At 37.4% G+C, this 1,153,433-nt stretch overlaps 2 protein-coding genes, 1 long non-coding RNA gene and 1 other non-coding gene across 6 annotated transcripts; 2 read left to right on the top strand and 2 right to left on the bottom strand.

The window, feature by feature from the left end:
• Positions 1 to 224,196: 224,196 nt before the first annotated feature.
• GABRG3 (gamma-aminobutyric acid type A receptor subunit gamma3) lies at positions 224,197 to 959,964 on the bottom strand. 2 transcript variants are annotated; one of them, XM_042941269.1, is made up of 11 exons: positions 959,834 to 959,964; positions 954,319 to 954,467; positions 899,600 to 899,667; positions 547,738 to 547,958; positions 540,197 to 540,279; positions 313,671 to 313,808; positions 239,759 to 239,911; positions 229,782 to 229,978; positions 229,441 to 229,500; positions 227,566 to 227,634; positions 224,197 to 224,478 (listed from the first exon to the last, which is right to left on the bottom strand). In XM_042941269.1, exons 1-11 carry the CDS (start codon positions 959,884 to 959,886, stop codon positions 224,197 to 224,199), a joined length of 1,473 nt encoding a protein of 490 aa, XP_042797203.1. In that variant the 5' UTR covers positions 959,887 to 959,964. The 2 variants fall into 2 exon arrangements, with proteins under 2 accessions (XP_042797203.1, XP_042797204.1); XM_042941270.1 differs by lacking the exon at positions 227,566 to 227,634.
• Positions 959,965 to 982,428: 22,464 nt separating this feature from the next.
• Positions 982,429 to 1,065,080, bottom strand: GABRA5 (gamma-aminobutyric acid type A receptor subunit alpha5). Its single transcript, XM_042941266.1, has 11 exons — positions 1,065,005 to 1,065,080; positions 1,063,364 to 1,063,422; positions 1,062,821 to 1,062,977; positions 1,049,484 to 1,049,605; positions 1,047,089 to 1,047,156; positions 1,046,758 to 1,046,978; positions 1,013,115 to 1,013,197; positions 993,461 to 993,604; positions 990,130 to 990,282; positions 986,985 to 987,196; positions 982,429 to 983,643 (listed from the first exon to the last, which is right to left on the bottom strand). The coding sequence occupies exons 3-11, from the start codon at positions 1,062,904 to 1,062,906 to the stop codon at positions 983,341 to 983,343; spliced, it is 1,392 nt and encodes a 463-aa protein (XP_042797200.1). The 5' UTR covers positions 1,062,907 to 1,062,977; positions 1,063,364 to 1,063,422; positions 1,065,005 to 1,065,080; the 3' UTR covers positions 982,429 to 983,340.
• On the top strand, positions 983,896 to 990,300 carry LOC122221730. Of its 2 annotated transcripts, XR_006203416.1 has the most exons (6): positions 983,896 to 984,005; positions 985,159 to 985,313; positions 986,562 to 986,711; positions 989,040 to 989,126; positions 989,282 to 989,416; positions 990,030 to 990,300. It is a non-coding gene; the product is annotated as an uncharacterized LOC122221730 (long non-coding RNA). The 2 variants fall into 2 exon arrangements; XR_006203417.1 differs by lacking the exon at positions 985,159 to 985,313.
• Positions 1,065,081 to 1,104,668: 39,588 nt separating the features above from the next.
• LOC122223326 lies at positions 1,104,669 to 1,104,770 on the top strand. The gene has a single exon (XR_006204206.1). It is a non-coding gene; the product is annotated as a U6 spliceosomal RNA (small nuclear RNA).
• Positions 1,104,771 to 1,153,433: the final 48,663 nt, after the last annotated feature.

The following is a 1,153,433-nucleotide window of genomic DNA, read 5'->3' as shown; positions in this document are numbered from 1 at the left end:
GATTCTATATTGTTTATTTCTGCTCTGATCTTTATTATTTCTCTTCTTCTGCTGGGTTTAGGCTGCCTTTGCTGTTCTGCTTCTATTTCCTTTAGGTGTGCTGTTAGATTTTGTATTTGGGATTTTTCTTGTTTCTTGAGATAGGCCTGGATTGCAATGTATTTTCGTCTCAGGACTGCCTTCGCTGCGTCCCAAAGGGTTTGGATTGTTGTATTTTCATTTTCGTTTGTTTCCATATATTTTTTAATTTCTTCTCTAATTGCCTGGTTGACCCACTCATTCTTTAGTAGGGTGTTCTTTAACCTCCATGCTTTTGGAGGTTTCCCAGACTTTTTCCTGTGGTTGATTTCAAGCTTCATAGCATGTGGTCTGAAAGTATGCATGGTATAATTTCAATTCTTGTCAATTTATGAAGGGCTGTTTTGTGACCCAGTATATGATCTATCTTGGAGAATGTTCCATGTGCACTCGAGAAGAAAGTATATTTTGTTGGTTTGGGATGCAGAGTTGTAAACATATCTGTCAAGTGCATCTGATCCAATGTAGCATTCAGGGCCCTTGTTTCTTTATTGACCGTGTGTCTAGATGATCTATCCATTTCTGTAAGTGGGGTGTTAAAGTCCCCTGCAATTACCACATTCTTATCAATAAGGTTGCTTATGTTTATGAGTAATTGTTTTATATATTTGAAGGCTCCGGTATTCGGAACATAGACATTTATAATTGTTAGCTCTTCCTGATGGATAGACCCTGTAATTATTATATAATGCCCTTCTTCATCTCTTGTTACAGCCTTTAATTTAAAGTCTAGTTTGTCTGATATAAGTATGGCTACTCCAGCTTTCTTTTGGCTTTCAGTAGCATGATAAATAGTTCTCCATCCCCTCACTCTCAATCTAAAGGTGTCCTCAGATCTAAAATGAGTCTCTTGTAGATAACAAATAGATGGGTCTTGTTTCTTTATCCATTCTGATACCCTATGTCTTTTGGTTGACGCATTTAATCCATTTACATTCAGTGTTATTTTAGAAAGATACGGGTTTAGAGTCATTGTGATGTCTGTATGTTTTATGCTTGTAGTGATGTCTCTGGTGCTTTGTCCCACAGGATCCCCCTTAGGATCTCTTGTAGGGCTGGTTTCGTGGTGACAAATTCCTTCAGTTTTTGTTTGTTTGGAAAGACCTTTATCTCTCCTTCTATTCTAAATGACAGACTTGCTGGATAAAGGATTCTCGGCTGCATATTTTTTCTGTTTAGCACACTGAAGATATCGTGCCAATCCTTTCTGGCCTGCCAAGTTTGAAAAGAGAGATCAGTCACGAGTCTTATAGGTCTCCCTTTATATGTGAGGGCACGTTTATCACTTGCTGCTTTCAGAATTTTCTCTTTATCCTTGTATTTTGCCAGTTTCACTATGATATGTCGTGCAGAAGATCGATTCAAGTTACGTCTGAAGGGAGTTCTCTGTGCCTCTTGGATTTCAATGCCTTTTTCCTTCCCCAGTTCAGGGAAGTTCTCAGCTATAATTTCTTCAAGTCCCCCTTCAGCACCTTTCCCTCTCTCTTCCTCCTCTGGGATACCAATTATGCGTATATTATTTCTTTTTAGTGTATCACTTCGTTCTCTAATTTTCCCCTCATACTCCTGGATTTTTTATCTCTCTTTCTCTCAGCTTCCTCTTTTTCCATAACTGTATCTTCTAGTTCACCTATTCTCTCCTCTGCCTCTTCAATCCGAGCCATCATCGTTTCCATTTTGTTTTGCGTTTCGTTTAAAGCGCTTTTCAGCTCCTCGTGACTGTTCCTTAGTCCCTTGATCTCTGTAGCAAGAGATTCTCTGCTGTCGTCTATACTGTTTTCAAGCCCAGCGATTAATTTTATGACTATTATTCTAAATTCAGTTTCTGTTATATTATTTAAATCCTTTTTGATCAGTTCATTGGCTGTTGTTCTTTCCTGGAGATTCTTCTGAGGGGAATTCTTCCGTTTGGTCATTTTGGATAGTCTCTGGAGTGGTGAGGACCTGCAGGGCACTTCCCCTGTGCTGTGGTGTATAACTGGAGTTGGTGGGCGGGGCCGCATCCTGACCTGATGTCTGCCCCCAGCCCACCGCTGGGGCCACAGTCAGACTGGTGTGTGCCTTCTCTTCCCCTCTCCTAGGGGTGGGATTCACTGTGGGGTGGCGTGGCTGTCTGGGCTACTTGCACACTGCCAGGCTTGTGGTGCTGGGGATCTGGCGTAGTAGCTGGGGTGGGTAGGATGGTGCACGGGGGCAGGAGGGGCAGGCTTAGCTCGCTTCTCCTTCCGTGATCCACTTCAGGAGGGGCCCTGTGGCAGCGGGAGGGAGTCAGATCCGCTGCTGCTGCTGGAGGTTTGGCTCTGCAGAAGCACAGAGTTGGGTGTTTGCGCTGAGTGAGCAAGTTCCCTGGCAGGAACATGTTCCCTTTGGGATTTTGGCTGGGGGATGGGCGGGGGAGATGGCGCTGGTGAGCACCTTTGTTCCCCACCAAGCTGAGCTCTGTCTCTGGGGGCTCAGCATCTCTCCCTCCCTTTGTCCTCCAGCCTTCCCGCGCTCTGAGCCGAGCTGTTCACTTATGACCTCCCAGACGCTAAGTCGCTCTTGCTGTCGGAACACAGTCCGTCAGGCCCCTCCGCTTTTGCCAGCCAGACTCGGGGGCTCTGCTTGGCCGGTGAGCCGCCCCTCGGCCCCAGCTCCCTCCCGCCAGTCCGTGGAGCACGCACTGCCTCGCTGCCCTTCCTACCCTCTTCCGTGGGCCTCTCGTCTGCGCTTGGCTCCGGAGACTCCGTTCTGCTAATCCTCTGGCGGTTTTCTGGGTTATTTAGGCAGGTGTAGGTGGAATCTAAGTGATCAGCAGGATGAGCGGTGAGCCCAGTGTCCTCCTATGCCGCCATCTTCCCAGGTAACATTTTTATTTCAACAGAAGTTGTCTGACCTTCAAGTTAGAGCCAGTGGCCAGGCTAATTAAGGGACACTTTGTGATAGCCTCCCTTACAAAACTAAGCTTTGGCTTATGGACAGGTATGCTTTATGAGCTATTAAACCTGGTTCAGTGCTCCTCTACCAACTGGCTGACAGCAAATAAAAACCAGGTGCTAATTATAGACCATCTCCACTTGTGTAATCAAGAAACGGTACATTCTTATCCTTATTCATGAGAGTGTGGATTCACAGTGGCTATTTGGCAAAAGAATGAAATAATTCAAACCTGTTTCCAGGGCCATTGGAGATAACCAAACCCATGGCAGATGTGTCTTGTGTCTCATATGTGGCATGTTCCCCAATGCCGTGACACCCCATCCTTCCATGTGGGTGTGATTCTGTCTATGAGATGTGCTGGAATAGCACTCAGCTCCATGCCTTTCAAAACTCTTTCACCAGATGATCCCTTGTGACAGGGTGTGGCCAAGGTCAATTGTAGGCATTTGTTTTATTTTATAACTCCATGTTCATTTCTTAGTCTGGCTACTGTTTATGAGTTATTGTATTCCCAATAGTTATCAAGGATTTTCTTTATATATAGCTCAATTCCTCCTAGGGAGGGAATAGTTTTGGCTTAGGAAAATACCATAGTAATGCCTGAGATGCAGGTAAGATACATAAGCATGGTAGTGACAGAGGAAGGCAAAAAACAAGGAAGGATTTTAAAAAAATTGATTTACTCTAAGAGGTTAGAGTGGGAGAGATCCAAAGCATAAGAGACTCTTAAAAACTAAGAACAAACTGAGGGTTGATGGGGGGTGGGAGGGAGGGGTGGGTGGGTGATGGGTATTGAGGAGGGCACCTTTTGGGAGGAGCACTGGGTGTTGTATGGAAACCAATTTGACAATAAATTTCATATATTGAAAAATAAAAAATTGATTTACTCTAAAATAAACCAGACGTTGGAGACAGTGGAAGGGAGGGAGGAAGAGAAAGAAGAGGGAGAAAAATAGTTAAAATGGCAATTCATGTATGAGAGTCAGTATACCCAGTATGTAATTTTAGGTAGGTTACTGTTAATTTTTCTACATCTCCCCAGATCTTTTATAAAGTGCAGAAATCTGCTACAAACATCAAGGCTTTGGGGGCTTTATTTTTCTTTACAATAGAGAAGGAAAGTGAAGTCAATCCAAATCAAAGACAAGAACAGTGTTCCACATCTGGATGACACTGAAAAGAAGACACTCTACTGTGGCTAATCCAGCAGGAGGAGGCAGAGGAAGCCTGAAAGCTGGGTGTGCATGTGGCATTTAATGCAAGAGAACAAAGAGGTGCAGAGTCTTAAGTGTTTGCAGAGGACCATAGAAGAGCTGGGACTCATCCCTAGATGTGTAGGGGGCACAGATGGACCAAGGCAGCAGGAGTGGAGCAGGAAGTCCACCACCTCTCTCCCATCCTGAAATTACTAAGACATTTTCCAGGGTATACTTCCAGAGCTCTTCTGTCACGAGATCTCTGGCACCATCACATGGGAAACATCGTTCTGTCCTTCCCTGTGGTGAATGAGGCTGGGATGTCTAAAACTGCCCACCCAAAAGCAAGCAGAGTTGCTGTTGGCTGGTCTCTGGACTGGGCACTGCTGCTTCTTGTCTCCCCTACCTCCTTCTTGTCAGGACCCATTCTCCATGCTGCCATTTGGCAGCTGGGCCACAGTAAACCCAGGACTAGTGGAGGTACAGCTGTTTCTGTAGGATACTGGGGATGGGCATGGAGCCAGCAGCCTGGGATGGGGCCAGCCTCCCCCAGTGCTGTAAAAATTCTTGTAGCTGTTACTTTAATATTCAGCTTTTGAGGTCAGCTAGGTTTTATGGAATCTCCTGGATAAGGAGAATTCAGCTTGGCCAGAGAAAGAGATACAGGGTCGCATATGAAAAACCATTTTCAATGATTTGAAGGTGCATAACATGGATGAAAAAGGCATCTGCTATTCAAAATCCACGGATAGGACAGAGCAAATAAATCCAAGGGCAAGCAGAACAAATTTCTGGCTGACTGGGAAAGTAACTTAGCACTAATGGACAGTCTAAGGAAGGATCCTTAAAAACAATAAGGAACTTAACAGTGAGGAAGAAAAAAAAAAAAAGGAACAGTAAGGAAGAACATTTGTCACAACAAGATAACTGAGGAAAAGTATTGTAGAGTTGAGAGCACTCTGCAAGCACAGAGCTGTCAGTATCACTGGGCTCTCCTTGGGGGCAGATGACTAGAATAGAAGACAGCAGGAAAGTCTAGACCTCAACACAGAGGCAGGTACATAAAGTGATGCTCCATGGTGGCCGGTCCCTCTCCATTCCCGTCTCTGACTCAATTCCTTCAGATTAAAAATGTTTTCAAGTATTGTAAAATAGTAACGTGTAAACATACACTTTTGAAAAAATATGTATCTTCTTTGGACAGCTTAAGTGAGAGTAGGCAGTTGCAGTTAACTCTTTCTGGCAGGTTATAGGAAGATGAATCATCTCATGTCTCCCTTTTTTATATCAGTGAAATAAATATAACATAAAATTTACCATCCTAACAAGTTTTAAGTGTATAGTTCAGTGGTAAGTACTTTTACATTGTTGTGCAACCATTACCACCACCCATCTCCAGAACTTTCTCATCTTCCTAAACTGGAATCCGTGCCCATTAAACGCTAACTCCTCATTCACCTCTCCCCAGTTCCAGGCAACCTCCATTTTACTTTCTATCTTTATGAACATATGGACTCAGGGCACCTCAGTGACATGAAACACACAGTATTTTTCCTTTTGTTACTGGCTTAGCATAGTGTCCTCAAGATCGTTCAAAGTTGTACCATGTGTCAGAATTTACTTCCTTTTTAATGCTGAATAATACTTCATTGTGTGTGTATAACAGATTTTGTTTGTCCATTCATCCTTTGCTGGACATTTGGGTTACTTCTACCTTTTGGTTATTGTGAACAGTGCTTCTAAGAACACAGGTGTGCAAATATCTCTTTGAGTTCTTGCTTTCAATTATTTGGCGGTATAAACCCAGAAGTAGAATTGCTGGATCATGTGTTAATTCTGTATTTAATTTTGGGGGGAACTCCCACTCTATTTTCCACAGTGACTGCACCACTTTACATTCCCAGCAACACTGAATAAAAGTTCTAAATTCTCCACATCCTTGCTAACCCTTGTTAATTTCTATTTGTTTTGTTTTGGTTTGGTTTTGGTTTTATAGTAACCACCTTAATGGGTGTGAGGTAATATCTTACTGTGGTTTTGCTTTGCATTTCCCAATGACTAGTGATGTTGAGCATCTTTCCATATATTTGTTCACTGGCAGATCTTCTCTGTAGAAATTCAATCCTTTACCCATTTTTGAATCAGGTTGGTTGTTTTCTTGTTTAGTTGTAAGGATTCTCTGCATATTAGTTTTGTATATATTAGTAGTTCTGGATATTAACCCTTTATCAGATACATGATTCGCAAATATTTTCTATGCGAAACCAGAAGAAAATTCTGAAAGAGACCTTAATATTGAAAAATGAGTTGTTTTTCTAGTTGGGAAATAAATAAAATAGTATAAGAACAAAGGTGGAAGATTATTAGGATACTTTTTGAATCTTAGATTGTAGGCTCCTGGAGGATAAGCTTTTGTCATTATTACCTAAAAGGATGCCTGGAATTTAAGGGCACCCATGTCTGCCTAGTCTACTTCACATTCTTTTGTGGACATAAGTATGAATCAGTTAACTTAATACCACTTAGCAAACAGTTGGGTTGGGTTTTTCTAATGTGGAAACTTTGAATCTCACTTGCCACACCAGTAATTGGTTATGGCAAATATAAACATGTAAAGTTTTTCACATGGGAATGAATTTGCTTATGTCTTAAGTGTTAATATTAATGCCACTATGTGTCAGACCCTGGTGAAGGGCTCAGGGTTGTAAGCACAATTAGTGACCCTGCCTCATGGAATTCACAGCCTGGAGGAGGAGATAGATGAGAAATTATGACCATAATGAATGTCATAGAAACATGGCATATCTGTGAGACCTCCTTGCTGAGATAGTAGAGACCCCTCTGGATAGATTAAGAAGAAAATAATCATGTTAAAGGATGTTAGGAGAACCAGGCTGAGAGGCCACAGGCTGGGGACAATGGCCAATGTGACCACAGAGAGCTGCAGTGGGCACAGTCTACAGTTGCTAACTTTGAAGCTCCAAGAAATATGGAAGGGGGTGATTCATCACCATAGAAAAGAGATAAAAGGGTCAGGTGGCAGGGAAATATGCTGCATAAAGGCGTGAATATGTGAAGGGAAAGAATCACATGTGACAGGCCCTGTGTCTGGAGAGGACAGAGAAACACAGTAGCTTCCAGGAGTGTTCAAGAGTGGCTGGAATGCCAAAGGCAAGGCTGAGTGTAAGCAGGACCAACTGCTCACCTTTCCTCCCAGGCTCTTAGGATTTTAGTTTCTATTTCAAGAGTTATGTGAGCTAATAATATTTTAAGAAGGGGATGGAGGTGTGTGAAAGGTGTTTTGATTATTTTTTTCATTTTGAGAAGTCCCTCTGGAAGCATTGTGTGGAATCTACTCTAAGGATAGGATACAGAAAGGTCTGAGGGCAGCCTTGAGAGGGGGGCTGTTTTGTTTCATGCTACAGGAATGGCTGGCACACAAATGGCTCTGAACAGTGTCTGTAGGGTAATAGAAATACTGTGGAATGCTCAGAGGTCAAGGGAGAAGAGAATAAAGGCATGGGCAAGGTGACAGACTGTGGGGTCCACAGGGTACATGAGAATGGAGGGGACAAGGTGGCTAGGGAGAGGGAAGTGCCAAGGATTGCCTGGATTTCTGGGTTGTAGAACAGGAGGGATGCATTCTCAGAAGTGGGGGAGGCATATATACTATATTTCAACAAACCACTTGCCTGTAGGGAAGAGACTCAAACTCTAAAGGAAGTTAGCATATAAAACCAGACAATTATGTTTAACTCAGTGGATTCTAATATTTTTGGTCAAGGATATCTAACAGTAAACTGTTCTTAAACATGAATCCTTACTACATATATAAGATCTATGAATTATCAACATGTGCTACTGTGTTGGTGAGCTCAAACACATGAGCATGGAAGTCCCAGTGCTTTCTTCCTAGTTCCTGCTGGGTGGATGGGATCCACACAGCCCACTTTGGAGAATGCTGCCCTAATGGTGTGCTGCCCAATGCAATGTGATCAGAATAGATGAGAGGAGAGAGGTCTGCATGGCATGTCCTGAAGAGGAAGCAGTTGGAATGCATCTCTACAATTCCTGGGCCAACTAGGAAAGGAAGGATGGAGACAAATGGTCATTAATGGCCACTGAGCAGAATGTGGATATGTAGGCAAGGCTGAGGACCACTCTCCAAGCCTGATGGGAATATTGTAGGGGGGGGGTGGGCAAGTAACCAAGACAGGCTACTGGTGGTTCCTCACTTTCTTTCCACTGAAGCAACATGCTTTTGTTTGGCATGTCAGACTTGGGCAACCTGCTTTTATTTGAGAGCTCTATGGCTAATCCCTGTGCAGAACCTATTACTCTAGCCCTTGCGGCTGCCCTGGGGTTGCCACCAGCCTCTCCAAGCTTTTGGAATCATTTGCAAGCAGAATACTTGGAGATATTTTATTGAATCTTGTCAGCTGTGTGGGGAAGGTATATATATTTATCAGTCTGGTTTTACTAATTCTGAGCTCCAAGTCTTTGGCGTGATCATCCAGCCATGGGTGGGAGAGTCTGACACAAGCCTAAGGCTAGCTCTGGTGCTTGTTCAGGGAGACCAGGACTCAGATGGCAGGCCTGGATATCCCTGGGCAGGTGCCATCCATTTAGGGGCAGAACTTGTTACCACCCTATGTCCTGGAAATCCATCTTGGAAGTATTAACCTTAAGAATAAAATAGGTTTTTATTTATTTATTTATTTATTTATTTATTTATTTATTACCAGCGAAGATGGGCTTATTCATGAATAATGGAATTACAATTCAAGACAAGCAAGCTATGGCAAAACCATAGGCAAGTCCTACAAAATGAGGAGAGGAGTTATTTTATGGAGAAGAAGGAAGTCAAAAGGGGTTGTTCTGAACAAAAATTAATGGAGAAAAGCAAGGGTTCACAGTTATGAGGGTTTCTTATTGGCTGAGTTACAGGAGTTGTCAGTTTCTTATAGGAGATACAATGTATATCTTGCCCTGTGGCACCTGTAATTTATGACCTCTCTTCCTATGGGGATCTGTAATAGATAATTCTTTTTTTTTAAATATGAAATTTATTGTCAAATTGGTTTCTATACAACACCCAGTGCTCATCCCAACAGGTGCCCTCCTCAATACCCATCACCCACTTTCCCCTCCCTCCCACCCTTCCCCCCCCCATCAACCCTCAGATTGTTCTCAGCTTATAAGAGTATCTTAGGGTTTGTCTCCCTCCGTCTCTAACTTTTTTTTTCCTTCCCCTCCGGTGGTCTTCTGTTAAGTTTCTCAGGATCCACATAAGAGTGAAAACATTTGGTATGTGTCTTTCTCTGTATGACTTATTTCATTTAGCACAACCCTCCCCAGTTCCATCCACGTTGCTGCAAAAGGCCATATTTCATTCTTTCTCATTGCCAAGTAGTATTCCATTGTATATATAAACCACTATTTCTTTATCCATTCATCACTTGATGGACATTTAGGCTCTTTCCATAATTAGGCTATTGTTGAAAGTGCTGCTATAAACATTGGCGTAAAAATGCCCCTATGCATCAGCACTCTTGTATCACTTGGGTAAATTCCTAGCAGTGCTATTTCTGGGTCATAGGTAGATCTATTTTTAATTTTTTGAGGAACCTCCACACTGTTTTCCAGAGTGGCTTCACTAGACCACTTTCCTACACCATTGACAAAAATAAACTCAAAATGGATAAAGGACCTGAATGTGAGACAGGAAACCATCAAAACCCTAAAGGAGAAAGCAGGGAAAAACCCTCTCTGACCTCAGCCACAGCAATTTCTTACTTGACACATCTCCAGAGGCAAGGGAATTAAAAGCAAAAATGAACTATTGGGACCTCATGAAGATAAAAAGCTTCTGCACTGCAAAGGAAACAATCAATAAAACTAAAAGACAACCAATGGAATGGGAAAAGATATTTGCAAATGACATATTAGACAAAGGGCTAGTACCCAAAATCTAAAAAGAACTCATCAAACTCCACACCCGAAAAACAAATAATCCCAGTGAAGAAATGGGCAGAAAACATGAATAGACCCTTCTCAAAAGAAGACATCCAGATGTCCAACAGGCACATGAAAAGATGCTCAACATCGCTCCTCATCAGGGAAATACAAATCAAAACCACACTCAGATACCACCTCACGCCAGTCAGGGTGGCTAAAATGAACAAATCTGGACACTATAGATGCTGGATAGGATGTGGAGAAATGGGAACCCTCTTGCACTGTTGGTGGGAATGCAAACCGGTGTAATAGATAATTCTTATTGTAATTTAGGTTCAGTGGTATAACTTCCTACTTCCAGCTTACGACTTCTAACATCTAGGGTCCACTTCAGTGAGATTTCCCTTTATTAAATTTCACAGAAGATATCCTGACTCTGCTTCTAAGTAACTACTTTGCACCTCACACTTTGTAACCATCTAAGTTAAGACTGGCTTCTAAAAGTACTTTGGAATTGCATAGGGGATCCCCCATAAGCCTCAGAGAGTAGAGTCACTGCTGTGTGTCAGGCTGGGGGAGGGGGTCCCTTCAGTAAAGCACAAGAAATTAAGAGTCCTATGGCCTCATTCCATTTTCCCACCCTTCACTCGGCTGAAGATTTTTTTTTTTTCATAGAAAGCTGGTAGGTAATGTCTGTCTAGTTTGCTGGCTAGGTCATTTCAAATTGCAATTTCAGATTTGGTCTTCACTTATCTTTCCATTGAAATTCCCATTGCTATTCTTAGACATTTATAGAGTCCGCTTCTCAGCCTAGGGGAAAAGAACAACATCAACTTTACTTTCTGATTCTCGTATTCAGCTAAAACTGAATGCCACTAATGACAGATTATCTGAAAATACAGTGAAAGATGAGGATATGGTTAATGCAGTCTGAGAAATAAACCTCTGGTGTGAATTACTCCACTTGGAAACTTCTGCAGTGTCAACACCAACAGGAGCCCAGGAAACAGGTAAGATTTGTGTCTATTCAACATTCTAATTACACTCTATAAATGTTGCTCTTTCCCTTTGCTCTCTCTGCAAACATAAATATCTGTAGTTCTTGTTTCTCTTTCCAGTCTACAGAATATTATTTTTTCCCTTTCAAATGAATGTGCAGTTTTTAAAACCTGAGTGGCTCTAGTTTCAGGATCAGACATAAGTGCAAAATAATTAAAAACATATTTGGTAGAAGTGTGCTGTCAAAAGTCTAGGAGGAGTTGATGTGCATGGACCAAATTTTGTCTGTTGATAACAGGATCAAACCTCACAGATGGGATTTAGTGAGAGAGAGAGAGAGAGAGAGAGAGAGAGAGACGGAAAGAGATTCAGTGTATAACTGTTACTGCAGTGTGCCATTGTTTATTACATCACATGCAACAAAATCTAGTGTGTATGAGGCCTGTGGCCTGGCCAGGATGTGGACACCAGCAGGTCACAAGGTGGGGATGGGAGTAGGTAGTAGTGTTGGTTTTAGAGCTGCTGCCAAGAGCAAAACTACATTTCTGGAACAGTGTGAAAAGGGGGAGAATTGGAGACAAGTGGGCACTAATAAAAAGATAGGCTGGCAGAAGGTGCAAGTGAGGGCTTTACAAATGCATTTTAAGCCAGGGGTGGTGCTGGGAGCTTCTTACAGGGCTGGTGCCTATGCTATAGCATTACAGCAGGCAGGTGGGAAACACAGCTTTTATTCTGAGCCAGATTTTCTTTAAGAAACTTGGCTTCTGTGCATATTCAGCATTTACATTACATTATTACATTACATTACATATTACATTACATTATATTACATTACATTTAGAGTAAAAACTGAGTATACAAAAGAATGTTCCCAGAAAGGTCCAGCACTGAGAATTTCTTCTCTTTTTCTATGGGTCTACCTCCTGTTGTTTCTCAGAACAGATGTTAAGGCATCAAAATGAACAATATTGCATTATTTGGGGGTGGTTTGCACATTTCTAATCTGCCTAGTTTCTGTGTCTGTCCCTTCTTTCTAAAGCCTCCCTCTCACCCACACAAACAAGCTGGTATGTAAGTAAACTCCTGCTACCTTGAAATTTGCAAAGCAGAGAAGTCAGTTTACAAAAGAAAGGCCACACAGCATGCGGTCTATCTTGATTCTTCCTATTCTTCCAGTATTTATGTTGTGTGAAGTCACCTGTAACAATGTATTAGTGAATGCTGAACCATTGCTTCTAGGAGAGATACAGTGAGCCTCTGGTCACTTGTTTGTCAACTAATATAGAAACTTATTTGATGTGAATTCCTGTTTAAAGACACCTTATTTAATTCATTTACGTTAAACCCTTGGCTAACAGCACTGTAACTCTTGCCTGAATATGATACTTATCTGACACATGTATTTTCTCCATAAGGCTCTTCACAGCCACTGGCTTTCAGGATGGCAGGAAGCTAGGCATGAGCAACAGGAGGATGGACCTTAGGCATCCTCATGGAGAGCCGCATCCGAGACCACCCAGGGACCACCCCATTCCACCCCTCTAGCAGGGTGTCTTTGGTTCCAATGTCCAGGCAGAGGAAGAGTTAAGTGTGTTGTGCTTGTGGCACTTGTCCAGAGCAAGCTGCTTGTCCTTATTTGACTATGTCTCCAGAATAGAAATAATGTTGCTGATTCCTACCCTGTGCAGGTATCTTGAATACATTTTGGGAAACGACATGGTGGTTGGCCAATTATTATATAATTCAGGTCTGTCACTCAAATGTTGTGAGCCTAGGACAAACCAAAAAAAAAAAAAAGTTGATTTTCAGCCCACACCCCAGAGTTTTCAGGCTTTTTTCTCTCTTGACTGTCCCATTCCTGCTGTGGAGTGTATTTTAATAAAACTTTGCTCTGCTTTACTTTCATATTGCTGTCCTGTAATTCTTTACTGTGGCAGCCAAGAGAACTGAGGCTTCTTTCCTTTTCCATCTGGTAATAGGAATACCAGACCACACTTCAGCACAATGCTTGAGGGTCATTCTAACTAACAAAATTGCTAACAAAAAGTACAAATAGTCAAGAAACAGGATACTAAATAGATCATAAAAAGAACACTTGTTTATAGCATGAAAGCTGAAGCTAAAAGGCAGAGTGTGTTTTACCCCAGTTAGGAATGCATGCATTAGGATTCAAATCCTTTGCCATAGTCTGAATAACTGGAAAGGGTAGGGAGTATTGATTTTGGGTTACAAATAAATATTAGTAAGCAGGTGAATTTACAAGTAAGAAATCTACAAATAATAAGGATCGACTGTATTATGTTAATTACTTACAACTGATGGCCCTAAAGAGTTCTAAGAAAATAAATTCTCTAAGTGACATATTTAACTTGGAGCCATATTTTGCTATGAATGGGAGTAGGGTGGAAGGAGGGGCTATTTTCATCTTTTTTTCACATAACCAAATTCCATTGGAATCCCCATAAATTGAATAGTTTTATTTTAATTCTCATAATATCTGATGTTTCAGTCCTGAAATTCCTTTGAGGTTAAGGAAAGACAGATTAGTGTTAACCTTAAAAATAAAACAGTTAGTTACTTTACTAGCAAAAATGGGTTTATTCAAGACTAACATAGAATTGCAATTTCAGACAACAAAATTATAAGCAAGGCCTACAAACAAGGGAATAATATTTTATGGAGAAGAAGGAAGTTAGAAAGGATTGTTTTGAAGGAAAGACCATTGGAGAAAAGCAAGGGTTCGGGTGGATGACAGTTTCTCATTGGCTGAGTTGCTGGGGTGGTGGATTTCTTGTGGGAAAGGCAATGTGTAGCTTTCCCAGTTGGAGCCTGTAAACTGATGATTCTTTCCTGTGGGGAGTTCTTTCAGTAGGGTCTGTAATTGACATAGACTGTTAAGTTCCCCTCTCTTGCTTCCCAGTTCCATCTTACTGAGATTTCCTTTTATCTATCTATCTATTTATTTATTTATTTATTTATTTATTTATTTTAATGTTTATTCACCTTTGACAGACAGAGAACAAGTGGGGGGAGGGGCAAAGAGAGAAGGAGACACAGAATCTAAAGCAGGCTCCAGGCTCTGAGCTGTCAGCCCAGAGCCCCATGCAGGCCTGGAACCCACAAACCATGAGATCATGACTTGAGCTGAAGACTGATGCTTAACCAACTGAGCCACCCAGGTGCTCCTGAAATTTCCTTTTATTAATTTTCATCCTGTGAAACTTTTATTTTCACTTTGAAACTTGTTGATTAAACAGGTGGAAAAGCTGTATGAAACACATACCAGGAGAAAGCGTAGCTCTTGAGCACAGGGCTCTGGCACTGGCTGCCAGTACTGCTAAGTCGTATACCTCAGTGAGCTCTTCATCTTCCCTGTGCCTCAGCTTATTCACTTGTGAATGGAAAATAATAGTACTGCTAGAATAACAGTGAGTCTGGACTTAGGTAAAGAGAGATTTTATCCTTAATTTAGGGGAAGGAGTGATTACAATAGGAGGAATGCTTTGGCTATGAGATCTGCAGGCATCTCAAATGTCAAGCACTGCCTTACTTACCTTGCAGGGTTAGTGGGAGGCAGAAAGGAATCCTCAGTGTGGCCAACAGCACAAATGGTGCTTGAAACATGTGGGCTTTGGAGTCTGAAAAGTCTGCTACTTAATGCAGAGTAAGCCTTCCCTGAGCCTCAGCTTCCTCAGCCATAACATGGAGGTACTGATTCCTGAATGGACTTCTGGGACCTCTGGGGAAGTGCTGGGATATCATAAAAACTCATTAGCAATAGTCTGAAAAAGAAACTTTCTGAATGGACTCTGCTGGACAAGCACTGCTATGAGAATATTACCAAATTCATTGCAATTTGCTGGCTACTATGTCCTCATCCTTTTTCATGAACCCTGCTCTGGTGGGCGGCCTTGTGTGCGGGAAACAGGTAACAGGTAGCAGTTTAGTGCTGATAATTGCAAATAATTTTTATTATTAAAGTTCATTTAAAGGATTCATCATGTCCATTAAAAAATATCTTTGGCTGAAATTGAAGGAGAAATTGCTTTCTTCTAAGAGCATTTCATTTTGAGAGATAATGGCCTGAATGCCTAGAATTTAACATCATTCTCCAAGAACAGACCATGAAAATGCTGTGTGCAGAGGAGATCTGATTCTATTTGACTTATACTAGGCTGAGTTCTTAGACTTGTACTTAGAAAACTTGAATTTTGAATTAAAAAAGAAAAGGCCTTTTATCCATTCATTTTTACAAAAGTATTAGTGTAATCTGTTCTATTCCTGTAGGGTAAGGATTAGCTTGTAGGCCCAATTATCATTAATTCCTACCACTTCAACAGATATTTGTTGAATGCCTGTTTTGTGACCAAAGCTTCTTACCTGCGTTTTTCCATCTGGTTCTGTGTTTGGCACTGAGTAGTCCACATTTGACAGCTTCATTGTGTGAGAGGCCTGGTGGCTCCTTAGAGAACTGAGGCTTCTGGGCCTCACATAATACCATCTGCCAACCATGTTCCTTGTTCTCTCAGAAGACTACTCTTAGCTTGCATAAATCAGTGTGTGTGTGTGTGTGGCAGTCTGCCTTCTCTTCTGAATCACTGAGACAGACAAGATACACTTTTAATAACATTTGTCTCAGAAAATAGATATGGGTATAACCCTGCAGGTTCTATGAGTCCTTTGGATTTTGGTGATCAAATGACCTGAAAGGCAGGTGGAGTTTCAGCAACTTGCTGTTTGGGCCTTTGATCTGCAGCTGGAACTGCTGCTCTTTCTCTGATTACACATGGATGGACTAGCTCAGTTGCTGTTCTGTTGGTTTAAGGGCCAGCTTCCTCTGTTAGTTTCCTTTTATAAACAATTAGAGAGTAAGAGAAGAAAGACTTTCTCAGTCAAAAGGTTAATTATATTCCAGGTAGTAGGACAGAAGACTTGTCTTTGGGGATCCTGGCTTTCTTTCTGTGTCTTTCCTTCTGCTTCTACTTCTCACTCTTTCCTTTTCTTCTCTCAGCACAAGTGCACCTTCTGGAGGCCCTGCCTACCCAGGAGAAACACAATCTAAATAGGAAAACCCAGAGCACTCTACAGGTGCCAGTGCTGCAGAAGTCACAGCATTACTTCTTCTGTGTGTCTTACGCCTCAAGATCTCAGGCTTATCATCTGTACAATGGGAATAATATTAATAATCCTCCATTAAAGTTGTTGTAATTAGTTAATGAGATAATGCCTGAAAGGGCTTAGCATATATTATGTGGTCATTAAATTTTAGCATATAGTAAGTGGTCATTAAATATTAATTGCTCTTGGGTGCCTGTGTGGCTCAGTCAGTTAAGCATCCGACTTCGGCTCAGGTCATGATCTCACTGTTTGTGGGTTCGAGCCCCGCATCGGTCTCTGTGCTGACAGCTCAGAGCCTGGAGCCTATTTCAGATTCTGTGTCTCCCTCTCTCTATGCCCCTCCCCCACTCATGCTCTGTCTCCCTCTGTCTCAAAAAATAAATAAACATTAAAAAAATTTTTTAAAAATATTAATTGCTCAAATTATTATCAGCATTATCAAATAAATTAATACATCCCTGGGATATTTAATTATAAAAATAGACCACTATGCAGACATGGCTGGTTAAAGTCTGTTGGAACTGCAGGCATGATGGTGCCTTAGATCAAATTTGATTTAGAGCAGTTGGTCATTATCCCAAATGTCCCTCCTGTCAATACTCCATGTGGCTTTGGGGAGCCCTGGGTGTGGTCTCAGAGAGAGGGAAATCAAAAGACAGATTGTGGAGAATATAACTTGCAGGTCGATTTTTTATTCAAATTAAATGTGTATCCAAATCATCTGGGAGGTTGTTTTTAAATTTTTTTTAAATGTTTATTTATTTTTGAGACAGAGAGAGACAGAGCATGAACGGGGGAGGGGCAGAGAGAGAGGGAGACACAGAATCCGAAGCAGGCTCCAGGCTCTGAGCCATCAGCCCAGAGCCCGACGCGGGGCTCGAACTCACGGACCGCGAGATCATGACCTGAGCCGAAGTCGGACGCTCAACTGACTGAGCCACCCAGGCGCCCCTTGGGAGGTTGTTTTTAGAAACAGAAAGACACAGATCTCTGGTCACAGCCCCCGCCACAGGCAGAGGCAGATCTGGGGCCCCAGCAATTGATCTTAGTGCTGGAACTATGTGGTTGGTGCCTGTCCATGCCATATAAAAAGATGTGCTTTGGGGGAAGCTGCCCTGAACTGCAATGAAAATTATTTCCTGTCTGTAGCCATGTAAACTCTGCAATGCTGTGAAGGTCCAACTGACTTCCTCCTCATGGTAGAAGAGGCCACTTTACCTCCAATTATACAATCCTGTCAATATTCCGATCCTTAAATGTATCTGTTCTTGGCTCTCCTTTGTTGTAACTGGCTGTTACATCTTACTAGTTCCCTCATTAATAATGAGTTAAATAAAGTCTTTAATGTATTTATTTCATAAATGTATGAGAATCATGATTTTGGTCTTAGTGTGAAAATCATTTTTAAACAATGCCCTAGTGGCCCAGCTCAGGGTGTTAGCACTTCTTGTATACTTGCTGGAACATATCTGTTTGAATCTCTCCTTTTAGTGATTAATAAATAATTCAGGATTAAAATCCCATTATTTGTCAACTCTATACTGATTCTGAGTCATTAGTGCTTTAACATCCAGTATCTCAGCAACTGTCATATTCTGGGTACACATCTAAATGCACAGAGAGGAGGAAGAAGGGGTGAGGACTTGAGAAAATAGCCATTACTCAAACTGCTAAAATAAACCCAGGTTCACAAATACTAGACTCTGTTTGACTAGACTAGCATTCAGTTCTGAAACATATATTGATTTTTATAAGATTGAGGAAAAATGTTTTGGCTGAGTTTTAATGAGTCTTCTTTTCTTGGCAGACCACAGGGAAGCAGGGGGATGGTTTCCCAGGACCGCCAGCCAGGCCAGGCTGGATGGTGATGAAGCTTGCAAGGCCCAGTCTTCTCTGTTTCCTGGCCAAGATGCCCCTAGACTTGGGTCTCCCCAGTGAGGAAGATCTTAGTTTCACAGGGGCTGCCTCCATTCTAGTTAGTGGCAGGCAGCTCCTGAGAAAGGCCTGGGTTTTGGAACCCGAGCCTTTGACCAAGTCTTCTACCTTGAAGGTTGCTACTCTCCTTCTTATGGTAGGGTGCTGTCCCTCCTTCATGCAGCCCCGAATATACCTCATGCAGGGTATACCCAGTGCCTGCTACTAGCATGCTATGAATGTGTCTTAGCCAAAGGGAAACAAGTGGGGCTTCCAAACTCTGTTCTCAGCCCAAGGTAGGTTACTCTTTGCAGGGAGATAAGGCCCATGCTGGGCCTTTAAGCAATAGAAGTCAGGTAGATCAAACTGCTTTGAGCAGGTGTTTTCAAAGAAGTTGGATGGAAGAGTAGAAACCTCTGAGGCCTGGAGCAATTTGATTGATTGCCCAATGATGAGATATCCACTTGCTGGTTTAGGACCTTATTCAAAGATCACATTTGGAAGAGCTCTCATCAGTGCATAGAACATAGGGGAATGCTAAAAAGGAAGTGAACAAATCAGGCTAAAGGAAAATGAAGGAAGAAAAGCAAGAGGACTCCAGAGAAATCTTGCAATGCCCATCACACTTCCAGGGCTATTTAAGTGGGTTGTAGTGGTGGGATGCAAGCTGCTTAACTTTCTGGTTTCCCAGTTCGCAGAGCCCATAAAGCCAAAGCAGGGTGATAAGATCACCAGGCATGTGGTTAGACAATGCTGAGCTGCAGAGATTCATCTCAGACCTTCTCCATCTAGGTGCAAGATGAACTGCATTAGAGCAGGGGAGGTGGGAGTCATGGCAGGGGGTGGGGGAGAGAAGAATGCCCTTGAGTCATGAGCAGTTCTCAGAGCCCAGGTGTGATTACCTTAATAGGTGTTTTCATACCTGTTCTTTGGGCCACCCCTTAAACACAAAGGACTTGTGAGAGTTCCAGGTCTCATAGGGTTAAAAGTGCCTGAAATGATGAGAAGAGCCACAGTGGTGAGAAGAGGCAGCTCAGGAATTTCAGGAAACCGTGAGAAAGACAGCTCAAGCCACACAGAGCCAATAAGTGTACTTGATATATGCCTTGAATTCGAGAAGAATAGAGAACTACTCCTTTATTGTGTGGGGACATTAGATGATAGGAATAATCCTGTCCAGCTTTCCTGTTCCCAGGGAGCATGCCTAGCCTTGGTAATGAAGGCCCTGGAACAGCTGGGATTCCATCCTCAGCCTCCATGTCTTGCTAGATCTCGGAACCCTGGAAGAAGGACAATGGAGGTGGCTGTGTTGGCATGCGGCGGTGCCTTCCTGTGTCCTGACTACTGAGAACATAGACTGATTCTTCATGCTCACTTCTGCTGGGAACATAATGAGTGATCTCTGTGAGAGCTACTCCTTCACTTAACAGTTTATGAGTATGCAGAATCACAGAATGTCTGTTCTGGAAGCTCCTCAGCAAACAGAATTCCATCCTTGTCATTCTGTGGTTGAGGCTGGAGTGGGTAGTTACCTCCTTAGCTGTTGGGTAACTGCTCTGTGTGTTTGCTGCAAGCCTACCTGTTCAGAACCACACAGCTTCATTTTAGTTAGTAGTCGTGTCCACAAGAGTGTAGCAGAGATGAGGTCTGAGTAAGGACCAGAGGAATAGTGTGTTACCTTTCTAAATGTGAGCAGCTTCTCTAAATGTTTTGAGACTTGATATTCTATTGCATCTTTATAATGTATGCAGAGAAGGGGTATATAATATAGAGATAAATATTATACTTTAGCAAATAACTGCTAAAATAACAATTACTTCTGAGTATATATTATTGCCAAGAACCAGTACAGGAACATTGCATTTATTATATCTTATCCTTACACAAAACCAAAAGGTGAGTAGAATTTTCCTGATTTTTATCCCATTGTATCACAGATACCTACATAGTGAATATGCCATGAAGTATAATAAGCAATATGACAGAACTAACATCAAATACATTGGTCATTTCATCTCAGCAAATGTAAATGGACTTAACTAAGTTTTTACCAAAAAAAAAAATAAGATTTCCAGTTTGGCTAATGAAGTAAAATTCAAATCTAAGTGTTTATATGAGACAGATAGATTGAAAGTTTAAAAATAAAAGGATTTCTGGGGAGCCTTGGTGGCTCAGTCGATTGTCTGACTCTTGATCTCAGCTCATGTCACGATCCTGGGGTTGTGGGATCAAACCCTACCTAAGATTCTCTCTCTCCCTCTGGCACTCTCCCACTCATGCATTCTCTCTCTCTCTCTCTCTCTCTCTCTCTCTCTCTCTCTCAAAAATAGGTGGATGGATAGATAGATAGATAATAAAAAATAAAATGATTGCCAAAGACATACTGGGACAAATGGAAACAAAAATTCAGAGAAAGTGCCTTGGAATGTCCCAGCCCACACAGGCTGGTCTTGCTAACACTTCAGGGATCTCTGTGTTTCCCTGTGGTTCTGTATGACTCTTCTTCACATCCCTTTAGCTTGTGCAGTGAGCAATTAAATATGTATTTAAAACAGCATTTCTATCTGAGATGATTTCTGAAGCTCCTGGGATGTGGCCGACTGTATGCACTTCGGAGCTGCTAAAGCATATGTGTCAGTTATTTCTAAGGGACAGAATAGGAATAGAGAATTAAGTGTGAAAATCCTCCAAAACAATGGAAAAGGCCACATTGTCAACAAGGTATGAGCATGTGAGTGTGCGTGTATGCATGCATGTGTGTATGTAGGTGGGCATGGGTGTGTATATGTGTCTGAGCACATGCATGGTGTACATGTGTAAGTGTATATGTGTGGGTACATGTTTGCACCTACACATAGGATCCAGTGTTAGCACTCAGGTCCTAAGGAAATTCTGGAGCATAGCCCCAGGGGAAATTAGAAATTGTCCTTGCAGAGGTAGGTCTTGCTCCTGGATGAGTGCAACAGTAGGCATGCAGAAGAGTTGGCCAGGTTTCCCTTTTCTTGTCTTTCCTTCCCACTCATATCCAGCAAAGGTTTTTGAAGGTAGTGCTCTGGGGATCCCATGAGCTGTGCAAACACTTGGCATTTGTAAATGCCATTAAGTAACACACTCGGGGGACCCTTTGTCAGAGATTCAGAAACTGCAAACAACCTTGCTTTCCTAGGAGTGAAGCAGTAACTGTGCATCATCCTCTACTTTATCCAATGATAATAAAGTTCATCTTCTTCATCCTAAGAGCTTTGCCATTCTGATCATTTCTGGATCTCTTGGTGATTAAACTTGGAGCACAGACCTATCTAAAGCCAATTCATGCTTTGTCTCTGTTTTCCAAAAGGATAAGGCCAATTTGTGGAAACAGATTTCTATTCATTTGTCCAGACAATTACTTTTCATATTTGACCTGTTCTATAACATAACCCTTCTTAAATTTCTGGGTTTTAGAATCCTTTGTATCCACATCATGTTCCTATGGGTGTGCCAAGGATCTCAGTGGGGACTGGCTCTTTGGTGAAACCTGCATAGGACAATCCTCAGGGCATCACAAGCAGTGTGAGAAGAAAAAATGTCACGTGGAAGGAAGGAGGTGTGGGCTCTATAGGCCCCAGTGGCACAAAAGCACTGTGAACTTGCCATGACATACCCATGTTCAAGCCTCTACAGCATCCCACCTGCAAAATCTCAGGACAACAGTGAGTCCCATGGCTCAGCCATGGCCCAGGCAGGGCTATGCTACCTGCCCAAGAAGGACAAGTCAAGGAAAGGCATGAAGAGGGGACCACAGTCCATCTGGGCAGCAAACCATTCTCAAATTGAGGCTGACTTAGGGCATGTGGAGTGAGCAGTTCACACACTGTCAGGGAGAGAAGGGAGCTTGCCTCACCTGTGAGCATGCTTCGCTGTGCCCAGGATTGCACTCATCCACCAGAGCTTTGAGGCTTCCCGAAGTGTTGCTGCCAGTCTCCTCTCTGTGAAGGGAAAAGGGATCAGTGTGACTCTGCAGTTAAAACTGCAAAGCTTAAATGTATATTTAGACTACAAGTTGGCAATATTTTCTTAAGGGGCCAGATAGCAAATATTTTATCCATTAAGACTCTACTGCCAGTACTTACTCTGCAGTTGTTCCCGGGAAGCAGCATAGATAATACATACACAAATGGGAGCTGTGTGCCAATAAAGCTCCATTTACAAAACAAGGTGTCAGCCTGTGAGCCATATTTTGCTGATCTCTGTTTAGGTCTATAGATTTGGAAAGTGTGCTAGTTGGCAAAATTGCCACTTCAAGTGAGGGCAGCTAGATATGATCTCTCAAGCAGGGAAAGGGCAAAGAATTCAGACTCTTGTGCAGTAGAGTTCTTCTGCTGCCCCTGGAGATGGAGTTGCATGTGCTTACTTGTGTTTAGGGTCTAGAAGCAGCATTCATGCAGAAAGTTCAACAGTGGAAATGGACACAGGTCTCTACAGACAGCCATACATCACTAAGAGAAGGAAGCTCATGGTAGGGAGGTGGATGGCCCTTCCCATTGAGGCCGAGGCCTCCCAATACCCAGAAGGAGGGAAAGGTGAAATATCTGGAATTTTACTAAATTGAAGACTGCAAATTTACCAAGCTTCTATCTAGCCTTGGGGGTGGCTGATCCTTATCATTATTATTTGCAATAAGATGGACTATCAGATTGATATGGAAGCTAGCTTTAATTATAGGGATGTGGTTCAAGTCCCATTTTTGCAAATGGGTATACTTCTGGGAAAATCACATGAGCTACTATGCCTGCCACACAGTCAGGCAAAGTTTGATAATGGTGGGGGGAAGGCTAATTTTGAGCTGTGTCCGTGGCTTCCAGAGAGAAAGCTTACCATTATGTGTGCCATCGTGTAGGAAGCAAGTCTCTTCTAAGACATGGTCTGAGGAGACTTCTGGTGATGTCAGGACAGCTGTCCCTGACGTAGTGCAGGACTGCCAGTCTGGCTGTGTGTCTGTGTGTGTGTGTGTGTGTGTGTGTGCACCTGTGCACATGAACATGTTTCTATTCTTTTCTGTATTTGTGTTGTGTTGTGTTCCATAGCTTCTAAGATGAGCCTTCTACTTCTGTTTTTTGCACCCCACATCCAACTTTCCTTCTCAAGGTGAAAGATACTTATCTGTAATTAATGTTACCTGGATGAGAAACTGAATATACATTTGGACAATGGCCAGGCCATGTATGCCAATAGAACTCTGTATAACCTCCACAGCAATCTGCCCAGAAAGCCAAAGTTCTGATTCCTCTGTGAGAATCAGCCAAGAGTGGTCAGGACTTGACCAGCTTCCCTGAGTTTTGCCTCCTGGTTGCAAATCAGGACCAGCTGGGAAAAGCCGAACCAGTCACATAGGATGTCCCAATTCCAGCTAGCCAACCTCAAGGCTCCTATGCCAACAGCCTCCCATCAGGACACCCCTCCTCCCCCACCCCTTTTTTTTTTACTATAGGCCTTTTCTCTCCTCTGTCTGCCTTTGAGTCTCAGCCAAGAGCAAATGGCAGTGGCTCACTTCCTTGCTCTAGCAAGCACTGAATAAATAGCCTCTGCTTGCTCTCATTTGGGTTGCCTTTGTTTATTGCCACATAGAGAATCTCTGACTCCTAGTCTTGCCACTAGAGGAATACACAGGAGTTGAGGGGTTGAAAAGGAACTATTACTTTCCCTTTTTACTGCTCTCTCATGCTTTTGAAAAAAGCAGTTTTTCTTTTTTTGGAAAATTGGTGTCAGGGGATTTGGCTACCAAAAATTGTAGAAAATGGTTTGTTTAATAAATAAATAGTTCCAGGGTTCCTGGGTAGTTCAGTTGGTTAAGCAGTGAACTCTTGATTTTGACTCATGGTTCCTGAGTTTGAGCCCTGCATTGGGCTCTGCACTGATGGCATGGAGCCTGCTTGTGATTCTCTATCTCCCTCTCTCCTGCCCCTCCCCTCCTCATGCTCTCTCTCTCAAAATAAATAAATAAAATTTAAAATAAAGTAGTTCCATCCACTGGTTATACAACTTTTTATAATTGTGGTGCAACATAGAGCAAGTTTTTGATCTCCATCTTTATTTTTTTATCCATTCATTAGAACTTTATTGTTTTTGTTTCTGATTATCATTAGCCAAATATGTACAATGATGTGTTCAACAATGAGAAAATGAAATACCCTATTGCCAACACTGATGACTGCCTGGTACAGTTGGGTAGCAGTAGAGAGAAGTGGCTGAGATTCTACTTGGCTGCAGAAGGAGACATACTTGGACCAGAGTCCTGGCCTCAAAGCTCACTGGATGTGTGATCCTGTGTCCTGATCTATAAGTGGGCTTATCAAGTGTGCCTACCTTATGTGGTCTTTGTGAAAATTAACTTAAAATACAGTTGATAATGCATTAAAAAACACCTAACCCATGTTGTGATATTGTGATTTATAATAAGAAATACATATTTGGTCTTTGTCCTCATTTCTAGTCCAGATGTCCTAAAACTGTTGGAATTCCTAAGTGATGAGCATGATAAATGTGTCTTGATATTCATAACAAACCCTTTTCAACCTCACCCGACTTTATGTTAATGAAGTGATTTTTGGAAAGCCCCTAGATAACCACAGAATTGGGGCTGGCTGCTGGGGAAATGAACCATGTGATTAAAGTGGTGGAATTTTCATCTCAACCCTCCTCTAGGTGGAGGAGAGGGGGGCTGGCAGTTGAGTCATCCACCAATGAATGATTTAATGTCTGTGTAATGAAGCCTTCATAAATCCCAATAAGGATGGGGTTTGGAAAAACGCCACATTGTGAACCAGAACTCTTCCATGTGCTCAGCCCCAAATTCATGGAAATAGAAGCTCCTATGCTCACCCTACATACAGACTTCACCTTATGTATATCATGACTATTCATTTGTATCCTTTAATATCCTTCATAGTAAATGGGTGATCCTACTGAGTAAAATGTTTCTCTGAGTTCTGTGAGATGCTCTAGCAAATTAATCAACCCCAAGGAAGGGGATGTGGGAACTTCTGATTTATAGCCAGTTAGAAGAACAGGTGATAACCTGGATTTGTGATTGGTGCCTGAAGTGGGGACAGTCTTGGTGACTGAGTTCTTAACCTGTAGGATCTGATACTGTCTTTAGGTAGATGGTGTCAGAATTGACTTGAATCTGTGGGACACCTTGCCAGTGTCTTGGACACCTGAGTTAATTGATTGGTGGTGTTAGAAAAACACACAATGGACATATCAATATGAAATATTACATGCTGCTCCTATTATTATCACTGCTATATTGTAAGCAAGTAATTAATGAGAACAAGTGATGTCTGCATGGGTGATTTGCCCATGTTACTATGAAATGATGATCTTTGTCTTTTTGTTTTTATTTTCTGTAAGTTGTAATTTGGGGATTTTTAAAAATGGTCTCAGAACGAATAACATCAAGATGTTTTATAATTTGCTGAAAACTGAAAATACTCCACACATATTTCACAGTAATTATTAGCCTTTGGAATGTTTGGGGATTATAGGGGTAATGATATAAGGCTGGGACTTGAGCAGGTCCTCCAAGATCCCTCTGCCCCTGGATTCTAAGGTGTAGATGTATCTTAGAGGGCAAGGAGTATGAGATGGCTGTCTGCAAAGTGTTGGCATTTAGTGGGGTCATTTATCTATGTCCATGAGAGCCTTTATTTCTGGCATTTAGTGGGGTCACTTATCTATGTCCATGAGAGCCTTTCTAAGACTTTCTTAGTCTGGAAGACACTAGAGATCTTTGCATCTTCTGCCTCCCTAATAATTTGTGTATATGGGTAATGAACATTCTTGGAAGGTTAATGGAAGAAAACTAATTAGAACTTCCTACAGCCCCATAGCTCCCAATTGTTTTGTTGGGGACACTTGCTGGTTTGGAACAAGCCCCCAACACAGTCTGCAATTTGAGCCTTTCAAGTGACCCTCAATACTGATATGGATATTGACTGTTTGGCTGAAGTGCTGGTTCACCACAGCAAAGTTAATCTTCCCTACTTCATTTCTGTTCTGCCTACTTTGCAAAGGAAGTACTCCGTGTAGCCCAGACTGAAGGGGTGGGAAGTTATGTTCCACATGCTTGAAGGTGGAGTGTCTACATAAATTATTAGAAATTTTTCTGTAAAGGAGATTTGTCTTTTCTCCCTTACATTTATTTATTTACTTAATCCTTTATATCATTATGGCTCATGAGTGTTTATTTAAATCTGGGTTATAATCCAACACTATTTTCTTGCTCACATGGTTCCAGCTTTGCCCATTGGGAGCTCTTTCAATTGGCTGCTGTGTTATGTGTCCTTTTAGCATACACCATCATGTTTTTGTTTTTGTTATTTTTTTTAACACTTTCTTACTTTCTGGCACTACTAGATATTCCTCATGCTAGAACCAGCCATTTCTCCACAGAGTCCTTGTTCCTTTTATTGTAGAATGACATTAGTAATCGAGATCTGGGTGCTATGTATGCTCATTACTACTGGAATGTGGTTGATTCTAGGCCATATCAGCTGACAGAACAAGGAAATATATGTATGTATAATAGCCTGTATATACACACATATTTTTAAATAATTCTATAGTCCTATCAATCATATCTACATTAAGCTAAACACAAGTTTATACTGATGTCTACAACTCCAGTCCACGAATACATGGATCATTGTAGCCCTCCTTCCCTTGCTTATTGGCAAATTGCCATCCCAACAGTGAGACTCCTAGCTCCCACTGTCTGCCATCTATTCATCATTCAACTCTGGTATACATGTGTTGTAGAATCAGAACTGTTAATTGTACTGTCCTGGAATACAACAGCACTTATATGCAGTTCCTTTTGCCTTTAGTCTAAAAGATGTTACACATTTCCAGAGTTATTTAGGTCAGCACCTTTCTCTCATCCTTTCAGGGAGATTGTTTCATACATTTGTAACACAGTTCGACTGTTTTGCAAATCATACATTTCATCCTGGGATTCCAAAACCTCCTAAATTATTTTCTTTTTACATTTGTACAATTAACATTCATTCTTTGTGATTTAAAGCTTGTAGCATTTTGACAAATGCATTGTATCATGTATCCACCATAACAGTATCATACAGAATAGTTTTACTGCCCTAAAAATCCCACCTGCTTCACCTATTCAATTTCCCACCTCAAACTCCTGACAAAGTCTGACCTTTTTATAGTCTCTATAAAGCTGCTATAAACATTCATGTGAATGTTTTATGTGGGCATAAGTTTTCAGGTCAGTTGGATAAATACTTAGGAGAGAGATTGATGAATTTTATGGTAAATCTATGTGTAGCTTTGAATGAAACTGCATAATTGTGTGGTTGTTCTATTTTGCATCCTCTTCAGCAATTGGTATTGCCAGTTTTGTGGATTTTGGTCATCCTAATAGGATGCAGTGGTTTCTCATTGTTTTAACTTGAAATCCTCTAATGTCAGTGTTGAGCATATTTCATAAGGTTATTTGCCATTTGTATATCTTCTTCAATGAAGTGGTTTTTCAGATCTTTTGTCTATTTTTTAAGTGGGTTGTTTTCTTGTTACTGACTTCAAAGAGTTTTTTGTATATTTTGGAAATAAACCAGATTTTTTTGCAAGTATTTTCTACCTATCTGTGGCTTGTTCTTTCATTTTTTAAAAAAAGTCTTTTGAATAATAAAAGATTTAATTTTAATTAAGTCCAACTTATAATTTTTCTTTCATTGATCGTGCTTTCCACATTGTATTTAAAAACTTTTTTAATGTTTATTTATTTTTGAGAGAGAGAGAGAGAGAGAGAGAGAGCATGAGTGGGGGAGGGGCAGAGAGAGAGGGAGACACAGAATCTGAAGCAGGCTACAGGCTCTGAGCTGTTAGTATAGACCCCGATGTGGTGCTCGAACCTAAAACTTCAAGATCATGACCTGAGCCAAAGTCAGATGCTTAACTGACTGCACCACCAAGGCTCCCCTTTGTGTTGTATTTAACACCCCTTGACCAAGCCCAAGATTTCCTAGACTTTCTGCTGTTTTTTTTTCCCCAGAAGTTATAGTTTCAACATTTTACATTTAGGTCTGTGATTCATTTCAAGGTAAGTACTGCTCTTTTCTATACTCTTGTCTCCATTTGTTTTTGTCTGACTCTCCTGGAGGCAGCACCATGCCATGTTTCTGAAACTGTCTGATGGGTTCCATATCTTAGAGATGTGAATATCTGCTAAATGGAAATGAAATTTCCATCATCAAACAAATCTGCAATGTTAGACTTATCAATATTAAACACATTTTTTTTTTTTTTTTGCTGTGAAATGCATGAGATTCTTCAATATGCTCATGGGCATTAGGAATCTCCAAACCATCGATATAGTTAGTGGCTAGTGTTCCCAAACTTTTAGACTCCAAGAACAATGATCCTAAATCTATTTCCCCAGATGAGTCCTGTTGCCTGGGCATAGTTATTAGCATCTCTTTTTACTCTCAAAAGTGTCTTGGTTGGGTGATTCACTATACAGTAAGTCTAAACATTGAATCTCTTTTTCATGGAATACTTCTTCAATATCTCATAGGTCAGTTTGAGGAGAAAACAGTTCTAATTTATTAGAATATATTTTTTTTTGTTACATTCCTTCTTCTTCTCAGTCGAAGGAATCTGGATCTTCCCTTGACAGTGCCATTTTTTAAAGATACTTTTTCCTAAAATTGTTACTTTTCCCTCATCACCCTCAGCTCAAATACAAGAAGCAGGCTGGTATACCCATTTCCACCTGCTCCCAGATCATTAGCCCTCTATTTCCTTCCAATAAACTCCTTTATTTTGACTTTTTTGGTTATCCCTCTCATCATTCGTCACCAAATTTTATTATATTTCTTGCCAATCCATAATGACATTTCAGAATGTCTTCAGCATTCCATAACCCTCTATCCACTCTCAATCATGTCTATCTAACTCCTTCAGTGATGTCATGCACAGGAGCCTCAGCACTCCCGTTGATAATTCTCATCAAGTCTGACCTCATCATTTTGATTTTGTACTTCTATTCTTCCCTTGGATCATTATCCAAAGGAAACTGTCAGATGTAGACCTCTCTTTTAGCCTACCCTTCAATCAAATCTGATCTCATGACACCAGCTTGGCTGATACTACCCAAGACCCTCTGTAGAATGCACCTTACTGCTGCTCACAGGAGAAAGAAAAATCACAAGCATTTGTTCAATGCTTGATTGGGTTACAACCATTATTACATTATTACAGCCATTTGATTGAGTTACCTATTGCCTGCCTTCATCTATTGAGGCACTATTACACATGATGAACATTGCCATCTTGTGGCAGGTACATTATGTTTTTCCAATTGTAATAAACACTGTTTCTTGTAAATTCTAAATATTAGATACCCAAATTTACAAATGGAACAACATCCATTAAATGAGGACCACTTTTACTATATAGTTTAAACATATATGCTTTTAAATAAATGACAAAATCACAACATTTGACATTCAAGTTCTTTAATTATTTCTTGCTTTTCTGAATAGACCTGCTAATTGCTAGAAGTCACAATTTATTTTTCTAAAACCATATTTTCTCTTAGATGTTCCTGGATAAACTCAACTGTCTCCTTCCCAAAAGAGAACAACTTAAAATAATTCTCAGTCCTCTTTAGTTTTCTATTATCCTTTATTATGGATAAAGAGGCTTATATTATATTTCCAGTGAACCACCTGCCTTTCCTAGGCTTAGAGGCTTAGAATATTGACCAAACTCTTAAAACAAAATTAAATAGGATAAATATTATTATATCATTTAATGCTATAAGTATTCACTTAATGTATGCTTTCACATAGGATATTTTTCTTACTGCCTAACATGATTTTATATTAAAATCATGCATATTGAGGAAAATATTGTTGAATTAGACTAGTTCACAAAACCCTGACCAGATGAATACTGAATTACAACTCAGATTCTGTAAGAGTTTTCCTGTTAGTCTGCAAAGAGCAGACTGAAGACACCTAAGACTAGGATGTAAGTGCCAACAGCAGGTTTCCTCATTCCCTAGCCACAACTCACTCAGAGCATGATGTCAAGCAGTCTGTGAATAACACAAGTTGCTCACCAACTTTCAGGGGATGTGGCTGGAAGAGGGGCTTGCCAGAGCTAAGAGGCTTCTGTTTCAGGAAAAAAGTCTATCCCTTGTTTCACCACAATCATGTGCCTCTATGTTCTGTTCTTTCCTGTGTCCCAAACTTTGGCAGCCTGACAAATATGAAGACATGGCAGAAAATTAGAGAAGTGGTTGGAATCAGCCATCTATCTCTGGATTAAAAATGAAATCCAGATGATGAGAATTTGATGAAAATCTATAGAACTCAGGGGCTTTCTCAGCAGCCACTTCGTTTTTCCTGAAAGTTTTTATCAAGTGGTGATTCTGCTCTCTAGAGATGTCAGCCTATATGGCCAGCATAAATCATTGATTTGGTGGGACATAATAGCTAATGAAGTAGTGTTCTGAAACATAAAGGAGCCATTCAAAACTAAGAAGACAGAAATGAGAATCATTTGCTCAAATGACAGGGTTTGTGAGTGTCCCGAGCCCTGAATACATGTTTAATTGGCTGTATACAGAGAATTGTCACTGATATGTCTTTCTTCCCTTTGACACAATGTCCTGTCCATATTTCCACTTTTGTTACAAGCATTTTTTCATTACAGGGATACTTCATTTTATTGCTCTTCCTTTTATTGCACTTTGCAGATACTGTGTTTTTCACAAAGTGAAGATTTGTGGCAACCTTGCGTTGAGCAAGTCTATTGGCACCATTTTCCCAAAAGCATTTGCTCACTTTGTGTCTCTGTCATATTTTGGTAATTCTCCCAATATTTCAAATTTTTCCATGATCATTACATTTGTTATTGTGATTAGTGATCAGTGATTACAACTTGTTGAGAACTCAGATGATAGTTTACATTTTTTCAGTAATAACATATTTTAAAATTAAGGTATGTACATTTTTTAGACATAATGTTATTGCATGCTTAATAGACTACAGTATAGTATAAACATAACTTTTATATGCAATGGGAAACCAAAACATTCATTTAACTCAGTTTATTGCAATATCCACTTCATTTTTTTATTTTTATTTTTTAATGTTTACTTTTTGAGAGAGAGAGAGAGAGAGAGTAGGGTAGGGGCAGAGAGAGAGGGAGACACAGAATCTGAAGCAGGTTCCAGGTTCCAAGCTCTTGGCACAGAGCCCAACACGGGGTTCAAACTCATGGACTCATGACCTGAGCCAAAGTTAGATGCTTAACTAACTGAGCCACCCAGGCACCCCACAATATCTACTTTATTGCAGTGGTTTGGAATCGAATCTGCAGTACCTCTGAGGTATGTCTGTAATTTACAGTTGGTAAAATGGAATTTTAAAAACTATAAGCCTGTGAAAATTCATTTCATGATAAGATAGTATCTTGGTGGAAATTCTCATTCTGGAGGCTGTCAATCAAGAGTAAGACCTTCTTATACTATTTCATACCTGTGTGTTCAAGTCTGCATGTGTCTCTGTGCCTTAATTAGAGGACAGTGTAGAACTGCTTGTATAACTCTCATCTTTGCAGATCAAGATTTTCTCATTGTCAAAAGAGCAGCTTCAAGGAAACCACATCCCACCTGAGTAAAATGAAAATTGGTGAGGGCTTCAGCATATTTCTTAAAACTTTTATATCAATTTATTTACAGATTTTATCTTATCTTAAAGCACATTTCAGTTAATAAATGTATTTACACAGGTATACATCTGAATTCATCATAGTCATTTTACAGACCATACAGATCATACCCTAGGTCTTCTGTGCAAAGTTGCATTGAATATGATCATTGTTTGAAAATGCCCTCATGGTCAGGGTATTTACACATGCACAGTTGATGGGTTTGTTTTTTCATGTCTGCACAATACACACACGGAGGCTGAGTGTCCACCGCATGTCTTACATGAGCCTCCCACCCAGATATGTGGTTTGTTGGACTGAAAACCCCGATAAAGATAATAGTTAATTTCCTTAGTTTACTTGATGAAAGATTGAGGTGAGGTCTGTGAATGGTCATGGTGCAAGTCCCTAAGTCCAGTGTTCATTGTAGATGAGTTACATGTTTTCTGTGGCTTACTCTGTGAACATTTACCTTACTTTGTGAACATTTATCCGCACCCCCCCATCTTTTGAATTTTGCACTTCAATGTACTAGGTCTTACCCTGTCTCAGGTGCTGCAGAGTGGGATGTAGTAGAAACTGTTTTTGGGGAGTCAGTCATGCACCTCCCTCTTTTGGTGAAATTCCATTTTCTTTGATTATGCTGGGGCTGCCCCTTGCAGAGCCATGCTTTCACCCAGGTCAATCCAGAGTGCCCCATTCCTCTCACCATAAGATTGGTTCAGGTGAGCAGAGTCTTAAGGTTTTCAAATTGGAAATTGAGAAAAGGGGCTTTGTCCTTTATATCATCTTAAATTGGAGACCACACTGCCTATAGAAAAAAAAAACACAGCTAAGAAGCTCAATAGAAACAAGGAGAGACAAGAGACATTGTATTCAGATAAGTTTGGGGTCTATTGTTTTTTAAGGAAATCTGCTTTATGAGAATCACTGGCTGCAAATTCTCTACAAACTATTCCCATTAGCTTTGCTAATCTTGGCCTCATCAATTAGGTCATAAGCTTATAGGACTTTAATGAGATATTGTTTAATCATTTTTACATATATTTATCTATTTCATATTTATATGTGTATATTACTATATATACACACAAACATGCATATATACATGTATTTTATAAAATCTAACCATCCTTCTTCATGTGTCTAACAATTTATTGTACTTGTGGTGTGCTAGAAACTATGCTAGGACTCTGATGAAGGAAATACCCAGCATCCCTGACTTTATAGTCCAGAAAGGGACACATGTCCCCAGAGGGACACAACCAAATTCTATAGCCCAAATGCAAATTGTGTTTAATTCTTATTATTTATTTATATCAAAAGAAATATTGTCATAGATAAAAAATAAATAACTATGATTAGAAAGTCAAAGTGGCTATAATATGGGTCTTCCTTGGTGCTGCTGAACTGGAGTAAATACATAGCTGTAGTAATAACTTTGGGCTATATTGTCTTTATTTCAATGTATCTTATTTATTCCTTGTTGCATGTTATGTGTGTGTGCAAGCAAACATGAAATTTCAATGAATACTGACAATTATATGTTAAGATTTAACTGATGCTTAAGTCACCATACTATTCAGGGAAAAGATGCTAGTATAAAAGTTCAAGTCAGGTAAAATTCTAATCCAAATGATCTAATCTAATAAATATGTGCTTGCTATCCTCATTTTAATCAACATCTATTTGTCTTATTTTTCAGATAGAAAAATTCATAATATCTTATCAATTGTTTCTCATGTATACAATACTGGGACAAAAAAATGTGACTCGGATCTCACAGTTATACAAATTGTCCTATATTATTTACTTTTATTCTTCATTAGCTTTAGCCTGCTACTGATTATCTTTTCTTTGACTTATTCTGAATGTGCAAATCTGATTTACAGAAATAAATGTTCACATTTAATTCAATTACTCAGTAACTTAATTTCTTTGAATGCATGTTTATTGAGTATCTACAGTGTATTAGATGCTGTGCCTACTTCTGTTGTCACAGTTCATAAAGAAACAACCATGTTTCCACCATTGCAGAAGATAACCAGCAATCCAGTGAAGAAATGGGCAAAAGACATGAATAGACACTTCTCAAAAGAAGACATCCAGATGGCCAACTGACACATGAAAAAATGCTCAATATCATTCATCATCAGGGAAATAAAAATCAAAACCACAATGAGATACCACCTTACACCGTTCAGAATGGCTAACATTAACAACTCAGGCAACAACAGATGTTGGTGAGGATGCAGAGAAAGAGTATCTCTTTTGCATTGTTGGGAATGCAAGCTGGTGCAGCCACTCTGGAAAATAGTATGGTGGTTCCTCAAAAAATTAAAAATAGAACTTCCCTATGACCCAGCAATTGCACTATTAGGTATTTATCCAAGTGATACAGGTGTGCTATTTCGAAGGGGCACATGCACCCCAATGTTTTTTATAGGAGCACTATCAACAATAGCTGAAGTATGGAAAGAGCCCAAATGTCTATTGATGGATGAATGAATAAAGATGTGGCATACATATACAATGGAGTATTACTCAGCAATCAAAAAGAATGAAATCTTGCCATTTGCAACTACATGGATGGAACTAGAGGGTATCATGGTAAGCGAAATTAGTCAGTCAGAGAAAGACAAATATCATGACTTCACTCATATGAGGACCTTAAGGTATAAAACAGATGAACATAAGGGAAAAGAAGCAAAAATAATATAAAAATAGGGAGGGGGACAAAACATAAGAAACTCTTAATAATAGAGAACAAACAGAAGGTTGCTGGAGGGGGTTGTGGGAGGGGGGATGGGCTAAATGGGTAAGGGGCATTATGGAATCTACTCCTGAAATCATTGTTGTATTATATGCTAAGTAACTTGGATGTAAATTAAAAAATAAATTATTTTAAAAAAGAAAAGAAAAATGACAAATGAGTTAAGTGTCATAAATGAAGTGTGATTTCCTGTCAGAATAAACTGATAGTAGACATCACTAGAAAAAAGAGTACATGAAGCATCTCAGAGAATGAAAGCCTTGAGAAAACACTTGAACAATGAGTAAAAGGTAACTAGCTGAAGATTTGGGAAAACGTATGGTCTTAGAATAAATCTTTGTGCTGAAGCTCAGCAGTGGAGAGGGGATAATAGGCATATAGAATGTCCTAAACATAGAGCAAAGGAAAGAGTGGGAGAGATAAAGCCATGGCCTTTGTGTGGAGCCATGTTAAAGATATTAGATTTATCCTAAGAGCAAAATGGAAGGAAAAGATACATGATGTGATCAACATTTGAGGACAGCTTCTTGGTCATGAGTTTTTATAACTAGCAGAACTCAAGGACTAAAGTTTTAGAAGTCCATGTTGTGGCTGGAGTTGGCCTGGTGGGCATGCAGTGCTCCTGTGGAGAAGGAGAGTAAAGGTCCAGGAGTGGACAGAGTAATCTGAGAATCTCCTGGGATGCACTGGGAGAGATGTTTCCCCCTTCTTGGCATGCAGCTGGAAGAGGTGGCATTGCCAGTCAGGGGCCAAAAGAGCTGATGGGTGCCATTGCACTCACCCACATTTTAACCATAGGGGCAGAGACACCTGCTGAGAATGGGTAACCTGGACTTGGGCTTTTTATTGGGCTTTACTATAAATTCCAAGCTCTTGTGTGTTGTTGTGACTGCCCTCTGAGACAAACCAGTGCCTGCCCCAGTGTGGCTAGATCCTCCCCAAAGGATCAGTGTGGATTTATGCTACACTGGCTACCTAAAGTTTGGAGATTTGAAACTCAGCCAGTGTGCCTGAGATAAAACAATGGTGCACTGAGCTGCTGGATGAGCAGAAGACCTGGACATAAACAGGGTGAAGGCAGGGATCTGAGGGATGCCTGGGACACATGAGAGGTGATTGTTCACTTTTCTGTGAGGGCTTCTTGGACAATAGTGGGCTCAAATTCCCCTCTCTAAGGATGAAGGAGAAGGCTAAGGCCATTTTTCTCCTCTGCCCATCAGCACACACTGACTTCAGGGAGCAGCACAGTGCCAACAGTGGAGGCCTAGCCACTTACACCCAGCCTTGCCCCACTGAGCTCTGCAGGTGTTTCTTTACTAGGACAAGTGTTCCTAAGAGCCAGAGCAGCTGGCCTCTTCCCCAGAAGACCAGAACAACTACCCACCCCACTCCACCCACACACACTGACTATAGAGTGGTGCAAAGATTCAGCTCTGGTAGAAATTGGATCAGGACTCATTTAACAGTAGAACAGAGCACACCTAGTTAAAACCTGCCACATTCTGGGAAAGGTCCAAACACTCCCCAATGCAAGCAAGGAGAAACTTCAGAGGACTGACTGAGGGAAAGAGCAGCCAAAACACAGCAGCAGAGTGCACACAGCATACACCAGATAACTTCCTGAAGCACCAAGCCTTGGACAATATATGACCTTACATTAATAAAGCTATTGCTCTCAGGAACAAGAAACAAAAGGATTTCCTAACACACAGAAGACAGAGACTTAGAAAAAAAAAGCCAAAATGAATGAGTTCATTCCAAAAGAAAGAACAAGAAGAGGTCATGGCCAGAGATCTAATGAAAAGAGATAAAAGTACTATGCCTGATCCATAATTTAAAACAACAATCATAAGGATACTGGCTGGGCTTGAGAAAAGCATAGAAGACACCAAGGATTCCCTTACCACAGAGATAAAAGACCTGAAAACTAGTCAGGCTGAGTAAAAAATGTTGTAACTGATATTAGAAACCAATCGGTTGTAATGACTACAAGGATGGAAGAAGCAGATGAATGAATCAGTGATATAGAAGATAAAATTGTGGAAAATATTTAAGCTGAAAAGCAGAGGGAAAGAAAAATATTGGATCATGAATGTAGACTTAGGGAACTCAGTAACTCCATAAAGCATAATAACATTTGTATCATAGGAGTCCCAGAAGAAGAAGAGAAGGGAAAAAAGGCAGATTTATTTGAGCAAATTATAGCTGAAAATTATATCTAACATATGTACCTATTTATATATACATATTTATACTATACCTAAAAACTTCCCTAATCTGGGGAAGGAAAGAGAAATCCAAGCCCAGGAGGAACAGAGAACCTCCATTAAGATAAACAAAAGCAGGCCAACACCAAGACATATCATAGTAAAATTTGCAAAATACCAAGGTAAGAACAAAAATCCTAAAAGCAGCAAGGGAAAAGAAATCCCTTTCATAGGATTAGCAGCAGACCAGTCCACAGAAATTTGGCAGGCCAGTTGGGAGGATGTATTCAATGTGTTGACTGGGGAAAATATGTAGCCAAGAATATTATATTTAGCAAATGGTCATTCAAAATAGAAGGAGAGATAAAAAGTTTCCCAGGCAAACAAAAACTAAACGAATCAGCCCTGCAAGAATTATTAAAGGGAAATCTTTGAGTGGGAAAGAACAAAGACTAGAAAGGAACAAGGAAAATCTTCAGAAACAATGACTTAATAGGTAATACAATGGTGCTATATTCATATCTGTCAATAATCACTCTGAATATACATGGACTAAATGACAATCAAAAGACATAGAACATCAGAATTATTAAAAACCCCAAGATCCTTCTATGTGCTACCTATAAGACTCATTTTAGACATGATGATACCTGTAGATTGAAAGTGAGGGGATGGAGAACCATCTATCCCACTAATAGACATCAAAAGAAAGCGAAAATAGCCATACTTTTCTTTAAATATACTTATGTTTAAAACATCCAGTGTATTAAAAAAACACTGTAACAAAAGATGAAGAAGGGCACTATGTCATAATAAAGGGGATTATACAACAAGATCTAACAATTATAAATATTTATTCCCCAACTTGAAGACACTCAAATATATAAATCAATAATAACAAACATAATGAAACTCATTGATAATAATACAATAGTAGAGGGACATAACATCCCATTTACAACAATGAAAAGATCATCTAAGCAGAAAAGCAACAAGAAAACAATGATTTTGAATGACACACTGGACCAAATGGACTTAACATATATTCAGAACATTTCATCCTAAAGTGGCATAATATACATTCTTTTCAAGTGCAAATGGGACATTCTCCAAAATAAATCACATACTGTGTCACAAAGCAGGCCTCAACAAATGCAAGAATATTGAGATCATATCATGAATATTTTCAGACTGCAACGCTATGAAACTCAAAAATTTTGGGAAGACCACAGATGCATGGAGATTAAAGAACATCCTATTAAAGAATAAATGGGTTGGGAGGAGTTCAGATGGCAGAGAAGTAGGGGGACCCTGGGTCTTCCTCATCCCTCAAACACAGCTCTGTTGAGGTCAGATCACTTGGAACACCCAAGAAATCAGTCTGCAAAGTGGCAGAAGGATCTCTACAGTTGGAGGGAAATAGCTTGGCAGATGTGAGGTGAGTGGATTTGAATTGGGAGAGAGAACATCCTGGAGCTGTGAAGGCAAGGGAACACTTTGTGTGGAGAAACAAAGGGAGAGAAAGAGTGAGGGGTTGAAAGTGTGGCCTCAAGTTAGCACCAGAGGAAAACCTCCCGAGACCACAGACTGCGGAGTGAGAAATAGTATCCCAGGTCTTCTTTACAAACAACTTTTGGAGCTCAAACCCAGAGGTTTTGGAAGTTCATGGCTTTCTATGGAATGGAGCCAGGGTGCACGCTCCTGGGGAGGAGGGAGCTAGTCCTGGAGTGCACCGTGTGGTGTGGTAATCTCTGGGGTGCACTGGAGAGAACAGTGCCCTAACTGGAGTACTTTTGGAGGAAGGTTTATTGCCTCTCCAAGACCAGCCAAAGTCCTTTCATCAGCAGGGTGAAGGCTCTACTCTGAAGTAAGGGAGTATCTGCACCATGTCAATCCTTTAAGACTTTGAATCCCAGCTGTGTGTCAAAGAAAAAACACAAGAGAGTTTTGGCACAGGGTGAGCTGGCTTCCCTCGCTAATTCATGAAGGATTCCTGAACAGCAGGGGTTGAGATCCCTGGGGCAAGGATGAAAGATTGGGATGGCACCATCCCCCCCCCCCCCCCCCATGAACACCAACTAGTGGGACTTCAAAGAGCAACACAGTGGCCCCAGTGGAGTAAGACCCACATACACCAAACCCTGCCCCTCTGTGCCAGGAAATCCTTATTTACTGGGGCAAGACTGACACTGAGCCAATGCAGCCAGTGTATCCTCCAGACCAGCACAGCCACCACTTCCCAGGCACCAACAGAAAACTCTGATTTTCCTACCTTTTTACCTCCTTCATTTTTTCTTTCGGAATCAGGCGCATAGTTACTGATTTGTTTTTTATCTTTTCCTTTTATCTTCCTTTTTTGTTTTTATCAGACTTTTTTATTCTTTTCTCTTTCCTTCTTTTATTTTTCTTCTTCTTTTTTCTTTCTTTTTTCCCCCTTTTACCTTGGAGTCAGCCTTATAGTTTTTTGATTCTCTGTTTGATTTTTGTTTCCTGTCCCTGTTTCTCTTTCTCTTCTTAGGGGATCAGGCTTCCCCTCATGTTTTCCAGGGTTACTTCAACAAACAAATCAAAGCACACCTAGTTAAAGGTTCAAACACTTCACCAATGCAAGCAAGGAGGAGCTATGCAGGGGACTGACCAGTGGGAAAGAGCAGCAAAGACACAACAGAATGTACACAGCATACACCAGAAACATTTCCTGGAGTGCCAGGCCCTGGACAGTGTAATATAATTTAATTTTTAATATAGCAGTACTCTCAGGTGCAGAAAACACAAGTTTTTAAAACATGAAAAAGACAGAAACTCAGCCAAATGATAAGATAGAAGAATTCTATCCAAAAGAAATGTCAAAAAGAAATCACAGCCAAGGACTTGCTCGAAACAGATATAAACAGCATATCTGAATAATAATTGAGAACAACAGTCATAAAACTACTAGCTGGGCTTGAAAAAGCATAGAAGACACCAGAGAAACCCTAGCTGCAGAGATCAAAGACCTAAGAACTAGTCAGGATGATTAAAAATGCTATAGCTGAGATGTAATACAAACTACATACAATGACAGTGAGGATTGAAGAAGCAGAGGAGAAAATAAGTGGAATAGAAGATAAATTTATGGAAAATAATGAAGCTGTAAAAAAGAGGAAAAGGAAGTTACCAGATCATTAGGGGGGACTTAGAGAAATACACGATTCCCTGAAATGAAACAATATCTATATTGTAGGAGTCCTAGAAGAAGTAGAGCAATAAAAAGGGCCAGAAGGTTTTTTTGACCAAATTATAGCTGAAAATGTTCCCAATCTGGGAAAGGAAACAGGCATCCAAGTCAAAAAGGCACAGAGAACTCCTTTCAAAATAAAAAAAAAAATAAATAAATAAACAAAAAACAGGTCAACACCACAACATATCATAGTGAAACCTGCAAAATACAAGTATAATGAGAGAATTCTGAAAGCAGATAGGGACAAAAGGTCCTTAACCTAAGAAGATAGACACATAAGATTAGTGGCAGAGCTATCCATTGAAATTTAGCAGACCAGAATGGAGTGGCAGGAAGTATTCAATATGCTGAATAGGAAAAATTTGCAGCTAAGAATCCTTTACACAGCAAGACTATCATTCAGAATAGAGAGATAAAGTCTTTCCAAGACAAACAAAAATTAAGGAGTTTGTGACCCCTAAACACAGCCCTGCAAGAAACTCTAAGGGGGACTAAGTGAAGGGAAAAAAAAAAACAGTAGCAAAGATCACAAAGGACCAGAGAACATGACCAGAAACACCAAATCTACAGATAACACAATGGCACTAAATTCATATCTTTCAACAATCACTCTGAATGTAGGTGGACTAAATGCTCCACTCAAAAGACATGGGGTATCAAAATTGATAAAAAACAAGATGCATCTATATGCTGCCTACAAGAGACTCATTTTAGACCTTAGGACACCTGCAGATTGAAAGTGAGGGGATGGAGAACAATCTATCATGCTAATGGATGTCAAAATTAAGCTGGAGTAGCCATGCTTATATCAGACAAACTAGATTTTAATTTTTATTTTTTGAGTATATTTATTTATTTTGAGAAAGAGAGAGAGCAAGAGAGAGACATAGAGAGGGAGACAGAGAATCCCAAGCAGACTCTGCACTGTAAGCACAGGGCCTGATGTCGGGCTCGATCTCATGAACTGCAAGATCATGATCTGAGCCAAAATCAAGATTCAGATGCTTAACCAACTTAGCCACCCAGGTGCCCCAAGACAAACTAGATTTTAAAAGAAAGACTGTAATAAAATACAAAGAAGGGCACTATATCATAATCAAGGGGTTTATCCATAAAGCAGACCTAACAATTGTAAATATTTATGCCCCCAATGTGAGAACACAAAAATATATTAATCAATTAATCAAAACATAAAGAAACTAATTGATAATAATGCCATAATAGTAGGTGACTTTAATACCCCACTTACAGAAATAGACAGATCACCTAAGCAGGAAATCAATAAGGAAACAATGGCTTTGACTGACATACTGGACCAAATGGACTTAACAGATATACTCAAAACATTCTGTCCTTACACATTCTTCTCCAGTGCACGTGGAACATTCTCCAGACTAGATCACATATTGGGTCACAAACCAACTGTCAACAGGTACAGACTGAGATAATTCCATGCATATTTTTGGATTACAATGCATGAAACTTGGAATCAACCACAAGAAAAAAATTTGGGAAGTTCTCAAGTACATGGAGGTTAAAAAACATCCCACTAAAGAATGAATGGGTCAACCAGGAAATTAAAGAGGAAATAACAAATACATGAAAGCCAATGAAAATGAAAATACAGAAGTCCAAACCCTTTGGGATGCAGCAAAGGCACGCCAAAGAGCAAAGTACATTGCAATTCAGACCTATCTAAAGAAACAAGAAAGTCCTAGAAATACACCTGATCTTGCACCTGAATGGGCTAGAAAATAAGCAGCAAATAAAACCCAAAGCCAGAAGAAGGTAAATAATAAAGATTAGAGCAGAAATGAACAATATAGAAATTACAAACAAACAAAAAACCCGGTAGAATAGATTAATAAAACTAAAAGCTGTTTTTTTGAAAGAATAAACAAAATTGATAACCCCCTAGCCAGACATATATAAAATAATAGAGAGGATTTAAATAGATAAAATCATGAGTGAAGAGAAGAGATCACAACCAACACCACAGAAATACAATTATCAGAGAATACTATGAAAATTTAGATGCCAACAAACTAGACAATCTGGATGAAATGGAAAAATTCCTAGAAACTCACATACTACCAAAACTGAACTATGTATATACTACCCAAAGCTATCTACACATTGAATAAAATCCCTATCAATATACCACAAGCATTTTTCACCGAGCTAGAGAAAACAATCCTAATATTTGTATGGAACCACAAAAGACCTTGAATAGACAAAGAAATCCTGAAAAAGGAAAGAAAATCTGGAGGCATCACAGTTTTGGATTTCAAGGCATATTACAAAGCTGTGGTTATCAAGACAGTATGGTACTGACACAAAAGCAGACACATAGATCAATGGAACAGAATAGAAAACTCAGAAATGAACCCACAGCTATATGGCCAACTAATATTTCATAAAATAATAAAAGAATATGCAATGAAGAAAAGACAGTCTCTTCAACAAATGGTGTTGGGAAAACTGGACAGCAACATGCAGAAGAATGAAACTGGACCACCTTCTTACACCATGCACAAAAATAAACTTAAAATGGATGAAAGACTAAATGTGAGAAAGGAAACCATTAAAATCCAAGAGAAAAATACAAACACCAACCTCTCTGACCTCAGCCATAGCAACTTCTTACTAGACACATCTCCAGAGCTAAGGGAAAGAAAAGCAAAAAGAACTATGGAACTTCTGCATAGTGAAGGAAATAATCAACAAAAATAAAAGGCAACTACAGATAGTAGAGGACATTTGCTAATGACATATCTGATAAAGGGTTAGTATCCAAAATCTATAAAGAACTTATTGTAATCAACACCCCCAAAACAAATAATTATTACAAAATGAGCAGAAGACACGGATAGACATTTTTCCCAAGAAGACATCCATCTAACAAACACGTGACAAGATGATCAACATCATTCATTAACAGGAAAATGCAAATAAAGACTACATGTCAGAATGACTAAAATTAACACAGGAAAACTACAGATGTTGGTGAGGATGTGAAGAAATGGGAACCCTATTCCACTGTTGGTGGGAACGTAAACTGGTGCAGCCACTCTGGAAAACAGAATGGATGTTCATCAAAAAGTTAAAAATAGAACTACCCTATGACCCAGCAAGTGCACTAATAGATATTTACCCAAAGGATACAAAAATACTGATTCAAAAGGATACATGCACCCAATGTTTATAGCAGCACTATCAACAATAGCCAAATTATGGAAAGAGACCCAATTCCATTGTTCCGTTGACTGATGAATGGATAAAGAAGATGTAGCATATATATAATATATATCTCACAAGTGCCCTCCTAATAATATATATAATATATTATATATATTAATATTAATATATTATATTATAATATATTATATTATAATGTAATAAGATGAATTAATGCCAATTCTTCTCCAATTCTTCCAAAAAATAAAGGGGAGGGAACACTTCCAAATTCATTTTATGATTCTAACATCATCCTGATACCAAATCAAAAAAAAAGAGGATGCTACCAGAAAAGAAAACTACTGACCAATGTCCCTGATGAATGTAGACAAAAAATTTCTCATTAAAATACCAGCAAGCTTAATTCATCAGCACATTAAAAGCATCATTCACCATGAACAAATGAGATTTATGCCTAGGATGCAAGGATGTTTCAACATACACAAATCAATCAATGTGATACACGACATTAACAGAATGAAAGAAAAAATTATGTAATAATATCAAAAATCATTTGACAAAATTCAACATCTGTTCATGATAAAAAATTTTAACAAGTTAGATGTATAAGGAATGTACCCTAACATAATAAAGACCATATATGATACTCAATGTTGAAAGCTTTCCTTTAATATCAGGAACAAGACAACGGTGCTCACTGTAACCACTCCTATTTATCAAAGTACTAGAAGCCCTTGCTAGATCAAACAGAAAAGAAAAATAAACAAAAGGCATCAAAATGAGAGGAAGAAGCAAAATTGTCTCTATTTGCAGATGATATGATTTTTTTTATATAGAAAACACTAAAGACTATAAAAAAACTGTGAAATCTAATCAATAAATTCAGTAAGCTGCAGGAAAAAAATGAACATACCAAAATCAGTAACATTTTTATACACTAATAATGAATTATCTGGAAAAAAATAAAGGAAACAATCCCATTTATAATAACATCAAAAACAATAAAATACTTAAGAATAAAGTATTCTTAAGTGAAAGATCTTCAAGGAAGTGAAAGATCTCTACCTTGAAAACTACACGATATTAATGAAAGTAATAGAAGACGCAAATAAATCAGAAGCAATCCTATGTTCATGGATCATAAGAATTAATAGTGTTCAAATGCCCCTACTTCCAAAATCCTATCAAGATTTCAATGGCATTTTTTTTACAAAAATTAAAAAAAAACAACTAAAATTTATATAGAACCATAAAATGTGCCAGTAGCCAAAATAATCTTAGGAGCGAAGCGGGAGGTATCACACTTCCTGATTTCAATCTATACAGTATGATACTGGCAAAAAAGAAAAAGAAAACTAGACAAATAGGTCTAGAACAAAATCAGCAGGTCAGAAATAAGGTCAGAAATCTTGTCAAATTAATATTTGAAAAGAGAGCCAATAATACTCAATGGAGAAAAGAGAGTCTCCTGAATAAATGGTGCTGAAACAAGCGGATATTCACATGTAAAAAAGTCAAACTAGACCCTTATTTATGCCATCATAAAAATTAACTCATAGTGGATTAAAGACTTAAATGAAAGACCTGAAAACATGAAATTCCAGAAGAAAACATAGAAAAATCTCCTTGATATGAGTCTTGGCAATAATTTTCGGATATGACACCTAAAGCACAAGCAACAAAATAACGAATATACAAGTGGGACTACATGAAACTAAAAACTTTTACACAGAAAAATAGATCAACAAAGTGAAAAGACAGCCTACAAAATGGGAAAAAAAATTATAACTGTATATCTGATAAGGGGTTAATATCCAAAGTATATAGATAACTCATACAACTCAATAGCAATAATAATAATACTGATTCAATTAAAATGAGCAAAAAGCTTGAATAGACATTTCTCCAAAGAAGGTATATAGAAGATCAACAGACACATGGGAAAATTTTCAACATCAGTGATCATCAGCGACATGAAAATCAAAACCACAATGAATTATCACCTCACACCTGTTAGAATGATCATAATCAAAAAGACAAGAGCAAGTTTTGGTGAGGATGTGGAGCAAAGGAAAACTTTAGGCACTGTTGGTGGGATTGTCAACTGGTGCAGTCACTATGGAAAACAGTATGGGGTCCTTCAAAACATTAAAAATACAACTACCATACTAGCAACAATTATACTTCTGAAAATATATTAAAGTTAATGAAAACACTAACTTGAAAAGATAAATGCACCCCTATACTCATTACAGCATAATTTACAAAAGGAAATCCTGCCATTTGCAACAACATGGATGAGCCTTGTGGGAATTATGCTGAGTGATATAAGTCAGAGAAAAAAGACAAATACAGTATGATCTCACTTACATATGGAATCTTAAAAAACAAGCAAACACCAAACTCATATAAAAAGGGATCAGATTTATGGTTACCAGAGGGGGAGTGAGAGGAAGGAGAATGGGAAGAAGGTAGTCAAGGTACAGAGTTCTAGTTACATTATAAATAAATACTAGGATGTAATTTACAACATGATGACTGTGATATGTCATATATAACTGCTATATGATATACAGGAAAGTTGTGGGAAAATTATTTTTTATTATTTTTTTATGTTTTTTTATTTATTTTTGAGACAGAGAGAGACAGCATGAACAGTGGAGGGGCAGAGACAGAGGTAGACACAGAATCTGAAGCAGGCTCCAGGCTCTGAGCTGTCAGCACAGACTCAAGGACTGTGAGATCATGACCTGAGCTGAAGTCGGACACTTAACCGACTGAGCCACCCAGGCGCCCCAAAGTATTTTTTATGTTTTAATTCCATCTATATGAGATGATGGATGCGAACTAAACTTATAGTGGTAATCATTTCACAATATGTGTAAGTCTAACCATTATGCTGTATACCTTACAGCATGTAAGATGTAATGCCAATTATGTCTCAATAAAAGTGGTGGAAAAGGAAGGAATGAGATAAATGCAAGTGTAAAAAAAAGTGTAACCAAAATACCTAATGAAAAATTACAGACTTTTGGAAAACTCTTTCCCTTTATGTTAAAAGTGTTGAAATTAGGAGTTAATTAAGGGAAATGGCCAAAATTGTCATTATATGAAGATTAAGGAAGGCATGCTTTGAAGATTTTCAGGAGCGCCTAGGTGGCTCAGTCGGTAAAGCGTCCGACTTCAGCTTAGGTCATGATCTCGCGGTTTGTGAGTTTGAGCCCCATGTTGGGCTCTGTGCTAACTGCTCAGAGCCTGGAGCATGCTTCACATTCTGTGTCTCCCTCTCTCTCTGCCCATCCCATGCTCATGCTCTGTCTCTGTCTCTAATAATAAATAAATCTTAAAAAAAATTAAAAAGAAAGAAAGGGATTTTCAGCACAGCAAAGGAAATTGAACATATTTAGAAATTATAAAAACTAAAAATTCCAGAAAGCCAATTAAATATTTTTTTGCAATTTTTTCTCACATTAACATATTTACTATTTAGATTTTGAAAGAATATTCTTTATATATCAGTTTTTTTTATCTATTAAGATGATGATTGACATAATTGGTACATTATATAGCTCTGAAGTTCAATGGTTTGGGGTACCTAAATATATGTACATAGTTCATCATACAATCTGATATTTGTGAAAATATTACATTTTAGCTATTACTAATATGTATCATTTACCTTTATTTAAAATATTATCAATTAACTGTCTCTATTTTTATATTATGAGATATATTATTAATTCTTAATTATGGTGAAATACATATAACATAAAATTTACCATTTCAACCATTTTAAAGTCTACAGTACTGTGGCAGTAAGTATATTCACAATGTTGTGCAGCCACATCTACAAAGCTTTTACCCTTGCAGAACTGAAAATCCATACCCATCAAACAACTTCTCATTCTTCCTTCTTCTGAGCTCTTAGCAATCACCATTCTACTTTCTGTCTCCAGGTATATTATGTAAGTGGAATTCTACAGTATTTATCTTTTTCTGACTGACTTATTCACTTAAAATAATGTCCTCAAGTTTCATTCATGTTGTAGCATGTCTCAGAATTTCCTTCCTTTTTAAGACTGACTACTATTTCATTATATAAAAAAATCTATTCATCCATTGATGGACACTTGGGTTGTTTCCACATTATTGCTATTGTGAATAATGCTGCTGTGAACACGGGCATACTATGAACTCTTCATGTCTGTGCTTTCAATTCTTTTGGGTTTATACCTAGAAGTGAAATTGCTGGATTATATGCTCACTCACTATTTAATTTTGTTAGAAGTCACTATAATGTTTTCTATAGTGGTTGCTCCATTTTACATTCCCACAAGAAACATGCACATATCCCAACTTCTCCGCACCGCTATCAGCACTTGTAATTTTCTGTTTTTTTTTTTTATAATAGTCACCCTAATGACTGTGAAGTAGTAGTTCTTTGTAGTTTTATAAAATGCATTGTTTTACATCTTAGACACCAAATACTCTTAGAAATACTAAAGAAGACAATTTGATAAGTCATTGCATCATAAGCTACTTTCTCAATAAATAGCTTAAATTATTTTTTTGAGTCAGGACTTAATTCCTATTGTTAATTAAATTATTATTAAAACTCCAGGAGTTATGTCCAGTGTCCTTGGCCTAGGGAACTCAGACAGCAGTGGGCTTCAGGGTAAGGATAGGGTTAATGAAAAGTCCACTTCACAAAAAGGTCACATAAGTGCAAGATCCACCTTGTTCTTTTTTTGTTTTTAACATTAAAACCCAGTGACATACTGATCTTTCACTACAATCTTGGAAAAGACTATAATATAATTAATCTAAAAATTCAACCAAATGAGCTTGTACATCCATAAATTTTCAGTTAACTAGAATGTTTCAAAAAGAGGTGCTTCCTAATCCTGAATTCAGGGTGTTCATGTTATAGTAACCAGATTAGTAAAAATGACATCTGCTCAAAATGTGGCATAAGTAATTCTGAAGATTCCTAAGTTCAAGATTTAGTAAAATTGCTTTATTGTCTATTTTTCAAACTCAGGTTTTTATAGAGACTGTCTTGAATTACTGACTAGTTTGCCAATAATTACTTGAGCTCTATGGATTATCATGTCCATATTCAGGAAATTAACAACAAAAAAAGGCAGAATATTTGAAAGGGAAAACCAACCAGTAGTATTTATCTCTTATTCTGTGTGCTGTTTTTGGTTCATGATCTCAAAAAATAAAAGCACCAAAAACAAACAGAGAGATGCTGTGGCTGACACATTCTGTTTTCTCGAAATATCAATCAAAAATGTCATGTTGATTACTGGGAAGACAATATCTGTTCTGAGTCTACAGGTTCTTATCGACTTCTCAGCTGTCACTCTCCCTTCAGGATGAGTCCTGAGTTATCCCACCCTCCCAAACAGTAATGCCTGCTCAGTAGGCCGGGTGGGGAGCTACAGATTAAGACCCATTGGTATTTATTATAGCTTCTTTTTCTGTAAAAAAATCTAGTTTTCATAATAGTATGGGTATTCAATATTATAAAGCAATGTATATTATCAAAGTGATACTAGAGCTTGTTTATTCTCTTTATTTTAGAAAGTGGAAGAAATAATAAGACCAATAAATAAAATGTTATTTTCCTCAAAGAAATGAAAATTGGGTGTGAACTTCTCTGGCTTTCAGAGTCACCACAATCTTTGGGCATCCTGATAAAAGCCAAGCCACACTGTAATAGAAATCCAGGACTAAGATTTGAATTTTACTGTAGTCTGAAATACCAGAAATTCACATTCACTTCACCATCAGTAAAACTGGAACATTAACAGCATTGAAAGGGGGATTAGTGAGGATACATTGAATTAGTAGAGACTTTCCCCCATTGGGGGCTCAGCAGTTTCCCTCCATATTCACTGAAAAAAGATGTCTTGAGGCAGGAGTCTTACCCCAGGGATTTTTTGCCTTCCAGGTATCTTCCTTTTCTCTCCCTTCATTGTGCCCAGCCATCCTGGACCCCTCTTTTCCTGAGACCTCCTTTTGTATGCAGATGCTTCTTGATTATCATCGCATGGTGGTCCCCCAAGAACAGTGCACATGCCCCGACTCATGTATATGACTCTAAATTTCAGCAATGGCTTGGAACCCTCCACCCACTGTGCATTTGTGTCTCTTTCTCAGTCACAATGAGTGCTGAATCTTCCTGGGACACTATCTGTCACTTCTCTCCCCAGATGTTTCCTCAGGAAAGGTGGCAACTATGTTCTAAGGCACCTTACACAAAGCTGGACACTGAGGGAATGGTACGTACTTTTTCATTGGATTCATATATGTGTGTAGCTTTGTAAGAGTTAAAGGAGAAGAGGAAATCAATATGACAAAGTGCTCCTTTTTTTTGTCTCAAAGACCTATTTCTAATACCCAAGAAATTCATCCAGTTGTGTTCTACTGTTTCTATTAAGGACAACTTTTTAAAGACTGCTAATCTGAATAAATAGGTTAGAATAAATATATGCATATTTTAGTGAACCAATATTAAAGGTAAGAAGTTCTGGATTCTGGCTGCAGGTCTCCCACATATATGTTCGTGGTTGTAAATAAGTCAAGAAGCCTTCCTGAGCTTGTGTCTGTAATTGAAGCAAGAAGATGTGGCCTCGGAGAGTGGTTTTGCTTCTTCAAAAAGATGAACAGTGCAGCACTTTGAAGTGTAAAGTGTTATAGATAAATATAAGAAATTATTAAGGCCATAAGTCATCTCCATGCCTCCTGCTGGGAAAATGTACTGTAAAGAGGAAAGTTTGCTGTGCAGGTTGTCCTCATTCTGTGAGGGAAGTTACATATCAGCCATGCAGGCAGGGAAGCAAGAGCTTTGCCCATGGCAAAGGAGAGGGAAAAGCCACAAAGAAGGAGCTATTTTGTTAAGATCTTCTGTTTTCAATGAATCATCAGGGGGAGCCAGGTCCACGTTGCTGAGCAAACAGTGATAACTGTTTTATGAAAAGCATATCTGCAACGTCTGTGATTTGCCTCACAGTACAACCTTAAAATAGGTATTTGGTTTTTTTTTTTCCATTTTATTTGTACATAAAGGACGGAGTTCTAAATTAGAAAAGGCTCATATTCTCTTAATGGGATTGCTTGGGGAAAATACACACCAAGCAATACAATGTTTCAAAGGAGTCTAGGTGAATGGGCCACAAGAACTCTCACAATGGGGGAACTTTTCAGGTACAAACAAAATAAGGGGGATGCAAAACACTAACAAGAAGAAGGAAAAATTCAATATACTGTGTTGTGAAAGCAGCCTCATACACCAGCATATTCCTTGAGGTGCCAAGAATGTTTAGAAATATTTGTAAGCAAATAATACATTGTTGACCCATATTCCATAAACACATTTGAACAATTTGTGATTGAATTTTTTCTGAGTTTTGTTCTCAACCCTTGTAATCATGTTTAAATGTATTTGGAACTTTTAAGAAGATAAGACAGAAATGGCTAGAGAGACAATTCCAGTCTTGTTTCTGCTAAGCATCCAAGTGTATCACAAGAGCCTGATTCCTGCTTTCAGCATCGTACAGTACTCAGCATGGCCCAGAACACCCCATAGTTGGGTCATTGTCCCACTTTAATCCTTAAAGTTGGAAGCCATTTCTCTCTTTTCAGTACCCGCCCCCCCAGCGGAATTACATTTTTGTGCAACCAACTACTGATCTAGAGGTTAAAAGGAAAAGAAAAGAAAAGCTTTTGAAATCAGTGAAGGTATAAAAATAACTCCTGCAGGGAGATACTTGCAGGCCATAATACATCTTGAACACAGAAAATTAATCCTGCCAGCTCCAGCTGGGAGCTCAACTGGCTTCTGTGCACAGAAACCACCCATCTTCAGAGATCAAATTCAGATTGCTTGTATTCATTATGCAAATTCATATTGTGGCTTTGGCCTTGATTTAAAAAGAAGGGAAGGTCCCTAATTAAAGCAAAAGTCTTAGTAAGAAGGTAAAGCCAATTGAATTTATATATGTGCAAAGGGTAAATGAAATCCCCATTTCTGTCTCTGTCTTTAAGAACAAAACTTTCCAGATTTCAAGAAATATTAAAAATGACATTAAAAGTCCCATTCACATTTGGGACAAATTACAATTATGAGCCTCAAACTGAGAGTATCTATAATGGTCCCAGCACAGAGCTGCCTTTCCTCTTGATCCCCCCTTTCTCCATTAGTGACACACCATCATTGTCTCACCAACACCTGAACCTCAACATTCATGCATCTTTGATTCCACATTTTCTCATTTCTCTAAAAGTCAGCAGTTGCCTAAAACCTGTTCTCCTTTAAAATTATGAAGAAAATGTTGAAAAGTTCTGCAAATACTGTTTAGCTTCCTCATGGTGCAATGTGAACTTGAGAGGCTTATAGCCAAGGTTATTAAGAGCTCAAGTGAGTCATTGAAGTGGATTTGATGTTGAAAACACAAGTTGGATCAAAATGAAGATTTAGGTTTTCCTTTGCAGGATATGACAAAAAAAGAGAAAAATATTTTTAAAAGGCCAAAATGCCAGCCAGAAAGAGTTGGGGGTATAGCACTGGGGTTACTCCAAGTTCAAAGACAGTGAAGGAGGAGCAGAGCACAAAGTTACCTCAGGCTAACAGAGTTTGGGGTTCCACGAAGGAGGAGCAAAGCTATTGCTTGCCCATGGCAGGTGCTGTGCATCAGGAGAGGGAGGGTAGAATCTTGAGAAGTGGCCTCACCCCAGGGAGAAGGATACCCACTCAAAGAGGATGACTGCTAGTGCATCACACCTAGTAGGAGGACCTCCATGCCCCCACTACCTGCTTGGTGTTGAGAGACAGATCCTTCACAAATCATTATGAAAGTTCAAAATAAGACAAAAAAATGTAAAAGAATGCATCACCTCAACAATGTGAGAAAAGCATGCCATGAGAGAGGGTCCCCTAGCAAAGCAAGCACAGGAAGTAACTCCTAAGGGAACAGAGGCCAGTCTCAGCAGAAGTAAAGTCCTATTTTCCTCACAGATGAGAGGGCAGAGAGGCTTGTGCCAGCTTTCAGATTATCGCCCCTCTGCTTTATGTTCCCTCTCCTTCCTGCCATGTGGGTTGCATATTTTAAGCATTTGTCCTCGGTAGTGAGCTCACTGGGGTCAAGCTTGGGGAAGAAGGCACTAGAGTACCTGGCAGGAGGAAAGGGCTTCTGACTTGGTTCCAGTGTGCTGTTGCTTTTTGCTCCTGCTTCACCTTTGTAAGGGGCACCGTGCTCCCGCCTTCTGTGCCCAGAATATCCTTCAGCCAGTCACAGCCAGGGCTCCAGCCAGTGATCATGTCACTGCAGCCCTACTAAGGTGCCACTCTGCCTGCAGGAAGCAGATTCCCCAGGCCTGGACCTCTGTGCACCTGCCCCTCAGCCTGGATGGCCTGCACCCTGATGATTTTTTTCCATGGCCCTCCTGGCATTCTCTTCTACTCTGTTCACTTGATTTTTGTCACTATTGTTCACTTTAAAAATTCTGACATTTCATTCTTTTTAGAGCTGGAAGTTCCATGCTCAAATCTGAATATTTTTAAGTTATTTCAATATTGTAATCATGGTCATTTTAAAGCCCAGGTATGGTAATTCCATTCTCTGAATCCCTGAGATATTCTGCTTTCTTGTTGACTTTCAGAATTGTTGACATATTTTTTATATGCCTAATTATATTTATTTATTGTTTCTTTGCTTGTAACTTTTCATCTGGTTGCAATTTTAGACACAAATATTGCAATTAAAGTAGAAAAACTTCTATATATACACCACACAGACTTGCCACTTTGTCCCATTTTTCATTATTCTCCCTTTCACTCTCACTGTGTATGTGTGTGTATAGGAATATGTATGGAGTAATTTTTATCTTAGGTACTTCATAATACTCTTTCCTAAACCTTAGAACCCCCGTTTTCTCTTATACAATTAACTTAATTAACAGATTCAGTCCTCATTGACAAACTGATCACTCTTAAAGAAACTTTATGTCAGAGCATTAAATAAATGTGTTAATATGTGTCTACACAGCTATAATAAAAATTTCCAAGAATTGAATGATGGAAAGCATCTTCCAGAATAAATAACTGAGAGTGTGTCTTCATCAATGTCTACATTCAGCGGTAGGACTGAGTAAGTCAGAAAAGCTTGTTCACTGATTTTTTAAAAATGTTATTTGTGCCTGAATTATAGTTGTGTCTATGTTGATTAATTGAAGAGCCAAAGCTAGGTAATTCTGTTTACTTATGTTCATTGTAATGTGTTTATTGTGATCAATTAATTTTTGATATTGATTTAGACAGAGTGTCCTGTGTTGGTGCTGGAGAGTTGTATGATCATGAACAAAGAGGAACACACCCTAACAAGGTACTAATTACAAAGGATGGGCATTTTCCAAATGTTTTTTTACACATTTTGAGTGAGAGAACAAATATATTTTCAATTTGAATTCATCCTTGTTTTCTTTCTTATAACCAAGAAAATATTGAAAATTTGAAATGTGACTTTTTTCCTAGGGTGGTATTCTCCCTTGTAGTTTGAACTGGTCCTCACAGAAGTTGGCTCAGTGTGTCCTTTGGTTTTCCCCCACATGTTGCTCCAATGGAGACTTCCAAGATGAATTGTTAACGCTTAAGAACAATGTGCAAATATCTGCATCAGTATTGTCTATATCAAAGTCAAGGAGAAGGTGTTTAAGCTATGCAAATGAAATCTCTTCATTCCAAAGGTAGCAGTAAGCTACTGTATAAAAGCAAGAACTGTATCATTTATTTTTTAACTTAAAAAAGAGGATGATGAATGGATAAAGAAATTGTGGTTTATATACACAATGGAGTACTACGTGGCAATGAGAAAGAATGAAATATGGCCCTTTGTAGCAACATGGATGGAACTGGAGAGTGTGATGCTAAGTGAAATAAGCCACACAGAGAAGACAGATACCATATGGTTTCACTCTTATGTGGATCCTGAGAGACTTAACAGAAACCCATGGGGGAGGGGAAGGAACAAAAAAAAAGAGGTTAGAGCGGAAGAGAGCCAAAGCATAAGAGACTCTTAAAAACTGAGAACAAACTGAGGGTTGATGGGGGGTGGGAGGGAGGGGAGGGTGTGTGATGGGTATTGAGGAGGGCACCTTTTGGGATGAGCACTGGATGTTGTATGGAAACCAATTTGACAATAAACTTCATATATTAAAAAAAAAAACAAAAAAACAACAATAGAACAAGAAAAAAAAAGAGGATGATTTTTTTTTCTTAAAACAGCTTTTTTCGAGAGGGGGAGGGAAGATGGCGGCGTAGGAGGACTCTGGGCTCACCACGTGTCCTGCTGATCACTTAGATTCCACCTACACCTGCCTAAATAACCCAGAAAACCACTAGAAGACTAGCAGAACAGAGTCTCCGGAGCCAAGCGCAGACGAGAGGCCCTCGGAAGAGGGTAGGAAGGGCGGAGAGGCGGTGCACGCTGCACGGACTGGAGGGAGGGAGCCGAGGCAGAGGGGCAGCCTGCCAGCCAAGCAGAGCCCCCCGAGTCTGGCTGGCAAAAGCAGAGAGGCCTGACGGACTGTGTTCTGACTGCAAGCGTGACTTAGCGTCTGGGAGGTCATAAGTGAACAGCTCTGCTCAGAAAGCGGGAAGGCTGGAGGAAAAAGGGAGGGAGAGTTGCTGAGCCCCCTGCCGACAGAGCTCAGTTTGGTGGGGAACAAAGGCGCTCGCCAGCACCATCTCCCTAGCCCATCCCCCAGCCAAAATCCCAAAGGGAACCAGTTCCTGCCAGGGAACTTGCTCGCTCTGCGCAAACACCCAAAGCTGTGCTTCTGCGGAGCAAAACCTCTGGTGGCAGCAGGTCTGACTCCCTCCCGCTGCCACAGGGCCCCTCCTGAAGTGGATCACCTAAGGAGAAGCGAGCTAAGCCTGCCCCTTCTGCCCCCGTGCACCTTGCCTACCCACCCCAGCTAATATGCCAGATCCCCAGCACCACAAGCCTGGCAGTGTGCAAGTAGCCCAGATGGGCCACGCCACCCCACAGTGAATCCCGCCCCTAGGAGAGGGGAAGAGAAGGCACACACCAGTCTGACTGTGGCCCCAGCGGTGGGCTGGGGGCAGACATCAGGTCAGGATGCGGCCCCGCCCACCAACTCCAGTTATACACCACAGCACAGGGGAAGTGCCCTGCAGGTCCGCCCCACTCCAGGGACTATCCAAAATGACCAAACAGAAGAAGTCCTCTCAAAAGAACCTCCAGGAAATAACAACAGCTAATGAACTGATCAAAAAGGACTTAAATAATAAAACAGAAAGTGAATTTAGAATAGGAGTCATAAAATTAATCGCTGGGCTTGAAAACAGTATACAGGACAGCAGAGAATCTCTTGCTACAGAGATCAAGGGACTAAGGAACAGTCACAAGGACCTGAAAAATGCTTTAAACAAAATGCAAAACAAAATGGAAACGACGATGGCTCAGATATAAGAGGCAGAGGAGAGAATAGGTGAACTAGAAGATAAAGTTATGGAAAAAAGAGGAAGCTGAGAAAGAGATAAAAAAATCCAGGAGTATGAGGGGAAAATTAGAGAACTAAGTGAAACACTAAAAAGAAATAATCTATGCATAATTGGTATCCCAAAGGAGGAAGAGAGAGGGAAAGGTGCTGAAGGGGTACTTGAAGAAATTATAGCTGAGAACTTCCCTGAACTGGGGAAGGAAAAAGGCATTGAAATCCAAGAGGCACAGAGAACTCCCTTCAGACGTAACTTGAATCGATCTTCTGCACAACATATAGTGAAACTGGCAAAATACAAGGATAAAGAGAAAATTCTGAAAGCAGCAAGGGATAAACGTGCCCTCACATATAAAGGGAGGCCTATAAGACTCGTGACTGATCTCTCTTTTGAATCTTGGCAGACCAGAAAGGATTGGCACGAGATCTTCAATGTGCTGAACAGAAAAATATGCAGCCGAGAATCCTTTATCCAGCAAGTCTGTCATTTAGAATAGAAGGAAAGATAACGGTCTTCCCAAACAAACAAAAACTGAAGGAATTTGTCACCACGAAACCAGCCCTACAAGAGATCCTAAGGGGGATCCTGTGGGACAAAGCACCAGAGACATCACTACAAGCATAAAACATACAGACATCACAATGACTCTAAACCCGTATCTTTCTATAATAACACTGAATGTAAATGGATTAAATGCACCAACCAAAAGACACAGGGCATCAGAATGGATAAAAAAACAAGACCCATCTATTTGCTGTCTACAAGAGACTCATTTTAGACCTGAGGACACCTTTAGATTGAGAGGGAGGGGATGGAGAACTATTTATCATGCTACTGGAAGCCAAAAGAAAGCTGGAGTAGCCATACTTATATCAGACAAACTAGACTTTAAATTAAAGGCTGTAACAAGAGATGAAGAAGGGCATTATATAATAACTACAGGGTCTATCCATATGGAAGAGCTAACAATTATATATGTCTATGCGCTGAATACCGGAGCCCCCAAATATATAAAACAATTACTCATAAACATAAGCAACCTTATTGATAAGAATGTGGTAATTGCAGGGGACTTTAACACTCCACTAACAGAAATGGATAGATCATCTAGACACACGGTCAATAAAGAAACAAGGGCCCTGAATGCTACATTGGATCAGATGGACTTGACAGATATATTTAGAACTCTGCATCCCAAAGCAACAGAATATACTTTCTTCTCGAGTGCACATGGAACATTCTCCAAGATAGATCATATACTGGGTCACAAAACAGCCCTTCATAAGTTTACAAGAATTGAAATTATACCATGCATACTTTCAGACCACAATGCTATGAAGCTTGAAATCAACCACAGGAAAAAGTCTGGGAAACCTCCAAAAGCATGGAGGTTAAAGAACACCCTACTAAAGAATGAGTGGGTTAACCAGGTAATTAGAGAAGAAATTAAAAAATATATGGAAACAAACGAAAATGAAAATACAACAATCCAAAAGCTTTGGTATGCAGTAAAGGCAGTCCTGAGAGGAAAATATATCGCAATCCAGGCCTATCTCAAGAAACAAGGAAAATCCCAAATACAAAATCTAACAGCACACCTAAAGGAAATAGAAGCAGAACAGCAAAGGCAGCCTAAACCCAGCAGAAGAAGAGAAATCATAAAGATCAGAGCAGAAATAAACAATATAGAATCTAAAAAATTGTAGAGCAGATCAATGAAACCAAGAGTTGGTTTTTTGAAAAAACAAACAAAATTGACAAACCTCTAGCCAGGCTTCTCAAAAAGAAAAGGGAGATGACCCAAATAGATAAAATCATGAATGAAAATGGAATTATTACAACCAATCCCTCAGAGATACAAACAATTATCAGGGAATACTATGAAATATTATATGCCAACAAATTGGACCACCTGGAAGAAATGGACAAATTCCTAAACACCCACACTCTTCCAAAACTCAATCAGGAGGAAATAGTAAGCTTGAACAGACCCATAACCAGCAAAGAAATTGAATCGGTTACCAAAAATCTCCCAACAAATGAGTCCAGGACCAGATGGCTTCTCAGACGTTTAAAGCAGAGATAATACCTATCCTTCTCAAGCTATTCCAAGAAATAGAAAGGGAAGGAAAACTTCCAGACTCATTCTATGAAGCCAGTATTACTTTGATTCCTAAACCAGAGAGAGACCCAGTAAAAAAAGAGAACTACAGACCAATATCCCTGATGGATATGGATGCAAAAATTCTCAATAAGATACTAGCAAATCGAACTCAACGGCATATAAAAAGAATTATTCACCATGATCAAGTGGGATTCATTCCTGGGATGCAGGGCTGGTTGAACATTCGCAAATCAATCAACGTGGTACATCACATTAATAAAAGAAAAGATAAGAACCATATGATCCTGTCAATCGATGCAGAAAAGGCCTTTGACAAAATCCAGCACCTTTTCTTAATAAAAACCCTTGAGCAAGTCGGGATAGAAGGAACATACTTCAATATCATAAAAAACATTTATGAAAAGCCCACAGCTAACATCATCCTCAATGGGGAAAAACTGAGAGCTTTTTCCCTGAGATCAGGAACACGACAGGGATGCCCACTCTTACCGCTGTTGTTTAACATAGTGTTGGAAGTGCTAGCATCAGCAATCAGACAACAAAAGGAAATCAAAGGCATCCAAATTGGCAAAGATGAAATCAAGCTTTCGGTTTTTGCAGATGACATGATATTATACATGGAAAATCCGTTAGACTCCACCAAAAGTCTGCTAGAACTGATACATGAATTCAGCAAAGTTGCAGGATACAAAATCAATGTACAGAAATCAGTTGCATTCTTATACACTAACAAAGAAGCAACAGAAAGACAAATAAAGAAACTGATCCCATTCACAATTGCACCAAGAAGCGTAAAATACCTAGGAATAAATCTAACCAAAGATGTAAAAGATCTGTATGCTGACAACTATAGAAAGCTTATGAAGGAAATTGAAGAAGATATAAAGAAATGGAAAGACATTCCCTGCTCATGGATTGGAAGAATAAATATTGTCAAAATGTCAATACTACCCAAAGCTATCTACACATTCAATGCAATCCAATCTAAATTGCACCAGCATTCTTCTCGAAACTAGAAGAAGCAATCCTAAAATTCATATGGAACTACAAAAGGCCCCGAATAGCCAAAGTAATTTTGAAGAAGAAGACCAAAGCAGGAGGCATCACAATCCCCGACTTTTGCCTCTACTACAAAGCTGTCATCATCAAGACAGCATGGTATTGGCACAAAAACAGACACATAGACCAATGAAATAGAATAGAAACCCCAGAACTAGACCCACAAACGTATGGCCAACTAATCCTTGACAAAGCAGGAAAGAACATCCAATGGAAAAAAGACAGTCTCTTTAACAAATGGTGCTGGGAGAACTGGACAGCAACATGCAGAAGGTTGAAACTAGACCACTTTCTCACACCATTCACAAAAATAAACTCAAAATGGATAAAGGACCTGAATGTGAGACAGGAAACCATCAAAACCCTAGAGGAGAAAGCAGGAAAAGACCTCTCTGACCTCAGCCGTAGCAATCTCTTACTCGACACATCCCCAAAGGCAAGGGAATTAAAAGCAAAAGTGAATTACTGGGACCTTATGAAGATAAAAAGCTTCTGCACAGCAAAGGAAACAACCAACAAAACGAAAAGGCAACCAACGGAATGGGAAAAGATATTTGCAAATGCCATATCGGACAAAGGGCTAGTATCCAAAATCTATAAAGAGCTCACCAAACTCCACACCCGAAAAACAAATAACCCAGTGAAGAAATGGGCAGAAAACATGAATAGACACTTCTCTAAAGAAGACATCCGGATGACCAACAGGCACATGAAAAGATGCTCAACGTCGCTCCTTATCAGGGAAATACAAATCAAAACCACACTCACATATCACCTCACGCCCGTCGGAGTGGCCAAAATGAACAAATCAGGAGACTATAGAATCTGGAGAGGATGTGGAGAAACGGGAACCCTCTTGCACTGTTGGTGGAAATGCAAATTGGTGCAGCCACTCTGGAAAGCAGTGTGGAGGTTTCTCAGAAAATTAAAAACAGACCTACCCTATAACCCAGCAATAGCACTGCTTGGAATTTACCCAAGGGATACTGGAGTACTGATGCATAGGGGCACTTGTACCCCAATGATTATAGCAGCACTCTCAACAATAGCCAAATTATGGAAAGAGCCTAAATGTCCATCAACTGATGAATGGATAAAGAAATTGTGGTTTATATACGCAATGGAGTACTACATGGCAATGAGAAAGAACGAAATATGGCCCTTTGTAGCAACGTGGATGGAACTGGAGAGTGTGATGCTAAGTGAAATAAGTCATACAGAGAAAGACAGATACCATACCTTGTCACTCTTATGTGCATCCTGAGAAACTTAACAGAAACCCATGGAGGAGGGGAAGAAAAAAAAAAAAGAGGTTAGAGTGGGAGAGAGCCAAAGCATAAGAGACTCTTAAAATCTGAGAACAAACTGAAGGTTGATGGGGGGTGGGAGGGAGAGGAGGGTGGGTGATGCGTATTGAGGAGGGCACCTTTTGGGATGAGCACTGGGTGTTGTATGGAAACCAATTTGACAATAAATTTCATATATTGAAAAAAAGCTTTTTTCAAAAACGTATATAGATAATTGATGAAGAAATAAAACTTAAGTGCAAAGAATTAGATTTTTAAAGTTGTTTAATCAAAGAAAGGAATTTCTAAGTTAAACAACAATTAAAAGATACTTTAACAGCATCGTTTTGAATTATATTGCAATCTAAATTATCTACGCACTGTCTGTAGACCTTTTAGCTGTCTGTCTTCTGTCCATCTTTTGTCTGTCTCTTCTCTACCACTATACCTTCCCTTCCTCAGACTTCCTCTTCCTTCTTTTCTTCCTCTAACTGTAATTAGTCACTTAAAATAGCCTATGCCCCATGTTAGCAAGGGTGTGTGTGTGTGTGTGTGTGTGTGTGTGTGTAGGTAGGTTGCATAATAGAAGGGGAAGACTAAACAAAGATAATAAATAATTAAAATGTAAGTGCAGTGATAATTTGATTATGAAAAGTAAAATTAAAAGTCATATGGTGTTATTAAATTTACTTATTTATGTGTTTCATGCTTTAAACTAGGTTTATATCCATGCTTGTGTAAATTTCCCTCAACTACCTATCATTTATTTCAAGATTATTTTGTTAAGCTACTCTTGAAAGAACGTAACTTGTATGTCATCATAGGAAAAAATTATTTTCTTAGGCACAAGAAATTAATTGATATATAATTAATTAATATATTAATATCAATATTATAATAGAGCTTCATTTTAAATAAATAAACTTGAATCAACATCACACAATATTTTGATGTTAAATGACATTAAATCGTCACAAAGATTATGTGGTGACATGGGAATGCCATAAGTATTTAGATTTGTAGCAGGACACAGAGCTAAATATATAAAGATCTTATGATTGCAATTAAAATTAGCAATGTTTTATAAAAATAAAATATGCAAAGTGTTAAGAACATAAATTAATGTATAAAATAAAAACAAGTTGGCTTAAAAACAAATAAGATTAACATTAAAAAAAACCAAAAAACCTTTGTTAATTGTTATTTTCTCTACCAAGACAAAGATTTTGTCTAAATCCTCACTCCTGTGGGAGTCCTGAAACAGGGCAGCACACCACTAAAGATAATCAAATGGAAGGATATGTAGGTAGATATGGAACTCATAAATAGTTTTTACTGTTTTAATAAAGTAAATTCAATAAATTCAAATTTTGCATACATCACCAAATCATCATCTTTAGATTACTCACTGTGCACTGAGGAAGTGGAAAGTTATTTAATATCATCATTGTGATGTAAAACAGGAAGTCGATCTGTTGCCAATAAAAGTCACACTAATTTAATATATAATTTGAGTATGTTGCCTGGCAATATGAAAAGGAATGATAATTAAACACAAAATTAAGCAGCACCACGTAAAATTCAGGTTTAGAGAGAGGAAAAATACATTTGATAATGCTGAAAGAAACCAAGAAATCTATAGCTTGGGAAAAATAAAATCTAAACCTCCTGTGAAATTTAAAATTTAAAATTCAATTCCTAAACTCTGAAACAATATTTGTTCTGTGTGCAATCCATTCTAGGTGCAATGACCTCATATTCTATTCTATTTAGTTATAAAAGCTCTTAGTTCAGAAGCCATAAAATAAAAAAAAATTCTATTTTAAAACTCAAAAACTACTGTAGTCAGAAAATAATTGAGGTGTTTGGGTGGCTCAGTCAGTTAAATGTCCGACTTCAGCTCAGGTTATGATCTTGCAGTTTGTGGGTTTGAACCCTGCGTTGGGCTCTGCTGACAGCTCAGAGCCTGGAGCCTGATTCGGATTCCGTGTCTCCCTCTCTCTCTGTCCCTCTGTCTGTCTCTCAAAATACAGGAATCTATCCCCAAAACCAAAAGCACACTTTATACACTGCATGTTAGCCAATTTGACAATAAATTATATTAAAATAAGTAAATAAGCATTTAAAAATGGAAAAAAAGAAAATAAGATATTCGCCTTAAAAATTAACATACCAAGAAAAAATATTTGCAATTTAGCTCACAAAGAGTTTACATCGCTAATATACAAAGATCCCCTAGAAAGCAATAAGATAGATAAAGACATACAAATGATGCATAAATATATATCTATTAATCAATACATCAAAACTATATCAAAATATTATTTTCATCAATAGACTTAAAAATCCTGCTATGTGCCTTACACAGAAGCAAGCATTCTCTTGCATTACTTACAAGGAAAAATATCTATCAAAAATTAACATGATTATATATACTTTGACTCCCAAATTCTACTTTTTTACCCCCAAAACCCTACATCTGAAAACTTATCAGATGTGCATTTGGATATTTATAAAGCTATAAATACAAAATTATGCATTATAGCATTGTTTGTCAAAGCAAATGACTATTGACAACCCAAATGTCCATCAATAGTGGACTGGTTAAATAAATTGTAGAACAGTCATAAAATGAAGTGCCATACTTTAGAAAGAAAATGAAGCTCTTCTGATATTAAAAAAATGAGAAGGTGTCTTATAAGTAACTATTAAGGAAAACTAGAGCAAAGTGTATAGTAAGTGACCCTTTGTTTTTTTAAAAAAGGAAATGAAACAGTATTTATATTTGCTTAGAAAAGTAAGGAAAAATGGATGAATAACGTATCAGTGGTTACCTGTGGAAAGAGATAGAGAAACAAGTTGAGTAAGTATTTTCTCAGTATGTATTTTATATCAACTTTTAAACTATGTATTGCCTACTGAAATTTTTGATAAAAATACAAAATGAGAAGAAAAGATGACTAGTATTGACTGAAGTCAATAAATTGAGTGCCATAGAATTTTATATCCATACTGGAAATGAGCTTTCAATTTTCCTTCAAGTTACCTGGCAGTCAAAAATAAGACAATCCAAATAAATTACAGGATTCACACTTGACAGAACTATTTCTAGTTTAGAGGCAAGAGTAAATCACCTCCAACAGTTAGGCATAGAGAGAAGATAATATAATGAAGAGTTCAGTCCCTATAGCAACATTTTTACAGCAGGTGTAGGGCTCTTTCTCATCAAATCATCTTGGGGTATATTCAGCAAAATAGTTGTTTGATCAGAATTATATGGAATAGCTACATGGTCCTCCTATTGTCTAGTCTAACCTAAGGATAGCTTTTGGCTGGTTAGAGGAATGAATGTTATACCCACCTTTCAGGCAAGAGTCTATGAATTTTTTTTTTCATAGTCTAGGATTTGAAAATTACTACTCACACCAGGTTCATGATCATACTCTGACATGACATACTTGAGTTTAAAAGTCTGTGTTGTTGTTATCCTGTTGTGAAAACCAAGGCCACTCATATGGACTATGGATGCCTTGGAGGGACTCATCCTGACTTGGATGATTACGTTCTTGAAGACGTCTCAAGTATGTCCATGTTCTCTAGCAAGAAATTCTTGCAAATAGTCTCATTGTTATGAATTGTCTCCATGACTGGTTCCACTTGCCATATTGAAGGCTCCATGATCAAATCCCTATAACTGCATACATTCTTTTCCCTATTTGGCCAGTTTGAGTAATTTATTTTTAAATAAAAAGGAAGCTTGTCATTTGATACTGGACCAAGGATGAACCAACACTGAGCTTAAAACTTTTTTTGAGCTGAAGTTTTTAGGATTAAAATTTTAATAGTTGAAAAAATGAGTGTACTATATTGGAAAAAATTCTTAACTATGTTACAGAAAACACACAGAAATAATAATATGCAATATTCCAGTGGCATTCAGTCTTCATTTATGTAATTTATGTAATGCTTAATATTGATGTTTGCTCTACTCTTTAGATAAGTAAAATTTTATGTTAGTTTCTGGTTATATCATACTTTCTCTTTTATTTAATGCATAGGGATTTTTTTGAGTTTATTTATTTTGAAAGAGAGTGAGTCAGGGAGGGGCAGAGAAAGAACAAGTGAGAGAATGCCAAGCATGATCTGCAACATCAGCAGCAAGGAGCCTGAAATGGGGCTTAAACTCATGAACCATGAGATCATGACCTGAGCTGAAATCAAGAATCAGACACTTAACTGACTGAGCCACCTAGGCATCCTACATAGGAATTTTGATCATGTTGTTTACTTTAATTGATACTATTTCTGATTCATACATTTTATTCTTTATATCAAAAACAAACAGCAGATTTATGCATGTGCACATATCTACCAAAGAAATATTATGCCTTTTACAACATTATTCACTTCCTAAATATTTTTTTATTTGTCCTACATATTCATTACATTATTAGAAGTACCAGGTATTGAGAAATATTTGTAAACTACTCCCTATTCTGGTTAATTACTTAGTATTACCATTTTGTTTCCTATTATGATTCTCACTCCGTCCCATCTGGGGCTCTGAACTCTTCCTCATTCATTCATTCATTCATTCATTCACTGGATATTTATACACCTGAGGTACTGTTGAAAAGTGCAGAGGATTCAGTGATGAAACAAATGATCTACTTACCTTTAGGGACTTTGATATTCTGAGAAGGCACAACATAAAAAGTCAATAAATAAGTATAGGGAACTAGTATGGACTACAGGAAACCAAATAAAACAAAGTAAGAAATAAAGTTTAATGGGAGTTTACCTTGAAGCTGTTTTAGATTAGTGGTCACAGAAGACCTCTTTACAGCAGTGATGTTTAAGTAGGGAACTGAAAGAAATACTAGCAGGTCATGAAAAGTTTTGGGAAGAAAGCATTCCAGATAAAGAGAATAGCAAGTGCCAAAGAGCTGATAAAGGAAGGAGGTTGGTGTGTTTTAGGAATAGCAAGTCAGTCAGTGTAGATGGAAGAGTGTTTAACTATCCCAAAGTTTAAATTTGTACAACCTCAATTAAAACATTATTCTGGATGTTCCATGGAGAACATGGAGTGTAGGGGGCTAGAGGTAAAATAAGAAGACCATTTAGAAGGCCATTATAGTAATATAGGTAATACCTAATGGGGGATACACTAGAGTAATAGCAGGAAGAGTGGTAAAAAAAAATTCTGATTCAGAGGTACAGTTGACCCTTGAATGGTACATGGTTAGGGTGCCAACACCTTTGCAGTCAAAAATCCACATATAACTTTTGACTCCCAAAAACTTAACTACTAATAACCTACTGTTGACGAGAAGCCTTATGGATAACATAAATATATGATTAACACATATTTTATATGTTATATATATTATATACTGTCTTATTATAATAAAATATGCTAGAAAATATAAAATATTATCAAAAAATCAAAAGTAAGAGAAAATACATTTATCAAAATGTACTTATCAAAAAAAGAGGTGCACCTGGATGGCTCAGTCGGTTAAGCATTCAACTCACTTTCAGCTCAAGTCATGATATCATGGTTCACGAGATGGAGCCCTACATCAGGCTCTGTGCTGACAGCATGGAGCCAGCTTGGGATTCTCTATCTCCCTCTCTCTCTGCCCCTCCCTCACTCACACATTCAAAATAAATAAACTTTTAAAAAAAGATAAAATGATCATTTTTTTCTTCCTGTAACTTTCTTAAAATACTGAAACTAATCAATAATATCATTAAAATAGGAGCAAAATAAATGTTGAAGTAAAGATTATAAGAAAATACCACAAGGAACAGAAAAGAGGGAAGATAAATGGGCTTAAATTGTTTTATGGATACTAACTGGTGAAATGTGAGGAGTAAAGTGGGACTGAAGTGGGAAGTGGAAGATGAAGATTGAACTCTGTTGGGATAAAGTCAGAAAGGAAGAAATCACAAAGTCCCAGGTGCAAAATGACATATAGCACAATATTGACTCTAACTGTACAATTTGATAAATTAAAGATAAAAATTATTAACCATACATGAATCACTAGGGGAAAAAAGTATATGGATGCATAGCTAAGAAACCAAAAAATGAAGAAAAATAAAAACTTGATTAACTAAAGGGAAAGTACAAAAAAAAAGTGGTAGAGGTAAAAAAAAGAGAAGGGTAGATAAAAAACAATGGCAAGACAGTAGTTTTAAACTAAACTATATCAATAATTACATTAAATGAGAATGGAATGAAAAGCCAATTAGAAGGTAGGAATTGCCACACTGGAAAAAAGAGCAAGATCCAATGACAGAATCTACAAAAAATTTCACTTATTAAGAATGCAAAGAAGTTGATAAGAATAGAAAATATGTACCACATATATAGAAAGCATAGGAAAGCTTATGTAGCTCATTACATTAATATCAGGTAGAAGAGTTTAAGACAAAATTATTTCTAACAAATAAAAAAATTGATGTTTTCTAATGATAAAAGATATATTTCACAAGAAAATCATAAGAATTCTAAATACATATTCACCAAAACAACAAAACTTCAAAAGTCATGAACTCAACTAAAGGGAGAGACAAGGCAAAATCCACAATTATAGATGGATATTTAAATGTCCCTTTCTTAGTTATTGATAGAACAAGTTATTGAAAAAGCAATAAATATATAGAAGACTGGTATAACACTAACTCACCTGACCTAATTTACATTTATTGAACAGTACAAACCAACCACTGCAAAACACACATTCTTTTCAAGTGTATAGGGAGCGTTAACCAAAAAAGAGCATCTGGAATATAAAATACAGATATACCTTGTTTTATTGTGCTTCACAATAAAATTTTTTTTTTTTTAACAAATTGGAGGTTTGTGGCAACCCTGCATCCAGCAAGTCTATTAGCGCCATTTTCCCAACAACATTTGCTTATTTCCTGTCTCTGTGTCATATTTTGGTAATTCTCACCATTTCAAACTTTTCATTATTATTATATTTGTTATTGTGATTGGCAATCAGTGATAAGAACTTGCTGAAAGCTCAAATGGCTATCAGTTTTTAGGAATGAAATATTTTTAATTAAGGTATATACATTATTTTTTTAGACATAATGTATTGCACACTTAACAGAATATACTATAGTGTAAACATAACTTTTATATGCATTGGGAAACTAAAAAGCTCATTTGACTTGCTTTATTGTGATATTTACTTTATTGCAGTGATGGAACTGACCCTGCAGTGCTGAAAGCACAACACAGAACCTGATGTGGGATTTGACCCCACAAACCAGAAAATCATGGCCTAAGCTGAAATCAAGAGCTGGGCACTTAACCAACTGAACAATCCAGGCAACCCCCAAAATGATCATTTAAAAAAATATTTTAAATACTCTTCATTTCTTCTTATAGATCCAAGTTTTCCTGTTCTCTGAAAAACCCTTGTTGGCATTTTTTTGTTCTGAAGATTTGCAGATTATGAATTTATCTCCTCCATTTATCTGAAAATACATTTATTTTCTTGTTTCTTAGGGATACTTTAAGTGGGTATAAAATTCTGAGTTGATGATTATTTTTCTTTAAGTCCTTTAAAGAAGTCATTCTATTGTCTTCTGGATTCTATTTTTTTCAGTTTTAGCAGCTATTATATGCAACATTCCTCCCCCAACATAATGCGTGTCTTTTCTCTGGTGATTTCAAGATTATCTCCTTTCTTCCTCTTTCTTCTCTCTCTCCCTCTCTTTGATACTTTCTTTCTTTTTTGGAATTTGGCTATGATGTATCTAGGTGTGATTTCCTGTGTTTACATCCTGCTAGGGAGCCACTAATCTTCTTGGATGTGTAGGTCAAATTTTAAAAATCAAATTTGGAAAAGGGTCAGCCATTATTTTGTCAAATACAATTTTCAAATCCATATTCAGTCTGTTTTCATTTTAGGATTCTGTTTACACATATGCTTTCCTGCTTCTGTTACCCTAAATGTCCTTATGAGCTGCTCATTTTTTTTCAACCTGTTTTCCTTTATTTTCAATTTATCTTTAGTTTCAATTTATCTTTTAAATTTACTGACCCTTTCCTTTGCTATCCTCAACATATGTTCAAGCTTATCCAGTGGATATTTTTTTAAATTTCAAGTATTGTCTTTTCTTAGTTGTAGAAGTTTCATTTGGTTATTTTCCAGAATTCCTGTTTAGTTTTGAGATTCCCTATTTGTTAATTCACTAAGTATTTAATTGTTATTAAAAGAGTAATTAATATTTAATTAAAAATAATAGTCATATAGCTACTCTAAAGTCTTTGCTAAATCCAACACATGGGCCATCTCATGGACAGATTCTACTGACTGCCTCTTTTTTTTTTTTTCTTGACAATGGACCACATTTTTCCCATGTGTTACATTTCTGGTAATTTTCAGTTGTATCTGGGAATTTTGAAAGATATATCATAGAGAGTTTAATTTTTAAATTCTCTCAAGAACTTAATTGTTAATTTAGAAGGCAGTTAATTATTGGGTGTTTCCTTTGAAATTTTGTTGGCTTTGCTTTATGCTGTGTTAGGGCAAACCTATGGAAAGACTAAGATATTTCCAAATCCTCCTTTCTTGGTGGGCTCATCCTCCAAATTGTCTCCCTTGTGGGTCTTGTCACTACTGTGTTCTACATGTGATTTTGTGGCTCCAATATCTTCCTACACTAGTAAATTTATGGTATTACTCCTTCCTTTCAATACCAGAGTAACTGATCTCTGGAAGTTTTAGGATATTTTGTGTGGCCCAGCTCTCAGTCAAAGACATGGTGGATCCCCACACAGGTTCTCCTCACCACACACATAGAGTAATTGCTCACTGCTGTGCTTGGCATTTGCCCTGAATTCTGATCTGCACATCCTTCACTCAATATTACAATCATGCTATAACCAGATTTCAGTTTTTGAATGAGGTTCAGGAAGCTGCAGGCAGAGAAGCATGGCAATCATGGGCTCACATCTACAGTGCACTTTCACATTTTTTTTTTTCTAGTTTTATGGTTGTTTTCAGTAGAACAAATCTACTACAAGTTACTCCATTATGTATGGAGTGGAAACCTTGGTCATTATCCCTAGAAATATTACCTTTTTGCTCCATGCTCTCTTTCATCTCTTTGTAGACTAGAAAGTACATATATGTTAGAAATTTACACCATGACTTTTTTCTCATATTTATTTCCTCTTCTTTGTCTCCTTTTTTATTTCAACCTAGATGATACATGCTGTGTTCTCTTTTGGTTCACCAACTATCTCTTCAGTTTTGTCTGGTTTACTGTTAAGTCTTGATAAAATTCTTAATTATGTTATTTTTCCAGTTCTGGAATACCCATTTCATTATTTTTCACTAATTTCTATTCTGGTTTTTAAAAGTCTCAATTTTGTTCTCTTTTTTAAAAAATATATTTACTAGGGCTGTTTTAAAATCTGTTTTAATACAAAAACTTTAATATCTGGATTGCATGTAGACTTGTTTACTTTGTCTATTTTCCTCTTGGCCTTATTTATTTCTGTGCCTGGTTATTTTTCATTCATTGTTTTAGTTTCCTCAAATCTAAGATATAACCTTTGGAGAGTCAACAAGGTTTCCTCTTTCCCAATAAGCTCTGAAATCCAACTCTGTGTGCCTAGCACAGGAGGGCTGCTAAACAAGTCTTTTCTCCTTAAGAATCTCCTTTTCCGTTCACTTCTCTCTTCAGAGGATTGTTTTTGAAGTCCAATATCTTTAATAATCTCTGTCTTACCACTGACTGTTCTAGGTTATTATTTTTCCTGGACAAGGTACCCCCTTTAATTGGTAGATGAGTGTTTTATTTCTCTTGAATTATGCCATTAAGTATTTGTTCTGCTTAATATTTAATTTTCACCTAGGGTGACACCAATTATGAATATTTAATATTAAATCTATCATATTTTGAATCTTTTAAAAATCTTTATTCATTTACACTTCATTAACTTGCTTTTTTCACTTTTAATCTCTTACTCTTTCTTTAAACTTGTTTTAATGTTTATTTTTGAGAGAGAGAGACAGAGCATGAGTGGGGGAGGGGGAGAGAGAGAGGGAGACACAGAATCCAAAGGAGGCTCCAGGCTCTGATTTGTCAGTACAGACCCCAACATGGGGTCTAACCCATGAATCCCTGAACCATGGTATTATAACCTGAGCCAAAGTCCAATGCCCAACCGACTAAGCCACCAGGTGCCTGTCTTACACTTTCTTTAAAGGGCCAGATAATCAATATTTTTTATTATTATTTTTAAATGTTTATTTTATTTTGTGGGAGGAGGGGAAGAAGGAATGGGGGACAGGACCTTAAGTGAGCTCCACGCTGACCCTGATGTGAGGCTTGAACTCATGAACCATGAGATCAGGACGCGAGCTGAAGTCCAATGCCCAACTGACTGAGCCACAGAGCTGCTCCCAGATAATCAGTATTTTAGACTTTGTAGGCACATTTGGTCTCTGTCACAAATTCTGTTTTACTTTTGTTTTGTTTTTATCAACTATTTAAAACCATTCATTTCCTGTGGTCCATACATGCTGGCCATGCTCTGTTTTCAGCAGTCTCTCTCTCTCTCTCTCTCTCTCTCTCTCTCTCTCTCTCTCTCTCTCTCTCTTTTTGCAATTGCCAGTTTCATTTTCCTTCATAGGGTAAGTTTGGTTTCTTTCTTAAACTTCTTTAATGAGCTCTACCAAGTTATATTTCATATGCTCCTATTTTTTTCCTGCCATTCCCCGAAAGGGAAATTTTTAAAATTTAGAGGTCTTGTTTTTAAGTTTATTTATCCATTTAGAGAGAGAGGGAACAAGAGAGAGAGATAAAGTGAGAGAGAGAGAGAGAGAGAGAGAGAGAGAGAGAAAGAGAGAGAGAGAGAGAACACATGTCCAAGTGGGGAAGGGGTAGAGAGGGAGAGAATTCCAAGCAGGCTCCATGCCGACAGCAAGGAGCTGGACTCAGGGCTCAATCCCACAAACCGTGGCATCATGACCTGAGCTGAAATCAAGAGTTGGACACTTAGCCAACAGAACCACCCAGCACCCGAAATTTAGAGGTCATTTAAAATAATTTTATCAACTTTATTGAAAACATTTCCTGGCAAGGTTTGTCAGCTGCCATTCTTTTCTTCCCTTTATTTTTCTTATAGATTCTCTATGTATAGATTTTTTTTCTGGGTCTTCTTTTCTTGGCTAAATTTGATGAAGGTACATGCTTCTAGGCTATTTCTAAGGTACAACATGTAGGGGAAGAAACAAGATCATGTTCCAGTCTAGCAATTTACAGTCTTTCTTTCTTTCTTTCTTTCTTTCTTTCTTTCTTTCTTTCTTCTTTCTTTCTGTGAGTTTGTATAATCTTTATTTCCTCCAAGCTATATAGAAATTGGCAGCTATAATACTGATCAGAATAGAGTCTCTTTTCTTCACTTCTACTGGAAAGCCATACTATACACAAGGCTTTCTCTGTGTTTCATTATTTAACTTCTCTTCTGCTTTTTGGAATCAAACTAGGACCAATAGAGGTTTTTTTCTGGCAGCCTCTGCTCCCATCCCAGCTGGGCACACATGGACTTGATTGTTTGACCCTCATTATTGAGGCAAACACCGAGTAAACATTCCCCCCACTGCTTCCCTCCACACATGCTTATGTCTGACTGCCTTTGCTTCTGGTGGCCTTCTGTCACATTTTGTGGTTTGCAGTCCCTTCATTGAAGTTATATTTTGTCATTCTGTTTCTTGTTCTCTTTATTGCTTTTGAGGAATTTCCCCAGAAAAATAAAGAAAAACTTCTTTATGCTGCCATCTTCAATCTGGAACACCCCTTAAACATCTACCCTAATTCATTTTATTATTTTCTGCAGGTGGTTCTATCTTTCTGATTCCTAAGATTATGAATTCTCCTCCTAATAACCTCTATTCTACCTCTTTCATGGTTCATTTTCTTGAGGGATCTGTGGCTAACCCATTTTGGGTGGGTCAACAGCTGTTTGTCTTGAGTTTGTGCAAATTTTATTATAGTTTTGATTGATTTTTCCAGAACTCTAGAGGACTAACTGGTTACATCACAGTTTTATGCCAATTTCTCACTTTGTAATTCCTGTGCTACATGAATACTATAAATCTGGGCTGAATATGCCTTGTAGGTTTAGCATTAAATTTTTTGCTGATAATTTCCCCCCAGGCCATTGGAAGATGGAGTACTTCCTTTGGTGTTTTATTCCATTAGCAGATAGAATTTCTAACTTCCTTTGAGGTTTCTGGGTATAAAATGTCTGATTTGGGGCTATTTGGCTTGCACTACTATGGAAAGTAGGAGAATGGGAAAGTTGTTTCTCATACAGAACTACAATATTTTTTAAAAAATCTACAATTAAATTTTCTTTCTGGTTATTCTTTCTCTTCCACCTCCCTTGGGTAATAATATGATCATTATTTGTGTCTACTGGACTATCATTCCAGACTCAGCTCCCCAGAACTCTTATTGCTAATTGGTCATGATAAAATATATTGCAGGTTTAATTTTTGCCACTGCTAAGGAAGAAAAATGACAAATAAATCTACACTAGTCAAAGTAAAGACTACTTAGTCTTTACTAAGGAGCTACTTTTTGTAATTATGGTGTCTTAAAACATTTTATAGGTATATGCGAGTTAGTCAGAAACTAGACTAATTGTGTTTCAGTTGATTTAGAATTGTGTGAACACCAATTCTTACATAATCACATGGCTATCATGGTGGAAATATCCTTTCCCTCCACTGCATCTTTATTGCAGTTTATGCATACAACCTGGAAAAAATTAGAACTTTCTTTATGGACAGGGAAGAAACAAAGGCACAGGAACACATCAATATAGGTTAAAATATTTATGGACCTCAGATAATGACTAAGTGACTTACAGCATTAAAATAATTGTTCTATTAAGCCAAGGTCCATTTTTTGTTAGTTTAGTGATGACTTCTGCATATCTTTTATAACACTTTAAAAATTCACTAGTGAATTGTGCTATGGAGAAATTTCTCCAATGGTGCTATGTAGATAATTGCCTCTATGTTTACATTAGAGCCTTTTAAGTAATTCAGTAGCTGTTAATACTCAAAAGTAGGTAATTTTGAGGGACAAAGAGCTGGTAAATACACTTACACATCTACTATATCTCTTTTTCTCTTGCCTCACTTCTACTAGCATAAAGAGTATTTTTCTATATTTTTGCATCAGAAAGAGTAGTAAAAAAGTACTTTATTTACTGTGTCACTGCTTACACATTTTCACAGAGAATTTGGGGGACATGGGGTGTGGGTTTACCTGTTTCCGATGATCTTCACTGTCTCTTTTCTCTTTGATCTGGGTAATAAGTGGCAGCAGACACGGCCTAATTGTGTCATCCAATAACATTCCCATTCTGGTGCTTGAAAACACTTGATGAAATTTCTGGAGCAAAAAGATGGAGACATGTAAGGCCTTAACAGTGGGTTATTATTATTTTTTTATGCATAGAGGACAATAATCACATTCTGTGTGTCACTACTCCTTTCCTCTTAAAAACAGCTGGATAACGTGAAACTTGATTGAAGGTATAAACCAGGGGATGGGAATCTTGAATATGTATTTTAAATGATTTTAAGTAATCTCCACGGACTTATTTAAAATGGCTACCAAAGCAACCTAGATGAAAGGAGAGACACAGCACAACAAAACCCAGAGATTTTTGTTAATGGAAAAATCTTGAAATGAACCACTTTGAAACAGAATCATTTTCTTTGATGATTATCATGTGTCCTTGGTTACCAGATTTTTTGTTTTGCTTAATCAGGTTATTTCCCTAGGCAGTTTGCTTTAGAGACAGAAATGTTATTCAATCAAGGTATATTTTCTGAAGGCCTGGAATTTTATTCTTGCCTTGAATCATTTGGGAAGTTTTAAGAGGCTTAGCATTTTTGTTAGAAGGCATAAATCTTTAATTAGAGTTTCCCAAAGAAACTAGAGGTATGCTGCCTCTATTATTGCGCTGGTTGTACTGTGTTTCACTAGATCCTTAGGTATCTGTTTTCCTACAGAGTTGTTATTTGAGAGAAGAAACTTTGTCAGAAGTTACTTGTTATCTCTTCATCTACTTAATAATTATTATAAAACAAAGTACATTTTCAAAAAAATTTAACAAAATAACAAATGAGTGAATGTCAAAATGTTGCATGTAAATGAAAAAACAATCATCTCTCTTGCAAAACATGATGGCAAATCTTTCCTAGTGATTGTCTCCTAGTGATTTTTGCAACAGTGCAAAGGAGAAAATTTAACGTGTCTCTGGTTCTTTACACTATAGTAAAGAATGCTTAGATTTTCAGTACTGATATTATGTGCGTTGCTGTTTGTTTCTTCTTTTACTCACTATTTTAAGAAAAAGGCTTTGGATTAAAAAAAATCTATAAAACGAAGCACAGTTTGATTGCCACTGGGGTTGCACCAGGGGTTTAGAAAGAGATGTTGTCAAACCTATGTGGGTCTGCTTCTTGGTGAGTTACAAACATAAATAGACTACACCAGAAGGAGTTGCCTCACAAAGTCATCTTTATTTGCAGCAAATAATTAGATCATAAGAAATAATTTCCAGAGCCATGGCTCCCTGAACAGGGGTAAGCAGGCTCCTTTTATTAAGGTTTGGCATGAATATTCTAAGGCAAGGCCTCATCATATCATGTAAGAGGCAGGCATAAAATTGCACATGTGCACTGAGAAAACATGCTTATAAACAAATATTGTATGTTATACTAACGAAGGTTATTTCATGCCCAGGGTAGGTATTTTAACATTATAATAAAACTGAGTTAACTATTATGCACTTTATGATTCATCCTGGAGGTTGTACTCAAAAGCTTTCTTTTCCTGTTCCAGCAATACCTTAGTTAAGAGATAACATTAATAGGTAGAAGCTTCCATGAATTTGCTGAGTTCAGAGGATTTCGCCAATGACAGAGACACCATGTCTGAAGCTGAAGTTCAGTAGTTAAGTGTGCTGAATATCAGTTCTGCAATATCAGAATGAGTTCATGTTACTCTGAGGGAGATAACTGGGAATTCTGAGAGGAAACTCATGCTCTGGTTTGTTTATTGAGTGATATTTAAACTAAGTATGGGCAGCAAGGCTATTGTCCCTCAAAGAAAAGAAGTGACCAACTATATTAGTTGTCAGTCTCTCTAAATTAATTTCACTGATATAGTACCTACTTGCTCACAACTATAAAACACTTTATAAAAGAAAATGTATGCTTCCAACCTTTAAGGTATAAAAAGAAAAATTCCAATAAAATCCTTAGAATATGGTAACCAGGACACAGATGGCCATCTTCTCTCCCTTGCTTCTCCCTGTTGGGGTACTCAACAAATCACCATTGCACCTCTTTGGGAGGTTGGAATTGGGAGTTGATATCAAAATGTTTGCTCAAATTCACCAGAGGGTGAATGAAACATGAAACAAAACATGAAATATGAAATAAAACATGAAACAAAAAATGAAAAGCAGAGGGGTGCTCTGTCCTGGAGGCTAGGTGGCATGGGCCCTGAGAAACCCTGCAGATGTCTCAGTTCCCAGAGCCACAGCTGTGCATGCATGGTGTCCTCCATGGTTGTCCTGGAGGGGCATTTCAGAGTGGAGCTAGGGATGTCATGAGGTTACTTTTCCATTTCACAATAAAACCATTAATTAAAAAAATGAAGAATTATGTCATTTTAGTCTCCTTGTATAACATGGATCTGTGATATTACAGAGTTCCTTGCAGATGCCCTTTATATCTTTAAAGAAAAGGTGAAGATTTCTGATAATCAACAATTAAATAGTTGTTATGGAAATATAAAATATATCTTTTAAAATTGGGAATAAATGTTTGAAATTTTATTTCCAAAATTTTTTAAGATGTGAAAATGGTCTGGGATAGGTGCCCCTCTTCTGGACTTCCATAAAACCATATATGTCTATTGCTGTGTTTACTACACTGTCTAATAATTATTTTTAAATACAGTTTTTTTTTTCAGAAGAGTTTTACAGAAAAATTGCAATGTTAATCCATATAGTAGTTCTCTCATACCCTACACCTAGTTACTTTTATTACATCTTACATTAGTTTAATATATTTGTCACAAATAATGAACCAATATTGATATTTTATTATTTATTAAAGTCCATACTTTATATGGCTCCTGTTAGTTTTTATCTAATGTTCTTTTCCTTTCCTAAGATTTCATCCAGGATAACACATTACGTTTATTGACCATGTCTTTTTGGGCTCTGCTAGACTGTGAAGGTTTCCTAGACCTTCCTTATTTTGAAGATTTTGACAGTTTTGAGGAGTATTAGTCAAAGATTTTATATAATATTTCTCAATTTAGTTTTGCCTGATTTCTTTTTCAGGATTAAAATGGGGTTATGGGTTTTCGGGAGGAAGACACAAAGGTAAAATGCCATTCTCATAACATCATATCAAAATAGTGATAACACACTATCAACATGATTTACCACTGATGATGTTGACTTTGATTACCTGGCTGAGAGAGTGTTGGTCAAGTTTCTCCATTGTGAAGTTATTCCCTCGCACCCCATGGTCTGTCTCCTTGAGGACAGAGTATCTTTATAAATTATTTGGAATTCTTCTGCACAAGAGATTTGTCTGTTCTCCCTCAGTGACTTATTTATTTAATAATTAATTTGTATTAGGGGTGCCTGGGTGGCTCAGTTAGTTAAATGTCTGACTCTTGATTTAGGCTCAGGTTATGATCTCATGGTTCGTGATTTTGAGCCTGCACTGACAGTGCAGAGCCTGCTTGGGATTCCCTCTCTCTCTCCCTCTCTCTGCCCCTTTCCAGCTCCCTCTCTCTTTCTCACAATAAATAAATAAACTAAAAAAAAATAATTAGTTTTTATCAGTATTAATGAATACCTTACTGTACTTTAATTGGTGATCTAACATCACATTATTTTTTGGTTGCTGTAATTGTTCTTGGTTTAGTCTCCATTGAGAGGTCATTTGGGTTGGCTTTGGTGTTCTATCTTTTTTTAAATATATATTTTTAATGTTTGTTCATTTTTTATTAATAATTTATTTATTTTTTAATTTACATCCAAGTTACTTAGCGTATGGTGCAACAATGATTTCAGGAGTAGATTCCTTACTTCCCCTTACCCATTTAGCCCCCCCCCACAACCCCTCCAGCAACCCTCTGTTTGTTCTCTACATTTAAGAGTCTCTTATGTTTTGTCTCCCTCCCCATTTTTTTTTTAAATTTCTTTTTATGTTTTATTTATTTTTGAGAGAGAGACAGAGACAGAGACAGAAACAGCACGAGTAGGGGAGGGACAGAGAGAGGGAGACACAGAATACAAAGCAGCCTCCAGGCTCCGAGCTAGCTGTCAGCACAGAATCTGACACAGGGCTCAAACCCACAAACCACGAGACCATGACATGAGCTGAAGTTGGATGCTCAACCGACTGAGACACCCAGCAGCCCTCCCTCCTTATTTTTATTATTTTTTGTTTCCCTTCCTTATGTTTATCTGTTTTGTATCTTAAGTCCTCATATGAGTGAAGTCATATGATATTTGTTTTTCTCTGAGTGACTAATTTCACTTAGCATAATACTCTCTAGGTCCATCCACATAGTTGCGAATGGCAAGATTTCATTCTTTTTGATTTCCAAGTAATACTCCATTGCATATATATACCACGTTTTCTTTATCCATTCATCTGTTGATGAACATTTGGGCTCCTTCCATAATTTAGCTATTGTCAATAGTGCTGCTATAAACATTGGGGTGCATGTGCCCCTTTTAAACAGCATACCTATATCACTTAGATAAATACCTCACAGTGCAATTGCTGTGTCATGGGATAGTTCTATTCTTAGTTTTTTGAGGAACCTCCATACTGTTTTCCAGAGTGACTGCACCACTTTGCATTCCCACCAGCAGTGCAAAAGAGATCCTCTTTCTCTGCATCCTTGCCAACATCTGTTGTTGCCCGAGTTGTTAATGTTAGCCATTCTGACAGGTGTCAGGTGGTATCTCATTGTGGTTTTGATTTGTATTTGTCTGATGATGAGTGATGTTGAGCATTTATTCTTGTGTCAGTTGGCCATCTGGATGTCTTCCTTAGAGAAGTGTCTATGTCTTTCGCCTATTTCTTCATTGGATTATTTGATTTAGGGTGTTGAGTTTGACAAGTTCTTTATAGATTTTGGATACTAACCCTTTATCTGATATGTCGTTTGCAAATATCTTTTCCCATTCTGTCAGTTGTCTTTTAGTTTTGATGATTGTTTCCTTCACTGTGCAGAAGCTTTTTATTTTGATGAGGTCCCAGTAGTTCATTTTTGCTTTTGTTTCCCTTGTCTCCGGAGACTTGTTGAGTAAGAAGTTGCTGCAGGTAAGATCAGAGAGGTTTTTGCCTGCTTTCTCCTCAAGGATTTTGATGGCTTCTTGTCTTATATTGAGGTCTTTCATCCATTTTGAGTTTATTTTTGTGTCTGGTGTAAGAAAGTGGTCCAGGTTGATTCTTCTGCATGTCTCTGTCCAGTTTTCCCAGCACCGCTTGCTGAAGAGACTGTCTTTATTCCATTGGATATTCTTTCCTTCTTTGTCAAATGTTAGTTGGCCATACATTGGTAGGTCCATTTCTGGGTTCTCTATTCTGTTCCATTGATCTGAGGGTCTGTTCTTGTGCCAGTACCGTATTGTCTTGATGATTACAGCTTTGTAGTATAGCTTGTAGTCCAGGATTGTGATGCCTCCTGCTTTGGTTTTCTTTTTCAAGATTGCTTTGGCTATTCGGGGTCTTTTCTTGTTCCATACAAATTTTAGGTTTGTTTGTTCTAGCTATGTGAAGAACGCTGGTGTTATTTTGATAGGTATTGCATTGAATATTTACATTGCTTTAGGTAGTATCGACATTTTAACAATATTTATTCTTCCTATCCAGGAGCATGGAATCTTTTTCCATTTCTTTGTGTCTTCTTCAATTTCTTTCATAAGCTTTCTATACTTTTCAGTGTATAGATTTTTCACCTCTTTGGTTAGATTTATTCCTAGGTATTTTATGGTTTTTTGTGAACTGTAAATGGGATCTATTACTTGATTTCTCTTTCTGTCGTTTCATTGTTGGTGTATAGGAATGCAACCGATTTCTGTGCATTGATTTTATATCCTGCAACTTTCTTGAATTTATTAAACAATTATAGAAGACTTTTGGTGGAATCTTTTGAGTTTTCCATATAAGATATCGTGTCATCTGCGAAGAGTGAAAGTTTGACCTCTTCCTGGCCAATTTGGATGCCTTTTATTTCTTAGTGTTGTCTGATTGCAGAGGCTAAGACTTCCAATACTATGTTGAATAACATTGGCGAGGGTGGACATCCCTGTCTTGTTCCTGACCTTAGGGGGAAAACTCTCAGCTTTTCCCCATTGAGGATGATATTAGCCTTGGGTTATTCATATATGGCTTTTATGATCTTGAATTATGATCCTTCTATCCCTACTTTCTTGAGGGTTTTTATCAATAAAGGATGCTGTATTTTCCAAAAGCTTTCTCTGCATCTATTGAGAGGATCATATAGTTCTTGCCCTTTTTTTTATTGATGTGATGAACCACATTAATTGTTTTGTGGATATTGAACCAGCCCTGCATCCCAGCTATAAATCCCACTTGGTCGTGGTGAATAATTCTTTTAATGTATTGTTGGATCTGGTTGGCTAATATCTTGTTGAGGATTTTTGCAGCCACGTTCATCAGGGAAATTGGTCTATAGTTCTCCTTTTTAGTGGGGTCTCTGGATTTGGAATCAAGGTAATGCTGGCTTCATAGAAAGAGTTTGGAAGTTTTCCTTCCATTTCTATTTTTTGGAACAGCTTTAAGAGAATAAGAACTAACTCTTCCTTAAATGTTTGGTAGAATTCCCCTGGAAAGCCATCTGGCTCTGGACTCTTGTTTTTTGGGAGAGTTTTTATTACTACTTTGATTTCCTTACTGGTTATGGTTCTGTTCATATTTTCTATTTCTTCCTGTTTCAGTTTTGGTAGTGTATATGTTTTAGGAATTTGTGCATTTCTTCTGGATTGCCCATTTAATTGGTGCATAATTGCTCATAATATTCTTTTACTCTTGTTTTTATTTCTGTAGTGTTTGTGATCTCTCCTCTTTCATTTTTGATATTATTTATTGGGTCCTTGTCTTTTTCTTTTTGATCAAACTGTCTAGTGGTTTATCAATTTTGTTATTCTTTCAAAGAACCAGCTTCTGGTCATTGATCTGTTCTACTGTTGTTGTTGGTTTTTTGTTTTTTGTTTTTTGTTTTTTTTTTTGTTTGTTTCGATAGCATTAATTTCTGCACTAATTTTTATTATTTCCTGTCTTCTGCTGGTTTGGGGTTTTATTTGCTGTTATTTTTCCAGCTCTTTAAGGCATAAGGTTAGGTTGTATATCTGAGATATTTCCTCCTTCTTTAAGAAGGCCTGGATTTCTATATACTTTCTTCTTATGACTGCCTTTGCTGCGTCCCAGAGGTTTTCCGTTTTTGTGTTTTCATTTTCATTGAATTCCATATACTTTTAATTTCCTCTTTAACTGTTTGGTTAGCCCATTCATTGTTTAGTAGGATGTTCTTCAGTCTCCAAGTATTTGTTACCTTTCCAAATTTTTTCTTGTGGTTGATTTCAAGTTTCATAATGTTGTGATCTGAAAATATGCATGGTATGATCTCAATATTTTTGTACTTGCTTAGGGCTGATTTGTGTCCCAGTATATGGTCTGTTCTGGAGAACATTTCATGTGCACTGGAGAAGTATGTATATTCTGCTGCTATAGGATGAAATGTTCTGAATATATCTGTTAAGTCCATCTGGTCCAGTGTGTCATTCAAAGCCATTGTTTCCTTGTTGATTTTTTGACTAGATGATCTGTCCATTGCTGTGAGTGGGGTTCTGAAGTCTCCTACTATTATGGTATTACTGTTAATGAGTTTCTTTATGTTTGTGATTAACTGATTTATATATTTGGGTACTCCCACATTTAGTGCATAAATGTTTACAATTGTTAGGTCTTCTTGGTGGAAAGACCTCTTGATTATGATATAATGCCCTTCTGCATCTCTTGATACAGTCTTTATTTTAAAGTCTAGACTTTCTGATATAAGTATGGCTACTCCGGCTTTCTTTTGTTGACCATTAACATGATAAATGGTTCAACATCCCTGTACTTTCAATCTGAAGGTGTCTCTAGGTCTAAAGTGGGTCTCCTGTAAACAGCATATAGATGGATATTGTTTTCTTATCCATTCTGTTACCCTATGTCTTTTGATTAGAGGATTGAGTCCATGATGTTTAGAGTGAGTACTGAAAGATACGAATTTATTGCCATTATGTTGCTTGTAGAGTTGGAGTTTCTGGCAGTGTTCTCTGGTCCTTTCTAATTTTTCTTGCTTTTTGTATTTATTTATTTATTTATTTATTTGTGTGTGTGTGTGTGTGTGTGTGTGTGTGTGTGTGTGTATTTATATTTTCATCTGTTCTCCCCTCAGGGAGTCCCCCTTAAAATTTCTTGCAGGGCTGGTTTAGTGGTCACAAACTGTTTTAATTTTTGTTTGTCTGGGAAACTTTTTTCCTCTCCTTCTATTTTGAATGATAATCTTGCTGGATTGTTGGCTGCATATTTTTCTGATTCAGCACATTGAATATATCCTGTCACTCCTTTCTGGCCTGTCAAATTTCTGTGGTAAATCTGCTGCAAACCAGATCTGTCTTCCTTTGTAGGTTAGGGACTTTTTTCCCTTGCTGTTTTCATGATTCTCTCCATATCTGAGGATTTTGTGAATTTGACTATGATATGCCTTGCTGATGGCCGGTTTTTGTTGAATCTATTGGGGGTCCTCTGTGCTTCCTGTATTTTGATTTCTGTGTCTTTCCCCAGGTTAGGAAATTTTTCTGCTATGATTTGCTCACATAACCCTTCTAACCCTGTTTCTCTCTCTTTCTCTTCTGGAACCCCTATGATTCTGATGTTGTGTCTTTTTAATGAGTCACTGATTTCTCTATTTCTTAAATCGTGCTCTTTTGCCTTAATCTCCCTCTTTTTTTCTGCTTCGTTATTTTCTATAAGTTTGCCCTCTATATTGCTGATTCTCTGTTCTGCCTCCTCCATCCTTGCCACTGCTGCATCCATCCGTGATTGCAGCTCAGTTATACCTTTTTTAATTTCATTATGGCTATTTTTTTTTTTACTTCTTTTATCTCTTCAGAAAGGGATTCTAATATATTTTCAACTCCAGCTAGTATTCGTATTATTGTGATTCTAAATTCTGGTTCAGACATCTTGCTTGTATCTGTATTGGTTATATCCCTGGCTATTGTTTCTTTGTGCTCTTTCTTTTGGGGTGAATTCCTTCGTTTTGTCATTTTGAAGGGAGAAAAGGAATTAATGAGGTAGAAAACTTGAAATTAAAATATATTAAAATTTAAAAAATATTAAAATTAAAAATTAAAAACACACAGACACAAAAATTGAATAGATGATGCTAGATCCTAGGTGTGTTTTGGTCTGGGTTTTGAAAGTGGTTTGACAGATTAGAGTAAAAAAAATGGGGTTGGGGACTAAAAAAAGGAAATCGTTTGAAATTTGAAAGAATAAATACACTGCAGCAGACTAAAATGAGATGATGGGGGTAAAATAGAATTTGAAAAAATATACCCAAAAGTGAAGATATAGTAGAAAAAAAATAAAGAAAAATATTTTTAATAAAAATTGAAAATAAACATGATTTTTTTCATTTTCTGTGTTTAAGAAAAAAGAAAAGAAATGAAAAAGAGAAAAAAAGAAAGAAAATCGTTTGAAAATTTGAAAAAGTGAATACAGTGTAGTAGACTAAAATAAAATGATGGAAGTAGAATAGAATTTGAAAAAAATTACATAACAGCAAGAATATAGCAATAAAGATTAAATAAAAATACTTTTAATAGAAATTGAAAGTAAAAATGAAGTTTTTCTGCATTCAAGAAAACGAAAAGAAATAAAAAATAAGAAAGAAAAAAAGAAATTGTTTCTAAATTTGAAAAGGTGAGTACACTGAAGTAGACTAAAATACAATGATGGTTAAAAATTAAAGATAGTTTTAATAAAAATTGAAAATAAAAATAAATTTTTTCTCTTTCTGTATTCAAGAAAAAGAAAAGAATTGTGAAAGAGGAAAAGGAAAAAGAAAGAAAACTGAATAGATGAACCTGCTAACAGATTGAAGTAGGACTCAAATTGCTTCATTTTCCCCTAACAGTCAGTCTATGTAGCTCTTTATAGTCCATAAATTTAGACAGCAGTGAGACTTGTGTTCTTGAAGAGCGAAGTTGGCCCAGTTGGGCAGGCCTCAGTGTAACAGCTCCACTCTCCACTAGATGGTGCTGCTAGTCTACTGAGGTGGATTGTTGTGGGGCTTGTAGGTGCGTATGCCCATGCACAGGAGCGGTTCAAATGGTGCCACCCAGCTACCCGGTCTATTCTCCCAGATCAGCAATCATGCACCCATCCTCCGTCTTCAGCTCTGGTCCACTCCCCACTTCTTCACTCTCCGTGACCAGGCCCTAGGCAGCACCTCTCTCCTAAGTTTTGTCTAAGGTGGGGCTGTTTTCCCTGGCCCCTTACTTCTGAAGGACTGTGGCTTTGACCTATTCTGCCCCTCTGCAGGAGGGTCTCACCGAGCAATGGCTGAATGAGCAATGGCTGAATATTGGCTGCACCCAGGTACACCCACTGGGTTGCCAGTGCCTGTTGTTGCTGGTGCCCTGAGACTGCGGCCAGGTGCCAGCCCATCCCAGAAAATGTTTGTGAGACAGTGTAGCAGCAGGGTCTCAGGGATTATGGAAAATCTCAACACACATCTGGCACCAGGCTTCACCCTTAACGACCCTGCCCCAGCACCAGAGAATGTGGCTGCCTTCTGGGGTCTGCTGGGACAAGGTGGCTTCAACAGTCTCTACCAAATGTCTTTCCAGCAGTGGAACCACTTTTCCCCATGTGGCCTGAGAATCTCTGGGACCCCACTCTGTTCCTAGGATTCACCCTTCCCACCAGAGCACCACCAGGTATCGAGCTGAGGAGTTACAGCCTTTGCTCTCCCCTTGTTTACAGTCTTAATGGAATTTAAACCCTCTTCTTTATCCTTTCTCCCTTTTTAGTTTAGTCCCTGCATCTGGGTATCTTTGGAGAAATGTATGTTCATGTCTTCTGCCCATTTTTAATTGAATTATTAATTTGAATTATTTGTTTTTGGTGTGTTGAGTTGTATAAGTTCTTGATATGTTTTGGATGCTAACCCTTTATTAGATATGTCATTTGCAAATATCTTCTCCTAATCAATACACCACCTTTCAGCTTTGTTTTTTCCTTAATTGTGCAGAAGATTTTTATTTTGATGTAGTCCCCATAGTTTAGTTTTCCTTTTGGTTCCCTTGTCTCATAAGACATATGTAGACAAAATTTCTATGTCCAATGTCAAAGAAATGACTGCCTGTTCTCTCTTCTAGGATTTTTATAGTTTTAGGTCTCACATTAGGTCTTTCATCCATTTTGAATTTATTTTTGTTTATAGTGTGAGAAAGTGGTCTGATTTCATTCTTTTGCATGTTACCATCAAGTTTTCCCAACACCATTTGTTGAAGAGGCTGTCTTTCCCATTGGATATTCTTTACTGCTTTGTCAAAGACTAATTAAGCATATACACATGGGTTTACTTCTGGGCTTTCTATTTTATTCTATTGATCTATGTGCTTCCCCAGTTTTGGGAGGCTTTCAGCTATTATTTCTTCAAATACAATATTTCTCTTTCTTCTCTCTCTTCTCCTGGGTCTCCTCTGATATGAATGTTATGCTTTGATGGTGCTGTTGAGTTTTCTAAGTCTGTTCTCATTATTCAGTATTTGTCTCTCATGTCTTCAGCTTAATTGCTTTCCATTACTCTATCCTCCAGGTCACTTATACATTTTTCTGCATCCTGTAGCCTACTGTTTATTCCATCTATTGTATGTTAATTTAATTTATTGAGTTCTTCATCTCTCTTACATTATCTTTTATCCCTTTGTCAAGGGTCTCACTGATGTCCCCTACTCTTTTCTGAAGTCCAGTGAGTATCTTTATAATCATTACTTTATATTCTCTATCAGGCATACTACTTATTTCTGTTTTGCCTAGATCTCCTGCTGTGATTTTGTCCTATTCTTTCATTTGGCTTATATTCCTTTGTCTCTTCATTTTGTCTACCTCTCTGTGTCTGTTTCCATGCTAGGAAAGTCAGCTATGTCTACTGCCCTTGAAAGTAGTGGCTTTATGAAGAAGAGTTCCTGTAGTGCCCTACAGTGAAGTGTCCCCTGTTCAGCAGAAACTGGCACCGGAAAGAGTCTTCTGTGTGTTGCTTATATCCTGCTATTGTTTTTGAGTTACTTTTTATTTCAGTTGAGGCATCTGCACTGACTTTCTGCCTATTGTGGGCTGTGCTTGTTCTCTGTGGTGTTAATGAGACCCACGCAGGCTGGTTTTAAGAGGGTACGGCCACAGGAAGGCTGGAAGGCAGGGCAGTGATATCAGCAACAATTGCACTGAGCAGCAAGTACTAGGCTGGATCTGCCAAAGCACAGTATCTGGAGTGGCAGCCTGGAGTGCAAAGCAGAGTGGCATGGCGATGAGTGTTGTGGGGGAAAGGGGCACATGGTGGCTAGACTGAGTGTGAGCATGCAGCATTGGCAAAATTTGTCCTGAGTCCAGGGCTGAGGTGATCAAATTTGGACTTGCTAAGTCCTCTGGAGAATGCATAGGCAGGACACACTGTTAGCAAGTTAGTTAGGAAATGTCTGTGCAGCATGGCCTCCTTGTATTTATGCTGGGGGTTGTGGAGGAAAATGGTATCTACCAGGTCTTTTGTTCCCAGAGAAGGCTCCCAGCATGCTCCAAAATCAGTATAAACAGATCTTCCTCTCTTTTGACTCACACAGTCAGCTGAGTCAGCTGACTTTTAAAGCTCCAGGCTCCAAGTCCTGATGGTTATACAAATTCAGGGAATTCAGCCCCTGTGGCTTTCAACGCCAGATGCTATAGGGATTCGTGTTTCCTATGTGGGGTCCCTGGTACAAGGGGCCATTTCTCTCCCCTTTATGCATCCGCAGCTCCCTTCCTCCTGCAGACAGCTCTAGATCGTATTTCCATTCTTCCTAACCTCCTCAGATGCAGCGTCTTTACTTTTAGTTGTGGGTTTGTTCTGCTAGTCTTCCAATCACTGGTTTATTTACAAAGGTGTGAATAATTTCTAGTTGCAAACGTGAGATGAGGTGAGCTTAGGATCCTCCTACTCTGCCATCTGCTCAAGCTTGATGAATTTATTTTTTATTTTGATAAACATATTTAAAGTTTTCTCTTTATACTTCTTTTTTTGGCTTATCGGTTACTTAGAAGTTTGTTGCTTAATTTCTAAATATTTGAAGATTGTCAAGATATTTTTCTGTTATTGACTTGTGGTTTAATTCTGCATGGTCTGAGAATGTATTTTTTATGATTTCTATTCTTTTAAATTTGTAAAGGTATATTTTGTGGCCCAGATGTAATCTATTATGATGAACATTTTATGTCTGCTTGAGAAGAATGTGTATCTTGCTGTTGTCAGATGGAATGCATTATAAATGTGAATTAGATCAGGTTTATTGATAATGTTGTTCAAGTCATGTATATCCTTACAGATTTTCTGCCTATCCTATCTGTTAATTATGGACAGAGGGATGTTGAAATTCCCAAATATAAAATAGATTTTATTTTTCCTTTCAGTTCTATCATTTTTTTGCCTTGTGTATTTAGTACCTTGTTTTTAGTGCTAGAACATTTAGGATTGTTGTCTTCTTGGAAAATTGATTGTGTGATGTTGCTTTTTATCTCTCATATTCTTCCCTGTCCTTAAGTCTACTTTCTCCAAAATTAATATGTTTACTCCATGTTTCTTTTGATTAGTGCCAACATGGTGTATATTTCTCTTTCTCTTAACTTTTAACTTATGTTTCTTGTAGGCTGTATATAATTGGATCTTTTTAAAATTCTTCAATCTTCCCACTTTTGTTTTTAACTGATGTTTAGATATCTGATGTCTTAAATCATTATATTGAAACTATTTACTATTATAGTTGTATTAAAATACCATTAAAATATAACTACTTTGATTCATTGCATTTGTTTATTTCTCCTCTTTTTCTGCCTTCTTTATATTTAACTGATCATGATTCTTTTGAAATCACTTCTCATGGTACATGATATATTTGTTTTTAAAAAATATTTTAAGTGATTGCCCTAAGGTTTACAGTATACATTTTAAAATAATGTAAATCTCATTTCAAATAACACAACATGTGTAGTACAAGTACACAATACCATTCTCTTGTTTCTTGTTACATTGCTGTCATTCATTTCCTTTACTCATATGCTATAATCATGTATTTATTACTACCATTATTGATTTAAACAAACTCTTATCCTTTAGCTCTATTAAGATTCAGATAAGTGATAGATTTTATCTTCTTTATGCTATTCTCAACACTCATTCTTTATGAAGATTCAAATTTCTGAGATGTCTTTATTCTCCTTTATTTTTGAATGATAATTTAATTCAATTTTTAACTATACTGGCAAGTTTGTATTTTTTTAAATACTGTAAAAAATTTACTTTATTCTTGTCTTGCTTTCATGGCTAATGATAAATTTGCTATGTCTTATTCATTTTTTATATCAGTAAGGTGTTATCCCTTCCTCTGCTTCCTTCAGACTTTGTCTTTGATTTTCTGCAGTTTGAATATATGACTAGATACGGGTTTTTTTTTTTTTTTTTATCTTGCATGGTGTTCTCTATTAACAATTTTGATGCATTATCAGCATTGTCAGAGATATTTATTCTGATCCATTTTCTCTTTTCTGGTAATCCAATTATTCATTTATTATACATTTTGAACTTGCCCTGCTGTTGTTGGATATTGTGTTCTGTTTTTCATTCTTTCTTTTACTTTTCTCATTGTATTTTATTTGGGAAAGTTCCTATTGAACTTTCTTCAAGCTTACTGATCCTTTCCTTAACTGTCTTCCTTTCCAAATCTGCTAATGAGCTTGTCAAATAATTTCTTTTCTTTTAATGTTTTTGACTTCTAGCTTTTCATTTTGATTTTCTCTTAAAGTTTTAATCTCTTTGCTGACACCACTCTTCTGAATTTGCATGCTATCTACTTTTATCATAAGAACTTTTAACATATTATCAATTATTTTGTTTTTTTTAAATCTGATAATTCTAACATCTATGTGATTTGAGTCCAGTTCTGATGATCATGATAGCTTTACCTCTACAGACTGTGTCATCCCACCCCAGGCTTGTAGCAAATCTTTAGTGTAGTTTTTATTTTGTATGTGTTTGTTTTGTTGTTGTTGATAGTGGGACATATTGTGATGGGTAATAGGTACTAAGGTAAATAGGCTTTTAGTGTGAAGATTTATGTCAATCAGACTAGGAGTCTATAGGCACCAGAGGCTTCATATTACTTTAGCTGCCTTTTTTTTATCCCCTCTTGGCTTTGGGACTTCTTTTTGTGCTGCTCTTCAGAGTCTATGTCTTATTGCTTTTTCATCTCTAATCAACTATTATTGTAGTGGAGACCTGGTGTGAGGGAAGGGGAAGCATATGTTAGATTTTGCCAAATTCCTATCTAAAAGGAAATTTACATTTTTCAGCAATGTATTATATAACTGTGTTTTTTTTTCAATATTGTTCATCTGATAGGTGAGAAATTATATTAGAGTAATTTTACTTTGCATTTCTTTTATCGTAAGCTTGAACTTATTTTCATACATTTAAAGGATACTTACATACATTTTTTCTGAATTGTCTGTTTTTGCCCATTTAAAATTTTCTTCATTTTCTTTTGAAAAATAGACAAGAATATTTGTATGCTTATATGTTTCATGCATTATTCTTTTTTCTTTTTAAAAATATTTTTTATTTTGAAAAACTAGTATAGTTCTTACTCAGATTTCCCAATTGCTACCACTTGCCTTATCATTCTTTCTCTGTACATTGAGACTTTTTTTTTTGTAAACTGTTTGCCCTATTAGCATACATAACTTTAGTTCTAAATACTTCAGTATGCATGTCCTTAAATAAAGGACACCTTTCCACAAAAAGACCACAATAAGACTATCAAACATAAGCAAATCCATTTTGATATAACACTACCACCTAATGCACACTTCTTATGCAAATTTTGCTGTTCATTATTGAGTCCAGTTTGAGATCATGTCTTTAACACAGTTGTCATGCTTCTGTAGACTCCTTCCGTCTGCAACAGTTCCTCAGTTTTTCCTTTTCCTTCACGTCTTTGGCCAATGCTTTTGTAAAAATAATGCATCATAACAGAATGTACCTAATGTAGATTAGTCCCATGACCAGAAATGTTAATTTTATCACTTGGTTAAGATGATGACTTTTCTGTTATAAAGTTACTAAACATGTATTTCCTACTTATTAATTGGCAAGTGATAAATGTGGTTTACAGTCAGCACCAGGAAACACATGAATACACAACCACATACAGACACGTACCCATGCTTTCTTCTGTTCTTGTGTGGTTTTAACTTTTTATATAGATGTCTAATCCATTTGGAATTAATTCTTTTATTTCCTGGGAAATATGGTTTCAATTTTAGCTTTTTCCAAACGACAAATGATTTGCCTCAGTACCATTTATTTATGTTTTTCTTTTTCTTTTTTCTTTTTTTAAATATAATTAATTAATTTATTTATTGTTTAATTTACATCCAGTTAGTTAGCATACAGTGCAACAATGACTTCAGGAGTAGACTCCAATGATTCATCCCCTATATATAACACCCAGTGTTCATCCCAACAAATGTCTTCCTTAATGCTCTTTGGCCATTTAGCCTAGCACGCCACCCAAAACACACCATCAACTCTCAGTTTGTTCTCTGTATTTAAGAGTCTCTTCTGTTTTATCCCCCTCCCTGTTTTTATATTATTTTTGCTTCTCTTCCCTTATGTGCATCTGTTTTGTATCTTAACTTCCATATTAGTGAAGTTGTATGATATTAAGTCTTTCTCTGACTAATCTCACTTCACAAAATACCTCTAGTTCCATCCATGTTGTTGCAAATGGCAAGATTTCATTCTTTTAGATTCCTGAGTAATACTCTATTGTATATATAAACCACATCTTCTCTATCCATTCATCTGTCAATGGATATGTGGGCTCTTTCCATACTTTGGCTGCTGTCAATAGCACTGTATAAACATTGGGGTATATGTGCCCCCTTTGAAACAGCACACTGGATCCCTTGAATAAATGCCTAGTAGTGCAATTTCTGGGTTGTAGGATAGTTCTATTTTTAATTTTTTGAGGAACCTCCATATACTTTTCCAGAGTGGCTGCACCAGTTTGCACTCCCACCAGCAATGCAAAAGGGATCCCCTTTCTCCAACATCTGTTGTTGCCTGATTCTTAATTTTAGCCATTCTGACTAGTGTGAGGTGGTTTCTCATTGTGGTTTTATTTGTATTTCCCTGATGATGAGTGATGTTGAACATTCTTTCATATGTCTGTTAGCTATCTGGATGTCTTCTTTGGAGAAGTGTCTATTCATGTCTTTTGCCCATTTCTTCACTGGATTATTTGTTTTTTGGGTGTTTACTTTGATAAGTTCTTTATAGATTTTGGATACTAACCCTTTATCTGATGTCATTTGCAAATATCTTCTCCCATTCCATTGATTGCCTTTTAGTTTTGCTGATTGCTTCCCTCACTGTGCAGAAGCTTTTTATCTTGACAAAGTCCCAATAGTTCCTTTTTTCCTTGTGCTGCCCTTGCCTCCAGAGATGTGTTGAGTAAGAAGTTGCTGCAACTGAGGTTTCTCCTCTAGGATTTTGATGGCTTCCTATCTTACACTTAGGTCTTTCATCCATTTTGAGTTTATTTTTGTGTATGGTGTAAGAAAGTGGTCATGCAAAAAGAAGAAAGAAGTTTCATTCCTCTGCATGTCACTGTCCAGTTTGCTGAAGAGACTGTCTTTATTCCATTAGATATTCTTTCCTGCATTGTCAAAAATTAGTTGGCCATATGCTTGTGGGTCCATTTCTGGATAGTCTATTCTGTTCCAATGATCAAAGTGTCTGCTTTTGGACCAGTACCACACTATTTTGATGATTACAACTTTTTAATACATCTTGAACTTTGTGATTGTGATGCTTTGGAACATTGGGAGTTTTTATTCAAGATTGTTTTAGCTATTTGGGTTCTTTTCTGGTTCCATACAAATTTTAGGATTGTTTATTCTAGCTCTGTGAAGAGTGCTGGTGTCATTTTGATAGGGATTACATTGAATATCTAGATTGCTTTGGGGAGTATTGACATTTTAACAATATTTCTTCTTCTAATACAGGAACAAGGAATATTTTTTCCTTTTGTGTGTGTGTGTGTGTGTTTGTGTGTGTGTGTGCATTTGTGTGTGTTCAATACCTTTCATAAGATTTCTATACTTTTCAGTGTATAGATTTTTCACCTCTTTGGTTAGATTTATTCCTAGGTATTTTATGGATTTTGGTGCAATTGTAAATGGGATTGATTCCTTGATTTCTCTTTCTCTTTCTTCATTATTGGTGTATAGCAATGCAACCAATTTCTGTGCACTGATTTTATATCCTGCAACTTTGGTGAATCCATGGATCAGTTCTAGCAGTTTTTTGGTGGGAACTTTTGGGTTTTCCATATACAGTATCATGTCATCTGTGAAGAGTGAAAGCTTGACCTCCTGGCCGATTTGGATGCCTTTTATTTCTTTGTGTTGTCTGATTGCTGAGGCTAAGGCTTCCAATACTATGTTGAATAACAGTGGCAAGAGTGGTGGGTCTTTCATATATGGATTTTATAATCTTGAGGTATGATCCTTCTATCCCTACTTTCTTGAGGGTTTTTATCAACAAAGGATGCTGTATTTTGTCAAATGATCTCTCTGAATCTATTGAGAGTATCATGTGGTTCTTGCTCTTTATTTTATTGATGTGATGTATCACATTGATTGTTTTGTGGATTTTGAAACAACCCTGCATCCCAGGTATAAATCCCACTTAGTCATGGTGAGTAATGCTTTTAATGTATTGTTAGATCCAGTTGGCTAACATCTTGCATCCATGTTCATCAGGGAAATCGGTCTGTAGTTTTCCTTTTTAGTGGGGTCTTTGGTTTTGGAATCATGTAATGCTGGCTTCATAGAATGAGTTTGGAAGCTTTCCTTCCATTTATATTTTTTGGAACAACTTCAAAAGAATAGGTCCTAATTATTCTTTAAATGTTTCATAGAATTCCCATGGAAATCCATCTGGCCTTGGATTCTTGTTTTTTGGGGAGGTTTTTTTTTTTTTTTTTTATTACTAATTCAACTTATTTACTGGTTATGGGTCTGTTCATATTTTCTATTCTTGTTTCAGTTTTGGTAGTTTGGTAGTTGTGTGTAGGAATTTGTCCATTTCTTCCATATTGTGCAATTTATTGGCATTTAATTGGCCATAATATTCTCTTATTATTGCTTGTATTTCTGCAGTATTGGTTGTGAGCTCTCCTCTTCATTATTGGTTTTATTTATTTGGGTCCTTTCCTTTTTCATTTTTATCATACTGGCTAGGGATTTATCAATTTTCTTAATTCTTTTAAAGAACCAGCTCCTGGTTTCATTAATACATCCTACTTTTTGTGTGTGTGTGAGAGTTTTTTGTTTTTCTTTGCTTCTTTTTGTTTGTATGTTTCTATAGCATTGATTTTCGCTTTAACCATTATTTCCTGTCTTCTTTGGTTTTGGGATTTACTTGTGTTCATCTTCCAGCTAACTAGATGTAACATTAGGTTGTATCTGAACCTTTCTTCCTTCTTTAGGAAGGCCTGTATTGTTATATATCTCCCTCTTATGACTGCCTTTGCTGTGTCCCAGAGGTTTTGGGCCGTGGTGTTATTTCCATTGGCTTCTATGTACTTTTTAATTTCCTCTTTAACTTCTTGTTTAGACCATTCATTCTTTAGTAAGATGTTGTTTAGTCTCCAATATTTGTTAGGTTTCCAATTTTTTTCTTGTGAATGATTTCCAGTTTCATAGCATTGTGGTCTGAAAACATGCATGGTATGATCTTGATCTTTTTGTACTTGTTGAGGACTGATTTGCGGCCCAGTACATAATCTATTCTGGAGAAAGTTCCATCTGCACTCGAGAAGAATGTGTATTCCGCTGATTTACAATGAAATGTTATGAAAATATCTATTAAATCTTTCCAGTCAAGTGTGTCATTCAAAGCCATTGTATCTTTGTTGATTTTCTGTTTAGACGATCTGTCTATTGCTGTAAGTGGGATTTGAAGTCCCCTACTATTATGGTATTATTATCAATGATTTTCTTTGTTAGTGAATAATTGATTTATATATTTTGGTGTCTCACATTTGGGGCATAAATGTTTATAATTGTTAGATCTTCTTGGTGGATAGACTCCTTGATTATGATATAATGTCCTTCTTCATCTCTGGTTGCAGTCTTTATTTTAAAATCTAGAATGTTTGACATAAATATGGCTACTTTGGCTTTCTTTTGGTGATCATTAACATGATAAATGGCTCTCCATCCCCTAACTTCCAATCGGAAGGTGTCTTTAGGTCTAAAATGGGTCTCTTGTAAAAAGCATATAGATGGATCTTGTTTTCTTACCCATTCTGTTACCCTGTGTCTTTTGATTGGGGTTTTATTCCATTGACATTCAGAGTGAGTACTGAAAGATATGGATTTATTGCCATTATGTTGTCTGTAGAGTTGCAGTTTCTGGTGGTGTTCTCTTGTCCTTTCTAGTCTTTGGTGCTGTGGTCTTTTTTTTTTTTTAATTTTTTGAGGGGTTTTTTTTTTTTTTTTGTATTTTATCCCTCAGAGAGTCCCCCTTTAACTTTCACGCAGGATTGATTTAGTGGGCATGAACCAGTTTTTGTTTGTCTGGGAAACTTTTTATCTCTCCTTTTATTTTGAATGACAGCCTTGCTGGATAAAGAATTCTTGGCTGCATATTTTTCTGATTCAGCACATTGAATATACTCTGCCACTCCTTTCTGGCCTGCCAAGTTTCTGTGGATAAGTCTCCTGCAAACCTGATCTGTCTTCCCTTGCAGGTTAAGGGCTTTTTTCCCTTGCCATTTTCATGATTCTTTCCTTGCCTGATGATTCTGTGAATTTGGCTATGATATGCCTTATTTATAGTTGTTTTTTGTTAAATTTAATGGGAGTTCTCTGTGCTTCCTGATTTGATGTCTGTGTTTTTCCCCAGGTTAGGAAATTTCTTCTATGATTTGCTCACAAAAACCTTCTACCCCTTTTTCTCTCTCTTCATCTTCTGGGACCGCTATGATTTGGATGTTTTCCTTTTTTAATGAATCACTGAGTTCTTTAATTTTTATATCATGCTCTTTTGCCTTAGTTGTCCTCTTTTTTTTCCATTTCATTATTCCTCATAAGTTTGTGCTCTATATCTCTGATTCGCTGCTCTGCTTCATCCACCCTTGCCACCTTGGCATCCAGTGAAGATTGCATTTCAGATATAGCATCTTTCAGTTTGTCCTGACTAGATTTTACTTCTTTTATCTCCAAAAAAGGGATTCTATGCTTTTTTTCAACCCCAGCTAGTATTCTTTTTATCGTGATTCTAAATTTTGTTTCAGACGTCTTGCTTGTATCTGTGTTGATTAAGTCCCTGGCTGTCATTTCCTTCTGTTCTTTCTTTTGGGGTAAATTTCTTCATTTTGGAAGAAGAAAAAGAATTAATAAAGTAAAAATAAAGAAAACTTTAAAAATTAAAAACAACACAAAAATCAAAGGATGCTATATCCTAGGTGTATTTTGGTCCAGTTGTTAAAAGAAGCTTGATAGAAAAGAGAAAAATGGGAAAGAAAAGAAAAGGAAAAAAAGGGGAAAATGTTTGAAAATTAAAAAAAAATGAATACAATAAATTAGAATAAAATGGAATGATGAAAGTAAAATAGAATTAAAACATTTATAAAAATATAAAAAATATAGTAGAGAAAATTAAAAAAAAATCTTTTTTTATAAAAAGGGGAAAAATAGTTTCTTTTTCTGTAATCAAGAAAAAGAAAAGAAAAAGAGAAAGAAAAATATTGAATAGATGGACCAGAGAACCGAATGAAATATGATTAAAATTACATCAGGTTTCCCCTACGAGTCCAATTATGAAGCACTCAATAGTCCATAAATTAAGCAGGAGGAGAGACTTGTGGTGTTCCTGTAGAGTTTGTTTGGTACAGTGGGACTGGGCTTGGTGTAATGGCTCCATTCTCCATTAGATGGCACTGCTTACCTTACTGGGGTGGATCGTTGTGGAGCGTGTAGGTGTGTATGGACATATGCAGGAGGGGTGAAAATGACATCACCCAACTACCCAGTGTCTAGTATCAGAACTCTATGCTTTTACCATCTGGCAATCAAGTACCCCTCCTGTGTCTCCAGCCTCTGTCCACTCCCCACTTCTACACTGTCCACATTGAAGCCATCAGGCTACCAGGCAGCATCGCCCTCCTCAATTTTATCTCAGATGTGGCTATGTTTTGAAACCCCTCACTTCTGAGGGCCCTGTGGCTTTGACCTGCTCAGACCCTCTGGGGAGCCAAACAATGGCCAGGTGCTGGCCTGTCCCCAGGAATGTTCATGCAACCACGCTGCTTTAGATGCCCAGAGACTTTGGCCAGGTGCCAGCCAGACCCAGAAAAAGTGTGCACAATCGTGTAACAGCAGAGTTTCAGGGATTATGGTAAATCACAACACATATCTGGCACCAGGCTTCACCTTTAACATCCTTGTTCCAACACCAGCAAATGTGGCTGATCCTCAGGGTCCACTTGGGGCCTTTGCCTGTGGGGAGGCAGGCCACACAGCCTCTACCAAATGGCCTCTCAGCAGGGAAACCACCTCTCCCCATGTGGCCCAAGGACCCATCAGTCCTTGCTGTCTGTTCATGGGGATTTACCCTTTCCACCAGAGCTCCTCCAAGTATAAAGCTGTGGAGTTTCAAACTCTGTGCTCCCTTATTATAGAGTTTTAATGGGTTTTCAACCTTCTCCTTTCTCCCTTTCTTGTTAAATCCCTTATGGGCGTTTCTACTCTTTCTCTTTCTCACCATCTGTTTTTGGAGTGGGGAGTGCTTTTACTGTACTCTGTCCTCTCTGTCTCTGTCCTCTCTCTGCAAGCAAAATAGCTCCCTACCATCTGTGGCTTCTCTCTCCCCCAGTTCACCTCTCCATGCCATGCCGTGTACCTGCTGAGTTCTTTGGATCAAGTGGTGCAGATTGTTGTGTTAATCCTCAGATCAATTTTCTAAGTGTGCAAGATGGCTTGGTATTGATCTAGCTGCATTTCAGAGATGATACAGGCAAAAAAAAAAAAAAAACAACCTTCATGCTGCTCTGCCATCTTGGCCCCTCCCTTCCCCAATATCATTTATTTAAAATTTTATCTTTGTCTTCTGTGTTTTCATCTGGGAACTTTATCATATGCTAAATTATTTGGGTCTACTTCTGCACTTTCTAATTTAATTTGCTTGTCTCTATTTGTATTCTGATATCAGACTGTTCTAATTTTAGAAAGTAAGATGTTTAGACAATTTTGAAATACCAGATCTTGTAATGGCTGGTAGAGCTAGTTGCCTTTCCTTAGAGCTTTGCTTTTTCAGTTTTGTCCCCAGCTCTATGTTTATTTTTCCATATGGCATTTAGTATCAATACAAAATTACAAATTTTACTGAATACAAAAAGTTATTCATATATGTGGGGAATAAGCTTAGAAATTTCCTGGGCTTACACCAATGGGTTAACAAGGCATAAAGAAGTACAAAGCCATAGGATGCTCACACCAAAGTTTGGGTAAACAAGATTAGGTAAATAAGTATAGAGAAGGTGAGGCAAAGGCCCCAACACAGGTATATGACATAAACAAGATTAAGTATTCAGGGCAAAAGTGCCCCCCAATTTAGTACTATAGCAGAAAGCTGCTTTCACAGGAAGGAAGGACCAAATTATTTAAACAGGTAAATAGGGCTATAGACAACTGCACCTCAGGTGAAACTGCCCAGTGTGGAGCTGATTAGCAAAAGAAACGGTGCCTTGTTAACCCTGAGGTTTTTGCTCTGTCTCATCCCATAGACTAAAGATAAACAGAAGTGGTGCCTCATGTCCACTGTAAACAACCTTCACCCAGCTGCCTGGTGCAGGGTGTTGTTTTGTATTAACCCAAACCCCTAACCCCGAATATCTTCAAGACTCCCTTTCCCTCATGTCCATGAGTTAATGATCACAGATTTATTGTCTCTTTGTGCACATCCATCACGATGTTTGTAAGCCTTCTGATCCTAATAAAAAAAGGGGCAAGGACCCTTATTTGGGACACTTGTCTTTTCCAAGACACTAGCCATCTCTTGGTTTAATCTTGCCTCTGCTCTCTTGCTGGCCAAAAGAGAACTTTAGACTTAGGGTCTACAACATATATATTCATTGAGATTGCCTCATACTCATGAATTAAGTTAGGGAGAATTGATGAGGTTAAGTCATCCTACACAAGGAGAGGGGATACATTCTTATTTGTGCAAGTCTGCTATTATGTCCTTTAAGAGTACTTCTGTATTTTAATTTTATAGATTATGCCTATTTCTTAAGTTTATTTCTAAGTATTTTATCTTCCATATTTTTTTAATATGGAATTTCGTAGGGTACATTGTATATTCTGATTGATGATTTTTAGTATATATCAGAGCTATTGGTTTTTTTTAATTTTATATATTTTTCCTCGCTAAATTATTGTTTGAGTTAATTTTATCATTGATTTTCTAGAGTTTACAGGTATACTATCAAATTTTCTGTGAATAGTTTTACTTCTTTTTCAATTTTCATACCTCTAATTGATTTTCCTTCTCTAATTGCATTGATTAACACATCTAGTACAGTGTTTAATAGTAATACATATACTGGGCATCCTTATCGTTTATCTGACTTATTGAAAATCCCCTTATATTTGACAAATAAACAAGATACTGGTTTCACAAAGTATTCATATATTACTATTTTTTGAGTATTTTTTATCACTAATGGGTGTTAAGGTTTTTCAGTGACTTTTTCAGCAAAATAGTGATAATCATATGATTTCCTCTTTAGATTTATTAATGCTGTCTACTGTATTAATGAATTTCAATTTTTGAAACAATCTTTATTGTGTGTTCAAATCTATTTGGTGTTATTTTCTTAATATGGTTTTGTATTTTTTTTGAGTGGTAGTTTATTTGATATTTTTTGTTGTTGATAGTCAATGATACTGCTTTCTAACTTTTTAACATGCTAATGATCAATGTTATACTTGCTTCCACTGGACTTTTTTTTTCATTAGTTATTATTTGGAAAATCTAATGTAACATTGGGACTATTGGTTCTTTGAAAGTGTGTAATTTCCTTTTGAAATGATATGAGCCTGGTGCATTTAGGGAGTAACTCTATGATAACTTTCCCTTTTCTTCTACAATAATTGGTGCATTTGTTTTCTACTGCTAATGGGGTCAATTTTAGTAAGTTAATTTTTTTCACTTAACATTAATTTCATTTAGGTTCTAAATTTATTTGCAAAGAGCCACAAAGTAATTTCTTATTATTAAATTGTTTTTCCTTTGTCAACGGCTGTTTCCACGCTTTTGTTTCTTACATTATGTTGTGGTTCTTCTTGTTAGGTTTTTCTTAAGCTACTAAGTGATTTTGCCCATTACTTTATTAATTTTTTTAAATAAAAGATGATTTGGGGACACCTAAGTGACTCAGTCGGTTAAGCATCTTATTCAGCTCAGGTCTAATCTCATGGTTCATGAGTATGAGCCCTGCATCAGGCTCTGTACTCATAGCTCAAAGCCTGAAGCCTGCTTCAGATTCTGTGTCTCCATCTCTCTCTTCCTCTCCCCACTCACAATCTGCCTCTCTCTCAAAAATAAATATGAAAACATTTTTTAAAAAGATTATTTAATTTAATATTAAAACTTTTTTTATATTCCCTAGCTCATTAGTTTTAGTTTTTATTTTTATTATATTCTTCCTTGTGTTTTTCTTTTGCACTATTTTGCTGTTTTTTTTCTAGTTCAGTGCGAGAATTCTTTATTTACTTTTATTTTTTATCAATATAAGTATTTAAGGCAATGGAGTTTCCTCTGATCAATGCTTTAAATTTATCCCATAAGGCTTAATATCAGTGTGTCTATTATCATTATCTTTTCTTAAACTTTGTAATTTTGGTTTGTATTCCTGCATTTCCCAAAAGGTTAATTAAACCTTCTATTCCAATATTCCATGTAGATGACCTGATTAAATTTTGTTGCTAATTTCTAGTCATTTTTTGCATTGTAGTCAGAGAGTAGTTGTATTTGTAAAGTTTCTACTTTATAGAACTTGCTGATTCTTTCTTTTTTCTTAATATGCCAAGGGTCTACAATATTATCACCCTCAGGCCAAATCCAGTCCACTACCTATGTGAAATCATTGAAAAAAAATAAACTATTGGAAAAATTATTTTAAAAATTACTATCGCATGACTTATTTAAATTATGTGAAATTCATATTTCAGTGTTCATTGGAATGCAGTCATTTATTTCTGTATTATCTATGGGTGCTTTTGTGTGGCTTGCATAGCCTAAAATATTCACTACGTAGGTCCTTCATAGAAAAAATTTGTTGATTCTTATTATATGTAATCAATTTTGAGGAATATTATCTATTTTTTATATAATTTATTGTCAAATTGATTTCCATTTCACACCCAGTGCTTATCCCAACAGGTGCCCTCCTCGATGCCCATCACCCATTTTCTCTTCTCCTCCACCCCCCAACAACCCTCAATTTGTTCGCAGTATCCAGCGATCTTTTATGGTTTGCCTCCCTCCCTCTCTGTAACTTTTGTTGTACCTTCCTCTCCCCCACAGTCTTCTGCTAATTTTCTCAAGATCCACATATGAATGAAAACATATGGTATCTGTATTTCTCTGACTTATTTAACTTAGCATAATACCCTCCAGTTCCATCCACGTTGCTGCAAATGGCCAGATTTCATTCTTTCTCATTGCCAAGTAGTATTCCGTTGTATATATGAACCACATCTTCTTTATCCATTTGTCAGTTGATGGACATTTAGGCTCTTTCCATAATTTGGATATCGTTGAAAGTGTTGCTATAAGCATTGAGGTACATGTGCCCCTATGCATCAGCACTCCTATATCCCTGGGGTAAATTCTTAGCAGTGCTATTGCTAGGTCATAGGGTAGATCTATTTTTAATTTTTTGAGGAACCTCCCCACTGTTTTCCAGAGTGGTTACACCAGTTTGCATTCACACAAACAGTGCAAGAGGGTTCCTGTTTCTCCACATCCTCACCAGCATCTACAGTCTCCTAAGTTGTTCATTTTAGCCATTCTGACCAGGGTGAGGTGGTATCTCTCTGTGGTTGTGATTTGTATTTCCCTGATGAGGAGTGATGTTGAGCATCTTTTCATTTGCCTGTTGAACATCTGGATGTCTTCTTTAGAGAACTGTCTATTCATGTCTTCTGCCCATTTCTTAACTGGATTATTTGTTTTTCAGGTGTGGAGTTTGGTGAGTTCTTTATAGATTTTGGATAGTAGCCTTTTACCTGATATGTATTTCAAATATCTTTTCCCATTGCATCGGTTGCCATTTAGTTTTGTTGATTGCTTCCTTTGCACTGCAGAAGCTTTTTATCTTGATGAGGTCCCAATAGTTCATTTTTGCTTTCAATTCCACTGCCTTTGGAGATGTGTCGAGTCACATATTGCTGCAGCTGAGGTCAATGAGGTTTTTTCCTGCTTTCTCCTGTAGGGTTTGATGGTTTCCTGTCTCACATTAAGGTCCTTCATCCATTTCGAGTTTATTTTTGTGAATGGTATGAGAAATTTGTCTAATTTCATTCTTCTGCATGTTGCTGTCCAGTTCTCCCAGCACCATTTGTTAAAGAGACTGTCTTTTTTCCATTGGATATTCTTTTCTGCTTTGTCAAAGATTAGTTGGCCATACTTTTGTTGGTCCAATTTTCAATTCTCTCTTCTATTCCATTGGTCTATGTGTCTGTTTTTGTGCCAATAACATGCTGTCTTCATGACTACAGCTTTGTGGTAGAGGCTAAAGTCTGGGATTGTGATGCCGCCTGCTTTTGTTTTCTTCTTCAATATTACTTTTGCTATTAGGGGTCTTTTGTGGTTCCATGCAAATTTTAGGATTGCTTCTTCTAGCATTGAGAAGAATGCTGCAATTTTGATTGGGATTGCATTGAATGTGTAGGTTGCTTTTGGTAGTATTGACATTTTAATAATATTTATCCTTTGAAGCATGAGCATGGAATATTTTTCCATTTATTTGTGTCTTCTTCAATTTCTTACATAAGCTTTCACTAATTTTCAGTATAAAAATCTTTTACATCTTTGGTTAGGTTTATTCCTAGGTATTTTACAATTCTTGGTGCAATCGTGAATGGGATCAGTTTCTTCATTTCTCTTTCTGTTGCTTCATTATTGGTGTATAAAAATGCAACTGATTTCAGTACATTGATTTTATGCCTTGTGACTTTGCTGAATTCGTGTATCAGTTCTAGACGACTTTTGGTGGAGTCTGTTGCGTTTTCCATGTAGAGTATGATACCATCTGTAAAAGTGAAGTTTGACTTCATCTTTGCTAATTTTGATGCATTTGATTTCATTTTCTTGTCTGATTGCTGATGCTAGAACTTCCAACACTATGTTAAACAACAGTGGTGAGAGTGGACATCCCTCTGGTGTTCCTAATCTCAGTGGGAGAGCTCTCAGTTTTTCCCCATTGAGGATGATATTAGCTGTGGGCTTTTCATAAGTGGCTTTTATGATGTTTAAGTATAATCCTTTTATCCCAAATTTCTTGAGTGTTTTTATTAAGAAAGTATGCTTTATTTGGTCAAATGTTTTTTCTGCATTTATTGACAAGATCATATGGTTTCTTTTATTTCTTTTTTAATTTCTTTTTTTTAATTTATTTCTTTTTTTTATTAATGTGATGTATCACATTGATTGATTTGCTAATATTGAACAAGCCCTGCATCTCAGGAATGAATCCCACTTGATCATGGTGAATACTTCTTTTTATATGCTGTTGAATTCGATTTGATAGTATCTTGAGGAGAATTTTTGCATCCATATTCATCAGAGTTATTGGCCTGTAGATCTCTTTTTTTGATGGGTCTCTGGTTTGGAAATCAAAGTAATGCTGGCTTCATAGAATGAATCAAGAATTTTTCCTTCCATTTCTATTTTTTGGAAATGCTTGAGAAGGATGAGTATTATCTCTGCTTTAAATGTCTGGTAGAATTCCCCAGGGAAGCCATCTAGTCCTGGACTCTTATTTGTTGGGATATTTTTGATAACTGATTCAATTTCTTCACTAATTATGGGTCTGTTCAAATTTTCTATTTCTTTCCATTTGAGTTTCAGTAGTGTCTGAGTGCTTAGCAATTTGTCCATTTCTTCCAGGTTGTCCAGTTTGTTGGCATATAATTTTTTATAGTATCCCTAACAATTGCTTGTATTTCGGCAGGATTGGTTGTAATAAATCCATTTTCATTCGTGATTTTTATCTATTTGGGTCCTCTCTCTTTTCTTTGTGAGAAGTCTTGCTAGAGGTTTATCAATTTTGTTTAGCTTTTCAAAAAACCAACTCTTGGTTTAATTGATCTGTTCTACCATTTTTATTTTGGATTCTATATTGTTTATTTCTGCTCTGATCTTATTTCTCTTCTTCTGCTGGGTTTGTGATGTCTATGCTGTTGTGCTTCTAGTTGCTTTAGGTGTGCTGTTAAACTTTATATTTGGGATTTTTCTAGCTTCCTGATATAGGCCAGGACTGCAATGTATTTTCCTCTTAGGAGTGCCTTTGCTGCATCTAAAATGGTTTGGGTTGTTGTATTTTCATTTTAATTTGTTTCCATATATTTTTAAATTTCTTCTCTAATGGCCTAGTTGACCCATTCATTCTTTAGTAAGGTGTTCTTTAACCTCCTGCTTTTGGAGGTTTTCCAGACTTTTTCCTGTGGTTGATTTCAAGTTTCATAGCATTGTAATCTGAAAGTTTTCATGGTATGGTTTCATTTATTTTATTTTTACTTAGGGCTGTTTTGTGACCCAGTATGTGATCTTTCTTGGAGAATGTTCCATTTGCACTCAAGATGAAAGTATATTCTCCTGCATTGGGGTGTAGAGTTCTAAATATATCTGTCAAATCCATCTGGTCCAATATATTATTCAGGGCCATTGTTTCTTTACTGATTCTCTATCTAGATTATCTGTCCATTGTTTTAAGTGGAGTATTAAAGTCCCCTGCAATTACCACATTCTTATCAATAAGTTTGCTTATGTTTGTGATTAAGTGTTTTATATATTTTTGTGCTATCAAACTCGGTGCATAGACATTTATAATTGTTAGTTCTTCCTGATGGATAGTCCCTGTAATTATTATATAATTCCCTTATTCACTCTTGTTACAACCTTTAATTTAAAGTCTAGTTTGTCTGATATAAGTATGGCTACTCAAGTTTTCTTTTGACTTCCAGTAACATGATGGATGGTTCTCCATCCCCTCCTTTTCAACCTGAAGGTGTCCTCGGGTCTAAAATGAGTCTCTTATAGACAGAAAATAGATGAGTCTTGTTTTTTTTTTTAATCCATTCTGATACACTATGTCTTTTGTTTGGAGCATTTAGTCCATTTACATCAGTGTTATTATTGAAAGATACTGGTTTAGAGTCATTGTGTTACCTGTAGGTTTCATGCTTGTTGTGATGTCTCTGGTATTTTGTGGACCTTGCAACATTTCATTCACAGAACCCCCCTTAGTATCTCTTGTATGGCTAGTTTGTTGGTGATAAATTCCTCAGTTTTTGTCTGGGAAAAGCTTTATCTCTCTCTTTTTTTAATGTTTTTATTTATTTTTGAGAGACAGAGAGAGATAGAGAGAGAGACAGACAGAACATGAACAGGGGAGGGACAGAGAGAGAGAGGGAGACACAGAATATGAAACAGGCTTCAAGCTCTGAGCTGCCAGCACAGAGCCCAATGCTGGGCTCAGACTCGTGTACCACGAGATCATGACCTAAGCCTAATTAGGATGCCCAACTAACTGTGCCACCCAGGTGCCCCCTTTATCTCTTCTTCTAATCTGAATGACGAGCTTTCTGGATAAAGGATTCTTGGCTGCATATTTTTCCTGTTATCACATTGAAGATTTCTTATCATTCCTTTCTGGTCTGCCAAATTTCAGTAGATAGGTCTGCTACTATCCTTATGTGTCTACCTTTGTATGTTAATGCTCATTTATCCCTAGCTGTTTTCAGAATTCTCTCTTTATCCTTGTATTTTGCCAGTTTCACTATGATATGTCATGAAGAAAATTGATTCAAATTATGTCTGAAGGGAGTTCTCTGTGCCTCCTGGATTTCAATGCCTGTTTCCTTCCCCAGATTGGGGAATTGTCTCAGCTATGCTTTGTTCAAGTATACCTCAACCCCTTTTTCTCTCTCTTCTTCTGGAATTCCTATGATACAGATATTGTTGTGTATGATTGAATCGCTTAGTTCTCTCATTCTCCCCCTCATGATCCTGGATTTTTTGTATCTCACTTTTTCTCAGCTTCTTCTGTTTCCATAATTTTATCTTCTATTTCACGTATTCTCCCCTCTGCCTCTTCAATCCATGCTGTGCCATCCCCATTTTATTTTGCACCTCATTTATAACATTTTTTAATTCATCGTGACTATGTTTTAGTCCCTTGATCTCCACAGCAATAGATTCTCTGCTGTCTTCTATGCTTTTTTCAAGCCCAGTGATTAATTTTATGGCTATTATTCTAAATTCTTGTTCAGTTATCATATTGCTTACATCTGTTTTGATCAATTCTTTAGCTGTCATTTCTTCCTGAAATTTCTTTTTAGGATAATTCTTCCATTTCATCATTTTGGCTAGGTTTCTTTCCCATACGACTTTTAAAAGCTTGTTATGTGCTCTGCACCTGACAGCACTGCTATATCAAAGGGGAGTCATACACTGTTCAGGGACTGGCCCCTCAGGAAGTGTCTTTGGAGAGTGTTACTTTCTCTCTGTTGTAGTGACTTTGGTTATTTTATTTCCCTACTCGTCGTGATGATTTTGACCCTCCACAAGGTGTGCTTTGATTTGTTCCTTGAAGTAACTCTGGAAAAGAAAAACAGACAAACAGGAAACAAAAACATGCAAACACACAAACAAATAAAACAAATAAATAAAAACAAAATGCAAAAAACTGAAAACAATCCAAAAGCAAAAAACCAGAAACACCAGCTACAAGTAAAGAACAGTGTGGATGTGGTCCTGATGGAAGAGCACATACACAGTGAGAAATAACAAGGGAGGGGGAAAAGAAAAAAAATAAACATTGACCAGGCAGAGAGACTAAAAGGCTTAATCCAGATAGAGGGAAGGGAAATAAGGAAGGAGGCGGGGAAAAAGAAAGGAAGATAAAGTTACCCAGAGAAAATATATGGCTTGATTATTCCAGAGAGAGAAAGGAATGTAAAGAAGGATGTGTAGAACATGTATCAAGATAATGGATTAAATATGTCTGTTTAAACAAACCAATAACCAGAGTTACCAGCCTAGAGGAGGGAAGAGATAAGAAGGATATATATATATATATATATATATATATATATATATATATATAACAAGAATTGTCCTAGAATTAATCCAGGCAATGCAGCAGTGCTGGTCTGGAGGATGGAGCCTTCTGATTCCACAGCGTCTATCCCACTGCAGTAGACACGCTGTTACTGCACAGAAGGACCTGGTTTGGTGTAGTCTGGTTCTGCCTCCACTGTGGGCTCCTCAGATCATTCCCTGAGGCCCCACCTTGGTGGTGATGGGGAGAAAGATGGAAAAAACCCAGTTTCTTCTTCATGACCCAGTGTCCCAAATTATTCCTTTGGAGCAGTCCTCACTGTGCCTTGGGCACAGACAAGGCTGTGTGTTTCGCTCTGCTGACTCCTATGCCCTAGTGCTTGGCTGGGATTTAAACTCCTGCTCCATGCACCCCTGGTACTGAAGAAGTTCTCCCAATATGTGGTCCTGGCTGTTTTTGTCCTGTACTGCAGCACTTCAGGGGAGGGGACCAGTTTCTCCTGCTGCGGATTGTGCCCTTGACCTACCACTGAACCTGGAGCTGGCTCCCCTCTGCCCCAGGTGTGCAAACAGGGCAGCCCACCCCAGGCTGAAGAAAGCGTGCAGTTAGCGATGGGATCCCTCTCATCCCAGACTGAAGTTTTTTCCCTTGTCCAAATACAGTCCTACACTTCCCTAACCACTCTTTCTCTTCCCATTGTCTCTCCACAGAAGGGGATCCCTCTCCTCCATGCCTGCATGGCCTATTTTGCAATTGCTCACCTATGGCCGGTCAAGTTGTCCTGGTTTCAAGGAATATTATCTATATTAGATAATAGAGTAGAATAATAAATAGAATAAGATCTATTTTTCAGAATGAGAATGTAAGATTTGATATAAAATTATGTTTTTATATCTCATATTTTCTGAGCATGTTATGGTAAAGTCTACTGTTATTTTGTTTCTGTCTATGTCTCTTTGCATCTCTTACAGTTTCTGTTTAATGCTGGTAGCTGTGTTACTTGGTGCCTACAAATTCATAATTATTATATTGTCATTATGAATTATGGCCTTTAACACTAACAGGTGTCATTTTCTTTCTGTAGCCAACTTTTTCATCTTGTGTTCTATTTTTTCAGGTTTCATATACAGAACCTCTACAATGTCTTTCATTCCATTAGCTTGAAATATGCTTGCCAATTATTTTATTTATGTTTGTTTGTTTATTGTTCCAATATAATTTCAAGCATATAGAAAAGATGTAGGAATAGTACCAGATAGCACTTTTGGATCTTGATATTTTTGTATGAAATCTAAAATCTGTCACATGTTCTCTTCAATTCATGCTGAAGATGTGAGCTTTCAATCATATTACTTGTGATCTGTGTAGTTTTTGGAGGATGTGTGGAGAACTTTTGCTTTGGGTAGCCAAAATTACTTTGGGCACTGATAAGTTTCTAATGATATCCATTTTATAAATTAAAAAATAATAATAAATAAAGGCAGAAAACGGGGATTATATTTTTTTATAATTTTATTTTTAAATTAATTGTTAAGTTTTCTAGCACTCGTAACATGGAAAACATTGATTTAGTTTTAGTTACTTAAATAAATTTAGACCATGAGTACTACAGAAATCCATTTGGTAATTATTCTCACATTCTTAGAATGAATTAAAGGCAGAACGTCAATTTTGTTACCTTGGATTTCACAAAGAAAACAAACATCAAAGTCATGTACACAACGTCTATGATAACTCATTTTTGATCCAAACATAATGAAGAAAAATTGTTACTCAAAATGTATTTTATTTTCAATGGTACCTTCAATGATACTTTAAAGATACAACATTTAAATAACATATTTTAAATACTATCTTTAAAAGGTAGTTTCTTATAAGTTTATGTAGGTGAAGCATGTCAAAATATTTGCTTTTATAAAAATTGATGAAACATTTATCTTTAAATATGTTTAAGGTAATAATATTTAATAGATCATCCCTTTTGGAAAAATGTTACTAAATTTTTTTGTGAATTATATTCTGCTGTAGATAAAAAATTTGTGACTTTTTTTTTTGAGTGAGTTTAAAGTGAATGTCCATTTGGTATTACACGTACTTAGTATAGTGATCAAGGAGATGAACAATAATATTCCTATAGTATATTACAAACTTTTAAAGTTTAAATACCAAAATTTATAACAATAATATTACAATTATAATTAATTTTTGATATATTTATTTGTATCTCCCCAAATCAGTTTCACAAAGGTGATAGTTGACTTTGCCTTTGTCTATAAACATTTGATTTTTAATATTTGCCATTCACAATAGGCTAAAAATGTTTTAGAACATTGCTAAATGGTTCTCTGAAGCTTGTGACATCTAAGGAACACAATGGGTTGTCAGTAGATGTGGTCAGTCTTTGGAAGTAAGAATAGGATCTTCCTGTTTAGACATGAGCCTCTTCACCCTGAAGGCCTCTCTAGGACAGGACAGTGCCAGGTGTGTCACTGACTCAGTAAGTAGCTTTAATGAGTCAACAGGCCTCTCAAAGGCAAAATTAGAATCAGTTAGTTAATAATAAGTACTGGGTATATATTTACTTCTGTCTTTTCTAGAGTCTATTTCAGGTAGCAGCAGATACTTTAAAAAATTACTTTCTATGAAAATATTCATGCTTAAGATGGCAGCATAGGAGGATGCTGGGCTCACTGCATCCTGCTGATCACTTAGATTCCACACACATCTGACTAAACCCAGAAAACCACAAGACTAGCAGAATGGACTCTCTGGAGCAAAGCATAGACAAGAGGTCCATGGAAGGGTAGGAAGGGCAGAGAGGTGGTGCATGCTACACAGACTGGTGGGAGGGAGTTGGGGTGGTGGAGGGGCAGCCCACCCATCAAGGCAGAGCCCCTGAGTCTGGCTTGCAAAAATGGAGGGGCTGGACTCTGTGAGTTCTGACAGCCAGTGGGACTTAACATCTGGAATGTTAAAAGTCAACAACTCTGCTCTCAGAGAGTGGGGAGGGTGAGAGGACACTGGAAGGGAGAGTTGTTGATCCAAGGGAGACAGAGCTCAGCTCAGAGGGGAACAAAGGCTCTGGCAACCACCATCTCCCTCTCCCATCCCCCAGCCAAAATTCCAAAGGGAACCAGTTCCCGTCACCAAATTTGCTTGCACCTTGCAAATACCCAATGCTGTGCTTCTGTGTATCTATCCCTCCAATGGGTTTGCCTCTCTCCTGGTGCTGCAGGGCCCCTCTCACAGGGACCACCGACTGCAAAGTGAGCTAAGCTTGCCCCTCCTGCCCCTGTGCACCTTGCGGATCTATCCTGGCTAATACACCAGATCCCATTGAAGCACCACCACAAGTCTGCCAGTGTGCAAATAGCCCAGACAGGGGACACACAACTCCACAGTGACTCTTGCCCCGGAGATAGGGGAAGATAAGGTACACACCAGTCTGTTGCCCCACTGGTGGGTTGGGGGCAGACATCTGGTCTGACTGTGGCCCCGACCACCAACACAAGTCACTACAGACAGTACAGGGGAAGTGCCCTGCAGTTGGGAGCAACCCAGGGAATGCGCAAATGATGAAATGGAAAGTCTCCTCAATAGAAATTCTAGGAAGTGGCGACAGCTAACTAAGTGATCAAAAACTATTTAAGTAACATAACGGAAAAATAGTTTAGAGTAATAGTCATAAAATTAATCGCTGGCCTTGAAAAAACTATAGAGGACAGCAGAGAATCTATTGCTACAGAGATCAAGGGACTAAGAAACAGTCTGGAGGAGCTAAAAAATGCTATAAATGAGGTGCAAAATAATATGGAGGCTACCACAGCATGGATTGAAGAGGCAGAGGAGAGAATAGGTGACTTAGAAGATAAAATGATGGAAAAAGAGGAAGCTGAGAAAAAGAGAGATAAAAAAATCCAGGAGTATGAGGGGAGAAATAGAGAACTAAGTGATGCAATCAAACAGAACAATATCCTTATAATAGAAATTCCAGAAGAGGATGAGAGAGAGAAAGGTGCTGAAGGTGTACTTGAACAAATCATAGCTGAGAACTTCCCTGATCTGGGGAAAGAAAAAGGCATTGAATTCCAAGAGGCACAGAGAACTCCCTTCAGACATAAGTTGAATTGATCTTCTGCATGGCATATCATAGTGAAACTGGCAAAACACAAGGATAAAGAGAAAATTCTGAAAGCAGCTAGGGATAAACAGGCTCTAACCTACAAAGAGAGACCCATAAGCATAGTGGCAGACCTATTTACTGAAACTTGGCAGGCCAGAAAGGAATGGCAGGAACTCCTCAATTTGATGAACAGAAAAAAAATATGCAGCCGAGAATCCTTTATCCAGCAAGTCTGTCTTTTAGAATAGAAGGAGAGATAAAGGTCTTCCCAAACAAAGAAAAACTTAAGGAATCCATCAGCACCAAACCAGCCCTACAAGAGATCCTAATTATGATTCTGTGAGTGAAAGTTGCAAGGATCACAAAGTACCAGAGACATCACTACAACCATGAAACCTACTCACATCACAATGATTCTAAACTCATATATTTCAATAATAACACTGAATGTAAATAAACTAAATGCTCCAATCAAAAGACATAGGGTATCAGAATTGATAAAAAACTAAGACCCATCTATTTGCTGTGTACAAGAGACTCATTTTAGACCTGAAGACACCTTCAGATTGAAAGTGAGGGGATGGAGAACTATCTATCATGCTACTGGAAGTGAAAAGAAAGCTGGAGTAGCCATACTTATAGCAGACAACCTAGACTTTAAATTGAAGGTTGTAACAAGAGATGAAGAAGGGAATTATATAATAATCACAGGGCTTATCCATCAGGAAGAGCTAACAATTATAAATGTCTATGCACCAAATTGAGAGCCCCTAAATATGTAAAACAATTACTCACAAACATAAGCAACCTTATTGATAAGAATGTGGTAATTGCAGGGGACTTTAGTACTCTACTTACAACAATGGATAGATCATCTAGACACAGGACCAATAAGGAAACAGGGGCCCTGAATGATACATTGGATCAGATGGACTTGACAGATATATTTAGAACTCTGCATCCCAAAGCAACAGAATATACTTTCTTCTCGAGTGCACATGGAATATTCTCCAAGATAGATCACATGCTGACTGGGTCACAAAACAGCCCTTAATAAGTATAAAAGAATTGAGATCATACCATGGACACTTTCAGACCACAATGCTATGAAACTTGAAATCAACCACAGGAAAAAGTCTGGAAAACCTCCAAAAGCATGGAGGTTAAAGAACATCCTCCTAAAGATGAATGGGTCAACCAGACAATTAGAGAAGAAATTTAAAAATATATGGAAACAAATGAAAATGAAAATACAACAATCCAAACGCTTTGAGATGCAGCAAAGGCAGTACTGAGAGGAATCATACATTACAATCCAGGCCTATCTCAAGAAACAAGAAAAATCCCAAATACAAAATCTAACAGCACATCTAAAGGAAATAGAAGCAGAACAGCAAAGACACCCCAATCCCACAGCAGAAGAAAAATAATAAGGATCAGAACAGAAATAACAATATAGAATCTTAAAAAAACAGTAGAGCAGATCAATGAAACCAAGAGTTGGTTTTTTGAAAAAATAAACAAAATTGATAAACCTCTAGCCAGGCTTCTCAAAAGGAAAAGGGAGATGACCCAAATAGATAAAATCATTAATGAAAATGGAATTATTACAACCAATCCTTCAGAAATAAAAGAAATTGTCAAGGAATACTATGAAAAATTACATGCCAACAACCTGGAAGAAATGGACAAATTCCTAAGCACCCACCCACTTCCAAAACTCAAACAGGAAGAAATAAAAAACTTGAACAGACCCATAACCAGTGAAGAAATTGAATCAGTTATCAAAAATCTTCCAAAAAATAAGAGTCCATGACCAGATGGCTTTCCTGGGGAAATTCTACCAGACATTTAAAGCAGAGATAATACTCATCCTTCTCAAGCTGTTCCAAAAAATAGAAAGGGAAGGAAAACTTCCAGATTCATTCTATGAAGTCAGCATTACTTTGATTCCTAAACCAGACAGAGACCCAGCAATAAAAGAGACTACAGTCCAATATCCCTGATGAATATGGATGCAAAAGTTCTCAGTAAGATACTAGCAAATCGAATTCAACAGCATATAAAAATAATTATTCACCATGATCAAATGCGATTCATCCCTGGGCTGCAGGGCTGGTTAAATATTAGCAAATCAATCAATGTGATACATCACATTAATTAAAGAAAAGAAAAGAACCATATGATCCTGTCAACGATGCAGAAAAGCATTTGATAAAATTCAGCATCCTTTCTTAATAAAAACCCTCGAGAAAGTCGAGATAGAAAGAACATACTTAAACGTCATGAAAGCCATTTATGAAAATCCCACAGCTAATATGATCCTCAACAGGCGAAAACTTAGAGCTTTCCACCTGAGATCAGGAACACGACAGGGATGCCCACTCTCACCGCTGTTGTTTAACATAGTGTTGGAAGTTCTAGTGTCAGCAATAAGACAACAAAAGGAAATCAATTGCATCAAAATTGGCAAAGATGAAGTTAAGCTTTCACTTTTTGCAGATGACATCGTATTACATGGAATCCCTCGTAGACTCCACCAAAAGTCTACTAGAACTGATACATGAATTCAGCAAAGTCACAGGATACAAAATTAATGTACAGAAATCATTGCATTTTTATACACCAATAATGAATCAAAAATGACAAAAAAAGAAACTGATCCCATTCACAATTGCACCAAGAATCATAAATTCCTAGGAATAAACCTAACCAAAGATGTAAAAATCTGTATGCTGAAAACTATAGAGAGCTTATGAAGGAAATTCAACAAGATATAAACAAATGGAAAAACATTGTGTGCTCATGGATTGGAAAAATAAATATTGTTAGAATGTCCATACTACCCAAAGCAACCTACACATTCAATGCAATCCCAATCAAAATTGCACCAGCATTCTTCTCGAAGCTAGAACAAGCGATCCTAAAATTTCTATGGAACCACAAAAGACCCCAAATAGCCAAAGTAATTTTGAAGAAGACCAAAGTAGGAGGCATCACAATCCCAGACTTTAGCCTCTACTGCAAAGCTGTAATAATCAAGACAGCATGGTATTGACACAAAAACAGACACAAAGGCCAATGGAATAGAATAGAGACTCCAGAATTGGACCCACAAAGTATGGCCAACTAATTTTTGACAAAGCAGGAAAGAATATCCAATGGAAAAAAGACAGTCTCTTAACAAATGGTGTTGGGAGAACTGGACAGCAACATGCAGAAGGTTGAAACTAGACCACTTTCTCACACCATTCACAAAAATAAACTCAAAATGGATAAAGGACCTGAATCTGAGACAGGAAACCATCCAAACCCTAGAGGAGAAAGCAGGAAAAGACCTCTCTGACCTCAGCCGTAGCAATCTCTTACTCGACACATCCCCAAAGGCAAGGGAATTAAAAGCAAAAGTGAATTACTGGGACCTTATGAAGATAAAAAGCTTCTGCACAGCAAAGGAAACAACCAACAAAACGAAAAGGCAACCAACGGAATAGGAAAAGATATTTGCAAAGGACATATTGGACAAAGGGCTAGTATCCAAAATCTATAAAGAGCTCACCAAACTCCACACCCAAAAAACAAATAACCCAGTGAAGAAATGGGCAGAAGATATGAATAGACCCTTCTCAAAAGAAGACATCCAGATGGTCAACAGGCACATGAAAAGATGCTCAATGTTGTTCCTCATCAGCGAAATACAAATCAAAACCATACTCTGATACCATCTCATGCCAGTTAGAGTGGATGAAAATAAATCAGGAGACTATAGATGCTGGAGAGGATGTGGAGAAACGGGGAAACCTCTTACGCTGTTGGTGGGAATGCAAACTGGTGCAGGCACTCTGGAAAACTGTGGAGGTTCCTCAAAAAATTAAAAATAGATCTTCCCTATGACCCAGCAATAGCACTTCTAGGAATTTACCCAAGGGATACATGTGTGCTGATGTTTAGGGGCACTTGTACCCCAATGTCTATAGCAGCACTTTCAACATTAGCCAAATTATGGAAAGAGCTTAAATGTCCATCAACTGATGAATGGATAAAGAAATTGTGGTGTATATACACAATGGAATACTACGTGGTAGTGAGAAAGAATGAAATATGACCTTTTGTAGCAACATGGATGGAACTGAAGAGTGTTATGTTAAGTGAAATAAGTCATACAGAGAAGGATAAATACCATATGTTTTCACTCTTATGTGGATCCTGAGAAACTTAACAGAAGACCATGAGGGAGTGGAAGGGAAAAAAAAAAGTTAGAGAGGGAGGGAGCCAAACCATAAGTGACTCTTATAAACTGAGAACAATCTGAGGGTTGATGTGGGGTGGGAGGGAGGGGAGGGTGGGTGATGGGTACTGAGTAGGGAACTTGTTGGGATGAGCACTGGGTGTTGTAAGGAAACCAATTTGACAATGAATTTCATATTAAAACAACAAAAAGAATAAAAAGAAAAATAAAAAAAGAAAATATTCATGGTTATTTACAATCAGGCATCACCAAATAAAACTGGTATTAGTTTTTATTCACCACAATGACAAAGATTAAATATCATTGGCATAATCCAGTATTGACAATGGTGTGAAGAAATTTTAATACTTATTGATAGATTGTGAATTTGTCTAATATTTATGTAAAATATGTTTCAAAATATAAAAGTTTAATATATTGTGTCAGTCAGCAAATATCTTATGGAAAAAATTGTGAAAAATAATTAAGCAAGATGTTAACCGAGGCATTGTAATAGTGACTAGTGTGAAACAATAATATTCAGCATTAAGAGGTTTCTTTCAGGTTGTACCTACATTGGAATACTATGTAGACATTAAAAACATTGTTAGGACTTACAACAATTAGTTGACTCCAAAAAGATGTTAGTAACATGTTGTTTAGCTTAAAAGGGTAGGTCTTACAACAGCAGACATAATAAGATGTTATTAATGTAAAACTGTTTCAACACCATATGTGTTGACATGAAGATATTCTCTCAAGGAATAGAGCATATTCTTATAAAATCACTTTTAAATAGATACATAAATAGGTCTTTACTTAGAGATTTTAATACAGTTGGTTTTATGAGGAGGCATGTGGAATATGGTAGAATCAAGAAGAACATGCTCAAATATTATCTTATTTAGGATGGTACTGTGGTCTCAATATATATTTTTTATTTTCAAATTTTTTATTTATTTTTTTTTCTATTTATTTTTGGGACAGAGAGAGACAAAGCATGAACGGGGGAGGGGCAGAGAGAGGAGACACAGAATCGGAAACAGGCTCCAGGCTCCAAGCCATCAGCCCAGAGCCTGACGCGGGGCTCGAACTCACGGACTGCGAGATCGTGACCTGGCTGAAGTCGGACGCTTAACCGACTGCGCCACCCAGGCGCCCCTCAATATATATTTTTTAAAGACAGAAGATATCATCAGAGATGTTAAGATACCCCTTACTCTTTACAATAGAATTTTAATATAAGTTTGAAGTTAAGGTTAATAGACTTTCTATATTTGATTATTTTATCATTTTTTGAAGTACATGTTTGTTCTTAAAAATGTTAAAAGGAAAATTTTCTTAAGATAGCGAAATAATGATGACAACCATTCATTTTAGAAATCTTATGTTGAAGGGCACGTGGGTGGCTTAGTTGGTTAAACATCTGACTCTTGATCTCAGCTCAGGTCTTGATCCCAGGGTTGTGAGTTCAAGGCCCACGTTGGGTTCCATGCTGTGTGTGAACCCTAGTTAAGAAAAATAAATAAAAATAAAAACTAGAAATCTCAGGTTGGATCATTGTACGCTAATTTGTGTTTCACAGAACAAAAGGAGTTCAATGGACACATTACTTAGGAAAATGGTGTATTAACCAAATACAAATATTTCCTGTTTCAGATAACTTGTACATGCTTGTAAATGCTCATTAGCATTGCAAATCTCCAAGAGGGGGGGCATACTTTGGAGGGTTTCCCAAACTTGTTGGACTATGCTTTCTTCTCTTTTTAGGAGGCTGTTGAAAACAATGTTCTGAAAAAAGAATCAAGTCGTGAAACATTGTTAAGCTATGTGTAGCATGTATTATGGAACAATCCTTATAAGCAGGTTCTTAAAGATTTATGTATATCTGAGTTTTTCAGTCTTAACACTGCCACTATTTTGGATCTGGTATTTCTTTGTGGTGGGGGCTGTCATGTGTGTTGTGAGATGTTTAATAGCATCCCTGACCTTTACCCAATTGGGACAAACAGAAATGTCTCATGTTAGTCCCATGATACTAATTCTTGTTCCATCTGAATGCAGCTTTTTAGTTAGTTCTGGAAATTCTTACCAATTTCAGTTTTATGAATTTAAAGATATCAAAAAGCTGTAATTGTTAAAAAAAAGTCATTTTTATGAATCTCCTTGAAGATGAAACTCATTTTGCAAATGACAAAAGACTATACTACATTTAACAAAGCAATTCATTATTTCTGTGACACATAACACTTCAATAATCAGAATGTTAAGTGATATCCTTATATAAAACATATTAAAACTTTAGGGATTGCATATAAACTCTAGAATAATTATAGCACTTACCCAAACATAAGCCAACATTTATTATTTATTTCATAGTGCCTCCAGAGTAATTTAACATGCCAAATTAAAAGGCCTAATTAGTCAAAAAGACTTTATTTACAATTTGAATCCAAGGGAAATTAAAAAAAAATTTTTTTTAAAGCTTAGAAAATTTTAAAAGCACATGCCAGAATAGGATTACAGGTCATTACAAAACTTAAAACTTATTTATTTAACCAAGTTGATAGTAAGAAATTCTAAATGCAAGGGGCGCCTGGGTGGCTCAGTCAGTTGAGCATCTGACTTCAGCTCAGGTCATGATCTCACAGCTTGTGAGTTCGAGCCCCACGTTGGACTCTGTGCTGACAGCTTGGAGCCTGGAGCCTGCTTCAGATTCTGTGCTTCCCTGTCTCTCTGCCCCAACCCACTCACATTCCGTCTCTGTCTCTCTCAAAAATAAACATTAAAAAAATTAAAAAAAAAAAGAAATTCCAAATGCAAATATATAGGGTTATATGATTGTTAGCAAAACTTAGATCTTTAATATTGAGAAGTTTTAACTAAGTAATCAAAGACCTGATAAAAGCAAAACACAGAAGCTGTTTCTTTTGGCACACCAAACAGAAAAAAAAAAAAATGTTTACATTTTTTTGACCGACAATCCAAGAAAACATTTTTTAATAGAAAGAAAAGCATAATTTCAATCTTATGCTAGTATACTTTTAAAATCCATTCATTTCAACTTTAGTACTGACCACATAAAAAATTCCTTTCCAAAGATTTTCCTTAATAAACCTTCTACAACATTTTTAATTAAAAAAGTTTTTTTTTAAATATTTATTTATTTTTGAGACAGAGAGAGAGACAGAACATGAATGAGGCAGTGTAGAGAGAGAGAGAGAGACAGAATCCAAAGCAGGCTCTAGGCTCTGAGCTGTCAGCACAGAGCCTGATGTGGGGCTGAAGCCACAAACCACGTGATCATGACCTGATTCCCAAGTCAAACGCTTAACCGACTGAGCCACTCATGCACCCTTACAACAACTTTTAAATTCAGAGTTGCTTCCCTTATTTCTATCAGCTTTAAAAATTTTTTAACATTTATTTATTACTGACAGACAGAGAGAGACAGAACATGAGCGTGGGAGGGGCACAGAGAGCAGGAGCCACAGAATCTGAAGTAGGCTCCAGGCTCTGACCTGTTAACACAGAGCCTTACACAGGGCTCGAACTCACCAACTGTGAGATCATGACCTGAGAGGAAGCCAGAAGCTTAACTGACTGAGCCACCCAGACGCCCTTTCCATCAGTCTTAATTACATTTAGCAGTAGAGTTTTAATGCTTAGAAACCTTAGTCTCCAATGAAAACAAAGTAGTAACCAATTATGAACTATTAGACCAGAATTCTTTAGATCTGAAATTTATAAATACACTTCACAATATGTTTTAAAGACATATTTTTTCATAGTACAATCTTTTAATAAGGCACAAGCATGTTTTTCAACAGATTTAAATATCCTTAGTTTTCTGCAATAAAAAGTCAAAGGCATCAGCCCTCCATCCTAGTTGGAAAAGGCCAGATGAATTCAATCCAGTTTATTATCAAGGCAAAACTTTAAAGTTCCAGGCTGCCAAAGACTTTGAAAGCTATCTTAACAATTACCCATGAAAACTTTGAGACAAAATTAACCATAATTTTAAATCATCTTTTTTTTTCTGAGAGATAACAGAGCTCATTTGACCCTCAACAAACCTAGGTAGAATGAAAGCTTCATATTTAATCCTGAAAACTCTAAACACATGTCTATCTTAATTAAACCAACAAACTTAAGTTAGTTTAACCACTAAATATGCTCTATACGTTTACATTTAAAAGTTAATCAATTTTTTCCCCATTGTCAATTTTTACTTGGGATACTGGTGGCAAAATCTGAATTTTGTAAGTCCAATGTGGTGCTCTTTGCTGCTGGACAGCAAGGGTAGAAGGAGGAGCCAATGGGGCTGGAAGCACCAAGGATGGTATAGGAACCAGCTATGCGGGCCACAACCAAGATGGTGCAGAAAGAGGACGGAGAGGGGAAGGCAGAAGAAGCAAGGTGCCCTCAGGAAAGCTGGAGGTGGATAAAAGTCAAGAAGGTAGAGAAAGAGGTCACTTGGTCCTAAACCTCGTCCCCTTGGACAGATGAACAGACACGTTTTCTTTTCACTAAAGTGGAAATAGGCTGTCCATGTCAGGCTGGAGAGAACATAGGGAACTTCTCTACAACAAAAGGAGTTTCAGCAGCTGCTTGGGAATATTCCTTAAAGCACCCATCTTGAGGTAGACTTACCAAAGAAGGCAACTGGCTCCAAATATCATAGCCATTAGCTCAGGAAATGAATGAGGGAGAAGCCCTTCCCTCCAATACCACTAGAGTAACCTGAGTCTATTTGAAGGAATAGTGAGAGAGTCAGTATCCCCTTCATTAGGGATGGCCTGTGCTTCCTCCAGCAACCTGGTTTATTCAGAGGAGGCCTGTTTAGACAATTATTATCCTATATATCAGGAGGGAGTTTACTAGCCAAACACATTCTGCAAGAGGCCTTAAGTTGGGGTGCTGATTTAGGGTCAGGCAGGATGGGACATAGGATATCTCTATTTGCTCTGTTTCCTGAAGAACAGATCTAACTGACAGATCCTGTTGAAGTTAATGTCTCACTAATAGGCCATTTTCCCTCATCTCCTAAGGAGTACTGAAGCCATGCAATGTTACAGAACATCAGTCATTTCTTAAATTTTGCAATCTGAATAGTTTCCAGTGGGTTAAAAGGCATCCCAAGGGAGAATCCTTGGGGACTGAAAAAGAAGATCCCATGCTAGAGAAGGTCCATTACCCAAAATCCCCCTTGACTCCCAGGTGGCATCCCACATAGGATATGTAAGAGGTTCCTGGTGTCAAAGTGACAGGAGGCATCTCTCAAATGAAATTGCTATTGATCACTGTCATACCACAAAGGCCCTGCAGAAAGAGTGCTAGCAGGAAAGAACATCCAATGGAAAAAAGACAGTCTCTTTAACAAATGGTGCTGGGAGAACTGGACAGCAACATGCAGAAGGATGAAACTAGACCACTTTCTTACACCATTCACAAAAACAAACTCAAAATGGATAAACGACCTGAATGTGAGACAGGAAACCATCAAAACCCTAGAGGAGAAAGCAGGAAAAGACCTCTCTCACCTCAGTCATAGCAATTTCTTATTTGACACATCCCCAAAAGCAAGGGAATTAAAAGCAAAAATGAACTACTGGGACCTTATGAAGATAAAAAGCTTCTGCACAACAAAGGAAACAACCAACAAAACTAAAAGGCAACCAATGGAATGGGAAAAGATATTTGCAAATGACATATCAGACAAAGGGCTAGTATCCAAAATCTATAAAGAGCTCACCAAACTCCACACCCGAAAAACAAATAACCCAGTGAAGAAATGGGCAGAAAACATGAATAGACACTTCTCTAAAGAAGACATCCGGATGGCCAACAGGCACATGAAAAGATGCTCAACATCGCTCCTAATCAGGGAAATACAAATCAAAACCACACTCAGATATCACCTCACGCCAGTCAGAGTGGCCAAAATGAACAAATCAGGAGACTATAGATGCTGGCGAGGATGTGGAGAAACGGGAACCCTCTTGCACTGTTGGTGGGAATGCAAACTGGTGCAGCCGCTCTGGAAAACAGTGTGGAGCTTCCTCAAAAAATTAAAAATAGATCTCCCCTATGAGCCAGCAATAGCACTGCTAGGAATTTACCCAAGGGATACAGGGGTACTGATGCATAGGGGCACTTGTACCCCAATGTTTATAGCAGCACTCTCAACAATAGCCAAATTATAGAAAGAGCCTAAATGTCCATCAACTGATGAATGGATAAAGAAATTGTGGTTTATATACACAATGGAGTACTACATGGCAATGAGAAAGAATGAAATATGGCCTTTTGTAGCAAAGTGGATGGAACTGGAAAGTGTGATGCTAAGTGAAATAAGCCATACAGAGAAAGACAGATACCATATGGTTTCACTCTTATGTGGATCCTGAGAAACTTAACAGAAACCCATGGGGGAGGGGAAGGGAAAAAAAAAAAGAGGTTAGAGTGGGAGAGAGCCAAAGCATAGGAGACTGTTAAAAACTGAGAACAAACTGAGGGTTGATGGGGGGTGGGAGGGAGGGGAGGGTGGGTGATGGGTATTGAGGAGGGCACCTTTTGGGATGAGCACTGGGTGTTGTATGGAAACCAATTTGACAATAAATTTCATATATTGAAAAAAAATAATTTCAAAAAAAAGAAAAAGAAAAGAGGTAGGTCCTCCAGCTTCCCCCAAGAAGAGTATTTTGAGGAATGTGTGCATAGTTGAAAAATTGCTTTCATCATTGAAATAAAATATATTTATGTTCAGAATTAAGTAAAATGACCTATTGTTTTTCTGACATAAAGTGAAACCATAAAGTGAGCAGACTGTCAATGGGAATAGAAAGAAGGAGAGAAAATGACCCAGTAGAAACTCTATCAGAAACCTTACAGAAGCATATAATTTTTAATGTTCATAATAGGGAATCTGAATTTTGAAAAGTATTTTAAATTACACCTCCAAGAAAATGGAGTACATATTCTTTTCTCTATTCCTACTGCTAAGTACAACAAATGCTAAAAAGACTCTGAAATATAAAGAGAAGAAAACAGACCTGCCAGAGATCTCAGAACTTAAGGAACATGGTGGTGAGTTCTCTCGGTTTTCCTTTTACCTCATATATCCCAGACTGTGTCCTGGAGAAGCCAGAAACACAAAATTACCAATAAGCACAGACTAAAAAAGTCTCCGGACTCAAGGACCATGGAAAGGGCAACTAGTAAGACCGAAAATATTTAGACAATAAATATTAGACTCTGCCAAACACCACAGATCAACTATGGCCCTACCCCAACACTGTCAGCAAAGGCCTTATGGCTACCTTGCATTTTCACCTTCAGAGGCTGTGTTAGGGCACCCTATGTGAGAAGACCGGGCATTCCTCCTCTGGCAGCTGGAAATGATCCCCTCCATCCCACACATACAGCACAAGCGACGATCATGTGGGAGCCACAATTTCCACCCTGGCAGGCAGTAGGGAAGGATTCCAATGACATAAGTGTTACATCTTTTATTATGTCCCTTTCAAAACGCCCTCCCAAAATTCCCTGAGGCTCTGTTAATTTTTCTTCTATTCATGTTATGTTCACATTGGGCAGTTCTATTGTTTTATCTTCAAATCCATTGATTCTTTTCTCTGTCTCCTCCATTCTGCTCTTGAAGTCATTCATCAAGCTTCTTATTTTGGTTATTGTGTTTTTCAGTTCTAAAATTTCCATTTAGTTCCTCTTCATAACTTTTATTTCTTGCTTACACTTTCAATTTTTTTCATTTGTTTTAAGCATATTTATAATTGGTCATTAAAAATTTTTATGTTTCTGTCTTTTTTATTTGTCAGATAATTCTAATATATCTGTCATTTCAGTGTTGGCATCTATGGACTATTTTTGTCACTAAATGTGAGATTTTCCTGGTTGTTGGTATGATGACTGATTTTTTATTGAAAGCTAGACATCTTTTTATTATGCTATGAGACTATGGACTCCCGTCCCACATACTCTGATTCAGTACCTCTAGGATGGGTCTTGGAAATCAGTATTTTTAAAAAGTATCTCTGGGATACTGATGCTCAGTCAGATTTGGTACCATGACCATGATGCTCTTAGGACCTTTCCATATCTGTGTCAATAAGGTATGGAATATAGTGTCTGCCAGGTGTTGCAAATGACCATTTTATTTATAACATCCTCTCTAGAATGGGAATGAAATTTGACATTATTTGTATCCCTTAGAAGGGGTTGAGTTGATCCTGGATAAGTCCTTGTACTCTTTTTGGATCTCTCTGCTGTCACCTTTGCTGATTCCAGTTGGCATGTGGTGGGTAGGATGAAGGGCAGATGAACAACAAGAAGAATAATCACCGTTCATTTATATGCACACATTAGTAGCATCCATTCTGTACATGCATTAAAAAATTGTTGTGCAAAGGGAAAAAACTGTGGGGTCTTTTTGTTGTTTCCATTCTGATTCTTGGAGGAGAGACGTATGGTCATAGATCACAAAACTTTTGTCCAGACTCTAATTTCAGAGCTCTGGCTCTGAAAAATAGTTTCCAGCCCTCTTGTGAAATCCTTACCTAAACCTCCTACTTCTGTGTCATTATAAACAGGTGTAATGAAACATGCTATGAGGGTTAATTGTGGTTTTTCAAAGTTGAACACAAAGCAGCGGTGGGGGGGGGGGAGGAGTTGATGCCTGTCAGTTCACATTTAAAATTATAATATTTTCTTTTTATTCCACTTGTTTTCTGGGCTCAAAGCTAAAAACTCCTTTTCTGAACCAGAGAAACCTGCTTCTTAGGAGGATTTGAAATACTTCCTGGCATTAATATGTGCTACTATTATGCAAAATATTTCTTTCTGAACCTAATATAAAACATTTTTTAAAAGGCAGAGATACCTGGAATTCAAAACAGAAATGGTAGTTTTATATTAAAAAATTAACATCATAATATTTTACATACACTCTTTGTGACTGTATTTTCCAAGTTTACTCAGCTTTTTAATGTTTATTTATTCTTCTATATAATTTTAGTGTGTTTTCAGTTTCTCAAAAAATCCAATCAGAATTTTTGTTAGTATTACATTAAATTTATAGAATAAGTTGAGGGAGAAATAACATTTTTATACCATTCAGTAAATCTGAGGACTTGATTGTCCCCAGGTTCATCATTATGCCTGATGAACCTGGGGACAATCAATGAGTATGATGAGTCTTATGAAAACAGAAAACACTTTCCCTAAATGTGCAGGTTTACATTAGAAAGCCTATAGTTCAGTTCTTTCAATAAAGACTTAGCTTCATTTTTTTTTAAGTAAGCTTCACACCCAGTACAGAGACCAACATGAGACTTAAACTCACAACACTGAGATCAGGGCCTGAGCTGATGTGAAGAGTCCCATGCTTAACCGACTGAGTCACCCAGGTACTCTGTAGACTTAGGGCTTCTTAAAACACAAAGCTATGCACATCCTTAGTATTGATGAATCTTCTACCTATTTCAGGAGACCCCGGCTGGGCACATACTGCTGTGCCAGGCTCAGGGCAGGCACAGTCCCACAGGCACAGGGCTCAGAGCAGGCACAGGGCAGACCCACAGAATGTGGGTCCTTATGGCTTTGGGGAGCTTGCCAGTCATTTTCACTCCAGTTACACTGAATGTAGCAGATTCATTCCATGGCTCAGGGAGCACAGTCATTTGAGAAAGATGAATAAATATCTCTTTTCCACCTAAGTCAGAGAATGGCGTAACCAATGTCATGAACAGCTAGTAAACACCCATTGTTCCAGGCAACATGGACAATACACAACATCACAATCATGTGAGAAACAGCTGACATTTATTGAGTTTGCCTGGTCCTATGTCAAGTGTTTTAGCATTTATCCATCCCAAGAGACCTGCATGGTGGATATCATTATATTCTCAAGCGACCAATAAGAGAGCTGGGACAAGAGAATTGACATGAGTTTTCCAAAGTCACTCAACTAGTAATGATGGAACTAGAGTTTTAACTTAGAAAATTTGGCTTTAGAAACCCATCTTACCCACTCACTTTAGCCACTCAGGTTTCAATTTCCAGGATGGACATGACATATAGGTGGACAACTGACCAATAATAGAGATCAGTATATGCACCAAGTGCCAAACAAGTGGTTCATTCTTTGAGTATGAAGAATGAGGGCGGTTGAGATGACCCAAGAAACCTTCAGCATTATATGCACTCACAGGTTCCTTGAACCCAGCAAATTTGGAGATATTTGTCTGCATGGAGATGACTTTAAAAACTGTTTATTTGTTTCTGAGAGAGAGAGAGGGTGTGAACGTGTGCAAGAAAGGGAGAGTCAGAGAACAAGGGAGAGAGAATCCCAAGCAGACTTAGCAAAGAGCCTGACACGGGTCTCTAACTCAACAACGAGATCATAACCTGAGCTGAAACCAAGAGTTGGATGCTTAACTGACTGAGCCATCCAGGTGGCCCGAGATGGCTTTGTATATGGTTGGCATAGGGTGATGTGGACTCAGTGCTGTTAACATACTTGGTTAGTTTTAATAATAATAATAATAATTTAATAATAATAATAATAATAATAATCTGACTTTTACCTTCTTACCAACTCCTTTGGATATTCTCACCCTTTGCCTTGCAACACGAAAGAGGGTGGGGATGGCTCATTTACCAAATGATGCATTAGCACTGGGGACAAGACAGCACAGGTGATGTTATTCTTACCAACATAGGATGAGGAGTCAGAGATCTCAGCCCAGTACTACCTCTGCCATGGTCAACCACAAACTGAATGAAGACCTAGGTTTGAAACAGCCCATGTCTAAAACCCTGGCAATTCTGTGATATGTTTTGGGAGGTTTATCTGTCTTTGTACTTACCAAAGGATGAAAAATGTGTTAGGCAATTTTTAACAACTAAACCCATGGTAGCTTGTTCATACATTCTTCTTTGAAGGAATTTGGATAAATCCCTTTTATTATCTCTGTAAGAAACAATAAAATGTCAGGCTTTTAAGGCATTTGGTCAGGGTCAAATAATGACAGAATTCTTCTTTCTTCCACCCCTTCTCAGGAGGTACCTAGTGAGGACAAAGGCAGAGAGAATGGGCAGATGCAAGGCCCAGGCCTGAGCATAGGTGGGTAGAATGTGTCAGCTCTGTACCTGGAAAGTTCAAACCTAAGCCCAGATGGAAGTTTCAGTTCTAAATCCTCTGGTGTAAAGAAAGCCCCAGAAAAGAATTCTATAGGGATGGAGGGTACACAAGTGACCTCCACCAGCCACCCACGAGACATCATCCAAGAGAACGAGATGCCTGGGCTGCTTGGGAAATGATGGGCCAGCCACATGACTCCTTCAGTAGGAAGTGAAGAGGGCCTTGTACTGGAGTTGGGTCCTCCCGATACCTACATCTCTGCATGGAAGAGAGAATCCAATATGGTAGCACCCATGCTCTGGCCAACTTCCTCCGGGTCAGCAACTACCCAAATCAGCACTGCATGGGTGAAGTACCATTCTCCAGCCTCCTCCAAAAGTACTCATCCTCCCATGCATAAGAGGTGAGGGGGAAAGAATGGGAAACTGAGCACTATGTGGAATCCAACACACCACCCATCCTCTTTCTTTTACGCTAAAGCTCTCATCTTGGACCATTTTTCTGCCATGGTGTATGGCCTCTTCCTGAAGAACATGCATGTAAAATGGGAATTCTGCAAAGGGAAAAGTGTTTTTGTGCAGCTGCTGCTGAGTGATACACTTTGAAATAAGGGTCATGGGATCAGAACTTCCTCCTCTTTATTCTACAAACAGCCCTCAATTTGCCCATCTACACCTGTCCTGCTGGCTCATTGCTCACTTTTGTCCTGACTACCAGCCTCCTCAGGGGTCTTGCACTACCCACACTCCCTGTCCTGGATACTACCTGTATATTCAAGCTTCTATGAAACAACCCCCCACTCATACTTGGCATCAACCCTGGCCAACTGTCCTTCTCCTTACAGAGAAAGTCTCCATAGAATTGCCATACTCACTGACAACATTTCCCAAGTGGTCTCTTTCAGGCAGGTTTTGAAATATCCCCTTGTCAAATTAGCTGTTGCTATGGTCACCAATGTCCTCCTTATTTGTAAGTCCAAAGGATATTTCACTTTTAGTTTTCTATTGTGGTTTTAAAAAACATGAAATTGGTCATTTTAACTACTTTAAAATGTACAGTTCAGTGGCATTAAGTACATTTACAATGTTGTGAAACCATTACCACCATCCATCTCCAGAACTTTTTCATCTTCCTAATTGAAACTTTATCCCATTAGACACTAACTCTCCATTTCCCCTTCCTCTAGCCATTGACAAACTCCACTCTACTTTCTGTCTCTGAATTTGACTGCCCTAGGAACCTCATATAAGTGGAATCATATGGTATTTGTCTTTTTGTGATGGCTTATTTCACTTAGCATAATGTCCTCAAGGATCATCCAAGTTGTAGCACATGTCAGAATTTCCTTTCCGAGCCTAAATGTCCATCAACTGATGAATGGATAAAGAAACTGTGGTTTATATACACAATGGAATACTACGTGGCAATGAGAAAAAATGAAATATGGCCTTTTGTAGCAACATGGATGGAACTGGAGAGTGTGATGCTAAGTGAAATAAGCCGTACAGAGAAAGACAGATACCATATGGTTTCACTCTTATGTGGATCCTGAGAAACATAACAGAAACCCATGGGGGAGGGGAAGGGAAAAAAAAAAAAAAAGAGGTTAGAGTGGGAGAGAGCCAAAGCATTAGAGACTGTTAAAAACTGAGAACAAACTGAGGGTTGATGGGGGGTGGGAGGGAGGGCAGGGTGGGAGGGAGGACAGGGTGGGTGATGGGTATTGAGGAGGGCACCTTTTGGGATGAGCACTGGGTGTTGTATGGAAACCAATTTGACAGTAAATTTCATATATTAAAAAATAAAAAAAAATAAAAAAAAAAAAAAGAATTTCCTTTCCTTCCAAGGCTAAATAATATTTCATTGTGCGTGTATGTGTGTGTGTGTGTGTGTGTGTGTATACACACATCAGAGTGTTACTAGTCATCCTTTGAAGGTTACTTAGGTTATTCCTTCCCTTTGTCTGTTGTGACTCATGCTGCTGTGAAGTGATATGCACTAAAGACGTTTTTAAAGCTTTGTCTTATTTGGCCAATCACAGCCACTCTGCATGGTTGGCTGCTGTCTTCTTTCTTTATGAAATATTTTCTTTCCTCAACTTCCATAACACTAAATTCTCTCAGACTTCCCTCAGTTTCTTGTTGGCACTTCCTATCTCTTTCCTTGAAGTGGTGTGGTCTTCCAGGTAAGTCCTCTCTGCTCCTCTTCATTTTCAGCCTCCCTCCAGAGAGTACTACGTTCACCCTTTATCTCTGTGTGTAGAAATGCAAACTTCTAGCACAGAGACTGTAGTCTTCCCCACACACAACTCCTCACCTCACCATTCTCTTTCCCTGTCTTCTTCCCCTCCTTGATGTTCTCATCAAGCACTGAAGTTTTAATAGTCAAAGACAAGCTTCTTCTCCTTAGAATGAGCACCAGGCATTTTGTGCATGCTTCATATATGTTTCTCCATTATAAAGCCTGGTTGACCTACTCAGTCATACATAGCTTTCTCCTCTCCTCTCTACTCTGGAGATAACCAAACCCCCTTTAGCTTTTATTCACATCCTTTTCATTTTGCTGTGCAAAGGCAGAGCATTATTGGTAAAGTACAAGAGGGTCAAGTACAAAGACACTGCTTTTAGTGTCAATTTCCCTTAAAGCAGAAAAGTGGGCCATTGTGGAATGACAATTGAAGATGATGGGTACAAACACCCCATCATCAACAAACACCCCGAACTCCCAGAAGCCAACACGCTGCCTTCAGGAAATGATCAAAAGGAAATTCAATATACCCCTCCAATTCAAGACCCCTCTTTTCCCCTTCCCTTCCACCATTTCCTCTCCTTACCCCCCTACCCTCTCCTTCTTCCCCTTCTTCCTCCCTGTTCTCTGTGCTCTTCTCAGTACAGCCAGTAACCAAGCAACTCCCCCTCACACCTGGTCTGCACCATCTCCACTGCTTGGCAGGATTTCCTCATGGTAGATACGTAGAGATGGAATTCCTGAATGCACTCCTCCAATACATTTTTGGCTGGCCCCCCTTGGTATACTCTCACCCAGATTTTTAATCTGCTAATCACACAGCTGTCAGGTATTTTGAATCTCATATACCCCCTTTGCTCATTTCTTCTTCTTTTTTAAATTTTTATGTTTATTTATATTTGAGGAGGGAGGGAGAGTATGTGAGTAGGGGAGGGGCAGAGAGAGAAAGAGAGAGAGACAGAATCTGAAGTAGGCTCCAGGTTCTGAGTTGTCAGCAAGCACAGAGCTTGAAGAGGGGCTGAAACTCCTGAGCCCTGAGATCATGACCTGAGCTGAAGCCGGCTGCTCAACCAACTGAGCCACCCAGGTGACTGACCTATTTCTTCTTGTTATGACTTTTCCTTGTCCTCCTGGTGTTCCACCTATGAAGATGTATCACAGGAGACTGTACAGTCCACCCTGTCTAACCCTTTTTACTCATGGTCGAGAACAGAATCTTCTGTGCTGCAGAATCAGAGTTGTTTAAAACCTTGTTTTGTTTTGCCATACCCCTCCCACCACAAGGCCTTTGCATTTGCTCAAGCTCATGCCTCCCCTACCTGACCTCTCATTCTGGGGGTCTCAGCTTGCTTTAGTGACACCTTGCCGACCTCCAAGACAAGGTCAACCCCTAGAATATAAGATTCTAGCGTCTCATATATCTTTCAATGTGAATTCTCACAGTTGCTATTAGATCTGTATTTTTGTGATTATTTTATTTAGTCAATTTCCTTTAAAAATGGTGGGTAATCTGAGGGCAGGAAGAGGACTGAACCAATCACCATAGTAGCTCCAGTGCCTAGCATGCTCCATTGCAGATCAAACCTCTTAGATTATCATAAGTCCTTATGTGCATGTTCCTGTGAAGAAGTCACATGGCGGGTTTCCCATCAAGGAGGACTTTTTTCTTTTTAATTCCTATCTGGAAGTGCATTGGAGTCTCTGCTGAGGTCACTTTGGATGAGGTTAGGACATCTCAAGACTCCTGGGAGACACATCCAGCTACCCCTTGGATAGCCCAGTCACTGCATGTGGTTCCCCTTAAGCACATGCACAACCTTGTAATTGGCCTGTGAGCAGGAATTGAGCTCCTACTTGTGACAGTAGCCCTTGGGAATGTAGTAAGTGCTTGATTAATCCTTGTGACAGAAAAAAAGGGAGTCCTAAAAAAGGGAATTTTCAGGAGGCTGCTTGAGGTGGGCAAACAGCTAGTAGCATCTTGTCCTGGTCCAGATAGCTAGGTCCTGGTCCAGATACCTAATCAGATGGTGCCCTAGGCAGCCTTTGTGGTACAAAGGCCATAAATGATAAAAGTGACAGAATGGAAATGTGAAAATTAAGAACTATTTTACTGGAGGTGGGAAGATTATATAACATACATCCAAGCTAGTGTTTTGCTTCTTTTAGTATAGAAATGTATGTGTATATTACCTTACACACTCTAAAAGAGTTTTGCAAACATAAGCCAAAAGAAAAGCATCCCACTCAAGTTAAATCTTTCCTCTGAGGATGCTCATAAGCATTGGCCCTGATACCTTCCTTTTCCTTCTTAAAACCAGGAGCCTCCAGGAGGCTCCTTGTGACCCACTGGGGCACATGCCTCAGCCAAACTGCTTTTTCCAATTTTTATCCCACTAGCTTTCTCTCGTTTCTCATGGGAAGTCTCATAGCTACTCCACCTGTATGACATTATCCTTTCCAAGTTCTCTTTGTACACTCTTTCTTCGCTGCCAATGGGAAAGAAATATTGAATTTCCTTCTTTTGATCATTTGCTGAAGGCAGAGTGTTGGCTTCTGGGAATTAGATTTTCATTCCTATCATCTTCAATTGTCATTCCACAATGGCCCACCTTTCTGCTTGAAAGGAAATTGACATTAAAAGCAATAGCAGGATTCTCTTGTACTTGACTAATTAATGCTCTGCCTTTGCACGGTAAAATGAAAAGGGTGTGAATAAAGGCTAAGAACATTACAGGGTGAAGGCTTGGTGCTCTCTGGAGTGGAGAGGAGAAAGCTATGTATTACTGAGTAGGTCTACCCATCTTTAGAATGGAGAAACGGGCATGAAGCATGCACAAAATGCCTGGTGCTGGTTCTAAAGGAAAGAAGCTTGTTTTTGACTATTAAAAATTCAGTGCTTAATGAGAACATTATTTTGCTAAGGCCCACACCAGTCAGATATGCCTGATTGTTTTGGCCCTGCCCTTGTCCAAGTGAGGGCAATGAAGTAGTGTTTTAGCCTTAAGGTGAATTAGAGGCTAATTATCTCCCTGTTGTACAAAATACTGATGAATTACGGACATTGTGCAAGGATATTAGTTATATGCATTGTAGCAACAGTTTGAAAGATATTGGCTTTCCTTCCAATTCTATAGTTCTTCAAATAGAATTTGGTAAAAGCTATTTAAAATGCACTCCTTTATATGTGCAGCTAAATTTATAATTATACCTGGAAGCCACAAGTGTGGTGTAAGGCCTAAAATTAGCTGTATATGCTGCCTTGACATCTGGTAAAATTGGGAAGGCCTTGAATATCCTAACAAGTTCTACCCACTCTGCTCCCATGAATAAGGTTGCCTAGTCAAACAACTCTTTGTATCAAATGGACTAGGTACAGGTCTGTTTATCTTTGACTATTGGGCTTCTGTTCCATGCTAGCCTGTGGAATTATAAAAAACAAACAAACAACAACAACAACAACAACAACAACAAAAACAAGTCTCATCCTCCAGTGGGAACTAAGGTCACCTCGGCCTCTTTCTACTGCAAAGCCAGCCTCCCACAGGCGTTGGTTGTTCACTCTGTTCCTTAGCGCAGCTCCTGTGTATACCTGCATTGTATTGTGTGTTCTCCTCTCCAGGTTGAGGCATATGTGGCTTAAAAACTGCTGATAATCTCATCTATCCAGTATTGGGTGTCATGTGTTTGGTCATCCCCATATGCCAATGGGGAATGCCAGTGGGGAATGGCCAAACTACCACTAAGGGCACTCAATGAACTTTGAGTAAGTTATCCTTGGCTATGTAACTGGTTTTGTGATACAGCAATGGCCACCTGGGATGGATCTACCAACTGCTATTGGGCTTGCAGTTTGGCTTGCGTGGCACTATGTTATCTCTCTGTTACGTGTTGTCATTTCTTCCCACCCCAAAATGCAAGACAAAAACTGTTAATTCTACCATAGAATGACTTTTCTTCAAGTTTGGCCTTTATGGCATGGTCTCTGAATCCCCCACTTGTGAAGATAGCATCAACCTAGCACCCTAACTATTCAGCACTTGAGCCCCAATTACCAAGGTCACTATGGTTAACTAATATATCCTGGTGACCATGACTGCTTGAGGCAGCCATACAGATGCAGTTTGTGATTATGCATCCTAGGACAGGCCAAAAGATGGCATTTTTTGAAATTTGCTGGAAGAAAGAGATGACAACCCTAGGGGAATTAAACATGACACCACAGTGGCGCAATAGTTATTGTTCAGGCAAAAATTGAGCTATTTTCCTATGCTCTTGCTCCCTTAATGCTACTGTTATAGGCTCTCCTGACCCCCAGGTATGTCCAGGTACATATCCAAGGCAACGCATGGCCCAGAGACTGATGATAAAAAAGGGGCGGGAAGAAAAGCATTTGGTACCCAACTCTTCTCCCAATGTAAAATCCCTAGCCAATGTGCCTGCAATTTGCTTAGTATTTCTAAGCAATGATTACAGCCCAATGATTACAGTGCTGGACTACTCCTGCCCATGTCATAGATGAAATGACTACTGTATGTGGACCCTGACCCTGGTGAAATTGACTGAAATTTCCTGGAAAAAGAGGTGGGCCACCAAGATCCCAAATTTTCCTGTAACCATCCAGGTAATCTTTCACTATTGGTGATTGAAAGAGACAGAAACCAAAAGCTCTCATGTTATGCAACTAGAAATACAAAATACTTGGGGAGTTTGGGAAGAAATAGAGGAGGAAATCCACACAGGATGAAAAGGTGAGGCTGCAGAAGGTGGTTTCAATGCAGCCACCTTTGGACTGTGGGTCTAGTGCTTTGTCACTACGCCACTCCACTGCCCATGCCTCTGTCACAATAAAGATCCTGATCCTCAGGGTTGTAGACAAAACACTCAGGACAGCCCAGGGCACAGTAAAGGAGATAATTCAAGACCAATGTAAGCTCAGCATCCTTAAACCCTTAAGATAATCTTTGCCATGAATGAGGCCTCTAACCCTGACAATATTGAGTTGAGGGTCTCTGGAAGAAATAGGAGCAGCAACAATAACAACAGCAACAAGAACAACAACAAACAACAACAACAACAACAAAACAAAGAAATTCAAGGAAAAGTCCACAATTTGACCTGACTGGAACTTCAAAGTTTACTGAAAGAACTTATACAACAAAAGTATACAAGGGTTTTTTGTGTTTTTATGACACAGGTTCTGAATTAACTTTAGTATTTGCTGAAATGCACCAACTGGCAAACCTACATGGTTTTACTTGTTAAAGTAAATATGTACTTACTCTGTTTTCCAGAGAGCCTGTACCAGTTCACACTTCCAGCAGTAATGTATGAATGAGCTTGTTCCTTCTCATCAGCATTTGGTGTTGTCACTCTTGCATGTTTGCAATTCTGATAGATGTATAGTGCATAATTCCCTCTTTGCTTTTAGCAGGAAGGAGCAATTCACCACTTTTCCTGAATCCTTGACTTTGCATTGCTCATTCTGATGGGTCACATGACTACCTTGAGCCAGTTTTATTTCCATGTTGGGTATACATGGGCTGAGAGTGAGGGAGCATTTCTTTTCTTAGAGGAAAATAGGAATATGATTGCTAGAAAGTAAGTGGATGTTCAAGGCCAAGAAACAAATAACACTGAAAAAATAGTATTCTACAGCACTCTGTTCATAGCACCCCTCACAGAGTTCTATTTTAAGAGGCTTAATCCTAAGTGAATGTGCTAACAGAATTAAAGACAGTAAATTGTGAAATGCAGAATATCCTGTAATTTGAGGTGCTGTAGTAAGTTCTGTGTTAGAGAACTAACAAGGACTAGTCTCTGACCTGAATAGAGGATCCAACAGGTCAGTAAGTGAGACAGAGTGGAGAACAGGGAAACAGAAAGTTATTTGTCATTTACACAATAAGATTGCTTTAACGGACTTTTTCTGAATACCAATTGAATATGTGTAGTGGGAATCTCAAAATGTGGGTCATTTCATAACAGTCTCCAAGATTTGGATATTATATAAACCCCTAATGTTTCACCAGTTTGAAATCATCTTATGCCTTTGAATTCCTCAGCTGCTTTGCTAATGTAGCCAACAACAAAGTCATATGTAATAGGCAATAGTTCACATGTTTTTATTACTTTCAAAAGATATGGTGTTATTATATCCAACGTAAATTTTCTCCATCTGAAAATTACTTTCCTGGGACATTGTTAAAGAATTCAAGCTTCAAATTCTGGACATGAATGTTGATTGTGTGGTTTGTTTAGTTTTTTTTTTTTTTTTTTTTTTTTTTTTAAAGTTTGCTTGTCTTTTACAGTCCATGTGAGCTCCTCTGACTCAACTTGGATGTGACCAACTAGTCATACCCTCCACAGGGAGTCACTTGTTAATTCAGTGGCAGCCACTGAAAGCATGTTAGCACATGCAATTCACAGCAGTGGTTATTTTGAGGTGCTTGAGGGAATCCAGTTAAACCTCCTTGAGCCTCAGGGGGAAAATTTTTGTTTTAAACTATGCTGAGTCTAAAAAACTTGTTCGAATCTTCCATAACAACACTCAAGAGAAAAGACACTGGCTACAATCTTGAATTAGATTTAGCAAATCCAGTGAGTCCTGGGAGAAGGATTTAGTGCACCTTGTTGAGAGTTTCTAGGGTGTTGTCAAGGACTTAGATATGTACTCCTTAAACTGAATTTTCTAAAGGGAGACAGATAGTACTACTCCTTGGACCTCTACAGGAAACAGATGCAGGTCTAGGTGCTTGATTCATGAACTTGTGGGTGAAGTTAACCAGTCACATGTGCACCTATCTAGGTTATAAAAAGAAAGGAAAAGTTGGAAACTTCCAATTTGCACACATTTTGTTTTACTCTATACCAGATGCATTGCTCAGATGTTTAGTATTGAAACAGGATAAGCTCTTAAAATCTGTATTTCCTGTCTCCAAGCATTCTAAACACCTTGTTTTCTAACCCCAAGCATAGACATTTTTTCTCTACTATGAACATACGATGAACTGCAACCATAATATCTGATGAAAATATGCATTTTGACTACTTATGCATGCATAGGTGTCAGTGGTCCTCTTGGCCCCAGCAGCCAGAAGTCACTACATACCCCAGATACATGGGCCTTTCCTTGCCCTTGTTTGGAAAGATTGCTCTTCTCCATGTGCTTGCCTTTGGATTCTCTAACAGACTTCCTCATTCACTCCTCTGTCCACCTCTCCCTTCACCCTCATCCTGTTTCCTGCTGTTTCCTGTTTACTGCCTCTGGTAACCCTTAACTCTTGCCACTTCCTTTCTGTGGAACTAGGCATGAACCCTAGAAGTCTTTGGGCATCTTTTCAGTACATCTATTTCTATTCAATGTTTGCCTACTCAAGGCAAAGCATTATCTCCCCACATAGTCAGGAAACCCAGTGGGGGACCATCACAAGGTGTGATTTTTCCCTAAAAAATTATCCATCCTTGGCGTTTGGTCTTGTATTATACAGTGCTTCTTGTCCTCCCCTTATCCTGCTGAGCAATGTCCCATGTTTTCAACATCAACGGCAGTCCTTTGGACACCATGTTAAGCCCCCACTGATGCTCACAAGGGATGAGTGTATTGTTTTCAGAAGTGCCCCTCCTGCTGCTGTGAGCTGAGGAAAATTTTAGAAAAAAACAAAGCATCATCCATCAGCTGCCCTGGGACTGTGGCCATCTCACAGTGTGTTGTAGGTATTCAGAGTTTCTTTTTACAGAACCAAGCAACCTTGATGAAGTTTCAACTTTCTTAATCTCAAGATGACTTTGTTGATTAGAGTTTCTGCCCTTAGTCACTATTGTTACTAATGTTTCCATTTCCTTTGGGAAACTTCTCTGGGCATTTACTGTGACTATGCTTGACATTCCAAAATCTGGCATTTAATCACTTACATTCTGACATGCAAGTGACATTCTAATTCTGACATCAGATTTCACAGAGAGAGTTCTTTCTAGATTGTAATATAAAATAAGCACCATAAATTGGCCTGAGCCTACAGAAAAGCTGGGTGCTGTGTAAAGTAGAACCCTGATCAAGGTTGATACTTTCACCTTTGTCTTCAGCTCTTCCATGGGGTCATTGTGAAGCCAGTACCAGGGGACATGAGGTCTTATTCTTGAATTCAACCTCAGCAAAAACCTTTTCTCAAGACTCTTCAGGATTTTTGCTTGCTTTCCTGAATATACTCTGGAAATTTGGCTTTATCCTTTCTTCTGAAATTAAGAGTTCTCTCACTGAAAACACATTTGACCTTCTGTGGGGTGTTTTTCATTGTCGATACTCAAAGACCCCTTGAGAGGCTTAATTGCAGGTTGCAGTGATTGTTCAGACAGGTATGTTTTCATCACACCAGTAAGGATGAAATGAGAGTCCACCTGCCTTTTACCTACCTTAAAAAGTGCAAAAACCTGAATGACTACCCCAGTAGAATTCTCTTTTTGCACTCAACTCTTCTCCATTTTCTTTTTCAATTGAGCTCTAGAGAAGAGATATAAAATGTCTGTGGTAAAGGCAGTTACTTGTTCCCTGTAGTCTCTGCAGTCAGGGACATGAGACAGGAAGTCCGAGCTTCCCTTGAGGAGAAATGTGACTAAGTTTTGATCCATGGAATGCAGGCCAAAGGAATTTGCATTGATTTAAGGCATGGTCCATGAGAATCACCTGCTATTGTTCACTCTTTCTCTTAACACAGACGCAGATTATTCTTTATTTTCCCCCTTTAGATCCATTATCCACCCTTCTGTACCCACTGTGTGTCCTAAGAATCTGACATTTAGACCGCATCATTGGAAAATTTTTGCATCCTGGCTTCATGTTGTGTTCAGCCAACTGGGGCACTGGCAGGAAACTGAGGATTGGTGGAGGGAGATGTCAGGATGTCAGGCTAACCTGATCCTGTCTGATGTGGTCTGGTAATGGCTGTATTCCTCTATGGCCAAAGCTCCTATCAGATAGCTCTTCTTCATGGTTCCAGCTCAAACAAGCATCTGGCAACAATCCTGTCTCCTCTTGTCCCTCTACACTAACATGGTCATTGTTTCTGACTATTTCTATCCCTGGTATCCGCCCAACCTTACCATTTCCTGTCTCATTGACGCTGCCTGTATCTCTATGAATTGCACCTTCATTCAATTATCTGCATTTGGCCACTTGGAGAGTGCCATCTGTTTCTTGTCAGGATTCTATTTATACAGTGATTAGAACCATGAATAGCTCCAGAAGTAGACCCTAAAAAGTAATTACAAAATTGAGTTGTTTATATATTTGATGAGTGATTACAGGACCTCTCTGGTGGAGGAAAGGCAATTCTGGTGATTCATGTATGAATTAAAGTGCTGCAGAAAGCCCAGGCTGGGGAAGGTAAAGTATCTCGGGCATGCAGTAGCTCAGTGACATAAGGTATAGAGTCATGGGAAACCTCCTGCTTACAGTCCCAGAGAGCCTTTATAAAATAAAGTTGAAGCTTAGGATTGACCACTCAATTAAAGATACCAACAGAGTTGTGAGAACCATTATGGAGGCAATAAAAAATATCATATCACATGTACCTGGAGCAGGTCTGGTAGAGGCTCAGGCCCAAGGAAAGTGGTCAGTCCAGTCTCTTTGTTAATGTAAAAGCAATACTTAGGAAGGAATAGTCTTTTGGGTTGAGCATACAGGCATGTGGACAAAGAGACAGAAACTTTGAACTTCTGAATATCCCCAAAATGTCCTTTTTGGAAGAAGTGACCTTTCTGCTCCACCCAGGGAAGCCAGCTTCCTATGTCACACTGTTTCTCACTGAAAACAAGGGGAGTGTGTGATGTACCAAAGATGTAGACATGAATATGAGAGCATGATAATGACTGTCTAGAACAAAGAGGAAAGGGGACATCAGGAGTAGATTTGTAAATGATGTGCTATTAATCTGAACCATTTGACAGTGGAGAAGATGAAACTAAGGAACTATAGATACCTCTGTATCAGAACCACCAGTTCTGGCATTGGAATTTTGGAACTATCAACAGTGATTATTATTTATCTGAAAGACAATATCTATAGAATCATGCAATGTCCTCAAAATCATTTAACTTACCTGATGCTACATGTGATGTAACACATATAACATGTGTTCTCTGTAGAACACATTTACTATGCAGGGTGGAAGGCATTATCTCTGCCATCAAAGGGTATGTGGTAATGATAGAGGAGGTGCTATGGTAACAATGGAAGACTTAAGACTCAGTTTCAGGCTTACTGAGGGAATGAGTTTAACCGTGCCAGTGGTGAGGAAACTCTTTCTGACTGCCAAAGCTGGATGTGATTTGTCTATGCTCTAGAATTTGCTCTGGTAGCACCCATTTTCACCGTGGCATAGAAAATCAGTTTTTCCTCTTGACATTCAACTCACTCCAATGCAAAGCTCTGCTTCATATTGAAAGCAAAACAATATTCAACGACATCCATCTACGTTTACTGACATGGAAAACTGCTGAGCTGTGATAATATGATGTCACATGAAGAATACAGTAAAACCTTGGTTTGTGAGCAAAATTAATTCTGGAAACATGATTGTAATCCAAAGCACTTGTATATCACAGTGAATTCTCCCATAAGAAAAAATGGAGGGGCACCTGAGTGGCTCAGTATGTTAAGTGCCCCACTTCAGCTCAGGTCCTGATCTCGTGGTTTGTGAGTTCAAGCCCTGTGTTGGACCCTGGAGCCTGCTTTGGATTCTGTGTCTCCCTCCCTCTTTTCCCTTTCCCTGCTTGTATTCTGTCTGCTGTCTCTCTCTCAAAAATAAAAATAAACATTAATAAATTAAAACAAAAGAAATAATGGAAACTCAGATGATTCATTCCACAACCCCAAAATATTCATATAAAAATGATTACAATACTATAATATAATACAAAATAATAAAAATAATATAAAATATAAATAAAAATAAACAAATTAACCTGTGAAACCCTGTGTGGCAGTGTGAGGGAGACAAGAGAGAGGAGGATTATTGTGTAGGATGACTTTTGCTATCACTAATGGATGTTGACTACAGTACAATATTAATAAACTCATGTCATATATTATATTTAATGTAAATGGCAATAGGACAGCAGAGGAAAGGGTATATATCTGCAGCCTGACTTAGAATGAAGCAAAACATTCTTAAGCTTACTCTTATATGGAAAAGCAAAAGACTGTCAAAAGGTGATTTGAAGTGACAAAAAATACACTACTGCCAGTTGTGGGCATCTTCCAACATTCTGAAAAACCTCTGATTTCTGCCAAACACCATGGCCTGAGACAGAGCATCTGAGCATGGGAGACAATCAGCCACAATCTTAAAGAGAGAGAAACATTTGCTCAGTTGTGATCACGTGACATTCGGTGTCACCTACTACTCATCTTGCAAGACCTCACTCATTTATCAAGTTAAAATTTATTAGAAATGTTTGCCTATCTTGTGGAATACGTGCAGAACAAGTTATTCACAATCCAAGGTTTTACTGTATAAGCAATGTTTGAATGTGTGTGTGTGTGTGTGTGTGTGTGTCCACAGATATGCAAGAATACCCAATGAAACAGAAAATGTAGTTATGTTTAAGTAGTGGGTTTTGAGGGTAAATTTATCCAATTTCTTATAGTAGCATCAATTTGCTGCATGAAATTGTAATATAATCATAACAAGTGATTAAGGTTATTTTAATAAAAAGAAAACATTTGTCCCTTTTCTGCTGTTGAGTTTCTGCAGCTGTGCTCCATATAGACAACACCTCAGAGATGGGCTGAGCCAGCTCAAACTGATGCTTTGTGAAAAGTACAGGGGCACAAAACAAGCCACAGTCTGAAATTCCTTCCCTCCTCCATCTAGAAGCCTTCCAATGCTTGAGAACCATGAGAATTCTATCTGGCGTCCCTCATCGTTGGCCTAGTGTGGCACACGCTTGGGCTCTGGCCCCTACCACCTAACCATGGAGTCTTGACTTTGGTAGGGGGTAGAGTGATAACTGGGTACCCAAGAGGTCAATGAAACACAAGTAATTGAAAGACCAAAGGAAAAGATGAAGAAAGAAAGAAAAACAAAGATGAACAAGGCCAGATTTTAGCTTTCCAAACATTCAATAAAGTGCTTTTTCTGATACCCCACACCTACATATGCTATAATAGCTACTTAAAAAAAAAGTTCATGAATTTATTTGAGAGGGGTGGTGGGAGGGGTAGAGAAAGAGAGAGAGAATCCTCCACAGGCTGCATGCTCAGCTTGAGGCCAGGCTCGATCGCATGACTGAGATCATGATCGTAGCTGAAATCAAGAGTTGGCCATTTAACCGACTGAGCCACCCATGTGCCACTATAATAGCTACTTTTAAAAAATACAATGATCAGGGGAAAAATGTTGATGTTTACACTTGCTGGCTAAAAGGGAATTTTGTAAATATAAGAAAATATGAGTTCAATTTCTATTTCCCTGGATAGCTATTCTCCACATCCTTCCTCCATCTAAGATTATCCTTTCTGATTATAAAATAAAATAGGGGATTAAAAAATATGAAATGTACAGAGTTTAATGAAGAAAATGAAAATTTTAATACTTCTCTTCACTCACACATATCCTGTCAATATCTTCTATTATTTTTGCAGGTATATTCTATATTCTCTTTGTTATTTTATATCCATTTTTAATTTAGCATTATACATTTTTTACTGAACATTTTTTTCTTATTTCTTTTACTGAACATTATAAGAGAAAGATATTATACATGACTATGAATTTAAAAATTTTTTAATCTTATTTTTGAGAGATACAGAGACAAAGCGAAAGTGGGGGAGGGGCAGAGAGAGAGAGGGAGTCACAGAGTCCAAAGCAGGCTCCAGGCTCTGAGCTATCAGCACAGAGCCTGACATGGGGCTCAAAGCTATGGACCATGAGATCATGACCTGAGATGAAGTCAGATGCTTTACTGACAGAGCCACCCAAGCACCCCTGACTATGAATTTTAAACAAATTTTTCCAACAATATTTCCATTCTCTGGCTATATCATAACTTATTAAATTATTTCCCTTTTGGGAGGATTTTAAATGGCTATATGTATTTTCAAATAACAATGTTTTAATAATATTAAAGCATTCAGTATTTTTAGGGTAGGTTCTCAGAAGTAAAATTAAGTCTTATATCAATATTTTAAATATAGTGGATACAAATTGTCAAATCACTTTCAAATATATTCCAGCATTAATTTTAATATACTTCCAACCAATATCTGAGAATTTTCTTTGTGTTAGACACATTCGAATACAGTCATGAGCAAACATAGAAATAGGAACAGTCAAGCTAATGAAAAATATAGAAATTTACCAAATAACCCTAAAAAATGAGCATTATAGGCAGAACAAAATGTTGAAATATATCAGAGTAGGGTCTCCACCTCTCCCAGCCCCCAGGCCTTTCTCAGCAGAAGCCAAGAAGATCCCCCAAATCTGCATGATCACAACATTCCTGCCTGTTCTAGCAGCAGGGAAGGACCAGTTCTATTATGCAGTTTATTCTTGTTGGTCTTGGTCACACAGGGACAAGCACTAATCAAATGGTCATTGATTTTTCTCTCACATGTGTATGACCCCTAAGGTGGTAAGGTCATACATGTCTTTGCTGCTCAACCTTCATTGCCTGCTCTGGGCCAATATCTTCCCTCCACCCTAGGAGGCTCAAGCTTTGCATCTCCTGCTCTGCACTATTTCTGCAATAACAGCTCTCATTTATCCTTTGTGAATTTTATTTTCTGGCTCACTATCATTTATTCCCAAGTATTTCTGTCATAATTCTATTTTCTTCCAACCCATCTATTATTGTATATTTAAGTAGTTGGACAAAAGCTATATCAAGGAATGAAAACAGCAAAAGAAATTAAGCATGGCTATGTTAAAATCAGATAAACTAGACCCCAAGACAAGAAGTATTACTGAAGATTAATACAGAAATTTCATAGTGATAAAAGGATCAATTTATTAGTAAAATACAACAAATATGAATATGCACACACCTATTCACAGAATTTCAAAATCCATAAAGAAGAGCTGATGGAAAATAAGGGACAAATTCACAAACCCAAATCTATAGTAGAGATTTTAACATGTACTCTCAACCGCTATAGAATGAATAGAACAATAAAAACATGGTTATGAACACTACAATCAACTTCAATGACTGAATTGATATTTATAAAAACCTCTATCCTACAGAATATGTTTTCTTCCAAGTGCATCTGGTACATTCACCAAATAGATTCAATAAAGTTAAAGGGTTGAAATAATGCAAAGCATCTTATCTGCCTACAGCGAAATTAAATCAGAAATTGGTAACAGTAAGAGGGGAGCCAAGATGGCAGAACAGCATGGAAGTTTTTGTGTGTCTCATGGCCATGAAATACAGCCAGACCAACACTAAACCATCCTGCACACCACTAGAAAACTGATCTGAGGAGGGGCGCCTGGGTGGCGCAGTCGGTTAAGCGTCCGACTTCAGCCAGGTCACGATCTCGTGGTCCGTGAGTTCGAGCCCCACGTCAGGCTCTGGGCTGATGGCTCGGAGCCTGGAGCCTGTTTCCGATTCTGTGTCTCCCTCTCTCTCTGCCCCTCCCCCGTTCATGCTCTGTCTCTCTCTGTCCAAAAAAAAAAAAAAAAAAAAAAAAAAAACAAACGTTGGAAAAAAAAGAAAACGGATCTGAGGATTAACACAACAATCTGCACAACCTGATCCACAGAATTCAGCAGCATGGAGAGGTGAACTTGGGGAGAGAATCTGTGGAAGGCAGGGAGCCACTTTTGCCTGCAGAGAGAGGAAGGAGATGGGGGGCAGGAGGAAGAGGGGAGAATATGGGAAAAGCACCCCTCCCCAGAAGCAGCTGGAGAGAAAGTGGAAAATTGGAAACAGCTACAGGGACTGAACTAAAAAGGAAGAAAGGAGAAGGGAGAGGGTTTAAATTCCATTAAGACTGTAAACAGGGAGAGTGCAGAGTCTGAAACTCTTCAGCTCGATACCTGGTAGTGCTGGTGCTCTGGTGGGAAGGGTGAATCCCAAGGAGCAGAGTGGGGTCCGGGAGGTTGTTCTTGGCCCACATTGGGAGGAGCCGTTCCACTGATGGAAGGACATTTGGTAGAGGTTCTGAAGCCACCTGGGCACAGCTGACCCTAGAGAAAGGCCACATTGACTGGTGCTGGAAAGGTCATTGGGGGTGAATCCTGGTGTCAGATGTGTGTTGTGATTTTCCATAATCCCTGAGGCACTGCTGCTACACTGTCTTGCGAAATTTTTCTGGGGAGGGCTGGCACCTGGCCACAGTCTCTGGGCATCTGTACAAGCATGGTACCGCAAGCGTTCCTGCGTGTGGCCGGCACCTGGCCATTGCTCAGTGAGACCCTCTACAGAGAGGCGGAGCAGGTCAAAGCCACAGTCCCTCAGAAATGGGGGGCCAGGGAAGGCAGCTGCATCTGAGACAAAACACAGGAGAGAGGTGCTGCCTGGGGCTTGGTCACAGACAGTGTGGAAGTGCGGAGAGGACAGAAGCCAAAGATGAAGGACAGGTGCACGATTGCTGATCAGGGAGAACAGAGTTCCTATACTAGAGACTGGGTAGCTGGGTGATGACATTTTCACTGCTCCCATACATGCACATATGCACCTACAAGCACTGGAACAATCCACCCCAGTAGGCTAGCAGCGCCGTTTAGTGGAGAACGGAGCTGTTACACTAAGCCCCACCTAACAGGGCCAACCTGGCTCTTCAAGAGCACAAGTCTCACCACTTGCTTAGTTTATGAACTATAAAGTGCTTCATAGTTTGATTTCTAGGGGAAAACAAAGTAATTTCAGTCATATTTCAGTCTGTTAGCCTGTCCATCTATTCAATTTACTTCCTTTATTTTCTTTTTCTTTTTTTAATTTCTTTTCTTTTTCTTGGATATAGAAAGAGAAAAAATTCATTTTTATTTTCAATTTTTATTAAAAATATTTTTCTTTAATTTTTTCTACTATATTTTTTATTTTTGTGTAAATTTTTTTCAAATTCTATTTTACATCCATCATCTCATTTTAGTCTATTTCAGTGTCTTCATTTTTTTCAAATTTTCAAATGATTTCCTTCCCCCCCCCCCTTTTTTCTCTCATCAAGCCACTTTCAACACCCAGACCAAAACCCACCTAGGATCTAGCATCATTTATTCAATTTTGTGTGTGTGTGGGGGGGTTAGTTTTTAATTTTTTAATTTTAATATTTTCTACCTCATTAATTCCTTTTCTCCCTTCAAAATGATGAAATGAAGGAATTCACCGCAAAAGAAAGAGCAGGAAGAAACGACAACAAAGGACATAACCAACACAGATACAAGCAAGATGTCTGAACCAGAATTTAGAATCACAATAATAAGAATACTAGCTGGAGCCAAGAATATATTAGAATCCCTTTCTGTGGACATAAAAGAAGCAAAAGCTAGTCAGGATGAAATAAAAAATGCTATAACTGGGGAGCTTGGGTGGCTCAGTCAGTTAAGTGTCAGACTTCGGCTCATCATGATTTGGCAGTTTGTGAGTTCAAGCACTGCATCAGGCTCTGTACTGACAGCTTGGAGTCTGGAACCTGCTTCGGATTATGTGTCTCTTTCTTTCTCTGCCCCTCCCCTACTTGTGCTCTGTCTTTCTCTATCAAAAATAAATAAATGTAAAAAAATTTTAAAAAAATGTTATAACTGAGCTGCAACCTTGAATGGATGCCGCAATGACAAGGATGGATGAGGTAGAACAGAGAAGCAGTGATATAGAGGACAAACTTATGGAGAATAATAAAGCAGAATAAAAGAGGGAGATTAAGGCAAAAGAGCACAATTTAAGAATTAGAGAAATCAGTGACTCACTAAAAAGGAACAACATGAGAATCATAGGGCTCCCAGAAGAGGAAGAGAGAGAAAGAGGGGTAGAAGGATTATGTGAGCAAATCATAGTGGAAAACTTTCCTAACCTGGGGAAAGATACAGACACCAAATCCAGGAAGCACAGAGGACTCCCACTAGATTCAACAAAAACCGACCATCAACAAGGCATATCAATCAAATTCACAAAATACTCAGGCAAGGAGAGAATCATGAAAGCAGCAAGGGAAAAATAGTCCTTAACCTATAAGGGAAGACAGATCAGGTTTGCAAAAGACCTATCCACAGAAACTTGGCAGGCCAGAAAGGAGTGGAAGAATATATTCAGTGTGTGAAACCAGAAAAATATGTAGGCAAGAATTCCTTATCCAGAAAGGCTGTCATTCAAAATAGAAGGAGAAATAAAAAGTTTCCTGGACAAACAAAAATTAAAGGAGTTTGTGACCACTAAACCAGCCCTGAAAGAAATTTTAAGGGGGACTCTCTGAGGGGAGAAAAGATGAATAAATAAATAAATAAATACCCAAAGCAACAAAGATTAGAAAGGACCAGAGAACATATCCAGAAACTCCAACTCTACAGGCCTCATAATGGCAATAAATTCATATCTTCAGTACTCACTCTAAGTCAATGGACTCAATGCTCCAATCAAAATACATAGGGTAACAGAATGGATAAAAAACAAGATCCATCTATATGCTGTTTACAAGAGACCCACTTTAGACCTAAAAACACCTTCAGGTTGAAAGTAAGGGGTTGGAGAACCATCTTTCATGCAAATGGTCAAAAAAATAAAGCTGGAGTAGCCATACTTATATCAGACAATCCAGACATTAAAATAAAGACTGTATCAAAAGATGAAGAAGGGAATTTTATCATAATTAAAGGGTCTATCCAAAAAGAAGACCTAACAATTGTAAACATTTATGCACCAAATGTGAAAGCACCCAAATATATAAATCAATTAATCACAAACATAAAGAAATTCATTGATAGTAATACCATAATAGTAGGGGACTTCAACACCCCACTCACAGCAATGGGCCAATCATCCAATGAGAAAATCAACAAGGAAACAATGGCTTTGAATGACACAGTGGACCAGATGGAATTAACAGATATATTCAGAGCCTTTCATTGTAAAGCAGAGGAATACATTCTTCTCCAGTGCACATGGAACGTTCTCCAGAATAGACCAGATACTGGGACACAAATCAGCCTTCATCAAGTACAAAAATATCGAGATCATACCATACATATTTTCAGACCACAACACTATGAAACTCAAAATCAACCACAAGAAAAAATTTGGAAAGGTAACAAATACTTGGAGACTGAAGAACATCCTACTAAAGAATGAATGGGACAACCAAGAAGTTAAAGAGGAAATTAAAAAGTATATGGGAGCCAATGAAAATGATAACATCAGGGGTGCCTGGGTGGCTCAGTCGGTTGAGCATCCAACTTTGGCTCAGGTCATGATCTCGCAGTTTGTGAGTTTGAGCCCCGTGTCAGGCTCTGTGCTGACAGCTCAGAGCCTGGAGCCTGTATAAGGTTCTGTGTCTCCTCTCTCTGCCCTTCCCCTGCTTGTGCTGTCACTCTCTGTCTCAAAAATAAATAAATAAGTATAAAAAAAATTTTAAAGAAAATGATAACACCACAACCCTAAACCTCTGGGACACAGCAAAGGCAGTCATAAGAGGAATGTATATAGCAATACAGGCCTTCCTAAAGAAGGAAGAAAGATCTCAGATAAACAACCTAACCTTACACTTTAAAGAGCTGGAAAAAGAACAGCAAATAAAACCCCAAGCCAGGAGTAGACAGGAAATAATAAAGATTAGAGCAGAAATTAATGCTATCAAAACCAAACCAAAACAAAACAAAACAAAAAAACCCAAAAAACAAAAAAACAAAACCAGTAGAACAGATCAATGAAACCAGAAGCTGGTTCTTTGAACAAATTAACAAAATTGATAAACCACTAGCCAGTTTTATCAAAAAGAAAACAGAAAGAACCCAAATAAATAAAATCAAGAATGAAAGAGGAGAGATCACAACCAACACAGCAGAAATTAAAACAACAATAAGAGAACATTATAAGCAATTATATGACAATAAAATGGTCAATCTGGAAAAAATGGACAAATTCCTAGAAACATGTATACTACCAAAACTGAAACAGGGAGAAATAGAAAATTTGAGCAGACCCATAACCACTAAGGAAATCGAATTACTAATCAAAAATCTCCCAAAAAATAAGAGTTCATGGCCAGATAGTTTTCCAGGAGAATTCTACCAAACATTTAAGAAAGAGTTAACACCTATTCTTTTGAAGCTGTACCAAAAAATAGAAATGGAAGGAAAACTGCCAAAATCTTTCTTGAGTCCAGCATTACCTTGATTCCAAACCCAGATAGAGACCCCACTAAAAGGAAAACTATAGACCAATTTCCCTAATGAACATGGATGCAAAAATCCTCAACAAGATATTAGCCAACCGGATCCAACAATACATTAAAAAAATTATTTACCACGACCAAGTGAGATTTATACCTGGGATTCAGGGCTGGTTCAATATCCACAAAACAATTAACATGATTCATCACATCAATAATCCTCTCAATATGATCCTCTCAATAGATGTGGAAAAAGCATTTGACAAACTACAGCATCCTTTCTTGATAAAAACTGTCAAGAAAGTAGTGATAGAAGGATCATACCTCGAGATCATAAAAACCATATATGAAGGACCCAAAGCTAATATCCTCAATGGAGAAAAACTGAGAGCTTTCCCCCTAAGGTCAGGAACAAGACAGGATGTCTGTTATTCAGCACAGTATTGGAAGTCTTAGCGTCTGCATTCAGACCACGCAAAAAAATAAAAGGCATCCAAATCATCCAGGAGGAAGTCAAACTTTCACTCTTCGCAGATGACATGATACTCTATATGGAAAGTCCTAAAGATTCCACCAAAAAACTGCTAGAACTGATCCATGAATTCAGCAAAGTTGCAGGATATAAAATCAATTCACAGAAATCAGTTGCATTCTTATTCACCAATAATGAACCAACAGAAAGAAATCAAGGAATCAATCCCATTTACAATTGCACCAAAACACATAAAATACCCAGGAATAAATCTAATCAAAGAGGTGAAAAATCTATACACTGAAAAGTATAAAAGCGTATGAAAGAAATTGAGGAAGACACAAAGAAAATGGAAGAAGATTCCATGCTTCTGGATAGAAAGAACAAATGTTGTTAAAATGTCAATACTGCCTAAAGCAATCTACAATTTTCAATGCAGTCCCTATCAAAATAACACCAGCATTCTTCACAGAGCTAGAACAAATAATCCTAAAATTTGTATGGAACCAGAAAAGACCCCTAGTAGCCCAAGCAATCTTGAAAAAGAAAACCAAAGCTGGAGGCATCACAATCCCGGATTTCAAGCTATACTACAAAGCTGTAATCATCAAGACAGTATGATACTGGCACAAGAACAGACACTGAGATCAATGAACAGAATAGAGAACCCAGAAATGTACCCACAAATGTATGGCCAACTAATCTTTGACAAAGCAGGAAAGAATATCCAATGGAATCAAGACAGTCTCTTCAACAAGTGGTGCTGGGAAAACTGGACAGCGACATGCAGAAGAATCAACCTGGACCACTTTCTTACACCAGACACAAAAACAAACTCAAAATGGATGAAAGACCTGAATGTAAAACAGGAAACCATCAAAATGCTCGGGAAGAAAGCAGGCAAAAACCTCTCTGATCTTGTCCACAGCAACTTCTTACTCAACACGTCTCCAGAGGTGAGGGAAACAAAAGCAAAAATGAACTACTGGAACCTCATCAATATAAAAATCTGCACGGCGAAGGAAACAATCAGCAAAACTAAAAGGCAACTGACAGAATGTGAGAAGATATTTGCAAATGACATATCAGATAAAGGGTTAGTATCCAAAATCTATAAAGAACTTATCAAACTCAACACCCAAAAAACAAAGAATCCAGTGAAGAAATGGGCAAAAGACATGAGTAGACACTTATCCAAAGAAGACACCCAGATGGCCAACCACCACATGATAAAATGCTCAACATCACTCCTCATCAAGGAAATACAAATCAAAACCAAAATGAGATACTACCTTAGACTTGTTAGAATGGCTAACATTAACTACTCAGGCAGCAACAGATGTTGGCGAGGATGCCAAGAAAGAGGAACTCTTTTGCATTGTTGGTGGGAATGCAAGCTGGAGAAGCCACTCTGGAAAACAGTATGGAGGTTCCTCAAAAAATTAAAAATAAAACTTCCCTATGACCCAGCAATTGCACTACTAGGTATTTATCCAAGGGATATAGGTGTGCTGTTTCGAAGGGACATATGCACCCCCATGTTTATAGCAACACTATGAACAATAGCCGAAGTATGGAAAGAGCCCAAATGTCCATCGACGGATGAATGGATAAAGAAAATGTAGTATATATATACAATGGAGTATTTCTTGGCAATCAAAAAGAATGAAATCTTGCCATTTGCATCCACGTGGATGGAACTGGAGGGTATCATGCTAAGCGAAATTAGTCAGTTAGAGTAAGACAAATATCATATGACTTCACTCCTATGAGTATATTAAGACACAGACAGATGCACATAAGGCAAGGGAAACAAAATATATTATATATATATATATATATATATATATATATATATATAAATTTATATATTTATATATATAAACTATATATGTGTGTGTGTGTGTGTGTATATATATATATATATAAACACGGAAGGGGACAAAACTTAAGAGGCTCTTAAATATGGAGAACAAACAGAAGGTTACTGGAGAGGTTTGGGGAGGGAGGATGGGTAAGGGGCATTAAGGAATCTACTCCTGAAATCATTGTTTCACTATATGCTAAGTAATTTGAAAAGAAATTAAAAAAACAAAATTATAAAAAAAAAAGAAATTGGTAACAGTAAGATATAAAGGATAAACTCCAAATAAATTGCAAAATAAATTAGAATATATTTTAAACTAAGTAATAGTGAAAATACAACATATTATACTCTTTTGGTATGCTAAAACAGAGTTCACAGGAAAATTCACAGCTTTAAATTATTTTATTGGAAAGAAAAAAGTGTAAAAACAATGACCTAATGTTCCACCTCAAGACGCTAGACAAAACAGAGTACAATAAACACAAACAGGTAGCAAAAGAAGCAAGAAATATAAATCTATAAATTACAAGACTGATAAACAGTGAAGAAAATAAAGCCAAACCTGGTTTATTTAAAATAAAAAACAAATTGAATGACCTTTAGTAGTCTGAAAAGGAAAACCAGAAACACAAATCACTGATATTAGGAAGAAAATAAATCATAAAGACATAAAAATATAACAAACAAAACATTACAAACTACTTTATGGCAACACATTTGAAGTCTTAGATGAAATACGCAACTTACTTTGTAAATGCAACTTAACAAATTGAATACAGGATGTCAGAAAAAATATGAGTAGCTCTGTATCTATTGAAGAATTTGAAATCATTATCAAATAAATTCCCACCAAGCACACTCCAGGCTCAGAGAGTTTCACTGGTGAATTCTATCAAACATTAAAACAAGAAATAATACAATTGTAAATAAATGTTTCCAGAAAAATATGGATAGGGGAACATTTTAAAACTTTTTTAATGAGAAAACAGGGAGACAAACCATAAGATACTCTTAAATATAGAGAACAAACTGAGGGTTGTTGGAGGGATGTTGGGAGGGGGAATGGGCTAAATGGTTGATGGGCATTAGGGAGGGCACTTGTTGGGATGAGCACTGAGTGTTGTATATAAGTGATGGATCACTAAATTCTACTCCTGAAATCATTATTAAACTGTATGTTAACTAACTTGTATTTAAATTAAAATAAAGAAATAAAACTTTTAAAAAAGAAATAAAAATAAAAATAAAGAAAAAATAAACTTATTTTGTGAGGCCAGAGTAACTTCATCACCAGAGGTTGAGAATTGACATTATGAAAGGTAAAATATCAGAAAAAATCTCTCATAAACATAGACACAAAATTACTTAACCATATAATAGTATATTGAATCCAGTAAAATGTAAAATGGAAAATGCATCATGAGTAGGGTCATTCCCAGGAATAAACGATGTGTTTAATACTAAAATTTCCATAAATATTCTCACCACATTAGTGAGTAATGGAAAGAACCATATGACGGACTACAATGATTGGTAAAAACATTTGAAAAGAGGTCAACACCCATCAATGACAAAAACGTAAGCAACCAGGAATAGATGGAAACTTCACAAATAGGATATAGAATATCTAAAAAAATCCCTACAGCTGATCATGCTTATGTTTAAAGATGAAATACTTTCCCATGTTAGGAATGGAGTTAAAGAAAAGATTCCTAGTATCACCACTTCTGTTAAATACTGTGCTGTAGTACTTGTCTTTGAAATAGAGCAAGCAATAAAAAGAATTAAATTTGAACAGGAAGAAGTAAAACTGTCTTGTCTCTTTTTTATAAACAGATGATTATTTATTTATTCAATAGAGTATAGATAACATGAATGTTAACATTTTAATCATGGTTAAGTGTGCAATTTGGTGCCATTAAGTACATTTACAGTGTTGTGTGACCATCATCACAATCTATTTTCCAAATTTTTCATCACCAGGAACAGAAAATGGAAACTTTAAGCAATAACTCCCCATAGTTCCCACCACCCAGCCCCCAATAACCTATATTTTTCATTATGTCTCTTATGAATTCACTTATTCTAGATATCTTATATAAATGATACGTTTCTCCCTTTATGTCAGACTTATTTCACTTAGAATAGTGTTCTCAAGTTTCATCCATGCTGTAGCATGCATCAGAACTTCATTGTTTTCATTGCTGAATCATATTCCATTGTATGGATATACCACATTTTGTTTATCCATTCATGTACTGATGGGCTCTTAGATTGCTACTATATCTTGATTATTGAGAATAGTACTGCAATGAACACTGACACACAAATATCTGTTTGAATCCTTGTTTTGAATTTTTTTGCATGTATGCCTATGTGGAATTTCTGAGTCTTTTGGTAATGCTATCTTAACTTTTAGAGGAACCATCAAATTATATTCCATAGTGGCTGTACCATTTTACATTCCCACCAGCAATGCACAGGGGTTCCAATTTCTCCACATCTTTATTAACACTTGATGTTTTTCATTTTATGTTAATTTTTGTTAATTTTTTTTATAATAGCCATCCTAGTGACTGTTATCTCATCATGGTTTTGATTTGCATGTCCCTAATTATGTTGAACAACTTTTCATGCGTTCATTGGCCAAATGTGTATCTTTTTCAGATAAATGTCTGTTCAATTCCTTTGTCCATTTTTACATTGGGTTGATTATTTTCATTTGTCAGTTATAGGAGTTCTTTATATATTTTAAACATTAATACATATTTGTAATCATATAAATGTGATTTATAGATATATGACATATAGATATAAATTATATATACAAATCATATATATAAGTCATATAGATATATACATATATATGTATATATGATTTATGATTTGCAAATATTTTCTTCCATTCTGTGGGTTGTCTTTTCACTCTCTTGATAGTGTGCTTTGAATGCATAAAGTTTTTAATTTTAATGAAGTTTAATCTATTCCTTCTTCTGTGGTCTGTGCTTTTGGTGTAATATTAAAGAAATCATTACAAATGCAATTCCATGAATATTTTCTTATATGTATTCTACTCAATGTTAGTTTGATTTATTTACTATTTATTTTTTAAATTTTTAAAAATTTATTCTCCAGTTAGCTAACATACAGTGTAGTCTTGGCTTCAGGAGTAGATTTCAGTGATTCATCACTAACATATAACAACCAGTGCTCATCCCAACAAGTGCCCTCCTTAATACCCATCACCCATTATTCCCACCCCCATCAACCCTCAGCTTGTTCTATTTGAGTCTCTTATGGTTTGCCTTCCTCTCTGTTTTTATCTTATTTTTATTTCCCTTCCCCTGTGACCATCTGTTAAGTTTCACAAATTCCACATTTGAGTGAAATCATATGATATCTGCTTTCTCTGATTGACTTATTTCGCTTAGCATAATACTCTCCAGTTTCATCCATATTTTTGCAAATGGTAAGATTTTATTACTTTTCATTGCTGAGTAGTATTCCATTGTGTGTGTGTATGTGTGTGTGTGTGTGTGTGTATGCACATACATACCACGTTTTCTTAATTCACTTATCAGTTGATGGATATTTGAACGCTCCATAATTTGGCTATTTTTGATATACTGCTATAAATATTAGAATGCATGTGCCTCTTGGAATCAGCACTCCTGTATCCTTTGGATATATTCCTAGCAGTGCAATTGCTCGGTCATAGGGTAATTCTATTTTTAACTTTTTGATAAACCTCCACACTGTTTTCCAGAGTGGCTGCACCAGTTTGCATTCCCACCAACAGTGCAAGAGGCTTCCCCTTTCTCCACATCCTAGCCAACATCTGCTATTTCCTGAGTTGTTAATTTTAGTAATTCTGACCCACGTAAGGTGGTATCTCAAAGTGGTTTTGATTTGTATTTCCCTGATGATGAGTAATGTTGAACATCTTTTCATGTGTCTGTTAGCCATCTGGATGTCTTCTTTGGAAAAGTGTCTATTCATGTCTTCTGCCCATTTCTTCACTGGATTATTTGTTTTGCAGGTGTTCAGTTTGGTAAGTTCTTCATAGAGTTTTGATCCTAATCCTTTATGTGATTTGGCCATTTGCAAATATCTTCTCCTATTCTGTTGGTTACCTTTCAGTTTTGTTGATTGTTTCCTTTGCTGTGCAGAAGCTTTTCGAAGATGTCCCAATAATTCTGTATTCTATTCTAATTTCTGAGTTCTGTATTCTATTCCATCAATCCAAATGTCTGTTTTTGTGTCAATACCATACTATCTTGATGATTACATCTTTGTAATATAGGTTAAAGTCTGGGATTGTGATGACTCCAGCTTTGGTTTTCTTTTTCAACATTATTTTGGCTATTTGGAGTCTTTTGAGATTCCATACAAATTTTATGATTGTTTGTTCTAGCTCTGTGAATAATGTTAGTGTTATTTTGATTGGGATTGCTTTGAATGTGTATATTGCTTTGGGTAGTATAGACATTTTAACAATATTTGTTCCTCCAATCCATGAGCATGGAATGTTTTCCATTTCTTTGTGTCTTCTTAATATTTTTTTTCATAAGCTTTCTATAGTTTTCAGTGTACAGATCTTTTACCTCCTTGTTTAGGTTTATTCCTAGGTATTTCATGGTTTTTTTTTATGCAATTGTAAATGGGAGCTATTCCCTGATATCTCTTTATGTTGCTTCATTATTGGTGTATAGAAATGCAACCAATTTCTGTACATAGATTTTATATCCTGCGATTTTGCTGAATTCATGTATCAGCTCTAGAAGTTTTTTGGTGGAGTCTTTCAGGTTTTCCATGAACAGTATCATGTCATCTGCAAAGAGTGACAGTTTGACTTCTTCATTGCCAGTTTGGATGCCTTTTATTTCATTTTCTTGTCTGATTTCTGAGGCTGGGACTTCCAACACCAGGTAAATAACAGTGGTGAGAGTGGACATCCCTGTTGTGTTCCTGTTCTCAGGGAGAAAGCTCTGTTTTTCCCCATTGAGGATGATATTAGCTGTGGTCCTTTCATATATGGCTTTTATGATGTTTAGGTATGTTCCCTCTATCCCGACTTTCTTGAGGGTTTTTATTAAGAAAGGATGCTATATTTTGTCAAATGCTTTTTATGCATCTATTAAACGTATTATACTGTTCTTATCCTTTCTTCTATTAATGTGATGTATCACGTTAATTGATTTACAAATATTGAATCAATCCTGCATCTTAGGAATGAATCCCACTTGATCATGGTGAATAATTCATTTAATGTATTGTTGAATTCAACTTGCTTGTATCTTGTTGAGAATTTTTGCATCCATGTTCATCAGGAATATTAGCCTGTTAATTCTCCTTCTTAGTGGAGTCTTTGGTTTTGGTATCAAGATAGTGTTGACTTTATAGAATGAGTCTGGAAGCTTTGTTTCTGTTTCTATTTTGGAACAGTTGGAGAAGAATAGGTACTAACTCTGCTTTAAATGTCTGGTAGAATTTCCCTGGGAAGCCATCTGTCCCAGGACTCTTATTTATTGGGTGATTTTTGGTAACTGATTCAATTTCTTTGCTGGTTAAGGGTCTGTTCAAATTTTGTATTTCTTCCTATTTGAGTTTTGGTAATGTGTATATCTAGGAATTTGTCCATTTCTTCCAGATTGTCCGTTTTTTTTTTGTCTATAATTTTTCATAGTATTCTCTAATAAATATTTATATTTCTGTGGTGTTGATTGTCATTTCTCCTCTTTCATTTGTGATTTTATCTATTTGGGCCCACTCTCTCTTCTCTTTGAGAAGTCTGGTTAGAGGTTTATCAATTTTTGTTTATTTTTCAAAAAAATAAAACAGGATTCTGTGATGTATTGAACTCTATATTGTTTATTTCTGCTTTATTTATTTATTTATTTTTAATTTTTTTAATGTTTATTTATTTTTGAGACAGAGAGAGACAGAGCATGAACGGGGGGAGGGGTAGAGAGAGAGGGAGACACAGAATCGGAAGCAGACTCCAGGCTCTAAGCCATCAGCCCAGAGCCCAAGGTGGGGCTTGAACTCACAGACCACGAGATCGTGACCTGAGCTGAAGTCGGACACTTAACCGACTGAGCCACCCAGGCGCCCCTGTTTATTTCTGCTGTAATCTTTATGATCTCTCTTTGCTGGCTTTTGGCTTTCTTTGCTGCTTCCTTCTAGCTCCTTTAGGTGTGAGGTTAGGTTGTATATTTGGAACCTTTCTTGCTTCTTGATATTGGCCTGAATTTCAATGTATTTTCCTCTTAGGACTGTCTTTGCTGCATCTCAAAGGGTTTGAACTGTCATGTTTTCATTTGTGTTTGCTTCCATATATATTTTAATTTCTTCTTTAATTTCCTCATTGATCCATTCATTCTTTAGTAAGATGTTCTATAACTTCCATGTATTTGGAGACTTTCCAAGTCTTTTGGTTGATTTCAAACTTCATAATATTGTGATCTGAAAATATGCATTGTATAATCTCAATCTTTTTCTAATTGTTTAGGGCTGTTCTGTGACCCAGAATGTGATCTATTTTTGAGAATGTTCCATGTGAACTTGGGAAGAAGGTGTATTCTGTTGCTTTACAATGAAAAGTTCTGAATATATCTGTTAAGTCCATCTGACCCAATGTGTCATTCAGAGATGTTGTTTCATTACTGATTTGCTGCCTAGATGATCTGTCCATTGCTATAAGTGGAATATTAAAGTCCCCTTAATTATGGTATTATTATCTATACATTAGTTTAGTTTGTAATTAATTGATTTATATATTTGAGTTATTCTGAGTTGGGGGCATTAACGTTGACAATTGCTACCCTTTCTTAAATAGACCCCTTAATTATGATATAATGCCCTTCTTCATCTCGTGTTACAGTCTGTGTTTTATGTCTGATATAAGTATGGCTACTCTGGCTTTCTTTTGATATTCAGTAGCATGATAGATGGTTCTCCATTCCCTCACTTTCTTTTTTTTTTTTTTTTTTAATTTTTTTTTTCAACTTTTTAATTTATTTTTGGGACAGAGAGAGACAGAGCATGAACGGGGGAGGGGCAGAGAGAGAGGGAGACAGAATCTGAAACAGGCTCCAGGCTCCGAGCCATCAGCCCAGAGCCTGACGTGGGGCTCGAACTCACAGACCGCGAGATCGTGACCTGGCTGAAGTCGGACGCTTAACCGACTGCGCCACCCAGGCGCCCCATCCCCTCACTTTCAATCTGCAAGTGTTCTCAAGTCTAAAATGAGTTTCTTGTAGGAAGCATATAGATGGATCTTGTTTTTTATCCATTCTGATACTCTATGTCTTTTGATTGGGGCATTTAGTCCATTTACATTCAGAGTGGTTATTGAAAGATATGGATTTAGTGCCAATTTGTTACCTGTAGGTTTAGTGTTTGTGTTGTCTCTGGTCCTTTGTAGTCTTTGCTGGTTTCCACTCACAGAGTCCCCCTTAGGATCTCCTATGAGGCTGGTGTAGTGGTCATGAACTCCTTCAACAAGTTTTCCTGGGGTAATTGGATAGTGCTATGGGAGGGAGGGGAGAAACTCTGACATATACTTCACACTATACACAGGTATAACTATTGAATATCACATATACTTCAATATAAGAGCTAAAATTAGAAAACTTCTAGGCGAAATCAGGGGAGAAAATGTTTGCAAACTTGGAATAGGCAAAAAAAATTTAAATATGAAATGTAGAAGCACAAAACATAAATGAAAACGTAAATGATAAATTAGATTTCATCAATATTAAAATATTTTTGTCTTCAAAAGCCACTGGAACTTATTGTAAATGTTTTGTCATTATAGCTGACAATGCTATATATATACTAGCTTTTTGAAAACATCTTTTTTTTGATTGAATGAATGAAAATTAATGCATTCCTAAATAAACTCAGCTAATTTCAACACCATATTTATGACTGATTCCAAATAAGATGAGATGTAACTTTAGTGAACAGAATGGGAGAGATGTTCTGCAAAGGGAGTGGGGTGAGTAACACACTGGTGAGCTAAAGAATCACCTCCGACATTTTATAGAGGGAACCATCAAACACAGAAGAGGTATTAACATCCAAACTCTCACTTAAATATGAGAAATTAGTCAATTGTGTACCTTGATGGGATTTAAAGGCATTCAGGGCTTACATTAAATAATATTTGTAAGTCTTCCTTTTAAAGATTTGCTTATTTTGATGTTACCAATTTTGTTTTATAATTTGTTACATGCTTCTTGCTATCTCCTTCTGAAATAGGGAAGTGTAAATTTTCTCTAACAGGTGAGCAAAGCATCCAGAATAACTCAAATAAGGATGAACTGCCGTAAATCAGTGAAAATTAAGAATTAATCTCACCATTGTGGGTTTCAGTGCCACTTTTGCTGAAGAATAGAGGTGACAGTTTCAATGATTTAAGATTCAGATAGGAGTCATTGACAAAGACGGGAAGAAGGGGGAGGAAGGGAAATCAGATGGTGAGTGACTGAGCATGCCTCATGCTCTACTGATACTTTTACATTTATTTTTCACAAAAGGGTCATTTTAGGCTTTACTCTTCCTTTACTGTGTGCTTCTGTATGTTCATATATGTGTCTGTTTCATTGTGTTGCAAATTATGAGTATGTCAGTGGGAAGTGACATCCTTAGTTTTGAGGCCTTTCAGACCATTCATAATGACGCAGCTGACTTACTGGTTGTTCTTAAGAGCTTCTTTGAAGATCCAAGTATACTTTTCTCTTTAATGCTAAGTGTTTTTTTAATCCTTTTATTTCTTGGATTCACTTCAATCCTATAATGGATAAAATACCAGGATACACTAGGGAGACACCATCACTGTGGTAAAGAACTGTTGTCCCCATGTGTATCTTTCCTACCAGCCCCCACCAGCTGCTGGTGCCCAACTATAGGCCCTAGTCTCTGTCATTATTTTTCCTTCAGAACTATACAACCCATAATGGCTGGGTCTTCCCAGCCATAAGCATTAGGGCCAGCATGGGTGTGATCCTTGCCTCTTTATATCTAAGGCAATGTAACCAATGTGCCTTCCTTTCTCTATATAAAAAATACTTTGTATACTTATTCCTGATATTTCTTTCTCCCAATGCACAAAGCAATATTATTGTTTTTTCCTTAGTGAACCTCTAGAATCCTGAGTCAGAATTGTGTGTGTGGGTGTGTGGCATGTGTGTGTTTATCAATGAAGGTAAGAAAATTAGGAATTAGAAAATGGGAAGTGATTATCCCTTCTCTAGATGAAAATAATCCTGAAAAGTCAAATTTTCCATATAGTCAGTGAAAGCAAGTTGCACAAATAATTTAAACTCTCAATTAGAAAGGATAGTAAAATATATTTATTATCTCTATTACATATATGGAGCCACAGCATTTGAAACATTATTTTTTTTTCCTTTAACCAACAACTAGCCCTCATCAAAGCCTAGTGTCACAGAGTTGCTCTCAACCAAAGGACATCAGGGCAGGAGAAACACACAACTACCTCTTAGATTTTAGGCTTAAAAACACATTATTTGAGTTAAAGCAAAAAAAAAAGGTTAATTCGTTAAAAAGCTGTGTATTTATATAAACACACAGGTATTTTTTGGAACAGTTTCAATCTAGTATAACCTGTCTCCATCTCAACTAGAAAAAACAGCCCATCTTTAAGAAAAGGAGGAGAAATTTTTAAAAAGAAGAAAGAGTCCTGGGGGAGGGAACTCTGAGACCTAAGAGAAGGTTGGATTTCTGCCTTTTTCACCTTTAATTTCAGAAGTTATTAGCAGCCCCAGATGTCCCTATTATCACATGGCCTAGAATCCATACAGATGGGAACATGATAAGTCAAGATCACAGCTTCCCTTTAATTTCTATAGTCCAGAAAGACCCAAATAATGTCTGGAATTTGGTGAGACAGAAAGAGAGAGCAGGTGTCAGAGAGGACCTGAGAAGGGCAGCTGGTAGGAGGATGTGGGTGGATAGTCAGTCCTTCACTGGGTAGGTGAGGATTAGCTCTATGTCCCTGGCTCCCAGGGCTGGGGATGAGTGTGGAAATCTGTGCACTGTCTTGCTTCAGTCATGGAGACAGTCCATACCACCTATCCTCAGGACCAGACCAGATACATATCTGGTATAACTTCAAGAGTTATGCTCTTGTTCAAATCTGAATGAACAAATACATCATTACATTGTCATTGAACATAACTGGAAATAAAGATTATGCCCCTGCTTAGGCAGTTTGGAGGATTGGAATCATGCAGTCATTACAATTTTGGGAAAGTGAAATTATACTTTTGTGCCCCTGCTTCTATGACCAGGGGTTTTAACAGTTGTGCGCTGTGCCTTCAGCACTTCTAAGAATACTTGTGCTGAATTATCTCTGTGTGGCTGCCCTGTTTTATGGGCAAGGTAGTCTTTCTCCCCCATGATGGTGCCTGATTCAAGTTCTGAGATTTGGAGCTGCCATTTGTCCCTAAGAATAATTGTCCCATTGGGGAAAACAACAAAGACATCGCATTATGTATGCTTCTGGGATCAAGAAAAGATTTTGAAAATAGATGAATTCTGGGAAAAGCAGCCCTGTTCTCCCTTCCCAAACTTCTATCCTCTCCATCCCAGATTAATCAGGTTTCCCCAAGCTGGGAGGAAAAGGTAGAGGTGGAGAGATATCAGAGGTTGGTTTCCCTGAAAACCATATCCCAGTGCAGAGTGGAATATTGGTGTCACGTAGGTAATGCTAACTGCTCTAAATCCCTAAGCCTCAGTGGCCTAATGTGATAGAGGCTTAAATGGTACATACGCTGTGTGAGAAGTCAGTGAGTAGCTTATCACAGGGGATGTTGGCATTCATCCTTCTTGACTGGGAGCCCTATCTTCTCCTAGGGCCAGTGTCCTCTGCATGGGGAAAGAAAATGAAGGATGGCATATGGGAGGTATTTATGGGCCAGAGATGGGCATCACTTCCATTCATTTTTCACTGGCTTTAAGTATGCAAGCCCTGTAAGCTGGGTACCCAGGATAATGAGGAAAGGGATTTAGGAACACTGGGCCAGTCTCTGATAAACCTCATTGAAAGTCTTGACATCTGAGGGCAGAGGTGGCCCCTGCTCTGCATCATGGAGTCATGGACAAGAAGTGACAGTTTGAGGATCCTAGGCAAGGAGACTTTCCTATGGCTCAGGAGGAGGGCCAGTAGCTCTGAGAACCCATGGACATTAGACAACCCAAGTGGCATGTCTGGAAGGATCACATATTAATCATTCTATCACAGTGTTATGTTTTTGGGAAATAAAAAAAATACTCTTCACTTTTTTTTAAGATGCTTAATATTAGAGTGATAGATTTATTATAGCGCATACAGGTGAACTTAATTACAATGGGTAATATCTTACAGAAGATTTATGCTTTAATGAATCCTGTAAAGTAAAAATCATGTTCAGGCAAAATGTTCCTTTACCTTACATGACCATTAAATAATAAAAACATAAGTCGTGGATTCTTAAAAACTGTATAACTAAAATTCACAACAGTAATATCAAGCACAGGATAACAAAGTATGGTTTTGCCCATTGGTTTTCCTTCCTTTGAAAATCAATGAATATCTGCACTAAATATTAGATTCAGAACCAAAATCCAACTGCAACTAAATCCTGCAAGTTCATAATGAGTGACAGCCATGATGTGACTTATCAACTTAAGACAGACATATGGATATTACAACATAAACATGTGATACATGCCCATACACGAATAAACACACACATGTATTTTTATGCTAAGGTTTGTAACCCATACACTAGTTTGTTTTTTTTTTTTTTTTTTTTTTAATTTTTTTTTTCAACGTTTATTTATTTTTGGGACAGAGAGAGACAGAGCATGAACGGGGGAGGGACAGAGAGAGAGGGAGACACAGAATCGGAAACAGGCTCCAGGCTCTGAGCCATCAGCCCAGAGCCTGACGCGGGGCTCGAACTCACGTACCGCGAGATGGTGACCTGGCTGAAGTCGGACGCTTAACCGACTGCGCCACCCAGGCGCCCCACCCATACACTAGTTTTGATCAACAAATTGTTTATTAAATCGCTCATCTGTCTAATGTCTTATTCAATGTCTCTTGTTAAGAGCTCCTAAGCATGTGAAAAATATATGTAAAATTACTGTTTGACTTGGAGGAAAATAAGCACCGCAGCACTGTTCCATTTTGTTAGGTTGCCAGCAGTGTGTCAATATGTCAGTGGGCCCAAATGAAAATATTACATAAATAACACATCGGTCTGAGAAGATGTGTCCTAAGAGTACATCATATTCACTTGCTGACAAATTGGTCAGGGAATTAACATTACCTTTGGAAGTCATATACTTGATTGTGAAATGCTTGAAAAATAACAAGCAAATAAAACAATAACCCTGAAGTGACTTTGTTGGTCTTCCAGCCACTTCTGAAGTCTCCCATGACATGGACTTGGCCTCACTCTGAAGGTCCTCCCCACAACCTTCCATCCAGTCTACATCTTGTCCATCCTCTCCATGTAGATAGTGTGAGTGAAACTTTAAGTACCCCAAACTCCAGTCAAGGTGACAGGTATTTAATGTCAGTGTTGATACTGGAATATGAAGTCAATTTGGAAATACAGGGCTAAATAGCTGTATTAGGCCACCTTGAGAAATGTTTTGTGGGTATAAGAAAGTAGGAAACTCTGATCAGGCCTGGCAAATACATAATGATGGTCTGTGCTCAGGAAAGCCTCTCATCTTCCAGAGTCCTCTTCCTCACACATCTTGGACACAGCTACCGCCAAAACCTTCTTGGGACAGCACTGGGGCAGCTACTTCCAGTTGGTCATGGATGGACAGAAGGATCCTCAAAAGTTCCCCTCCTTTTATCTGATCCATTGTTTGCTAGATTGGCCTTGTAAATATAGCAATGCAAGAGGGAGGTGCCCTGATGGTGAACAGAGGCATTCTGATCACTAAGGTAACAATGACCTTGGGGAAAAAAAAATAAGATCTGGTATTTGTTTTTTGAACTTTTAGGAAGCTGATAACTAGTGAAAGTTTTCCTGGACTCCATAAGCTCTGGGATACCAAGGGGCTGACAAACAGATACTGAATGAGGTTAAGTGCCCCAAGCTACTTTCTTTGTCATAAGATACAGGTTGTTTTACTTTTATTATCCAGACCATTCTTTCAACTCTCTTCTGTAAACATTGCTCCTATCAACAAGGACCAATTATTCTACAAACTATAATAGATGGGGTGTGGGGAAGCTACCTAGAAAACAGTAGTCTGTTAGTTCATTCACCTTCCTTCCTAAATATGCCATTCCTTCCAATTTCAAATGTATTCTTATAATCTCTAAAAGTGATCAATGAATCTTTAAAAGATGCAGTTCTGCATAACTTGATACACTCAAAGAAATAAAAACAACCTTCATTTTGTTTTCAATCATGGGACCAGTGCAAAAACTTTCTTCATACACATTCTAGATATTTGGGATATGATTTATAGCAAATAACCCAATGTGTGGAATTACTGAAATAATAATCTAAGGTCTAGAAAATCATTAGAATTTGCAACCAGATTAACTGAATGTACTAGGAGGAAGAGATTCGCAGGTGCCAGCAACAGACCCAGTTTCTGAATCCTGAATGAACTGTTTGATTTGGAAAAAAGAAGGCTGCAGTGATCCACTGCAGTTAGCCCCTGTGAATGTGATGTGGTTGAGATCAGGCCTGGTCATGCCCAGTTCCATGGCCCAGGCACATCTGGGAAGAAGTTAACTGCATGTTCAGCATTTTTATCCTAGTGTAATATATAATGACTGAGTGGCCACTCCTAGTCTGACATCCTTTATGCATTAAGAACAATAATAGTGTAATAGAGATAATAAGCACAAAAGGGGTTAGTGCTTCTAATTGAAAATGGACTGATTTGGGAAGACCTCAGAGAAAGTGGGGGACATCTGAGAAAAGATCAGAAGGATGGGTGCAGTGTTTTGCAGCCAGCCAGGAAGCAGCAGGGAGTGAGTGATGTGGAGACAGGAGGGAAGTTAGATCAGAGCAGTAATGTGAAAGTGGAGTGCCTGTCTCAAAGAGCTGGGGGCCCACTGTGAAGAATATGCTGGTACTGTGAGATAGAAACTCCTGGGGGTCTTTGTGAAGAGAATGGCATCTCACTTACAATTACAAAATTTCCAGGATGAACTGACAAAAGCCTATTTACAGGGCAGGACAAGGCAACAAGGACTTTTCTTTTTTTTTCTTTTCTTTCCTTTCCTTTTCTTTTCTTTTTAACTATTTTTTAAAATTTAAATCCAAGTTAGTTAACATACAGTGTAGTAATAGTTTCATGAGTAGAATTTAGTGATTCGTCACTTACATATAACACCCAATGCTCATCCCAACAAGTGCTCTCCTTAATGAAGGGTTTTATCAAATAAGAATTAATACTAAGAGGAAGGAAAGCCAGAGAAAGAAGCTTAGTAACAGAGCTTTGTCAAAAAGAAAATGCCCATACAGATGAATTTGTATCAACTGTCTGGTAGTCTCAACACTCACTTTTGAAGACCCTGCTTCCTGCTCAGGCCAGTTGTTCTGTGCATTATCTTAATCATTGTCTAGTTCTTAGAGTAGGCTGTTTAACTTCTCTATGCATCAGTTTCCTTATCTGTAAAAGAGGCTTAAAATAAACCTTAGCTCAAGAAGTTAATATAAGGATTCAATGAGATAATATATGAAAAATGCTTAGAACAATTTGGCATATATGGTAAGAGCTCAATGATAGTTAGATATTATTTTTGTTGATAGGGAGAACCATTTACCCCACTTAGCAGCAGAAGAGCATATAGTTTTAGCACTAACAGCTCCCAGGGCTTTAGTGCAGAGGCAAATAAGGCAAGCATGAAGACATACTGTGTCTGGTGAAGAGCCACAGAGACTGAGAACAGGGCAAGGACCCTGGGGCAGAGGTCTCTTGTGCAAAGCAGAATGGTTGTGCAATAAAAGTGCTCAACCTGCAGATTGTTTGAGGAAAGGTATGAGGCCCTCTCACTTTCTGTCCCCACATATACACACTGTAGGCTACCATTTGCAGGAGAAAAAGTCTGACTTGAACATGCAGGCTCAAAAGAACCAAAATTTAGCTCACATTAAAATAACAATACACATTAAATAATTTCTTAGTTTTTACTAAGCAGTGATAACAAGTGCAGGTTTAGGAGACTAAGGTCTAAAATGACAACTGAAGAGTAGGGTTTCTTCTGTGGACTCTAGCATTTTGATTCATTTCTATATGACTTCTTTAGGAATTTAAATCTGTGTCATTACACACTAAACTATATATGCAGAATATCAAACCACCAAGGGGTAAGATTTCTCAAAGCAAGTGAATGTCCATTGGCTTTTTAACAGAAGTGACAGAGTTCTATAAATATTAATTTCAATGTTGCATATTTGCTTCAGGTAGGTCTTGATGTTCTTTTAGCATATTGATATGTGGATCACTAAAAAAAAAGTATAAAACCAAAGCAAACCCTATTTGGAGAGTGGAATATAGAATAAGTGATATTTTTATCCCTGTAATAATGCCAATAATAATATCAGATAAAACAAATTTCAGAGCAAGTAAAATTACCAGGGATAAAAGCAATCATTGCATAATGGTAAAAAGGTAAATTAACCAAAAAGATAACAATCTAAATATGTATGCACCTAACACATATGATCAAATAATGAAGCAGAGTTGAAAGTATAAATAGTCAAATCCATAGTTATAACTGGAGATCTCAATACTCCTCATTCAATAATCAAAAGAGGAATTAAAAAATTAATAAGTTTATAGAAAAACAGAAAAATACCATCAAACAATTTGATTCAACAGTTATAGAAAATTCTGCCCAACAAGAGAAGAATGCATATTCCTTTCAAGAGCTCATAGAATACATTTCAATATAGAACATATTCTGGGTCATAAAACAAATTTAAATTTAAGATAATTGAAAACCTACAAAGTATCTGATCGTAGTGAAATTAAATTGGTATGGATAACAGAAAGGAATCTGAGAAATTCTACAATACTCTAAAATTAAATAACATACCTTTAAAAACTCATGAGTCATAATAGAAGCTTCACAGGAACTAAATGAAAGTAAAAATATAACATATCAACATTTGTGTAATGCAGCTAACACAGTGTTTAGAGGGGAGTTTACAGCATTCAATTCTTACAGTGAAAGGAGAAAGTCTTAAACAAATGAAGTTTTCAGATTAGGAAATTAGAAAAAGAACAAAGCAAACCCAAAGCAAGGAAAAGAAAAGAATAATAGATATAAAACGAAAGTATGTGAACTTGAAACAGAAAAAAAATATGTAAAAGTCATTAAAAATGGTTTAAGGAGGCCAACATGGCAGAGATACAGGGGTATCCATATGTCTTGTGTCTCTCAAACAAAGAAGTGTAGAAGCCAAAGGACTTTGAACACCAGAGCCTGGGAGGAAAAGAGACTGAATATACTAGGAAGAAAATAGGAAGTCTGGAAAAAAGATAGGACTACTCCAAGGAACAAATCAAGGCATACCTGGTGCAGGGTACAAAATATTACTAATGAGTAGGGTAATAAAATAACCGAAGTCACAACAGAGAGCAAATAACAATCCCTGAAAAAACACCTCCTGAAGGGCCAGGCCCTGGGCAGTGTATGACCCTCCTTTAATATAGCAGAGCTCGCAGGTGCCGAACACAAAAGCTTTCAAAACTCATAGAGACCAAATGGCCATCCACTAACGCATGGATAAAGAAATTGTGGTTTATATACACAATGGAGTACTAGTTGGCAATGAGAAAGAATGAAATATGGCCTTTTGTAGCAACGTGGATGGAACTGGAGAGTGTTATGCTAAGTGAAATAAGTCATACAGAGAAAGGTAGATACCATATGTTTTCACTCTTATGTGGATCCTGAGAAACTTAACAGAAGACCATGGGGGAGGAGAAGGAAATAAAAAGTTAGAGAGGGAGGGAGACAAACCATAAGAGACTCTTAAAAACAGAATAAACTAAGGGTTGATGGGTATGGAAGGGAGGGGAATATGGGTTATGGGCATTAAGGAGGGCTCCTGTTGGGATGAGCACTGTGTGTTGTATGGAAACCAGTTTTACAAACAATGAATTTCATATTTAAAAAAAAACCGCATAAGGGATAGAAAAATAGCCAAAATAACAAAACGAAAGAATTATCCTCAAAGAAATAACAGTCATAAAATTAATCACTGGGCTTGAAAAAAGCATAGAGGACATCAGAGAATCTATTGCTACAGAGATTAAGTGACTAAGAAATAGTCACGAGGAATTTAAAAATGCTAAAAATTGGCAAAGATGAAGTCAGGCTTTCACTTTTTGCAGATGACATGATAATATACATGGAAAACCTGATAGACTCCACCAAAAGTGTGCTAGAACTGATACATGAATTCAGCAAAGTGGTAGGATACAAAATCAATGTACAGAAATCAGTTGCATTCTTATACACTAATAATGAAGCAACAGAAAGACAAATAAAGAAACTGATCCCATTCACAACTGCACCAAGAAGCATAAAATTCCTAGGAATAAATCTAACCAAAGATATAAAAGATCTCTATGCTGTAAACTATAGAAAGCTTATGAAGGAAATTGAAGAAGATACAAAGAAATGGAAAAATATTCCGTGCTCATGGATTGGAAGGATAAATATTGTTAAAATGTCAATACTACCCAAAGCAATCTACACATTCAATGTAATCCCAATCAAAATTGCACCAGCATTCTTCTCATAGCTAGAACAAGCAATGGTAAAATTTGTATGGAACCACAAAACACCCTGAATAGCCAAAGTAATATTGAAGAAGAAGACAAAAGCGGGAGACATCACAATCCCATATTTTGACCTCTACTGCAAGGAAACTCACTTCAGAAGTAAAGATACACACAGACTTAAAGTGGAGGGTTGGAAAAGGTATTCCATGCAAATGGAAATGAAAAGAAAGCTGATAAAGCTGTAGTCATTTCAGACAACCTAAACTTTAAAAAAAAGATTGCACCAAAAGATAAAATCATTACCTAAAGATAAAGGGGTCAATATTTAGCAAGAAGACATAACATTTATAAATATATATGCACTGAATATAGGAGCAACTAAATATATAAAGGAAATATTAATCCACCTAAAGGGAGAAATTAACAGCAATATGATAATAGTAGGGGGCTTTCACACTTCACATCAATGAGTAGATCAAGTAGACAGAAAATCAATAAGGAAACATTGACTTTAATGATAATGTGACATTGGAACAGATGGGCTTAATAGATGTATGCAGAACATTGTATCCAAAAGTAGAAAAAAATTCTTCTCATGTGCACATGGAACATTCTTCAGGATAGATTACATAGTAGGCCAAAAAACAAGCCTCAGTAAATTCAAGAAGATTGAAATCACTTCTCTGACCACAATGGTTTGAAACTAGAAATGAATTACAAAAAGAAAACTGAAAAAAGCACAAAAATGTCGTGATTATGCCACATGATAGTGAACAACCAAAGGGCCATCAAGAAAATCAGAGGAAAAATAATTAAAAATATTGAGACAAAGGAAAACATAAATATGACATTCCAAAATCTATGGGGTGCAGCAAAAGTTCTTTGAAGAGAGAAGTTTATAGCAGTACAGATCTACCTCGAGAATAAAGAGAAATCTCAAATGGATAATCCAATGTTATACCTAAAGGAACTAAAAAAATAATAAGAACAAAGCCCAAAGTTAGTTGAAGGAAGGAAATAATAAAGATAAGAGAAAAAATAAATTAAATAGAGACAAAAATAATGGAAGAAAAGACAAATGAAACTAAGAGCTAGTTCTTTGATAACTAAGGAAGAAAGAGAGGGCTCAAATAAACAAAATTGGAAATAAGAAGTTATAACTGATACCACAGAAATACAAAGGATCATAAGAGACTACTATGAACAACTATATGCTCACAAATTGGACAACCTAGAAGAAATGGACAAACTCCCAAAAACATCATTTTCTCTTTTCTTTTCTTTGTTAAATGTTTTATTTATTTTTGAGAGAGAGAGAGAGAGAGAGAGAGAGAGAGAGAGAGAGCGCAAGCAGGGGAGGGGCAGAAAGAGGGAGACACAGAACCCAATGCAGGCTCCAGGCTCTGAGCTTTCAGCACAGAACCCAATGCAGACTCAAACCCATGAACCATGAGATCATGAGCTGAGCTGAAGTCGGATGCCCAACTGATTGAGCCACCCAGGCTCCCATAGAAACATCATTTTCTAGGACTGAATCAGGAAAAAATAGAAAATACGAGCAGAGCAGTTACTAATAAGGAGATCAAATCAGTAATCAAAAACCTCCCAACAAACAATGGTCCAGGACCACATGGATTCACTGGAAAATTCTACTAAACATTCAAAGATTTTATGCTCATCCTCTCAAAAACTCCCAAAAAAAAATTGAAAAGAAGGGAATGCTTCCAAACTTATTTTATGAGGAAAGAATTATCCGAATATCAAAACCATACAAGGACAACACAAAAAGGAAAATAATAGGCTAAATTCTTAATGAATACAGACACAAAAATACTCAATAAAATATTAGCAAAATGAATTCAACAATACATTAAAAGGATGATATACCATGATCAAGTGGGATTTATTCCAGAGATTCAAAGATGATTCAATATCTGCAAACTAATCATTGTAATATACCACATTAGCAGAATGAAGGATAAAAATCATATGATCATCTAAACAGATGCAGAAAAAGCGTTTGATAAAATTCAACATCAATTTTAGGATGAAAATTCAACAAAGGGGAAATAGAGAGGACACACCTCAACATAATGAAGGCTATATATGACAAACCTAAAGTTAACATCTCAAAAGTGAAAACCTGAAGGCTTCTCCTCTAATATCAAGAACAAGACAAGGATACTCACTCTTGTCAATTTTTTTTCCACGTGATATTGGAGGTCCTGGCCAAGGCAATTAGATAAGAAAAAGAAATAAAAGGCAACCAAATTAGAAAGGAAAAAGTAAGACTCTCATTATTTTCAGATGGCATAATACTTTATATAAATAAAAAAACCTGGGGGGGCTGGGTGGCTCAGGTGGTTAAGCATCTGACTTCAGCTCAGGTCATGTTCTTGCAGTTTGTGAGTGTGAGCCCTGCGTCAGGCTCTGTGCTGACAGTCCTGAGTCTGGAGCCTGCTTCAAATTCCATGTCTTCCTCTCTCTTCTGCCCCTCCCCTACTCGTGTTCTGTCTCTCTCTCTTTCAAAATTAAACATTAAAAATTTTTTAATAAAAATAAATGTAAAAAATCCTAAAGACACGACCAAGAAATTGTTAAAGCTAATAAGTGAATTTAGTAGAGTTGCAGGATAAAAAATCACAATGTGGCCCTATTATACACTAATAGCAAGCTATCAGAAAGAGAAATTAGAAAACAAACCTATTGACAATTGCATTAAAAAGAATAAAATACCTAAGAATAAATTTAATCAGGAGGTGAAAAATCTGTACACTAAAAACTATAAGACACTGATGAAGAAAAACTATTAGACACTGAGGAAGATATAAATAAATGGGAAGTATTCTGTTCTCATGGATTGGAAGAATCAATATTATTAAAATGTTCAAATTACCCAAAACAATTTACAGATTCAATGCAAACTCTGTCAAAATTCCAATGTCATTTTTTTCATAAAACTAGAGCAAATAATTAAAAAGGTGGGTGTATCATGCTTCCAGAATTCAAACTATTTTACAAAGCTATAGCATTCTTTTTTTTAAATATATGAAATTTATTGTCAAATTGGTTTCCATACAACACCTAGTGCTCATCCCAAAAGGTGCCCTCTTCAATGCCCATCACCTACCCTTCCCTCCCTCCCACTCCCCCATCAACCCTCAGTTTGTTCTCAGTTTTTAAGAGTCTCTTATGCTTTGGCACTCTCCCACTCTAACCTCATTTTTTTTTCCTTCTCCTCCCCCATGGGTTTCTGTTAAGTTTCTCAGGATCCACCTAAGGGTGAACACATATGGTATCTGTCTTTCTCTGTATGGCTTATTTCACTTAGCATCACACTCTCCAGTTCCATCCACGTTGCTACAAAGGGCCATAATTCGTTCTTTCTCATTGCCATGTAGTACTCCGTTGTATATATAAACCACAATTTCTTTATCCATTCATCAGTTGATGGACATTTAGGCTTTTTTCCACAATTTGGCTATTGTTGAGAGTGCTGCTATAAACATTGGGGTATAAGTGTCCCTATGCGTCAGTACTCCTGGATCCCTTGAGTAAATTCCTAGCAGTGCTATTGCTGGGTCATAGGGTAGGTCTATTTTTAATTTTTTGAAGAACCTCCACACTGTTTTCCAGAGTGGCTCCACCAGTTTGCATTCCCACCAAGAGTGCAAGAGGGTTCCCGTTACTCCACATCCTCGCCAGCATCTATAATCTCCTGATTTGTTCATTTTGGCCACTCTGGCGTGAGGTGATATCTGAGTGTGGTTTTGATTTGTATTTCCCTGATGAAGAGCGATGTTGAGCATCTTTTCATGTGCCTGTTGGCCATCTGGATGTCTTCTTTAGAGAAGTGTCTATTCATGTTTTCTGCCCCTTTCTTCACTGGATTATTTGTTTTTGGGTGTGGAGTTTGGTGAGCTCTTTATAGATTTTGGATACTAGCCCTTTGTCTGATATATCATGTGCAAATATCTTTTCCCATTCCGTTGGTTGCCTTTTAGTTTTGTTGATTGTTTCCTTTGCTGTGCAGAAGCTTTTTATCTTCATGAGGTCCCAATAGTTCATTTTTGCTTTTAATTCCCTTGCCTTTGGGGATGTGTCGAGTAAGAGATTGCTACGGCTGAGGTCAGAGAGGTCTTTTCCTGCTTTCTCCTCTAGGGTTTTAATGGTTTCCTGTCTCACATTCAGGTCCTTTACCCATTTTGAGTTTATTTTTGTGAATGGTGTAAGAAAGTGGTCTAGTTTCATTCTTCTGCATGTTGCTGTCCAGTTCTCCCAGCACCATTTGTTAAAGAGACTGTCTTTTTTCCATTGGATATTCTTTCCTACTTTGTCAGAGATGAGTTGGCCATACTTTTGTGGGTCTAGTTCTGGGTTTTCTATTCTATTCCATTGGTCTATGTGTTTGTTTCTGTGCCAATACCATGCTGTCTTGATGATTACAGCTTTGTAGTAGGCTAAAGTCTGGGATTGTGATGCCTCCTGCTTTGGTCTTCTTCTTCAATATTACTTTGGCTATTTGGGGACTTTTGTGGTTCCATATGAATTTTAGGATTGCTTGTTCTAGCTTCGAGAAGAATGCTGGTGCAATTTTGATTGGGATTGCATTGAATATGTAGATAGCTTTGGGTAGTATTGACATTTTAACAATATTTATTCTTCCAACCCATGAGCATGGAATATTTTTCCATTTCTTTATATCTTCTTCAATTGCCTTCATAAGCTTTCTATAGTTTACAGCATAGAGATCTTTTATATCTTTGGTTAGATTTATTCCTAGGAATTTTATGCTTCTTGGTGAAGTTGTGAATGGGATCAGTTTCTTTATTTGTCTTTCTGTTGCTTCATTATTAGTGTATAAGAATGCAACTGATTTCTGTACATTGATTTTGTATCCTATCACTTTGCTGAATTCATGTATCAGTTCTAGCATACTTTTGGTGGAGTCTATCAGGTTCTCCATATATATTATCATGTCATCTGCAAAAACCAAAAGCCTGACTTCATCTTTGCCAATTTTGATGCCTTTGATTTCCTTTTGTTGTCTGATTGCTGATGCTAGAACTTCCAACACTATGTTAAACAACAGCGGTGAGAATGGAAATCCCTGTCGTGTTCCTGATCTCAGGGGGAAAGTTCTCAGATTTTCCCCATTGAGGATAATATTAGATGTGGGCTTTTCATAAATGGCTTTTATGATGTTTAAGTATGTTCCATCTATCCCGACTTTCTCGAGGGTTTTTATTAAGAAAGGATGCTGAATTTTGTCAAATGCTTTTTCTGCATCGATTGACAGGATCATATGGTGCTTATCTTTTCTTTTATTAATGTGATGTATCACGTTGATTGATTTGGGAATGTTGAACCAGCCCTGCATCCCAGGAATGAATCCCACTTGATCATGGTGAATATTTCTTTTTATAAGCTGTTGAATTCTATTTGCTAGTATCTTAATGAGAATTTTTGCATCCATATTCATCAGGGATATTGGCCTGTAGTCCTCTTTTTTTCTGGGTATCTGTCTGGTTTAGGAATCAAAGTAATACTGGCTTCATAGAATGAGTCTGGAAGTTTTGCTTCCCTTTCTATTTTTTGGAATAGCTTGAGAAAGATAGGTATTATCTCTGCTTTAAATGTCTGGTAGAATTCCCCATGGAAGCCATCTGGTCCTGGACTCTTATTTCTTGGGAGATTTTTGAAAACGATTCAATTTCTTCGCTGGTTATGGGTCTGTTCAAGCTTTCTATTTCCTCCTGTTTGAGTTTTGGAAGTGTGTGGGTGTTTAGAAATTTGCTCAGTTTGCTGGCATATAGCTTTTCATAGTATTCTCTGATAATTGCTTGTATTTCTGAGGGATTGGTTGTAATAATTCCATTTGCATTCATGATTTTATCTATTTGGGTCATCTCCCTTTTCTTTTTGAGAAGCCTGGCTAGAGGTTTGTCAATTTTGATTATTTTTTCAAAAAACCAACTCTTGGTTTCGTTGATCTGCTCTACCGTTTTTTTAGATTCTATATTGTTTATTTCTGCTCTGATCTTTATTATTTCTCTTCTTCTGCTGGGTTTAGGCTGTCTTTGCTGCTCTGCTTCTATTTCCTTTAGGTGTGCTGTTAGATTTTGTATTTGGGATTTTTCTTGTTTCTTGAGATAAGTCTGGATTGCAATGTATTTTCCTCTCAGGACTGCCTTTGCTGCATCCCAAAGCGTTTGGATGTTGTATTTTCATTTTCGTTTGTTTCCATACATTTTTTAATTTCCTCTCTAATTGCCTGGTTGACCATTCATTCTTTAGTAGGGTGTTCTTTAACCTCCATGCTTTGGAGATTTTCCAGACTTTCCTGTGGTTGATTTCAAGCTTCATCACAATGTGGTCTGATAGTATGCATGGTATGATCTCAAATCTTGTATACTTACGAAGGGCTGTTTTGTGACCCAGTATGTGATCTATCTTAGAGAATGTTCCATGTGCACTCGAGAAGAAAGTATATTCTGTTGCTTTGTGATGCAGAGTTCTAAATATATCTGTCAAGTCCATCTGATCCAATGTATCATTCAGGGCCCTTGTTTCTTTATTGACCATGTGTCTAGATGATCTATCCATTGTGTTAAGTGGGGTATTAAAGTCCCCTGCAATTACCACATTCTTATCAATAAGGTTGCTTATGTTTGTGATTAATTGTTTTATATATTTGGGGGCTCCCGTATTCGGCACATAGACATTTATAATTGTTAGCTCTTGTTGATGGATAGACCCTGTATTTATTATATAATGCCCTTCTTCATCTCTTATTACAGCCTTTAATTTAAAGTCTTGTTTGTCTGCTGTAAGTATGGCTACTCCAGCTTTCTTTTGACTTCCAGTAGCATGATAAATAGTTCTCCATCCCCTCACTTTCAATCTGAAATTGTCTTCAGTTTTAAATTGAGTCTCTTGTAGACAGCAAATAGATGGGTCTTGTTTTTTTATCCATTCTGATACCCTATGTCTTTTGGTTGGCGCATTTAATCCATTTACATTCAGTGTTATTATAGAAAGATACGGGTTTAGAGTCATTGTGATGTCCATAGGTTTCATGCTTGTAGCGATGTCTCTGGTACTTTGTCTCACAGGATCCCCATTAGGATCTCTTGTAAGGCTGGTTTAGTGGTGACGAATTCATTCAGTTTTTTTTTTTGTTTGTTTGGGAAGACCTTTATCTCTCCTTCTATTCTAAATGACAGATTTGCTGGATAAAGGATTTTTGGCTGCATAATTTTTTTCTGTTCATCACATTGAAGATTTCCTGCCATTCCTTTTCTGGCCTGCCAAATTTCAGTAGAGAGATCCGTCACGAATCTCATCGGTCTCCCGTTATATGTTAGAGCACTTTTATCCTTAGATGCTTTCAGAATTTTCTCTTTTTCCTTGTATTTTGCCAGTTTCACTATGATATGTCGTGCAGAAGATCGATTCAAGTTACATCTGAAGGGAGTTCTTTGTGCCTCTTGGATTTCAATGCCTCTTTCCTTCCCCAGATCAGGGAAGTTCTCAGTTATTATTTCTTCAAGTATACCTTCAGCACCTTTCCCTCTCTCTTCCTCCTCTGGAATACCAATTATGCATAAATTATTTCTCTTTAGTGCATCACTTAGTTCTCTAATTTTCCCCTCATACTCTTGGATTTTTTTATCTCTCTTTTTCTCAGCTTCTTCTTTTTCCATAATTTTATCTTCTATTTCACCTATACGCTTCTCTGCCTCTTCAATCCGAGCTGTGGTTGTCTCCATTTTATTTTCCAGCTCACTGGTAGCATTTTTTTAGCTCCTCCTGGCTGTTCCTTAGGCCTTGATCTCTGTAGCAATAGATTCTCTATTGTCCTTTATTCTGTTTTCAAGCCCAGTAATTAATTTTATGACTATTATTCTAAATTCACTTTCTGTTTTTGTTTAAATCGTTTTTGATCAGTTCGTTAGCTGTTGTTATTTCCTGGAGGTTTTTTTGAGGGGAATTCTTCCGTTTTGTCATTTTGGATAGTCCCTGGAGTGGTGCGGAACTGCAGGGCACTCCCCCTGTGCTGTCTTGAATAACTTGCGTTGGTGGGCAGGGCTGCAGTGAGACCTGATGTCTGCCCCCAGGCCACTGCTGGGTCTATACTCAGACTGGTGTGCACCTTCTCTTCTAGGGGTGGGATTCACTGTGGGTTGGCATGGCCCATCTGGGCTACTTGCACACCGCCAGGCTTGTGCTGGGGATCTGGTGTATTAGCTGGGGTAGATCGGCAAGGTGCACAGGGGTGGGAGGGGCAGGCTCAGCTTGCTTTTCCTTTGGAGATCCACTTCGGGAAGGGCCCTGCAGCAGCAGGAGGGAGCCAGACCTGCTGCCGGAGGGATGGATCCACAGAAGCACAGAGCTAGGTGTTTGCAAGTTACAAGCAAGTTCCCTGGCAGGAACTGGTCCCTTTGGGATTTGCTGGGGGATTGGCGAGGGAGATGGCGCTGGCGAGTGCCTTTGTTCCCCACCAAACTGAGCTCTGTTGTCCAGGGCTCAACAACTTTCCCTCCGTTGTTCTCCAGCCTTCCTGCTCTCTGAGCCTAGCTGTTAACTTATAACCTTCCAGATGTTAAGTCCCACTTGTTGTCAGAACACACTCAGTCCAGCCCCTCCGCTTTTGCAAGCCAGACTCGGGGTCTCTGCTTGGCTGGCCGGCTGCCCCTCTGCCCCGGCTCCCTCCCGCCAGTCCGTGTAGCACGCACCGCCTCTCCGCCCTTCCTACCCTCTTCCGTGGGCCTCTCATCTGTGCTTGGCTCCAGAGAATCCATTCTGCTAGTCTTCTGGTGATTTTCTGGGTTATTTAGGCAGGTATGGGTGGAATCTAAGTGATCTGCAGGATGCGGTGAGCCCAGCATCCTCCTATGCTGCCATCTTACAAAGCTATAGCATTCAAACCAGTATGGCATTGGCATAAAAAATAGGCATACAGATCTGTTCCACTGATTGAAAGCCTAGAAATAAATCTACTCATGTATGGACAATTAATTTACAACATAGGAGCTAAGAAATACAATGAAGAAAGGACATCTCTTCAAAGAATGGTACTGGGAAAATTGGAAACATGTAAAATAATGTAAAATAATGAAACTGGACCATCATCTTATGCCATACACAAAAATTTGCCTAAAATAGATTAGAGTTGAATGTAATACCTGAAACTATAAAATTCATAGAAGAAAGCATAGGTGGTAAGTGCCTTGTCATTGGTCTTAGTGATGTTTTTGTGGATCTGACTTCAAAGTCAAGGGAAACAAAAACAAAAATTAACAAGTGGGAGTATCTCAAACTACAATGATTCTAAACAGTAAAGGAGACCCATCATCAAAATGAAAAAGCAACCTGCTGAGAGAAGATATTTGCAAATCACATATCCAACTAGGGGTAAATACCCAGATTACATAAAGAATTCCTACAAATAAACAACAACAAAAACCAACCTAATTAATAAATAATCATAGTCTAAATAGACATTTTTCTCCAAAGACATATATAGATGCTAACAGGCAAATGAAAAGATGTTCAACATCACTAATTATGAGGGAAATGCAAATCAAAACCCCAAGAAGATATAACTTCACACCTTTTAGAATGGCTATCATCAAAAAGACAAGAAGTAACAAGGATTGGAGAGGATGTGGAAAAAGGGAACACTCAAGTGCTGTTGGTGGGAATGCAAATTGGTGCAAACACTATGGAAAACATTAGTGATATTCCTCAAAAATTTAACAGTAGAACTGCCATATGATCCAGCTATTCCACATCTGGGAAGTCATCCAAATAATATGAAAACACTAATTCAAATAGATATATGCACTTTGATGTTCATAGTAGCACTATTTACAATAGGCCAGATATAGAAACAACCTAAATGTCCATCAGAGGATGAATGGAGAAAGTGTGTATACATAATAGAATATTCTTCAGTCATATAATGAAATCTTGCCATTTGTGACAACATGGATGGACCTTGAGGGTATATTAAGTGAAATAATACAAAAAGGAAAAGACAAAAATATTTCATTCATATGTGGAATCTAACAAAACAAAACAGAAGAGGCAAAGAAACAAAACAAGATAAAAATAAACTTATAGACACAAAGAACATGTTAGTGGTTATCAGAAGGGAAACCAGTTGAGAAGTGGGTAAAATAAACAACGGGGTCAAATATATGGTGATGGATGGTAACTAGACTTTTGGAGGCTAATATCTTTGTAATGAATATAGATGTTGAATTATAATGTTGTACACCTGAAAATTATGTAATGTTATATACCAATTTTACCTCAATAATAAACAGATAATAGATGATAGATAGATAATAGAGAGAGAGATGAATAGATAGACACACAGAAAGAATGGGCAGGGATAAGGATAATGACCAGGGTGGTAGGACTAGCTCAGTAAACTATTGATAACAATGGGGTGTGTCTGAATTCAGGGTGTGGAAGACATGAGCCCTATTTGTTCTGTTTTACTTCCGAGTCTCCAAACTTGGAACTAGGGTAGGTTCTCAATGGTGGGGATGAGGATTTTCCCACTCTCCCTTTCCAAGGGACATTTGGCAATGACTAGAAACATTTTTTTTTGCTGTTACTACTGGGAGATGGTACTACTAATATCTAATGGGTAGAAATGAAGGATGTTAAATGTCCTATAATGCACAGGATAGCTCTCACAAGAAAAATGTCAATATTTTTGATGTTGAGATGTTGTGGGTCCAGGGAATAGTTCTATTCAACATTTCTTCATATATGGATGGGTTTTCTCCACTATATTATAGGTCTTTTTATTTCTGATTCTTGGCACATAGTAGGTGTTATTTGTTTAATGGATTATTTATTGAATTACTAATATACACAGTCACTGTGGGTCAACTTGAATTTTTCTTTTTTAAAAAAAATTCTGTTTATTTATTTTTGAGAGACAGAGAGCACAGCAGGGAAGAGGCAGAGAGATGAGACATAGAATCTGAAGCAGGTTCCATGCTCTGAACTGTTAGCATCTAGCCGGACATGGGGCCTGAATCATGAAACATGAGATCATGGCCTAAGCCAAAGTGAGATGTTTAACCAAGACTCCTAGGTGCCCCTCAACTTGAATTTTTCTTCATAAAATTTAGTTTTCTTTATAAAAATGATACATGTGTGCTGTTCAATTTGGTACCTTAGTGTTGAATTCTGAAAACCCTGCTTGTCGTAAGGCCTAGTGAACTGAAAAGAGCCACACTAGAACCCCTTCTCCCCATTTTCTCCTTTCTGACTATTGAAAACTGCTGGGAATTTGTGGGAGAAAGGAGTGGTTCACACCATGCTAACAAGAGAATGGTCTCAATTCTGGGGTGTTTTGGATCAGTTCTGTGTTTTTCACCTTAAAAACTCCATTTGGACACATCAGCACACAAGAACTGTTCATGTACATTAACTGCGTTTCTCTATGTGTACGTAACTATGGAGTGCACCCCAGTACCACAGTGCCAACACCCTCTGGGAGGGCAGCTTGACCTGGAGCAGTGGCTAGATTGGACCACAGCAGGACCCTCAGAGTTAGTACAGAAGACCCTTCCCCCACCTGTGTTCCTGATTCCACTCATTCCATTCTTGGGGTGCTGGGTGGGGTATGTCTGAACCATAGGGATAGGAGCCCATGCCTGATGAGAGACAGAAGAGCTCAAGGCAATGCCAATGACTTAATATGTCATGAGCAGCAGCACTTTATGCTTTTCCAGGTACAATCATAACATCCTGAAAACCATCTGTATTATATCTCTGTTTTACCTATGAGGAAACAGAAGTCAGAAGGGTTAAGTAAGAATCTGAGATTATCCATCTAGCAAACAATAGTTGGGCCCAAACCTTACAGTCCCTTCCTGCTCATCTGTCCCTAATGTGGGGTTCTTTGACACAGGTTTCCTGGATGCACTCAGAGTAAGTCAATTTTAGTCCTCTCCAGTGTATTTTTAGATACAGGTAAAATCAGTTTCATGAGCTCTGAGAAACTTTCTGCAGGAATTGTCAATTTTATCTGTAACCCTGAATTTTCAGTTTGGTCTCCCCATAAGAAATTAATAGAAAATAAGAAGACTGTGCAAAAGATAAAAAGATATTTCTACAAACAACGTAAAAGCTGTGGCATAAAATTATTCTTTATTATGATTTTCAGACACAGTCTCCTTTTCAAGGGGGGAAGTGTTTTCATTTTTCCCTCTCATGCTTTCCAAATGTGAATGATGGGAAAGGATGGAGTGGAAAAGGAGTAATAGTGGTACTAAATAGCACTTTGTAGTCCAGAATTCTGTAGCTGCTAGAATGAGTTAAGGGATGATTCTCTCTACCTATGCCAATGCAATTATAGCTCAAGAACATCACCTTAACAACAAGCTAACATAACAGAAAAGCTGTAAACATTGACAAAGGGGGTCAAATATATGGTGATGGATGATAACTAGACTTTCGAAGGTTAATGTCTTTGTAATGAATAAAGTTGTTGATTTGTAGTGGAGAGCTGCCCACAAGCCAGGGAAAATATATACAGTTCTGAGAGAAAGAAGAATTAGAATTTATAATTTACTGCAAACATACTAAGCAGCACACACTTTGTTTTGCATATGGTTTAAAATAACATGACTTTCAAGCACATTTTAGTAGGGATTGATATTTTAAATATTTCCTTGTATCATGAATGAACACAGGTTCATTTTTTTTGCATATTTATTGAACATCTACTTAGAATTAGACCAGATGATTTTGGATATACAAAGATAAATCAAACATAGGCTCTTTATTCCTAGAATGGCCAAACCCGTACATGACATCCTTGAATCCTGTTGTGCTCAACTTCCCATCACAGAGAAAGGCCCATGTATGGAAATCCCAATTTCTGCATGGCCTGGATCTTTAGTTCAACATTTCCTCACATTTTCCAGTAGAGAAGGAAGGGCTCAATATAATGGCATCATTTATGGCTCCTGTGTAACAGACCACTGGCTTAACCCATATCTAGCTGGAGGGAGGGACAGAAGGTTGAATCCCCGATAGACTGGAGCCTGTTGGATAATCTCAGGTTGGACTTTGAGACTCTGTCTAGAACATGTCTCTGCCTTCAAAAGTCAAACCAGGTACTATCTTTAATTTGTTTCCAAAATATCTAGTTTGTAGCAATAATGACACTGGTCATAATGACACTTTGAAAAAGCTTGTGGTGGGAAGATCCTGAGCTACTAGACTACTAGGGTGGTCTGTCCTCCAAATTTAGGAGATGTCCTATTAGGACATGGTTAGGTAAATATAATGTAAAGCAGAAAGCATTAATTTCCATAGGACATGTACTGATAAATTATTCTAGTTCAGTTGAGGGAGATTATTCATGCTGGGAAAATTCCACATTGGTTATGACCTTTAAGTAGAGCCCTGAAGTATGGGTAAATTAAACACATCCAGACTGAGGGTAAGGAAAAGCTTTCAAGGCTGGGGAAATAATATAAGTGAAGAAATAAAAGTGAAGAAATGAAAAGAAATTTAAAAAATGGTGGATGTTTAGTTTGATTGGAACTTAGTCCACATAAAAAGTGATAACATGAGGATTAAAATGTTTTGGTGTCAGATGATGGGAAAGCTTAACTGTCAGACTAAAAAAATAGATGCTATCCTTTAGAGAAGGAGAATCAATAAAAACAGAGCAGTGGCGATAGCAGAAGTATATTTTCGGAAGTTAATTTTTAAAGTGGTAGACTTCAGTAGGGAATCATCAATGAAGATTCAATTAGTAACTATTGAATTAATTCAACTGTACAACTATATAGTGTTCACAGCAGAACAAACAAAAACCACCGATAAGTTTCAGCAAAACATTTTATCTTAGAGTGGAACAGATTTAGCATTTATTCTAGCCTGATACCTTGCTTCCTCTTTGTGAAGTTGGATGGCTTGATATACATTTTTCAGATCCAGCTCTTCCCTGAGCACTGTCTTCTGAATAGGACTCTAACTTTAACTTACTTCTATGAAAATTAATATCAAGTCACCCTTCATTCTAGCAATCCAGGACTGATGAATGTACCGAAACAAGATAAAGACACTATAATAAAAGGCTAATATCTCTTATGAGCACGAAAAAAATCCTCAACAAAATATTACTAAATTAATTTAACAATGAAAAGAAAAAGAAAGAAATCCTAAACCATTCATTTGAAAATATCAGAGAGATACTGAGGCAGTCAGAATGGAGGTCTTATGATTCTGGAGAAAAGAAAGGCTTAATTGAAATGAAAACATTATACATACCACTTCTCTTGGGACATGTGCACAATGCAAGAATATAAAAAAAGAGGTTAAAAGATAGCTTACAGGAAGAAAGAAGCAAAGATACCTAATGGCAATTGTATGGGGGCTCTGGAGACATAAACTTATAGTTTGGGTTTGTCAAAGCAGCCTGGACATGAGTAAATAAGGTCATGCAGAGAAGGGCACTTCAAAGAAATAAGCACCACATTTTGCTCTAGGTATTATTTCAGGCATTTGCTGATTATTAAACTTCACAGGGTGAGAGGCCAAAATAAAAAGAAATCCAATTAAAAGCTGAGTGGACCTTTCAGCAGTCTCAGGGTGGTGGGGAGAGAAAATGAATGGACTTTAGGAGCCTCCAAGTAGAAGAGTCCATGTTGAAGACCTAAAGCTTTGGTACAGAATCTCTTAAAGCTACACCTTAGAAGTGAGAATAAAATAAATGTTTACTGAGCATTAAAAAGTCTGAAACATGGCATGAGTCATAAATAAGGTGAGTCATGCCTGATTAAGCTGAAGATACTTGTCCTACTGCAGCGACTTCCCATATAATAAGGTGAAACCTTTCTGGGAAGATAATATTATCCAAAGCCTCTATATTCTTTCATGCTGAATTTCTGCCATTGAATATGGCATTTAACAGGCATGCTAAGAAGCGGTATAAGATGACAAAACAGATAATAGAATAGATCCATAGGTGATACAGTTATCAGTTATTAGGCATGATCTCTAGAGTAATTTTAGCTATTAACACTAGGAATATAGGTGATGAGAAAGAAATTTTAGCAGAAAAGTATAATTTGTCAAGAAGAATAAAATGGAATTTCTAGATTTGAAATTAAGAACATGCATTTTTAGCAGAAGATTAGAAATATCAGAAGAAATAATTAGAGAAATGGAAGATAGGTCAAGAGAAAACGGTCACACTGAAGCACAAAGAAGAAAATTTTCAACCATAAGATATGGAGAAAAAAGTATAAGCATGGTGAACACAAGGCAAAGGGTCTAAATTATATGTAATTAAAGCAAACTATAAAGTAAATTATATGTAATTAAAGGTCCATCAGTAGAGTAGCAAAAATAATGTAGAAAAAAATAATTTAAGAAATACTGCCTGAGGTTTTCAAAACCGTTGAATGACATCCATCCCTAGATTCAGTAATTTTTCAAAAAAACAGTCAAAACAAATACAGTTGACCCTCAAACAACATACATTTGAACTGCATGGGTCTACTTACACATGGATTATAATTTTTTTGATAAATACAGTACAGTACCAGAAATATATTTCCTCTTCCTTATAATTTTCTTACTTTCTTTTCTCTAGCTTACTTTATTGTAAGAATACAGTATATAATTCATAAAACATAAAAATATAAGTCAATCAATTGTCATCAGTCAGGATTCTGGTCAACAGTAATATTTAGTAATTAAGTTTGGAGGGAGTCAAAAGTTATCAGCAGATTTTTGACTGCATGGGGAGTCAGAACCAGTAACCCTTATATTGTTCAGGGGTCAACTGCACAAAGAAAGCCACACCAAAGCATATCTGAGTTAGACTAGACTAGTGAAAATTAAATAAAGGAGATCAAAACTAAAACATCTGAAAAACAAACACAAAACCAGCACACAGAAACATGTATCTTCAAAGGGGTAACAGTAAGGTTGACCTCAGACATCTCAAAAAACAATAGACAACATAGTACAATGGATTCAACATATGGCATTGAAACAATTAGATATCACATGCAAAAAGATAATAGTAAGGGGTGCCTGGGTGGTTCAATTGGTTAAGCGTCCGACTTCCACTCAGGTCATGATCTCACCGTCCATGGGTTTAGGCCCCGTGTCTGGCTCTGTGCTGATGGCTCAGAGCCTGGAGCCAGTTTCGGATTCTGTGTCTCCCTCTCTCTCTGCTCCTTCCCCATTCACGTTCTGTCTCTCTGTCTCTGAAAAATGAATAAACCTTAAAGAAATTTAAAAAAAAGATAATAGTAATAACCTTGCACCATTTAAAAAATTAAAAATGGATCAAAGATATAGAGAGGTAGAACCCAAAACTATACAACTTCTAAAGAAAATATAAGAAATTTCACTTATGCAAAGATTTCTTAGCTGCAACACCAAAAGCATGATCCATAAGAGTGAGGAAAAAAAAGATAAATTAGACTGTACCAAAATTAGAAACTTCTACCCTCTACAAAACATTTTTATAAGAATGAAAATTTGAGCCACAAACTGGGAAGAAATATTTACTTATCATATATCTTACAAAGCATTTGTGTGTAAAATAAAGAACTCTCAAATTTCAACCGTATAAAAACAGACAACCCAATTTTTAAAAAATAGGCAAAAGACTTCAGGGCACCTGGGTGTCTCAGTCAGTTAAGCATTGCACTTTGGCTTGAGTCATGATCTCAAGGTTCATGAGTTTGAGCCCTGCATCGGGCTCCTGGCTGAACAGTGTGGAGCCTGCTTAAGATTCTCTCTCTTTTTCTCTGTCTCTGCCCCTATTCCCCTCTTGAAATAAATAAACTAAAAAAAAAGAGAAAAACAAAAAAACAAAAAAAAATAAAAACAGGCAAAAGACGTGAATAGACATTTCACCAAAGAGGATATAATTACAGCAAATAAACACATAATCAGCTGTCAGATAATACTGGCCATTATAGAAATGCAAATTAAGCCTTTAATGAGAAACCAATACACATCAATTAGAATGACTACAATGAAAAAGACTGAGCATACCAAGTGCTAGCTAGGATGCAATGTGTGGAACTTTGATAAGTTGCTGGTGGGAATGCAAACTGGTACAGTCACTCTTGAAAATAGTTTGTTTCTTATAAATTGAAATACACACTCATTACATTGTCAAGTAATTCTATCCTTGGGTAGAAAAAGAAAACTTATGTTCACACAAAGCCTGCATATGAATATTCATAGCAGCTTTATTTGTAATAGTTGAAAACTGGAAACAGTCCAAATGTCTTTAAATGGCTAGATGAGTAAACAGACTGGGATATGTCTGTAGAAAGGAATAACTACTCATAATAAAAAGGAATAGACTATTAATACATGCAGCAACTGAGATGAAGCTTTGGCATTATGTTGTATTAAAGACATAAGATTGAGAAGATTACATAATGATTCCATTTATATGACATCCATGAAAAGACGAAACTATAGGAATGGAGAACTGATAGAACATATTACCTACAGAGGAATAAGGGAAATAATTTGGGAGACTTCTGATTAATACTTATGCAGACCAGAAGACAATGGAGTGACAAATTTAAAGTTTTGAAGGTAGAAATTGTCAATTTAGAATTCTATAAGTCACAATAATATCTTTCCAAAATGAAGGCTCCGTCGGTTGAACTTCCGACTTCAGCTCAGGTCATGATCTCGTGGTCTGAGTTCGAGCCCTGCGTAGGACTCTGTGCTGACAGCTCAGAGCCTGGAGCCTGCTTCAGATTCTGTGTCTCCTCTCTCTGCCCCTACCAGACTCATGCTCTGCCTCTCTCTCTCTGTCAAAAATAAACAAACATTAAAAAAATTATAAAAAAAGAGTTCCTCATACAAACAAAAATTGAGAGAATGCATTGCTAGCAGACCTACTCTCTAAGAAATTAAAGGAAATTTCTCATGCAGAAAGAATATGATACCTGACTAAAATTTAGATCTGCATAAATAAATGAAAATAAATGAAGAACACTGGAAATGGAATAATTAATTTTTTTAACTGTCTAAAAAACAACTAACTTTCTAAAAAAAATAACAACACATAATGTAGTTTATAGCATGTGTAAAAGCAGTATGTATGAAAAAATAAAACAAAGGATTAAAGAGAAATTTAGAATATATTGTTAAAATGACATGGGAATTGGTATAATATTATTCCAAGTTAGATTCTGGTGAAAAGATGTACACTGTAAGCCTAAAGATGAGCACTAAAAGCAAAAATGTTAAAATCATCTTAGAATACAGAATGGAATAATAAAACTTGGTATTAAATACCGCAAGGCAGAAAGAAAATGTGTTTTTGTTTTATTTGGTTTTGGTTTTGTTTTATTGAGAGAGAGTGAGCATGCAGTTGGGGGAGGGACAGATGGGGAAAAAGAGAGAATCTTAAGCAGGATCCATAACCAGCATGGAGCTTGATGTGGGGCTCAATTTCAGGGCTGTGATATCATTCATGACCTGAGCCAAAATCAACAGTTGGGTTCCCCATTGCCTGAGCCACCCAGGTGCCCCAGAAATATTTTTAAATAAAGAAAATATGGAACTAATATAAAATTGTTATCAAGATGGTAGTTTTTAATCTAATAATCTTAATAATCACGTTAATATGAATGTTTTAAACACACTGGTTAAAAATTGATTTTGAAATTGGATATAAAAGCAAGACTCAATGATACACTTTTTACAAAAAACTCACTTTAAACGTAAAGGCATATATTGTTTCAAAATAATAGAAGAGAAAAACTATAGAATTCAAACATGAGTGTAAAGAAAGCTCGAGTAGCAATACTAATTTAAGCAAAGCAGACCTCAGAACAGAGAGAGGAGTTAATTACTCAGGTTAGCATTACCTATATATCATAACTGAACAAAGTCATCATTATAGAAGATGCAGTATAGATACAAGCCTGAACAAAATACTAGAAAATCATATCCAGATTAAAAATAGTAGAGCATGACCAAGTGGGGCTCATTCCAGGAATATAAAATTTATTAAACATTCTAACTTTAATAAAATCATATCAACAGACTGAAAAAGAATAAAAACACATGATCACTTCAAAAATGCAGAAGAAGCATATAAGAAAATTTAATGATAAAACACTCTCAACAAACTAAGTTAGAAAGGGAATTCCTGAATCTAATAAAAACAATATTTACCAAAACAACAATAATCCTGCAACTAACAAAACAAATAAACAATGAGAGACTGGATGCTTTCCCTTTAGGTTTTAGAATAAAGCAAATTGTCCTTTCTTATAACTTCTAGTCAACATCCTTATGGAAGTTCTAGCCAGTCAATAAGCCAGGCAAAAGAAACAAAAAGAACACAAATTGAAATAGAAGAAATCAAACTGTCTCTATTCACAGGTGTAATATTTGTCTATATAGAAAATGCCAAAGAACTGATGAAGAATCATCTAGAACTAAAAGTGCACATACCAGGACTATTATATAGGAAATTTAAGTTTTTAAATATAATGCTATTTAAAATATCACCAAAAATAAAATATTTAGGTATAAATCTCAAAAAATATACACAGAATCTATATACTGCAAACTATAAAACACTGATGAAAGAAATAAAGAATATCTAAATGAATGAAGAGATATATTGTGCTCATGGTTGCATAATTTCTTTGCCTAATTCATTCTATAGGTTCAAAGCAATCCCAACCAAATCCCATGATGCGGGGTGCATTTTTTTTGTACTTATAGAGAATCCAATTCTAAAATTTCTATTGAGGGCAAAGGAACTAGAAGAGATATACACTTTTTGTCAATATATATGATAACTTACATTAAAAAATCCATGATTCATATGATTTTGTTTTGATTAAATATGGCATTTTGTATTTTACTGAATTGGGAGTTTTTGTGTCAGCTATACAATATTCTAAGGGAGAAAAAATAAAAAGAAAAATGTGTAAAGGAGAGAAGTGGCTACAGTGCAGAGGCTTTTTTCTAATAAAGAAATGAAAATATGTCATAAAAGTCCATGAAAAATACAACTTACCAAAACTGACAAGAGGTAAAATAGAAAGCCTAAAGAGTTCTATTCCATTAAACATTAATGGCCACTGCACTCATAACAAACATCCTCACAAAGTGAACTCCAGGCCCAGAAGAATTCCCCAATGAGATCCTTACAAGTATTTAAGATATAAATAATCTTTATTTATTTATTATTTTTTAACTTACATTCAAGTTAGTTAGCATATAGTGCAATAATGATATCAGGATTAGAGTCCACTGATTCATCCCCTACAGATATGAATATATATGTATGAGCTCATCCCAGCAAGTGTCTTCCTTAATGTTCTTTGCTCAGTTAGCCCATATCCCTACCAAAAACCCCTCCAGGAACCCACAGTTTGTTCTCTATATTTAAGAGTCTCTTATTTTTGTCTCCCTCCCTGTTTTATATTATTTTTGCTTTCCTTCCCTTATGTTCATATGTTTATATCTTAAAGTCCTCATATGAGTGAATTCATATGTTATGTCTTTCTCTGACAGACTAGTTTCGCTTAGCACAATATACTTTAGTCTCATCCACGTTTTTGCAAATGGCAATATTTCATTCTTTTGGATTGTTGGGTAATACTCCATTATACTCCATATATACCACATCTCTATCCATTCATCCATCGATTCACATTTGTGCTCTTTCCATACTTTGGCTATTGTCTGTAGCACTGCTATAAACATTAGAGGATATGTGCCTTTTTGAAAGAGCACACCAGTATCTCTTGGATAAATATCTAGTAGTGCAATTGCTGCATTGTAGGGTAGTTCTATTTTTAATTTTTGAGGTACCTCCATACTGTTTTCAGAGTGGCTGCCCCAGTTTGCATTCCCACCAGCAGTGCAAAAGAGATCCTCTTTCTCTGTGTCCTCACCAACAGCTGTTCTTGCCTGAGTTGTTAATTTTAGCCATTCTGACTGGTGTGTGGTGGTATGTCATTGTGGTTTTAATTTGTATTTCCCTGATGATAAGTGATGTTGAGCATCTTTTCTTGTGTCTGTCAGTCATCTGGATGTCTTCTTTGGAAAAGTGTCTATTCATGTCTTTTGCCCATTTCTTCACTGAAATATTTGGTTTTTGGGTGTTGAGTTTGATAAGTTCTTTATAGATTTCAGATACTAGCCCTTTATCTCATATGTCATTTGCAAATATCTTCTTTCATTCTGTCAGTTGACTGTTAGTTTTGCTGATTGTTTCCTTCACCATGCAGAAAACTTTTATCTTGATGAGGTCACAATAGTTCATTTTTGCTTTTGTTTCCCTTGCTTCCAGAGACATGTTGAGTAAGAACTTGCTGCAGCTGAGGTCAACGAGGTTTTTTCCTGATTTCTCCTCTGGGGTTTGATGGCTTGCTGTCTTACATTTAGGTCTTTCATCCATTTTGAGTTTATTTTTGTATATGGTGTAAGAAAGTGGTCCATGTTCATTCTTCTGCATGTTGCTGTCCACTTTTCCCAACACCATTTGCTGAAGAGACTGTCTTTATTCCATTGGATATTCTTTCTTGATTTGTCAAAGATTAGTTGGTCATACATTTATGGGTCCATTTCTGGGTTCTCCTTTCTGTTCCATTGATCTAAGTGTCTGTTTTTATGCCAGTACCTTATTGTCTTGATGATTGTAGCTTTGTAATACATCTTGAAATCCAGAATTGTGATGCCTCCAGCTTTGGTTTTCTTTTTCAGGATTACTTTGGCTATTTGGGATCTTTTCTGGTTCCATATAAATTTTAGATTGTTTGTTCTAGCTCTGTGAAGAATGCTGGTGTTGTTTTGATAGGTATTGCATTGAATATGTAGATTGCTTTGGGTAGTATTGACATTTTAAAGATATTTGTTCTACCAATCCATTGGCATAGAATATTTTTCAATTTTTTGTGTCTTCTTCGATTTCTTTAATAGCTTTCTATAGTTTTCACTGTACAGATTTTTTACCTCTTTGGTTAGGTTCATCCCTAGGTATTTTATGTTTTTTGGTGCAATTGTAAATGGGATTGATCCGTTGATTTATCCTTCTGTTGCTTCATTACTGATGTATAGGAATGCAACCGATTTCTGCACACTGATTTTACATCCTGTGACTTTGCTGAATTCATGGATCAGTTTTAGCAGGTTTTTTTGGTGGAATATTGTGGGTTTTCTATATAGACTATCTATCTTATGTGAAGAGTGAAAGTTTGACTTCCTCCTTGCTGATTTGGATGCCTTTTATTTCTTTGTGCTGTCTGATTGCAGAAGGTAGGACTTCCAATACTATCTTGAATAAAAGTAGTGAGAGTAGACAACCCTGTTGTGTTCCAAAAGCTCGTAGTTTTTCCCCATTGAGGATGATACTAGGCTTGGGTCTTTCTTATGTGGCTTTTATGATCTTGAGGTATGCTCCTTCTATCCCTACTTTCTTGAGGTTTTTATCATGAAAGGATACTGTATTTTGTCAGATGCTTTCTCTGCATCTATTGAGAGGATCATGTGGTTCTTGTCCTTTCTTTTAATGATGTGATGTATCACATTAATTGTTTTGTGGATTTTGAACCAGCCCTGCATCCCAGGTATAAATCCCACTTGGTCATGGTGAATAATAATTTTAATGTATTGTTGGATCTGGTTGGCTAGTATCTTGTTAAGGATTTTTGCTTCCATGTTCATCAGGGAAATTTGTCTATAGTTCCTTTTTAGTGGGGTTTTTGTCTGGTTTTGGAAGAAAGGTAATGCTGGCTTCATCTAGTGAGTTTGGAAGTTTTCCTTCCATTTCTAGTTTTTTGGAATAGCTTGAAAATAATAGGCATTAAACTTCTTTAATGTTTGGTAGAATTCCCAAGGAAAGCCATCCAGCCCTAAACTCTTGTTTTGGGGGAGATTTTTGATTACTGAATCGATTTCTTTATTAGTTATGGGTCTGTTCATATTTTATATTTCTTCTTGTTTCAGTTTTGGTAGTTTATATGTGTGTGTAGGATTTTGTTTTTTTATTTTCTATAGCATTGGTTTCTGCTCTAATCTTTATTATTTCCTGTGTCTTGCTAGTTTTGGGTTTTATTTCCTGTTCTTTTTTCAGCTCTTTAGGTGTAAGGTTTGGTTGTGTATCTGATATTTTTCTTCATTCTTTAGAAAGGCCTGGATTGCTATATACTTCCCTCTTATGACTGCCTTTGCTGGGTCCCAGAGGTTTGGGGCTCTGGTATTACCATTTTCATTGGCTTTCATGTACTTTTTAATTTCCTCTTTAATTTCTTGGTTAACCCATTCATTATTTAGTGGGATATTCCTTAATCTCCAAGTACTCATCATCTTTCCTTTTTTTTTTTTTTTTTTTTTTTTTTTTTGCGGTTGGTGTCGGGTTTCATAGTATTGTGGTCTGTGAATATGCATGGTATGACTTTGATCTTTTTTAACTTATTGAGGGCTGATTTGTGTCCTAGTATGTGATCTATTCTAGAGAATGTTCCATGTGCACTTGAGAAGAATGTGTATTCCACTGCTTTAGGCTGAAAAGTTTTGAATATATATGTTAAATCTATCCAGTCCAATGTGTCATTCTGGGGCATTGTTTCCTTTTTGATTTTTTCTGTTTAGATGATCTGTCCATTGTTGTAAGGGGGCGGTTTGAAGTCCCTCACTATTATGGTATTATTATCAATGAGTTTCTGTATGATTGTGGTTAACTGATTTATATATTTTTGTTATCCCACTTGAGGGCATAAATATTTATAATTATTAGATCTTCTTGGGGGATAGACCCCTTAATTATGATATAATGCCCTTCTTCATCTCTTATTACAGTCTCTATTTTAAATTCTAGATTGTCTGATATAAGTATGGCTACTTTGGCTTTCTTTTGGTGACCACTAGCACAATATATGGTTCCCCATCTCCTTACTTTCAATCTGAAGTGTCTTTAGGTATAAAATGGGTCTCTTGTGTACAGTATATAGATGGATCTTGTTTTCTTATCCATTCTGTTACCCTATGTCTTTTGTTTGGAGCATTTAGTCCACTAACATTTAATGGGTACTGAAAGATATGAATTTATTGTCATTGTGTTGCCTGTAGAGTTGCAGTTTCTGGTGGTGTTCTCTGGTTCTTTCTAGTCTTTTTTGCTTTTGGTCCTTTTTGTTTTTGTTTTTGTTTTTATCTTTCTTCCCCTCAGAGATTCCCCCCTTAAAATGTCTTGCAGGGCTGGTTTAGTGGTTACAAACTCCTTTAGTTTTAGTTTGTCTGGGAAACTCTTTATCTCTACTTCTACTTTGAATGACAGCCTTGCTGGCTTGGCTGCAGGGCACCTGAGTGGCTCAGTTGGTTGAGTGTCTGACTTTGGCTTGGGTCATGATCTTGCAGTTTGTGAGTTTGAGCACTGCATTGGGCTCTGTGCTTACAGCTCAGAGCCTGCAGCCTGCTTTGGATTCTGTGTCTCCTCCTCTCTCTGCCCCTCCCATGCTCATGCTCTATCTCTGTCTCTCAACAATAAATAAATGTTAAAATTTTTTTTTAAGAATTCCTGGATGCATATTTTTCTGATTCACCACTTTGAATATATCTTATCACTACTTTCTGGTCTGCCAAGTTTCTGTGAATAGGTATGCTGCAAACCTGATCTGTCTTTCCTTATAGGCTAAGGACTTTTTTTTTTTTTCCCATTGTTGCTTTCATGATTCTTTCCTTGTCTGTGTATTTTGTGAATTTGACTATGATATACCTTGTTGATGGTCAGTTTTTGTTGAATCTAATGGGAGTTCTCTGTGCTTCTTGCATTTTGATGCCTGTGTCTTTTCCCAGGTTAGGAAATTTTCCACTATGATTTGCTTACAAAAACCTTCTACCCCCTTTTCTCTCTCTTCATCTTCTGGGACTCATATGATTTGGATGTTATTCCTTTTTAGTGAGTCACTGAGTTCTCTAATTCTTATATTATGCTTTTTGCCTTAGTTTCCCTCTTTTTTCTGCTTCATTATTCTCCATAATTTTGTCTTCTATATCGCCGATTCACTGCACTGCTTCATCTATCCTTGCCACTGTGGCATCCATTCGAGATTGCATCTCAGTTATAACATTTTTAATTTCATCCTGAACAGATTTTATTTTTTTTATCTCTGAAGAAAAGGATTCTATGCTTTTTTTCAACCCCAGCTAGTATTCTTAGTATTGTGATTCTAAATTCTAGTTCCGACATCTTACTTATATATGTTTTCATTAAGTCCTTGGCTGTGTTCTTCCTGTTCTTTCTTTTGGGGTGAATACCTTCATTTTGTCATTTTGGAGAAAGAAAGAAACTAATAAAATAAAAATTAAAAAATTAAAACAACACAAAAAAATAAAGTAAACTATACCCAAGGTATGTTTTGGTGTGGTTGTTTAAAAAAGCTTGATAGAATAGATAAAAAAGGGAAAAAAAGAAAAGAAAAAAAGTAAGAAAACGTTTCAAAATTTAAAAAAACATATAGACAATAAAATGAAATGAAGGAAATAAAATAGAACAAACAATAAATTTACAAAAAATAAAAACATAGTAAACAAATTATATATATATATATATATATATATATAGAGAGAGAGAGAGAGAGAGAGAGAGCACCTCTAGGGCTTGGTTGGCTCAGTTGGATGGGGTTGGTGTAATGACTTTCTCCACTGGACTTAGAAACCAATTAGTCTCCACAATGGGGACTAATCAGTGTGGTGCACTTGTACTGTATATGTGCATGAGTAAGAGAGATGAAAATGGAATCCCCCAGCTTCCCAGTCTCTAGCACCAGAACTCTGTGCTCTCACTGACTGGTATTGAAGCACCCCTCCTTTCTCTGGTTTCTGTCCACTACCTGCTTCTACACTGTCCATGTTCAAGGTGTCTGCCTGCCAGGTGAATTTTCCCTCTCAAATTTTATGTCAGATGGGGCTGTGTTTCCAAATCCCTCACTTCTGAGGGCTCTGCAGCTTGGACCTGCCCTGACCCTCTGGGGGAGGGTCTCCCTGAGCAATGGTCAGGTACTGGCTTGTCCCCGGGAACATTCCTACAGTCATGCTGCTCTAGAAGCTCAGAAACAGTGGCCACATTATGACTTGCTCCAGAGTGAGTTTGTGCGATCAAGTACCAGCAGCAGTTCAGAGATTATGGTAAATCACAACACACAACAAGTTCCAGGTTTCACTGAACCCTGGCATCTTTGTTCCAATGCTAGCAATTGTGTTCTCCAGGGTCTGATGGGGCTTTTGCCTATAGGGAGCCAAGTGCCCTCCTAGCAGGAAAACCATTTATCCCTGTGTGGCCTGCAGACCCCTTGGGCCTTGCTGCCTGCTACTGGGGATTCATCTTTCCCACCAGAGCACTGCCAGGTGTTGGGTTCCAGAATTTCCAATGCTGGTCTCCCCTGTTTATAAGAGTCTTAATGGTATTGAAACCCTCTCCTTTCTCCTTTTTCCATTTCTTGTTCACTCTTTCTCTTTTTGTCCAGCTACTTTTGGGGAGAGTGCTTTTCCTGTATCTTTCCCCCTTTCTCTGTTCTGTCTACTCAAATTCAGTTCCCTATGCTATGTGTCTTCTGTCTCTCCCAGTGCACCTCTCCACCCTGCGTACTTGCTGAGTTCTGTGATAAAGTTATGCAGATGGTTGTGTTAATCCTCAGATCAATTTTCTAGGTGTGCAAAATGGTTTGGTGCTGATCTAGCTGCATTTCAGGGATGAGAGAAGCAGAGAAATTCTATGCTGCTCTGCCAACTTGGCCTCTTCTACCAAGCTATAAATAATTCTAATTCTCAAACTCCTCTAGATAGTAGAAAAATAGGAATATTTCCCAAGTTATTTGATGAGGTCATCATAATCTGCCAAAAACTGTAAGAAAGGAAATTGCAATCGAATAAGAAAAAAAATTGAGGAAGAAATAAAGCTGTCATTATTCACCAAAGACATCTTGGTTTTTATAGAAAGCTAAGAATCTAAAATCCACATTTGGCTGAAGATACAAGTAGAGATTTTTCCAAAGAAGACATATATATGGCCAATAGACACATGACAAGATGCTCAACATCACTAATAATCAGGGAGCTATGAATCAAAACTACAATGAGATATCACTTCACACATGTCAGAATAGAAAAAATCAACAATACAAGAAACAACAGGTATTGGCAAGGATGTGGAGAAAGGGGAACCCTTGTGAACTGTTAGTAAGAATACACACTGGTGCAGCCACTCTGGAAAACAGGATGGAGGTTCCACAAAAAGTTAAAAGTAGAACTACTTTACAATCCATCAATTGCATCATTGGTATTTACATAAAGAATACAAAAAATACTAGTTCAAAAGGATACATGCACTCCACTGTTTATAGCAGCATTGCCAACAATAACCAAATTATGAAAACAGGCCAAGTGTTCATCAACTGATGAATGGATAAAGAAGATGTGGTGTGTGTGTGTGTGTATATATATATATATATATATATATATATATACACATTGGAATATTAGCTAGCCATAAAAAAGAATGAAATCTTGCCATTTGCAATGTCATAGATAGAGCTAGAGAGTATTATGCTAAGTAAATTAAGTCAGAGAAAGACAATACCATATGATTTCACTCATATGTGGAATTAAAAAAAAAACAAACAGCTGATCAAAGGGGAAATAGAGAGGCAAACCAAGAAACAGACTCTTAGAGGACGAAGTGACAGTTACCAGAGGGCAGCTGGGCGGAGGGATGAGTTAAATAGGTGAGGGGGATTAAGGAGGGCACTTTCTATAATGAGCGCTGGGTATGTAAGTGTTGAATCACTCTATTGTACATCTAAAACTAATATTTGACTGTATGTTAACTAACTGGAATTCAAATACAAACTTTAAAAAATAACATTCACATTTTAGCAGAACAAAATTGACTTAGCATGTCACTGGACTTAAATCAATGAAAAAGTCAACTTTATTTTCATATACTGGCAACAGAACTTACAAATACTTAACCTATGCACCATAAGACTTAAAATATTAATTAGGTAGGAATATATCTAATAAAATATGATACCTACACAAAACCTACAAAAGACTATTGGGTGATATTAAATACTTAAGTATAGCAACAAATTATATTTTTTACTATCATTTTAGTAATATAAACATATCAATCATCCTTGAGATCTATAGAATAAATGCAGTCATTATTTAAAAGATCCAAGAATTTTTCTTTTGTGGAAATTGGCTGCATTTTACTTAAAAAAGCAAAAAAAAAAAAACCAAAAAAACCCAAGAGTATCCAAGATGATTCTAAAAAGTAAGTTAAGAGAGCTTGTTACTACATACCCACTTTTCTTGTTTCACTGACAAAATTCCAATTTTATTTCAGGTACCGATGTCCCCAGCTAGGGGTGACCATGAGGTATAGTTATGACCGATGAGATATATATAAACATATGTTGTTAGTTAGACTTCCAGGAAAATTCTTTTCAAGGTGGCAGACTCAGTTGACAGGATATTGTTTTTTTGTTGTTTTTTCATTTTTGCCTGAAATGTGAAGGTAAAGTGACTAAAAATATGGGAAAGCAAAAGTGGATAAAAGCTGCCCTTGGAGAATGATTGAGTGGAACAGGAATAGAAGGTTGGTCCCCAAAATTATTTTGAAGCTTCTATAGCAACCCTGGAGTCCCAACCTCCAGAAATCTTGTCATGTGTGAAAAATAAGACAGCTATTTGCTTCATCCACTGTATTTAGTTTTCTATTACTTACAGCTAAAGAAAATTCCTAACAGAAATAGAGTTTAATTTTTATGTTATTTAAATTGAGTTCACTGAACATCTACTATTTTTAAGGCTTCTTTTTACAAAGCAGTTTTAAGTTTACGACAAAATTAAAGGAAGGAGCAGAGATTTACCCCTGCCCCCACACATACAGCATCTCCCATTATCCGCATCACTCACCAGAATGGTACTTTTTGTTTACCAAGGATGAACCGACATTGACAAATCACAATCACCCAAAGTCCATAATTTACTTTAGGATTCATTCTTGCTGTTGTACGTTCTATGGGTTTGGACAAAGATATAATGACATGTACCTACCATTGTTATATCATGCAGAGTATTTTCACTGCCTTAAAAGTCTACTGTCCTCTGCCTATTCATTTCCCCCACACAACCCCCTGGGAATCACTGATCTTTTTACTCTCTCCATAGTTTGCTTTCTCTAGAATGTCACACAGAATCATACATCATTTGCCTTTTTAGGTTAGCCTCTTTCACTTGGTATATCCATTTAAATTTCTTCCATGTCCTTTCATGGCTTGATAGCTCATTTCTTTTTAGTGCTGAACAATATTCAATCGTCTGAATGCACTTATTTATCACTTCACCTACTGAAGAACATCTGGGTTGCTTCAAAGTTTTGGCAAATATGAATAAAGCTGCCATAAACATTTGTGTGCAGGTTTTGTGTGGACATAAGTTTTCAATTCCTTTGGGTAAATGCCAAAGGGTATGATTTACTGGAAAATATGATCACAATAAGTTCAGTTTTGTAAGAAATCACCAAACTGTTTTCCAAAGTGTCTGTACTGCTTTGTATTCCCACCAGCAATAATGAGAATTTCTGCTGCTCCACATCCTCACCAGCATTTGGTGTTGGACAGTGTTTTGGATTTTAGCCATTCCAATAAGTGTGTAGTGGTAGCCCATTATTTTAATTTGCATTTCCCTGATGACATCTGATGTGGAGCATCTTTTCCATCTTCTAGCATACCTTCTTTGGTGAGGTGTCTGTTAATGTCTTTGGCACATTTTTAATGAGGTGAAATTTAATTTTAAAAATTGGATTTATTATAGTTATTTACTAAGTGATGATTTGTTGATAGCACAAATGGCTGACAGCATCAATCACATGCTAATAAAACAGTTTTATGGTTAGAAATAACTCCTTGACTATCTTTACTATTCGTGTAGTCTTGGGCAAATTTCACTGTTTTGTGGCTCAGTTTCTCCACCTTACATCGGGGATCACAATAGATATTACCTCATAGGGCTGAATTAAGGATTAACTACATTAATGTCAGAAAAGTTAATAGAACACTGACATCTTCCATCTGCTTCTATAAGATATATAAAGGCAGAAATTTTTGTTTTGTTCACTATTATTTAATACATAGTAAGTACTTTCTAAAAATATAGCATCATGCGGATTAGTACCTAGTAAGTACTCTTTAATTATGCATCATACTGATTAGAGGAGTGAATAAATGAGTACATCTAGGTACAAATTAAACTCATGCAAATGGTTGATTTGTTATTATTATAAGTAATAGTAGTTATATATATGGTGCACTTAAAATAGTGTATTTGCTGTGTGTATGAATGCAATGTATTTTGTAGTAGGACAATAGACACGGTGTGTATGATGGAAATGGCTTCACAATGTTGGATGTGACATTTTCTATTTTCAGAAATAGAAATGAGCTATTTTTCATCCTCTGTCATTTAGTGAACCTCTTCACTTACCTAAACTTTCTGAGAAAGGCTGAAACTCAGATCAGGAGGTGAGTGACATGTGTAACTAGTCTTGGAGGGTCATCCAGGGCAGTTCCCTTGAGGAGACACATCTGGGACTAACAGTGGTCTATTAAAATATCTTCAGGGTGAGTATTGATGGTTAGTCACAGGTATTAGCTAGACCATTGTGAGGAAAAAGTTTAGGAATTCCCTGAGCCTGCATGGATGGGTTAACAAGGCATAAAGAATTAGAAAGCCATAGGATACTCACACCCAAGTTTGGGTAAACAAGATTAGGTAAATAAGAATAGGTAAGGTGGCACAAAGGCCCTAGTATAGGTAGGGCAGGGAAAAGGCCCCAGTATGGAACAAAGGTATATGAGGTAAACAAGATTAGATATTCAGGGCAGAAACACCCCCAACTTAGTGCAATAGCAGAAAGCTGCTTTCACAGGAAGGAAGGACCAAATTAGGTAAACAGGTAAATAGGGCTATAGACTGCTGCCTGTGAGGTTGCCCAGAGAAGAGCTAATTAGTAAAAGAAAGGTGTCTTGTTGACCCTGAGGTAGCATGCTCTGTCTTTCTTGTCTCCTAGACTAGTTTAGGTAAACAGAGGTGGTGCCTCGAGTCTGCTGTAAACAACCTTCCATCAGTGCCAGGATTTTCTTTTGTATTAACCCAAACCCCTAACCCTGCATATCTTCAAAGCCCCCTTTCCTTCATGCCCATGAGTTAGTGTTCACAGGTTCATTGTCTCTTTGTGTACATCCATCACCATGTTTGTAAGCCTTCTGATCCTAATAAAAATGGAGCAAGGACCCTTAATCAGGGCTCTTGTCTTCTTCCAGATATTAGCCATCTCTCCCATTTTTAATCCTGCATACCTCTTTCTTGCTGGACAAGAGAAAACTCTAGACCCAGAGCCTGCAACAGATGGTGACCCTGATGTTACAGAAGGGAAGGAGACAACAGGCTACAGGCTGACATCGACAAGGAGCCAATGTGGCCAGGAGATGGTGCAACACAAGGACTGCAGGACACTGTGGAATGATTATAGAAAAAAAAAACCCGACTGGTTACAGTCTCTTCCTAAGGAGGTAAGGGATAAAGCAAAACTATCTGTCATGGAATTTTTGAGAGATCTCTCATGGGAAACTCCCTGGCCCCTGAAAAAAAGCACTATATTCAAGTTCTTCAGTCATTAGGGGAGACAGCAGGGACTACTGTAAATTTTAAGACTCTCCTTAAATTATTGTTGGCAGTCCAACAAAATTGCCCTTGGTTCCAAGAACAAGGAACTTATGATCTTGATGTGTGGGAACGAGTAGGGAAAACATTAAAGGTCAGGACTTCTGAAGGGGCTAATGTCCCCCTTGAGGTAATCCTTGCCTGGCCCATTGTCTGCACTGCCCTTCTCTTCTTAAGCTCGGACGGTGTATATGAAGACATAGTGTTATCTAAAAAAGAGGAGAAACCTCGGTCCCTCTATAGTTGGACTGTACCTCTGGTGCCTCTACAGCCAAAAGATACTCCCACTCCCCCAAAAGGGGGGCAATGTCAAGCCTCTAGAGACCTCATCAACCAGCTCTGATAAGGTCCTTACCCCAATGCAAGTGTGCATTAAAGAAGCCCATAAGGCTGGTGAATTCCACCTGTTTCCTGTTGTCAAGCAGAATGGACAATACATCCATGAAGTCTTGCTCTTTCCAAAAGTAAAAGAATTGCAAAAATAATTTCAACTGTATGTCCACCACAGCCCTTTTACAATCAGCATTTTAGAAAATATTTATGGTACTTATTCCATGTGTGCCTAGGACTGGGGCTCTCTTATGAACATCATTCTGACCCCAGCCCAGTATGCTGTCTGTGCCCAAGAGTTTCACAATGCTTATGCAACTTGTGCTGTGCAAAACTTTGACACTGCTATTCTGGTGTCTTTCGAACAACTGCCTGGCACAGGATAATATTCCCAACCAAGGCAGCAAGTACAGCTTCCAATCATTGTCAATAAAGCAATGCACTAAAATAGTGCAATGTTTTTTACATAGGCCATCCCTAATATAAGGGACTCTATCTCTCTCACTGTTTCCCCCAATACACTCTGATTACTCTAACTATATGTGGGGGTTTCTCCCTCATTCATTTCCTAGATTAATAACTATGATTATTAGAGTGACTTGTCTCTGGCTAGTCTACCTTGGGATGGATATTTTAAGGAATATTCCCAAGCAGCTGCCCAAACTCCTTTTGTTTTGGGGAACTTCCCTCTCTTCTCTGGACTGATATGGACTGCCTAATTCCACTAATGGGAAACAAAACAAAACAAAACAAAACAAAAATCAGCATCTGCTCATCTATCTGAGCTGACAGGCTTTAGGACGAAGTGAAGTCTTTCTCTGCCCTTTGCACCTTTATCTGCCTTCAGGCCTTTTGGCAGCACCTCACTTTTTCTGACTTCCCTTCCACCTCCTCCAGTTTCTGCACCACCTAGGGTGCAGCTTGCATATCCAGCTCTTCAATGCCTCAGACAGCATCAGCTTCTCCTCCCCACACTGTCAAAAAGCAAAGATCACCCCCTTAGACTTCAGATTTATTCACTGGTTCCATGGGAAAAAATTAACAATGGTAAACTTTTTTTTTTAAATTTTTTTTTTTTTCAACGTTTTTTATTTATTTTTGGGACAGAGAGAGACAGAGCATGAACGGGGGAGGGGCAGAGAGAGAGGGAGACACAGAATCGGAAACAGGCTCCAGGCTCCGAGCCATCAGCCCAGAGCCTGACGCGGGGCTCGAACTCACGGACTGCGAGATCGTGACCTGGCTGAAGTCGGACGCTTAACCGACTGCGCCACCCAGGCGCCCCAACAATGGTAAACTTTTAAGAGGACACAGATGAAATACTACTAAGATAGGCATGTCTTTTAAATTATAGAACTTTATTCTACTAAGGTTTACTGAAGGTCAAATAAGCTCATGTTATCTCTGTCCCAGTTTGTTAGCAAAAAGATGACTTAAAGTAATGGTTAACTTTGTCTGACTCATAGTTTTCATGGGTAATTGTTAAGATAGCTTTCAGGGTCTTTGGTAACCTAAAACTTCAACGTTTTGCTTAAATGACACATTGAATTAAGTTCTTCGGACATTTAGGCCTCTTCAAAATCAAATGGAATACTGAAGCATTGCTTACTAAACATAGGTTTATGCTTCTGACTTCTCATGGCAAAAAACAAGCAGACAAACAAACAAAACTAAGGATATTTAAATCCATGCTTTATGTTTAATGGATTCATAAGTCTACCACCTAAAAAATTTTCTGAGGTAACAGACAATTCACAATTGGTTACTACTTAGTTTTCACTAGAGACTAAGGTTTCTCAGAGTTAAAATTCTGCTAAATGTAATTAAGGCTAATGGAAATAAGTAACTTCGTATATAAAAAGTAAGAGACATGTAAGAGAGATATAAAAAATGAAAATATGTTTTTGTTAAAGGTAATAAATAAATAAGTAAGTAAATAAATATAATTTTAACAAAAAGAGTAAAACAACAGGACAGCATGCCCTTTTTGAGTTGTTTTACTTAAGCCTTTGTTGGAAGTACCCATTCTTTATAATCCACGAGGGCAAGCAATTGTAAAATGAGTACAGAATATACTCAAAAGCAGGTTAAAAAAACAAAAAGGGGGAGATACCCCTGGATGTCTGCATCACAAGCGTGGCTCTTTCTGGATCATTCTCAAATTTTTTTTTTTTTTTTTTTTTTTTTTTTTTTTTTTTTTTTGCTTTGAGGCTTAAGTTAAATTTCCATGTTCTCTATAATCTAAGCAAACTTTTTAGGGAAAAATCAGTCAGAAAATGCTCACCATAAATTGTTGCTCTATTAAATAGTCATCCTAACTGGAAGACCTTTGGTTGCAAATTGTCCATGGAAACCTGGCTCTGCTTCTTAATCCCACACTTTGATCAGTGGCTAGAAAGCAATCATGGTGGCAAGAAAACATGGGAAGAGCTGTCAAAACCTTCCTTACCCCAATATCAGGAAAGTGGGTCTGTTCGGGAACTCTGAAAATACTTAAGCTATCAAAGTCTGTTTCTCCTTTACACCATCACTTAAAGTAACATACTGCATCATCTGACTGGTTTAACCCTCTCCCCCCAATGACTCCCTCAATAGTTCTCTTCTCCTCATCCCTTGCCACAGTCTTATTAATGAAAGCCCAAATCACTTATCTGACCAATTCTATAACTGATATGCCTCCCACATTCCACCAGTAACTTCTTTATACTATCATCAAAGTGATTTTTCTAAAATTCAAATCTCTTCACTCATAAAGTCTTATTTTCTTAGGGATGGATGACATAAAAAGTCTTTCTTCATCTGGACCCAGCTTTCTCTCCCAACATTACCCTTCTGGCTAAAAACAATAACATCCTGGCAGTGGCTTTCTGATCATGTCTGACGACCTCATGCCCATGGCCTTTGGACGCTTGTTCTCTGCTATTAAGCACTTTTCCTCACTGAAATTTGGGACATCTGCACATCCCTTCAACCCCTCTTTATCTCTCAGCATCCTCCATCAAACCCTCATGGACTCTCCTGTTATATCCACAACCTTGAATACATCACTATAGTTTCTCCTCTGCCCCATGAATTCTCTGTTACTATGGATGAGCATTGCATTAGAATCAATTCAGCATTAATTTAATTAATTTTTCCATTTAGGGGATGGTCTATATAGGGACTTCTATAGTGGGGTAAAAATAATACAGGAAGAGGTGATGAGGAGTAGTTTACATAGAGACCAAAAGGTGAACCAAGGGCAAATCTGTTTGACTAAAACCGGCAGACATTGGGTACGGGAAAGAAAAGGGACTAAGCAGCAAGGCCTTTGCTGTGCCTGTGCAAAAATGTGAGAAATTCCCTGTGCTAAGGTGATAAAAGGAGTTTAAGACTAAGCAGGGCTAATATTTAATGTCAAGTAGTTGAGTTACTCTGATGTAAACTCCTTTCTTGGTCCAAATCTTCAGTAAAATCAATTATATACTGAGGAGCCTTGCCTGCATGTTTTTTTGTTTTGTTTTTGTTTTTGTTTTTAGGAATTCAGAGAAAAGGTTTCATTCCAAAAGGAAAAGAGCATTCCTGGGAGATAAATTGTGATTAGAATATGGTGTTTAGGCAAAGTTATCTCAGCACTGGAGGTGGCCAGGAATTGTGAGTTCCCAGGGGAATTTGCAGATGCTGTGCAGATTCTAGTCAACTTTCCCCAGAATCAAGGACAACAGCTGGACCAATATCAATTAGATGACAGGGAACAGAGGGGCCTAAACTGGCAGTTGTTTCTCTTGTCTTGATCTTTGTATTCATATACTTGGCACAAAATGACTATTTAGTTTGACTGACCTGAACTGTATGGTTGTGATATGCAAATTGAGTGAAAGACATTTTCTAGATGCTCAGCACTAAACAAATTAAAACAAAACCAAACAAAAGAAAACACTAGCTTAAAATTCCAAATATTTGGGCTAATAAGTCAATATGATGTCTTCAGTAACTATAAACAACTTACAAGATTGCCTCTTTTCTCCACATTATAGTATATGGGTGACAAATCTTTGAGGGTCATTGAAGTTAGAGCCACAGGTGCAAGTGTTGGGTGAAGGAATTGGCTTTGAATGTTCAGTAAAAACATTTTATCTGCTAATGATCTAAGACAATATGTCCTTAGAAACAACATAGTGAAAATATTTATTATGCAGTAGTTCACTCTATTTTGTCCTTATTAGGTTTTACTATCTTCTCCCCAAGGATGTGGACTTTATTGAAATGGAGTAGTAAAAATAATTATTTTATAAATTTATAAATCTCTTCTAAGATTTATGTGATGATCTCTACATATAGCTAACACCCCTCATTGTTTCCAGTATTTTCCAGGTGTATTAAATTTGCCTCAAGAAAGCAGTAATAACAAAACCTATATTCTTTATAAAGTTGTAAATTTTTCTTGAAGGGATTTATGTGTAAATGAAGCTCTGCTTCATCTTCATAATAGAGACATTCTGTTGCTTCTTTTAAAACCTTGACTGTCACAGCACTTAATGCCAGCCCCTTTTGTGTGATTGTCACATGTTCTGTGGAGGAGACAGGAACAGAGTAGAAATGCAACCCCATTGGTTAGTCATGTGGATAGGAAGGATCCAGGCTCACAGAGCAGACCATCTTTGTTGGCTGATGAGTGAACTGAAGAAAACAGAATGGATCAGAGTATAATTATCCTAATCATACTGTAGGCCTGGAATTTTGTAAAGAATGCCTGAAACCTGAGACAAACTTATCAAATGGTTACTAACTTGCTTAGATGAAGGATCTTAAACATAAAAATACTTCCTTTTCCCAAGCTCAAGGATGTCTGAGGGATTTGGCAATTGAAACCCTGCTCAAAATACAGTGACATTATTTCACATCCCACAGCCTCTTGCTTCCTCTGCCTTGACTATTTCTGAGGGTACAAATCTTTGAGGGCATATTTCCTAATCAACCACCAAAGTTGCCACCACCTACTGCTTCACCTGGACCAAGTTATTTGTCATTATGTGGGTCAAGGGTGAATGATGCTCAGTGCAGGGGCGGGGAGGGAAAAAGAAGGAGGAGTATGTGGGAAGGAGGGAGATGGGGAGAAAAGAAAGAGGGAAAGAGGGGGGAGAGAGACAAGGGGGAGAGAGAGGGAGAGGGAAAAGAAGAGGAAAAGGGAAAAAGTGAATCTGTGAATAGAACACAGAAAATGAGAATTTTATGTCCAGTTTTACTTTTTCCTAAGCCTTCTTCCTAAGGATTTCATGTTTTTAAAAAATAGCATATTTGTATACAACTACTATGTATGTATTGGTGGAGGACCTAGTTGACAGCTTCGGAAAAGAATACTCTCCATTTCCAAAGACAACAGCATTCTTCAGCCTTGAGTCTTGCTTCTAAAAGTACATACATGGAGTAACATGGGAAGAAGCAGAATGCCCAGATCGGATATTCCAGCCTCAGTGGGCACTCATCTATTCAATGAGGGCTGAGTACCCACAATGTACCAGGCCCTGTTCTTGAGATCCCATCATAAGGGGGGGACATGTTCTCACAATGCTTCTGGGATAGTTGATTATCTGTCCTCATCCAGAAGCCCCAACCTGAGCACATTTAGGTTGAGGGCAGTCTGCCCAGACATGGAGTACAGAACCTCTATGCTTATTGGCAAGGCACTGCATCTATCTTCTACGGGTTCCTGTGGGTATTCTGTTTTCTAGTTCATCTCTGTGAATGGAGTCATAGGTGAAAGGAAAACTCTCCAATATGGAGTGGCTGCAGTGCCTGGGCAACTGCCACACAGCCACCTGTGGCCCTCAAATTTGAGTCCCAAAGGGTGACTGTAGGAGACAATAACCAATGGTCGTTTTCATTACTGTCCAGCATGGCAGCTTTGATCTCCCAGCATTAGAACTGAAAGGTGCTAAAGAATGATATAAGTAACACAGATGTACCAGATTTGCATAAAAACATACCTCAAAAATTATGTATGAATATCAATGTTCATTTTTATTTCTCCTAAATGTAATGGTGTTTTAAATGCACTACTGAGTAGAACTTACTTTCTAGAGGAACCTTGGACAAGTGTTTGAAATGTCATAATGTCCATCTATACAAACCTAAGTTTTTCCTTCTTGATTTATCTATTTTATTATTTGGAAGCAAAAAGAGTAGGTTTGAGCCCTGATCCTCTTGCTAGTTGAGTAGACCTAGGCAAGACATCCAAGATCACCCTGGCAGCAGAGTGCAGCCCCAGCTCTTTCATTGGTGTGCAGCAACCCCATTGGGAACTGACTGAGAAGAGATTTTGCCATTTGGCCACATAGAAATCAGAGGTAAGAGGGCCAGGACTGAGGAAATGTGTGCTGCTGTCTGCCCTCATGTTCTGGTCCTGCCCAGCAATGCCAACAAAGAATCTGCCCTCCAGTGCAGGGGTGGGAAGCAGAGCTGAGCTGCCAGGGGGAGAAACATGCTTTTGGGAGAGCTTCATAAGCCTGAGAGAGGTCTTTAGTCCAGACTTTCTAATTCTTTCAAGTTTGTGCATGGTACAATACAGGAAAGCAGTTTTTGAAGAGTCTTTTAAAATATAGTGGTAAAATACACATAACATAAAATTCACCATTGTAAGCATTTCACATAAATGATGGGTGTTGCCAGCCTTTTCTGACCTCTTTAGAGCATCATCATCTGCATTCTCTGGGCCCCCAGCAATACTCTGAGATTATACAGAATGTTTGGGTTTTGTGGTGAGTCTTTTCCACCACAGCAGAGCCCTCCTCTCAGGGTCTTTCAATCCTGAATCTTCACCTTGTAATTCCAAAAGAAAGAGATCCCTGAGAGCCTGGGGACAAATAGTCTCCAGATCTTAAAGATTTTACACTGCTTTTTAAAAAGGGTTGCTTATCACTTTTTTTTAAAGAACATATCTGCTTAAATTTTGATTTGTACTATCATAAAAATTCTACATTAATATTTTTCTGGCCACTGGAAAACTCCTGGAACTGTATCACATGCAATAGAATAATTCATGCTAGGCACCCTAGGATCAAAAGTGACATTTTTCTTTTTTCTTGTTAAGTAAACTACACATTCTTTTACAATGATTGACTTTACTTAATTTTTATAGTTTTATTTCCATTACAGTACTTAATGACAGATTTCTCTAAATGTGAAGATTGTTTATAGCAAAAAGTTGAAATATGCCACATTTGTGATACTCTTACAAATTAGGTTTATGAAAGATAAACAATGCTGGATGCTGTTTAAACTGGTAAGGATGGATTTTATCCAACAATAACTGTTGCAATAGGAAGAGCATCCAGAATAAAGTAAACTCAACTTTGCTGAAACAAAAGGCAGAAGATATTCTAAAGGCTCGGGTGTGCTAGTGGGTAGACAATGAGAAGTGTGGAGGTTGGTTTTAGTCCATGTGACTACACCATCAGGACTTATTAACTGGTGTTTATCTGGAGGAGAAACATACTTCTCATACCTTTATGGCAGGAGGCAGTGGTGTGGGTTGAGGCAAGATGCTAAGTTAGGTCCGTACCCTCTCACAGGAGCTTGGAGCAAGAAGAGAGACATCTCATTGAGTGTTTGCATTTCAACAATTCAGCTCTTAGGTCCTTCAGGACACAGTTCTGGTGGTGAAAGAGTTATATCTCAAAGGACAGAGAAAGGATTTACAACTTAAGTTTTCTAAAGTAAATATTCTAAGAGCAGGTACAGGGGCCTATTTGGCTGACACCAGGTTTTAGCTGGTACAAATAAATAAATTTGACTTAAACAAATAAATCCTGGAAGCACTGAGCCTTCTCATGCAGGCATTTTTAAGGAGGGTCATCTGAGTGACATGGCCTTAGCTGCCAGAAACCATGATAGAGTCTCGTCAAATCATTTCACAGGAGCTCTCAGGTTTCACTGGTGTTTGAATTCTATCACTGAATTGAGCTGAAAGCAAAGAGAAAGAAAACATTTTGTCTTAAGCCTAAAGGATGGACATCTGTGTGTGTGTGTGTTTGTGTTGTATGTGCATGAGTACATATGTGCATGCTCATATGTGTTTCTTTTACAGAACAACTGTATAGAATCTCTCAGTGAGTAAACAAATTCGGTATTTCCAAATTCTTCATCTAGTATTTTTACCTAGTGTCTTAGTTTGCCTCAATTTTTAAAGTTGGGTTAAAAAAATGAAATGAAAATTTTAGAACAGGCTATGGTACCAAAAGCCTCGGGCCTGTGGCTCTTATAGCCATAGTCCTGGGGAGAGTGTCTTTCTTCTGGACTGCTGCACAATGCTGTGACATGTCAACAGTGATGATGACAATAGCAATAGCCAGGACATCAGACATACACTGCACATTCTTTGCATGCAGAGCCCAGTTCTACAGATCTGACACATGTTACCTCATTTCATCTGGGTATCTTCATTCATCACATTGGTAAATGGAGAGAGAGACAGACTCAAACAGTATGAAAAGTTTTCAAACTTTAAGCTTTTTTTTTCTTTCTTTTCAGTTTTCCAATCTTAAAAGAAGCCTGCTGTATGCTGTGTAAAACTCTCCCAGAATCTCTCTGGCTAAGGTGACTGGCTATTAGGATTTGCTGATGCTCTCCCACACTCCAAGGACTTGACAGAGCACAGTATGGAAAAATCTTAACTCTTGGCATCATTTTCTGTTTTTAAATATTATACATTTTCCATTTTTTATAGTTTCTAAAAAACTTCCAGTTTATTAGAAAAATCCTAACGTCTTGTTTTTAGGGTAGAGCTACAATTTCACCAATGTGTAATATCCATTATAAAATCATTCTGCTGCAAATCCCTCCCTGACTCCCCACCCCCAGATAAAACTGAACCATGATTTATGGTAAAATGACCAAAGGGGTTCCTCTTTGCACTGTGGCTTCTGTAAGGTCTCAACTGAAATCAGTGAATCTTTTTCTCATTAACAATGTAGTACCCATGAACTGGTGACAAGTTTGGGATTATAATATGGCAACTCAGGTATATTCTAAGTACAATAGGTTTTTTTTTCCCACATTTTTAGAGAGCTTGGAGGAATATTTGAGATCTCTGAATCTAAGACTTTAATTTACTGAGGAACACCTTGGTACTAGATCATTATGTGTGTTTATTAGCCTTAGCTGGCTTCATTTCTAATGTGGATTTCTATTTTTTTCCTCCTTATGCGTGCTTTTTCCTGGTGGTTCACAAATGAAATAAATAGGAAAAGAAGCATTGGGAATCATAAAAATGATTCTACTAAAATAGGTAATAAGCCTGAAAATGCTTATTACCTGTTGTACCTACATGTGGATTGCCCATGTGGGACTCCTTTCTACAATATTTGTTTTTTAAGGGAGAATTACAATATCCAAGATAGTGATATTTTGTTTCTGTTTTTGTTTTTTTGTTTTTTGTTTTTTTCTAGAGAACATGTTTGGTGTGTCCTTTAAAAATCAGACCAAACAGACTGCTTTGGGGAAGGTATTTGAAATACTAGAATAGTTTTCTGTTATTTTCTGTGACGATCCCCCCCACCCCACCTTCCTCTGTGTGGAGACTCCATTCTCTGCCCTGTATTGGTGGCAGCAAGTTTGTCAGTGAGCTTGTCGTTTGACAGAGGGAAGCTTTTTCTCATAAATAAATAAGGCAGATCTTCAGCCTGCCAGTGGCCACCAAGCAGAACTTGGTATACAAGTGAAAAGTAGACCGCATCCATAATCTCAGGCACTCAAACCTTTTAGTAACCCTGAGTTTTTGCCCAATTGGCCATCAATGTAATAATTGTCACTCAGGATTCTCAGCTTTATTGGCACAGTGATTGAAGTGCTGATATTTGATCTGAATTTAATCTGACACAGTCTCAAATATCTATAAATAGATTCATCTTTTATGAATTTTGATGTTTATGTATTCTTTGTGCTCCTACATGATTTTAAAGATAATCCTTGGGGCTCAGAACTTTAGAATTACATAGGGATGAATATATCTGGATTTGAAATGTGTCATCCTGTCACATGTGAAATAATTATTTTAATTGATATTAAATTTAACGTAATATGTGTGGGATGTCTGGTGAATTTTAATTGAATCAGAGTCCTTTCATTTCCTTCACTGACCTTTGAAGTTACCATAAGATTAAACTATTTGAAGACAATTCTGACTTGGCAAGAGCAGTCAGTGCCTCTCAAATTTTAAGGTGCCCACAAATGCAGATTTAGTTCAGTAAGTCTGGGATGGGCTGAAGTCTGCATTTCTAACAAGCATCCAGGTGCTGTGACTGTTACTATCCCATGGCAAACCACGTGCTGTACTTATTGGTCAGCTGCAGGGTTTTCCAATGTTGCTTGCTGGCATTTGAACTGCAGGGGCTCCCATACCCCACTTTTACTTCTGTTCACCTGTGTGGCAGAGACTCTCACTTGCCAAAATCCTAGCTCACCCTCTTTTTCCTGGGCGAGAAGCTGGACACTTCCCAGCCTTCTGTGCAGTCAATTAGGAGTAACTGTGCTCTTTGGCCGTGCCTCATGGAATGTGTGCCACTTGCCAGCCCAGCCCGTAAACAACTTCCACCTGTGAGACTCACTCTTTTTCCCCCACCCAACAGATAAATGGAAAAGAAGAGTAAAGCAACATAGGAGAAGCCACATTAATCTCAACATGTTGAATGGAATTCAATACCTTGATAGCCTGTCCAGGCTTAAATGTGAGAAAGCTCTGATTATGTGAGGCAGATGAGATTTCAGAGTTTGTTGTACTAGCCTCCCTTGGTGAATACAGTGACTGAGCCATACTGCTTAATTCTGTAGAGAAGACTTGCTACTTTAATCTCATTTCAAAAATACTTTTTAGCCTCAGAGATATACCTATTTAATTTATGATTTGCATCCCCCTTCCATTCTAAGGGGACAACTAAAGAGGTTTGCTCAGATATCACATTTCCCTCTGGTTTCCACCTCTACATTCCCTCCTCCCAATTTAGTTAGACACATGTTTTATAAATGCGTGTTGTGAATACTGGGTCCTGCTCCAGACCTGATACATGAAAACCTCTGGAGGAGGCACTTAGGAACGCAAGAGCCCCAGGTGTCATGCTTATCAGCAGCTAAGTTATGAAAAAGAGGAATTAGGCAAAATAGACTTTGTGGCTGGAAGAAGAAACTGGATTGGAGATGACTGGTTTTTTTAACTTTCCATTTTTAAAAAGGCTTTCCTTTTATGGAAGATTATTCTCAACTTTGCATTTTTCTTACTTGTTTGGTTTATTCAATTATTCCCCTCTGCCCCGGCGGAAAATGCATAAGAGTTAAATTCTTAAAATTTAACTTTCTGTCACCAGGTACTCTGTACTTTTTTGCATCTTGCTTTTAAAATGCCAGACGCTGCTTCTCTCTGGGTTGGATATATGCACTTGTCTGCTGGTCCCATGTTAGCTACTTTACTCAGTTCAGTGGTTTCATGTTCCATATTGAGTCCATATGAAGAGATATATGCTGTATTCAAACCTTGCATGGCATGGCTGAAGAAGGTGAGAGGGACAGATCAGATTAAAGGTGAGTGTCTAGAAATCTGGCAGCCATTTTTTCATGAGTCTGTTAACACATGAATTGCTCTGACACTCATTTCTTCTGCCTTTTATTTCTATTCCATTGGTCCTCAATGAATTATGGATAGTATTATTAGACAATGTGGCTTATTTGACTGGAGAGCTGTAGCTGTGTTTGTCTGCCATTGATTATTAAATATGCCATTACTATTTAAGCATTCACCACCAATAAAAGCATTTGTTTTTAGACCATTAATAAATGGTCTAGAGCAGGTTGAATTGGCCTGAAAGGCAGAGGTGCCATTGTATGGGTTGCCATGGCAATGAATAAGGAATGCAAATATGTGAATGGTCTTATTGGCAGGGAAGGAAAATTCATATCAGAAATATTCATCTACTCCAAAGAAGAGGAATCACTCACTACTAGCTCAAGGATGAGTTCTATGTCATAAATCTGCCAAGTAGATGTTTAGTGTCTCTAAGGAATAGTGTCATATCAGAGGCATTGAGTTGGCCTTTTCTGGTGATAGATGGGCACTAATTGGTGGCAGACCATTTTTGGTGAGGCAAAGTCCATTTTGTTGAGCCACATGTGCTCCAACCATATGGTTGTTTTATATATGGTCTTGGTACCATGAGAATCTGTATCTGTTGCTCATGCAAATTGCTTATGCTTTCTACCTCTATTCAGGCTTAGTGTCATATATGGAATCTCCATTTATGATGGGTATATATCTTTTTTGGCAACTCATAATCATGAATTAAATTTCTATAAATGTATTAGCAAACCAGGAAATGCTACTAGAATGGAGAATGGTTGTCAATAGAAGGGCATAAATCTTTGCTCCCAAATTCAAGGCATTAGAATGGTGATTATCCTATTACTCATATCAGAGAGTCCATACAACATCTCTATTGGCCACAGATACTATAAATGCCATTTGCTCTGCTAGGTCACAAAGACTACTTTGCACTTCATCCTGTACTTACGCAGGGCCTGCTTCAAATAATTCTTTTTCTGTGAGTCCTACCCCAAATTTTCAACCTTATGGGCTATACAATAAATATGTCAAAAAATTATAACTACATGTTTTATATATTGCTTCCAAATTCTAAAGAGGTGTATCAAACATTGTATCCCATTATTTATGCTGGGTGACTGAAGATGGAACAATTTGTCTTTACATATAAAGAAACTAGGTATGCTCAGGATCACTTGTCTCCCAGTCAAGTCACTAATATAGTATGATTCTGGGCTTCCCCAGAATTTAGCAGACTCTGTAATGAGTCTGTCTTACTGAAGGCTCTAAGATTCTTAATTCTGCCACTTGAAAGATCTAAATAATTTTGAGTCATTGAAATGAACTAGCATAATGCTCTGTGGATATATCAAGACAACTAAGGTCTGTCTGGGCTTGATATGACAGAAAGCACATAAGTTTACACTGTTCTGATGTAAGAGTCAAAGTGTATTACTGGCCATTGCAGGTAAAAGCCAATCATTTTTTATTGTGTTTATTAACTGGGACTAAAATCAAAGCATTTGCTGGGTCAATAGCAGCACATTAACTGCCAGGGACTTTGTTCATTTTCTCTAAAAAGTATATCACATCTGGAATATTCTCTGTGAATGGCATCATAACTTGATTCATTTTATAATAATCACATTCTTTACAAAAGGTCATTCTCTAACTGACTTTTGTACCAGACACATACATGTGCAAGCTACAGAAGGGTCATCTCCCCTGTATCTTTTACATTTTAGGTATAAGGAGACTGACACTCCCCCAGAGATACGACAATATTTTGAACTTGCTATTTTGGCAAACTGGGGCAGTTAAGCCAGCTTCCACTTGACTCTCATACTGTAGTAGCCCTCACTCCATGAGTCAGCAAATGTGGAAGCAAACTGGCAGCCTGTTATCCATTGTGGGGAACATTGTATGCACCACAGTCAGAGAAAAAAAAAAGGCAGTTTGTCTCCTACCTCAAGTTCTGTGAACAAATAAAACCATGAGCTTTTCTGTTATTGGTTTAATAAGAACATGTTTATCCCTGACTTTTGCATTCCGATGTTTAAAGATATGTGATACCATTTGTGGATATTGTGTTAACCATGACAGAAAATGACTATTTTTGTCACATGAACAGATATTTCTTGGTTATTTTAGTAATCTGGTTTTATTTTCTTTAAATCCCATCGTATTTTCCATTTGGCAAACTAGCTGGGATGTCATTGGTAACACTTTTGCAAGTAGAACACATTTTCTTAAAGTCTTTGTCTCTCAGTCTTCATAGAGCAAATGTGTGAAGATTCCATCAGATTTACAGTATTTATACTTCTCGTATACATTGGGAGTCTTACTCCTCTGGGCTCCTGGAGGATTGGCATAGGCAAAGAGAAAGCAGAAAAACTGTTTATGCTCTGAGTTCCATTGTTTCCTCTGACTTTGGACCCTAGTGTATTTTGTGTTCCCAGGGAATTTTTAAAATTCATAACTCAGTACCAAATAACTCTAGAAATTCTGATTATTTTCCTTTCCTTCTGACACAGTTATTCTGGTAAACAGCTCCTTATCTCTAGGAAATGCTTGGAGGAAGAATCTCAGTATATACTCTTGGCCATGATACAGAATTCCTTTAAAGGGACCTGGATCCTGTTCCACAGAGGGACTCTGAATCTGTGAATTGTATTAAACCAGGGTCACAGTAAGGATCCATGAATTTTAATTATGTCAACATGAGATTCTGTCTGCTTGCTCTAGCACTTCCCTGATTATATACATCAAACAAAGCCTCTGTAGCCTTTGCATCTATACCATTCCTACAGACTTTGACTGCCTCAGATGTTTGTGGATTGACATGCTCTGATTTTTTCCTCCATTCCTAGGGCTTATTATTGTCATTGAATCCACTGCTTATGAAGATTAAGTCACACCACTTGGCCCTACTACTACAAAATTTAATAATTCCCACTGAAACCAGGGATCCGGGGGTCCATGGTAGCATATCCCCAACATCTGCAGCCTCCTCTGAACTTCCATGGATGCTGGGGCTTCATCACTGATGTCTTTCTTAGTCTTTAGGTGAGGGGGGGTATCCCTGAATGTCCCTGTTTGTGTTTAGATGGTGGATGGATTAGTTGCATGTAATGGACACATTCCAACATTCTCACCTCCCAAAGACTTGGGCTTTTCCTCTACAATGTATCAAGGAAGTACTGAAATTTCAATTTCTTTGGCTGAATACCACTGTAAATTCAGGTTTAAATAGCCATTTTATTTGAGTAGTTCCTCATTGACCTTAAAAGCAAATTGTTGGTGCTATTTGGTTCCTTCATATATAAATGTATCCAGCCCAGTCTTATAGTCAGTCCTTTCTAGTTCTTAAGCCCTTAAAATAACTTCCAGGCAGTCTTCCCAGTTTCCTTTCACTACAAATATTTAAGATGCTGCAGGATCCCAAGAATCTCTGCCATCTCCCCTAGGGAACAGACCAGAAGCATTCCTTCTGGGCTATGTTTGGATGTAACTTTCCTTTGGGCCTGGACCAATGAGGCTATTGGCCCAGGTAAAGTCACTGAAAGGTTTTCAGAAAAGAAAAGCTAATTTGGGGTGAAGTGGGAGGCTTAAATATGCCCCTCCAGGTCTCAGGGTCCCAAATCTTGAGACTTTATGAAGTCTCTCCTTTACTTAGAATTCCAGTTCTGAAACCAGTACCTTCAGGGCCTAGCATGAACTCTCTTCTTACTTTACAGGTCAAGCAATCAAGTAAGTGAACGTTGTATGTATTACTTTTTAGTTGAGAGTAGTTTTTGTTGATTTCCAGCAACACTAAAGACAGTCCCTACTAAAGACAGCTGACCTCAGTGTGCCATTTGGGCACATTATTTAGTTGCCCCCCTGGAAGAGATGTTACTTTCCAAAGAAAAGTGTGTTTATATTAATTAAAAAGTGAACTTCTACCACAGTAAATGAATGGCCTCAGAAGTTCATTCCATATCAAGGTTTTCAAGACCCTGACTGGCAGAGTGTAGCCACTAAGCACAGGAGTTTTGAAGTTACCTGAAGTCATATTTCTAGCATTTAAATCCTTTTTGTAAGCTTACAATATCGGACAAGTTATTTTAACCCATGTGTCAATTGTCTTATCAGTAAAATAGTGACAAATACAGTACCTCCATCACAGTGTGCTGGAAGGATGGAATAAATTCAATGTGTGAAAATTTCTTAATACATGTGACAGCTGTTATAATTTATCTCTGAAAGGGCCTGCAACTTTGGCCACAAAACAGGGAAAACTTGACAATTCTAGTAAGAGAAAGCGAGGAATGAACACAGAATGTTCGTCAGTGTTTAAACACAGATTGAAGTAATTCTAGAAGTAATTGCTGAAAACACCAAGATAGGTACTTTGGAGAGGTCTAATCAGCTTCTGAAAATCCAATGTCATATTTTATGTCCTCTGTTAGAACTGAAAGCAGAGGTAGAAACAGGCAGAGGTGGTAGAAAATGTCTGGTAGCCCCCACCCCACCTTCCACCAGCACAGGGCCATCTGGGAAGAGGTGGGACTATTTTGTGGAAGTCATACTAGGTGAACTAGGTAGGGGACCTGGGTTGTTCACTTTTAGTAATATGTGCTCAATTCAAATAAACTAGAGTATAAAATTTTCTGTCTACCCACAGTGGTGGGAGTTGCGATTGGTTTATAGTTTTCCTTTGTGAAGGTTTGCCTTTATTTAGTGTGGGGCTGCAGCGCCTTCCCACCAAGCAACTGTTTGGACTTTGGGGGTGGCCAGTCCTTTCCAGATGCATAGACAGTATAGGGTCACTGGCCACACTGTAGTCCTCTCCTCAACTGTGGGCAAGGCCCCAGAGGCTGGCATCAGTTGCCTTGACTTGGCTGGAGTGGGGCCTCCTGCTCTCCAGGGATGGGTTAGAAATCTCTGTTCATGGGCTTTGGCAGGAGTGGAAGAGGAAGACACTTCCTTTGGACGCTAGCCACTTATAACCTTTCTGCCAGATAAGACATTTAACCCTCTCCCCTTCAGCACTGCAGAAATGTCTGTGTGGTGCTGGGCAGGGAACTGAGCCTCCAAGAGGGGCACTGGGTGCCATGTCCCCCTGGTGGGCAGGGACCACATGCATAGGGGTACCCTTGACTTTGGCCCCAGTGTGCCTTTCACCAGCCTCTTGGTCACCCACCCAAAACCGGAAAGATGCCCATTCCTGGGTCAAGTATTTTTGACAACATGTGCATTTATTTGTATTAGTAGTACAAACGTAGGAATCCAAATACAAATACAGAGTGCGACCCAGCCACCAGGCCCAGCTGGCCCAGGGCAAGGCACGGCCTAGAGGGTGCGGCGGGACCGGACGGGGCGAAGCGGGGCGTGGTGCCGCCCGTGTCGCCAAGGCACGTGGGGCGCAAGTGCGCCCTCGTTTCACTAGGACACCACGAGCTGAGCTGCACGGCTAGCAGGAAGTTACATCCTTGAGAGAGGGGAGGAGGACAGCGGGATCTCAGAACCATCTCGGGACAGTGGGGAGGGCCCCGAGATGGCCCGAAGACTGGGAGTCAGGGCTTCCAAGTCCATGTGGGATGACGAGAGCAGGGACTGTTGGAGGCCACTTGGTGAGTACCCTGGCCTGGTCCTTGGTCCACCTTTCTAGAGAGGGGTGGACACACACACTTGAGCAGGGTGGACACCTTCTCAGGACCGAACTCATCTACCCTATGTGCTCACAGTCAATTCCAAGATGCTCTCAGACTCTGGAATTCCTCTACCTTCCTCCCACCTGAACGAGATGGCTTCACAAGTAGGAAGAATTGCATTGAGGCAGAGAACAGATCAGTACTTTTTCCCTCCCTTTCTGCCTGGGGCATTTCCCAGGGCTCCTGATGGTTTACTTTCCACACAAGTTTCAAAAAGAGAGGACAGTCCATGCACTGTGGCTAATTCCAATGTCGCATGGTTCACACTAGACCTGATCGATGCTTTCGCACGTTGGACATGAAAAATGCGTCCTGAATAAGTGTGAGGATGGCTATTTGTCACCTCCATCTTGAGAACTACTTCTAGCTTATCAGATAATACTGACCACCTGCACAAATGATCATAGAATCGCTAGATGTGCACCCAAGTGAAAATATGATCGTGTTCTCAGTAGGAGGCAGGATTGTTTGAACTCAGAACCAACTCTGATCAGGTATTTAAACTTGATTTTTTTTTTAAGAAAGAATGTGGTCCCAAATTTCCAGAAAATATAGAGACTGTCCATTTCTCTCTCTTTCTCCCTCCCTCACTCTCTCCCTCACTCCTTTATTCCTTAACTAAACACTTAGTAAGCTAATATACTATCACTAGTAAAACTGTGCTCCTTTCTACTTTTTTCAACTACATTTGGGGTGGTGGGTAGAGTAATACACATGTTAATAAGTTGTTCCAGTTTTACCACTGTACATACATACACAAATACACACATCACTGCATGTAAACACAAGATGGCCCTTTGCTGCTTACAAGACAACCCAGGCCCAATCCCTGAAAATTATTACTCTTCTACAATCTTCCATAGAAAATGCACTCATGAGGAATGACCCTTTCACTCAGTCCAGGAGCTGCTTGTAAAGAAAAACATATCATGTAGTTTTATAAATATATGCATGTAAACATTGTTCACTAGCACAAAATTAGTCATTTTGAAGGTCAAGAATAATTGAAAGTATCTTTTACAATATCTTAATACAGTTATTCTAAACAGATAATATAATAGTAAACACTGTAAATGTAATCAATATATTTTGCCTGCGTCTACTTCTATCTAAAAGTAAAAATCTCAAGATAAATTAGGGGGAATAAAAGCCTAGACCCAAATTGTATACTAAGAAGCATATTGATTGTCCTTTTGGGCTAAGAAAATCTGTGGTGTCTGAAGATGCATCCATTTTAGGGAAAAGAGTTCATAGCCAATACATATGTTATCTTCATGAAAAAGAATAACAAAGCCACGTGAGATAAAACAAAACAAAAACAAAAAACCCAGAAGCAACCAATAAAGAAAAAGTAGGTGGAGTGTTCTCTTAAGGAATAATTTCAAATTTGATTGAAGCAGGGTAGACAAAGACTGAAGGGACACAGAGAAGTTATGGAAATGTTTTAGAAAAACAAGTTTTTAAACTATAATCTGCATATCTAATATTTAAGCTAAAATTAAAATTTTCCATTTTCTTCTTAATTTAAGTTCTAATTTTGTTATGATTTGGAAAAAAAAAACATTAGACCTTTGTTTTGGATCAATAGCTAAGGACTAGTATGGAACATGTAAAAGGATATAGATGATAATAATGGTCATGATGACGATGATGGTGATGATGGTGATAGTTATGATGTTGATGATGGTGATGATGATGATGGTTATGATGATGCAGCATAGTTTATCTTCTAATATCTTACCCTATGTGGCTCACAATTTGAAATTTTAATCAGCAAATTATGTGAAATTTCTATTATTACTCTTCTTTCTATAGATTCTAGACCTACCCTGCACTAACCTGTGCATGGACTAAATGAATGGGGCAGCTTAACTGAATGGTGGATGGGTTGACTGGGCTAGATAGAGGATGGGGTGGTCTGATCTCTCCATCAAAGTGATTAAACTATTGTTCTCTGTATTGGGGTGCCTTCACTCAGTTGTCAAAACTGAAATCCCTCCTCATAAATGTGAACAGTACAGGATAAAAATATATTTTAGTAAATTCTAAACAAATTAAAACAATCATTATTTATTCCTAAAAATCAGTCTGACTGAGAGTTAGGACTTCTACTTTTTTTTGTTTTTGGAAATTAGGAATTTTAATCCGTTTGTGAATAACTGATTAGTGGGAGAAATGAAGAAGAAATTCCAAATAACCAGAAAAGAAGAAACTATGGCAGCTACCTTGACAATCTGTGAGATTTCATTATTGGAAATCAGTCTTCACTATTGTTTCCAATCTGTTCAGTTTAAACTGTTCAACAGACATGGAGAGCCTTCCTTCCCTGCAGGAACCACTATCACCCTCACTTTGTGGAGCAAGTCCACTTGGCTGGGAAAACTGTGTTGTGGTTACAAATTTGAAAAACGAAGTGGTGAAAGTAAGCCATTATCTGAATAATGCAAGCAGAACAATTTAAATTTCCTTTAATTACCTGAATGTTGCATTCAAACAGAGTTTGTTTTGCATGTGTGCATGTGTGTGTACATGCATGTGTATGCATGTGTGTACACAAGTGTGTATGTGTGTTCATGTTTGTGTGTTTTGTCTTCCAAATTTTCTAGCTCATGTTCCTATATTACACAATCTGAAAAACCTACTTGGTTAGCTCAAAACGTTGAACACTTGTTAGTGGCTGTTCAACTAATTTTTTAGCACTGATTTAAACTAGTCTAAAATTTGGTTTTTATGTGAGCAGAGTAATAAGAGGATTAAGGTATTTTACTGACAACATTAAAAAGCAAAGCATCATTTAACTAAAGGACATTTTGAAGAAAAATAGTAGGGAATAGCCTCTCTTTAATTTTAATAGAACTAAACCAGGTTATAGCCTGGAATTGCTGACTTGTAATTAGAATAAAGTTGAAAAGAGGAATGGAAATGGTCTAGTCTCTAGTCTTCAAAACTATCAAACGTTAAAGAAGGCAAGTTTTTATTCTCCCAGAGACATGAATGACTGAATTATTATCCTGTTATCTCAACATGTACATGCTTTCTCCTATTAATTATAGAAAATTGTTTCTAAAGTAAAAGGTTAAGTAAACAAGGAATACAAGAAGGGATTTGTCATTTAGCCTGAACTGTTATTTATTTATTTATTTATTTATTTATTTTGGTCTTTGGATATGATTATACAATGCAGAAATACTTCTAAACCTTGTCAACCTGAATGTTTCCTACAAGCAAGTTTGAGAGGAAGAAATAGGCACAGATTGCATACTTCCTCAATTTTGGGCAATTTGAAGAAAACTCAACAGAAAGTCATGAATTTAACATTTACAGTGTATTTACAATCTGTTTGTCCCCCCCTTATTTCCAGACATCTTTCTGAATATTTTAAAAACAATAGTGTTCTGAACATTCCAGTGTGTATTTATATATTATTATGTTTATCCAAAGTCGTTCATTAACTTTTCTTTTTTACAGAAATTGGGTCTGAAACTTCATATTTATATAGTTTATAAATGCTCAGAAAAAGCAGATATTTGTAAGATCATGGAGAGAATTCAAAGTGCTTTGTGTCTTGAGAACATTGATCTGATATAGTGACAAGTATATGCTTGGAAACTAGTTATAATTCTTCAAGTTTGCAAAATAAATCATAGAAAGTTCTCAGTTATTGGCAGCTGAGATAAAATAATCAAGGAAGAAGAGGTTTTGTTTGTCTTTTTTCTAGCCCTTTAGATAGAGTGCCCATTGCTTCCTAGTTGTGGCAAGTATACGTTAATGCAAAATGGGGTTATGAAATACCCACCTTTGCTTGCAGAGTATGCTATTTTGCAGAGAAGCAAAAAATATGTCTAGACACTTTTACTGTAGCAAGATATGGCCAGATAAAAAGACTCAGTGTGAAGGGTGGACACTCATATCCCATCAGAAACACTAATTTAGATTGGCCCCAATTTCCCTCATGTAGCCTGAAAATGCTTTGCCATGAAGGACAAGCATTTTTTCAACTGAATCAACAAAAACTATTTTCTTACCTGATTTGTTATACAATTAAGGAAAAGACTGCTTGGCACACACACACACACACACACACACACACACACACACACAAAAGAAAATCCTGTCTCCATCCATCCATAAACAATAAATAAAACCTGTCATGAATATATGTGATTACAGAAAATGGAAAATCTATGAGATATGTATGATATAAGCTTTATGTGTTATTTTAAGGCATATGTTGGGTAAAAAGGGGGCAGTATTGGCTGGGTCAAAAGTAACTTATAGTAACATTTTCCTTCTCTGCCCAGTACCTGAGAATCTCTCCTCTGGTCACTGGTGTTGAGACTTTGTAGAAACAGAAACTTTCTAGGCTCTGAAGAGGAATTTTTCTCTAATTTCATTGATGTGGAATGCCTTTTCTTTTGTCTCCCTCTCAGCCTGGATGAAGCTTAAAGGAGAGACAGTCACAGTTGTAAGTATGATCCACAGTGGTAAGAAATTAGAAATCCTTTTCAAAATACGTAACTCTCATCTCTGCAATTTACAGTATTTCTGAAAGTGAGGAATACAGTAGCACCTTTAGAATACCAGCCACTTACACAGTTTCCCCACCAGCTGCCATGAAAACACAAAACATATTTCTCAAGTCTAAATGCAAAGCAAGCTGGGCAGAGCTATACAGGTGCTGGGTCTGGGTGGAACAGCCTTACACCCATGCACCTCACACATACACTACTAACCAAGCATACTGGTGAAGGAGAGTCCCTCAATTTAAGAGAGATACATTTCCTTCACATTCTTCCTGTGCCTCTCCTCTTCCCTCCTCCAAAAGGTAAACTCTTACATAGTTAATAAGCAAGCCCCTGAGCTCTGTACCTGCATGAGGTGCATACCATCTCTTGTATTGTGGACTGAAGGCTTATCTCAGAAGTTGAGACTTATAAGAGAACTTGAACAGACAAGCCTGCAGAGAAACTGACATTGGTGTGTTCTGAGGGGATGTTTGAGTTCTTTTTAGTTAGAACCCATTGTGGGTAGATTGCTGTATGGGCAGGAGTCTATTTTATACTTTGTGAGTGAACATCTATGAGACTCTCTTGAGATAAAAGTTTTCCTTTATGGAGAAATGAACCATGAACTAGTGTTCATCAGCAGGATGGCTGAGATCAGGGGGAAGAGAATGGTTGGATTCAGCAAATAGGTTATTGGTAAGTATATCCTACACATATAATTTTATGAGTTGCCAACAACACCCAAATATTGAGGAGCTTTGAAATAAGGAGCATCAATATAATTTTTAAGGTAAAAGTGGAGCAAATTTATCTTATAAAAGTGTTCTTAGGTTATGTCTCTTCCAAGAGGAATTTCACTAGAAAATTCATCTCCCTCCATAACTACTTTTAAGACATAACAGGTTGAAATTCTTCATATTGTTAGATATTATAAATTCATAAAGATGAAAATTATGCTTGAAAAGGACTGACTTTGGACCACCTTCCATGGGTACTCAGTGCTTTGGTGGGATATGGTGGATTCCTTTGGTCAGGGTGCCTCCAGGACACCACTGTCAAGTGTGGGGGAGTAGTTTATGCATGAGAGACAGAACAAGGATGCTAGTATGTGAAATTCTTCAATAGAGTAGAAATTTCATATAAGCCAATAGGTTCAACTTATTTTTCCACAAATATTATTTTATGTTTTAAATTGAATTTGCTAAATAGAACCCAATTGGCTTGTGGCCTATGTAGCCACTATTAAATCAAAAGTCAGGGAGATGACAGGAAGAAAAGCCGAGGACTTGGGTGTCTCACACTATATAGATTCAGTCCTTGAAAGCTGGGTGATCATACCAATGTATTTGCATTCACTTGATATGAATGATGTTTCATAAATATAAACAGATTTATATTTTACTTTTCTAGCCTCTTCCACTCCCATCCCCTTATGTCTGGTCTTAATCCAGTAAATTATGTGAAATTAGCACTTTTATATATTCTCTCTGTGTATTATTTTACCTTTTTTCTGAGTAATAATTGTACTTACAATAGACAATTAAAATAAAATTTTATGGTTTCCAATAAAATTAGTTCAATTTTATGGGTGAGAAAGATGAGAAGTACAGAGATACTGGTAGAAAAATTTTAGTACCAAAATTTTAATAATGCCAAAGCATTATTAATGAACTGGTGGGACTGTTTTTCCTATCAATGGTGGGAGGCTTCTGAAGAGTCTTGTGAAGTTACATACTGGTATCCAGTTATAACAAAGAACTAACATCAAGAACCAAGTTAGTTTTGTGTTATAAAAATATCAAAAGAGTATTAATTTCAGGGGATTTTTTCTTTGGGATTTTGCTACATATTCATATCTCAAAGTATAAAATAATTTTGTTCATCAAAATATATCATTGATGATAGCCATTGCCCTTTTTTTGCATCTAAAGTTGATTTGACTTGAAAGTTAATTATAACTACGAAAATTTTAAATTCCATCTATATTTCTTTCACACTTTGGAAAACATTTTCACGACAAGGGCTTATGAGTGCTGTATACTTGTCTTTGCAAGATGAAGATAATCATCGAACCTGTAATAGCATAACATACAAAAGACACATACTCTGGGGTTGTGTTTTGTTAGACCAAAACACAACCCTTAAGGTAAAATGTTGAACTCCAACTGAACTAATCCAAGAACCCAAAGTTAAAATACTGCTTACTTTTAGTAGTTTGGAATAGAGTAATAACCTTCTGATGTTCAGAGATAATCAACATCATTGAATTCAGCAACATGAGAATTTTTCAAATCATATTTTTTTCTCAACTGGAAACTTGTGGATAATGCATATACACCCTTCCTAAACCTAGGGTGAGATTATTAAATAAAGAAATTCTAGGTAACCATGATAGTTTCAGAGTAAAAGAGGTCACAAAGAGAGGAAACCAGGTCAAAACTCACTGCAGTTCATACTTGAACTCAGACTGTCCAGGAACATGGGGATGAGGTCAACATGAGTGTGTCCCAGCAAGCAGTGTCTCCACACATGTGGGCACTGGTGCTCCTAAGAGTTGCTAAGGAAAGATATAGAAGGGGTCTTGGCATAAGAGAGCTTCCGGATATTTGCTTACATGTTTTACAGATTTCCTTGCAACGGCAATTGGCAACTGTTTCCAATATCCAAAAACCATTCATAAACATCACCAACCTACAGATTCAATAAGGGATTAGCAAGAATATCACTTTAAAACTCAATTAATGTGTGTGTGCGCACGCATGTGAGTGAGTGTGAAATGCATAATAGAAATGGTTGCCAGGTACTCCGGTGCTGCTCAAAGGTAATGTATAACTTCAGATAAACTGAGCAGTGTTTTTCCTTCCTACTCCAATTGGTCACTACTGGTCTGGGGACAGTGAAAGTAAAGAGTGAAATCTAGTGCTCTTTACTCATCACCACAGAAATATTTAGAGATACAGGTATCCAACCCAATAAACCAAGTTGAAGAGCAGGAATGATGTAGGGAAAAAGACCCGAGAATATGAGTCCAGCTCCAAGATGTCTATGTGAATACGCCCTTTTCTCCAAGATCCGGATTTGCATTCTTCATAGCAGCAGAAGAAGCTCTGACAGTCTTTGCCATCCAGACACTCATAGACGCAGGTATCTTCAAATTCCTGCCAGTACACAGAATTGTTTAAAGTGATCATTGCAGGTGGTGGTGGCCTCACGTCAAGGAGAGAATAGTTCTGTAGGCAATAAGAACAACACAAGAATCATCATGAATGCAATAAGAACAGCCTGAGATAAATCGAGCAATAGGTGCATGTTATATCTGTCCACCAAATAAGGAGGATAATGCCATGCCTATTCCCACACATCCCCCATCCCTGAACTGGACATTTCAGTCTTTTAGAGTTCAGTCTGCCAATTAAATATTTGAAAATCTAATGCAAAAAAAAGTACAATGCAGCTTTCAAAAGTTGCATATCTCAAATTATTGGTGTGGGAAGATGAGCACATTTTCAGATATGTATTAACCATTTCAAGTCTCTGTTCTGCCTACTTTTCTGTTGATTTGGAGTAAATGTGTACATATTGTATATAATCCCCAAATATTAAGCACTACATATATTGAAATGTGGAGAGATAAATTTGTTTTTCCCTAATTAGTAACCGGTAAAAATATGGTATTATAAGACTGATGACAGAATCTTCTTGTTCAATGTAATTAAGGTAAAAAATGAGCTTTCAGTGTGTGGTGGCCAGATACCATTTGTCGCATATAGAGAAATAGCCAAAAATGTGTACAATTGGAATGTTTTATTTTCTATTTCCCAAGCTCTCTTCCTGACGTGGAAAAGTCAGTGTAGGGCCTGTATAGGAGAGGGGGTGACTTAACGTTCACTCATAAATGAGATGAATCACTCTTAACCTTGAGAAGTGTCTTCATATAGACTTGTCAATTCCTCAGGCACTTGTTTGAGCTCTTCCAGATAACTATGAATTACGTATTAAATTGAAGTCTGTTAAGAGGTTATATTTCTAAATTTGACTGAATAATGTGAGAGTATTAAGGATTATAGTTGCCTTTCTGTTTTAGTTTCATTTGTGCTGGTTGAACTGAGGGACTGAAGTGTGCCAATGGAAGTAGTGAAAGCTGAAATCAAGGGATAGGTGAACACACAAACCCAGTCCTCAGCTGACTGGCTAGATCTGTTGTTCCTTGCTTGAGGAGAGAGACCTTCCAAAATTCATTAGAAAGCATCGTGAATACCTCTTATGCAGCTGATCCTTTAACAACATGGATTTCAATTGTGCAAGTCCACTAATATGCAAATTATTTTCAATGAATACAAGTCCAGTACTGTTAATGTATTTTCTTTTCCTTATGATTTTCTTAATCTTTTTTTCTCTAGTTTACATCAAGGTAAGCATATAGTATATAGTACATATAACATACAAAATATATGTTAATCAACTATTTATATTATCGGTAAGGCTTCCACTCAATGATAGGCTATTAGTAGTTGAGTTGTTGGAGAGTCAAAAGTTATATACACATTTTTGACTGTGTGTGGGGGGGGGGAAGAAAGGGCAGCATCCTTAATCCCTGCATTATTCTAGGTTCAACTATATTTTTTAAGGGTCAACTGATTTTTACCGAAAACTATTGTTTCAAGGAAACAGTGTACATCTTTTCTTCTACTTCTGGATTTTAGTTTGATTGAATATGCTCATAGCTATGTGGAGCCGAAAACCAGAGAAAAGCAGGTAAAAGCGTATAGCACTCAGTGTCCCTATTGGTAAGCTTTGGGGCATCTTTTTAATTCAGAAGTATTTGTGTGTGAGGTCCAACCCAAAGTGAGACATCCCAGACCACATGTTCACTAAGCATTGCCTACTCCACACATACCAATGACCAGTCAGGAGCATCATGGAGAACCTTCTACCTTTTTCCACACCTTTGGGCAATGATAGAAATGAAAGCCTTGTTGTTCCATAGGCTCTACTGTGGACACATCTCCTCAAGGTTAATAGTTCTTAAACCTGAGTGGGTATAAAAATCCGTGGGGGCGGGGGGGGGTGGTTGCAGAAAAACAAAAAGTTGATTCCTTCTGTACTTCAGTGCATTTGAGGAATCTGTATCTTTTTGGCAAGATTCATTTGGAAAAATCTGCCTTTTTAAAGTAATTGCATATGTGTTTTGACAGTGTTCAGCCAGATATTCATCCTTTCATTTCATCAACACTTTGTCCCTGTGTAGTGACATACAGATGAGAAGGATGGCCATTACTGGCAGGACAGGCCCAAAGGAAGATGTTGACTCAGAATGGGCATCAGAAGGCTCTGAAAGGATGGGGACAGCCCCTTAGAGATCTAAAGGGTGATCAAGGAGCTACAGGCAAATAAGCAGCCGGGTTTCTGGAGGCAAGGAAACCCTATTCACGTCTACATTTAACAAACTAAAAACTCATGATTACTGAAACATAAATAAACCTGATCTAATAATTGAAGGCTTTTAATAAATAAATAAATAAATATGGAATAAAATCAATTGCATCTTATAATATTGAAGATATTATTATTCTATTATTGAAGATATTATTAACAGCCATATGTTAAACTGCTTACATACTTTTTAAAATGTATATCTCTCACCTATCATAAAAATTTCAAACTGGGCTCAAAATGGAGATTTTAATTAATGCATCTCCAAGGTCACCTACAGCCTGACTCACTCCTGCTTTGCCTGCATGTATGATGCAGTCCCTTGACTTCCCTGGAAACCTGTGCTTCCTGGGTGGCAGGTTCTACTGCACATATGAAGTGGTTAGCTTTGCATTTTACAGGTTAGGAAACTGAGGCACAGAGATGTTCGAACAGCTTGCCCCAAAGTGCATGCATGATTGTTAGTGGGGCCTGCCTCATTGCTCAGAGACTGATCATCTCTGCAGATGTTGGTGATAGAGGGTCCCTTAACTAGCCTAACCCTGTGGATCTTTCAACATAGAATTGAATACATTGACAATTTTCATGAAAAGTTTGAAAATTCCCTTTTTTTAAAAAAAAATTAAGTTTATTTATTTTGAAGGAGAGAGAGAGAGAGAGAGAGCACAAGCAGGGTAGAGGGAGAGAGAGTGAAACAATCCCAAGCAGGCTCTGCACTGTTCACACACAGCCTGACACAGGATTTGAGCTCAGGAACCATGAGACCGTGACCTGAGCCAAAGGCAGAGGCTTAATGGGCTGGACCACCCAGGCACCCTGGAAAATTCCCTTTTTCTTTGGCTATTTTATGAACTTTTGTTTAAGATCTCTCTGTGTCTTCTCACCTGGCCTGGAGCCCTTTCTCTCTGAGTTGTTTTTCTACATACTTTCTTCAAGGTCATTACACTTTTCCTCTTAAAAACGAAAGAAAACAATTCTGATTTTGTGAAAATTTATTATTATTATTATTATTATTTGCTATGTAAAATATTCTTTTTTTGGCAATATCTTTTGTATACGAAAGGTGTCAATATTTCTTCTTCCACTCCCAGCCCCCTGGCTGTGTGTGATAATGTGGTTTCTAGGCCTCACGATATGTGTTCTGACTTGTCTTTGTTTACAGCATCCCCATTCCCAACTCTTTCCATTACTTTTCAGTCTGTTGCTATTTGGAAGCATTTGCTGGCAAATCTGTAGTTCTCTGTGGCTTCCCACAGCTATAAAAGTGGCTTCAGCACTCACCTCTGTCAGAACTAAAATGATACACTTTCAGAGTATAGATAACCAAGCAGTCACTTTTAAAAAACATGTTGAAAGGCACTAAACATAAATTACTGATCAGCAGTTAGAAAACCATGTATGGTATATAGGTGGGCATAAAGCATTCAGTGTAATTAGTGAATTGATATGTATAAAGGAATACAAGTAGTTATATATAAATTTTGTTATATGATAAAAGGGTAGCTCACATCAGTAATTTTAAGACATTTCTCTATTTTTCAAAAGTTAGATTCTTACTTCAAGCCATATACTAAAAATTCAGATGCATTACTAATTAAATTTAATAATATTATAAATTGTTGAACCTTCATCAATATTTATAGGGCTTAATTTCTCCGTATTTCAGCTTCCTTGTTAGTAGAATGGGTGAGGTTAAATGAACTCACACATGAAAGCACTTACAACATAGGGTCAGAGTAAGTGCTCAAAAGAAAGTGACGGGAGTTAGATCATTCTGAGGGTAGGGAGGACCTTCCCAAAAAGGACACAAGAGGCAGAGACCACAAAAGGAAAGACTGATAGATTTGGCAACAGGAGACTTAATACATGTGGAGAAAAGCACAAGAAACAACAGTGACAGCATGGCCATAAAACTGGAATAAAACTACTTAAAAAACATATTAATATGCTTAATTATTCTGTATGCAAGTATATAAATTTTGTTATATAAAATATAATATACATAATATATGATATAAGTAACTGGCAGATAGTTACTTTTAACTTTAAAAAAGTTAAGACATAAATAAGTTATAAATGTTATATAAAAAACTTACATAAAAGAAGACATAAAAAGCAATTCACAGTAATAGAAATGCGAGTAAAAAATAAACAAGTGAAATATATTCAACTTTGTCAGTAATCAAAGAAATGATAAAGGAACATTTTGCAGGAGCCATTTTTCTGTTTGTCTATCAAACCTAATGCAAGGAGAGTTCTGGGAGGTGGGTGTCCCACACTGCTAATGGAGCCAAGCAACTCTTCTGACCCAGCCATTTTGCTTCTAGGAAATTATATTAATAGTCACAGGTATATACAAAACTGCAATGATAAGAATATATATAAAAGTGAAACGGTGTGTATTAGCCCCATTTCCAGCCACAACTATCTGTGCGTCAATCATTGCATATAATTCAATCATTAAAATGATCCTATAAAATAATATTATAACGCAGAAACTTATTCATAACGTATTTTTGAGTTACAAAACAGAAATATGTATGTATATGCTGATCCCTGGGTAGAAGGATTATGATTATTTTGTTCATTTTCCAAATTTTCTAAGTTGGATATTTAAAAAAAAGTATACACACTTTTGAAAGGAGTATGTGCAACACTCATTGTTCTTCAATATATGCATACATAAACAATAACATATCATTTAATCTTAATTTAGTAAGAGTTCTCAGGAATATTTGCACCTTCAATGCTATACATACGGAGGGGGCTTGTAGGCTTATTCGCTCATGAATCCATCTTGAGGAATCTGGATGCAATAACTACAAGAAAACCAGAAAAAAAACAATTAGAAAACTGTGGAAATCTGCATTACAGATCACCTTAGTTAAGAGAAATCATTCATGTGTGATTACATCAATCCATGTCACTGGTAGGTAAAGTTGAAGAGGTACTTTATGGTTATATTCATATCTTCAGAATATTTGTCTTTTTTTAATGTCTTGTTGAATTAGCTATTTATATAACAGTGTAGAAGAGAATCATTTATTGCAAACTATCCTTCCCCTACCTTTCCAGAAAAATCTTTGCTACTGGAACTTACCGATGTTTTCTTCTTAGTGGTAGTTGGTTTTCTACAACTTGAATAGTAGTTGAGGGTGGCATACTCCATCAGAGCAGCAAAGACAAATAAGAAGCAAACAGTCACAAAGAGGTCCATGGCTGTCACATAGGACACACGGGGCAAGGAATTCCTGGCAATGGTGCTAAGCGTGGTCATGGTCAGCACTGTGGTGATGCCTGTACAGGGGATAGTTATCAAGTTGTAAAAGGAATCACACAAAATTCCTCCACTCCAACAGTGTTTTATTTTTAGGTAAATCCTTGTTGACATTGGATAAATGTAATAATACTTTATTTTTAATGTTTATGCAATTTTGCAAGCAACATTTCCATAGAGCTTTTATCATAGTCTTCACAAAAACATTAAACTACCTGAATTAAGTCAACACCTTTCAATTTATTCAGAAATTTTCAAATTGTCTCATATTTTCTCTTTTAAATATTTTTTAAGTGATACAGTTTGCAGTCCCCCATTTTCTCTGTTCCACATCTCACACTAGTCTTTTGCCAAATAAACCATTTCCTTTCTTGCTTTTTCTTTATGCAATTTGTGAACTCCCACCCTTCTTGAAGACCAAGATGAAGTACCACTCTTTCTGAGGTCCTATTGCATGTACTTCAGAGTTGATAATGTGAATCTGCACTACCTTGTGCCTTCTATGTACCTCATTTCTACATTAGCATAGATAATTGCATATGTCTTTATGGTTTTTGCATGTCTGTCTCCCTGAATAAATTGTGTGATCATTACAAGCAAAACTGTATCTTGCTCATCTTTGTTTACCTGTTAGCAAGAATTGTGCCTAACACATTTTAGGCATTCGAATGGAATGCGTTGATTCATTGATCAATTAGTTAATTCATAATACTTAGTGTTGGTCTGACTTTGATTATTTCAATACTTAGTGAGTCAATTCTAAAGATTCAGAGACTGTGGAAAAGATTTAGAAAAGAGACACCCATGTGATGGATGGTATAAAAGGAAAAAGAAATGAAAAGAGGATGAAGGCTATGAAACATGAAAAAGAATGAAATGACTGGATGATCATTATGCAAAACAAGTTAAGGCTAATTCCACCCTAGATGAGCTCCTGAGAAATCAGAACCGGCTAGAGCTGTTGGACACGCAGGTTAATGACATGGATCCTGGAATCACAGGAATATGGACATTAACACTCACTACCTGTGTGGCTGAATGAGAGTACTATAAAATATCTGCCAGGCAGTAATACTCAGTGATTAGGTAGACATGATAGATAAATGCACATTAGTTCCCACCTTAACTGTAGCATCATAGCTCCTGTGTAGTGAATGCCTCCCTTACTTCCTCAGGGAGGGTAGCCAGGGCCATTTGGAGGATGAGGCTAACAGCACAGGGTGGACAAGTTAACCATGTGTAAAAGATATTGACCTGGAAGTCAAATCCCCCTGCCTTGCTCTAAGTCTTCTCAGCATTTGGTCATGTAAAGTCACTTACTTTCTTTGAATCTGTTTCTTTAATCAGTACGGTGAAAATGGAATGCCTCCTTACTGTAGGTGGGAAAGTAGCCATGCTTCATGTAAAAATGGTGTGTAAACTTGGGGCACCTGGGGGGCTCAGTCAGATTGGTTAAGCATCTGACTTTGGCTCAGGTCATGATCTCATGGTTCATGAGTTTGAGCCCTACATCTGGCTCTCTGCTGTCAGCACAGAGTGTGCCTCGGATCCTCTGTCCCCCGATCTCTCTCTGCTCTCCCCTACTTGTGCTATCCCTCTCTCTCAAAAATAAATAAATATTTTAAAAAATGCTATGTAAACTTGAAAAGTCTACACTGATGGCAGGTATATTTTTATACAAAAAAAAAAAGATTTTGTAATGAATATCCAATTTAACTTTATTTTTTTTTCAATATATAAAATTTATTGTCAAATTGGTTTCCATACAACACCCAGTGCTCATCCCAAAAGGTGCCCTCCTCAATACCCATCACCCACCCCTCCCCTCCCTCCCACCCCCCATCAACCCTCAGTTTGTTCTCAGTTTTTAACAGTCTCCTATGCTTTGGCTCTCTCCCACTCTAACCTCTTTTTTTTTTTTTCCTTCCCCTCCCCCATGGGTTTCTGTTAAGTTTCTCAGGATCCACATAAGAGTGAAACCATATGGTATCTGTCTTTCTCTGTATGGCTTATTTCACTTAGCATCACACTCTCCAGTTCCATCCACGTTGTTACAAAAGGACATATTTCATTCTTTCTCATTGCCACGTAGTATTCCATTGTGTATATAAACCACAATTTCTTTATCCATTCATCAGTTGATGGACATTTAGGCTCTTTCCATAATTTGGCTATTGTTGAGAGTGCTGCTATAAACATTGGGGTACAAGTGCCCCTCTGCATCAGTACTCCTGTATCGATTGGGTAAATTCCTAGCAGTGTTATTGCTGGGCCATAGGGTAGGTCTATTTTTAATTTTCTGAGGAACCTCCACACTGCTTTCCAGAGTGGCTGCACCAATTTGCGTTCCCACCAAGAGTGCAAGAGGGTTCCCGTTTCTCCACATTCTCTCCAGCATCTATAGTCTCCTGATTTGTTCATTTTGGCCACTCCGACTGGCGTGAGGTGATATCTGAGTGTGGTTTTGATTTGTATTTCCCTGATAAGGAGCGACGTTGAGCATCTTTTCATGTGCCTGTTGGTCATCCAGATGTCTTCTTTAGAGAAGTGTCTATTCATGTTTTCTGCCCATTTCTTCACTGGGTTATTTGTTTTTCGGGTGTGGAATTTGGTGAGCTCTTTATAGATTTTGGATACTAGCCCTTTGTCCGATATGTCTTTTGCAAATATCTTTTCCCATTCCGTTGGTTACCTTTTCGTTTTGTTGGTTGTTTCCTTTGCTGTGCAGAAGCTTTTTATCTTCATAAGGTCCCAGTAATTCACTTTTGCTTTTAATTCCCTTGCCTTTGGGGATGTGTCGAGTAAGAGATTGCTATGGCTGAGGTCAGAGAGGTCTTTTCCTGCTTTCTCCTCTAGGGTTTGGATGGTTTCCTGTCTCACATTCAGGTCCTTTATCCATTTTGAGTTTGTTTTTGTGAATGGTGTGAGAAAGTGGTCTAGTTTCAACCTTCTGCATGTTGCTGTCCAGTTCTCCCAGCACCATTTGTTAAAGAGACTGTCTTTTTTCCATTGGATGTTCTTTCCTGCTTTGTCAAAGATGAGTTGGCTATACATTTGTGGGTCTAGTTCTGGGGTTTCTATTCTATTCCATTGGTCTATGTGTCTGTTTTTGTGGCAATACCATGCTGTCTTAATGATGACAGCTTTGTAGTAGAGGCTAAAGTCTGGGATTGTGATGTCTCCTGCTTTGGTCTTCTTCTTCAAAATTACTTTGGCTCCTCGGGGCCTTTTGTGGTTCCATATGAATTTTAGGATTGCTTGTTCTAGTTTCGAGAAGAATGCTGGTGCAATTTTGATTGGGATTGCATTGAATGTGTAGATAGCTTTGGGTAGTATTGACATTTTGACAATATTTATTCTTCCAATCCATGAGCACGGAATGTTTTTCCATTTCTTTATGTCTTCTTCAATTTCCTTCATAATCTTTCTATAGTTTTTAGCATACAGATCTTTTACATCTTTGGTTAGATTTATTCCTAGGTATTTTATACTTCTTGGTGCAATTGTGAATGGGATCAGTTTCTTTATTTGTCTTTCTGTTGCTTCATTGTTAATGTATAAGAATGCAACTGATTTCTGTACATTGATTTTGTATCCTGCAACTTTGCTGAATTCATGTATCAGTTCTAGTAGACTTTTGGTGGAGTCTGTCGGATTCTCCATGTATAATATCATGTCATCTGCAAAAAGCGAAAGCTTGACTTCATCTTTGCCAATTTTGATGCCTTTGATTTCCTTTTGTTGTCTGATTGCTGATGCTAGAACTTCCAACACTATATTAAACAACAGCGGTGAGAGTGGGCATCCCTGTCGTGTTCCTGATCTCAGGGAAAAAGCTCTCAGTTTTTCCCCATTGAGGATGATGTTAGCTGTGGGCTTTTCATAAATGGCTTTTATGATCTTTAAGTATGTTCCTTCTATCCCGACTTTCTCAAGGGTTTTTATTAAGAAAGCGTGCTGGATTTTGTCAAAGGCCTTTTCTGCATCGATTGACAGGATCATATGGTTCTTATCTTTTCTTTTATTAATGTGAGTATCACGTTGATTGATTTGCGAATGTTGAACCAGCCCTGCATCCCAGGAATGAATCGCACTTGATCATGGTGAATAATTCTTTTTATATGCTGTTGAATTCGATTTGCTAGTATCTTATTGAGAATTTTTGCATCCATATTCATCAGGGATATTGGCCTGTAGTTCTCTTTTTTTTTTTACTGGGTCTCTGTCTGGTTTAGGAATCAAAGTAATACTGGCTTCGTAGAATGAGTCTGGAAGTTTTCCTTCCCTTTCTATTTCTTGGAATAGCTTGAGAAGGATAGGTTTTATCTCTGCTTTAAATGTCTGGTAGAACTCCCCTGGGAAGCCATCTGGTCCTGGACTCTTATTTGTTGGGAGATTTTTGATAACCAATTCAATTTCTTTGCTGGTTATGGGTCTGTTCAAGCTTTCTATTTCCTCCTGGTTGAGTTTTGGAAGAGTGTGGGTGTTTAGGAATTTGTCCATTTCTTCCAGGTTGTCCAATTTGTTGGCATATAATTTTTCATAGTATTCCCTGATAATTGTTAGTATCTCTGAGGGATTGGTTGTAATAATCCCATTTTCATTCATGATATTATCTATTTGGGTCATCTCCCTTTTCTTTTTGAGAAGCCTGGCTAGAGGTTTGTGAACTTTGTTTATTTTTTCAAAAAACCAACTCTTGGTTTCGTTGATCTGCTCTACAGTTTTTTTAGATTCTATATTGTTTATTTCTGCTCTGATCTTTATTATTTCTTTCTTCTGCTGGGTTTAGGCTGTCTTTGCTGTTCTGTTTCTATTTCCTTTAGGTATGCTGTTCGATTTTGTATTTGGGATTTTTCTTGTTTCTTGAGATAGGCCTGGATTGCAATGTATTTTCGTCTCAGGACTGCCTTCGCTGCGTCCCAAAGGGTTTGGATTGTTGTATTTTCATTTTCATTTGTTTCCATATATTTTTTAATTTCTTCTCTAATTGCCTGGTTGACCCACTCATTCTTTAGTAGGGTGTTCTTTAACCTCCATGCTTTTGGAGGTTTTCCAGACTTTTTCCTGTGGTTGATTTCAAGCTTCATAGCATTGTGGTCTGAAAGTATGCATGGTATAATTTCAATTCTTGTAAACTTATGAAGGGCTGTTTTGTGACCCAGTATATGATCTACCTTGGAGAATGTTCCATGTGCACTCGAGAAGAAAGTATATTCTGTTGCTTTGGGATGCAGAGTTCTAAATATATCTGTCAAGTCCATCTGATCCAATGTAGCATTCAGGGCCCTTGTTTCTTTATTGACCGTGTGTCTAGATGATCTATCCATTTCTGTAAGTGGAGTGTTAAAGTCCCCTGCAATGACCACATTCTTATCAATAAGGTTGCTTATGTTTATGAGTAGTTGTTTTATATATTTGGGGGCTCCGGTATTCGGCGCATAGACATTTGTATTTGTTAGCTCTTCCTGGTGGATAGACCATGTGATTATTATATAATGCCCTTCTTCATCTCTTGTTACAGCCTTTAATTTAAAGTCTAGTTTGTCTGATATAAGTATGGCTACTCCAGCTTTCTTTTGGCTTCCAGTAGCATGATAAATAGTTCTCCATCCCCTCACTCTCAATCTAAAGGTGTCCTCAGATCTAAAATGAGTCTCTTGCAGACAGCAAATAGATGGGTCTTGTTTTTTTATCCATTCTGATACCCTATGTCTTTTGGTTGGCGCATTTAATCCATTTACATTCAGTGTTATTATAGAAAGTTACGGGTTTAGAGTCATTGTGATGTCTGTAGGTTTCATGCTTGTAGTGATGTCTCTGGTACTTTGTCTCACAGGATCCCCCTTAAGATCTCTTGTAGGGCTGGTTTAGTGGTGACAAATTCCTTCAGTTTTTGTTTGTTTGGGAAGACCTTTATCTCTCCTTCTATTCTAAATGACAGACTTGCTGGATAAAGGATTCTCGGCTGCATATTTTTTCTGTTTAGCACACTGAAGATCTCGTGCCAATCGTTTCTGGCCTGCCAAGTTTCAAAAGAGAGATCAGTCACGAGTCTTATAGGTCTCCCTTTATATGTGAGGGCACGTTTATCCCTTGCTGCTTTCAGAATTTTCTCTTTATCCTTGTATTTTGCCAGTTTCACTATGATATGTCTTGCAGAAGATAGATTCAAGTTACGTCTGAAGGGAGTTCTCTGTGCCTCTTGGATTTCAATGCCTTTTTCCTTCCCCAGTTCAGGGAAGTTCTCAGCTATAATTTCTTCAAGTACCCCTTCAGCACCTTTCCCTCTCTCTTCCTCCTCTGGGATACCAATTATGCGTCGATTATTTCTTTTTAGTGTATCACTTCGTTCTCTAATTTTCCCCTCATACTCCTGGATTTTTTTTATCTCTCTTTCTCTCAGCTTCCTCTTTTTCCATAACTTTATCTTCTAGTTCACCTATTCTCTCCTCTGCCTCTTCAATCCGAGCTGTCGTGGTTTCCATTTTGTTTTGCATTTCGTTTAAAGCATTTTTCAGCTCCTCGTGACTGTTCCTTAGTCCCTTGATCTCTGTAGCAAGAGATTCTCTGCTGTCGTCTATACTGTTTTCAAGCCCAGAGATTAATTTTATGACTATTATTCTAAATTCACTTTCTGTTATATTACTTAAATCCTTTTTGATCACTTCATTGGCTATTATTTCCTGGAGATTCTTCTGAGGGGAATTCTTCTGTTTGGTCATTTGGGATAGTCCCTGGAGTGGTGAGGACCTGCAGGGCACTTCCCCTGTGCTGTGGTGTATAAATGGAGTTGGTGGGCAGGGCCACATTCAGACCTGATGTCTGCCCCCAGCCCACCGCTGGGGCCACAGTAAGACTGGTGTGTGCCTTCTATTCCCCTCTCCTAGGGGTGGGATTCACTGTGGGGTGGCATGGCCCGTCTGGGCTACTTGCACACTGCCAGGCTTGTGGTGCTGGGGATCTGGCGTATTAGCTGGGGTGGGTAGGCAAGGTGCATGGGGGCAGGAGGGGCAGGCTTAGCTAACTTCTCCTTAGGTGATCCACTTCAGGAGGGGCCCTGTGGCAGCGGGAGGGAGTCAGATCCGCTGCTTCTGCCGGAGGTTTGGCTCCGCAGAAGCACAGAGTTGGGTGTTTGCGTGGAGCGAGCAAGTTCCCTGGCAGGAACTGGTTCCCTTTGGGATATTGGCTGGGGGATGGGCGAGGGAGATGGCGCTGGTGAGTGCCTTTGTTCCCTGCCAACCTGAGCTCTATCTTCAGGGGGCTCAGCAACTCTCCCTCCCTTTATCCACCAGCCTTCCCACTTTCAAGCAGAGCTGTTAACTTATGACCTCCCAGATGCTAAGTCGCGCTTGCTGTCGGAACACAGTCCGTCAGGCCCCTCTGCTTTTGCCAGCCAGACTTGGGGGCTCTGCTTGGCCGTCAGGCTGCCCCTCTGCCCCGGCTCCCTCCTGCCAGTCCGTGGAGCGTGCACCTCCTCCCCGCCCTTCCTACCCTCTTCCGTGGGCCTCTCGCCTGTGCTTGGCTCCGGAGACTCCATTCTGCTAATCCTCTGGAGGTTTTCTGGGTTATTTAGGCAGGTGTAGGTGGAATCTAAGTGATCAGCAGGATGCGCGGTGAGCCCAGCGTCCTCCTACGCCGCCATCTTCCCAGCATTCTACCCCAATTTAACTTAAAAAAAAAATATGGTGACCATGTCATGCCTACAGAATATCTAGATAGTAATTTTTTCATTAAATTTGGGGATTTTTAACTTCATTTCTTCAAAAATTTTTATCTTATTTTATCTCATTTTGTAACATCAGTTCCAGCTATGTTATACATCTTCATATTGTCCAACAGACCACTGGGATTTATGTTTTAAAAGCTTTTATCCCTGTCTTCTTCAGATTAGCTAAATTTTGTATGATGGTCTTCAATTATGCCTGACCTTTTTTTTCTGCTCTCTTGAATCTGCTCTTAAGCCCATTTAGTGAATTTTTCAATTCAACTATTATACATTTCATTCTAGAATTTACTTTTTAATATACTTTACTTGCTGAGATTATCCATCTGTTCATTCACTAACATTACATTTTCCTCTAAGTCCTTTAACATTGTTAAAATAGCTGCTTTAAAGCCCATGTCTGCTGACTCAAAATCAGAGATGTCTTTTTATATTGACTTTTTTTTTCTTGATCATGAGTCACATTTTCTTGCTTCTAAGAATGTCTAGTAATTTTTTATTATATACTCAATCTTGTGGATGATACCTTACAAAGATTATGAAGTATGCTATCCTTTTTAAAAGCATATTAAATGCTTTCTTTTGACAGATAGTAAATTTACTAATTGTTCTCCTTGATCTTCTCATGGCTTGATTTAAAATTTATTCAAAGCAGTCCTACAAGTGCCCCTTTAGTTTTAAGCACAGTCTTTCTGGTGTCTGAACTAAATATTCTGGTGTTAATGACATTTCTTCACTCTTCTGGAGTGTAAATATATTATCTTCCAGCATTATGTATTTCTAGTATCTCTAGCCCCTTAATGCCATAGTGGTAACTCTTTGACAGGACTTTCATAGTCTCAAATTGTGCAACCAATACTACATATTATATTGTTTTGAAGCTGATTTTTTTTTAATTTTTTTTTTTTTAGCTTTTATTTATTTTTGAGACAGAGAGAGACAAAGCATGAACGGGGGAGGGTCAGAGAGAGGGAGACACAGAATCTGAAACAGGCTCTAGGCTCTGAGCTGTCAGCACAGAGTCCGACACGGGGCTGGAACTCATGGACCGTGAGATCATGACCTGGGCTGAAGTCGGCCGCTTAACCGACTGAGCCACCCAGGCGCACCTTGAAGCTGATTTTTAAAGTCATGCTTACCTGGCACTTGTAATTATGAGGTCATAACCCCAAGAACAATTACTAAATTTGTGTTGTAACTTTGCTGGGTGATTTACCAATTTTATTATGTATTTTCTAGAAGTATGCAAAACTAACACTGGCAACAGATATTACAGGTTAGTTTTTTTTTTTTTTCCTCAACCAGTACTTTGTTGTTGAACAAACAGAATAAAATGAATACAGAAAAAGCAACATGTAAAGTGAGAGATTTTGCAAGGATTTTAAAATTGGGGCAGCTCCCTCTTTTTTCTGAAAGACATTTTTCTGGGAAAACAACTATATATTTAATATATATTACCTGTTTTCACAGGTCAAAATATTGAAAGTTAGGTAATATTCCTGTCATAAAGAAAAATTGATATAAAATGTTACACAATTCTAAAACCACTGAAATTTAATGTTTTATTAAGAGGACTTTTTTGGGGGGGTCAGAGGAAAATTCATGAAGACTTTGAGATTTAGTGTGTAGATTATAGCTGAAAAGAATGATCACTTTCTTGTTTGATGGTAAAGTTGCTATAGACAATCTCTTCTGTTATTGAGAGACTATTTAATGATATCGTGTCTTCAGTCTTCAAAAGTGCATGAAAAGTTGTGTGTCCTTACACTGATGTAATGAGATTTTCAGGATGACAGATTCACAGGACATGACTACATTTTTATGATGACACCATCCTTAGAGTATCAATGATGCAATTGATTTGTTCTGAATCCCTAACCCCAACTGATTTTAAGTGGCACACATAGAATTCTATTGTCAGAAAGAAGAGTCTAATTTGACTACTTAAAGCAATCCAAGTACATTTGACTAAAGTCTTTTTCACTGGAAGTATTTTTATGAATACTTCTGTGATAATATTATACAAAATGGTGGAAGAGTTTTTTGTTTTTTATTTGTTTGTTTTTTAACTCACCTAATGCTGTTCTTGCTGGTGTAGCATCTTTTTTGATCCAAAATGACACCCAGGATAAAACCACAGTCAGTATACAGGGAATGTATGTTTGAATAGTGAAGTATCCCATTCTTCTACTCAATTCAAAATATATAGTCATGACAACATAATCACCTGTAATAAAGTATTGTCAAAAAGTAAAACAACTTTCTTTGGTTAAAAAATAATTCAGGGGCAATAATTTTGTTAAATATATGACTTGGATAAAAATATACAACTACAGTAATAAGTTGTGAAAAAAGGTCAAAATGCTGGTGTTCTTAAACTTAATCTTTATAAACTTTATTTTATCTATGGCTTTCAAGGCATTTTACTGGGAAAAGACACACAAACAAACATATTAATTGATAGAGGAGACAGACATGCGCATCTATTCTTTGACATATTATTACATAACGAGCTATTATTGATTGAGTCCATCTGTGTGTTGTGTGTTTAAAATCAGGGGTAATATGATAGAAGAAGATAGGATTCAGTAGGCAGAGAGGGAAAGATGAGGACCTGAGGCCCCCAGTTAGGGAAAAACATGTATTTGGAAAAATTCTGGGAGTGTCTGACCACAGGAAAAGCCCTCAGGCATAAAGCTCCTCTTAAGAATGTAACAGACCCCACCTACTTCCTCTCAGGTTTCCCTCAGGAATTTAAGGAAAGACCTAGGTGTGGCCATAGACACCCCCCCCCCACTGCTTTTAATGGAAATGAGCCAATACAGAATGGACAACCCAGCACCCAGAGTCATCCAGATGGTAAGGGCAGAACCTGAGAAGGAACAAGGGGAAAGGGAAGGGGAGGGGAGGGCTAACCAAAACCTTTTAAAGCAAGGACACTTGCCTAGTGTCGCAGGCATTCACTTTTGAATGTCCCCTTCCTGTAAAGAGAGCTTTCCTACTATTCTTACTTTCTAATCTTATATTCTAATAAACTTTTGCCTGCTGCTCATTTTGTGTCCACGTCTTAATTCTTCAAAGCAGCGAGAAAACAAATCCGGGTATTGTGGTTAAAAAAAAAAATCCTGCAACAGTAACATAACAAAATCCATCCTCCAGTAGATCCATAGTCGTTTTGTTTTTTTCAATAGTAACAGAGCTATACATAAGTTTTCATACATAAATTTGTGTAACAATTTTATATTTCTATTTTTATAGCATAATTTTAGCTTATCAATCTTGTACTTTATGTTTTACTCGATATTTTTAGGTTGATGTTATCCTTTCATGACTCCAGCAGTTAGGCTGTGCCAGCCCAGAAAACAAAAAGAAGAAATCATTTTATGACTTTGCTTCCTCCTACTACAGCAAAGCTACACCATAAAAGAGTTGGGAGGAAAATAGTTGTTACTAGAGATTCCATAAGATTCCTGGTGGATAAGGAGAAGTTGCATGCTTAATACATGAGACATTTTATTCCAAAATCATCTCTATTTTGTATCTTTTCTGCATAACCTCCTGCTGAGAGGATGTCTATCCCCCTCTTCCCATTTGACTTTCACTCTTCAACATACTGGATTGTCTTTCAGCACCTGAAATTCAGTGTCCAGACCTGAACTATCATATCCCCCACACCAGGCTGTTCTCTCATCTAAGCCAGGTCCTTCTCTCTATTCAAGGCACAAATCCAGAAACCACCTGTCACTTCTTTTCCCTTATTCAATTCCTGCATTGTTCTCAATTCTTTTCCCCGCGAGTACCAGATTCTCTCATAGTCCCTGGCCTATCGCCTAACAACCAGTCCTTTTACACTCCAGACCATTCTATGTCCTACCATCAAAAGGATCATTATAAAACACAAATATCATTATATCCCCTTCCTTATAATCCTTCACCATCATCTTGCTACCTTTTTATTATTGTCATGACTTTAGTATGGTCTCTACTATTCTGCATGTAATACTCATTTCCCTATAGTCTCTGCACTCTGGAAATCAGATTCTCCCCAGGTGCTCAGACATACCAAGATTTTTCTCCATGGGTCACTAAGTTTCTTCTCATCTACCTAGGATGCTCTTCTTTTCTTTTCCCCTGCATCCCAGTAGTTCCACTCACCTTCAAATCTCAGCTTAGAAATCATTTAGTTCATCACGAAGTCCTCACTGAGCCTCTCCTGACAACTGTTATTCATTCATTTCTATAATTACTAGTATATTTTTCCAGACTAAAAAACTGGTTGGGTTATAGAATATATAATTTTTTTAACCAGCGTTACTTAATGATAAACAATTGATTAGTGTTTATTTATTGAAAAGATCATAATGAAATTTCCATTTTTAGTTTAAAAGATTGACAAGGAGACTATATTGAGCCCATATAAAAACTGCCTTTCAATAATTAGAATTCTTTTTGTAGTGTTCTGTTGTAGCAATATTCGGGATGGTTGATAGAAACATCAATGTTGAGATCATTTTCTGAGAAACATTTAAAATTTTAAGCAAATTAGCATTTCAATGCGAAGGAATCAGAATGATTAACCTGGAGCACTCAAAGGACACAAAGATATATTTCTAATATGAATGCCAAATTACATAATTTCCTGGGGAAATATCATTGAATTATGTGCAATATTTAAATAACTTTTAACCTTTACATAAAATTTCAGTTAAAAACCAAAGAGAAAACAAACAGTAGACAGAAAAAACAAACATAATAAATCACTCTAGTAGTTATGAACATAACCCCAACGGAATATCCAAACAGTTGAATAGTTTCTTCAGCCACCATTGTAGGTTCCTGAGAAAGATAAAGAGGGACAATTCCAGAGCAGATACACAATTCATTTTAGCAAATATCTCTGCTTTCCCCCAACCTAAGGTAAATGGACTGTATACACCTATGCTCAACATATACCTTTGACTAACTCAGAGATCTGCTGAATGTCCCATCATCAGGTATGAAAGTGAGATGGAATGTCAGGGACTCATTCTGGAGCCTGAGTCTATAAGTTAATTGGCTCTTGGTGAGGTTTTGGGACACACTCCAAAATGCAGTTCCAGGGAACTTCATGGTTCCAAATTTCCAGCTTCCATAGGATACAAATGGCTGGGGAAGAGAAACAGGAGGAATTGTGGGTTCTAGGCCCACTGCCCCTCACAAGAAGACGAACACATAGCCATTATACCACTCATCCTAAACTGGAAGGAAAAAGCCATGGGATCCTAATTTCTAGTTACATCACATATTTCTGTATACACTTAATTTGTTTATGTAGGCCTGAGGTATAATATGTCCTCAGAGGAGGTGAAAGCCCTTCCCTATATCTGTAAATAAGTGGCTGAAAGGTTTCTCAGACAGGTCAAGTACATGAGTAAATTATATTTGTCATTAGTTTTAGGGTTCTTAATTGAAGAATGATGTTCCTTCTATCTGCTCCCTTTCTGCAAGTGTACATATATCCACACATATACATCCACATGCATAGACACTCACACACACCCATGGACCCGGTCTACTCCAACTTGGGTGTGAAGTCTCAGGTCCTACTTCATGCTCCTTGGAAGCTTTCTTTCCCTCTCTGTGATGTTTAATCATGCACCATGATCAATGTGCAGCTTTCCTAATGCAGTTTACAAACTGGACCAGAATGGTTTTGATTTTATGTGATCAATTCTTTTCAAACAAAGGTACCTGGAGCCTTGGTTGACTCTTATGGCAATAATAAGGATCTAGCAACCACAGAGATCTCCATAGTCTACCCTGGAATGTGCCTGGTGCCCACTTTCTGGGGGAAAAATGGCATAGAAATAGTTGGGGAGAGAATGAGAAACTTCTCTGATCCATCAAGGTAAAAAGTCATCTTGGGCCCAGTGGATTTAAAAGAAAAAAAAATGGCTCTTTTTGCCAATAGTTCATTTTTGTGATTTTCTTTCCCTGAGCCAATGTAAGGAAAAATATATGAAATCATTGATTACTTTTTGAGACAGCATGTGTAGTACTACTTTTTAGCACAATGGCACAGAGTAGGCAGTCAATACACATTTAAGAAATAAACATTTATTAAACTAAAACTATGTTTTATGAATTTGGAAGTACAAAGATTAATAACATGCAGAAAGTTCCTTCAAGGCTGAAGACTAGGCACATCTTCCATAATTTACCCCAGCATTGTTCCCAGAGAGAACTATTATAAATCAGTACTTATTCCATGTCATAGATAACCTTATTTATTTATTACTCCTTAGGCAACAAAACTTCCTTTGAATCTCTTTTAAATATCATTGTTATTTCTCCAGACTTACTCTCCTTCTGATGGCCTTGCCTTCTCTCTGCCTTACAGTGGTATTTTCTCTTGGTCTCCTTTCAAAATATCCTAAGTTAATACCTCTTAAAAGTCAACTAAGGTATGGTAATCAGCAAGCAATGTTATGTATAAAAGAAGCCTAATCTTCTCCATTTTAATCTTCAAGTTTGCCCTGGGAAAACTTACCTTATTCTTTTGCTTTTGACATTTGTACATGAAAATAAATTCTTGATTTTAAGGAATTAAATTTATCAACCTTTTATTTTATTGTTAGTGCTGTTGTCTTATCCTTGAGAATCTGTTTCCTAACCTAAGATCATAAAAATATTGTACTGTTTTTGTCTACAAGTTTTATTTTTATTTTTATATGTAGTTGATCGTTCTTCAAATTGAAAATTTTAAATTCCATGATCAGTTGTCATAATATCATTTGTTGCTACCCTCATTCATCTTCAGTGCCACCTCACATATCCTTATAAGTATGGATCTGTTTTATTCATGCATCCAGATATGTATGGATCTGTTCCTGCATGTCAATTCCTGCACAATTACCATACTATCTTAATCATTAAAACTGGAAGACCCACCCTAAAATGACCTCAAATTAATCACACATTTGTACAGTTCTCTCAGTTTGAGTGTGGGAAGAACCTGTGATTTTGTTTTAGCCAATAGAATGTAACTTCCTTGATCAGATTACTTTATATAGTACAGGTGAATGGATATTGAGATCTGTTGATTTCAAGCAAATCCAAAGAGAGACTGTGGATGGGCCTAACTCAATCAGGTGAAAACCCTTTGAAGGACTGGGACTTTCCTGAAGAGAGATTCTTCTTTTAGTCTTGTAGCTCTATGGCTACAAATGATAAATGCTGCCAACAACTTAATAAGTTTAGAAGTAGATTCTTCCTTAGTCAAGCCTCGAGATGAGAATAACCCAATTGTAAGCTATGACAGCTTAAATAGAGGACACAGCTAAGGCAAATCCATGCTTTTTACTCACATAAACTGTTGAATTATAAATGAACATTTTAAGTCACTAAATTTGTGGTAATCTGTTAGACAGAAATGAAAAATTAAGGGGGAGTGACATCAACAAGATGGCCAAATAAGATGTTCCTCAAACATATTCGCTCTCAACAACACTCATTTGGCATCCAGCCACCTTTGTGTCTTTGTGGGAGCTGTGGGATCCAGGTAGGAGACTGTGAAATCCTGGTGCTATTCAAGAATGAAGACAGCCATTTTGAAAAAAAACAGACTTTTACCAAGGCAACTGACTCATCGAACCTAAAAACAGCTCTGTTTGATTCAGAACTCATCCATAGCCACACTTGTCTTTTGTTCTCTTGCTATCACCATCTGCCAAGGGACTCATGAAAAGTTAACACCTACTATGCATTAGGTAATAGGCATACAGAACTCGATCCAGCTGTGGACCAAGAAATGGCTTATGAACTATCTCCAGCCCCTGTTGGTCACTATCTGGGAGTCTCTGAAGAACACTGATTTAGACATTTACCCACAGATGAGAGGCCTTTGTGGAAGTCCAGGAGTCAAACGGAGATGTTGAAGCACACTGCTAGAGAAAAAAAAAAATCCAAGACTGGACACATTGAAGAGGGAAAGAGAAACAGTTTGACTTTAGTCATATCACCCACCCCCAAAGTAGCACAGCTCAGTTCCAAGAGAAATCTTGGTCTGTGATTTCTCCCACAGGGAAAGTGAGAAAGTGTGAGTACCTGACTTCTCCAGCTGTGTGGGATGGTGCTTATGAGGTCCATTTCTCTCTCCTCTCACACAGAGTGCTTAGTCCTGCGCTGCATGCCTGGAGGGTGGTAAGCACTGAGAGAATAGCAGCCAGGGATTGGAATGGGATATAATAAAGGGACACAGATTATACTAACAATCTCATGGACTCCATCAGGAGGTATGCCTGCAAGTGGCCAGGAAACCTCATCTCTGGACCTCCCTAACTGGCCAACAGGTACCTCTAGTGCTCTGTATGCCACTCCTTTCCCCAACAGTGGCTGGTTCCCTATGTGCATTCTCAGTTGTGGTAATGGCAATCTTTAGCAAATGGCTAGTGAGCACACACAGAAAGCTGGCTCAAATCTGTGGGCCTGGGAGAAACTACACACTTGAGGACTCAGCACAGCTCTAGGTAATGAAAAAGAGAGGCTGTGAGCACACACTATGGCTTTTCAGGATTGTGAGAAAGCATATAAATTTAAATATTATGCTACAAGAGGGAGCAGACATACCCATGGAAAAAGTCTGAGAAAGACTCAGAATCCCTCAGGCTGATGGAAGCTATTTCTCTCCCAAAGTCAGCACATAAAGACTGGAGGAAGTGAGTGCTACTTCAAATGCAACGACAACAGTGCAAGACTTCAAGGAATATAAAAAAAATTAAGGAAACATGATCCCGATAAAGAACACAATAATTTTGCAAAAACCAACCCCAAACACCAAGATCTATGATTTACCAAAGAAAGAATTCAAAAGAGCTATTTTAAGGAAGCTCATTGAACTACAAAACAACCAGAACAACAATTTAATGAAATCAAGAAAACAAGACACATGCACACAAATTTAGAATTTTAACAAAGAGAAATTACAGAAAAGAACCAAACAGAAATTCTGGAGCTGAAGGATAAAATGAAAGAAGTTAAAAAAAAAAAAAAGAAAAGAAAAAGAAAAGAGGCAATAGAAATCATCAACAGCAGACTTGAAAAAGAAAAAGAAGGAATCTGTAAAATAGAACAGGATTTTGAAATTATTCAGTTAAAAAAGAATAAAAGAAGAATAAAAAAGACTGAAGAAATCTATGTGGTGTAGAGAATATTACTAATAGAAACAATTTGCCAGTTATCAGAGTCCCAAAAGGAAAACAGAGGCAAATGGAGATAACAAACTAAATCAAATAGATAATGACTGAGAACTTTCCAAATCTGGGGAAGATTTGGACATTCAAGATCATGAAGCTAATAGGTAACCCCAACATTTCAATCTAAAACAATCTTCTTCAAAATACATTTTAATAAAACTGATTAAAATAAAAGACAAATACAGAACATTAAAAGAAAAAAATCTAATACAAGGGAACCACCATGAGGCTATCAGCATATTTCTTAGAAACCTTGGAGGCCAGAGAGAGAGTGGAATGATATATCCAAAGTACTTAAGGAAAAAAAAACAAAAACCTGGCAATCAAGAATACTTTATCTTGCAAGTTGTCCTACAGAAATTAAGGCAAGATAAAGACTTTTACAGAAAAACAAAAGCTGAAGGAGTTCATCACCTTAAAAGAAATGCTGAAAGGATTTCAAGTTGAAAAAAAGGAAGCTAATTAGTAACATAAAAAACATAAAAATATACAACACATTGGTAAAGGTAAGTACATAGTCAAATTCAGAATACTCTAATACTGTAATATGGTAAGGTGTTAACCACTTCAGTATAAAGGTTAAGGTAAAAACAAGTGTTAAAAAATAATTATAGTTATAATAATTTCTTAATGGGTACAAGAAATAAGAGGCAAATTCTGACACAAAAATATAAAAGGAGGGAAACTATTAGCATTTTAAAAATGCAATAGAAGTTAGTGTAAAATAGATTGTTATGATTATATGATATTTTATTTAAGCCTCATGGTAACCATAAGGAAAAAAGCTACAGTAGATATACAAAAAATAAAGAGAAGGGAGTGAAAGCATACCACAATGGGAAGTCATCAATTCAAAAAGGAAGACAGCAAGAGAGAGAAAGGAATAAGGGAATTATAAAACAGTCAGAAACAATTAATAAGATGGCATAAGTAAGTCCATACTTATCAATAATTATCTTAAATGTAAGAATAAATTCTCCAATTAAAAGACGTAGAGTGGCTGAATAGATTAAAAAGAAGATCCAACTGTATGCTGCCTATAGAAGACTTCAGCTTTAAAGACACACATAGGCTCAAAGTGAAGGGATAGAAAAAGATATTCCATGCAAGTGGAAACTAAAAAATTGCAAGATTAGATGTACTTATGTCAGACACAATAGACTTTAAGTCAAAAGTTGTAACAAGAGTCTTTTTTTTTTGTTAAATAAAATTCTATTTTTTTCAATATATGAAATTTATTGTAGAATTGGTTTCCATACAACACCGAGTGCTCATCCCCAAAGGTGCCCTCCAAAATACCCATCACCCACCCTCCCCTCTCCCCCACCCCCCATCAACCCTCAGTTTGTTCTCAGTTTTTAAGAGTCTCTTATGCTTTGGCTCTCTCCCACTCTACACTCTTTTTTTTTCCTTCCCTTCCCCCATGGGTTTCTGTTAAGTTTCTCAGGATCCACATAAGAGTGAAAACATATGGTATCTGTCTTTCTCGTAACAAGAGTCAAAGAAGGTCATTATGTAACGTCAAAGGAGTCAGTTCATCAAGAGGATGTCATAATTGTAAATATAAAAACACCCAACATTGAAGCACCTAAATATAATAAGCAATTACTAACCAAATAAGACAGAAACAGACAACAGTACATAGTAGGGGGCTTCAATACCCCACTTGCAACAATGAGGAGATAATTCAGATGGAGACTCAATAAGGAAATGTTGGATTTCAACTATATCTAAGATGAAATGGACCTAACAGACATATTCAGAACATTCCATCCAACAGCAGCAGGGATACACATTCTTTTGAAGTGCACAGAGAACATTTTCCAAGACAGATCATATATTTGGTCACAAAACAAGTCTTAACAAATTTAAAAAGATCAAAATCATACCAACTCTTTTTTTTTTTTTTTTTTACAATAGTATGAAACTACAAGTCAGCAATAGGAAAAAAAAAAAACGGGACAATTTGCAAACATGTGAGAATTAAACACCATGTTTCTGAACAACCAGTGAGTCAAAGAAGAAATCAAACAGAAATAAAAACAATTTTTGAAACAAATAAAAATGAAAACATAACATACCAAAACCCATAGGACGTAGCGAAGCCAGTTCTAAGATGGAACTTTATAGTGACAAATGTCTATGTTAAGAAAAAAGAAAGATCTCAAATAACCAAATTAACTTTTAGATCTCAAAGAACTGAGAAAAGAAGATCAAACAGCCCAGAGTTATCAGGAGGAAGAAAATAACAAAAATCAGTTCATGTTAAATGAAATAAAGACCAGAAAGACAATAAAAAATCTGTGAAACTAAGCTATTTGTGTAAAAATAAAGCAAATTGACAAACCTTTAGCTAGACTAAGAAAAGAAAAAGAAAAAAAAAAGAGATGCCCCAGATAAATAAAATCAGAAATGAAACACCTGAGATTGCAACTGATACTACATTAATACAAGCATTAAGAGACTAATATGAACAATTATATTCCAACAAACTGGATAAGCTAGAAGAAATTGATAAATTTCTAGAAACATACCTTCCAAGATTGAACCATGAGGAAAGAAAAAATCTGAAAAGACCAATAATGAGTAAGGAGAATGGATCAGCAATGAAAAAATCTCTCAACAAAGAAAATTATTGAATGGTTTCCATGGTGAATTCGATCAAACATTTACAAATGAATTAACACTAATTCTTGTCAAACCCTTCCACAAAAATGAAGAGAAAGGAATACTCCTAAACTAATTTTAGGAAACCAGCATTACTATGATTCCAAAGCTGGATAAGGACACTACAAGAAACCTACAGGCTTCTATTCCCAATGTGTATAGATGCAAACATTATCAACAAAATAATAGCACCAAATTCAACACACATTGAAATAATAATATACCATGATCAAGTAGGATTCATTCCTGAGATGGAAGGATGTTTCAACACATGCAAATCAATAAATGTGATACACCACATTACTAGAATAAAAGATAAAAATCACAATCATCTGAATAGATGCAGAAAGAGCATTTGACAAAATGCAACATCCTTTCATAATAAAAATTCTCAAAAATTTAGTTATCAAAGGAATGGAGCTCAACATAAAAAAGGCCACACATACCAAAGAAAAGTTAACATTACACCCAATAGTAAAAGGTTGAAAGCTTTCCTCTAAGATTAGAAACAAAACATATGTGTCCACTCCCACCATTTCTATCCAATATAGTGGGAAGTCTTAGCCAGGGCAGTTAGGCAAGAAAAAGAAATAAAAAGCTTCCAAATTGTAAAGAAAGAAGTAATATTGTCTGCTTGCAATGTAATATAATCTTAGATATAGGAAATCCTAAAGAATCCACCAAAAAAAAAAACTATCAAAGCTAATAAATTAATTCAGTTAAGTTGCAGCATATAAAATCAACACTCAAGAATGAGTTACATTTATATATACTAACAATAAAATATTCAAAGAAGAAATAAAGAAAACAATCTCAGTTATAATGGCATCAAAGACAATAAAATACTTATAAATAAATTTAAGCCAAGGAGTACACTAAAAACGATGAGATAATGATGGAAGAAATTGAAGACACAAAAATATATATGTAAATAAATATATTAGGTGTTCATGGATTGGAGAAATTAGTATATCCAAAGCCATCTATAGCTTCAATGCCATTCCTATCAAAATGTCAATGGCATTTTTCACAGAAATAAAGGAAAATCCTAACATTCACAGAGAGCCACAAAAGACCCTCAACAGCCAAATCAATCCTGAGGAAGAACAAAGGTGGAGGCATCACACTTCCTGATTTTAAACTATAGTACAAAGCTATAGTAATCAAAACAGTAAAGTACTGGCATAAAAATATATACATAGATAAATGGAATGGAATTGAGAACCCAGAAATAAATGTCTACATATATGGTCAGCTAATACTTGACAAAGTCAAAAATATTCAGTAGGAGAAATTATCTCTTCAATAAATGAGAAAACAGGATAATCACATGCAAAATACTAAAATTGATCCCCTATCTTATACCATTCACAAAAGTTAACTCAAAGTGGTTCAAAACTTCATTGTCAGTGTCTTAGAATGTAAAACTCTTAGAAGAAAATATAGTGGAAAAATTCCTTAACATTAGTCTTGGCAAAAATTATTTTAGATATAATACCAAAGCACAAGCAACGAAAGCAAAATTAAACAGATGGACTATATCAAACTAAAAATCTTTTGCATAGCAAAAGAAATAATCAACAAAATGAAAAGACAACCAATGGAATGGAAGAAAATATTTGCAAACCCTACATATGATAACAGGTTAATATCCAAAATATACAAGGAACCCACGCAATGCAACAGAAAAATTTGATTAAAAATGGGCTGAGAACCAAAATAGATAATTTTCCAAAGAAGGTATACAAATGGCATACAGATACATGAAAAGATGTTCAATATCCCTAATGTCAGGGAAATGCAAATCAAAACCATAATAAGATATCACCCTATACTTTTAGAATAGCTAATATCAAGATATCAAGAAATAAGTACTGAAGAAGATGTGGAAGATAGAGAACTCTTGTGCACTGTTGGTAGGAATATAGGTTGGTGAAGCCACTTGGAAAATAGTATAGAGGATCCTCAAAAAATTAAAAAGAGAAATGCTACTTAATTTAGCAATCCCACTTCTGGGTATATATTCAAAGGTATCTCAAAGAGATATCTGTAATCCCATGTTCACTACAACATTATTTATGACAGAGAAGGTATGGAAACAACCTAAGTATTTATCTACAGATAATGGATAAAAGAAGAAGTGGTATATATATGCAAAGTTGGATATTTTCCAACCATGAGAAAGAAGGAAATTCTGTCATTTGCAATGAAACACATGATGGACTTTGAAGGCATTATGCTGGATGAAATAAGTAAGACATCGAAGAAAAATACTTTATGATCTCATTTATAAGTGGAATATAAAAATGTCAAACTCATAGAAACAGAGAGTAGAATTGTGGTTGCCAGTGGCAGGGGTGGGGAGGATGGGAGAAATGGGGGGATGTTGATCAAAAGTTACAAACTTACAGTTATAGGAATAATATATTCTAGGGATCTAATATACAACATAGTGACTATGGTTACCCTACTGTATTGTACACTTGAAAGTTGATAAGAGAGTAAATCTTTAATGTTCTTATGGCAAAAAAGGAAATTATGTAAGATGACAGAGGTGTTAACTAATCCTATTGTGGTAGTCATTTTGTAATATATATGTGTGTGTGTGTGTGTGTGTGTATGTATCAAATCAACATGTTGTACACTTAAAATATACAACAATGTTGGCGTGCTGGGTGGCTCAGTCGGTTAAGGGTCTGACTTTGGCTCAGGTCATGATCTCACGGCTCATGAGTTGCAGCCCTGCGTCAGGCTCTGTCCTGACAGTTCAGAGTCTGGAACCTGCTTCAGATTCTGTGTCTTTCTCTCTCTCTGCCCCTCCCCCCTCAGAAGAAATAAACGTTAAAAAATTAAATGTACAACAATGTTATATGTCAATAATATTTCAATAAAACTGGGAAAAAGAGAAAAATAATGCAATAGCATTGATTACTAGAAGAAAAATATTCAATTTTAGTATTCTTCTTCAAACATAGCAAGGCTAGTCTTGGGTCTTTGTGTTTCTGTATAAATTGTACAACCAGTTAAAAAACTTCCTCAAGAAACACTTTTGGTGTTTTGATTGGAATAAACCAATAAATCAATGTATCTTCACTTATTTAGTTCAGTGTGGCTACCAGGAAGTAGAGCTCTTAGCAAAATAAAGGTCTATCATTCATAAAGTATTACTTATTCCAAATTGAATATCCTGCAATAAGATATTGAATTTCTTCCATAAAGCCTTGGCATGCCTAGTGTTTAATTGTTGATATATATTTCTGTTGTTATGAACAATGACATACTTAAATATAAATTTTATTTGTACTTAAATTATATTTTATAACTCTATTTTGCTGGCATTCAGAAATGAAATTTTTCACAAGGATCTTATATCCAACTACCTTTAAAATCTTATTAATTTGAATAATAATTTCTATGGATTCTGTCTTTTGGGTTTTCTATGTAGAATAATTTAACTTTATGCTTTCAAGCACCTCTACTAATACATTGAATGAACAGAAGGAGCCATCTTGAGCATAGTTTTGTTTTAATTTAGCCTTTCTTTCTCTTTCATTATAACGTAAAAAAATATTTCCAGTGCAGTTAGCATACAGTGTTATATTATTTCCAGTTGTACAATATAGTGATTCAACAATTCCATATATTATTCAGCGCTCATCAAGATAAGTGTACTCTTAACTTTTTCACTTCTTTCACCCATCCCCTCCCCATTTCCCCTCTAGTAACCATCAGTTTATTCTCTACAGTTAAGAGTCTGTTTCTTGGTGTGTCTGTGTTATTTTTTTCTCCTTTGTTCTTTGATTTGTTTCTTAAATTCCACATACACATATGAGTGAAATCATAGGCTATTAGTCTTTCTCTGATGGGATTATTTTGCTTAGCATTATACCTTTAGATGCATCTATGTTGTTGCAAGTGGTAAGATTTAATACTTTTAAAAGTATATATATATATATATATATATATATATATATATATATATTATGTATATATATATATATATATGGTGTATATATATATACCACGTTATATATTATATATCATATATATCACATTATATTATATATGCCACATATATATTAATATTATATATATTATATATGTGGCATATATACATACAAACACCACATATACCACATGTTCTTTATATATTCACCTATCAATGGAAAATTGAGATATTTCATAGTTTGACTATTATAAATAATGCAACAAACATAGGAGTGCATATACCCCTTCAAGTTAGTGTTTTTGTATTTTGGGGGTAAATACCCAGTAGTGTGATTACTGGATTGAGGGGCAGTTCCATTTTTTAAATTTTTTGAAGAACCTCCATACTGTCTTCCACAGTGCCTGCACCAGTTTACATTCCCAGCAATAGTGCAAGCGCATTCCTTTTTCTCCACAGTCTCCCAACACTTGTTTCTTGAGATTTTACTTTAACCATTTCCACAGGTGTGAGGTGATATATTATTGTGACTTTTCTTTCTGTTTCCCTGATGGTGAGTGATGTTGAGCATCTTTTCATGTGTCTGTTGCCCATCTGAGTGTTTTATTTGGAGAAATCTCTGTTTGTATAAAATTCCCATTTAATTGGATTATTTGTGGGGTTTTTGGTGTTGAGTTTTATGTAAGTTCTTGATATATTTTGGATACTAACCCTTTATCAGATATATAATTTGCAAATATCTTCTCCAATTAAGTAGGTTGTCTTTTTAGTTTTGTAGGTTGTTCCCTTTGCTATGCAGAAGCATTTTCTGTTAGTGTAGTGCCAAGTAGTTAATTTTTCCTTTTGTTTCTCTTGCCTTAGGAGACATATCTAGAAAAAAGTTATTACATCCTATGTCAGAAAAATTACTGTCTAAGCTCTCTTCAAGTTTTATTCTGGTTTCAGGTCTCACATGTAGGTTCTTAATCAATTTTGAGTTTATATTTTGTGTATGGTATAAGAAAGTGGTCCAGTTTCATTGTTTGCATGTAAGCTGTCCAGTTTTCCCAACAAAATTTGTTGAAGAGACTGTCTTTCTTCCGTTGCATATTCTTGTCTTCTTTGTCAAAGATTAAATAACCATTTAATATAGCGTTTTTTCTCTGGACTTTTGTTCTGTTCCCTTGATCCATGTGTCTATTTTTGTGGCAGTACCATACTGTTTTGATTACTACAGCTTTGTAATATAACTTGAAGAAGTCTGAAATTGTGATTCCTCCAGCTTTGCTTTTTTAATTTTTTTTTTTCCCCACAAGATTGCTTTGGCTATTCAGTGTCCTTTGTGGTTCCATACACATTTCAGTATTCTTTGTTCTAGTTCTATGAAATATGTTGTTGGTATTTTGACAGGGATGGGTTTTCATTAAATCTGTAGAGAGCTTTGGGTAGTGTGGATATTTTAACAATATTTGTTCTTCCAATCCATGAACATGAATGTCTTTCCATTTCTTTCTGTTGCCTTCAATTTCTTCCATCAATGTTTTACAGTTTTTAGAGTACGTTTTTATTTCTTTGGTTAAGTATATTCTTACATATTTTAATAACTTTGGTGCCTGGAAATGGGATTTTTTTCTTAATTCCTCTTTCTGGTACTCCATTCTTGGTTTATAAAAATGCAGTGGATTTCTGTCATTGCTTTTGTATCCTGTGACCTTAACCAAACTCATTTATGAGTTCTAGTAGATTCTTGGTGGAGTCTTTTATATATAGACTTGGTGGAGGCTTTCTATATATAGAATCATGTCATTTACAAAATAGGGAAAGTTTGACTTCTTTCTCACCAATTTTGCTGCTTTTATTCCTTTCTCTTGTCTGATTTCTGTGGCTAGGACTTCCAGTACTATGTAGAATCAAAATAGTGAGAATGACATTCTTGTATTCTTCCTGACATCAGAGGAAAAGCCCTCAGCTTTTCCCAATTGAGTATGATGTGGCTGTGGGGTTTTCATATAAGGTCTTTATTGGGTTGAGGTTTGTTCCCTCTAAACATACTTTCTTGGGTTTTTTTTTATCATGAATAAATGTACTTTGTCAAATGCTTTTTCTGCATCTATTGAAGTGATCATATGGTATTTATCCTTTCTCTTATTGAAGTGATGTGTCATGTTGATTGATTTGTGAATATTGAAACTCCATACCACCCTGCATCCCAGAAATAAATCCCACTTTATTGTGGTGAATTTTTTTTTTAAATGGATTGGGTTTCCTAATAATTTGTTGAGGATTTTGCCTTTATGTTGTTCATCAGAAATTTTGGCCTGCAGTTCTTTTGGTAGTGTCTTTATCTGGTTTTGGCATTAGGTAATACTGGCCTAAGAATGAATTTAAGTTTTCCTTCTTTTTCTGTTTTTTGAAGAAGTTTGAGAAGAATAGGTATTAACTTTTCTTTAAATGTTCGGTCGAATTTGCCTATGAATATATCTGATCCCAGTCTTTTGTTTATTAGGAGTTTTTAAATTACTGATTCAATTTCATTGCTGGTAATTGGTCTGTTCATATTTTCTATTTCTTCCTGGTTCAATATGTTTCTAAAAACATATTCATTTTTTTCCCTAGGTTGTCCATCTTGTTGTCATATAATTTTTCATAATATTTTCTGCCCATCATTTGTATTTCTATGGTATCAGTTATTATTTCTCCTCTTTCCTGTGATTTTGTTTCTTTGAGGCCTCTCTCTTTCTCTCTTTTTTTTTTTTTTTATGAGCCTGGCTAAAGGTTTTTCAATTGTATTGATTTTTTCAAGGAAAAAGTTAATGGTTTCATTGATCTGTTTTATTGGTTTTTGTTTTTTATTTAGTTTCTATTGCATTTATTTCTGCTCTAACCTTTTGGGTTTTTCTTCTTTTGTAGATCCTTTAGGGGTAAGGTTAGGTTGTTTATTTGAGATTTTTCTTGCTTCTTCATGTAGCCCTATGTTTCTATAAAATTTCCTCTTAGAACTGCTTTTGGTGCATTCCAAAGATTTGGGACCATTGTGTTCTCATTTCCATTTCTCTCCAGGTAATTTTAATTTATTTTTTTGACTTCTTGGTTGACCCATTCATTATTTAGTAACATGTTATTTAACCTCCATGTATTTGTGTTTTTCCAGATTTTTTTGTGGTTGACTTCTAGTTTCAAAGCATTGTGGTCAGAAAAGATGCAGGGTATAAATTCGATATTTTTGAATTTGTCGAGACTTGTTTTGTAGTCTGATATGTGATGCATTATGGAAAATGTTCCATGTACATTGAAAGGAATGTGCGTGTTTTAGGATGAAGTGTTCGGAATAGATCTATTAAATTTATCTGGACCAGGGTGTCATTCAAAGCATTTGTTCCGTTGCTGGTTTTATGTTTGGATGATCTGTCCACTGACGTAAGTGGAGTTTTAAAGTATCCAACTATTATTGTGTTACTATTGCTTAGTTCCTTTATGTTTGCTATTAAGTGTTTTATGTATTTAGGTTTTTCCATGTTGGGTGCATAAATATTTACAATGGCCATATCTTCTTATTGGGTTGTTCTATTTATTATTATATAGTGTCCTTCTTTGTCTCTCATTACTGGCTTTTTTTTTTTTTTTTTTAGTCTTGCTACCCTGCCTTTTTTTGACATCCATTTGCATGACAAAGTATTCTCCACTTTCAATCTGCAACTGTCTTTAGGTCTGAAGTGTGTCTCTTGTAGGCAGCATACAGATTGATTTTGATTTTGTTTTAATATGAAATTTATTGTCAACATGATTTCCATACAACACACAGTGCTCATCCCAAAGGATGCCCTCCTCAATATTCATCACCCACCCTCCGTTCCCTCCCACCCCCCATCAACCCTCAGTTTGTTCTCAGTTTTTAAGAGTCTCTTATGCTTTGGCTCTCTCCCACTCTAACCTCTTTTTTTTTTCCTTCCCCTCCCCCATGGGTTTCTGTTAAGTTTCTCAGGATCCACATAAGAGTGAAACCATATGGTATCTGTCTTTCTCTGTATGGCTTATTTCACTTAGCATCACACTTTCCAGTTCCATCCACATTGCTACAAAGGGCCATGTTTCGTTCTTTCTTATTGCCATGTGTATATATCTTTCTTATTGATATTGTGTATATAAACCACAATTTCTTTATCCATTCATCAGTTGATGGACATTTAGGCTCTTTCCATAATTTGGCTATTGTTGAGAGTGCTGCTATAAACATTGGGGTACAAGTGCCCCTCTGCATCAGTACTCCTGTATCGATTGGGTAAATTCCTAGCAGTGCTACTGCTGGGTCATAGGGTAGGTATATTTTTAATTTTCTGAGGAACCTCCACACTGCTTTCCAGAGCGGCTGCACCAATTTGCATTCCCACCAACAGTGCAAGAGGGTTCCCGTTTCTCCACATCCTCGCCAGCATCTATAGTCTCCTGATTTGTTCATTTTGGCCACTCTGACTGGCGTAAGGTGATATCTGAGTGTGGTTTTGATTTGTATTTCCCTGATAAGGAGCGACGTTGAGCATCTTTTCATGTGCCTGTTGGCCATCCGGATGTCTTCTTTAGAGAAGTGTCTATTCATGTTTTCTGCCCATTTCTTCACTGGGTTATTTGTTTTCCTGGTGTGGAGTTCGGTGAGCTCTTTATAGATTTTGGATACTAGCCCTTTGTCCGATATGTCATTTGGTTGCCTTTTAGTTTTGTTGATTATTTCCTTTGCTGTGCAGAAGCTTTTTATCTTCATGAGGTCCCAATAGTTCATTTTTGCTTTTAATTCCCTTGCCTTTGGAGCTGTGTCAAGTAAGAAATTGCTGTGGGTGAGGTCAGAGAGGTTTTTTCCTGCTTTCTCCTCTAGGGTTTTGATGGTTTCCTGTCTCACATTCAGGTCCTTTATCCATTTTGAGTTTGTTTTTGTGAATGGTTTAAGAACTATTTAAACCATTGTTTCGTTTCATCCTTCTATATGTTGCTGTCCAGTTCTCCCAGCACCATTTGTTAAAGAGACTGTCTTTTTCCATTGGATATTCTTTCCTGCTTTGTCAAAGGTTAGTTGGCCATAATTTTGTGGGTCTAGCTCTGGGGTTTCTATTCTATTCCATTGGTTTATTTGTCTTTTTTTTTGTGCCAATACCATACTGTCTTGATGATTACAGCCTTGTAATAGAGGCTAAAGTCTGGGATTGTGATGCCTCCTGCTTTGGTCTTCTTCTTCAAAATTTCTTTGGGTATTCGGGACCTCTTGCGGTTCCATAGAAATTTCAGGATTGCTTGTTCTAGCTTCGAGAAGAATGCTGGTGTAATTCTGATTGGGATTGCATTGAATGTGTAGATAGCTTTGGGTAGTAATGATATTTTAACAATATTTATTCTTCCAATCCATGAGCACAGAATGTTTTTCCATTTGTTTATATTTTCTTCAATTTCCTTCGTAAACACTCTATACTTTTCACCATATAGATCTTTCACATATTTGGTTAGATTTATTCCCAGGTATTTTATGCTTCTTGGTGCAGTTGTGAATGGGATCAGTTTCTTTATTTGTCTTTCTGTTGCTTCATTATTAGTGTATAAGAATGCAACTGATTTCTGTACTTTGATTTTGTATCCTGTGACTTTGCTGAATTCATGTATCAGTTCTAGCAGACTTTTGGTGGAGTCTATGGGATTTTCTATGTATAATATCATGTCATCTGCAAAAAGTGAAAGCTTAACTTCATCTTTGACAATTTTGATGCCTTTGATTCCCTTTTGTTGTCTAATTGCTGATGCTAGAACTTCCAACACTATGTTAAACAACAGGGGTGAGAGTGGACATCCCTGTCATGTTCCTGATCTCAGGGGGAAAGCTCTCAGTTTTTCCCCATTGAGGATGATATTAGATGTGGGCTTTGAATAATGGCTTTTATGATGTTTAAGTATGTTCCTTCTATCCCGAGTTTCTCGAGGGTTTTTATTAAGAAAGGATGCTGAATTTTGTCAAATGCTTTTTCTGCATCAATTGACAGGATCATACGGTTCTTATCTTTTCTTCTATTAATGTGATGTATCACATTGATTGATTTGTTGAACCAGCCCTGCAGCCCAGGAATGAGTCCCACTTGATCATGGTGAATAATTCTTTTCATATGCTGTTGAATTCGATTTGCTAGTATTGTAGTGATAATTTTTGCATCCATATTCATCAGGGATATTGGCCTGTAGTTTTCTTTTTTTACTGGGTCTCTGTCTGGTTTAGGAATCAAAGTAATACTGGCTTCACAGAATGAGTCTGGAAGTTTTCCTTCCCTTTCTTTTTTTTGTAATAGCTTGAGAAGGATAGGTATTATGTGTGCTTTAAATGTCTGGTAGAATTCCCCTGGGAGGCCATCTGGTCCTGGACTCTTATTTGTTGGGAGATTTTTGATAACTGATTCAATTTCTTCCCTGGTTATGGGTCTGTTCAAGCTTTCTATTTCCTCCTGATTGAGTTTTGGGAGTGTGTGAGTGCTTAGGAATTTGTCCATTTCTTCCAGTTGTCCAGTTTGTTGGCATATAACTTTTCATAGTATTCCCTGATAATCGCTTGCATTTCTGAGGAATTGGTTGTAAAAATTCCATTTTCATTCATGATTTTATCTATTTGGTTCCTCTAACTTTTCTTTGTGAGAAGTCTGGCTAGAGGTTTATCAATTTTGTTTATTTTTTCATAAAAACAACTCTTGGTTTCATTGATGTGCTCTACAGATTTTTTAGATTCTATATTGTTTATTTCTGCTCTGATCTTTATTATTTCTCTTCTGCTGGGTTTGGGGTGTCTTTGCTGTTCTACTTCTATTTCCTTTAGGTGTGCTGTTACATTTTGTATTTGGGATTTTTCTTGTTTCTTGAGATAGGCCTGGATTGCAATGTATTTTCCTCTCAGGACTGCCTTCGCTGCATCCCAAAGCATTTGGATTGTTGTATTTTCATTTTCATTTGTTTCCATATTTTCTTAATTTCTTCTCTAATTGCCTGATTGAGCCATTCATTCTTTAGTAGGGTGTTCTTTAACCTCCATGCTTTTGGAGGTTTTCCAGACTTTTTCTTGTGGTTGATTTCAAGCTTCATAGCATTGTGTTCTGAAAGTTTGCATGATATGATCTCAATTCTCTTATACTTATTAAGGGCTGTTTTGAGACCCAGTCAGCATGTGATCTATCTTAGAGAATGTTCCATGTGCACTCGAGAAGAAAGTATATTCTGTTGCTTTGGGATGCAGAGTTCTAAATATATCTCTCAAGTCCATCTGATCCAATGTATCATTCAGGGCCTTTGTTTCCTTATTGATCCTGTGTCTAGATGATCTATCCATTGCTTTAAGTAGAGTTTTAAAGTCCCCTGCAATTACCACATTCTTATCAATAAGGTTGCTTATGTTTGTGAGTAATTGTTTTATATATTTGGGGGCTCTAGTATTTTGCACATAGACATTTATAATTGCTAGCTCTTCCTGATGGATAGACCCTGTAATTATGATATATTGCTCTTCATCTCTTGTTACAGCCTTTAATTTACAGTCTAGTTTTTCTGATATAAGTATGGCTATTCCAGCTTTCTTTTGACTTCCAGTAGCATGATAAATAGTTCTCCATCCCCTCACTTTCAATCTGAAGGTGTCCTCAGGTCTAAAATGAGTCTCTTGTACACAGCAAATAGATAGATCTTGTTTTTTTAATCCATTGTTATACCCTATGTCCTTTGGTTGGCGCATTTAGTCCATTTACATTCAGTGTTATTATAGAAAGATATGGGTTTAGAGTCATTGTGATGTCTGTAGGTTTCATGCTTGTAGCGATGTCTCTGGTACTTTGTCTCACAGGATCCCCCTTAGGATCTCTTGTAGGGCTGGTTTAGTGGTGATGAATTCCTTCAGTTTTTGTTTGTTTGGGAAGACAATTATCTCTCCTTCTATTCTAAATGATAGACTTGCTGGATAAAGGATTCTTGGCTGCATATTTTTTCTGTTCATCATATTGATGATTTCCTGCCATTCCTTTCTTGCCTGCCAAGTTTAAGTAGAAAGATCCATAACTAGTCTTATCGGTCTCCCTTTATATGTTAGATCATGTTTATCCCTAGCTGCTTTTACAATTTTCTCTTTATCCTTGTATTTTGCCAGTTTCTCTATGATATGCCGTGTAGAAGATTGATTCAAGTTATGTCTGAAGGGAGTTCTCTGTGCCTCTTGGATTTCAGTGCCTTCTTCCTTCCCCAGATCAGGGAAGTTCTCAGCTATGATTTCTTCAAGTACACCTTCAGCATCTGTCTCTCTCTCTTCCTCCCCTGGAATCCCTATTATACTATATATATTATATATATATATATGCTATATATATTATCCCTATATATATTATTGTGTTTCATCGCATCATTTAGTTCTCTAATTCTCCCCTCATACTCCTGGATTTTTTTAATCTTTTTTTTAGCTTCCTCTTTTTCTATAATTTTATCTTCTAATTCACCTATTCTCTCATCTGCCTCTTCAATCCAAGCTGTGGTCATCTCTATTTTATTTTGCATCTCATTCATAGCATATTTTAGCTCCTCCTGACTGTTTCTGAGCCCCTTGATCTCTGTAGCAATAGATTCTCTGCTGTCCTGTATACTTTTTTCAAGCCCAGTGATTAATTTTATGACTATTATTCTAAACTCTTGTTCCGTTATATTGCTTAAATCGTTTTTGATCAGTTCGTTAGCTGTCGCTACTTCCTGGTGTTCCTTTTGAGAATTATTCCGTTTTGTCATTTTGTATAGTCCCTGGAGTGGCATGGAACTGCATTGCTCTTCCCCTGTGCTGTCTGGAGTTACTTGTGCTGGTGGGTGAGACCGCAGTCAGACCTGATGTCTGCCCCCAGCCCACCGCTGTGACCACAGTCAGACTGGTGTGTATCTTATCTTCCCCTCTCCCAGGGGCAGGACTCACTGTGAAGTGGTGTGGCCCCTATCTGGGCTACTTGCACAGTGCCAGGCTTGTAGTGCTGCTTCTTCGGGATCTGGCGTAGTAGCCGGAGTGGATCCACAAGGTCCACGGGGGCAGGAGGGGCAGGCTCAGCTCTCTTTGCCTTCAGTGGTCCACTGCGGGAGGGCCCCTGTGGCACAGGAAGGAGGCAGACCTGTCCTCTTCTGTGTGACTCTTGTCTACGCTTGGCTCCAGAGAGTCCATTCTTCTAGACTTCTGGCATATTTCTGGGTTATTTAGGCAGATGTGGGTGGAATCTAAGTGATCAGCAGGATGTGGTGAGCCCAGCGTCTTCATACACTGCCATCTTCCCTGAGATCCAAGCTGGAATTCTGATTTTGATTTTTTTAAAATCTATTTTGTCACCCTATTTCTTTTTTTTTTAATTTTTAAAAATTTATGTATGTATGTATGTATGTATGTATTTATTGAGACAGAATGCAAGTGGGTTAGGGAAAGAGAGAGAGGGAGACATAGAATCCACAAATGGTTCCAGGCTCTGAGCTGTCAGCACCGAGCCTAATGCAGATCTTGAACTCACGAGCTGTGAGATCATGAACTGAGCCAACGTTGGACACTCAACCCACTGAGCCACCCATGTGCCCCTGTCACTCTATGTCTTTTGATGGGAGCATTGGAGCATTTGCATTCAAATTAATTTTATATGTGTGAATTTATTTCCTTTTGTTAAGTGTTTTGTAGTTGTTTTTGTAGTTCTTTTCTGGTCCTTTCTTCTCTTGATCTTTTTCACCTTTTGCTGGCTTTCTTTAGTGATATACTTGGATTCCTTTCTCTTTATTTATTCCATATTTAGTACTGGTTTTTGATTTGTGGTTACCATTAGGTTTGTATATGCTATAGTCTGCATATAGCAGTCTATATTAAGTTTGTGATCACTTAAATTTGAACACATTCTTCACTACTCTTCCTCACATTTTAGTTATATGGTATCATATTTATCATAGTTTTATCTTGTAAATTTCTGGACTGATTTTTACAGATATACTTACTTTTACTGCTTTGGTGTTTTCTAGTTTTCTTACTTTATGAAGACTTACTATATGGGTCTTTCCACTCAAAGAGTTCCCTTTAACATTTCTTGTAAGGATGGTTTAGTGGTCATGAACTCCTTTAGCTTTTGTTTGTCTGAGACAATATTTCTCCTATTCTAAATGATAGCCTTCCTGGATAGAGTATTTTTGACTACAGAGTTTTCCCATTCAGCATTTTGAATATATCATGCCATTCTCTTCTGGCCTGCAAAGATTCTGCTGAAAAATCTGCCAATAGGCTTATGGGGTCTCTCTTTTATGTAACTGTATTTTTTTTTCTTGCTGCTTTAAAAATTCTGTCTTATCACTACTTTCTTCCATTTTGATTACTATGTATCTTAGTGTGGATCTCCTTTGGTTGATTTTGTTGAGGGATTTCTGCCACCTGGATTGGAGGAATATCTGTTTCCTTCTGCAGATCAGGAAAGTTTTCAGCTATTATTACTTCAAATAAATTTTCTGCTCTCTTTTCTCTATCTTCTTCTGGGATACCTATAATGAAAATATTATTGCACTTGATGGAGTCATTGAGTTCCTTAAATCTATCTCATTTTGCATAGTTCTTTAAGCCTATTTCATTTTGCATACTTATTTTTCTCTGACCTGCTCAGCTTCATTCCTTTCCATTACTCTGTCTTCCAGGTTGATAATTTCTCTGTTTCCTCTAGCCTGCTATCTATTCCATCTACTGGATTTTTTATTTTATTTATTGTTGTCTTCATCTCTGATTGGTTCTTTTTTATCTTTTTGTTAAGATGTTCTCTACTCTTTTCTCCTCCATTCTTTTCTCAAGTCCAGTGAATATCTTTGTGATCGTTACTTTAAATTTTCTATCCAGAATATTACTTCTCTTCATATTATGTCTCTTGCTATAATTTTGTCTTATTTTTTTCTTTGGGGGCACAGTCTTCTGTCTCCTCATTTTGTCTACCTCTGTGTCTGTTTCTTTGTGTTAGGAGAGTCAGCTACATTTTCTGCTCTTGAAAGTAATGGTCTTATGATGAAGAGGTCCTGTAGTGCCCTGCAGTTCAGTGTTCCCTGTTCACCAGAACCTAGTGCTTTCGGGGGTGTCTTCTATACGTGTTGTGTGTGCCCTGCTATTGTGTCCTGGACACTGTTTCCTTCAGTAAAGTATCTGCAGAGGCTCTCTTTGCATGTTGTAGGCAGTGTTTTGTCCCAAGCCTGGAGCAGCATGTAGTTTTAAGTGTGAGCACTGGTCTGCTTAGGCAATGAGGCCTCCTTCTTCTACTGCTTCCAAGACAGGACCAACCTGGGAAGCCACAAAATGCACATGGGCTGGGCGTGCAATTTTAACGATGTGCTTTTGGGCATCTATCAGCACCACTGGGACTGAGACCCTGCAAAACGTGCATTGGGGAAGAGGTGTTGGCAAGGTTTGTGCTAATCTTCTAGGAGAGGGGACTTGAGGTGCCAGGACAAGGGCAAAAGTGACTGCTGAGGGCAGATATGCTAAAACACTGGGGTGGTGTGGGGCAAAGCTTGGTATAAACAAGTTAGGTAGTGAATATTGGTGCCCTGCTCTTTTCCTTGGGTGGCTATGTGTTTATGCTGTGGGGTCGGGGAGAGAGATGGTACCTTCCAGCTCCTTTTTCTCCCTAGAGAAGTCCCTTAGTGAACCCTGTCCCTCGGGGTCATTCTTTGAGATTAGTAAATAACACTTCCTCTTATATGTCTCAGGTGTTTTTTTTTTTTTTTTCAAATTGTTGCTTCCACACTGTATCTCCACAAGTTGTTTGTCATGCTGTTACTTTAAGGGTAGAGACTCAGCTTCCTGTCAATACCCCCACCTCAGCTTGTCCAGAACTAAACATGCTGATTTTTAAAATTCCAGTTTTAATTCCCACTAGTTGTAAGACCTCATGAAATTCAGCCCCTCTTGCTTCCAAAGCCAAATGTTATGGAATTCATCTTCCCTATGGGGGATCCTGGTGTGATAGTATATTTCTTTTCCCTCTCCATGCCTGAGGCTCCCTCTTCCCCACGGACAGCCATGGTTCATTAAACTCTTCACATTGTTTCCACCCTTCCTATCCTCTTTGACATGGGCTCTTCTCTACCTTTAGCTGTGGAGTTTGTTCTGCCAGTCTTCAGGTCATTTTCTGGGTTATTTATGTTTATGCGAATGTTATCTAATTGTATCAATGGGATTAGGTGAGTTTAGGGTCCTCTTACTCTACCATCTTCCCAGCCTCTCCTCTGTTTCTTTATAACTTTATTAATATATCTCATGTCTTGTTTTCCTGGGACCTAGTGTTCAGATTTATGTATTCCTTGATGTCAGGATTTTTCTCTAATAATATCTTTAAATATTTTACTTTATTTGCTTTGTTCTTTTCCATTTCTCAGGAACATTAATTATGTGTTTGTGAACACTGTTTGATTTACATACTTATTATGTTCTTCTTACTAACTATTCCCTCTTGGGTGTACACCTCAGTATTTCTAAACCTGTTGTTCATGTTCCTGACAATATTTTTGGCAGATTGGCTTTTATTATTTCTACTTTTAATGTGGGTTTTACCTTTTATCATCTTATTTCTTCTTCTGTTTTATTCCCCCTACCTCTCCCACCCCTTATATTTTCTCTCTGGTTTTATTATATTTTTCTATCTTTCTTTTATTTCCTTTTGGCTGTTTCAATTTTGAGTTCAACACCCCTCACCCCCCAATTACTCTAAGATCTTAGAGAAATATTTAGTATTTGTTTATTTGATTAACATTTATTTGGATTCTTAGGATAGCTATGCATCACTTGAATTTGTACTTTTTTATGTTTTGTTTTGTTCTCTTGTATCTTTGCACAGGTCTTATTTATACGCCTAACCTGATGTTGATTGGAGATATTTTTTTGAGGTTCAGCCCTACTAGAAGAACAATGCCAGCTGAAGTCAACTAAGCCCAAGTGATTGTCTAAAGATATTTCTAAAGTTTTCAATTTCCTACTTTCCTCCTCAGCTTTGTCTTTGAGCAGTATCTTATCAATCTTGTTTGTGAGTGTCTCTTCCTCTCTGCAACTTCCTTTTATGAGCATGTCAATGGCTCAGCCCTGAGATATTCCTTCTATTTTTTTTTTATTTTCTATAGGATATCGTCTAATTTAAGGAGTTTAAATAGTACAAATATATCACACAATATTGGCCATTTTCTGGAAGTATAGTCACATATATTCTAACATCATCTCAATATGTCCACACAAATGTCTAAAAAGCATTTCAAACTCAATGTTCCCATGACTCCTGCTTCTCTTGTTTCCTACTCTGGACTAAGCAGTTCTATCTTCAGTATAACCATCTCAGCAAATATGAACTTTGCCCTTCTAGTTGATCAGACCTGAAACTGCACAGCCATTTTTGATTCATCTCTTCCTATCACACTATATGGTCAGCCCATTAAAACACACACACACACACACACACACACACACACACACAAATACACTCAGATTCCAACCACATTATTACCATCTCCAATGTATAGTCATGTCCACCTGATTATTATAATGGTTGCCTAAATTGCCTATCTGTAGACTGTTCTCTATTCAGCAGCCAATATAATTCTTTTAAAATAGAGGGAAGATCAAGCCTTGGCCAAGCTCATCCAGCAACTTCCCGTTTCATTCAGATAAACCCCCAAGATCTTAAGTTGGACTACAAAGTCCTCCATGTTTGAGCTTCCTCTCCATTACTGACCCCAATTAATGCTACACTGGCTCTCATGCTATCCCTCAAATGTCCCAAATTTTCCTCCTCTGGTCTTGCATTTCTAATTCCCAAACCACTCACCCAACAGATCTTTGCATTTCTCATCTCCTCACTGCCTTCAGGTTTCCCCAAATAAGGTCCCATTAGAATCTTGAATACCTTATATAAAATAAGAATGTTTTGCCACAGTGGAAATCCATTTTCTCCTCCTTGTTTTATTTCTTTCTATAGCATTTATCACCATCAAATATAAAATATCTGTATGTTTGTTTGTTTACCCTCTAATCTCCCTGCCCCCTAGAATGCATGTTCCATGAGGGCACTTTGTCCATTTCTTCACTTTCTTAATTCCTGTTTGCTGAATAGTCAATTAATCTTTTCAGCATTGTGCTTCCACTGATTTTGCATTGAAAAGGATATCAATGGGGAATCTTAAAGGGTCTTTGCAAGACATAGGGCTAGGTACAGTGATTTAGTGTTTCCTTTAGTGTTTCCTTTTCCATGTTTAGTAGTGGTATGATCAATCTCTCTCTCCCTCTCTCTCTGTCTCTTTATCTCTTTCTCTTTACTGATATATCAAGTTTCCATGGAACAGGGCCTGTCTCTATGATATCTTCTTCTGTGTCACTTCCTCTCATTCACAGGTTAAGATACATACATATATTTCCTTGCTCTAACTGTGTAGAGGGTTTAGAAGTGATGATACTTCCCTGTCCAGCAATTGGCTAACCCAGGACCTATTTCTTGATTTATAATACTATTCTCCAATAAAGAAAATCAAGATTACTTGGAGAAATCTCTGATTTTTTAGTGAGGGCAGAAAATAAACAAGGTGAGCTTGGAGCATCTGCAGTGCTCAAAGTAAAGATGTGATGAAGAAAACTAAATGATAGGGGGTATGTCAAAGGGCTTTTTAATGCTGGAGGCTGGAACACTTTGAGAAGAAAAATAAATAGAACTGTATTTGATTATAACCCAATGTAAAAAAAAAATATCCATGAGTCCATACCTATATAAATAAATGAACAAGTAAATAAGTGCTGAAGAAGGGGCAAATCTGCCATGAAAATTATTAAAATCATTTTTGTACATACTGTCACTTCAAGGAAGTAAAGCATAACTTCCTGCCTGATAAGTAGGTGCTGTGCTTAATAACTTGTTTTTTAAAGGTCTGTAAAAAAGTGTGAACTGGAAGTAACTACAGTGAGGATATCTGGCACATTCTGTCTTATCACCAGTGATAAGTAATGTTCATAGCACTTACCTTAATGTGATGTGCTAAGAATGGTATCTTATCTCTATGGTCTTTCTTCCCAAACACTTTAATATAATCATGAAAAAGAAAAAACAATAAAAAACAAAAAACAAAAAACACCTAAGAAAGGTAAATTGAGAGACATTTTACAAAACGCCTGACTAGTACTCTCAAAACTGTCAAGTTTACTAAAAACAAAGGATGTCTGGGAAAATTTCACAGCCCAGAAAGGCTAAGGAGTTGTGATGATTAAATTTAACAAAGTATCCTGGATGAGATCCTTGAAGAGAAAAGATATGAAAAAAAATATGAAATCTTATTACTTTGAGTTTATTTAATAATAATAATAATATATCAATATTGCTTTTTTTTTACTTATGTACTACAGAAATGAAAGCGATATTAACAGAGGGTATGGAGGGTACAGGGACTCTTTACATTGTCCTTGGAAATTTTATGTAAATTTAAAATTAGTTTTAAAAAAGTTTATTTAAATTATTAAGATAGCGTAAATTAGAGATAAGCAATCAAGTATATGTTAACTGGATTGAGATAAACATTTTTATAATTTATCCAGTCATGAAAAGCAGACTTAGTGTAGTGGAGGTATATAGTTTGTCTACTCATTATTTCCTATGGAAACCTGCCCTCTCCATTTCACTTAGTCCAGATAAGGATGTCAATCATTGTCTCTGGCCCTCCTTAGTAATAATTATGTAATCTACTCCTGACCAATTGGGGCAATTTATTCCTTTGTTTGTTGTGATTGCAAACTAATACCTTTTATTGAAGCTATCAAAGATGTAAGGTTTCAGGGCAAATGACTAATCTGAAATCTTTGGAAAGAGAGGCATTAGTAGGCATTTGCTTATTTAAGTATTTCTTACTTGAGCTAAATACACCAAACACTATACAATCATTTAAGACTACCAAGCCAGAAGTGTTTACCAAATTACTAAATACTAAGTACTAAATGGGGCAGCATGAAAATGTAAAACCTGTGAGGACCATAGAGATAAGGGTTTTTCATCTTCTTGCAGGTTTTTATCCAAGAACGTCACCAGGGTTCCAAAAGGAAGATCAAGGCGAATCCTGAGAAAGTCTCTCCAGTGGTGCAACTTGTGGGAGGACAACAGTCCCCATTGCCCAAACTCTACCCACACATATTGTTGTGTTCCCTGTGAAATAAATACTTTATTATGCAGGAAGAGAGCAGCAAGTACTATTGCATTAGGGAACTGTTGGAAACTTATTACATCTGTGAGAAGGGAACTGGAAAATAGCTCTTTACTTGCTAGGCTCAGCATTACATCTGGAGGGGCACAGAAACACTTATGAAGTTCACACCCGAAGGACTAGATTCACAAATTCTGCCTAAGATTGGATCTTAGTCAAAATACCAGATAACACCCACCATCCTCTGTTGCAACCACCAACACACTAACAAGCATTGAATAAAAACAATAGTGTAATCCATGTGGAAAAACTGTAACAGACAGATTATCTCTTGGCAGATTGAAAGGAAAGACCTGAATCCAAGTCACAAGTCACAAAGTTAAACAGGGAGAAAACTTTAAACACAGTTCAACTTCCTACCAGATAAGCAAAAACCCTCACCCTCACACTAAAGGCCTAGGAGAATGAAAGTCACGCTCATCTCTAAGCATACAAAACATTTACGTCAGTGTCTACTATTCTATACAACATATTCAGCTTTCAAATAATTTCAAGGCATGCAATAAACTAAGAGTAGCAGTCTGAATAGACAAAGCAATCATTAGAAAGAGAACCAGACATAAAAGAGGTGTTTAAAATAACCATTGAATATGTTAAAGGCTTTAATGAAGAAGGTAGACAACAAGCAAGGCTGATAGGTGATTTCAATGGATTAGTGGAAACTATTAGGAAGGGATCTAATGGAAATTCAGAAAAACAAAACAAAACAAAACTTAGTAGGGGAGTTTAAGCATGCTTTTGATGATCAATAGACTTATCACAGCCAAAGGAAAGAACCAGTGAGCTTGACAACAGTTGAACAGAAATTATCCAATCTGAAACACAAAGAAAAAAATACGTTAAAAATCAGAACAAAGAAACCAAGAGCTGTGGGACAATAACACACTAACATTTGCCATTTGCTGACTCTATATTCAAGCCAGCAAAAACACATGGAATCTTCTAGTGCTTTACTCTAAATTCCCTTTTTGTAACTAGCTAGAAAAAAAACTCTTGTTTTTAACAGGCTCATGTGACTAAGCAAGGCCCATCCAGATAATTTCCATATCTCAAGTTCAACTGTACCATATAAATAACATAACCTAATCATGGGAGCAAAATACATCACACTCTGTGGAAGAATATACAGAGGGTAGAAAACTTTGGAAATCATCTTATAATTCTCCCTATACAAGTGAAAAAAATCTAATCCTGTTTGTCTAGGAAAAAATATAAGAAACAAATAATATCATGAATGAAAGAGGGGTTAATATTATTTTATGATAAATGAATTAAGTGAACAATGCTATATCAATAATTCTACAACCTAGGTTAAATTAAAATATTCCTTGAGGGGCGCCTGGGTGGCTCAGTCAGTTAAGCAGCCAACTTCGGCTCAGGTCATGATCTAGCAGTCCGTGAGTTCGAGCCCCGCGTCGGGCTCTGTGCTGACAGCTCAGAGCCTGGAGCCTGTTTCAGATTCTGTGTCTCCCTCTCCCTGACCCTCCCCCGTTCATGCTTTGTCTCTCTCTGTCTCAAAAATAAATAAACGTTAAAAAAAATTTAAAAAAATATTCCTTGAAAGACATAAACTACCAAAACTCATTCAAAAAGAAATAATCTTTATAAACCTATATCTATTAAACTCTAAATACACAACTCTTTTTTTTTAATTTTATTTATTTATTTTGAGAAAGAAAAAGAAAGTGTGTGTGCACATATGTAGGAGTGAGTGGAGGAGGAGCAGAGAGACAGGGAGAGAGACAATCCTAAACAGGCTCTGCAATGTCAGTGTAGAATCTGACATGGAGCTTGAACTCAAGAACCATGAGATCATGACTTGAGCTGAAATCGAGTCAGACACTTAATTGACTGAATCACCCAGGGGTCCCTAAATACACAACTGTGATCAGATAACTTTACTATCAAATTTTATCAAGCATCAAATCTTATCAAGCAACTATAGTACCAAGTACACAAACTTTTCCAGAATATAAAACAAAAAGGAGCATTTCCAAACTCATTCTATGATGAGTTACCAACAGCAAAACCAGACATAAATATTACAAGAAAAGATAAAACTAATGAAGACAAATGTACCTTATTAATGTAGACACAAAACCGTCAACAAAATAAAAGCAAATTGAATCTAGCAAAATACACATATAAAATACATGTTGTGGTATGTAAGATTAATTCCAGGAATGAAAGGCTGGTTCATATTAAAAAATCAGTCAATGTAAAACTAAACAGGAAAAATTATTTGGTTATTCAGGAAATGTAGAAAAATAATTTGATGAAAGGAAACATCCATTTACGAGAAAACTCCCAGAACACTAAAACTACAAGGGAAATTCATTAATCTAGAAAGAGTATCTACAAAAAACAAAAACAAAAACAAAAACATTGCTATTAACATCATTCTCTCCTATTGGATATGGGATAGGCTTAGTAACTCACTTCTAATTAGTAGAAAAATGAAAGGGATAAAATTGCAACTTTACAGTGGAATAATCTGGTATCTTAACAAAGTGATAAAGATTAATACCACCTGTAATAAGTAATGTTGATATCATGTAATCCCTCACGTTATATGATGAAAGTGTCTAATATGAGAAAACATCAGAAAAGCCTAAGTTGGGGATATTCTAAAAAATATTTCATCAGTGTAAAAAAAAGTGTCAAGGTTAGTTTGCTTTTCATAAAACAAATTGTCACAGATTGGAGGAGCCTAAGGAGATGTTAAAGCTAAACGCAGCATGATATCTTGGATTGGATCCTAGAACAGGAAAAGGACATTAATTAAAACATTCATGAAGTGCCAATAAAGGCTGTAACAAAGCTAATAGTTTTGGGGCTATGTAAATTTCTTCATTTTCCTAACTTTTCTTTAATTTTTTTAATGTTTATTAATTTTGGAGAGACAGAGAGAGAGTGTGAGCAGGGGAGGGGAAGAGAGAGAGGGAGACACAGAATCCAAAGCAGGCTACAGGCTCTGAGCTGTCAGCACAGAGCCCCACACAGGGCTTGAACTCACAAACCATGAGATCATGACCTGAGCTGAAGCTGGACACAACTGACTGAACCACCCAGGTGCCCTAGTTTTTCTAACTTTTCCATGGCTATATAAAACGTGAAATTACGAGAAAGTGAGCAAAAGGTAAATGAGAAGTTTCTGTATTATCTTTTCTACTTCTTTTGTAACTCTAAAACTTTTTAAAAAGAGAAATAAAAAACAACCCTGTCAACTTATAAGACTATTATCAGCAAAAGTATCTTCCAAGAATAAGGGAACAATAAACACTTTTTTTTCTAGACATATAAAAGTGGAAACAATTCATCACTAGCACTTCCACACTACAAGAAATGTTAAAGGAAATCATTCACACATAAACCACCACCACCACCACCACCAACAACAACAGAATGGAAACATGGATCTACACAAATGAATAACCAGCCCCGTGAATGGTAACCACATAGATAAAGGGCCACGTTAGAAGTTCCATTTTGTATGATTTCATTTATATAGATAGCATTCCTGAAATGGCAAGATGGAAATGGAGAGCGTATTAATGGTTGCCAGGGATTAAGGGGGGAAAGGAGGGAGAGAAACGAGCATGGCTCTTAAAGGACAACATGAGAGGTCCTTGTGGGGATGGAAATGTTTCATATCTTGACTGTATCACTAATCTGTGATACACTTTTTTCCCCCAAAAAACAGTACTATTGGTGTAATCCAGTAGAGTACATGAGATCTCTGTATTATTTATTATAATTCTATTTTAATCAATAATTATCTTAAAAAAGGGTAATGTAAAAACACCCTATTGATCAAATAATAAATCAAAATGTGAATTAGAAAGTATTTTTAGGGGCGCCTGGGTGGCTCAGTCAGTTCAGAGTCCGACTTTGGCTTAGGACATGATCTCATGGTTCATGAGTTTGAGCCCCACATTGGGTTCTGTGCTGACAGCTCAGAACCTGGAGCATGTTTCAGATTCTGTGTCTCCCTCTATCTCTGAGGGAGACATGCTCTGTCTCTCTGTCTCAAAAATAAATAAACGTTAAAAAATTTTTTAAAAAAAGTATTTTCAACTGAATGAAAATTATATTGAGTGTAAATGTTGAATGAAAATGAACTTTGTGAAAATCATCAATGATTCTGATTCAGACTCTATGCCAAATTTGATTAGTTTCAATTACCTAAGTTATCTTATTTTTATTAAATATAAGTCATATGCCCTCCTTACCTTGAGCTTCATCCTTATTTTTAGAGTACTCTGCTACTGGTGATTGTGTCACCAGGTCTGTGCTAGGCTCTTGTTACTGGACACCTAAGATCAAGGTCCTCTCACATCAATCCCTTAGAATGTTTCAACATGAGAATGCAAGATTCATGGGTAATAAAACAAGTGTCGTCTTCTAAGGTTGACATTTTCTCAATACACTATGACAATTTATTCTCTTACTTGTAGACAATTCCATTATAGAAAATCAGAGCTAAAACTAAAAACTCCTACTTTCTCATCCCCAGGTGTTCAAAGGTGCTTTCACACTACCAATCAAGACAGAAATATGGGCACAGCCTCAAGTGCCTGAAGAAGTCAGATGAGGAGAGTTCACCTGGGATGTTTCAGAAACATATTTTACTTTGTATAAAGTCTGTTCAAATCTTGTGTTTTATATCTTTGGAATTTTTCACAGTTGATGGAATTACTTCAAATTTAGTGTCAAGGATGAGTTGTCAGTGAGGAAGCCTGATTTAAATAGACTGCAGAAGAATGAGCCTCTTTAGGGATATAATTCATTTACATCTGTGATGAGGGTTTAAAATGGTTGTGAGGTGACTGATTTGGGGACTCTAAAAAGAAACCTCAAGGACTGCCTCATGATCAGTCCATAACTGTCTTCAGGGAATATTTCAGGAGATTTGTGAAGCTTGCTTTGGAAAAGAAAATCTCTGTCCCTGGCACATCATTGTGGTTGAAGTCTGCATTCTTTAGGGACAAACATGCTGGTCTGTTTTTACCACCTCTGTCAACATTTGGAAACAGGTGTTGATTCTTATTCTGATGATACAGTTACTCAAGGCTAAATCTAAGGTCATTTTTATCTTTTACTTCTCCCTTATATAAGGTGCTTGGGTTCATTTTTTTATAGTAAATACAGATGATGCCTGAAAATTACCAAAAATAATAGACACTTGGTTATATTATTAATATAGTTAATCATACTGTGGCACCAAACTCTGTAGGTTTTGTACTCCACTATGTTAACTTTACATAACAAGTGAACATATACCAAAATAAAAATAAATGAGATCAGAGAGTAGGCTGGGCATATTTTTAGGATTTTGAATTGACATATTGGACTTAGCATAGAAAATGCCTCCAGAACAGGCAGATTTTAGGGAGTGGGAATTTAAGGAATTCCTTTAATTAACAAGACATAGTTATGTTATATCTGTACTGGCCTTGGGCCTCTGTCTACAGAGCTATCCATTGTCTCTCCTCTGTCCCATTCTGTATCTCATGGAGACTGGCAACTGTAGCTATTTCCCCAGCTTCTGGGTAAATGGGTACTAATGGGAAATGTACCTGGCAGAATGGAGAATGGGAGAAACCAGGGTATTTTTCCCTCTCCCTGGTTGTCTTAGGCCATTTCTCGAGGACATGGAACCTATAAGGTTCTATGAGGCCACTCTTAACTGGGCTTCTATGAGGCTATTCTGAACACTCCTTCCTTTGTCCCACTAACTTGAGAGAGTAGAGTATTCCATTTTTGCTAATCTCTGGGTTGTCTCATATCCCCTGGTTGCCTTATCTGCCTTTCAATCACTTGTCTAACCAATTCCCTGCATTCAATTCCCTCAGCTGTCTCCTAGTCACTCTCTGACAAGCTTTTGTCAGTTGATATATAAAGTATATTTTCCATAGAGAGAGACATATATTTCTTCTCCAAGTTCATCTGTTTTTGTTCTTCCTCCACATACCAGCCCCTCTTTTAGTGGCACTGTGCTCCTTCTAACAGCCTGGCTACCCAGAATCACCCTTTCCACCATGTTAAAGGCAGCCCTTGCTTGGTGAGTACCTGCTTGTTCTTTCACCTCAGTTTGAAGATCACCTTCCTGACCACTGAAGTGAAGTCAGGCTCCCCAGTTAGCATCTTATAGAGAATTTTGCCCATGTATTCTCCTTAACTTATGACAGTCGTGATTTCATACTTTCGGTGACATTATTGATTAATTTCTATCTTCCCTACTGACTATTAACTCAATAAGAACTGGGCCTTTGTTTCCTTCACTCACAATTTTATTCTAATGCCTAGCAAGAGGCATTACTCAGAAGAGATGATTACTAATCACATCAGTCAATAAATAAATGGAAATCCAATTACCATGTTAGACTATAGCCAAATGGATGAGTAGGTTAAGAAAGATATTGCCCTCATATGAATAGCTGTGGACTCTGGTCCTCCCTTGTCCTCCTCACTCTTTTGGTAATATTCTCAGTGCCTACCTATTTTCTGATGTGCTTTGTAGACTCAAATGCAATAGTTCGTTCTCTATGCTTATCAGAATTGCTGGTATATTTTCTTATTCATCATCAGAAGTCTTATTTTTTAAATAAGCAGAGTAGCATATTTAAGAGAACAGCCATAACAATTTTATTACCTGGATTTTGACTAGGTGTTCCATCTCTTTGTGTCTCCATTTTTCTCACATGCAAACTGGTAATAATAATGGTATCTATATCTCCTATGGTCATTGGGAACATTAAATAAGTTAATAAACATAAAGCCCTTAAAACAGGGCTCAGCAGAAGGAAGCTGTGAGCACATGTCAACTGTGTTTTTAAACTATGCTGGTGTTGTCACCTTTGATGTTTTTCAGAATAGGGACCAAGTAAAATTCATATTTGTATCTAATTACTTCAAAAAGGATTACAGGCTTAATTGCTGCTAATGCTCACTGCTTATCAATATTATTAGAAGCCTGTTTCTTACATGGAAATAAGCATTTCCATTAAAACAAAGCTTTTTATCAAAAAGGAGTTGGTTTTTGAAAACAAATGTAAGACTAATCCTCAGATTGGCGTTGAACTTTTTTTTTTTAATGACTCGTGCCTCTCATCAATGATTGGGTTTTTTATAGTCAGGAATATGGCTCTAGATTTATTGCTACTGTTTCAATACCGGAAGGTGTGAGTGGAAAAACATGCATTAGAAAGTCACTCTCCCTTGTGTACTGTATCTTATCTCCTGAGACTTTTTCTGGGGAATGTTTTGACTGAGACCAATTAGTGCTTAGAATGCAGCCAGTTCTCAAATCTGTGTTTCCAATATTCTAGAATTAGTCTTAATTCTAATCAAATCAAATCGTAAAAATCGTAAGACGTGTAATAATGTGCAAATATAAATATGAAAAAAGTATATCTTAACCATATAAAGTTAGTTATTTTGGGATGGTGAAGGCATTGTGCTTAGTACTACTATAATTGACCAGGTTTGTTTGATAAATTCCTAATGGGCAGATATACTTTTCCTAAATTATTATCAAGAGCTAGAATAAGCCCAATTATAACTCCAAAAGGTAATAATTCTCATATGAGTGAGTAGACATGCCATGTAGATGGACTAGTTATAATTCACAGTGATTACCATGAGTGAGTTTTTTATAATAATTAACATAAAGCTGCTATCTTTCTGATATGGTTTATGCTTCCAAGAGAAAAGCATTGCAATGCCCTCAGATTTCTCCCAAACAACTGTCATGGACAGAAGACAATAGAACAATGTTTACAAAGATCTCAGGGAAAGAAACTGACTTAGCTAAGACACAATTAATATAGGCAAGAGCAAACATTCTTAAACATAAAATAAGTCAGAGGATACAGCAATCATGGGTCTTTAATGAAAAAAAATAACTTAAAAATAAAATCCACCCCATTAAGTATTGGCTCAAATTAAGAATTCAGGGAAAAGGCCAACTTCCTTTTTGAGTCTTTTGGGCCTCAACAGTTTTCGGCCTTCATGCCAAAGCAGCACATCTTGGTGCCACTCCTTCTGAAACCCTTACTACGTATAATTGAAATCAGTGGAAAAACAATATCTCCCTTTCCCTTCCAAATAGGTGTTAGGTGTCCTCCTAACATTTTCAGGGCCCAGGTAAGATTACAAGTAGAGACCTTTATTATATACATCTAGAGTTTTAAAAAAGCATAAACCAACTTAGTAAAGTAATAAAATATGTTTTTAGCCTCTCTATCCTCCTAAGTTGATAATTAGACTTTATTATGACCTAGTAGTCTAGGTTCAAATATGAAATTCCTGGATCCTTGGAATTCCATCCTGGAACATGGAACTGTAAGGAAAGTAAGTTGTGGTTACTGGTCCCAAGCCTGAAGTTTCTTCCTTCTCTCCCTACCTTTAGATCCATCCCACAGCCCAATATATATGGTCAAGCTATCCTGCACATAAAAGTTTCTTACATATGCAATAAACATTGTTAGTTTGGCCACCCCTCAGGTAAGCAAATGCAACAAAATGTTAACAATTGGTGAATCTAGGTGCAGAGCATACAGGTGTTCATTGAATTATTCTTGCTATTTTTCTTTTTTTTAATTTTTTTAACGTTTTATTTATTTTTGAGACAGGAAGAGACAGAGCATGAACAGGGGAGGGTCAGAGAGAGGGAGACACAGAATCTGAAACAGGCTCCAGGCTCTGAGCTGTCAGCACAGAGCCCGACGCAGGGCTCGAACTCACGGACCGCTAGATCATGACCTGAGCCGAAGTCGGCCACTTAACCGACTGAGCCACCCAGGCGCCCCTATTCTTGCTATTTTTCTAAAGGTTTTAAGACACCAATAAAAAAGGAAAATTATAGGCCAATATCCTTGATGACCATGAATACAAAAATTCTCAACAAATCAAATTCAACATGTTGAAAGAATTATTCAGCATGGTTGAGTAGGATTCATTCTTGGGCTACAGGGCTGGTTCAATATTCACAAATCAATCAATTTGATATACCATATTTATTAATAAAAGAAAGTATAAAAACTATATGATCCTCTCAACAGATGCAGAAAAAGCATACAAAATACAGCATCCATTCTTGATAAAAACCCTCAACAAAGTAGGGATAAATAGAACATACCTCAACATTCAAAAGACCCACAGCTAATATCCTTAATGGGGAAGAACTGAGAGCCTTTTCCTGATAGTCAGGAATAAGATAAGGATGTTTACTCTCAAGATGACTATTTAACATAGTACTGGAAGTCTTAGCCTCAACAATCAGACAACAAAAAAGAAATAAAAGGTGTCCAAATCAGCAAGGAAGATGTCAAACTTTCACTATTTGCAGACAACATGATACTCTATGTTGAAAGCCTGAAAGACTCCACCAAAAAATTGTTAGAATACATGAATTCTGCAAAATTGTAATAAAAGCAATATGAAGAAATTTCTATACACCAATAAAGAAGCAGCAGAAAAAGAATCAAGAAATTCATCCCATTTGTATTTACACTAATACCAATGACACCTAAGACTAAACCTAACTAAAGAGGTAAAAAATCTATACTCTGAAAACTACAGAACACTTATGAAAGAAATTGAAGAGGTAACATAGAAATGAAAAAGCATTCCATGCTCATGGATTGGAAGAATATTGTTAAATATCTATACTTCCCAAAGCAATCTACATTTAATGCAATCTCTATCAAAATACCACCAGAAATTTTTTGCAGAGCTAGAACAAACAGTCCTAAAACTTGTATGGAGCCACAAAAGACCCTGAAGAATCAAAACAATTCTGAAAAAGAAAAACAAAACTGGAGGCATCACAATTCTGGATTTCAAGCTATATTACAAAGCTATAGTCATCAAGACAGTATGGCACTGGCACAAAAACAGACACATAGATCAATGGAACAGAGGAGAAAACCCAGAAATAGAGCCACAACTATATGGTCAACTAATCTTTGACAAAGCAGAAGAGAACATCCAGTGGAAAAAGACAGTCTCTTTAACAAATGGTGTTGAGAAAACTGGATGGCAACATGCAGAAAAATGAAACTGGACCACTGTATTATACCATACACAAAAGTAAATTCAAAATGGATGAAAGACATAAATGTGAGACAAGAAACAATCAAACTCCTAGAGAAGAACAGAAGCAGCAACATCTTTGACCTCGGCTGGTACAACTTCTTACTAGACATATCACCACAGGCAAGGGAAACAAAAGCAAACATAAACTTTTGGGACTGCAAGATAAAAATCTTCTGCACAGCAAAGGAAACCATCAACAAAATAAAAAGGCAGCTTACAGAATGGGAGAAGATATTTGCAAATGACAAACCTGATAAAGGATTAATATACAAAATCTATAAAGAACTTATCTAACTCAATACCCAAAAAACAAATAATCCAGTTAAGAAATTGGCAAAGGCCATGAACAGACACTTTTCCAAAGAAGACAACCAGATGGCTAACAGACACATGAAAAGATGTTCAAAATCACTCATCATCAGGGAAATACAAGTCAAAACCATGATGAAATACCACCTCACACCAGTAAGAATGGCTAAAATAAACAACACAATAAACAACAGGTGTTGGTGAGGACACAGAGAAAGGGGAGCCCTCTTGCACTGTTGGTAGGAATGCAAGCTGGTGCAGCCACTTTGGAGAACAGTATGGAGGCTCTTCAAGAGACCCTATAATTCAGCAGTTGCACTATTATGTATTTACCTAAAGGGAACAAAAATACAGATTTGAAGGGATATATGCACCCCAGTATTTAGCACTATCAACAATAGCCAAAATATGGAGAGCCCAAATGTCCATTGACTGATGAATGGGTAAAAAATATGTGATATCTATCTATCCATCCATCCACACACACACACAATAGAATATTAGTTATCAAAAAGAATGAAATATTGCCGTTTGCAATGACATGGATAGAGCTAGAATGTATTATGCTAAACAAAATAAGTCAGTCAGAGAGAGACAGATATAATATGGTTTCACTCATATTTTCTATGCTGCAACTTTACTGACTTCATTTATCAGTTCTAGTAGGCTTTTGGTGGAGTCTTTTGGATCTTCTATATATAATACCATGTCATTTGCAAATAGTAAGTGTTTTACTTCTTTCTTTTCAATTAGGATGCTTTTATTTCTTTTTTTGTCTAATTATCGTGGCTAGGACTTCCAGTACTATGATGAATTAAAGTCGTGAGATTGGACATCTATGACTTGTTCTTGACCTTAGTGGAAAAGCTGGATTTTTTTCCTATTGCGTATGGTGTTAGTTGTGGGTTTTTCATATAAGGCTTTTATTATTTTGAGGTATTTTCTCTCTAGACCTACTTTGCAGAGGGTTTTTTTAAATCATGAATGGATCTCATACTTTGTCAAATGCTTTTTCTGCATCTATTGAAATCAATATATGATTTTATCGTTTTTCTTATTAATGTGGTGTATCTCACTGATTGTTTTGCAAATATTTAACCACCTTGCATTAAGAAATTGCAAATATTTGCAAATATTTAACCACCTTGCATTAAATCCCACTTGATCGTGGTGAATGATTTTTTAAATGGATTGTTGGATTAGGTTTGCTAATATTTTGTTGAGAATTTTGCATCTATATTTACAGAGATATTGGCTCATAGTTCCTTCTTTGGTGGTGTCTTTACCTGGTTTTGGTATCGGGGTGATATTAGCCTCATAGAATGAATTTGGTGGATTTTCTTCCTCTTCTATGTTTTTGGAATAGTTTGAGAAGAATAGGTACCAACTCTTTAAATGTTTGTCAGAATTCACCTATGAAACCCTCTGGTCCTGGAGTTTTGTTTGTTGGGAGTTTTTTGATTATTGATTCAGTTTCATTGCTGGTAATCAGTCTGTTCAAATTTTCTGTCTTCCTGCTTTAATTTTGGAAGGTTATATGTTTTTAAGAATTCATCCGTTTCTTCTAAGTTGTCAAAAAGCATATGCACATTTCTGTGTTTGCAGATGGGTCTACTAATTGGTGTGGATTCGCTTGCATATTGTTTTAGAAGACATCTACCTAATATTTATGTGGACTTTACTATGAGATAGTTAAAAAAAAACCTCATCTTTGTACTTTTCTCCACTTTTGAAGGTATTTTTAAAAAATATACATATGGCAACAAATCTATTGTATGAAAAGTAGTAGCGTGTCTTATGTTAAAAAACCCAGAAAAACTCTGGAGACATATATACCAAGTTATTAATGACTGGTGGAGGATGGAAACTGATTCCTCTTTTACATATTTTCCTGTGATTTTTAAGTTTTTAAGAATAACAATATATTAAAATAAGTGCAAAGTGCACACATAATTGAAGAGGAATGGAAAATATTTCCCAGAGATGGCAATAAAACCACCATTATGGTTTTGTTTTATTTAGTTTCAGTATACATCCACACCCCAACAAACACAAACTAGGTCATAAAGGATTTTATACAATCATTTTTCTCTAACATTTTACTATAAGCATTTTTTCCTCATTCAAAATAAATAATTCTTTCAAAGTCTTTTTATTCAATATATCATCCTTTCCTTTGGGGCCATGAACAGTTTGTGAATTGAAGACACAGAATCTCACTGATGACAGACACTTCAAATAGCAGGTGTGATGCTAAAGGCCTGCCTTTATATTCAAAAAGTAAATGCACAGATGTATTTTTACCGGTGGTTCTTTCATCACACAAAGAACAATATAAATATCGGTCTTAAAAAAATAGCTGTTCTATTTCAGCAAAACAAATTTCTTTATAAAACAGTGTCATTCAATCCAATCCAAGTGGTACTTTGAAGACTCATTTTCAAGAAAGCATGCTGGCCTTTGTGTAATAATAATGGCATAAAGAAAGAGGAACCCTATGAGAGAAGGACCTGAGATGAGACATCTGAATACAGCAGATCTATTTACTACACTCGTCACCCCATTAACTAGCCCAAATGCTTAGTTGGTGCAGAGATTCACCTTGGGCCATAGGTTTAATTACCTTATGAAGTTCTAGGAACCAGTAGCATTAACTTCACAACGTCTTTTAGATCTTTTTGAAGTGAGACTTAAACCAAGACCAAAACATGAGTTTTTATTCCTTTATCTATGACTTTATTGCAGAAGAGTTTGATTACAAGTTTTAGAATGCATCCTATCTTTTTACTTAAGACATATTTGGAAAAGCTGTGATGAATTTTTAGCCAAGTCTGCACTTCAAGTTCTCATTAAATCTGTGGGCTTGCTAGATAATTTTTTTTTCTTTTTAAAGAGACTGTTCTAAGTTCAGCATAATTAGTCCTGACAAATGGGCAAGTCATGACACTGCAATTCTGGGTAAAGTCCAAACCTCTAGAGCTTTATTTATTGATAAAACAAAGTCTTTTGGTGTAAAGAATCAAGGAATGACCCTAGCATGGCTTAATAGCAAGGTTTTGATAAACAAATTACACAAGTCATATTTACTTAAACATATATATATATATATATATATATATATATATATTTATTTATTTACTTAAAATATATATATTTACTTAGAATATAAAATATATATATACTTAAATATATATGTATATATTAATTAATATGTACACATTAAATATATGTATATATATTTACTCAAAAATTAATATATATATGTGTATACACACACACACACACACACATATATATATATATATATATACACATACACATATATAAAGAAGGAAATAATGGTAGCTTTAGTATGTAAGGGTAATGGAGAAGAAAATTTAGAGGTATGCAAGTTGCCAACATTGCTCATGCATTTGAAATAAGAATACAGGGAGTAAGAGAGTAATTTCTAAATGTTCTTATCATTATTACTTCAGTGTAAGCTTTTCCTCAGACTGTGTGATTTCTTTAATTATGTTCTTTACTTCTCTAGGAGGAGTAAGCAGGTTGACTAAATAACAGTTTGTATGCACCCTCAGAAGAGTGATTCCAGGTCATTGATGATCATAAATTGGTGACATTGGCTGCAGTGAGGAGCTGATGTGTCACCCACAGCAGAGTGGGGCTAGGCTCATATGGATTATGAATCTAGACCAATGGGTACTTCTTGTAAGCAGAGCACACAGCAAACAGGGTGAGAGAAGGGCATTGCCAAGGGTCAAGCAGTTAGAAAACCATTGCATTCCTGCTGTAAATGTATGGTATTCTGATAAATTGAATAAGTCTCCTTTTGTTTTAGAGCCAATCAGAAGGAGAATGTGGACTACTAAATCCAAAGCAGCATGACTCTGACCTCAGACCTCCTTCATGACCACAGAGATAGGTATAGTAATGAAACAAGGACAATAATGAAGAAATGGCAGGAAGGGTGATAGGGTAAGAGCTGGAAGTGGTCTCTGAAAGTATTCTCATTCTTCTGTCTCAGTGAGTGTGGAGAGCAGAGTGGAAAAGGGAGTAAGGTCCAAAGAACAGGGTTATTGTCCAGGGAGCATTGGGATCTGTAAGGACTACTTCTTGTATTGAAATATCCATTTAGTTACAGCCATATAGAAACAGAACCAATAGGAAAAGTGTCATTGGACAAAGGAAACATCCCCCGGCTTCTGTAATTGATGGCTTACTGTGCAAATGTTACCATGGTAAAGGAAGCTTGGGCAAACATTTAGTAATCTTGGGAAATAGGTCTGTATTTCCCCCAGATTCTATGTTGATTAAAAAGAAAAATGGAAGTCAGACCAAAATCTTCAGATGAGTTACCTTCTGGATGAACATTAATAGTTTAAACTCCTGACCCTCTAAGGAATTCTATGAATTCCTTAGGACTGAATTCCCTACCTAGGCAGACAGCCTAGTAGGGACAGCCTCCAAAGAGATTCCAGGCTATAACAGTGTAAGTTTCTTAAAACTGACTCCTGTCAAAAGTGTATAGGGTTTTCTTAGAAAATGAAATTGTGGTAAACCATGTGCTTGTGCTGTCCAATTAACATGTATATCAAAGAACTTAATAAATTAATCTGCTTGAAATCACAAATATCAATTCAGACATTTGTATTCACACACCAAAATAAGTGTTACCTGTAAAGTACAAAGTAGATAAAAGTATCCTTTATCAATTAAATTTTAAGTAATAAAATTATAAACAAGCAGTAAAACACACTACTAAAATTCAAAATGCATTCCCTTTATTACTGTATCACCTTAATGGTCTCATATTAATATTTCTAAGATGACAGTTAAATGTTGGTAAAGTGAAATATTTTTCTTTTTGACTTGTTTGGTAAACAAACCATTCTTTTTTCTTCCACACATTCATATATCTACCAAGTACTTTCTTTTTTTATTCAATTTTTTAATGTTTATTTATTTTTGACAGAGAGAGAGAGAGACAGAGCATGAGTTGGGGAGGGAAAGAGAGAGGGAGACACAGAATCTGAAGCAGGCTCCAGGCTCTGAGCTGTCAGCACAGAGCCTGATGCAGGGCTTGAACCCACGGACTGCAAGATCATGACCTGAGTCGCAGTCGGGCACTCAACCAACTGAGCCACCCAGGTGCCCCCCAAGTACTTTCTTTTTGAGAGAATTATGTACTTTGCTAGATCCCTGGGATACAAATAGGTCAATTTATTGGAAACATACACACAATATATGCTATGCAATTATTACTATTTTCAAGCTCATTTAATCCTCACAAGAGCTTTGTCTCTGAAGCAGGCGCTAGTACTGTCTTCCCCATTTTACAGATGAGAAAACTGAGGCTCAGAGAGGGAAGATAACTGTCCAAGATGACACAATTTGTATGTTTAAGCCCGGAATTTAAACCCAGGCATGATGGCTCCAGAGTTCTTGTTCTTATCTGTGTTTTACATTTCCTCTTTGATTACAATTAGAATACATCACAATGTGATAAATGCTACCCTGGGGGCAAAATCAGGGCATTGTGGAAGTAAATGGCTGTCCTACTTCACCTAGTCGTTAAGAGATTTATATATATATATATATATATATATATATATATATATATATATATATATTTGAGAGAGAGAGAGAGGCAGAAAGAGGGAGACACAGAATCCCAAACAGGCTCCAAACTCTGAGCTGTCAGCACAGAGCCTGACGCTGGGCTTGAACTTACAAACCATGAGACCATGACCCGAGCTGAAGTCGGATGCTTAACTGACTGAGCCACCCAGGCACCCCTAAGAGATGTCTCAAAAATGGCTTCCTGGCTGAACATATCCATGTAGGGATGATTAAAGTTAATCAGAGTGGTGTGGAAGGGAATGGGGAGAAGCATGGTGTGACATACTTGCTAAGATGCAGACAGGTACCAGTACCTTAGCATAGGGTTGGGAGAGTTGTTTGATTGTATGTAACCAGGACCCCCCTGGCACTTTCTAGAATGATGTACTCAATAAGAACACTCAATAGTTGTCTTAAGCCTTGACACTAGTTTATATAAACAAGTTTAAAGACTCAGGTTTGCCATCTGTTAACTAGCATTTTAAAAATGGGGATATACTAGATCATTCCTTGCCAGAGATCTAAATTTCAACAATAATATAATTCTTTTTACAAATAATTTTAAATTATCATCTTTCCTTATGTGACTGTACAAATTTAAGACATTTCCTCCGATCAAATGATTGGAAGCAGGAATGTAACTCCATAATGGAAAAAAAAAAAAAAGATATACAATATAAACCATTCTAGGAAATATACCAATGAAGTTTAACCCAACATAGAACTAGATAAAATAAAATATTCTGAAAATTGAGCGCTAGCCACAGGAAGTACTGTTAACCCTTTGTTCCAGTGATGTCATGGAAAAGCCACTGGCCTCAGAGTAAAAGTCTCTAACATCAGTTGCAGCATATATTGGGTGTTGCTGTGGGCCATGCCTGCGATCTTCCTGAGATTTAGTCCCTTACCTATTAATAAAGATATGGGCACATATTCTACCTTTCTCAAAGTGCAAGTTGAGAGGCAAATGAAAACTGTAAAATGGTATATGTATAAATTTCACTGTCACCATATTCTAAATATTATAATTTGTTCAGGTCCCATGGAAAGATAATTTTTCTTTTAAGGAGTAGTTAATTAAGTCTAATTTTAAAAGAATAGACATAGTCAGATGTGATCTGTATCATAGAATTTGAATTTTCTTAGTGGATGAGCAGTTCATTCAACCAAGCAGTGTTTTTTCCACATTTCCTCTCTGAATTAGAGGAGGAAGATGATTCACAGTAGGTTTGAAAGATTTTTCACTAAATCTTGTGAACAAAGACACTGTTGCTATTTTTAAAATTCTGACTCTAAAACCCAGACTGATTTATTACTCAGATTGTACTCAGACGAATATGACAAAAAGCCAAGAAGAAACCAGTTTTAGAGTTTCTTCTACTGAAGCTATTTTAAACATACATTCCTATTTGCATTCAAGATACAAATCTCATTCTACTGCCATGTTAAAGCATGTTTCATTGAATAAAATGCTAACAGCTGATTTAATGGACTGTTTACTAAATGAAGTAATGTGGGGAATATCATAATCCTCCCTCACAGGAACTGTATTAAAGCAAATAATAAAAGATAATATTTGTATATAGTGATGGCAATTATGCACTTCACATATGGTGGTTTACTTAAATTCACAATATCCATATAAAGGAGAAGGCAGGGGCACCTGGGTGGCTCAGCTGGTTAAGCTTCTAGATCTAGAAGTTTCTGGTTAAGCTTCAAGACTCTAGATCTTGGCTCAGGTCATGATCTCACAGTTTGTAGTAGGAGCCCCACATTGGGCTCTGCTGATGGTATGGAGACTTCTTGGGATTCTGTCTCTTCTTTCAGAGCCTCCCCCACTTATGCACTCTCTTTCTCTCTCAAAATAAATAAATAAACTTAAAAAATAAAGGAGAAGGCAATTTCCTTCTCATTTATGAGAGGTGTACATGGATGGATCACAGAAGTTGCTCAAGGTAAGATAGTATTGCATCCACACGACTCCTGAAACAGAATGCTGGGGGCACCAGTGACAGTCACAACAAAGTTTATTGCAATGAGAGACAAAGCCGACAGATTGGGACCAACACTCTTGATAAGAGTGCAGCCCCGAACAGCTGGGGTACAGAGTTTTTATGGCCGATCACATTGTTGTATCATCACCTGGGAACAGAACAGAGAAACAGTTCCCAGATGAGTTAGAACAGTTGCCGGATGAGGTGATTATTTTAGACTTTCTGCTGCTAAGTTGCAACCAGTGGATCTCCTTGACCTTGCTTCTGATGCTCTTTTCTTTGAGCATTTGTTTCCTTAGTTGGTGAAGCCTGATTTACAAGAGTATGAAGTGTACTTTAAAAGAGTAAAGCAAGGCTGTTATCTCTTGACCTTCAGTGTCAGAACAAAGCTGTTGTTTTTCAATCTACACGTTAGCCCTACACTACAATTTAACCCTTACATTAGCAGATAAATGGTATTGCTGAAATCAAAGCTGGGAAGTCTGACTCCATTCTCCCACCCTCTGTGCTTACTCTTTACGGTGGGCACTATCAGAGAAAGTTTTTTTTGTTGTTGTTTTTTTGTTTTTGTTTTTGTTTTAATTCAACTGGAGCATGACCTACCTGTTGAATATGCAAAATTTAATGTACAGAATAATTTGGGGGGAGTTTGGAGAATTACTTACAGAAGCTGTTAACTTAAAGCTTAAATAAACTTCAAAAATATCAGGCAATCACATCAAATAGTGTGGCTTTTGCCGTAGTCATGGAAGAACAGCTCTTTCTCATGGTTACTTTGACTGTAAAAACTTTTATCTCTTAGGGGGTCTATTTGGGGCTTTGTAATAAAACAGGCACCAGGGGGAAAGCCACTAGGGCAGTTAAATTTGGGGGTCTCCTCCTTTGATGCCTTTGTTAGGACTGCCTTTGCTAGAAAGCCACTTCTAAGCATGCTCTAAGCATGCTCTAAGCTTGCCATAAATATGCCCACCACAGAATGTGTTTCACAGTTTTGGTTCCATGTCACAAAACTTGCTGTAGATGTTCTGATCCTCAGGATAAAAAAATGCTGGGTGACTTGCCCAAGTGATTTTAGACAATTGGACTCAGGTTCAAATGGACATTATAGGTAGTCTTGATACATCAAAGAAATGCATTAGTATGCAAATATCTTATGTTATGCCCAGAATTCGCGATCCCCAAAGACCACCAGGGAGCCAAGTCCCATGTAAAAGCAAAGAGCCTTTATTCAAGCTAGCTCGAGCTCAATCCCCTATCTGCATGGACGCAGCGGTGAGATGCCAGAGAGAGTGAGTTTCAAAAGCACAAAGGTTTTATAGGGGTCTAGGGGCAGTTGGTGAGGTAATGGCTGTGGCCTCAGCCGATTGGCTGGGGAAGGGTCGTGGCCTCAGCCAATTGTCTGGGGAAGGATTGGAGTCCCGTTACGCATGTCTCCAGGTGTGTTTTGATCGGGAAGTTTGAACGGGTGAGGGGGAGGTTACTCAAAGGGAGGAGGCGTGGTCTGAGGTTTCTGCGATTTTCTCAGAAAGGGTCCATGTCGGGGACATAGTCACTCAAGGTGGAGGACACAGAACAAGATGGAGTCGGCCAGCGTAGGTCTGCTCTTTCACTTAAAGGTTTAACCCAAATAGACAAAAGCAGCTTCCTATAATAATCACAAAGTCAATCTCTTTCACTCTCTCTCTATGTTCCCTTTGCCTGAAAACATCATCATTTCACTTTTATTTTTATTGCCTATTTTGTTGGATATCAAATTCTGCTTCTTTTTATTTGTTTTTAATCAAACTATAATTAACATATAGTATTATATTAGTTTCAGATATACAATATAATGATTCAATAAGTGTAATCATTTTTCAGAGCTCAAAAAAATAAGTGTACTGTTAACCCCCTTTATCTATTTCACCCATCCCTCCAACTACCTCCCCTCTGGCAAACACCAATTTGTTTTCTATGTTTAAGAGTCTGGTTTTTTTTTTTGTTTTTCTTTTTGTCTCTCTCTTCTTTTTTGTTTGTTTATTCATTTGCTTTGTTTCTTAAATTGGATATTTGAGTGAAAAAAAATAATAAATACTCTGCTTCTTTTCATACTTGGAATTCCATTGTCATTTCGCAGCCTTGATTTCTAGTTCAAAGACAGATGTCTGTGTTAATTTTGCTCCTTTGAGGGTAATGTGTCTTTTTTTTTTTTTCCTCTTAATACTTAAAGACATACTTTTTGCCTTTGGTCTTTGGCAGTTCAGTGTTTCCCTTTGTATTATTCATCCTTTGGACTTCACAAGTGTTGCTGAGTGTGTGAGTTAATGTCTTCATTTATCAAGGGTAATTTTAAGTCTTTATGTCTTCAGATAGCGCATCTCATTTTCTATGGCCTACATTTCTGGAATTCTAAAATTTTTTTTTAACATTTATTTATTTTTGAGACAGAGAGAGACAGAGCATGAATGGGGGAGGGTCAGAGAGAGAGGGAGACACAGAATCTGAAGCAGGCTCCAGGCTCTGAGCTGTCAGCACAGAGCCTGATACAGGGCTCCAACTCATGGATGTTGAGATCATGACCTGAGCCAAATTCGGACGCTTAACCGACGGAGCCACCCAGGCGCCCCTACATTTCTGGAATTCTAATTGCACTTAGTTTTATTTTATTTTTTACCAATTCATTTATATGACAACTTTATATCACACCCCACATATTTTATTTCATTCTTAACTTTTTAAATTATTTATTCCTTTCTATTTTTTCTTTATTTTGGTATTTTCTATTGACCTGTTTTATAGTTAGCTGGTCATATTTTCCCTTTAACTTTTTTATATAATAATTTAAGTTTATCTTTTGTGTTTATAATTAAAATCCTTGAATTAAAAAAAAACTCCATTTGAATGTTTTTCTTTTAAACATATTCACGTTCTCTGGTGAAAGTATCAATATTTTCAGTCATAATTTTCTCTTTTCCCCTGTTCTCTTAAAAATATTAGTTATTTCCATAGTAAAGACTTTGCTGGCTATTTCCAAAATCTAATCCCCTGTGGATCTGTGCTTATACTCTCTTAGTTTTCCTTTGGATTTGTTAATTTGGCAACAGCATATACCTTGTGTAAAATTTGTATGAAAATTTTTTATTATCCTTCAAAGACAGTTCATCACTTTCTTTTTTGGTCAATAAGTTTGGGACTAGTCATTCTAATACAATGAGAGGCTGGGGTAACTCAAGGCTCAGTTAGTTGTAGTTGGACAAGTTTTGTTTTTTTTGTTTGTTTGTTTTTTTGTTTTTTATTGTTGTTGTTATTGGTGGTGGTCTCTTTCACATTTGCTCTAGGCTATAACCCTTCAGGTATTGTAACTGAGTTCTTGGTGTGTTCACCATGGCCCTTATTTGTGGAGCATCCTCAATGATAATTCTTATCTTCCTGACACTGATGGGCTGTTAGACTATCCTTCTCAGAGGCTTTTTGCTTGCTTTAACTTCCTTCTCTTCACAGTCTCAGACTTTAGAAAGTGTTTGCAGAATAGTGTTCATTTCTTTATCTTCCTTTCCCCCTGGGATTCTGGCCTAAAGAGCTTCTTATTATTGCATTTTGTTGATGCTCCAACTTGAGATAGATCTTTCAGAGACATTTTGTTTTCAGAGTCTTTACCTATATTTTTGGATTCACTTTCTATTTCCAGATGCTCAGCAAGTGACCACAGAGATAAAGCCACAACACAATGTGGGTTTACCTCTCTGTGTGGTGTCTACTTCTCCAGGATTTTGTATGCTCAAGTCATGGTTGCTTCAGCACCTACCTGATCAGTCTTCAAAGAGAATATAATGTTATCCTATCCATTTATTTTTCAGTCTATCTCAATGAAAGAGCTGGCATATTTCAAGCCACTCAAAAAATAATTGGAAGTAAAACTTCATCATTATGATTCACTTTCCTTTTCTTTTAACTTTTTATTTTAGAATACTTTTAGATTTACAGAAACATTGTGAAGATAATAGATGGTTCCTACACTCAGTTTTCCCTATTATTAATGATTACATTAGTATAACCTATTTGTTACATTTAGTGAGACAATATTAATACCTTATTAGTAACTAAAGTCCATACTTTATTCAGATTTTCAAAGTTATTTCCTAATGTCCTTTTTCTGTTTCAAGATCCTAATCTGGATGCCTTTCTTTTCTTTGCTTTTCTTTCTTTCTTTCTTTCTTTCTTTCTTTCTTTCTTTCTTTCTTTCTTTTTTCTTCTTTCAATTTACATCCAAGTTAGTTAGCATAGTGCAACAATGATTTCAGGAGTAGATTTCTTAATGTCTCCTTACCCATTTAGCCCATCCCTCCTCCCACAAACCCTCTAGTAACTCTTTTCTCCATATTTAAGAGTCTCTTATGTTTTGTCCCCCTCCCTGTTTTTATGTATTTTTTGCTTCCCTTCCCTTGTGTTCATCTGTTCTGTGTCTTAAAGTCCTCATATGAGTGAAATCATATGATATTTGCCTTTCTCACACTGACTAATTTTGCTTTGCATAATACTCTCTAGTTCCATCCACATAGTTGCAAATGGCAAGATTTCATTCTTTTTGATTGCCAAGTAATACTCCATTGTGTGTGTGTGTGTGTGTGTGTGTGTGTGTATATGTGTGTGTGTGTGTGTATATATATATATATATATATATATATATATATATATCACATTTTCATTATCCATTCATCCAAGATGGACATTTGAGCTCTTTCCATACTTTGGCTATTGTTGATACTGCTGTTATAAACATTGCGGTGCATGTGCCCCTTCAAAACAGCATACCTGTATCCCTTGGATAGATCCCTAGTAGTGAAATTTCTGGGTTGTAGGGTAGTTTTTTTAATTTTTTGAGGAATCCCCATACTATTTTCCAGAGTGGCTGCACCAGTTTGAATTCCCACTAGCAGTGCAAAAGAGATCCTTTTTTTCCACATCCTTGCCAACATCTGTTGTTTTCTGAGTTGTTAATGTTAGCCATTCTGACAGGTGTCAGGTGATATCTCATTGTGGTTTTGATATGTATTCCCCTGATGATGAGTGATATGGAGCATTTTTTCATGTGTCAGTTGGCCATCTAGATGTCTTCTTTAGAAAAGTGTCTATTCATGTCTTTTGCCCATTTCTTCACTGGATTATTTGTTTTTTGGGTGTTGAGTTTGATAAGTTCTTTATAGATTTTAGAGACTAATACTTTATCTGATATATCATTTAGAAAAATCTTTTCTCATTCTGTCAGTTGCCTTTTAGTTTTTCTGATTGTTTCCTTCACTGTGCAGAAGATTTTTATTTTGATGAGGTCACAGTAGTTCATTTTTGCTTTTGTTTCCCTTGCCTCAGGAGACGTGTTGAGTAAGAAGTTGCTGTGGCCAAGATCAAAGAGGTTTTTGCCTGCTTTCTCCTCAAGGATTTCGATGGCTTCCTGTCTTACATTTAGGTCTTTCATCCATTTTGAGTTTATTTTTGTGTCTGGTGTAAGAAAGTGGTCCAGGTTGATTCTTCTGCATGTCGCTCTCAAGCTTTCCCAGCACCATTTGCTGAAGAGACTGTCTTTATTCCATTTGATAGTCTTTCCTGCTTTGTCAAAGATTAGTTGGCCATACGTTTGTGGGTCCATTTCTGGGTTCTCTATTCTGTTCCATTGATCTGAGTGCCTGTTTTTGGGCCAGTACCGTGCTGTCTTGATTACAGCTTTGTAATACAGCTTGAAGTCCGGGATTGTGATGCCTCCAGCTTTGGTTTTCTTTTTCAAGATTGCTTTGGCTATTCAGGACAGGATTTTTCTGGTTCCATACAAATTTTAGGATTATTTGTTCTAGCTTTGTGAAGAATGCTGGCGTTATTTTGATAGGGACTGCATTGAATATGTAGATTGCTTTGGGTAGTATTGACATTTTAACAATATTTGTTCTTCTTACCCAAAGCATGGAATATATTCCCATTTTTTTATGTCTTTTCCAATTTCTTTCATAATCTTTCTATACTTTTCAATGTATAGATTTTTCACCTCTTTGGTTAAATTTATTATAGGTATTTTATGGTTTTTATTGCAATTGTAAATGGGATCGATTCCTTGATTTTCTTTCTGTTGCTTCATTGTTGGTGTATAGGAATGCGACCGATTACTGTGCATTGACTTTATATCCTGTAACTTTGCTGAATTCATGAATCAGCTCCAGCAGTTTTTTTGGTGGAATCTTTTGGGTTCTCCATATAGAGTATCATGTCATCTGCGAGGAGTGAAAGTTTGACCTCCTCCTGGCTGCTTTGGATGCTTTTTATTTCTTTGGGTTGTCTGATTGCTGAGGTTAAGACTTCCAATACTATGTTGAATAACCACGGTGAGAGTGGACATCCCTATCTTGTTTCTGACCTTGGGAGGAAAGCTTTCAGTTTTTCTACATTGACAATGATATTAACATTGGGTCCTTCATATATGGCTTTTGTGATCTCGTGGTATGATCCTTCTATCCCTACTTTCTTGAGGGTTTTTATCAAGAAAGGATGCTGTATTTTGTCAAATGCTTTCTCTACCTCTGTTGAGAGGATCATGTGGTTCTTGTCCTTTCTTCTATTGAAATGATGAAGCACATTGATTGTTTTGTGGACGTTGAACCATCCCTGCATCCCATATGTAAATCCCACTTGGTCATAGTGAATAATTTTTTTAATGTATTGTTGGATCCGGTTGGCTAATATCTTGTGGAGGATTTTTGCATTCATGTTGACCAGGAAAATTGGTCTATAGTTCTCCTTTTTAGTGGGGTGTTTGTCTGGTTTTGGAATCAAGGGAATACTGGACTCATAGAAAGAGTTTGGAAGTTTTCCTTCCATTTCTATTTTTTGGTACAGATTCAAGAGTATAGGTGTTAACTCTTCCTTAAATGTTTGGTAGAATTCCCCTGGAAAGCCATCTGGCCCTGGACTCTTGTTTTTTAGGAGATTTTTGATTACTAATTCGATTTCCTTCCTGGTTACAGATCTGTTCAAATTTTCTATTTCTTCCTGTTTCAGTTTTGGTAGTGTATCTGTTTCTAGGAATTTGTCCATTTCTTCCAGATTGCCCATTTTATTGGTGTATAATTGCTCATAATATTCTCTTATTATTGTTTTTATTTCTGCTGTGTTGGTTGTGATCTCTCCTCTTTCATTCTTGATTTTATTTATTTAGGTCCTTTCCTTTTTCTTTTTGATCAAACTGACTAGTGGTTTATCAATTTTGTTAATTCTTTCAAAGAACCAGCTTCTGGTTTCATTGATCTGTTCTACTGTTTGTTTGGTTTTGATAGCATTAATTTCTGCTCTAATCTTTATTATTTCCTGTTCTCTGCTGGTTTTGGGTTTCATTTGCTGTTTTTTTTTTTCCCCCAGCTCTTTAAGGTGTAAGGTTAGGTTGCATTCCTGAGACCTTTCTTCCTTCTTTAGGAGGGTCTGGATTGCTATATACTTTCCTTTTATGACCACCTTTGCTGTGTCCCAGAGCTTTTGGGCTGTGGTGTTTTCATTTTCATTGGCTCCTATGTACTTTTTAATTTCCTCATTAACTTCTTTGTTAGCCCATTCATTCTTTAGTATGAAGTTCTTTAGTCTTCAAGTATTTGTTACCTTTCCAAAATTTTCTTGTGGTTGATTTTGAGTTTCATAGCATTGCGGTCTGAAAATATGCACGGTATGATCTCACTCATTTCGTACTTGTTAAGGGCTGATTTGTGTCCAGTATGTGGTCCATTCTGGAGAATATTCCACGTGCACTGGAGAAGAATGTATATTCCTCTGCTTAGGATGAAATGTTCTGAATATATCTGTTAAGTCCATCTGGTCCAGTGTGTCTTTCAAAATGATTGTTTCCTTGTTTCTGATTAGATGGTCTGTCTATTGCTCTGAGTGGGTGCTGAAGTCCCCTGCTATTATGTTATTATTATCAATGAGTTTCTTTATGTTTGTCATTAATTGATTTATATATTTGGGTTCTTGCACAATTTGAGCATAAATGTTTACAATTGTAAGATCTTCTTGGTGGATAGAACCCCTAATTATGATATAATGCCCTTCTTCATCTCTTGTTACAGTCTTTATTTTAAAGTCTAGATTGTCCGATATAAGTATGGCTACTCAGGCTTTCTTTTGTTGACAATTGGCATGATACGCATTTCTCCATCCTCTTACTTTTAATTTGAAGGTGTTTATAGGTCTAAAGTGAGTTTCTTGTAAACAGCATATAGATGGAACTTGTTTCCTTACCCATTCTGTTACTTTATGTCTTTTGGTTGGAACATTTAGTCCATTGATGTTTAGATAGAGTACTGAAAGATAAGAATTTATTGCCATTATGTTTTTTGTAGAGTTGGAGTTTCTGGAGTGTTCTCTGGTAATTTCTAATCTTCGTTGTTTTTGGTATGTATGTATGTATGTATGTATTTATTTATTTATTTTTGTCCTTTTTCCCATCAGAGAGTCCCTCTTAAAATTTCTTCCAGGGCTGGTTTAGTAGTCACAAACTCCTTTAATTTTTGTTTATCTGGGAACATTTTAATCCCTCCTATTTTGAATGACAGCCTTGCTGGATAAAGAATTTTTGGCTGCATATTTTTCTGATTCAGCACATTGAATATGTCCTGCCAGTCCTTTCTGGCCTGCCAAGTGTCTGTGGATAGGTTTGCTGCAAACCTGATCTGTCTTCCCTTGTAGTTTAAGGAATTTTTTTTCCCTTGCTGCTTTCATGATTCTTTCCTTACCTGAGTATTTTGTGATTTGGACTATGGTATTCCTTGGTGATGGTCAGTTTTTGTTGAATCTCATGGGAGTCCTCTGTATTTCCTGGATTTTGATTTCTGTGTCTTTCCCCAGATTAGGAAAGTTTTCTGTTATGATTCGCTCACATAACCCTTCTACCATTTTTCTCTCTCTTCATCTTCTGGTACCCCTATGATTCTGATGTTCCTTTCTAATGAATCACTGATTTCTCTAATTCTTAAATCGTGCTCTTTTGCCTTAGTCTCCTTCTGTTTTCTGCTTCATTATTCTCCATAAGTTTGCCTTCTATATCGCTGATTCTCTGCTTTGAGTCATCCATCCTTGCTGCTATGGCATCCATTCCAAATTGCAGCTCAGTTATAGCATTTTTTATTCGTCCTATCTTTTGCTTTTTTTTTTTTTTTTTATTTCTGCAGAAAGGGATCCTAACTTATTTTTGACCCCAGCTAGTATTCTCAGTATCATGATTATAAATTCTGGTTCAGAAATCTTTCTTGTATTTGTGTTGGTTAAATCTCTGGCTGTCATTTCTTCCTGATCTCTCTTTTGGGTGAATTCCTTCATTCTGTCATTTTGAAGGGAGAAAAGGAATTGATGAGTAAGAAAAAGTTAAAATTAAAAGAAAATTAAAATTAAAAAGTTAAACACACACATGTGCATGCATGCCCAAATCAAATAAATGATGCTAGATCCTAGGTTGTGTTTTGGTCTGGGGTTGAAAGGGGCTTGATAGCTTAGAGGAAAAAAAAGGGGAAAGAAAGAAATAGGAAATCGTTTGAAAATTTGAAAAAAATGAATACACTGCAAAACAATAAAATGAAATGGTGGAAGTAAAATAGAATTTGAAAAATTTACACAAAAGTAAAATATGAAGTAGAAAAAATTAAAGAAAATATTTTTAATAAAAATTGAAAATAAAAATAAAATTTTTGTCTTTCTGTATTTATGAAAAAGAAAAGAAATGACAAAGAAGGAAAAGGAAAAGAAAATTGAATACATGAACCAGCAAACAGACTGAAATATGATTGAAATTACTTCGTTTTCTCCTAGAAGTCAAAATATGAAACCCTTTATAGTCTGTAAACTAAGCTAATGGAGAGATTTGTTTTCCTGAACAGCGAGGTTGGCCCAGTTGGGCAGGGCTTAGTGTAACAGCTCCTTCTCCAGTAGATGGTGCTGGTTAGCTTACTGGGCTGGATTGTTGTGGCCCTTGTAGGTGTTTATGCACATGCGCAGGAGTGGTGAAAATGGCAGTCTCTAGTATTAGAACTCTGTTCTCCCTGATCAGCAATCACACACCCATCTTTTGTCTTTAGTTCCGTCCACTCATCACTTTTACACTGTCCATGGCCAACCCCCAGGCAGCACCTCCCTTCTGAGTTTTATCTCAAATGCGGCTGTTTTTCCCAATTCCTTATTTCTTAGGGACTGTGGCTTTGACCCATTATACCCCTCTGTGGGAGGGTCTCACCAAGAAATGGCCAGGTACCAGCTGTAGCCAGGAACACTCGCAGGACCATGCTGCTGCCGATGCCCAGAGACTGCAGCTGGGTGCCAGCCCGCCCCAGAAAAAGTTCATATAGTTGTGTAGCAGCTGTGTTTCAGGGATTATGGAAAATCACAACACACATCTAGCACCAGGCTTCACCCCCAATGACCTTGTTCCAGCACCAGTGAATGTCATTGTTCTCCCAGGTCCATTGGGGCCTTTGCCTGTGAGGGATCCACACAGCCTCTACCAGATGTCCTTCCAGCAGGGGAACCACCTCTCTCCATGTGGCCTGAACAGCCCTGGACTTCATTCTGCTCCTGGGGATTTGCCCTTATCACCAGACCACCGCCAGGTATTGAGATGCAGAGTTTCAGAGTCTGTGTTCCCCCTGTTTATAGAGTCTTAATGGAATTTAAACCCTTTCCTTTCTCTTTTTTCCCTTTTTAGTTCAGTCCCTGTGGCTGTTTCCACTTTTCACTTTCTCTCCAGCTGCTGTTGGGAAGATGCTTTGCCTGTATTCTCTGCCTCCCCCCCCCCCACCCCCGGTTTCTGTCCTCTCTCTACAAGGAAAAACAGCTCCCTGCCCTCTGCAGCTTTTCTCTCCCTCAAGTTCACCTCTCTGTACCACATACTTGCTGAGTTCTGTGGTTCAGGTTGTACAGATTGTTGTGTTAATCCTCAAATCAGTTTTCTAGGTGTGAAGGAAGGTTTAGTTTTGATCTGGCTGTATTTCATGGATGCAAGACACAAAAAATTTCCATGCTGTTCCACCATCTTCCATCCTCCACTGGATACCATATTGACTTTAAGTGGTTGTAACAGTTTTTCAGGCTTCCCTTGTTAGTGATGACCTTGGCAGTTTTGAGAAGTATGGGTAAAGTATTTTATAGGATATGCTTTGATTGTAATTTGTCTCATGTTTTCCTCATTATTAGACTGGGCTTCTATGTCTTTTGGAGTAAGTGACCAGAGGTAAAGTACCATTTCCATCACATCATATCAATGGTACATACCACTACCATTATATGACTCTTGATGCTCACCTTGATCCACTGGCTGAGCTGGTGTTTGTCAAATGTCTGCTCTGTAATATTTTTACATACTGTTTCCATACAACATATATTGTGCATGTTCTGACTGCTTTACCAACTGTTTCGCCCATCTCTTTCCATACTGTACTCTTTAAAAGGAAATCATTATGTGCAGCTCACACTTGAATAGGAGTCAGTCTATATTTCCCTGACAGTGTGATATCTACATAAATTACATCTACATATTAATATGCACAGGGTATTTGTCCATTTTCTCCTATTTATTTATTCAATCATTTATTTATATCAGTAGGGACTCCAGATCATTTTCATGTATAATTATTTTATACTTAGTTATAGCCCAATACTACTTTATTTATTTTATTGCTCATAGTAGTCGGCTTTAACAATCGCAACATCTTAGTTGGCTCTTATTTCTTTTTGACATATCCTTGTCATTATGTGTGTGTGTGAATGTCTTAACATTTTCTTTCTTCCTGGCACTGCAAGATGATCTAGTCTTACTTACATATTGTATGTAAGTACAATATGTATGTATGGCCCAAGCCATACAATCAACCATTCCTCCAAGGAACTTCGTTTCCTTTTACTGGAGATTGGCATTAGAAACAAAGATTTTGTCTCACTGGTACTAGGGTATCACTGCTCTAGAACCTCTCAGCTGACAGAGAAAGACAATGTATGTTTATATACTAACATGTGCATGTACACATATCTATAAATTTTTAATTCTTTTAAATTAATAAAATTTTTGAAAACCCAGGTCACATGTGTTGTCATTGACTTATTTAAAATAATTCATATATATACACACACACACACACACACACATACACACACACATATATACATATACTTAAATTTTATGCAAGTTTTTCTCAGTGAAGAAATTGTATATAAGTTGTCAGAAAAATAATCTAATGCAGGCATACCTTGTGTTATTGGGCTTTGCTTTATTGCACTCCACAGATACTACCTTTTTTTAAATAAATTGAAAGTCTGTGGCAACCCTGCATCCAAAAAGTGTACTGGCACCATTTTCCCAATAGCATTTGCTCACTTTTTGTCTTTGTGTCACATTTTGGTAATTCTCCCAATATTTCAAACTTTTTTATTATTATTTTTATTATGGTGATCTGTGATCAGTGATCTTTGATGTGACTATTCTAATTGTTTTGAGGTGCCAAGAACAGCACCCATATAAGATAACAAATTTGATTGAAAAGTGTGTGTGTTCTGACTGCTTCACCAACTCTTTCCCCATCTCGCTCCCTTTCCTCAAGCCTCCCTATTCCTTGAGACACAATATTGAAATTAGGCCAGTTAATAACCCTTCAGTGGTTTCCAACTGTTAAGGTAAAAAGAAGAGTCATACATCTCTTACTCGAAATCAAAAGCTAGAAATGATTAACCTTAGCAAGGAAGACATGTTGAAAGCTGAGACAGGCCAAAAGCGAGGCCTCTTGCACCAGTTATCCAAGTTGTGAATGCAAAGGCAAAGTTTTTGAAAGAAATTAAAAGTACTACTCCAGTGAACAGACAAATGACAAGAAAGTGAAACAGCCTTAATGCTGATATGGAGAAAGTTTTAGTGGTCTGCATAGAGGATCAAATCGGCTACAACATTCCCTTAAGTCAAAACATATTCCAGAGAAAAAAACCTTTTTTTTCAATTTTGTGAAGGCTGAGAGGGGTGAGAAAGCTGCAGAAGAAAAGTCTGAAGCTAGCAGAGATTGGTTAATGAGGTTTAAGGAAAGAAGCTGTCTCCATAATATAAAAGTACAAGGTAAAGAGGTAAGTGCTGATGTAGATCAGCCCCTGTTGCTAGGGGCTAATGCAGCTCATGACTTTAAGTTGAAGCCAATGTCCATTTGCTATTCCCAAATCCTAGGACCATTAACAATTATGCTAGATCTACTATGCATGTGCTCTATAAATGGAACAACAAAGTCTGAATGACAGCACATCTGTTTACAATATGATTAATGAAGATTTTAAGCCCACTGTTGATACCTACTGCTGAGAAAAGATTTTTCCCCCAAAATATTACTGCTCATTGACAATGTACCTGGTTACCCAAGAGATCTGATAGAGATATATGAAATTAATATTGTTTACATGCCTGCTAACAGGATCCATTCTGCAGCCCATGGATCAAGGAGTCATTTCAACTCTGAAGTCTTATTACTTAAGAAATAAATTACATAAGGGTATAGCTACCATAGATAATGATTTCCTTGATAGTTCTGGACAGTCAATTGAAAATCTTCTGGAAAATATTCACCATTCGAGATGTCATTAAGAACATGAGTGATTCATGGGAAGAAGTCAAAATATCAACATGAACAGGAGATTGGAAGAACTTAGTTCCAATCCTCATGGATGGCTTTAAGAGGTTCAAGACTTCAGTGGAGGAAATAACTACACATGTAGGAGAAATAGCAAGAGAACCAGAATTAGAAGTAGAGCCCAAAGATGTGACTGGATTGCTACAGTCTAAGCATACAACTTTAATGGATGGGGAGTTGCTTCTTACAGTTGAGTGGAATCTACTTCTGGTAAAGGTGCTGTGATGATTGTTAAAATTACAACAAAGGATTTAGGATATTACATAAACTTAGTTGACAAAACAGTGGCAGAGTCTTCAGAGGATTGACTTCAATTTTTAAAGAAGTTCTATTGTAGGTAAAATTCTATCAAACAACATCACATGCTGCAGATAAATTGTTTGTGAAAGGAAGAGTCAATTGATGTGACAAATTTCATTGTTTTCTTGCTTTAGGAAATTGCCACACCCACACCAAACCTTCAGCAACTGTCATCATGACCAGTCAGCAGCCAACAACACTGACCTTCCACCAGCAAAAAAATTATGACTTGCTGAAAGCTCAGATAACAGCATTTTTTTGGCAATAACATTATTTTTTAAATTAAGGTATTACTTTATTTTTAAAGACAAAATGCTATTGGAAACTCAATAGACTATATAGTACAATGTAAATGTATGTTATATATGCACTAAGAAACCAAATAAATTGTTTGACTTGCTTTTTTATGATATTGGCTTTATTTTGGTAGTCTGGAACCAAACCAGCAATATATATGAGGTATTCTTATAGATTTATTTCCTATTATAATTGGTAGAATCTATGTATTTAGATATAAAATTTCTGGCTTTCATTTTCCAAAATGGCATTGGGCTAAAACAAAGGAAAAGATTTGCTGTAACCATCCTTGGGGAAACAGTTGAAGAAGGCAACTATCTAGACTATCTAAAGAACGTTCAGAAACATCAGTAACATACAAAATACAGCACACTGTTGACTCAGTCAGAAATCATCATAGGAGATTATTCTTTACTGGCTTTGATCTCACAGTAATGAGATTTTTACACCATCCATCTGCTATAGTCTGGTCTGGTCCACCCAGTACATGCCAACTTTCAGTATCATCAGAATCATATAGGGGTATGAAATTCAGAGTCCTGGACTCCTCCTCCAAGAGATTCTGACCTAAAAGGTTCAAGGTGAGGCCTAGGAATCTCAATTTCCTACTACTTACTAGATGATGCAAAGGCTGCCCATCAGCAGGTCACACATGCTAGCTGTGCTAGCCCATGGCCTATTTTCTTCACAGTCAATGAAAACAGTCCACTTGGGAGGGGACACTAATCCTTAAGGGAATTCAAGTATAAAGAATGTGTTTGGGACAAAGAAAGTCTCATTTCCAAATGCAATCGAAATGCTAATTATCATGGTGTGTGATACTTTCTTGGTTACTATTATGGGTTGAACTGTGTTCCCCCAAAAGTATTATACTCCTCACACCAAGTACCTAAAAATGTTACTTTATTTGTAAATACAGTCATTGTAGATGTAATTAGTTAAGATGAAGTTTAACTGGAGTAGCGTGGACCAAGGGGTCTATATCCAATATAACTAGTATTCTTATACAAAAGGGGAAATTCAAACATAGGGACAGACATGCACAGAAGGAAGATGACGTGAAGGCACAGAGACAATGCCACCTACAAGCCATGGAGTGGGAGCAGATCCTCCTGTGCAGTCCTCAGAAGGAACCAACCCTGGTGACACCTTGAATTTGGATTTCCCACATCCAGAATTATGAGACAATCATTTTGTGCTACTCCTACAACCACCCCAGGGAACACATATGGTCACTCATGCTCTTAAATGGTGTTTGCAAATTTTAAGTAAGCCTATTTATTTATTTATTATTTATTTGTTATTTATTTATTATTATTTAAGTAAGCATATTTATTATACAGTCATAAAAATAATATTTTTATATTCCTGTTATCTTAACAGAGAAAAGGAGGACCAGTCAGATAAAAGTGGCTGTCCAGGGTCACACCCAAAGGATGTTGGGGTTAATGAAGATAGTGCTCACACAGATTCCATGATAATGTGAGGCAATAATGAAGTCAGTTCATCTCAAAGTATTTGGTGTTGGCAACATACCTAGATACTGGACACCTGGCCTCATGATTGTGAGGTTTATTTCTTTGATGTTCCATTTCACAGATAAGTTCCATAGTAAAATTAATTATAGATATTAGAAAACACGGAATAATAATATCCATCTTCTTCAAACTTCACAATGATTTCTGAGAACCATTTAGATAGATAATGCTCCAAATGCTTTAATCTTCTTGGAAACAAGAGATGTGTAATTCTATATTATTGCCATCATCTTTTTGAGTTAAGAGATTGAAAACAAGTGATGACATTGGTCTATAAAAAGACATTTATCTAACAGGGATCCTCTAAAATGCCATCAAAGCACTGTGGGTGACCGTTCCATATTGCAAAATGCCAGACACACTTAGCCACACAACGGTGTTTCATGAATATTCATTAAACTGTCTTAAATGTTGACACCTGAATTCATGCTGGATATGGCCAGAAAAACATGTATGGAACAGGACACTGTGGTGTGCAGGCACAGCATGCTTTCTCATCCTTGTGGGCTTCAGCTACCACACTGCCATCTCATGTTATCTTGAGTGCATAGACCTTATGCACAGTTATATATGAGAAATGTTCCCACTTATTCCAGCTGTACTTTCTTGCAAACCTTAATAGTAACCAGAGGTTTAAGTTTTATCTCTGCATATTGTGAATTAGATAAATGAATAAATGAATTGTTGTAATAATTTTGTTTTATTTACTTTAAAAGGATTTTAAAGAAGAGGATCAACAAGGCAAAGCCAGACATTTGTCATGATGCTGCTTTGGGTTTTAAGGGGCTCATAGTACCTCTTTTTCAAATCCATTACATTGGATATGAATTCCATTAAGTTTGAATTTATACACAAAGAGGAATATGCTACCCAAGAATTCCCTCATTAAAAAGTGGGGGATCAGGTCAGATCTCCCCAAACTGCAATGGTATTTGTGAGGCCACACTGGGGATCCTAGAAAGATGATGTGAAGCTAAGAATGGTGTGGGGAGACACTGTATAATATGAAACTCACCTGAATTATCAACATACCCTGAAGAGTATAAAAACCCAATATTTTTGATCAGTAAATAAACTCCTGCAGGAACAGAGTTTTTTTGCTTTGTTTTGTTTTGGGTTTTTTTTTTTTGCTTTGGTTTTTGTAACTGGAAACATTGCAACATAAGAATGAGATTGCCAAATAAAGAAATTCTTAAAAAAAAACTATTCGTAATTTTTACTTTATTTTGTAAACACTCATTCTACTAAGGAATCAATTTCCTGGTTCACATAATCTGGATTCTGCCAATAATCAACAACAATCTATGACAATTGTTTTCAGGCTATAATTAATGCCCATCAATGGCTAACAGTGCACATAACGATTATTAATTAATAAACATATGTATTGGAATATTTTTTACATGTAAAAAATGTTTTCATTACAGGTATATTATACGCAAGATTGACTATGGTTCTAAAACTTTTTAAAAGTATAAGCTCAGGGGCGCCTGGGTGGCTCAGTTGGTTAAGCGTCCGACTTCAGCTCAGGTCACGATCTCATGGTCCGTGAGTTCGAGCCCCGTGTTGGGCTCTGGGCTGATGGCCCAGAGCCTGGAGCCTGCTTCTGATTCTGTGTCTCCCTCTCTCTCTGCCCCTCCCCCGTTCATACTGTCTTTCTCTCTGTCTCAAAAATAAATAAACGTTAAAAAAATTTTTTAAAGTATAAGCTCAGATTTAATCTAATTTTCTTATGGCCACAGTATTGGTAAAAATAATCTCACTTGAAGGAAATTAGTATTCCTCATGATAAAAATTTAAATGTCAAATAAATCTGCAAGCTTCCTGTGGCAGAATGCAATTCTTCCTTTCCTCTCTCAGAGTACATGTGAGAGACACATCTAAATATTCCATATTTTCCAAGTAAAAAGCTCAGTTATTGGCTAGTATGTTGCTTTTATGGGGCTATTCTTTTTTTTTTTTTTTTTTTTTTTTTGCATTTTTCCCTCAATGATGACATTTAGTATTCAATAAATCTTCAAATCCCCAAAAAACAACATTATTATTATACCCAAATGAAATGCCCAAAATGATGTTTTTTCAGACTAATAATGCTGCCCAGGAAGTTGTTGGTTATTCCATGAAAAAAGTATTTTCTGGTATAATCATCTGAAAAGTGCAGAATTAAACACAGACTGATTTATTTAACACAATTCTACCTTGTTTAGATACACTGGGCGTCTCCAGGAGGAGAATGCAGTATGCAGTGTTTCCTAATTTATTGCTGCGGTTAGGAAACACTTCTGCTAACACTGATGTTGGTATCTTGTAATATACTGGTGACCTATAGAAAATGGTGGGGAGGGGCACCTGGGTGGCTCAGTTGGTTAAGTGTCCGACTTCAACTCAGGTCATGATCTCATGGTTCATGAGTTGGAGCTTTGTGTCGGGCTCTGTGCTGACAGCCAGAGCCTGAAGGCTGCTTTAGATTCTGTATCTCCCTCTCTCTTTCTGCCCCTCCCCCACTCGTGCTCTCTCTCTCTCTCTCTCTCTCTCTTTCTCTTTATTTATTTATCAAAAATAAATAAACATTAAAAAATTAAACAAATAAAATGGTGAGGAGATGCTGAAACACCTGATCACATGTGAAGTGCCAGAAATAAGCTCTTCCTTTACCTCTGTGTTCCTGCAGCAGTTGATGGGACACATTTATATTGAAACATCTCTCACTAAATTCTAAATCCTTGTCCTTGCAAGCCTGGGGACTCACTAAGATGAAGAAGTGTCCAGAACATTTTAGCTCTTCCAGGAATTGTTTTGCAATTAAAAGAGATATTAGATTGTTATTAGATTATTGAATCTATGAATAGTAGTTAAAAGTACTTTTAAGACGATAACAAAGTTTGCATAAAAATATTAAAGAGGAAATCAGCCTATTATGAGCTCTTTCACAGCTTCCTAAATATATTAGAGTTATCTGTCTTGATATTTTAACAGAAAGGTTACTTTGTCTGCATATAACACTTCTTCGGAACATAATCATCCTATGTCTATAAGGGTTGTTTGGGGTTCTAGAGAACCCAAAGCTTTTCAAGATAAAGTAGTGTGCCCACAGCAAGTTATTGGTGGAACTGGAATGCTTTGAAGCCCACTCTTCTATGGCAAGAGTAATAGTGTGTGGGAATTGTGAAATCTAGATGAGTTAGTGCATGTAAAACATTTAAAATAATAACTGGAATATTACACATGAGCTGGCATTATTTTTTTAAGTTTATTTATTTATTTTTGAGAGAGAGAACAAGATGGGGGATGAGGTACAGACACACACACACAGAATTCAAAGCAGGATCCAGGCTCTGCACTGTCAGCACAGAGACTGTCATGGGGCTTGAACTCTTGAACTGTGAGAACATGACCTGAGCCAAAGTCAGACACCTAACCCACTGAGACACCGAGATGCCCCATATTAGCTGGCATGATTATAGTCAAAGTCATCCAGCTCATTGTGCTGTATTTGAGATTGCCTAATTACCAAACTGCTCTATAGGTCTTTGGGGAAATGTTTTACTCAAAGCCTTACAGCCAGATGCCAGAATGGATACTGCACAAAGTCAGATCCCAGGAATCTCCCTGGAAGTGCAAGTGAAATCTAACAGCTGTATTCCCTTCTGGCAAAGAACTCCATGGGCTAGGACAATCAGGGAGGGATCCAACCTCAGGCAGGCATTATTCCAAAAACTATTTGATCTAGACCTGTTTTTTTTTCAAGTTTATTCATTTATTTTGAGAGAGAACATGCACACATGTGCAAGTGGGGAAAGGGCAGAAAGAGAAAGAAAGAAAGAGAGAGAGAGAGAGAGAGAGAGAGAGAAACCTAAACAGGCTCCGTGCTGTCAGTGTGGAACCCAACATGGGCTCCATCTCACAACAATAAGACCATGACCTGAGCTGATATCAAGAGACAGATGCTTAACCAACTGAGCCGGCTAGGTGCCCAGATCTAGATCTGTTCTTATAGGTATCACCTTTTGGGTGTGACTAGTTATAGACACCCTTCAAGCATGATTCTACTGCAGAAAAATGGGCATCAACTTGTTCAGCCCCCATTTCATAGGTAAGAGATAAGCTTACTAGATTTGGAGTCATATCTGCCATTGAGGAAACTTAATGAGAATTTTCATCTAGAATATCTGAGCTGGTTTCATTATTCCCTTCAACACATGTCCAATCCTATTGTAGTGATGTGATCACATATTGCTCCAATATGTTTTACTTCATTCTTCTTTGCTTTTGGTATTCGTCGTATCCCATATACACATCACTTACTCGACTTGTCCATTTGACTGACAGAAAGTCTTTTAAATATAATACTTCCTTTTCTTTATTTTCTCTTCTTTCTGATAACACTCATGACCTTTCCTAGACTCATACTCACCTCCTAACTGATATCCTTGACTCAAATATTTTCCTCTCTATTTCGTTTAGGAGAACATCACTAGGAGCCAAGAACAGTCTACATGTTTCATATAATTAGCTAACAACATAGACAATAACCCCTTAATGTAATACAACAAAAAAGATAAACTTAATAAATACATAAATTATATGATAGATTATATCAACTAGTGAAGGCAGAGATTGCTCATAGGGTAGAATTCAATGAGAAGATGATTTTTGAGCACAAACTTATAGAACATAGGGGAGTTAGTCAAGCAGAAATCCTGATGAAAGGCATCTAGGCATAGAACAGTCTGTCAAAAGTCATATAGTGAGAACATGCTTGATATGATGGAAGTGGAGTCAGAGAGAGTGCTTGGGTGAGACGTTGGGGGCAGAACATCAGGGGGTAGATCTTACAGGGCTTTGTAGGCGATCATAAAGACTGGCATTTGCTCTAAGAAAGAAGGGGAGTCATGAAACAGTTTTTAGTGGAGGAATGTTGACTTCAGTAATGATATATCACTTTCTTGTGGACCATAGGTGGGCAAGTCTATAATCAAGAGGATAAATAAGGGGGGTAATGCTCTAATTCAGGAAATAGTTGATGGTGACTCAGATCAGGATAGTAGCAATGCAATTGGTAGGAACCATCATATTTAGAATATTTTGAAAATATAGTCAACAGCATATGCTGATATTTTGGATTTGATATATAAAAGAAAGGGAGAGTGGATGATCCTGGAGTTTAGGCCTGAGAAAATGAAAGGATGGAGTTCAGGCCTGAGAAAATGAAAGGTCACCACTTGGTAGGGAAAAACTATAGCTAGAATTGCCTGTGTGTGCATCAGTTTGGGACATGCTAAGTGGGACTGGTCTCTGAGACATCCCAGGGGAGATCTTGAACATGTAGTTGGGTCCAGGAGGCTGGAATTTATGAGATATTTGATCTGGAGCTGGAGATGTAAATTTTGGAGTTCACACCACAGAAACCTGGATGAGACTCAGAAGAGTGAGTATAGATAGAAAATGGAGTCCTGGGCATTCCCAGAAAAACAGAATGTGGAGAAGATGGAGGTCCAACACAAAATGTGGAGGAAGAGACATCAAGGGGAGGATAATTAAGAGAGGTGTGTCCTGGAAACTAAGGGAAGAGGTAAGAGGAGTCATAGAGAGAGAAGGAGCCTTAGCATTTTAGAGGTCCCTGGTGACCTTGCTGAGAATAGTGTTGGTGGAAGAGTGAAGAGGAAAGTCTGGCTGGGGTGGGCTCCAGAGACAGGCATGAAGGTACTGGGTCGGTGAGACTAGAGGACTCTTTAGAAGAGTTTGCTGCAACAGGCACAAATAGGACAGTAGCTTGTGGAGGAATCATATTCTAGATATTCCCCTTCATATCTACCTTATACTCTATTCCACCTGCTTTATGCCCAGGAAGCTTCTGCCTGGACCACACCATATAATTTCCGTGAGTTTTGGCTTCTAGCCCTTGGGGAGAAGGGACAGAAAATATGAGGTAAAGGAGGTTAAGACAAATATTCCTAGGATCCTTTCCTGCCTCAGTGCTGCAGTTCAGCTGGATTATCTGCTGAAAGTGATACTAGCTGCCATACAGCCCTTTCACTGCAACTATTTCTCAAGATTCTAGTAACCACTCCCCTTTCTTGCGTCTTCAGCTAAGTGGTAATAGCTTCCCAATATCACTAACTAGAGATTACTGCAATATGTCTATATTAGTTTCCTATTGCTGTTGTAACCAATGACCACAAACTTAGTGGCTTGAAACAACAAAACATTTTTATGTTATAGTTCTTCAGGTCAGAAGTCTGATATATGTCTTGCTTGGCTAAAATTAAGATGTCAGTAGGGCCATGTTCCCTTCTAGAGGTTCTAGAATTCATTTCCTTGCTCTTTCCAGGTTCTAGAAACTCTCACTTGTCTTGGCTCATGGCCCCTTCCTCCATTTTCAAATCCAGCAAAATTGTACCTCTCTGAGTTTCTTCCACAGTCACATTGTCTTCTGATTCTCTTCTTATCCCTCCTTCTTTCATATTGAACACATCTAGATAATCCAGGATAAGCTCTCGGTCTGAAGTTCAGGGGACCACCAACCTTAATTCCATCTGCCACCTTAAGTCTCCTTTGTCAAGTAACATGATGTATTCACAGGTTCTGGGGATTAGAAAATGGACATCTTTGGGAGCCATTATTCTGCCTACAACAATGCCTTATTTAAATATGTCATAAGTCCTGCCAGCAAGATTGTATATAGTTTCTACCCTTCATTATCTTCTTCTTAATTACCCAGTTTGTGTGTGTCATTTTTTTGCACACTGGAGACCTGACTGGAAACCAGTCATTTTTTTTTGCACACTGTAAACCATTTTTTTAAAAAAGGTTACTTAAATAAAAGCTTGTTTTTAAGTAGATGGTAGTAATGATCCAGCAGAAACTAAAAAAAAAAGTGTGTGAGAGAAGGAGATGTGTTGGAGCAATCTCTTGTATAGGGGAAAAGAAAGATGACCTGGTACATATGTAGGTAAGCAATGGGAGTTCATCTGCAGCACTATGAGGGAGCGGTTGCAAGAGGTAGGCAAAGGTGTTGGACATCCTCTGAATTCCTCAATATTCTAGGAACAGTGAAAAGCAAGATCATTAGTGGAAAGTAAAGAATGAGGTTGGGACAAAGAGCAAAATAGGAACTGGCCATTCAAGAAAGTGGAAGAATAAATAGACTCCAGCGTAAATTTTAATGGAGGTGATATTACTCCTGTGGGAGTGAAATTCTTTTTGGAGGGACAGGTGACAGTCTTTGATATTGCTATGTGTAGTCCTCCAAAAGGCCATAATACATGAAAATATATACAAGCATATCATTAGTATCAGTATTTCTAAGGGAGGTAGTTAAAATATATATAAAAAGACTCCTTAGGAGAAGTGATAATGAATAAAAGATTGAGAAACGCCGAGAACAATGTAATATGATAACCTTAAAACCCTCTTGAAATTCATGGCCAACAACTTCAAAAGACAGTAATGATGAAAAATAGCATGCTTTTATTTATTATTTTTCCTCCATAATGCTGCATGGGTGTGGTTTGGAGTGGGTAGAGGGCTGGGTTTCACTAGGGTTGGATTGTATGCAAGAAAAGGGGGAAAAGGGAGCTGAGAGAGTGTGTAAAAGTGATCATAGTAACTTTTCCAGGATTTTCCACTGGGGAAATAGGATATAGAGCATTCTGGTCTGCTACAATAAGCATTGGAGTGTGGCAACCACCTTGGGCCCACGAGACGTTTAGAAATGAAGAATGAAAATTCATCATTTACATCTCACTCCCATATTACACAGCATCTGATTTATTAGAGGCAAGTGAGTTTAATTTTTTTAATATAGATTAATTTATTTAGAATACATTTTGTTCTTATTTTCTAAAGGAAGGGGTGATTTATAAGATTCAACATAATATGAAGTTCAAATAAAAACAGAAGTCAGAGAAGAGCAGGTAGAGAACATCCATCTATCAATGTCAATACATTCATTGACTTCCTGGAACAAGTAAAAAAAATTCCTGGGGAACTGTCATTTCTTATAAATGACAGCCCTAAACATTGCGTAGAATTTAGCTTAATATAATGTCTATTTGTTATGCTGGTGTATAGATTCTTGGTTTGTTCATAAGCCTTTAATGTCTACCATGTTTTTCTAGTGAGACTGAAATCTTCTTGCTGCCAGTGAATGTTTTCCATATTTGTTTAAACCCACAGTAATGTGATAGCACTCCAACCGGTCTTAAGGGTTAACTTACTTCAAAGTTAGGCACTCTTTGCAGACCTAAGCCCTTTAATATGTAGTAGAATTTACTTTCCCTGAGATTTGCAGACCCCTGACCTTAAAGAGTGAAGGATGAAACTTTCCCAGAATTTAAGTCCTCACTACATTTGAAAACAGCTGCCACTGATACCAACAAGTCTGTTCAGGGTCACGTCGACACAGGGGACACAGGACTAGCCGCCAGGGCACCTGCTTTCCCACACACAGACCCCTCCCTTTTCCCATGCCTTCCCCTTTAAAACCCTCTGGCTTCACCTGGATGGGGAAGATGGTCTTTGAGATGTTTGTCAACCATTTTTCCAGGTTACAAGCTTCCTGAATAAAGCAGCATTTCCTCTCCCACAATCACTTGTCTCTTGAGTATTGATTTTTGAGCATTAAGTAGCTGAACCTAAGTTTGGAACCAATTCTCTATCTGGTAACAGTAACACCTAGCACATAATTGCTCAGACTATTACCTTGACTCCCCAGCCCCCTCTATTTGCTACTTCCCTGTGCTGATATTCTCTTAACAGTGGATTTCAAAACTCCTGGGCCAGTTGTGTTTTAGTTGCCTTTGGATTTCCTATCCTTTAACATCATCTTTCAGAGAACAACAAGAGAAGAAAAACAGCATTGATATTTGGCACTTAAATGCTAGGACAACTCTCTCATTTAGTTACCCTCTTTTGGGCCGCTTTATACCCAAAAGGTCTGCTAGTACATTTCAACTTTTCAAGGAGCAGAATTACATTCTTAATGTAGGTGACTCATAATTGGGAAAAAGTCTCTCCAACACATTTCCCTTCTTGCTGCTTCCACAGCTTATTTAAATAAATTATGATCTTTTATTCTTTTAACTTTATCATTGTCTAATATTTAAACACAGACACCATTTCTCACCTTTACCACCATGACACCTGTAGGGAAGTTTTGATTTTCTCTGTTAATCAGGGATTTTCAGACTTTTCTTAATGTGGAAATGTTCTATATTTTACTATTCTATCAAGAATTCAGACTCTCCTTTAAAGGTATTTACCTCTAATTATCAAAGTTTATATCTTAATCTTAATCATCAGTGAAAAAATTGTTATGGAGTTTTAAGTGCCAATAAACTATTCACATTAACAATAAGATCAGTAGAAAAGCTGGCTTTAAAGCCATATGCACCCCACACCCTGGAAAAAGTAAATCAATTGCAAAATAGTAGGCCATAGGCATAAGTAAATACTGAAAACAAACAAACAAAACCCCCCATAAAACAAAAATCCCCAAACATCCAAATACATTAATAGATGAATCACTTCTTTTCATCTTAATATGCATATGAGTCACTTAATGAAATCAAATTGGTGGATTATTATTCTGTTCAATATATTGGAAAAGAAATACAAAGCTTAAAATAAAGTTTAGAGTAAAGGATACCAAAAAAACAGAAATTAAAATGCAAAGGGCATTTCACACCAGCTTCTTTCATGTTGAGATTATCAATAATATTTTATTATGTATGTGGAAAGTTGTACTCCCATCATTACTAAAATCAGTTTATATAAATATGGTCAATAGTTGGAATCCTAGTTAAGCTTATGGACATGATGCAAATACAGCCTTAATTAAAAATTTTTGATTAAAAAAGACCATTCTAATCATCCTTTTCCCATACCAATTAAAACTTTAAAAAATATTTTCACTTTTGAATTGGTTATTTTTCCTCAAATATCACTTGAGGTATATGATTGCCCTAATATAAGTAGTTAAAGCATATGCATGATGGAATTCTACATTAAGAGTCTGATTATATGTAGCCTTAGGAATGAGGGAAGAAAAGTCAGTCTTTTTTTTGAAAGTTATACTTCCTTAAATTAAGTCCTACCTGCAGATGTTGTTACAATTTCTGTAGTGTTTCTGAGGCCCATAAAGTCAAACTGATAAAGCCGCCAGGATTTCTGATCAGCTGCCTCAACTGAATTTTTTCTCCATCTGTAAATCATTTCTTCTTTGGGGTAGCCATCTGAAAATATAGAACAAATGTTTACCCTTGAAGATATAGGTTTATAAAACATTATAGTCAAAATTATAATTCTGATCATTTGACAGAAGTTAAAATTTTAGGTCATATTTGCTCTCAAAAATTTACTCAAAGGCACTAAAACTCAAAAATTAATGGGTAAAGGCCATTAAACTCAGAGAGTTCCTGCTGCAGATCTTCATGATCAGCAAGATGTTCACAGCCAGAAGCCTGGTCATCATCTGTGTGGACCCAGCATATAACGGGGCTGTCTTTGTTTCTTTAAGCTTGGAGAACCCCTTTTAGTCACCATAAGCTGTGGTCAGCTTTCAAAGAGGGAAGATGCTAGTCAGAGTGTCACTAGTTTCCAGACTCTGAGATCTAACTATCTGACCTACATCACCTTCTCTCTCCCCAAAACTCAGTCCATTCAGATCTCAGGAAAAACAAATTTAATAAGGCAATCATGCCAGGATTCCAGAGGTTAACTGACTCTCAGTCCTGCTTTGAATTTTATTAGAGACCAATGCTCACCTTATTAAATTCTCCAGGAAACAAGATGCTAGTGTGTTTCTGCTGCCTTAAACCTAGTGTGGCAACCTGCTCAGAGCCAGGTGTCATGGACAGGTGCTGTTACCAGGGTCCTGTGGGGTCCCTGGTCCAAGCAAGAGTTTGCCCCAATTATTGCTTCTCAACTCCTCGATCCCCACTTCTGAACAGCACTTGGAAAACACTTAGTTTTTGGAGTACTGTCCTGTCTCCAGGCTATATAACAAGGTTTCCCCATAGGGCATGCCTCACCTAAGAGCAGGCCTATATCCTATGTTGTTGCCCAACACATGACAGCATTGGTATTATTAGCCCTTCACTGATTCACATAGACACTGCTGGCATGACTGTCTGTGGTAGTAGGAAATGTATGCACTAGCATCCTGAATATAAAAAGCACCATACTGGTGCACACATACTAATACAAGCATATTAATAAAGTGATTGAAAATTTCTAATTAAATATTGCAAAGATCAGTTTGCAAAACCCTTAAAGACAGTATGCATTCTTGGTATTTTCCCTTCTGCCCATCATTGTTAACTTGGGTCCCTCATTAAAAGACTAAAATAGATCACAGGTATGCCCCCTTCTTTCTGATTGTGTATTGTTCTGTGAAATTATTGTCACCAATTCTGGGATAATTGCTCTCCTTTAACTTGACAATGTTGATATCAAGGCACTGAGACTCAGCTCCAGACATTTCTATGAAGTAAACAAACATTTTACTTGGCCATTAGCCACTGTCCTGCTTGCTTTATCTTCCTATCAGACTGTCATAAAGGACTTTATGCTACAATTATTTCTTTTTAACTTGTTTTATTAAACAGCTTTATTGAGGTGCAATTTGCATACATAAAACATGTACAGTTCAGTGGTTTTTAGTATATTCTCAGAGTGGTGGAACTATTTTCATAATGTAATTTTAGAATATTTTCATCACCACAAAATGAAACCTCAGATCCACTAGCAGTCACTTCCCATTCCCCTTGCACACATCACTAACATCACTTGTCTCATCCAGTCCTTGGCATCCACTAATGTATTTTCTGTCTATAGATTTGCCTGTTTTGGACATTTCATATAAATGAAATCATACAACATGTTATCTTTTAAACTGACCTCCTTCAGTTAGTGTAATGTGTTCAAGGTTCACTCATATTGTAGTCCCTGTGAGGTTTTCACCCTTATTTATCACCCAATAATATCCTACCACATGAATATACCATATTTTGCTTATCCATTTGTCAATCGATAGGTAGTTTGCTTGAATCCACTTCTACAATCTTATGAATAATGCTGTGATGAACATTTGACATTTTTTAAATAATTTATTCAAGACTATTGTAATACGAAAATGAAGCTCCATCAAAATAAAGAACAATAGGGTTTTTTAAAGCTAAGGTGAGCAAGTGAAAAGCAATTAGAGAATGTTAGGAAGAGGTCATAGACCACCAGTGTGCGCTAATAAACTTCACATATCTTTATGATGAGAGGTAGTTATGCAACTTAGAGCAAAGCCCTGCCGAAGTTAGGCTATTACCTTCCTACAGAAACTAGGAGATTGGGATACTATCTTTCTTGAATATATTTTAAAGAGATGGTTCCCAGATCCTTGAGAAAGACAATTTCTATTATGAAACTAACAAGATCCCTTTAAAAAGACTTACATCTTAAAGGGTCAGAGAAAGAACTTATAACTACAATTTTTTTCTTTTTTTATTAAAAATATTTTTAAATGTTTATTTATTTTTGACAGAGAGAGACACACACACAGCATGAGTGGGGGAGGGGCAGAGAGAGAGGGAGACACAGAATCAGAAACAGGCTCCAGGCTCTGAGCTGTCAGCACAAAGCCCGACGCAGGGCTGGAACTCACAGACCGTGAAATCATGACCTGAGCCTAAGTCAGACGCCCAACCAACTGAGCCACCCAGGTGCCCCACAATTTTTTTCTTTTAAAGTAAATGCTGTCAAAGAAGGGAGGCTAGGAGCCTATCAGGAAAAGGGCTGCGTGAAGTTTAGTCAAGGTGAGGGGTACTTAAAGCATTTTGGTCACTAGGAAGCCTCAGCATGGTGTACAGTAACCAAAATAAAAATTTTGCTGCTATTGTCCTATTTCTCTGCTTGTCTTCAAGGCAAACCTTCTTGAAAGATTTGCTTATCATCATTGTCTCTGATAAATCACCTCCTGTTCACTCTTCAATACATTCCATTACTCCACATCTGATACTCTCCTGTGACTGGTCAACATATTGCCAAATCCAGTGTCCAGGTTCTCCTTCTGTAACTTACTTGATCTCAGCAACGTTCAATAGAATTAACTCCTTCTTCTTGAAACTATATTCCCTTGCCTTATGTTGTTTCATCCACTTCACTGGATGTTCCTTTTCTGACTCCTTTGCTGGTTTCTCCTCTCTGATGTCTGAAAGTTGGCGTGCCTCAGGGTTTGGCCTGGACTTCTTCCTTTTTTTTTTTTTTTTTTTTTTTTTTTTTACTTTTGGAGAACGTATTCTCTCTAGGTAATATTTTTCTGCTCCATTATGTTAAGTACCATATTTAGGCTGATGACTCCTATGTCAATGCCTTAGTCTTGACATTTTTCTACGTCTCAAGAATCAGATATCCAGCTCCCTGCTTCTCATAAGATATCTAAAAGCACTACATGTTTAACTTCTTCCAAAGACAAGTTTCCCTTCCCTTAACCTAAACTTGCTTCTTTTCCATTTTTCTACCTAAGCAAATGGCAGTATTACCCACCTAATTATTCAAGAGTTATAAACACCTATGTATGAGATTTTGTGCTGCTTGTTTTCAATTTACTTTGGGTTTATGAATAGGAGTGGAATTGTTGAGTGATAGAGTAACTATATTTAACATTTTTTTAAGTTTATTTATTGGGGTGCCTGGGTGGCTCAGTCAGTTAAGTGTCCGACTTTGGTTCAGGTCATGTTCTCACAGTTTGTGAGCTTGAGACCACCTTGGGCCCCACATTGGGCTCTGTGCTAACAGTTCAGCCTCTGTGCTGACAGCTCAGAGGCTGAAGCCTGCTTCAGATTCTGTGTCCCCCTCTCTGTTCCTCCCTTGCTTGCAATCTCTCTGTCTCTCTCTCTCTTTCAAAAATGAATAAACACTAAATTGTTTTAAGTTTATTTATTTATTGAGAGAGAGAGAGAGAGAGAGAGAGAGAGATACCATGAACATGAACAGAGAACAGGGGAGGAACAGAGAGAGAGAGAGAGAGAGAGAAAGAATCCCAAGTAGGCTCCCAATGTTAGCACAGAGCCTAAAGTTGGGCTCCATCTCATGAATCATGAGATCATGACCTGAGCTGAAATCAAGAGTTAAATGCTTAACCAACCAAGACACCCAAGTGCCCCTATATTTAATGTTTTGGGGAAACTGCCAAACTGTTTTTCAAGGCAATACCTTAAAATCCTACCAGCAATATATGAGGGCTCCAACTTCTCCATAGTCTTTCCAAAATTTGCCAATATCTGTCTTTCTAATTATAATAATCACAGTGGGTGTGAAGTGTACATGGCTGTTTAATTTTCACTTCCCTAATGACTGATGATATTGAACATCTTTTCATGATTTTATTGGCCATATATATGTCTTCTTTGGTGAGGTATTTAGATTTTTGGCTCATTTTTAAATTGGGTTATTTGTTTTCATATTGTTGAGTCTTAAGAATTATCTATATAATTTGGGTCAAATCTTTTATTAGGCATATGTTTTACAAATATTTTCTAGTATGCTGTGGATTATCTTTTGATTCTCCTGCATTTTTGAAGAAGAGTTTTGCTATTTCTAGAATTATTGGTTGACAGTCTTTTACCTTCAACATTTTGAAGGAAATTTTCTAATCATCTTCTGGCCTCCTTGGTTTCTATTGAGAAATTGTCAGTTTGACTCTGATGTGGAAAGGTACGTATCTCTTTGAGTTGCTTATAATTTGTTGAGCTTCTTTAGGTTGCTAGCTTTTCAAATAATTTTGGCCCTATTTCTCTGCTCTTCTCCTTTGAGACTTTCATTAAATGTTTATTGGTAATTATCATGATGTGCCAATGGATGTATGAGTTTCTATACACTTTTCTCAACTCGGTCTTCATTTTGTTCCTCTTACTAGATAATCTTTACTGGCCTATCTTCAAGTCTGCTGCTATTTTCTCCTGACTGCTCAAATCTGTAATTTGTAGCTGGCTAGTGAATTTTTTCTTTCAGTCATTGTACTATTCAACTCCAGAATTGGAATTGATTTATTTTTAATAGTTTCTACCATTTTACAGATATTCTTCATTTAGTGAGACTTAATTATCATACTCTCCTTGCCCTTAATTCATCGGACATAGTTTACTTTAGTTCCTTGAATGCATGTAGAAAAGCTGACTTAAAGTTCGTGTCTATTACATCCAACATCTGGGATTCTTCAAAGATTATTTCTATTGACAGCTTTTATTCCTGTGTATTGGTATGCTTTCCTATTTCTTTGCAGGTTTTGTAATTTTTCATTGGAAACTGGACATTTTAAATAATGTATTATAACAATTCCAGTATCAGAATCCTCTTTTCACTTAAGGGGTGGTTGCCGTTCCTGGGTTTTTTGGTTTCATGCTTGTTTTTCTTCTTGTTAATTTCCTTAGTGACTCTTCTAAACTAATTTGTAAATCTGTATTCTCCACACTGTGTAGCCACTGAGTTCTTTAAATTTTTGTTGTTGATTTTATGCTCTTGTTTTTGTTTTTAAGCCTGGTCTCTCCTAAACTTCACTTTTGGTTTATTATAATTTAGTGGTCAGCCAGTGATCAGTGAGAAAGTTTCCTTAAATGTCTTGCCTGTATTTCTTCCTAATTCTGCTAAGGAGATCTGTGTGTGAAGGCATAACTTTAAACTTTAAACAGTTTACAGGACAGCCTTAGCTTTAATTTTCTGCTTACACAGTTCCTCAAAGCCAGAGGTTAGTGACAGGGCCTTCTCTATTCCTAGGTGTTTCCTGGGCATGCACACAGCCCTGCACAGATACACAACATTCTTATAGATCTTCAGGAATTTGCTGGAGCTCTTCAAAGTTCCTTGTAATACAGGTCTTGCTTTAATTTTTTTTTGGCCTGGTCTTTTGTTTGCACTAATTAATATCACAAACTTAGGCAGATATAACATTGTCAGAAGATTTCCAATTTTTTTTCTATGATGCTTTAGTGATACTGAATCTTAAATTGTTTTTTTTTTAAAGCTGAGCTGAGCTCTGAGTCAAATGGCCACAATACCTAGGGAATGAAATTTTTCATTTTGCTAGAATACTGCTAGTTTTGACAAAATATTGACTTTGCTTTTGGGATAAAATTCTTAACTGAGTACCCAAAGAGGTCCATCTTGTCCATTCATCGTGAGCCTGCACATCTTTCATAACTACCATGCCAATGAGTCTTCAAGAAGGCAGAGAGAAAGGGGATAACCCAAAGCTTACATGCATAGGCTCTATTATTTCTGAGATTCAAAAGTTTCTCTTGGATAGACAATTTGTGACTTTAGTTATTTATACTGTTTTGAAATTTTAGTTGCTTTGCTAGTATTTTCACTGATTTTTATGGGGAAGTGGTCACTGAGATGCTTACTCCACCATTCCAAAGTTTATCTTCCATGCCATAATTATAACAATAATAAAGCAACAAATGATGGATTTTATTCATTGTACACCAATAGGCTCAATAGGATTTTTACCTATATTTTCCATTTAATCTTAATCCTCTTCTGGATTTATCTGAACATTGTAAATATTAAATAACTTACCCAGTGCCACACAGATCACCTTTGATGAGCTGCAAAACAAACCTAGGTCTATACAACTTCTTGTATAGACTTCTTTCAACTCCATTCTACCTGACTTCTTTTACAACTTTCATTCTTATTTCTAATTCAGAAGGTCTCCTGTTGTATCCTCCCTTTGACAAATAATCAATACTAATGTGTTGATAAATTTATATGTAACATTTTCTGTAAAACATATTTACATTTAAATTAACCATAGTCTTCTGAAGATGTATGCAATCACTTGAAATAACAATGGTAGTTGGGATTTTATAGAGAAGGTAAAGTGGAAGAAAAATTCTAGTGTCTTACTTAGCCACTGAATTCTTTTCTATGCCTCCTTTTCCTACACATCATCATCATCAATATCATCACAATCATGGTCATGGTCATCATTATCTTCACCACAGTGATCATCACCTTTGCCAATACTGCCACCACCACCACCATGACCATCATCAGCATCACAATCATCATAATATTGCTGTCACATATAACTGTAATTATGTGCCAGTCAATGTTCTAAGAGCCATGGGACCTTACTTGTAGGGGTCCAAAGTCCTGAGAGGGACATAGAAACTTTTGTTTTTGGATAATTTTGAATCATTTAGAGAAGTCCTTCCATTCCCATTTGTTTCCTCCTTCTTGGTATTTTTGTTATGTGTGACATACTGAACCTCAACAACTTCATATTAGCAAATTCATCAATCATTTCTTTTTTAAAAATTAATTTTGAGAGAGAAAGAAAGAGGCAGAGAGAGAGAGAGAGAGAGAGAGAGAGATGGAGAGAGAGAGACTTCCAAGCAGGCTCTATGCCATCAGCACAGAGCCAGACACAGGGTTCAAAACCACAAACTGTGAGATCATGACCTGAGCAGAATTCAAGAGTCAGATGGTTAACTGACTGAGCCACCCAGGCACCCCTCATCCATCATTTCTATATTTACCTTTTTATTGAGGCTTAAGTAGTCCTTCCTTAAAAAAATGTTCAGATAACTGTTTCCAAATTTAATTATAATTATTTTGTAGTTTTATTATTACATTTTTATTAATTATTCTGAAATTATTTTGAGCAGGATCCTTCTACTTGAATGTCAGTTCTGTGTGTGTGTACGTGTATATGTACATGTTTGTGTGTGTGTGTGTCTTACTTCTGTACATATATATTAACTAATACTATTTGATAGAAATGTTTAAAAGAGAAACATGCCTTATGGTTACGAAAATAAAATTTTCATACCAACAAAGTTAATTACTAATCCTGCCAATCTGTCCAGCTGGCCCCATGTTGTAGTGATACTACTGAATCTTACATTAAAAGCCATGACCATAGTGAATATGCCTGCTCTTCAGTCTCAGTCCCTGGCTCCCAGGAAGGAGACCCTCTGTTTGGATCCCATAAAACAAAGTATTTTCTAATTTTTGAAGCTAGAAAACAATATTAAGAAAAAGCTAAGTAAGACAAAGAAGACAGATTTTAATCTTGACATGCTTTTTCTGTTAATTGTTGCTTTGTTGTTTCATTAAAACAAAGATATTTTGTTTTTAACCATCAGTTCTTTCACATACATCATGAGATCTAGCCTAATACTTACATTATAAGTTTGAGTATCATAGTTACTATAATATCTTACAGAAATAAAAATTCTAACCATAACCATATATTCCTCAGGAAACCAAATGTGAACAATCTCATTTGTTTCTCACTTGACTTGCTTTATCTGTTCATGGTGAAAACATAAAATTATTTATTTTATCTTACTTTATATTGAAGTATATAAAAGTAGGCTTTTGATTTTAAAAATCTTTTTAATCACCTTATTATATTGAATACTTCACATATGAAAAAAAAATATCAATGATTCATGGACCAGACATTTATAACTTCAGTGGATGGTCAAGTTTGTCATGAAGGTTATAGTTCCTTCTAGCACAAACTTAACAAACAACAATATTTCACAATTTGATAGCATTTTTCTCTGTAAAAGTTTCACCCTACAAGTTATAATTTTCAAAAATATGAGTATTTTTCTCCTTTTCAGTAGTGTCAAAATTTCCTCCAAAACAATTTAGTTACCATAGGAGAAAAATGGAAGATTGTAGAAAGAGTGCTTGTGTGAGAAAGCATCAGACAGGTGGACATACAGGGAGTCCTATGACACCTTTAACAATCAGATACTGTCGGTGCTACTCAAACCAGTCCAGAGAGTAGAAAATGAAGGAAAACATCCTAATTATTTTTATATAGTAAGTATAACAATGATATGCAGCCTGATAATGGATGCACAAGAAAAGCAAATCTCACTTACAAATATTGATGCAAAACCTCAAATGAATTGTTAGTAAACAGTCTCAATCAGCATATTAAACACATTATGACCTAATGAGATTAATAGGAAGGAAAGAGTGGAAATTCGTGAGCATAATCCATCTGATGTTCATCTTCATAGAAGGCAAAGACATTTGATAAAACGTAGCATACATTTGTGTTAAAAATATTCAATAAAGGAGAGCTTAAATGATATTTCATATATACCTGTATAAGTATATATACATTAGTATATACAGATATATATATATATATATATATATATATATATATATATATATATGTATACTGTGTGTGTGTTACTAGAAACCAATAACTTAATTACAAAGAAAACACTAGAGACTTTCCTTTTCTTTTTATTTTTTATTTTTTATTTTATTTTATTTTTTTTTATTTTTATTTTTTTTTTATTTTTTAATATATGAAACTTACTGTCAAATTGGTTTCCATACAACACCCAGTGCTCATCCCAAAAGGTGCCCTCCTCAATACCCATCACCCACCCTGTCCTCCCTCCCACCCTGCCCTCCCTCCCACCCCCCATCAACCCTCAGTTTGTTCTCAGTTTTTTAACAGTCTCTAATGCTTTGGCTCTCTCCCACTCTAACCTCTTTTTTTTTTTTTTTTTTTTCCTTCCCCTCCCCCATGGGTTTCTGTTATGTTTCTCAGGATCCACATAAGAGTGAAACCATATGGTATCTGTCTTTCTCTGTATGGCTTATTTCACTTAGCATCACACTCTCCAGTTCCATCCATGTTGCTACAAAAGGCCATATTTCATTTTTTCTCATTGCCACGTAGTATTCCATTGTGTATATAAACCACAGTTTCTTTATCCATTCATCAGTTGATGGACATTTAGGCTCTTTCCATAATTTGGCTATTGTTGAGAGTGCCGCTATAAACATTGGGGTACAGGTGCCCCTATGCATCAGTACTCCTGTATCCCTTGGATAAATTCCTAGCAGTGCTATTGCTGGGTCATAGGGTAGGTCTATTTTTAATTTTCTGAGGAACCTCCACACTGCTTTCCAGAGCGGCTGCACCAATTTGCATTCCCACCAACAGTGCAAGAGGGTTCCTGTTTCTCCACATCCTCTCCAGCATCTATAGTCTCCTGATTTCTTCATTTTGGCCACTCTGACTGGCGTGAGGTGGTATCTGAGTGTGGTTTTGATTTGTATTTCCCTGATAAGGAGCGACGTTGAACGTCTTTTCATGTGCCTGTTGGCCATCCGGATGTCTTCTTTAGAGAAGTGTCTATTCATGTTTTCTGCCCATTTCCTCACTGGGCTATTTGTTTTTCGGGTGTGGAGTTTGGTGAGCTCTTTATAGATTTTGGATACTAGCCCTTTGTCCGATGTGTCATTTGCAAATATCTTTTCCCATTCCGTTGGTTGCCTTTTAGTTTTGTTGGTTGTTTCCTTTGCTGTGCAGAAGCTTTTTATCTTCATAAGGTCCCAGTAATTCACTTTTGCTTTTAATTCCCTTGCCTTTGGGGATGTGCCGAGTAAGAGATTGCTACGGCTGAGGTCAGAGAGGTCTTTTCCTGCTTTCTCCTCTAAGGTTTTGATGGTTTCCTGTCTCACATTCAGGTCCTTTATCCATTTTGAGTTTATTTTTGTGACTGGTGTGAGAAAGTGGTCTAGTTTCAACCTTCTGCATGTTGCTGTCCAGTTCTCCCAGCACCATTTGTTAAAGAGACTGTCTTTTTTCCATTGGATGTTCTTTCCTGCTTTGTCAAAGATGAGTTGGCCATACGTTTGTGGGTCTAGTTCTGGGGTTTCTATTCTATTCCATTGGTCTATGTGTCTGTTTTTATGCCAATACCATGCTGTCTTGATGATGACAGCTTTGTAGTAGAGGCTAAAGTCTGGGATTGTGATGCCTCCTGCTTTGGTCTTCTTCTTCAAAATTACTTTGGCTATTCGGGGCCTTTTGTGGTTCCATATGAATTTTAGGATTGCTTGTTCTAGTTTCGAGAAGAATGCTGGTGCAATTTTGATTGGGATTGCATTGAATGTGTAGATAGCTTTGGGTAGTATTGACATTTTGACAATATTTATTCTTCCAATCCATGAGCAGGGAGTGTCTTTCCATTTCTTTATATCTTCTTCAATTACCTGCATAAGCTTTCTATAGTTTTCAGCATACAGATCTTTTACATCTTTGGTTAGATTTATTCCTAGGTATTTTATGCTTCTTGGTGCAATTGTGAATGGGATCAGTTTCTTCATTTGTCTTTCTGTTGCTTCATTGTTAGTGTATAAGAATGCAACTGATTTCTGCACATTGATTTTGTATCCTGCAACTTTGCTGAATTCATGTATCAGTTCTAGCAGACTTTTGGTGGAGTCTATCGGATTTTCCATGTATAATATCATGTCATCTGCAAAAAGCGAAAGCTTGACTTCATCTTTGCCAATTTTGATGCCTTTGATTTCCTTTTGTTGTCTGATTGCTGATGCTAGAACTTCCAGCACTATATTAAACAGCAGCGGTGACAGTGGGCATCCCTGTCGTGTTCCTGATCTCAGGGAAAAAGCTCTCAGTTTTTCCCCATTGAGGATGATGTTAGCTGTGGGCTTTTCATAAATGGCCTTTATGATCTTTAAGTATGTTCCTTCTATCCCGACTTTCTCAAGGGTTTTTATTAAGAAAGCGTGCTGGATTTTGTCAAAGGCCTTTTCTGCATCGATTGACAGGATCATATGGTTCTTCTCTTTTTTTTTGTTAATGTGATGTATCACGTTGATCGATTTGCGAATGTTGAACCAGCCCTGCATCCCAGGAATGAATCCCACTTGATCATGGTGAATAATTCTTTTTATATGCTGTTGAATTCGATTTGCTAGTATCTTATTAAGAATTTTTGCATCCATATTCATCAGGGATATTGGCCTGTAGTTCTCTTTTTTTACTGGGTCTCTGTCTGGTTTAGGAATCAAAGTAATACTGGCTTCATAGAATGAGTCTGGAAGTTTTCCTTCCCTTTCTATTTCTTGGAATAGCTTGAGAAGGATAGGTATTATCTCTGCTTTAAATGTCTGGTAGAACTCCCCTGGGAAGCCATCTGGTCCTGGACTCTTATTTGTTGGGAGATTTTTGATAACCGATTCAATTTCTTCGCTGGTTATGGGTCTGTTCAAGCTTTCTATTTCCTCCTGATTGAGTTTTGGAAGAGTCGGGTATTTAGAAATTTGTCCATTTCTTCCAGGTTGTCCAATTTGCTGGCATATAATTTTTCATAGTATTCCCTGATAATTGTTTGTATCTCTGAGGGATTGGTTGTAATCATTCCATTTTCATTCATGATTTTATCTATTTGGGTCATCTCCCTTTTCTTTTTGAGAAGCCTGGCTAGAGGTTTGTCAATTTTGTTTATTTTTTCAAAAAACCAACTCTTGGTTTCGTTGATCTGCTCTACAGTTTTTTTTAGATTCTATATTGTTTATTTCTGCTCTGATCTTTATGATTTCTCTTCTTCTGCTGGGTTTAGGCTGCCTTTGCTGTTCTGCTTCTATTTCCTTTAGGTGTGCTGTTAGATTTTGTATTTGGGATTTTTCTTGTTTCTTGAGATAGGCCTGGATTGCAATGTATTTTCCTCTCAGGACTGCCTTCGCTGCATCCCAAAGCGTTTGGATTGTTGTATTTTCATTTTCGTTTGTTTCCATATATGTTTTAATTTCTTCTCTAATTGCCTGGTTGACCCACTCATTCGTTAGTAGGGTGTTCTTTAACCTCCATGCTTTTGGAGGTTTTCCAGACTTTTTCCTGTGGTTGATTTCAAGCTTCATAGCATTGTGGTCTGAAAGTATGCATGGTATAATTTCAATTCTTGTAAACTTATGAAGGGCTGTTTTGTGACCCAGTATATGATCTATCTTGGAGAATGTTCCATGTGCACTCGAGAAGAAAGTATATTCTGTTGCTTTGGGATGCAGAGTTCTAAATATATCTGTCAAGTCCATCTGATCCAATGTATCATTCAGGGCCCTTGTTTCTTTATTGACTGTGTGTCTAGATGATCTATCCATTTCTGTAAGTGGGGTGTTAAAGTCCCCTGCAATGACCACATTCTTATCAATAAGGTTGCTTATGTTTATGAGTAATTGTTTTATATATCTGGGGGCTCGGGTATTTGGCGCATAGACATTTATAATAGTTAGCTCTTCCTGGTGGATAGACCCTGTGATTATTATATAATGCCCTTCTTCATCTCTTGTTACAGCCTTTAATTTAAAGTCTAGTTTGTCTGATATAAGTATGGCTACTCCAGCTTTCTTTTGGCTTCCAGGAGCATGATAAATAGTTCTCCATCCCCTCACTCTCAATCTAAAGGTGTCCTCAGATCTAAAATGAGTCTCTTGTAGACAGCAAATAGATGGGTCTTGTTTTTTTATCCATTCTGATACCCTATGTCTTTTAGTTGGCGCATTTAATCCATTTACATTCAGTGTTATTATAGAAAGATATGGGTTTAGAGTCATTGTGATGTCTGTATGTTTTATGCTTGTAGTGATGTCTCTGGTACTTTGTCTCACAGGATCCCCCTTAGGATCTCTTGTAGGGCTGGTTTCGTGGTGACAAATTCCTTCAGTTTTTGTTTGTTTGGGAAGACCGTTATCTCTCCTTCTATTCTAAATGACAGACTTGCTGGATAAAGGATTCTCGGCTGCATATTTTTGCTGTTTAGCACACTGTAGATATCGTGCCAAGCCTTTCTGGCCTGCCAAGTTTCAAAGGAGAGATCAGTCACGAGTCTTATAGGTCTCCCTTTATATGTGAGGGCACGTTTATCCCTTGCTGCTTTCAGAATTTTCTCTTTATCCTTGTATTTTGCCAGTTTCACTATGATATGTCGTGCAGAAGATCGATTCAAGTTACGTCTGAAGGGAGTTCTCTGTGCCTCTTGGATTTCAATGCCTTTTTCCTTCCCCAGTTCAGGGAAGTTCTCAGCTATAATTTGTTCAAGTACCCCTTCAGCACCCTTCCCTCTCTCTTCCTCCTCTGGGATATGAATTATGCGTCGATTATTTCTTTTTAGTGTATCACTTAGTTCTCTAATTTTCCCCTCATACTCCTGGATTTTTTTATCTCTCTTTCTTTCAGCTTCCTCTTTCTCCATAACTTTATCTTCTAGTTCACCTATTCTCTCCTCTGCCTCTTCAAGCCGAGCCATCGTGGATTCCATTTTGTTTTGCAATTCGTTTAAAGCGTTTTTCAACTCCTCGTGACTGTTCCTTAGTCCCTCGATCTTTGTGGCAAGAGATTCTCTGCTGTCCTGTATACTGTTTTCAAGCCCAGCGATTAATTTTATGACTATTATTCTAAATTCACTTTCTGTTATATTATTTAAATCCTTTTTGATCAGTTCATTAGCTGTTGTTATTTCCTGGAGATTCTTCTGCGGGGAATTCTTCCGTTTGGTCATTTTGGAGAGTCCCTGGCGTGGTGAGGACCTGCAGTGCACTTCCCCTGTGCTGTGGTGTATAACTGGAGTTAGTGGGCGGGTCCGCAGTCCGACCCGATGTCTGCCCCCAGCCCACTGCTGGGGCCACAGTCAGACTGGTGTGTGCCTTCTCTTCCCCTCTCCTAGGGGCGGGATTCACTGTGGGGTGGCGTGTCCCGTCTGGGCTACTTGCACACTGCCAGGCTTGTGTTGCTGGGGATCTGGCGTATTAGCTGGGGTGGGTAGGCAAGGTGCACGGGGGCTGGAGGGGCAGGCTTAGCTCGCTTCTCCTTAGGTGATCCACTTCAGGAGGAGCCCTGTGGCAGCGGGAGGGAGTCAGATCCGCTGCCGGAGGTTTGGCTCCGCAGAAGCACAGAGTTGGGTGTTTGCGCGGAGCGAGCAAGTTCTCTGGCAGGAACTGGTTCCCTTTGGGATTTTGGCTGGGGGATGGGCGGGGGAGATGGCGCTGGCGCCTTTGTTCCCCGCCAAGCTGAGCTCTGCCGTCCGGGGGCTCAGCAGCTCTCCCTCCCTTTGTCCTCCAGCCTTCCCGCTTTCCGAGCAGAGCTGTTAACTTATGACCTCCCAGATGCTAAGTCGCGCTTGCTGTCGGAACACAGTCTGTCCGGCCCCTCCGCTTTTGCCAGCCAGACTCGGGGGCTCTGCTTGGCCGGCGAGCCGCCCCTCCGCCCCGGCTCCCTCCCGCCAGTCCGTGGAGCGCGCACCGCCTCGCCGCCCTTCCTACCCTCTTCCGTGGGCCTCTAGTCTGCGCTTGGCTCCGGAGACTCCGTTCTGCTAATCCTCTGGCGGTTTTCTGGGTTCTTTAGGCAGGTGTAGGTGGAATCTAAGTGATCGGCAGGACGCGCTGTGAGCCCTGCGTCCTCCTACGCCGCCATCTTCCGGAACCCCCCTCCTTTTCTTTTTAAAACAAGTAAGTGTCCATTATCTTCACTATCACTTGCCATTATTTTGGATACATTAACCAAAATAGTTCTAGAAAAATAAATAAATAAAATAAGAAGCATACAAATTAGAAAGAAAAATACGGTTTTGCATCTAGAAGACACAGAAGAATCAATGGATAAACTACCATAAATAATTTTTTAAATATCATAAATAGCTAAGTATAACTTAACAAAAACTCACAAATTCTATAAGAAGCAGTCCATAAGTTACTACTGAGCCAAAAGTAAACTGAATAAATAAAAGACACGCCATATTCCTGACTAGGGGGACTCAAAAACATAAAGGTGTTGATTTACCCAAGTTAAATATGTTCATTTGAAGTAATCTCAAGAAAGTCATTAGCTTTTTTTTTTTCTTTTCTGTTTCCAGACAAGTTGGTTATCTATCAATATTACTTAGAATAATTAGGAATTACCTTACCCATGGGTGCCTGGGTAGCTCAGTCGGTTAAGTGTCCGACTTTGGCTCAGGTCATGATCTCACAGTTTGTGGGTTTGAGTCCCGCATTGGGCTCTGTGCTGAAAATCAGAGCCTGGAGCCTGTTTCAGATTCTGTGTTTCCTTCTCACTCTCTGCCCCTCCCCTGGTCACGCTCTGTGTCTCTCTGTCTCAAAAATAATAAAATAAACTTTAAAAAATTAAAAAAAATACCAGGAGAAATGCAATGAAGGGAACCAGTTTTTCTTAGATTATTAAATATTATTAAATAATAAAAATTTATGTTTATAAAATGTTACAAAGACTACACCAAACTCAATTTTTCTTTAGCATATAACAGACCAAGGGAACAAGATAGTTGAGATTCTCCTGGAATTAGTATATGATAAAGACAACAACTTAAATTAATAGGAGGAAGTAGGAGTTTATGATCTGTGGAAGCCATATGAGAAAAGTATAAATTTAGATGCATTTTATACCATCCTCCATAATAAATTCCAAGAGGATCAGAGATCTAAAAAACCCACAAAAATACTAGAATAGAAATATGAATGAATTCCTTTACAACTTTGGGTTAATAAAAAATTTCCTAACAATGACTCAAAATCCAAGAGCAATTAAAAATGTATTTATAAAATTGGCAACATGAAAAAAATGATTTAACATAACAAAAACTATGCTTTAAGGAAAGTAAACATGACAAATAACAACTTGAGAAAATATGGTTAATATATCACATAAAAAGGATTTATTATACTAATAAAGAATGACATATAAAAATGAGAAAAAATTAGGCCAAAAATCCAATAGTAAAATCTATGAATAACTAGTTAACATTAAAAATGGACCATAAGTTGATAAAAATGCCAAACTTCACTCCAAATAAGAGAAAGGACTAGAAGCTGTTGGGCACCAACAAATTGTACTGAAAATTGATAAATAAATGGCAATATGAATTTTTCCAGGTGCTTTCAAAGGACTGAATTTTAGCTAAATAAATACCAATTAGGTAAAGTTCATTTTTACAGACAAACCACAGCTAACAAATGCAGGAAAAAAATGGCATAATTAAAATATACTCCTCTGTAGCCTCTGATGGATCTGGGAGTCTGTCTCAGCATCACTAAAGAAGGTCAAGCAGACATGTTACTTCTGCCATGATGTAATCAGAATTACACAGGACGGCCTATGAAGTACTCTTCAAAAGAGTTGAACCTAAAAGCTCACTAAAGGTCTAGAGCTAACTACTAGTTGTAAGAAATGTGGGGAATACATGACACCATGAAAATATAGCCAACTAAATCTAGGATGTGTGGAAGTTGGCAGGCAAGATGGCCTCATTTCTGCCCAAATAAATAAAGGAAGCTTGTACTGACTAAAATAAACTTGAGAGAAATATCAATCAAATGCAATGTGTAGACCTTAACTGATACTGATTTGAAATGACTGTAAAAAAGACACCTGGAGAAACTGGCCATGGATTGATTGAGTGTTATATGATATTAAAGAATCACTATTAACTTTGTGATAATGACACTGGATTAGCAGAGGTGCATATCTGTTAGAGGAAGTGTTTATTGGAGAATCCGTATGTTGGCTAACATTTACTTAAGGTATTCTTTAAAAAATATGAGACAGATACCCTAAACCAAAAGAGCAAAATGTTGATGTTGGGTAACTAGCACATGGGGTTTCACTGTACTCTTTTTCTCTATTAAAAAATAGAAAGGCCGAGAAAATGTTCATGCAAGTTGCAAACTAAAGCTTATCTTTAGACAACAAAATAGCTATTAGAAGTCTAAGAGGGTTATCAAAATAAAAATATATGAGCAGTCCAAAAACAGTACCAGCGATCCTACACACTGGATTCAGAGTCTGCCATATATGTGCTTTAAGACTTTGATCCCATTAAGTGAGACACTTCCCAGGTTTTAGGCTCCTAATTTGTGAAATGTGAAGAATGTGGATAGGATGCCTACCTTTAATAGTGTAGTAGTACTGAAAACTGCACATAATTCCATGTTAAGGAGTGAATGTGTCTCTTGCACCCCACCAAATTTATATGTTGAAGCTCTAATCCCCAATGTGTTGGGATCTGGAGGTGAGACCTTTGGAAGGTAACTAGGTTATGAAGCTTAAGCTCTCTTCATGGGATTAGTGTCTTTATAAGAAGAGGCACAAGAAAGACATCTCTCTTTTCCACACATAGGGACACAGTAGACAGATCTGCAGATCAGGAAGAGGGCCCTCAGTAGACACTGAATTTCACAGCATTTTGATCTTGGACTTCTAGCCTCCAGAACTGTGAGAAATACATGTTCGCTGTTGAAGCCATCCATTTTACAGAATTTTATAATAGCAGCCCTAAGAGATAACATAAAGTGCTTAGCAGTGTTCCAGGCCATGGTAATTACAAAATTAATGTCGATTTTAGTTTTTATTGTAGTGCCAAAAATAAAACTCATTCAAAATACTACATTGAAAAGTTTTTCCCTCTCTGGGCTGTGCAAAGGCTCTCCCTTATGTGTTCCAGTCTTAGGTGGCTAAAGGAGGGAGGGTTGGGGGGAGGGTTCAATGATTAGTAGCTATGACAACTGTCAACATGTTTGATCTTGGAGGATCCTCTCTTGCACACCCCTCTGGGTCCCTCTTCTTCCTGTGCTTCAGCTTAGGTTAAAATGGGTCAAGAGGCAAAGCCTTATATAAGAATTACACTCTGCACAGCCTTTTGTCTAAGGAAAAGTTGTATTTGCTTTGAACGAAGAGAGTTAAGTGGTAGCTCCATGTCTGTTGCATTTGATCTACTTTGAGAAAGGTTTAGAGGGAAAAGAGGACTGATTTAAAATATGCAGTAAGAAGCTGCTTTTAAATTTATTTTTGTTTCTATGAAAGAAAACATAAATTCCATTTTGGCAATTGTGATAAATTTTTTGTCTATGGTTGTTGATGTGCCCAAGTATAACTATAATTTTCCTGATGCTAGGAAAAATATTATTTTCTCAATGAAAATGCCACAAAATGCTGCAGAACTTCAGGCAATGACAAATTTATTACTGTCAGGGTAGGAGGCCACAAAGATTAAGCAATATTATAAGAGCTATTGGATATATTAGTGGTTACTGGATATTGTAGGGGCTGCTGGATATTGTAGCATTACTATGGTTTGCTGCCAGATCACAAAACTCTATGTTTAAACATAATGACAGATTCTTCCTCAAAATTCTTCATTCAGAGATTTCTCAACTCAGTGTAGTCCAGCAGCATCCAGTGACTATTAATTATTAAATAAGTGTCCTTGAATTGAAGCTTGTAAGTTATTACTTGGTCTAAACACATTGTTTACCTTGTTTATAGACAGCAGACAAGCCACTCAATCTCTTGGTGGCCTTATCTCTTTTAATATGATGCAGTAATCTAAGACAGTGTTTTTGGATTTCAAAATAATATCCAGGATTTTTAAATAAAATATAGTAGAATAGAAAGAAGCATATCATATGGCATCTTATATAGTCCCCAGAAATATTATTTTGTGTTATTTTCAATATGTGTATGTGTCCTGAATCTGGAATGGAAAATGTATTTTACAGGGGGGCTTGCTGTGAAAGGTTGGAAAGATCCATCTAGAGGTGAATTTGCAAGTTCAGTGCTTTCAGGAGCAGGAAGGATAAATGAGGGAGGCCATGAGGTGAACTGGGATGAGGGGGTACAGAGACCTGCAGCACAGCCCTATCCAGAGCAGTGCCTACTTTGTGAAACTGCCCAGAGTCACAAAATATTTTGGCCGTTAAAAAAAAAAAAAAGCAGAAATATTTACTTTTGAAAAAGAAAATCTACTGGCTTCTAAATGTTTACAACTAACTCTTTTTTTCTTCTTTTTTTTAAAAAATAAACACAGTTTGTCCATGGGATGCATGTTGCGCTTTAGGGCATCAGTTGGTACAAGGTAAATGTTTTCAAATTGTGTTTCCCTTGGTAGACAGCAGTCTATGAGGAGTTAATAGTCAACCAGAGACCCTTGGGCCTATGTTTATATTTTGTATTACTTTGAGGGTTTCATAGCTTTTAAAAAAGGTGAAAACACTGGCCTGGATGTAATATCTTATTCTCTTTAGTGATTCTCAGAAGAGTGTCATTGATCCTTACTCCCACCAAATGGAAGAAAAATGGGTCCAGTTGAGGTGTGTAGGAGCTAGTGTGGCCATATGAGGTTGGCATCCCACCCACTAAGTGAATGGGACCACATCTTCTTATCACCCTTGCTTGGTGCAGTCTGGGAGGCACCCATGTACTGTATGTCTGGGAGTATGCGTGTATGTAGATTCCAAAGTCTTCCAAAGTTTCACCTACTCACTAGTTATAAAAATGTAGCTACTTACAAAGAATTACTCATTCATAAATTTTAAATTATTAGCTGTGTTGTATAATTTTAATATCTTAAAATTTTTTTTAATAAAAATAAAAATTTAAAAGCCTACTAGCACAGAATGGGAGAAAATATTTGCAAATAATGCATCTGATGAGGGACTTGTGTCCAAAATATATAAGAACTTTTACATCTCAACATTAAAAAGACAAATAGTCTAATTTAAAAAAACAGGCAATGGTTTTGAATAGATTTTCTTTCAAGGAAGATATGAGTGTGACCAAAAAGCACATGAAAAGATGTGCAATATCATTAGTCATTAGGGAAATGAAAATCAAAACTAACATGAGATACTGCTTCACATGCACAATGGTGGATACAATTAAAAAAGAGAAAAAAGCAAGCGTTTAAGAGGATGCAGAAAAATTGGGACCCTCAAACACTGTTGGTAGGAATGTAAAATAGTGCAATTTCTATGGAAAACAGTTTAGCATTTCCTCAAAATGTCAACCATATATGCCACTTCAAGGTATATGCCCAAGGTATATGCTTCAAGGTTGGTATGTTCACACCAAAACCTGGATGCTAGTGTTCATAGCAGCAATAGTCATAATAACCACAAAGTGGAAACAACCCAATATGTACCAACTGATTAATATAAAAACAAAACCACATATTGTATGATTGTATTTATGTGAAATGGCCACAATGGGCAAACTAGAAAGGCAGAAAATACATTAATGGTTGCTTAGGGCTGGCAGGAGGAGAATGGAGTGACTGCCTAATTGGTGCAGAGTTTCATTTGGGGTGAGGAAAATATTTTAAGTTAGGTGGTGATGACAGTTGTGCAGTTCTACGAATACACCAAGCACTGTTGAAATGTATACTTTACATTGGTGAATTTTGTAGTATATGAAATATAACTCAATAAAGGTGTTATTTAAAAAAAATCTTGGGAGTACCATAAATACTGAGTGCTCATACCTACAACAGCTGTTTGGGAGCACCAATGCATGAGTGAAATTAGTCCCTTTTACACTGACAGCAGGCTGCATGTGAGTGATTTGAATAAAGATGCAACATGGGGTGCCTGGGTGTCTCAGTTGGTTGAATGTCCAACTCTTGAGTTCGGCTCAGGCCATGATTTCACAGTTGTGGGATGGAGTCCCACGTCAGGCTCCATGCTGAGCGTGGACTGTGTTTAAGATTCTTTCTCTCTCTCTTTCTCTCTCTCTCCCTCTCTCTCTCTCTCTCTTTCCTTCTCTCTGCCTCTGCCTCCTCTCTAAAATAAAAAAAAAGTTAAAAAAATTTTTAATAAAGATGCAACAAATTTCAAGTTGTAGTTATGAGAAGGGGCTTGTGGATTTGGTGATGTCAAAATTGAGCCCACTCCCTAGGAGGAGGGCAGAATACGGAAATTTGTTGAGTGATGTAGTAAACACCTAGCTTTTCATGAGCAGCAGAGGACCTATTACTCTTTTTTACCTCATTTTCCTGAAGAGTTTCTAAAGTGCAAAGCCATCCCTCACAATCCCAGAGAGAAGTACTCAGGAACATGGCTCAAGCCCTGTGCACAGGTGTGAAGTGCAGACACTTATGACCCCAATCAACCTTCCCTGCTACATCCTCAGTGTGCCACCACTCTGCCCACTGCCTCCTCCAAACTGCTTGGGAGACAATGTGGAAAGAGGCAAGCATGGTCACATAGTATGGCTCAAATATCTTTATTTTTACATATCTTCCTAGAAGCCCTCCTGGAGATTTGGAAAGAGCATGTGCAAATGAGGGGTCAGGCAGTTGAAGCTTATCATTTTCACAGTAATCTTCCCCTGGACTGCTGTTAAAGTTAAGATCCTCTCTCCAGTTGTAACAGCAATTAACACGACAATTATACAGAAAAATCCACATCATTTGAATTCTGTTTGAAAAATCTTAATTATCAAATTAATCATGGAAGTCATCTTTGAATAGGAAATCTTTCTTTTCGGGAACATATGCCTCTCTTGAAGGACTGATTTTAGGTTCTTCAATAGAATTTTGATTACTTTTTTCATATATGTCTTGTGCCATTAATGTTAAAAAATGTTCCTATGATATATGTTTGCTTTTGCTTTCTAATTTTTTGTCTAATGTAAAGGTATTTATCATTTCTACTTTTACATAGATGTTGATAATGTGAATAAGAGCTGTTAAACATTATGTATTTATTTTGGATTGAGCTCATATCAGTACTTATATTAATTGTAATCATTTCAGTTGCATGCATTATTTTTTCAAGTTATATGATCATTTCACCTGGAAATAATGATATTGACTTTTCTAGTATTCATGATGCTTATTTTTATTTCCTTTGTATAATTCACTGAAACAATGATAATATCCCTGATGCTTGCCTTATGTTTGTCACCTACTATTTCTCCCTCTAATGCATGCTTAGTGTTTTTATTGAAATATGCTACTGAATCAGTCTTTTAAGGTTTTAATATATTCAGTTAATAAATTCTTGTCACAGATATTCCAATGTAGCACCATCACATTTCTGAAATAAGTTCTAATCAGTTGTATTGCTCAATTTTAAAATAAATTGCTAAATTAGGCCTGCCATTATATTATTTTGAATCTTTTTATCTTTAGTGGAATGTTAGATTGTGATGCATCATGGGTTTTACATTTTAACACAAAGGTTACTTGAAAACCCTCTACATTGTGTGATGGCAGAAGTAACATTGGAATAAAACATATGATTCCAATGTTGCAATTTTAATTAGAATAATAAGCATTTTTTAAAAGTTTGCTAGACTTCATCTCTAATACCATATATACAAATAAGGTCTTAAAATAACTTTTCCTTGAAATAAACTACAGAAAAAAAAAACACATGTCAAAAGTACCCATCTTGATGGATTTACAAAACTTAATGTGCCCGTCTATCCAGTGTTCTAGTCAGGAGACAGAATATTGCAGATACCCAAAATTTCTGGCAGCCCCCAAGACTACTTCATCCCAAGGAACTAAAATCTTTATTCCCACCACATTAGCTACCTCATAGTCGTATTCCAGCAATAACCCATACTCTGCCTTGTAACCTGATTGACTATGCTTTTATGATATAGAACATAGCAGGTCCCCAGGGCTTCCCTATATTACCTCTTTTTTTTTTTTCTTTTTAATTTGAGAGAGTGTGAGAGAGAGAGAGTCAGAGGGATATATATAGAGAGAATCTCTCAACGCTGAGCATGGAGCCCAATGTGAGACTCAATCCCATGACCATGAGATCATGACCTGAGCCAAAATCAAGAGTCAGATACTCATCTGACTGAGCCACCCAGGTGCCCCTATCACCTTTATTAATTGCTTCTCTATTGGAATTGTAACCAACATCTTGCCTCTGATACCACTGATTAATTTCCTCTGCTTTTGTTCTTAAGATAAAAAGAATTAGTATGTTCACCTTTGTGTCTGGTTTCTTTTTCATACTTTAAAAAATAGTAGCTTTTTATGAATCATTTATTTTTCTTCAGTTGTTGGTCCTTTAGTGTTTTCTTTCTTTCTTTTTTTTTGATGTATTAAGTTTTATTCATGATTATTAAGTGCATTATTTACAGTAGAATCCACAATATATTACCACTGAGTATCATTTAATATTAAGTATCATTAATTATCATTTCTGTATTCTTTCATAATTTTAGATATCTTTGTTTCATTGTTCTATATTGATTTTGTTGTGTTGTGTCCCTTTTATTTAGTTTTCTTCCAAACTCAGAGCTTTGGCTGATTGGTTGGTTCTACTCTTTGTTTCCATTTTACTGGGTACCTGACACTACTCTCAGTGCTTCAGAAACAGTAAGGAGTGTGTCAACCTACCTGCTTTCTTAGGCTTCTGTTCTCTCAGGTATAAGACAATAAGCAGATAGAGGTAGGTGTGGAGAGAGACTGAGTGACAAGGAAGCTTGGGATGTGAGATAATCAGAAAGGAGGTGAGGAAGATGCTGGAGAAACCTTGAGGGTGCAACCAGCATTAAGGTTATGAGCAATTAAGGGCAAGCATGATATGGTTCAGAAAAACCAGGGAAGTGTTTGACAAGGATAAACCAGTGAGGGGACAGAATGAGGGCGAGATGGCTGCGGGAGCAGCAAGTGGCCAGTAAACATGGAAGAAAATGACCTGATTCATTAAGAGTCAGAAAAAAAAAGCAACAATTAAGATTCACTTTTTTCATGAGATAGGCAATATATATTTAAAAAAAACAACTTACTAAAATAGGCAATGCTGACAAAGATGGTAAAAAAAAGTCACTTACACATTATTAACTAATACAAAATCATGGAATGAAATGTGGTACTATTTTTTAAAGTAGTAAATGTCATAAATTTTGACTTGTGAATTTATGTGACAGAAATTCAGTTCCAGAAAACAAATAATAATAGTAATAAAAATTCAAACAAAACAGACACACTACAAATGTTTATTGTGATATGCTATTTTTCAGCACCTTGAATGGTGGAAGAAATGATACTCCATCCATATTCTTGATTACAATGTGGCCATTGAAAAGAAGGAGGTAGTAAAATATGCACTGAATTGGAAGTATGCCCACAGCACTTTATAAAACACAAGATCCAGAAAGTTATGTCAAGTATAAGTTTATCTTAAAAAAATAGAGATGTGTATGTGCATGTGTGTATTAATGTACATATTATTATATATGTTTGCATGCGCAAACCTAAGCATATAGGATGAGCACATGTGCTAACTGTAGTTCAGTGTCAAACAGAGATATGGGTGCTATGAAGAGAGGTGGAATGCCTTTTACTTTAATTTAGACATTGTTTGAATTGTTGCTTCTTGCAACTTATCACACAAAAATAGTCTGCCTTGAAATAAGTGGGTTTTTTTGCTCTGTCTGTCAAAAATAAATGAAGAACTAGAAACTAAAAGTATATAAAATGCCCTATTTGAGGAATTGGTGGGCAAAAATGTTAGCAAAAATAATTATTTAATGTTTTTCTCATTATAATACCATAAATGTAATAAGATATATATATTACATATATCTTAATATATATTATATATTATATATTTTGACCTTTGGATAGATTTAGGCATTAGAGTATAATATATAATACATAATACCTAAATTTGAGTATTTAGGTATTATAATATGTATTATGTAAATATATAATACCTGAATTTACCCAAAGGTCAATGTTTGGTTACTAAATTCAAATCTTTTTGGATACAGCCACAACTACAAAAGTATGGCCTCTGAGTAATTACAAAAACAGTGACACAAACTAATTCTATAGAATGGACCCTCAGAATTTTAGGCTCCCCATAGTTCATCTAGCCATAGTCACCTTTCCCTCACTTCCCTTAAAACAGAAACAACCAATATGAGATAAATGCAGAAGCATGCAAGTTTCACTGTTTGATAATGAAAAATTACACTTGATGGTGAGAAATAAGAAAGGAAAACTCTGAATATTGGACAAAAGAAACTGTATATTAGTCTAAGGAATTTACTTATAGTTTGAAGGAAGCTTGAATTTGTGAAACTGCAAAGGACTGTCCAGAGATCCATGTTCAAATCATCACTCTGATAAATATAATTATGCTAATTGTAATTTGTTTTCCAATTTCTTTTTGTGGAAAGTGACATGTTTTGGATGATAACACCCTTGGAAGCGGTTTTTCCTTCCTTTTGCAAAACTCCCACATTGTAACCTGTGTCACATGAAGTACATGGGCTGCCTGTGGCCCATAGGATGCATGTTGAAGTTCTGGGCACTCACCGCAGGTAAGAAGATGTGAGACTGAGGCAAAAGGAGAGCAAACCACCACCATTTGGGAATTGACCATTAGAACAGAAAGAGAATAGTCCTCTCATATTTTTACACTGACACATTTTCTTTTTTTTTTTTTAATTTTTTTTAACGTTTATTTATTTTTGAGACAGAGAGAGACAAAGCATGAATGGGGGAGGGTCAGAGAGAGGGAGACACAGAATCTGAAACAGGCTCCAGGCTCTGAGCTGTCAGCACAGAGCCCCACGCGGGGCTGGAACTTACTGACTGTGAGATCATGACCTGAGCCGAAGTCAGCCGCTTAACCGACTGAGCCACCCAGGCGCCCCTACACTGACACATTTTCAATAGCTATCATATATTCCATCTAAAAATTGTTGAGACAGGTGTGCCTGGGTGGCTCAGTTGGTTAAGCATCTGAGTTCGGCTCGGGTCATGATCTCACAGTTGGTGAGTTCAAACCCAACATCAGGCTCTGTGCTGATAGCTCAGAGCCTGAAGCCTGTTTTGGATTCTGTGTCTCCTCTTTTCTCTGTCCCCACCTCTCTCTCAAAAATAAATAAACATTAAAAAATTAGAAATAAATAAATAAAAATTTTTGAGACAGAGGGCAGAGAACAACGAGCTTTTTTAAAAAAAAATTAATGTTTTTTTTATTTTTGACAGAGAGAGAGACAGAGCATGAGGGAGGAGGGGCAGAGAGTGAGGGAGACACAGAATCTGAAGCAGGCTCCAGGTTCTGAGCTGTCAGCACAGAGCCCAACGTGGGGCTCCAACTCATGGACCCTAGGATCATGACCTGAGCCGAAGTCAGATGCTTAACCAACTGAGCCACCCAGGCGCCCCAACAATCAGCTTTTGATATTCATGAATGTGTGCTGGGGAGGTATGTATGTTTGGGGAAAGCAGAGAAGGGAGAAAAGTCTTATAAGAGAGGATGTTAGTGGAATCGAACTATGAAAGCATTAAGATAATGGGCATGAAACACTGGAACCAGAAAGGAGGGCCATAAACATGGTGGAGACAGGGCAGTCAGAGACAACAAGTTCCTGGGGATGTGACACCCACAGCATCCTTGTGGAGAACTACCTTTCCATGTCTGAATGCCACAGAAACCAAGAGTTCTTCTAAGAGACTGGACAGCCTAGACTTTCATCATTGCATCCTCTGTTATAGGCTATGAGCAGCAAGTTGCATCCATTTACCTCACATAAAAATAATCTTTGGAAAATAAGCCTGGATTATATTCTTTTTGGTTAATTTTTGTCAGAAGTATAAGGACAAAGTGAGCCCTGCTGAGTTAAGAGACTCCCCTGAGAGGCACATTTAATTGCCCCCCATCTCTGATCCAAAAAAGCCAGAAGGAATTGATTGCTTCTCAGCCAGATAATGAAATTGAACTTGCATTTCCTCAAATGATGAGACAGCTATGGAACACCTTTCAAGACTTGATGAGCATATGAATGAGCATGGGGATACAATTTCAGGGAAAGAGGATTGTGTTCCCAGTAACCAAGGCCATATTAAATCAAACAATTTCAACTGTTTCAATCAGGGTGAGAGTTGGCTACACATATACATGTCACCAGTCAAAAAGTACTATTATTAAATGGTTCTGTGGTGTGTAATGAAGATAAGTTGCATGATTGTCAATGTGATTCACTAGGATGGAACATTGTGATAAGTCAATAGCATTGAAAGAATCAGAGAGAAATTTCCCCTATCAAGCACATCCCAGTGGGCTTGTCATGATGTGCATTTGCTTGTCCTGAAGATGCTACATGGTTATGCCTCAAGCAGAGTGCACTGGCAGGTGTCCAGCATGTGCCAGCAAAAGAAGTCTGACAATGCACCCATATTTATGGAATTCACTAGTTTTACTACATCCTCCACAATCCTAAACTAGCTTGCTTCATAGAATGGTGGAATGGCCTCTTGAAAACTCAGATGCAACATCAGCTAGGTGGCTATATCTTGCAGGGCTAAGTCAAAATTGTCTAGGAATAAGCTTAGGAATTCCCTGAGCTTGCATTGATGGGTTAACAAGGCATAAAGAATTAGAAAGTCATAGGATGAACACAACCAAGATTGGGCAAGCAAGATTAGGTAAAAAGGTTAGGTAAACGGGCAAAGGCCCCTGGTATAGGTCAAAAATATAGGAATAGAAAAGCCTCAGGATGCAAGCATCAAAAATGGGGTAAACAAGATTAGGTGTTCAGGGTGGAAATACTCCTCAACTTAGTACAACAGCAGAAAGCTGCTTTCACAGGAAAGAAGGACAAAATATGTAAATATGTAAATAGGTAAACAGAACTTTAGGCTGCAGCAGGGTAAAGTTGCCCACAGTGGGGCTAATTAACAAAAGAAAGGTGCCTTGTTGACTCTGAGGTGCATGTTCTGTCTTTCTTGTCCCCTAGGCCAGTTTAGGTAAAAAGAAGTAGCACATCATGTCTGCTGTAAAAAACCTTTGGTGTATCACCAGAATTTTGTTTTGTATTTACCCAAACCCCTAAAAACACATATCTTCAAAACCGCTTTTCCCACACCCATGAGTGAATATTCACAGTTTCATGGTCTCTTTGTGCATGCCCATCATGCTTGTAAGCCTTCTGATCCTAATAAAAACGGAGCAAGAATCCTTACTCGGGACTCTTGTCTCCTCCCAGACATTAGCCTCTTTCACATTTTAATCCTGCATCCCACTCTCTTTCTGGACAAGAAAGAACTTTAGACCTTAGATTTTAGTCTACGGCAATCTAAGATGTTGTATATGCTCTGAATCAGTATTTAATAAAATAGTGCTATTTCTCTGATAGTCAGGATTTACAACTTCAGGAATCAAGGGATGGAAATGAGAATGGCATCATTAATTATCTAGTGACCCACTGCAAAATGTTTCCTTCCTGATCTCTGGACCAGAGGTTTTAGTTTCAAAAGAAGGAGTGTTTCTACCAGGAGACACAACAATGATCCTATTGAGCTGGTAGAGAAGACTGCTACCCATTCATTCTGGATTCTTCATGCTTTTGAATCAATAGGTAAAGAAGGCAGTCACTGTTGGTCGGGATACCAAAAGGAGATTGGATAATACCACTCCACAGTAGAGTTAAGGAAGAGTATGTCTGGAATACAAGTGATTCCTCAGGATATCTCTTAGTATGACCATGCCCTGTGACTAACATAAATAAAAAAACTACAACCACGCAATCCAAGCATGACTAGCAAATGTCCAGACTCTAGTAATGAAAGTTTGGTCATCCCATTAGTTAAAGAATCAAGACCAACTGAGGTGTTGTTGAAGGCAAAGGGAATATGGGGTACATATAAGAAGGTAGGTATAAATATCAGCTATTAATACATGACCAGTTACACAAAACAGTGTTGTAACTGTCATAAATAATTGTCTTCTTTATTTTATTATGAATACATGTGTATATAGAAAATATTTTATTTTCTTCCTTCTCTTATTCCCTTATGTAACATAAAATGTATTGACTTTATATCACACTATTTAAGTATTGTTAACTTTACATTATAGTATTTAAGTTTCAGAATATCAAGGAGAATACTAGGGACTTACTTTCTCTTATGTGGAAGAAGTTAGTGTGTTTTGGATTGTACACAGGGTAGTTGTATCATGTTAGCTGGAATTATGATTTGTCATTGTCTTTGGAGATTAAGTATAGTTTATGGATATGTGTATGGGTGCCATGTTGACAAGGGGTGGACTTATGATGGTGAATTTTATGTGTCAGCTTGACTGGGTTAAGGAAAGCCCAGATAGTTGGTTAAACATTATCTCTGGGTGTGTTTGTGAGGGGGTTTCCAGGTCAGATTAGCATTTGAATTGGTGGAATCAGTAAAGCAGATGACTGTCCCCGATAAGCATAGGCAATTTAACCAGTTGAGAGCCTGAATAAAATAAAGACAAACGAAGGGTGAATCTGCCCCCTTTTTCTTGCCTGACTTTTAAGGTGGGGCATATCTTTTTATTTTCTCCTGCCCTTGGACTGGGATTTGCATCATCAGCCTCAGACATATTGAATTTTACGACCAGCTTTCCTAGCTCTTCAGCTTGCAGATGGCAGATTGTGGGATTTAGTAGACTTCATAATCACATGAACCATTTCCTACAATAAATTTCCTTTATAACATATTGGTCCTGTTTCTATGGAAAGTCCTGCTTGATATAGATGGAGACTAAGATGCAGTGGAGTATCAAGAGGAGGAGGACCATGGAATGGAGTTCTGCACATAGTTTCTGCACTTTCTTGAAAGTTCACAATAAAGAGGAAAAAGAATCTTGTCACTGGTCTAGCTTCTGCCTCCTTTGCCAGGCTGCACCTGGTAATATCCCATGAGAAAGTCCCACAGCCCTGAGCCTGGGAGCTTTGTTTAATGGTCTGGAATTAGGAGATGTAGCATCTTCAGATTAGGTTCAGACACACGCGCGCACACACTTACATACCAGGTGCACACATGCATACATACCCTACACACACACACACACAATCACATGTGACACGCATACACATACATACCACACACACACCATGTGAACACACTCTTAATACATTACACATAGACACATGCATACACACATACTCACCACATATACACACAACATACACAAATAGTGGAAGATTAAAGGAAGAGAGGTTTGAACACACAGAATGTTCTGTAGCTGTTTACACTGATTCATTTTCTTGGGCTGTTTATAATTCAACCTTCTGCCAGCATGGATAATGGTGATAACCAGAATATTAGCAGTTTTTTACTTTATAAGACCTTAAAAATTTAAGATTCCAATAAAAGAGAAAGGCTCCAATGAAAAGCAAATTCTTTTTATTCAGTTTCAGGCCTCAGGCACAGAATTATCAAAATTATTATGGAAAATAAGGGTGTTTGGGTGGCTCAGTCGGTTAAGTGTCCGACTTCAGCTCAGGTCATGATCTCACTATGAGCTTGGGCCTCACATCGGGCTCTGTGTTGACAGCTCAGAGCCTGGAGCCTGCTTCAGATTCTGTGTCTCCCTCTCTCTCTGCCCCCTCCCCTGCTTTCACTCTGTGTCTCTGCCTTTAATAAATAAATAAATAAATATTTTTTAAAAAACCTATAAAATGATTATGGAAAATGAACTACCATTAGATGCTGAACTACCATTAGATGCTGTAGTAAATGGGAATGGTGTCTATGTTTATTGATGTTAAAGAGAATGCTCTTAGAGAACTATCTGAAGGGAGAAAGAAAAGATTAATAATAACCACAAAACATTCCAGGTTTACAGTTTTACAGATTTAGTATAGAATTGAATGAACTCATTATTGTTTCTTGCAGGTGTTACTATTTGCAATTTTTCACTTTGTCAACATACATATACATTGATGGGAAACTGTTTTTCAAGAAGCAAAAATGAGCATTTTCCCAAAAGTAGGCAAGGATGATTTGCTAAGGACTAAAACACAGGAATGGAGGAATTGTAATATAGATCTTAATAGAACAACCACTTTGCCACTATGGCCTGAATACTCTAGTAGCTAAATAACAGAATCTGGTGTGTGGGTTTCACTTTTCTGTGTTCTGACAGTGTGAAAGAAACATAATTACATCAGCACCACTAGGTGTTTTCATGGTGGCAGCATTACTGGGCCACATTGAGCCTTGAGCCATTGGACCATGTCATTCCCTCTGCTTGAGAAATATTAACACCAATATCACCAGTGTTATCAATTACACTTTCACAAAGTTTTTCAATTCTGAAGAAAAGTTATTAGAAATACACTAGTCAACTTCTCTGTATTTACATGCCTCCTAGAAAAATTCCCAGGGAACATAGCAAATATCTAGATAAAGCATGTTGTTATGATCACCATAGCTTTTCACTCATTTTTGTGAAGGGCCAGGGACAGATCACATGTTTACGTGCTTGTCATATCACATATGTTTAGTTTTTCCAAAAATGCTCAATGAAATGCTATATTACTCTTATGAAAACATTATGGGAATAATGAAAAGCTTACCTAAAGATGGACACACTGGAGCTACATAAAGGTGCATCCCCAAACTGACCTTGTGAAGGAGTTTTACCTGTACCTTCTGCATGACCCGCCAGCATGTCAGTCATCTCTATGGACCTATCACTTTCTGTATAGACTTTGAATAGGCTACAGAACTCCTGAGACTTATGACAGAGCCATAAGAAGAAGTACACAGACATAAACATAGGGAATAACAGAAAAAGGAAAAGTAAAAAAATGGGGATGCAGAACAAGAAGAGTGGGGGAAGGCCTAAGATTAAGATCAGTGTTTCTCAAAATAAGACATCCATATGGCCAACAGGTACATGAAAAGTTTTTCAATATCACTAATTATCAGAGAAATGTAAATCAAACCCACAAGGAGATGTCACCTCACACCTGTTAGAATGGATAACATTGGACTTCTGGGAAAGAGGGCAGAGTAGGAGGACCCTAAGCTCAATTAATCCGTGGATGCACCTGGATAACACTCTTATCAGCATAAATAACCCAGAAAGTGACCCAAAGACTGGCAGAACAAGCTCCACAACCAAAGGTAGACAAGAAGTTATACTGAAGTGGGTAGAAAGGGCAGAGCCATGGTGGGGAACTAAAGGAACTCTTGGGCCATCTGCAGGAAAGAGGGAGCCATGGGTGTGAAGAAGGGTGAGAAACAGACTATCACATCAGGGAGCCCACACAGGGAAGATGAATCCCCATAGTGTTTGGCTTTGAAAACTGAATGCCATGATTTCTTACAAATAGTGGGGCTTAAAGCATGGGACTTTAAAAATCAGCAGCCTTAGTTACAGGAGATCTGGAAGGGCAATAGGAAACCAAGTCCTTGCCTTTAAAGAAACAACACAAAAACAGCCTATGGAGATATAGAACACAAGCAGCAGTTTGAAAAACACCTGGGGCATTTGGGATGTAGAGTTATTTACTAAATAAGCAATGTATCCCAAATGAACAGAGATCACTGGGAAATTCTTCCAGGAACAAAGGAGTTTACAGGTACTATTTCCCTCCTGTGCTTCTTATCATAAACATACTGGCCACCTGTGAGAACCAGTGCAGTGAAAATATTTACTACCTACCTTGATTATACTATTTCTTACTCTCTGCAGCCAAGCCTACCTCAATCTCCACACTTTGGGTCCCATCATCGGAAGACCAATATAAACCTTGCCAATACCATGTCTCCCAATCCATGTGGTTAGCAGAACCCTAGTCTTGGCAGTGGCAGTACATCCTTGTGAAAGAGGACTGGTGGGCAAAACTGTGTTCACTGAACTTCCTGCCAAGACCAGGGTGTTACATACCTTGTGGACGAGAACTGGTGCGAATAACTTGTTGGCACTGCATGCTGCGCCTATGCATAATTTGTGGAGCAGCTCCAGCTGCCTTGGTATCAGCAGTGACTGTGCATCTCCACTGGAACAGGACCAGAGAACAAAACCTGTGAGTACTGCATGCCCCATCCAAATAGGCTTTGTGGATTGGCCCTGGTTGGCCTGGTCTTGCTGGCAAGACATGTGCCCTCTGGCAAAGGACCAGCACCACCTTGTGAAAGTGCATGCCTCACCCACTACTTTCAAAAGAAGAGACATAGCTGACTTTCTCAATGCAGAGAAACAACAACAAAAAAAGAGTTAGACAAAATGAGGAGATGGAGCAATATGTCACAAATGAAAGAACAGGACAAAATTAGAGCAAGAGACCTAAGCAAAATGGAGATAAGTAATATGCCATATAGAAAATTTAAGGTAATGATCATAAAGATACTCACTGGATTTGAGAAAATAGTGTAGAACATCAGTGAGACTCTTCACAAAGAGATAAAAAAGAACCAGAGATGAAGAAAACAATAAATGAAATAAACATACATTAGATAGAATAAATAGCAGGCTAAAGGAAGCAGAAGAAAGAATCAGTGACCTGGAAGCCAGAGTAATATAAAAAATGAAGCTTAGCAGGTGAGAGGGGGGAAAAATGTTATATAAAATGAGATAGACTTAGGGAACTCAATGACTCCATCAAGTATCATAACATTTGCATTATAGGGATCACAAGGGAAGAAGAGAGAAAAGGGAGCAGAAATTTTATTTGAAGAAATAATAGCTGAAAACTCCCCAAACTTGCAGAAGTAATTCAGTTCCAGGAGACACAGAGGTTCCCCTGTGACTCCAAGAGGTCACGCAAATAGTATAATAATTAAAATGGCAAAAACAAGTGGTAAAGAAAGAATTTTAAAAACAACAAGAGAAAAGAAGACAGTTACATAGGAAGGAAACTCCATAAGGCCATCAGCTGATTTTTCAACTGAAACTTTGTAGACCAGAAAGGAAGGGGCACGATGTATTTAAAAGGCTGGAAGGAAATACCTGTAGCCAAGAATAATCTATCCAACAAGGCTATAACTTCAGTATAGAAAGACATATAAAGAGTGTCCCAGAAAAATGAAAGTTAAAGAAATTTATGGCCACTAAACCGGCACTGCTAGGAATACTAAAGAGGGCTTTTTGAGTGGAAAGGAAAGACATAAGGAAGAGTAAAAAAAAAAAAAGTAGGACACATACAGGTGGTAAATTAAGTATATGTATAAAAATCTGTCAAGATTCACAAAATAAAGAATGTAAAGTAAGACACCTTATACCTAAAATGTGGGGGGAGAGAAGTAAAGAATGGGCTCAAACTTGGGGTATGGGTGGCTCAGTCAGTTAAGCATCTGACTTCAGCTCTGGTCATGTTCTTGTGGTTCCCGAGTTTAAGCTCCACATTGGGCTCTCTGCTGTTAGCACAGAGCCCCCTTTGGATCCTCTGTTCCCTTCTCTCCCTGCCCCTCCCCCATTATGTGCTCGCTCTCTCCCTCTCTCTCTCTCTCTCAAAAACAAATGAACATTTAAAAAAAGAATGGGTTCAAACTTAAGCAGCCATAAACTTAATATAGACCATTATATGCAGAAGACATTATATACAAACCTAGTGGTAACCACAAATCAAAAACCAGTAATAGATATGCAAATAAAAAGGAGAAATAAACCATAGTATACCATTAAAGAAAGCCAACTTATGGTGACAGAAGAGAGTAAGGGAAAAAAGGAACAGAGAAGATCTACAAAAATAGTGGCAAAACCAATAACAAAATAGCAATAAATACATACCTATAGATAATTACATTAAGTGCAAATGGACTAAATGCTCCAATCAAAAGACACAGGGTGACAGAACAGATAAAATAAGAAGCCCCATATATATGCTTCCAACAAGAATCTCATTTCAGACCAAAAGACACATGAAGATTGAAAGTGAGGGGATGAAGAAACATTTATTACACTAATAGGTGTGAAAGAGGGTAGCAAAACTCATATTGTACAATATAGATTTTAAAACAAAAACTGTAATAAGAGACAAAGAAGGGCACTGTGTAATTATTCATGGAACAATGCAGCAAGAAGACATAACAATTTTAAATATTTATGCACCCAACAAGAAAGCATCCAAATATATAAAACAGTTAATAACAAACATAAAGAGACTAATAAATAATAAAACAATAATGGTAGGGGAGTTTAACACCCCATTTACATGAGTGGACAGATCATTTAAACAGAAAATCAACAAGTAAACAGTGGCTTTGAATGACACTCTGGACCAGATAGATTTAATAGATATATTCAAACATTCCACCCAAAAGCAGCCGAATACACATTTCTTTTTAAGTGCGCGTGGAACATTCTCCAAAACAGATCACGTATTAGGCCACAAATAACTCTCAACAAATTCAAAAAGAGTAAAATTATGCCATGCAACTTTTTTGACCACAACACTATGAAACTAGAAATCAACTATAAGAAAAAATCTGGAAAGAGCATAAATATATGGAGGTTAAATACCATGTTACTAACGAATGGGTCAACCAAGAAATTAAAGAAGCAATAAAAAATTATACGGAAACAAATGTAAATGAAAACACAATGGCCAAAAATCTTTGGGATGCAGCAAAAGTGGTTCTAAGAAGAAAGTTTATAGCATTAGAGACCTACCTTAAGAAGCAAGAAAAATCTCAAATAAATAATCTAACCTTATCCCTAAAGGAGCTAGAAAAGGAAGAACAAATAAAACCCAAAACCAGCAGGAAGAAGGAAATTATAAAGACTAAAGCAGAAATAGTTGATATAGAACTAAATACATAGATATATAGATATAGATGATATAGATATAGATATAGATATATAGATATGGACATATAGATATAGATGATAGACGATATAGATATAGGTATATAGATAGATGATATATCAATGAAAACAGGAGATGGTTCTTTGACAAGATCAAAAAATTGGTAAAACTCTATCCAGACTCAGCAGAGAGAAAGAAAGAAAGAGAGAGAGAGAGAGGTAGAAAGATAGAGAGAGAGAGAGAGAGTGAGAGAGAGAGAGAGAGATTGAGAGGAACAAATCATAAGAGACTCTTAACTGTGGAGAACAAACTGACGGTTGATGGGGGGAAGTGGGTGGGAGATGAGCTAAATAGGTGAAAAGTTTTAAGGAGGGCACTTGTGATGAGCACTGGGTGTTATATGTAAGTGATGAATCACTAAATTCTACTCCTGCAACCAGTATTACCCTATATGTTAACTAAATAGAATTTAAATAAAAACTTGAAAGAAACAAAAATAAGCTTTTCAAAAAAAGAGAGAAAATTCAAATAAACAAAACTGTGAATGAAAGAGGAGAAACAACAACCAACACCACAGAAATACAAACAAATGTAAGAGATTATGAAAAAGTATATGCCAACAAATTAGATAACCTAGAATAAATGGGCACATTTCTAGAAACATATTAACTACCAAATCTTAAACAGGAAGAAGGACAAAATTAGAACAGATTGATTACCATCAAAAAGATTAAATCAGTAATCAAAAAACTCCCAACAAACAAAAGTTCAGGACCAGATGGATTCACAGGCAAATTCTTCCAAATATTTAAAGAAGAGTTAATACCTGTCTTACTCAAACTATTCCAAAAACAGAAATGGAAGGAAAAATTCCAAATTCATTCTATGAAGCCAGTATCACTCTGATACCCAAACCAGATAAACACATCACAAAACAAGAGAACTACAGAGCAATATCTTTGATAAAACATAGATGCAAATATCCTCAACAAAATACTAGCAAACCAAATCCAGCAATACATTATAAAAATCATTCACCACGACTAAGTGGAATTTATTCCCAGGATTTAAGAGGGGTTTTGATACTCATAAATTAATCAACATGATACATCACATCAATAAGAGAAAGGGTAAAAACCATATAATCATCTCAATTGACACAGAAAAAGCATTCGACAAAGTATAACATCCATTCATGATAAAAACGTTCAACAAAGTAGGTTTATAGGAAACATACCTCAACATAATAAAAGTCATACATGAAAAACCTGCAGCCAACATCATACTCAATGGGGGAAAACTGAGAGCTTTTCTTCTAAGGTCAGGAACAAGACAAGGATGTCCACTCTTACTACTTTTATTCAAAATAGTACTGGAAGTCCTAGCCTTAGCTGTCAGGCAACAAAAAGAAAAGTCATTGAAATCAGGAGAGAAGTAAAAGTTTCACTATTTGCAGATGACATGATAATCTATATAGAAAACCCTAAAGATTCTACCAAACACTACTAGAAGTGATAAATTAATTCAGTTAAGTCAGGATACAAAATCAACATGCATAATTCCATTGCATTTGTATACACTAATAATGGATCAGCAGAAAGAGAGATTAGGAAAACAATCCCATTTACAATTACACCAAAAATAATAAGATATCTAGGAGTAAATTTAAACTATGAGGTGAAAGATCTGTTCTCTGAAAACTATAAAAAAAATTAATGAAAGAAATTAAAAACAACATCAACAAATAGACATTCCATGCACATGGATCGGGAAGAAAAATATCACTAATTGTCTGTACTACCCAAAGTGATCTACAGATTTAATGCAATCCATATCAAAATACCAACAGCTTTTTTCTTTTTTTTAAAGATTATTTTGTTTTAGAGAGAGAGAGAGAGAGAGAGAGAGAAGGAGAATGCACGAGTAGGGGAGAAGTAGAGAAAGAGTGAGAGAATCCCAAGCTGAGAGTGTGGATCCTGACTGGGGACTCAATCTCACAAACTCTAAGATCATGACCTGAACCAAAATCAAGAGTCAGATGCTTAACTGAGACACTCAGGTGTCCCCACAATTCCAGACTACAAGTTATATTACAAAACAGTATGGTATTGGAATGCCCAGCTTGCACAGTCAGTAGAGCATGTGACTCTTAATCTCAGGATTATGAGTTCAAGCCCCAAGTTGGGTGTAAACCTACTTAAAATAAAAGTAAAAAAAAAAAAAAAAAGAAAAAAAGAAAAAAGAAAACAAACAAAGACAAAAAACGGTATCATACTGGCACAAAAACAGACACATAGTTGAATAGAACAGAATATAAATCCCAGAAACAAAGCCAAGAATATGTATTCTTACACCATACACTCAAAATGAGTTAAGGTCCTAAATGTGAGAACTAAAACCATAAAAATCCTAGAAAAGAGCACAAACAGTACATTATCTGACACTGGATGACATTTTTCTAGATATGTCTCCTGAGGCAAGGGAAACAGAAGCAAAAATGAACTATTAGGACTTCATCAAAATAAAAATCTTCTGCACAGCAAAGAAAGCAACCAACAAAACTAAAGGACAGTCTACTGAATGGGAGAAAATCTTTGCAAATTACATAACTGATAAAGGGTTGGTATCAAAATATATAAAGACCTTATATAATTCAACATCAAAAAATCACATAATCCAATTTTTAAAATGGGCAGAAGACATGATCAGACATTTCTCCAAAGAAGACATACAGATAGCCACTAACACATGAAAAGATGCTCAGCATCACTCATCTAAAGATTGATGAGATATTACCTCACACCTGTCAGAATGGCTAAAATAAAAAACTCAAGAAACAACATGTGTTGGTGAGAATGTGGAGAAAAAGGAACTCTTGTGCATTTTTGGTGGGCATGTAAACTGTTGCAGCCACTGTGGAAGACGGTATGAAGTTTCCTCAAAAAGTTAAAAGTAGAACTACCCTATGATCTAGTAATGGCACTACTGGGTATTTACCCAGTGAAACACTAATTACAAAAACACCAGTACAAAATTACTATTTTGAAGGGCTGCACCCTATGTTTATTGTAGTATTATTTATAATGGCCAAATTATGGAAGCAGCCTAAATGCCCATTAATAGATGGATGAATGTAGAACATGTGATACACATCACATTATGTATATATAATTCAGCCATAAAGAATGAATTCATGCTATTTGCAACAAAAACATGGGAGGAAGGATCTCAGGAGTATTATATGAAGCAATATGAAGCAGTATGAGCCAGTCGGAGAAAGACAAATACCATATGATTTCACTCATATGTGGAATTTAAGAAACAAAACAAATTAACAAAGGAAGTAAAAATAAAGACAAACCAAAGAACAAACTCTCAACTATAGAAAACAAACTGATGGTTATCAGAGGGGTAGTGGGTGGAGGAATTGGTGAAAGAGGTGAAGGGGATTAAGAGTACACTTATCTTGATGAGCACTTAGTAATATATGGAAGTGTTGAATATTGTACCACTGAATCCAATGTAAAACTGTATGTTAACTACACTGGAATTAAAACAAAGAAAATTGGACAGTAGGCAAAAAAAAAAAAAAAAAAAAAAAAAGGATGTCACCAGTAAAACAAGACATAGTATGTGTTGGTAAGTGTGTGGAGAAAAAGAAGGAACTCTTGTGCACTATCAGTGAGAATGTAAATTGGTGTAGCCACTGTTGAAAACAGTATGGAGGTTCCTGAAAAAATTAAAAATAAAACTACCATATGATCCAGTAATCCTACTTTGGGGCAAGTTTTCAGAAGAAATGAAATCAGGATCTCAAAGAGATATCTGCACACCATGTTTATTGTAGCATTATTCACAGCAGGCAAGATATGGAAATACCTTAAATGTCCATCAATGGATGAATGGGTAAAGTGTGACACACACACACACACACACACACACACACACACACACACTGGAATATTATTCAACAATGAGAAAGAAAGAAATATTGCCATTTGTGACAACATGAATGGGTCTGGAGAGCATTATCCTAGGTAAAATAAACTAGACAGAGTGAGACAAATACTGTATGATGTTACTTATAGGTGATTTATTTAAAAAACAGTCAAACTCATAGAATCAGTGAATAGAATGGTAGTTACCAGGGGCTGGGGAGGATGAAGGACAAGAGGAAATGTTGGCCAAAAGCTACAAAATTATAGGGGAAAAGAAGAATAATATTGTTGCCATCATGAACTTAAAATAGTTTGAGGGATTTTGTGATTTCAAAGGTACTGATGTGATTAAATGGCTATGTTCTACTCTTGGGTATATGAATAACTTATGTATTTTCATATTTTAAGGAAGCATATGCAGTGGATTAAAAATGAAAAGAATGACAGCAGGGAAGGAAGTTGCAAAAGATATGTTTTTGTCAAACTTATGAACATCCACCCCCAAATGCCTATGTCTGCCAGAAAATAGCTATGTTCTTCTCATGGAGGAGGCAGAATTTTTCCAGAATCTCTGTTTATGAACCAAACATCCGTTCAGCCTATTTCCAGTGCAAAATGCCTGATAGCAGGTTGAATTTGCAAAATCACGTTTCAAATGTATTGAATATTTTAAAAAAATTTTAATGTTTACTTATTTTTGAGAGAGAAAGAGAGAGAAAGTGAGTGAGCATGAGCAGGGGTGGGGTGAGAGAGGGAGACACAGAATTGAAAGCAGGCTCCAGGCTCTGAGTTGTCAGCACAAAGTCTGACATGGGGCTTGAACCCACAAGCTGTGAGATCATGACCTGAGCCAAAGTTGGATGCTTAACCAACTGAGCCACAGAGACGCCCCTCAAATGTATTGAGTATTTTAAAAGACAGATACATGTGCAGCTATAGAAAAGGTACAAAATCAAAGTCACTAGCACCTTCATATACTCCAGGGGAATACTTCACTTTCTACTGAGAGAATCTGGCAAGAATTTGAAAACATTCAATTATTTTAATTGAACTTCACACAAACTTTATATTGAGTTGATTACAACACAACACGGCTCACTATGTATGTGTATGTGTTTAGAAATCTTAGAGTCCTCATTGTCATAACCCATATAACACACCAGCACAATGTAGGTACCTTTTATATATGACTCACATAAATGGGTTAATTTTCCTAGAGCTGGAGCCCACATAGCCATTCCATATTCCTCATTTTTTTCATCATTTTAAACCAGTTTATCTAATACCCCCCTCCCTGTACCACCCTGGACAAAATGTAGAAATCTCAATAACAAAATTTTTCCTTCCTTATAAAACAGCAAGAAAAGTACACATTGTGTATTTTTCTATTTTCATGGGATATACCATCTTAACTTTTCAAAATAGAATTTTTAAAAAATATTAGATTTCATTACTGAAGACTTATGGGATGGCTGGTCTCAAACTGGGTAAGGTGATAAGGAAAAAAAAACAGTCTTTTGCAAAGCTGGGCTTTTGCTGATTGAATTCTGTAGGCTCCCCTATTCCTTCTGAGTTGTCACCGATAATGAATACTACTGAGGAGGCATCCCAATGAGGGAGGAAGTGGCCCAAACTGAGCTTGAGGACCTCCAGGGAACTGTAGTATTCCAACACAGGTATGCTCCAGCTATGCCTGGAAGACTACAGCTCCCAGAATGTTTCTTTCCTTCACCGACTGGTATAGGAGATCCCTTTGGAGGAGGGAATCAGGGAAAGAATAAGGGATTAGCATGAAAAGGAAAGAAGACAGATTGTGTGTTTATCACAGGTACATTTTGGACACCACGCACATTTTTCTTCCCTCTTGGAGATGATCGATGCATTAGAGACTCTTAAAAATTAGTATTAAATAAATGTACTGAATTTTGTTACCAGGGAATTTTCTGAATCTATCCAAAATAACTACAAAAGAAACAGTTTGGAAAACATTTGGTCCAGACTATACATTATAGGGGCTCCTTTTAGAGGATTTTAATTTAATAACTTTGCAAGTGTGTGTGCATGCATGTGTGCCTGTATGTTTGTGTTTGTGTGCAGGCACAACATGTGTGTGTAAAGTCATGGAGTTTCTCAAGTTCTACAGGCTTTCTGAAGGTAATCATTTCAACCAACCAGTGTTTCCTGAATATCTACCATATGAGATCTATGCATATGGGACACATCATTGAACAGAGATTCCTTCTTTCTCTTCCGACAGGGATTATGGAATGTGAACTAATCAAAATTTGCCAAACTGATTTTAATCAGTGTTCTATGAAGCATACAAAATAATATCAAATCCTAGTGCTATGGATGTGTGCTCAAACTATATTTTTCAGGCATAATTATGTGAATAATTATGTCATAGCTGGTATTCAAATGAAAATGAGATGTATTTACAAGTGATATCCTATATGCTCTTCCCTGATAGAATCTTCTGTTTCTCATGAGTTTATGCCTTCCAGATTTATATTCTAGCCCCATTTATCTGAATTCCAGGTCTGATTTGTGCTCTGTATTTCCATTCCTATTTCAATGAATGAAACAAAATTCATTATTTTTTTTATAATAAATCATTATCTCTTCTCACTATCCCTTCCTTTGGGTAAAAATATTTTAATTTCTTTATACATGTAGGCAAAACATATCAGAGTCATCTCATATCCCATTTGTCCTTTATTTAATCATCAGTATATGTAGTCTTTATCTGTCCCCATCTGCTCAACCCTATCATTCTTGTCTTAGCTCAGACCCTCCCAGGTCTCCTCTAGACTCTGAGGTAGCCTCCTAATTTCTCTTTATAATTATTCAAACCTTCCTGCTTGTATAGTACAAACACAGTTTCAAGAATTATTTTTCTCCCTAAAAAATTTTTTGTCATTTCTTTCATTAACATCGGCTCAGGTCATGATCTCATGGTTTGTGAGCTCGAGCCCCACCTTGGGCTCACTGCTGTCAGCATGGAGCTCGCTTCAGATCCTCTGTCTCCCTCCCTCACTGCCCCTCCCCAACTCATGCTGTCTCTCTAAAAAATAAATAAAACATTAAAAAAAACCTTAATGATTCCTCATTTCCCATGGCAAAAATATCTCCTGGTAAGCAAGACCTCCCTAGGTCTAGTGCAGCTTCTCCCACCTACACTTCCAGGCTTGAACAAGCTCTCCTCCCCTCACTGGAGTAAACAGAAATGTTCAGTGCTCCTGGCATGATTCTTGTTTTGCCATGATTGTCTGCTTAGAATTCGAATCTTCTTCCCAAGGCCTTCCCTTACTCCTCCGCATAGGTTTTGTTCTGTCCTCTCTATTGCTGTTGCATTTTGTACACATCTGAGTTATGACCCCTGACAAATGCATTGTAGTATTTTACATGTGTGCCTTCTTTCATAGGCTTTGGATTTTTATGAGGACAGGAGTGTGTGCCTGATTTATTTATATCACTTCAATGCATGGAACCACCTCTGGTGCAGAGGAGGAACAGCATCTATGTTTTTTGAAGGCAAAAGGGATCTCCTCTGCCTAGTTGGAGGTACAAGAGCTCACTGGCCCCAGAATGATTAATAACCATGAGTACTGTCTGTGAGCAGAGTGTTTATCATCCGTATCTAATGAGTCCTAGATGAGGAGGTATTTTTAACATGCTTTCTTGACATGAGTGTGACAAGGACGTGAAGATAATAAAAAAGTACAACCATCACAGTCTCAGTGAACAGGGTATCTCTGTTTTTTCCCCACACACACATACACACAAACACACATACCACCACATTCACAAATACACGTTCATATACATACAAACACAACAGTCACAAATGCATACACACATTCATATATGTGCTCACTCATGTACACACACATACCACACTCACACATACATGTACATTTGTGCACACTTGTTCACATACATATACACACTCATATAACCACATACCACTTTCATTTTTACTTTCTCTCTCTCTCTTTTACATACACACAAACACACACTCACCCACATATGCCATTCTGGAAGCTCCAAGATAGCTCAGTAGTTCCTAGGAATAATTAAAGCACAAGGTAGAAGTAGGGTTCTTGGGTGGCTCAGTCAGTTAAGCATCCGATTTCATCTCAAGTCATTATTTCACGGTTTGTGAGTTGGAGCTCTGCATCAGGCTCTGTGCTGATAGCTCAGAGCCTGGAGTCTACTTCAGATTCTGTGTCTCCCTCTGTCTCTGTCCCTCGCCAGCTCATGCTCCATCTCTCTGTGTCTCAAAAACGAATATATGTTAAAAAATATTTTTAAAAAAGCACAAGGTGGAAGTGAAATATTTATTATTCTATTTTAAATTACTTTCATATTTCTTTTTCCTTGATGTGACAGAGCATTATGCTAGGGTTTTTTTGGAAATTTTTTCTATGTAAATAAGTATATTATTTACAGATTTTATTTCAGGAAAGTAAGAGACATTGAGTATTTGTTGTAAAAAGGAAGCATGGGTGTTATGGGTGTTATGAGTTCAATTGTTTTTCCAAATTTCATATGTTGAAGTCCTAATCTCCAGTGCCTCTGAACGTGACTTCATTTGGAAATAAAATCTTTACAAAGGTAATAAAGTTAAAATAAGATATTAGGTAGACCCGAATCCAATGACAGGTGTCCTCATAAAAGGGGAAATGTGGACACAGAGACATACACAGAAGAAAGCCAATATGAAGAGATACAGGGAAAATGGCCATTAGCAAGCCAAGCAGAGAGGCCTAGAATAGATTCCTCCTCCATATCCCTGAGAAGGAGCCAATCTTGCCAATACCTTGATTTCGGACTTACAGCTTTCAAAACTGTGAAACAATACATTTTTGTGGTTTGGGCCACCTATTTTATGGAACATTCTTATGGTAGCCTATCTTAGTCAGCTTGGGTTGCTAAAATAAACACCACAGACTGGATAGCTTTTAAAAAAACAAAAGTATATTGCTCAGAGTTCTGGAGGTTGGAAAATCCAATACCATGATGCCAGCACAGTCACCTTCATGGTGAAACCCCCCTCTCTAGATCATAGTGTCTTCTTATTGTGTACCCACGTTGTAGGCTAAAGATATCTCTAGAACCTCTTTTTATAAAAGAACTAATCTCATTCACAAGGGTTTCACCTTCATGACTTAAGTACTTTCAAAGATTCTGTCTACTAATACCATCAATATTAGGGGTTAGGATTTCAACCTATGAATCTGGGAAAACACATATATTCAGACCATAGTGTAGCTTTTGAAAATACAATGGGAATTTTAAGATAATACAATGGGATTGCAAATCATGGATCTGCACTAACTGCTATGGACTGAATTGTGTCCCTCTCAAATTTATATGTTGAAATCTTAAACCCCAATGTGATTGTATTTAGAGATGGGATTTTGGGGAATAGTTAGGTTTAGATGAGGTCATGAGGATAGGGTCCTCGAATTGGATTAATGCCCTAATAATAATAGACACCAGAGAGGCTGCTCTCTCTCTCTTTGCCACGTGAGGAAACAGGTGGTCATCTGAAAGCCAAGATAAGTGCCCTCACTGGAAACTTATTTGGCCAGCACCATGATCTTGGACTTTCTAGCCTCCAGAACTATGAGAAAATAAATTTCTGTTGTTTTAGCCATCTAGTCCAAGGTATTTTGTTACAGGAGCCTGAGCAGACAAACACACCAATCTATAACTGGAAACATTTCACTGGATCAGGGAATTTCTTCCCATACTGGAAAAAAAGATGGTGTAACCCCCTTTTGCCATGCTATCTAACCCTCAAGGACAACTCTGTCTCTCATATCATGGAAGTATTGGAATGTGGAGAGAGCTCTTCTCTAACAACACCAGAGAGTCAAAGGACAATCCAGTGGACCACTGTTTCTTAAGCTATATTTCAAATCCTGGACTAAATATACACCTTGTTGTAACAATGTTAAATATTCTATGATGTTTGAAATATGCCCAGGTCTCATTTGCATCAAATGAAAAAAAAATCAACCAAGTACTGTTAGATTTTTGTTGAAAACAGACACCTGAGTGTAAGACTTACACACACACACACACACACACACACACACACACACGCACACCCATACCATTTGCCCAAATTTCAAAACTTTACATTGCCTAGTTAATTCTGAGCTGTCAAAAGGATATGCGATGAGAACAGGAGAAATTTGTCATTCATTTTTGCACTAGATTTTGACTGCTTTGTGGTTGTTATTTATAAGCTTTCCACATTCCTCCCTGAAAATCAACAAGGAACAGTTCTCTGAACTTAAAGTCACACATTACAGTATTGCACACACAACGTGTTTTAAGGGTCCATGCTCACTGCATTACATTTTCCCCATCTTTACATCTGCCCAAACTACATCTGTTCAGTCCAGAAGACCAATGACAAGCAAGAGGAGAATTAAAAGGGTGTTGAGGGTCTTGGGTGCAGGATAAAGTGAGACATCCATAGTAAGTGTGAGCCAGAATTTAGCAACATTCACTTACAATGACCATCAATGACTTTTGTGATATTGTGGAGGTCGGTGTTCTCTTGTGTGGCCTCCAAATTCTATTCCCAGCATTTCTTTCTTATCTAGAGCACTTCATCTTCCCTAGCAATCATTGTATTTTTTCCTGACAGCTTATAGCTGAGTACCAATTAATATCTCATAAGTGTTTATTACATAAAAATGTTGTACTGAAAAATAGCATTCTTCAAGATGACACAAAGAAAGACATATCCAACTAGGCATGGAAATGAAAGGTGAAATAAAAGGCAACAAACATGGCAAGAATAGGTCCTATTATCTTTCTCCTTTTTCTTTCCTCTTTCTTTCTTTCTTTCTTCCTTCTTTTTCTTTCTTAATTCTCAGGTTACTTAACATACAGTGTACTCTTAGCTTCAGGAGTAGAATTCAGTGGTTCATCTCTTACACTTGACACCCAGTGCTTATCCCGAAGAGTGCCCTTCTTAATGCTCATCACCCATATAACCCACCCTTCCACGCCCCACCCCCGTAAACCCTCAGCTTGTTCTCTATATTTAAGAGTCTCTTATGTTTTGCCTCCCTCTCTCTTGTCTTATTTTTCCTTCCTTTCCACTATGTTCGTCTGTTAAGTTTTTCAAATTCCACATATGAGTGAAATTATGTGACATCTGTCTTTCTCTGACTGATTTATTTTGCTTAGCAAAATACCCTCCAATTCTATCCACTTTGTTGTAAATGGGAAAATTTCATTCTTATTCATCGCTGAGTAGTATTCCATTATATATAAATATATATTAATATGTATAATATATATATATTTTTCCAATATATGAAATTTATTGTCAAATTGGTTTCCATACAACACCCAGAGCTCATCCCAAAAGGTGCCCTCCTCAATACCCATCACCCACCCTCCCCTCCCTCCCACCGCCCATCAACCCTCAGTTTGTTCTCAGTTTTTAACAGTCTCTTATGCTTTGGCTCTCTCCCACTCTAACCTCTTTTTTTTTTTCCCTTCCCCTCCCCCATGGGTTTCTGTTAAGTTTCTCAGGATCCACATAAGAGTGAAACCGTATGGTATCTTTCTCTGTATGGCTTATTTCACTTAGCATCACACTCTCCAGTTCCATCCACGTTGCTACAAAGGGCCATATTTCATTCTTTCCCATTGCCACGTAGTATTCCATTGTGTATATAAACCACAATTTCTTTATCCATTCATCAGTTGATGGACATTTAGGCTCTTTCCATAATTTGGCTATTGTTGAGAGTGCTGCTATAAACATTGGGGTACAAGTGCCCCTATGCATCAGTACTCCTGTATCCCTTGGGTAAATTCCTAGCAGTGCTATTGCTGGGTCATAAGGTAGGTCTATTTTTAATTTTCTGAGAAACCTCCACACTGCTTTCCAGAGTGGCTGCACCAGTTTGCATTCCCACCAACAGTGCAAGAGGATTCCCGTTTCTCCACATCCTCGCCAGCGTCTATTGTCTCCTGATTTGTTCATTTTGGCCACTCTGACTGGCTTGAGGTGATATCTGAGTGTGGTTTTGATTTGTATTTCCCTGATAAGGAGCGACGTTGAGCATCTTTTCATGTGCCTGTTGGCCATCTGGATGTCTTCTTTAGAGAAGTGTCTATTCATGTTTTCTGCCCATTTCTTCACTGGGTTGTTTTTCGGGTGTGGAGTTTGGTGAGCTCTTTATAGATTTTGGATACTAGCCCTTTGTCTGATATGTCATTTGCAAATATCTTTTCCCATTCCGTTGGTTGCCTTTTAGTTTTGTTGGTTGTTTCCTTTGCTGTGCAGAAGATTTTATCTTCATAAGGTCCCAGTAATTCACTTTTGCTTTTAATTCCCTTGCCTTTGGGGATGTGTCGAGTAAGAGATTGGTACGGCTGAGGTCAGAGAGGTCTTTTCCTGCTTTCTCCTCTAAGGTTTTGATGGTTTCCTGTCTCATTCAGGTCCTTTATCCATTTTGAGTTTATTTTTGTGAATGGTGTGAGAAAGTGGTCTAGTTTCAGCCTTCTGCATGTTGCTGTCCAGTTCTCCCAGCACCATTTGTTAAAGAGACTGTCTTTTTTCCATTGGATGTTCTTTCCTGCTTTGTCAAAGATGAGTTGACCATACATTTGTGGGTCTAGTTCTGGGGTTTCTATTCTATTCCATTGGTCTATGTGTGTTTTTGTGCCATGTATAATATATATTAAGAAGATGTGGTATATATATATTAAGATATATGGATATATATATATATATATATATATATATATATATCACATCTTAATCCATTAATCTGTTGATTGACATTTGGGCTCTTCCCATAATTTGGCTATTACTACTGCTATAAATATTATGATGCATGTGCCTCTTCCAATCAGCATTTTTATGTCTTTTGGATAAATTCCTAGTAATGCAATAGCTGGGTCATAGAGTAGCTCTATTTTTAACTTTCTGAGTAAACTCCATACTGTTGTCTAGAGTGGCTGAACCAGTTTGCATTCCCACCAACAGTGCAATAGGCTTCCCATTTGTCCACACCCTCACCAACATGTGTTGTTTCATGAGTTATTAATTTTAGGCATTCTGACAGGTGTGAAGTGGTATCTCAAGGTGGTTTGACTTGTATTTCCCTGATGATGAGCAATGTTGAGCATCTTTCATGTCTGTTTGCCTCCTGGATGTCTTTGGAAAAGTGTCTATTCATGTCTTCTGCCCATTTAGTCACAAGATTATTTGGTTTTCAGGTGTTGAGTTTGGTAAGTTTTCAATAGATTTTTGATCCTAACCCTAATCATTTGCAAATATCTTCTCCCATTCCTTTGGTTGCCTTTTAGTTGTGTTGATTGTTTCCTTTACAGTGCAGAAGCTTTTTATCTTGATGAGGTCCCAGTAGTTCATTTTTGCTTTTATTTCCCTTGCTTATGGAGACATGTCAAGTAAGAAGTTGCTGTGGCTGAGGTCAAAAAGGTTGCTGTCTGTTTTATCCTGTACGATTTTGATGGTTTCCTTTCTCACATTCAGGCCTTTCATCCATTTTGAATTTATTTTGTGTAGGGTGTAAGAAAGTGGTACAGTTTCATTCTTTTGCATGCTGCTGTCTAGTTCTCCCAGCACCATTTGCTAGAGACTGTATTTTTTTCCATTGGGTACTCTTTCCTGGTTTGTCAAAGATTAGTTGACCATATATCTGTATGTCCATTTATGGGTTTTTTGTTCTATTCCATTGATCTATGTGTCTGTTCTTGTGCCAACACCATACTGTCTTGATGATTACAGCTTTGTAATACAGCTTGAAGTCTGGTATTGTGATGCCTCTCACTTTGTTTTTCTTTTTCAACATTACTTTGGCTATTTGGGGTCTTTTGTGGTTCCATACAAATTTTAAGGTCGTTTGTTTTAGCTCTGTGAACAATAGTGGTGCTATTCTGATAGTGATTGCATTGAATGTGTATATTGCTTTGGGTAGTATTGACATTTTAACAATATTGGTTCTTCTGATCCATGAGCATGGAAGGTTTTTCCATTTCCTTATGTCTTCTTCAATTTCTTTCATAAACATTCTATAGTTTTCAATGTACAGATCTTTTACCACTTGGTTATGTTTATACCTCTTTGGTTATTTTATTGTTTTTTGTGCAATTGTAAATGGGATCGATTCCTTCATATCTTGTTCTGTTGTTTCATTATTAGGTATAGAAAATCTACTGATTTCTGTATATTGATTTTATATCCTGCAACTTTGCTAAATTAATGTATCAGTTCTAACAGTTTTTTTGGTGCAATCTTTGGGGTTTTCCATGTAGAGGATCATGTCATCTATGAAGAGTGAAAGTTTGACTTCTTCTTTGGCAATTCCGATGCCCTTTATTTCATTTTGTTGTCTGAATTCTCAGGCTAGGACTTCCAACACAGACTTAAACAATAGTGGTGAGAGTGGACATCCCTGTCGTGTTCCTGATCTCAGGGGGAAAACTCTCAGTTTTTCCCTATTGAGGATTATGTTAGCTGTGGGCTTTTCATATATGGCTTTTATGTTTAGGTATGTTTCTTCTAGCCTGACACTCTTGAGGGTTTTTTTTAAGAAAGAATGCTATATTTTCTGGGTCACAAAACAGTCGTGAACAAGTACAAAAATATTGAGATCATACAATGCATATTTTTAGATCATAGTGCTATGAAACTTGAAATTAAACACAAGGAAAAATTTGGAAAGCTACCAAGTACGTGTAGGTTAAAGAACAGCCTAGTAAAAAATGAGTGGGTTAACCAGGAAATTAAAGAAGAAATTAAGAAATACATGGAAGCAAATGAAAATGAAAACAGGACAGTCCAAACCCTTTTGGATGCAGCAAAGACAGTCCTAAGAAGAAAATACATTGCAATTCAGGCCTATTTCAAGAAGCAAGAAAGGTCCCAAATACGCAACCTAACCTTTTACACCTAAATGGACTAGGAAAACAGTAGCAAATAAAGCCCAAATCCAGAAGAATTGGGAAAATAATAAATATTAAAGCAGAAATAAATGATATAGATTCCAAAACAAAAACAAAAACAAAACATTAGAATAGATCAATGAATCCAGGAGCTGGTTTTTTGAAAGAATAAGCAAAATTGATAACCCCCTAGGAGATTTCTCAAAAAGAGAATAGAGAAAACCCAAATAGATAAAATCATGAATTAAAGAGGAGAGATTACAACAAACACCACAGAAATATAAAAAATTATTAAAGAATACTTTGAAAAATTATATGCTAACAAACTGGACAATCTGGAAGAAGTTGACAAATTCCTAGGAATTTACACACTACCAAAACTCAAATGGGAAGAAATAGAAAATTTGAACAGATCCATAACCAGTGAAAAAATTGAATCTTCTGTCAAAAATATCCCAACAAATAAGAGTCCTGGGCCATGTGGCATCCCAGGGGAATTTACCAGACATTTAAAACACAGTTAATACCTATTCTGCTCAAAGTATTCAAGAAAATAGAAATTAAAAGAAAGTTTCCAGACCCATTTTGTGAAGCCAGCATTACCTTGATTCCAAAGCCAGACAAAGACTCCAATAAAAAAGGATAATTAAATGCCAGTATCCCTGATGAACCTGGATGCAAAAATCCTCAACATGATACTAGCAAATTGAATTCAACAGTAATTAAAAGAATTATTCACTATGATCAAAGTGGGATTCATTCCTGGGCTGGAGGGCTGGTTCAATATTTGTAAGTCAGTCAATGTGAGACATCATAATTAATAGAAGAAAGGATAAGATGTTTGTCAGTAGATGCAGAAAAGGCATTTGACAAAATACAGTATTTTCTTTCTTTTTTTAAATGTTTTAAATTTCTTTATGAGAGGGAGAGAGTGGGGGAGGGGCAGAGACAGTGGGTGACAGGGGATCTGAAGTGGGCTCTGTACTGACAGCAGACAGCCTGATGTGGGGTCCAAACCCGCGAACGATGAGATTGAGGTAAGCCAAAGTCGGATGCTTATCTGACTGAGCCTCCCATGAAGCCCATCTTGTTTCTCCTTTTAAGACAAGTATGCACTGGCATGGCTCAATGAATTTCTAAACTGTTGAAAATTTCCACATCAGTTAGTTATTGTTTCAGGAATAATCAACCCATCAAGTCCCTGTGCCCTTTTGTCATCCTGAGTGTTTTACTTACCTTCCAAGAAGACTGTTGGCTTCATAATGATTCAACAACAATGAAGCCTGCCCTGGCATGTTAAAAGCTGGAGAGCTTATTATTGGTGTGTGTGATATACCAATTGTCAAGCCTTGTGAACACCACCTTATGCCCACATTCGTGCAGTGCATTTTTATTTTGAAGGGAAAAGTTCACTGATGAATGGGTTTCCTCCTCAGATGGTTGCAGCTTGGTTGTCAACTTGGTCAGAGGTAGACATAAATGCTCCACTCTTTAGTAAAAGAGATTCCTCCAGTGGTCTTTTTTGTTGTGACTTTAGGTGACTTTAGTAGTTTAGGAGATGTGGCAGGGACATGGGGCATCCAGTATGACCATACAGATGACAGAGGGTAGGTACACCAGTGGTGTGGAGTTCAGTGACATCAAATCTACCTGGTCTTTGTACCAAGAGATAACTACATGGCTGACTCATGCCAGGCCAATCCCCTGGCAATGTAGAGGGGAAAAAAGAGATGAAATAGACAAATTTGAATTCAAGCCATTAGAAAACACATTTTTGGCTTTGAGACAGGTGTGAAACCTTTATAAAGTTCCACATTCAGAGCAGTTGTAGAGGGAAGAAAGAAAGAATAAAAGAAATAGAACATAAGTGGATCTATTTTGCATTATTTATGAATTAGTTACCTGAACCAGAAACCTCACTTAGAATTAATCCAATCTTATCAAAATTCTTTAGAATCTTATTTGAATAGCTCCTAGGTGATCCTATGTGCTGATGCAGTTGGATAGGTGACTTCAGGCACTGGTAAGACCATCCTTTTGGGGAGATGAAAACCCCCCTGTTCCAGGAAATCAGTGGACTTACACTGGAGCTCAGTTATGTACAGAGAAAGCTAGAAATGAGATATAAATGGGACAAAGTGGGCTTATTTCCATACTTTTATTAACTGATGTGATTGTAAATAGGTTCTATTTTACTGTTTCTTAAGACCTGCCAAGAGAGGTATTAAATTCTAAGATGGGCCTCACTATCTTGGTGTCTAATGTTAACTCGCATGATGATGATACTTCACATGGAGAAAGGAGTTTTCAAATATGATTAAGATACTAATCAGTTGACCTTAAAAAATCAATAATCAGTTGATTATAGGGTGGGCTTAGCCTAATCACATGAGCCCTTAAAAAGTATAGAGCTTTGTAAAAGATTACAGATATAGTCAAAATATTACAAAAGTGAGAGGGTTTGAACATGAGGAAAACTCTCTGTTCCTGGCCTTAATACGAAGGAGGACATAGAATAAGAACTCGTGAGCAGCATATATAAGCTCAGAGATGTCCCTAGCTGACATCTAGCAAGAAAATAAGACTTCATTCTTACAAGCACAAGAAATTGAATTCTGTCAACACCAGGAACCAACTTGTAAGAGGTCCCCAGGAGGACTCTCCAGATAAGCATGGCCAATTCCTTGATTTCAACCTGAGCACATAACCCAATCATGCTATGCCAGATGTCTGACCTACAGAATTCTAAACTAATAAATAGGTGTAATTATCCACTAAGTGTGTGATAATTTATTATTCACTGAAAGAAAAATAATGTAAGAAGTCTCAGCAGAGTCCCTCCTATGAGTCTTTGTTCTCTTTTAGTGGTGCTGACAGCTTGACACAGAGGTTGAGAATAATAATGTTAATGATAATAATGATAATAATGATGACAATACTATTCAAGGACTCCTTAAATATGCAAAGTGCTTCCATAAATGGTTTACCTACATTAATTCATTTATTCAGCCTGTCACAAAGTGGCAGATAAGAATTTGAGATTTCTACATTAGGCTAGAACTACTGAACCAGGCTAAAGTATTTCCAACTTCATTTTGCTCAATGGATGCTACAAGAACTAAAACAAAAATTCTTTCTGGGAAAAAGATATGAGATCCAGGCCAGCACCTGCTCCACTAGAGGAAGAAACCTTTCTTCTATTCCAGGCATTTATTACCAATGAGAGCCCAGTGTTGTACAGCCTTCAGATATTCAGGAAAAGCTAGAAATATGGATTTAAAAACTGTTAAATATTCCCTTTTCTAAATGTTGGCAACTAATTTAACAAGAACTACAAAATGCTGTGTAAAATGAGCAAAATACCCATCTTCAAACTTTGTTATAGTAAAATGAGCAATGGCTGAAAACAGGCCATTCAGAGGAACATAAATGGCCAAAAGAAATTTTTAAATATGGTTAATTTCCTTTAATCAAAGAATGAAAAAATGAAACTATGAGAAAAAAATTTCATCCATCATACTGGCTGAAATGAACAAGAATAAATAATATTGTGTATTAATATAAAACTTAACAAAATGGACAATTGCATACCCAGGTGGTAGGAGTTTAAATGTTGATATCCTTTTCCTGGAGGGCATTCTGACACTATCAAAATTAAAATTTTAAGGGCATGCCTTTTAATTCAGTAATTCTATTCCTAAGTATTTAATCTACTAAAGTGCTTTCACCTGTGCACAAATATGTATTTAGTATTTTAATTATATTGTTTATAATTATAAGACATTGACAAATCTCATTCCTTATAGAAGAAGGATGGTTATGATAATTAAATCATGGTGAATCCTCACTGTAAAAAAAAAAAAATCTCCTGTGATAAAGCCTCTGGACTCTCAAAAATGCACAGGAAATATGAAGTAAATGCTAGTTCTCAATCAAATAACACACAAAACACAAGGAAACAAGGGACCCAGGAAAAAGTATTCTTGGGAAAAACACCTAGGAAGTAGGAAAAAGGATTAGATAGAAACGGAGACAAAGGAAGCATGAATATAAGGCAAAAACATTTAGAGATTCTGACTCTAATTCAATCCTGAATAAATAAGTGTGGTTAAATGAGAGAAGCCCTTGTAGGAACTGAAGACCACTTGCAAATCATCTCATACCCTTAGATATCTGCCAGAAGCAAGTTTAACTCACGTTTAAGAATGAAATGTATCGTGGACTAATATTATCTCAGTATATTTTTATATGCAGTATCTAGTACTTAAAAACTATCAGACATTATGTGCTATAATAATTGCATTTAAAACAAGAGGAGAAAAAAACAGAGTTATATAGAAGTAATACTTTTTTCAAAAATTTTAAGGTTTTATTTATTTATTTTTGAAAGAGATAGAGACAGCATGAGTGGGGGGAGGGAGGGAGAGAGACAGAGAGAGACAGAGAGAGAGAGAGAGGTAGAATGAATCTCAATGCAGGGCTCAAACCCACAAAATTGTGAGATCATGACCTGAGACAAAACCAAGAGTTGGACGCTTAACTGACTGAGACACCCAAGGGCCCCAAAGTAATATTTCTATACTACACTGTAATTAGCTGAGAGATGAATAAAAAATAAAGGAAAACATAACAAAACTTATGGGATGCAACTAAATCAGTACTTAGAGAGAAATTTATAGTGGTATATATTCATACTATTAGAGAAGAAATATAAAAGGAATAATCTAACATTCTACCATAAGACACTGGAAAAATAAGAATGAATTAAACCCAAAATAAGAAGAAGTAAAAAAATTAAAGATTAAGGCATAAATTAATGAAATAAACATAGAATATTGAAGAAAATAAAACAATCAAAAGTTGGCCTTTTGAAAAGTTTAACAAAATTGACAAACTTCACTTAGACTTTCCAAGAAAAAAACTGAGGACTCAAATTACTAAAATTAGGTATGGAAGAAAGGATATAGTTGCTGAATCTAACTAGAAATAAAAATGACTATAAGGGAATAATATGTATGTCTACAAATTAAATTACTTAGATTAAATAAAGAAATTACTAGAAAGATACACACTGCCCAAATTGGCACATAAAAGAATCCATGTATATCTATAACAAGCTAAGAGATTGAATTTGTATTTTAAAACTTCCCACAAAGAAAATTCTAAGCTCAGATCTATTCACAGCACCTCCTATGAAACATTTGAAAGCAACTTCATATCAATATTTTAGAAACTCTTCCACAAAATAGAGAATGCACAAATGATTTCTAACTCATTGTGAAGCTAGCATTATCTAGATACTAAACCCAGACAGCACATCATAAGATAAAAAAAAAAAGAAAAAACCTTCAGAACAATATCCTCTAAGAAATAGATAAAAATATCATCAACAAAATATTGCAAACCAAATCCAGCAACATATAAAATGGATTATATAATATTATTAAGTGGTATTTATCTCAGGTACACAAGGAAAATTTAATATCCAAAAATTAATTAGTGTAATACACCATACTAATATCATAAAAGACATGAAACACGAGTCTCTCAAGAGATGCAGAAATAGAATTTCATGAAAATCCATACCCCTGTGTGGAAAAAAAAGCACTTAAAAACTGAGGAAAAGAGAGGAACTTCCTCATAAAGCCTGATAGCAAAAATTTGAACAATCCAATTTAAAATGGGCAGATGATCTCAATAGATATTTTTCAAAAAAAAAAATTACACGCGTGGCTGAAAGATACAAGAAAACATTCTCAACATCACTAATCATAAAAGACAACAACAACAATGCAAACCAAAACCACAATGAGCGGTAACCTCAAACATGGTAGAATGGCTATTATGAAAAAGGCAAGAATCAATATTTGGCAAGAATGTGACAAAAAGGGAACACTTGTATACACTTGGTTGGAATATAAATTTGTACAGCCACCATAAAAAACAGTATGAAGATTTCTGAAAAATTAAAAATAGAATTACCATATGATCCAGCAATTCTACTTCCAGGTATTTATCTGTAGCTTTAAAAGGTATATTCACTCTTATGTTCATTGTAGCATTCTTTAAAATAGTTAAGATATAGAAACAACCTAAGTGTCTATTAATGGATGAATGAATACAGAAAATGTGTGTATAAATATATATATATATATATAATGTATAATATATATAATGTAATAAATATATACATACATATATACATATATAAAATGTAATATATATATACACATTATATATAAACATGTATATGTTTACATTATATATATATGCACATTATATATATAAACATATATATATACACACACATATATATTTATATCTTAAATGTCTATATTTATAATATCTGAGTAGTCAACCATGAAGAAGAATTAAAGCTTGCTATTTGCACCAACAAATGCTAAGTAAAATAAGTCAGAAAGAAAAAAGATAAATACCACATGACCTCACTTTTATGTGGAACCTAAAACAAAACAAAACAAAAACAGAAAAAATGGAGTTCATGGATATAGAGGACAGATTGGTGGTTGCCTAAGGCAGAAGACAGGTGGGGATGAAATGGGTGAAGTGGGTCAAAAGGTACAAATTTTCAGTTATGAAATGAATAATCCATAAGGATGTAATGTACAGCATGGTGACTAGTTAATGATACTGTATTGCATATTTTAAAGTAGCTCAAAGAGTGGATCTTAAAAGTTCTCATCGCAAGAAAAAATTATTAATATGTTATAACGGGATGTTAACTGAATGTTAACTGGATATAACTGTGGTGATCGTTTCACAATTTATATAAATATTGAATAATTACATGGTAGTGTAATGTAGTGCTGGCACAACTGGATTTGCATGCCAAAGAAAGAAGCTGCACTACTTTCTCACAGTACCCAAAAATTAACTCAATGTGGAACACAGTTAAAGCTATGAAATCCTTATAAGAAAAAAAGTAGGAGTGGGGTGCTTGGGTGGCTCAGTTCAATGTCCGACTTTGGTTCAGGTCATGATTTCATAGTTCATGAGTTCAAGCCCGACATTGGGCTCTGTGCTGACAGCTCAGAGCCTGGAACCTGCTTTGGATTCTGTGTCTCCCCCTCTCAATGTGCCTCCCCACCTAACTCTCTGTTTCTCTTTCTCTCTCTCAAAAGTAAATAAACATTAAAAAAGAAAAGGAAAAAAACTAGGAATAAATCTTGGGTTAGGAAAAGACTTCTTTGATATAACACCGAAGTATAAACTGAAAGAAAAAATAGACTTTATCAAATTAAAAACTTTGCACTCAAAGCTTACCATTATGTAAGTAAAATTACAATGCATAGAAAGGGAGCAAATGTTTGCTAATCTTATAACCTGATAAGGCACTTATACCCAGGATACTTTTAAAAAGGTACAACTCAAAAATAAAAATAACAAATACAATAATTTAATAATGGCAACGATTTGAATAGACTTCCTTCTCCAAAGAAGATACATAGAAATATGAAAAAATACTCAGCACCAGTGGCTTCTTTCTCCAAATAAGATACATATAAACATGAAAAGACACTCAACATTAATGGATATAAAGATATTTGAGTCAAAACTTCACTTCACACTTAGTGGGATGGCTAAAATAATAATAATAATAATAATAATAATAATCAGGTAACAAAAAGCATTAGTTAGGATGTAGGAAAATTTCTGGTAAGCATGTAAAATGGCACGACTACTTTGAAAATCATCTTACAGTTTTTCAACAGGCTAAACAAAGTGACACCATATGACCCAGCCAATTCACTCCTAGCTATACATCAAAGTGAAATGAAGAGGGCATCTTTTGGGATGAGCACTGGGTGTTGTATGGAAACCAATTTGACAATAAATTTCATATATAAAAAAAGTGAAATGAAAACATATGTCTATGCAAAATTTGTATATGAAAGTTAATAGCAGCATTATTCATACTAGGAGAGAAACTGGGCTGGGAAATGCACATCAAGTAATTAATGGATAATCAAAATGTGTCATATGTGTACAGTGTAATGTAACTTGTCAATGGAATGGAATGCAGTAGTAAAGCATGCTAAAGGAAACAATAAACAAAACTAAAAGGCAACCAATGGAATGGGAAAAGATATTTGCAAATGACATATCGGACAAAGGGCTAGTATCCAAAATCTATAAAGAGCTCACCAAACTCCACACCCGAAAAACAAATAACCCAGTGAAGAAATGGGCAGAAAACATGAATAGACACTTCTCTAAAGAAGACATCCGGATGGCCAACAGGCACATGAAAAGATGTTCCACGTCGCTCCTTATCAGGGAAATACAAATCAAAACCACACTCAGATATCACCTCACGCCAGTCCGAGTGGCCAAAATGAACAAATCAGGAGACTATAGATGCTGGAGAGGATGTGGAGAAACGGGAATCCTCTTGCACTGTTGGTGGGAATGCAAATTGGTGCAGCCGCTCTGGAAAGCAGTGTGGAGGTTCCTCAGAAAATTAAAAAGAGACCTACCCTATGACCCAGCAATAGCACTGCTAGGAATTTACCCAAGGGATACAGGAGTACTGATGCAGAGGGGCACTTGTACCCCAATGTTTATAGCAGCACTCTCAACAATAGTCAAATTATGGAAAGAGCCTAAATGTCCATCAACTGATGAATGGATAAAGAAATTGTGGTTTATATACACAATGGAATACTACGTGGCAATGAGAAAGAATGAAATATGGCCTTTTGTAGCAACATGGATGGAACTGGAGAGTGTGATGCTAAGTGAAATAAGCCATACAGAGAAAGACAGATACCATATGGTTTCACTCTTATGTGGATCCTGAGAAACTTAACAGAAACCCATGGGGGAGGGGAAGGAAAAAAAAAAAAGAGGTTAGAGTGGGAGAGAGCCAAAGCATAAGAGACTGTTAAAAACTGAGAACAAACTGAGGGATGATGGGGGGTGGGAGGGAAGGGAGGGTGGGTGATGGGTATTGAGGAGGGCACCTTTTGGGATGAGCACTGGGTGTTGTATGGAAACCAATTTGACAATAAATTTCATATATTAAATAAAAAAAATCCTTTAGCTAATATCATGTTTAATGGTGAAAGGCTAACAACTTTCCTTCTAAGATCTGGAACAAGGGAAAAATGTCTTTTCTTTCAGTCTTATTTAGTGTGGTCCTGGGCATTCTAGCAGGACCAATCAGACAAGTAGAAGAAATAAAAAGCATGCAAATTAAAACAGAAAAAAAGAAAACATGATTGTGTATGTAGAAAATACTAATGAATCTACAAAACCCTTTTAAACTTACATGTTAATTTAACAAGGTCTCAGGTACTAGATCAATAAAAAAATAAATTATACTTCTACATTAGCAATCAATCAAAAATGAAATTGAAAGTGTAATACCACTTATAATTGAATTAAAATATGAGATTCTTAGTGATAATTTAAATAAAACATGTGGTGCATAATGTGGTACAAGCACTACTCAGAAAATGTAAAGAATACCTAAGTTAAGAGATATATGTAACTTAATGGATTGAGAGACTCTCTACTCTTAAGAAATTAATTGTCTGCAAATTGATCTATACATTTAATTCTATCCCAATTAAAATCCCGCTAGGCATTTTTGTTGAAGTTAACGAGATAATTACAAAATTATACAAAAATGTTGTGGAATTTAGAATAGCTCAATTTTTTTTAACGTTTATTTATTTTTGAGACAGAGAGAGACAGAACATGAACGAGGAAGGGTCAGAGAGAGAGAGGGAGACAGAGAATCTGAAACAGGCTCCAGGCTCTGAGCTGTCAGCACAGAGCCCGACGCGGGGCTTGAACTCACGAACCGCAAGATCATGACCTGAGTTGAAGTCGGACGCTTAACCGACTGAGCCACCCAGGCGCCCCACTCAATTTTTTAAAAGATCAAAATTGAGGGGCCCTTGGGTGGCTCAGTCAACTAAGCATCCCATTCTTGATTTCCACTCAGGTCATGATCTCATGGTTCATGAGATTGAGCCCCACAGTTAGGCTCTCTGCTGACAGCATGGAGCCTACTTGGAATTCTCTCCCCTCACACCACCCTTCCCCTGCTCTCTCTCTCTCTCTCTCTCTCTCTCAAATAAATAAATGAACATTAAAATAAAATAAAATAAAATAAAATAAAATAAAATAAAATAAATAAAATAAAGCAAAATGAAATGAAATAAAATAAAATATCAAAGTTGTATTTCAAGATTTACCATATAGCTACAGTAATCAAGACATTGTGTTACTAGACTAAAACAGAGCAGAATCGAGAAGTAGATTCACACATATCTGGTCAATTGATTTTTAACAAAAGGAATAAATATAAGTCAATAGGGAATGGATAGTCTTTTAAATAAAAGTGAAGTTCAGTCCTTACCTCTCACCATTTACAAAATCTAACTAGAAATGCTTAATGTAATTTAATGTAGGTTTTAATGTAAAGACTAAAGATACAAATCTCCAAAAGAAAATATAGGAAAAAAAATTTCACCTCCTTGAAGTAAGTCAAGATTACTTATCACAAAACACAAAAATCATATCAAAGAAAAATGTCACAAATTGGACTTTCCCAAATCAATGACTTTTGCTCTTTGAAAGACACCAGTAAAAAACAAAACAAAACAAACAACAAAACTGAGAAGGAAAGCCACTACACATCTACTTGAAAGGCTCTAATTTAAAAGATGAATGATAACAAGTGGGGTGACTAGGACATTCATAATATTCCTGGTGCAAATGTAAAATGGTACAGTCACATTACAAAACTATATGACAGTTTCTTATTAAGTGAAGCAAACCTTTATATTTGACCAAATACTTCACCCCAGTTATTTACCAAAAAGAACTGTGAAGTCATGTCCATGCAAAGATTTGCACATGAATGCTCGTAGTAGCTCAAAACTGGAAATAACCCAGTTTTCCATCAACCAAAGAATGGATAAACAAATTGTGATCTGTCTACACTAGAGAATATTTTCCACTAATAAAAAGGAATGCATTAATTTAATAAATAAAAAAATATTAAACTGAATGAAAATAGCCAAGTAAAAATAATCTGCACTTAGGATTCCATTTACATAAATTCTAGAACAGGCAGAATTAATCTGTAGAGAAAGAAGTAAATATAGTTGGTTATAAACTAATAGTTTTAAGAAGTTAATTGAAAGTTTCTCATAGAAAAATCTATTATCTTTTCATGTACTAATAATCAATAATTAGAAGAAAACTTAAAAAGTAGCATTTGCAATATAAAGTGTTAATTTTTTTACTACTAGGTAAATCAGAGGATATTAAAACATACACAGAAACTTATGGAGAAGGGAAAAAAAGAGAATCTAGTCATTCTGCATTCCATATTCTGTATCCATGTATGGGAAGTCACTTTTGTGCAGATATCAATTGTTGTTATCTGTTGATGTCACTCTCATTCCCCAACACTCTCATGACTTCAGGACATGCCAGCCTAACCTCCTATTGCCTGTTCATTTTATTGTCCACCAGGGTCTCCTTTGCCTATTTATGTGGTTGCTAGAAGCTTGGAGAATAATTGTCACCTAGGGTGAGGTCTCAACCAGGAACTGTTGAATTGCTGTATGAATGCTCCAGTGGGACAGTTCTAAGGCTTTTGAACTGTGCTGGTTTTGAGACTCCCTGAAGTATTGGTGAACTGCATAATTATACACTTTATTGTAAAGTGTGTCTGTGTCCACCCCTTTCTGATAGTGTTCCTGTACTAGTGCTTCTTTCACCTCCCAAATTACAATTTGTACTTCTCTTAGGGTTTGTTGCTGGGTAAACCTAAACAAAGTAATCAATTCACACCAAATATAATTACAAATTCAATCTCATTTCCAATAAAATACAAATTATGTGTTTGGACATGTGTGTGAATAAACTGACAAAGTGACTCATAGTGTAAGATACCTTGTCTTAGGCTCTGCAATAGCAATCTGACCGTGTTAAAATACTAAAGCAAAAGTAATTTACTAGGACGTGTTGCTGAAAAACCAGTAAGGTGTGCATAAGGGAGTGCAGGTAAGGAAAGGGGTTAAGAATTGATATGGACCACATTCAGAGTTACCCCATTGGGCAAGAGGTAGGAGTTGGTGTAGTTATGCTTCTGCATTAGCCTGTGGAAAAGGCATGACTAAGAAGACATATACTTCCATCACTCTGGACCTCCATGTGTACCAGCAGCATGGGCTCTGGTAGTCTCCCATTAAATATGCTTACCATCAGAGAGAAAGCATGGGGAAGATGGAATGCCAGCAGAATCCAAGGGTACTCTTCATTCAGAGGGACATTTAGAGGAGACAAAAGCATTTCCTCTGGGAGCTGCCACTGACTGAAACTCCAGTGGCTCAAACAGAAACCCTCATCTGGCAGAACTTTTGCCAAGGCATCACCACAAAGTGCACAGCTATCAGAAGGAACGTCCTATGGAAGACATATTTACAAATGTATCTGTTAAAACTGCTGCCATAAACATCTGCTGATGAACCAAGGGGCTTTCCAGAGGTATCCCTGCCTAGCACATCAGAGGATGCATCAAGCCACAAGTATTCTGATTTATTAGAGGCCTTAGTGTTGCTCTGTGTCCAGCCATTTGACTGAGGTTGCAACTTGTTGTATGTTTAGTTCTAAACTATGGCTGCATTAATGACCAAAATTAGCCTTAATTTGCTTTCAGGTAAAAGAATAATAATATCATCAGAAGCTGGCTAAATGAAGTAATACTTAAGCACCTATCAGAGCCCTCCAAACATGCAGGTAATTGATATATATTTCTTGAAGCTTATTTGTCCTTTTTTAAGTTTATTTATTTATTTTGAAAGAAAGCATACATGTGAGCTGGGGAGAGGTGGAGAGAGAAAGGGAGAGAGAGAGTCCCAAGCAGGCTCCACACTGTCAGCTTAAAGCACAATGTAGGGCTCAATCTCATGAACCATGAAATCATGACCTGAGCCAAAATCAAAAGTTGGATGCGTAACCAACCGAGCCACAAGGATACCCCTCTTGAAGTTTATTTGTAGAGTAATTAGATTTCTCACTGAGCTATGAGGATACATTCTTCTCTGGGAATACTAGTGTTTAATGGCAGAATTTTGATCTATTGACTAATGATTGTGAGTTCAGTGGGCAAGGTTTGAGAAAAGAGGGTTACAGCAGTCACATTTCACTGTAGTCCAAAATGTCACTTTTATTAGTTGACTGGGAAGAACAACTGGGCACTCACCCCCCAACAAAAATGCTTAGCTTTATTAAAAACCAGAAAAAAATCCAAAACAAGAAACAAAAACAAAACAAGAACAAAAACCTGATCTTAAATTTTTACACAAATTATGGCTAGCTTAGTTGAAAAGTTTTCTAATTTCATAACTATGAGTGCTATGGTTATGACTAAAACTTTTTTTGTTCTTACTTCATAGTTCTTTGGAAAGCAAATAAGTGAAAATATGTCAGTGCAAAATGCTTTCTTTGTAGTCTAAATTTTCTGAGGCATGTCCACTGAAAGTGAAATAAAAGCATGAGCAACCCTACCAAATATATAAAAGTTACCAAAGATAGCAAAGAATAAAAACTATCAACTGAGGGGATCTAAGATGTTTGTGTGACAGAGTCACTACACTGGATGCTCTGAAGAGAGGACTTTAGATGGGCTTGCTTGGCTCTCTCATTTGTGCACAACAAAGTACCACAGAATGGGTAGTTTCAACAACAGAAATTAACATATTGTCTCACAGTTCTGGAAGCTGAATGTCTGAGATCAGTGTGAGCAAGGTTGTTTCTTCTGATGTCTCACTCTTCAGCTTACAAATGGTCATCTTCTCCTTGTACCCTCACGTGGTAATCCCTTTGTGTGTGTCAGTATCTTAATCTCTTTTTATAAAGAACCAGTCAGATTGAATTAGGGCCCGCAGATATGAACTCATTCAACCTTAATCACCCCTTCAAAGACCTTATCTTTAAATTCAGCCACATTCTGAAGTATCAGATATTAGTACTCCAACATATGTATGTTTAGGAGACACCATTCAGCCTGTAACAAACTTCATACAGGGAGGGCCAGACTCTGGCCAGTTCATAGAGCACTGTCCACTTTGGTTGCATACAGAGCACCCTTACTGAAGAGAAACATTCTTCTTGCTTTTTATATTTGACAGCTCCTATTTTCTTGGATGGGCTAACCCTTCTGACTTCATGCAGTCTACTACTTAGAAGAAAACAATTGCATTTTTCTCTGTTTCTGAGATATAAAAATGTTATAAGGTAGCCTCACTTGTTCAAATTTCTCATATAAACTGGCCATGTTGTGGAAAAATAGGTTAAAAATGATTCTGGAGGTCCTTTTAGAAGATGAAAACTAGAACCCAAAGCTGAATATGTAGAAGAGATAACTTATTGGATTCCAAAGTTCATTTTGTGTAAAGTGCATTTACCTCTATGGTTTAGCTTGTAGAGTGAGAATGCCCAAGGTGGCTTGATTAGACATCTTGAGTAAAATACATGCATGCTGTTTTTCTCTTAGTGGATTCTTTTTGCTAGTAATTTGTTACCAGGAGAAGCTTAGCTGTGACATGTTCTTTTGTGCATGGTACAAAGTGGACTTGTGCCCATGATTTTGTTCCAGTGCTCATTCAACCACCATCTACATTCTCATGCACTGTTCACCATTCTGGGGCTGTGGCTGTAGAGAACATTACTGCTCTGGTGCACTCAAAGTGATCATCATAAACCACTATAAAAAGAAAGAAAACTCTGGGAGTACCAGAAAGGGCACCTGGAGGAATCCATGCTTTAGGGAGCAAAGGATCGGAGGAGGAGGTTAAGACTGAGAGCCTTGCCTACTGTATCAGCTGTGAACTCATCCAAGACTAGGGGAGGAGTCAACCCTCCTTCCTAGAAGCTCTGTAGATGGGCAATCAATGGGCAGTGGGTTTCTCTGGGCCTGGCTTTGAACAGGTCTCACTCTTTGGTCCAAGATTTCCCTTAGTGTAAACCCAACTGACTCTTTCTTTCTGTCTTTCTTTCTTTCTTTCTTTCTATTTTCATTTTCTAAAATATAATCTGTTGTCAAATTGGCTTCCATACAACACCCAGTGCTCATCCCAACAAGTGCCCTCCTCCCTGTCCATCACCTACTTTCCCCTCTCCCCCACCCCCCATGTACCCTTAGTTTGTTCTCAGTCCTTAAGAGTCTCTTATGGTTTGCCTCCCTCCCTCTCTGTAACTTTTTTTCCCCCTTCCCCTCCCCCATGGTCTCTGTTAAGTTTCTCAAGATCCACATATGAGTGAAAACATGTGATATCTGTCTTTCTCTGCCTGGCTTATTTTACTTAACATAATACACTCCAGTTCCATCCACATTGCTACAAATGGTCATAATTCATTATTTCTCATTGCCAAGTAGTATTCCATTGTATATATAAACCACATCTTCTTTATCCATTTGTCAAAATATGAGTCTGTGGCAAAATAATTTGGAAAATGCTGTATACCATGTTCTCACTTTGAAATTCTCAATTGGTGTGAGTAACCTCTAAGCAGTAAACTTAATTGAAATGTGTTTAATTCAGTGGTTTCCAAACTTTATCACAAACTTATAAAAAATAGCTTTAACACTCTGAATATCCAATGGGAGCCATTGCATCAGAATGTGAGGGTTTGGCTGTTTCTTCCCAGGAAGTCATAGGCACAAAGAAGGAGATTCAAGAGATGAGGGATCAATGACAGTTCCTGGCTGGCCTGGGTCTTCCTTGATTTGGACATGTTCTCAGGATAGTTTGACAGCCTCCCAAGATTTTAAAGATGAGGTTTTGGTTCTAAGCAGAGCAAATGAAGATGAATATAAGTTTTTTTGGGGAAAATGGTTCTGTAATATCAAGAAGAAGGAAAATGATTTTTCACTGCCCTCATCCTGGAGTCTGTCTTGGGAATTCCTAACTGCTTTGTAGCCAGGAGTTCAAGGACACAACATAGTTAAACATCTTTCCAGGGCTATTTTCCATGTCAAGCATGAATAAACAACCACTTCATATGATACTCTGCACTCTACTTGCTAATTCTAGAGCAAAACAGTGAGATACCTGTCATATGGCTTACACAGAACAATAACTTAACATGATAAACTTGGGATGACACAATGTATTCCCTGAAAGAGATTTAAGTCTACAGTGGATATAGAAAATTGACATTGTACAAATGCTCCAACATAGTCTATTCCTTTGAAAGAGAAAACTGAACCAATATATATCATAAGTCATGTGAAATAGATCATTGAAATACATGCTCAAAACACATTAGAAGTATATGCTATATTTTTACTGTTCTTCATATTTATGATTTTTTTTAATTAAAAAAAAAGAAAAACTCCTGGTCTTTATTTTCTCACTTAGGGTAACAAAGGGGATCCAGATTTTGAAGTAAAAACAGGACATGGGAATGCAGCTTCTGATGATACTAGCAACCTAAAGTGGTTCTTTAACCCCAGCACCTTTTGCCACTGAAGAGAGTAACAGCCAGAACGGACACCATAGACTCCCATACATTTCACCTGTTTTTGCACCTTAGATTTTTATGTTCACAGATACCAGCCTTCAGAGTCCCTCCCTACCAATTAATAATTACTTTAAAAGTAAATAGATTAAATTATCCAATCAAAAAGCAAGAGCGATTTGGGCGCCTGGGTGGCTCAGTTTGTTGAGAGTCCGACTTCGGCTGAGGTCATGATCTTGCTTTTGTGTGTTGAAGTCTCCCATCAAGCTCCATGCTGACACCCCAGAGCCTGAAGCCTGGTGATACTGTGTGTCCCTCTCTCTCTGACTCTCCCCCACTTGTACTCTTTCTCTGTCTCTCAAAAAATAAAATAAAACATTAAAAAAACATTTTTAAAAAATGGCATAGAGTGATTGGATGGAAAGACCCAATTCTATTCTGCCTGTAAGAGACTGATTTTAGTTTCAAGAACACATATAAGACCAAAGTGAAGGTATAGTAATAAAAGATATTTAAAGCAAATGGAAACCAAAAGAGACAAAGCTAGCTATACTCATATAAAATAGACTTGAAGTCAAAAAGCAGCAAGACACAATAAAGGTCATTATATAATGATAAAGGGGTCAATTTATCAAGAAGATGTAACAATTATAAATATATACACAGCCAACGTTGGATACCTAAATATTTTAAACACATGCTAACAAATCTAAAAAGAGTAGTAAATGTCAATATAATAATAACAAAAGACTTTAATATCTTACTTTCAGCAATGGACAGATTATCCAGACAGAGAATCAATAAAGAAACCTTGCACTTGAACTATGTATTAGACCAAATGGACCTAACACACAGATACAGAACATTCCATCTACAAGGGCAGAATACACATTTTTCTCAAGTGCATGTGGAGCATTGTCCAGGATAAATCATATGCTCAGTCACAAAATAAGCCTTAGCAAATGTAAGACAAATGAAATCATACCAAGTGTCTTTTTCAACCACAATGTATAAGAATAGAAATCAATAACAGGAGGAAAACTAAAAAAAAAAAAAAAAAATCACAAATATGTAGCAATTAAACAACACACTCCAATGGATCAAAGAAGAAATCAAAAATGAAATAAAAAAATCTTGAAACAAACATAAATGGAAACACAACACACCAAAATCTATGGGATAATGCAAAAGCAGAGCTAAGAGGGAAGTTTATAGTATTAAATGCCTACATTAAAAAAAATATATCTCAAATAGGCAACATAACTTTACATCTCAAGAAATTAGGAAACGAGAAAAGCCAAAAATTATCAGAAGAAAGGAGAAAACAAAGATCAGAGCAGAAGTAAATTAAATCAAGACGAGAAAGACTAGAAAAGATAAATAAAAATAAGAGTTGATATTTTCAAAAGATAAACGAATTTGACAAACCTTTAGCTATACTTACCAAGAAAAAAATAGAAAGGATTCAAATAAATAAAATTTTAAGTGAAAGATGAAAAATTAAAACTGATATCACTGCTGTTTAAGATTCATAAGAGGCTACTGGAACATTTATATGCCAACAAATTAGATAACCTAGGAGTTAATGGGTAAATTTTTAGAAACATAAAACCTACCAAGACTGATTATGAAAAAATAGAAGATCTGAATAGACTAGTAATTAATAAAGATATTGAACTGATAATCAAAAACCTCCCAGGTTATTGGGGTAATATTGGCCTCATAGAATGAATTGGGAAGGTTTTCTTTCTTTTCTATGTTTTGGAATATACTGAGGAACATAGGTGTTAACTCCTCCTTAAATAGTAGAATTCACCTTTGAGTCCATTTGATGCTAGACTTTTATTTGTTGAAAGTTTTTTTTTTTTACATACAAATTCAATTTTGTTACTAGTAATTGTTCTGCAGATTTCCTATTTCTCCTTGATTCAGTTTTGGAAGATTGTATATTTCCAGAAATTATCCATTTCTTCTAGGTTGTCCAATTAGTTGGCATATAATTTTTCACAGTAGTCTATTATAATCTTTTATATTTCTGTGGTGTTGGTTTTTACTTCTCCAATATATGGAAATGACCTAAGTGCCCATCAATAGATGAATGGATAAAGAAGATGAGATATGTAGAGATGTGAGATATATAACATGTAGCTGAACACATTGTGTACACACAAAATGGGATATTACTCAGCTACAAAAAGAATGAGATCTTGGCATTTGCAACCACATGAATAGACCAAGAGGGTATTATACTAAGTGAAATAAGTCAGGCAGAGAAAGACCAATGCCATATGATTTCACTTATGTGTGGATTATAAAAAAAAAAAAAGAACAAGCCAACAAACAAATAAAAAAGTAAAAACAGAAACAGAATCATAAATACAGAGAACAGGGGGAAGGTGGTTTCCAGAAAAGAGGGGACTGAGATTGAGGGACAGATAAGATAGATAAAGGACATTAAAAGGTGCAAACTTGCAGTTATAAAATGGATAAGTCAGAAGAATGAAAGGTACAGCATGAGGAATACAGTCAATATAATGGCATTTTATGGAGATGGCTGGGGAGTGCACTTTTCATGTGAGCATAGCTTAATGTATGGAACTGTCATCACTATGCTGTGCACATTAAAATAATGTATGATTGTATGTCAACTGTACTTCAATTAAAAAAAAATTCAGGACCTTATGGATTCATGGGTTAATTCTATCAAATATTTGAATAAGAATTAACACCAGTGATCAAGACATTATGATACTGGCACAAAACAGACACCTAGATCAATGGAACATAATAGAAAATCCACAAATGAACCCACAACTGTATGGTCAACTAATCTTTGACAAAGCAGGAAGAATATCCAATGGAAAAAAGACAGTCCCTTCAACAATTGGTGTTTTGCAACATCCAAAAGAATGAGCTTTGACCACTTTCTTACGCCATACACAAAAATAAATTCAAAATGGATTAAAGACCTAAATGTGAGACAAGAAGCCATCAACTCTTAGAGGAGAACATAGGCAGCAGTCTTTTTGACATCAACTGTAGCAACTTCTTATTACATACATCTCCTGAGGCAAGGGAAATGAAAGCAAATGTGAACTATTCAGACTTCATCAAGATAAAAACAAAAAAAAACAAAAAAAACAAAAAAAACTTCTGCACAGAAAAGGAAACAATCAACAAAACTAAAAGGCAACCTTTGGAATGGGAGAGGATATTTGCAAATGACATATCAGATAAAGTGTTGCTAATCAGATCTTTAACTCATCAAATTCAACACCCAAAAAATGTATAATGCACTTAAAAAATGGGCAGAAAACATGAATGGCTTTTTTGCAAAGAAGACATAGAGATGACTAACAGACACATGAAAAGATGCTCACCATCACTCATCATCAGGGAAATACAAATCAAAACTACAATAAAATACCACCTCACACTTGTCAGAATGTCTAAAATTAATAACACAGGAAACAACAGATGTTGGTGAGGATGTGGAGAAAGGGGAACCCTCTTACACTGTTGGTGGACATGCAAACTGGTGCAGCCACTCTGGACAACAGTACGGAGGTTCCTCAAAAAGTTAAAAATAGAACTACCTGAATTTGAGGAGGAGGTTGGAAGATGGCGGCCTAGGAGGACGCTGGGCTCACCGCGCGTCCTGCTGATCACTTAGATTCCACCTACACGTGCCTAAATAACCCAGAAAACCGCCAGAGGATTAGCAGAACGGAGTCTCCAGAGCCAAGCACAGACGAGAGGCCCACAGAAGAGGGTAGGAAGGGCGGCGAGGCGGTGCGTGCTCCACGGACTGGCGGGAGGGAGCAGGGGCGGAGGGGCAGCCTCCTGGCCAAGCAGAGCCCACCTAGTCTGGCTGGCAAAAGCGGAGGAGCAGGACGGAGTGTGTTCCGACAGCAAGCGCGACTTAGCATCTGGGAGGTCATAAGTTAACAGCTCTGCTCCGAAAGCGGAAAGGCTGGAGGACAAAGGGAGGGAGAGTTGGTGAGCCCCAGGACGACAAAGCTCAGTTTGGTGGGGAACAAAGGTGCTCGCCAGCGCCATCTCCCCCGCCCATCCCCCAGCCAAAATCCCAAAGGGAACCAGTTCCTGCCAGGGAACTTGCTCGTTCCGCACAACACCCAACTCTGTGCTTCTGTGGAGCCAAACCTCCGGCAGCAGATCTGACTCCCTCCCGCTGCCACAGGGCCCCTCCTGAAGTGGATCACCTAAGGAGAAGCGAGCTAAGCCTGCCCCTCCCGCCCCCATGCACCTTGCCTACCCACCCCAGCTAATATGCCAGATCCCAGCACCACAAGCCTGGCAGTGTGCAAGTAGCCCAGACAGCCACACGACCCCACAGTGAATCTGCCCCTAGGAGAGGGGAAGAGAAGGCACACACCAGTCTGACTGTGGCCCCAGCGGTGGGCTGGGGGCAGACATCAGGTCGGACTGCGGCCCCGCCCACCAACTCCAGTTATACATCACAGCACAGGGGAAGTGCCCTGCAGGTCCTCACCACTCCAGGGACTATCCAAAATGACCAAACGGAAGAATTCCCCTCAGAAGAATCTCCAGGAAAGAACAACAGCCAATGAACTGATCAAAAAGGATTTAAATAATATAACAGAAACTGAATTTAGAATAATAGTCATAAAATTAATCGCTGGGCTTGAAAACAGTATAGACGACAGCAGAGAATCTCTTGCTACAGAGATCATGGGACTAAGGAACAGTCACGAGGAGCTGAAAAGCACTTTAAACGAGATGCAAAACAAAATGGAAACCATGAAGGCTCGGATTGAAGAGGCAGAGGAGAGAATAGGTGAACTAGAAGATAAAGTTATGGAAAAAGAGGAAGCTGAGAAAAAGAGAGATAAAAAAATCCAGGATTATGAGGGGAAAATTAGAGAACTAAGTGATACACTAAAAAGAAATAATCGACGCATAATTGGTATCCCAGAGGAGGAAGAGAGAGGGAAAGGTGCTGAAGGGGTACTTGAAGACATAATAGCTGAGAACTTCCCTGAACTGGGGAAGGAAAAAGGCATTGAAATCCAAGAGGCACAGAGAACTCCCTTCAGACGTAACTTGAATCGATCTTCTGCACGACATATCATAGTGAAACTGGCAAAATACAAGGATAAAGAGAAAATTCTGAAAGCAGCAAGGGATAAACGTGCCCTCACATATAAAGGGAGATCTATAAGACTCGTGACTGATCTCTCTTTTGAAACTTGGCAGGCCAGAAAGGATTGGCACGATATCTTCAGTGTGCTGAACAGAAAAAATATGCAGCCGAGAATACTTTATCCAGCAAGTCTGTCATTTAGAATAGAAGGAGAGATAACGGTCTTCCCAAACAAACAAAAACTGAAGGAATTTGTCACCACGAAACCATCCCTACAAGAGATCCTAAGGGGGATCCTGTGAGACAAAGTACCAGAGACATCGCTACAAGCATAAAACATACAGACATCACAATGACTCTAAACCCGAACCTTTCTATAATAACACTGAATGTAAATGGATTAAATGCGCCAACCAAAAGACATAGGGTATCAGAATGGATAAAAAAACAAGACCCATCTATTTGCTGTCTACAAGAGACTCATTTTAGATCTGAGGACACCTTTAGATTGAGAGTGAGGGGATGGAGAACTATTTATCATGCTCCTGGAAGCCAAAAGAAAGCTGGAGTAGCCATACTTATATCAGACAAACTAGACTTTAAATTAAAGGCTGTAACAAGATATGAAGAAGGGCATTATATAATAATTACAGGGTCTATCCATCAGGAAGAGCTAACAATTATAAATGTCTATGCACCAAATACCGGAGCCCCCAAATATATAAAACAATTACTCACAAACATAAGCAACCTTACTGATAAGAATGTGGTAATTGCAGAGGACTTTAATACTCCACTTACAACAATTGATAGATCATCTAGACACACGGTCAATAAAGAAACAAGGGCCCTGAATGCTACATTGGATCAGATGGACTTGACAGATATCTTTAGAACTCTGCATCTCAAAGCAAGAGAATATACTTTCTTCTTGAGTGCACACGGAACATTCTCCAAGATAGATCATATACTGGGTCACAAAACAGCCCTTCATAAGTTCACAAGAATTGAAATTATACCATTCATACTTTCAGACCACAATGCTATGAAGCTTGAAATCAACCACAGGAAAAAGTCTGGAAAACCTCCAAAAGCATGGAGGTTAAAGAACATGCTAGTAATGAATGGGTGGGTCAACCAGGCATTAGAGAAGAAATTAAGAAATATATGGAAACAAACGAAAGTGAAAATACAACAATCCAGACACTTTGGGACGCAGCGAAGGCAGTCCTGAGAGGAAAATACATTGCAGGGCAGAAAACATAGATAGACACTTCTCTAAAGAAGACATCTGGATGGCCAACAGGCACATGAAAAGATGTTCCACGTCGCTCCTTATTAGGGAAATACAAATCAAAACCACACTCAGATATCACCTCACGCCAGTCCGAGTGGCCAAAATGAACAAATCAGGAGACTATAGATACTGGAGAGGATGTGGAGAAACGGGAACCCTCTTGCACTGTTGGTGGGAATGCAAATTGGTGCAGCCGCTCTGGAAAGCAGTGTGGAGGTTCCTCAGAAAATTAAAAAGAGACCTACCCTATGACCCAGCAATAGCACTGCTAGGAATTTACCCAAGGGATACAGGAGTACTGATGCAGAGGGGCACTTGTACCCCAGTGTTTATAGCAGCACTCTCAACAATAGCCAAATTATGGAAAGAGCCTAAATGTCCATCAACTGATGAATGGGTAAAGAAATTGTGGTTTATATACACAATGGAATACTACGTGGCAATGAGAAAGAATGAAATGTGGCCTTTTGTAGCAACGTGGATGGAACTGGAGAGTGTGATGCTAAGTGAAATAAGCCATACAGAGAAAGACAGATACTGTATGGTTTCACTCTTATGTGGATCCTGAGAAACTTAACAGAAACCCATGGGGGAAGGAACGGAAAAAAAAAAAGAGGTTAGAGTGGGAGAGAGCCAAAGCAAAAGAGACTGTTAAAAACTGAGAACAAACTGAGGGTTGGTGGGGTTGGGAGGGAAGGGAGGGTGGGTGATGGGTATTGAGAAGGGCACCTTTTGGGATGAGCACTGGGTGTTGTATGGAAACAAATTTGACAATAAATTTCATATATCAAAAAAAAAAAAAAAGAAACCAATTTGACAATAAATTTTATATATTGGAAAAAAAAGAAAAAACATAGAACTACCTTAAGGTCTAGCAACTGGACTACTAGGTATTTTACCCAAAAGATACAAAAATACTGATTTGAAGGGACACGTGCACCCCAATGTTTATAGCAGCATGATCAACAATAGCCAAATTATGAGAAGAGCTGAATGGATCCATTCATTATCTTATAGATATTTCAGCTATTTCCATAATTTGGCTATTGTTTGATAATGCTGCTATAAACATTGGCATATATATGTGTATGTAATGTATATGTGTGTATAATATATATGTATATATTATATAAAACAATGAAAACATATATAAATATGAAATCTTGCCATTTGTTACAATGTGGATGGAGCTAGAGTGTATTATGCTACGTGAAATAACACAGTTAAAGAAAAATACCATATGATTTCACTCATATGTGGAATTTAAGAAATGAAACAGATGAACATTGTGGGGTAAAAAGAGACAAACTAAAAAACATACTCTTAACTTAAAAAACAAACTGATGGTTGCTGGAAGGCAAGGTGAATGAGGGTATAGGTTAAATGGTGATCGATATTAAAGGAGGGCACTTGTGATGAGCACTGGGCCTTGTATGTCAAAATATAATAATAATAATAATAATAATAATAATACCAATCCTTCACAAACTATTCCAAAAAAGTGAAGAGGAAATCCTGCTATTTGCAACAACATAAATGGATCTAGAGGTAATTATGCAAAGTGAAATAAGTCAGAAGAGAAAAACAAATACTGTATGATCTTACTTATATGTAGAACCCCAAAATGTCAAATTCACAGAAACAAATGGTAGACTAATGTTTACCAGGACCTAGGAATATGGGGAGATGTTGATCAAAAGCTACAAGCTTTATGTTATAAGATGAATAAGTTATAGGCATCTAATATACAACATAGTGATTATAGTTGACAATACTATATTATATACTTGACAGTTGTATGAGGGTAGATCTTAGCTGTTCCCACTATAACTACAACAAGAAAAAATGGTAATTATATGAGGTGAAGAATGTGATATCTAATCTTATTAAGATAAACATTTTGGGGGCATCTGCCTGGCTCAGTCAGTTAAGTGTCCAACTCTTGATATTGGCTCAGGTCATGATCTCACAGTTTGGAAAATGGAGACCTGCGCTGTCAGTGCAGAGCCTGCTTGGGATTTTCTCTTTTCCCCTCTGTCCCTCTAATCCCCACCGCCCAATATATAAACATTTAAAAAAAGAAAAGATAAAACATTTTGTTTTATCTTTGTTTGTATACCTTAGGTTTACATAATATTATATGCTAAATATAATTTTTTTAGCATATTCTCAGTAAATTTAGCAAATTCTCAGTAAAACTGGAAACAAGTAATAAAGTTTGAAAGCCTTGCTCCAGGGTACCTTTAAATACTCCTCAACACACACAGCATTGTTCCTCTTGATTATGTACCCAAATGTACTCAAATGTATGATAAAGAACTTTACTTACATAGAGGGGCACCTCACAAATGACACCCAGCCGTCAAGGCTTTTCATGTAGAGGTAAGTACTTGGTGATTTGGAACAGCTGGTAGTATGTGGAGAGCTGCACTCTTCTGCCCCCAGCAGGGCTGTTCTCGCTCACTGACAGAATCCATAAATCACACCATATGATTTTACAGGCCCAAGAGGTATGCCTCTCTGCTTACCTCCAATCTTTCTTCAAAAAAGCAAAACAGGGGCGCCTGGATGGTTCAGTCAGTTGGCTCAGGTCATGACCAGGGTCATGGGATTGAGCCCCAAGTTAGGCTCTGTGCTGAGCATGGAGCCTGCTTAAGATTCTCTCTCTCTTTCCCTCTGCCCCTCTACCCTGCTTGCACATGCTCTCTTTCTAAAATATAAATGAATAAATTAGTAAATAAATAATTTTTTTTAAATAAAGAATAAAAAACTCCTTTACATAAGGATAGGAAAACCTAATCTCAGGCTTTCACCATGGTAAAATTTGTGATTTACACCATTGTTATAATATTTACATTGTCATTTATCTTCCAATTTATAATGAATAAATTAAGTAATTGAATAATTAGATAAAATAAATTATTATGATATTTTTTTAAAAAAATGTTTATTCATTTTGAGAGAGAGGGAGTGCTCACAAGTGGGGGAGGGGCAGAGAGAGAGGGAGAGAGAGAATCCCAAGCATTGTCAGCACAGAGCCTGAATCAGGACTTCACCTCACAAGCCATGAGATGATGACCTGAGCCTAAATCAAGGGTTAACAGACTGAGCCACGCAGGTGCCCCCATTACAATCTATTCTTAATTATGTCACATGTATGTTTCCTTTAAAGAGTTGCACTAGGTCCACCCCTTGCTCTGGACTAAATAATGAATCTCTCGTATCTTCTTCCTTAACTAAAATGGGGACTAAATAATTAAAATGCCTACTTGATGGGTCTGATAGGTTAAGCATGCTTTATATTGTCTAACACAAGAAAAAACCCTGATCAACATTGTTATATTAACAGAGATTAATATTTGCTGTTAATACCCAGCAAAGAGGAGTGACACCAACAGATGGATTTTGATACTCCTAATGGGAGGAAGTACATTGCAATGCAGATAGCATAGCTAATAATAAGCATTACTGAACAGGAATGATTTTGGAGCGAGAAAGCAAAAACTGTTCACCAACATTTCTAGCTTGTTGGAGAAAAAAAAATGCACTATCACAAAAACCTCAAACACACATGTGAATCTCAGACTCCATAAAAATGTCATCTAGACAGGTATAGATTCTTAAAAATAAAGGATCAAAATGGCTCAGAAGATCTTACATTATTTATTTGTTTCCATTTACAATGTTGAAAAGTCTTTCATGGTTACTTTTTCAGATGAGACAGGGCACCACTCTGCTAGGGAAAACCCAAAGAAATTCTTGAGAGATTATCAGGAATGGGGGAAGGGTGGCAAAGGCAGATGTCTGAAAATATCTGCAGCTTGAAGCACCCCAGTACAGAATCTTGGGATGGTGCAGGGATCCTGAATGAAGTCAGGTTGTGGGGGAGATAGTTTTGGCACAAAGTTCACTAAGATCTCACGTGTATGGTATCACTGCACGTAGTGGGAAATGTAGAAACATGAAAAGTGCAATAAAGTCCCTGGTGTCAATCTTAAATGCTAACAAGTTGGAAATAAGATTATTCTGTAGGGGGTTAAACTAGTATAATCTATACCTACTCTAGTTACAGAAAACTACAATGTGCCAATGGTAACTTCTAAGGTCCCATAATAAATGTCTTCAAGATAAATGTAGGGTTCTGCTTTCTATGGTAATTCATCTTGTGGAAGTTGATAATCAGCAATAAAAGTATTTCCAAGGCATAAGGACACTCAGAGTTGGGCTTTTTGGGTAGTCTTCTGTTCTGAAGGTGACTCTCTGAGGGTGTCTTGAAAGACATATTTCCACAAGGTTGGGTGCTGGGCAGTTGGTGGTATTTACAGGCATTCCACCACAGGCTTGAGTGACAGTTCCAAAGCTGGATACATTTCACTGAAATGTGACTTCATAGGTAATGCTGGCCTTATGTATTGTCTTTAGAATACAAGCCCAAGACTTCACAGAATTATTATTTTTTTAATAAAAAGCCTTCATAAAAATGTGTGGTACAAATAAAATTATTAGAAAACAGCTTTACATTCAGCTAAGCCATTGAGAAAACACTGAACAGGTCTCTGGTGATTGATACATTTATTAGAAGTAAGGAATTCAAATGTCACTTAAACAATCACACCATTTTTTTAATTTCAGGTAATCTAATTTGGAGGACTTTTGACTTAATGAATGGAACTGGATAATGTCCCATTCACGCAGGAGAAACACCTTCTTTAAGGATCCACTTTGGATCCACAGACATCCTTTCTTTTCCTTGCTTCTCTGCCAAAATGTGAATGCTCATACGGGACACACCAGCACCCAGACTTCTCTACTGCTCTGCTTTCAGCTGAAGCATCATTTCCAGGGATCTTCCCAGGTCTGCTTCCTAAGGCACAGCCTCCCTCATTTGTGGAAGGTCAACTCTGCTCTGTTAGACATGGATACCTTACTCATTCCTGCATTTCACCCAGAATATAATGCTTCTCTGGGAGGCAGCCAGGTCTGATTTTTCTCCATTTCATGCCAAGTATTTGTTCAGGGACTGGACATAGCAGGTATTCTACAAATATTTGCAAAATGAGGGAATGGGTGGAAGAAAATGACTTCATTAGAGTGAAAAGTGGAGTGAGGAGTAGAAGAGAGTTGAAAGTATGAAAAAGATTTGTTAAAAAGCCAAGTAATCTGTGTTCCAGATAAAAAAGAAAATTTCTGTTTCCACCAAAAATTCAGTATGAAATAAAATTTAATTATACTCTACTTATTAAGCAGAGACACAATTAGAGTTGCTATGTTCAGTAACTCTAAAATTTACAACCTCTCTGACTTATAGGCTGAATAGATTGCATCATGTCAGCAGATTCGCCTGAAAAGTTTTAACAATTTTTTCACTCTTCCTAAGCAGCTGCAATTTTAGAAGAGTCTGGCATGTATGTGACAAATTAAAAGATGCTTGATGATAATCAACAATATCAAAGTTAAGTAAATAGAACATGAAAAGGAATATATATATCATTGCTGGTGAGATGATGAGACTGTGGACTGGCCCCTGTTTGATTATTCCTCCTGACCTCCTGTATGCTATCCATGTTCTTTGTGTGTTCTTTCCCCACTTTCTGGCCAGTCCATGTTGGGGAACCCAGCCTCCAGTAATGGACTCTGTGATCTGCATTTTCTCTAAGAGTTCACATTCAGTGTTGTGGCTTTAAATACAAAGATGTGTGGACAATGATCACATTTCTCTCTCTCACTTACACTCCCCCACCTTCCAGACTCATCTTTCAAGTGAGTAACTCAGAATCTCCACTTGTAGATATAACAGGAATCACAATTTCATATTTCCACATCCAAAATGCTTCAGATTGTCTCTAAGCCTTTTCCCACATCTCAATGAATGTAACCCCACATACCCAGTGTTCAAGCCAAAAATTAAGCTAAAGTGTTTTATTTATCCCCTTGGTAACCCTAATATTCTGTTCACAACTGCCATCATTATGAACCCCAACATATATCTTGAATCTGAACACTTCCCTTTATCTTCACTGCACCGTGTAGTCAAAGCACCCTCATCTGGTATGGAAACTACTGCAATGGCCTCTCTTGGCCCTACACACATTCCTAGAGCTCATAGAAACTGAGCAGCTGGAAAGCAAGCTCAATCCTTCTCTCCCTAATTCATACCTGATATAGAGGAAGCATCAATAAACTATGGAATGTTTGCTAAATGATTAAAAGAATAGCTAACAGACCACTAGCTGAGAGGCATGAAGTCTATGGGTTCTGGACTTTGGCCTATCTCCAGATTTAGACATTTTACTTTGGTAGGCTTTGGTGGTGATTTTAATACCATAAACTTAAATTATTTGACAGAGATAAGATGATATTAACATCATTCGATGTTTAAACAGCACTCTTTATTCATGCCTCTTACATTCAGCATATTTATTGAGCACCCATATTCTGGCGAAAGATAATAAACAATATTTTTCCAGTAGTAAAAATTGTCAGTTCTAGAGCAGGGGACAGCATACAATAACTGCAAGCAAAATCTGGCCTCCACCTATTTTTGTAAATAAAGTTTTAATGAATCACAACAACACACATTTTTATGCATATTTTCTATGCGCCATAGTGACAGAATTGAGTAGTTGCAAGAGAAACCCATATAGCCCCCGAAGCCTAAACTACTGACTGTTTTGACATTTACAGAAATTTGCTAAACTCTGCTAGACAAAGAAATAGAGCAGTATAAGGGGAGAAGAGACTGTAGGATGAAGATCATGGCAGGATATCTAGGGTAATTTGGAAAGTGCTTAGGATAAAGAAAACTTTCAGTAGGTCCTAAAAAAGTGAGGGCACAGACGCTGCACATGTAGGAGAAGAAACTCCGAGCACAGTAGGAAGTTACTTCCTAATACAAGAAAGTCTGGCATGTTAAAAGAACAATAAGGGTGTCAGGGTTCCTGGGCTGGGTGACTGGAGAGGAGTAGAAGAGATGAGAGCAGGAAGAAAATTCAGATAAATGCATAAATGGATTGCAACTAACCTAAACTGAACTCCAGCTGAAGAAGGATCTTGTAAGGCAGGAGGCAGGAAAATTTCCCTTCACCTGTTAGACATCAAAGAGAGACCTTCCAAACCAAAGCCCCCAGAGAGTAGAGCCTGTCCCTTCCTGGTCTCCCCTGGAGGCTGTCCCACTGCTTTGGCCTTTGCCTGCTGTTCTCAGTGACAAGTGACACTGGCTCTAATGGCACATAAGTAGACTGTTATATCTACAGACTTACAGTTTGATTGTGTTAGGCTATAGTATATGCTATAATGTATTTTAATTTTATTAAAATCTATCACTATTATGTTTTATAAAGGCAAAAAGGATGAAAAAATGAGACCCATGTCAAGAGATACTACCTATACTGTATTCTTTGTCTTCTTTCTTTCTCTCTCTATTGTCCTTCCTTCCTTCCTTCCTTTCTTCCTCCATCCCTCCTTTCTTTTATCTATCTATCTATCTATCTATTATCTATCTATTGGTCTATCTATCATCTATCTGTCTTTATGCCACAGTGCAAATTGCTGTGTATAACAAATACTTCCTTTGCACTGTGCTTGAATTCTACTGTTATTCAAAGAAGTTATTTCTCATAGTCTTTTTTGACAAAATGATTATCCATAACTGCTCATTGTCTCCATCTTTTTCTAGCCATAAATACAAATTTAAGCTATTGTAATTGAATCTGCTGTTAACATCTGCATAAATATGTCATGCATTATTCTGGACTGCTTATAATGTGTGTGAACTATAGTGGCACACTAGCAATTTTCATGTTTATCAAAAAGATTTAGTCGAGCCAAAAATCAACTGCCTACGATTGTTATGCAAATATATTTCCTGGGTCAGATTGAAGGCTTTACATAGCTGCATTGACATGGATAACTGGTGAAGAAAATATTATAAATAAAAAGGCTCATGTAAATTTCTCTAAGAATTGTGTTGTCTAAACATCTTGGGGAAGATAAACATTTGTTAGAAAATTATTAATCTTAACAAATAAAATAAAATAATTTAAAATAAAGAAATTTATTAATCTCAGGTTTTTTGTGTTTACACAGAAGGCATAGTTCATCTTGAAATTTACCTTTTTTGGGATACTTGAAAATGTGGTGACTGATCTATGATCATTGTTCCTCAGAAGGTTCTGAACCAGCATCTACCGAAACAGAGTGATAGAACACATTTTTGCCATATGAACTAAATCCAACCACATGCAATGGTACCCCTAAATTCAAGGAAGGCTTCAACAACATCTGTTGAATTGGGACTACTAAAATAACTAATGAGATCATTTTGATAAACTAATTGATTAATTGGATTTTAAAATACCCACCAGAGTGGCAACACTTCTAGAATGACAGAGTAAGGATCTCTGCAAAGACACTACTCCATAATAACAAGGAGAACATTGGCAAAATTATTAATCTTTTCATAACTCTGGAAATTAACTGTAGCTTTACAACAATCTGAGGAGAATTTACACAGACACATGCTGATAGCTCAGTAAGAGAAACCTTTGTAGTGTTGTGACTTGTCTACTTCTACCTCCCTCATTCCACATCTGTGGTGGCTCTGAAAACAAAAGCCTTTCTGAGGACACCAGTTATGAAAGCCAATAGCTTAGAAGGCACAGGAAGAGTCAAAATGTATTGAGAATTCCCCAATAAGTCTTAGACCATAAAATTTTCACTATTTATTCTGTTTGGCAGTGTCAGTGAGTAAATAATGACCCTTAAAGATACCCACAACCTAATTTCCAGAACCTGTGTATATCTTACTTTACATGGCAAAAGGGCTTTACAGATGAGATTTAGGGTCTTGGAGGGGAAAAGTATCTTGAATTGTTCAAGGTTCAGTGGGGACTTAATGTAAACAATGATCCTTACAAGAAGGAGGCAAAGGGTCAGAGTCAGAGAAGGATGTGATGATAGAAGCAGAGGTTAGATTGATGTAGTCATGAACAAAGGAATGTAAACAGCCTCAAGAAGCTGGGAAAGACAAGAAATGGAATCTCTAGCTTGTGACAGAAAACTAAGCTTACTGGCACCTTGATTTTGGCTAAGACCTATTTTAGACTTCTGACCACCAGACCTAGAGGTTAACAAATCTGTGTTCTTTTAAGCAATTAAGTTTTTGGTAATTGTTACAGCAGCAATAGGAAACTAAGACAGATTTTGATACCTGGAAGTGGGGTTCTGGCTTTGGGCAGCAGTCAGAGGCTAGAATCATTAAGAGGACAACAGGAAAAAAAAACAAGTCTAGATTTCCTTGAAAGACAGCATAAATGTAGATACTAGAAACTCTGCTAGTGAAAATTCAAAGTGAGGATTATGGTAGAGAAAACCTATGTTATCTTAAAGATAATATGCATAAAAACACTGTTTTAAATCATCATAAAAAACACTGTTGACAGAAACATTAATATTAAAGCCGCTAAAGATGAAGGCTCAGAAGGAAATGAGGAATGTTTCATTGAAACCTGGAGGAAAATGACTTATTGTTACATAGTAGAAGAAAGTTTTGCAGAATCATGTTCTACAGCTATGTGGAATGTAGAACATGTGAACAGTTAAATTTTAAGTTGAGCTAAGGAAGTTTCTGAGCAAAGTTTTTTCTTGATGCCTATAGTAAAAGGTGATTAGAAAGAGATAAAATGAGGAGATAAACTGTTACGTTTAAAAGAACCAGGAGATATGATAGGAAGATGGCAGCATAGGAGGACACTGGGCTCACCGCGCGTCCTGCTGATCACTTAGATTCCACCTACACCTGCCTAAATAACCCAGAAAACCGCCAGAGGATTAGCAGAATGGAGTCTCTGGAGCCAAGCGCAGACAAGAGGCCCACGGAAGAGGGTAGGAAGGACAGCAAGGCGGTGCGTGCTCCACAGACTGGCGGGAGGGAGCCGGGGCAGAGGGGCAGCTTGCCAGCCAAGCCGAGGCCCCGAGTCTGGCTGGCAAAAGCAGAGGGGCCGGACAGAGTGTGTTCCCACAGCAAGTGCAACTTAGCATCTGGGAGGTCATAAGTTAACAGCTCTGCTCAGAAAGCGGGAAGGCTGGAGGACAAAGGGAGGGAGAGCTGCTGAGCCCCCAGATGACAGAGCTCAGTTTGGTGGGGAACAAAGGCACTCGCCAGCGCCATCTCCCTCGCCCATTCCCCAGCCAAAATCCCAAAGGGAACCAGTTCCTGCCAGGGAACTTGCTCGCTCCGCGCAAACACCCAACTCTGTGCTTCTGTGGAGCCAAACCTCCGGCAGCGGATCTGACTCCCTCCCGCTGCCACAGGGCCCCTCCTGAAGTGGATCACCTAAGGAGAAGCGAGCTAAGCCTGCCCCTCCTGCCCCCATGCACCTTGCCTACCCACCCCAGCTAATATGCCAGATCCCAGCACCACAAGCCTGGCAGTGTGCAAGTAGCCCAGACAGCCACACGACCCCACAGTGAATCTGCCCCTAGGAGAGGGGAAGAGAAGGCACACACCAGTCTGACTGTGGCCCCAGCGGTGGGCTGGGGGCAGACATCAGGTCGGACTGCGGCCCCGCCCACCAACTCCAGTTATACATCACAGCACAGGGGAAGTGCCCTGCAGGTCCTCACCACTCCAGGGACTATCCAAAATGACCAAACGGAAGAATTCCCCTCAGAAGAATCTCCAGGAAAGAACAACAGCCAATGAACTGATCAAAAAGGATTTAAATAATATAACAGAAACTGAATTTAGAATAATAGTCATAAAATTAATCGCTGGGCTTGAAAACAGTATAGACGACAGCAGAGAATCTCTTGCTACAGAGATCAAGGGACTAAGGAACAGTCACGAGGAGCTGAAAAACGCTTTAAACGAAATGCAAAACAAAATGGAAACCACGACGGCTTGGATTGAAGAGGCAGAGGAGAGAATAGGTGAACTAGAAGATAAAGTTATGGAAAAAGAGGAAGCTGAGAGAAAGAGAGATAAAAAAATCCAGGAATATGAGGGGAAAATTAGAGAACTAAGTGATACACTAAAAAGAAATAATCGACGCATAATTCATATCCCAGAGGAGGCAGAGAGAGGGAAAGGTGCTGAAGGGGTACTTGAAGAAATTATAGCTGAGAACTTCCCTGAACTGGGTAAGGAAAAAGGCATTGAAATCCAAGAGGCACAGACAACTCCCTTCAGACGTAACTTGAATCGATCTTCTGCACAACATATCATAGTGAAACTGGCAAAATACAAGGATAAAGAGAAAATTCTGAAAGCAGCAAGGGATAAACGTGCCCTCACATATAAAGGGAGATCTATAAGACTCGTGACTGATCTCTCTTTTGAAACTTGGCAGGCCAGAAAGGATTGGCACGATATCTTCAGTGTGCTAAACAGAAAAAATATGCAGCTGAGAATCCTTTATCCAGCAAGTCTGTCATTTAGAATAGAAGAAGAGATAAAGGTCTTCCCAAACAAACAAAAACTGAAGGAATTTGTCACCACTAAACCAGCCCTACAAGAGATCCTAAGGGGAATCCTGTGAGACAAAGTACCAGAGACATCGCTACAAGCATAAAACATACAGACATCACAATGACTCTAAACCCGAACCTTTCTATAATAACACTGAATGTAAATGGATTAAATGCGCCAACCAAAAGACATAGGGTATCAGAATGGATAAAAAAACAAGACCCATCTATTTGCTGTCTACAAGAGACTCATTTTAGATCTGAGGACACCTTTATATTGAGAGTGAGGGGATGGAGAACTATTTATCACGCTACTGGAAGCCAAGAGAAAGGTGTAGTAGCCATACTTATGTCAGACAAACTAGACTTTAAATTAAAGGCTGTAACAAGAGATGAAGAAGGGCATTATATAATAATTACAGGGTCTATCCATCAGGAAGAGCTAATAATTGTAAATGTCTATGCGCCGAATACTAGAGCCCCCAAATATATAAAACAATTACTCACAAACATAAGCAAACTTATTGATAAGAATGTGGTCATTGCAGGGGAGTTTAACACTCCACTTACAGAAATGGATAGATCATCTAGACACACGGTCAATAAAGAAACAAGGGCCCTGAATGCAACATTGGATCAGATGGACTTGACAGATATATTTAGAACTCTGCATCCCAAAGCAACAGAATATACTTTCTTCTCGAGTGCACATGGAACATTCTCCAAGATAGATCACATACTAGGTCACAAAACAGCCCTTCATAAGTTCACAAGAATTGAAATTATACCATGCATACTTTCAGACCACAATGCTATGAAGCTTGAAATCAACCACAGGAAAAAGTCTGGAAAACCTCCAAAAGCATGGAGGTTAAAGAACACCTTACTAAAGAATGAGTGGGTCAACCAGGCAATTAGAGAAGAAATTAAAAAATATATGGAAACAAACGAAAATGAAAATACAACAATCCAGACACTTTGGGATGCAGCGAAGGCAGTCCTGAGAGGAAAATGCATCGCAATCCAGGCCTATCTCAAGAAACAAGAAAAATCCCAAATACAAAATCGAACAGCACACCTAAAGTAAAGAGAAGCAGAACAGCAAAAGCAGCCTAAACCCAGCAGAAGAAGAGAAATAATAAAGATCACAGCAGAAATAAACAATACAGAATCTAAAAAAACTGTAGAGCAGATCAACGAAACCAAGAGTTGGTTTTTTGAAAAAATAAACAAAATTGACAACCCTCTAGCCAGGCTTCTCAAAAAGAAAAGGGAGATGACCCAAATAGATAAAATCATGAATGAAAATCAATTATTAAAATCAGTCTCTCAGAGATACAAACAATTATCAGGGAATACTATGAAAAATTATATGCCAACAAATTGGACCACCTGGAAGAAATGGACAAATTCCTAAACACCCACACTCTTCCAAAACTCAATCAGGAGGAAATAGAAAGCTTCAACAGACCCATAACCAGCAAAGAAATTGAATTGGTTATCAAAAATTTCCCAACAAATAAGAGTCCAGGACCATATGGCTTCCCAGGGGAGTTCTACCAGACGTTTAAAGCAGAGATAATACCTATCCTTCTCAAGCTATTCCAAGAAATGGAAAGGGAAGGAAAACTTCCAGACTCATTCTATGAAGCCAGTATTACTTTGATTCCTAAACCCGACAGAGACCCAGTAAAAAAAGAGAACTACAGACCAATATCCCTGATGAATATGGATGCAAATATTCTCAATAAGATACTAGCAAATCGAATTCAACAGCATATAAAAAGAATTATTCACCATGATCAAGTGGGACTCATTCCTGGGATGCAGGGCTGGTTCAACATTCGCAAATCAATCAACGTGATACATCACATTAACAAAAAAAAAAGAGAAGAACCATATGATCCTGTCAATCGATCCAGAAAAGGCCTTTACACCCTTTCTTAATAAAAACCCTTGAGAAAGTCGGGATAGAAGGAACATACTTAAAGATCATAAAGTCCATTTATGAAAAGCCCACAGCTAACATCATCCTCAATGGGGAAAAACTGAGAGCTTTTTCCCTGAGATCAGGAACACGACAGGGATGCCCACTCTCACCGCTGTTGTTTAACATAGTGTTGGAAGTTCTAGCATCAGCAATCAGACAACAAAAGGAAATCAAATGCATCAAAATTGGCAAAGATGAAGTCAAGCTTTCACTTTTTGCAGATGACATGATATTATTCATGGAAAATCCAATAGACTCCACCAAAAGTCTGCTGGAAATGACACATGAATTCAGCAAAGTTGCAGGATACAAAATCAATGTACAGAAATCAGTTGCATTCTTATACACTCACAATGAAGCAACAGAAAGACAAATGAAGAAACTGATCCCATTCACAATTGCACCAAGAAGCATAAAATACCTAGGAATAAATCTAACCAAAGATGTAAAAGATCTGTATGCTGAAAAGTATAGAAAGCTTATGAAGGTAATTGAAGAAGATATAAAGAAATGGAAAGACATTCCCTGCTCATGGATTGGAAGAATAAATATTGTCAAAATGTCAATACTACCCAAAGCTATCTACACACTCAATGCAATCCCAATCAAAATTGCACCAGCATTCTTCTCGAAACTAGAAGAAGCAATCCTAAAATTCATATGGAACCACAAAAGACCCCGAATAGCCAAAGTAATTTTGAAGAAGAAGACCAAAGCAGGAGGCATCACAATCCCAGACTTTAGCCTCTACTACAAAGCTATAATCATCAAGACAGCATGGTATTGGCATAAAAACAGACACATAGACCAATGGAATAGAATAGAAACCCCAGAACTAGACCCACAAACGTATGGCCAACTCATCTTTGACAAAGCAGGAAAGAACATCCAATGGAAAAAAGACAGTCTCTTTAACAAATGGTGCTGGGAGAACTGGACAGCAACATGCAGAAGGTTGAAACTAGACCACTTTCTCACACCATTCACAAAAATAAACTCAAAATGGGTAAAGGACCTGAATGTGAGACAGGAAACCATCCAAACCCTAGAGGAGAAAGCAGGAAAAGACCTCTCTGACCTCAGCCATAGCAATCTCTTACTCGACACATCCCCAAAGGCAAGGAAATTAAAAGCAAAAATGAATTACTGGGACCTTATGAAGATAAAAAGCTTCTGCGCAGCAAAGGAAACAACCAACAAAACGAAAAGGTAACCAACGGAATGGGAAAAGATATTTGCAAATGACATATCGGACAAAGGGCTAGTATCCAAAATCGATAAAGAGCTCACCAAACTCCACACCCGAAAAACAAATAACCCAGTGAAGAAATGGGCAGAAAACATGAATAGACACTTCTCTAAAGAAGACATCCGGATGGCCAACAGGCACATGAAAAGATGTTCCACGTCGCTCCTTATCAGGGAAATACAAATCAAAACCACACTCAGATATCACCTCATGCCAGTCCGAGTGGCCAAAATGAACAAATCAGGAGACTATAGATGCTGGAGAGGATGTGGAGAAACGGGAACCCTCTTGCACTGTTGATGGGAATGCAAATTTGTGCAGCCGCTCTGGAAAGCAGTGTGGATGTTCTTCAGAATATTAAAAATAGACCTACCCTATGAGCCAGCAATAACACTGCTAGGAATTTACCCAAGGGATACAGGAGTACTGATGTAGAGGGGCACTTGTACCCCAATGTTTATAGCAGCACTCTCAACAATAGCCAAATTATGGAAAGAGCCTAAATGTCCATCAACTGATGAATGGATAAAGAAATTGTGGTTTATATACACAATGGAATACTACGTGGCAATGAGAAAGAATGAAATGTGGCCTTTTGTAGCAACGTGGATGGAACTGGAGAGTGTGATGCTAAGTGAAATAAGCCATACAGAGAAAGACAGATACCATATGGTTTCACACTTATGTGGATCCTGAGAAACTCAACAGAAACCCATGGGGGAGGGGAAGGAAAAAAAAAAAGAGGTTAGAGTGGGAGAGATCCAAAGCATAAGAGACTGTTAAAAACTGAGAACAAACTGAGGGATGATGGGGGGTGGGAGCGAGGGGAGGGTGAGTGATGGGTATTGAGGAGGGCACCTTTTGGGATGAGCACTGGGTGTTGTATGGAAACCAATTTGACAATAAATTTCATATATTGAAAAAAAATAAAAAATAAAAGAGCCAGCATATCATGGTATGAAAAATTATCAGTCTATCCAAATTGCAAAAGTTGTTAAATTTAGGACATTCACTGTGAAGAAAGTGTGTTTTGAAGAAAAAGCCGAGTGTGGCTAGACTTTCTTTTCTTCTTTCTAAGGATCAAAATGTAGACTATTCAATCATACAGAAAGCTCTTTGAAGATTTTAAGCATGTGACTCTTGGATCTACTCACCAATCTCAGTAAATGAAACAACGCTAGACAATGACTTGAATCAACACAAAGAAATAAAGCACACCAAAGAAATTAACTACATCTGTAAGTATAAAAGACAGCACAAATGTAATTTATTTCTAACACTTTTATTCCCCCAATATATATATTTTAAAATGTTTTTAAAGTTTATTTATTTATTTATTTCGTGAGAGAGAGAGAGAGCATGAGTGGGTAAAGACAGAGAGAGAGAGGGAGAGAGAATTCCAAGGAGACTCTGTGCTGTTAGTGCAGAGTCCCACATGGGGCTCAAACCCATGAACCATGAGATCATGACCTGAGCATAGATTAAGAGTCTACCACTTAACTGACTGAGCCATCCAGGTGCCCCATCTCTTGTCTAATTTAAATGACAAATACATAAGAGCATAATTATATGAACGTGCTAATGGGCTAAGAATATATAGATAAGCAACTTGTATATAATTAATAGCACAAAGCTGGGGTGAGGGAAAGGAGCTAAACTGGAAAAAGCTATTATATAATATTGAAATTAAGTCAATATAAATCTGAACTATTTTGTTTTAAATTAAGATTTTAATTACACTAACAGACATCTATAGAAATGTATGAAACAATAACAATGCATGTTCTCCTCAAGTACACATAGAATATTTTCCAGGATGAGCCATAGACTAGACCATAAAACAAACCTTATTAAATTTAAAATTGTTGAGACTATCCAAAGTATGTTCTCCAAACACAATGGAATGAAATTATGAATAAATAACAGGAGTAAATTTGGGAAATTCACAAATGTTTATAAGTTAAATAACACACTCCCAAGTAATGAAAAGATAAAAGAAGAAATCACAAGGGAAACAAGAAAACACTGTTAGATGAGTGCAGAAATACAAGATTGGTTTAATATATGAAAATCAATAAATATAATACACATGATTAATATAATAAAGAACAAAATAACATGATAGTCTCAATATTCAGAGAAACACTTTTTAGTCAAACACTTTTATAATAAGAGCAGATAGCCAACAGGGAGTGGTCAATAGGTACCTTCTTCAACTTGATAATGTGTATCTACAAAAAATGTAACAGTTTATAGTGTGACAATTGTTGAGAATTGCTTTCACCCTAGGAACAACACAAAAATATTTGTTCTTACCATTTCTATTGAGAATTGAACATGAGCTTCTATACAAGGAATTGAGCAAGAAAATGAAAAAAAGCATTAAAATTAAAGGGAAGAAATAAAACTATCTTTATAGATAACATGATATAAAATATAGAAAATCCCAAGTAATCCACAAAAAAACTATGTTATGCAATAAATAAATTCAGTAAATTTGAAGTTTTCAAGATCAATCAATATGCAAAAATAAGTTGTGTTTCTATACAGTAGCAGTGAACATTCAGAAAGGAAAATTACAAAACAATTCCATTTTAAAAACTTGCAGATGGTATTTTCCAGAAATTGACAATCTGATCCCAAAACTCATATGGAAATTCAAAAGAACTAGAATAGACAAAACAATCTTGAAAAAGAACAAAGTTGGAGGACTCACAGATCCCTATTTCAAAACTTCCTTCAAAATTTCAGTAACTAATTTTCAGTGATACTGTCATAAGGACAGGCATATAGACAGTGAAATAAAATGGACACTCCACAAATAATCCCTCATATATATGGTCAATTAATTTTTGGCAAGGGTGCCAAAATAATTCACTAGGTAAAAGAACAGTCTTTTTAACTAATGGTGCTGGGACAATTGGATATACACAAGGAAAAGAATAAGTTTAGATTCCTTCCTCTCACCATATGCAAAAAATAATTAAAAATGGATCATAGACCAAGATATCAGAGATAATATTACAAAACTTAGAAGAAAACTTAGAAATAGAACTTCATAGCCTTCATTAGGCAATGGTTTCTTAAATATTATACCAAAAAGACAAGGAAGAAAAGAAAAAAAAGAATAAAATAAATTTATTCAAATTTATATTCTGTATTTCAAACAATACCATTAAATAAGTGGAAATACAACCCAGAATGCAAGAAAATATTTGCATGACTTGTACCCAGATATTTTGAGACAACTTGTAACTCAATAATAGATAAATAAAACAATTGAAAAATGGACAGAAGAGCTGAGTAGACATATCTTCAAATAATATATATAAAGGACCAGTAAGCACCTGAACATATTTTCAACATCATTAGTTATTAGAGAAAATAGAAATAAAATCACCATGAAATATCACTTCACACTCACAAGGATAGGTAAAATAAAAAGATAATATCAAAGGATAGTATCAAAGTGTTGATGAGAATGAACATCATTAGTTATTAGAGAAAATAGAAATAAAATCACCATGAAATATCACTTCACACTCACAAGGATAGGTAAAATAAAAAGATAATATCAAAGGATAGTATCAAAGTGTTGATGAGAATGTGGAGAAATTGGAATACTCTCACACTACCAGTGGTATCATAAAATGGTGAAGTCACTGTAGAAAATTGGAAGTTCCTCAAAATAGAAACACAGAGGTACTGTATAACCTAGCAACTCCACCCTTAAGTATATGCCCAAGAGTATTGCAAACAAAAGTAAAAACTTGTACATGTTTTTTTTCACAGCAGAATTATTCTAACAAAATTAAAAAAAAAATGTCTACCAATTGAAGAATAGACCCTCAAACTAGTATACTCATATAATGGAATATTACTTTTCAGACAAAAGGAATACAATGCTAATATGGACAAACCATAAAACAGTATTCTCAGTGAAAAAAGTCAGTAACAAAAACCTACATATTATGTTATGAATTTATATGAAATATCCAGAGGAAGCAAATCCATGTATAGAAAGTGGTCTCCAAGAGGTGAGGGAAAGAGAAAATGGGAAGTGACAGCTAATGTGTATGGGGTTTATTTTGGAGGCGATAAAAATACTCTAAATAACAGTGACAGTTGTATAAATCTGTGATTATACTAAGAAAACTATTACATTTATACTTTAAAAGAAGGAAATTTATAGTACATGCCTTATATCTCATTAAAGTTGTTATTTAAAAATTAGCCACCAAAACATTAGGTTATAAGAGACTTGACTCCAAGATAAACTCTGCTTTAACTGTAGAACTCACTACCATGTCAGTAACCTAAAGTCAAAAATGGATAAATCATCTTTATCTGGAAAATTAAAACATTAGAACAGGTAATCTCTATTCCTTCCATTTCTTAATAATATGTTTATATGAATGACTTAGCTCCAAATCCTGTTCAGTTTTGTTTTTGAAATGTTAATATGATCAAATATTTCTCACTTCTTGATTTCAGTTTCTAAATGACCAAAGTAATCACATTAGGAGACTCACTGTGATTTGTAATTCTATTTTGCAAAAATTTTGTTGAATCTTATCTAAAAGAGTGGGACTCTACTTTTTTTTCTGTCCATGAAGATGTTTTCTGAACTTTGTAGAATGCTTTAGTTTCATAGATTCACATTCAACTTTCCTCCCTGAACTGTCATAAACATTGAGACGTTTAGACAGTACATTGACATGTAGCCATTTTAGTTTTAAGAAATCCATTTGTAAACTGACACATTTAAATGAATCTTATTTTTAATTTAATTTCAAATTCTTTGCTTGTTTGCTTATTTGCTTGTTCAGTCAGAAACACCTAAAATCATATGTTGTCACTTCTTGTGGTTAACCAGAAGTATCAGGAATGTGGTGAACACTGTCTTCCATTAAGTTTGTCTGTGATTGTTTCATTCATGGCTGGTGGGCCAATTAGGAAACAGTAGACTAAACAAGTAGGTACAACCCATGGAAAAATGAACAATGAGGGTTCAGATACCTACATATTTTATTTTTGAAAATTTTACAAATCTCTCAAATAACAAGGGAGTCAAAAAAGTTGGAGAAGATCATGCATGGTGTCACTTTAAGTTCTCTCCCTTTGTCCCCATAGTCAATCATTCTTGTGGAAACAGATAGAGCTAAGCTTCAGTTTATATTTTGCCAAATCATCTTAAACCAGAAAATAATATATCCAGGATGAAAATAACCCTTAGCAATATATCTTTTCTATGAAAGACAGAGCAATACCCTTAGTCATATATCTCAGCTATATTTTCATACTTAGTCAGAACAGCATAAGAGATGTTAGTAGTTTTTCACATTCCATGGTAGTAATTCTCAAATGGAAGCTCTGAGACTCCCCATCCTAAAACTCACATTTTATAGATTTATTTGCATAAATCTTTTAAATTTCAGAGAAGTTAAATATAGCAAGCCACTCCAGGGGATGGGCTAGATATATTTTGATTTATGAAAATGTTCAAGCATATATTTGTATATAAAGATTAGAAAAGGAGAGAATCAAGAGCAAATGAGTAGAATCATATTTCTCTTCCATATATTCGGGACAAAAATGAAATTTAAAGAAGACAAATAAAACTCAAGGTGAGTAGAAGAAAAGAAATAATAAAAATCAGAGCAGAAATAAATGATTTAGAGACTAAAAAGCAATTTAAAAAATCAATGAAACCAAGGACTGGTTCTATAAAAGATAAATAAAATTGACAAACCCTTAGCCAGATTCATCAAGAAAAAAAAAGATAAATGACCCAAATAAGTAAAATCAGAAATTATATAGAAGGAGTAACAACTGACACAAAAGAAATACAAAGGATTATAAGATAATTTTAAGAAAAATGTTATGCCAACAAACTAGACAGCCTAGAAAAAAAATGGATAAATTCCTAAAAACATATAATCTTCCAAAACAGAACCAGGAAGAAATAGAAAATCTGAACACACTGATTACAAGTAAAGAAATTGAGTTGGTAATAATAATTTAAAAAACTACCAAAAAATAAAACTCCAGGATCAGATGAATTCACAAATAAATTCTACCTAACATTTAAAGAAGAGTTAATACATATTCTCCTCAAACTATTCCAAAAAATAAAAAAGGAAAGCTTCTAAATACATTTTATGAGGTCAGCATTACACCATTAAAAAAAATGCTGACCTATATTCCTGGTGAACATATACGCAACAATCCTCAACAAAATATTAGCAAACCACTTACACCAATACATTAAAAGATTATTCACCACAGTCAAGTAGGATTTATTCCTGGGATGCAAAGATGGTTCAATATTCACAAATCAATAAATGGAATATACCACATCAACCAAATTAAAGATAAAAATCATATAATCACTTCAATAGCTGTAGACAAGATTCAACATCCATTCATGATAAAAACTCTCAACAAAATGGGGTTAGAGGAAACATATCTCAACATAATAAAAGCTTTGCATGAAAAACCCACAGCTAAAACATTCTCAATGGTGAAAAACTAGAACTTTTCCTCTCATGTCAGGAATAAAACACAGATTTGATCACTTTTATTTAACATAGTACTGAAAGTCCTAACCACAGCAATTAGACAAGAAAAGTAAATAAGCATCCATGTTGGTGAAGAAGTTAAACTGTAATTATTTGCAGATGATATGGTACTATACATAGAAAATCCTGAAGACTCCACCAAAAACTATTAGAAGTAATAAACAAATTCAGGAAGGTGGTAGTATACAAAATTAATACCCAGAAATCAGTAGTATTTCTATTCACCAACAACAAAGTCACAGAAAGATAAATTTAAAAATAAAACTATTTACACTTCCACCAGAAAGAGTAAAATACCTAAGAATTAACTTAACCAAACAGGTGAAAAGTTTGTATTCTGAAAACCGATTGAGAGAGACAGAGAGAGAGAGAGAGAGAGAGAGAGAGAGAAATTGGAGATGACATAAACAAATGGAAAGATATTCCATTCTCATCCATGGATTGGAAGATTAATATTGTCAAAATGTCCCTATTTCCCAAAGCAGTATACACATTTAATGCAATCCCTATCAAAATGGCAGCAGCATTTTTTTTCACAAAACTAGAACAAATAATCCTAAAATGTGTATGGAACCACAGAAAACCCTGAATAGCCAAAGCAATTCTGAGAAAGAACAAAGCTGGAGATAGCACAATTCTGGATTTCAAGATATGCTACAGAGCTGTAGCAATAAAAACAGTATGGTACTGGCACAAAAACAGACACATCAATAAAACAGAATAGAGACCCAAGAGATAAACCTACATTTATATGGTTAATTTATCTATGACAAAGGAGGCAAGAATATAAAATGAGGAAAATACAGTATTTTCAATAAATGGTGCCAGGAATACTGGATAGCTACATGCAAAAAAAAAAAAAAAAAAAAAAGAAATTGGGTCAGTTTCTAACACCATACATAAAAATAAACTCAAAATGAATTAAAGACCTAAATATGAGACCTGAAATCATAAAAATCCTAGAAAAGAGCACAGGCAGTAATTTCTATAACATCAGCCATTGTCACATTTTTCTAGATATGTCTCCTAAGGCAAGAGAAACAAAGTAAAGATAAACTATTGTGACTACATCAGAATCAAAAGCTTTTGCACAGCAAATGAAAACCATAAATAAAACAAAATGACAATCTACTAACGGGAGAAGATATTTGCAAATGGTGTATCTGATAAATGGTTAATATCCAAAAATATATAAAGAACTTATAGAACTCAACACCAAAAAAAGTCCCAAACAATTCAATTAAAAATAAGCTGAGGACCTGAATAGATACTTTTCCAAGGAAGACATACAGATGGCCAACATACACGTGAAAAGATGCTCAACATCACTCATCATCAGGAAAATGCAAATGAAAACGACGATGAGACCTCATACCTGTCAGAATGGTTAAAATCAAGAATATAAGAAATAATAAGTTTTGGTGAGGAAGTGGAGAAAAAGGAACCTTCATTCACTTTTAGTGGGAATGAAAATTGGTTGTAGAAAACAATAAGGAGGTTTCCCAAAATATTAAAAATAGAAATATCATATGATCCAATAATTCCTCTAGTGGGTATTTACCCAGTGAATATGAAAACACTAACTCAAGAAAATATATGCACCTTATGTTTATTATAGCATCATTTACAATAGCCAAGCCATGGAAGCATCCTAAGTGTTTATCAATAGATACCAGATGAGGAAATGTGGTATATATATTTAACAGAATATTATGAAGCCATAAAAAAGAAGAGATAATGTCATTTGAGACAGCATGGATGGACTCAGAGAGTATTATGTTAAATTAAATAAATCAGAACCAGAAAGAAAAATGTCATATGATTCCACTCAGAAATGGAATCTTAATAAAATGAATAAACAAAAAACAGAATCAGACTTATAAATATAAAGAACAAACTGATGGTTGCCAGAGGGAAGAAGGTGCATGGTTGTGAAAAATAGATGAAGGAGAGTGGGGGATACAGACACTATTTATGGAATGAGCAACTAATGGGAATAAAAAGCAAAACATAAGGAATGTAGTCAATGATATTATAATAGCAATGCAATGGGACAGATGGTAGCTATACTTGTGAGCATACCATAATGTATAAAATTGCCAAATCACTAAGTTATATACCTGAAATTAATATAAAATTGTGTGTCAACTATACTCATATGAATTGTTTAATGAAATTTCATCAACTACTGAGTCACTGCACTTAGTTTTTTCAGATTTTTTAAAACAAACAATGAAATGAGACAATGGACATGGAGCTAAGGTTTTAAATCCAAATCTCATAAATGACATTTGTTAGGTATTGATCCAGGTCCAGTCACTTACCATATGCCTAGTTATAATAGCAATAAAAATATTATAAACATTATTATGCACTCCCTGTGTCAGGCCTACATGAAGCTCACTGTATGCTGTATTTTGTTTAAATTATATAATAAACTATATCATAGCCCTATGAAGAAGGTAGTGCAATTATCCTCATTTTATGAATGAGGAAAGAGACTTAGAAGTATTTGGCCCAAACAGGAAAGGTAGGACTTGAACACAGACGGTCTGATAGCACTCTTGGCAACCATACTGCCTATTGTTAATCTCATTAAACTTTAGGTGCCTTATCTGCAAAATGGATTGGAAAATACATGCCTCAAATTATGTAAGTAAAGATCAGGTAAGGTTGTACATAAAGGGAGTATTTAAATGTGGATGAATTAAGATAAGCATTTAAAATTATAGCTCATTAAATATTAAAAGATAAAACTCAGTCACCATGAAGCACAATTATAAAATGATATTGTTGTATAACACTATCATAAATCTTACATAGGAGAACATATTTAGTATCACATATTTGGATCATTTCCCAGAAGAGAGAGTGTTGAAATAATAAATTTTATTTCTTCTGCTGGTGGAGCCAAACATCAGATGGTTGGTTGTCATTCAGGGTTTCTCAGAGAAGATGATGCTTTAATGCTAATATGGAAGGCCTGATTCCAAATGTCCCCAGAAAATCTCTGAGACCAAAAGCATGAGTACTGGAAGCCACACCCAGAGGAGCAGCAGGGAAATTCTCAAGGATACTTTCTTTTGCTGCATTTTTAGTATTGAAATATTTCACATTTGTGTTTTTCAGCTCATGGTTTTGGTTAAAAGCCTGTAATCGAATTTTCCATTAGGACTCCCCCAGCATAAGACCTTGTTTTGAAGACAAGCTCTTGAAGGGCTAATTCTTTCAAGTGTTGAAATATTTATTTTTCCTCCTCATGCCAATTTTTACAAGCAAACCAGGCCAATCACATTTATTATATGTGTAGAGTCAAAAGAGATGGTTGGTCTTTCTTTTTTCCCAGCCCACATTTTCAGCAGTCAGCTACTTCCTTTCTCTGGGGAGCATGTATTTGGTGATGGGTTCTCCATCTTGGAATATAATTCAGATGTCCCTCATTCTTTGCAGAGATTCTAAAATTTTTACTCTAGTTGAAGAGTCTTTGGAGTATTTGGATTAATTATTCAAATGTCTACATACTCAGTCTGTGGTAAAGGATGATTGTTTTATATCCTCCACTATTGCTGTTGCCAGAATGAAGCTTTATTTATCACAGATCTATGAGCTACTTCACTGTTAAGCCAAGTTCACATGAAGAAGTAAGCCTCTTTCTTATTTTTAGGCAAATCAAAATTTCAAACATTATAGGAAAGAAGAAAATTGAGAACACAGTTATATCTATTTTACTAAAAATAGCACATTCCAGGCCTAAATTTTCATAAAATCATACAACCACAATTACATTCTCCAAGGGGAGATAATATGAGAAGATCCTCTCAAAAATTTCACTTTGCACTGACTTAGGGACAAACTTAAAGTTGCTCAGACATTGATAAGTAGATTCTGGGTTTTATAAAGCCACAAAGACCTCCAGGTGTCCAAGAGTACACTCATTCTAAACAGCAACTGCAAATTTGGGAATCCGCAAGATCATCCTCAGGATTATAAATGTGTTAGGGCTCACAGAACTCAGCCAAATCATTCCACTCGCAGTTACAGTTTATTACAGCAAAAAGATAGATGCAGAAGGAAAGTAGCCAAATAAAGCTGCAAAAAGGGCAGGGTCCAGGAGTGAAAAAGAAAAAAAGAAAAAAAAAAGAAAGAAGAAGACTCTTTAACTTGTCTGAATGAACAAAAAGCATAAGAAGGGGATCAGACATCAACCACAAGATCTTCCATTCATTCACTTATTGAGAATAATTGTTCCTTCTTCTATGTATTTGCCTGACATTACTGTTAATAGTGTGTGTTCTTTGTTTTCCTATCTTTTATTATGTTAAAATAAATCCTTTCTTTTCATTTTTACCTTAGTAGTCGACCTGAAAGACTATTCTGAAAAATACTGAGAAATGATGTGAAAGAAAGAATATTCTAACAGCAAAAGGATTTACACGGAAGTGTCTATTGTCTATAAAAGTACTGAGTTGAAGTAGTATAATATCATTTCTTTCCTGAAAATGAAAGTTTTCAAGGGCAGAAGACCTCACTTGATATTCTTGAGAGCCTCTGCTATTATATCCAGAATAATAACGTTGCAATGTTTAACTTAACTGGAAAATAGATTATATCTTCAAGGATTTTTAAAAAATCAAACACTTAATATGTATGACTCCTGGAGTGTTTTAAATACATCAAAACTCTTTGTTCTTCAAGTCTATCCTATAAATTTTTGTTAACGATTTTCCAACCTATTTGTCAGAAAAGCAACTTGACATGTTGCAATTCTAAACACTAGTAATCAAAGCCCATCTTTTGTCATGCAGGTGTGATAGGAGAACAAAAATCTTACTATCTGCCAACTGTATCTTTTTATCTGAAAGCTGTATTTTCCCCTTCAGTGCAAATAATAATGGGACCAGCCTTATGTGTAAGTGGACTAGACAGTTACCTATGTATTATTCGTAATTTGACTACAGAAGATTTATGGAAAAGTCCAAATAGCTCTTCTATTTGTTTTGTGACCTTACTTACAAAAACATACCTGGAGTTTGCATCTCTTGGTGGCAATGATGTTATGCCCTTTTACAATAGAAATAACTCTGGGACAGGCAGTTGAGAGTGAAGGGTAAGATGCAGAGACTACACGGAACTATTTATTTTATTCCTTAGTGTAATCAGCTTAAGAGAAAAATAATACACTAGACAACTGAGAAAGCCTGAGGGGAATAAGGTACAGACATAGAAATCAGGTAAAGGAAGTAAATGTCAAAGGTTGACAGACTTGAGGCCAAATGTATGTGAAAGCTCAGTGACTGCTGTGGTGTGAGGTTCTGAAAGGTGGCGGGTGGGGGGGGCGGGTTGGTCAAGCATCAGGACACTAGAAGCAAAGAAAGCACATGGGGCACTGTTAGTACTGGACAATGAAGATATTGCAAAGGTACCTCACATTTAGACAGAGGGCAAATCAGTCTGTGATTAATTGAGCCATTGTTCATTTCCAAGGAGTAACACTCACCATGTTGATGTAGTAGAGAAAACTAATGACAACATAATGAGAGCTATGTGTGTTATGAGAAGTACAATATCTGTGCATTCAGAATCTAAACTGTGTGTGTAACATTTGTGTTCATAGAGGCATCTTGTGCAACATCCCACTGAGTCTGAGCTGGATCTTGGCTTTTGGAAAAGTCCTGAGTTGTCATGGCAACTGCTTCCCTGAACACTGACATCCATGCCTGCCGCCTGCTGGCTCTGACTTAAATGGTTTGATTTTTTTTTTAACATAAATTGTGCAATAAAACTTAGTTTAAAGATTGCTGCAATTTGTGCCATAATTTTCCCTCTAGGTTGAAAAAGGAAAATTATTTTAGTTAAAAACCACGTTTTAAAAAAATTATCATTTTTGTGTTTATTCATTTATTCCTTAATGTATTCCTTCTCTAAAAACTAACTGGGGGCATTCTCTAATGTGAGGCTAAAGGCCTACCAATGGAGATCATCAGAGTGCACCTTGTGGTTGAGGGGTCTCTGTCACCCAGAAGCATGGCTGGAATGAAAGCTGGTTGTATCCACCACATCCCAAAGTTGGGTGCTTGCTTCTACAGGGAGTGTCTTTGTTACTGCCTTTTTTGTTTCTAGATAGTCCATTTCTCTCACTATAGGTGGAGGAGTTTCAGTACAAAGTGTCAAAGGAAAGCCCTCTTGTCCGCATGCTTCCTGAGGCTGTGTGATTTTTCTCTTATACTCTGTTTCTCAATGCAAATGAAACTGGTTTCCAGGAGATCACATTTTTCATTACTATTTTTCCCTCTGCTGTGGCCTGGATATGCTTCACATTGGAACCAGTGGTAGACTTAAAAGTTCCTTGACCTTCAGGCATCTTCCCTGCACATCAATCCAAGAGGGAACTGCCTTACTTCCTCCACTTGTGCTATTAGTTTGTAATACTTTGTAGCAAAGGAAGTCACTTTTATTACAATCAGAGTCTTCAGGTGGGACCAAATCACACCATCTCAGATATATTTAGAGGTTGCTTCATGGCTGAGCCTTCTCCCTGGTACAAAGGGCCTGTCAATCTTGACAAGGTATTGTTACTGTGCAATTTGACTTTTGGCAGAGGTTGGGATGCAGATGTCCAGCAGCCAGGTGCTTGCTTAACTCTGGTATTTCCCTGGTGAGGTATGCTCTTTATTATCCTATTTTGCATATGAGGAAAAGAGACTCAGAGAGGAAAGGGAAGAGACAGGATTTGAACTCACATTGGCCAAGTGTCACAGTCACTGTTGCCCTCTGCATCCCTGTGACCAACATGTGCAGGTTGTGGTATGCCAATGCTTTTGTCAGAAGGAGAAGGACCTGTATATCTGGGGAAGGGAGGGCATAACACCTAATGGGAGGGAGCTGTGGGCAGCGTGACAAAGTACAGAAGGATTTTCCGAACAATTATGGAGTTGGTGCCACCACAACCCCTTTCATCCCCAACTCTTTAGGGCCTTTCCCTCCAAGAGTATATATCACTTGTAGCTAGTGACCTTGGTTATTCCTTTCTTAGGAGGAGTATTACCATCCCAACAGAGCATGCCAAGGAGAGGGTTGTGAGATTGGAAGGGTAGCCCTGATTTGTTGTCTGTTAGCACAGAAAGGGAGAAAGTACATTGCTTCTGGAAAGAAAAGTGAACAGAGTCAAAGAAATACCCTGCCTAGACTCATCAGACTGTGTGAGGAGCAGTGAGGAGGGAGGTAGCAGACTGAGCAGGAGGGAGGTGATCAGCTCCTCTCCTGAGTGCCTGGGTGTGAACATCTTTCACACTTGCTTTATCATCTAATCCTTTCCAAAAGTCCACAGGAAATTGAATGATCTGTCTTTAGGCAAGAACTGAGGTTCCAGGGATCTACAGAGTTAGCCCAAGAACAGACACCAGTAAATGGGGACATAGACCCTAATGCATGTCCGCTGCTTCTCATGCTCCTAGCAGACCCACCAGCCATCTTGTTTCAGTGAAAAGTATCAGTTGGACTAACAGGAGAGGGAACCTCTGCCCAGTTATAGGACGCTGAGAAGAAGAAAAAAAATAAAAACACTCAGAGCAAGACTCTCTTGTTAGATAGAGGACAGAGGTAGAGGGTCCATATGAGATAGTGAGAGTAACAATAATGAATGAGTGCTCACGGAAGTTACAAAAATGAATGAGTGCTCAAGGAAGGAAAAACAAGGAAAAGATGGCCTAAGAATTAGATTTGACATTTATGATAACTATAATGTGAATAGATGAACACAGAAGAGAATGGAGAAACCCTATGAAGGTCAATAAGCTTTGGGAATTGAAGGGCTAAGCCTTGTGTGATGGGAGACTTAAGGTGAGGGGTCTAAGAAGTGACTTTTAGAGACGGAAACACTACCCACTTAATACCCAACTGTTGGAGTCAGAGAGAAACATAAGCAGGAACAAGAGGAATAGATTTGGGAACAAGTAGTCAACTAAAGATCATTGAGAATATATGGGAGAGGCACTATTTCCAGAGGACTGGATGTCTTCTCAAGGAGGAGAATGTCAGCTAGGGAAAATTTTTCTCATCTCTTGCTCCTACCCATTTGACATGATTAGCACACCACTTCCAGTAGTAAAAATTAAAGAAAAATGTCTGCAGACATTCTCAATATCCTTTGGGGGAGCAATATCACCTCCAGCTGAGAACTCTGTAGAGAATCTCACTGAATGGCTGAGATATTATTTTACTAAACAGTCACATGCTACAGCACACTCAAGTAATTTCCAATTATTTCTCTCCTTTGAGCAGGTTTGGTTATATATAACTCTTATTATTTAAAAAAAATTAACATTTATTTATTATTGAGAGTCAGAGAGAGACAGAGCATGAGCATGAGAAGGGGAGGGGCTGAGAGATGGGGAGACACAAAATCCGAAGCAGGCTCCAGGCTCTGAGTTGTCAGCACAGAGCACGACGGGGGACTCAAACTCACAAACTGCGAGATCATGACCTGAGCCCAAGTCAGATGTTTAACCGATTAAGCCACCCAGGGACCCCCAACTCTTATTATTTAGATAAGTTCTTAGAAATATAATTACTGTTATTTTAAATATTTTGATACATACTTCCAAAGAGCAAGGAGAGAGGAGTTCAGTTGAAGAGGATGCCTAAGAGCCTGAAAAATACAAGGCAAAAACACAAGTTGAAACTGCAGTGGACAGCAAGTGCTCAAAGTCTCTGAGGTGAGACATGACTACTCACAAGAGTGTTTCTGTGATGCTGACAACTGAGCCATAGCCCCACAGGCAAGAGATGCTATGGAGAATCCACAGATTCAAGGTATTAATTAGATCAAATAAATACTTATTTCCTTAGTAACAATTCTGATGTAGTCCCTAGATACCTTTGAACTCCCCAAATCTAAATGTTTATTTTGTTTGTTTAAAATAAATAAAATAAATGATAAGATCCTGCCCCTCAAAACATCACAGTAATGGAGTCTTGGCACCTTTTAGGCTTGGAAGGAGGCCTTCTTCAGATGATCCTCCTTTTGGTTGTTCATTAGGCTAAATGGTGGGGTGTCAAGAGATGGCTGAGAAGGCACTAAAGTATGAGAGGAAGTGTGAGATGATGAATTGAATGGAAGAATGAAGAAATTGTGAGAATTAGGGAAACTCATAAATAAGAAAGATGACATGAACTTATTCCGGAGAGAAGAGTCAGAAATGAAACATTTAGATAATTTGCTTTAAAAAAAATATGATATATATTGGGGCATGTGGGTGGCTCAGTCAGATAAGCATTTGACTCTTGATTTGGGCTCAGGTCATGATCTCACAGTCATGAGATCAAGCCCTGCATTAGTCTCTACCTTGGGCCTAGAATGTGCTTAAGATTCTCTCTCTTCCTCTCCCTTTGATTCTCCCTTGCTCTCTTCCTCTCTCTCTCTCTCTCTCTCTCTCTCTCTCTCTCTCGAAGAAAAGTTATGACATATAGTTATTCCATAAACTTTAAGGTGCTTGTGGATAAAAATTTGGTTCAGTATAAGCTACACAGTATTTGTCATTGAATTTCACTAAGTGCTGAAATAGCTATCACTCTTTTATAAGCATTAATAAGAAAGAATCTGAGCATTAATATTTCTAAAGGAATCTACCTTGTACATTTTATCTTTGTAAATTTAATTTCCCAGAATATATCAGACACCCAAAAGATGCCTTGTAGAGACTTTATTCAAATTAGTCCTTCTGAACATGAACATTAATTAACTGAAAATATTCAGGAGAAAAATAGGAATATGGAAAAATTGTCATTTCATTCTTTCTTTCCACCCCTAAAAAGTAGTTGTAGGAAAGATAAAAAGGGGACATCTTTAGTTAGGCATAAGTGCAAAATTATAGCATTGGATGAAGAAATAATTTTATTCTGTCAGCAAGCTTCATCAGCTGGGATTCATATTCTTGCCTCCTTGTGTAATTCTACATCTTAAAATCAACCACAAGTTATATACACTGATGTGAATGCATTTTTTAAGGTAAGGACCCAATTAAATATGAAAGTGAACATTTAAATTAGGTACTCAAATGTAATTTAAACCTTAACCACAACTTAAAGATAAGGATTTTCTTGTGCTACACTAAGCACAGGTGAGAACTCATTTCTAATGTTAGCACACATATGTTAATTGCTTTTTCTTTTTAAATATAATCTGTTTACCATAAAATATGCATTTATCATGTTAATTATAAATTTCTATGTAATATCTCTAAACTGTAATAAAAATGACTGTCCTCCAACTGACTTTAACTTAGGTCAAGATCTTCTTCTATATTGTTTTGCCTTAGTTAATAACAACTTTTAGGTGTGTAATATTAATATAAGTTGATATGGCAGACTTATCTTGGACAATACTTTGAACATGAATTATTGTAAACACAAATCTCCTGTAAGTGTGCATTATTATCTGCAAAAATGTTTTTCTAAACATTGCTAAATGGATAAGCTATGATTTATAATCTATTTATTGCCTCATTTGCTGTTTGTTCTCAAGGGATTTACACATCTTTTCACTTTGGCTGCTTTGACTTGAAAAGAATAATGCAAAACAAATTTAGAAAAAACAGTAAAAATAACTTTGCAATTAATTATATTCATTTTCACAATGACTTATAATAAACAGGAAAACAGAGTGATTATCCTACTGTGATATTTTCCCAAAAAGCAAATATATCATTTGTAACTGGACATACAAGATTGAATTTAGAGTAATAAATACTGGGGCAGGGGGGTGACTTTTATTTTACTTCCCAAGTGAAGTCATAATATTTGCCTTTTCTTTCAAAGAAATGACTTACGACACAAAATCTAGTCCTTAACTGAGCTAGGGCTTGGGGAAAGATGAAAGCTGACAGCTATACAGCACTGTAAACTCTCTCTGCATTAGAATCCTCAACAAATGGCCCCAGAAGACACTCCTTTTCTCTTCCATGTGCAAATGTGAGAAGTTCAAAGAATGCCCAATTGCCCCTTCTCATTTTTTTCTCACCCACCTCAAATTCATGAGTTTAGTTCATTGATTTATGTTATATGAATGGATAATACAATATAAACATGCCTTACTTGGGTGCCTGGGTGGCTCAGTTGGTTGAGCCTCTGACTTCAGCTCAGGTCATGGATCTTACGGTTTGTGAGTTTGAGCCCCGCGTTGGGCTTGGTGCTGACAGCTCAGAGCCTGAAGCCGGCTTTGGATTCCGTCTCCCTCTCTCTCTGACCCTCCCCTGCTCACGTTCTGTCTCTCTCTCTTTCAAAAATAAACATTAAAAAATAATTAAACATGCCTTATTTATTAAAAAAACAAATCATGCAACAACCTAAATGAATCTCAAAGAATTATTCTGACAAAAAAAAAGGCCTATCTAAAAAACTTACATACAGTGTGATTCCTTTTATATAACCTTGAAATGACAAAATTACAAAAATAGAGAACAAATTAGTGGTTGCCAGGGGTTAAGGACAGGATGGAAGTGAATGCAGCTATAAAAGGACAAGAGTAGTACAAAGGATATTTGTGAGGATGCTCTGTATCTTGACTGTATCAATGTCAATGTCCTGATTTTCTTGTGCTATGCTTTTGTGAGATGCTACTACTGAGAGAAATCGGTAAAGGGCATATGGGGACACCAAATTACTTCTTACAACTGTGTGTGAATCTACAATTATCTCAAAATAAAAATGTTTAGCTAAAAAAAATCTGTATGATAGAAAAAATGAAGGAGAAATCAAGATTTGCTGACAAAAAATTAGGGGATATAATGTCAGAAGAACTGCCCAGCAAGAAATGTTAAAAGCAGTTTTTCAAGGAGATGAGAAATGAAATGTGGAAGAATTAAATCTACATAAAGAAAAGATCTACAAAAGAACAAATTAAGGTAAAACAAAAATTTTTATTTTTCTTATTCTTTTCTAATTCTTAATTGATCTAAAAGATAACTGTTTAAGACAATAACAGTAACAAAGTATTAGATGATTAGACATCGATGACACAAGGAACCAAAGGGAAGAATCAGGAATGCTAGTCAGATGCCTGTGCTGCATGTCAAATAGTAGAGTGCTATCTGAAGGTAAACTTAAGTTATTGATTTGTATTTTATAAACTCCATAGCAACCACTTTAAAATGAAAAAAAAAAAACAAGTACAAATGATATGCTAATAAAATAGAAAATAGAATCATGTAAAATTATCAATTAAGATCATGGAGGTCAAAAAAGAGGTAAAAATGAAGCAAATAACAAATAAAATGAATCAAAAACTATTTTAAAATGATAGATATTAATCATCTATAAAAATAATCACTTTAAATATACACACTGTAAATCCGTCAGTTCAGGGACAGAGTGATTGGATTGCACACCCACACACACACACACACACACACGTGTAAGACCTAATAAAGTGTTATCCATATGGAATCTACTGTAAATATAAAGTCTCAAATAGGTTAATAATAAAGGGATGGGGAAGCACTTTTGCAAAGGCTGAATAAGGAAGTCCAAAATTTGCTGATTCATAAAAGCAATCTTATTGTAAAAAGGGGCACCTGTGTGGCTCAGTTGGTTATGTGCCAACTCTTGATTTCTGCTCAGGTCCTGATCTCACAAGTTCAAGCCCAAGTCTATGCTGTCAGCCCAGAGTTTGGATTCTCTCTCTCTGCCCCACCGATACTCATGCTCACTCTGTCAAAATTAAATAAATAAATAAATAAATGAATAAATGAATAAATAAATAAATAAATAAATAAATAAATTTAAAAAAAGGACACTGGAAAATAATTTAAAAAAATAAAAACATTTCAGAAGTCTGAAAATCAAAGGTTTGCAATAATCTAAACAGTATTTATTCAAGAAAAGTGGCTGAATCTTGGTAATGCAGACAAACCATGTGACATTTTCATGTAAAATGAAATTTACATTACATTACATTAAATTACATTACATTAAATTACAGGCATTTAACTGTAAAAAAAGAGCACCTAACAAGTAGAGGGGGCAGAATAGGTTAGAAGTTTCCAGGGAATAGCCTGGTCTAATTTAACCTGTTTGACAGTTCTGTGGAAAACTCCATTCACAGGACTTGTGTTTCTTTGACCTGACTGTGAAGCTCCATCAAAGAAGCCCTATACATAGAGTGTTTGTCTGAAACTATTATTCACAATTGTTTAATATCCAAGCTGCCTATGGCAGTGATACCAGTTGAAGCAAACAAAAGGCTGGCCAAAAAAAAAAAAAAAAAAAATCCTTAAGAGAAAAATAGAGGAAGGAGATATTCATACAGTGCTTTGAAAAGTTCTGACACATTTTTCTGGGGACCTAAAGAACATGCATATATGAAGGACTACGGGCATGGCCATGATAGATCTAAGATCTTAATGTCTCACCTCTGTGCAAGCAGGAAGTGAACACTGATGGTTGAGAAAGGGTTGTAAACTGTCTGGGAAAGCATTGAAGACATTCCACAGTGCACACACATGCACACACAAATGCACATACACACACAGACTTACAGAGCTTCAACAAATGCTGGGATTCTTATTGGTTCAAGGCATTAAGAAGATCTCCACCAATGATTAGTTGACCTTATGTTTGAATCTTGAGGCATTATACTAAGTAAGATAAAGCAGTAACAAAACAATAAATACTGCCTGATTCTACTTATAGAAAGTGTATAAAATAGTCATAAAGATGGAACATAGAATGGTGGTTGCCATGGACTGGGGATGGAGGGAGGGAAATGGAGATTTTTTGTTTAATGGGTATAGAGTTTTAGTTTCTCAAGATGAAAATAGTTACAGAGATTGCTGAACAGTGTGAATGCATTTTATGCCACTGAACTCTACCACACCGAATGGTAAATTTTGTGTTATGTGTATTTTTGCCATAATTTTCAAACATAGAAAATTGGGCTCAGTAATTTATAAAAGTGGCTATAAAACACTATGAAAGGGGTTCATTCTAGTAATATTTCACCATTTAGAAATCAATCAATGTAATCCAGCATATCAACAGACAGAAGAAGACAAATCACATGATCATAGCAATTAATGCAGAAAACCTTTGAAACAAAGTCTTTATAATTTTTTTAACAAATTTTTAAACAAAACACTCATTTGTGATAGAAACTTTTAGTAAATTAGGAAGAGAGAAAAACATCCTCAACTTGATAAAGAGCATCTATGAAACCCTGCATCTGATATCATATTTTACAGTAAAAGACTAAACGTTCTTTTCCTGATATCAAGAACCAGGTACCACTCTAATTCAACACAGTACTGAAAGTTTGTATATTTGGGGGCTCCCGTATTCGGCGCGTAGACATTTATAATTGTTAACTCTTTCTGATGGATAGACCTTGTAATTATTATATAATGCCCTTCTTCATCTCTTGTTACAGCCTTTAATTTAAAGTCTAGTTTGTCTGATATAAGTACGGCTACTCCATCTTTCTTTTGACTTCCAGTAGCATGATAAATAGTTCTCAAGTACTGAAAGTTTGAACCAGTGAAATCAGTAAGGAAAAAAATATATAAAGTCATGCAGATTGGAAAGAAAAAAAGATAACTGTTTACTTGCCTGTATACAAAATCCTAAAGAATGTAGAAAAAAACTTTACTAGAACTGATAAATAAGTTTAACAAGGACATAAAGGACATAAGATATAAGATCACATAAAATCTATCTCATTTCTACCTACTAGCAGTGAGCATATGGAAACAAAATTCGTAACAATGCTGTTTATAATCAACCAAAAAAAAAGATAAAGAAAAAAAAGAAGTGTCTAGGCATAAGTCTAATACAGCATGTACAGAATTTTCATGCTTAAAATTACAAACTAATTAAAGAATTCAAAGAACATCTAAATAAGTGGAGAGATGCAATGAATTCATGAATTAGAAGATTCAATAAGAGTAAAGACACCATCAGTTGTTCCTAGTTTCTGTCAAAATCCCAGAAAGATTCTTTTGTAGATATAGACAAGCTTATTCTAAAATTTATGTGGAAAGGCAAAGGAACTTGAATAACTGGAAAATATTTTTAAAGTTTATTTATTTATTTTGAGAAAGAGAGAAAGAGAGAGAGAGAGGATGCAAGTGGGAAAGAGGCAGAGAGACAGAGACAGAGAGAGAGAGAGAGAGAGGGAATCCCAAGCCAAGCTCTGCACTATTAGCACAGACCTGACATGGAGCTCAATCTCACGAATTGTGAGATCATGACCTGAGCCAAAGCCAAGAGTCAGATATTCAACTGACTGAGATACCCAGTCACTCGAGGGAAAAACAAAATGTAAAAGAATAAAGTGGGAGGAAGCACTTTTTCCAATGTTGAGATATACTTTATAGCTATAGTAATCAGGACAGTGGGATATTAGCAGAGGGTAGAAATGTAAATCAATAAAGCACACTAAAGTCCCCAGAAATAAACTCAGATATGTCTTAGTGATTTTTGACAAACTGGCAAAAGCAAGTCCATGGAGGAATTACAAACATTTCAATACAACCTAAGAAATATTGGACACCAGCAAAAGAAATAAACTGTAACCTAAACTTTATGCCATGGATAAAAATTAATTTTAAATGGATTTAAGTGAAAAACTAAAAATTTTAGGAGAAATAGGGGGAAATCTTTGATATCTAAGGCAAAACATTATTAGATTATTATTAGATGTAATGCTAAAAAGAAGTACCATATAACAAAAAAATGATAATTGGATTTCAAGAAAATTAAATTTGTGCTTTATGAAAATACTCTAGATCAGGGAAGATGGTGGCATAGGAGGAAGCTGGGCTAACAGCAAGTCCTGCTGATCACTTAGATTCCACCTACACCTGCCTAAATAACGCAGAAAACCACCAGAGAATGAGCAGAACAGAGTCTCCGGAGCCAAGCGCAGACGAGAGGCCCACGGAAGAGGGTAGGAAGGGCGGCGAGGTGGTGAGCGCTACACGGACTGGCGGGAGGGAGCCAGGGCGGAGGGGCAGCCTACCAGCCAAGCCGAGGCCCCGAGTCTGGCTGGCAAAAGCAGAGGGGCCGGACGGAGTGTGTTCCCACAGCAAAGGCGACTTAGCGTCTGGGAGGTCATAAGTTAACAGCTCTGCTCAGAAAGCGGGAAGGCTGGAGGACAAAGGGAGGGAGAGCTGCTGAGCCCCCAGACGACAGAGCTCAGTTTGGTGGGGAACAAGGCGCTCGCCAGCGCCATCTCCCTCGCCCATTCCCCAGCCAAAATCCCAAAGGGAACCAGTTCCTGCCAGGGAACTTGCTCGTTCCGCACAAACACCCAACTCTGTGCTTCTGCGGAGCCAAACCTCCGGCAGCGGATCTGACTCCCTCCTGCTACCACAGGGCCCCTCCTGAAGTGGATCACCTAAGGAGAAGCGAGCTAAGCCTGCCCCTCCTGCCCCCGTGCACCTTGCCTACCCACCCCAGCTAATATGCCAGATCCCAGCACCACAAGCCTGGCAGTGTGCAAGTAGCCCACACGGGCCACGCCACCCCACAGTGAATCTGCCCCTAGGAGAGGGGAAGAGAAGGCACACACCAGTCTGACTGTGGCCCCAGCGGTGGGCTGGGGGCAGACATCAGGTCGGACTGCGGCCCCGCCCACCAACTCCAGTTATACATCACAGCACAGGGGAAGTGCCCTGCAGGTCCTCACCACTCCAGGGACTATCCAAAATGACCAAACGGAAGAATTCCCCTCAGAAGAATCTCCAGGAAAGAACAACAGCCAATGAACTGATCAAAAAGGATTTAAATAATATAACAGAAACTGAATTTAGAATAATAGTCATAAAATTAATCGCTGGGCTTGAAAACAGTATAGACGACAGCAGAGAATCTCTTGCTACAGAGATCAAGGGACTAAGGAACAGTCACGAGGAGCTGAAAAACGCTTTAAACGAAATGCAAAACAAAATGGAAACCATGAAGGCTCGGATTGAAGAGGCAGAGGAGAGAATAGGTGAACTAGAAGATAAAGTTATGGAAAAAGAGGAAGCTGAGAGAAAGAGAGATAAAAAAATCCAGGAGTATGAGGGGAAAATTAGAGAACTAAGTGATACACTAAAAAGAAATAATCGACGCATAATTCATATCCCAGAGGAGGAAGAGAGAGGGAAGGGTGCTGAAGGGGTACTTGAAGAAATTATAGCTGAGAACTTCCCTGAACTGGGGAAGGAAAAAGGCATTGATATCCAAGAGGCACAGAGAACTCCCTTCAGACGTAACATGAATCAATCTTCTGCACGACATATCATAGTGAAACTGGCAAAATACAAGGATAAAGAGAAAATTCTGAAAGCAGCAAGGGATAAACGTGCCCTCACATATAAAGGGAGATCTATAAGACTCGTGACTGATCTCTCTTTTGAAACTTGGCAGGCCAGAAAGGATTGGCAGGAGATCTTCAGTGTGCTAAACAGACAAAATATGCAGCCGAGAATCCTTTATCCAGCAAGTCTGTCATTTAGAATACAAGGAGAGATAAAGGTCTTCCCAAACAAACAAAAACTGAAGGAATTTGTCACCACTAAACCAGCCCTACAAGAGATCCTAAGGGGGATCCTGTGAGACAAAGTACCAGAGACATCACTACAAGCATAAAACATACAGACATCACAATGACTCTAAACCCGAATTTTTCTATAATAACACTGAATGTAAATGGATTAAATGCGCCAACCAAAAGACATAGGGTATCAGAATGGATAAAAAAACAAGACCCATCTATTTGCTGTCTACAAGAGACTCATTTTAGATCTGAGGACACCTTTATATTGAGAGTGAGGGGATGGAAAACTATTTATCATGCTACTGGAAGCCAAAAGAAAGCTGGAGTAGCCATACTTATATCAGACAAACTAGACTTTAAATTAAAGGCTGCAACAAGAGATGAAGAAGGGCATTATATAATAATTACAGGGTCTATCCATCAGGAAGAGCTAACAATTATAAATGTCTATGCGCCGAATACTGGAGCCCCCAAATATATAACACAATTACTCATGAACATAAGCAACCTTATTTATAAGAATGTGGTAATTGCAGGGGACTTTAACACCCCACTTACAGAAATGGATAGATCATCTACACACACGGTCAATAAAGAAACAAGGGCCCTGAATGCTACATTGGATCAGATGGACTTGACAGATATCTTTAGAACTCTGCATCCCAAAGCAACAGAATATACTTTCTTCTCGAGTGCACATGGAACATTCTCCAAGATAGATCACATACTGGGTCACAAAACAGCCCTTCATAAGTATACAAGAATTGAGATCATACCATGCACACTTTCAGACCACAATGCTAGGAAGCTTGAAATCAACCACAGGAAAAAGTCTGGAAAACCTCCAAAAACATGGAGGTTAAAGAACACCCTACTAAAGAATGAGTGGGTCAACCAGGCAATTAGAGAAGAAATTAAAAAATATATGGAAACAAACGAAAATGAAAATACAACAATCCAAACGCTTTGGGACGCAGCGAAGGCAGTCCTGAGAGGAAAATACATCGCCTTCCAGGCCTATCTCAAGAAACAAGAAAAACCCCAAATACAAAATCTAACAGCACACCTAAAGGAAATAGAAGCAGAACAGCAAAGGCAGCCTAAACCCAGCAGAAGAAGAGAAATAATAAAGATCAGAGCAGAAATAAACAATATAGAATCTAAAAAAACTGTAGAGCAGATAAACAAAACCAAGAGTTGGTTTTTTGAAAAAATAAACAAAATTGACAACCCTCTAGCCAGGCTTCTCAAAAAGAAAAGGGAGATGACCCAAATAGATAAAATCATGAATGAAAATCAATTATTAACACCAGTCCCTCAGAGATACAAGCAATTATCAGGGAATACTATGAAAAATTATATGCCAACAAATTGGACCACCTGGAAGAAATGGACAAATTCCTAAACAGCCACACTCTTCCAAAACTCAATCAGGAGGAAATAGAAAGCTTGAACAGACCCATAACCAGCGAAGAAATTGAATCGGTTATCAAAAATCTCCCAACAAATAAGAGTCCAGGACCAGATGGCTTCCCAGGGGAGTTCTACCAGACGTTTAAAGCAGAGATAATACCTATCCTTCTCAAGCTATTCCAAGAAATGGAAAGGGAAGGAAAACTTCCAGACTCGTTCTATGAAGCCAGTATTACTTTGATTCCTAAACCCGACAGAGACCCAGTAAAAAAAGAGAACTACAGGCCAATATCCCTGATGAATATGGATGCAAATATTCTCAATAAGATACTAGCAAATCAAATTCAACAGCATATAAAAAGAATTATTCACCATGCTCAAGTGGGACTCATTCCTGGGATGCAGGGCTGGTTCAACATTCGCAAATCAATCAACGTGATACATCACATTAATAAAAAAAAAAGAGAAGAACCATATGATCCTGTCAATCGATGCAGAAAAGGCCTTTGACAAAATCCAGTACCGTTTCTTAATAAAAACCCTTGAGAAAGTTGGGATAGAAGGAACATACTTAAAGATCATAAAAGCCATTTATGAGAAGCCCACAGCTAACATCATCCTCAATGGGGAAAAACTGAGAGCTTTTTCCCTGAGATCAGGAACACGACAGGGATGCCCACTCTCACCGCTGTTGTTTAATATAGTGTTGGAAGTTCTAGCATCAGCAATCAGACAACAAAAGGAAATCAAAGGCATCAAAATTGGCAAAGATGAAGTCAAGCTTTCGCTTTTTGCAGATGACATGATATTATACATGGAAAATCCGATAGACTCCACCAAAAGTCTGCTAGAACTGACACATGAATTCAGCAAAGTTGCAGGATAAAAATCAATGTACAGAAATCAGTTGCATTCTTATACACTCACAATGAAGCAACAGAAAGACAAATAAAGAAACTGATCCCATTCACAATTGCACCAAGAAGCATAAAATACCTAGGAATAAATCTAACCAAAGATGTAAAAGATCTGTATGCTGAAAACTATAGAAAGCTTATGAAGGTAATTGAAGAAGATATAAAGAAATGGAAAGACATTCCCTGCTCATGGATTGGAAGAATAAATATTGTCAAAATGTCAATACTACCCAAAGCTATCTACACATTCAATGCAATCCCAATCAAAATTGCACCAGCATTCTTCTCGAAACTAGAACAAGCAATCCTAAAATTCATATGGAACCACAAAAGGCCCCGAATAGCCAAAGTAATTTTGAAGAAGAAGACCAAAGCAGGAGGCATCACAATCCCAGACTTTAGCCTCTACTACAAAGCTGTAATCATCAAGACAGCATAGTATTGGCACAAAAACAGACACATAGACCAATGGAATAGAATAGAAACCCCAGAACTAGACCCACAAACGTATGGCCAACTCATCTTTGACAAAGCAGGAAAGAACATCCAATGGAAAAAAGACAGTCTCTTTAACAAATGGTGCTGGGAGAACTGGACAGCAACATGCAGAAGGTTGAAACTAGACCACTTTCTCACACCATTCACAAAAATAAACTCAAAATGGGTAAAGGACCTGAATGTGAGACAGGAAACCATCCAAACCCTAGAGGAGAAAGCAGGAAAAGACCTCTCTGACCTCAGCCATAGCAATCTCTTACTCGACACATCCCCAAAGGCAAGGAAATTAAAAGCAAAAATGAATTACTGGGACCTTATGAAGATAAAAAGCTTCTGCGCAGCAAAGAAAACAACCAACAAAACGAAAAGGTAACCAACGGAATGGGAAAAGATATTTGCAAATGACATATCGGACAAAGGGCTAGTATCCAAAATCTATAAAGAGCTCACCAAACTCCACACCCGAAAAACAAATAACCCAATGAAGAAATGGGCAGAAAACATGAATAGACACTTCTCTAAAGAAGACATCCAGATGGCCAACAGGCACATGAAAAGATGTTCAACGTCGTTCCTCATCAGGGAAATACAAATCAAAACCACACTCAGATATCACCTCACGCCAGTCAGAGTGGCCAAAATGAACAAATCAGGAGACTATAGATGCTGGAGAGGATGTGGAGAAAAGGGAACCCTCTTGCACTGTTGGTGGGAATGTAAATTGGTGCAGCCGCTCTGGAAAGCAGTGTGGAGGTTCCTCAGAAAATTAAAAATAGACCTACCTTATGAGCCAGCAATAGCACTGCTAGGAATTTACCCAAGGGATACAGGAGCACTGATGCAGAGGGGCACTTGTATCCCAATGTTTATAGCAGCACTCTCAACAATAGCCAAATTATGGAAAGAGCCTAAATGTCCATCAACTGATGAATGGATAATGAAATTGTGGTTTATATACACAATGGAATACTACGTGGCAATGAGAAAGAATGAAATATGGCCTTTTGTAGCAACGTGGATGGAACTGGAGAGTGTGATGCTAAGTGAAATAAGCCATACAGAGAAAGACAGATACCATATGGTTTCACACTTATGTGGATCCTGAGAAACTCAACAGAAACCCATGCGGGAGGGGAAGGAAAAAAAAAAAAAAGAGGTTAGAGTGGGAGAGAGCCAAAGCATTAGAGACTGTTAAAAACTGAGAACAAACTGAGGGTTGATGGGGGGTGGGAGGGAGGGGAGGGTGGGTGATGGGTATTGAGGAGGACACCTTTTGGGATGAGCACTGGGTGTTGTATGGAAACCAATTTGACAATAAATTTCATATATTGAAAAAAAAAAGTGAACTCCTTAAAGAAAAAAAAATAAAGATTAGTTGATAAAAGTAAAAAAAAATACTGTATAAATAAGATGAATAAAAAAGCTATGGGCCAGGAGAAAGTTAAAAATTTTTTTTTTTAACGTTTATTTATTTTTGAGACAGAGAGAGACAGAGCATGAACAGGGGAGGGGCAGAGAGAGAGAGGGAGACACAGAATCAGAAGCAGGCTCCAGGCTCTGAGCCATCAGCCCAGAACCCGACGCGGGGCTCGAACTCACGGACCATGAGATCGTGACCTGAGCCGAAGTCGGATGCTCAACCGACTGAGCCACCCAGGCGCCCCAGGACCAGGAGAAAGTTTATGCAATACTTCCACATATATAAGAGAAAAGTCTTATATCTAGAATACCTATTGTCACTCAAAACTCAACAGAGAACAAACAAACAAATAAGTATTTAGAGGATGGTCCAAAGCAATGCAGAGATATTTCACTAGAGGGAAGATATGCTTGGCAAATAAACATATAAAAACATATTCAACATCATTTGACATTATGGAAATGCAAGTTTACCTATAGGAATAGTAATATTACCAAATACTGGCCAGATGGCAGAGCACCTGGATCTCATACATTGCTGGCAGAAATCCAAAATTATATAAATACTCTGGAAAATAGTTTGGAAGTTGTTTGTTTTTTTTTTATAAAATTAAAAATGTACTTTTCAACAAATGGTGCCTGGACAATAGGATATTTAAAAAAACTATGAAGTTGAATGCTTTCTTTACTATATACAGAAATTAACTCAGGATGGATTAAAGAATTAAAATTATGAAACTTAAAATAAATCATAGGAGAAAACTTCATGACCTTAGATTTGGCAAGAATTCTTGAATATGACGCCAACCGTTTTGTTGGTTAAGAAAAGAAAACACAAATAAAATAGGCTTCATCAAAATAATTTTTTAAATGTTTGTGATTTCAAAGGACACTGTAAGATAGTGCAAATACAACCCATAGAATAGAAGAAAATATTTACAAATCATATGCATGGTAAGTGGCTTGTGTCTAGAATATATAAAGAACTCTAACAACTCAATAATAAAAATACAAATAATCCAGTTAAAAATGGACAAAGAATCTGGAGAGGTATTTCTCTGAGGAAAATATACAAAAGGCCAAAAAGCACATGAAAGAACATAGATATCATTGATCATCAGAAATGCAAACCAAAACCACATGAGATACTATTTCATACCCACTAGTAGATAATGAAAAGTGATGGTAAGGATGTGGAGATATCAAAAGTCTCATAAACTTCTGGCAGGGATGTGAAATAATGCATCTGATTTGGAAAACAATTTGATAGCTCCCCAAATGATCAAACATGGAGTTACCATATGACTTCAGCATTTCACTTCTAAGTATATACCCAAGAAGAATGAAAACATGCTCACACAAAAACATGTACACAAATATTTATGCTGGCATTATTCATAATAGCTGAAAGTGAACACAACCTACATATCCACCAACAGATAAATAGATAAACAAAATGTGGTATAGCCAATGAAGTATTACTCAATTATAAAAAGAAAAATAGTACTGATGCATGTTACAACTTGGATGAAACTCAAAAACATTATGCTACCTGAAAGAAGTTAGGCACAAAGGTCAAGATATTATATGATTCCATTCACATTAAAGTCCAGAATAAACCCATTTAGAGAAGCATAAAGTAGATTAGTGGCTGCTGAAGAGTGGAGAGGAGATGGAGATGAGCAGCGACAGTAAACATGTATGGGTTTTTGGTTAGGTGATGAAAACTGAGTGTGGCGATCATTGCATATATCTGTGATTATACTAAAAACTATTGTACATTTTAAATGAGTGTGGTATGTGAATGGTATTTCAATAAATTTGTTTTTTTTTAAAGGTAAACAGAATTTACAACATGACACAGCAATCACATTTTTAGGAATTTGTAGCAGAGAAGTAAAAACTATACTTACATAAAAATCTGTGTACAAATGTTCATAATAATTGTTCATAAGAGCTTTATTTGTAGTAGTAAAATCACTGGAAACAGCTAAGATGCCATTCAAGTAGTGAGTGGCCAAATGAAATCTGGTATATCCACACAATGGAATACTTCTCAATAATAAAAATAAACAAAGTATTGATTTACACAACAACCTATGCTTAGTGAAAAGTGAATCTGATGGAAGAAATCAAAGAAAATCTAAATAAAGAGACAAATACGTTGATTAGAAGATTCAATATGAGATATATATTCTCCCAATTAATCTATAGGTTATATACTTATATGATAATATTTATATGGCTCTTTTAAAACCACAAAAGTATAAACCAGGAGCAAGAACAGGTTAGCGGTCTCTATAGGGCAGGGCTGGAAGGTGGGGGGTTGTGATGCATGGTGCAAATATAAAGTAGCAGGAAGAAATTTCTTTGAAGTAATAGAACAGTTTTGTATCTTGAACAGATTTGTATATGAGGTTACACATATCTGTGTGTGTGATTAAACTGCATAGAAATATACTAACACACATGTATGAGTCAATTTTTAAAAAGGTGAGCACTGAATAAGGTCTGTGATCTCTTTACTAATATTGTTCCAGTATCAATTTTCTGTTTTTGTTATTTTACTTCAGTATGATGTCACCATTGCAGCAAATATGGGGAAGACTACATGGGAATCTATGTGGAATTTTTGAAATCTATAATCATTTAAAAATTCAAAGTTTTAAACAAAGGATGGGGAGCATTCCCTACTTTTCATTGTTGCTATCAATTTAATGCCTACTATCTGTGACACTTCCTCTCCAGTCCCACTCCATGTGCCACCTTGCATGCCCAACCCTCTGCATTTTGTTGCTCTCTGTTTCCTTCTGGTGGATTAGCAGATTGTTGCCAATTCTCCACTCCTCTCTACTTCATGAAATGAAACACTCTTTCTGTGCCCCATGCTTTTAGAATTCTGGTTTTTGTGTTTTCTAATTCTATAATTTATCTAATTTATCTAATTTGATAAATTAATTTGGGCTGGTGTGATGAGGTACTTTACTCTGGAGATCACTCAACTGGGTGTTAAGTGCTTCTAATACTTCTATTGCACACCCTCTGATTTGGTTTCATGGCTTCTTTGAGCCTAAGACGTGTCTGATGTGACTAAAATTATCTGACTCATCTGAAGAAAAAGGCGGGCACTCTGCTAATATGACAATGATAGAGAACAAACTCAGTGCTTTTTCCCATTAGTAAAATACATACTGTCTTTTAGGATTTGTTGAAAGCAGTGACTCCTTTTTTATTAAGTTCAAAATTAAACAACCTATTCTCTACTGGTTGAAAATGTAGTACAATAACATAAAAGCTAATAAGAGGGATTTGCGGTCAGACAGGGACAACTACTGATATTCTCAAGTCTTTATACAGAGAGTTTCTTGCTTCACCTGGTGTAGGGTCCAGGACACAGTCTTCTCTAAATTATTAATTTATTACAGACAAAGATACTGCATTTTAAGGCAGAACTTGATTAAGAGCAGTGGCTATATCCAGAAATAACCAAATTTCACTTTGTTTAATTGGGCTATTTCTGGATAGAGACTAATAGTAAATTTTTCTCCAGCTCTTATCTTTGTTCACTATTTACAGAAGCTGGCTGAAGGCTGCATAGCAATCAGGGTGGCATGTTCACACTTAGAATGGAAATTGGAAGACACCAAACAGACTAGAACCTTGACATACAGATGTTGTGTTAACAGACTTGTTGACAGAACATTGAACATCACTGCTTAGCAAAGATCGTACCATCAACAAGCAGTCATGGCTGCCATCCCTGAAGTCATTGTATTTCAACATTAAGAAAGAAGATAAAACTACACTGACAAAATCTGGAGAGAAAGGGTCATGACACCAAAAGACAATGGTTGAGAGCCTTCAATCCATCCATGACAATTTCCCATAAAAGGGAATGTACTTGTCACATTATCAAGGTAGCTAAAGCAAAGGGCACAGTTGGAAGAGTTGGAAAAAAACATTACAGAATTGTAAAGTTTGTAAATATCATAATCTAAAATAAGGAAGGAAAAAATTATGTTAACAAATTGCATACTTGTGATTTTTTCACTTGTTTTGTGATAGGGATTTTTTGGTTGTTTTAATGCCATCTTGACTCAATTTTGGTATAGAAGCTGATCAATTCCCTTTCTAGACCAGCTGAATAAATCCATACTCAACCACTTCCCTTATCAGGATCTCATATACAAAGCTACTATGCACCAGCCCTAATCATGCAAGGCCAGATGACAGACACCAAAAGGACAACCCTATGCCCCTGAGTCTAAGAAATTACTCAAATTAGCCAATCCACAGGGATTCCATAAAACCTGGCCACCTCCACCCCACATGCTATGTACAAGTTGCCTGCTTGAAAGATGCAGCTTACTGTTACTCTGTCCCAGGGGTCAACCTCCCATTTGACTCTACCTGGCAGCCTTTTCTTGACTGGAACTGCAAGTTATAAAAACGTTCTACCTTTCATCTATCTGAGTGTAATCTGAGTGTCCCACCATTAAAAGAATCTTTTAAAAATTATAAAACATTGCCCAAGGTTATTTTCTAGTTTAAGCAGTGATATGAGTCAATGATCAAGTGCAGTATAGCCAGAAATGTAAGGTATATACTCCTTTTACCATCCACAAGCCCTGGGGCAGGGAGCACCTCCATGTTTCACTTTCTGATGGTTAGATTGTCTCTTTGAGAGAAGGGAACAAGCATTTTTAACTTCATTGCCTAATATGGTGCCTGAAACTTTTAATATTTTTACTAAATGATTTTCTTGTAAAATAAGTGAATAATTAGGTGAATAAATGTCATTTAGCAATGTCATATGAAATTAAATAGCAAACAAATTAATCCCAAATGTTTTATGTTAAACTGTCCCCAGATAAAGTCTGTAAGACAAAAGGTTTCATCTTCTGAGGTTTTCCATGTCTTTGCTGTCACTTTAAGTTTAGAAGATTTCTGTACACAAATACTCTTGGTTCAAACTTTTCCAATGTTGTAGCAGAAAAAAGAGACTGCCAGGTAAAATCCACAGGCTTTGATAATCATCTGAACAAAGGTCCAGATAGTTTCCTCACTTAGATGAGAAATAGAAATAACAGTGTGGGAATGGGAGATGAGGGGCTGATGGGTAATAATTCATGAGGTTTACTGCATGTTGATTTTGAAGCAATGATGGGGCATCCAGTGGTACTGGGATGAATGGATCTGTAGTTGAGGTAGAAACCTGGGTAGGAGGTAAGTGTATGTAACTCATTAAAATAAAGACAGTTACTGAAATGATGGTGGCTCTGCAATCATGTTCACACTAAGAAGAGAAAATCCCTGACCTGGGACACCAACCACTCCGGAAGAGAAATAGGAAAGGGGCTGCAGAAAGCACTGAGAATGAGACACTAAAGCTATAGATACAAAGGTGGCAGACAAATCAGAGAGTTGATCTAAAATCCAAGAAAGAAAGAAATTGGAAGAAGGGGAGAGTAAACTGTGTCTGACGTTGCAGACAGAAAGAATCTACTGGGAGGCACATCCAGAAACGTTTCTGTTGTACAGAAAGTCATTTAACTGTCTTAATATTTGAAGAGTCATTTCTGGACAGACATATAACATACACTGGGCAAGATGACTTATTGTACCTTAAAATAACTTAATGCTTGACCATGGAGAAAAAATTACTGTGTGACTCAAGATCTCAAAGTGTGTTACCAAGAGAAACTGAAAAGAAAGCAATGATTCCTGCTTTCTGTCTGATTTGAATATTTACCTTATATTCAATAGGTAATAGAGGTAATAGACTTCATGACATCTGGAAGTCAGAAAGCAATTAGGGCCCAGCAGGTGCCATGATGACGAGGAATGTCTTCTGAAGTCATCCTGAAGTAGAATGACACCACACTAGAATTCTCTGGTACTATTCAAAATGTGGCAAGCACTGCAGCTCTCCCAGCTGTTACTGCTTCATTTTTCACCTTCCCATTCACCTTGGCACCAGATTGTTTTCTACCAATCTTAAGTTGAACACTGATAAGCCTTTAAAACTTATAAATCATCTCAGAATTGTGAAGCAACCATTTGCAGTTCTAAGAGATTTGGAGATTTGATTTCTAATAGTAGCTCAGTAATCAAATAGCTGTGTGACCACTGCCTATTCATTAATTTTTTGGTAGGGTTGTTTTCAACTATATTCTTACTCATATATTTTAGTAATATCAAACTCAGTTGGTGTTCTTGTTAAAATTTGCCACTCCTAACTAATTTAATATCTCCTCTCAGGAAAAAAAAATGAAGGAACACTGTAATTACTCACAATACCATGGCTCTTTGAAACCTGTTTGTATAAAAACAGTACATGCCTCTTGTAGTTCCCTAATACTATTGATTAGTTGTTGGTTACATCATTATCATTCTGCTTCATCCATTGGGCTACTTGTGCATACTAGTTTTTAATAACTCTTTCAGAAGTGTTTATTTTGTTTCATATATGATAATCACAAGTACAAATCTAAATAAGAATATGCAGGAAAATGATAATTCATATTCAGATCATATTAAATTTTACTATTTGGAGTTTTATAGCACAAGCATAAAATAATACATTCTCCAACCATATCTTCTCTTGAACTTTTTAGTTCATAATAACTGCATTCCTAGAATGTGATCTGTTTTGATGTGGGCCACATCCCTGACTTCCAACAACACTTCCAGCAGGTAGAATGGGAAAGTTTAGAAATAAAAGCCATGGCATTTATACTAACATGAGCATCCCTCATCCAACATGGCTGAGACAGAACCAAGAGCACAGTGACACCTTATCAATCACAATCAAGGGAGGACATTGATGGGGAGAATTGGTTGCCTTTGTTGATCAATGATCTTGAAAGCCCTTAGTAAAAGTAGTTGTGGCCTTGTGACTGTCATGTGGTATAGCCTGAAGTGATCACTCAGATGGCCAATGGCATCGGTGCACAAAGTGGAGAATGCCTTGGTTGTATAGACTAGTGGCAAAACTGTGGTCAGAACGCAGGTAGTGCTCAAGTCCATATCTGTCAATAAGGCAGATCTCTGAATTCTTCTTGTGTCCAGTATGAGTAAGAGTGATCAAACACAAGTACATCATGACCATTCTTGTGGCCCAAAGCTCAGATAAGTGAGCAGAAGCAGTACATTGACCAGGTTTCCTTCCCATCACCAGGCCTTGCTACTGGACCCCAAGATGACCCATAGGCATAAGCTGCAGAGTATGTGGGGCATTTGGTTGACCTCATGTATAGGAAAGAGGGTCAGAAAGCACTCCAAAGGAAATAAACAGAGATAAAAGCCAGATGTGTGCAACCTGGGCTCAGGTTGTCAAATCACCTGGTCAACCCCACTTGTCACAGACACCAGAAAGGGACTTGGATAATTTTAAAGTAGACATCTTTGGCAACTGGGATCCATAGAAGACCTAGTCTGTGCTGAAGGTGCCCTGCCTAGATGCACCAGTCATCCCAAGAAACAGAGAAGAATTAAAAAAGGAATGCACTCCAAAGTATGGGGTCCCCTGAAGCATAAGACCCTGCCTGAAGTCAGTTATTTTTTTAAAGTATTTTGAACAGTTCACTTCATTGTCTTCTGAATTCCATCTTCTCAGTTGAGAACATAACTCTCAATGTAATGATTGCAGCTTTGAAGGAAATGATTGCTTTTGCTTTAGGTATTTTTAAGAGTTTTTTATTTGGTCTGATTTTCAGCTGATTACCTCAGTGTACTTAAGTATTTTTTAATTACTTTCTTATTCATCCTGATTGGAATTCATATTTTTTTTTATTTTTTATTTGATACCTTTCATCAGTTTTGAAAATCTCTTAGCTCTTATTACTTCAAATATTGCTGCTGTCTCATTTTTTATCTCTTCTTTTGTTAGGATTCCACTTATACATATATCTGGCTTTTTTTTTTTCCTGCTTCACCTAGTATCTACTTTTGCTTATGTATTATCTAACCTTTAGTTTTTCAACATTTTATTTTGACAGTTTTAATCTGCAGAAGATAAATAGATATGTCTTCACAAGAAGAAATGGTTAGTGCATGCTAATGGACAACAGGTAGCAACTGATGATTATGGAAACTTTCCTCACAGTCACAACTCAGAGTTTCTGATGGTCAAAGGCTCTATCTAGTATCTCTTGTACAATTGCTTCCCAGGGAAAAGATGGTATCTTCCATGCTCCTGCTTTCCTGAACAGGGAGAGGTAAATGGTTTAGTTCAAATAGCCACATGGACCAAAATTTTGGGTGTTATTAGGTAGCTGACCAGTCTTCACATCATTCATTTAATTTTTTTTTTCCACCCAACAATGTGTCAGCTTCTGCAGTCAACAATTCCCTTTATGTAACTTTCTTTCAACAGCCCCTTGCTGGGTATCTCACATGGGCATAGCAGAGTGTAGCTTTTGAGAAAGGAACACAGCATTTGAGTTTCAGGGTTGATAGGAAATATGTAAATCTGATAGGTTTGGACTTCCAGGTTTCATCACAATAACAAAATCACCAAATATTTTCTGTAATGATCACACCTCTATGTTTGGAAAGGTTTGGAAACCTGGAGAATTAAAAAAAAAATCTTTAATTTCCCTTTGGACATTGTACTTTTCTCAGGGATGTACCTCTAATGAGAAAGATGGAAGGTAAAAGGACCATATTACCTTCAATTATCAATTCTGCAGTTGAGTTAACCAGGACTGAGATTAAATTCACCTTCTCTGCTTATTGTTTACAAGACACACTTTTCTGCACCAAATGCACATCAAACCAACCATAGACTGAAGCAAAATGACAATATCAAAGAAATTTAGGAAAATAAGTTTTTTTTTTTTGAGGCAGTTGACATCTTCTTGTCTGATAAGCTCATCTTAAACTTAGAACACTTCACATATAATTATTTTGAAAAAGCACATTCTTATATAATGATGAGGAATTATGGATTTATAAACTTATACATTTTTTTAAAAATTCTGGGTTTGCTTGCCCAACATGGTTAGTTCTAGGAAAATCAAGTGCTTTCCTAGTTACCACATAAGACAAGTAAACAAACGTGAATGGAAGGGGAATAAAGTGAAAAGAACTAATCAATTATTATTATGCAAAAATAAAAAAATAATTATCTCAGCAATGGGTACAGGCAGAATTTTAGTTACTTTAAGATAGTATTTTAAAGTAGAGAAACTGATTTGAAAATTTCTAAATAATTGCAAAATACTTTGCAAAATCGTAGAATAATAAATACAAATGTGAGATATGTTAAATTCTTAGATCAGAAAAATCCAAAATAAGCTTATTTATTTTCATAATATAGTTTAAGGAAGAAGGACTTGAAAAGATATTTTTAAAATGTGATGATGACTATTCATTTTAGTGTTCTAAATAAAGGCTACTATATGTTAAGTATTATATGTTAAGCTAGCTACTATATGGCTTTAGTAGAGAAGGGGAAACATCATCTGAGAAATATATATTTACTTCCAAAACTTATTTCGAAACAAAGTGGTAAAATATTTAAATTTTATTTGTAACCTTGAAAATGTGGGAAAAAATAAAAACAGCATACAATAGATACAAACTTTAATTATCCATATAGATTATTGTATATAAATATATAACTGCTTATATTTCACCTGGAAGCAAGTCCAAATGCCTCTGTGCTTTGTCTGAGTACCCCAAACACTGTGTTAGTAAAATGGGGATATTTAACTTCTGACTCAGCTTTGATCTTTTCTGTCTTCTTGGGAAGATCTGGGTCTACTGTCATCACTCAGAGGAAATAACTTTAATAGTCTTGAGGCAGAAAATTGAAGACATTTTAATAAAATAGACCAAGCACTTAGAGTTGGTCATTCAAACAACAAGTACAGATAATGCTTTAATATAAATCTAAAATAAAATACTCTCCTTCTTCCACTAAGGGTCCCGAGGTCAACCACAGAACTGTCTCCTTAGAAAACATACTTCCAAGTCAAAGGTTTCTAAACATGTCAAAGCTTAAGCTAGTGCCTTTTGATGTACTAGTTGAAAATGCACTATGGTTTGAACAAAGGTTACTAGCTATTTCTAGGGAAAGCAAAGGGATTACAAAGAAGCCATTGCTATGTAATAAAGGGACTTGAATATTGATTAAGTGCAGGATTGGAAATGATTATTAAGCATCTTAAGCACAGGTTTGAGTCTGGCAGAGAGAGTATTTGTCCATTTATGTAGCATCTCTCCTTTTCAATGGACAGAATTGACATCTGTTTTATTGTCCATTTTTTGGTTTAATCACTCCATCTTTTTTGTAGGGTCTTTTGAAACAGTTTTTTTTTTTTAATGTTTATTTATTTTGAGAGAGAGAGAAAGAGAAAGAGAGAGCATGAGCCAGGGAGGAGCAGAGAGAGAGATAGTGAGAGAATCCCAAGCATGCTCTGCACCGTCAGTGCAAAGCCCTACCAGGGCTTGATCCTACAAATTCTGAGATCATGGCCCGAGACAAATTCAAGAGTCCAATGTTTAACCACTTGAGCCATCCAGGCACCCCCTCAAACAATTTATAAATGGACTCTGAGGAAGTCTTCAGGTAAAAAGCTTATCATTACTAAACTAACTTTCTGAAATTTTAGGTATTAACAAATTTTAGCTACCCAGAAACTATACAATTCTTTGAGTTTTTAAACCAATTCTTCTATTATAATATAGATTTTTAAATGAGAAGAAAAGCCTGCCATGCTACCTATTTAACATTAAGATGACAACTCACAAACTACTGCTCTGATGATGGGAAGGTTCTGTTTGTATGCAGAAAACAAACTTCTGTTCGGTTGCCAGGTGTCCCAATGTGCCCCACGTTTGTGTTCTAACCCCACCTCCATGCTTTACTTATTCTCCTTCTGCTCAAACTGCCTTTCTTGTGCACTTCTGATGATGAAGATTTTATCTGTATTTCAGGGACTACTATGTTCTATCTTCTGAAAAATTCAGCAAATAATTCGGACCACATTGGCCTCTTATCAAGCCCTTCACTGAATTCAAATATTATTTAATTTACAGTGCCTTCCATTGTGCTGTGATTGGTGTGTGTGTGTTTGTGTGTGTGTGTGATCTTCCCAAATGGATGGCAAAACTTTTTGAATTATTGTTTCCTGTCTTATACATTTCTACTACACCATACCAGTAGGAAATTAGTATTTGTGATTTCCAGATAAAATTCTGGAAATAAGATAAGTGTAAATAAATATTTCTTTTGCAAATATTAACCATAATTTGCACACATGTACACACAAACAGATTATTAATATTAATAATAATATTTATATATTTATAAACATAAAGATGTGATACATCATATGAGAGAGAAAATGACTCAATTTAATGACTATGGTTTTGAGAATGGTAATAATTTTTGTGTATTTCTTTATCTCCACCTTCCAAAAACTTACAGTAGTAGAAGTCCATAAACCCATAAACATATCACCTTAAATTAAGTATATATATTTATTAAATTATTTTTATATTATACAATAATATTGTATTGTATTTACACACATATATGTAATTTTAAATAACATATACTATGTAAGATCTTGCCATCCAGAAACTTTTTTATTGAGCAAATGTCAGTCTCAGGCTTTTCTATAAATGATTTTGACTTAGATTTATATATGATATGGATATAAGATGCTGATTTGCATTTATAAATGACATAGAGAGTAAGTAAAATTTCAGAAAAAAAGTAACTCATGCTGAGATGAAGAATAGTGTACTACTGTGAATGCCAAAAACAAACACCTGTATATAAAATATCCTCTATTTGTATAGGTTATATGTGAATCACTGTCAACTTAATCAGGAGCTTGGAGGAAAATAAAGGAATGGGTTGGGAAAGAACATACATAAGCAGAGACAGAGGAAAAAAAAACTAAAAGCAAGAAGCAATGAAAAATCAGAGGTATGTCCCCTATGTGGCAGGGGAAATGGGTTGTGGTCTGTGAAGGGGCCACTATGAATGGAATGAGAGAGGCAGGTTACAAGAGAGTCTAAGATGAACTACATAGGATGGGTTCTCATGAGGATGAATATTGCCCAGAAGCCAAGTGGAAAACTTTGGGCATGACAAATCAGAAAATATGGAAAGTACATAATAATAACAGATAATAACAAATTGTTATAGCATTTATTGATGGTGATAATTTCCTTATGTAACAGGATTGGAATTATAAACATTAAAAATAAACATGAGAGTCAAAATTAAAATTGCATTTATTTTTATATTTAGCCTTAGAGAATCACATCGAACATTGTTACTTGGGATAATTCTTTTTCTCCTCCACCCTTCTCACTGTGGTCATATGTTGTCTTTGTAATGTAATCAGATTCATTTGTCAGAGAATAAATGTCATCTTTCCTTTCATATCCTGATGATTTGTATAAACTTTCATAGAGCAGATTTACTTTTGTTGGAGTGCAATTCTTTTGAATTTTACAAACACATGGCCATGTGCCTACCCCCATTATTCTAGCACTCCCCCAATTTCCCAGTGCCTTCCTCCATTTCCTAATCCAAGACAAAAACCAAATACTCTTTTCCCTCCTATAATTTTGCCTTTCCAAAAGTAATATAAATGATATAATACAATATGTAATCATTTATTCTGACTTCTTTCACTTTGAGATTTGTTCATCTTGTTGCATGTATAATTATCTTTTTTAAAAAATTGTGAATAGTATATCATTATATGAATGTATAATAGCTTGTTTATAAATTAATCAGTTCAAGGAAATTTGAGTTATGTCCCAATTATGACAATTATGAATTTTATAAGTTTATAAATTTTCACATACAGATTGTATGTGTGCTTGTGTGTGTACATATTTTTTCCATTTCTTATAAGTGGGAATGCTGATAATTATATAGCAAGTGTATGCTGAACTTTTTGTAAACCAATAAACTGTATTCTAGAGTAGCTGTACCATTTTACTTGCTATATGTATGATATACATATGGAAATGTATAAGATATTTGGTTGTTCCATACCCTCACCAGCACTCGGTATTCCATTTTTTAATGTGTTGTTTTTTTATTATTCTTCTTTTATTAAAATATAATTAACATACAGTGTCTATGACTTTCAGGTGTACATCATACTGATTTGACAATTCCATACATTATTCAACACTCACCACAGTAAGTGTAGTCACCAAATGTCATTCTAACAAGTATGTATTTATCTCTCAGTGTAGTTTTAATTTATAATTCTTTAATGATTAATGATATTGACCATCTTTTCATATGCATATTTAACCTTATACACATTTTTTTTGGCGAAGTGCTTGTTTAAATTTTTTACCTATTTTTATAGGTAAAAATTGTGTTCTTATTGTTGAGTATTATTTATATATTCTGGGTACAGCCCTTTGTTCAAATATGATTTGCAAATATTTTCTCCCAGTTTGCAACTCATGTTTTCATTCTTTTAATTGTATCTAATTGCATAGCAAAATATTTTTAATTTAATAAGTTTAATTTGTCCATTTTTTTCTTCTTTTGTAAGTTATGCTTTTGAATTCGTATCTAAGAAATACTTTTAGCTAACCCCAAATGAGGCAAAATTTCATGTTTTTGTATAGAAATAGTCAAGTTTAAATTTCACATTTATGTCAATGATTCATTTTTGTTACTTTTTATGTAAGGTGTTAGGTATGTGTCTGGGTTTATTATTTGATTAAGGATGTCCAAATTTTCCAGCATTATTTGTTGAAAATACAATCTTTTCTCTTTCACTTTTGTCAAAATTCAGGTGACTATGGTAGCGTGGACTTATATATAGACTCTCAATGATGTTCCATAGATCAATGTGTCTATACTTTTCACAATAACACTGTGTTGATTGATTTAGTTTTATAGTAGTATATGAAATAAATTAATCACGTCTTCAAGCTTCATTCTTTCTTTCCAAAATTCTTTAAATATTATTGTTCTTTTCCTTTTCCATCTAAATTTTAGAATTAGCTTATTAATATCTATAAGTCCTTAGGTTTCACCATATATATAATAACAGTAAAGAGGCAGAAATTGTATACAAATAGACATCATAGGATTGAAAAGTGTAATAAGTGAAACAAAAAAAATACACAAAAGGGGCTCAATATCAGATATGAATTGGCAAAACAAAGAACCAGAAAATGAAACTTAAAAATAGATTACCCAGTCTGAGAAACCAAAGAAGAAAAAAAAAGACAGAGAGAGAATGAAGGAAAATGAACAGAGCTGTACATCACATGCTATCAAGTATAACAACATATGCATAATGAAATCTCCAGAGAGAAAGGGACAAAAAGAAAGAAACAAAAAGCTAATTAAAAAAAATAATTTCCTCATACTTCCCCAATACAATGTCAAACTTTAATCTACATTTCCAAGAATGTCAATAAATTCCAAGTGGAAAAAACTCCAAGATTTCCACACTTAAGCAACATCATAGTCAAACTGAAAAAAGACAGTAAAAAAAGATAATCTTGAAAACAACATGCAAAAAGCATCTCATCATGTACAAGGGATCATGAAGAAGATTAAAAGATGGCTTTTCAGGAAAATTAATGGAGGTCAGAAAGCAGTGAAATAACATATTCAACATTGCCGCATGAAATAGGTTGTCAACCAATAATTCAGCATTCAGCAAAACTATCCTTTAAAAATTAAGAAGAAACTAAGACATTCCAAGATTTTAAAAATTGACAGAATCAGTTTTTAGCACCACCCCTACAAGATATTCTAAAGGTCCTTCAGGTTGAAATGAGGAGACAAGAGAGATAAGCCACAGGGACAAAGAGTCAAGGTGAATGTAACCATGTAGGTAAATGTAAAAAATAGTACTTGTTTTTTCAAATTTTCATTGTAATTTTATTTATTTATTAAATTATTTACTTTAAATATATAGGTTTCCAGTTATGGAATGAATAAGTCATGGGAATAAAAGGCACAGCCCAAGGAATATAATCAATGATATTATAATAGCATTATGTGGTGACAGATGGTAGCTATACTTGTGGTGAGCATAGCATAATGTATAAAAAGCATCAATGTATTTTTATAAAAGTTTTCTACTCCCATGTGATTTGAAATACAACCACATAAATCAAGAGTTATTAAATGAGTTCATGGGCTTATGATGTATAAAAATGTAATTTACAAGATAATGATAATAATGAGGAGAAGGGGAAGAAGACATATATTACAAAAAAACTTTAAAGCAAAATTTCTACAAACTATTAAAATTAAATCAGCCCTGCATCCCAGGTATAAATCCCACTTGGGATGTATTTTTTAATATATTGTTGAATCAGGTTGTCTAATTAATATCTTGTGGAGGATTTTTGCATCCATGTTAATCAGGGAAATTGGTCTACAGCTCTCCTTTTTAGCGGGGTCTCTGTCTGGTTTTGGAATCAAGGTAATACTGGCTTCATAGAAGGAGTTTGGAAGTTTTCCTTCCATTTCTATTTTTTGAAACAGTTTCAGGAGAATAGGTGTTAACTCTTCCTTAAATGTTTGGTAGAATTCCCCTGGAAAGCCATCTGGCCCTGGACTCTTGACTTTTTGGAGATTTTTGATTACTAATTCGATTTCTTTCCTGGTTATGGGTCTGTTCAAATTTTCTATTTCTTCCTGTTTGAGTTTTGATAAGTGTATATGTTTCTAAGAATTTCTCCATTTCTTCCAGATTACCCATTTTAGTGGCATATAATTTCTCATAATATTCTCTTATTATTGTTTTTATTTCTTTTGTATTGGAAACATGCATAATTTTTTTAATTTAAATTAATTTTAAAATTTATTTTACATTTATTTATTTTTGAGAGACAGAGAGAGACAGAGCATATGTGGGGGAGGGGCAGAGATGGAGGGAGACACAGACTCTGAAGCAGGCTCCAGGTTCTGAGCTGTCAGTGCAGCACCTGATGCGGGGCTTGAACTCATGAACTGTGAGATCATGACTTGAGCTAAAGTCAGATACTTAACCAACCGAGCCGCCCAGGTGCCCCACAAAGTATTGCATAATTAAATATCAATACTGACGAACTAGTTATCCCCTTTTGATCCCTGCTTTTCTGCTTCATTTGATAAAATTAGAGCCAATGAGAGGAACCTGAAATTTGGATTGTTCAAGTGAATGTTAGTTCAAACAAAGGAAAGTTAAATGCTTTCAATAAAGGTCCTGATTTGGTAAGCTCAGGAAATACGGTTAATGAACATGAGTCAGTAAAATTTCAGTCTAGCACGATATTATATTCTAAAGCCCAGTTATGAGCTTCTCTGTCTCTTTGTTTATTTTATATCTCAATAAATCTATATTTGTATCTCTAAATTTTTAGAATGATAATCATATGTTCAGAAAATAATGCTTTCACACATTAATTTACATTAATTCTTCAGTTTGATGATATATTAGTCTTTGTTTTATTGTCGTTGTTTACTACACAGTAATGCAATTTCTCCAGGGCCAAATAGGCATTGTCCAACAGTCCTGCAAAGCAACTATTGTGCTTTCAGCAGACAAGTCATCTTACAATTTTGATTTTGGACATTTTATGTGTGGAATCCCACTACCTTTTTTTTTCATTGGCAAAACTTACCCACAGATAGTTGCAAACCTACACTGTATTTAAACTTCAAAATATGTATTTAAACATTAAAATAAGTGTTTAATCTCTTGGGTGAATAGTTCTTTAGTCCTTCTCAGTCCCTCCCCAAATTCCACAGATCCCAGAAATTCAGGAGAAAAGATTCTCAGTAGTGTCATCTGCCCAGGAGAGGCTGCTTCCTGGCTTCACAGCTTTTGCTTATGTCCCCCTCACATGATATGGTTACTGTGGACAAGACTCTCCATGCCAGTTCAGTTTCCCAGACATCATTCCTTTAAAAACCTGCCCATTTCTCAAACCACTGATATTTCTAAGATAGAAGCCAGCATCCTTGCCTTTTAGTATTTCTCATGAACACTGTGTATATGCTTAGCACCTGAATTTGGGTGATATTCTCAAGAATACCTGTATTTGGCTCCATTTCCTAGAAACTTGGGAAAGTTCTGTTGTTGAATTAAGGGGAAAAAATTATCAACTATTTTAAACTACAGAGGAACAATTCATGTGCATACTCCCTCTGTTGTATTAAACATGGTCCTTAGAGTCAAAAACTGTTAATGGGTCAATTATATACTTGTTGCTCAGGACTGATTGAAACAGTGGAGAGCTTCTGAGTCTAGAGTACATAAAACTCACAGCCTACAAAGCAAAGAATTCACTAGAAGAAAATAAAATCTGCAATCAAACTAGGAAATTAAAGGTGATCATCTTATATTTAAAAAAAAATCAGAAAACTTGCTGGAGGAAAAATAAAAATTACTTTGGGTCTTTGGTAGTATATCAGAGATGCTTTCTTGGTAACCATACACATTGAGAAAACTGATGACAACTGGGGATACATTAATAAAAGACTTTTGGACCACCAGAAGAAAATTTTGGCCAGTTTCTTTTAACCAAACTTAGAATGCAGTTGTGCTGACATATCCACGTAAAAATCTAATGGAGGTTGAGGGCATGGATACTCTTGTTATTTTTTTTTTTCCTCATGATCTTTGTACTGTCTGACTAAAATGTAAATTTCTGGAGGACAATGTATTCTGTTTTTAGTACCAAGCATGTGGCAAATATTTGATGGAAAATGTGAATTATATTGTGACTTTGGAAGCCCAGCCACCAAAAATAAAGATATATGGATGGAGATATATGAATTACACATACATACTTGATCTATGTTCATACTCCATTCAAATTGGAGATATTACTCAAGATTTCCTTAATCAGTAGTATCACTAAGATAACCCTTTTATCCACTTCCTCTGGAATACTCATGTTCACTAAATGTATGAAATAAATATAAAGGAATAAGTTAAATTAGAATATATTTTTAATTCAAAATTAAAAGAGATAGTTTTAATTTTGAATGTGGAGGATAAGCACATATAACCCTTACTACATAAAAAATTGCTTAATCAATCATCATTTTGCTGATGTTGTTGGTTTTCTCTGAGTTTGTTATTACATCCACTATGATTGGGAACAGAGGCAGAGGAAAAACATTCACCATCCTTTCATTTTCTTTGTAGTTCTTGATTTCCTGACTTTCTCTTTCTCTATTTTATATATTACTCTCTAAATAAAAATGTGAGGCTTCACACAGGATTTCTATGTTCCATAGACTGAATATATTCTACTAAGTACACTAAAAGAAAGTAAACAATATTATTACAATATTATTCCTGATAGAAAGTGTTTCATATATCTAAAAGAACTATAGAAGCTTTCAAGAAAAACTCAAGTTTCAAAGAAAATTTTTGGGAAAAACATTGAAATTGTTTAATATTATATTAATATAGTTATCTTTCTCTGATTAAATGAAATTTTTTCTCAACTTCTCATTAATTTGTATGTGAAAGACATAAATCAGGTCATTGACAAAAGGCAACATGAACAGGTAATGTTTGGTGGCTCCAAATTGTTCATGTTCATAATTGATTTACATTGCAAGAAGCCATGGTGTTTCTCTGTTGGAATCTTCCTTGTCTAAAAGATTTGTGACTACATTATCCATGGTTCTGTTTTTTAATGGAGATAAAGCCAAAGAAACAAAACCAAGAAAAGCATTTCCCAAATGTACTGAACATGAAACTCAAGTAACATAACTTTATTTTATTCCCTGACTACATCCATTTCACTGGGTCATTCTTATAATGATCAAATCTAAGGATGTGGATAACATCCTACCTGAAGAAAGTAAAAAAATTCAGAACACCCATTACTTTACTTGACACTATGATGTATTCTGCATAGACAAAACTATCCATGAATTTATCAAATAGTTTTGTCCTTAAAAATAAAAAGAAATAGGGACACCTGGATGACTCAGTCAGTTAAGCATCCAACTCTTGGTTTTAGCTCAGGTCATGATCTTATGGTTTATGAGTTGGAGCCCCACATCAGGCTCTGCACTGCCAGTGCAAATCCTGCCTGGGATTCTTTTTCTCTCCCACTCTCTGCCCCTGCTCACATACACACACTCTCCAAAAATAAATAAATAAACTTTAAAAAATAAAGGCAATAAAACAAGTACTCCTAAATACAGTTATAAAAACATAAAAAAATAGAAGGAATCCACATTTTCACCACATTTGAAACATTATTCAGGACATGTATTGTCATGTGAAATCATTTTTCAGACTAAATATTTTTAAAATGCTTTTCATTCTTTTTTCCCAAAATGTAGAAACATGAGAAATAAAAATTAAGGATGTCTTTCTGTAAGAAGATTTCATCACAATTGAGTCTTTTTCTTTGCTCTTGCTCTGAGTAAGTTTTTTCTTGTATAAAAGTATTTGGTGAAGTGTTTGCAAAGGGGTAATTATGATATGGATAAAAGGTTTGCATGCTTGGAAAGCAGCATATGGCCACTAAAATCTCATTCCCTGCCAGACTCCCATTTTTCTAGTGGATCAGTTGGCATACTCAACTTCTTAATGTCCCTTCTAAAGAAAGGCACTGCCTCTACCATTACCCACCACAGTGATCTTCTGATAATATCTGGTGTCTATGTTCTTACCCAGGGTTAGCACAGGAAATACTCATGATTATTGGTTTTCACATTGCCTGCCTTCTTAGATTCTTGTGGAGACTTGAAATGTATTCTGAGGCTATGAATACATTCTGGCAAATGTACTAATATACTAACATGAAAATTTATTATAGTCATCTTTGCTTTAAACATGATGCCTCTGGTTTTAAACAAACAACTCAGAAGAAATGCACCAAATTATTTTTTAAAATACATAACTTTTCTAAACACTACCTCTTTGCTTATTCTCAGACATCTAAAATGATACAAGTTAGGGCCTTCCTCATTGTCCAGGCTAGTGGAAAGAACATGTTCACTCATGCATATCCTCTTTTATATGTAGCCTTTGATTTGTGTACATGATTTAATCAGAAAATAAATATAGCAGTACTATCTCTTCTCTATTTATTGGTGACAATTGCTATCATGGCTTATTCTCATTCAGCAATAGAGGACTGTATGTAGGTTACAGACAGTTTGCACAGGGATTAAGAGTAAAGACTCTAGAGCCATATAAATAAAATTTTCATTTCAAAAAAAGGGCTATAATGTAATGAAATTACTTAACTTTAAAATATTAAGTGTTGAACTACAATATGTAAAGAACTTGGAATTTGTCACTCCAGTCCATTTCATAGGAAAAAGCAGGGCAAAATGAAAATCAATGATCTTTTTGGACCCATCAGAGACTTAAAGTTGATGGGCAAACTGCCACCCTGAAATTTAGAAAGATAGCTGCATCCAAGGAGAAACACCTGAGATTAGTTTACCTGGAACAGAAACTGCTGAACCATAAGATGGTAGAAACAATTAAATGGTGATGTTGATGAAATACTTGAGGCAGAGTTTGGGCTAGAATAAGAGAAATACATGGAGCCAAGTGATGGGAGGGCAGAAGCTCCAACACATTGGGAATTTACGTCAAGGACCCCATACAGTTCTAACAATGAAGACTAAGAAAGCTACCCTTTCAGCTTTGGGGCAAAGAGTAGGAGAAGGGGAGGTGGGATGAAGTAGGGTGTAGTAATCACTATGAAATATGCACAGGTCCTTCTTAATAAAAAATACCAGTTCTACAGAGACAAAGGGATTGCAAGAACATTATCCAAGTAGGGAGAAGGAATTCCTCCTGCTACAGCTTACTTCTACCCTTATTTTCTCACCTAAGAGGGCATGGGAAGATAGCCAATAGAGTCAGGGCTTTAAGAAATTACATAGGATAGAACACTGAAGCTAGGCAGGGAGTAGAGGTATGGGACAAAAAAGCTGCACCAATGCTTATGAATGTCACAGTCTAAAGACCAGTCCTACTGAAATGTTGAGATGTAATCAGAAGATTATAGAAAGACCTTCTTCACCCACATTTTATCACCTCAAAAATATGACTCTAGTATAATAACAGGAGATTCCACTGAATTTTCTGTAACAAACAGATGGTCTTCCAGGAATAGTAATTAGGGAAGCTCAGAGTCAAGACGGGAGACAAACAAATGTCATTTCAGGAATTTGAAGCCTCTGGCCCCAGTAGGTACAAGGGATATGAAACATAGCTGGACTCTAGCCAGATTAACGTAAATGTTTATACAAAAGCTTAGTTAATTCAGTTTCAATGATCTCATGCAACACAACACATTAAACTTGCCCAAAAATGTTATAAGTCATGTCAAAAGGTAAGAAAAAAGGCCCACAATCTGAAGAAAGAAAGCAATCACAAGAAACAGACTCAGATATGGACAGATGTTGGAATTATCAGAATGAAAATTAAAGTAACTATAATTAATGTACTTAAGGATCTATTAAAAATAGAAAACATGGGAAAACATGTAGAAACCTAAAACATTTTTCGAAAGGTAGAAAACATGTCAAATGGATAATGTAAGCAAAAAGATGAAAATTCAAAAATATCAAGAAAAAATTATAGAAATCAAAGCCATTGTAATATAAATGAAGAATTTCTTCAGTTGCTTAATGGTAGACTGGAAATGGCCAAGGAAAGAATCAGTGCACATGAAAATAAATCAATAGACACTTCCCAAACTCAAATGCAATGATAAAAGATAATTTAAAAATGAAAATGACAGAAAACTTGAGAGAATTATGAAAAATTTTCAAAAAGTGTAACATGAATGTAACAGAACTACAAGAAGCAAATGAGATAAAGAACAAACCAGAAGAAATATTTGAAATGATAATGGCTAAGAACTTTTAATTATTGACAGACACCAAACAATAGATCCAGGAAACTTAGAGAATACTGTGCGGGAAAGATACAAACAAAATAAAAAATAAAACAAAAAGAATGCCTCACCTAAGCATATCATATACAAACTGCAGATAGTCAAAGTAAGAGAAAATCTTGAAAGAGTGAAATAGTTAAAGTATTTGAAGAAAAAAAAGAAAATCTACTGACCTAGAATTCTATGTACAGAGAAACTCTCCTTCAAAAGTAAAGAGTAAATAAAGATTTCCTGAGATGAAAAAAAAACTATGGGATTTTGACACCAAGACAACTGCTTTGCAAGAAGTGTTAAAAAGTTCTTCAAGGAGAAGAAAAATGATAGATGTCAAAAATTTGGATCTACAAAATGAAAATGAAAAGAGCATCTGAGTAGGGATAAGTGAAAGTAAAATGCAATCTTTCATTTTTCTAATTCTTAACAACATAAAATAAATTTTTGTTTAAAGTAATAATAGTAGGGGCGCCTGGGTGGCTCAGTCATTTGGGGTTCGGCTCAGGTCATAATCTCAGGGTTCCTGGGTTTGGTCCCGCTTCAGGCTCTGTGCTCACAGTTTGGAGCCTGCTTTGGATTCTGTGTTTCGGTCTCTCTCTGTCCCTCGCCCAATCATGCTCTGTCTCTCTCTGTCTCTCTGTCTCTCTGTCTCTGTCTCTCTCTCAAAGATAAATAAACATTAAAAATTTAAGAAATAAAGTAATAATAGTAATTATTCACTGAGTGATTATAACATATACATAAGTGAAAGTATGAGAGTTCCAAAGGGATAAAAGCATAAAACTCACCTGAAATGGTGTATTTTTATTTGAAGTTGTACTTAGCTTACTTAAAAACTACATTAAAACTATCACATAAAAATTTCAAAGACATATAATGGCACACAAAGACAGCAGATATTATGGAATCATGTACATCACTAAATTAAAACCAGAAGAGATAGAAAATCAGGATAGGAGACGAACAAAAAAATAAATGCATTGAAAAGAGATGTTACATCATGCTAGCAACTAATCCAACTATATTGCTAATCACTTAAATAATAAATGATCTAAATGCATCAAATATAAAATAGATACTGTCAAAGAATAAGAAACTCACTTTAACTATAAAGATGCAGGTTAAAAGCAAAGAATGAAAAAATATATATAACATATTAACAGTAACCAAAAAGAAGAGCTGGATTCCTTTATTAATTTTAGAAGAATCAGATGTCAGAAGATGAAAGTTCATCAGAGATAAAAAGGAACATTTCATAATGATAGAGATGAATTCTCTGAGAAGATACAAGAATCATAAACATACATGCAACTTAAAGGAGAACATCAAAACACAGGAGGCAAAACTGATAGAACTGAAAGAAGAAATAGGAAAATCTTTTACTATAATTGGAAACTTTAATACCCCTTTGTTAGTAATTGATAAATCAGGCAGGCAATCAGCACTCCAACGTTAATAGCAGCTTGATGATAATTGTTCAAAATTGGAAGCAGCAAAGATATGCTTCAACAAATAAATCAAAAAACAAGGACATCTCCATACAGCAGACTTTTTTTTGGTGATAAGAAAGAATGAGTTATCAAGCTTCACAAAGGCACAGATGAATTTTATATGAATCTTATAATGCTAATTCAAAGAAATTTTTAAAAAGTTCATCTTAAAAGGTTGCATGCTTCATGATTTCATTTATATGACATTCTGGGAAAAGACTCAACTATAGAGATGTAAAAAGGTCAGTGATTGCTGGGTGTGCAGGGATGAATGGAAATGAATTAGTGAATCATGGGTGATTCTTTTTTTGTGTGCTTTATTTATTTATTTTTTTAATATATGAAATTTATTGTCAAATTGGTTTCCATACAACACCCAGTGCTCATCCCAAAAAATGCCCTCTTCAATGCCCATCACTTTCCCTCCCCTCCCTCTCACCCCAGCAACCCTCAGTTTATTCACTCTTATGTGGATCCTGAGAAACTTAACAGGAACCCATGGGGGAGAGGAAGGAAAAAAAAAAGAGGTTAGAGTGGGAGAGAGCCAAAGCATAAGAGACTCATGGGTGATTCTTTAGCATGATGATACTATTCTGTATGATACAATATTATAGATACATGACATTAGGTGTTTGTGAAAATCCATTGACCTTTATAGTATAGTATAGAACTTTAATGCTTGCACGTTTAAAAAAGAAAAACATTGAGGAGTTTAGTTACCAAAAAAAACTCTGTCTTACAAATGTATGAAACAATCTCACTGCAGAGAGAATGGTAGAGAAATGTATTGACTTAAGTAACTGAATATGTGTAGAGTCTCTATAAGTCTAAAGAAAAAAGGGACTGTACTTAAGTACTATACACTAGTTAATAAAGTTGTTTCCATGTGGATATGGGTTATCAACTTTGAAACCACTACACATATACTAGAATTGAACAGTTAAGCAAATGGGATGATGAATGGGAAGTCAGTATTCTAATTGTTAAAATGAGAGTTTACAGATAAAGCAAATGGAGAAGTGTAGAATGCTCCATGTTGTAATTGATTACAACTGGAGACTTTAATATAAACTCATTTTTAGCTAAACACGAGTTTAATTAATATATGGTTATATAGAGAAATATTTATAAATAAGTGTATATGTATATTTCCAGAATGTCGTGTAAATGGAGACACACAATAGTCCTTTTTAGATGAGCTGCTTAGCAATATGCATTTAAGACTATTCAAATCTGGTTACTATATATTCTCTCTATATACAAATATATATACATATATATATTTGAATATAGTATATTTGAATATATATACTATATATTTACTCTATATATATATTTGGATGTATATATATTATATATGTGTTTTTTTTTTTTGTTTTTTCAGGTGAGAGAACTGAAAAGCAACAACATCCCAGTAGAAATGAGCACACCTCACACTGGATATTACTCTGTAATAAAAGGAACCAGGGATTTTTAAGAAACAGATAGTTCTTTGGGACAAAAAAACACACAATATGAGTCTGGAGCATCTTGTGGTAGCAGAGAGTAAGAAAGTGCTTTCAAAACTATTATGTTAGGTATGCCAAAGAGATAAACATGCCAACTGAAAGAGCTCCCAGTGGCTAAGGCTAGAATAGCTGGGTTATTGACTTATAACCCAAATTACAAATTAATATAAATGAATAATTAAATCAATAAATAAATGAAGGATAATAGACAAAATGTTTTTGTAGAAGAATTCCAAACAGTTTATGTAGATGCTCTCCCCTCAAGTAGGTATAGCCTAATTCCACACTCCTCATGTATTAGCTGCACATGCTGACTTCCTTCCAAAGAAGACAGAGTACTCATGAAAAATAAGGGAAGTAACTTTATAGTGGAGAAACATACTTACAGTGGAAGACACTACAAGTGATCAAGGTTAATGGCAACAGTGAAAAGTTATGTTGACAGTACGATGTGATAAGAATTGCACTTTACCTCTGTTGTGTTCCTTTCAAAAGTATGTACCCAACTAGTCACGAGAAAAATATTATACAATTCTTCCCAATTGAAGGACAGTCTAAAAAATACTTGACCAATACTCCTCCAACATTTCAAGGTTATTAACAATAATGAAAGTCTGAGAAAATTGTTGCAGCCAAAAGGAGCCTAAGGAGACATAACAGCTAAATGTAATATGTTATTCTAGATTGGTACCTAGAACAAAGAAAGGACAGTAGGTAGGTAAAAGGAAAATCTTAAGTGTGGACAATAGTTAACTATAAGATATCAATAGTAGTTTGCTAACTTTCATAAGTATATGATGGTAATAATATGGATACTAGGGATTGAGTGTGCAGAGATTTTCTATTCTATCTTCATAATTCATCTGTAAATCTAAAACTATCCTACACTAAAAAATTTTATTTTAAAGAAATAAAAAAAAATAATGGTGTATGTCACAGTGTATGTATTAGGACTGGTAATTAACTGTTAAAGAAGATTTCAGCAAGTTATTTTCATCCAAGCTTATGCTGTTATGTGAAGCAAAAAAAAAAAAACACTGGATTATGTCTTGCCCTTTTTGTTACTTCTCTGGAGTCATTCTGGTGTAACATGGTTAATGAACAATATTGCCAAATGTATGGGCTGATTTGTGTGAGCATGTTTTTAAACAAATATTTTAAAACAATTCCTGTGGTCATGAAAATAGTGACTATTTTGTTTTCTTTTATTTTTTTATACAAAATTTATTGTCAAATTGGTTTCCATACAACCCCCAGTGCTCATCCCAACGGTTGCCCTCCTCAATGCCCATCACCCAATTTCCCCTCCCTCCCACCCATGCCCCCTCCATCAACCTTCAGTTTATTCTCAGTTTTTAAGAGTCTCTTATGATTTGGCTCCTTCGCTGTCTGTAACTTTTTTTTCCCTTCCCCTACCCCATGGTCCTCTGGTAAGTTTCTCAGGATCCACATAAGAGTGAAAGCATACGGTATCTGTCTTTCTCTGGATGAGTTATTTCACTTAGCATAACACTCCCCAGTTCCATCCATGGTGCTACAAAAGGCCAGATTTCATTCTTTCTCACTGCCAAGTAGTATTCCATCATATATATAAACCACAATTTCTTTATCCACTCACCAGTTGATGGACATTTAGGCTCTTTCCATAATTTGGTTATTGTTGAAAGTGCCGCTATAAACATTGGGGAACAAGTGCCCCTATGCATCAGCACGCCTGTATCTCTTGGGAAAATTCCTAGCAGTGCTATTGCTGGGTCATAGGGTAGGTCTATTTTTAATTTTTTGAGGAACCTCCACTCTGTTTTCCAGAGCAACTGCACCAGTTTTCATTCCCACCAACAGTGCAAGAGGGTTCCCATTTCTCCACATCCTCGCCAGCATCTATAGTCTCCTGATTTGTTCATTTCAGCCATTCTGACTGGTGTGAGGTAATATTTTAGTGTGATTTTGATTTGTGTTTCCCTGATGAGGAGTGATGTTGAGCATCTTTTCATGTGCCTGTTGGCCATCTGGATGTCTTCTTTAGAGAAGTGTCTATTCATGTCTTCTGCCCATTTCTCCACAGGATTATTTGTTTTTTGGGTGTGGAGTTTGGTGAGTTCTTTATAGATTTTGGATACTAGCCCTTTGTGCAATAAGTCATTTGCAAATATCTTTTCCCATTCTGTCAGTTGCCTTTTAGTTTGTTGATTGTTTCCTTTGCAGTGCAGAAGTTTTTCTCTTCATGAAGTCCCAAATAGTTCATTTTTGCTTTGAATTCACTTGCCTTTGGAGATGTGTCAAGTAAGAAATTGCTGCGGCTGACGTCAGAGAAGTTTTTTCCTGCTTTCTCCTCTAGGGTTTAATTGTTTTCTGTCTCATATTCAGGCCCTTCATCCATTTTGAGTCTATTTTTGTGAATGCTGTAAGCAAGTGGTCTAGTTTCATTCTTCTGCATGTTACTGTCCAGTTCTCCCAGCACCATTTGTTAATGAGATTGTCTTTGTTCCATTGGATATTCTTTCCTGCGTTGTCAAAGATTAGTTGGCCCTACTTTTGTGGGTCCAATTCTGGAGTCTCTATTCTATTCCATTGGTCTATGTGTTGGTTTTTGTGCCAACATCATGCTGTCTTGATTGCAGTTTTGTAGTAGAGGCTAAAGTCTGGGATGTGATGCCTCCCACTTTGGTCTTCTTCTTCAACATTACTTTGGCTATTCAGAGTCTTTTGTGGTTCCATACACATTTTAGGATTACTTGTTCTAGCTTCAAGAAGAATGCTGGTGCAATTTTGATTGGGATTGCATTGAATGTGTAGATAGCTTTGGTTAGTATTGACATTATAACAATATTTCTTCTTCCAATCCATGAGCATGGAACGTTTTTCCATTTCTTTGTATCTTCTTCAGTTTCCTTCATAAGGTTTCTATAGTTTTCAATATACAGATCTTTTACTCTTTTAGGTTTACTCTAGGTATTTTCTGATTCTTGTTGAAATTGTGAATGGGATCAGTTTCTTTATTTGTCCTTCTGTTGCTTCATTATTAGTGTATAAGAATGCAACTGATTTCTGTACATTAATTTTGTATACTGCCACTTAACTGAATTCACGTGTCAGTTCTAGGAGACTTTTGGTGGAGTCTGTCAGGTTTTCCATGTATAGTATGATGTCATCTGCAAAAAGTGAAAGCTTAACTTCATCTTTGCAAATTTTGATACCTTTTATGTCATTTTGTTGTCTGATTGCTGATGCTAGAATGTCCAACACTATGTTAAACAACAGAGGTAAGAGTGGACATCCCTGTTGTGCTCCTGATCTCAGGGAAAAAGCTCTCAGTTTTTCCCCATTGAGGATGTATTAGCTGTGGGCTTTTCATAAATGACTTTTATGATGTTGAAGTATGTTCCTTCTATCCTGGCTTTCTTGAAGGTTTTTATTAAGAAAGGATGCTGGGTTTTGCCAAATGCTTTTTTTGCATCTATTGACAGGATCATATAGTTCTTATCTTTTATTTTATTAATGTGATGTATCACATTGATTGATTTGCGAATATTGAACCAGCCCTGCAGCCCAGGAATGAATCCCACTTGATCATGGTGAATAATTGTTTTTATATGCTGTTGATTTGATTTGTTAGTATCTTCTTGAGAATTTTTACATCAATATTCATCAGGGATATTGGCCTGAAATTCTCTTTTTTCGCTGGGTCTCTGTCTGGTTTTGGAATCAACGTAATGCTGGCTTCATAGAATGAGTCTGGAAGTTTTCCTTCCCTTTCTATTTTTTGGAACAGCTTGAGAAATATAGGTTTTATCTCTGCTTTAAATGTCTGCTAGAATTCCGCAGGGAAGCCATCTGCTCCTGGACTCTTATTTATTGGGAGATTTTTGATAACTGATTCAATTTCTTTCCTGGTTATGGGTCTGTTCAAATTTTCCATTTCTTCCCGTTTGAGTTTTTGAAGTGTGTGGGTGCTTAGGAATTTGTCTATTTCTTCCAAGCTGTCCAGTTTGTTGGCATATAATTTTCCATAGTATTCCCTGATAATTGCTTGTATTTCTGAGAGATTGGTTGTAATAATTCCATTTTCATTCATGATTTTATCTATTTGGGTCATCTCCCCTTTCTTTTTGAGAAGCTTGGCTAGAGGTTTATCAATTTTGTTTATTTTTTCAAAAAAACCAACTGTTGATTTCATTGATTTGCTATACTGTTTTTATTTTATTTTATTTATTTTATTCTTTTTTAGATTCTATATTGTTTATTTCTGCTCTGATCTTTATTATTTCTCTTCTGCTGGGTTTGGGGTGTCTTTGTTGTTCTGCTTCTATTTCCTTTAGGTGTGCTGTTAGATTTTGTATTTGGGATTTTTCTTGTTTCTTGAGATAGGCCTGGATTGCAATGTATCTTCCTCTTAGCACTGCCTTTGCTGCATCCAAAGCGTTTGGATTTTTGTATTTTCATTTTCCTTTGTTTCCTTATATTTTGTAATTTTTTCTCTAATTGCCTGGTTGACCCATTCATTCTTTAGTAGGGTGTTCTTTAACCTCCATGCTTTGGGAGGTTTTCCAGACTTTTTCCTGTGGTTGATTTCAAGTTTCATAGCACTGAAAGTATGCATGGTATGATTTCAATTCTGTTATACTTATTAAGGGCTGTTTTGTCACCCAGTCAGTATGTGATCTATCATGGAGAATGTTCCATGTTCGCTCGAGAAGAGAGCATATTCTGTTGCTTTGGGATGCAGAGTTCTAAATATATCTGTCAAGTCCATCTGATCCAATGTATCATTCAGGGCCCTTGTTTCTTTATTGATCCTGTTTCTAGGTGATCTATCCATTGTTGTAAGTGGAGTATTAAAGTTCCTTGCCATTACCACATTCTTATCAATAAGGTTGCTTATGTTTGTGATCAATTGTTTTATATATTTAGGGTCTCCTGTATTTGGCATATAGACATTTATAATTGTTAGGGCTTCCTGAGGAATAGACCCCGTAATTATTATATAATGCTCTTTATAATCTCTTGTTACAGCCTTTAATTTAAAATCTATTTTGTCTGTTATAAGTATGGCTACTCCAGCTTTCTTTTGACTTCTGGTAGGATGATAGTTCTCCACCCCCTCCCTTTCAATCTGAAGGTGTCCTCGGGTCTAAAATGAGTCTCATGTAGACAAGAAATAGATTGGTCTTGTTTTTTATCCATTCTGATACCCTATGTCTTTTGGTTGGAGCATTTAGTCCATTTACATTCAGTGTTATTACTGAGAGATATGGGTTTAGAGTCATTGTGATATCTGTAGGTTTCATGCTTGTAGTGGTGTCTCTGGTACATTGTGGTCCTTGCAACATTTCACTCACAGAGTGCCCCTTAGGGCCACTGGTAGGGCTGGTTTAGTGGTGATGAATTCCTTCAGTTTTTGTTTGTTTGGGGAAACCTTTATCTTTCCTTCCATTCTGAACAGCAGATTTGCTGAATAAAGGATTCTTGGCTGCATATTTTTTTCTGTTCATTACGTTGAAGATTTCCTGCCATTCTTTTCTGGCCTGCCAAGTTTCAATAGATAGGTCTGCTACAACCCTTATGTGTCTACCTTTGTATTTTAGGGCTTGTTTATCCCTAGCTGCTCCAGAATTCTTTATCCTTGTATTTTGCCAGTTTCACTATGATATGTCATACAGATTGATTCAAGTTACATCTAAAGGAGTTCTCTATACCTTTTGGATTTCAATGATTGTTTCCTTCCCCAGATCAGGAAGTTTTCAGCTATGATTTGTTCAACTACACCTTTAGCCCCTTTCTCTCTCTTCTTCTTCTGGAATTCCTATGATACGGATATTATTCCATTTGATTGTATCAATTAGTTCTCTAATTCTCCCCTCATACTCTTGGATTTTTTTATCTCTCTTTTTCTCAGCTTCCTCTGTTTCCATAATTTTATCTTCTAATGCACCTATTCTCTCCTCTGCCTTTCAATCCGTGCTATGGCTAGCCCCATTTTATTTTGCACCTCATTTATAACATTTTTTAATTCCTCATGACTATTTTTTAGTCCCTTGATCCCTGTGGTAGCTCCAAACTGTAGGGCACTTCCCTTGTGCTGTCCAAAGAAACTTGTGTTGGTGGGTGGTGCTGCAGTTAGACCCGATATCTTCCCCCAGCCCACCACTGGGTCCACAGTCAGACTGGTGTACCTTATCTTCCCCTCTCCCAGGAGCAGGACTCACTGTGGAGTGGTGTGGCCCCTGTCTGAGCTGCTTGCACACTGCCAGGCTTGTGGTGCTGCTTTGATTGGATCTGGCCAAGGGTGTATTAGATGGGGTGGATCCACAAGGTGCACAGAGATGGGAGAGGCTGGCTTGGTTAGCTTTGCTGTAGGTGGTCCCCTGAAGTAGGGACCCTGCAGCACCAGGAGGGAGGCAGGCCCTTTGGAGGGATGGATCCACAGAAGCACAGCATTGGGCGTTTGCATGGTGCAAGCAAGTTTGGTGAAGGGAGCTGGTTCCCTTTGGAATTACGGCTGGAAGATGGGAAAGGGAAATGGTGCTTGCCAGTGCCTTTGTTCCCCAATGGGCTGAGTTCTGTCTTCTGGGGCTCACCAACTCTCCCTCCTGGCGTCCTCTCACCCTCTCCATTTTCTGAGAGCAGAGCTGTTGACTTTTAACATTCCAGATTTTAAGTCCACTGGCTGTTAGAACTCATGGAGTCTGTCCCCTCCACTTTTGAAAGCCAGACTTCAGGAGCTCTGCCTTGCCCTGCAGGCTTCCCCTACACCACCCTGGATCCCTCTGGCCAGTCTGTGTAGCGTGCCCCACCTCTCTGCCCTTCCTACCCTCTTCCGTGGCCTCTTGTCTATGTTTGTCTCTGGACAGTCCTTTCTGCTTGTCTTATGTTGTTTTTCTCAGTTATTTATACTGATATAGGTGGAATCTAAGCGAACAGCAGGACGAGGTGAGCCCAGCATCCTCCTATACTGCCATCTTTCTGGCTATCACCACTTAGGCCTTCCTAAACTTGCTTTGTTGAAAGTTTTCCCCCAAAATCTCAAATTTAACTTTTAAAAACTTCTCAATGTGTACCTGGGTGGTTCAGTTGGTTAAGCATCTGACTCTTGATCTCAAATCAGGTCTTAATCTCAGCTTAGGTCTTGATCTCAGCTTAGGTCTCGATCTCAGGGTCGTGAGTTCAAGCCCCACGTTGGGTTGGCTCTGTAAGGTGAATCCCCTGGGCATCTTGGTGGAACTTCCAAAATTATGTGTCTGACTCTTAATTTCAGCTCAGGTCTTGATCTCAGGGTCTTAAGTTCAAGCCCTGCATTGGGCTCTGTGTTGGATGTGAAGCCTACTCTTCAAGACCAATGTGACAGTTGTCCTATCTGGAATGTTTTAATTTTCCTTGGCATTTTTAAAGACATATGCCTTACTTGTAGACTCTTTTATTTATGTTTTTTATTATTGTACAGGAGCTCAAGAGCTAAAGTCTTGAAAGACAAGGACACACTGAAGAATTGTCACAGATTGGAGGAGACTAAGGGGAAGTGAAAACAAATGCAATGCAATGGGGGATGTTGGTAGAATCATAGATATCTAGAGTAGTCAATGCTTAGCAACAAATTGTAGAATGGTGGTTGCCAGAGCTGCAATTCGAGTCTGTGCTCCATAGGGCTCCACCATATCCCACGCCTCAATTGCTATTTTTTAATTTTTTTAGAAAGCTTTCCAAGACGTTATGTGAACATTTGGTCCCCACCCTGTATTAGAGGCTGTTTGCTAGCTGAGGGATGTCTGATTGCATCCTTTAATCAGAATATAAGACTTTCTAGAAGTGGTGACAAACTCCCCAGACAGACCCTAAAGGTTTAACAAAGGATTTCTTTAGCTTTCCTTCTTGATTTAGCTATATGGCACAAGAAATAATGGAACACTAGTTTTTATCTGACTCACTGTGGAATACCAATAGAAATGAACAGGGATAAAAGTGAAGACAACTTGTGCCCCAGCGTCACCAGATGAGATGACAGTATGGGGGCCATGAGGAGGGAGACAGCTCCCCTTCATTCAGTTCATGAACTGTATTTGTATTTTGAGCACTGTGGATTTACTAATACTGGTGTACTATGCTGCTAAATACTAATCCAATAAATTCATGTTTATCATGGTAAAACAAATAAAATCAGGTCAGCAGTTTGAAGTCGAGTGCTTCAAAGAAGAAAAAATATTAAACTTTATTTTTTGGTTTGTTCATTCTTAACTTATATTTTAGAAATTACAAGCTTTTCACAGTTTATAATCTATTCCTGGTGAAGTCAAATATAATTTCTACAGAGTAACTAATGTTAACAATAGTTATTTGTTTCTCCGTTGTCTAATGAGATCACATATCAATGTAGCAAATTGACCTGAGGTATTATTATTTGTGAAACATTACTCATTAAAGTATTTACTGTTCAATATTTCTCCTATCTGACTTTACCACTATGGATATTTGATTTTTAAAAAGTTAAGGCAATAAGAACAGCAAACACCTCACTTGGAGCATCATGAGAAATTTATACTTTTAGCATTGACATTTATATTTTTATACATTCTTTAATAGATTCCTAGCACACAAAAAGTTAGCACAAGAGGTGAGATAGATTACATTCTTTGTTCTTGAATAATTATTTCCATATTTTCCTAGCTTCCTGACATTTTTTATACCCTGCAGGCAGTTTTATGCTTGCATATTTTGTATCACTTTTAAATTTAACTATAAAGGAGGATATACCACAACATGCTCTTTTCAATTATTTTACTTATTCTATTTTTGTTAAAGGAAAAGATGGAAAACAAATATTTAGTTGTTTTTGAGAATTTTACAAAATTAAATTTTATTTTTTTTTAACTTGAGGGATCATTTAAATAGCTTGCTATCAATAGGTGTGACTGTCTAGTGCTATCATATGTATATATTTTACCAATCAGAATTAGATTGTGGGATGGACTAGAAGCAAGAAGACATCACTTTAGAAGTTTAGGAATATATTTTGACTAATTAAATGTAAACAGCATTTTTCTGAAGGTATACACAAATGTTACATATTATTTATCAAAATAATCCATGTATCTTGAATTCATTTGACCTCAGAGAACACTGGTTGCACTGGTACAAAATTTGGCTGGATAAATTTTTAACTTACATTGTGTTCTGTGGTACAGGTAGTATTTTACCACGTAGAAATAAGACTGTAGGTTTAAATAAAACTTGCATCTAATACCAAATTACTTCCAAGGTGATTATATTGATTTATGTTATTTAAAAACTTTTCCATTTCACACATACTCAACACTGGACACTTTTAGGCAGTTAAATTTTTGCTTCTTTCATAGTTAAGAATGAAAACTTACTGTTGTTTTTATTTATATTTTCTATTTTATTAATGTGAAACACATTTGTTAAATTACTATTTGTGTTTTTTTTTCTCTATGAATCTCCTTTTCGTATTATATGCAGACTTTCCTACTGCAATGTGAGCTTTATTTATATTTCTGATATTGATTTTTAGTATTGCTTTGTTTAAAAGAGGAATTATGTAACTCAAGATTCTTTCAGTTGTAAGTCATAAAATCAAATTCAGAGTAACTTAAAACATAATTAACTGGCTTGTGTAACTGACAAAATTAAAGTCAGGTATGACTTAAGAAAAGGATGAACTCGGTAACTCAAAAAGTGTATAGACATCAGGAATCAATTTAATGACACTTTTCTCAGCCTTGTCCTACTTTTCACTGGTGTGGTTTGATGTGGTGTGGTTGAGAAGAAGAAGTCAAATTCCTATTTCCATCACTTGGACCAGAAACAGAAGAGTGGAAATGGTTTGCAGTGTTTTAACCTGTCTGTGGACTACCCAAGTAACTGGTATCTATTTTACCTGGATTCAAGCTCAGACAGAAACAAATTATGGTATCATATTTTGAATCGTATGCTAAAGTCAGAAGTGGCAGGCATAGCAGTATGTGAAAACTTCAGGGGGACTGTAGACTTGTGGATGGTGTAAGAGATTATATGAAGAAGAATCCAATAGAATACCTAAATTCCATAGAAGAAACTGGGATCAGATTTTTTTTAATTAAGGCATTTTAAAACAGTCACAGAAAACTGGGAAAACACACACACACACACACACACACACACACACACAAGGCCCAAATAACATTCAACCTGGATGGATTTCAAAGTTTAGAAGCTTGCTAATTAGTAAAGGTCTTCCACACAAGTCTGCAAAGATGGGGGATATTGCTTTTTTCCACAAATTTCCAACTTTCAACAAAAGATCACAAGACATACAAATAAAACAAAAAACACAGCACATTTAAAGAAACAAAATGAATCTCCAAAAATAGTCTCTGAGGGAATACACACATTGGGCTTACTATTTAAAGACTAAAGCAACTGTTTTATATGTGCTAAAAAAACCCTAAAAGAAATCATGAAAATACTATATGAATAAAATAAAAATATAAACAAATAGAAATTATAAAATAGAACCAAATAGAAATTCTAAAGCTGAAAATTATGATAACTGGATTGAAAAATTCACTGAGAGAGGTTATCAACAGACTCTAACAGGAAGAAGACAGAATCAGGGAATATACATACATATCATTTGAAATTATTGGGTTTGAGGTAAATTAAATAAATAGACAATAGATAGAGATAGATAGATAATAGACAGATATATAGATATTTTAAAAGAAGATGAAAATGGAAAGAATTAAAGGGACTTATCAGACATCAATAAGTTGGATAATATATAGATTAGGAGTCTCAGAAGGAGAAGAGGGAGAAATAAAAGGTTCAGAGTGGTTATTTGAAGAAATAATAACTAAAAACTACACAATTTTGAGGAAAGACATGAATATACAAATACAAGACAATCAGTGAAATCCCAAGTAGAATAAATCATGAAAACTTACACAGAGATACATAATAAAACTATTAAAAGCCAAATATAAAGAGAAAACCTTGAAAGCAACAAAAGAAAAGCAACTCATCACATACAAAGGCTCCCTAATAAGACTATTGGTGGATTTCTCTGCAGTAAACTTATGGAAGTAGTATTTTTATTATTTAGATGACTAGGATTTATGCCAGTATGAACAATCCTTGTTAATTTATTTCCCTGTGAAATGTGTAAAAATTTGTTTCATTTTGGATTTTACAAATGTCATTATTGCCTACTGTCTATAGGGTGGGGGCAGCAGGGGTGGGGGACAAGTGAATATCCCTAAAGGCACTCTTTAGACATTTATGAAGGTCATCCCTTAATGACAAGTTCTAGTATTAGATTTTAAATTATTATTTTTCTACTAAATTCTATGTTTCTTTCCTTCTCCTGTATCCCTCCCTCTCCTATACTCTCCCCTTCTCTATCAGTCCCTCTCTGTAATTTAGTTCTTATTTTCTGCAACTAATTCTCTCTTTCATTGATTTTTCCTCCATATTCCATAATAATTCTGTCACTTCATTTGCCAGAATGTGTTCTCTAATTACTATTATGTCCTTTTAATGAATCTTAATTCTTGAAAGTTTAGAATTCATATATTTAATTTTCTAGAAATTGGTTTTCTTCTTTTGTGTATTGTACATAGTATTGCCTTAGGGATGTAACAGATTCTCATCACTTGGATAATTAATAATTATAATTATTAATTATTCTAAGGTTTTCTGTTTTGTGCCTTAATTCTGTTTCCTTAAAGTTTATGATATCCAGTTGGTTTGCTCTTCATGGATTCTGTCAGGACTCCACACATACTAGGCACATTTCCACTGCACATATTTTACTTGAAAATAATAGTGTTAAGTGGAATATGACATGACAGCCAATCATCTCAGAGTTCAGTATTATTGTAGCAGTTAAAATCCCTTTGAGTCATTTCTCCTAAATATCACCAAAGACTAGTCCGTTCTTTCACAGAGCTATGAAGAATGTTGAGGCTTGGGGCACCTGGGTGCCTCAAGTGTCTGACTCTTGATTTTGGCTCAGGTCATGATCTCTTCTGGTTTGTGGGATGGAGTTCCATGTCAGGCTCTTCACTGCCAGAATGGGGCCTGCTTGGGATTCTCTCTCTCCTTCTCTCTCTGCCACTCCCCTTTCTCCTCACTCTCTCAAAATAAATAAATACACTTCAAAAATGCTGAGGCTTTTTTGACACTTTATTGGAAATTAATATTCTTCTCCTTGTCTGTGCTATACATGTCAACAATGTTTGAATTACAGTTAACACAATCCCATCTATGCTTACTCCTTCCTTCCCTACCTTTCTCCCTTCCTTCCCTCCATCCTCTTCTTTCCTCTATCTTTTCTTTCTTCTTTCTTTCTTTCTTTCTTTCTTTCTTTCTTTCTTTCTTTCTCTTGGGTGCACATAATTGGATCAGTCATAATTCTTGTTTCATGAAATACACTTGTCATTGGTACTTTCAAAATCTCCTTTTATTAATTTATTCAACTGGATAATTCTAACGGAATAACAAGCTCTTGAAAAAAACTATGACCTAAAGTACAAATGAGGACTTCGATAACAACCTGCATCTAACTAGGCAATCTCCCTCAAATCCACCCACTTGCATACCCACAGTGGAATAATTATCTTGGTGTTTATTGTTCTTTAGATTTCCTTTTATATAGTTGTAGTCCATCTCTATGTATGTTTATGCAAAGAGATGCATGTTTATGTTATGTGTATTTGTTTTTTTCCCTTTCTATAAAGTTCACCATTAAGTAAACAATTTATGATGTAAATAACCTTCTGAGACTTATTTTTTCCATTAAATTTAATATTTCTCTAGTTATCCTTATTGGATCTCATCATAGTTTATTTATCTTTACTACTGTGTACTATTTCACTGACTTTTATTTTTAATATGTTTTTTAATAGTCTGTTCCAATAATGAAATCCTTGGACTTTTTGTGATGCTATTAAATTATTTTATTTTTATATGTTTTCTGTAATTTTAGCAGGATTATGGATGAACAGAAGTTAATATTATGTTCAGCCAGCCATTGTGTGCTAAAAGTAGCACTGTTTTTTTTAAGAGTTTATTTTTAAATAATCTCTACACCCACTGTGGGCCTCTAACTCACAACCCCGAGATCAAGATTTGCACACTCCACCAACTGAAACAGGTGGTCCTGCATTATTTTATTAAAAGTACTGTTACTTTCTCTAACTTAGGCATGAAAATAAAAAATCTCAAAGACAAAAAAAACTTTATTATCCAACATTCTTTGTTCTCACCCAAGTAAAAATATGTCTTATGACCTATTACTTCCATTTATCTTAGGGAAATGAAAATATATGATTGAAAGTTAAACAAGAATTTTTATAACAGCCTTTTAATAGCTGAAAAAAATACTGAAATCAACCCAAATATCTATTTACAAACGAAGCGAAAACAAATGTTTGTTGTAATCATACAACAGAATAAAACTCATTAAAAACAAGTCCAGACAAGATGAAACCAATATGCTTCACTCTTTCTCTTCTGCTGACCACTACTCAAAACCCTGGACGGTATGTGTCAAGCAACTATCAGGATAATTTGAAAGGGGAGAAAGAATCTAGAATAGCTAGGGACTTTGAGACTCAACAGAAGAGTGGTGAGTTTCCTGGGATTTTGTATTTATATCTCCTTTATATACTGGCCTGGGAGATTGAGGAGCCTGCAACTTGAACATGCCAGTGACACAGATACACACATGTGCACTCACACATGTCTCCATGCATGTGTGCACATACGCACTCACACACACACACACACACACAATCCATTGTTCCTACTCAAGAAATAAGGAAGAGGGTGTATCTGCAAGATCAAAATTTTTGAGCTATATCTGCCCTACTCCATGTGAACACCACAAAAGCAGCAATGTTTATTGCCTTGTTCAGCATGTGTTCTAGAGATTGTGGGATTGACCACTTTAAAGTCCAGCAATTCTGCAGTATTATGAGCAGAGGTATTGCTCATCCCACTCTCCACTGGGTCTCTGGATACTGGGGGAAAGAGACCTGCCAGCCATCTCCACTGTGTACTAAACAAACAACAGTTGAGTTGGCTTCTCACCTCTTCTACTTAAAGAGGATAAAGCTAGAAAAAAAAACATATTTTATAGCTGTGCATTAAGTCCTGGGCACACAACCAAATGGTGCATGAATAAAATTAACCAGAATTGACAGAGAAAAGCTGTAATAAATGAACTAGAATATGGAATATGTGATTGCAAATGGCCTCTGGGTAGTACTAAGAAGGGTGGGCCAGAATAGTGCTGCACAGACTTTGAAACTAAAATTAACATGCAAATGACAGCTCACAAATGTGAGCTAAAATTTGTATTTGGAAACCAACTGATTTATTTGTCTAAAATAATAGACTTAAATAGGTACAGAAGTCTCATAGTTTCATCCTCAAAATGTCTAGGATACAATCCAGAATTATTCATCATATCAAAAAAAGGTGAAATCCCATTTGAAATGACAAAAGATCATCAACACCAAGAAAACACATGTGGTGTACTTATCTGACAAGGATAAGTTCTCAAACAAATAATTCAAAACACTCTTTAAGCATATGTGGAAATAGAAAATCTCAGCAAATAAACAGATGATATACAAAAGAACTAAATGAAAATGTTAGAACTGAAAAATGAAGTAACTAAAAAAGAACATTCAGTGGATGGGCTCAAAAGCAAAATGGAGAGGTGTCTGTGTAGTTCAGTCAGTTACGTGCTCCACTTCAGCTCAGGTCATGATCTCATGGTTCATGGGTTCCAGCCCCACTTTGGCCTCTGTGCTGACAGCTCAGAGTCTGGAGTCTGCTTTAGATTTTGTCTCCCTCTCTCTCTGCCCTTCCCCACTCAGGATGTCTCTCTCTCTCTCTCTCTCTCTCTCTCTCAAAAATAAATAAACATTAAAACTATTTTAGGGGTGCCTGGTGGCTCAGTAGGTTGAGTGACTGACTTTGACTAAGCTCATGATTTCGTAGCTCATGAGTTCTAGCCCCATGTTGGACTCTGTGCTGGAAGCTCAGAGCCTGGAGTCTGCTTCCAATTTTGTCTTTCTCTGCCCCTTCCCTTGCTTTCAGCCTGTCTCTCTCTCAAAAATAAATAAGTATTAAAAATATTTTAAAATAAATTAAAAGAAAAAAGCAGAATGGAGATGACAGAGGAAAGACTCAATAGATTTGAAAATAGAAGAATAAGATTAGAAACTTTCCAATCTAAAGGACAAATAGAAAATCAACTGCATAAATTGGAACAGAGCCTCGGGGATCTGTGAGACATACAAGAAAACTGATATTTGCATTGTGGAAGTCCCAGAAGGAGAGAAGGAAGATGTAGTGAGGAAAAGAAAGTGTTTTAAAAAATAATGGGAGAATATTTCCCAATACATACATGAAATACATAAAATACATGAAATACATAAACCTACAGATTCAAGAATCTGTGGAACTCCAAAAAGTATAAACTTAAATAAATCCACAGCCAGACACATCGTAATCAAATTTCTTGAATTTTTTAAAGAAAAAAAAAAAAACCTTGAAAGTATTCAGAAAGACATAAAACATTTACTTATATACTTATAGGGGAACAACTATTCAGATGATAATATTTCATCAGAAATCATGAAGGTCAAAAGGAAATGGCATAAAATTTGCCAGATGCTGAAAGAAAACTGTCAATCTAGAATTTTGTCTCTAGGGAAATAGCCTTTAAGAATAAAGGTGAAAAAATATTCTTAGGGAAAAAAATGTAAGAGAACTTGTTGCTATTAGACCCACTCTAAAAAATTGGCAAAGGAGGTTATTCAGACAGAAAGAATGATCGCAGAAGGAAACATGGAACATAAAAATTAAGAGAAGGTGATAGAAATGGTAAATATCTGAGTTATTATAATACATTATTCTTCTCTAGAGCTTTTTTTTAATATGCCTGATGGTTGAATAAAAATAAGAACACTGCCTAATGGAGTTTTCAAGGTTTATAGTAGCACTATATATAACACTTATATCATAAAGGGCAGAGCAGTAGGTAAAGAAATGTAAGTGCTTGTGAGATTCTACAGTCCACCTGAAGTGATAAAATGTTGACATTGGTAGACCATGATAAATTAAGTATGTATATTGTAATTCTTTGAGCAGCCCCTACTGCCATACAATTCCTATCAAAATCCTGAGGATATATTTTGTAGCTACAGAAAAGCTATTTCAAAATCTTATATGTACAGGAAAAGGAACTAGAGTAGGTAAAACAATTTTGTAAAAGGATAAAGTTGTAGAAATAACATTACCTGATTTAAAGACTTAACTATATAAATATAGCATGGAATTAGCATAAGAAGAAGCTCATAGATCAATGAAACAAAAGACAGCCCAGACACAGACTCACACAAGTGTAGCTAAAAGTTTTTTGTACAAAGATGCAAAATTAATTTAATAGAAATTTGACAGTCTTTTCAGCACACGGTGTTAAAACAACAGTATGCCAAAGTGAAACTTAATTTAAACCTTATAGCTTATAGAATTCAAATATTAACACTAAATGGGTTATAGATGTAAATGTAAAACAAAAGTATATTTTTACTAAAAAATATGAAAACAATTTCATGATCTAAAATTAACTGAAGTGTTCTCAGATGCAAAACAAAATAAAAATTCATTAAAAATTTGTAGATTAAATTTAATTAACATCAAAATTTTCATCTCTGTGAAAGACACTGTTAATAGAAGAAAAATGTATGCTAAGATTGGGAGAAAATATTTGCAAAACACATATGTAAATAATGGTTTTGATCAAAAATATATAAAGAACTTTCTAAACTTAATTGTAAGAAAACAAACAGTGTAATTAGAAAATGGGCAAGCACATAAATAAAAAAAAATGTGTAGATGGCACATAAGCATTGCATATATATTTGACATTATTAGCCATTAGGTAAATTCAAGTTAAAGAAGAGTGACTGAAATGAAAAATTGCTGGCAAAACTAATAATGGGATGTGCACAGAACATCTAGATACCTCTTACATTGCTGGTGAGAATGTGGAATAATATAGTGACTCTAAAATACATTTTGACAATTTCTTATAAAGTTAAACATTCACTTTCCATATGACTTAGCCTTCTTACAACTGGTTACTTATCATACAAAAATGAAAACTTATGTTCATATAAAATTTCTGTACAAGATTTCATAGTGGCTTTCTTTGTAATTACTGAAAACTGAAAACAATGCAAATATCAATGGCTGAATGAATATGCAAACTATACTAAATTCATACAATAGACTGCTATACAGCAATAAAAGGAAGAAACTATTGATACATGCAGCAATTTGGATAGCATACTGAGTGAAAAAAGTACATCCTCAAAAAGTTTGCATCCTCTATTGTTCTACTTCTATAAGATCTCTGGAATTATAAAATCAATTATGGAGAACAGATTGATGTTTATAACTAGTTAGATTTGGGTAGAGGATATGAATATAAAAGAAAGAGTATTTCGTTTAAGCAATAAAATAGTTCTATGATCTGATTATAGTAGAGGCTAAATGAATTTATTCACATGATAAAATTTCATTGACACACACAGAAAGTGAATTTACAAACTGGTAAAATCCAAATAAGTTTGTTGTTTTATTAATATATTTTATCAGTGTCAATTTTCTTGCTCTTATCATATGTGCAATATTGAAAGATGCTGAGTAAGGGATACACTGGTATTCTCTATACTATTTCTGAGGTTTCTATGTGAAAGCAAAATTATTTACAAATTAGAAAAAATTAAAAAGTAGAGAAACTATTGATATAAACAATAATATGGGGGAATTTTTAAAACTGTCAAAGTAAATCATACACACAAATGTGCACACACAAGTACACACTATACAATCCCATTTTTCTGAAATCCAAGAAAAAAAACAAAAGTAATCCATGGTAGAAGAATGTCTGTGAAAGGAGCTTGGTTAATACTTTTCCAAAAAAACAATGATAAAGTTGGCAAGGTTTTCAAAAATTATGATTTAATGTTTCTAGGTATTGGTGAAGGAAACACACTATGTCAAAAATAATTCATTAAAGAAAGCTATTGAACTGGATATAAACTGTGAAAATATATGTCACTTTAGCCATGGATTGCTTTCATCCACTCCCAGCTTTATGATATGTAAGTTCATTCCTAAAGTTTGGGGCATTCCATCAGTATTGTCAACTCCACTGCACTGCCAGATGGGGCTGATTTTATTTGGAGCAGAACATGGCAAAATCCTATTTAAAAATCCCCAAATCATGTTGGAAAAATCTGAGCAGCATGTCAAAACAATAGACATTTCAGTGGTATACCATTATGAAGGCTGTTAGCCTGGTTGTGATATTAGTTGAAGAAAAAAAAATGCAGACCAGCCAGAGATTTGACACATAGATCCAGGGAAAGACATAGCCAAAGAGGACACTGCTAATATTTCTCTTATCTTGAACCCATTCAGAAGACTGGAGGGGGCCTTTGGAACTGCAAACCCCTAGAGGAACGCAGAAGAGACTTGGTAGGCCCTTTAACTTAAAAAATTCAATGGCAACCTAATTCACTCAAGGGGCTTAAACATAACCTCTGACTAATCAGCTGTCACTGTTAAGTTGTGCTGCTCCAATTACAAAATCAAATTTAAAAAGAAAAATAAAGAAAAAACTCAGAAAAAGAAAAAAAATATCAGAAGTGCTTCCTGTGAGGGTAACAGATGCCACAGAATTAATCTAGGCAATTTAGTAAACAAACAAAAACTGCAACAATAACAAAGCTTGGGAATATCAGAATACAGAGTTTCTACAATGTATTATCTAAAATGTCCATTTTTTAATAAGTAAATATGCGATATAAAAAGAAACAGGAGAGTGTGACTCATGTATAGGAAAAACTCAATAGAAACTCCTTCAGAGGGTCCAGATGTTGGACAAGCTGATGAGAGCTATAAAAAATATATTAATATGTTCAAAAAACTAAAGGAAACTAATTTTCCAGAATTAAAGGAAAGTATGATGATGATTATTCACAAAATACAGATCATCAATATGTAATGAAATTATAGAAATAAACCAAAGGAAATTCTGGATTTGAAAAGGCAATAAATTAAAAAAAAAAAAAAATCAGGGCGCCTGGGCAGCTCAGTGGGTTAAGCGACCAACTTCAGCTCAGGTCATGATCTCACAGTCTGTGAGTTCAAGCCCCGTGTCAGGCTCTGTGCTGACAGCTCAGAGACTGGAGCCTGCTTTGGATTCTGTGTCCCCACCCTCCTCTGCCCCTTGCCCCACTCACACTCTATATCTCTCTGAAAATCAAATAAAGACATAAAAAAATTAGAAATCAAATATGTGTTTGTGCAAGGTACATCTGAACTTAAAAAAAAAAAAAAACTCACTAGAAAGACTCAACATCAGATTTGAACTGGTAGAAGAAATAATGACCTTAAAGATAGTTCTATAAAGATTGCCCTAAAAACACCTGAAAGAAAAAGAAAAAGTATGAAGAAAAATAAAAGACTCAGGGACCTGTGGGGCATCATTCAGCACTCCAAACGTATGTAATGGTAATGTCAAGAGAGGAGAGAGATAAAGGAATAGGAAATATGTTTGAAAAAAAAAATGGTTGAAAACTTTTAACTTTGGTGAAAACATGAATATGCATGTCTAGTAAGCTCAACAAGCTTCAAGTAGGATAAACACAAAGAGATGCACACTCAGATACATGGTAGTCAAATTGTTAAACGTCAAAAACAAAAGTAATTTATAGTGACAGAAATCATAATGCTGTTGCTTTAGGGCTTAAAGAACGTGTAGTGTTTTAAATGCAATTTTTATTATTCAAATATGGTGAGGCCAACAGACCAGGACACATTTGTCGTTGAAAAGATTGTTCCCAATAGGAAACTGTATGCTATGTCATGGGTGAGTGGGGGGGGGGGGGGTGGGGACACAGGGAAGCACCAGGGTTGTTGAGGGAATGGAAGGAAAAGGGGGAATCTGTGAGAAAGAATCTTTATTGCAGTTTTTACAAGAGGGAGTAGACAAGGCAGAGTAAGCAGTTTAGGAATGGCTAATTTGAATAATTTCATCAGTCTCTAGAGCATAGAAACTGTCCTTAGTTATACTTGACTCTGGGGTGATTGGGGCTTGCAGAGAGGGATCCCAAGCATAAGAGACCCTGCAGGAGGTTTTTGGGAGTATGGACTTTAAATTGGTTGTTTGTTTGTTTGTTTGTTTTCCCCTGGGAAAGTTGTTTGCTATCCCTAAGAATTAGTTAACCCTGGAAGAAGCAACCCCTTATAATGTCAGCAAGGTCCCAAAATGTCAAACATCAGAATAAAAAAAGATATGCTTAATACATAAAGAGGCAGGATGAATATTCTGGGGATAACAGCAATTTTCCGTATCTTTTTGGATAGTGTTTACACAGATGCAGACAAGTGTCAAAATACATTAAACTTAACATCTAAGATCTGTGCATTTTATTGTATGCCAACTATACTTCAAGCAAAATGTAAACACAAATAAAAATTTGAAAATTAAGAAAATCAGTCTGATATAGTAATATTAAAATTAACAAAATAAAGTCTATACTGGAAAGTTAATATGAAGGTGAGATACCATGTGCAGAAAGTTTCTAGAGAGGAATTTGGTATGTACTAGGGTTTTTAAAAAATAAAGGCATTTTTATTATTGTATGGTAATACAAGTACTACTTGGAATTATTTGGAATACAAGACTTCTCTATTGTCCACCACTTTTGCACATTTAACATTAATGTGTAACTCAGAATTGTGCTGTTGATAAGTATCTGTTAATTGGTTTTCTTCTCTTTTTTTCTTCTATGCTCATTTGTTTTGTTTCTTAAATTCCACATATGAGTGAAATCATTTGGCATTTGTCTTTCCTAACTTTTGAGAACAAACTGATGGTTACCAGAGGGGAGGTGGAAGGAGAGATGGGTTAAATGTGTGATTGGATTTAGGAGTTGCACTTGTTGTGATGAGCATTGGGTGTTGTATGTAAGTGTTGAATCACGAAATTCTACAACTGAAACTAAAATTACACTGTATGTTAACTAATTGGAATTTAAATTAAAACTTAAAAAAGGGATTATGTTGATAATCTAAGGCACAGAACATTATTAAATCATTACTAAATCAGGACTAAACATCAGGGCATTTTTTATGAGTCTCTATTCTCTAGCATTCATAATTAATCTAAAACAAGAATTAAATTATTCTGTCAGTTAAATTTATTCACACACCTCCTTTCCACATTTGTGTGTATATTTCACTTTTCCCTTGTGTTTGTTCTTAGTTATTTCCAAAAATCCTTTTATTAAAATGTCCTCTTACTTTTTCAGCCAGCAGGTGAGTTTTGTGATATCATGACTGGAATCATCTTATTTAATGCAATACTCAATTCTCATTTCCTAGGCTTATGCTAAATTTCAAGGTTCTTCTGCGAATCATTCTCAGTGACAGTTGGTTTACATTTAATCAAGAGAAGCTACAGATTCTGGAAGCCTGAGCCATCTTCTGGGCTGTTTGCAATGATTCACTATGTCCTGGATGTTTTCTGTTGCTGAAATTACTTGACCTCAGGTTTTTCACTTTAGACATACAATAACCATTAAATATAATATAAATACAGCATTGAATTTATATGTTTGCATTTCTGCTGAGCAAACCTAAACCTGGTTCATTTGTCAAACAGATTTGTTGAATTAATTAAGATAAAAAATAGCAGAAAAATCTACTATATAGTCTATTATGTGACCCTTAAATATTGCTCATTCTTAAAGGAGATTTGCAGAATAATCAGTTAAAAAATCAATCATTTGGCCTCAGTCAATTTTCTAATCATGAATTTACCTCTGTGCTTGGTGACATTGTACAAAAAAAAAAAAGTGGAAAACTGTAATTATCATATACTCTATTTTACAAAATTACTTTCAAGCCTGTAATCACTAATGAAAAAAATAACACTTTTTAAATTTCAACGAATCTGGGTTTAATTTAATGTTTATTTATTTATTTATTTTGAGAAAGAGAAAGAGAAAGAGTGAGCAGGGGAGGGGCAGAGAGAGGGGGAGGGAGAGAATCCCTAGTAGTCTCCGTTCTGTTAGCACAGAGCTTCATGTAGGGCTTGATCTCATGAAATATGAGATCATGACCTGAGACAAAATCAATAGTTGGACATTTACGGGAGCCTGAGTGGCTCAGCCAGTTAAGCGTCTGACTTTGGCTCAAGTTATGATCTCGTGGTTTATGGGTTTGAGCCCAGCGTCTGGCTCTATGCTGACAGCTCAGAGCCTGGGACCTGCTTCAGATTTTATATCTCCCTCTCTCTCTGCCCATCCCCTGTTTGTGGTCTGTCTCTCTCTCTCCCCAAAATAAATAAACATTAAAAAAAATAAGGGCACCTGGGTGACTCAGTTGGTTAAGCATCTGACTCTTGGTTTTGGCTCAGGTCATGATCTCATAGTTTGGTGATTTCAAATCCCACATCAGTCTCTGTGCTGGCAGCACAAAGTCAGCTTGGGATTCTCTCTCTCTCTCCCTCTCTCTGCCCCTCCCTCACTTGCACTGTGTCTGTCTCTTTCAAAATAAATAAATAAACTTAAAAAATAAAGAAAAATAATTAAAAAAAAAGAGTAGGACACTTAAACAACTGAGCAACCCAGGTGCATTACAATTAATCAGGTTTTTAAGCAAAATAAATATTGAAGATAATTATATATGCATTTGACCAATGTTCCAAATTCATTGAGACTTATAAGGTGAGAATCATTTTTCCTTAGATGCTGTGTCTTCCTCTTACAGGTACTTGGATAACCCTATGTCCTGTTTTGCTTAATATAGTTGGCAGAGTGGCTGAAAATATTTTGTATAACGTTATATTTCATTAAACAAATGAAACAAGCAGGACAAATGCTAAACTGGACAGAAATCTTGGAAATAAGAAATCAAAATTGCTTTGAGCAGCTAAATGAACGATCACTTAAGATAGGGTAACTGAGGGATAAATGACTTGCCTACAGGTACAGCCTAGAATTGTAGTCTCCCAGTTTCAATGGGAGATATCACAGGAGCGTAAGACAGGGATCTAAGCACACATAGCCTAATTGATAAACTTGATTAAAAAAGTGGAAGTGTGGTCTTGGATAATGGCATAGAAAGACAAAACATATTTTGTATCTTCATGATGGGTAAGAGTGAAAATCCTCAATTAAAGTAACAGTACTCAGATGAAGATAACTATGCCATGGTTAAGAAAGAACGTTAAAGACACATTAACCATTAGTGAACACAATTTGCTTTACATCAATATATACCCATTTATATTCTTTATCCATTCATCAGTCGTGGACATTTGGGCTCTTTCCATAGTTTGGCGACTGTTGATAATGCTGCTATAAACAATGGGGTACTTGTACCCCTTCAAATTTGTATTTTTGTATTCTTTGGGTAAATATCTAGTAGTGCAATTGCTGGACCATAGGGTAGTTCTATTTTTAACTTTTTGAGGAATCTTCATAGTGTTTGCCAGACTTGCTGCACCAGTTTGCATGACCACCAAGAGTGCAAGAAGGCTCCTCTCTCTCCACATACTCACCAAGACCTGTTGTTTCTCGTGTTGTTAATTTTAGCCACTCTGACAGGTGTGAAGTGATATCTCATCATAGTTTTGATTTGTATTTCCCTGATGATGAGTGATGTTGAGCATCTTTTTGTGTCAGCCAGCCACCTGGATGTCTTCTTTGGAAAAGTGTCTATTCATGTATTCTGCCCATTTCTTAATTGGATTATTTGTTTTTTGGGTGTTGAGTTTGACAAGTTCTTTATAGATTTTTGATATTAACCCTTTAAGACATTTGTCATTTGCAAATATCTTCTCCCATTCTGTAGTCTGCCTTTTAATTTTATTGATTGTTTTTTTTTAACTGTGCAGAAGCTTTTTGTCTTGAAGTCCCAATATTTCATTTTTGCTTTCGTTTCTCTTACTTCCGGCAATATGTCTAGTAAGAAGATGCTATGGCCAAGGTCAAGGTCAACACTGCCTGCCTGTGTTCTTCTCTAGGATTCTGATGGTTTCCTGTCTCACTTTTAGGTCTTTCTCTATCAAAATACCACCAGCATTTCTCACAGAGCTAGAGAAAACAATCCTAAAATTTGCGTGGAACCACAAAAGACCCTGTATAGTCAAAGCAATCCTGAAAAATAAAAACAAAGCTGGAGACATCATGATTCTGGACTTTAAGCTATATTACAAAGCTATAGTCATCAAGACAGTATGGTACTGGCACAAAATCTGACACATAGATCAATGACACAGAATAGAAAACCCAGAAATAGATTCACAATTATATGGTCAGCTAATATTCAACAAAACAAGAAAGAATATACAATGGAATAAAGACAGTCTCTTTAACAAATGGTATTGGGAAAACTGGACAGCAACATGTAAAAGAATGAAACTGGACCACTTTATTACACTATACACAGAAATACAGTTTAAAGACAAAGAACAGGTTTCCAAACCAGACTCAAGTATGGCAGAAATTTAGAAACTATCAGATAAGGGATTTGAAACAATTGTGATTAATATGCTGAAGGATTAAATGGAAAAAGTGGACAACATGCAAGAATAGATGGGCCATGTAAACAGAAAGCTGAAAATCCTAAGATCAAAAGGAAACATTAACAACAACAACAACAACAACAACAACAAAAACCTAATAGAAATGAAGAATGTCTTTAATAGGCACATAAATAGATTGGACACAACCCAGAAAACAATTAGTGCTCTTTAAGACATATCAATACAAACTTCCAAAACAGAAATCCAAAGAAAAAAGAAAAAAAAATTAAAAAGGTAGAAGAGAATATCAAAGAACCATGGGACAATTACATGAAAAATCAATACCGGGTACTATTTCAAAGACTTCACAGATAAACTTTACAAAGAGCCATGTTTACCTAAAGTACTTTTAATGATATACCCACATGGATGGTGCTGGCCCCTTTGGCAATCATAGCTCCAATGAGTGGCCTATAGCAGCACCTGCAACTCAGTTTGAAGGCTTCCTTCCACTGCAAATGTCCAGAACTTAGCCAATGATAAATGCAGTTGGAGGATAAGCTCCCTACTTCCTCACCCCTAGTTGAGAAAACTCTGAGGTGTGCTCTATCCCAGGAGCCCACAGCCCACTCTATGCATACCTTTGATTAGCTACCTGTGTTTCATGGGGTTTCTTCCCAAATATACTGCTTGCACTCAGTGCTTGCTATAGGTTCTGTCTCTGGGAAAACCCACCCTGAGACAATAGAAATACATAAACAATACAACTGGGTTGTAGGATAAAGTATTTGTGAATAACAAGAACAAACTTGAAAACAGACAAAATATTAGATTGATTCTTAAATTTAAAAACGCAATCATATTAATAAAACATTCTAGGATACATCAGTTGGAACTCTTTTTAACAAAAATAATTTAAATGCCATCTATGAAATCTAAAGAAGCCTTAAACATCCCCTCTGAGATGAGAAAATAAATAACAAAATAAGAAAATATGAAAATATTAGTAGCACATTAATATTACAATGGGATTGTGGCCAGTACATGATAGTGTTTCAGAGAAAACTAAAATAAATCAGTTAATGACCAGAAGAGGGAGCTAATGAAGATTTTCTATTACTGATGTATTAATTATCTTTTGAGTATTTATAAATAAAATTATCCAAGTTTTAATCATAAATTTGTAGGACAGGAAAATTATTTTTCTGTAACACTGAGGGTTAACAAAAATAAACACCAAAGTAAATGTCAGCAGCTGAAAAAGTTCATATTTCTCAAATAAATTTTACTATGAATTGCTGTTGATATAGTTAAATATTATTAATGTGGATTCATAGCATTTTAGAGTTGTGAGAGCCCTTTTAACGAACACTGTTAAGACTACTGATTAAAAGCACCAGTCATAATGAAGCCACCTGTTAACTTGTAGACTTCTGCCCAGTGGAGATGCAAATTATGTTTGGTAGAAAAGATAACTCTAAACATTATGGGTTATTTCCCTGAAGGAATTTACTGGTTTTATATCTAACACAAAAATCTTTTCTACCATTTTTTAAAATAAAATCTCCCATAAATGCTTAGTTATTCAAATGTTCCTTTAACTGGTTTGGCATCTTATTGATTTCCTCATTTATTAATGAGTTTATTAAAATGTTTGACACGTGTTTAGTGTATATTTTTGAGTCATCTTACTAACTCTTTGAAATTATACTTCAGCAGCATATAGTTTGCATTCTTAATTTCATAGGCAAAGATACTTAGAAAGATTATTTTTCTGATCAAGAATTTGGAATTTGGACCCAAGTATTCTAAATACCAGATTGGGCCCTTACTAGAATGGCTCACCTTTCTCCTATTGTATTTTACCTGATATCTGTATGTCCTTTCACATTTACAGGTACTGTTAGGCATGGCTATATACTAGCATTTTGTAGATGGAGAAAATTGAACATAGATGGATAATGTCTTGCTTGAAGCCACAAACCTAGTTATCAGATTACCACAGTATGGCGATACCCACAAGGAACTGTCAGGTACAGTTAAGGACTATTCAAGGTACAATGGCCTGGAACCTGGAGAGACATCTGGGTACAGTAAATGCTGCTGGGGCTGGAAGGGGGGCATTCAGGTATGGAGACACAGTGAAGGACTCAGAGGAGATGTTGCTGTTGAGCTGGACCATTTAAACAGGCCCAGAAATTGTAACCTTTTATATTTAGTGGTAGACTTAAGTTCTAAGAAGTAGACTAGTGCTGTAAGGAACTTGTTATTAAGAATAATAAATTGTGGTTGTCAATAAAATTAGATTTTCATAATAAAACTGATGATATAAACACATAAAATATCATCAGAAAATCAGACCTTAGGATTCTGATATTGTTTTACCTAAAGAGAATCCTGAAATGAGAATCAAGACTAACAACAATGCCATATATTCTATAGAAGATGGGAAGGTAAAAGCTTGAAGATGATTTAATATTTGATTATAATTTTGTGCAATATTTTAGGTTTTTATTAGCAACAAAATATAACTATATCCTAAGTCAATTAAAACTGAACAGTGTGTGCTTAAAATCCATTGCAATACTATTTACTCTTTTTTGCTGTTAAAAAAAAAAGATTCACAGTGTTCTTTGCTCTTAAACAACCAAAATGAATTAACAATATTAAACTGAATGTTCCCATAACTTTTATGCTTTCTTATTTTAAGATATTTATATAAAACTTTGGTACGTTCAGCATTATTTGCTTTTTACAAAATATACTGAAGTAAAATATTTATATTTGCTGATGACAAATTCATTGCAATGAGCTTTATTACAATTGAGATTTAGGGAAACAGGGCATCTTTTTGTAATTCTTTTTATTTTTCCTCACACATATACAGGTTTGTTGGATATAAACAGAAGAGTCAAAATCAATAGAAACAAATTGCATTTCCACTTTCCTTTGGCATTAAATGCTTTGGAAAACATTTAATATTAACTATACATGGTGCTCTTGTATTGTGATTTGTATTATTAACTATCACCAACATAATTACCACAAACTATAAGAAAATATATTATGTTATATTAAGCTATATTATGTTATATTATATATTAATAAAAGGATCAGATTTTCCTTCTAACAGAGTAGATTGCTTTTTCTAAATTATCTTTATTTTGTAGAAAACTACACAATTTCTTCAATAAATTTATTTGCATCTTTCTAGCTAGGCTAAAAGAGATTATTTTTTAAGGTTTATTTATTTATTTTGAGAGAGAGAGAGTTCATGCATGCTTTGCATGCATGAGCAGAAGAGGGGCAGAGAGAGAGGGAGAGAGAAAATCCCAAGCAGGCTCCGTGCTATTAATCTGGAGCCCAACGTGGAGTTTGAGCTGACAAACCTTGAGATCATGACCTGAGCCCAAAGTCAAGAGTTTGCTGCTTAACCAACTGAGCCACCCAAGTGCCCCAAAGAGATGAATGTTTAATTCACAACTGGGAATTGCAGATATATTTGTAAAACATTCCAAAAATGTTATTGAAGGGAAAGAGGGTCAGAAAAATGTTGATGTATTCTATCAACATTTAATAATTAATCTAGCCTTTAGGCAAACACATTCAGAATTTATGGTCTAATATATTATCTTTTCTCACAAAATATTCTGTTTCTAATTCTATTACGAGATTCAGATCATGGAACTTAGTACACTGGGCATAAAAGCTGGTTAATATGGGGTGACCATATAATTGCCTAGATAAATGAAGGCACCTGTGTTACTTCAAACCTCAACATCAGACACAACTGCTTGTATGGTTGTTTTTTCCCCCATTATCTTGACCTTGTGATTGAGAAAGAATGCAGGAGAGCAGTGAACATCACAGCTGTGCAGCACAGAACCAACACGTTTGTCAGTGTTAATAATGGGCACATGGATCTGCACCCATTTTTGGCCACTGCTAGAATAACAACTAATATCTTTCTAGTAGCTACTGGTAGCATCTCCATGCATGAGAAACACAGATGTTTACTACGTTAGATATAGCAGGGAAATAATGTGCCAGACTGTCAATTTCATTTTACCATTCCTAGTTATTTTTCACATAACTAAAATTTACTGTGGGCTTGCCTCGCTGAAATATAACTGATGAGGAAAAAGTAGTGCAGTTATTTTAAACAAGCAGCTAATGAAGTGGGAGGCACCTCCTGGCTCCTCTTCTGAAGTGGACTCCTGAGATTCTTGGGCAAAAACAGGTCCATGTCACAGTGACTGAGTCTGCTGGACCAAACAAAACAGGTGGCCCCAGATTCTGCTGCTCAGATCCCAAGTGGAGTGACAGAAACACTTTGCTAAGCAACCTGGAGATTATCCAAACAGGTAGGAGACTGGCAACTTTAGATTGTCTGATGTTGACAGCAAAACTACAAAATATTTACTCCAGGCTATTGTTTGAGCAGGTAAGTTGCTAAGTGGCCATCTTGTTGGCAATTCTTTACTAGCGATTTGTACATTGCATTGTTCTCCTTAGATTCCCTCAAGGCTCTGCTAATGCAATCTTCATGGTTGCTGTCAAACTAAATAAAGAGGTAAACTGAGGCAAAGCCAAAATTGTCTAGAAGATGAGGAAATAACAAATGAATTGCAATTTGGGACATGCAAACTGTAGCAGTCCGTTGAGGGTTTGGGGGAAGACTGTATTTATGGGGAGGGAATGTAAAGAGAGGAGAGGTCAGTTAGAGTCTATTAATATAAAAAAAAAAACAAACAAACTAGCTTCAAAAATTTTGTTAGCAGGCAGACTCAGTCCAGTCATACCAAAAAAAGTTCACCTCATCTTATTTTGTGAGACAAACCTGACCTGGTTTACTTTTTGTTCATTCCTCTGGAACATAATCAATACTTTCCAAGGTTGGGATGAGGCAATCCGTGACCAACTCCTTATAATTTAAGAACATTCCAATATTATCAGTTTTCTGTATATCAGTCATTTATAGAAAATTGGTTTCTTAGGGGCGCCTGGGTGGCTCAGTCGGTTAAGTGTCTGACTTCAGCTCAGGTCATGATCTCGCGGTCCGTGAGTTCGAGCCCCGCGTCGGGTTCTGTGCTGACCGCTCACAGCCTGGAGCCTGTTTCCGATTCTGTGTCTCCCTCTCTCTCTGACCCTCCCCCATTCGTTTCATTTTAGATTGAAATTCTTTCACATTGTCAAAGTTGAAAGATACTTAAAATTCACCCAGGAAAATTAGTTCATTTAACAGATATGAAAACTAAGGACGTCAGTTGAAAAGTGACTACTGCAATATTTCATTCCACTTATGCATGTTGTTTTTGCAATGCATTCCCTGGTGAATTTTCTTAAGGGCATACTTAAAAAATTGTTTAGCATTTATTTATTTTTGAGATACAGAGACAGAGCATGAGAAAGGGAGGGGAAGAGAGAGAGAAGGAGACACAGAATCCAAAGCAGGGTCCAGGCTCTGAGCTGTCAGCACAGAGTCCGATGAGGGGCTTGAACTCACAGACCGGGGCATGAACTCAGTTCATGACCTGAGCTGAAGTTGGAGGCTTAACCGACTGAGCCACTCAGGCACCCCTCCAAGGGAATATTTTAAAGAATGACTTTGTTCTTCAAGAACTGAAAGTTCACTTGATTAGGATGTACTGAAGGATTATGCAATTAGCATCCAAGCTATTACACTTCCATGTTGGAACTGAGGGCCTCGCATGCCTATCTGAAAACTAAGGGGGCAAAGGGAACATCCCACTCTTGGTCTCCACACGATGAAAAAAGAAGGAGATTTTGTCAATACCCACATGTGAAAGTTTTCTCTGGTATACCTTATCTTCATACAACAAAAGAATTTCTAGAATCTCATTCAAATTTTAGACAGAATAATTGCATCATTTCATGTTGAGGGAGCACTATCTATACTAGCATTGCCTACATTCCCAACAGAGCTTTGGGTTGGGCAGTTTTCCTAGTTATGCCTCTTATGCACATTAATTGAAAGGTATTATAAATGACATCTAGTCTGAGGTATCTCCTTGTGTTTGTGTTCACTCACCATTAAGTAATCTTGCTGAACACACTTGGTTACCTAGAACTTTCTGCTAACTGGTGCTCTACACATCTATAGTGTAATGCTACCTGATGTAAGATAAAATGACCTCTGAGGCTTTAAAAATTTAAGGATCCTTTGAATCATAGACATATGATTAAATTTTTCAGTACATTTTTAATGTTATGCATAAGAAAGGTAAAATACAATTAAAAAACAAAAATACTAGGTAGGATGCAAAACATAAAAATCTTTTAAAATGGGACACCTGGGTGGCTCAGTCAGTTGGGTGTCTGACTCTTGATTTCAGCACAAGTCAAGATCTCATGGCTGAGAGATTGGACCCCAAGTTGGGCTCCACCCTGAGTGTGAAGCTTACTTGAGATTCTCTCTCCCTTGCCCTCTACCCCTCCTCCGTGTGCTCTCTCTGTCTCTGTCCTTCTCTCAAAAAAAAAAAAAAAAAAAAAACTTTAAAAAAAAAATAAAGAAAAAAGGTGAATTAAAATCAAGTCTTGGAAAATGTAGATGATTTGTTATCTGACCCTTGCCTACATATCCAAGATCATTTCAAGTTGTTGGGTTCCTTCAACTTTGAACTTCATCAGCAGAGGGCTTAGTGCACCAAATATGAACCCTTTCAGTCATGCTGGCCTTTGTCAATGTCTCTCATCCCCTTCCTATCCCATCAGCTCCCCTTCCTTCCCTTCGCTTCCCTGATTGCCTTTCCATCCAGAAAATTCCTACATATCTGTAAAATCCTTGATTCATTGTCTCTACCGTGAAACTTCCCAGACTCCTAAGCAAATGCATTTGTTCCTTCTACAGTTTTTTACTTCTCATTTTCAGAGAAAATGGGTTAAACACTCTGTGACCTAGAATGAATCACATCCTACATCCCTGTGCTTCAACATCTTGTAAAATTGGAGCATTCTGACAACAATTGTGTTGTGAGGGTTAAATAAGACAGCACTAGGATAATGTAAATAGTATTACCATTTCTGCTAGTATCATTATGATTATTTGTATTATGCAGTAAATTGATTGAAATATTATTTTTTTCTGAGAGGGACAGTAGGTACTGTGAGGACAGCCCCATGTCCTTTTCATAATTCCTCATACTTAGATCTACTATATGGCAACATTTTTGACCAACAACCCTAGCATACTGTGTGTGTGTGTGTGTGTCCATGTACTTTGGCCCACACACCTCTATCAGGTTTCCTGATGGTAAGCTTTAGGAATGAGTTTAAAACCTGGATAAGAAGTGGCCAAAGTATCCGTCTTATCTCCATTCCCTGAAATTCACACTGTAATCTGAGTCATTAAGCTCTGACTTTACTTCACTGTGGAAGAAATTAAACAAATAAAAGAATGAGTCCTTCTTTCCAAGACCTAAGCTGAGTGGCCCATCACATCAGTCATTTTTCTATCCCATTCCTGGCCATACTGGGTCCTCAGGAGGTGGTGAGGGTCCTGAACCTGGAAATACCCCAGTGAGATGGACAGCAGTGAGAAAGGACAGTGAGCTCAGAAGAAAGAGAGAGACAGGGAAAGCTAGGATATTTACCCTGATCTCTTTCTACTTTTCTCCCTATAAAAGCATTCCTCATTACAGTAGTCTGACTTTCCTTGTCTCACATTTAGACTTCTTTGCCTGGTAAACAAAAGGAAAACTGTGCAACCCATGATGGCTAGCCAGTGAAGGCCACAGGATATCAAGTAGGTTTACAATTAATGTATGATTAGTTGACTAAAATTTAAATAATCAACAAGCCACATATAATTTAGAGAAGTTGCCACATATGTTGTGTACAAAGTGATTCAGTTTTGCCCTAATATTTACAGATACTCCCACTATATTTGAAGCATTTCAAATGTTGTTTGAAAGTTTATTTTCTTCCCAATTCTTTCCCTTCCTCTCTCTCTCACTTTATCTCCTTCCTCTCTCTGCATGTCTCTCTCATTCTCTCTCCGTCCCTTCCTTTCCCTCTCCTTCCTTCTCTCTCTCACCATGCATTGGAAAAGGCACTGTGTAAAAAGAGGACTGCAAATTTATTGACTCCTCAAAACAATATAAAACACCTTTTAGCGACAAAACAATAGTATCCTTGCTCCCACCCTTACCAAGATTTATAAAATTTTTTAGAATAATGAAGCTACTCTTGGACCTTTAGACACCACATACTTTTATTGGCAGCTGGCTTCTTTTTATATCCCTTTTGTCCATGAAGATGGGCTAAGAGTCATACTGTTTCAGACAAAGGGGAAGAAGACCAGTGTCTTCCTCCTAGATGACTTAACAAATATCTAGGACATCATAGGTTTTAAGGGTGAGGAATGAAAAAGATGTCACAGATATTCCTACTAAACTGGAAGAAGATATGAAGTCTTGTGGAGGAGGGAGCTGGCATGAAACCCCAGGTGAGGGAAAAGACCTCACAAAGGTAGAGGAATCTGAAGCAGCAGGCTCCAGCATGTGAGGGAAGCAGGAGCAAATCCATGGGCATGAGGAGGCTTAACTCATGTAGACTGGAGAAATACACTGGGGTGTCCCTCAGTTCCCTTAGGAGTCCTGCTACCTAAGTCACCAGAGGTTAGTGGAGGCACACAGAAGTTAGTGGCCAGTGGCCAACCAGAGGGCCTCTCATGATGTTCTTGCAACAGGAGATAGATAAATCACATGGTTGAATCTGAGGAGTGTCTGCCTCTGTTGCAAGTGTGGGTTTGCAGAGACACAGAAACAGTGAGGGTCAAGTTAGTGGGGGTAAGGGTGCCAGGTTCTATTCTGACAGAGGAGAATACAGGTTCTACAAATTGTGCACATCTGGAGCAGATGCAGGAGGAGCCTTCTGGAGTGAATGCAGGAGGAGCTTTATGAGGTGGGAAAGGACCATTGCTGCAGAGGTGAGCAAAGATGTTGTATACCAGGATGTATGTGAGGACCAGGGATTCCTTCATCACTGGGAGAACACAGTCCTCCAGAGGACTGATTCCTTGACTTGGCATGTGCACAGATACATCTTAGCCAGGAGAGCAGGGTCGGGAGAAGAATCTTAAATAACTGGGAATTTAGCCCAAGGCAGAGAGCTAAGACAGAACAAGACACCTTTATACTACAGATGGCATACTTTTAGTTGGCAAGTCCATGGCCTGTCCCCAAAACACAAGAATCAATGAGAATGATGCTATATGATGAATTTTATTTTATTTTTTATTTTTATTTATTTATTTTAATATGAAATTTATTGTCAAATTGGTTTCCATACAACACATGGTTTCCATCCATATTGTCAGTTGGTTTCCATGAGCAACAATTGCTCATCCCAACAGGTGCCCTCCTCAATGCCCATCACCCACCCTCTCCTACCTCCCACCCCCCATCAACCCTCAGTTTGTTCTCAGTTTTTAAGAGTCTCTTATGTTTTGGCTCCTTCCCTCTTTAACCTTTTTTTTTCCTTCCCCTCCCCCATGGTCTTCTGGTAAGTTTCTCAGGATCCACATAAGAGAGAAAACATATGGTATCTGTCTTTCTCTGTATGACTTACTTTACTTAGCATAACACTCTTCAGTTCCATCCACGTTGCTACAAAAGGCCAGATTTCATTCTTTCTCATTGTCAAGTAGTATTCCATTGTGTATATAAACTACAATTTCTTTATCCATTCATCAGTTGATGGACGTTTAGGCTCTTTCCATAATTTGGTTATTGTTGAAAGTGCTGCTATAAACATGTGGGTACAAGTGCCCCTATGCATCAGCACTCCTGTATCCCTTGGGTAAATTCCTAGCAGTGCTATTGCTGGGTCATAGAGTAGATCTATATGATGAATTTTAGATCAGTGTCATGCAAAACAAGGATAGTGGGATTTTTCCCCTTTTTTGTTCTTTCTCTAGAATTTTAGGAAATATATGGAATACATTTTTATCCTGCTCCAAAAATTTTTCCACATATGATGTAGGGGGGAAAAATCATGGAGTTGGACTCTTGAAATCACAGACTCTAGGTACAATTTCAGCCTGGCTGGCTGCACAACTGTGGCCTATAACATACCCAAGGCCCACACTCATTTTCTCTTCTCTACTCCATAAGGTCCATGGCTCTTCCTCCTCTGAAATTTTCCAATTTTAAAGGATTGTATGTCTTCTGTTTAAGCTGTAAAAATAATTTTTGCCTAATTCTAGTCTCTCTATGAGTGTCTTTGGGTTCTTTACCTAAACTTGATATTTTACAGTCATATTAAAATGTGCCACATGCTCTGGGTCCTCCAAGAATACCTTTCATTCATGTAATTGAAGTGCTTGTTGTCTAGGCAAGAACACAGTTCCATCATTTCCCAGACTCACTGTGGCCACCTCAGGACATGCAGAAGCACAACTTGCCCGTGAGATCATACTAATGCCCAAAGGGACACATCTATCTCATCCCAAAGTGTAATTTAGCCATGTGGTTGCCATGCAAATTAAATTCTAAACACAAAAACAGATCCCTTTAATTGGAAGCAATTATTCTATTGAGTGTTTCCCTTGAAATATATAAAACCAGAAAGAGCTTTTTATACTACAAAGTTATAACAACAGAAATCCAGTTCTTAAAATGTTTACTGAGGTCACTGTTAACATGATTTTCATGCACAATTATGTGTTGAAACCATGGTATCTTGTACTAAACTGGTGGCTAGTCTCTGTCACTATCCTTCTCCTCTTCTGGTACAAACATTAGTTCTCTGATATTCTAAAAGAACACCCATTCTGGTCATTTAGACCCAATACATGTACCCATCAGATGCCACATGACTGTGTCCAAAAGGAAGGGCTCCAGAAGTCAAGCTGTGCATCAGGATGGGCCTTGTGATCATCGTTCCAGTGAAATGTTCAAGCATCATAGCAGACTTGCTGGTCCTCTCCATTCTCTTATCCCTTTGCTCATTTCTGAAATTTCAGTTCAACTTCCATGTAAGTCCAGGTCTTAAAAGCTGATTTGCTTAGAAGAATTAACAACTCACATGTTGTGCTGAGCTGAGAACTGAGAGCTGGGTAGGTGCATAAATGACAGACAGGGGAAGAGGAAATGCCTGCAAGGTGGGAAGTTGGTGGAGAAAAAGAAAGTGCAATTGCTCAATTATCTGTCCTGGGGTTAAGTCAGACAGAGAGGGTGGTTGACACTGACAATGTGTTTGTCTTTGAAAGACACAGTCCCTACTGTGTATCCACTCAGTGTGGCCAAGGAATGAGAGGCATTCTCGCTTCAGTGCTGAGGCAGGTGTGTGCCTTTTCAATGTTTGCATTCACAGCACCCTCAGCAGTGTCTGGCCTAGAGGAGGCAATTGTATCCCAATGAATGAATGACCACTGGTTGAAGACCTTTGCCAGAACTGACTCAAGTCTTCATACCTACTTGGAATCAGGACTAAGTCCTGGAGGGTAAATGAATATTTAAGTGAAAATATATCTTACTAAGCTTCTAATGTGCATTCATGCCTCTAGGACCCTCCTCCTCTCCCTTTTCATGACATGTCATTTTGGCTCACCTACCACCTCCCTCTTTTCTCACTCAACACTCCATCTTGCTCATAGCATCAGTGCAGAAGCTATCATCAGACAACCAAATGCCCAATAGCACTATGCCAAATTTCCAATCCTTCTCCATTACTCTCAGCCGTAAACAAACTCCAGAAAGAGAATATGGCCCATCTTGTTATATAATTGCTTTAGTGATGACCGACCTAAGGTTTGCAAACTCAGTATGCTTTTGTGTCCCTACATCTCTGGAGTAAGTCCTTTAACCTACTTCCCTCCTCATTTGGGTGTCTTTGCTTTTATCCTAAAGCTTCTTCAAAGTACCATCATCACGGGCATCCTAAGTTCAATCTTTCTTAAAGACTTCCTAAAGCATCCAGAAGAAGGCTCCTCCTGTGGGGACTCTCTGTAACAATGCTGTCTGTCTTGGGCCATCTTTGTCTGTCCTGGCTGGCTCCTTGGTCATACCATATGCTTCATCATCAGCACCCATAAGGAAGCATGGCCCTCTCATACCAGCCATTGCCTTGTGGACTAGCAAGCACAGGCCTTGGAAACAGAGGATGAACAAGACCTAAGAGTGGCCATCCTTCTCTCACAGACTTGTCTAAAGTAAAAGAAACTATGTGGTGGCATTCAGAGACTTACTAACACTTAGTAAGAATCTAAATTCATCAGTTTAACTTGGTTGGTAGGTTTTTTTCCTGCCTTGGACATAACTAGCTCCTTTAAAGTTATCCAACCATCTTGCCATAGAGTATGGATTCAATGACCTGATGATTTGCTCTATCTTGTCTAGTCCTATATCTGGACTGTTCATACTCACATACTCATACTCACAGAGGAACTTCTTTTATACTTTCAGGTCAACTAATTTGTTGCCACTTCAAAGAAGATTCCCATGGTCACCAAGCCTCACATACTCCCACACCAGTCATTACTTAATTTACTTCATAGCACTTATCTCTTTCTTAAATCTTAATAAAAACTATTTTTTTTATGTGCTTGCCTGATTTCTGGTGGTCTGCTTCTCTTCCCTGGAATGCTATGATCCTGAGGTAAGACACTGAGTCAGCCATGCTTACCTGTTTCCTCCATGCGAAGAACCTTCATGGGTGTGTGATCAGCACTTAATAAATATGTGCTGATTGAGAAAATCCACTCATGTCTTTCACATCCTCTCACTCAGCTTCCATAGTAGATAACCTGTCCCTCTATTCCAGATCCCCTCTTCAAGTAAGGACCCTTCTGAAGGGCTTTCATAGTTCCAGAACTCCCAGGGGCAAACACTAGGAATTTGTTTTCTATGTCCTCTAGTTTAAAGATTTGAGTGAAGTCTTGTGCTCAGCTGGACCTGGAATCTTATTGAGTAGAACTTACTGGTGAATGGGACCAACCTTCCTCCATATTTTCACTCCTTAATATATAGAAATCATAACAAAGTTATATCATGAGAAATTCAGGGCATTCCTGCTGGTTTCTTCTTGGAAGAAGGAAGGGATGTTCCTTTTTGCTAGACAGAAATGTGCCTGGGCAATGTCTGGGAGGAAGCTTGAAATATGGAGATGTAGGTTCTTCTTTCCTCAAAGACAAGTTTTGGTGGTGGCAAGAAAGATTAAAAAAAACTTAGGAGAATGAAAATTGCTAATGAACTATGTACCAGTTTATAAGCTCTTAACACTGGATTTAGTATAAATCTTTCTATATATTGTAGCAATATAAAAATATCATTACTTTCATACATTCTTGCTTATCAATAGAATTTCTGGTTTTACTATTATGTACTTTCTAGTCCCTTGAAATACTGAAGAACAAAGTGTTACTTTGGGCAGTTTAACAGCTTCAAATGAACCACTGTGTGGAGAGATGATCATTTGAAACCTGATGCCTGGCTCTAACATCTGAGATGGATTGGTAAGCCCTAACCAGTTGGAAGCAGTGACTCTAACTAGAGTTAGATTTTGGCATTAAGTAAAAGGTATCCAACTGAATGTCAAGATATACAGAGCAATGTCCTTTTAGTGAAACTTCCATTTCCTGATACATGGCAAAAATCACAAAAATGGGAGACAATTTCACTATGTGTCTATTTTTCATTTTTACTGAATATAAATGCTACCTCAAAACGTTTTAATGTATACTGAAAAAAAATTAAAAACATGAAAAATGTTAACAATTTAAGTAGGCATTAACCAATTCTTACTACTTTTTTCACCAAAAACCAGTCCCTTGAAAACCTCTACTTTTGCATTATATGGTCACAATATTTTAATTTTCATTCTTAACTTCTTCCAAAGAACGTCTTCACACAATGACTCAAACTTCAACACCATCTTTAATTCCATGTCTGAACCTCACAGATGAATCCTGCTGGGGCATTTGCCATGTGCAAAAATTTCCTTTTGGTAGAATCTACTAATCTAGATTATACGCTTTAACCTAATCTCTGTCATTGAAGTGAAAACAAGTTCCTCCTGATTAAAAAAAAAAAAAAGCATAAATATAATAGTAGAAGATGTCATTTTGTTACCCTTGCATGTGTGCTTATAATATTCTGTGTGTATATGTAATTAAGCCTATTTGAGCTCTTGAAAGACATTCAATAGTTTGGGAAACATCCAAACTAATGCTAAGTACATGTGAGCAAATAGAAAATCATTTTGTGTAATTAACCCTTGTAGTCATCATAATTAAAAACAATGAGACCAGAGACAGAAAAATGATGTGTCAGTGTCTATGTGTGTGTATAAAATACAAATGTGCATATTAATTTTTTAACATGGACTTTTCTCAAAGCAAATAAAATGGGGGTTATTGAATTATCCTCAAGGGAGATAGTGAATATCAATCAGTTAAATAAGTCCTAATATTTAAAGAAACGGGATAATAATCATTTCAGAAATGTTGAAATTACAGATTGAATGGGAAATATTAAAATTTGGCTTCCTTGATACGTACTTTTCTGGTATCCTGTCTCCAACTGAAGGATAGATTCAAGACTATAACAGAAAGTGAGTGACATTTATATAAGAACACAGAAGCCCAGAAGAACCACATGCCCTCTTGTCTTCACAGTCTGTTGACCGTTCACCCTCATTAAAGGCTGGTGTGCTTAGGCCCTATCTTGGAAGAATTCCCTCTGAGGACTCCAGTGAGATGAAAGGTCTCCTGTCTTTTACTGTTAGGGATGTTTATGAGGGTGAAACCAGCTTCCATTTAATTTCGTGTAAGTTTACCCGGGAAAATAATAAATACCCAGGAAAATAATATCCCCTCCACCCTTACCTCCAGAACAGAATGATGTTCAGGGAAAGCACTGATCCAGTCCCTAGTCTTGGTGCATTCACATCATTCTGGGAACAAACTAATTCATAATCTTACTTAAGACATAGCATTAACCTTTTCCCGTGTTTGGGGTACCATTTAGATAAACAGACTTCAGCACTCAGGATCCAGAAATGGGTTGACCCAGGAGAAAGTGACGCGTACTGTGGAAAGTATCCTCAAGTGCCATGCTAGATCACACCACAAGTCCAGGTGTTTTGCTGAACCTACCAGCTAAACATGTCACATAAACATACTCCTTCAGAGCCCTGGGCCTGCTGGATCTGCTCTCCTGTGTTCCCATCCAGCCTGGGAGAGACTGCAGTCACAATGGACCGCAGGTACTGAAGGCTTGCTGGTTGCCAGGCACGATGCTTAGGCATTTAAATGGGTGATGATTTCACCCTGGCAAGGTACTGTTGACATAAGCTATTGATGGTCTCCCTTTCCCAGCTGGGGAGACAAAGACCTCAAGTCAGTCTCAGAATGAATTGCCCAAGGTCATACTACTGAGGAGAGGTGGGCCTCAGCCTTAAATGCATGAGCTCAACTCCAGAGTTGCCTGACTCATGGCCACACAGCACCATCTGGAGCCATCAAGTGTGCCATTTCACACAGATGAGGGAGCATCCCACACATTCCTCTGGGAGCCAAAGAAACTTGGGCTCCTCATCGCAGAAGCAGATGGGAGTTTAGCAACCTTTGAATGTCTCAGGGGTCATCTTTGCAGCAGAGGAATCTGGTTTGACAGAAAGGGACTTGCAGGGCTTATGTAGTAACTGTAGGGGAGCAGTGGACATGGAAGAGGAGTATATCCAACCACCAGACACACCCACAAGCAGACTGAAGGTCCTTATCCAGGTCATATGTCTAGACTGTGATGGCTTGTTTATTAGGAATTATTCACCACTGGTGTTTCATGTTAATAAAATCTCCTTTTGGTACATTCTCATCGAAACAAGCACACATTCTGAGGAAAATATTTTCTAGGTAAAATATCTTGCAAATGAATTACAGGGCTCTGGGTCTGGAGCAGTTAAACATCAATACAAGAGACTGTTAATTCTTTTTCCCTTGTGCTTTCTGATACAAGCCAGGGTCATGTCCCATTAACTGTTCCTCAAGCCCTTCCTTCTTTTCATTCTTTGAACCACACCCTCCAGGCAGGACAGGATTACCAGTGAGTCTGCCTGAGGAAGAGCAGGCAGGAGGAAGAGCAGATTTGGATCTAAGTCTTTTTCATGCACATCCCCCCACCTTCCTAGTCATGGAAGAATTGTGTCTGTCCTGCCACAGCAGCCTCTGCCTTCACACCAGACATCACCTCATCTTGGTAGGTTAAAAATGTCTGGTGAGGGGCATCTGGGTGGCTCAGTGAAGCAGTTAAGCATTGGACTTTTTTTTTTTAATATGAAATTTATTGTCAAATTGGTTTCCATACAACACCCAGTGCTCATCCAAACAGGTGCCCTCCTCAATGCCCATCACCTACCCTCCTCTCCCTCCCACCCCCCATCAACTCTCAGTTTGTTCTCAGTTTTTAAGAGTCTCTTATGGTTTTGGACTTTTGATTTGGGATCAAGTCATGATCTCCTGGTCGTGAGATTGGGACCCGCATTGGGCTCTGGGCTTTAAGCATGAAGCCTGCTTAAGATTTTCTCTTTCTCCCTCTGCCCTTCTGTCTCACTTGCATGCTCTCTCTCTTTCTCTCTCTCTAAGAAAGGGGGCTTCTGGTGAGCCCATAAGTATTTGCTCCTCTTGCATAGCACTTTTGACACTGCACTGTGGTCTGGAAATGCTCTGGATCCTGACTCCTACAGGGAGTAAGGCATGTTTTCCCTGTCCCCAGACCCTAGTAGAGAATTGTATGTGTGGTCCATACTGAAAAAAAATGCATAGACAATTGAAGAAAAAAGTAGATAAGCTTATGAAGAAGGAAGAGGAAGAGGAGTGGGAGGATGAAGAGGAAGAAGAAGAGGAGGAGGAGGAAGAGGAGGAAGACATATAAAAATATTTATATAAGACCTACATCAAAGAACTTGAAGGTTTTATAAAGATGTTCAGATAATCTTGGCATGACTTCCCTGGCTTACATAAGCCTCTGCTTCAAATCTATCTTAAAGAAAGGGAAAATATGGATAGCAGTTTAAGATAAACATGCATAGAAATAACAGAAATGATCTCTTTTTTTTAAGTTTATTTATTTTGAAAGAGAGACAGCATGAGTGGGGGGAGGGGCAGAGAGAGAGGGAGAGAGAGAGTATCCCAAGCAGGCTCCAGGTTGCCAGTACAGAGCCTGATGTGAGGCTCGAACCCATGAAGCTGAAAGATCATGACCTGAGCCAAAATCAAGAGTCATATGCTTAGCCAACTGAGCCATCCAGGCACCTCCAGAAATTATCTTTTAAATACTCAAAAAATGTAACATGTCATTTGTTTATGATGACTTCATAGAAAGGGTCACACAAAACAATTACATAGAAATGCTGATACAGAGTATATAACCAGTCATATAAATGCTTTCCCTTTCATTTTATATTTTATTATTTAAAAAAAAAATAATGTTTATTTCTGAGAGAGAGTGAGAGAGAGACAGAGACAGAACACAAGCGGGGAAGGGCAGAGAGAGAGGGAGACACAGCAGCTGAAGTAGGTTCCAGGCTCTGAGCTGTCAGCACAAAACCCCACGCAGAACTCGAACTCACCGAGCCATGAGATTATGACCTGAGCGGAAGTCAGACACTCAACTGACTGAGCCACCCAGGCGCCCCATATTTTATTATATGTTTAACCATGGAGATAGATCACAGTTTGTTTCCTCAGCTTCAAACCAGAGTTTATAATATCTCAGCCGATCTATAATTGCATTGTTTATTCTAGCTTTTGTTTTGTATTGAATTTGATTATTTGCAAAAACAAAAGAACTAAAGGAACATATCTCCTCTCATTAAATTAAGTTTTAATTATAGGCCACTGTGGAAAATATTAAGACCTGATTAAAACTGAATATACTGAAAAAAAAAGGTCAAGAAGGAGGTATAACATAAAAACCAATATATTTTATTTTAACTGTATAACATTTTAAATAGCTTCTGACTATGAGGGAGCTGAAGGACCATGGAGACAACTGATGGTTGTTTCCGCTGAGCAAATGAGTCCAGCTCATGCTGTTTGAGGCACCATCTTGAAATGGGATCGGCCTGGGGCAAAAAGGCCTCTGGGACATCCCGGATGGGAGGACGGAGGCCAAAGACACCTGCCCAGTGATGCTTCTCACGGCTTTCCCTCCAAACTTGTGTCTATCAGAGAAGCTTGTAGTGCCTCACAGCCACCAGAGGGTGTCACCGCGGCTCTTGATCTCAGAACCTGTCTGCCCTTCCAGAGCACAGCCCTGCGCAAGAGTCAGACCCCCTGGACGAGACACCCCAAAAAGTGGCACTCTGCACTGCTTAACTTAACTCTGTGAACTGCAGCTGAGAGCTGACCCTTCATGGAACTTTGAGACATGTAAACCAATTAATTTCCAGCTCACACAGCAGCCAGAGTTTCCTATGTTTCTGTATGCTTCAAGAGAAAAATAAAAACCAAAAAAAACCCTTGTTTCTTTACTACAAGATTTCTCCCATAGCAGGCTTTTCATATATGTATTTGAATAGGGAATACGTTTTTTTATGTGGTAATTTCTTTTGGCATTTTTTAAAGGTTCATCCAGTGTCTCATTTATTACATGTCCTGTGTTCTGACAGTTTTTCCTTGTGGATCTCAGTGGAACCCTGCAAGGATAACAGAATAAAGGTCCTCAGGCAGATCTGTTAGCTCAGGGCATAGCTTCCCACTGGAGAGGTACATTGAGGGTGTGTCACTTCTTATCTCACCTCTGGATTTACGATTGCTTTGCTACCAACCACCATCCCTTCTCTCTACACTTCTTTACCATCTCTACGTAGTATGACTTGCATCCGAATAAAATTTCTTAAAGCTGGGGAAGATACCTTCTTCAATAGAGCAGCTCCCAGAGAGGATTTAGAATGAATCTACAACATTCACTTACAACCAACCTTACATCCAAGGTGATAAAGGACAAAGTTTTTCTCATGGAGTAGAAATTTATTTGTAAGAACAATAAGCAGGCACATAGTTACTTTCAGGTTTGGGTGTTTGGTAGATATTTTCTTGAAAATGAAAGAAGGGAGTCTGTCACTTCTAGGAAAACAATTGAAAGTATTTGTTACCAATACTAAAATTTGGGATTTCAAATGGACATTAAAATTTTGGAAAATTTGTATGGTTTCATATTGCAATTAAATTCTAAGAAATTACTCCTTGTTGAATTTTATGATATGAAAAAAAGAATATCCATGATTACCTGAAATGTCTAATAAAATACTCATCCATTTTTTAACTACAAATCTGTCTCAGGCTGGATTTTCTTCAATCAAAATTATATATCACAAATTATTCAGTACAGGAGCAGATATGAAAATCATCTGGCTTTCATTAAGCCAGATATTACAGAGATTTGGAAAAATGTAAAATAGATCACTAAACTCTTGCTAATTTATTATTTTTTTTGGATAATATAATTGTTTTTTATAGAAGTACATTACTTATTCAGGCTTTTTTTGTTATTTTCAGATGAATTAATAAATGCATATATTAAAATGATTCAGCTTAATTTTAATATAGTAAATATTGCTGGAGGTAATGCACATCAATAAAAGTTTTTGGAGTCTTCTATAATTTTTAAGGGTTTTACATAATACTGAGAGAACTTTTGTTGTACTAGTGGGCACATGGACTGGGGGTTTTGTATCTTATGCTAAGTCAATTCACACATTTGAATTTCATGGCTGCTAATGTAAATTTCACTGAGACTTGATGTATCTTAAGAGATTCAAGTTGCTAGAAATGGTTTCAAAGGCAGAATGGAAAGTGAACATAAAGGGCTAGACTCTACTCAGCATTAAGGCAAATAGAATGACATTATAGGAGTTAAATACAATAAAGGACCTCTTGACTGAAAGGGTAATTTCTACATTGGAGTACCTCTCTTTGGAATCCCTCTGAAGTAACAACAAACAAACAAACAAACAAACCTGATAAATGCCCCACTCTTGAGGATAATTTATCTTTATAATGTCATATAAATGTCAAATGTACAAAAACACTGAAAGGTTTTTGTAACGAACACACATACATCCATGCAGATTCTTCAGTTAACAATGTACAATACTTGTTTTTACATTTATCTGTATAGATCAAATTAACCCATGGGGTTATAGGATTCCTGCTGTGATCTAACTGTATTTACCAGTCAGCATTATCTTAGGAAGTTCCTTTCATTTTATGAATACCAATCCTTATCACCACCTTCAAAGTGTGCACGCCATTCTTATCTCAGGCCAACTTATCTCAGATTGTTTAAACTCTTTACTGATTTGAGAAATACTGAGATGGACACATTTTTTTTCCCCAACAACGATCCATTATTTCCCTAATTTCAACTCTAAGAATTTGGATCCTTCAGTGAATGAACTTTTCCAAGGTTTCTTGTGGGTATTTTGGCAAGTTTTGTCAACATGATTTTCCTGTGCAAAATGAGTCCACATGTAGACATCAAAGAAAAGATAAAGTTTAGTTTGAAGACAAGAGGAATTGAGGGGACATTGTAGCTCCTTTCAGACATCCTGCCTTATAGTGGGTCCTCAATAAATATCAAAGGAATAAATGACTTAATCATGAATCATAGTGCTAGAAGATTTATGTCTGGAGTCTCTCATTGTAAGAGTGAGAATGACAAAGTTGTGTGAGGTCAGACCTCCTGCCTCCATCCCATCTTCCACCAAATCTTCCCCACTCCCTAGATAGGAAAATTTTACTCAAATTAATTGTCACAGAGGTAAGATACAATTTATTATATAACTATAAATTTTATTATGGTAAATACACTTCATAAATCAACTATATTCTTTTTAATAACAGCTTTATCTAGCTATAAATTACACATCATAATGTTCACCCTTTAAAAGTGGACAATTCAGTTGTTTTTAGTATATTCAGAAGTTGGTTTCCAATCAATTGATTACCACTACCTGATTTCAGAACATATCATCACTCCAAAAAGAAAACCTACCTATGACTTTTAGCTCCTATTCCTCATTCCTCCTACTCTCAGCTGCTGGCATCCACTGATATACTTTCTGTCTTTATAAATTTGTCTATTCTAGATATTTTATATAAGTGGTATCACACAAATATTGGTTCTTTTATGTCTGTTTTTTTTCATTTAATAAAATGTTTTCAATGTTCATCCATTATATAGCATACCTCAAGACTTCATTTCTTCTAATTGCTGATAATATTCCATTGTGTGGATATATAACATCTTTTTTATCCATTCATCAGTTGGTGGACATTTGTATTTTTCCATTGTTTATTTATCCTGGATAGTGTTGCTATGAACATTCATGTGAAAGTTTTAGTGTGAATATATATTGTCATTTCTTTTGGCTATATACCTAGGAATGGAAACTATGAATAATATGGTAAATTTATGTTTAACTGTTTGAGGAATTGCCAAACTGTTTTCCAAAGCAGATGCATCATTTTACATTTCCACCAGCAATGTGCAAGGGTTCTAATTTCTCCATATCATCACAAAGACTTGTTATGATATCTTTGTGTTACAGCCATCTTAGTGGTTGTGAGGTGGCACTTCATTGTGGTTTTGAATTGCATTTTCTTCATGATTCAGGATATTGAGCATCTTTTCATGTACTGATTGGCCATTTGTATATCTTCTTTGGAGAAATGCCTATTCAAATCCCTTTCCTATCTTTAATTGGCCTATTTGTCTTTGTATTGTTGAGTTGTATAAGCACATGCTCTTATTTTCTCTATTCTCATGGTCTGTTTGTTTACACACAGGAGACAGACTCCCCACCAGATTAAAGGTTTGGTATCACTAAGCAGCTCCCATCCAGTGGAAGATTTTGACACACAAAAAGAGTAGGAGATAAACATGCCATAGCTAATTATGGAAGCCAGTGGAGACAAAAGTTTTCCTGTTGAAGATGAAACCCTGCACACCTTGGGCTTTTCTGGAACAACAAAATTTGGTCCTGTTGTTATCTTAGAATTATCGACAGTACTCTTTTCGTCTTAAAAGTGTTTCAATTGGAACAAGAAATCACATGATATACAAGTCCTATGTATGAACACTGATGAACAGCTAAAGTCTATTCAAAACCTCAATAATGTAAGTTGTGCATCAACTAGGCTGTGTGCAAGACATGTGATGCTGCATATAGCAGGTGTAGCCACTGACCTCTGGGAGTTTTCATCTAGTTAATGAGTCTTCCATAAAATTGTGGTAGAAATTAAGATTGTGGGAATTGAATCATGCTTTAAATGCATGTGATATAGTAACCCATGTAACAGAACCCTGCAGTGAACTTTAACAAACACTAAATTCTTACAGTAGCTTCTCTGGTTGGGGCATACAGCTACTGTAACCCACAAAATATAATAAAGTATATTAGCATTTCTTAAAGTCTCCTGTTGATGATTCTCTGTGCAGCTACATGCTCCTGTCCTTTCTCAGGCCCCTGATGAATGCTGAGACTTCAAGGCTTTCATTCACACACACTCAGGACCACCCATCCTTAGACAGCTCCTGTTGGGTTGGGAAGTGTCATTGTGCTTCCACTCCAAAGTGAGGTATGGCCCAAGACATATTCATTCATTGTAGTTAAAATAACTGGAGAAGGATATATTTTTGTTAATTTGAGAATATTTGAGGTTATGGTGATGATGACACTGCACTGAATTCCATCTTATTCTCCTGAGAAGGAGTGGACAGGGACATGCATGATTCCCATGGTGAATAAATGCATAAATGATAACTTGCACCTGCTGTCAGTTTTCTTGTCACCAAGAGTGAGGTTTGCCACTCTACAAGCATTATCTAACTTCATCCTCCTATTATTACTGTAATTTTTCAGACAATGAAACTAAGTCTTAGAAAGATACAGTAATTATCCAAGATCATCCAGTTTATTAGAGCAAACTTGGATTTGAGCCAAAGCAATCTGACTTTGGAATTATCCCTTTCTTCCTCCTTTCTTTCAGAAGTCCCATGAGCCCTTGCAGTGCCAGAAAATGCCTTCAGGGTTTAGGATGCCAGAGAGAACAGAGAAAACTGCTATTGCTCCTGGTGCTCACTGAGGTGGGAGAAGCAGTGAACACAGGAACAAGAGCATGCATGATGTCTGAAAGAAAATAAAGCAGAATCCAAAGGTGGAGGTGTGGTACTGTTAAACACAAACAAATCTGGGAATGCTTCTTGAACATGATGAACTTTACACCAAGACCTGGAGAAAGTGTCAAGAAAACCATGCATAAGTGTATGAAAAGAAGCTTCTGGTCTGAGAGAAAAGTTGATGCAGTATTCTCACGCAGACATACCTAGCATGTGCAGGACACAGGTGTCCAGTGTGGCTGAGCCCTTGGCGGAGCTAGCAGTGTGTCAGTGTGGAGAAGCTTTGAGAACATAGTAAGGAGTTGGTCTTTATTCTAAGTGAAGTAGAAAGCAACTGCAAGAATACATCTGAGCAGTATGGCTGCTCTAATAAGATGGAGCGTAAATGCCCATGTGGTGGCAAGAGGTATCTGCTAGCCTCCACATGAAGAGACTGCCACTGGGCCACATAGAAGTTGTGCAGGCACTGAGAGTGGACATAGGCCCTCAGAAAATTCAGTGACTACATGTGAGGGAGAAAGAGATGTCCAGAACAACTCTGAAGTCTGCAAAAACAGAAGTTTCATTTAATGAGCAGAGAAAAGAACAGAAAAGGACATGTTTGGGGTGGTTTGTAGCTGTTACACTTGAAATATTTGATGGACACCCAACTACCAGAATACCCATCTCTTTTCAATGCCTCTTTGTCAACAATAGCAAAATTAAATGAGATAATATGGATAATATAGATAAAATGAGGTATCAGTTTTTTATCAAGTGAGCATCTGCCCATCTTGGACAGGTCACAGACGTAGTTTCCTTTATTTTATCCTTCCGATATTGTGAGTTAACTGTTACTATCCCCATACTCACTATCAGGACTTATGACTTTCACTATGTCATCCCTGCTTCTGTGTTAAGTGTGGGACATGGGGAAGACAGTAAGAACATTGCTCATCATTGACTCTCAAGTTCAACTATAGTGATTAAGGGCTGAGTCTGACCCTGATATATGGCCAGTGGCTTCAAGGAAGTTGCTCCTGCAGCTTCCTTCCCCATCACCAGCATGGGATGATGTGAGAGCCTGACTTATAAGCCAATGAAGAATAACCTCAGACAGTCCCTGACCCAAAATGTGCTCACTGTCTCTCACTTTTTTCATTCTTATAATTGCATACTTTAATACTTTTAATTTGAAGGCTGTCAACTTGCTCAGTTCACCTTGGATTTATGTCTTGTGGGATTTCCTGGGTCACTTTTTCTAGCTTCAGGAAATGAAAAAGAGAAGCTGACAAATCTTTTACCCACTCACAACCCTTTGAAGTATAGAGGGCTGAACACACAGTGTCCCTTGGTCCTCTTTTTCTATCTTCCCTGATTTATGAGGTGAAGAGTGACAGGGAGATAGAGATTAAATGGCTGAACAGTTTGTCAGAGTCCCTATGTGACATGAAATCTTAAAAGAATATAAGATGACAAAAAAGAAAAAAAAAACTCACAAAGAAGAATACCTGGCCTGTCTAGACCTGTGTATTTTACCTGCAAAGGAATGTCCAGTGGACAGTTTCTTGTGGAAAACTTGTGACCTCCAAAAGCCACACAGCCCATGTCTTCTGTCTCAACACTCAGGCCAATCTCATTTGTCTGCCAGGTCTGGGGAGCCTTTCTTCTTCCACAAAGGTTTCCAGAACCTGCCTTGCTGGGCTCACCTCCTTATGCAGACCTGTCATTCCAGTTGGTCCCCCATTTCTCATCCAGCTCCATCCTGACTCCCCAAACATATGAAGCAATTGGATTTCTACAATTCATTTGGCAAACAATTAGCAACTTCTCTTATGTTGATCATGTCTGTGCTACCTACAACTACATTGCAAGCCCTTCAATCATCCCTTGCATATCAGGAAAATCAATCTGTATTCAATATTTCTATTTTTATGTATTGATAGCTTATCCATTTTCAGAAAAAGACAACTGCAGTTTATTGAATTGATATTGGATTTTTCCTGCACTAATTCCTCCCAAAATTTAGTAGTAAAAAGAGCACTGGAGGGGGTGCCTGGGTAGCTCAGTCAGTTAAGCATCTCACGTTTCATGGATTTGAGCCCTGTGTCAGGCTCTGTGCTGACAGCTCAGAGCCTGGAGCCTGCTTCAGATTTGTGTCTCCCTCTCTTTCTGCCTCACCCCTGCTCGTGCTCTCTCTCTCTCAAAAATAGACATTAATAATAATAAAAAAAATAGCACTGAACCAGAAATCAGGAGATGTGGTTTCCCATCATAGATCTACCAGGACTAGCTGTGTGCCTGTGAGAAGCACAAGTAACCTCTCTGGCCCTGGTTCCTCATGAATGGAATGAAAGTCTTAGATGAGATTGCCAGCTTCAAGCTTGAAACGTTTAAATGTCTCTGAGGTACACAGAAGTTGATGGATATGCACGTTAAAAGGATAACTGGGAAAGCAATTAGGAAGGAAGAAACGTGTGACAGGAGTGGTGTTTTCTCTAACTAAAGTTTATTGTGTGTACAAAGGGGAAAATCACAACCCAACACAGTAACATTTTGACTATTGTTTAAGTTGCCAAAAATAAGTACTGATAAGAAGTGTTTTTGTCACTAAAGGGAAAAAAAATAAGGGCAGCAAAGGATGCAGTCAGGTATGAGCAAAAGGACAAACATGGTTTGCAACTCAATGGGGAATCCAAAAAACACATGTTTCTGGGAGAAAGATTGCAACTCAAGCATTCCTCTAAAATGCATGTTTCCCCCAAAGGGAAAGTTCTAAAAGATCCCTCAATTTTCTGATAAACTGTGAATTGTGGAAAACTTTTCACAAAGTTCATGAAGCAGGCAAGTTTCTGTTATTCCAGCCAAACAATAAAGAAATACCCTTAGGTGGGTTTGCAACGACAGAAAGGCAGACTCAATGTCTGGTCAGCATGTTCTTAATGCTGGAAAATTGCAAAGAGGCATTTGCCTTCAACAGCGTTGGTGATGTCCTGGTGAGAGTGGAATCTGAGAACACCATCCATTGTCATTTCTATTGTACCCTATACATGAGTTAAATAAAAATAAAACTAAGTAGAAGTGTGTTTCCTCTGAAAAAACAACATAATCCTTCTCCTGAGAGAAAGTTACTGCAAACCTCATTTCACTTTGGTCTCTAGCTATTGAGAAGATCATCCTTCATTTTAGGTTCCAGCTCAACTAATTATAACAACCCAGAAGGCTAGAGGAGTATTTGAGGAGTTCTCCTCTAAGAAAGAGCTCCAATTTTATTTTAAATGTTATTTTGTATATATATTATTTGCTCTTTAGCAAAATATTTCATCATTCTCCATCACAGAAACTTCAAACACTGAAGTCATTTCTGATTCCCTTTTCATCCTTGACTCACTAGTGAGTCCTTGACCCCTCTTGTCCTCTCTCCCCCTTACTATTCTCACTACAAAACTATCTAACGTCTGTCTAACTGGACTGTCTCTGTTCCTTATTTATATCCAGCTCTCCATGAATTCTGCTACACATTGCTCTTTTCCAAACTTGTAAGTGATCCTGTCATTTCTTAATTCAAAAGCTTTCCTTCTTGTTGTTGTCAGAAAACAGTTGAGATCTCCCAGGCTGACATTCTGTTCTAAGCTTCTCTCTCTCTTTTTCACTGCACATTATTTATGAATTTCTGGGTCTGTTCACCATTTTCTTTCCTCTCAAAACTCCTGTCACCATAACTGCTTGTTAAATCCTAACTTTAATAACTGAAAATGCCAACTCTTCCCTGATTTCCTATGACAGGAGTAATTTCCTGCCTCCTAAAATGTCAGAGGAAATTTTACTTTCTTTACTACTATTTGCATTATTATGTGTTAGTGTTAGCATTAGTATATTATCCACACACAATAGTTGCAGAGAGGCAAACTACAGTGGTTAAAGAGTATAGTATCTGTGAGCTTGTTTTAGAATCTTGACACTTGGGACCTGAGCAAGTTACTTAATGACCTTGGGCCTCAGTGTCCTCATCCAAAAAGTGAAAACAAGAAAGGTATGTATCACACTGGTTTTTTTAAGGGTTTTTTAATTAATTAATCATTACATAAATACAGCAGTCAAAACAGTATCTCATACATAGTAGTAACTGCTCAATAAATTCTTACTGGTTCCACTGAAGAAGGGAGTGTCTGATATTTATTTAACTCTGCAATCTTTTGTTTCCATTTTCAAGGACATTTTCTTTGAAAATGCCTAACTCTTAACCATTAGCTGTAACTGAAATAGCATATGAAGATACTTCTGGATTCAGCTCCACGCTGAAAAGAGCTTGCAAGTTGTCACAACTGTCCTTACAATGAGAAAAGCCTGGAATAACTGAAAGTCAATGACTTTTTTTTAGGCTTATCCAAGAACTGAGGTCACAAAGCAAATCACCACTCAGAAATATGGAAAGACACATGAACACAGAGAGTCAAAGCAGAGGTCTATTCATCTTGAGGAGAAGTCACTGAAGCCATAAACTGGTAGGGACACTCACATAATAATTTTAATTATTGTTGGAGGCTCAGTGTGAACAAGAATGAGACTAAAAGACATCTTGAGGCAGAGACCTCATTTACAGGTTTAACCTCAAGGAACCCTATAAGGTTCTCAAAGTGAAGATCCAAGAAAGATCTTTCCTCTGGCAGGAGAAGATTAAGCATTATAAAATATACATTCAGCATTCGCTATATAACAAAGACCTACTCTAGAAGGGAAATGTCTTTACCAGAACCTTATCTTAATGAGAGAAATCATAAGAGACTCTTAAATACTGAGAACAAACTGAGGATTGGTGGGGCACGTGGGAGAGAGGGGAAAGTGTGTGATGGGCATTGAGGAGGGCACCTGTTCGGATGAGCACTAGGTGTTGTATGGAAACCAAGTTGACAATAAAGTATACATAAAAAGAAAAAGAGAGAGAGACAAGGGCATTCTTGGCACTTCAGGACTCTCTGGCATTCCTGTGTCACCGAAAGGGGTGAGAAACAGTCAACAGGGACTAGGGCTTCAAGGAAGTCAGATAAGGACATTGTAGCCAGGGAGGGGAGTATGGGTAAGGAAGAAAACATCTTATACCACTGGAGGAACATTTGTGAAAGTCTTAGCCATAAACCCAGTCTTACTTAAAGACAGAGAAGCAATTGTAAAATTAGAGAAAGTTCCCCCTACCTAATACCTCACCATGAACTAACAGGTCTCCAGTCTAAGAACAATAGATTAGAGATGAGAGAGCTGTAAGATGCAAACTCTCTCTGAGTAGGTGAACCTGGCTAGCCTAATCACTCAACAAGGACTCTGGAGGAGGCACCTACAGCTCCGGCAAACATGACACACAGCCCAATTCCTCACATTAAAGGCCTATTTATTTGTATTTACTTACCAACACAACTTGCCTGGCTTTCAAAAAAATAAATAAATAAATAAAGTCAGACCAAAAGGCAACAGAAAAACAAAAACAATGTGGAGAGACAAAGCCATCAACAGAACTATACTCACAGATGCCACAGATGTTGGAATAATCAGATAAGAAATTTAAATTAATGATTAATGATTAATATTTTAAGGATTCTAATGGAAAAAAATGCAGAACAGTTGAGTCCTGCAGAAAGCTGAAAACAAAACACTAAGAAAAATTTAAAAGGAAGTGTTATAAAACAACAAAAAATGTAACAGAAATAAAGACTATCTTCATGGGTTCATCAATAGACTGAACACAATGAAGGAAATAATGAAGACAGGTCAATGAAAACTTCCACAACAAATTAAAAGAAAGGAAAGCAAAAGAGACCATAACATCCAAGAACTGTAGGGCAATTAAAAAATATTTAATATATACAAAATTGAAATACCACAAGAAGGAGAAAGAAATGAAAAGAACTATATGAACTAATACAATAAGAGCTAAGGTCTTTCCCATATTGACAGACAGCAAATCACACATCCAAGAAGCTCAGAGAACATGAGGCAGAATTGAAAAAAAATAAAAATAAAAAAATAAAAAAATAAACAGACAAAAAACTCCATCACCTACACATATCATATTCAAACTGCAGAAAACCAAACAGTAAACTTTGGAAAAAAATGATGAGTATTATAGCAGATGGTAAGAGGGATTGTAAGTCCTAACATTAGAGAAATAAGGAAAAAAAGTTATGTTTACAGTAAAACCTGCACACTGATGTTGGGAAGTAACCAAAATGTTTTTCAGTGGGTTAATGGATAAGCTATGGTACACTCAAACAATGAAATATTAATCAGGACTAAAAAGTAATGAGTTATCAAGCCATAAATAGACACGGAAGAGCATTATATACACATTATTAAGTGAAATACCCAATCTGAAAAGGCCATATACTGTATGATTCCAACTATATGACCTTCTGGAAAAGAAGGAAGACAATAAAAAAAGCAGCAGTTGCCATGGGATGGAGGCAGGGTGCAGGGATAAATTGGCAGAGCACATGGGATTTTTAGGGCAGTGAAAGTGTTTTGTGTGAGATTATAATGTGAGTAAATATGATTATATATTTTTCTAAACTCATAGAATGTTCAACACCAAGAGTGAACCCAAATATAAACTATGGACTTTGGGTGCAAATGATATGTCAAATGGGAACACATCAATTACAATAAACATACCACTCTGGTCGGGGGACATTGATAATGGGAATGCTATGCTTGTGTAGGGACAAGGGTATAAGGAACATCTTTGTAACTTCCTATTAATTTTGTTGGAAATCTAACAATAAATAGTCTTTTTAAAAAAATGCTGGCAAGATACTGGGGTGAAATGGTTATAATGTTGAAAGAAAGAATAAAACACTAACCTAGAATCCGATATTCACATAAATTATCCTTCCAAAGTGAAAGAAAAATGTTTTCTCATACAAACACAAACTAAGGAAATTTGTCAACTTGCTCTTCAAGAAATGTTAAAATCTGTTAATCAAACAGAAGAAAAATGACGTCAGAAATTCAGGTCTATATAAATAAGGGAGTTTTAGAGAAAAATAAATCCTGTACTGATTGATACAAAATGTAACTGTTTAAAATAGTAATAATATAATTATAGCTTATGGACAAGTGAAATAAAAGATAACAATGTTATAAAGGACAGGGGCAAAAAAAAAAAAAGCAAATTCTCTATTCAGGAATCTGCACCACACATGAAGCAATACCTCATTATTTGAAATTAGGTTTATATTTGTTCAGAATGTAAATTGCAAACTTTAAGGAAACTATCATTTTTTAAAAATAATATAATTGATATGCTAAAAAGTAAATGGAATCACATAAAATCACATGAAATGCTCAGTTAAAACTAGAGAAGGCAGAAAAAGGGAGAGGAGAATCAAAGAACAAATTTAACGAAAAGGAAACGGGTATAAATATGGACATTAACTCAGCTATATCAATGACCACTTTAAATCAAAATGCTCTAAATACCTCAAGTAAAAGACAGATATTTTCAGAGTGGATTAAAAAAAAAGAGAGACCTACATGTTCTCTGTAAGAAACCCATTTTAAGCATAAAGACTCAGCTTAATATAAAAAGGATGGAGAAAGATACACTGACATTAATCAAAAGAAAGAATAACTATTTTAATTTCAGGCAAAGTTGACTTCAGAATAAGAGAGTTAATCAGAGATAAAAAGTGGCATTATATAATAGAGGTGTTAATTCTACAAGAAGACAAAACAATCCTAAATGTGTCTGTACTTAAGACAGCATCAAAATACATGAGGTAAAACTGAAAGAACTGAAAGGAGAAATACATATATTTGTTGAGACACTTTAGCATTCTTGTCTAAATAAATAGCAGAAACTTATGCAGAAATTGGATGGCAGAAAAGACTCAAATCTAAATCAAAATAATGTTTTATCAATTGGTAATTTTCCAATTATTTCAAAAACTTATGATCAAAGAAAGCATTAGTCTATGGCTTAAAATGTCTTAAATGTTTGTAGTATTTGATATAATGATCATAATAATTTCATGATAAAATTACGTTGACTTTCAAAAGTTAAGAGTATTTATTTCAGAACGTTTCCAATATTCACTTCTGTACAATATTAACTTCACTATGGGATTTGTTTAATAAAAATTCTTTACAAAGACTCGTAATGGAACAAGAAGAAAGATACGTATTAAATAGCGAAGCATAATTTCATTGGCATTCATAGTCTGAATCAGATCTATAATAAAAAAAATAGCATTCAACACTTCACATTGTTAAGTTATTAAGACTAATAAGGAAACCCCTCATCTAAAACAGAGTCTGACCCAATGTTTCTGTTATTTCAAGCATGTAAGCACAAGAACGTATGTTATGTCAGAATAAGCCTAACAAGTTGAGAGGAAAATGAAGGCAGAGTAGGAGAACCCTAGGCTTGTCTTATCCCATGAGTAAAATTAGATAACTATCAAATCATCATAAATATCCCAGAAATGACCTGGAGACTGATGGAAAAAAACTCCATAACTAGAGGGAAAGAAGAGGCCACATTGAAGAAGGTAGCAAGTCCAGAGACTTGGTTTCAGGGAGAAAGGATCCTGGTTCCTTGGAGGGGAGGGAGCCATGGTTGCAGACAAGGGCCAGAAATAGAGGAGCACACAGAGAAACACACAAGGAGAATATTTTCCCTTAGCCATTGGCTTTGGAAATGAAAAGGGCTGAATTTTATGAGTTTTTGCAACTTTAAACCTGAGTTTTAAAGGTCAGCTGGCTTGGCTGAGATACAGCCTGGAGGACACTGCACTGCTCTTGGAAAGAAGGCAGGCAAACAACCCAGGGACATACAGAGTGGGACATACACTGATATGAAGAGCATCCAGGGGGCACAGTGGGAAAATTATTTGCTTTTCTCAAATGTCCCTGAAAGGCAGCGTTCCTGGAAACATCTCTCAGGGAACAAATGAGCTGGCTGGTGCCATTTCCCTCCCTGTTCCTCAGAATAAATGCAGAGCCACCTGTGGGAAACGGCATGGCCTGGACACTGGCTGCCTAACTTGTTTACACGAAGTCCTATCCCTCTGCAGTCTGGTGGCACTGCCCTTCTCAGTCACACTTGCCTCAGTCCCAGTCTGGTATGCATCCTCACCCAAAAGACCAGCATAAACCCCTGCCCACATCATGTCTCCAGACCACAGACTTTACAGGGATCAATATCAGTGGACGTGGGGACAGGGCTTATTTAACAAGCAAACCAGAGCACACCTAGTTAAAACTCACCACATTCAGGCCAGGGACCAGTCACTCCCCACAGGAGGTAAGGGGAGTCTCTGCAGATGACTGGAATGAGGACAGACTAGCCAGAACACAACAGCAGAGTGCATGCAATACACACTGGAGATACTCCCTGAAGCACCAGGCCCTGGGCAGTACAAGATCTCTTCTTCAGAAGATCATTACTTTCAGGAGCAGGAAATATAACTGACTTTTCTAACACGGAGAAGAAGGCTGAGATTTAGACAAAATGAGAAGACAGAGGAATTTATCCCAAACGAAAGAACAAGATAAGACCATGACCGGATAGCTAAGCCGAACAGATATAAGTAACATGCCTTCTAAAGAACTTAAAACAATGATCATATGGATATGCACCAGACTTGAGAAAAGAATGGAAGAATTCAGTGAGACCCTTACTATAGAGATAAAAAGTTAAAAAAAAAGAATCAGTCAAAAAAGAAGAGTGCAATAAATGAAATTGAAACATTCTTAATGCAATAAAAGTAGGCTTGAAGAAGCAAAATAACAAATGAATGATCTAGAAGACAAAGTAATGGAAAGTAATGAAACTGAACAAAAGAGAGAAAGAAGAATTATGCAACACAAAAATAGACTTAGGACACTCAGTGACTCCATCAAAAGTAATAACATTTGTATTACAGGAATCTCAGAAAAAGAAGATAGAGAAAAGAGGGCACAAAATTTATTGAAGAAATACTAGCTGAAAACATCCCAAATCAGGAGAAAGAAACAGATATCCAGATCCAGGAAGCACGGAGAACACCATCAAAATTAACAAAAGTAGGCCCACACCAAGACATAATGTAATTAAATTAAAAAAAATATAATGATAAAGAAAAAATATTAAAAGCAACAAAAGATGTCAGTAACTTACAAGGGAAAACCTGTAATGCTACCAGGATATTTTTCAACAGAAACTTGGCAAGCCAGAAAGGAGTGACATGATATATTCAAAGTGCTGAAAGAATATCTGCAGCCAAGAATACTCTATTAATCAAGGATAGTATTCAGAATAAATGGAGACATAAAGAGTTTTCCAGACAAACAAAAACTAAAGGAATTTGTGACCACTAAACTAGCCCTGCAAGAAATATTAAAGGGGACTCTGAGTCGAAGGAAAGTTCAAAAAGGACAGTAGGGGTGCCTGGGTGGCTCTGTTAGTTAAGTGTCCAACTTCAGCTCAAGTCATGATCTTGGTCCATCAAGTTCCACACTGGCACTGCAGAGCCTGTGTGGGAGTTCTCTCTCTTTCTCTTTCTCTCTTCTCCACTTGTGCTCTCTCTCTCTCTCTCAAAATAAATAAATAAACTTTAAAAAGGTAACCATATAAAGGCAAAACACAAAAGCAGTAAATAAATATTTCTGTAAAAATCAGCCAAGGAACTCATAAAAAAGGAAATAAAATATAATAACATATATCCAAAACATCGGAAGGAGAAGAGAAAAGAATAGGTTCATACTTAAACAACCATCAGCTTAATATAGACTGGAATTTGCAGAAGAGGGTATACAAACCTAATGATAAACATATGTCAAAAACCACTAATAAACATGTAAAAAATAAAGAGAAAGAAATCCAAATATATCACTAAAGAAAATCAGCACAATATGAGTTAGAGGAAGACAAAAAAATATCAGAGAAAATCTCCAAGAACAATCACAAAACAAGTAATAAAATGGCAATAAATACATAACTAATAATTATTACTATGACTGTTAATGGACTAAACCCTCCAATCAAAATATAGAGGGTATCAGAATTGATATAAAAAAAGACCCATCTATATACTGACTACAAGAGACTCATTTTAGAACTAAAGATACCTGCAGATTGAAGGTGAGGAGATGGAAGAATACTATCATGCAAATGGACATCAAAAGAAAGCTGGAGTAGCAAAACATATATCAGACAAACTAGACTTTAAAGCAAAGACTGTAACAATAGCAAAAGAGGGCACTATATAATAATAAAAGGACAATCCAACAAAAATATATAAAAAATGTAAACATGCACTCAACATGAGAGCACCCAAATATATAAAACAACTAATAACAACCAAACAGAAAATAATCAATAATAATACAATAATAGTAGGAGACTTCAACACCCTTCTTACACCAATGGACAGATAATCTAAACAGAAAATCAACAATGACACAATGGCTTTGAATGGCACACTGCTTCAGATAGACTTAACAGATATATTCAGAACATTCCATCCTAAAACAGCAGAAAAACACATTCTTTTCAAGAGCACATGGAACATTCTCCAGAATAGAGCATATATTAGGCCACAAAATCGGTCTTAACAAATACAAGAAGATTGAAGTTATACCATCCATGCATAGTTTCTGATCACAGTGCTATGAAACTTGAAGTCAACCATAAGAAACATCTGGAAAGACAACACATACATGAAGGTTAAATAGCATGCTACTAAACAATGAGGGTCAACCAGGAAGTCAAAGAAGAAATTTAAAAAAAATACATGCAAATAAATAAAAATGAAAAATTTCCAAAACCTTTGGGATGCAGCAAAAGTGGTCCTAAGAAGGACATATATAGCAACACAGGCCTACCTCAGGAAGAAAGAAAATCTTAAATCAACAACCCAACTTTATACCTAAAAGAACTAAAAGAAAAATAATAAATGAAGCTTAAAGCTACCAGAAGGAAGGAAATCATAAAGATGAGAGAAGAAATAAATACTATAGAAACAAACAAAAACCCAATTCAAAAAGTTGATTTTTTGGAAAATCAACTAGAAGTTGATTTTTTGGAAAAAAATTAATAAAATTGATAAAATTGTAGCCAGATTATAAAAAATAAAAAAAAATAAATAAAGGACCCGAATAATTAAAATTTAAAAATGACAGAGGAGAACAACACCACAGAAATACAGTCATAAGAGAATATTATAAAAAACTATATGGCAATAAATTAGGCAACCTGGAAGAAATGGATAAATTCATAGAAACACATAAATTACCAAAACTAAAAGAGGAAGAAAAGGAAAACTTGAACAGATCAATAACTAGCAAAGAAATCGTATCAATAATCAAAAATTCCCCAAAAACAGAAGTCCAGGACCAGATGGCTTCACAGGCAAATTCTACCAAACATTGAAAGAAGAGTTAATACCTATTCTTCTCAAAGTACTACAAGTAATAGAAAATGAAAGAAAACTTCCAAATTCATTCTATGAGACTATCATTACCCTAATACCAAAACCAGATAAAGACATCATAAAAAAGAGAATTACGGCCAATATCTCTATTAACATAGATACAAAAATCCTCAACAAAATGCTAGCAAACCAAATCCAACAATACATTGTAAAAATCATTCACCATGATTAAATGGGATTTATTCCTGGGTTGCAAGTGTGGTTCGATATCTGCAAATTAATCAATGTGATACATCACATCAATAAAATAAATGATAAGGACCATATGACCATTTCCATAGATACAGGAAAAAGAAAACTTTTGACAAAGTATAGTATTCATTCATGATCAAAATCGTCAACAAAGTTGGTTTAGAGGAAACATACCTTGACATAATACAGGCTATATATGAAAATACCGTATGTTTTCACTCTTTTATGGATCCTGAGAAACTTAACAGAAGACCATGGGGGAGGGGAAGGAAAAAAAAGTTAGAGAGGGAGGGAGCCAAACCATAAGTGACTCTTAAAAACTGAGAATAAACTGAGGGTTGATGGGGGTGAGAGGGAGGGGAAAGTGGGTGATGGGCATTGAGGAGGGCACCAGTTGGGATGAGCATTGGGGGTTGTATGGAAACTGATTTGACAATAAATTTCATATTAAAAAAAAAAGAAAATCCCACAGCTAATATCATCCCCAATGGAAAAAAAAAACCAAAACTGAGAGCTTTTCCTCTATGGTCAGAAAAAAGACTTGGATATCCAGTTTCACCACTGTTATTTAACATAATAATGGAAGTCCTAGCCACAGCAATCAGGCATCAAAATGCCTACGAATAGGTAAGGAAGAAGTAAAACTTTCACTATTTGCAAATGGCATACACTATGTACAGAAAACCCAAAAGACTCAACCAAAAAACTGCTAGAACTGATACATGAATTCAGTAAAGTCACAGGATACAAAATCAATGTACAGAAATCTGTTGCATTTCTATACACCAGTAATGAAGCAGCAGAAAGAGAAATTAAGGAATCAATCCCTTAATCCCTCAATCCCTCAATCCAATTGCACCAAATCCCTCAATTGCACCAAAAACAATAAGGTACCTAGGAATAAACTTAACCAAAGAGGTGAAAGATCTGTACTCTGGGAACTATAAACACTGTGAAAGAAACTGAAGATGACAAAAAGAAATAGAAAGACATTCCATACTCATGGATTTAAAGAACAAATGTTGTCAAAATGTCTATATTATGCAAAGCACTCTGTGGATATAATGCAATCCAATGAATATAATGCAAAATACTGACAACACTTTTCACAGAGCTAGAACAAAGAATCCTAAAATTTCTATGGAACCATGAAAAACCTCTAATAATCAAAGCAATCTTGAAATAGAAAAGCAAAGTGGGAGGGACTTCAAGTTACATTATGAAATTGTAGTGATCAAAACAGTATGGTAGCAGCACAAAAATACATATAGATCAATAGAACAGAATAGAAAATCCAGAAATGAACCCACAATTATATGGGCAAGTAATCTTCCACAAAACAGGCAAGAATAGCCAATGAGAAAAAGACTTTTTGTCTTATTTTGTCTGTAACAAATAGTGTTGGGAAAACTGGACAGATACATGTAAAAGAATGAAACTGGGCCACTTTCTTTCACCATACACAAAAATAAATTCAAAATGGATTAGAAACCCAAATGTGAGGCCTAAAACCATAAAAATCCTAGAGGAGAACATTGGAAGTAACCTATTTGACATGAGCCTTACCAATTTCTAGATGTTTGTCCTGAGGAAAGGGAACCAAAAGCAAAAAGGCACTATTGAGACTTCATCAAAATAAAAAGGGTTTGCACAGAAGAGGAAACAACCAACAAAACTAAAAGGCAACTACAGAACGGGAGAAGATGTTTGCAAATGACATATTCAATAAATGGTGAGTATCCAAAATATATTAAGAACTTATACAACTCACCATCCAAAAAAACAAATAATCTGATTAAAAAATGGGCAGAAGACATGAATAGACAGTTTTCAAAAAAAAAAAAAAAAGACACACAGATTGCCAATAGACACATGAAAAGATGCTCAATATCACTCATCATTAGGGAAATGCAAATCAAAAGTACAATGAGATATCACTTCACACCTGTCAGGATGGCTATAATCAACAGCAGAGAAAATAACAGGTGTTGAGGAGAATGTGGTGGAGAAAGAACTCTCTTGCACTATTGATTGGAATGCAAACTGATGCAGCCACTCTGGAAAACAGTTTGGAGATTCCTCAAAAAGTTAAAAATAGAACTATCCTATGACACAGCAATTGAGCTGCTAGGTATTTACCCAAAGAATACAAAAATGCAATCAAAGGGATACATGTACCTTAATGTTTATAACAGCATTAACTACAATAGCCAAACTATGAAAACAGCCCAAGTGTCCAGCAACTGATGAATAGATAAAGAATGTGGTGTGTGTGTGTGTGTGTGTAAACAATGGAATGTTACTCAACCATAAAACAGAATCAAATCTTGCCATTTGCAAAACCATGGATGGAGCTAGAGAGCATTATGGCAAGTGAAAAAAATGGAAAATTGTGAAAGAAAAGAAAGAGACAAACCAAGAAACAGACTCAACAAGAGAGAACAAACTGAAGGTTACAAGAGGGGAGGAGGGTGGAGGTTGGGTTAAATTAGCAGTGAGGATTAAGTAGTGCACTTGCTGTGATGAGCACCAGGTGATGTATGGTAGTATTGAATCACAATATTGTACACCTGAAACTAATACTACACTGTATGTTAACTAATGGTAATTTAAATAAAATCTTTAAAAAAAGAACAAGCCTAACAAGTTGAGAACAGACATGATGCTCCTCACTCCTGGTCTTCTCAGAACAGATTGCATAATTCATAAGATGATGGCCTAAGATCCTAGTATCTTCTAAGTTCTCAGGAAATACACCACTCAATATAAGCTATTTGTCAAACACATTTATAGAATCCTGAAACTATGTATTCTTTTCCACTATAACTATTTACCTTTTATTCAAGCTAAAAATATGTGCATCATTTTCAATTCTACAACCTCTGCCTGGCTGCAATGGTCGCAATGGCTGCAATGGCTTCAATAAAACTTGAAAATGTATAGAATTATCTGATGTTCTTCAGTTCTTGGTCATCCAAGGAAAGGAAAGTTGTCTAAAAGTATGAAATGTAGTTCACCCGGTACTTAAACATTACCCAAGTCCTCTGTTCATGTTCACATAAGGAATAACGGGATTTTTTGACTCTATCCCCAAATAATGAAAATTGATCAAAATTACTCTTTGACTTTCAACTCTCTCTCTCTCTCCCCCTTCCCCACCTTGCTTCCTTTCTTTCTCTTTTCTAGATAACTAAATTCAAAGTTTACTTATGAACAGGTAATTTAAAAAAAAAATTAAGAAGAAGAATGATTCAGAATCCCTGTTTAGGTAGATCATTTAGTTGAATCAGTAGAGAACAGATTTTAAATCTGGGTACTAGTGAAATTTTAAAGAATAACAATATAGAGGAAAGGAAATTAATACACAAATTCAAGACATAATTAAAATAATATTATTTGATAGTTATTTGCACTTATAAGTGTATTGACTTTCAGCTGTACATTCACCCTTTACTAACCTACTCTGTGAGAATAGACACAGACCCTGTCAACAATTATTTACAGCTGCCACAGTGTTAAATGTCAGTAGGAGGCATAGGAAGGAAACTAAGGATGGGATTTCATTTCCTAGTATGAATGTGTTTCTGTTAGCTTTTTCTTCGTTTTGCCATACAGTATGCACTCAGAGCATACGGTCTTTTGTGAGTTTGCAGCCCCAGTTCTGGCCTACTTACCACCACAATGCAATCCTACCAGGAAAGACACTGTATATTCCAGCTCTCATGATAACCATTCAGTGATGAGCTCCTGATGCCTTGTCTCCCTCCATGCATCCATTAATGTGCCTTCGTCTACCTGCACCACATGAGTGTGTTAAGAAACATCAGACACAGACACCACATACCTCAGGCCTGATAGCACACAGACATTTAGCAGCTCCTGCAGCCCTCTCTCTTTGGGCCTACCAATAAGGCTTGGTCACCTATACCCAGAGGGCTGTTTCCTGCCTGAAAATCCCAGCCAAGTTTTTGTTTGTTTTGTTTTTGTTTTTGTTTTTGTTTTTGTTTTTGTTTTTCCCATTTGGATTCTGGCTAGGTGCTCCCTGCTTGCATGCCAACTATAAACCAGCTCTGGCCCTGGACAACTCAGAGAATTTTCCCACCATCTGGGTAGCTGCCACCACACCTGGTCCAAAAAAGTCCCAGTGTAAATCCTGGGAAGAAGTTCTGCTTCCAATTTGTTTCTCTGGATACTCTCCCTCAACCCAAGGTTGTTTGTTTGTTTGTTTGTTTGTTTGTTTGTTTGTTTTAAATATTTTTAAGTGTATTTATTTATGAGAGATAGAGACAGCACAAGTGGGAGAGGGGCAGAGAGAGGGGGAGATACAGAATCCAAAGGAGGGCCCAGGCTCTGCACTGTCAGCACAGAGCCCAACGCGGGGCTCGAACCCACAAACCATGAGATCATAACCTGAGCTGAATTCAGATGCTTAACCAAGTGAGCCACTCAGACATCCCTGTTTGTTTGTTTTAATATGTTTTATTTTTTGGAACAGTTTTAGCTTTACAGTAAAACTGAGCTGAAATTACAGAGATTTCCCATGTCTCCTCTTCTTTCATATGTGATTTTAGAATTTTCTGATTGACAATGTTCTTTAATAGGAATAGCATGTGTTCTCATTAATGAGCTCACCACCTACTTAGTCAAATGGTATTCCTCAAAATGAGGCATTACATGGGTTGTATCATCTTGAGTTGTTAATACAGATAGTTGACCTTCGGCAGAATAACCTGACCTACACAGAATAAATATCTATCAAGCACCTACTGGAAACAGGTATTTAGCAGCCCACAGAAAACATGATCCCTAGTCTCTAAAACTCGGCAAGGCCATTTTTATTAAATATTGACTAAGTGTACAGAAAGAGCAGTTTATAACCAAAATGCATTGATAGATTTTCCTCTCAATTACATTCTGGCTTCATTGGCCCAGCAGGGGAAATTGCTTGGTTTACAGATTTCTAATTTTCATCTTTTCATGCTGTTAAAGTGACAACAAGGCACTTTCCCAGACATTCTTTCAGTTCATCACTGAAGACCACAGGGCCTTATGCATTCCATGACCTCTTATACTGATTAAACAGGTATATACCTGAGATTCACATTTCCAAGTTTCTTTTCTGTCTGGAATGTTTGCAGAAATGGAAGCAGTAGCTGTGTCATGTCCTTCATGCCAGTTCATGCCTTGTAATCATCCATTCAGGAGGCAGTGGTCAGATTATGGATGGAAGTGATAGAGAATACATTTCTAGAATGCCCCACAAGGGGTCATTTGCCTTGACATTGGCTCTACTTAGTTAATAACTTCCCAATTAAGGACTGGTCTGGTAGAGAAAACCTTGGATTTGGGGAAGCAAGAGTTGAGTTTACCTGTCTATGATGCACTAGCTGTGTGACACTGAATCTGCATTTTTATTATTTCTGTAAGACTCAGATTTCTCATCTGTAAAAGAGGGTTGGCAGATGAGAATGGGGTTCAGAATATGCTTCCCTGCAAACTGACAAGAAGCACATGCAAAGAAGAGGATTTGTCGCTGCTCTCTGGCCACTGCATAGTACTGGGTGTGGTGTCAGCCCAGAGGGAGAACTGGATGTACCCTTCACTGTAACTCAGCAGTGGCAGGACCCAGACGCACTGACATTAAGATTTACTAACTGGCATTTACTCCTCTTCCAAATTAATTAGCTTGGGAGAATGGAGTATTTCCTCTTAAAACTGAAAATCAGCCAAAATTCTCAGATATTTCATACATCACTGTAGCATCAGTGACATTTCCCTAATAATTTTTCTAGCTCTGATACAGTTATAAGTTGACACAAGTGTCAAAGATAAAAAGTACCATGTTTTTTTGAAAAAAAAATTGCCTTAAATTGTTTACTGGGATAAAGCCATACTGTAGCAAAATACATCTCATATAGTGTGATCTGGGTATCTGTTTTGCTCTACCTGTCCTCTACCAATAAGAATAAAAATAACAGTAATAATAATAATAATTAAGAGCAAAGACTCAATAGACATTGGGCTTGGTTCAAACCCCCAGTGATATGGCAGATGACCTTACCGCTCTTGCTGGATTTCCTCAGCTGTGAAAGGCATTGGAAAACACAGGGCCTCCCAGGACCATTGTACAGATCAAATGAAATGATGATCATAAGTACTCAGAACAATGTTTGGCACTCAGAACAATGCCTGGCCCCTACATAAATGTTAGTGGTAAACTGAGGATTTCCAAGTTACAGCACTGAACTCTGTGCTTAACATTAAGCCCCAACACTTCCACTCAAACCTGTGACTATGTCTTAGCAGAGAAGAGGCCAAAGCATCCCAGATACTCAGAATTTAAAAATAAAAACTTTATTTATAAGTTTTTTAAAGTTTGCTTATTTATTTATTTTGAGAGAGAGAGAGAGAAAAAGAGAGAGAGTATGCGCACACACACAAATGGGGGAGGGGCAGAGAGAAGGAGAAACAAAATCCCAAGCAGGCTCTGTACCATCAGTGCAGAGCCTAATGAAGGGCTCAAACCCATGAACCATGAGATCATGACCTGAGCCAAGATCAAGAGTTGGACACTTAAATGACTGTGCCACCTGGGTGCCCCAAAACTTTATTTTTAAAGTTTAAAAAACGTTTTTAAAATTATATTTTTTTTTTTTAATTTTTTTTTTCAACATTTTTTATTTATTTTTGGGACAGAGAGAGACAGCATGAACGGGGGAGGGGCAGAGAGAGATGGAGACACAGAATTGGAAACAGGCTCCAGGCTCCGAGCCATCAGCTCAGAGCCTGACGCGGGGCTCGAACTCACAGACCGCGAGATCGTGACCTGGCTGAAGTCGGACGCTTAACCGACTGCGCCACCCAGGCGCCCCTAAAATTATATTTTAAAGAATACATGCAATATATAAAATAGCACAAACCACACAAAAAGGGTAGAGATTTCATCATTTCTAGTCGCTTACATAATGCTTAGTATTATGACTTTTGGGGGCACCTGGGTAGCTCAGTGGGTTAAGCATCCAACTTCCACTCAGGTCATAATCTTGCAGTTTGTTGGTTTGAACCCCATGTAGGGCTCTGTGCTGACAGCTCAGAGCCTGGGGTCTGTTTCAAATTCTGTGCCTCCCTCTCTCTCCCTCTGTCCCTACCCCACTTGTGTTCTCTCTCTCTCAAAAATAAAAATAAACATTAAGAAAATTAAATTTTGATGATGGAAAATGTTTAAAGCCAAACAATTTTTTTCCATAAAAACTGGAAACAGCTGTTAAATGAATCCTGAACTGGACAGTAAATACTCAAATGTATTTTTGACCTAGGTAAACATTCAGTAGATTAAGGAATCACTTAGGCATTTTTAAGTCTTCCTCTTCATGTCTCTGTTACAGTGTTCCAACGATTCTGTCCTGTTTTCCCTCCAGAACACATTCTAAGCAGAAATGTTTGTATCTTTATGTTTATGTTCCTAAGAACTAATTTTCAAAAAGAAAATACTATACAAAAATATGTAACAGAACTATGAAAAATGTGGGTAAGGAGTCTTTTCTCCACAGCCAAGCAGCCTTTGCTTTGCCTGGTTTCTTTTGTGTACTCTTCAGAGTTTGTCTGCCTCATGAGTAAGACAGCATTTGTGGGATTATGTCTGATGAAAGGTAGAAAATATCTGTCTACAATAAAGTGATGACCTTGTGATTAGATTTCCAGTTGTTGCTGCTGAAGTTTTGATTCCATCTTTGTTGACTTCAAGTTTTGCTTTTTGCAAGATGTAAGAAACATGAAGATTTTCTGACCTTGTAATTTTTGCAAAATTTGATTTTGATGGATCAAGCATCTTGGCAACACTAAGAACTTTCAGTAGTTCCTTCAAATCAGTCTGCTATGGCTGTGGACTTGTGGAGGATCAGCTGCATGCTTTTGGTGCCATGGTGCTCACATCAGCTGTCTATGGGGGGGAAATGGCCAAGAGTGAGGCAGAGGTGGAGGTCTTCATTGGCAGCACAATCAGCCTACTGATGTTTTCCTCAAAAGTACTGTGGGTACTTTTGACCCTTACCAGAACATGGAGAGCTGGACTAATATTGACACCAACAAGATTTCTCATCAGCTGTCAAAAATATACTATTTCGTATTCTCAGGATGAAATCTTAATTTTATTAAGCCTTAAATTACACCTCACTGACAAGACCCAGTTCAGTGAGCATGCCATTGATATGGTCTAGGGAAAGAAATTGGCCATCATACCCCTGGCCTTATTTTTAACACAGTCACAGAGCCTGGTGTCTGTAGGCATTCCTATACAAAAATGTGTGCCTTATTGGCTGGATTCTTCTGAATAGGCAAAGGTAAGCACAGTATAAAAGGCTAATGGTTAGTGAGAATTTGGCTTTTTTATTTTCCTTATAAAGGCTTCCCTGTGCAGTGTGTGTTTACTATAGTTGTTCATCCTTGGGAAACCTACAGGCTGAAAGAAAATGTGCAAACATCTCTAACACTAGTTCCTGTCATCCCAATCTCATCGATGTTGACATGGTTGGCTAATCCAACTAGGAATCTCTAAAGGGAGTGACTCTAGTCCTTTTCCATCATTTTGTAACTTGCTGCTATTCTCACCTTGCAGATGGGAGGAGGGAGGTTTCAAAACATTTAGAGAAATGTTACTACTGCTGATCAGAGAAATTATTGCTTGAGTTCCCTTCTAGGATTTTTTATGGTTTCAGGTCTCAAATTTAGGTCTTTAATCCATTTTTAATTTATTTTTGTTTATGGCGTAAGAAAGTTATCCAGTTTCATTCTTTTGCATGTAGCTGCCCAATTTTCCCAACATTTTTGTTGAAGAGACTGTCTTTTTCCCATTGTATATTGCTTCCTCCTCTGTTGAAGATTAATTGACTATAAAATTGTGGGTTTATTTCTGGGTTTTTCAATTCTGTTCTATTAATATATGTGTCTATTTTTGTGCCATTACCACACTGTTTTGATTATCATAGCTTTGTAGTGTATCTTGATATCTGGGTTTATGATACCTCCTATTTTCTTTTTCTTTTTCAAGATTGCTTTGGCTATTCATGGTCTTTTGTGGTTCCATACAAATTTTAGGATTGTTTGTCGAAGTTCTGTGAAAAATGCTGTTGGAATTTTGATAGGCATTTCATTAAATCTGTAGATTGCTTTGGCTAGTATATAAAATCTTGCCATTTGCAATGGAACTGATGGAGCTATTAAGTGAAATAAGCCAGTCAGAGAAAGACAAACACCGTATGATTTCTCTCATACATGGAATTTAAGAAACAAAACAAAAAAGAAAAGGGAAAAAATGAAAGAGAGTGAGATAGAGAAACCAAGAAATGGACTCTTAACTATAGAGAACAAATTAATGGTTACCAGAGGGGAGGTGGGTGAGAGTATGGGTGAAATAGGTGATGGAAATTAAGGAATGCATTTGTGATGAACATTGGGTATTGTATGGAATTATTGAATCAGTATATTGCATACCTGAAACTAATATAACACTATATTAAAACAAAAGCTTAATAAATAAATAAATAAATAAATAAATAGGTTTAGAGAGGTAAAGGAAGTTCCCTGATGTTCTATAGTGAGTGAGGAGGCAGCTGGATTCCAGCCCAGAAAACCTTGTTCCATGTCCTTGGCCTCTCCCTTGCAGACTTCTCACTCCCAATACTCTCTTCAGTTACAGGTTTATACACAGTAATGACAATCAAATGACTCCCTCCTGATCTCTTGGGGACTCCTGGGTGGGTGGCTCCCATAATATGTACACTCTGTCACTTAATCTTCACAGTGACAGATGAGGTAGGTGTTATGATTCTTATTTCATAGATGAGAAAATAATGTTCAGAGAGGTTAAACAATATGCAAATACCTATACGGTGAGAAGTGGTGGCAGTGGGAAGATTTCACTCTAAGACCTTCTGACTTCCACTTTGTTTTCAGGCATTCAGTGTTTGGAATGTGCAGACAGCACCTGTGTACATTCCAGTGCATGAGTCACAAATCACACTCTTCTCCATGTGATCCAGCCTTGACTATAGGCACATGTACAAGACCATTTGCTGCATAACCTTTAGATGGCAAAAGGAGTGGTCTTGCTGCTATATAATAGGATCTGCAGGATGCTGAAAGATCCCCTTCTCTGGGACCTCCCTGACATTCCTGCCACTGTACCATCCACCCTCCCTCATTTGAGAAAGAGGCAGGATGTCTCCAGGGACCCACTGATACAGGGCATTTAGGGCCAGCTGGCTACAGTGGGAGTACATCAAACAAAAAGCTTCTGCAAAGCAAATGAAACAACAAAATGGAAAGCAATATACAAAATGGAAGGAAATATTTGCAAACCATAAATTCGATAAGAGGTTAATATCCAAAATATATAAAGAGTTCACACAACTCAGTAGGGAAAAATAATCTGACTAAAAAATGGTGAAAGGACCTGAATAGACATTTTTTTGAAATAAGACATACAGATGGCCAACAGGTACACAAAAAAGGGCTCAATATCACTAATCATCAGGAAGTGCAAATCAAAATGGCAATGAGATGTTACCTTACACCTGTCAGAATGGTTATTATAAAAAAGACAATAGATAACACTGTTGGCTATGATATAGAGAAAAGGGAACCCTTGTGCCCTATTGGTGGGAATGTAAATTGGTTCTCCTATTATGGAAAACAGTATGGAGGTTTCTCAAAAAATTAAAAATAAAACTGCCATACAATCTAGTAATTCCACTTTTGTGAATGTACTCAAAGAAAATGAAATCAAAGAGGTCTGCACACCCACGTTCATTGCAACATTATTTATAACAGCTAAGACATGGAAACAACTTAAGTGACCATTGATGGATGAAGAAGTTTCTAATATATACATTATATATATATATATATATATATATATATATATATACACACACACACACACACACACATATACACACATACAATAGAATATCATTCATCCTTGAGAAAGAAGGAAATCTTGCCATTCCCAATAATATGGATAAACTTTGAGGGCACTATGCTAAATGAAATAAGCCAGACACAGAAAGATAAATAGTACACGATCTCATATGTGGAGTCTAAAACAGTTAAACATGTAGCTGAGAGTTGAAAAATGGCTGGTAGGGACTAGAAGGATAGGGGGAAATAAGGTTTGAAGGGCACAAAGTTGCAGTTACACAAGATAAATTCTGGAGATCCTCTCTACAGCATGGTGACTATAGCTAACAATACTGTACTATTAACATAAAATTTAATAGAGATTAGATATTATGTTAAGTGTGGTTATCACAAAATGAAAAAAATAATAAAGGGATCTTCAGGAAAATATGGAATATGGGATGTGATATATATATATATATATATATATATATATATATATATATATAGGCTTGATGGTGGTGATGGTTTCATGGGTGAATACTTACCCCCAAATTTACTGAGTTGTACACATTAAATGTGTACAGCTTTTTATATGTCAATAATACCTCAATAAAGTGACTTTGAAAAATAAAATAAAAGTGGCTGAATATCATTATCAAAGGAAAAAAGAAAAAAAGAGAAGAGCACAGTCTTCAGAGTCACAACTCCTCTCTTGCAGTGGGGCATTCTTTGTTCTGTCATGATCAGGTCCTTAACCTCTATGAACCACTTACTTCACCTAAAGCCAGAATAAAAATAACCCACCTTCAACACTGGACAGTGGAGCCATAGCAATCATGTGTAGCAGTGGTTTGCCACTTTAATGAGTTTTCACCACATTGAGGGTCACAGTAACATGGAGGGAATCCCAAAGCCCTGTAATTTCTGTTGCAGATGCCATCACTTTCATTGTACAAGGCATGCACAGTTATTACCAGCTAGTGGACACCCTCCCATCCTCCAAGGTGTGCAAGTCTACAGCAATGGGAAGGCAGGGGCAGGCAAAACTGGAGAGGCCAGAGATCCAGGAACATATGGGTAATTGAGCTGTCTGCCAAGTGTAGAGTAAACACCTTAAGGAGTATGGGCAAGAAAAGAGAAGGTGGAAAAGTCCACCTCACCTGGTGCACAAGTCTGCCTGGTGTGGTTCTTCATGGGAAACATGGTTTTCAGGGTGTTGTCTTGATTCTCACTGAAAGGGGTAGGCTACTGGACTCAATTGTGTCTCCCAAACATGCCACAGAGCTCCCTCTAGCTACAACCAAATTAGGTAGATTCAAGCAGATACTGGAGCATTTGAGACCTTGAAACCCACATATTTGGTAGGCTGGAAGGGTGGGAACTTCCTCTTGGTATCAGTCAGGGTTCTCTAGAGAGGGAGAACCAATAGGATAGACAGATATAGATAGGCATTGGCACAGGCATAAGAGAAGACCTATTACAGGAATAGGTTCATGAAGTTATGGAGGCTAAGAAGTCCCATTATCTGTCATCTGTAAGCTGAAAACCCAGAAAATTTTGTGGTGTAGGGATACCTTAGAGAAAATGCAGGTTCAGTTCCAGATCACCACAATGAAGGGAATATCACAATAAAGCTAGACAAATGAGTTTGTTGGTTTCCTAGTATTTACAATATGCTGCACTCTATGAAGTGTGCAGTAGTGTTATATCCAAAAAACAAACAAACAAACAATGCATGTACTTTAATTTAAAATACTTTTTAGGGGTACTGGGTGGCTCAGTCGGTTAAGCGTCTGACTCTTGATTTTGGCTCAGCTCATGATCTCATGGTTAGTGAAATCAAGCCTTGTGTCAGGTGCAAAGTCTGTTTGCAGTTCTCCCTCCCTCTCTCTCTGCTCCTCCCCCCTCACACTCTTTCCCCCAAAATAAATAAATAAATAAATAAATAAATAAGCATTAAAAAATAAAACACTTTATTGCTAAAAAAATGCTACCATCATCTGACCTTTCAATGAGTCATAATCACTGACACAGAGCACCATAAGAAATATAATATAATGAAAAAGTTTGAAATATTGTGAGAATTTCCAAAATGTGACACAGAGATATGAAGAGACCAAATTCTTTTGAAGAGAAAAAAAAAATGGCATGAGTAGACTTGCTCAATGCAGAGTTGCCACAGACCTGCAATTTCTAGAAAAACACCGTATCTGTGGAGCACAATAAAGTGAAGTGCAATAAAATGGGGTATGCCTGTGTAAGTCTGAGTCCATGGGCCCAACAATTGGGAGCTAATCATGTAAGTCCCAGTCTGAGTCTGAAGGCCTGAGAACCAGGAGCAGCAACACCTAAGGGCAGAAGAAGATGGATGTTCCAGCCCAAGTAAAGAGAGCAAATTCCATATTCCTCTGCCTTTGTATTCTATTTGGGTCTTCAATGGATTGGATAATGTCCACCAGTGTTGGTGAGGGTGATCTGCTTTAGTCTACCAGTTAAATATTAAACTCTCTTCTGGAGACACCCTCACAGACAAACCCAGAAATGTTTTACCAGTTACCCAAACATCCCATAGAGTAGTCAAATTGACACATAAAATTAACCACCGCTGTCCCCTTGGATGATGTGGGGTTTTTTTCTTTATTTCTTCTTATTTTTTTGGAAGTCTCACACCTGAGCATTTGCTTCAGAGGACACAGGACAACTGCTGGCATTTAACACCATCTGCTATTTGGTGATTAACTCTTCCAACAGAGAGAAAGAACTTGCAAGGAGCTGTGTGGTTCCTTTCTTGCCAAAGCAAAAGGGATGGGAGAGAGTCCCACCTGCCAGGATGCTCTACCTGGCAGAAGGCCCACCTCATTAAGGCACTTGGGCAGCATTCAGGAAACAAGCAATTTTGTTTCATCTTATTTTAAGATACACACCAGTTATAAAAGCATTTTGATGAGCCAAGAGTACTTAGTTCCCTCTCCAGGTCACATCAACAGGGTTGATATTTTATTCAACAGGGTTGAATAAACTGGGTTTAGAATAAAATACATTTGGCTCTACTCTATCTGCTGCATACATAGGAATAAAGGAAGTATTAGTGACCCTTAAAAATAAATCTTTCTGGTTTGTATCTCTCCACAGCCAAACAAATGTTGCCGAAGCCTGATGATGAAGTTAAGTGAAGCCTTCCAGTCTTGCTCAGCCTGCCCTTCTGCCCTGAAGGGATACAACTCAACTGACCATGAGATGCAGCTGATGCCCTCCCTCTAGGCTTTGAGATTTAACTTGGAGCATGAGTCTCCTGGCATGCCTTTAGAATCTTTTTCCAAGTCAACATTCCTCAGAGATCCTGCGGCCATAAAGGGATGTGAAGACAGTGAACCAGTGTCTGAATCAAACTAAGTAGAAATGAATTTAATTTCAGAGCCACAGAACTGGGGAATTTGATCAACTGAAACTGGTCTCCATTGCTTTTTTTTTCTATCTCATCATGGCAGATGTGCTTTAAAAGGAAGATAAAAAGGGATGCCTGGGGACATTACTAAAAGAAAATTTTGATCAAATAGTCTTTTTTTTTCCTATTGAATAGTATGAGTGCTTTTTATATATTGGATATCAGTCCTTCATCATATAAACGATTTGCAAAATTTTATCCTCCTCAATATGTTGCCTTTTCATTCAGTTGTTTCCTTTGCTGTGCAAATGCCTTTAGTATGCTGCATTCCCAGTTGTTTATTTTTGGTTTTTGCTGGTTTTGGTTTTGGTGTCAGATTCAAAATATCATCACCAAGGCCTATGGTAAGGAACTTACAGCCTGTGTTTCCTTTAGGAGTTTTTATGGTTTCAGGTCTTTCATTTAAGTATTTCATACATTTGAGTTAATTTTTGTGTATGGTGTAAGTTACTGGTCAACTTTCTCTCTCTCTCTCTCTCTTTCTTTCTTTCTTCTTTCTTTTTGCATATGGATGTCCAGTTTCCCAACATCATTTCTTGAACAGTCTATCCTTTCCCCCACTGCATATTCTTGGCTCTTTGGCATTAATTAATTGAGCATATATGCATGGGCTTTATGGACTCTCTATTCTGTTCCATTGATCTATGTCTGTTTTTTGCAAAAGACATTGGAATATTGATAGAGATTGCATTGGATCTTTAGATTGCTTTGGGTGGTACAGACATGTGAACAATAGTGATTCTTTCAATCCATGAGCATGAAATATGTTTCCATTTATTGTGTCTTATTCAAATTATTTCATTAATGTCTGATAGTTTTCAAAATACAGTCCTTTCACTTTTTTGGTTAACTTTATACCTAGGTATTTCCGTAAGCTATCTAAACAGGGAGCAAAATTTGAGGAAAGAAGAATCAAGAACATTATTGATATTAAAGAAAACACACAGTTTAAAGGAAATGAGTAGCTGGTTTGGAAACCTGAGGGATTGTCTAAGACTGTGCTTTCCAATAAAAGTTAGCCATGAGATATAAGTAAACTACTGAGCACTTGAAATGTGACTACTCCAAGCTAAAATGTGAAGTTAGCATAAAATACACATTGGATATTGAAGACTCAGTATGAAACTATCCCAAACTAATTTATAAAAATATCTCATTATTATTTTTTCATATTGATTACATGTTCAAATGATATTTTGGATAAATTGTATTAAATAAAAATAATATTAAAGTTAATTTCATGTTTCTTTTAACGTTTTAAAACATGGCTCCTAGAAAATTTTAAATTATACCCTTGGTTTGCATTGCATTTCCAGTAGACAGCACTGATCACTGTATGATGATAAAAGATCAAGGGGTGTTAATCGAAAATAAAGACTTTGGAAATGGAGAGACCACAATGCTACTCAGACAAATATTTACACAATTTAAAATGAATGTCAAACAGAGGAAAAACTAATACAGATATTGTGCTGTTGCCTATGGATTGAATCCAGCTCATGGATATTTTGGCCAGTAGAGTTTTAACCTTCAAAATGTTTTAATTATACATTTAATTTTAAATGAATTTGTTGTCGAGTTTTAAACAATACTGGAAACTTTCATATAAAAATTCAGATCTCCTGCTTGAAAAAAAAAGTATCTGGCAAAATCTTTTCTGTGTTCCATCTAAGATCTGGTCAACATTGAAAAGTGGGTGTCTCACAAATATTTTATGTAGTTTGCCACAATCTCTACTAGGACTTGTATGCTAGAGACTAAAATTAAATGTTAGCTAGTCAAACATGAAGTCATGCTTCTTGTTGTATACTTATGAAGGGAAAAAATACATATGGTAGCCAGAGTCATTCATTGAAATTCTCAATGTGGCTTTTTTTCACTGCATTTGCAACCCCTACACATGGCATAGGAAAGGGTAGTGCAGAGCTAATAAGGGCTAAGGGTAAACCTTAGCATTTGTATAGAATACAAGTTTCTTGGAGTTAGTGAGAGCACTAGATAAAGAAAAATAGAAACATATTTCTGACAGACTACAATGGGGAAAATAATTTTGAAGGATGATCAAAGATAACTATTTCTGTGGCTCCTAATACATATTTTCAATTTATCTTCATAAGAACAATTTACAGATAATTCACAGATCAAGAATAGAAAGTAATATCCCTCTTAATATGATAGAATAATCATTTTAGATGTTAAGAGATATATGGGAAGAGGTATCAGAAGGAAGTAGAGCATATCTGTAATCAGAAGCTCATGGAAAATGGAGGGGTGGGCTTGAAGTTCATTTGGTACATGTGAGTTACTGTTATTGAGTAGACAATCAAATTCCTGGTGAAACAACAGTTTAGTGTATTTTCCTTCCTTCACAGAAACTTCTCATGAAATTGAGTAAAGTGAAGCAAAACTGGCAGATGTCATTTCTCACCAAGCACATAGCTACTCTCCTGAATCAGATTCTCAGAGAGTTCTGCAAACATCTCTTCTCATCAAGTAACCTTAGAGGAATATGGAGGATTATCCCATTGTCATGATGATTATGATCCTCTTTAGAGGCCTCTAGTCTACTCACATTGACTATATTTTACTCTTTTCATACGTGTTGCTCTTCTGGTGAACTATCATTAAACCATATAACTAAAAACTATAGTGTAAACAATTTTTGGTTTGGGACATGCAATTAAAACTCTATCAGTCAACATTTTTGTATCCTTTGGATAAATACCTAGTAGTGTAATTGCTTAGTCATGGGGAAGTTCTATTTTTAATTCTTTGAGGAACTTCCATACTGCTTTCCAGAATGGCTGCACCAGTTTGCATTCACACCAATAGTGCAAAAGAGTTCCCCTTTATCTGCATCATCACCAATATCTATTGTTTCCTGAATTTTTCACTTTAGCCATCCTGACAGGTGTGAGGTGGTATCTCATTGTGGTTTTGATTTGTATTTCTCTGATGATGAGTGATGCTGAGCATCTTTTCATGTGTCTGTTAGCCATCTTGATGTCTGCTTTGGAAAATTGTTTATTCATGTCTTCTGCCCATTTCTTCACTGGATTACTTGTTTTGGGGGTATTGAGTTTGATAAGTTCTTTACAGATTTTGGATACTAACCCTTTATCCAACATGCCATTTGCAAATATCTGCTTCTACCCCATCAGTTACCTTTTGGTTTTGTTGAATACAGAAGATGTGGTGTATATATACACACACATATATACACACAATGGAATATTATTCAGTAATCAAAAAGAATGAAATATTGCCATTTGCAACAATGTGGATATAAGTAGAATGTATTATGCTAAGCAAAATAAGTCCGTCAGAGAAAAACAAACACTTTATGATTTCACGCATTAAGAATTTAAGAAAGAAAACAGATGAACATAGAGGAAGGGAAGGAAAAATAAGATAAAAACAGAGAGGGAGGCAAACCATAGGACTCTTAAATACAGAGAACAAACTGAGGGTTCCCAGAGGGAAGGTGAGTGGGGGAATAGACTAAATGGGTGATGGGCATTAAGGAGGGCACTTGTTGGGATGAACACTGGGTGTTATGTGTAAGTGATGAATCACTGGATTCTACTCCTGAAACCAATACTACACTGTTAACTAATTTGAATTTAAATAAATAATTTTTTTAAAAATCTATGAGTAAAATCTATAGATACTAGATCTTTGTATTGATCTATACACAGCTATTTAGGATGACTTTAGTTTCTAATTTGGTAAAATGAAAATATAGAAGATATAGTTTACTGTTGTTTAGAGCTATATGTTGAGTGAAAAAGAGGAAAACATCCATAAAAAATAGTGAAGCATGGAATTTCAAGAAAGAGTGGAAAGAAATGAAGTTGGAGAGGGAGGAAGGGGTCTTTTAGGCTATGTATGGTAAAGATTTCAAGCTTGATGATAATCACCAGGGGAAAGAACTTTTGAAGTACAGGATTGATATATATATATACATATATATATATATGCTATATGCTATATATATATGCTATATATATATGCTCAATAATAATATTGAGCTGCATTATATATGTATATATATATATAATGCAGCTCAATATTATTATTCATATCTCTATTCTTTAAGATAGCGTTTTTAATTTACAATAGATTTAATTTTATAGAAAAATTACAAAGATACTACAGGGAGTTCCCAATACACTACACCCAGTTTCTCCTATTATTATTATCTTACATTAACATGTACATTTGTCACAATTAATGAGCCAATATTGATACATTATTGTTAACTGATGTCCACACTTCTTTTTTTCAGATTTCATCAGTTTTACTCTCATGCTTTTGTTCTATTCTGGGATGCCATCCAAGACACCGCATTAGCTATGATGGTTTCACAGATATTCCTTGCTTTCAATGACATTGACAGAGGAGTACTGGTCAGGTTTTTGTAGAATGTACCTCAATTATGATTTTGTCTGATATTTTTATTATGATTATAGGTGGGTTATGAGTTTTTAGGAGGGAGACCACATGGGTCAAATGCCATTATCATCACATATCAAGGATAAATATTATCGATATGACTTATAACTGTTGATGTTGACCTTAATCATCTGGCTGAAGTAGTTGTTGTCAGTTTTCCCCACTATAAAATAATTCTTTTTATCCCTTTCCATAATAAACTCTTTGGAAGGAAGTCACTATGCTCATCCTTTACATCCTTTCATCTTCATGAGAGTGGAATGTCTACATAAATTATTTGGAATTCTTCTGCATGTGAGATTTGCCTCTTGTCCCAATCTACTTAAGGTGCAATGATACTCTGTGGTATGAGTATATCAAATTTTGTTTATCTGTTCATCAGTTGATGGACATTTGAATATATCTGTATATCAATCTTTATAGCAGCACCACACCACACTGTCTTGGTATTGTAACTTAGTAGTAAGCTTTAAAATTAGATATGTGAGCTCTCTAAATCTGTTCTTATTTGAAGATTGTTTTGGCTATTCTGTATTTCTTGCATTTCCCTATAAACTTTAGAATCAGTTTGTCAATGTCAGGGAAAAAGAGCGGCTGAGGTTGTGATAAGTATTGCACTGAATCTATAGATTATTTTGGAAAGCATTACCACCTTACCAATATTAAGTCTCAGTTCATAAACATAGAATGCCTTTCCATTTGTTTAGATTTTTGTTCATTTCAACAATATTTTTGCACTTTTTAACGTACAATCATGCACTTATTTTGTTAAATTCATTCTTAAGTATTGTATTCTTTTCGATACTTTTGTAAATGTAATTGTTTTCTTACTTTGATTGTCAGGTTTTTCATTTCTAGTTTATAGAAATACAAATGTTGTTTATATACTGATCTTGTATCCCACAATCATAATTCAATCCTTTTAAATTTATTGACTTGTTTCATTACTTAACATATGGCTTGTCTTGCATAATGTGTCATGTGCACTTAAGAAGAATGTATATTCTGTTCTTGTTCAGTGGAGTGTTCTATAGATATCTACTGGATCTAGCTACTTTGAACTGTTGTTCAAGTCTTCTGTTTTCCTGTTAGAACTTTTCTTTATAGTTTTTCTATCCATTTTTGAAAGTGTAGTATTAAAGTATCTAACTATTATTGCTCATTGTCTGTTTTTCCCTTCAAATCTGTCAACTTTTTCTTTACGTATTTTAATGTTTTGTTAGTAGATGTATGTATATTTATTATTGTTTTGAATTTCTTGATGTGCTGACACATTTTATCATTATAAAATGTCCTTTGTCTCTAATAGCAATTTTCCTTAATGTTTTTTTTTTCTTATGTTAATACAACCAATCCAATTTTCTTCTGGTCATTATTTACATAATATATCTTATTTCACCTTTCCACTTTCAAATGATTTGTGTTTGAATCTAACTTGTGTATCATATGGACAGTACATAGTAGGATCATAATCTTTAACCCTTTCTTCCAACCGCAGACTCTTGTTTGCAGTGTTTAATCCTTTTACGGTCAGTGTAGTTACTGACACGATAGAATTTATGTCTGTCATTTTACTATTTGTTATCTATGTCATGTCATTTTTGTTCCTATTTCTTCATTACTGTCTTTTTTGTGTGTTAAATAGATATCTTTTAGTGCAAAAATTTAAGTTCTGTGCCATTTCATTTAATTTTACTTTTAGCTATTTTTTTGTGATTATCCTATTACAATTAATTTCTTAAAACAATCTACTATGGATTAGTATCAAATTAATTTTAATAGAATGTAATTTTTTTTTTTGCTCATATAGCTTCATTTCTACCCCCTTATGTTCTTTCATTTCAGCTTGAAGGACTGCCTTTAGTACTTCTTGTAGGATAGGTTTGTCTGCTAGCAATAAATTCTCCATTCTAATTCATTTGGAAATGTTTTTCTTCAGTTTTAAAGGGTAGGTTTACTGTATATAGAAATTTTGGATGATAGTCTTTCTTCCAGCCTTTAAATAATGTCATCTCCTGCCTTCTGGCCTCCATGGTTTCTGATAAAAAATCAGCTGCTAATCTTATTAAGGACTAATTATTGGTTATGAGTTGCTTCTCTCTTATTGCTTTCTCTTTGTCTTTGCCTTTTGACAGTTTGATTATAATATGCCTAAGTATAGATATTTTTACGTTTATGCTATTTGAAATTCATTGAGCTCTTGGATGTGTAAATCCACATATTTCATCAAATTTGGGAAGTTATTGGTTATTATTTCTTCAAATATTCTTTCTGCTTTCTTCTTCTCTCCTCTTTTTCTTGGATTCTCCTTATGCACGTGTTGCTAAGCTTAATTTTATTCCATAAATCTCTGAGTCTCTGTTCATTTTTCTTAATTCTTTTGTATTTATGTTCTTTGGACCCTATGATGAAAATGAATTTAGAACTTCTGGGTGGCTCAGTTAGTTAGTTAGATACTAACTTGACTCAGTCGAGTATCTGGCTCTTGGTTTTGGCTCAGGTCATGATCTCATGGTTCCTGAGATTGAGGCCTATGTTGGGCTTTGCATTGACAGCATGAAGCCTGCTTGGGAAAATCTCCCTTCCTCTCTCTGCCTCTCCCTTATTTGCACACACACACACACACACACACACACACTCTGTCTCTCAAAATAAATAAATAAACATTAAAAAAGATAATAAATCTATATTTAAGTATGCTGATTCTTCCTTCTTTATGCTCAAATCTGCTGCTGAACCCTCGAATGAATGTTTTATTCTAGTTATTACACTTTTCGTTCAATGTTTTTGTTGTGGTAAAATGTACATAATGTCAAATGGTAAGTGTACACTTCAGCGATATTAAGTATATTAACGTTGTGTAGCTATCACCACTATCCATTTCCAGAGTTCTTTTTATTTTACAAAAATAAAACTATATACCATTCAACTGTAACTCCTCATTCCCTCTACCTCCAGGTCCTGGTGACCAACTTTTGACATTCTGTCCTTTGATTGTGACTGTGCTCTGATACCTCAAATAAGTGAAACAATACAGTATTTGTCTTTTTGTGATTGTGTTATTTCATTTGGCATCATGCTCTCAAATTTCATCCTTGCTGTAGCATGTGACAGAAATCCCATCTTTTTTAAGTATGAATAATATCCCATTGTATGTATGGACCATTTTTTTTTTTACTTATCTATGCATCTGTCAATGGACATTTGAGCTGCTTCCACAGGGAAGGGAAAAACCTCAGCTTGTAGACTCAGGAGAAATTTTCCCTAAAAGGAGATTCCTTGTCCATATTTGGCTTTGAGAACAACAAAAAAGCAAAAAAGTCCTTCCCAAGAATGTAAAAACACAGCCTGAAATCAGATACGTAGCTAGAATTCACATATTCTATGTGGCCCAGGAATCCAAGCTTAATCTTTAAAGTAATAGAGACAACCAGGCAAAGCCAGAGCAAAACATCGTTAGAAAAAAAAAAAAAAAAACTGTTTTAAATGTAAGCCTCAAAGAAATACCACAGAAAAAATTCCAAGAAACATGAGTTCAAATGAAATAATTACTAATTCATCAGAAAAGCAAATTAATTCCATGTAATGGAGTAAAACAAAACAACAAATTCTGCAAATTGCTCCAACAAAGACACCAGAACATTTTGAAAATTTGAATAAATGGAAGGTGACATTAAACATTTAGTGAAGAAATAAGGTGCTGTCAAATTGCATAAAAAATTAGAAAAAAGAAAAAAATTAGAATGTCTAATAATGAGAAACAATTATTGAAATTATAAAGTCAATAGATGAATTAATAGCATACCAGGGCGTTGGAAGGATCTACATAGCTAAATTGAATTGATTGAAGACACTAATAAACAATGAAGTGGACAAGTCACTAAGAAAATTATATGCATATATACCAAAGTGACTCACAAAGAACTAAACTATTTGAATGGTTCCATTTTTTTTTAAGTTTATTTATTTATTTTGAGAGAGAGAGGGAGCACGAGCAGGGGAGAGGCAGAGAGAGATGAGAGAAAAAAAATCCCAAGCAGGCTTCCCACTGTCAGCACAGAGCCTAATGCAGGACTTGATCTCACGAACAGTGAGATCATGCATGACCTGAGCCAAAATCAAGGGTTGGACGCTCAACTGAGTCACCTAAGTGCCTCTGAATGGTTCCATAACTGGTAAAGTAATTAAATAGAGAATAGCAGGCCTAAAGTAATCTACAGACAACTTTATCAGACATTCATATACTTTAGACATTTACTTAATAAGCATTGACAATTTGTGTTACCAACAGTATAATGGTTCAGGGAATGTATTGCTTTAAATTGGGAATCAACCAATTAAATTAATCTCTACAAAAAATTTTTTTGGGTTCCTGGGTGGCTCAGTTGGTTAAACTCTGACTTCAGCTCAGTTCATGATCTCACGGTTCATGAATTCAGGCCCCCAAATGAGGTTCTGTGCTGACAGCTCAGAGCCTGGAGCCTGCTTCAAATTCTGTATCTCCCTCTCTCTCTGCCTCCCCCTTCTTGCATTCTGTTTCTCTCTCTCTCAAAAATAAATAAACATTAAAATACATATATATATATGTATATATATATATATATATATATATATATATATATATATATGCCCAACCTAGGAGATTAGTGAAATTTTGCTTTCTATCTTGTCTTTTTCTGGATCCAAAATGAACTATAAAGTGTGTTCATCTCTTATTTCATTTTCATCTTTCACTTCCAGTGAAGAAACCCCCAAAACCTTCTTCTTGAGATTTCATCACATTTGTTTGTCAAGCACTGTATGCAATTTTATAAAAGGTCAATAAATTTAACTAAATTCTTATGAGTAATACTTAACTACTTGTGATTAACACATTTAAATTGAAGTATACTAAATTCTACAGATCTATATTGACTATTACTTAAAAAGTTATTTTTATATATAAACACATAAATTTGATATTTCCTTTTATATGTATCTTTGTATGTATTAGATTTTGTCTTTAAGAATCTGTGAAAGATTACTTGTTAGTAATTATTAGAAGATACAGTACCAAAAAAATTACATCCTACAAGAGTGCAATGAGACAAATATAAATATATTTAAATGAATTTGTTAATCTTTCTATTCAGAATATAAAACAGCTTGCTTGAGGATGATACTAAACCCCAAAATATTGCAAATGAATTTTACATACTTCCAAATAACATGCACAATCCATTAGCATAAGGGTCTTTGGTAAGTCGACTGTTCACCGATTTCTGACTCTTCCAATATTACAAGGAATGGTCAAGCTGATCACAGTTTTTTTTAAAGATACCTATTCAGTAACATGCATCCTATGTAATAATGTCTGGAGACAAAATGCCCATGTGTCTAATATCAAAACCATTATCAACTCTTTCTGGTTGCACAGTGATGCTATGATGCTAATCACATGTCTATCTGCCTAAAATCAATAGAAGCTACATGTTCCTTTACAAAGCATTTATACCCCAAGTTAGTACTCACAGCTGGAAAAAATCAGTGGACAGGAATGTTCATCCATGGGAAAGTTGTGCAGCTGTAGCTGGCACTCTGCATTTATGGTGAGCCTGTGGGAGAGCCAAGAATCACTCTTGAAGTCAGCCAGAAGCAACCCAGAAAAGTCCCAGGTTAAGACTAGGGAGCTGCCATTTTATCACAAGTAGGGAGTGGGAGCAGTGCATTTAATTCTTGTCAGTGGTGCCATCCATTCAGGGATACCATTTAGTGGCTTTTGTGTTATTTTGTTTTATTTTTAACTATTGGTAACAGAGAGAATTTCAGTTACTAAAATTCGAAACTGCACCTAGAAACACAAACTAAGTCAGAGAGGAGAGAAATAAAAACAACTGTTATTTTATATATTTTTGCCTTCAATCTGTTTGACTGAATTAAACACTTCTTCCATTTTGAGACTGACATATTTGTCTAAATAGGTATAATGACAAATTAATCCACTTGCAGAAGCAATTTCAGATTTGGACAACTCCCTCATTTGACCAAACAGGTGGTAGCACTGCATCCTTCCAGAGAAGACAGCCCTGAGATCAGAGTTTCTATAAAGAATCCCTGGAAGGGCCATGTCCCTATTCTGGTTTGCTGAGGCTCACCTTCATTTCAGATTCTTAATCACAGTTCTTTAAGATTGATGAGGAAGTACCTGTAACACCTCATGGCCACAACTTACCTGCAATTAGGAGCTCATACACTGAATGTGGGGGTGAGAAAGGAGAAGTACCCAGCAGCTGGTGGTGGACTTCACTGAGCCAAGAAGACACATGGGTGAGAAGAATTAGAGAATTCACATTATCGTGAGGCATGCTGAGTTTGAAATGCTTTTTTTTAGACCTTCAGGAGGAGACACTACATGGACAGGTAGTTTCAAGCATCTGGAGTCCATAAAGGAAGTTCTGGGTTGGAAGTAGGCATGCAGGAAACCTCAGCATAGATATGGGAAGGAATGAGCTAAGCCAACAGGAGAGAGGAAAATGATTGAAGTGATGAGGAAGTCCTGAGATAGAAGAAGCAGTGTTAGGAGGGACAGCATAAGAGCAGGAGCAGGAGACACAGGGAGGAGTCATGGTGCTGCAAGGCAGTAAGAGAAAGTCTGTTAGAAAAGCATGACCATGCCCAGTGTCACCTGAAAGGTGACAGGCAGTGGGGACAACAGTTTCTGGAAGTTGCTGTCCTGATCCTAATACTAGACGAACAGAAAGGTTAGCCCAGGTTTATGGCATTTCTGTGGTATGTTACAGCTAGATGATCAGTTAGACTTGGACTATGCTAATGGAAAGACTCCTGAGAGACAGAGACTCTGATAACACTAGTTGCCAGTGGTGAATTTTGACAGGTAAGTCAGTTCACTTCTCTGAAGTGCAGTTTTTCTTACATTTACAGGTTTGTGAGGACTGCCTACCCCTTAGGAAGACTCATTACACTAGCTGCCAGTTCCATTAGGGATGCACTGGGGAATGACCTCTGTGCTCTTTTTTCCCTCTGGTCCTGAATTTGGTTATGATTACATTTGTTAATTAGCACTCTAAGACATCTTTATTTTCCTAGCTGAGTTGACCCATTGGGTTAAATACATTAAACATAATTTCCACAGCCTATTTTCAACAGAAATGGATTCTGATGAAGGAATGACTTTATATTCATTGCAGCTAATTTGTAGGTCTTTATTTTCACATATAGTATCATTAGGATGAACTTTTTTAGAATGAGATAACATGTCAAACATGAGAATTGATAGAACTCACCAATATGAAAAGAGGGTCCCATGTGTATAGTAATCTAAATTAGAGACTCCAGTATCAGCCCATCGGTGATCCAAAATCCACCAACATCTGAGAGAAGGGCCAACATGGCAGAGAAGTAGGGGGATCCATACTTCCTATGTCTCCCAAAGAAGGGTTGAAGCCAAAGGACTTTAAAGTCCAAGAGTCTGGGAGAAAAAGAGACTGAGTCTACCAGGGAGAAACAGGACAATGTGAGAGAACACAGGGCTACTTCAAGGAACATATCAAAGCACAGATGGTGCTTTGGTGGCAGATCCAAACATCACTACAAGTAGGGAAATAAAATAACCAAAGTCACAACAACAGAGAGAAAGTAACACTCTCCAAAAAACACCTCCTGAAGTGCCAGGCAAGGACAGTGTATAACCAACCATTAATATAACAGTGCTTGCAGGTGTAGAGCACATAACAAGCTTTTAAACTCATAAAGGGCAAAAAACTAGCCAACATGATGAAACAGAAGAATTCTCCTCAAAAGAAATTACAGGAAGAAGTGACAGCTAAAGAATTGATCAAAACAGATTTAAGCAGCATAACTGAACAAGAATTTAGAATAATAGTCATAAAATTAATCACTGGGCTTGAAAAAAGAATAGAAGACATCAGAGAATCTATTGCTACAGAGACCGAGGGACTCAAAAATAGTCATGATAAATTAAAAATGCTATCAATAAGGTGCAAAATAAAATGGAGGTAGCCACAACACGGATTGAAGAGGCAGAGGGGAGAATAGGTGAATTAGAAGATAAAATTATGGAAAAAGAGGAAGCTGAGAAAAACAGAGATTAAAAGAAAATCCAAGATCACAAGGGGAGAATTAGAGAACTAAGTGACTCAATATCCATATCATAGGAATTCCAGAAGGAGAGAAAGGGGCTGAAGGTGTACTTGAACAAATCATAGTTGAGAACTTATCCAATCTGGGGACAGAAACAGGCATTGAAATCCAAAAGGCACAGATAACTCCCTTCAAATGTAACTTGAATCGATCTTCTGCACAACATATCATAGTGAAACTGGAAAAATACAAGGATTAAGAGAGAATTCTGAAAGCAGCTAGGGATAAACAGGCCTTAACATACAAAGGTAGACACATAGGGGTAGTAGCAGACCTATCTACTGAAACTTTGCAGGCCAGAAAGGAATTGCAGGAAATCTTCAATGTTTCGAACGGGAAAAATATGCAGTGAAGAATCCTTTATCCAGCAGGCTTGTCATTCAGAATAGAAGGAGAGATAAAAGTTTTCCCAAACAAAGAAAAACTGAAGGAATTCATCACCACTAACCCAGCCCTACAAGAGATCTTAAGGGGGACTCTGAGTGAAATGCTGCAAGGGCCACAAAGTACCAGAGATATCACTACAAGCATAAAAACCTACAAATAACACAGTGACTCTAAACCCATATCTTTCAATAATAACACTGAATGTAAATGGACTAAATGCTCCAACCAAAAGACATAGGGTATCAGAATGGATAAAAAAACAACACTCATCTATTTACTGTCTACAAGAGACTCATTTTAGACCTGAGGACACCTTCAGATTGAAAGTGAGTGGATGGAAAACTATCTATCATGCTACTGGAATTCAAAAGAAACCTGGAGTAGCCATACTTACATCAGACAAACTAGAAGAAGGGCATTATATAATAATTACAGGGTCTATACAACAGGAAGAGCTAACAATTATAAATGTTTATGCACAGAATTTGGAAGCCCCCAGATATATAAAGCAATTAATCGCAAACATAAGCAATCTTTTTGGTAAGAATGTGGTAATTGCAGAGGACTTTAAACTCCACTTACAACAATGGACAGATCATCTAGACAGAGAATCAATAAAGAAACAAGGGCCCTGAAGGATACATTGGACCAGGTAGACTTGACATATATATTTAGACGTTATATCCCAAAGCAGTAGAATATACTTTCTTCTTGAGTGTACATGGAATAGTCTCCAAATTAGATCACATACTGGGTCACAAAACAGCCCTTAATAAGTATAACAGAATTGAGATCATACCATGCACACTTTCAGACCACAATGCTTTGAAACTTGAAATCAACCACAGGAAAAAGTCTGGAAAACCTCCAAAAACATGGAGATTAAAAAACATGTTACCTAAGAATGAATGGGTCAACCAGGCAATTAGAGAAAAAATTAAAAAAAAAAAAAAAAATATATATATATATATATATATATATATATATATATATATGGAAACAAATGAAAATGAAAATACGACAATCCAAATGCTTTGGGATGCTGCGAAGGCAGTCCTGAGAGGAAAATACATTGCAATCCAGGCCTGTCTCAAGAAACAAGAAAAATCTCAAAAACAAAATGTAACAGCATACCTAAAGGAAATAGAAGCAGAACAGCAGACATCTCAAACCCAGCAGAAGAGAAGTATAAAGATCAGAGCAGAAATAAACAATATAGAATCTAAAAAAATATGTAGAGCACATCAATGAAACCAAGAGTTGGTTTTTTGAAAAAATAAACAAAATTGATAACCCTCTAGCCAGGCTTCTCAATAAGAAAAGGGAGAGGACCCAAATATATAAAATCACGAAGGAAAATTTATTACAACCAATTCCTTAGAAATACAATTATCAGGGAATACTATGAAAAATTATATGCCAGCAAACTGGACCACCTGGAGGAAATGGACAAATTCCTAAACTCCCACACACTACCAAAACTCAAACAGGAAAAAATAGAAAATTTGAACAGACCCATAACTAGTGAATAAATTGAATCAGTTATCAAAAATCTCCCAACAAATAGCAGTCCAGGAGCAGATGGCTTCCCTGGGGAATTCTACCAGACATTTAAAAAAAATTTTTTTAACGTTTATTTATTTTTGAGACAGAGAGAGACAGAGCATGATCGGGGGAGGGTCAGAGAGAGAGGGAGACACAGAATCGGAAGCAGGCTCCAGGCTCTGAGCTGTCAGCACAGAGCCCGACGCGGGGCTCGAACTCACAGACCGTGAGATCATGACCTGAGCCGAAGTCGGACGCTTAACCGACCAAGCCACCCAGGCGCCCCTCTACCAGACATTTAAAGCAGAGTTAATACCTATCCTTCTCAAGTTCCAAAAATTAGAAAGGGAAGGAAAACTTCCAGACTCATTCTATGAAGCCAGCATTACTTTGATTCGCAAACCAGACAGAGACCGAGTGAAAAAAGAGAACTACAGGTCAATATCCCTGATGAATATGGATGCAAAAATTCTCAACAAGACATTAGCAAATCAAATTCAACAGCATATAAAAAGAATTATTCACCATGTTCAAGTGGGATTCATTCATGGGCTGCAGGGCTGGTTCAATACTTGCAAATCAATTAATGTGATGCATCACATTAATAAAATAAAAGATAAGAACTATATGATCCTGTCAATCAATGCAAAAAAAGCATTTGGCAAAATTCAGCATCGTTTCTTAACAAAAACCTTCAAGAAAGTCGGGATAGAATGAATATACTTCAACATCATAAAAGCCATTTATGAAAAGTCCACAGCTATTACCATCCTCAATGGGGAAAAACTGAGAGCTTTCCCCCTGAGATCAGGAACACGACAGGGATGTCCATTCTCACCACTGTTGTTTAACATAGAGTTGGAAGTCCTAGCCTCAACGATCAGACATCAAATTGAAATAAAATGCATCAAAATTGGTAAAGATGAAGCCAAGCTTTCACTTTTTGCAAATGACATGATACTGTACATGGAAGACCCGAAAGACTCCACCAAAAGTTGGCTAGAACTGATACATGAATTCAGCAAAGTCACAGTGTACAGAATCCATGTACAGAAATTGGTTGCATTTTTATAAACCAATAATGAAGCAACAGAAAGACAAATAAAGAAACTGATCCCATTCACAATTGCACCAAGAAACATAAAATACCTAGGAATAAACTTAACCAAAGATATAAAATATCTCTATGCTGACAACTATAGAAAGTTTATGAAGGAAATTGAAGAAGGCACAAAGAAATGGAAAAACATTACATGCTCATGGATTGGAAGAATAAATATTGTTAAAATGTCAGTACTATCGAAAGTAATCTACACATTCAAGGCAATCCCAATCAAAACTGCACCAGCATTCTTCTCAAAGCCAGAACAAACAATTCTAAAATTTGTATGGAACCACAAAAGACTTTGAATAGCCAAAGTGATATTGAAGAAGAAAACCAAGGTGGGAGGTATCACAATCCCATACTCTAGCCTCTACTACAAGGCTGTAATCATGAAGAAAGTATGGTATTGGCAAAAATAAATAAATAAATAAATAAAATACAAAACAAAACAAAAAAAACCAGACACATAGACCAATGGAATAGAATAGAGACTCCAGAATTGGACCCATAAATGTATGGCTAACTAATCTTTGATAAAGGAGGAAAGAGTATCCAATGGAAAAAAGTCTCTTTAACAAATGGTGCTGGAAGAACTGGGCAACAACATGCAGAAGAATGAAACTAAACCATTTTCTTACACCCTACACAAAAATAAACTCAAAATAGATGAAAGACTTAAACGTGAGACATGAAACCATAAAAGCCCTAGAGGAGAAAACAGGCAACAACCTCTTTTACCTCAGCTGTAGTAATTTCTTCCTCAACATGTCTCCAAATGCAAGGGAAATAAAAGCAAAAATGAACTATTGGACCTCATCAAGGTAAGGAATTCCTGCACTCCAAAGGAAATAATCAACAAAACTAAAAGGCAAATGACATAATGGGAGAAGATATTTGCAAATGACCTGTCAGATAGAGGGTTAGCATCCAAAATCTATAAAGAACTTACCAAACTCAATATTTGAAAAACAAATAATCCAGTGAAGAAATGGGCAGAAGACAGGAATAGACACTTTTCCAAAGAAGACTTTAAGATGGCCAACAGACACATGAAAAGATGCTCAATGTCACTCCTCATCAGGGAAATACAAATCTAAGCCACACTGAGATACCACCTCATGCTGGTCAGAGTGGCTAAAATGAACAAACCAAGAAACTATAGATGCTGGAGAGGATGTGGAGAAATGGAAACCCTCTTGCACTGTTGGTGGGAATGCAAACTGGTGCAGCAGCTCTGGAAAACAGTGTATAGGTTCCTCGAAAAATTAAAAATAGATCTATCCTATGACCCAGCAATAACACTGCTGGGAATTTACCCAAGGGATACAGGAGTGCTGATGCATAGGGACACTTGTACCCCAATGTTTATAACAGCACTTTCAACAATAGCCAAATTATGGAAAGAGCCTCTATGTCCATCAACTGATGAATGGATAAAGAAGATGTGATTTATATATACAATGGGATACTACTTGGCAAAGAGAAAGAATGAAATCTAGCCATTTGCAACAACATGGATGGAACTGGAGGGTATTATGCTAAGTGAAATAAGCAAGTCAGAGAAAGACAGATACCATATGTTTTCACTCATATGTGGATCTTGAGAAACTTAACAGAAGAACATGGGGGAAGATAAGGGAAATAAAAGTTACAGAGAGGGAGGGAGGCAAATCATAAGAGACTCTTGGATACTGAAAACAAACTGAGGATTGATGAGGGGTGGGGGAAAGGGGAAAGTGGGTGATGGGCATTGAGGAGGACACTTGTTGGGATGAGCACTGGGTGTTGTATGGAAACCACTTTGATAATAAATTTTATCATAAAATTTTTTTTAAAAAATCCACCAACATCTCACCTTAAAGTGTAAAGGATTTTCCCATCATTCCAAATTCTGAGGAGCTGATTGGGGGTGGTGATCCAGTGAGCCTCTGCAGTTTTAGAATTGCGGAAGATTGTATCTGGAATCCATATTAATCCCACCATGTTGCTGTTCAGAGTGAGTATTTTCATTGTACTGTTGAATCGAAGGCGACTGTCTGTCCAGGTCTGAGCAAAAAATATATCAATTTGGTATTCCTGAAACAGAGAAAAATGAGAGGCAACATCGTTCTATTAGTAAATTTTCTGTATGCTTCATTTCCTTTGTCAAGGGTTTGGTTTTCCTTCATGTATACACCCTTATCCCCCATGTACCTTTCTTTCAGTGCTTGGTATAGTGCCTGGATCAACATAGCACACATTTTCACAAATGATAACCAGTATTATTAGTCAATAATGTGATAACATATGTAAAAAAGATTCTGTAAATCTTAAATTATAATAAACACATAAACTGTGATAAGGGGCCAAGAGGTAGTAGACTATAAATCAGAGCATAGATGCAGATCCCCCTGCATTCTCAAGTCCAAGCTTTGACAGGTAACACAACCTATTTAAGCCTCATTATAATCTGTAAAATGGGTGGAATGCCTACTTCCTAAATGAGGTATAAAAATAAAGGAAAAACCTTAGTGTCTGGCATTGATCCATAAGTATTAGCTTATATAATAATTATTATCTTCACTTAAAGGCCTTCTGAAACAACACAACTCAAATCAGAAAGAAAAGTAAGAAACAAGTAACAACAAAGAACTATAAAGGTGATAGAACTCAAGCCAAACTCTGATTCAAGAGAATGCTGGTGAGGCTCAGGTGACCTCTGTAATTGGAAACCATTTGATATTCTCCGTACAGAATAAGACTTTGCTGTGACCATCAGGTGTGGGATGGTACTAATTTTACCATGACACCTAAAGAAATGTCCAGAGACGAGACTACCTCAGAGGCATTTCCCCTAATCACAGTTTAAAGTATTATTAACAATCAAGCCCATAGTAAGGAGGATCTAGATGCAGACTATTGGAGATTTTTATATCTTTTAGTTTCCTTTACATATTAGATATTATAAATGAATTGCTCTTACAGAGTGTGGGTTCAGTAATCCTCAACAAATCCCACATTTATTCCTTACACCGAGTTTCCAGTTAAAGAATCTTTCTGAGATAGGTAGTTGAACTGACCAATCCTAGTTTTTATTAATTAATATGTTCATTTATCATATGTTTGCTGCACTGAGTATGCCAAGCCCTGCAAACCACTGAAGACCCAGCCCTGTGCCAAGAAAACTCCTTGTCCTCATGGAGATTGTATTCTAGTCAGGAAATTAAACATACAGTTAAGGTGAAAAAACCCAGCATACTTGATGGTCAAATATATCAATCATAAAAAATGAGGTCAGTGTATTAGTTAATATTTCAGCTAGAAAATACAAAATTTATCCAAGGGTTCAATATGGAAAGAATTATGTACAGAGAATCTGCATCTTGCTTAAGTGTTTGACGAGCTGAGAGAGAAAACTCCAGGGAAGGAGCAGCTGAAGGCAGGTTGCTGTGGAAGCGTCCAGAGCTGAGTGAAATCTCAGCATCCAGAGGGTCCCATTCAAGTCCTTCCCTCTTTTCATGTGTCTGCTTAAACAAGCCTCTGGAGAATAATGGCCTCTGCCTCTTCATCACCGTCCAGAATTTTGCACATGTTTCTCATTGACAGACTCTAAACCCAGAACTGCACAGAGACTGAGAGAGACAGAGAGAGAGAGAGACAGAGACAGAGAGAGACTAAGAGGAAGTTTGTGTGTGTGTGTGTGTGTGTGTGTGTCTACACACATGCATGTGTGTTATTTCCTGTCATATACTATTTTAAAAATGGGTTTCAACCAGTGCTGCCATAAGTAAAATAAGTCAGACCAAACCAGATAAATACCATATGATCTCACTTCTATGTGGAAACTAAAACAAAACAAAACAAACAACTGAAGTCATGGATGCAGAGAACAGATTGGTGAATTCCAGGTGTGGGGAGTTGGAGGTGGGGGAAGAGATGAAAGGAATCAAAAGGTACAAATTTCCCATCATAGGATGAATAAGTTCTGGGGGTGTAATGTACAGCATGGTGACTATAGTTAACAATACTGTACTGCATAATAGAAGTCACTAAGTGTAGATCTTAAAAGTTCTCATCATAGAAAAAAATATTTCTAATTATGTGGATGATGGATGTTAACTAGACTTATTATGGTAATCATTTTGTAGCATATACATATGTCAAAACATTTGTATACCTGAAACTAATATTACATTAAATGTCAATTATATCTCAATAAAAAATAAAAGAAAGAAAATCAGTTTATTAACAAAGAAGAATGCTGAAACAAAACTATAACAGGCTTAGGACTGGAGATAAAGTGGCTCATGTCATGCATGGGTGAAATGCTTGGCAAAGTTGACACCTGTAATAAGGCAGAGCACATCTAATGAATGCGTAGCTCTTTGGGCAGAGGTTGGAAAAGGAACATTAATAAGAATGTGTTGGCTGCTATTGACTGTTTTTGGTAAGTTAACATAAGAAAGAAATTATCTCAGAAGATAATTGGCCAGTCTGAAAGCAGTTATGAAAGAGAAAAGAAAGATAAAGCAAACACAATTTCTTGCAGGGTTAGAAGAAGCAAATACTTCTCATTCCCATCAGTAAATCAGAATATCAAGAAATGCTTTGAGAATAAAAGTTCATTGAAACTCAGCTTTGCAAAATAATCAGATTCACTGATAAAAATCCCTAAATGGATTAAGTTGTCACCCTGTAAGATCTTTAATCATACAAACATGGCTTCAGGATATGAGACTCTTCCATTGAAGGCTGATATGGCCAAGGTAACTATACTTAATTTAAGAGAAAGAGTAAGAGTCCATTTGAAAGCAAAAGGATGGGAGAGGCAGTGGTATGCAAAAGCAAAGGCACATGGTGAATCCTAGAATAGTGTTCACAAAAGGTCTGTGAATGTGGCTATGCACATGTGAAACTCTCCTAGTAGGTAAGAAGCTGACTCGGTTTTAAGAGAGTTCTACTGCCAAAGGACCATCAAGTCAGGAAGAGACGTCTGTGACTCTTTGAAACTGAGATGTATTTTTGCATTACTATCTATAATGGGCTGATTATGGCTTGGAAAACTGATCAGAGCTTATTTTCCAATGTTCATTTTTTTCTCATGGCTAAAGTAGCTAGTGGAAAAAGAATAAACTCTCAGACAATTGAGTCAAGAGCCAGGGAGAAGAGTCCTTTGGAACCCTACGTTAGGAGAAGAATTAAAGCTTAATCAAAGAAGATGCCTTCCTTCCAGGGAGCAGAGCCCACTCAGGATCTGCCAATTAGAGTCTCAAAATTGCTGTGAAACCAGTGGGTTGATTGTGATGATCCTGGCTCTTCTCCATTGTTGTAGACATACCAGGTATGCTGGAGTAGGTCAAATAGCTTTTCTCTTTAGTTTAGAAGTTGATAGACCAAGAAAAACCATGTACAGAATTGATGTGGATGTCAGCACAAATACACATAACCTTGACGTTGAAACTGGGCCTGGGTGGACCTTTTTGGTTACCTCATTTGAAGAAGGGTGGGATGTATCTTCCCTGACGTGGGAGAGATAGGCAATATTTGGCAGCTAGATACAGATCATAGTGGTCACTGGTGCTCTTCACCAAGTACTGCAGCAGCCCTCCTTATGGGCACAGAGTAGAATTGCACTTCCCCCTCCCCCTGTTGGGGCTGTGTCTGCCACCTTATTTATGATAAAGTGTAATGTGAGCAGAGTGAAGTGTGTCATTTCTGAGATGATGTTTGAAGAGCACACCTCCTTTTCAGTGTGTGAGAGACTGTGGAGCACAGCTCCTGCTGATTCATGCTGGACACATATCATGGGTGCAAAATTCCCCAGAGCAGTTTGTAAGAGGAGCAATCCACAGCCTATACCAACTGGTACCTTGGAAAATGTGGAATGGGGAGTGGAATGAGGGAGAAAGTACTGCTTTCCTTATTGAGAAGTTGACTTAGAACCAAAACCTCAGAGAGGTGCAGGAGTGAGCCGCACAATAGATGGAACAAAAGACCTGGAGCAAGTTCAAAAGCATACCTGATGAGACAGTAACAATTCTGCCAGACAGAATAGACTGGATGAGGTGAGTAGGCACCTCAACTACTTGATGGCAGGATTTTAGCCTAACAATGATGATTGCTGACTATGTAACAGGCTATATTTGCACAGGGAACACACTCAGTACTTTAAATAAAATTCAGCATATGACAATGAAAGTGTGACTCATACAGATATTCATCCATGTTACTTCCTTCTTTTCTTTAATACTGGTTTATCAGATAAGAGAATGAGTAGAAAAGGATGAAAAATGTTCTTCCAAGCAGGGCCAAGGCCTACCTATGTGATCAATGATAACAAATAATTGGAGAAAGTGTTTGCAAATGACATATCTGACAAAGGGTTAGGGCAATATCTAAAATCTATAAAGACCTTATCAAACTCAACATCCAAAAAACAAACAAATAGTCAGAAGACATGAATAGACAGACACTTTTCCAAAGAAGACATACAGATGACCAACAGACACGTGAAAAGATGCTCAACATCACTCCTCATCAGAGAAATTCAAATCAAAACCATGATGAGATATCACCTCACGCCTGTCAGAATGGCTAAAATTAACATCACAAGAAACAACAGGTGTCAGTGAGAATGTGGAGAAAGAGAACCCTCCTGCACTCTTGGTGGGACCACAAACTGGTGCAGCCACTCCGGAAAACAATATGGAGGTTCCTCAAAATGTTAAAAATAGAACTATCCTACAACCCAGCAATCGCACTAATAGTTATTTACCAAAATGATAAAAAATACAGATTTGAAGGGGTACATATACCCCAATGTTTATAACAGCATTAATAACAATAGCCAAACTATGGAAAGAGCCCACATATTCATTAACTGATGAATAGATAAAGAAGATGTGGTATACTGAGGTGCCTGTCTAGCTCAGTCCTAATGGACTCTTGTCCAGCTCTTGATTTTGGCTCAGCTGATGATCTCACAGTTCATGGGATCAAGCCCCATGTAGGGCTCTGTACTGACAGCACGGAGCCTACTTAGGATTCTCTGTCTCCCCCTCTCTCTCTGCCTCTCCTCCACTAGTGCCCTTTCTCTCTCTCTCAAAATAAATAAACTAAAAAAAAGATGTGGTATATGTATACAACTGAATATTACTTGACAATCAAAAAGAATGAAAATCTTGCCATTTACAATGCCATGGATGGAGCTAGAATGCATTATGCTAAGTGAAATAAGTCAATCAGAGAAAGATAAAGATCAGATAAGTTCACTCATTTTTGGAATTTATGTTTGGAAACAAACAAAGAAACAAAAAACAGATGGACGCAGGGGAAGGCGGGAAAGAGAAGAAAGTGAAACAAACCACAAGAGACTCAATGATAGAGAACAAACTTAAGGTTTATGGGAGAGATGTGGAAGGGAGGTGGGATAGATGTGTGATAGGTATTAAGGAGGGCACTTGTGATGAGCACTGGGTGTTGTATGTAAGTGATGAATCATTGAATTTTACTTCTGAAACCAATATTGCATTGTATATTAACTAAAATTTAAATTAAAAAAAGAATACTCTCTATAAAAGTCCCAACTATATTTTACAAAAAACCTAAAATCATACAGATTTTTTAAAATCTATATTATATCAAGGATATTAAAACTCAGAAAACTTGAGGAATTTTACCAAGGTTACTCAATATGTCAAAATTTGTTTGAATTTTGGGCTCCAAAATTCTAAGTGCTTGTTTTTATTGTGTAAAAATGGCAAAACAAAGAGTGTCCTACAAAGGTTCTTCCTCTCGTCTATCACCTTTACTTTCTATTCCCACTAATGCACAGGTTATACACCTTCACAATAAAACATTTTAAAAATGCTGACTTGAAATCAGTAAATCATACAGCAAGATATGAGGTGCAAATATTTCTTTACCTTCCAGTCTCTGATTATTGATACAGAGACTATAATAACCCTTCCTCCCAGTGGTTAAACTGAGGTTTAAGAGATTAAGTAATTTTCATCAAGTCCCACAACTGCTAAGCACTAATTGCTCTGAACTACACAGTTAAAATCTGTTTCCCTAGAGGTGGCTGAAATCTGGTTAGATGAAGAAACCACCAGGACATGTAAAAGGAAGAAGCCCAGTGCAGAAGTTCCCTCCGTATTTACCCTGTTTACAAACCACATGAGATTGTTTACCTTCCTCAGCTTCAGTTTCCTCATCTACACAATGGGGTGGTTGGTGTAGATTAAACGTAGGGCCCTTCCAATTGCAACATATTATATTTCCATATTCATGCCTACATTAGCCTTCTACTGTTGAAAGTAATTTTCCATTTCACTCATTTCTGTCTTAACTTTTGCAAAAAAGATGAGATAGAATGGCTTCTACACAAGTTCTACGCCCTGCCACTAAAAGGAAATTTTGTATGTTTGAATTCTACATGAAGTACAGTTATCCCCCTCATCCTTGGGGAATATGTTCCAAGAACCCCACTGAATGCCTGACACCACAGATAGTACTGGACCATATAATACACTCTTTTTTTCCCTATATGTACATACATATGATAAAGTTTAATTTACAAATTAGGCATAGTAAGAGGTTAATTATAACTGATACAAAACAGAACAATTATAACAAATATATTGCAAAAAAAGTTATGCAAATGTGCTTTCTCTCTCTCTCTCTCTCTCTCTCTCTCTCTGTATCTTATTGTACTGTAGTCATCCTTCTTGTGATGATGTGAGATGATAAAATGCTTACGTGATGAGATGAGGTGAGATGAATGACATAGGCATTGTGATATAATGTTAGGCGACTACTGTCCTAACAATAGATCAGAAGGAGGGGCATCAGTTTCAGAACTGAGGTTGACTGAGGGCTAGTAAAACCACAGAAAGCAAAACCAGAGATAAAGAGGGAACCATTGTTTTCAGAAACCATCTGTGAGGCTTCAGCTTACAGAGTGAGTCATGGATTCCTGTCTCCACTTCCAATATTACTTTCTTGTAAGGGAAAGGAACACACCATGATGCTCTGGGGTTGGAGGCAGAGGGATTTGGGAGGATACTTCCTTTATTCTAAAGCCTTGCCACAAACTCCAACTCAAGAGGGTATAATGTGGATAGTGTGTGTAGTGCATGGGATGGATGTTTTATTGTGTCTACATTTTACTAAATGTTGAAAAAACACTTCCCACCCACAGAGAAATATTTTTATGTTTTAATAAACTTATTTACAATGTCACTAATCAATTTTCCTTTCTGAAGAAGAAAAAAAAATCATTCTTACAAATAAACATTTTATATAATTCATAAATAGCTGTGAAATTAATGTGTTTAAAATAGTAGTAAATGTAACATGTGATAAATGTGCAGAATCCCCCAATTTAAATCATCATGCTTGTGGAGACCTTATGTTCATAATTTGTTTTAATAATTGGAGAACTTAAAGATTCCTAAATAGGCCATGAATTGTTGCAGCATGTGGAGCATTTTGACAAAACGGAAGAAAATTTATGCTTCTTAATGATATCAATCTGTGACTTCTAAAAATTAGAAAATTACTTCCCAACACTCCTTTACTTTCCTTTGTTATAGAAGAGGGTGAAATTGATTGATTAATAAACAACAGGGACTCGGATACTGGGTTTGCAAGAGACATACATCCCAGGGACAGAGGCTATCTTCCTTAGATCCCCAGCACATCAGCACATCACCTGGTACTGATGGGTAAATATATTAGTAAAGGAAGTCATGGGAAGTTTTCTTTATAAAATTGTAATACAGACGCATGCCAATTAAAGGCTGCTCAAATATCTCAATTATGGGCAAAATGTTAGTTGAAAGTGTCAGAAATGAAACACAAAGTTATCCAAAGCTGTTCATAACATTTGTGCTTAAACACAGTTTCTTCCACTTTCAGGTTTTCCATTTGAAAATGCACCTACCCTTTCTATCCAAACTCTCATTGTCTCAATATTCTCTATAAAAGTTCACATTTTTATCCTAATTTACAATCAAGTGGAAAATCTGTTATATTGAATCTTTATGTGCACATCAGCAAAAATTTTAAGAGGTAGGTGGTTCTGGATGAAAGTGTGTACTGTACTATGGTAAGTTATTTGCAAAAACAGCCATAAGAATTCCTTTTACTTTGTTCATGGTCTTGGCCATGTGGCTTAATAGAAAATGTAACAGCAGAAGAAACTTGGAAAGTCTTGAGTGCTGGGGTAGCCTATCTTGCTGCTCTTGGGAACCCTGAAACCACCACCAAATGAATGAGATAGGCCAATCTGCCAGAAATGAGAAATGCCCATATGTTTCCATGGTATCAGCTCAAGTCAAGCCAACACCCAGAGAGGTGAGTAAAGCCATCCTTGACTAGCCATCCAAGATCAGACGACTTGCCAATCCAATCCAAGAATAATGCAAAATAATAAAAAACTAGATTTTAGGATAGTTTGTTACACAGAAAGCTAACTGATAGGCTCAATCATCAGTTGTTGCAATTTTAGCATTATGATTTTCAATTCCACTCCCTTTCCTGGAAAGTTTAGCCCTTCATGGTATGTGACCTTCACATAGTCAAACCTACTAAACCTATAGCAAAGCTGGGCCCAATTTAAGTAGTATCTTTATTATCCTTTAACTATTATCTCTCTATCATCATAGTGTGTGTTGTTTGCGGTGTGGAATAACATTATAATTTATAACCAGTACAATTCTCAGATATAATTTTGGAGTTGTTATACAGGTGTTTAAGAGTTCATTTGTATTTAGGGTATTTTTTTGGAATTTCTGTATGAACTGCAAATACCTCATTATTATTTTCATTTGAGAATGGAATATAGTGTTCCACTATCTAAAAATCATTATTTGGAGGGAAGATGGCGGCGTAGGAGGACTCTGGGCTCACCGCGCATCCTGCTGATCACTTAGATTCCACCTACACCTGCCTAAAGAACCCAGAAAACCGCCAGAGGATTAGCAGAACGGAGTCTCCAGAGCCAAGCGCAGATGAGAGGACCACGGAAGAGGGTAGGAAGGGTGGCTAGGCGGTGCACGCTCCACGGACTGGCAGGAGGGAGCCGGGGCGGAGGGGCGGCTTGCCGGCCAAGCAGAGCCCCTGAGTCTGGCTGGCAAAAGCGGAGGGGCCTGAGGGACTGTGTTCCGACAGCAAGCGCGACTTAGCGTCTGGGAGGTCATAAGTTAACAGCTCTGCTCAGAAAGCGGGAAGGCTGGAGGACAAAGGGAGGGAGAGCTGCTGAGCCCCCGGACTGCAGAGCTCAGCTTGGCGGGGAACAAAGGCGCTCGCCAGCGCCATCTCCCCCGCCCATCCCCCAGCCAAAATCCCAAAGAGAACATGTTCCTGCCAGAGAACTTGCTTGCTCCGCGCAAACACCCAACTCTGTGCTTCTGCGGAGCCAAACCTCCCTCAGCGGATCTGACTCCCTCCCGCTGCCACAGGGCCCCTCTTGAAGTGGATCACCTAAGGAGAAGCGAGCTAAGCCTGCCCCTCCTGCCCCGTGCACCTTGCCTACCCAACCCAGCTAATACGCCAGATCCCCAGCACCACAAGCCTGGCAGTGTGCAAGTAGCCCAGACGGGCCATGCCACCCCACAGTGAATACCACCCCTAGGAGAGGGGAAGAGAAGGCACACACCAGTCTGACTGTGGCCCCAGCGGTGGGCTGGGGACAGACATCAGGTCGGACTGCGGCCCCGCCCACCAACTCCAGTTATACATCACAGCACAGGGGAAGTGCCCTGCAGGTCCTCACCACTCCAGGGACTATCCAAAATGACCAAACGGAAGAATTCCCCTCAGAAGAATCTCCAGGAAAGAACAACAGCCAATGAACTGATCAAAAAGGATTTAAATAATATAACAGAAACTGAATTTAGAATAATAGTCATAAAATTAATCGCTGGGCTTGAAAACAGTATAGAGGACAGCAGAGAATCTCTTGCCACAGAGATCAAGGGACTAAGGAACAGTCACGAGGAGCTGAAAAACGCTTTAAACGAAATGCAAAACAAAATGGAAACCATGAAGGCTCGGATTGAAGAGGCAGAGGAGAGAATAGGTGAACTAGAAGATAAAGTTATGGAGAAAGAGGAAGCTGAGAGAAAGAGAGATAAAAAAAATCCAGGAGTATGAGGGGAAAATTAGAGAACTAAGTGATACACTAAAAAGAAATAATCGACGCATAATTGGTATCCCAGGGGAGGAAGAGAGAGGGAAAGGTGCTGAAGGGGTACTTGAACAAATTATAGCTGAGAACTTCCCTGAACTGGGGAAGGAAAAAGGCATTGAGATCCAAGAGGCACAGAGAACTCCCTTCAGACGTAACTTGAATCGATCTTCTGCACGACATATCATAGTGAAACTGGCAAAATACAAGGATAAAGAGAAAATTCTGAAAGCAGCAAGGGATAAACGTGCCCTCAAATATAAAGGGAGACCTATAAGACTCTCTTTTGAGTGTCTGATCTCTCTTTTGAAAGTTGCCTGGCCAGAAAGGACTGGCACGATATCTTCAGTGTGCTAAACAGAAAAAATATGCAGCCGAGAATCCTTTATCCAGCAAGTCTGTCATTTAGAATAGAAGGAGAGATAAAGGTCTTCCCAAACAAACAAAAACTGAAGGAATTTGTCACCACGAAACCAGCCCTACAAGAGATCCTAAGGGGGATCCTGTGAGACAAAGTACCAGAGACATCACTACAAGCATAAAACATACAGACATCACAATGACTCTAAACCCATATTTTTCTATAATAACACTGAATGTAAATGGATTAAATGCGCCAACCAAAAGACATAGGGTATCAGAATGGATAAAAAAAACAAGACCCATCTATTTGCTGTCTACAAGAGACTCATTTTAGATCTGAGGACACCTTTAGATTGAGAGGGAGGGGATGGAGAACTATTTATCATGCTACTGGAAGCCAAAAGAAAGCTGGAGTAGCCATACTTATATCAGACAAACTAGACTTTCAATTAAAGGCTGTAACAAGAGATGAAGAAGGGAATTATATAATAATCACAGGGTCTATCCATCAGGAAGAGCTAACAATTATAAATGTCTATGCGCCAAATACCCGAGCCCCCAGATATATAAAACAATTACTCATAAACATAAGCAACCTTATTGATAAGAATGTGGTCATTGCAGGGGACTTTAACACCCCACTTACAGAAATGGATAGATCATCTAGACACACGGTCAATAAAGAAACAAGGGCCCTGAATGCTACATTGGATCAGATGGACTTGACAGATATATTTAGAACTCTGCATCCCAAAGCAACAGAATGTACTTTCTTCTCGATTGCACATGGAACATTTTCCAAGATAGATCACATACTGGGTCACAAAACAGCCCTTCATAAGTTTACAAGAATTGAGATCATACCATGCACACTTTCAGACCACAATGCTAGGAAGCTTGAAATCAACCACAGGAAAATGTCTGGAAAACCTCCAAAAGCATGGAGGTTAAAGAACACCCTACTAAAGAATGAATGGGTCAACCAGGCAATTAGAGAAGAAATTAAAAAATATATGGAAACAAACGAAAATGAAAATACAACAATCCAAACGCTTTGGGATGCAGCGAAGGCAGTCCTGAGAGGAAAACACATTGCTATCCAGGCCTGTCTCAAGAAACAAGAAAAATCCCAAATACAAAATCTAACAGCACACCTAAAGGAAATAGAAGCAGAACAGCAAAGGCAGCCTAAACCCAGCAGAAGAAGAGAAATAATAAAGATCAGAGCAGAAATAAACAATATAGAATCTAAAAAAACTGTAGGGCAGATCAACGAAACCAAGGAATACTATGAAAAATTATATGCCAACAAATTGGACAACCTGGAAGAAATGGACAAATTCCTAAACACCCACACTCTTACAAAACTCAATCAGGAGGAAATAGAAAGCTTGAACAGACCCATAACCAGCGAAGAAATTGAATCGGTTATCAAAAATCTCCCAACAAATAAGAGTCCAGGACCAGATGGCTTCCCAGGGGAGTTCTACCAGACGTTTAAAGCAGAGATAATACCTATCTTTCTCAAGCTATTCCAAGAAATAGGAAGGGAAGGAAAACTTCCAGACTCATTCTATGAAGCCAGTATTACTTTGATTCCTAAACCGGACAGAGACCCAGTAAAAAAAGAGAACTACAGACCAATATCCCTGATGAATATGGATGCAAAAATTCTCAATAAGATACTAGCAAATCGAATTCAACAGCATATAAAAAGAATTATTCACCATGATCAAGTGGGATTCATTCCTGGGATGCAGGGCTGGTTCAACATTCGCAAATCGATCAACGTGATACATCACATTAACAAAAAAAAAAGAGAAGAACCATATGATCCTGTCAATCGATGCAGAAAAGGCCTTTGACAAAATCCAGCACCCTTTCTTAATAAAAACCCTTGAGAAAGTCGGGATAGAAGGAACATACTTAAAGATCATAAAAGCCATTTATGAAAAGCCCACAGCTAACATCATCCTCAACGGGGAAAAACTGACAGCTTTTTCCCTGAGATCATGAACACAACAGGGATGCCCACTCTCACCGCTGTTGTTTAACATAGTGCTGGAAGTTCTAGCATCAGCAATCAGACAACAAAAGGAAATCAAAGGCATCAAAATTGGCAAAGATGAAGTCAAGCTTTCGCTTTTTGCAGATGACATGATATTATATATGGAAAATCCGATAGACTCCACCAAAAGTCTGCTAGAACTGATACATGAATTCAGCAAAGTGGTAGGATACAAAATCAATGTACAGATCAGTTGCATTCTTATATACTAACAATGAAGCAACAGAAAGACAAATAAAGAAACTGATCCCATTCACAATTGCACCAAGAAGCATAAAATACCTAGGAATAAATCTAACCAAAGATGTAAAAGATCTGTATGCTGAAAAGTATAGAAAGCTTATGAAGGTAATTGAAGAAGGTATAAAGAAATGGAAAGACATTCCCTGCTCATGGATTGGAAGAATAAATATTGTCAAAATGTCAATACTACCCAAAGCTATCTACACATTCAATGCAATCCCAATCAAAATTGCACCAGCATTCTTCTCGAAACTAGAAAAAGCCATCCTAAAATTCATATGGAACCACAAAAGGCCCCGAATAGCCAAAGGAATTTTGAAGAAGACCAAAGCAGGAGGCATCACAATCCCAGACTTTAGCCTCTACTACAAAGCTGTAATCATCAGGACAGCATGGTACTGGCACAAAAACAGACACATAGACCAATGGAATAGAAAAGAATCCCCAGAACTAGACCCACAAACGTATGGCCACCTCATCTTTGACAAAGCAGGAAAGAACATCCAATGGAAAAAAGACAGTCTCTTTAACAAATGGTGCTGGGAGAACTGGACAGCAACATGCAGAAGGTTGAAACTAGACCACTTTCTCACACCATTCACAAAAATAAACTCAAAATGGATAAAGGACCTGAATGTGAGACAGGAAACCATCAAAACCTTAGAGGAGAAAGCAGGAAAAGACCTCTCTGACCTCAGCCGTAGCAATCTCTTACTCGGCACATCCCCAAAGGCAAGGGAATTAAAAGCAAAAACGAATTACCTACACCTTATGAAGATAAAAAGCTTCTGCACAGCAAAGGAAACAACCAACAAAACTAAAAGGCAACCAACGGAATGGGAAAAGATATTTGCAAATGACACATCGGACAAAGGGCTAGTATCCAAAATCTATAAAGAGCTCATCAAACTCCACACCCGAAAAACAAATAACCCAGTGAAGAAATGGGCAGAAAACATGAATAGACACTTCTCTAAAGAAGACATCCGGATGGCCAACAGGCACATGAAAAGATGTTCCACGTCGCTCCTTATCAGGGAAATACAAATCAAAACCACACTCAGATATCACCTCACGCCAGTCAGAGTGGCCAAAATGAACAAATCAGGAGACTATAGATGCTGGAGAGGATGTGGAGAAACGGGAACCCTCTTGCACTGTTGGTGGGAATGCAAATTGGTGCAGCCGCTCTGGAAAGCAGTGTGGAGGTTCCTCAGAAAATTGAAAATAGACCTACCCTATGACCCAGCAATAGCACTGCTAGGAATTTATCCAAGGGATACAGGAGTACTGATGCATAGGGGCACTTGTACCCCAATGTTTACAGCAGCACTCTCAACAATAGCCAAATTATGGAAAGAGCCTAAATGTCCATCAACTGATGAATGGATAAAGAAATTGTGGTTTATATACACAATGGAATACTACGTGGCAATGAGAAAGAATGAAATATGGCCTTTTGTAGCAACGTGGATGGAACCAGAGAGTGTGATGCTAAGTGAAATAAGCCATACAGAGAAAGACAGATACCGTATGCTTTCACTCTTATGTGGATCCTGAGAAACGTAACAGAAACCCATGGGGGAGGGGAAGGAAAAAAAAAAAAGAGGTTAGAGTGGGAGAGAGCCAAAGCATAAGAGACTGTTAAAAACTGAGAACAAACTGAGGGTTGATGGGGGGTGGGAGCGAGGGAGGGTGGGTGATGGGTATTGAGGAGGGCACCTTTTGGGATGAGCACTGGGTGTTGTATGGAAACCAATTTGACAGTAAATTTCATATATTAAAAAATAAAAAAAATAAAAAAAAAACTATGTGCCCTCAAAGTCTAAAAAAAAATAAATAAATAAAATAAAATAAAAATCATTATTTATTATGTTTTCACAAAGGGATTGGAATCACATGATGATTTATAATTACTGTAGTAAAATCCATGGTTGAAGAAGTTGGTATTACAGGGAAAGCAGATCAGAGAAAACCACTAGAGAGGATATTTCACTACAGAGGATATAAATTGCATTTGCACATCCAACATAAAGAATGTCATAGAAATAGTTTCCATTTCTCACTCCTTGATGATACTTATCATCAAGATAAGATAGATACTTATCAGGAATGTTTTCTTATCTCTGAAAATTCAAAAATGATTTAAAAATATTATTTTGTTCCTTTACAAATAATACAGGAAATGTACATTAATATTCTCATAGTTGTGTGACTCTAGTCCTCAAAAGGGGTATTAAATACGTTCTAGATGCCATAACTGGGAATGTTTCTGGGAACCCACAGGACTGGAGATACAGCACAAGGTGAAGGCACAGGAGGTAATCTTTGATTCTTTCTTTCTTTCTTTCTTTCTCTCTTTCCAATTTTATTATTTATTTATTTATTTATTTATTATTATTTATTCATTTATTTATTATTTATTTATTTATATATTTACATCCAAGTTAGTTAGCATATAGTGCAATAATGATTTCAGGAGTAGAACCCAGTGATTCATTGTCTCTATATAACACATAGTACTCATCCCAACAAGTATCCTCCCTAAATCCCCTTGCCAATTTACCCCATCCCCCCACCCCAATCCCCTCCAGCAACCCTGTTTGTTCTCTGTATTTAAGACTCTTTTGTTTTGTCCCCCTCTCTGTTTTTATTCTATTTTTGCTTCCCTTCCCTTATGTTCATCTGTTTTGTATCTTAAATTCCTCATATGAGTGAAGTCCTATGATTTTTGTCTTTCTCTGACTGACTAATTTCTCTTAGTATGATACACTCTAGTTCCAGCCATATTGTTGCAAATGGCAAGATTTCTTTCTTTCTGATTGCCAAGTAATATTTCATTGTATATACATACCCCACTTTCTTTATCCATTCATCAGTCAATGGGCATCTGGACTCTTTCCATACTTTGGCTACTGTTGATAGCACTACTATAAACTTTGGGGTGGATGTGTCCTTTCGAAACAGCACACTTGTATCCCTTGGATAAATACCAAGTAGTGCAATTGCTGGGTCATATAGTAGTTCCATTTTTTAATTTTTGGAGGAAACTCCATACAGTTTTCCATACTGACTGCACCCCCATCAGTTTGCATTCCCACCATCAGTGAAAAAGTGTTCCTCTTTCTCTGCATCCTTGACAATATCTATCTGTTGTTGCCTGAGTTGTTAATGTTAGCCATTCTGACAGGTGTAAGGTGGTATCTCATTGTGGTTTTGATTTGTATTTCCCTGATGATGAGTGATGTTGAGCACTTTTTCATGTGTCTGTTAGCCATCTAGATGTCTTCTTTGGAGAACTGTCTATTCATGTCTTTTGCCTATTTCTTCACTGGATTATTCATTTTTTGGGAGTTGAGTTTGATAAGTTCTTTATAGATTTTGGATACTAACCCTTTATCTGATATGTCATCTGCTAATATCTTCTCCCATTCTGTTGGTTACCTTTCAGTTTTGCTGACTGTTTCCTTCATAGTGTCGAAGGTTTTTATTTTGATGAAGTTCCAATAGTTCATTTTTGCTTTTGTTTCCCTTGCCTCTGTAGACATGTTGAGTAAGAAGTTGTTGTGGCAGTGGTCAAAGAGTTTTTTTTTTTTTTTTTTCCTGATTTCTCCTCTAGGAACACCATTTGCTGAAGAGACTATCTTTATTCCATTCGATATTATTTCCTGCTTTGTTGAAGATTAGTGGGCCGTATGTTTGTGGGTCCATTTCTGTGTTCTCTATTCTGTTCCATTGATCTATGTGTCTATTTTGGTGCCAGCACAATATTGGCTTGATGATTACAACTTTGTAATACATCTTGTAGTCTGGACTTGTGACTCCCCCAGCTTTGGTTTTCTTTTTTAGGATTACTTTTTTAGGATTTAAGCTATTCAGGGTCTTTTCTGGTTCCATACAAATTTTAGGATTGTTTGTTCTAGCTCTATGAAGAATGATGGTGTTATTTTGATAGTGGATTGCACTGAATATTTGGATTTCTTTCAGTAGTATTGATATTTTAACAATATTTCTTCTTCCAATCCATGAGCATGGAATAATTTTCCATTTTCTGTGCCTTCTTCAATTTATTTCATAAGCTTTCTATAGTTTTAAATGTATAGATTTTTCACCTTTTTGTTTAGGTTTATTCCTAGGTATTTTATGTTTTTTTTTTTTTTTTGGTGCAATTGTAAATGAGATCAATCCCTTGGTTTCTCTTTCTGCTGCTTCTATTTTGTGTATAGAAATGCAACTGATTTCTGTGTATTGATTTTATATCCTGTGACTTTGCTGAATTCATGGATAAGTTCTAGCAGTTTTTTGGTGGAATCTTTTGGGTTTTCCACATAAAGCATCATGTCATTTGCGAAGAGTGAAAGTTTGGCTTCCTCCTTGATGATTTGGATTCCTTTTATTTCTTTGTGTTGTCTGATTCCTGAGGCTAGGACTTCCAACACTATGTTGAATAACAGTGGTGAGAATGAACATCCTTGTCATGTTCCTAACCTTAGGGGGAAAGCTCTCAGTTTTTCCCCATTGAGGATGATATTAGCAGTGGGTCTTTCATAGATGGCTTTTATGATATTGAGGTATGATCCTTCTACCCTTACTTCCTTGAAGGTTTTTGTCAAGAAAAAAGGCTATATATTGTCAAATGCTTTCTCTGCATCTACTGAGAACATCATGTGGTTCTTTCTCTCAATATGATGCATCACATTAATTGATTTGTGGATATTGAAGCAGCCCTGCATCCCAGGAATAAATTCCACTTGATCATGATCAATAATACTTTATTATTGGATAAATATTGTTGGATCCAGTTAAGTAGTATCTTGTTAAGAATTTTTGCATCCACGTTCATCAGGGAAATTGGTCTGTAGTTCTCCTTTGCAGTGGGGTCTTTGTCTGGCTTTGAAATAAGGGTAACACTGACCTCATAAAATGAGTTTGGAAGTTTTCCTTCAGTTTCTATTTTTTGGAACAGCTTTCAAAGATAGCTGTTAACACTTCTTTAAATGTTTGGTATAATTCCCCTGGAAAGCCATCTTGCTTTGGACTCTTATTTTGGGGGGAGATTTTTGATTACTAATTCATTCCTTTACTGGTTATGGGTCTGTTCAAATTTTCTATTTCTTCTTCTTTTAGTTTTAGTAGTTTATATGTTTCTAGGAATTTGTGCATTTCTTCAGGATTGCCCAATGTATTGGCATATAATTGCCATTAATCTCTTATTGTTTGTATTTCTGCAGTGTTGGTTGTGATCTTTATTCTTTTATTCGTGATTTTATTTTTTTGGGTCCTTTCCTTTTTCTTTTTAAGAAGCATGCTTGGCGTTTGTCATTTTTGTTAATTCTGTCAAAGAATCAGCTACTGGTTTAATTGATCTGTTTTACTGTTGTCTTTTTTTTTTAATTTCAATATCATTATTTCCTGTCTTCTGCTGGTTTTGGGTTTTATTTGCTGTTCTTTTTCCAGCTCTTTAAGGTGAAAGATTAGGTTGTGTATCTGAGGCCTTTCTTTCTTCCTTAGGAAGGCCTGGATTGCTATATAATTCCCTCTTATGACCACCTTTGCTACATCCCAAAGGTTTTGGGCTGTTGTGTTTTCATTTTCATTGGCTTCAATATTCGTTTTAATTTCCTCTTTAGTTTCTTGGTTAACCCATTTATTCTTTCATAGGATGTACTTTAATATCCATGTATTCATAATCTTTCCAAAATTTTTCTTGTGATTGATTTCAAGTTTCATAGCATTGTGATCTGTAAATATACACAGTATGATTTCAATCTTTTTGTATTTGTTGAGTTCTGATTTGTGTCTCAGCATGTGATCTATTGTGGAGAATCTTCCATGTGCACTCGAGAAGAATGTGTATTTTGCTGCTTTAAGAAGAACTGTTCTGAATATATCTGTTAAGTCCATCTGGTTCAGTGTGCCATTCAAAGCCATTGTTACTTTGTTGATTTTCTGTTTAGATGATCTGTCCATTGTTGTGAGTGGGGTGTTGAAGTCCCCTACAATTATGGTATTATTATCAATGAGTTTCTGTATGTTTGTGATTAACTGACTTATACATATGCTTCCTTCAACGTTGGGGGCATAAATGTTTACAATTGTTATACCTTATTGGTGGATAGACCCCTTAATTATGATATAATGCCCTTATTCATCTCTTGTTATCATCTTTATTTTAAATCTAGTTTGTCTGATATAAGTATGGCTACTCCAGCTTTCTTTTTGGTGACCATTAGCATGATACATGTTTCTCTATGCCCTTACTTTCAATCTGAAGGTGTCTTTCTGTCTAAAATGGGTCTCTTGTATTATAGATGCTAGAAAGTATGTGGAGAAACAGGAACCCTCTTGCACTGTTGGTGGGAATGCAAATTGGTGCAGCAGCTCTGGAAAAGAGTGTGGAGGTTCCTCAAAAAATTAAAATAAGTCTATCCTATGACCCAACAATAACACTGCTAGGAATTTACCCAAGGGATACAGGAGTGCTGATGCATAGGGGCACTTGCACCCCAATTTTTATAGCAACTCTTTCAACAATAGCCAAATTATGGAAAGAGCCTAAATGTCTATCAACTGATGAATGGATAAAGAAGATGTGGTTTCTATATACAATGGGATACTACTTGGCAATGAGAAAAAATGAAATCTGGCCATTTGTAGCAACATGGATGGAACTAGAGGGTATTATGTTAAGTGAAATAAGTCAGGAAGATAAAGACAGATACCATATGTTTTCACTCATATGTGGATCCTGAGAAACAACAGAAGACCATGGGTGAGGGGAAGGGGAAAAAAGTTACAGAGAGGGAAGGAGGCAAACCATAAGAGACTCCTGGATACTGAAAACACACTGAGGGTTTAAGGGGGTTGGGGGAGAGGGGAAAGTGGGTGATGGGCATTGAGGAGGCCACCTGTTGGGACGAGCACTGGGTGTTGTATGGAAACTAATTTGACAATAAATTATATTTAATCTGAAATAAAATAAAATAAAATAAAATAAAATAAAATAAAAAGGATCTCTTGTAAACAGTATATAGATTGATATTGTTCTCTTATCCATTCTGTTACCCTATGTCTTTTGATTGGAGCATTTAGTCCACTGATATTTATCTATTTATTTATTTATTTATTTATTTATTTTTAATGTTTATTAATTTTTGAGAGAGAAAGCATGAGCGGGGGAGGGGCAAACAGAGGGAGACACAGAATCTGAAGCAGGTTCCAGGCTCTGAGCTGTCAGCACAAAGCCCAACACAGGGCTCAAACTCATGAACTGTGGGATCATAAACTGAGCCAAAGTCAGGTGCTTAACCAACTGAATCACCCAGGTGCCCCGAGTCCATTGACATTTAAAGTGAGTACTGAAAGGCATGAATTTATTGCCATTGTGTTGTCTGTAGAGTTGGAGTTTCTGGTGGTGTTCTTTGGTCCTTTCTAGTTTTTGTTGCTTCTGGCCTTTTTTGTTCCATTTCATCTTTTCTCCCCTCAGAGAGTCCCCCTTAAAATTTCTTGTACAGCTGGTTTAGTGGTTATGAACTCCTTTAATTTTTTGTTTTTCTGGGAAACTCTTTATCTCTCTTTGTATTTTGAATGACAATGTTGCTGGGTAAAGAATTCTTGGCTACATATTTTTCCAATTCAGCACATTGAATATATCCTGCCACTCCTTTCTGGCTTGCCATGTTTCTGTGGATAGATCTGCTGCCTAACCTGATCTGTCTTCCCTTATAGGTTAAGGGCTTTTTTCCTCTGGCTGCTTTCATAATTCTTTCTTTGTCTGTGTATTTTGTGAATTTGACTGTGATATGCCTTGTTGATGGCCGAATTTTTTAAATCTAATGAGAGTTCTCTGTGCTTCTTGAATTTTGAAGTCTGCGTCTTTACCCAGGTTAGGAATGTTTTCTACTATAATTTATTCTCCTAAACCTTCTACCTCTTTTTCTCTTTCTTCATCTTCTGGGACTTCCATTATTTGGATGCTATTCCTTTTTAATAAGTCACTGAGTTCTCTAATTCTTGTATTGTGCTCTTTTGCCTTTGTTTCCCTCTGTTTTTCTGCTTAATTATTCTCCATAACTTCATCTTCTATGTCACTGCTACGTTGCTCTGCTTCGTCCATCCTTGTCACTATTGCAACCACTTGAGATTGCATCTTAGTTATAGCATATTTTTAATGTTTATTTATTTTGAGAGAGAGAGGGAGAGAGAGAGAGAGCAGGGGAGAGGCAGAGACAGAGGGAGACACAGAATCTGAAACATACTCCAGGCTCTGGGCTGTCAGCACAGAGCCCAACGTGGGGCTTGAACTCACGAGCCATGAGATCATAACCTGACCTAAAGTTGAATGTTCAACTGACTGAGCCACCAGGTGTCCCTCGGTTTTAACATTTTTAATTTCACCCTGATTAAATTTTATTTCTTTTATCTCCACAGAAAGGGATTCTATGCTTTTTTCAACTCCAGCTAGTATTCTTATTATCATGATTCTGAATTGTAGTTCAGATATCTTGCTTATGTCTATGTTGATTAAGCCCCTGGCTGTTACTTCTTCCTGTCCTTTTTTTTTTTTTTTTTTTTTTTTTTTTTGGTGGGAGGATGAATTCCTTTGTTTTGTCATTGTGGAGGAAAAAAAGAATTAATAAAATAAAATTTTTAATTTTAAAAATGAAAAACAGCACCAAAAATCAAACAACAGAAGCTAGATCCTAGGTGCATTTTGGCCTGGTTGTTTAAAGAAGTTTGATAGAATAGAGAAATAGGGGAAAGAAAAGAAAGAAAGAAAAAAAGTGATAAAAAGTTAAATTAAAAAAAATGTATACAATAAAATAGAATAAAATGAAAGTGAAATAGAATTAAAAAATATAAAAAATGAAAAAAAATAGTAAGAGGAATTTTAAAAATATTAAAGTAAAATAAAAATAAAATTTTCTCTTTCTGTATCGAAAAAAAAATTAAAGAAAGGAGAAAAGGAGGGGAAAAAATGGCCCTTTGATGAAACAGCAAACAGAATGAAACCCAAATGATGTTACATCTCGTTTCCTCTGGAACTCAAACTATGAAGCACTTATAGTCCCTACACTAAGCAGGTGTAGGGACTTGTAGTAGTCCTCTAGAGCATGCACTTGGAGAGTGCAGTTGGACGGGACTTGGTTTAACAGCTCTGTTCTCCTCCAGGTGGCGCTGCTGAGCTTAGTTGGGTGGATTGGTGTGTGCATGCACATGTGCATGTATGCACATGTGCGGGGGAGGTGAAAATAATGTCACCCAGCTTCCTAGTTTCTAGAACAGGAATTCTACCTCTCACTGACCTGCAATCAAACACCCATCCTTTGTCTCAGGCTTCTGTCCACTCCTTGCTTCTACACTGTCCATGTTCAAGCCATCAGCCTGTCAGGCAGCACCTGCCTTCTGAATTTTATCTCAGATGGAGCTGTATTTCCAAACCCCTCACTTCTGAGGGCCCTGTGACTTTCACCTGCTCAGACACTTTGGGAGAGTGTCACTGAGCAATGACTGAGTGCTGGCTTGCCCCAGATAATATGCATGTTAAGCAGCTAAGGTTCAGAGATTTTGGCAAATCAAAACACATAGCCAGGGCCAGGTTTCACTGCACTTTAGCATCTTTGTTCCAATACCAGCATCTTTGTTCCAATACCAGAAAACATGGCTGTTCTCTGGAGTCCGCTGGGACCTTTGTCTGTGGGAAGGCCATATGGCCTCTATCAAACGCTTCAAAGCAGGGGAACCATTTCTCCTTGTGTGGCCCATGGACCCCTCAGACCTCGCTGCTTGATGCTAGGGATTCACCTTCTTCCCCACCAGAGCACCTCCAGGTATTAAGCTCCAGAATTTCTGACTCTGTGCTCCCATTTATAGAGTCCTAATGGTATTGAAACCCTCTCCTTTCTCCCCATCAGTGGTTTTGTGGAACAGATTTGTTGTTCAGTAACTTGTGGGTGTTTTCACTCTTTCTCTTTCTCTCCAGCTACTTTTGGGGGGAATGCTTTTCCTGTACTCTCCTGATGTGCCACACTCTTCCCCACTTTCTGTGTCCTCTCTCCACAGGAGCAGGTCCTTACCCTCCGTGGCTTCCCTTTCCCCAACTTTACCTCTCTGCACCACATACCTGACAAGTTCTGTAGCTCAAGTTATGCAGATTGTTGTGTTAATCCTTAGATCAATTTCCTAGGTGTACGAAATTGTTTGGTGTTGATCTAGCTGCATTTCATGGACAAGAGAAGCTGAGAACTTCCATGCTGCTCCACCATCTTGGCCCCACCTTTCTCTATTCAGGAAGTACCTTTCAAAGCTGCTTTCTTCTTCTCAGGTTTCTAAAAAACTGGTGACATCACAGGTAACTTCATGAGTGTGAACACAAGGGACTGGGAACACCCAGGTCTGCGTGTCCACTCAGATTTATTAGCCTCATCTTCTCATGTTGTTCCTAAGGGAAAAACTGCAGCACTAACTGGTCCTGTTACACCTTCTTATTCCTCTTCAGTGTGTCCTGATGAAAGCACAGCCTGGAGCCAGGCTGCCTTGGAACAAATCCCACCTCACTACTTAGGGCAGTGAAAACTTGGCCATGCTTCAAAACCTCTTCATGACAAAGGTTCTCCATGGAAATTGGAAAAATAACCATCCAAATATAATTTTTAATTCCATAATGGAAATAAATAGCTTGAACTTAACACATTAAGGTCATTTGTTTTCAAGAAATTTTTTTAGTCATCTTCATGTAGTCCTAATTTTAAAAACTATTTGGAAGTTTATTCTAAGTATGTGTATATATATCTATATTATGCAAATGTATATTAAATATAAGTAACTAATAAATATATAAAATAATTCAATAGATACACTCATTCATGAAAAAAGTATGCCAGGCCATGGTAGAAGTGAGAATATGAAGCATATCATCTTTTACAAATAGTCATGGTAGTGTTGCTCTCTTTTCATATCACTGCACATTGGCAGAGACTTCAAAATTCTTGCATATATAGAAAAGTTTGAAGGAAGGTAGTTACAATACTTACAAGTTAATTTCTAGTTGATTAGTGCTTTGCAATTAAGCAAAGCAAACTTTAAAATCAATTTTGAAAATTAATGCAAATGATGTGCTTTCCCACTATAAGGTACACCTTTGCATGGAGATATGTAAAGAAAACCAGGGTGGGTGTAGGTGCCTAGATGCTTGCCTAAATTCTAAGGCAGCCCCCTAAGCCCCTAATTTTTCTGGCTACAAACACACGCAGCCAAAAGTGGTGTTTGCCTCTCCCCATTAGTGCCCCTGGCACTGGAGGTAGGACCTTTTCAGAGACAAATTTGCAGCCCCTTGGACCTTAACCATTACAAAAGAGTCAGGCAAGACCCAAAATTGTTTTTTTCCCTATTTTTTAAACATTAAATTTTGGAAAGATTTGCACCTTCAATTTTCTAGGACGTCATCTTATGTTAAGAAAAAAGGATGTTATATGTAGAACCTTCACATAGAATGTATGAAACCCCGAAATTGAAGATGTGAATCTTTTAGAAATTTGATATTTGTGTGGAACCACAAAAGACCCTGAATGACCAACACAATCTTAAAAAATAACAAAACTAGAGGTATCACAATCCCAGATTTCAAGAGATACTACAAAGCTGTAGTAATGAAAATAGTATGGTACTGGAACAAAATAGACATATAGAACAATGGAACATAATAGAGAACCCAGAAATAAACCCACCATTATGTGGTCAATTAATCTATGATGAAGGATGAAAGAATATTCAATGAAAAAAAAATAGTCTCTTCAATAAATAGTTTTGGGAAACCTGGACGGCTAAATTCAAAGAATTAAACTGTGCCACTTTCTTACACCATACACAAAACTAAAGTCAAAATTCATTAAGGATCTAAATGTGAGACCTGAAACCATAAAAATCCTAGAGGATAGCATAGCCAGTAATTTTTCTGACATTGACCATAGCAACATCTTTCTAGATATGTCCCCTGAGACAAGGGAAACAAAAGCAAAAGTAAATACTATTGGAACTACATCAAGATGAAACGTTTCTGTACAGCAAAAGGAAACAATCAACAAAATAAAAATGCAACCTACAGAATGGGAGAAGATATTTACAAATTATATATCTGATAAGAGATTAATATCTAACGTATATAAAGAACTTATACAACTCAACACCAAAAAAAATCATCCAATTAAAAATGGGCAGAAGAACTGGACAGACATTCATCCAAAGAAGACATACAGATAGTCAACAGACACACAAAAAGATGCTCAATTTCCTTATCAGAGAAATGCAAATCAAACACACAATGAGATGTCACCTCACATCTGTCAGAATATTTATATTATCAAAAAGATAATAGATAAAAACTGTTGGTTAGGATGTGGAGAAAAATATCCCTTGTGCACTGTTGGTAGCAATGCAAACTGGAGGTTCCGGAAGATGGCGGCGTAGGAGGACGCAGGGCTCACAGCGCGTCCTGCCGATCACTTAGATTCCACCTACACCTGCCTAAAGAACCCAGAAAACCTCCAGAGGATTAGCAGAAGGGAGTCTCCGGAGTCAAGCGCAGACTAGAGGCCCACGGAAGAGGGTAGGAAGGGCGGCGAGGCAGTGCGCGCTCCACGGACTGGCGGGAGGGAGCCGGGGCGGAGGGGCGGCTCGCCGGCCAAGCAGAGCCCCCGAGTCTGGCTGGCAAAAGCGGAGGGGCCTGACGGACTGTGTTCCGACAGCAAGCGCGACTTAGCGTCTGGGAGGTCATAAGTTAACAGCTCTGCTCGGAAAGCGGGAAGGCTGGAGGACAAAGGGAGGGAGAGCTGCTGAGCCCCCGGACGGCAGAGCTCAGCTTGGCGGGGAACAAAGGCGCCAGCGCCATCTCCCCCGCCCATCCCCCAGCCAAAATCCCAAAGGGAACCAGTTCCTGCCAGGGAACTTGCTCGCTCCGCGCAAACACCCAACTCTGTGCTTCTGCGGAGCCAAACCTCCGGCAGCGGATCTGACTCCCTCCCGCTGCCACAGGGCCCCTCCTGAAGTGGATCACCTAAGGAGAAGCGAGCTAAGCCTGCCCCTCCAGCCCCCGTGCACCTTGCCTACCCACCCCAGCTAATACGCCAGATCCCCAGCAACACAAGCCTGGCAGTGTGCAAGTAGCCCAGACGGGACACGCCACCCCACAGTGAATCCCACCCCTACGAGAGGGGAAGAGAAGGCACACACCAGTCTGACTGTGGCCCCAGCAGTGGGCTGGGGGCAGACATCCAGTCGGACTGCAGCCCCGCCCACTAACTCCAGTTATACACCACAGCACAGGGGAAGTGCACTGCAGGTCCTCACCACTCCAGGGACTCTCCAAAATGACCAAACGGAAGAATTCCCCTCAGAAGAATCTCCAGGAAATAACAACAGCTAATGAACTGATCAAAAAGGATTTAAATAATATAACAGAAAGTGAATTTAGAATAATAGTCATAAAATTAATCGCTGGGCTTGAAAACAGTATACAGGACAGCAGAGAATCTCTTGCCACAAAGATCGAGGGACTAAGGAACAGTCACGAGGAGTTGAAAAACGCTTTAAACGAATTGCAAAACAAAATGGAATCCACGATGGCTCGGCTTGAAGAGGCAGAGGAGAGAATAGGTGAACTAGAAGATAAAGTTATGGAGAAAGAGGAAGCTGAAAGAAAGAGAGATAAAAAAATCCAGGAGTATGAGGGGAAAATTAGAGAACTAAGTGATACACTAAAAAAAAATAATATACGCATAATTGGTATCCCAGAGGAGGAAGAGAGAGGGAAGGGTGCTGAAAGGGTACTTGAACAAATTATAGCTGAGAACTTCCCTGAACTGGGGAAGGAAAAAGGCATTGAGATCCAAGAGGCACAGAGAACTCCCTTCAGACGTAACTTGAATCGATCTTCTGCACGACATATCATAGTGAAACTGGCAAAATACAAGGATAAAGAGAAAATTCTGAAAGCAGCAAGGGATAAACGTGCCCTCACATATAAAGGGAGACCTATAAGACTCGTGACTGATCTCTCCTTTGAAACTTGGCAGGCCAGAAAGGCTTGGCACGATATCTACAGTGTGCTAAACAGAAAAAATATGCAGCCGAGAATCCTTTATCCAGCAAGTCTGTCATTTAGAATAGAAGGAGAGATAAAGGTCTTCCCAAACAAACAAAAACTGAAGGAATTTGTCACCACGAAACCAGCCCTACGAGAGATCCTAAGGGGGATCCTGTGAGACAAAGTACCAGAGACATCACTACAAGCATAAAACATACAGACATCACAATGACTCTAAACCCATATCTTTCTATAATAACACTGAATGTAAATGGATTAAATGCGCCAACTAAAAGACATAGGGTATCAGAATGGATAAAAAAACAAGACCCATCTATTTGCTGTCTACAAGAGACTCATTTTAGATCTGAGGACACCTTTAGATTGAGAGTGAGGGGATGGAGAACTATTTATCATGCTCCTGGAAGCCAAAAGAAAGCTGGAGTAGCCATACTTATATCAGACAAACTAGACTTTCAATTAAAGGCTGTAACAAGAGATGAAGAAGGGCATTATATAATAATCACAGGGTCTATCCACCAGGAAGAGCTAACTATTATAAATGTCTATGCGCCAAATACCCGAGCCCCCAGATATATAAAACAATTACTCATAAACATAAGCAACCTTATTGATAAGAATGTGGTCATTGCAGGGGACTTTAACACCCCACTTACAGAAATGGATAGATCATCTACACACACGGTCAATAAAGAAACAAGGGCCCTGAATGCTACATTGGATCAGATGGACTTGACAGATATATTTAGAACTCTGCATCCCAAAGCAACAGAATATACTTTCTTCTCGAGTGCACATGGAACATTCTCCAAGATAGATCATATACTGGGTCACAAAACAGCCCTTCATAAGTTTACAAGAATTGAAATTATACCATGCATACTTTCAGACCACAATGCTATGAAGCTTGAAATCAACCACAGGAAAAAGTCTGGAAAACCTCCAAAAGCATGGAGGTTAAAGAACACCCTACTAACGAATGAGTGGGTCAACCAGGCAATTAGAGAAGAAATTAAAACATATATGGAAACAAACGAAAATGAAAATACAACAATCCAAACGCTTTGGGATGCAGCGAAGGCAGTCCTGAGAGGAAAATACATTGCAATCCAGGCCTATCTCAAGAAACAAGAAAAATCCCAAATAGAAAATCTAACAGCACACCTAAAGGAAATAGAAGCAGAACAGCAAAGGCAGCCTAAACCCAGCAGAAGAAGAGAAATAATAAAGATCAGAGCAGAAATAAACAATATAGAATCTAAAAAAACTGTAGAGCAGATCAACGAAACCAAGAGTTGGTTTTTTGAAAAAATAAACAAAATTGACAAACCTCTAGCCAGGCTTCTCAAAAAGAAAAGGGAGATGACCCAAATAGATAAAATCATGAATGAAAATGGAATGATTACAACCAATCCCTCAGAGATACAAACAATTATCAGGGAATACTATGAAAAATTATATGCCAGCAAATTGGACAACCTGGAAGAAATGGACAAATTTCTAAACACCCACACTCTTCCAAAACTCAATCAGGAGGAAATAGAAAGCTTGAACAGACCCATAACCAGCGAAGAAATTGAATCGGTTATCAAAAATCTCCCAACAAATAAGAGTCCAGGACCAGATGGCTTCCCAGGGGAGTTCTACTAGACATTTAAAGCAGAGATAATACCTATCCTTCTCAAGCTATTCCAAGAAATGGAAAGGGAAGGAAAACTTCCAGACTCATTCTATGAAGCCAGTATTACTTTGATTCCTAAACCAGACAGAGACCCAGTAAAAAAAGAGAACTACAGGCCAATATCCTTGATGAATATGGATGCAAAAATTCTTAATAAGATACTAGCAAATCGAATTCAACAGCATATAAAAAGAATTATTCACCATGATCAAGTGGGATTCATTCCTGGGATGCAGGGCTGGTTCAACATTCGCAAATCGATCAACGTGATACATCACATTAACAAAAAAAAAGAGAAGAACCATATGATCCTGTCAATCGATGCAGAAAAGGCCTTTGACAAAATCCAGCACCCTTTCTTAATAAAAACCCTTGAGAAAGTCGGGATAGAAGGAACATACTTAAAGATCATAAAGGCCATTTATGAAAAGCCCACAGCTAACATCATCCTCAACGGGGAAAAACTGAGAGCTTTTTCCCTGAGATCAGGAACACGACAGGGATGCCCACTGTCACCGCTGCTGTTCAATATAGTGCTGGAAGTTCTAGCATCAGCAATCAGACAACAAAAGGAAATCAAAGGCATCAAAATTGGCAAAGATGAAGTCAAGCTTTCGCTTTTTGCAGATGACATGATATTATACATGGAAAATCCGATAGACTCCACCAAAAGTCTGCTAGAACTGATACATGAATTCAGCAAAGTTGCAGGATACAAAATCAATGTGCAGAAATCAGTTGCATTCTTATACACTAACAATGAAGCAACAGAAAGACAAATGAAGAAACTGATCCCATTCACAATTGCACCAAGAAGCATAAAATACCTAGGAATAAATCTAACCAAAGATGTAAAAGATCTGTATGCTGAAAACTATAGAAAGCTTATGCAGGTAATTGAAGAAGATATAAAGAAATGGAAAGACATTCCCTGCTCATGGATTGGAAGAATAAATATTGTCAAAATGTCAATACTACCCAAAGCTATCTACACATTCAATGCAATCCCAATCAAAATTGCACCAGCATTCTTCTCGAAACTAGAACAAGCAATCCTAAAATTCATATGGAACCACAAAAGGCCCCGAATAGCCAAAGTAATTTTGAAGAAGAAGACCAAAGCAGGAGGCATCACAGTCCCAGACTTTAGCCTCTACTACAAAGCTGTAATCATCAACACAGCATGGTATTGGCATAAAAACAGACACATAGACCAATGGAATAGAATAGAAACCCCAGAACTAGACCCACAAACGTATGGCCAACTCATCTTTGACAAAGCAGGAAAGAACATCCAATGGAAAAAAGACAGTCTCTTTAACAAATGGTGCTGGGAGAACTGGACAGCAACATGCAGAAGGTTGAAACTAGACCACTTTCTCACACCATTCACAAAAATAAACTCAAAATGGATAAAGGACCTGAATGTGAGACAGGAAACCATCAAAACCTTAGAGGAGAAAGCAGGAAAAGACCTCTCTGACCTCAGCCGTAGCAATCTCTTACTCGGCACATCCCCAAAGGCAAGGGAATTAAAAGCAAAAGTGAATTACTGGGACCTTATGAAGATAAAAAGCTTCTGCACAGCAAAGGAAACAACCAACAAAACTAAAAGGCAACCAACGGAATGGGAAAAGATATTTGCAAATGACACATCAGACAAAGGGCTAGTATCCAAAATCTATAAAGAGCTCATCAAACTCCACACCCAAAAAACAAATAACCCAGTGAAGAAATGGGCAGAAAACATGAATAGACACTTCTCTAAAGAAGACATCCGGATGGCCAACAGGCACATGAAAAGATGTTCAACGTCGCTCCTTATCAGGGAAATACAAATCAAAACCACACTCAGATACCACCTCACGCCAGTCAGAGTGGCCAAAATGAAGAAATCAGGAGACTATAGATGCTGGAGAGGATGTGGAGAAACAGGAACCCTCTTGCACTGTTGGTGGGAATGCAAATTGGTGCAGCCGCTCTGGAAAGCAGTGTGGAGGTTCCTCAGAAAATTAAAAATAGACCTACCCTATGACCCAGCAATAGCACTGCTAGGAATTTATCCAAGGGATACAGGAGTACTGATGCATAGGGGCACCTGTACCCCAATGTTTATAGCGGCACTCTCAACAATAGCCAAATTATGGAAAGAGCCTAAATGTCCATCAACTGATGAATGGATAAAGAAATTGTGGTTTATATACACAATGGAATACTACGTGGCAATGAGAAAAAATGAAATATGGCCTTTTGTAGCAACATGGATGGAACTGGAGAGTGTGATGCTAAGTGAAATAAGCCATACAGAGAAAGACAGATACCATATGGTTTCACTCTTATGTGGATCCTGAGAAACATAACAGAAACCCATGGGGGAGGGGAAGGAGAAAAAAAAAAAAGAGGTTAGAGTGGGAGAGAGCCAAAGCATTAGAGACTGTTAAAAACTGAGAACAAACTGAGGGTTGATGGGGGGTGGGAGGGAGGGCAGGGTGGGTGATGAGTATTGAGGAGGGCACCTTTTGGGATGAGCACTGGGTGTTGTATGGAAACCAATTTGACAGTAAATTTCATATATTAAAAAATTTAAAAAAAAAATAAATAAAATGGACCAATTGTCTTCAAAGGAAAAAAAAAAAAAAAAAAAGGAATGCAAACTGGTGCAGCCACTGTAGAAAACAGTATGGAGGCTCCTCAAAAAATTTAAGAGTGAACTACCATATGATTTAGTAATTCCACTACTGAGTATTTACTCAAATAAAAATAAAAATACTAATTCAAAAAGATATATGTACCCCTATGTTTATAGTAACATTATTTACAATAGCCAAGATTGCAAGGACAAGTTTCCGTCAACTGATGAATATATATATCTCACATTTTTCACATATATATATATATATATATATATATATATATATATATTTCACTCATATGTGAAATTTAAGTAACAAAAGAAAGAGAGAGATAAACCAAAAAGCTGACTCTTAACTATAGGGAACAAATTAATGGTTTACCAGAGGGGTGGTGGGTGAAGGATAGGGGTGAAATAGGTGGGTGAAGGATAGGAGTGAAGGATAGGGTGAAATAGGTGAAAGAAATTGTCATTGTACACCTGTCATTATGAGCACTGACTAATGTATAGAATTGTTGAGTCATTATATCATACACCTGAAACTTGTATAACATTGTATGTTAATTATACTGGAATTAAAAATTAAATTAAAAATTAAATTAAATTAAAAAGATAACTTTTTTAAGAGTACATGATTTTTTTCTATAAAAATTGTCTTCCACTTTGCTAGTATATTTTCTTTCTAGATAAAATCCTTTCCTGTGTTATTATTTGTATGAAATACGAGTTTTAGGAAGTTAAATATCAGTACCAAATGATAAATGCACTTTCTTCTTTCCAAAGTACTGGACACCACTCATTGCCCAAATATTCATGAACACTCCTCTGGAAGTGAATCTTGCAAGTGCTCTCTCTTCCAGAAAGGATAACTTCTAAGAGTAGGAAGTGAAGTTAACATCCACTGACATTAGGATAGTGCTAACACATGCAAGGGAGTGAGAGAGGGTGCTCTATAACCAAGATAGGGACACAGGACCACCACATTCCAAAAATAATTAGACCTGTAATTGATTTTTTTCTATTTCTTTTTTTTAATTAGCTTGTTTTATTTATTTATTTATTTTTTAATTTACATCCAAATTAGTTAGCATATAGTGCAACCAGGATTTCAGGAGTAGATTCCTTAGTGTCCCTTAGCCATTTAGCACCTCACCCCTCCCACAATCCCTCCAGTAACCCTCAGTTTGTACTCCATATTTATGAGTCTCTTCTGTTTTGTCCCCCTCCCTGTTTTCCCATTATTTTTGTTTCCCTTCCCTTATGTTCATCTGTTTTGTCTCTCAAAGTCCTCATATGAGTGAAGTCATATGATTTTTGTCTTTCTCTGACTAATTTCACTTAGTATAATACCCTCCAGTTTCATCCACGTAGTTGCAAATGGCATGATTTCATTTTTTTGATTGCCAAGTAATATTCCATTGTATGCATATACCACATCTTCTTTATCCATTCATCCATCGATGCACATTTGGGCTCTTTCCATACTTTGGCTATTATTGACAGTGCTGCTATACACATGGGGGTGCACGTGTCCCTTTGAAACAGCACACCTGTATCCTGTGGATAAATGCCTAGTAGTGCAATTGCTGGGTGATAGGGTAGTTCTATATTTAGTTTTTTGAGGAACTCCATACTGTTTTCCAGAGTGGCTTGCATTGCCACCAACAATGCAAAACAGATCCTCTTTCTCCGTATCCTCGCCAACATCTGTTGTTGCCTGAGTTGTTAATGTTAGCCATTCTGACAGGTGTGAGGTGGTATCTCATTGCGATTTTGGTTTGTATTTCCCTGATGAAGAGTGATGTTGAGCATTTTTTCATGTGTCGGTTGCCCATCTGGATGTCTTCTTTGGAGAAGTGTCTATTCATGTCTTTTGCCCATTTCTTCACTGGATTATTTGTTTTTTGGGTGTTGAGTTTGGTAAGTTCTTTATAGATTTTGGATACTAACCCTTTATCTGATATGTATTTACCAATATCTTCTCCCATTCTGTTGGTTGCCTTTTAGTTTTGCTGATTGTTTCCTTCTATTTTGATGAGGTCCCAGTAGTTCATTTTTGCTTTTGTTTCCCTTCCCTCCAGAGACGTGTTGAGTAAGAAGTTGCTGCAGCCAAGATTAAGGAGGTTTTTGCCTGATTTCTCCTCAAGGATTTTGATGGATACCTATCTTACATTTCAGTCTTTAATTCATTTTGAGTTTATTTTTGTAAGTTTATTTTTGTAAGAAAATTTTGTAAGAAAGTGGTCCAGGTTCATTCTTCTGCAGGTCGCTGTCAGTTTTCCCAGCACCACTTGCTGAAGAGACTTTATTCCATTGGATATTCTTGTCTGCTTTGTCAAAGATTAGTTAGACATATGTTTGTGGGTCTATTTCTGGGTTCTCTATTCTGTTCCATTGATCTGAGTGTCTGTTCTTGTGCCAGTACCATACTGTCTTGATGATTACAGCTTTGTAGTATAGCTTGAAGTCCAGGATTGTACTGCCTCCTGCTTTGGTTTTCTTTTTTCAAAATTGCTTTTGCTATTCGGGGTCTTTCTGGTTCCATACAAATTTTAGGATTATTTGTTCTAGCTCTGTGAGGAATGCTGGTGTTATGTTGATAGGAATTGCTTTGAATATATACATTGCTTTGGATAGTATCGACATTTTAACAATATTTGTTCTTCCTATCCAGGAGCATGGAATCTTTTTTCCATTTCTTTTTGTCTTCTTCAATTTCTTTCATAAGCTTTGTATAGTTTTCAGTGTATAGATCTTTCACCTCTTTGGTTAGATTTATTCCTAGATATTTTATGCTTTTTGGTACAATTGTAAATGGGATATATTCCTTGATTTCTCTTTCTGTTGCTTCATCGTTAGTGTATAGGAATGCAACCAATTTCTGTGCATTCATTTTATATCCTGAAACTTTGCTGAATTCATGAATCAATTCTAGCAGTTCTTTGGTGGGATATTTTGGGTTTTCCATATAGAGTATCATGTCATCTGAAAAGAGTGAAAGTTTCACCTCCTCCTGGCTGATTTGGATGCCTTTTATTTGTTTGTGTTGTCTGATTGCAGAGGCTAAGACTTCCAATACTATGTTGAATAACAGTGGCAAGAGTGGACATCCCTGTCTTGTTCCTGACCTTATGGATAAAGTTGCCATTTTTGCCCCATTGAGGATGATATCAACTTTGGATCATTCATATATGGCTTTTTATGACCTTGAGGTATGCTCTTTCTATCCCTCACTTTCTTGAGTGTTTTTATCAAGAAAGGATTCTGTATTTTGTCTAATGCTTTCTCTGCATCTATTGAGAGGATCATATGGTTCCTGTCCTTTCTTTTATTGATGTGATGAATCACGTTAACTGTTTTGCAGATATTGAACCAGCCCTGCATCCCTGGTATAAATCCTTCTTGGTCGTGGTGAATAATTTTTTTAATGTATTGTTGGATCCAGTTGGCTAATATCTCGTAGAGGATTTTTGCATCCATATTCATCAGGGAAATTTGTCTACAGTTCTCCTTTTCAGTGGGATCTCTCTCTCATTTTGGAATCAAGGTAATGCTGGCCTCACAGAAAGATTTTGGAAGTTTTCCTTCCATTTCTATTTTTTGGAACAGCTTCAGGAGAATAGGTGTTAACTCTTCCTTAAATGTTTGGTAGAATTCCCCTGGAAAGCCATCTGGCCCTGGACTCCTGTTTTTTGGGAGATTTTTGATTACCAATTTGATTTCCTTCCTGATTTTGGGTCTGTTCAAATTTTCTATTTCTTCCTGTTTCAGTTTTAGTAGCGTATATGATTCTAGGAATTTGTCTTTTTCTTCCAGATTGCCCATTTTATTGGCATATAATATTCTCTTATTATTGTTTTTATTTCTGCTATGTTGGTTGTGATCTTTCCTCTTTCATTCTGGATTTTATTTATTTGAGTCCTTTGCTTTTTCTTTTTGATCAAACTGGCTAGTGGTTTATCAATTTTGTTAATTCTTTCAAAGAACCAGGTTCTGGTTTCATTGGTTTGTTCTACTGTTGTTTTTTTTTTTTTTAATTTTTTTAAATTTTTTTTCTATAACATTAATTTCTGCTCTAATCTTTATTATTTCCTGTCTTCTGCTGGTTCTGGGTTTTATTTGCTGTTCTTTTTTCAGCCTCTTATGCTTAATGTTAGGTTGTGTATCTGTGTGATCTTTCTTCCTTCTTTAGGAAGGCCTGGATTGCTATATACTTTCCTCTTATTACTGACTGCCTTTGCTGCATCCCAGAGGTTTTGGGTTGTGATGTTATCATTTGCATTGGCTTCCATATAGTTTTTAATTTCCTCTTTAACTTCTTGGTTGACCCATTCATTCTTTAGAAGGATGTTTTTCAGTCTCCAAGTATTTGTTACCTTTCTGAATATTTTCTTATGGTTGATTTTGAGTTTCATAGCATTGTGGTCTGAAAATATGCACGGCATGATCTAGATCTTTTTGTACTTACTTAGAATGATTTGTGTCCCAGTATATGGTCTATTCTGGAGAATGTTCCATGTGCACCTGAGAAGAATGTATATTCTGCTGCTTTAGGATGAAATGTTCTGAATATATCTGTTAAGTTCATCTGGTCCGGTGTGCCATTCAAAGCCATTGTTTCCTTGTTGATTTTTTGATTAGATGATCTGTCCATTGCTGTGAGTGGGGTGTTGAAATCTCCTACTATTATGGTATTACTATTGATGAGTTTCTTTATGTTTGTGATTAATTGATTTATATATTTGGGCGCTTTCACATTTGGTGCATAAATGTTTATAATTGTTAGGTCTTCTTGGTGGATAGACCCCTTGATTATGATATAATGCCCTTCTGCATCTCTTGATACACTCTTTATTTTAAAGTCTAGATTGTCTGATATAAGTATGGCTACTCCAGCTTTCTTTTGTTGACCATTAGCATGATAGATGGTTCTCCATCTCCTTATTTTCAATGAAGGTGTCTTTGGGTCTAAAGTGGGTCTCTTGTAAATTGATTTTTAAATGCACAGTGGGGCCCCATCAGTAGGCTCAGCATAATATAAAATTGTGAACAAGAGATGAGAGAGGCCTGACTTCTTGGAGCCATGTGGTCACACCACCACCCCATATGTGTCTGCTATTCTTACTGATAAAGTAACCTCCAGACCCCTTATATGATATAAGTGATCACAAGTGTCGTAACCAACTCACCTTGTTTGAAGAATGTAGGGTCCATCTTACTAATGCACTGATACTTGTACAAGTTGGTAGACTCAGCCCATGTTCTAAATAATCCATCCACATGCCCTCGCTTTGCTGAGTGTTCGCAATAGTGTGAACATCCTTGTTTTGCAGACAGGAATTAAGGAGTGGGTAACTCAACCACCTAATCAATGACCCAGCTTTGCTGGAGCCAAGTTGGTTTCAAGTGTTATCTCTTGACTGTGTTCAGCAATAGTGAGAGGCTTACCTCAGACCACCAGACCGACAGACAGGACCCAAGAGATGGAAAGTGTGCCTTTTGGTGCTAGCCCCCATTCCAGGAAGTTGCATCCATATGTATAAAGCCAAATACATTATAAAGAGGATGCACTACAGAGATTTAAACTCCCTCCAGGTAAAGTAATGAAACAAATTTAGTCACAATCTGTCTTGACCATCTGCATTATTCCTGGAGCATCACTAGTATAAATAACAAACAATTTTTAATCTATATGAAATTAAGTCTTTTTACCTCCTGAGACCTCATGAGTGATTTAGTGAACATAATGTCCCAAGGTAGAGGAAGGATGAAGGAAGTAGAACTCAGTATTCTTCTCCTTCCCAGCAGAGTGCCAGTATTATCTCAGGGGACCTTTAGCATTAAAGATGATTTTAAATATATAAATCTCCCCTTTGTCACATTGCTTTATATGAGGCCCTATGAAGGTAACAGTGGAAGGTGAAAAAAAAATGTGGCTTTTCTGTGCATAAAGAAAACTGCTGTAATTCTGTACTGGTTACATTTTTAATATTACAGAGACAGATCTCTAGTAGATCCCTGCTTTGAGTTTTCTCAAAATGAAGTACTTTGCCTTTAAGCACTGCTCAGAAGTACTCACCACCACCCAAAATTATGAGAATTTTAGGAGGTAAAATGATTTGTAAAACTTTGTAAAGGAATCTGTATCAGGTGCTTACATAAGCAAGGTTTTTTACTTTGTGTTATTTGCTTTTACCCTTGGAGAATTGACTTGGGCTCTTTCTCTTAACAACCATAAAAATCAGTATTCCAGATTTAATAGTGCTTTTTTTTTTTTAACACAGTGGGTGTTAAAATGTATTACAAGATATGTTAACAAGGCTGTATTTAAACTGCTTGAGCGAAGGATGTGGGGAAGACTTTTCTTTCAACTTTATTGAGATACAATTGACATATTCATTGTGTAAGTTTTGAGAAGTACAATGTATTAATACACTTTTATATTGCAAGTGATCATCACCATAGCTTTAGCCAGCACCTCCATTCCACCACATAATTACTTTTTTGTGTGTGTATGGTAAGACCATTAAATTCCTTTCTTGTCCACAGTCTCTAAATCAGGATAAAAGATTCTCTATCTGTAATTTAACAAGAGGACTTCTCAACCTCTTTTTTTAACTCAAAATGTTTGATCATTCCATGAGAAAATGCTTTGCTGTACAGCTGATCCCAGTAGGAAGTTGGGCACAGTTGGTAACCATTCCTGGTTAAAGTTTACTGCCAAATCACATTTAAAAAAATTTAACATTTATTTATTTTTGAGAGACAGAGAGAGGCAAAGCACAAATAGGGAAGGGTAAGAGAGGGAGAGAGAGAGAAAGAGAGAGAGAGAGAGAGAGAGAGAGAGAGAGAGAGAGAATCTGAAGAAGGCTCCAGGGTCTGAGCTGTCAGCACAGAGCCTGAAGCAGGGTTCAAACCAATGAACCATGATATCATGACCTGAGCTGAAGTTGGACACTTATCTGACTGAGCCACCCAGGTGTCCCTTCCAAAACACATTTATCTTCAGACTGAAGTATTTTTTTTAATATTTACACAGGAGATAGCAGTCCTTTAGTCATACCATACCTCTAAATAACTTTGCACTAGTGGAGATTCTCAATGAACACAGAGCACCTTTGAAGAATGTCTGGATGAGAATCTGAGATAAATGGCTGCTGACACAGGAAATGACAACAGCTGACTCCCAGGCTTCGTTCCTATGAGGCCACGATTCAAATTGGCAAATACAAAATGTTAGCCTGAACTAGTCATCCAGTAGAGAAACTGTTGACCTCTTTTTCAGATTGGAAAGTAGTCCCCACAGTGGGATTGGAAGGCCATATAGAAACTTTGCAATCATTCTAGAAGACACCACACACTTAGGATGGATGCCACAGTGAAGAGGGAGAAAAGGTCAAGGTATCAGTGCAAGGCTGAGAGGACAGATGCATGCCAAGAACAAGAGCTGGCACGTAGTAAAAGGAAGAGGTGATGCAGCATACGAGGAAAGACCTAAGAAACAATTATAAAAATGGAAAGGAGCTCCAAAACACATCAGAATTTAGAACCTCTGACTTAGAAAAATTAAAATAAGTAAACAGAGCAAAAACTTTATCAGCTCAGGGATTAGGGTTTGCAGAAGAGAGGTTTGTGTCTAGCTGGATAGTACTTTGTGACATCACAAGAAGAAATTTCTGAGATATTGTTACTATACTTGATCTTAGTCAAAAGGTGGTGAAACGATTGAGATATTGTTAATCTTCCTCTGGTTAAAAATTTTAGATTCCTCACAAATATTTAAGAAGTGATTTTAATTTAGAAATTAAGATATAAAAAAGAGTATGTTGAAGATCACCATTTTCTCATATAAACTAGTAGATGAAAAGCATTGGTTCATAAAATAGCATGTCTTGTTTAACAGCTATAGCCCAGATGGAAATCAGAGGTCATGCTGAAAACTCTGCTCCCTAAAACAAACTAAATTCATCATCAATTGGAGGAATTTCTCACATGAAAAATATACACACATTAAGGACATAGAATAAAATACTGGATTATAATCTTAAACATTTTAAAACACCAATGAGTACTTCATATTTTTTGTGCATTCACTATATGCCAAGCATTGTAATTATGTGACAAATATAGATTTTTTTTAAGAATGCCCAACTACTTGTGAGGTAGATTTCATTACTTTCTCAATTTTCTATCCAAAGATATACTTTGTTTTCAACTAGAAGGCAACTGAACAATTTTCACATTTTTTCTAAAAAATCTAATGAATTAGAAAGTAGTAAATGAATGTAATTTACAAAATAAACTATAAGGAAACTATCGTTCAAAGTTATCAAAGTGCATTAAAGAAACATTTGCAAAAAGAACTCATTTATGGGTAATGTTTGAAAATGTAGAATGCTACAACTAAAAGAAATCAGAATTTGGATGATTTTTAAAGGTTAGAGAGGGAGGGAGCCAAAACATAAGAGACTCTTAAAAACTGAGAATAAACTGAGGGTTGATGGGGGTGGGAGGGAGGGGTGGGTGGGTGATGGGTATTGAGGAGGCACCTGTTGGGATGAGCACTGGGTGTTGTATGGAACCAATTTGACAATAAATTTCATATTAAAAAAAAAAGATAAGTGAAGAAGTTTGAACTAAAAAAGAAGTGGATATTGAAAAACTCCAGAAATCAAATGAAATATACACTTATATAGTCTACATATAGATTCATCAAAAATCATTGTGTAGATCTAAGACCGTTTTCATTATATGAAAAGTGTCAACATTTTTATAATAAATGTGTTTTATAAAAATGGTCAAAAATATTTTAAAACACATAATTTCATAAGATAAAAGGATTTCTGTGCATATATGTAATATGACTCATATCTGTCACTATAAGAAGAGAAAGAATGCTTTTGGTGAGAATGTTTAGCATTCAGGTTCCAATTTGCCAATTACCTGGGACTCTAACACAAAGAGGAATATCTTCATTTATTTATGTCCACAAATTTTGTTGTCTTGTCTCTTGTATTTTAATCTGTCATCCATCAGAATTGGCTTTTGTGTGAGATAAATGTTAAGTTTTCTTTTCTTCTCATATGGCCATACAATTATCCCAACACTACTGATTGAAAGGGCTGTGTTTTTCTCACTGCTTGGCAATACCAATCTTGTCATAAACCTAGTGTCTGTATATGCCCAGACCTTTTTTCCAGACTCTTGAATCTGTTCCACTTCCACTGACCCTAATCAGCTTGTAAATATTCACAAAAACAAAAACCACAGGAATTTTAATAGGGATTACATTGGCTCTATGGATTAATGGATAATTTCCCTATTTCCAATATAGAGTCTTCCAAATACATGGACATGGAAATCACTAACCATTACTTAGGTCTGTTAACCTCTCAATAATGGTTTATAGTTAGCTACAGGGTAATATGTGTCTTTTGTTAGGATTTCCTTAGGTACTTGTTATTATGCTTTATTTCTATATTATCATACAGCAACTCTTTCAGTGGCTATACAGTTCCATAAATTTTAAATAGATGTAGATATTTGTGTAACTATCAACATAATAAGGGTACAGAACAGTTCTATCATTCTCCAAAATTATCTTCTGCTAAAGCTTTATCACACTTTTTCAGAGTTGTTTTGGATAGTATAAGTCCTCTGCCTTTCCAAATTGTAGAATCACTTGTCCATATCTACAAAACTCCTTCTGGGATTTGGATTGGCTTTGCATTAAAACTGTGTATCAATTTGTGGATAATTTATATGTTTAATATATGAATAAACACAATGTGACTCTTCCTTTCTTTATATCCTCTTTGATTTCTTTTATTCGGATTTTGTAAATTTTTTTTAATGTTTATTTATTTTTTTTGAGATAGAGACAGAGCATGAATGGGGGAGGGTCAGAGAGAGAAGGAGACACAGAATCTGAAACAGTCTCCAGGCTCCGAGCTGTCAGCACAGAGCCAATGTGGGGCTCGAACTCACAGACCATGAGATCATGATCTGAGCCAAAGTCGGACGCTCAACCGTCTGAGCCACCCAGGCACCCCTCGGATTTTTAGCTTTCTATAAACTGGCACTTTACATATTTTGTTACTTTTATATCTGAATATTTCAATTTTGAACTTATTTTTATTTATTTATTTTTTCAAATGTTTATTTATCTTCAGAGAGAGGGTGAGGGTATGAGCAGAGAAGGACCAGAGAGTTAGGGAGAGAGAGAATCCCATGCTGTCAGTGCACAGCCTGATGTGGGACTCAAACCCACAAATCATATGGTGACTTGACCTGAAGTCAAAAGTCAGATGCTTAACCAACTGAGCCACCCAGGAACTCCTCAATTTTGGACTTATTTTTAATGATGTTTTCAAACCTTTCTCTTTTCCAATGTATACTATACTATACAAAATACACCTGATTCATATAGGGACTCAGATGTGAGAGAATGAAAGAAATGGGGGAGCAAATGGGAGATTTTTGTCCTCTCTATGAATTAAGAATTCTTTTCCAACTCCTCAAGCCATACTAGAGTATTTTAGAAATTTTCATTGTCTGCAAAACAGTCCTGACTTCCAGATTTCAACTTGTGTTGAATTCAGGTCAGGAGATCCTGGAAGAAAAACAATGGTAAATTCCTTGATCATTTGTGGTACTTCAAATTTTGGTGTTCTTTCCCAAACCATTTGCTACTATTTAATTTTCAGTGTTTCAGACAGCTGTTGCAAGCACTATATCCATCTTTTTTTTTTTTATTGTTGTAATGAAATGGGAAAGAAAGAGTAAAGAATGTTTATCCTATCTAACCTAGAACAGGAACTTATAAATTGTATATTTTTTTAAAGTTTATTTATTTTTGAGAGAGAGAGAGAGAAAGAGAGCACAGTGGGGGAGGAGCAGAGAGAGAGAGGTAGAGAGATCCCAAGCAGGTTCCACACTGTCAACATGGAGCCCAATGTGGGGCTTGAACTCACGAACCACAATATCATGACCTGAGCTGAAGCCAGTGCTTAAAAAACTGAGCACCCAGGTGCCTCTATAAATTGTATCTTTAAAGATACAATTTTAGTTTTGATTTTCTGTTGGTATATAAAACAGTTAATTATGAAATATTGACCTTATGGCCAGGAACCATGCAGAAATCGCACATTGCATTTAAAAAATAAATTTTATTGGATTTTCTATGTATATACTTATTCATTTCTAATTTAATCCTATTGTTGTTGAAAATTATACATTGCATAATTTCAATCCTTTTAAATGTATTGAGTCTTGTACTATGGACTAAGTTGTGGTTTTTCCTGGAGAATGTTCCAGTGCACATGAAAAGAATGTGCATTTTGCTGTTTTTAGATGAGTTTTCTAGAGAGAATTTTTAGGTTTAATTGCTTTATAATTTTGTTCAAGTTTTCTATTTCTTTGTTGATTTCTATTTGTTCTATCTATTATTGAAAGCAGGTATTGGAGACTCCAAATATTACTGTTGAATTGTGTGTTTCTTCTTCAAGTTTGTTTTTGCTTTATATATTTTGGAGCTCCTTTTTTTAAAAATTGAAGTATAGTTGACCCATAATGTTACAATAGTTTCAAGGGTACAACATAGTGATTTGACAATTCTATACATTATGCTATGCTCACTGCAAGTATATCTATAATCTGTCAGCATACAACATTATTATAATACCATTAACTATATTCTATATGCTGTACTTTACTTGGAGGTCTGTTTTTAGGTTCATGTATGTTAACATCTTCCTGATACATTGATCCTTTATCATTGTGTAATACTATTTATCTCTGGGAACATTTGTTTTTCTTAAAGTCAATCTTGCCTGATGGCAGTATAGTCACATTAACACACTAATGTTGACTGTTTTCATGATAATCTCTTTCAATACTTTTACTTTCAACCTATTTGCATCCCTGAATTTAAAGTGTACCTTTGTGGACAGCATATAGTAGATAGGGTCTTTTCTTTTTTTTCTAATATGATAATCCCTGCCTTTAATTAAATTATTTAATTCATTTACATTTAATGTCATTGATATGATTGGATTTACATCCACCATTTTCTTTTTTTTATGCCATTCATACTTTTTCATTCTTTTGTTCCTTGTTTACTTATTTATTTTACATTAAGTGGATGTTTTCTAATATAAAATGTGAGTTTCTACAGTAATTTTTAAATTTTATTTTTAAAAGTTATATTTTTAGTTTTTAATCTCAAGCTTACAATATATATCTTAGCTTATTAAAATATATTTCAGAGTTGCATAATCTTATTCCTGGAAAATACAGGAAACTTTACTACTACACAGATCCATTTCCCGATTTTTGTGTTATTGTTATATGTATGACATTTATACATGTTAAAAATCCAAAACATTGATTAATTATTATTTTATATAATCTGCTTTTAAGAAAGCAGAAAGAAAAGAGAGCAAGTGTATATTTATATTTACAGAGTTTGTTATATTAACCATCTTATTTATCACTTCTGATTCTTTTCATTTTTCCAACGGATTCAAGTTAGCATCTGATATCAATAATTTTCATCCAATATAGTTTTATTCTCGATTCCTCTGTGCTTTTATTATGTAATTATATATATATATATATATATATATATATATATATATATATAATTTTATGCAATTTTTTAAAATCAATTAAGAGAAAAATATACAGTTATACTGTATTTTAGAATTACATAATTACCTTTACTGGTGCCTTTGTTTTTTCATGTGGAATTATTGTCTAGGATCACTTGCTTACAACCAGAAAAGTGTCTTTTAGCATTTCTTACAAACAGGCCTCATCACTGACACTCTCACTCCCATGTTGCATAAGCTTTATTCAAGGTAGGTGCAGCTAAGAGGACAGAGGCTCCTTCTTCATGCAGTCCCTACTCATATGTAAGATCTCTACTCTAAGCACAGCAGGCCATAAACACTGGGAGCACTGTCCAGTTTGTCTTTGTCTTTCCCATACTAGGAAGGGCAAGCCTATAGTACCAGGAACTACTATCCCATTGTCAGTTCATAGAGCAGATTCACCCTGGAATAAGTAGAATTCCACTGTCCCCACCCCAGTTTCTGTTTCTGTCCAGGGTAGAGGTAGGTCACAGGATTAAATATCTCCACAGCTCTGCCTGAAGGGACTGATTTTATTTCAAATGGCAGCGGCTTGCCCATTCCAATGAAACTATAGCCCTAGATTGGGATCTTGGGGGAAAGAGAGTTCCAGTCTTATTGGATGCACCTGTCCAGAGTAAGTGCCTGCATTTAAACATCCATAAGATAAAGGTGGAATGGGTGGGGACCAGATGTGGCTTGAATGCCAACAGGATCTTGCTGTTCTTACTGAGATTTAGTAGATTTCTTGAACGAATGCTTATTTTTCCTTTATGCACTCAGGATGAGTTCCAGAGACTTTAAATGCTTGTGTGTGTGTGTGTGTGTGTGTGTGTGTGTGTGTTATAATTTCCTCCAGTTAAATGGTTGTTTTGCCAAGAAAAGGATCTGCTGAGCTCTTCATTATACCACTCCAAAACACCCATCTGCATTCCTAATTATCTGCAAATAATGACAGCTATATTTGCTCCATTACAACACCTACATTTTAAGAACTGGATTCAGTGTGGATCTATTTCCATCTACTTTTACTCCTAGTCTGTAGACTTTAGGAGTTGAAATCCAAAGTTTGTAGGTTTTACCAGACATCCTCTTGGAGGGCTCTGTACTCTAATTTTTGTCTCCAATCCCTGTAGGGTTGGCTGGAATTTCTGCTCAGAGTCTCAGCCTGTCAACAGCCTCTTCCAAAATGCAGATGCTCCTTAAGGTAACAGTCCTAACTGCCTGGCTACCCACTGTGAATTTTCTTTATCACTTGACTCTTTCTTCCAAAACTTTTCACAGCCATGATGCTTGATTTCCCATATTTTCAAGCTGAAGTTTTGTATTTTGTTCAGCTTTCATGGTTATCTTTAGTAAGTTAGTTGTTCTGATCTCCCTTATTCACTATTATCAGAAGTAGAAGTGCAACATAGTTCAAAACCTAATGACTACTAGTTAAGATTTTAGACCAAAGTGAAAGGAGTAGAGAGATATAAGAAATCTTTGTACTTCTCTACCTCCAGTTGGAGTGTAATTTTAATATTAAGTAATGAAAAAGAAGAAAACACAACAAAATTTAATTCAAAACCAACACTGCCCACATTTAGGTGAAAATTGACTCAGTAGTAAATTGTGATGGGTCTCTCCAGACCTGCTTTGCGTTCAGATTGGTTCTAAAAAATCCTTTTTCTTTCTCCATGGATTAGATTCCTTTATTCCAGAATTTCCTCAAGTTGAGTGAATTGGTGTCCCAGAACTTGGCGGTTCCTACATGTGTTCTTTGTTAGGATAGCACCAGGCCAGACATTCATCTTTGGGCATTCATTCACCCTCATTTGGATCTGATTACAGTACTTTGAAGGTATGTTTTTTGTTTTTTTTTCATTATGAAACAACTACTGTTGGCTATATTCTTTAAAAAAAACTGAGGGACTGGGGGACTAATATAGTGGTTAATAAATTAGGACTCATTTATGAAAGGTTTTATAGATTCCAGAATCAAAAGTGAGGGAGGTCACTGAAGAGTATGTATAGTGTATTTAAAGAAGTAACTATCAGAATTACCTGAGGAGCTTGTTAAAATACAGATCCTCACATACAGACTGTTAAATTCAGTAAGTCTGTGAGTGGGACCTAATAATTTATATTTCTAACCAGCTCCCAGGTAATGTTGAGGCTGCTTGAGGCTGCTGGTCCAAAGATAGTCCTTGAGGGATGCCTGGGTGGCTCAGTCAGTTATACCTCCAACTCTTGGTTTTGGATCAGGTCATGATCTCACCATTGGTGAGTTAGAACCCCACCTTGGGGTTGGGATTCTCTGCTTGGGATTCTCTCTCTCTTTCTCTCTCTCTCTCTCTCTCTCTCTCTCTCTCTCCCTGTCTCTGCCCTCCTTTATTTCTCTCAAAATAAATAAATTTAAAAAGAAAGACAGCCCTTGCAAACCTCTGAACTAGACCAACTGAACAGGAAATTGTATTGGTGGTAAATTGTTTAAAATGGAGGGATAGAGAAGACAATGGGATACAGAAAACAGGCACTGGTCTGTCATTATCTGGGCATGTGATATTGTCAAGACAATCTGCTTCTTTCTTACTGGGATGCTCTTCCTTAAACTATTTATCATGGCTAATTCCATCAAATGTTGCTTACTCAGTGAGGTGAACCCTGATACTCCATCTTAAATTTCAGCTCCAGGAGTGCCTGGGTGGCTCAGTTGGTTAAGCATCCAACTTTGGCTCATGTCTTGATCTCGTGGTTTGTGGGTTCAGGCCCTGCATCAGGCTCTGTGCTGACAGCTTAGACCTTGCTTTAGATTTTGGATTCTGTGTCTCCCTCTCTGCCCCTCCCCTGTTCACGTTCTGTCTGTCTCTGTCTCAAAAGTAAACATTAAAAAAATAAATTACAGCTCCACCCTCACACCTGATATCCTGATGATTTTGCTTTCTTTTATAGCACTGTCATACACACATTCACACATGCACAATTTTCTTATTTATTACATTTACTTTTTACTGTCTGTGTTTACCCTCGAGAATGTAGTTCCACAAAGACAGAGATTCTCATCTGTTTAAATCACTTATTTACTCCAAATACTCAGAATAGTATCTGGCATATAATAGAAGCTCAATAAATATGTGCATGAATGAATGCCTTTTAATACTTCATGTGCAAATTGAGCATGCATAGCTCTAAAATGCATTTCCAGCTCTCCAATTTTACCTTCTGCTTTTCTTTCTCCTTTTCTTTAAGAATTTACTTGCAATGAACACACTCACATGACTACATCAATTCATTTTTCTCTTTTTTATCAGATCTTTGTTATGTAATGCTGCAATCTACTCAGGTTCTCTTCACACATTCTAATTTTTTAAATGTTTATTTATTTTTGGCAGACACACACACACACACACGCACACACTGCATGAGTGGGGGAGGGGCAGAGAGAGAGGGAGACACAGAATCTGAAGCAGGCTCCAGGCTCTGAGCTGTCAGCACAGAGCCCAACGCCGGGCTCGAACTCACAGACCGCGAGATCATGACCTGAGCTGAGGTCAATGCTCAACCAACTGAGCCATCCAGGCTCCCCATCTCTCCACACATTCTAAACTTAATTCCATCTATATCACTTCTCTATTGTCTACTTCTTCTATGTCTTGCACTTGTCCCCATGACACAGTCTTTGGTACAAATAGATTAATGAAAATTTTCTCTGAATTTTGCAAAGAAAAAAAGGCAACATTAGTAGCAGTCAATGATCCCTTCATTTCCATAAGTGTCAGTAATCCAAATTCACAGCATCACCTCTGGACCTTACTAACATTTTCAATGAATGCAATGTGTATGTTTTATGGGTTTTTTTTTTTTAGTTAGTTAGTTAGTTAGTTTGTTTGTTTATTTATTTAGAGACAGAAAGTAAGCAGAGGAGGGGAAGAGACAGAGGAAGAGAGAGAATCACAAGCAGGCTCTGCACCATCAGCACAAAGCCCTTTGTGGGGCTTGAATTCATGAACTGTGAGATCATGACCTCAGCTGAAATCAAGAGTTGGGTGCTTAAGCGACTGAACCACCCAGGCATGTTTCTGTGTCTTACATTTTAAGCCATTAGTTCAGGCTCAGTGTTTTCTATATTTGTACTCCTTTAAAATTATTAATGACTAATATCAATATTATTAGGTAAAGAAAAGTATAATCTACCAACATCAGTAGGTCTATGTTGCTATGGAAATAGCCCTGATTTCTATTCCTTTTGTCCCTTGTCTGAAAGCACTTATGTTTACTGCTATTATAGAAATAGTGTGCATCCTGGTAGCAATAGTAACAGCTTATAAAAAGTTGCTTTTCACATCACTGCTTCTCTCCCATCTCTGCACACCAGAACACAATCCTTACTTCAGCTAGTGATATGGATTATTATCTAGGGAACAGGGTCAGATAACCTATTCTGACATTAATGTTCAAATGCCTCAAAGACATTTGAAGTGTCAGTTACATGGGGAGACACTCAAATGCCACCCCCCTTTCTCTCTCTCACATACATCTAATCAATAGCCAAATTTATTAGGCATACAAGGAGGACAGCACAAAAGGAAGAGCATAGATTCTTCTTTTTAATCAAGTTGATGTGAGAAGCAAAGGCAAATGAAAGTTAAATTTTCTTACAACTTACAGCCACTGACAAGTCCTTGAGACAGGCAGAGTGACATTAGGAACAAAGTTGCCTTGATGATGAAACTTTGCTAAGGGCAAAAGGCAAACTTACTCCCACCCCCAGGATCCTGTAAATCCAGTTTAACATTAAAAATTACTTTGGAGGCTTCCTTTATTTTTACCACTCCAATATATATGTTGGCAATCATACTCCAAGCTTATGGCCCACGGACATACATCTGAAGGGTCTCATGACTGAGTTTTTACTAAATAGTAATTAAACAACTTTTCTTAGTAATAGCCAGCCCACTCAGGATTCCGGAAACTCTGTTTGGAAACTTGTGTTGTCCCTAACCCCCTCCCAGCTTGAGAGTACATAATTAGTTACCTCTCACGACCCCAGCACAGCTCTTTCTGCCCATCCATCCTGTCTCCATGCTTTAATAAACTACCTTTCTGCACCAAACACATCTCAATAGTTCTTTCTTGGTCATCGGCTCCAAACCCCAACAGTTCCCACATCATTTGTCACCCTAAAGTGGGGTTGCCTCAGTGCAAACTTGGTGAGTACTTTCTCTTCTCTTCTTTTAACTTTCATTCCAGGGGCTTTTCAAGGAGCATGGACTTATTGGAACACTTTCATGTTCATTGCTCAGGCTAGAATCGTCTAGACTGTGTCCCCATACTTTAATAAAACCACCTTTTTGCACTGAAGGTGTCTCAAGAATTCTTCCTTGGCCATCAGCTTTGAAACCCAAAACTTTTCACATCTGAAAGCTGCCCCAGCAGTGCTCAAATCCATAAGCGTATAGCAGAATGAACCGATGTCACAATTTCATCCCTGCTCTAAACACATTTGTTTATTATTCCATTCACCTTAAAAGAATTCATTGATTTTGAAAAGATTTGGAATACTATAAGGACAAGATACTCATTTTCTGTAGAATGCCTTCATTAAATAAGAAACTTCTGGAATGGACTGCATAATTCAATTTTACTTTTTGTAGTTAAATGGAAATTGGCATTTTAAAATAAGCCTATCTGCTGCCATGTTGATGGATTTCAGTGGAAATCAAATATAGGGTTACAGATCATAGAAGAGAAAGATTTTAATCATCAATGTTGAGACCTAAAACCAAGATTAAGCTAATATGTCATCCAGGAATAGCACAGATATTAACATACAAAGCACTATCATTCATAACAACCTACAGTAAGGTTAAGATATCTTAAAAATACAAGTATATCCAAAATTACATGGAAAACCATATTTATCCTAAGATCCAAAGCCATTAATCATGGATCTACTTTGATAAGCATGGGTTATGTCTAACTTTATAATAATAAGAACAGTCAGTTATGGAGTGTTACCATGATGAGAACAAAGGCAAAATAAATGTAGATAAAATTAATTTTCATTACAATTTGAGACCATTGACAAATACAAAGACAGGCAGAGTATGACATTACTCAAGGAACTCACAACTGTCTTAGTGTTGATGTTTGGCTAGAGGCAAAAAGCAACCTTACTTTGACAATAGCCAGACCTCCAGGATCCTATAAGTCTTCTTTAATATATGAGAATCCCTTTAAAAAATTCCTTTATCTCTATCCCCCTTCCCCAAAATTAAAAGCATACAAATGGCTAATAGACAAATGAAAAGATGCTCAGCATAGTTCATAATCAGGGAAATACAAGACAAAGCAACAATGAGATACCACCTCACACTGGTCAGAGTGTCCAAAATTAACAACTTAGGAAACAACAGGTGTTGGCGAGGATGAGGAGAAGAGAAACCCTTTTCCACTGTTGGTGGATGTGCAAACTGGTGCAGCCACCCCGGGAAACAGTATGGAGACTCTGCAAAAAATTAAAAATAGTACTACCCTATGACCCGGAAATTGAACTACTAGGTATTTACCAAAAGGATACAGAAATGCTGATTCAAAGGGGTACATCCATCCCAGTTTATAGCAGCACTATCAACAACAGCCAAATTATGGAAAGAGCCCAAATGTCCAGTGACTGAAGAATGGATAACGAAGATGTGATATATATATCATATCTGGAAAACACAATGGAATACTACTTGGCAATGAAAAAGAATGAAATCTTGCCATTTGCGACAACATTGATGGAATTAGAGTGTATTATGCCAAGTGAAATGAGTCAGTCAGAGAAAGACAAATAGCATATGATTTCACTCATATGTATAATTTAAGAAACAAAACATGAACATAGGAGAAGGGAAGGAAAAATAAAATAAAAACAGAGAGGGAGGCAAACCGTAAGAGACTCTTAAACACAGAGAACAAACTGAAGGTTGCTGGAGGGGAAGGTGGGTGGGGTAATGGGCTAAATGGATGCTGAGCATTAAGGAGGGTATTTGCTGGGATGAGCACTGGGTGTTACATGTAAGTGATGAATCACTAAATTCTACTCATGAAACCAATACTACACTATATGTTAACTAATTTGTACTTAAATATTAAGTAAATAATAAATAAATAAATAGTGCATAGTCATTCCTCACAAATCCATGGATCCTGTCCTTGTGCTTTAATAAAAATACCTTTTTGCACAAAAAATGTCTCAAGAATTTTTTCTTGGCCATTTGGTTCTGACCCCATCACTTCAGCCAAATATCCAAATTACCTTGGAAATTTTATTGTAAACAGTTTGGCAGTGAATACAGTGTGTGTGTGTTTCTGAGTAAAATTGTATGTGAATATTATTCTTTTTATAATTACTGAGAAAAGTTTTATAAGAAAATAGGAGATCTTTGTTGTTGTTGGGGCACTTAAAATTCATTGTATTTTTCAAAAAAATGTAAATGTGTTTTTTCATGTTTTGTCATTTATTTTCTTAATAATTTTTAAATTAAGGACAGTTCTGAATTTACAGAAAAACTGCTAATGTATTACAAAATTCTCATATACTCTTTACCCAGTTTTTCTTCTTATTAACATTAGATTAGTATGGCATATACATAACAATTAATGGACCGATATTGATGCACCATTGTTAACTAAGGTCCATATTTTATTCATATTTCCTTAGTTTTTACCTATTTTTTTTTTATTCCACAATCCTAAAGTCTCTGCCTCTGCCCCTCTGGCCAACTTAGTAGTCTTAAATTTTAGCAAGCACCTTTAGCCCATGTGATTGATTAAACTTTTCTTTGTATATCTATAGATCACACGTTGCTTCCTAGAAAGACTTGGAACCCAACCCTTTTGCATAACCTCCCCACCCCAGACACCAATACACAGCCTCCAAGCATTCAAAAAGGTCTGTATCTGACACCATTGAGTCTGCACACAATCAAGAAATGTTATAAACACTGTGTTCTCCATTTACTGATAAACTACCCTAAAATTCCTTTAAAAATATTTGGGCCAGGTAGAAACATTGAAGTTGACTTTGGGACAAAAGTCTGCCTTCTCCAAGGTGGCTGGCCTCCTGAATAAAGCTCATATTCCTTTCCAATCAAAATGTGTCTCTTGAGTGTTGGCTTTTTGAAAAATGAGCAGCCAAACTTGGGTGTTTCTATAATAATCACATCCAGGTTACCACATCACTTTTAGTTGCTGTTTCTCCTTATATTCTTCGTGATTTGACAGTTTTCAGACTTCCTTTGTTTTTGATTACCTTGGCAATTTTGAGGAGTACTAGTTAGGAATTGTGTAGTTTCACTTATGATTTGTCTGATGTTTTTCTCATGATTAGATTTGGGTTATGGTTTTTGGGAGGGAGACCACAGAGGTATAGTATAGTGACATGCTCAATACATTTTATCAAGGGCACATACTGGCTTACCACTTCTGATGTTGACCTTGATCACCTGGATGACGCAATGTTTGTCAAATTTCTCCTCTGTAAAGTTACTTTTTTGCCCTCTTTCCATGTTTTATTTTTTAGACAAAAACTATGAAGTCCATTTTATGTTCAAGTTGGGGAAGGAGGATTGAGTTCCACCTCCTAGAAGGGAGTACCTACATAAATTATTTGGACTTCTTTTAGGGAAGATTTGCCTCTTCTCCCTATTTATTTTTTTATTTATTTATCTTTCATCTTTATCAGTATGGTCTCATGAATATTTATTTTATACTTTCATTTATAATCCAATTCTACTTCCTGTATTTTTGGCTCAGATTCTTTCAGCTGTGGCCATTGGGAGATCTTTTAGTTGGTTTATGTGCATTTTTGACATACCTCCACCAAGGAGTGTGTGTGTGTGTGTGTGTGTGTGTGTGTGTGTGTGTTAGAACTGTCTTCTTTTCAGGCACTATAAGATACTTTAGACTCATACATGTCCTTACCCAGTCTTAAAATCAGCCATTTCTCCAAGAATCCCTGGTTTAGATATATTTTATTAGAGACTGGGATTAGAAACCACTATCTGGGTACTAGTTAGGATTGTTGCCGGTGGAATGTCATTATTTTTGACACTCTTAGGTTAAAGAGCAAGGAAATATATATGTGTATACTAGTGTATGTATACAGTTATTTCTAAATATTTCTATATGTAACTAACTGTAATATATTAAACTAAATATGAATTCACATTATGCTAAATCATTGTCAACTCTAAATCATTACCACATAGATCATTCCAGCTTCCTCAACTGCTTATGTAAAAATTCTCACTGTAACCATGAGAAACCTGACTCTAACATTGGACATCCATTTATTTAATTGTGCAATTTTAATATACTATATAGCAGTATCAGAATATTAAACCATAGCCCCTAGGACAAAAATTTATAATCTAGCGTACAGTGCTTTTGGTTTTTTTTCTTTTCCTGTGGCTTTTTTTTTTACATATGAAATTTATTGTGAAATAGGTTTCCATATAACACCCAGTGCTCGTCCCAAAATGTGCCCTCATCAATACCCATCATCCACCCTCCCCTCCCTCCAACCCCCCATCAACCCTCAGATTATTCTCAGTTTTTAAGAGCCTCTTATATTTTGGCTCCCTCCCTCTCTAACGTCTTTTTTTTTTCTTCCCTTCCCCCATGGACTTCTGTTAAGTTTGTCGAGATCCACATAAGAGTGAAAATATATGGTATATGTCTTTCTCTGTATGGCTTATTTCACTTAGCATCACACTCTCCAGTTCCATCCACGTTGCTACAAAAGGCCGTATTTCATTCCTTCTCATTGCCACGCAGTATTCCATTGTGTATATAAACCACAATTTCTTTATCTATTCATCAGTTGATGCACATTTAGGCTCTTTCCATAATTTGGCTATTGTTGAAAGTGCTGCTATAAGCATTGGGGTACAAGTGCCCCTATGCATCAGTACTCCTGTATCCCGTGGGTAAATTCCTAGCAGTGCTATTGCTGACTCATAGGGTAGATCTATTTTTAATTTTTTGAGGAACCTCCACACTTTTCCAGAGTGGCTGCACAAGTTTGCATTCCCACCGACAGTGCAAGAGGGTTCCCATTTCTCCACACCCTCGCCAGCATCTATAGTCTCCTGATTTGTTCATTTTAGCTACTCTGACTGGCATGAGGTGATAGCTGAGTGTCGTTTTGATTTGTATTTCCCTGATGAGGAGCGACGTTGAGCATCTTTTCATGTGTCTGTTGGCCATCTGGATGTCTTCTTTAGAGAAATGTCTATTCATGTTTTCTGCCCATTTCTTCACTGGATTATTTGTTTTTTGGGTGTGGAGTTTGGTGAGCTCTTCATAGAGTTTGGATACTAGCCCTTTGTCTGATATGTCATTTGCAAATATCTTTTCCCATTCCATTGGTTGTCTTTTAATTTTGTTGATTGTTTCTTTTGTAGTGCAGAAGGTTTTTATCTTTATGAGGTCCAAATAGTTCATTTTTGCTTTTAATTCCCTTACCATTGGGGATGTGTCAAGTAAGAAATTGCTGCAGCTGAGGTCAGAGAGGTCTTTTCCTGCTTTCTCCTCTAGGGTTTTGATGGTTTCCTGTCTCACATTCAGGTCCTTTATCCATTTTGAGTTTGTTTTTGTGAATGGTGTGAGAAAGTGGTCTAGTTTCAACCTTCTGCATGTTGCTGTCCAGTTCTCCCACCACCATTTGTTAAAGAGACTGTCTTTTTTCTATTGGATATTCTTTCCTACTTTGTCAAAGATTAGCTGGCCATTCTTTTGTGAGTCTGGTTCTGGGGTTTCCATTCTACTCCTTTGGTCTATGTGTCTGTTTTTGTGCCAATACCATGCTGTATTGGTGGTTACAGCTTTGCAGTAGAGGCTAAAGTCTGGGATTGTCATGCCTCCTGCTTTGGTTTTTTTCTTCAAAATTACTTTGGCTATTCGGGGCCTTTTGTGGTTCCATATGAATTTTAGGATTGCTTGTTCTAGTTTCGAGAAGAATGCTGGTGCAATTTTGATTGGGATTGCATTGAATGTGTAGATAGCTTTGGGTAGTATTGACATTTTGACAATATTTATTCTTCCAATCCATGAGCAGGGAATGTCTTTCCATTTCTTTATATCTTCTTCAATTACCTTCATAAGCTTTCTATGGTTTTCAGCATACAGATCTTTTACATCTTTGGTTAGATTTATTCCTAGGTATTTTATGCTTCTTGGTGCAATTGTGAATGGAATCAGTTTCTTTATTTGTCCTTCTGTTGCTTCATTATTAGTGTATAAGAATGCAACGGATTTCTGTACATTGACTTTGTATCCTGCGACTTTGCTGAATTCATGCATCAGTTCTAGCTGACTTTTGGTGGAGTCTATCGGATTTTCCATGTATAATATCATGTCATCTGCAAAAAGTGAAAGCTTAACTTCATCTTTGCCAATTTTGATGCCTGGGATTTACTTTTGTTGTCTGATTGCTGATGCTAACACTTCCAACACTATGTTAAACAACAGCGGTGAGAGTGGACATCCTTGTCGTGGTCCTGATCTCAGGGAGAAAATCTCAGTTCTTCCCCATTAAGGATGATATTAGCTGTGGGCTTTTCATAAATGGCTTTTATGATATTGAAGTATGTTCCTTCTATCCCGTCTTTCTTGAGGGTTTTTATTAAGAAAGATGCTACATTTTGTCAAATGCTTTTTCTGCATTGATTGACAGGATTATATGGTTCTTTTCTTTTACTAAAGTGATGTATCACATTGATTGATTTGTGAATGTTGAACCAGCCCTGCAGCCGAAGAATGATTCCCACTTGATCATGGTGTATAATTCTTTTTATATGCTCTTGAGTTCAATTTGCTAGTATCTTCTTGAGAATTTTTGCATCCATATTCATCAGGGATATTGGCCTGTAGTTCTCTCTCTCTCTTTTTTTTTCTTTTTGCTGGGTCTCTGTCTGGTTTAGGAATCAAAGTAATGCTGGATTCATAGAATGAGTCTGCAAGTTTTCCTTTCCTTTCTATTTTTTGGAAAAGCTTGAGAGGGCTAGGTATTATCTCTGCTTTAAATGTCTGGTAGAATTCCCCTGGGAAGCCATCTGGTCCTAGACTCTTATTTGTTGGGAGATTTTTGATAAATGATTCAATTTCCTCACTGGTTATGGGTCTGTTCAAGTTTTCTCTTTCTTCCTGTTGGAGTTTTGGAAGTGTGTGGGTGTTTAGGAATTTGTCCATTTCTTCCAGGTTGTCCAGTTTGTTGGCATATAATTTTTCATAGTATTCCCTGATAATTGCTTGTATCTCTGAGGGATTGGTTGTAATAATTCCATTTTCATTCATGATTTTATCTATTTGGGTCATCTCCCTTTTCTTTTTGAGAAGCCTGGCTAGAGGGTTATCAATTTTGTTTATTTTTTCAAAAAAACAACTCTTGGTTTTGTTTATCTGCTCTACAGTTTTTCAGATTCTATATTGTTTATTTATGCTCTGGTCTTTATTATTTCTCTTCTTCTGATGGGTTTGGGGTGTCTTTGCTGTTCTGCTTCTATTTCCTTTAGGTGTGCTGTTAGATTTTGTATTTGGAATTTTTCATGTTTCTTTAGATAGGCCTGGATTGCAATGTATTTTCCTCTCAGGACTGCCTTCGCTGCATCCCAAAGTATTTGGATTGTCATATTTTCATTTTCATTTGTTTCCATATATCTTTTAATTTCTTCTCTGATTGCCTGGTTGACCCATTCAGTCTTTAGTAGGGTGTTCTTTAACCTCCATGCTTTTGGAGGTTTTCCAGACTTTTTCCTGTGGTTGATTTCAAGCTTCCTAGCATTGTGGTCTGAAAGTATGCATGGTATGATCTCAATTCTTATATACTTATGACGGGCTGTTTTGTGACCCGGTATGTGATCTATCTTGGAGAATGTTCCATGTGCACTCGAGAAGAAAGTATATTCTGTTGCTTTGTGATGCAGAGTTCTAAATATATCTGTCAAGCCCATCTGATTCAATGTGTCATTCAGGGCCCTTGTTTCTTTATGGTTCTGTGTCTAGATGATCTATCCATTGTTGTAATTGGAGTATTAAAGTCCCCTGCAATTACCACATTCTTATCAATAAGGTTACTTGTGTTTGTGAGTAATTATTTTATATATTTGGGGCTGCTGTATTTGGCGCTTAGACATTTATAATTGTTAGCTCTTCCTGATGGATAGACCCTGTAATTACTATATAATGCCCTTCTTCATCTCTTGTTACAGTCTTTAATTTAAAGTCTAGTTTGTCTGATATAAGCATGGCTACTCCAGCTTTCTTTTGACTTCCAGGAGCATGATAGATAGTTCTCCATCCCCTCACTTTCAGTCTGAAGGTGTCCTCAGGTCTAAAATGAGTCTGTTGTATGTTAAAAACTGAGAACAAACTGAGGGTTGATGGGGGGTAGGAGGGAGGGCAGGGTGGGAGGGAGGGCAGGGTGGGTGATGGGTATTGAGGAGGGCACCTTTTGGGATGAGCACTGGGTGTTGTATGGAAACCAATTTGACAGTAAATTTCATATATTAAAAAATAAAAAAAAAAAAATAAAATAAAATGAGTCTGTTGTAGACAGCAAATGTATGGGTCTTGTCTTTTTTATCCATTCTGATACCCTATGTCTTTTGGTTGGCGCATTTAGTCCATTTACATTCAGTGTTATTATGGAAAGATAGGGGTTTAGAGTCATGATGTCTGTAGGTTTCATGCTTGTAGTGATGTCTCTGGTACTTTGTCTCACAGGATCCCCCTTAGGATCTCTTGTAGGGCTGGTTTATTGGTAATGAATTCCTTCAGTTTTTGTTTGTTTGGGAAGATCTTTTCTCTCCTATTCTAAATGACAGACTTGGTGGATAAAGGATTCTCGACTGCATATTTTTTTTTTCTGTTCATCACATTGAAGATTTCCTATCATTCCTTTCTGGCCTGCCAAGTTTCAGTAGAGAGATCGGTCATGAGTCTTATAGGTCTCCCTTTATATGTTAGAGCTTGTTTATCCCTGGCTGCTTTCAGAATTTTCTCTTTATCCTTGTATTTTGCCAGTTTCACTATGATATGTTGTGCAGAAGTTACGCCTAAGTTACGTCTAAAGGGAGTTCTCTGTGCCTCTTGGATTTCAACGCCTTTTCCGTTCCCCAGATCAGGGAAGTTCTCAGCTATGATTTGTTCAAGTATACCTTCAGCCCCTTTCTCTCTCTCTTCCTCCTCTGGAATCCCAGTTATACGTATGTTATTGTGTTTCATCGCATCACTTAATTCTCTAATTCTCCCCTGATACTCCTGTATTTTTGTATCTCTCTTTTTCTCTGCTTCCTCTTTTTCAATAATTTTGTTTTCTAATTCACCTATTCTCTCCTCTGCCTCTTCAATCCGAGCTGTGGTCGCCTCCATTTTATTTTGCACCTCATTTATAGCATTTTTTAGCTCCTCCTGACTGTTTCTTAGTCCCTTCATCTCTGTAGCAATAGATTCTCTGCTGTCCTCTATGATTTTTTTCAAGCCCAGCGATTAATTTAATGGCTATTATTTTAAATTCATGTTCCGTTATATTGCTTAAATCGTTTCTGATCAATTCGTTAGCTGTGGCTACTTCCTGGAGTTTCTTTTCAGGAGAATTTTTCCTTTTCATCATTTTGGGTAGTCCCTGTGGTGGCTCCAAACTGCAGGGCACTTCTGTGCTGTCTGGAGTAACTTGTGTTGGTGGGTGGGGCTGCAGTCAGAACTGATGTCTGTCCCCAGACCACTGTTGGGGCCACAGTCAGGCTGGTGTGACCTTATCTTCCCCTCTCCCAGGGGCAGGACTCACTGTGGAGTGGTATGGCCCCTGTCTGGGCTACTTGCACACTGCCATGCTTGTGGTGCTGCTTCTATGGGATCTGGTGTATTTGCGGTGTGGATCCGCAAGGTGCACAGTGGCGGGAGGGGCAGGCTCAGCTCACTTTACCTTCAGTGGTCTGCTGCACGAGGGGCTCTGCAGCACTGGGAGGGATGGATCCACTGAAGCACAGCATTGGGTGTATGCACGGTGTAAGCAAGTTCCATGCGGGGAACTGGTTTACTTCGGGATTTTGGCTGGGGGATGGGCGAGGGAGATGCTGCTGGCTAGCGCTTTTGTTCCCCTCTGAGCTGAGCTCTGTCTTCTGAGGCTCAACACCTCTCCCTCCCGGTGTCCTCTTGCCCTCCCCACTCTCTGAGAGCAGAGCTGTCGATGTTATACATTCCAGATGTTAAGTCCCACTGGCTGTCAGAATTCAGGGAGTCCGGTCCCTCCACTTTTTCAAGGGGATCTGCCTTGCAGGAGGGCTACCTCCCCACTACCCCGACTCCCTCCCGCCAGTCTGTGTAGTGCACACAACCTCTCCGCCCTTCCTACCCTCTTCTGTGGACCTCTTTTCTATGCTTGGCTCTGGATAGTCTGTTCTGCTAGTATTCTGGCAGTTTTCTGGGTTGTTTAGGCAGATGTGGGTGGAATCTAAGTGATTAGCAGGACGTGGTGAGCCCAGTGTCCTCCTATGTTGCCATCTTCCTAGAGTACAGTGCTTTTGTACAGTTTTTTGGTCTTTAGTCTTATAGACTCTACTCATTTACAATGTTAGGTCAGTAGGTTTTATCCTGCCCTTTTTGTTTCATAAGTGTGTGATATGATTAGAATGTTTTTTTCATATTCTACATTAAATACAAGGAGTTAAGTTCATCCACGATGAACAGAAAAATATAGATGACAAAGGATAGTGCCAATGGATTCAAAAACAGATTGTCCAGATTGAAGAATAAATAAAATAACATAAAATAAAATGTGCAAAATCTTAGTGACTTCTTAGATACCAACATTTGAGGAATTAGTCTCACTCAAAAAGAAATAAGAGATAAAATGGACAGAAAAAATGAAGAAATAACATTTAAAGAGCCACACTGGGAAAAAGTGTGTGTGTGTGTGTGTGTGTGTGTGTAGATGGCAATGAAAGTTTTTCAGGCTCAAGAAAAAAGTTATATGAAAACTTGGAAGAGCTTCATGAATGTTACATATCTTTATAAATAAAAATCACTAACTTTTTACAATTTTCCTCTTTATAATATATACGACAGTTTTGAGCAAAAATTATACTTTCTCATGTATAATATGTGCAGACACAATACATTTAACAACTACAGCATAAAATACAGGGGAAAGAGGTAAATGGATTTATGCAGTTTTGGAATTTCTGCATTTTATGTGCAGTAGTACAACATCAATTCTAAATAGATTGTCAATTTTAGGGAAGTCTATTATAATTCCTAAAGCAAGCACTCAAATATAGTGAAAAATATTATATGTGAAACAACCTAAAAATACACTTGTATTCTAATAATATTAAAATAATTTCCCCCAAAACCCAAAAAGGTAGGGAAGGAGGAATAGAGGAACAAAAATTAGGCATAATGGGGAAAAATTCATAAAATTGCAGACCAAAACCCAATCCTATCAAAGATGTTCAAAGTCATCATTCAGTGTTATTGAAGATGTGGAGAATCCTGAAATCTTCCATATTGCTAGTAGGAATACAAAATGTTATAGCCACTTCAGAAAATAATTTGTCAGTATCTTATAAATTTAGTCACACACATATCATCCAAACCCAGCAGGCCAATTCCTAGGAATTTACCCAGAAGAAATAACATATGTCCACCTAAAGATTTATATGCAAAAGTCCAGAGTGGTATTATTTACAATAGCAAACACTGGGAACAATTCAAATGTACTCCAAGTGGTTAATGAATAAGCAAACTGTAGTATGTCTATGCTATAAAATATTAATTGGATAAAGGAAATGAACTATTGGTATACACAACATAGATGAATCTTAATAAAAACATGACATGATGTAAAAGGTTTGAAATACAAATGACTACATATTACATCTTCCCATTTATATAAAATTTTGAGTCAAGCAAAACCATAGTGGCAAGAAGCACATTAGTGGCTTCTTGGGGCTAGGGATCAATGGAGGAGATTGATTTCAGAGGGGCACAAAAATAATGGGGTGATGGAAATGTTCGATATTTTGCTTGTAGTGGAAGTTACATTACTCTATACAACTGAATACTTAGAATTAGCAAGTTTTATTATGTGTAAATTATACGTGAATAAAGCTGAAGGAAAAATATAGAAAAATACTAAATAGAGCCGGAACAAAACTAAAATAACTTCGAGAGGTCTGATTTAAAAAGAAAAAGAAAAAGAAAAAGAAAGCATGAATACAAAATATTAGGAATAAAAGAGTACAGCAACAAATGTAGTATAAGTTTTAAGAATAACAAATGTAGTATGAATAAATTTAAATATTTAAAAACAATAGAAAATTCTCTACTAAATTTTTATTTATCAAAATGAACCTAAGAATAAATTGCAAACATGAAGCTATCATGCGCAATTAAGAGAACTGAAATTGTAAAACATTTTACCAATATCTTCCCCTAATCCTCAACCAAACAAAAAAAACATACATATTCTGGGTAGTTTCTTTATCAAATCTTGAATGAGGGAATGAGTGGATGATTTCTATCTTTTGTAAAACTGATTCAGAGAATTAAAAAGAAAATCAGGAAGCTACTTAACTTGTATTATGAAGTGAAAATAACCTTGACAACAAACAAAACAAAGCAAAAATACCAAATTCAATTAAAGATATTGTATTCCTTTTTTACTGTTGTTGCAGCAAATTGCCACAAATGTAGTAGCACAAACTGCAGCTCTTGCAGTTCTGGTGGTTAGAAGTTTAAATTAGGTTAGCAGGGCTGCTTTCCTGTGTAGAAGCTCAAGGGTAGAATCATTTCTTTGGTTTTCCAGTTACCAGAGGCTGTGGCATTTCTTGGCTCTTGTCTGACATCACTTTGGTGTTTCCTTGACAAGTCTGCTTCTGTGACTCTGGTGTTATGCCTTTCTCTTATAAGAACCCGTCTGATTAGATTAGCATACCAGATACTAGGATAAACTCAAAATCTTATCAAAATCCCCATCTCAAAATCCTTAAAATAATCGCATCTGCAAAGTCCTTTTTGTTATATAAGGTAAAACTCACAGATTCTGGGGATTCTGGTAGACATCTCTGGGGGGGCATTATTCTGCCAACCTCAAAGATACAAAAATGCTAGGGGGAGCTGGGTGGGTGGTTCAGTCGGGTAAGCATCCAACTCTTGATTTCCAATCAGGTCATAATCTTAATCTCACAGTTTGTGATTTCAAGTCCTGTGTTGGGTTCTGAGATGGCAGTGCAGAGCCTGCTTGGGATTCACTGCCTCATTCTCTCTTTGCCCACTCTCCCAAAAATAAATAAATAAACAATTTTTAAAAGATACAAAAATCCTAAATTAAAAAAATATATCAAAACTAAATGTGTATAAAAACAATAAATCATCCTGAACAAATAAAAGTTATGCCAGGAACACAAGGTTGATTCAATATTAGAAATTTCATTTTAAATTAAAAAAAAAAATGTAGGGGAAGCTCTTTCTGCCCACGGGTCCTGCCCCCTTGCTTTAATAAAATCATATTTTTGCACCAAAGACATCTTCAAAAATTCTTTTTTGGTCATTGGTTCTGGACTCCATGAACCCCCATCACCCCAAAACCTCATCATTTGGCACCATAATGTGGGTTTACGAGTCTCTTCATCTGGACCCTGAACCAGTGCACACTTGGTGAGTACTCTTTTCCTCCTTTACTCTCATGGAATTTTCAAGGAGTATGGTCTTATTGAAGCACTTTCATATCAATTTCTCAGGCTACAATCCACTCACCTGTGGCTACTCTACAGGGAGGAGAAAGCCTGCCTTTTGGGTGAAAGTTAGTACCCTAGCCTGAATGGTAATAGGACCAAGAAACTTGATGCCTTCACTTTATTTCTGTCCTAATGCAAAATCATCTATCTTGGGCATGGGACATCCACCTAAGTGACTAGCATGGCTGCCAATCTTAATACTCCTATGTGAGATTTCTTCTTCATTAGTCTAATGTGATCCCCTTCACATCTCTGGTCTACTCACTTCTGGCCTTGAGACCTCCACTGGGAGCCAGCTGAAACCAGTACTTGATTGAACTAAAACCCAACAAGGGGCCATTTCCTAGGAAGTCGTTTATAAGGACTACATGTGTTGGAATGTTGCTTAGATCATGATGGATTTCTGTCTTTACTGTTTCCAGTCAATGTCCTCTACTAACTGAAACTACAAAATTGGGTTATTTGGAAAACTTTTCCAGTGTCTCCTATGGTTTAAAAATGGCGTGTTTTTCATGGCCTTCTCTTTAAGGCAAGCACAGTGCAGCACAACATGACCACCAAGGCACAGCATGGCCTTTTCCATGAGGCAAGCCACAGTGCATTGCACCAAGCCCCCCCCCCCAACTGCCCCAGGAATGGCACATGTCCTTCTCAGCAAGTCAGACCCTCAGTCCATATGCCAGCACACATCTGTAGTATAGAATGCAATGGGAAAGCTGAGGGAGGGTCGACCTCCCTCATTCAGAAGCCCTTAGCGACTGGTTGTGATCATAGCAATTTTGTTCCATGGACACCTCAGGTCAGTTTGACACCTCAGGAACCTCTGACATATCTTGGGCATGGGATGCCACCCAGAAGTTGGGTGGGGGACAATTTTCATGGTAATGGATCTTCTCTCTAGGAGGAACATGAGAGCTCCTCTTCTGTCCCCAAGGACTCTCCCTTGGGATGCCTTTTTAACCCACTGGAAACCATTCTAATTGCAAAATTTAGGGAAAAAATGACCTGTTGTAACACTGCATGGCCTTAGTAGAATCTAGCAGTTAGATCTTTTCTGAAGGAAACAGGGCAAATGGATGGAGGTAACCTAGGTCAAGGCCCTCAAGGATCTGAAGCAGGACCCAGACCAAAAGACCTCTTACAGAATGTGCTGAAATGTGTTTGGTTACTAAACTCCCTCCTGACATATTGGATATCTAAACAGGCCTCCTCCTGATAAAACTCAGTTGCTGGAGGAAAAACAAGCCATCTTTAATGAAGGGGACAATGACTCTCTCTCTTTCTCTCTCTCTTCCTCCTCCTAATAGATATGGGGGCTTCTCCCTCATTCATTTCCCAGATAATGGCTCTAATTGGAGCTAGCTGGTTAGTCTACCCCAGGATGGGGACATTAAGGAATATTCCCAAGCAGAGCAGCTTCCAAAACTCCCTTTGTTTCAGGAAAATCCCCTGTCTTCTCTAGCTGATATGGACTGCCTAATTCCACTAGTTGGTGGAAAACAAAACAAAACAAAAACCTGGTGTCTGCTCTTCTATTCGGGCTGACAAAATTTAAAATTGGGAATCTTCTTTCTCTGCCATCTGCTAGCACCTCACCTCTTCTGTCTTCCTCTCTCTCTCTTCCTGTTTCTGCATCACATGTGGTGTGGCCTGCATAACTGGTTCCTATAACATCCTCCCAGCCTCAGGAACCATTGTCTCCTCTTCTCTCCCTCAAAGTCAAGGAGCAAAGAGCACCCCCTTGGACCATCCACTTCAAATTCCCCACCAGTGTTCCAGGTTAAAAAAAAATTGACAACATGGAAAAATTTGTCTTAAGTAGACCCAAATAAAAAATATTTGTATTTAAGCTAATTTAAATTTGGTGGTTTGACACAGACCAGTCCATGACCATTAAAAATGAAGAGTTTTAGTCTATCTAGGTTTCCTGAAGGTCAAATAACTTCATTTTATCTCTGCTGCAATTTGTTAGCAAAAAGATGACTTAAAATGATGGTTAATTTTGTCTGTCTCAAAGTTTTCATGGATAGTTGTTAAGATAGCTTTCATAGTATTTGGAACTTAAAACTTTAAAGTTTCATTTGCATGGATAAATGGGATTGAATTCATTGGATATCTAGGTCTTTTCCAAATAGAATGGAAGGCTAAAACATTAATTACTGTACCTAGGTTTGTGCTTCTGACTTCTTATTGCAGAGACACTAAGGATATTTGGGTCAGTTGGTAAACATGCTTTGTGCTTAAGTGATTCATGAATTTGCTATCTAAAGAATTCTGGTGACAGTTCATAATTGGTTACTACTTTTCACTGGAGACCAAGGTGTCTAAGAGTTAAAAATTCTGCTAAGTGTAATTAAGACTGATGAAAATAAAGGAAAGAACTCTGTATGTAAAAAGTAGGAGATGTGTAAGAAAAACAAAAGGAAATGAAATACATTTTTGTTGAAGGTAAAAGAAAGTAATTTTGTCCTAAATGAGATTCTTTCTTTGGAGAGACATGTCTTGGGACAAAATTTGAAGGAAAGAAAAGTTGTAGAATGTTTTTGAAGGGAAATCTTTGGAAAAGAATTTTATGTGTGGTCAGAATGGACTAAAGCTGAAATAAATGGATTTTAAAAGTACACTGGCATAAGATTAAAATTCTGCTTTTCTCTATGTCAAAAAAAAAAAGGGTTTCTTTGAATTGTTGATCTGCTGTTAATAAAAAAAAATAATATGCAAAGGTTTTTTCCCTTGTCTGCAGGGAAAACCAAAGCTTGTTTATGTCTTTATCAGGTCTTTGATTACTTAAGTTAAAACTTCTCAATGTTAAAGGAGCTAGGTTTTTATAACAACTATATAATGCTACATATTTGCCTTTGCAATGTCTTACTGCCACCTTGGTTAAATCAATAAAGTTTTAAAATTTGAAATAATCTGTAATCCTATTTAGGATGTGCTTTATAACTTTCTAAGGTTTTAACAAACTTTTCCAAGATTTAAATTGTAATTGAAATATTTTTGACCAATTACGTTTATTTCATGTGTTCAGTTACTCTGGAAGCACTATCAAGCAAATAATGGTAAACCTTAGGTTGTATTGCTTGAGTGAATACTATAACTATTCTAGAGATTATATGCAATTCCTAAAGTTTTAATATGTTCTGGTATAAGGCCCTCATTTAACATTCTAATTATAGTGTTGCATGGGGGAGGAGCCAAGATGGCGGAAGAGCATGGAGGTTTTGTGTGTGTCTTGAATCCATGAAATACAGCCAGACCAACACTAAACCACCCTGCACACCTAGAAAACTGATCTGAGGATTAACACAACAATCTGCACAACCTGAAGTACAGAATTCAGCAGGTATGCAGCGTGGAGAGGTGAACTTGGGGAGAGAGAAGCTACGGAAGGCAGGGAGCTGCTTTTGCATGTGGAGGGAGGATGGAGAAGGGGTGGGAAGGAGAATATTGGAAAAGCACCCCTCCTTGAAAGCAGCTGGAGAGAAAGTGGAAAATTGGAAACAGCCACAGGGACTGAACTAATAAGGGAGAAAGAAAGGAGAGGGTTTAAATTCCATTAAGACTGTAAACAGGGAGAACACAGAGTCTGAAACCCCGCAGCTCAATATCTGGTGGTGCTCTGGTGGGAAAGGCGAATCCCCAGGAGCAGAGTGGGGTTCAGGAGGTTCTTGGCCCACACAGGGAGAGGCGGTTCCACTGCAAGAAGGACATTTGGTAGAGGCTGTGAGGCCACCTAGGCCTAGCAGACCCCAGAGAATGGCCACATTTGCTGGTGTTGGCACAAGGTCCTTGGGGGTGAAGACTGGTGCTACATGTGTGTTGTGATTTTCCATAATCCCTGAGGTGCTGCTGCTACACTGTCTCGCGAACTTTTTCTGGGGCAGGTTGACACCTGGCCACAGTCTCTGGGCATTGGCAGCCGCACAGTCCCACAAGTGTTCCTGGGTGCAGCTGGCACCTGTCCATTGCTAGATGAGACCCTCTGCAAAGGGGGAGAACAAGTCAAAGCTGCAGTCCCTCAGAAGTGGGGCGCTGGGGAAGGCAGCCACATCTAAGACAAAACTCAGGAGGCAGGTGCTGCCTGGGGCTTGGTCACGGACAGTGTGGAAACAGGTAGTGGACAGAAGCCAAAGACAAAGGATGGGTGTGCAATTGCTGAGCGGGGAGAACAGAGTTTCAATACTAGAGACTAGGTAGCTGGGTGATGCCATTTTCACCACTCTTGTGCATGCCCATATGCACACAGTGTGTGTGTGTGTGTATATATATATTCTTCAGTGGAATATATATTCTTCTCCAATGCACATGGAAAGTTCTCCAGAATAGACCACATTCTGGGCCACAAATCAGCCCTCAGCAAGTACAAAAAAGATCAAGATCATACCGTGCATATTTTCAGACCACAATACTATGAAACTCGAAATCAACCATAAGAAAAAATTTGGAGAAGTATCAAATATTTGGAGACTGAAGAACATCCTACTAAAGAATGAATGGGACAACCAAGAAGTTAAAGAGGAAATTAAAAAGTATATGGGAGCCAAAGAAAATGATAACAGCAAAACCCAAAACCTCTGGGATGCAGCAAAGGTGGTCATAAGAGGAAAGTATATAGCAATCGAGGCCTTCCTAAAGAAAGAAAAAAAATCTCAGGTACACAACCTAACCTTATGCCTTAAACAGCAAATAAAACCCCAAAGCAGCAGAAGACAGGAAATAGTAAAGATCAGAGCAGAAATTGATGCTATAAAAACCAAAAACAAACAAACAAAAAACAGTAGAACCAAGAGCAATAAAACCAGTAGCTGGTTCTTTGAAAGAATTAACAAAATTGATAAACCACTAGCCAACTTTATCAAAAGGAAAAAGAAAAGGACCCAAATGTATAAAATCAATAATGAAAGGGAGAGATCACAAGCAGCACAGCAGAAATAAAAACAATAATAAGAGAATATTATGAGCAATTATACACCAATAAAATGGGCAATCTGGGAGAAATGGACAAATTCCTAGAATCATATACACTACCAAAACTGAAACAGGAAGAAATAGAAAATTTGAGCAGACTCGTAACCAGTAAAGAACTCAAATTAGTAATCAAAACTCTCCCAAGAAACGAGTCCAGGGCCAGATGGCTTTCCAGGGGAATTCTACCAAACATTTAAGGAAGAGATAACACCTATTCTCTTGAAGCTATTCCAAAAAATAGAAATGGAAGGAAAACTTTCAAACTCATTTTATGAGGTCAGCGTTACCTTTATCTCAAAACCAGACAAAGACCCCACTACAAAGGATAACTATAGACCAATTTCCCTGATGAACATGGATGCAAAAATCTTCAAGACATTAGTCAACCGACTCCAACAATACATTAAAAAAATTAATCACCACGACCAAGTGGGATTTATACCTGGGATGCAGGGCTGGTTCAATATCCACAAAACAGTTAACGTCATTCATCACATCAATAAAAGAAAGGACAGGAACCATATGATCCTCACAATAGATACAGAGAAAGCATTTGACAAAATACAGCATCCTTTCTTTATCAAAACTCTCAAGAAAGTAGGGATGGAAGGATCATACTTCAGGATCATAAAAGCCATATAGGAATGACCCAATGCTAATATCATCCTCAATGGGGAAAAACTGAGAACTTTCCCCTTAAGGCCAGGAACAAGACAGGAATGTCCACTCTCGCCACAGTTATTCAACATAGTATTGGAAGTCCTAGACTCTGCAATCAGACAACACATAGAAATAGAAATAAAAGATATCCAAATCAGCCAGGAGGAGGTCAAACTTCCACTCTATGCAGATGACATGGTATTCTATATGGAAAACCCAAGATATTCCACCAAAACACTGCTAGAACTGATTCATGATTTCAGCAAAGCTGCAGGATATAAAATCGTTGCACAGAAACTGCTTGCATTCCTATACACTAATGATGAAGCAACAGAAAGAGAAATCAAGGAATAGATCCCATTTACAATTGCACCAAAAAGCATAAAATATCTAGGAATAAATCTAACCAAAGAGGTGAAAGATCTATACACTGAAAACTATACAAAGCTTATGAAAGAAATTGAAGAAGACAAAAAGAAATGGAAAAAGATTCCATGCTCCTGGATAGGAAGAACAAATATTGTTAAAATGTCGATACTATCCAAAGCAATGTATATATTCAAAGCAATTCCTATCAACATAACACCAGCATTCCTCACAGAGCTAGAACAAATAATCCTAAAATTTGTATGGAACCAGAAAGACCCCAAATAGCAAAAGCAATCTTGAAAAAAGAAAACCAAAGCAGGAGGCAATACAATCCTGGACTTCAAGCTATACTACAAAGCTGTAATCATCAAGACAGTATGGTACTGGCACAAGAACAGACACTTAGATCAATGGAACAGAATAGAGAACCCAGAAATGGACACATTAACGTATGGCCAACTAATATTTGGCGAAGAAGGAAAGAATATGCAATGGTATGAAGACAGTCTCTTCAGCATGTGGTGCTGGGAAAACTGGACAGTGACATGCAGAAGAATGAACCTGGACCACTTTCTTACACCAGACACAAAAATAAACTCAAGATGAATGAAAGACTGAAATGTAAGAGAGGGAACCATCAAAAAATCCTTGAGGAGAAAGGAGCCAAAAACCTCTTTAATCTTGGCCGCGGCAACTTCTTACTCAACACGTCTCTGGAGGCAAGGGAAACAAAAGCAAAAATGAACTACTGGGACCTCATCAAAATAGAAGGAAACAATCAACAAAACTAAAAGGCAACCAACAGAATGGGAGAAGATATTGGCAAATGACATATCAGATAAAGGGTTAGTATCCAAAATCTATAAAGAACTTACCAAATTCAACACCCAAAAAACAAATAATCCAGTGAAGAAATGGGCAAAAGACATGAATAGACACTTCTCCAAAGGAGACATGCAGATGGCCAACACATGAAAAACATCACTCCTCATCAGGGAAATACAAATCAAAACCACAATGAGATACGACCTTACACCTGTCAGAATGGCTAATTTTAACAACTCAGGCAACAACAGATGTTGGCGAGGATGCAGAGAAAGAGGATCTCTTTTGCATTGTTAGTGGGAATGCAAGTTGGTGCAGCCACTCTGGAAAACAGTATGGAGGTTTCTCAAAAAATTAAAAATAGAACTACCCTATGACACAGCAATTGCACCACTAGGTATTTATCCAAGGGATACAGGTGTGCTGTTTTGAAGGGACATAAGCACCCCAATGTTTATAGCAGCACTATCAACAATAGCCAAATTATGGAAAAAGCCCAAATGTTCACCGAATGATGAATAGATAAAGAAGATGTGGTGTATATATACATACCATTGAGTATTACTTGGGAATCAAAAGGAATGAAATCTTGCCATTTGCAACTACATGGATGGAACTGGAGGGTATTATGCTAAGAGAAATTAGTCACAGAAAGACAAAAATCATATGACTTCACTCATGTGAGGACTTTGAGAGATAAAACAGATGAACATAAGGGAAGGGAAACAAAAATAATATAAAAACTGGGAGGAGTCAAAACATAAGAGACTCTTAAATATGGAGAACAAACAGAAGGTTACTGGAGGAGTTGTGAGAGGGGGGATGGACTAAATGGGTAAAAAGCATTAAGGAATCTACTCCTGAAATCATTGTTGCAATATATGCTAACTAATTTGGATGTAAATTAAAAAAAAAAAAATAAAAGCAAAGAGAGAGAGAGAGAACACACAGGTGCGGGAGAGGGCCAGAAGGAGAGAGACTTTTCCAAGCAGGCTCCATGTACAGCGCAGAGCCCAATGTGAAGCTTCATCTCATGACCCTTGGGATCATGACCTGAGCTGAAGTCAAGAGTCAGAGGACCAATTGACTGAGCCACCTACTTGCCTGTGTGTGTGTGTGTGTGTGTGTGTGTGTGTGTGTTAATTCTCGATGGAGTGCCTGGGTGGCTCAGTTGGGTGAGTATCTGACCTCTTCTCAGGTCATGATATAGTGGTTGGTGAGTTTGAGTCCCGCGTCGGGCTCTGTGTTGACAGCTCAGAGCCTGGAGCCTGCTTCAGATTCTGTGTCTTCCTCTCTCTCTGCCCCTCCCCTGTTCACATTCTGTCTCTCAAAAAAATAAATAGTTTAAATAAAAAAATAAAGTGTGGAGTGCCACAAAAATAACTGAATTTCTTTGTCAGTTGCATCATAATGCACTCTCATTATATTGTTAATCTTGTCCATTATTTAGTCTTTTGTCATTTATAGTTATTGTACTTATTCTCTTATAAAATGTATTTCATCTTCAAGGAGATCCATAAAAAGGACTTTTAGGACAAATACAGGTATCTGACATCATTAAGGTTAATATTAAAATGTGTAAGAATTTCCAGAACTAAAAAAACTGCACTTGAACTCAACAACAATTACTAACATGGGACTAAATGAAATAAAGAAGATAGTTATAGTTTTGCAACTCTTGTTTTATAGTATTACTGGTTCTCTAATGTTCTTCCAGGTTGAGGAAACTTTCCCTTAAGATCCATGATATACAGAAATATGATAAAGTATTCCTTTGTAAACAAACTGAGGCATTTAACTTTTCTCTCTTCCTAAACTCTCTGAAATTCAAAGATTATCAGTGAGTGTTCTTTTTCATGGCAATTACAGTTATTTGCATAAGTTCAGTAAGAATCTCTTCTCCTTTGGATACCATTGGAAATACTGGTTATATTACCAAGGCTTTGACAGGAATGTCATATTTGAGAGTGACATGCATAGATTCAGATATGGCCATATAGCTTTAAGGAACTAAGCCTCTTGGAAATGTTGGCCAGATACCTTGCTTACAGAGTTCCCAGCAGCCTTACCAGGTGAGTAAAGAATGTCACTTACTGGTAGATGCAGGAAACTCAGGATATCTTGAGGACTTCCTGAAGAGGAATTTGTCCAATTCTACAGGTATTGCAGGCATGTTTGATGGCAAGTACTTGGTTTGGCTTCTGCCTGGAAAGGTTACTAAAAGTTCAATCTAGAGTCCTTCTAAGAAGTTCCAGCAAGCAAATTTTAAAAGATCTATATGACCAATCACTGTTCTTGCTGAACTTACGTAAATAATTAGGCCAAGTGTGTTAAAACTGGACTTGTTTTACAAGCAAATTAGTTTTCATTTGAATGTCTCTAGAAATGAGGGTTTTAGAGAGAAAAACTGTGTTTCAATAATGCACATTTATGGATATTAAGTTATACTTCCGATTGTCTTTAAATGTTTGTTTGCCTAAACTAGACAACTTGAGGTAAACTTAAATGATACTGTCACAATAGCACAGGTATGGACATACTTTTTGGTATTCTGTGGGAATAATAACCTCATGACATATTATTTAAACAACTAGAAAATGAGATGGAATCCCCCCAACAATTGTGCATGAAAAGTTTTTTTCACTATAGACCTATCAATAAATAAAGACAATATTTTGCCTTATTAAATATTGTGCCTTATTAAATGATCCACTTGAGGCCGGGTTACTTTGTAAATCTAAGTGAATATGCATACCATATCCTCCCTAAATATGATCTGACAGGAGAAACCCAGCCTGTATAAACCCAGAAGACCTGGTTTATTTAAAGGATTGAAAGTCGAATACAACAGCGGATTTAGCTCCAAAATGAAAGGGCTCCGTACTGGGTCATATTATATACACCCAGTGCAGTAACATTATAGGGGCATTCTTCATGGACTCCTATAACTAAAATAAAGCCTGTACTCCCTTTAGAAAGAAAATCAATGAGCAAACTAATGTGCCTTCTTATTCTTGCGAACCTGTGAAAGACCCCAAACTTCTCTTATGATGGTTCTACCTTTCTTTTACATTCTCCTTTCCCCAATTTATACTAATAATTCCTTCTTAAAATGGGTCTTTCAAAAGAATCATTACAGACATTTGGATTACAAACCAGAAAAACCCTTCTGATTCTTCCTGCCTATTCCCACTCCATCTGAGGATGCTTCAAGCCTGACATCTAAAAATTCCCACTGACAGCACTGGTAGACCCGATGTTTGTAATTTGCTATAACCATTAACCTATATTTTTTCTTGTTTCTATAAAGATGTTTTTTATTAAGTACCTGATTGTTTAGTAAACAAAACAGAGTCTATATGATGGCTAAACGCCACCTGTTACAAAGTTAAGGCCTTAAATGACTCTCAAAGTAACATTATATTAAATACTGAAATAAATGCAAAACAGTTCTACAAAATAGAATGTCATTAGATGTTTTAAACTGCTGTACAAGGTAAAACTTGTGCTCTCATAAAAACAATACTTTGTGTATATTCCAGATTACCACAAATATTTCTGAATTTCTAATGAACATGAATACTCAAATTGGCACTTTAAACAATCCCTCTCTTTCCTTTAATGATTGGCTAAATTCCTGGACTAGAGGATTTTTGTCAACTCCCAAAAGGAGTTTTATTTGTATTTCTTTCTTGTTATTTTAATTATGTTTTGCTGTTTTCTCCCATATATCTCTGCCTGGTGCCAAGACTCCATCATTACAATGACTTGTTGAAAGATGATCCTTATCCACAGAGATACCACCTTATTGTCCGCATTGGATTCAGCTGCCTCCACCTTTTGTAACTCCCCTATATGTTCCCCAACTGACCAATATTGACCCATAGGTAGGGACCTCTGTACACCCCTATTCAGCAGGAAGAAGCTACAGAAGATAAGACCTTCCACCTTCAGCAACCTTAAAGATTTAAGGGTCAAAATTGTTCAGGGGAGATATGATGAGGGAGCTTGAGGCAGGGTGAGGAAAAAATATAAGCTAGCACACACTGCCCGCCACCCCAGGTGGGATGTATGTATTCTTTGGCACTCCTGGCTGCCCAAGAACAAAGGAAAGGAGAAAAACAAATGGTTAGCTGATAGAGATCACAGTCCTGCAGGACCCGAGTCGCCATCTATTTACAAATATCTTAGTAAATTATAATAAAAATACAATCTTGTCAATAGCCTAATTTCCAGAAACCTATGGATTCAGTTTCCTGAAGCCCAAACATCACCCCTCCATAATGATGTGGGAAACAGACAGAAGGAAATGGTAGATAAAATTAAATTTTCTTATAACTTGCAGCACACTGACAGAGTAAAACCTTTCTCCAGGAGCTCCCTACTATCTTAATGCTAATGATTTCCTAGAGGAAAAAACAACCTTAGCTTGACAGTTGCTGGCTTCCAGTATCCTGTGAGTATTTAGCATATGAAGATCTCCTAGAAACTTCCCCTGGTTTTCACCTCCCCAACCTCATAGTATATAACCAGTTTGTCCTCATGGTCCTGGGGCAGCTCTTTCTGCCCACGGGTCCTGTCCCGCTCTTTAATAAAATCACTTTTTTGCATCGTAAATAAGTAAATAAGTAAATACATACATACATACATACATAAAGTAGAAAACACTGTATGATTACCTCAAAAGTTGACAAAAATCTTCCTTCAATCATAATAAATATTTATTCATAATAAAATATTTTAACAATTTAGAGGTATGTGTAAATGTGTGAAAGTATACTTAGTCTATTTCAAAATGATTAATGACAACCAAATTATTCTCCAGCATAATTTACCAAATTTAAGTTCATTCAGGAAGATACAGGCAGAAGTTCCTACTTTTCCACATCCTCACCAATATTTGGTATTATCAGACTTTTTAAAAATTTGCAATATAATGAATGTAAATATAATTTCACTGTTTACCTTTAAATATTACTGTTTACTGACAGATTCTTCTCCCTCTCCTTCTCCTCCTCCTCTTCCTTTTTCTTCACTTTCTTTCTTCAATAAATAGTTAATTGCTTATTCAAGTTATCTCTCTTCCAAATCCTCTGTCCATAACCTTGGCCTATTTTTCTATTGTGTTGTCGTTTTATTTCTCTAGTTGATGTACAGGAGTTCTTTATGTTTTCTGAATAGTAACCTTCATTATGTGAGTTGTATGTGAATTTTAGAAATGCAGTTATATATGAGAATGGTAAACATAGATGGAGTTGCTTTCTGCTCCATTATTTTAATTCTGAAAATGGAAAGTTCAAAATTATCTAACTCAACTGTGATTCAGGCAAACAACAGAATACTACATAGCATTAAATGAATATGAATACGGGATACCTATACATAGAAACATAGCTAGTTTCCAAACCATAGAAACATAAAGTTGCAAGTTAAAAGACCTCATGGGCTATCATATTATTTGTGTGGAATTCAAGACACACCAAACCATACTACATATTTTATAGATCATAGAGCTACTTATTGGAAGTAAAAACGGTGATTGGATGAATACACACCAAATTCATTGGTGTGGTTGATTCTGGATACAGTAGTGTAGATAGGTATTATGACACAAACAATAGCTATTTTAATTTTATCTCAAGTATTCTATTTCTTGATGTTCAAAGAAAATTAATTTAATTTTAATTAAATAATTATTTTAAAAATTAAAATTTTAATTAATTAATTAATTAAGCATTAAAAATAAATACCCTCTCACTTCATTAACAGCACTATCAACAACTTAAAATTGCTTGAAATGATCAACTTAAAGTTTATAAAGATCTTTCCAAAAAGAGAATAAAATTTTCATAATTAACCATATGGAAAATCTAGATATCACCTTTAACCCAGGGTATTTGTGAAAATAAACATATAAAATAGCTATTTTCAAGGATGTCTAAGATATCTATTTCTTATTAGCAACATTTCAGCTCCATATAACAGAAAATGTTTTAACGATCACACGCACGTGCAAACAGTCATCAGTCATGACAAAGCCCACAAAGATGTAAGAGAAAAGGGTATTCTTTCAGTAGCCTACTGCATTAATATTTTATTTTTCTACTGTCATAGATTAACCTTTCTTTTATTTCTGAAAAACTAGAAAGAGGTTGAATTTCTATGGAAAGGGTACAAGAAAATGAAAACATATAAAGAAGTGAGACTCATACCAAAGTCAACTCACCTTTCCTTCTTTATATTATAAAACGCTATTCTTTATCAAAAACAAATATTGTTTAACTTTAAGCTTTTAAAAATGTTCTTAATATGACTGAGAGAGGGTTGGCAATTTTTAAAAAATAATCTTTTTGTATTAATTCACTTGCAAAAGACAATGAATAAATATGGGGTGATGGCCAAAGTCTGTTGGTGAAATGTAACACTTTAAAAAAAATTAATGTTTATTTTTGAGAGACAGAGACAAAGCACGAGCAGGGAGGGGTAGAGAGAGAGGGAGACACAGAATCCAAAAGCAGGCTCCAGGCTCTGAGCTGTCAGTACAGAGCCCGATGCAGGGTTTGAACCCACGAGGGGTGGGATCATGACCTCAGCCAAAGTCAAAGTTGGATGCTCAACCAACTGAGACACCCAGGCACCTGCAATGTAACACTTGTTAAATGACAGAGAAGGTGTTAACATTGAACAGCTGTTCCTCACAATAATAAAAACCTAATAACACAATGATCTGATTTGGGAATTTTACTAAGGTCACTGATGTTGAATTTCAGAAGGAAGTAAATAAAAAAGTTGTGAAGTCTGTTTATCAAACCCAAATACTTAAGATGGTAGATTGTTCCAAAAGTTAGAAAAATAATTTCATAGAAGAAAGTAAATAATAATTAATATTACTCAAATGCACCTGAAAGCTCATATTTGTTCACATTTAATTGGAACTTCACATTCAATATGGGATAAGATATCTAAAAATTTCAATCAGCAGCTCATCTGCTAATGTAAATCCTCAGGGCTGAAAACTGAGATACTTATCTTGGTATCTCATGTGATCCAGACTTGCACAATATGTATTCTAGACTCAAACTATTATAAGATAAGGTAAACTTCTTACTCTCAGTCTTACAATCTTGGTAATTGTCACCTGTACCAGATTCATTATCTTTCTCCCTTCTTTTGTGATTAACATAACCCCAAAACTATACTTAAATGCTTACATATTCAAACGTATCTTTAACTGAGACATGATCTTGCTAACTATGACATTTTGCCTAACTGTGTTGACTCAATAATTCTATTTTTACTCAAAAAATATTAAATACATTTTTGAAAACATTTCTCATACATATTACCTAACAAAAGATTTTCATTTCATTCTTAATATACATCTCCCAACAAAGGTGACTTGTAATGATCAGTATATCCCAGAGGCAGAATTAAAATATTTCCTGTTACTTGCAGAAAGAAGTACTTGAATTTTCAAGTTCAAGAGATCTGCTCATTGAATAGTATAAATGTCCTTGCAGGAACTGCCTCTGTGTTCCATTAAGATAGAGCAACTCAAAGCTGTTTATTGATAGATTGTATGCAATCTAATCCATTATCCTCAAAACATTTTTTTTGAAACTTCAGGAATAAAATTTAAACTCATCACAATATACTTCTAAGTGCTATAAAAAATTGACTTTACTGGTTCACATTTTATTATTATTTCTTTTTAATTTTGCATGGAAAAAATCTTAACGCTTTATCCTTCTAATAACTTTATAAAATATTCTTTCGTATTTCAAGTTTTTCTAGTCTTTCTTATTAATACATTTATCACAACTCCTCAATCCATAAAATGGTAAACGCCATCACCTTATTAATTACATTACTTTAAGAGATAACATCAATAAAATAAAAATAAATAAAATACAAGATAATTTAAGTTTTTCTTTGTATTTTTTTTATAGGAGACATCTTGCAGGGTAAGGTACCCTGAACCATCCACCCTTAGGTAGCATTCTCAGCCAGTTCCCCTCACTGGGTATCAGCTCCACTTTTACACAATTAGAAGCTGAAAAAAACAGTCTCAAAGATTCCTTCCAGGCCAACAATTCTCTAATTCTCTAATTGATTAGCCCTAAGATAATTAGCTATGATGTGACAGTCACTCATTACTTTCAGTGTGACTATTGATAATATGCAATATAGAATATAGCTTATGATGAGATTATCATCATAAACACAAAGGAACACAAAGTTCATTAACCTTTAATCCATTAAATAGTGTATTAATTTTTCTTTAACCACTGATGCAAAAAAAAACATACAATTACTAAATTGAAAAAATATGAATTTTATTAAATTAAACATTCATATCTAAAGGTCAAGCTTAAGTTCCCGATTTGTATTATGAGAGATATGTTTGTTTGTGTATTCATCAATTTTATTCATAGTTTTACCTCAAAGCTTTTAGATATTTGGAAAACATAACCATCAGAGATGTCATGGAGTCCTGAAGGAGAATGACTGTGTATGAAGCTAAAAAAGAAAAAGCCAACCTGTGAATTACTTTATTTGCTCACTCAGCCCATATTTCCTCAGGCCACACCAGACCAAGATTTAAACAGTAGTCACTAAGAAAAATGTCACTTAAATTTCTTTTTTGTCCACTCTCGCAAAATTTTTATCACTCTGCAAGATCACTTCTGTACCATCTCTTTCTTGGGTGAGAATACTTATAGGTACTGTTCAGTTATCTAGTGATAACAGTTTTTCTCTTCCTTGTCTCTCTTGGCATCAGGTCATCACACCAATTTTGGCAACCGAAACTTCAACATGATGTGGCCCAGGAGGTCACCAAGAGCAGGACAGAGCCATAACACCTTCCTAAAGGGGTAAGAAATAGAACTACTTATCCCAGTGAATCAGGGAAATTTATAAAGAATCATTCCTTAACGAAGGATAAATAGGTTCCAGAACAAAGATAATTATCAGATCAAAAGATCAATTCACCAAGAAGACAGTGATTCTAACTAAATAAGCATGCAAAAACCAACAGAACTGTAAGATATTTGCAACAAAAAGACTAAAAATATAAAAAGACAAATCCACAGGGGTGCCTGGGTGGTTCAGTGGATTAAGCGTCTGACTTTGGCTCAGGTCATGATCTCACGCTTTGTGGGTTCGAGCCCCGCTTTGGGCTCTGTGCTGATAGCTAACTCAGAGCCTGAAGCCTGTCTTTGGATTCCCCCTCTCTCTCTGTCCCTCCCCTGGTCTCTCTGTCTCTCTCAAAAACAAATAAAACATTAAAAAATTTAAAAAAAAAGACAAATCCACAAATACAGTTGGGGGCTTCAACACCACACTCTCAAAAACTGACAGAACTACCAGGCACAAAATGAGGAAGATATAGAATAACTGAACAATACCATCAACTAACAAGATTTCAGTGCTATCTATAGGACACTCAACCCAACAAGAACAGAATATAACGCTACAGAGTTCTAGATCATGGATCCAATGGCCATTTTAGCTGCATATTACATGCTGAGTTCTAGGACTACATTGAGGAATGATCTGATGGCAAAGAGCATAGTAGCTCTTAGGCTAGGAACTACCAATGTAGGAAAAAGATGAGGAAAGATGGAATTAAGACAGTGGCAGTGAGGGTGAGCCTCAAACGGAAGCACTCTCCCTTATATGAATACTTGATCCACTGATTAAAATACATCCTGGCATTTCTGTTCTTTACCAAGGAACCCCTTATAATATTTCTATTGTTTGATGTGAGATTTTATATTTCTGAATTTGGGAACTTTTTTCCAGAAAGCACTCAAGCTCTGTGCACTTTGTGAATTATTAATACTTCTCCATTTTTTTCCAAACACCAAAAGCACCAAATGCACCATTTCTATATAAAGTCATTTCTACCAGATTCTTCTGGTAATTTGGAAAATTTGATTCTAATGCTACTCTCCTTTCCATGGCCACACAGTTGGCTTCTTTCCTATCACTGCTTTCTCTTCATATGTGGCAGAGTTCCTTTTGTGTTCATCCCTCCCTCAGAACACAGCTTTAAAGGTCATGTACCTATATCAACCCTTGTGGGAAGAATATGAAGTTATTTGAAGCTTTCCAGATAAGATGGAGAACAGACAAACCAGTCAACCCCAAAGAAAGAAAATGGTCCATATGTCAGGAGATTCAGTCAGGTTGAACCATCACCAGTTTCGGGCTTGGGAGGAGTGACTAGTTACTGAACTCTGTATATCCTAAAGTAAGTATAACAGTGCCTTGTATTTAAGAGGTATATACATACATATCAGGTCAATTCAAATGAAGATTTTAGGAAATGCCTGATGAGTGAATAAAAGTTGAATGTAAAGCTCATTTTGCTGGCACATTTATCTGGTATGTAAAATATAAGATTAGTTTTGTGTTCTGTGATCTCCTATAATTGCCTATACTTAAAATGGGTTATTTTTAAGCAAAGAAAGTTCCCAAGTGAATTTCTTAATTTATAAGATATTTTTCAAGATCCTACCATGTGCCAAGCAATGTGTAATTGACACAAGGTGAGTAAGATGCCCTCTCAGATGTCTGGGAACTTCAGTCTAGGCCAGAAGCAGACCATCAAGCATAATTAAGATTATATATAAATGCAGAAATAAAGAGAAATAGAAACTGTCACTTGAGAAGAAATAAGGCAGGATGTCAATAGATGTAACAAGTGACCTCTTGTCCAGTATAAGCCAATCTGCCTTGATGGCAGACAGGATGAAATCAATTTTCCTCTCAAACTCCTTCAGTCTATGAAGGAGATAAAGATTCTGTAGCTACAAATAGGAGGAGAAAGAAAAAGCAGCTTAAATATCTGCTCATTCTCTGGCTCTATAATACTCTGTCATCATAATATTAAGAGCTTACACAAATTAATAAACTACATAGCTATACTAGCTGTCACTAAATGTCTTACTTCTCACTTAGAAAAGCAAATACATTTATTTTTCTATTCTAAATTTTTATTGAATGACTTAAAATTCAAATCATGATGTAGAATTTCATATACTTCAAAAAAATTCAATAAACTTGACAAAATTTTTGTCAAGAAAAATTAGCACATTTTTTTTTCTGAAGAAACAGTGAGGTTCAGGGAAGTTAAATTAGTTTTCCTCTGCCTCAGTCATTGGTTACAGAGCCTGTCTTCTGCTTTCCCTTGCACACTATATTACAGGTAATACACACACACACACACACACACACAGACACAAACACACACCTGAAAGCTCAGCAATCTGTAGCTACCACATCACAGAAAACACACTCTATAGGAAAACTTTAGTCTCTAAAATTCTTGAATATACATGTATAGAGCCAAGTAGGGAGGAACAGTTTGCTCTGATCTGAAGTTTACCCATAACAAAATCTCCCAGGCAACTATAATTCATAGTTCTTTATGGATTAATGGAAATATTCTTTATTTTACACAAGGAAAAATAAGTCATCAGGGAAAATTTAAGAATTTAAGGCAGAAGTTAGAACAAAGGCCTGTGATTCTTCATTAGCCAAATGCAATATCGGCTTTCAACAGTTTGAAAAGTCACCAAATAAAAAGGAAAAACATGCATATATGATTTCTGTAATAAAATGATTTCCTTCCTGAACAGTCTTTCTTCTCAAAAGCTATTAGAAGTGAAAATACAAGGTTTTTTTCTTGTATTTTGTTTCCATCATTATGGACTGTAGCAAAGAAGAGGAAGGAAGCAGGAGTCACTTCTGTAGATCACTAGTTAAATTATCTGGAGTTTGTAGGCCAATAATGATTTATATTCTTTCTATCTCCATGGAAACTCCAGTCAAATCTTGATTATCCTAAGTATGAGAGGATTTTTCAGACTTTTCTAAGTGTTCACAGTGTTTCCTCTTGCTGCACTGCTGGGTTCCAACCAGGCTCTCCCAATGAGGAAAAAAAAACAAAAACAAAAAAAAGGTTCACATGCCACTTTCTCTGGACTGTGTGTGTGTGTGTGTGTGTGTGCCTGCATGTGAGAGAGGGAGAGACAGAGACAGGGAGAGAAACAGACAAAGGAAAAGAAAGATGTCACAGCGAGTGTCCTGGTCTGTTCTTTTTATTTTATTTTTTTTAACATTTATTTATTATTGAGAGATGGAGAGAGACAGAGCATGAGCATAGGAGGGGAAGAAAGAAAGGGAGACACAGAATCTGAAGCAGGATCCAGGCTCCAGCTGCCAGCACAGAGCCCAGAGTGGGGCTCAAACTCTCAAACCGGGAGATCATGACCAGAGCTGAAGTCTGGCACTTAATCGACTGAGCCACCCAGTTGCCCCTCCTGCTCTGTTCTTAAATACATAGATAGTACCTTTATTTATTTTTCTTATCTATCACGTTCTGTATATAAGCAAAATTGACCACAATTCTATTTTATCATGACTTGGATCTCAAGAGTCAGTTGGCAAATATTGGTGAAGTATTTTTATGAAGTCTTAGATTTTTTGTGAATAAGTTTAATTCCCATAGAAGCAGGTGTTAAATTTGCTTCTAAATCTATGTTTTTGCAGTTTATGACCTTGAGTAAGATGACTGACCCTTTATTATAAACTGCAATTTTTAATAGGAAGGAAGAGAATACTTGTGTGTCTATTCTTGTATACTGCTTAGTTTGTCTTCTGACTTTGACACAAAAATGACTTGACTGCGTAGTTCTAGTTCTGGACAAGATGAAATGGACTTATACATTTACGTGAATTTTTTTTTTAAATCTCTATTACTGAGTACAGCTAAAAACTCTAATAATCATACATGACACTGAAAGGTAAGGAGAAGATGTCAGATCAGCTTGAGATCCCAGGACTCAAAAACCAATAGGGTGGTGAATTCTCTGAGTTTCCTTTTTTTTTTCTTTTTTTAAAAATCCCAAACAAGATCTGGAAAAGCCTGTGACCTGAAAATGCCAATAGGCACAGAAAAAAAATACCCTCAAAGAAAGCTTATTTCTGTTTGCCAAAAAACAGGAAAGGGAAAGTCTAATAGATATCTTTTTGATAACACACATTCTACCCAATCAGAACACCAGGGGAAAATGCATGCCTTGTCTGTAACCTTATGAACAAATGTCTGGTAACAACAAAGTGCACCAACCCTTCCAAAGTACCTGCAGAGGCTAAGTGGGAATCTTGGTTATCCATTCCACCCAGCGGGAGGAAGAGCTTCTTGTCTCCCCAACAGGATGATGTTGGTTAGGACTGAAAGGGCAGCCTGGGCTTCCACTGAAGTTCAGCCATAAAAGTACCACTCCATCTCCCTGAGTGGGGTATAGGAAGGAGCCAAACAGGCAGCCTGGAATTTCACACTCACTCACTGGTAACCAAGTACCCCTCCCATCAGGGTGTCTGAAGATGACTGTACAGCTTGGACCTCCATCTCTACCCAGCAGTAAGGACTTGGTTCCCCTCTTTGCCTGACAGCATGGTTTCAGAGGACAATTGATGAAAGAAAATATCCAGCAGTTTTTAACATAATTAATAACAGAATAAAATTGAAAATCACTCATAATAACAAGAACTAGGAAAATTTCAACTTGAAGAGGATAAGAAAATCAACGGACATCAACCATCAGATGACAAGATATTGGAATTATCTGAAAATAATTTTGATGTAGCTATCATAAAAATGCTTTAATGAGCAATTGACAACATAGTTGATACAAGTGAAAAGATTGAAAATAACAAAACAGGAAATAGATGATAAAGTAGAACTAAATGGAAATTTTAAGGTAAAATACAATAAATAACATAAAATTCTCGTTGGATGGGCTTAATAGAAGAAGGGAGATGGCAGAGTAAAGTATCAATAGACTTAAAAATACATAAACAGAAATAACCCAATCTGAGCAACAGAGAGAATGCACTGAAAAAGCCAACCAAAGAACCAACAAACAAACACTGATACTATATATAAAAAAGATGTGACATTCATGTCACTAGAGTCAGGAAAAGAGAAGAGAACAGGGCAGGAAAAGTACTTAAATACTAAACAAAACTTCCTATATTGGGCAAAAGTCATTACCTACATATTAAAGAAGATGAGTAAACTCTAAACAAGGTAAATCCAAAGTAATCCATGCCAAAACACATTATGACCAGACTTCTGAAAATCAAGGACAAAGAACATTGAAAGAAGCTAGAGGGAAACAAGCAATATATATGGAGAACAGTTATCTGAATGACAACAGATTTCTCACCAGAAACATGAATAAGGAAAATGCACATATATTGAAAAAATATATTATGAAAACATTAATCAAAAGAAAGAATAAGATAAAGTAGACTTCAGAACAAAGAAAATTACCAGGGATAGAGAGAGACATTACCTAATGATGAAATGGTCGACCTACCAAGAGACAGAAATCCAAATGTGTATGCACAAACAACATAGATTCAAAGTACATGAAACAAAATTTATAAAACAGGAAAAAGAAATAGATATATCCATTGCTATGATTGGAAACATCAACACCCCTTTTCAACATTGATAGAACAACTAGTCAAAAATGAGCATGGATATAAAAGGACTAAACAACACAATCAGCCAACAAGATTGAATTGGCATCTGCAGAAATCTCCACCACCATTAACAAAATACAATTTTAAAGCAGCTATTAAACATTCATCTTCATACATCACATGAACCACAAAAACAAACCTCAGCACTGTAAAAGAATTGAAGGCATATAGAGTTTGTTTTCTGACTACAATGAATTCAAACTAAAATGCAGTAACAGAAAGATAATGGGAAAATTTCCAAACATTTGGAAATTATACAACACACTTTAAAAAAACCCATAGGTCACAGATTAAGCCACAAAAGAAATCAAATATACATTCAGCTGAATGAAAATAAAAATAAAACATGTTAAATTTGTAAGATGCAACTAAAGCACTACTGAGAAGGAAATTCACAGCACAAAATTTTTACATTAAAAAGAGAAAATTCTCAAATAATAATCAAAGTTCTGATCATTAGAAATTTAAAAAATGATGGCAAAATAATCCCAAGATAGCAGAAGGAAAGAAAAACAAAGATAATGGAAGAAATCAATGAAATTAAAAGAGAAAACTGATGGGGCAGGGGCCAGAAACTAGTTCTTTGACATCAGCAAAGTTCCCAAAGTTTAGTAAGAATGACAAAGATAAGAAGGAAGTCACAAATTACAGGTATCAGGAATGAAAAAATGAATATCATAACACCCTGCAGATATTAAGGGGATAATAAGGGGCTATTATAAGCAAATCAACACACATAAATTCAACAACCTAGATAAAATAAATCATTTCCTCAAAATACACAAAATAAGAAAAATCAACTAACAGTAAATAGATCATGTAAATAGCCTTGTAATTATTAAATAAATTACATTTACTATTTTTTATAAGAAAATATCTTTAGGTCTAAATGATTTCAGTGGGAAATTGTATACCAAACATTCAAAGAATTAAGATCAATTCTACCCAATCTCTTCTAGATAATGGAAGAGTATGGAACATTTCCCAAATCATGTATCATCCAATACCAAAACCAGACAAAGAATTCAAAAAGGAAGAATACCAATATCCTTCATGATTATAAATGCAATAATCTTGAACAAAATATTAGCAAATCAAATCCAGCAATATATGAAAAGAATTATACACTTTGACCAAGATAATTTTATTTCAGGAATGTAGTATAAATTAAAAACACATTAAAATTTACAATAAGTAGAAATGAAATACTAGGTATAAATCTAATAATAACTATACAGCACTTGTATGATGAAAACTACAAAACACTGATGAAAGAAATCAAAGTATTGAGTAAATGGGAGACATAATGGATCCATGGATTAGAAGCTTTGATATTTTTGAAAGGGAAGGCCTACGCCGACCGACTCCATCTTGTTCTGTGTCCTTCACCTTGACCACACCTCCTCCCCTTGAGTAACCCCCCCTCACCTGCCTAACAGGACTCGGACCCTTCCCCAGGACCCTTCCCCAGCCAATCGGCTGAGGCCATAGCCATTACCTCACCAACTGCCCCTAGGCCCCAATAAAACCTTTGTCCTTTTGAAACTCGCTCTCTCTCTGGTATCTCACCGCTGCGTCGGTGCAGGTAGGGGATTGAGCTCGAGCTAGCTCGAATAAAGGCTCTTGTTTTACATCGGACTCGGCTCCCTGGCGGTATTTGGGGATCACGAATTCTGGGCATAACAATTTTCAGATGCCAACTGTCTCCAAAATTGATCTGAAGTTTAATATAATTTCTATCAAAATACTATAAATATAGAAAAGTTTATTCTAAGTTGATGTGGAAAGGCAAATAAGAGAGAATAGTTAAAACATTTTTTTTTAAATGAAGACTGGTGGGAGGAATCATTTTATCTAATGTTAAGACTTACTACCTACAGTACTCAAGAGAGTGTAGTTCTGGCAGAAAAATAGAAACACAGATCAAGGGAACAGAAGAGAGAACTCACAAATAAATCCCAAAATGTATTAACAACCAATGTGTTGTATAGAAGTGCAAACGCAATTCATTCAAGGACAGATTATTCTTTTTAATGTATGATGCTGGAGCAGTTGGATATGCACAGGAAAAATAAAAATTAACTTAAAGCAAAGTTTCACACTTTATACAAAAATTAATTTAAAAATGATGATAGATTTAAAAGCAAAATGTAAGACTACAAATCTATTAAAATAAAACATAAGAAAAAAATCTTCAAGACCTTTATCAAGGTGAAGGCTCTTATACATGATACCAAAAATTTGATCTGTAGTTTGATCTGTAATAGGACAAAAACAACACCAATCAATATTGGACTTCACCAAAATTAAAATCTTTTGTTGCACAACACTATTAAGAGAATAGAAAGACTATCTACAGACTTAGAGAAAATATCTGCAATCCATATATTTGACAAAGGACACTTATCTAGAATATATGACTCTCAAAACATAATAGTACAAAAATGATCCAGTTAGAAAATTGGCAAACTCTAACAGACAGGGGTGCCTGTGTGGCTGTCAGTTAAGTGTCCGACTTCAGATTAGGTCATGATCTTGCAGTTAATGGGTTCAAGCCGTGGGTTGGGCTCTTTGCTGAGAGTGTGGAACCTGGAGCCTGCTTTGACTCTGTGTCTCCCTCTCTCTCTGCCCCTCCCCCACTTGCACTCTGTCTCTTTCAAAAAAAATAAACATTAAATTTTTTTTTTTTTTAAAACCACTAATAGACATTTCACTAAAGGGAGAAATAGATGGCAAATAAGCATTTGAAAAAAATGTTCAACATCATTAACCACTAGGGAAAGAAGAATTACAGGCATGATGAGATATCAACTCACCTATTAAAATAGCTAAAATATTAATAGAAACATAATAACAGTAGTAAATGATAGGATGTAGAGAAACTAGATCTCTCATATATTTCTGGTGGGAATGTAAAATGGTATAGTCACTCTGGGAAATAGTTTGATAGCTTCTAAAATATAAAAGTTTTATAAAATAAAAATAAAATGATGTAAATAGAATAAACATATCATTACCATAATATCCAGAAATCAAACTCATGAGATTTTTTTATTTCAGAGGAACAAAAACTTAGGCTCACATAAAAACCTGTATAAGAATGTTAAGGGGGGCCTGGGTGGCTCAGTCGGTTAAGCATCCGACTTCGGCTCAGGTCATGATCTCATGGTCTGTGAGTTCAAGCCCCGTGTGGGGCTCTGTGCTGACAGCTCAGAGCCTGGAGCCTGTTTCGGATTTTGTGTCTCCCTCTCTCTCTGACCCTCCCCTGTTCATGCTCTGTCTCTCTCTGTCTCAAAAATAAATAGACGTTAAAAATAAAAAAATAAAATAAAGAATGTTCATAGTGGCATTCTCTCTAATAGTTAAAAGTTGTAAATAATCCAAAAGTCCTTCAATGAATGAATGATTAAACAATTTATGGTGCATTCATACCAAGAAACACTAGTCTTAAGAGAATTATGCTGAGTTAAAAAAAGAAAAAAACAATCCCAAAAGGTTACATTCTTGAAATCCATTTATAAAACAGTCTTGAAAAATAGATTAGTGGTTTCCAGCAGTTACAAATAGGGATGGGGTTGGGGATAGCTTAGTCCAGATCTTCTCAAGAGATACTAAAACCTGAACACACTCTGAGGACAATTGATCATTTACCTGGTGGCATTTGTAAGATACATTTTCTCTTATGTCTCAACAGACAGGATCTCAATGAAGATCATTAAGAACTGTCAGAACTCAACCCAGTACTTGTGGGAACAGACCTGGCAGGACTGGTTGGTATAGTTTGAGGCAGGAATTCCAATGTAGGGATGGAATTTCCTGGACTTTGCTCATAGAATACCATTTTCTCTATGCAGTTCATAAAAATTCACTGACTCAATAAGACCAGTTATAAAGCAAATTGCTTAATACTAAACTCTCTTTATTGTAATATTTTTAAAATATTTTAAACAATTTTTAAACAATATTTTAAAAATATTTGTTATATGCAAAGCTAGTCCTACACCTAGACAGGGGAAACTGAATGTATAGCTTAAAAGGATAATAGGTAGATTCAGGAAGAAAAAGGAGATTTTGAACAAAAACACCGAAGTATAAATAAAAAACTCAGGATTATTTGCAGATAACCCAGGGGTTCTAAAAATGCATAGATTGCAAATCTACCTAACATCTGTGATTGTAACATTCATGGTTGGGTTTACCAATACTTGCCCTGAAGGTGGAATCCTTGTTTTTCCACTGCCATATCCCAGAGGTCACAGATAAACAGAGTCACTGTGCTGGTGCAGCACACTGTGACCCAAGTACAGGAAACAGTGAGCTTATTGTAGCTCACTTGTTTTGTTAGACTTCAGTTCATAACACTTAGCATTTCTATGGTTTTTGCCTTCACATCCACCATAAACATTTTAGTAATTCAAGAAATGTACAATACTTTGATAAAAGGACAAGGGCCTTTATGACTAATTTATTCTTTAATGAACATAGTACTTGTGATTAACTGCAGTGTTGTTTTAAGAAGGATCCTTTGTAAGCAAAGTATTATGTATGTAAGATTTGTGTTATAGAAGGAAGGATGGCAAGAAGAAAGAAGGAAGATGAGAAGAAAGACGAAGGTGGAAGAATGGTAAATAAGTGAGGATGCCTGGAGGAGCAGATGAGTCTTTGGGGGCCAGTGCCATTCTTTCAGTAGCTGATAAGCAGGACAAATAAATGAACCATGTAATGCACATGAATTGTCACTTCAGGTAATTACTCTATCTTTGACACAAGGCTGAGGCTTTGTCCTCTTGGAGTGTTTATGTCTCTTTTTCCAAGCAACATTTCTCTGAATCTTTCACTGTCAAATAATTACTATGAAATGTTAATAGATATTCCATGAAAAAGTTGTCCATCATCTAATAACTTTGGGGTACAATGCCCACCATATGTTCCAACCCTGCCAAGATTAATAAGAGATTTTAATATATTAAAGTCTTCAAGAAATCCTGAAATTACAAAACTAACAGAGTTTTACCTTGCTAAACTCAGTGTTTCACAGATATTTCCACATGTGAATTTTTTTTCATTGACTACCGGTTTAACTTATTGCACAGCCCTAGCATGTCTCAGAAGGTGTTCTAGACTGATGCCAATATGTGACATGTGGTGCTTTTTTACATAGGACTCGAAGCAGAAAGCAGGCACCAAAATGGACCCTAAAGATCCTTGTCTTTTATTGTTCACTGCCTCGTGTACCCCCCTCCCACAGGGCTGGTCTCTGTGACCAAGAGAATATGCTGAAGTGCTGTATTTATAAGTGACTGTGGTTGTCATCTTGGACTTGTCCCTTCTTGGGTCTCTTGCTCTGGGGTAAGCTGGCTGCCATGTAGTGAGGAAGCTCAGGTAGCCTATGGAGATATCCACTTGGTGAGGAATGGAGGCCTCATGCCAACAGCCATGTGTGTGAACTTGGAAGATGATCCTCCCTTGGTTGAACTTTCAGTGAACTGCTTGGCTGCCAACTTTAATGGAGCTAGAGCCAGACTCACCAAGCTAAGTCCCTCATGGTTTCCTGATCCTCAGAAACTGTGAGATACCAAATGTTGTTTTAAGAAGCTATTAAGTTTTGGGGAAATTTGTTATGCTGCAATAGGTAACTAATACACTAGACAATTAAGAAAGGCTGAGGAATATGATATGTAGGTTTGTACCAGGAGGACATGCTCATTCATGCAATCAAGTGTAGATTACGTTGATACCATGAGCCATGTACTGAGATATAGCAGTGAACTAAGCAGTCAATCCCTCTCTCTACCTTGCATTCAAGTGTCCATTTACTTGGTAGATAACTCCAGTTATCCTCCAGAATCTCTCATATCTACAGTGATTCCATTTGTATCTGGTCCCAGGCTGACCCCACTTCCTATCTCTTGTGCAGCATGGTGTGGAGGGGCTACCAATTTATCACCAATGGAATGGAAGCAGCTCATGCAGCTTCTGTGTCTTGGACCATAAGCTCCTTCCTCTATGTTTCCCTTTTTCTTGATGCCAGTGGAAACACAGACAGACAGTGACCTACCTAGCTTTACCTATGCAGAATATCATAATGTCCTTGCATATGATGAATCAAAACATGCAAGAAACCTTGGCCCTTGAGTAATTGCATGGAGCAGAGTCACCCCACAGACCTGAAAGATAAATAAAATAAGCCTTTATGTGTTTTAAGCTCTCTGTTATTTGGTTTCTTTATTGCAGCAAGATAGCCTGGACCTTATTGATACAATTTATCATCACAAACTATAGTATATTAAACACATAGTTGAACTAAGCTGTATACAGTTACTCCAAAGAATATCTTCCAAAAATCAAACAGCATCCAAAGATAATATTATTTTTGATTTAGGGGACACACTTCTTTCTGTCACTCTCTCTAGCTTGCCCTTTGTCTATTTTTTATCATCATAGAACAACAGTCAAGAGTCAGTAAACAACAGCCTGTGGGCTAAAATTTAGCCCACCATCTATTTTTGTAAATCAAGTTGTATCAGAACACTGCCATGATGCATTAGTGACATGTGGTCTGTGGCTGGCTGCTTTTGCACAACTGTAGAGGTGAGTAATTGCAAGAATTGACCTAAAATGTTTACTATCTGCTGCTTTACACAAAAAGTCTCAACCCTTGTTGTAGAGTATATGTTTCATTTAAATACTTTGTCAAAGGCCACCTACATTGCTCAGTCGGTTCATGTGTCCAACTTTTGGTTTCGGTTCAGGTCATGATCTCACAGTTTTCATGAATTCGAGCCCCACATCTTGCTGTGTGCTGGCAGCACACAGCCTGCTTGGGACTCTTTTTCTCACTCTCTCTCCCTGCCTTCTCTGCTCATGCTGTCTCTGTCTCTCTCAAAATAAATAAACTCAAAAATACATACATACATACATTGTTGAAAACCCTTTATTGACTCATTATTAAAAACTGCAATGTCTAAAAATTACTTGCCCTGATTCTATTTTGGATAACCAGTCAGTTTCTTCTGTTACTTTCCTAAAGGAGAAAAAGAAAACATGTAGTCTTCTTATGAAGCACCCTTTCTCCTGATTGACACTGAAGCATGCACCCCCATTCCGTGCTCAGCTGTCATCACAATGGTGGCCGAGATGTTGCTCCATGGGTCCCAGATGCTCTAACTGGTATCCTTCCCTGTCTTAAGGAGCATGATTCAGCCCTTATTCAGCAACCAGACATTCATAAAAAAAGGCTTTTGAAGAGCTTAGAGTAGGTACAATCATAGAAATATCTCTTTGCAGAGGTCTTTAATAATATACACCAGGGATCTTATGTAAATTGAACCATACCCATTAAAGGTAGGTGGAAATTTCAAAGCTAGTTAATGTGATTAAAAAGGGAGGCTTTACTGGCAAACCTTACATGGGTATTATTCCTTTAGACTTCTCTAGAGCCTGTATATGTTCCCTGTCCTCTTTCTCTTTGCACTTGATCTCCTAAGATGCAGCAGGTGGCTGCATCACACCCTGAAAAGTGCATCACCCAGGAAGGTCCCTCTGCCACCTACACATGCCTGCTCTGATACGCAGTTACTAGCAGAGGATTACAGAGGGTTTCTTATTTTCATGCCATGTTTGTGACTGATGCTTGGTTGCATACCTACTGTTACTTTCCTAAGAGAGAAATGCAGTCTTCTTATGAAGTGTCCTTTCTCCTGTATGAGACTGAAACATAAACCTTTCCAGGCTCAATTATCACTGTGTTGGTGGCTGAGATGTTGCCATCTTACCTTCCACCCAACCTTCTTGGTTGCTGCCTCCCCAAGGGTGAGACCTGGGCCTGATTTACCTCCACCTCCAGCACCTGGCACATATCACAACACAGTTCCTAACAAATGACACACACAAGTAGCAAGCAAGTGGGAGCCCAAGTGATTGCCTGAGAGGTACACACAGAGAAATATTTCAGGCAGGAGAGCCAAACACAACTCAAATTCTGGCCCTGCAGGGCTGCAGAACTGAGTCCAGATGTCAGGACCAGAAATTTCAGTGGGCAGGACCATCCAGGAGACTGCTGACTGTGTGGAAGAGCCTTCCTCCCTGTCCTCTCATTCAGCCCCTGGTGACTAGAGGACCTCACCAAACAGGAAGGGAGGGTCTGGGAGCTCAACTCCCTAAGATTACTGTTTCCCCTCTCTGCTCAGGCTCTACTTCAGTAATCATAATACATAAAATGACAATAAAAGAACAAATAAAAACAGTCACCACCATGACCTTGAATTTCCTCTGCCACTTTCTCTTGGGATGACCCATAGTGACCTGCCTCCCAGAAGAATAGCTGTGTTAGTCTATTCTCCTTATATGTTTTGGTATTGGGTAGTGGATTCAAGGTACATCATCTATAAATGGCATTTTTCCTGGCTAAAATTTCTGTGTTGAATGAACAAGGCAACATGACCAGGTGTCAACATGCAATGTGAAAAAAATTGGGATGGCTAAGCCCCATGTCCACACCATCATTTGATCTAAAGGTCAAAGAAAAATTCAATTAGTAGGCATATGAATACATCTTTTTTTGTGGTATTTCCCTCTTGTTAAAGAGATGTTTCTAGATCTTAAGCCCAAATACAGATCATTCATAATATTAGCAGAGAGAAACTGACTCATTTTTCTAAAAGTGTTTTTTTAATTTTCATTATTTTTTTAAACTGCATTGAAGAGATGAAACTGAGAACCTAGAAAAACTAATTGGATAGACTTTGCAAAATAGAGCGCTAGAAGAGAGAACTATACTGGGAGAAAATATTTGAAATGAATAAAAATGAAAACATGACATAGCAAACATGCAGGATGTTTCTAAAGCAGAATTGCTTTTATTATTATTGTGCTCAATGAATTTGTTATTGCACTGTTTATTGCACTGTAGATGATATTAGGAGATCTCAAATCAATAACCTTAGCTTCCACCTTAAGAAATTTGTAAAAAAAGAGCAAATTAAGATGGAAAACAATGAAAATTAATAAAATAAATAAAAAACAGGGAAACAACAGAAAAAAATCGATTAAACCAAAAGGTGGATCTTGGAGATTAATAAAAGTGACAAACCTGTAGCCAGATTAATCAGAAAAGAGAGAAGACACAATTAGTTGTATCAAAAATGAGAGAGGTGACATCACCACAAATTTTGTTAAGAGGAAAATAAGGTAAGATAACTAACAACTTTATGCCAATAAATTGACATCTAAGTTGAAGTGGGGAAATTCCTTAAAAGACACAATGACCAAATTTAAGCCAAGATATAGTTAATCTGAATATATCTGTATCTATTTTGAAATTGATTTTCGATAAAATCCTTTACATAAAAAAATACCCCATGCCTAGATATCTTTGCTGGTGAATTTAATCAATACATAAGTGAAAAAATAAAACCAAATCTATAGAATTAGTTTTACACCAATTATATAAACATCTCCTAGAAAGTTGCAAAGAAGGGAATACTTCCTAATTCATTATATGAGACCAGGATTACCCTAATATCAAAACCAGAAAAAGATGTTGCAAGAAAATTACACAGCAATATTCCTCATGGAAATACATGCACTAACTTCAAACACATGTTTAGTATATAAAATCCAACAATACATTAAAAGCAAAAGGAAGCATTACCAATTGGTGTTTAATCCAAGAATGTAAGGTTAACACCTGGAATGTAATTAGTGTGATTCACCATATTGACATTTAGTTAATATTAACCAAAACATTTAACAACCTAAAAAAGGAATGTAATCATATCAATAGATACAAATAAAGAATGTATCAAAGTACACCTACTCCTGATTAAAAAGAAAAAAACAAAAAAAATCTCAGTAAACTAGAAATGAAAGACAACTTCCTTAATCTGATAAATGGCATTTTGAAAAATCTTTAAGGTAACATCAGAATTATCAAAGATTGGAAACTTTCCCCCTAAGATCATGAACAGTTTAAGGATATCTGCTATCACCATTTTTACTGAACTTTGTACTGGGGATTCTAGCCAGTGCAATAACACGCATGAAGTAAAGAAATAGGAGACATAGATTGAGCTGGAAAGAGTAAAAGTGTAATTTGTAGATGACATAATTATGTATGGGAGTTATCTAAAAAGCATATGATCAAGGCTGCAGGATACAAGACCAATATAAAAAAATAAATTATATTTTTATATACTAACAATTGGAAATTCAAATTAAAAACAATGCTATTTACACTACCAAAAATAGGAAATAAATGGGTATAAATCTGACAGTAGATGTGAAACACATGTAAACTGAAAACTACAAGGCATTGTTGGGAGAAATTCAAGAAATCTTGAATAAAAAAATATACCACATTTATACTTCAGGAGAGTACACCATAAAAATATGTCAATATTAAGACGTCAGTTCTTCCAATTGATCTTTTTGATGCAAATTGTTTGATGCATTCCTAATAAAAATCCAGTACAATATATATTTTAGAAATTGGCAAACTATTTTCTAAAATTCATATGGAAATGCAAAGCGCCTATAATAGCCAATATAACTTTGAGAGAGAAAAATAGAAGAACCAAAGTACAGGGCTATAGATCTGATTTCAAAGTTTATTTAAAGCTGTAGTAATCCAGATAGTGCAATAAAGACAAATAAATTGATCAACGGAAGAAGACAGAGTCTATATATAGACCCACACACATGAATAACTGACTTTTGACAGATAAGAAGATAAGAAGACAATACAAGACCATAATCTTTTCAATAAATAGTGTAGAAAGATTGGATATCCAAGTGCAAAAAGAAAAAAAAAGAAAAGAATTCTGAGCCATACTTCGCACCACATATAAATATTATCTCAAAATGGATCATTCACATAAATGTAAAACCTAAAACTCTAACCTTCAAGAAAAAAACATAGACCTTGGATTTGCTGAAGAGTTTTTAGGTAAAGCTCCAAAAGCATGGTCCATGAAAGAAAAAAACAAGTGGATAAACTGGGTTTCAGCAAAACTAAAAACATCTGCTTTTCAAAGACAGTGTTAAGAAAAGGAAGGACAGGCACAGACTGGGAGAAAACATCTGCAACAGACATATCTGAGAAAGAACGTGTGGCAAAACAAAAGTATTCACTTTTGCTCCTTGAAATACCTACTCCTAATCAGGGCCAGAAAGGTCCCTTAAAATACATATACATTCATGTAACACCCATGCCCAAAGCCTCCACTGCTTCCTTTTGCTCTGGACATGAAGCCCAAACTCTTGAATGGTTCTGGAACCCTGGATACTTTGATGATCATCAACCTGTCTCAGATGCTCATTCTTTACTCTCTAACCATGAGGCTTGCTGGCCTTTCTTGGTGTTTTCAGAAGCCCCTGTGTCTACATTTCTCCACACCTCTATATCCTTCCTCTGCTGTTACCTCCAAATAGAATACTGCCACCTCTTCTTGACCCCAAAAAAGTTTTGTTTACTTCTCAGCTGTCAGCTCAAACCTTGTTCCCCCAAGAGACACTTTTTGACCCTCCACTTGACTGGGACATGGGTTCTCACAGAATCCTGTGCGTCTCTTTCCCAGCACTCGTTACCACTGTAACTTATTAAACAGGAATCTGATCAGTGTTTGTCTACTCAACATGGGGACTATGCTTACTATCTCAGCAAGTAGCATCAATCAATATATAAAAATAATTCAGGACACTTGGGTGGCTCAGTCAGTTAAGCTTCTGGTTTCAGCTCAGGTCATTATCCCACAGCTTGTAAGTGTGACCCCACATCAGGCTCTGTTCTGACAGCTCAGGGCTTAGAATCTGCTTCAGATTCTGTGTCTCCTTATTTCTGTTTGTCTCTCTGTCTCTCTCTCATATAAACATGCATTAAAAATTAAATATATATATACATATATATATATATATATAATTCATAAATATTTGTTTAAGGAATCATAACTGAACACCACTGACTTGGTAGAAATGAATGTTAGGCATAGAATTTTGGGTTTATAAGTTTAAAGCAAAAAAAATGATTCTCACAGAGAGATAGAAAGAAAATGGATGTTCTAAATATTTTGGTTTCCATCTGTGCGTTTGATGTTCTCATCTGCTCCTAAAATGGCTAACAACAGGCTTCATCTGCTTGTTTGAAAGTGTTTAACAAGTTCAAATCTCTTAATGTGGGGAAATATCCAAGTATCAGTCCTGGCATAATTTCTGTCACAGACTCAATAGTTCCTAGAAATTAAGACTTGGTGACTTGAGCAAAACAACATCATACATATCAGATTAATTTCTTGGGACTCACTACAGCTTAAAGATGACTGACCATTTGGGTTGAGATCAATATGTCACTAAACTCAGGAAAACAAGAATCTAGCTATGACACCCCCATTTCAGTGCTGAATTCAAATCACCTCCATTTCTCATCAGTGTTCCTTTGGGGAAGTTTATGGTCACTGTCCATCTGTCATTACTATTGACACAACCCTGGCACACTGTGCTCTCTATGACATCTCCTGGCTTTGATGTAAGTGGGCTCTGACAATTTCATTTTCAAAGAGGAATTCACTTAATATATATCCTTGACTATAATGAGAATGAGAGCCCAGTTGATTCAAAATTAGTAGCTCTCACCTGTGCCAAATTGGTGTAATAATCAATTGAGGAAATGTGTGTTTCTTTGTGTAGAAAATAGCACTGGGCATAATGAGGAGAGAAAAGACATATAATTTAGTGGACTCTATATTTTCTCAAAATTATTTTCTAATTTTAAAAAGAGGAAATACATGTTTCTTTTGTGTAGAAAATGGCACAAGGCAGAATGAAGGGATAGAGAGAAGACATATAATTTAGTGGACTCTATTTTCTCAAAATTATTGGCATATTTTAAAAAGAATGTTTATTAAATTGATTTCTTAGTAAGTCACTTTTAGTTCTTTTGGTTCTTTTGGTTCTTCATGTGAATCCCTAGAAAGTTCCCAAATTGTTGAAGGTAATACTTAAATCAGGAAAGGACATTTGTCCCATCTCAAATAATTAAGAATGTCAAACATGTGAGTACAATTTGTAAATATCCTCAAGACTCCAGTGGGAGTCTACTATAGATAATGGGGCAGGGAGGAAAAGGAGTTAACTAGTTGTCACCTCCCTAACCAGAGAGAACTAGATCCCAAAAGGAAATCGCTCATGTTATAGAGACTGTGGAGAGTCATTAAGACCCATTATGGATCAACAGAGCCTACTGAAACCTTACTTTGAAAATAGCATTCTTACAATTTAGTATTATGGAAATAGTTCTGGGTAAAGGCACCCAGCATCATGGGGTAGAAGATTCTACTGACTACCTGCAGCTTTGATCACAAAAGAGAAAACAGATAACTAATGGAAGAGTCCCTTTAAATTCTGAGATGCTCCTTCCTCTTGCCTGACAGACATTATATTTTCCCTCCCTTGAAAGACACACTGGTCTCTGGTCACTGTGTACATAGGATGCACAAATATGGGTTTTTATCATTTCATTCTTCTCTAACATAGGAAGTTTGGAAAGGGAAGAATTAATGTCTGTAAGGTGGTCTCAAAAATGAGTTCTGGTTTGCTATATAATCATGAAAAAGGCAAGATTCTCATGGATCTCTTGGGAAAAAGAGAGAAGCAATAATTAAAAAAAAACCAGACATTTTCTAAAGCGAATTTGAATATAAGACACAGGTTTGCAAACCCAAGTGATCCATGGGAAATATAGGGAAAATTGTATTATTGGTCTCAATTCACAATACATAAATTTAGAGAATTAAAAAATATAGACCCTAAATGTAGTCACTCATATAATGGAGGGTTTTTACTTAAATGGAAATGTGACAATCTCATAGCATGCTTTTTTGTGAAGTCAAATAAATTTTTCAATAATTTTGCAAGTTAAGAAGGTGTTCCAGCAGATTAAATACACCAGGAATAGTTTTATATAAAGAGTAAATGAAAGAGAGAGGTAGTTTTTACTTATAAGTAAGTCTCTATAAACTAAAATGTCAATGTTATAAGTGTAAAATATATTCAGTTATATGCATTTGATACACTTATTTAGTTATTATCTATTTTTCTATTTATTTATTTATTTATTTACTTACTTACTTACCTACTTAAAGAGAGAGACAGCACAACCAGGGAAGAGGCAGAGAGGTTGGGAGAGAGATAATCTCAAGCAGGCTCCATGCTTAGTGCAGAGCCCAACACGTGGCTGGATCTCACAACTGTGAGACCATGACCTGAGCTGAAATCAAGAGTCAAATACTTAACTGACTGTGCCACCTAGGTGCCCTGTATACTTATTTAATTAAACTCACATATATGAATAAACAGAAAAATATCAGAAGGGTATTTGATGGGGACCAATAGTTCCCTGCCCATCTCCCCAACCCAAATACCCTCTACCTTGAGCAGAAGCAAGTGGGGAGGTAAGTGAAGGAGTGTTAATTTTTTCGACTTTTTCTTATCCAAGTGGTTAATTCCAGATCTCTAGATAATGCTTTACCACTGAAACACGTATTGATTTACCAATTCTAGACTCCAGTATATGAAAAGTAACTCTCCTAATATGCCTCTAAGATTGTTACTACTTCCTACAATGGTTACATTTGTAACTTTAAATCATCTACTCCTATATGTTTCCTTCTACAGATAGGAGATCTTGATTCACAACGTTATTGAATAACTTATTCTCCCATCCTTCCCTCTCATCTCTCAGCTCCTAATTTCTGTCATCTATAAACACAAAGTATGCATGCCAATTTTAAAAGTTAAAAATCAATAGTTGAAAATCAGTACATAATTTGCACTAGTATTTTTACCACAGAGATAGGTTGGGTATTATTATGTCCTCTGATTTATGCACATCTTGTGGCTTTTTTCATAATTAGTTTTCTTCTACCTTGTTCTCTTGGCCCATATTATGCTTTGTCCAGTGCCCTTGTTCCTGATCTCCCACCACCTCAGTCCATTTGACTGATGCTTTCTACAGAGTATCACCACAGCATTGTCTTTGAACCCTCTTCACCCATCTCCCACTTTGGGGTCCTTATTTCCTGGATACAGTATCTTTATTCAAATTGGGTTTACCTGTTTTCTGGAAGGAGGAAAACTCTCTGACTCCTTCACATGTACAAATATCTTTATTTTACCATCACACATGTATGGATTAAATTGTGTTCCTCAAAAACTCATATGTTGAAGCTTTAACCTCCAAAGTGACAATATTTGGAGACAGGTAGTGAAGAGATTATTAAGGTTAAATGAGATCATAGGATGGGGCCCTAATCCAATAGGATAGTGACCTTATAACAAAAGGAGGAAGAGATTGCGAAAGAAGATGGCAGCATAGGAGGACGCTGGGCTCACCGCGCGTCCTGCTGATCACTTAGATTCAACCTACACCTGCCTAAATAACCCAGAAAACCACCAGAAGGCTAGCAGAATGGAGTCTCCTGAGCCAAGCCCAGACGAGAGGCCCACAGAAGAGGGTAGGAAGGGCGGAGAGGCGGTGCGTGCTCCACGGACTGGTGGGAGGGAGCCCGGGTGGAGGGGTGGCCCGCCAGCCAAGCAGAGCCCCTGAGTCTGGCTGGCAAAAGCGGAGGGGCCGGACGGAGTGTGTTCCGACAGCAAGCGTGACTTAGCATCTGGGAGGTCATAAGTGAACAGCTCTGCTCAGAAAGCAGGAAGGCTGGAGGACAAAGGGAGGGAGAGTTGCTGAGCCCCAGGAAGACATAGCTCAGTTTGGTGGGGAACAAAGGCGCTAGCCAGAGCCATCTCCCTCGCCATCCCCCAGCCAAAATCCCAAAGGGAACCGGTTCCTGCCAGGGAATTTGCTTGCTCCACGCAAACACCCAATGCTGTGCTTCTGTGGAGCCACCCCTCTGGCAGCAGGTCTGACTCCTTCCCACTGCCACAGGGCCTCTCCTGAAGTGGATCACCTAAGGAGAAGCGAGCTAAGCCTGCCCGTCCTACCCCCGTGCACCTTGCCTAACCACTCCAGCTAATATGCCAGATGCCCAGCACTACAAGCCTGACAGTGTGCAAGTAGCCCAGACAGGCCATGCCATCCCACAGTGAATCCCACCCCTAGGAGAGGGGAAGAGAAGGCACACACCAGTCTGACTGTGGCCCCAGTGGTGGGCTGGGGGAAGAAGTCAGGTCTGACTGCAGCCGCACCCACCAACTCCAGTTATACACCACAGCACAGGGGAAGTGCCCTGCAGGTCCGCACCACTCCAGAAACTATCCAAAATGACCAAACGGAAGAACTCCCCTCAAAAGAATCTCCAGGAAATAACAACAGCTAATGAACTGATCAAAAGGATTTAAATAATAAAACAGAAAGTGAATTTAGAATAATAGTCATAAAATTAATCGCTGGGCTTGAAAACAGTATAGAGGACAGCAGAAAATCTATTGCTACAGAGATCAAGGGACTAAGGAACAGTCACGAGAGCTGAAAAACGCTTTAAACGATATGCAAAATAAAATGGAAATGACGACGGCTCAGATTGAAGAAGCAGAGGAAAGAATAGGTGAACTAGAAGATAAAATTATGGAAAAAGAGGAAGTTGAGAAAAAGAGAGATAAAAAAAATCCAGGAGTATGAGGGGAAAATTAGAGAACTAAGTGATACACTAAAAAGAAATCTTCTACGCATAATTTGTATCCCAGAGGAGGAAGAGAGAGGGAAAGCTGCTAAAGGGGTACTGGAAGAAATAATAGCTGAGAACTTCCCTGAACTGGGGAAGGAAAAAGGCATTGAAATCCAAGAGTCACAGAGAACTCCCTTCAGATGTAACTTGAATCGATCTTCTGCACGACATATTATAGTGAAACTGGCAAAATACAAGGATAAAGAGAAAATTCTGAAAGCAGCAAGGGATAAACGTGCCCTCACATATAAAGGGAGACCTATAAGACTCATGACTGATCTCTCTTTTGAAACTTAGGAGGCCAGAAAGGATTGGCAGGAGATCTTCAATGTGTTGAACAGAAAAAATATGCAGCTGAGAATCCTTTATCCAGCAAGTCTGTCATTTAGAATAGAGGAGAGATAAAGGTCTTCCCAAAACAAACAAAAACTGAAGGAATTTGTCACCACTAAACCAGCCCTACAAGAGATCCTAAGGGGAATCCTGTGAGACAAAGTACCAGAGACATCGCTACAAGCATAAAACATACAGACATCACAATGACTTGAAACCCGTATCTTTCTATAATAACATTGAATGTAAATGGATTAAATGCACCAACCAAAAGACATAGGGTATCAGAATGGATAAAAAAACAAGACCCATCTATTTGCTGTCTACAAGAGACTCATTTTTTTTTATTTTATTTTTTTATAATTTTTTAACGTTTTTATTTTATTTTTGAGACAGGGAGAGACAGAGCATGAACAGGGGCGGGTCAGAGCGAGGGAGACACAGAATCTGAATCAGGCTCCAGGCTCTGAACTGTCAGCACAGAGCCCGACGCGGGGCTTGAACTCACGGACCGCGAGATCATGACCTGAGCCAAAGTTGGACGCTTCACCGACTGAGCCACCCAGGCGCCCCAAGAGACTCATTTGAGACCTGAGGACACCTTTAGATTGAGAGTGAAGGGATGGAGAACTATTTATCATGCTACTAGAAGCCAAAAGAAAGCTGGAGTAGCCATACTTATATCAGACAAACTAGACTTTAAATTAAAGGCTGTAACAAGAGATGAAGAAGGGCATTATATAATAATTACAGGGTCTCTCCATCAGGAAGACCTAACAATTATAAATGTGTATGCGCCGAATACCAGAGCCCCCAAATATATAAAACAATTACTCATAAACATAAGCAACCTTATTGATAAGAATGTGGTAATTGCAGGGGATTTTAACACTCCATTTACAGAAATGGATAGATCATCTAGACACACGGTCAATAAAGAAACAAGGGCCCTGATGATACATTGGATCAGATGGACTTGACAGATATATTTAGAACTCTGCATCCCAAAGCAACAGAATGTACTTTCTTCTCGATTGCACATGGAACATTTTCCAAGATAGATCACATACTGGGTCACAAAACAGCCCTTCATAAGTTTACAAGAATTGAGATCATACCATGCACACTTTCAGACCACAATGCTAGGAAGCTTGAAATCAACCACAGGAAAATGTCTGGAAAACCTCCAAAAGCATGGAGGTTAAAGAACACCCTACTAAAGAATGAATGGGTCAACCAGGCAATTAGAGAAGAAATTAAAAAATATATGGAAACAAACGAAAATGAAAATACAACAATCCAAACGCTTTGGGATGCAGCGAAGGCAGTCCTGAGAGGAAAACACATTGCTATCCAGGCCTGTCTCAAGAAACAAGAAAAATCCCAAATAAAAATCTAACAGCACACCTAAAGGAAATAGAAGCAGAACAGCAAAGGCAGCCTAAACCCAGCAGAAGAAGAGAAGTAATAAATATCAGAACAGAAATAAACAATATAGAATCTGAAAAACTGTAGAGCAGATCAACGAAACCAAGAGTTGGTTTTTTGAAAAAAATAAACAAAATTGATAACCCTCTAGCCAGGCTTCTCAAAAAGAAAAGGGAGATGACCCAAATAGATAAAATCATGAATGAACATGGAATTATTACAACCAATCCCTCAGAGATACAAACAATTATCAGGGAATACTATGAAAAATTATATGCCAACAAATTGGACAACATGGAAGAAATGGAAAAATTCCTAAACACCCACACTCTTCCAAGACTCAATCAGGAGGAAATAGAAAGCTTGAACAGACCCATAACCAGCAAAGAAATTGAATCAGTTATCAAAAATCTCCCAACAAATAAGAGTCCAGGACCAGATGGCTTCCCAGGGGAGTTCTAGCAGACATTTAAAGCAGAGATAAAACCTATCTTTCTCAAGCTATTCCAAGAAATAGAAAGGGAAGGAAAACTTCCAGACTCATTCTATGAAGACAGTTTTACTTTGATTCCTAAACCAGACAGAGACCCAGTAAAAAAAAGAGAACTACAAGCAAATATCCCTGACGAATATGGATGCAAAAATTCTCAATAAGATACTAGCAAATAGAATTCAACAGCATATAAAAAGAATTATTCACCATGATTAAGTGGGATTCATTCCTGGGATGCAGGGCTGGTTCAACATTTGCAAATCAATCAACGTGATACATCACATTAATAAAAGAAAAGAACCATATGATCCTGTCAATCGATGCAGAAAAGGCCTTTGACAAAATCCAGCACCCTTTCTTAAGAAAAACCCTTGAGAAAGTCGGGATAGAAGGAACATTATTAAAGATCATAAAAGCCATTTATGAAAAGACCACAGCTAACATCATCCTCAATGGGGAAAAACTGAGCTTTTTCCCTGAGATCAGGAACACGACATGGATGCCCACTCTCACCGCTGTTGTTTAACATAGTGTTGGAAGTTCTAGCATCAGCAATCAAACAACAAAAGGAAATGAAAGGCATCAAAATTAGCAAAGATGAAGTCAAGCTTTCCCTTTTTGCAGATGACATGATACTATACATGGAAAATCCGATAGACTCCACCAAAAGTCTGCTAGAACTGATACATGAATTCAGCAAAGTTGCAGGATACAAAATCAATGTGCAGAAATCAGTTGCATTCTTATACACTAATAATGAAGCAACAGAAAGACAAATAAAGAAACTGATTCCATTCACAATTGCACCAAGAAGCATAAAATACCTAGGAATAAACCTAACCAAAGATGTAAAAGATCTGTATGCTGAAAAGTATAGAAAGCTTATGAAGGTAATTGAAGAAGATATAAAGAAATGGAAAGACATTCCCTGCTCATGGATTGGAAGAATAAATATTGTCAAAATGTCAATACTACGCAAAGCTATCTACACATTCAATGCAATCCCAATCAAAATTGCACCAGCATTCTTCTCGAAACTAGAACAAGCAATCCTAAAATTCATATGGAACCACAAAAGGCCCCGGATAGACAAAGTAATTTTGAAGAAGAAGACCAAAGCAGGAGGCATCACAATCCCAGACTTTAGCCTCTCCTACAAAGCTGTCATCATCAGGACAGCATGGTACTGGCACAAAAACAGACACATAGACCAATGGAATAGAATAGAAACCCCAGAACTAGACCCACAAAAGTATGGCCAACTCATCTTTGACAAAGCAGGAAAGAACATCCAATGGAAAAAAGACAGTCTCTTTAACAAATGGTGCTGGGAGAACTGGACAGCAACATGCAGAAGGTTGAAACTAGACCACTTTCTCACCCCATTCACAAAAATAAACTCAAAATGGATAAAGGACCTGAATGTGAGACAGGAAACCATCAAAACCTTAGAGAAGAAAGCAGGAAAAGACCTCTCTGACCTCAGCCGTAGCAATCTCTTACTCGACACATCCCCAAAGGCAAGGGAATTAAATGCAAAAACGAATTACCTACACCTTATGAAGATAAAAAGCTTCTGCACAGCAAAGGAAACAACCAACAAAACTAAAAGGCAACCAACGGAATGGGAAAAGATATTTGCAAATGACATATCAGACAAAGGGCTAGTATCCAAAATCTATAAAGAGCTCACCAAACTCCACACCGGAAAAACAAATAACCCAGTGAAGAAATGGGCAGAAAACATGAATAGACACTTCTCTAAAGAAGACATCCGGATGGCCAACAGGCACATGAAAAGATGCTCAACGTCGCTCCTTATCAGGGAAATACAAATCAAAACCACACTCAGATATCACCTCACGCCAGTCAGAGTGGCCAAAATGAACAAATCAGGAGACTATAGATGCTGGCGAGGATGTGGAGAAACGGGAACCCTCTTGCACTGTTGGTGGGAATGCAAATTGGTGCAGCTGCTCTGGAAAGCAGTGTGGAGGTTCCTCAGAAAATTAAAAATATACCTACCCTATGACCCAGCAGTAGCACTGCTAGGAATTTACCCAAGGGATACAGGAGTACTGATGCATAGGATCACTTGTACCCCAATGTTTATAGCAGCACTCTCAACAATAGCCAAATTATGGAAAGAGCCTAAATATCCATCAACTGATGAATGGATAAAGAAATTGTGGTTTATATACACAATATCAATAAGAAAGATATATACACATGGCAATAAGAAAGAACGAAACATGGCCCTTTGTAGCAATGTGGATGGAACTGGAAAGTGTGATGCTAAGTGAAATAAGCCATACAGAGAAAGACAGATACCATATGGTTTCACTCTTATGTGGATCCTGAGAAACTTAACAGAAACCCATGGGGGAGGGGAAGGAAAAAAAAAAGAGGTTAGAGTGGGAGAGAGCCAAAGCATAAGAGACTCTTAAAAACTGAGAACAAACTGACGGTTGATTGGGGGTGGGAGGGAGGGGAGGGTGGGTGATACCCATATTGAGGAGGGCACCTTTTGGGATGAGCACTGGGTGTTGTATGGAAACCAATCTGACAATAAATTTCATATATTGAAAAAAAAGAAAAAGAAAAGGAGGAAGAGATGTTAGGAATGTACACTCAGAGAAAAGGGCATGTGAGACCATAGCAAGAAGGTGGCCATCTTCAATTTAATGAGAGAAGTCTCAGGAAAAATCATTCTTGAAATCCCGGCCTCCAGAACTTTGAGTAAATACATTTCTGTTGTTTAAGCCATGTAGTCTGTGCTATTTTGTTATGGCAAATCTAGCAGACATGGTTATCCATTTAAATTTACATGGAAGGCAATAGAAGATCCTTTGCCTTACGGCTAGCAAGACTTAGAAGAAGGAGGGATAAACATTAGTGTAAGCAGACAGATGTCCAAATAGAAAAATGCGCAGGGCTGTACTCAGGGACCCTGCCTCTCATTGCCTCCCTGTTCAACTTTCTTGAAGAAGAGCTTTTGGGTGTTCTCTTGTAGCACACACCTGACTTCCATTGGGGTGCTCCTAGGGACAGGGAATGTGATTCTCTGTGCAGCTCAGTGGTGGCTGCTTCCTGCCTCATATATCTAAGGGCTGGGTATCTTCCAGTCCTGTAGGACCAGCATGGCTCTCTTCTACAGCCTCTCAGTAGACTTTGAGCTGCAGTTTCTCCATACAGATTCCCACTCATCCACCTGTTCCAAGGTTCCAAGGTATTTCCCATCACTCATAATGAAGACCCGCCTCTCATGTCTTCATTGTAAAATGTGCCATTTTGTTCGTCAGTCTCATGAAAATGGGAATAAGGCAGATGATGGGGTAGTTCCCAATCAGTCCCAGGGAAAGACTTGCTGGCAATTTAACCCCCAAAAGGTAGAGGAGAGTCTTTGAGCTTACCTCTTACTTTCAATGGTAAGATTTGAAGGGCTGGAACTTGAAGTGGTGGGACCATGCTGTCTTAGAATTTGGGAAAGTAAAGAAAAGAATCATATCATAGGCAGGTGTATTCCCAAGGTGTTGGGCAATAGAAGAGTCTGGAAGTTAATGATTGCCTATAACAAAAGAAAAAGAAAAACAATGTTCTGCAGAAATCCCTCTGCTGTATTTGCACTATCTAAGGTCATCTTTAAAAGAAAAGGAAAGTAGGAGGACGCTAGGCTCACCGTGTCCTGCTGATCACTTAGATTCCACTCACATCTGCCTAAATAACCCAGAAAATAGCCAGAAGACTAGCAGAACAGACTCTCCAGAGCCAAGCATAGACAAGAGGCCCACAGAAGAGGGTAGGAAGGTCAGAGAGGTGGTGCACGCTACCGGACTGGCAGGAGGGACCCAGGGCGGTGGAGCAGCAGCCCACCCAGCAAGGCAGAGTCCCTGAGTATGGCTTGCAAAAGTGAGGGGCCAGATGGAGTGAGTTCTGACAGCCAGCGGGACTTAACATCTGGAATGGTATAAGTCAATAGCTCTGTTCAGAGAGAGGGAAGGCTAGAGAACAATGGGAGTGAGAGTTGTTGAGCCCTGGAAGACAGAGCTCAGCTCAGGGGGGAACAAAAGTGCTGGCGAGCACCATTTCCCTCGCCCATCCCCCAGCCAAAATCCCAAAGGGAACCAGTTCATGACAGGGAACTTGCTTGCACCGCCCAAACACCCAACGCTGTGCTTCTGTGGATCCATCCCTCTGACGGATCTGCCTTCCTCCCATTGTTGCAGGCCCCCTCACACAGCAGGCCACCAAAGGCAAAGTGAAATGAGCCTGCCCCTCCCACCCCTGTGCACCTTGTGGATCCATCCCAGCAAATATACCAGATCTCATAGAAGCAGCACCACAAGCCTGGCAGTGTGCAAGTAGCCTAGACAGGGGCCACACCACTCCACAGTGAGTCCTGCCCCAGGGAGAGGGGAAGATAAGGTACACACCAGTCTGACTGTGGTCCCAGTGGTGGGCTAAGGGCTGACATCAGGTCTGACTGCTGCCCCACCGACCAGCACAAGTAACTCCAGACAGAACAATGGAACAGCCCTGCAGTTCCACACCACTCCAGGGACTATCCAAAATGACGAAACGGAATCCCTCTCAAAAGAAACTCCAGGAAGTAGCGACAGCTAACGAACTGATCAAAAACTATTTAAACAATATAACGGAAAAAAATTTAAAGTAATAGTTATAAAATTAATCGCTGGGCTTGAAAACAGTATAGAGGACAGTAGAGAATCTATTGCTACAGAGATCAAGGGACAAAGAAACAGGAAAAGCTAAAAAATGCTATAAATGAGGTGCAAAATAAAATGGAGGTGACCACAGCTTGGATTGAAGAGGAAGAGGAAAGAATAGGTGAATTAGAAGATAAAATTAAGGAAAAAGAGGAGGCTGAGAAAAAGAGAGATAAAAAAAAATCCAGGAGTATGAGGGGAGAATTAGAGAATTAAGTGATGCGATGAAATGCAATAACTTATGTATAATAGGGATTCCAGAGGAGGAAAAGAGACAGAAAGGGGCTGAAGGTGTACTTGAACAAATCATAGCTGAGAATTTCCCTGATCTGGGGAAGGAAAAAGGCATTGAAATCCAAGAGGCACAGAGAACTCCCTTCAGACGTAACTTGAATTGATCTTCTGCACAACATATCATAGTGAAACTGGCAAAATACAAGTATAAAGAGAAAATTCTGAAAGCAGCTAGGGATAAACACGCTCTAACAGATACAGGGAGACCGATAACACTACTGATGGATCCATCTACTGAAACTTGGCAGGCCAGAAAGGAATGGCAGGAAATCTTCAATGTGATGAACAGAAAAAAAAATATGCAGCTGAGAATCCTTTATCCAGCAAGTCTGTCATTTAGAATAGAAGGAGAGATAAAGGTCTTCCCAAACAAACAAAACTGAAGGAATTCATCACCACTAAGCCAGCCCTACAAGAGATCCTAAGGGGGATACTGTGAGTGAAATATTGCAAAGACCACAAAGCACCAGAGACATCACTACAAGCATGAAACCTACAGACATCACAATGACTCTAAACCCATATCTTTCTATAACAACACTGAATTTAAATGGACTAAATGCGCCAACCAAAAGACATAGGGTATCAGAATGGATAAAAAAGACAAGACCCATACATTTGCTGTCTACAAGGGTTCATTTTAGACCTGAGGACACCTTCAGATTGAAAGTGAGGGGATGGAGAACTATCTATCATGCTACTGGAAGCCAAAAGAAAGCTGGAGTAGCCATACTTATATCAGACAAACTAGACTTTAAATTAAAGGCTGTAACAAGAGATGAAGAAGGGAATTATATAATAATTACAGGGTCCATCCATCAAGAAGAGCTAACAATTATAGGGGCGCCTGGGTGGCTCAGTCGGTTGAGCGTCCGACTTCGGCTCAGGTCATGATCTCGCGGTATGTGAGTTCAAGCCCCGCGTCGGGCTCTGTGCTGACTGCTCAGAGCCTGGAGCCTGTTTCAGATTCTGTGTCTCCCTCTCTCTCTGACCCTCCCGCGTTCGTGCTCTGTCTCTCTCTGTCTCAAAAATAAATAAACGTTAAAAAAAAAAATTAAAAAAAAAAAAAAAAAAAGAAGAGCTAACAATTATAAATGTCTATGTGCCGAATACAGAAGCCCCAAAATATATAAAACAATTACTCACAAACATAAGCAACCTTATTGACAAGAATGTGGTAATTGCAGGGGACTTTAACCCCACTTACAACAATGGATAGATCATCTAGACACAGGATCAATAAAGAAACAAGAGCCCTGAATGATACATTGGATCAGATGGACTTGACAGATATATTTAGAACTCTGCATTCCAAAGCAACAGAATGTACTTTCTTCTCGAGTGCACATGGAACATTTTCCAAGATAGATCACATACTGGGCACAAAACAGCCCTTCATAAGTATACAAAATTGAGATTATACCATGCACACTTTCAGACCACAATGCTATGAAGCTTGAAATCAGCCACAGGAAAAAGTCTGGAAAACCTCCAAAAGCATGGAGGTTAAAGGACACCCTAGTAAAGAATGAATGGCTCAACCAGGCAATTAGAGAAGAAATTAAAAAATATATGGAAACAAATTAAAATGAAAATAAAACAATCCAAATGCTTTGGGATGCAGCGAAGGCAGTCCTGAGAGGAAATACATTGCAATCCAGGCCTATCTCAAGAAACATGAAAAATCCCAAATAAAAATCTAACAGCACACCTAAAGGAAATAGAAGCAGAACAGCAAAGACACCCCAAACCCATCAGAAGAAGAGAAATAATAAAGACCAGAGCATAAATAAACAATATACAATCTAAAAAATCTGTAGAGCACATCAATGAAACCAAGAGTTGGTTTTTTGAAAAAATAAACAAAATTGATAACCCTCTAGCCAGGTTTCTCAAAAAGAAATGGGAGATGACCCAAATAGATAAAATCATGAATGAAAATGGAATTATTACAACCAATCCCTCAGAGATACAAGCAATTATCAGGGAATACTATGAAAAATTATATGCCAACAAACTGGACAACCTGGAAGAAATGGACAAATTCCTAAACACCCACACACTTCCAAAACTCCAACAGGAAGACAGAGAAAACTTGAACAGACCCATAACCAGTGAGGAAATTGAATCATTTATCAAAAATCTCCCAACAAATAGGAATCCAAGACCAGATGGCTTCCCAGGGGAATTCTACCAGACATTTAAAGCTGAGATAATACCTAGCTTTCTCCAGCTTTTCCAAAAAATAGAAAGGGAAGGAAAACTTGCAGACTCATTCTATGAATCCAGCATTACTTTGATTCCTAAACCAGACAGAGACCCAGAAAAAAAAAAAAAAAAGAACTACAAGCCAATATCCCTGATGAATATGGATGCAAAAATTCTCAAGAAGATACTAGCAAATTGAACTCAACAGCATATAAAAAGAATTATACACCATGATCAAGTGGGAGTCATTCTTCGGCTGCAGGGCTGGTTCAACATCGCAAATCAATCAATGTGATACATCACTTTAATAAAAGAAAAGAACCATATAATCCTGTCAATCAATGCAGAAAAAGCATTGACAAAATTTAGCATCTTTCTTAATAAAAACCCTCAAGAAAGTCGGGATAGAAGGAACATACTTCAACATCATAAAAGCCATTTATGAAAAGCCCACAGCTAATACCATCCTTAATGGGGAAGAACTGAGATTTTCTCCCTGAGATCAGGACCACGACAAGGATTTCCACTCTCACCGCTGTTGTTTAACATAGTGTTAGAAGTTCTAGCATCAGCAATCAGACAACAAAAGGAAATCAAAGGCATCAAAATTGGCAAAGATGAAGTTAAGCTTTCACTTTTTGCAGATGACATGATATTATACATGGAAAATCCGATAGACTCCACCAAAAGTCTGCTAGAACTGATGCATGAATTCAGCAAAGTCACAGGATACAAAGTCAATGTATAGAAATCAGTTGCATTCTTATACACTAATAATGAAGCAACAGAAAGACAACTAAACCGATCCCATTCACAATTTCACCAAGAAACATAAAATAGCTGGGAATAAACCTAACCAAAGATGTAAAAGATCTGTATGGTGAAAACTACAGAAAGCTTATAGAGGAAATTGAAGAAGACATAAAGAAAGGGAAAAATATTCCGTGCTCTGGGTGGGAAGAATAAATATTTTTAAAATGTCAATACTACCCAAACTATCTACACATCCAATGCAATCCCAATCAAAATTGCACCAGCATTCTTCTCGAAGCTAAAACAAGCAATCGTAAAATTTGTATGGAACCACAAAAGACTCTGAATAGCCAAAGTAATTTTGAAGAAGAAGACCAAAGCAGGAGGCATCACATTCGCAGACTTTAGCCTCTACTGAAAAGCTGTAACCACCAATACAGCATGGTTTTGGTACAAAAACAGACACATAGACCAAAGGAGTAGAATGGAAACCCCAGAACTAGACTCACAAAAGAATGGCTAGCTAATCTTTGACAAAGCAGGAAAGAACATCCAATAGAAAAAAAGACAGTCTCTTTAACAAATGGTGGTGGGAGAACTGGACAGCAACATGCAGAAAGATGAAACTAGACCACTTTCTTACATGATTCACAAAAACAAACTCAAAATGGATAAAGGACCTGAATGTGAGACAGGAAACCATCAAAACCCTAGAGGAGAAAGCAGGAAAAGACCTCTCTGACCTCAGCTGCAGCAATTTCTTACTTGACACATCCCCAATGGTAAGGGAATTAAAAGCAAAAATGAACTATTTGGACCTCATGAAGATAAAAACCTTCTGCACTACAAAGGAAACAATCAACAAAATTAAAAGACAACCAATGGAATGGGAAAAGATATTTGCAAATGACATATCAGACAAAGGGCTAGTATCCAAACTCTATGTAGAGTTCACCAAACTCCACACCTGAAAAACAATAATCCAGTGAGGAAATGGGCAGAAAACATGAATAGGCATTTCTCTAAAGAAGACATCCAGATGGCCAACAAGCACATGAAAAGATGCTCAATATCGCTCCTCATCAGGGAAATACAAATCAAAACGACACTCAGCTATCACCTCATGCCAGTCAGAGTAGCTAAAATGAACAAATCAGGAGACTATAGATGCTGGCGAGGGTGTGGAGAAATGGGAACCCTCTTGCACTGTCGGTGGGAATGCAAACTTGTGCAGCCGCTCTGGAAAAGTGTGGAGGTTCCTCAAAAAATTAAAAATAGATCTACCCTATGAGTCAGCAATAGCACTGCTAGGAATTTATCCAAGGGATACAGAAGTGCTGAGACATAGGGGCACTTGTACCCCAATGTTTATAGCAGCACTTTCAACAGTAGCCAAATTATGGAAATAGCCTCAATGTGCATCAACTGATGAATGGATAAAGAAATTGTGGTTTATGGGGTGCCTGGGTGGCTCAGTTGGTTAAGTATCCGACTTCAGCTCAGGTCACCATCTCGCGGTCCGTGAGTTCGAGCCCCGCGTCGGGTCTGGGCTGATGGCTCAGAGCCTGGAGACTGCTTCCGATTCTGTGTCTCTCTCTCTCTCTCTGCCTCTCCCCGGTTTATGCTCTGTCTCTCTCTGTCTCAAAACTAAATAAACGTTAAAAAAAAAAAAAGAAATTGTGGTTTATATGCACAATGGAATACTACTTGGTAATGAGAAAGAATGAAATAGGGCCTTTTGTAGCAACGTGGATGGAACTGGAGAGTGTTATGCTGAGTGAAATCAGTCATACAGAGAAAGACAGATACCATATGTTTTCACTCTTATGTGGATCCTGAGAAACTTAACAGAAGTCCATGGGGGAGGGGAAGAAAAATAAAAGATGTTAGAGAGGGAGGGAGCCAAAGCATCAGAGATTCTTAAAAACTGAGAACAGGGGCGCCTGGGTGGCGCAGTCGGTTGAGCGTCCGACTTCAGCCAGGTCACGATCTCGCGGTCCGTGAGTTCGAGCCCCGCGTCAGGCTCTGGGCTGATGGCTCGGAGCCTGGAGCCTGTTTCCGATTCTGTGTCTCCCTCTCTCTCTGACCCTCCCCCGTTCATGCTCTGTCTCTCTCTGTCCCAAAAATAAATTAAAAAAAATTTGAAAAAAAAAATTAAAAAACAACAACAACAAAAAAAAAAACAAAAAACTGAGAACAAACTGAAGGTTGATGGGAGGTGGGAGGGAGGGAATGGTGGATGATGGGTATTGAGGATGGCACCTTTTGGGATGAGCACTGGGTGCGGTATGGAAACCAATTTGACAATGAACTTCATGGTTAAAAAAAAATAAAATCCTATTAAACCTTCAAAAAATAAATAAATAAAAGGAAAGAGCCAAGAAAGAGACAGAGAAAGAGAGAGAGAAAAATAAAAATAGAGAAGAGAATGAAGGAGCATCACAGCTGCAACACAATGTTGGTAGGGAAATGGGAGCTGCAGAAAGTCAGAACCTAAGGGACTGAAATGTCCAGGAATACCAAGGAAAAGAAACAGGCATAAGGAATATAGTCGATAATGCTGTGATAACATTGTATGATGACAGATGGTAACTACACATCATGGTGAGTATTTTGTAACGTATATTATTATCGAATCACTATGTTGTATACCTGAAACTAATATAATATAGTAGGTCAACTATACTGCAATTAAAAGAAAAAAAAAAGTAAGAAAAGATATGGGTATCCTCTGGGAGAGGTGCTCGACCCAGGGATGGCGTCACTGCGATGGCCAGCAGGGGGCACATGGCCTTTCCCAGGGTGAAGAGTCTCTAGGAAATTGTCTCTAGTGCTGAGGCTAGGGGTCATTCAAAGCTTGAAGTTAAAAAGGAATCTTTCTCAGGCTGTGGAGATAGTGATTCTGAAGATTGTAGAGAGTGGTGGATTTTGCAACCACTTTTTAAAAGGTCATACTTTGACAGACAGTTTAGTTGTTCCATATATTGGCTATTCTCAATAATGCTGCGATAAACACAGGAGAGCAGATACCTTTCTAATATCCTGTTTTCATTTCCTTTGGGTCAGTGGATCAATGGTTAAAATAGATGTGGTGTTTATATACAATGGAATGTTATTCAGCCATGATAAAGAAGGAAATCCTGCCATTCACAACAACTTGGGTGGACCTTGAGGGCATTATGCTAAGTAAGTCAGACAGAGAAAGACCAATATTTTATTATCTCACTTACATGTGAAATCTAAAAAAGCCAAACTCATAGAAACAGAGAGTAGAAGGATGGTTATCAGGGGCTGGGGGATTGGAGAATTAGGAGATATTGTTTAAGGGTGCAAACTTACAACTAGTATACAAATAAGTCTTGGACACCTAATGCACAGCATAGTGAATACTGTATTATAAACTTCAAAGTTGCTAAGAGACTAGATCTTAACTGTCCTCACCACAAAAAAAATGTTAATTATATGACATAACAGGTTTTAACTAATGTTATTGGGGATAATCATATTGCAATATATAAGTGTATCAAATCAACATAGGCTTCACCTTAAACTCATACAATGCTGTATGTCAATTACGTCTCAATTTAAAAAAGCTTATACTTTCCTTACTAAGATTTATGCTGGGCCTAGGGGTGCCTGAGTGACTCAGTTGGTTGAACGACCGACTTTGGCTCAGGTCATGATCTCATGGTTTGTGAGTTCGAGACCTGTGTTGGGCTCTGTGCTGACAGCTCAGAGCCTGGAGCCTGCTTCAGATTCTGTGTGTCCCTCTCTCTCACTGCCCCTCCCTCATTCATGCTCTGTCTCTCTATGTCTCAGAAATAAATAAACATTTTTAAAAAGAGATTTATATTGGGTCTTACAATTATCATATCATTGAAGTAAGGCTTATCTTTATATATTTATACCTAGTCTCAAAATGTGTCCTTCAGATTTTCCTCCCACACTCAGGATGCCCTCAAAAATCAATTATTTCCCTTCATACTCCTAAGGGACTGGCCACGCCAGCCCCATGTTACTACTGAAGCAAAGACAACTAACACATTTGAAAACAGCCTGTATGGGATACACAGTGTAAATCTGTTATTTAAAAGGTTGACAATAAGAATTTTTTTAAAAAATATATAAATAACATTTTCTTTTTGAATTATAAAAGTTTAATACTTTATTAATTAAGAAATCCCTCCGAAGAAAACTGATTAATGTTTTCAGCAAAACTGCATGTAGAGATACAGGTAAGGGACGCCTGGGTGGCTCAGTCGGTTAAGTGTCCAACTTCAGCACAGGTCATAATCTCACAGCCCATGAGTTTGAGTGCCACATCAGACTCTGTGCTGACAGGTCAGAGCCTGGAACCTGCTTCAGATTCTGTGTCTCCCTCTCTCTGCCCCTCCCCTGCTCATGCTCTGTCTCTCTCAAAAATAAATAATCATTAAAAAATTTTAGAGATATATGTAAATAGATACCATAGTGTTTCACATACTATTCTCAATACTCTTTGGCAGGGATGAGGAATCCTTGAACACAACACAATGTGACAAATTGAAATTATGATTTTTGTAAAAAGAATTACTCTAATAAAAACACTGTATTGCATTAGTTACAATGTATTATATTATTGTATTAATTTTTATCACTGCTTCAACAAATTACCACAGATTTAGCTTAAAATAACAAATTTATTATCTTGTTCTGAAGATCAGAAGTTTAAAATGGGTCTGCAGAGTTGCATTTTTTTATGGAGGCTTCAGGAAAGAATCTATTCCTTGCCTTTTCTAGCCTCTAGAGGCCATCTACATTCCTTGGCCCAGGGCCCTCACACCTCCTTTGTTCCACACCATCCTGCCTCCCTCTTATAAGGACCTTTATGATTACATAAGACCCACCCAGCTAATACAAGATCATCTTCCTATCTCAAGGCCATTAACTTTATCATATCTGCAAAGTCCTTTTTGCTTCTTAATATAACATATTCACAGTTTCCAGGATATGAACATATTTGATGGCAGGAGGTAGGGGGGCATTATTCTACCTTCCACACTTACTAATAACCCACAAAAAGTAACCAAAGTACATTTCAGTTTCAGGTGAAGTTTGGCATCTTTAAAGCCAATCTAAAAGAGGTGCTGTGTAGCCCCAGAACCTGCTGCCTTGAAGGTGCCAGACCTTAATCCCAGCATGGCTCTGCTTCTTAGTGCTTACTGGCTCAGTTACTAAATGCCTCTCAAGGTCTGGAAGGATTTGACAATGACCATGTGAGGTTCTTGGGGGAGCCTAATTTATCATAATAATACTACTTACAGCAGAATTCTAATGAATGAGGTATAATAGATCACTAAATATATCCAAAAAATATGAAAACAGAATAGAAGGTTCAATTTGAAAAGATCTTATGTCCTCCCTATCACTAAAAGATATAGTCTGAAATGAAATGTGTGAGAGCAGGAGGCATGTCAGCACTCATTTCATTCAGTTTTATACCTAAATGAGCTGACAGCTTTTTAAAGGAAATTGCAAAATAAAGACCAAAACTAAAAATTCTCTGAGCAGACAAAAACATTTAAACCAGGCAAGTAAAACTAAATTTAATATTTTATGAATGTTGGCAAAACTTAACTTAGGCTATTTCTTGTAAATGCCTCTGATGATCATAACAGAAACTTAACTCATCTTCCTAAAAATGGTATACGATAATCACTTTTAACCAATCGTTTGACATCTAGTATCCCGCTACAATATCTAGTCATTGTAAAGGTTAAACAACTTCTTCCTTTTTACTTCATAAGCCATCCTAGAAAGTCATGCCCCTGAGATGCTCACCAGTTTAGGATTTGAAAGCTCCCATTCATGAACAGTTCTTATGTGCACAATATACTCTTAGTAGTTACTCTTTTATTTACATGGTGATTTTAATTTTGCTACCTGGATTTTTGATAAGCCAAGCAAGGTATAAGTAGCTTCGCATCTCTGAGTTGATCACTGCTGTGGTCTGGCTTCCCCAAAGCTTCAAACAGCAAAAGGTTCCAGGAGCTACTGGTCTATTAGAGTGGGGGAAAGGGAGGAGACAGACAAAGGATGCCAACACAGACTGTCAGCCACATACATGCTGGTATCTGGAGCTCCTGGCTCATTATTTTTAAAGCTATTTCCCAGGAGGAAGCTCTGCCCATGGGGAAGAGGTGGAGGGATGGATCGCAGGATCCTGCTTCTGTTGATCAAAGGTTTGCCTTGGGGACTAGCCTGTGGGGGTGGAATGCAACTTATTCTTCACTCAACATCAGAGGCCAAACCAGGAAGGACACAGGCCCTGAAGTGGAGCCCTGGGGAGCCCACACAGAGATGGTCCCCATGCAGCTGGGAACCCAGAGGAGCTCCCAAAAGAAACTCAGGTGGTAGTGGGTGGTGTCTGGCCCAGGTGGGACCAGGGTAGCTCTGTCTGTGCCTCCCTGCCTGTGTCAGAGCAGCCAGTCAGCTCACTTCTCATTCCACCTCTCTGTTTTCCATCCCTCTCTCTCCAAGAGTGCTGGGTTACTTCTCCCTGTAATCTGGGTTCTGCTCCTGTGCTACTGCAACTGAATCCCATGGAGTGGAGCACTATGGAAAAGGTCCTTAAATCAAAACCAGACAGTGCAATTTCCTTGATTAAAATGACATGGAAACTTAGAGAAACATTCAAGAATCCTCCCATGTGATGTGCTCCATCTTACAGTGTGCCTCCACTGTGCTCAGGTCACCTTGCCTTCACTCAGGTCTGTGACACATTGAGCTCCTTCCTGCTTCAGGCCTCTTGCCTTTATTGCTCCTGTGAGCTCTCCATGCAAACTTCTTCCTTCATCTGGTCTCTACTTGAATGTGGCCTCTTGCAGAGACTCTTCCTGACGCTACCCTGCCTCCCTCGCTCTTGAGTCCTCTTGTCCAGGTCCTTCTTTTCCCAGCTTTTATCTCTACCTGACACTATGTCCATGGGTATCTGTTAGTGTGTTAGGCAGGTGAGGGCCAGGGAATTGCATTGTCTGAAGTTCTGACTATCTGAAGCACCTCTGAGTTCTGAAGCAACATTTCTGCAATTATAAGAAAAATTCTAGAATTGGAGCAAGATAAGATTCTTCATGGATGCCCTAAGATTCTTCAAAGCAAGGTGATTATAGTCAGTAATTTGGAAAATTAATTTCAAGCACTATATTAGGTTATATTTCAAATTATAAGGCAAAAACATCAATTGGAGAATGACACAACCTTTGAGGATGACTCTTTAAAGCAAGAAATTTAAAAGATCACCAACCAGTAATTTATTCCTCTCCCCAAAATGAAATTGAGCTATTCCAAGAAGCTGGGATTAAAATTAAAACTTCACTAATGGCAGAATGTGAATTATTCCTTCACATTCTATTATATCATAAAAGACAACACCTAAAGCACAGCAGAAGATTGGGTCATAAGCCCAAGTTTATCAGTGAGATCAGAAGAGAGTTTCTGCTTTTCCCACCAGGGGTGAGCACCTACAGTATTGAACAGTGCCTGGGATGCATGGGTCACTCTCCCACATTGTGCCCAGAACTTGTGGCTAATACCACTAATGCCAGGAACCAGGTCCTTCAGGGTCTTTCCAGAAGAAGTCTACTCCAGATTGAGGCCCTTGCTTAAAAACAAAACAAAAACAAAAACAAACAAACAAACAAACAAACAAACAAAAAACCTCATTTTCTAACCAACAGCAAAAGAAATCAGTGCACATAGGACCAGGAAACCCTTGGGTGAGTTTTACTTCATGGGGATTTCTCAAAGCTTGGTTTGTGGCAAATCAGCCATCTGGGTGGATAGCACCTAGGGAAAGAGAGGCATGAGCCATCCCTAAAGTGGCAGGAGAGGTCAGTCCAAGAAAGTGGCAGAGGGCTATAGTGCAATTCACCTTGCTGTGCTTCATGTAGCAACCAGAATGCTCTGGGCATTCTTGATAAAAATCAGTCATTTCCCTAAATACCCAAACCCATCCATTTAGAAAATACAGTAGTCTACATTTTTATATTTGCTGTCTTTGCAACGCTTCCTTCCCAGGGGGTCCTTCCTTGACTAACAGATTTACTCCATCAGTGGGCCCAAGTGCCCTACAATTAGATCAACGATACCCCAAAACTGTTTCATGTTAGTTCAGTGAAAGGGGCGTAACCAGCATTCGGTGTGGGTGTGTCTACATGGGAAGTAGCTCAGCAACATGACCTCAAAGCTATCTGAGCAACAAAACCAGTGTTGGGGCTCAAGCTCTGATCAGTGAAAGCAAATGACCTCAATGCAAAAGCAAATGCCACAGTCCTTGAAGACACACAGCCAGATTAGCACAAAACATGTGTTGGAGACATAAAAATGATTATGCATTAAAATCATAAACTCTTAGTCAATGTGCTGTACTATTATTTATAATAAAATCCTTTGGACATAAACTTTCCAGATCCTGAATTTCTTTGACCATAAGATGATGGGTTGGATTATCTCAGAAATCTCTTCCAGATTTAGTATTCTTTTTGTCCTGTCTAGAGTCAGGCCTGTAGATGGGAAGGGTCACATCCAAAAGAATATGCCCCATTTGATCCTGTAACTGCATTTAATTGCCACTGTTTCAGAGTTCCTGGGGATTTAAGAAAGTTGTACAAATCCTCAGAGGTCCAGTGGGTTTGCCCACAAAGCAGATGGCATGAGTTTTCCCTGGCAAAGGGAGGTATAGAGGCAGTCAAGTTCTCCCTGACCTGGGGCAATCTCATCTATGTTGAGCATGCAATACCTATAGGATGCATGCTTGTCATCCAGGGTCTGTGCATAGGAGAGGATGGTCCCTTGGGAGATAGGGAAGTAGTGTTGTCAGAGTAACCAACCAGCCCAAGGTTTGAGGCTTGGTGAGGAGGACCAGAGGGGCCAGGCCTAGGCTGGTCCTTGATGATGGATTGTGGCACCCGATTCCAAGGGACCCAGAAGCCATCAGGCCAGGTCAGTGGGAACCTGGCCTGATGAAGGAGAGAGCAGAGATTAGCTCTGTCACAGCAGCCACTCTGTTCTCTTACTAATCATCTCTCATACCCACTGACTGAACAGTCAGTGTTATCATCTGTGACAGGGCACTAGAGAAGGAGAAGGAGACTGCAAGTCTCACTTTAGCAGTTATTAATTTCCTCAGTATGCATCTTTTTCAAGAAGGTTCATCTATTCCAGATTTGCAGGCATCAGCCCTCAAAGCCTTGGCAGGATATATCCACCCAAGCTCTCACAGGGTTATGCTGAGCAGCAGCATACCAGCCCTGCTGGGAAAGCCACATCTGTCAGCAGCAAAGATCCCAAGGATCTGGCCTAGGCAGACAGGGGCAGCAATGGCATAGGAAGGGGATGCCTGGCTAGGACACAGGGAAAAAAAAAGCCTGCAGTCAATTCTGTTCCCATTTTGCTTTTCATCTGAACCCTGTCTTCTCAGGTTATCCTGGACTAGACTCCCATCTATAGAATCACCTCTGTGAACTAGAGAAAAGAATATACACTTAAAATAAATCAAAACCTCACACAAATGCTTGAATTTGAAAAAAGAAAAGCCTATTCAAATGATGTTACAACTTACCATAGCATACTGAATATTTTATTAGGATTTCCTTAAAAGCACCTTAGTTTATCTGCAACATTTTGGTTCAAGTCAGAAAGTTACTATTTATATTCATTAAGAATAGCACTTTTAAAATCAAACAACCAGTGAAAGAAACAAAAATGCAAACAAACACATAAAAAGATTTTACTCTCCAGGTATTCTATGTTTTATGTGTCCCTTATCCTTTTGCTTTGAGAAGAATGAAACATAAGGGTATGTCAGTGTCTCCAAAGGCACACTCTCCTTCTCGTAATCTAAAGAAACCCTTACTGGTCATCACCTTGGAAGTCAGGAATGCAAAACTGTCTGGAGAAGAATCTTCTGCAATGCTAGAAATGTTCATATAAAATGCAAAAGGATTTAGCACTTGAGAACAGCAAAAGAAGAATCATGAGAGAGTTTACCTTTCCATTAACTACCACACAAGTGTTAGAATTGCCAGAAAACAGACATGGCTTGTCATTTCATTTTAGAATTCTCTCCCCCTGCAAGAGAAAACCACACAGTGGAACTGGAGAGGAGAGAACAGCCAGAGCATCTAGCAGGTGGTCTCTGGTTTGTGAAATGTATCTGAAGGCTCAGTACCCCCCTGGGGCCTTCTGAAGGCAAGACAGGGAAGCAAGGACTGGATGCAAAAAGAATCTGTGAAAGCAGTGGGCTTGGCACTGGGGGTGGCTAACAAGAGCAGTGCCTAAGGCTGGCTGAGATCTGCACTGGCCCTTCACTTCCTCTGCACTCTGAGCTGCCTCTGCATTTGCACTCTTCCTACTGTATAACTTGACAGTCTAGGAAAATGTGATGAAATATTTAGCTCTGCTCACAGGTACTATCTAGAGCAGAACTTTCTGTAATTCTAGAAAGTGTTCATATAAAATGTGTGACATTTTAGCCCTTCAAATGTGGCTTGTGCCACAGAGGAAGCAAAATTTTAACTTTATTTACTTTTCACTAATGTAACTGTCAATAGCCTGTTGTAACCAGTGGTTATGGTCTGAAGGAAAGCAGCATAGGTCTGAAGGAAAGCAAAGCTTACACTGCAAGGTGGGGAACAGAGATCAGCTTTCAGGGAAAAAGCATACAGATGCTCTCCTGTATGGTAAAGATGGGGGAGTGTGGCTGGGTGTACAAAGACCCCTTGTGTCCAACAAAAAGGCATCCCTGTTTTTAAAGTCAGATGTGGCCAACCAGGCCAATGGAGGTGAGGTAAGTATGGTGATGGGGGTAGGGAGGTGAATGAGTGTGGAAAGGAATATAGAAAGGAGGGGAAGAAGCAGAGGAGAAGAAGGAGAGAAGGGCAGAAATGTGAGGAAATTGAGTGTGCACACGGTGATGCCCTCCTGTTCAGGGCAGCTTGTGCCAGGCTATCACCTGCCTCTACACCATGGATTTCAGCATCTTTGCTGCCCTGAAATGAGGGTCATATCTAGACTCCCAGCTCCTCTCTATCCCTTGACAGGTAACCTGCTCAGCTTCACAAATCACAAAAATGTCATTATCCTTATGCACCAAATAGAATTATGCAGAAACTTCTTTCTGGATGGCTTGCCAAATGAAGCATCACTTCTTTCTTTGTGCTGTCTCCCCCTACCCTCCCACCTTGGTGTCTGGTAAAAAGCTTTGCAGCTTGAGTTGAAAGGGTTTGAGTGATCAATCAGGTAATCTCCTTTAAAGCCACGTTATTAAATTAATATGTGTATTTGTTCATTCAACATGTGTCATTGAGCTCACACTGTCACACAGTTGAAGGTGATTGGGATGCAGCAGTTAGCAGTTAATCCTACTTGGAGAAAGAAAACAAGGAACCCTGTAGTGTGTCCAGTGGTGACACTATGACCATGGTGAAGGCAAGCAGGGAATCAAGCCTCAGGGAGGAGGGATGATCAGGGAAGGGGTCTCTGAGGAAGGGAGAAAGGATCCAAGAAGATCTGGCAGAAAATGGTTCCAGGCAGGATAAACAGTGAAGATATAGCCCTGAGGCAGGCTTAAGCCAATGGGGCTGAGGTGGAATAGATCAGACATGCATGTGCAAATCCATGCATTCAAATTATATAATCATGGTGACATGCAGGACCCATTAATAAAGTGGGTTTCAGTATCAGTGAACACCTTTTAGCAAGGAGATATCTTGCAACAACCCCACTAGTCTACAATTGTCCAGATATGTACCCTGTTCCCAGACAGTCTGATGCTCCCAAATGTGGGGTTAGGTACCCCTAATGCAAACTTTGGTATCAAAGCCAAAGTTGACCCTCATGCTCTGTGTATTTGGTAGTGAAACTTGACTAGTCCTTAAGGTTTCAATAAAGCTCACATAAGTGCCGTACCATTGTATCCATACATAAGGCCCTAGGCATTTTCTACCCCACTGCCTTCCTTGTGCTATTCTATTCATTGCTAAGTGCCCCTGAGACACAGATGTCCCATCATCATATTTACCAGTGTGTATGTATGTTGAACACTATGGAACACACCTGCCAGGAGGGCATAGCTATCCATTTAATGGGACATTTGTGCTCTTCAAAAGTCTCAGAAGGTGCTTTATCTTTCATCAATGTGGCAGAGATGCTCTTATTTGAGATTCTGTGGTGTAACAACATACCAAATTTTACTTTCCTCTGACCACATAGAATGAGACAAAAACTGGTTATTGTACCACCTGGAGAAAAATATGTGCACCACAGTCAGATATTGCAGCTTCATCATGACTTGCTGAGAACATTTACTCAGCATGTCAAGCCTGGCTCTATATCTAATTGACACTAATAAGCACTCAAAGGATATGCTTTGCTTCCTGGTAGGAAACTTCTGACAGTAATAGAGATTGCACAGCTAGGCTGAGTTAGTGTGAGATGCATGGGTGCAGACATCTGAACACCTTGTAATGCTGTGGCCTTGGAGTAGGGTATGCTCCACAGGATGGTCTTGGAATAGGTTCAGTAAAGTCCTCAGCAGATACACATGGCAAGCTTAGAAATAGAAATCTTGGAGCTTCTTTCCTGATGAATAACAACTGACTGACCTCAAGTTCCTTGGCCCTCCTTATGGATGTAGGCTCTTTGGTTCTGGTCCTTGGGACTGTTTTTGACCATGTCAGAAAGAAATCTCTCAGGAATATGGCACATGACTCTGAGAAACTCTGATGATGATGGGTGTCATCTGCAGTCCAGGGCATTCAGGTTCAAGCATTTCTCCTGACCTTCTCCCCAAATATGTCTACTTGAAAAATTGAAAGTCAATGTCACTTTTACAACCCACCTCACATCTGTCTATGTCCCAAATACTCTTCCTTAAGTATTGTCTCTGGTTATTCCAGCTATGTGTCCCTCACTCTACATACCACCCTACCACTCAGAAAATAGACTTGTTGATCTGTTCTCAAAGTTTCAATGGTTCATTGTTTCACTGGTGTTTTCCATAATGACTGAAACACAGGCCCCTGAGGCCCTCTGATGGTTCTTCCTTTCTCCAAGATCTAAAGAAGGTATTATTCTTTTTTACTTCCTTCTCACTTGAAATGTTTCCACTTTTAGGTGTCATTACTGGGATAATCAAATACTCTACAGGTCACTCATTTGAATATTTAACTCTTTCTTAGTGTCAATGATGTGACTGGAACCATATGCCAGAGCTTTATGTGGCCAAACAGCTCGGGTACAGAAATTAAGACAGGATTTAACTTGTACCAATATTGACAGTTGGAAAATACTCATGTTTTCTTTCTTGGATATATGTGCTATTTTCTGGAATTATACTTCAGTTCTTTGCCTTGCCATCTGATATTAGTGAGATGAACAATAACCCAGCCTTTGCACAATGCTGGTTTAGCTCTGACCATGTGACAGACAGTGCTGGGTGGGAAATAGAAGGCAGACTGGTGCATCTACCTGAAGACTGCATTAGATTTGGTGGTGACCCAATACAGAATAACAACAGGAACCTACTAAAACAGGTTGTGGCACCTATCCTAGGATAATAGGATGTTTTTTATAAAAAAGTGAGATTCAAAGAGAATTTGGAGAAGCAGTCTTGCCTGATGAAGGAAACTATAGGTGAGACAGGACACCACCTGGAAAACTTGAATGGCAATGACCAAGAATTAGAAAATGAGGCAGAAACTTTTCCAAATATATGAAAAACTTTTCTGCATGGTTCATGGGAGAAAAGAATAAGTGGAAATGCATATAGATGGTGGTGGGATCACTTCTGCCTTTGTCTTCTCTCTGTGTTTCAGACTCTGTTAGTAATCATCTGTTAGTGATCATTTGTGTGCATATGAGTACACATGCACAAAATGCAATCACAAGCAAAATAAGCATTTGTAAATTACGATGCTACTTAACACCACCTTATATTCAGGTCACACTGCTTTTGTTACAGTGCTGCCTTTCAATATTTATAAAACCAGAAAAAAATATTCTTTCCTGGCAGTTCTTTCCAAATTACTGCTTATGATCAGATCGTGATTACCACAATATTTATCTAATTAGGTCTGTTATGATTTTAATTCAAGGCAACTAATGATGCTAGAATTGGAATCCTAGTGCTTTGAACCAGAGTTATGTCTTAATTAGAACAGTTGTCCAAATTTAATATTATTTAAAGCCAATTTTAAAATTAAAAAAGCTAAGAAAGATCTGATAGGTAGTTTCCTTAAAAGAGAATTTAGAGGGGCACCTGGGTGGCTCAGTCGGCTAAGCGTCCGACTTCGGCTCAGGTCACGATCTCACTGTCCATGGGTTCGAGCCCCGCGTCGGGCTCTGTGCTGACAGCTCAGAGCCTGGAGCCTGTTTCAGATTCTGTGTCTCCCTCTCTCTGACCCTCCCCCGTTCATGCTCTGTCTCTCTCTGTCTCAAAAATAAATAAACGTTAAAAAAAATTAAAAAAGAATTTAGATAGATAATATTTTATATTAATGGACTATACATTTGTAACCAACTGATACCCAACCTTCAGAGAATAACAACTGCCTTATCTTAGATGTATCTATTTATCTTTGCACATCAATCTCTATCTATAGATGGAACATGTATATTTGTTGAAAGTAATTGTTCATAAAATGATTACATGACTTGGCTACCTTCATCCATTTTCACATTCATTTTCCCCATGTAAGGAATATGCCATATCATCTTGGAACTAAACTTTCCTAAATATGTTGAAATTACTTTATTTTAAATAAAAACATAGAAAAACAGAGACAAAAAATAGAGACTTCATCCTTGCTGGATCAGGTTTAAAGATACCCAAAGCATATTTTGGTAACCTTCTGAAGATAGTGTTAAAGAGAATCCGATGTTTACTAAATGATTCTCAATAATTTCAACAACTCATTTATACATTTGTTCACATATAAACAATATCATTCCTCAAGAGTTAAGTGCTGGACAATTGGTTTCAATATTGTCAGTGTTACTTCATTGAATCCATACTGTTTCATGAAGTCTTCCACAAGTGAGAAAACAGATGCCCTAAAAAAGATGTCATTTCCAAATGGTAGGGCTATTTCATGTGCTTTTTCTGCCTCACACCTACTACCTGGTCCAAATCATATTTAAAGGTTCAGGTAAGGCCTCATCTCCCCCTTGTAGCTTTTCCTCAGCTCCCACATCACAACACAGAATGACAGCCCTCCTTTGTGGAGCTCTGCTCCGTCAGAGTGTTCAGGTGTCTCTCTCTATGCACCTTCACAGGGCTGAAGAGGGCCTGCTTTACATATATCTCATCCCACACACATGACGAGTGGGATGCATATGGAAGGAAGGGAACTGCATTCATAACTTTAAATTACTTCTCCCTAGGAGGAAGAATACCATGGAGGTTTTAAGAGCACACACACACACACACACACACACACACACACACACACACACACTGTTGAAATGTAAACTTCTTTGGAAAGAAAAATTATTTTCTTTACATATTTCATGACTGAGGGGCTCCTGGGTGGCTCAGTCAGTTAAGTGTCTGACTTTGGCTCACGTCATGATCTTACAGTTAGTGAGTTCAAGCCCTGTGTTGGGCTTTCTGCTGACAGCTCAGAGCCTGGAGCCTGCTTCAGATTCTGTGTCTCCCTCTCTCTCTGCATCTCCCCCACTTGCACTCTGTCTCTCTCTCTCAAAAATAATAAATAAGACATTTAAAAAATTTAAATATTTGAAGACTGATAAAAATTCTATTCAAATGATAGTGTATTTTAAAAAGTATCACAGATATTTAATATATATGTTTTACATTAAGCATAAAATGAAGTAAAAATGACAGATCCATCTAGGCTGAAGGTATGTGGCAAGATAGAGTCTAATACATATCAGTAGTTAAGATGTTCTGTTGGGGGCTCAGCTGTAAATTCCTTGGATCTCAGGAGCTTCTGCAAGAATTGCTTCTAAGTCGCTAACCCAAGAAGGCTCCTGTGGTCTTCTAATGTCTTTTTTATAGTCATCCTCCCATCACCTGTGCCCACACCTTGTTAAGGTGCAAACTTTAGTTTGTAATAAATATGTTAACATATTTGTACCACATAAAAATCATGAGCTCCCATAGCTTAGAGACCATCTCTCTTTCATTTTCATTTTCCCAAACCCTGGGACACAGACTAGCTTCTTCCTACACAAAAATCTCGTTAAAGATAAGGGATGTTATTTTTTCAACATATCTACATCCACATGCTATTAATCTCCAAGCAGATATAGAGATGATGTCTTCTATTTCCTCTGTATTTATCTACAGTGGCCAGAAACCAGCACTTACACATTCCATACTCAATATTTTAAATGCTTTTCTTTTCAATTTCCTTAGCATCCTGTCTATTATTTTCAGAATTCAACAAATCCAAAATAAACAGACAAAAAGAAACAACAAATAAACACTGAGTATTGTAACCTTTTTTCCCAGGAAATCCCAGTATAATAGGGTTGTCTTTATTCATGCGTTCCTACAGCCCTAAACGTCAATGTACTAATAAGCTCTAGTGTGTATTTACTGAGATCTACTTGACAGCTTCTAGAATACAGACCCTAGGGATATGCATACAAGATTCTGAAAACTTCCATTTACTGGTAAAATCATGATTTGGAGTCTTCTTTTCCTGAAAATATTCTGTCATAACATTTAAAAGGATTACCATTAAGCCTTATTAGTATTAACTGATGTTGAAGTGGTCTGATAGACTAAATATGCAAACAGACAATGGCCAGACCATATATAAAACAGAAGCCATGACCTTTGCAGCAATCAGCCCAGGAAGCCAAACCATAGCTCTGCAGCAGTTTGCTCAAAATGTTCTCAACTTGGTCAATAACTGCCAACTTCCCTAATTTTTGCCCCACTTGCAACTTAAGAACAACTAAAGGAATCCATATATGAACCCCTAACCAATCACCCAGGATACCCAGATTGTAGTTAGCCCACCTCCAGCCTCCACATGCCAACAGCCTTCAGGGCACCCGTGAAACAATTCCTTGTTTTCACATAAAGCTTTCCCACTTTACTACTGGCTTTTGAGTCTCTGCTACATGATAGTGAGGGTGGCTGACTCCCTTTTGCTATAGGAAGTTCCAACTAAAAAATAGCCTTCACTTATTATATTTTGGGTAGTCTCATTTATTTCCACAGTATAAATGAAAAGCATGTACCCTTTTTAAGTATTTATTCTTCTTATCAAATGTTTATTCATCTAGTGATTATAAGAAAATAATTGTGTTAGGAGTATTCCCTAACATGAGTGGAAGCTTATCTGGTAAGGATCCTAAACTTCTTTGAAATTGACACAACTGGATACTTGGATACTGAAGTCTGTAATCCTAGCAGAATTCAAAATACTATGGCCCACAATAATTTATGTTGGTTCCCACTATCCCTCTCATCTGTCTCATCATTCATGCAGCTTCAATGTCTTTGGTATCTTCATGGATGTTGAGAAGAAATAGTAATATAGCTATAAATAAATTAAAATCAATCAAGTGCCCAAATTAATTCATTTATTTTCTCAATTAATATTTATAATCTAGTACTTATGTGGCAAGCTACATGAGAAACATGTAAAATAAAATTGCTTATTTTTAATTATTGAGAATAATATGATAGTTATCAAATATCAAATTACCCCAAATTAAATTCTCAGCATTCATGCTGTTATGGCTTTTTCTATAGTCCTTAGCAAATACTGGCTCAAAGTGCAGTTGCTATTTTTCCTGTTATTTTTCTTTTTAATTAAAAAAAATGTTTATTTACTTTTGAGAGAGAGAGAGAGAGACAGAGTGCCAGTGGGGAAGGGCAGACAGAGAGGGAGACAGAGAATCTGAAGCAGGCTCCAGACTCTGAGCTGTCAGCACAGAGCCCGACATGGGAACAAAGTCACAGACATCAAGATTATGACCTGAGCCAAAGTTGGATGCTTAACTGACTCAGCCACCCAGGCACACCATATTCTTTTTTGTAAGTTTATTTATTTATTTTGAGAGAGACAGAGACAACCCAAGTGGGGGAGAGGCTGAGAGTGAGGGGGAGCAAGAATCCCAAATAGGCTCCACACCATCAGCATAGAGTCAGACGCAGGGCTCAAACCCACAAAGCCATGAGGTCATGACCTGAGCCAAAACCGAGAGTTGGACACTTGACTGACTGTGCTACCCAGGTGCCCCAATCCTGTTCTAATGAAGACCTGACATACTAACTTTCAGTTTCAACTGAATAGAAAGTAATTTGGGCATTGGTTTGATAAATACATTGACTTCTTGAAGAATTATTGTCCTGATTGAGAATTATTAATCACAAGGATTTTCAAAGGGAATGAAATGTAGAGCTCATTTTTTTAACCAAATTAATGTGAGTAAATTTTAGTTTCTGTGTAAATTAGGGTCTACTCAGGAAATACCTAACTGAATTTTACCTAGTTAATTAATAATTTGGGTAGCAAAAACCTGTCTTAGTCACAAATACTCAAAAACTTAAAAAAATGACTATTCTAAGCCCCAAAATTAAATGAATGTTGCAGCTTCATAGAGATATGTAATTGTCTCCTGTTGACCCCTGTCCCCTCCTGTCCTTACAAGAAAACCCTAGACCAGCTTAAAGAGCAGAATTACCCAGCCTCTCTTACAGGTTGGTACAGCCACAAATTTTAGATTTAGCTAAAACGATCGTGTGTTGTGTATAACTTCTGTAAGTGCTTCTCACACGTTTATTCATTTTTGCTGGCTGAAATGCTAGAGTAGCAGTTTGTCCAGGCAAGCCATCCATCATGTGCCTAAAAGAGGAAACCAATCCAGGACAGAGCAAAGCCAAGAAGGAGGAGCCTGAGTTTCTGATGACTTTATGAAGCCACTGTATTAGTTCTTAACTGTCTACCTGCAGGCACCTTCTGGGAGAATAATATCTTATATGGCTGAGCCATTTCTGCGGAGTTTGCATTGCTATTTGTCAAGCTCAATTTCTAAGTGATATACGAGGCTGCAGATGTAATATTAAATCTACTTTTAGTTCTTGTGGAAAGTGGACCTTTTATGAGGAAAAACTAAAACAAAACAATTCAAAATCTGTTATGCCATTCACTTTAGAGAAGGGACATATCAATAGACAAAATGTGGTGTGCCTTGACTGGTCACCTTGGAAAGACAGATGTTCAACTGAATTTAGAATGCTCATGGACTGCTAGCTGTGTACCGGGACAGTAGTCAATGCGACTAGAATCAAATAGTGCATGAACAAGAACATTCAAATGGAAATTTTAAAAGTGAGATTTTAGATGCAGCATCCAAACATTCTCAATTACAACACAGTCCTAACTGCCACCAAATACCCAGTATGCATGTTAAATGGGAGAGTGTGCTGGAAACCATAAAGTCCCACATGCTACTCTAGGAGGTATGGCATTCAGACACAGAAATAGTATACTTCCTAAACAAGTCAGCCCATTCTTTTACCCAACTGTTGCTAAATGTCTTAATTTGACCAAGGAAGGTGGTAAGTATATAAGAAGAAACAAAGGACATAATGCTGTCACAAACTTTCATTCTATGCAGTAGAATAGGATTTTCCATTCACGACATTCTATTTGCTGACACAAAAGCCTCTGAAGAAATAACTTGTAGGAGTGCCTGGGTGGCTCAGTCAGTTGAGCGTCGGACTTCGGCTCAGGTCATGATCTCACAGCTCGTGAGTTCAATCTCCGCATCAGGCTCTGTGCTGACAGCTCAGAGCTTAGAGCCTGCTTCAGATTCTGTGTCTTCCTCTCTCTTTGCCCCTCCTCTGCTAATTCTCTGTCTCTTTCTCAAATAAATAAATAAATAAATAAATAAACATTAGAAAAAAATTTAAAAAAAAGAAATGGCTTGTTGTGACTTCAGGTATCTTAAAATACACACAAAGTCTTTGATCTTGAAAAGACATTAAAAAGCACAATTCATATTTGCTTCTCTAGGAAGATGAAACCAATATTTTTGTGTGTATTAAAACTGTTATCCTCACGCTGTTCCCTATTGATACTGGGGATATCGGGAGTTACCTGGGGTTGCGGGAAGGGAGGCAGAGGTTGATGGACGTGGAAGGATTTACTTTTGCCCCAACTTTAGTAAGAGCATCTCTTCCTTTTATCAGGATTCCATATAAAATTGTATTTGATGAAAAGCTTCAACACCTAAAATAAGTGAAAAAAAAAAAAAGAAACAAACACCACTAACCTGAACATTTAAAGTGATATAAAAAGTCACCTAACCATGTTCAGAATAATAAAAGAATAAATGAATAATAAAAGAATAATTAACTCAAGATTCAACTTGAAATTATCTGTTACCTTAATGCCTTTAAATAGGCATTTTGTTGTTCTTTTTTAGTACAACTTAGTCATAATTCCCACCTACTTTTTAAAATATTAAGAACATTGTCAGGTATGTTAAATTTTTTTTTTTATTTAGGAGTGCCTGGGAGGCTCAGTCAGGTGAGCATCCGACTTTGGCTTAGGTCATGATCTCGCAGCTTGTGGGTTTGAGCCCTACATTGGGCTTTGTACTGACAGCTCAGAGCCTGAAGCCTGCTTCAGATTCTGTGTCTCCCTCTCCCTCTACCCCTCCCCCACTGATGTTCTGTCTTTCCCTCTCTCAAAAATGAATAAAAATTTAAACAAATTTTAAAGAAATTGTCTATTTAGATAATCCAGAAGGAAGCAAAAATATTTAATTATTCTTGTGTACAGTTTTTCAAATGGTATATTCTTATTTATTTTTTTAGTTTTTAAGTTTATTTATTTACTTTGAGAGAGAGAGAGTGGGAGAGTGAGAAAGGGGCAGGAAGAGAGGGAGAGATAATTCCAAGCAGTTTCCACTCTGTCAGTGTGGAGCCCACTGCGGGGCTTGATCCCACAACAGTGAGATCATGACCTAAGCCAAAATCAAGAGTCGGCCATTCTGCCGACTGAGCCTCCCAGGTGCCCCTGGGAGGGTGTAAGATTTTTAATGTATTAACTAATTATGAAGTAATTTCCACAAGTCATGCAAATCGTCATGTATGGAAATCATCACCTGCAGAACTCAATGTCCTACCTCATCAGGAAACAAGTTCCTAACATCTATAACTTCCCAGGTCTCTGACCAAGGATTTCTCCGCATCTGTGTGTGTGCTGCCTTGTTCTTTGCTCTAATAGCCTTGCTGGCTGCTTTTACCACCTTGCTAGCAAGATAATTACTTGTGTCTATTTCGTTTTCTAAAAGTATAAAATGATTTTACACATAACAAAATGTAGGGGGCTCAGAAAGAAAGTCAAGGATGACAAAAATGGTAGAGCAAGTGGGAAACCTCAGTGAATTTGTATGAGGTTTCCATTCTAAGTTTTAAATTCCAGAAAAAAATATTAAGTAATTGATAGCACTAATTCATTAGGCGTTCTCATAGAAGTTTCAAAACATCAATACAAAATGATTGAATTTAACATCAAGGGTGTAACTAATCATTGTTAGTATTATAATAAGGATATAGTAATTTATGATAATACAATTAGCTGAAAGTCTAAGCATATAAATTAATATTACTTTGTAATGTTAAGAGATCTTAAATAATTGCTGTCAAAGCTTGGGGAGATTTAACTTAATATAAGAGCAATTTATGAATAACTAAAGATTACCATTTTGTTACAAAGATATATGAGGAAATGTTTTTAGATAACCTGTAGAAACAAATATATTTACACAGATGGGGAAAATGTTCAACTTAGGCAAAAAATTTATTAATAAAAGATATGATTTGGGGCCTCTGGGTGGCTCAGTCAGTTAAGCGACTGACCTCAGCTCAAGTCATGATCTCCGGTTCGTGAGTTCAAGCCCCACGTCGGGCTCTGTGCAGACAGCTCAGAGCCTGGAGCCTGCTTCGGATTCTGTGTCACCCCCTCTCTCTGCCCCTCCCTCACTCATACTCTGTCTCTCTTTCTTTCTCAAAAATAAATATATATTAAAAATACTTAAAAAATAAAATAAATAAGAAAAGATTTCTGAAAAATTTCACTTCATGAAATTTTATAGGTATTTATTACTTAAACAAATCCCATGAATTCTGTATTAGAAAAAGAAATACGTAAAATTAGCCTATCAAATTCATGTACATCTTTTTATTTAAAAGGTGAAAATATTTAGCTGTACAAGGCTAGAAAAAATAAAGGTCATCTTAAACTGTATACTAGTTTTATTTCTAAAAAGCTTGCACTCTTTTTGAAAGAAACAATATTTTACAAATATCCTCCTAAATTCTGATATTTAATTTTTATTAGTTCGTTAATTTGACTATTAGGATATTAACAATCATGATAAATTCAGAAGCATTTGAAACAATCTTAACCCATCCAAGTTAGTTTCGCACAGTAGTGATGCTGACTATTCTTTGAAACTTCAGATGAATTAACCCATATTTGTTGATCACTTTCTAAATATAGAGAATTTTACTTGGTTCTCTTATAGGGAACAACTCTTGAAGTGATGAAAAAATTCAAAAATTCCCAACTCTTTTACAAATGAGGAAGAGAAGGGAAACATACATAGCACAAAGAAATATTATTTAGTTCTATTACGTGTCATACACAAAGGTTGGGGCTTTAATCTATGTTTATTTTCCCCTTTTTCTCCTCATATTGCAGATTAGGGAGGAAGTAAAGAAATGGTAAAATAATTCTCATCCAGATCTCTGTTACTTTACAGATATCATTTCATGTCTTTCCATGTTGTTGCCCTAATGTGAAATAAATGTAGATGGATACTATTCTCTAACATCTTTCTCAGACAATTCTGAGCAGGAAGGAGTGGGTGGAAGCTGCTTTGCTCCTCTTGCCAATGGGTGTTTTGAGGATCCATGTTAAAGAACACTGTCTTTTCCAGCTTTATTAATTTAAACACATTAAACAAATGTAATTTTTGTCACTGCTTATTCATGAAGCATAAATTTTTCCATTTCTAAGGTCTCATTTATCACATATATAATAAGGAACAAAAACAAAGAAAAAAAGTGGCAAATCCACCATGCATGCTGTCTATTAGGCATGGAACCCTAGGATGATCTATCATATTATGTGTAAGACAGAGGACCAGGTGCTTCACCTCCTAAGTGCAGAATTGATGATACAGGATCTGAGTTAACTCTTCTCCTATCATTTCCACCCTTTCTTCCTTCCCTCAGATATAATAATAATGTTCCACTGTTCACTAGGACCATGAACAGTCTATGAACAACAGGTATAAATAAAAACTAAATATACACAGACCCACATAATTCACCTACTCCTCACAGAGGTCCTTTTTATTAGATGCATTGTTTGTCTCCCTTTACAGAGGAAGAGTCTACCTGTTGTACTGAAAAATCAGTTGACTGGACAATGACATCTGTCTTAGTCTGTTCAGGCTGTTGTAATAAAATACCATGGACAGAATGGCCTATGAACAACAGAAATTTATTTCTTTCAGTTCTGGAGCCTGTAAGTCTCAGATCAGAGCACCAGCCTGGTTGGGTTCTGGTGACAGCCCTCTCCCTGGTTTGCAGACAGCCGCCTTCTCATTGTATCCTCACATAGCTTTTTATCAGCATGTGTATGTGGAAAGAGGGAGTTACCTATCTCCTGTAAGGTCACCAGTCCTATCAGATTACAACATCCCATTTTATCACCTTATTTAACCTAACTACTCTTAATGGCCCTATCTCCAAATATAGTCAATGGTAGGTTAGAGCTTCAACACAGGAATTTGGAAGGGACACAATTTAGTCCACAGCACACCTCCTCTGGTAACATGAAAACATCACCTAGACATCAAATAGTCCTCAGATGGACTGACCTCATTCATGGAGCTCTGATTACATTGGAGACCTCACTGGAATTTTTTTTTTTTCTGAGATGTTTGCATGCATTCTGGATATGTCCTACATACAAGACTCCCAGCAGGGTTTCCTGAGTCTCTGCCATGGTTCTTTAAAAATGTGCTGCAATGCCACTCTTCAAGTGACCAAATAACAATGGCTAAGAGCTGAGAAGGGGTTGTGTTTGTTCGTCTGAGTGTAGCTGCTTTATGTTCAGTCCTGCAATTAAGAAGTTGTCATTGTTACTGTCAGCATTGCCACCATTTACTTCCCATTTATTTTTACAGATTCAATTTCATCTGACTGTATCATTAACATTCAGGAATTATGTCAGTTTATATATCTTTCTAATAACCTAGAAAGATCATTCAATTCAGCAATCATCCAATCTAATATTTGCTGAGTAGCTTTGACATGTTAGTTGTGTTAAACCTGTTAGATACATAACAAAGGTACTTGATCCACTGTCAGCTTTTACTGGATTTATAATTTTAGTGGGAAGACGTGATAGAAAACCCAGAAAGAAAAAATACCCTTTGCAAAGGGAAGGTTCTTTCATTCTCCCATTGGTAGCGATTACTAATAAGGGGAGAGGAGTAGGAGAGACACAGTGCACCCCTTTGGGGGCAAAATAGGGTAGGAATTAATTGCCAGCCCCTGCGGGTCCCAGCAGATCCCAGAAACCATGAGTTAGGGAATCATGGACTGTAGCCATTAATGTCTTAGGAAGTTCTGAAATAATCATTTGATTTAAAACCATTTGTCTACCTTATTTTATGAATGTGGTATTTTTTAAAGTTTGTTTCTTTTGAGAGAGAGTGAGAGAGAGTATCCCAAGCAGTCTTCATGCTGACAGCACAGAGCCCAATGCATGGCTCAAACTCATGAACTGTGAAATCACGACCTGAGCTGAAATCAAGAGTTGGATATTTAACCAACTGAGCCATTGAGGCACCCTTGAATATGATAATTATTTGATGAAATGGGTGATAGTATTGTATACATCTCTCAATGAATATTTCAGTTTGAATACATCAAGTGAATTGGTTGGTTTTCACCAAAGAAATAAGTGGGCACAGTCACTGGGATTCATTCAATGATTTTATAAAAGTTTAAGGTAGTTTACATTCAACTTGGTGTGACTAGCAAATCACTGACCAGCTCCCAGGGAGACAGGAAGGTAGGTAATTACCGTGCCAAATGCACAGCATGTATGAGCAATAGAACAATGGTAAATCCTAGAGGACTGCCTGGACACTAGTGTGATGTGGTAACAGGCTATAAAGGATATCAGTTTCTTGAGTTGTTTTAGTAAAAAAATAAAATAAAATAAAAACTTTGGAAATTCCAACAATCTAAAACATTAAATCCTTGCAATTCTGTGTTAAGATTGAGCTAGGACCAGGGGGATTTCCCACCTTTTGTAATGCAAAATATCAGCCTCTGAGCTCAGTCTTCTCTTAAATTTCCCCTCCTCACAATGACCTTTTACATCCCTTGTCTCTTATCAACCATTTTCCTGTTAATAGAAGTAATTTGCCAAAAGATAGAGCCCTAATTCATGACCTCTGTATTCCCCTTTGAAAAGAAAGTACAGCTTCAAAGCATTAAGGAAGAGCACAAAAAGAGAAGAAGGCAGATTAATTGCTTTTCAACTAATCCTAATTGTTTGCTGCTAAACATTCTGTTTATCTTTTCACATCAAGAGAAGAGGTGGCTAACTGTGTTATTGTCAAACATGAGAATTCCCAATGCTATCAAAAGAGAGATTGGGAGAGGACATGTCCAAAATAGGAACTCTCCCTGCATGTCTAAATGAGCACCCTGAAATACATCCAAAATGGGACCACCTTCCAAATTTCCGGTGAGGTGGAGATAATTTCAGAAGTCAAATACACAGTAGTTGGGGAAGGAGGGCTGAGGAAGGGATTAACCTTCCGTTATATGAAAGGTTTTCTTTGAATATGAGTTTGTTAGCACTGGATATTGATTTTTTTTTCAGTAAGAATCTTAAATACGATTAATCAAACTTCTGCCCAAGGTAACTAATCCTTTAAAAAAAATAAGAAGTAAAATAGAATTTTAAAATAAAATAAAGTGAAATCCATTCACATGGGTCCTCTTCCTTACTTGCACTCTCTTATTGCTCTGCAGGGTGGTAAGGATCACCAACTCATACCTGAATTTCCCCTAGAGCATGGAAATCTGTGTTCCAAGTGTATCCATGACAAGAATAATTCTCAAAATTGGATAAGCAGGACTCTACTCTGTACTTTCTTACTATACCTCCAGTCTCCTCAAATCCCGTGTTCCTATTTGCATGTAATTCACATTGAGAGAACATCAACTCTATTTCTTACATGATTCTCCTCCACCTTCCTCCTTTCTAAACCTCTAGTATACTTCAAGGAGTTTATGGACTCTCTTGTAGGACTAATACAAACATAAGACACCTTAGGTTAGTACAAGTGACAAAGACTCTCTCCTTGACCAAATTTTATCCACATTCCTCTGAGCTCTCTTCTCCACTGAACCTTGGCCTTCTGTACCTGTCCTATCCTTGCTGGGCCTGCCAAACGTAGTTTTAGCAATAACTCTGCCAAGTCATTTTAGCTGGAGTCCCCCCATTTTTCCTATCTGATCACCTTTGATACCTGATCAAGTTCCTTATCCCTACCCGTAATGTAGAAATCCTCACTTGCCATCAGCAAGAATCCTGTTAGGTCAGTCTCTTGAGAATCCCTCTATCCTTGATACTCACCAAGTTCCTCTTAGTAATTTTTTCTCCACTGAACTCCTCATTCTGCACATTGACTATAAATCTCCACTTGTCCCTGATTTGGATTTGAGATCAGTCTCTCTCTCCCATTGCAATAGTCTTGCTATTTTTAACAAGTGCCTGGTGAATAATTTCTCCTTTAACACATCACAAATTGGTCTTTTACACCATGAAATTGTTGCACTGTAATGGTTTCCAACTTAGGTTACCCACTTCTCAGGGTTTGGGGACTTGGGCCAAATGGGGATAGGGTAGAATGAGAGTATTTGAAGAAGGCTCTGGGTCCCTTCATCGCTGCTCTCTTTTATCTTATATTATGATTTTCTGCTGTAGATGTTATTTAAGAAAAAAATACTGAAAATTGCTGCATGAGTTAAGTGATTTCTATACCTACTGGCGAATTATGAGAAACTTCTGGAGTATAAATTTATGCCGTTAATTTTTTCCATTGTTAAAATTAATTAAGGGTAATATATGTATATGATAGAAATAAAATAGTGCAAATACAAAGCAAAACATTCATTCTTCTCCCTGGATCTCCATACCCAACTCTTCAAGTCTCTCAAGTGTACTAGCCTGTGGTGTCCTTTGTCATGGGTTTCTTAATCTGCCTCCTATGTTATCAAGTAAATTTTGCCAGGGTTTTGAATGGCCTCATATTATATTCATGACTCTAGAATTCAATTTTTTTTCAATTTTAAATTATGAATACACTATGCCCTCAAAAGCATTACCTTTCATGCAAACCCTCGTAACTACTTCCCAAGTTAAAAAGTAGAATGCTATAGGGCCAGGGTGTCTGGGTGGCTCAGTTGGTTAAGTGTCTGACTTTTCATTTTTGGCTTAGGTCATTATCTCACAGTTTGTGAATTTGAGTCCTGCATCTGGCTCTCACTAACAGTGCAGAGCCTACTTGGGATTCTCTCCTTCTCTCTCTGCCCCTTCCATGCATTCTCTGTCTCAAAATAAATAAACTTAAGAAAAAAAAAGAATATTGTAGGGACACCAAGCCCTTGTGTGTCCAGCCTTCTCCTCTGAAGGCATTCTTTACTTTAAATTTGTGCAAATAGTTCTGTTACATTTCACTGTGGGCTTACTGCCTGTCTATGCAGTTCTAAATAACAAAATTTAGTGTTGTATGTTTTACTTAGCAATCAGCCACTTGTGAGGTTGAACATCTTTCAGATTTTTATTGACTATTTACATTTTCTTTTCTGTGAAATACCTGTGAAAGTGCTTTGACCACATTTCTCATGGGTTCTTTCCCCTTTTTCTGTTCTACAGGAATCCAATATACATTATTATTTTGTTTGTTTGTTTAAGTTGGTACAATTTGGCCATTTCATCTACCAACCCCTACTTCTAGCAACTACCAGTCTGTACTTTTCATCTTTGAATTTTTGTGAGTTTTTGTAGCTTAAACATATAAGTGAGATCATATAGTATTTTTTTCTGTATGACCTATTTCACTGCATAATGCCCTCAAGTCCCATACATGTTTTCACAAATGATGAGATTTTCTTCTTTTGTTATAATGAATAACATTTCATTATATATATATATACATATATATATATATGACAAATTTTATTGTCTATATCTATCTATATCTCTATACATCTATCTATCCATCCATCTACCACCTATCTATATAAATTTTCTTTATCCATTCCACAATCAAAACCACAATGAGATACCAATTCACACCCACTGGAATGGCTATAATTTTTTTTTTATAAAGTGGAAAATGATAAGTGTTGATCATGATGTAGAGAAGTTGGAATCTTTACACATTGGCTAAGAGGAATGTAAAACAGTGGAGCCTTGTAGAAAACAGTTTGGCAGTTCCTTAATAGGTTAAACAGAGTTGCCATATTGCAAAGCAATTCCTCTTCAAGATATACACCCAAAAGAACTGAAAACAGATACTCAACAAAGTATTTGTTCACAAATATTCAGAGTAGTACACTTTATGATTGTCAAGAAGTAAAAACAATCCTAATGCCCAGCAATGGATGAATGGATACACATGTGGCATTTTCATACATTGGAATATTATTCAGTTTATTTTTTTTTTAATTTTTTTATTATTTTTTTTTATTTTTTTTTTTTAACGTTTATTTATTTTTGAGACAGAGAGAGACAGAGCATGAACGGGGGAGGGTCAGAGAGAGGGAGACACAGAATCTGAAACAGGCTCCAGGCTCTGAGCGGTCAGCACAGAGCCCGACGCGGGGCTCGAACTCACGGACCGCGAGATCATGACCTGAGCCGAAGTCGGCCGCTTAACCGACTGAGCCACCCAGGCGCCCCTATTATTCAGTTTAAAAAGGAATTAACTACTTCTAATCTATGAGCACAAAATATCTTTCAATTTATTTGTGTCCTCTAAATTTTCTTTCATCAATATCTTATAGTTTTTAGTGTACAGGAGTACACCTTTGGTTATATTTATTCCTAGGTATTTTATTCTTTTTGATGTAATTGTAAATGGGATTGTTTTCTTAATTTTTTTTCTGATAATTTGTTATTAGTGTATAAAAAAGCAACAGATTTTTGTACATTGACTTTGTATCCTGAAAATGTACTAAATTTTTTTATTAGTTCTGATAGTTTTTCAGTGAAGTCTTTAGGGTTTTCTATATATAATATCATGCCAGATGCATGACTGTTTTACTTCTTCCTTTCTGACTTAATGCCTCTTATTTCATTTTTTCTGGCTCATTCCTCTGGCTAGGACTTCCAATATTATGCTGAATGAAAATGTCGAGAGTGGACAACCTTGTCTTATTCCTGATCTTAGAGGAAACGTTTCACCATTTTAGCTTTTCACCATTGAGTATGGCATTAACTGTGGGTTTTTCATATATGGACTGTATTAGGTTGACATATATTCCTCCTATACTCCTATACTCTCATACCTATATGAGAGTTTTTACCATTAGTGGATGTCAAATGTTGTCAATTTGGGGGGGGGGGCATACATTACGATGATCCTATGATTTTTATCTGTCATTTTATTAATGTGGTTCATCACATTGATTGACTTGTGGATATGAAAAATACTTGCATCACTGGAATACATCCCACTTAACCATGGATGTGATCTTTTTAATGTATTATTGGATTTGGTTTGCTAATATTTCAGTGAGGATTTTTTTTTCATCTATGTTCATTAAGACTATTGGCCTGTAATTTTCTTGTGGTGTCCTTACCTGGTTTTGGTATTAGGGCAATGCTGGCCTTATAAAATAAGTTTGGAAGTTTTCCCTATTCTTCTAATTTTTGAAAGAGTTTGATGAGGATTGGTATTAACTCTTCATTAAATGTTTGGTGGAATTCACCATTGAAGCCATCTGGTCCTAAATTTTTTTGTCATTGGTGAGTTTTTATATATCTTGATATTAGTACTTTTGGATTACTGTTTAATAAAATAGAAATCCTTCATTCTAATACATCTAATTTTGACAATCAAGTATTTTATGGCTAGTGCTTTCTGTGTCTTATCTGAGAAATCTGCCCAAGAATTCCATAAGTCATTGAGATACTCTCTTTTATTTTATTCTGAAAGTTTTCCATTTTGTCTTTCATGTTTACATCTTTTAGCATAAGGTCTTTTTTATATGGTGTAAAGTAGGGATTCAATTCAATTTATATAAATTAGTGTACATATATGTATGTATATTCACATATAAATTTTAGTAAATAATTGGTAAGTAGATAGATATAGATATATAGATATATGGTAAAATGTATATGTACATATGCATAGATGGACTTGAAATATATATACCAATTACTTTTACTTGTTTTATATATTTATCTACATATATTTATATATACACAAACCAGTTATCCAGTAATATTTGTTATAAGTCCATTCATTCTCCATAATATGAAATTCCACCTTTGGTGTGTTTCTAGGACCCACCTATTCAGAGATCTATACATGAGTCTATCTCTGCCTCTTTGGTCTACTTATGTATTTCTACACCAATTCTATACACCATAATTACTAAATTTTGGTAACAAGTCTTAATAAATGTCAGGGCAAAAGCCACTCAATGATTTTTCCCTATCCAGCAGAGTTTTGACTATTTTCTAGGCTCTGTGAAATTACATGCAAAGTTTAGTGTCAATGTCTATTTAAAAGCCTGCTGAGGAGTGCTTGAGTGCCTCAGTCAGTTAAGCATCTGACTTTGCTTTGGCTCAGGTCATGATCTCATGGTTTGTCAGCTGGAGCCCCACCTTGGGCTCTGTGCTGACAGCTTGGAGCTTGGAGCCTGCTTCAGATCCTGTCTCCATCTCTCTCTGCCCTTCTCTGCTTGTGTTATTTCTCTCTCTCTCTCTCTCAAAATTAGAATAAACATTTAAAACATTTTTAAAACTTGCCTGTTGATATTTCCTCATGACTGCAATGTATTTATGTTGGTCGTTGTCATCCATACAATATTAAGTCTAACTATCCGTGAAATGCCTCATTTCCTCACTTACTTAGGTATAAGCCTTATTTAAGTCTCAAATTAGTTCTATTATTCTCTGTTAGAATCTGTCACATCTTCTTTAGATTTATTCCCAAATAAATTTAAAATAAATCTATTCTTGATCCAACTTAAAATGTGTCCTGTATAAAATTTCATTTGATGTTTCTTACTGGTAAATAAAAATAAATTAGATTTCCATTACCATTGTTCATATCTATGAAGCTTGATCTATATGGTTCAATCTATGGTACATTAATTAGCAGGTTAAAAGAAAGTAATCTTTTTAAACTAAAGTAATTGAAAAAAACTATAGCAAAAAATCATAATGTATGGTAAAAAACTCTAAAAGCTTTATCCTTGAAATGAGACAAGACAAGGATGTCTGCTAACAGTAATCCTCAGTATTGTTATTAGACACCCAAGTCAGAGCATTTATGCAAGAAAGAAAATTGGAGTAGAAGACACTAACCATTTTCAGATGATGAAATTTTGTATATTAAAAACTCAAAATAGTCTATAGATTATTTGCATGTAACCTTCATTGTGGTTATTAAAATATATTAAATGTAATTCATAGTTTATAAAAAAGAAAATATTTTCTTTTCATTAGAGTAACACTAATGAATGTAGTAAATAATTTCATTAAATAGCAGAATCACTGATGGATATAAAATATTTTCTGTTAAGTATTAATGTTGTCACATTATTGAATGGAAAATGGAATGGATCATCTAAATGTATGCCAAAAATATACTGTATAACCAAACAGTTAAAAGTGTAAGCTTAAAGCAAGAACCAAGTACTATTTCTCCTGACTCTGTGGATTGGCTTTGAAGGTCTGCTAATGAACTCAATATAACACCTGAATTTTGTTTCAGGCTGATGTATCTGAAGGAGCTGGACATTTCTCTCTGTTGGTCTTAGTTTTCAAGAAGCTTAGACCAGATTCTTGGCATGGTAGCAGCATTCTAAGAAGGCAGGCTCCCACATACAGCACATATAAAGGCCCTGTCTTGTCAGGGTTACTTAGGACCCAGTGGCCAGTGACCATAGGATCCAGTCCAGAATCAGTGTAGAAGAAACTATACAAGACCTTGGATATATACAGCTGGACTCTTGACAGTTATTAACATAACAATCAAGCACACCCAGTGTGCACTCTGTATGACAGAGTGGATATTTTAAACCATTTTCATTTGAAACTAACAACAGAGTTCTGGCATTCCTGCAGAAATAAAATCAGAGTCACCTGCACTGGTAAACAGACGTTCTGGATTTGCAACAGATTGCTGCGGACTTCCAGAGTGATTTGATCAAGGAACGTTCTGTTTTAGAGCTTCTCTTTAAGAATTAGAATTAGAATTAGAATTAGAATTAGAATTAGAATTAGAATTAGAATTATTAGAATTAGAATTAGAATTTTAGAATTAGAATTAGAATTATTAGAATTAGAGTTAGAGTTAGAGTTAGAGTCAGAGTTAGAGTTAGAATTAGAATGTTTGACTTAGAATCTACAGAATCAACCTTGGAGAAAAGTGAGAATTTAAAGATGGTATATAGAGTGCCATGCCAACATGAATTGTGGTTGATAGAGAAGAGAAGCTAAGGAAAATATAATTACAAATACCTTCAAGACTCGTATTTATAGAGTTTTCACAGAGAAAAATGCCCCCGCAGCAGCACCTGCTGGTTAAATATGACTGTGTCATGCATGGTTTTTTCACCTCACTTCCCCAGGCAAGGGACATTCCACCATGCTAGAGAGTAGAGGACAGGAAGCCTAGGGTCACATACTGTGGAGCAGGTCAGGATTTTCCACAAGACCAGTGAGGTGTAACCTTCCATCCTTCACTCCTACCAACCACTTCTGACAGCCTGTATGACTGCAGCAGTGTGTCCACACAGGCACATGTTTTATGCAAGTTGTCAGTTTTCTTTAGATGGGGGAAAATTTTGTAAGTTGCATGCCTGGCATAACCTGGATCCTACCTCAAATCTAGGATATGTCTTTATGGGCCAATCAAAGCAGAAAACTGATTCACAACAAATGTGAACCTGGAATGGGAGACACATGGAAAAAGTCACAGAATGATGCACAGCAGGGTCATCAGGGTGGCTACAACTGCAAGAACATTTTCTGTATAATCTCAGTGAGACGTCTTACCTCAGTGGAAATACAGTGACGTTAGAGGATGTGAAGTGAGGAAATTACTTGCAGAAATTGCTTTACAAAGAAATCAAGTATCAAAATATTAAGTACTATCCCCATAGTAGCTTCCTGTCTCATCTTGACTTTAATATCTTAATCTGAATTAACATAGAACTGATAAACATCTCCTCTCTATCATATGCTTTTGCCACATACAATTCATTTACTATGTTCATATAAGAAAGATAAATTGGTGTTTTTTTCTAAAGCAAACCCCAGGAAGACAAAATTCCTACACACACCTCAGCTTTCCACATGCCAGTTTGAAGAAGTAAATCTAAACTGAACCATGATTTATTAGGATAAGTACATAATTTCACAAATATATGGAGTTAAATCTCAGAGTGTCAGATAAGGCAGTAATCAGCCCTAGACAGTTAAGAGAACCTATAGATTTGATGGGCCATGGGTGGAGGGGGTGGGGCATGAAAGGTTCTTAATTCATGTCTCTCAAAGCCAAGCTCCATCTCCTGTGCATGAGCACGAACAATAACTATACCTGTTTTTATAGCATCATTTTGGAAAGATCTGGGGACATTATATTTTATTTCTTTGAACATATGTGAATATAATTTAAATTATAATGTGAAATCTGTTTAAGTGTCTAAGATAAAACAAACAAACAAACAAAAAAAACATCAAGAACATCTGGAGCTTCCAGTGGAGGCCTCTTAGAGTAACCACCACACTCCCCAGGAGTATGAAGGCCACTTGTTCTGCCACTGTATGAAGAAAGAAGATACCAGAACATGTACCCCACCAAGCATATAACCTAAAAATGTGGGTGTTTGTCAGATCACCACAGGACTTTTTTTTATCATCTGCCTGATGACCCAACAATGTCCCTTTTTCTCTCATGCTGACCAATCTGGTCGCCTATTGGTGAGATTCTTGTTGGGATTATGGCTGAAGGCTGAGTTTATAGCTGTTCTCAAAGAGGACCTACACATTCCAGTGGCTGGAGTTCAGGTAACCTATCTCAAGGTCTTAGATGCAGGCATTAACGATGCAAGCATTCTTTGGACTGGGTCACTTTGCTTCTTACTTGTTATATCAGTCACAAAGGAGGTCCTCTGTACATGGATCAGAATACTTATTCATCAATAAGTGGAAAACTTCAAAATAAAGACTTCACAATTGACCAAATACCCTCTAAATGAGACACCAACTTAGTAACTAGAAGATGACTACTCCAAAGCATATTATCACAGGACCACAGCCCAGTGGCTCTGTGACTCAGAAAGCAGTGGGCTCCAGAACAAAGGATGTATCCCCTTCTTCCCAGCATTATTGCTGGAGGAAGTAGAGAATAAAGACACAATCTCACAGTAACCTGCTTATTATGGAGCAGGTAGGGAGCTAAGCCTTAAGGGTACTAATACAGCTAATCTCACAGCAACCTTAGAAAGAAGGTATTTCTATTTTATAAATGAGAAGACTGAGGCCCAGAGAAGCTAAATACATGTGAAAAGGTCACACAGCAAGAATATAACAGGACTGGCATTGCAGCCCAGGGATATATGGCACAAAGCCCACCCTTGCCCATTTGCTATGGTTGGGAGGACAGGGAGCTTCTTTGAAGAGAATGTGAGCTTCAGGAGGTTTTGTATTTGTTTTTGTTTTTTACACAATAATAAGCTTTCTTAGTTCATTATTCTACCAGCCAAATGTCACAAAACCAAACAGAATAGAAAGGAATAGAATTGAACTAAATGGTTCTAAATAATTTTGGTAATATATTTGTAGAATTTTATTCCTTATTTTTTAAATCTTCTCAGACTAATGAAAAACTTTAGAAAAAAAAAAAAGAAACAGTAATATTTTTCTCAAAAATTCTGTGGTCTTGAGGAGTTTCTCTGAAGTACAAATGTTTGTTCATAATATGTAAAGAAGGAGAAAATGCCATATAGAAACTTAAAATAACTTAACCTAACTTAATTAGATATGAAATAATTTACATAGAATATTAATTTCATATGATATCTAAAAGTTTTACAACTTATAGGAAACATAAAAACCATGAATGGGGGCAAAATTTAATGTCATTTTTCCATCACAGTCAAGCTCCCTAGTGGTTTATATAGGTGTCTAGTGTATTTTGTAGAAAAATGTTAATGAAATGGGTTTACTTATTTATATAAACTACTATGGACTGAATGATTGTTTCCCCCTAAAATTCATGTGTTGAAATTGTAATCCCCAATGTGATGGTGTTTGTAAGTGGGTCTTTGAGATAAAATTAGGGTTAGGTGAGGTCATGTGTGTGGAGCCTCCAGGATGGGATTAGTGCCCTTATAAAAAGAACAAGAGACAAGAGGTCTCTCTGCTATGGGGAACCGAGTAAGAAGGAGGTGGTCTGTAAACCAAGAAGAGAGTTCTCATCTGAACCCAACCATTTTTGCACCCTGATCTCAGACTTCCAGCCTCCAGAACTATATGAATGTTATGAAATGAATGTTGATATCTAGCAACCCAAGCTGACTGAGGCATATACCTTCTTCCACTTCTCTATGCATGATTTTAAGGTTTAGCTAAATCATGCTAAATAGAACAGTCAGGAATTTGAAGAAAAGGGAAGCCTAACAGACAGATGTGTGTATAAGACAAAAGATAAACACAACTCATCACCCAGCAGTCCCATCTCTTCTCCCCAGCCTGAGATAAAAGGCTGTCACATTTCCAGGTATGCCACCCAGTGGGATACGTACAACTTGCCACACAACCACATATCTGATTGCTTCTCCTCAACCTAGGCCCCCACCTCTCCCATTCCAGGGACAAGAGGAGCTGCTGCAGAGTGAGGGCATCATTCAAATGGACAGATGCTGACAGAGGAATGTCTGCTTCCACCTGTGCTTTCTCTGCACCCATGCCCAGGAGAGCATGGCCCCTCTTGATTGACATAGGATCCCTTGAGGCTGCTGTGTCAGAAGTAAGGAAGCAAGTTTCTCATCAACTCATTTAGAGATATAGGTACAAGAGAGTTATTTCAACCACAGTGGACCTAAGCATTCTATCTTATTTGGGAAGAAACATTTAATACATTGTATCATTTTTCCACTAAAAATGTTTGTTAGTAGAAAATAATTTTGACTCTTCACGTCATCCAACAAAAGAGAATAATGGCCTTTCCTTTTTCATCTATGTTACCTTGCCTCCTGCCCATAAGTCAAGGTTGACTGATCATTAACAGAATTTTCAGGAATATCCTCTAGAGTCTCTGCACTTAGAATGTGACCTGGTGGAAGAAAAGCTGCCTCAATTTACACCTAAGGTAGGGAGTCACCACTGGTGTACTCTGGATTTCCTCCTCTGTCCAGCACACTGCCAAGCTGTCCTTTCCCCACCACAGGCCGTTAAGATCCATGATCTCATCTGCCAAGTGACCATATGCTAACTCTGTACAAGAAAACCTTGGATCTTGAATGAGGCAGGAAGGAAGCTCCAGGTGCACCCAGATGAAATGACAGCTGTTTGGACCACACTTACTTCCACTGAATTTCTTGCCTGAGGCATGAATAAAATGGATCATTTTAAGTACCTACTGAATTTAATAGAAACCAGATTTGCTCTCTGTTATTTTAGTGAGTTATTTTAAGTTTGAAGAATCTGCCCTCAATTCATATTCAAGGGTGGTTAAACACTATTTTCAAGACCTCAAAGTTAGACTGAATTATGACATTATAGAAGTTCCAGCAATGAAATTGGATTTTACTCCATTTAACACAACACCAGAATCATAAAGCGTCTGATGTTTCCATTTTCCTTAATAAAATTAATCTAAAATTGTCTTACTTTTTATATCATTTTCACATATTAAAATTTTATTTTTTACCTGAATTATGAGAGGCCTAATACAATTTGTTGTGCAGTCAGCTTTATTATTTACCGGCATAAAAATTACTTTTATATGAGAAACCCTTATGCACCACGGTAAACAAGAGTGGCATTACAGTTTCCCATCTATTATTTAGACCATTTGATAAAGTAGAAAGGATCTTTGTTATGTTAAAAACATATATTTTAATGTTTTGATAATTGGATCATTCTTTCCCTCATATAACTATGGAAGAGTCAACACATTTTTAGATATCCTCTGTCTACCAAGCAAAATATAAAACTTACCATAATGAGAAAATGAATTAATGACAGTAAGCTGAAGTCTCTATTTTCACTTCCACAGCTAGGTTACTAGCGGGGGTTCTAGGATGCCAACCTTGACTGGCACCCTCTGCTTTTCTTTTCCAAAAGATATTTTCAAAAAAAGAAAGTCATTGAATTCAAGTTTGCAACGCCACATTCATTTCAACTCCACATTCAGTGAATGATAGCAGATAATACAGCGACATTTAGAAATTGACAGCTTATTTCATTCCAAGTTAAAGTCTCCTTGGAAGAAGACCAAGCCCTGCTCTTCTGCTGCTGAAGTCCTTCTCCCTTCCCATTTCACAACATCTGTAGCAAGTGAACATCAAGGATTGTTCTGAAATCAAACACAAATTGCTGCTAAAAAGGTATCCAAACTTCTCAAGAGAAGGTTCTGCCTTCAGACTTGATGATGTGACTCTTTCATCTTTCTTTCTTTCTTTCTTTCTTTCTTTCTTTCTTTCTTCCTTCTTTCTTTCTTTCTTCTTCTCTCTTTCTTTCTTTCTTTCTTTCTTTCTTTCTTTCTTTCTTTCGTGTTATTAGTTTAAGTATAATTATATTACCGTGTTGGGCATCTAGTATTAAAAATATAGATTTTTTTTCATATAGGATTTTTAAAAAAATTAGATGTTTGGGAAAATATTTAAAAATAAAGGTAACATTAAAAGTTCTAGGGTGACTGGGTGGCTCAGTCGGTTAAGCATCCAACTTCAGCTCAGGTCATGATCTCACGGTTTGTGAGTTCAAGCCCCATGTCAGGCTCTGTACTGACACCCCAAAGCCTGGAGCCCACTTCAGATTCTCTGTCTCCCTCTTGTCTGTCCCTCTCCTGTTCATGCTCTCCCTCCTCAAAAATAAATAAACATTAATTTTTAAATAAAAAAAGTTCTTAGTTCATTCATACAAATACATGTAGCACTACTGTGTATGTACATAGAAACATGAGTTTGAGACCTACGTATTTGACATTTTATGTAGAAAGTGTAGTACATTGAAGGTTTCTTTATTTTCTTGAGTTCCATTTAATATTAAGAAGAAAGCCCACGTATGTGCATGTGCACACACAAACACAAAGTTTTAATGTTTTAAATTTGGTCCAATCACTTAAAATACAGTTTTAAAAGTATACTCACTGTTCAAAGGACCAAAACAAAGACCCACATTTCAGCTGCTCTACTGCCTTCTGCAAAGCACTTTACATTCAGCTGTTAATGACAGGCTACAAAAGCATGGTAGGTTCAGGTCTATAATTTGTAAAAATTATTTTTAGGCCACTTTAAACAATTTCCAGTGTTAAGTTGTTTAATGGCTTAATATCAAAAGTTAAAATAAATAAATAAATAAATAAATAAATAAGAAAACCACAATAGCAGTGCTTCCCAATTTCAAATGGCAGCAACTGCAAAGAGTACTGGAGTAATTTTTTGCTTCACTATTAAATGGTAAACCGAGGCAGAGGAAACCTATTCACCAATAATCAATAGCAAATAATTTAGAAGAAATCATATGCAAATTATAAAAGTCTACACTTGTAGAACAAGTATTTCTAGGAAAAAAAAAAACTACAATTAAAAAGTAACACTGAGAGTAACATCCAAGGTAGAAGATAAGGAGAATGAATGTGAATGACCACTCATTCCAGATGCTGAGCATGTACCCTTTTCTAGGGTATGGCATGATTCTGACAGGTAGAAGCTGATCAAGTGTTGGGAATCAAGTGTTTTATACTGAATAGTATGAAAACTAGTTAGGTTTGATCTATAATTCAATTTCATGTAGTTTCCATAGTAAATGCATCTCAGCTCCATGCTATAGAGTCAATTTAGTATACAAGTTCAGAGCTCTGTATTACAATGGATGTTTACTGTTGTTAACATGGGTACTTAACTGTGAAAACATAGTAAACCTTATCCTTCAGTTAATCTATGTGAACATTTAAAATTGTTAAAATATATACTGTTAAAAGTTTTTATTTCTTGTTAAAAGCAAAAAGAAAACCTGCAGCTTTATATGATTTAAGACTGTGAGGAAAAACATGCATGGTAGGATGGAATTATTAAATAATTGTATCAGCCTTTATATTATTTGTCAAGATCAGACAGAGTACAAGGCTTCTCTACCAAATACTTGATAACATTTCTTTATTTCATGACTGAAATCTAGTAACTGATTTTTTCTATAAAACAGATTACTTACATGGCTGCTTTTGTCTTTTCATTAATTATGAGATTACCATATTTTCTAGTTTCTGTTAATAAACTTGACACCTTAATGTTAAGCCAACAACTTTTATATAAGTTAACACCTAGAGAGCTTTATAGTCTTTGCCCTAGAGCCTTTGGCATTTTTGCAACTTATGAAGAATGTTGTTGCTTCCCTTCCCTTCCCTTCCCTTCCCTTCCCTTCCCTTCCCTTCCCTTCCCTTCCCTTCCTTTCCCTTCCCTTTTTCCTTTTCTTTTTTCCTTTTTGTTTTGTTTTTCTTTGTTTTAGGGGAGTGGATGCTTTATTAAAGGGGGATAAAATGTTCCTTGGGGAGGCAGAGACCTGGGGTTTAATTTCTTTTGCAACAGTGAGGGATGACATACCCCAGGCTAACTCCTTTAGGGTTCCATTCATGAAACAAAACTATAAGGGGAAGACTTAGGGCTTCATTCATAAAACAATATTATAAGGAGGAGATGCTGTCTATGACCAAATGGTCAAGGTGCCACTCCATGAATCAGGTGAGCATTCATTTGTCCTCATGTCTCCAGGAGTGGAAAGAAAGATAACTAGTTAGGAAAGATATGGTGGTGTTGTTCCATAAACTTGGGACTTTTCACTGGTTGATTACATTAACTAAAAACGGAAGCAAATTCCCCTACCCAACATCTCTGTCTGCGTGGGACCTGTCAGCCAGAAGGTGGGCACTGACCAATGAGGTGTAGTACTGCCCCTCCTGTGCCACCCAGTGCAGCTGGGGCTTGCTGCAGCCATGACGAAGCTTACTATGAGAACAAGGTTTACCCCATGCTCCCTGGGCTGACAGTGCATCTACCTAGGCCCATGGTTCCTGAGACCTTGTTCCTCTAATCTCTAGATGTCCAAAAGAGCTACTCCCAACCTTTTGGTGACATTCCCATGACATGATTTTCCATACCTTGGAGTGCACTCTGCACTTCTCCCTGAGTACTCAGTCTTCACCCTCTTCCAGCTGAGGCCCCCCCACAGTTAATTTTATCCCTCTGTGCTCAGGCTTTCAACTTCCCTGCTTGATTTTCCCAGACTCACATCCATCAGCACATTCTCAGCACCAAATTCATCCACATTGCCCTTTCTGTGCCTGTGCCTACCTGCTGGACACTTCTAAAGAAAATTAACTCACCAAAGTGGTCATATTTCCAAATGGAGCACTAAATAGGCCAGTCACCTTAGTTATAAACTCTGGACCTCTGTCCCTCTCCTCTGGGCTCTTCCTTGGCTCTTGAAGCTCTGGCCACAAGGAGTCCTCTCTCTTCTGGACCTCCCTTTCCATCCTCAGCACCCCATACCCGTATCCTGCAAGTCCCAGGTTGCTTTCAACACTGCGTTGTGACAGAGGACTTCTCTGATCCCCAGGGTAGGGAAAGCTTACCTGTTAGAGTGCAGTTGGTAATTCCAGATGCATTTTACCAGACAGGCTGCAAAATCCATCATACTGTTTTAGGTTAGTAGGACTGGAACATGGCAGTCCTTGATAAAGTGGCATTAGTTGAATAAAGGAGTATTTCTATACTTCAGTGTTCATCCTTTTGGATGGAACACAGTTTGCAAGGGTGAAAGTAATCTTAACCACCTGCAAGCCTAACATTTTGATTTAGATTATTCTTCCTCTAACAGGAAAGAAAAACAAATTTTACAACAAATCTTCATCTACAAGTAAACATATTCAGAGTCTAGAAGCAAAGTCTTAGACTAAAGAATTTGGTGGTGGGAAAGGTTGTACCCCCACAGGCCCCTGCTTGAAGTCCACTTTCAACACTCTCTGTGCATCCTTTCCAAGTGGCAGTTGTGATTCTATGACTTGCAGGGCAGTGTTATGGGAGCCAAAGCTCCCTTGTTTCAAGTTTTGGGGACTGTCATGGGAAGGACAACAGGAGGAGCTTTCAGATATTGTTTTTGTTTCTAATTAAAAGTATAAAAGCCTGTGATTATTTTAAGACAATAAAATTAAAATGATAGAATTAAGAAGAATAAAATATTTGGTTATGAATGATTAGATAAATGTGTTGTGACCACATCTTGGAAGATGAAAGGAAAATTTTTTTAGTCTTTGTCAAAACAGAGGAGTGGGGTGGGGACTAAGGAGTGGGGAAACCTCCCCCCTTGTTCCCATGCAGAGAGTTCACACCATGAGCTGCTGGCTTTCCCCGTTACTAAAAGATAATGTTTAACTCTTCCATAGGAAGGAAATTTATGTCGTGTTGAATAATGCTTCCTACAGCCATGGCTGTGGAGTGGTTTCCTTTGTGAAAGAAAAGGAACTTCATTAAGTTCACAAATAGCACTGCTAAATGATGTACAGAATCCACAAAAGTCATTCCTAAATGCATAGCATGAGTGAGTCTTGCACTTGTAGGGTATTAGAAATAATCTAGACTATTACTACTTAAGCTTTTCTTTCCATATGAAATGCCTTGGAGATAGTATACACTGCCATAATAGAGAGTAGAGTGCTGGTAGGCAGGGGTTTGGGGTGGTGGAAATGTTGGTCAAGGGTCCAAACTTCCAGTTATAAGATTAACAAGTTCTGGGGATCTGATATATAGCGTGGTGGGTACAGTTAATTATACTGTATTATATACTTGAATGTTGCTAAGAGAGTAGATCTTAAATATTCTCTACACAAAGATAGCAGTGGTAATATGTGATGTGGTGGAGGAGTTAGTTAATGCTACAGAGGCAATCGTTTTGCAATATATAAATGTATCAAATTAACACATTGTATGCCTTAAACCTACACAATGTCATATGTCAGTTATATCTCAATAAAACTATAAAACAAAAAAAATACATTATCATCAAATCATTTTATGGTATTTTTTGCAAGGGCAGAAAAAGGCACTACAGTAACGACCATTGATGTCTAGTCATCTCCCATTCAGGTGAGGAAACTGAAACATAGAGGGGAACCAGCATCCTTGCATGGTGTCACCCTGGGCCTTAGACCAACAACTAACTCTATGTTGTCCCATCAGCCAATGTCACAAGTCTGGATTGGAGAAAAGTCAGGCCCAGGTGAGTTTCCACTACCTTGGATCAGGTGAAACTGTGCACTATTTAGGTTCTCTAAGAGCTACTTCCTACATAGCCATGAAAGCTGGGTAACATGATTCAGTATTTCAGGGTTTCTAAGAAAATGATTCTGCACATAGAGAAACTAAAATCCAGCTTTGACTTTAACAGCTTGGCTGAAACATGATTTTTCTGTGTTTTACATCTTTATATGCTGGCAAAGTGGAGACACAAACATGAGATACTACTGAATCTCTTCTCTCACTGAAAAGCATATTAACTGTTAATCATTCCCTGGGAAATTGGGGACCAGAAGTGGGACAGTGGGGTTTAAAGCAGATTAAAAGTTTTAAGAACTATCTAATCTTACGTCTAAATAGATTTTGGGAATTTACCTAAAGATAATGGTTCTAAATATAGGAAAATTTGTGTATAGGAGTGTTCTGCAACGTGAAAAAAACAACATGTAATCTATTGAGGAAATGGACCAAATGAATTTGGGGGCAGCCACTCACTAGACTTAGTTGAACATTACGCTGGAGGAGACTCACACTTCCTCTGTGTGCAGTGTCAGGCTGTGGATATTTATCTAAATATACTTTTATACCTGTGTAGCTATCTAGCAATATAGGATATGTATGCATGTATAGAATATGAATAAATATATGTAATCTATTTTTATTTATGTAATCCTTCTAGTATTTTAAATATCAGAAAAATAGCCCTACAAAAATGCTAAAAGTAGCCGTGTTAGGGAAGTAGCATTGTGAATCTTTAAAAAATTATTTTCTTCTTTTTTCCAATGTTTTGGAATGGATTTCTATTACTTTAGTAAGAAAATCATTTAATTATAAACTGCTCTCAAATTTCTGTATATATATATATATATATATATATATATATATATATATATATATTGTTTATAAGAAAATTTCCTTAGGGCCCCCCATATTGGTGTTGGATTGAAAAGAAATGCTGCAAAGATACAAATGGATGTTACAACTTGAAATTATTCAGAGCACTTCTTTTTGTGCTTTCAAAAAGAATGAATCATGAATTTAAATTACTTCAAATCTACCCTCAAGAAAGTAAATAAGAATCAAGCAAAAGTGGCAAACAAATGAAGAAAAGTGGAAGGATCTCTTAAGCTCAGCAGCAGATTTTTTTTAAATTCTGCTCTGGGCTCTTGGCTCTGGGCAGCCAAGCATGGCAAGGAATCTAAAGTGAGACTATGGAGAATTTATGTGAGGCTCTCTCTGTGTGCTTTTGGGCTAGAAGTATTCACAGACCGTGTAGCCACTAACAGGAGCCTGGCTTCAGCCCATGGCTCCCCAGGAGCATCACTGCAGCAATGGCTGGAATCAGTCTCCGATTTGTAAGAGAGGTCATCTAATTGAAGGTAAGAATTCACTCCAAATACCTCTCTCAAGATCCTTAATATCTTGAACACATTCAGGATTGGGGACCTCCTATCTTTGGAAATAATAAATTAGGTCATTTGACCCTTCCAATTCTTAGATTTTTATTTGCACTGACTCTATGTTCTTGCAATATGCACCCACATTGTACTCAAGTACCCCCTGCATTCCAAAGTCCACATCCTCCACTAATTCACCTTAAAAAATTAGGAATCAGCTTTTGGATTTTTTGCCAGAAAAAGAGTCCAATTTGGGCAAAACCTCTTCCCCAGTGTTAGTCATACGAGGTTTGGGCTAGAGAAGCTCTGTCCCATTTCTGCCCTCTGAATTGTGGAGATGAAATGGTCTCCAGTGGCTCCACCCTTTTTCACCCCACATCTAGCTTCCACAGCTGGGAAAGAGCAAGGAGGGAGCAGGATGACAGATGAGATCATGGCTGTGGATCCCAGGACCCTGGAGACCTAATGTGGAATCTCACAGTTGTCCACTCCCAGTCTCCATCTCCCTGGCCTCTGCCCAGCAGCCAACTCTGTGATCACCCTGTAGACTGTATCTCCCAGGCTGGCCAGCGCTGGCTTTGGCTAACAACTAACAGTGCTACCACAGACTAGAACACTGAGGATACACCATCATAGAAATTTAATGCCTGTTTCCTCCTTGCATTGTTTAAAAACATCTCCCTACAATTAATATGATTTACTTAAAACAGATTTTCAGAAATAAATCACTGGATCCAAGTCTGTTTGCCATGACTTGTACAAGCTTCTCCTAAGAACTATTCCCAGCTATATGTTTATCAACAGTTGAGAAATTGTGGTCATTTACTATGTAGTAGGGAGAGGGGATGCTTGTTGTCATCGTTCATCCACAATTAAAATGCACAGATCAGGAATTTTGTTCAAACTTTTAAATTGACAGTACTTTATATGCAGGACATTATTTAACCTTTCAGTTGATTGAACCTGGAATTGTTTATTTCTTCTTTTCTTTCTTTTTTTTTTCCTCTATCCTTTACTCAACAAATATTGAGGTACACATACTAGGCTACATTAAGGGAAGAAAGTTGCTCAGGCTTTCAGAATTAATTAAGGGGAATCAGAATATGTTCTGAATAGATGAAGTTTTTTTTTATTAAATAGATGATTAATATCATATAAAATATTTGAGGAATATTTGTGTCCTAAAAGATGCAGAAATGTAATTATTTTCCTTTTTTCATGACTTTTATTTTTAGACACTTGCTATGCTCCCAATATACTCTGTAGAGGGAAGCCTCCTTCTCTTCCTATTTGCTTTGAGAAGAGGTTGAAAACCAGTTAATTCCTGGTGCAATATTGGTTTATGTTACTGAATTTTATATCTTTAAATCATAAAATCAATGACTACATGATTGGAAAAATAGTAGAGAAAGTTATAAAACAAAGAAAAAAAAAACAAAAAGCAATAATCTTTTTGTCTGTTTGTTTTGGCAAGATGAAGTCAGAGTGACTGAGTGGATACTAAATTTTAGTTTTAAAGTATTCAGAAGAAGAGTCTGGTAAGAGATTCTGTTTTTTTTTGATTCTCAGAAGGCCTTGAGGGACATAGAGAGTCTCACCCATAGGTTCCCAGATTTTTGTGGCTCCCACTAGCTCATCCTTCACACCTTTGATCTTGTAATATTTTGCCTTATTACAACCAAATAGCCATTTTCTAGACTGTCTAAAATGGCTCTTCATAATTTCTCCTGAGTGTGCCTGGATAAATGTATCCTGTTTTAGCTTCATAAAATGTTGCTTCCCTCTACTTCTCAAGTACTCAAAATCTGAGGTCAGAAAACTGACCTTGCCTGTCCAGATGGCAAATAAAGATGATGAAGATTCTGTTTTATATCTTCTTTTTCAAGTAAAGCCATGCACTAGGCATTTTTATGATTGCCCCCAAATGGGTTACATGATTGAAATCCATTTAGTTTGAGGATAGCAGGTGCTTTTGGTTTTCCTTCGCTGGCTATATATTCTTTTTTTAAACTCTTTTTAATATATTCTTCTGCCTTTCAAATGCAAATTTCTCTATCATTCTGGTCTCAACCCTTCTCTCTCTTTCCTCTTATTCTTTTCCTGGGAAACTTTTCTGGAGAAACCATTCCTAAGATTCCAGCACACTTTCCAACAAAAGACTTTCCTGAACTGCTTTATACTTTTTGAACACTACCCTGGGTGGAGCCAATCCCCTACTGAGAGTCAGTATGTCTGAGCCAGATGCATAGGCTTGATTTTGATTCTGTTGTTTACCAACAATGTCATCTCAGGCAGAGTGCCCCTACATGTAAATGGGATCAATAGAAGACTCTACCTGCAGGGATGTTTGATCAAACATCATGTGAGAGATAATTCATCCCAAATAATTGTTAGTCATAATTATCAGTGATATGATCTCTGTCAGAACCACCTCTTCACTAGGATTTAATGCTGGAACTTTTGGCAAAAAATCCAAAAGCTGATTTCTAATTTTCTAAGGTGAATTAGTGGAGGATGTGGACTTTGGAATGTCATGTGTCGCATGACACAGTGGTTGTCAAATTGGAGTGAGAGTGTGATCACCAATCATTACTATTTATAGAACACTTCTATATACACAGCTACCATGTGAGGTATTCAGGAGTGAATGCAACATTTTTAACAACAATGTGGCCACATACTTCATCAGGGTCCTAGAGGCTCCTGGTGGCCTGCATGGAGTCTTTCATTTCTGAAGCCTCAGGTAGAGCCAGGCAGGGCATTACAGGGGGTTCTGGGTAAGGCTGTGATGCCAGGGCATGGGACTCCACAATTCCACAAGGCGGTGGGTATTTTGCAGCTGTACAGTAGCATCTCAGAACCATGATATGCTGGTGGAAGAGAAAAAGAAGCTAAGATCCCTTTCCCCAAATATCACATGTATACAGCTGTGGCAGCTAAGGCTATAATTTTTGTCCACTGCTATTAGTAATAACCATAGCAGATGTTCAGCCATCCTTACACTGAAATGAACTGGTCACATATAATGGCAAGTTAAATCTTGGGAGATCACACCTGCTAAAACAGGAAATTTATCAGTCACAGCATGAGCTCAGCTCCAAGTTCGCTGAGCATTGGTGTCTGACAATTAATCCCCAAGAGTTAGTTTGGGAAATGTGTGGTGGATTCTTCTTGAAAACCCACTGATGGAGGTAAGTGTCAGAATAGGTGATCCTCAGTAATAAAGTAGCTTCTGCCTCTGGGACTGCACCCAGAGAAATGGCTATTGATGTGAATGTTGAACACCCACCTCCTTAGGCTTTGGAGAGGGACCCCTGTGTTCCCAGGTAGCAACACTGAGCTGAAAGCCTGTCTAGTTTTCACTGTCTCCAAAGGCCTCTGCTTGTTGCAGACCCTCCCTTTTTTCCTTTCAAATCTCTGTAAATTTCACCTTTGTGCATCTAATTATCACCAGTTCTATGGTCTAATGTGTTTCTTACTCAAGCATGCAGAGGTCTGCACTCATGATTTTTTGTTTACGTTTTTGTTTTTCACTCATGTTTGGCCCAGTATCCACTTCCCCTAGTTTTTGCCACCTACAGGATGGCCAGCCGGTGCCAGTCTTACTTGTAAAGTGCCACAAATGAGCAAACACCACCCAAGAACATCAGTAAAGCAGAGGACTTTGGATAATCTTGATACAGTGTATGTTAATCCTAGCCAATTCCCTCAGTTCATTAAGCTGTGTGTAAATGCAACTGAGAACACATTTCCATCTCTGCTACAGCCAGTAAACTCAGCTAAAATATAGCATATGCATATAAATTATTTTTAATTTGATCCACTAGTCCCAGGTAACAATATGCAGATATTCACCAGCTCCCAGGAGAGAGAGGGCATGACCTAGCAGAATCCTTCCCTAGGACTAGAAAAAACATAACCCACATGTCCTCACAGAGAGTCACTGCCAACATTCATCTGTCACAGGCCAGTCATTGCAGGTCCACTTTTCAGACCCAAGTGACTCAAAATATCCTGGTCTTGGCTTGTGATTCATGCCCAAGGAGTGGACACCAATTCTCCCACACAAGTTTTGCAAATGTGTTTAATAACACAGCATCAGATAAGTAGAGTCAAACTGAGCCTTTGCCAGTTAATCATAAGAAATGGTTCTAAAATCCTTGCAATGTGTGAGAGAAGTTTAGAAGCATCTATTAAGATTATACTTAGGATCTTGATGGGGTCAATGGTTGCAGAATGCACAGAAAAAGAGGCAAGAAGGAGGTACCTCTGGGAGAGAGAGCTCCTTGCCCCCTTTTAACCCTAGCCATTAGGAAACAGTACAGAAGTACATGAGAGGGTCTCACTTTTATGAGGCTAGGGCAAGAGTGGGACAAAGCAAATCCTTCACTCTTCTGCCCTCAGTCCATGTGCAACCCCTCCCTACAAGTGCTTTCTGGAGTGTACACCAGGTAGGGTGCATCTCACATACTTAACATGTGGAGTGTTGAGCTGTGTCCGGCCTTGTCAAGGTTGCCTAGGGAACTGCAGCATGTTTGCAAGAACAGAAAAGTCAGGGAGTATGTCCAATAATGAGCTAGAGAAAGAAAGAGAAGCCAGAGACCTCAGAAGTCACTGGGAACATGCAGGCTTGCTGACCGCTCTTCCTCTTTCAAGATTCCCAATCTTTTCCTGCAAGGAGATATCCAAAAATGCTGGCTGCTTCTCTTTAGAGAAATATTGGCCTAAGGTAAATTTGACATAGAGTAAACATTAGCTAGAAGACTTACAGACTTATCTGCAACAATAAAAAAATGAAGTAAATGGGAAAAATGCAAAACACAAATCTGAGACCTGCCATCCCACCAATATACATTTATTTCCAAGTGTTATCAATGCTATAATTAATATAGCTACCTTTACATACAACTGATTCTAATATCTGAACACAACATTTGATCGCTTTGTTTTGTTTTGTTTTGTTTTTTTTTAGAAAAGGTGGCAGGCAGAGAGGATACTCCACTCCCTTTGAAGCTCTCTTGCTGACCAACCCTCCCTTCCTCAGAAGGAAGGTGAGAAGATCTTGCTTTGCTATCAGGGTCTGCAAAGCCCTTCATGCACCCCTGATAGGGTCTCAATATCAGTGACTGGGGGTTTCAAAGGCTATTTGGTAAAACAAGGGAGGCATGTCCCATCAAGAAATATGAGTGTTTCAATTGGATTCAAGGTTAAATATATTTGGGGAAATTTGAAATTAAGCTGGTTTAATGGCTAAACAACATATGTTTAATCTTCTAATTAATTTTCTTGGAAAGTATACAGACTGGATTTTTTTAAAGATTTTTAAAAAATATTTATTTATTTTGAGGGAGAGCACAAACAGAAGAGGGCATAGAGAGGGGGACAGAGGATCTGAAGTAGGCTCTGTGCTGACAGCTGACAGCAGCAGGCCTTATGTTGGACTTGAACTCACAAACCTCAAGATCATGACATGAGCCAAAGTCAGACGCTCAACTGACTGAGCCACCCAGGTGCCCCAAGATTTTATTTTTTAAGACTTGTTAAAGTTTTGTAGCAAAATTGAGAGGAAAGTATAGAGATTTCCCATATACCCTTTATCCTACAAATGCATAGCCTCCCTTATTATTAACATCCTGTACCACTGTGGCATATTTGTCACAAATGATGAACCTACATTAATGCATCATAATAACGCAAAGTATGTAGTTTATATGAGGATTCACTCTTGATGCTATATATTCTGTGGGTTTGTCTAAATGCATAATGACATGTATCTATCATTATAGTATCATACAGAATAGTTTCAGTACCCTAAAAATCCTTTGTGCTCTGGCTATTTATACTTCCCTCTCACCTAACCCCTGAAAACCACTGATATCTTTAACTGTCTCTATAGTTTTGTCCTTCGCAGAATGTGATACATGTGACTCAGAATACCCTGGTCTTGGCTTGTGACTGGTATCATACAATGTATATAGACTTTTCAGAATGGCTTGTTTCACGTAGTAATATACATTTAAACATTTTCTATTTTTTTTAATGGCTTGAGAGATCATTTCTTTTTAGCACTGAATCATATACCATTCCATCCATGTGGATGCACCACAGTCTGTTTATCCATTCACCTACTGAAGAACATCTGTTGCTTACAGACTTTGGCAATTATGGATAAAATGGTTATAAATGTCTATGAACAGGTTTTTGTCTGAACACCAGGTTTCAAATCCTTTGGATAAATACCAAGGAGCACAATTGCTGGACAGTATGGGAAGAATATGTTTCTTTTTATAAGAAAGCACCCAACTATCTTCCAAAGTGTCTATACCATTTTGCATTCCTACAATCAGTGAATGAGAGTTCCTGTTGCTCCACATCTTTGTCAGCATTTGGTGTTGCCTGTGGTCTGGATTTTGGCCAGAATAGATATATAGTAGTATCTCATAATTATTTTAATTTGCACTTCCCTAATGGCATATGATATGAAACATCTTTTCATACATTTATCTGTATATTTCCTATGGTGAAGTGTCTGTTAAAGTTTTTGTCCATTTTTCCACCAAGCTGTTTGTTTTCTTACTGTTGAGTTTTAGGAGTTTTTGTGTATTTTGGATACCATTCATTTATCAGATTTTTTTTTTTTTTTGCAAATATTTCTTCCAGTCTGTTGTTCTTTTCATTCTCTTGGCGTTGTCTTTCATAAGGCAGAAGTTCAGCTTATCAATTATCTATATTACAGATCATGCCTTTGGCATTGTATCTAAAAAGGCATTACTATATCCAAGGTCATCTACATTTTCTCCTATGTTATCTCAGGAGTTTTATAGCTTTACATTTTACATTTAGGGCTATGATCTATTTTTAGTTAATTTTTGTGAGGGGTGTGAAGTCTGTGTCTAGACTCATTTTATGTCTGTGGAAATCTAGTTGTTCCCACACATTTGTTGAAGACTATCTTTGTTCCATGGTATTGCTTTCGTTAACATTGTCAAAGATCAATTGAATATACATGTGTATTTCTCGGATGTATGTATTTCTGAGAAAATGGAGCTAGTCTCCATTGATCTACTTGATTATTTTTCACCAATACCACACTGTCTTGATTACTGTAGCTTTAAAGAAAAGTCTTGAATTTGAGTAGCATCAGTCCTCCAACTTTGTTCTCCTTCAATATTTTGTTGGCTGTTTGGAGTATTTTGCTTCTCCATATAAACTTCAGAATAATTTTGTCAATAACTACAGAATAACTTTCTGGAATTCTGAATGGGATTGCATTAAATCAATAGATTAAGTTGGGAAGAACTGACATCTTGATAGCATTGAGTCCTTTTTTTGTATGAACAAGGCATATCTATTTATTTTGTTTACCACAGTTTTATAGTTTTCCTTATATAAGTCTTTTACATTTTTTGTTAAGTTAATACCTAAGTCTTGGGGCACCTGGGTGGCTCCGTCAGTTAAGTGTCCAACTCTTGATTTCAGCTCAGGTTGTAACCTCATGGTTCATGGGCTCAAGCCCTGCATTGGGCTGTGCACTGAGAGGATGAAGCCTGCTTGGGATTCTCTCTCTCCCTCTTTCTCTGCCCCTCTCCTGCTCTCTCTCTCTTTCTAAGTAAATAAATAAACATTTAAAACAAAGATGTATACCTGTTTTTCATTATTTTTGAGTGTTCATGTAAATTGTATTGTAAATTCCACTCGTTCATTGTTGGTGTATAGGGAAGGGACTAATTTTTTTTTTTACATTAACCTTGTATCCCACAACCTTGCTATAATCACTTATTTGTTCCAGGAATTATTTTTGTTAATTTGTTAAGAGAGAGGCAGAGAGAGAAGGAGAGAGAGAGAATCCCAAGCAGACTCCACACCAGGAACAAGATATAAGCTGGACCTTCCATGAACTTAAATTTCTCAGGTTATGATTTACAGTTAAGTTTATAATTTAATTAAAGTTAGTTAACATAATTTAATTTCAGTTAGTTATGTTAGTTTCAGGTGTATGATATAATAATTCAACACTTCCATACATCACTCTGTGCTCATCATGACAAGTGAAGTCTTTAATCCGTGTCACCTATTTCACCCATTTCACCAATCACCTCCTCTCTGTAACCCTCAGTTTGTTTGTTCCCTATAGTTTAGTCTGTTATCTTGGTTCCTCTCTCTCTCTCTCTCTCTCTCTCTCTCTCTCTCTCTCTTTCATTTTTTCTTTGCTTATTTGTTTTGTTTCTTAAATTCACATATCAATTAAATCATATGGTATTTATCTTTCTCTGTCTGACTTATTTGGTTTAGCATAGTACTCTCTAGCTCCATCCATGTCGTCGCAAATGACAAGATTTCATTCTTCAATCAGTAAACATTTGGGCTGCTTCCATAGTTTGGCTATTGTAGATAGTGCCGCTAAAAACAAGGATGCATGTATCCCTTTAAATTAGTGTTTTTGTATTCTTTGGGTAAATATCCAGAAGTGCAATTGCTGGATCATAAGTAGTTCTCTTTTTAAATTTTGAGGAACTTCCACACTGTTTTCCACAGTGGCTGCAGCAGTTTACATTCCCACTAACGGTGTATGAGTGTTTAGTTTTCTTCACATCCTCACCAACACCTGTTGTTTCCTGTGTTATTGATTTTAGCCATTCTGACAGGTGTGAGGTGATATTTTATTGTAGTTTTGATTTACATTTCCCTAATTATAAGTGATAATGACCATCTTTTCATGGGTCTATTGGCCATCTGGATGTCTTCTTTGAAGACATGCCTGTTCATGTCTTCTGTTGATTTTTTAATTGGATTATTGGTTTTTTTGGGGTGTTAAGTTATATCGGTTCTTTATATATTTTTAATACTAGCCCTTTAATGGGCATATCATTAGAAAATATATTTTCCCATTCTGCAGGTTGCCTTTTAGTTTTGTTAATTGTTTCCTTCACTGTTCAGAAACTTTTTATTTTGATATAGCCCCAATAGTTTATATTTGCTTTCGTATACCAAGCCTGAGAGACATATGTAGAAAAATTGGCATATTGCTATGCCAATATCCAAGATGTTACTGCCTGTTTTCTCTTCTAGGATTTTTATGGTTTCAGGTCTCACATTTAGGTCTTTAATCCATTTTGAGTTTATTTTTGGGTATTATGTAAGAAATTGGTTTGATATTTTTCTTTTGCATGTTGCTATCCAGTTTTCCCAACACTGTTAGGAACAACATTTCTTGGAGAGACTTTTTTTCCTATTCTTTCCTGCTTTGTCAAAGGCTAATTGACTATATAATTGTGGGTTTATTTCTGGTATTTCTATTCTGTTCCATTAATCTATGTGTCTATTTTTGTGCCAGTACCATACTGTGTTTATTACTACAACTTTGTAATATAACTTGAAGACTGGAATTGTGATATCTCCAACTTTGCTTTTCTTTTTCAAGATTGCTTTGGCTATTTTGGGTTTTGTAGTTCAATACAAATTTTAGGATTATTGCTCTATCTCTGTGAAAAATGCTTTTGGTATTTTGGTAGGGATTACATTAAATGTGTAGATTGTTCTGGGTAATGTAGATACTTTAACAATGTTTTTCCAATCCATGAGAATGGAATATCTTTCCATTTCTTTGTGTTGTCTTGAATATCTTTCATCAGTTTTTTTATAGTTTTCAGAGTACAGGTCTTTCACCTTTTTGGACAGTTCATTCCTAGGTATCTTATTATTTTAGGTACAATTGTAAATGGGATTGTTTTCTTAATTTCTTTCCATTGCTTCATTATTAGTTGTATAAAAATACGATCAATTTCTGTACATTGATTTTGTATCCTGTAACTTATTGAATTTATAAGTTCTAGCAGTTTTTTTTTTTGGTGTAGTCTTTTGGATTTTCTATATGTAGTATCATGTCATCTGCAAATAGTGAAAGTGTTACTTTTCTCTTATCCATCTAGATGCCTTTTATTTCTTTTTGGTGTCTGATTGCTGTGGCTAGGACTTCCAGACTGTGTTCAATAACAATGGTGAGAGTGGACATCCTTGTCTTCTTCCCAACCTTAGGGGAAAAGTTGTCAGTTTTTTCTCATTAAGGATGATGTTAGCTATGGGTTTTTCATAGAGTATCTTTATTCTATTGAGGTATGTTCCTTCTAAACCTATTTTGTTGTGATTTTTTAAAAATTTTATTTACTTTTGAGAGAGAGAGAAAGAGAGAGAAAGCACAAATGAGGGAGGGGGAGACAGAGAGGGAGACACAGAATCTGAAGCAGTCTCCAGTCTCTGAGCTGTCAGCACAGCACAGCACAGAGCCTGACATGGGACTCAAACTCACAAACCATGAGATCATGACCTGAGCCAAAGTTGGATGCTTAACGGACTGAGCCACTCAGGTGCTCCATTGGGTTTTTATCCTAAGTGGATGTTGTACTGCATCAAATGCTTTTTCTACATGTATTGAAATAATCATATGGTTATTATTCTTTCTCCTATTGATGTGATGTATCATATTGATTGATTTGTGAGTATTAAACCAAGTTTGAAACCTGGAATAAACCCCACTTAATCACAGTGAATGATTTTTTAAACATATTATTGAATTTGGTTTCCTAGGGTTTTACTGAGAATTTCTGCATCTATGTTTATGAGGGATATTGGCCTGTAGTTAGTTTTCTGTGTGTGTGTGTGTGTGTGTGTGTGTGTGTGTGTGTTTATTTGATTTTGGTATGAGGGTAATTCTGGCCTCATAGATAGAAAGAATTTAGAAGTTTTCTTTCCTTTTCTATTTTTTTGGAATATTTTAAGAAGGATAGGTATTAACTTTCATTTAAATGTTTGGTAGAATTTGCCTGTGAAGCCACCTGGTCCTGGACTTTTGTTTCCTGGGAGTTTTTTTTTTTATTACTGATTCAATTTCTTTGCTAGTTATCAGTCTGGTCAAATCTTCTACTTCTTTCTGCTTCAGTTTTGTGTATTTATATATTTTTTAAGGAATTTATCCATTTCTTGTAGGTGCCAACTTTGTTGGCATATAGTTTTTCATAATATTATCTTACAATTATATTTCTGTGGTATTGGTTGTTAATTCTCCTCTCTCATTTATGATTTTAGTATTTGAGTCCTTTCTCTCTCTTTTTTTTCTTCATAAGTCTGGCTAGAGGTTTCACAACTTTATTGATTTTTTCAAGAAACCAGTTTCCAGTTCCATTGATCTCTTCTATTGTCTTTTTAGTTTCTATGTAATTTATTTCTGCTCTAACCTTTTTTTTTCATTTATTTATTTATCTATCTATTTATTTATTTACTTATTTATTTGTTTATTTAATTTATTTTTAAATTTACATCCAAGTTAGTTAGCATATAGTGCAATAATGGTTTGAGTAGATTCCACTGATTCATCCATCTCCTATGTATAACACCCAGTGCTCATCCCAACCTCTTACCCATTTAGCCCATTCCCTTACCCACAACTCCTCCAGCAACCTTCAGTTTGTTCTCTGAATTTAAGAGTCTCAAGTTTTGTCCCCCTCCTTGATTTTATATTATTTTTACTTCCCTTCCCTTATGTTCATCTGTTTTGTGTCTTAAATTCCTCATATGAGTGAAGTCATACGATATTTGTCTTTCTCTGACTAATTTCACTTAGCACAATATCCTCTACTTCCATCCACATAGTTGCAAATGGCAAGATTTCATTCCTTTTGATTGTTGAGTAAAACTCTATCTTGTTTATCCATTCATCTATCAGCGGACATTTGGGTTCTTTGGATATTGTCGATAGTGCTGCTGTAAATATTGGGGTGCATGTGTCCCTTCAAAACTCTGCTCTAATCTTTATCATTTCTTTCCTTCTTCTGGTTTTTAGGGTTTTTTTTTTTGGTGTTCTTTTTCTAGCTCCTTTAGGTGCAAGGTTAGTTATTTATTTGAGATTTTTCTTGAGCTAAATATGTAATGGTATAAAGTTCCTTTTTAGACCCACTCTTTCTGCAACCCAGAAGTTTTGGACCATGATGCTTTCATTTTCATTTGTTTCCATGTACTTTTTAATATCTTCTTTGATTTCCTGGTTAACACATTCATTGTTTAGTAGCATGCTATTTAACCTCCAAGTATTTGTGGTCTTTCCAGATTTTTTCTTATGGTTCATTTCTAGTTTCATAGCATTGTGTTCAGAGAATATGCATGGTATCATTCAGTCTTCTTGACATTGTTGAAGTTTGTTTTATGGGCTATGATGTGATCTATTCTGAAGAATGTTCCATGTTCACTTGAAAAGAATGCATATTCTGTTGTTTTAGGATGGGGTGTGTTCTTAATATATCTGTTAATGTGTCATTCAAAGCCATTGTTTCCTTATTGATGTTCTCTTTAAATGATCTGTCCATTGATATAAGTGGGGTGTTAAAGTCCCATACTACTATTGCATTATTATCAATTAGTTCCTTCATGTTTATTATTAACTCTTTTATGCATTTAGGTGCTTCATGTTGAGTGCATAAATATTTACAATTGTTATGTCATCTTGCTGGGTTATCCCCTTTATTTTATAGTGTGCCTCTCTGTCTCTTGTTGTAGTCTTTATTTTAAACTCTATTTTGTCCACTATAAGTATTGCTGCTTTGGCTTTCTTTTGATATCATTAGGATGATACATATTGCTTTATCCTCTCACTTTCAATCTGCAGGTGTCGTTAGGTCTAAAATATGTCTCTTATAGGCAGCATATAGATGGATCTCATTTTTTAAAATCCATTCTGCCACCCTGTGTCATTTGTTGGGGCATTTATTCTATTTACATTCAAGGTAATTATTGATAGATATGTATTTACTGCAACTTTTTTTTTACTTGTTTTGTGTTTGTTTCTTAAGACTTTCTCTGATCTTTTCTTTGATCCCTCTCTCTTTCATGCTTTGCTGATTTTCTTTAGTGGTATACTTGGATTTCTTTCTCCTTATTTTTTACATGTTTATTAGTAGTTTTTGATATATGGTTACCATTAGGTTTGTACATAACATCTTCTGCATATAGCAGTCTATATTAAGTTGATGATCATTTAAATTTGAACCCATTCTTTTATCCTTTCCTCCCCACATTTTAGGTCTATGTTACTATATTTTATATCCTTTTTTGTGATTTCCTTGACTGATTTTTTGAAGAAATATTCATTTTTACTACTTTTGTGTTTCCTATCTCTGTATTGTCACTTTTGGTTCTCCTTTCCACTCAGACTCTCTTTTACTATTTTTTGCAGTGCTTGTTTAGTAGTCATGAACTCCTTTAGTTTTTGTCTACAAAACTCTTTATCTGTCCTTCTATTCTGAATGATAGCCTTGCTGGATAGAGAATTTTTGGATGCAGATTTTTCCCATTCAGCACTTTGAATATATCATGCTACCTCTTTCTGGATTGTCAACTTTCCGTTGAGAAATCTCATGCTAGCCTTATGGGTTTTTCATTGCAAGCAAGTTAATGTCTTTCTTTGCCCTGCTTTTTTAAGATTTATTTTTCTTTATCACTATATTTTGCAAATTTATTTACAATATATTTTGGTGTTGATCTGCTTTTGTTGATTTTGTTGAGGTTTTTCTGTGCCTCCTGGATCTAGATATCTGTTTCCTTCCCCAGATTTGGGAAGTTTTCACCTATTATTTCTTCAAATAACTTTTTTGACCCCTTTTCTCTCTCTTCTTCTTCTGAGACTTGTACAATACAAACGTTAGTATGTTCACTGGAGTCACTTAGTTCCCTAAATATATTGTCCTTTTGCATAATTCTTTTCTCTCTCTTTTGTTCAGCTTGATTACTTTCTATTACTTTGTCTTCTAGGTCATGAATTCATTCCTCTGTTTTTTTCAAGCCTGCTGTTCATTCCATCAAACCTGTTTCTTTTTAAATTAATTGTACCCTTTATTTCTAAAATGTTTTTTCTTATCTCTGTGGAAGGATATCACTCATGCTTTCCACTCTTTTCCAAAGTCTACTGAGTCTTGTTATTTCCGTTGCTTTAAATTTTTTATCAGGGATGTTACTAATATGCATTTTGCTTAGATCTCTGGTTATGGACTTGTTGGTTTTTTTTTTTTTTTTTCATTTGGGATAAATTTCTCTGTTTCCTCATTTTGTCTGCCTCTCTGTGTCTATTTCTCTGTGTTAAGAATTTCAGCTGTGTCTTCTCCTCTTAAAAATAATGATTTTATGAAGAAGAGGTTCTGGAGTGGCCTACAGTGCAATGTTCCCTGGGCACCAGAACCTGGCATTTCAGAAGAGTATCCTATGTGTATTCTTGCATCCTGCTATTGTGTCTGAGTCACTTTTCCCCTCCGTGCCATCGTCTGCACTGACTCTGCCTATTGTGGGCTGTGCTCACTCTCTGTGGTGTTAGTGAGAACTAGTAGGTCAGATCTGGGGGTGCGTGAACATCAGAGAACTTGGGAGCAGGGCAGTAGTGTTAGCAAAATGTGCACTGGGCCACTATTTCTATGCTGGATCATCTTTAATGCTATGGTGGCTAGGGGCTGTGTGCCAGGGCAGCCAGGAGCACAAGGCTGAGCACAGAGTCAGATGGTGGTTGGTGCATGCAGCTGGGTACAGTGTGGTTTTTTAGTCCATTGCAGTGGCAGGGTACCTGCTCAGCCTAGGCTGTGCACATGACAGGTGGGCATGGTCCATGATAGCAGCCAGGGTTGAATGGTTAGACAGGGTGAGAGATGGTGCCTGTGGTCACCAAGCTGTGCAGGGGCATGATAACATGGCTCCACAAGGCATGCATTTGTAGCTGGGGGTGCAAGCTAAGAGTGGCTAGGGGAGCACAGCTAAGTGTGGCAGAGTTACATGGCTCTTGGTGGCAGCTCTGCACCTGGCAACTGAGGTGAGGGTGCCCATGGAGTTTTAACAAAATTTTCCCTGAGCCCAGGACTGAGACCATAGGGCTTGGAGTAGGCAAGTCCTGAGGAGAACTTATAGGCTTAGCATACCGCTAGCAAATTAGGTAGTAAGTGTCTGTGCATCCCTACCTCCAACAGGTGTCTCTGTGCTTATCCTGCAGGCTGGGGGAGAAAAATGGTGCCTGCAGCTCCCTTGTTCACAGAGAAATCCCCCAACATGCTCAGAAATCAATATGAGCAGATCTGTGTTCTGTTTGCCTGTTGCCTCTCCCATGCAGGCTGCTGTCTCTTTAAAGGTGGCAACCAGCTACTTCTCACCATCCTGGCTCCTTTAGTGCTGAGTCAACTGACCTCCAATGTTTCAAGTTCCAAGTCCCACTTGTTTTACAAACACATGAAATTCAGCCCCTCTGGTTTTTAAAGCCAAACATTATGGGGATTAGTTTTCCCCATGTGAGCTCCCTGGTGTGAGGGTCCATTTCTCTTCCTTCTCCTCTGCTTCTCTGCTCCCTTCCTCCTGTGGGCAGCTTTCCTCTGCCTTTCTGACCTTCCTAACCTTTCAGATGTAGCTTCTTCTATATACATCTTATGGAATTTTTCTTCCAGTATTTGAATCACTCACCAGTTTATTGACTTGGGTGTGTATGACATCTAGTTGATAAATGAAGGACAGGAAAAAGAGCTCTTTCATCTTCCCAAGCTCCTCAAGTTCTGATTTACTGTAAGATTTGTTTTCTGCGTTCCAAGCTGCTGGAAGCTTAGAAACGTTAATTAGAAACAGAGGGAACTACAATAGACAATACCACTGATGGCATCAAAATGTTAGGAGAGCATAAGATCAGGGAGGAGAGAGAATGAAATGATAACAAGCAGACATAAGATATCAGACATCAGAGAGGTCCACCTTCAGGAGCCCTTGGCATTGTAGCCAGCACTGCAGCCATGCCAGAGGACCTCTTGGGTATCCCAACCAGCCCTCTGTTTAAGGACCACACAGCAACTTATATTTGATGAACTGTCTTTAAGAACACCAAATGGCAAATTACATTTTAGAAAGAGGGCTTCCAAAAGGGTACAGTTAAATCTATCTCTGTGGTTTGAGGATAATACATATTTATGTTCGCTCAGGGCTCTCTGTGATTCTGGGCATATGGAGTGTTTTCTTGGGTTCTGTAGTAGGCTCTTTGTGGCACAGACCTGGTGAAGAGATGACTGAAGGAAGACAAGGCATGATGGCATGTACAAAACACTATCTCACATGGCCAGCTTCTGTTAGTAGAGATGACATCTGGCCCTCTCAGTGGACACAAGGAGACCCACATGACTAGAGTCCAGATACAGGCAAGTTTGGGCCTGGAGTTCCCTCACTGGCTCACTTTCTTCCAGGTCTCTTTCTATCTCGGGCTTCCACAATACCAAAAATATATTCCCAACAGGCTCAGAGCTGGCCTGTGGTATTTCATCAACCTTTCTTTTATGTCTACTTTCTGATTGACAGGAACATGGTCCTTAAGGAGACACTTCAATAGTAGATCTTCTAAGGACTCTGGAGAGACTGGGGTGAGAGAAAACAAGGAATACATTCCTAGGAACCTGGCCTTCTGATGTGCTTTGACAAACCACATTGTCAAGCAAGATACTTACCCCAGGACTGTCCCCATACCTCCTCCCTTTGTCCTGGGGGGCATCTGCATAGTCTATAGGGAATATTTCTTTCTGAACTGTGAGAATGCTACTCCTCCTACTCTGCTGGCACTTGACTTCTAAAATCTCGATATTTAAATGTTCAAACTGATCATGATCTACTGTCATTGTATGTTCTAAGAAAGAGCACTGTCAGTAATATTCTCTATTGTACTTACTGTTATAAAGAGAAATATAAGAGTGGCATTCCTCATAGTTGGCAATTCACTGCTAGCACAATTCCACATCAGTTTAGATTGTGAGTTTGAAACTGAGCATGCACTAGTGTCTGCATTTGTGTGTACAGGTGTGTGAATGTGATAGAGAATTAATTCAAATAACTACAAACAACCCAAAGCTGGGAGGAATCCTTGGCTGGGAGAAGACAGAAAGGGCAATGCATCATCGAACACTATGGGAACCAGAAAGTTAAAAGCCTCCCATGTCGGGGAAATGTGTTCATGAGTACTCTTGTTACTAAACTCATTTTTTTAGCATTGGAAAAATAGACACGAGCTCTGTGGTCTGCAATCAAGGAGAGGAAAATTCAAAAGAGTTATAGATGTTTCTGGAGGTTGAGGAGAAAAAGGGAGCCTTTGTTCTGCTTTAGCTACCAGTCAACATTCACCTCAACTCTAACCCCTTCCTAAGGCTCCTGTGGCCTTACTTCTGTGGTCCTCAGAGGTCTTGTACAGAGGTGGACAGTCCCTGATAATGTGGGCATGTTGTCCAGCCCCTAGAAAAGAACCTGGCATATGGTGAAGCCCATGGATGTTTGTAGGATCTTTTTGCCATCCTAAGAATTAGCCCTAAACCAAGTTTCCAAGCCTCAAAGATTCTAAGTTATTTATATAGACCAAAACTCTTAAGAAGAAGAAGTTCTCAGTGTTCATAAATACTATGGACTATGGTCCACTGTCCTTGGGCAGATGACCATCTGTTGCTCAGCTTGATTATTCTTTTTATTTCCTTCTGTATTCCTTCTTTACTTCACACGTGCACACACACACACACGCACACCCCAGCTGATTAGATGCTCATTCCATGTACTCCAGTGACATCCTATGTTAAGTTCTGTTGGCTGACTTTATGATGCTTTATCCTGCTGGGTATTTGCTGTTTTTAATTTTTTAAAAAGGGTTTATTTATTTTGTGACAGAGAGAGAGAGAGAGAGAGAGAGAGAGAGAGAGAAAACCAGCAGGGGACAGGTAGAGAGAAAGGGAGACACAGAATCTGAAGCAGGCTCCAGGTTCTGAGCTGTCAACACAGAGCCTGACGCTGGTCTTGAACTCAAAAACTGTGAGATCATGACCTGAACAGAGATCAGACACTCAACCGACTGAGCCACCCAGGCACCCCGGAGTATTTGCTTTTCTAACTCTCTTCCTGACCTGTCCACATTTAAGCAATAGTAGCCATGCTCTGAAGCTGCATGTCCAAAAAACAGCGTACTGCCAGAGACCTAACAAATATTCAACACAGAACAATTTTTTAAATCTCTTCTTTAGAAATCAAAGCAGATGTAGTTAGTCAAGCAGCTGACAGAAGCTAAAGGCAAACATTCTGCTCTATTTCTTCTCTCTGCTTTATATTTGTTTAGATTAGTGGGGATTATTCTCAAGGAGATGTGTAGAGATGGCTGGGTATCTATACAGTATGCGGGAGATGCTGTTCTCTGTGTTTCATAAAGTATGGATGAGCTAAAAAGCTAGAAATAGCTAAAAGGAGTAGCGAATATAGACAACATCAATAAAAAATTTAAAATGAAGTAAATCTCAAATCCCTAAGTAAAGATTTTTGTGGGGAATGATGAATATAACCTAGGGGTAGCACACTAGGGCTCTCAGGTCAAGTCCACCTGAAGGATATTTTGTAAATAAAGTTTCCTTGGACACAGCCATGCCCACCATTCATATATGGTTCATGGCTGTTTTCACTATGAGGACATGTGGGAGATGCAGGAGAGAGGCATCAAAGGAAAAGACTTCAAAAGGGAAGGGCTGGAGAAGGTGCAAGGCCTTAGGACATGTTTACACAGCTGAATGTGGCTGTGGCTCCTAAGGAACGCCTAGAGCCATTAAAAATGTCCAGGGCCAGATCCTGCTTCACACCTGACCCTTCCTAGTGATAAAGAAACCAATTAACTCAAAATTCAACCTTGAAAAGCTAAACCATTAGATTAGCACACTTGCTTAGCTGACTTTATGCACGTAGTCTATAGCAATTATCCTAATAAAAAGAAGTTTCATTCTGGAGTTGAGGCCTCATTCTGCCTTGAGTATGACGACCTTCACTTAACTGCATTTTGTGGACTTATCTTTTGCAACTCCGGCCATACTCCCTGCAAAATTTGGCATGAGTTGGCAGGATACGGCATGGCAAACAGTCTTTGAGACTACTTCGGTTTACAGTCTCAGAGGACCAAAGCAAAACCATAGGACAGGTAAGTCCCAGTTTTGGGATAGTGAAGTATGGGAAACCAGTCTCATGATCATGCAGCTTACTCTAAATTACTTCGTACTTTATTGCAAAGTTCAGGAGTAAAAGTGAAAAGGTGAATTTTGATGAGCTCTGGTACTTGGTTAAAAAACATTGCTATTAGTTTAACCCTTCTGGAAAAAATCTTTTAAACCTTAAACAATGGAGACTAATTATGAAAACACTTAGACACACTCATCAAAATGGAGATATCATTTCTTTAAAAGTTTGGTCTTTATGCTCTTTAATTGAGATGGCTTTACAGCCTTTACAGTCTGATTCAGAGCAAAATATAAGTTCACCTAAATTAAAAACTCATCAAGAAGGAGATGATTTGGATTTTACATTTGATAGTTTTGAGGATGAATCTTCCTCTGAAGAAATCAAGGCTATAGCACCTGAGGATACTTTACCAGAATGGCCTCTACCACCACCCACAAATGATAAGTTGGATACTACTGCCCCCTCTTATAATAAAGTATACTCCTCCCCCCCCACCCCGTTCCTTTACCTGAAAATACACAAATTCCTACTCGTGTTAAATGAAAGACTCCCTATCCAGTCACTTCCAATCCTTTTTCTAATGACCATCCTCACATAATAGTTCCTTCCAAGGAACATGAGGGCCCTATCATTACACCTCTGATGTGAGGGTTGATAAGGGCTAAAGAGGAAGGAGATTTAGAATTGATACAAACGGTATCAGAAATATTTCCAGTTACTCTGAATGCTTTTCCACCAAATGCACAATATTCTAATGGAGGCTGTAATGCTGAATACTCTTAGATCCCTGTAAAATGTTTGAAAGATCTTAAAATGGCTAGTGCCCAGTACGGCACTAACTCTTCTTCTAAGCAAGGCTTACTTTCAGCGTTTGCTGACACTGAATTCTTGATTCCCAAAGATTGGGAAATGTTGGCTAGAACTGTTTTATTCTATGCTTAATATTTACAATTTATAACTTGGTGGGAAGATCAGACAAAGATTCAAGGGGAAAGAAATATTCACGACAATATTCCTATTGACAAAGAACAATTTTTTGGACAAGGAGAATATTCTCAACTAAGAGATCAATGTGGTATGAATGATCAAGCAATTCGACAAGTACAAAATTGCTATAAGATGGCTTGGTAAGGCACAGCTACTCCAGGGGAGGTTACCCCCTCATTTGTAAATGTTAAACAGGGAAATACTGAACCTTATGTTGACTTTGTAGCAAGATTAAGAGATGTTTTGGCTAAAACAATTCCTCAAGCAGGCCTAAGGGATTTGTTGCTTCCTATTGTGGCTTATGATAATGCTAATTCAGAATGCCAGGGAGCTCTTTGTTCTGTAAGAGTGGCTGCTGGGTCCATGGCTTACTATGTGAAAGCATGTGCTGATATTGGTACCCCACGTTACCATATGAACCTCCTTGCGGCCTCTATAAGAGGGACAGGCCCTTTTAAATCTAACACCAAATGCTTTGGTTATGGAAAAATTGGCCATATGAAAAAAGACTGGAAAAATAAAGGACAAATTAAAAAAATACAGGCATAATGATAATAATACCAATACTAATAATCTATCTAAATTAGTATATCCAACTGCTTTATGCCCTCGTTGTAAAAAAGGATACCATTGGGCCAATCAGTGCCATTCCAAATATCACAAAGATGGGCATCCTCTTCCATCTTCTAATATTGATCAAAATCAGAGAAACTTCTCATGGGGCCTAGCTCAGGGCCCAACAAACAAAATGAACCTTTATCCAGTCAGCAATGGGTCTCAACACCACAACATCGACGGGTCACAGACCTCCGTCATGCAACAACTGGGAATGCAGCCTTAGATCTCCCTGCTATAGACCCAGTTGTTTTACAGCCTTCTTTAGGTGTCATTAAAGTTAGAACAGGAATTTATGGGTCTTTTGAAAAAGGCACAATAGGCCTTATTTTTGGACAGACTAGTCTTACACTTAAAGGTATTTATGGGCATCCTGGTGTTATTGACGGAGATTGTGAAAATGAAATTCAAGTTATGATATTGGCCAATAACCCTTATACTATTCAACCAGGAGATAAAATTGCTCAATTACTTATTCTTCCTTAAATAGAGGGCCAAAGCAAACCTGTTATCAGAACTGGAGGTTTTGGCAGTACTGGAAAACAATTATATTGGCAAATTTTTTTGAAAGATCCTCGCCCCGAAATACATCTTAAAATTAATAATAAATCTTTTATAGGATTTTTAGACACTGAAGTTGACATTACCATCATATCTGAAAAGTTTTGGCCTTCATCTTGGCCTGTTGAAAACGTACCTGTAATTTTTATAGGACTTGGCTCCTTAAGGGGAATAAAAAGAAGTCAACAGATTATGAGATGTGAAGGACGCAAGGATCAGATATCAACTCTTTTTTTTAATTTTTTTTATGTTTATTCAGTTTTGAAAGACAGAGAGAGACAGCACAATCAGGGGTGGGGTGGACAGAGGGGTGGGGCACAGAATCTGAAGCAGGCTCCTGGCTCTGAGCTGTCAGCACAGAGCCTGACACTGGGCTTGGGCTCACAAACCTTGAGATCATGACCTGAGCCAAAGTCAGATGCTCAATCGACTCAGTCACCCAGGCACCCCCAGATAGCAACTCTTAAACCTTATGTGGCTAACATTGCCATTAATCTGTGGGGTAGAGACTTACTTCAACAATGGGGTGCATATATTAATATCCCATCTATATCTACTCCAAGTAAAAATATAATGTGTGCCATGGGATATGACCCACTGAATGGATTAGATAAAAATCAACAAGGCATTAAACACCCCTCAATATTTTCCCCAAACATAAAGCCACAAGACTAGGATATCCAAATTTATCCTAGCAGCCACTGCCAGAGAACAAAAATATACGCTGCCTTTAAAATGGCTTATTGATGAGCCCATGTCAATAGAGCAGTGGTGGCTTTCTCAAGAAAAACTGGCAGCTTTAAAATCTTTAGTTTCTGAACAGTTAGAAGCAGGACATATTGAACCTTCAACTAGCCCCTGGAATTCTCCGATTTTTGTCATAAAAAAGAAATCTGGAAAATGGAGAATTCTGACTGATCTCCGAGCCATAAATAAAATCATACAACCTATGGGGGCTCTACAGCCTGGACTTCCAATGTATGCTGCTATCCCCCGAGATTGGAAAATTATAATTGATCTTAATGATTGTTTTTTCTCCATTCCCTTAAACCCTTAAGATTTGGAGAAATTTGCATTCTCTGTTCCTGTAATTAATCATGAGGAGCCCATAAGATTTCAATGGAAAGTTTTACCTCAAGGAATGTTAAATAGTCCCACTCTTTGTCAGCTTTTTGTTGCAGAACCTCTCTGATATTTACAATCTCAGTTTCCTTATGCTAAGATCATCCATTGCATGCATGACATCCTATTAGCTTTACCCGATTGACATGATTTACATGCACTCTTTTTAACAGCTCAGGCAACCCTCTCAGAATATGGCCTCATTATTGCAGAAGACAAAATTCAATTTGAAGGTCCCTTATTCTATTTAGGTCAAAAATTAGTACAAAATTCAATAATGCCTCAAAATGTTCAAATTCGTAGAGATACCTTGCATCCTTTAAATGATTTCTAGAAGTTATTAGGAGACATTACCTGAAAACGTCCTGCTGTAGGTATACCTACTTATCAACTGACTCATCTTTTTTATTTTTTAAAAAAATTTTTTTAACGTTTATTTATTCTTGAGACAGAGAGAGACACAGCATGAACGGGGGAGGGGCAGAGAGAGAGGGAAACACAGAATCAGAAGCAGGCTCCAGGCTCTGAGCCATCAGCCCAGAGCCTGACGCGGGGCTCGAACTCACGGAACGTGAGATGGTGACCTGAGCCGAAGTCGGACGCTTAACCGACTGAGCCACCCAGGCGCCCCAAGACTCATTTTTTTTTATATACTTAAAGGGGATTCCAATTTAAATAGCCCTAGAAAATTGACTCCGGAAGCATCCCAAGAATTACAATGAATTGAACAAAAAATTGTTTCCAGTCAGCTTACTCGAATTAACCCCTCACTACCTGTTTCCTTGTTAATTTTACCATCACCTCATTCTCCCACAGGAGTACTTTGTCAGGCTAATAGATTCATAGAATGGATATTTCTATCCAACAAAGCCTTTACAAAATTATCTACATATTTAGACAAAATAAGAATGTTAATTTTTAAGGGTCAGGAGAAACTTAAGGAAATAACAACCCAAGACCCTGAGACAATTATAGTACCTCTGTCTCATGCACAAATATCCACGGCATATCAGCAATGCATTTCACAGCAATATGGAGCTGTGGATTATATACGTCACATAGATAACCATTATCCTAAATCCAAATTAATTGAATTTATCAAAACCATCTCCTTTATCATGCCTCAAATTGTACAATCAGTACCTGTAAGTGGACCTAATTATTTCACAGATGCCAACAAATCCAGTTATTATGCATATTATGGTCCTACTTCTAAATATATAAAATCCCCATATGCCTCAGTACAAAAATCTGGACTCTGCCATATTTCTTTTGCCTAATAGCAATCCATCAATATCTTAATGGATTCAGCCTATTCTAAACAAGTGATTGAGAATTTGGAAACCATTAATATTTATTCAGATGGCTCAGAATTGTCTGACTTATTTTTTCATGTCCAACATTGTCTCCAACACTGATCCCATCCTATATACATCACTCACATATGATCTTAGAAGGAAGGAAACAGTGGATTCCTTATTGGAAGCTCCTGTTATTACAGCACAAGATTTTCATAGTCTGATTCATCTTAATGGTAAAGGCTCAAGTAAATACTTTTCTATTTCCCTTAAAGAAGCTAGAGAAATTATCACACACGCCCCACTTATGGGCCTGTTGTCATTCCTCCATACTCTCAAGGGGAATCCCAGAGGTCAACAACCTAATGATTTATGGCAAATGGATGTCACTCATGTTCCACAATTCAGTTGCTTTGCATATGTACCTATATCTGTAGATACATATTCTGGTTTTATATGGGCTACACCTTTGTCAGGAGAAAGTCCAGCCCATGTTATTCATCACCTTTTAGAAGCATTTGCCACAATGGGACTCCCCCAGAATCTTAAAACTGACAATGGCCTGGGTTATACTTCTCACACTTTTCTTATATTTCACCAAAATGGGGCATTCATCATACTACAGGCATTCCTTATAATCTACAAAGTCAAGCTATTATTGATTGTGCTAATCGTACATTAAAAACCATGTTACAAAAACAAAAACAAGGGGATGTGGCCTGAATCCAAAGAATCAATTAATGAAAGCATTATTTACACTTAATTTTTGGATTTAAGAGGTGAACAAGAGCTCACCGTAGCAGAAAAACATCACACAGTATCTAATACCAGACCCTTTTCACAACCAATATTTTGGAAAAATGATAATAACCAATGGTGCCCTGGGTATGTTAAATTGTGGGGTCAAGAATTTGCTCTTGTATCCACAGATAACACGGATATCTGGCTCCCAGCCCCGCAATTAAGACCACAATATGAACAGATGGGTGAAAAGAAAAAGGATTGGCAATTTTCGACCACTGGAGAAAGATATGGAAAAATTAAGCCTGACCTGAAGCAAGAGATAAAAAGAACAACAACAACAAAAAAAAAACAAAACAACAAAAGCCAAACCTCTGACATGGGGATAGATGAAGACTCTAGAAGCAGAACAGATCCTCCAAAAAACAGGAACACCCAAGACTTCTACTACTCTATTTATTGCCATGATGCCAGTTCTTACTTTAACTGTGAGCACTAAGGAGAATCACACATATTGGGCTTATATTCCAAATCCACCTCTTAATAGATTGATTACATGGGATGATCCCTCTTTCCCAGTTTATGTAAATGATTCAATCTGGTGGCCTGGACCTTATGATAATAGAGCCCATTTAAACCAGAAGAAGGAAAAGTAATCCCTAAATATTCTGTAGGTGCAGATGAGCCACCTATATGCTTTGGAATAGGCAAACACTGTGTTACATTTCATTCACAGGCATGGAGAGCAAAAATACCCAATGGGACTAATGTCTGTATATTGTACTTACTACAGGGAGTCTCCATGAGAAGTCACATAATTACATATGATCACCTTCATAAATTGCCTCAATATCAATTAAGAAAGATTATAAATCCTGAGGAATGGGTTAATTGGGAGCTCTGTAGAGGAGAGGTTGGTAGAGTTCTTCTTGATACTTCCAAAGGAAACATCATTAATTGGGCCTCTGTAGGATCTGCTTGAACCAAATACTCCAAAAAAGAGCTCCGATGGCATCAATATCAAGACTACATCATTTTGGATATAACATCTGAACCCATTGTACGTCGTGAAGGAAGGATGACTCCCCACAGCCCACGTTTACCTGATGGGTCAGTTCATTCAGAACTTTGGAAAATTGGTACTGGATTATTAGGTATGGCTGCTTGGAAAAGCTATTTAATGAATGTTTCAAATAAATTCTCCATCTCTTTTAGATTAAATGAGGTTCATAAAATTCAAGCATGTGTCAAACTTCCTTTTCTGTTTATGTTAGGCATGCCTCATTGGAACCCTGATAACGGTCTTCTTACTTGCCATAATTGTCCTTTTTGTACTTGTCTTAATTCTACTATTTCTTTTAACCAGGAAAAAAAAAAACCCTTATATATCCTTAAGGCACGTAATGGGGTTTGGATGACTGTAATCATGGACTGGTCTTGGCAACACTCCCCTGAAATGTTTCTCATAGATGAAATATTGAAACAGTGTCTTACACCACACCCAACAGTCTGTAGTTTTACTGGTAACTGCTGTACTTGGGATTATAACTGTTACAGCTATAACATCTGCCAGTTTAGCACTGCATCAGACTGCACAAACCACTCACTTTGTACAAAACTGGCATCAAGATTCAGAAAGGCTGTGGAACAGCCAATGGTCGATTGATAGCCGAATAGAGAGCCAATTATCTGACTTGCAACAAGCTGTTCTTTTTCTAGGAGATCAATTGATTAGTTTACAACAGATAAAGCTTCAATGTGATTGGAACATAACCACCTTTTGTGTCACCCACCAGGTATATAATCAATCTAAGATATCATGGGACCTGGTGCTTGGACACCTTCTTAATCAAGGTAACATCTCTGCTGATACAGCTCAATTGCAAAAGGACATCTATGAAACATTCAAAATAAAATTGAGATGATTTCTGGTGCTCCTTCTCTATCTGAGATAAATAATCGAATCCCGGAATTGAATCCAATGAATTATATAAAATGCTTAAGCTTTTCTGCAATTGGTATTTTTATATTAATCTTTGTTTATTACTTTGCATATACCTAGTCTGGAGAAGAGGACAGCAAGGAAGCCGAGAATATGCCTGAGTCTCTGTCTTTGCCCTCCAGCTTTGCCAAATGAAAGAAAAAGGGGGAGATGTGGGAGATGCAGGAGAGAAGCATCAAAGGAAAAGACTTCAAAAGGGAAGGGCTGGAGAAGGTGCAAGGCCTTAAGACATGTTTACACAGCTGAATGCGGCTGTGGCTCCTAAGGAACACCTAGAGCCATTAACATTGTCCAGGGCTGGATTCTCCTTCACACCTGACCTTTCCTAATGATATAGAAACGATTAACTCGAAATTCAACCTTTAAAAGCTAAACCATTAAATTAACACACTTGCTTAGCTGACTTTATTCACAAAGTCTTTAGCAATTATCCTAATAACAAGAAGCTTCATTCTGGAATTGGGACCTCATTCTGACTCAAATATGATGACCTTCACTTAAGTGCACTTTGCTTGCAGACTCATCTTTTGTGACTCTGGCCATACTCCCAACAGCAAGGGCACAGATGAGCCGTGGTGACAGAGACCTAATGGCCCACAAAGTCTAAAGCATTTACCATCTGGACTCTTAGAGAAAAACTCTTCTGAGCCCCTCCTCTAAAAGGTCAAAGGGGCTACTCTTCTTTCTCATGCCAGAATGTAAGCTCCTTGAAGGAAGGGTCTGTTTCTGCTGTGTTTTAGGGATATTTCTCAAGCCATTTATGAAGTACCTGACATTTGGAGAAATCCTAAACAATTAACATGCCACTCTCTGGAAAAAAATGTGTGATTTCCTCATTTTATTTCATGTAAAATTCCCAAAATGGAGAATATATTTTAGGAATGAAGAGGGATGAGACCGTTTTTCTAGTATGGATCATAGAATTCAACCTCATAGTATAGCTAGATGATTTATACTGAGAGGGAAAGCCACACCTACCCATATAAATTAAGTTTAAATGTAACATGCCATAGCTGCACACATACAGTGCCAGGAAATAAAACTTCCTGAACTGTATTTGCTGCAACTTCTTTGTTGTAGGGTCTCAGAGAAGCTGGTAAATATTCATCCTACTTTTTCTTCTTTTTTTTTTTTTTGTTTGTTTGTTTGTTTGGAGGAGATGGAGGCAATATCATAGGACAAGGAAAAAAGGAAGAAAGAAAGAAAGAAAGAAAGAAAGAAGAAAGAGAGAAGAAAGAAAGAAAGTAAAAAACAAGAAAAGAAGAAAAAGAGAGAGGGAAGGAAGGAAAGAAGGGAGGGAGGGAGGGAGGGAGGGAGGGAGGGAGGGAGAAAGGGAAGGGAAGGGAAGGAAAGGGAAAGGAAGGGTAGGGAGAGAGGAAGGAGGGAGGGAAAGGGGAAGGAAGAATAAAGGACAAAAATAAGACAAAAGAATCACAGAAGTTTATGCAGTGGGTATTTCACTTGAGGCTGCAGTGCTTACCCTCCCAGTAGGGGACACATTTTCTTTCATCCAGGTACCATCAAATGGGAACCCAGTTAATACTAGCATTGAGATATATTCTGGGAAATCTTGCTTTGTTGCAATAAGAAACAAATTTCCTTCAAAACAAAAGTTCATTACCTCCAGAACCAGATTAATACAATTGTTGTCATTCTAACCACAATATCAAAATAAAAAAGCGCTCAGTCAGCATGCAGTTCCAATAAGCTTTGGCTCCATCTATCCTTAATCCTTTTTTGTGATACAGTGTCCATAAAATGCATTTTTGATGTTTGCTTGTATGTGCTCCATTGGACACCAACCCCAAATGCAAGTGTGAGCTCCACTGCTGTGTTTCCTAAGGGCATCACCTGTGAGGGTCTCTCTCACTAGGGCATAAGCAGCCGCCACTTCATCCACATTACTTTGAAGATCAAGTAAAGACTCACTTAAAGAAGTCAGTAATTAAAGAAATAGGTGAATTCTTATTTTACTGTGGAGAGTTCCACTGGTACCTCCTCAACCAGCCCTCCTATTAACACCAACTTCTTGTTCACAAAATGAAGAGGCAAATCCCATTCTGAGAGCTGTTCAGGATAGAAACAGTTACTAATATGTAAACTTTTAAATGGAATGGAATTTTTGTTCTTTCTAGAGTTTCCTATAGAAGAAACTTGGAAGAAACCAAAAGGGTCATTCCATCTACTCCTCCTCCCACTCCGTGTTTCCAGTGTTGGAGAGACATCTGTCTTTTACCACTTATTAGCTGTGTGTTCTTGGGCTCATTTCACCTCACCAAGCCTCACTTTATGACACAACAGTAATATTAAGTCCAGCAACAACCAGAGCTGCAGAAGTCATTGAGTGCTTAGTATGCTCAATACCTCAAACTTGAAGCTGTCATGCACTGCCTCCTTTAAACTTCACAACCTGAGAGTACTGCCCATATTTCCTGGATGCAGAACTATGATCCACATGGTCAAAGACCCTGGGAGTAGGGCTGAGATGGAATCTTCACCTGGGGACTACTCCTCCAGGGCCAAGTGAAAGAAGTCAGCCAGAGAAAGAAAAATACCATATGATCTCATTTATACATGGAATCAGAAAAAACAAAACACTGAACTCATAGATACAGAGAACAGGTTGATGGCTGCCAGGGGCAGGTTGCCATGGGGAGAAGGGGTTGGGAAATGAGTGAAGTTTGTACTAAAAGGTACAAACTTCCAGTTATAACATTAATAAGTTCTGAAGATGTAATGTATAAACATGGTGACTATAGTTAAGAATAACCGTAACATTAACTATTGTTAATAGTATATTGTGTGTTTGAAAGTGGCTAAGAGAATAGATCTTACAAGTTCTCATCACAAGAAAAGAATTGTAACCATACGAGGTGACCATTTTGCAATATATACATACATAAATCATCATGTTGTGTACACCTCAAACTAATACAATGTTATATATCAATTACATATCAATAAAACAGGGGGAAAATATACTCTGAAAGTTTTGAAGGCCCAAAACCATTTCAATCCACCTTCAAAACAGTCCTTTTGTTAATTAAATGCACAGTACTGGATAAAATCAGGGAGTGGGGATCAAAACTACCTGCTCTCAGTGCAGCTCCCTCTGCTTAGTTGTGCAACCTCGAGCACACTATTATTCCATCAGTCAGTTCTCACTCTCTTCATCTTGATGAGGAATGAAATGCCAGCTGAAAGCTAAACCCAATTGTTTTGCTTTGTTTTATCTTTCCAGTCTTTCTGTGGCTATGTGGTGGTGGGGGGTGGGTGGTAAAGACAACTTTTTTATATTCTTATTCATTGAGAAATTCAGCAACATGATAACATACCTATTAGAAAGAAATGAAGCATGTTTGTAATCCATTTAAAATCCAGCTGATCTTTTCACTGCTTGTCAGGAGGAAAAAATTGAAAGCAAACAAACTTCTCATCTGTAATATAATATTTCATAAGTAGAAATCAAGGATTTAAAGAAATCTACCACCTAAGGCTCTTCTCTCTAATGTGAACTGATCATTCTTCATTAAAAACTAAAAATAAATCATAAAAGCTGAAGTTTTATTTTCTTGTTGTTTTTTGCTCTATTTAGCTTGGTGCCACCCTAAGACTATGTTCTCATGTACCAAAGGATTTTTTTGTAGGTTTCCTGTAAACATTAGCTGCCCATTAGGGGCCTGAACCAGCAGCAGCTCATTTCTGTCAAGTGGAAACCCTGCTAGTTGGACCACTGAGCCCACACAATGCCTGCCCCACAGCAGGACCACTCTTGATTTGCAGCAGTTGCAAATCCAGCTGTGCACAGCTGGGTGTCCAGTGGGGTCACTGGACTTCAGCACAAATCTCTTTTATTGATGGCTGTGTGGATAGCTCTTTCCTCTCTATACTGGCCTCTCAGCTAAGCATCCTCCTTAGGCCATCTCATTCAAATCTTAGCACCATAGTGGGAAGCAGGAATCGTTACTTACCTACACTGTATAAAGCAGTAGTGGAAGCCCAGAGGTGTCCAGGCATCAGGACACACAGATTCAGAGCATGGTCTGTGTTTCCTGAGTTCATCCTCTTAAACACCATTTATGAAAAACAATAAAAGCCAGTAAAACTGTATGATTTATGGATTTGACTACCCAAAGTCTTGAGTATTTGAGAATAATTTCTCAAGTCCATGACATTTTACTATCTGTAATTTTGAATAAATATACATTTTAATAATAAATCTGACAAGACTAGTTTGTAGGAGCAAATTACTTAGGTCCAGATACCAGTCTGCATTCCAATACAAAGCTTGCAGTGTAAAAATCAGCCAGAGAAACTATAGAAAGTACTTGTAGCCAGGGACCATCCCCAGGGTTGATTTGCAAGGATGCCTCAGAGTCTGCAGTTTTTACTAGCTTCTCCATGTTATTCTAATATCTGTGTCAACATTCAATTGTGTTGCTTTCTGTTTACTACTAACTCTCATTAGGAATTACATATATTTTTCAGTGATGTTAAGCTGTATACTATAGTGGAAATCCTATGCATTTGGTCATTTCAGGAATTCATTGTATTTTCTTGTGTGCAGAAATAGATGGAAAAGATTGTTATTTATATGGCATATATGGCATAAAAAGTCCAGAAATATTTAAGTAGGACCTTATAATCTGAATATGACCAAAATTTGTCATTTTGAGTGCTGGAGTCTTTGGTTTGTTGTTGCTTAGCCAGCATTTTGGGGAGTGCTTACACATAACAACAACTCAATAAATACACGTAAGTGAATGAATAATCATTTATCATTGATATATTACATAACAGAGAAAGGAACAATCGCCTCCAGAAAGATGTGGCTAGGATGCATATGTGTGCTGAGATGGCTTTGTGTACATATGAAAGTGCATTATCACAGGACAAATAGAATTAGCAATTCATTCAGATGGAAATTATGGAGTCTGTGTTTCTGGCCCTAACACACATCTGTAATATAGCCTTCCTTATTTGTTGTATGCCCAGCTATTTGTATTAGGATATATCTGTCACACAAATTCAGTCCCAAGTGTGAGTCTAGATAAGACTTCTTAACAAACAGGGTGTATACTGGCAAGAAGATTGTTATCAGTTTTTCCTTCCCTGATGAATAAAGTCTAGAATGAAGGACTCTGAGGATTTGGCATGGGGCAGCATGAGTATGTTGATCTTAGACTCCCACCAACAACTTTCCCTAAATTGCCTGCATGATATGAGCAGCTCTCAGTGGCTGTCAATGGCACATGACTAGAGCTTAAAAAACAGCTTTTAACAAACGATTCCTCCTTCCAGGTGCCTGCTTGCAATGTCTCCATACTGAAATGTAGGAGATAAATAGATTTGATGATGAGATATGTAGGAATTTATTGAATTCTGGCCCTTCAACTCTTTAGGCCCTTACTTCCCTGTTCCATGTCATGAAGGTTGAAAATGGGGCTCTTGTAAGCAGAGTCATTGCAATCTAGTAGCTAAAAGTAACACCTGATATGAGAGAGGAATTTCCAACCCTGCTATGGACAGCATGTGTTCCCCCAAATTCATACATTGAAGCTCTAATGTCCCAAGTGACTATTTAGAAGTAAGGTCTTTATGGAAGTAATTAAATCTAAAGTGAGGTCATAAGTGTGGGACCCCAATGAGATAGGATTAGTGCCATGTGAGGACACATAGAGAAAGCTGCCATCTGCAGGGCAGGAAGGGAGGTCCTACCAGAGATCAAATGAGCTGGCACCTTGATCTTGAGCTTTCCAGCCTCCAGAACTGTGAGAAAATAAATTTATGTTGTTTAACCCAGTGTATGGTATTTTGTTAGTGTAGCCTGAGAAGACTGAAACAAACCCTAAAATACTAAACCAAAACAATTTTGTGTATTAGATTGGTCAGTCCAAATCTCAAGCCCTAACTAGATATTAGAGAATTTCTGGAGGCCATAAGAAGTATATATGGTAACAGTGACAAAATGTGGGTGATAAGAGTATTAGTAGGTCGGCTTGGGGCCAGGGAGGATGAAGGAGGAAATAAAAGAACAATGAAAGAAAATAGAGCTGGTGGTGGTAGTTTTTTTCAATCATCTTTAGAACTGACCCTGCTTGAACACACACATGCAAGTATGCACACACACACACACACACACACACATACACACACACACAGTATAGGTTCACCTTAGAAATGGGATCCAAGTTGGAGTGAAGGTAATGGGGTAAATGATGATGTGGTTGGAGTCCTGCATTGATTTGAAGGTATGAAAGAAGTCACAGTTGGCTAAGGGAAGTGGGGTGATCAGTGGATCAGGAGAAGGTGAATGCAAGTTACTGTACAGAAGAGTTTAGTACATTACCAGGGGAGCAATGGGCCACCTGAATAACTGTCACTAAGTGATCTGGAAGAATTTTACAGTTGCTGTTTCATTCAGTGCCTTTTTAATTTTTTTGTTTTTTTGTTTGTCCACTCAGGCCAATTAGAACAATTGTTGTTGAAAAGTGTAAATGTTCTCAGTCTTCTAAACTAACAGTTTCCACACCTTTACTTAGATAGTACTAAGTTGAAAGAAAGAGCATGGTGGTTATTTTCAATTTGTCTCTATAGCCCCTAGGTGCCAACTAACATCTTCATGAACTCTATGACATGTAGATGAACTACACTGAGCCCAATGTTTCCTGGGGAGAGTGAAGAACCCAGGAATTTTCCAGCAGGCAGTCTACCAGTGTGAAAAATGCATTGTGAGACAGAATCATACTGACACCTCAGCGCTACCTCCAGTTATATCTAAATGGCGATGAACTTACTGTGACCTCAGAGAACAATTTGGCAACAGAAATTAAAAAAAAAAATAGAGGAGCTGTTTTGAGGCATATCAAGCTACTCCGTTCTCTCACCTTACATCATTAGATTGTTTCTTTTTCCAAGCACTTTGTGCTTCTTCTGGCCCCCACATACTGTGGTCTTTGAAATTCATCCCATGAAAAAATAAGGAACAAACAAACAGGGAATCAAACTCAACTTTTGAAGACAGGAGATAAATGGGTTCCTGACCAGGCAATAGAACCCTAGGGTACTGCATTTCTTTGTATTCCGGGAAGAAGTGAATTCTAAACATTTTCAAACTAGAAACTGCTCACTTGGGTAGTTCTTGATTAAAGTTTTCATACTATAGCAGAGGAGAAAATGATAAATTTCTTGGAGTCAGACTAAGCATAAAGCCATCAGGATTTCATCACAAAAATCAGAGGAACTTGTTATGCAAAGAAGTTAGTAGACCAAAAATAAGTGATTACAAAACTGGAGGCACCATTATCAACAAAAATCGAGATAAGCACAATGCACCTTATTTTGAATGTGGCTAATGATTTTTATCTTGGACACATATAATGAATGCATAGTGACACTGCATTGCACGGGGCATGGGACAATGCATGGGAAACTGTTGCAACCTGCTCTTGGAGGGAAGATTGACAATATTGTTTTCCTTGATTGCTAAATTGGACATGTTTCAAAATGGCAAATTGTAGAACTTTATTGATGATATTATTTTCATCTAAAACATAAGTAGTATTTCTGATTCTGGCATTGATTTGAATTTCTAAAGAGGAATTTCACAATTTCTGACTTTTAGGCTTGTATGAATTGTGGTTTTTAGCCAAGAGCAGATATTAACTGAGTCAATAATATTCATCATCACTGTTTGAGAATCTATGAGATGCCCCATGTAATTTTCCATGGTTTATTTAAGCTAGTCCACTTGGCAGCCCTGTAAAACTTTTAAAAAGAGATTGAAATGCATATTGAAGCAGTTAAGGAATGTCCAACTGCTAATGAACCACAGAAATGAGACACACGCAGGTAGGTGTGACACACACAAGCCAAACCAACAACTCTTCCATACAATGCTCCATTAATCCAAGAGTCATAATTTCATCATTGCCACTGATGCTCTTTGTCGCTTTACTTAAAATCAGACATTGAGTTCAGCATCTCATTTCCAGAATTTTCCAAGTTCTCCCTCCAGTGGAAAAGTACACAATGTAACTCCACATAACCAGGGATGGACATTCTAAATTCCTTCAGCTCTCTGCCATGCAAGTTCTCAAACTTGGATTCTCTAGGCACCACTTATGGGAAACCTTTCTGACTTTCTAAGGCAGAAGTAATCACTAGTGTTAAGACAATTAAACAAAGGGGCCATTAGACTGGTGGCTCTAATGCCTTGGTAGCCTTCGTAAGCAAATGAAACCTAAGCCAGAGTCAATTCTTATAAATGCATTGGTATTCCAGAAAATGAAATTTAAGAACAAGCAACCATAAACAGCCAACTAAGCTTTCCCAAGTAAGGAAACTGCTTAAGCTGTAGCTAATAAAATAATTTCTTTGCTTCCATGTCTGTTCCTTAAAACCTTTGCCCCCAGCTCCTGTCAGTGGGGCACTCCTAACCACTTCTGGGTTTGAGTGGTTGCCTCACTCAAATTGATGTTTGCTCAAATAAACTTGAAAATTTTAACATGCCTCATTTTAACTTTTAATGCTAGAAATGAACTACAGGTATTTAAAGTAACAATGAAACTGTTCTTAGTATAAAGATCACTTGCTCTTTTAGCCATAGTTCCTCATAACTTTATTACTACTCATTATGTTCTGTTAAGATGATTTACTAACACTGATGTCTCCTTGAAAGCAGAAACGTTATGTGTAAGGTCTTTGGCATAACTAGCATGACCTTGGACAACACCAGGCTATTCAGTAAACAGTGGTTCATAACTAAGTGGTTAAAGAATGAATATTATTAACTTTCTATTTTTTAATGTTTATTTTTGACAGAGAGAGAGACAGAGCATGAGCTGGGGAGGGGCAAAGAGAGAGGGAGACACAGAATCCGAAGCAGGCTCCAGGCTCTGAGCTGTCAGCACAGAGCTCCACTCGGGGCTCGAACTCACAAACCGTGAGATCATGACCTGAGCCGAAGTCGGATGCTCAACCGACTGAGCCACCCAGGCACCCCAAACTTTCTTACGTTCACAGTAGATTTTGGGTGCTAATAATTGCACTCATTAGCTGTGTTCCTTGGGATTTGAACGGTTAAAATATAGATATAAAAAGGCTGGGTGGTCAAGTTAACTTAAGGAATGCAGACTGCTAGCCTTTCTTCAACAAATTCATTATTATATGCATTGCTATTATGTGTATGTGTATTACATTAGCATACTGAACACTGCTTTGATCTCCTAAAAAAAAGAACAAATTTTCACTATCTTGTACACCTGAAACTAACATACCATTCATTGTGTGTCAATGTACTTCAATAAAAATTGTTTTTAAAGAAATAGGCTTAATTTTACCTAGGAGATAAATTCAAGCTACAGAATGTATTTTTTGCTTGTTTATTATTATTTTTCAGCATTTCTATTTACACAGGCCAAAATAAGTTTCCCTAATATGAGTTTTGTGCTCCAGGACTATTTTTGTAAAGCTCCAAGCCCTTTTAATGCAGGGTTGCTAAGAGCTACTCTCTAAGCCTTTTTTTTTTTTTTTTTTTTTTTTTTTTTTTTGGTATATGATTTGCCCCAGGCCCAATGCTCCAGGCGATTCTTATGGACAGCTCAGCAGGTATGCTTAAGAAGAAAGGACAATTGTTCTTTTCTTTCATTGTAACCAGAGTTACAGGTGAACTAGAAATGTTTAAAGCAACAACTGAACTATTCTTAGCACAAAGGTCAGGATGCATTGTGAGGGAAAGAGAATAAAGACATCCCTTCTTCAGGACAATCCTGAGGGATGTCTGACTCACCAAGGGCCCATTTGCCCTGAGTTCTGGCATTTGCTTTGTTTTATGTTCTCCACTGGGAACATGTCTGCAATGTCTCCATGAGAGGCATATATCTAGGTTATGTCTAATTATATACTGATCTTAATTTAAATTTTACTGGGCCATGGAATCAGATTGTCTACATGGTTTCTGGATTTCCCCAATTCCCAATGCAAGCCAAACAGATCAATGGAATTAGCATATGAAAAACACATGGATAATATCTTTGAAACAAAAACCAAACAAGTGTCAGGGAATTTCTTGAGCCCTAAAATACTGGTGGAGGCCACACTGCTAAGTAGGGTTAGCATGAGGGTGTTGAGGTCATGGATGATGCAAGAGGGTACCTGAAGTCCCACAGGCTGCCTGGAAGCTCCCATCCCTCCAAAAGAAGGATTTGGCCCCTGGTAGAAACCAGGTTAATGAGTCAGCAAATGATGGTAAAACCAGAAGTCATTGTAGGCCCCAAGCTGAGGTAAGTGCAGAAAGTGTAGCTAGCAGAAGGACTGATGGATCACACAGCATCAGGAAGCTCTGTCATGGGCACAAACACTGGGAAAGCTACAAAAGCAGGATGTGCCTTGAGGGCACAAGCCCTGAGCCAGGAAGCACAGTTCCCCTGGAGAAGTAGAACCCAGAAAGATGGATGAACAGCAAAATCCACCATCCCCAGGGAAAGGCATGGTGGAAGTCCAGCGAATGTGAGACTAACCCTTGGTCTTGATCACTTTATTTAAACGCTAGGTACTTCTTAGCTCTGAGTAATACAAGTTTCCAGAAACTGTGACAACCTATAGGTGCCTGATGGTGTTTTCTAAATGCCATTTCCCACTGAATGGGGGCAGAGCTCCAGAGAGGGATAACTGATTCCAGGTTTGGGGGAAAAATGTAAAAAGAGATTCTGGGACATCCTGAGGAAAGTCAAGTCAAAAGCCACAGAAGCCAACTTGTAGAGCCTTTCATTCACCAAAGATAGGTATATGTGAGGATCAAAAAGTAATCATTGTAATTGATTGAAATGTGCTGAGTATATAAGGATGTGTGAGTTCATAATGATTTTTAACAGGGTGCAAGGTTGGGGAGAGAAGGGAGAGAGGAGTAAGGGGGGGGGGGGTTGGAGAGAAGAAAGAAAGAAAAAAAGAGAAAGAAAGACTGAAAAGGGAAGGAGGGAGAGAGAGGGAGCAGGAGGAGCTGGAGAGGGTGACAGAGAACAGACAGTGGGTAACACTGGAGATAACTGGAGTGCCACCCACTCTGCAAACTGACAATTGAAGGGAAAGATCTCCACATTTATCTTCCTTTTCCTGTACAGTAGTCTTTCTGAATAACCAAATAGCTCTAATAGATGAGGGAAAGTAGTTTTGTACTAAGAAACTCTAGCTATTAAAAATGAAAGAGAGGGCACCTGATGTGATACAATATATGTGATGCAGAGAAGATGGGTAATAAGGTAAATTAAATAGTGCCATGAGAAAGAAAACAGCCAAATCTCTTCAGCAAATCAATGTGAGCTAGGAAAAGTGAAGGACTCAATAAAAATCTGCTTTTTGCTCCTTTTCCTGCTTCTATTCTTTCTAGGACCTGCACCTCCACCCCACTTGACACATGCCTTGTAATGCAAATAGCTCTCATCTTTGTTCTAACCAGTTCCTGGATGCCTAAGAGGACATGGACACCAGACCACTGTCCTAAGTAAAAAAAAAAAAAAAAAAAAAAAAAAACAGACCCCAAATAAAGACAAAACTCCCTCCTTTCTTTTCTGAGTCCCCTGGACATTCCTTCTGTATCTGCACTCCCTCTATACCTTCAATAAACTCTGCTTTCACCTCCTGCTGGTTCGAGTTTGATTTTTATTCTGTGCACAACCAGGAACCTCTTCGCTGGTCCTGTGGAACCCCCCACTCTGGGCCATCTGACCTGGCCTGCTGGCATCAAATGCTATAGAAAACAAGCAGCGAGAGGTTCTGCTGGAGAATCAAGGACACTCAACAGACATGATACTTTCAAGTGTTGTCAGGGGACAGACTGATACTGCTTTAATATATCTTTTTTTTTTAATTTTTTTTAACGTTTATTTATTTTGGGGACAGAGAGAGACAGAGCATGAACGGGGAGGGGCAGAGAGAGAGGGAGACACAGAATCAGAAGCAGACTCCAGGCTCTGGGCCATCAGCCCAGAGCCTGACGCGGGGCTTGAACTCACGGACCGCGAGATCGTGACCTGAGCTGAAGTCGGATGCTTAACCGACTGAGCCACCCAGGTGCTCCCTGATACTGCTTTAAACAAAACAGCCATACAAATACGTTTGAACGTGGACTGGGCATTACTTACAGGATGCCAGAGAAGTACTGGGAATTTTGTTGGTAGTATAATAGCATTGTTATTAGGTTTTAAAAGTTTATATTTTTTAAGCAATGGATTCTCAAGTATGTAAGAACAAAATGATGAGAAGCCTAGGTTTGAAATTAAAACATTTCACTGTAAAAATACCAAAAAATGTGGGGAAATATTCACAATTATTGAATCGAGTGATGGACATACAGAGTTTTGTTATACTATTTTCTCTGGTTTTGCATGCATTTAAACATTTCAAAATAAAATTTACTTACAAATATTATTGCAAGGGAAAATGCCCTCAAATAGACATTTTTATAACTACAAATAAAATATAAAGTCTTATAGTCTTTGGAGCAAGCTATTCAGAATTTCCACACTAGGCTCTTCACACCACCCCCTGCTCCCCTACCATCCCCCTTCTCATAAAACCACACCAACCATATCTAGATGGCTTGGAATTGCTAGTCAAAGGAGCAGACATAATGGGCATTTGTGTTTGGGTTATCTTCTCAGCACTGTTAGAACTCAGACAATTCCCTGCTGGATTGCTAATGGGACTCTAACTGCATACAACATTTCCCTACATCAATAAAGAGAATCACATCCAGAACATTTAGAAATGAAGTAGGTAGTTAAAATGTAACAAGAAGAAAGCCCTGACATATCGACTTTAGAGCTAGTAAATGATTGTAGACTTTTAGAATGGCACATTGTATGCCTCTGTCACAAGAGATGAATCTAACTGTTTGATGGGGTGTTGCTCTCCTAATAAAAGAGTGAGGCTTACAAGCACAAAGAGTATATCTCTAGGTGCATTCACACATGGCTGAGTGAAATTCAGGCCACCTAGATGATGATGGTGTGCAAATTATTGCTGGCAATCTGACAGCCCCCTTCCAACAGAGTAGCTGGAAATCTTGTCCAGTATTCCCAGACCACCAGGTGATTTTGAGACCACAGTTTGCCCAAGAGCAATGAGACCATAATTTCCAGGTACAAAGATCTGGACTATGAGGCTGTCTGTGGACTAGAGGCCCTTCTCTGAAGGTCTGAATACAATGGAAATCCCTGGTTCCCTGGAGAGAAATGTGCATGCCCAGTAATGACTGGGGTTAAACTGGGTTATGGGGCTTGCAGTCACATTCAATTTGACTAAAAAGAGTTCAAGGGACATTTCTGGCTCACAAAAGCTTGGAGCTGCAGGTGTACACTTGCTGCATGCATTAACTAAATGAGGTGGCACTGCAGAAGTTCGATCCAGGTATGTCTGTCTTGCCAAACCGCAGAGCTAGAGAAGACATGGAAGATCCCGTGGAAGCGGTAATAAAAGTGTTAGAGAGAAGGTCAAATGCAAAAGTTCAGGATAGTGACTTGTCTAAGTCATACATGTCGTGGCTCTGAGCCAATGGGTTTCCAAGAAAGAAAGGGGGGTGAAGGTCAGTGTGGAACCAAGCACCGACAATCCCCAGAGAAACTCCACAGCCAGGAAAGCCATCATCCTAAGAATGAAAGATCTTCTAGGATTTCACAGGGACAACTTCATGAACTGGGGGGAAGCTTCACTTGTCAGCACCAACACTAGACAGAAACAGACAAGAAATATGCCAGGTGGCAAGAGAGGGAAACATTCTCCCTCCTTTGTCCTCTCCCTCTTCCTCTCTTTGTCCTCTCTCTCCCTTTCTCTTGTTCTCCATATGCTACACACACACACACACACACACACACACACACACATAATTTGGGGAGAAAAGCAATGGCATGGCAGGTACTTTGGAAGCACTTTTACCAGGAATTATGATTCAATAGGAACATTTATACGCAACACTATTCCTGTATTTCTAGCTGTTATATTGGGAGGCCAAGTGAAAGGAAAAAAAGTGTTTATTTAATATTAAAATACATTATTAATTAAAGTGAAGGGGTTTCATGATTTAAGATTGATGTAGAATCTCAATTTGGGAGCATGGATTCTAAAATACTGGTGTTTTATCTGTCCTACCAAAGTATGGACTATAATTTTAGGAGAAATGTTTAATGAGATGGATCTAACATAGAACCCACTCAGCCCACTGTTTAGCAGTGTAATCCATTATTCTATGCTCTGAGACACTGGGTCTCTCTTCCTATCCCTCCTTTGTCACTCCAGCACCAGACCATGCCCAGCTCTTGCTTTTCTGTCACCTGCCCTGGTGAAGTCTGAGTCAGCTACAGAGCAAGAGCTAAAAAGCCCAATCTGGAAGGGACAGACTTGAAAGTAGTAATTATATATTTTCAATTTGAAAACTGCTTGAGATGAGAGATTCAAAATCTATTTGAGGAATGCATAAATAATATACTGATAATTGGCACATATTTTACATCAGCTTTTCCATTTTAAACACTCATTTAAAACAACTGGCAAAAAAAATGCTAACAAAATAAAATGAGACCTTATTTCTTGCACACATCTTATTTGTCATATTCTTTACATGATTCTACTGTCATGATTTCAAAATAATCAAGAGAACTAATACTACCATTGAAAAAAATGGATATATTGGGTTATTAATTGGAGTATTTGATCCATATACATTTTATATGATTATTGGTATGTTTCTGTTTGTGTTCCATCCTATTATCTGTTCTTTATGTGTTCCATCTGTCCTTTGTCCCCCATAATTCTTTTCTGTCTTCTTTTGGATCAACTAGGTATTTTTTATTACTCCACTGTATCTTCTTTATCTGTTTTTAAGACATATCTCTTTGTATTTTGTTTTTATTTGTTTCTGATGCATCTTTTTTTTTTCTTTAGAGAGAGAGAGCATGAGCAGAGGAGAGAGGCAGAGAGAGAGAATGTTAAGAAGACTCCATGCTGAGCTCTATTTCATGGCGATGAGATCATAACTTAAAAGCCAAAACCAACAGTAGGATGCTCAACTGAGCCAAAATATATATAAAAAATTTAGATTTATTTTAAATAATCATTTATTTGAATATATTTTAAAATTATTTCAAAACAAAAAGTTTAAAAATTCATGAAAAACCCCACAAAATTGTTGCTGCACCAATGATTTTGAAGTTACCTATTATAGTTTTAAAATTCATGAAAAATCAGCAGTCTATTGTATAACACATAATGTTTGCTTTAATATAAACTGATGATTTAGAGAACTTACATTAGAAGTACATGGAAGCCCTATGCCAACCCTGGGGTTTTATGCCCTTCCAGCCACACTTCAGTATCCTGCAGTCTGAGGAGGTTTAGCCTCAGCCACCTGAGTCTGGTCTCTGCCACCTCTCAGTCTTGTGCTCCCCAAATAATAATCTTTCTCTTTTCTTTTAATTTTATTTTTAATTTTTTAAAATTTACATCCAAATTAGTTAGCATATAGTGCAACCATGATTTCAGGAGTAGATTCCTTAGTACCCTTACACATTTAGCCCATCCCTCCTCCCACAACCCCTCCAGTAACCCTCACTTTGTTCTCCATATTTATGAGACTCTTCTGTTTTGTCCCCCTCCCTGTTTTTATATTATTTTTCCCTTCCCTTATGTTCATTTGTTTTGTCTCTTAAAGTCCTCATATGAGTGAAGTCGTATGATTTTTGTCTTTCTCCGACTAATTTCACTTAGTATAATACCCTCCAGTTCCATCCACGTAGTTGCAAATGGCAAGATTTCATCCTTTTTGATTGCCAAGTAATACTCCATTGTGTGTGTGTGTGTGTGTGTGTGTGTGTGTGTGTGTGTATCCACATTTTCTTTATCCATTCATCCATCGATGGACATTTGGGCTCTTTCCATACTTTTGATGATGTTTGTTGATGGTGCTGCTATAAACAGGGGGGTACATGTGTCCCTTTGAAACAGCAGACCTGTATCCCGTGATTAAATGCCTAGTAGTACAATTGCTGGGTTGTAGGGTAGTTCTATATTTAGTTTTTGATGAACCTCCATACTGTTTTCCAGAGTGGCTGCACCAGCTTGCATTCCCAAATAATCTTCCTAAACCTTCGTTTCCTCATCTGAAAAATATGGGCAAAAATTGTATTTAAAGGGTCATTGTCAGACTTGGAGATGATAAATACAGAATGTATGAGAGTTTCTGACATCCAGTAGGGCACACATGTTGTAACTATATATTCATAAAGTAGATCTACCATAGGTATGGATGTGTAATACTTATTTTTTAATCATACACAGATTTACATGAAGTCACTTGTTTAACCAAAAACATTGTTTTCAGGGTAAAATATATATTTTTTTCTATTCTTCCAAAAATGAAAATTACTAATCAGAGAGAGTAATAAAACAACTCAAGGATCACAGAGAAGAGTAAGAAAAGATTATGAATTAATTTTTTTAAAAAGACATGAAAATCCTCTTTAATGTATAAAACATTTAAATTATATTCAAATTTATATATTCAGAATTAAGAACACGAGTGGAGGGGAGGTAAAAAAAAATAGGTAGGGAAAGAAATGCTAAAGATGCCCTCAGAAATGAGAAGAGTTTCCAAAAGAAAATTTAAAAATTACACTGGAAACATCTGTGTAAGAAAAGAAAGAGAATGGGAGAGATGAGGTATATCCTCACAGTAAAATAGTAGAAATAAAGAGGAATTATTAGACCCTGAGAAAATTCTAAAATCTTGAAGTGCCATTTTCACATGGGTCTTCCTCAGGACAAAGTTTTCAACTTGCCTTATTGCTCTCTGAAATTCCCACTAAGCTGTCTCACCATTTCACATGCTTTTTACGTATTCTCTGAGAGATAACAGAGGATCCACCTAGTAGGAGAGTGATCACGAGGTAAAAACATGTTCTCTAATCTCCAATAGTAAACCAAGCAATCTTGCACACACAAAAGGAAATAAAGTCAAAATCCAGAATATCAGCATCCCTGATTAAGTTCAAGCCATGGAAATAGCTGAAAGAATTACCTGCCTCTAACCAGTCATTGGATTTCCACTTTCCTGAGTTCAATGCTATTTCAAATACTATCTATACCTTTTCTATCAAAATAAATAATTTTGGAATTGGAAAGGGGAAAATGATAAGAAACACAATGATGACGATAACGATGACAGTAAGAATATAATTTATTGAGTATTTATTGCACTCCAACTCTGCCAGGGACATTATGAATCATGTCTTGTTTGATTATTATTTATTGTAAAATATTAACAATTAACGTTTATTGAGAGCCAAATGAGTTTGAGCATGCTGCTTTAGTTATGTGTATTATTTCATTGATCTTTACACTTTCATATGAGAAATATGGAGAGGAGTCAAGTGCCTTGCTCATTCATGTAATAGAAAGTGATAGTGCTGTGTTCCAATTCAACTTTTGTAGACCATTGTCAGGATTCCATTTATTCAATCATTCCTTTTTAACTGTTTATAAGACACTGTGTTAACAGGATGTGGTAATTGGTCTCCTGTAGCTAACTGTAAGTAACTTTCCTTGAGTCATAGAGCCAGTAGATGGCTGAGCTGAGTCCCAAACACAGGTCTGTCTGACTTCTAAACCTTGTTCTTTATCCTCACAACCAATCATCTCTTCTTCTTAATGAGATAACTGAGGCTCACTGGAGTTAAGTTATAGTATGTGAATTAATGAACACATCAATCTCCTAAAACAGGCAACCACATGCATTTATATAGCAAGCATTTATCGTATTTTGGGCTCTGTTGTTGGGACTCACAACCACACTTTACAATCCTACTGTTATTTTATAATAAATATTTCCATTCTGTTAATAAGGAAAATTAATTTCAAGGAGATGTCTGGCCTGAGAGTCTGAACCCAAGCTCTGCTGCCTCCCTGTTAGGCTTTTCCAGCACAGTTTGGCCTTCTGGATGGAGGCATGGAGGCATGGAGGCATGGAGGCATGGAGGCATGGAGGCAACAAACAAAGTTGACCGGTAGAATGAATCAAGTCATAAACTTCAGTCTGACACTGAAGGAATGCAAAGTGGATGAAAGAATGAAGATTTCCATGTGGATTTAACACACTTTGGCCAAGAAGGGACAAAAAAGTAAGGCTTGATTCAACAGGAAATGAAGAATATTTGAAAGCTTTTGAAAAGGAAAATAGCAGATAAAATTTGTGCTTCATAAAACTGGATCTGCAGCAACATATGGGAAGAAAAGTAAGCGTTAGGGTCTGGAGACATTGGGAATGACACAGGCAAGAGGATATAAGAACATGAATTAGACCTTGGGATTTAAAATGAAGGTACAGCTGCCAGATAGGTAGGATTACCAAGTCTTAGAGCTCGGTTGAATATAAAAATAGAAGTTAAAGATAGCAACAAATGTTAATGCTAAGCAAAGCCCAGAAATGGTCAATGGGAGGCTGAAGAATTTTAGAACCAGAGATGGTACTCTCTAGTGAGCTTTAGAAATAATGAGACATCCAGGGGATACTAATATTAGGCAAATTTAAGGATAAAATGGACTTCAGGAGGTTTCAGTTGTAGAAGGTGACATTTAGTTGTTACAATTAGGTTTAAAGTTTCAGGTTCAAGATAATTACCTCCCCATAAAGATGTTAACTGCAAACCTCTGAAAGTGCAGAGAAGGTAGTGGTTATAGAATAGCAGAAACAGGCACATGCTGTTATGGTTTTCATAACAAGGAAATTGTAGGTTTGGGATAGACTGGTAAATCTAACAATCTCTCCTCAAAGGTGAGAATAAATAATTATTGGGTAGTTGTTAAGTCTTTAGAAAAGGATACTGTAATCACTAGGAACAAGATGGAATCAGTGGAAACAACAACAACAAAACAAGTTATGGCAGACAATACCACATATTTTCAAGACAGAGCTACCAGAATTGCAGGTCAGAGGAATGCCAAAGGGACCCCATATGCCTTGATTTTCAGCACACTGAATTCTAGGGTCAACACAGAAATGTGGTGACTACATGCTGAGCAGTTCAGAGGTTTAAGGAGGATTGCAGAGTCATGATCAGAGAATAGAAGTTAATATCAGCCAAGAACATACTTCCCAGCATCATAAGGATTTTTCATATGTGAGGATATAGTGAAGATATAGGAAACATCATAACATTATGAGCTACTGGGTTGAGAATTCTGTGGAATGAGGGGAATATCTTGGATGATGTTAATGTCCAAAATGTTCTTCCCATATTATTATGATAAATTTAAACTAAGAAGAACTTTTAAAGGGATAAAATGTAAAATTAGGTACATAAGAACTGAGTAAGAAGAGATCATATAGCAGGAAATCATTTGAGAAAAAGGGCTCAGAGTTTTAAACCAACAATAAATAAATAAATAAATAAATAAATAAATAAATAAAATTAAATAAAAAAAATTGCTACTGCTACCTTATAGAAGTCTTATGGAAGTCTTTTATTCCTATTAAGGGCAGCAAATGTGGCCCAACATTGGACACTGAACAGACTACATCTGCAGTCACTTCATGGTTGAAAAACTTATTTTTATTTTTACTTTTTAAGTTTATTTTTAGAGAGAGAGAATGTGAGCAGGGGAACGGCAGGGAAGGGGGGAGAGAGAGAGAATCCCAAGCAGGTTCTACACTTAGTGTGGAGCTTGACGTGGGGCTTGATCTCATGAACTTTGAGATCACGACCTGGGCCAATATCAAGAATTGTATACTCAACTGACTGAGCCACCCAGGCAACCTGGGAAACTTATTTTTATTTAAAAAAATTTAATGTGTATTTATTTTTGAAAGATAGAGACAGAGCATGAGCAGGGAGGGAGCAGAGAGAGAGGAAGACAGAACCCAAAATAGGCTCCAGGTTGTTTAACTAACTGAGCCACCCAGGCACCCCAGGGAAACTTATTTTTATAACTGCATCACTGAACATGAAGATTTCCAGTAATTATTAGCAAGGTTAAATAATCTGAGAAATGAGATGGATAAAAGCACTTAGGCCCAACCAGGCTAATAAAGGGAATCCCACTGGGAAAAGACAACAAAAGATTTTTAACCTTAAAAATGGAAGACATATTGGTAATGGGATATATTTTCAAATATCTAAAGGACTTTAATAAGTGAAGGATAATTCCGGGAGTAGAATGAGGAATGCTGGTTTGACAGATGTTAAGGAGTAACTAGGAATATGCTTATGTGGGAGATGTTTAACAAGTATGACTTCAAGACTCTTTTGGCAAAAATATACTCAGTCTTGGACTTACTGGCAATGTCAAGGCCAAAATAACATGTATTTATTCCACAAATATTTTTTTAAGCTTTACCATGACCCACACACTGGGTTTGGGGTTACAGATGCACTGTTAAAGAAGAAAGACTGCCACAGACCCATAAGTATGGAGCTAATCGTAGTGGGGACTTAAGACTTTCCCATGGGGGTGAGCTCTGGGAAGAAAGTGTTAGCTAAGAGTCTGAACTGCTGAGTCAAGTCTTAGCTCATAACCAAGGAAGAGAAAAAGCCAGGTAGGGGCAGAGGCAGAGCGGCTGGGAGTTTGGTTAACCAGTATCCCACTTAGGTAAATTGAAGCAAAATAATTTTGCTGTTAAGTCCTTTTAACAGAAAGTGGTTGGACTTTTACTTTTTTTTTTTTTTTTAAGGTGTTGCTGGGAGGATAAATAAATATACATAAAACACATAGAAACATCCCAAGCACTTACAATAGTGGTACATAAGGGGTGTCTATTATTGCTATTGCCATTATTGTTGGCCTTTTTCTTGATGGTCTTGTAAGGGTTGTGTTAGGAACTAAATGTCACTGTTTTCCCAAAATTCACATGATGAAGCCCTAAACTACCAATGTGATGGAATTTGGATATGGGGATTCTGGGAGGAAATTAGGGTTAGAAGAGATCATGAGAGTGTAGCCCCATGATGGGATTAGTGTTCTTACAAAAAGAGGATGAGAGAACAGAATTTCATCTCAGCACCATGTGATGACACAGCAAGAAGGCAGCCATCTGCAATCCAGGAAGGGAGTCCTCATCTGGCAACTGCATTGGCCAGGACCTTGATCATAGACTTCCCAGCCTCCAGAATAGTGATAAAATAAATATCTGCTGTTTAAATAATCCAGTTTGCTGTATTTTGTCATGACAGCCCAAGCGAAGCCAGGCAGAAAGAAGGAGGTGTTATCAAAGGACACTGAACTTTCTCACTGGGGACGGAACACATACTATTGTTGACCATCAGTATTAGCACCTCTTGTGCAGTAACCCTCAAAGGGAAGGGATTTGGCACACAATCTTTATCACATTCCTATCACTACATCCTCCATTTCCAATGGCTTTCCATAGCTATTAGCACTTAGAAGCCTTAGATAAGCTATCCCGAGCCCACTTCTCCAGTACCTTCCACCAACATGCTCCTCTTTCTTCTCCTCCTTAGACTCACTGGCCTTTGATCAGCTGCTCCAATGGCCAACACTCCCTACAGCCTTCATGATTTTGTCATACAATTCCCTCTGCATGACATGCTTTTTCATTTCTTTTCACATCCAGCAGTTGTCCAGTAAAGTCTTCTCTGACTTTTCTAATCAGATAAATTCTCCCATTATACATTTCACAACACCTGTATACAGCCCTTACCAACATTTGTAAATATGTTTTCTAAGAGTATGAAATTAATGGTTTCTCCCTAACTCTTCTTCCTTTGCTCCACGAGGACAAGGTTCCCCATGCCTATTTTGCTTACCATTGCATCCCCACCCCTCAGCACAGGACTTGACACATATCTATTACTGCACAAATTATCTATCCCAATAAACATGTTAATAAGAAAAAAAAGGACTTGGACCCTCCATATACATAAGGTCATACCTGCATGGTTCTCCTTTCAGCCCTAGGTTTAATTACTTTGCATGAACCTTGACTACAGGAATCGTGCAGAAAAACAGAAGGAGGGGCTTCTTAACCAAACAACTACATGTTCTGCCTTTCACAGGGGAAACTGCTTAATTATTGTATGTTTTCAGACATAAGTGGTGTGGCCACCTGTTGGGGAGTTGTGATGGTTAATTTTATGCATCAACTAGACTAGGCTAAGAGAAGTCCAGAGAACTGGTCGGTAAAATGTTATTTCAGGTTGTATCTGTGAGGATGTGTCTGGAAGACATTAACATCTGAATTGGTGAACTGAATTAAGATAACCTCACCAGTATAGGTAGGTACCATCCAATCCATTCAAGGGCCCAAATAGAACAAAAGGAAGAATAAGGAGGAAAAGCAGCATGCAGTACCATGATGGTGGGAGGACAGTGGCTTTGAGGATGTGATCCCTGCAGTTATCCCTTCACCACTCACTCAAAACCAACAACCCTAAAGCACAAAACCTGGGCCTTGCACTATGCAGGAGCAGGAGACACAAAGATGAAGAGAATCCTCTTCCCTCCATGAGGTCATAGTCCAGAAACCCACAGAGAAGGAGTCATATTTTAGAGAAGTATATATTCAGAGGAACAGAACAAAATTAGTCAAAATTACACTGGCTGGAGAGTTAACTTAGGGAGAATAAGACTCTGTATCACTTGGATTTTTGGTAAAAAGAGTCTGGCTTCAGCTTAAAGTCCCCTGAGGTAACACAGGAGAAGGTTTCAGGTTGCAAGAGTCATCCTATTATCTCTGTGAAGAAATATGCTAAGAAAGATGGGGCATTGTCTTTGCTGAACCAGCGTGGTCTGCATACAGTTTGAGATATTCATCCTGCAGGATGATGGACTTCTCCTTTCTTGTCATTTTATTTAAATAAAATGATATGTGATATTAGTTGTAATAATATATTGAATATGTTTATTTTCCAGGAAATAGTAGAAGTTGTTTGCTTTGCCAGTTCAATGTCAGTGCCTCACTGGGTGCTGTAACCTAATGGATGTGACCATAATGATGTGTGTGTTGGCTGAAGTACATGAAAGCCGAGGGCTACCATGTCTACACAGTTTTTTCTACATGAAGGCCAAGCCAAGAGAACAGGCGCAGGTCTCCTTGCAATATCTGTTCTACGCCAGACAGTTCTCCAAAGAGTCCTAATGCTGTGAAGGAAGAAACATAAATGCCTTTACTTTCCACTCAAAACATTTTTTTAAAAATGGCTCTACCCAAAAAAGAAGGTGTTGTTCATGTTAGGGCACTACTTAAACGTTTTTTTAAAAGCAAAAACAATAATAAAATAAAATCAATGGTGATATTGTTTACAATCAGCTGAAGTGTTATACAAAAAACTAAGGTGTTAAGAGGAAAGGAAAATGTAGTTCTTTCTGCATCTCTTTCCTTCATGATATATCTATTAGTTGAGAAAGTATTCTATGTCATGTATAGATATGTGAATGCACTTTTCATCAGACACCCTTCTGAAAGATGTGTCTGTCCTGTTACTACTCTGTAATGTGAAACTCATTCTGGAAGCTTTCCCCTGCCCAAAGACAAAATTCAAGCCAGTAAGAAAGGTTCTGAAGACTCTCTATGCCTGGCTCTCTGCATTCTTCTCCATTCCCCACTCCTGCCATCTTATACTTCCCTACTTTGTAGCTTTGCATGTCTTCCTTTTGCACTTCCCCATCTAGAAGTTTGACCATACCCACACCTCTCTAGAAAACTACCACTCATACAAAACTGATCTTCACTTTCCTCTTTTGCCAGTGACCACCGCCTCCTTTGTGATGGGTGTGACAGGAGCCCTAATCCCAGTGGTGGTGCTAACTCACTGTTATGAGCACTGTCTGCTTCTCTGACCCTCTCCTTGCACTTTTGTGATTTGTGAGCTCCCTGATGACAAGTATTCACCTTGGTGTTCCCATGCCTGGTTTGTACTCAGTGGACCCAAATTATTGTCTGAGGAAGGAAATGAGAGATGGAAGGAGGGAGGGAGGACTGGAACACACTTTTTAAAAATAAAGCAGGCAGGAAGTACACACTTACAGGAAATACCCAAGGGGCAGAGGACAGCGTAGGATTTTTAAAGCAGAAGAAAATCCTTCTGAGAACATAGAGCTATCTATAAATATTTGAAGAGATTTAAGGTGGATAAAGGCTTACAAGAACTATAACCTGTACTGATATATCAAAATAGAGGGAATATTTAATTCAAAATTTTTCCAGTATTTCAATGGATGTCTCTGGTAATGGATATCAATATGGTTGGTGGGGACCAGTTCTCTACAGGGAGTTGATGCAGTGAGTCAGAACACTGTATTACATTATCTTCAGGGTGCCTCCAAACATTGAGTCTCGTTGCAGATAAATGCATAATCACTCATATGGTATTCTAATAAGAAACCCCACTCCATCTGTCCCATAACAGACAAAAAGGAAATAAAATGATCTAGGACAAGAAATTAAATAGCTCCTAACAACCTATCTCAACTACCATTTATTTCTGGTATGTCAAAGCTTTGATTCTATTTTTTTCAAATATTGCCAGTAAAAATATTTAGAGGCACATTTGCCATCTTGTATCTTTTAGAGAAGATTTATAAGAACCATTTGAAGAAAATTCAGATCCACGACTGATTACTAATGTGCTTGTGGAGCTGAATTTCTAAACACTTCAAAAGCAAGATGTATCTGATGTGAGAGACATCACTTTCCATTTGGAATAGGAGACTCACATGTGTCAATATCATTTGTTAACTTTGTTGGGATCTAAGGAATTCATGCGCATTATGAAGCTGAATCATTTTCACAACAGCAGAAAACACAATAATTTTTAATGTTTAATTAAAATCATTTTGATAATGAGACATTGCTGCCAAAATAATGCTCAACATACATTTAATCATGATGCAACAATCAGGTGTTCCACAATGTGGGACATTATGCCATTTTAGCAGATAACTGGTCTGGAATCCTCACAAAAGTAAATGCCATGAGAAAGACACAAATCAAAAAGGAGGGTGCCAATCTAGATCAAAGGTTACTGAAGAGACATAATTAGTAAATGTCAAGGGTGTACCTTGATTCTGGGATCAAAGTAATACAGCTATGGAAGACATTGCAAATGCAACTGGAAAACTTTTGATTCTGGATTAGACACTAAATGATAACTTTGATTTATTCAAGTTTATTAAATGATTTAGCAGTATTGTGCATGAGGAGTAGAATGCTTTCTTTCTTAGTACATCTGAAACATTTAGGGGTGACATGCTGTGATGTCTGCAACTTGTTTTCAACATATTAGTGAAAAGTGTGTGTGTGTGTGTGTGTGCATGCGTGCACGTGTGTGTTTAGAGAGAGAAAGTAAATATGAGAAAGTTAACAGTTGATCTAGGTCATTCTATGATAAATAAAACTAGCTCACTATGACTTACAAAATGAAAGCATGTGAAACTGAAGATTACAGGAGTGGAGGGCTGCCATGTGGAAGGGAATTTCATCACTCATAGCTTTGTCTTTCTCTGGTTATAGTTATTAGTAACCCTTTTATTTGTTTAGAGGTCCAGTTCCTTGTCTGGAGCCCAAGAACGATTTGAGGGAACCTAGGTTATATTTCTGCTCAACTCCAGTTTGACATTACGAGGTCCGAAGAGAGAGAAAAGCATATATACTGGCATCCAGCTCTTTAAGGATATCAAAAGGGAATTTTCAAGTCATTTTTTGTACAATGTAGCTGTTCAAATTAGCATGGAATCATTTTCATTATAAATAAAAAAATTTTAACTTTCAAGAAATTAATCTAAGTCAAGGGTAAATGAGCATCTACTGTACTATTCCCTCAGCTTTTCTTTACATTTGAAATTTTTCAAAATAAAATTGGAAAATTATTTTTGGAATACTTATGTCAAACATTCTAATTTCTTCTATGTGCAGTGGCAATAAAACTTACTTGGGGACATGGATATAGTTCCCTCTGACATTTTCTTTTTCCAGTTTCTCCACTAACTAAATTGAATCAGAGTCCATTACTAAGAAGACGCTTTTGAGTGACAGTGAGGCTGGGCCCATCAATGGTGGAGTTGGTTCTCTACACAGAGAACTCCCATAGCCCCTGCAGGGGAGTCACCAAGAGGCTCTGTAAACCCCTCCTATCACAGAATGTTCACTTCATGGAGGGACTAAGACACGCAAACCTATATAGTATATTGTAGAAAGCAATGCTTACAGTAGGAGAGATAGTAATGGGAATTTACAAAAACTTTAGGAAAACTCAAGATGTTTAGAAAATTGGTTTAACTAGAGAATAAAAGAGAAGTGAAAGAGAAGAAGGGCATGTGGCTGCCAGGCTGCGGTATTCATGTGTAATCTAGGAGCCAGTGGGGAGTCTTTGGGGCAACTGAATAGAGTAGAAACATATTAAGTGTGGTGTTTCAGAAGAATTTGCCTGAGAGTAGTCTTGGTGGGCAGATGGGTCAGGATTGTAGAGAACGTTGGAAGGTGTGAGAAGCCCTGTGGGGACAGTGAGGCTACAGAGGACAAAAGGCAAGAATTAGAGAAAGATGTCCATAGACCCAGTCACTAGTAGACCTGGATTGGCTATTAAAATAGTAGGTAAATCTTTTACTCTCCATGTGATTCCTTCCTTTTCATCTTAGACAAACTGGCTGCAATCTCTTGGGTTGTTAAGAGAACCGAACAGGTAAGATAACTTAAATGTTTTAAAATCCAACAAAAAACATTGCCTTATGTTAACATTTTCAAAGTAGTTTTCTGCCTGTCCTCTACCACAGTGTTAAATGGACCTTTATGCTTCTTTCTGCCAACCATTCTCCTGCTTATAATCTATATGTAGGAGCTTCAAAAAGATGCTTTATACATCTAAAGAACAAGCCCAGTCTGCTCTCTGAACAATCAAAATGCAATGCCCATTTTCTCTCCTCTAATCCTATTCTAGAAAATGCTAGGTACACTCTTTTACATTTGGGTACTTTATCTATTGTATATAATTTCCATTGTTGCTGGGTACTGCCATCTGACTTGGCACCTGACATGTCCAAAAGATGCCATTACAATTTCCACTTAGCTCACTGGCCCTGTAGCGCTCAGAGGACCAAAGGTGCACAGTGTTCAGTAGCAAAGTGAAGAAGAATTAACTTCATGCTTTTATGTAGACCTTGGTCTAAGAAATCTTAAATTAGGGTTGCAAGGGCCTCAATATCCTATCACAGTTTCAGTGAAACAGCTTTAACTTCCCACATCTCCTCAGGTACCCTGGAAGAAAGGGAGTGCCAGATACCATACTCAGAATGATTTGTTAATAAATCCAATTTTCCTTTCCTGGTGCTCCTTTTCTTGGATTGAGTTCTCTTCCAGGAAATTTCTTAATATACCATAAAATACAATTTTTCCAGGCTCCCTAGTTTTCCTTGGGCATGGGCAGATATTTTGGAACAAATGTGACAACTGTAGAATTGCAGTAACAATTATACAGTCAGAGAGCTGTAAGAGGCCTTACAGAAACATTTTATCCATTTTATTGCATAAATTTTCCCTTCATTTTAATAAATTACAGTATATGTATAAAGCTTATTTATATCCATTTGTTTATAACCTCCTTAAAGACAGTTCTTTTATTTCTTTGTTGCCTCTGAATAGCCTAATCACCATTGGGTAAATACACAATAATGACAGCTGTATTTGGTTTCACATTCTATAGTTTATAAAAGTAGCAACATATTAAATACCAAAACATGTTCCCAGTCTTTAGGATTCTATGCATTATTTAAAATAGTTTTTTTCCAATATGTGGTCTCACAGCAACTGGATACCATTATAGGGGGAAATTAACCTTGATTTCTGCCTCACATTATAAACAAAATTTAAGTTGAGGTGGATTATAGACATAAATGTGAATGCTAGAATATTCAAATGTTAAAAAGAAAACAAAATTTTTAATTGTTCACTTTTGAGAGAGGAAGAGAGTTTGAGTGGGGGACGGGCAGAGAGAGAGAGACAGAAGGTCCAAAGTGTGCTCTGAGCTGACAGCAGAGAACCTGATGCAGGGCTCCAACTCATGTGCTGTGAGATCAAGGCCTGGGCTGAAATCAAGAGTTGCATGCTTAACCAACTGAGCCACCCAGGAGCCCCAGAAGAAGATAAATTTTTAAATTATGTTCATGACTTTAAGGTAAGCAAATATCTCTTAAATAGGACATGAAAACACTAAGCATAAAGGAATTAATTGATAAATTGAATTTCTTTAAAATCAAGAAGCTTCTTCATTAAAAACACCATTAAGAGGTGTGAGTACATTAAAAAGGTCGGAGTTTTCTAACTTCAGGGATCCTCAGCTGTGACACAAACTGCTTCACATTTACCCCATGGAACTTGGTGAGGGGGAGGAAAGGGAATATATGCAAACATGGAGCTCATGATTCCTCCTATGCTTTGAATAATAAAGTCATTTGTTTCTGAACCAAATACCTCCCCTCTTCTGCCATAATCTATGAAACTGTAGTGGGCCAACTTGTTAATTCACAAGTAATGTAATATCTCAGACTGTCACAGTTCTCTATAGGGATAACCTGAAGCATCTCAAGAGTTACACGTTCTGTGTTTCTCAGGATAGGAACTTGCATTGGGTCCAAAATACAAGAGAGAGTTAAAAATTCACAAACCAAACAGAATTAGTGATTGGCTTTCCTCATTCCAACAGAACATGCAGTTCCTGATTTTTAGAAGTTAAATCAAAGACCCAAGATTCAGTGACACAGAAATAAAAGGTGAGCACACCAAATCATTGCCTTAATTAGCTCCCAGAATTTTGTCCACAGGTTTTGAACTCCCCAAACAATGGATAAAAAAAAAAATCCTTGTGAAATTACTAAGCCAAAGTAAAAAGACCTGGAAATAGTAACAAACAGCAATTCCCCTAAATTCCCAGTCTTTGTCCCAATGTGAGGCCTGCAGAGAGCTTCCAATTATCCATGAATACTTCATTTCTAAATATTAAAATGTCAGTGAGTAAATGTTTTATTGTAAAAAGAATACTCTGCACCTTAGAGAAATTATATTAGAAGTAACAGAAGCAATGTGGGACCAGAAGAAAATTTCAAAGTAATTATAATGTCTTCAGAGAGAGGAGCTTATTGAGCCAACAAAATAACAAGATGCTGTAAAAGAAGAATAATACAAGGATCAGAAAGACCCTTTGGAGTTTTGTTTTTTTTCCCCTCAATTAGTAGGTAGTTGGAAAGTAAATTGGGAGAAATTTCCTGAAAACTAATGCAAACAGAAAAAGATACACAATATAAAATGATATAAAATAATCATAATATAATTATAAGAGAGAAAAATAATACCATGGGAAAAAGAATTTATTAATGAAATAATATAACAGAAGCTTCAGAGGAAGATAGTGGTGAATAGGAGGACCATAGGCTCACCTCTTTCCACAAACACAACTAGATAACTATAAAATCATCTTAAATACCCCAGAAATAGACCTGAAGACTGACAGAACAAACTCCACAACTAAAGGGAGAGATAAAAGGCCACCTCAAAGAAGGCAGGAGGAAGTGCAGATATGTGGTTCCAGGGAGAAACATATTGCTGGTGCTGTAGAGGTGGAGGAACCATGGTCATGAAGGGAGAGAAACAGTGAGGTACACAGGGAAATTCACAAAGAGAATATTTCCCCAAAGCCTTTGGCTTGGAAAATGAAAGGGGTTGAGTTTTGTGAGTTCATGCAATCAGCAAAGCTTAAAGTCTGGAGTTTTAAAGGTCAGAGACTTAGCTGGGATAGAGCTTGGAGGGCATTGCCTTACTCTGGGAAAGAAGGCAGGCAAACAAACCACAGGCACATAGCCTGGAAGCATCAATCTGAAGAGAACCTGGGGCACACAGTGTGGAGATTATTTGCTCTTCTCAGAGTGCATCTCTGAGAAGCAGCTTTCATGGATACACTTCTCAGGGAACAAATATGCTGGCCAGCACCATTTCCCTCCCCTGCCCCTCAGCATAAACACAGAACCACCTGTGGGAAGCAGCACAGCCCAGACACTAGCTGATTAACTTGCACACACTAAGCCCCATCCCCTGTGCTCTGGTGGAATTGCCCTTCTCAGTCACACTTGCCTCAGTATGAGGCAGTCCCCTCCCACAGAAGACCAGATCAAACCTCTGTAGGCACCACTTCTCCCAACCAGAGTTCTGCAGGACATCCGTTATGGTGGAGGTGGTAACAGGTCTCATTTCACAAGCAGACCACAGCGCACCTAAGTAAAACTTGCCACATTCAGTCCGGGGACCAAACACTGCCTATAGCATGCAAGGAGAGCCTCAGCAGACAACTGATCTGAAGGATAGAGCAGATAAAACACAGTGGCAGAGTACATGTAATGCATGTCAGAGACACTGCTTGAAGCACCAGGCCCAGGGCACTACAGGACCTCTTCTCCATAAGGTCATTACTTTCAAGAATAAGAGACATAACTGACACACATAAGAAGGCAGAGACTTAGCCAAAATGCTGATATGGAGGAATTTATCCCAAATGAAGAACAAAATAAGGGTATGGCCAGAGATCTAAGCAAAATGGATATAAGCAACATGCCTGATGGCAATTTTAAAATAACAGTTATAAGTATACTGGGCTTGAGAAAAGAACAGAAGATATCAGTGAGACCCTTACACAGAGATAAAAGACTTTAAAAAGAATCAATAAGAGATGAAGTGTGCAATAAACGAGATTAGAAATGCACTTGATGTGGGGCGCCTGGGTGGCGCAGTCAGTTAAGCGTCCGACTTCAACCAGGTCACGATCTCGCGGTCTGTGAGTTCGAGCCCCGCGTCAGGCTCTGGGCTGATGGCTCGGAGCCTGGAGCCTATTTCCGATTCTGTGTCTCCCTCTCTCTCTGCCCCTCCCCCGTTCATGCTCTGTCTCTCTCTGTCCCAAAAATAAATTAAAAACGTTGAAAAAAAATTTTTTTTAAAAAGAAATGCACTTGATGCAAAGAACAGCAAGATAGGAGAAGCAGAGTAATGAAATAGTGATCTAGAAGACTAATAGAAAGTAATGAATCTGAAAAAAAAGAGAAAAAATTATGCAACACAAGAATATACTTGGTAAACTCGGTGACTCCATCAAATGTAATAACACTCATATTATAGTAGTCCCAGAAGAGGAGACAGGAAAGGGGGCAGAAAATTTATTTGAAGAAATAATAGCACATAATTTCCCTAATCTGGGGAAGGAAATAGACATCAAAATCCAGGAGGCACAGAGAACCCCCATCAAAATCAACAAAGCAGGCCAACACCAAGATATATTGCCATTAAATTTGCAAAATATAGGGATAAAGAAAAAAATCTTAAAAACAGCAAGACATGAGGAGTCCTTAACTTATAAGGGAAAACCCATAAGGATAGCTGGACGTATCTCAATGGAAACTTGGCAATGTAGGAGGGATTGGCATGACATATTCAAAATGCTGAATGGGGAAAATGTGCACCTAAGAGTACTTGCCCAGCAAGTCTATTATTCAGAATAGGATAGATAAAAAGTTTCCCAGAGAAACAAAAACTAAAGGAGTATATGACTACTTAACCAGCTCTTCAAAAATTATTATAGGTAACTTTGAGTGCAAAGGAGAGACCAAAAGAGAAAAAAAAAAAAAAAAACAATAAGAAAGCATCAGAGAAAATCTCTGAGTATGACAAAACAAGTAATAAAATGGCAATAACACATATATACCAATAATTAATTTCAATGTAAATGGACTAAATGCTTCAATCAAAAGATATAGGGTATCAGAATGGGTTTAGAAAATAAGATCCATTTATATGCTGCCTATGAGAAACTCATTTGAGACCTAAAGACACATGGAGATTGAAAGTGAGGGCATGGGGAAACATTTTTCATCCAAATGGGAATCAAAAGAAAGGTGGAATAGTGGTATTTATATCAGAAAAAATAGACTTAAAAAAAAGACTGTAATAAGAGAAAAAGAAGGGCACTACATAATCACAAAGGAGACAATCCAACAAGAAGATGTAACAATTGTAAATAAGTATGCACCCAGGATGGAAAGCACCCAAATATATAAACCAGTTAATAACAAACATAAAGGAAAATCACTGATAATAATACAATAATATCATGGGACTTTAACACCCCATTTACATCAATGGACAGATCATCTAAACAGATAATCAACAAGGCAACAATGGCTTTGAGTGACACACCAGAACAGATGGACTTACTAAATATATTCAAAACATTCTATTCTAGGGGCGCCTGTGTGGCTCAGTCGGTTAAGCATCTGACTCTTGATCTTGGCTCATGTCATGATCTCATGGTTCATGAGTTTGAGCCCATATCAGGTTCTGTGCTGGCAGTGAAGAGCCTGCTCAGGATACTCTGTCTTCTCTTTCTGCCCCTCCTTGTCTCAGGTACACACTCCCATTATCCCTCTCCCTCCCCCTCTCTCTCTCCAAATAAATAAATAAACTTAAAAAAATACACTTAAAACATTACACTCTAAAAAGCATAATACACATTATTTTCAAGTGCACATGGAACATTCTCCAGAATAGAACATATATTATGTCACAAACATACATCCACAGACCAAAAAAATGATCAATGTCATACTATGAACCTTTCTAACCATGATATTGAAGCTAGAAGTCAGCTACAGGAAAAAATCTGAAGAGAGCACAAACACATCAAGGTTAAACAACACACTATTAAACAATGAATGGGCCAAACAGGAAATCAAAGAAGAATTTATTTTAAAGTACATGGAAATAAATGAAAATGAAAACACAATGGTCCAAAACCTTTGGGATGCAGCAAAAATGGTCCAAAGAGGGAAGTTTATAGAAATACAGGTCTACTTCAAGAAGCAAGAAAAATCTCAAATAAACAACTTTACACCTAAAGAAGTTGGAAGAAGAACAACAAATGAAGGGTAAAGCTGACAGAAGGAAAGAAATTATAATGATTAGAGCAGAAATTAAAAAAATATAGAAACAAAAAACAAACAAAAACCATCAAAAAACAAAAACACAATAGAACACATCAATGAAACCAGAAGCTACTCTTTGAAAAACTTAATAAAGTTGACAAACTTCTAGCCTGAGTTACCAAACAGAAAAGAGAAAAAGTCAAAATAAATAAAATCACAAATGAGAGAGGAGAAACAATAACCAACTCCACAGAAATAAAAACAGTTCTAAGAAAGTATTATGAAAAACTGTATGCCAACACATTGGGCAACCTGGATGAAATGGATAAATTCCTGGAAATATATAAATTGACAAAACTTAAACAGGTAAAATAGAAAACTTTAACAGATGGATAACTAGCAAAGAAATAGAATCAATAATTGAAAAGCTCACAACAAATAAAAGTACAGGGCCAGTTACCTTCACAGACAAATTTTACTTAACATTTAGAAAAGAATTCATACCAATTCTCAAAAGACACTACAAATTGAATCCAATAATACATTAAAAGAATTATTCACCACAATCAAGTGGGATTTACTTCTGCACTGCAGGGATGGTTCAATATCCACAATTCAATCAACTTAATACACCACATTAATAAAAGAAAGGATAAGAACCACATAGATGCATAAAAAGCATTTGACAAAATATAGCATCCTTTATTGATCAAAATATTCAAGAAAGTGGGGATAGAAGGAACATACTTCAACATCATAAAGGCCATAAATGAAAGACCCACAACAAATATCATCCTCAATGGGGAAAAACTGAGAGCTTTCCCCCTAAGGTCAGGAACACAATAGGGTTGCCCACTCTCTCCATTGTTGTACAACATAGTACTGGAAGTCCTAGCTTCAGCAATCAGACAACAAAAATAAATAAAAAAGCATACAAATTGGCAAGGAACAAGTCAAACTTTCACTCTTCACAGATGACATGATACTCTATGTGGAAAACCTGAAAGACTCCACCAAAAAATTTCTAGAACTGATATATGAATTTAGCAAGTTGTAAGATATGAAATCAATGAAAAGAAATCTGTTGCACTTCTATATACATAAAATGAAGCAGCAGAAAGAAAAAGGGTGTTAATCTCATTTACAATTGCACCAAAAATCATAATACACCTAGGAATAAACCTAACCAAAGACTTAAAAGATCTGTATGCTGAAACTATAGAACACTTATGAAAGAAACTGAAGAGGACACAAAGAAATGGAAAAACATTCCATGCTCATGGATTGGAAGAACAAATATTAAAATGTCTAAACTACCCAAAGAAATCTACACATTCAATGCTATCCCTATCAAAATAACACCAACATTCCTCACAGAGCTAGAACAAAAAATTCTAAATTTTGCAGATAATATGATACTATGTATAGAAAACCCAAAAGACCTCACTAAAAAACTGTTAGGGACTAATAAACATATTCAATAAAATCAAAGAATACAAAAGCAATGTACATAAATCTGTTGAGTTTCCATATACCAATAATAAAATGGTAGAAAGAAAAATTGAGGAATCAATCACATTTACAATTATACCAAAACCAATAATATAACTAGGAATAAATCTAATAAAGAGGTGAAAGACCTGTACTCTGAATATTAAAAAAAAAACATTGATGAAAGTAATTGAAGAGGACACAAAGAAATGGAAGAACATTACATGCTCATGGATTGAAAGAATAAATATTGTTAAAATGTCTATACTACCCAAAGCAACCTACACATTTAATGCAATCCCTATCAAAATATCAACAGCGGTTTTCACAGAGCTAGAACAAGCAATCCAAAAATGTGTATGGAACCACAAAAGACCCCTGATAGCCAAAACAGCCTTGAAAAGGAAAAGCAAAGTTGGAGGCATCACAATTTCAGACTTCAAGTTATGTTACAAAGCTGTGGCATGTAATATATAGTATGGTACTGGCACCAGAACAGAGACAGGAAGATTAACTGAACAGAATAGAAAACCCAGAAATGAATCCACAATTATAGTGTCAATTAATCTTTGAAAAAGCAGGAAAGAATATCCAATGGGAAAAATATAGTCCCATAAAATAAATGGCTTTGAGAAAACTGGACAGCAACATGCAAAAGAATTAACCTGGACAATTTTCTTACAACATACACAAAAATAAATTCCAAATGGATGAAAGACCTAAATGTGAAACTTGAAACCATGAAAATCCTAGAAGATAACACAGGCAATCATTTCTTTCACATTGGCCATAGCAACTTGTCAGTAAATATGTCTCCCGAGGTAAGGGGAACAAAAGCAAAAAAAAAAAAAAAAAAAAAACAACTACTGGGACTTCATCAAAATAAAAAGCTTCTGCACAGTGAAAGTAGCAATTAACAAATTAAAAGACAAAATATTGAATGGGGGAAGATATTTGGAAATGACATATGTGATAAAGGGTTACTATCCAGAATATATAAACTGATACAACACAATACCCCCGAAACAAATAATTCAATTAAAAAACAGGGAGAAGATATGAACGGTCATTTCTCCAAAGAAGATTTGCAAATCACCGACACACAAAAGATGTTCAATGTCACTGATCATCTGGGAAGTGCAAATCAAAACTACCTGAGATATTACCTCACACCTGTCAGAATGACTGAAATCAGCAACATAAGAAAAAACAGGTATGGGTGATGATGTGGAAAAAGGGAAATTATCTTGCTATATTGGTGGGAATTAAACGTGGTCAGCCACTCTGGAGAACAGTATGGAGGTTCCACAAAAAGTTACATGTAGAACTGCCCTATGACCCAAAAATTTCACTACTAGGTATTTGAGTACATACAAATTCAAAGTGATACATGCACCCTGATGTCTATAGCAGCATAATCAACAATAGCCAAATTATGGAAACAGCCCAAGTGTACATAGACTGATGAAAGGATAAAAAAAATGGTGTATATATATACACATTATACATTAGGTAATATTCCATTAGAATGGAATATTTTTACCATAAAAAAGGACAAAGTCTTGCCATTTGTAATGACATGAATGGAGCTAGAGAGCATTATGCTAAGTGAAATAAGTCAGTCAAAGATAAATACCATATGATTTCACTCATATATAGAATTCAAGAAACAAAGAATCATAGGGGAAAGAAAGAGACAAGAAAACCAAGAAACAGGCTTTTAAGTATAAAGAACAAACTGATGGTTATCAGAGGGGAGTTGGGTAGGGGGATGGGCTACATATGTGACTGGGATTAAGGAGTGCATTTATGATGAGCACTGGGTGTTGTATGTAAGTGTTGAATTACTATATTGTACACCTGAAACTAATAGTACACTGTATGTTAACTACCCGGAATTTAAACAAAAACTAAAAAAAAAAAACAAAAGATATAAGTGTTTGTAAAGTTCTGTGTAGAAGCAAATGAATATAGACATAGACTTAATTCATTAGAACTACAATGTGTACATCGCATTCCTCAAATAACATCTTCTTCATTAAGATATAAGTGTACATAAACTTCTGTGTAGAAGCATATAGGAATCGTTGTATACTTACTTCATTGAAACTACACTTTGTATAATACGTCTTTTAGGTGATATTTTCAATCATTAAGATATAAGGATTTGTAAAGCATGTAGGACTAGCATTATGCTTAACTCATTGATACTATGTGTATAATGCATTGTTTAAATAATATCTTTATTCTTTATTATAAATGTTTGCAAATACATATGTAAAACCATATGGAAATAATCACATGCTTAACTCATTGAAACTGTATATAAACCTTCTTTCAAGTAACATCTTCTTTCATTAAAATTTAAACATATATGTAGTAGTATACAGGAATAACCATAGACTCAACTCATTGTAACGGACTGTATATGTAGCATCCTTCTTGTAAAATCTTTATTCATTATTGTATAGGTATTTGTAAAGGTATGTGTAGAAGCACATTGGAATAGACTTGTTATCGACTCAATGAAACCATACTGGTATATAATATGTTTTTCAAGTAACATATTCTTTCATTAAGATAAAAGTCTTTACAAACATATGTGCAGAAGCATGTAAGAACAGCCGTATGCTTAATTCATTGACACTAAACTGTGTATAAACTGTCTTTCAAATAATATCTTCTTTCATTATGATACAAGAGTTTGTTAATGTATGTTTAGTAGCATGTTAGACCAGTATTATGCTTAACACATTAAAACTACAGTGTATATAAGGAAAAGGAATAATACAAGACATTTTTATCATTAAAGTCTTGACTTTCCAGGTTGCTAAAATTTGCCTAATGACTGGCATAATGAAAGACAAGAAAGAAGACATTATCTGTATCTAAAACACATCATCATAAAATTCCAAAATTTGAAGGAGAAAGTAAAATTTCTGGTTGTGGTTAGTAGTAAAGGGGTTGAAGCACGAAGTCACAATCAAAGGAGCATATGTAAAGATGAGATAGAACCCATTTGCATGCAATAACAGAATCTAGCCAACAATGGATCAATGCTCTCACAACTTGGAGGGGAAATTATTTCCAACCTAAGAAGGTGAAGGTAAAGACAGTTTCAAATATTCAAGGTTTCCCAAAAAGTTACCTTCCATGAAACATTCCTCAGGCAGTCCTTGGAGAATGTGTTCCACCAAAATAAGGGAAGAGAATGACTAAGACTGGGAAGACCTGATCTAAAGATGAGGAAGTTAACACAAGAAAGGAAAGAGCTTCCTAGAATAGTGCAAGGAAACTCCAGGTCCACAGCCAGTGGGCAGTCCCATGAGAAGATAGGAGAGCAATCTGGGGAAGATGGCTAAAGGGGACTGTTGAAGCATTCTACCTAGAGAGGATTTTATGATTCAACAAGAATTACCGATAAAACACTACAGTGCTAGGATATGACACTATTTTTTTAAAGGAAGCAGTTGACTCCTCAACAAATTTCTATTCCCCTCCCTCCAAATTAAGCAAATCACACTAGGACATTCTGCAAAGTTCAGTAATCACATGATTATAACACTGAAAGCAAATAATGTATATTTAATTATGTTTTGTTTTATAATTGCTTTGGGAGAATGGGGGGTGGAGAAAACATAGGGGAGGACAGGTAGCAGTAAACTAAAATCAGGTCATCTTCCATAGGCACTAATATGTATTGTCTTACAATGACTAATATAAGCATATTGTTAGACATGTGAAGATAAATAACAGAAGGTAGAGAATGGAAAGTGGACTCAAGTCAGGCAGGGTGAAGCGTAATGCAGGTTTAATTTATTTATCTTTTAGTATTATTTTTTCTTTAAGTTATGAAAATTTTGTTTTCGTTTAAACATTTTTTTATTTTTATTTTTATATATTGTTTATTTTTATAATATAATTTACTGTCAAATTGGCTTCTATACAACACCCAGTACTCACCCCAACAGGTGTCCTCCTCAATACCCATCATCCACTTTTCCCTCTCCCCCACTTCCCATCAACCCTCAGTTTGTTCTCAGTATCCAAGAGTCTCTTATGGTTTGCCTCCCTCCCTCTCTGCAACTTTTTTTTTTCCCATTCCCCTCCCCCATGGTCTTCTGTTAAGTTTCTCAAGATCCACATATGAATGAAAATATATGGTATCTGTCTTTCTCTGACTGACTTATTTCACTTAACATAATATTCTCCAGTTCCATCCACATTGCTGCAAATGGCAGGATTCCATTCTTTCTCATTGCCAAGTAGTATTCCATTGTATACATAAACCACATCTTTTTTATCCATTCGTCGGTTCATGAACATTTGGGCTCTTTCCATAATTTGGCTGTTGTTAAAAGTGCTGCTATAGGGGCGCCTGGGTGGCGCAGTCGGTTAACCGTCCGACTTCAGCCAGGTCACGATCTCGCGGTCCGTGAGTTCTAGCCCCGCGTCAGGCTCTGGGCTGATGGCTCGGAGCCTGGAGCCTGTTTCCGATTCTGTGTCTCCCTCTCTCTCTGTCCCTCCCCCATTCGTGCTCTGTCTCTCTCTGTCCCAAAAATAAATAAAAAACGTTGAAAAAAAAAAAGTGCTGCTATAAACATTGGGGTACAAGTGCCCCTATACATCAGCAGTCCTGTATCCTTTGGGTAGATTCCTAGCAGTGCTATTACTGGGTCATAGGGTAGTTCCATTTTTAATTTTTTTAGGAACTGCCACACTGTTTTCCAGAGTAGTTGCACCAATTTGCAAACCCACCTACAGTGCAAGAGGGTTCCCATTTCTCTACATCCTCTCCAGCATCTATAGTCTCCTGATTTGTTCATTTCAGCCACTCTGACTGGCATGACGTGGTATCTCCGTGTGGTTTTGACTTGTATTTCCCTGATGAGGAGTGACATTGACCATCTTTTCATGTGTCTTTTGGCCATCAGTATATCTTCTTTGGAAAAATGTCTGTTCATGTCTTCTGCCCATTTCTTCACTGAATCATTTGCTTTTCAGGTGTGGAGTTTGGTGAGTTCTTTATAGGTTTTGGATACTAGCCCTTTATCCAATATGTCATTTGAAAATATCTTTTCCCATTCCATCGGTTGCCTGATACTTTTGTTGATTGTTTCCTTTGCAGTGCAGAAGCTTTTTATCTTGATGAGGTCCCAGCAGCTCATTTTTGCTTTTAATTCCCTTGCCTTTGGAGATGTGTCAAGTAAGAAATTGCAGAGTCTGAGGTCAAAGAGTTTTTTTTCCTGATTTATTCTCTATTGTTTTGATGGTTTCCTGTCTCACATTCAAGTCCTTCATCCACTTTGAGTTTATTTTTGTGTATGGTGTAAGAAAGTGGTCTAGTTTCATTCTTCTGCATGTTGCTGTCCAGTTCTCCCAGCACCATTTGTTAAAGAGACTGTCTTTTTTTCCATTGGATATTCTTTCCTGCTTTGTCAAAGATTAGTTGGCAGTACATTTATGGGCCCAATTCTGCAGTCTCTATTTCATTCCATTGATCTATGTGTCTGTTTTTGTGCCAATACCTACTGTCTTGATGATTACAGCTTTTTAGTAGAGGCTAAAGTCTGGGATCGTGATGCCTCCCGCTTTGGTGTTTTCTTCTTCAATATTACTTTGGCTAGTGGGGTTCTTTTGTGGTCCCTCTCAAATTTTAGGATTGTTTGTTCTACCTTTGAGAAGAATGCCTATGAAATTTTGATTGGAACTGCATTGAATGTCTAGATTGCTTTGGGTAGTATTGACATTTTAACAATATTTATTCTTCCAATCCATGAGCATGGAATGTTTTCCCATTTCTTTGTATCTTCTTCAATTTCCTTCATAAACTTTATATAGTTTTCAGCATACAGAACTTTTACATCTTTGGTTAGTTTATTCCTAGATCTTTTATGGCTCTTGGTACATTTGTGAATGGGATCAGTTTCTTTATTTCTCTTTCTGTTACTTCATTATTGGTGTATAAAAATGCAAGGAACTTCTGTACATTGATTTTGTACCCTGACACTTTGCTGAATTCATGTATCAGTTCTAGCAGACTTTTGATGGAGTCTGTTGGGTTTTCCATGTAGAATATCTAGATTTTATGTCGTCTGGGAAAAGTGAAAGTTTGACTTCATCTTTACCAATTTTGATGTCTTTTATTTCATTTTGTTGTCTGAGAGCTGATGCTAGAACTTCCAACACTATGTTAAACAACAGCAGTGAGAGTGGACATCCTTGTCATGTTCCTGATCTCAGGGGGAAAACTCTCAGGTTTCCCCATTGAGAATGATATTAGCTGTGGGACTTTCAAAAATGGCTTTTATGATGTTTAAGTATATTCCTTCTGTCCTGACTTTCTCAAGGGTTTTTATAAAGAAAGGATGCTGTATTTTGCCAAATACATTTTTCTCCATCTATTGACAGGATTATATGGTTCTTGTCTTTTCTTTTATTAATATGATGTATCACATTGATTGATTTGTGAATCCACTTGATCATGGTGAATATATATTTTTTTATATGCTGTTGAATTCGATTTGCTAATGTCCTGTTAAGAATTTTTGCATCCATATTCATCAGGGATATTGGCCTGTAGTTCTCTTTTGTTGTGGGGTTTCCATCTGGTTTGGGAATCAAAGTAATGCTGGTTTCATAGAATAAATCAGGAGGTTTTATTTCCCTTTCTATTTTTTGGAACGGCTTGAGAAGTGTAGGTAGTAACTCTTCCTTAAATGTCTGTTAAAATTCCCCAGGGAATCCATCTGGCCCAGGACTCTTATTTGTTGGGAGATTTTTGATAATGGAATCATTTCTTCACTAATTATGGGTCTGTTCAAATTTTCTATTTTTTCCTGTTTGAGTTTGGTAGTGTGTAGGTGTTTAGGAATTTGTCCATTTCTTCCAGTTCGTTGGCATATAACTTTTCATAGTATTCCTTGATAATTGCTTTTATTTCTAAGGGATTGGTTGTAATAAACTAATTTGTGATTTTATCTATTTGGGTCCTCTTTTCTTTGTGAGAAGCCTGGTTAGAGGTTTATCAATTTTATTTATTTTTTCAAAAAAAAAAAAAAAAACCAACTCTTGGTTCATTGATCTGTTCTACCTTTTTTTTTTTTTTAATTCTATATTATTCATTTCTGCTCTGATCTTTATTATTTCTCTTCTTCTGCTGGCTTTGTGTTGTCTTTGTTCTGCTTCTATTTCCTTTAGGTGTGCTGTTAGATTTTGTATTTGGGATTTTTCTTGTTTCTTGCGATGGGTCTGGATTGCAATGTATCTTCTTTTCAGGACTGCCTTTGCTGCATCCCAAAGCATTTGGACTGTTGTATTTTCATTTTCATTTGTTTCCATATATATTTTTTTAATTTCTTCTCTAATTGTCTGGTTGACCCATTCGTTCTTTAGTAGGATGTTCTTTTTTAAATTTTTTTTTAACGTTTATTTATTTTTGAGACAGAGAGAGACAGCATGAATGGGGGAGGGTCAGAGAGAGAGGGAGACACAGAATCTGAAACAGGCTCCAGGCTCTGAACTGTCAGCACAGAGCCTGATGGGGGGCTTGAACTCATGGACCGCGAGATCATGACCTGAGCCGAAGTTGGATGCTTAACTGACTGAGCCACCCAGGCGCCCCTAGTAGGATGTTCTTTAACCTCCATGCTTTTGTAGGTTTTCCTGATTTTTTCCTGTGGTTGATTTCACGTTTCATAACATTGTGTTCTAAATGTGTACATGGTATAATCTCAATTCTTTTATGTTTATTTTGGGCTGTTTTGTGACCTATTTGGAGAATATTTCATGTACACTCGAGAAAGTGTATTCTGCTACTTTGGGATATAGCGTTCTAAATATATCTGTCAAGCCCATTTGATCCAATGTATCCTTCAAGGCCATTGTTTCATTATTGATTCTCTGTCTAGATGATCTGTCCATTGTTGTAATTGGAGTATTAAAGTCCCTTGCAGTTATCACATTATCAATAAGGTTGCTTATGTTTGTGATTAATTGTTTCATATATTTGTTTTTTTTTAATTTTTTTAACGTTTTTTTTTTTTTTATTTATTTTTGAGACAGAGAGAGACAGAGCATGAACAGGGGAGGGTCAGCGAGAGGGAGACACAGAATCTGAAACAGGCTCCAGGCTCTGAGCTGTCAGCACAGAGCGCAAGCGGGGCTTGAACTCACAGACCGCGAGATCATAACCTGAGCTGAAGTCGGCCGCTTAACCAACTGAGCCACCCAGGCGCCCCTGTTTCATATATTTGGGTGCTTCCAAATTCTGTGCATAGACATTTATAATTGTTAGCTCTTCCTGATGGATAGACCCTGTAATTATTATATAATATCCTTCTTCATCTCTTGTTACAGCCTTTAATTTAAAGTCTAGTTTGTCTGATGTAACTATGGCTACTCCAGCTTTCTTTTGACTTCCAGTAGCATGATAGATAGTTCTCCATCCCCTCACTTTCGATCTGAAGGTGTTCTCAGGTCTAAAATGAGTCTCTTGTAGACAGCAGATAGATGGATCTTTTTTATCCATTCTGATACCCTATGTCTTTTGATTGGATCCTTTAGTCCATTTACATTCAGTGTTATTATTGAAAGCTATGGGTTAGAGTCACTATGTTATCTATAGGTTTCATGCTTGTAGTGATGCCTGTGGTACTTTGTGGTCTTTGCAACATTTCACTCACAGAGTCCCCCTTAGGATCTCTTGTAGGGCTGGTTTAGTGGTGATGAATTCCTTCAGTTTTTGTTTGTTTGGGAAAACCTTTATCTCTCCTTCTATTCTGAATGACAAGCTTGCTGGATAAAGAATTCTTGGCTGCATATTTTTCCTGTCCATCACATTGAAGATTTCTGGCAATTCCTTTACGTTCTGCTAAGTTTCAGTAGATAGGTCTGCTACTACACATATGTGTCTACCTTTCTATGTTAAGACCCGTTTATCCCTAGCTGTCTTCAGAATTCTCTCTTTATCCTTGTATTTTGCCAGTTTCACTGTGATATGTTGTGCAGAAGATTGATTCAAGTTACATCGGAAGGGGGTTCTCTGTGCCACTTGGATTTCAATGCCTGTTTCCTTCCCCAGATTGGGGAAGTTCTCAGCTATGATATGTTCAAGTATACCTTCAGCCCCTTTCTCTCTCTTCTTCTTCTTCTGGAATACCTATGATACACATACTGTTCCATTTCATTGAATCACTTAGTTCTCTAATTTTACCTTTGTGATCCTGGAATTTTTATCTCTCTGTTTCTCAGCTTCCTCTTTTTCATTATTTTATCTTCTAATTCACCTATTCTCTCCTCTGCCTCTTCAACCTGTGCTGTGGCCACCTCCATTTTTTTGCACCTAATTGATAGCATTTTTAAATTCATCATGACTATTTTTTAGTCCCTTGATCTCTGTAGCAATAGATTCTCTGCTGTCTTCTATGCTTCTTTCAAGCCCAGAGATTAATTTCCTGACTATTATTCTAAATTCTTGTTCAGTTATGTTGCTTAAATCTGTTTTGATCAATTCTTTAGCTGTCACTTCTTCCTGGAGTTTCTTTTGAGGAGAATTCTTCCATTTTATCATTTTGGCTAGTTTTCTGTCCCTTATGAGTTTTAAAAGCTTGTTATGTGCTCTGCACCTGTTAGCACTGCTATATTAAAGTGGGGTTATACACTGTCCAATGCCTGGCCCTTCAGGTGGTGTTTTTTGGAGTGTTACTTTCTCTCTTTTGTTGTGACTTTGGTTATTTTATTTCCCTACTCATAGTGATGTTTTAGACCCTCCACCAGGTGTGCTTTGATTTGTTCCTTGAAGTTGTCCTGGAACGGTAAAGAAACAGACAAACAAGGAACACAAACAAATAAAACAAACAAACATAAACACAAAATTAAAAAAAAAAAAACAAACTAAAAACAATCCAAAAGTAAAAAACTAGAAACACCAGCTACATGTAAAGAACAGCATGGAGGTGGTGCTAACTGAAGAGGACATACAAAGAGAGAAATGACAGAGGTGGGGAAAAAGAAAAAAAAAAAAAAACATTGACCAGCCAGAGAGACTAAAAGGCTTAATCCAGAGAAAGAGAAAGGAAAATAAGGAAGGAGGCAAGGACACAGACAGAAAGATAAAGTTAGCCAGAGAAACTATCAGGCTTGATTATTCCAGAGAGAGAGAAAGCAGTATAAAGAAGGAGGTGTAGAACATGTATCAAGAGAATGGACTAAATATGTCTGTTTAAACAAATCAATAACCAGAGTAACCAGCCTTGAGGATGGAAGAGATAAGAAGGAGAAATTGGGAGGGATATATCTATATATCAAGGATTGTCCTATTGTCCCAGAATTAATCCAGAAAATGCAACAATGCTGGTCAGGAGGAGGGGGTCTGTCTGGTTCCACAGTGTTATCCTGCTCTAGTAGATATACAGTTACCTGGCACCGAGGGGCATGGCTTGGTGTAGCTGGTCCCACCTCCACTGTGGTCCCCATGGACTGATCCCTGAGGCCCTGCCTTGGTGGTGGTGGGGAGAAAAATGGTGAAACCCCAGTCTCTTCCCCACGACCTGGTGTTCCAAATCACTCCTTTGGAGCCTTCCTCACTGCGCCACGGGTGCAGACCAGGCTGTCTGTCTTGCTCCACAGACTCCTTTGCCCCAGCACTTGGCTGGGAATTAAACTCCTGCTCCATGTGCCCTGGTACTGGGAAGCACCTCCCGATATGAGGTCCCAGATGTTTTTTTGTTTTTTTTTGTTTTTTTTTTCCTGTGCAGCAGCCCTTCAGGGGAGGGGACCAGTTTCTCCTGCTGTGGACTGCACCCTTGATCTACCACTGAATCCACAGGTGGCCTCCCTCCTCCCCAGGTGTGCAAGATGGGATCTGCAGTTAGAGATCCTCTAACCTGCAGTTAGGATGGGATCCCTCTCCGTCCAGGTTCGAGGTTTTTTCTCTTGTCCAGATACAGTCCTAAGCCTCCCCAGCCACTCTTTCTCTTCTTTTAGTCTCTCGGCAGAAGGGGATCTCTCTACTCCATGCCTGTGTAACCTGTTTTATCTCCCCCAGTTTCACATTCACCCGCCTATGGTCTCTCAGGTTGTTCTAGTTTCTCCCTGGTAGACTCAGTCTCTTTTCTCCCAGACTCTTGGGGTTCAAAGTCTTTTGGCTTCAGACCTTCTTTGGGAGACATGGGAAGTACAGATACCCCTACTTCTCTGCCATGTTGGCCCCAAGTAATAAAAATTAAAATCCATTAATGAACATTAATTTTAGAGAGAAGCAGAAGAAGAGGGAAGCTGGGGGAAAGATGGGGTAGGAGAAAAGAGAAGGTAGGGATAGAGAGCAGAAGAGAAAAAAAAAATCCTTGGTAGATGTATAAGCAATTTGAGAAGGTTAAAGAGAAAACTTCATGTGACTTCAATAGTAAATTGACATGTATAATGAAGTAATTTTGGTGGGAAAGGTGGGTAGTGTGTATAGAGAAGGGAGGTACAAATTATAAGAACAATGTCTTTAAACCATAGAGAAATAAAATACCAATATCAAAATACAGTAATATTCACATGGGATTTCTACATATAAAATTAGTAGTAAAGTATTTTCATCTAAGGAAGGAGGCATTCTCCAAGTGACATGTCTTACAGGGAATAATAGAGATTTTATTTTCCTTCCCCCCCCCATACCTGACAATAATGCCATTTACTTGTTATTAAATTTTTAATAGATAAATAGTGATTTATTCTAACCTCTGGAACATTATTTAAAAGGAAACACAATACAGGTCCATGGTTAGGATAAAATAATATATTACACTGAGAATCCTTGTGGAAATAGGTATGAATAGTGTAATTCCTTTTTATTACTGCCATAATTAAACAAAATGTTTAATATAAAGCAAATTTAAACAGTATTTGTAGGTATAATTTGAAAGTAAATTTAAAAAAAATCATATTAAATAGGGCATGGAATATGGGGAAATAAAAAGCCTTTAATAAAATTAATTCTTCATGGACTCCCAGACATAGAATCTATTAGGTTCAGATTAATATGTGCTCAGCACCAAATCATGCAAAATCTCTGTTATGGTAAGAGCTGTTTTCCCGTGCTATGCAGTTGCCTTCAGTGTTTAACCCATGGTTTTAAATGTATTTTCTCTTCTTCCTATTTCTCTGTTCTTGTGTAATTAACCCCAAAACTAACCGCACCATTTTCCATATGGGCTTCTATAACTCAGTTCTTTTTCCTAATAACTATATTTCCCACCCAACCTACATTGCAGAAGCTCCTGCCCACTTGGAAACTTCATCTGACCCAACAGAGCAGGAGAAAGACCTGGGGAGCCTGCTCATGGGTCTGGTTTACCGCTGTATAACTAGGGCCAGCACATGTTTGAACAAAGGAGATGCTCAGTAAGTACTAATGAACTGACAACTTAAGAACTCTACATACTTCATTCAGGTACATAGTAGGGCTTCTGTGCATTTGGGTGAATGTAGATGGAGGATGCAGGTAGTAACTTGTATTCAATAACAGAGCTCTATGCACAAGAAATTTTAGGAGCTATGATCAAAAGAAATATGATAAAACATGAAAAATTCTGACACTGCACACATAGTCTTGTACTTGTACTTTGTGATATCTAACTATAGTTAGATAGTAAAATTTAGATAGTATATATATATATATACTATATATAGTATATATCTAACTATAGTTAGATAGTAAAATTTAGATAGTAAAAATTATAGTAAAAATTATAATAATGAGCACATATGCACCTGATATTAGAATATGCTTCTATAAGAATTATTTCTATTATAAGCAGATAATATTATTATCTCTAGTTTATAGGTAAGGAAATAGAAATGTAACACTAATAACTTACCCAAGTGTCATAAAGGCAGTAATGGCCAACCTAGCATTTTAGCCCAGGTCTGTCTGCCTACCTTCCAAGCTCAGGATTTATCTAAACATGGGAGTTAATATGTCAAGTGCTTTCAGAGTTTAAGTTGATAATAAAAATATGTGAAACCCAGAGGAATTGACAGTGGCGGGGGGGGGGGGGGGGGTGGTGTTGCACAGGAGCTGTGATGCACCAGAAAATTCAGGATGAGTTTAAAGGAATTTTAATACATTATTTTTAACCCAATGTGTTATCAAATGAAAAACTATTATTAGCTTTTTTCATTTTATTGCCCCTGTGTTCGAATTCCAAAAAAGTTGCATTTCATATGTTCATGATTCTTATGGGGTAAACTATCACACTAGAATAAAAAAAAATAGTGCCATTTGGGTGAGTTTTTCTTAACCTTGGATAAATCACATAGTTTTGCTATCATAATTCTCAAAAAGTATTTTCAATGTTTTTCTTCTCCAAAATATAAAAATTTCCATCTTCTACTTCATGCATGCAGCAATTGAATTACAGTTATCATATTTCTGAAGTGGAACAGAAGTACTGGCAAAATTATTTTTATTTTTTATAGTGCAGTGTTCCCTAACCATGAATGCAAATAAGTTTTCCAATAATATATGCTTCTCTTCCACTTCAGAAATATGATTTTTTCTCTACTTGTCCAGGAAGATAGACTGTGTCATCTATAGGTTCTGTATTTGGAAAAGAATGCCATTCTACACATGGATAAGAGGCAGGTAGGAACATGGTGGGATAAAATTACTTCTTAATTGTGGCCTTCTTTAATGGACAAACTACTTAAACCTGCCATAGAAAGGGAATCATGCCACACCTTTTAATTTTATCTGTGACCCATAGTTACAAATGTATATAGTCCTACCCTTACACAAAAATCAGACTCTGGTCACTAGAATGCAAGAAGGAAAACAAACCCATTTTATTCTAAAATCCAAACCTCTCTGCATGAGAACAGACTGGGATGAGAAAAAAAATATATCTCAGAGATACAATTTCTGGGAAGATGCAAGAGACACACCCATATTTCTATTGTTAGGTAAATGAAAATCCTTGGATATTAAAATAAAACAACATAAGAAGACCATGAAAAGAAGAGAGAAGAAGGGAAACTCTTAGGGCATCAGGAACCAAGGAGTGGTTTGGGGGTGAGTTCCTAGTGGTGTCTTTTCACCTCATACAGCCCAGACATGCAGCTGAAGAAGCCAGCAACTCAAAAATATTGAAAATTCCACAAAGCTTGCTAAAAGACCAATAAGAGGTCAGCCTAGAAAAACAGAATACTTTTTAACAATAATCACTCCTATTTTCACTAAACATGACAGATTAAGTTGTGGACCCAGCCCCAGTCATGCCAACGAAGATGAGTGGGGAGCCTTGACTTTCACCCCTACCAGGTTATAATAAGATTCTCCCACCTTTAGCCAGAATGGTGTTAGAGAATGTTGAGATGGGACTTTATTTCCATTGGACAGCAATAAGCAATTAAAATGAAAAATAGAATGACTAAAATTTAAACAAAAATCTTACTGATGGGTTCAACAACAGAATGAAGGGACAGAGGAAAGAATCATGGAATTTAATATAGAACAATAAAAATTATACAATATGAAAAAACAGAAAGAAAAAAGACTGGAAGATAAATCAGATTTTCAGAGACCTTGTGGGGCTATTACAAAATATCTAATATTCATATCACTGGAGACCAGGAAGCAAAAGAGAAGAAAAGTGGTATGAAAAATACTCAAAATAAATTTGTTAAAAACTTCTCAATTAGGCTAACGACATATATCTACACATTAAGAAGCTTAGAAAACCAAAAGCAGAATGCATGCAAAGAAATTGAAACAGACACATCATAGTAAAATTTCTGAAAACTGAAGATTAAAAATATCTTGAAATTAGTGAAAAAAATGATACTTTATTTAAAAAAAGAAAACTTGAGTGATAGTGGATTATTCATCAGAAACCATGAAGGCCAGACATAAGTGGCACACATATTTCAAGTGCTTAAAGAAAGAACTATATAGCCCTGTATTTGGCAAAAATAACCTTCAAGAATTCAGAGGTATCCAAGACATTTTCAGATGAAAGAAAGCTAAGAAAAATTTTTACCAGTAGATCTACTCTAAAACAATGGGTAAAGGAACACCTCTAAACAAAGAGAATAAAAACAGAAATTACAGGACCACAGGAGAAAGGAAGTACACAGTTAACAAAAATATGAGAAAATACGATATATATTTTCCCTCTCTTCTTTATTCTTTTGAAATTATATTTGATGGTGGGTGCAAAAAAATACTATATTATGTGATTCCAAATGTATACAGAGGAAATACTAAGACAATTTTATTACAAACTGGGGAGGGTAAAGGGATGTAAAGGAGGTATGGTGTCTATTACTTCACTTACACTGGTAAAATTACAACAATAGTTACGTGTGATAACTTATGCATATATATAATGTATGTCCTAGAGCAACCACTGAATACATAATAAAAGCAATACACATGAACACTATGGATAAGTCAAAATCGAATTCTAAAAATGTTAAACTAATCTATGGAAAGGCATAAAACAGAAAATAAACAAATGAAATAAACAAACCAAAAATGGAAAACAAAGCATAAAAGGACTTAAGCCTTAGCATATTAATAAGTACATGAAATGTACATGCTTTAAAGAAATCAATTAAAAGATAAAGATGGGCAAAGTGAATTAAAAAAACATTAACCAATTATATGTTACTTAATTCAACCACACAGATAAGTAGAAAAAGGATGGGGAAGATAAATCATGCAAAAGGTAATCAAAAGAAAGGAAGAATGGCTACATTAACATTAGCTAGAGTGAACTTCAGTGCAAAGAAAATTATCAGAGACAGGGTGGGACAATATATAATGATAAATGAGCTTCAATCTACAGAAATTTTAAATGTGAATGCACCAAACTACAGAGTTATAAAACATATATCAAGTAAAAGCTGATGAAACTGAAAGGAGACATAAATAAATCCAACATTATAGTGCATGGTTTCAGCATCCCTCTGTCAACAATTGATAGAACAATCAGGCAGAAAATAAGGAAGGTAAAAATATTCATTCCTTTTAAGTGCTCACAGAATATACAGCAAGACAGACCATATCCTATGTGATAAAAAAAAACAAAACAAAACAAAACAAAAACAAAAACAAAAACAAACACTCACCAAAGGTAAAATAACTGGAATCATACAGAGTATGTTCTCTAACCACAATAGAATCAGACTAGAAAGCAATAACAGAAAGATGACAGGAGAATTTCCAAACACTTGGAAACTAAACAATGTACATCTAAGTAATCCAGGTGTCAAAGAAGTCTAAAGTGAAATAAAAATATACAAAGAATTAAATAAAATTAAAAATGCAACATATCACAATTTGTGGAAGGAAGTTAAAGTAGGTATGAGTGGAAATTTGTAGAATTAAGTGCACACATTAGAAAAGAGGAAAGGGTGATAAAGTCAATATCTACTCTCTCATAGTAAGAACCTTGAAAAAAGGGGAAAAAGTAAACACAAAACAAACAGAAAAAAGAAATTAGAAGAGTAGAAATCAATGAAATAGAACATACACACACACACACAACTACAGATAAAATAAAATCTTTGAAACGATAACAAATTTGACAACCTCTGGTAAGACTGATAAAGAAATTAAGATAAAATATAAATTACAAAGGTAGAGACAATCACTACAGACTCTGAAGACATCAAGAATTTATTAAGGCAGTATCATGAACAACTCTTCACATAAATAACAATTTAGATAAATGGATGACTTGTCCAAAACACACAAACTACTACAACTCACCCAATATGAAATTGAAAAATTGAATACCTCTATAATTTCTAGGCATATTTGATACATAATTATAAATTTTCCGAGAAAGAAAACTCTAGGGCCAGATGGTTCTTCAGGAGTATTCTATGAAATATTTAAAAAATAATACCAGTTATACTCAGTGTTTTCCAGAAAATAGAAAAGGGAAATTTTTTTAATTTTTAAATTTTTTATTTGTTTTTGAGACAGAGAGAGATAGAGCATAAACAGGGGAGGGGAAGAGAGACAGGGAGACACAGAATCCAAAGAAGGCTCCAAGCTCTGAGCTGTCAGCACAGAGCCTGATATGGGGCTTGAACCCATGAACTGTGGGATCATGAACTGAGCTGGCATCAGATGCTTAAATGACTGAGCCCCCAAGATGTCCCAAAGAGGGAATATTTTTAAATTCATTTTGTGAAGAGCCAATATTACCTTGATTCCAAAATCAGACAGACAGTAAAATAATAAATAAATAAATAAATAAATAAATAAATATTTAGGTGTAAATCCAATCAAACATATATAGAAATTTTATGTTGAAAACAATGAAGTGTTGATGAAAGAAATCAAATATATAAATAAGTAGAAAGATATTCTGTGTTCATAGATTAGAAGATTCAATATACTAAAAATGTCTTCTTTCCAAATTGGTATATAGATTTAACCAGTTTTTATAAAATTCTCTATATTTTGTATACATAGATATAAGTATTCTAAAACTTTTTTATGTAAAATATTATTTGCTTTATTTAAAACAATTCTTAAAAAAATAAAGTGAAAGGAATCACTCTACCTGGTATTATGGTCCACTTTGTAGTTACTTTGACCAAGACTGCGTGATATTGGCAAAAGGATAGACAGAACAAAGGAACAGAATAGGGAACTTAGAACTAGCCCACCCAGGTATAGCCAACTTATTTTTGACGATGGTACAAATGCAACTCCATGAAAAAAGTATAGAAATAACTGGATCTCATAGAAAAAATGTAAACCTTGATTTAAACCCCAAACCTTATACAAAATTAAGTAAAAAAATCATATATTTAATGTTGAATTACAAAAGGAAAAATAAATTGTAGGACACTTAGTCTGCATCAGAGAATTGTCATTAGAAAGCATTGACAACAAAATTATATGTTGAATATACAAAGAAATTTTATAACTCAAAGTTTTAAAAAATTAAATTAAAAAATGGGCAAAAGGCATGAAGAGATATTTAACACTGATGAAAAAAATCAGAGATCTAAAAAATGAAAAGTCAGACCGTTTTCATTAATTGAATGACAACATAATATAGACGTGATTCTCCTCAAATTGATGTACAGTTTAATATAATTCCTATCAGAAGGTATGCAAGAAGCTTCACAAATCATGGCAAACAGCACAGAAAAGGAACCAAAGACTGGCTGAACAAATTCCACAAGTAATGCAGAGAAGAGGCTACACTGAAGAGGGCAGGGAGGGCAAGGAGTTGGTGGGAACCTAAACCCTATGGGTCACTGGAAGGAGGGAGCTTTGGTTGCAGAGAGGGGCAAGAAACAGACTAATACACCTTGGAGACTACAAAGGGAATAGAAATCCTCCCATAACATCCATTTGGTTTTGAAAATCAGAGAGGCAAAATTGTGTGAGTGCTTACAACCAATAGGACTTAAAACATGGGGACTTTAAAATCAGCAGGCTCAGCTCTGAGAAACCCATGAGGGTCATAGAAAGCTGAGCCTCTGTCCTTGAAGAGATGGCACAGCAAACAGCCTAAAGACAGACAGCTTGGAAGCAACGGTTTGAAAGGTACCTAGGGCTTATGGGAGGAAGTGTTAGTTACTAATCTCAGAGGTCCCTGTGGGACTTCTCCAGGAACAAATCAGCTGGCAGGCACCATTTACCTCCCCACCCTTCATCATAAACACACAGCCACCTGAAGAAACCAGTGCAGTGCTGGCACTCACTGTCTAACTTGCTTACACCACACCCCAACCCTCCAGGCAGACCTACCTCAGTCCTAGCACCAAAGATCCTCTCCTACAGAAGACCTGCCTGACCCACATGGAGGATGCACACTTTGTCAAAACTGAATCCCTCTGGCCAAGACATGTAGTATGGAATGCCCTAGCTGGCCCTGGTCTCTGCAGTGGCTGTACATCCTTATGGAAGAGGGCCTGCTTTGCACAAATTATGGGATCATGTCCTTGCCAACCATGTGCACTTTGTGGAGCACACACACAAATAGACATATAAATCAGTGGAACAGAATAGAAAACCCTAAAATGAATCCACAATGATATGGTCAATTAATCTTTGACAAAGCAGGAAAGAATATCCAATGGGAAAAAGACAGTCTTTTTAATAAATGGTGTTGGGAAAACTGCACTGCTACACACCAAAGAATGACATTGGACCACTTTCTTACACCATACAGAAAAAAATATCCTCAAAATAAACTAAAAATTATGATTAAAGACCTAAATGTGAGACTTGAAATAATAAAAGATCCTAGAAGACCACAAAGGCAGTAATTTCTCTGACGTCAACCATAATGAACATCTTTTTAGATATGTCTCCTGAGGGAAAGGAATAAAAACAAAAAATAAATTATTGGGACTACATTGAAATAAGCTTTTGCACAACGAAGGAAACAATCAACAAAACTGAATGGCGACCTATGGAATGGGAGAAGACATTTGCAAATGACATAACTAATAAAGGGTTAGTATTCAAAACATATAAAGAAATTATAAAACTCAACACTTAAAAAACAAACAATCCAATTAAAATATTAGCAGAAGACATGAATAGACATTTCTCCAGGAAGACATCCAGATGGCCAACAGGCACATGAAAAGATTCTCAACAGTACTCATCATCAGGGAAATGAAAATCACAACTACAATTAGGTATTACTTCACGCCTGTCAGAATGACTAAAATGAAAAACACAGGAATAAACAAGTGTCAGCAAAGATTTAGAGAAGAAAGAACCCTCTTCTAATGTTGGTGGGAAGGCAAACTGGTGTAGACACTGTGGAAAATGGTATGGATGTTCTTCAAAGCATTAAAAATATAACTGCCCTATGATCCAGTAATTGCACTACTGGATATTTACCAAAAAAAAAAAAAAAAATACAAAGACACTAAATAAGATGTATACATGCACCCCTATTTTCATATCAACATTATTTACAATAAGCAAATTATGAAAGCAGCGCAAGGGTCCATCAATAGATGAATGGATAAAGAAGATGGGTGTCTGGAGCGCCTGGGTGGCTCAGTCTGTTAAGCATCTGACTGGCTCAGGTCATGATCTCGTGATTTGTGGGTTCGAGCCCCGCAATGGGCTCTGTGCTGATAGCTCAGAGCCTGGAGCCTGTTTCAGATTCTGTGTCTCCTTCTCTCTCTGACCCTCCCCCATTCATGCTCTGTCTCTCTCTGTCTCAAAAATAAATAAATGTTTTCAAAAAATTGAAAAAAAATATTGTATTCATGTATAAGGGAATATTATTTGGCCACTAAAAAGAATGAAATCTTGTCATTTGCAATGACATGGATGGAGATAGACAGTATAATGGTAAGTGAAATGAGTCAGAAAAAGACAAATACATGATTTCACTTATATGGGGAATTTAAGAAACAAAACAAATGAACAAAGAAAAGAAAAGGGAAACAAATCATGAAACAGACCCTTAACTATACAGAACAAACTGATAGTTACCAGAAAGGAGGTGGGTAAGAGGATGGGTGAAATAGGTGATGTGGATTAAGAAGTGCACTTGTGATGAGCCCTAGGTGATGTATGGAATTGTGGACTCTATACTGTACACCTGAAACTAACATAAGAGTATGTTAACTACAGTGGAATTAAAATTTAAAAAAAAGTCAGGTTTCTTTTGTTGTTATTGTTGAGGTAGAGATTATTATAAAGTTTATATTGAGATAGAAAGGAACTAGAATAGCTAAACCAGTTTTGAAGGGGTGACTGGGTGGCTCAGTTAGCTAAGTCTTCAGCTCAGGTCATGATCTGTCGTTCATGAGTTCAAACCCCATGTTGGGCTCTATGCTGACAGCTTGGAGCCTGGAGCCTGCTTTGGATTCTGTGTCTCCCTCTGTCTCTGCCCCTCCCCCACTTGCACTCTGTCTGTATGTCTTTCTGTCTCTCTCTCTCTCTCAAAAATAAACATTAAAAATAAATTAAATAAATAAGTTTTGAAAAAGTAGAATTTGGAGGAAATAATTGATTTTGTAACTATGTTAAACAATACTGTGTGCTATTTGTGGCATAACATACATGGATAAATACAATAGCAGATAGAACCCTGAAACAGACCCACACAAACGCAAATATGCTCCACTCGTATTTGAAGAAAGTTTGAAGAGAATTCAGTGGAGGGAGGAAGATTCCTGTTCCATTAAATGGTGTTGTAAAAATTAGACATCGATTTAAAAAAAAAAAATCAAACCTCATATTGGGATGTCTGGTGGCTGGGTTGAGCGTCCAAATTCGTCTCAGGTCATGATCTCACGTTCATGGGTTTGAGTCCCACATCAGGCTCTGTGCTGACATCTCAGAGCCTGAGCCTGCTTTGGATTCTGTGTCTCTCTCTCTGCCCCTCCCCTGCGCATGCTCTCTCTCCTTCTCTCAAAAAATAAAATAAAACATTAAAAAATAAAAAAAATAACTTCATACCATATACAAAAATGTAATACAAAATGAAGCAGCAGCTTAAAGAAAAACCATAGGAGAAAATCTTCAAGATCTAGGCCTATGGAAAAGGTCTTGTACTGTTTTCAAAAGCATGAGCCATAAAAATATAAATTGATAACTTGACTTCATCAAAACTAAAAACCATGTTTGGTGAAAAACCTTTTTAAGAGGCTGTAAAGATAAGCTGGGATAAAATATTTGCAAGAACATAATTTACTAAAAACTAGTATAGAGAATATATAAAGAACTTTTAGAACTCAACAAAAAGCCAAAGTGAGTTTCATTAGGCTAAAATTATATGCTGGTAGGAGTGTTTATTTTGGATGCCCCAGGTGAAAATATGTTTCTTTGCCTTTTCTAGCTTCTAGAGGGCTCTTGTATTCCTTGAGTATTATCTTTCTTCCATCTTCAAAGACAGCAATGGTGGGTTCAGTCATTCTCACCGCAAATCACTTACATCTTCTTCATTCTTCACATCTCTTTCTCTGACTTTCCTGTCACTCTCTCTTATAATAATCCTGTGTTTAAACGGGTCAACCTAGATAATCCAGGATAATCTCCTCATATCAAGATTCTTACCTTAATCATACCTTCAAAGTCATTTTTCCAGTTGAGATAAGATAGTCAGAGGATCTGGCATTTAAAACATGTTAAGTAGGCTATTATTCTGCCCAACATATTATGAAATGATTCAGTAGTAAAAGGAACCATCAATACAATAACCTGGATCAATCCTCAGAGAAGTATGCTGAGTAGAAAAAGCCAATCCCAAAGATAGTATTCTATACGATTATTTTTCTACAATGATCTTGAATTAACAAAATTATAAAAATGGGTGACCCAATAGTGGTTGTCAGGGATTGAATAGGGAATGAGAAGAAAATGTGTGTAGCTATAAAATGGCAGGATGAAACACCATTGTGGTGGTGGGAATGTTGTATATTTTGACGGTACCACTGTCAACATTCTGAATGTAATATCATACTACAGTTTTACACAATGTTTTCATTTGGAGAAAATGAGTAGGGATACAGGGGACCTCTTTAAAATTATTTCTTATTATTGCATATGAATCTATAATTGTTACAAAATAATAAGTTTAACATAAAAATGTTTATCTCAGACATGTTATGAAAATCAATAAATTAGGAAATGAGATGCTCCACAGTCCATCTTAATCATTACCTAAGCACCCAGAAAAACCACCCCTGAATTGCTCTTTCTGAGAGCTCATGGTCTATTCAGCAACTTAGAAATATACTGTCTATTCTAAAGTGCTTGTTCCTTTCCAGGCATCCACTTCATCAAGGTGCTACTAAAAATTTCATTTAGGGAATCAGAGGAGTGGTCTGTATTGGAAAAAAATTAAGCAGTCTGCTTGAGGGAATCTAGGTCCCTTGTCTGCAGTCTGCAGTAACAAGTTGTGAGCAGATGATTCACAAAATTTATTCCTATTGAGTAAATAGGAGTTATATGTAAAAACAGCAGGGTTCATTAGTGATATCATTTATTTTGAATTTTGGCTAGGATCAATGTAGTAGGTTCATTCTTTTTCTTTCTTTCTTTCTTCTTTCTTTCTTTCTTTCTCTCTCTCTTTCTTCTTTCTTTCTTTTGATTTTGTATTCTATGACTTCGCTGAACTTGTTTATTAGTTGTAATAGCTTAGTTTTTTTTTGATTCCTTTTATTTTCTAAATGTAAGGACATATCATCTGAAAATAGAGATCTTTTTGCTTCTTTTTTTTCAATAAGATGTGTTTTATTACTTTTGTTATTGATAGATGTCTAATTGTCCTGGGTAGAACCTCTAATACAATGTTGAATAGAAATGGTGATGGTGGACATCTTACTCTTGCTCTTAGGGTGGATGTTTTCATTATTTTAATCATTAACTACAATGTTAGCTGAGGGTTTTTTATAAATTTCCCTTTATCAGGTTGAAGAAGATACCTTCTTTTCCTAGTTTGTTGGATGTCTCCATAATAAATTATGCTTGATTTTGTCAAATTTCTTTTCTGCATCTACTGAGATGAACATGTGACTTTTGGCCTATTCTCTGAACATTAAATTTTATACTAACTTTTGTATATTGAACTATTCTTGTATTCCTAAGATAAATCCTACTTGGTCATTGGTGTATAATCAAATTTATATGTTATGGGATTCAGTTTTTTACTATTTTGTTGGGGATCTTGGCATATATGTTCATAAGGTATATTGATCTGTAGTTTTCATCATCTTGTGATGTCTATCTGGTTTTTATATCAAAATAATATTGTCCTCATAGAATGAGTCTGAAAATATTCCCTTCTCTTCAATTTTTTAAAAGACTTTGTGAAAGAATTGTGTTAATTCCTCTTCAAAGTTTAGGTAGAATTCACTACTGAAGCTATGCAGGTCTACAGTTTTTGGTTTTTTTTTTTATGAGAAGGCTTTTAATTACTAACTAAACTTCTGTATGTGATAGGACTATTCATATTTACTTCCTTTTAGAAAAATGTTACTGAGATATACTTAATATACAAAAAATTTTCACATATTTATACATAATGATGTATTTAGACATGTGCATATATCTGTGATACCATTACCACAAACAAATTAATAAACATATCTATCACTCCAAAATATCTCTTGTGTCACCTGTATGTGTATGAGTGTGTGGTAAGAACACTTAGCATGAGATCAACCTTCTTAAGTTTGTCTTTTTTTTTTTTAAGGATAGAGAAGGAGAGGGAGAGTGTGCACACTGGGGAGGGGCAGAGACAGAGGGAGAGAGAAAATACAACATACAGAAGAATGAAACTAGACCACTTTCTTACACCATTTACAAAAACAAACTCAAAATGGATAAAGGACCTGAATGTGAGACAGGAAACCATCAAAACCCTAGAGAAAAAAGCAGGAAAAAACCTCCATGACCTCAGCTGCAGCAATTTCTTACTTGTCATATCTCCAAAGGCAAAGGAATTAAAAGCAACAATGAACTATTGGGACCTCATGAAGATAAAAAGCTTCTGCATTGCAAAGGAAACAATCAACAAAACTAAAAGATAACCAATGGAATGGGAAAAGATATTTGTAAATGACATATCAGACAAAGGGCTAGTATCCAAAATCTATAAAGAACTCACCAAACTCCACACCTGAAAAGCAAATAATCCAATGAAGAAATGGGCAGAAAACATGAGTAAACACTTCTCTAAAGAAGACATCTAGATGGCCAACAGGCACATGAAAAGATGCTCAACGTCGCTCCTCATCAGGGAAATACAAACCAAAACCACATTGAGATATCACCTCACGCCAGCCAGAGTGGCTAAAGTGAACAAATCAGGAGACTATAGATGCTGGCGAAGATGTGGAGAAATGGGAACCCTCTTGCACTGTTGGTGGGAATGCAAATTGGTGCAGCCACTCTGGAAAACAGTGTGGAGGTTCCTCAAAAAAATAAAAAAAAAAAATAGATCTACCCTATGATCCAGAAATAGCACTGCTAGAAATTTACCCAAGGGATACAGGAGTGTTGATGGATAGGATCACTTGTACCCCAATGTTTATAGCAGTACTTTCAACAATAGCCAAATTATGGAAAGAGCCTAAATGTCCATCAACTGATGAATGGATAAAAAAGTTGTAGTTTATATACACAATGGAATACTACTTGGCAATGAGTAAGAATGAAATCTGGCCTTTTGTAACAATGTGGATGGAACTGGAGAGTGTTATGCTAAGTGAAATAAGTCATACAGAGAAGGACAGATTCCATATGTTTTCACTCCTATGTGGATCCCGAGAAACTTAACAGAAGACCATGGAGGAGGGGAAGAAAAAAAAATGGTTAGAGAGGGAGGGAGCCAAAATATAGGAGACTCCTATAAACTTTTTTAAATGTTTATTTATTTTTGAGAGAAAGAACGAGAGATAGAGAGAGCTCATGCATGAGCAGGGGATAGGCAAAGAGAGGGAGACAAGAGGTTCCAAGCAGGCTCCTCTCTGTCAGCACAGAGCCTGATGTGGGACTCGAATTCACAAACTGTGAGATCATGACTTGAGCAGAAGCGGGACACTTAACTGACTGAGCCACCCAGGCACTCCTAAGCTTATCTTTATAATTGTACCCTTAATGTGCACATGTGTTATTCTCAGGATCAGAGGTATATTTCTTATTAAATATTTGACAGTAAATAAGGCTGTGCCTCCTCCCTTCATTTTGCCCTAGTCTTTATCCCTAGAATGACATAACACCGAAGTCAATCGTCCTATGTGGGTAGATGGGCACCTCATAGGTGAAGGATAAGGAAACCTGATTTCTCTCTGTTTATTATTAAAGAGGAAGAAGCAGCTGTCCCGTGACCCTCCTGACAGGATTTCCTTGGGAATGTAATAGGTCTGAGACCTAATTCCAGCCATTTGGTAACTTGATCACCTTAGAGATGTCTCCAAGGTTTATTCATTTTTAAAATGTAAATACCTAGGGAGATAGCCATCTTAGTCCTCCCAGAACCCTAGAGTTTAACCTAGGATCTGGTCTGAGCTATAACTATTTGGCCTTCTTTGTGGAGATAAAAGATGTGTTATTGTCATTTCAGATAAGAGCCAATTAACTAAACAAATGGCTAATGATCTAATTGTAAAGGTGTGTGAGATCTGGCATTTAGAGGACTAGGGCTTTTTATAGAAACAATAAGAATTACAGGAACATCTTATTTTTCCATAATCCCAAAGGTTAACTATGTCAGATGTCAGAAAATAAGCTTTTATCTACTACTGTTCTACCTTACAACACCACCTCCAAAACAGGACACATGAGCCCACTTTTATGGATAGGCAATTACAAAGAAACAATAACAAAAAGGGGGGAAAATGCAGCAAAGGCTGATGAATGTGAATCCCAAAGGAAAAATATGAGAGACCTAATAACCCTGTAGTGAAGCACTCTTTTCCACCTCCACCCACTTAGAAATTCTCATCAACTTTTTAGTAACTCATTCCCAAATATAAATGGTAGTAAAATGCCAGGGAACCAGAACCATGAAGCAGACAATAAGATAAAAAGACAAATAAATACCATGAAATGTAGAAGAAAATATCAAAGTAACTATAACACCCTCAGGTACTTTTAAAAAAAGTCAATGTATCCATAAAATAAAAACAAGATGCTATTGGGGCACCTGGATGGCTCAGTCAGTTAAGCATCTGACTCCTGATTTCAGCTTAGATCATGATCTCATGATTCGTGGGTTTGAGCCCCTCACTGACAGTGTGGAGCCTGTTTGGGATTTTTTCTCTCTCTCTATTTCTCTGCCTCTCTCCCACTCATGCTCTTTCTCAAAATAAATAAATAAACTTAAAAAAAATCATGGTGCTATTATAAAGGAACAATAAGAAAACAACAAAGTAAAATCTTAAAAAAATATTGTGATAATTTCTGAAAATTCAATAGAAAACTGAAATTGGGGTAATTTCCAAGAAGGGAAAAAATTTACAAAGATAAAGGAGTAATGAAAAGAATATTAGATGATTAGTCTAATGCCCAGTTAATATCAATTCCTGAAAGGGAAGCAAAAAAAAAAAAAGTGGTAATAAAATTATCAACTAAATACTGCAAGAAGAAATTTCAGAACAGAAACAGAAATATCCAAGATTGAAAAGGCCCCCGAAATTCATAAGATAGTGAACGTAAAAAGATCAATTTCAGTCATCTCATGGTAGAATTTCAGAACACCAAGAATAAAAGGTATTTCCCAAAGCTGCCAGAGAGAAGAAAAAAAATCACAAAAGCATAATTAATTAGAATGATCTAGAACTCCCTAACCAACCAAACTGAAAGACAATGGAACAATGTCTTCAGAATCCTGAGGAATAATGATTTTCAACTCCTCATTGGAGCTTAACCAAAGATGAGGAAGGCCTGAAATCATAGATAAAGATGTCCAAGACCAGAGGGAAGTGATGCTCAAGGAAGATCCTAGTGGAACAAGTATCCATCAGGGTTACCGCACTCCCACCCATACCAAATCTACATGAAGCACTGCAAGACCAGGACTCTAAGAGGTGGGGGATGGACAAATCATCAGACAGAACTGAGTGTCTGGAAGACTGTTCTGAGAGGTATTTTACAAACTGTTTGAGGATATGGGAAGATTTTGTGATGCTTTCCAAGAAAATTGAGCCTATAGTAGGAAAAAAAAGGTCAATTTTTTATTCCAAGGAAAAACAAAGAGTTTGATGAGAATGGACATATAATTACAGTACACTAATCCATGAGCAAACAGAATTTACATGGTCAAAAGAATGAAAACTCCTATTATGCGTTTATCCAATTAAGATGCAGTTACACAGGGAGGGTAGAGATTATGGAGACAAGCTGTGAGTTACCCACAATTCTCAGCAACCATTATAGGAAGTCAATAGTCTGTGTCTAAAATTGAGTTAAAGAGATAGAATATGCACATTAGCCTGAACTGCAGAGATAAATATTAGAAAAAAAAACAGCTAGAAATGTTGAAAGAGGTTGCCTGTAGAAAATAGGATTAGGAAGGGAAGAATAATTTTTTGTTACATTTTAAAGTATTTACAAATAACATAAGTAAGACTAGGAATAACAAGTTAAATGAACCCAAAATAAAATTTAGAAAAGTAAAGACATTTCAAAAGTGCTATTGTATAACTCCTTTTACAGGGGCATAAGCTGCTATGTCGAATCCTTAATAAAGGACTTTGTCACATACCTTAATATTGCAGATCAACAAGCAGAAAGAAAACAAAAATAAAAACAAAAACAAAAACAAAAACCTTAAACAGAAACAAAGTAACTTTCTTGACCCACCACCACCAAAGGAAGACTACGAAAACATGAAAAGTAACCTGAGCACAGGCTGAATTGTCACAGAATACTGACTTTATAAAAGAGAAAAACAAATGTACTCAAGTAGCAGTCACAAAGTCCTCCAAATATATATGAGCAACTCCTGTAAACTGTTTGAAAAAAAGAGAAAAAGTAGGTAGTCTGTATTACAAATTGTTAGTCACAGGACATCCCAACTGTCTTTGCCCCAGTATATTATGCATTAGTCTTGATTGTCCAGAAAGGATGCACAAGGGTGTTTAGAATACCTAATATTAAATGGACATTGATATAGTTATTACATAAAAAATTACATGATTTTGCTTATATAAAGTGAAAGTTTCAACAATTACAACAGCATAATATGATTCTTCAGCAAGATCTTTTTTGGGACAGAGGAGCCACAATAAAAAACAATAAAGCAACAATGTAGTAGTGGATTATCATTTTCTACTTTGGTCTTTATTTCCCCTTAGACCATTGGGAATTTGGTTGGGAGGTCCTTGAGTGACACTTAGCTTTAATATTCCAAAATATGTGCTCACTGGGATATTTCACCCTAGGAAGGGAAATCTTTTCAGAACAGAGCCCTTGGCTTTCCTCTTTCCTTCACTGCAGTGATGTCTCCTTTTCTTTTCATACTATTTTACTCCATATGCTTCTTTCTCCTGAATTCATTTAAACATTTTGATCTTGGCATTTTCTGGAGACATTTTCATCAATTTCTTTCCTTCATCACAATTATCTCATGATAGTTCATTAATGATCAAAGCATCCTTCTCACCTTCATGGCATGGCTGGACTAAAAAGATGGAACCTGGCATTTCTTTTGCTTCAAGATATCATGTGGCTGTGGATGCCACTCTCATACTGTACCATGTGCTTCCAGATCTTCATGATTCCCATTTAGAGTGAAGAAAATAACTGAGGGCCTCTCCTCAAGGCACAACACTGGACTTTCCATCTCCCTTAGCTCTAATAGGAAACCTAAAGTCAGTGCTGGAAAATTTGACATTATTTGCTCTGACTCACACAATTAGCGTGCTTGAGACATGGTTTACCTGATACATCAAAATCATCATCCTTAAATGTCTAGACCAAGTCTTGGACAGCAGAAGCTACAGAGAAGGAAATGGAAAACAAATTAAGATCGTATGCAGAATTCCCCTTGCTGCTTATGAGAACAGACTGTGTTCAAGTACATAAGAACATCTACTTAGGAAAATTTCCATTATCCATCCATTTAAAGAAGCTCTACCTAGCCACATATTTGGTTACTCTCAAAGTTATTTAATGCGTTCCCTAATTAAGATTGGTTGATGATTCAGTGTTTATTTACATAGAAATACACACCCACGCATAAACACACCATATCTTAATCATGGTTACCTAAACTTGTGAAATTTAGCATGATAAAAAAGAAGCATCTCTGCCTACATTGCCACTGACTATTTCTCTTCACCATAGCTGAAGGCACACGTTTACTTATCAATACAAGTATATTTTGAGTACAAATTTTTAGAGGAAATTACTGACCTTGTTTTCTACGAAGTCTGAAACTCCCATATTATCATGGTTGGTCATAATTAGTCTCATCACACTTTGGAAAATTGACTCTAATGTGGGAAACACCATTAATGAATCCTTAGACATTTGTATCTTTTTTTTTTCTTTTCTTTTAATCAATAAAGGACCAGCTCTTTGAGATTTGGAAGTGAAACACAAAAGCTTCAGCAATGATCACTGTTTCCAAGGAAGCTTTGATGATCTTAAAGAGGAAATAGCTTTATTTTTGTCATATGCTTTGGAAGAAATGTTAAATGGCAAAATTCCAACTATGAGTGCAAGATGATCTCTGTGGAGAGTGAGACCAACATGAGCTACAGAATTTCAGGAAGGCTTCTTGAAGAAGGGGTTTGAGAGGGATCTGAAACCAGGACAATTTGTGCCGTGGTCATTCTGAGGAAGACAGTGCACAGTTGGGCTGAGGTGAAAGGACACGCCAAACATGGGTGGGAATAAGCCACAAATTAGTGTGGTGACTATACAGGCTTCAGCAGATAGGATGAAGAGAAGGCATCTAGATAGAAAAGTGGCATATCACACTGTAAAGCCCTCAGAAGCCAAGCAGAGGAAGCTAACCTTGAATGGAGGTGGTGGTAGAATTGAGCAGACAGATAGTGCTCACAATGGTTGCTTTAGTGGCTCCCCTGACAAAGAACTGAAAAGGGAGATGTCTTTTCAATACTATGAGAAGAGGGAGTAGCAGCAAACTGATACACTTCAAGAATAGGCTGTTGCTGTATCTTGGACAAATCTCTGCTTTGCACCTGGTACTTGCTCTCTAATTTGTGCATGTTTAATTTGATAACATACATTTTTAATTCTGGTCTCTGGCCAATCATCATGGTTATAGCCAAGGTTATTTCTTACATTCAGAATTCCCTAAGGGATGAAATAAATGAGGTATAAGAAATGTTTTTCCGATGCCTATGGACAAGCTCAGAGATGCAAAATTATCTTTTATTTAAGTATCAGGAGGTAAAAGACAAACTATTTAATTACAGGAAGGCCTTAAGTACCAAATAATAATTTTCTTTGGTTCATGAGTAACCAAATGTTGATTTTCTGGAATTAAATGTTTAAAAAGCAAGTAGTTCAAAGAGGTCCAAATGTTTGGTATTCTGTGAGAAATTTTTAAGCTGTGCAGGTATATGGATCTTGCTGAAACACGAAATATGATAAATTCATACTATAAGATGAACCTAGGTATTTACATTAATAAAAATCATTTATCATTCTCGCTAACAATCCGATTGCATTTGCTGCTTATAACAATTTGCTATCCAACTTTGCAAGTGACAAGTTCAGATAACTCACACAAATTACCTAATGGAGAAAAATTCAATTGTCATAAGAATTAATAAAATGCTCTCCCATAGAAGTTTATATATGGATATTAGAAAGCAAATTATATACTTGGAAGCAGAGCAACTATCCTTTGTTGCTATGAAAGCATTTTATTAGGGGTCCATTCCAAGGTGGGAAAGTTTAGAGAAAGGGAGGACAATTCACAGCTCTGGATTGAAACACAGGCAATCCACAGGCTGTCTCATGAGCCCCTTGTATGGTAGCTACAGGAAGTCACCCCATGACTCTGCAACGGGGGGTACAACACCCTCCCAAAGGTGGGAATTTCTATAAGTAATAAACAGTCAATGAGGAGAGAAGTTTGGCCATGGAGAACCTGGAAATTTGTAGGCATTTAATTCAAAACACTTTCTAAAGAAGTAATGAACCTATTTAAAAACATCTTAATTTCTCAACAGGCATGCAAAAAGGGCAATTAAAGCATGACCATATTCACTTTTCTGTTCTCTCTTCTCGGGCAGAAGAAACCTCAAAAACTGGAGTGAAACTAGAAGTCAGAAGCAGAAGGAAAACTGGGAAATTCACAAACATGTAGAAATTAAACAACACATTCTTAAACAACCAGTGGGTCAAAGAAGAAATCACAAGGAAAATTTGAAAGTATTTTGAGACTAATGAAAATAAAAATATCACATGTAAAAACTTGCAGAATATAGCACAAGCTGGACATTTAGAGCTGTAAATGCTTACAGTAAAAAATAAGAAATATTGCAAATAGATTTAAAGTAAGGTAAAATAAGAACAAACTAAACCCAAAGCTAGCTGAGAGAAAGAAATGAAAATTAAAGCAAAGATAAATTGAGCAGACAATAGAAAAACAATAAAGAAAATCAACAAAGCCAGGAATTGGTTCTTTGAAAATATCAACAAAATTGACAACCTAAGAAAAAAATAAAGAAAACTCAAATAACTAAAATAATAAATGAAAGGGGACATTATCACCTATTTTACTGAAATAAAAAAAAGGATTATAAAAAAGTACTATGAAAAACCAAATACCAAAAGATTGTATAATCTAAATGAACGAAAATTTCCTGGTAATACAACTTATCAAGACTGAGTAATGAAGAAATAGAAAATCTGAACAAATCTATAACTACCAAAGGGATTGAATCAATAGTCTAAAACCTCCTAATAAAGAAAACCTGAGAAACTACATGGCTGAATTGGTGAATTCTACAAAACATTTAATGAAGAATTAACACCAATCCTCTTCATTCTTTTCCAAAAAAAAGTGAATAGACGGGAACACTTCCAAACACATTCTAGGAGGTTTGACACCAAAACCAGACAAAAACACTCTAAGAAAAGAAAACTACAGACTAATATCCCTTACAAATATTTATACAAAAATCCTCAATGAAATATTATTAAATAATATTATTTAAATATTATGAATTAATTATGAATTATTAATAATTTAATATTAATTAGTATTACTAAATATTATTCCATAGCACATTAAAAGGATTACAGATCATGACCTAGTGGGATATATTCCTGGACAACAAAGATGGTTCAACATATAAAAATCAATGTAATGTGCTTCATTAACAGAATGAAGGAGAAAACACACACACACACACACACACACACACACACACACAATCTTCTCAACAGATGCAGGAAAAGCATCTGACGAAATTCATTACCCTTTATTGACAAAAACACTAAACAGACAAGGAACAGAAGGAAACAAGCTCAACATAATATAGAAAACATATAAAAAGTCTACAGCTAAAATCATACTCATTAATAAATGACTAAAAACTTATCCTTTAAGATCATGAACAAGCCAAGGATGCATATCTTACCACTTCCATTTATTGTACTACTGGAAGTCCTAGCCACAGCAATTATGAAAGAAAAAGAAATTAAAAGATAACCAAGTTTGAAAGGAAGAAGTAAAATTATCTCTTCAGGAAAGGAAAAAAACACATGATCTTACATGCAGAAACCCTAAGATTACACACAACACATACACGATTAGAACTATAAACGAATTCAGCAAAGCTACAGGATGTAAAATCCACACCAGAAAATCAGTTGTGTTTCTATATACTAGCATTGAATGATCCCAAAAGGAAATTAAGAAATAATTCCATTTATAATAGCATAAAAATAATAAAATACTTAGGACTTATTTTGATCAAACAGGCAACAACAACAATAAAAATGTACACTAAAAGCTACAAGAGATGCCTCGGTGGCTCATTTGGTTAAGTGTCCAACTTTGGCTCAGATTATGATCTCATGATTCATGAGTTTGAGACCCACATGAGGCTCTATGTGGATAGTTCAGAGCCTGGAGCCTACTTCAGATTCTGTGTCTCCCTCTCTCTCTGCCCTCCCCCACTCATTCTCTCTCTCTCTCTCTCTCTCTCTCTCTCTCTTCTCTCTCTCTCTTAAAAATAAATAAACACTAAAAAATTAAAAAAAATAAAAACTACAAAAAGTTGTTAAAAGAAATTAAAGAAGGCACTAATAAATGGAATTCTGTGTCCATGGATTGAAGGGCAACATTAAGATGTCAACACTACCTAAAGAGAAGACATTATGATAAGTGAATTAAGCCAGTGACAAAATGATACAGATTGTATGATTCCACTTGCATGAGACACCTAGAATAGTCAAATTCATAGAGACAAGAAAATAGAACTATGGTTGCCAGCATTTGGAAGGCATGGGGAATCAGAGTCATTGTTTAATGAGGGCAGACTTTCAGTTCTGGAAGATGAAGAAAATTCTTTGGATAGATGGTAGTGATGGTAGCACAAGCTGAATTTACTTAACCACACTGAATGGTACTCTTAAAATAGTTTATGTGATAAATTTTGTTATACATGTTTTAACACAAGTAAAATAGTCCCTACAAAAATATCAGGCTCTGCTCTGACAGCATGAAACCTGCTTGGGATTCTCTCTCTCTCCCTCTCTCTCTGCCCCTCTCCTGATCTCTCTCTCTCTCTCTCTCTCTCTCTCTCTTTATCTCTCTCTGTCTCTCTCAAAACAAATACTTTAAAAAAATTAATGTTAATTTTTGAAGGAGAGAGAGACAGAGTGTGACCAGGGAGAGAGGGAGACACAGAATCCAAAGCAGGCTCCAGTCTCCGAGCTGTCAGCACAGAGCTCAACATGGGGCTTAAACCCACAAACTGCAAGATCATGACCTGAGCTGAATTTGGATGCTTAACCGACTGAACCACCCAGGTGCCCCTCAAAACAAATAAAATTTTTTTAAAAAGTTTAATTTTACTTAAACATGTCAGAACTTAAAAGTAGATATAAATTCCATATCTTCTCATTCTCACACAACTGTAAATACAATTTTATAAGCAAAGTACATAACTCAAAATTAATTAAAATATCAAATAGACCTTGTTAAAATAACTAGACCCATGGTAGTGTTTTGTAGACAGTTAATTATAACTGCTTTACTTTCCTCCATTGGACATGGATAATACCTGCCATTAATCACAACAAATCAGATTTTAAAGAAGGAAAGAGGACTTTCCCTCCATACATCATTAGATGTGTGTTAGTGGTATTGACTGTGATGTCCAAGTCACATCTGTTGCTCCTCATTTCATAATCTCGTATCCACAAACGTGATTTTGAACTGGCCTCTCCCTGACCTGCTCACAGGACAGAGTATGCCCCCTCCATCTTCACCATCATCCTTCACACACCTAGAAACCAGGTGAGGGTTTCTATTCTTACTGAGAGTTATGTGCTATCCAAATCTGCTAAGGCCAAAAGCAATTTTTATTGTGATCACATGTACTTTTATATAAAGTACACACAAAAAAAGAAAGAAATATTGTTTCTTTGAAAACTAGGTTCATGTTCACCACACAATGAAAAAGCACTGGGGATGTGGCACTCTGTTTATCAGTGTCTTTGAATTCTCACTCCACCTTAAAATATAGGGATTAGATTTCATAGAAGAAGCTGTGATTTCTGCAAAAAAAGGAGACACAACCTCCAGTAAGAATCTCTATTCAGGGACTAGCCTTGGTTCAGGATCACTTTCCAGGGGCTGGCTAAGGTCCACACCTCAGTGGCCTTGAACATTCCAGGTGTCTCCTGCTGGTGTTTTCTGGCTACCCAAGGTTACTGGAACAGCCTGGTTACTGGAACATCTTATTATCTCCCTTCAATTTTGTTAAGGGACATTGAACTACAAAGTTAAATCCAGTCTTGCATTTGGTGTTTACAATGGTCCTGAGCAGGCTCCAGAACACCTTCACATAACCCACATGGTCCAGCAACGTGGTGGACAGCTGCCTGTCACAATGTTTTATGTTGAGAGACAATCTTCCTCTCAGGAATACAGTACTCCAGCTAACAAGGCTATTTCTTTACCTATGTTTGAATTACCTTTCACTGTACAACAGTGGCTGCTGAAGCTATCAGTGATAGATTAGAGCTCTTTTTTTTCCCTCAATTTCTTTTCAAAAGCCTTTTGGCATAGCTTCAGACTGAATCTCTTTAAGATCAAAAAAGGTAATATAATTAAATAATGATGTTTTGGAAATGCAACTGGCTTCTATCATTAAAACCCAATGCCTGATGAACATTTGGGGAAAAACAAGCCCATATTGACTAGAAAGCAAGCATTTAGAATCATATTGGAAGAAACTGAGTTTTTTTTATAAAGAAGCAGCTATAATTAAAGTGAAAATGTAATTATAAAGCACCAACAGGTAATCTCATAAACACTGTTGAAAGAGAAAAAAGAAAAGATAGGGCAAGATTTCAAAATATATTCTTTCAAGTTCTCCAGGATTTTCTAAGTGTGGAGAGAGCCTCCAGCAGGACAGGTATGAGGCAAGACGTTCACTAAGTGCACCCACAGTTTTTCCCACAAGAGAGTTTTCTGTGCCTCTCTTCACTCTTCTGCTCCCTTACTAGACCTGCTATTCAAAGTAAGGTAGATCAGATCAACATGATGGACAATTAGGGGGACCCAAAATTCCCTAGTACATCAAACACAGCAGTGTTGAAGATTCAGGATTTCAACAGTCTGGGCTGAAGAATGACAGAGACGTCTCCAGGGGCCCATGGGACAACTTAGCAGGCCATAGGTGCATGATTGCGGACTGGGAGAGATAAAACATGCAGCCTAGGCATAGAGGAGAGGGATTCCCTTCTGCAGAGAGACAAAAGGAAGAGAAAAAGAGGCTGTGGAAGTGTAGGATTGTATTTGGACAATAGAAAAACCATGGACCAGGGATTGGAATAAAAACAGAGAAAGATTAAATTTCTAACTGTGGGTCTTTCCTGGGATTGGGGCTGGCTGCCCTGTTCATGGGCCTGGGGAGGAAGAGAGCCAGCCATAGTCTCAGTAACTAGCTCAGAGGTGCAATCCACAGTTTGAGAAAGCAATTGCGTCCCTTGAGTGCTGTGGGAAGGCAAAGAGCCATTCCAAGGACAAAAGACCTTGCTTGCACCCATCCTGAGAGGTGCAGGATATTGTGGAGTGAGACAAACCAACTCACTCACACCTGTGTGTCACTGTGAGGAGCCAGAGGTTCTTTGTTGGCTGTGTAGAGTAGCACTTCCCTGGGAAAGGGTGTGCGGAGCAGGATCCTTTAAGAAATCAGGATTTGAATCCTTTATCCAGCAAAGTTGCCTGTCATTCAGAATAGAAGGATAGATAAAGGCTTTACCAGACAAACAAAAACTGAAAGAGTTCATGACCACTAAACCAAGCCCTGCAACAGATACTAAGGGAGATTCTGTGAGTGGAATGCTGCAAAGGCTACAAAGAACCAGAGACACCACCACAAGCATGAAACCTACTGATAACACAATGACACTAAATCCATATATTTCAACAATAACTCTAAATGTAAATGGACTAAATGCTCAAATCAAAACACATAGGCTATCAGAATGTATTAAAAACAACAACAACAAAAAAAACCCAAAACAAGACCCATCTATATGCTGTCTATAAGAGACTCATGTTAGACCTGAGGACACCTTCAGATTGAAACTGAGAGGATGGAGAATCATCTATCAGGCTACTGGAAGTCAAAAGAAAGCTGGAGTAGTCATACTTACATCAGACAAACTAGATTTTAAACTAAAGCCTATAACAAGAGATGAAGAAGGGCATCATATCATAATTATGGGGTCTATCCATTAGGAAGAGCTAATGATATACAGGATTATGTTCCCAATTTGGTAAGCACCCAAATATATTAAAAATAATCACAAACATAAGCAATCTTGTTGAGAAGAATATGGTAATTTCAGGGGACTTTAATACTCTACTTACAGCAATGGGCAGATCATCTAGGCAGAAAAAATCAATAAAGAAACAATGGCCCTGAATGATACACTGGACCAGATGGGCCTGTCATATGTATTCAGAACTTTTAATCCAAAAGCAGCAGAATACACATTATTCTTGAGTGCACAGGGAACATTCTCCAAGATAGGTCACATACTGGGTCACAAAACAGCCCTCAGTAAATATAAAAAAATTGATATCACACCAAGCATATTTTGAGATCACAATGCCATGAAACTTGAAATAAACCACAAGAAATGTTTCAGAAACCTCCAAATGCATGGAGGTTAAAGAACATCTTACTAAAGAAAGGATGGGTTGGGGCATCTGGGTGGTTCAGTCAGTTAAGCATCAGACTTCAGCTTAGGCCATGATCTCATGGTTAGTGGGTCTGAGCCCCGCATCAGGCTCTGCACTGACAGCTCAGAGCCTGGAGCCTGCTTCAGATTCTGTGTCTCCCTCTCTCTCTGCCTCTTCCCCAATCATACTCTGTCTCTTTCTCTGTCTTGAAAATAAATAAATGTTAAAAAAAATGGATGGATGGGTTAACCAGGAAAATAAAGAAGAAATTTAAAAAATATACGGGAGCAAGTGAAAATGAAAACATGATGGTACAAACCTTTTTGGATGCAGAAAAGGCAGTCCTAAGAGGAAAATACATTGAAATCCAAGCCTATCTCAAGAAACAAGAAAAATCCCAAATACAAATCCTAGACACACACCTAAAGGAACTAGAAACAGAACAGCAAAGAAACCCTACGGCGAGCAGAAAAAGAGAAATAATAAATATTAGACCAGAAATAAATAATATAGAATGGAAAAAAAAACAGGAGAACAGATACATTAATCTAAGAGCTAGTTTTTTGAAATCATGAACAAAATTGATAAACCCTTAGCCAGACTGCTCAAAAAGACAAGAGGGCCCAAATAGATAAAATCACAAATGGAAAAGGACAGTTCACAACCAACACCACAGAGATACAAATTATTAGAGAATAGTATAAAAAATTATATGTCATAAAACTGGACAACCTTGAGGAAATGGACAAATTCCTAGACACCCACTCACTACCAAAACTCAAATGAGAAGAAATAGAAAAGTTGAACAGACCCATAACCAGCAAAGAAATTGGATCAGTTATCAAAAATATCTCTACAAATAAGACCTTTGGGCCAGATGGCTTCTCAGGGGAATTCTACCAGACATTTAAAGCAGAGATAATACCTATATTCTCAAGTTGTTCCAAAAAGTAGAAATGGAAGGAAAGCTTCCAGAATCATTCCATGAAGCCAGCATTACCTTGATTCCCAAACCAGACACAGACCCCACTAAAAAGAGAATTACAGACCGATATCCCTCATGAACATGGATGTAATATCATCCTCAATGGGGAAAAACTGAGAGCTTTCCCCCTGACATCCACTCTCAAGGATGTCCACTCTCACCACTATTTTTAACATAGTGTTGGAAGTCCTAGCTTCACGAATCACACAACAAAATGAAATAGACGGCATCCAAATTGGCAACGAAGAAGTCAAACTTTCACTTTTCACAGATGGCATGATACTCTACATGGGAAACCTGAAAGATTCCACCAAAAAAGCTGCTCTAACTGATACAAGAATTCAACAAAGTAGCAGGATGCAAAATCAATGTACAGACATTGGTTGCATTTCCATATATCAATAATGAAGCAACAAGAATAGAATCAAGAAATAGATCCCATTTACAGTTGCACGAAGAACCATAAAATACCTAAGAATAAACCTAACCTAAGATGTAAAATATCTGTATGCTGAAAACTATAGAAAATTCTGACAGAAATTGAAGAAGACACAAAGAAATGGAAAAACATCTCATGCTCATGGATTAGAAGAACAAATACTGTTAAAATGTCAATACTACAATCTACACATCCAATGCAATCCCAATCAAAATTTCATAAGCATTATTCTCAAAGCTAGAACAAATAATCCTAAAATTTTTATGGAACTACAAAAGACTCCAAATAGCCAAAGTAATATTGAAGGAAAAAACCAAAGTGGGAGGGAGGCATCACAATCCCAGACTTTAGCCTCTACTACAAAGCTGTAATCATCAATACAGTATGGTATTGGCACAAAAAACAGACACATAGACAAATGGAATAGAATAGAGAACTCATAATTGAACCCACAAATGTATGGCCAACTAATCTTTGACAAAGTAGGAAAGAGTATCCAATGGGGAAAAAAAAAGTCTCTTTAGCAAATGGTGCTGGAACAACATGACAGCAATATGCAGAAAAATGAAAATGGACCACTTTCCAGCACCATACACAAAAATAAACTCAAAATGGATGAAAAACTTAAAGGTGAGAAAGGAAACCATCAAAATCCTAGAAGAGAAAATAGGAACTACCTCTTTGACGTCAGCTATGGCAATTTCTTGCTCAACACGTGTCTGAAGGCAAGGGAAATAAAAGCAAAAATGCACTATTGGGACCTCATCAAGATAAAAAGCTTTTTGCACTTCAAAGGAAACAACAAAATTAAAAGGCAACTGACAGAATGGGAGAAGATGTTTGTAAGTGATGTATTGGATAAAGGATTAGTATCCAATATCTATAAAGAACATACCAAACTCAACACCTGAAAAACAAATAATCCAATGAATAAAGGCAGAAAACATGAATAGGCACTTTTCCAAAGAAGACATCCAGATGGCCAACAGACACATGAAAAGATGCTCAACATCACTCATCATCATAGAAATACAAATCAAAACTACACTGAGATAACACCTCACAACTTTCAGAATGGGTGAAATTAACAACTCAGGAAACAACAGATGCTAGCAAGGATGTGGAGAAATGGGAACCCTCTTGCACTATTGGTGGGAATGCAAACAGGGGGCATCACTCTGGAAAACAGTGTGGAGGTTCCTCAAAAAATTAAAAATAGAACTACCATACAACCCAGCAACAGCCCTACTAGGAATTTATCCAAAAGATACAGGAGTGTTGATTCATAGGGGCACATGCACCCCAGTGTTTATAGAAGTGCTTTCAACAATAGCCAGAATCAGAAAACAGTTACACTGGGCTTTTTGGTTCACTTTAATTGACCCTCCGACCTCAATTTTCTCACCTGTAAACTGGGAGTAATAAGACCTCACAGGGTTACTATGAGGATCCCAGGAGATAAAACACTGGCAAACTAGACACAAGGAGTTAAATAGGATTTATGACCACAGATGCTTCATATATTTCATTCTACAAGCTGTGTTTAATAGGGAAACCAGGGTTTTACAATATCTGAAAGTATCTATAATACCTCAGTACAAATCATCAATTTGACAATTTATTCCAAGGTCCTATAAAAATATAAATATGGGCCGTTCTACTAGATATTATGTGAGTAAAACTGCTCTAGGGTTTGTCCCCTCACTGTTGCCCTTTAGAGGCATTTCAATACCTCAGGCACTCCACCTTTTTCAATATGGATTTTAATTCCTCTCCTAAACTGAAAGCTTCACAGGTAGGTCTATGTTAGCAAGAAAGGAATCAGCCAAGTGGATGTTCAGCAAATTCCTGGTGAATGGATTAATGGATAGATGGACAGATGGATCTATGGATGGATGGATGGATGGCTCCTTCCAGAAGTGGGTCAGAGGCCACCTTCACTAACTCAATAAAATCAGTTAACCCCCATTGACCTCAGCTTCTGCTTAGCCTATGCTCACTCTTTTGGGTCCTGTTCTATGCAGCTTCAAACTCTAAATTTTAATTTTCATGGTTGTATTTCTCCCCAACTACACACTAAGCTATAGAGATTGGATTTAAATTACCTTTATTTCTCCCAGCATATTAATCATTCAAGACTCTACAAGGATGATGCTTAATAAATGTCTGTTGTCTCAGTGTAGGAAATGACAAAGAAAATGTGACAAGATTTCCAACCATCACAAAGATATCTCATACCTAAGAGTATGAGAATTCATCTACATTTTTTCATGTAGTCATTAGCACAACTATTTTATCCATTAGCATATTCCAATCCTCAACAAGGCTTCACTGACAAATAAAGATAAGGGGAGATTTCAGACACACTATTAGGCAAGATCAACTGTAACGTTAAGATAGTTAGAAGAAGGTTGAAAGTGAAACAAAAAGGGAACCACTCCATGCTCCAAGTCATCCTTATGACACAGGCCTACTCATGCCCAACATCTTACTAAAAGTGGGCTAGATTAGCATTTGGGATCACTTTGACATTCTTTTTTTCTTTTTTTTTTCTAACATTTATTTATTATTGAGAGACAGAGAGACACTGAGCATGAGCAGGGAAGGGGCAGAGAGAGGGGGAGACACAGAATCCAAAGCAGGCTCTAGGCTCTGACCTGTCAGCACAGAGCCTGATCTAGAACTCACAAACTGTGAGGTCATGACCTGAGCCGAAGTTGGCCGTTTAACTGACTGAACCACCCAGGCACCCCCACTTTGACATTCTTGAAACAATTACCCAGCTTGCTTTCAATGGTAAACATGTCCTATTTTCCAAATATCAAAGTGAACTAAAAGGAGTCGTCAAGAAAACTAGTTAGGTGCAGAAGGTATACTGCTTTCTGAACTTCAAGCATAATCATAAGCCTATTATCTACTTTGACTGTGATCAGTTGCTAAATAGCCACCTTTTACTACCAAGGCATAGTGACACAATTGGTATGGGGGCACAGAGCCAGACCAGTCTTTATGTGAAGAGCAAAGACTGTGCCTTTATACTGTAAGAGAGGGCTTTGTCTGAAATGATGCTACTCTGGATTTCTCTCTTTTTTTACCTTTCTTTTTAACTAAATGCAGAGCAGGATCATGTGAGTAAATAAATTCTACATAATTCATAATTTCTAGTATATTGGTTAACATTGCAAATGTTGGATATAAACCCCCTTCTAGCTGTGAGACCTATAGCAAGTTACATCACCTTTCAGTGTGTTTCTTAATCTCTGAAATAAGATTATAATATCTCACTTATTTGTTCTGATAATTATATGAAATATTATATACGAAGCATATAGTACAGTGTGTGGCACATAAATATTTGTATTACTATTATTTAGCCAAAGCATGTCTTATATACTATGCATTTTAGGATTATATAACACTGTAATGGAACAAACTGCCTGAGTTCATACCCCAGTTCAGTTATGTGTTAGCTTTATGACCTTGGGCAAAATATATAATGTTTCTAAGCATGTGAAGTGCTTAGAAGAGTAGATGGCACAGTATTTACCACAGTTCCCAGTATTATTGTGGGGGTGGCTGGCTGTTCATCCCCATGTGGGAGCTTCTACAATAGTCTCTTTTAGTCACATTAGCTACATGACCCTAGAATCACTCAGTAGTTATGCATATAGCTGTTGATTGAATAACAGTTACCAACTGCTCAAAGAGAAATTAGAGATGATGAAACCAGGATGGGTATCACCAAAGGAAAGCTGAGCTACTCTTTAAGATTCTGACTCCTTGAAGCTGTGAGGTACAAATCTGAGTACTCTCCAAGGGCAAATGCATCTGTAGTCTATGAACATCTGCTTTAAAGCAATCAAGAATATCTCAGTTAGTTTCAAAGAATGAGCCAAAATGCAAGCTCCCCTTTGCTGGAGAGAAAGGTAACCAGATTCCAGAATAGGCAGGTAATTAATTTCTTACATAGCTGCCATGATGGGGCTAATGTTTGCAGTATACCAGAACCGTAAAATAATCTGTAGGAATGCTACCTTCTTGTTACCTATAAGAATTGTGTCACATAGAGATAATAAATAAAGTGAAATGTAGTCCAAAAATGAATAACCATCCTTCACTAAGGCAGCGCATTCTCTGAATTAGAAGCTATTATTTACATTTTTTTTTACCCCAGATTATTTACCTTTTTTAGGCCAACTGAGTGATCAGTCAGGAATAGCACATCCTCATGAAAGTATTGAGATATTGATAACGAGAGAGGATAACTAACAATTTTTATATCAGTGAATCTATAACCTCAGGCTACCTTTGACTAAGGTGAGTATCTATAAACTATGTGAAACGCATTCAAGGAAGCTAGAGATTTAAAGAGATTCACTACAAGTCAAAATTCTGATAACAGTAATATGTGGCTTCAGAACTTGGCCTCTGTCAAAGGAGTTTTATTTGGCAGGGACAACCAGAAGCTTTGACACTGGGATCCTGGTCAAGGAACACCAATTGATAAGCACAAAACCCATGGATGATTGCAAATTGCTTTTCAGTGGCCAAAGATAGACTATCATGATTCTTTACAACCTCTGACACAAAACAATGGTCAGAATTTCACAAGGGGTGAGAGCAGTCCAAGACAGCATGTATCCCTGAAGGAAGGAATGAAGTAACATCACACATTTAGATAAGGAGTTATAAAATCTCAAATGTTAACAGAGCCAGACAAGTAATAAAAAATAATTTCATTTGCATAGATGTGAGAAAAACAACTATGCAAGCATGATAAAATAACAACATAAAGTAAGAAAAGGGACTTTGAGCCAAAGAGGAACAACTGACCTGTTCAAAGGAACTATTTTTCAGCCCACACCAATTCTTGCCATATAAAAGCATACCTAGTATCAGCCTTCTTAAATCTGGAAACACTTGGTTTTTAATATATGATTTCCTAACATTTAAGTAGTAGCAATGAATTTAATCATTTAAACGTGTCACAGGCAGACACATAGCCCTCCATGATGCTCCACCTCTCCATGTTCACATCTTTGTCAATCTCCTCTTCTTATGTATAAACAGGTCTTGCAACTTACTTCTAACCAAGGGAACATTGCAAAGTGATGGAGTGTCACTGCCATGATCCCAAGACATTTTCTAAGACTGTGCTTTGCTGGTAGACTCACTCTGATGGATGAAATGAGATACCAAGTAGGGAAATCCCATATGCCAAGGAGCTGCAGGTGGTCTCTAGGAATCAGAGTAAATAGGTCCAGGGTGTTCTCCAGGGACTGAGGATGTGCTCTGGGACCTAGGAGCTATCATCAGTCTACAGTTGAAATTAGCAAGACCCAAAATCTTCTGTCCAACACCAGGACATGAATTCTATAAACAGAGTGATCTTAGAAGCAGATTCTTTCACAGTTGAGACTCCAGAAGAGAACACAGCCAAATGGTACTCTGATTGGAGCCTCCTTAGACCTTAAGCAGAAGACCCAGTTAAGCCACGTCCTGACTGCTGACCTAGAGAAACTGTGAGATTAAAAATGTGTGCTGTTTTAAGCCACGAGTTTTGTGCTCATTTGTTGCACAGTAGTATGCAACTAACACACTATGCAAAATAAACAAATCACATCTAAAAGACATATTTTGCCATGGATAACTAACTTATAATATCTGCTGTATTCTGTTAAACTTGACATCAGTATTTGCCAAAATTATAATGCTCTGTAGGCTTAGAGTTCAAAGCATTTATAGGAAACAGATAAGCCCTGGGAGTCATTAGAGTACATGCAGGATAAGTTTTTTTTTTTTAATTCATTTCCTCATTAGTGAATCAGGAATATGATTGAGACATAACCCCTTGATTTTACTATCATATTTGGTAAAGATTTATGTGCTCATTTTTGCAAAAAAACTAGATGAGTGTGGTCTAGCTAATAACCCAGTTACTTCAAAGGTAGAATTTTTAGAGATTGGGTGACTCACCAAACAACATTTAAAACAGAGCTAGATGTACAGTAATTATATGCTAAATTAATGCATGAATCACATTTAATGGACAGGTGCCACCTTGGCATACCTCAGGTGCCTGCCCTTGTGCTATTCTTCTACTATATTAGAATTAGTAACTCAAAACAAAGCAGGGTATCAGGATGCAAAATTTATAAATGGCATTTTTTTGGGGCGAAAAGAAAATGAATTGAAAAATAGAACAAAATAAATTCAAAGGGTCAGAATGATGCACCAACTCTAATGATATACAATTTTTTTAGGGTTAAAGTGAAAACTATCAGTTTAGGTTGAAAAGTACAAACTACACACAGATGAAATGGGGTATATATGGTAGCAAAAATAAAAAAGAGCTTATATCTTGGGCTGCATGTCCTTTCTTTGTAAATTGAAAGACAAAGGGATGCAGTGGATGTGAAGGAATGGGCCTTCATAAGTTTTCCTCAATTTAGTACCCTTTGGTCACACCCTTTTGTCCTACCATGTCTTTCCACAGCTTTCCATTATTCATCAATCTTATCATAAAAGCATTCCATTTTAACAATTTCTTCAGGTCTTCATTTCCTTATGAAGGCTCTGTGTCATGAAAAATTAATATTAAATAAATTTATGTGCCTTTTTCCTGTTAATCTGTCTTTGACAGTTTAATTTCCATATCAGACACAGACCCTAACAGAGTCAAGGAAAACTTTTTTCTCCTGCTCTACACTTGTAAAGTACACAGACAATGTAGCTAGACTATTTGGATTCAAATCAGCTCCTATACTTGCATTTTATATTTACTCCCTTTATATTTAAGTGTTCTTATTTGAAAAATGAAGATCAGAATATCAACACCCATATCAAGAAAGTGTCATGAAGAGATAATGTGTTAACACATTTACACAGTTTAGAAAGAAGTATGGCATATGGTAGTACTTAGTAAGCATGAGTGATTAGTATTAATATCATTATCATTTTTCTATTAACTAAAAATCTAGTTCGAAATGGGCTTATTTTGAGGTCAGACATAGGCTGATGGATAGAAGTCATGGAGATAGAGACCTGTTCTATATAAAGAAAAACTTTCTAATTATCTGAGTGGCCCTGAAATGGAAATAACATTGTTGAGGCAAAGGATCCCTCACCCCTGGAAATTTGCAAATAGTTATCTATGATGTTTTTAGGAGAGTTCATGTGAAAATATCTTTAATTTGTTTTAATCACTCAACAATTCAAATATTTATCTTATTGGATCCCTTGACCCAACCGCACTCCAAAATGGTACAGAAGGACCATTTTGTGAGCACTTGGGAGAAGGTAAAGGCATGTCATGCAGAATAAGGACAGAGAAAGCACTTCTCTGTGGTCTGTTATTGTCTGCATCTAAGAAATCTTGAGTATTTATTTGATTCAGAGAAGACTCTAAACTGAAATCCAGGCCTGATTTTAGAAGAATGAGGAAGAAATTTACATATGTAAGACTTTTAGGGAGAATAAAGTTTCAGAAATACTTCAGTGAAATGAGATTTAAAAAAAAAAAAACAAAACAAAACAAGGGAGTTTAAGGTATGAAACAAAGATTGTACTCTAAAGTCAAACTCTTGGTTTGAATTCTGTCTCCATTCTTCATTAGCTTTGTAACCTTGAGCTATCACTTTGGATTGCTTATATCTAAAAAATTAAGAGAGTAGCACTACCTATCTCAGAGTTTATGCAAACATTAAATGTGTTACTATGTGTAAAGTATTTAGAAAAGCTTTACATATAAATGATAGTTATAATTCTCCTCTTCCTCCTCTTCATTTTTTTCCTAGCAGTAGTAGTAGAAGTAGAAGTAGTAAAAATGGTAGTACTAATATTATTTTACTAGAATATTTCTTTAATTACAGTATTGTGTCTTGAATAAAGTAATTAGACAACAAATATTTCTAGGTTTTTTTTTCCTAATAAGGAACTCAAGATAGAGTAACAAGAGTATTACATATTCCAGGCATATATGCGGAAAACAAATAGTCATGAACAGACAAATTGTAAAGGCTGATAAAGTTAATTTCTATATTAGGACCACAAAATGGATCTAAGCCTGTCACTCTACACTTACAAGAATTGCCTCAGTGTCAAGGAAACCTAACACCAACTTAGCTTTAGCTGGCTTATCTTACCCTACACAAAAGGACCTGCTAGCCTTAAAAGGAAATCCCCAGCTGCCTAACTAGCAATGCCATTTTTGCATTGACTATCCTAACAATCTATAAAACTCACTCTTGCTCAAAGTTCTTTGGGAAGAGTGCTCCTTTGCTTGTAAGGCACTTTGAGCCAAAACTGAGTCACCTCTTGGTGGATGTCAAGCCAAAAGACACCACTAAACCAAATAGGAAAAGGAAGGGTTTTGCTTGCAACAAGTAAAGGAGAACACCAGGGATATTTCCCAAAGCGATGTCTCCTTGAACAACAAAACTGGAGAAGTTTAAAGCTAAGGGTGCATATATATTCATGAAGGTGCTTGTGCAATAGGAAATTTAGCATGGAATTGGAACAAAATTCATCTTAAGATGGCAGAGTCCAGGTCTAAATCACAAGTGCCACAAGGGTCAATATCATCAATTCTCTGGCTTTAGTTGGTAAAGTATCTGAGTGCTCAAAGAGGGTTAGATCCTATAAAAATAACTCAAGAATGTATATCAGATCAGTCTTTACTTTTGAAGCAGACCTGGGAGCTTTACAATTGATTTATTGTCCCTCATATGATTGTGCTATGCCCTAGCCTGATAGTAGCTGTTTGTTTTTACATTCTTTGGTTCCCTTAAAATCATTATCTTTTGGGAGATGCCTGGGTGGCTCAGTCGGTTAAGCATCTGACTTTGACTCAGGTCATGATCTCACCATTCCTGAGTCTGCATCGGGCTCTGTGCTGACAGCTCAGAGCCTGGAGTATGTTTCAGATTCTGTGTCTCCTTCTCTGTCTCTGCCCCTCCCCTGCTCATGCTCTCTCTCTTTCTAAAAATAAATAATCATTTTAAAAAAAATTAAAGAAAGTCATTATCTATTTGGGTGTATTCTTCGGCAATGTCAACATATTGCAGGAAATTTTGCAAGAAATGTGCTTTGGGCAAGTTGCTGGTTATGCACGGATCACAATATGGCCGTGGGCCTAAAATGACTTTTCTTATGTCAAAAAGCTGTCTCATCTTTCTTTTTTCCAGGGACTCGTACCTCTATTCTGCTTATACCACTGTACTACCCCAGCCCATGGGTTGTCTTCCCTTAAGAAAAGAACATCAAATTTCTTATTAAATCATTTTAGTTTATCATTTGTCAAAGCTATTATTGTTTTCTATAAAAGAAAGTGAAGGACAAATCAATATCAAATCCTATTTTCAAGATTTGTATGTAACTGCATAGATTTGGAAATTGGGAACTTTGAAAATTTTACTGCTTATAAATTCATAAAAGGGGGTGCCTGGGTGGCTTAGTAGGTTGAGTGTCTGATTCTTGTTTCAGTTCAAGTTGTAATCCCAGGGTCAGGGGATCAAGCCCCACATTTGGCTCCGGGCTGAGCATGAAGCTTTGTTAAGATTCTCTCTCTCTCTCTCTCTCTCTCTCTCTCTCTCTCTCTCCCTTTTGCCCCTCTCCCTCACATGCATATTCTCTCCCTATCTCAAAAATAAAATTTTTTAAATAAAATATAATAAAATAAATTCATGAAAGAATTTTGTAAATACCAATTAAAAAACAAATATTTATTAACATAAGTATTGGGATGATATTAAATTCAAAGTTCCAGGTCCAGGCCTGGAACTAACCAGAACTGTTATACTGAAATAAGAAATGTACTTGCATGGGACTGAGACCTAGTCAAGGCATGACACATAATAACTGACAATATTGCTTATAAATGTGTTTTGTTTTGAAGAACCAGCAGTTCCTTCCAAGGGGACACCCAACTAGGTGTTTCACCTGATAGCCCCTTGCGAGGTGTTTCATCTGATAGCTCCTTCCAGGAGCCACTTTGAGCCAGATTGAAGTTGAAGACCTGTGAAGAAGCCACCCTGAGATGTTGTAAAGTTACCTTTACCTCATTATAATACTAATATTTCCTTCTATGGATGGGGTTTTCACCATTTTTTGAATGTGTGATGTATGCACTATCATGTTGTCATGCTAGGAATGTGCATTTGAACCAAAGTGCCTAAGTAGTAGAATATGCATAAATTCCTTAATGTATATGCAAACTCCCTCCCTTGCCCCCTAATTCGCTGAATAAAAGCTTCTTGTACTAATGCCATGGGGAGACAGTGCTTTGAGAGCTATCTCCCTGTCTCCTTACTTGCTGCAAGTAATAAAAACTATTTGCTCAAACAGAAAGGACTTGAGCTCTTCTATTGACTGACATACTTCAAGACACAAGCCCTTTCCATTTAGTGACAATAACAGTGAGACTGATAAATTGCACAGGGTAAAGGTGACAATCCAGAAGTATCTGCTGTCGGGGTTGGTTGTGTGGCAGGTATGCCACAGGACCAGCAGAATATAAAATATCCTGGTCAAGTCTCAGTTTTGGGCATCTGAATCCAAGATGTTCTGTGCATATGTCAGTGCTTCCTAATCTGAAAGAATGAGTGTTCACATGTGGCACCTGTCCTTTCTGGACCTGTCAGGGTGTCTTTGACTATTAGGTATATATCCTGATATCAATAATATATCCATTTTTTAATGTTATACTGAATCCTTTTTCTGCAGTCAACTATAGTTTTGTAGGCATGTTCATTTTGGGACATCTGAAGCTTCTTAAAAATTAAGCCCTTGGGGCGTCTGGGTGGCGCAGTCGGTTAAGCGTCCGACTTCAGCCAGGTCACGATCTCGCGGTCCGTGAGTTCGAGCCCCGCGTCAGGCTCTGGGCTGATGGCTCGGAGCCTGGAGCCTGTTTCCGATTCTGTGTCTCCCTCTCTCTCTGCCCCTCCCCCGTTCATGCTCTGTCTCTCTCTGTCCCAAAAATAAATAAAAAACATTAAAAAAAATTTTTTTAAAAAAAATTAAGCCCTATATAACCTCTACCATTATTAAAAAAGTATAGCCAACTTACAAAAAAAAAAAAAACATAGAGAAGTAGCTCACTATTTCTATTTATTTCATGTTATTTCATGTCCTGTATATGATATTATGAAAGCAAACTAAAGGAAAATTTTAACATTAAAAAGTTGTGAATATTTACCTAAAAATATTTTCAGAATTTAAAAGACAAATGACATCTAGTTAGAGACTTCTCCATGTTATGATTATAATAAATTTCTTTGCAATAAAGGCTGCAGATGATAATTATACCTATGAGTTCACTGTACTGATACATTTCCATGGGCAAAGAGAATAATCCTTTTGGGTAAATAATCCCTTATTTCCTCAACAAATCTGTACCTTATATTATCTAGTCAATAAACTTTATCTCCTACTTTCACTTTTAAAACACTATCTTCGTTCATCAACTAAAATTATCCTGGAAACTAGTGGCAGAATGTTGATTCACATTTACTCAGCTACTTTCATGCTGTATTTTTTAAATCAAAACTAATTTTTTGAGGAGAACGGGCCCTTAAAAAGTGTTACTTCTTAGCATTGTTATTGTTTTTTTAATATGAAATTTATTGTCAAATTGATCTCCATACAACACTCAGTGTTCATCCCAACAGGTGCCCATCACCCACTTTCCCCTCCCTCCCACCACCCCCCTCCATCAACCCTCAGTTTATTCTCAGTTTTTAAGAGTCTCTTCTGGTTTGGCTCCTTTGCTGTCTATAACTTTTTTTTTCCCCTTCCCCTCCCCCATGGTCTTCTGTTCAGTTTCTCAGGATCCACATAAGAGTGAAAATATATGGTATTTGTTTTCTCTGACTGACTTATTTCACTTAACATAATACCCGCCAGTTCATTCCACATTGCTATAAAAGGCCAGATTTCATTCTTTCTCATTGCCAAGTAGTATTCCATTGTGTATATAAACTACAACTTCTTTATCCAGTCATCAGTTGATGGACATTTAGGCTGTTTCCATAATTTGGCTATTGTTGAAAGTGCTGCTATAAACATTGGGGTACAAGTGTCCCTATGCATCAGTACTCCTGTATCCCTTGGTTAAATTCCTAGCAGGGCTATTGCTGGGTCATAGGGTAGATATATTTTTAATTTTTTGAGGAACATCCACACTGTTTTCCAGAGTGGCTACACCCATTGGCATTCCCACCAACAGTGCAAGAGGGTGCCCCTTCCTCCACATCCTCTCCAGCATCTATAGTCTCCTGATTTGTTCATTAAAGCCACTCTGACTGGCGTGAGATGATATCTCAGTGTGGTTTTCATTTGTATTTCCCTGATGAGGAGCGACGTTCAGCATCTTTCCATATGCCTGTTGGCCATCTGGATGTCTTCTTTAGATAAGTGTCTATTCATGTTTTCTGCCCATTTCTTCACTGGATTATTTGGTTTTCAGGTTTGGAGTTTGGTGAGTTCTTTATAGATTTTGGATACTAGCCCTTTGTATGATATGTCATTTGCAAATATCTTTTCCCATTCCGTTGGTTGCTTTTTAGTTTTGTTGATTGTTTCCTTTGCTGTGCAGAAGCTTTTCATCTTCATGAGGTCCCAATAGTTCATTTTTCTTTGCATTCCCTTGCTTTTGGGTATGTTTCAAGTAAGAAATTGCTGCAGCTGAGGTCAAAGAGGTTTTTTCCTGCTTTATCCTCTAGGGTTTTGATGGTTTCCTGTCTCATATTCAGGTCCTTTATCCATTTTGAGTTTGTTTTTGTGAATGGTATAAGAAAGTGGTCTAGTTTCATTCTTCTGCATGTTGCTGTCCAGTTATCCCAGCACCATTTGTTAAAGAAACAGCCTTTTTTCCATTGGATATTCTTTCCTGCTTTGTCAAAGATTAGTTGGACATGCTTTTGTGGGTCTAATTCTGGGGTTTCTATTCTATTCCATTGGTCTATGTGTTGGTTTTTGTGCCAATACCATGCTGTCTTGATGATTACAACTTTGTAGTAGAGGCTAAAGTCTGGGATTGTGACGCCTCCTGCTTTGGTCTTCTTCAAAATTACTTTGGCTATTCGGGGTCTTTTGTGGTTCCATACAAATTTTAGGATTGCTTGTTCTAGCTTCGAAAAGAATGCTGGTGTAATTTTGATCGGGATTGCATTGAATATGTAGATAGCTTTGGGTAGTATTGACATTTTAACAATATTTATTCTTCCAATCCATGAGTATGGAATATTTTCCCATTTGTTTGTATCTTCTTCAGTGTCTTCCATAAGCTTTCTATAGTTTTCACCATACAGATCTTTTACATCTTTGGTTAGATTTATTCCTAGGTATTTTATGCTTCTTGGTGCAATTGTGAATGGGATCAGTTTCTTTATTTGTCTTTCTGTTGCTTCATTGCTAGTGTATAAGAATGCAACTGATTTCTGTACATTGATTTTGTATCCTGCAACTTTGCTGAATTCATGTATCAGTTCTAGCAGACTTTTGGTGGAGTCTATCGGATTTTCCATGTATAATATCATGTCATCTGCAAAAACAGAAAGCTTGACTTCATCTTTGCCAATTTGGATGCCTTTGATTTCCTTTTGTTGTCTGATTGCTGATGCTAGAACTTCCAACTGTGTGTATGTTAAACAACAGTGGTGAGAGTGGGCATCCCTGTCGTGTTCCTGATCTCAGGGGGAAAGCTCTCAGTTTTTCTCCATTGAGGATGATATTAGCTGTGGGCTTTTCATAAATGACTTTTATGATGTTTAAGTGTATTCCTTCTATCCCGACTTTCTTGAGGGTTTTTATTAAGAAAGGATGCTGAATTTTGTCAAATGCTTTTTCTGCATCGATTGACAAGGTCGTATGGTTCTTATCTTTTCTTCTATTAATGTGATGTATCACATTGATTGATTTGCGAATGTTGAACCAGTCCTTGGTTTTATTCAGCCCAGGAATTATTCACTTGATCATGGTGAATAATTCTGTTTATATGCTGTTGAATTCGACTTGCTAGTATTATTGAGAATTTTTGCAACCATTTTCATCAGGGATATTAGCCTGTGGTTCTCTTTTTTTCCTGGGTTTCTGTCTAGTTTAGGAATCAAAGTAATACTGGCTTCATAGACTGAGTCTAGAAGTTTTCCTTTCTTTTCTATTTTTTGGAAAAGCTTGAGAAGGATAGGTATTATATCGGCTTTAAATCTCTAGTAGAATTCCCCTGGGAAGCCATCTGGTCCTGGACTTTTATTTCTTGGGAAATTTTTGATAACTGATTCAATTCCTTTGCTGGTTATGAGTCTGTTCAAGTTTTCTCCTTCTTCCTGTTGGAGTTTTGGAAGTGTGTGGATGTTTAGGAATTTGTCCATTTCTTCCAGGTTGTCCAGTTTGTTGGCATATAATTTTATAGTATTCCCTGATAATTGCTTGTATCTCTGAGGTATTGGTTATAATAATTCCATTTTCATTCATGATTTTATGTATTTGGGTCTTCTCCCTTTTCTTTTTGAGAAGCCTGGCTAGAGGTTTATCAATTTTGTTTATTTTTTTTTAAAACCAACTGTTGGTTTCATTGATCTGCTCTACAGTGTTTTTAGATTCTATATTGTTTATTTCTGCTGTGATCTTTATTATTTCTTTTCTTCTTCTGGGGTTGGGAAGTCTTTGCTCTTCTGCTTCTATTTCCTTAGGTGTGCTGTTACCTTTTGTATGTGGGATTTTTCTTGTTTCTTGAGATAGGCCTGGATTGCAAGGTATTTTCCTCTCAGGACTGCCTTCGCTGCATCCCAAAGCATTTGGATTGTGGTATTTTCATTTTCATTTGTTTCCATATATTTTTAAATTTCTTCTCTAATTGCCTGGTTGAGCCATTCATTCTTTAGTAGGGTGTTCTTTAACCTCCATGCTTTTGGAGGTTTTCCAGATTTTTTCCTGTGGTTGATTTCAAGCTTCATAGCATTGTGGTCTGAAAGTGTGATTGGTATGATCTCAATTCTGTTATAGTTATTAAAGGCTGTTTCATGACCCAGTATGTGATCTTGGAGAATATTCCATGTGCACTCGAGAAGAAAGTATATTCTTTTGCTTTGGGATGCAGAGTTCTAAATATACCTGTCAAGTCCATCTGATCCAATGTATCATTCAGGGCCCTTGTTTCCTTATTGATCCTGTGTCTAGATAATCTATCCATTGTTGTAAGTGGAGTATTAAAGTCCCCTGCAACTACCACATTCTTATCAATAAGGTTACTTATGTTTGTGAGTAATTGTTTTATATATTTGGGGGCTCCTGTATTTGGCGCATAGACATTTATAATTGTTAACTCTTCCTGATGGATAGACCCTGTAATTATTATGCAATGCCCTGTTTAATCTCTTATTACAGCCTTTAATTTAAAGTCTAGTTTGTCTGATATAAGTATGGCTACTCCAGCTTACTTTTGAGTTCCACTAGCATGATAGATAGTTCTCCATCCCCTCATTCTCAATCTGAAGGTGTCCTCAGGTCTACAATGAGTCTCTTGTAGACAGAAAATCAAAGGGTCTTGTTTTTTTATCATTCTGATACCCTATGTCTTTTGGTTGGTGCATTTAGTCCATTTACATTCAGTGTTATTGTAGAAAGATATGGGTTTACAGTCATTGTGATGTCTGTAGGTTTCATGCTTGTAGTGATGTCTCTGGTACTTTGTAGTCTATACAACATTTCACTGACAGAATCCCCCTTAGGATCTCTTGTAGGGCTGGTTTATTGGTGATGAATTCCTTCAGATTTTGTTTGTTTGGGAAGACCTTTATTTCTCCTTCTATTCTGAATGACAGACTTGCTGGATAAAGGATTCTTGGCTGCATATTTTTTTCTGTTCATCACGTTGAGGATTTCCTGCCATTCCTTTCTGGCCTGCCAAGTTTTAGCAGATAGATCCATCACTAGTCTTATCAGTCTCCCTTTATAAGTTAGAGCATGTTTATCCCTAGCTGCTTTCAGCATTTTCTTCTTATCCTTGTATTTTGCCAGTTTCACTATGATATGTTGTGCAGAAGATCGACTCAAGTTACGTCTGAAGTGAGTTTTCTGTGCCTCTTGGATTTCAATGCCTTTTTCATTCCCCAGATCAGGGAAGTTCTCAGCTATGATTTGTTGAAGTACACCTGCAGCCCCTTTCTCTCTCTCTTCCTCTTCTGGAATTCCTATTCGGATATTGCTGTGTTTGCATCACTTAGTTGTCTAATTCTCCCCTGATACTCCTGGATTTTTTTTATCTCTCTTTTTCTCAGCTTCCTCTTTTTCTATAATTTGACCTTCTGATTCACCTATTCTCTCCTCTGACTCTTCAGTCCGAGCTGTGGTCACCTCCTATTTATTTTGCACCTCATCTATATCATTTTTAGCTCCTCCTGACTATTTCTTAGTCTCTTGATCCCTGTAGCAATAGATTCTCTGCTGCCCTCTATACTTTTTCAAGCCCAGTGATTAATTTTATTACTATTATTCTAAATTCTTCTGTTTTATTGCTTAAGTCGTTTTTGATCAATTTGTTAGCTGTTGCTAATTCCTGGAGTTTCCTTTGAGGAGAATTCTTCTGTTTCATCATTTTGGCTAGTTGTTGCAGTAGCTCCAAACTGCAGGGCACTTCCCCTGTGCTGTCTGGAGTAACTTGTGTTGGTGTGCAGGGCTGCAGTCAGACCTGGTGTCTGTCCCCAGCCCACCGTTGGGGCCACAGTCAGACTGGTGTGTACCTTATCTTCCCCTCTCCCAGGGACAGGACTCACTGTGGAGTGGTGTGGCCACTGTCTGGGTACTTGCACACTGTCAGGCTTGTGGTGCTGGTTTGATTGGGTCTGGTGTAATTGCTAGGGTGGATCCTCAAGGTCACAGAGGCAGGAGGTGCAGGCTTAGTTCACTTTGCTGTAGGTGGTCCCCTGCAGGAAGGGCACTGCAGCACCAGGTAGGAGGCAGATCTGTCGGAGGGATGGATCCACAGAAGCACAGCTTTGGGTGTTTGCATGGTGCAAGCAAGTTCGGTGACAGGAACTGGTTCCCTTTCAGATTTTGGCTGGGAGATGGGAGAGAGAGATGGAGCTGGCCAGAGCCTTTGTTCTCCACCAAGCTGAGCTCTGTCTTCCACAGCTCAACAACTCTCCCTCCTGGTGTCCTTTTGCCCTCTCCACTCTGCAAGAGCAGAGATGTTGACTTTTAATGTTCCAGATGTTAATTCCCACTGTCTGTCAGAACTCATGGAATCTGGCCCCTCCACTTTTGAAAGCCAGACTCTGGAATTCTTCCTTGCTGGGTGGTGTGCCTCTCCACTGCACCAGTTCCGTTCTGCCAGTCCGTGTAGTGCACACCGCCTCTCCGCCCTTCCTACCCTCTTCCGTGTGCCTCTTGTCTATGCTTGGCTTTGGAGAGTCCGTTCTGTTAATCTTCTGGAAGTTTTCTGGGTTATTTAGGGAGATATGGGTGGAATATAAGTGATCAGCCGACAAGGGGAGCCCCGCATCTTCTCTCCCCTCACTCTTCTGACTGTTGGTTTGTTTAAACAGACATTTTTAATCTATGTTTTTTACTCCTCTTCTGTATCTCCTTCTTGTTTTAAATTTTTTAACGTTTATTCATCTTTGAGATACAGAGAGAGAGACAGAGTATGAGTGGAGAAGGGGTAGAGAGAGGGAGACACAGAATCCAAAGCAGGCTCAAGGCTCTGAGCTGTCAGCACAGAGCCTGACACAGGTCTCAAACTCATGAACTGCAAGGTCATGACCTAAGCCGAAGTCAGATGCTCAACCGACTCAGCCACCCAGGTGCCCCTGTATCTCCTTCTTATTCTTCTCTCTCTCTCTCTCTCAATTGAGCTGTATAGTTTCTCTGATTATCTGCCTGGTGACATCCCTGTCATTTCTCTCTTTGTATGTGATAAGGCTTCTTCCACAACCACCCCCTTTTTAAATTTTTTCCAGGGTTACTTCAATGAACAAATCAATGCACACCTGGTGGAATGCCCAAACCACCACTATGAGTAGGGAGATAAAGCAACCAGAGTCACAACAATGCAACACACTCCAAAAACACCTCCTGAAGGGCCAGGCCCTGGACAGTGTGTGACCCCTTTTTATATAGTAGTTCTCACAGATGCAGGACACATAATAAACTATTAAAACACATAAGGGACAGAAAACTAGCCAAAATGATATAACAGAAGAATCCTCCTCAAGAGAAATTCCAAGAAGAAATGACAGCTAAAAAAAGTTCTCAAAACAGATAGAAACAATATAGTTAATAAGATTTTAGAATAATAGTCGTAAGGTTAATAATTGCTGGACTTGAAATAAGCATAGAAGACAGCAGAAAATCTATTGCTACAGAGATCAAGGAACTAAAAAATAGTCACAATGAACTAAGAAATGTTGTAAATGAGGTGTAAAACAAACTAGTGCAGTGACAGCAAGGTTGGAGAAGCAGAGAGGAGAATAAGTGAAATAGAAGATGAATTATGGAAAATTTATGAATGATGAAACCAAGAAAAAGACAGAAAAGACAGTACTAGACCACAAGGGGAGAACTAGAGAACTAAGTGATTCAATGAAATGTAATATCTGTATCATAGGATTTCCAGAAGAAGAAGAGAGACAGAAAGAGGCAGAAGGCTTACTTGAACAAATTATAGCTGAGATCTTCCCTAATTGAGAAAGGAAGCAGACATCCAAATCCAGCAAGTACAGAGAAAGCCCTTCAGATTTAAAAAGAATAGGTCTTCTCCACAGCATAAATACAAAGATAAAGAGAATTCTGAAAGCAGCTAAAGACAAACGGGCCTTAATCTACAAGAGTAGACACATAATGGTAGTAGCAGGCTGGTCCACTGAAACTTGGCAGGACAGAAGGGAGTGGCAGAAAATATTGAATGTGCTGAATAGAAAAATTATGCAGTGAAGAATCCTTTATCCAGCAAAGTTGTCTGTCATTCAGAATAGAAGGAGAGATAAAGGCTTTCCCAGACAAACAAAAACTGAAAGAGTTCATGATCTCTAAACAAGCCCTGCTAGAGATCCTAAGGGAGACTCTGTGAGTGGAATGATGCAAAGACTACAAAGAACCAGAGACACCACCACAAGCATGAAATCTACAGAGAACATAATGACACTGAATCCGTATATTTCAACAATAACTCTGAATGTAAATGGACTAAATGCTCCAAACAAAAGACACAGGGTTTCAGAATGGATTAAGAAAATCCACCTATATTATGTCTACAAAACACTCATTTTAGACCTGAGGACACCTTCAGGCTGAAAGTGAGGGGATGGAAACCATCTATCATGCTACTAGAAGTCAAAAGAAACCTGAAGTAGCCATACTCATATCAGACAAACTAGATTTTAGTCTAAAGTCTGTAACAAGAGATGAAGAAGGGCATTATATCATAATTATGGGGTCTATCCATCAAGAAGGGCTGACAGTTGTAAATGTTTATGCCCCTAACGTGAGACCCCTAAATATATAAAACAATTATTCACAAACATAAGCAATCTTATTCCTAAGAATACGGTAATTGCAGGGGGCTTTAATACTCCACTTACAACAATGGACAGATCATTTAGGCAGAAAATCAATAAAGAAACAACGGCTCTGAATGATACACTGGACCAGATGGACCTGACAGATGTATTCAGAACTTTTCATCCCAAAGCAGCAAAATACACATTATTCTTGAGTACACGTGGAACATTCTCCAAGATAGATCACATACTGGGTCACAAAACAGCCCTCAATAAATATAAAAAAATTTAGATCATACCATGCATATTTTCAGATCATAATGCTATGAAACTTGAAATCAACTACAAGAAAAAGTTTGGGAAACCTCCAAATGCATGGAGGTTAAAGAACATCCTACTAAAGAATGAATAGGTTAACCATGCAAATAAAGAAGAAATTAAAAAAATAAGCAAATGAAAATGAAAACATGACAGTCCAAACACTTTGGGATGAAGCAAAGGCAGTCCTAAGAGGAAAATACACTGAAATCCAGGCATATCTCAAGAAACAAGAAAAATCCCAAATACAAATCCCAAATGCACAACTAAAGGAACTAGAAGAAGAACAGCAAAGAAACCCCAAAGCCAGCAGAAGAAGATAAATAATAAAGATTAGACCAGAAATAAACAATATTGAATCCAAAAAACAAACAAACAAACAAACAACAACAAAAACACAGTAGAACAGATCAAGAATCTAAGAGCTGGTTTTTTGAAAGCATACACAAAGTTAATACAACCCTAGCCAGGCTTCTCAAAAAGACAAGAGGACCCAAATAGATAAAATCCCAAATGGAAAAGGACAGATCACAACCAACACCACAGAAATACAAATTATTAGAGGATACTATGAAAAAGTATATGTCCAACAAACTGGACAACCTGGAAGAGATGGACAAATTCCTAGACACCCACTCACTACCAAAACTCAAACGAGAAGAAATAGAAAAGTTAAACCTATAACCAGCAAAGAAATTGAATCAGTTATCAAAAATCTCTCTACAAATAAGATCCCTAGGCCAGATGGCTTCCCAGGGGAATTCTACCAGACATTTAAAGCAGAGTTAATACCTATCCTTCTCAAGCTGTTCCAAAGAAATAGAAATGGAAGGAAAACTTCCAAACTCTTTCTATAGCCAGCATTACCTTGATTCCCAAACCAGACACAGACCCCACTAAAAAGGAGAATTACAGGTCATATCCCTGATAAATATGGATGCAAAAATTCTCAACAAGATATTAGTAAATCAAATTCAACAGTATATTAAAAGAATTATTCACCATGACCAAGTGTGATTCATTCCTGGGCTGCAGGGCTGGTTCAATATTCACAAATAAATCAATGTGATACATCAGATTAATAGAAGAAGGGAAAAGAACCATATGATCCTGTCAATAGATACAGGAAAAGCATTTAACAAAATACAGCCAGCATCCTTTCTTAATAAAAACCCTCAAGAAAGTCGGGATAGAAGGAACATACCTTAACCTCATAAGAGCCATATATGAAAAGCCCACAGCTAATATCATCCTCAATGGGGGCAAACTGAGAGCTTTCTCCCTGAGATCAGGAATATGACAGGGATGTCCACTTTCATCACTGTTGTTTAACATAATGTTGAACCCCTAGCGTAAGCAGACAACAAAATGAATTAAAATTCATCTACATTGGTGAAGAAGTCACTTTTCACAGATGACATAATACTCTACAGGGAAAACTCAAAAGACTTCACCAAAAAGATGCTAGAACAGATAAATCAATTCAGCAAAGTCACAGGGTACAAACAAAATGAATGTACAGAAATTGGTTGCATTTCTGTACACCAATAACGAAGTAACAGAAAATAATTAAAAAATTGATCCCATTTACAATTTCACCAAGAACCATAAAATACCTAAGAATAAAATTAACCAGAGATGTAAAATACTGCATGCTCTAGAAAACTTCTGAAAGAAATTGAAGAAGACACAAAGAAATGGAAAAATACCCCATGCGAATGGAAGAACAAATATTGTTAAAATGTTAGTACTACCCAAAGCACTCTACAAATTCAATGCAATCCCTATCAAAATTGCATGAGCATTCTTCCCAAAGTTAGAACAATCCTAAAATTTGTATGGAACCACAAAAGACCTCAATTAGCCAAAGTAAATTTGAAAAAGAAAACCAAAGTGGGAGGCATTACAAATCCAGACTTTAGCCTGTACCACAAATCAAAACAATATGGTATTGGCACAAAAACAGACACATAAACCAATGGAATAGAAAAAATAACCCAAATTATACACACAAATGTATGGCCAACTAATCTTTGACAAAGCAGAAAAGTATCAAATGGAAAAAAAAAAACAGTCTCTTTACTTTAGCTAATGACGCTGGGAGAAATGGACAGCAACATGTGGAAGAATGTAACTGGACCACTTTCTTACAGCATACAAAAAAAGAAACTCAAAATGGATGAGATATTTAATTTTTTTTAATGTTTATTTATTTTTGAGACAGAGAGACAGAGCATGAACGGGGGAGGGTCAGAGAGAGAGAGAGACACAGAATCTGAAACAGGCTCCAGGCTCTGAGCTGTGAGCACAGAGCCCGACGTGGGGCTTGAACTCACGGACCGCGAGATCATGACCTGAGCCGAAGTCGGCCGCTTAACCGACTGAGCCACCCAGGCGCCTCTGGATGAGATATTTAAATGTGAGACATGAAACCATCAAAGCCCTAGAGGAAAAAAACAGGCAACAGCCTCTTTGACCTCAGCTGTAGCAATTTCCTGCTCAACACGTCTCCAAATGCAAGGGAAATAAAATAAAAAAATGCACTATTGGGACCTCATCAAGATAAAAAGTTTCTGCACTCCAAAGGAAACAATCAGCAAAACTAAAAGGCAACTGACAGAATGGGAGAAGATATTTGCAAATGACCTATCAAATAAAGGGTTAGTATGCAAAATCTATAGAATTTACCAAACTCAAGACTTGAAAAACAAATAATCCAGTGAAGAAATGGGCAGAAGACATGAATAGACACTTTCCCAAAGAAGACATCTAGATGGCCAACAGACACATGAAAAGATGTTCAACATCACTCATCATCAGGGAAATACAAATCAAAACCACGTGAGATACCACCTCACAACTTTCAGAGTGGGTGAAATTAACGACTCAGGAAACAATAGATGCTGGTGAGGATATGAAGAAAGGGAGACCCTCTTGCACTGTTGGTGGGAATGCAAACTGGTGGCGCTGCTCTGGAAAACACTGTGGAGGTTCCTCAAAAAGTTATAAATAGAACTACCCTATGACCCAGCAACAGCCCTACTAGTTTATCCAAAGGATATAGGGGTGCTGATTCATAGGGCACTTGTAACCCAATGTTTATAGCAGTGCTTTCAACAATAGCCAAATCATTGAATGAGCCCAAGGGTCCATCAATGGATAAAGAAGATGTGGTTTATATATACAATAGAATACTATTGGCAATGAGAAAGAATGAAATCCTGCCATTTGCAACAACATGGATGGAACTGGAGGGTATTATGCTAAGTGAAATAATTCAGTCAGGGAAAGACAGATTTCATATGTTTTCACTCATATGTGGAACTTGAGAAACTTAACAGAAGACAATGTGAGAAGGGAAGGGGAAAAATAGTTTCAAACAGAAAGGGAGGCAAACCATGAGAGACTTTTAAATACAGAGGACAAACTGAAGGTTGATGGGTGTGCAGGGGAGAGGGGAAAATGGATGATGGGCATTGAGGAGGGCACTTGTTCAGATGAGCATTGGGTGTTGTATGTAAGCAATGAATCATGGGAAACTACCTCCAAAGCCAAGAGCACACTGTATACACTGTATGTTAACTAACTTGACAGTAAATTATATTTTTAAAAAGGAGGATATCAGGGGGAAAAAAAACATACATAGAGAGAAGACAGTACGAAGATACAAGAAGACAGCCATCTACAAGCCAAGGAGAGTCTTTGAGGGAAACCAACCCTGTATACACTTTGCTTTTACACTTTTAGAAAATAAATTTCTGTTATTTAAGCCTCCTAGTCTGTGTTACTTTCTTATTTATGGCAGCCCTAGTCAATCAATGCAGTAATGTATCACAGTCTATAGTCTACTGGTGTTGACATGTTATCCCTTTGAGTGAAGTAGAGGAAACTTATTTCATTTTGGTCCCTTTATCTTCCCCACTTTCTAAAATTTAATTGTCTCAGTATTTTCTCTGCATACTACACATTTTGTTAAACAATTACAACATCTTATTTATCTTGATATTGGCAACTGTTCATTTTCTCTTCTCATTGAGGTTGTAATTTTCCTGTGTCACTGTATAACGAGTGATTTTTGATTGTGTACATGTCATCCCAGATATCATATTATGGCACTGGGGATAACTCACCACTGTGTCATTCCTTAAGTCCAAAAGTCCCCAAATGATTTGTTTCTTTATTTCCATGTTTCAGTCTTTCTACACTTAATTATATTAACCCAGGGATTTTCTGTCCTAAAACGAAGGTCCTGAGAGCAATGGGGCCACTCCATCTTGAGTGGAACTAGAAATCTCTCTGATATTTTTAAACCTTTTGTCTGGTACACTGAGTGTTTCTGTATTTTTTGGTCCTATCTTTTTGTCATTATCCTTGTGGAAATTTGCCATATGTGATCTTTATAAAAATTTCTTTTTTCGGGGCGCCTGGGTGGCTCAGTCGGTTGAGCGTCCGACTTCGGCTCAGGTCATGATCTCACAGTCCGTGAGTTCGAGCCCCGCATCGGGCTCTGTGCTGACAGCTCAGAGCCTGGAGCCTGTTTCAGATTCTGTGTCTCCCTCTCTCTCTGACCCTCCCCCGTTCATGCTCTCTGTCTCAAAAATAAGTAAATGTTAAAAAAATAAAATAAAAAAAAATTTCTTTTTTCTTTAATGAGTTGAGACTCTGCTTTTCCTATCAGACTTGGAAAGCTTTCAGGCCTAAATCTTGAAAACATGCTTGGGAAAGGCTCAAATCACTTAAAAAACAATTTTAATTATAACTATGTAAAATTTCTCATTTAAAAGCTAATAAAGTACTTCCTTTTCCTGATGTCCAAGTCAGGTTGGTTAACAAAAAGGGGAGGGGGGACAGATGAGCATATTTTTGAGTTAGTCCTTGTGATATTAACATTCAGTATTTTTTTAAAAAATGGAATTTTCCCTTCTTGTGTTCTCATAGCATATTTACAAAAATTCAAAATAATAAAATTCAAAACACTCCAAATATTCAGGCTTAACTCTATCTGTGTGTTACCCAGGACTTCATTGTTACTGTTTCTTTTGATGCAATGGTAAGTGGGATTGTTTTGTTTACCTCTTTTTTAAGATAACTTATTGTTATAGCTACTGCACTTCTAAGAATTTATCCTAAAGAAATGATTAGACAACTACACAAAGGTGTTTGCACAGTTGTCCATTGCTGTATTACATTTAATTGTGATTGGAAGAACTTAAATTGGAAACAACAGAGATAGATTGGCCAATGACATGCTGGTGTACCTATGCAGTAAAATACCATGCCATCTTTAAAAAAGACAATGTTTACCTATGTGTACATACATGGCAAAATACTCATAATGTATTCACTGAAAAAATAATCATAGAAAAGTTCTGGAAGGCCTATTATGTTAGTGGGTATAGCGCAAATGGTATAGGTGAATGCCAGTGAGCATTGCTGGTAGAGGCTGGGCTTCGTGGGGAGAAAGACCTCAAACAGGATCCTCACAATCTCCTGATATACTATAGAGATGCATACCTGGGCCACGGTGCAGCTTGGGGATTGTGCTCTAGAAGAGGGACTTCCCCCTCTGTTGCTCTCTCTCTCTCTTTTTTTTTTTTAATTTTTTTAATGTTTATTTTTGAGACAGAAAGAGACAGAGCATGAATGGGGGAGGGACAGAGAGAGAGGGAGACACAGAATCTGAAACAGGCTCCAGGCTCTGAGCTGTCAGTGCAGAGCTCCATGCGGGGCTTGAACTCACGGACCGCAAGATCATGACCTGAACCGAAGTCAGACGCTTAACCGACTGAGCCACCCAGGCGCCCCTCTTTTTTTTTTTATTAAAAAATTAATTGAGATTTAATGGTCTGATATATGTATGTATTGTGAAAAGATTACCACAACATGATTAGTCAACATCCATCAGTTCACATAGTTACAAACATCTTTTTTCTTGCCATAAAAATTTTAAGATCTATTTTCTTAGCAATTTTCAAACATATAATGTAGTGTTGTTTACTGTAGTCACTATGCTGTACATTACAACCCCAAGACTTTTTCATCTTATAATCATAAGTTTGTACCTTTTGATCCCCTTCATCCATTTCATCACCCACCACCCCCCAGCCCCCACCCTGTCCCACGTCTGACAACTACCAATCTGTTCTCTGAATCTATAAGTTGGTTTTATTTTGTTTTGTTTTGTTTTAATTTTTTTAATGTTTATTTATTTTTGATAGAGACACAGAGTGCGAGCAGGGAAGGGGCAGAGGGAGAAAGAGAGACACAGAATCTGAAGCAGGCTCCAGGCTCTGAGCTGTCAGTACAGAGCCCAATGCGGGGCTCAAACCCATGAACTGTGAGATGATGGCCTGAGCTGAAGTCGGATACTTAGCCGACTGAGCCACCATGGGCCCCTTGTATTCTTTTCGACTCTCCACATAAATGGGATCATATAGTTTAGGTTTTGTTTTAATTCTACCCACTATCTTCTTTTGTAACATCTTTCATAAAAAGAAAAATACAGTTGATAAGTAATGAATTTTTAGCTAATAATAATAACAGGCTTGGAATATAATCATTGTGTCTTTTATCCTGGATATTCTTATTTTCTAGGGCAAAGTTTCTCAAAATCTTGACATTATTGACATTTGGGCCAGATAATTCTATATGTTGGGAGTGGGGGAACACCTTCCTGTGCATTGCGGAATATTTAACAGCATGTCAGCCTCCACCCACTCAGTGTCAGTAGCACAACCTGTACACAACGCACCAACAAAAAATGGTTTCAGACCTTGTCAACCGTGCTCTGGTGTGTGTGGTGTGGTGGAGGGGGTAGCAAACTTTCCCTGGTCATGTATCACTGCCCTAGAGTGATCAGACAACTTAAAGAATATCATAATTAAAGCTAGAGCACCGAAGGAAAGAAAGGTTTGGGTGGGGAAGAATGGAGGAAGGGAGAGAAAGAGACACAGAGGGAAAAGAAGGTAAAAATACCTAGATAAACTTTCCTATGCCTCAGGAAAGCTTATGAATAAGGTAAGCTGTGTCTGTGGGTAAGATGTCTTTGCTTCCTAGCCATTCCTACACTTGGGACTACGCCTTAGGTAAAAAGGTCCCTCTTCCAAACCCTCATGTACCCAAGGCTCCCACTAGCCCACACCCCTTGTCTCAAACCATTTTATCTCACTCACCCCAAGCCTCCTTATGCAGCTTCTCCCATCATTCACAGTTTATGTGCCAGAGAGGGGTCCAGAGTTTCCAAATACCTTCCCACCAGACTCACAACTTAGTAGGAGGAACTGATGTAAGTAACACATATCAGTATGTAATTCACAAATGTTTTAATATAGTGATGGACTTAGTACAATGATAAAAAAACAAAAACAAGCCCAAAATGGAGGTGGACAGGACCTAGTCCTTGACCTTTATCTGACCCAGTTCAAATTTATTGTTTATTTGGAAAGTGGTTCTAGATTTGAAAAATAAACTTAGAAGGAGAAATTAGTATCTCACAGTTATTTTGTCCTTCTCAGAAAACATACAAAGAAAATGTATGAACAGAGCTCTTGAAATTTTGAAGGTAAATTCTGGTTCTAATTTTATGCTTTGTCTAGAGTTGTCTATTCTTGACTAAACACTGTTGTCTTAACACAGTTAAACTTTCAGTCCTGCAGCTCTACCTTAAAAGTCCAAAGATACAAGAACCATGAGCATGAAAAAAGGTGAGTAATCAATCCATCATCTCTGCTGAAAGATCCAATTTTTCCTGTTGCCCAAAACATAACAGAGGCACATCTGGTTTGCCAGATGTTTGTGTGCACCTTTTAGCCACTAATTTAGTTAGTGCCAGATTAGGTATTCCAGAAGGGCAGAGACTTTCTTTTACCAACTTTAGGATCTGTGGCAACACAAAGCCCAGGGCCTCTATACAATTGTGCTCAGTAAATATTTGTTAAATTGAATGACAGACATGAGATTATAAAAACAAAACAAAACATGGAAACTAGAAATCTGCTTTGTGTGATGGCATCCAGTGTGAATCTGTGAAAGAACAATTTGTCATGATTTAGTATGAGCTGATTGAATACATTTTGCTGGGAACTGTATGTGATGAATTGGAGCATTCCTGAATGCAAGAATACACAGCCTGCCAGGCTGACCATATGGTGGCTGTTTATCAAATGTGATAATCCAGGTCAAGCTGAACTGCTGGAAATTGAAGAGCTGTCATTGCACATAGGAAGGGAAGATGGGCCTCAGTAAATTCTGCAGCCAGGGGAACTCAGTCTCAGAATGCAAAAAAGACATGGGCATCCATGTCTGAACACCAGGTTGGTGTGAAGAGGAAGGCAGAAGAGCAGACAGAGCCAGGGAAAACATGTCCTTTCTTGCTATGGTTAAGGGAGTGCAGTTTTTGTGCTAAAAAGCAGAGATGTGAGCAGATGAAGGTATCCAGCAGGATCTGTCCTCAGGGCTAGTCCTGGAGGTATTTCTCTAGGAGGCTTAAATCTCAAACACTTGCTCCATAGAACACAGCATCCAGAGGGAAAAACCTAAACTCAATGAGAGAATGGGGAACAGATGACACTTGCCTCTCCTCCCCATGATATAGCATCATTCTCTGTGAGCAAGTGATTAGTATAAACTTGCTTATGAAAGGATGCCTGGGTAGCTAAGTCAGTTAAGTGTCTGAGTGTCAGTGTCACTCCCCACTTCAAGCTCTGTGCTGACAGCCCAGGAGCCTGCTTGGGAGTCTCTCTTTCCCTCGCTCTCTGACCTTCCCCCCCTTAAAAATAAATAAGTAAACATTTAAAAATAAATAAATAAACAAATTCGTTATGAAAAGTCTGGGGAGGTTTCACAAAATGTAATGAAAGACAACTACAGGTGATTCTGGAAGTATTTCACTGTCAAACACCACCACACTCTAGCACATTACTAAATATCTAATGTAAGAGAGACCTGACCAGAGGAAATCATTTTAAATGAGATAACTTATCTTTCTCACATCTGTTGCAGAAAGGTGTGCAGATGGGAGAGTAGCTGAATGACTACTGAGGCTGAGCTTCCAGATGTGATTTGGGGGTGGATCTTGATCCCTAGAACTCTCCTTTGTCACACAGAAGGTTATACATACATAAACATACATGTATATACATATATGTACCTTATATATATTATATACATCTCACACACACACACATATAAAACACCAATTCTTATAGCCTTGTTAAGTTCTATAAAATCCATCCACATTAGCTAAAACAAACCTATTAATGCCTTCATTAGACACAGTTGCTGACAGCCAGCTACAGAGGCCTGAGTTAGACACTGTTGATATGAAGGTGACATAACAGGCTAAGTCCTGCTCCTTGTGGAATTTTTTAACTGACATTTCAGGTTGTTTTGGGTGTGTGTGTGTGTGTGTGTGTGTGTGTGACAATGAGAGACATCAGTGTAGCAGACAACCCAGTATTGTATTTTTTTTTTGTAGAAATCCCTGCCTCTCAGAGTGGAGAATGCATTAAGGTCCTATACAGAGACAAAGGCTTTGACTCATGACCATAAAAAAAACTATGGTATAGAAGAAGTTAGTTATCCAGGTACATATATTGTATTCTGTCTAAAAAGCATATTGGCGTGTGTGTGTTGTCATAATGTATGTATTTGGAAAACTATATACTAAAATGTAAATGGTAATATTTAAGATTTTTTTCTTCTCTGTTTTTTTAAATATATTTTCAAATTACAACAGTAAACATCTATTAATTTTGTGACCAGGAAAAAAAATCTTCATGATAGATTTTTAAAAGTCACCTTTTGAGTGTAGACTCAGGGAACAGAAATTTGTTGGGCTTTATTCTATCCAGATAAGAAGGTACCTGACTCTGTTCACTGCAGTATTGTCATCTACTTTTATGTTCTGAATCCCTAGAATCTAGGCATCCTATCCCTAGGGCCAGAAGTTTTTCCTAGAACCCAGGAAGGGCAAGTTCTTACGGCCACAATTTATTCATCTGTTTTCCTTGGTTGAGATTGGAAGACACTACTTTCTGGACCAAGCAAGTTATAAATATCAGGGCAGGCAATTTTTCAAAAAGGTAGTCTAGTACTGTGAAAAGCTTTAGAGTCTGACAGTCGTTATTTGGAATCCTATGTCTCCCCCTAAATTCCTAGGACAATGCTCTCAGGCTCTCGGAGCCCTGGTATCCAAATAGCAAGGAAATATGGTAACCTTTGCAGCCTCTGAAGAATCAATATTAGAGTCCTAACTATGAAATGGGAAGTGCCTAAGTTATTGGCTCAGAGCGCAGGGCTGAGCATATGGAAGCATCCAGTTCAGTAAATTGGGTTTCTTATATTGAGTTTCTCATATTGAGTAAATATTTGCCACAACTAATGCTAATTATGAATGTGTACTATGTGCCAAGCACTTTGTTATGTGATCTACATGCATAAAACCAATTTTACTTGTAGAACACTGTAGGAGAAATGTATTATTATCATATTCATTTTTTTAAATGCGGAGGCATGGAGTTGACAAAGTTATACACTTGCTCATGACCCCATGGAATTGGCCTGGGAACTAGGTTATCTGACCAAACTTGGAGCCACTTTGTTCTACTACCCTCTATATGAAGACATTAAGACATTATTAATGCATGAACTAACACACGGAAGTGACCTCAACATTTAAAATGTGCTATAGTGTCAATAACATATGGAGCTTCTTAAGGGCTCCTCAGGTCATTCTCTGACTGTAATATGGAAAATTAGGTTTTTATTTTGAGCACTCAAGCATTGTTGCCAAAATTGTCTAGTCTGGTATCTTTATGAAATTTAAAAAATAATAATAAAATTCTAAAAGCCTTTCTTTTCACAAAAAATATCCTGGGTATCAGTACATTTAATTATTTTGTACATCCAATAGAAGAGCCAACAGTAAAGATGAAGAGAAAACATACAGAACTGTACCTTTTGCATACTGGAAAAGAAGAATGCCTGAGTCCACTGTGCTTAACATGTGTTTACAAACGATTACAATGAAGTAATAACTGCTAATGCTCATAGAGTACTTTATGTACGTTCTTAATACTTCATACATTTTTTCATTATTCTTTCTATTATTATTATTAATTATTATTATTATTCCCCTTGTACAGATGGAGAAACTGAGATGCAGAGCATGTAACTGGTCTGCTCTAAGTCACTCAGTAGTAAATGGCAGAGCCCCCCATTTGGCCCGAGTCAGCCTGGTTCAGCCCATCCCACCTTGTCACTGCTCTTCTACTTCTGAATTAACAACCTAGTCACACAGGCCTTTGGTTTGTTCCTTTTCACTTTTATAGTCCTTTCTTCTCCTGCTTCATGCTCCAGGTGCCAGAGCCTTCACCTCAGAAACTGATGTTCTGGGTTAGCCATCCCTCCTGAGGAGATATCTTCATTCATATCAACCAGTACAGGTCTAGAGAAATAAATAGTGGTAGGATTTCAAAGACTGGGGAAAGATGCAAGGAAAAACATATGAGGAAAGAGGTACCTTCGCAGTTCCCTTTAAACTACACCACATAGGAATCTGAAAAATTCAGCTACCAGATAAGGCTTGGTGAAAACTCACTAAGAAGTACGATCTAGATGAAGACACTAGCAACTGTGTGATGCAGCAGTTGTGCTGGAATGTTATACCTGCAGGGCTTTTGTGAACTCTATTCCTTAATCTGTACAAAAAAATCGCTCTCCCCCAAAATAGGCAGTAAATCCTTGGATTCAGTAATATAGGTCTTAGTAATATTTTTTTGGATCTGTATCATCAGGCAAGGTCAACAACAACAACAAAAAATAAACAACTGGGGATACATCAAATTAAAAAGTTTTTAGACAGTGAAGAAAACTATCAACAAAGTGAACAGGCAACCTACCTAGTGGAAGAAGATATTTCCAAATAATATACCTGACAAGAGGTTAATATACAAAATATATAAGAACTTTTGCAACTCAACACCAAACAAATAATCCAATTAAGAAATGAGCAGAGGCCCTGAAGAGGCATTTCTCCAAAGAAGACATACACGTGGCCAACAGGCACATGAAAAGTGCTCAGCATCACTCAGCATCAGGGAAATGCAAATCAAAACTACAAATGAGATTTCACCTCACACCTGTCAGAATGGCTAATATTGAAAAGGCAAGAAATAAGGACAGCAATACTAGCCCCAATCTACAGATCCAATGCGATTCCTGACAAAATCCCAAGGGTCTTTTTTGCCAAAATGGAAAATGTGATCCTCAAATTCAAGAATTCTGGACTGACAGGTCAGGAAGTATACGGACTTGAATTTCACTCAGGTATCTGTCAGCAGCCCTCTTGGACCTCACTAAACCCACCCACCTCTCATCTCAGCAAGATTTCCGTACCCAGACTTACACAGAAGTGTCTGTTCTGCACCACAGAACTGCAGTGAGGTCAAGGATATGTGTGACCAGCTCAGACTGTATCACCATGAAGACTCAGGGCAGGAGAGGATTCTGAGGTCATCAAAATGTTGTCTGACTGTAGTCAAAACAACCCTCAAAGAACAAGTCTTGGCTGCAGCATGATGTGCTACTAGTGGACCAGAGGATGTACTGCTGTTTTTCAAGTGCTCATGAGCATATTTTAAGTACCAGCTAGTTTTCTTTTGCTGGTGGGACCTTTCTGGGTACAGATATCGTGGCTTTCTATAGGGGTGGAATGTTCCTGCCTCCACTTGTCCTGAATACCTGGATATCATACAGACGGTATATGGAGACAAGACCATTACCTAGCAGGGTTTTGAGGAACCAGCACAGACATCCCAGAGCAGGTCAAGCATTCCAACACTGCAAACTGGAGATTGGTACCAAGATTACATTTCAAATATGTCAAAAATAAGCAAATTTAGACAAATCTGAATATTTTTTTCCATGCTTTACTTAGGAATTAGCAATTTAAATAAACTGTCCATTGGAAAAAATATTTGGGGGTGCATGGGTGATGCATTAAGGTCCTATAGTTCAGTCAGTTAAGTTAAGCTCAGTCAGTTAAGCGTCTGACTCTTGATTTTGGTTCAGGTCATGATCCCATGGTTTGTGGGTTCATGGGATAGAGCCTTGTCTCTGGCTCTGCACTGACAGTGTGTAGCCTGCTTGGGGTTCTCTCTCTCTCTCTCTCTCTCTCTCTCTCCCTCTCTCCCACTCTCTCTCTAAGATAAATAAACATTTGAAAAAATTTTTCTAATAAACCTAAACATATGTATTATAAAGTTGTTAATAAAGTAGCATAGTTATTTTGTGTGGGTGTCAGCCTATGATAGTGACGCTATCATCTACAAATACCTGGGACACCTACCTGGGAGCATATATTGGAGGCAGCCCCACAGACATTTCTCAGAGTGGAGTCAATGTTGTGGCTGGACCAGCCCTTGTGTTTTTCATTATGATTGCAAGATGCAACTCAGCAAAAACCATGAGGGAACTTTGAAAAACAGTGTTTAATGCTCACAAGTTCTGGGGACTCCGTGGCACACCTGGAGCCATGTAGTATGGTCTCAGGGAGATAAAGAGGAGAGGAGAGGAAAGGAAGGAGGGAGAGAGGAAGGGAGAGAGAGGAGATAACACCTGGGCTTCTGCTTTTATTAGAGTTGAGGGTGTGGTGCTCAAGGTTTCCTGGGTTCATTCTTTATTGGTGAATTTAAAGAGAATTTGGTTGTAGGAAGGGAAAAGCAGGGTCACTTAGTCAGTTGTCTAGGTTACCCAGCATTTTCTAAAAGGGGAACTTCATGTGTGGACCAACTTGGCTCCTTATGTATTTGTATAGCTGGTAACTGTGTCACACAGCTGGCAAGATGTTTATTTGAGATGGATGTCATTGAAATTGATGCTTTGGCAATCAAAAGCTTAATTTTAGGCACTTAAACTACAATAGTTTTTGTTAAATTATGTTTCAAAGTTAAACTTCATTACAGTTTTAACACCCTTCCATTGTATAAGACTTTCCAATTTGCCACATGCTTTCATGAATATTATTCTTTGAATTTTCAGTAAATCCTGGTAAGGTAGGCAGGGTAGTAATTACCGCCTTCATTTTCAGAGGAACAAGCTGGGCCTTAAACTTAGTAAGTTTCAGTGATGTATGACTTCTAGTCCTTAGTCCGCCACTCCATCACCTACACTGCCTCAGTGTCAATTCAGCCTACATGCCTCCTCTAAATAGGAGCAGGTTACTTTCGGGAGGTGAGTCCTTCTACTTCCTACAGGTGGCTGCCTTCTCTGCCTCCTTACCCAAGGGAAAATTTCATAAAGTGTCTCTTGGAGTGGTGACAGATATGTACAGGTCCACAATCATTCATTTATCTCATTCTCCACCCCCATGTTTCTTTTTTTTTTTTTTTTTGATGTTTATTTATTTAGTTTTAGAGAGGGAGAGTGGGGAAGAGGCAGAGAAAAAGAGAGAGAATCCCAAGCAGACTCCACACTCAGCCTGGAGTTCAACACAGGGCTTAATCTTACCACCATCAGCTCATGATCTGAGTTTGATGCTTAGCTGACTGAGCCACCCAGGTGACCCCCATGTTCTTTATGGAAGAAAAGCAATTGTCAAAATTCCAAAATGTTCAGTTTTTCAAAATTACATGTAATGTTTAATCTCACCAATACTGTATTGAATATTTAAAATTTTGTTTAATGGGTAGATCTCTCAATAGACACTTGGGCTGCTTCCATAGCTTGGCTATTGTAAATAATGCTGCAATAAACATAGGGTGCACATATATTTTCTGATTAGTGCTTTCATTTTCTTTTGGTAAATTCCCCAAGGAAGAATTACTAGCTCACATGATATTTCTATTTCTAATGTTTTGAAGAAACTCCATACTGTTTTTCACAATGGTTACCCCAATTTGCATTCCTACCAATAGTGCACAAGGGACTTTTTCTCCACATCCTCACCAGCACTTGTTATTTCTTGTATTTTTGATATTAGCCAATCTATCGGGTATGAGGTGATATCTCATTAATAGTTCTGGTTTGCATTTCCCTGATGCTGAGTGATGTTGAGCACTTTTCATGTGTTTGTTGGCCACCTGTATGTCTTCTTTGGAGAAATGCCTCTTCAGGTCCTCTGCCAATTTTTTAATTGGATTATTTAGGTTTTTTTGGTGTTGAGTTGTATGTGTGTGCAGGTATATATGTGTATACATGTGTTTGTGCATATGTATATACATGTGTCTATATATATGCATCCATACACACACATTATAGAATATTACTCAGCCACATAAAAGAATGAGATCTTGCCACTCTTGACGACATGGATAGACCTAGAAGGCATTATGCTAAGTGAAATAAGCCCAACAAAGACAAATACCATATGATTTAACTTATATGTGGAATCTAAAAGACAAAGAAAAAAAAATACAACCAACAGAAAAACAGACTATTAAATACAGAGAACAAACTGCTGGTTGCCTGAGGGGACAGAGGTGGTGAGATGGATGAAATTGATAAAGGGAATTAAGAGGCATAAATTTCTAGTTATAAAATAAATGAGTCACAGAGATGAAAAGTACAGCATAGGGAATATAGTCTATAATATTATATGGTGAAAGATGGTGACTATACTTATCATGGTAAACACTGAATAATATATAAAATTGTTGAATCAATATGTCATACACTTGAAACTAATACAACATATGGTAATTATACTTCAATAAAAATAATTTAAATAAATAAATAAATAAATAACAAAAAGCAAATAAAAAAGAGGGTAGATCTCATCCTAAGTATTATTACTAAACAAAATTAAATTAAAAATAAAAGTAGGATGAATAAATTAGAAGAAGAACAAGTTGGTAGCTAGCATTTGACCACTTTTGATGTGTATTTGGAGTTAGTTTTAAGTTCTTCAATGAAATGTTTACATTGATGGCTAATGTAAAGTACATGAGGGGGTGCCTGGGTGGTTCAGTCAGTTAAGTGTCTGACTTCAGCTCAGGTCATCATCTCGCGGTTTGTGAGATGAGCCCCACGTTGGGTTCTGTGCTAATGGCTCGGAGCCTGGAGTCTGCTTCAGATTCTGTGACTCCCTTCCCCTCTCTCTCAATCTCTCTCTCTCTTTCTCTCTCTCGCTCTCTCTCTGCCCCTCCCCCGCTCATGCAATGTCTGTCTCTCTCTCTCTCTCTCTCTCAAAAATAAATACAAATTAAAAAAAATTAAAGTACATGAATCACTATCTTCCATCTAAAAAGCATGATATATTCAAATAATATCAATTTTAATTTTGAAATTAGTAGTGGAAAGTAAACTGTAAAGTTTAAACATCATAAGAAGTTCTTTCTACATATTAAAATAATAAACCAGGCATAAAATAAGCCAAAGAATTTTTATTATATTTTAAGAGACCATTATAATATTTTAAAATTAACTGGAACTTGCTGCTACCCCCCTTAATACACACATAAATATACCTCATTCAGTGTCTATCATAAATCATTAAAAACAAATTGTTACTAATCATTAGATTTGTAATTTCTAAGTTAAAATGGGTAATATCCATTGCTTGTGAAAGAAAAGAAAATAAAAAAGAAAAGCAACCTTTACACTATTGCTGGTAGTGATTTGAGACAATATATTAATTTATTTCCAATAAAATTTGGCAATAACTATGCAAATTTAAGTGCGTAGACCTTGAAAACAGCAACTTCATTATTTCCAACTGATCTGTTTAAAGGGAAAATTGGGGATGCCATCAAGAGCATACTAGTTAAAAACCAGACCATGCATCTATACTATAGGATTCTTTGAATCAATTAAATAGAATGGGGCAAATCTATCAATGTTATATAAAAGCTATATAAAAGGTTGTTACACAAAATAAAGTTACAGCTTAGAGATGTGGCATCCCATGGGAATGAACTCTGCTCATCTCTAGCTCTTCCTTCAGGGTCCTCAGGATCATGTGATACTCATCACTCAAATCAGTCTTTATATGCCCTCTTGTGAGGCATGGCCTGGGCTCACTCAGAAATGAACCCATTGAGTATAACAATAAGTTTAAAGTAGCTCTCAACACATTTTGACAAAACCACTTCTATGAATTGCTGAGATTAGAGACACTTCAATTATTGTAAAAGTCCCAGATCCTATGAAAGATGTTCCAAGTGCTGAGTAGTCAAACAATTAGAAAACACTGGCATCAAAACAAGAATCACTTTTTATGTTAATCCTATTTGCTCAAGAAGCAAAGGAAAAAGCTCTTCAGAGATCGTGGCACTCTCCTTGGAGTTCTAGTGGTGATAGATATGGCTGTTGGCAGAATCTAGTTGAAACTAGCTTGGTGTCTGCTTCATAAAACAGGATTTTTTGCCCATGTTGTATCCAAATTTGTTAACTAATTCTTTTAGTTTCCATAATCTAAGATAGACACAATTAATTGATTGACTGATGAGTACTTATTGCCTATACTTTGAACTTTCTGGAAGCCTACCTAAATAACTATGGCACCACCAGCCCAAAGGTAACCTAAAGTGTAGTGGTATAATGGCCTTGTCTTCTAAGGGCCTCCTTATTTTTCTCACTACAAAATCTCCTTTGGTTAAAGACTGAATCTCTATTATATGCCAGTGTCCTAGCCCAGGGCCAGGGCAGAACATATGCTTTCCCATTCTGGAAGGACTGTGAAAGGCATCCTGCTAGATGCAGTGGAAACACAGACATTTAGGGTACTTCCTTTAATTTCATCCTATCCAGAGAATGAGATACATATATGGAAAAAACAAGGAGGAAAAAAGTTGCAACAGAAGATCTAAGACAAATACAAAGGACTTCAGGAATTCAGAAACAGCTGGGATAATCCAGAAAGGCTCAAAGACAAGGCGGTATTTGAATTTGAACTGAAAGAATGAGCATTTTCAGTGAGACTGGTTTATCCAGACAAGTTTTCAGTTGGAGGGGGAAGCATAAGAACAATGGCTGAGGTAAGACAGAGGCTGGGTTACACACACAACACACACACACACACACACACACACACACACACACTCACAAACAGACAGGCAAACAAACAAACAAACAAACAAACAAAAACATGTGTTCTTACTGGTCCTGAGGTGGAGGTGGGAAAGAAACTGTCTACACTGTCTCACCAGCCAATGAGGCTGCCCTCCACACCCTCTTTACTGTGAATGGTTTAACACACAAATTATTAGTAAATGGATTTGTGATGGGATAGACAGAGAAAGGTGAGCAGTTCATCCTCACACCGTGTAAAAAAAATGAACCTTGTTGCATTAAAATAAAAAAAGAAGTCTAGAAAGAATACATTTACTTAAACTCTATCCATGGACTGTTAAAGCACCCATGCTCCACATATATGGCAAAATGACACTGAACACAGGGTCTGGGGCTTTGTGACACCATTGGCAAAAAATCCATATGTAGACTCTGATGTGCTGGGAGAAAGACTCACCTAGAGTGAAATGATCTTTATTTGGCTTTTGCATTTAACTATATGTATTTAGAAGTGATGACACTTTCTGGAAAAAAATAGTCAATGGCTCTTTTTCTTCCAGTAATTCAAATTTTGCCATCAGTCATTTCACATGACTAAAAATTTTATGCACTTACGTAGCTTCCTTTGTGAATAAAAGTCAGGAAAAATGATCTTAGCCTTTGTTAATGAGAGTTAGCTTGCTTGCTGGCAAGTGCTATTTTAATAACAAAAACTGTCTTATTTTTCCTTGCCTCATTCATGTTGTGCTAACAAGCCCAGCTTGTAAGTTACCATTAAAAACATGAAAATTTGCATTTTAATAGTTTAGATTGGTTTGATTGTTTCCTTATAGAGAATAATGATAAAACTAAAAATACACTACACATATACATATATGCTTCTTTGAGCATAGAAAATGGCAAATGGAGAAAACTTGTAGCACTGAAAACTGTGGGGGGGGGGGGGGCACAGAGATCCAGTGAGCTCAGCAGGACTCTGGTAGATGAGGTTCAAGGAACAGAGTAGTTGGAGCAGATGCTGCAGGGCACTGGAGCTCTACCAAGCTCACCCAAATTCCTACTGCTGTTCTAGCTGGTCTTTATTCACCAAGCCAAGGGGCTTTTATTGCAGGGTATTTTAAAAGCCATCTGGTGGTTTCTGAGAATTATTTCTCATCTGTTGGTAAGCTAAATAAGGTCACTTTATCCTTTTCACATAAGTCACATTTTCTGCCAACTACTTACTGACATTGTGGTCTTCCCTTGATCTTAAATCGTCTGTGACATCTTTCTTCGGTTGTATGGATCAGAATTAGGCCAAGCCCTTGAGTTAGTGATTTTGAATCAGGTTCCATTTATCGCAGTGCACCCATTTATCTTGAATCCTCTTAAAACAACATTTCTGATCTGAAACCTTGTTTACAGTAGTTATTTTATTATTTTGAAAATTTGTTTAAGAATACTAATGAATGACACACAAAGTCATGTGTTCTCCCAGATAAATGAAACATTTTCTATTCAAGGTTCCTGGATTCTTTCTTGCCTATTATTATACCTGCATTTTCATTTCCTTTGACTAAAAGCAGAGTAGTGGCTTCCACTTCACTTGAGGATTGTACAGATTGATGGATCATAAGCCAAATGCCCTGTGGCTTATTATTCAGAAGTCATTTCATGTCTGATACTATCTGCCATTGCGATGGAGCAGACAGGACTGCTCCTGTCATCACAGGGAGAACATGGCAACAGGTATAAGGGTATATCTGGACACTCCTCAGCCATAGTTGGACACAGGTAATCTTCATAATCAGAGAGAAAAACAGAGCTCACGATGACAGCTAGATCTGTTATTTGTAATGTTGTGACTGTGTGCCCTGCCTCACAACTAAAGATTTACCAGGATGTGTTCAGACAAAGGCTATAATTTAAGCACATTTTGGGTTCCCGAGAGAACTCTCACTGAGGATTAAAACTCAATTCAATGGGGGCGCCTGGGTGGCGCAGTCGGTTAAGCGTCCGACTTCAGCCAGGTCACGATCTCGCGGTCCGTCAGTTCGAGCCCCGCGTCAGGCTCTGGGCTGATGGCTCAGAGCCTGGAGCCTGTTTCCGATTCTGTGTCTCCCTCTCTCTCTGACCCTCCCCCGTTCATGCTCTGTCTCTCTCTGTCCCAAAAAATAAATAAAAAACGTTGAAAAAAAAATTAAAAAAAAAAAAAAAAAAACAACTCAATTCAATGAACTGTGCCCAGTTAATAGCCACTAGAGGGATGTGCTACATTAGCATAGATAGCTCCATATATTTTTAAATACATTAAAAATATATTTGATACTCATGTGATCAAACCACAAACATTCAAAGTATGTCTCTCCCAGTTAGCAGGGTCAGCCATAAGCAGATGTGTTCAGATACAGGCTATTAGACACTGAGTCTGAGAAGCACGTGCTGTTCGTAGCATAATTGGATGGGAGGGACCTCAGTCCTGCCCATTGTTCATTTACAACCCTTTCCTTCCATTCCAGTTCACAAAGCCCCAAGAACATTTCACATAATGTATTCTGATATCCATTTGGGTACCAGCCCCCTCTGGTCCACACATGCTCTGAAGGTTTGCATAGCTTGAAGACAAAGAATGCTAGTAAATGCATTTCTTGATCAGTGAATATACATGTATATATATATATATATACATATATATATATATATATATATACACATGTATATATATATATATATATATATACATGTATATATATATATATATATATACATGTATATATATATATATATATTTAGAATCAATAAATGAATATTCAATGAATTAATTTTTTTTTAATAAAAGTGCAATGCTTAAAGAAACCACCAACTTTTCCAGAATGCTTGTCATCAGTTTCCCAACAAATTAAGCAGGAAAAATCTTTAACCAAACATCAGAATAAACAGACCCTGGTTCTATTACCATGCACCTAGCATTTTTCTGGGCCTCAGTTGTCTAATTTGCGATCTGTTAGTGGTGGCACTTATATCTCTTATAACCAAAACTTACTTAGGGGCTTAAACCAACAACCATTTATTATTGCTTATGAGTCTATAGGTCAATGGAGTGGTCTTGCTGAGGTGGGCCAGCCTTAGCTAACTTTGGTTAAGCACACTCATATGGGTGCTATCAGCCCCAAATTAGGGGCTGCCTCACCTACGATGACTTCAGCTGGGATGGCCCATCTCTGCTCTGTGGTCTCTCCTCCTTCAGTGGGCTAGCATGCCTGGTTTCTATGGTGGCTGGGAAAAGTCCCAAGCAAGCTAGGGGAAACCACAAGGCCTCTTGCCTCCCAGACTTGGAACTGAAAGGTAACTTCCACTTAAATCCCAAGGAAAAAGCAAGTCCCAAGGCCAGGTGAAAGGCAAAGAATTTAGAGAGAGATTTTAACTCTGATTGTAGGAATTGAAAAGTCATACTGCAGTGTGATGTGGACACAGAGAGGAACATAAATATACCCATTTCTTATAATCATTCAAGCTATCTTCCAAATTTTAAAATCCTGTCATTTATCATGTGTTCCCCAAAGGACTTTCCTGTGGCTTTTAGGCCTTGGGATGACTCCAGAGGATGCATCTTTCTTACAGAGATTACATTCTTTAAATTTTTTTAAATATTTATTAATTTTTGAGAGAGACAGACAAAGTGCTAGTTGGGGAGGTGTAGAGAGAGAGGGAGACCCAGAATCTTAAGCAGGCTCTAGGATCTGAGCTGTCAGCACACAGCCCAATGAGGGGCTCAAACTCATGGACCATGAGATAATGACTTGAGCCAAAGTCAGATGCTCAACCTACTGAGCCACCCAGGTGCCCTGTGAGATTAGTTTCTTTTAAATAGACTTGACTCCTTTGAAATGTTGATGTATTGCCTCATATTTCACCTGATCCTAGAGATTATCTTTAGCTAAAAGCCAGCCCCTCAAAAAATCAACCTCTGCGTGCAGAGAGTGAACTGGGAATTATTTTGGGAAAATACTTTTCTTCCAGGGATATGATCAACAGAAGAGCAAACTTAGAAGGTGAGACCTAATTATTATTTCATTTTCCACCAACCCATCTTTTGCCATTAAAAGTCCTGCTGGTGCTATGTCTGAGGCTGGCATGAACCAGTTCTCAGGGCTGCTTTGGGACTGTGTTAGAGGCTGTATGTTCAATTTACCTTGCTTTCCAGAAAGGTGATGAACATGTTAGTTGTTTTTAATAATGTTAATTAATAGCAAGACCTGGGTCTGACGCCACTTGCTAAGCAAGCTGACTTTACTGCCAGACTCCTAGTGGGCCTCTTGATGAAACTGCTGTACTGCCATTTTGTCCCCTTTTATCCCAGACACTTGATTGATTGCTGTTAGCACTTGCCAAGATTTATATCCATATTCCAGTGAAATCTCACACACTTACAACACACACACATCCTATGAAACATCTTCTAAATTTTCTCCATTTACAGCTTTTGTCCTCAAATTATAAGGAAGACCCGTTGCTTCTCCAAACACCAATGCTTTCCTGCTTCCATTTTTTATTTTAAATTGCCCTTAATTTTTAAAACTATGATTCTAACTTTCAACAGTTGTTAAATTTTGTAGAAGAACAGGGTTTTTGGTGTCTTTTCTCAGTGACTTCTTATTGCCTCTCTACTATTTGTTTTTGCCTTTGCTTCTAGCAGATACCTGTTTTTGGTTAAGGTTATTAGTGAAAACCCTCATTGTTCACCATGCTTATCTCGCAAAGTGCTATGGCTGTGCTCACACTTGATCTTGTTGATAGTCTGAAATCAAGGAGTTGGCTAGGCCATGCTCTCTTTGAAGGTTCTAGCAGAGAAGTGGTCCATGTCTTTTCAGCTTCTGCTATTGCAGCAATCCTTGGCATTCCTTGGTTTATAGACACATCACTACAATCTCTATCACTACCATCACATGGCATTCAATCTGTGTGTCTCTGTCTCTGTGTCTCTCCTCTTCTCATATTTAATTAAGGGCTTACCCTTCTACTCTAGTATGACCTCACCTTAACTAACTACATCTGAAAAAACTGTATTTCCAAATAAGGCCACATCCTGAGGTTACAAGAAAGACAAGAACTTTGGGAAGACACTATGCAACCCATTATAGGCCTCTTTATTTGACAAAGTGATTTTTATCAAAGTTCTAATAAGGTCATCATGCAAAAGACATTTCAATGTCTCCTTTCATCATGACAACAATGGTCTCAGAGACAGTCTATGATTGTTTCCATTTTACAGATGAGGAGATCCTGGGCAATGGCTCAGGTATATCTAACATTACATCCTCTAGAATAGGTGCTTTTCCTTTTGTAACTTCAGTATTCTGTGCATGGATTATGTTCCAGTTTCTCTACTATAGTTTTATTTTACTTCTACAAATTTCTTAATGTGTTATGATTTCTATAATGTGTTTATGTTTAAGGCATATTTTCCCTTCCATAAATATGGGGTTTCTTTCATTGGAGAAGAGCTAATAACTTGGTTTTCCAAGGTTAGGAATATTGTGAGAAGTGTGAGAAAATGATCAGAGCCCAAAATGATAAGAAAAAACAAGGTGCATTAGTCAGCATTCTCCAGGAGAACAGAACCAATAGAATGTATTAACAGTGAGGTTTATTACAAGAGATTGGTCCATGGGATTATGGAGGCTGGAAGGTCCCAAAGTCTGCAGGTGGTCAGCAAGGTAGAAACCCAAGACAGTCCATGGTATAGTTTCAGTCTTAGTCCAAAGACTTGAGAATCAGGAGAAACAACTGTGTAGTTATCATCTGAAACTGTCAGACTCAAGGCATCAAGACTCAATATTTCATTATGAATAAAGTTGATTTTTCAATTTGAAGTCCTGCAGGCAGGACAAATTCTCTCTTACTCAGTCACAGGAAGGCCAGCCTTGTGCTCTCTTCAGGTCTTCAACTGATTGGATGAGGCCAAACCCACATTAGGGATGGCAATCTGCTTTACTCAATCCAGTGATTCAAATGTTAACTTCATCCAGAAAAAAAAACCTCACACACATCTAGAATAATGTCTGACCAAACAGGGGTGCCTGGGAGGCTTGTTTGGTTAAGCATCTGACTCTTGGTTTTGGCTCAGGTCATGATCTCAGGGTTTGTGAGTTTGAGGCCTGTGTCAGGCTCTGTGATGACAGTGTGGAGCCTGCTTGGAATTCTCTCTCTCTCTCTCTCTCTCTCTCAAAATAAATTAATTAATTAATGAAAAATTATATATATTTGACCAAATATCTGGGCACCGCGTGGCTCACTTAAGTTGACATGCAAAATTAACCCTCAAACAAGAAAAACCCACATTCTGCATGTTTATCATACTTGAGACACTGCAGAAATATTAAAATAGCAAATGTTTAAGTATCTCATGTGACCTGACCTGAAAACTTAACCAAAGAAGCTTTGGCCAGCCCATGGGGGCTGAGACATAGCCTGTGCCACCACAGTCACTGCACAAGTGTTTGTTGGGCTATTTTAATACTCAAAATTGCCTTCCAGAATGATCCACTCTTAGCCTTCTCTTTCTCTCTGATTCTCACAGATCATAGCCTTAAACAATGGTTAGGGCAAAAGAAGAAAAGCCCTTCCTTTGATTTCCAGAGCAATCTTCAGCTAACTAAGAGGAGAGTTTGGCTGATCATTACAAAGCCCAAAAAGCCACTGGCCATTTCAGGAAATGGTTTCTTTCATCTTCACTCAATTTCCTCAAAGTATTCTGAAAACTGACAGGGCAACAGGGAAGAATCCTTGTTGAGAACACAAGGAGGATGTTCATCTTCCTGCTGGCTGCCACTTTCCCACAAAGGTCAGCACAGGAAACAATCAATTAAGCCATAAGGGGCATTTGAAAATTAGTCTCCATTTGTCTTGGCATTTCTAAAATTAATGCACCCCAGAATAGAACAGAATAGAAAAAAAAAATAATAATGAGAGAATGAGAGTCCAGCTGCTCTGGAAAATGTAGCTGAACTGGAATGAATCTAACAAACCAATGTGTGGTTACATGGGCCCTGGGGTGCATGTGGGGCTTGTAGTCTTAATTTTCATTAGAATAAAGCTTTTATAAAATAGAGATGCTAGAATGGTGGGAACTATACAGCTCATGAAATGTATACCACAAACACGGCTGCAACATGGTGACTGCCCAGCATGGCTTGAAATGCAGAGTGTTTTTGAGAAACTAACATCCAGTCACTGCCTTTCTGAGATTGCACTCTGTTCAGCTGGATTGGATGGTCTGTTCTGTAAAATGGAAGAGGAAGCCAAATATAACAGGTGTTACCTAGCAGAACTGCAGAATCTAAACTCAAGGGTTATGCATGGGTTAATAAGAGGGAGGCCTTGGGTCAGGGCAGGTCATCGAACTCTGAAATCAATTTTTCCATTTGCCAATAAGAAAGCTTCCTGTGCTACTATAACAGAATACCACAAACTTGGTGATTTAAAGCAACAGGATTTTTTCTTTCATAGTTCAGGAGGTCAGAAGTCTGAAATCCAGGTGTTGACAGGGTCCCACTCTCTCCAAGTCTCCATGGGAGAATCTTTCCTTGCTTCCTCCAGCTTCTAGTGGCTGCTGCATTCTGCAGCCTGTGGCCACATCGCTCCAATCTCTGCCTCCATCTTCACACCATATTCCCTCTTCTGCTTGTGTCTTCTCCCTTTTGTCTGACTCAAATTTCTCTTTGCCTCCCTTTTATAAGGACAGTTTTCATTGTATTTAAGACACACACACACACACACACACACCCATCACCCGGGATGATCTTATCTCACAGTTGTAAACTTAATCCCAACAGCAAAGGCCCTTTTACCAAATAAGACAACATTCACAGGTCCCAAGGACTTGATGTGATATCTTTTATGGAGCTGTTTTTCAGCTTCCCACAGAAAGGCTGTATAAGGTAGTCTATAAGACCCATCCAATCCTGACATTCTAAATCAATGAAAGCAACATGTTATTGAGTCAGCATTCCTTTGAAACCAAGACATATGGAAATGCATGCTAGGTCTATAAGAAGGGCATTCATGAGTTAAACACTCATAAACTTATGACTCTGAAGAAGCCCTTCAAAATAAAAATAATTATGACATTCAGTATAGAAACGCCACATGCTAAATAAATGCGAAGAACATTTTCATTCTATGAGTTGCATTGCATTCTTGGCAGGGACCAGTAGATGGTAGACCAGACACACACACATCTTGGTTGCAGTTCTCTGCATCAGAACCTTCACACTGTGGTTTCCCTAGACTGGAGTCCCTTAAACCTCTTGTTGTCTGACAGACAAGGGACTTATCTGTCCAGTACAAATATCACCTCAACCAACAAGCCAACCTGGTTTTCATAGAAAATTAAGTTCTTTCTTAACAAAGTGACATGTAAATCCTTTTAATAGCAAAGATCACATTTCCCTATCATGTGAATTTAAAAGTTATTCTAATTATATCACTTAGAACAGCATTTCTAGGCTTGCCTTCTGTGTTTTAAATTGTTTGACTCTTAAAATATTCTAAATTATATCTCTTTGAACATCACTTCTAGCCTGCCTACTGTGTTTTGAATTGTTGACTCTTTCAGGTTCAATGAATTACTCAGAGGACAGAACAGATTTCTTATACAAATACCATAGAAAAAGTTTTCTGCTGGCTGCCCAGACGTGTCATCTCCTGGGATACCTTCACTATTGCACTAGGTTAAGGATGAATTATATAACTCATTTTTTATACATACCAGCATTAAACTCCTGCTATGTGGTGGGCACTGTCATTGTTGCTGTGTTGTCAAAATAAACAAAGTTTAGTTTGTTTCCTGAAGAATCTACAGTGTAGTTCAATCAAGGTAGAGCCTGCATACTTAAACATTTGCATGAAAACTGTATTTGTTTTCAATTTTTTAATATGCCTTAAAAATCAACATAAACCTACCCCACTAAATACTTTGTGATGCTTTGCTCAATAAGAAAGGGAAGTCTTCCTTTTATATAACCCCAAGTACTACTAATAGTCAATGATATTACTCCAAACAAATGAGAATAAATAGTAGCCAAAATAGCCAATTAGTTTTAAAAAATTGTTTTAGGAATCATGATCATATTTAACTTGATGTCTTTAGGAATCATGATCATATTTAACTTGATCCATACATTGGTATCAGTAAGAATTACATTCTTCTACCATCAACTTTGAACATGTACTGTTAGGTAAGACTGATTATTACTTAAAAATAGTTGAAGGTGCACATATTCTCAGACCTTCAAACACAGTGGCTCTTCCTGGAACTTCAGATTATAACCTCAGCGTGACATTAAAGCACTTTACAAACCAACCCTTATCTATCTTTTCAGCTTCACTTCCTTCTCAGTTTCTAGCCTTACCTTTCATTTATTCATTACACACATACTTGCACATGTGTGCACTAACACACAAACATACACTCCTAAATGTGCCACCCTAAATACTAAATTTGAACCTTTGCAACACCACTTACTGTCAGGTTAGTAATTCATTTGAGATTCAATGTTCTTATATGTGTGATACCAACAATAACTACCTCAAATTTTGTTGTAAAAAGTAAATGCTGTAGTATATATTTACAAACAGATTTTCAATAAAGGCTCTAGAATAACCTGAAATAATACCCACTTCTTAGTCCTCAAGCCCTTGTGCAATCCCTGGTTCCTGAGTGTGGATATAATCTATAATTTGCTTTTAACCAATTGCATACAGTGACCAGATATCACTCCCATTACTATGATAATAATGTCAACTTCACCAGGACATTCTCTGTGGCTGCCTCTGATGAAGCAAGCAGCCATGCTAGATGGGCCCATGTGCCAGGGGCAAAAGGCACCCTGTTGTCATAGTTAGTAAGAAATTGAGGCCCTCCATTCAACAGCCTGAAATAAATTGTATGTGAACAATAACCCCATGAGTTCAGAAGTGGAGCTGTCCTTAGTCAAGCCATCAGATGAGAACCCAATCTTGGCTGATACCTTGATCTCAGCTCTGTAGGAGGCCTAACCAAGCTGTGCCTGGACTTATATTCCTCAGATTATGTGAAATAATAAATAAGTACTGTTCTAAGTCAATGAGGTTGTGGTAATATGATTACATAACAATAGCTAACTAGTTGACAAGGTATTACAAGAAGGAGGTAAGCTCAGTGAAATACTGGTTTGTGTAAAAGTAGAAAAAGAATCTAGAAATGTGGGGCCTTTAGGGATAGTGAAACTGCTTCTAAAGTCAATGATAGAAGTAGAATCATAAAAGATGTTGAGCAACAAAACCCCATTGAGAATTCTCACTCAAACCTGGTGACTCCACACATAATAAACCATCAGGTGATATCGTTGTCTTTAAACAAAGCCTTTTGTTTCATATGGCTTCAATGTGGCCACGACTAAGCAGAAGCAACCTGCACACACTATGCCACCCTCAAAGAAGGTACCCTGCCAATGCCTACCACACTGGAGGACATAAAGCATCATAGACAAGAAAGAACTTCCAGAAGGCAGTGCCATTCCCAGGAGCTTCCTCCTCTGCCATGGCAGAAACACTGCTCAATGTCTGCCATGTGGTACTTCATGAGGTTGGATTCCTGAAGGTTGTGTACAACCTTGTCTTCTCTTCTCCAGAAGAGATTTTTTATGATAAAATTCTGTCTCTACTTCCCTATCAAAAAAGTGGATAGGGGTTCAAGAAACCAGATATCTCATGGTTTATAAATCCCTAGATACATGAGTCACACCAGACTGGAAAGACTGACCTAAGCATTTTGCACATTGAGCTGGACACAGCCCTGGAAAAGAATGTGGCTGTTTGATGAGGACAGTGGTAAATGCATTTGGTCTATATTTCAAAAATAAAGTGAGCCTGAATATTTGGTAGCCATGGGGTTGCACTTTTGTACAGATGGCTAAGTGCCCACCAGAAGCCTACATTTTCCACTTTGTAGTATAAAACTATTGCTGGGAATTGATGAGCATGTCCCATGAGAGAAGTGGTATTATGAGCTGCTTTGAGTAACCTCATAGAATCCTCGAATAAGATGCATACCTGAGTGTTTATGAATGAATTTCTAAGAATCAGAAGAATGCTTCAAAGAAAAGGTGATGATATGCCAAAGACAAAGTTTATTTATTTCACAATATTAGAAAATGGACTGGGGTCATGGAAAGGCCTTTTATTGAAAGACAAATAATGTCTTTTTTTGCAAGTAAAAGTCTTCAGATCATGAGGCAGCTCACAAGAATATCATCCAGCCTTTCAGGCCCCAGACAAGAGAGGGAGGGAACTGTCATCACAAAAAGTATGACTGGGGATGAGTGTGGTAATACATTCTCATTTCTAAAGGTAGAATGAGAAAAGCAAGGCTGCATGAACTGAGGTCCACTTTTTCATATGGCTTCAATATTGTCCTGATTTATTACACATGACCCAGATTTCTTGTCCACGCCCTGAGGCTGACTAATGGGCAGAAAAAACTCTGTGAGGTTTCATTTGCATGAATTGGTACAGCCTGAGAGGAGGTGTCAAAATTATTTTTCGATTCCCACAACTGTGAAAGAGGAAAGTAATTGCTATTCACCAGAAAATTTGTCCTAGAACTCCTGAATAAAATGTTCAAGCTCTAAGATCCACTTTAAGAAGGTAACATCTTAACAACCAAAGTTCAGAGTAAATATCCATAACTGACTGCAAACAAGACAATTTTGGCATCTCTAGAAAAAGGTCTTCAGCATATTTAGAGTGGTTATTGCTTTATTACTGAGAGAGGAAAAACCCACTCTCCCGTACTGAATCCAGAAGAGAGAGGTGCTAGCAATGCTTTGCAGACTGCCTAGTTAGTGAGGAACAATCAAAATTTTTGACCAGGCACAAAAGTCAGGGATTTATCAAGCTATAGCACCAAATCAAGACTGATAAACAGACTTCCTTAATTAAGCGCACTCAAGTTTGCAACACCACTGGTGCATTTTCCAGCAAAGATAAAGAAATCAGAGACTGGGTAGTATGTTAGTAACTGTGTAATTAGCATAGTATCTCCTTCCTCACCTCTCTACAGTTCTAAGTAGACTGGACTAAGAAAAGAGGGAGAGCGGGTAGAAGTGGTAAAAGGATAGAAGTATTCCCTCCTTGGCTGCCAAGCCTGATGCAGTGCCACCAAATGCCTCTGGCTACTGTCGGCTTTGACCCTAAAAGGTCAAAATGACAGTACCAAGAATGTTGCTATTAGTTGGGACTAGGGGTTGTGACAAACACACAGGAAGCCTCCCATTTTGGATTATCTCTGCTTCAAATGGTTGCCTAGGATACAAGGGAGCCCAGATTTTGAAAAACAACACAGACAGTGAATGCAAGATCAGACATTTTTCAAGTTAGTCAGATGGAAGAGAAATTAGAATGCAGCAGTCAAGCCCATTTTCCCAGTGCTTAGGGAGGTCCTTAGGTGGGAGAGGGCCTTGCAGTTTCATCTTCATTTGCAAAGTGAAACCAGTTTTAGCAGGCAGTGGGAGACTCTAAGCTACTATGTTTGAACACCAAGAGCATTAATTGGATACTTCTCTTTTCTAAACTCAGAATAAAATGTGGCCATTTATCATTGAGACATTTACTTCAGTCCCTTATTTCAAAGGCCCTAGTTTAGTAAATAAACACATCCTACCAGTTCATTCCATTTCTGGCTTCCTGGGATGTATCTAGGGTCACAGCTTGCTCAGGGCTGACTAGAAACAGGTTCTAGCTTCTTCACTTATACCAATTATTGTGAGCCTTAAAATTCTCGCCAAATTCAATACTTTGGCAAATACTAAGACAAACAGGACAAGGATATGAATTGGTAACTGTTGGTAACAAGCATAATTCCATTCCCAAAGATACAGGAGAAGAAATTTTGCTGATGTGAAACTTACATATTTATAAGACTTTAAAAAAAATGTGTTTCACTCATGCCAAAGGATGCAGTCTGATTGAACAGAAGAGGGAAGTATAGAGGTCATGTGTGGCCACTCTAGGGGCCAAGGAAGGTAACCCCAAAATGTACCATTTTGACATACTAATTATTTTAAATAAAGTTACTTAACAGAGAACCCATGCAAGGACACTCAGACCTTCTGTCCCCCTGAAAGAAGGAAACAAATCTCCCATGTGAAATTACCCTCCCTGTTCCAGGAAAAAGAGACATCCTTATCGCCAAAGATAGGAAATTAAGTGCCATGACGGCTACATAAACAACTCTTGTTACTTTTTACTCAATTTACTACCATTGCCCAAATTCTGTTTAGAATTCCTTGCTAATTGAAGCTCCCAAAGTTAAGTTTTTTGTTTTGTCCTGTCAATTGCTCATGAATTCATTGGCTCTTTATCTAAAAAGTATAAAAACTGCCTGCCTTGGTCATTTCTTTAGGTCTTTATTTCATTATTGAACCACTGTGTGCATGTAATAAATTTTTGGTTTTTATTTCCTGTTAATCCATCTCACGTAAATTCAATCTTAGTCCAGCTGGAAGACCTTGAGGGTACAGAGGAATTTTTCCTCCCCTTCACCGCAGTCACTCGCAGTGATGAAAGACAGATATAATTTTAAACACAGCCATAACTACTTGAAACTGTTCCAGAACAGCCCCTGTGATACATCAAATGCAGTGATATCTCACCAACAAGAAGCAAAACACCCAAATGATTTTTTGTCTCTTTTATATCGACACTGAAGGCACAAAATTTGAACTACATTCAAGATGCCAAGAAAATGTTTTGTTTTGCAGAGAAGGTGGTATAACTGGAAACTGGACACTTCCTCTTCTCCTCAAGTGGAGGATGATTTCCCTCCAGGGAGTCTGCATACCTAACTTCTACCTCTTTGTTTCCTTGTTTCCCCAATGTTTGCAAAACTCTTACTCCTCTAACTTGCTTTTCTTTCTGCTTCTTCTGGGAAGCACAGGTTGGATCATCTTCAAAAGACGGAACTACTAGTATGATCAGAAACTGTTGAGGATGTTTGAAAACAGGCTTCTGTTCAGCAGACCCACAAGCATTTGAAGAAAGCACAAATCTTCAGGCATGGTTTGTAAACGTTCCGACCTCATTCCTTCAGTGAGTGGATTACTGGGGCATTTCACTTTTGCACGTGTGTAACATTGGTGCATATCTTCTATAAGATGTTGAAGCGAATATTACTGCTAAATAAGATCTACTTTTCCTGATTACAACTGGGATGCATTCAGATTGTGTAACATTTGGAAGACTTAGCAAAGTATAAAGAAGGAAATTTAAGTCATCCATAATCCTACCTCCTGGAATAACTATACTTAACATTTTAGTCTAGACCCTGCTGGTCTTCTCCTCATATTCATACATATAAACCCACTCAGGCACACACATTTGCATGGAGAGGAGAGAAAGGGAAGAGGTGGCTGTGTGCATACAGTTGGGATGTCTACATTAGGCTTTCTAACAGAATTCAATTCTTTGATACCCAGCAGCACTATAAAAGTACACAATATTTTACAGTCTTTAAATGCAATGCATTCATTTTATAGATGGAGAAACTGAGACACGAGACCTACAGCAGCTTTTCACAGTGAACCAACTAGGTTTGGAGGGAGGTAGCCTGCCTCTCAGTACAGTGATCTTTCCATTATGCCATGAATGTCTAGGACAAGTGTTTCATCCCAAATTGACACTAGACCTTGGAAAAATCACAAATACAAAAGTTCAAAAGTATTATACATTGTGAAAAAAGCATCAACTTGCTTAAGAGTTCTAAGAGAAGATCCATGGCTCAAGGGTATACTGCATCCATTTAGCTATTTTTGCGACATCTAAGGGACAGGACTGCAAGTTTGCAAGAACAGGAACAGAAGCAAAATTATTTGATCAACAGTGTGCATGCCTTCTTTCAGTCATTTATTTGCCTTAGGATTTGCAGTCTCATTTGCTTAGAGGATTGGAGCAGTGGGGTGGGGGGTGGGCAAGTGAGGAGTTTTGACAACAATGCTTTAGCTGTGTGCTTGCTGGAAAACAATGGAATGTGGCATTCAGAGCCATGGGTGTCATTTGTCTCAGAAGACAGAGAGCCTAGAGAGTGAGAGATTAGGGAGCTCTGATTAAATAAAATACTCTTACTACAGTTCCAAGGTAAATGTTTTTCCCTTTTCTTTTTGGAAGTATTACAATTCATCCCCTTCAATGCCACGGACTTTGTCAGTTCCACCTCGTATTTATCACACACTCCTTATCATACCCAACTAGGAAAGAGTTCCTGCCAGTTCATCACATTAGGAAATAGGACACTGTGCCAGTTATCAACTAATTGCCTCTCAGCGCTGAGTTTGTCCTTCATAGCCAATTCATGGAAATGGATTTGGACCCTATATAAATGTTTCTCAGCCAACTGGTAGTAAGTTTTGTCAGCAATGGATGCTGTAGAGACACTGCAAAGGGTTTGTTTCTTGGTTCTGGAACTTTCTGTCTGAGCAGGTTTCTGCAGCGTATGCTGCTTCTCCAGCATCCATCCACCTCTTTCAGCATGGCAGCGTCTCCAAGGCCTGGTTCTCAAACATGCGCAGCTCTTCCAGTTGCAGGCTCCTGCAATACACAATTTCCCCAGTGTCCAGCTCCTGCAGTGTGGGCAGCTCCTCCCCAACCTGGCTCCTCACTGCACAGCAATCAATACCACCCAGAGCCAGCAGCTTCCTCAGTACCCACCTTGGGTGATTTTATAGTGCAGTGACTCCCTAGTTGGACACCTCCCAGTAAATAGATTTCCCCAGCGACTTGGAGGGGATTTCTGACCAGTTCTACTGGTGCAGGACCACACGGACTTCTCTGTCACCCAGGGATCCATAGTCACAGCCTCTTCAACAATTATGCATCTTATCCCTGGGACCACTTCCTTGGCTACCTATCTTTTATCTACTATTCTTGTATTTTTCAGTATTCTCTACTTATTACTAGCCAATCCCTCTTTACTCCAATCCTGTTAGAGTTAGTAATTCTTTATATTAAACTATCCTTGTTCAAAGTACTATACAGCCTGTGTGTCCTCACCTGACCCTGATAGATACAGGTATCAAGCTGTTAGAGCTCTGTGGTTGCAAACAGGATCTATTTAACTAAAAACAGAAAAAGATTAGTGAAGGCTATTGAGCAGTTCACAGAATGAAGGGGAAGACTGGAGGCTAGACTTGGAAAGGAGAGCAACTTCAACAGATCTAGGGTTCTACGTGCCAAAGTTGTTGGGAAGCCCTGACTTGGGTCAGGATCCCTAAAATTGTAGCCTGAAATGGGGGACTTGAGCAGGTGATATATTGGGGTCAGTGTTCTCAGGAGCAGGAGAGTAAGGGAAGCAGAATAGGGCAGGGGGAAAAAGCTAAGCAAGGAAGAGGTTTTAGCTGGAAGCAGACTGGCCCCATGTGGGTGTTCTGGAGCATGGGCCACATTACAGAATGTTCCACCTGTGGCAGAGGGGCCAGCATTTTGTACCAGTTGTCAGTCACTGGATGTACTGGGAGAGTGATATAAAAATTCATAAGTAGGGTGGTTCCATTCAGTAAGGGGTGTTCCCTGGAAAGGCGTAGCCATGAGCCCTCAGCCAGCAACACAACAGTAGCTTTCTCCATAACGTATCTATCATAAAAGAAGAAAGGAGAGAAAGAACCTCAAATGAACATAGACTGGAACATGAGAATCAAGACACAGGCAAACCTCACACAATCTACAGCCCTGTATCAGCCAGCTTTAAAGTGAAACACAGGAAGGAGATGTCAGGAACATGCAAATAGCTAAAATGCCTCATAAGACTTTGTTGTTGCTTTTATCTAGATGAATCCAGGTCCATCCAGTTCCAAAAATGTCATGTCTTCACTAAGCCTTAGATCCTCTCAACTGGCCAGATCCCAGCATAACACACTACAAAATGCTTCTTTGGTTGGAAAGGGGAGCGGTAGGGAGGAAGGTAGTTCAGTTTGTAACATGTTTTGATGTGTTCATGGAATTAAAAAAAACTAGGAATATTTCTTTTATGTATACATCAATGCTTTCATTTTTCTTGAGAGAAGCTTGTAGTTGAATTAGTGCTCCACATTCTTCAAATTCATGTTCACACAGAGGTTGTTTGCGTGTTTATTCATTGTTTATTTTTTACTTTGTCCCCTTCACTCTTGACAAGCTATTCTGCAACATTTTGGCACATAGCATAAGTTTAGGTATGTAATATTTTAAATAAATACTATGAATTTCTTAATCCCTAGGACTTGGAATGAAGAATTCAACAGGATAAAATCAAGACAGATTGTTCTGGAAGTATGCAAATGAAAATGATGTTGCTTTCCAAGATGAACTGGAGTGGAAATCCAGGAAACATGATCCGGGAAGAGCTTCCTGAATCCTGATAAGGTCCAGGCATCTCCCCACCATTGCAGCCTCTTTCTCCTGTCTGTGATAACTACCCTGCCTCTTCTGTAAAACTGCTTTGAGGTTAAAAGGTCTTTCCAATTTTTGTTAAGAATTTGTTCCATTGAATTTTCCACAGATAATAAGGTTTATTATTTTGATGAAAAAATTCATTGCAAAGACAATTTATAAGTGAATCAGTAACAAACTTAAAATGAGTTATGTATTTTGCATTTAAAATCAATTTTGCAAATATTCATGATTAGTGAATTTTGGTCTTAAAAAAAGACTAAGAGTGGGGTGACTGGATGGCTCAGTCACTTAAGCATCAACTTTGGTTCAGGTCATGATTTCGTGGTTCATGAATTAGAGCGGGCACTGGACTCTGCGCTGACAGTGCAGAGCCTACTTGGGATTCTCTCTCTTTCCCTCTCTCTCTGTCCCTCCCCCACTTGTGCTCTGCCTCTCTCTCTCAAAATAATAAACTTAAAAAAAAACTCTGTATTGATAAAAACAGACTAGCAGAAAGAAAAAAAGACATCTTTTCAACCGATAGCAAATTATAGTGTTGTTTTTTTTTTTATAGTGCATTGGGGAAATAATACAGTTATTTAAGAAAAGTTATTTATAAGTTATTTAGGGGAGCCTGGGTGGCTCAGTCAGTTAAGCATCTGACTTAATTCATGAGTTTTAGTCCTGCATTGGGTAAGCACAAGCCCTGCTTCAGGTGGGCACTAGCTCCTTATCAGGTGAGCATGAGGCCTGTTTCAGGTGAACACAAGCCCCACTTCAGGTGAGGCCTATTTCTTTCTCTCTCTCTCTCTCTCTCTCTCTCTCTCTCTCTGCCTCTCATGGGATTCTCTCTTTCTCACTCCTTCTTTCTTTCTGCCCCTTGCTCACTTGTGCCCTCTCTCTCAAAAAAAAAAAAAAAAGAAAGGAAGAAAAAGGTTATTTAAGTGCTTGATGTTGAGTGGGGTTCACATTAAAAGCTATTTTAACATTTGCCAAAAGCTTGAAGTGGTTCCATCCAAGTATGGACAACACTAGTCTTTTCTGAAAGTCCCTCAAGTGGACTGGTATCTACTTTTAAGTGCTTCCATTTTGACGGTGTCTTTCTTTCTTTTTCTTACAGGAATATTTGAATTGTAGCATAAAAAAAGAAAAGGAAAGTATTAACGTCTCATCAAAAGCAGTCCCAATTGTTCCAAATGTTAGTGAGGTGCTTTTTCTTGTCTAAGGTTTGAGCCCACTTAGCTGCAATGTTTAAACAACACTGTATCTTTAAAATCCATAGATACAGAATAAAGACCACCATGAGTTCAAGGATATATAGAAAAAGACAGGATAAATTAAAATGATGATATCTTTAACGATCAAAAGATATAGTTAGTAATAAGCAAGATTTGTGTGAACATCTGTATATCACAGTAAGAATTGCTAGTTCTAGCAAGGCTTAGGAAAAATATGAGGGAGGGATTTCAAGGAAGTCTGAACTATGATAAATATAATGACCAAAGGATTTTTCCAGAAACCTAGTTTTTAATCCTTGCAAACAGCCAATGTCACTTTAGTTCACTTATTTCGACGATCACTTAGCAGTATTATAGAAGTATGATCATGCAAAATTAGTCATTTTCTGGGAATGGTACATAGGCGGTAAATGCCACCTTCCCACAGAGAATGCTCTTCCCTTTAAAAGTATAAATCCAAGTTGACATGTCTAAATTGGCCAGCATTTTGTCTATATGAAAAAAGAAGTCCACATAATGTTGTAGCTGTCTAGTTCAATTCCCTACAGAGAATTCCAGTGGAGATAAAAGCTGAAAGTATGCTTGGGTTGTTTTTCTGTTGTTTCTCAAAAAGAAGCATGTAAAGTGCTATCATCTATCAGGCTGTATTTTGGCCTCCACGACTACCTGGTTGCTGCTCAGCAGACAGCAAACTTCTGTTTTGTCCTCTTCTCTTTTCTTGTTAGTTGTCCAGAAACAAAAGTCCTATAACCACACTTCTTTTACCAAAACAACAAAAAGCACATAAAGGTAATTTGGGTTGACCCTCAAATTCCTTGTCAAACTGCTGGCCTAAACCTATGTGATGTCACAAATGGGTGGAACAGAGACTCATCTATTCTACTGAACAGCTTTCAGGGGATGTACAGAAAAGAGAGAAATTGACTCCCTGTGCCCTTACCACTAATAAACACCACTAACCAACCAGAGGAAAACTCACACATTCCTGAAACTTTGCCTCCAACTCTTGCTATCATAGTGAAACAACTTCCTATCATTTCAAATTTTCAGAAATACAGATATATGTCTAGGAGATTTTTGATGAATCCAATTCCTACTTTATGTTAGCTGAAAGCCCCAGTCCAGAGACAATAGCAAAGACCTACTTAAGAATTTTGTTGTACAAATAATAAAGAAGAATCAAATCCATGCATTCATTTGTTCAATGAATTGCAATGATTCGTTCATTAACCCTTTCATTACCATTTTGCTACATGCAAGGTAAATAGCTAAATGAACTTTTCCTTGAGAGCATTACAAGTAGAGTGGGTAGGTGCTATAAAACACAGTTACCAGTTGTTGTGAACTACAAAGAAAACAACAGGGTGCCAAAAGAAACCATGGGGAAACCTACCTTATATGATGTGGCATGTAAGCCTTCTGGGGACAGATGACAATGTCAGCCTCAGTTATTAGTGACCCTTTGAGGAATCAAATCTAATGGGTAAACAGAGTTACATTGGCTTTAGAAAAGGAATATTATTTGATAAACTTTTATGAACAAAATAAAGAGAAGGTGGGATGAGGACTATTGATGTATCATGAATAACTAGGTCACCAGTCTAACCAGAAAATTGTACAATATTGCACATGTACCAAAATGGTATGCAGAGGTGATGATGTCTGGAATTGCCCCTGAACATTCTGCCATCATGAGAAGGGCCAAAATGAAGCCCCCCTGTTAGCCACATGCTCCACTCATCTTTATGTACGTTGAAAACCTAGCAAGGTGAAGAGGAGTAAATGAGGATAATCAAAAGAACTAGGAAGCAATGTTCTTTATTATTCAGCATGCTTTCTGAAATGTGTGGGTCAAAGGACACTGGGGCAAGCTAGTCACCTTGACTGTCCCACCAAGGCAAGCAAAAGCTAGAAGATGAAATGTTCCTTTCCTTCAAGAAGCAGTGGGACTGGGGTTCCTGTGAACAGTAGGATTCATGGATTAAGAGGAAGGATAAGAAAAGCTGTGTCAATTTACCAGCTTTAGATAAAGAGTCCAGAGAATCTAGTATGTGTAACCACTGTGCCTTGCCTCGCTGTGCCCCTTAAACTTAATGGTCAAGAACTACTTCATCTGTAAAAACTTTCACTTTAGTGGTGCGTGGGTGGCTCAGTCAGTTAAGCATCCGACTTTGGCTCAGGTCATGATCTTGGAGTTTGTGGATTCCAGCCCTGAGTTGGGCTCTGTGCTGATGCTCAGAGCCTGAAGCTTGCTTCGGATTCTGTGTCTCCCTCTCTCTCTGCCTCTCCAAGTCTCACGCTCTGTCTCTCTCTCTCTCTCTCAAAAATAAATATTTAAAAAACTTTCACTTTAATAATTATAGTTATAATGGCCACCTTCTTCCTGCAACTCACCCTAGTGAACACTAGGTGTTTTGATCACATTTGCCCACCTGTTTAGAAGCCATTTGCATGAATACATACATACATACATACATACATACATACATAAATAAGAAACCATTTGGCTCCTCTATACCACCACTCTCCACCACACTCCATGGGCCTGATCCTTTCTATTTTTCTCTCCTGGATCCAAAATCAACACTTGCATCTTGAAGTAAATATACTAAAATGATTTAGTGCTTTTCCAGAGACAGTAACTTGGTTGGTCATTTCTCTGATTAGGGATAAACAGGTGCTATTATCTGTCAAAATGGCTTTTTGTCCTTAGACAGCAGTGAGGGCTAGAATTTGTTGTTTCCACATCAACCCTGAAATTATGCCCTTAGGAGGAAAAGGATGCAAATGAGAAAGGATGCAGAGTAGGTGAACAGGCAGGGCAGCCTGTCCAGGCCAGCACATTTCCTCACCTTCCAAATGAGTCTGAATTTCATGAGGTCAGGCATGGGAGATGGTCCATTGATCTATTCCATGCTCTTTAAAAAGAAAGCTATCCTGCTGTGCTGCAAGGCAACCCCACTGATTGATTTCTAGGGCACTGAACAAGGCCTCCCAACGCCACCTGAATATCTGTATTTCCCATCTGAAAAAAATATACTTTGACATTAATATGTTGTCATTGCTGTGACATAACACTGACAACATTTAAATACAATTTGTTTTAAGTTTCCACTTTGCCATGGTTCCAACTTTGCCTTTGCCTTGCAGTAATTTAGCCAGGCTTAGACAAGTAAGTAAAATATATATATTTCATCCTTTGAGCTTATCCCTCATTGAGGGAAAAAAGAGTAATGAGTCACCCGCCATTTAAATTTTTGCAGTGCAAAATATGACTTCTCAGGAGACCGAACTAAAATATATGAATTCCTTTTATTTGCGAATCACCAGCAAATACAAGAAGTGAAAGGGGTGTCAGATGTATTTCAGCTAAATCCACTTATTTTGCAAAGAAAATAATCTCCAAAGAAATTAATTTTTTTAATTTCTCTTTTAGGGTTTACTTTTAATTAAAAAATCCTTCTCAGTTCAATAATCATTAATTGAGCATTAGCCAGTAAATATTAATTGAACACATCTGGTCTTCACAGGGACTACAAAGAGTACAAAATATCTGACTGAAATGTTTACCAAGTTTAGTCAAAATATCTATTCTTCCTCTCAAACAACAGACTGAAATATTCCCTGTCTTTCAAAAGTGGCCACGTTCTATCATAGGCACCCACATAAATATGCACACAAAATCGTCAGTGCCCAGAACTGCTTTTCTTCTCTAGTAAGTCTGTGTTAGTCAGATCTATCCACAGAATAAAGCTTAACCTAAGAGTATGAGCTCTGAGGCAAACTCATGCACATCCAGACAAGACAGTTGGGTGGTCACGTCAGAAATTCCACCATACCAGCGTTATACCAGTATCTGGGGAAGCTGAGGATATGCATATGGCACAGAAACGCTGAAAATGTGGAAATTGCCTTCAAATGTTTAAAAGGAAGTTTGTGGATTATGGGTAAGGATTATTCTGTAAGACTCCAGGCAGCAAAATATAGGACCAATAGATAGAAGTAAAACAGAAGCAGATTTTAGCATCATGAAAATTCTTTATTAATTCAAATTGTTCAAAAAAATAAGTTTCTCCTACAGAAAATGCTAAAGCAGAAGGCAGGTGATCCTGTCAGGGATATTTTCTACCCAGGGAAGGGGCACTGATGCCAAGGCTTCCACCAGGTCCAAGCTACCTTTTAAAAATAGGCTTGCTGCTGGGAAGCAATTTACTCCAAGTTATGGACTAAGATGGGGTCAGAGCTGAAGTTTCAGCATCAAGGGAAACACTGTTTTTTTCTTTTTCCTTTCTTCCTTTCCTTTTTTTTTCTTTTTTCTCTTCTTTTTCTTTTCTTTCAGTCTTTCTTTTTTTCTTTTTTGTTGTTGTTGTTGAGAGGGAAGAGGAAGGAAGATAAAAGATAGGGAGACTGGTTCCATAAATCAACCTGAGCATTTTTTTGAAACTGATATTTATCATAAATTCCTGGCTGCATCTGACAGGTGTGTAAAAACATGACTCATAAGCACATGACTAAATCTAGGAGAGTTGTGATTGTAATCTAAACAGGTTTTATGCAGCTTAACGGTTTGTTTTTGAATTAAATGATATAATCTGATGTTTAATTTTAATAACAAAAAAACTTATTTCAATGGAACATTGTTTTGTTATCATAGACTTATAAAAAAACCCCAATTGGTTAAATGGTCAGAATTAAGAATCCAGCCAGCCCAGTACACCGTATGAGACCAAACCATGTGGTGTTTTGTGTGATGATCCACTCAGGACTTCCCTGAGGGACCTATGAAACTACGGAGTTCACTGCACTAGCAATATAAGAACGTATGTTTGGTGAAAACTCCCATCATCATTAAAAGTACAAAATAACATCCCCATAAAGTAGTCTTCCATTTTCTGTCAGTGAAGACACACTTGCCCATGTATTATTTGCCTTTATTGAGAGAAGAAAATATTAAACACAAGAGAGCAATAGCAAGTACCCTCATCCCTAATAGATTCCAATTTTGTATCATAACCTTCTCATCTATTAAACTTGAAATGTTTTATTTATGGCTTCACTCATCTGAATTGTATTGAGGCATTGTCCTTTGCCTCATCAGGTAAACTCCAGAATATTTAATGTCTTTTGGTGGCTTCCCTAGAAATTCAAAGCCCTATTAGTACCCCACACGAAGAACAATGGGACTATAGCTAGGACTGCCAGAAAGCAGAAGAGCAGAAGAGAGAAATATAAAAAACAGACCTAAGGTATTTGTCCCTTTACTGAGAGGAGAGAGTTTTGGGGCTATGAGATTCATCTATTTTCAAGCACACATAGTAATCAATGAGACTGGCAGAGTGGGGTGGCAGAAGAAAAAAGTTACTACTTCCTTACAACCCCACAGCTGGTACATGGATTCTACTTAGCATGGGCTCCTGTTTCCTATCACTTGTTGCTCCTTTTGGGCAGGCACTCATCAGGAATGATCTCTGTGTCATCCTCCCTCCACCTATCACTTAACACAGTAATTCCACAGGGATCATTGAATTGTTTTGCATGTTAACACATGGAACTATTGACATTCTAGAAATCTCAGGGACCTTCTGAAGCCGAATTGGGTCCTTCTGGGCAGGGACCACTTTACAACATGTGGCAATGACACAGCGTGTTAGTTCTAAGTGCCCGTGGGGCTACCAGCTGTTTGCCAAAGAGACAGTTCCCAGAGCAATATGCCATGACTTGTAGAACCTGCAATGTGGAATTTTAGCCCTGCCCAGGGGCCTGGTCAGCCAGTGAGGAGGTACGCTGACAGGCCATGGGATACGTTAAAATAGGTAACCACCCTGCCTGCCCCTTCTGGAGACAAACAGTAAAGGATTTATGTTTGAAAGATTCAAATAGTCATAAGTTCTCCTCTCCTGACAGTTCCTGACCAGAAGTGATTCAATACTGGCAATTAATAAAAAACCAACTGGATTTTAAATTCTCCTTCATGCATGCAAATTAAAGTACACATTTATCTTTTTATATATAATTTTTAAAAACTTTTAATGTTTTATTTATTTTTGAAAGAGAGAAGGGGGGATGGAGGAAGGGCAGAGAGAGAGACACCCACACACACACACACAGAATCTGAAGCAGGCTCCAGCTCTGAGCTGTCAGTACAGAGCCTGACATGGGGTTCAAACTTAAGGACTGCAGATCATGACCTGAGCCAAAGTTGGATGCTTAACCGATTGAGCTACCCAGGCATCCCTAATGTACACATTTAAAAAATATGTAGTTTCCTCGGTTCTTCATCTCTTGGTTTATAACTGCAATGAATTGTGAATGTATTATCTATATTGTACCATTTAAATTTAGAACATTGATAAAATATTGTCATTAATATGACACTGTCTGTTCATACATACTTTAGGGGAATGAATTGGAAGGGGGAAGATTGTTCTTTCTCCAATAAGCTTTGACTGCACAGAGCAATACAAAGTTTTTGATGCTAGAAATAACAGATACTTGGGGTGCCCGAGTGGCTCAGTTGGTTAAGTGTCCAACTTTTGGTTTCCCCTCAGTTCACCATCTCAAGGTCTGTGAGTTTGTCGGGCTCTGCAGTGCCAGTGCAGAGCCTGCTTGGGATTCTGTCTCCCTCTCTCTCTGACCCTCCTTTGCTCACTCTCTATCTCTCTCAAAATAAATAAATAAACATTAAAAAGAAAGAAGAAGAAAGAAATGATACTTAAGCAAAGAGCAAACCTTGCACACCCTGGTGGTTGATGCAGAAACCTACACTCTCTGTGGTGCCATCTGGTGGTTTGATAACCTAACTGTGTCTCTTTACAGAGACTAAGGGCATTTTATTGCCAGGTAGGCAAAAGCTTTGCGTATGGTTGCAAATCCTTTTACTTTGCATAATTACTTAACACTGTTTCAAGACTACAGTCTTGGAACACATGTCTTCTCTCTTGACTATCTAAGTTAGAAATGAAAAAGGATATTTGCTAACTTCTTCAGACTTCTTGACATGGTGAGAAATATGTACTTGGTATTGGTTGATTCTAGACAGAATTTTAGCCTTCTTTTAGGGACTGGTCATGAGAATAAACACATAGCTACCTCTTCAGCAGAGCCAAAGAGGATGTGGAGTTTATTTGCCATATGCCCTGTTAATATCAGTTTTTAGACTAGATCCAGATGGTCTGAAAATAACCAGACATATTTATATCAACACAGCTTTGTATCTCTGACAACTGTGGTGCACGTTGCCAAGGAGGAAATGAAAGGGACTCAGTCCTACCAGGTGAGTCACCCCTGTGCATGTCACTACACATTGGGGACAAAGCCACCATGAGTGAGGACAGCAAAAGAAACACTACTGGGAATCTGGCTTTAGAAATTTTATAAAATAGTGATAAAGACTTGATTTGTGAATACATCCTCATTCCATATTTATTGAACTATATTTTCAAATTGGAATAAAGGTTGAAGTTATCCCAGTTATCAATAGCAATTTAGAAATTATAGTCCAATATACTATTAATGTAACTTGTGGAGACTAATGTAGTGGTGGAGACTATTTGCCTACCAAAATCCATTCTCTCAGTGTTCTATATAGTAGTGTTGCAGGTGGGAGGTGTCTGATAAATAGGAACTTGTTTCATAGACTCCTTTCCAGCTGGTTGTAGCCCTGAGACTTTTCTCTCCCTGAGAGAAATTTGGACAAACAGAAGTGGAGAGTGTCCCCCCAAGCTCTGCAGTCACACACTGGAAATGACAAGGAGCATGCACTATCAGTCTGCTTCCTGGTATGACTGAAGGACCAGAGCAGCCAACTAGCCTGAAATGTTCACTTCAGAATTCCCACATGAGAAACTTCTATTCTCCTCAGATGACTGAATTACTTGGAGTTTCCTGTTACAGCAGCTTAGTGCTCCCTAACCAACAAACCAAAGTCTAAATTTATTTTTATAGTTGCCATGGGATCACAAATTTATGTGTAGGCTTCACAAATAGTTTTATTGGTGACAATGGTTGCATTTAGCCTAAGAGCTTTTCGAAAATACATGAAATGGTAACCATGTGATAGGATGGAGTTGGTAGCTAATACCATGGTGGTGGTAATCATTTTGAAATTTATAAATGTATCAAATAAAACCATTGTACACCTTAAACTTACAGGTGTTATGTGTCAATTATATCTCAATAAAGCGGGGGGGGGGGGCGGTGGGGAATAAATACAGTAGCAATACAAAAGCAGTTTAAAAGCAATTTTATTTTCTACAAAATGGATAGTTACAGACAGTGCTAATTACTTATCACTTGAGAACAGGTCAATGAACATACTGGAATCTAATAGACTAAATTAGCCTTCATACCTACAAGGATACAATCAGACAGCACACCCCTCCAGTTATTCTGATTAGATATGAGATAGTGGCTCTCAGTTTCCACGACAATAATTTAATTTTTTTAAATACTTTGACAGCAACAGATCAAAACAATTGACCATAAATGGACTTGTAGCCAGAAACTTTGGGATTCATAAATAAATTTCCCAAATGCAGACATACTGTAACTTCTGGGAGAGCATAGCATAGCTCATTTCCTGTTCAATAGATTTCTCAGAACTTAGTCAAATTGAGGAATCAAATGATTCAGACTTATGCTGAGTTTTTCCACCCTAAAGCGTGCATCTAAAGCTTAAAAGAAAAAGCATACACAAAAGTCTTCTTCACCTTACCCATAGTTATTCAGTCAGATTCTGCATCTGTAATTCCACTGAACTGAGGACAGCTCTATCTGGGTATAAACTTTTACCACCCTCTGTTTTATTCTCAGATGCAGGGTAAACCTGGATACCAGACTTCCTAGCAGAAATCAACATCTCTGTTGTTCTATTATGGCATACTGAAGATCTATGTGATCTGATGTCTTATCATTTTGCGTCATCATGGAAGTTGAATAAGATAAAACTAAGTTCAAATGCTGTCTTTGGAGATGGAGCAGATTAACACACTCTTCAATAAAAGTCCATGGCCTTCCTGTCCAACTGTTTGTAAGAATCTGCATGCCTCTTTGGCTTTGGGAAATATCCCTAAAATTCACCATGAATGTGAGTAAAAAGGTTCCCAGTTGATGTCATGAGCTCTCATGCCATGCAACATATCTGACTGCACAGGGAGCCTAGAGCAAAGGCCTCCTGGCACTGCAATGGAAGCTGGATGTAATGATTTTCATTCTGGACATATGTGGAAACTTCTTATTTATTTTTTGTCTCTAGGACTTCTTTTAGGCAAGTAAACTTGGATTTTCTGTGTTTGGATTAAACGGAAAATATCTTCAAGTCTATTTTCTTATTTTTGCCAACCAGTATTATAAATTTCCAAAGAATTAGTATGTGGTAAAATTCATTTAAAACAATGCCACATTTTTACATAAGGATGGCATGAAGGGCATGCCCAAAGGGAGCATTAAAGATAATCTGGAGAGCAAGATTCACTTTCTCCAGCATCAGTGTTCTCTGCTGCCTGATCTTTTGAAACATCCTTTAGGATTGTGCAGCCCGGTAGATGCACAAGGCACAGACAGATGAGCAAGCCTCACATGATTCCATGACACACCCTCTGGAATCCTTTTGTTTTAATAAATCTGTGACATTCTAGTTATTTATTTGCCATTTTCTCCTAAAAACCAAAAGCATAAATGACCATAGGTGTTGAAGCCTTCTTGTTAATTAGATTCAAAAAGCATTCTTTACTGGAACTATAAGAATAGTTGTTTAATCCCATAAAATATTTGTCCGATTACTCATCCTAACTGGATTTACGTAAAAGACAAAAGACCCAGTAGAAAACATCTTCATTGAAGTTTTCAGTGACTGCAGATTACAGAAAGCTGAAGGGTTTCTCACAGATCAGCTCACGTCCATTTGCTACCAGGTCTGAGGGAAGGACTGCCCTTGCAAAGAACACTAGCAAAAAATAAAAATAAAAAAAAAATTTAAAAAAATAAGAAAAAATGAAAAGGAACCAAGTACTGAATACTTCAAGACATCCAGGGTTTTTCTTGCTGGATGGTTTTATTTTTCCATTTGGACAATGAATACAGAAGAGCACTGTCTACTCTAGACTCTTTATTTAGATCCTCAATACTTTAAAATAAGCAAGGAAAAGTACAGAGTCTGGAAAGTGGGAAAAATGGCCTACATTCTTATGGCATGTTTCTTTGAGGAAGGTTCAAGCACTTGTTGTATACACAGGAACTGAATGATCCACTGTTGCTTTTTCTTGATCAAAGTTTTGGGACTTAGGAGGAGTCAGTAAAGGAATCCAGAATAACATGCTAGAACCATTCTTGAAAATCCACATAATTTCAATTATTGCAGAATAAATATAACATAATAAAAACAACTCATTCACTCATCTCTCCCACCTGCATATCTATTTTTTTCCTGTTTGCAGTGGATGCCTCTGTGGTGGGGCTTTGGGGTTCCCATTCAGTCCATGCATAATGTGCCAGCAGATGTGACATGTTGTACTTCCAAGTGAGGGCATCTCAGAATTGCACCCCATAAACCCGAGCATTATTCTACCACCAACACTGGATGACACATCTCACCTCTTTCCACGCGCTGTATTATCACCTTTGAGAACATCTTTGCTAATTCCCAGGGTGAATTTTGGTGAATTTTTATTTCAGCACCTAAAACAATGCCTGACCCAGAGAAGGCAGTCAGTATGTATTTGTTAAATGAGTCACTTCCTTTGTTTACTGACTTAATACTTGTTTTGTATCTGTATTATCTATTTGTGATTCTTTTCTTGTATACATTTTACAAATATGTTTCCCAAGGGTGCCTGGGTGGCTAGTTAAGCGTCCAACTTCCGCTCAGGTCATTATCTCATAGTGAGTTCAAGCCCAGCATTGGGCTCTGAGCTAACAGTGTGAAGCCTGCTTGGGATTCTCTCTCTCTCACTTTCTCTCTCTGCCCCTCCCCTGTTCATGCTTTCTGTCTTTCTCTCAAAATAAATAAACTTAAAGAAATATTTTGCCAGTATTTCTGGTGTTATGAAGGTTTATTTTTCCTTACTGACTTTTGAGAATGCTTTTGTCTTCATTCTCAAACCTTTAATAATCTTTACCATCTAACTTTTCCATTGTCTCCTTTTGGTTTCCTAAATATATAATCATTTCATTAGCAAGTAATAATTTTAGAATTAATTGCCCCAAATTTTTCTTTTAATAGTTCATGTGACTTTTTTTATTGATCGATCTTAATATCTAAAAAATGTTATATTATAGAGCCAAGGGGAACCTGGGTAGCTGAGTTGCTTAAGTATCCAACTCTTGATTTTGGCTCAGGTCATGATCTCAAGGTTCATGAGATCGAGCCCTGCATAGGGTTCTTTGATGATAGCATGAAGCCTACTTGGGATTCTCTCTCTCCCTCTCTCTCTCAAAATAAATATATACTAAAAAAATAAAATAAAGGCAGAAAGTTAAGGATGCCTACAGAGCAGGTGTCATAAAACTCTGATCTTTAAAGGTGTAGAGATCAAAAATTTCAGGCTTGCAGGACACAGAATCTATCACACATTCCTCTTTTGTTTGAGAAGCTTTGTTGGTGTTGTTGCTACTGCTCTTCTTTTTCTTTTTTACAATCCTTTAAAAATATAAAGACTGGGGCGCCTGGGTGGCTCAGTCGGTTGAGCGTCCGACTTCAGCTCAGGTCACGATCTCACGGTCCGTGAGTTCGAGCCCCGCGTCGGGCTCTGGGCTGATGGCTCAGAGCCTGGAGCCTGCTTCTGATTCTGTGTCTCCCTCTCTCTCTGCCCCTCCCCTGTTCATGCTCTGTCTCTCTCTGTCTCAAAAATAAATAAACGTTAAAAAAAATTAAAAAAAAATGTAAAGACTTAGCTTAGAAGAGAAAGAAGAAATAAGGAAGAAGGGAGAAGGAGGAGGAGAAAGAGGAGAAGAAAGAGGAGAGAGAAACACACACACACACACACACACACACGTTATATCTTGGCTCCATCTGGCCCATGGTCTGTAATTTAACAAACCCTGCCCAGCTTCATGCATAGGTCTGACACCCTAGCTTTAAGGCTGACAATCATCCCACAGGGGGCAGGATGAGAAAGCTCAAGGTCACCATAGAAAGGGAACAATATTTATCATTCTGTTTTTTGTAGTCAATCTCAATGATTACAAGTGTTTCCTTCTTTGTCAGCTGAGACGTTTGCACTGCTGCATCTCCTTTGATCCAGAACCACCTTTCAACCTGCCAAGAAGTCCTGGAATCTGCAGATGGTCCTCTCAATGTATACAGAGTTTTCTTTGCAACCATTGCCTTTTGTGTTGAGATTGATCTATATTTGTTATATACTACTGATGTGCAGTACTTTCTTGTCCTCACTAGCTTTCTGAACTAAGATTACAGTAGTCACAGTACAGTCACCACAAAATAAAATAGTATTACAAGGAGGGTGTGTTTCCACACACCAGCCAAGTTTTATAATTTTGAGAGTATAATTTTGCTGAGAAAATCTGAAAAACATGAATTTGACCCTGACATCTTATTTGGAGGAAATTCTTTGACAATTTTTATAATTTCTCTTAATGTTACTTGTTTACCTTGCATCTAAGCTTTACAATTTATTTTTCCCACAAATTGTCCATTTTATTTAGATTTTTAAAAATATTAACAAAAAATATATTACATTTTTTTAATTATTGGTTAATCTGTTTGCTAAATCTTTTCAATCATTATTTTATTGATATTAGATTTCTTGTGTGGTGGAAAGAGTAAGAACAAAGTGGTCTGCTATATGGAGATTTTAGCAGCACTGGTATGATTTATTAAGAAGGTACAAGAGAGGAGCACCTGGGTGGCTCAGTTGGTTAGGCATCCAAGATCAGCTCAGGTCATGTTCTCGTGGTTTGTGAATTCGAGCCCCACTTTGGGTTCTGTGCTGACAGCTAGGAGCCTGGAGCCTGCTTTGGATTCTTTGTCTCCCTCTCTCTCTCTCTCTCTGCTCCTCCCCTGCTCATACTCTGTCTCTGTCTTTATCTCTCTCTCTCTCTGTCTCTCCCACTCTCTCAAAAATAAATAAATATTAAAAATTGTTTAAAAAAGAAGTTACAAGAGAAATTATGTGTCACACACTTGGTATTTTCTATGATTAACCAGGCTTTTATCCTCCACAGGTGGACCACAGAATGCTGAGTTTTTCCTCCCTCCCTCAAGTTCCACATTCTAAGGCCTCAAAGCCTGAGGGCCGAGTCCTTCCTCATGACCTGGTCTCCATGCTAGGCAAGGAAGTGAGAAATTTCCTCTCAAGACAGCCAGAAGTGTCATGATCAAAGTAACCCACTGCCCCAGGAGACGAAGAGCAAGGTTAGTCCATTTCAGGAATCTCCTTAGGGTGAAACAAGGCAATAAACCTTTGTTCCTACCAGACATGACATTTTCGTGCCCTTCCCTTCTGTCAGCAAAGGAAATAAGACTAAGTGACAGATATTATTCAAGAGAACAGCATTTTTTAATTCATTATATATAAAAAAAATAGTGCCAATTCACTATGGTTTGTACTTTGGATGTACTTTTGGAGGATATGAACTCAATAAAAAATTCAATAAAACTTTTTGTTGCTTAATTTCACGTATCAACTTGCCTGGGCTAAGGGATGCCAGATACCTGTTAAAACACTATTTCTGGGTATGTCTGTGAGGGTGTTTCCAGAAAAGATTATCTTATGAATTGTAGGCTGAGTAAAGAAGATCCACCCTCATCAATGCAGGTGAGCACAATCCAATTCATCGAGGATCTCAACAGAACAAAAATGAATTAGAAGAGTGAATTTACTCTCTTTTTAAACTGGGACATCTGTCTTCTGCCCTATGACATTGGTGCTCTGGGTTCTCAAATTTAGACTGGAACTATATCACCAGCTTTCCTGGATCTATATTTTACAGATGGGACTGTATGGGACTTCTCAGCCTCCATAATCATGTGAACCAATATGAAGGATTGGTACACACTTGTCTCTCTCTCAGTCTCTTTCTCTCTCTTTCTCTTTCTCCTATTGGTTGTTTCTCTGAAGAACCCTGACTAAAAGGAACAGATTTCTTCTGAAGTTCTAAAACCACAAGTAAAACTAAGAATGGAGGATGCAGGTCTAATCCTTACCTAGAATGATTAAAGACAGTAGACTCAAGAATTGTAGTTGTCTAGATTTCATAGCTTTCGAAGCCCATCGAGTTTAGGGGACAAGTAGGAAGAAAAATGCACATAATAAGTGTATATAATTTGTGACTTGCATCCTGCTACCTAAACGCATCTGGTTGCACCTAGACTTCGTGCAGCATTTATTTGCTAGAAATTATCAACAGCTAAAAATAGACATTTAACAATATTTGAATAATTTTTCTTTCATCCTACATAGTGGATGGATGTCTTAACTTCCTCATATGAATTAAAAAACTATCAAATTTGGAAGAGTAGAATCACTGTATTAAACATTATGTTGTAAGAAAATTACGTACACTATCAGTGATATTATCATACATAACTTATCAACCAGTAGTAATATTTTATTACTATGGCACATTACAATTTCATTATAATTATAAATTATTATTTTACAGTTTTGAAAATAAACACCTAATTGATAAAATATTACAATTAAATAGAAACACCTTGTAAAAATGATGTATTGTCATCAATTTGGAAATAAAAACACATTAAGTATGAAAATAACCAACACTAGGAAGTCTGAATCTTAGAGTTTTAACTCAGCAGATCTACATTACTTTGTTTACTTATCTGAGGAAATCTTGCTTTCCTTATCCAAGAACAGTTTTACTGTTAGTAAAATTCATACATTCTCTTAAGATCCATTGTAAGACAGTGCTTTATCTTAAATACAGCAGAAGGAGGATGGAATGATGCATCCCCTCTAAGGAGATGGGTGGAGGAAAACAGTGTGCCATCATAGCCCAGATGGAGAAGCCTGCTCAGGCTGGCTGGAGCTCTTAAGTCTTATGTTATGGCTGAGCCTGCCCCTGCTCCAGGGGATGGAATGGAGTGTCACGTGAAGTCAACACTGCTGATCTAAGTGCCTAAGAGATAGAGCTTCCCATATAAGAACATAAGGAGAAGGCAACAGTATGTTTCTTATACGTCCCATATAAGAACATAAGGAGAAGGAAAATGCAAATTCATTCTTTCATACAGAAATAAAACAGTGAAGTTTTTTTTTAAAGCTAATCTCTTTCTGTGTTATCCAAGCACAAATGGATGCTAATTGAGTTCATGCCCCTTACAGAGACTAAATTTCACTTAATCTGGAATATACACAGGTATTAGAATTAACAAGTGCACCACCAATTACATTTGAACCATCTTACTCTTCCAAAATACTCTTGCTTCATCTCTGCTTTTAAAAAGACCCATCTCAGAACAAGAGAGAAGAACTCACTTATTACAGGTCTTATTCAACATACAGAGAGCATTACAAGTACTTGGAGTGATTATCTCATTAACTCACAATCAACCCGTCCATAACAGCATTTAAAAAATACAAAACAGAGACTTAGGGAGGGCACACAAGAGTCCTGGATACAGTCACTCCTGGACTCCTTGCCTTCCAGACCCCTTTCCCCTCATCCTCCCAACTAAAACTCCTACACACCCAGCTCTCCTGAGTGCTAGCAATTTGCACATTTCACTCACCCTTTTCACTTTTCTTTGAAGGAGTAACTACTAGTTAATTTACATGCAATATCTGGTATACTTATAAATGTATATGATAGATGTTTTGGTGTCCATTTTTCAAATATGGAAATAAGCATGATATTCAATCACTGAGAGTTAGAATGTGAGCCCTGATTTGTCTTACTCCATGGCTGACAATTGTTGTCATCTCAGTGTCTTTGTAGTGCACTGTGCAGGTATCTCAACCAACCACATGTGTGGCTTTAAACTATTATAGTTAGTCCCAATTCAGGTGAGTGATTGGCAAGCTTCCTGGGAAGGAAATGAGCTGCAAATTAGAAACTATAAGATTAGAAATTGGAGGGGCACCTGGGTGGCTCAGTTGGTTAAGCATCTGACTTTGGCTCAGGTCATGATCTCACTGTTCATGGTTTCGAGCCCTGCGTAGGGCTCTATGCTTAAACCTCAGAGCCTGGAGCCTGCTTTAGATTCTGTGTCTCTCTCCCTCTCTGCCCCTCCCCTGCTCGTGCTTTCTCTGTCTCTCAAAAATAAACATTAAACAAACAAAAAAAAGAAATTGGAAGACACTGATACAAACAGTGTGAATAGCCACTAGCTATTCTAGAAAGCTGGTAGGTCTTTCTAGAAGATTTTGAAATTGTATAACTGCATGATATTTTGCACAGGTGATGCTCTAATTTGTGGGATTACAGGCTGTGTAACCATGTCAAGTGAAACAAACCCACTACTTGAAGGTACAGATTCACTGGAAGATGGGCTGCTTCCACAATTTGTGGGCCCCAGTACACAATGAAAATGCAGGGCCTCCTGGTCAAAAATTAATAAGAATGTGAAGATCGTGACACAAGAGTGTTAAACCCATGCAGGGCACCATGTGCCTGCATAGGTGCTCACCCATGTAGCTGCCCTGCAAAGGCAGCTTGATGCTTCTCATCAGTCTCTGACTTCCCAGTCTCTGACTTCTGTGTTCTTTCTCTAGTGTCTGAGTGCAGACTTCCTCCAACAGGTTATATGCCCCACAAAGATATACAGAGCCTGGGCTATGATGACCACTGGGTGCAGGGGCCTTGAGGCTCATGGAGGAAAGTCAGGGAACTGACTATACTAGAAGAATCCCAAGGGTCATAAAATAAAGTAGAGGAGACAGATGGGGGAAATGGACCATCTCATCAAGATGTTCAGGAGGTGAGATATACACTTTGTACAGATATAGGACAGAGAGTTAGAAGGACCAAGTCTTGAGGCTGGGGACAGCAGAGGGGCAGGGGAGATACAACCAGAGGAGGCAGGTGCTGGAGAGACAGAGCCCAATGCTCTTGGCTAATCCCAGGGCTTGAGCTTCACCTGGTTGGAGGATTCTGAGCCCAGGGGTGCCACTACCTAGCAAGCACACAAGTTATATCATGGTGACAGTGATTAACACCCCATGTCTCTGGGGGTATATTTAAATTCAAGGTGACAGGTGATAATTTAAGAGGAAGATATCTTTCTTTTTAAAGGAGAATCGCAATGCCAGCTCTCAGGGAGCCAACTGATGTTATGATTTCATTATTTTATATTAACATGAATGGCAGTCTCAGGAGACTGAAACCTGCATCTTTTTCTCAGAAAGCTAAAATCCTCATGTTTACTACCATGGGACTGGGTGGGGGAACAGAAAGAACTGGGATTCTGGTGGCTGTACCTGCAGTCCTCATGGAAGGGCCACACTCGGACTCTCTTGAGCTTGCAGTCTCCTCTGCTCTCCAGGGCACATTCCCACAATACTCCACTGCCAGGGCTAGATTAACTCCTTGTGGACTTTCTAAACATATGTCTGTTTAGGCTTCTGCTCACAAGGTCTGGCACAAGGGCATGGCACTTGGAGTTTATAAGGTTTTCCCAGAGATTCTGATGTCCGTGATTGGTCCACTTGGATCACCAAGTCCAAAGGCTCTGCATCAGAGGGTGGGATGGCTCTGAAACCATGCCAGTGCCCACTCTCAGGAAGAGAGAGAGGCTTGGTTTCTAGGCCCTCAGCTGAGTAATGAGAACCTGAGAGGCATAAACTTTACTCCCAGGGGCAGTGAGTATGCAGCCCTTGGGCAGTCATCTGCAGGCCTTTTGCCACAGCCTCCTCCTAGGCTAAAGCAGAATACGCATCCCCCAGGTGGGGCCCCACTTTGCCCCTGCTGGGGTATCAACTCAGCCCTCCCATACAAAGTAATAACTCTGTTTGTGTTATCACTTTACTAAATATAAATGAGCTGTGCTTGATTCATTTGCTTGGACCCCCCCATTCACTGGTTTCTCTAATTTTCTGTAATTCAGTTGTTTCACAAATTAAATTCTTATTCAGGTTCAAAACATTTAGCAAAATGACCTCTAATTAAAACCTAATAGATCCAAATAAAGATAAAGTACAATTAAGTGTTGTCTCCTAGGCTGAGGTGATCCATCTTGACTCCACTTTTAGCCCATAAATAGATTTATAGTGCTTCTCTCAGATCAGCAAAGTCAGTAGCAGCCCAACAGCATATTCAATAATATTTCTAGCTTGTTTCTTTTAAAACAGAGCCTGATCATGACCCTCAAAATCTAAAAATGTGTTTTATGTTTGTGAAGTATAAATTTGAAAAACTTAAAACTCTGTATTGCCAAATGTATTTCAAGTATTGAAAATTCCCTTTTCCATATTCAATAATTGGAATGTCAGTATATATGGAACCACCTTTGTCCTTCAGCTGAATGTTTTCAAGTGCAACAGACATATGAGAACCAAGAATCATGAACACATATCTGATTTGTATAATTAATTATGCTATGACCTTGGGGCTCCCTCTAAGCCAGGCTGTTGACACATCTTTGGTCATCCAAATGATAGTCAGTGCCTGAGAACTACAGTAATGGAAGTGCTGGGCCTCATTCTTCTTCAGTGAGTCTGCAGATAATCATGATGACCTGTGAGGATGCTATGTATCCTTTACATAAGTGTGTACCTCTGGACTTTTTATTCATCAATAAGTTTGGTGATGTAAGAAACACAAGACTGGAAAGTCTCACTGAGTACATAGACACTTGACCACAATATTCCTTCAGAGAAAAACCACCTAACAATGCCCAATCATGGATTTTAAATGAATGTGTGGTGGTTTGTCTCTGGAAAGCAAGCGAGCATGAACAGTTATGCAACTAGCTGAGTAAGCAACTGATACCATATGGTCCCACTGAAGACATTATCCTATGTTGTCTTTCACTGTCTCAGGGTTTTAAAGAGAAGTCACTGAAGAAAGATTTCAAACAAAATATACAAGACAAGAAAGACATATAAGTATAGCCATGATTAACAGTTGAGTTTGTGTATAATTCTTCATGAAGACATCATATTATTCTAAGTATTTGTGAGCTGCAGATGTGCCTGATGATATTCTACCACCACAAGAAGGCTGCAAGACAAAGGTATAATGAATGTTCTCTTCCATTCCTGGATCAGAACAATATTATAAAACCATGTGCCTACTTTCTAACCTCCAAAAAACATTCCTCCCATACCAAAGAACAATAAAACATGAACATGAGATGGCTTTGATTTTGGAGTTCAAAGAATATCCTGTCAATATGTTAGAGAGCAAAATTAAGTATGAAGTATCAGTTTTCTCCTATAACACAGAACTGCAAACCAAAGACTCATGAGGAAACAGCATGTATTATAAAGACATGTGACCTATCTCCCTCACCTTTATATACACCCTGTTTCCTTGTCGGTCTTTGGTTTGCAGTTCAGAGTGCATAGCAGTTAGAAACACAGCAAAGGAAGTTTTGCGGCTGTCTTCCCACTGCTGGAGAATACAGGAAGAGGCCACAGAGACACTGAGGAAGAAGAAATAATTTATTAAAAATAAAAGGACTCAGGGCATGCCTCCCAGCTCCCTGTCATCATTCTACACTCTGAACTTTCTATAGTTCTTGAGTCAAGCTAACATTCACAGCCCCTCTTCACTGCATTGACACAGCAAACATAATTAGCATCACCATTTGTTTACAAAGGCATCAAAACTCTGCTCCAAAGTTAGCCAAGGTTTCTCAAGAAATTAGAATTAATTGGCCCATTGGTGAAGATGGAGGTTTGCTGTAAAGTGAAGGGAAAGCCACTTTGCAGAGTGCACACTGCATCTGGAGTGGACAGACCTGGCCATGGGTCTCAGGCCAGTGTCTAACTGCACTTGGTTCCCTGTCTCTGAAAACATGCTGGTAATATTGACCTCATAGGGCTCTGTGAGGATTAAATGAGATAATTTGGGTAAATCATTTGGTGGATGTTGGGAACTCAGTAGATGCTAGTTCCCCTCTCTTTTTTCTTTCATTGAACGTACATCTGCTTTTGATAAAGCAAAGTAGTGTGACAGCTGACATGCCCTGATACCCAGCAATTTCAGCACATTTATGGTTTTGTGTTCTAGCCAAAAGCTGTTTAAATTGATTGTTGCCAAAGCATATATCACCTCATTCATTCCAAATAGTTTATCTTGCAGTAGACACTAGGTGCACTCCAGAAAGAGGAAATGGATAAAGGAACTATTAGGCTGAGTGCAAACCAATAAGGATGGTGCATAGGGTAGTAACTTTCTCAAGTCCGTTATGTTGATCAGAGTTGGTGAGATGTTTTGCCCTTCTTGAATTTTCCAAGCAGCACTAAGCACGAGCCCTTTATGCCTGCTGTTCTTCCTGTTCAGGATGCCTGATGCCAACCCTAAGCCTCCCACTACCTGCTCCCCTGGCGTTTCTCAACTTATCTCTTAAATTTTCACAAGTTCCTCAAGAAATCCTCTGATGTCTCTGATCCAGGTCAGCTCTGTTAAAACATCACTTCAAAGTTGCTCACCTCAACTTGTGCAATAATCTGTTTCAGTGGTTATGTGAATTCATGACTGCTATACTTTACAGGACTTGTCACCTTGATTTCAGAGGCTGCATCTAGTTTTGCTCCTAGCACAGTGACTGACTCAAAGCAGGTGTGTGGTCATTAGCTTCTAAAAGAGCTCCCAAAATCTCCTCTTCCTGCCATTATAGCCCTTGAAGATATCCTCACCTTTCCTGTGGGTTGGACCTAATGGTATGCTCCTGTTGAACAGAATATATCAGAAGTGATGGGGTATGACTTCCAGATTAGATTATAAAAACTTGCCTCTTACATACCTAATCTCTCTTCCCCAATCTTCCTTCTCTCTTCCTCCTTTCCTTCCTCTTTTCCTTCCTTCCTTCCTTCCTTCCTTCCTTCCTTCCTTCTTTCCTTCCTTCCTTCTTTCCTTCCTCCCTTCCTTCCTACCTCCCTTTCTTCCTTCTTTTCTTCCTTCCTCCCTCCCTTGTTTCTTTCCTTCCTTCCTTCTTTCCTTCCTTCCTTCTCTCCTTCCTTCCTCACTCTGTCTATGGCTTCTCTCTAATAAAACCAGCTGCCCTGTGGAGAGGCTTGTGTGGCAAGAAATGCTGGAGGCTCTGGCAAAGGCCCAAGTCCAACAACCAGTGAAGAACCAAGCCCTGCCAACAGCCACATTAGTGATGCTGGAAATGGATTTCCCCCAAGTCAAACTTTGAGATGACTGCAAGTCTGGCCTCATTTGCAGTCTGTGAGAGCTCTTAGAGCTGAGATGCCAGCCAATCGTGTCCAGATTTCTGACCATAAAAATTATGAGACAAGGAATGTGCCAATTTAATTCACTGTTAAGATAACATATTACAAAGCAATAGGGAGCCACCATACTCAACTGTATACTCCTGACCTGATGGAGAAATACATATTTACATCCAAACAGCAAGGGGAAAAATGTGGTGTTTTTCTGAACTGTAGAAAAGTGCAATAGGCCACCAAATTCAATGCAATCAACAATTCTTCCTGAGATTTGTTGAAGAAAGCATTATTAAAGAAGTAATAGATGTTGGAGTTGAGCTGAAAACATGGAAATCATTTTTCTGGGCAGTGAGAAGCACTCAGACTGTGGAAGAAACATATATAAGCTAGTCAGATTCAGGTGAAGCAAAAGATAGTTTGGGGTCAGTTACTAGGTCCTGCATTTGCAGGCTTATGGCTGAGTACAACACACAAACCTACAGAGAGAAAGTCAACAGTGATATTTGGTAAGTATCTAACAGACATGTGGACCAGGCTTTATGATCACACCAGAGAGTCTCCTGCCCAGCCTTGAGTGATGGCAGAAGACTGCTCGGGAGGAGAACAGTAAGAGTTACATAGGCAAATAGAGGGGCTGAGAGCATTCTTTGTGGAAACAATGACACCAGCAAAGGTACAAAGTCCCACAAACCTTGTAAAGAATCTGACATCTGTGGCAAGGAGTTTGGAGCTGAGCCTGGAAGCATTGCTCACATTGAAAGAATGTGAATAGGTAGTCATGAGGAGTAGCTGGGATGCCCCAGGCCAGGGAGCCTTCTGCAGTGTCATGCCAGAGCTGGCTGGTAATGTGCCAGCAGGTGAAAGGGAAAGCAGGCGCCTGGTGATGGTAGCCTGGGAAGGTTAGCCAGCTAAAATCACACAGCCACATGAAAGGGCAATGGGGCTTCCTAAAACATTTTTCAGTAGAGGCCTGGCCAGCTCACTTTGTGCATTTTGGAGGGTTCCTTGGCAGCCATGTACAGGAAATATAGAAGAGGAAGCAGCTAAAGTCAGGAGCAGAAGGAGGGAGCTGCAGAATTCTAGGTAAAGGATTTTCAGACTGGGTTCTATGGAGCCCAGGAGGCAGGTGGCTCCCTGAAGTTGTGGGAGGGTCCAAGTGGCACGGCTCCAGTTTCATCCTCCTACTTGACTCAGAGAAGCTCCAACATCCAACCATTTTATATATTTCGATTCTGTGTAAGAATTTAAGAAGTAGTGGTGGGGAGGTTGTGCAGCTATTCTATTGAAATTCTCTAGTTCAAGGGAAAATCAATGAAGAATTATTTCTTCTAATAGCAGTGAGAGTGGGGATGCAGAGGGTACCCACCAGGGTAGTCCTTTGCATCAACCTAGGCCACCTGGGTGCTGCATCCTCACAGACAGATGTGTTCTCTGAGAACCTCATTCACTGAGGTCAGCTTTGGCTTTCTGCCTCAGTTTCCTCTAAAGAAATCAAACACCACAAAATAAGACCCAAAACAGGAGACCTGCTTTGCGTGTAGTAGAGGCCTGTTTTAAATGATGTTATTCTTCCTTCATGGATATGAAGACCTATCAGAGGACTTCCTGTACCACATTAAAGGCCAGATCAGCTCTACCAAACAGGAACTGCAGTGACCTAAGTCCTTGGACTGAGCACTTTTCCTCTCACTATGTCTTCCTGTGGATGCAGAGATAAGTTTAGAGCTCTGACTCCATGCTGATAGTATCACCTGTCTAGCAATCCTAATGACAATACATATTTGAAAAGTAAAAGACACAAGATCAAAGATGATTCTGACTCTGCCTATTTGTTTTGACTGGCTGATTTTGTGAATGAATATGCTGCTAACAATATGGAAACCAAGAAGCAGAAGTTTGGGTTGACAAGTTAGGATGTTTAGTTAAGAATCTCTGAATGAAAAGTAGTTACTAGAGAGCCACACAAGATCTAGGAATAAGTCAGAAATCATTCCTACAGCTTAGGCTATAAAAACCTCATAAAATACTCAAATCAGAATTGTTAAATTAAGGACCACTGTGTGTATATAGTGTATTAGTGCATATAGCATCTAACGTTCTCTCCAGTAGTTGTTAGTCTGCCCAGCACTGCTTGACAGAGAGGGATTTTCAACAAATATAGTCTACAGATGTTCCTTAAATACTGGATACTGGAAGAGTTTCACCCACCAGTGCACCTGACAGAGAGGTCAGCTCCTTACAGAGAAGGGGTCTTGCTGGTCAATTTCATCAAAACGTAGTTATTCAGAGAAGACTGGACAATTCCAGAGGAGAAAGGGAAACTGAATTCACAGGGTCACTTTTTTATCTCATGTATATTCCTTTTAAAAGCTTAAACCTTAATTGCTTTCCTCATTCAAATGTCTTTCTCGAAATCTCTTGTAATTTCCCCTTTGTGTCATTGGCTCATGAAATCATATGACATTTACTTTAGAAGAGACCAGAGAGGACCCCACATGTATGTTTATTCTCCCCAACAATACCCCCAGAACCATGGCTTTCATGGGGCACTTCAGTGACCTGGGAGCAGTCACCTCTGCCCTTTGGGAGAGAAGGTGCAACAGGCCTGCCTCCAAGGCCCAGCCATTCTTTCCATTCCAGTTCTGTACTATCACAGAACTTCAGGTGCTCTTGGGTGGACAAAGAAAGAGTGGACAGTGTGGTTCTTGTAGATTAGAATGTGTTTCAGGATCCTCCCAGTCCTGGGTGGCTGCCTGGCAGCCTGAAGGCAGTGAACTCAGCAAATGGTGCTGGATAAGCTGGATGTCCATTCTGCCTGGATACGCACTTCATTCTAACTGGCCCAGTTCTGCTCTACTGCCATGAGCTGCAGGGGCAGCACCAAGTGCAGGGACATGGGTAGTGGAACAGCTGTACCACCAAAGCAAAAACTTGGCAGAGACAGCAAGGAAAGAAGAACTAAGATGAACAAAGAAAGGATGGCAGAAGCACAAAGGAGGAGGAAAGTGTCTAAATAAGGAAGAACTTTCTGGAAAGATAAAACAAGAAGCAGACTGTCTTAAGTAAGCGGCTAAAAAAGTCTAAGGGAACTCCATGATGGGAATTTTTCAAGACTGGTCTAGCGTTAAGACACCTATATTTAAAAATAACTTCTCTTTAATTTCAGAGTTGAATTAATTCTTAATATTCATAACATCATTTCCACTTTGAAGATTATTTTCTTACAACTGACTTTCACAAGCCTGTACACATTTATTAATCCTCTTCTATGTGCACAGAACCCTGGAAAATCAAAGCTTGAGACAAAAAAAGAACAGTTCCCAACGATTGAGCTGAAGAAGCAGTTAAAAATGTTAGGGGTCATACATACATTCAGCCAATAGGTATATGAAGAAGCATGACCTGAGTGACACATTTGAGAGTTCTCATTTGTGTTTGTTTTTGTTTATTTGTTTTGTTTGTTTTTTGTTTGTTTGTTTTACTGCAACAGTAGCTGCAGAAAGAATCAACTAAATGGTAGTGGTGAAGTGTCTTCTGGATTGTGGGAGCCTTGATGAGTGAATGCAATCTTTACAGAAAGAAAAATTGGATAGTCATTCCAGGAGAAGAACAGGATGAGCAGAGACATGAGCTAGGAAAGGGAAATTGGGGGTGTTAGTTCAGCATGCCTGGAGCATCATGTTTCTGGGAGTGCAGTGGGTAGTGAGTCTGAAACAGGCTGGAGGCAAACTGTACAAGAGCCACAGTGCTGGCTGACAAGCCTTTATTCCACAGGCATCTGGGATCCACACAAGGCATTCCAACAGAAGAGCAGTGAACTGAGACCCATGTCTAGGTAGACAAGTGAGGCATCTGTGTGAAGGCAATGTGGGAAAGAAAGAATACTGTATACAGGAAAGCCAATCAGGAAGCTGAAGTAGCCCAGTAAAACAGGTTGAGAGCCTGAATACAGAGCAGAAAAAATTAAAGATACAAATGAAAATAGTTCCTGCAGCAAAGTTCCAGGGAGCAGAAGGAGAGCTGTGAATGTAGGAAGGAGAAGGGCAGGATGTGACTGAGGGAGCCCATGAAGAGCCCCTCCCAGGGCTCGCCTGGATGAGAAGATGATGGGCAGGGAGAAGAGAGGCCAGACAACAGTTGCTGGAGCCTAGGATGCATCAAGGAGTAGGAACGACTGACAGCCTCCAATAAAACAAGGTGTTCTTTGTTGCCACCTGCAGTCCTGGAAGCACAGGGGGAAAGTGTGCCATCTTTCTCTAAAGGTTGGCCTCACTCAGTCATCTCCATATTCCTCACAAATGAGGAAGATAAAATATGCACACCTTTCTCTCTTTCTCTGGACATTTCCTGCCACTTCTGTACCTGTGTTCTGCCCTTGCAAGCACCAAACTCCAAGCACTCCTGAATGTCCACACTGCATTGTTCACATCCCCCACATCCTGATACTAGGGCGAATGTGGTGGTCACTCCAAAGTGGGAAAGTTATCAACTGGTTTCCTGAGGCTTCTACTGTCAAAGCCATTCTTCTGGTCCAACCCTGGCCACCAGGTGAGGTTGGTAGTGTCAAAAGCAGACTGCTTTTTCAAGAAAAGGGGGAGAACAGTGACAAAGCACCATGACCCAATGGTAGCAGGCACATCTGCAATGGAACAAGGCCATTGAGAAGGAGGACACTTTCTTCAGTGACAATAACCAGTATTCATGGTACTCTTTCACTGCAAAGGAAATGTCTGGGTCTGGGGAGTGGTAAGACCTTGGTATAGAATGTCATGACTAAGTGGAGCCCTGAACACAGTGTTCATATTTTATTCATATTATTCCAGGTGGTTTCTGTATACTTCAGGAAATTCCTGACCGCACAATGTAAGTTGCTTCCATTATAGCCGATTTGAAATGATGTTTGTGGTTATTTCTAGGAAAGAAAAAGTATCAGAATGTCAGATTCTTTAGTAGGGAAATAATCCCTAGTCATAGCATTGTGGTTTTCAGGAAAATGATGTTTAACTGTAAACATGATTTTGAACTGCAGCATCTCTTTCAAGAATCTAAATCATTCTAGTAATTAAAATGACTGAACTGTACCTGGAAAGAACCACAGGTGAACACATTTCTCCTCATTTTCTTCTCTATTATGGGTGTTGTTGATTCTCCCCTTCCAACTGATTCAGTGAGGCTAGGCACACACATACTTATCTGGTTAAGATAATCTAACATAGACACATGCCCAGCATCATAGCAGGTACTGTAAGAGGCACAAGAATGAGAAAGCAGCCTATAACTCTGGGCCTCTAAAACCTAGATTCAATGGAAAAAGGTGTGCACTTCCAGTCAACACCAGTATTTAGTGACCCATGCCTGGTATTGTGTAGGCACTAGGGTTTGTTAGTGAAAACGATGCTAAGGATCCTGCCTTCCAGAACTCACAACCTTAAATATTATCCCTGCTATTCTGTTCGCAGAGTGCTTCATCCATTCTATCTTTCATCCACATCACCCCACCCACCAACTTCAAGTCTACTCTGAATCATACATCTGTCCTAATCAGGGGATGACAGACACACAAATCCATGCCCTGGAGGACTTCTGAGTCTCATTGGATGTGAAAACAAGTGGTTATCCCTTTTACGGAGGTGTTCTGGCCAGAGCAATTATAAGGGTGCCAAACACAGGATGTTCACCTTGAGCTTTGCATTTACAACCCCTGCAGATCTCACTCCAAGCATGAAATGGGGCATAGTGGCCAGGATGAGCTGACACCAGTGGCTGCCACCCAGGCAGGAGGAGGGGGGACTGCCATTCCCCCTTCTGCATAAGCCCATCTCAGCCAAGGGTCATATACAGTGGACACCTGTATATGGACACCTTCCTTGCCCACCTAGGGAGCCTCATTGCCCGTGAGCTGAGAACAGCTGCCAGCCTGATCACAAGCCCCAGCTATGGCTCTTGCTGAACCAGTGAATAGCTTGGTTTCTCACAGTGGGAAGTTCATGAAGCACAGTCATACCTCTAGAACCAGCTTTGGATTCAAGTCCTATTTCCACTTACTCTCTATGCTGGGTCTCATGTTGTTCAATATTCTCTCTTTTTTTAAGTTTATTTTGAGAGAAAGAGAGAGAGAGAGAGAGAGAGAGAGAGAGAGAGAGAGAGAGAGTCCCAAGCAGGCTCCACGCTGTCATAACAAAGCCTGACTTGGGGATCGATCCCACAAACCATAAGATCATGACCTGAGCCAAAATCAGGAGTCAGACGCCTAACCAATTGAGACACCCAGATGTCTCTCATGTTCTTCATTAGTAAGTGGAATGATAATCCCTAACTCACAGGACTGTCCTAGACTACTAATGTAGTATGAAACACAATCCAAGTAGGGAAGCAGCTACACAAAGAGGGAAGCCACACTTGCTTCCACTGACCTGTCAATCATCCCTTCTGTGATGCTGAGTCCTGTGAAAGGGGTAAGGGCAGTGGGTGAACTACAGCTTCCTTGAAGCCGCAAGCCAATGTCACATGAAAAGTGACAACCTCTTATAAATGACCAGAACCTGCATAATATGGGACGGGCCCTGTCTTAGTTTGCTAGGACTGCCATAATGAACAACCACAAACTGGGTAGCTCAAACAATAGAAATGTGTTGTGTCACAGTTCTGGAGGCTGAAAGCCCAAGATCAAGGTGGTGGCAGGGCTGATTCCTTCTGAGGCCTGTGAGGGAGAACATAGTCTTGGTCTCTTTCCTAGATGCTGGTGGTTTGCTGGCCATCTTTGGCATTCCTTGGTTTGTAGACCTCTGCCCTCATCTTCACATGGTATCCTCCTTATGTGCATGCTTGTGTCCAAATATTCTTATTAAGGCTTAAGGCTTATTCATTTATTTTAAGAGAGAGAGAGGGAGAGAGAGAGACAGAGAGAGAGAGAGAAAGAGTTGGAGAGGGGCAGAGAGAAAGGGAGAGAAAAAGAATCCCAAGCAGGCTCCACACTGTTAGTGCAGAGCCCGATGCAATGCTCCAACTCAGGAACTGTGAGATCAGGACCCAATCTGATCCAAAATCAAGGGTGGGACACTTAACTGACTGAGTCGCCTGGGCACCCCCAAATTTTCTTTTTATAAGAACACTAATCTTGTTGTAATAGGGCCCACATTTCTCCACTATGGCCACATCTTAACTAATTACACTGACAATGACTCTATTTCCAAATAAGGTCAAATTCTAATGAAGCTGGGAAAAAAGACTTCAATAAACAAATTTCAGTTCAGGGGGTCCTGATGGGGGGATGCGATTAGTCCCATCATAGGCCTCATTAATAAGATTTGTAGATGATATCTGCTGCCTCCAGGGAACTGGAGGACAGGGGTAAAGCTGACCTTCCAACATTTGCATAGTCAGGGTACAGCATTATTTTTGAAAGATAAACTACATAATCTACCTATTTAGTAATTTCCATAGGTTTCCTCCTGAACCTAGAATAAAATCCAAACACCTTACTATGTTATCTGGCATTAATAAGCAATCATATCTAGCTGTCTCCACTTTCATACAAGGAAACCTTGAGTGTGTGGTCACATCCAAGTGTTTAATTTCTTTGTGGATCTGCTCATAAATTGAAGTAATAGTGTTTGTGTTTGTTCATTGTTTCATGCCATAAGAATTGAAGTTGGATAAACATTGTGGCCTTTTGTGGTTTATTACACAAATCCCATGATCCGCCTCTGCATCTGGCACATAGCAGGTGTTCAGTAACACTTACTGGATTAACAAACTCTGCTAACCTGTGAGTCATCCTTGACTTCTCCAATTCTCTAATGCCTAAATGCAGTTAATTGTCATGTCTAGGAATTTACACTTCTCAAGTCCATACTCACCTTTATATGCCACCACCACTATTTAGGTTCAGGACTCACATTTCTTATACTGGATTTGCATGGCAATCCTTACACATCTCCCGCTCAGTATTGCCAGCCCCTACTTTCATCCCCCACAATGGTACAGGAGGGACTTCTCTGAAAGATACATGTGACCAACCACCCTTAGGAGCCTGTAATTGTACCTTGCCACCTGCAGCAACACCTTGGCATGGCACTCCGGTCCTTCCAAACCCACCACAGGTGCATACTAAGGCCACAGTAAACTGAGTGTTGTTTCCTGCTTCTAGGCAATCTGGACCTGTGTGAAAGCTTGTGGGCACCCTGTCAAGTTGAGATGTGACAGCTTTCTCAGATCCCTTAATATTGAGTCCCAATTCAATGGCCCACCTTTTCAGAAAATAGTTTTTATATACAACACAAATAAGGTGCTCTTCTCAGAGGTACATCACATAGCCCATTTGTGAATAATGAAGGATATCAATTGTGAAATACACAACAGAAATGGAAAACCTCAAGATGAAAAAAAATCTATTCATACATTTGAAGGAGTTTGTGTGCAATATCTCACTAACATGCTTTATTATCATTACAGCTATCTCTCTGTTCTTAAATCACTGAAAAGTTCGCATCCATTCACACAATGGACATTAATGTTCCATCCTACCAGGTAGTATCTCTAATGATATTTTGCATAAAATCGTGAAAAATTCCAACACACAAGAGGACAAAGAAAACAGGACATATAGTGCAAGTTTAAAATGCATTGATTTTACATTTAAGATATGCTTGTTAGAATAACTCCCACTGATTTCCTTTTTACTTTAAAGTGTGAGTGGTGGCTCTACTATCTTCCAGACAGCTTTTGAGATATGACATGAGGATTGTAAACTTTAGCTTTATTAGTCAGAAGCTTGGGTGATGATATCAATGGCCTCTATAGGTTTGTCAGGATTGATTTCTTGCAACAGTGAAAGCACTGGAAAAGTGTTAGCTAATATTAATAGAGAAAGAGAAGTTAATTTATTAACTAATAAAATTGTAACCTAATGACATGGCAAAGTGTATGGTGTGCAGGATGTGTGTATCTTCACACATAAAGATACACTAATGGGTATGTAGGTGGAGAAGCAGACACATGTAACACATACTTATCAGGGCATCTGGACTGAATTCTAGGGGAATCAAAAAGAGATATGGGGGCTCCTGGGTGGCTCAGTTAGATAAGTGTCTGACTTCAGCTCAGGTCATGATCTCATGGTTTGTGGGTTTGAGTCCTGCATTGGGCTCTGTGCTGACAGCTCAGAGCCTGGATCCTGATTCTGATTCTGTGTATCCCAGTCTCTTTCTCTGCCCCTTTCCCACTCATACACTGTCTCTCCTTCTCAAAAATAAATAAACATTTAAAAAAATTTAAAAAAAGAGATATGGGTGTTGGCTCAAGGGCTCATAGTCAGGTGGGCATTTGCTACAGAATGAGACTTGAAAAAAGCCTTTAAATATCATCTTCTTTCTCAATTTTTGGGATTCCTCCTAAATTACAGAAGTCATTGTCATTTATACTGTGTGGCTCCTCCAATGTATCCTATTCTTTTTAAGTTTTATTTATTTAAATGATCTCCAAAGCCCACAGGATCAAACTCACAACCCTGAGATCAGGAGTCACATGCTCTTCTGACTGAGCCAGCCAGATGCCCACCCCTTCCAGTGTGTTCTATTTATTTAGCAATGTGTTTATTCTACATATTATTATTTCGACTGTGGTTAGCTTGGTTGGAGATGGCTCTCTGTCCTGTGAAGAACCAAATTTCAAACACATAAGCTTTATGTGCGAAAGTATTATTATTCATTTCTTAGAAGAATATTTAAACTACATATATAAGACCATCCTCTTAAACAATCTATAACAGATAAGTGCTCTGATCCTCTAAAACTAATATCGCCAGAAGAAATACAACATTAACTTTCTCTAGTTTCTCTTGGAGAGTCATTATATAGGGAAAACCTGGACACCCTGGTCTCTAGAAAATTCCATCTTCTTCACTAATCTGAAGGCATTCAGGGAGATTACTAAAGCAAGAAAAAAAATCCAACAGTAATGTTTCACTAGGGCTTTACTCTGAGCCCCAAATCACTTCTTTGCTGATTATTATAAATCAAAATTTATTCCATCTAAATTTAAAAGTTCAAACTAAAGGTGTATGGCTATGATGGGATAACTTGTCATTGACCAACACTCTCACTAAGAACATACAGGAAAGCTAGATAAAATACACATTTAAAAAATCAAATTGAGCAGATGGGAAGGCAGGCTGGCCATAGTAGACCACATTTCCCACACACTGCCTTCTCCCCAGAGTGTATTTCTTGGTAGTCTGGTGCATGATGTGGAGGAGCTGAGTGGAGAACGGCTGCTAAGAATATAGACCTCAATAGAGCTTGAGGCAAAACTGGAGTTTGGGGCAGCCAAGGAGTCCTAATTGGAGAGGCTGAGATTTCAGAGAAAACAAATGATAAGGAGGTGAGCCATACTAGTTTTCCCTCAACACATTTACTGATCAAGCTGCATAAAAAATTGGTTAAACATCAGTCGTAAAAAAAATGGCTTAAAAAGAAGAACAGAATTTTCAGTCAATTTCTAGTGCCAGAAGCATAAAAATTAGAGTTTAGGATCTTTTTGGAGTGGCACTGGGAAGCATCCAAGGACTTCATTTGGGACCCCTGGGGAGCTATGCCCTCTAGTAGGAGGAAAACAGAGCACAACTGAGCCTCCTGAAAACTGAAGACCAACCCAAACCAGCTCTGACCTCCAGACATGAGAGGAAACATCACCTGAAGTCTCTGCAAGTTTCTGTATATAATCAAACTTATCAGGTTTTAACTTACCAGAAAATAGGGTCAAACAAAAGAAAAACAAAACAAAACAAAAGAAAAGAAAAACAAAACAAAACAAAACAAAACAAAAGAAACAGACAATAAAAATGGTGCCACAGATGGCCAGATACTTCAGCTATCAGCCACATTTAATGATTAATATATTCAAGGAAATACATTGCAAAATGGAGAATTTTACCAGAGAACTAACTTATAAACAATCAAGTTGATATTTTAGAAATGAAAAATACAGTAGCTGAAATTAAAAATTCAACAGTTGGCTTTCACAGATAACTGGACACAGATGACGGGCAATGGTCATGTTGAAAGGTAGCTTGGAAGTTTTTCCACTGACTGAAGCATGAAGTAAAGGAATGTCAAAAAGTCCACAAGCCTACGGGACAAATGGAATGTGAGGGAATTGTTTAACATTTATGTGACTGGAGTATTAGAGAGTGAAAAGGGGCAAAGAATGGCGTAGAAGCAAGATTTTACAAAATAATGGCCAAATATTTTTAAAAACTGATGGAAGGTATCAAAGTACAGATGCAAACCTGCTATGAACCTTAAGCAGAATAAATGCAAAGAATACCAAAACAAGGGTGGCACCGTGGCACTGCAACCTTCCTTCTTTTAGATTTTCTGGACTTAGATGCTTTCAGAAAAATTTTTGAAGCATTTGGCATCCTGTAGTAATAATAGATCTTTCTGTAATGGAATGTAACTTCCTCCCTCCTGGGCTTCTATGATTCCACATGGTTCACTGACTTCCCCTCTTAAAACTGCAGCCAAAAGTGACAGGAGATGGGATGAGGTTCACAGACGTCAGAGCAAGCTTCAAGGGCCCACAATTCTTCCCTTCCCCTCGTGGCTGCATGTCCTCCTACAAGTTTTGTATCTTAGGCCATGGAGCATATTCTGGTGATGTTTAACCTGCCCTCATGACATGTACAGCTGCCCCCTTAATCTCTGGGTAACACACAATCACAACCAGCTATTACAGTCACATCATGTTGATTTAATCAGTACACATCTTGGATTTCCTCAGATGACTTAGCGCCAGTTCTCTTAAAAACAAAGGCAAAGAAGCCAGTTTGAGAGGGCTACATACTGTGGGATTCCAACTATACGACTCTCTGAAAAGGCAAACTATGGAGACAGTAAAAAGATCACTGGTTGCTGAGGTTAGAACACAGGGATGAGCAGGTACAGCACAGAGGATTTTTAAGGAAGTGAAAATATTTTATACAATACCACAATGGTGGATATATGTCAGTATACATTTGTGAAAACCCAAAGAATGGACAACACCAAAAGTGAACTTTCCTATAGATTTTGGTTAATAATAATGTATATTCTTTTATCAATTGTAATAAATGTTCCATACTAATGCCATACTTTAATGATGGGAGCAAGGGTGTGTGTGTGTGTGTGTGTGTGTGTGTGTGTGTGTAGAAGCATACGGGAACTCTGTGATTTTTGGCCAATTTTTATGTACATTTAAAAATGCTACATGATGTGAGTCAGATAGAGAATAACAAATGCTGTATGATCTTATTTTAATTTTTTAATGTTTACTTTTGAGAGACAGAGATAGAGAGAGGAGACAGAGAACAAGCAGGGGAGGGGCAGAGACAGTGGGAGACAAAGAATCTGAAGCAAGCTCCAGGCTCTGAGCTGTGAGCACAGAGCCCAACATGGGGCTCAAACTCACGGACTGTGAGATCATGAGCTGAACTGAAGTCAGATGCTCAACGAACTGAGCCACGCAGGTACCCCTGTATGATATTATTTATACATGGAATCTAAAGAAACTGAAATCTCACAATGGTGGCTGTCAGGGGCTGGGAGTGCAGAAAATGGAGAGATGTTGGTCAAACATCAGAAACCTGCAGCATCAAGATGAATAAGTTCCGAGAAATCTAATATAAAGCATGGTGATTATAGTGAATAATATTGTAATATACAGTTAAAAGTTATTAAGAGAGTAGATCTTAAGAGTTCTTGTCACAAAAAAAGGGGGGTAATGGAGGTGTTAACTAACCTTATTGTAGTAATGATTTTGCAATATATGTATATCCAATCGTCAAATTGTAAACTGTACATTTATACAGTGTTATATATCAATTCTATCTCAACAAAGCTGGGAAAACATTTTAAAGCTGCTCTAAAAAATAAAGTCTATTAAAAGGCACCTAGATGGTTCAGTCAGTTAAGTGTCTGACTTCAGCTCAGGTCATGATCTCATGGCTCATGAGTTCAGCCTCATGCCTGGATCCTGCTTCAGATTCTGTGTCTCCCTCTCTCTCTGCCCCACTCATTCACTCTCTCTCTCTCTCTCTCTCTCTCTCAAAAATAATAAAAAAATAAAGTCTATTCTTTTTTTAAAAAAAAGAAAAATGGTTCTAACATTATAATCACTCTGAGCCAGTATCATCTCAACTTCCAAGTTAAAACTGAGGCTCAGTACGTGCTGTTGCCTTATTTTGATATTGACTGCAGAAGTTCAGTAGGTCCTTGTTGGAAGCACTGCTCTGGGATCTCCATCTTTGTGAGCTGCACATACTCACTACAAACACAGTAAGTGGGAAAGAGCAGTGTCTTCTCTAACATGACCTTGTGAAGATCAAAGGATATGAGGTCGATAACACTGAGTAGATATCAAAGAATTACTTTTCTTTGTTACTTTCCTAAAAGGTTGCTTATGGTGAACAGTCTCAAAAATAAATGTGCCAGATCTCCTGATCTGCAGACTCCCAGTCTTGAAACAAACCATGCACAATGTCTGTTAAGATCTGTGCACATTTAGGGGCGCCTGGGTGTCTAAGTGGGTTAAGCGTTTTAGTCTTGATTTCAGCTTAGTTCATGATCTCACAGTTCGTGAGATTGAACCGCATATCAGGCTCTGTGCTGATAGTATGAAGCCTTCTTGGGAATCTCTTTCTCTCTCTCTCTCTGCCTCTCCTGCTTGCTCTTCCTCTCTCAAAATAAATAAATAAACATTTTTAAAAAAGAACTGTGCACATTTAGATATATTGTAGTGACAAAGAGAATGTGACTAAAGATGACAAAAAATAAGATTCTCTTCAACCCATGTAAGCATTTCTGATTTATTCAATAACTAGAAAAACCATAAGCAATTCTCAGATAAACAAGACAATGAAATCAGTCTGTTAAACAATAGACTGAAATGCAGCTTCATTTTTATTTAGCAAGAAGAATGTATGAAACTGAATCTTAAGTATTAATAATATCAATTTAAGAAGGAGAAAAGTGGGAGGGAAGACAGGAAAAAGAACTAGAAATTATTGTTTTCTCTCTCTCTACTCAAATGAATGTTTGGTAGGAGGAAAGGAATAAATTTATCAGGCTAAAGCCTGTAATCCTAAAGCATTACAGTCAAAACCCCAATAGAAATTTACATCCTTAAGTCCCATACACATCTCTAAATTGTCCTTTTCCCCCCATAATATATTCTTTAATTTGATATTCTTGTTCTCCCCCATATTCTTCTTTTTTATTATTCCTGACTCAATTCCCAATACCCACTTACACCATCAGTCCCCTACTCTTAAATTGCTTTTATTTTTCATGAGGTCCACTATGAAGAACCTTACATTCTTTTGAAACTGCATTGTTTGGTGTCATAGATAGAGTGGACGTATGTGATATATTCAGTGATGCGAGAAGAAATCCTTTATCATGTGACTTCCAAGCAAAGTTTGGAAGTTTGGTGGTTTCCAAGTTTGGACCATAAAGGTTAGAAATAGTCATCCTTCAAGAAGCAAATGCATAAAGAGGATTTTTAGGGTAGTGAAACTATTCTGTATGATCCTATAATGGTGGATATGTCTTCACACATTTGTCCAAATCCACAGATGTACATCACCAAGAAGTGAACCCTAAAGCAAATGTTTGAGTGATGATAAGTCACTAGGTGGTCACAAGGGGAAGGCTGTGAATATGTGAAGGCAGGAGTATGTGGAAAATCTCTTACTTTCCTCTCAATTTTGCTGTGAATCTAAAACTGCTCTAAAAAAAAGTCTTTTAAAAAATAAACATTTACGTTTATAAAAGCAATTCTTTTTTCTGCCACCTGCTTATTTTATTTTATTAATTTTTAAATATGATTATTGTCAAGTTAGCTAACATACAGTATACATAGTGTGCTCTTGGTTTTGGTGGGGGGAGATTCCTGTGATTCACCACTTATATACAACACCCAGTTCTCATCTCAAGTGCCCTCCTCAATGCCCTTCTCTCATTTTCCCTGCCTCCCCTGACCCCCCACCCCCTATCAACCCTCAGTTTGTTCTCTATATTTAAGAGTGTCTTACAGTTTGCTTCCCTCGTTGCTTGTAACTATTTTTCTTCTTTCCCTTCCCCCATGGTCTTCTGTTAAGTTTCTCAAATTTCACATATGAGTGAAGACATATGATATCTGTCTTTCTCTGACTGACTTGTTTCACTTAGCATAATACCCTCCAGTTCCATCCACGTTAAAGAGCCCAAACGTCCATCAACTGATGAATGGATAAAGAAGATGTGGTATATACATACGGTGGAATACTACTCAGTGGTGAAAAAAACATTCTGAAGCTCCTGACTAATGAGCCTCTTGAAACATTCCTCAGCGCTACTGGATACTCTCCCCTCTGGGACACTTAGTGTTGAATTTATCTTTGTTTTGTCCCCCTGTGTACCATAATGCTTTGTTCATGAATCTGGACCTTACTCCTTCCATTCATCTTTGTCTTAACCTGCACCCAGCACCATGCATGACACACAACAGTCATATGGCAAACATTTACTGAATGAACAAAGATGGAGATAGAGAAGTTCACCCCAGAGAATATAGGACTTGAATATTTAAATGTACCTTTGTGTATCTAGATCAATCTATCATCTATCTATATCTATCTATCTATCTATCTATGTAACAAACCTTTGCCTACGCCTTACACTTTGCTTAGCTGACATAAGTTAGTAGTACAATAATATTCCTCTTGGTAGCAGACAGGGGGTCAGTCTAGACAACTCTAGCTCTTCTGAGAACTGACCATAATAAACATGTCCCTATTTCCAGAGCAATGCATTTCCTGTCATTCATCTTGCCCACTGTTGCCTAGACACTTGCTTCACTTTCATAAATAAAAGGCAACCGACATTTATTGGTCTAGCCTTTCACTGCAGTAGACACACCTCCTGGAAAGAAAAAACAAATGGACCAATGAATTTTCAAGATATTCAGGGCATCTTTTAAGGTGGGGGGGTGTTAACTGGAAAAGTTTTTTACTCAATCTCCTCACTGGTGGGGTGCCTGTGTGGCTCAGTCAGTTGAGTGTCCACCTTCAGCTGAGGTCATGGTTTCGCAGTTTGTGGGTTTGAGCCCCACATCGGGCTCTGTGCTAACAAACAGCTCAAAGCCTGGAGCCTGCTTCAGATTCTGTGACTCCCTCTCTCTCTCTCTCTCCCTCCCCTCTTCATGCCCTGCCTCTCTCTGTCTCTCAAAAGTAAATGTTAAAAAAATCTAACACCAGTATTTTGGTTTGTCTGCCACAGGATGTATATTATTTTAATGCTCATTATTTTTCTCAGATGATGGAGGTCTTACAACACCTCATACCATTTTAAGATCATTCCCCCCACCTTGATGAAGGGGTCAGAGTAAATTATTTTAAATAATGATTTTAAATCATTGTCATTTCTATGCCATGTACTTTCTCTCTCTCTCTCTCTCTCTCTCTCTCTCATTTTTAAAGATAATTTTTTTATTTTTAATTTAATTAATTAATTTATTTGACAAAGACAGAGAGAGAGAGAGAGAGAGAGAGAGAGAGAGAGAGAAAGGGGCAGAGGGAGAGAGAGAAAGAAGAGAGAATCTCACAACCATAAGGTCATGACCTGAGCTGAAATCAAGAGTCAGACACTTAACTGACTGAGCCACCCAAGCACTCCTCTCTGTCTCTCTTTAAAAGGGAGAAAGGGGTCTGACTAGACATATTGCTGGATATGAACTAATCTCATGAATTATGACCCACACATAACTTAGATGAAAGTGGGTCTGCACACTTCCCAAATGCCAAGGTCCATTTGAGGAAAACCTAAGGATGAAGCCCAGCTCTTCAGAAAGGCTTCAGGGCCTCAGTCCCAGGTAGGTCCAAGGTGCTGCCTACCCACACCCTGCTCCCTTGGCATTCAAATAACATGCCAGCCCCTCATTCCCCAATCGGGTCACACACCCGTCTTCCTGACTTTTACTGAGGACCTCCCCATGCTATTCCACTTGGCAAATCTCTGTCTATCGATCAAGTTTCAGATTGAGACCTCATCAGAGAAATCTATTCCAAAGGCTGCCAGCTTTCCCAAGAGGTTGCCTATAGTTAGCAGAGTCCTTATAGCATTCTGCAGGTGATTGTCACTTAGCCTCCTCCTGTGAAGCCTATGACTTCCAGGCAGAAATTTCTATCAATTCCAAAAGTAAAGCTTAATCCTGAGCACAAAGTAGATCTCAAAGTTATAGGAGTTCATGAAAATCCATAAGATATACAAATGCAAGCAGTTGCTTCTAAAATAATTTTGTAACTCTATCTCTATGGAGGCACTTCTTTCTTAGTATTAGACATAAATTAGGGTTGGACATAAGGGTGATAAATAATGTGGAACTAATGTAAGAAAATAAAACTCCAGAATAAGAAACAAATGAACTAAGAAGTTATTATACTTTTTATGCAGTCAACTAAATAATTATTTATCAAAGAAAGGAAATATTACATTTACGATTTACATTTTACAATCTGTAGCCTATAGACTGTGTAAAATGAATTATCTTTTATTCACTTCACCTCTTTGCCAGTGTCCCATCTCCAATTTATGGATGACACATTTTTTAAATGAGTCACCCATAAATATAATTTTACCCCTACATGGAAAACTTTATATCATCAGAGAAAAAATGAACACTTTTAATATCTGGCAATGAAAAGAACTGATTTTGCTACTAATTCTGGAGGGATTATTTCCATCCACAGAACATTGCAATGAAAAGACAGCATCTAAGTCAGCATTTTGGCAATCCCCCCACCCTGAAGCCTCACCCCCCAAATCCAGGAGCCAGTGTGCAGCACTGAAGTACAAAGAAGGTCCCCAGTATACAAGATTTCCTGCAATCACTGGGTCCGCAAATGCAAATGTGTGGTCTTAGAACCCTGCACACCACTTAGGGAGCCACACCACGACCTGTAGCATCTTGCAGGACACTTTTACACTAATGTATTTCAGCATCCCAACACTTTCCTCATAGCTAAGCACTTTTTTACAGGGAAAGCCTTCTTTCACATTGTAGTTACTTCTGGAGCTCATTTTGCCTCTAAGTCTGTGAAAATACCCTCTCAAGGAAATCACATACTTGATCTCATACTTTCTCCTGTTCAAAAAAAAAAAAAAAAAGATAATTTATTTACCCACATAGTTCAAACTGAAGAGAAAAGTATGCACTGGATAATCTCAGATGCTTTCCTAAAGCAAAACACTAAAGTCCTAAAACACTAAAACACTAAAAGTCCTGAAAAACTGACCAAAAGTCAAAAGCTGCCATTTATATTCATCCCTAATATAAATGAAATAAGATATAATCAATGACTGCATAACTGCAAATAATCTCATTTGAAAATCTATGTGCAATAAATACATGTGTGGACAAGGTAGGAAATGAGGTACTTTTAAACACCATGTCTCACTACTAGGGTCATAAACTCCACTCTGACTTTTTAAAATTATTTTCAGTTTTTAAACTATCAATTAGTGCTATAGACTTAAGAATTCAATTGTGAGCTTAAATCTGCATGATAAATCTCGAGCAGAAACTCACAATGAGAATGTAAACAAGAACTGATGAGGAGGTGCTCAGATCAGAAAAGAGCTTCTTACCATGTTTATTGATGACACAGGACCGATGCTGTTAACATAGATGTCAACGTCAATTACGGTCGGTTTTACTGTGGAGAAAAATACATGTGTGTTAACACTTTGAGCCAGAGAGACTGAGGAAAGCAGTATTCAACTTCCTTTGACTCATGCGCTAACACCTCATGGGTATGTTGGAAAAGGATGGATTTTCTTTTGGATTTGTCTTATAGTTGCAATTCAAACCCTGTCTTCCTTTTTAAAATTCTCAAAGGATGAGAGATTCTTACTTGTATTTAATAAATTCTTGGGAAAAAAGGACATTTAATACACTGAAATTTGCCAGGAATAGATGATTATAAAGATATTCTGCAATATTTGTTAAGCTGATTATACGGAAAAAAAAACTATAAAATGATAAAAACAAAAGACACTACCTACGTAATTTAATGTCAGTTTCCTATAAAGCAAAACCTCAGTGATGAGTAATATCTGGGATGGCTCCAGTTCCTTATCCATCACCTGACTGCCTAGCTAATGATCTAAAACAAAGTGACTCAAAGCAAAGATCTGGAGAGTACATGCATCAGGGAAGAATAATGAATACTGATAATTGTTATTGTTAGAACTTAAAGACATGTACACATATCACAGATTTATAATCTTATAACTTAAAAACAACACTTTAGTAAGTCAAGGAATTACAGTTTCAACTACGAGGGCATAAAATGGATATGATGAGAGACTGTAACCCAACATTGTGCATCAGAGGTAAAAATGCTTCATTTCTCCTGAAAGAAAACAATTTCTCTTTCCTTGGTAGGGACCAGTAATGATATTGCAAGAGTCAGGAGCTCATGACTTCTGAAAATAAGGAGGTTCTCTTTCCTCAGTATTTAGCAACTGATAAAAGGAATGACAGCCCCGATTTCAGAATATTTCTGCCCCAGAGGAACATGAACAAGACTCTAAACCTTTGCACAGGAAGCAAATTGCTTCAATGGAAACAAGATTGTTTGTATCTGCAATCATTTCAATAAACTTCCTTTAGTTTTGCTAAATAACTAATAATTCACAAATGAACTTCTTCACTCTACTTTTCAAACTGTAAGTGGCACTTCTGAGCTCATAGTCTCATTAAATTGCATATCCAGCAGTCTGTAGTCCAAGCCATGTTTTCTGGGCCTCCATGAAAATGAAAACAATGATTATGAGTTTGCATCAACCACTCTTAACATCTGTCAGGACAAGCAAGTCATATTAGCTTCAAAAAGCTGTTGGCATTTTGGAAAATACCCAACACCATTCTATATATTATGTATGTAGTGTTTATATTTCATAAAATGACTGTTCTTCATTTTAGACTGAGATTTGTTAACTACTACAAATAGTAGCATCTTTTTTCAACTTCATTGGATTCAGCAAGTTTTCTGTCTCCACCAGACACTGCATAACCTTTGGTGATGTCATACAAAAGCCTGTGTTAAGTCAGTCCATTGAGAACCTACTTTTTTGCAAGAGAGTTTTCTGGTTGTTTTATGGTATTAGAGCTTAGGCTTCCAGAGCTCTTAATCTCATTAAATGAAAAAGGACCTACAGACATAAAGCCTTAACAACTTGAAGTGGGAAGTGCCAAATGAGTATTAAGTGTGCAATGAAGGTTTCAAGGAATAACAGTTTGGAATAAACACACACACACACACACACACACACACACACACACGGACGGAAGGTCGCATACATGTGCACACAAAACAGGGAAATTGTTTGAAGCAAATGATCTTATAAAGCAGCACCATGCTAAAGTAAAAGGAGCTTTTTAAGAAAATGGCTCTGACAGTGGCGCTTGGGAAAGATCACAGGTGGGCTCAAGGTTTATAATTCAAAGGCTCAAGATTAGGCCCTGACAAATTAACTTTGACAAGGGCACCAAGATCATTTAAATGGGAAAAAGACAGTCTCTTCAACAAATGTTATTGGGTAGAATGGATATCCGCATGAAAGAGAATGATGTTAGACCTTACACTATGTACAAAAATTAACTTAAAATGGATCGAAAACCTAAAGGGAAAACTGAAAACTATGAAACTCTTAGAAGAAAACATAAGGGTAAAGGATCATGACATTGCAGTTGACAATAATTTCTTGGGAGAGGTTCCGGAAGATGGCGGCGTAGGAGGACGCGGGGCTCACAGCGCGTCCTGCCGATCACTTAGATTCCACCTACACCTGCCTAAAGAACCCAGAAAACCGCCAGAGGATTAGCAGAAGGGAGTCTCCGGAGTCAAGCGCAGACTAGAGGCCCACGGAAGAGGGTAGGAAGGGCGGCGAGGCGGTGCGCGCTCCACGGACTGGCGGGAGGGAGCCGGGGCGGAAGGGCGGCTCGCCGGCCAAGCAGAGCCCCCGAGTCTGGCTGGCAAAAGCGGAGGGGCCGGACAGACTGTGTTCCGACAGCAAGCGCGACTTAGCATCTGGGAGGTCATAAGTTAACAGCTCTGCTCGGAAAGCGGGAAGGCTGGAGGACAAAGGGAGGCAGAGCTCAGCTTGGCGGGGAACAAAGGCGCCAGCGCCATCTCCCCCGCCCATCCCCCAGCCAAAATCCCAAAGGGAACCAGTTCCTGCCAGGGAACTTGCTCGCTCCGCGCAAACACCCAACTCTGTGCTTCTGCGGAGCCAAACCTCCCTCAGCGGATCTGACTCCCTCCCGCTGCCACAGGGCTCCTCCTGAAGTGGATCACCTAAGGAGAAGCGAGCTAAGCCTGCCCCTGAACCCCCCGTGCACCTTGCCTACCCACCCCAGCTAATACGCCAGATCCCCAGCAACACAAGCCTGGCAGTGTGCAAGTAGCCCAGACGGGACACGCCACCCCACAGTGAATCCCGCCCCTAGGAGAGGGGAAGAGAAGGCACACACCAGTCTGACTGTGGCCCCATCGGTGGGCTGGGGGCAGACATCCGGTCGGACTGCGGCCCCGCCCACTAACTCCAGTTATACACCACAGCACAGGGGAAGTGCACTGCAGGTCCTCACCACGCAAGGGACTCTCCAAAATGACCAAACGGAAGAATTCCCCTCAGAAGAATCTCCAGGAAATAACAACAGCTAATGAACTGATCAAAAAGGATTTAAATAATATAACAGAAAGTGAATTTAGAATAATAGTCATAAAATTAATCGCTGGGCTTGAAAACAGTATACAGGACAGCAGAGAATCTCTTGCCACAAAGATCGAGGGACTAAGGAACAGTCACGAGGAGCTGAAAAACGCTTTAAACGAAATGCAAAACAAAATGGAAACCACGACGGCTCGGATTGAAGAGGCAGAGGAGAGAATAGGTGAACTACAAGATAAAGTTATGGAGAAAGAGGAAGCTGAAAGAAAGAGAGATAAAAAAATCCAGGAGTATGAGGGGAAAATTAGAGAACTAAGTGATACACTAAAAAGAAATAATATACGCATAATTGGTATCCCAGAGGAGGAAGAGAGAGGGAAAGGTGCTGAAGGGGTACTTGAACAAATTATAGCTGAGAACTTCCCTGAACTGGGGAAGGAAAAAGGCATTGAAATCCAAGAGGCACAGAGAACTCCCTTCAGACGTAACTTGAATCGATCTTCTGCACGACATATCATAGTGAAACTGGCAAAATACAAGGATAAAGAGAAAATTCTGAAAGCAGCAAGGGATAAACGTGCCCTCACATATAAAGGGAGACCTATAAGACTCGTGACTGATCTCTCCTTTGAAACTTGGCAGGCCAGAAAGGCTTGGCACGATATCTACAGTGTGCTAAACAGAAAAAATATGCAGCCGAGAATCCTTTATCCAGCAAGTCTGTCATTTAGAATAGAAGGAGAGATAAAGGTCTTCCCAAACAAACAAAAACTGAAGGAATTTGTCACCACGAAACCAGCCTTACAAGAGATCCTAAGGGGGATCCTGTGAGACAAAGTACCAGAGACATCACTACAAGCATAAAACATACAGACATCACAATGACTCTAAACCCATATCTTTCTATAATAACACTGAATGTAAATGGATTAAATGCGCCAACTAAAAGACATAGGGTATCAGAATGGATAAAAAAGCAAGACCCATCTATTTGCTGTCTACAAGAGACTCATTTTAGATCTGAGGACACCTTTAGATTGAGAGTGAGGGGATGGAGAACTATTTATCATGCTCCTGGAAGCCAAAAGAAAGCTGGAGTAGCCATACTTATATCAGACAAACTAGACTTTAAATTAAGGGCTGTAACAAGAGATGAAGAAGGGCATTATATAATAATCACAGGGTCTATCCACCAGGAAGAGCTAACTATTATAAATGTCTATGCGCCAAATACCCGAGCCCCCAGATATATAAAACAATTACTCATAGACAATGATTTCTTGGGTATGACACCAAAAGCACAGGCAACAATAAATAAATAAATAAATAAATAAATAAATAAATAAAACTACATCAAAATTAAACTTCTGTGTATCAGACACAGTCAACAGAGTGTAAAAGCAATCCAGAGAATTAGAGAGAACAATTACAAATCATATACCTGATAATTGGTTAATGTCCACAACATAGAAAGAAATCCTATGACTCAACAACAAATAAGCAAAAAACCTAATTTAAAAATGGTCAAAGGACTTAGACATTTCTCTAAAGATATACAAATGGCCATTAACCACATGAAAGATGCTCAACATCATTAGTTCTTAGGGAAATGCAAATCAAAACCACGAGATACCACTTCACATCCGTTATGATGATAACATTGAAAAAAGAATATAATAAGTGGTGGCAAGCACATGCAGAAAAAGATACTCTTGTGCATTGAGGGGATGTAAAATGATAACGGCCACTGTAGAAAACAGCATGGCAGTTCTTAAAAAATAAATAAATAAACATAGAATTACATTACCCAGCAATTCTACTTCTCCAAAGATTTAACATCAAATATATATTTGTACACCCATGTTCATAGCACCATTATTCACAAAAGCCAACAGGTGAAAGCAACCCAAGTACCTGGGAAGGGATAAATAGATAAACCAAATGTAGTATAGTCATATGGAAAATTATTCAGCCTTAAAAAGGAAGGAAATTCTGACTGTTTTGTATTATTTTATGTGATGGTCAGCCATGTGTGGCCACAAAAGAAGAGGTTCCAAATAACAAAGTTTATTATACTCACAAGTCTTAGAGACAGGAGATATGCCTTTCAGGACCACATGGGAAAGACACCACGGTGGTCAGGATACAGAAGATAGGGCAAGGAAGAGGGAGAAGACACTTATGCCATGATCATAAACAGGGTTTTCAAGGGAAAGACACAGAGAGCAGGATAAACAGGTAGGACTGACTAGTTTGAATACTTCCTGTGGTCTGTAATGGTCCTGGGATGATTAAGGCAGAAGAACAGTGTTTCCTGCAGTGTAAGGATCAGAGAGAGGAAATATGGCTCTGGATTGGTTAGCTTGCATATCAAAGATATGCTCCTGGCTAGGCCCTTTGTTATCTCTAAGAATTGGCTAGTCCCAAAAGAGCAGTCTCTCTTCAATCAAAAAAGGTTTTTTAAGATATCAAAATATCATAATATTCAGAAAGTTAAAATATGTATATATATGTGTATATGTATATACAATACAATGACATGTGGATGAACATTGAGGATGTTTTGCTAAGTGAAATATGCCAGTCGAAAAAGACAGACTAGGGGCACCTGGGTGGCTCAGTTGTTTAAGCGCCCAACTTCACTCAGGTCATGATCTCACAGTTCATGGGTTCGAGCCCCTCATTGGGCTCTGTGCTGGCAGCTCGGAGCCTGGACCCTGCTTTGGATTCTGTGTCTCCCTTTGTCTGCCCCTCCCCCATTCGCTTGCTCTCTCTCTCTCTCTCTTTCTCAAAAATAAATAAACATTAATTTTTTAAAAAAATACAGACACTTTATAAGTCAAATTATATGAGGCACTTGGAGTAATAAAATTCAGAGAGACAGAAAGCAGAATGGTGGTTGCTAAGGGCTGGGGGAAGGAGGAATGGGGAGTTAGTGTTTAATGGGAGCAGAGTTTCAGTCCTGCAAGATGAAAAGTATTCTGGAGATAGACGTTGGTGATGGCTGCAAAACAATGTGAATGTATACAAGACCACTAAACATACACTTAAAAGTGGTCAAAATAGTAAATTTTATGTTATCTTCATTTTACCACAATTAAAAAAAAAAATAAAAGATTAAGCTCTGGTATGGTTGGTAACAATTCTAAGTTGGTAGAAGGATGAACAGTTACACAGAGGTAAAGAAGCCAGAAATGGGGAGAAAGGGGAGAGGCGATGGTGATTCTCTGAGTGAAAAGGGGCAGATTCTATTGAAAAAGAGTATAAAATAGGGCTGATGCTACTGGGTCTCATACAGTTTGTCCAAAAATGGATTCACTTTCCAATTCTTCATCTGAATTCCACCTTACGAATTTGGATATTATTATTTCCTAAAAATTTGGAATTAGTATGTTTGAGACAAATCACAAACTCATAAATTGTGCAGCATAAATGAACATGGCAAAGATGTACTGAGTAAGCCTTGACAAGCATCGGCCACATTTATTACCTTGAAAGATTTACATGGCCCAAAGGGCAATAATGTAGACTGTACTTTTACTTGCCTCTGTCACAAAACCAATGAACGTACTTGTTCATTTATTTTTCTCCACTCTACCAGGGGCTTCTGCATGCTAAAACAAGCATCCTAGAATTATCACTTAGGAGCTGAAGAAATGACCCAGATGCACAGGCAATAAATGGCACATGTCAAAGTGACCTCGTGAAAAGAAGAGTGTAGGGCCAGGGTGGGTCTGTCCATTGATGGACTTAGAGGCACATGGCTGACTTCTGCTCTTCAGAATGCTACTTACAGCCTGGAGGTTAACAGATTCTTTGTCTTGTTTATTGCGGACAGAAACGGAACTCTGAAGCATAAATACATTATGCTTCAGTGCAAGACAGTCCATTTTTTTGACCCTTGATATCCAAAACCACATCTAATATAGTACAAGATTCCTATTAAACAAAATCAGCCCTCTTGTGAAAAGAGAAATATATCAAATTTTACTTCCAAAATTCCAAAAAAAATTATCCGTTAAGGGGCCTCATTTATATCATAAATGGGTACTTCCTAGCAGGTGTTTAAAATGTCAAACCTGAAAAACAGGTAACAAAAACATTTCTGTGTAATCTGCCACCAGTTTACTGCTCCCCAGTTATGTATAAATCTTAACAAATATCTTTCATCTTTCTGCTTGCCATATTTGGTGGTTACTGTTCTGGCCCTGGGCCCCCAGAGGTGAGCACTGATGTCATTCAATAAATCAGGTATGCAACATCCCTCAAAATAAGGTCAGCTCTGAGCTTCTCTTACAAAGTAAGGGCAGACTGGCTGATCTGATTCCACCTCTTCTCCTAACTTTCCTAAGAGGAAATGGAAAGGTGTATCAAGCTGGCTCCTCAAACCCCCCAAAAGTTTCTCTATAAAACTATAGAATTATGATAGCTTATTTTACTTTAGAAAAAAATAGGGAAGAAAGTAAAAAAAAAAAATTATAGTGAAAACAAAGGAGGTATGCTTGGTGCAATGTGAATTCATGGGCCTTCAGTGAGTCAGTTGTCAATTCTTCTGGGGAAGGTTAAAGACAGAGAATCAGCCCCAGAAGGAATGAAGCTAAGGACCAGTAATAATAATAATTTGGTTTTGCTTGAGTCATTTGATTAATATCTCTTATAAAAGATAGTTCCATACAAATTATGAATCAGTGCATGGGGTCTTTTAGGAAAAATTATTTTTTCATGTAGTAACTGAGAGGAAAAGATGTATAGCCTTTCTCTGAATCTCCATATTGTTAGATCACTTGCTACTTTTAGGTCATAAGCATCCTTAATATGCCCACTGGGGACTGGCCTTTGGAGAGAAGGATTTACACATGACTCAGCTTCACCCCTTCCCACAGCTTCTGCTGTAGTTCCTGGCACACAGTAGGTACTCATTGAATACTGGATAACTATGGTACCTGAAACTGTGGTTTTAAGTTATTATTTTAAATGAATTTTATGTGTTAAATGTTCACATCAGATTGAAAACTGAAACAGGAAGAGTAATTTTTAAATTATGAACCTGATGACAACCACAGGTTGATGCAATTAGTCAACAGTCCAGACCAAGTAGTCAAGAGCTTATAAAAGATTGTCCAAGACAAGGATATCCTGGAAATAGGCATCTGTCACAACAGAAATTATATTAGCTCCCCGGTAGAGGAAAAAGCTGAGAATGGCACTGGGAAAACAAATGAAACCATTTATATTCATTCATAAACAAGAAAGAAAATAGACAATGACAGAAACACAGATTAGAAGAGACAGGATATAGGGCCAATAAGTGTTGACAGGGACAGAAACTGCAGAGTGGGGGGAGGCTCCAGGTGATTATAGCTCTCCACAGAAGGCAATCCTTCATGAGCTGGCCCCAGACTGGCAGCAAGAGGGAGGAGGAATGGAGACCCCAAAGGACACTGAGCAAACGTGCTATGTAAAGCAACACAGCCAGTAGAGCATGCTTCCTGGCTGTACAAAGTGGCTCTGCCATTTACCAGTTCTTTAATGTTGAAAAGTATCTTAACATCTCTCTGCCTCAGTCCCACTATGTGTCAAGATGAACTGATGATAGAACCTAATTCGTGGTGGAGGTGGTTAGTCTGTTGTGAAGTAAAAATAGGAGCTCAGTATATGTTTGCTATTGCTTCTGGGGTGCTTGGAGTTAGACACAGAAAAGAATGCTAAAATCTGGCATTTGTTGCCTTTCAACTAATATTTATGTCTAAAAGTCACACTTTTCACTTAAATTCTACTTTTTCATGAAAAGCTTAAATATGCTGACAGAAATATTTAAATATCAGCAAATAAGTTAAAAAAGAGAGAGAAGTAAGTAATACCGACTCATGCTCATGAGGTTTATTTTTTTTTTTTTTTTTTTTTTTTTTTGGCTCATGAGGTTTAAATAGAAGAGTTCTTCCAGTAGCTGAGAACCTTCTTACAATCTTCACTGCCTTTGGGGAAAAAGTGGGGACTCATCTGCTGTCAGCCCCTCTAATTTATTGCCTCCTTCTTTTACCTGAACCAAGAGTACCACTAGGCAAAACAATGTATTAGGTCGACTGAACCCCCCACTACCATCATTGACTTCCCTTTAAGTACTGCCTCCCTTCCTGCTGATGCCCACAGACAAAAGCATTAATGTTTATTAAGTGACATTGTTATAAGCATTTGCATTTAATCAGTATGTAATATTCTTATTCCCATCTGACAGATGGGCAGCTAAAACATGACTGAGGAGGTGACATCCAGGATTCTGCAGCCTCACTGGAACAAAATCTCAGGGTTCCACCCTCAACTTCCCAGAGGCTTAACTTTAGTAATGAGGCTTAAAGGAATTCTGGGTAACAATGACTTCAGTCATTTATCATCATCATCATCATCATCATCATCACAAATAACCTTTCCAGGCTCTTCCTAAAATGCAAATACCGCCTCTGAGGCATATATTATGTCGATTTATACCATCTCAGTAGGGATGTGTTTTCAAATGCTTTTCTCTAGCTGGGAGAATACTAGGTTATGAAGAGATGGTGAAGAGATTTGGAGAGCAGATGCAAAGAATGGGCAAATTTAATTACTGTTACAGTTTTGTCAAGACTACTCAAAAATGTTTGGCATAGGTTAGTATTGGAGAATTGAGAGCACTATTGTGGGTCCCATTTCAGCTCTGTCAGCGTTCCTACTTGGCCAGTTAACTTGGTTCTGACTTTTCATTATAAGGTTTAGAGCTAATACCATCTCCACTAATCCCAGAACTTTGGATGCCAATCCCAAAGGCTTACTTCTTTATCACTCTTTTTTTTTATTTAAATAATTTTTTTTTAATGTTTATTTATTTTTGAGACAGAGAGAGACAGAGCATGAACGGGGGAGGGTCAGAGAGAGAGGGAGACACAGAATCCGAAACAGGCTCCAGGCTCTGAGCAGTCAGCACAGAGCCCGACGTGGGGCTTGAACTCACGGACTGCGAGATCATGACCTGAGCCGAAGTCGGCGGCTTAACCGACTGAGCCACCCAGGCGCCCCTCTTTATCACTCTTTAAGTATATGATCTCAAGTGGGCCAATAAGAGTTAAATGATCAAGACCAAATAGTTATCACCTCAGACCTGGGTCATACCTGAGAAGTAATATGGAAGAAGGCAAACAGTGAGATTCTGCTTTTGTATACACTCATATAAAAATGCATTACTAAAGTAGACAGGGAATTCATATTCTTAAAAGAATGAAGAGTACTGGTATTAAAATTCAGAACCACAACTTCAGAGCAACAATGGGTAGATAATCAAAACTGGCATCTACATTTTCATGTCTTGAAAGAGTCTGGTGGTAAGAATATAAAGGAATTTAGGGAGGTGCCTGGGTGGCTCAGTTGGTTAAGCATCTGACTCTTGATCTTGGTTCAGATCATGATCCCAAAGGTTCATGAGATCGAACCCTGTGTCAGGCTCTGCACTGACATAATGGATCCCGCTTGGGATTCTCTGTCCCCCTTTTGCTCTGCTCTCTCTCTCTCTCTCTCTCTTTTGCAAAACTAAAATAAAAAATAACGGAACTTAGGAAGTCACCTGCAAAGTCTAATAATTTATAAATTTGACTCAGAAGTAGCCACATGACCTTGTAAAAATAATTTAAATTTTCTGGGGCTCATTTTCTACATCTGTAACTGAGTACTTGAAGCAAGTTTTCCTTCCAAGCATGAACTCAATTGGTTATAACAGGAAAGATACATTTTAACAACTTTCTTCATGATAGCACCTTGTCCTTTCTATTACCTGACTGGGAATATCAAACTGTATTAACCAACAGAAATTTTAGCCCATAACAGATATGAAAAATCAATGTATTGCATCTTTAAACAGTCAGAAGATTGAGAATGATTGGGAGGCATGGTATGTGACAGATCTTATTGTACCTAAAAATGCATAACAAAGTGATAACAGCAAGATTGACAATAAGGAAGCCCCAGATCCTCCTACCCCCACAAAGAACCCAACTTAACAACTATGTTTGTGAGAAATCCAGAAGCCAGTTAAGAGGTCCTTGCACCACAGGTGAACTTGAAATCAGCCACATGGAAGTCCAGTAGGAAAATTCATGGCACACAATCACTAGAGACTCTCCCCCTAACATTGAGAGTAAATAATAAGACAAACCTCCCAGGTCCCAATTTCTCACTGGGGAGAGAAAAAGAAGGGTGGAACATACATTCAACATTTTGACTTTTGGGGGAACTTCCCAGGGCCCGTTTTATGTCTTGCCTGAATTTAAGCACTGACAAGAAGTGGACACCAGGCTGGGGACTACTAAGAACAAGAGCCATCAATATGGTTTGGTCCATCAGCAAAATCTGTAGTACCGCACAAAGACATTAAGGTAGAGCTCCAGTATCTTAGCTTGCTACAGTACTGGAGAGGCTTTAGTACCACAGTCTGACACAGAGGCATGAGGGTGGGGGGCTCATGGGTGGTACTGGCAAACCTCTTCAATTATATTACAAGAAAAAGCTCAGGGAGGGTGTATCTCCAGATTAGGCTTGAGAAGTTTCCAGAATCTCTAGGCAGAAAGACTGATGAAAGTCTTCCTTGTATGAAACCGACCACAAAGACTGAGAGAAGTGATTGATAACAAGAGAAACAGCGTTCAAAGAAAAATATTAAATCTCCAGGAAATGAAACAGGAATATAAACAAAGGAACAAACAGGAATCAAACAAAGGATTCAAAAAAACATCATAAGGATGTTCAATGAAAGAAGAGAGCACGGATAGACAACTAAATAAAATTTAAAAAATGGTATGTGAGCAAAATAAGAATATCAAAAAGATACAGAAGTTATGAAGAAAAACCAAACCAAAATTCTGGGGATGAAAATTATAGTAACTGAATTGAAAAACTTCACTTGAGGGATGCAGGAGCAGACCTGACCAACCAGAAGAAAGACTCAGTATTCTCAAAGATAGGACATGTAAAATTACCAAGCTGGAAGACAAAAAGAAAAAAAATAAGAAAGAAAATAAATGAAGATAGCCTAAGGACTTTATGAGAAAGCATCAAGCAGAACAACATATGCATATGGAAGTTCCAGAAGGAGAAGAAACAAAGAAAAGTGCAGAGCCTATTTGAAGAAATTATGGCCAAAAATGTCCCAATTTGGAGGAGATATATGGACATACAAATTCAAGAAGCTTAAGGAACTCCAAGTAGGATAATCTTAAGAGATCTACACAGATACACATCATTACCAAACTCAAAAATCACAGAGAGAGAATCCTGTAAACAGAAAGAGAAAAGTGACTCATCACATATAAGGAAGCCCCCATTAGCTCATTATTGGACTTCTCAGCAGGAACTTTGATGGCTAGGTGGTAAAGGATGATATATTCAAAGAGCTGAAAGATAAAACTGTCAGTCAAGAATATTATGTCTTAATTGTGGTTTATATATACAATGGAGTACTACGTGGCAATGAGAAAGAATGAAATATGGCCCTTTGTAGCAACGTGGATGGAACTGGAGAGTGTGATGCTAAGCGAAATAAACCATACAGAGAAAGACAGATACCATGTTTTCATTCTTATGTGGAACCTGAGAAACTTAACAAAACCCATGGGGAGGGGAAGAAAAAAAAAAAAAAAAAAAAAACGAGGTCAGAGTGGGAGAGAGCCAAAGCATAAGAGACTCTTAAAAACTGAGAACAAACTGAGGGTTGATAGGGGGTGGGATGGAGGGGAGGGTGGGTGATGGGTATTGAAGAGGGCATCTTTTGGGATGAGCACTGGGTGTTGTATGGAAGCCAATTTGACAATAAATTTCATATAATAAAAAAAAAGAATACTATGTCTGGCAAAACTGTCCTTCGAAAATGAAGGAGAAATTAAGACTCCCAGGTAAACAAAAGCTAAAGAAGTTTGTTATCACTAGATCTGCCCTAGAAAAATGCTGAAGGCAGTCCTTCAGGTTAAAGCAAAAAGGTAATAAATAGCAACACAAAACCATACAGATATATATATATATATATATATATATATATAATATATATATATATATATACATACATATATATACACACATATGTATATATGTATATATAGATATATATAGATATAGATAGATAGGATATAGATATAGATATGCCACAGAAACCTGTGGTACTCTAATATAGGTATAAAAGTCAGTTTTAAATATGATAGAGAATTTTTTAAAAAAGTAAAAATTCACTATAAATCTATGTTAATGAATACACAATATAAAAAGAAGTAATTTATGTCATCAAAAGCACAAAGTTTGGGGCTCCTGGGTGGCTCAGTCGGTTGAGCGTCTGGGTTCGGCTTAGGTCATGATCTCACTGTTTGTGACTTGGGGCTCTCCATCGGGCTCTGTGTTGACAGCTCAGAGCCTGGAGCCTGTTTCAGGTTCTATGTCTCCTTCTCTCTCTCTGCTCCTCCCCTGCTCGTGCTCTGTCTCTCTCTCTCTCTCAAAAATAAATGAATAAACATTTTTTAAAAAAGCATAAAGTTTTCAGGGGGTATAGAGATGTAAAGAAGTTGAATTTTTATATGCAATTGAAGCTGTTATCAATTTAACATAGATTATTATAACTTTACGATGTTTAATATAATAGTACCCACAAAGAAAATATCTTATAGAATATAAACAAAAGAAAGTGAGAAGGGAATCAAAATATGTCACTACAAAAACTAAATAAATGATAATGAAAGAATATAGCAGGAGGAAAAGAGGGACAAAAAGGTGCAAGACATACAGAAAACACTAAAATGGCAATAGAAGTCCCTCCATACTGACAATTACTTTAAGAGTAAATGGATTAAATGCCTCAATTAAAAGACACCAACACAGATTGGCTCAATGATTAAAAAAACAATACCCAACTTGCTGTCTACAAGAGACTCACACTAGATCTAAGAACACACATAGGCTAAAAGTGAAGGATGAAAAAATGTATTCCATGTTTATATCAGATGAAAGAAACTTTAAGACCAAACGTGTCACAAGAAACAAAGAACATCAGTACATAATGACAAAAGGGCCAATTCACCAGGAAAATATAAAAATATATGCACCTAATTATTAGAACTCCCAAGTACATAAAACAAATATTGGCAGAACTGAAGGAAAAAATAGACAGCCACACATGAGTAGAAGATTCAGCACCCTACTTTCATTTATAGAGAAACAACCAGGCAGAAGATCAGTAAGGAACCAGATTTGAAAAAACTATAGACCACTTGCACCTAACAGTTACATACAAAACCCTCCATACGACAACAGCAGAATACACATTACTCTCAGATGTTACAGAATATTCTTCAAGACAGACTACATGGCAGGCCACAAAACAAGTCTTAATTTTAAGAAGACTGAAATCATACATACACACTATCTTCTCTGACTACAATGGAATGAAACTAGGATTCACTATAAGAAGGAAAATAGAAGAATACGCACATATGTGGAAATTAAACATCTCACTCTTAAACAATCAATGGGTCAAAGAAGAAATCACAGGGAATTTAAAAATATCTGGAAACAAATGGAAACAAGAATACAACATACCAAAGCTTATGGGATACAGTGGAAGTAGTACTGAGGAGAGACTTTATACTGGTAAATACTTATGTTAAAAAAAAAAAGGAAGATTTTAAATGAATAACCTAATTATGCATCTCAAGGAACTAGAAAAAGAAAAACTAGGGAGGGGTGGCAGGTGTGAGGTGTGTGGAAGTGAACTGGGGGAGAGCAAAATGGTGGTGCCCCAGAGGGGAAGGAGCCCTTTTTGTGCAGAGACAGGAGGGAGAGAAAAAGAGAAGGGTTGAGAAAGTACATCATAGGTTCACATAAGAGGAAAACTTCTCTGGACCACACATTGGGGACCTAGAAGTTCTGAGTGCAGCAGATTTTTTTTTTTTCAAACAGCAGTTGGAGCTCAAACTCTGAGGTTTTGGAAGTATGCAATTTTCTCTAGAGCAGAGCTGTGGCATGCACTCCTAGGGAGGAAAGAGCTGGACCTAGAGTACATAGCATGGTGTAGGGATCTCTGGGGCACACTCAGAAAGAACATTGCCCTTCCTGTACTACTTTTGAAAGAGGGCATATTGCCTCCCCAAAGGCAAAAGACCCTGAAGGGGTCAGCAAAAGGCCTTTCATTAGAAGGGGGCGGAGGTGCACCCAGAGCAAATATAACATTTGCTGCTTTTAGCAGTGCTACACCATAGATTCTGTGCACTTTGCAGGCATGGCTACTGTTTTTCAGGAACAAAGGACTTCAGACATGGCATGGAGAGGCTTTAACCTAGAGGAGGAGGGGTACAGATACACATAGTGCCTGGTCCTTTAAGACATCTTATTTTTAATTCCAGCCATGCACCAAAGAAAAAACACAGGAAAGTTGTGGCACAGAGTAAGCTAACTGCCCTTGCTATTCTGTGAAGGCTGCTTGAACAGTGGGGAGTGTGAGATCCCCCTCTGGGGACAAGAGATTGGGATGATGCTATTTATGCCTTGACACAAATGCCATGGACTTCAGAGAGCAGCACAGCAGCCACCAGTGGAGGTGCTTGCACCAAACCTTCCCCCTGCCCCCTTCCCCCAAACTATTTATTTACTGAAGCAAGACTAACTGAGCAAGGGAAGCAGGCTGCTCCTCAGGAAGACCAGCATAGGCAGCCCTGTGCTTGCACCAAGTGTTCTGAAACTCCAGCGCTTTAAAGAGTCACTTGTAGTTCTGGTGGAAATAGGACAAGGCTTACTTTATTTGTTTTTTTTTTTTTTTCTTTCTGTGTTTCTTATGGAACCAGACTCATAGTTTGTTGTTTGTTTTATTTATTTCGTTTTATCTTTTCTTTAGATCTGGCTGTTTTATTCTTTGTTTTTACGTATTTTTTCCTTTTCTTCATTTTCTTTTTCCTTTTTTTTTTTCCTTAGGAATCAACCTGATAGTTTTTGTTTCTCTGGGTTTTTTTTTTCCCTTTCCTTTATCCTTTTTTTTTTTTTTTTTTTTTGGGCACGGGGAGGGATCTGGCTTTTCCCCTTTTTTTTTCCCAGACTTACTTCAACAAGCAAATCAAAGCACACCTATTTCAAGGACCCCACTTAGACAAGGAGGAGCTCTGCAGAGGACTGACAGCAGCCAAAACACAACAGCTGATTGCACACAGCATACACCAAAAACACTTCCTGAAGTGTCAGGCCCTGAACAGTGTAAGACTCCTTTTTTTTTCTTTTAATGTTTTAATATTTATTTATTTTTGAGAGAGAGAGAGAGAGAGAGAGAGCGAGCGAGAGAGAGCATGAGACGCGGAGGGGCAGAGAGAGAAGGAGACACAGAATCCGAAGCAGGCTCCAGGCTCTGAGCTGTCAGCACAGACCTTGACGTGGGGCTAAAACTCACAGAGTGCAAGATCATGACCTGAGCCGAAGTCAGAGGCTCAACTGACTGAGCCACCCAGGCGCCCCAGACACCTTTTTTAATATAGCAGTACTCTCAAGTGCAGGAAACATAATAAGCTACACAAAACATGCAAAGACAGGTCGATAAAGGAAGATGGCGGCGTAGGAGGACGCTGGGCTCACCGTGTCCTGCTGATCACTTAGATTCCACCTACACCTGCCTTAATAACCCAGAAAACCACCAGAAGACTAGCAGAAAGGATTCTCTGGAGCCAAGTGCAGACGAGAGGCCCATGGAAGAGGGTAGGAAAGGCGGAGAGGCGGTGGGCGCTACACAGACTGGCGGGAGGAAGACGGGGTGGAGGGGCAGCCTGCCGGCCAAGCAGAGACCCAGAGTCTGGCTTGCAAAAGCGGAGGGGCCAGACTGAGTGAGTTCTGACAGCAAGCAGGACTTAATATCTGGAAGGTTATAAGTTAACAGCTCTGCTCAGAGAGCAGGAAGGCTGGAGGACAACGGAGGGAGAGTTGTTGAGCCCTGGATGACAGAGATCAGTTTGGCAGGGAACAAAGGCGCTCACCAGCGCCATCTCCCTTGCCCATGCCCCAGACAAAACACCAAAGGGAACCAGTTCCTGCCAGGGAACTTGCTTGCAACTCGCAAACACCCAGCGTTGTGCTTCTGCGGATCCATCCCTCCGGCAGCAGGTCTGACTCCCTCCCGCTGCCGCAGGGCCCCTCCCAAAGCAGATCACAGAAAGGTGAGTGAGCTGGCTTGCCCCTCCCGCCCCAGTTCACCTTGCCGATCCACCCCAGCTAATAGCCAGATCCCCAGCACCACAAGCCTGGCAGTGTGCAAGTAGCCCAGACAGGCCACGCCACCCCACAGTGAATCCCGCCCCTTGGAGAGGGTAAGAGAAGGTACACACGAGTCTGACTGTGGCCCCAGCGGTGGGCTGGGGGCAGACATCAGGTCTGACTGCAGCCTCGCCCACCAACGCAAGTTATTCAAGACAGCACAGGGGAAGTGACCTGCAGTTCCCCACCACTCCAGGGACTATCCTAAATGATGAAAAGGAAGAATTCCCCTCAAAAGAATCTCCAGGAAATAACAACAGCTAACAAACTGATCAAAAAGGATTTAAACAATATAACAGAAAGTGAATGTAGAATAATAGTCATAAAATTAATCGCTGGGCTTGAAAACAGTATAGAGGACAGCAGAGAATCTATTGCTACAGAGATCAAGGGACTTAGGAACAGTCAGGAGGAGTTAAAAAATGCTGTAAACGAGCTGCAAAATAAAATGGAAACGACCATGGCTCAGATTGAAGAGGCAGAGGAGAGAATAGGTGAAATAGAAGATAAAATTAAGGAAAAAGAGAAAGCTGAGAAAAAGAGAGATAAAAAAATCCAGGAGTATGAGGGGAAAATTAGAGAACTAAGTGATACACTAAAAATAAATAATATACGCATAATTGGTATCCCAGAGGAGGAAGAGGGAGGGAAAGGTGCTGAAGGGGTACTTGAAGAAATCATAGCTGAGAACTTTCCTGATCTGGGGAAGGAAAAAGGCATTGAAATCCAAGAGGCACAGAGAACTCCCTTTAGTTATAACTTGAATCGATCTTCTGCACGACATATCATAGTGAAACTGGCAAAATACAAGGATAAAGAGAAAATTCTGAAAGCAGCAAGGGATAAACAAGCTCTAACATATAAAGGGAGACCTATAAGACTCGTGACCGATCTCTCTACTGAAACTTGGCAGGCCAGAAAGGAATGGCAGGAAATCTTCCATGTGATGAACAGAAAAAAATATGCAGCCAAGAATCCTTTATCCTGCAAGTCTCTCTTTAGACTAGAAGGAGAGATAAAGATCTTCCCAAACAAAAACTGAAGGAATTCATCACCACTAAACCAGCCCTACAAGAGGTCCTAAGGGGGATCCTGTGAGACAAAGTACCAGAGACATCGCTACAAGCATGAAACCTACAGACATCACAATGACTCTAAACCGATATCTTTCCATAATAACACTGAACGTAAATGGACTAAATGCACCAACCAAAAGACATAGGTTATCAGAATGGATAAAAAAACCAAGACACACCTATTTGCTGTCTACAAGAGACTCATTTTAGACCTGAGGACACCTTCATATTGAAAGTGAGGGGACGGAGAACTATTTATCATGCTACTGGAAGCCAAAAGAAAGCTTGAGTAGCCATACTTATATCAGACAAACTAGTCTTTAAATTAAAGGCTGTAACAAGAGATGAAGAAGGGCATTATATAATAATTACAGGGTCTATCCATCAGGAAGAGCTAACAATTATAAATGTCTATGCGCTGAATACAGGATCCCACAAATATATAAAACAATTACTGACAAACATAAGCAACCTTATTGATAAGAATGTGGTAATTGCAGGGGACTTTAACAGTCCACTTACAGAAATGGATAGATCATCTAGACACACGGTCAATAAAGAAACAAGGGCCCTGAATGATACATTGGATCAGATGGACTTGACAGATATATTTAGAATTCTACATCCCAAAGCAACAGAATATACTTTCTTCTCGAGTGCACATGGAACACTTTCCAAAATAGGTCACATACTGGGTTACAAAACAGCCCTTCATAAGTATACGAGAATTGAGATCATACCATGCACACTTTCAGACCACAATGCTATGAAGCTTGAAATCAACCACAGGAAAAAGTCTGGAAAACCTCCAAAAGCATGGAGGTTAAAGAACACCCTACTAAAGAATGAATGGCTCAACCAGACAATTAGAGAGGAAAATAAAAAATATATGGAAACAAACAAAAATGAAAATACAACACTCCAAACACTTTGGGATGCAGCGAAGGCAGTCCTGAGAGGAAAATACATTGCAATCCAGGCCTATCTCAAGAAACAAGAAAAATTCCACATACAAAATTTAACAGCACACCTAAAGGAAATAGAAGCAGAACAGCAAAGGCAGCCTAAACCCAGCAGAAGAAGAGAAATACTAAAGATCAGAGCAGAAATAAACAATATAGAATCTAAAAAAACTGTAGGGCAGATCAACGAAACCAAGAGTTGTTTTTTTGAAAAAATAAACAAAATTGACAAACCTCTAGCCAGGCATCTCAAAAAGAAAAGGGAGATGACGCAAATAGATACAATCATGAATGAAAATGGAATTATTACAACCAGTCCTTCAGAGATACAAGCAATTATCAGGAAATACTATGAAAAATTATATGCCAACAAACTGGACAACCTGGAAGAAATGGACAAATTCCTAAACACCCACACTCTTCCAAAACTCAATCAGGAGGAAATAGAAAGCTTGAACAGACCCATAACCAGCGAAGAAATTGAATCGGTTATCAAAAATCTCCCAACAAATAAGAGACCAGGACCAGATGGCTTCCCAGGGGAGTTGTACCAGACGTTTAAAGCAGAGATAATACCTATCCTTCTCAAGTTTTTCCAAGAAATAGAAAGGGAAGGAAAACTTCCAGACTCATTCTAAGAAGCCAGTATTACTTTGATTCGTAAACCAGAGACCCAGTAAAAAAAGAGAACTACAGGCCAATATCCCTGATGAGTATGGATGCAAAAATTCTCAATAAGATACTAGCAAATCGAATTCAACAGCATATAAAAAGAATTATTCACCATGATCAAGTGGGATTCATTCCTGGGATGCAGGGCTGGCTCAACATTCGCAAATCAATTAACGTGATACATCACATTAATAAAAGAAAAGATAAGAACCATATGATCCTGTCAATCGATGCAGAAAAGGCCTTTGACAAAATCCAGCACCCTTTCTTAATAAAAACCCTTGAGAAAGTCGGGATAAAAGGAACATACTTAAAGATCATAAAAGCCATTTATGAAAAGCCCACAGCTAACATCATCCTCAATGGGGAAAAACTGAGAGCTTTCTCCCTGAGATCAGGAACACGACAGGGATGCCCACTCTCACCGCTGTTGTTTAACATAGTGTTGGAAGTTCTAGCATCAGCAATCAGACAACAAAAGGAAATCAAAGGCATCCAAATTGGCAAAGATGAAGTCAAGCTTTCGCTTTCTGCAGATGACATGATATTATACATGGAAAATCCGATAGACTCCACCAAAAGTCTGCTAGAACTGATACATGAATTCAGCAAAGTTGCAGGATACAAAATCAATGTACAGATCAGTTGCATTCTTATACACTAACAATGAAGCAACAGAAAGACAAATAAAGAAACTGATCCCATTCACAATTGCACCGAGAAGCATAAAATACCTAGGGATAAATCTAACCAAAGATGTAAAAGATCTGTATGCTGAAAACTATAGAAAGCTTATGAAGGTAATTGAAGAAGATATAAAGAAATGGAAAGACATTCCCTGCTCATGGATTGGAAGAATAAATATTGTCAAAATGTCAATACTACCCAAAGCTATCTACACATTCAATGCAATCCCAATCAAAATTGCACCAGCATTCTTCTCGAAACTAGAACAAGCAATCCTAAAATTCATATGGAACCACAAAAGTCCCCGAATAGCCAAAGAAATTTTGAAGAAGAAGAAGAAGACCAAAGCAGGAGGCATCACAATCCAAGACTTTAGCCTCTACTACAAAGCTGTAATCATCAAGACAGCATGGTATTGGCACAAAAACAGACACATAGACCAATGGAATAGAATAGAAACCCCAGAACTAGACCCACAAAAGTATGGCCAACTCATCTTTGACAAAGCAGGAAAGAACATCCAATGGAAAAAAGACAGTCTCTTTAACAAATGGTGCTGGGAGAACTGGACAGCAACATGCAGAAGGTTGAAACTAGACCACTTTCTTGCACCATTCACAAAAACAAACTCAAAATGGATAAAGGACCTGAATGTGAGACAGGAAACCATCAAAACCTTAGAGGAGAAAGCAGGAAAAGACCTCTCTGACCTCAGCCGTAGCAATCTCTTACTTGAAACATCCCCAAAGGCAAGGGAATTAAATGCAAAAATGAATTATCTGGACCTTATGAAGATAAAAAGCTTCTGCACAGCAAAGGAAACAACCAACAAAACTAAAAGGCAACCAACGGAATGCGAAAAGATATTTGCAAAAGACATATCGGACAAAGGGCTAGTATCCAAAATCTATAAAGAGCTCACCAAACTCCACCCCAGAAAAACAAATAACCCAGTGAAAAAATGGGCAGAAAACATGAATAAACACTTCTCTAAAGAAGACATCTGGATGGCCAACAGGCACATGAAAAGATGCTCAACGTCGCTCCTCATCAGGGAAATACAAATCAAAACCACACTCAGATATCACCTCACGCCAGTCAGAGTGGCCAAAATGAACAAATCAGGAGACTATAGATGCTGGAGATGATGTGGAGAAACGGGAACCCTCTTGCACTGTTGGTGGGAATGCAAATTGGTGCAGCCACTCTGGAAAACAGTGTGGAGGTTCCTCAGAAAATTAAAAATAGACCTACCCTATGACCCAGCAATAGCACTGCTAGGAATTTACCCAAGGGATACAGGAGTACTGATGCATAGGATCACTTGTACCCTGATGTTTATAGCAGCACTCTCAACAATAGCCAAATTATGGAAAGAGCCCAAATGTCCTTCAACTGATGAATGGATAATGAAATTGTGGTTTATATACACAATTATAGTACTACATGGCAATGAGAAAGAACGAAATATGGTCCTTTGTAGCAACGTGGAACTGGAGAGTGTAATGCTAAGTGAAATAAGCCATACAGAGAAAGACAGATACCATATGTTTTCACTCTTATGTGGATCCTGAGAAACTTAACAGAAACCCATGGGGGAGGGGAAGAAAAAAAAAAAGAGGTTAGAGTGGGAGAGAGCCAAAACATAAGAGACTCTTAAAAACTGAGAACAAACTGAGGGTTGATGGGAGGTGGGAGGGAGGGGAGGGTGGGTGATGGGTATTGAGGAGGGCACCTTTTGGGATGAGCACTGGGTGTTGTATGGAAACCAATTTGACAATAAATTTCATATATTGGAAAAAAAAAGAAATTAAGGCCTGTCCCAAGAAGCAAGAATGGTCCCAAATACACAACCTAACCTTACACCTAAAGGAGTTAGAAAAGGAGTAGCAAATAAAGATTAAGCCCGGTAGAAGGGAAATCATAAAGATTAGGGCAGAAATAAATGATATAAAAACAAACAAAAAACAACAGTAAAATAGACCAATAAAACTAAATCCTGGTTCTTTGAAAGAGTAACCAAAATTGATAAACCCCTAGTCAGACTTACCAAAAAGAACAGAGAGAGGACCCAAATAGATAAAATAATGAATGAATGAGATCAAAGCCAACATCACAAAGACACAAACAATTATAAGAGAACACTATGAAAGATTATATGCCAACAAACTGGGGATTCTGGAAGAAATAGACGAAGTCTTAGAAACTCACAGAAAATTTGAACAGACCCATAACTAGCAAAGAAATTGAATCAACCATCAAAAATCTCCCAACAAGAGAGTCCTGGGCCAGATGGCTTCCTAAGGGAATTCTACCAGACATTTAAAGAAAACTTAATACCTATTCTTAAACTGTTCAAAAAAATGGAAATGGAGGGAGAGGCACTGGGGTAGCTCAGTTGGTTAAACATCTGACTCTTGTTTTCGGCGCAGGTCAGGGTGATATGGTTTGTGGGATCCAGCTCTGCATCAGGCTCTGTGTTGACATCACAGAGCCTGTTTAGGATTTTCTCTCTCCCTCACTTTCTGTCCCTCCCCCATTCTCACTCACATGCTTTCCCACTGTCTCTTAAAATAAATAAATAAACTTAAAGAAAAAAAAAAGAAAGAAAGAAGTGGAAGGAAAGTTTCCAAACTCATTTTATGAAGCCAACATTGCCTTGATTCTAAAACCAAAGACCTCACTGTAAAAGAGAATTACAGACCAGTATTCCTGATGAACCTGGATGCAAAAATTCTCAATAAGATACTACCAAATCAAATTCAACAATACTTTAAAACAATTACCACAGTCAACTGGGGTTTATTCCTGGGCTGCAGGGCTGGATCAATATTCACAAATCAATCAATGTGATACACCACATTCATAAAAGAAATTATAAGAAACATATGATCCTGTCAATAGATGCAGAAAAAGCATTTGACAAAATACAACATCCTTTCTTCATAAAAATCCTTTAGAAAGTAGGGATAAAAGGAACATACCTCAACATCATAAAGGCCATATATAAAAGACCCACAACTAATATCATCCTCAACCGGGAAAAACTGAGAGCTTTCTCGCTGAGGTCAAGAACTCGACAAGGATGTCCAGTTTCAACATTGTTGTTCAACATAGTACTGGAAGTCCTAACCTCAGCACATCAGACAACAAAAAGAAAGAAAAGGCATCCAAGTTGGCAAGGAAGAAGTCAAATCTTCACTCTTCATAGATGACGTGATACTCTAAATAGAAAACTAGAACTGACACATGAATTCAGCAAAGTTGCAGGGTATAAAATAAACATACAGATATTGGTTGCATTTCTGGACACCAATAAGGAAGGGGCAGAAAGAGAAATCAAGGACTAAATCTCATTTACAACTGCACCAAAAACCATAAGATACCTAGGAATAAATCTAACCAAAGAGGTAAAATATCTATACACTGAAAATTATAGAAAGCTATGAAAGAAATTGAAGAAGGAAAACAGAAATGAAAAAACATTCCATGCTCATGGATTGGAAGAACAAATGTTGTTAAAATGTTGATACTTCCCAAATAAAATCTACATATTCAATGTAATCTCTGTCAAATTAACACCAGACTTCTTCAGAGCTGGAACAAACAATCCTAAAATTTGTATGGAACCAGAAAAGACCCTGTATAACCAAAGCAATCCTGAAAAAGAAAACCAAGGCTGGAGGCATTACAATTCTGGACTTCTAGCTGTATTACAAAGCTGTAATGGATGAAAGACATAAATGTGAGATAGGAAACCATAAAAATCCTAGAGGAGAAAACAGGCAGCAAATTCTTTGACCTTGGCTGCAGCAAATTCTTACTAGAAATTTCTCTGGAGGCAAGGGAAACAAAAGCAAAAATGAATTATTGGGACCTCATCAAGATAGAAATCTTATGTACAGTGAAGGAAACAATCAAGAAAACCAATAAGCATCCGACGGAATAGGAGAAGATATTTGCAAATAGCTTATCAGATAAAAGGTTAGTATCCAAAATCTATAATGAACTTGTCAAACTCAATACCCAAAAAATAAATCCAGTGAAGAACTGGGCAGAAGAAATGAATAGACACTTTTCCAAAGAAGCAATCAAGGTGGCTAACAGACATATGAAAAGATGCTCAACCTCATACATCATCAGAGAAATACAAATCAAAACCAAAAACTTCACACCTGTCAAAATGATTAAAATTAACCACTGAGGAAACAACAAATGTTGGTGAGGATCTGGAGAAAGGGGAACGCTTTTTCACTATTGGCTGGAATACAAACTGGTGCAGGCCCTCTGGAAAACAGAATGGAGGTTCCTCAAAAAATTAAAAATAGAACTACCTTATGACCCAGCAATTGCACCACTAGGTATTTATCCAAAGGATACAAAATACTGATTCGAAGGGTCACATGCAATCCAATGTTTATAGCAGCACAATCACCAATAGCTAAGTTACGGAAAGGGCCCAATGTCCACCGACTAGTACAAAGAAGATAAGAAGATGTGGATAAATAAGATGTGTTATATGTATACACACACACACACACACACACACACACATACACACAATGGAATATTACTCGGCAATCAAAAAGAATGAAATTTCGCCATTTGCAGTGGATGGAACTAGACCGTATTGTGCTAAGCAAAATAAGTCTGTCAGAGAAAGACAAATATATGATTTCACTCATATGTGGAATTTAAGAAACAAAACAGATGAACATAGGGGAAGAGAATGAAAAATAAGACAAAAACAGAGAGGCAGGCTAACCATATGAGACTCTTAAATACAGAGAACAAACTAAGGGTTGCTGGATGGGAGGTGGGTGGGGGGATGGGCAAAAGGGATGTGGGCATTAAGGAGGACACTTGCTGAAATGAGGACTGTTATATGTAAGTGATAAATCACTGGGTTCTAGTCCTGAAACCAATACTACATTATATGTTAACTAACTTGAATTTAAATAACTTAATTTAAATAAATAAATACATAAATACATAAGTACATAAATAAATAAAATTTAAAAAAGAAAAACTAAGCCAAAAGTTAGCAGATGGGAGGACATAATAATTACTGTAGCAGAGATAAACATAATAAAGAATAGAAAAACACAAAACTAAAATTAACAAAACCAGGTGTTGATTCTTCAAAATAATCAAGAGAGTTCACAAACTTTTAACTACACTAAGAGTAAAAGAAAGAAGGCTCAACTAAAATCATAAATGAGAGAGGAGACACTACATCTGATGTCATAGAAATAAAGGGTTTATAATAATCTAACAATAACAATTATACACCAACAAATTGGATAACATGGAATAAATGGATAAATTAATAGAAACATACAACCTAACAAGACTGAATCATAAAAAAATTAAAAAATCTTAACAAACCAGTAACTTGAAAGGAGATTGAAAATGTATTCAAAACCTCTTAGCACAGAAAAGCCCAGAACCAGATGGTTTCACTGGTTATTTCTAACAAACATTTAAAGAATTAACAATCCTCCCCAAACTCTTCCAAGAAATTAAACAGGAGGAAATGTTTCCAAGCTCATTCTGTGAGGCTGGTATCATTATTCTAATACTAAAGCTAGATAAATACACTACAAGAAAAGTACAGACCAATATCTCTGATGAAGTCTGATAAAAAATTCTCAACAAAAAACTAGCAATCCAAAATCAACAGCAAATTAAAAGGAATATACACCATGAACAAGTGGGATTTACTTGTGGATTGCAAGGTGGTTCAACATATGAAAATCAATTAATATAACATATATACCATTAACAATTTAAGAAAAAAACACATGATAATCTCAATTGATTCACAAAAACATTTAACAAAATTTAATAACCTTTCATGATTAAAAAAAAATCAACACACTAGGAGCAGAGGAATTACCTCAACATAATAAAGGATATACATGAAAAGCCCATAGCTTATAAGGCAAAGAAATAAAAGGCATCCAAAACGTAAAGGAAGAAGGAAAATTATGTCTATACAGAAACGTTATCTTATAAATTGAAAACTCTAAACATTCTACACACACACACACACACACACACAAATTCATAAAGTTGCAGAATATAAAATCAACAAAAATCATCTGGATTTCTATACACTAACAATGCACAACATGAAAAAGAAATTAAGAAAACAGTTCCAGTTATAATAGCATCAAAAATAATAAAATATAAAGGGCACCTGGGTGGCTCAGTCAGTTGAGCAACCAATTTCAGCTCAGGTCATAATATCATGGTTTGTGAGTTCGAGCCCCTTGTCGGGCTCTGTGCTGACAGCTCAGAGCCTGGAGCCTGCTTCTGATTCTGTGTCTCCCTCTCTCTCTGCCCCTCCCCCACTCATGTTCTGTCTCTCTCTGTCTCAGAAATAAATAAACATTAAAAAAATTAAAAAAGAATGAAATATTTAGGAATAAATTAAACCAAAGAAGCAAAGGACTTGTACATGGCAAACTACACAACATTGGTGATAGATATTAAAGAAGACACTAGTAAATGGAAAGACATTTTGTGCTCATGGACTGGAAGATTTAATATTTTTAAGATATCAATACTACCCAAAATACCAATGACATTTTTGGCAGAAATATAAAATCCTATTGTAAAGTCCGTATGGAATCTCAAGGTACCTTAAGGAGCACGATAATCTTAAAAAGAAAAAGACAAACAGCAGTTTCACATTTCCCAATTTTTAGACAAACTACAAAGCAATAGTAAACAAGTCAGTGTGGTGATGGCATAAAGACAGAAATACAACCTAATGAAACAGAATTTAAAAAAAACACAGAAATAAACCCTTGTGTACCTGGCTAAATGATTTTTGACAAGAGTGTCAAAACTACATTATGGGGAAAGGACAGTCTCTTCAATAAATGATGTTGGAAAAACTGTATATCTACATGAAAAAGAAAGAGGGTATATTTTTATCCTACCCCATATAGAGAAATTAACTCAAAATGTATCAAAGAACTTAATATAATACCTAAAACTATGAGACTCCTAGAAAACTCCTAAAACTACATGGGAAAATATTCATGACACTGCATTTGGCAATTATTTCTTGGATATGACATCAAAAGCCCAGGCAACAAAGGCAAAGACAGATAAGCGGGGCTACATCAAATGTGCAAAACGCAACAGCCAGGAGGTGGACATAACCTAAATGTCAATTAATATATGAATACGTAAAGAAAATGTGGTATATACATACAATGAAGTATCACTCATCCTTAGAAAAGAAGGAAATTCTATCATATGCTATATATAGCATGGATAAATCTTGATAACATTATATTAAGTGAAATAAGGCAGTCACAAAAGGACAAATGCTCCATAATTCCACTAATAGTCAAAAGCCAGCTGTGATCCTATGATTCTATAACAGTATACACTAACGCTAAGTATTCAGTGACTGTACTCTAACATATTTAAGTAGGTGAATACATATGTATTTTCTTAATTTTTTTATGTTTACTTATTTTTGAAAAGGGGGGAGGGAGAGACAGGCAGAGGGAGAGGGTAACATAGAATCCAAAGCAGGCTCCAGGCCCTGAGCTGTCAGCACAGAACCCGATGAAGGGCTCAAACCTAACAGTGAGATCATGACCTGAGCTAAAGTCCGGTGCTTAACTGACTGAGCCACCCAGACACCCCAACATATGTATTTTCAACAGATCCCGGATATGAAATTTTTTGTAACATGTAAAAGCTCTGCATCTAGGGGCACCTGGGTGGCTCAGTTGGTTAAATGTCCCACTCTTGATTTCAGCTTAGACCTTAGATTTGTGGGTTCCAGCCCCATACCAGGCTCTGTGCTGACAGAGCCCGCTTGGGATTCAGTCTCTCTCTCTCTTTCAAAATAAATAAATAAACATTAAAAAAATAAATAAAAGCAGTGAATCTAAAATAATTATTTAGCTGAATTACTTTAAAATGACCCACACAATGGAAACACTTAAGCTAATTTAAATTCACTACCAGTGTCATATGTAACAGTGTTTCTGATATGTTTGTATTACTCTCTAGAAAGATGGACAATGGATAAGATTTATTGAGATAACTTTTTCCAAGATTTTGTTTTTAGAAAATATATGTCTAGATAAAGCCCAAAGCACTGGTCCAGATAAAGGTCAAAAACCATTTAGGAGACCAAATAAAGTTATCCCTTTTCACCATTTCTTGTGCTAATGATGTTCAAAGTTTTGATCTAGAACTGGAAAAATACTGGTAAGTTTTTAAAGATATTACTCTTGTGCCCTTCTGGTAGAAGTAAATATCAGTGCAACTTTTCCAGAAAGTTTGTATCCTTTTGCCAAATAGTTCTGCTTCTATACATTCATGTTAGGGAAAAGCTGTCAGGGTAGGTTGAAAATGGTCAAAACTACTAACAAGGGTATATAGTCTACTTGATCTAAGTAAGACTTGTGACTGATTTTGACCAATAGAACATCACAGAAGTAATGTTGTGAGGGAGAATCTGGGTGGTTCAGTCAGTTAAGTGACCAACTTCTGCTCAGGTCAAGATGTTTCAGTTGATGAGTTCGAGCTCCATATTAGACTCTCTATTGTCAGCATAGAGTTCACTTCAGATCTTCTGTCCCCTCTCACTGCCCCTCCCCGACTCATGCTTCCATCTCCGCTCTCAAAAATAAATAACTAAACATTAAAAAAAGAAAAGTTGTGTGACTTCTGCACATGACCAGATTCTGGACCCTTATGAATTTCAAATGCTATTTTGTAAATAAGCCCAGACTAGACATTGTGAGGAAGAGAGACAATGTGGAGAGGCCGACAGCATGGAGAGAGAGGCTCAGGTATTCTGGTCATTCTAATCATGGCACCTAAAGCCTCGGCAGGTTAATGAGGCCAATAGGCACCAGCCAGCCCCTAGCCAATCCTCCAGCTGAGCCCACCTCTGTTGATTCTTACTCATAATGTGAAATCACACAATAATTAGCTTTAAGCCACTAAAACTTGGAGTTGGTTATTTTACAGCAATGTCAAATGTGGGTAAAAATTGATTCACTGGTGGTGTTTATAGTAATGAGAAAGTACAAAATGAATAAATGTCCAATAATGGAGAGATGTAAAATAATCAAATTACAGTTTTAAAATATTTCATGACACTTGAATATCAAATTTATTATGTTTTTTGGGAAAAAGTGAGGCTACTAAATCCTGTAATTTCACTATTTTTAATTTTTAATAGAAGCTTGAAAGACATATGCCAAAATATTCCTATATGGTAACTTCTGGGTAGGTGTTGTTTTTATTTTTAATTTTTCATACTATTTCACACTTCCCACATTTCTACAATACAATGTATTGTATATACATTAAAAATAAAAATAACCAAAGGGAAAAATGAAATGTTGCATCCAAAGCAGATTACTTCACTAAGATAACTAACAATTAAATGTGGAGGGAAAAATGTTATACAGTTTAAACAAAACTTCCAAACCTTGTGAAAATTTCTAAAGAAGTTTATAAAATCAGAATGATCTGTTTAGAGAAAAAGTGTTATCATTGAAGACTGGCCTGCTGCCAGAGAGAATTAGTAGATGGATTTAGACACTTGAACAGATTCTGCCCTGGGATGACACTGGAAAATCTCCCTGTGGGCCAATGAGACCTAACAGAAAATATGGTAGCATGTCATCAGGGTATGAATTCAGGCAGTAGCTTTCAACAACTTTGCATTATAGTTATGGCTCAAGGTACATGTAATGACGGGAAGGTTTTCAATGTTTGAGTAAAATACTATTTTAAAAACTTTGTTGTAGGAGGATTTGGTTTACTGGTAGGAATATTTTAAAACAAGTGGTTTGAAAATAAGTAGTTTCCTATGTAACAACTGTAAAAACATATATAATCACTCCACACACATGATAGTTATCATACAATATTTGCCATAGGTGATAATACCCAAACTATCCCTAAAGAGTCCAGTTTGCCTTGACCAGAGTCTTTAAAGCTAGATATGGGCAGCTCTAAAAGAGATATCCTCTTCTTCCATTTGTTCCTAAGGCAGAAAGTGGTCAATTGATTCAACCAGATTCAGAGACTGCCTCAGAGAAAACAGACCACTAGAGTATGGACATATCAACTCATCTTTTCCATTCTTCTTGCAATCTACTAGAAACAAGTAATAGAATGTTGTGGATATAAAACCACTGTACATACTAACTACTGCACACCCCTACCTTGTGACAAATGTAACTTAAGGAGTATCCTGCTAAGAAAATGGTTAAAAAGAATCAGTAGCCCCCCAATTTAAACAATAGCTCCTCAAATCAAATAGCTAGAAGAAATTCAAGGTCTAAAAATGTTATAGAAAAGTAACAGGCTGCAATATTAAACTCAGCTGGGACAATGAACACTCCTGTTTCTATCCAAGATGGTATAATAGGAACTGGACTTACTCTGTCACTTGAAACAGCAAAGAATCAGAAAAAAATGGATAAAACAATGGTTTTCAAGACACTGGATATGTGGCAATGAAAAACAGCGGTCTTTGAGACCAGAAATGTGTAAGATTAGCCTAACAACTGCTTCATCTCACTTCCTTAAAAGAGTTTTCAGGCTGTGACTCATGATACAGCACTCAGTCAGAGCTCAGTGGATTTCCTGAGTTAAAGATATGAAGCTGAGAGTTTACGAGACCAAGGCAATTAGAGTTCACAGAACACAATTCAGAAGAGGGAAGAGCCGTGCAAGAGAATTTTGGAGATCTGCAGAAGCCCCTCTCTGGTATCCGGCAGAGCACTTTTCAGTGCATATGAGTAAGAAAAACTACCTGAAACCAGTGTAAGAACCATCCATAAAGATTAGAGAATGGTTTCCTGTGTTCCCATGTCACTGGGAATAGTGCCTGTCCTCAAAAGCCAGAGTGGAAAAAATAAAAATCCATGGGGTTTTTGGTACTCAAAAAAAAAAAAAAAAACAAAAACAAAAACGTCAAGGGGCGCCTGGGTGGCTCAGTTGGTTAAGCGGCCGACTTCGGCTCACGTCATGATCTTGCGGTCCGTGAGTTCGAGCCCCGCGTCGGCTCTGTGCTGACAGCTCAGAGCCTTGAGCCTGTTTCAGATTCTGTGTCTCCCTCTCTCTGCCCCTCCCCTGTTCATGCTCTGTCTCTCTCTGTTTCAAAAATAAATAAACGTTAAAAAAATTTTTAAAAAAATGTCAAGAGAATAATTAGCCCTAGAATCTGCCAGAGAACTTCTCCAGATCTGTCTCACAAATCAAAAAAGCAAGATTTAAAAAATCAAATTGTTTCCAAGTAACTTAACCACACCCTAAAATGCCACTCAAAAATATTTACAGAAGTACAAATATCCAGTAGTCAACAAGGTAAAATTCACAATATCTAAAATGCCAACAAAGATTAACAGGCATGCAAAGAATTTCATTATCAGAATCCATGATGTGGAAAATAATCGATACAATAGAAACTGACCAAGATGGATAAAAATGCCAGAATTAGAAGCAAAGATATTAAGACAGTTATTAACTAAGGGCACCTGGGTGGCTCAGTCAGTTAATCATCTGACTTCAGCTCAGGTTATGATCTCAAGGTTTGTGGGTTCGAGCTCCACATTGGGCTCTGTGCTGACAGCTCAGAGCCTGGAACCTGCTTCAGATTCTGTGTCTCCCTCTTTCTATGCCCCTACCCCACTCACACTCCGTCTGTCTCTCTCAGAAATAAACATTAAAAAATTTAAAAATATATAAAAATAAAACAGTTATTAACTATGTTTCATACATAAAAAAACAGGGATGTTCAAAAATTTAAGTATAGAAAAGGAAGAGATAAATGAGGCTTAAATCAAACTTCTAGACACAAAGACTATGATATTTGCAATGAAAGCTACACAAAAAAGAGTAACAGAAGGTCAGACACTGAAGTAGAAAGGAATGGTGAACTTGAAGATACAGTAAAGAAACTATCTAAAATGAAACTTAGAAAAACAAATATTTTTTGGTAGAAAGAGCATGAGTAACCCATATAACAACAGCAAACAGCCTAAAATATGTGCATTTAGAGTCCCTGACGAGGAAAGTGATGTGGGAATCAGAGTAAATACATCCTTGAAGAAATAATAGCTGAAATCTTCAGAACTGAATGAAAAGTATATACCTACAAATCCAAGAAGCCCGAGGAGACTCAATTATAAGGAAAATGCCACCAGGTAAATCATAATCAAATTCTTCAGATCTAGTAATAAAAAGAAAATCTTAAAAGAATTTTCAGGGGGAAAACCATAGGTATCACAAAGGAACAAAGACAAGTACAACAGCATATTCCTTATCACAAAAAGGCAAGTTAGAATACAGTGGAACAATGTCTTTTAAGTACTGAAAAGGAATAAACAAACAAACAAAAACAAAACAAAACAAAACAAAATATGGTTACTAACCCTGAATCCTATATCAAAAATGAAGGCAAGTGATGGGATTTCCAGAGTGGCAGGATGAGGAGTTCAGTAGACCCACTACAAAATAAAATAGCCATTTAACTGGCAAAAATTATTAGGACTTAATGTATAACATTGTGACTATGGTTGATGGCACTGGTTTTTTTTTTATTTTTAATTTTATTTTTGTAATTTACATCCAAATTAGTTAGCATATAGTGTAACCATGATTTCAGGAGTAGATTCCTTAATTCTCCCTACCCATTTAGCCCATCCCCCCTCCCACAACCCCTCCAGTAACCCTCTGCTTGTTCTCCACATTTAAGAGTCTCTTATGTTTTGTCCCCCTCCCTGTTTTTATATTATTTTTGCTTCCCTTGTTCATCTGTTCTGTGTCTTAAAGTCCTCATATGAGTGAAGTCATATGATATTTGTCTTTTTCTGACTAATTTCACTTAGCATAATACCCTCCAGTTCCATTCATGTAGTAGCAAATGGCAAGATTTCATTCTTTTTAATTTCCAAGTAATACTCCATTGTATGTGTATACACACACACACACACACACACACACACACACACACACACATATATATACACACACACACATTTTCTTTATCCATTCATCCATCGATGGACATTTGGGCTCTTTCCATACTTTGGCTATTGTTGATAGTGCTCCTCTAAACACTGGGGTGCATATGTCCCTTCCAAACAGCATACCTGTGTCCCTTGGATAAATACCTAGTAGTGCAATTGCTGGGTTGTAGGGTAGTTCTATTTTTAATTTTTTGAGGAAACTTCATACTGTTTTCCAGAGTGACTGCACCAGCTTGCATTCCCACCAGCAATGCAAAAGAGATCCTCTTTCTCTGAGTCCTCACCAACATCTGTTGTTGCCTGAGTTGTTAATGTTAGCCATTCTGACAGGTGTGAGCTGGTATCTCATTGTGGTTTTGATTTGCATTTCCCTGATGATGAATGATGTTGAGCATTTTTTCATGTGTCGGTTGGCCATCTGGATGTCTTCTTTGGAAAAGTGTCTATTCATGTCTTTTGCCCATTTCTTCACTGGTTTATTTGTTTTTTTGGGGGGTGTTGAGTTTTATAAGTTCTTTGTAGATTTTGGATACTAACCCTTTATCTGATATGTCTTTTGCAAATATCTTCTCCCATTCTGTCGGTTGCCTTTAGTTTTGCTGATTGTTTCCTTTGCTGTGCAGAAGTTTTTTATTTTGATGAGTCCCAGTAGTTCATTTTTACTTTTGTTTCCTTTGCCTCCAGAGACTTGTTGAGTAAGAAGCTGCTGTGGCCAAGATCAAAGAGGTTTTTGCCTGCTTTCTTCTCAAGGATTTTGATTGCTTCTGTGTCACATTTAGGGCTTTCATCCATTTTGAATTTATTTTTGTGTATGGTGTAAGAAAGTGGCCCACGTTCATTCTTCTGCATGTCACTGTCCAGTTTTCCCAGCACCACTTGCTGAAGAGACTGTTTGATTCCATTGGATATTCTTTCCTGCTTTGTCAAAGATTAGTTGCCCATATGTTTGTGGGTCCATTTCTCGGTTTTCTATTGTGTTCCACTGATTTTAGTGTCTGTTCTTGTGCCAGTACCATACTGTCTTAATGATTACAGCTTTGTAGTATAGTTTGAAGTCTGGGGTTGTGATGCCTCTTGCTTTGGTTTTTTTTCAAGATGGCTTTGGCTAATTCGAAGTCTTTTCTGGTTCCATACAAATTTTAGGATTGTTTCTTCTAGCTCTGTGAAGAATGCTGGTGTTATTTTGATAAGGATTGCATTGAATATGTAGATTGCTTTGGGTAGTATCGATATTTTAACAATATTTGTTCTTCCTATCCAGGAGCATGGAATCTTTTTCCATTTTTTTTGGATGGCACTGTATTTTTTTAACTGAAATTGTTTAAGACAGGAATTTACATATCATATATATATATATATATATATATATATGTATATGAGATAATGGATGCGTTAAGTAACTAGAAGAGAGGAATCCTTTCATAATATATATGCACATCAAATTATCATCATGTATAGTTTAAATATCTTAAAATTTTATTTGTTAATCATGCCTCAACAAAGCTGGGGAGGGGAGAATAATTTAAAGTCCCTGTATCCTAAGCAAATAGAGATACATTCATTTAAAAAAATCTACTAAATATCAGTGATAAGATAAGAATCTATGGCATTTTAGCCACAAAATGCTCCCTGCACTTCACCCCCAGATTCATTTTAAAAACTCTATTCTGGCAATCTATGTTGGGTGGGTTTCCCAAGACAGCAGAGGTTTCCACTCCTCCAGGCTGTGAGATTAGGGTTATGGTTTCACTCTGGGAGGGGCAGGTCACCAGTATTTCTCACTCTCCCTAGCTTTATTTTTCAGTAGTTCTGTTTCAGGTAGGCAGGTAGGACTGATCCACTGAGGCCCTCTGCTTAGGGGAGAAGCTTATTCCAGGTACTTTGTACACTTGTACGGCGAAGGTTGCACATTGGATAGAGCAAGCCAAATAGGCCAATGTCACCAACCCCCCTCCCCCACAGTGCCTGCACCAGAGATGTCACTCTGAGAGTAGCGGGCTGCAGTCCCAATCCCCAGGACTATCCAGTGCTATAGAGATTCTTTGCAGAAGAGGAAGGCCATAAGTATGAAGTGTTATCTGCATAAGAAGGATGATATTATTTGGCACAGAGTGTGGATAATATCATGTCTAAGCATGTTGCTGCAAACAATGGAGATCTTAGAAAACAGCAATTAAGATCTTAGCTTTATGATACTGATAACAAAACAAAACAAAACAAAACAAAACAAAACAAAACAACAGAGCAACCAAAATTTACCAAAGAGAATCAGAGAAAGAAATACCTACAAAGAATGCTCCTGGAATCACGGTCAACCTTGGGCATCAGAAATTCTGTGCATATGTGTTAAACTATATTTACTAAGGAGCAATCAGAGCAAAATATGAATACACTGACAACATTCCCCAACCCATAAAAACAGATACATCAATAAAGGTTGGAAACCTTATTAGCTTAAACACAACCACTGACCAAACACTGGCTGAAGAATAAACTACTCTGACCCAGAAGCAATTCCTAAGGAAATCAGACTTTAAATAAAATCATTTGCATACTTGGAACTCTGGAAGACTGCGCATGACAAAGACCCAACATCTCAGGACTTGAGTGTGTGTGGGAGGGTGGGGGAGACAGGGATATCCAAACTAGGAGCCTCTAGTTGAACATGGGGTAAAATGTAAAATTTCAAAACTGTGAAAGTAGTCTCCAAATTACAAAGACATACTCTCATTAAAAAAAAAAAAAAAAAAAAAAAAAAAAAAAAAAAAACATCTAATTGGATAAAGGAACTTAAGGAGAACCATTGTCCAATAAGTAGATCTGCTGCCACAGGCAAGACACAACCACTAGGTAACAAGGCTAAAAGGTGAAAATAATGAGGAAAAAAATCTGAGCAGAGACATCAGAGGTTGACTGTTCTGGAGAGTGGGGGCGAAATTTCTCAGAGCTAATACAGGTAAGTCACGAAACCAATAAATAAAGGAGGACCAAGCAAATAAAAACAATATCAATGCCTAAATGATGGAGGATTAGTATCCAGAGTTGCTACAATATATTATATAAAGTGTCAAGTTAAAGTGTCAATTGTCAAGTTTTACAATATATTATCTAAAGTGTCAAGTTTTCAAAAAAAAAATATGGACAAACAAAAAAGTGTGACCCAAGCAAGGAGAAAAAAAAAAGTAGACACGCTTCAAGAGTTCCAGATACTGGACTTAACAGACACAGACCCCTATAATAGCTCAAAACAGCTATTTGAGTTGTTATAGGGGTTCCTGTGTGGCTCAGTTGGTTAAGCGTCCAATTCCTGATTTCAGTTCGAATCCTGATCTCATGGTTGATCAGGGGATAGAGCCTGCACTGTCAGTGCAGAGCCTGCTTAGGAATTCTCTCTTTCCCTCTCCCTCTTCCCCTCCCCAGCTTGCGTGTGTGCGCTCTCTATCACACACACACACACACACACACACACACACACACACACAAATTTAAAAATTAAAAAAATTAAATAAAAATAAATTTAAAAAAGTGCTATTATAAACTAAATATGTTCAAAGAATTCAAGAAAACCATATCTGAAGAATTAAAGGAATATGATAACAAAGTCTCATGGAATAGAGAATATCAATAAAGGGAGAAAAGGTAACAAAGAACCAAATGGAAATTCCAAAATGGAAAAGTACAATAACCAAAATTAAAAAAGTCACTGGACTCAACAATAGATCTGAGCGGATAAAAGAATCACCAAATTTCAGGTTAAGTCAGTAGAAGGACATAAAGAAAAAAAAATTATCAGAGATCCAGAGAAATGCAGGATACCACTGAACACACTAATATATGCCTAATGGGAATATCAGAAGGAAGAAGATAAAGTGGCAAGAAATATATTCAAAGAAATAAGATTTAAAATCTTCCTAAATTAGATGAGAAACATTAATCTACACATTCAAGAAACTTAACTCTAAGTACGATAAACACAAAGAAATTCACATCCACAAAAGTAATAGTCAAAATGTTGAAACTCAAAGATAAAGAGAAAATGCTGAAAGCAGAAAGAGAAAAATAAACATCATATACAAGGTAAGTTCAATTAAACTAAAAGCTGAATTCTCATCAGAAATAATGAAAGGCAGAAAGCAGCGGGATGACATATTCATATTCCTAAATATAAAAAAAAAAACTTTCAAAATAAAGGCAAAGCAAATATATTCCAAGATGAAAACTAAAAGAACTTCTTGCTAGCAGAACTGCCTTATCAGAAACACTAAGAAAGTCCTTCAGATGGAAAGCAAATGACCCCAACAATAATTCAAACAAAAAAACTAATAAAGATAATTATGTAGGCAATTATGAAAAACCATATAATTGCATATATCTTCTCTGTTTTCTTCTTAGCTAATTTAGAAAGTAATTGCAAAAAAAGTACATATACAGTACATATAATAATTATATTGTTAGGCCTATAACAAGAAATACATTTTAAATTAACAAAAATATGTAACAAATATATTTGATGAAATACATTTAACAATAACAAAAAGACAAGTGACATTTTAATAATAAGAGTACAAGGAGGATGGTGGGAATATAGCTGTTTCAGAATAGGCAATAATCCCAGATGATAACTCTAACCTAACAGGAAAAAATGACAAGAATCAGAAATGATAAGTAGCATTTAAATAGTAAATAGGGGCACCTGGGTGGCTCAGTAGGTTAAGTGTCAGACTTTGGCTCAGGTCATGATCTACTGTTCAAGGGTTTGAGCCCACCATTGGGCTCTGTGCTGACAGCTCAGAGCCTGGAGCCTGCTTCAGATACTGTATCTCCCCATCTCTCTGACTGTCCCCATTCATACTGCTCTCTCTCTCTCTCTCTCTCTCTCTCAAATAAATATTAAAAAATAAAAAAAAATAATTAAAAATAAAAAAATAAATAGTAATATAATTTAAAAGACATAAGATTATATAAAATAACAATTTTAAGAATAAATTATTGGGTTTATAATACATATAACACTAATATATATAATAACACAACAATGAGTGAGTGAATGAAGATATTAGAGTAAATTTCTATAGTTAATTTGTGTTAATTAGTATGATCTAAGGTAGATATTGTTTGGAGTAGAAAAGATTTTGATAAGATGTATGTTGTAATAGGCTTGCAAATACTAATAAAATAGCTACATATATATAATTAAAAATCATTAGTCCATATAAAAACCTGCACAGGGAGATTTATAGCAGGTTTATTAATAATTTCCAAATCTTCAAAGCAACTAAGATGTCCACCAGTAGGTTAATGGATAAACTGTGGTACATCCAGATAAATATTATTCATTACAAAAATAGAAATAAGCTATCAAGCTATAAACAGACATGAAGAAACCTTAAATCCTTATTACCAGTAAAAGAAACCAATTTGAAAAAGTTACATACTGTATAATTCCAAGTATATGACATTCTGGAAAGGTAAAACTATGGACATAGTAAAAAGATCAGTGGTTGTCAGAGTTGGTGAGGAAGAGGAATAGATAGAGCACAGAGGATTTTTTAAGGCCATGAAAATAGGCTGTATGACATTATACTAATGGATTCATGTCAATATACATTTGTCCAAACTGACAGAATGTGTATAACACTGAGTGAACCCTAAGATAAACTATGACTCTGTGTGACCATGATGTATCTAGGCTTATACTTCGAAAAGTATATAATTCTTGTGGTGATGCTGATAATGAGTGAAGTTATGCAAGTATGGGAATAAGGGGTATAAGGAAAATCTCTGTACTTTCCTCTCAACTTTGTTGTAAACATGAAAGTGCTCTTAAAAACTGTTTAAGTCATTAAAGAAACTAAACTGTTATACCAGGAAATATCCATTTAATATAAAAGAAATTAGTAAAGAAAGCCAGAGAAAATAAACAACAAACAAACTTGAGACATAGAAAACAAAAAGCAAAATGTCAGATATAAATCTAATCATATCAATAATATCCTTAAAAGTAAAATGAGTACAGGGCGCCTGGGTGGCTCAGTCAGTTAAGCAGCTGACTTCGGCTCAGGTCATGATCTTGCGGTCCATGAGTTAGAGCCCCGTGTCGGGCTCTGTGCTGACCACTCAGAGCCTGGAGCCTGTTTCAGATTCTGTGTCTCCCTCTCTCTCTGACCCTCCCCCATTCATGCTCTGTCTCTCTCTGTCTCAAAAATAAATAAACGTTAAAAAAAAATTTAAAAAAAGTAAAATGAGTAAACAATACAGTCCAAAAGAATATAAAAACAAGATGTAATACTGGGTTCTGTTCAGGAGACATATTCTAGAGTCAAAGATACAAATAGTTTGAAATCAACATGATGGAAAAGGATGTATGATGCAAACAACAACTGTAAGAAAATGAAATAGCTATAGTAATATTAGATAAAATACACTTTAAATTTAAAAAGGCTACAACAGGGGCCTCTGGGTAGCTCAGTCAGTTAAGTATCTTCCTCTTGATTTCAGCTTAGGCCATGATCTCAGGGTCATAGGATCGAGCCCTGCATCAGGCTCTGAACCAGGCATGGACACTGCTTAAGATTCTCCCTCTCCCTCTCCCTTCTGCTCTGCCTCTCCCTCTCCCTCCTGCCCCACCTCTCTCTGTCTCTCTCTGTCTCAAAAAAATCCTACTAGAAATAAAGAGAAATATTTCATAGTTATAAAGAGTCATTATTTTGGTAAATACTGGAAGTATTAATGCAGCCCAATTACATAAAGAACAAAAATAACATAATTAAAAGAAGTAACAGTTAATTCCACATATCACACTTTACTTCTATTTTCTACTTACAATAATGGATAGAACAAGTAGAAAGCAATTGACAGGGAAATAAAGAATTTGACCAACACTACAAAATCACAAGACTTAATAGACTTCTACATAGAACACTCTATTAAACAACAGCAGAATTTGTATTTTTCTATTGCAGATAGAACATTATATAGGACAAAGCATATGGTAGGCTGTAAAACAAGCCTTGACAGATGTAAAAGGATTGAAATCATAAAAAATGTGCTCTTCAACTGTAATGGAATTATATTAGAAATAAATAACAAATTTGGAAAATTCACAAATATGTGGAAAATAAGTAATACATTTCTAAACAAACAATGGGTAAAAAAAGAAATCACCCAGAAATTCCACTTCTACATGTATACCTATAAGAAATGAAAATAGGGGTGCCTGGGTGGCACAGTCGGTTGAAAATAGAGGTGCCTGGGTGACCGACTCTTGATCTCAGGTCATGATTTTGTGGTTTGTGAATTCAAACCCCACATTGGGTTATGCACTGATGATGCAGAGCCTGCTTGGGATTCTGTTTTCCTTCTCTCTGACCCTACCGGTTTGTGCTCTCTCTCTCTCTCTCTCAAAATTAATAAACTTTAAAAAATATAAAGAAAAGAAATGAAAATACCTATCTGCACAAAATACACACATATGCATAGCAACATTATTCAAACTAACCCAAAGTGAAAACAATCTTAATGCTTTATTGAATTTTGTTATTATTAATGGATGAAGGGATGAACACATTATAGCCATACAATAGAATCTTATTCATCAAAAAAATTAAATATTGATCCCTGCTATCATATAAATGAACTTTAAAAATTGGGCTAAGTAATAGAAGCCAATCACAAAGGTGCACATATTTCTATGATTCCATTTATATGCAACCTCTAGAATTGGCAAATCTAAAGAGTTGTCAATGAGATTAGTAGTTGCCTACAGTTTAAAGTGGGAAGGTAATAATGAACAGTGACTGCTAGTGGATACGTGTCTTTTGGGAGGGATAATGAATATGTTCTCAAACTAACTTATGGCTGCAAAGCTTTGTGAACATCTAAAAACCATGGAATTGTATACTTTGGATAAATTGTATAGTATATGAATTATATCTTAATAAAGATTTTTTAAACATTTTTTTTAACGTTTATTTTTGAGACAGAGAGAGACAGAGAATGAACGGGGGAGGGTCAGAGAGAGAGGGAGATACAGAATCTGAAACAGGCTCCAGGCTCTGAGCTGTCAGCACAGAGCCCCACGCGGGGCTCGAACTCACGGACCGCGAGATCATGACCTGAGCCGAAGTCGGACGCTTAACCGACTGAGCCACCCAGGTGCCCCTAAATAAAGATATTTTAAAACAAAGTAAACTAAAACTTCTTCAGGCTTACAAATGCTGAAAGAACTCATAATAAACAGACTCATACTCAGAGAAAAGTTAGGGGAAGTCCATTAAGTAGAAGGAAAATTATAAAAGACAGAAATATTTACCTATACAGAGGAAGAAAAAGCACCAGAATGGGAATGACATGAGTGAATATATATATTTAAAAAATCTTATAATTTAATGTCTTTTAGAGATAATCATCTATTTGAACAAACAATAACAATGCACTATAAGGTTTATAAACATGTATGTGTTTAAGTAAATGAATAACCACACAACCATAAAGTCTGGGAGGAAATGGATAGAAATATACTATTGCAATGTTTTTATACTATGTGTAAACTGGTATAAAATCGCCTGGCGGTACACTGTGATAAGTTAAAGATTATACTACAAACCTTTCATAAAACCACTAAAATAGCAAAATAAAGGGTTATAGATAATAAGAAAACAAAGGAAATAAAATAGAATCATAAAAAGAGGGGAAAAGAAACAGCAAAGAGAATCTAAAGAAAATCAATAAAAATATGACAGATTTAAATCTAAACACAATAATTGCATTAAATGTAAATGGTTTAAAGACTCTAATTAGGATGTAGAAATTATTATATTGAATTTTAGAAAAGCAAAACAAACCTATATGGTGCCTACAAGAAGTATACTTCAAACCTAATGACAAATATAGGTTACAAGTAAAAGAATGGATAGACCTATACCATACTAATACTACGCAAAAGAAAGCTGCAGTATCTATTTTAACATCAGACAAAGTAGATTTCACAAAAAGACTACTTCCAGGTACAAAAATATTCTTTTTCTAGTGATGATGTGGTCAATTAATCAAAAGGACATAAAAATCCTAAATGGTTTTACCCCTAATATCACTGTTCCAACATCCATAATTTAAGCATTGATAGAACTATAAAGAGAAATGGGCAGATACACAGTTATTACCAAAAATTTCAATACCCCACCCTCAATATTTAATAAAATAGGTTTAAAAATCAGTAAGCAATAAATAAGTAGTGAGGATGAAAAGCATAGCACAGGGAATATAGTCAATAATACTGTAATGTTGTATGGTGACAGATGGTAACTACACTTATTGTGGTGAGCACTGCATAATGTATAGAATAGTTGAATCACACATGAAACTAATATAACATTGTATGTTAACTATACTTCAATATCAGGGGTGCCTGGGTGGCTCAGTTGGTTAAGCATCCGACTCTTGGTTTCAGCTCAGGTCATGATCTCACGTTCCTGGGTTCAAGCCCTACATTGGGCTCCACACTGACAGAATGGAGCCTGCTTGGGATTCTTCTCTGCCCCTGCCCCACTCATGCACGCCCATGCTCTCTCTCTCTCTCTTGCTCTCTCTCTCTCTCTCACAATAAATAAATAAACTTAAAAAAAACTATGCATAAATAACAAAAAATAAGTACATCAGCAAGTAGATCTTTATAAAAATAAGCACCAACTTCACCTAAATGAATTTACAGAAGACTCCACCTCATAATAGCAGAATACACATTCTTTTCCAAGTGCACACCAACATAGATCACATTCTGGGTCATGAAACAAGTCTCAGTAAATTTAAAAGGATTCAGGTCATACAAGTATGTTCATTGACCACAGTGGATTTTAATTAGAAATCAGTAACAGAAAGGTAACTGGAAAAATCTTAAATATTTGGAAAATGAATACCACACATTGAAATGAACACCATGCATGGGTGAAAGAAGAAATCAAAAAGGAAATTATATATATATATTGACTATGTTATTGACTATATTCCCTGTGTTGTACTTTTCAGCCTCATAACTTATTTATTACTTACTGATTTTTTAAGCCTAGTTTTACTAAATATTGAGCATGGGGTATTGAAATCTCTGATAATAACTGTATATCTGCCCATTTCTCTTTACAGTTCTATCAGTGTTTAAATTATGGATGTTGGAACAGTGATATTAGGGGTAAAACCATTTAGGATTTTTATGTCCTTTTGATTAATTGACCAGATCATCACTAGAAAAAAAAAAATTGTTCCTGGCAGCATTCTTTTTGTGGAATCTACTTTGATGTTAAAATAGATACTGCAGCATTCTTTTGCATAGTGTTAGTATGGAATAGGTCTATCCATTCTTTTACATGTAACCTATATTTGTCAGTAGGCACCATATAGGTGTGTTTTGCTTTTCTAAAATTCAATCTAATGATCTCTACATTCTAATGGGATTCTTTAGGCCATTTACATTTATATATGCGTATATATAAATTTACTGAATGTAAATGAAATCAAAACATTGAAATTTGTGGGATGCCACTATAGTATTACTTGGGAGGAAATTTATAGCACTAAACACTAAAATTAGATGAGATGTCAAATCAGTGACTTCATCTTCCACTTGAAGAAACTAAAAAAAAAGGCAAATTAAATTTAAAGCAAGTAGAAGAATGATAACAATACAGATCCAAGTGGAAATCAGTGAACTAAAAAACAGAAAAATAATATTCCAATTTAGTAGGTCTTGGGGTTGGGCCCTGATCTCTGTATTTTAAAGAGCTTCCCAGCTCTTCTGATTTAAAGAGCTTTATATCAGAATTATTCTGATAATTCTGAATATAAATTCTGATAATTCTGATAATTCTCAGATAATTCTGATATAAAGCCAGACTTGTGAACTGTTATACAGATTTCTTCTAGAATCCCTTCAAGCCATGATATTCTATGAAACTATAATTTTGACATCTGCATTTGTCCCTCAAATGTGAATTAGTAGGATAACAACCTAATCAGTATGGGCACAGTAATACTTTATAAAAGGATCTGTAAGATATTTTGGATCAGGATGTTAATTACATACTGATGAAATGCTGACAGCTAAAAAAAAATCTCAGTCTAAGACAGAGCTTTTATGCCACTGGAGCTGAGAGTTCTATTCCACTACTCATAAACCAGGCTGAATAGCAGCCAAGATGGTGTGTGGGTCTGGGAACACAGCAGACAGAAGGCATGTGACACTTTCCATTCTCTCTCTATGAGCCAGGTGTTATAATCTATAATTCTTACAACAGGACTTAGATTTAGTTTTAATTATCCCATTTAGAGATGGAAATCTATAAGTGGTGAAGTTGTTTCTTTCTCTCAGTGAATCTGCTGGCAACTGGTGGAAGAACCCATTATTTGAGTCCAGCTCTTTTCTTACTCAAACCCTCTCTAAGCCACATGAAGCTATTTTGCTCAATTCCTGCAGTAGTAATGAATAAACATAAGAAACAGATCATTTGTTATTCTATAAATGGAATTGCATATTCAAATCAAGTCCAGTCATTAGATTATTCCTAGGGACATGTGATCTCAGTTATTTACCAAATTACATATAAAAAAATACTTATACACTGAAATCTCATTATATGTTTCCTACAAGCAAAAATAGAGCCTGGTGGAAAAAAAAAAAAGTCTTTTTAATGAACTGAACTGCATGCATATGCTCTAATACAGGCTTGCCTTACAAAGAATTCTGCCTTAGGTAAAACAATGCCATGATAAAATCCTAAGTCTAAGGTATGTGTGTGCAAAGGATCACTGCCCAAAATGTGGGCATTATGTGGGGATTATGTGAGGAAGGGTCACCTACCACCATGTGTTGAGCTGAGGTGATGGGTCTTAACCCAGTGTCTGCTGGATGCCTACTTAGTCTCCCAAAGAGATGACAGGTATAATTTCTCCACAAAATTTGTTCTCCACCCCCCTATGCATTTGAATTAGCTTTATGAGAGAATCAGTTAACTAAGTCTACAGCAATAGCTTTTACTTCAAGGACAGCAATTAAGAATGTCTGTTTCCTCTCCTCCTACATCTGTTCTGCGAATGGAGTGAATACACTTGAATTGTTTTCTGGATATACAGTAATTGTTGAAAAATGACAACTTACCCATCTGTGTAGTAGGCTGTGGTTTTTAGGTGAAGACTAACTAAGCTGACCTAAATATACACTTGAAACAGCCCTCCGATGTTCATTAAGAAAGGAAAAGATTGTTAGAAAGGTCATCTGAAAATCAGTGCCCAGCTGAGGCAGTTAGTCAGCTATGCATTAGAGACCCCAAATATAGCACACCTTACCTTCAACTCTTTTCCTCTAACATACAAGCACCGACACTTCAACACTTGAACTTCATTTCTTTGGATTAAAACCTTCTGTCTCTTATTCTTTCTTAAAATATAAAAACCATCAGGATGAGGGACAATTGTATATATCCATTATAAATCATATTTTAATAATACATTTGATTCTTTGTACAGCCCTTCACACATTTCAAAATTCTCTCAAATTCTGTGATCTAACTTGAACTCTCAAAACCCTATGGAAGGACATGGTAGGAGTTGTCACATTTACACACATCAGGAAACAGCTCAGAAAGACATGAGGGTTTTCTCTGCCTTTCCAGTGGCTATTCCAGGCTTCTCTCCGATACATCACATCTGTGACCAAAAGTCTTTAAGCATTCTTTTTATAGTTCTTTGGTTACTCAATCATGCCCATAATTTTTCACTGAAAGCTATCAAAGAGCAACACAATAAGACATGCTTTAAAAATTATACTTCAAAGCCCACTTATTATGTCTCTTAGTTGCTTAACATGCATTATCCACAACAAAACTAACTCCTAACTTATCTGGGGTCATATTCCCATACTTAGTATTGTCTCTTTCCCTTTTGTTAGTATTGTCTCTTTCCCTTTCGTCATCCAGCAACATGACCCTGGAATGGGTAGGAGCTCCTCCTATAGCACTCAGCAGGGTATTCTCTAGGTCACTTCAGTAATCCTGAATCAGTGTGGAGCTACCATGTCCAGTTCTGGGAGGTGTGAAGAAAAGAAGCTCAGGACATTTTAGCCAGTGGAGCATTCCCCACTGAGGAGGAGGTTAGGATTCCTTTGTCTTCTGCCACCAAGTTACAGCAGTGGCAGAGATCACCTTCTCACTCATGCAACCAGCTTCTTCTCATACCGGATGCTCATCATTCCTCATTTAGAAGCAGTTTGAACTAAACTGGGAAAATAAACTTTGGAAAAGCCTGGAAAAGAAGTCCAGATATGTAAATACCTGAAGAAGAGGGATAGAAAATTAATCCTTCTTATCATGGACATAGCCAAGAAAAGATTATTCAGATGTTCTGCTTAGATTAAATGAGTCCATGAGTCATTTCTATGCATTGTGCATGTATTCGGTGTTCATTCACCTTTAAAAGCCAACAAATAACCTTTTATTTTTCCCAATACTGATTTTACTTGGTATAGACAGTCCAGAATATGGACAGGGAATTTGTATTCTGTAATACTCTATTTTCAGGAGAGTGGTTCAAATTTCTTGAAATCCTGAAGGGAGAGAAATTCACTCAGGTTCATTTCCTTTCCTTTTCACCATTCTCTTATTAGAAGGTTTATCCTCCTCCAGCCTTTTCAAGCTCACATGACAAGATCTGTTCCTGAGATAAATGATACCCTAAATAACCCTGAACTAGTAAAGGACACAGCAGAAGTATTACTTAGAATGATGGATAGTTAAAGATGGAGAACTAAAACAGATACATTCATAATTTAGAAGTTAGTTGAGGAGAGAGAATAGCTGGAAAAATAGTGAGTATTTTTAAAACATAATGATCACAATTTGTATTATGAAAACTAAGTAGAAGATTCCATGTGGATATGTTACTTCTATGCAACATAAATGAGTCTGTTCGATTCCATCTATTTATTGTTGACAATAACAGTGATGAGCCATTTTATTTATTTCCTGAGGACGCAGTTAGACTATGTATATTGGGAGATGCCAACATAAACTACTGCATCTATAGTTAGGAACTGCGAACTGTGTCCTGGGGTGGGGGGAAAGAAGATCAATTCTCAGCTGCAGAACTATGGAAAGTACACAAAAGTGTTGCAGAAGCAGTTTCATGGCTGCAACACATGACATCATCCTCAAGACAGTCCTTCAATATGTGCTATTTCTATTGTACAGATGAGGAACTGATACTTAAATTCAAGGAAGACACTTGTTCCACTCTGGCTGGGAGGTAAGAGGGGGCAGACCATGAAAAGGGGTTCTTGTAGGAGGTAATATCTAGGCTTGAAGAAAGTTAGCAAAAAGCTTAGTGTGTAAGTGGGAGAAGGGTGTTAATATAATCACACCTGGAATGAAAGAATAGAAAAATCAAGTATCCAGATAAGGAAAGCAGGAGGGTTGATGTCCCCAAAAGGTATAACATGTGAGATGTGGAGTTTGAGGAAGTGAAAATGGAAGTAGGTAAGGGCCAGATAGTGGCTTACCTCTTAATTTCATTCTAGGGGCTTGATTTTATCCTAGAATCAAGTGGAGTTTGAATGAATTTAAGCTAAAGAGTGCCTTAAACAGGCTTGCCTTACTCCAAAGTGGGATTCGCAATATCAACTCCTAAAGTGCTTTTCTTTGGGGACCCTACCCCCTTCCATCCTCTTTAGAAAAAAACAAGCATCTATGTTGCTCCCCACCTGTCCATGGTCCAGGGCTTGGTGCAGAGTGAAAGCACAGTAAATAGGGACTGACTGGGAGAGGGAGGGAGAGTGATAGAGAGGTGAGCAGATAAATTGGTAATTACAGTAAACTAATAATAAATCCATGTATAGCACTATGTTATGAAATACAAGTTGACTGTATCCTGATGAAGAGGCATCAGGGTTATAGCACATAAAATGGGCTACATGTGAAAAAAGTAGTGAGAAAAGAAAATAAATTCAGATTTTCATGGGAAATTGTCCTTTAAAACAAAGCCCTTCTAAATCCTGAAAGAAAATCATGTATAATTCAGTATCTTTGACCAGGAGAGCTGATCTTGGGCAGTTATTCTGATTGAGCATCAGTGAGTTACAGGAATTAGCCATTCAGATATTGTTTAAATGCAGCAGGAAGAAGATCCTATAATGCACCAGTGATCCTTCAGACTTTCATTAGGTCATTCTGCTGCCCCAAGGATCATGACAATGTGCATGGTGGAACTTTAAAGTCATAGACCAAAATATGTGTATCCTGGCTTACAGTTCAAAATCTTTCACTCAAAAACCACAGAGCCCTTCTGATGACATGAGGCTTTAGAAGAGTTGCCATCTAAAAAGTATTCTTCCTTTATGTGCATTATGCTGTTTCACTTGGAAAATTCAAAATTCCTTATGTACATAATGGAAAAATAAAATCTCCAGAATTGTGAATAGTGCTTGCCTTTTGCCTTAATATATCCCCTTCTGAGTGTTTTGGGGTGTGTGTGTGTGTGTGTGTGTGTGTGTGTGTGTGTTTGTGTGTGTGTGTGTATAGAAGGGATTCTCTGTTTTTTAATAGGATTGCCTGGCATTTTCTACAACTAGTAATGTGGCTAGGTGATCTAGCTATAGTCAGAGATCTGGGTTGGAAGCTGAACTCACCCACTTTCTACCCATGTCCAATTTTCCACTTCAGAAGACAAATGTGGTGTTGAATAATACCATAGATTGAAGGTGTAGTGCTATACTGTAACACAAGATAAGCAAAGGATTATACTTACCCAGAACAGCAAGGAACAAGTCTTATTTATCTTTGCTCTAGGGCCAACCACAGTGTCTGACAACTAATGAGGAAATTAGCACCATTATCTCAATCTTCTCTTTCCATATTAATGCAGAATTACTGCACTCTTCACATTGCATAGACCCTTCATTTAAGGGGAAAATGTGGTGACAATTGAATTTATGAACCTTGTGCAATGGTAATTTAGATGTACTGCTCACTGAATAAATGTCTTAAAGCTGCAAGGAAGTTTATGAGTAATTTGGTGCCCTTCTTTCATTGTATAGAAGAGGCAACAGAAACACGCAGGGTGACATGAATGCTCCAATAATGCACTGGGTATGTATCCCCAAACTCTCTGCACACTACATCACAAAGGTTTTGATGTTCTATGCCTACTGAAACCAGTGTAATTCTATGTCCTGCTACTGATAAATTGGACACCTGAGCCTCAAACTTGGAAAACCAGAGGAACAAAGCAGCTAGGGTAGTATGGAAGCTAGCAAGCTGCTGGACTCTAAATGAAACTCAGCCCCACGGAGAAGAATAAATAAGCTACAGTTTTGGTTCATCCTATGAAAAATGTGCCTGCCACAATCCCCATGTTCTCTGATCATCACCAAGAATATGGTACAGGCCTGTACCAACAACTGTATGCATTCTTCTCCTGGCCAAACACACCACTTTTGTCTTGGTCTTGGATCAGAATCCACTTTTAAAATCAACCTATCATTAATCTATCAAAACAATTGATAGAAAACCTGGACAGAAAATCAGCAAAGATATAGCAGAACTCAACAATACCACCAAACAACAGGATCCAATCCATTCAGCAACAGCAAAATGCACATTCTTTTCAAGTGCCTATGGAACATTCACCAAAATAGACCATATTCTGGTCCATACATCAAACATTAACAAAATCAAAATAATTTAACTCATATAGAGTATATTCTCTGGTCACAATGGAATCAAACTAGAAATAAGTAAGAGGTAACAGGAAAACTTCCAAACACTTGGAAACTAAAAACACACTTCCAAATAGTCTATGAGTTAAGGGGGGAAAAAAACTCAAGAGAAAGAAACACATTGAACTTAATAAACAATGAAAGTCTAACATACCAAAATCTGTGAGATATAGCTAAACTAGTGCAGTGAGGGTAATTTAAAGTACCCTTGCTTAGATTAGAAAAGAAGAGTCTCATGTCAAGAAACTAAGTGCTACATCAAAACAGAAGAAGAGCAAACTAAACTCAAAGAAAGCAGAAAAAACAAATAATAAAAATAAAAGCAAAGCTTAATGAAATTGAAAACAGAAAAACAATAGAGAAAAACAATGAAACAAAAAGGAGATTCTAATAAATTACATTTAAAATAAATAAATAAATAAATAAATAAATAAATAAATAAGAAAAGGTCAATCATATCTCTAGCAAGATGACAAAGAAGAAATAAAGATGACACAAATTACTGTTATCAGAAATGAAGCAAAGGATATATTATAGTCCCTAAAGATATTAAAAGGTTTATAAAGGAATATCAGAAACTATTCTACACACATAAATTAGCATCTTAAAGGAAATGGACCAATTCCTTGAAAAGCACAAACCATCATAACTTACCTAATATAAGTTGAAGAGACTTATAACTATTAAGGAAATTAATTTGTAATGACAAAAATCCCAGAAAAGTAATCTCCTGACCCAGAGAGTATCACTGGAGAATTCTACCAAATATTTAAATGAGTAGTTACCACAAATTTTTACACAATCTTTTCCAGAAAACAGATGAAGCTAGTGCTACCTGACACCAAAACCAAAGACTGTCAAGAAAAAAAAAAAAAGGAAAAAGAACTACAGACCAATGTTCCTCATGAATAGAGATGCAAACATTCTTAACAAAATATTGGCAAATAGAATTTAGCAATATATAAACAGATGTTTTTAAAAAGAGTGTTATCAAACACATTACCATGTGGGGCTTATTCTAGGGTTGCAAGACTGATTCAATATTTGAAAATCACTCAACCTAATCCACCATATTAACTGTCTCATATATATAAATATAATTTGGCAAAATTCAACATTATTCATGATAAAAAGAAAAAAAAACTTTCAGAAAACTAGAAATAGAGGGAACTCTCTCAGTTTGATAAAGAACATATACGAAATAACTCTAGGTAACATTACATTTAATAATAAAAGACTGAATGCCTTTCCTCTAAGATCTGGAACAAAGCAAGGTGTCCCCTCACACTATTGCTCTTCAACAGAGTGTTGGAAGTTCTAGCCAGTGAAATAAGGCTATAAAATAAAATAAAAGACATACAGATTGGAAAGCAAGACATAAAGCTTTCAGATGACATGATGGTGTACAGAGAAAATCCCAAGGAACCTATCAAAAAATGAACACACAAAACTTCCTAAAACTAGTAAGTGAGTTTCAGCAAGTCAGAGAACACAAAATCAACATATAAATAATAACTATATTTCTGTATATCTAGCAATGACACAGGGAAAAAGAAAATTGTAAAAACAGTACCATTTGTAATCACTCCAAAAACATGAAATATTTAAGGGGAAAATATAACAAAATATATTCAGGACTTGTATACTAAAAACTGTAAAACACTAGATGTAAAAAAGTTAGGAAGATCTAAAATGGAAAAACATATCACATTTGTGGGTCTGAATACTCAACATAGTAATGACAGCATTTTTCCAAAACTAATACAGAGACTTAAAGGTTTTTCTAGATATAGACAAGATAATTCTAAAATTCATATGGGAAACAAATGGCTTATAAGAGTCAACATAATTTTTAAAAAGAGGAATAAAGAGGCTGAACTAATCTGCCCAATTTTAAGACTTACTATATAACTATAGTAATCAGGACTGTGGGTATTGACACAGTGATAGACACAAAGATGAAAATAACAAAATAGAGAACCCAGAAATAGCCTACACTAGTTGATTTTGGCAAATGTGTAAATGCAATTCAACAGAGAAAAGACAGTCTTTTTAACAAATGGTGATAGAGGAACTAGATATCCATACCAAAAAAAAAAAATGGTGAAGGGAACTTAGCTCTAAACCTCACACCCTGATTTTATATAAAGACAGATAATGAATTAAATGTAAAACATAAATTTATAAAACTTTTAGAAAAAAACAAAGGAGAAAATCTTGAGGAACAGGGGCTTCATGAAGAGTTCTTAGACATTACTTCAAAAGCATGTTCCATAAAAGATTAAAAATCAATAAACTGAACTTCATCAATATTAAAAAATTTTCCTCTGTGAGAGATCTTATTAAGAAGATGAAAAGACAAGCTACATATTGAGAAAAACATCTGCAAACTATATCTCGCAAAGGAATCACACCTAGATTATATGAAGAACTCAATAATGGAACAGAAAAAATAAAATAAGATAAAATAAGATAAATAAAATAAAATAGCATCACACTCTCCAGTTCCATCCATGTTGCTACAAAAGGCCATATTTCATTTTTTCTCATTGCCACGTAGTATTCCATTGTGTATATAAACCACAGTTTCTTTATCCATTCATCAGTTGATGGACATTTAGGCTCTTTCCATAATTTGGCTATTGTTGAGAGTGCTGCTATAAACATTGGGGTACAGGTGCCCCTATGCATCAGTACTCCTGTATCCCTTGGATAAATTCCTAGCAGTGCTATTGCTGGGTCATAGGGTAGGTCTATTTTTAATTTTCTGAGGAACCTCCACACTGCTTTCCAGAGCGGCTAAGTGAAATAAGCCATACAGAGAAAGACAGATACCATATGGTTTCACTCTTATGTGGATCCTGAGAAACATAACAGAAACCCATGGGGGAGGGGAAGGAAAAAAAAAAAAAAAAAAGAGGTTAGAGTGGGAGAGAGCCAAAGCATTAGAGACTGTTAAAAAACTGAGAAAAAACTGAGGGTTGATGGGGGGTGGGAGGGAGGGCAGGGTGGGAGGGAGGACAGGGTGGGTGATGGGTATTGAGGAGGGCACCTTTTGGGATGAGCACTGGGTGTTGTATGGAAACCAATTTGACAGTAAATTTCATATATTAAAAAATAAAAAAAAATAAAAAAAAAATAAATAAAATAAAATAAAATAAAATAAAATAAAATAATTTTTAAAGGGCAACCAATATGAAGAGACATTTCAATGAAGAGGACATAATGCTGGCAAATATACACATAAAGGGAACTCAATATCACTAACCATCAGGAAAATACTAATCAAAACACAATTAGGCATCAATCTAGTAGATTTATACCTATTAGAGCAGCTAAAATAAAAATAGTGACATTGTTGGTGAAGACAGAGAAACTAAATCTCTCATACATTGCTGGTGGGAACAGAAAATGGTACAGACACTTTGGAAAAAAAGTTTGACAGTTTCTTAAAAAAAAAACTAAACAGACATTTATCGTATGGCTTAGCAATCATACTCCTGGGCATTCACCCCATAGAATAAAATCTTATTTCTACACAGAAACCTGTAAACAAATACACACAGTCATTTTATTTGTAATGGACAAAAACTGGAAACAACAAAAATGTTCCTCAAGAGGTGAGTGGATAAACAAACTGTGGTACATTGCTGCCATGGATACTTATGTAGTAATAAGAAAGAACACACTACTATGAATACACACAACAACTTGAATGGATCTCCAAATCACTTTGCTGAGGGAAAAAAAGCCAATCTCAGAAGGTCACATACTGAATGACTGCATGAATGTGACATTCTAAAAATGACAAAAATACAGAAATAACAAATAGTGGCTGACGGGGGTTAGGAATTTTGGAGGAGAGAGGTAGGTATGACTACAGGAGCAGCAGGAGTGGGATCTTTATGATGACAAAACAGTTCAGTATGTTGATTGCAGTGGTCCTTCCACAAATCTACATATGATAAGACAACATGAAACCATGCACACACATTGTAACAGTGTCAATCTCTTCATATTGACATGATACTACAGTCATAAATTATGTGACTCTGCACTATCTTTGCAATTTCCTTTGAATTTATCATTATTTAAAGTAAAAACTTAAAGAATATATCATCACGGTATATTTTCTATTGGAATAACAAACATCAACACTCACTTCCAATATCTGGCCTCAGCTTTTTATCATATTCTCTTAGCAACTTGTTGAGGATAAGAGTCACATCAGTGTCTTGGGACTTTGGAGCCAAGACCCACTTTTGGTTTGATGATGAATCTTCATATTCATCCTCTTCCACCTTCCTGGACCTGTAATTATGGCACAAAGTGTGAAGTATAAGTTGTAGCAATAGCTCCAGGAAGTGTCTTAAGCTTGGCCCACTCAAGCACCATTGATATAAGTAGAAAGTCCCCAATACTCACAGCCCAATCAATGGGTTACATCTAAAATGAAAACAAAACAAAACGCATTTTAGAAAGAATCCAATTGGAGGAATGCCACTGCTCTTAACATGTCATGATGTTTTCATTAAATGTCACAAAATTATTCCTTGTGTACATTAAACTATAGACTGATAAGTAAATCAATGCCAGAAGGTCAGCCAAGCAGCAATCACCCTTGCTTGGATCCACCTTGAAAACCTCTGAAGGTCAAAACACAAACCTTCCAGATGTTTGTCAGATGGTGACTTTATCATGCTGTTTCCACCCCCTACTGCCAAGACCTCATTTTAGTTGAAGGTGAGAATAGGTTTTGCAGAATCACACTCACTGAAAAATAGTTGAGTCTGAATTCTGTTCTTCTTTTTTTTTTTTTTTTTTTTTTTTTTTTTTTTTTTTTTTATTTATTTTTGGGACAGAGAGAGACAGAGCATGAACGGGGGAGGGGCAGAGAGAGAGAGAGAGACACAGAATCGGAAACAGGCTCCAGGCTCTGAGCCATCTGCCCAGAGCCTGACGCGGGGCTCAAACTCACGGACCGCGAGATCGTGACCTGGCTGAAGTCGGACGCTTAACCGACTGCGCCACCCAGGTGCCCTGAATTCTGTTCTTCTTAAGGAGACTGGAACCTTCAGTCAAAGTAGACATGGGCACATTATCAGGTGGTCTGTTTGGCCAGCACTAATGTGTGGTGACAGGGAACAGAGATGGTGTTTGGTGAATAACTTCTGGCAATTTGACATGCCTCCTCCAACACAAACTGATTCATTTCTTACAGAGCAGGCTAATACAGACATTAAAAATTAAAATATTTCTAATATGTCTTAATCATTTGGCCCCTCAATAAATGGATCAAAATGAATGTTTGAGCACCTTTGAGCTTGTCTCGTGCAACATGACAGCTACCTCTCCTGGGTGATACACACTGACAGGAGTACTTGAATGGAGAGGCATCAAAATGACAAGTTAGTTTTCTTAGCTGAGTGAGGCCACCTCAACAGCACAGCCTTTTGGGCTTGAAAAGAGGAGAGTCTCCTTCTGCATCAAAGCAGCATTTCCAGGTGGACTGCACTTACTAGGGCAAAAAAAAGCCTGTAAAACAACAAACAATTTTGCTTATACTCTGTCAACATAAATGCCTTAGTGACTTTTCACCAAAGAGAACAAAATATGGAATAGAAAATTGTATTGAGGTTTATTTGTCCTGACTTGGTATCAGCTCATTTCTGTTTAGCTTCCCAGAGAGAAGTCAAAATGTTATCATTATCCCAGGGCAACTGTGCTCTGGGACACAAGTTTAAGTTAAATTTTGGAATTGTCTAAATTATCTACAATGAACATGAAAGAAATGAAGAGAGTAAATTTTCAAAAATTTATGATCTCTACTTTGTTTAAATCCTCATAATCATATATATAATGTTATATTATAACCACATAATTATATCTATAGTATAATAGTTTATATAATTTTATGCAATATGTAATCATACATATATGTCATATATTATATACATTATAGTCTTTTTATGAGTGTTAACTAGCCTTAACCTAGATTAGGGCAGTGTCACATAGTCTAGTCTCAGATGACTATACACATTTATATAAGATTTTGAAAATGAGTACATGGTATATGTCTGGCAGATTGATTTCACTGAAGTTTTTCCTAGGCTTATCTTAAACTGTAATTATATTTCTTGAATATGTATCGGCTAGAAGGTTAAAATAAATCATCCATAGAAACTATAAATTGCTGTGAGTTTTTATTTGCACTTAACATTCACCATCAATAAGAACTTAAAAAATTTGGGACACATTCAAGAAGTGACATGTTGCATTTCATTATTTGTAAAACTGAACTTTTACAAATAACAATATAGAATTTAAAATGTCACTGTAGAATATTTTATCAGAAATATTGTCAGGAATATCATGTTGGGAAAAAAAAAGAGAGGCTGAAGCAGGCTCTGTAGGACTTGGTTAGCTAGAAGCAATCATTGCCCACAGGACCTGGCAATTCATTCCACAGCAAAACCATTTGGGAGACTGGGGACAGAGGGACAGATCACCTTGGCAGAATCACATATAACATTCTCAAGACATGTTCCAACTCAGCCACAGTCCTTTCCTCTATCCCTCTGTTGTCTCTCTGCCTCTTTCTCTCTCTTCTCTCTTCTCTTTGCCTCCCATCCCTTTCTCTCTTACCCATCTCCCTAAGTCCCCTCCCCCACCCCCAAAGACAGCTCACTCCACAGACCAGACTATGCTTTTTGTGCTCTGCTACTTTTTATTGCCCCAATGGTCATATGTACATAGATTGAGAACATTAACTCTTCATCAGTTCTCTATATATACACAGCCTTCGTTTCTGAAAAATTCTTTTAACTACTTCAAATGCAGGTATTATAATGAGCCTAATTCTCCCTCTAGTGGTGAGGAGAGGGTTTTCCTGAAATTGCATAAGCGTCTTCCTTAGAGGCCAAGGCAGGTGAGAGTGGGAGAGAGGAGGAAGGAAAAGCAGCAGCATCCTCTCCCACCCCTTTAGGAGGTCAACCAGGACCTACAGCTTGATGGCTGGGCTGGGGTACACAGTTGCAAAGAGTGGGCAGAGATCCCCTTGTCTCCTTAGAGACTGACACTGAGCTTTTCCCAATTCTGATCTTCCGTCAGTTTGCTGCAGGACTTCAGAGAATGAAATAAAAGCCTCACAGTGCTGATGTCAGACCACCAGCCCCACAGGAAAATCTTCCCTTTGATGAAAACCAAATCTCATCTCAGAGGACCCACTAGAATGTAAATAAAACACGAATGATCTGCTTTTCTAAGTGGGTTATATATAATCTTTACGAGTGTTCTGTTATCAGGATTTTGGATCCTAAATACTATAACTGCAATTAGCTTTTTCTTAAAAACAAACCAGCAATGTATCGTCATTTTTAGATGTTATTTTCACATCTTACACCTTCTCTTTGACTAGAAGGACAAAGTCTGAAGTGTTTTTAAATATTAAAAGGAGCTCCTAAACCTCAGAAATCAGTTAAGTGTCTGCAAGGTATCACCAAGCTCCAGGCATGACTTAGTGCGTTCTAATGCATAATAAGCACATCCATGGGGGGTCTGAACAGGGTGCTTTTCTATCCATGGAGTTGCCAAGCCATCACCACAGAGCACACTGTTAGAACATTTTCCAGGGATTTTGAACACCAGAAGGGCATTCCAGACTGCAAACAAGAACCCTCTCAGCATTAATAACAGTTATGAAAGATGACACTGGTCATCAGATTATTTTACATGTCTGTAAAACCCATTCAAAGAATGAAGACACTTTCAAAGGAGAGGCGTATAGCAATATAATTAGTTTAAAATTTGGATTTTCTTGCAACTGATATACAACTTCTATTTTGAAGTCCAGGGAATGAACCAAGATAGAGAACATATTAAAATCATTACATGTGCCTTGGTGAAATTTAAGTATGAAGAATCCCAAGAAATTGGACACGTATTTGGGAATTCCCTAGAAACCTGACTGCTTCATGTTAGATACTAAGACATCTTCCTACTTCCTAAGCACATAAACTAATGAGGACAATGAGCAGTTTTCCTTTTAGCATATTAAGTATCTATAAATCTAAAGTATCTGTAATTAATGATATAACTCTGAAATATAGGTCACTTCATCCAGTTTGTGGCAACAGAAAAGATCATGTGGATATGACTTCAAATCTGGATTATATACTTCGGAATTCTACATTATGCCTGGTGCTATCTGCTGCTGGTCTCTCTGGCTCTAGACAGAGATACATCCAGGCAGAATCAATTTCAGAAAGTGGGCTTCCATTTCCTTCCCCAGTTCTCTCCTTAGACGGGAAGAAACTGGAGTTGAAAGGCCCAATGAGTACTATGTCTGGTGGAGAGAGCTGCCTGTGAGCCACCAGTTGACAGTCTCTGGCACACTATCTGCCTTTCACACTTTCACCTCTTAGTGGGGATAATGGTATGGAGGGGATGGCCAGGGCTTTCTTCTTCAGAGCCAAACACCCCTGCCAAAGGTGGGGAGTGAGACTGGGGCTCCTACTACGTCTTTTAAGATTTGTTAATGTACCTCCTTCCTTCCTTCCTCACATGAATGAAAATGTAAGCCTGTCATTGTCTACTGACACTTGCAGCGCTTACTGCCCATAGGAAGGCTCTCTAGTTCTCTAGCTTCCAGATACAGAAAATAAAGAGGTGTCAAAACAAGAGTGTTTAGGGGAAGTGGGTGTCCCAAGATTCTTGGGATGGGGATAGGGGGAGAGGCATGGAGCTGCTCTGATTTCCAAAGTCTGGGCCAGAGATCTAGTCTAGGAGACAGAACTAAAGAAACCAAACCCAGAATATCCTGTTATATTTACAGCAACAGGGTTTAACCCCTCTGGTCCCATCATCCTTCCACCCTCATGAGCCATCTTCATCCTTTCCTGGAGGTCTCTAAGCTCCCATTATTTGGTTGCTATTCTAGGATGCAGGTTATGGGTATTTATGGTAAGATAATGTCTTACAGTTGCCAGGAAAAGCCTTATTATCAATTATCAACATGCTTTATAGGAGTAAGTGTGTATGTCTGTGTATGTGAAAACTGGCTCATCTAGAAGGGGTGCATGTGTATAGTGTGTGTTTGCAGAACCTGGAGAGGAGAATAATTTCTGAGAAGGGTTCTTTCCCTTGCTCCAATCCTCTTCTGCCTGCCTCCAGCCTGGATGCTCTTTGCCAGTGTGATCTAAACTAGGCAGCTAGGAAATCATGACTTCTTAGTCCTGGGAAATTTCAGAGTGATGGAAATTATACAGAACGTCAGTCAATGTGTTTGTATGAACCCCTGGAACACTTGTACAGAGGGGTAAATGGGAGGTACACACCGCCGGTCATTTATGATAGTGATTTTCAAAACCCCTTAAAACCACCATATGCGAAAAGCTTCAAGAGAAGAGCCCCATTAATCTCAGAGTCCCCACATTCCTGGTTGCAGAGAAGGCTGCAGCCGCCCAGCCTGGAGAGGCAGATAGCCCTGTCAAAGGGGAGACTGGGACAGGTGAGATGCAGGCGGACTCCGTCTCCCCGGGGCCGGCCCCAGCGGGGCTATGCCGCAGCCCAGCCGACGGCGGGACGCACCGGGACTCCTGGCCGGCAGACAGCGCCCCCCGCCGCCTTCCCCGTCCCGCTCGGAGCCTCCAGGGCTGCAGGGCCCGGGCGCCACTTACCGGGCGTGCAAACCCGAGAACAGGCAGAGGAGGAGGAGCAGCTTCGGGGCCATGGTGCGGTGGAGCTCGGGGAGCAGGGTCTGGGGCCTCCAGCCAGGCGCGGCTTCCTCCGGAGCGCGGGCCTCGCCTCCGCGGGCTCTTCCCTCCCTCGCTGCCTCTGATGCCACTGACTGCGGCGCCACTCGGGCTCTCGGCCACCACGGCCGGACAGGTGTGGGCTCGGGCGGGCCGCCGCGCCCCCGACGGCCCGCGGGTCTGCGCCCAGCTATGCGGGGTGCACGCGGGGCACCCTGCCACCGCGGCGCGCCGCCCCCGCCCGCTGCCCGCCGCGCGCCTGCCGCCTCCAGCCGCCTGGGCGCCGGGTCAGCACAGCCTGGTGGCGGGATCGGGTGGGCTCGAGCAGTCCCTAATCCCGCCTCGCCGCAGCCCCGCGCGGCGCTGCCCCCTCTGCCACGAGCTGCGCGCGGGTGCACAGGCGGTGGGCTCTGTGCTCGGTGTGCGGCCGCCGCACGTTCGGAGGTGGGGGCAGCAAGGCGGCCGCTCCTCTGGCAGCGCCTGCGAGGCGGCCCCGGCGGGGAGGAGTTTCCCCTATTACACGCCTGGCAACGCGTGCGGCGAAGAAAGCAAGGTTTGAATGGACTCAGAGTTTGAGGCCGGGGAGGGGGCGGGGCTCAGCGGGGGAGGGGAGGCTTGGGGATCCCATAGGAAGCCTTTAGAAGAATCCCAGGGATTGGCATCTCAAGGTTAAGAGTTTGCCCCCGAGTCCGACGCAGTACGTTCCTTCTGTCTTAGCAAACGCGGTGGTTCTCCCGCGCTCCCTGACCGACTGTTGTCTGTTCTTCCCCGCGTGTCTTCAGCTAGGTAGCCATAGCAAACGGTTTGCTGAAGGCGCCCTTTCCATGCACATGCCCTGCTAGGTCTACTGAGCTCCTATGCACTACTAAGATCTGTGTGAAAAAAGTGGCTTCTTAGGGATATTTAGAAAAAAGCATTCCCAATACGGACCATCCTAACACATACAATAAACAGGTGGGGGAACACACACACACACACACACACACACACACACACACACACAATTAAATGTAGGAGAAAGACTCACCCTAAGTCAAAAAGTAAAAGTCGTCCTGTTTTATTGAACCATGAAGAGCACTTCATTCAGTGTATTTTCACCACCCAAAGACAGAAAATTGCATTTATGTTCTCATTTGTAATAATCACGCCAAAAGCTAGTCTTTCACCATGTATTACAATCTTTACAATGTTACCGTAGCCTAGAATAAATCCACTAAGAAGTTTGCTTTTGTACTGCCAAAAATAGCTCTTACAAAGTATTTCATATTTGAATTACTACTTATAGAATTATGAAAGAGTATGATAACTGTTTCATTAATATTGTCAAATACTTTTGTTCATAAAATATATAGAAGAATAATTGAACGTTGGTGTTTTCTCTGCTATTTTCAGTTCATCAATATGAACGTGGTCATACAATGGCATGGAGTGCAGTTGTTGGTGATGGCAGCATTGGTGATTTTAACAATGGAGCTGTAGCTGCCTTGGCATTGCCATCTCCCTGTCTCTGTGTGGCCTTGAGCTCACTCCAGCTCACTCCTCAGGGCTCCTTCTGACATCTTCCTCTGCCTGCCACATCTCTCCTACTTAAATGCACAGACCCTATTCAGGTCTTATTTTCTAAGAAGACACCCAATATTCCTGTATCCCTCCACCTCCAGAACATCTTTCAGCTTCGGGGGATTGTGAGCCTTTATCATACCCTGCCCTAATCTCTAATTTTCTCTATCACACATCTGAACACTTTAAAAATCAGTTAGATAACCACTTACCATTTGTTAATTGCTTATAGAAATATGTCAAATGTTCACATAGTTTGTGTGCTGTGAGAAAAACTGCAAGTAAAGAAACAATTCTGGTCCTCAATTTTTAACACAGCAATAAGAAACACAAGTCAAAGTAATCAACAGACCTTAATAACATAATAGGGGCCCAGGGCTGATGTGAAGACTTTATGTAGATGAACTCATTTTTAACTCTCACTGCATTATTCCTATTTCAAAGATGGAGGGAAAAGTACAGAGAAGTTAAGTCACTTCCTTAAGATCACACAGATTGAGAACTGGAGGTTAAATCCCAGAGAGTCAGCTCCAATGTCTTAGTCATTTATTGATTGACTGATCAATTGATTGACTGATTAAAAAGAGAATGCAAGATAGGGAGAGGGGCAGAGGGAGAGAGAAAGAGAATCTGTTTTAAGGTTTGTTTTGTGTGTGTGTGTGTGTGTGTGTGTGTGTGTGTGTTTAGAAAGAGGAAGAGCGTGAGCAGGGGAGAGGGGCAGAGAGAGAGAGAGAGAGAGAGAGAGAGAGAGAGAGACTCTCAAGCAGGCTGCATGCTCAGCACACAGACTGACACAGGCCTTGATCCCATGACCCTGGGATAATGGCCTGGGCCAAAATCAAAAGTCAGATGCTCAATCAACTGAGCCACCCAGGTGCCCCTCCAATGTCCCAGTCTTAATCACTATGTCATGCTGCCTCTCAGACGAGTAGGAGCTCAGCACACAATTGTTGTTTGCTTCTTTGAACTAAGTTTTAGAGTCCTTGCTCTATTCTTTATTTTTTAAAAAAAAATTTTTTTAACGTTTATTTATTTTTGAGACAGAGAGAGACAGAGCATGAACAGGGGAGGGTCAGAGAGAGAGGGAGACACAGAATCTGAAACAGGCTCCAGGCTCTGAGCAGTCAGCACAGAGCCCGACGCGGGGCTCAAACCCACAAGCTGTGAGATCATGACCTGAGCCTAAGTCGGACGCTCAGCCGACTGAGCCACCCAGGCGCCCCTCTATTCTTTATTACTTGAGATTAAGTAAAATGCTTACAAATTGTTTATAATAAAAACAGACCAGGGGCGCCTGGGTGGCTCAGTCAGTTAAGCGTCCAACTTCGGCTCAGGTCATGATCTCATGGTCTGTGAGTTCGAGCCCCGTGTCGGGCTCTGTGCTGACAGCTCAGGGCCTGGAGCCTGTTTCAGATTCTGTGTCTCCCTCTCTCTCTACCCCTCCCCTGTTCACGCTCTGTCTCTCTCTGTCTCAAAAAAAAATAACATCATTTTACATCCCTGTGTTGTTTATCCTATTTCTTTCTTGAATATATTCAATGTATTATTATTATGAATGAATGCAATTTGAGATCTTCTGATATTTGGAATGCTTTGTTCCACTTATTAGACTTAGTGGGTCAGCTTGGTAGACATGAACATTTTACCTTCAAAACCCCCCTTCTCATGTTGTGGTCTGGAACAAAACAATCTCTTTCTTTCTTCCTTTCTTTCTCTCTCTCTCTCTCTCTCTCTCTCTCTCCCCCCTCTCTCTTTCTTTTCTCCTTTTATTTTCCTTTTTTCTCATAAATAACCTGAATTGAGAAGAAAGAAAATCCGAGGCAAGCCTTCTGGGCATAAGTGTAAAAGCCAAATGCAAGTTCCAAAATCTAGAATCTTCAAAGAACAAACTTTCAGGCTTTGATTTTCCTTTATCCAGTTTGATATGAAGGGTGGGGAGGAGGGGGAGGGAGGAGGTGAGGGCGGGAGGGGGAGAGAGAGAGAGAGAGAGAGAGAGAGAGAGAGAGAGAGAGAGAGATTCTTTACAGAGCATGCGCGGTATTCACTGTTTTGCCTCAGCTCTCTCCATCTTCAGCACCAGAGAAACTGACAGTTCCACTTAGGCGCGCGGGACTTGCATTCAATCCCAAATCACAGGAAAAGAAAGGAAAATAAAACGTAACAAAAGGAGTAAGGGTTGGAGACCCATAGCACGTACACTTCTGTAAATATCGAACATCTAGCAATGCATGCTGTTTGTTTCCAGCGTTTGCATCAGATCCAGACTCAAGGTTTCCGGGGAAAGACCCGGGCTGCCCCGTGCGGAGTGTGGGTTGAGCAGCATCTCTGCAGGAGGCGGGAAGGAACCCGAGGAGGTGGCCAGATTGGCTGCCTTGGTTAGGAATCCTCTTGCGGCTTCTCAGAAATACGTCTAAGGATTTTTTTCATGGCCTCGCTTCACCTCCTACAGGCGCAAAGGAGCAGAGCGAGTCACTGTGCTGAATATAACTGGTCCACTGCATCAGTTCTACATCTTATTCTTTATTGCTTCTGGACGTTGCGTTTAAATAAAAACTCTCCTGCTCTCAAAATTATACTTCTGAATTGTATTATGATGTTTCATAGCTGTTAAAAAAAACTTTTCCACCACACTTAAAATATTATCAAAGGAACACATGCAACAAAACGCACACATCTTAAAATTGGGGCTCAATGAATTTTTTACACATGTATATTCCATATGTATAAGACTAGCATGTGTATATCATCCAGATAAAGATATAGAATATTTTCCAGATGCTCCCTCCCAGTGGCTGGGTCATCTTCCCAGTCAATACTACCCCTAGGTAAACATTATTCTGTCTTCTGTCACAGTAGACTCTGCCTGCTCTTGAAGCTCACATAGAATCATGTAGTATGTTCTATTTAACATGTGGTTTATCTCACCCAGTATAGTGTCTGCAAGATGTATCCATGTTGCTGCATGTAGCAGTCACTCCTTATGTTTTATTGCTGCACATGGTTTTCCACTGTGGTGTTCAATATACTACATATTATTTAGCTGACATGAATATATTGGTACATGTTTTTTGGTGGACATATGTGCTTATTTCTCTTAGTTATCTGACTAAAAATGGAATTTTTAGAAGGTATATGTTTAGTGATGATAAATATTACTAATAGATTTTCAATGTAGTTGTATCATTTTACCACCATTAGCTATGAGTGAGGTCCATACATAACTGCAGTGAAATGTAGCCGTATCACTCTTTTTAATTATAACCATCCTGATATTTTATTCCAATTTTAATTTCACTTCAAATTCTTACTAGCCATCATAATATTTTATGAACTGTCATTCAGGTCTTTTGGCCATTTTAAAACTAGCCTGTTCATCTTCTTTTTTGTTTATAGAAGCTCATTATGTATTTTTATATGAGTCCTTTAAAGTGCATTTGATGAATATCTTCTCTCAGTCAGTAGTTTGCCTTTACTATTCTCTGAATAGTTTTTTTTTTATGTTCAACAATTTATTTTATTTATTTTATTTTTTATATGAAATTTATTGTCAAATTGGTTTCCATACAACACCCAGTGCTCATCCCAACAGGTGACCTCCTCAATGCCCATCACCCACTTTCCTCTCCCTCCCATCCCCCATCAACCCTCAGTTTTCTCTGAATAGTGTTTTATGGACATTAATGCTTTGTGTACTATACAATAAACCATTGCCTACTCAGACATTGTAAATATAGTCTACCATGTTTTCTTCTAAAAGTGTTAGAAAAAAACTCGTGTTTTAGGTCTAGATTTCATTTCTAATGTTAGTGGATGATTTTATTTATGAATAATTGTTTACTTTTGTGCTGACAACTAACTGAGCTAGAATGATTTATTTAAAACACCATCTTTTTCCCACTAAATTTGCATAAATCAGATGAACATATATGAATGCATCTTTTTTTTCTGGGCTCTATTCTCAATCTCTTTGTCTATACTTGCACCATTACCACACTTTTTAAAATTACTAAAGCTTTAAAATGGTTCTTAATATTAGTATTATTTTTAGTACTTTGAATTTATTTCTTTGGTTGCTCTAGGCTGTTTGCATTTCCATAGAACTAAGCTTACCCAAAAATTTTAAACTACTCCAAATTTTTCACAAGCTTAAAAAAGAAACTGATAAAAATAATACAAAAATTCAATATGATAGAATTTACAGTCCATAGTTGAAATTTACTAATGTTCCAATTACATCTTCAATAGCATTTACCCTTGTATACCCTAAGATCGCATTCAGGGTGACAGTGTTTATCACTTATTGTGTCCCTTTAGTCTATTTTTAATCTAGAACATTTCCTGTCCTTTCTTAGTCTTTCGTAACATTGATAGTTTCAGTAGAGAAAGTGATTTTGTAGAATGCACCTTGATTTGGATCTCTGTTCTGTTTTCTCATGTTCAGAATCAAGTGATGCATTTTTTGGCAGAAATCTGACATAAATAATGTTACTTTTCTCAGTGCATCACATAAGAAGCACATACTGTTGGTTTGTCCTATTATGGATCATGCTGATCATGTAGTTAAATTGTTATCTGTCTGTTTCTCCATTGAAGTTACTTTGTTGTTGTTGTTGTTGTTTTTTTGCTTTTCTTTTTGAATGGTTGACTATTCTTTGGGACAAATTCTTTGAAAACATTTAACTATTTTAGTTTAGCTTATATTGATGGTTCTTGCCTGCTAGTTGTAAAAGGTAATTTTGTTGTTCTTTCTACATTTATGAGTTGGTATGCTATAAGAAAGCACTTTCCCTCTTCCTCTTATTATTTATAGCATAGACTCATGGTTTCTTGTCTTATTCAATGCATTTAATTCATTACTGTAATTATTTGTTATTCTCATATTATCCAAGATTTAGAGTAGAGTCTCTTTAAGCTGACTCCTGACTCCTTTTACTATGTCCTCTATATCCCCAATATAGTTTTGAGCACCTTCTTACTTTGTAGTACAAGATTTTCCAGATCTTTCCATAATTTTATTTTCCAACCCTTGAAGCCACAATTTATTCCTGGTTCCTTTTAATTGGGTATGATATTTAGAAAACAAGATCTAATTGTTCTGAAGTACCATTGCTTTGAGGCTTTCTAGAGGACTGAGCTAAAATATATATATATATATATATATACATATATATATATGTATATATATATATATATATACATATATATATATACATATATATATATATGTATATATATATATATATATATATATATATACATATATATATACATATATATATATATATATATTCCCATTCCCAGTTTTTATACCTCCAATAGCTTTTGTTTGTCTACTTGCAGTGGCTAATATCTTCTGTATAATGATAAAGAGTAAAGGAAATAGTGGAGGAAATTTCTTATCCCAAATAATAATGGAAAGCCTGTAGGATATCTTCATGGGAGACAGATAGAAGGAGAATAAGGAAAGACCCACAGCTAACTATTTTTTGAACTGTTGTTTTTGCTTTAAATCAGGAAAGGGTGTTGAAATTTTTCAGGCTTTTGTAGCATGAGTGGAGACAATCAAATTATTCTTCATAGATTATTGATACAGTGAATAATAATACTGAATTTCCTATTACTAAACCATTCTTACACACTTGAAAATAAAGTTTGAAGTTTTTCTTTATTTTCTATGTTTTGGAACAAGTTTTTTTTGCATTGGAATTATATGTCTTTGAAAGTTTAGTAGAATTCTCCTGTGAAGACACCTGGCTCCTCTCTCTCTCTCTCTCTCTCTCTCTCTCTCTCTGTGTGTGTGTGTGTGTGTGTGTGTAGAAGTATTTTGATAAAGTTATTTTTTTCCCCCTATGGAAAATGGCATCTTTAAGTTAAAGCTATCTTTAATGAGGTTAATTGCAGTAAACTGTATTTCCTCCAAGAAATCGTCTATTATATCTGTGTGTTTTTTAAATGTTTGTTCATTTATTTTGAGAGAAAGAGAGGGAGAGAGAGAGAGAGAGAGAGAGAGAGAGCATCCACAAGTTGGGAAGGGGTGGAGAGAAGAGGAAGAGAGAATCCTAAGTAGGCTCTATACTAAATGCAGAGCCTGATGTGGGGCTTAATCCCAGGACCGTGGGATCATGACCTGAGCTGAAATCAAGAGTCAGACGCTCAACTGACTGAGTCACTCCAGCACCCTTGTTTCCATGTTTTTGAATAAAGGTGTACTAAAGTACTCTCTTTTTGTTTTGACTTCTTTTTTTTTTTTTTGCCTCTGTATATATAGTATCATTTCTTATTTTGTGTGTGTTCCCTTTTTTTTCCCTTAAATGGATTGTATATTTCAGTTTATTTATCACCAGAGTTTGGGTTCATTAGTTAGATCTACAGTTTCTAAATGCTCTACATAATTAATTTCTGCTTTTATCTTTATTATACTTACCTTGTGCTTTCTTTTGGTCTATTTCATTGTTCTACTTCTAGCTTTTTGAGTGAGAATTTAATTCTTCCACATTTTTAAATTTTTATTAATATAAGTGTTTAAGAATATGAATTTTTCTCTGATATGCTTTAAGTGTATCCTGTACACCCTTAAATGTAATTTTTAATTACATTTGATTTTTTTTAATTTTGGCAATTGTTATGTCTCCTTTTCATTCCAGTATCAGTTAATAGAAGAATTTTTAAATTTCCAGTTGGAAGAGACTTTTTTGAAATGTTTTTGAAATTCTTTTCTTTTATTTATTTGAGAGAAAGAGACAGAGAGACAGAGGACAGAGAGACTGAGCTCGAGCAGGAGAGGGGCAAACAGAGAGGGAGACACAGAATCCGAAGAGGCTCCGGGCTCTGAGCTGTCAGCACAGAGCCTGATGCAGGACTTGAATTCACAAACAGTGAGATCATGACCTGAGCCCAAGTTGGATGCTTAACCAACTAAGCCACCCAGGCGCCCTTTGAATTTTGTTTTAATTTCTGGTTTTATTACTTATGAGCAAAATACTATCCATGAAATTTCTACTCTAAAAATTTGCCGATATTTTTAATATAAATGGGTAAACTAATAAATAGTTAATTTTGCCATTCCATGTCTATTTGAGAAGAAAGTTTATTTATTTATTTATTTATTTATTTATTTATTGAGAGAGAGCATGAGCACAAGTGGGGGAGCAGAAGAGAGACAGGGAGAGGAAGAGAATCCCAAACAGATTCCATACTCTCAGTGCATTGCCTGATGCGCCGTCCAAACCCACTAATCCTGAGATCATGACCTGAGTTGAAACTAAGAGTCAGACGCTTAACTGACTGAGCCACCCAGGCACCCCTAGAAAGTATATTCTTAATTATGAGAAACTAATATGCAATGTAGATCCATAAGTCCTACCTCATTCTACTGTTTAGTGTTTTTTTTTTACCTTTACTTATTTTTTGTTCTCTTGATTTATTTTGCCCTAATATTGGTTTGTTAAAGTTTCTCATATGTATGTATTTATATCTCTGTCTTCCTTCATCTCCTGCAGTTTCTGCTTTGTGTAGCTGATGGTTGTACTCTTTAGAGTATTTCTAGATATTCTAACTGTTATATCTTTTTTGTGGTTGTGGCTTGTCATGTTAGTTTACTTGATGCCTGATTGCTACCTTGTCCAATGCCAGAATTTCAAACCCTGCTTTCTTCCAATTTTCATTTACCTTCTATATCTTTGTTGTTACTTTTATATTTGGCCTTTTTGGATCACTGGGTTTTATGGGAGTTTCTTCAATAGAACATAAAGTTGGGTTCTGCTTTATGAACCTATTTAAAAATATTTTCCTTTACCTTTATGACAAGACTCATTTTGGTACCAGGTCCCAACTTTCTCTGTCTGGTATGTCTTCTTTGTTATTTTTGGATTTGATTTTAGAAAACATTTTTCTGTCTGGTTTGGATGTTTTGAATTCCCTTCTCTTTTGCCTATTACCTCTATAACAGTCAGTGAAGTAGTTCTATTTTTTCCTTTCTCTCTCTTTCCTCTTCTCATTTTCTCATTTTATTCTTTCTCCTTTGTCACAGTATTTATGATTTGTACACTATTCTCCTACCTTCATTCCCACCCTTTTAATTTTAGATCCAAATTTAAATGTATTGAATACTCACCATCAGTTATTTTAATGAAGTTTCCTGAGGCTTGTCAGGTTTAAAAGTAATAAAATCTTTACTCTATCAAAGATAACATGAGTACATAGGATTTTCTAACTCAAATTAGGCACACTCTTCCTGCTACATCGTATGCTATAGTTGTCCAGGACTTTATTTTTATCTTTTATGTTCTTCCCACACGTAAGCAATGTTTAAATTGTTTTCTATATGCCTTTTTGCTCACATTTCTTTCTTCATATCAGAACTTCCTTCTAGGATATTTTTCCATGTCCTAGAATTTCCTTTAGTGAAAAGCATTTGACATTAGATCTCAGATTTTATTAACATAAATATGTCTTCACTATATTTTCTTCTTTAAATATATAGTTGTCCTGGGTATGGAATTTAATTTGAAATCAATTTAACATTCATTTAGGCTTTTTTTCTATGTATTTTTTTTAAATTGGAAAAGTATGGTATTTTAATTAAGCATTTTTATTTTTGTATAATTGTAGATTCATATGAACTTGTAAAAAATAATACAGAGAAATAAATTTCATGGATCATTTAAAAAATTTCTTTCACAGGTAACAACTTACAAAACAATGGAACAATATATAGCTAAGGTATTGATAGTAATACAATCAAGATATAGAATAGCTTCCTTACCACTAGGATATCTCATGTTGTCTTTTTATAGCTACACCCACTCACTCCCACTTCCAGCCTTGTATATCAAGTCATTAGCCTTATGTCATATTTATTCCCACAGAAGTATTGATCACCTTTTCCATCCAAAAAAGGGAAGATATTTGAATGCCCATGGCCATTTTACATGGAAAGAAAGATGTCCAGACATTTGAGTCTGTTCTACTTCATGGACTGTGGCTAGTGGTATGGCTGGATGATCTGAGACTTGGAGGAAAAATACAGTTGGAATATTGGCAACAAGGTGATCTAAAGAAGGTGTATGTGGAAATAATTTTCCATATGTGTACATAAGGAAGACATATATGTCCCGTGTGAATGCTCACCAGCAAATGACCTCAGCACAGATGAATTTTAGTAAGTACATAATAAGACCCATGCTTGGGATACTAGACAGCCTCTTTCTTCACGCACTTTTTGCCATTGACCAATAGGCCATGATGGGAAGAAAAGAGGTTGTACACAGACTCAGCAACATGGAATTTCACTCAAATAGGCCAATTTGGCTACACAACTGTGAGAACCCAATATTCCAGTGGCAGAGAGCTACACTGAGTCCTCAATATGGCACCGGTTCTCATGGTGATCAGCCAGCTACCTGGTGAAGTGTTGATTACATTGGACTGCTTCCTTTATAAAAGGACAGAATTATTAGAATAGACACTCTGGATATAAAGCTGCCCTCCCTGCCAATAATACTTCTGCCAAAACTACTTTCTGTAGACTTACAGAATTCTTTATCCACTACCATGGTATTCCAGACAGCATTGCTTCTGATCAAGAATTTCACTTCACAACAAAGTATGACAATGGGCCCACACTCATAGAATTAATTGGTCTTACTATGTTCCTTGCTATCCTATAGCAGCTTTCTTAATAGAATGGTAGAGTAGTAGTACTAGTATAGACAATGTTTGTATTCACCTAAAATTCATATGTTGAAATACTACCCCCACTGTGATAGTATTAGGAGGGACTTCAGGAAGTTATTAGGTCATAAGAGTGGAGCCTTCATGATGGAATTAGTGTCCTTAGAAGAGAAGATAATTTCTTTCTTTCTTCCTTTCTTTCTTTCTTTCTTTCTTTCTTTCTTTCTTTCCTTCTTTTGTTCATTCTTTCCTTTCTTCTTTCTTTCTTTCTTTCTTTCTTTCTTTCTTTCTTTCTTTCTTTCTTTCTTTCCTCTATCCTCTATAATGAGGATACAATGAGAAGACATCCATTTGAAAACCAGTAAGTGAAATAAGCCATACAGAGAAAGACAGATACCATATGGTTTCACTCTTATGTGGATCCTGAGAAACATAACAGAAACCCATGGGGGAGGGGAAGGAAAAAAAAAAAAAAAAAAAAAAAAAGAGGTTAGAGTGGGAGAGAGCCAAAGCATAAGAGACTGTTAAAAACTGAGAACAAACTGAGGGTTGATGGGGGGTGGGAGGGAGGGCAGGGTGGGTGATGGGTATTGAGGAGGGCACCCTTTGGGATGAGCACTGGGTGTTGTATGGAAACCAATTTGACAGTAAATTTCATATATTAAAAAATAAAAAAAAAAATAAAAAAAAAAAGGAAAAAAAAAAAAAAAAAAAAGAAAACCAGTAAGTGAGCTCTTAGCAGACACTGCCAGAACCTTGACTTTGGAGTTCCCCATCAACCAGAACTACGAGAAATTGGTGTTTTTGTTTCCGCCCCCTAGTCTCTGATAATTTTTTATAGCAACCAGAACCAGCTAAGACAAATACTCTGTAAAGACTCAACTATGACACCAGTTAATTGATAATACCTAGCAAAATTTTGGTTTCCATCCTTTGACCTTAGACTCTGTTGGTCTAGAGGTACAAGTTCCAAAGAAAGGAATGCTTCCACCAAGGGACAATGATTTCATTGAAAACTAAAAGATGAGACTGGCAGCCAGTCATTTTGGGCACCTCATGCTTCTGAATCAATAGGCCAAGAAAGAGTCACTGTGCTGGCTGGGTTGACTAATCCTGATTACCAAGGAAATGGGACTATTATTTCACAATGGAGAGAAGAAAAAGTATATCTGGAATACTGGAGATCTCTTAAGGCATCTTTTAGTACTCTCACGTTCCATGATTAAAGCCAACAGAAAACTTCAACAACCCAATTCAGCAGGAGTGCTAATTACAGATACCTATCAGGAAAGCATCTGGTTCACTTCATCAACTGAAATGCTTACAGATAGTAAAGCAAATATGATAGATTCATGGAAGAAGATACTTGTAAATACCAGCGCCAACCATGAGGCCAATTTCAGAATTGAGGACTAATAGTTAAGAATATTTCTTCTTTATTTTAGTGTGAATATTTTTGTATGTGTATACAAATATTTTTGGTTTTTTCTCCTTATTATCCCCTCATTTAATAAAAAATATGTTGATAGTACTTAATTTTATATCTAATTAAGTTATAAGATATCAAGATGAATGAATAGCACCCAAGGACTTAGTGTAGTCATCTGGGGAAAGTGTTGATGTGTTTTGGTTGTAGGTAGGTTAGTTGTATCATGTTATACAGAAATATGACTTTGCTATTATTTGGAGATTAAATATAGTTAAAGGAGATATGTATGGGTGCTAAGTTGACAAAGGGTAGACTGGTGGCATTTTGATGTGTGAACTTGCTTGATTATTTAATCAAGCACTAATCTAGGTGCTGTTATGAAGATGTAAAATCCACAATCAGTTGAGTTTAAGTTAGAGAGATTATCCTCACTGGACTTGACCTAATCAGATGGAAAGCCTTGAAAAAAAGATTGAGACTTTTTAGAGACACAGAAAGAGAAAAAGAGAAAGAGAGAGGATTCCCAACAGTTTTGGCCTGTGCCCATGGAGTTTCAGCCTGCTTCTGACTGTCCCTTCCTGGTGGCCTGCCCTATAGACTTTGAATTTTCTTAGCCAGCTCCCACACTGCGCAAGTAATTATATCTATCTATCTATCTTATCTATCTTATCTATCTATATATCCTGCTGATTTAGTTCTCTGGTTTACTGCTGACGAATACAAAATCATTAAAATCATTTGGAGGTATACTGTTAGTTCTAGTAGCACATTAAATGGATCACAAAAATATTCAGACCACTTCCTTTCACAAACAATGGTCAGGAGTTCAGAAGAAGAGTGGATATGGTCACACATTTACATTTCCTCTGTCCTTCTTATGCTCAGGAATACTTTTGCTAACAAAATCCCCTCCAGGGGTGCCTGGGTGGCTAATTCGGTTAAACTTCTGACTCTTGATTTCGGGTCAGGATCTCATAGTTCGTAGGATAGAGACCCACATTAGGCTCTGCCACTCTTAGCGTGGAACCTTCTCAGGATTCTCTCTCTCCCTCTCTCTCTGCCTCTTCCCTGTGCATGAATATGTTCTCCCTCTCAAAATAAATAAATAAACTTAAAAAATATCCCCTCCATACAATCAGGCTTTGTTAGGTGAGAAAAGTGGAATATATCTCATTCCATCTCTTATTTACCATATCAAGGTTTTAGGATGTTTGAAATTTGGAATGGTATATATTTCTAGAATTTCCAGGTAGACACTATAACTAGAAATTAACCATTTTAAAATGCCAAGCATCCCCAAGGCCAAGACAAAGTCAGTAGCCAAATGTAACAAAGGGAAAAAGTCAAACTTTTCTTTAAGGGTTGCATAGCCCACCTTTTGTCATATGGATTTAATACAAAAGTCAAAAAAAAATTCTAACTGTGTGTTTAAATATTGTTTTAAATAAGGACAGGGCATAATGAATTTAAGATTAATTCATTTGAAAATAAAGTGAAATAACCCAACTCAAATTGTTCTAGAAGATGTGTTGCAAACTTGAAAGTCTACAGGATGAGGTAGGCTTCACCATGGACATAACTGAAGCAGAGTAGAGGGACTATGGGAAAGTGTATAGTGGGTTCACTACTAAAGGCAGGATGAACACATACCTTGATTTTCTCAAGTTAGTTTTCATTTATGTCTGTTGGCCTGGTGTAATTATCAGTATTGAACCCCTCTTAAAAGTATCCTGGTTTGGGGGCACCTGGTTGGCTCAAAGACCCTTGGTTTGGGGTCAGGTCATGATCTCACAATTTGTGAGTTCAAGCCCCACATTGGGCTCTATGATGATAGTGCAGAGCCTGCTTGGGATTCTCTCTCTCCCTCTCTCTCTGACCCTCCCCGGCTCACTCTCTCTGTCTCTCTCTCAAAAATAAACAAATAAACTTAAAAAAATTAAAAAAATATTTATTGCTGGTTTGAGCAATAAATATTTAATTTAATTCCAGTGTGTTTTGAAAACGTACTTTATACAGTTTCAGTCTCTTTAAAATTGTTAAACTTCTTTCATGGCACAGAAAATGCACTCTCTTGGAGAATGGTGCATGTGCATTTGAAGAATATGTGTATCTTCTCTTGTTGGGTGAAGTGTTCTATAGACGTCAGTCAAGTCAAGTTGGTTGATAGTGCTACTTTTTCTTTGGCATCCTTGTTGATGTTCTGTCTGTTGTTCTATAAGTTACTGAGAGTAGAGTATTGACATTTTCAACTATTATCACCGAACTATTTCTCCTTTAAATTCTGACAGTTTTTGCTTCATATATTTGGGACCTCTGGCGTTAGGTATGTATCTGTTTTTAATTGTTACATATTCCTGAGGAATTAGCTGTTTTATCATTATAAATTTCCCACCTTGACTGTACTAATTATTTTTTTCATTAAAGTTATTTTTCTGCTATTGGTTTAACCATTCCAGTGGTCTTTTGGGTACTGTATGCAAGTGTGGTATATATTTTTCATCCCTTTACTTTCAATGTGTTTGTGTTTTTTAATCTAAAATTTGCCCCTCTTTTTTTAAAATTTATTTACTGAGGGAGGAAGGACAGAGAAAGGGAGAGAGAATTCCAAGAAGGCTCCACTGGGGCTTGATACCACAAACTGTGAGATTATGACCTGAGTGGAAATCAAGAGTCACCACCCAGGAGCTCCTAAAACCTGTCTCTTATTGACAGCATATAGCTGGATCTTAAAAAAAAAAATCCAGTCTGAATAATCTCTGCCTTTTGATTGAAGCCCTAAATACATTTCATTTAATGTAATATTGATATGATTAGATTTACATATTCTATTTTGCTATTTGTTTTCATATATCCTTTGTCCCTGTGTTATTTGTTTTTGCCTTATTTTCTAGTGCACCATTTTAATTCCTTTGTTGGATCATTTACTATTTTTCCTTTTATTTATTTTCTTCCTGGTTGTTCTGGGGATTAAATATGTGTTTCAACTTGAAACAATATAGTTGAAATTACAGTAAAACCTTGGTTTGCAAGCATAATTTATTCCAGAAACATGCTTGTAATCCAAAGCACTTGTATATCAAAGTGAATTTCAAGAACCATTGGCTCAGTTGTGATCATGTGACATTTGGCAACATGTACTCTTCATATTGCAAAACATTGTTCGTTTATCAAGTTAAATTTTATTAGAAATGTTTGCTTGTCTTGTGGAAGACTCACAGAAAAAGTTACTCGCAATCCAACGTTTTACTGTATTACTACTAATTTAGTTTCAACAGTATATAGAAATTTTTTTCTAGTATAGTGCTCTGTCCTCCCCGCATTGTGATATTATTATCCAACAAATTACTGCTTGTAAACTCAACAATATAGTTTTATAATGATTTTTTATGTAATTACCTTTTAAAATCAGGAGAAAAAAAGAGTAAAAAATACATTTATATTTTCTATTATATTTACGTATGTAATTTCCTCTACTGATCTTCTTCCTTTGTGTGGATTCCAGTTACCATGTAACGTCATGTGTTTTCAACCTGAAATACTTCATCTGATATTTCTTTTAGGGTAGGTCTGCTATAAATTAATTTTCTCTATTTTTATTTACCTGTGATTCTGTTTATTTCAGTTGCCTTTTTGAAAGATAAGTTTCCTTGATGTAAAACTTTTGGTTGACAGAGTGTGTTTTTTTTTCCCCCTCTTTCCTTTCAACACTGTTATGGCCTCCATGGTTTCTGATGAGTTGTCAGCTAAGTTTATGGAGGATCCCTTGTACATGAGAAATATCTTTTCTTGTTGCTTTCAAGATTATTTCTATGTCTTTGGCTTTCAACAGCTTGAATATAATGTGTCCAGGAGTAGATCTCTTTACGGTTAGTATACTTGGAGTTGGCTGAGTTTCTTTGATGTGTAGGTTAATGTTTGTAATCAATTCTAGGAAGTTTTGACCATTATTTCTTCAAATATTTCTTTTTCTTTATCTTTCTACTCTTCTGAAATTCCCGTTATGCACACGTCAGTCATTTGATGGTGTTCCATAGGTATGTTCCGTAGGCTCTGTTTATTTTCTTCATTCTTTTTTCTTTCTTTTTGGACAAAAATGTCTATTAACATACCTTCAAGTTTGCTAGTTATTTTCTTCTGTCTGCTCAAATCTGATATTGGCACCCTCTAGTGACTTTTTTCATTTCATTTATTGTACTCTTTAACTACAAAATTTCTATTTGCTTCTTTATAAAAATGATTTATCTCTGTATAACTATTATCTATTTGGTAAAGCAAATTTAATTCTTTAAACATGGTTTCCTTTAGTTCTCTGAACATATTTATAAAAGCTTATTTAAAGTCTACCTACTAAGTAAAACATCTAGGCACCCTCAGGGTTAGTTTCTTTGGATTGTTTTGTTTCCTGTATACAGACGGTACTTCAGTGTTTCTTTGCATATCTCCTAATAGTTGTTGACAACTGGAAATACTAGATGTATATTTTAGTAATGTTGAAATCAGATCATCCTTCCCACCTTTCCACTGTTTGTTGTTGCACTATTTTTGTTGTTGGGGATTAGTTTTGTTTAGTGACTTCCTAGGACCAGTTCTGTAGTGTCTGTATCCTGTGTAGTGTGAAGTATCTTTGTTTTAATTCTTGTTTAATTTTTAGTCCTGGCCTCCTAGGTATCACTCCTGCATCTTCATGGCTCTTTATGCTCTTTATTTGTTGTTCACATAACTCTGACCATGTGAACAGCATTCCAGATCCTCAGGAATATGTCAGAGGTGTTCCTGGCCCACTGTGGACGTGTAATTGCCTAGATCTTCCTTTTAAATTTTTGGCTGGGCTCCTTCTTGCCCAGCTGATATCATAGCCTTAGGAAGTCATGATATTTACCTTCCTTGACTGCTATTGGTCTCTACTGTTATCAGCTATGCCCTGGGAATAAAGCTTTTCTATGAAGCTCTAAGTCAAGTTAAATAGTAGCAAAGCTCTAGGGGCAGGGTTTTTTGCAGAGTTCCAAGTCACCTCAGCCCCCTCTGGTAGCAGCAAGACTGCTGGTCTTCAGGTTATCATTCTAAAGAGTCGGTAGGGAGATGGGAGTATTCCTAAATTAAAATATCATAGACTTGGGGCACCTGGGTGGCTCAGTCGGTTAAGCATCCAACTTTGGCTCAGGTCATGATCTTGTGGTTTATGAGTTCAAACCCTGCATCAGGTTCTGTGCTGACAGCTCAGAGCCTGGAGCCTGCTTCAGATTCTGTGTCTCCCTCTCTCTCTGCCCCTCCCCTGCTCATGCTCAGTCTCTCCCCTCCCCCCATTTCTCTCTCTCTCAAAAATAAATAGAAACATTAAAAAAAAATTTTCAAGTGTCATAGACTTCACTGTTCTAACTTAGGCTTAGGAGTTTTTCTTTAATAAGTACTTTTAATGTGTGGTATGTCTTTGGTTAAATTTCCAGAGTTCTGAAATGGTTGATTTTGATAATTTTGCCAGTGCTGTCATTTTCTGAGGGGAGAGAATTTTCTGAGGTACTAACTCCACCATCTGGAAGTCTCACCTCTGGCTAATACATTTTTTGATCGCTTTACCACAAGGGTCAACCTGTCAGACCAAGCCTGTGGTCACAATGTGGGAATCTGTTCCCAGTATTGTTATGTGAAATACTGATAAGTTCGTCAAAATCTTGAAATTTTTATCTTATGCATTCTTAACATATTTTGTTTGGTTGGGATATAACCACCCCTACCCAAAAAGAGGTTTCATGACATCCAGTCCATCCACTATCCAATATTCATTCCCTCCAACATTCACTGAGCAGTTGCTGCCCTGGAATAGTGCAAGGTGCTAGAGAGACAGTGGTGGCAACATGAAGACTGTAGAATAAATTGGACTTAAATTAGTGTTGTGTCAATTACAGCCCATTTCAAAATTTGCTTTCTAAAATTATACAGTATAAAATATAGTATCTGATCTTTGATTTTGTCTTTCAGTTTGAACTCAGAAAAGCTAAGGAAATTTATTTCTTCAGACTTTTATACTAGGAACATTTTAAGCAGTAAATATTTTTGAATCACAGTTTTCCATAAAGAACCCATGCTCATTTCAAGATAAGATACAGGGAATCCAAGTTTAGGATTGAGAGAGTATTGAAAATGACAGTGCCAAACAGATAATCATGCAAATCTTTGATGAAATGAACCTTTTGCACACTTTAAAGGCATTACCTGAAAATCTGGCAAGTAAATTGGAATGATCAGAGTTATTCATATTCAAATTCATAGCCATGTCTACTCATGGCATTGATTGCCCCAGATGTGCTAGTGTTGTAAAAAAGACATTAAGACTAATTTTTAAATATTTAAAACACTGTTTTCACTAGAGAACTATGGCATTTCCAATTTTCAAAAATACTTTTTTGATTTGAAGCTAGTTCTTACAATGGAAGCTAATGTTGATTGAAGACTTGATGTCACATCATAGTTTTGCTTTCTCCTTGAGGCAGACTTCTCCCAATGCAGTAACCATAATCACTTATGTCAGTCCTCTGGAAGGGGCAATCACATCAAGATATGTGGCTCCTGTCAATCAGTGCTTCTCCCTCACCTCCCTTCCTTCCTCTGCCCATTCTTGCTCCCTGCATCTTTCTTCCTTATCACTTCCCCCCTTCTCTGCTTCTCTTTTTGAGGGGGAGGTGGGATAGAGAGTGCTATCCTGACAGGTCCATTCTATCAGAGGAATTTCTAAGATCACAGAGTTTTTATAAAGGAAGGGACAGACTTAAAGATAATGCTTTCAGTGCCAAAAAAGAACCCAAACAAAATAAAAACAAGCCCAAAAACTCTCTAAGGTGTTCTTAATAGATAGATAATCATTCAACCAGAGCACAAAGCACAATTTTTCATTGTAGGTTATATTTTGGTTCTAAATCTACTTCCATCTGGAAGCAATCACATGGTGTTGTGAACTCAGAGTTAGAAACTATGAAAACTAAAATCTAGGCCTGTTTTTTCTTCTAACATGTGATATGATTTGAGCCTGTGGATTAACATCTTTTGGTTTCAATATCCTTAGTTGTAAAACAGATTTCTCATTTACTGTACCTATTTCCCATAGCTTGTTTCATAGGAGACATAAACCACTTTGTAAGACATTCCCATACAAATAGGTTAGAAGATTTACAACCTCTTTGTCAACCTTCAAAGGGTGGGGTGGTGTTTGCTAAACCATTTTAACTTTGATAGTTACTCTAGAAGCATTTGAACCCCATTACTGTAAATTAGCATTTAGACCAACTTTAGCCAAAGCCTGCCCTATATAGATCCATAGATTCCTGAGAAATACAGAAGTAATTCTGATTGCTGGCTTATTAGAATATTCTTTCTATTTATGGTAATGTCAAAAGAGATACATTTAAATACATATCCTCATTCTAAAAGTAGGGCATTGTAATTTATAATTATTTCCAAAAAATTTTATTTCTTACCTTGTTATCATTCTTCCCAAGGTGATTCTTTATTATGTCCTCACTAAAAATAACAAACACCAAAATATCTACAATATAAAATCAGTAAGCAGAAAACTAATGTGATCTTTTTCACTAAATATTAATCATTTTTAAGACTGAGCAGAATGTAAATGCAATAAGCTATCTTCAAACTGGAATTCACCCAGCAGAGCTCCTAGGGTGCTCTGTAACAAAGGCTAGAACTTTTCAAGAAAATTACTGCAACTTGATATGGAAGATATCATTTTCCATTAGATGTTTAAAGTGTTTGTATGTATAGCCATTTAGACCTAACTTATAGTATATTTTTCTCCAAACTACAATGCAATGCTAAACTGTAAAGACTACACAGGGGTGCCTGGGTGGCTCAGTTGGCTAAGTGTCTGACTAAGGCTCAGGTCATGATCTCACAGTTTGTGAGTTCAAGCCCTGCGTTGGGTTCTGACAGCTCGGAGCCTGGAGCCTGCTTCAGATTCTGTGTCTCCCCCTCTTTCTGCCCCTCCCATGCTCATGCTCTGTCTCTCTCTGTCTCTCAATAATGAATAAATGTTAAAAAAAAAGAATTAAAAAAAAGACCATAGAGAAAGAATAACTAAACAATAGATAAAATAGAAGCTTCAGACTGAGCCTCAGGTTTGCCTTTTGTTATAGCAGATTCTATGCTGTTGTATAAAGAAAACCACATACATTATTCTACAAATATAGCACGATTTGTAATAGAGAAACACTTCCTGCTTGAAGATTTAATCGCACTTTTTTGTTGACTTTTACCTTTATATGTGTAATATCCTGAAATCAGGCAGAGATAGCGGAAAATGGACACCCATCTTTTTGAAGAATGATCTCTCATTCTACTCTGATAAAATATGATCAGTGACCTTGAATTCTATGAAAAGCCTTTATGGGATGAATCCTTTGAGTTCTCAATGAATGGATGTTAGTGGCGTTTACATGGTTATTCAAGATGAAAGGTGCTGCTAAATATCTGCCTGTGTGAGTGGCCATGGCCATGGCCATGTCTATGTCTACCAAACACAGTCAGGTAAATTGGTATTAAAGAACTATGTACCTGGGCATCTGGGTGGTTCAGTCAGTTAAGCATCCAACTCTTGGTTTCGACTCATGGTTTTGTGGTTCATGAGTTCAAGCCCCACATCATTGAGCTCAATACTGAGAGTGCGGAGCCTGCTTGGAATTCTCTCTCTCTCTCTCTCTCTCCCCCTCTCTCTGCCCTCCCCTGCTTGCTCTCCTCCTCTCTCTTTCAAAATAAATAAACTTAAAAAAATTAACAACTATGTATCATTATGTAGTCAATATAGGCAGGTATAATTTTGATACTGTTTGCTAACTATCATAAATAATCCCCTATTTTTAAATTTATTTTTTATTTAAAAATTTTTGTTAAGTTTTATTTATGTTTGAGAGAAAGACAAAGCATGACCAGGGGAGGGGCAGAGAGAGAGGAAGACACAGAGTTTGACACAGGCTCCAGGCTCTGAGCAGTTAACACAGAGCCCGGCACAGGGCTCAAACCCATGAACCATGAGATCATGACCTGAGACGAAGTCAGATGATTAACTGACTGAGCCACCCAGGTGCCCCAATAACCACTCCTTTTTTAAAGTTTACTTATTTATTTTGAAAGAGAGAGAGTGCAGAGGAGAGGCAGAAAGAGAGGGAGAGAAGGAATCCCAAGCAGGCTGTCCCAAGCAGTGCACTGTCACTGCAGAGCCCAACATGGGGCTCAAACTCACTAACTGCGAGATCATGACCAGAGCCAAAATCAAAAGTAGGATGCTTAACCAACTAAGTCACCCAGGGTCCCGATCATAACTCCCCTTTTATAATTCCAACTGAGTCATAGAGGAGGCAGGAAGTGTTCATTTTATACACGTTATTCTTGGATACTTCCTCCAACAGTAAGTAAATGGTCTAAATGCAGTACTTGGCATCACTGTTCACACACAGCAAAAGGAAGGAGAAAGAACTGAGCAGTTACCTTGTCCATAGCAAGCACCCAGCTTGGGAACACTGTCAGGGAAGGTTCTATCAAGGAGAGACCCATGTGATGTATGTATGGGAAAAAACTTCTGGTTTTACCTATTTACCGTGTGGTTGAAATTGCTTTCTCTTTGGTACTCTACTCTAGAGACTTAGATTGAAACAGACATGAATCACCAAGAGTTTTTTTTTTTTTTTTGCAAGGAATTTCATGATTGGTTTTCTTTATGTCATTTTTAGGCAATGAGCCCATCAAAATATGGATTTTTTTTCAAACAATGACATTATCCACAAGATCAGTTCTTTTTTTATTTTTTAATGAACATTTAAGGTTCATATACAAAAGCTAACAGAGCAATTAGTCAGTCATGAAATAAGTACAAGGAAATAAAATGGAAAATAACTCAATTACAGTTTCTCACCACTGAAACACTACACGCTGGCTGCAGCAAGAGGTGGTCAATGTTTCAGCCAGTGAATGCATGGGCCAAATGCCAAGACTGTCATCACATAACTTTTTGTTTTAACATTTCCTTTTCTTTCACTGATCATTATTCAGTTGGATGGGGAGGTGGGGGTGGGGAGAAATGTTTCTTTTCCAAAATAAAGAAAAAAAGGATTTTTTTAAGCAGTTAAATTTTTCCCTGGGGAAATATTTTATCTGTTCATCTAGCATATCATATATTTCTGTTATTAAATTTATCTGCATAAATATTTGCCTAATCTATTTCTTAATGTAATATCATGCAGTACTTTCTAATTTCAGAACAGTAAGAATTATCAAAGGCAATTAGTTTTGTACATAAATGCCCACAGTTTCCTTTTTAATGAAAAATGTGCTCTTTGTGATCTATGTTTCTTCCAAGAGAGTTGGTCAAGTAATATCATGGAGCATTTCCTAAAATATTTATTTGCTGGGAAAATTTGTATGAAATGACATTTGAAGTATAAAAAACATTGTTAGGTAACACTTGGAACAGTTAAAAATATACTTATCTTGTTTGTAAACTATCAGTGTAAGATACTGAGTATCTGAGTGTCAGAGCCATTGTCTCCTGTTTTTCTAGAAAGTAGTTTGCTTTGTTTATCAATGTGGCATCTTTGAAACATCTGACGTTATATATAGAAACATCAAGGCAATATTATTTGTACACATTATTAAACATGCAAAAATTTCCTGAAAGACAGTGCCCGAATATGGAGTCCCTCTGAGTTCAACCTCTCCTTGGTAACCATTCTGCTGGAAGTATGGCTCTCCTGGAGTTTGGGAGTATGGTGAGTTATTTTGGAGGGGCAGCCCCTTTAATCACCGGTTCCCTATTCAAATATGTTGCCCAGTAAACTAAGTTGAAAGTGCCAAACAAGACTGGGAATACAATTCGGGACATTTTGTCAATCTTGCTGATGCTGTTGTAAGTCTTTTTGTTTTCAGAAGTTTTCTCTTCGGAAGGCTTTACTGAGGCTGAAGATGCATTTGAGGTCCCTGCTGGGGTCTGTTCCTTTGGGATGTTGGGGGGGTGGGTCATCTTCCCAGTAGTATAAGCATTTGTTGACTTACTTAGTATGAGTTCCCGCTCCTTCTTCTGCAAAATATATAATAAAATTGTAAGGGCATGCTATTTTCAGGCAATTGTCAAATCATTTCTGAAGGTTCTAAAGGTTTATCTCTCAAAAGAGAGATACAGAAACATCAGCTTAGCTCTAGGGGAGGGAAGTTCTCCACAGACTTTTAAGCCTACAACACCACATGGTCAGTCTTGAACATGAAATTCTAGAATGGCAAAGTAATTCTAAATCAGAATAGTGGTTATCTTTGTTGAGGTGGAGACTATAAAGGGCTTTGTTGACTGGGAAGTGGCATGGTGAACTTTTTGGAGAACTGGTGATATTCTCTATCTCGACAGGGATTTGGCTTACACAGATGAACTCATCAAATGTATCCTTGGTATCTGTGCATTTTACACTATGCAAATTTTTCTTTGAAAGAATCAAATGGAAACCAATATTGAACCCTTGTTAATGATATACATATATTTACATGCATATAAATATATTTAGTGGGAAATATAGTGTCCTTTAACATTTACTCTGGAATGCATAAGAGTATAAAGGCGGTTTGAGGATGAGTGAATGGATAGATAGATGAAAATTAGACAGTAATGACAGATTTTCATTGTGAAATTCTTTAAACATAACAAACATTTGTTTGCAAACGTATAAAATAAAATGCTGCAAAAAGCTGTTCCTTAATATAGTGCCATTAAATAAAATTTATTTGTGAAAACACAGGAAAGTAACTTAAAGGAAATATGTCAACCATTAAAACTATGAAAAAGATAACAAATAGGAAGGAAGCACATAGAGCAAGGAGTGAGAGGAAGTAAGTGAAAAGAGAGGAAGAATCAATATGGAACCAGATGCAGAGAGCATGGGGACATGGTGAGAGAGGCTACACCAGTCCTGGGCTACAGTAGGGACCCTCTGGCCTACTCTTCAGAAATACTACAGTTCTTTGATATATCAGTGATCATGTGCACACCCACACTGGTCTGCCAAAAGAAACTGATAAGCATAACTATGAATTTACTGCCTTGAATGGCTCCCAACTCTTGGTGTAGCCAAGAAAAGAACAGATGCTTTAGAAGATACTAATCTGTGTTGATAACATGTGTTTTACTTGGGGGAATGAGCAGTAGTACAGAATTCAGCACAATTACAATGGCTGTGGTGTTCATTGAGATGTGTCCCAGTCCCCCTTCTAGGTCCACCTGCTGCTCAGATGCAGACAGAGCAGCCAGGAGACAGCCTTCAGCTCCAAATCATTCAGGGCTGACTTCAACTTCTTCCTCTGCTGAATGTCACTTCCTCTCTGTTCTTTCATCTGTATTCATCCTTACAAACTACCTTGCACTCCAAACTCTTACCTGGCATTTGCCTCTGGAGATCCCAACATGTGACAATGGTGAACACAGTCTATTTTTCAAGCTCTATACTTCTAAGTAAAAGTCAATTTACATGAGTAGGCTAACACTATGTTTAATAATTCATGTGCACTACCCATGTCTCATAGTATGACTTACCCACCCAAATGTCTTTAGATGCCCTGATGCTTCAACTGCACAGAACCTTTCAGTCCTAAGTGGTGGGATTCTCCAGCACTACAGCCTTTGAAGGACAACATGAAGCACTGAAGTTCCACAAGACAGTGAGGCATGCTGCTTATTCTAAAAGATCAGTGCTAATCTAGGACTAGGTAAACCATGCTGGCTTCATTCCTCCCTCTCCAAAGGTCTTGCCAGCCAGATCTATGGCAAGTAGTAATAAAAGTAGGGCCAAGTGTGAAAGTGGAGGCTGACAAGGATGGTGAGCCTACCTGACAACATTTTAGGGCTCTCCATTCATTCTTTCCTCCTAGATTCAGAGATGTGTGCCTGAAGGCCTCAATTCATGCAATAAACTCCCATCTGCTCTTGTACTCATACTTGAGTATCTCCAGTCCACTGTCACATAGCCATCAAAACTCAGACCCTTAGCAATCATTTCACTTCAGGCAACACAGGGCTGGGCATTGGGAAGCCCTCTTTCCCAATTTCATTCATGCTCCTCCCCCAACAAACATCCTCCATAGCTCCTTTTGTCTTTACCATCAAGTCCAGAAGATTGGGTCAAAAATCTCTAGTTTGCCTCTACAAATGTTTTCCCAGGTCACCACCAATCCACTGTGGTCAGCTAACTCCTGTGCCCCCACTCCATCCCCAACCCCCAAAACATCCACTCCTAAGGTTGCTACTTGTCAGGGCCCTCCCCCCCATCCTATCTCCTTTGAGAGGGCCCAGCACAGACCCCACTTGGCCTTCCTCCAACCAGGCAAGCTGGACTTCAAAATGAGTTTTCCATGACTGGAATTCTGACATGGGAAGGGATACCTGGCCCTTGGAAGTGAGAAGAATCAGATGTGTCAGCTTAAGTCATAACCTCTGACTTTTACCGGAAAGAAAATAGTTGTGTTAAATGCAAAAAGCAAGCATGAGGCCACCGATGAGACACTGATAAGTGTCCTCAACAAAAAGAGACAGCCCTGGGTGGCTGTTCCTGGTTTGTGGCCCTGACTGAGAGGTCAGGTCAGACAATTCTAGTCTTCTATAATACTTTCCAGGACTCCCTTCATGCTGAATTTTCAAAGGACAGATTTTTATTTCAAGTCTACTTTGATAACTTTGATCTACTCTCTTCAGAGCAAAGGTTTTGCTTATTTGTTTAATGCATGGTGTAATTAGCAGTTTATCAAATGTTGTTTCATTTTCTGCTCCATGTAGATTATTCTCACCTCCCCAAGGACATGGTTCAGCTTGGAATTCTGTGCAACCTTTTTTCTTCAAATATTCCTTAGATTTAGGCACAAATCACCCTCTAAATACCTGATAATTAATTGCTTTGAACAGAGTAATGCTTTCCACAATAACTGTGCATCATTAAGTGAACCAAATCATCTCTTCCTCAGGTAGGGTTTGCTGCCTCCAGTAAGCTGCATGCTCTCCACATGCCCTTAAAGCCACCCTGCAGAAGATCTACTGTATGGTGTAGTGGCAAAAGAGAGTGACAGAGAATATACAATTCAGAACCGGACAAGTAGTCACTGAACAGACAGAAGGTACATTAGCAAAAATAGCAGACCTATGTCTAAACAGCTCAAGCCATTCACCTGACACCAGACCTTTTGCTTGATCGAAGCTAATGATTCAAAACAAAGTTGAAATAGGACCTGTTGTAAGTAAGACTTGGTAGAGACCCTCAACACAAGGGAAGGAGTCCTTTTTTTGTTGGGGGTGGGTGGGAGATAGGGAGGAGAAACACTTGTCTTATATTTGATATTTTGTACCATAAATGTTTTCTCTGGAGGAAGGGGGGGAAATGTAGTCAGTACCTTGACCTTGGCTGCTTCTGAGGCTTTTTTGCCATCCCAGGCCCAGCCTCTCTTTGTGAAATAGTTGACGGTGGCAAACTCAATCAGCGCAGAGAACACGAAAGCATAGCACACAGCTATGAACCAGTCCATGGCTGTCGCATAAGCCACTTTGGGTAGAGAGTTCCGAGCACTGATGCTGAGGGTCGTCATGGTCAGCACCGTGGTCACCCCTGTGGTGGTTGGGGATGGTGTGGGAGGGGATGGGTAGGGAGAATGGAAACAAGGATCAGTACTGGCCCCCAGACCCTAGTATAACACCCCTGACCATAACAGATGAAGACAGGAAAGGAACTAGTTACCTTTATCAGTGAACTAGTTATCTTTACCAGACAGAACCTCCCTCTCTACAGTTTCATAACATTTAACACACTCATAGCATTTATTTGCTATTTTATTGCTTATTTTATTTACCTTATTAATTGGCTCCTTCCTCGAGAATACAAGCTGAGGAGGGTAGGGATTGGGTCTGATATATACACATACTCTGTGTCCCCATTGTCTTGAACCAAGCAAATAGCAAATAGCTCTTGTTCAACAAAGATGTGTTGAATAGGTAGTGTTCCTCTGTTCCATGGGGGCAATACCCAATGGAGAACAGGTAATGACATTCACATAGCATCTAGTGAAGTGTTTCACAAAAATTTGCTAGGCACCCTATGAATAGTGGACTCAAGGCAACCTGAAGAGACAAACCTGCTTTTACATGTATTAATCCAACTTGCAGACCTTGAGGAACTGAGAAGCTGAGTGCAGTAGAAGCACCATGTCTGAATCTGAGTCTCAGTACTTTCCTCCATCCAAGAGGGATCAATGTCCCCTAAAAGCCACTGTGCAGGGTGTCTGTGGCCAGTCTGCCTTGGCTTCTGTGGAAACATTGCAGTGATAATGCAGCAAGGCCAGATACGTGGAGGGGAACGTTCAGGACTGGCAGATTACAAGCCATCTATATAGCATCCACTAAGTGCCAGATTGATTTAAGCTACATTCTGGATGGGTGTCATTATCCCCATTCACAGGTGACATGTTTAAAGATTTAAAAATACTTAGCAATGTACCCCATTTCACTAGCTGACAACTGAGAACCCATATTCAGACCAGGATCCGCAGGACCCTTATAGCCCACACAACTTCCACATGCTCTGTGTCTTCCTCCTCACCCCAGTTTTGTTTGCACAAGGGTGCACTTGTGTGCATAGGGTGTGGGCACAATGCACCTGCTATGGGTTGGATTGTGTTTGCCCAAAATTCATATGTTGAAGTCCTAACCTCCAGAACTTCAGAATGTAAACTAACTTGGAAATATAGCCTTTACAGAAATAATCAGGTTAAAATGAGATTGTTAAGGCAGGCCCTGATGCAACATGACAGGTGCCACAGACATGAACACAGGAAGAATACTGAGTAAAGACTGGAATTCTCTATCACAAGCCAGGAAACTGCCAGAAACAAGGAGAGAGGCCTGAAATAGACCCTTCCCTCACAACCCTCAGAAGGAACAAGCTTTGCTGACCTCTTGATTTTGACTTGTAGCCTCCAGATCTGAGACAATTAATTTCTGTTGTTTAAGCCACTCAGGGCATGGTACTCTGTTATATAACCTTAGGAAACCAGTACAGCACCAAGGGCATAATGTCACTGGTGGTCACAGCAGCTTAGTTTTCATCCAATGTCATCCCTCAAAGGTATTTATATGTCCTTATTGAACATGGTACCATGTGTGGAATTAATAGAAATCCACTATTCTTAATAGAATAGAATCCACTTAATTCTTAATAGAATTAAGAGAAATCACTATTAATATTAATAAATTAAATATTAATTATTAAATAGTAGGCATATTTGATTTTTCTTAGAAATCCACTTAATCATTGTACTTGGAAAGTGTTCTGGCATGACCTTTAACAGGCTTCTTGCAACTTTTTGGGTCCTTTAACACCCTAATGTGCATCTGGAATCTCCAAGAAGAAACAGATGCTAATATGCAACATTGTCCAAACTATTTTTTTTTCTCAGCCACCTACTAATGTTCCCCTAAAGAGCTGGAGCCATAAGTCAACCTCCACACCTCTCCGAAACATTCCTGAAGCTGGATGAAGCAGGGTAAGTGAAGCTGGCCATGTAGGTGGAGGTAGAGAGATAGTCTGACAGGAACACTCCTGGGCCACTCACTTAGAAACTCCCTGGGCTCTCAAGCTTCCTACAGAATTATGGTAGTGTTAACATAAAATTCTGGTCACGATTACCTTCTTTTCAAGGGAAAGTGCAACAGTAAGAGCTGAGGCATGAAGTATACCTTACAGTTTAGAAATATGTGAGCCTCCATTACTGCAACTGACCTGCAAAACTACCTTTAGTATCACTACTGAAATGTGAGGAAGCAGAATTTCCAGGTAAGAGTCAAATGCTGAACTATGTCTGCTATGCTGAGGTACCTCCTGAACTAGATCTTGCTAAACCTCATTTACGTCTTAGGGATGTCAAATGATGTTATTCTACTAAATGGTTATCCTATATGTGTATGTATGTGTACATGTATATATTTGTATATGTATGTTTATATATATGTGTATATAATATATATTTATTATTTATACATGAAAATATCCATATATTCATATCATAGACACCATATGATGGTATATATGATATATAGATATGTAATTTATTATTACCATACCACATATGGTAAATTGAATGCCTGTTGGGAGTTAATTTTAAAGTGGTATCACGTTTCAAAGAAAACTGCTTGATAACGTAAAAAGCAGTACTTTAGGAGAAGTGTGAAAATACTGTAGCAAAATCTCACATAAGACAGATTGCTACCAGTTTCAAACCTAAAAAAAAAAAAAAAAAAAAAAAAAAAAGCCTCCCAGCAAAAGCTTTCAAAATGGAAACAATGATCAAATAGACCAAGTGTCATTTCCTAAAACCTTGTTAGAGTGCAATCCTAAATCCTTATCCTTAACATTGAATTCTTTATTAATTGGTCTGTTTGTTTTCCAGGTCACAGAACAGACAGCACTAGTCATTCAGAGGCTGGTCTTTGGGGGTAGTTAGAAGCAGTCACAAAACACCAGTGTAGGCCTGGCTTGGGGACACTCACCAAACACTGTCCTGGCAGGGACTGATTCTCTGTTCAGCCAAAAGGACACTTGTGACAAGATCACGGTCATTATGCAGGGAAGGTAGGTCTGGATGACAAAGTACCCAATCTTCCGCTTCAGATGGAAATGAGCTGTCATGATTGTGTATTCACCTGCAAATAAACAAATTAACTCGGGCCACCACTTGTCCTACAGTCCTGCCTATGGTTCCTGCCCCTGAACCAGAGGCAGTCCAGAAGTCCCCTTCTTTCCACCTTCCCACTGGACAACTATTTGTTTGTATTGTTAGGATGAAGGAGATGAAAGAGGATGCATAGATTTCTTAGCCGTCATTCTGTAAGTCTTTTGAGCCCCAGCCTCTGAAGAGCCTTTCCTGGTGGATGTTTTTCCTGGGGAAAATCAGATTTGTGTGTTTTCCTAATCCCTGGTCACAATCTGTGCCACTCTCTGCCCACCCCCTCACTGCTACTGCCATCAGGATTTCAGGATTTAGCCTCTCCAGATATAACTCAGGACATCACAGAGCCCTGTTGCAGGTGGAGAATTGTTCTCCCTATTTCCCAGCCAGGGAAAGCTGGCAGGAGCTGGGGAAAGCACTCCCCACAGGCTCTGCACTCCGTGACAGACCCAGGTGGAGGCTGAAGAACAGCAGTTTGAGGAGGCCACTGGTCTGGCAGCCCCTCCCTCCTGCCACCTACCAGGGGAGATCGGGGCATTTCCCTGGAGATGCCCCAGTGCCTTCTCTGGATCTGCCTGGCTGTGTGGGAGGCCAGCGGGGACCTCCCATTCATTGCTGAGAATGACGCTGCCCTGATGGTGAACTGGTAAGGAGCTGAGATGGGTTGTGGTTGGAGGGTATATAAATGGATGTCAACTGGAAAGTCTCTAATGCTAGATTCCTTTTTCTGAAAAAAATATAGTTAACATATGACGTTGTATTAGTTTCAGTTGTACCACATAGTGATTCGACAATTCTGTACATTACTTAATGCTCACCATGATAAGTGTAGTCACCATCATTCACCATATAACATAATAACAATTAGTACTGTCTGTACTCTACGTTGTGCCTTTCATCTGTGTGACTGCTACCTGAATATACACCTCCCTAGGAAGATGGGGAGGCTGCTTTGAGGAGTGGAGGCAGAGTTAAGCTGATCTGAGGACAAGAGTTCTTTTGCTGAATTGCAAGGAGTAGATGGTGTGGCTGGGGAGCTGGATAGAAATGCAAAGTGGGGAGAAAGGGCTTGAGGCTGCCACTAATGCAGACCTGGGTGGGAGCCATCTGTTTGGGGGTGGGAGGAGGATCTGCCAGAAACCAATGTGGAGCATTGGTACTTTGAGTCAGATAGCACAGATCTGCCATGTGCTATTGGAATCAAAGCCCAGAGCTCAGCATAGCCAGCTGTGGAGGTCCCTACGTGCCTTTTCTCTCAGCATGCCAGATGTCAGAGGCAGGGGGAACCATTAAGATCACATGTAGCAAAATCTGCCCCCTTCCAGAAAAAAACACAAAATTCCTAGCAGTGTCTGCGACACACCAGCATTGGCAGGCCACATTTTCCCCATAGCCTGAAGGCAGGTCAGAGCAGCAGAGAGGGACTGAGCAGGTTTTATCACACCAGAAGGAAACAGCGACAAAGAGAAGGAGGATGAGCTACGTTTAATAGCAAGAACTGAATCTTTATAATGATCCAATATTGCCTCTTCTTAACACCCAAGAAGAGGGGAAATACCAGTCTATTTCTCTGCAGTAGGGTTTGATATTACTCTCCTACTTATAATGCTTTTATTGTTGTTCTTTTCATTCTGTTTTTTTTTTTTTAATTTGAGTATAGTTGACACACAATTTTACACTAGTTTAGGGCGTACAACATAATGATTTAACAGGTTTATATGTTACGCTGTGTTTACCACAAGTGTATCTACCATCTGTGCCAATACATCCCTATTACAATATTTTAGTATCATGGACAATATTCCTTATGCTGTGCCTTGTGTTTCTGTGACTTACTCATTCCATAACTGGAAGCCTGTATCTTCCACTCTCCTTCACCCATTTTGCCCATCCGTTCACCCCCCTTTCATTTGTTTTATTTTTGAGTTAAGGGTAGCAATATCAGATAATGTTTAAAAAAAGACCATATTTTTAGAATGCAGATAGAGGCAGAAACCCCATTTATACATTTTTAAAGAACTGTATGAAACAACTCCAAACAGCAGCATCCTCCATCAGCATGACATTTCTTTACCCCAAACATCTGCCATGCTACCTCTTCACTTGTTCCCATAAAATTAGGCCTGCTTCCTCTTCCTTTCTCTTTAACTAGGCATCCACATGGTGCCACCATCCTCACCATCCTGCCAGGCTCTCTCTCCCCTCTCCTCAGGATGCCCAGCACCAGGCTAATGGGTAGGCTCTAGGAGCCTGTGTGTAGAGGAGACATGCACTCAATGTCCATGAGCTTCCTTCCAGCCCTGAGGTTTGTATCATTTGGAGCTGACCGGGGTATCATTTGGAGCACAGAACTCATCCCCATGACAAGGCCCACTCCATCCCTGTTATACTTTTCTTCTCTGCCATATGGAGACTCTCTGGCACCCTGGGGTCTCCTCCCCTCCTGACTGCTGGGGCTGGGCCTCCTGTGGCCAGGAGGCAGCCAAGGATGCACCCTGCAGGTGCAGAAACTTGAACATATCCTGTTCCTTTGGAACACCTCACCCATTTTAAATCAGGTGAAGCCAGGCTTGCCCCTGTGGTACTCAGCCCGGCCCTATGTACATGAGAGTGAGAGCCTCTGCTTCTTTCTTGGTGAGGTCTCAGCTGTTTCTATTCTGCTTGGTTGTACTCCCCAAAATTCAACCCTTGGGACATCTTCTTAGAAATGTTCAAAACCTCCTGGTAGGGGGAGCTGGTAAATAGGAGTACTTGTAGGAAGCTGTCTACCTTTCCTGAAAAGACTACTGCCTCTATGTCTCAATGCTGGGAGCAGGGACTGCATTATATAAGGAAGTCTATGTCACCTCCAGGAAGAGCCTATGATCACAGGGCCCTGCTCACATGAGGGCAAACACATCACAGATCAATGCCTCCCATGGCTCTTCATGCTGCTAGGCAGCCACTGCAGTTGGTGCCTCTGTGTGCAGCTGCAAGAACGGGAATCTGAATTGGAGAGCTCCTGTGGACAGCACCACACAACCACAGCTGTGCCCCAGCTTGCTAAGTAGAACTCAGGTGTTCCTAGGAGGCATGCCCCCTCCCCCCACCCTCAGCATGGTACAGGAACACTGAGTTCTCCCAGGGTGTGACATTCTGTCTCTTGGTCTCACCTGTGCTGGTGCTGATGTTCTCAGTGCCTACTGTCTGCCCCATCAAGTGGTACTGGTTTAACCTGGAGCCATCTTCTGCCACCACCACTGACTTAGTGGTTCCATTGGTCCACACATAGACAACTTCGGAATTAGGATATGCATCTGTATTGGAGCGCAGAAGGTGGTATAAACATGGAATTATTTTCAGCCTGGCACAACCAACGATGTGTATAAAAGTAGCAAGAGAGATGGTTGGAAAGTTAAAGGACCTGAAGACTGCACAGGTGGTCAAACCAAGGCAGATGCCGCCACTGTTCAGGTAGGGCCTTCTCATTTCTAGAGATCTGAGTGGTCAGCAATCAGTGCCTGTTTCCCAGTATGTATTTGCTCTTTAGGGTATGCTATCACATGGGCTGAGACTACAGTGCCAGGGGCTCTCCCAGCTCTGTGGTGTTGAGCAAGTAACTTATGGTCTGTGCCTCAGTTCTTCCATCTGTAAAATGGGATGGTTACAGTAGCTACTTCTTAGGGCTCCTGCTATCATGATACAAGCTCCATAATGACCAAATGCATAGAGCACGTGGAGGAGCACCTGAGTGCATCAGCTATGATAAAGGTTCCACTTTGCAACTGGTACTTATTGTCTTGTCTGACACTGTCCTGGTGGGAGGGTGGCATGGTACATATGACCTGCATTGGTGTCATGCCTATGAATGTTACTTTATATGGCAAACAGTACTGTGCAGATGGAGTTAAGGCTATGGGCCTTTAAATCAGAAGATTATCCTGGATTAACCCAGTGCACCCAATATAATCACTTGAGCCCTTAAAAACAGAGAACTTTCTCCAGCTGGAGCCAGTCAGAAATCTGTCTCAGAGAGATTTGAAGCATGAAGAAAGTACTTGGCTGTCATTGTTGGCTTTGAAGATGGAGGAAGGGGCCATGGCAAGTGGGCAGGTTCTAGAAGATAAGAATGACCCCCCAGGTGACAGCAAGCAGGAAACAGGGACTTCCAACCTACAGCCATGCAGAACTGAATCCTGCCAACAACCTGAATGAAGCTGGAAGTAGCCCTGCTACTGTCAGCCCTATTGACACTATAATTCTAGCCTGTGGGACCCAGCACAGAGACATCAGGCAAACACACTGTATTCTGACCTATGAAACTATAAGACAATAAAGGTGGTTTTTCTTTTTTCTTTTTTTCCAACTTTATTGAGATATAATTGACATGTAGCATTGCTTAAATTTAAAATATACATTGTAATAACTTGATAGATATATAAATTGTACAATGATTACCACAGTAAGGTTAGTTACATATTGATTTAAACTGCTAACTTTGTGATAACCTGTCATGCAGCAATAGAAAACTAGAACAGTTAGATGGAGAACAGAGGCTCTTTCCAAGAGGAGGGAGAAAAATACACATAAAACATACAACAGGTGAGTAATTGCTATGGAGAGCTACAAGCTATGAAGAGGGAAGAGGTACAATTTTAAGTGAGCTTCTCTAGGAAGACCTCACTTAGGAGACCCAAGAGATGTTCAGGAGCTGGCCACAAGGCTGTTAGGAGGAAGAGTATCCCAGGAATGGGTGCTACAAAGGTCTTGAGGCAGGAGCATGCCTGCAATACCTGAGGAGAAGCCAGGCAGGCAGTGTGGCTGGACAGGGAAGAGGGCAGAGGGAAGAGGAAAACATCAGATAAAACAGTGTCTCGAGGATATTTTATAGCTTTTGCTGTGAGCTAATCAGAAGACATGGAGGTAGGGATGGGGGATTAAGCAAATAAGTGACATATTATAACTCATGCTTTAAAATGATCTGTCTGGTTGAGATGGAAGAATAGAATGTCGGTGAGAACCAGACAGAAATGGGAGACTGCCTAGGGCAACATTAAAATAATCCAGGTGAAAGGGTGCCTGGGTGGTTCAGTCAGTTAAGCATCCAACTCTTAATTTAGGCTCAAGTCATGATCTCATGGTTCATGAGATCGAGCCCCACATCAGGCTCTGTGCTGACAGCACTGAGCCTGCTTCAGATCCTCTGTGTTGTTCTCTCTCTCTGGCCCTCCCCTCTCTCTTTCGAAAATAAATAAACTTTAAAAAAAGTCCAGGTGGAATACGACAGCGGTGGGCAATGGCAAAAAGAGGAGAAATTAGGGATACATGTTAAAGAGAAGATTTGTCCAGTTGCTAATGAATCATGTAACCTGTGACAGAAAGAAGGTGGCCAGGCTGGACATCTGGACAGTTCATTTGCACTTAGGATGGCAAAGATTCTGGAAGGACCTGGCTTCTGGTGAAACAGCAGCAGTACAGGTGCAATGTATCAGAAATGATACCTACAAGGGGTTTACTTGGGGATCCTGAGCAGGCAGTTGGCTATATAAGTTAGTTCATGGGAATGGTACAGAGTGAACATGGGATCTCTCCAGTTGCCAGCATATGGATGTCAACTGAAGCCTGGGCTGATGAGATCACCTGAGTAGTGTTGGTGGATAAAAAAGGGTGGTAAATGACTTCCTAGCATGCTGCAGCGTGCAGAATATGAGAAGGTGAGGGGGAAACAGCAAAGCCACCGGAGCAGCAGGCACTGTGGTGGGAGGGCACAGGGAATGTGCTGTCCGGGAGACCTGTGTCACAGACTTCAGATGATGGATCAGGAGTGGTCACAGGGCCTAGCAGCATCTGGCCACCGTGGCAAAAGCAGTTACATAAGAGCAGCTGGCTTTGAAGAACTGACAGGCTCATTTGTTCCAGTTGTCTCTTGAGGCCCCTGAAGGTAAGCCAGCATACCTGTCCCATGATCAGGCCCATGAATCTGAATAGATGCCACATCCAACCACTTTGACACCTTTCGAACAAAGAGGTCTGCTTTGCTCCCAGCTGCTTAAGCAGAGCATGACCCTCAAGCACGTTTGAAAGGAACCATGTACCCATAGAGATGAGGTATCTGTAGATGTCTCAGGAGATGAGGGATGAACTGCAGAGGTCTGATGACACTGGTGGCAGGGGAGCCATCCCTCAGTATGACAGCATGCTCTGCGACTCCACTCCAAGCTGAGTAAGCCCACTGCAATGTGAAGGATCCCCTGGAGCAGCAATTCTATTAGATCAGGCCAACAAAACTATGCATTTGGATCAGAGATCTTAACAGGTAGAAGTCAGAAGAATGGGCTCTGGAATGATCAAGAGTTCTACTAAAAAGTGTAGAAGTTTCTTTGCTAATGCACATCGCTACCTTTATTCTTCATTTATGTGCAAAAGAGTATCCATACAGTTGAAAAATAATGAAATCAGCATGTTGCACTCAGCATAATACAGAGGAAAACAGAAGAAGCTTCACGACTCCCTGTGCATGACGCACTGAAAACTCACATCCTCCCTACAAACTGGTATTCTGAATTTTATGATAACCATTGCACTGTTTGCTTTGTAGTTTTACTTCCTGGGCAGAAGCAGAAGTCACTAAACAAAGTTGGTTTTTGTTTTGTTTTGTTTTGTTTTGTTTTGTTTTGTTTTTGGGCTTTGCCTATGTCTTCTTTGTGAAATCTGTTCATGTTTTGACTCATATTTCCTTTACATATTCTGACACTTTTCGTTCTATGTATTGCAAATATCTTCAAATTTTTGGCTATTTCACTGTGTTCTTTTTTTTAATTTTTTGATAAAATTAATGTTTGTCAAATTTATCAGTCTTTTCATTTTTCTGCATCTTATTTCAGAGGCCCTTGCTGTTCTGAGGTCACACTATATTACAGGTGCATTATCAAAGTTTTAACACATTGTCTTTCACCATTTGGGCCTTACTTACTAGAAGCTGACTTCTGTATATATTTTCCACACAGAAGTATCCAATGGCATTTTCTCCATGTGATTTTCTGTGTTGCCACCAAAATTATTAAGCCATCTCTCCCAGCCACTCACTTTCAGGGTTTGTTCTGCCAAGTAAGGTTTCCGTCATGCACTGGTTTTCTCTTTGCTGGGTCCTCTGCTAAGCTCTCTTTTCCGGTCCTGCTTTAGAAAACACCAATAACTGGAAGGGTAACATACCCCTCTTTTCTTCCTCAGGGGACCCTGCTTATTCCTCTGCTCACCCATATACATGTTGGAATTGGCTTAGGCTTCCATAAAAATACTCTGATGAGATTTATACTGGAACTGAACTGGATGTATATATTATAGACTGGGGAGACATGACATCTTTCGGTATTGTATTTTTTTTTAAATTATGGACGTGATGTGTCTCTCCATGTATTTAGGTCTTTGTAGTGAAAGTGCTTGACAATAAGTTGTTTTTTTTTTTTTTTTAATTGTAAGGCAAGCACCTGATGTTAAGCTTTTGATTGCTGAGGCATCTACTTCATGGCAGCCTTCTAGAACATACTGATAGCTACACAACTAAATAAAAAGCCAGGCCACCCCACCCATGATATTCCCCTTTTAGAAAGCCCAGTGTGACCTAGATAGCTGACCACTTGAGTGACCCCACTTTTCCCTTCCTGTGCCCTAATTCTTGCTCTTATGGTTTAAATTTGACAATAAAGAATGAACTTGCCAAACCCTAGGCACCCCAACCTAGACCCAAATAAAGGAAAACTCTGGTTCTGTGCTCCCTCTTTCCCTCTCTCTACCTGTGACCTTGCCATATGCCCCCAGGTGTGCTGTGTACCTTCTAGGACTTGTGAGTAATAAATGTTTTTTCAAAGTTCCCTGATGACTGTTGCTGAGATTAATCTTGCAATCATAATGAGAACCACAAGAGTTGGTCCCACTACAGCACTGGCTCCACTAAGAGAAATGTCTGTAGGGTTTCACTATGAGTAATATGGCCAGGAAAGTGCCCAGGCATCCTAAGTGATAGCATCACTATTGATAGGCTGAGGCCTACCCAAAAGTTTTCTATATTGAAATATTTTTAATAAGTTTGTATCATTCTCTATCTTTTTAAAAAAGTTTATTTATTTTGAGAGAGGGAGAGAGAGAGCACATGCATACATGCACAGGGGAGGGATAGAGAGAGAGAAGGAAAGAGAGAATCCCAAGCAGACTCCGTGCTATCAGGCAGAGCCCAACACAGAGCTCAAACTCATGAACCCATCCAGTCATGACCTGAGCCAAAATCAAGAGTTGGATGCTTAACTGACTGAGTCACACAGGCACCCCTCATTCTCTATCTTTTTGCTGGATGTCTCCCCCTAGATGTGTGATACTCAATATTCTTTTTCAGTAACCAGTGTACTCTGTCCTTGAGCAAAGGGCAAGTGATAAGCCAACTTACCAGAAAGTTGCTAAGCAAGGGTGGCGTCAGAACCATTAAAATGACTGATGACTCTGAGATTTATCTGCATACTAATGATTTGAAATGGAAGTAAATAGAGTAGACTCCATTATAACAGTTAGTGAAATATCATGGATGCTAGACTTCACTCACATTGCAGGTAAATGTTGAGTGGTATTCTTGCCTTTTTTTAAAATTAACATACCTTCATTTTCAAGTTTTAGGTAATATATAACTATATTTTTCACATTAAAGCTTCCCTGACACAAGTACATTCTGTTGTAATTTCCCTTCTCTCCTGGGGAGATGGGTGGCTCTCTCTCTGGAGAGATGAATGTGGGGGCTGATGATGCCTCTACCTTGGCAAGCTGCTTTCCAAATGTCTGGTCATAGGCACCACTGGGCATGTGCTAATAAGACTGTGAGGGCTCCCTGCATTCTAAATAAATGACAGTGAGATTTCTATCTCCCTCCTACTTTGTAAATGTTATAGGACCCTGACTATTAAAGAGCTGTGGCACTCAGACATGGACTTAAGCAGAGCAGCCCTGCTGGATTCTGGTCAAGGCTGTGAGTGTGGAGCAGACAGTAGATGGTATGAGACTATATCCCCTGGCTTCTTACTGTCCCCAGACTGGCTCAGGAAGCTTCTGTTTCTATCGTCTTATACACCTGCTGTGTATCTTTTTCTCAGTTCATCCACCTCACAATGGGGAGAGCTGCTGCCTGTGAAGCTGGCCTCCCTCTGACTACAACTCTAGTGAGAAGGGCTACAGATGTCCCATTAACAACTCCTCATTCCATTTCCCAATCCATAGGGGAGATGTAAGTCTGACCTCTGGTCAAGAGAAGGGGACCCCCCCAACCCCTGGGAAATGTGAGTAGATCAGAAAATGTTAATCCTAAAGCTCAATAAGGGAACTCAAATCTCAAGGCAATAGGTTGGAGTGACCAGGGTCAGTTCTGAGAGTTAGGAACATCTGGGAACACAGACGTGTCTAAAAAGAGTACAGAACACAGGAAATAATGTTTCCCCCATGGAGCTGCTTACTTGGTGCCAAATCTGCTCAAGAAAGAAGGGAAAGGAGGTGAAGAGCATATAAGAGGCAGGAGAGAGAGGACATCAGGACACATGGAGCATTCTGAAAAGTGGTAGAGGTCTAGAGGTGCAAGTGTCCTTTCTGGTGGCCTGGAGTTAGGTCACAGATAGGAGTCCTGGGGTGGTGGAGGAGGCACTGAGGTGGGTGTGAAGACTGGTACAGGCCTATGGAAGGCACAGACCCCACCCCATCTGCTCTCTTGACTGCAGTGCTGGGAATTACTTTCTACAGTGGTATTGGAGATGGCATACAGTTGCAGATGGCTCTCCTTGAGCTCTGAGGCTAAGTGGCATATTGAGGAGGGAAGCACGTCTATGCTGCAGGGATCACTGGCTGGGCACAAGGCTAACTCTGATACATGCAGGCTTGTTGGGCATATAATCTCTCAGCCTCTTTCTCCATTTTTGGTGAGTGTGTGTGTGTATAATAATATTTATAATAAAGACCCAATAAAATAATAATTGTTAATTATATAAAAGTTACTTGAAATCACCAAGTGATATATGAGTGTATCTTATAAGGCAAACTAATAATTCATAACATCTTGCTTTTCAAACTGTTAGTATTAAATAGCCTATTGATATTGATAATGTTAATAGCATTAATAATAACAAGAGCCAGTGTGGCCTCTGTCATTTCAGTTCAGTATTGCTAAGTTCTTCTCTCTTCATCAAATTAAGGGTGAGAATAAATGACACTCATGTGCATTTCACCCTGGGTATTTAGCACTAAATTATTCTCTTTGTGTTAGCTGCATGGCATTCCATCTTTTAGCCATGCACAACAGTAAATGAGGCAATCAGTTTTGTTGTGCTATCATTTGTTACGAGTTAGAGCTCTAGAAACATAATACTCGCCTCCTGTCAACCATATATCAGCCCAGCAAGGCAGGAAGGTTTTAAATACTTTTACTCTTAACTGACTTGGGAATTCATCACTGCTTTCTGAGTGGCTCCTTTTCCTAGGTTGACACTTTCTGTTTATCCAGGTCTAGCTTTGCAAATCCTGATTAGAAGGTAGAGATGTCACTTTTAACCCTTATTTATAAGGACTTTAAAAAGCAATGAGTGTTTGCTAAACTATGAAAGAAATATAGCAGTGTGACTCTGAGCTTCAACAGCCAATATATGCTCTAAACCTCTATTTCCCCATCTGTAAGTTAGGGAAAATAACTCCCATATCCTAGGGCCACTGCGAGGGCAAAGTATATTCATCAATGTTAGACATTTAGCATATTCCTAACACAGTAGGTTGCTTAATAAATATTAGGAACATACCCATATATTGGGAAGAATTTTGGTTTGTGTCAGATCCAAACTTCAAACTTTGAAAAGATCTTCAAACCTAAATTGACTTTTTAACTGTCAGTCAAAGCAAACCCAATGTGTGAAGACCATTGGTTAGCCTCATCTGATAGGTTGCATGGACACTTGGGAACCCAGGAACTGCCAATAACCAGACAGGACATCCATTTTACCTTGTGCATTCATTGCCTATGATGTTAGAAGAAATGCAGATTAGTATGTACCCAATGAGCCGAATTTTGGTAATTTGAAAACATACAGAATTTAAGTTCTCTGACAGCCATGTCCTCAGCCCTCCTCTCTCTTCTGAAATGGAAGGTGGCAATGAGCAGAATAACTGCCTAAGGAGACCTCACTAACCATCACGTGTATGACCTTCTGCAGGGTCCTCAACCTCCTTGAGCCTCAGTATTCTGTGCTGAAATCCAAGTCAACACTTGACCCATCAATTGCATAATTTATATTACAAACTTCATAAGATATAAATGTATGTAGATACATTATATCTAATGGCCTACTAGATACCCAATATCTCTGCTTTGAATTCAGTAGGTAAAAGTTACCTATGCCTTTTTCCTTGCCTAGAATCAATTGAGACATAAGGGTAGCTATCTGCAGATGGAGATGAGCAGATAACATTTCTGCCCTGTTACCAAAGAAATTACAGTGGATAGTTGAGGGTTGCTAATCAAATGGCCCATAACCACTCCACAATCCAGTCTGTAAAATTACGTATGGTCACTGTGCTGCCTGGTCTAACAGAGAGAGTCAAAAAGACTACACTGTCTGTGTCCATGGACTTAAACGGGAACCAATCAGGAAAGAAGGACTAAGGCCGGTCACCACCCAGCAGAAAAGACCCTCCCCTTGTGAAAAGGAGTGAGAAGCAGAGCAAAAGCCTAGAAGTAACATTAGGAAGAAATCCCTTCATGTAATTTCCCACCACTTCATAAACCAATCAGCTTTTTTAACTGAAACCAGCAGTTCCTTCCAATCACTTTCAATTTCCTTAGGGAAAATAGATTTCCAAAGTCACATAGTCTTAAAATCATGATGCCACCCTTGACTCATGTCCCCCTTTGATCCTGGATCACATCTGGCCAGCACCCTTGTCACATCTGGTCACCACGCTGTTCTCAACTCTCAGTGTCTCTAGTGCTTCAGGGCAATTCCTAGCTCTTGGTGTCACCTACCTAGTAGTGAGCCCAGCACATCCTCCCCTTGCTCCACAAACCTCTCCCACTCTGCCTACTACTTTTACACTTTCATATTTGAATGGTTATGCCATCCTGTCATTTGCCCAAAAGAGGTGTTCATCACCTCTACTAAGTGACCCCCAGTCATTTGTGCTTTGTCCTTATTTCTGTTACCCTCCTATTCAAATCCTTCCAGGTTCAGTTTAAAATATCATCCCCATAAAAAAATATATAAATAAAAATAAAATAAAATATCATCCCCATGATGAGTTTCCCCATCTGAATTCCAAGTGGCTTTTTCAGCTGTACAGGGTTATTTAACCTTATTATGTAACGTGTCCATTAACTCCTTGGGAGCAGAACTTATGCTTCTGTGATTCTCACTGCATCTAGCATGAGAACACACCCAGTGTAGCTGTTAAATAGTAATCACAGTTAACTAGTGCATCTAAGACACAACACAGACAGAACTTCAATGTGTTTCTCAGACCTCACAGACTAAAATGCGGATTAGACACTTTGAAACCTGTGTTCTAGATCACCTACACTCATGCTGAGTTGCTGGGCATGATGAATGCAGTTAACAGTGTCATAATTCCACATGTTTGAATGAACTAATAGCTTACTACAGTGAGATTTACCCTAATTTTGTGAAATTCTCTCCACTGGATGTTTACCAAACAGGCATCCGCATCTAATTTAGCATATATTTTCATGAATCCAGATGTTGTTTCATGACTTAATTTACTATTTAATGCATCATTCCACAAATAAAATAAACAAAAAATAAACTTTTTTTAATTCTTAAAAAATCTTGATTTAAGCACTTGCTTCCAAATATAAGCCATGCCATTATCTTTAAGGAATTTCTTTGTGGACTAGGAAAGATCCCTTTGTAAACTAGGGCTAATTTCAACATTTGTTTGAATTCTTGAGAGTAGAGATAGCAATAACAGAAATGTCTGTTAATTCAGTCCTGCATTAGAGAAGCCAGAGCATGTGGCTCATTAGAATAATGACACCTATTTGCATTCCTTTGTCTCCTAATAGCAGAGAACTGTTGGATTGGGTAATTTGAAACTCATTATACTATCACATTTAGCCTCTGCACTGTGCTCAGATGCCCATGGAATGAGGGAACTACTTGGCCAAGCAGCTATTTTTAGTAAATCAAAAAGATGAAAGACAAGTAAGAGACACACTTAATTAAATAACATTTCTTCTGTTAAAATTATTATATCCTGAGCTGAAACCATATAAGCTGAGGAAAGGTAAAGTTTGTGCAGTTTTTCATCTCTTGGGCAACTGTATATACACATGATGTATGAAGAAAATCCTTTAAATCACTTTGAATCTGATAGCAATGATATTAAAATTTTTTTAACGTTTATTCATTTTTGAGACAGGGAGAGACAGAGCATGAATGGGGGAGGGTCAGAGAGAGAGGGAGACACAGAATCTGAAACAGTCTCCAGGCTCTGAGCTATCAGCACAGAGCCCAATGCAGGGCTCGAACTCAACGGACCCCGAGATCATGACCTGAGCTGAAGTCGGACACTTAACAGACTGAGCCACCCAGGTGCCCCTGATAGCAATGATATTAATAGCAGATATACAGAAACAATCAACATCTAAATCAAACCAATCTTCAAAATATCAGGCAGATAAAAAAAAATTTATCATGAGAGTTCAAAATCTCAAGAATGTTTATATTTATTTGGGGCTCTCTACTGAGTTCAAAATACACACACACACACACACACACACACACAAACTGAGCCCATTTGGTATGACTGATTATAGAAGTGATGAGATCCTATCAGATGTGTATTTTATCACTGAATGTAATAAATGACTTAACTATAGTTGGTTGACTGTTGAATAGGAGATATTTTAGTGAAGAATGATTTAGAGGGTCACATATTTTCTTTAACCAAAATTTGCTCTTGTGCTGCCTATCCTGTAAACCATTGTCATTATATCCCATTAACTTGATCTTATTTAATTAATGATGCAAAAAATGACAATTTCACTTTTAGTGTCTTGCCTTTGATCAAATAAAGAGCATAATTTTCACATGCAAAGAGGGGTCTAATTTTACATTATACAACTCATTTTCCTCTTGGGGACATGAACAATTTATTTTCCTTCAGGGACATGAATCAGTGATTCCCAAATAAGATGCCTCAGGATCTTTTGAAGGTTTCGTCTCAAGCACTGATGTGCACAGCCTCCACATGGCAACATATTATTTAAATAAATCCTGGTGAAAGTCGCTTTCCATTATGCTGCTTCTCCCAAATAAATGTGTGTTGAATCTCTCCTTGGCATTTAAAGGTCATAGTTTGAAAAAAAAATATTTCCATCCAACCCAACTTTTGGCTCATCACACACATACACCTTTCCTAATCCCAAAAACCTGTTTGAAATGATAGAAGTAATACAAAAGGAAACCCCTGGAATCAAACAAACTTCCCCTGCCAGTAACAGCAAAGTGGTTGTTAGTAGTTGTTACTATTAACACCATGTAAAAGAGAACTCCCTGAAGCGCACTGGAGAGTGAACAAATAGAGGAAAAGACTGGAGGGAGTTGGCTCAGAGGAAGGGAATGCCTTTCTACTTAAAAAGCTTTGAGTCAGAGCTGTGAAGTGGCTAAAGCTTGGATGGATTCCTTTGGTCTTCCTGGCTCGAAGAACCAAAGGAAAAGTAGACTATCAGAATAGCACATCTGAAAAATGACACGCAAAATCCTAGAAAGGAAAGAGCCACAGAGAAGAAATCACAAATTTGATGTAATGGATGTATGTAAATTCTACCCAGATATGTATACTTACCCTGAATTATACATACATGGAGCATAATCCTACCAGCCCAACTAAGGTAGAAGAACCATCTGACATTTCATCTGTTGCCTACTATAGGAAAGACAGTGTTTGGAGTTTTCCTTTGGCCAAGTTAATTAACTAAAAAAGAAAAAAAAATGACACTCTAAATTTAACAGAATCCAGTCTCTGCAATACAACACTGAGATAGCCAGGAAAGAATTAAAAATATATATTAAATGTAAAAGAAACACAAAAAAGTGACCCAGACTCAAGAGAAAATACAATCAATATGGAATGCTCCTAAGAGGATTCAGATCCTGGATTTAGCATATAAGGATTTTAAAGCAGATTAAATGGCTATGCTTAAGAGTGTAAAGGAAAAAAATGTAATGGTTTGTAATGAAAAAATGTAATGAAAAACTAAGAGTAAGTCTTAGCAGAGGCATTGAAATTATTTTGAAGAAACATATACAAACTCTAAAACTGACAAATACACTAAATAAAAATTTTTTGTATGAATTTAGCCACAGATTGAAATGACATAAGTCAGTGAACTTGAAGACAGAGTGATAAAAATTATCCAATATAAAGAATAAAGAGGGGTGCCTGGGTGGCTCAGTCAGTTAAGCATCCAACTCTTTTTTATAATATTTATTTTTCAGAGGTGGGGGAGGGGCAGAGAGAGAGAGACAGACAAAGATTCCAAAGCAGGCTCCAGGCTCCGAGCTCTCAGCACAGAGCCAAGGCAGGGCTCAAACTCATGAGCCCTGAGATCAGGACCTAAGCCAAAGTCAGACATTTAACCCACTGAGTCACCCAGGTTCCCCAAGTGTTCAACACTTGATTTTGACTGTGCTGTCAGCACAGAGCCTGCTTGGGATTCTTCCTCTCCCCCTACCCTGCTTGTGCTCTCTACCTCAAAATAAATAAATAAATAAATAAATAAATAAATAAATAAACAAACAAACATTAACAATTAATTAGATTAGACTCCAGATGGAAAAAGAAGGATGGGAGAGAAAAATATTAGAAGAGATAATGGCCAAAATTCCTCAAATTTGGTGAAAGACAAATTTAGAAATTCAAGAAGTTCAGTAAACCCTAGGAAATATAAATAATAATAAAAACACATGCAAGGGGACTTCTGCTTCCAGGAGAATGGAGATGTGTTTTCCCCTATTCCTCTCACTAAATATAACTAGAAAATCTGGATATGACATAAAATATAGGAAGAATCTGAAATGTAGAAAGAATAAGGCAGACAGGTCTTGGGATCTTGGTACTCAAGAGATGACCCAGTAGTGAGTTCTGTGGCTTTATTCTTACCTTATGCATCTCAGACTGGGAGCCCAAGAAGTTTAGCAAGACCTGGTGTTTCAGTTTGAGTACAAGGCAGGAAAAGGCCAGGGGCCCTGATTAAGGCAGTCAGGCAGGAGGAATTTCCCCATATCATTGGAAGGCCAAACATTTTGTTCTGTTCAAGACTTCAACTAGTTGAATGACATCCACCGCATTAGAAAAGGCAATCTGCTTCACTCAGACTATTAATTTAAATGTTAATCATTTCCAAAAACATCCTAACAGACATCCCCCAGAATAATGTTTGACCAAAAATCTGGGCATGTCATCGCCCAGTCAAGTTGACACACAAATTAACCTTCACAAAAGTGAAAAATACAATAACTGTAATAAAAAGTTCGATACATGAGTAAATAAAGAGGATGGAGGAAAGAAAGGATAGAGTTTGTAAACTCAAAGACAAAACAACAGAAATTAAATAACATGAGAAACAGGGAGAAAATAGGAGAAAATGAAAAGCCTCAAAACTTATGGGGATACAAGGGGTACAGGAGTACTGATGCATAGGGGCACTTGTACCCCAATGTGTATAGCAGCACTCTCAACAACAGCCAAATTATGGAAAGAGCCTAAATGTCCATCAACTGATGAATGGATAAAGAAATTGTGGTTTATATACACAATGGAATACTACGTGGCAATGAGAAAGAATGAAATATGGCCTTTTGTAGCAACATGGATGGAACTGGAGAGTGTGATGCTAAGTGAAATAAGCCATACAGAGAAAGACAGATACCATATGGTTTCACTCTTATGTGGATCCTGAGAAACTTAACAGAAACCCATGGGGGAGGGGAAGAAAAAAAAAAAAGAGGTTAGAGTGGGAGAGAACCAAAGCATAAGAGACTGTTAAAAACTGAGAACAAACTGAGGGTTGATGGGGGGTGGGAGGGAGGGGAGGGTGGGTGATGGGTATTGAGGAGGGCACCTTTTGGGATGAGCACTTGGTGTTGTATGGAAACCAGTTTGACAATAAATTTCACATATTAAAAAAATAAATAAATAAAGAAGAGTTAACACCTAAAAAAAAAAAAAAAACTTATGGGGATATATAAAAAAATCTAATATTCATGTCATTGGAATCAGGAAATGAGAAGAGAAAGATGATGGAGCAGAAAAAGTATTTAAAGAAATGATTGCTCAAACTTCTAAATTTCATAAAAATCTATAGATTCAAGAAGCTTAGCAAGGCCCAGGCAGAATAAACTCAAAGAAATCTACACCAATGCATAGTTAAATTTCTAAAAACTAAAGGCAAAGAAAATAATCTTGAAAGTAACCAGAGAAAAATGACATCCTACCTACAAGCAAAAAATGATTTGAATGGCATCAGATTTCTCATTAGAAAACAAGGAAGCAAGCATAAAAGAGCACATCTTTCAAGTGCCAAAAGAACTATCAGTACAGAATCCTATGAAAATATCCATCAGGTATGAAGGGAAAAATCAAACCTCTTCAAATGAAAAAAAAACAAAAAAAAAAACAAAGATAATTTATTGCCCCAAAAATACCTAAAGACAGTTTGCTAGTTATAAATAAGTTTTATTATAAAATATTTTGTTATTATTTTATTATAAAACAACTTAGTTATAAAGAAGAAATCTTGGAACAATTAGAATGAAAAAAGAACACAGTAAGTAAAAATATGAGCAAATACAATAGAATTTCCTTCTTGTCTTGGGTTTGTAAAATTAAGTATGATGGTTCAAATAAAAATTCTAAAACTCTCTGATATGGTTCTATACGTATATAGACAACATCTTTAAGGCAACTGTATTTATAATTATGGGAAGGTAAGCACATGTAAACGGAGGTAAGGTTTATTTTTCATTTGATCTGGTTAAAGGAAGACACCAGTAGACTGTGATAAGTTATGTATATAGTTAACCCTTGAACAACATGGGTTTGAACGTCCAGCTCCACTAATACACAGATATATTTTTTTATAATTACAGCATAATACTGTGAATGTATTTTCTCTTCATCATGATTTTCTTAGTAATATTTTATTTCTCTGGCTTACTTTATTGTAAGAATATATTATATAATACCTATAATATACAAAATATGTGTTAATCGACTGTTTAGGTTATTGGTAAAGCTTCTCATCAACAGTAGGCTATTAGTAGTTAAGTTTTGGGGAGTCAAACTTATTGCTATGTAGTAGCAACTGTACTTCAAATTCTGAATTTTTCTCTTTTCCCAAGTTAGCAATATTTGTTCTGGGCTGTGGCAGTGAACCAAAGCTCCCAATCAATCATGTGATCACAAGGGTAAACAATTGATATATTTACAACAATTCTGTGCCCATGCAACCATTTGCATGTTTTTCATTTTTAGTACAGTATTTAATAAATTGCATGAGATAGTCAACACCTTATTGTTAAAACAGACTTTATGTTAGATGATTTAGTCCAACTGTCAGTTAATATAAATATTCTGAGTATATTTAAGGTAAACTAGGTTCAGCTATGATGTTCTGTAGATTAGGTATAATAAATACATTTTTGATTTACAATATTTTCAATTTATACTGGGTTTATCAGATGCAATCCCATCACAAGTTGAGGAAGAACTGTATAAAAATATTATAAGTCAAAATGTAATCATAATAAAACAACTAATCATAATTGTCCAGCTAACAAACAGGGAGACAGAAAAAGGAAAATAGAGAAATGAGAAAGATAAAGAACAAAAAACAAAAATAAATAAATAAAATGACAGTCTAACATATCAAAAGATACATTATATGTAAATGATGAAAATATACCAATTAAAAGACATAGATTGACCAAGTCATTAAAAAATATTACGTGGCTATATGATGTGTATAAGAAACTTATTTTAACATAATGATATATTAATGTTGAAGAGTAAAAATAAGAAAAATAAATACCACTCAAATATTATTCAAAAAGAAAGCAAAAGTGTCTATGTGGATATCAGACTGAGTTCAAAGCAAAGAAAATCACCAGAGACAGAAAGGGATATTATATAATGATAAATGGTCAAGCCACCAAAACATAACAAACTGATTGAACTAAAAGCAGAAAAATACAAATCCACATTTATATTTGGAGATTTCAATATCTCTTTCTCAAGAATTGATGTAAAACAACTAGACAGGAAGTTGTAAACATTAGTCCTAACTAACGCAGTATTATAAGAAAAGGAAACAAAAGGTGAAAAGATTAAGAAAAAATAAACAAAACTATCTTTCTTTTGTTGTTGTTGTTTTTTTTAATCTGTACACCTTTATTTCCTTTTCATGCCTTATTTGCACAGGCTAGAATTTCCAGCACTATGTTGAGGTAAAAGTGGTAAAAGCAGACATCCTTGCCTTATTCTAACTCTTAGGAAACCATTTAGTCTTTTTTTACATTAATTGTAATGTTAATTACACGTTTGCATTGTGACTGTTTGTAGAAGTGTTTTATCACATTCCGGGATGTCCCATCTATTACTAGTTTTCTGAGAATTTTTACCATGAATAGGTGTTAATATTGTCAAATGCTTTTCCTGCCTCAATTGATATTATTATCTTAGTTTTCTTCGTTATTATGTTAAAATAGTGGATTATATCTCAGCCTTGCATCCCTGGATTAAATTCTACTTGGTCTTGGTCATTGTGTATTATTCACTTTGTTGTTGAACCCAATGAACTAATACTTTGTTAAGAATTTCTTTGTGTCTCTATACATGAAGGATATTTGTCCAAAGTTTTGTCGTTTTTGCAGTATCTTTGGTTTTGGTGCCAAGGCAATCTGGCTTATATAAAGAAAACTACAAAACTCTGATGAAAGAAATCAAAATAGAGCTAAACAAATGGAGTTATTTCATGTTCATGAACACGAGGACTAAATTATGTCAAGATGTCAGTTTTTCCCTACTTGATCTGTAGATCCAATACAATCCCAATAAAAATCCCAGCAAGTTATTTTGTGGATATTGACAAACTGACTCTAAAGTTCATGTGGAGAGACAAAGGAATAACCAGTATAATACTGGAGAAGAGCAAAATCAGAGAACTGATACTACACAACTTCAAGACTTACTGTAAAGCTACAGTACTCAAGACAGTGTGTATAGTATTGGCAAAAGAATAGGCAAATAGATCAATGGAACAGAACTGAAAGCTAAAAAACAGACCCACACAGTCAACTGATCTTTGACAAAGGAGCAAAGGCAATACAGTGGATAAAAGATAGTCTTTTCAATAAATTGGTGTGGACATCCACATGCAAAGAAAAAAAATGAGTATCTAGACACAAACCTTATACTTTCACAAAAATTAACTCAAAACGGATCACAGACCTACATGTAAAATTCAAAACTATAAAACTCCTAGATGAAAACACAAAGAAAATCCAGATAACCTTAGTTTTTAGATATAACCTCAGAGATGTGATCCATTAAATAAATAATAAGCTGGACTTCATTAAATTAAAAATGTCTGCTATGTGGGGATAACTGGGTGGCTCAGTTGGTTAAACGTCCAATTTCGGCTCAGGTCATTATCTCACGGTTTGTGGGTTCGAGCCCCATGTCAGGCTCTGTACTGACAGCTCAGAGCTTGGAGCCTGCTTCAGATTCTGTGTCTCTCTCTTTGTCTGCCCTGCCCCCCCCCAACTCTGTCTCTGTCTGTCAAAAATAAATAAACACTGAAAGAAAAATTTAGTTAAAACAAAACAAAACAAAAAGTCTGTGTGAAAGATACTATCAAGAAAATGAGAAGATAACCTGTAGACTTGGAGAATGTATTTGTGAAACACACAGCTGATAAAGAACTGGTACACAAAATATATAAAGAACTCTTAAAACTAAACAATAAGAAAATGAACAACCAGATTAAAAATGGGCAAAATCCCTGAGCAGACACCTCACCAAAGGAGATAAACAGATGGAAAATAAACATATGAAAAGATATTCAGTATCATATGTCACAAAGATATTGTAAATTAAAACAAGATACCATTAGACACCTATTAGAATGGATAAAATCCAGAATACTGATAACACCATATGCTGGTGAAGATGTGGAGCAAAAGGAACTCTCATTCTTTGTTGGTGGGAATGGCAATTTGTCAATTTCTTACACAGCTAACCATATGCACACTATATGATCCAGCATTGGTGCTTCTTGATATTTAACCAAAGGAGTTGAAAATGTATGTCCACACAAAAACCCGCACACAGATGTTTTTATCAGCTTTCTTCATAATTGCCCAAACTTGGAAACAACCAAGATGTCCTTCAGTAGGTGAATGGAGAAATTATGGTACAAGCATACAATGGAATATTACTCAGCACTAAAAGGAAATTAGTTCTTCAGCCATGAAAAATATGGAGAAACCATAAATACATATTACTAACTAAAAGCAGCAATCTGACAAGGCTTTGTACTATGTATGAACATTCTGGAACTGTATGACATTCTGGAAAAGAAAAAAACTATGGATACAGTAAAAAGATCTGTTAGGGATTGAGGGAAGGGATGGTGAATCAGTGGAGTACAAAGGATTCTAAGGGCAGTGAAATTACTCTATATGATAATATAATGTTGGAAACATTTATCAAAACCTATAGAATATATAACACCAAGTGAACCCTAACATAAACTATGGACCTTAATTAATAATAATGTAACAATGTTGGTTCATCAATTATTAAAAATGTAATACAATAGTACAAGTCTGCTGATTAATTTCCAGGAACACATTCTTCTGCTTTTAAAAATCAAAACTTAGCATAGCATGAGTACAAATGGATAGCATAAAAAAAGAAGGAAACAGTTTGGTTCTAACCCTGCCTCCCAACATCTCAGAAGAGAGGATGGGGCTGCAGGCACACTTTCAGGGACAGTGTCATCACTGCACTATCTGGAATGGCTGGAATGCAAAGGTGTTCACCTAATGAATAATTATTTGTTCAAGAAACACGTTTCCTAAAACGTGTACAGGGTGAGCAGTAAGGGTGAACAAGACAGTGTCATTGCTCTTATGGAATATTCTATTAAGAAGTGAAGATCATGGCTGGGTACTGGAAATTGAGTCATGAATGTTGGCTCCTTAGAGGATATGACCTGCAGTCTGAGAAGTAAAAATAAATGCCAGGAGCTCCTGGTGGCTCAGTCGGTTCAGCGTCCGACTTCAGCTCAGTTCATGATTCGTGGTTTGTGGGTTTGAGCCCCGCATCAGGCTCTGTGCTGACAGCTCAGAGCACGGAGCCTGCTTTGGATTCTGTGTCTCCTTTTCTCTCTGCCCCTTCCCTGCTTGTGCTCTGTGTCTCTCTCTCTCAAAAATAAATAAACATTAAAATTTAAAAAAAAAAAAAGAAAGAAAGAAAGAAAGAACTGCCAGGTGAGGGCCTGAAAACACTTTTCCAGGATATTTTTATGGTATGTGCCTCGACACATAATTCTCTGTTAGAGACAAGAAAACTAGTCTGTGAGGACAAAAGTATGAGGACTCCACAGCATTCCAGTCTTCTCAAGCAGACTGCCACCCATATTGTGTTTATTCACATATGGAACCCAAGTTCTGAATGAATGTGGAAATAACCCCAAAAGTATATCCGTGGTTCTTACTTGTGAAAATAACTTACAGCTGCCAAATTTCAGAGGGCAAGCATGGGCATCCATCGGGAAGTCCTCAAGTTGCATTGGGCATTCTGCAGAAATAGTCAAGCTGAAAAATAAGACATGAAGACTTTTTAAATGACTCACCAATTCTGGCTATTTACCGAGCAACCACCATGTTCCATAGAGCTATATTAAGTACTTCAGTCATAATTTTAATTACCATCTTTTATGAAATTGTCTGCCTGACCCACCAAATTATATAGGTTTGCATTGAAGATGGATATCATTTAAAAATATGGATTAAATAAAATCTAGTCAGTTCTGTGGCTTCGTGTGTCTATACATACATTACCACTTGTAAAGTAATTCCAGATGCCTTTAAAAATGATTTATTGTTTGTTTCCCATTCCTAACTCAGAAAAATCAAAACATTTCCTTGGACAAGGTTGAAATATATGTATTTTATAAAATAGTTTATAAGCTCAAGAAATATAAATGTATAATAAATTCTCAGTCCAAATTCTGACCAGAAGCTGGTTACAATTATTGTGTACTGGACTGATAACATGAAACAGAGTAGGTGAATTGTGTCATGACAGCAATCTTCTGGTACAACCTAATTGTTTTTAACCCATGTCTGGTCTTGCAGATAGTAATACTACTGCCTGCTACGACTGCCACCAATACTCAAACAGCAATGGACATATCTACCAGTTGTATGTCAGGCACTGTGATAGGTGCCTTACCTGCATTAACACATCTAATCAGAGTAGCGTTATGAGATTTGTTGCTATTAACATCCAAGTTTACGAGAAAGGAAAGTGATGCATAGATATTAAAAGATCAGGACAAGTATGCAGAGCTATGAAGTCAGGGAGTAATGATTTAAGCCCAAGCCTCTGACTGCAGTGGCTTCCTGACAGCACATCCACCACACACTAAGTGGGAATGGGTTCTGTACAATTCCAAAATTGCCATATTGTTGTGCTTTTATTTCCCTACAGACTTTACTAATTAGATAGTGAATCTAAATTTCATTAATGAGTTAATCTTGTTTCTTAAATTCCTTCTTCTGCTATTTAAAACGAAATTAAATTATATAGAATGAAATCAAAATATAAAATATTCACCTTTAAACAGATGTTATAGTTATATTTTTAGACAAATAATAATTCAAGATATTAGCACCATTGGTCCTTCCCTCTTATATTGAGTCCAGATCTTGCCTTTGTGCCCAGAGTGAGAATAAAAATGTAAAAACATTCATTTTTACCTTCACTACTTCCTCCTGTTAAAACAGATTAGCCTTCTGCTCTGAGTACCTAATTCATAGTTAATGATTACAGACAAAGAAGTCAATGTATGTATACTGTGAATGAGACAAATTTATGTGTTAGTGCAAGAAAGGTCTGTGCTTATCAAAGAGAAGAAATCCTCTGCTGTCTCTGGTTTGAGGGGCCATTCCCCCAAAGATGGAGTGACTTTTAGATGGTATAAGTGCACATAGATGAGAACACATCATCAAAGTATGACATGCAGGCAGGGAGATAGTATTTAAAATGATATGTGGTATACGTTCATAGAAGGATATGGAAATACACAAAAGAATTTTAAAGGAGAAAACTACAAGTAGGTATCATTTCACTTGTAAATTCACTTGGTAAATTTTTTCTACATATTAAAAAAAACTTTTTTAAGTTTATTTATTTATTTTGAGGGGGGCGTAGGAGGGGCAGAGAGAGAGGGAGGTAGAAAATTCCAAGCAGGCTCCATGCTGTCAGTGCAGAGCCCAATGTGGGGCTCGAACTCACAAATAGTGAGATCATGACCTGAGCTGAAGTCAGATGCTTAACCTACTGAGCCATTCAGGTGCCCCTGTACAGATAATTTTGACATGTACATGTATTTTCTTTCATTCTTGTCTTTTGTATATCTAACATTAGAACAGGATATTTCCCACATGAAAATCTCTACATAATGATTACTTTGAAAGATGAACTATATAATTATAGGATGCAGATGTCTGGACTATATGTATGTGTGTATATATAGAATATATAACTATATATATTATACACATATAACATATATACAAATATACATATATATTTCATACTATGCGTATATAATATATATTTCATATACACATAAATAATATATGTGTATGTATAACATATATACATATATACGCATATATTTCATATTAAATCAATTATGTATAATAATAAATAATATAATAATGTATATATATTAAACTAACTAGCTATTGTTAGACTTTTAAATTGTTTTACATGATAAGTAAACTGCAATGGACTTCTTCAAGCATAAACTATGTATAAGGACTATTATTAGAGACTATGAAGTGGATAAGGTAAGTATTTACTTACTAGAATTAAGAAAATTATGACCTAAAAATCACAGCCTGTGAGGAAAGCCTTCAGTCAGCACAAAAGAAAATAATGTTAACTTCATTTGGCTTTTAGTGAATTTAAGAAATTTTTAAGGTAAAGCAAATAGAGGGACAGAGAACTTAAATGAGTCAAATATGTTTTAGAGAATAAATTCACACTGAACTCAGAAAATCTAGAATTTTCTTCAGAAGCAAATTTTTTAGTAAGAAAATAGAAAGTGTATATAAAGCTACAATGCCAGGTTCAAAGCAATGAATGCAAAAATAAGCACAAGAAATAACAGTGCTGTAGGAGCTTGGAGAACAGCTTTGATTTGGAGATTCTGTGCTGGTCTACAGCCTCTGTTCAAATAGTTTAGGTGTAAGGAAGACCCTGGGCTCAGATAGTTGGGGTAGTGTGGAGTGGAGTGGAAGTGGGGATGCTTCAGGTGATCCTGGCCATCCTAGCCCAGCCACAGGTACTACAGACTTGAACCAGCAGATCCAGTTCTGCAGTCTTCAAGTTGCCCCCTACACATACAATATTGACAACTTTATGGTCCCACTCCCATCATCAGGCTGATGTGGAGATGGTCTCTCCAGGGCAGAATCTTCCCTCTAGATACTGCCACGTCTGCCAGCTCACATAACTGAGAAATAAAGAAACACTTTATTGCCCACTGGGTCTGGAGGCTGACTTGAAGCCAGATCTGTTGGTTTTTTGACAGTGTGGTGAATCAGAGTTAATTTCTCTTCCTTCTGTGCTTTGTGGTGGTACTTTGTTTCTATGTCAATGGCCACTGGAGGCACCACCACCTGGCATTTCTATTGTTTGCTCCTACTTCTCAGAGAAGATCCCCTCAGAGAGACCTGACCTCCCACCTTGGAAACACTGCTTACTCCTGGATTTTTCCCTTCTCCTCATGTCTTCCTTCATTCTTGGCCAACACCCTGTATTTATGAGGTATGAGAAGCCTTTCCTTTTGCCATAGTGGTCTCAACTCTTACTAAAGACAGCATGCATCTTCTGTCCTGCTTTATTCTGGTTCCTTGGTCCTGAGAGCTGCCTACCTTCTGAAAACCACTGCACTGACATTTAAAGATGATAAGGATTGTACACCAAGGAGTCTGCTTTCAGCATATAGCTGGAAAAGTGGAGGATGTAGTGATGGTGGGCAGAGACATGTGGACAGAATTTAGCTGAATCTAAAAAGAAGAATATGTTAAAGAAGAAATAATCCCAGTAAAAAATATAAAAATAAAAAAAATATAAAAATAAAAAAATATATAAAAAAGATGATAAGGATTGTATACCAAGGAGTCTGCTTTCAGCATATAGCTGGAAAAATGGAGGGTGTAGTGATGGTGGGCAGAGACATGTGGACAGAATTTAGCTGAATCTAAAAAGAAGACTATGTTAAAGAAGAAATAATTCCAGTAAAAAATTAAAAAAATAAAAAATATATAAAAAGATAGTAATTCTACAATTCCTATCTCAATAAATGCTATCATTAAAGCATCATGGATTGTTCCCCCATTTTAACAGACTTCCTTAGGATTAGAGTTCCAAACACTGGAAAAATATATGATAGTGTCTTTCTTCTAAAGGATGAACACATTATTCAGCTAAATCCCCTAAGTAAATGTTTCAGCCTCAGTAGGGGAACAACATTTAAATTTTTTATCCCTTTAAACATTTCAAAAATGGCCTATGCTTTCATAATACAAAAAAATATATATCTCTAGGTAAGAGCAAGCCTTCCATTGATGGGGTCTCTGAAATATAGAGTACCTTGATGTATAACCAACCTCCTTCATATAGAATTGAGATCAAAGCACTCTATGGAATAATGGATTGTCCTAGCTCAAAGGAGTCATACAGACTACCTACCAGAAACCTTCACTTTTCAGTTGAAGGAAATGAAGCCCAAAAGATTAAGAAATATGCCTTACAGAAAAAACTTCTCTAAACTACTGGTGGATCCAAAAATCCAGCATTTCCACACTCTTGCCCCAGAGGTCAAATTTCTATTTTGCTCCTAATCTCTGTTAAGACATTCAAGCATTAACTTATTGAAACAAGCATCCCAATTTTCAACAACATTTTAATTTTAGGGTCAAGAAAGGACATTTTGTGAGTTAAAATATTTGCTTCAACTTGGATTTATATCATCCTAATCAAGGGTTTAGGGTCCTAAACTCACTAAAGAATTCTCTGCTTGACCAGGGGCAGGTCACGGTGGAGAGAACTTTAAATGGTTAAAACAGTGAAATTCTAGAGTTAATGGCTTTGCCATTAACTAACTGTTTTACCTTTGTAAAACTGCCTAACTTCTCTGGTCCAGTCTTCCCATTTGAAAAAGACACATAATAACAGTTGTTTTTATTCTCTGAGAAAAAAATAGTTAAGTGTGAAAAGGAGGTTAGTCTCTAGCTTCCCACCCAATATTCTCTTCAGATTTGAGCGTTTTCATTTATATGAAAACAATGCATCAGTGCAGTAGAAGATGTGGTGGTGGTAGGCAGAAAAATGGTCCTACAAAGATGCCCATGTCCTTACCCCTCAAACCCCCAAACCTATAGATACATTACTTTAAATGGCAAAGGAACTTTGCAGGTATATTAAATTAAGGTCCTTGCAACAGGGGAGAATATCCTGGTTTATCCATATAGGCCCAGTATAATCACAAGGGTTATTTTGAGAGGGAGGCAGGAGTATCAGGAGATGTGATGTGAAAAGGAGATGTGATGGCAGAAGCAGAGGTCAAAGTCTGTGGCCATGAACTCAGGAATGCAGGTGGCTTCTAGAAGCCGGAAGAGGCAAAGAACAGATTCTCGCCTAGAGAAATCAGAAAGAATGCAATCCTACCTATAACTTATTTTAACCTTGTAAGACCCTTTTGGACTTCTGACTTCCAGAACTATCAGGAAATGAATTAATTGTGTTTTAGCCAGTAAATTTGTGATAATTTGTTACAGCATCAATAGGAAAATAATGCAAAGTTTTGTACTTATAAGTGAGGTACTATTGTAACAAATACCTAAAAGTGTGAAAATAAGTTTGGAATTGGGCAGTAGGCAGATGCTGAAATTCATATAGAGATTTACAATACATAAAACTTTCCTTCCTTGAACAGATTGTTAATTGAAACATGGATGTTAATTATTCTGTGCTGAAGACCTGCAAGGAAGTGAGGTGCATGGCAGAGAAAACTGACAATACATGGTCATAAAGACACTGTTGATAGGAATATGGGCATCAAAGATCTTGCAGACAAAGGCTCAAAAGGAAATGAGGAACATGTTATTGGAAACTAACTGGAAGAAATGAAATCTTTCTTATATAGTGACAGAAAACTTAGCTGATTTATATTTATAATTATGTGGAAAGCAAAACTTACAAGCAATTATAGTAGGCTAAATAATGACCCCCAAAGATATCATATCCTAATTCTGGGAAGCTGTAAACACTATCTTACATGGAAAAAGGGTCTTTGTAGATGTGATGTAAGTTAAGGGTCCAGAGATGGGGAGATTATCCAGGTGGCACTAAATGCAGTCACAAGGATTCTTACACGAGAAAAGTAAAAGTAGATTACAACATACATAGAAAAATATAGGTGATGCATGAAAGCAGAGGGTGGTTTAAAGATGCTCTTTGCTTCTGGCTTTGAAGATGTAGGAAGATGCCCTGAGACAAGGAATGCAAGGTATGCAGCTCTACAAACTAGAAAAGGCAAGAAAATGGATTCTTCCCTAGAACCTCTAGAGGAAATATGGCCCTGATTTTGCCCTTTGACACAGATTTCAGATTTATGGCCTCCAGAAGCATAAAAGAATAAATGTGTGCTGTTTTAATCCACCAAGTTAGTGGTAATTTATTACAGCAGTCATAGGAGACTGATACAATGATGAATTTGGATATTTAGATGAAATTTCCAAGCAAAGTGTTGAAGTTGTGTCTTGTTTTCTTCCTCTTGCTTATAGTAAAACATGAGAAGGAAAAGATAGGTTGAGGGAAGAACTGCCAACAAAAAGGGGACCAGGACTTGATGATTTGGGAAATTCTCAGATTATCCGGGTTGCAAAAGATGCTATAATTAGGAGATTCACTATCAGGAAAGAATGCTCTTAAAATAAAGACTAGGGTGTGGCTGGGCGACCTTTTGCTAAAGCCTCAAGTGTCAAAAGGTCAGAGTATGCAGTCACACAGTAGGCTCTTTGAGATTAGGTGTGTGACTCCTGAGTCCCCTTAATCATGTAAACAAAAGCCAGGAATAAAGACTAGATTATTAACGAAAGATTTATGTAGGAACCTCTTATCTAATGGTGTGAATTCTTGAGACACACATAGGAAACACACAAGACTTCTGAGAATTTTATACCAGCAGAAACACTGCCAATTTGTACTGAAAAGGACAGAGAGAGGGAATAGTGCTTCATTTTTTCCTGACATTTTCTCCTCTTTCAAATGGGAATATCTGTAATTGTTATACGCCTGTCCAGCCATTTGATCTTGGGAACAGAAACTTGTTTCTTGAGTTCCACAAATTCATAGATGGGAAGGAATTGCACTCAGAGTAGATCATACCCAGATCCTCTTGTATAGCTGATTAGATAACTCAGATAATGAGGTTTGGAACTTTTGAACTGGCAAGATTTGGGTGAGATTATGGACTTTAATTTAACAGCTGTAACGAGTTTGGAATTTTGGAGATATTGGGATGGGGTTAATTATTTTGCATGTCAGACATACACATGAGTTTTGAAGGGGACCAGAACACAGATTGTGGTAGGCAAAATAATAACCCCTTCAAAGGTGGTCATGTCCTAATCCTTCCTACCTACCATAGCCAAAGGAACTTTTCAAATGGATGGTATTAAAGCTTTTGAGATGGGGAGATTATCCTGGGTAATCCAGGTGAGCCCAATGTAATCACAGGACTACTTATAAGAAAGAAACAGAATCAGAATCAGAGAAAGATGTGATTATGGAAGGAGTGATGGGCCATGGGCCAAGGAAGGCACACATCTTCTAGAAGCTGGAAAAGGAAAAATATATTCTTTCCTAGAGAATCTGAAAGAAACACAGTCTTGCCAAAAGCTTGATTTTAGCCATGTAAAACCTGTTTTATACTTTTGGTATCCAGAGCAGTGAATAATAAATATAAATTGCCTTAAGGCATTATATTTGTGGTAATTTGTTACAGTGGCAATAGGAAATAAATATAGTAGTCTCCCCCTCACCAAATAAATAGTATTACTAATCAAATAACCAGTTGTTAGTGTGCTGAACAGCAACCCCATGCATATTTTGTTTTTTAAAAAACTTTATTTTGAGAGAGAGAGAGAAAGAGAGAGAGAGAAAACCCATGCAAGCAGGGGAGGGGCAGAGAGAGAGGGATATAGAGAATCCCAAGCAGTCTCCACCCTGTCAGCGCAGAGCCTGACACAGGGCTCAGTCTCCCAAACTGTGAGATCATGACCTCAGCTGAAATTAAGAGTCAGATGCTTACCAACTAAGCCACCCTGGCACCCTCCCATGTATATATTAAAACCATTTTCCAATGTTAAAAAAGAAATTTGGTAATATTAGCCAATATATAAACATCTCACAAAGTGCTTGCTACAATGAAAACTCAGACCTTGACAATGAAATAGCATTTCATGCAAAATGTCCTGGCTTGGTCAGTTTTTGAACTGTACACCATGTACATGAGTTATATTCACTCAGTGGAAACATAACCTCTCTAGAAAGATGTTACAGTGACTCTCAGGCAATATATGAAATTCATTTTGGGACTCTTAGAATTAAATAGTTCTAATGATTGGTGTCATGGGAAAGAAATAAGGCGCAAATTGGTCGTTACACTTTTCTAGCCCAGTGAGTCTTTGTAAAGAACAGATGAATCTTTACTGTAGATAACTTTATATTTACAATAGCTGTTCCCTTATGAAAGGCTTCAGGGTTTGGAGATGGAGCAAAGATAATGCTACTCACCTGGCATTCCTGCTGGCAGCATCTTTACATCTTGTACTATAGCCTCATCGTGCTGCCTCTGGTGTGGGGCTGTGAGGGACCCTTTAACCCTTTAGTAGGGATGCTGCTAGAGAGTTCTTCCTGCTCTATAGCTAAGTTACATCCTCAAAGTTGATGGAACTGTATATTTACACTGCATGTGAGAAGCATCTTTTCTGCTTTTCTGTGAGGGGGTGTCTGAAAGGAAGCCCAGCTCTGAGGAGTATATATGCCTCCTCTTCCTATATTTGACTCACCTCTAGATTAGCAAATGAAGAGAGGTCTGTTCATGCATTCAATTACAGAAAATTGATATTTTTATTAATACAAATATGTATATATAGTATATATATAATTATAAGTTATATACATTTAATAAGTCACTAGTGATAGGAATACAGATAGCGCTATTTCTCCTTCAGAAATTTTCCTTTGATATCTTCCTGATGCCAAAACCCTGTCCCACTAGAGCTTTCTCTGATGTATGCCTGCCTTCAAAAAAAAAAAAAATGCAAATTTTTCATCAAATAAAAGAATGCAAGAAAACACTGGTCTTCTTATAAACAATCACTACTAACATGATGCACCATGCATACTGTTGGTTAGTTAGGAATTACCAGTTCTTGGGAACCTAGCCACAATTTACAGTAATGTGTTGAGGAAAAAGGTATTCTTTGTTTTTCCCCCCTTCAGCACATTTTATTAACAAAGCTTAACGTTATGCCAGTTGGCAAAAGAGAAATGTTTACAGGATCCATCTCTCCTACCAGGGCAGGCAACAAAGTGTGTTTTTGGAGTGGAGAGGCAGGACATTCTTAACTGACATATTGGTATCTTCCACTTTCCTTCCTTTTTTAAAAATAATTTATATATTTAAATTCAAATTAGTTAACATATTAACATACAGTGTGGTATTGGTTTCAGGAGTAGAGCCCAGTGATTCTTCACTTACATATGACACCCAGAGTTCATCTGTACAACTGCCCTACTCAATGCTCATCACCCATTTAGCCCATCTCCCACCCTCCTCCCCTCCAACACCCTCACTTCATTCTCTGTATTTAAAAGTCCCTTATGGTTTGTCTCCCTCTCTGTTTTTACTTTATTTTTCCTTCCCTTATCCTATGTTCATCTGTTTTGTTTATTAAATTCTACATATGAGTGAAATCATATGATATTTGTCTTTGACTGACTTATTTCACTTATCATAATACACTCTAGTGAAGAAAAATGTATTCTAAAGTTCAGTCAACCATATAAAAACTGAAATTTTAAAATCTAAACATTGTCAAGCTGGGAACAGGTTATTTTGGAAGCCCAAGGTGATTGGCAGGCTCATCCATTTCCTTGACTTTTTACTAACTGTACAGTGCGTACTGGTCCCTTCTGTGATAGTTGTAGACCTACTGCAATTGGATTTGGTCTAGACCAAAACTGCAAGCCTAGTTGCTTTCATGGCTGGGACATTGTGCTTGTCCTGGATAGCCAAACTCCCAAGGGGTCTTCACCTTAGCACTAACCCTGCCCCTACACAAATCACAGGCAGGGTTTTTGCCTGTGCTCAAAAATGGATGAGATACCAAATTTGCGAGTGGTTGGTGAAGTATGGGAATGGGAAGTAGGTAGTGGAGAGCTAAAAGTGACCTGCTTAAAATGTAATAGAATTTAAATTCAGTGAAGAGCAATCTTGTAAAAAGCAGAATTTAGAGAATTACCTGAAAGGTCAAATAAGAATACACTAAGATGATGAATGTTCTGGTTTATACAATTGTAGAGTTTCATCCTTTCAAAAAAAAATCTGTTATTGAGATAACATAATAAATGTTTCCTTTTTAGCAATAGATCCAACTTCTACAACTTACTTCAAGCTTGAGTTACAGATTTCATTAGTCAGTTCATTGTTCATTTTCTACTCTGTTTGTTAATGTTTATTTAATTTTGAGAGATAGAGAGAGCCCAAGTGGGGAGGGGCAGAGACAGGGAGACAGAGAAGTCCCAGCAGGCTCTGTGCTGAGGCCTGACCTCATGAAACATGAGACCATAACCTGAGCCGAAATCAGGAGTTGGACACTTAACAAACTGAGCTACCCAGGTGCCCCTCATTTTGTACTCTTGATGTAATAGGAACATCCATGAGACCAACCATCGTAATTATACTGGGCTAAAAATTCTCTCTAAACTTTGCATTCCTCTTCAATTGTTGGAAATAAGATGTCAGCAATTTTCATTTATGTTGGGAAAACTAGCATATGTGAGATAATTTTGCAAAGTTAGCATATTTCTTATCAAAAGGGGATAAACTTTATTGATATATTTTGATTAATATGGCTGGTATCTATTCTTAAGGCTCATATTTCTCAGGAAGGCTCTGTAATAATTAATGTGAGCATATAAATATTCTGTTTAAATTTTTATATGTATTCATATGTCCAGCAATAATCCTTCTTACTAGATCAAATATAAAAAAATAAAGACAAGCCTGAACAATAAAAACATGTTGCAAAAAAGGAAGAGCACAAATATGTAAAGAAGTTCCTTTCTCAAAATAAAACTCAAGTATGCCTTTAATAATAAAGTATAAGGCCAACAATACCATAATGGAGGAGAAAGCAGATAGAAGAGGCAGTGGAATCAAACAGACCCTTCAACTCTCATCTCAGTCTCCATGTACTTATTGTGTCACTCAACTATCTTGGGCACAAACTATCATCTAAAAGGGATTATAAAGTTTATTATACAGTGCTGTTTTAAGCCCTGAATATAAATATGTAATACAATGCCTGACACATGATAGATGTTTTAAAAATTCTAGGAAAGAAGTAAAAGTGACATCATCAAAAGTAGTGAATTAAGGAACATGCACAAATGCAATGAGTAAGGTGACAAAAAGTGTCAGCATATTTTTTTTTTTTTAGAAAACTAGAATCTAATAAAGAACTTACAACAGCCAGGAGAATACTTAATGAAGAAAAAGAATACCTGAATTTCAGTGAGCAAGCTCTGTGGTATTTGAACTTATTCTGTTACCCGTCCCCATTTTCTAGCTCTGCAGTGGCCTTGAAAATGGCAGCATGCATTCCTGATGCAGGCTGCTGGTAAGAGGAGCAGAAGGTGGATTGCTGAAGGAATGACTCAGAGATTTCCAGGGCTGGGGTATCCTCTAAGGAATCATTTGTTCAAAACATTTAAATACAAATATATTCACTGCAGCCATGGTGCAATGTATACAGCTGGGCAAGCAAAAGACAGACTGAAAAATCTAGGAAGGAGAGGCTTGGGAAAGAAACTCTTGGGGAAGAAAGGGCTGGAAAGCTCCACATATTCCAGAGAATCTAGAAAAATGTGTTCATGTCCAGGATTGGATGCATGTTTAGAAAAGACCCAAGAAGACTAAATTCTCATCTTCAGCTGACCTAAAGGCGTTGCACAAGCAAGACATGAAAGCTATGGAAGTTGTAAACTGCCTAAGTAATGAAGGAGTGCCCAACACACACAGAACTTAGCTGCAAAGACTAAGAGAGTTTTCATTTTTTGGGCATTGTTCCAAGTTTTAATAACATACATAAATATAAATGCCACGATTATTATATTTTTGGTTATAACCCCTCTCTTATCCTATATGATTTAAAAGACAAATTCATAACATGAGAATTATAAATCTATGTTTGTGACCACATTATATTAAAAGATCTAATTTGTTACAGTAGAAATATAAAGGAACAAAGCTATATGAGCAAAGTTTATATATGTCACTGAAACTAAGTTGGTATTAGTTCAAACGTGATTGTCATGAATTTGGATGTTAATGTAAATCCAGAGTAACCTCTAAGAAAATAATTAAAAAATATATACAGTAATAGAAATGTGAGAGAATTAAAATGGTACACTAGGGAAAAATGAATTGAACACAAAAGAAGATACTAATAGAAGAATTAAGAAATAAAAAAGAAATAAGACATACAGAAACCAAATAGAAAAAAGGCAAAGTCCTTTCTTGTCAGTAATTATATTAAATATAAATGGAGTAAAACTTCAATTAACAGCCAGAGACTCATAGAATCAATAAATAAATATGAACTATGCTGCCTGCAACAGCATAAATATGATAAATTGAAAATGAAAACATAAAAAAAGACATTCTATTAAAACTATAATAAAAAGAGAACTTTAAGACCAAATTTGTTATAAAAGACAAAGAAAGACACTATACAATGATAAAAGGCTCAAACTATCAAGAATATATAGAAATTATACACATAGATGAACCTCACTTCAATACATCACTTTCAATAATGGTTAGGAAAACTGGACAGAGTATTGACCAGAAAACAGAAGACTGAAACAGAAGACACTATAAACCAATGAAACCAAACAGCCATATATAGAACACTCCATCCAACAACAGCAGAATATACTTTTTTTTTTTTAAAGAGAACATGGAACGTGATTCAGGATAGACCATGTGTTCAGTCACAAAACAAGTTTCAATAAATTTAAACATATTGAAATCATACAAAGAATTTCTTGTGATCATAATGGATAAACCTAAAAATGAGTAACATAAGGAAATATGAAAATTTCACCCCATGTGGAAGTTAAACAACACATTCCTAAATAACAAATGAATCTAAACTAAATCACAAGAGAAATAAGAACACATCTTTGAGATGAATGGAAATAAAAAACACAGCATACCAAAACTTATGACATGCAACAAAGGCGGTCCTCAAAATGAAATTTAGAGCTGTAAATGCTTAAATTAAAAAAGAAGAAAAATCTCATAGCAACAACCTAATTTCATATATTAAGTACTGGAAAAAGAAAAGCAAATTAAACCCAAAGCTAATTGAAGGAAGAAAATATTAAAGACAGGATAAATTATATAAAGAACAGAAAAACAACAGCCTACTGGGCTTACAAAGAGGTCTTAGAGCTTAGGGCATAGCACATGCTAAGTAGTGATGTGAAAACTCTCAGGGACATCAACACCAGTGCCAGTCTTTCACTCTAAAGATGCTGCTGTTTTCAATTCCTGGATCTCTTCTTTCAGATTTCTGAATGCTCTACATAATGAGTGGGAAATTTTAGCTGCTTTTAGAATGTTATTTAATATGTTTTAATAACCTAGTATCTTTTCAATGATGACACCACATCCTTCTTTTGGGGAGCTAATATAGTGTTGCAACATGTGGGTGCAAAGACAGACAATTGATGTACTAAGTGATGCTAAGAAGACTGAGTTCAAGGGTGGCCACATCAGAGTGGCAGCCTGCATCCTCTATGATGCAAGGGTTTGGGCTGTTTTCTGTTGGCCTTTATTTACTGAGCAGAGAGGATTTCCTTTTCCATACTCAGAGACTTGACAGTGATTTTCTAACTGCCAATCATTTCTCTCAATTTTAATCACTGTGGTTTTCCTCTCAATCTCTTCTTTATAATTCACATTTCAAAATGCTCTATTTTCTACTATGGCAAATTCCTTGTTTTATTGAGGTGTAGGAGACATACTAATATTTTATTAGGTCAGGTATATATATAATGATTCAACAATTCTACACACTATGAAATGCTCACCACGATGAATATAGTTACTATTTGTTACCATACAGCTATTACAATATTATTCATTACATTCCCTATGCTGTACTTTTCATCTCCATGACTTATTTATTTTATAACAGGAAGTCCATACATCTTAATCTTCTTTGTCTATTTTACCCATCCTTGCACGCATCTCCCCCTGCCCACCATCAGTTTGTTGTCTGTATTTATGAGCCTGTTTCTGGTTTTTTTTTTGTTCATTTTTTTATGAATGGATAAAGAGTACATGCTATATATGCATATACACACACATGTAATGTAATATTAGTTATTGTGCCATAAAATAAAAATTAAATCTTGCCATTTATAACAACGTGGATGGACCTAGAGGGAATTGTGCTAAGTGAAATAAGTTAGACAGAAAAAGACAAATACTATATGACCTCACTTACATGTGGAATCTATAGAAACTCATTTTGTGACAGTCTATAATTCCTACAAAGCAGACAAATATTCTAGATTATCTGGAGTTTCTGTGAATCAAGAAAGGCTTCAGGTTTCTCTCACTATTCTTCAAATTACTAAGTTCAAGCCTACCAGTACCCAAGGATCATCAACTTATAAAAGGCGAATTATTTTAGAAAAGGTGATAAAACAAGCACTACAAAATTCCTCCATGGGTCAGCCATGTCCTCAGTACACAGTGGATTCCCTAAAAGTGGCATTGATTGGTCTAAACCATGCTAGCTAGGTAAATGGTGGTCCCTGGAAGAGCCAGTGCAGTATGATAGAGAAATAATAAAAAGCAGCAGTGATACACAAAACCAGCTGGTTAACAAAAAACTAGGGAATCAGTCACAATTTTAAAACTCTGGGATGAGTTTCAGAACTTGGCAGGATGTGCATGAGGGTATGGTATCCTGTGGGCCATTAATCAGGGCTTGACTGTGTTTAAAGCATATAGGTAGATAGACAGTAGTTGGACCCATAGAAGCAGATCAGTTTTCAGAGAAGAAAACCAAGAGTGACACTAGAAGACAAAACACTAGAGGAACCCTACTTTGTTAGCCCCAGCTACGTCTGTATGTCCACACAGCCAAGTCTCAGTTAAATTATGTACAGCATAGGGCAAAATATATACCCAACCTCCTCTAGAGACAGCACACAACACACCTTGAGTGGCTATGAATAACAGGTTTTAGCATCCTTCCTAGTGAGCAAGGAAAGAATAGTTCTGGTGACCGGAGATTACAGGAAAATACAAGCAGTGAAGAATAATGAATGTTTTAGTGCCCCAGTGTTCTGAAGGCCAAGAGATGAAGATGAGGGAAAACTGAGGGGAAACTGGATGTGACTGGGAAAAGATCCTTGCCAACCTTGGACCTGCTGTTATAAATAGGTGACAAAGAAAGTGCTAAAGCCCAAAGCTGTGAGTAAACGCGTGTTGTCCTGTGCATAATGCGGGCTGTACACAGAAGCACCTCCTGTGTGAGGCTCCAGCCCAGGCAGATATTGTGTCAGGAACCTTGCCTGCACCCATCTCATTGATGACTCTGACTCAAGGAGATGCTATAGTGACTGTTCTAATCTTCCCGATGGGAACCAGACTCTGAGAGATGATGTTGCCCGGTGAAGTGGCAGAGCCAGACTACTGCCAGCCTGTCTGATGAATAAAGTTTATGGACCAGACACATGGTTAGTCTCTTTCTCCTTAAGTAGCCCAAGTGTTCAGAGAGAATCGTAGTCATTACATGGAAACATGGATCCCTTCCAGAAGGGTTTTATTTTGGTGTTTTTTTTTTTGTTTTTTTTTTTGTTTTGTTTTTTTTTTTTCTGAAGTGAATGCTGTAGCTGCTGTACATGGTGGTCCCCATGCCATAGGTCCAAGCCTCCTGCACCCTGCTGTCTGGGGAAGGACTTTCTCACCTGGCGACTTTTTTTTTAGTCCTTTACTACCGTTTCATGAAGGGTTTTTACATTTGATTTCTATTTTAGAAGTGTGTAATTTTACAAGTTATGTGAATAAAATCCCAAGATACGATGAAGTTTTTTTTTCCTTATATAATATACAGACCTAGCATTATTATAAAAATGTTCAAAACTGACCTAGCCCTTATTTTTCACCTGGTGATTTTGACATGGCTTCTGACCTCATGACTTCCTCTCCTATTAAAAGGAAATGGTGGTTCCTAGTCCTACACAGATATGTGAGGAGGAAAGGAGATATGTGGCCTATATGGGTGGTCAGGAAAGGGTCTGATCCTTTCCTTAAAATTTCCCACAGCCCAAAGTAAAAGTAACTAGCCCCAAATATAGGGATCCTTTGAATCAGCCCCTGTCCATCATTTAGGTCTTATTCCTGCTACAGCACACACTTCTAAACTAACTACTTGATTCTGATACTTTTACATTTGTACATTTGTCCCTATGTCTAGAACACCCTTACAACTCCATCCCTTACCCCAACTCCTCCTCCTCAAGACTCAGCTCAGATATCATTTCTGTGAACACGTTGCCCCTCCCCAACCCACAAAGCCAGGCCCCTGCCCCTTGGTCACTGTGTATTCCCAAATATGCCAGCCTCCATCTCTGTGACATCCAGGTTCCATGGATGGTGTTCAATGCACAGCTTTTCAAGTAATTTTAAACTGATGAAGAGATAGAGCAAGTGGAGAGAAAATGATGGTTAAGTGAAGGGCTGAGCAAAGGGAGGGAAGCAGTCAGACTGTGGGTCAGCTCTTGGGATAATTGCTTAGTTATTTAAATGGACACTCAGGATTAGGCCAAACAGATCCATCTTGCCTCTCCTCTCCCTGGTTAATAATATACTTTCAATAAGGAGATTAAAGTCTATCCTCTCACTCCCTCCCCTCGACACACACATGCCCACACATTGCTCGAACTCCAGTACTGACATCTTCATGAAGAATATTCTCACTAACTCAATTGTGCACCAAGAAAACAGAGTGGGGAGGGGGGAAGGAGTAGGTCCTTCAGAAGCATTTGAAATTTTTGGTTATCTATGTAAACAAAGCATAGCGTATATGCTTGGGGCCTGACAGAACACAAGAGATGGAGGTAAACACCACCCCAGTGGACACCACCCAGAGACAACCAGGAAAAGATCATGTCTGTCTGCCAACCCCTAAGCATGAGCTCTGGTACACTGACCACCTGCTGTCCAGAGCTTTGTCTCTGCTACTCCACATGCAGGGAAAGGGTTTAGTAATTCACTGAGAATCAAACATAAAACACCTAGTTTGATTGCATTTTGTATGTGCTACATACCTTCACTTAGCAGTCTCAGAGACTACACAAGCTCAATTTATTTAAAACAAAATTCAACCTTTCTTTGACCTTCTTAAGAAACACTGGTGCCCTTAAAGTGTCCCCATTCACTCATTCCTTCAAATCATTTTCTTGATTTAAGGAGTATTTGAGGAATAGCACAACTTCTGCAAGACAGATGGGAATCATTTTTGACACTTCTTATACATCACTCCATATCAATTCTATCAGCAAATCCTGTCAATCCGCACTCCAAAATGACTCTGTCCATTTTTTTTTCCTATGGCTTCAGCCTCTGGCAGAGTCTTCCTTATTTCCTGCCTAGATATGGAAAGCACCCCATAAAAGCTCCTTAATTCCACTTGGAAGCCTGATTTATTTAAACTATATTTTTCCACAAGGCAGCAGATTCCTAAGCTTAAATCACAGTAGAGGTCCCCAATGCATTTTGTAGAATGCACCTCACTCCCCACATCAGCCTGTGCTTATTTCCTTAAAAATACTGAGCTCTGCGCATCTACTCATACCCCTTTTCTTACCCACCCAATGCTGCCTCATTTGCAAAATGACTTAAAGAAGCCATTCTGGCACTACTCCCAGCCTAAAGGGCCCCTCCGATTATTCTCCCATGTTCTTTTTCTTCTCTGTGTCTGAATGCTAACAGGTAATAACATTTCCTAAGCTTATATTTAATAGTGTGTATTTACTGACCTTATTAATATTACCTAAAGCATTGTGGAAAAAATTTAGGTTCAACTGTAAACAAAAATAATTTCAATAACAAAAATTAGATTAGCAATGTTTAATATTTCCTTATTGGATGTCTATTAAAATACTTATAGTCTATTTGGTTATTCACACTTTTGCAATGCTTTTTTTTTAAAAAATCACTCTAGTTAAAACATTGTAGGGAAGTGACATCATCAAAATGGCAACTTAGGAGAGTCCGGTATCTATAACCCCACAAAGATCAACAATTAGCTATCCACAAACAAAAACAGCTCTGTTAGAGACCTGGAGTCCACTTAAGAAACTTTAGCAACACAGTGGAACAAACACCTGTGGATAACCACACAGAAAGGATAGGAAGACAGCTTTACTTTGTTGCATCATCCCACCCCCACTCCAGTTGGCATTATTCAGAGCCAAGAGGACACTCCCCAGGTAGAAGAGTATCCCTACCAGCGAAGGAAGAGCTAAGTGAATGACCAGCTTCCCTGGCCTTTTGAGGCACCACATAAAGTTCCCACTTCAGTTACACTCAACTGAGACTGGCAATGTTGACACATATGGAGGTGGTGAAGAATAAGGAATAAACACAGGGGCTGCCAGCAGTAGCCACACAGCAGGTGCAAGAGTGATTTCAGTAATCTGCTCTGCAGGCAAACTAGTAGGTTTTACTATTGAAGAAACCAAAGGCTAACACAGCCAAAGTGGAAACCCTGCAGATTCTGCCAGCTTTTGCCCCTCAAGTATTCACATTCACCGGTGCCAGCTGGCTGAGTTCCTCTTCACTGTACCCCTGCCAGAGCCCAAGAACTGCAGCTAGCCCCTCCAGCCGTGAATAAGCATCTTCCAGCCTGATCCCAGTCACCAGTCTCTACCACCATGTACCTGTGGTATAACCCAGCAACTACGGTAGTGCACACAGACATCCAAGGCCTCTGTGTTGCCAGTGAGGCCACAGTTGGGCCCAGGCCTTTCCTGGATTCCACCAGTACATGCAACCAGCCCCTGCTACTACACAGTTACCTGCAGCTGGCTCCTACAGCCAGTGTATGCACACCACTGGTTCTGGCCACCACAGCCACCTGCCCTGGTTCCTAGGGCAGCCACTCAGTGAAGTGTTTGCCAAGGACCATGCAGTTGTTAGTGCTGTGGAACCCAGTGACTGAGGTGAAGAGACATCATGCCCCCTGGACTGAGGGTCACACATGGTCTGCATTTGGTCCTGTATGCCACTAGACTCAAGGTAATATCACCATCTAGTGTGCTCCCACCAGTAATTGAAAGGATTCCCTTCCAGATATCAGTCTAGAATGTCTGAAAGAGGGTATTGTTTCTTCAAACGTGCAGACAACCATTCAAGGCTACAGAGTTCACAAAGAATCAGGGAAACATGACTCCGCTGAAGGAATACAGTAAACCTCTTTTAAATTACTCCAAAGAAATGGAGATCTAGGAATTGCCCAACAAAGAATTCAAAATAATTGTTCTAAAGATGTTCTGAGAACTACTGGGGAACACAGATAAATAATTTAACAATGTCAGGGAAATAATCATGGTCATAATAAGAAGATCAACAAAATATAAAGAAACAAAAATATAAAGAAACAAAGAACTAAAAACAACCAGTGGGGCTGAAAAAGACAATGACTACACGGATTCAATGGAGAGCTTCACAAGCAGACTTGACCAAGAAAAAGAGCATCATTGAGCTAGAAGACAGATCAATTGAAATTATCCCATCAGAGAAGTTAAAAAAGAATGAAAATTAATGAAGAAAACCTATGGAATTTATAGGACACCATCAAGGAAAAAAAATGTATCATCATCAGAAAAGAGAAGAGAGGGAGATGGGAGTAGAAAGCTTATTTAAAGAAATAAATAAGAATGTCCTAAACCTGAAAAGAGATTTGGATACCAAAGTCCATGAAGCTAGTAGGTCACCCAAAAATTTCAACCCAAAACAATCTTCTCCAAGACAAATTATGACCAAACTGTCTTATATCAAAGACACATAGAATTCTAAAAGCCTTAAGAGAAAAAAAATTCTATCATACAAGGGAACCCCCACAAGGCTATCAGTGGATTTTTCAGCAAAGACCTTGCAGGCAAGGAGAGAATGAGATGATACACCTAAAGTACTAAAGCAAAAGAAAAAAATGCCAACAAAGAATACTTTACCTGATAAAGTTGTCCTTCAGAAATGAAGGTGTCATAAAGACTTTCCCTAGCAAACAAAAGCTGAGGGAGTTCATCACTACTTGTCCTGTCTTATAATAAATGCTGAAGAGAGTTCTTCAAGCTGAAATTAAGGGACACTAATTAGTAACATGAAAACATATGAAATATGTAACACACTGGTAAAGATAAGCATATAGACAAATTAAGAACACTCTGTAATACTCTTATATGGTGGTATGTTAACCATCAATACTAGTAAAAAGAGTAAAGGACAAAAAGTATGGGGGCACCTGGGTGGCTCAGTCAGTTCTGCTCTTGATTTTGGCTCAGGTCATGATCTCATGATCTTCAAGCCCCACATCAGACTCTGCACTGACAGTGTGGAGCCTGCTTGGTATTCCACCTCTCTCTCTCTCTCTCTCTCTCTCTCTCTCTGCCACTCCCCTGCTCATGCTCCCTTTCTCAAAATAAAAAAATAAACTTAAAAAAAGGGAAAAAAAGTATTAAAAACAAATATAGTTACAATAATTCATTAATGATACACAATATAAAGAGATAAATTCTGACATTAAAAACAAGAGAGCAAGGTAGAGAATTTGTATATGATTGAGAATAAATTTTTATCAGCATAAAATAGATTGTGATATTCATAAGTTTTTTAAATTTTTTTTACACTTTATTTTTGAGAGAGAGAGAGACAGAGAAGAAGTGGGGGGGGGGGGGAGGAGAAAGAGAACGACAGAGAGAGAGACAGAATCCAGAATCCAAATCAGGCTCCAGGCTCTGAGCTGTCAGCACAGAGCCCCACGCGGGGCTCAAACTCACAAACCGTGAGATCATGACCTGAGCCAAAGTCAGACGCTTAACCAACTGAGCCACCAGGTGCCCCTATTCACATGATGTTTTATGGAAGCCTCATGTAAATATCATTTCACAAAGGAAGACAACAAGAGAGAGGAAAGGAACAAAGGAACTACCAAACAGCAAGAAAACAATTAATAGAATAGCATTAGTAAGTTCTTATCTGTCAATGTAAGTGGATTAAATTTTCCAATCAAAAGACATAGCGTGGCCAGATGGATAACTAAACTAGACCTAATTACATATAACCTACAAGAGATTCAATTTAGCCTTAAGGACATACATGGGCTCTAAGTTAATAGATGGAAAAAGATATTCCATGCAAATGGACATGAAAAGAGAGCAGCAGTAGTTACGCTTATATAGGACAAAATAAATTTTAAGCCAAAAAAAGATAAAAATAGATAAAGAAGGTCATTATATAATTTTAAAGAGGTCAATTCATCAAGAAGATAAAACCAGAAATATATATGCACTCAACATGGAAAACCTACACATAATACAAAATGTAAAACCTAAATTGAATACTAACAGATCTGAAAAGAGAAACACACAATACGATACCTCACTTTCAACAATGAATAGTTCATCGAGACAGAAAATCAACAAGGAAACATTGAACTTGAACCATACTTCAGACCAAATGGACCTGACAGACATAATTATTTTCCAACAAATTGGATAATCTTGAGGAGATAAATAAATTCCTAGAAACATACAACCTACCAACACTGAATCAGAAAGAAATAGAAAATCTAAACAGATGAATAATGAGTAAGGAGATTGGATCAGCAATCAAAAACCTCCAAAATAGAAAAGCCCAGGACCTTACAGTTTCAGTGGCAAAATCTTCTAATATTTAAAGAATTAACACCAAACCTTCTCAAACTTTTCCAAATAATGAAGAGGAGAGAAGACTCCAAAATTTATTTTACAAGACTAGCATTACCCTGATACCAACACTGGACAGTGACACTATAAGAGAAGAAAACTGAAGATCAATTCCCCTGGTAAATAGATGCAAAAATTCATAATAAAATATTAGAAACTTGAATTCAACATTATATTTAAATGACCACTGTATGGAACCACAGAAGACCTGAATAGCCAAAGCAAACTTGAAAAAAAGAAAGCAAAGCTGGAGGCATCACAATTCCAGACTTTAAGTTATATTACAAACCTTTAGCAATCAAAATAGTGTGGTACTGGCACAAAAGTAGACACATAGATCAACAGAACAGTTATAAAATCCAGATAAACCCAAAAACATATGGTCAATTAATGTTCAACAAAGAAGAAAAGAATATCTAATGGGAAAATGACTATCTCTTCAACAAATGGTGTTAAGAAAACTGTACAGCTACATGCAAAATAATGAAACCACTTTATTGTATTATGCACACAAATAAATTCAAAGTGGACTAAAGACATAAATGTGGGACCTGAAACCATAAAAATCCTAGAAGAGAATACAGGAAGTAACTTCTTTGACATTGGCCATAGCAAATTCTTTCTAGATATGTCTCCTGAAGCAAGGGAAACAACACCAAAAATAAACTATTGGGATACATCAAAATAAAAAGCTTCTGCACAGTGAAGGAAATAATAAACAAAACTAAAACAAAACCTACAGAATGGGAGAAGATATTTGCAAATGACATATCTGATTAAGGGTTAGTATCCAAAAATCTATAAAGAACTTATAAAGATCAACATCCAAAAATGAATAACACAATTTAAAAATGTCAGAAGACACGGATAAACATTTTCCAAAGAAGACATACAGATGGCCAGCAGACACATGAGAAGATGCCCAAATCACTCATCATCAGGGAAATGCAAATCAAAACCACAATGAGAATCACCTCACACCTGTCAGCATGGCTAAAATCAACAACACAAGAAACAACAGGTGTTGGTGCGGATGTGGAGAAAGGGGAACCCTCTTGCACTCTTGGTGGAAATGCAAACTGGTGCAGCTACTGTAGAAAATAGTATGGAGGCTCCTCTAAAGTTAAAACTGAAACTCCCTATGATCCAACAATTGTACTACTGGGTATTTACTCAAAGAATACAAAAATACTAATTCAAAGGTATGCATGCACTCCAATGTTTATAGCAGCAATCTACAATAGCCAAATTATGGAAGCAACCAAAGTCTCCATCAGCTGATGAATTGATAAAGAATATGTGGTACATATACAATGGAATACTACTCAGCCATCACAAAAGAATGAACATTTGCCATTTGCAACGACACAGATGGAACTAGAGAGTATTATGCTAAGTGAAATAAGTCAGTCAGAGAAAGAAAAAAAACATGATTTCACTCATATGTGGAACTCAAGAAATAAAACAAATGAGCAAAGGGGAGAAAAGAGAGGGAGAGGGAAATCAAGAAACAGTCTCTTAGAGAACAAACTGATGATTACCAGAATGGAGTTGGGTAGGAAGATAAGTTAAATAGGTGATGGGGATTAAAAAGTACACTTATTGTGATGAGCAGTGGGTGATGTATGGAAGTGTTCAATCACTGTATTGTACACCTGAAACTAATATTGCACTGTATTTTAACTAACTAGAATTTAAGTAAAAACTAAAAATAAAGTACCATACACCATGATCAAGCAGGATTTATTCCTGGGATTCAAGGATGTTTCAATGTACACCAATCAATAAATATGAAACACCATATTAATAGAATCAAACATGAAAATGATATGATCATCTCAATAGATGCAGAAAAAGTATTTGACAAAATACAACATCCTTTCATGATAAGAAACACCAAACAAATTGAGTATAAAAGGAACATAACTCAACACAAAGAGGCTATATGACAAGCCTATAGCTAACATTATACTCAATGATTAGTTTGAAAGCTTTTCCTCTAAGATCAGGAAAAAGGCAATAGTGCCCACTCTGACCTCTCCTATTCAATGTAACACTGGATGTACTGGCCAGAGAAATCAGTGAAGAAAAAGAAATAAAAAGAATCTAAACTGGAAGTAAAGAAGTAAAACTGTCTTTGTTTGCAGACCATATGATCTTATATTGAAAGAATCCTAAAAACTCACAACCAAGAAACTGTTAGAACTAACAAATTAAGTAAAGTTGCAGGGTACAACACCAACACATAACAATTAGTTGTTTTTCTCTACGCTAACAATGAAACATCTGGTAATGAAATAAAGAAAATAATTCCATTTACATTGGCATCCAAAAACAATAAAAGACTTAAGAATAAATTTAACCAAGGAGATGAGAGGTCTGTATGCGGAAAACTACATGACTCTGATGAAAGAAACTGAATGAAGAAAATACAAACACAAATCCTGTGTTCATGAATCAGAAGAATCAATATTGTTAAAATATCCATATTACCCAAAGCCATCTATAGATTCAATGCAACCCCTGTCAGAATTCTAATGACATTGTTCACGGTAGTAGAAATAACAATCCTAAACTTCATATGGAACCACAAAAGACCATAAATAGCCAAAGCAGTCTTAAGAAAGATGAACAGAGCTGGAGGCATCACACTTTCAGATTTCAACTATATTATGAAGCTGTAATAATCAAAGCAGTATGGTATTGTCTTAAGTACAAACACATGGACCTATAGAACAGTATCAAGAACCCAGAAATAAACTCTCATGTATACAACCAATTAATGCTTGACAAAGGAGCCAAATAAACTATTAGGAACAGTCTCTTCAATAGTTTTCGGAAAACTGGACAACCACATGCAGAAGAATGAAATTGGAACACTATGTTGTACCACTCACAAAAAATAACTTGAAATGGACTGAAGATTTAAATATAAGACCTGAAGCCACAAAACTCCTAGAAGAAAACATATGGAAAAGCTCCCAAAAATCTTCTGCAAATCAAAATAAATAATCATCAGTATGAAAAGGCAACACTGGAATTGAGGAAAAATTTTGCAAATCACATATGTGATAAGGGATTAGTTTCCAAAATATATAAAGAACTCATATAATTCAATACCAAAAAAAAAATCTAAATTTTAAAAATGTGCCGAGGCACTGAAAGGATGGTTTTCCAAACAAGACACAAATGGTTAACAGAAACATGAAAAGGTGCTCAATTATCACTATCAATCAGGGAAATGTGAATCAAAATCATAATGAGATATAGCCTCACAGCTGTCAGAATGGCTATCATCAGAAAACAAGAGATTAAAAGTGTTGACAAGGATGTGGAGAAAAGAGAACCCTTATACACCGTTAGTGGGAACACAAACTGGTATAGCCACTATGGAAACAGTATGAAGGTTCCTCAAAAAATTAAAAATAGAACTACCATATGATCCAGTAATCTCATGTCTCAGTATATATCCTAAGGAAATAAAACTCAGATCTCAAAGAGGTATCTGCATTCCCATATTCAGTGCAACATTATTCACAATAGCCAAGACATGGAAACAATCTAAGTGTCTTTCTATGGATAAATGGATAAAGAAAATGTGGTATATATGTAAAATGAGAAACACGGAATACTGTATTACATACTTCAAAGTTGCTAAGAAAGTAGATCTTAAATGTTCTCACCAAAAAAAAGGGGGGTAATTATGTGATATGATGGAGGTGTTAGATAATGCTAAGGTAATAATCATTTTACAATATATAAGTGTACCAAATAAACATGTTCTACACATGGAAAATTAGATCTCAGAAAAGCTGGAAAATAAATATATAAGTAAAATATCGTAGCATAAATGTTTTAACTATCCTCAAACTATTTTAAAATGTTATTGAAGTCTGAGGATTCCTGGCATCCTCGGACCGTCATCTTTTCTTCATCCCTATTGGCTTACATGCTGTATGTGCAACTATGATCAGGGACAGTGGACAAAGATGAGCACTAAAATAATGTTTCTGCTTCTCTGAAACCAGGCTTATTTGCAATGGAACTTTCCATGATGACCTAAATGTCCTACATCTATTCTGGCCAATACTGAAGCCACTCCACATCCAGCCATTGGCCTCTTGACATAGACAGGTATGACTAAGGAACTGAATTTTAAATTTTATTTAGTTTAACATGTACTATGTGTCTATTGGCTACTATGTTGGACACCACAGATTATTGAAAACAAAACAAAACAAAACAAAACAAAACAAAACACAAAAAAACTGATTACCCCAGGCCACTTGGGAAATAATTTTCAGCACGGATGACTCTGCCACTTTTTCCTTCTCTATAAGCATCAGGCAAATTCCTAATTATTTTCAAGGTAAATACAGAAATCCTCACTGCATTGGCCACATTACCGAGGCAATGACCCCCTTGAATTTAACACTACCGAAGGTACTTGACTAATATTTATGGACCATCTCAAATTCAAAGCATGGAGAGAGTATGCATGGGATGAGATAATCAATTTCAGAATACTAAAGGACCGTAATCTTAGTTGACAATAGGAGGGCTGGTTATTTACTTTTCTCCAGGTGAAGGGAGGGAAGGACTTTTTCAGCATCCCCTTGATAATACGTCAGCACTCTGATGACCCAGTGATTTGGTGGTAGATGCAAGCTAACTACAAGCTAGGGAAAGAGTGGGGCTAAGGATGGATTTTTTGGCTCTGAGCAACCTCAGGTCTATTGCAGATGTGCCAGCTGCATTTCCACGGGAACACATTCCATAAATGCAACAGTCTATTTTCCTTAAAAGTGTTTCCGTAAAACCAGTGCTTTACTCTAACCTGATAAAGTAACAGGGTACTGAGGAACTCTATCCTAAATTGGCATGGCACCATCTGCTGGACATTATTTTCACACATGTTGGCCAAAAGGAGTGCATAGAAGCAACATAACTTCTTAAATATTATATTGAAATAGATATAGGCAGGTGGATTTGGCATTTGAGCTCTAGTGATAGTGTAATTCCTCAGCTATCAACAGGTAAAATGATGGTATTAAATTCTTAGCGTGCTATGAGTTTGTTTCTGAAGCACCCAGCACATAATAAAGGCCACATATGTTTCTGAAAAGTAATTAGCAGCCCAGCATAGGTAGTTCTTTCTTTTCAGACATTACTGAAGCCTGAACTTTATCTTTGTGAGGCTGGGGGCCTGGAGCCAAGACCCTATCCAGCAGCTGCCTGGGGCTTTCTACCCAGAGCCTCCCAACCACCACCTCCAAAGAGTGGTCACTAGAAATTCCTGGAAATCTTATAAAGATGTGGCTCTTAGCTTGCAGGTGGCTCATTTCCAAGACGGTCCCTGCGTAGATAAGAAAGCCAAGAGTGGCACCAGAAGCCTAGGTTCTCTCTCACTAGGAGAGAATGTCTGACAGCCTTTGTGAGGTCAGGACCTCAGAAGACAAAAATGTGCTGGAGGTGGCCCATTTGCAAAGGATGAAGTGGTCCTTCATGAAATGTGTGCCTCAGTCCGAAAGTCCAGACTGACTAGATTGAATTGACCCAGGATAATTCCAGTCATATTTCCAAACCAAACATGCAAGAAATATGTATTAATATGTCCTCACTTGTGTCCCACAAGTACACATTGTTAGCCAAACATCAATTTGAATGTTTACAAACTGGCAGAAACCTAAGCACTGAGCATGTTTATGAAAGAGAAATTCTGTAGGTCTCTTTTCTCAGTCCCTCAAAGTAAGTTCTGAGAAGTGAGATGGCCAGACTGAGAGAAGGCAGTCTCATGCATTCCATTATCACTGTTCCTGCATAAACATGCAGGAAGCTCCTTCAAGGGCCAGCCCAGGTGCCAGTTGCAGGGACCAAGATCACTCTGGGTGCCATAAATCACAGAGTATCTGCAAGGTGAGTCAGGGTGACAACAGGCTGATGAAGAACAGGAGGCTTCAGGAAGAAGTTTTGGAGAAGTCTCAGGTTTCTATGACTGAAGATACTGGGCGAGGATATGGGTGTGTGCTTGGTGGGTGATGGAGATCAGAGAGGTGGTGTACAGGACAGCTTGAACATCCCCAAATTTAGGAACAAAGATCATTCTCAGCCAAGTCAGTGCAGGAGCTGTTCTATGGGAGTAAGTTCTCAAAGGGAAAAAAGAAACTCGATGTGACTAGAAACCTCAGGATGAGTCAACTTTTAGACACTGGTTGCTAATTACTTCTCCTGTAGCAAAAAGGGGCAGTACTCCATTTTCATCCTTGCATATAAGATGTCAGGGAGGAAGTGATAGAAATGATAGAGATGATCTCTACTCCCACTGCTGGTGAAAAGGAAATTGCTGCAGATTTTCTAGAGAACAACTTGAAAGTGGGTATCAAAAGCCTTATCTTTTGGCCAATTCTTGGAATTTATCACAAAGATACAATTATAAGCTCGCGTGGCAGTGTTGTTTATTACATGGAAAAAAATGGAAATGACAGGAATTTTTGTTACACACCATATAATGACAGGATATTCATATGATGGAATGTGATGGACCATGAGGTTTCAGAATGATGTTTAGTGACAGGGCAGGGGAGAAGTTTCCACTATATTTCAAATTATAAAAGCTGCTTACAAAATAGTTTTCAGAGAATGAGAACACTCAAAAACTATAGCAAAGTGTGTAATGATGCACACAGATATACAGAGGTGTACATGTGTGCTTACACACATAAACACATGTACATGATACACACCAAACCTTTAACATTGATTCTCTTTGGCCTGAGAGTTATCAGAACTAATTTCCATATCTGGCGATATTCTATGTTTCACATATTTTTAATTCATATTTGATCTTTGTTATTAAAATAAGTGTTAACCTAAAAATTGCAAGATTTAGCCAATACATCTGTCGGTATCATGAAAGACATTTTAGATAGACACTGGTGTATGTATGTGTGTATGTATAAAAATGGATATATAGATGCTTGTATGTGTATATAGGTGCACATACACATTATCAGTGCCCTGTTAAAAACTTCTAATTATAAATGCATAATTTCCTTTAAATATATTTTCCACAAGTTAAACACATATAACATACATATAACTTCCTTCAAGTTACTTGTACTATCACTTAACGGATGCTGCCAATCACTATGCAAAAATGTGATTATGCTGCCTCCCAGTGGACATTCCAGGAATAAGTGTATATATTACCAGTTATCCAACTTTCTCAGACCCTACAGCTACACAATTTAGGAAGAAAGAAAATGAAAAACAACAATAAAAATCACTCTAAGAGATATTGGATTCATGAGTACTGAATGATACAGTCAGGACTTGAGCCTAAGTCAGCCTAACCCTAAGGTGCACGCTCTTTTCACTACATCATAGTCCCTCAATTCAAAGCAGTGCTTTCTACTGATGAAAACGTAAATGGAGTGTTAGCATTCATAAAGATATGCCGTTCTATTAAGAGAAGTGCTTTAAAACACATGTAATAAAGATGGTTATGAGATCTGTTTGTGCAGGAAACTTTGAGGAGAGTTTATTATTTTAAGGAATGGATGATAGATCTTCCATGATGCATGTAAAGAAGTATTTTAAAACAATGGTAATAACTAAACTTAAAAGTTCTGTACTCATTTGTTAGGAAAAGATCAGTGTGGGGTGTTTTTTTTTACTGTTTATTTATTTTTGAGAGAGAGAGAGACAGTGCATGAGCCAGGGAGGGGCAGAGAGAGATGGAAACAGAATCTGAAGCAGGCTCCAGGCTCTGAGCTGTCAGCACAGAGCCAGATGCAGGGCTCAAATCCATGAACCTTGAGAGATCATGACCTGAACCAACGTCAGACACTGGTGCCCTGGTGTGTGGGTGTGTGTGTGTGTGTGTTTTTTTTTTTTTTAAGTGAAGACATGTGTTCGCCATTTTTAAATGCATTTAGGGTAGTGTTTTAAAACACATGTAATAAAGATCTTTATAAAAGTTGTAAAAAATATGACTTTCTCAAAATAAAAATAGCACAGGTAAGTACATACTGTGTAAAGGTGACCATGCAGAGTGACATGCAGTACATGACTCTGTCCAGTGCTTTCACTACATCAGTGCATTCTATGACCCCCAATAGCACAATACTCAGCACAGTAAAATGTCTCTTATTACAGGCAAACACAAGGTGATCTTGGGTGGAATGACAGCCAGATTTTCAGAGACAGGCAGAAGTCTGTGGTACTAGCAGAGTCTGCCTTCTAGTAAGTTCTTTCTTGTTTATGGTTTCCTACACAAGAAACTAAGAGAGACTTGCTCTTCTGCCAGAGCCCAAAGACTAGGAAAATATGCCCTAAAGTGGGCCTCACTGTGCGTCTCCCAAGAGTTTGAACTATTAGAAGATGTGGGAGAGGGGACATCTGGGTGGCTCAGTTGGTTGAGTGTCCGACTTTGGCTCAGGTCACAATCTCACGGTTCATAGGTTCAAGCCCTGCCTCTGGCTCTATGCTGACAGCTCAAAGCTGTTTCAGTGTCTGTCTTCATTTCTCTCTCTCTGCCCCTCCCCTGCTCATGCGCTCTCTCTCTCTCTCTCTCTCTCTCTCTCTCAAATATAAATAAACATTAAAAAAAATTTAAAAATAAGATGTGGGGGACAGGGAGATGAGAGTAGGTCACTGTCTTCCAATTTATGTGCTCATAAAAGAACATGGATCACCAGATTTGGCATGCTCCCTGAGAGATGTGGTAGTCCTATATCACATGGGCTTGCTGGGTCATGGAATTGGGACATGCTGCAAGTGAGGACAACCACAAGTTCTACCCAGTTAATAGAACAATTAGCAAGGCTGGCCAGAAGGACAAGTCATTCAGTCCCTAGATAGACTAATGTCAAGCTCTGGGCTCTGCACCTCTTCTCTCTTCAGCCCTGGAAGGGAAGGCCCAGGAAAACTGCTGCACTGAGGTTCCCTTTGAGGATTCCTGGCCACTTGTCTAATGTCTGAAGTACAACTCTAGGGATGATTCTATAAAATGTATCACTCTGTTTGCCAAAAGACTGTCCTCAAACAAATTGTTTAGTACTCTATTAAGTGTCCTCTCCTTGAGGGTCCAACAGGAAATATTTGTTTGTACTCTATGGAATTATCCTGAGCAGCTGATGATTTTTACCTTTACATCCTATAAACAGATGACCCATTGGTGGTAGAAAGTTCTTTAGAACCAAAATTGACAATGACTTCCAGGAAAGCACCTAAGGTTTTTGGGACACATTTGGGGAGTGTGTATCTCAGAATACTACTTTACTATTCAAATGATATCTGGACCATGGAAATTTTACACAAAAACCATAATCTGCATGGAGTTATTTTTAGAGGTTGGTAACAGTACTTTATTAGATATTTGTCTCAGTGCATCACAGGAACCCTAATTTGTTCTACACTTTCATATTTCATCTTTTTCATTAGGTCTCAAGTTTGAATAAAAATGTAAAAAAAATATAGTTTTAGCTGGAAAATGTACTAAATTTTTTTATATTCCTTCAAATGTTTGGTATCATAAGTAACATAATAATAGAAATCTTTGCCCATAAAGCTTAGTCTATATTTCTAATTATTTCCTTAAGATTGACATTACATGGGAATTCCTGGATCTAAGTATATCATTGGTTTTGCAAGGCTTGACAGGGGTGACCCCAGTGCTAACCAGAAAAACTGTAACAACAAAGGGGTGGGTGGGGGTGCTGAGACACCACTGGCCGTTTGATTAGTCACATCACACTATCTTTGCCAAATCAATAGGTAAAATGCCATCAAATTATAGCTATAGTTCTATCACATTAAAATTCATAACACTTTCAACTGGAACTATTTCCACATTCCAAATGTATATGACTGGAAGAGAAAACTCATTATCAACTTTGAAAATCATTAGCAGACTTCCTCTACATAAACAATGAAAAATTCTACTGCTGACAAGTTGCTCTGGTTCTCACTGTCCTCCTTCTGGGGATGACATTTGACAAGAGTAAGAAAAAGGCTATTATATGTTTAGTAATGTTGCAACCCTCCAATTTTCAAATGTGGTGGATTAAACAAGGAAATTGCTAAGACTGAATTCAAATTCCTGCTGCCTTTCTCACTAGCTATGTGACCTTGGGCTGATTATCAAACCTTTCTGAGCCTTGTTCCCTTTTTTGGTTAATGGAAATGGTGTCACCTAGTGGCCATGCTGTTTGAGGACTGAAGGACCTGTGAATTTGCCAGGTACACAGACACTCAGTAAGAGGCCCTTCTGCTACCTCTTCCCCCTCTAAACAAGGAGCCTACCTCACCACCCTGTTTGAACAATCATAGTCTTGGATCCAAATATAATCTTTTGGTGATACAAACCAGATGTGAACCAAGCACAATAACCTGTGAGGACTAGGGATATTTTTTTTCTATGAACAGAGTGAAGGTGCACAGCAGGCTCACATGGCGCCCCCACATTAATGGCATCTAATCATTCATCCCAACCGGCATCTTCCAAGATCTGGGACTCTTCACACCTACCCTCTGCTCACAAGGCTAAACAAAGTACCCTTGGATTCACTGCACAGACTACCTTTTACAAGAATGATGACGAAGGACTAATTTTCACCACTTGAGATATTTTGTAGCTTTTCAACATACTTCTCTGCATGGAAAAGGCACTGTCCTGGGGCACTGATGTTCACAATGCATGCTTCATCCATGGGCATAACATGTTCAAGATCAATGTAGGGAAAAGGAAAGAGTGAGAAATGGAACAAAATGCTATGGTATGTATTACAAGCTCATTTACCAAAATCCTTATTGGACTGTTATATAAAAAAAAATTGAGACATGCTGTCAAATAGGTTTGGGACACAATGTATCAAACATTCCTCAGGACATATGTTAGGACATGCAGCCTCAGAAGATGACAACATCAATGTTATTTCCACTATGATGACTTCTTTTAAATATGAAGTTTATTGTGAAGAATTCTAAGTAAGGAATTTCAATAATTCTCATATAAATACATGCTGTTTTTAAAATTTTATTTAGCTTTAGTGCTTTTTAACTCTTTTGACTTAAAATAATCTTTTCTTGAAAAATAGTTAGGCCCACCATGGAAACTGAAAAGCTATGAAAGAGACTTTCTTGCCAGTCAATTTATTGATTTACTCAGATGCAATGAATAATTCAGAACAACAACAAAAAATAACTACTGATCATTTTAAATTAGGAATACTAAAATTTAACCTCAGCATTGGGATGTTATCAAAGCATATGAGAAATGGGCTTTTACAATTTACAAGAGTGCACAACTGCAATAAGAAAGGACCCCCATAGAGGGTTTTAAATACAAATTTTATAAAATAAAATCTCCCTAGCTTACATTATTCTGGGTCACTCTCTGAAAGATGTTTTCGATCTTGAACCAAATAAACAAGTGGACCGATAGCAAACACATGGACCTATAGCAGTTCAAGGAAATAAGCTATATGGACATCAGTATGGGCAGGTCAAAAAGTAAAAATCACCCAAAGCACGCATATGCGCGCACACACAGCAATTTTTGAACTCAATAGGCTGCGGGACCCTTGCGGCGAGACTGGTGGCTACGTTTGCCCTGCAATGCGCCCCTGGCCAGACACGCTGCCAACCCCTCCCCCCGCTCCCCGCCCCACCCCACCCCACCACTCAACCTCAAGCGCTGCACCAGGGTCTGGGCTAAGCCATCGCCCCAGTGCTGTGCGCGCCCTCTCCCCACGCTGTGCGTGCTCACCGCATGGTGTAGAGCAGCGTGCCATCGTCCTCCAGCCTCAGCAGCTTGTTGGGCGTGGTCATATTGTGGGCGATGGACTTCTTCCCGTTGTGAAAGAATGTGTCTGGGGTCCAGATTTTGCTGGCGAGAAGATTGTTGAGTGGGAGGCGCTGCATGGGCCCTTTAAACCGAAGCCTTTCATCTTTCCAGCTTTGTCGGAAAAACACATCTATGGTATATTCCTAATGCAAAGGAAGGCAACCAGGTGATGCCTTAGCAGAGAAGGCCCTTAGGGGATTTGGTTCAGTGCCTATTTAGAATGATCTGGGCGGGGCCATGCCCTGAGACCTACCATTTCAGTGTCGGATACTGGGCCAAAGCTGGTAACGTAGATGTCCGTCCGCACCTGAGTGATTCGCTCTGAAACACAGACACAGGTTCCTGCCTAGGCACCGAACTCACATGGAACCACCCGTCATAGCATATTTATGTCCTTAGTCCAGTAACCAATTTCATTCTTGGCAATCAGAGGGCTTCTATAATGTGTTTTTTTAAATTTGGAGGACTAGACTAACACCAAATGAAATCAAACTGCTCCAAATTATAGCAGGAACTAACATATCCATCATGTAAGGAAAGGGTCTTAGCTCTCATTACACTTCTTGCCCCTTTGGGGGCAGTCGTGAACAGAGCAGAGAGGGATCCTGGTTGTTTGGCCTTGATTGGTCTTTAGTTTCCTCCTCCGTAAACCTGGAACAGTAATTCCAACCTCACAGTGCCTAACCTCACTCTCCTACAAACAGCTGCTTTCCAAAGGGTTAGGCAATTGTGATGAGGGGATAAGATTTAAAAGAATCTCTAATCAAAACTGCACTACTAGGTGTTCTCTGAGGAAAGGATGTGTGACTTGGGACAAGACCACTTGAAAAGGAAGACCCGCTTCCTTATATGTCACCTTATATGTCATTTTGAATTGTTAGAAATTTCTATCATGAGAGACTATTATAACAATAAAAATTATTAAAATATATATGGCAATAAAAGTAGCTAATAATATTGAGGGGAAATTTGTGTGTGTGTTCCTTGGGCATCACCTTGCAACACCCTGTGGTCATGAATGAGGACAATAGACTATACTACAGTCCACCATTAATAACCCCAAACCACTGGATGGTATCACCACTGACTCAGAGCTTCAGGGGGCAGGGCTTTTTCTCCCTGCATCTCATTGTGTGGTAACCATATATGTACATGGTGTGTATTTATATGTGTGCAGGTGTACTTCTTAACTTAAGGTATGGTGCTGTGTGCTTCAGCACCTGTCTTCCTACTGAGATGCCTGCCCCAGCAGGCAGCCCCTTTGGCTCTATGTGGTGTCCTCAGGATCTTGCTTCACAGGAGTGTGACACATCCTGGGTGAATGAGAGAATATTGTATAGCAACAACTCATTGATTCTCTACGTGTTTTGATCCTTGTGGATGTGTTCAAAGGGACAGAGGCTGCTGGACACAGGAGACCCAGGGACATAACTCAGAGGGTGGAGTAAGGGGGTGTCAAGGAGGCTTTGTGGACTTTTCTTTGCCAAAAAAGGTAGAGAATGGCAACTCATGCTTTAAGTGAATCTCCCTGTTAGAAATGTAATAATGAAGGGGCACCTGGGTGGCTCAGTCGGTTAAGCGTCTGACTTTGGCTCAGGTCATGATCTAGCAATTTGTGAATTTGAGCCCCGCATTGGGCTCTGTTCAGATGGTTCAGAGCCTGGAACTTGCTTTGGATTCTGTGTCTCCCTCTCTCTCTGCCCCTCCCCTGCTCGCACTCTATCTCTTCCTCAAAAATAAATAAACAAAAATGTAATAATGGAAAAGAACTACTTTTTCCTCTAAGAATGTAGTTGTTAGAGGGTCTCAAACTTACTTAATGGAGTAAGTTCAAATGCACTACATCTAAATGGACTCGAGTCAATGGCATTGCAAATGCCTGGAAACAGCACACAATTCTCAGCACAAAATTAAGCTCTGCTAAATTGAACCCAGAAAGTGCATTTTGCTATCCACTTATTTTTATCAATTTTCATGGGGTTAAAGTAAATACAATGATTAGTGAAGAGATTAAACATAATATATAAGATGGAAAGAACAATTGCATTAAACAGTGTATTTGTGAAAAAGACTTGCATCAGTACAAGAGTAGGAAGTTGATTATAAATTATTTCTTAACTTAAGGTAGTGTTGGCTTTAGTAACACCTAAGAACTGGTTCCTCCTTAAATGAAGCAGAATGGATGTTTTGGGGGGGGGGGGGGCGCCTGGGTGGCTCAGTCAGTTAAGCGGCCGGCTTGGGCTCAGGTTATGATCTCTCTGTCTGTGAGTTCAAGCCCCGCGTTGGGCTCTGTGCTGACAACTCAGAGCCTGGAGCCTGTTTCAGATTCTGTGTCTCCTTCTCTCTGACCCTCCCCTGTTCATGCTCTGTCTCTCCCTGTCTCAAAAATAAACAAAACGTTAAAAAAAAAAAAAGAATGGATGTTAGGATTATCTAAGGAAAAGGGAGTTTGCATGGAGACCACATGCCCCAGCTTCTTGTACCTAGATAATGAATATAAAGGATGTAAGAACCTTGGCAACAACTATCAGTTTAAACTCTGGCAAAAAGCTACTTAATGAATTGGTTGAATCATAGCAGATGTGAGCTTGAGACTGAGTGTAAGCTTTTTCTGGGGTCTAGTGGGCTGCAGCTGAGAACCCACTCACCTCCAAGGCCAGGCCGCAGTCTATTGTCATAGCCATCCAAGAGCCCATCCAAGATTCTGGTAAATATTGTGATGTTGTCATTGGTCTCATCTTTTACTGAACTGGTTGGCATTTGTGAAAAGCTTTTTAACAGAGAAACAAGAGTTAAAACTTGCATTAAGAATTTAAAAATTCTTCTCAAAATACAGAAAACAAAAACATAATATGGTGACTTGTCTTGGAGGGAAGGCACCTGAAAACAGTCTCTTCTACTAATCCAGGATATTGTTTTTCATAAATAAGCCTTAATTCTTGAATTTCCAGAGAGTGTGCTGGCTCTGGGCTGTTCGTCCTGACATCATGCTCAAAAATCCATCCTTCCCTGATTCCGAGGCACAGTGTAGCCATTTTTAAAACATTAGCCACTATCCATAGACTAGCAGAACCTAATCCACTCTTAGGGGATTTCAGAAGTTTGGTTTAAATACTGAAAAACTGAGTCTTCATATTAGTGAATCACCTGTGATGAGCAGTGGGGTGTGGAGAGGACATTTCAAAATCTATGCAATCTGAAAGATAAGATTTTTGGGCCCAAATTTCGCTGCATCTTTAATTGGGAGCATTTGTGCTATGAGGAATATGCAGAATATGGTGATAGAAACAATCATATGGTGATAGAAACAAAAGTTTATGAAATCTCTCTGGGCTTCCCTACTCATCAGCACTGCCTGTTGCTGGCACATTCAGGTCCAGACAAAACAAAGCACATGACCCAGGAGCCATGAGGTGTAAAGACCAGTCTGAAAGCCTTTATTAGGGTTTACCCAGAATTGCCTCAGATAAGAGACTCGAGAAGCACAGTATTCTGAATGACCCTGTATGTCAGACTTATAGTAAAACCCCAAGAAAAGCAGGCTGAACCTTCAAAGAAAAACCCAAAACAATTCTGGTTTTCTCAATTCAGTGAAGTTATCCAGGCCCCAAAAGTTTATGTAGATGGGGCAAATGGAAATGAGAAACTGCCCTCTGCAGATGTGGGTAAATTGAAGTTACTTGGGAGGGAAAGAAAGTCACCGGTCTAGAAGATGGTAATACACCTCAGAAACATGGATCACACCACAGGATTCTACAGCTGCTTTCAAATCTTGCAAAAAGCGAGATGTTTGGAATTTTCAAGAACTCAACATACACATTTGGTGTGGATACAAGGAGAACTTATGCAGCTGAAAGCCAGCTGTGGGCCCCAGGAAGTTAGCATCCTTGGCGCTTGGGAGAAGAACAGGAGACCCCTGGAACTTCTCTGAAGTGCCTGCTGTGGTACCCCAGCTCTCCATGTGACTATTTCTTTTCCATAAATTGTCTGAAATGAGAGTGAGACTGACCATCAGCAGTTGGCTGCTGAGAGTAGAATTGATGTGTGCTTCCCCCACCCAGTTCTTGAAACTTGGGTCATTTTTATCGATTGCATCTAAACAAATCAATTCTTTACTGCTCTGAAGCTATTCCGTTTTGAATGAGAGAGTATAAAGTTCTTTTGATCTAATTTTCACATCATCATTAACTGCATATAATTGAATCTCTAACAAGCTAAAATTCAGTCCTGTTCGTATGCAGCCCACGGATACAATATTTTACTCTGGGACTTAGTGTTTGAAAATATTAAATTCCCTTTTCCCTGACATCCGCTGTAGTTTCACACTTTAGAATGATGAAGAACTCAGTCTCACAGACCTAATACCTGGACAAAAGGCCTTAATACTTCCAGATTTGTGAGAGAAAGAAACAGTGATATTTTGCATTTGCCCAGTTGTGTAAACTGCTCAAACCACATCTGGCCTCACTGTCCACCTCGTACGATGTTCATAACTTTTATCAGTACGTTTGGTCATTCAATTCTAGGCTATGTTTAAATGTCCAGTTTGGGGGCAGGGCCAGTCTTCACTGGCTCTCTAACTTAGAATAGAGGGGAGAGCATACACACTAGCAGAAAAAGTATATTACTTCCATGTGCAATCTACAAAAGACAAACTTGTAGAAACATAGTAGAACGGTGGTTACCAGGGGCTGAGTGGGGGAAATGGGATGTTGTTCAAAGGGTATACACTTTCAACTAGAAGATGATTACATTCTGGAGATCTAATGTACAGCATAGTGATTATGGTCAACAATATTGTATTATAAGCTTCACATTTTCTAAAAGATTAGATCTTAAATGTTCTCACCACAAAAAAGAAATGATAATTATGTGACATGATGGAGGTATAAGCTAAGGCTACATACTGTAATATATAAATGTATTAAATCAACACATTATACTATCAATTATATTTCAAAAATTTTGATTAAAAAACATCACTATCAGAAAAAAAGAAAAGAAAAATCATACCAATGTTTCAAATATATTTTTCTATGTTATTTATTACCTGTTGTGAAATGTTCTCAAATTACATTTGATCCGAACAGCCTGAAGAGTATTAGGAGACAAATACTTAACTACATCACTGACCATTTGAGATATTCCCAACACTGTCCACTTGTGGGGGTCATCTCCATGACCACTGCTTTCCTTGGCCCTCTGATGCACTGCTTCACCACAGTTTCAAAGAAACACAATCCCATTTGGCTCTGAATCCTACTTCACAAATACCCAAATCATTGCCAATATCAATCCAGTAAGATGCAAAGCTTAAGAATCCCAAATCTCACCTTCTACTTATTGGCCAGAATTTTTTTTTTAAAGGTGGGGGGGGGGGTGCTATTTATACCCCTTCACACATCATTACAGTTTTATTGGAAAAGTTTCAATATGTGCCCTATTCTGACATAAGTGCTTCTTGTACTTATCTGTGGGCCTATTCATGATAGAGCTATGGCTGGGGTTTGCTGTGGCTTCTCTGTCTTTACTGAGGATAGGACCTAGGAGGTAGGAAACAAGTTCTAAAAGAATCTCTGAAAATGCTTTTCAGAGCAGGAGTAGAGGTTTTCTCTCAGGACCAACTGGTAGCCCTTCTCAGGTCATAGGTCATCCTAAAAATGACTAATTTGCAGCATGTGGTTATGAAATGCACCATTTCCACAATCATGGAGACAAAGGCCCTTTTTGTATCACAGAAAGCAAATGATATGCCTACACACAGGAGAATCTCACAAATGTCTGGCAAACTTACCTGTTCCTCTCTCAAGGTGCATAATCTTCCAGGGCTGCTTCTAAGGTACAGAGTAACTTTAGCTTGCTTTGTTCCATTTTGATTAGTTGAAGCCACTTGAAACCAAAATAATACAAAAACACTGGGCTATGCCTTCAATGAGCAATAATGCAAAGTTACATCTATGAAGTCTCTGGGTAGAAACACAAGACTCTCTCATCTCTTTGAACACTCACTCCACTTAGGTTCAGAAGGCAGGCTTGAGCTTGCCGACATTCCATTTCAGAACTGTATTGAGTATAACCAAAGAACTCTGCTGATCCTTAGGTCAACTGTAAATACACAATTGCTTCAAAGATAAGCTCAGCTCTCTGGGGGAATGGATTTTTGTGAGCTGAAACAAAATCCATTATTACTGACAATAACCTTGGACATAATAGAAATACTTGAAAATTTTGGCAGCTGACGCTTCAGTATTAGGATTAATTAGATTCTCTTAAAATATGAATTGTTTCCTTATATTTAGTGCATATTGTCTATAAAAACATGTCACATTTAGTCCATGTGAATAGTTCCAACACTGCCAAATTATTGATGTTCCAGAAAGAGGGTCCTAAGGGAAATGCAGAACCAACCATACTTGTTAAAACACCCTGATTTCCTTGCTCAAATATTCGTTCTTACAAAAGATGCTAGGACCTGATCTCTAAACTTAAACACTTTTCCAATTATTTTAGCCTGAAAAATAAGGAAATTAGGTCACTAAGCACCATATTCTAGCCTGAGAAAGGAAGGTGGTGATTGTTAAATGGGCAGGGACATGGGTGGGCACAGTAGGATAGCAGAGTGAAGCTCAGAGGTGTGGAAGGTCTTTTCAAAAAGCTACACAATGGTACCCCATCAGATAAGTTCTGGACTGTTCAGACACTTAGGAGGTGAAGTGGAGAATGAGAAATTAAAATAAATTTGGTCCACTAGTGGGTTTAACACACTGTTTAAGAAAAATAAACATGAATGTCTTCAGAAAGGGTAAACTCTTGCTATTGTGCAAATTTTCCACTTTTCCCAGTTGTCTTACATCTGACTTCTTCAAGGCATTTGATTTTGGACTCCTGCATTAGCTTCATTCTGATTTCTAGGCCCTAGAGATTTGGCTTTAATTGCTCCCTGAGAAACAGCTACTAGTATTATTATTTTTTTTTAAGATTCCCAAGTGATCCTCATGTGCAGCCATAGTGGAGAGCAACTGCTCTAGGACTATCTAGATTGGAAATGGAAAGGATGGTTTGTAAGCCAAGTGCCAGAGTGACTATAAATGACCTCAGAGAGCTTCTCTCCTCCATTACATCTTCAAGAGGCTGTATGATGAGCTCAGTGCTTATTCCAACAGCTCAGGCCAACAAATGTATTTGGGATGTCAATCATGTATGTTCCTGGTGTTGTGGTAAGTACCGAGGATGTGAAGATGACAAAGATGGTATCCCCAACCTGTCAGACAGAGCTGTGTTCTAAGAGAATCAGTCATGTTCGCAGAGGATTTCAATAGCACATCGTAGATGTAGGGATCGATGTGATACATAGGACATTCTAGGAAAACAAAGGAAAGAGAAGGAACTATGTACAGTGCTAGAGGAGGAGAAGAGAACTGACCTGAGACTTTAAATATGAAGATCTAGTCTCAAGCTAAAGAAGGAGATGTTGAAGGGGTTGTGAGCAGTGGCTTCAGGTTAGGAAATGATGATGTTTGCAGAGGGTAGTAAAGAACCTTGGTGAGTAAAGTAATGCATGTCAGTGGAGAGCAGCACATATCAAACCATAAAGGACTTCACATGCCATGTTGCACTCCTAGAGTCAGTCCTGAAGGTAGTGGGAGCTTCAAAGCAGTTAGACAGGGGTCACTTACTTTACCTGTGGCTCTTGGGCACTTTGCAGATGATGGACTTGGCAGGGGCAAGGCTAGAGGCATGGAGGCCAGTTACTCAGGCAATTGCAATGGTGATAGAGATGTGGTTGCTGGAGCCACCAGCAAGGTTTCTTAGGGAAGATGTGGGGAGGAGTCTGAGCACAGCAGGGTAGGGAATCCCAAACAAGTTACCCCCCAAATCAGACAGTTACCACACAGAGTTAACCCTGTAGTAGAATCCAAGCATTGCTCTGAAAAGTGAGTTGCATTAATTCAATCTCAGAGTAATTTTGTTCTTGAGGAACTGTGAAGGATTTTACTCCAATATAACTTTATCTCAGTATTATAATTTCTAATGATAATAATAACAACAACAATATGTTGCAGATTCCATCTTTAAAGGTATTTCATTTTCCAAATGATGCCTGATGAGGTCTTATTTTGGCATTTAAAAGGGTACAAGTTCAAGAGTTATGTCACCCTTTCTGGGGTTTAGAAAAGTCTGTTGAGTAATGTACCACAAACGGTGCTATTGAAGGCTAGGAGTGATGCATTTCTTTGTGATGTTATCTCTGCTTATATTGACAGCCATTTTTGATTTATATAAAATGGGATCCATAATGGCAATGAACTTACTTTGGGAATGGAACTAAGTTGCTTTTAAGTGGCAGTTTCCCTGTCTTCTTAAATTGCATTTCTTTCTGCATTCTTTCCACAACATTTAATTACTTCTAAGAAATGTATCTTCAGTTTATTTGCTTGTCACTTTAATCTCATTAAATAAGTACCTTTAAGTGGCACTGTTGTGTGATGTTTCCCTGAGACATCTAAATTTCCACTGCACACCACTTTAACCATTTGAAAAACTATATAAAAGAAGATAACAAACATGGTGGACACTAGCTAGACAATGAAAGTCAATCTTAAGTTTCCAAATAAGAGTTGTCCCCTCTTGTGGTGGAAACATGGACTTGAAATGTGTCTCATGTGGACGAAGTCATGGCCATGAAACATTATGCCAGAACACTTAGATTGTTTTCACTGTCATGGACCTCACATCAAAGGTACCCCCAGCCCTGCCTATCAGCTCCCTAATAGTGCTCAAACCTACCCCTGCTGGCACCCTTCGTGTAGTCTCTTTACTCTTGTCCATTTCACTGCAGCCCAGCTCAGAATCATACCGCCTACAAGGTAAAAAGTCGGTCTCCCATCTCATAGGCACACCCCCTTCATCTAAACCTACCCACTTCCCTAGACTCTCCCCAACCACACAGGATGCCCCCTGTGTGTGATTATGCTGCACAGGAACCATCCTGGTGTTTATTACACATGGTTTTCCCTCCATCCCTAATAATTCCTATCATCAATTACATTTGTTGTAACATATCAGGTCTTTAACATGTCTTTCATTCACCTTATATTCCCTTCCAGTTAGCATTCCATTCTTTGCCCCTCTTCTACTCAAAACTCACTGAAGAGTTGTCTATACTAGAAATCTCTGCTGCCTTTCCTTCCTTCTCTTGGACCCACTCCAGTCTGGCTTTCACTGCCTACATCCCAAAGAAGCCTTTCTTCTAGATGCTACTGCACAATGCCCAATCGAACAATCAGCTCTCAGTCCTTATTTGACCACATCTCCCTTCTTACAACACTTCCTCCTCTTGGCCTCAGGATGCTGCCCTCTTTGTTCTTCCTATATTCACTGACCTCCTCCTCTCACTTGCCCCCACCCCCTTGCCTTTCTAAACTTACACAGGGCACAGTCCAGGGACCTTTTTTTGGTTTATATTCAATCCCTAAATGATCTCAACCAATCTAATGGCTTTAAATGTCTCCCATATATGAAAAACTTGAAGTTCATGTCTCTAGCCCCAATCTTTTTTGAACTCTGGACCTCTGTATCCAATGGCTGTCTGGTCACTTGGATATCTAACAGGGCTTAACATGTCCATAACTGCACTGAAGATTTTCACTAGAACCTTTTTAACTACTGTCTTCTCCAGCTCAGCAACAGGCAATTGAATCTGTCATGTTTTCAGCTCAAATACCAGTGGGGGGAAGGGGGTCATCCTTGACTCCTTTCTTTCATGCCCATGTCAATCTACTAACAAACCCCACTGGCCAAAAATCATCCCTCCCCTGGGTCACTGCATTCGCCTCTTAACTGCCCTGACTGCTCCTTCCTTTACTAACCACCCCTGCCCCAGATTCTGTTCTATCCTCCACTCAGCAGCCAGAGCAAGTTTTAAAGTTTAAGTCACATTACTGTCACACCTCAATTGGATCATACTTCACTCCTACTTAAAACCAATCCCAGACCTTCTTTGACTTACAAAATAAGAGCCAACTGCTCTTCCTGGTACTACCCTAGGATGGCCTACAAATTCTTTCACCATATGACTCTTTCCCCTACCGCCCCACTGACCCTCTGATTATGCCTCTTACCAGTCTTTCCTTTCAATATCCTGGCCTCCTTGCTGTGCCTACCATCCAAGCATGCTGATACACTCGCTCCTCCTCTCACTTGTTCAGCCTTCTCCATGAACCGCACTGCTCACATCCTCACATCCCTCAGATGTTTGTTCAAGCATCTACCTTCAGTACACTCACTGTCTCCTATTCTAAATAATTCTTAATAGCAATTGTGACCCAACTGACATGTAAAAACCAGAATGCACCCTCCTTGAAGGCATGCTCTACTCTGCCCACCACAGGAACTCAGCACCTAGAACAGTGCCTGGAACATAGTGAGGACTCAATACACATTGATGCTACTAGCAGCAGGGCAATATTCTCCACGATGCTCACATTGTAATCTCAGTTTGTGACTATGGATGTACTACATTACATGGCAAGAAGACTTTGCAGACGTGATTAAAGTTATTGACTTTGCTATGCTTAGGCCCTGGCCCAGCACCAAGCTTATCCTGTAGGTCTAGCAAACTTTGGGTGTCTCCTGGTCACAACATCCAGAAAGATAGCTAGCCTATACTTAGCAACCCCTCCCTACCTGGCCTTGTTTCAGCATTTAGCATACATTCAGCAACATATCCTTCACATCAGCCCTGTGACGTAGGATCCATTATTAACTCCACTTTGAGATTAGGAAACTGAGTTGCAGGCAGGTTTAGAAATTCCTCTGTAGCCACACAGTGAGCATGCAGCAACAGAGATCAGAGCAGCCTGACTCCTCTCTGTCAAAGTGATACCTAGTGCTATCTCTATAAACTTAACAGGGGTCCTAGAATAGGATCTAGTTTGATTATAGAGTGATGGCCCAATTTTTTTGTTTTGTTAAAATTGAAAATGATCTGGTCTTGGATTTCATTTATTTTTAGGTTTGCTTTTTGGTTTTGAAATAACTTGTTAAATAAATACAAATGAAATAGAGTTTTCAGTGAACTGCTAAAGCCTGTTTCCTAGCATATCTTACTTTTACTATCATATCCCCTCTCTAAAATATTTTATTTCATAGGACGTATTTTGTGTTTGATTTTATTTGAGCTGTGGCAGACACACTATCTTTAGAACAGTGTTATTTGAGTTCTAGATTAGGACATTCTTTTGTTCCCAATCTATAGATTTCCACCCTCATTCTTTCCCTTTTGATTGCACCTTAAATATTAGACATTCTGGAGAAGGTCCTGCAATGGAGAGCACTGGTCCAGGCCCTGAGGCCTGATATGGATCCTGATTCTGAAAATTAGACACATTTCCCTATGTTCTCCAGCCTGAACTCTTTTCACTTACAAAAGGAGTTTTTTTCATAGTAGAAAATTAAATAGTACATTTTCTGAAAATGCTTTCTAGAAATGAAGGAAATATAAACCCATACAAACAATGATAATTATTGTTGCTACCAACAGAGTTCTATGATAAGATTTCTTTTTACTTTTGATTCTAATATTTTGTTCTCAAATTTCACACAAATTAAAATATGCATGTTATGCAATCGCACCTTTGTAAAAATCCAAAAGCCCATATTCTCCTTCTCCCCTTGAACCAAGCCAGTGACTCATCTTGGAGCTGATCGCCAGACCGGGTCGGCTAGGTTGGTGCTGGCCTACTGTCCTCCTAAGCTTTGCTAAGCTCACTGCCTGTTGGCATGAGGAACATGCTAAAAGTTTCCTCTATAGAGCATGTAATTGGAAGTATTTTCTTTTGGTACCTTAAAAAATGTTGGGCATTACTCTGTAGCAAGGTCTTAATCACCTTAAGACCTTAATCACTTTAATCACCAAATTTTTGCTATATGCAAGATCTACCTTTCTGATCTCTGGCCTTCTCTGCACCCTCCACTTAAGATGTCCCATCACCTGCCGGTGTCCTAACTGCTTAGGCGGTGCTTCTGTGTGCTTTTTGATAATTATTACAGTGACCATTTGTCCTGGACCTCATGAACCTGCAGCCACAGTACAGGAAGAACTTGCCATCTGGGGATTCAAAAGAGAGAACTTGCCATTTAAAAAGACATTGTGAGTAGCTGAATGATTCAGAGATTGCACTTTCTGCTCAAGCTAAAAGAAAAGAACCATCCTTGAGAATGTGTATGAAAAATCTCTCTTCATGAAACCAAAGGTACAGGTTAGCACATGCATGTAGTCAGATAAAGAATAACTTTATCTATTCATTTTCATAAGTTACTTCTACAAGAGTCTGCTTTTAATTGCTAATTATAAAACACTGTTTACCAAAGTACATTGGAATGGTAGCTCCCATGTAATAAAATTCTAATGCACTTTTTCTTTTCCAATAGATAAACCTCTAAAATATATTTAATACAAATAAATGAATGGAAACAGATTTTACTATTATTATGTTGATAATACTCAATTTTATCTTATAATTATCATTTGTCAATTGATTCCGATAAAGTGATTTTTCAAATGATGATAAATTAATTCCAGTTTAAATTTAATATTATGCATTTTGATATTATATTGTTTCTGTGCTAGTTTTTTTATACCCTGTACTTCTGATTACTGGTCTTATTAAAATAATTATAATGATTCAAATAATACCATGTCTCCAAATGTGACATAGCATAAGGCTGACAGTTAAATAAGGCCTCTGTCCCATTATATGTTTGACTCATGCTCTGTTATGTAACTTAAAACTAATAAAAGAATTATAAAGGCTATTGAAAATGAGCTGCTGGTGACTCTAATCAAATCGAGAGAAGCAAAAGAAACAATACTCATATACTTTAAAAGCAATTTCACATTAATTATCATATAATTACCAAATATATTTTACTTATCAGATTTATAAATTTTCTGATTGCCAAATCCACATACTTGTCACAAACACTGAGTATAACCTTGTATATGCACAAAAGCTCACACTTGCCTCTTTCCTTTGGCTCACTGACCAGTCTTGTGTAACCCTCTTTACCCTCCACTAGTTGTCTCGTTTCTTTTATGTATTTGCAGGAGTCAGTATTTCTCTTGTCCTAAAATGTTCAAGTTAGGACCTTGCATGCTTCTTCTTTCATCTCTATTTGGAACCCAATCACACAAACTCTTTAGGGAGGAAAGACAGAACTTACCACTCCTCTTTTTCCCCCGTAATCTCAAAACAAAAAACACTCTCTACCCCAAAGCATAGAATGGCTTTCAGAATTACATTCCCTTCCTTTATAGATTTGTTTGACTCAGACCTACTAGCAAGCTCTGTTTGGCCAAGGACCACTAGGGTTAAATCACTGAGGAGTGCTAAGTAACAAATCCTAGCAGTTACTGTCTGGGTTAGCCCCGCTCCCCGAATTTCCCTTCTCTAACTATAAGACTGGGCTAATGATGCTTAGCTTATAAGGTTCCTCCTAGGATTTACCTAAAACAGATAACATAGCAATAGGTGCTCCATATTGTGATAGCTATTTTTGTCAAGATTTTAAGTCAAATGAGTGTTAAGAAACTTTTTTTTTTGCAATTAACAAAATCATTCTTAAGTACATTTAAAGTAATAAGCAAGTGAGAGGAGCCTCGTATAATAAAGGAAATCAATAGAAACTTGTGCTCCCAGATGTTAAAATGTCTTTTGTGGCTGGTTGTTGGAAGCCACACCTTGCTAGCCAGATTTTTGAAATCCCCCTTCCCATTTTGCTAGACACCCTACTTCACTAAATGCAACTAAACCCACAGGATCACAAGTTAGAAGCAGTCTGGAAACCTGACGCAAAATTCCACTTACAGGAATATCTTCTAATAAACATAGTCTCAAATACTTAAAATAGTTATACGCAAGTATGTTCACTATAGGACAATTTATAACAGCATTATCGGAAAGAATATAAACATCCTAAATTAGGAAAATACTAGATGATGAAGCATTCATGCACTGTAATAATACTCCTCCATTTTTAAATCATAAATATTAAAGAGTCTGTAATAACAAAACGACATGAAAAAAAAAGCACAGTACAAAACTGAAGGTGCGGTATGATCCCAACTATATAAAAATATCCATAGAAATAAGGGGAAGAAGACACCAAAATATAAAGGATGATAATTTCTGTGTGGGGGAATTAAGGATTTTTTTAATTGATATTCTGTGTCTCATGTATTTTTTGCAGTTAGCAGGCATTGTTTTAGGATTGACTATTGAGCATATGTCTTAAAAATTCAAAACTCCTCCAGCAGCTAATTCTCTAGGGAAGTTGAAGGGTCTTACACCACTTGTTCAATGTTAGCTTCCAGAGACTAACAATTATCTCTCTATTTTGAAGTTAACTTCAGAAAACCACCAAATTAAGTAAGAAATAAAGTATAGCTGTGTCTAATGGTTAACCTCCATATGCACATTACTTCATATTTCAGGCTTGCATCCACCAGGAAGTGTAGAAACTTCATGAGTATGCAAAGCACAATAATAATTCAACCAAAATCTTAAAAAGAAAACATGTTTCCAATCCTAGCATATTCCTTACCTCTTAAATATTGCTAAATATATGCAGTATGTCAGTAAACATACTACCTAATGTATTAACTTGGAAATGTAAGCACTGTGTATGATTTTACTTACGCAGCTTTCATTCACAGGAACACCTGGAACAACATACTTTATAGGACTTAACAGATGGGAGAGACTTTGGAAAGGAAAATTTTCATTGAACAGATAAGGAAACTGAAGGCAGGGTAGGCGAGGTGTCCACTCAAGAGGAGCAGCAAGGCAAGAATAACAATGAATGCTCTGTTCCAAGGGAATACTCTGAATGGCTGAAAGGGCTGCAACACAGGCATGTCCCGTGCTGAGGGACAGGCATGCCCCTCACTGACCTGGGTACTGGTCCCCATGTGGGGATGGTCACAAACCTCACTCCTCGGTAGAGACATGGAAATGTCAGAAGAGAAGAAAATGTCCAGAGGACAGAGAATGTCATGTACCTTAAGAGGGTCTTCCTTAATGGCCAGAGAGGTGTGGCCCAGAGGGGTCTCTGGGTAGCAGAGCCACTGTGTGCTTAAGATCTTTCTCTGATTTACATCAGTGCAGAGTACACTGTGGAATTTTTGGAGCTGATTTTTACAGAACAAGTGCTTGGCAACTTTTGTCATTAAATTTAATTTATTAATTATGGTCCATCAACTTCAAGTTACAATCCTTTTGATTAGCTGGAACAGTTTTGGGGAGGAGAAAAGTGTGGAGGAATATCAGCACCTATACAAACATTTACCTGGAATGTTTGTTATCGCTAGTTCGATGGAAAAAAAACATAGAATGCGTACCCTGATACTAAGGCTGAAATGAAAGAGCTTAAAGGAATCGATAATGCCCTATGCCCAGGTGTGTCTTGCAGACTTTCAGGCACGACTAGTTTCTAGTATCTCCACTTGCATTCAGGTGGCTACAGTTCAAGGCCTTTGGATCAGGCCAGAACCGCTGCCAAGTCCTGTCAATTCCACATAGCGTGGGCTTGCCTTTAAAGGCAATCCCTTTGCATAATGGAACCAAGGAAGGCAATCAAAACATTGAACATTGTCTTGTCCAACAAGCAGTAACTCCTTTATGCCTGCGAGCTTTTGAATCTTGTTTTAACCTAAGTAGAAGAAAACACAGCTGATTCTGAAACCATTTCTGAAAACATAATCTGCTTCTTTTCTCTGACTCACTTCAGAGACCCCAAACGTGGCACAGCCTTGCTCAAAATGAGAGTGTGGTATAGGACAAGGACTCTATTTATTTACAATAAACTGAAGGGCAGGGGACTGCAAAGACGGCAAGTGAGGGTTTGTTGATGTACTACTCAGCAAAGTGTCTTAAAGGCACCTGTGCACTGAAAACCATAAAATAAAAGATAGATGGTAACTCACCCAAAGTGACTGGCTAAGTTCATGGAAATACAAAAGAGAAGGAGGTTTTTGATCATGATAAAGCTAGAAAACATTCCATTGTCCATTCCCAATGAGAATAATAGTTGACGCAGATGAATTTGGAATAACGGTTCCTTTCTTCAACTTGATCTTGAAGCTGAAAGGTACACAACAGGGAAAAGCATATAATGTGAATTTTTTTGTGTCCATTCCTGAAATCATATCCTACTGCTAGTACGCACAATTTACAAAGAAAGGAACCTGGCTGTCCTTCCCCAGCACGGCTCCACAGCAGGTTGTTACCTATGTCCACTGGGCAGTAAGTTGGGACATGGAAAGGAGTTACAATATGTCTTAATTTCTTTCTACTTTTACTCAGAGTGCAGACTCATTCTCCTAATTTATTTTTCCCACGTTTTACTTTGTTTTACTTTTCAGCTTATTATCAAATGACCGATTAGTCCTATTATTAGAACAAATATCTGAAATTATCTGATCAACTGTATTTTGCATTTGTCAAATCCACAAGTGGAATCATTTTACCTTTCTGAATATTTGCCACGCGTTCAAAGCCAGCAAGCTACTCCTTGTTCTGCAATGTGCTGAGAGAAAGTATGTGGAAAGAGGGGAAAAAAGGCACATTTAAGAAACAAAGCTTCTATAGGATCACGATAATATAAGAACTGCTTTCAAAAGAGGGTTGCCACATTCTCAGCATTCTGTCCCCATAACTAAATAACTTAATAATCCCTCCATTTGGGGAAGTCTCTCAGCTCTGTGCCGGGCCCTAATTAATGCATTTGAAGTCCAGGCAGGCACAGTCCCTGGGCTCTGCAACTAACCTTAGCGAAAGAACATATTTCTCAATATGCGCATAACGCAAATAGGTGCACATGATAGAGGAACACCGCGTGTTCACAAGGAACATTTTCCCAAGGAGACCCCAGGCAAACTCCGGAACTGGGAAACATACAACAGGTACTTCCACCTCAGAAGCGAAGGCCCTCGTGTCAAGAAGGGCAGGGTGCCATGCGGTGGTCTCCTGGACGCGTGTCCTGAGCCTTGTCGCCAGACCCGGGCGGGAGTCGGGGCGGCGAGCACTCCGCGCTGCATGCGGGAAGCCCGGGCGGCGCCTCCTACTGCCCTCAGCCCTGATCCAGGACCCCCAAAGAGAGGCTCCGCTCCCACGGTCCCCTGACCGCGGCGGGATCTTACGGGCGCAGGTGGGCTCAGGGGCAGCATTGCGGAGCCGCAGCCTGGCCACCCTGGCGCCGGCGGCCGGGCAGGGTCGGCCTCCCGCCCTGTCCGCAGCAGCGCACCCCGCGCCTCAGTCTCGCCGACCCTTCCCGGCTCTTTGCTGGCCCTCGTACTCTCCCCTGCTCCAGCCTCAGGTCTGAGCCTCCTCAGCGAGAAACGCGTGCTGCAGCGGCGGCTCTGAGACCCCCGGCCTCAAGAAGCCCGCGCGACCCACCCGCGACACCCCCGCGGAGTCCGCACCCACCCCGCCAGCAGCTCCGGGACACCGCGCGCCTCAGAGCCCCGAGGCTGGCGGGGCCCTCCAGGTGGGCAATTTCGCCCCTCCGGCTCCAGGGACGGCGGCGGGTGTCCCCACACCCCAAGTCCTACCGGCGGGCCCGCGGTAGCTGCGCCCTGGTGCCCCGTCCGGCCGAGCCGCACAGCTCAGGCCGCCCCTGCCCTCCCGCTCTGCCTTGCCCCCGCAGTCGCCGGGGGAAAGTTTGCGCTCCAGGCTGCCCCAGGCGCCCCGCCTGCTCTCCACCTCCCATCTCGAGCCATGCAGTTCGAGGCTCGGGAGCCCGGAGGAGAGGGATGCGTGCCCGGTCGGGGCCGCCCTTCCTCTCACCCTCGACCGCATCTTCTTACCCCACTGCCGGGGAGGCAAGCCGTCGGCGAGGGTGCCGCCGCCGCCTCCGCCGCCTCCTCCTCCTCCTCCTCCGCCTCCTCCTCCTCCTCCTCTCCCCCGGCTGGCAGGCGCGGAAGGCCGGTGCGGCGTCACCGCCCCATGCTGCCAGCGCGAACTTGCCCAGTTCTCCTGGGCCGAGCGGATCAGCCGCCCCGCGCTCCCGCCGCCGCCCTGCGGCCCCGCTCTGCGCCGCGCCCGAGGCCGCGCGCTGCCCCGCTGCAGATCCCCCCGCGCCCCCAGTGCACTCTCGCGCTCGCTCTCACCTCTCCTGAGCGCCACATGTCGTCTCTAGGATTGAAGAACGTTCCTCTGCAGAGGCGCTCCGGTAGAGGCCGCCAGACTCTCACCAAATGCGCCCTCGGGCCGGCTCAACAGAGGGGGAAGGGTTCAACTCCAGAGGCTTGGCCTGGTTTGGGATAGGCCATACTTCTGAAGTTTCTTGATGGCTTTCAGGAACATACTGGGTGCCTTGTGTAACACCACTGGTTTCCCGTTTTTACAGAAGAACTGGGAAGGGAGTGTCAGCAAGGTTGTAGCCAGGGCCAGTGCTGGGAGTTATTCTTTTTAAGTCCAACGCTGAGCATCCCCAACCTGGTGTCCTTACTCAGTCTTCAACACACTCCTCCATGTCCTCATCTCCTATTCTCTTTAGAAATAAACTCGTTTATGAGACTTTTTAAAAAATAATTTTATCTGCAATTCATTGCTACAGGAGGGAAAGCCAGAGCAAAACTGGATTAAATTAGAATTAAACCCTTACCTACTTGCAGTATACATTTGGCGTTTGTTTGTTTGTTTGTTTGTTTGTTTGTTTGTTTTTTCCTGAAGTGTTATTTCTTGACAAGAAGCCGCTTGTCAATGACAAGGGGCTGTGGGTCTGAAGACCTGAGAATAGGCCTGGGGTTGAGCGGAGGAAGCTCGCCAAGGAGCGCTCCTAGGACCCAGACATGGGTGCACTGCACCCATGCACACAAGGGCTTCAACATTGGGGTTTGTAGGAGTATGTCTGTCTCTGTCTCAGTGGTGCAGAGCAAAGAGGTGGCACTAATGACAACTGGAAGGAAATAAGGTCCCCTTCAAGCGACAAAACAAGATGGATGCAAAAGCAAGCACCTTCCTTAAATTTAAGATTGCAGCATCTTGCTTACCCAGGAGGTGGATGCCTCTTGACTATGAAAGCCTCCAGGAGAAAATGTTCAAGATTTAAAGTTAAACCACCAAGAACACGATGAGATTTATACTGTTATCCTGTATCTTTTGTGACACTGCATTGTTTATAGTCACTTTTAACAGAATAATTGTGAGAAAAGGCAAATTTCTAACTCTGCTTCAGAAAGGATCTTTAAGTGTGTGAAGTCACTGTATTTTTCAGTTATGCCTAATACTCTGTATTCCAAATCTAAGCTACCTGCTGGTACTTTTACACATTTCAAAAATTCCAAGATTCTCCAAAAATAAGTAATTGTAAATATATTTCTGAACAGGACATAAAAAGGTATGAATGTTGCAAATACACAAGAGGTGTTATTCTGAACATACATTTAGCCACAGTATTAAATCATTCTGATTCTAGTGGTTCTACATGAAATACAAATTACATAAAAGGCTTATTTGAAATTCTGGTTCTAAACTGGTTAACTTGAACACATACATTTCTTCATTTTCTAATTTTTCAAAAGAGATAACACTGATAAGTTTGTTGATGGTCAAAATCATTAAATTAAAAACAATCAGAATCAACTTAATGTAATTCTCACCTATTAGGTGTTAGGATTCTAGGTTCGGAGATACCTGTGATAGCTGCTCTTCTCTTAGGATTAAACAGCGTAGGGTAAATGAAAGGGTTCAAAAAACTAGTGAATCCAAAAGTTTACAGATTATGAAACAAAGTCATTCAGAAATTTATGAAAAAAAAAATTTGTGGATATTCCAGAAATTACTTTTGGATTAGTGAGAGTTACATACATTAATTCTTCACAATAATACCTTATCAAGGTGTCACGGACAAATAATGAAATATAAGTGAATTTATGTTCTTTTGATGAATTATTTAAAAATTTTCCATATTTTGGGTAAGCTTTTTATCAGTTTTAATTTCAGTACATATTATTGAATATATGGACATTGTTAAGTAAAATCTAAACTTGTATTCAATGTAAACTTGTAAAATCTAAAATTGTATTCAAGCATGGGGCTTGGATACTTACCGTCTCCCTGTGATAAAATGGTAACGCAGTCTCTAAAATAAACTAAAATGTTTATTTTAATATACAATTCAGTGTTTGCCCTGAGGAATAATGATCTATCAACTGAATTCCCATTTATTCCATTAATATTTTCCCTTTTATTGAATGACATAAAGAAAAATAGTTACACTTCTGCAAAGCAGTAGAGGGCACCCCAGTTCCACATAACCTCAGGGTTAACCAGTCTCACTTTTAATTTAGTTTCCAGTGTGAGAGCCTAAAATAGCCGAACTTGGGGATGCTGGGCAATGGGTGGAGCATTTGCCCCAATAACATCCACTGTATGCCATCCAAAACAGAGATAGGGAAGGAAGGCTCTGTGTGAGTAGGTGTTGCAGAGATGGCTAAAACATGGGAAGCAATGTCACCATGAGGAAACAGAGCTTGACAAGAAGTTGAGTAGAGGATGTCATAAGCCAAGAGCCCATTTAACAAAATAAAGCATTTTTGTGGAACTGCATGTAATTTTGTATTTATTAAAAATGAGGGTAAAGAAAGAAAGAGGGAAGATGAGGCAGATACACAGAGGCCAGGTTAAAGAAAACAGGAAATGTGGAGCTAAGGAGTTAACTTCCTCCTGCCAACAAGAAAAAGCTACTGAATAGTTTTGTTGGTCCGAGGAAGGACATGATTGTAGAAGAGATTCACCCTGGGAATTGTATAGGGGAAAAAAAAAAGTGTTGGGAGGAGACAAATCCAGGCCAGAAACAGGTAAGAATATCACAGTGCCAGCCCACGGTGGGAATTTAATAAATACTTCATTAATGGAACGATAAACTCATTGATTCTCAGGTATTCAAAGCACAATTTTAAGTGCTTTGCCCAAATGGAAACAAGAGAGTCTTTTTTTTTTTTTTTAATGTTTATTTATTTTTGAGAGACAGAACATGAGTAGAAGAGGGGCAGAGAGAGGGATGGAGACACAAAATCTGAAGCGGGCTCCAGGCTCCGAGCTGTCAGCACAGAGTCCAACGCGGGGCTCAAACTCACAAACTGGGAGATCCTGACCTTAGCTGAAGTTGGATGCTTAACCGACTGAGCCACCCAGGCACCCCAAGAGAGTTTTGACTGTTAAGGAAACAGACAGGTCAAGTCTGACTAGAAGAAGGAAAATTCCTAGGAAAAGATGACAACTGATTTGGACTCAGAAAAAGAATTTGGACAGAAAATATCAGAAAAAGCAAAAGAAAGAGTAGGAAGAAGGGTAGAAGGTACAGGATGCTCTAAGTAATAAATACTCCATTCACAGAAAGCATACTCTGTGTTTTCAATCCATCATGTATTTATTTTATTTTCACTTTATTTAAGTTACAGCTCACATATTAGCAATCTGAAGGCTACATGTATACTATGGCCATGTTTTAATTAGCCAGCACTGTTTTAAAATAAATTAGAGGAACACCTGTGTGGCTCAGTTAAGCATCTCTTCATTTCAGCTCGGGTCATGATCTCATGGTTCATGATATCAAGCCCCGCTTTGGGCTTTGCACTAACAGCTCACAGCCTGTTTGGGATTCTCTCTCTTCTCTCTCTCTGCCCCTCTCCCCACTCATGTGCATGATTGTGCTCTCTCTCTCTCTCTCTCTCTCTCTTTCTCTCTCGAAAATAAATAAACTTTAAAATATATTAGAGACAATTAAAAACCAGGTTTCACATTAATAAATAAATAAGCAAATGAGTGAGTAAATAACTACTCTAAATTTCTGGCTTTTCTTAAAAGAGAAAAAATAGAAAACAGATTTAGCAATAATAAGCATACATTCCCATCTTCTCATCCTACCCCACTCTACTTGTGGGCATGGGCTCTTTAGAACATTTTTTTCTTTTTACACTTAGCCTGCCCCCTTCAATCTGCCCCCCTTACCTGGCAAGTATAGGGGCGCCTGGGTGGCTCAGTAGGTTAAACATCAGACTTGGGCTCAGGTCATGATCTCGCGGTCTGGTCGGTGAGTTCCAGCCCCACATCAGGTTCTGTGTTGACACCTCAGAGACTGCAGCCAGCTTCGGATTCTGTGTCTCCCTCTCTCTCTGCTCCTCCCCTGCTTGTGCTGTGTCTCTGTCTCTCATAAATGAATAAATGTTAAAAAAAACTATGTTACCTGACAAATAGAACCAACTGAGGTTTTTAAAAAGATTTACAATTTTTAATTCTGATTTCACTTTTCTCTGTCACTGGCTTGGTAGTTGTATCTATTTTATTTTGTTTTGTTCTAGTTGCTTTAGGGTTTAAAATAGATACCTTTAAAATAATACATAGTCTACCTTTAAATTACATCATTTCATGTATAGTATATGAATCTTACAATATGCTTCTATTTTTTCTCTGACCTATTTGCTGTTGTTGTCACACATGTTCTACATAGGTTAATTGTTAGTCAATTCTCTTTTAACAATCATCTCTTTTGTTTAATACCAGTAAAATATAATATAAAATTTACATTTAAATCTATTTAAGTGTACAATTAAGTGACATTAAGTTCACTCACTGTGTTGTGCAACAAACACCACTATCCATCTCCAGAACTTTTTCATCATTCCCAGCTGAAACTCTATAACTACTAAATAACCCACCCTCAGCTCCTGTTAACTACTGCTCTATTTTCTGTCACTGAAGAATTTGACTGTTCTAGGTACCTAATATCAGTGGAATCATATAACAATTCTTCCTTTGTGTCTTCCTCATTTTACTTGTCATAATTTTTTTTCAGGATTCATACATGTTATAGCACATATTTGTACTTCATTCCTTTTTAAGGCAGAATAACATTCCACAGTATGTATATGTCAAAATTTGTTTATCCATTCATGTGTATGTGGACATGTAGGTTGTTTCCACCTTTTAACTATTGTGAATCATGTTGCTATGAACATTGGTGTACCTATTCAAGCCTCTGCTTTCAATTCTTTTCTATGTATACCCAGAAGTACAGTTTTGGGATCATAGGGTAATATATATTTAATTTTTTGAGAAACTGGCATGCTGTTTTGGATAGTGGCTACAGTATTCTGCATTCCTAAGAGCAAGAGTTCCAATTTCTACACATCTTCAACAACACCTGTTTTCCATTTTTGTTTTTTGTTTTATAAGTCTCTGTTATTTTGATTTGCATTTCCCTAATGATTAGTGATGTTGAGCACCACATAATGTGCTTATTGGCCATTTTTTATATCTTCTTTCAAGAAATGTCTACACAGATTTGCTCAGTTTTGAAATAGATTATTTCTTTTTTCATTTTTGTGTTATAGGAGGTTTTTTTTTATATATTCTGTATATTAATCTCTTACCAGATATATGATTTGAAAATATTTTCTCCCATTATGTGTGTTGCTTTTCTATTCGATTGAGAGTGTCTTTTGATGCACAAAATTTTAAATTTTAATGAAGTTCACCTTGTCTATTTTTTGTTACTGTTGCCTGTACTTTTGGTGTACATTGCAAGTAACCATTGTCAAACCAATTGTCAAATTCAGTCATGAAGCTTTCCTCTATGTTATTTTCTTCAAGTTTTAGCTCTTACATGTGCATCTTTGATGTATGTTGAGTTCATTTTGCATATGGTGTTAGGTAAAGGTTCAAGTTAATTCTTTTGCATATGAATGCACAGTTTTCTAAACACTATTTGTAGAAAATACTTTTTTTTCTGTCACTGAATGATCTTGGCATCTTTGGCAAGTCATTTGACCATATATGCAAGGATTTATTTCTAGGCTTTTTAGTCTGTCTTTATGCCTGTACCACACTATTTTGTTTACTGTGGTTCAGTGTGAGTCCTCCAACTTCATTCTTCTTTTTCAGGGTTGTTTTAGGTATTCAGTGGTCCTTGAGATTCATGTGAATTTGGAAAATGTTTTTCTATTTCTGTAGAAAATAATGTCACTGGGATTTTGATAAGGATTGTGTTAAATTTGTATATCCCTTTGAGTAGAATTTGCATCATAACAATATTAGGTCTTCCAATCATTGAACAGGGAATATTTTGTCATTGATTTAACTCTTCTGTAATTTCTTTCAGCTACATTTTGTAGTTTTCATTGTACAAGTCTTTCACATCCTTGCTTAGGTTAATTCCTAAGTATTTTATTATTTATGCTACCTTCATACATAGAAAAAGTAATACAGTTGACTCTTGAGCAACACGGGGGTTAGGGAAGCTACCATTCCATGCAGTCAAAAAGTTATGTATAACTTAACTACTAATAGCCTACTGTTGACCAGAAGGCTTACTGATAGTCAATTAGCACATATTTTGTGTGATATATATGTATTATATACTGTGTTCTTACAATAAAGTAAGCAAGAGCAAAGAAAATGTTATGATGAAAATCATAAAGAAAAGAATATACATTACCATTTTCATCCATTCTGTTGCAAAAAGCAAGATTTCATTCTTTTTTTAGGGATAAATAATATTCTGTTGTGTATATATAAACCACATTTTCTTTTTCCATTCATTTGTTGATGGACACTTAGTTTATTTCCATATCTTTGCTATTGTAAATAATGTTGTAATGCTATGGGAATGCAGCTGTCTTTTGGAGTTAGTCTTTTTGTTTTCTTCAGATAAATACCCACAAGTGTAATTGCTGGATCATATGGTAGTTCTATTTTTAGTTTTTTGAGGAACTCCATACTCTTTCCCATAGTGGCTGCACCAACTTACACTCCCATCAATAGTGCACAGAATTCCTTTCATATCCTCATCAACACTTGTTATATCTTTTCTTTTTGGTAATAGCCATTCTAATAAGTGTGAGGTAATATCTCATTGTTTTGATTTGCATTTCTCTGGTGATTAGTGATGTCAAGAATCTTTTAATGTACCTGTTGGTCTTCTGTATGTGTTCCTTGGGAAAATGTCTGTTCAGATCATCTGCTTATTTTCTAATTGGACTATTTGGTTTTTTGCTATAGAGTTGTATGTGTTCTTCACATATTTTGGATTCATCCACTTATTGGATATATGATTTGCAAATATCTTCTCCCATTTATGAGGTTGCCTTTTCATTTTGTTGATGGTTTTCTCTGCCATGAAGACACTTTTAATTTGATATAGTTCCACTTATTTATTTTTGCTTTTATTGCCTTTGTTTTTGTATAAACCCAAAAACTCATAAGCAAAACCAAGACTGATGTTAAGGAGTTTACTATCTACATCTATGTTTCTTCTAGGAATTTTATGGTTTCAGATCTTACATTCAATTGTTTAATCCATTTTGAATTAATTTTTGTGTATGAAATAAGATAGTTTTCCAGTTCCATCTTTTTTTTTTTTTGAGAGAGAGAGAGCACAAGTTTGGGAGAGGGGTGGGGAGAGAGAGAGAGAGAGAGAGAGAGAAAAGAGAGAGAGAGAGAGAGAGAGAGAGAGAGAGAGAGAGAATTTCAAGCAGGCTCCATGCTTAACACAGAGCCTGATGTGGGGCTTAATCCCACAACTCTGGGATTGTGACCTGAGATGAAATCAAGAGTTGGACATTCAAACAACTGAGCCACCCAGATACTCCTCCAATTTCATTCTTCTGCATATTGCTGTCCAGTTTTTTTTCCAACACCATTTATTGAAGAAACTCTCCTTTCCCCACATGCTCTTGGATACTTTGCCATAACTTAGTTGACCATTGACACATGGTTGATTTCTAGGTTGTCTATTCTGTTCCATTGATCTATATGTCTATTTTTATGCCAATACCATACTGTTTTGAATACATAGTTCTGTAATGTAGTTGGAATCAGGGTGTGTGATACCTCTGGGTTTGTTCTTCTTTTTCAATATTGCTTTGGATACTCAAAGTATTTTGTGTTCCCATACAAATTGTAGAATTTTTTTCTTTAGTTCTGTGAAAAATGCCATTGGAATTTTTATAGGGATTGTGTTGAATCTATACCCAAGATTACTTTGGGTAGGTTGGACATTTTAACAATATTAATTCTTCCAATTCATAAGCGTAGAACGTCTTTTGATTTATTCGTGTCTTCAGTTACCTTCATCAATGTTTTATAGTGTTCAATGTACATGTTTTTAATCTCCTTGGTTAAATTATATCTAGGTGTTTTATACTTTTTGATGTGATTTTATACGAGATTTAAAAATATTTCTCTTTCTGATAGCTCATTATTAGTGTATAGAAATGCAATTGATTTCTGTAGGTTGATTTTGTATCCTGTAACTGCTGAATTTATTAACTCTAACACTGTTTTTTGTAAAGTGTTCAAGGTTTTCTATATATAATATTTTGTTATCTGCCATTAGTGACAGTTTTACTTCTTTTCTAATTCGGATGCATTTTGTTTATTTTTCTGCCCTACTTGCTGTGGCTAGGACTTCCAATACTATGTTGAATAAAATTGGTAAGAGTGGGCATCTGTGTCTTTTTCCTGATCATAGAGAAAAAGCTTTCAGCCTTTCATTGTTTTGTATTATGTTAGTTGTGGACTTGACACATATGACCTTTATTATGATGAAGAATATTCTCTTTATATTCACTCTGTTGGGAGTTTTTATCGTAAATGAATTTTGAATTCTGTCAAATGTTATTTCTGCATCTATTGAGATATGTATGGTTTTATTTCTCATTTTGTTAATGTGGTATATCATCTATACTGATATGCAGATTTTGAACCATTCTTGCAACCTGGAATAAATCTCAATTGATCATAGTGTATGGTCCATTTAGTGTATTGTTAAATTTGATTTTTTAATAGTTTGTTGAGCATTTTCACTGTATTAATCAGGGATATTGACCAGCAATTTTCCTTTTTTGTGTCTTTGTCTGGTTTTGATAGCTGGGTAATGCTGGCCTCAAAAATAAGTTTGGATGTGCTCCCTCTTCTTTTATTTTTTGGAAAAGTTTAAGAACGATTGATATTAACTCTTCTTTGAATGTTTGGTAGAAATTAAGTGAAGTTGTTTGGTCCTGAGCTTCTATTATTAAGGAATTTTTAAATTAAAAATTTGAATTCAAATTGGATATTGTTCCAATATCCTTATTAGTCATGGGTCTGATAAGGTATTTTGTTGCTTCATGATTCCTTCTTGGAAGGTTGTATGTTTCTTGGCATTTAACAGTTTCTTCTAGGTTTCCAATGTGTTCATGTATAATTGTTCATAGTAGTCTCTTATATTCTTTGCATTTCTGTGGTATATGTTGTAAACTCTCTGCTTTCATTATGATTTTATTTATTTCAGCTCTCTCTCTCTCTCTGTGACTAAAGACTTTGTACCTAAAGTTTTGTTAATGTGGTTTATCTTCTTAAAGAACAAACTATAGTTCTATTGATCTTTTCTATTGTCTTTTTAGTCACTATTTCACTAATTTCTGGTCTTATCTTTCTTATTTCCTTTCTTTTATTAACTCGGGAATTCATTTTTCTTTGTTGTTCTTTTTAGCTCCTCTGGATGTAAGGTTTGGTTTTCAACTTGAGATTTTTCTTGTTTCTAGAGGGAGACCTGTATTGCTATAAACTTCCCTCTTAGAAATGCTTTTGCTGTGTTCCAGAGGTTTTGGATCATTGTGTTTTCATTTTCATTTGTTCCCATGTACTTTTTAATTTCTTCTTTGGTTTCCTGTTGACCCATTCATTGTTTAGTAACATGTTATTTAGCCTCCATTTATTTGTGTTCTTTCCATATTTTTTTCTTATGGTTGATTTTAGTTTAATAACATTGTGGTCAGAAGAGATTCATGCCATGGCTTCCATCTTTCTGTATTTGTTGAGCCCTTATTTTGTGGCCTAATATGTGATCTATTCTGGAGAATGTTCCGTGTGAACTTGAAAAGAAGTGTATTCTGCTGCTTTAGGATGGAATGTTCTGAATATATCTGTTAAAATCCATCTGTTCCAGTGTGTCATTCAAAGCCTCTCTTTGTTGATTTCCTGTTTGGATAATCTATCCATTGATGTAAGTGTGGTGTTAAAGTCCCCTTTAACAATTATTTTATTACTATTGATTAGCTACTTTTTGTTTGTTATTATTTTATGTATTTGAATGCTTTATGTTAGTTGCATACATATTTACAATTATTATATCTTCTTGCTGGATTGCCACCTTTATTATTTATATAGTGTCCTTCTTTGTCTCTTGTTATACTCCTTGTTTTAATGTGTATTTTTCTGATGTAAGTATTGCTATTCCGGCTTTTTCACATCAATTTGCATGATAATTGTTTCTCCAATCCCTCCCTTTCAAACTTCAGGTGTTTTTAGGTTAAAATGAGTCTCTTGTAGGCAGCATATAGATGAGTCTTGGTTTTTTTTTTTAATCCATTCTTTCAATTTTTGTCTTTTGATTCGAGCACTTAGTACTTTTTAATTCAAAACAGTTATTGATAAATGTGTATTTAGTGCCATTTTATTCCCTGTTTTGTGGTTGTTTCTGAAGATTTTCTCTGATCCTTTCTTGTCTTTCTCTCTTTTGTGGCTTACTGATTTTGTTTAGTTCTATATTTATATTTCTTTCTCCTTATTATTTACACGTTTATTAGTGTTTTTTATATATGGTTACCATTAGGTTTGTATATAACCTTTTCTGCATATAGCAGTCTATATTAAGTTGAAGATTGTTTAAGTTTGAACACATTCTTTTCTTTTTGTTCTTGACCACATTACAGGTATATGGTGGCATATTTTACATTCACTTTTCTGTGAGTTCCTTGACTGATATTTTACTGAAATGTTTATTTTTACTTCTTTTGTTTTTCCCAACTTTATACTATCACTTTTGATTTTTCCTTTCCACTGGAAGAGTCCTTTTTAATATTACTTACAGGGCTGGTTAAGTAGTCTGGGAAACTCTTTATCTCTCTTTCTATTCTGAATGACATCTTGCTGGATAGAATATTCCTGGCTGCAGATTTTTCCCATTCAGCACTTTGAATATATTATGCCATTCCCTTCTGGCTTGCAAAGTTTCTGTTGAAAATCTTCTGCCTACCTTTGGGCTTTTCCTTTGTTAAGTTACTCTCTTCTTTTGTCTTTTTGCTTTTAAGATTTTTTTTCTTTATCATTATATTTTGCCAATTTAATTAGAATATGTCTTGGTGTATGTCTACTTATGTTGATTTTGGCTGGAGTTTTCTGTGCTTCCTGGATCTGGATATCTGCTTTCCTCTTCAGAGTAGGAATGTATTCAGCTATTATTTCTTCAAATAAGACTTTTGCTCCCTTCTCTCTCTCTTATTCTTCTGGGACTCCTATAATATGAATGTTGTTATGTTTGATGGAATCCCTGAGTTCCCTAGGTCTTTTCTCATTTTTGTGTAATTGTTTTCTCTTTTCAGCAGATTTCTTTTCATTTCTCTGTCTTCTATGTCACTACTTTGTTCCTCTGCTTCTTCTATTCTGCTCTTCATGCCATCAAGCATATTTCTCATTTCATTTATTAAGCCTTTTATCTCCATTTATCTCTGCTATGTTATTCCTTATCCTCTGTCCTAAGGGTCTTATTCATGTCTTCTATTCTTTTCTCAAGTCCAGTGAGTATCCTTGTGACCATTGCTTTAAATTCTAAATCAGCCATGTCACTTATATCTCTTTCACTTAGATCTCTGGCCATGGCTTTGTCCTGTTCTTTCATTTTAGATCAATTTCTCCATCTCCTCATTTTGTCTGCCTCTCTGTGTCTGTTTCTTTGTGTTAAGATAGTCAGCTGTGTCCTCTCTCTTTTTTTTTTAAACGTTTATTTATTTTTGAGACAGAGAGAGACAGAGCATGAATGGGGGAGGGTCAGAGAGAGAGGGAGACACAGAATCGGAAACAGGCTCCAGGCTCTGAGCTGTCCGCACAGAGTCCGACGTGGGGCTCGAACTCACGGACTGCGAGATCATGACCTGAGCCTAAGTCGGACGCTCAACTGACTGAGCCACCCAGGCGCCCCTCCTCTCTCTTGAAAGTAGTGACTTTATGAAGAAAAGTTCCTGGAATGCCCTGCAGTGCACTGTCCCATGTTTACCAGAAACTGGAATTTCAGGAGAATATCCTATGTGTGTTGCTTATGCCCTGCTATTGTGTCTGAGTCATTTTTCCTTTCAGGTATCTGCACTGATAGTCTGCATGTTGTGGGTTGTGCTTGCTCTCTGTGGTGTTACTGGGACCCAGGCAGGCCGGCTCTGAAGGGGTATGCCCACAGGGGAACTTGGAAGTAGGGCAGCACTGTTAGCAAAATTTGCATTGGAACACTAGTCCTATTCTGGGTTCCCCCAAAGCACTGTGGCAGCTGGGAGCTGTGTGCTGAGATGGCCAGGGGCATGAGGCTGGGTGTGTCTTGAGTGATGGCTGTGCGGGGCTGGGCTTAGAGTGGGATGGTGGCTGGGGTGCACAGCTGTGCATGGCATGCAGTGGCAACTTTCTACCCGGTGGCTGGTCATGGAGCACAACAATGGCTGGGGCATGGGGTTGGGCTCTATGATGCAACTGGGCAGGATGCATGTGAAACTTTAACACAATTTTCTCTGATCTCTGGGTTGAAGCTACAAGTGTCTGCGCAGACCTGCCTCCTGCAGGTGGCTCTGTACTTATGCTGGAAGGCAGGGGCTAAAAATGGCACCTACCAGCTCCCTCCTTTTCAAAGAAGTCCCCCAACACGTTCCAAAATCAGTATGAACAGATCTGTCTCCTGTTTGTCCCAGAATTATGCAAATTGTCATTTTTGTGCTCCTTCTCTGGGCAGGTTGTTGTCTCTGACCACCCCCCCCCCCCCCCCCCGCCAGCTCACCCAGCACTAAATCAACTTTTAAAGCTCTAGGCTCCAAGTCCCACTGGTTTTACCAAATTACAGAATTCAGCCCCTCTGGTTTTTAAACCAATGAAGATTATTATTCTTCTCCATGTAAGCTCCCTGGTGCAAGGGCCCATTTCTCTACCCTCTCTGTGCACACAGCTCTCTCCTTCCTGGGGGCAGACTCCTTTTGCCTTTCTGACCTCCTTAACCTTTCAGATGCAGCTTCTTCTTTATATTTAGTTGTGGAATTTGTTCTGCCAGTATTCAGATCACTCTCTGGTTTATTGACTTGGATGTAGAGGATATGTAGTTGTAAAACTGGGATGGGTTGAGCTCAGGGTCCTTCTACTCTCCATCTTTCCAAATTTTCTCAACTCTAAACCCATTTAGTGTAAATGCCATACAAATGACTAAATGAGTTATAAAATATTTACCTTATGAATTAATATACATATTTCACTTAATGACTAGTTCTGTAAAATTTATACGGCTTCCTGCTACTTTAATAAACATTTAAATAAATTTTTAAAAACCTGTCAAGTGGTTGCTAGGGAAATTTGAAAATTCCCAAAGAATTCCCTTCTTTATTGTTATATTTTTCAAATTTAATTACAATATGTCTTGGCGTGGGTTTTGATAGAAGTTCTCTGTGCCTATTAGATCTGGATATTTGTTTCCTGAAATAAGATAAGGTATTTGGAAGTCTCTGAGAAATATGGCACACACATGGAAAGCACTCAGCAACTGGCATCTATAATTGTTACCATATTAATTATTAAAAAATAATGAGCCATGTTCATACACACACACACACACACACACACCTAAATAAGAGGTTATATATAGCAGAATTGTCTAATAAAGAGCTGGAACAGATAATCAAAGGAGAAAATAACATGAGGTAAAGTACTTATAGTGCAGTATCAACAGCAAAGCTAAAGGAGATAAAGAAGTATTGAAAAATAACAAAGTCAATGTATGTTAAGAGATCAGCCTAATATCAACCCAGCCCCATGGAGATCAGCCTGGAAAAGAGTAAATGTACCAATTATGACTAGACCTTGATAACTCAAGATAATATTTAACGGTTAAATTTATTCTAAGAATTCAAGCTGGGTTTAACATTTCTAAATCAATCAGAGTAATTCACTTCATAATGGAGAAAGTAAAAATATATGTATATGATCTCAATGAATAGAGAAAACAAAAAAGGTAATTTACTTAATTTGAAAGTAATCCTTTTTAAAAATAGTAGAAAACTTCATATTTAGATTAAATAGTTTCTTTAAACTGAAGGGTAATAAGAGAATTCTCATTGTTCTCACTTCTGTTTAACATTATGCAATAAGACAAGAATATAAAATTAAAATATTAGAAAATAGGAAATAAAACTTTCATTATTTACATTATTCTGTTCATAGAAAATCCAAAGTATCTAAACATAAATTGTTATAATTTAAAATGTGTTTAAAAATTTGCTAAATAAAAGACAAAACTAGCTTTCATTTCCTATGCCAGCAATAAAATTTAAAAAAAATTTAAAGGGAAATTCCTTATTATAGAGTGAAAATGTCCAATACTTAATAATCAACATTGCAAAAGACATATAAAGCCTTAATATGAAAGATATAAAATATTACTGATATAAATTTGGAAGACCTAAATAAGCATAGGAACAAACCATGTCTCTAGATTGGAAGATTCACATTGTAAAAGAGTAATTCTACCCAAAGTACTATCGAGTTTAATTCAGTCTCAATGAAAATGACAACAGGGTTGTGCACATGGATGTGACTTGAGAATTGATTGTAAAAGATTCAGTTAAGGGATGACAGAGTAGGAAGCACCAGAAATATGTCTTTGCATATATACAATTGAACTAACAGAATCTGTCTCATGTAACTATTTTGGAACTCTGGAGTCTATTGAAGGCTTGCAATTTCCAGGGGGAAAACTGGGTTGGTATATTGGTTAATTTTGGTCAATTCTGCTTTTAGCACAGTAGTAGCCATCCATCTCCCACCCCTCAGCCACATGGCAGGCAGATATGCATGTAATCCAAAAGTAGCTTGCACACAGTTTGCAAGAGCCTGGATGGACAAAAAGAACTCTGTCCTCCAAATATTGAAGATATGTACTCTGAACATTGATTGCTGATTCTGATCACAGAGATGCCAAAAAAGGAGAGGCCAGTAGAGGCCATTACTTTTACATGTCCTCATTGCTTCAAGTCCCTACTCTGACTGAATTAACTTCAAGAAGATTTAGAGTCAATGCCATTTTTTAAAAGTTTTTATTTAAATGCCAGCTAACATACAATGTACTAACATACAATTAGTTTCAGGAGCACAATATAGTAATTCAACACTTCCACACAACACACAATGCTCATTGCAACAGATGAATTCCTTAATCTCCATCACCAATTTAGCCCAACCTCCACCTACGTCCTTTCCAACAAACCATCAGTTTGTTCTCTATAGTTAAGAGTTGGCTTCTTGGTTTCCCTCTCACTCTGTTTTTGTTTTTGTTTTTCCCTTTGCTCACTTGTTTGTTTCTTAAATTCCATATATGAGTGAAATCATATGGTATTTGTCTTTCTCTGACCGACTTATTTTGTTTACTCTCTAGCTCCAGCCACGTCATTGCAAATGGCAAGTTTTCACTCTTTTTATTGCTGAATAATATTCTGTTGTGTATATATTATACCATATCTTCTTTATCAATTCATCAGATGATGGAAACTTGGGCTGTTTCCATAATTTGGCTATTGTAGATAATGCTGCTATAAACATTGGGGTGCATGTGTCTCTTCACATACACCACATTAATAAAAGAAAGGATAAGAATCATACGATCATTTTAATAGATTCCCAAAAAGCATTTGACAAAGTATGACCTTAATTCATGATCAAAACCGTCAACAAAGTACGTTTATAGGGAATATACCTCAACATAATAAAGGTCATCTAGGAAAAACCCGGAGCTAATATCATCTTCAGGGGAGAAAAACAGAGCATTTCCTCTATGGTCAGGAAAAAGACAGGGTGTCAACTCTCACCATTTTTATTTAACATAGTTCTGGAAGTCCTATCCACAGCAATCAGACACCAAAATAAATAAATAAATAAATAAATAAATAAATAAATAAAAAGCATCCAAATTGGCAAGAAAGATGTCAATCTTTTCTTATTTGAAGATGAAAGTAAGAATCCACCAAAGAAAATTGCTAGAACTGATAGATGAATTCAGTAAAGTCACAGAATGCAAAACCAACATACGGAATCTGTTGCATTTCTATGTACTGATAATAAAATAGCAGAAAGAGAAATTAAGGATTCCAACCCATTTATAATTGCACCCAAACCTATAAGACACTTAAGAATAAACTTAACCAAAGAAGTGAAATACCTGTGCTCTGAAAACTATAAAACACTGATGAAAGAAATTGAAGATGACACAAAGGAATGGAAAGACATTCCATGTTCATGGATTGAAGAACAAATATTACTAAAATGTCTATACTATCCAAGAATTCTACACATTTAATGCTATCCATATTAAAATACTAAAAGCATTTTTCACAGAATTGGAACAAACAATTCTAAAATTTATATAAAAACACAAAAAGACCCCAAATAGTCAATACAACCTTGAAAAAGAAAAGAAAAGCTGAAAGCATTACAATTGGAGACTTCAAGTTGTATTGCAAAGTTATGGTGACGAAAATGCTATGGTACTGGCCAAAAAAAAAAAAAAAAAAAGACACATAGGTCAATGGACCAGAATATAAAACCCAGAAATGAAACCACAACTATACAGTCAATTAATTTTCAACAAAGCAAGAAAAAATATGCAATGAGGAAAAGATAGTCTCTTCAACAAATGGTGTTAAGAAAACTGTACAGCTACATGCAAGAGAATGAAACTGGACCACTTTCTTACACCATACACCCAAATAAACTCAAAATGGATTAAAGACCAAAGTGTGAGACCTGAAACCATAAAAATCCTAGCAGAGAACACAGGGAGTGTCTTTGACATCGACCATAAAAACTTCTTCCTAGTTATGTCTCCTAAGGCAAGGGAAACAAAAACAAACATAAAGTATTAGGTCTTATCAAAATAAAAAGATCTGCACAGTGAAGGAAACAATCAACAAAACTGAAAGGCAACCTATGAAGTGGGAGACGTTCCATGCAAATGACATCTGGTAAAATGTTAGCATCCAAAGCATATAAAGAACTTATGAAACTCAACACCCCCAAAACAAATAATCCAATTAAAAAATGGGCTGAAGGGGAGAAGCCAAGATGGCGGAACAGCATGGAAGCTTTTTGTGTGTCTCGCATCCATGAAATACAGCCAGACCAACACTAAACCATCCTACACAGCTTGAAAAATGATTGGAAGATTAACACAACAATCTGCACAAACTGAACCACAGAATTCAGCAGATATGAGACACGAAGAGCTGAAATTGGGGAGCAAGAAGCCCTGAAAGGTAGGGAACCCCTTTTGCGGGCAGAGAGAGGACAGAGACTGGGGGTGGGGGGAGCATACGGGAAAAGCACTCCTCCCCAAAAGCAGCTGGAGAGAAAGTAGAAAATTAGAAACAGCCACAAGGACTAAACTAAAAAGGGTGAAAGGAGAAAGGGGAGAGTTTAAATTCCATTAGACTGTAAACAAGGGGAGCGCAAAGGCTGCAACTCCACAGCTCGATACCTGGTGGTGCTCTGGTGGGAAAGGTAAATCCCCAGGAACAGAGTGGGGTCTGGGAGGTTCTCGGGCCACACAGGGGGAAAAGTGGTTTCACTGCTGGAGGGACATTTGATAGAGACTGTTGGGGCCACCTGGTGCCAGCAGACCCCAGAGGGCAGCTGCATTTGCTGGTGCTAGGGCAAGGTTGTTGAGGATGAAGCCTGAACCCAGATGTGTGTTGCGATTTTCCATGGTCCCTGAAACGCTGATGCTACATTGTCTCATGATCTTTTCTTGGGGCAGGCTGGCCCCTGGCTGCAGTCTCAGGGCACCGGCAACAGCAGGGTACAGCAGGCATTCCTGGGTGCAGTCGACATTTGGCCATTGCTCATTTGGCCATTGCTTGGTGAGACCCTCCCACAGAGGGGTGGAGCAGGTCAAAGCCACAGTCCTTCAGAAGTAAGGGGCAGGGGAAAGCCGCCGAATCTAAGACAAAACTCGGGAGAGAGGTGCTGCCTGGGGCCTGGTCACAGAGTGTGGAAAAGTGGGGAGTGGATGAGAGCTGAAGACAGGACTGGTGCACGATTCCTGATCCGGGTGGCACCGGACTGGGTGGCTGGGTGGTGCCAGATTTCACCACTCCTGTGCATGCGCAACTGCACCAATGAGCACCGCAACAATCTACCCCAGTAGGCCAGCAGCGCCATCTACTGGAGAGAGGAGCTGTTACACCGAGCACCTGACCAACTGGTCCAACTTTGCTCTTCAAGAACACAAACCTCACCGCCAGCTTAATTTATGGACTATAAAGAGCTACATGGACTGACCTCTAGGGGAAAATGAAGCAATTTCAGTCTTATTTCAATCTGTTAGCAGGTTCATTTATTCATTTTTTTCTCTCTCTTTTTCCTTTTTCTCTTTTACAATTCTTTTTTTTTCTTGAATACAAAAAGAGAAAAAACTAATTTTTATTTTCAATTTTTATTAAAAATATCTGTGTTTAATTTTTATTACTGTATTTTTTACTTTTGTATAAATTTTTTCAAATTCTGCTTTACTTCCATCATTTTATTTTAGTCTACTTCAGTGTACTCACCTTTTCAAATTTTCAAACAATTTTCTTTTTTTTCTTTCTTTTTCTTTTTTTCTCTTTTTCATTTCTTGTCTTTTTCTTGAATGCAGAAAGAGAAAAACTTCATTTTTACTTTCAATTTCTTTTGGAAATATTTTTATTTAATTTTGATTACTATATTTTTTGTTTTTATGTAATGTTTTTCAAATGCTATGTCACTCCCATCATTTTATTTCAGTCTACTACAGTGTATTCACCTTTTCTCTTTTTTTAAATTTTTTAAAGGTTTATTCATTTTTCAGAGACAGACAGAGCATGAGTGGGGGAGAGGCAAAGAAAGAGGAAGACACAGAATCCAAAGCAAGTTCCAGGCTCTGAGCTGTCAGCACAGAGCCTGACACGGGGTCTGAACTCACGGACAGTAAGATCATGACCTGAGCTGAAGTAGGACGCTTAACCAACTAAGTCACCCAGGCGCCCCTGTATTCACTTTTTCAAATTTTCAAATGATTTCTTTTTTTTCTGTCTTTTCTTTTCCTTTTTTAAAAATCTTTACTCTCTTTTTCGTTTTTCATTTTCCTTTTATACAGAAAATGAAAAAATTCATATTTCTTTTTAATTTTTATTAAAATTTTTAAAATAATTTTTCTACTACATTCTCTACTTTTGTGCATTTTAGTATACTTTAGTGTATTCATTTTTTCAAATTCTCAAATGATTTATTTTTTTTCCTCTCTCCCCCCCCCCTTTTTTTTATTCCTCTAATCTGTCAAACCACTTTCTACACCCAGACCAAAACACACCTAGGATCTAGCATCATCTATTCGATTATTGTGTGTATGTGTTTTTAATTTTTAATTTTAATATTTTTTTATTTTTAATTTATTTAATTTCAAATTTTCTACCTCATTAACTCCTTTTCTCCCTTCAAAATGACAAAACGAATAAGAGAATATTATGAGCAACTATACGCCAAAAAAATGGGCAATCTGGAAGAAATGGACAAATTCCTAGAAACATATACACTACCAAAAACTGAAACAGGAAGAAATAGAAAATTTGAACAGACCCATAACCAGTAAGGAAATTGATTTAGTAATAAAAAATCTGCCAAAAAACAAGAGTTCAGGGCCAGATGGATTTCCAGGGGAATTCTACCAAACACCAATAGGTGTTAAGAAAGAGTTAACACCTATTCTCTTGAAACTGTTCCAAAAAATAGAAATGGAAGGAAAACTTCCAAACTCTTTCTATAAAGCCAGCGTTACCCCGATTCCAAAACCAGACAGAGACCCCACTAAAAAGGAGAACTATAGACCAATTTCCCTGATGAACATGGATACAAAATTCCTCAACAAGATATTAGTCAACTGTGTCCAACAATACATTAAAAAAATTATTCACCACGACCAAGTGGGGTTTATACCTGGGATGCAGGGTTGGATCAATATCCGCAAAACAATTAACGTGATGCATCACATCAACGAAAGAAAGGACAGGAACCGTATGATCCTCTCAATAGATGCAGAGAAAGCATTTAACAAAATAAAACATCCTTTCTTGATAAAAACCCTCAAGAAAGTAGGGATAGAAGGATCATACCTCAAGATGATAAAAGCCATATAGGAGCAACCCAAGGCTAATATCTTCCTCAATGGGGAAAAACTGAGAACTTTCCCCATAAGGTCAGGAACAAGACAGGGATGTCCACTCTTGCCACTGTTATTCAACATAGTATTGGAAGTCTTAGCCTCTGCAGACAACACAAAGAAATAAAAGGCATCCAAATCTGCCAGGAGGAAGTCAAATTTCACTCCTCACAGGTGACATGATACTGTATATGGAAAACCCAAAAGATTCCAGCAAAAAACTGCTAGAACTGATTCATGAATTCAGCAAAGTTGCAGGATATAAAATCAAGGCACAGAAATTGGTTGCATTCCTATACACTAACAATGAAGTGACAGAAATAGAAATCAAGGAATCGATCCCATTTACAGTTGCACAAAAAAACATAAAATACCTAGGAATAAATCTAACCAAAGAGGTGAAAAACTTTACACTGAAAAATATAGAAAGGTTATGAATGAAATTGAAGAAGACACAAAGAAATGGAAAAAGATTCCATGCTCCTGGATAGGAAGAAAAAATATTGTTAAAATGTCGATACTACCCAAAGCAATCTCCATATTCAAAAAGATCCCTATCAAAGTAACACCAGCATTCTTCACAGAGCTAGAAGAAATAATCCTAAAATTTGTATGGAACCACAAAAGACCCCGAATAGCCAAAGCCATCTTGAAAAAGAAAACCAAAGCAGGAGGCATCACAATCCCAGACTTAAAGCTATACTACAAAGCTGTAACCATCAAGACACTGTGGTACTGGCACAAGAACAGACATTGAGATCAATGGAATAGAATAGGGAACCCCGAAAAGGACCCACAAATGTATGGGCAACTAATCTTTGATAAAACAGGAAAGAATATCCAAAGGAATAAAGACAGTCTCTTCAGCAAGTGGTGTTGGGAAAACTGGACAGAGACATGCAGAAGAATAAACCCAGACCACTTCCTTATACCATACACAAAAATAAACTCAAAATGGATGAAAGCCCTAAATGTAAGACAAGAAGCCATCAAAATCCTCTAGGAGAAAGCAGAGAAAAACCTCTTTGATCTTGGCCGCAGCAATTTCTTACTCAACTCGTCTCCAGCGGCAAGGGAAACAAAAGCAAAAATGAACTACTGGGACCTCATCAAAATAAAAAGCTTCTGCGCAGTGAAGGAAACAATCAGCAAAACTAAAAGGCAACAGACAGAATGGGAGAAGATATTTGCAAATGACATATCAGATAAAGGGTTAGTATCCAAAATCTACAAAACTTATCAAACTCAACACCCAAAAAACAAATAATCCAGTGAAGAAATGGGCAGAAGGCATGAATAGACACTTCTCCAAAGAAGACATCCAGATGGCCAACTGACACATGAAAAAATGCTCCACATCACTCATCATCAGGGAAATAAAAATCAAAACCACAATGAATTACCTACCACCTTACACCTGTCAGAATGGCTAACATTAACAACACAGGCAACAACAGATGTTGGCAAGGATGTGGAGAAAGAGGATCCCTTTTGCATTGTTGGTGGGAACGCAAGCTGGTGCAGCCTCTCTGGAAAACAGAATGGAGGTTCCTCAAAAAACTAAACATAGAACTACCCTATTACCCAGCAATTGCACTACTAAGCATTTATCGAAGGGATACAGGTGTGCTGTTTTTAAGGGACACATGCACCCCCATGTTTATAGCAGCACTATCAACAATAGCCAAAGTATGGAAAGAGCCCAAATGTCCATAGATGGATGAATGGAAAAAGAACATGTGGTGTATATATATATATATATATACACAATGGAGTATTACTCGGCAATCAGAAAGAATGAAATTTTGCCATTTTCAACTACGTGGATAGAACTGGAGGGTATTATGCTAAGTGAAATTATTCAGTCAGAGAAAGACAAAAATCCTATGACTTCACTCATATGAGGACTTTAAGAGACAAAACAGATGAACCTTAAGGGAAGGGAAATAAAAATAATATGAAAACAGGGAGGGGGACAAAACAAAAGAGACTCATAAATATGGAGAACAAACTGAGGGTTGCTAGAGGGGTTGTGGGAAGGGGGATGGGCTAAATGGGTAAGGGACATTAAGGAATCTACTCCTGAAATCATTGCATCAGTATATACTAACTAATTTGGATGTAAATTTTAAAAAATAAAAAAATAAAGTTAAATTTCAATTAAAAAAAATGGGCTGAAGACAATGAAAGACATTTCTCCAAAGAAGAAATGCAGATGGTCAACAGACACATGGAAAGATGCTCAACATCACACTCATCATCAGGGAAATGCAAATCAAAACCACAATGAGATATCACTTCAACCCTATCAGACACACTAAAATCAACAAAACAAGAAACAACAGGTGTTGGAGAGGATGTGGAGAAAAAGGAACCCTCATGCACTGTTGGTGGTAATGAAAACTGGTGCAACCACTGTTGAAAACAGTATGGAGGTTCTTCAAAAAGTTAAAAATAGAACTTCCCTATGATTCAGCAATTGCACCTCTAGGTATTTACCAAAGAATACAAAAAAAAAAATTCAAAGGAATATATGCCCCTGATGTTTATAGTAGCATTATCTACAATAGCCAAATTATGGAAATAGCCCAAATTTCCATCATCTGATGAATGAATAAAGAAGATATGGTATATATACATGACAGAATATCATCCAGCCATCAAAAAAGAGTGAAATCCTGCCTTTTGCAATGACATGGATGAAGCAGAGAGTAGAGTGTTCAGAGAAATAAGTCATTCATAGACAAATACCATATGACTTCATTCATATGTGGAATTTAAGAAACAAAACAAATGAGAACAGGCAAAAAAAAATAGAGCCACAAAGCATGAAACAGACTCTTAATTATAGAGAATAAACTGATGGTTAGCAGAAAAGAGGTGGTGGTAGGGGGGATGGGTTAAATAGGAGATGGGGATTAAGGAATGCACTTGTATTGAGCACCAGGTGTCGTAAGGAAGTGTTGAATCACTATATTGTACATATTAAACTAATATTACACTGTATATTAACTGAAAAATAAACAAAATATATGAAGAGGATTAATCTGAATCCCCTCAAAAGAATAAACTTGAAAGATGGCAGGTGACTTAGGTTTTGAAATCAGCAAGGAAGGATTTTAAAGAAGCTATAATAACTAACTTCAAGGACATGAAGTAAAATATACTGACAATAAGTGAAAAGTTACAAATATATCATCAGGGAGATAGAAATTCTGAAAACAAATTAAAGGAAAAATGTGTAACTAAAAATTAATATCAACAATTTAAAAATTAAATTCACTGAACTAGAGAATATAGATGAAAGATAGAGAAGGAAGATTAAGCCTATTTGAAGGCAGACCAGTAGAAATTACCCAGTCTACCGAACAGAGAGGAAAAAATTAAAAAGAAATAAACAAGCCCCAGGACCTGAGGACACTATCAAACTATTTGACATATATGTCATTGAAGTACCACAGTAGAAAGGAGCATGAATTTGAAAAAAAATAGCAGAAGCTGTTACCAAAATTCTCCCAATTTAGTAGAAAACATAAGTTTATATATTCAAGAATCTCATAAATTTCCAAACATTAAAATTACAGTTAATATCAAACCTAGGTACATTTCAGTGAAACTAATAAAAATCAAAATGAAGAGAAAAATTTTAAAGTAGCCAGAGAGAAATATAGCATATAGGAGAACAGTGATTCAAATCACCACTTACCCCTCAATAGTGGTAATTGAAGCTGAAAGATAGTGGGACTTCTTTTTTTTTTTTTTTTCTTCTTTTAAAGTTTATTTTTTTATTTTTTTTCAATATATGAAATTTCTTGTCAAATTGGTTTCCATACAACACCCAGTGCTCATCCCAAAAGGTGCCCTCCTCAATACCCATCACCCACCCTCCCCTCCCTCCCACCCCCCATCAACCCTCAGTTTGTTCTCAGTTTTTAACAGTCTCCTATGCTTTGGCTCTCTCCCACTCTAACCTCTTTTTTTTTTTTCCTTCCCCTCCCCCATGGGTTTCTGTTAAGTTTCTCAGGATCCACATAACCACATAAGAGTGAAACCATATGGTATCTGTCTTTCTCTGTATGGCTTATTTCACTTAGCATCACGCTCTCCAGTTCCATCCATGTTGCTACAAAAGGCCATATTTCATTCTTTCTCATTGCCACGTAGTATTCCATTGTGTATATAAACCACAATTTCTTTACCCATTCATCAGTTGATGCACATTTAGGCTCTTTCCATAATTTGGCTATTGTTGAGAGTGCTGCTATAAACATTGGGGTACAAGTGCCCCGAGGCATCAGTACTCCTGTATCCCTTGGGTAAATTCCTAGCAGTGCTATTGCTGGGTCATAGGGTAGGTCTCTTTTTAATTTTCTGAGGAACCTCCACACTGCTTTCCAGAGCGGCTGCACCAATTTGCATTCCCACCAAGAGTGCAAGAGGGTTCCCGTTTCTCCACATCCTCTCCAGCATCTATAGTCTCCTGATTTGTTCATTTTGGCCACTCGGACTGGCGTGAGGTGATATCTGAGTGTGGTTTTGATTTGTATTTCCCTGATAAGGCGCGACGTTGAACAACTTTTCATGTGCCTGTTGGCCATCCGGATGTCTTCTTTAGAGAAGTGTCTATTCATGTTTTCTGCCCATTTCTTCACTGGGTTATTTGTTTTTTGGGTGTGGAGTTTGGTGAGCTCTTTATAGATTTTGGATAATAGCCCTTTGTCTGATATGTCATTTGCAAATATCTTTTCCCATTCTGTTGGTTGCCTTTTAGTTTTGTTGGTTGTTTCCTTTGCTGTGCAGAAGCTTTTTATCTTCATAAGGTCCCAGTAATTCATTTTTGCTTTTAATTCCCTTGCCTTTGGGGATGTGTCGAGTAAGAGATTGCTGCGGTTGAGGCTGACCAGAGAGGTCAGAGAGGAGGTCCTGCTTTCTCCTCTAGGGTTTGGATGGTTTCCTGTCTCACATTCAGGTCCTTTATCCATTTTGAGTTTATTTTTGTGAATGGTGTGAGAAAGTGGTCTACTTTCAACCTTCTGCATGTTGCTGTCCAGTTCTCCCAGCACCATTTGTTAAAGAGACTGTCTTTTTACCATTGGATGTTCTTTCCTGCTTTGTCAAAGATGAGTTGGCCATATGTTTGTGGGTCTAGTTCTGGGGTTTCTATTCTATTCCTTTGGTCGATGTCTCTGTTTTTGTGCCAATACCATGCTGTCTTGATGATTACAGCTTTGTAGTAGAGGCTAAAGTCTGGGATTGTGATGCCTCCTGCTTTGGTCTTCTTCTTCAAAATTACTTTGGCTATTCGGGGCCTTTTGTGGTTCCATATGAACTTTAGGATGGCTTGTTCTAGTTTCGAGAAGAATGCTGGTGCAATTTTGATTGGGATTGCATTGAATGTGTAGATAGCTTTGGGTAGTATTGACATTTTGACAATATTTATTCTTCCAATCCATGAGCAGGGAATGTCTTTCCATTTCTTTATATCTTCTTCAATTACCTTCATAAGCTTTCTATAGTTTTCAGCATACAGATCTTTTACATCTTTGGTTAGATTTATTCCTAGGTATTTTATGCTTCTTGGTGCAATTGTGAATGGGATCAGTTTCTTTATTTGTCTTTCTGTTGCTTCATTGTGAGTGTATAAGAATGCAACTGATTTCTTAACTTGATTTTGTATCCTACAACTTTGCTGAATTCATGTATCAGTTCTAGCAGACTTTTGGTGGAGTCTATCGGATTTTCCACGTATAATATCATGTCATCTGCAAAAAGCGAAAGCTTGACTTCATCTTTGCCAATTTTGATGCCTTTGATTTCCTTTTGTTGTCTTATGGCTGATGCTAGAACTTCCAACACTATGTTAAACAACAGCGGTGAGAGTGGGCATCCCTGTCGTGTTCCTGATCTCAGGGAAAAAGCTCTCAGTTTTTCCCCATTGAGGATGATGTTAGCTGTGGGCTTTTCATAAATGGCTTTTATGATCTTTAAGTATGTTCCTTTTATCCCGACTTTCTCAAGGGTTTTTATTAAGTAAGGGTGCTGGATTTTGTCAAAGGCCTTTTCTGCATCGATTCACAAGATCATATGGTTCTTCTCTTTTTTTTTATTAATGTGATGTATGACGTTGATTGATTTGCGAATGTTGAACCAGCCCTGCATCCCAGGAATGAATCCCACTTGATCATGGTGAATAATTCTTTTTATATGCCGTTGAATTCGATTTGCTAGTATCTTATTGAGAATTTTTGCATCCATATTCATCAGGGATATTGGCCTGTAGTTCTCTTTTTTTACTGGGTCTCTGTCTGGCTTAGGAATCAAAGTAATACTGGCTTCATAGAATGAGTCTGGAAGTTTTCCTTCCCTTCCTATTTCTTGGAATAGCTTGAGAAGGATAGGTATTATTTCTGCTTTAAACATCTGGTAGAAATCCCCTGGGAAGCCATCTGGTCCTGGACTCTTATTTGTTGGGAGATTTTTGATAACTGATTCAATTTCTTCGCTGGTTATGAGTCTGTTCAAGCTTTCTATTTCCTCCTGATTGAGTTTTGGAAGAGTGTGGGTGTTTAGGAATTTGTCCATTTCTTCCAGGTTGTCCAATTTGTTGGCATATAATTTTTCATAGTATTCCCTGATAATTGTTTGTATCTCTGAGGGATTGGTTGTAATAATCCCATTTTCATTCATGATCTTATCTATTTGGGTCATCTCCCTTTTCTTTTTGAGAAGCCTGGCTAGAGGTTTGTCAATTTTGTTTATTTTTTCAACAAACCAACTCTTGGTTTCGTTGATCTGCCCTACAGTTTTTTTAGATTCTATATTGTTTATTTCTGCTCTGATCTTTATTATTTCTCTTCTTCTGATGGGTTTGGGGTGTCTTTGCTGTTCTGCTTCTATTTCCTTTAGTTGTGCTGTTAGATTTTGTATTTGGGATTTTCTTGTTTCTTGAGATAGGCCTGGATTGCAATGTATTTTCGTCTCAGGACTGCCTTCGTTGCGTCCCAAAGCATTTGGATTGTTGTATTTCCATTTTCGTTTTTTCCATATATTTTTTAATTTCTTCTCTAATTGCCTGGTTGACCCACTCATTCTTTAGTAAAGTGTTCTTTAACCTCCATGCTTTTGGAGGTTTTCCAGACTTTTTCCTATGGTTGATTTCAAGCTTCATAGCATTGTGGTCTGAAACTATGCATGGTATAATTTCAATTCTTGTGAACTTATGAAGGGCTGTTTTGTGACCCAGTATATGATCTATCTTGGAGAATGTTCCATGTGCACTCGAGAAGAAAGTATATTCTGTTGCTTTGGGATGCAGAGTTCTAAATATATCTGTCAAGTCCATCTGATCCAATGTATCATTCAGGGCCCTTGTTTCTTTATTGACCGTGTGTCTAGATGATCTATCCATTTCCTTAAGTGGAGTGTTAAAGTCCCCTACAATTACCACATTCTTATCAATAAGGTTGCTTATGTTTGTGAGTAATTGTTTTATATATTTGGGGGCTCCGGTATTTGGCGCATAGACATTTATAATTGTTAGCTCTTCCTGATGGATAGACCCTGTAATTATTATATAATGCCGTTCTTCATCTCTTGTTACAGCCTTTAATTTAAAGTCTAGTTTGTCTGATATAAGTATGGCTACTCCAGCTTTCTTTTGGCTTCCAGTAGCATGATAAATAGTTCTCCATCCCCTCACTCTCAATCTAAAGGTGTCCTCAGATCTAAAATGAGTCTCTTGTAGACAGCAAATAGATGGGTCTTGTTTTTTTATCCATTCTGATACCCTATGTCTTTTGGTTGGCGCATTTAATCCATTTACATTCAGTGTTATTATAGAAAGATACGGGTTTAGAGTCATTGTGATGTCTGTATGTTTTATGCTTGTAGTGATGTCTCTGGTACTTTGTCTCACAGGATCCCCTTTAGGATCTCTTGTAGGGCTGGTTTAGTGGTGACAAATTCCTTCAGTTTTTGTTTGTTTGGGAAGACCTTTATCTCTTCTTCTATTCTAAATGACAGACTTGAAGGATAAAGGATTCTCGGCTGCATATTTTTCTTTTAGCACACTAAAGATATCGTGCCAATCCTTTCTGGCCTGCCAAGTTTCAAAAGAGAGATCAGTCACGAGTCTTATAGGTCTCCCTTTTTATGTGAGGGCACGTTTATCCCTTGCTGCTTTCAGAATTTTCTCTTTATCCTTGTACTTTGCCAGTTTCACTATGATATGTCGTGCAGAAGATCGATTCAAGTTACGTCTGAAGGGAGTTCTCTGTGCCTCTTGGATTTCAATGCCTTTTTCCTTCCCCAGTTCAGGGAAGTTCTCAGCTATAATTTCTTCAAGTACCCCTTCAGCACCTTTCCCTCTCTCTTCCTCCTCTGGGATACCAATTATGCGTATATTATTTCTTTTTAGTGTATCACTTAGTTCTCTAATTTTCCCCTCATACTCCTGGATTTTTTTTATCTCTCTTTCTCTCAGCTTCCTCTTTTTCCATAACACTATCTTCTAGTTCACCTATTCTCTCCTCTGCCTCTTCAATCCTAGCCGTCGTGGTTTCCATTTTGTTTTGCATTTCGTTTAAAGCGTTTTTCAGCTCCTCGTGACTGTTTAGTCCCTTGATCTCTGTAGCAAGAGATTCTCTGCTGTCCTCTATACTGTTTTCAAGCCCAGCGATTAATTTTATGAGTATTATTCTAAATTCACTTTCTGCTATATTTTTTAAATCCTTTTTGATCAGTTCATGGCTGTTGTTATTTCCTGGAGATTCTTCTGAGGGGAATTCTTCCGTTTTGTCATTTTGGATAGTCCCTGGAGTGGTGAGGACCTGCAGGGCACTTCCCCTGTGCTGTGGTGTATAACTGGAGTTGGTGGGCGGGGCCGCAGTCAGACCTGATGTCTGCCCCCAGCCCACTGCTGGGGCCACAGTCAGACTGGTGTGTGCCTTCTCTTCCCCTCTCCTAGGGGTGGGATTCACTGTGGGGTGGCGAGGCCGTCTGGGCTACTTGCACATTGCCAGGCTTGTGGTGCTGCTGGGGATCTGGCGTATTAGCTGGGGTGGGTAGGCAAGGTGCACGGGGGCAGGAGGGGCAGGCTTAGCTCACTTCTCCTTAGGTGATCCACCTCAGGAGGGGCCCTATGGCAGTGGGAGGGAGTCAGATCCGCTGCCGGAGGTTTGGCTCCACAGAAGCACAGAGTTGGGTGTTTGTGCGGAGCGAGCAAGTTCCCTGGCAGGAACTGGTTCCCTTTGGGATTTTGGCTGGGGGATGGGCGAGGGAGATGGCGCTGGTGAGTGCCTTTGTTACCCGCCAAGCTGAGCTCTGTCGTCAGGGGGCTCAGCAACTCTCCCTCCCTTTGTCCTCCAGCCTTCCCGCTTTCCGAGCAGAGCTGTTAACTTATGACCTCCCAGACGCTAAGTCACGCTTGCTGTCGGAACACACTCCATCCGGCCTCTCCGCTTTTGCCAGCCAGACTCGGGGGCTCTGCTTGGCCGGCAGGCTGCCCCTCCGCCCCGGCTCCCTCCCGCCAGTCCGTGGAGCGCACACCGCCTCGCCGCCCTTCCTACCCTCTTCCGTGGGCCTCTCATCTGCGCTTGGCTCCAGAGACTCCGTTCTGTTAATCCTCTGGCGGTTTTCTGGGTTATTTAGACAAGTGTAGGTGGAATCTAAGTGATCAGCAGGCCGCGGTGAGCCCAGCGTCCTCCTATGCCACCATCTTCCTTAATGTTTATTTTTGAAAATGCATAGTGGGACTTCTTTTATAGAGTTGAAAGGAGGGAAGCAAAACAAACTGTAAGCCCAGCATCTTTTATTCAATGAAAGGTTAATTTTCTCTGCTATAAATGAAGTGAAAATAAGTTATTTTCAGATTTTAAAAATAGAGATAATTTGGCATCAAGAAAATATGCCATACAAGAAATGGTAAAGGAAATTCTTGGTGAAAATTCTAATTATTCTAAATTAGATCTCAGATCTTCAGGAAGAAAGAAAAAGTATCAGAAATGGTAAATATATGGGTAATTACAAAAGGCTATCATTTATTGCTTAATATTTTAAAATGCACATGACCATTTAAAAGTAATACTATAAAATTTTTTGTGAGCTGTATATCTATGAAGGTATATTTATGATGGTACACCAACAATGGGGGGTGACAAATGACCATATGTGGTTGCAAGGATTCTACATTTTATGGGAATCACACAATTTTAAATCTAAGAAGGCAATAAAAAATTAAGAATAATATTTTAATATACCAAGTGCCCACCAAAAAACTGTAGAAAGGTTTTGCTAAAAAAACATCAGATATATAAAAGTGGACACCTAAAATATTTAATCCAAAAGGAGGCAAAAAAGGAAGAACACAGAAGCAAAATAACAGCAACAAGAAAAGAAGGGAACAAATGATAAAATGGCTGACCAAAATCCAATTACATCAATAGCTAATGGAATTTTAATGGATTAAGCACTGCTATAAGAGACATATAATGTCAGAATGGATCAAATTAAAGAAGTAGGTGTATATGGTACTTTCACCAAAATAGTACATATGCTGAACCATTAAACAAATGTCAATAATTTAAAAGAATTGAATCATACAGATTATGTTCTCTGATCACATTAAATTAAATTAGAAATTAATGATGAAAAACTTTCTGAAATTTTCCTGAAGTATTTGGAAATTAACAATGCATTTCTATATAATCCATAGACCAAAATGTCACAAGGAAAATTAGAAAATATTTTAAATTGAATGATAAAGTACCATATATCAAAAATTGTGGGGTGAAGATAGAGGGAAATTTTATAACTATAAATGCTTCTTTCTAAAAAAAATGTTTTATTTATCTTTGAGAGAAAGAAAATGTGAGTGGAGGAGAGGCAGAAATAGAGCAGGACAGAAGGCCCAAAGCAGAATCTGTGCTAAGAGCAGAGAACCCAGTTCAGGGTCTCAAACTCAGAAACCGTGAGATCATGACCTGAGCCAAAGTCAGATGCTTAACCAACTGAGCCACCCAGGCGCCCCTGGTGCACCTAGCTATAAGTGGTTCTGATGAAAGAAAAAAGGTCTAAATTTGGTGTTCCAAGATTTCATCTTAAGAGGCTAGCTGACACAGGGGTGCCTGGGTGTCTCAGTTGGTTAAATGTCCAAGGACACTTCGGCTCAAATCATGATCTCATGGTCTGTGAGTTTGAGCCCAGCAACAGGCTCTGTGCTGACAGCTCAGAATCTGGAACCTGCTTCAGATTCTACGTTTCCCTCTCTCTGTGCCCCTCTCCACTTGTGCTCTCTCAAAAAACGAATAAACATTAAAAAAAAATCAACAACAAAAAGAAACTAGCTAACACAAAACAAAATAAATCACAGTATCTGCAAAACAAGCAGAAAGATAATAATAAATATAAGGGCAGGAAAAAAACGAAATAGAAAACAAATAAATAGAAATTTTAAATCAAAAGTTGTTTCAGAGAAAAGGTCAGTGTCAATTGCTAAAGCCATAGTTGAACAAAAGAGCAAGAACATAGTTATCCTTATTTCTTGTTTTCTTGACAGATGTTTGCTTTATGATAAATTGTTCAACTAAATGTACATTGTTTTGGTGTTTGTTTTACAATAAAATGCTTTCAAAATACTAAAAAGATCTATCTATCTATCTACCATCTATCTATCTATCTATCTACCTAATAATTGTGGCAATGGTACAAAACATGAGAAGGCTTTGATAAATTGCCCGGTTCTAGCAGCTATCAGCTCATGGTCCTTGTTGTTGCATCTCTATCCTCACCTATTCATTCCCTTTTCTCCCCAGATTTATTGTTAAGCAAATCTAAGATATAATCCTCTTTTATTGGAAAATAATTCCATTTGTTTTCAGTACATATATTATCAAATTTTAAAAAAAGCAAGTTGCACAACAATGTGTATACTATGATGCTCTTCTTAAAGATGTATTTGTTTACATATTTATTTGTAGTTGCTGGCTGCACATATAGAAAGAACCCTGGAAACTGACACAATAGGATATAAACATGTTTTGCCTTTCAAAATACATGTAGAAAATGTTTTTTTTTGCAGGATATAGTACTTTGCACTCTGTTTACTGCCCCCAGATACACATGTTGTATCCCCTTGATAGCCACCTCAGCCTATATTAACAATAGGAATGCAAATATTTCTAGAGGTGAACAGATCTTTTGGCAGTAATGAAAGGAGATATCTATGTCTGGGAGCTTAAACATACACACACACACCCACACACACACCAGAAATAGTTTATTATGGATAAGTAAATGGGTAAAGTACATGGGTAAAATGGGAAGGATATAGGCAACAAGTTCAATGTAAAAATTATACATGCTTTGATCACATACCGTGGGTAGCCTCAGAACCAAGTGGGGAAATAAAAAACATGGTCCTCTCTTTTCTGTATCTGTTACAATAATGATGAGCATTCTTGGCAACCAGACAGTTGACATTTCACAAAATGTAAACATCACTCTGAAGGAACGCCCAAATTTTATTTTATTATTTTATTTTTAAAATGTTTATTTATTTATTTTGAGAGAGAAAGAGAGCATGAGAAGGGGAAGGGCAAAAAGAAAGGGGAAGAGAAAGAATCCCAAGCAGGCACCACACTGTAGGCATGGAGCCAGATACGGAGCTCGAACTAACAAACCATGAAATCATTACGTTAGTTGAAATCAAAAGTTGGACACTTAACTGAGCCACTCAGGCACCATAGGAACACCCAGATTTTATGAAGGACCCCAGGTGACTCCTCAAGAAGAACTTTGGTCACATCAATGTGAAACTCAGTTTCCATGGAAAGAAAAACCAGCAACTCTGAATTGACAAATTTTAGGGAAAAAGGAAATTGGCTACTATTCACACTATATTTTGCCACATATAAGACATGATCCAGGGTGTTGTGAGGCCTTCATTACAGGAGGAAGTTTGCCTAAACTCCCTGTCGCAACAAGATTGTTATTCAGGAGAATTGGTGTGTTATTGAGATTTACAATTTCTTGGGTGCCAGTATTTGGGTAAGGTCAGGTATTGGTTGATTGATATTTAAGCCCAGTAAAATGAGTTAGTTCCTGAAAAAAATAACATTGAACGTATATAAAATTCAGCTTCCTTGATTCATCAAGTCATGAAAGTTAAAAAATAAAAAGGGTGGGAAGAGAGAGAAATTGGAAAGGATCTATTTCTCTAAAAAAGCAAGCTGATGAATTAGATGCAGGAATTTGCTCAGCTGCAGAAATATGATGCTAGATGACACCAAAGACCTATTCATGATATTTTTATTAAACACAATAAAATTATTGACCAAAGAAAGACCTGATACATACTCTTTTTTCTAGCTTTATTGGTATATAATTGACATTCACTTCATACAATTTTAAGATGTACAACATGTTGATTTCATATACATGTCCAAAATGATGAACACCTTAGCATTAGCTAACGCCTATATCGCGTCTCATAATTAATTTACCATTTCTTCTTGTGGTGAGCATATTTTAAAATCTACTTTTAATAACTGTAATCACCATGCTATACCTGACATCCCCAGAACTTATTCATTTTACAACTGGAAGTTTGTATTCTTTGACCAAGATCAATCATTTCCCACACTTGCCCCAGCCCCTGGTAACCACCATCTACTCTCTGTTTCTGAGTTCAACTTTTTAAAATACCACATATAACTGAGATCATACGGTAGAAATCATACAGTACTTGTCTTTCTCTATTTGGCTTATTTCGTTTAGTATAATGCCCTTAAAGTCAACCCATGTTGTAAATGGCAGAATGTCCTCCTTTCTCATGGTTGACTAATACCCCATTATATAAAGATATATACATATAGATAGATATAGATATATCTCTCATTGACAGACAGTTCACTTGTTTCCATATTTTGGCTATTGTGAATAATGCTGCAATAAATATGGTGGTGCATATATTTCTTCAAGATCCTGCATTCACTTCCTTTGTGTATATTCCCAGAAGTGGAGTTCCTGGGTAATATTGCAGTTTTATTCTTTAATTTGCGAACTGTTTTCCATAGTGGATGCATCAATTTGCATTCCTGCCAACAGTGCACAAGATTTCTCTTTCTTAACATCTTTTCCAACACTTTTTTTCCTTATCATTTTGGTGACAGCTATTCTCTCTGTGCATCTAATTTCATTAGGGATATTGCCCTGTAATTTTTTTCTGATACATATTCTTAGGGAACTTACAGTGTATTGGGATGGGGGAGGTAAAAAGTAATCTGATAAGGATCAGAACATGGTAAGGATGGAAAGATGGCAGCAGAGTAGGAGGATCCTAGGCTTGCTTTGTCTCATGAATTCAACTAGATAACTATTAAATTGCCCTAAATAGCCCCAGAAATTGGCATGAAGACTGGTAGAACAAACTTCACAACTAAAGGTAGAGAGGAGGCCACATCAAAGAAAGTACGAAGTACAGAGATACGGTTTGGGAAGGAAATGGATTGTAGCTGCTGCACAGTGGTGGAGGAGGGTGAAAGATGGACTAGCAATCAGGAGAGTGCACAGGGAAAACAAATCCTCATAGTAACTGGTTTGGAAAGTAAGAGAAGCCAAATTTTGTGACTTCTGGAAAAGAAAGCCTAGAGTTTTTAAGGTTAGTGGGGGGTGCCTGGGTGGTTCATTCAGTTAGACATCTGACTCTTGGTTTCAGCTCAGGTCATGATCTCACAGTTCGTGGGATGGAGCCCCACGTTGGCTCTGTGTTGACAGTGCAAAGGCTGCTTGTGATTCTCTGTCTCCATCTCTCTCCGTAGCCTCCCCCCACAACTTGTTCTGTCTCTGTCTCTCTCCAATAAATAAATCAACTTAAAAAAAAAAAGTTTAGTGGGCTTGGCAGTGATAGAGCCCAGAGGGATTGAGCAGTTCTTGGAAGGCAGGCAGGCAAAGAATTTAAGGACACACAACATGAAAACAATGATCTGAAGAGTACCTGGGGCACATAGTGGGGATGTTATCCATTCATCCTGGAGTGCATCCTAGAGAGACAGCATTTACTGAGAGACTCCTCCAGGAAAAAGTACCTAGAAAGCACGATTTCCCACTCCTCTCCTTTAGCATAAGCACAGGACCACCCACAAGAACCAGTGCAGCATGGACATTTGCTATCTCACTTGCTCACACCATGCCCTGCCCCCAGCACTCCAGTGGAACTGCCCCTCTAGTCATATTTGCCTCAGCACCAACATGGTGGGATCCTTCCCCTGGAAGCTTAGCCAAAAACCCTGCCAACATCATGTCTCCCAGGGCAGGAGTTTTGTGGATCCTCAGTTCTAGTGGTGTTGGCAACCAATAAGCTGGAGCACACTTCCACATTTAGACCAAGTAGAAAACACTGCGCACATTAGGCAAAGACAGCCTCTACAGATGACTGGCCTGGAGGATAAAGTGGCCAGTACAAAACAGCAGAGGACATGAAGCACACATTGGAGACACTTCAGGACCTCTACCAGGCCCTGGGGAGCAGGGGGAAATTCACCTCAGGGTGCTACAGGACCTCTAATTCATAAAACCATCACCCTCAAGAACAGGAGATGTAGTTGACTTTTCTAACACAGAAAGACAGGTAGAGACAGACAAAATGAGAAGACAGAGAAATTTATCTCAAGTGAAAGAACAGGACAAGGCCATGGGCAAAGATATAAGCAAAACAGATATAAGTCACATGCTTTATAGAGAATTTAAATCAGTGAACATAAGGATACTCGCTGGATTTGAGAAAAAAGTGGAAGACCTGAATGGGACACTTAACACAGAGATAAGGAATAGTATAGCAGAGATAAAGGGTATAATAAATGAAATGGGAAACATGCATTGATGGAATAAACAGAAAGCTGGAAGAAGCAGAGGAACTAATTAGTTACCTAGAAGACAGAGAAATAGAAAGTATTTGGCTGAGTAAAAAAGAGAAAAAAGAATTATGAAAACAACAATAGACTTAGAGAACATAATGTCTCCATCAAATGTAGTAATATTCATATTATAGGAGTCCCAGAAGAAAAAGAGAGAGAAAGGGGGGCAGAAAACTTATTTGAAGAAATAATAGCTAAATTATTAGGAAAAAGATATCTAGATTCAGGAGGAATAGAGTGTGTCCATCAAAATCAACAAAAACAGACTTGCACCGAGACATATTATAATTAAATTGGCAAGATATAATGACAAAGAAAAAAAATCTTAAACGTGGTAAGACAAAAGAAGAAAATAACTTACAAAGAAAAACAGAAAAGGATTTCTGTTGAGAGATCTGCAGCTAGCCAAAAGAATAAGGCTAGCTGCAGATCTCTCAACAGAAACATCCTAAACCAGAAGGGAGTGGCATGATATATTCAATGTGCTGCATGGAAAAAATCTGCAGCCAAATGTACTCTATCCAGCAAGGTTTTCATTCAGAAAGAGAGAGAAAGAGTTTCCCAGACAAATAGAAACTAAAAGGGTTTATGATCACTGAACCAGCCCTGAAAGAAATATTAAATGGGAATATTCCAGTGGAAAGGAGAAACCAAAAGTAATACTGTAAAGTTTGAAAACATGAAAGCAGTAAAAATGAATATTTCTATTGAAAATTCAGTCAAGGAACTCGAAAAAGGATGTACTCTTTAAATGACCATCAACTTAATATAGACTGCCAAATGCAGAAGTGATATAGAAACCTAATGGTGACCACAAATCACAAATCACTAATAAATATGTAAAGAATAAAGGGAAAGAAATCCAAATAAATCACTAAAGAAAATCAGCAAGGCAAGAAAGAGAAAAAGACAAGAAAGGATCAAAGAAAATCTTCAAAAACAACTATAAAACCAGTAATAAAATGGGACTAAATACATATCTATCAATAATCACTTGGAATTTAAATGGACTCAATGCTCCAATAAAAAGACACTGGGTGACAAGATGGATTTAAAAAAGAAAAAAAAAAAAAGATCCATTTATATGCTGCCTACAAGAAACTTATTTTAGACCTAAAGACACTTGCAGATTGAAAGTGAAGGGATGGAGAAACAACTATCATGCAAATGGATGTCCAAAGAAAGCCACAGTAGCAATACTTATATTGGACAAAATACACATTAAAACAAAGACTGTTTTAACAAACAGTTAAATAACATTCTATAAAAATAAAGGAGACAATCCAACAAAAATATATAACAATTATAAATATTTATATACCCAACATAGAAGAATGAAAATACATAAAACAGTTAATAATAAATGTAAAGGAACTAATTGTTAGTGATAAATAATAGTAGGACCTTTAACATGCTATTTAGATCAATGGATACATCATCCAAATAGAAAATCGACAAAGAAACAATGGCTTTGAATAACACACTGGACAAAATGGATTTAACAGGTATATTCAGAACACCCCATCCTAAATACACATTATTTTATTTATTTTTTATTTTTTTAAATTTTTTTTTCAACGTTTTTTATTTATTTTTGGGACAGAGAGAGACAGAGCATGAACGGGGGAGGGGCAGAGAGAGAGGGAGACACAGAATCGGAAACAGGCTCCAGGCTCCGAGCCATCAGCCCAGAGCCTGACGCGGGGCTCGAACTCAGGGACCGCGAGATCGTGACCTGGCTGAAGTCGGACGCTTAACCGACTGCGCCACCCAGGCGCCCCATGTTTATATATTTTTAAGAGAGAGAGAGAGAGACCGAGCACGAGTCGGGGAAGGGCAGAGAGAGAAGGAGACCCAGAATCTGAAGCAGGCTCCAGGCTCTGACCGGTCAGCATAGAACCTGACACGGGTTGGAACTCATGAACTGTGAGATCATGACCTGAGCTGAAGTCTGACACTTAACCGACTGAGCCACCCAGGCATCCCTAATTTTTAATTTTTTATAAATTTTAATTCCAGTATGGTTGACATACAGTGTTATATCAGTTTTAGGTGTACAATATAGTGATTCAACAATTATATACATTTCTTAGTGCTCATTGTAAGTGTACTCTTAAACCTCTTTACATGTTTCACCCATCTCCCCACCCACTTCCACTCTGGTAACCATCAGTTTGTTCTCCATAGTTGAGAGTCTATCTTTCGGTTTGTCTCTACCTTTCTTTGGTCATTTGTTCTGCTTCTTAAATTACACATATGAGTGAAATCATATGGCATTTGTTCTTCTCTGAGTTATTTCACTTAGCATTATACCCACTAGATCTATCCATGTTTGCAAATGGCAAGATTTAATTTTTTATGACTAATATTCCACTATCTATCATCTATCTACCATCTATAGATCTATCATCTATCTATCTATCTATCATCTATCTATCATCTATCATCTATCATCTATCTCTCTATTGATGGAGATAAGCTGCTTCCATAGTTCAGATATTTGTAAATAATGATGCTATAAACATTGGGGTGCATATATCCCTTTGAATTAGTGTTTTTATATTATTTGGGTAAATCTCCATGGAATTACTGATCTCCAAAATTGGAATTACTGGTGATTCTGTTTTTAACTTTTTGATGAACCTCCACACTCTTTTCCACAGTGGCTGCACCAATTTACATTCCCACCCACAGAGCAAAAGGGTTCTTTTTTTCTCCACATTCTCCCCAACACCTGTTATTTCTTGTGTTGTTGATTTTAGGCATTCTGACAGGTGTGAGGTGATATATCATTGTGGTTTTGATTTGAATTTCCCTGATAATGAATGATGTTAATCATCTTTCAAATGTCTGTTGGACATCCGTATGTCTTTTGTGGGGGAAATGTCTGTTCATGTTTTTGCAATTTTTAATTTGGATTATTTGCTTTTATGGTGTTGAGTTGTATAAGTTGTCTATATGGTTTGGATACACTAACCCTTTATCAAAAATATCATTTCCAAATATCATTTCCTATTTAGTATAGTCACCATCTGTCACTATACAACATTATTATAATATTATTGACTATATTCCTAGTCTATACTTTTCATCTCTGTGACTTACGTATTTTATTATAGTTTTAAATATTTTCTTAGTTTCATTGCTTTAGTGTTCTTATCAGAGAAGTTCCATATCATATATGTTGAGCTGTCCTACATATCTTCTATCTGCCATTTTCTCATGCCATTTTTTATCTTTTATCTATTTGTGTTTGATAATTTTACTCTTTTTGTTGTTGTTGTTTTGTTTTCTATTTCTTACGGTGGTAATCATGGTATTTAACACCCTTAGGGTGTTTTTCATGTTAAATGCTTTGGAAATATTAGGCTAGAGTTTTTGTCTCTAGTTTTGATTTTCCCAGAAGGAAACTATGAGAAGAGGATTGGGTGAAGTAGTTTATTTGGAAGGTGGAGAAAACACAGGGGGGAATGATTGGAAATGAGGCAAGGAAAGAAAGACAGACAAATGAGTGCATTATCAAGAAAGTTCTCTTTCTAGGTAACTAGGTCATAGTCCCCCTGGGGAACTCAAGACACTAAAGCAAAGATTCTGTCCAGAATGATTCCACCTAAAGGATGTTGGAGCATGCCCATGTTGGCAGCACATACCCTGAAAATTGAATCAGTAAAGAGAAGATTAGCATGGTCCTGACACAAGGATGACACAAATTTCATAAAAGAGTGTTTGAATTAGGTCTTTTTAAAATTCCCATTATTGATTGAGGATTGCTCCAGGAGAACTTTTATTCTAAGGCACTTTACCATTTCCGAAAGTAGAGAGGCAGAGCTCTAGCCACTGGAAAATGTCTTTGGCAGTGATAAAGAGATGGTGAAAGTGAGGCAGGCAGATGCCAAACATGGTGGGGGGGGGGCACTCATAGTATGATATTTTTTTTATCACATTTTTGACATTTCACGTTTTGTATTTCCTTTTGTCACTTTTTTCCAGTAGGTTTTATTATTTGTTGGCATATTATTCAGTTAATATAACCATTTCCTAAGTCCTGGCTTTGATTTGAACTCTTTTTGTTCTATTAGAACCTTGTGTGAAAGCAGCAATCGTCAAGGGTAGCTCAACTTCATGGCTCAAGGCACACTCTTAAAAATAAAAGTATCTTAAAAGTATAAAAAATAACTGTGTATCCATTTTCTATGTTCCTCAGGATTAACTATGATTCCAGAAGTCTTCTAATCTTTGTGTCTGCGTGAGTCAGAGTTCTACATCACTGTGTTTTCCTTTTGCAGTAGTCTTTAAGGTCTGCCTATGCCATACCCTTTCTTTCCCACATCTTTCCAATCTCTGAACCATCTTTTTCCTGTGATCCTGATCCATTTATGTTTTGTTACCACAAATTATTCTTTGGGGTAGACTTTTGCCCTTTGGAAAGGAAATGATTAATCTTTCTGGAATCTTAAGTGATTTGGTCTGCTTCAGTACTGTTTCCCATTTAATATTTCCCCATAAATTCCATGCTTATTTGCAATGAAAAGCCTGTGAGAACATTTCTGAATAATACTGGTTTATCTCAGATTTGCTCATCAGGTTATTGCTTAGTTTACAGTTTTCTGATGGTGGGGTGGTGGTAGTTTTTGTGATTTGGGGTTCTCGGGGTCATTCTATACTTTAAATTTCTGTGCCATTGCTGAGCAATGACTGGTCTCAAAAGAGCCTTTGGCTCTTTTCTGTTGGGTCATGTCTTCCTTTATTCTGGGTTTCATAAAGATTCCTTGTCACTTAGTTTGATTGAAAATGTTGCATATGTTTTACACTCCTACCTCTCACCTTTGCTATCCAAACTGCTCTGTTTGGTTTTCATTAATGTAGTTGGGAATATCAAAAGCACAAACAGACAGAAAGCCTATAATGTTACCATACTCTTGTTGCCAGCATTTCTCTATTTCTTCTATGGTCTGTTTTGGTAAGGTTATTATTTTTTCAAGTAAGTGTAAATTAAATAAATAAAATTATATCTCAATTTTCACAGAATTAAAAAAAATATAATATCCTTTTATTATTTTTTTAATTTCTGCAGTACTTGTAGTAATGCCTCATGTTTTATTTCTAAATATTATGTGTAGTGTCTTTTTATTCCTATTGAAATCTCACCAGAGATGTCATTATTTTTTGTTTTTCTTTTTTTAAATTATTTAATGTTTATTCTTATTTTTGAGAAAGAGAGAGAGAGAGAGGCAGAGCATAAGGAGGACAGGAGCAGAGACAGAGAGGGAGACACAGAATCAGAAGCAGGCTCGAGGCTCTAAGCTGTCAGCACAGAGCCCACTGGGGTGCTCAAACTCATGAACCATGAGATCATGACCTGGGCTGAAGTCTGACACTTAACCAACTGTTCCACCCAGGTGCCCCTATTTGTGTTTTCAAATAATCGACTTTGGCCTTGCTAGTAATTATATTTTGTTTGTTTGTTTGTTTGTTTTGCTTTTTCATTTATTTTTTAAATTTTTTACTGAGGTCTTAGTTTAATCCAATATTTGCTACTTAAGAGAAAGAGAACATGTTTTCAGTAATACATCAGTGACTTGTATATTTACTAAATTTTCTAGAATATTAAAATCAGGGTTTATTTTATGTATTTTTTTTTATTTAAACTCGAGATAATTAACATACAATGTAGTCTTGGCTTCAGGAGTAAAACCCAGTGCTTCATCTCTTACGTATGACACCCAGTGCTCATCCCAGAAAGTCCCCTCTCTAATACCCATCACCCATTGCTTGTATATAGTAACTAATAATTGCCTTTATTATATGTTTGTTTTCTACTTCTTTGATCTCTTCTATAATAATTCATTATTCTTGCCTTCTACTTTTTTTTAATTTGATTTTCTTTCTCCACCATCATGTAATGTACATTTAGCTAGTAAATTTTTAGTCTTTTTTCTTTTAAAATGTAAGTATTTATGGCTATAAATTTTATCCTACTAATTTTTAGCTGTATCTCACAAGTTTGATATTTGGATTTTTTTTATTTCACTTCAAATTTTTAAAATCGTATTATTTCTTCTGTGACTTATGAGCTAATTTCCAAGAAAATAGTAATTTTGTATTTATCTTTTGTCACTGATTTCTAAATTAATTGCATTTTATTTAAGAAACATGTTTTGTATTTCAGTCTTTTGAAATTTATTGAGATAGGCTTTAAGATAATAATACGTTTGTAAATATTTTACATGGTCATGCAAAGAACATGTACTCTGCATTTATTGGGTGAAATATCCAATTAATGTCCATAGGATCAATTTTGTTAATAGTACTGCTCAAATTTTCTACAACCTCATTGGTATTTTGTCTATTTGCTTGTTTGTTTGTTTTTACAAATAAGCATTTCCAAGAGTCTTTTTTAATGATTGGACAATTTTTCATTCTCTAGTATCCATTTGATCCCAAGTAATAATCTTGCCTTAAAGTTTATTAAGCCTATTTTGTTAAAGTATAGCTATATAATTTTCCTTTTGGGGTATCATTTCAGAGATATCTTTCTTCATTCTTTATTTTTAATCTTTCTACTACAACACATCATACTTGAAATTGCTTTTTTTAAGTAAGAACATTAAATATTGTAAAAATAAATCTAGTAAATCTGAGAATCACTATCTTTTAAGTGGATTATTTATTCTAACCATATTTAATGAAATTCTTAATATTTAAATGTCAACCATATGAAATTGCCCTTTTTATGTAGACACATTAAAGATAGCCCCATTAGTATTATTTTGGATGCTTTCTCAAAGCAAAAAGGCAAGAAAATAAATAAAAGACAAAAGTATTGTTTTCAAGTATTGTAATGTATACATAGAAACTTGAGCAAGCTGAAGCAAATATTATAAATTATTTTTTAATAGTTTACCAAGATGGTTAGCTACTTACTAAATATATGTTCTAATAGAAGCTATTTAAATCATCAAGAAAAATGTAAGCATATGAAGAGAATAATCTTCACATTAGACAAGGAATTAACAAAATACCTTTGGTAAGTGTAAGTACTCTGTAGGATCTTAATGAAGATAATCACAAAATGTCATTGAATGAGAAAAATTGAATAAAAAAAAGAGAGAATACATACATCTGGATAGAAAAACATGAAACTGCCAATTTTCATAGGTCTTATTTACTATTTACTATGTCCAAATAGAAGAGGAAGCACTAATAGTGTTAAAGTACTTTATAACACTTCTGCTTTCATCTGTAATATTTGACATACTCTGCAATAAGTTGTAGCACATTTCAGACAGCACTGTAATGAAAAAAAGAGGAGGAAGTTCTACTTATAATTTTGTGCACTTGCAAGCCTTAGCATTGGATCTTTCATATATGTGTGTTTTAATACTTTGCTATGATTTTTGATATTTATTTTAACAAAACATAAGAAGAAAGGTGAAGTAGAAAATGCTCACAGGCACAAAGAAAAAATGTTCTTTTTGGAGAATAAATTAAAGTTGAAAAATTCACCTGCTGTTGGTTTTAATTAACTTACACGCAGGGGATAGAAATATATTATTTAAGGGGCACCTGGGTGGCTGAGTAGGTTAAGTGACTGGATTCTTGCTTTTGGCTCAGGTTATGATGTTGGAGTTTCTTATGTTCAAGCCCAACATCCGGCTCTGTGCTGGCAGTGTGGAACCTGTTTGGGATTCTCTCTATCCCTCTCTCTTTCTCTGCTCGGAGAATCACTGTGGTTTCCTGCTTCAACAGTGCTTGGACTGAACCAGTGCTGAACCCCGCCCACAAGGGCGTGAGGGGAGGGTGCCCTCAAAGCCAGCACTTCACCATCTCTTCACAGTCCCCTCTGACTGGTGCCAGGGCGCTCCCGGACCCCACAGCCTCTCTTTTAGCCATAGGACCCAGGACTCCTTGCAGGTGCACCAGAACTACCACCAGGCCTGGAGACTGCTTCAATGGCCAGAATAACCTGGAGCTCAATGCCTCCTATCTCTTACTACTTTGACATTGATGATGGGGCTTTGAAGAACTTTGCCAAATATTTTCTTCACCAATCTCATGAGGAGAGGGAACATGCTGAGAAGCTGATGAAGCTGCAGAACCAACCAGGTGGCAGAATCTTCCTTTAGAACATCACGAAACCAGACGGTGATGATTGGGAGAACAGGCTGAATGCAATAGAGTGTATGTTACACTTGGAAAAGAGTGTGAATCTTTCACTACTGGAGGTGCACAAACTGGCCACTGATAAAAGTGACCCCCATTTATGTGACTTCATTGAGACTCATTTCCTGAATGAGCAGGTGAAATCCATCAAAGAATTGGGTGACCAGGTAACCAACCTGCACAAGAGGGGCTCCTGAATCTGGCATGACAGACTAACTCTTTGACAAGAACACCTTGGGAAACAGTGATAATGAGAATTAAGCCTTAGGCTGTCTTCCCATAGCCACAAGGGTGACTTCCCTGGTCACCAAAGAAATGCATGCATGTTTGGGTTACCTTTCCCTTTTCTATAAGTTGTACCAAAACATCTACTTAACTTCTTTCATTTGTACCATTCCTTCAAATAAAGTAATTTGGTACCCAAACAAACCAACAAACACACTGCTCGTGTTTTCTCTGTCTCCTTCAAAATAAATAAATAAATAAACAAAACAAATGGAAAGAAATAGATTATTTAATCTTAGTTTTAGCTCTTATAGATTACTAGTCTTAACACATTTTTCTATTATCTTTCTTATATGTCACCCCATAATCAATCTCTCCTCCATGTAAAATCTGATGTGATATTTTAAGGCTCAACAAAAAGAAATCACACCATTCCCTATGTTATTTCTATCATTCTCTATGACTTCCTATTTCAGTTAGAATAAATTAAAATAAAACTGCAACCACCAAAGAGCCTACATGATCTAGCCACACTTTCTCTCCTCCCTCAACATCTATCCTTCTCCGTATCAGCCACCATTGTCCCGTGAGAGATACAGCGGTAGTTAATGAAGCACAGAAGAGATGTCTGGGCCTTCCCATGAAGTAACAGTGGAATCTGCTAGAACCATCTTGTGGTCCTGAGGAGAACTGGCCTGGGGATTGCTTTAACACAGTTGGCAGATGGAAAGATGCAAGAACTGTCAACAAGCCAATCCTACAGTAATCCTTACTCCAGTGTTCTTGTTATGTAAAATAGTAACTCTTTACTGTATGAGCCAAAAGAGCTTACCCCAAAACACTTAGGCATCAAAAAACATTCATCAAAGGGAAAAAATTTGATAAAATAAAATATATATAGATTTTTTTGAGTAATAAAACAGAAAAAGCAGCTATCTAGACTGGGTATTGAGAGGGTACAGTGGAAAGGAACCAAATGTCTGGTAGATACAGAAGATATTCCAGAATTACAGGAAGCAGATATAACAAAGACAAGAATGAGAACTGGGACAGAAATTGGAAGACTTGTTGAATTATGTATATGAGAAAGTCAGCCCTACCCTCTTTTCTCCCATGCCCCATGTACAGTTACCCATTGCTAGACATTTTCATAGAAGCATAAACTAGGAGGATCTTTTTGCTGAGGAAAATGAACAAATAGGCACAAATAGACATATAATCAATTTTTGTTGAAAGAATGAATGAGCATTTCCTAAAGTTGATCATATTCTACATCATAAACTGATGGAAACAGAACTCAAAAAATTCAGGAAAAAAATATCAGATTTGAAAAAGAAAGACCACATTCACATATATAAAACACTGCATGTAACAATTCCAAAATATACATTATTTTTACGTATACATAGAACATTTACTAAAATTGACCATATAATAGGAGATAAGGACAGAATTAATATATTTAGAAGAATTGAAACCACATTTCTTGTATTTTTTTTACTTCAGTGAAATTAAATTTAGATATCAGCAATCCTCCTCCCCTATGCTCACAAATGACTAGAAAATATTTACCCATTTGGGAATTAAGACAGTGCTTTTAAATAATGCATGAGGGGAATAAAAAATAATAAGGGAATTTTTAAAAATATCACAAACTAAATGATATATAAATAAAGGGTATCAAATTTCAATATGTAACTGAAGCTATGTTGATAGAGAAATATATCATTTGAAATGCATATAAAAATAAACAATAAAAGTTAAAGATCAATAATATAATCAGGAACTTTTGGTTCCAGTCAAGAAAGAGTTGTAGAGACTGGATCTAACTAACCTGTTACCTGAAACAAATGAAAATCAGACAGAAAAGTATAAAACAATGACTTTTAAGACATTGAAACTGGATAATGAAGGAATTTTTCAGAGACAGAAAACATACCAGGTAAGCCTATAATTGCCCTAGTTGTCAATGCCTTGGCAAAGTTAAGTATCCAGGTAGAACATGGAAGATTTTGAGTTGAGTAGATGGAACCCAATATCTGGAGAGACCAAGGAGGAGAAACTAGCACTACAGGGTCTATAAATATTAAAGGATAGTAAGAACATATTGAACAACTTCATGCCAATAAATGTGGCATGTTAAATTCCTTAGAAGACATACACTAACAAGGCTAAACCTGGATGAAACAGATAATATGGATAGCCTTATCTCTATTAAAGAAAAGGGGTCAGTAGTTAAAAATCTTCCCCTTCAACAAACAAACAGATAAACAAACAAAAACACTCCAGGTTCAGATAGCTTCACTCATGAATTTAATCAATAACTTTAAAAAGAAATGATACAAATTCTAAACAAAATCTTTCAAAAATTGAGGAGGAGGGAATGTTTGTCGAATCAATAAGGTCAGCTTTACTATAAAAAACAGAAAAAGACATTACAACATAAGAAAATTATAAACCAAAATTCCTCATTTATATAGATGCAAATGTCCTAAACTAAATTTTAGATTATATTTAGCAACATATAAAGAGGACAATACATCATTACCAAGTAGAGTTTATCCCAGAAATGCAAGGTTGATTTAATATTCTAAATAAGAGATCCTAATTATTTCTGTAAACGGCCAACTAATAAATATTTTAGATTACAATATATAGTCTTTGTCACAACTATTCAACTCTTCCACTGTAGCATAAACATAGCTGTCAAACAATATATAAATGGATGGCATGGCTATGTCCCCAAGAAAACTTTATTCACAAAAACAGCTGGACCTTGGGCTATACTTTGCTGACCACTATTCTAAATCATTCAATTTAAATCATCATTTTAACAAATGAAAAGAGAAACCCAATATGATCAACTTAATAGATGGAGAAAAAGCATTTGAACAAAAGCAACATCCACTTCTGCTAAAAATTTCAGCAAAACAAAATAATCTAAGGGAATTTCCTTCTTTTGAAAAAGCACATCTACCAAAAAACCACCAAGCTCACATCACGCTTAATTGTGAAAGACTGAATGAATGTTTGCCACCTAAAATTAGTATAAATTCAAGTCTATTCACTGTTACCACTTCTGTTGAACATTATAATGAAGGTTCTAGTCACTTACAATAAGGCTAAAAAGCGAAGTACAAGGCATCAAAATTTGAAATTAAGAAGTAAAATTATCATTACAGACACAGGAGTATTTATCTGGAATAATGTGATCCTGAAAAAGCTTCTAGACATATTAGGAGAATTTAATGAGGGTGAAGGATGCATGAACAATATGAAAAAAAAATCAATTTTGTTTCTATATAACAATAATGACTGATTAAAATTGAGATTAATAAAATAAAATTTGGGGGTGCCTGGGTGGCTCAGTTTGTTGAGCATCTGACTTCCATTCAGGACATGAGCTTACATTAATGGGTTTGAGCCCCACATAGAGCTCTGTGGGTTCAGAGCTGCTCAGAGCAGCTCAGAGCCTGGAGCCTGCTTTGGATTGATTCTGTATCTCCCTCTTTCTCTCTACCCCTCCTCTGTTCACTCTCTGTCCTTCTCTATCTCTTAAAAGATAAAATAAAATGTTTAAAACATTTTAAATAAAATAAAATAAAACTTTGAGTGCCTGGGTGGCTCAGTTTGTTAAGCGTCAGAATCTTGATTTTGGCTCAGGTCATGATCTCATGGTCCATGAGTTGGAGCCCCATGTCAGGCTCTGCATTGAGCCTTCTTGCAATTCTCTCTCTCTGCCCCTCCCCAGCTTGCATGCACACCCACTCTCTCTCAAAATGAATAAATAAACCTTAAAGTTATTAAATTAAATTAAATTAAATTAAATTAAATTAAATTAAATGTTTAAATAATATAAAAAACTATGAAATACTTAAGGCTAAATATGACAATATAAAACAATATACACTGAAAACTACAAATATTGTTGATAGAAATCTTAGAAGGGAGGAGAGGAGACAAGATGGCGGGGTAGGAGGATGCTGGGCTCACGAGTCCTGCTGATCACTTAGATTCCACCCACACCTGCCTAAATAACCCAGAAAACCACCAGAAGACTAGCAGAATGGACTCTCCAGAGGCAAGCATAGACAAGAGACCCAAGGAAGAGGGTAGGAAGGGCAGAGAGGCAGTGTGCACTACACAGACTGGTGGGTGGGAGCCAGGGCGGTGGAGGGGCAGCCTGCCCAGCAAGGCAGAGCTGGACTGCATGAGTTCTTACAGCCAGTGAGACTTAACATCTGGAATGTTATAAGTCAACACTCTGCTCAGAGTGCCAGAGGGCAAGAGGACAATGGGAGGGAGAGGTGTTGAGCCCCAGAAGACAGAGTTCAGCTGGGCAGGGAGCAAAGGCGCTGGCCAGCACCATCTCTCTCACCCATCCCCCAGCTGAAATCCCAAAGGGAACTAGTTTCTGTCACCGAATTTGCTTGCACCACAAAAACACCCAACACTGTGCTTCTGTGTATACGTCCCTTTGATGGTTCTGTCTGCCTCCCTCACGGTGCTGCAGGGCCCCTCCCCCAGGGGACCACCCATGGCAAAGTGAGCTAAGCCTGCCCCTGTGCACCTTGCGGATACACCCCAGCTAATATGCCAGATCCCATAGAAGCAGCACCACAAGCCTAGCAGTTTGCAAGAAGCCCAGACTGGGCCCACACCACTCCACAGTTAGCCCTGCCCCTGGGAGATGGGAAGATAAGGTACACACTAGTTTGACTGTGGCCCCAGTGGTGGGCTGGGAACAGAAATTGGGTCTGACTGCGGCCCCGCCCACCAACACAAGTTACTCCAGACAGCACAGGGGAAGTGCCCTGCAGTTCCCCGCCACTCCAGGGTCTATCCAAAATGACAAAATGGAAGAATTCTCCTCAAAAGAAACTCCAGGAAGTAGTGACAGCTAACAAATTGATGAAAAAACGATTTAAGCAATATAACAGAACATGAATTTAAAATAATAGACATAAAATTAATCGCTGGGCTTGAAAAAAGCATAGAGGACAGCAGAGAATCTATTGCTACAGAGATCAAGGGACTAAGAAAGAGTCAGGAGGAGCTAAAAAATATGCTATAAATGAGGTGCAAAATAAAAAAGAGGGGACCACAGCTCGGATTGAAGCGGCAGAGGAGAGAATAGGTGATTTAGAAGATCAAATTATGGAAAAAGAGGAAGCTGAGAAAAAGAGAGATAAAAAAATCCGGGAGTATCAGGGGAGAATTAGAGAACTAAGTGATGCATTCAATCGGAACAATACGTGTATAATAGGGATTCCAGAGGAGGAAGAGAGAGAGAAAGGGGCTGAAGGTGTACTTGAAGAAATCATAGCTGAGAACTTCCCTGATCTGGGGAAGGAAAAACGCATTGAAATCCAAGAGGCACAGAGAACTCCCTTCAGATGTAACTTGAATCGATCTTCTGCACGATATATCATAGTGAAACTGACAAAATACAAGGATAAAGAGAAAATTCTGAAAGTAGCTAGGGATAAATGTGTTCTAACAAATAAAGGGAGACCAATAAGTCTAGTGCCAGATCTATCTACTGAAACGTGGCAGGCCAGAAAGGAATGGCACGAGATCTTCAATGTGGTGAACAGAAAAAATATGCAGCCGAGAATCCTTTATCCAGCAAGTCTGTCATTCAGAATAGAAGGAGAGATAAAGGTCTTCCCCAAAAAACAAAAACTGAAGGAATTCATCACCACTAAACCCTACAAGAGGTCCTACAAGAGGTCCTAAGGGGAATTCTGTCAGTGATATGTTGCAAGGACCACAAAGTACCAGAGACATCACTACAAAGCATGAAACCTACAGACATCACAATGACTCTAAACCCGTATCTTTCTATAATAACACTGAATGTAAATGGACTAAATGCTCCAACAAAAAGACATAGGGTATCAGAATGGATAAAAAAACAAGACCCATCTATTTGCTATCTACAAGAGACTCATTATAGACCTGAGGACACCTTCAGATTGAAAGTGAGGGGATGGAGAAGTATCTATCATGTTACTGGAAGTCAAAAGAAAGCTGGAGTAGCCATACTTATGTCAGACAAACTAGACTTTAAGTTAAAGGTTGTAACAAGAGATGAAGAAGAGCATTATGTAATAATTACAGGGTCTATCCATCAGGAAGAGCTAACAATTATAAATGTCTATGCATCGAATATGGAAGCCCCCAAATATATAAAACAATTACTCACAAACATAAGCAAACTTATTGATAAGAATGTGATAATTGCAGGGGACTTTAATATTCCACTTACAACAATGGATAGATCATCTAGACACAGGATCAATAAGGAAACAAGGGCCCTGAATGATACATTGGATCAGATAGACTTGACAGATATATTTAGAACTCTGCATCCCAAAGCAACAGAATATACTTTCTTCTCCAGTGCACATGGAACCTTCTCCAAGATAGATCACATGCTGGGTCACAAGACAGCCCTTCATAAGTATACAAGAATTGAGATCATACCATGCATACTTTCAGACCACAATGCCATGAAGCTTGAAATCAACCACAAGAAAAAGTCTGGAAAACTTCCAAAAGCATGGAGGTTAAAGAACACCCTATTAAAGAATGAATGGGTCAACCAGACAATTATAGAAGAAATTTTAAAATGTATGGAAACAAATGAAAATGAAAATACAACAATCCAAACGCGTTGGGATGCAGCAAAGGCAGTCTTGAGAGGAAAATACATTGCAATCCAGGCCTATCTCAGGAAACAAGAAAAATCCCCAATACAACATCTAACAGCACACCTAAAGGAAATAGAAGCAGAACAGCAAAGGCAGCCTAAACCCAGCAGAAGAAGAGAAATTATAAAGATCAGAGCAGAAATAAACAATATAGAATCTAAAAAAAAAAAAAACTATAGAGCAGATCAATGAAACCAAGAGTTGTTTTTTTTTTGAAAAAATAAATAAAATTGATAACCCTCTAGCCAGGCTTCTTAAAAAGAAAAGGGGATGACCCAAATAGATAAAATCATGAATGAAAATGGGACTATTACAACCAATCCCTCAGAAATACAAGCAATTATCAAGGAATACTATGAAAAATTATATGCCAATAAACTGGACAACCTGGAAGAAATGGACAAATTCCTAAACATCCACACACTTCCAAAACTCAAAACGAAGAAATAGAAAACCTGAACAGCCCCACAACCAGTGAAGAAATTGAATCAGTTATCAAAAATCTCCCAACAAATAAGAGTCCAGGACCAGATGGCTTCCCTGGGGAATTCTACCTGACATTTAAAGCAGAGATAATACCTAACCTTCTCAAGCTTTTCCACAAAATAGAAAGGGAAGGAAAACTTCCAGACTTGTTCTATGAAACCAGCATTACTCTGATTCCTAAACCAGACAGAGAACCAGCAAAAAAAGAGAAATACAGGCCAATAACCCTGATGAATATGTATGGAAAAATTCTCAAGAAGATACTAGCAAATCGAATTCCGCAGCATATAAAAAGAATTATACACCATGATCAAGTGGGATTCATTCCTGGGCTGCAGGGCTGGTTCAATATTTGCAAATCAGTCAATGTGATACATCACATTAATAAAATAAAAGATAAGAACCATATGATCCTTTCAATTGATGCAGAAAAAGCATTTGACAAAACTCAGCATCCTTTCTTAATAAAAACCCTCGAGAAAGTCGGGATAGAAGGAACATACTTAAAGATCATAAAAGCCATTTATGAAAAGCCCACAGCTAATATTATTATCAATGAGGAAAAACTGAGAGCTTTCTCACTGAAATCAGGAACATGACAGGGATGTCCACTCTCACTGCTGTTGTTTAACATAGTGTTGGAAGTTCTAGCATCAGCACTTAAACAACAAAAGGAAATCAAAGGCATCAAAATTGGCAATGATGAAGTCAAGCTTTCACTTTTTGCAGATGACATGATATTATACATGGAAGACCTGACAGACTCCACCAAAAGTCTGTTAGAACTGATACATGAATTCAGCAAAGTTGCAGGATACAAAATCAATGTAAAGAAATCAGGTGCATTCTTAGACACAAATGATGAAGGAACAGAAAGACAAATAAAGAAACTGATCCCATTCACAATTGCACCAAGAAGCATAAAATACCTAGGAATGAACCTAACCAAAGATGTTAAAGATCTGTATGCTGAAAACTATAGAAAGCTTATGAAAGAAACTGAAGAAGATACAAAGAGATGGAAAAACATTCCATGCTCATGGATTGGAAGAATAAATATTGTCAAAATGTCGATACTACCCAAAGCTATCTACACATTCAATGCAATCCCAATCAAAATTGCACCAGCATTCTTCTCGAAGCTAGAACAAGCAATCCTAAAATTTCTATGGAACCACAAAAGGCCCCGAGTAGCCAATGTCATTTTGAAGAAGAAGATCAAAGCAGGAGACATCACAATCCCAGGCTATTACTACTTTTTAGCCTCTACTACAAAGCTGTAATCATCAAGACAGCATGGTATTGGCACAGAAACAGACACATAGACCAATGGAATAGAATAGAAACCCCAGAACTAGACCCACAAATGTATGGCCAACTCATCTTTGACAAAGCAGGAAAGAACATCCAATGGAAAAAAGTCTCTTTAACAAATGGTGCTGGGAGAACTGGACAGCAACATGCAGAAGGTTGAAACTAGACCACTTTCTCACACCATTCACAAAAATAAACTCAAAATGGATAAAGGACCTGAATGTGAGGCAGGAAACCATCAAAACCCTAGAGGAGAAAGCAGGAAAAGACCTCTGTGACCTCAGCCGTAGCAATCTCTTACTCGACACATCCCCAAAGGCAAGGGAATTAAATGCAAAAATGAATTACTGGGACCTTATGAAGATTAAAAGATTCTGCACAGCAAAGGAAAAAACCAACAAAACTGGAAAAATGATTCTTAATGAAAGTACCAAAGCAAATCAGAAGAAAAAAGGGTTATCTTTTCAAAAATACTGCAGAAGTTTAGATACCCAAGTGCAGAAACAAAAGAAACTACCATCTATAATTCATGCTATATATGTAAGTTAACTCAGAATGAATCATAGATCTAAATGTGAAACCTAAAACTATATAACTTTCAGTAGAAAATATAGGAGAGAACTTTTGTAGTGACCTTAGATTAAGCAAAGATATCTCTGATATGACCCTAGAAGCATGATCTCTAATAGAAAAAAAATTGATGAATCAAATTTCATAAAAATCAAAAGCTTCTCTTTGAAAGACATTTTTAAGAAATTAAAAGAGAATCCTCAGAATTGGACAAAATATTTTCAGTGTGTATTTTATAAAAATAAAATCTATAGCAAGAATATATAAAAACCTTTTAAAACTCAATAATAAGAAATCAGTCAAAATGTTTCACAAAATCTTTAAACAGGTACTTCACCAAAGAATGTGTACAGATGGCATGTAAATAACTGAAAAGATGCACAAAATTATAGCTTACTAAAAAAAATAAAAATTAATATCACAAGATACCACTACACACATTTTAGAATAGCTAACATTAAAAAGATTCACAATATCAAGTGTTAGTGAGATTGGAGAAGAAATGGAACTCTCATTTATTACTGTTAGAAATATAAAATTATACAATCATTTTGTTAATATGCCAATTTCTTACAGAATTAAGTGTACTTTCTAACCATATTATCCATCCTTGAGAATAAGACATAAATAGTCATTATCAACCATTTCTATTCAACACTCTACTGGAAGTTATGACTAAAAGCAATAAGGTGAGGGCAAAAAATATAAAGACTATAAAGGAATATAAAGGAATAAATGACATAATCATGAACACAGAAAAACCAAAGAAATCATGGAGTGATATGTTATTAAAATTAGTAAGTTAATTTATCAAACTAGATAGCAGTTCAATATAGAAAAGTAAATTTTAATGGTTTTATACCAACTGAGAAAAATTAAAGAAGAAACCCATTATCATATTTTGAAAAACATTAAATACAGATTCATAAATAAACAGACTGAGACTTAAGACAATAAAAAAAAATACCCCCAACCTCAAAACCAGGAAAATAAGCATTCTGTAACAAGTAGCCTGCAAAGGCTGACACTCTCTGAGGCACAGTGCAAAAGAAGCTTAAAGCCAAGGATGGAGGAGTCACGGGAGGTCTTGGGGTGTGGAAAACACACCTCTGGCAAGACAACCTCTACTCTAAACATAAGATATCTCTAGAAGAGTCTGAAGCCTGTGGCAACTGAAAAGAGCTGTAAGAACAACAAAACTTAAACAGAGCTCAACTCTTAACTAGTTTAACTGAAACCCTATCATAAAGCCCTAGATGAGAAAAGGCATATTCCTTTCTAGGAATGAAATCTATTTTTTTCATATTTAACAGCCTGTTAACATATTAACAGACAAGATAGCCAGCTGTGAACAACAAAGATTATGAAATATATGTGAAAGCAAGAAAAAACACTGCTTCATACACACATACACACACACACACACACACACAGACATGTACACACACACATATGTATATAATGTTTCTAACTGAATCATCCATCAATGGATACTTAGGTTGTTTCTATGTCTTGAATATTATAAATAATGCTTCAGTGGGCATGAGGGTACAACTATCTTACCAATATAGCGATTTTGTTTTCTTCAGGTAAATATCCAGAAGTGGAATTGCTAGGTCATATGGTAGTTCTATTTTTAATTTTTTCAGGAAACTTTACACTGTTTTTCATAGTGGCTGTAGCAATTAATATTTGCACCAATAGTGCACAAGGTTCCCCTTTTCCCCCCACATCCCCTCTAGCATTTGCTATATCTTGTCTTTTGATAATAGTTATTGTAACAGATGTGAGGTGATGTCTCATTATGGTTTTGGCTTGCATTTCCCTGGTGATTATGTTGAGCACGTTTTCATGTAATTGTCAGCCATTTTATATTGGAAAAAATGTCTATTAAGTTCCTCTAATTATAATTGGGTTATTTTCCTGTTTTTGAATTGTATGAGTTCTTTATAGATTTTGGATCTTAACACCTTATCCGATACATCCTTTACAAATATTCTCTCCCATTCTAGGTTGTCTTTGCATTTTATTGATTGTTTCTCTTGATGTATAGGACATTTTTGTTTGATGTAGTCCCACTTATTTATTTTTGCTTTTGCTGCATGTACTTTGGATGTTATATACAAAAAAGTCCGGTGCCAAGAATGATGTCAAGGAATTTTTTGTTTTCTCTAGAAATTTTATGGTTTCAGGTCTTATGTTTAAGTCCAAACTCCAATTTGAGTTAATTTCTGTGAGTGATGTAAGACAGAGGTCTAATTTCCTTCTTTTTCATGTGGCTATCCTGTTGCCATTACTCCTTTTATTAAAGAAACTATCCTTTTTTCATTGAATATTCTTGGCTTCCTTGCTAAATATTAGTTGGCCATGTATGCATAGCTTTATTTTTGTGCTCTGGATCCTATTTCTTTGGTCTATGTATCTGTTTTTACATCAGTATCATACTCTTTGCTTATTATAGCTTTGTAATATAGTTTGAATCACGAAGTATGATGCTTCCAACTTTGTTGTTTCTCTACTTTCACTATTTAGGGCATTTTATGGTCCCATATGAATTTTAGAGAATTTTTCTTTTTATATGAAAATGTCTTTGGAATTTTTGTAGGGATTTCACTGAATCTTCATTTTGTTTTGTTTTCTTTTTTTTTTTCTTTTTGCTCTTGTGATTGTATAATTTCAAATGATCTCTCTTCAAGTTCACTGATTTTCTTCAAGTCTGATGCTGAAGCTCTCTACTGAATTCTTGAACTCCAAAATTTGTTTGGATCTTTTATATGTTTTCTCTTTGTTGAACTTCTCGTTTTGTTTTTGTAGTTTGTTTGGTATCACTAAATTATTTGCTCTTTTGTAGCTCTCTGAGCATCTTTAGAGCAATTATTTTGATTTCATTATCAGACTATTCATGTATCTTCATTTCTTTGGAATTAGTTACTGGCGGTTTACTGTATTCCTTTGGTGGTGTTATATTTCCCTGATTTTTCATGATTCACGTAGCCTTTCATAAGTATTTGTGCATTTGAAAAAGTTATTTTTTTTCTAGATTTTATGGACTAGCTTTGGTAAGGAAAGACTTTCACGTGTAAGTGGGAACTTTCTGGAGCATATTGTGATCCTGGGTCCAGTGGTACATGGCACCAAGTCCAGGGACATATGACAGTTCTGAGCCCAGGAGGGCATGAAGTCTCATCAGCTCAGACCTTTAAGATCCGCAGTGTTGACAACTATATGGTCTTTAGCTGCAGCTATGTGGAGTCCAGTGCTGGCTATAAAGACTATCAGAGTCCTCCTGAGCCTCCAGGTCCAGTGTCTAGGGACCAGGGCAGGCATCAGTTGTGACCAGAACAAATGGTATGCACACACGCAGCTGCAGGAGTTAGCTACAGGTTCCTGTGTATTGGTAGAGTCCAGTTGCAGACACATACATAGTGGTAGAAGTCAAGGCAAGCAGTAATGGCCTGGGTCAACTGCAAGTATGCTAGCAACTATGAGTGCCCTGGGTGTGGTATACTCTACTCTCATTGCTGGGTGTCACCATGGGTGCACAGCAGGGGAGACCAGCATCTAGAGTCAGGCTGAGGCCATGCAGGTGTGTAGCTGGAGAGACTAGTGCAGATCAGATCCTTGATGTCAGCTAGTGACAGGAGACAAGGCTGGATCTGGGCTGTGAGTGTTCTGGCTATGAGCATTTACTCTTATGGCTGCATGGTCTCCTCATGGGTGCACAGCAGTGAAGGCTAGAGTCATGAAAGTACACAGCTGGAGAGGCTAACCTCCAATATATGCACATTGATGGGGAACAGTTTCTGGGATCTAGGCTGATATCTTATCCTCCCACAGCTGCAGAGGCCTGGGCTGACTCCTAGCATGGTTCACAGATCTGACAGTGGTGAAGAGAGGAAGCTTAAAGGGAGTCAAGTGGCTGCTATCTATGATTATGAATACCTATGGGGCAAAAATAGCATCTGCAAGGGGTCCATGTTCGCTGTCCTGGCCCTTGGTTTCTTCACTGGTGAAAACTGCTGGGGTCATCTGCAGAGCAGGTCACTGATAACCATGGTTGCCCTGTGCTGCATGCCTCATACTGACAGCTCTTGCTCTTCTTGTTTTGTTCATAGCTGTCTCTGTATGTCTGAGTGCTGTTGGTAAAACTGAAACATGTCCTTCATGTAGTGCCCCAAAAGTTTGGGGAAGCTGGTTGCTTAATCACCCACCTCCTCTTTTCCTGGCAAGGGGAAGTCTTTCTAGTTTAAGAGTTCCCTCCTGAAAACTGAACAATGCTGGCCTAGGGAATGGGATAATGCAGGCAAAAAAATAAGTAAATAAATAAAAATTAAAGTGTTCTTCCTTCTCTTCTCGTACAGTTAATCTTGGTTTATTGTTCTACTGTGTTGCTGAAGTGTAAGGGGACTCTAGAGCTCTCCAGGAGCTGTTTTTGTTCATAAATAACTGTCTGATTGTTGATCTTTGTGGAAGGAGAGAAGCTAGGGGGTCTCCCATGTGGCTGTTTTGGGTTTGGTCAATTGATTTTTGACAAGAGTGCAAAGATAATTTAGTAAGAAAAAATCTTTTCACAAAATGGTCCTAAGACAATTGGATACCAAATGTAAAAGAATAAATTTGAATCACAACAGATACAAAAACTAACTCAAAATATGTTAAATCAAAATATAGGAGATAAAACTATTAAACTTTTAGAAGGGAACATAGGTGTAAATATTTGTTATTGAATTAGGCAAAAGTTTTTTAAAGAAGGAAAGGAAAAGAATAGATAAATTGGACTTCAAAATGAAAAGTTTTGTGCATGATAGTATATGATCAAGAAAGTAAAAAGACAATCCATTAAGTGGGGGAAAAATATATACATCTGGCAAGCATCTACCATCCAGAATATGTATAAAAAAACCTTACAACTCAACAATAAAATGATGAATAAATTATTTTTAATAGGCTAAGGATTTGAGTAGACATTATGGCAAAGAATTTATACAAATGGCCAACAAGCATATGAAAAGATGGTCAACATTACTCTTCATTAGGGAAATGAAATCAACTATAATAATGTACCAATTTACATCCAATGAGATATCTATAATAATATAAAAAAGACAATTAACAATGTTGGTTAGAATATGGAGAAACTGGAACCCTTACATATTGCTAGTAGATATATAAAGTTATGTAACCACTGTGAAAAACAGTTTGACAGTTTCTCACAAAGTTAACAATAGAGTTATGATATGATCCAACAACTCCACTTCAAGGTATATATCTGAAAGAATTGAAAATTTATGTTAAAAAAAATGTATGTGAATATTCACAGCAGAATTATTCATAACAGTCAAAGAGTAGAAACAACCCAAATGTTCATCAACTGATGTTGACATGTGGTATGCCAATAAAATGGAATATTATTTCATCACAAAAAGTAATGAATTGCTTCTACATGCTACAATAAGGATGAAATTGAAATATAATGTTAACTGAAAGAAGCTGAATACACAAAAACTCCAAATATTTTATGATTTCATTTATATGAAATTTCTAGGATAGGTAAATCCACAGAAACAAGAAATAGATTAATGGTTGACTGGGGGGGTGTCGAGGGGGGACTGGGAAGTATAGGTTTATTCTGGGGATATGGAAGCATTCTGGATTAGACAGTAATCATGGGTATACAACATCGTGAAACACTAAAATCCACTAAGTTGTATACTTGAAAATAAAGAAATAAATTCTGTATTACATAAATTTTATATGAATAAAACAAACAAACACTCTTAGAAAACCACAAATAGAAGGGCACTTCCTAACCCGGTCGAGGACATCTACAAAGACCTACAATTAACATCAGTCTTAAAGGTGAGAGAATGAATGCTCCCACTCTCAGAGTGGAAAGATGCCAAGAGGTTCATTCTTGGAACTGGAACTCCTAGCCAGTAAGGTAAGTCAGGAATAGACATACATAAAATAAGTGAAATATAAATGAAAAAAAATCATGTGATATGAATGTCTAGAAAACTAAGAGAAATCTACAGAAAATCCCCTAGAATAAGTGAGTTTATCAAGGTCTCAAGAATTAAGGTCATTATTCAAAAGTCAATATGATTTCTATATAATAGCAATTAGATTTTAATTTTAAAAATATCACCTACAATATATCGAAAATTACTTAAGTACATATCTAACAAAATCTGTGCAGAAACTGTACACCTATAAAACATTGAATTCCATAAAAGAATACCTAAATAAATGGAAATACATAATGTTCATGGGTTGGAAATCTCAATATCACTAAAATGTCAATTCTTTTTTTTTTTTTTTTTTAACGTGTATTTATTTTTGAGACAGAGAGAGACAGAGCATGAATGGGGGAGGGTAAAAGAGAGAGGGAGACACAGAATCTGAAACACGCTCCAGGCTCTGAGCCATCAGCACAGAGCCTGACGCGGGGCTTGAACTCATGAATCGGGAGATCATGACCTGAGCTGAAGTCGGATGCTTAACCGACTGAGCCACCCAGGCGCCCCAAAATGTCAATTCTTAATTTGATCTATAGATGAAATCTAATTTAAATCCAAATCTGAGCAAGTTTTCGGGTAGAATATAGAATGGCCAAGAGAACTTTGAAAAAGACAAGTTTAGGGGTTCCTGGGTTACTCAGTTGGTTGAGCATCCAACTTCGGCTCAGGTCATGATCTCACCGTTTGTGAGTTCGGGACCCGCATTGGGCTCTGTGCTGACAGCTCAGAGCATGGATCCTGTTTCAGATTCTGTGTCTCCCTCTCTCTCTGACCCTCCCCTGCTCGCGGTCTGTCTCTTTCCCTCTCTAAAATAAATTTAATGTTTTTAATTTAAAAAAAGAAAAGTTTGGGGTATTCACAATACCTGGTTTCAAGATTTACAATAAAGATACAGTAATTAGGAGTCTGGAACTGATGAGTATTTAGATATACAGATTAATGAAACAGAATAGAAAGTCTAGAAATATACCAACACAAATCAGGTCAATCAACTTTTGACAAAAGTGTAAAAACAATTCAGTTTGAGAAAGAATAATAGTATTTCTTACAAAAGGTACTTGAACAATGGGACATTATACTCAAAAAATAAAGAAAACCCCTGAACTTTTACACATATTTCATATCTTGTATAACTTTAATTTAAATGTATCATGGATCTGAATATAAAACATAAAATGGTAAAACTTTCTAGAAAAAAAAAAGGAAAAAAATCTGTATTCAGTTTTAAAAAGAAATTTAGAAATGGCATTGAAGGCATAATTCATAAAAGGAAAAAAATTGATAAATAGCTTTCAGCAAAAATAAAAATTTATACTCTTTGAAAAACACTGTTAAAATAATAAATAGGCAAGCTATAAGCTGAAGGAAAATATTTTAAATTACATATTTGATAAAGGAATTCACCTGATCCAGAATATATCCAGAACATATAAAGAACTCTCAGAACTTAACAGCAAGAAAACAAACAACAAAATTTTAAACATGAAGAAATGAAGACCATGGGGGAGGGAAGGGGGGAAAAAAGTTACAGAAAGGGAGGGAAGCAAACCATAAGAGACACTTAAATACTGAGAACAAACTGAGGGTTGATGGGGAGTGGGCAGAGGGGAAAGTGGGTGATGGGCATTGAGGAGGGCACCTGTTGGGATGAGCACTGGGTGTTGAATGGAAATCAATTTGACAATAAATTATATTTGAAAAAATAAATAAAATAAAATAAAATAATAAAAAGTGAAAATATTGGAAAAAATAATAATATGACAACCACTATAGCGTGCCATTCCTTCACCCTGCCTTTTATTTTTATAGCATCCATCATTGAGAATCTATGTATATTTGTTCACTGAAATCTGACAAAAATTAAATTCCATAAAAGCAAAAATAAAAAAGTAAATAAATAAATAAAATAAAATAAAATTAAATTAAATTAAATTAAAAAAATAAAATAAAAATGAACAAATGACACGATTAGACATTTTACCAAAGAAGACATATGAATGATCAATAAAAATCTTAAAAGATGCTCAATATTATTAGTCATTAAAAAATACACAATAAACTACCATGTGATAAAATACATGTGTATTAAACTGGCTAAAATTTAAAAACAAAAACTAGAAATAACAAGTCCTAGTGAGGATGCAGAGAAATTGGACTTCTCACAGTTTACTATTTGGAAAGTTAATTTAGAAGCCACTTTGGAGAACAGTTTGGCAGATCCTTATAAAATTAAACATACATTTACCATATAATTTAGGAATCCTGTTTCTAGGTATTCATGCAAGTAGAATGAACTTATATTCATACAAAGCTCTGTACATGAGTGTTGATTCGTAGTTTTTTTTGTGTTTTTTTTTTTTGTGTTTTTTTTTTTATGATTGCCAGAGATGGAAACAACCCAGATATTCCCCAAGGGAGAATGAATAAACAATCTGTGATATATCCATAAAATGGAACACTATTCAGTTCTAAAACAAAACAAAACAAAACAAAACAAAACAAACAAAAACAATGTATTGATTCATAAGACATGGATGAATTTTGCTAAGGGAAAGAAATCAAATCCAAAATATTATATAATGTTTGCTTCAATTTATATGACGTTTTGGAAGGGGCAATACTATACCATCAGAGAACAGATCAGTTGTTGCCTGGGGCTGGAGGTGAGGGAGGGAATGACAACAAACAAATTTTGGGGGGTAATTTATCTGTTCTATATGGTGCTTTGCTAATGAGTATATAAATTGATGCATGTGCAAAAGCCACAGAACTTCTACTACAAAAAGTTAGTTTTTATTTCAATTCAAAAATTTAACAATCAACCAGCATATTAATGAAAGCCAAATTGAATGCAGACTGTGACAGACAAATCTCACTCTATTACAAATAAATGACATAATCACATTGAAAGGGTAGGAAAGAAAGTAGCATGTTTTCTCACGTTATTGCACTGATAGACCTTGGTGTGAGAACCCTCAGAGCAAATGAAAATTTCTTATTCTCTTTCAAGATGGGAAAGGGTACATATGTGAAGCCTGGAGTGCTTCATTTATTTTGCTTCCATAAGGACAGTTAGCCTGAGAATAGAAACATCTGAATGAGGGTGGAATAGAGAGAATCCCAGAGCAACTGTACCATGATCCTGATCAAATGTGTCTCCCACCTACCTGTTTGCACACTCTTTAGGTAAATAATTATTAAATTCTCCCTTTTTCCTCAAATTTTGCTACCAAGAATCCAAACCTTCCTTATGATATTTTGAGGAATTTACTCAAGCACGTGCTTCTGTAAAATTAGTGAGTAAATCAAGAAAAATGAAACCTGAGATTCACAAAACCATATCTAACCCAGTAATGCAACAACAGCTGTGATCACAGATTTGTAGCGGCATAAAAAGCAAATGATCCAGACTGGAGCTATCTGGCAAGGTGTGATGTTATGGATCAGATATTATACTTATTGGGTTTTCAGAATGTCAAGGAAAAAATACAGAATAAGGAAAGTATTATATTTATTAGTAGCCAAATATTTTGCAGAAGACACCCAAAAACTTTCCCATTAGCAAAGACTTGGTTATTTGCCTTCACCTAAATCAGCCATAGGCAAGGGGATACAATTCCTAAAAAGAAGTCTGTTTTTTTTTTTTTTAACTTATAAGAGTATGAACATCCTAATGTACCTAGCTTCTGCTATTAAGAAAGTAAGCAGAAGAAGCAGTGTTTTGTTATCAGTCAACAATTGCTGTGGTAGTATTTTGCCAGGCCACTAAAAAGGACACTTACTTTGGGCTAAGAGTCTCATCCTCCCACAGTATCAGGACAATAGACTCCCCAGATCTCAGCCAAGAGAGAGAAAGGAAGAAGCCCAAATGTATTTACATCCTGAATTGAAAGTTACAGAAGTGAGTAAGGGATTACATGGATATTATAAATTACATGTGGCAGACTGGATGACTTTACTGGATATTGTAAATTTCATATGGCAGATGCAATAAAAGGTCCAGTGATGGAAATGGAGACAGATGATTGCTTTTCACACACGAAGATAGAGAGCGATGTTGTATTTCTATTAAATGTATTGTGAGAAGGGTTACACATGTCATAGAATTTTCCACAGCAACAAGGTCTAGTTTAATTTTACATCAAATACTTCCATATCAAAATTGATTTTGTAGCTTTTTCTGTAGTGCAAGGATTACTTGATGTGATAGACTTTCAATGCAGCTTCCACTTACATTGGAATTGATTGCATTAAAAGGGCTTCATACACAGAAAAATTCAATTTGCTAGCCATTTATTCCAAAGATATTTTTCTTAGGAAACAAAAAAGTCTGTCATCATTGAAAAGATTAAGAAAGTTTTAGGAGTTTCAGGTCCTCAGGATAAAATGTAAAGTGAGACTGGACAAAGAATCAAAAACTATCATTGAAAAGCAATTCTGTACTAGTTATTGAGGCCTTTTCTTTTCATAATCACTGTTGATTGTCTCACATTGCTAGAAACTCCAAAAGTCCTGACAAAAACAAATAGCAGCATAACTGCTAACACACCTGTTTTAGGATACATTTATTTTTTTTTAATTTTTATACATTTATTTATTTTTGATGGACAGAGAGAGATAGAGCACAAGTGGGGGAACGGGCAGAGAGGAGACACAGAATCTGAAGCAGGCTCTAGGCTCCGGGCTGTCAGCACAGAGCCCGACGCAGGGCTCGAACTCACAAACCACGAAATCATGACCTGAGCCAAAGACAGACGCTTAATGGACTGAGCCCCCCAGGCCCCCCAAGGATACACTTATTTTTTTATACAATTGTTATATAATATATATCTTCCTAGTTGCTTTAATTTTTCTGAATTTCCATTTTTTTTAAAAAAAGGCAGATTTTTAAAAATCTCTGAGAGATATTTTTTGTAATGAATTTAATTTTTTTCAGTTATCTGTAATTTATAGTCACCTTGGGGTGCCTGATTGGCTCAGCCGGTAGACCATGTATGTGACTCTTGATCTTGGTGTCCTGAATTTGAGCTCCACAATGGGTGTAGAGGTTACTTTAAAAAATAAACATAAATAATTTGTAGTCACCTCATTACTATAAAATGGTATATGTACTTGGATACTGCAGAGAACTAAAAATTAACTCATTGTTCCAACAGTGTCATACATTAAGTTTTGATCTATTTTCTAAATAAACACATGCAAGGTCTTGTATTATGATGTCACTTAGTACTATATTATGAGCATTTTCTATGTCATTAAAGATTATCTGAATAGATATTATGCCTAGTTAAATTCTTTTTTAAGGCTGTTAACATATTTTAAGAATTTCTGTACTCTTATACATTTAGTCTGTTTTCAATACTTTACTAGTAAAAGTATTCAGACCAATACAACTTCCAGCTGGCTTTATTTTTTGTAATCAGAAATTAGCTCAGATTTCTAAAGAACAGATGCCCAGTTTTACAAACCAGATTCGTAATTACTGGTTCACAGTGCATGAAATTTCTTGAGGCTCAAGTAAAACAGACATATAAAAATTAATAGCATTTATTGCCAGAATGCATTAGAATGCTTTTGTTACAGAACAGTTAGCAATATAAATTATTTTTTTCAAATTAGTTCATGAAAATGCTATCATATTAATTCATATTGCATCAAAATTTGCTTATAACATTTTTGTCATATTCAGCTTTTAAAACCTTATAAAACATTTATTATTCACTTATTTTTCTATCACTTTTTTTCTCAAAGTATTTTTCCCAATTTAAAACTCAGTTAATAGTTATTTTTTTCTAAAATATTTATGGCTTAACTTTTTACGTTTTATTTTTAAAATTTTATTATTATAATTATTTTAAGTATAGCTGGCACACAATCTCCCATTAGTTGTACATTGGATGTACATTTTACATTAAGTGTACAACATAGTGATTTGACATTATGTTATGCTCACCATAAGTGTAGCTACCATCTGTCCCCATACAACACTATTTCAATGCCATTGACTATATCCCGTATGCTGTACCTTTTATTCCCATGACATATTTGTTCCATAACTGGAAATGACTTAAATTTTTAAAATAAACTTTTTATTTGAGGTAATTTTAGATTCACACATGGCTGTAAGAAATAATACAGAGAGATCCCATGTGCCCTTTGCCCATGTGCCCTTAAAGGTAATATCTTGAAAATTATAGGGCCCCTGGGTGGCTTAGTCAGTTAAGTGTCCGACTCTTGGCTTCTGTTCAGGTCATGATCTCACAGTTTGTGAGTTCAAGACCCCTGTTGGGCTCTGCACTGGTAGCATGGAGCCTGCTTGAGATTCCATATCCCTATCTCTGCCCCTCCCCTGCTTGGTCTCTCTCTCTCTCTCTCTCTCTCTCTGAAGAATCAATAAATAAACATTAAAAAATTATACTATAATATCACAACCAGGATAGTGACATTGACATTGTTAAGACACAACATTTTGTTGCCTGCTTGAACTAAGATGTCCAATAGCCAGTCACCCTACCCCACCTCTCCTTAAACTCTCGCTACCACCAATTTGTTTTCTATGTGTATAATTTTGTCATCGCAACAATATTATATAAATGGAATAATCCAATAATAATATTTGGGGGTTAGCTCTTTTCACTCAGCATATATCTCCAGAGTTTCATCAATTGGCATGTATCAATAAAAAATAATTTGCCCTTTTCAATGGCGGAGCACTATTCTACAGCATGGATTAAGTAAAGTTTGTTCAAAAGTTCATTTATTGAAAGATATCTGGCCCATTACATTTTGGCTCCCATTAACAAAACTGCTACAAACAGTTGTGCACAGGTCCCTGTGTAAACATAAATCTTCATTTTTCTGAAATAAATGCCAGGAGTGCCATTGGCAGTTTGTATGGTACTTGCATACTTAGAATTTTTTTTTTTTTAGACACTGTTTCTAGTGTGGTCATGTTTTATTATATTTTCATCAGCAGTCTGTAAGTGATGGAGTTTCTATGCATCCTTGCCAGCAATTGATGTTGTTATATATATATATTTTTGCTTTAGCCATTCTGATAAATGTGCAGTGATACCTTGTTGTTTCAATTTGAACCTACACAATAGCTAATGATGTTGAACATGTCACGTACTCACTTGCCATTTTTACAGCCTGTTTAGTGAAATGTCTTTTAATGGCCTTTGCTCACATTCTAATTGGGTTTTGGAATTTTTTTACTGTTCTGTTCTGTGAGTTCTCCATACACGATATATAATAGAGTCCCACTGGATACATAGTTTACAAACATTTTCACCCACTCTATAACCTGTCTCTTTATCCCCTTGCGCCAAGTAGGGCCTTCACAGAACTAAGAATTTCAATTTTGACATAGTTCAACTTATCAAACTTCCCTGATATGAGTTGTGCTTTTGTTGTCATGTCCAAGAACTCTTTGCCCAGCACTGTATCCCAAAGGTTCTTTCCATGTTTTTTGGGTTTTTTTTTCAAAAATTTTATAATCCATATGTTTTAAATTAAGTCAACATTTCACCCTTATTTGATTTTTTTAAAGCAGACTTTATTTTTTAGAAGAATTTAAGGTTCACAGTAAAATTTAGTACAAAGTACAGAGATTTCCTGTATACTCTCTGACTCCACACATGCATATAGCCTCCTTTATTATCACTGCCCCTCAAAGTAGTACATTTGTTACAAGTGATGAGCCTACATTAACACATTGTTAACCAAAGTCTATAGTTTATATTAGAGTTTGCTCTTGGTGTACATTCTATGAGTTTGCACAAATGTGTAATGATATGTATCCACTATTATTGGATCACATAAAATGTTTCATTGCCCTAAAAATCCTCTGTGCTCTACCTATTCATTTCTCCCTCCTTCTCAACACCTGGAAACCATGGATATTTTTACTATTTCCATAGTTTGTCTTTTTCAGAACGTCATATAGTTGGAATCTTACAGTATGTAGCCTTCTCAGATTGGCTTCTACCACTTAATAATATGTATTTAAGATTCCTACTTGTCTTTTCATGGCTTGATAATTAATTCCTTTTTTATCTTTGAATAATCTTCCATCACAATGATGTATCACAGTGCATTTATCTTCTCACCTATTGAAGGACATCTTGATTGCTTCCAAGTTCTGGCAATTGTGAATAAAGCTGCTATATACATCAGTGTGCAAGTTTTTACATGGATATAAGTTTTCAATTCATTTGGGTATATATGGAAAAGAACAATTGTTGAATTGTATGCAAAGAGTTTGTTTAGTCTTGTAAGAAACTCCCAAAATGTCTTCCAAAATGGCTGTACCATTTTGCATTATCACCAGCAGTAAATGAGAGTTCCTGTTGCTCCACATCCTTACTACCATTTGGTGTTACAGGGTTCTGGATTTTGGCCATCCTAATAGGTGTATAGTGGTATCTTGCTATTTTAACTTGCATTTCTCTAATGATATATGATATTGAGTGTCTTTTCATATGCTTATTTGTCCTCTTTATATCTTTTCCAGTGAGGTGTTTATTCAGGTTTTTGGTCCATCTTGAATTGGGTTATTTGTTTTCTTATTGTTGATTTTTAAGAGGTATTGTATATTGTGGATAATAGTCCTTAATCACATTGTGTTTTTTTTTCAAATATTTTCTCCTAGTCTATGGTTTGTCTTCATTCTCTTTACAGTGTCTTTCAAGCAGAAGTTTCTAATTTTAATAAAGCACAGTTTATCAACTATTTTTTTCTGGGATCATGCTTTCCGTGTTGTATCTAAAAAGTCATTGCCAAATACAAGGTCTTGTAGATTTTCTCCTATATTGTCTTGTACTAGTTTTAGTTTCATGTTTTACATTTAGGTCTTTTATTCATTTTAAATTAATTTTTAAATATTTATTTATTTTGAGAGAGAGAGAATGAGTAGGGCAGAGGCAGAGAGGTAGAGAAACCTAAGAATCTGAAATAGGCTCTGTGTTGACAGCAGAGAGACTGATGCGAGGCTGAACTCAACAGTGAGGTCATGGCCTGAACTGAAGTAGGATGATTAACCAACTGAGCCACCCAGGCACCCCATTCACCCCATTTCGAGTTAATTTTTGTAAAGGGTGTAAAGTCTGTGTCCAGATTTTTTTTTTGCATGTGGATGTGCAGTTGTTCCAGCACCATTTGTTAAAAATATATTTTCTCCATTGTATTGGCTTTGCTACTTTGTCAAAGATTAGTTGGTTATTTTTATATGTTTCCAGATTCTCTATTCCATTCTATCGATTTGTCCACTTTTTCACCAATATTATGTATCTTGATTATAGTAGACTTCTACTAAGTCATGAAGTCCAGTAGTCTTCCATGTTTATTCTTCTCCTTTCATATTGTGGTGGTTATTGTGGATCTTTTCCTTTTCCATATAAACTTTAGAATCAGTTTCTTAAAGTCCACAAAATAACTTGCTGGGATTTTTATTGGGATTGTGTTGCATTTATTGATTACTTGGAAAGAACTGTCATTTTAAAAATAATCAGTCTTCTTATCCATGAATATGGAATATTTCTTCACTTATTTAGTTCTGTAATTTCATTTATCAAAGTTTTATAGTTTTCCTCATATAGAATATATATAATATATATATTATATTTGTACCTAATATTTCATTTTGGGGGGTGCTAATATCAATGGTAATATTTTTTAATTTCAAAATCCATGTGTTCATTGATGATGTGTATAAAATTGACTGACTTTTATATATTATCCTTTTATCTTACAACCTTGCTATAATCATTCATCAGTTCTGGAATTTTTTGGTCTGTTCTTTTGGATTTTTCCATATAAACAATCTTGCCATCTGGGAACAAAAAAAGTTTTATTTTTCCTTCTCAATCTATATAAATTTCATTTCTTTTTTTTGTCTTTTTGCACTAGCTAGAATTACAGTAGGCTGTTGAAAAGTAGTGGTGAGAGATGACATCTTTGCCTTTTTCTGATTTTATTGAGAAAGTTGTTTATTCCCGTTAAGTACAATATTAAATACAGGGTTTTTGTAAATTTCTTTTTTTTTTAATTTTAATGTTTTATTTATTTTTGAGAAAGAGACAGAGAGAGAGAGAAAGAGAGAGAGAGAATGGAAGATGGACAGAGAGAGAGGGAGACACAGAATCCAAAGCAGACCCCAGTCTCTGAGCTGTCAGCACAGAGTCTGGCACAGGGCTCACACTCTCAAACCGTGAAATCATGACCTGAGCTGAAGTCGAAAGTTGAACCAACTGAGTCACGTAGGTGCCCCTTTTGTAAATATTATCAGGCTGAGGAAGTTTCCCTCTATTTCTCCTGAGAGTTTTTGTCATGCATGGATGTTGTATTTTCCCAAATGCCTTTTACTCATCTATTAATCTGATCAGGTAATTTTTCTGTCTTAGCTTGTTGCTATAATGGATTATGTTAATTTATTTTCAAATGTGGAACCAGTCTTGCTTACCTGGGATAAATCCCACTTGGTCATGGCATATAATTCTTTTTGTACATCATTGGATTCAATTTGCTATTACTTTGATTTTTTTTTTTTTTTGCACATGGAACATTCTACAGGATAAATTATAATGTTGAGCCAGAAACCAAGTCAACAAATTTGAAATCATTCAAAATATACAAATCTAACCAAAATGGAATAATATTTGAAATGAAAAAAAACAGAATGAGATTTGTGAAAATTAAGCATACTTATAAATAATAAATTGGTCAAAGAAGAAATTACAAAGGAAATTAGAAAATACTTTAAGTAAATGTAAATGAAAACACAACCTGCTAGGACTATGGGTTACAGCTAACACAGTACTTAGAGGAAAATTTAAAACTATACATGCTTTTTTTTAAAAAAAAGGAAGATTTTAATCAATAACCTTGTTTAGAGCCTTTAAAATATAGAAAGAAAATAAACAATGGTAGGGAAACAGACTGAAGGAAATAAGAAAGATTAGAACAGAAATAAGTAGAAAGGTAATAAAAAAAACCTATAGGAAAAAACCAATGAAAACAAAAGATATTTTTAAAAAGATAAACAATATGCATAAACTTTTATCCAGACCAACCAAGAAAAAATGAAGAGAAAATATTAGAATTACAAAAATCAGAAATGGAAGAACAATTATTAGTATTAATCTAAAAGAAAAAATACATATAAGAGAATATTAAGAACAATTGTAAGTAAGTTGAGATGAATTTGACAAATTTCTATAAAGACAAAAACAAAACTGACTCAAGAAGAAACAGGCAATATTTTTTCCTTTAACATTTAGGTTTTTAATTTGACTAGGACCAACTTCTCGATGTTTACTAACAGATCTATTCATATTTTCTTCCTATGGTGACTCAGTTATTCTACAACCTCATGCTAAAATGCCCTTTGGTCATTGATTTTTAGTGTAGATTTTTCCAGATTTTCCAGATATATTTGTCCATATGTACTTTCATGAACAACTGCAGTCTTTACTATGTTCCATTAAACTTTTTGTTTCTTTTTATGCAGTTCTATGCTGGTGTTATTATTATAAATTTTTAATATCAGCATCGGATATGATTAATGATTGTTTTTATATTCCTTTTCAAAAAATTATTGTCAAAATATATTCTTTCTGTTATAAATTTTTAAATAAGTGGTTGAATTCTTAATTTTTTTTCAAACTCCAGCAGCAGTTTGATTTGGATTGCATTAATTGTATAGATTAATTTAGTAAGAATTAACATGTTTATATGATTAAGTCATCCTATTTATGTGCATGGAATGTGTTTCATTTTTGAAAACTTTTTAAATGTCACCTAAAATAGCCAATTTTTTCAATAGAAATTGTATGTCAATTTTTTTCTTGCTTTTTGAATTAAAGAATATGATTGCTTTTTTTGATGTTTCCTGATGACAACTTTAATGTCTCAACTATTCTTCTTACCCTTATACCTCACATATGGGCAAGCTGATAAGAAACCCCACTGCTCCCTCTTTTGGCACCGGTTGAAGTTTGAAGCTGTACAAACGTTTGTCTATGTATAAGAATACTCCCCCAAGTTCCCAGCCCCCACCAGTAACAATAATCCAACCTGATCTCCTTTCCCCACTCTCCCAAGCTATTTTCCTACCAGCTCAGTAAGCCTGTCCTATTATCCCCCAAATCCCTCATTATGTGAGTAATAATCTTTTTTATACCCTTTCTGTGTGTGAGTGTGACAAAGTTTGGGCCATGTTTTGGGTGAGGAGTCCAATTTCTTTCTGCAGGATGACAGCAACATTGTGACTAATGGTATTTTATTTTTATTATAAATTTATATTTTGTAAAACTTATATTTTCCAACAATTTCACTTTTGTAGAGATATTTGTCTTTGAAAATTGGCCATATAGCTGAAGATTTGCCAAACTGTGTTGTTTTAATAGTTTGTGACTTAATTCTCACCGATTTTCTATTTAAATTATCATGTCATTTATACATAACAAAAGTTCAATCTCTTTCTTTCAAATCCTGACACTTGACAATTTTTATTCTTTTGATATAATATTGTCTAGGACTTCCAAAACTACATTAAAAAGTCATGACTCTAGTGAGCATTTTTATCCCATTCTGATCTTAAAGAGAAGACATCTGAAGACTTCCTACTAATATAATGTATGCTGTAGATTTTTAGAATGTAACATTTACCAGATAAGGATCATTGTTTTATGTTTTATTTTTGACAGTTACTTTTTAATATCATAAGTAAATAGATGTTGAACTTATGGAAATCTATCTCTGAATCTATTGAGAGAAGCATTTAATTTTTTTTCTGCATACCAATTTGGTAACTTAAAAATTGCTGACAGATTTTCTAATGTTGAATTTTCCATGCATTTCTTGGTTAAATCAAAATTTGTCATGTAACATATTAACTGCCATCCAATTCTAAGTGTTTTATAATCTTCCTAGGACTTTGTTAAACTAAGGATCATTTATTTTTCAAAAATATAGGACATTTTATCAAGAATATATTTAATAATATTCAAAAAGCAATCTGAATGATACTGATTCTTTGGAACTTGTTGAAGTTTTTCCTTTATGGCCAAAATAATGAATACTTGACAAGATCATGTATTCTCTATGTGTGAAATATGATATTCAAGATATGATCATTGACTAAATTTTTTAACTGTATGATTCACATATTATATTTCTCAGTTTTTGTTTTCTCAATTTATAAGCTCTGAAAGGGATGAGTTAAATTATTTATTTATTTATTTATTTATTTCTCTTAAAATTCTATTCACTACATCTATAAATATTAAAAGCTTATATTGTTAGATACATATATGTTCAAAATAGTAATCTTTTTTTTTCTAGTGTTCTTTTTATGTGTAGGTGACATTTCTCATTATCTATGGAAATATTTGACATAAATTTTATTTTGCATAATATTAAAATTGTTACCTTACTTCATCTAGATTTTCCCTATTTCATTTTCAACTTTTTGTTTCAAGTTGTGTTTATTGGAAACAGAATATTTTTGGATATTTAAAAAAATAAAATGAATCTGAAAATTTTTGTCTCTGAGTTCTTGTTTTTAATCCATTTAGATCTATCATAACATTTAAAAAATATCACTGAATAAAAATGACTTTTGATATAAAATTCTATGATTTTTCATATACTTATAAATTCATGTAACCACCACCAAAATTAGGGTCCACTATAATTCCATCACCACCTGCTAGACACTGAATGTTTGTGCTTCCTCCCCAAATTCTTATATTGAAACCCTATCCTGCCCTGTGATCTTTAAAGATGGGGCCCCTAAGGAAGCAATTTAGGTTAAATGAGATCAGAAGTGTGGGGCTCTGATCTGATAGAATTAGTGTACTTATAAGAAGAAACGTCAGAAAATTTGTTCTCTTTTTCTCCCTGTGCACATGCACCAAGGAAAGATCATGTGAGGACACATGATTCAAGGTGGTTGAAATCACACCAAGAAAACACCTTATACTAGAAACCGACTCTGCCAGACTTTGACCATTGACTTAGAGCATCCAAAACTGTGACAAAATAAATCTTTTATTTAAGCCATACCATCTATGATATTTTGTTATGGCACCTGGAGCAGACTAATATAGATTTTGGTACTGAGAAGTGGGTACTGATGTAACAAATAACTAAAAATGTTAACGTGGCTTTGGGACTGGGTAATATGTAGAAGTTGGAAGACTTTAGAACTACATGCTTGAAAAAGCATTGTTATAAAAGGATTGTTGGTAGAAATATAGATGTTAAAGATGATTCTGGTAAGAGCTCATATAGAAAAAAAAAAAACAGGTGGGCTGGAGAGAAAGTCTCCATCTTCTTAAAGAATCCATAAATAATTATAAGCAGATTGTTGGTGTTTTAAAATCATTCCGGTGAGGATTCAGATAGAAATGAGGAACAAATTATCGGAAATTGGAAGAAAGGCAATGCTTGTTATAAAGAGGCAAATAACTTGGCTGAATAATGATCTAGTGTTTTGTGGAAGATAGAAATTATAGATAATGAAATTAGATATTTAGCTAATGAAATTTCTAAGGAAAATTTTACAGGTGCACCTTATGTTCTGCTGACCGCTTATAGTAAAATATAAGAGGAGAGAGATGAATTAAAGGATTGTTAAGCAAAAAGGAATCAGAACTTGAAGATTTGTGAAATTCTCAGGCTGTCCATATTGCAAAAAAAAAGATAAAACATGTTTAAAAAAAAAAAAACAACTAAGGCTGTGGCTGATCAACCAGTTGGTAGGGAGATTATTATGGCTGTGAACCATAGATCTAATCAGCAATCTCAGCAGAAGTCAGAAATAGAGATAAGATTATGCCAGCAGAGACACTGCCAGCTATGCCTAAAGGAAATAGAAAAAAAAAAAAAGGTGGAATGGAGGAAGGTTGCAAACGTGTTATCCTTCAAGAAAATGATAGAATGATCTAATAATTCATAGAGCATCAGAGCTGCCAATCCTACCACAGGCCCAGGGACAAGGCTGATTCTTTCTGAGTTTCAGAGGTAGGACCTTTCTTCAATTTCACTCCCCCCATGCCCCGCCACAGAGTAGTGCATTGGCAGGGATTTCACAGAATGCCATGGGAATGGGGCCCTTGCAGAGAGTCAAAGATCAAGACTACCCCATAGAGCAATAGAGGTATTGCTGCTGTCCCAGCAAGCCTGGAAGGCAGAGCATCAAACCAGAGGATTATTCTCAAACATTAATACCTGGTGGAATTTGCCTTGCTAGCTTTTGGATTTGCTTGGGACCCATTACCCATCATTCTTTCTGTTTTTTTTTTTTTTTTCTTTTTAAAATGACAATGTCTATTCTAAGCCTGTTCCACCATTATGTCTTGGAAGCACATAATCTGTCAGGGTTACACAGGCTCACAACTGAAGACATATTTTTCTTCAGGGTAAATTACAACTCATATGATTTAGATGAGATTTTGGATTTTAGAGTTCATGCTAGAATGAGTTAAGACTTTGGGAATGGAATTAATGTATTTTGCATGTGAGATGACATAAATTTGGAGGTGCCAAGGATGGAATTTATGGACTTAATCTTTGTGTCTCCCCAATATTCACATATGGAGGGCCCATTCCCCAAAATGACTGTATTTGAAGATGGGTCCCTTAAGGAAGGAATTACTGTCAAATGCATTCAGAACTGTAGAACTTTAATCTGATAGGATTATTGTCCTTATAAGAAACACCACAGAGAAAGGGCATATGAAAACCTAGTGAGAAGGTGGATGTCTACAAGCCAGAAGGAAACTGACCTTGCTGGATGTTGGTCTGACTTCTATCTCCCAGAACTACAAGAAAATACGTTGATTTGTTTATGTTACCTCGTTTGTGGTATTTTGTTATGGTAGCCCAAGCACACTAATACACTACCCAAATTCCTTTGTGCTATCCTTCATCTCTAATCTCCATAAACCACAGATTTGATCTCAATTATTAGTTCTCTCTTTTTAAGAATGTCATATAGGGGCGCCTGGGTGGCTCAGTCGGTTGAGCGCCGACTTCGGCTCAGGTCATGATCTCATGGTCTGTGAGTTCGAGCCCCGCATCGGGCCCCTGTGCTGACAGCTCGGAGCCCGGAGCCTGTTTCGGATTCTGTGTCTCCCTCTCTCTGACCCTCCCCCATTCATGCTCTGTCTCTCTCTGTCTCAAAAATGAATAAAAACGTTAAAAAAAATTTAACAAAAAAAGAATGTCATATAAATGAGGTAATAAATTACATAATTTTTTTTAGGTTTGCAACTTTTACTAGGCATAATGCCTTTTGGATCCATCCAAGTTGTTTTGTGTATCAGTAGCCCATTTTTTATTGCTGAGTAGTATTCCATTGAATGAATGTAGCCCAGTATGCTCACTTATTTACCTGTTGAAGAAAATAGGCTGTTAGTAGGTTTAGTTCATTTTGAACAGAGCTATTATCAATGGATTTTGTGTGGATATATTTTTATATTTCTCAAGAAGTGAGATTTCTGAGTATATGGTAAATACATCTTTAACTTCGTAAGTAACTTATGTTATCCCAACTATTTTATAGTTATCCCAACTATTTTGCACTATGGCTGTAGTATTTTGCATAACCATCTTCTATGTATGATAGTTCTAGTTGCTTTTAATCCTCACTAGTTTTTTTTTTTTTTTTTAATCCTAAAGTTTCTAACTGTTGTATGGTGGCATCACAATATGATTTTAATTTGCATTTCTCTAATGGATAATTTTGTTGCACATGTTTTTGGGTGTCATCTGTATATCTTATTTGCTAAAGCATCTGGTCATATCTTTCAATCAGTTTTTAATTGAGTTGTTTGATTTCTTACTACTGACATTTGAGAGTTCTTTATATATCCCAGATAGAAGTCCTTTGTTGTATATGCAATTTATAAATATTTTCTGCCAATATGTACCTTGTCATTTCGCTACCTTACACATTTCATTTCTTAAACTAATGTTTTAAATTTTTATTAAACACAGTTTGTCATTTTATTATAGATTGTGCTTTTGGTGCCATGTCTAAGTCTTACTAATCTCAAGTCATAAATATTTTTTTTTCCTTTTTTTCCCCCACAAGTATCTAAAAAGAAAAATTTTAGATATATGGTAATTGGTAATTCAGATATATGATTAATTCTGTGATCTTTTTTGTATAAGTTATGAGGTTTAGGCCAAAGTTTAATTTTGCATATGAATGTCCAGTTGTTTAGACACTATTTGCTGAAAGGCTTATCCTTGGTCAGCAATCAATTGAACATATTTTGGGGTATGTACTTCTGGACTTTCTGTTGCATTCAATTGATCTATGTGTCTATCCCTTCATCAATACCATACTATCTAGATTAGATTATTACAGCTTTATGGTAATTCTAAAAATGCAGTGGAATTTCTTCCTTAAATTTAACCTAAAATATTTCTTATTTAGTTTGGGAAAATTTATTTTTATTTTGTCAAATAATTTCTTTCATGATTTTTTTCTCTATTTCTGGTACCTGCTATTATCCAGGCTTTGGCATCTGTACTTATATATTTCATTTCTTTTTTCTAATTCTTTACATTATTATCTCCTTATCCTTCAATCCTGCCTTTCTGAGTCCTTCAACATGATACTCCAGCTCTCTCATTTTTTTCTTCAGTTATTCAAATTTTATTTATCCCTCTAAACATGTTCTTTCTGAAAACAGTTATATATTCCATAACTGAAAAGTTACCAGATTCTTTTTTATATTCTGTTCTTTTTCCATGATACTACTGTTCTCTTACTTCTTTGAGATAATTATTTTGCTTATTTTATTTTATCACTTCATCTTTTTCAATAGTTTTGCTTCATGTAGAAAAAAGTGGCCTAATTTTTTCTTCTTAGTTCTGGATGTACTTCCCAAATGTCCAGTATTTTTTTTTTTTTCTGAGAGCCCATGTTCTGCTGAAGTAGCAGCTAACCAGATTGATGATAGATGTTACAGTAAGGCTACAGACCAGGCCTCGGGTTTCATTGTTTCACATCACTGACAGTTTTTCATTGTCAATTAGGTTTTACAGTCTTGAATTATGGATTTCACCTCCATTGGTTTACTTCAATTATTTTTTTTTTCAAATTACTCTTTCAGCATGTGAGATACAGTGACTTGTACATGTTAATCAATATTTATTACTTTTATTGTTTCCATTGGATGATGATGATGAAGTTGAAGATGGTAACTTGCTTCAAATACATCTGGCTCATTCTTAGTTTAGAAACTTTGAACTTTATCTTGCTTTTATTTTCTCACCTCTTCCATGATTCAGATTTCAATTAAAAATTCATTTACTCAAAGAAAATTTTTTTGTTATCACATTTAATATGGCTCTTCTCAAGTCATTTTATATCACTTTTGTTTTATTTTTATCACTGTACATACTTCTATTTGAAATTATCTTATTTTTATTGCTTTTTTTTCTCTTTTCTTCACTAAAATGTAAATAGTGGTCTTGTAACCATTCCAACTACTAACAGAGCAGAAACCAAATCCTAAGCTTACCTAATGTGATGTGTATTGCTTTTTAAAATGTGTGTCCATTTCTTTAAGTATTATTTATTGAATTTCACCAAATAGACACAATTTGACAATATGCTTATTGGAGGAATTTCAGATCTAAGCAATATTTTAATGCTAATATCTTATCCTCTTTTACTGTTTTCAGGAATGCAGTCAAAGAACACAAAAAACTTTACGCCATTTATGAAACCAGGTGAGTCCATATCTTCAATTTATCTATTAAACTTGTCTTCTACTTTTCACTAATAATACAAGTATTATTAGTCATTGTGATATGAGCTTATGAGTTACCTTGCTCTATATATTTTGTGTTTGAAACATCCACCAAAATTATTGTAAAGCATACATAGAAACTAAATAATAATAACAAAAATAATATAACCTTAAGTTATCTTATGTAATTTTTCTATAATTTTAATTTGAAATTTAAGTAAATAATTTAAAAATAAAATTGAATTCTAAAAGGGCATCTGATTCTACGACTAAGTGCATCCAACGTTAAAATAAAATGTCTTAGTATTAGAAGAAACTTCAAACGTCATTTGAAATTTCACATATTTGGAAAGGTAGTCCAAAGTTTTGTGTGTATAAAAACATGTTCTCCAGCTGATATTCTTTTGGAAAGAAATTGGCTACAACAACAAGGTTTGGCAGCAAATCTTATGAAAACATGTATTTAACAGAAACTAAACATCTGATAAATTCTTGTTTATCTTTAAACATTCAACTACAATATGATTTACAATTAAAATTTCTCTAGATACCAACCACCCCCAACCTCCAAACTCAATCAGCATCTCAGGCAAAAATCATTCTCCTCTGGGCCCACTATTTGTTAATGTTTAAAGCATTTCTATGTAAAGTGCCAATGATTATTTTATTTCTTCCTTCCTTCCATATATCAAATTCTAAGTACTGTAATACAGTGCTATTCAATATTTTTGGTAGAAGTAATAATTTATTAGAATACATCATTTTAGTATTGTTTATTGTGTACATATAATTTTATTTACTTAATCAAATATTTCCTTAAGATAAATTCTTTAAGGCAGTATTATATGAGAAAAGAATATACACATTTAAAATCTTTTAAATTTATGTATGTTTGTACATAATTTTGCAAAAATTGTAAGTATAGAGCACTAGTATTCACAAGTAAACATAGCCATGTAATCACCAGTCGGATTGGGAAATAGCACATTAAGTACTTCAAGCTCACTCCAATCTGTGTCAGGCACTCCCTTCTCTTCACCAAAAATAACCAATGTCATGACTTCTTTCACCATCTGCCTTAGTTTGGATTCCCCAGAAATAAGATTCTTTCCAAGATGAGAATTCTTTTTCCAGTGCTGTATAGGGCAAATACTGTCAGGAAAAACTTGTGAGAATGATCAAGTACGGTATGAGAAGTAGAGAAAATGCAGAGTATTTTTGAGACATCTAGCTTCTACCAGATCTCTAGGCACTCTGTAACATCAATTATAGAACAAAATCTGTCCACCTAGAAGCCTGGTGGCTATACACCTACATCAAAACACTTTAACAAGGCACTGTCTCTGGGGGGAGGAGCATAACATCCCAGGGATCTCAAGCACAAGCACATAAGCAATGCTTTGGAAAAAAAAAAAAAAAAGTGGAGGTTTGAGTGATTTGTAGCCAAAACTACATCTAGGAACTAACAAAGGGAGCCTGGTACCAACAGCATATGCTGCAAATCATGCTTTGCACCATGAAGATCCATTTTCTTCTCACGTTAAGTTTATGCCACAGGTTTTTAAGTATTCTAATTGGCCACAATTTCATGGAAAACTTACCAGCAAAGGTTTGGCAAAAAAACACAGCTTACACTGCTATAGTACTTCAAGAGGCCATGATAGATATCACCTCCATGCCCCACCCTACCATACCACCTCTTCTGGACCAGCTGGATTGCTTGGTGGAATTACCAAGACAATTACCACTGAACCTCTGTTTGTCAAGACACTTTCAGGCAATTGATAATGCTGCTTCCCAACTGACAGTTGAGACTTGGCATATGAATGTCAAGAATAGATCCACTGAAAAGCTGAAAGCTTTTCCTCTAAGATCAGGAACAGGACAAGGAAGCCCACTCTCACCACTTTTAATTCAACATAGCATTGTAAATCTTGGAGCAACTAGGCAAGAAAGAGAAATAAGACATATCCAAATTAGAAAGGAAGGAGTAAAACTATCTCTATTTGTAGATGACATGATATTATATGTAGGCAACTCTAAAGACTCCATGGGGGAAAAAAAAAACATTAGAAATAATAAATTTTATAAAGTTGCAAGATACAAAATCAGTATACAAGAAACTGTTGTATTTCTATATATTAATAAACTACCAGAGAGAGAGAACTTAAGAAAACAATCCTATTCACAAATTGCATCAAAAAGAGTAAATAACTAGGAACAAATTTAACAAAGTAGGTGAAAGACCTGTACACTGACAACTATAAGACATTAATTAAAATAATTGAAGAAGAACAAATAAATGCAAAGGGGTGTCTGGGTGACTCAGTTGGTTAAGCATCTGACTCTTGATTTTGACTCAGGTCATGATATTGTGGTTCATGAGTCCAAATCCCATGTTTGGCTCCACACTGACAGTACAGAGCCTGCTTGGGATTCTCTCTCTCCCTCTTTCTTTGCCCCTCCCTGCTCATTCTCCCTCTCTCAAAATAAATAAATAAAATTAAATTTTTTTAATTAAAAAAAAACAAATGGAAAGATAGTCTGTGCTCAAGATTCAAAAGAAAAAATATTATTAAAATATTCATACTACTTAAAGCAATCTTGGGTACAGACCCAATGCAATCCCTATCAAAACTCCAATGAGTTTTTCATAGAAAGAGAAGTATCCTAAAATGTGTATGGAACCACAAAAGACCTCAAATAGCTCAACCAACCTTCAGAAAGATAAACAAAGCTAGACGCATCACTCTCCCTAATTTCAAACTTTATTACAAAGCTGCAGTAATCAAAACAGTATGGTGTTGGCATTAAAGTGAACATATAGAAACAGAGTAGAGAGCCCAGAAATAAACCCACACATATATAGTCAATTAATTTATGAAAAAGGAGACAAGAATACAATGGGAAAAGTCTTTTCAATAACTAGTGTTGCAAAACTGGGCAGCCACATACAAAAGATGAAACTGGACCACTATTTTATACCACACACAAAAATTAATTCAAAATGAATTAAAGACCAGAATGTAGGACCTGGACCTAAAACCATAAAACTCCTAGATGAAAAAAGGCTTGGATATGACTCCAAAAGCAACAAACAAACAAACAAGTAGAACCACATCAAACTAAAATTGTCAGCAAAGGAAATCAGCAACAAAATTAAAAGGAAACCTATGGAATGGGGTAAAATATTTACAAATCATATATCTGATAAGGAGATTATGTGCAAAATCAAACAACTCAGCAACAAAACAAAACAAAACAAAACAAAACCCAAACAATACAATTAAAAAAATTGTAGGTGATCCGAAGAGACGTTTTTCCAAAGAAGACATGCAGGTACATGAACACATGTACATGAAAAGAGTCCCAGCATCACTAATGATCAGGGAGATACAAATCAAAACCACAATGAGATGTAACCTCACACCTGTTAGAATGGCTATTATCAAAAAAAACAAGCTATAACAAGTGTTTACAAGGAGAAAAGGGAATCCTTGTGCACTGTTGATGAGAATGTAAATTGTTGCAACCACTATGAGAAACAGTGTGGAAGTTCCTGAAAAAATTGAAGGTAGAGACATCAAAAGACACAGTGGTTCCACTTCTGGGTATTTACGTAAAGAAATAAAACAAACAAACAAACGCTGGCTTGAAAATATATCAGCACTGCATGTTCTTTACTGTATTATTTACAATAGCTATGATATGAAAATAACCTAAGTGTCTATTGATGGATAAGTGGATAAAAAGAATGCAGTATGTATATGTACAATGGAATATTATTAAATCATGACAGAGAAGTAAATCTTACCATTTGCAACAACATGTATGAACCTTGAGGGTATCATGTTAAGTGAAATAAGTCAGAGAAAGACAAATACTGTATGATCTCAGTTATATGTGAAATCCAAAAAGGAAAGGAAGGAGGGAAGGAAGGAAGGACAGAAGGAAGGAAGGAAGGAAAGAAGGAAGGAAGGAAGGAAGGAAGGAAGAAGGAAGGGAAGGAAGGAGGGAGGGAGGAAGGGAAGGAAGGAAGGGAAGAAAGGAAGGAAGGAAGGAAAGGAAGAAAGGAAGGAAGGGAAGGAAGGAAGGAAGGAAGGAAGGAAGGAAGGAAAGGAGAGAGTGAGTGAAGGAGGGAGGGAGGAAGGAATGAGGGAAGGACGGAAAGAAGGAAGGAAGGAAGGAAGGAAGGAAAAAAGAGAGGAAGGGAGGAAGAGAGAAATAAAAAAAAGATCTTATAGAGAACAGATCAGTGACTGCCAGAGGTGGGAGGTTTGGGGGCTTGGAAATATGGGAAATGCTGGTCAAAAGGTGCAAACTTCCAGTAATAAAGCATATAAGTCTTGGGGATGTAATCCAGAGTATGGTGAGTATAGTTAGTTACACTGTATTGTGTATTTGAAAGTTGTTAAGAAAGAAAATCCTAAAATTACTCATCACAAGAAAAAAATTATACCTATACATGGTGGCAAATGTTAACTAGACTTCGTCATAAACTTATGGGTCAATTCTTCTACCAATATGGCAACACCATTGTTATCCAGCTGATTTACTGGCACAAGGATGCCAAAGTGACTATACAACAACCATAGCTTTATGTTTAATAAAGCTATTACTGTATCTACTTGTAAAAGTGTCTCTTCTCTGGGAATCAGGACATGTAGATCCACAATGCTGATCAATTTTTATTATTAACTATTAACAAAAGTCCATAGTTTACATTAAAGCTCATTCTTGATGTTGTAAAGTCTATAGGTTTTGACAAATATATAAATTCATGTATCTATCATGATAGTATCATACAGAGGCATTTCACTGTCTTAAAAATCCAGTTTTCCACCTATTCCCCTCCTCTTTTCCCCTGTAACTTCAGGAACTATTAATCTTTTTGCTGTCTCCATTCTTTTCCAGAATGTCATATAGCTGGAATCATACAGTACATAGCCTCTGTAGATTGGCTTCTTTCACTTAAAAATATTCATTTAAAATTGTGCTATGTATTTTTGTTGCTTGCTAGCTCATTCCTTTTTATAACTGAATGATCTTCCTTTGTATTGATGTACCACAGTTTATTTATATATTTACCTATTATTTTTTTTTAATTTTTTTAAGTGTTTATTTATTTTTGAGAGAGATAGAGAGAGTGCAAGCTGGGGAGGGGCAGAGAGAGAGGGAGACACAGAATGTGAAGCAGGCTCCAGGTTCTGAGCTGTCAGCACAGAGCCCGACATGGGGCTCGAACCCAGGAACCGTGAGATCATGACCTGAGCCGAAGTTGGACACTTAACCGACTGAGCCACCCAGGCGCCCCTATATTTACCTATAAAAGGACAGCTTGGCTGCTTCCAAATCTTGGCAATTATGGATATAGATACTGTAAACATTTGTGGGCAGGTTCTCATTTGGACTTAAGTTTTCATTTGCGTAAATACCAAGGAATGTGATTGTTGGATCATATGATAAAAGTATGTTTAGTGTTGTGAGGAACCACCAGACTCTCTACCAAAGTGGCTGTACCACTTTGCATTCCAACTAGCAACAAGTGAAAATTCCTGTTGATCCACATTCTTGCTAACATTTGGTGTTGTCCATATTTTGGATTGTATCCATTTTAATACGTATATAGTGCTGTCTCATTGTTGTCTTAATGTTATCAATGCCTTGATGACATGACGTTGAGCATTTTCCTATGTACTTGTTAGTCATCTGCATATCTTCTTTGATTAGGTTTCTGTTCATATTTTTTGCTCATGTTTTAATTGGGTTGTTATCATTGAATTGCAAGCATTTTTTGTATAATTAGATACCAGTGCTTTATCAGATATGTGTTTTACCAGTCTGTGGTTTGTCTTTTCATTTTTTAGCAGTGTTTTATACAGGGCAACCCCAAGTTATTTATTTTAATCAAGTCCAATTTATCAGTTTCCTTCTCCCATGGATAATGCTTTTTGTGTTGTATATAAAAGTTCAACACTAAACACAAGGTCACCTAAATTCCCTCCTACATTATTTTCTAAGAGTTTTAAAGTTTTGCAATTTACATTTAACTCTATGATCTCTATGAACTCTATGACCTTTTGTGAAAGGTGTAAAATCTTTGTTGGTTGGTTTTTGCATGTGAATGTCCAATTGTTTCGGCATTATTTGTTGAAAAAAGGTATTCTTTCTTCATTGAATTGCCTTCCTCTTTTGTCCAAGATCTGTTAGTTATATTCATGTAGGTCTATTTCTACACTCTCTATTCTATTCCATAAATCTATTTTCCCATTCTTTCACCAATACCACAGTCTTGAATTTGGGTAGTGCCAGTCCTCTGATTTTGTTCTCCTTCAATAGTGTATTGGCTCTTCTTACTGTTCTGCCTTTCTGTATAGAGTGCATTTTTCAATATATACACAATAATTTTCTGGATTTTGATTGTGATTTCATTGAATCTATACAGAAAGTTGGGAATAATTGACATTTTGATAATATTAAGTTTTCCTATTTATGCACATGGAATCTCTCTCCATATATATAGGTCTTCTTTAATTTATTTCATCAAAGCTGTAGTTTTGTGATTTACCTCATATGAATACTGTACATATTTTGTTAGATTTATCTTTCTTAATTTATTTGTATTGAAGTATAACTAACATATGGTGTCATATTATTTTCAGGTTTACTATATAATGATTCAGTAATTATATACACTATTCAGTGTTCATCATGATAAGTGTACTCTTCATCCCTTTTATCTATTTCATCCATCCCCCATTCACCTCCCCTCCCCGCAACCACCAGTTTGTTCTCTATATTCAAGAGTCTTTTTTTTTCTCTTTTTTCCTTTGTTTTATTTCTTAAATTCCACACATGTGTGATATCCTATGGTATTTTTCTTCCTCTGGCTTATTTCAGTTAGCATTATACCCTCCAGGTCCATCCATATTGTTGCAAGTGACAAGATCTCATTCTTTGTGGATAATATTCTGTTATGTATATACAGTACATCTTCTTTATCCATTCAACTTTATCCATTCAACTATGGATGGACACTTGGTTTGTTCCATAGTTTGGCTATTGTAAATAATGCTGCAATAAACATAAGGGTGCATATATCTTTTTGAATTAGTGTTTTCATTTTCTTTGTGTAGATAATTAGTAGTAGAATTACTATGTGATTTTATTTTTAAATTTTTGGGGAACCTCCATACTGTCTTCCACAGTGGCTGCACCAGTTTAAATTTCCACCAACAGTGCATGAGGTTTTTTTCTTTGTTTCACCTTACCAGGAATGTTACTGCTTGTATTTTTAATTCTTGCCATTCCGACAAAAGTGAGGTGATATCTCATTGTGGTTATTATCTGCATTTCCTGATGATTAGTGATGCTGAGCATTTTTTCATGTGTCTGTTAGACATTTGTGTGTCTTTTGGAAACATGTCTATTCGGGTCTTCTGTCCATTTTTAATTGGATTATTTGGTTTTTGGTGTTGAGTTATATAACTTTATATACTTTGAATATTAAGTCCTTGTTGGATATATCATTTGTAAATAATTCCATTCAGTAGGTTGCCTTGTCATTTTGTTGATTGTTTCCTTTGCTGTGTTGTTAGATTTATATATAAGCATATCAATTTTTGATGTTAATATTCTAATAGATTTTAGCTATATTATATATTTATTGATTACCATATATATTATAATAGACATTTTTATTAGTGTCTAACATGAATCATTTTTCACTTAGACAATTATTCTTATCATTAATTCAAATGCTATACACATTCTAAACCTTTGGAAGTTATTACTATTATATTAGTATGTTTTATACATTAAACATTAATTCATTTACTTATACATTTACCACTAATGTAGCTCTTTATCCCTTTCTACATTACCATGTTTCTTACAGCATTTGGATTCTGTGTCCTGGAAAGACTGTTTTTAGTATATATCTTATTGTAAGTGCTGGCAACAATTTCTCTAAATTTTTTTGTCTGGTAAATCTTTACTTTTTTTTTTTTTAAGTGAAGAATATTTTCAAATAGTATAAAATTCTTTGTTGGAAGCTACTTGCTTTCTTCACTTTATTTATTGTCTTATTTGTTTTTCTGTTTCTTGAGAAGTCTATTCTTAGTTTTATAGTTGCTTTTGGAGTTAATTTTTACATTTTCAGATATGTGTTTATGATTTTTTTCTTTGATTCTGATGTCCAAAAGTTTTACTATGATGTCTTTAAGTGAAACTTTCTTTTCATCTTGCTTTGGTGTCATATTTTTTGTGAATCTGTGGCTTTATCTCTTTTTACCAATTTTAGAAATGTCTCAGCCATTATTTCTATAAATGTTGTTTTTACCCCATTATATCTGTTGTCCCCTTCTGTAACTTTAATTATAATTGTTATACCTTTTTAGTATTGTCTTATGTCTTTTATTCTTTTTTCTGTTTTTCCCATACTTTTTTTTTTTCCTATCCATGGCTCAATCTGTTCTTTTTTTCCAAATGATGTATCTTTTAGGTAATGATTTCTCTTTTCAGCTAAATCTCATCTCCTATTTCACCATTTTTAATGTGTCATTGTATTTTTCAGTTGTGGAATTTTCATTTAATTCTATTATAAGGATATTGATTCTATGAAGTATTTCTCCATCTTTGATCTATTTTTTTAAGCATATTAATCAAAGTTTTGTTAAAGTCTGCATCTGATAATTCCACTATCTGGTTCACAAATGTCTTTTTTAAATTTTTTTTAACTGTTTCTAGATCTTGGTATGCCTTTTAAATTTGATTCAATTCTAGACATGTGTTTTAAAACATAAAATCTTTAGATCAGCAGTATCCAATAGAACTTTCTGTGAACATGGACATATTTATATCTGTGCTGTCCAGTACCATAGCTACTAGTCACTAGCAGTTTTTGAACACTATGAAATATCACTAGTGTGACTGAAGAAATGATTCTTTATATACTTTTAATAAATTTAAATGTAAATAGCCACATGTGTCTCTTGGCTAACATACTGGACAACACAGGTCTAGATAAAATTTCTTGCTGACATTGTATATTAAATGTTTCAAGTGCTCTATTTGATATTTTTTCCACCAGAAAAAAATTCTTCAGCTTTTTGCAAGTAACTAGAGTAGTAACAGACCATTTAATGCAATCAGACATGGAGCTGAGTTTCTTCATGTCGTTGCTTTCTTTCTGGTTCACCCTTTCTCCTAGTTTGCAGTTTTTAAGAATCACAAATGAAAGTCAAGTGTATTTACCTGGATCTCTCCAACTTGGCTGGCCTTGAACTCCAATTTTGTTTCCTCAGAATAGGGAAAGTATTGGTAGCTCTCATTAGCTTTCCAACCTGCTGTTAACTGCTTCCTGCTTAGCTTCTCTGCTCTTGCTTCTAAAATGCTGCTTAGAAATTGGCAAATTAGTACATTTGTTTTTGTGGTTCTCTCTTTTCCAGGATCATGACCTTTCAGACTCTCACTCCTTGGTAGCTCTGAACTCAGTTTTTTATCTCATTAGCCCTGTGAGATATCTGAAAATTCTTTTTGGTGTCCCTGCCTCTACCTCTATTCAGCTTCACAGATTCAGCTACCAAGTGACTTATAAATCATAAGTTGGGCTTCTTTAGAAGCAGACCATGAGATAAGTATTAGAGTAAAAATTATTTATTTGAGGGATGCATCAGACACTGGTAGTGACATGAGAAATTCATACAGAGAAGGAAAAACAGCTAATAAAAGTCAACTAATTTAGCCAGTTACCATAAGTAAACAATTGGGGCCGAATTCCTCAGTGAGAAGGTGGAAAGTGGTGTAAAACACATATCTCAGAGATATCATATTCTAGAGTTGAGATCTGGAGGCTTTTTGAACTAACTCCCAATGGCTGTTTTAGAAGGGAGGCAATGTCAATAACACTCTCTTCCTCCAATGTATAGCCTGCCACCATTTAGAGCAGCATTCCAAGGTTCCAGAATAAAATAAGTCATCAGACTTGGAGGTGCATAATACTGGTATTTGGAAGTCAGTGAGAGGACACTAAAAGGCTGATCAATGGAGAAGAACAAACATAGCATAGAAATTCATGCTCCTCCCACAGAATTTGCCTTTTTCCCAGGATTTTGGCCTCTAAAATTATGG

This window comes from Panthera leo, chromosome B3 (genome assembly GCF_018350215.1).
Source record: "Panthera leo isolate Ple1 chromosome B3, P.leo_Ple1_pat1.1, whole genome shotgun sequence".
NCBI lineage: Eukaryota > Metazoa > Chordata > Mammalia > Carnivora > Felidae > Panthera > Panthera leo.
This window is presented reverse-complemented; position numbering and strand designations above follow the sequence as displayed.

Excerpts from the sequence above, each read along its gene's own strand:
- GABRG3 (XM_042941269.1), bottom strand. The coding sequence starts at position 959,886 with ATGGCCCCGAAGCTGCTCCTCCTCCTCTGCCTGTTCTCGGGTTTGCAC. Across the intron at positions 899,668-954,318 it reads GCTGAGGCCAGATATTGGAA|TAAAACCGACCGTAATTGAC; the intron begins GTGAGTGTTGAT and ends TTTTCTCCACAG. Across the intron at positions 229,979-239,758 it reads ACCAGCAAGAACAGCATTAG|GCATCACCACAGTGCTGACC; the intron begins GTGAGTTAAAAA and ends TCCCCTGTACAG.
- GABRA5 (XM_042941266.1), bottom strand. The coding sequence starts at position 1,062,906 with ATGGACAATGGAATGTTTTCTAGCTTTATCATGATCAAAAACCTCCTT. Across the intron at positions 1,047,157-1,049,483 it reads ACTGCGGCCTGGCCTTGGAG|AGCGAATCACTCAGGTGCGG; the intron begins GTGAGTGGGTTC and ends TCTGTGTTTCAG. Across the intron at positions 983,644-986,984 it reads CAGAAGCAGCCAAGGTCAAG|AAGAAGGAGCGGGAACTCAT; the intron begins GTACTGACTACA and ends TATATTTTGCAG.